A 1153433-nucleotide genomic window follows, 5' to 3' on the forward strand; every position below is an offset into this window, starting at 1 on the left:
CCCTCTTCTCAGGGTACCTTCCACCTACTTCTCCCTTTGCGTATCATGGTCAGACAAAGCTATTTTACAGACCCCCAAGAACTACTTTTACCTGAATAGGAGGTCTAAACTCCACTGCTTGATTTCCCTCCAAATATTTCATTCACAACATTGATTTGGCCAGGTTTTCTCATTTTCCTAGTGCAGCCTTAGCTGAAGAAGTGCACTACCTACTGGACTTAAAGATCCAATACTCACTTCCCTTCTGTGCTTTGGCCACTGTCCTTACCTGGGATGACCTCTCTGTTGCCCTCTGCTTTGCTAAATTGTAATAGTTCTTCAAGATGCAGCCAAGACCCACTTCCTCCATGAAACCCGTTCTGGTGATTCCAGCCTATAGCCATGTCATCTTTTTCTGGACTGCACTTATTTACGGTGACAAAAAATTTACCATTCTTTGTCTCTTGTTGCTTACATGTGTTTTTCCAACCAAACATGGTTTTTCCAACCATGAAGTTAGGGTTCATGTCTTCTTGCCCTTCAAATCACATCATCAAGATTGAAGGTAATGGCTCTATGATATTTAAAAATCCTAACTCTGGTTCAGGGTTTTCAAAGAGACATCTTAGACACTTGACCAAGGGGCAGAGGCTTTTATCTTTTCCCTCCTTCCCACCTATTCCCATTCTTGGCTTCTATCAGAGAGGAGGTCTGATTTTAGATGTTTTATGTATCGAGTGCCTTGTGTTTGAAGAAAAGATTCCTTAGCTAAAGCTTGAGAACTACAGATTCCAGCAATTAGAAATATGGGAGTGGACTGACTAGTTATGGTGGCAAGGAGTATTCTAAATTGACTCATTCTCATTCATGACTATCTGAAAGCTGAACTACTCGGGGCAAGTCAAGTAGAGGATGGGGCTCTCAGCCCTTGGGAGATCCATCCTCCTGACAGAAACAGAAATTTGTTCATTTTAGGGAACTTGGAAAGCCCAGAAAAGTATAAAGAAAATGAAATTCAACTCTAATACCACCACCCAGTAAGAGATAATTGTTAATCTTAGTGTACTTTCCAGTTTTCCAACCATATACACTCACATGAAGATAACTTGTCATAGTTGAGATCATCCCATATGTTGAGTTAGGTAACCTCCTCTTTTCACATGCAATTATATTACAATCACTACAAATCTTCTTAAGTGTATCTGTGATGGTTCATTCTGGTGGGTTGGTTTCCCAGGAAGCAGACTGGCTTGCTGGGATGCAGATTGGTGTGCAAGATATTTATTAGGAATAATTGGTCCTGGGAATCGACAGCTGCAAAAAGGAAGAGAAGGAGGCAGGAGTAGACACAGAGAGGGATTGAGCTGTGATGTAGGCCAGCAAAGACCTTACCTAACTCCATGGGGAACTCTGGAGCGGGGATGGCTCTGGAGCTGTACTAGGTTGGAGTGAAGGGGCTGAACCTTTAAATCCCTAGGGGGACCATTGATTGGTTTCATGATGTCCTTGGAAGGATGCATGATCTTAGGCTAGACATGATCTTAGGTTTTTCGGCCCAGGCATTTGTCAGAGAGCTCAGAGCTGAAGGCTGTCTTGGGGTAGCATTCCCAGAAGCTAGGAGAATAACTCCTTCATTTCCAAAGGCGGATATTGGCAGCACATCACAGCCTCACTACACCCATAATACTACACTATATGGCCGATTAACAATAATGGCTGAAATTGAGTACGGACCTATGACAGCATTGTGTTAGGTGATCTTATTTAGCCCACAGCTGCTCAATGAAGTGATAATTAATGCTATCCCCTAATTGGTTCCACAGCTGATAAATGGGGGAGCCAGAATTTGAACCCTAAGTCTTTGTTTTGGTAAGTAGTTAAAAGAATGTTTTCAGGTAAGAATTTGAATTTCCAGGCAAAAAAATCTTACTACATATTGAAGAGATAAAGAGGTATGCAGCACTTTCCTCTCATCTTCAAAATCAACTAAAGAATGATTTTTCAGAAATGGTAAAAATTATATTTGCTAGCCCCCAGATTAGGAACACTTTAAATAACCACATGAGGGCACATTTTTAGAAGTTGTAAATCAAGGACAATAGACACTGTGAGGAGTTACTTACAACACGTTCCATTCAAATTCTTATTAAAAACACAAAGCAGCAACTACCAGTTGATGAGGAACCTCCAAGTCAACCTGGCCCCTTTCTGTTACTATGCATGGAAATCATTATTACACGTGAGAAGGGAGGGTAATGCTATAGTTGTAGGGGGCTATCCCAGATCCTTTTATGCAAAGCACATTTAGTATCATTCTTTTTTTTTTTTTTTTTTTTAAATTTTTTTATTGTTATGTTAATCACTATATTACATCATTAGTTTTTGGTGCAGTGTTCCATGATTCATTGTTTGTTCATAACACCCAGTGCTCCATGCAGAACGTGCCCTCCTCAATACCCATCACCAGGCTAACCCATCCCCCTACCCCCCTCCCCTCTAGAACCCTCAGTTTGTTTTTCAGAGTCCATCATCTCTCATGGTTCGTCTCCCCCTCTGACATACTCCCCTTTTCTTCCTCTCCTGTTATCTTCTTCTTTTTCTTTTTTCTTAAAATATGTTGCATTATTTGTTTCAGAAGTACAGATCTGTGATTCAACAGTCTTGCACAATTCACAGCGCTCACCGTAGCACATACCCTCCCCAATATCTATCACCCAGCCACCCCATCCCTCCCACCCCCAACCACTCCAGTAACACTCAGTTTCTTTCCTGAGATTAAGAATTCCTCATATCAGTGAGGTCATGTGGTATATGTCTTTCTCTGATTGACTTATTTCACTCAGCATAACACCCTCCAGTTCCATCCACGTCGTTGCAAATGGCAAGATCTCATTCCTTTTGATGGCTGCATAATATTCCATTGTGTATATATACCACATCTTCTTTATCCATTCATCTGTCGATGGGCATCTTGGCTCTTTCCACAGTTTGGCTATGGTGGACATTGCTGCTATAAACATTGGGGTACACGTACCCCTTCGGGTCCCTACATTTGTATCTTTGTGGTAAATACCCAGTAGTGCAATTGCTGGATCGAACGGTAGCTCTAATTTCAACTGTTTGAGGAACCTCCATACTGTTTTCCAGAGGGGTTGCACCAGCTTGCATTCCCACCAACAGTGTAGGAGGGTTCCCCTTTCTCCACATCCCCGCCAACATCTGTCGTTCCCTGACTTGTTAATTTTAGCCATTCTGACGGGTGTGAGGTGGTATCTCATTGAGGTTTTGATGTGGATTTCCCTGATGCCAAGTATCATTCTTATTTTTGAAAAGCTATTTTGATTAAGAAACAATAAAAGTTAATATTTTATTCTTTAGATCAATACAGATGTTAGGATTTGGGTTCAATGCATCTTCCATTCTTACCATTTTGCTTATTTTTTTTCCACAAGCCTACCCAGCTTTTTTATTATTATGTTAATCACCCTACATTACATCATTAGTTTTTGATGTAGTGTTCCATGATTCGTTGTTTGGATAAAACACCCAGTGCTCCATTCAATACATGCCCTCCTTAATACCCATCACCAGGCTAACCCATCCCTCCACCCCTCAGAACCCTCTAGAACCCCTCTAGAACCCTCAGTTTGTTTCTCAGAGTCCATAGTCTCCCATGGTTCGTCTCCCCCTCCAATTTCCCCCCCTTCATTTTTCCCTTCCTACGATCTTCTCTTTTTTTCTACCCAGATTTTTCATATTTTTTTAAATATATATTTTTTAAGATTTTGTTTATTTATTTGACAGAGAGAGACACGGAAAGAGAGGGAACACAATCAGGGGAGTGGGAGAGGGAGAAGTAGGCTTCCCACAGAGCAGAGAGTCTGATGCGGGGCTTGATCCCAGGACCCCGGGATCATGACCTGAGCCGAAGGCAGACGCTTAACGACTGAGCCACCCAGGCTCCCCTAGATTTTTCATATTTTTTAAATCAAAATCTTCCTAAAAAGACAAAAGCTTTACCAATTTTTTGTATTCGTCTATTTGCCAGCCTAAAATCTTCCACAGATGTTGCTTACTAATCAAAATAAATAGTGTTTCAGGGAGATCGCCTTTATTTATTTATTTATCCCACTCAAGCATCAGCACAAAAATTAAAATTCAGGGTCAGTTATTGCTGGGGAGTGTTCACAGCAATGTAATGTGGTTGCCAAGCAACCTGTGGGCGGGCGTTACAGAGAGGAAGAGAAAGCTCCATCAACCAGCACTTCAGTAGCAGTATTGGCTTTCATTTGAAACGTGCTAAATAATAGGGCCATGCAATTTGCCTCCTTTAGCCCAAGTTGCTTACTTTTCTTCTTGAATGGAAAATTAATCTGGTTTAGTGCTGGGTAACATTTACAACCATATTTCCTCTGCCAGGCATTGGGGGAAAAAAAGTGTTTCCTACTTTGGGAAATAAGGAAGTTCTGCTTGTTTTTTCATGTTTGCCTTTCTTTCCTTCTCCCTTCCTTCCTTCTTTCCTTCCTTCCTTCTTCCTTCCTTTCTCCCTTTCTCCCTCCCTCCCTCCCTCCCTCCCTTCCTTCCTTCCTTCTTTCTTTGTTAAGAAAACGCATTATTTACAGCCTGTTAACCCAGGATCAAGGCAAGAGATTAAAGAACTCAGGAAGAAAAGAGCATCCAGGATAGCACTTTATGAATCATAAACGCCTTCACTCATCTTCTAGAAAACTATGTTTAATAGTCTTAATTTGTTACCTGCTGTTCTTGAGCTTTTGAAATACACACACACACACACACACACACACACACACACACACACTGATTAGTCAGAACTGCCAATATTGAGTGCCCCAAGTAAAACAGGGTGGTTCTGGGGTGTAGGGTGAGGGTGGGGGTAGAAAGAGTCCCCCAGTGCCTGAGGAGGAGATTTGAGAGCTGACCTAGGCCACAGGCAGTGTTAGGGGAATTTGTCAAGAGGTCAAAGGGGGCTACATTTCTACTGCAGCTCAGAGCCAGCATATCTCCTACTCGCCATCTGCTCACACATAAAAGGCATAACAGAGGCTTAACAGTGCACCTTGCACAGAGTAGGTGCTCAGCGAACATATTGGCACTGCACAAATCATGCTGTGAGGAGCCTGGATACAGGAAATTCTCTCGGGACTGCTGCACTCACTCATGGAGCTGTAGGGGAGCATATTTTGGGCCTCCCATAATTTCCGTCTTAGGGATGGAGAAAATGGACTAGCAGCCAAGGTTGACAAACTGTTCCTGGCTGAATGTGAACCAGGCTTCAGCTCTGCATCATTAAAACTCTCCTCCACTTTTTCCCCTTTGAATAATTTCATTTTCATCTGCTTGCTCTCCGTTTGCAAAAGCTACTGAGAGTGGGTTCACGGTTACCTTCAGAATAGCTTTAACAGGATTCCCACACTTTCGCAGATTTGTAAAACTTGGTCCAGCCTAAGGATGCCAAGAGACTAACTTGAGGTTCTCCTTTGGAAACACCTCTCCTTTCTTTTCTCCCTAGCTGCTGCTACTGGTAATTTTAGATCCCCGCTATCCAGGGCTGGGCACCAATCCAGCCTGCTTGCTGGGCTTCCTGCTGGCAGACTTCTACTGACCCAGTCTCCCCACTGTGTCCCCACATCCTTCTTCCATGCACTGTCGTTGGCAGAATCTTCTCCAGTTGTTAGTCCTTTCTCTTGAATACCACATTTGTCCACTATTGCTTCATAGGATCTCATCAGATCTTTCACAGTCTCAGACAACAGAACTCCCAGGTCAGTGTGACTTAAAATGGGAACCAAGCCACCTTGGTGGTCTTCAGAGGGTTCCTCCAAGTTCTAGAAGCCCTCAGAGTTTGAGAAACAGCACCCTGTAATTTTTCCACTTGAATTCTTGAATTTTCCATTGCATAGTTCTTGTACAGTTGAATTTTTGAACTCCAGATAGTGTTTTACTTTGATCTTATAATGGGCAGTTACAGGGAAGAGGCAGAACCAGGAAAGAGAGAGAGAGAAGAAATGAGGGCAAAGAGAAAGTTAGACATCCAAGTAGAAGTGAACAAAGGAGAAGGGGCCTTCAGTGGAAGGGTGGAGAAAGAAGGTCCATGATACAGGAAGCCACTCAGGGCCTCCATGAATGATCTTAAAGCAGAAAACACATTCTCAGATGATTAAGAGGTAATAGGCAGGAGAATAAAAGAATCCAGGATGCTGGGAAGAGATGCAGGTCCTGTACAGGAGGATTTGGGTGAGTCTTCTGGGGTGAGAGAAGTGTCTATTAGAACCAGCAGGCCCTGATGGGCAAGTGAGATTATAGAACTGGGATCCCTCTTCCCCTCACTCTTCCTCTCACTTCAGACATTTTCCTTCCTTTCCCCCATCTCTTGGATATTTTTGGGTATCTTTTTTTTTTTAAGATTTTATTTATTCGAGACACAGAGATACAGAGAGAGAGAGAGAGAGAGAGAAAGGATGAGCAGGGAGAGAGGCAGAGGCAGAGGGAGAAGTAGGCTCTCCACGGAGCAAGGAGCCCGATGCGGGACTCGATCCCAGGACCCTGGGACCATGACCTGAGCCAAAGGCAGACACTTAACCATCTGAGCCACCCAGGCGCCCCTATTTTTGGGTATCTTAAGTTTCTTTTTCTTTTTCCTGAATCAATGAATCAATCTCCTTCCCTCCTCCACTTTTCCTCTCTTACCTTAAAAGTGTTTTGCAAGCTGTAGGTGTTGACCTGTCAATAGGTTGGGAAACCAGTGTGGAGGGTTATAATAGGCAGTTTTCAAAACACTGAAATAGAATATAGAATGTATTGAATAATATACAACACAATAAAAAACATTGGAGTGCATCTTAGGGTAAGGGTAAATTTTTGTTTCAGTTGTGTGTATGGGTATGAATGTTTGTGTAAAATTATTTTCAAACTGTGGATTGTGGTCAAGAAAAGTTTGAAGGCTACAGGGATATAATTTACAACTGAAGAAATCTCTTTACAATTTGATATAACTAATAACATTTTCCTGATAAGGACTTTTAAGAGGGTCATAATGGTAAAATTTTAGTATTTCTTTCTCTCAATTTCTGCCCCAAATAAAAATAATCCTGAAGGTTTTTTTTTTAAAGACTTATTTATTTATTTGAGAGAGAGAGAGAGGAGGGGCAGAGGGAGATAGAGGGAGAGAGAATCTTAAGCAGACTCTCGCTGAGTGCGGAGCCCTACATCGGGCTTGATCTCACAACCCTGAGATCATGACCTGAGCTGAAATTAAAAGTCAGATGCTTAACCAACTGAGCCACCCTGGTGCCCCCAAATCATCCTGAATTTAAAGATTACTTTGTCCTGGAATTTTTTCTCCTTGTAGATTAGCATATATGGAAAGGAAATACATTCTCTAGCTGAAAACTTCATAAAATCCAGAGTTTTCACAAAATACTGATTTCAGTGTTAAAACTGTCTACAGTTAATCTGTAGGCAACATTCATTTGCTGGGTGCAAATCAATTCCAATGGTTAGGTTTTTGGCTCAGAGAGGGCAGATTTCATTAACCACTTTTGGATGCAGTTATGGCAGGCAATAGGATGTTGACACATATAATTAATTTTTTTATAAAATATGGCAGGCTTTGCCAGGGACTAGGAGAGATAAGGAGAAAGGACCCAAGCCTACCTTTAAGAAACTTCCCTCCTTGACCTCAAGTCTGTTCTGCCCACCAGGGGAAAGCATTTGGTTTATTTGATATGCACTAATTCACTAAACATTAAAATTAACTAATACACAGTCTATATGGTCATTTTACCATCCTCCCCTCCCCCAGTTTTATTGAGAAATAATTGACATACATCACTGTATAATTTAAAGTGTGTAGTATGATGGTTTGATTTATATATCTTGTGAAATGATTACCACAATAGGTTTAGCTAATATTCATCTTGTCATATAGATAAAATAAAAAGAAAAGAAAGAAAAAAGGAAATGATATGTTCTCCTTGCAGTGAGAACTTACAGGATTTACTCTCTTAATAGCATGCATGCATGTGTGTGTGTGTGTGTATGTGTATAAAATACATTAGTGTTACCTGTGCATGTGTGTGTATATAAATAAAATACATTAGTGTTACCTATGTCATCATATTGTACATTACACCCCTAGTAGTTACATATCTTTTAACTGGAAGTTTGTACCTTTTGACTACCCTCTTACAATTTCCCCCACTCCAACCCTCCATCTCTGATAACCACAAATCTGATCTCTTTTTCTATGAGATTGTTTTGTGTTTGTTTGTTTTTTTTGATTTCACATATGAGATCATACAGTATTTATCTTTCTCTTCTGCCTTACTTCACTTAGCATAATGCTATCAAGGTCCATTCATGTTACACAAATGGTAGGATTTCCTAATTTTTTATGGCTGAGTAATATCCCATTTTATATATATATATCTATCTATCTCACAACTTCTTTATTTGTTTATTCATTGATGGACACTTAGGTTGTTTCCATGTCTTGGCTATCATAAATAATGCTACTATGAACATGGGGGTGCAGTTATCTTTTTTAATTAGTGTTCATCAATCAATTTTGTATATATACTCAGAGGTGGAATTGCTAGATCATATGATAGTTCTATTTTTTTTAGATTGTTTGTATGTATGTACGTATGTTTGTATTTAAGAGAGTGAGCCAAGGGAGGAGCAGAGGGGGAGGGAGATGGAGGAGGGGGAAGGAATCTCAAGCAGATTCCCTGCTGAGCACAGAGCCCATCACAGGGCTCAATCTTATGACCCATGAGATCATGACCCATGAGATCACGAGCTGAGCCAAAAGCAAGAGTTGGATGCCTAACTGACTGAGACACCCAAGCACCCCAATAGTTTTATTTTTGATTTTTTGAGGATCCTGCCTACTGTTTTCCATAGTGGTTGTACCAGTTTACAATCCAACCACGCACAAGAGTTCCCTTTTGTCCACATCCATTCGTTACCTCTTGTTTTTGTTTTTGTTTTTGTTTTTTATTATGGCCATTCTAACAGGTATGAAGTGATATCTCATTGTGGTTTAATTTGCATTTCCCTAATGACTAGTGATATTGAGCATCTTTTGATATACCCATTGGCCTTTAATATACCTTCTTTGGAGAACTGTCTATCCAGATCCTTTGCCCATTTTTTAATTGGGCTATTTGCTTTTTTACTATTGAGTTATATGGGTTCTTTATATATGTTGGATACTAACCCCTTATTAGATATATGGTTTGCAAATATTTTTCCCATTCTGTACCATCCATTTTATCTTTAATACTCTATACACTCTTATAGTGATACATGTTTGTTGAATCAAAGTCAAACAATACAGGTGTAAGGAAAAATTCAAAGTCCTTTTCCCATTGTATCACCACCCTTCAAGCCTCACTTCAGAAGACAACATCAGTAACTTTTTGGCCCTTATCCTTTTAGATACATGGCAGTGTTACTCAGACTTTATTATGCACATGAATCACCTCGGATCTCTTGTTAATTGTAGGTTCTGATTCAGCAGGTCTGGGGTGGGGCCTATAGCTCCACATTTCTAATAAGCTGCCAGGTAATGCTGATGCTGCTGGTCCAGAGACCACACTTTGAGTAACGAGGGCCACACTGCTTCACTGTCCAATACAATAGCCACTCACCACATATGGCTATTTAAATTTAAATTTCTTGAAATCAAATAGAATAAAAATTCAGTTCCTCACTCCCACTAGCTACATTTCAAATGCTTAGTAGCCATATGTGGTTTTTGGTTACTGGATTGGACAGCAGAGATAAAGAACATTCCCATTATCACAGAAAGTTCAGTTTGACAGCTTGGGGCTAGACCTCTCAATAGGCCAATATAACACATATGTACATTTTGCTGTGGTGTTGAAAAAGGGATGACTAAGTTCATATAGCTAAAAAATGAGTTTTAAATAGAGAAAGCTGGATAATTATGGAAGCGCAATAAGTGCCTCCATGTGGCAATATGGCAGACTCAGTCCTGGGAAGGAAAGGGGTGCTATGTGTGAGAGCAACCGTCTTTGTGAGTACCTCAGGGAGACACCAGACCAATGGAACAGTTAAGTTATCACTGGTCTCTGACCAATCTAATTAATCTGTTAATCAGACCTTGATTTGGGAAAAAGCAGAAGCTCCTTCTTGGACTAACTACTTCATGCTTAACATCCTAAGGAAATAATCTCTTATAACAGACTGATATATGACAGGTTATCACAGTATAATTACAATAATGAAAAAAACTGAAGCAATGTGCAATAACAGGTACTTGGTAAACAGGTCATGGCATTATGTAACCATTGAAAATCAGGTTTCCTAAGAATATTTACTGATGTGGGAGCATACCTCAATGAGAAATGAAAAACTATCAATCTCCAAAATTGTGTCTTTTTTCTGGGTGATGGGATTGCGGGTGATTTTTATGTTCTTCATACTTTCCTATATTTTCCACACTGTTTACAATGAACATGTTAGTGGGTTTTTTTTTCCCTCTTTACCTCTAAGTATTTCAGCATGTATTTTCTAAGACCAAGGATATCATCTTATATAACCACAGTAAAATTTTTGAAATCAGGAACCTTAACATTGATACAGAACTATTATCTAATCCATGATACATACTCACATTTTTATAGCTAAAATGCCCCATGTCCATCCAGTATCAAAGCCAGAGTAGCATGTACTATATTATTTTTAATTATAAAAAAATAATAAACCACTTATAAATTTTATTTTTTTAAAGCTTTTATTTATTTATTTATTTGACACACAGAGAGAGAGCGAGAGCAGGAACACAAGCAGCGGGGAGTGGGAGAGGGAGAAGCAGGTTTCCCGCTAAGCAGGGAGCCTGATGTGGGGCTCAATCCCAGGACCCCGGGATCATGACCCGAGCTGAAGGCAGATGCATAATGACTGAGCCACCCAGGTGCCCCTACTTTTAAAATTTTAAATCAAAAGGCATGTGAGTGTAAACAACTGTCAGGACAAAATAGAGAGAGTATTCCCTTACAGGCTGCCTCTGATTTTTCCTGCTTAAATCCTATATATTATCTTTTGATGACTGTCAAGTGTTTTTTTTGTTATATTTTTATTATATGGTTACATATAGTATGTGGCAAAGCATATTAAGACCAGGTATAATTTTTTGGTGCACATCTGATAAAGTTTTTATCATGAATGAAGGATGAGCATCCACTCATGGATCTTGTTTGATCACTCATTCATTCAACAACAGTTGTTGAGTACCTGCTATGATCTAGACAAAACATAGGCCTTGAAATCAAATTATTTTCAAATTGTAAACTGAAAGCTCAAAATTTATAGCCTATCATCATATTGGTAGAACTGTCTATAAACCATCTTTGGCCAATAATTAGCTATCTGTCGCTTAAGAAAACACACACACACACAGAATAAGATCCCATGGTCTCAGGGGGATAGATTTAATTTAAACCCATATAGCCTTTTTTTTTTTTAAAGATTTTATTTATTTATTTGACAGACAGAGAGATAGCGAGAGAGGGAACACAAGCAGGGGGAGGGGCAGAGGGAGAGGGAGAAGCAGTCTCCCTGCTGAGCAAGGAGCCTGTTGTGGGGCTCCATCCCAGGACCCTGGGATCATGACCTGAGCCAAATGCAAACGCTTAATGACTGAGCCACCCAGGTGCCCCTAAACCTGTATAGTCTTAACTAGGTGAAATCCTACATCCTGATATGTGCCCAGGCAAAAGGACTCACTCACTGAAATCAATTGCTTCCATGAAAGGAATATTCTCATTTTTCAGTTACACAGGTTTTATTTTTAGAAAGCCTGTAAGTATTTAGAAAATGGCTATTAATCAACTTATTGAGGTATAATTGTCTTACAATAACATGCATAAATGTAGTATAAATAAAACGTATCATTTGATGAGTTTAGACAAATATTGATACCAGTGTGTCACCACTCAATCATGATGCTGAATATCTCCATCAGCTAGTAGAGTTCCATCCTGCTCCTCTAAAGCCAAACTCACCTCTCATTTCATCCCCTCATTCTTGCCCTAGGCAACTAACTACTGTGCGGATTTCTATCACCATGGAGAAATTTTTCAGGTTTTAGAATTTTTTATAAATGAAATTACACAGTTTATACTCTTTAGTGTCATTCACATAATGGATTTGAGAGTCATCACATTGTCGTGTCAGTATTTTGCTCCTTTTTATTATTGGGTAGTATTCCATTGTATGAAGATACCAGTTTCTTTATTCACTCATGTATAATGAGCACTTGGATTGCTTCCAGTTTTGGTCTAATTATGGGTAAAGCTGTTATACGCATTCACATACATTTCTTTTTGTGGATATATGTTTTAATTTCTCTTGGATAAATCCCTAGAAGTGCAATTGGGTATATAGGGTATATAGTGCAATAGGGTATATAAACATTTAACTTTATAAGATACTACAGAATTGTTTTCCAAAGTGATTGTACCATTTTACATACTTGCTGACAATGAATGAGAATTCGTTTCTCTACATCCTCATCAACATTTGGTATTGTTAGGCTTTTTACTTTTATGGTATCTGTGTAGTGGTATCTCATTGTAGTTTTAATTTGCATTTCTTGGATAACCAATGATATTGATTATCTTTTATTTCTGAGCCCAGTTTTATTTGTATAACTTTTCTTGAAATGGCTATTCTACTCTTTTCTTATTCCCCCCCCCCCACTGGTTTGCTTCTTCTCATTGAGTTGTTTGAGTTCTTCACACATTTTGGATACAGTATTTGTCAGATATATTGCTAATGTATTCTCTCAGTCTGCGGTTTATCTTTGCATTTTCTTAATGGTGTCTTTTGAGGAGCACAAGTTCTTAATTTTGGTGGAGTATGGTTTCTCACCTTTTCCTCTATGGTGAAATCTTCCTATTTCTTAAGAAATCTTTGCCAACTCCAGATCATGAAGATATTCTCCTGGAGTCTTTCTTCTAGATGTTTTATAGTTTTAGCTGTTGTGTGTAGATCTATGATCCATTTTGAATTAATTTTTGTATAGGTTGTGAGATAAGCATTGAGATTCAGTTTCTTCCATAGTCGACATCTAGTTGATCCAAGATCATTTGTTTAAAAAGGTTGTCCATTCTCCATTAAATTGTCTTGGCACTTTTTTCAAAAAATCAGTTGATTGTATATGTCAATTGTATAAATATAGGTGTTGTTAAGCCCTGGTATATTTAAGCATTGATATGTTTTTGTATTTTTTTAACCTAAATTTATAGCAACATCAAAAACTAAACCATAGTCTGTTATTTTACTAGCCAAAGGAAATTGAAGTGAAAACCTCAGAGGTGACTCATCTCCAATTTGACAGGCTGATCATGAATATTTGTGAGCTTTGTCCCTCTGTTAGGAAGACAATAGATATAACCCATGACATTTTTATTGTTTTATTGAATTATTTTATATTATTAATTTATGTACTTACATATAAATTTTAGGGGTTTTTCTTGAAAAATACCTTTTTAAATTGAATCGGAGTATGCATTTTTAAACTTAAGCTATTTTACTTTCCTTAAAATTTAAATTTAGCCAAACTATCAGAAAACTTGTAGCCTGGGATTGTTTTGGTGTTTTGGCTTATGTCTTGAATGTATTCAGGCTTCAGTTGGTGACTGGAAGTGACATAGAAAATAATCAAGTAGGGTGCATTGCTGCACATTTTGTACTAAACTCCTCCTTCTGTGATGCTCCTTAATGCTTCCACATGGAGATTCCACAACAGGCACATTTTCCCTGAGTTCAGCCTAAGAGGGGATCCTGAAATCATGTGGTTCTATTCCTTTTCCCTTCACCCAGTTCTGCCCCTCCTCCAAATCCTGAAAGTACTGAGGATCAAACCCATCATGCTTTGACACAGAGCCCACCATGCTGATGATAAAGGTCTGGATGAAGCCTTCCCCACGGACCTGCAGACCTCCCCTTGAACCACCAGTGGCCCTTTCAGTGGAGCCAAAGGGGGCCAGAAGAGTGTAGGAGACTGTAGGGGAGCATTTGATCTCTGCTCTATAGCAAAATATGGTTGATAAGGTTGTAAGTCATGGTTAAATGCTACTATTGCTTTACTTGTTTTTAAAATACCCACTGACTTCATTCAGCGAGGAAGAATCGTCCAAAGAAAGAAAGAACTCAAAAGTTGGAGTCAAAAGCCTTGAGTTGGAGTACTAGTTCTTTCGCCGGCCTCATTGTGTACCCATGAATAATAAGAATGATACCAAATGACACAGAGGGTTGTTGTGAGTATCAAGTTGGAGCACTCTGCAAACTATGGTATTTGAATCTAAAGTATCTTTCCTTCAGTAGCTCCCAAAGTTGCTGATATTCAAATCTGAGTCATTACTCAAATAGGCTGTGTTGAAATCAAGTGCATAATGACTTCTGGTTGTTTGCTGGATTTACTCTCTTTAAAAGCTCATCAGCAAACATTGGCCTGCTGAATGATTCCTCTGCAACCTTGAAATACGTTAGAGCTGTTTCTATAGAAGGATAGTTGCTAGGAGCCTAGGTCATAGTAAACTTGTCTTTTGTTAAGGATTAATACTTCTGCTGCAGAAGCATTGAAAATACTGGCAAAACCAAGGGCTGGTTATAGTGTATCTTTGTCTGTGGCATAAAAACAAAAGCAAAACCTTCCCCAAAAGGCTACAAAAATACCTTACTTCAAGTATTATAAAATAGGCATTATTACATCCTTTCCCCTGATACGTACGAGCTAATTTCAATAACTATTTTGTTGTTAACCATTTTTCCCTAACTATAATAGTAGTGCAAACTCCATAACGGAAAACTTGGAAATTACAGATATGTATAAAATTACCTACAGCTTATGCACCTGGAAATAACCATAAAATAGATTAATGAAAATTTTCTAGTCGTTTATACTCACATATGTATGTGTTCTTTGGAAAATTTATAAGCTATTCTTTTTTTTAATTTTTTTTACGTTTTATTTATTTATTTGAGAGAGAAAGACAGAGATAGTGAGAAAGAGCAGAGTGGGGAGGAGAGAGAGAAGCAGGCTTCCCACTGAGCAGGGAGCCCGATGCAGGACTCGATCCCAGGACCCCAGGATCATGACCTGAGCAGAAGGCAGCCGCTTAACCAACTGAGCCACCCAGGCATCCCTAAACTATTTTTGATATTGTCTTGCATACTGCCTTTTTCCCCACTTAATAACATACGCAAATTCCAATGTCAAAGGTTATTCTCAGAACAAATAATTTTGAAGGCTGCCTGATACTTTATCTAAACTTAGAATACCTAAAAATTATTTACATATATTTTTTCCCGAATTATTTTTATTAAGTTAAATTTATAAACATTAATTTTATTTACTTAAATTTTTAAATGTTAAATTAAATTATTGAAGGAATTATAAATGCTGTTTAAAGAAAATAAAATATATATGCTCAAATACACACATGATTTTCAAGGTAGGCCATGCATTCCCAATGGGGATAATATCCCTCCAAAGGGAGCAAATATTGGTTTGGGGATCTACCCTTAAAATTAATGTTTCATGAGGGAGAGGGACAATTTGGAAAAAAAAGTCTAAAAAAGTTTCTTAGTGGGGGTGATCATGAAAAATAGGTTCAGAAACACTGAGATAATCTGGAAGGGAATTGCAATCCAGAAGGGCAATTTACTTACTTTAAACCTAAGCTCATATCGCGTTTCCTCTCTAACATGTACCATCTTCTGAGGTAATACTATAAGTTCTACCTGATATTAGTTGCCCTTTCTTTTTGAGTACCCGATGCAGAGGGGAAAAAAATCATGCAAATTAAATTAAGGTCGAATTTAAGTTTCCAAATGTTACAGTTATGTTAAGTAGTATCACTGTATTATAAAACTGTTCTGTCAAAGGGAAAACCCAGAATTAAGACCTTAATGCATGGAACCCAGGATTAATTATTTACTTCTACCTTAAAAACTCAAAATGAATTATTTGCCTCCTAAAAGAAGATATCAGCGATTTTCTTTTATTTTAATTTGACACACTTCAGCGATTTTCCTGAAGCAGGAATTCTCATTTCATAAACAAGTCTAAGAATTGAAAAGACCCATCACCACAAGAACAAAAACGGTAGCAAGATGCATTGACTTAGGTTTAAAAAAAAAGAAAACTGCTTTGTTGAACTATAATTCATACACCATGAAATTTATGATTTTAGAGAGTATATCCTTTTTAAAGTACAGTGGGTTCTAGTACATTTACAGAGTTGGACAATCATCACCACTATCTAATTTCAGAACAGATTCATCACCAAAAAGAAACTCCATACCCATTGGCTGTCATTCCCCCCTCCCCTTTTCCCACAGACCCTGCGACCATTTTTTTTTTTTAAAGATTTTATTTATTTGACAGAGAGAACACAAGTAGAGGGAGAGAGAGGGAGAAGCAGGCTCCCTGCTGAGCAAGGAGCCCGATGTGGGACTCGATCCCAGGACCCTGGGATCATGACACGGGCCGAAGGCAGCCGCTTAACCGACTGAGCCACCCAGGTGTCCCCCTGCGACCATTAATCTACTACCTATGTCTACAGATTTTCCTATAAATGGAATCATACAAGATGTTGCCGTTTGTGAGTGACTTCTTATATTGAGCATAATGTTTTCAAGGTTCATTCACATTGTAGCATGTATCAGTACTTTATTCTTTTTATGGCTGAATAATATTCCATTGCAAGGACATAACACTTTTGTTTATCCAACTGATGATTGGATTTGTGTATAACTTTTGGACAAATGATGGAACATTTGTGTATAACTTTTCATTTAGATGTATGTTTTCAATTCTTTTGGGTATATACTTCGGAGTGGAATTGCTAGGTTATATGGTAATTCTGGTGATTAACATTTTGAGGAACTATCAAACTGTTTTCAAAAGGGACCGCACCATTCTATAATCTCACTAGCAATGTGTGAGGGCTGTCATTTTTCCACATCCCCACCAACACTTGTTATTGTCTTTTTTTTTTTTTTTTAGTCATCCTGGTGGGGATGAAATGGTATATTACTGTGGTTTTGATTTGCATTTCACTAATGAATAATGATGTTGACCATCTTTTCATGTGCTTATTGGCCTTTTATATGTCTTCTATGAGGAAGTGTCTATTCTAATCCTTTTCCCATTTCTAAACTGGGTTATTCATCCTTTGATTGTTGAGTTGTGAGAGTACTTTATATATTCTGGGTACAAGTCCCTTATCAGATATACAATTGGCAAATATTGTCTCCCATTCCCTGGATTGTCTTTCTGCTTTCTTGGTAGTGTCCTTTGAAGTACAAAAGTTTTAAATTTTGACCAAATCCTATTTACCTATTTTTTCTTTTATCACTTGTGCTTTTAATGTCATATCTAAGAAAACAGTGCCAAATCCAAGGTCACAAAGATTTACTCCTGTGTTTCATTCTAATAGTTTTATAGTTTTGCTCTTACATTTAGGTCTTTGATCCATTTTTTTTTAATTTATTATTCATCTGAGAAAGGGAGATTGAGAGAGAGCACGAGCAGGTACAGGGAGACGGAGAAACAGGATCCCAACTCAGGGCTTGATCCCAGGACCCTGCTATCATGACCTAAGCTGAAGGCAGATGCTTAATTGACTAAGCTAACCAGGAGCCCCAGTCTTTGATCCATTTTTGAAGGAATTTTTGTATTTGGTATAAGTTTTTTTTTTTTTAAGATTTTATTTATTTATTTGACACACACAGAGAGAGAGAGAGAGGCAGAGAGAGGGAGAGGGAGAAGCAGACTCCCGACTGGGCAAGGAGCCCGGTGCAGGGCTCGATCCCAGGACCCTAGGATCATGACCTGAGCTGAAGGCAGAAGCTTAACTGACTGAGCCACCCAGGCACCCCTGTATTTGGTATATGTTAAGGTTTGATTTTATTTTTTCCTTGTGGATATCCAGTTATCACAGCACCATTTGAATCATGGGTTTTGAATCAAGATGCAATAATGTATTCTATTCCTTAAGTAGGAATAGGATAGTCTGTGTTCTGGTGAGGGAGGGTTTTTAAAAGGAGAGGTAGTGAGGGCACCTGGGTGGCTCAGTCGTTAAGCATCTGCCTTCGGCTCAGGTCATGGTCCTAGGGTCCTGGGATCGAGCCCCGCATCGGGCTCCCTGCTCCGCGGGAAGCCTGCTCCTCCCTCTCCCACTCCCACTGCTTATGTTTCTGCTCTCGCTGTGTCTCTCTCTGTCAAAGAAATAAATAAAATCTAAAAATAAATAAATAAATAAATAATAAATAAATAAATAAAAGGAGAGGTAGTGAATCCTGTCAAGTGCAACAGAGAATGAGCTCCAATAATGAGGCTCTAGATTTAGCAGTCAGGATATCATTGGCAAGCTTTGAGGTAAATATCAATAATTGTTCAATGTAATGGTTAGTTTTATGCATCAAATCAGCTAGGCTACGGTACACAGTTATTTAATTAAACACTTATCTAGAAGTTGCTCTGAACATATTTTGTAGATATATGGTCAGATGATTTTAAGTAAAGGAGAATATCTGGTAATCTGGGTGGCCTTCATAACAATCAGTTGAAAGACTTCAAGAACAAAACTAAGGTTTCCCTAAAGAAGAAATCTAGCTTGCCAGTTTACCTTATGGATTTTGGACTCACCAGTCCTATAGCTACAGAAGTCAATGTCTTGAAATCTCTCTCTGTCTTCATATATACATATTATATAATATTTTATATCATATTTATATAAAACCTGCCTCTGTATATGGTGCATATTATGTATATTATTATATAATAATATATTACTATATTATTATGGTATATATAATAATATATAATACTACTATATAATAATATACATATGTTATTTAATATAATTATACATTAATATTGTATAACATTATGAATATATAATTCTATATTACTAATGATATAATTCATGTATTAATATATATGTACTTCAATTAATATATATTAGTATATACTACATTATATATATTCTCTCTCTATATATCACCTACTGGTTCTATTTCTCTACTAGAACCCTGGACTAGCAGGAGGAGGTAGGAGAGCCCGGGGTAATTGAATGAGGCAAAAGAGGCTGATGTAAAGAAACTCCCTTGAGAAGTTTGCACATAAAATAGAGGGGAGAACAGAGGACAGAAAATAAAGTATTTTTGAAAAAGATGAATATTTGAGAGAGAGAAGTGTTCTCAGCCAGTTGAATCTATAATGTAATTCTTTGTTTATATTTAATGTTTTTTTACCATAAATAGATCTAACATTTTAATCTCTTTCTCTTCTTTTTGTAATATTGCATCCAAGTAGTTTAACTGTATAATCTGATGATATAATTCTTAAGTTGTCCCATTAAAAAGCTATTTCTTGGGGTGCCTGGGTGGCTAAGCCGGTTAAGCATCTGCCTTCGGCTCAGGTCATGATCTCAGGGTCCTGGGATCGCGTCCTGCGTCAGGCTCCCTGATTAGCGGGAAGCCTGTCTCTCCCATTCACCATGCTTGTGTTCTCTCTCTCTCTGTCAAATTAAAAAAAAAAAAAAAGCTATTCTTTCACTGAATGCCAGCCGCTGTAATTGCATGCTTAATAAGTCATTTTGGGTGCACCTGGGTGGCTCAGTCAGTTAGGTATCCAACTCTTGATATCCACTCAGGTTTTGATCTCAGGGTCATGAATTCAGGCCCTTTGTTGGGCTTCATGCTGGGTGTGGAGCCTACCAAAACAAACAAGCAAAAACAAAAACAAAAAACCCAAGTAATTATCAATCAGCTCCATAACACTTTCTTTACAAATTCCTTCTTTTCTCATGTTGGGAGACATCATAGAGAAAAATCATGAAATAGTCTTCATAGGGGAAAGTTATAAAAATAAAAACTAAAAATTATAACTTGGTAGCCATGAAATCATGGCTATCACGGGATCAATCATGGAACAATATGATTATGAAGTTCACTGGAAAAAGTGAAGGAAATGTATTTTTATAAAATTTAAGGAAAAAATAATTGGTCTTATTTGGCAAATGCCAGAGATGTAGAGATTTTAATTTCCTATCTAAATCAACAAAATGATATAGTCTTTTAACTTACACATTACAAATATAAATTCACATTCTAAAATTCATGCTTTAAAGAAGAAAAATAAAGGACTTGGCTTAATTTGGTGCAGAAATGGAAGTAATATTTTACAAACAAGCTGGCCTATGTTGACACCATTTGACTATATACCTTCTAGCTCCTATTATACTCTTACTGATTGCATCCTAGGACCATGTTGGCTTTGGAAAAAACCACTTTTTTGTTGAGTGTCAGGTATACCGGGCTACTAAAAACATGTAGTTCATAAACCAGGGAAACTGCTGAGTATTGTCATATAGTTTGGTTCCAGAAGAACTCCATGAAGTTAATATACAAGCATCCAATCTGTGTTTTCTGGAGCCCAGTGACTTCCAACCTTTTTGATATCTTACCTATTATTATGTCATGTTCAATTGTTAATACGATAACATTTGTCAGAGAAGACTATTGTAACTAGTTCCTTAGGTTATATCCTAAGTGTACTCTTCTTAATGATTTTCAGTAGTTACCCTTCGGGAAAATAGGAAAAACAGAGGTTACCTATGGAAGAAGGTTTTGAGAAGGGCTGACTTCCATTGGCATGGTTAGATTAAATGGATTTAACAGACTTAAATCTTGTTGCTGCTTGATATGTTTTGTGACAATTTCTATGAAAATAACTAATACAAGCTAAGCCACAAAATTATATTGAAATATGATTTTTAAAATTTTTCAACAGAAAAGATAGAGATTATGAAATTCTTTGTTTTTTAAGATTTTATTTATTTATTTGACAGAGAGAGACACAGCGAGAGAGGGAACACAAGCAGGGGGAGTGGGAGAGCGAGAAGCAGGCTTCCCGCTGAGCAGGGAGCCCGATGCAGGGCTCGATCCCAGGACCCTGCGATCATGACCTGAGCCGAAGGCAGACGCTTAATGACTGAGCCACCCAGGCGCCCCGAGACTATGAAATTCTTGATGGCAGGGACTCTAGTCTACCTACCTTTTTATTGCCACCAGTAGTATAGGAACTAGTACATAGTAGGCATTCAAAAATGTTTGATGAATAAAATAACAAATAAATTGATTAGTTGGAATAGTTGGCCAAAGAATATCCTTATGATCTGGCATTGACTCTAATAAGTTGTTTTTAATCAGGTGATAGGTTGATATGAAGTCTGGCTTTCAAGTATATAACTGAATGCATGCTTGATTCAGAGGCTGGATTAAAATTAAATCTGATGGAAAATTAGAGACCTGTTCTGAAGTAGTAAGAACTCATTTGTGGAGGTATTTGGGAGTTGAGTGACTAAAAGAAAGAAAGCCCAATGGCTCCATCTAGTCATCTTCCTTACAGCAAAATATAGGGAGATTTAATAACTGTGTGTGCAGTTTTCTCTTGAGGAAAATCGTTTTTCTGTTGTTTGTCAGACTGAACATTGTGCTCATGTGGTCAACTCTTTTTCTAACTTTGCAGGGAGTAGATTTGTTATGGATGCATTCTGGTTTCCTGTAAAAACAACCTACTTTCATCAATCATCCTTTCTGCCACTATTACCTCTGTCTTCAATTCCAGCTCTAGAAATGAGTAGTTCACTGTAGGTTTTACTGGATTTTACAGAAGACATTAAAGACTTAGCTAATCTTGTCAGCCTTTCATTTAGCACCTTATTTAAGCAAAGTATTGCATGCAGTTGCCTAATGGTTAGTCACAGCAGGTCTGATATTACAAAACCTGCTTGAGATATGTTTGTCTAAAAGTTGTTCCTTTTCAATTGTCAGCCACCATCAGTAATGTCTGCACGATAAACATGATGCATTTCTAATGCATAAAGACTGATCTGTAGTAAAACTGACTCCACTTCTAGAAAAAGGTACTTTTTATTTGGTCATTCCACTCAAATGTAGGAATAGCAAACATGCATGGGTGAATACAAAAGGAAATACAAAGTATAAGAAATTGTTCCTATCTCTTTAAAAAAAAAGATTTATTTATTTATTTATTTATTTTAGAGAGAGGGAGAGAGAGAGAGAGCAAGCAAGCATGAGTGGGAGGGGTAGAGGGGAGAGAGAATCTCAAGCAGATTCTACATTGAGCAGAGTCCGATGCAGGACTTGATCTCAAGACCCTGAGATCACGACCTGAGACAAAACCAAGAGTTGGATGCTTAACCAAGTGCACCACCCAGGTGCCCCAAAATTGTTCCTACCTCTAAGGAATTAAAAATCTAATTGGTTGTTTTCTCTTACCTGTAGAGAAGTTAGGCTAGCTTCTTTTTGAGTTTATTTTGAAAAAGACCATCAAAAGAAGTATAATTTAAATCTGAGAATATGATTATAAAAGGGAAGAATCAGGAATAATTTAAGGATATTTGTTATCATTGCTAATTTACATTGTTCGAGAGGCCTAAAGCAGTGTAATAAGATAAGAAAAAATATATAACAATACAATTTAAAAAAGTAACAGAAATAGAAATGTACCTGTATCTTTGAATGTGGATAGAAAATTATCTCAGAAGGTAAATGCTAAACTCTTAAAAGTGGTTGTTTTGAGAGGTGGGACTGTGAAGTGGAGAGGCAATTGACTTTTACTTGTTTTTTCTCTCTACATTTTAGTGTAGCTTGAATTTTATATTTTACAACAAATATGCATTAGTTTATTGCATTGTTAAGTTAAGACAAATTAAGGAATTAACACAATCATGAAATAGGATCTTAACAAGCCAGAAGAGAAACTAAATGGGTTATCAAGACAGAAGTTATGTCAGAAGCAAATTCTTAAGAGCTGGAGGATGGAGTCATAAGATTGGAGAGCTGATGGGGCCTTTGGGTGGCTCAGTAGTTAAGCATCTGCCTTCAGCTCAGGTCATGATCCTGGGATCCTGGGATCGAGCCCTGCATGGGGCTCCCTGCTCAGCCAGGAAGCCAGCTTCTCCCTCTCCCATGCCCCCTCCTTGTGTTCCCTCTCTCGCTGTCTCTCTCTCTGTGTCAAATAAATAAATAAAATCTTAAAAAAAAAAAAAGATTGGAGAGCTGGTGATGTGAGAGCATGAAATGATGAATAAAACAGACAAGTGGTAAGATTGGGGAACCATCTGTGACAGTAAGCTTTTATGTATACCATGAACGCTGGTGTCTCCATGTGATTAAACAGTCATTATAAGACTGAAAATATGAAGGTACATAAGTAACTTCTTTTTAGTGTCTAAACAGGGAAATAGTATAATCTAATTTACATTTTTCTCTCATATTTTTTATTAAAAAATTCAAATCTATGGAAAAAACTTTTTAAAAAGGTACAATGAACATTTGTATATTCTTCATCTAATATCACCAGTTAACATTTTATTCTTACTCTCTCTATTTTTTTCTTTCCTTGAACCATTTGAAAGTAAATTGCAAATATCATGACATGTCACCTCTAAATATTTCTGCAGGTATATAACACATATAACTATCAAATCATAATAATAGCTGTTGGTTTTATACCCCTGCCTGGCCCTTTGCTAAATGCTTTACAGATATTAGTTCATTAATCCTTACAACAACCCTTTGTGTGAGATATGATTGGTCCATGTTATTGATGAAGACCAAGATGGGATTCAAGCCTATCTCTGACTGACTCCAAAATCCATGTTTAAAACCAAAAGGCAGGATTTAGTTAAGGGCTAGGATGAGTGAAACAACAAGTTTCCATTGAACTTCAGGGGAAGGAGCAATCATGGCAGAACAGAGTGGTTTAGAAACATTTTCCAGAAATGATTACCTTTGAACTAGACTGACAGAAACCATTTTCTCTCTTTTGCTTTGTTGGGAAGATATGTCCTAAAAGCAGTGACATTTATAATCCATTTTACCTTTTCATTTTCAAAAGTAAAATTAACTCTATGTAAACATTTACTTCTCGTCAACTTTTCCTTATGCGTGATTGCAAAGTCATACTTTCCAATAAAGGGTTTTACAATATACATTACATGAAATTTATTTTATTCTGGTGGCATTAAGTATTTTCATGGTGGTAAGTAATAGATTACTATAAAAGAAATTTCTGTGAGTAACTGTATGAAGAATTTTTAAATCATAAGAACTGTCATAGCAGGTCTATTTCTAATGTATATAGAGATGTTATGTGTGCAAATATATCATCAAGAATGCACAAGATCAAAAGTGTGAAACTAAATACAGTTCATAACTCAACAAAACAAGAGTGAAGCTGTGCCAAAACAACTTTGCTCTTCATATTTCCCATTGCAGTAACATTTAAGGGATTATTTCCGAAAATGTTCATGAGTCAGAAGTGGGGAATGAGTAATACTGTGCTTTGGACTTTATGAATGTTTTACTGCCAAAGGGACATTATCTAGTTTTTTTCAATAAGGCAATGAGTTGCTGCTTCGTCCTCAGATTCCTAACTGGCTTATTTGGAAAAACTTGAATATAATTTGAACAACCAAGTTACTGGTGTCTTCTGAACTTAGCACTGAGTTTTCTTAAACTGTTCTAATTTAGTGAACAATACTTTAATCTCATTTGTACCTGGGTAGACATAATTACCAGGGGCTGAGGGTTACAATAACCTTAGAATAGGTCAAGATTCTTTAGCAAACAGAAAAGCAAGGTTGGATTGATTCATTCAAAATCAGAATATGCTTGGAAAAATATTAAATGGTGAGTTGACATTTCAATTTTCTTTGTAGATTTTTAAACTTTATCATGATGAAAAGGTCAATGCAAAATGTTTATGAGGCCCATGATGGGGATGAATTTTATGTCTTTTAATTTGTAATTCCGCTGGAATTTGGAAGGCTTTAAATTTTATTCCTCTGTGTATTTCTTATCCTCATGTTCAGATTTCCCCCAAAGAGCATAACATTTTGGCTCTCATTATGAATGAATTAAAAAAATTTTTAAAAAGAGCCAGAACTGAGCTGAGGTTCCATATTTTAAACCAGTAGGGTCATGCTATTTTAATTCCTCAATTAGCCACTTTTTACTGAGCATGAACTATGGTTCCAACACTGGAGTTGGAAAAGTGAGCACAAATTATCTATCTTTTCCCTCTTTGCACTCTTAGATTTCGCAGACAAACCTTGTTTTCCCGCTTGGCGCACCCAGACTTTAGTATAGTGACCCTGGCGTACACTTACCAATGGAGAGAATAATCAGGATCTTTTCAGAGGGACCACATTTTTAACCTGCTAAAAGAGAACAAGGTTTTTCAAGTTACAGTAAGACACATCCCCTAAATTCCATAAGGGGGAAAGATTTAATCTAAACCTAACTATGCCATTTTGTTATAGGGAGGGCCTAAATAACACAAAGACCTATTTTTTAAAACAACGTTTACAGAAAAAAAAAAGGAGGGGTTGGGTCATGATCCCAGAGTCCTGGGATGGAGCCCCACATCAGGCTCCCTGCTCAGCGGGAAACCTGCTTCTCCCTCTCCCACTCCCCCTGCTGTGTTCCTGCTCTTGCTGTCTCTCTCTCTGTCAAATAAATAAATAAAAATTTTTAAAAAGATAAATAAATAAAACAACGTTTATAGCAAAATGTTTTCCCTCCAAATATGTAGACTGTGAAAGCTAAAGTGGAACAGGGGCTGCATGGCTTTAGGAAAGAATCAGTAATACATTAATGAATCATATTTTTCTCTTTTCTTCATTAGTTCCAGATATGACTCATGTCGCCATCGTGGATTAAGCATGCATGGGCTCAAGAATAAAAATAAGATTTTGAAATATATTTTTTGAAAATCCAGGAAAATAATCACTAATTTGCATCATTGATCACATTAGAACCTCTTCTTTAAAAGAAATACAGATTTTAATGATAGACTTACTGTTTTAGCATGAAGAAAGAATGCATAGGTTGGCTAGTCTTTAACGATGCCAAGAAGAGGAGATGATTGGACTGACTATAGCAGCATCATAGGAATGTAGCTTGTTGTCTTGGCATCTGAAAGGAGGCTGGTAGAGGAAAGTTATGAATTGTTGGCCCAATTCTAGTCATCAATTTTGTCAGTAATTTATTTGAAGACATAAAATTATCCTTTTTCTGGTATAAAAGTGGTACAAACAGTATAAAATGAAAAAAGGACCAGCTAACATAATAAGTAACAGAATTGAGATTGGACTTTATTATGACAGATAAGAAATCTACAGATAGAATTTTCTAGGGATAAATGCAAATTTCTATTCTCAGGTTCAAAAATTTAATTGCACACTCAATGTATGGAGATGTGTTGGATTGGTTAAGAGAAATATTAACAATTTAGTGGGGGATTATTATGCTGATGAAGGTTTTAAAAAATATTTTATATTCATTCATTCATTCCTTCACTCATGTACTTAATTACAATATGCCAAAAATAGCTCAGAATTTCTTGCACTCAAAAGCTTACATTTTAATTGGGAAAGATAGACTCATAACTGATAATTGCTGAACAATGTGACAAATGGTAAAAGAGAGGGTTAAGTAGTTTTGCAGAAGTACAGAAGTACAATTTCTTTGCCTTCAAAAAGGGGTTGACTTTTGAACTGGAATTTGAGGATTAAGTAGGAGTTTGCTGGAAAGAGAGAAAAGAATGAAGGGAGGAGAACATATGCAAAGAAAAGAGGGTGTTTTGATCCTAGAGTGCACATTGGAGGTGGTGGGAGTTGAGGCCCAAATCATAGGCAGGAGCCCATCTTGAAGGGCTTTCTGCGCTGTGTTAGAGATTGAGATCTTGGATTCAAATAGGTTGTAGTGTGTGTGGAAGTGGGAAGTGACTAGCAGATTTATGTTTTAAAAGGATTGCCTTAGAGATTGAGATCTTGGATTCAAATAGGTTGTAGTGTGTGTGGAAGTGTGAAGTGACTAGCAGATTTGTTTTAAAAGGGTGACTCTGGCTTGTAATATAATGGACTCTGGGAGGGCGGTTTAGAGCCTGTTGGGGTCAACAATGTAAGGTTAAGGCATGAACTCAGTCAAGGAGAGATAGGGAAAGGGACACAGGAAGAAAAAGTAGGAAGATAGCCAAGAGGCAGAATTCTATGAGATACAGTCAGAGGAATCAGGTGTATTTAACCTGGAGTAGAGAAGACTAAGATGAATGGGTGTCTGCTATTGATATTTGGTATTATTCAAGACAGCAGAACTAGGATCAGTGGGTGGAGGTCATTAGTAACAATTGTAGTTACCCAACAGTGGAGTGGGCTTCCTCTCTGGATAATGAGTTCTTTATCCTTGGAGGCATGCAAGTAAAGCTGAATAACTGTATTATTCAGCTATAGAGATGCCATAGAAAAGAAGTCTTCAACTTTGGGAGACAAGTTACACAAGATGATCTCTAATGTCTCTTCTAGGCTTTCTTTGATTCTTTGGTTCCAGTAAAAAGTCAAGCCATCCAAATGAGCCTTAAGAGACACAGACTAGTGTCCTTTCTTTTTAAAAAATTTTTTTTTATTTTAATTAATTAATTAATTAATTATAAAGATTTTATTTTTGCGAGAGAGAGAACAAGCAGGGGGAGCAGCAGAGGCAGAGGGAGAAGCAGGCTCCACACTAGCCCGGAGCCCAATGTGGGACTTGATCCCAGGACCCTGGGATCATGACCTGAGCTGAAGACAGATGCTTAATGACTGAGCCACCCAGGCGCCCTAGTGTCCTTTCTAAAATAACTCTTAAGGTTCCACTCCAAAATGGAGAAGGGAAAATTGGTTTTGATGTCAAACAAAAGCAGGCTGGCTTTTAGAGCTTTGTAAGGTTTTCAACTTGCCCTTATTATAGAATGAAGATTTCTTATTTTGGACGTTAGAATCCTCAAGGAAGGGAATCAATCATACATACCTTGTTCCTAGTTATGTCCCCAGCAATCCAAGCCTAACACCCGGTATACAGTTTGTGCTCAAGAAATACCTGCTAAACAAATGTAGTGGATACTTCATACATCATCCACATCTATTTTCAGGACTTAAGGACCCATTTCCCCCAGCTGTTGGGAGAGCTGTCAGCAGGTGGCCCTCAAACCTCTTCAAAATTAACCTTGACTACAAAGAGCTGTCTCAAGCAAGGTCAGACACCTCTTTTCAAGGCAGCCTGCATCTAGTAACTCCTCACTGGAAGGGTATAAAACTTGCTCCAACCTGGGACAACTGTGAAGGGCCATCCCAGCTCTAGAGCTCCCCATGGGGCTAGCTGAGGCCTCTGTTGTGACTATAGGACAACACAACCTCTCCCTCTGCCAGTCCTGCTTCTTTCCCTTCCTTTTTGCAGAAGCTGATCCTGACGATTCTCCTAATAGACCTCTTACACATTAATCTCCATCTCAGAAGTCGGTTTCACAGGAAATCAGCCCCAGGGAATTAACCACATGAAGAAGAATCCATTCAATTTTTGACAGAATTTTGTAGACCACAGAATGAGGGGTTCTTGGCTATCAACAGTTTTGATAAATACTTCTGTACTCAACTTCTTCTCCATGGGCTTTTCCTCTTTATTTAAATTAATGTGAATGAAACCCTTCATGAAGTAATGCTATCTAGCCCCACCACCCCACTGCCCCACCCCTCACCTCCGGTTTTCCTATGTTATTCAAAACATTGACTGCTGTTTGATGTAAGATCCAGGGCTGAACTTTCAGAGTGTGTGTTCATTTGGGGCTTGATTTACTGCTCTTTGGCCTTGGTTTGTTTCCATTTGATTTCAAATGATCATTAATCTTCCTGGGAAAGCCTCCAGGGATTGATGGTGCCCTGGTCTGTTCACTGATATGAGCGAAATTATTCAGAAGTTCATGTATCATCCCCCTTTCTGACAACATTTGTCCTTCTGTTAAAGTCCTCAGATGTGCAGTATTTAGATGGAAAAGAAAGAATATCAGAGGGCAAAGACAGAATTGTTTGAGCTTTACCAAAGGGAAGTAACAGGGGTTACAACTGGTTGGTGAGATGACAGAGAGGGTCAAGCTCTGGTTTATCAGCAACTCATGACCCAGGGCTGGAGAAAGACACTTAACAGAAGGCTTTGGAATTGCTCAACATTGAGCAAATCCCTCACAACTTATGGGCCCACCAATCTATTGATATGTGAACACTAGAACATTGTAGGTACCTCTGCCATCTCCAGGCTTCTCCCCTGTGGAGTCTCTTACACCTGGACAGGACCTCAGATGTAGAGTCACACTTGGAATCTGGAAGAGATTAGTGGGACCCCCATACACTGAATGGTGGCAAACAGCACAGCATGATGGTTAAGTGGACATATTCTGGAGCCAGCTTCAAATCCTGGCTCTGTCACTTGCTAGCTGTGTGGTCTTTGACAAATTAACTTCTGTGTGCCTCAATTCCCTCATTTGTAAAATGAGAATGATAATAATAGTGTCTAATTCACAAGATTGCTGTGGGGATTATATGAGTTAATATATGTCTAGTACTTACAAAAGTACCTACAACATATTAAGCACTGTATGTGCTTTAAAAAGATTAATAAAAATCTGTAGTAGTCACAAAATAATGCATCAAGAGGAACATTTGACATGGAGATGGGGCCATAGGACTGGCTTTACCAAGTCTAGAAGTTTCCACTAACAAATTCTGACAACAGAATATATAGCCACAAAATAGAAGATGGACCTAAATACTCAGAAGCTCCTCTTCTAGTTTTGTTTTGGTTTGTTTTTTTTGGTAACAAAATATGAATCAAATAAATAATTCTAGTGGAATGGTGGATGCATGGAACATACTAATGTTGGCAAAATGGCCAAATTTATGTAGTATTAAAGTTGGACTTTAAGAACTAAGAAATATAGTGACAGCCAAAGGGAATACAAATTTTCATAGCCACCAGAAAGACAAATATACAATGATTAATTTTATTGTGTCTCAAACTGGCTTACATCAACATACCTTCCACTCACATTATGGTATGATTGTAATGGCGCACCTATGAATACCTATGAAGTAAATGAATTTTAGCTGGCAAACATGACCTAGACAGTTGTAAGAATATATTTAATACAGATCTTCCTCGACTTATGATGGATTATAAACCCATTGTAAATTGAAAATATTTTAAGTAAAAAATACACCTGACTTACTGAACATCATGTGCTTGGAACACGTATTAGCCTACAGTTGGGCAAAACCATCCAACACAAAGCCTACTTGACAATAGAGTGTTGAATATTTCATGTAATTTATTGAATACTATATTGAAACTGAAAAAGAATGGCTGTAGGGGTACAGAATGGTCATAAGTATATCAGTGGTTTACCCTCATGATCGCATGGCTGACTGAGAGTTGTGGCTCAGTACAGCTGCTTGGCTTTGTGAGTGGCTCTTAATGCCTATCACTAGCATGGAAGAAGATCAAAATTTGAAACTGGAACATTTCTACTGAATGTGCATCGTTTTCACACCATTGTAAAGTCAAAAAATTGTAAGTTGAACCATTGTTAAGTTGAGAACTGTCTGTATATGTAGCCCCATTGTGTTTTCAGACAAGGAAAGAATATGAAGTATAATTTCGCCCCATATTAAGGCAGCATTTAAGCATAAACCCAGAATACTCACAACGTTCAGGCTTTAAATATGTAAATAAGGCAATAAGTATCAGACAATATACATTTCCAAAAATGGATCACAAAAAGAATAGATCTTTTGTGTTTCCCCTCTTGCTTAGTGAAAGACCTGCAATTTATATTTTAAAGATAGCAGGTACAATGAATATTGCCACTAATTGTGTAATCACTGAAGGGGTGTGGGTGCTGGCTATTGATAGAATTAAAAATGTGCTCAGGATTGTTTTGATACCTGTATTTATAAACAAAAGAGAGAGGGGAGTTGAATTTCTGTTAAAATCAGCTCTTGTGTTTACATGTTCTAGACATATTAAATATTTGTTTCCAGTCTTTGTTTACCACGCATTTAAGTAATACTAATACAAAAGAAATAGGTGAACGGATGTATGACTTTGAGATTTTTTTTGTTTTTATTTATTTTTTAAAGATTTTATTTATTTGTCTGAAAGAGAAAGAGAGAGAGAGAGCATGAGCCAGGGAAGGGGTAGAGGGACAGGAAGAAGCAGACTCCCCACTGAGCGGGGAGCCCGACATGGGGCTCCATCCCAGAACCCTGAGATCATGACCTGAGCCAAAGGCAGACGCTTAACTGACTGAGCCACCCAGCCGCCCCATGAGATTAAAGTTAATATTAAAATGTAAATAAAATGTGGCTGTTTAAGTTAATTAACATAAAGTAAAATAATAAAATAAAACAAAATAAAAAGTTCTGCTCCTCCATCATACTAGGCGAATTTCAAGTGGTGAATAGCTAGCTACATGTTGTCATGTTGCACAGTACAGATGTAGAATATGTCCATCACTGTGGAAAGTTCTGTTGGACAGTGCTGTTCCATAGCTGTGGTGTTTGGTTTGTTTTCAAAGGAAATCACTTGTGGGGCCCCTGGGTGGCTCAGTCGGTTAAGTGTCTGCCTTTGGCTCAGGTCATGATCCCAGGGTTCGGGAATCAAACCCCACGTTGGGCTCTTTCTCAGTGGAGAGTGTGCTTCTCCATTCTCTGTGCGCTCTTTCTCTCTCAAATAAATAAATAAAATCTTTAAAAACAAACAAAAAAAGGAAACCGCTTGCTCTTTCAATAGCCAGATGATTTTTCTTAAAAAAGCATCTTTATTAAAGTATAATTGACACACCTTAAAATTCACCCATTTTAAGTGTACAATTCATGATTTTTATTAAGTACCAGGGTTTCTCTTCTGAAGCACAAAACACACATCTTCCAAGGATGGTACATATCTAACACAATTTCAGGTGGAAGTGAATCTATTATTTACTATGAATGGATGTCTTGGGACCTTGGGGCTTAATTCTCTTCTGGAACCCCAGGTGAGAAAAACAAACATAATTTGGCAGCATTTTAAAATTACATCAAAGAGACATGTAAGTAAGTATAGCTGAATGTCCCTAGGTCAAAGATATGGTGCAATTGTACTGTATAACCAAAATTTGGCAACTATTGTGGTCGTGTTGCAATACATAGCCTTCCTTTCCTTTCCTCATAAACAGAAGTATCTTCATAAGAAAAGGGACCTTACATTCACTGAAATATGATTAATGTAAAATTGTCTTGAATATCATCACACATTATGCTGTTATGACAATATTAATATTGCATTCCTCACAATTTCAGTTATTTTTTTGTCATTGCACAAAAATGCTTTTTAATGTAGTTGTAAGGAACATTACATATTGTTTTATTTGGCTTTTGTTTCCTTCATGTAATTTTACACTTTCATTTCTTTTTTTTTAAGATTTTATTTATTTATTTGACAGAGAGCAAGAGATCACAAGCAGAGGCAGTGGCAGGCAGAGGCAGAGGGAGAAGCAGGCCCGCTGTAGAGCAGGGAGCCTGACACGGGACGCGATCCCGGCCAGGATCATGACCTGAGCCGAAGGCAGAGGCTCAACCAACTGAGCTACCCAGGCGCCCCTACACTTTCATTTCTTGTGCATTGCCAGTATCTATAGACCTTGTGTAGTGCATTAAACCATTTTTTCCGTTTTTTTAAACCTTTTTATTAACTTAAAATATTGTCATCTTTTCTACTTTTAGGCTTCCTAAAATATTGTCATCTTTTCTACTTCTATTTTTCTGCTTAATTTTTATATATTACTGTATTTTTTTCATTTGGGTTTACAATGGTTTTTTATCAACTTATTTTAAGTTGACTTCATTACCTTTTTCATTGTTTAATGGGAACTCTTTTTGTATTTTCTACTGGTGTGTCATCACTATAATATAGGGATGCCATCAAATTTTTTACTCTCTTCTTAATTCCTCTCATCTTTTCTTAATTATCTTTAATACTTTTGTGGCTTGTTTATTTCTAGTTCCTAAATATAACTGCATTAACTTACAAAAACAGGATTTTAAATATCATCCTTTCTTGTATTTATATATCATGTTTTTTCTTCTTGAATACATTGTGCTGGCATTTATATTTGGACTTTACTATTAAAGTATCTAAGCTTTATTATATTAAGGTGGTAATCCACCATGCTTATTTGGCTTATTTTTATGATTAATTTTATTAGATATTTTGCTGTAATATACCAACTTTACATTCTTGGAACAAATCTTGTTTTTTCCATATTGGGCAATTTTTTTAACCTATTATATATATATGTGTGTATATATATATTTTTTTTTTCTGACACTTTGGTTAAGGTTGTGCATCTTTGTTTCATTAATGAGATTTCCTAGCCCTGACAAAACTCAACAAATTCTCTTCAGAAATATTGTTTCCTAGGGAAACATACCATACCTTAAAAATATATATTGGGAGCAATTTAATAGTATAAAGGTTTATTTATTCTTTAAAACTTAGAAAATTCTCCAGTTAAGGTGTCAGGGTCATAATACCTAACTTTCCCTATTCATATGTGTGAATTAATAATGTTTTCTATTTCTCGTTGTATATGTTTTTTATTACTTGTTTGTGAGAAATTATATAAACATGATTATTAAATCAGTAGCCATACCTTGTAGTTAAGAACAATGCTCTTTAATATTTAACGAAATCTATGCTATTTTAATTATCTTTTCCCTTGATTACATTAATTTGTAATTTCTCCTCATTGGCCCAAAGGTTTATCAATTTTGTCCATTTTGTCAAAACGCAAACTACTGTTCTGTTGGTTTATTTCTATTATTCCTTCTTTATTTTTAAAATTTGTGTTGCATTTTTATTTTCCTACTTTGTTTTGGTTCATTACATTGTTCCATTTTAAAGTTCTTTAGACACAAAATTAATACTTGATGTTTCTGTTCTCATTTATTGTTAATATACATTTAGAGAGATAAGTTTTTGGATGCCTGGGTGGCTCAATTGGTTAAGCATCTCACTCTCGATTTGGGCTTGGGTGCTAATCTCAGGTTGAGATCTGTGTGAGGTTAAGCCTGGCGTTGGGTTCCACGCTGAGCACAGAGCCTGCTTGGAATTCTCTCTCTCCCTCTGCCCTTCCCCCCATTTGCATGCTCTCTCTCTCTCAAAAATACATACATACATACATAAAACAAATTAAAAAATAAAGAGATAAATTTTCTTAGTATATTTCTGCCACATCTCATTAATTATGATTTCTTGTACTTATATTCTTGCTATTTTAAAAAATATTTTTGTTACTATAGCTTTCCTCTATGTAAGTTAATATGGTACTTCAAATTTTAATTTCCATGTCATTTGTTTCTGTAGAATTCTATTTTTCCTATTTAATTCTAATTGTATTGTTATGTTGTGGTGTGAGAATGGTTTCATAGATTTCATGCTATTGTTTTTTGCATTAGCTAAGTGCATTTTTCTGTCCCAGTGTATAACTAATTTGTACAACTAGAAAGAATCTTTATAATTCTTTGCCCTATGATCCAATATTTTCCATATGTTTGTTAGCTCTATTTTATTCCTTACATTTTTTTAGCTATATTGTTTCTCTTCTATTTGTCCACAGACTCTGCCATACTCCTTTAGTCCAGAGATCTGCAGTTATATTTCTGTGGCTTTCTCCTTGCCCTTGGCCACCTCCTCCTATATATGTCTTGATCAAGGACTAGCTTCCAGGGCATTTCAGCCCACTCAGAAGGGCCCTGTACTTGGTCAAAATGCTCTGCTGTCACAGCCTTAAATTCTTAACAATTTCTGAACAAAAAGCCCTGAGTTTTCATTTTGCAATGGGATGCCGCAAATTATGTCGCTGGTCCTACTTGTTCCTTATCTTCTGCGACTTTGCTGAACTCATTTTTTTAGTCACAAGCTGATTGGGGATGATTTGTTGGATTTTCTCGATAAGCCATTCCATCATCTAAATGAGATCCTCTTGCAGCCAGACAGCTTCTGCAGCAAAGTCCTCTGGTTAGCTCTTTCCCACCCCCAGGGTGAAGTCACTGCTGAGAGTTCTCTCCTCAAGTCTCCTTCACTTAATTTCAAGGGTTCTTTTATTACTTCCAGAGGAGCCTGTGATCAGGTGTCCAACAGATGAGACAGCTCAGGCCCTACCAGGGCTTTTGGCTGGAGTAGCAGTGGGAACACAGGCAAGCTCTGCCCCTAATCTCCCTCTCTCCCACACAACCCAAGAGTCCTCATCTTTCCGAGCCTCTTAACACAAGAAGGATGGGGCCTGCTCCCTTGCACTTAGGCTTTTAGGCCTGCCATCTTTTCCTGCCATAATCCTCTCTGCCTTAACCACACCCTCTCATCATCCTGAAGGTGCAAAACTCACTTTCCTTCAAACACAGACCTTCTCTTGAGGAGTGAAGTAGGTCGCTCACTGGATGCCTCCTGGGAAATAGAGCTGTCACAGAGCAGAATGGGGTTAAAACCCACTGGAGCATCCCTGAAGCTTTGAACTTGAGGTTGGCTTCTCTCTCACCTGTGGTCTGGATGAAGGCAAGTCCCTTCACCTTTCTGAGCCTTCTCAGGTTTACCATCTGTAAAATGGAGACAGTAACTGTAGATACATATCAGAGTCTCTGTGAGGGATATGTGAGATGAGGCAGGAGAAGGTCTTGAAATAGTGCTGGCTGCATGATAAATGCTCACTGATTCTCCACTGAGCTGCATGCTCAGTCCTCAAGGCTACACCAGGATAATGGTACTGGTTGAACACTCTGAGGTCTTCTTTGTCTCTTTGTATGGTAACATCGGGAAGGAATGTAGGGGGAATCCTCCAGGTCTATGTGTGCCTGGAAAAGGGATAGCCAACCTGGAAGACTAACCAGGTCTCAATCTGCTGAAAATAATAGAGATATAAATGTGTCCCCATACTCATTCTTCTTGGGCTGGACTTTCAAAGAGGGCATTCTGGCTCTTTTCCACCCCTCAAAATTGCATGAAGGTTAAAGTCATGGACTTTGGAAACTTATTTGGCCCTGGGCATGTTACCTAACTTTGGATGTGCCTCTAGAGCTTCCTCTGTAAAGTGGGAGTAAATATGTCCAACCTGTCCCTCTTCCTGGTCTCATAATGACATTCCTCCTTCCTTCTTGCTCACGGAAGGAGGTGATTGACTCAGAAGGAGATAAGCAGGCTCTCTATCTCCTATAGACCTTGATTCCCTTTATCTCACTCCTCTTATTCCTCAAATTAAGCTCCATTTTTCTTTTTGGGGGGGTAGCTGCTGCTGCGGGCTGAGACTACACTCACAGAAATCTCACTCCCAGATCCTGGAGACAGAGTCTTGATGAAATAAATCCATAAAGCTTGAATCTCTAAGCAGGCCCACCCCCAGGGCCCGTTTACTTGCCCCTAAAGGGATGTGTTCAGGGCTAGACAGGAAGTGAGGCTACTTCTCAGATGTCCAGCTCATCCAAAGATAACTGCATGCCCCGCCCCAAGGCCTGAATCATATGGACTTGCCCAGGGAAATTAACTGATAAGTCCTTGGTTCCTGCCCCCTACTCCACTCATGCCAGAAACAAGTAGGGCTCTTGAGCCAGCTACACAAGGAACACTAATTCTACTAATGCTTTCTTTTATTTTGATACATAGGAATAGTTCTGTTCCCATCCCATGAGCCCCATTACTCATCTACCCTTCTGGATTGATGAATGGCTTTCCCCATTACAGTCTCTGGTCACTGGGCTAGCCTCCCTCTTTCTTTTTGGTGAGATCACAATTTAGAAGGACACAATTTCTGTCCTCCTATTGTTTTATGTTTATTTCTTTTCAGAATTATTAGCTTGTGAGAGGCACTTAGAGAAACTAAAAAGTGTGTATAACACACTGTGTGCTGATGGGTGAGTTAGTGGGCAGTCATAAAATCCCCAAGTCAACATAATGTACAGGAATCAGTTGTCAGTAACACTATAAAGGGAATGGAGTCAATTATGTTCCAACAAGTATCCATATTCTGTGATTTGGCAGATATTATATTCAAAATAAAAATAAGGGAGCCACTGACTGGGGCTCTGGAATTTGGGGGCATGGAAATTTTTACTGTGAAAGATTTATTACACCCCAAGCTCACCTTTATGGGGACCAGTGAGGAGGGAAGTACATTAAATATAGATGACGCCGAGGCTGAGACTTGCTGTGTGTGCCAGAGAAATCTTTTGAGTCTAATTGACCTTTTGGGGAAATTATTTGTGAGTCCAAATTGCTACCTTTTCAGTCAGCATTTAAACCATTCTTTAGTGCTTGCACATGTTGGTCTGCATCCATCCGGAAGCAGGTCAAAAGGTAGGTCAGCATATTTATCCCCACGTGACCTTGGAGGAAAATGAAATCCCCAAGGTTTAAAGGATTATCTTAAGTCAAGTAGCGACCAAATGGCAAGGGTTCTGATAGGAGCTCCTAGCCAGAGCATCTCAGGTCTGGGGGCTGAGTCATATAGCCAGGCTGCTTCCTAACATCCCAAATTAAACAGAAGGTTTGAATTTCCCTACAAGTAAGAATGAGAACAGTAGATTGTTGGAATGAAGTGTTTACACACCACTGTAGAGAAAAGGGCTTATGAAAGACTTAAGATTTAAGCTGTGTGTTTAAAAGGAAAAGAGAAGGCAGAGCAGAGATGGTTGTGATCATTTTTACGGCTGAAATGTTAGTGTTGACTAATACAATCTTTGTAGGGAGACGGATGGATTGGAGAACACAGAAATGATTCAATGTGTGAAGTGTTTATGGATGCAGTGGCCTGAGTTTGACAATGGAAAATATGGTGGTAAGAAATTTTATTTTGGATAAACATAGAGTCTAAAACCCAAGTTACCCATTATCAAAACATGAGTTTGAGGGTGATTTAAAATTACTCTCATTGAAAATTAATCCCATTAACATTGTACTCTATTAGACACTTTAATTGCCCCTAGCTGTTACAAATATAGCATGTTCTCAGCATCAAAGAAGTTAGTTGCTATGTTAGGAAAAGGGCCGTTTTATAATTCACCAAGTGGAGAATCTACCCAGAAGAGAGTGTCCGGGGATCTTGGGTTCAGTGATAAAGAGAAACCAGGGATCCTAATTTAAAAGGTAGGAAAAATGGACCAATTATGTGAAACACTTACACTCAGAATATGGGAATATATGATTACAAAGGTATTCAATTTCAAGACAGCAAATGAGAGGGAATTGGACACTCTGGTGAGAAATACACGGGATTGGAAGAGAGCTGGAACATTTCATTACAGCACACCAAAGAGTAATTCCACTAAAATGAAGACTACTGAGAAGTGAAAACAAAAACAAAAACTAACCAACCAACCAAACAAACAAAACCCCCAACATCTAATTTGACTTTTAAAAAGCTCTGTGGTTAAACACCCAGAATCAGCAGGTCAAAGGAGTCATTCATTATGACCTTTTGCCTTCAGGCTGGGGCAGCCCAGACCATCCCGGTGGATAATTGCCTACCCTATGCTTAAGGTTCTTGTGGAAAGGAAATTCCAAGTCCCCCCTGGTAATGCATACCAGGGCCCAATGGCTCACCCAAGGAAGGTTTCCTCTCCATAGAGCCTAAAATCCCTATGGCCATAGCTTATTCACTTCCTCGTGTTCCTGTGGTAGTCCCCGTTGAGCTCAAGATCCTCTGTTTAAATGATCACAATGCTTTAGAAAGATCACTTAAGGCTCCCTCCACAATGTGTCTTAACTATGGTTTAATAACGCAAGAAGTGTTTGCACAGGAACTAGTGACAAGCAGAGGAACTTGGATGTGTCTTGGTTTGTGCTGGCTGGCTTCCCCAGAATGACCTTCTGACCCCAAGCCAGCTATGTCACTTCCTGCAAGGCCCAGGTTCACTCAAGTCTTGCTCCCTCCCCAAGCCCTGTCTTAGGAGTTGCTTTGTACCCGGCAGGCCTGGAGCCACATTATAAAACTACAGCTCCGTACTCAATCTGTCTTCACTTGCCCCAAGCCCCCTGTCTATGGTTTTTTGTTTGTTTTGGTTTTTTGTGGTGGGGGTGGGAGTGGCTAGTGTTCTGAGCCTTGTCCCCTACCTTCTGGGTAACAAGATTGTCCTGTCTTTTCTCTCTCATGTGGCCTCCATATGTGTATGCTAGAAAGGACAAGGTGACATTTGGCTAATTTTTTGCTAATGTGCATAAGCGGGAGCTGTCTAGAGAAGCTTCCTTTTGCCAGGTAATTTGTACATCCTAACAGCAGCCTTCTGGAGATTTTGTCCTCTCTTGTGTTGTGTAGTGTTAGCGGTGGGAATTTCTAACTAATTAAGAAAGGAGTTGGGCAGCGTGCCAAGCTGGAGGGGTAATGTTTTTGATCTGGTCAGGTTTTGCTACATCCTACCTCTCAGAGCTGGGTCAGAATTTTTACTGACCCATGGCAAAGCTGGGACTGCTCCTTTAATTTATTATTTTTAAGTAATTTTAAAACTGAGACTGTAACGCGTGCACAATGGAAAATAAAACTCCCTCTTACCCCAAACTCCTAATTGCCTTCCCCCATAGCATCAAATATAGTTCTTCACGCAGTGTACGTATATGCTTAACAGATGCTAGCTACATGAATGGATTTATTGGCATCAGATAATTAGAAAAGATAGGGAGAAAAATTGGAAGGCAGAGACTAAAACACTCAGCGTATCCAAAGAAAGAGGCCTTATGAAATAAAAAAGGGTTTTATAAGCATATGAGGGACAAAGATGGATTTTTATAAAAGGCTTATTGAAATCAAATTTACTGAGGATCTGTTATAGGTCAGGTGCTGGGCTGGTACAGAGTTGGAAGGTGAACCTTATGTACTGTCAAACTCTGATAAGCTCAGTTAGCGTGGAGAAAAGCCTTCTAAGTTGTACTCTGTTGAGCTCAAACTCATGGGGAAAAGACTCATGAATAATTACAGTATAGTATAATGAGGACTGTAGTAGAGGTATGTACTAAGTGCTTTAAGAGCCTAGAGGAGTAACTCATTATGTCTTCTGGAGTCAGGAACATCTTATCAATGGAAGAAACATTTATGCTTTCTTAAAGGGTGCCTTTAAGTTCTCCCAGTGGAGAGAGGGAAATAGGAATTCTCAATCTAGCAAACATATAGAGGATGAGAATGTAGACGATGATGCTAGAGAGGACTCTGGGGACCAGGTTATGATGGGCCATGTGTGTTGGCTAAGGAGAATGATGTTTGTCCTGAAGTGGAACTGTTGGAGACTTTTAGGCTGACAAGTGATCCCCTCAGGGCAATTTTGATGGTGGTTTGAGAAATAGATTAATGCTGGGGTGGGGGTGGGTGTGTGTGTGGGGGGGACTAGAGTCAGCCAGGGTTAGGAGGCTCCTGCAATAGTCCAAGCCATGTGTAGTGAGACAGTAAACTAGGTCACTCTGGTGGGAATGGGACAACCTAGAGATATTTCTAGGTTGATTTACATGGTTAACTGTGCCTTAATAGTTAACCAGAACAAGGGGTGCTGGGAGTTGAGGCTGATGCTGAGTTCTTCATAAGGCTACTGTGTGGGTAGAGTACCACAAAAAGAAATATGGAGTACAGGAGAATAGAGGTTTGGAGTAAAGACTCAGTGAATTAAGCCTAAGGCATGTTGAGTTTGAGATTCCTATGGCACAACCAGGGCAAAAATCTCAGCAGGGAAAGAGAGAGTTTCAATGATATAAGGAGAGTTAGCAATATCAAATGTTCCACAAACGTCAAAAAAGGTAAAGATTAAAAAGTAGCCATTGGGTTTGTTAATTAAGGTGTCAACCATGACCTCTGGGAGGGCAGTTTCAGTGGAAGAGGAAGGAAACCAGTTACAATACGTCGGTAACTGAAAAATTACTAGGAAGGTATATCTAGAATATATTCATATAGAAGGAAGGTAGTAATATAGTACAATGGAGTGGAGCTTTAATACCTAACCTCTCCCTACTTACAGCGTGGGGGAATTATACCACAAAGAGCAACTTGAAACTGGTCACACAATCTTCTTCTCCTTCGAGTCCACAGGCCTAGCCTTGTGGGGTTTCTGATGAAGGTAGACTTCTCCTCCTGGCCCTTGGAGGCCTTATTCTCCTCCTTACTTCCCTGGAGCTCCCATGAAGACTTGACACACCAGGCCCATGAGGAGAAAGGTGGCCCAGGAGGAAGAAATTTCCTCTCTCTTTGATCTAAGGCTGCCTTTAAAACCGTTGATTTTTGTCCTTGTTTGATTGACATTGAGATTGAAGACCCCACTTCCCCTTCACCCAAAGAAGGGTTATGAAATCCTTTGGTCCCAAAAGAAAAAGACACACCAGAACGGAAGAGTCCAATGATCAAAGAAGACAGTCATACATGGTTTCTGATTTGGGGTTAGCCTAAGATGCAGGGGTGATGGGTGAGGTAAGGCTAAATAGCATGGAGGGGAAGTTAAAGCAAATAATTTTCTGATGTATTTTATTGTGCGTGTGAAATAGAATTCTAGGACTATTGCTGCAGTGGCATGGGGGCTCAGTGGGCCAGTTGGGAGAGTTTGGAGGATGGAGACTTGGAGCCAATTAGGAAAGGGTAAAATACCGCCTCAGAGCACCAAAGGCCCCACTGAACACATAAATCATACACTCATCCAGTCAGCATGGTTATAGGATTTTTTTTTTTTCCTCTCTAACAGAGTGGCAGCGTGGGGCAGGTGTGGTTGGATGTATGCAAAGCTGTAGATTGAAAGGATGGGCACAATAGGACAGTGATGTGAAGGGCCTAGGATGCTGATGGGAATGTAGTTGAATGTCTTGGTCCTGAGGCCCGGGGAAGGGAAGAAAAACAGAAAAGAGCGCTGATGGACCGAGAGAGTGGGAGGGGGTGGGGGAAGCCCATATTTTGCTAAGGCTGGCAGGCAGGAAAGTAAAGGAAAGGGACTGACAGAAGGGCAGTTTCTGGCTAGACAATGGGTTTCTGAGTTTCAGAGTTCAGAGATGAAATAGTTCTGGGGTTGGGAGGTGGGCATGGGTAGATGAAGGGAGGTAAGGTGGGAGCCATACGTCACACATTGGGATGCTGAAAATGATATGGTTTCTTAGATTTCTTAAACTCATTAAAATAAAGCTATCCTTGGAAATCATTTTGACAAGACCCCCAAATAGGCAAAATGTGGAAAGCATTGGCTACATTTTGCTCATCATACAGTTAGAAGGTAGGATAGGAAAAAAAGAGACTTCTCTGTAGACTTATAAAGAACAATACAGGGAGACCTCGCTTCATGGGTGTCCTTCTCTTAAGAGAATGAACTAACACAATAGCTAATTTTATATTCCAGATTTTTGGCTTCTCTGGAAAAATAAGATGATCCTGGCAGCATTGAGCCAGGACTCCCTTATGGCAACAGTAAGATGGCTTACCAGGTTATCTGAGTCCCTATCACTCCATATTGCAGTCCCACACCTGGCTGAGTGTCAGTTGCTATTTATCATTAAGTTCACACTATCTTTCTTAGAGTTAGGAGGAAAGAGAAATATTTCTTATGTCCAAGGCTCTTTTAAAACGAGAAAAACAAAGATGAATCAGGAAGAGTATTTCTCTGTTCTCGATATGCAAACATGTCACTGATGAAAAACTTAAAGTTGGGATGCTATTATGAAACAAATTCTTCCAGCTTTACTCATTACATTATCCACCTGGCTCCTTATGGGCATTTGAGTTTGTGGTGATTCCTGTAATAAAATAAGAATAGAAATACATTCAAATACATGCAAGCTTACAAAAGTAGCATGAAAAGCAATGGTAATTTTCATTTTCTTTTCCTTTAAAGATTTTATTTATTTGACAGAGAGAGTGAGAGAGCACAAGCAGGAGGGAGCAGTAGAGGGAGAGGGAGAAGCAGGCTCCCCACCAGGGAGCCCAATGTGGGGCTCTATCCCAGGACCCTGGGATCATGACCTGAGCCGAAGGCAGACGCTTAACCATCTGAGACACCCAGGCATCCCCAGCAATGGTAATTTTAGAGCAAATTATATTGTCACTTTTGTTGATGGGATAATCTTATCAAATCCTCAGTAATTAATAGATTCCCTCAAAGTGCCACCCAGCTCAATAGCCACTGAGGACAATTTAATGAATTGTTCCTCAGTGGTTCCTCAGTGGCTGGAAACTATCGATGCAATTCCCTGAGTGCCCAGCTTCTTGGCAGCCACATATACTTGTTAGAAGGTGGAGCTAAGGAAAATGGGTGAAGGATCTTTAGTGTCAGAGAGGAAGAGTATGAAAATGAAAGTTTTGGCAGGTCTAACTTACCTCTTTGGTGCTCAGGAAGAAAAGCAGTTGCTACATATCTCTCATTAAGGATCATGATAAAATAAACATAATCCAAGCCTTAGGAGCATACTAGATTAAAATCAACAGTTTGGCTTAACTCAGGAGGCAAATGGGTAGCCAATGTTGACCAGTACATTGATATAATCTGGTATTTCCTTAAGGCATTTTGCTCTTCTACTTTATGCTCTACTTAAGCTCTCACATTAAGCATATGGGGAGCAGTTGAATATGAAGGCTCAGAGGTTGAACTGTGTCTTTGGAGAAATATAGAAATAAATGAGACTGAGATTTGTGAAATGAAAATTGTTATCATACATTGAGGGGAAAAAATAATCTGAAGGCCAAGTGCTCAGTGAGTCAGAAAAATTTAGAGTTGTAATGTTAGAGCCTGCGAACTGGAAACTAGATATGAATTCATAACCTACAAGGGTATAAATGACGACAAGAAGTCAGTAAACAGCGTCAGTGTTATTTTGGGAGGCTGAAGGAAGGTTATTATGGACCAGGGAGCCTGAATAGCTTATGTTCTAGGCATCAAATTAAAGAGACAAACAAATAGAAGATAGATTGGTAAGGGTGACAATGATGATTAAAAGCTGAGATGGACTGAAATATGAAGAAAACTTAAATAAAGCTATGCATTGCTTTGTAAAGCAATGTATTGCATAAGAGGATAATGAGAGTTTAAAGGTATTTATTGGCTTTAAACGTTATGGAAAAATTACTCATGAACATCTAACCATGTGTATATCGATATAATAAATTGGCATGAGCACCAGGGAGTAATCCAGAATGAGCATTTTATTCGTGTCTTGCCTATCTCTTATTGCCCCGCTCTGAAAATTTGTCTGAAGGAATCATTAGACAGGATTTGCTGAGGAATGACTATGATATTTTGGCTCTTATTTCTAACTCTAACTTCTATGAATTTTACAATGCTGTGAAAACACTTCCGCAAGATTTTGGCAAAATATTTACAATTTCTTCAATAACACTGCTCATGGAATAGGAGAAATGGAAAGCAATCACTTAGTAACTGCAGAGAGACAAGCAGGAAGGAGGAGAAAATTGCTTACTATGCTGTTTGTGATGAAAAAAATCTGAGTTTAGCTATCAAAAAGCCTGCTGGGAGCTGAGAAGCGCACATGTCAGAGGAACATGCGGCTCCCCATCACCATATAGAAGAAATGGTACCTAATGTCTGGCTGTTGGTGTGATGAGGAAGTACAGCTTTAACATCAGCAGGCGTGTGACCAGCAGCTTGTGGGAGACAAGCACTTAGGGGGATAAAAAGGAACCTGGCACAGGCCTTGGGCTTCTGGCATCTCTAGTTACAGGTCTGCCAAGATGCTTTGGGAAACGTTTTAATTTAAATGCCAAGTCTATTTCAACGAAGTCTCCCTGGTTTGACCTGCTGGGAGTCCAGAGTGAGATGGATAGGTGCTCATTTTGGAGAGCATTAGGGGAATTAGATGGTGGTTTTATAAAAAACATCCTGGAAGTGTAAATCTGTATTTGTCCCCCCACTCACCGGGGGAAACTCATGGTACAAGTTGCAAGATAGAGGAGTCTCATCGCATGTTACTAGTGATTGATAAATGCAGCAAAGGGCAGAGAGACCTTCAGGCAATTAACTCAACATATCAAAATTAGAGAATGTGAAGAATAAAGGCCCAGGATTTTTCCTTTCCTCCCCCTCAGCATATTCGTTCACTGGCTACTCTGACTATATTTGATATAAAGTAGATTAAGAACCTGATTTGAATTATCTGAATAATACTTTCTTGCAAAACTATCATGACAGAAAAAAAATTTTTTGAACCAAAACTAGAAAACAAACAAACAAGAAAGGATGGGATTGAATAAAATATTGAAACATTGTGGTCCATCGATGTGAAAATATTTCTGTTAGTGTGTAGGCCCAGATTGGCTAGAGATGAATAAAAGCTTTTCTGATGGGTTACAAAAACATGAATCCAGAAGATCAGAATTAAAACGCCCCCAAGAATAACATGAAGGTATTTGAAGTTGCTTCAGAGGCGAGGGTGGGTATGTATATGTAATGTAAATCCCATTTCCTCAGAGGCTACTTGGCAGTTTGCTACAACATCACGCTAATGAAAGCAAAGTCTTTAAGTTCACCCCCCAGCGGACTATCCTTTGTGCCCTTGGGAAGTGCATTCTCGGAAAAGCAAACACAGGAGCTGGACTAGAACTGGCGTCCTGGAGAAGCGCTGGAGGCTGGAGGCTGGAGGCTGGGGAACCTGGGATGGGGAGGTGGGAGGGGCCAGGCTGGGTGGGGCCTCGGGTACCACCCAGCGGAGTTGGAGCCCGTCTGGCTCGGGGGATGGAGATCCTGGGGAGATATTTGTGCTGGGGAGCGGCAAGATCAGGGTTGATTTTTAGGCAGGTCACTCTACCTGAAGCATTAGGGGAGGAGAAAAATGGGGAAGGACCGGAGAGAAGAGGGACTGGCTGCTGTGATCCTGGTAGGATCCTGTCCCAGAAGATGAGCCTGACCTAAGGCGGGGACCGGCAGCGGGCTACATGAGCCCGCGTCCCTGGCGGCGGGATCAGGAAGGACGCTGGGAGGGAGGCACGACGGTGATAAATCCCTGTAGGGCGACTCGGAGGGCACAGAACAGGCTCTGCTGAGGTCCTCTACTCTTCACCTCTCGCCCCCGCCCCCGGCCCCGCCCGCGTTCCAGCATCCTTGCAACCGTTGAATCAATTCACAGTTCAGGAGCCCGGGGAACGGAATTGGTTTCTGTATGTGAAATAGGTCTGACCCACTGGGGAAGCCCAGAGGGGGAACGTCCGGAGGGCCTTTTCCCGAGCTGGGTGGGAGGCGAACGAGACCCGCGCGCGGGCCGGGGGGCAGCAGGAAGGCGCAGAGGCCGAGCCCCCGAGCCCCAGACACTCCCGACCCTGCGGCCTGCGCGGTCGTTGCCCCTCGGGCGCCAGGCGGGTGATTGGCAGTTGTGGCAGCTTTAGGGGAACCGGGGTATCCAGGACCCGCGGCCGCCGGCGGTTGTCGTCCGCTCGCTGGCAGCGAGGTTCCCGCGGCCCCGTGACCCGGCCTCGGCGGGAGCAGCCACGACGGCGGCGACCTCGGGTGGGAGCCCGGGCGGCTCGCGGTGGGTCGGGGGCGGCCCGGGAGGGTCCTCGCGGCCTACAGTGGGCAGCGCCGAGCTCGGAGGAGACAGCCGCGGGCAAGGGGCTGGGGTTCTGGGGTGCCCCCTTCAGGCGCTGCCCCGGGCCGCGCCGCCACTCTCACAGCCCGGCCGCCCCTGCCCGCTGTGCGCTTCCTCTCGGTGCCGCAGGCCTCAGCGGGGATTCTGGGGGTACGCGGCGGGGCTCGACACGCGACGGCCTCTGGGGAGTTGGGGTCCAGGGAGACCCGGCTTCACCTCCCGCCCGCCTGGGGCTGCAAGACCCTCGGGAGGCGCCTCCGCGAGGCCGCAGAGCCGCGGGCGCCCGCCGCTTCCCTTCGCCCTGAGCCGGAGGTGGGCACCCCGGCCCGGGGCTGGGTGCCGGGTTCCCGCGTGATGGGCGCTCGGATTCCCGGGGATGAGGGGTGTCCTGAGTCTCCCGGGAGAGCGCCCCGAGGCCCTGAGGCGGCCGCCGCGGTACCTCGGGGTGGGTGCCCCGTGGCCTGGTGGGCGCCGGGCCCGCGCGGGTTATTTTTGGCGCCTGCGGCGGCGCGTGTGCCGGGGCGTGTTTTCCTTCCCCAGGTACTGGGAGCCCGGGCCCCGCCGCCGCCGCCGGAGCTGACTTGTGTCTCTCTCTGCTCTCCCCTGCAGGAATCTTCCGATAATTCTGCCGCCACGACTTGAACCGTGTGCGACGCGAGCTCGAAACAAACATCACATCTAAATAAAAAAAAAAAAAAAAAAAAAGCGGAAGAAGCGGCCGAGGAGGCGGCGGCGGGAGGAGGAGAGGAGGAGGGGCCGCGCGCGGCGGCCCGAGGCGGCGGCGGGGACGCGGGGACGCGGGGACGCGGCTTTGTGCTGGCGGGTCGTGGGGCGCCCATGGCGGAGTGCGGCCGGGGGGGCGCCGCCGGCGGGGCCCTGCCCACCTCCCCGGGCCCGGCCCTCGGCTCCAAGGGCGCCCTGAAAGCTGGAGCCGCGGAAGGCGGCGGCGGCGGCGGCGGCGGCGGGGGAGGTCGCCTCGGCCACGGGCGGGCGCGCTATGACAGCGGCGGGGTTTCCAACGGAGATTGCAGCCTCGGCGTGTCCGGGGACGAAGCCCGAGCCAGCCCCGCCGGGGGACCCCGCGGCGCTGCGCTCGCCCCGACCCCCAGCCCGGCCGCCTGCCCCTTTCCCCGGGAAAGCAAACCCGGCGGCCTGCCCCGCCGGAGCAGCATCATCAAGGTAGGTGGGAGAAGGGCGCTCATCGCCCACCCCCAGCCGCCCCTGGGGTCAGTTCCCAAGAGGGGAGTGGTGGAGGAAGGAGGGGGTTGTAAGAGGAGTCCCCTGCTAACGGGAACCACTGGTGCACGGGTGCTTGGGGTGCTGGAGCAGGCATTGGATGCAAATGGCATTTGGAAAGAATGGAGAGGTGATCCCTAATGTGCAGGGGGAGCTGTGCTCAAACATTCCCAGTTGAACTTGGGGCTGTCATCTTTCCCAGGACTGGCCTGGAATTATGGCCTGTACCTGGTTGGGCAGGACATGCTCTTCTGGGGTAGGCTTGGCTGGTAACAGACTCCCTGTAAGGTGTCTATTGTATGTTAAAGACACAGGTTTGGTGAAAACATGTGGTGAACAGAGCTTATTTAATAGGTCTCTTCTGATCTGTATCTAGTTGCCTCTAGCAAATGGTTATACTTAGAGGGTGCAAAATCTCTCCGGTCACTCAGTCACACGGGGGAATGGAGTATGTTTCGGAACATAAATGAAGATTTCCGCTTTCTTAGGCTCAAAAGCACTGAGACATTGCAGTTCTGCACAATTTAATCTTTTCCTTGCTGCAGTAGGCAGGCCCCTAGTTCTGTGGAAGTTCTTTTGAGCAGTTTGCTTGGTTTTGCTATCTTTTGCATAGTGTTACTCAGCAGAAGAAAGCAATTGTTTTGTGCATTTTAAACTCAAGAAGTAATATTAGGAACTCCTCTGAGTTTGTGGTGGTTTCATTCTAATACTACGTTTTGGTCTGCAATGTAAAAATATTTCTCGTCACATGGAGTGAAAACAAAAATAGTTGATGAGCTAAGAAGAGCAGAGCCTTAGGCAAGAGTAGCTCATTCTGCTCAAGTTCAGAGCAAATATGAAAACATTGCTTTCTGAAAATCAAGGGGTTACCAGGATAGTGAGCAGCAAAGCACATTAACAGGGCTGCACCCACCCTTCCTGTGGCTGATAACCCATGGGAGAGAGGGCAAAACAGGCCACAGTAAGAATTGACACTGGTGGTATTTGAAATTTAATTGGACCTTCAGAAATCTTCTAAGTTCTCTGTAGTGTCTCATGGTGTTATCAGCTTCTGCAGTAATCTAGTGAAATATACCACCTTCCTACTCTCTGTAACAGGCAGTTGTGAAACTGCTTTTCGCTTTGTCATCTGTTTGTACAGTTTATGTCTGGGCAAGGGCACAAGTGAAGGGCTTAAAGATCAAGTGTATTAACTACCTTCAGTAGGTGTTGAGAGTTTAAGGAAAGTAACCTATTTTTGCTGCATACCTGGCTTTTAAAAGGTGACTTATATTTTCTTGTACTCTGTAGCTTATGTTTCCATGGAAGTTGCTTTCAGCTATGCATGATAATCAATGCTGTTAACAGAGTTATGTGTCATGTCTGTTTTTATTGGCTACTGGATACTTGTAGTGATATCGCATTGTGGTGTTAATGAATTTGAGGTGAAAATTCCAGAGAAGATACCAGCCTACCTAATTTTAATTTTATTCCCCAGTTTTTATGGAGGGCCTGTTTTTGCACTTTTTTTTTTAATCGAGCTTTATTGGTGTCCATAGTGGGATCCACAGTGTAACTTATTTAATTAAAACAGCTGTTTTAATTTTATATTCAGAATGGGAAGAAGGATGATTTGCCAATATTTCTGATATGTGGAATTGAGACCTTGTTGGTAGATTTCTTCATTGAAGATTCTAGAAGCACATGGGGAAATCATTAATTATTCAGCAATCACTGGTTTTTGAATTTTGAAACTTTGAAAGATATCTTTGTCATTTTTCTTTTTTCTAATGAAGGCAGGTGGTTTCTTGTTCAGAGTTGTATCCCTGGATACACATTGCCAGGAACATAGTACGGGCTCAATAGATTGCTCCTGAATGAATGGAGGCATGAGAAAGAAGTACATGTTTTCTCTTAAGTTCTGTTAATTTCTAAAATTGGTGGTTTGGTATTTACTAGTCTCATATCTTGTTCATTTTCTTATACCTCCTAAGATGACTTGATTTACTCCTTTTTCTTTCCTTTGTGTTGATGTGTATTTTCTTAAACACCCTTTGAAACTGTGGAAATAGAGTTGAAAGTTGATCAAGCCTGGGTTAATTAACTTGGTATATTTCCCCTTGAATCGGTGCCTTGAAGGATCAAGATTTTAGAAACTTAGTGTGGTATTTTCTATAGACATAACAGTATGAAGACAATATTCTGATAGAATAAAGAGATCTTTAATGTCAAATTTCATAAAGCAATAAATAGTGCACATTTTTGTCACGTGAAAGGCAGAAACTATTTCACTTTTGTTAAAAAAAAAAAAAACTTAACAGAAGCTCATATGAAAAAGCACTAGTGACATCTTTCCCTGGTTTCCTTATGTTCTTTTCCAATATAAGGGATGAATTCAGTCAGGTGATAGAAAGATAGAGGCGGGAGTAGATGGATAAGCAAGGTGATAATTGGGGGCTTAAGGGCATGGCAGGGAGTTGTTAGCCAGTATTGATGGGGTTGCTTTAGTTGAAATGTCAGGCTTGTGAGCTATGCCTGTTTCCTAGCTTCCATTTTCATTACCATCTTGACATTCCTCTTATGTGGGGATCCCCAAGTCAGAGGGAGAAATAACAGCCCATATGTGATGAGCAGTGGGCACAGAAAGGGGATTATTGCTGAGATGCAGGACATATGCAGAAATACACTGTGGGCTGACCAGAATTATATTTCTCATTTGAAATGATTTCTTTGGAACTCCATCTGTTTTGTAAATATGGTGTTGAGTAAGAAATTGTTGTAAAACTACATTTCTGCCAAAATAGACGCACAGATCTGTACTAAAAGAGCTCTTGGTTATGGTAACAGTGTTGATGAAAAATTCAGAGTGAGCAGCCCTATAGAATCTTTCATAAATGCATTGAGAAGATAAATAAATCAAGGAATTCATCACTAGCCTTCTCTACTTTTCCTTGCTTATTGGAAATAATGTTACCCCTTTTAGATTATTTACAAAGGCCCATTACTAAATTTTGAGGGAAGGAGCCATTATGTTTGTCATCTCAAGTAATCTAGTAAATGAAAACATCACTTTCATTTTCTCTTTCCATAGTTCATTTCATCACATTATTCGGTACAATCCACGCTTTCTTTTGAAACAGTTAATTTGCTTAATTGTTTAGGCGACATCCATTTTTTACAAGTAGCTCAAGCCTTTAATTTAAAGACTTGGTCTGAAAATGTGAAGTAGCATTATAGGCCTTAGATTTCCTTTTAATTTTAGAAATGAATGAAGTTAAAATGCTCGTTAGTCTAAATGGTTTATTTTAATTAAAACCACACTTAATATTGTGGTCGGTACTTTTAAAAAGGTGATATAATTTGCATAAAGTAAAATTTGCTCTTTTTTTTTTTAAAGATTTTATTTATTTATTTGAGAGAGAGAATGAGAGACAGAGAGCACGAGAGGGGAGAGGGTCAGAGGGAGAAGCAGACTCCCCGCTGAGCAGGGAGGCGGATGCGGGACTCCATCCCAGGACTCCAGGATCATGACCTGAGTCAAAGGCAGTCGCTCAACCAGCTGAGCCACCCAGGTGCCCTAAAATTTGCTCTTGTTGGTGTCCAGTTCTATGAGATTCAACAAACATACACATTCATGTAGCCATCACCATAATCAAAATATAGAACAGTCTTATCACCCTCAAAAAATTCTCCCAGTCCCTTTGTAGTAGTCTTCCCCTCTTCCCATGCCGGGACTGTGGCAACCATTGATCCTTGGTACTTTTTTAGTAAGTAAGAACTATAGCCATTGCATTATTTTGGTAGTGAAAAGTAATTATAATAGGCGCTATTTATTAAACAATGTGTGCAAAACACATGAAAAGTGCTTAATATAATTCTGTGACTTGGTCCTGCCACAGCCAGGGAGGCTGAAGAAAACAAGAGTTCAGAGAGATGAACCATTTGCCTAAGGGGCCAGAGCTGGTTTTTGTACCCCATTTTGGTATGGCGGCACTCCACTGTCCCCCAGATTACTCTGGCAGTTTTAAATTTTCTGTCTTATTAATATAGCATTGGTGGTTTGGAATGCTGGATTTAATTTTTCCCTTTAAACTTTAAAAATTTAAATTGTTCCCTTTACTGGCGGGAACCAAAAGACTCTATTCCTGCTGGCAGAAGAAGTCGAGAGCTAACATAGCCAGGCAGCTGTAGGTACCTGTTGTGGCTACTTGACCAGAGCCGCCATTTTCATTGGGACAATGAATCTTGCCCACGGTAGCAGCCCTTATTTTTCTTAATACCATTGTTGTTACTATCACAGTATTATGGTGTGTAGGGGAAGCACTACCTTTATATCAACATATATCCCTATGTCTCCATGCTGAGCACCCCAAGGTGGGAGGAAGCAGACGTTCGCATCTATTACATATTTAAACACAATTAAATTATATTTAAACAAAATAGTAAAAATGTACACATGGATATTATATTGGCCTATGGTTTAAATAAACTAGACTCCTTCCAGGCAAAAGGTGGGCTGTATTTATCAGTTCTGCATGGACAACAGGCACTCAATAACCATTTCTTGAATTGGGTCTTAAAATAATATCTGCATTTGGCTTTGGATTTTTTTTTTTTCAAATGGGGGAAGGGAAGGGGGCGACAACCTCATGCCCAGCAAACTTGTGGGCGTATCACAAATACTGAACAAACAGTAACTGTATCACAAAGTGAGTTTGTCTGGATAGATAGGCAGCCTGGATATTTTAGGTCAGAAAACTCTAATGCCCAATCAGCAACTCTCCACTTCACTTTGTCCTAATGCATTTTAGGCCACAGAAGGTAACTATTAAAAGGCCAGGGCGTGGGTTGCTTGTCTCAGCCTACTCAAAGAGCTTTTGTCACAATTCAGAGTTCAGTTTTCAGGAGTAATCCAAGGGTATTAACTTTCATACTCTAAATATTACTTGCCCCCTTTCTTGTTTTCCTGCCTCTCCTCAAAACAGTTGTTTGATCTCTGTTGTTTTTTATCACCAAATCCAAATAGACAACCGACAGGAAATTGTTTATTTTTTTTAATTGCTGATCTTGGTCACTCAAGTTATTTTCTTAGAATGCTCTCTCCCAGAATCTGTTCAGTTCCTTTTATAGTTCTGTGTGCTCTGCAAGGGGTGCTAAACTAGACTGTTCTTCTTTTTTCCATTTTTAAATACTTTAGTTACCCATCCCTCATTATTCAACAAAATAGGGCAATGTTATTTACAGGCTAAAATGCAGACATAAATGAATTATGAACATTCATATTTTCTCTCCAGACTTTATTTTATACATACATGTTCAAGAATAGGTGCTTTAGGGGGGACTGTGTGGCTCAGTCGGGTAAGTGTCTAACTCTTGATCTCAGCTCAGGTGGTGATCTCAGGGTTGTGAGCCTGCAGATTGGGCTCCATGCCCAGCTACTTAAAAAAAAAAAGAATAGGTGCTCTGCTCTCTATGTCTTATTAATACTAAGTTTTGGCTGTCATTAATCATCTACCAGACCTCTAGATTAGTTTAGCTACCTTTTTATTTTACATTAATGGTATTCTGTAGTGCAAGGGATGTTCAAATATTTTTTACCAGTTTACCAGACACTGTGTGTTTGCAAGCTGCCCAACTGGCTTTTTTCTACTGGTAATAGTGGTAGATCAAGAGGGTTGTGCTTGGCATAAGAGTATTAGTAATGACTCAAACAAGTCAGAACCACCAGGGAAGTTTCAGTAGTACCTATTTCCCTTATGTCAGAATAATTGCAGAGCTTTAGAGTGCTCAGAGTATATAATTAATCACACTGAGCTTTGATGACAATTATGTGAATGGTCCAGGCTGCTGGCAGGACATTTGGCACCCGCCTAGTTCCAAGTAGTAGAGGAGGGCAGGTGGCTAGGCACTGCTGGCCACCAGCGCTTGGTCACCTGGCAGGGGTAATTAGGTAAAACATGTTCTAGCTAATAATTTCAGCTGTCTTGGGCTGCACTCAGGCCACACGTTGCATGTCTGGGATTATTCAGGAGGCAGAATAGTGGTGAGGAAAATAGAGGGTGTGGAGTTAGGTGCTTGGATCAGACTCTGGCTCCCCCTCTTCCTTTCTGTGTGGCCTTGGAAGATATTTAAGTCTGAGTGTCTAGTTACATAGTCTCTAAAATGGAAAGAATAAACCCCCTCCCCCATAGCGTTTGTGGTAAAGATTAAATGAGATGATATGTGGATGAAATATTCAGAGCAGTATGTGGTGTCTGAGAAGCACTCAGTAAGCATTACCTAGTATGTTTGTTTTTCTGATTTTTGGTTTCTCTTACTTAGAGTTTATCCTGAGATGAGCAAACTCACTTAGCTCCATTTGAGTTGGAGATCTGCCATGCCCATTTTGGAAGTTTTGTCTTTTGAAATATGCAGAATGTACCCAGAGAGATTTCTCAGACATATTATAAAGATGCTTTCAAAAATGATTTGTTTTGGTGCCTTTCTAAATCTGATGCCTCAGTACAACAGTGCGCATGCGTCAGTCGCCCCAGCTAAGTGATCAGATGGTATTGAACATCCGTTTCATTGAACCAAGCACCTGTATGTCTTAATTTGCCCAGGACAGTCCAGATTTACACCTTTTGTCCTGACAAAATTATTAATAGTGTCTCCTTTCACTCTCAAAGGCATCCTGGTTTGGATGATAAATAATATGGTCACCCAGTAGATCTGCTATGCCGTCGCCCCATGTGACTGCTCTCCATGCCCAACTTAGCCTTTAGATTTACACCTCTTTTATCTCAGCCTGGGTGCTTCCCTCCTCTGTGTTATCTTCAAGGGCTTCCTCAGGTAATCACTTCTCAGAATGAATTGTTTCTTTCTCTGCCTTCCAACCACCACTCTGTATCTCTATACAGCCCCGTTTCCTTCGGCCTCTTAGGTAACTTCATCTTACTCACCTTGAGTTTATGAAGGCACCTAGTTCAATGTCTTGTGGAAAGCATGTTTTTAGGTATATGCTTGTTGAATAAATGTCTGAATGGATGAATAAATAGACATGGTTGTTGTACCTTAGGGGTTCAAACAAGATATTATTTAGACTTCAACTGTTTTTTTTTTAAATTGAGGTAAAATTGGTATAAACATTATATTAGTGTCAGGTGTACCTCATAATAATTTGATGTTTATATGCACTACAAAGTGATCATCACAATAAGTCTAGTTGCCATCACCATATCATAGGTCGCCTACACCCATTGCGTCCACCCCCCAAGCCTGTTCCCTTTTGATAACCACCAATCTGTTCTCCATATCTGTAAGCTTTGTTTTATGTTTTGTTCCTTTGCTTTTTGAATTCCACATATAAGTGAAATCATATGATAGGTATTTGCCTTTCTCTGTCTGACTTACTTCACTTAGCATAATAACTAAGCAAAACTCAGGGTCCATCCAAGTTGTCACAAATGGCAAGATTTCATTTTTTTTTTTTTTAAAAAGTCAGTTAAAGGAAGGCTACAAGTTTATTTATTTATTTATTTTTAAAGATTTTATTTATCCATTCATGAGAGACAGAGGGAGAGAGAGAGAGAGAAGCAGAGGGAGAAGCAGGCTCCCAAGGAGCAGGGAGCCTGATGCGGGACTCGATCCCAGGACCCTGGGATCATGACCTGAGCCGAAGGCAGATGCTTAACCATCTGAGCCACCCAGGCGCCCAAGATTTCATTCTTTTTTATGGCTGCGTAGTGTTCCATTGTATAAACCATGTCTTCTTTATCCATTCATCCATCAGTGGATGCTTAGGTTGTTTCCATATCTTAGCTATTGTAAATCATGCTGCAATGAACATAGGGGTACATATATATTTCAAGTTAGTATTTTTGTTTCCTTTGAATAAATGCCCAGTAGTGGAATTGCTGGATCATATGGTAGTTGTATTTTTAATTTTTTGAGGAACCTCCATATTGTTTTCCACAGTGGCTGCACCAATTTATATTCGCACCAATGGTGTACAAGGGTTCCCTTTTCTCCACATCCTTTATAACACCTGTTATTTCTTGTCTTTTTGATAACAGCCATTCTAACAGGTATGAAGTGATATCTCATTATTGTTTCGATTTGCACTTCCCTGATAATGATATTGACCATCTTTCCATGTGTCTGTTGCTACCAATATGTCTTCTTTGGAAAAATGTCTATATCCTTGGCCCATTTTTCATTTGGATTTTTTTTTTTTTTTTTTTTACTATTGATTATATGAGGTTTTTTAAAATGTATTTTGGCTATTACTCCCTTATCAGATCTATCTTTTGGAAATAATTTCTATTTAATACAGGTCTTTTCATTTTGTTGATAGTGTCCTTTGTTGTGTACAAGTGTTTGAGTTTGATATAATCCCACTTATTTATTTTTGTTTTTGTTGCCTTTGATTTTGGAGTCCGATAAAAGCAATTTAATGCCAAGACCAATGTCAAAGAGCTTGTTGCCTATGTTTTCTTCTAGGAGTTTTATGGTTTCAGATCTTACATTCAAGTCTTCAGTCCATTTGTGGTTAATTTTTATGTATGTTGTAAGATAGTGGCCTAGTTTCATTCTTTGGCATGCGACGGTCCAGTTTTCCCAGCACCATTTATTGAAAAGACTGTCCTTTCCCCATTGTATGTTCTTTACTCCCTTTTTTTTTTCTTCACTCCTTTTTATGTGTTAATTGACCATAGATATGTGGCTTTACTTTGAGGCTCTCTATTCTGTTCCTTTGATCTGTGTGTCTGTTTTTGTGCCAATACCATACTGTTTTGATTATTATAGCTTTGTAGTATAGCTTAAAATTGGAGAGTATGATACCTCTGGCTTTGTTCTTTCTCAGGTTTGCCTTGGCCATTTGGGGTCTTTTATGGCTCCATACAAACTTTAGAATTATTTGTTCTAGTTCTGTGAAAAATGCCATTGGAATTTTGATAGGGATAACATTGAATCTATAGAATGCTTTGGGTAGTATGGACATTTTAATAATATTAATTCTTCCAATCCATGAGCATGGAATGTTTTTCCATTTATTTGTGTCTTTTTCATTTCTTTCCTCAGGGCCTTATAGTTTTCAGTGTTCAATTCAAATTCAATTACAGAATTTTCACCTTCTTGGTTAAATTTATTTTTAGGTATTCTTTTTGATGCAATTATAAATGGGATCTAAAAAATATCTCTTTCTAAAAGTTCATTATTAGTGTATAGAAATACAACAGATTTCTGTATATTGATTTTGTATCCTGCGACTTTACTGAATTCATTTATTCTAATAGTTTTTCACTGGAGTCTTTAGGGTCATGTTATCTGCAAATAGTGACAGTTTGACTTCTTCCTTTTTAATTTGGATGCTCTTTATTTCTTTTTCTTGTGTAATTGCTCTGGCTGCATTTTTAATACTGTGTTGAATAAAAGTAGCAAGAGTGGGCATCCTTGTCTTATTCCTGATCTTAGTAGAAAAAGTTTCAGCTTTTCACTGTTGAGTATCAGGAGGTTAGCTGTGGGTTTGTCATATACGGCCTTTATTATGTTGAGGTACATTCCATCTATACTGACATTGTTGAGAGTTTTTTTCATAAATGGATATTGAATTTTGTCAAATGCTTTTGCTGCATTTATTAAGATGATCATATAATTTTTCTCCCATTTTTTAAATATGGAGTATCATGCTGATTGATTTGTGGATATTGAATCATCCTTGCATCCCTGGAATAAATCCCACTTGATTATGGTGTATGATACTTTTAATTCTTGAATTTGGTTTGCTAATATTTTGTTGAGCAGTTTTGCATCTGTGTTCATCAGGGTTATTGACCTGTGATTTTCTTAAGGTGTTCTTGTTAGGTTTTGGTATCAGGGTAATGCTGGCCTCATAAAATGAGTTTGGAAGCATTCCCTCCTCTTCAGCTTTTTGGAAGAGTTGAGAAGGATAGGTATTAAATCTTTATTGAATATTTAGTAGAATTCAGTGGTGAAGCCATCTGGTCCTGGACTTTTGTTCGTTGGGAGGTTTTTGAGTATTGATTCAATCTCCTTACTGGTCATTAGTCTATTCAGATTTTCTATTTCTTCATGATTCAGTCTTGAAAGATTGAATGTTTGGGGTGCCTGGGTGGCTCAGTCATTAGGTGTCTGCCTTCGGCTCAGGTCGTGATCCCAGGGTCCTGGGATCGAGTCCCACATAGGGCTCCCGGCTCTGCGGGGAGCCTGCTTCTCTCTCTCCCGCTCCCCCTGCTTGTGTTCCTGCTCTCGCCATCTCTCTCTGTCAAATAAATAAAATCTTAAAAAAAAAAAAAAAGAAAGATTGAATGTTTGTAGGAGTTTATCCATTTCTTTTAGGTTGTCAACAGTTTGACAATTTTTTGGTGTATAATTATTCACGGTAGTCTCTTATGATGCTTTGTATTTCTGTGGTATTCATTGTAACTTCTTTTGTTTCTGATTTATTTGTGTCTTCTCTTTTTTTCTCTCTGAGTCTAGCTAAAGGTTTGTCAATTTTGTTTATCTTTTTAAAGAACCACTTTTCAGTTTCATTGGTCATTTCTAGTTTTTTGTTTCTATTTCTTTTATTTCTGCTCTGATCTTCATTATTTCCTTCTTTCTACTAACTTTGGGCTTTGTTTTCTAATTTTTCTAGTTCCGTTAGGTGTAAAGTTAGATTATTTATTTGAGATTTTATTTCTTGAGGTAGGCCTATATCACTATGGACTTCCCTCTTAGCACTTTTTTATTTGGATCCCATAGATTTTGGACTATTTTATTTCCATTTTCATTTGTCTTAAGGTATTTTTTTATTTCCCCTTTGATTTCTTCATTGACCCATTGGTTGTTCAATAGCATGTTGTTTAATCACATATTGGTGGTTTTTCCTCTTTTTTTCTTGTAATTGATTTCCAGTTTCATACCATTGTGGTCAGAGAAGCTTGATATGATTTCAGTCTTCTTAAATTTATTGTGATGTTTTGTGGCCTAACACATGATCTGTTCTGGAGAATGTTCCATATAAATTTGAGAAGAATGTGCATCCTGATGCTTTTGGATGGAATGTTTTGTATATGTCAATTAATATATCTCTATATCCATCTGGTCTACCCAGGTCAAATATATCTATTATCCATCTGGTCTAAAGTATTGTTTAATAAGGCCAGTGTCTTCTTATTGATTTTTCTGTCTGGATGATCTATCCATTGTTGTAAGTGGGTATTAAAGTCCCCTACTATTATTGTATTGCTGTCAATTTCTCCATTTAGGTCTGTTGATATTTGCTTTATATATTTAGGTACTCCTATTTTGGGTGCATCAATATTTACAAATGTCACATCCTTTTGTTTGATTGATACCTTTATCATTATGCAATGCCCTTTATTTTGTCTTTTATGATACTTTTTTTTTTTTAAGGATTTTATTTATTTGACAGAGAGAGACACAGTGAGAGAGGGAACACAAGTGGGCGAGTGGGAGAGGGAGAAGCAGACTCCCCGTGGAGTAGGGAGCCCGATGTGGGGCTCAATCCCAGGACCCTGGGATCATGACCCGAGCCGAAGGCAGATGCTTAATGATTGAGCCACCCAGGCGCCCCTATGATACTCTTTGTTTTAAAGTCTGTTTTGTCTGATAGAAGTATAGCTGCACAAGCTTTCTGTTTCCATTTGTATGGAATATCTTTTTACATCTCTTTACTTTTAGTGTGTGTGTTCTTAGATCTGAAGTGAGTCTCTTGTAGGGAACATATGGCTGAATCTTCTCTTTTTAAAAAAATCCATTCAGTCACTCTATTGATAGGAGAATTTAGTCCAGTTACATTTGAAGTAATTATTGATATGTATTTAATTATTGCCATTTTGTTAATTGTTTTCTGGCTGTTTTTGTAGATCCTTTCTGTTTCTTTCTTCTTTTTCTCTCTTCCTTTGTGATTTGATGCCTTTCCTTAGTGTTTAGATTGCTTTTTCACTATCTTTTATGTATCTACTATAGGCTTTGCTTTACAGCCTATAAAGCAATCTATTTTAAGTTGATTGCAACTTAAATTTTAAGACATTCTAAACTCTACATTTTTTATTCCTCCTTCCCATATTTTATGTTTTTGATACCATATTTTACATTTTTTATTTTGTGTATCCTTTAATTATGGTTAACTTTTCTACTTTTGTCTTTTAACCTTCATACTAGTTTTTTTTTTTTTTAAGATTTTATTTATTTATTTGACAGAGAGGGAGTGACAGCAAGAGAGGGAACACAAGCAGGGGGAGTGGGAGAGGGAAAAGCAGGCTTCTCGCTGAGCAGGAAGCCTGATGTGGGACTCGGTCCCAGAACCTGGGATCATGACTTGAGCCGAAGGCAGACGCTTAACGACTGAGCCACCCAGGCACCCTTCATACTAGTTTTATAAAGTGGCTAATCCACTGCTTTTACTGTATATTTATCTTTACCTGTGAGATTTTTACTTTTTATGTTTCTTGTTATTAGTTGTTAGCTTTTCTTTTCATGTTAAAGAAGTCCCTTTAACATTTCTTGTAAGGCCAGTTTAGTGGTGATGAACACCTTTAGTTTTTGCTTGTCTGGGAAACTATTATCCCTTTAGTTCTGAATAAAAGTGTTCTTGGTTGGAAGTTTTATCCTTTTAGCATTTTGAATATATCATGTCACTCCCTCCTGGCCTGAAAAGTTTCTGTTGAAAAATCAGCAGATAGTCTTATGGAGATTACATTATATCTAAAAGTTGTTTTTCTCTTGCTGCTTTTAAGCTTCTCTATCTTTCACTTTTGACATTTTAATTATGTTTCTTGGTGTGGATGTCTTTGGGTCCATCTTATTTGGAACTCTCTGTACTTCCTGAACCTGAATGTCTGTTTCCTTTCCCAGGTTAGGGAAGTTTTCTTTTTTTTTAAAAAACTATTTTTTTTTAAGATTTTATTTATTTGTTTGAGAGCGAGAATGAGAGAAAGAGAGCACATGAGAGGGGGGAGGGGCAGAGGGAGAAGCAGACTCCCCGCCGAGCAGGGAGCCCGATGTGGGACTCGATCCTGGGACTCCAGGATCATGACCTGAGCCGAAGGCAGTTGCTTAACCAACTGAGCCACCCAGGCGCCCGGTTAGGGAAGTTTTCAACCTTCATTTTTTCAAATAAGTTTTCTGCCCCTTTCTCTCTCTCTTCTTCTGTGACCCCTATAATATGAATGTTATTCTGCTTGATGTTGTTCCATGGAGCCTTTAAGCTGTCTTCACTTTTTATTTATTTATTTATTTATTTTTAAGATTTTATTTATTTATTTAGAGAGAGTGCACAAGTCGGGGGAGGGATAGTGAGAGAGGGAGAAAGAGAGAATCTCTAGTAGACTTCCCGCTGATCACTGAGCCCCGTGCAGGGCTTGATCTCATGACCCTGAGATCATGACCTGAGCTGAAATCAAGAGTCAGATGCTTAAACCAACTGAGCCACCCAGGTGCCCCTGTCTTCACTTTTTAGAATTCTTTTTTTCTTTTTTGCAGCTCTGTTTTGGTGAGTTCCATGGCCTTGTTTTCCAGGTTGCTGATCCGCTTCATCTAGTCTGCTGTTAAACCCCTCTAGTATATTTTTCAGTTCCATTATTGAATTCTTCAGCTCTGTGACTTCTGTTTGGTACTTCCATATATTTTCTCTTTCTTTGTGGCAGTTCTCACTGTGTTCATTCATTCTTTTCCTGAGTTTGGTGAGCATCTTTATGACCATTACTTTGAACTCTTTTAACAGGCTGTGGGAGAGTGCTGAAGGTGCAGCCTATCTGTGGTTTAGTGATGTTGGGGAAGAGCACTGGGGGCAGGGCATGCCCACAGCTTTAGAGATATAGGAGAAGAACATTGAGATGGGGCATTCGGGCAGCTTTAGCAAGGTTGTATCCATGCACACCCACCTGAGCTAGCAAGGTGGAGGGAGAGTGCGAAAATGATACTCACCAATGCCCTGTCCCCAAAGAACCCCACCTGGTCCCTGCCCCTCTGGCAGATGTTTTATGAATAGCAAATGAATCTCCATATATTATCCAGTCACCTTTCAAACTGCTGCCTTTGTGCCCGTCCTAGGATGAGCAAGTCTGCACATACACCCCTCAAAGAGAGAATCTCAGATTTCCGTAGACCTCTAGATCCCCTGGACATAAGCCTTGTTTATTTTCAAAGCCAGACATTTTGAGGGCCTCATCTCTCCAGTGCAGGTCCCAAGGTTTGGTGTGCCTCATGTGGGGAACAATACTCTCACTCCTCAGGGAGAAGCTCTGGACCTGTGAGATCCCTCCCTATTGTGGGTTGTTGTGCTGGGGTGGCATTTTTGGCAAGACCCTGTCTCTGCGTCATTTAACTATCTTGATGTGGCCCTTTTATCCCTTGTTGTGGAGAGGGTTGTTCAACTAGCTTTCAGTTCTTTTCAAGCAGGACTTATTCCATATGTAGCTGTAGATTTGCTGTGGCTGTGGGAGGAGGTGAGTTCAGAATCTTCCTATGCTGCCATTTTGGACCTCCTCCAACTCCAGTTCGTTTTGATTGTAATATAAAACTCAGTGGGCTGTGTACTTCAAAGAAGAAATTTATTTCACATACATAATTTCAGAAACAATCAAATGGAAGGAAATACCTTTATTGAATTTAGATCCAGGAATTTGGTTGGTTCCAGTATTGTTCTGCAAGATGTTAATGTAAATGATCTGTCCCTTTTGTGCCCCCGAAATAAGAGCAGACCTTTGGAAAAAAATTTTTTTTTGATTTATGTTCTGCTATCAAAGTTGAAAAAGCATGGCAAAAGATCTTGCTGTTTGTTAAAGCATTTAATCTCTTTTCTGGTATTTGATTTCTTTAAGTGATATCTGTAGTTTCTTAGTTTTAGTTTATTTTTAAGAAACTTAAGTCCTTTTTATTGTCATTATTATTGGGTTGTCAAAAGATATTGGGAATGCTACAGAATTAATAAAAAAGAAAATACATAAAGAATATAGAGTATTAATAGGCAGAATTGGAGAAGTAGGATCTTTAATCCCTCAGCATATTTTGTCATACAATGTTAGAAATTCTACCTTTTGTTGCAACTCAAGGATTGGTGTAGAAGAGATAGTAAGAAATGCTTTGTATGCATCATTTCATGCAAGTCTCCCCACAGCCTGCAGGGAGACATTATCATTCCCTTTTAGTAGACAAGGAAACTCATTCCTCAAGATTTGGGAATTTCCAGGCAAGAACTTGTAAGAGGCAAAACCCACATGAGACCAGGTTTGATTGACTTGAAAGCCCACACTTTGAACTGTTCATCACCCACTTTCTATTTCATCTTCTGAAATGTATCTTTGACTTTTTCCTTGTTTCTGCTACTTACCTAAGGCATTCTGACTCCTTGATCATAGCAGTTTCTACCAGTCCTAAAATAGATGACTGAATTTTAGGAAATTTTGGCCTTCTGTGGCTGGATCTTGGGATGAAGCCAACATGTACCTAATCAACAAAAAGCCATAGCAATAGTCCTCTCCACCATGCCATAGGTTTCTGTCTGAGCCGCAAAACTAGGATTTTGGCCTTTTCCTCTCTGCTTTCCTTTGATGGATTTGAAAACTTCTTAGGAGGGAGGTCATTTTCCATTTTTGTCTCTTTTTTTAACAAAATATTGATTTACAGTTAATCACTTTTTAGGGTACCAAAAGATAAAGCAGATAGTAATTAGTAACAATTTGTTTTTAGGTGAGCTTCTTCTGACAGTATCTATCCCTGTTATTGTTTTGGAATTGTCAAATAGTTATGAAATTATAGAATGTTTTTAATACTTACAGCACATTACTAGGTAATTGGTATTCAGATATTTTCATGGAATATGCTAAATATGCTGATTTGCAGATATTAATATCCCAGAAACCAAGCGGCTGGATTTAAAAGTAATTAATAATGTAGATTCATGGGATTTTTAGAATGGAAAGAGATCATGTACAATTCTTTTGTAATTAGAGATACACAAGGCCATACTGATTAGTACATTTAGCTCCTGGCTATGGTTGAGTTCATTTATTTGCATATTAGCATAACAGAATTGGAAAAAATTTGTTATGTAATACTGCAGTATGTGAGTATTAATAGAACAAGATGTGGTCTCCCAAACAGCTATTTTTGAGAATTTGTTTTTTGCTCTAGAGAGCTGCATGTGTACACATGCTATACTGTGCACGCGTATGCACTGAAGTCTCTGTGTACACATGCTATACTGTGCAGGCGTATGCACTGAAGACTCTGTGTACACATGCTATACTGTGCAGGCGTATGCACTGAAGTCTCTGTGTACACATGCTATACTGTGCAGGCGTATGCGCTGAAGACTCTGTGTACACATGCTATACTGTGCACATGTATGCGCTGAATTCTCTGTGTACACATGCTATACTGTGCAGGCGTATGCGCTGAAGACTGTACACATGCTATACTGTGCACGTGTATGCGCTGAAGACTCTGTGTACACATGCTATACTGTGCACGCGTATGCGCTGAAGACTGTGTACACATGCTATACTGTGCATGCGTATGCGCTGAAGAGTCTGTATATAAATAGTAATGGTTAGGAGCAAATCAAATAACGTAGTGGTAGGTTGACACGAGTCCTGTCTTGTGAGAGACTAATGGGTAGCAGGTGTCTGCTCTCTAAATTGAAAATGCCCAGGAAGGGGTAGGCTGTTTTTTATGAGCATTGTTGATGAAGCCTCTCTTGCTCTTGACCAATTAGTATGGCCACAGAGGGATAAGTGACCTCATTTGCCGCTACCATTAGAATCACAAGCAATATGACTCTCTCCATATGGTTTCCTGCTACCTTTTATTTTTCATCTTCCTTCTGAGCTCTGATATCCTGTGGGCATACTAGATGTAATTTTTCAAATAGTTAATATGGTTTAATGTTTATTGTTGAAGGAAATACAGCAAATAACTTAGATTTTTATTTCTACCAATCCATGCTAATAGTGCATATTTAGTACCAAAAGACTTATTCAGATATTTCATATCGGAACTAATAGAATTCCTGATGTAATGCCGGTTTTAAGGATGTGTTTATCTTTGGGGTTTTTGATGGTTTGTTGAGAGATCTGTTCAGGGCTTTCTGTAGTTTCCCATAAATTTTTTTATATATATTAAAAATATTAAAAGTAGAATTGTTATGACATATGATAAGTATATTTAGCTTTAGTAGATATTATCACATGATTTTTCTAATTGGTTAAATCAGTTTTACACACCCACCAGGTTTTAGTTGCTCTAAATGCTTACTAACGCTTGGTCTTGTATGGTTATATAATGGTACCTTACTGTGGCTTTTAGGTTTGCCTGATAACTAATGATGTTGAACACCTTTTCATATGTTTTCTTGGCCATTTGGATGTTCTTCTTTGTTAAATGACCGTTTAAAAAATCGGGCTTTAGGGCACCTGGGTGGCTCAGTCTGGTTAAGCTTCTGACTCTTGATTTCGGCTCAGTTCATGATCTCAGGGTTGTGAGATAAAGCCCCACGTTGGGCTCTGTGCTCAGCATGGAGCCTGCTTAAGATTCTTTCTCTGCCTCTCCCACCTCTCCCCCTCCCCCGCTCATGCTCTCTCCTAAAAATAAATTAGACTTTTATTTCTTAAAACACTGTAGGACTTCTTTACATTTTCTACATAGTTTTTTTGTGTGATACCAATGTTGAAAATGTCTTCTAGTATATAACTTGTCTTTTCCTTGTCTTAAAGGGTGTGTTTTATTGACTAGCAATTCTTAATTTTAGTGAATCCAGTTTATCAATATTTCCCTTTATGGTTATTATTTTTGTGGCATATTTAAGAAACCTTTACTTAGCTTAAGACCATAAAGATTATTAATTTATTTAACTTCCGGAACCTTTATTTTTCACAGTTGTATCTACAGTCTATCTGGAATTTATTTTTGTGTATGGTGTGAGATGGGGTCAAGATTTTCTTTCCATATGAATATCAAATTAATTAATTCACCATTTATTTGAAAAAAATCATTTTTTCCCACTGCACTGCATTGGCCCTTTGTCATAAATCAAATGACTGTGTATGTGTGGGTCTATTTCTGGAGTCTATTTTGTTACATCGGTTTATTTGTCTATCCTTCTGTTCATACCACACTGTCTTTCTTACTAGGTATATTCCAAAGTATATACCCAAATGCACCAGATTGAAAGATACATACAAGAATGCTTATAGTGGCATTAACTATAGCAGCCCCAAACTGGAAACAACTCAAGTGCCCATCTTGTAAAATAGCATATCATGCAATGGAATACTATAAAGAAAAAAGACCAAAAGAAAGAACAAAATGAACAGATGACTGCTACATGTACCACACCAGTCACTCAAGCATAATGTTGAGGGAAGAAGGGCAGACAGAAAACAATGTGTATTTTATGATTCTGTTTATATAAAGTACCAAAACAGGTCAACTAGTTCGTGGTGATAAAAGTCAGAACAGTGGTCACATTTGAGGCTAAATGAACATTTGAGGTGGAACCAAGGAGGCTTCTGAGTGCCATTAAGTTTTGGTTGCTGACTCGGGGGCTGGTTTTGAGAGTGGGCACTTTGTAAAAATCCATTGAGTTGTAGACACTCATGATTTTTCTGGAGGTATGTCATACTTCAGTAAATAAGGTGGTTTAAACAATTCCATTGTGAAAATTAATCAAATGCAGGTACTTATTGGCCACTCCACTCTGCAGGATATGAAGGACATGCCTTTCACAGTTTGCTGCCGCCTGTTGATGGACACATGAAACATCTTGTAGCTGCCACGGAGCACTTGGGCCGCGGTGGGACCTGGCAGCGTCCGGAGCCGAGTGACGGTGTGGAGGGCAGGTGGAGAGAAAGGCAGCTGGTCGGAGCAGTGTGAAGACTGTATCTTTCCTGGGCTGTAGTGAGCGCACATAGGCAGCTGAGCCAGGGTGGGGAGCTGACCCAGTAGTGAATGGTGTCTTGGACATTGGAGTCATTTTACACTGTTGTGATTGCCGGGAGTTTTTGTGACTTATTTGGTGTCATGTTGAACATTTTAATCCCTCAGGTGTGCTCAGAAGGTTTAATGTTCGAAAGTGTGCTACTGATACAAAACTTTGAGAACCACTCATTTGTGGAGCACCTGTTCTCTGCATGACCGTTTTCTAGATTGCGCTTTTTCGTCTCAAAAGCAGTTAACAGACAGAAGCCAGTTATCCAGGTCTTCAAGAAAAAAGTGAGAGTTGTTTGATTAGCACTGGGTGGTCAGCATAGAGTTTTCGCTCTGCTGATGCTTATCTTGTCCCATCTAAATATTTTTTCCAGGTGGGGAAAACACCAAATCTTCAGATAGGTCATTTTAGGACACTAGAATTAAATCTGGATTCTAAAACTGCTAATGTGTCAATCTGTTCGAGTCCAATTACATCAGAATTTCTGGGGCTTTCCTAAAGTACCCTGGGAGATTTTAGGCTGTAGCTAGGGTTAAGAACAGCTGTGAAACCTTTCTCCTATGTTATGTCTTTGCCACATTTAGCTCTGTTAGATATGAGAGAACAAGCAGCTCCAAGATTGTGCAGGCAACAGACAGTTGGTGATCCCGTGGCTGGTGGGGAACAGGGGACAGGGTTCAACCTTCAGCTTCCTCATAGAAGCTTTCCCATAAGAAGCTGAGCTGCCATTTTTCTGAGGGGACAAAAAATACTGAGTAAGGAGAACAATTCCTCAGTCAAATCTGGAGAAACAGATTTTTGATATGAAAATGATGGTCTACACTGTGTACTCATCATTGTGCCATAAGAATGTATTTTTGATCCAAGTAAAGGAAGACGTTGTGTCAGTTCCCAAAAAGGCCCGGCGCTGGTTATTTGGAGCCTTCATCTACCTGGATTACTCCTTACTGTGCAGCACAACTTCCTGGTCCATCTCTTGGCCATTTTCTGTCCCTGACGAGAGAAAAGACATCTGTGTGCCTATGGCATTCTGCATACGGAGGACGAACTTCCCCAGGGGGAATATTTTTAGGAAGGATTAATTCGACTGAGGCCATGAGCACTGTTGCTAGAGATCGATGATTGTACATTTCAAACTTGCTAAAAGGAGTCCTCACATTTCCTTTAACCAGCTCATCTTGTGTTCAGGTGGCAATGCATGGCAAAATCCTTTTTACTCAGAGAACATTCTAAAACGACACTTGTCCCACAGGTATCTATTTGCACGTGTGATTTATGCTGGGAGGAAGAGAACCGATCCGGTGATGCTTCAGTGCACCCCATTGTGGTGGGCTGACAGTCTGGGCTGGTATGTCATGACCTTTGGGTGAACGTCTACTTTCTGACTGCTGTGGCATTTTCTTCTTGCCACACAGCCCCTTGTGGTCAGGAGGAATGGCTGTTGAAGTTCTGGAACAGCTGTAAATTAGATTTTCTTGGCTGCAAAGCGGTAACACGAAAATACGCAGTGTTGCATGGTCATGGTCTTAGTTACATGGTGTGTACTTCTCTACTTTGTTGCTCCGTTAGCACATCGTCATCAGTCATGTTTATTCTTTTAGATCAATTTTTTTCTCTTCCACATTAGCATGGGTGGGTCTTTCAGCAGAGAAGCTTGTGTCCACATATCCTGGGTAGGCACCGAAGGAGAGACGTGTGATCTGGTGGGAGGGCTGAGTCTTAGGGGACTCCCGTCTCTAGAGGCTGGAGGAGTACCTGTAGTTTGGCAGAAGAGTGTCCTGGTGCCTTCCTGATTGTGATTAGGGCCTGTTTATTAATACATACATCTTTAATAAGTAGTTTATTTCTTTATAAATGGGAAGAATAGTAGAAATGAACTTTAACATTCTTTGGGGGAGAGAGCCTACAATCTTTTTGTGGAAATTAAGTACTCTGTAGTATTTACCAAGCAAAGAATCTATAAGGAAAGAATTTTCTTTCCTCCAGCATAATTAGCCAGATCTTCTTCCCCATCTTCTTTGCTAGGGAAGAAAATATTGTTGAAGAATATTTTTAAATAGTTAAATAGCCCTTTTGTCCCAAAGAATAGCTGCCGTTGGTGAGTGCTACCCTGAGGGGCCTAGAAATAAGAGAGTGAAATAGAGGGAGAGGAACAGGGTGGGTACCTGGGCCTCTGCTGGGCTCCTTACTTAAAAGTACATGAGAAGGGTCCTTTTTGGGGCAGAGTCCTGACCTACTGCATTTATCCTGCTGTCCTTGTCATTACCAGACAGTGAGGTAAAAAAGAAGATGGCTTAGAAGATGTCACCAAATAGCAGGGTGTGAGAAAGCTCCTGTCCCCAGAGAGAATTCGGCAGCTCTCAGGCCCACCATTCCTAGGAACACCGGGGGCCATTGGATCCATCAGTCATGCTCCAAAAGAGTGCTTTCAACCAGTCCCACACCAGGCTGCAGATAGGAAGAGATGTAATTGCACAGCCACAAGCTGGAGGGGCCGCCCAGCTATGTGAGGATAGGGATTGGGGGGGGGTGGGTAGGTTGGGTGCTGGAATCAGTAGCTCTGCCGGCCTGTGATCCACTGGCGGCACAGTGTGGTGGACCAGGAACACTCAGGCACATTCATCAGGAGGCTGTGCTTTAAAGGTGATGGAGAGGAGAACAGAGGTATAAGGAGAGGTATGGTCAGCTCTGGGGTGCTCTGCTTCTGTTGCTGTTGTAGGGATGCCCTCCATAAACAGCTCTGAGAGCTAATTCACTTGATGGTGGATTGAAGCTTGGCTCCAAGACATGCCATGACGCTGTGGCCACTGTGCAAACAAGAACAGCAGATAGGTTAGCCTGGCTTGTGGACATGCAAACTGAACAGGAATGGAGCATCTCAAGAGTGAGAACAACAGTCAAGCAACTACATTTGCGGGAGGGCTAATTTCATCCGGAGAGAGGACAGCAAATCTAGCCTGAGGCTTTTCTGCTGTATCTGAACAGGGTGGACCACTGGGCTTATGTTTAAAACCAACAATAGAAGAGCCTCAAGTAGGTAGAGAGGCTGGCTTCCCCTAGTTTCTCTGGAGAGGCTCAAACCTGAGACCTGGCCTCCAGCTCCGGTGGTCAAGGAGCTGGCTGTGGAGACTGGGAGCTGCAGGTCCACAGTTAATGGTTCTGATTTAGGGTCTGTGCCTCTGTGTGATTGAAAGGACTCCGGTTTCTCCTCTTTTTTGCTGTAAGAAATAAGGGATTTCTTATCTGCCAGATTCTTACTAAAGTTTGAGCACCTGGGTAAATGTTTGTTGCATGATTGATGTGGTAAGTAAAACCTGTGTAGATCTTGCGAAGCTCTGTTGTCTGAATGATTCAACTTCTGCCATTTTACTGTTGATTTGATTCTCTATGTGAGAAAGGTCTGTGTTGTTCCTGTAAGTTTGCTCATGAATCCATTAAACTACTTGCTCTCTTCACCCCCCTAAAACCCCAGCAAAACCTCTATCCTATTTTAAAGGTCACATTTAATTTTTCCCCTTCTCTTATCCATAACTTAAGATGGTGTTTTCAGTACACCCTGTTCCACCTTATTTGAATATCATGTTTTGGTTTCGTATTTTTAATTTCGTTCACTCTGACTTTGGCTTGCTTACTGTTTTACATCGAAACGCTTAACCCCAGGCCTTATGTATTGTCCCCAGTCCATTATTTTTATTATTTCTCAGCTCTGTGAGCTGGTGGGTTGGTATGAGTATTTTAATCATTACCAGGAGAGTGATGTTGAGCTCTTAATCTCAGAGTCTCAAAAGGGTCTGTTAGTAGGTAGCAGTGACTGTGATACTAAAGAAAATCACCTTCATTTTTTTTTGGACAATGGTGAAAATTCAGAGAGAAGAATTGGGGAAGTCTCTAAAGGCAATAATAATTTAAATACAGTTATTTCTGTATTTTTCTGTGGACTTGAATACTTTTAATTAACAAAATTACAAACTACACTTTATTCTTTTTCACATAGAGAGTATCCAATTGAAGACAGAAGATCTAAACTTTATATCTAGCTTGTATTTTGACTTTTAAGAAAGTCAGTTAAACTCTTTATATCTTTTTTTATTTTCTATAAATTGAAATAAAGCTGTATGTTGATCTCATTTCATCAGGATAATCTTCCTGATGATTTGAAGGAAGTTTAAAATTCCTAAAGCAAGATGTTTTGAAAACCTAAAATGGTAGTAAAACAAACAAAGAAACAACACTTCAAAACCAAAAAAATCTGGGCAAATTCATTTGTATGTTAATAACACTTCATATTTGCATAGTTCTTTAATCTCTACGAGGCACTTTTAACATCAACTCAGTTTAGCAACTGTCTTGTGCTGTAGACCTCATTGGTAGCCCCCACTTTACAGGCAAAAGTGTTGAGGCCCATGTGTACAAAGTCACACGCAGTTGCACAAGACGTCAGCAAGGCTGAGCTTTGGCCCCGGTTCCCCTGACCTCCTGTGCAATCCTCCCCTCACTCTCTGTGCTACGCAAGTCCGTTCACACATCTTATTCATGTAAACGGGGTAAGTGACACTTAATTCCTCACCCACTTAACTAACAAGACACAAAAATAGAAACCCAGTATCATCGACAAGTAATCTTGGGGCAGCACCTATATGAGGTGCTGAACTCTACTGCTGATTGAGAAACCAGAGTTGTTTTTCTGTTGTGAAAGGCCCTGAAGTTTAATGCCTTGAACATTTGTCTCTGGCCCACTATTATTTAGAAAAATTAACTGCTTCATTGCTTCTTCTGATAAGACAGGGCATCTGTGTGTCCTTGAAGTTAGAAAGATTACATTTTTTCATGAAATTTATTTAGCAAGTCGTACCTATTTGTCATTCCAAGAGAGCAACAGTATCACTCCAGGCCATTCTGGAGGCCACCTGTTGCTTTCAAGAGCTCCATGGAAGGTGTGGCTCCCAGGTGACTGGAGACCCTTCAGAATGTGAGGGCTGCGTCATGCCAGATGTGCTGGGGGCAGCCTGTGACCGGCAGCCACGGTCACGTGACCCAGGGTGGCACTGGTGCTGATGAGGGTCACAGACTGCCTTATTCTGAGTCAACGAGCTTCTCTGAGGGAAAGATTCCACTCTCTGGGCCAAGTCTGCATCACTGACTCTCGGGGTGCAGTGCCTACACAAGTGGACAGCTGTTGGCAAGGAAATCTGTGGATGTCCATCCTATCACCTCCTCCCCATCCTTAACATAATGCTCTCATCTCTTGCTTCTGAGAGAAATCCCTCAGCCTTTGCCTTGAGCCCTGGTTGCCAGTACTCCCTCTGTTGTGGTAGAGGGCTGCCTCCCTTCCCCACTGTCCCTGTACCCCCAGCTCCCATCCTCTCCCTCCTGTATCTGTAGCTTCTACTTTTGTGCTTGTGTCTCCTCCATCACCATGCAAACATGCTCAGGTTCTTAAACGAGGAAGGTTGTAATATTTTCCCTCCTCCCTCGTCAGCTCTCTCTTCAGCTACATCTTGAAAGAGTGAGTGTCTGTGATCTGCTCTGTTTCCTTTCCTTGCATTTACTCCTGCACCGTCTGCCACCAGTGAAGGTCACTGGGGCTCACTGTGCCATACAGTTAATCAGCCTCCTTCCTGTATCCCAGGCCTCATCCTGGACAGTATTTCCACACCCGGGGCTGCGGTTAACTAGGCATTCACTGCTGAGTCTCCAGTTGATGTCTCTAGCTCAGATTTGCCCTCAGAGCCCCAGCTACAGCTGTCTACTCAGTGCACTCAGCACATCTCACTGCAGCATGTTCAAATTTGGACTTCCCTTTCTTATCCTGCTTCCACCCTCCTCTCTGGGCCTTGTCTGGAGCTATTTAGTTTGGTAAATGGTACCACAGCCCATCTCCCTTTCTTTGTGGTCAGAGAATCAGTCTGGATGAAAGAGTATTTTTTTTAAAGGAATTGGAAAGCTTAAGAAATTATAGCAAGCTCTTTTTTCACAAGAAAAATGCTTGCATTTACTTTTTTTTTTAAGCAATGATCAGTTCTGGTACATGTTGCTATGAAAATTTAAGTGCATGATTGCTATGGCAAGAACATGGGCTGAATTGAATTAAAATGATTAACTTGTAGTATAATTTTCTAATTTTCATTCTAAAATGGTTTGGTGGAAATCATACAACTATCTAGGTATTCATCTGCCTCTGGCCTCAAACTCCTTTAATTTTTGAGAGTCTCCTACTATTTCCCATGAATTGGTTTACTTAAAGTTACAAAGGAAAATTTAATTGGTATCTGGCTCAGAACCATTTGTTTCTGATAGGAAAGGTGTTATAAGTTAGGAATGCACGTATTTGTGAGCCAGAGAGGGACAGTTTTTAAGCATTCTGAAGAGGGGTATCCACATGAAGAATTGATTTTCTTTTAAAGGTTTTATTTTGGAGTCTAATCATCTTTAGACTGGGGAAGCAGTTCTTATTCTGGGATACATGATTTGTAATTTTCCCCATCCATTTCCTTCCTGTTGCTTTCAAATTTGTTTCTGTGAAGAATTTGTGTGTTTGTGTGTGTGTGTGTGTGTGTGTGTGTGTGTGTGTGTGCGCGCGCGCGCGCCAAAGATATTACCAAGTGTTTTTGCTGCAGGTGAGTGTCAGTGGGATAGAATGGTACTATGCATGGTCTAGAAGTCGCCACTGCAGTGCCTTCGTGTTACAGAACCAGTTTTGTTCCCCACTGATAGGCACTAAAGCAGGCCTGTCCTGCCACATGACCATGGACATCTCTCTGTCCTTACACTGGAAAATGCTAAAGATAGTGAAGTACATTGGCACTCCAGCATTTTAATTTTACTTTCATCACTAAATTTGGTGAGACACAAAACCCCTATGTTGGTTGTACAGCAAAATCCTTGCTGTACATGAAAGCGTAGAATCATGAGAAGCCCTTGTGTGCCCAGCAGCAGGTATGCAGCTGCAGGAGAGGACAGAGCTCCAGAGGCTCAGCGAAGTTGTGGGAGAAGCCACCCCAGTGGGAGGGCGGCGGGGCGGGGCGGGTTATTTCTGGGAAGTGGTCAGGTTGGTTTTGTGGCTGGGTATAGAAGAAAAGAACTAAAGCAGTGTTGTAAACTTGGCACCAGACACTCAAGGTGGCTGACGTTCCTTCTATTTTTAAAGCAGATTTTGGCAGGACAGGTCCCTTCAGCCTGCAGCTGGGTAAGCCCATTGGCATCTTCATTACAACCACCTGATGCTATTCATTCCTTGTGTGTGTATGTAATTTCAAAGAATTTGTCTTTTGTGATCTCTTTTTGGAAAGTACAGTGGCATGAATATCTTTGAAATGTAGAATTGCGATGGCAAAAAAAGCCCCACCGAAAACAAACCCTTGATCCCCTGAAAGAAGGAGCGTCTGGACATGGGGCAGCTAATTCGGCTTTGCTGCTTTGGTGAAAAGTCCCATGTGTTGTGAGCACTTGTAGCTTTCTGTGTCCCTGCCCAGTTTTGTCAAGCCTGCCATCCAGTAATCCCCCAAAACATTTGATGCACTGACTGCATGCAAAGTTGTCAGTTTGCCAGGCCCAGGGCCACGACTTTTACTCCTTAACCTTTTTAAGAGATCTTGACAAAAAAAAAAAAAAAAAAAAGGGAGCAGACTGTGGAATGCATTTGGTTAACACTGAGGACAAATGTGAGAGGAGTGTGTGTGAGAATATGCCTGTGCGACTTCAGAAGGGGAAAATCCTGTTTTCACAGGGAGGAGCTTACCGATGGGGCTGGCGTATTTGGTAGCTCGTTACCTGGCCCCTTGAGTGAGTGAAATCGGTCTTTCAGTTCCAGGCTTTGCCATCACCATGGCGGACGCTGCTGAGAACTGAGCATTGCCTCTGCCCACTTGCCGTCCTGGAAGCCCTGCCTGGCAGCAGATAACCAAGCCCAGTAGCCGTGGCAGCCTCTGTGCACGCCGAAGCCGGTAGACTCCCGGAAAACCTCCAGAACACTGGTGAAGGTTGTTTTGGTTCTGACAGCCTTCTGTTGAGATGTGTACTGGATCTCTCCTTCGTGACACAGACAGCGTCACTTGGTGCTGTCCTTGCCACAGAAGGCCCAAGGTGTGCGGACATAGGGAGTGAGGTCAAGTGAGTGGAACTGCAAGAGGCTTGGGGGATTTTCACACCCCTCACTCATGACTATTCTAGTCTGCTGGCAGAGTGGGCTGTGATTCCACTTGGCACTATGTGCCTTTTATCATTAAAACAGAAACTAGAGGTTGAGGCTGATTGACTGTTGAGGACCAGGACCCAGTTTCAACTTCTCCATCAAACTGGAGCTGTAGTATACAGTGTACTTTCTGTTTTAGCGGTACAATGTAGATTTCTTCTATTTTTTTTTTCAGGAGCAGCCAGTTCATTTTTGTATTTCAAATGAGAGAGTATTAGTATTTCCAAAATGTTTAAGTCTTCTGTGTGCAAGAAATGAATTTCTAAGGATAAAATTAATTGCATGCAAAATTTTGTGGCCTTGTGCATATGTTTCTGAGAAGTTTTTGTCAGATTTCCAGAGGCATCTGAAATTTAGAAAGCAACCAAACAATTGATTCAGAGCAAAACTGTGCTGTGGTGGCAGCCCCAGCTTACTGTTTAAGCCTCCTCAGAATATTGACAATATACAGGCAGCCTTTTAGTTTGGTGTCCCATCTTTGGGGCAGCTGGAGGAAGAAGCTGATGGGAATGGGTCCCCAGAAATGGAGGAGTAGTTGCTGACAGGTGCCCATCACTCTTTAGGCCCAGCCAAGGCACCACTAACCATCCTCCGCTTTGATAAGCATCATCTGGATCTTTACAGAAAGGCTCCTGTGACAGGAAGGACTTATAGTTGACCCGTGAACAAGGCAGGGGTTAGGGGTGCCGAGTCCAGTGCAGTCAAAAATCCATGTATAACTTTTGAATCCCCCCAAAACTTAACTACTCACAGCCTGCTGTTGATCAGAAGCCTCACTGATATCATAGTTGATTAACACATATTTTGTATATTATATGTATTCTATACTGTATTCTTACAATAAAGTAAGCTAGAGAAAAGAAAATGTTAAGAAAATCATAAGGAAGAGAAAATACATTTACAGTACTGTATTGTATTTATTGGAAGAAATAAATCTGCGTATAAGTGGACCCGTGCAGTTCAAACCTGTGTTGCTCAAGGGTTAAGTATATATGTAGCAGGACTGCAGACTGACTTTCATGGTCCTAGGCCCTTTGCTCTTTGTGGTCTCCTAACTCCATTTAAAAAAAAAATGAAATTATTGCAACTATGCTGACATAAAGACAAATTTATTAATATTATATAGTAAAACATTCAACGTGATGGTTCTCTTCTTCTGATTTTAAAAGAAATTCAAACATTTTTGTGGGCCACCAAAAAATATTGTGAGCCTTAAGCATTATGCCTACTGTCCAATGGATAACTTGGCCTTGCCTGAAGTGTATAGATGATCCTGATTTTCTTTCTAAAATGTGTGAAGAAGTAGAATATGCAAATAGCTATGTTCTTTTTATTTCCAATCTATTATTCTTGAGTAAAGTTGAATTTTTGAGCATACCGTGAATTTAAATTTTGGAGAGAATTTTGCATTGGTTAATATGTAAATTGTCTCTTCAATTTAGATTTTATTGTATTGTCAATTTTTGTAAAGAGGTTCATTTTTAAAATTCTAACAAAATTTCTGTTTTAAAATGAAAAATTTACCCTCTTAACACCAGCAATTTGTATTCTGCAGTGGAGAATATGTACTCTTTTGAATATACACACAATGGAAATATTTTAAGCATTCTTTCTGGTTTGTTTATGTGAATATATCATAGCCTTTACATAATAAATTATTTTCTAAAATGAATTAGTTTTACATAGGAACTTATATAGTCATTTCCTGACCTGAGTTTTTTATGACTTCTTTGAGTAAAAATCTACTTTAAGAGATAACAGGCAATAATTTGTGACTTGGAAATTTCAGAGTGGCCAGGGAAAGCATGCTAAAAATAGAAACTGTGTTTATTTACTCTCTGCTCCACCCAGGCAAACGCACAGCCATGTGTTTGCAGGCTTGGGGACTGTTGATGGTGCCTTGGAGGGTGTTTTTTAATTTTTTTTCGCCTGTTGCAGAGTTGAAGAAAGAGATCATCCTTTTAACTTCTGATTCCTCCTTCCTTTCTTCGGCAGCTCAGATAAATTATTTTCACATGCTGTTATCTGAAAATGAGTTTGGCCATGTTAGTTTAGTTTTTGGTTCCTTATCATCTTTCTTTTTATTTATATATTTAAGCTCTGTTTCATGAAAGGGAATTTTGAAATTGTAGGTTTCAGTAATGATTATGGTTTAGACATTTGTTAGTTTATAACTAAGTTTTCCTGTGTCTTTCATGCCAGCATGTCTGAAAAGATAGCTACTTATTTGGTCATTGTATTTGAAAGGGCCTATAGTATGAGTTTAGATTTATCACCTAGGAAAGGCACAACTTCCTAGGACTGAGTATTAACCAGAGCCTGTCATTTGTGTGATGGATTATGAGAATGCTGGAGAAGTGCACAGCGTGGTACAAAGCCATGACTCCCAGATAGGCAGCCCAGTGGTACTGCTGGTGGATTAGCCACACGTTCTCTTGGTCAGGAGCTTGAAGCATGTACTACTATCATGATGTTTTGCCCAAATGGTGTTTCTTTATTAACTCCGCAGTAAGGCATTAGGGCACTGATGATGCCAGTTCCACAGAGCACTGCTTTGGAAGGATTGGTATGTTGTGTAGGCTTTGGAGTCAGCTGGTTTGCTATGAATCTAGGCTGGGATCACCTATTAGCATTAGTTTCCTCATCTCTAAAATGGGTATAATAATGGGATCGACCTCACTGGGTTTTTGTGAGAATTAATTGAGGCCGTATATGTAAAACACAACCTTCATAAGAATTAGTGACTGCTTTTGTACTGACTTACAGAATAGCAGGAGTATAAATGTAGTATTTTGAGTCATGCCCTTCAGGTGGGATTTGGCTGTTTTCTTTACCTACTTACAGAATGACTGCATGAAAGAACTATCAATTCACTTTATTTCAGTTTAGTTTATTTCAAAACATTTAATGAATCTTCTCTACATTTTTTATTCTAGTGCTTTCTATTAATTCCAGTATTTTACTCCAAATAATCTTTAAGCAAATTGAAGGGAAACTTAAGTATTTGTCTGTTGTCATATATATAGTTTGTTTAATTTAGGGTCCAGATAGGTCCCATATATTGCAGTTCTTTTGATGTGTCTCTTAAGTTTTAATTTTCCCCGTGTCAGTCAGTCATTGCCTGGGACATAACACCCCATGGTTAGTGGAGAGCTGTTAGTAGCCACTACTCAGAGCAATTGGGGGATTTGGGTAGGGCACCAATGGCACCCACTACTTGGTGGAGAACTTCCAGGCAAAGGAAATAGCATGACCAAAGACCCATAAAGAAAACCATAGCACAGCTTGTTGGTGGAGTGATCAACTTGGTTGTCTTGGAGGCAGGCAGCCCTGGGAAGAGATGATGGGGACTGAGGCTGCATCCCAGGTTGTGGTTTATTATACATTTTTGATCCTGGGATTTAAAATCGCTTTTTATTCAGATGAAGATGAAATTAATAAAAATGTGATGGTAGCAGAGACTATTGGAAATATATAGTGTATCAATTTATTATCTGAATTGAAAAATTATGGTAATGTCTGATAAGCCTTGTGGCATCTAAGTTAACTAGATAGTTTGGAACAAAGTATGTGTCAGCCTTCTTTATATTTTTCCTTTAATTATATTATAAAAGTAATGTTAGTAATTATATAAGTAATGTTAGTACCTATAATGACATCCCAGAGGGCAGACTGTCATTATCACTGAGTCCCAGGAGTAATCTAGAAGAGCTTGGGTTATCCACCTACTGATCTTGGGTGAAGGTAGAAATATTTTACCAACTGAAGAGATCTTTTCATATTTTTGTCTAATAAATTTAAACAATTGTTATCCAAATTGATGCTCCTGAGCTGAGTGTTTTTTTTTTTTAAGATTTTATTTGTTTATTTGACAGAGAGAGACACAGGGAGAAAGGGAACACAGGTGGGGGAGTGGGAGAGGGAGAAGCAGGCTTCCTGCTGAGCAGGGAGCCTGATGTGGGGCTCCATCCCAGGACCCTGGGATCATGACCTGAGCCGAAGGCAGACGGTTAACGACTGAGCCACTCAGGTGCCCCTTGAGCTGAGTTCTTGAGGTGATAACTTAAAATGTACACTCTTAACACAGAGGTCAACAAGGACCTGGGTTTAAATTCTAGCAGCCACTTACTGTTGGGCAAGTTATATAACTTCTCTATGCTGTAGCTTCCTCATCTATGAAAAAGGAGTAATAACAGTGCTTCCTTCAGTGGCCTCCCATACTGATTTGTTGAGAATGGGTATATTAGAGCATTTAGCGCAGGGTTTGGTCCACCAAAGCTCACAATAGTTCTATATATCATTCTTCCTATTCTTACTGTTACTGTTTATTCAATATCCTTTGGGATCATTGAGTTAAGTTACACTAAGCAGACAATGACTAATGAAGAGGATTAGGAACAAGGATATTTTATGTGCCCTGGGGTTGAAATTTGCACGCTATAACTCTTCTTTTCTATTCTGTAACTTCTTTTGTACTCTACAACGTATTTAATATTGCTTTGGAGTCCCCACTCTTATTCAACAAAAGACGGGAATATATCAAAAATAACTGCCTTTTGGTTTAACACAGCCTACATTGGATTAATAGCTGTTTCTTATAGATAATTAGGAAATATAAAATTTAGGATGAAAAAAATAAAATTTAGAATGGTTTCTTCCTCGTTATGGGGTCTTCCTTTCCCACCCCTAAGAAACAATAGAATTGGTCTGAATGATTACCATTATTGCTATTTGGTCGTGGCCCAGTCCCTGTGCACCCATTTATCAGCACTGCATCAACACATTCTTGTCTCCCTCATGTGACTAAGGTGAACTAGTCTAGGTCTTCCCCAAACCAGTCTCCAGTTCAGATGCAAGATCTCCACTGCCACCCCCCCTTACCCACTCAGCTCATTCATACAGCATTTTCCTCCTCTCTCCTGTGGTTTGTTTTTACTCTCTATATGATCATTCCCATCAGCAGAGAACATTCTGATATTTCTTCCATGTTCTCTCTCTCTTTTTTTTTAAAGATTTTATTTATTTATTTGAGAGAGAGAATGAGAGATAGCACATGAGAGGGGGGAGGGTCAGAGGGAGAAGCAGACTCCCCGCCGAGCAGGGAGCCCGATGCGGGACTCGATCCTGGGACTCCAGGATCATGACCTGAGCCGAAGGCAGTCGCTTAACCAACTGAGCCACCCAGGCGCCCCCTTCCATGTTCTCTTGATGCCACTTCCCTGCTTTCCCAATCTCTTTGTCTCCCTCTGCAGCAAAACAACTTGAAGAATTGTCTGTGCTCACTGTCTCCAATTCCTTGCTCTTATTTTTTCTTAAACCCACTCCATTCATGTTCTTCCCCTCGCTGTTGAGAAGAGCTGCTCTTGTCAAGGTCACCAAGTCCTTAAACCCATCATTCAGTTCTCAGTTCTCCCTTCCCTTTCTCCATCAGCAACACAGGGCGTGGCTGATCGTCTCTCATCTCTATCTACTTACTTCACAGGTCTTCATGGCTCCCTCCTCTCCCACATTCCTCCTATCTCACTCATCTGTCTTTTCCCTTTGCTGATCCTCCTTCTCTTTGACCTCAATGCTGTAGTGATCTCCTTCCTTTTCTATCTGTTCTTTTCCATCTGTTTATACTCCTTGGGTGATTTCATCTTGTCTCATGGCTTTAAGTGCCATCTGTATGTCAGCCTCTCCCAAATTTATATCTCCAGCCCAGTATCTCGTCTGCACTCTAGGCTCCTATATTCACCTGCCTCCTGGACTTCTCTTACCAGGTCTCGAACGCAGTTCTCCTTTTTCCTCTCTATCTGCAGCCTTTCCTGTCTCCGCTGCCTGGCACTCTTCCTAGTTGTTCAGGCCTAGCAGTCCCTTTGACTCTTCTCTTTCTCTCACACACCATCCAACCTATCAACAAGTGCTTCTGGTCCTGTCTTTGAAATATATGTAGAAACTGAGAGTGTGTTGGAGGCATTATCCCCATTAGAGAGTTAGTAATGGGTACAGCTCTGATTTGAACAGTTCTGTCAGGTTCCAGAGTCTTCACTATTATTTTGCATTAATACATTTTTAATTTTATATTTGCATGTTTAAAAATGTCTTAGCTTAATGGGAGAATAGAGAGACCATTCAACACTGAGGAGCAGAAAAAGAATATTCCAGGGTATCTTTAGAATTCATTTAATTTGTCTCCCTAGTTCTAAGAAATTTAAATCTAATTCACAAAGTAGACTATGTTCTTTTTTGAAAAAACCCAGGTCTTGAAGAAACTGGAGTTCAGTCAGAAGCTTTTCCCCAACTAGCTGATAATGTATAAGCTTCACTTTTGTTATTTATAGGTGCTGGATTCTCAGAGTTCATACAGTCGTACGTAGCTTGTGTGGACAAGGGGTTGTTAGAACTATCTCCATTGACTGTTAGATGTTCCTTACAATCAATTTTCATGCAAAATGAAGATTATCATATCTATGTCTCTTTGTTTTCATAGGTAGTATATGGATGTCTTGCCTCATAGACAACCAGCTAAGTGGTTTAGTGCAACTGTTATATTATTTTTGTTTTAAATATTTGATTTAGATTTGAATTTATGGAAATATTTTGCTTGTCAATTTTTGAAAATAGTCATATTGTGCTTCAAAATTGTATCACAATTGTGAATGATCTTCAACCTTAGAAGCAAAAAACAGTTATGGAAGGATGAACACAGGTAGGTAAAATGGTGAATTTAATGTATTCGGACATCAGTGCCCTCACTGAAAACAGAAAATACAGCCAGTTTGGTAAAATTGAGGGTCATCTGGCATCATTCAGGAAATATTACTTGCTAGTGGTTTCACGTTCATTACTATTTTTTAAAATATTTTTTTATAAAGATTTTATTAATTGATTTGACAGAGAGAGACACAGTGAGAGAGGGAACACAAGCAGGGGGAGTGGGAGAGGGAGAAGCAGGCTTCCCGCCGAGCGGGGAGCCCGATGCAGGGCTCGATCCCAGGACCCTGGGATCATGACCTAAGCTGAAGGCAGACACTTAACGACTGAGCCACCCAGGCACCCTTGGTTTCACGTTTATGTATCAATTTTATTCCCAGGCATTTTGTTTGTCTCACCCCCGCCCCCCACCCAAGACTTCATGAGTTGTAACGGTTTGCTCTACCATTTTTCTTTGAAGGAAACTGAGACCCCTTTGGTTGTATAAGGTGATGAGCAACATTGCTCAAAACTGCCAGAAATAGATTTGTGGGCTCCTAACTGTGAGACTAGGTGCTGAGTTATTCTGCTTTCTTTACTTAAAAAATATTAACATATAATACTGAATAACTAATGACTGTACGTGGATCTTAGTTAGATGCATAAAGGTGGTACTTGCTCACCAAACCAAATCGACCACCCAAACAAACAAAGCCCTTCTTGAGATGTTGGTGCTGGAAGATGGCCTCCTCCTACCAGCCGACTGTGTTCTCATTGTTCCCCACATCGGTCCTGTTCTGTGTGATGTTGGTACCAGCTCCTGGCACCATACGCTTGGAACACTAATAATTAATCTTCTTTCCCCATCCTCTTCCTTTCCCTCCATCCCTTTTCTGATAGTTTTCAGATGAATACCCCTATAACGCTACTTTGAAAATTTTTTCACTCAACAGTTCCATGATTTCTTTGCTTTTAGGCGGGAGCCCTGACCTTCATCTTGGTTTTCAGACTATCTCCCATCTGTCCTTGATGTCTTTCCAGAATCCTTTCCTGCTTCTCATCAACCCCCCGTTCTAGCCAGCTTGGACCTCTCAGCCTTACCATCCCTCTCATCCCTCTGGTTTTATATGCTGTGTCCTACTCCAGAAATGTACTTCCTGTCCTTTGCGTAGCATGCCCAGCCCTTCTAGGAGGTCACTTCTCACTCATTAATTGAAATTTTGATTGTAGGGGTATGCTATATTCTTTAGCTTCTAAGATTCTTCTGTGGGCTACTGAATGTCTTTACTGAGAAAATAGGATGACTGCCTCGTATAGAATGTGATGTAGAATTTTTCTTAATCATATTATCAGATTTGGGCTGCTTGGGTGGAAGCATCTGGTTCTTGGTTTTGGCTCCGTCGTGATCTTGGTGTCGTGAGATCGAGCTCCATGTTCGGCTCCACACTCAGCGTGGAGTCTGCTTGAGATTCTCTCTCCCTCTCCCTCTACCCCTCCCACTCATGCTCTCTCTCTCTCTCTCTCTCAAATAAATAAATAGGGGCGCCTGGGTGGCTCAGTCAGTTAAGCCTCCGACTCTTGATTTCAACTCAGGTCATGATCTCAGGATCATGGGATCGACCCCTCGGGCTCTATGTTCAGCACGGAGTCTGCTTGAGATTCTCTCTCTCCCTCAGCCTCCCCCTGTGCTCTCTCTCGCTCTGTAAGATAAATAAATAAAAAATAAATAAATCTTTAAAAATCATATTATCAGATTATTGCTGAAATTCTGTTATGATTAGTAAACAAATTAATATTTTAATGCTTTACGGCTTTCTGCTATATTTAATTAATATCATTTTAGATTTTGCTATAAGGAAGATGAATGTTAAAATTTAGTCAAAGATTTTGAGAAATGTAAAGTGACTTTGCTTTGAGAACATGAAATTAAATCCAATTACTTATAGAATAGGAATATTATATTTGTACATATATAATTAAGCTTTTACAAAGTCATTTTCATGATTACATTGCTAAAAAACAAAACAAAACTCATAATAATTTTGAATAGAATGCTCGAATTTTAATGTGGAATTTTAAAATTTATCTATTTATTCATTTATTTTTTTAAAGTAAGCTCTACTAGAACCCAACATGGGACTTGAACTCATGACCCCGAGGTCAAGAGTCAACATGCTCTACTGACTAAGCCAACCAGGTGTTCCTTAATGTGGAAATTTTGGTGTACACATTATTTATGAGAAGTTTTTTGTTTTAGTTTTGAGTTTGGGAGAAAGTAGTTGGAGAGAAAATTAAGGTAACTCTAATATAGATCTTAATATAGTCTATAAAGTTTTCATGAGGATAATAAAGTGCATTTTGTGTATGTATATGGAGAAATATATATAACAGTGAGGGGAGAAACTAGGGAGAAGTATACTAGTTCAATTAAATTTTCTTAAACACTAATATTATAGAGGAGAAGGATGGGTTTTCAAAGGATATATTCCTTAAGTTCACCCATCATTAATTTTAGTATGTTGAATTTAATTGTGAGCCTATTAATTAGTGTATTAGTGTACTTCCAAGATAAATTTAATTTGAATTTTCAAGTTTTTTTTCTCTTGGTGGTCCAATTTTACTGGTCTAGAATTTGTGGTATTAAAAATAAAATATCTTTTTTTTCTAATACAGTTCAGTAAATCTTGGTTTCGTGAAATTACATTGTAATAGAAGTGAATGATTAAAAATTCTTATAGAGTTTGTTAGAGAGTCTTCTTGTTTTGGGATTTGAAGAGAATGTGTGGTTTAATTTATTTTTTTTTAAAGATTTTATTTTATTTATTTGACAGAGAGAGACAGTGAGAGAGGGAACACAAGCAGGGGGAGTGGAAGAGGGAGAAGCAGGCTTCCCGCCGAGCAGGGAGCCCAACGCGGGGCTCGATCCCAGGACCCCGGGATCACGACCTGAGCCGAAGGCAGACGCTTAACGATGGAGCCACCCAGGCGCCCCTGTGTGGTTTAATTTAAAGATAGATTCATAAAATATCACTTAAAATTTTATTTATTTTTTTAATATTTTTCTTTTTAAAGATTTTATTTATTTATTTAACAGAGAGAGAGCACAAGTAGGCAGAGCAGCAGGCAGAGGGAGAGGGAGAAGCAGGCTCTCCGCTGGGCAGACAGGCTGACATGGGACTCGATCCCAGGACCCTGGGATCATGACCTGAGCCGAAGGCAGCTGCCTAACCGACTGAGCCACCCAGGCGCCCCTCACTTAAAATTTTAAGTAATACTTCCAATGTAAGAAACAAAGATTTCATCTGTATACAAAGCTGTATTAATAGATATTAGAATGAATCAATGAAAACATCTTTTATAATGTGGTAAAGAAAAATTGACATAAACCAAACAATGCATAACATTAGTGAAAATTCTTTTCTCTGTGAGGTTTTTGCTTTTGATTTAAGACCTAGAAGTTGCTTAAGACCTCACTGAAATCTTTACATTTTTTCTTACCTTGCCTTTTTTAGTTTTAAGGTGAGAGTTCTCAGTATTAACCTCCACACATTCATTTTATGCTAATATAGCTAAAACCTAACATTAAGTCAGCGTGTATTTACTGTTAGAATCTCTGAAATTTTCAGTACATATTTCATTATTTTTAATTAATTAAATCAGAGCATGCTTAGAAAGGGCATATAATCTTGAAAAGCATTGTGTTTTGATCTGACTGAAAGGTTTTTTTTGTTGTTTTTGCTGCTTTTTGCTTTCATTCCATATGCCATATCCTTCCTCAAATTTGTCTAGGCCTGCCATACTAGGGAATAGACAAATTTGAGGAAGGATGTGGCATATGGAATGAAAGATTACTCAGCTTTTTAAAACAACAACGAAATGCTTTGCTTTTGAGCTAGTTGTTTCTCAATTCTTTTGATTAAGAAAATGTAATATTCCTTACTGTTACAGGTTTTGCTGAAGCTAATGGGTTTCTGTAGTAAACGAATCCGCTGAAAGTATCTTTCCTAAAGCATTGAAGAAGGGAAATAAAATGGTTTGTGGTGTGGGGAAATGGTCAAGAGGGACGTAATCTCTCCTGGCACTATTTCTGATGGAAAAATACGTTCTGAAGCTTGGCATTCAAATGTGTTACTACCAAAACTCCAGGAATAATTTACCACCAAGAGCATCCAGTCTAAAAGAAGAAAATTAATACCATCTATATAAAGAGTCAGGGATATTATGGCATCAAATGAAGGCACTTCATATAACTCTATCATCTTTTTAGTTAGAGGAAAAGTCCAAATCGTTCTTGATGAATATTGGAGCTATTTTGATGCAATATAAGTATATTATCAAAAGAATTTTGAAGGATAAAAGGTGAAGATAGTTAAAATACTTGATTTTCCTTCATTGGTGTTCAGGTCTGTATGGTAAATTATATCTTAGGCTCTCTTCTCTCTTTTGTAGTCATACATTAGCCATGTGTCATCCTGTACCTCAAAGGGTAAAGGAACAACGTGTGTGTTCTTTATCTCCCCTCTCCCCTTGCCTGTGTTCTTTGTCTTATGAGCCCCTTGGAGACTCATAGTTTCCTTAGTAGGTTGCCTGGCAGTGACTGGAGAATGAGATAGCTATGCTATAAAAGGCTCTTCCTTCCCTGGCTGAGCCTTTTCCTGGTACTTAACTCTTTTCAGTCCTTCACAATCCGGATGTGCATAGGCTACAGTCACATTTTGTTAAGGACATACATCCTCTGTGTGCTAATGGATTGATCTTCCTTTCAGTTGGGTCAAGTCTGAAGGGCCTTTTTAGCCTTCTGATTTATCTGGCTACCTAGCTAATAAATATAAGAATTAGTCCTAAAATTACACTCAGTAGTATTGTAGATTTTTTAGTATTTTTGGTTTTGTTTTTGGCCCAAACATGCCTTTCTGGCCATCTACAACTGTATCTGTATAACAAACTGCCTTAAACTTAGTGGCATGAACAATAACCATTTTATTAAGATCATGGATTCTTTGGGTCAGCAGTTTGGACAAGACACATCCGGAGTGTCTGTCTTTACTCTCCAGCGTCTGGGCCTTCATTGGGAAGACTTGAATGACTGGGTGACTTAAACAGCTGGGGCTCCACTTGGAAGTTGCCTTACTCACTCACATATTGGGCATCTTGGTGGGGGTAATGGGAAGGTTGGGCTCAGCTGAGTGCCTGTGTGTGGCCTTCGCAATGTGATTCTCAGGTAGTTGAATGTTCCCCAGAGCAAGCCTCCTAAGAGAACCAGGTGGAACCTTCATGGTCTCTCTGACCTAGCCTCTGAGGTCACACTGAATCACTTCTACTGCACTGTTTTAGTGAGTCATAGGCCAGCCCAGATTCAGGAGAGGGGAATGAGACCCCCATTTTTGATGGGGCAGTACAAGATCATATGGAAAAAGACCATCCAGCATGAGGGACATTGTAGCAGTCATCTTGAGAATTTATGCAAAAGGGGAAAACTGCGTCTTGGTATTTTGATTCTACAATGCCAAATTTCTATTTTCTTATGTGGATCGTTCAAATGTCTCATAATTTGAAAATTTAGTACCATGTGGAAAAAACCTTAGGATGATTGCCTGATTATTCATGTAATATGTAAACAGGTTAAAAGACCTGTTTGTGTTACTGACTTTTTATATAACTTTTGTATAACTGCAGAATCAAAGGAGGACCGTTCAACACAGTCTCATACCTTTAATCTGAGAAGCTAAAGTAAGACTATAAGATTGTGCTAGGTTATTACAAGGAAGAGCAAATTGTCACCAGGTACTTTACAGTCAACAAGGCATTTAAACTAGGAAGATAAAAGGAGTGAAGTGTTAAAATAATGGAAATTTTTTTTGTGCAAAAAATAAGTCTTTTAGATAATGTGTGAAAACTCCCTGTAATACTAATGACTGGACTGATTCTAAATAGTGCGCCACAGAGAGATGCACGTTGGGGTTTAGCAATAGCTTCCTATTACATTACTAGTGAAGGTAATGGGGAAGAAATATGTTCCACCGAGTACAGAATTATCATGACTTTCTGTGTTGGAGGAAAAAGACATAGTTAATATGACAACCTGGGCAAGTTACTTCACCTCATTGGGTCTCAGTTTTCTTATCTGTAAAGTAAGGGGTTGAAATCCCTTCCAGCTCTATAATGCTTTGACTTTATTGTCTTGTACTTACCTAGGCCCAGAGTAAGGCAGGTATATGGCATCTCAAAGTTAATATTAAATATAGAAGTACAAGGGTCATTTAGCTGTTTTAGAAAGTTATTAAATTATAATCATTTAAACTTGGCAACATCTAGAAACTTTTTTTTCAGTGTTTATTTTTATTATGTTAATCACCATACATTACATCATTAGTTTTTGATGTAGTGTTCCATGATTCATACTCATCTAGAAACTTTTATTAATTAATCCTGAACGTTAAATAGAGATATTGGAGGAAAACTCTGGATTAGGTAAATTATTTAAGATGATGTGGACGCCATTCTTAAATTTAGAGCATTTACAAATCATAATACTTAGTATGAAATATCATAGATAAAATTTTCAGTTTTATTCCTTTGAACCCCAAACCTGAATTTACTCATTTGGAGCCAGAATTTAAATTACTAAATAACACTTTAATAGTGCAGTAGAGGTTCTGGGGTTTTTTCCCCCTAAGTTTTCAAATTTATTGAAATAATGTTCATCATATTCTCCCACCTTTTTGTAATCCACAGCACATGTAGTTATGTCCTTCTTTTCATTCCTGGTATTTTTTATTTGTTCTTTCTTTTTTCTCAATTAGGCTTGCCACGGCTTATCAGTTTCATAATCTTTTTAAAAAAGATTTGCTGATCAGGGTGCTTGGGTGGCTTAGTCGTTGAGTGTCTGCCTTCGGCTCAGGTCATGATCCCGGGGTCCTGGGATCGAGCCCCGCATCGGGCTCCCTGCTCCGCGGGAAGCCTGCTTCTCCCTCTCCCACTCCCCCTGCTTGTGTTCCCTCTCTCGCTGTGTCTCTCACTGAATAAATAAATAAAATCTTAAAAAAAAAAAAAAGATTTGCTGATCTTCTCTGTTGCTTTGTTGTATCCCTTTTCTGTTTCATTAGGTTCTGCTTTTCTCTTTACTTCCTTTATCCTTATTATTTCTTTTTCTTTTCTTCTTTGAGTTTATTTATTAATTTATTTTTGCTATTTTTCTGATTTTTAAAGTTATATATGCTTTAATATTTAGTCTTCCTTTAGGGTATTCATTCTGTGGCTTGTGTAGTTGGCCTACAAAAAATACATGCCTTTTTCTGACTAACCTTTTTTGGAGTCTGGTTGAGTGGGCATCTGTTTTCCTGGAGATGCTTCACCCAGAGTGAGGAAGAGTTACCTCAGGTAGCAGTGCAGGAATAAATGTTCTTTCCTGGGGATCCTCATTGCGAAGATTCTATGAATATGGACTTCAAAATGGTATTTTCTGGAAGCTGTGGCATAAGAATAGACAAAACAATTGGAAATTCATTCAGGCAAATTATGAAATAAATAATACCCTTATGTGCCACGTATGTGTCATCAGTCTAAAACTTAATCACCAGAACCCAGTTTATTTCCCTCACTGTCTCTGAAGGTGAAAAATCAGTGAGACAAACAGCCTGTGTGTTTTTAAATAACCTAACCTAATTTGTCCATAATGCTTTGTTAAATGGTACTGTTTGTAGTTTAGTTACTTTATTACCTAAAAACACATCTTCCATACAGTAGCATGTATATGTGACAACAGATTCTTGAGTCACTTAATAATGGATTCCAGATTCTGGAAAGGTTGTTATTTAGAAGGCCAGTGAGGATATTACTTCATGGCTTTAGAATATCGTTAAACTTTTTAAAACTGTGTTTATTAGATATAATGTTAATCCTTGTATGCTTTTCTTCTTTTATAGATGAATAGTTCGAGACCGCATTGTATTAACTCCTAGGGTATTTTACATAAATATAAGTTAATTTTATTATTTAATGTGATTATACGGTAAACTTCTGTTTATTGAGAAACTGAAAAACTGGAAAGATCAACCAGAAGTTTAAGAAACAGATACATAGATTAGAGAGAGAGTGCGTGCACTCAAGAGAGCAAGAAACATGTGCTGTGAGCTTTGTAAGTGACTCTTGCCCACTGGCTTGGCCATTGATGGAGTACGGAAGGCCAGCCTTCTAGAGAGAATGTGCTCACAGAATGCAGGAATGCAGATGCTTGTGTGGTGTTTTTATTTCTAATTAAAGTAGATTTACTTATTCAACTGGAGGCTACCCAGTTCCTCAACTACTGTGGATAAATAAGAGTTGACTGTGTTATAACCACTACCACATGGGAATACAATAAAACATTTTGAATATCAGTTCCTCAGCATCAGATCATAATCTATAAATTTTTTTTTATTCTGTTTGTAGTTTTCCTTTATTCTTGCCATGTGGCAGAAATTTAGTGTGGTAACTGCCATTAAAATTATATCTCACCTTCAATTAATGTTTGAACTAGGAATTTCATCCAGAAGAACAAAGTGGGTCAGAGCCATTTAAAAAAGAAGGTGCTTAGCATTTTGACTTAAAAGCATCTTAAAGCATTACATGTTTTGTTTTATTTGTGAATCTAGCCCATATGATGAGTTTTTCCAAGAGCAGGGGGCCAGGTCCTCTGCCTCTTATGTATGTGTATATAGCAACAAATACCTGCTACCTAGTAGGTAGCTACTATATTTTAATCATATACACACACACACATATATATGTTATTTATTTATTTTAGTGAGAGAGAGCGAGACATCACACACACATGGCAGGAGGGGCAGAGGGAAAGGAAAGAGAGAATCTCACACAGATTCTGCACTAAGTGCATGGAGCTGGATGCAGGGATTGATCCCACGACCCTGAGATCATGACCTGAGCTGAAGTCAAGAGTTGGATGCCCAATTTACTGAGCCATATCATATCTCTTAAAATGGACAATTCCACAATGAATTTGCTTTGGTAGATAATCTTTCTTGTGCCAATTAGATTGTTCTTTTTGTATTAATGTCTTTATCATATAAGAAAGCTTTAAATGTAGTGACCAAAGGGTCAAGGGACTGGTGTATTGGAAATGTGATTTACCTGCTTAATGGAGGACTATAAATTGGTGACTGTCATAGCCATTCTTGGCAAGATGATGAAATATCTAGTAAATGGTAAGATCAGTGAACGCATGAGCTGAGAACAATCTTTTGAGGAAAACAGCATCTGGATTTCCCAAAGAAGAGATCCTATTTCACCATGCTTTCAGAATTATTCAAAGCCTGGGTGAGGATGTGGATGAGGAAAACAGGAGATGCCCTGCTGCCTGTATTTTAGAAAAAAATGTGAAATAGGAGTGTGATAGCCTTTGAAACAATAAAGTTCTAAATTCCCAGATTATCACTATGCATTTTCATATGCAGGTACAAAAATGTTTTCTAAAGACAGGTGCAGATCATTTTAGCATGATCTTTACACTGCCACTTTCTATTAATTAGGCTATCATCAAGAGAGAATTTGATTATGAAGGGTCCAAATAGAACTATTTTCTATTTATGTAAGGACACAGGAAATATTAAGATAGCTGTGTGGAAGAATCTCATCCAGGAAACTGGTAGCTGTGGGGAAAAAAGTTGAAGTTGCTTTGATTTTAGTAGGTTGGTTAAGTTGTACGTATTTTTAGCAGGACAAAAAAGAGAGTTGCATGCAACTATTTGAAAAGAATGTGATACAACAAAAACTATTTTTAATCTCTGGTGGGGAAGAGGAAAACTTATGCTTTTTAATGGTTATGAATGTATAAAATTAATTCCTGTAAAGCAGACTTTATTGCTAGAATAGAATTTGGCCCTGCACTTTTTGTTATGTTAAAACTTATTCAGGCAGAATTTTAGTATTCAGAATTCAGCGCTGCAATTTTAGAGTTTGTAATAGAAATGCTAAATTGAAACCTATTTTAAGCGTATAACCCCTCAAAATTTTAAAGGAATTCTGAAATTTTGAAATGGTCTAAAAATGGTAACTTTAAAGATTTGAAATCTCTTCATGCTTTTCTAACTGGGTAGAACTTTCTTAGATAATGCATTGTGTCTCAACTCTCATAAAAGATTCTTTCCTTGGTCAAAAGAAATCATTCCTAAGATTTTTTAATTCCACTAAATATGGCAATGGAGGAGGCTGTATTTGGGCAGTTAATCTTCCTATGTATGTATTTGTTAATGGTATAATATGTATGAGAGAGGGCTTAGAAACTTTGGTATTAGATGCTATTGAAATGTATCCTGCCAGTACATTTCTGTCAATAGAAAAATCATAATTGGCAACAGGCAAATGAAACATTCTATCTATTAATGGGCACAGATTCCTTCTTAGCCCACGATAATTAAAATGAACATATTATGTTTTAGGAAAAAAAATCTTTTTAGAGACAGCTAAATATGCTACCTCAAAAGAAGTAATCAAATTATAGGGTTTAATTAAAGACCCTCTCTTTCATCCCTCCTCCATCAAAGCATCCATTAATACTTTGGACAAACAAAAAGCTTCTGGAGATAAAATGTGCGTATGGAGCCCTGATTTCCATATTGATACCTGCTATGTAGAAAAGGGTTTATTGGAGGAAATAGTAACCCTATTATATTTAAAATATAACAACCTCTAAGAATGAATTTTAAAAGATTCCTGAGTATATTAAAGTACTTAAAGTACTTATATATTAAGCACTTAAAGTCAGCTCCCCTCCTGCCCCCTCCTCCAACTGGTGATTGAAATGTAGTTTGTGTTGGACTCCCCCCACTGGCCAGGGCAGGTCAGACTCCCTGCAACATGGAGGGTGGGCATCTCAGCTCTTTGCCCCTTGCTGGAAGGATAAGACAAACCTCAGCTCCCAACATTGGCTGTTCACCACTCTGGTGATTTGGAAGTAGGGGTGGGGGCAAGGCACCTGGCCTGTAGGGGAGTGTGTGTGTGACACCAGGAAACCTGGTTGTGAGGAGTGGGGAGGAGCAGGCAGCTCATGGCTGTGAAGGGAGCAGGGACACCGCAAGAGAGCAGAAGCCTGGGGGCTGGAGAGTGAGAGTGGCCAAGGGTGCATGGATGAAGGCCTGGATTTCTGTCCGCTGCCTCCTATTATCTGAAGGATCTTCAGCATAGAGCACTGTCAGACCCATCGCAGGACTCACCTCTCATTGGACTTTCGTTCACAAGTAATTCTATTTTCTTAAATGCTCTCACTCTTCCTGTATCAGAAGTACCCAGTGACATGGGGCTTAGTTCAGTTGCCTCACACAACCACTTCTGTTAGTTTTGGCCTTAAGTAAACTTCAGTTCTTATATTTCATTGCATTTGAGGGCTTTTCAGCCATTATTTCTTAAAACCTTCTTACTGCTCTTTTCTCTCTTTCCTGTCCTTCCAGAAGTCCCATTATGTGTATGCTGGTGAGATGGGTGGTGTCTAGAGGTTTCATAGTCTGTGTCCATTTCTCTTCATTCTCTTTTCCTTTCTGCTCCTCAGACCGGGTGGTATCAGTTGACCTATCTCGAGGTTTGCTGATTCTTTCTTCTGCTTGCTCAGTGAAAATTTCATTTAGTTACTATACTTCACAAACCCAGACTTTCTACTTGGTTCCTTTAAAAAACATCATTCCTGTCTACTTAATGATCACCTCTATTGGGTGAGACATCATTTTTGTGATTTCCTTTAGTTCTTTGTACATGGTTCCCCTTAGCTCTTTAAGCATATTTAAAATAGTTGACTTAAAGTCTTTGTCTAATAAGGCCAATGTGTGTGCTTCCTCAGGGACAGTTTCTCTTAGTGGCCTTTTCTCCCCTGTATATGAGCCATATTTTCTTGTTTCTTTACATGCTGTGTAATTTTTTTGTGGAGAACAGGACATTTTTAATATACTAATGTGACAACTCTGAAAATCAGATTCTCCTCAGTCCTCAGGGTTTGTTGCTGCTTGTTGTAGTTGCTGTTGCTTATTTTGTGACTTTTCTGTACTAATTTTGTGAAGTCTGTATTCTTCGTTGTGTGTGGCTATCGCTATCTTTATTCTTTTAGCTTAGTGTTTAGCTAGTGATTGGATAGACATTGACAGCTCTGCCTTAGCCTTCACCTCCTGTATGCACAGAACTTGGGGGTCAGCCAGAGGTGAGAGTTTAAAGTTATCTCAGGGCTTTCTTGAGCATGTCCTTAGGCCCATTCATGTGCATGACTGTCTAGATTCCCAGGAACATGTCTGATCTTTTTAGTCAAATGCTCTACCACTCAGCTATAACCCCTCTATGTCTGATCTTTTTAAAGCATTTGCTTGACAAAGCATTTCATTCCTCAACTTTTCTTCCCAAGCTTTTTGGTTAGTTTATTGTTTACCTCAACAGTTACTTATTGCTCTAGGCACCAGCTACTCATATATTTGCTTTCAAGTGCTTTTGACAGTCCCCTTGGGCAGCCAGCCAGGAATACAAAATGCTCTTAGGTCATAGAATATATTTAACAAGAAGAGTGAAATCTAAATCAGAAGTCTAGGATTTTAGCATTCCAGGCATTGGCATCGTCACCTGTGTGAACAAATTAACTTTTCCCTAACTATCAGTCACCCTCTGATTGTAATCTGTTGTTGGTACAGGGTCATTGGCACAGAGAACGAAGGACAATAGATTTCTGCCTGGGCTCTGTAAGGGCCATTGCTGTTTCCAGGTGGGATAGAAGGTGGTTTAGCAGCTGCTCTTGGAGCAACGGTTCTTACTAGGTACTAGAAGATACCTTTAGGTCTGAATTTCAGATTTTGTTCAGCTTTACTTCACGTATATGGAATTTAAATCTACAGAGTATAGATTTTTGTTCTTGTCTTTGTTATTTAGTGTGAATGACCTAAGTCATACGGTTAATCAGTATGTCTTGTGGTGCACCTATTTATCTTGACCAATTCAGGTTATAAGCATGAGCTTCATTGTTCATTTTGTTTCTTGCAGTTATCCACTGTGCCTCTTTTGTTTTTTTATTGAGATGTAATTCCCCTACCATAAATTGTACCCTTTTAAAGTGTACATTTCATTGGTTTTTAGTATACTCACAGTTGTGTAACCCTCACCACTATATAGAACATTTTTATCTCCCCCAAAAGAGACACTTTGCCCATTAGCAGTCACTCCCAGGCCCTGGTGACCACAAGTTTACTTTCTGTCTCTTTAAATTGCCTATTTTGGACAGCTCATATATATGGAATCATAGGCTATGTGGTTTTCTGCAACTGGCAAGTTTCACTTAACATATTGTTTTTAAGGTCCTTGCATGTGGTACCACATAGTATCAGTACTTCATTCTTTATTATGGCTGAGCAATATTTCATCCTATGGCTCTGCCACATTTTGTGTGTCTGTTCATCATTTGATGGATATGTGGCTTACGTCCACCTTTTGGCTATTATGAATAATGCCACAGTGAACATTTGTATATTTGTGTAGACATGTGTTTTCATTTTTCTTTGGTTGTATACTTAGAAGTGGAATTAATGGGTCATATATGGTAACTCTGTGTTTAATTTTTTGAGGAATCGACAAATGTTTTCTGAAGTGGCCCAGGTGACTGTTTCAGGTTCACAAAACAAAGGAGTGGCCTATTGACTCACACTTCTATAAACTAAATGTATCAAGTGCTATTAACAGTTTGCAGGAAGAGTATCTGAATGAAAACAGTTAAAATTATTTTCTTTTGATTACCCTCTCCAGGGCTTCTAAATCTTACTGCCATGCTTATCAGAATTAAGTCTAAATCTTACTGTCATGCTTATCAGAATTAAGTCTAAATCTTACTACCATGCTTATCAGAATTAAGAAATGCTGCTATTTCTGCTTAAACTAGCTTTAAATTGCTCACAGATTTTGAAAAAACCCATTATTTATAACATCAAATACTTTAGAATCAGACAGATGTGATTGCTGGCTCTGATGCTAGGTTCCTAGCAGTGTCACTTTGGGAGAATAACTTCCTTTCTTGAACCTCAGTTTCCTCCTCTGTAGAATGGGATTAATTATAGTATCTCTTTCTAGGTGTAATTTACTTATATCTGTAAGTATTAGAATGAAAAACACTTGCCTGGCACTTCCCAAGCACTCAGTATATTTTTACTATTGTTAACCTTATTATTACTGTTAAATTGTTAATTTAACTGCAGAGATTTTCTTTGGCAGAATAAATAATGTTTTAGAAATATTCTGAAACTGCTTGGAGATGAAACTTGTTTTACTATAATGATCAGATCTTCATGCTAGCAAACAAAATAATGTATAATCAAAACTTTTAAGGTGAGGGAAGAATGGGAGAATGGCTGAAAAAATCAATTTGAAACTGCATTTTGGTAGTTTCTATTCATTTTATCCTTGTCCTATTAAAATTAAGAAAAATTAAAGCAGTTTGTTTTTCTTTTCCTTCTTTCCTAAAGTAAAAAAATTTGGACACAGAATTTTTTTTAAAAAAAGATTTATTTATTTTAGAGAGAGAGAGAGAGAGTGCGTGTGAGTGGGGGGAGAGGGAGAGAGAGTCTGAAGCAGACTCCACACTGAGCACAGAGCCTGATGCGGGGCTTGACCTCATGACCCTGAGACCATGACCTGAACCAAAACCAAGAGTTGGATGCTTAATGGACTGTGCCACCACGTGCCCCCAGAGAAAGTTTGTTTTAGCCAAGATGAAATGTTAAAGCCACCATCCCTTTTAGCACCATTTTAAAGTTACTCTGTAAGAAGGAGGAGGGTAAACCCTTCACAGAATGTTTGCAAGACATTTGATTGTACAGTAGGGTGTCACCTGCCACATTTCCCTTTAATTTTGCTTTATTTGGTATAGTAAGTAACCAAACAAAATGATTTTTTTCAGTTGTTGCCCCATAATGTGATGCTATCAACACGTGCACATAAAATATTATAAAATGCAAAACATATGAAATAAACAACTGAAGACAAGAGTGAAAATGGCCAAGAATGGTTAGTGAAGGTTCTGATCAAATCCTCTTTATTCGTTGAAAAGGAATGCATCTTGGCTCAGCCTTTGTTCTAAATGGGATGTCCCATTACCTACATCTGGAACATCTTAGTAAGTCTTCGTGGCTTGGTAGCATCAGCAACTTTAGAGTTGGAGGGGACCATGATAATAAAGATCAGTCTAGCTTAGGGTTTCTCAGCCTGGGCACTTTTTTTTTTTTTTTAAGTTAATAAAACCACAGTATTTGGACAAATCGTCAAATTTTGACATGTGACATACCACCCACAAACTATATATTTAGCTCAAACTGCATCTAGTTGTTTACAAGAACTAATTTCCAAATATACATCTATGAATTTACACAACTTGTCTTTAGAAGCTCTTCAGAATCTATCTGTAAATTAAAAAGTGAAGCAGAATTGTCTTTCTTTACAGCTTACAGCTGCAGATCAACAGTCAGGGCCTGAGTGTACAGGCAGCTCTCTTGGTGCCCCCGTGTTCCCCCCCCCCCCGAATGGCAACGTGGGCCACTCAGAGGGAGCCTGCTGTCTGGGTCACTTTCCTTCTGGCCATTTATGGTGTGGGCACATCAGGTGTTCTATCTTAGCCAGGAAGGAATCCAATGCCCTTGAAGTCTCTGAAAAGTGAGGAATCTAAAGTCACGCAGTGTTGTGCTTACTTCCAAACAATGCTCCTAATGCAGGACGGTCCTCAGCAGGCTGATTTCTAAGGCACTTCCTGTTTGGTCTAGGATTGTGCTTCATCCCCGTCACTCCCAACATCGCTGTCTTTCTCCTCCCCGTCCCCATCCCTCTTCTCTTTAAGCATTTTCAGGTATTTACTAGCTAAAATCTTCTTTGGTAATATATCTGCAAGAAACTGAAAAGTTTCTGATTCCTCTGCAGTATTTGATAAATCACTGTAAGCCAGCGCTTTCCTAATTCTTTTCCACTGCCATGTCTGTAGGACTAGGTGTCAGCCTGGGCACTCTTGACATTTTAGGCTGATAATTCTTTGAGGGGGCTATCTTGTATATTGTAGGATGTTGAACAGCATCCTTTTTCTCTACTCACTAGATTTCAGTAACATTTCCCTTCCTTTCCCTTACCCCTTTGTGATAGCTAAAAGTGTCTCCAGACTTTGCCAAAAGTCCACTGGGGGAAAAACTACTCCCCACTGAGGATCACTGGTCTAGTGTTTGCCAAAGCATGCACCCCTTAGAGCACCACTCACTCTGGAGGGCCTGGGATACTCCAGGAAGAGGAAATTCTGTAGTCAGAGAAGTTTGGGAGACCCTTATTAAACAACAGTAAAAGACTGACAGAGCTTTTAATATGCTATCTAACATGAATTGCTAAGAGGAGAACCTGCAGCATGTCTCCACTTATTTGCCTACAGACCTGTTTTCAAAGGGCAGCTTATAGGATGTAACATTTCCACTCCCTGATCCAAGTTGCTTTCCAAGTGAGGAAACTGAGGTCTAGGGAGGCAGCTAAAGGCTCCACATTAATGAATTTCAGAATTGCTGAGGGAGCACCTCCCGCCCACTAACCTCAGTGTTAGGACCCGGGAGACAGTGACAGCACACAGGATAGGCAGATAGGGACCTGGCGACGACAACACTGGGTGGGTGGCGCGAGAACAGCGCATCGAACCTGAGGCATCTGTGGAGGTGACAGCAGACCAGTTGGAGAGACCAACCAATAGACTAGCTAGAGAGACAGATTTTGATTCTGTGAGTAATAATTGAAGCCAGGGACTGGATGAGAGCACCCTAAGGAGGAGAAGGCAAGGCCAGACCCCTGGGGACATCAGTGTTTAAGGGTACACAGAGAGCAGCCCCAAATGGAGACCAGGGAGGAGGTAGGAGGAAGAGTGGGGCCTGGCGAAGGGCTGCATTCTGGTGCTGCAGAGAAGCGGCAAGCTGGAATGGCCAAGGGCTTAGTTGAGACTCTGGAGCTGAGCTTGTGTTTTGAGTCCTAACTGCCTTGCTCACAGGTTGTGTGACACTGGGTACATGGTACTCTACTTCTCAAAGGTTTGATTTATAAAAGGGGTGTAATTGTCAAACCTACTTCATCAACTGGTAGTGAAGGCTAGATGAAGTATGCACAGTTCGGAGTCTCGTACTTGGCATACAAGAAGTGCTCAGTACACACGGGGTGATAACATCATTATTACTATCAAATAAGATGGGGACTCAGAAACACCATCACTCAAAACACAGCGTGATGGAGGTTGTGGGTGACCTTGGCAAAAATCCATTTCAGTGGAGTGACAGTTTGAGGAGTGAGTAGGAGGTAGGAGGGTAGACGCTGTGTGCTTAGACGCTTTCTCAAAGTTAGTTGTGAATGGTTTGGGGGAGGACTATTGCTAGAGACAGTTGGCTTTTGAGGACAGGTTTAGAAGAAATAGGAGAGGCTTGAGCACACTTACTTACATGCTAAGGGTAGGAGGTCGGGGGGCCGGCGATGGTGAAGGGCTGGCGAGAACTAGGAAGGCAAAGGGCTTAGGAAGGCGCAGGGGGCGGGGACCCCAAGCAAAACTGTCCTTCACCAGGACTTGTCTCGGAGTGTCCAGATACTACTGGAATTGAGACTGGCAGGTTCCTGAAAATCAGGGGTTAGTGCACCATTGGGGCGTTCTCTGCATAAAGAGAACAGATTTCATATCCCAAAAGGGCTTCTGAGAAGACAGGCAAGAGTCAGAGCCTCTTGGTAAAGTTGTCAAACCCTGGGAGTCACCTTGGAATGCAGACTCACTTTGTAGTCGTTATTAACTTAAAAAAAAAAAAGCCTCCCAGATCCCACTGTGAACTGCAGCCATTGGTGCTGGTCCCGATCTCCCCGTGCATGGATGCATCTGCCTGTATCCCCTCCTTCTCTGGTAGCCGTGGATGTGTTGTTTCTCTGATGAAGGAGAGCAGACTCTCCTTCCTCGCTGGTCTCCCATACGAGGCGGGGAGCAGTTCCCACTATCCTGCAGTCTTGGAGGGATTGGGGAAGCCTAGGCTTCCCGAAACATAAAGAGAGGGGAATGCTCTGTTTCCTGACCCAGGAACTGGTTGAGTTTCAGGAACATTCTCTATGCTTGAATCCAAAGGAGCAAGTGGGCAACTGGTGCACACTTCTACTGCCCTGTAGGGCCTAGTATGTAACCCCAAGGTCCTGACTTTGTTTCCACACTTCTCTCTGGACTCTCCGAGTAAGGCCTGCATGTTACCTCAGGGACTGTTGGGAAGGTGGAGGCCTCACTTTACAGAAATACCATGGGAGGGGACTAGCACAAGGACGCAGAAGGGTCCCGGGACTCTGAATTTAGAGGCGGGTTCTTCCAGCCAGACTTTGCCTGGCGTGTCTTCTCCCTCAGGACCTGGATTGGGGCTCTTCTGCGGTACATGCTCCTAGTTTCTTCCCTTCTCTTTCTGTCTAAAAAACATTGAATGCAGGTCAGAGGATGCTTTTGATTATTTCTCCATTTAACTTGAGGAAGTAACCTCGTGGGTTCCTATTTTTATTTTCCTCAGTTTGAAGGCAGGCAAGACTTCCTGAGTGGATGGAAGAATCCCCAAATTTGAGGGAGTGTTCCAAGTGCACAGATACTTGCGGCTGAGAGAAAGCAATGGCCCTCCCTCGACTACTGCAGGGAAGAGCCAGTGCTGGGAACAGCTGTGTTGAACAGTCTCCTAATTGTTATTTATTCTATCTGTAGTTCTGTGGTCCAACAACTGTATGAATAGGACCTTTGCTGATCATATCTCCTTGTTTTGATCAGGACTGCTGTAAATAAGAGCGCTGTAATGTGCTGTTTGCTTAAACTCCTAGGGCTTTTACCATAGTTCAGTGTTTTTTTCTTTTGATGCAGCCTTCGTCAGCCTCTGTTCATTTCTAAGAAGTTGAACCTAGAGTCGTAAACCTAGAGTTCTGGAAACTCCCTGAGGGACTGCTTCTCCGATCTGTGAACCTTGTCGTCTCTCCTAAACTTGACTCACTTGTTTTCTTATGCCACATGGAATGCTCCTGAAACTCAGCATGTCCCAGATGTGAAGACTGTCTCCTTAAGTCTCCTCCTCCTCCAGTCATTCCTGGGTTGTTAATGGCATTGTTTTATGACCCAAGCAAGAAATCTCGGAGCCATCTTTATCTCCTTTTTTGCCCACCTCCAGTGTGCATTTGAGTATCCCATTTTCTGAGGTGTACATTCTGGTCAAGTCAGCCTGTACTCTTTCATCTGTGACTGCAGGTGGTGGTGTCAGGCCTGTATCTTCACATTAATGTGTCTGCTTGGAATTCTCTTCCTCTTGGCTAGTTGCCTGCCCCACCCCCCAACCCCCCGAGATGGCACATCCTCAGCAGAGTGCTTCCTCCCTGAGCCCCCTGTCCAGGGAGATGCTCTCCCTTCTTCCTCCGGATTGCCGTTTTTTTCATGCATATCCTAATATGCATGAAATTATTGGGTAATTTTGTATTTGCAGGCTTGGCTCTTTGGGCTAGCTTACGAGATCTCTGAGGGTAGGAATCCAGTTTGTACTTAGATCCATGTCTGACATGTATGTCAGTGCAAAAACTCGTGGCTACATTTAATTGACTTAAATTTAGAAAAAGATATATACAATCAGAGAGGAACCATTAAATGATGCTTATTATTTTTTGGTTGATCTCTTTTTAGTCATTTTTTGTCTTTCTTACTCATTTGCTTCTCTCACTTAGAAAGAAGTACATAAAAGTTCTGTTCCTATAAAAACAATTTAAGTACAGTCTTTCTGTGTCAACAGATAGAATAACCTAGTTGCATTCTCACTGTTCTGTCAAAATGCACTTTCATTAACATCTGTTGACGTTAAAGAGACAAAGCATGGTCTTAGAGGCTGAGCGTCCTGGTAACAGGCCTGGTACTGTCACTTTTTACCTGAGTCACCCCAGCCAAGTCTCCAGTGTTTTTTTGGCTCTGTTTTCTCCTTTGCAACAGGAGACTAATAATACCTGCCTGATGAGGTTATTTTAAGGATTAGATGAGATGCTGGATATGAAAGTATCGTGTATAGTGTAAAACCTAGAGTAAATTCTGATATAGAATAACCTCTCATGGGGGCGCCTGGGTGGCTCAGTCAGTTGAGTGTCCAACTCTTGATTTCAGCTCAGGTCATGATCTCGAGGTAATGAGATCGAGCCCCGCTTCTGACTCTGTGCTCGCAGCATGGAGTGTGCTTGAGATTTTCTTTCTCCTTCTGCCACTCTCCCCACTTGTGCGTGCTCTCTCTCTCTCTCTCTCTCTCTCTCTTCAAATAAATAAATAAATAAATAATCTTGAAAAAGAGAACATCTCATGTAATTTTTAGGTTGAATCTGAATGCATATATACATTTATTAGACCTGGATTTGATACTTATTCTGCTAGTTGGTTTATGTAGGATCAGCTGTAAGAGTATGTGATGTCTTGAGGGACTGAGTTTTCCAGATCTGTCTTGATTTCATGTTAGTAACATCCTTTGTGGTATTCACAACTTATGAATATTATTTCAACTGATGGTTTTATAAGATAACTGGACTGAATTTTTGTCTTCTCACTTAAGAATTTTTGGAATTCTCGTTATTTTCTCTCCCATGTTTTGGATAATATTGAATTAATGGTATCTTTTTTAAAAAACTTGGTAATTAAATTTAGCAATTTTATTTTGGAGGTATTTGTTTTCATCTTTGCATGAAGATAAGAAGTAAGATGTTTCATGGTTATTATTATTTTGGAGTTTCTACTGAATTTTCTCTGTCCCTTGAAGTTCTCCTTTGGGAAAGGACCTTCTCTCCATAGTCATATGCTGGTTTATATGGGGTGAGCATAATACTTGGTTGGCACCAGGATATATAGGAGATCTAGAGCATAGCACATATCTTTAAGTTGTAGGAAAGACCACTCTGAGGTGTGACTTAACAACTTAACAGTTGTAGACAGAATCTATAACATAGTACTGATTTCCAAGGGAAATCAGCCCACTCTGTTTGTCCTGCCATGTTGGCTGTCCCAAGTCAAAGGAAAGCTCATTGGAATGAAGGGGTTTTTTCCTCCCTCTTTGTTTCTTCCTTTCCTTGTTTTCCTTGGTCTATCCATTTTTTTTTTTTATGGTAATATTGGCCACAAAAGCAGAATCTGTAGTTAGTGCTATTTGGCTGTACAAATTCATAGTTGTACTTTTCCTTTAAGGTTGATTTTAGCACCACTTTCTGGGAAGAAATCTTACTAGTTTCACATTGCCTCCAAGAAAAGGGAATATCCTTAAGTACTGTTGGACAGGGGGAGTATTTTATAGTAGCGGCTGCTCAGGACATTCTGGGATGAAGGAGTGAGAAAGAGGAGCAGAACAGACCCAAGAGAGAAGGCCATAGCCCTCCTCTGAGACGTACTTCAATTACGTGGCAGGAACGATGGGGCCACTGCTGCCACTTGGCAGCCTTCGTCCAGAGCACTGGAAATTGTAAGGAGTTTTTGTATGTGGGAGGGGAGGGACATGTTAAAATTAGCCTTTGTGCTTCTCATATGAAGAGTTTTGTCAAACGGTCATACCTACTTAGTTAAATAGGAATCCATAGTAAGCCGTCACGGAAATACGTAGCACACTAACAAGGCTGAGCAGTAAGGTTAGCCAGGGACAAGTCTCTCTCCATCCTGGCCCCTGCCCCTCAGTTTCCCTCCTCACAAGTGTGTTCTTGCAGAGATAACCTGATGCATGTGCCTGCCCTTTTCAGACACATAGCAGTGAATTATAATATCGTTCATCACTTTCCTTTTTTTCACCTCACACTACTTCCTGATACTGTCCAAGTCAGTATAGGAAGAGATTCTCATGCTTATGGCTGCACAGTACTGCACTGTATTGGTGTATAATTTATTTAACTAGTTTCCTCTTGAGGGACATTCAGGTTGCTTTTCATCTTTGATTATTACCAAAGGATCGGGAATGAAGGAACTGGTTTTTAAATTCTCTTCTTGATTTGAGAAGGCTGTCCTCATATGCTATGCTCTATTCATCTGATGAATAGTTTGTCCTAGAAAAAAGAATAAAAGAAGTTATGTAGGATCTCTGTTTCCAAAACAACTAACATCCCATCTGATACTGCTTAAAGGGGAACTCATAAGGAAGGGCCCAAGAACCACAAAAATGGTCTGAAAAGGTGCAGCTTCAGTACGTCTGTCTCAGGCAGCTACGCCCAGCTGTATGTATTGTGAAAGAGTTGAGCGGGTGTCAAAGAGATGTTGGGGTTGTGGTCCGCAGATGAAGGAGGGATCTGCTGCCCATGCGGACTTTTGTGTCCTCAGAAAAGGCCAAGTGGTGATAAAGCTGCCCCAAGATGCCGGCCAACTAAGTGACCCATAGTTCCAATAGAGTGTGTTCAGTGCTGTCACTGGATAAGCGCAGGGCACTGTGGCAGTGTTGTGCCTCGGAGCCACATCCCACTCGAAGGTGGGAGAGGCAGGAGAGGTTTGCCCTGAGGAAGGGCCTGCGGAAGAATGGGTTTGAGGTCTCTAAGTTAGCTATGGGGTGGAATAGTGTAGGGACCTTGCTCTAGGAGAGGAGACAGCAGCAAGCCCAGAGACCATCTGGTCCACTGGAGGAACTTCAAAGTGTCTGAGGGAGAGTGGGGAAGAGGAGGCCAGCAAGGTAATCAGGGGTTGGGATATCCACAACTCTTGGCAAGTGGTAAGGAGTTGGGACTTAGCAGGGAGGCCCCTGGAGGCTTTTACGAGGGGTGTGAAGTCTTGTGTAAAAAAGTCTCATTTGGACTGCCAGGTGGAGAGTGAACTGGAAAGTGATGGGATGCTATGCAGGGAGCTGTTGCAGTAATCCAGGTGAGGGGCGATTGCTGGACGTGGGTGTGGAGGCAGAGACACGGCCCCCTGGGTGTTGAATTAAAAAAGAACTATAAACAGTGCATTTAATACATACCTCTTTATGAACCTTCCCTATTGTTTCTTTTTTTAAGTTTTATTTATTTAAGTAATCTCTACACCCAACATGGGGCTCGAACTCACGACCCTGAGATCAAGAGTCGCTTGCTCTTCTGATTGAGCCAGCCAGGTGCCCGCCCCCCCCGTATTGTTTCTTTTGATTAAACCCTGGAAGTGGAATTGCTGAGTCAAAGGAAATGAGAATTTTAAATCTTTTAATAATGTAGTCAAATCGCTTCCCTAGAGGCTTTACCAATTTACAGGTCTGCTGGTAATTAGGATGCTGCCGGTTCCCCACAGCTTCTTCACTGGGTGTCACCATCAGTGTGACTGGACACCAATCTAATACGCAGATGATGCTTACCTTTCCTCCGTTTTAATTTGTTTCTGTGAGTACTGGTGAACTGGAAATTTTTTCATGTATATGCATGAATTATATTTCTACAAATTGCAATATTCATGTTTTTTGTTTATTTTTCTCTTCAACCTTGTATCTTTTTGATTTCTAGGGGCTCCATAAATATTTAACCCTTTGTCTTTTATATATGTTGCCCTATTTGTTGTAGTGTTCCTCTAATTTGTTATTCTGCTTACCTTTGTTTGTTGTTTCATTGAGCAGAAACATTGTGTTTAAATGTAATAAAATGTTTTTGTTTTTGTTTTTGTTTTTTAATTTATTTATTTGTCAGAGAGAGAGAGAGAGAGAAAGCATAGCAGGGGAAGCAGCAGGCAGAGGGAGAAGCAGGCTCCCCACTGAGCAAGGAGCCCAATCCGGGACTCCATCCCAGGACCCTGGGATCATGACCTGAGCCGAAGGCAGACGTTTAACCGACTGAGCCACCCAGGTGTCCCTGTAATAAAATGTTTTGTTCATGCTTTCTGCCTTTAGTTTATCCATAAAGTCCTTCCTCAACCCTGGGTTACATAAATATTGGAGTTTGTATAGGTATTCATATTTACTTACTTTCATTTTCTACCTTTAAATACTTAACTAATCAGGATTTTTTCATGTAAGATGTGAGGTGGGAATCTACCTTTTTAGTTTCCAATCATTAAAGAAAAAAGTTAAAAAAAATTTTTTTTCTGAAAGCAAAAATCAGGATCCTGCCCCCGCCCCATCCAGCAAAGAATTTTTATGCAGTTTGTGTAGGGAGGCAGTCTCAGAGATTTGATTTAGAAATATTGGAATTTTGGGCGCCTGGGTGGCTCAGTTGGTTAAGCGACTGCCTTCGGCTCAGGTCATGATCCTGGAGTCCCGGGATCGAGTCCCGCATCGGGCTCCCTGCTCAGCAGGGGGTCTGCTTCTCCCTCTGACCCTCTTCCCTCTCGTGTTTTCTATCTCTCATTCTCTCTCTCTCTCAAATAAATAAATAAAATCTTTAAAAAAAAAAGAAATATTGGAATTTCTGAGGATTTTGATATTATTGTACATGGTCAAAAGAATCCAATGTATGGGAAAATTAAGGTCATAAAATATTGCCCATGGTTTACGTGATTGCAATTTGCATTTCATCAACTCAGAGTTATCTTTTCTTCTTTGAAACATTAATTCATGTTGAAATGACTTTTCAGGTGGACAATGGCTCTAATCTTTGTATATTCATAGGTTCCTTTCTACACAGAATGCCCCAAATAGCCCATTCTCTTGACTACGGTAGAGGAAATCAGAACAAGACCAAAGATTAAAGTGTTGACCCACAGTACTAAAGCAAAGCCTCAAAATGACTCAAGAAATCTTAGAAAATAAAGTGCTGCAGTCCCTGACATTTATCATTTTGGCAGCAAGATAAACATTTCTAAACTTTCAGAAATAATTTAAGTGCTTAATGGAAGTGTGTGTGTGTGTGTGTGTGTGTGTGTGTGTGTGTGTAAATATATGTATCTGTGTGTATATATATCTATATATGTAAAACACACTCTGGAGCTTGATTTGTTTTTCCTGAGAAAAAGCACTGCCCTGTTCTGCCTGTTTAGGAGAAAATCAGAGAGGCATCTGGGAATGGGACTGTTTGTATGTGCATGGCCAGAGGGGCTATGTTGTCCCCATTAATGTGTAACCATTGGCTCTCCTGTGAAGCCATGTTTCCTACTAAATGCTGTTTGCAAGAGTCTGAGGTGTGGTTTGGTGGCCACCGAGAATGCCATGTGTATCTGTTTGATAAATTCTGTGGTTTGTCTGTTCTGTGTTTTTGCCAACTTGTTGAAAAAAAAAAAAAGCAAACAATGATACGTTAAATGTTTATAATTTTACACATTAAATTCATGTAAAATTTAAGTGTAATTGCATTCCTGAAAGAACAAAAAGTTTTCCTGGGGAGTTTTTGGAGGTGATTTGAGCTTTTTTTTTTTAATTCGGGGCTCAAACTCAAAACCGTGAGATCAAGACCTGAGCTGAGACCACGAGTGGGACACTCAACTGACTGAGCCAGCCAGGCGCCCCTGATTTGGTCTTTTTTTAAGGATATAAATATTAACTATGAAAATGAACATAAGACTCTGTAAATGCATTTTGTTTCAGCAGGTTAAGCAATAGTTTTTCAAAAAGCAAAGCTATAACTGGCTACTCTGCATATCAGAGATCAATAAAAGAAGGAGTATTGGAAATCATCCTTTTTATAATTATGGCACAGGTTTTCTCATATTGTCCAAGTATAGATATTAACCCTTAAATATTTATAGTTCAGGCTTTCCAGCTTCAGCTGTATTTAGGGCTGGATAGGTCTTTGTTGCAGGGCGCTGGCCTTTGTGCAGGATATTCAGCCACATTCCTGGTTTGTACTCCTTAGATGAAAGTAGTACTCTCCCCACAAGCATGACAATTAAAAAATGTCCCCGTAAACATTGGAAAGTATCCCCTGGGGGGCATATAATCCCTGGTTGAGAACCGCTGGTGTCATCAATGCAGAGAAGGTCAGATTGGTCAGATTAGGATTTATGTTTGACTTTTCTGCGGTCTACTCTCAAGTCAGGTAGTTGTCTTCAGGGCAATAATAGGCTACTGGAAGAAACCCTTTACCTGGACTGCAGTGGAAATACAATTAAATTTCATAGCACTGAAAGTCACTAACTACATTTGTTAGATTGAAAATAAGATCAGTGAACCGAAACCTGTGGATAGGCTTGAAAATCTGGGAGGTTATTTTCTAGAAAGACTGATCAAGACTGATGTAGATCTCAGTTGATTCCAGGCAAAGGGCAGGAATCATATGGCACTTCTCTGGTAAATCAGTTATGGTCGTTTAAGTTTAGTTACTTGCTGCACTAATGACATAAATCAAAGAACAGGATGCTTCTTTCCTAAAATAGCCTCCTGCCCTTCTAGGCTGCGCTGGCTCTGCAAGGTTTGCTGGCCTTCTCTGGACAGTTGACCTATTCAGATGAAACACCCACCTGCTGTGGAAAATCTGGAAAATCAACCAAAGCCTGTAACAAAACCCTTACTTGAGTATGTATTTTAATGACTACAAGTTATCCACTTGACTAGAAATTAGCGGCGTGTATTTTCCTCTCATATGGTTCAATTTCCAGTGTTGCTTTTTAAAGATGCTTCCTTTTTATTAACACTGGCATCACAGGTCAAACAAAAGACAAAAAGCCACAGACTAAGCCTCTAGCAGAGAATGTTGCAGTTGCATTAATTTGGGGTAATGGGTTACAGTTTTATGTTGGAAATTTTTATAGTGCAATAGAAATTACTTTATGAAAAATAGGTTTGAAAGGTGGCAATTGATGTGTAATTTGATATTCCATATTAAAATTTAGTTGTCTTACATAATTTTTAGTACTGCTTTCAACCATAACTGCCTATATAATGTACTTGTGTTAATTTGTTGTTAAATATATTTTTACCAATTACTTAACTGGAGTGAATTATAAATCCCCTACCAAAAACATTGCTTTGCTTATATTGTACAAGTAATTAGTCATATTTGGATCTGTTTTTAAAAAAACATTTTGATGATTTGAAAAAGCTTCAGATAATTAGATTAGGATGAACTGTTACTATCCTGTATCAAATGCCTTTAATGCATTTTTAAAGGACTATAAAATAATAATTAGAACTTAGAATTATAGTCAACTTTCAGTGACCATTGCTAATAGAGGAAAGAAGAGGTATTATAGAAAACAAACAAAAAAAAGAATTTGGAAAGAAATAAAAGAAGCCTAGCCATCCTCAGTCTCTCTCTGTCCAGCCTTCATGGTTCATCTACAGTAGAAGTTGACCGGCCAGTGGTGGGGGAAGCCACAGACTCAGCAAACTATCCACTTGTGGAAGACAGTGCATTCATGGTTTTGTTGTTTTTTTTCCCCTAGCAGTTTTTCATTGACCCTTGTCCTAAAACCTTTCCATATGAAAGCAGGATATAGGAACCCCTCCTTTTTTTTTTTGTATATATAGTACAAAGGTAGCAGTTTGATGACACTGATGTCAGAATCTATCATAACTGATGCCTCCTGGCAACAACCAGAACAGATGTCGTTAGAGCCTCTCTTCCCTGTACTTCTTCTCCTTTTGTTAATGCCCCACCCAGACATGAATGCTTTATATCAAGGATTTACATTCTGTTTACTGCTTCCATATTTGTGTGTGATAAAAGAGAGATGGCTAACACTGTCTAAAAATTAGAGCAGAAGAATTCAGCAATGTGAAGAAAATTGATATAAGTGTTTGAGGGAGGATATTAGTCCTGTCTCTAACTTTCATTCAACTTAAAAAGCTTATTAATAGCTAGCTATAGAGTTTGCCTGAATCATCCGACCTCGTCTCTGTCTAAATATAGACATTTCTAGGAACACTGCAGATCCATGCTTTATGTTTTGGCTTCCTGCAAATCAGCTAAGGCGCATACATGCTCTTGCAAATGTTGGCAATCTAATTCTCACTGTAGATAGCACCAAGGGTGAACGGGTAATCACACGCTCTTTCTTGTCGTGTTTTCTTTCAGGACCATAGTCTAGGAGCTGTTGGAATTTGGATAGATCCAAACTACTAGTGTTTAGTCTTCTAGAGCTTCTAGGTCCATTGATTTAGAAAAAAATATAAATCTTTAGTCTGTGGCTTTTTCTTTTTAAATGCTTATTTTAGAAAAGTCTTTTGGTTACATTTATTGGGATGTGGCAATAATGCGACTGAAGTCATGGGACTCATCTCTGCTTCTAGCACTTAGCTTGCCAGATTCTGTTATTATATGATACTGCCTATGAAGAGGTGGTCTTCAGGGGCCTGGGGCCAAAGAGAGCAACCTTGCCTTCCACAGATATTTGTGAATGTCTGTTATGCTGGGCACACACGCGCAAACAAGACCACAAACACATAAATAAATGAGAAAGCTATCAGATAAGTGCATGTTGATTATTAAAATTAGGTGAGGCAATCCAAAGGTGGTTATTTCTAGAATAAAATCAATAAAGATGGATTAGTCCTCAGTGGAACAAAAATGATTGATAGGAGTCACAGAACCTCTGAATAAAGAAGTCCAGGGTCTTGTATTTAGATTGCACAGAATACTGGGGACAGCTTTAATTGGGGTGATACTTTGTTATTTTCACTTCATCTGTTTCTATGCAAAGTAACCTATTTTAGAAAACCTCAGAACAATGTTTGCTTCCAGACACTGTAGAAGGAGAAGAAACTGAGAGACTGTTCCCCTTGTGCAGGGCAGTCGGGGAGCAGAGAGAATATCCAAGCATGTGGGTGGTGGGTGGTACCTGGGGCCTTCAGGTCTACAAACAAAAATAATTCATACTGTAGAAACAAAGTTCTGTAATTGAGACAGTGGTGCTCAAAACCCTATTCAAAATGAGAGGGCTTTGAGGGAAACCACGGAGAGTAAGAAAAAGACTCATTAAATGGTAGTTTAGTGCAAAGCGTCTAGGCAGCAGCAGCCCCCGTCGTCCCTGTCCCCCTCCAGCCTCGGGGGCGACATGTCCCTCGGGCCCCTTGCCTCACCTCCAGATGCTGTCTCTAGACCAGCTTTCCTCCCTCACATCCCGAACCATCCTCCTTTAGGGCCAGCAGCCTCTGTTGGGTTTTCCTCCTTGTCATTTTTATTGCAAGGAAGTTCAGGTCTCTCTTACTGTCTCTCTCCCTCCGTCCCTCATGACTACACGTAATCTTGTGTTTGCTTTTACAAGGGCCACAACTAAGTTCCATGTTGTAAAATTTAGTCCTTTTAAAACAGGCCTTGGTGTGAGGTAGATGGGGGTTTGGATCTTGGCTCTGCTACAAACTGATCAAATGACATTAGGTAGGTTACTTAACCTCCCTGGGCCTTACATCATAAGATGGGATGCTAACAGCTCCTTTTGTTATAAAGACTGAATATGACACGGTATAAATGTGCATAATAAGCATCTCACTGTGTACGCAGCGCATGGTGCCAGCCCACAGGAAGTGCCTCACGAGGGTTAGTGCTGCTCCTACATCTGCACAGAGCCCGCTGTTACCTCGGCTCCCAACCCTAGGGGCCCGTGGTCCTTCTGCTGCTCCCTCCTCCGGCCCTGCATGCTGTACTCTGTACATTTGCTTCTGACCCTGCCCACAGCCTGCAGTCTGCACTGCTCAGAGGAGGCTGCCAGGCGTCGGCCCTCGGCCTCCTGGTCTTCTCACCACGTGGCTCCCCGCATGTGCTCATGGTTCTCCAGCTTATCTCTGTTGCCTGTCGACATTATCACTGGGATGCCCCACGTCTTTTCCCTCAGAGCGCATGAAAAACCCCATCACCTCTCAACTCGACTGTCGCAGTAGCCTCCTAACTGTTCTTTTTCTCTTCTGTATTTGCTTTCCCTGAATGTAGTTGTCACATAGAGTGATTTCTGGAAGACAAATCCATTATTCCCTGTTAAGAACCCATCAGCCAAGGCCCTGGCCCAGCAGCATGAGCTAGAACACCTTACCTGACCCTCAAGACCTCTCTTCCCCTGGTGCCCACCTACTGGGCACCCCGTCCGTGTCAGTCCCTGCGTCACAGTAATGCTCTGATGATATCCAGTGCCAGCAGGGCCGCTAACGCCCTGCATGTGCTTTGCTTCAAGCTTTGAGATGTTTGCTCAGGCCTGGAATCCCTTTCCTCCTTTCTTTGCTTAGCCCACTTTGCTTAACGTCAGCACAGACTGTGTCTGCACAAGGCCCTCTGAATCCTGAGCTGAGGCCCCGCCTCATCCCCCACAGCGCCCCGCCTACTGCTCAGACTGTCACTGTGACCCGTTTTGAAATGATTAAATAAAACTGGACAGAATGGACCAGAAGAGGAAATGCTATTTCACATGTGGGTGTATAAATGTACATAGGGTTGCTGTGTAAACTGCAGGTTTTATTGAGAGGCACAACAAGAAAATGTGAAAAGGACAGATTTGCCACGCTCTACTAAAAATGTTTGTGTTTCCCCATGGATTGTAAACCCTTCAAGGGTAAGGACTGTTCTTATTCCCTTAGCTGGAATGTTTAGTGAAGTATGTAGTCAAATAAAATCTTGTTAAATGGAATCTGCTACTACTTCTCAAAGAAGCAAGGGTGAGGGGAGATAGCGGAGTACATGAATTCCCGGGATGAATTATGTGATTGTGTGAGAGGCGGCTTCTTTGAGACCAAGTGCATCACTAACTCTGGGCCCCCGTGATGAGGCTCTGTGTCCCGTGGACCAGTTGAATCCCGTATAGGACAGCTCAGGTGAGGATCTGCTGAGGATGCTTGTGCTCTTGTGCCAGTGTGTACGAGAGATTCTGTGATTGTCACTGGGGGAAGCAGCTCTCTGTTGCTTTTGGGAGGCTGAGCTCCACCACATCAGACTGTGAAATGGCTTTGCTGCGGCTCGGGTCGCTGAGCAAGGTAAGGGCGCTCAGGTGGAAGGCTCCATATAGACTTCCCTGTGCATTTTTCACTGGCAGGCCAGAAAACGCACCCCCGAGGCAGAAGAGTGCGTCCTTCCCTCCTGGGGGCCCACTGATGCCATTCTCAGAAGCAGCCGCAGGGCTGGAGCCTTGGGGTGCTCGCGCAGGCCATCCCCACACTTCCTCCCCCCTTGTCTTCCCTCGCTGCCCTGCTCGTGGGCCTGGACCACATGCACATGCGCCACTTTTCCCTTCTTCTGGGTTGTTCTGTCCTCTTTTTTTTTTTTTTTTTAAAGATTTTATTTACTGATTTGACAGACACAGCGAGAGAGGGAACACAAGCAGGGGGAGGGGGAGAGGGAGAAGCAGGCTTCCAAGGAGCAGGGAGCCCGATGCGGGGCTCGATCCCAGGACCCTGGGACCATGACCTGAGCCGAAGGCAGACGCTTAACTGACTGAGCCGCCCAGGCGCCCTGTTCTGTCCTCTTTCCAGGCTCCTTGTCTTTCCAGCTCAGCATTGGTCCTCAGTACTCTTACCGCTTCCTCTCATCTGTCCCGCTCTCTTCTCACTCTGCCTTCTTCTTCCTCTTCCTATTCCATGCCTCTCCTCCACTGCCTTGAAGCAAAGAGTAACAGAAACCGCCGTAAACAAAGCTTGTTGTCAAGTGACTTCCACTTCTTTGGCCACCCCCACTTCGTAAAGGGAAAGGAATCTGTGATGGTGTTATAGACCACATGTTAAAAAATGATCATGGTCTTCGGGGACCATGCCTTGACTCACCTTTATCTTTGTGGGGCATAGTGTGGTGTCATGCATGGAGTAGAGAACTCAGTAATAGTTTGCTGTCCAGCTAGGGTGAATTACTAAGTATTAAGTATGGCGCTGCGATGGCTTTTTGGCGGGCTTGCCCCTAGCATCTCCCCACTCTCTCTTCTGTGCCCTGATCTGCCTCCTCCTTTCAAATGTTATTATCAGTGCTTCGTTTTATAATCCTGACATAAATGACTTTGACACCAATGACAATCTTGACAGATTTGATATCATCAAAAATACCAGCTGAATAATCTACTTGCACTTCGTAGGTCAGACGCTTCATTTGTGAGAAGTTGGTTCTCTGAGTCTAAATGAGTGATTAACTGGGAGTACAGTTATGCTCTGTGCTAGCTCTGAAATGCTTCCACTGACAGATCGATCTCCCAGGGGCTGCCTTGCATATAGTCAGAGCCGCCAGAGAGCGGGGACTCCGCAAAGGCTTGAATGCCGGCCACTCTGGGGAGCCCGGAAGCGCGGGAGGAGCTTGGGCAGCAACGTATAAAGGAAATAGCTTTAAGAAAATCTTTCTAGATTGGCATTATTGTTTTTCTACTTTTACAAACAATGCATATTTACTACAGAAAAAAATCAGACGTAGAAAGTTTTTAAAAAGTGAAAATCATCCACTTTCTTACTGTTCCTTGTTACTGTATATTCATCTAGGCTTTTGCATATACATATAATGTGTGTAACATTTTTTAAAGGTTATTCTGAAGTGTTATTGTATTACCTGCTTTTTAAAAAAAAAAAAAACAACTTCGTGTAACACAGATATCTATCCATGTAATCAGTGTAGTCCGACAGCTTGTTTTAATAGTTGCAAGGTGTTTTATTACAGGGTTTTTCTGTCATTTTCAAACCAACTACATTTAAGTTGTTTCCATTTTTTCAGTATTATGAAATAAAGGATGTTCTAATTAAAGCCTGTTCTAAGAAGCTTGAATTGAACAAATAATTTGATCACCTTCTGAATCCATGCCTCCCCCTGTAAAAGCATAGAGCTGAGCTTGAGGGCCTGCTGCGTATCATATTTCAGGTTAGTTCTGGTTTGGCTTATGGCCTCACGGCTTCCGCGCGCAGCTGTGGGTGGCAGAGCTGGTGGTGGTGGTGGCTAAGGGCATGACTGTTGCACTCTGAGTGCTTACATACAAATCCCTCTTATTCCACTTATGCCTGTGTGACTTCGGGCAAGTTGTGTAACAGTGTTAAGCCTCGGCTTCCTGCTTTGTAAATGGAGATGATAATCCCAACATTCGAGTGTTGTTGTAAGGATTAAATGAAGTAATGCACCTGAAGTGCTGAGTGCGGTGCCTTACATGTAATAAGCCCTTGATGGGACACGTTCATTGATCTTTCGGCTGTTGTGATTTCTGCACCTGATCCTCTCATCGCATCAGAAGCCTACCCATTGTTCAGCCGTGAGCTCGGATGGCTCTCTACCTTTCTCCTTGGTTGCGCCAAAAACCTTGGAGTTGTCCTTGACCATTAAGGGATGAATTGTGTCTCCCCGGAATTCATACCTGGAGGTCTTAACCCCCTCAGTGCCTCAGAATGTGACTGTATTTGGGGATAGTGTTTTTTAAAGAGGTAGTTAAGGTTCAGTGAGGTCATTGGGATGGGCCCTAATCCATCAGGCCTGGTGTTCTTGTAAGAAGAGGACGCAGAGATACGCAACTTGCAGAGGAGAAGACACCATGAAGAGAGAGGCAGAAGATGGCCATCTGCAAGCCAAGGAGAGAAGCCTGAGGAGAAACAGCCCTGTCCACACCTGGATCTCAGCCTTCCAGCTTCCAGGGCTGTGAGAAGAGGAATTTCTGTTGTTGAAGCCATCCAGTTAGCAGAATGTTTGATATTTGTTATATTTGCCGGCTAATACAACACGTCTTTTCCTCTTGTACCTGACATTGCATCTGTTAGGAAATCCTCTCAGCTCCCCCTTGGGAATATATCCAGCATCGGATTATTTCTTACACCTTCCACTGCTATCCGCCTTGGTCCAAGCCAACATCATCTTTAAACTGGGTGATTACAGCACCCAGAATGTGTGGCCCAAGTCTTATCATGTTACTCTTTTTTCCTAAAACCCAGCTCCTGTAGAATCGAGACTTACGTCCGTCCTGTGGACCATGAGTCATTATGTGATCTGGCCACTTGTCACCTTTAGCCTTTTCTCCAATGATCTCTTGTCTCCATCTGCTCAGCCGCTGCCACCTCCTTGCTGCTCCTGTACTGGGCACACTGCTGTGCTCATCCCTTCCTTCCACCCGGAACACTGATCCTGTGGGTGTCTGTGGTGCTCAGCTCATCTCCTTGGGCTCTGTACTCAGGTGTCTTCTCAGGCACCTCTCTCTTGTGGCCTCCGTCCGTCTGACCCTCTCTCCCCCACACACAGGACCTTGTCTTCCCTTTGTCTGGTTTTATTTATTTTTCTTCATGGTACCATCTTACATGCTATGGACTGTGCTTGTATTTTTAGGTAGCATGTTTTTGTTGTTTTTATTACACCATGGGGACTGAACTTGCCTTCATGTGCTAGATTGACTAGGCGGATCAAAAGAAAGGTTTAAAAATTATTTTTTATTGAATTTAAATTATTTTCTGTTTGGCTTAATTACTAGCATTCCAGCAGTAGTTTCCCATTTTTAAATGTTGTCCAGCTTGTCATTTCAGCTACATTATGGATTAAATAGGCTCTCCTGGGTTGCTCGGAGATTATAAGCACTGTTTATATTGTAGTTTTTGTGGGAGAATGAATTTGGAGTTGCAAAGAGGTGACTTACACAAAAATGTTTGGAATGCAACGTAATGGTGGGCAGATTTGTCATAACTGACTTTATTTTTTTGTTTTGCTTTAGATTTGGGTTCACATTTTGTTTTTCTTGTCTGTAAGTGCAATCTGCAGTGGCCTTTTCCCTTTGATTCTGTAGTTAACCCATGGAGCTAATCAAAAAGTAAAAACAAGTTGTAAGACCTATCATAAATAATTTTATTTCAAATTTCCTCATATAATATTAAAAAATGATTAGTAGCTCTTTTTCCTTTGCCTTTTAATCAGATAATAATCAGGTAAAACCTTTCTTTTATATTCATTTTCCCACTTAAGATGAGTAAGTGAATAAATACAAGATTAAATGAATGTAACATTATGAATCATTGTTATTTTGTATGGGAGCTCAAACAAAATTGTTGAAAGAATAGTAAATAAAGATTTTCTTAAACTTGCACCTTTGTGGGATTAGACCACTTACAGGGTGAGCTCCTCAGGAGAAGGGACCATGCCTTTGTCCCTGGAACCACACTCCATAAATGGGGCTGAAGGAATAACTATTTTGAGACAGAAAGCAAGGGCCATCTGCAGAGTCTTTGGGTGGATACATCTGAACCTGTCTGGTATTTTGGTATTTTTGAGGGACAATTCATTACATTCATAGGAAAGAAGTGTTTCAAAACAGAATATTGCAGTGCCTGGGTGGCTCAGTCTGTTAAGCGTCTGCCTTCAGTTCAGGTCTTGATCCCAGGGTCCTGAGATCGAGCCCCCACATCGGGTTCCTTGCTCAGTGGGAGCCTGCTTTTCCCTCTCCCTGGGTAGCTCCCCTTTCTCATGCTCTCTCTCTCTCTCTCAAATAAATAAAAACAGAATATCCTTCTCTTCAATGATTTTGTCTCCAGTTATTTTATTATTCCAAATAATTATAAAAATTCACTCTGAGTCAGAGTGCAAAGTATCTTTGCTACCAAAGTATTCAGTTACCTCAGTGACTGGCAAGATTTAACCATCCTCCCTGCCCCCACTGCTTTCCAGAAAGCCCTTTTATTTCTTTCTCTCTATAAAATTCTAATCAATAAAATAATTGTCGGTCAAGGATATTTCTCCAGTTACAAAAACTAATTTCTTAAAATTTAGCATTTAAAATAAGGTTAATTTGCAAGTTAATTATGGTTAGTATGATATCAATACTTGTTTCCTGTTCATTATTTTTATAAAATGGCTCATTTGATTCATTAAGGATTTCTTGTTAGGATGAAGAAAGAAAAACATGTATTTTAATTGTCCTTTCTAATTCTTCCAGCACACCTTTACATAGAATTGGTCAGCTTTAAAAAAAAAATTCAAGGGACGCCTGGGTGGCTCAGTTGTTAAGCGTCTGACTTCAGCTCAGGTCATGATCCCAGGGTCCTGGGATCGAGTTCTGCATCAGGCTCCCTGCTCAGTGGGAAGCCTGCTTCTCCCTCTCCCACTGCGCCTGCTTATGTTCCCTCTCTCGCTGTGTTTCTCTCTGTCAAATAAATAAATAAAATCTTTAAAAAAAAATTTGAGTAGTGTCTGGGTGGCTCAGTGGGTTAAGGGTCTGCGTTGGGGTCAGGTCATGATTCCGGGGTTCTGGAATGGAGCCCTCCCACATCCCTTCGGGCTTCCTGCTCAGCGGGGAGTCTGTTTCTTCCTCTCCCTCTGCCCCCCTCCTGACTCATGCTCTCTTTCTCAAAAAAAAAAAATCGACTTATATATGAATGTTCTTAGCAGCATTATTCATACAACCCAAATATCCATTAACTGCTGAATGGATAATAAAATACGATACATCCGTACCATGGAGTATTGTTGGGCAATAAAAAGAAATGAAATTCTGATATGTGCTGCAGCATGGATGAACCTTGAAAACATTATGCTAAAGTGAGAGAAGCCGGTACAAAAGGCCACATATTTATAATTCCATTTATACGAAATGCCCAGAGGGACAAATCTGTGGTAACAGAAAGTAAATGAATGGTGGCCTAGGCCTGGGGTGGGGGTTGGAGGGCAAGGGGAGTGACTGTTAATGGGTATAATAGGATTTCTTTTTTTTTTTAAAGATTTTATTTATTTGAGAGAGAGAGAGAATGAGAGATAGAAAGCACGAGAGGGAAGAGGGTCAGAGGGAGAAGCAGACTCCCCGCCAAGCAGGAAGCCCGATGCGGGACTCGATCCCGGGACTCCAGGATCATGACCCGAGCCAAAGGCAGTCGCTTAACCAACTGAGCCACCCAGGAGCCCTAATAGGATTTCTTTTAAGGGTAATGAAAATGTTCTAAAGTTGATTGTGGTAATGGTTGCACACCTCTCTGAGTATCCTAAAAGTTACTGAAATCATAACATTTTACGTAGATGAATTGTATGGTATATGAATTATGTCTCAATAAAGCTGTTACTAAAGATTTTGTTAGTAATTCATCCACTGATTTAATATAATCAGGAATAGACTTTAGAGGTATTCAGTATGGTCAGTTAGATAAATATAATGTATAGTGAGCAAATGAATTTACTGAGGAAAATTCTCAACATCTCTTTGAAACGCTATTCAGTGAGGATGAATAAAGAATAAATTTTTCTTCCATAAATTTGAAAATATTATTGTACTTATGTACTGGGGAGCAGACCTCAGAGTTAACGTGTACTTAAATTTTCATTTAAGGTCTGGAAGACTGAAATAATCTGCTATGTTTCATGCGGGAACTTAGACTGTTACTGCTGTTTGCTTTGGAGATGACCTTGCTTTGGAGATGACCTTGCTAGGCAGTATCTCCAGGCCATTCATAATGTCATGGTTTGCAGAAACCATGAGAGGCAGTTGAGGTAATGCAATCGTGTATGAATTTGGGAAATTAAAGTCACTTAATAATTAATTCTGCTTGTATGAAGGGGAAATGAGACATCATTGTGCTGCAAAGAGGTTTCAAGAAAGTATTTGTGAAAAAAAATGTTTGGGCTTCCTTTCTTCCCCTTTGAGATGGAAGACACTTTTTTTTGGCATGGGAGATCTGAAACTGTCTAGTGCTGCTCCGGTGAAGTATATTAGGAATAAATCCATCTTCAGATAGGCAATATTTATTCTGACACATTTTAAAAGTTATTTTTAATTATTAAATAATTTGTGTCATTTAAAAAAAAATACACACATCACAGATTCTGCTAAAATTCCCTTTGACCACCGTCCTGTCCCATTTCTTTCCAGAGAGGAAGCTACTGTTACTGATTTGGTAGGTATTATCCATGGGCTTCTAGGTCTTTTTCTCTGTATTTCATATATACACATATGTTCCTATAGAAATATGTAGTTTGGATTTGTGGTTTCTTTTAAAAAAATCCAGCAACATAGTAGTAGCATCCTGTGTTTATTTTTCTGCAACTCAGTTTTTTTCCCTTTAAAAATAGGTCTTGGAGAGACTTTTATGCCTGTATGTATAAGGTTTCATACCTTTGTTGCCTAACACTTATATGCATGTATGATAAATAACATGAATATATCATAATTGATTTAACCATTCCCCTATTGATGGTCATTTAAGCTTTTTCCCCTAATTTTTACTGTTAGGAACAGTGCAGCAGTAAAGTCCCCATATAGGACTCCTTGTGAGCATGCATGTGGGAAGCTTTTCTCTAGGGTGGGAAGCAAGAGACAGAATGGCTGGGTAGAAGGTATGCCTGTTTTCTCTTCTGAAAATGCCCGGTTGCCTGTGCCCACACTTGCTCACACTTGACATTATCAGACTTTATCTGTGGTTAAAACAAAACAAAACAAAACAAAACTCCTTGTTTTTAATTTGCACTTGCATAAGTATTCTTAAGGTTGAACAGATTTTCATGTTTAATGTCACATTAATTTCTACTTTTACAAATTACTCTTGTATATCCTTTATCCATTTAAAAAAATATTGGATTGCTTATCTTTTCTTTATCGATTGACAGACATTCTTTATATATTTAGATTTTGTTTACTGATATCTTTTGTCAGGCAGAAGTTCTAAATTTAGATGTAGTCCAATGTAATCTTCCTTGGGCTCAGGAGCCCCTCCATGTCCTCCCCATTTTGTTTAATTCTCTGCTGTTGCCACCTTGAATGTCTTGCCTTTTATTTTTATTTTTATTTTATTTATTTATTTTTTTTTTAGGTTTTTGTGTGTGTGTGTGTGTTTTTAAGATTTTATTTATTTGAGAGAGAGAGAAAGAGAGATAGAGAGCACGAGAGGGAAGAGGGTCAGAGGGAGAAGCAGACTCCCTGCTGAGCAGGGAGCCCAATGCGGGACTGGATCCCGGGACTCCAGGATCATGACCTGAGCCGAAGGCAGTCGCCTAACCAACTGAGCCACCCAGGCGCCCCTGTCTTGCCTTTTATTTTGCACTCGGCCTCACAAATTATGTTGTTGGTCCTGCTTATATGTTATTTTAGGTTTTAGGTCTTTAATTACTCTGGCATATATTTGTGTGTGACTTGTGTGAAAAAGATTTTACCGCATTTAATTTTGTGCTTTTTGCAAACAGCCAGCTAATTATTTCAACACCACGTGTTGAGCAGTTAATCCTCTTCCTGTGATTTAGAATACTACTTTTATATTTTGAATTTCTTTGTATTCATTGGGCTGTCTCTGGTGTGTGCGTTCTGCTCTGTGAATCTGGTCATCTGTTCATGCACTAGTATCATGCTGTTTTAATTACTGTATCTTCACAGTGTTTTTTTGGTATCTGGTAGGGCCAAGACCTTTGTTCTTTTTAAAGTTGCCTCAACCCTCTGCTTTAATTTTTTGTATCAGCATGTTGATTTCTTGCAAATTCCATTTGGTATTCTGTTAGAGATTATATTAAATTTAAACATTGATTTGTGGAAAAATTAAATCTTTTTAATATTGAGATTTCTATCTAGGGACAAGATATATCTCTTCTTTAGTTACTTTATGTTTTTTCAGCAAAGTTTTATATATTTTTTCTTAACAGTCTTGTATGTCAGACCTTTTCAAATCATTATTTTGAATGGGATTTATCTCCAAGTTTTTCTAATTGATCATTGCTAATGTATATAAAAGCTAATAATTTTTCTGTTTTGATCTTGTATTTGACCTCCTTGCTGACATCCTTATATATCTAACAGTTTGCCAGTTGGTTCTCTTGGCTCTTCATGCAGACAATTTAAAAATCTGCAAATAATGACATTTTTGTGTCTTTCTTACTAATATGTATGTTTAATATATTTTTTTTCTTGAGATACTGATTTGGCTAGTATAAATCTTATTCTTCAATTGGGATGCTTCTAGCATTTCATCATTAAATTAAAAGCTTACCATTGGTTTCTCATCGTTTCCCTTTTTCAGGTTAAGGAAAATTCTATTTCTGGTTTGTTAAGAGTGTTATCATGAATGTTTTGCATTTAATCAAATAATTTTCTCTGCAGTAATTAACACAATCATATGATTTTTCTCTTTTAATTTAATATAGTGACTGCCTTCATAGAATTTTCTCTTATGAAAAGCTCCATTGTATTTCTGGAATAAACTCTGCCTGTTCTTGATAAATTGATTAGCAGGTATTTTTATTAAGGGCTTTTGAATCTTTGTTCATAAGCGTGAATGATCTGTGTTTTTTCTTTTTTGATGTTGTCATTGTCTGGTTTGAGTATCAGGGTCATGCTAAACCATACAATGCACAAAATCACTCTCGCCCATCCCCTAAATTAATGATTCCATCCAGAATGTCAAGGAGGGCTGAATTTGAGAAACTTTGTGCTAGACTCTAAAATAAGCCGAGTAGCTTTCTATTTTTTTCCCTAAGTTCCTGAATGGTTTATATAACATAGCATTTACCTACTCTTTGAAAGTTTGGTGTAATTTACCTAAAATGATCCAAGCCTCGTGCCTTTTAAAGGGCTAGTGTTTTGACTACCTTACTAGTTTTTTCTAGGATATAGATCTCAGTAGTTTTCTTCTTCTTGAGCTAATTTTGATAATTATGTTTTCCTGGAGAATTGGCCATTTTGTTTATTTTTTTCTAATTTATCCGTATTAAATTGATTATATATTATCTACATTTTTAAAGTAATAGTTTTATTCTTTTTATTTTTATAATTCATTTTGCCAGAGATTTTCTTTGTCCTTGAAAATTAACATGTTTTGGTTTTATTGATCAACTCTACCATTTTCAGGGTTTCTTTTGTTTCTTGATTTTTTTCATTTATGTCTCTTATACCTTTATAAACTGCTCTTTTCCATATGTTTATCTTATTTCTCTTTTTCTAGTGTTTTGAATCAAAAGTTTAGCTACTTAGTTTTTATTGTTCTTATTTTCTACATAGGCATTTAAGGCTATGGGTTTTCCTCAGTGCTACTTGTCCAGCAGCATGAAGGCTGTGGCAAACAGTGCTCCTCTATGATTCATTTTTTTTTTTTTTTTTACAATTGGTGATTTCCATTTTGATTTATTTTTCCTTTAACCTATAAGTTTTTTTGAAATGTGTTTTAAAATTTCTACATGTATAGAGTACTTTTAATCAGGCAAATCTGCCACATTATTTCACCTGCATATTTTCTGTTTGGGGAATGTTTTTGAGTGCTCTTTTGTGGCCTAATACAAAATTACTTTTTGTGAATATACTAAAGACTAACGCTTATTTAATTTTGTTCAGACGCTCTCCTCTCTAGTTTTCTGTCCTTGATTTGATGGTTTCTGAGAAAAGTGTGATGAAAGTGTCTCCACGATTACTGCTTTGTCAATCAAATATGCTGATATTCAAAGTCATAAACAATTTTATAAAAAATAAGAAAGGACACATTTCTGGTTTATTTATAAAGTTCAGTTCAACCATGGTACCTGTCATATCCTAAGGAAGTAAGGAGTCACCTATCTGGATGGGGCTGTAAAAACCTAAGGACTTGATATTATAAAGATATTGTTTATTATTTTAAAATACAGAGTGAGTCACAGGAATAAAAGGTACAGCATAGAGAATTTAGTCAGTGGTACTGTAATAGCATTGTATGGTGACAGATGGTAGCTACACTTGAGGTGAGCATAAAGGATAGAGTTGTCCAATTACTACGTTGTACACCTGAATCAAATGTAACATTATGTGTTAGCTGTACCCAAATAAAAAACTTTAAAAATAAATAAAATACAGAACCTGCTCTAACCACTTTTAAGAATCTCTCTTACCTAATGGAGTACTCAGAGATGCAAAGATGCTTTTCTACAGCATTTGTAATAATAAAAAATCAGAGATAAATGTCCAGTAGTAACAGTTAAATGAAGAGATATTATGTGATCTTTAAAAATCATGTATTATAGGGGCACCTGGGTGGCTCAGTTGGTCAGGCCTCCGACTCTTCATTTCAGCTCAGGTCTTGATCTCAGGGTGGTGAGTTCAAGCCCTTTGTTGGGCTCCATGCTGGACATGGAGCCTACTTTAAAAAAAAAAGTATTTAAAAATCATGTTTTTAAAAAATATATTTTATATTATGGGGAATATTATTGCTGATGTCTTTATTTAACAAAGCAGGATATCAAATAGGATATGGTATGATTGCATTTTGAGAAAAACAGTATATGTACATTAAATATATGCATAGAATAAAAGGTTTTTCTAACACTTATCTCTTGAATTATGGTATAGATAATTTCATTTTGTTCTTTACATTTGGCTGTGTTTTCAAAATTTTTACAGTGGTGATTTATTTAATAATGAAATATGTATCTTTGGAAACATCTTTCACCAAATAATTTTTTTTGTCTAGGATGAATGTGATCTAAAATCAGGGGAGCACTAACATTTAATACTGGAATATCTAACTATATAAAGGTAGAAGTGCTTTAAATGATTATGACAGATTCAATCTAAAATATGTTCAGTGACCTTTAAAGTAAAATAGTGTCACGTGGACAAAGAATAAAAAGATGATGATACATTTTGTGTTCGAGAATGCAAAGGAAAATTGGTGCTCTTACCTGCTGTTGGTTGTAGTGCTGGGCAGCATGTGATGGGCAGGTTCATAATAGCTGTTAAAATTTTGAATATATCCTTTGACCCAGAAAGTTCTCTGCTAGGAATTAACCTGCAGTATTTCTTATAAAAGTACAAAGGATTTCACCTTTGTGAATTTTTATTCTCAAAAAATTGAGAGAAAAAAATTCTAATACCCATCAGTATGGAACTCGTCAAATAAATTGTGCTGTATCTAAAGAAGGGAATACTATACAAGCCTTAAAAAGAAAGGGGAGTTTTATGGATAATAGCATGAAAAAATGTCCAAGATGCATTGTTGATTGAAACAAGTCACAAAATGCCATGTATAGTAGGATCCCATGTTTGTAAAATAGGATGTATGTGTACACATTCACACATACTATGTATGTGCATTAAAAATATTTTGGAGAAATATATATGAAATAGTTAACTGTACTTACCAGTGAGCAAAGGACAGACCTGAGTGACATCACTTCATGTATCACTATAATTTTCAATTTTTACAATAAACAAGAATTACTTTAAACAAATTTTGATGAAATAAATTTTTAGGTAAAAAAAAAAGGTAAAAAATAGCACTGCAATCAGATACTATTATGTATATCCTTTCTGTGTGTGGTAGTACCCTAGTGGTGTAATAAGCATGTAAAATAGAATTGCTGCTCCTGAGAAGTTAGCCATTTGAAATTCTTTTTTTCACAGGTATACAACATTCATATAATTGTTAGTAACATGATAATTTGCTAGAAGTCAAATAATTACAATTGAGTAATTCCTTTTTAAAATTTTAAAAACTGAGGTATAATTGACATACAATGTTATGTTAGTTTCAGGTGTACAATGTGATGATATCTGTAGACATTGCAAAATGATCTCACTATAGCAGGTCTAGTTAACGTTCGTCAACATAATAACAATATAATGATTTTTTTCCTTCAGTGAACTAGGGCTAACTTAATGGATGTTTATCCTCTCTGCAGGTCAGATAATCCCAAGATGGTTATTTAACTTGTCCGAGAAAGGAATTAGAGGGGTAGAATTAGTAACATGAGTGCAAACTTTAAAGAAATTCCTATGAAACAATAAAATTTGTTATGTTTGCACTGCTGTGTCTTTAGTGGCAGATATAGAAGTAAATCTTAGGAGAATTTATTATTTACCATGGGTCATAAGTATCAGAGAGAGTTAAAAAGATGCATGTAAATATTTAAGTTTTGAGTTGATTTCTCATTTTCATTTAATGTACCTGATGAACTTTAAAATACCTGTTAATTCATACAATATTAAGCTGTAATTTCCACTCAATGGCATTTATATTTCTGGAGCAGTTCTATTATCCCTTCTTTAAATGCCTAGCTACCAAAACCCTTAACTGAAAGCCAAGCTTAGAAAAGATGAGCAATAAACCATTAATAGTAGATAATTAGGAAGCTAGGTTTTTAAACAATGTTTATAGAAATGTCGCATCACTACAGCTCACATACTCCGTGTTTTCATTCTTCCATGTTTTATTTCTGGTATCTGAAAATGTACTTTTTGTACAGTAAATCTGGGTACAGTGGTCAAAGTAAAGGTGTAATAAAGCAAATTAAAAGTGCAAGCAACAGAAGCAAAAATAATTCCACGTGCAGTTGATTCCCTGAAACTTTGTAGATAGGTGAAGCCATCATTTTCCTTAGAATCATTGGCAGATACTTGAAACGAGTGGTGCCTTGAATGACTGAGCTAAATTCCCGATAAGTAGATCACAAAGAGGAAAAATGAAAGCACTGGCCTAAAATAATGATGTCTAATTCTTTTGTATAAAAAGTAAAGTCACTGCAGGTAAAAGCAAGACTTCCGCTTTGAAGCACTTTTAAACCCCTGCGTTCGTTTTCGCCTTCCTCTATTCTGTACCTCTGAGCTCTAACCAAACTGACAATTTGTTTTCAGTAAGTATTTGTTTAAAACACTGTTTGAATGCACATCTGTGTCAGGAGCAATGCTGAAAGCTACGTCTCTGGAACTGTCAGAGGAAGGTTCTGGTTCCCCTTAGCTTTGCTCCTCGTTGGCTGGATACCAAACCTACTTAGTAGACCTTGCCCCTGATGCCTTTACCCCTTTATTGGGATTAGGGATCTTTGCGTTCTGTTCTCCACTACCAGAACTTAACTTCTACAGTTAGCCGCATCAGCACCTTAGACCATCTTCAGCTCTATATGTATCTTTCCTGCTTCCCACCCAAATGCAGAGAAAGGGGGTCCCCACTTTGCTCCTGCGCTAGCCCCTGCCTGTACCTGATGACGTAACCTTTTCCCACCTCAGCGCTTGCTCCCACCTTCATCCTCACTGTCTCCAGTGTCTTCTGCCTTTCCCTCTGAATTCAACCACACACTTAAGCCTTGCTATCATAATACTATGTGCCTTTGCACTCCTATTCTCTTTTGCTCCTTTTCACTATGAAACACATTGAAGAAGTGGTTCATGGCCACCATCTCCTGGCTTCTCCAAACGGACTTTCATTTCCACCAGTCTACAGGACAACTTCTTTCTTCAGTGCTGTCCTTGATCTTTCTGTTGCAAAACCCAAAGTCTCTCGTTCACTGTTTCTCACTTCTGCCTTTCCGCTACCCTAATGTTCCGGACTATGCCTTTTGTGAGGATTTTTTTTTTCTTCTGGTTTTTCTCATATTGTCCATCAAGATTCTTTTCCTACTTGTATAGCAGTTCTTCCTGGCTTGCTTTGCTGGTTACTTTCCTCCTGCTGTCTGAGTGTAGGCATCCATCATGACTCTGCCCGCAGGTCCATACTCTCCTCAATCAATAAATATTTTCTCCCTTGGAGAGCTCTCATAAGCAGCAGATAGCACGTCCACACTAACAGCTTCTACAGCGTACTCTTATCCTTGAAGACTTATCTGGCTATCCATATGGTATCCCACCCACATTCAGAACATTTTCAGTTAGTTGTCCAACTGCATGGTCCTTTCCAACCTGAAAACTTGTGATTCCTTGGGAGAAAAGAAAGTCATTTTCTCCTTAAAACTAGCTAATGCACAGAAATTATTTATTTCATCAAAGCACCATCATTATTCTGATCCCTGTAAGTGGTGCCACCTTTTCTAGTGATTTAGCTGAGAAATCTAGAAGTCTCTCTTAAGTCAACCCACGCTGTTTCCTCAGTGGCATCATGTGCTGATTTAGGTCAGTTCACCCCTGCTCAGCGCCACCACCCGGGTCCCGCTCACCTTGCCTTGCCTCTGACCTCTGGGCCATCAAGCCTAAGACTGCTCTGTGAACACCTCTGTAGCAAGCCACCAAACGTCCAGCCATCCCTTACTTGTTTTGACATTGGTTTTAGCTCCTGGACTGACTCTCAGGACCCTTGGGAGTTTGCCTTTCCGTCTGTGTCCCGCTTCCTTCCTCCCGCCCACATGCCACTGAGTCAGCTGCATTCTCTGTCTGTGCCTTCTGTCACATGTCTCCTTGTTGGGATTGCCTGCTTCACTCGGCTCCAAGTCCGACCTCGCTTTCAAGGCCCGCCAACATCTCTCCGAATCTACATCTCAAGGTAGTACCTTCAGCTGAGTAGTGTTCCTTTCTGTCTTGTTTGTGGATAAGTAAGCAGTCCCCTGGACATAAACCTCACCTTCCCTCGGAAGCCCTTCTTGAATCCCTTCCATTTTCTATCGTTTCTTCAAACATATTTTAGTCTTATTTTCCTGACGGTACTTGAAGCTTCTTAAGGGTGACAATATATCTCATCCCCTTCTTTGTCCCCTCTGTTGACCGTTGTTACACAGAGGATAATTTCAGTAACGACTTACTTATTGATTAAATGCTGGGCATTACAGTGTGAATACTTAACAGGTTAAGGAAACTTAAAAAAGATTTCAAATAATCCAAACATCTATGTTCCACGAAATACCAGAAGTTCCTGTTAGTAACATGCCAGGGCCTAACATTCTTGGAATTAAAAAAAACACAAAAATGTTTTCTAGCTGAAATACTTGCAATTAAAGTGTATCTTCTTGTTTCAGTAGAGATGGAGAGTCTGCCACTTTGCTTAGGATAGCCTTCTAACATTCAAAACATAAGACCTCCCTCATGCTAGAGTCACAGAAGTCAGTGCTAGAATGGCTGTACAGATGGTCTTGGCAGAACTTTCTCTTTGCACAGCTGAAGCCAACAGAAATTGGGGACTGGTTATACCACTGGTGGATGTTGAGGCTGTGACTGGACGGTGGTATTCTTACATCAAATCCACAGACCTTTCCACTGCACACTTGCATATATTTTATTCACACATTTTTTCATTCAGCACACACTTAGTGAGCACCTACTATGTGTCAGGCCATGCTGGACAATGATATATAATAAAAAATAAGATACAGTCCCCACTCTCCAACAACATAATCTATTAGAGGAGACAGACAAGTACATGTAAAGTAGAAGCGCAGTGGAACATGGGGTGGAGGAGATTTTTTTGGTTTATGTTGTTTTAATGTAGCAAGGATTTGAGGAAGTGTAATGCTAAGGGTCAGTGCCAATAGCAGGCAAAAGGCTGAAGGTTTGGCTGAAGGTTAACTGTTACAGTGATGACCCTTTGAAGGCTGTGTGAAGGAAATCGGGTCCAGCTCCTCTTGGGAGGAAGCTGGGACTGATGAGCAAAGTGAATGGCAGTTAGGCAGGAATGACCCGAGATCCATGTGGGTTACGGGCAAGCTCATGGAGCGTGGAAGCCTGGGGCTAGACAGGAGTGGCACAGATCACAGGGACAGTAGACATTTTCCTTACATGGCAGTTGATGTGTAAGGAATAGAAGGTTGGTTGAAGGAATGAAGGGGAAGGGATATTAGAGAAGAGATTATTTTAAAATAGATTTATTTTGAAAGCTTATGGTCTGTTGAGTTGTCTTGAAATAGCAGGCTAAGCTAGCAGAGACATACTGACAAGGTCTGGTCAGAAGGAGGCCTCTCTGTCCTTGAATCACAGCAGACCTTAGCTGCTAGCATGCTTCATGACCCAAATGCTTGGTTTCCTGGGATCTCAAACAGTCAGGAGGAGCCCCACCTAGGATCTCTTTCTGCCCCTAGGACCTTTCATGTTTGATTCTTATGCTATTTTAGGTCTTCAGTATTAATAATTCAGAGTCAATTGTTTTTAATAACCTAACTATAAATAGTGAAAAGAATGAAAGTAATGGGGGTACTCATTGATATTTTCATAATCCTTACTCTGCCCTGTGGCATCACCTACTACTGATAAAACTTGATACTGTAAAAATTTTGTGCACTATGGTTCACATTTGAAGAGAGCAAAAACAATTAAAGCTGCTTTGAAAATAAAACCAAGAACAACTGTCAGGAAAAGGAATTATGAGGACCTTTCCAAGCTGAAAACATTTGGTGAATAAGAGATTTGAGCATTAGTAATTACAAATAGAGTAATTCATGAATTAATTCACAAATAGATAATAAAATTGTATGTTCTGAGCCTATGCTAGCAACCTGTAAATACCTGCATATGGCATTTATGACTCTATGTTCAAGTTATTTGTTTACTAATCATTTCCTTGCCCTTTTGAATTGTGAATTCTTTGAAAGTAGAGTGCAACCTCATTTAACTTGTATTTCTAGCAGGTACTCATAAAAGTACTGAAAACCTCCTCTGATGATAATGCTTACACAGAATGTCAAGTCTTAATTAGAATAACCTATGACTATTATTAACCCCATTCTGCAAGTGAGTTAACTAAAGCCTGAGAAGTTTAAGCAGGGTGTTTTTTTTTTTTTTTTTTTTTAAATATGACATCGCTCCTTAGTGATCAGACAGGAATTTGAACCTAGGTGCTGGGGCTCCAAAGCCCATAATAGGGCAGGAAATGCGTTACTCATTTTTATATTCTCAATACGCAGCACTGTGCTCAAACATTGTAATTAGTCAATGAAAGTATTTAAAATAGAGAACAAAAAAGTTAGACTATTTAAAGTTACCCAGATTTAGTGAATGAATTTTTTAAATTTAATTTTATTATGTTATGTTAGTCACCAGACTACATTATTAGATTTGATGTAGTGTTCCATGATTCATTGTTTTCGTATAACACCCAGTGCTCCATGCAGTACGTGCCCTCCTTAATGCCCATCACCAGGCTAACCCAACCCCCCCACCCCCTCCCCTCTAGAACCCTCAGTTTGTTTCTCAGAGTCCATAGGCTCTCGTGGTTCGTCTCCCCCTCTGATTCCCCCCCCTTCACTTTTCCCTTCCTTCTCCTAATGTCTTTCCTTATGCTATTCCTTATGTTCTGCAAATAAGTGAAACCATATGATAATTGACTTTCTCTGCTTGACTTATTTCACTTAGCATCATCTCCTCCAGTCCCATCCATGTTGATGTAAAAGTTGGGTATTCATCCTTTCTGATGGCTGAGTAATATTCCATGGTATATATGGACCACATCTTCTTTATCCATTCGTCTGTTGAAGGGCACCTCAGCTCTTTCCACAGTTTGGCTATTGCAGACATTGCTGCTATGAACATTGGGGTGCATGTGGCCCTTCTTTTCACTACATCTGTGTCTTTGGGGTGAATACCCAGTAGTGCAATTGCTGGGTCATAGCGTAGCTCTATATTTAATTTTTTGAGGAACCTCCACACTGCTTTCCACAGTGGCTGTACCAACTTGCATTCCCACCAACAGTATAAGAGGGTTCCCCTTTCTCCACAACCTCTCCAACATTTGTTGTTTCTTGCCTTGTCAATTTTTGCCATCCTAACTGGTGTAAGGTGGTATCTCAAGTGCGATTTTGATTTGAATTTCCCTGATGGCTAATGATGATGAACATTTTTTCATGTGACTGTTAGCCATTTGTGTGTCTTCTTTTGAGAAGTGTCTATTCATGTCTTCTGCCCATTTTTTGACTTGATTATTTGTTTTTTGGGTGTTGAGTTTGAGAAGTTCTTTATAGATCATGGATAGCAGCCTTTTGTCTGTAGTGTCATTTGCAAATATGTTCTCCCATTCTGGGGGTTGCCTCTTTGTTTTGTTGACTGTTTCCTTTGCTATGCAGAAGCTTTTTATCTTGATGAAGTCCCAAAGGTTCATTTTCACTTTTGTTTCACTTGCCTTTGGAGATGTATCTTATTTTTTTTTTAAAGATTTTCTTAGAGAGAGAGAGAGACACAGCAAGAGAGGAAACACAAGCAGGGGGAGTGGGAGAGGGAGACGCAGGCTTCCCGCTGAGCAGGGAGCCCGAGGCGGGGCTCGATCCCAGGACCCTGGGATCATGACCTGAGCCAAAGTCAGACGCTTAACGACTGAGCCACCCAGGCGCCCCTGGAGATGCATCTTTTTTTTTTTTTTAATTTTTTATTGTTATGTTAATGGAGATGCATCTTGAAAGAAGTTGCTGTGGCCAATGTCGAAGAGGTTACTGCCATTGTTCTCCTCTAGGATTTTGATGGATTCCTGTCTCACATTGAGGTCTTTCATCCATTTTGAGTTTATCTTTGTGTATGGTGTTAGAGAATGGTCGAGTTTCATTCTTTTGTATATAGCTGCCCAATTTTCCCAGCACCATTTATTGAAGAGACCGTCTTTTTTCCGTTGCATATTTTTTCCTGCTTTGTCGAAGATTATTTGACCATAGAGTTGAGGGTCCATATCTGGGCTCTCTATTCTGTTCCATTGGTCTATATGTCTGTTTTTGTGCCAGTACCATGCTGTCTTGGTGATCACGGCTTGTAATATAGCTTGAAATCTGGCAACGTGATGCCCCCAGGTTTATTTTTCTTTTTCAACATTTCCTTGGCGATTCAGGGTCTTTTCTGATTCCATACAAATTTTAGGATTGTTTGTTCCAGCACTTTGAAAAATGTCATTGGAATTTTGATTGGGATGGTGTTGAAGGTATAGATTGCTCTGGGCAGCATAGACATAGTAACAATGTTTATTCCTCTGATCCATGAGCATGGAATGTTTTTCTATCTTTTTGTGTCTTCTTCAATTTCTTTCATGAGAGTTCTGTAGTTCCTAGAGTATAGATCCTTTACCTCTTTGGTTAGGTTTATTCTGAGGTATCTTATGGTTTTTGGTGCTATTGTACGTCGAATCGATTCTCTAATTTCTCTTTCTACAGTATATACTAACAATGCAACTGTGAATGAATTTTTTTAACTATGGAAATTATCAGAAATCTTATATCCCTTAAGTATTTTTGAATTATGCTTAAGATAGTGAAAGGAAAAACATGGGTTTTAAAAAGTATTGTTTTTGAAAATACTGAGAGCCCTACAGTGTGATCAGGAGGAGTGGCATGGGAGTGACAAGAGTCTCAACTCAGTTACTGCTCCTGTCACTGTTCTATTCTGACTCTGGGCCTGTATGTTTCATATACTCATTCATTCAGCAAATTTTTATTTAGGGTCTGCCAGGTTTCTGACCCTGTGCTAGACACCAGGGAGTAGAAACAGTCACGATTTTGCTCTCAAGGAGCTTCGAGTCTAATGTCTAATGGGAGAAACAAGTGTCCATCATGTAACGGGAGAAATAAATATAAAATTACAACAGTGGCAGGTGTTGGACAGCAGAGGTACATGGAACAGAGAGAACACATGGTGGGAGAATTAGACATGATTACGAAGATCCGGCAAATGACCACTGTTCTGAAATCTGAAGACCGAGTAGGAGAGCTAAACAAAGAGGGCAGGGGAAGGGAAGAACACATGGAGCAGCGCAGGCAAGGGCCCAGTGGTTGATGGGGCTTGGGAGGTATCAGAGCGAGTGGTGGGGAGAGGGAGACAGGACAAGCTGGGACTTGAGAGGAGGGGCAAGCCATGGGCCACCTGAAGGAGCATTATTTCTGACCGGATAGGGAAGGGAAAACATTGGAGAGTTGTAAGCAGATGGGCATCAAGACCATATGCCGTGGCTGCAGTGGACAGTGGGTTAGAGGGCAGGGCTGAGTGACAGTAGCAGGCTAGGAGGCCTTTGTAGGAACCCAGAGACATAGTCTGGGATGTAGAGAAGAAAGAAGTCAGTGGATTCGGGCTGGATTTCAGAGGTAATATCAACAGGAAGGACAGAAGGAAGGATGGATTAGTCAAAGATGCTCCTAGGCTTCTGGCCTATGGATGGTGAAACCCTTGCTAAGGCAGGAACCGCCAGAGGACCAGCTAGGTCCCATTTGCTATAGGCTTAAGTCGAAGTGCCTCTGAGACCCCCAAGAAGAAAGGTCTGGGAGGCAGATGGGCGGACAGGTTGGGTGCTCTTGAGAGGACCAGACTGTTGTCACCCAGATGGACATGATCCTGCCTGTCCCTGAGTTCCCACAGAACTTTGTGCCTCTCCTGCTGCTGACGTTAAGAGTTCCCATTTTGGATCATGGTTATCTTCCTGAGCCTTATATTGTTTGCTAAGTGAAATTTAAGCCCCAAAGTCTTTGCCCAATAGCACAGAGATATAATAACTTTTGAAATGTGGTTATGTCTTAACTTTGTATAATATGTGCTTATTGAGAAGTCTTGAAAATTGTCCTGACGAGACTCCACACGTATGGGAAGGGAAAGGACTAACATCTATGGCCGAGGCACTTGGAATTCCTCCAGAGGCTCCTGTTTCCATCTGATTCCAGTTCTGGTGCCGGCCCTTTTCCCCTGATTATGGATTTTTAACCTGAGGAGGTCTGCCCAAGGGGAAGACCTAGCTTGCTTCGGGTCTGGCTGTCTAGAAGGGGCAGTGGAAATGGAGAACCCCATCCTGGGTTCCAGGAGTACTGCCTTCCTCTTAAAGTTCTCAAAGAACAAGCCATGTTCTTCCCCCAAGCCTCAGATGACACTAGGGCAGAGGTAGAAAGACAGACACTTGATAAACATGGAGACTTCTCGCAGGGCCTGTGTCTGGCCTGTTGCCCAGGGAAGTCCTGGTGGCCTTTCCTGAGTAATAAGAGATTGAGGCTAGGATTTGGTTCCTCATTCATTTCTTCAAGGCACAGCTCACTGAAGCCTAGAATCACTCCAATTTCAGGCCCTCACTCTCTTAGGTAGCAGGCTTGGCTGCTTTGCAACATCTAGTGGAGAGCACCATAGCAGTTTATTAAGAGCTTTCGTTATAATAGTTTTGGACCTCTGTGAAGGATCAGACTTTCAAATTGCAGAGTTCAGAGGATGTAGCTCTCTTGACCATTTGCACGGTCATAAAGGTCTGAGAGGCCCAGGTAGGGTGGGACTTGCTGTAGGGCTTCTAGGCCATAGGATGCTCAGATGCAGGCACATCTTGGAGTTATACCATGGAGGTTTTTCCAGGTAGCTGGGGGTAGGGGTGAGGTGAAAAGATGTGCCCTACACTGAATGACTGGAGACTGGCTGGCAGAAGTCCAGGGTGACTGAATTGGGAAAAGGACGCTTTTGAACTGAGGTGCTCTGAGTGATGGGGGCAAAGTTCATCTGGGTGCCATGCCCTACCTAGACTTGGGGCAGCCAGCCTCTTTTAGAGCCTTCTTGCCAGCAGGAAAGCCACTGCCAGTCTTTGAGGAGGCCCACTCTCCTTGGCTCAGGTCTGGTGTGGCTGAGCCGCTGCTGGTTGACTGAACAGATGGTACCTGACAGGGCCTCAGTCCCATTTTAGAACGAACTGATAGGAGAAGGAAACATTGAATCTTGCTCATCTGGGTGGTTCTTTCTGGGAAAGAAATGGGCAAAGGAACAAAACGGACCTCTCAAACAGCTATTGAGGAAAAAGGGATGGTTATAAAAGGGCACAGTCCTGATCACAATTATGTTGGGATTCTCCAGAGAAACAGAATCAATAGGGTATATGTGTGTGTATGCACATATGTATGTATATGTATATATGTGCATGTGTATACAAGAGAGGGAATGAGAGATTGATTTTAAGGAACTGGCTCGAGTGATTGTCAGGGCTGGCATGTTCCAAACCCATAGAATAAGCCAGCAACAGCCTAGAGATTCAGTAGGAGCTCATGTTGCGGTTTTGAGTCTGAAGACTGGAAACTCCGGCAGATTTTCTGTGCTGCCTTCTGAAGGCAAAATTCTTTCCTCCTGGGAAAACCTCAGTCTTTACTCTTAAGGCTTTGAACTGATTGGATGGGGCCCACTCACATTATGGAGGTTAATCGGCTTTATTTAAAGTAAACTGATTTTTATTATTAATCACATCTAAAAAAATACCTCTACAGCCACATCTAGACTAGTGTTTGACCAAACAGCAGCACACCATAGTCCGTCCAAGTTGGCACATAAAATTAACCATCACCACAATGCTCATGGAACGCTGTCAGCTCATGAAGGAAGGAAGGTCATTAGGTAAGCATTTCCCCTCAAGAGATGGTGGGAAGAAGGGGAAGGAGGAGCATGTTGTCCTTATTTGTGGGACTTACTTATTTTAGTTTTTAGCTACTTCTTGAACTTTGAGTCTTCTGTTGGCACACTCTACCATGGCATTTGGGGGACTGGCTTATCATAGATCATTGTCTTCTGCAAAGGTTACCCTTATTGGTACCAGCCAGAATCCCAGACTCCTGGTCTTCTTTTGGGCCCTGTATATATAGGTGGAAGCACCTTAAGGGTAGAACCTGTATTTGTTCGTTTTCGTAGCCCCCATAGTGTCTGGTATCTTAGTACTGAGCCTCATGCATAATGGACATTATTCATTTGAAAAGTCTTGAAGTCTTCCAAGTTCAAGGCACTGTGCTAGGTATTGGAATAGCCATTGAGTATGTCTTTAGTAAGTGAATTATTTCTCATCACTTCCCATGATGATTTGGTTTTCCTTTCCCTCCCCTCCCCCGATTAGAGGGAGATTTCAATCTCGTCTGTCCTAGAACAGAGTCCTGTAAGCCCTTCCTCCTTGGCTGGCACTCATGGTTCCCGGGCTCGCTTCAACTTACCTTTTCAGCCTCAGCTGTTCCCCTCCCATAGCCTGCACTCAGGCGACACCAGACTAGCCTCCCTTCACAGTCATCCCGGCAGCATTCCTTCCCCCTGAAATATCCTGTCTTGCCAGTTCTTTCCGTTTTTACCCATTCGCATCCACTCTTCAGTAGACGAGGAGCTTGGGTGCTTCCCCAGGACCCCATGCTCACTGTCTGCAAAGCATCACAGCCCTTTCGTGACTTCTGTTAGGATACCGTGTGTGTTCTCTTTGTCCCCATGGTGAAAGCCCCGGGAGGACAGGGTCTGTGTCTCACCCTATATTGCATGCCTGCTCGGTACCTTGCACTTTGCAGGTGCTAATGAAGTAGGATTCCAGCAGGCCTTGCATGTTTGATCCATATGTTAGGAATCTATTCAGCCTCTACATTCTTATTTTGCACTGATTATCCAGTTTCCAGACACTCTCAAACTTTTCTTTTTGTATTTGAAATGTAGTCAAGAGGCCGGAAGAAGAAATGGTGATCCTTCCTGCCTGTTTTATTGTTGATAAGAGGGTAGTTAACCAAAAAACCCCATAGTCATTTGAAGGTTTAAAATGAATGGCTACAAGACAGATTGAAAATAACTGTGACTACTTTATCAGTGGGCCTCATTTTCATCAGTGCTCACAAACTTGTTACTGATGCTTTGCCCTAGGGGCCAGTGACAGCATCTGAAACCTCATTTTTCTTATTATTGCAGTGAGCTGCCAGCGAGCAACTTTTAGTCCAATAACATGAGGGAAGGAGAGAGAAGAGAAGGGGAAAGGTATAAAAGGTATTAAAAGAGGGTGGGCAGGAGCCTGCCGGCTTCTTTTGCAGTCCAGTGAATTTGGGTCCAGCCTGGGTATCACCACTGCACGGGAAAAGAATATTCTAACTGGAGAAGTCCTGGCGGCCACAGTGTTCTTGGGGATGTAATGTTGTAAGGACACTTTGACAAGCTCATTAGCTTTCTCGCCATAGAAGCATTGGCAGGCTCAGAGGCCAGACGACATTATGTCAGTGCAACAAGCTCCGAGTCCTAGCAACGACTTTAAATGTCGGAAACTTACTGAAAATGACTCTTTTCACATTAGGAAGTTTTGTTGGCAGAGAGGAAGCCAGATCTTGCCCTCTGCCAAAGTGTAGGAAAACTTGTATATGGCCTTGGCTGTTCTATTAGAACTGTTAGCTGATACTTGCCCAGAGAGAAAAATTGTCAAGAAAAGATGATTGTAAGGAATGATGAAGTCTTGTCTTTGGAGTGTTTACTCTTTCACAGAGTCAGTAATTTGTTTTTGTTGTTGCCTTATTTACTTTTTGGATAGTATGCCTCTGATCCATTGTGAACCCAAATTGGAATCTCGGAATTTGGCTCATATTTCAGAATCACCTAATGATGTGACTTATACATTATAGGGACACAAGCCACATTTATTTTGTCATTAAAAGCCTCAGGTAAGCGTAAGCCATGAACTCTTAGTTGTTTTAGTTCTTATGCTTATGTTCTCCTCTCTCCCACCAGGGTATTCAGCAAATATAAATTCTATTTGTGATGTGGTTTAATTTGAACTACCATTTTGAAAAAGCACAATTTATCAAACTACCCATAACTACAATTGTCCTAATCTGTATTTGCTGGAAATATGTTTATTTTAATAATATGATATTGGTAATATACTGATTAGGCAGCAAAAATGAAAAAAGCATATTTCTCCCAGTTTACTTTTCATCTTAATGCAAACAAATTTTTCACCAGTTAGATTTTCAAAAATAGTAACATTTTAAAGTTTTATTTTGAAGGTTTGGAAAAAGAAAGTCAACGGTAATCTCATGACTAAAATTGTGACTCCATCTTCCTTTTCACTGTCCATGAGAAAGAGTGGTTTCACTGTTACTGGAGCATCATATGGAGTTTAAAATGGCAATGAAGGTGTCTGTGATTTTGGTTATTTGGTTCAAATGTAGGGACATCTTCCAAAAGACTGATATTTTGTTTGAATCACGTCCAGAGACTATACTTGAAGGTTAATTTGTTAACTTTGACTTCTTTGGGTCTCTCTTTCCTAAATAGAAAAGCACTTGCCATCCACTTTCTTCCACTGTGCTCTTTATATAAGAACCATGTGATGAGCTGAATCTTGAATTTAGTTTATGGAAGGATCTCGGCAAGGACTTTTGCTTGCTTAATTTTGTTGGACAGTAAAAGATGCATAATCCTGTGCATTGCCATTTGTGACTTTTCTGTCACAATAATCTCATAGCTAACTCTAGCAATTTGTTCACCTCAGGTGTGTGGTGACATCTTATCTTAAAGCTTTTTTTAGATGTTCTATTTTTCTTCACCCCAAATTATCCTCTTTTATATTATGCTATAACCATATGCCGCTTCAGATTCTTTATAAGTAGGCAGGATACACATTTCTAAAAATATGTTTTCTGGTTAATACTTTCATCCCTATGGAAGCGGTGGAAGGAGGGAACATCTGAGGCAGACAATGCGTTGCTTCATGTCTGAAAACCCAGAGTACGTCAGAAAAGTCCATGGCACCTGGGAGGCACTCTGTAAAACTTGGATGAACTGATGTGGCTATACCACAGAAGTTTTCTTCCAAACTGTAAAATTAAGACCTGTTCCCCACTGTGCCCTTTTTCTTCACCCAGACTCTGTCCTCTTTATCACCGTACCAGTTTACTTAGGCTTTTGCAAGTTTTGAGGAGCTACTGTGTATCTTCCTGAGAATTCTGTGACCGCTTCTGAGCCATAGTGTTTGCACGGCTTGCCATTTCTGTTTTCTTTTCCTGTTCTGGGGTATATGTGGTTTGGGGTGTAGCAGTTGGTACCTACTCCATTTATCAAAACCCAGAATGTGGCCCAAAGCCAAGACAGAAATACACACTTCTGGGCGGAGGGTTTTCCAGCTATTTGGAACTGGAAAGCAAGCGTGAGAGGCTGTCTGGACCTGCCTGGTTTAATTTAGTGTTTAGTGTCTGGCAGTTGTGTTCTTGTTTTCCCCTTGACGTGTGAGCTTCCTGGCGCGGGGGGAAGTGACTTCCTCTGTTAACAGCATTGACCACTCTTGCTGCGTTGCCTAGCTTTCTTCTCTTTCCTTTCCTCAAAGGAGAGAAGCTGTTCAACAACTGCATGTTTTCTTACCAGAAGATAAAAACATAATAAAAAGAAGAAAGCTAGAGTGAGGGTTTCCAGTGCCATCCGTTCTTCCCTATTTAATGACACAAAATTACTTTATAAGTATATTTTTATTTTTACATAACTATGTCCTCACCCATGTCTGCATTTCTCTATTCGATGCAAACCCTGATGTGTGTTAATCTACCCTTAGTGGGCCTTCGCTTTGAGTTGCTTTTCCGTGGCAGTGTGGCATTTTTTTATGTCTTTAAATTTCTCGTATTAACTTAAAGATGATTGAGAGTATATATTTGAGGATATTTTGGAAGAAAAAAATTCCTCCAGGTCTCACCCCTCCCACACCGCTATTTTCATGAGTGCATTTTGCCTTCCAGTTGTCCATACATCTAACACAGTGGTTGTTAAAGGATGCTTGTTGTTGTTCAGGGCTGAACCTCTCCCGATCCAACCACAGTCTCTAATCCAACTCTCCTTCAGATTTATAAAATGCCCAACCAAGTTCAAAAGTCTGTGGTCTGTGGCCACGGTTCAAAGCAGAGCTGAGTGACTTCTATGGGAATAAAATGGCCCACATGGGAGAAGGGCTTCAGCGTCTTTAGAACTATGCTCTAACCAAACCAAGTGGCCAGAATTGTCCCCCACAGACTAATGCGTTTCATAATGCTAGCAATGACTCATTTAAACTGAGATGATTTTAATACGGACAGAGAAATTCTCATTGTCCAGACTTTTTCTACTTTATCGAGAAAAGTAAGATATCCTTTGAGCAAATTCTTATTCCTTCTTTGATGTGGAATATGGCCAAGGCTTCCATTGCTTTTTGGAGTCACATTTTCAAATGTAATGATTTTGTACCTCATTGTAGGTCATCAGCTAACTACGTTTTCCTGTATATTGTGAAGACAGTCAAAATATGAAAGCTATTTATTTTCAGCCATTTAGGTATGTTGTTTACAACCAAGACAGGAAATGGGATAATTCTACAGTTTCTGCCTAAAGCCATATTATGTCTTCACACTTAAATGTGTGGAGAGTGTTTCTTTTCTGATATTCAAAGCTTAAATAATAAGGCCCCATTGACAGGTGTTAATTCTTGTTTTTAGAAGATATTACAGAGGCTCCTGGGTGGCTCAGTCGGTTAAGCATCTACCTTCGGCTCAGGTCATGATCCCAGGGTCCTGGGATTGAACCCCACATCAGGCTCCCTGCTCAGTGGGGAGCCTGTTTTTCCCTCTCCCTCTGCCAAGCCCCCTGCTTGTGCTTTCACTCTCTGTCTCTCAAATAAATAAATAAAATCTTAAAAAAAATTACATAAATGGAGCTAATTTGTTTTTTAAGATCATGATTTTTTACTTTTATTTGTTTATTTTTAAAGATTTATTTATTCTAGAGAGAGAGATTGAGAGCTCGAGCAGGGGGAAGGGCAGGGGGAGAGGGAGAGAGAGAATCCTCAGACAGACATCTCACTGAGTGCAGAGCCTGAAACAGGGCTTGATCTCATGATCCTGACTGAGATCATGACCTGAGCCGAAACCAAGAGTCAGTTACTCAACTGATTATACCACCCAGGCACCCCAAGATCATTATTTTTTAAAGAAGAAATAAATGTCTAATAATTCCAAGAATAAACCTAAACTACCACTAGTTATTTTCACTGGCTCTTCCTTTCTGATCTTGCTTAGTAGATTTAAAATTGGTTGTGGAGATCTGGAATGTTGGGAAAATAAGGTTTTATTAAATTATAAATCATCTCCCTGTTTCTTTGATTATAAGGCAGTATGTGTGGGTAAGAGTGTTAGTTTGTTGTTTTTATAAGAATTTTTCCAGGGTTCCCTCTTTAGGTAATCTACTTAGCTTCTGATCTCCATAAATTAGAATTGAGAGTAATGATCATTCATAATTGACATGGAAAGTCAGAAAGAAGAGGGTGTCACCACTAGGGGCAAAGAAGAGTTATGATTTAAGGGTTATGACTTAAGAATCAGACCCGTGCCTAGCAATTTCAGGCATAAATAGATTACTTAAAAGAGGCTAAAATTGATTGCTTTCATGAAATACAAGTGCAAGGAGGTTCATTTCCAATTTGGGGATGTAGGATTGTATCATTTGCAAAGAGAAAATTGCATGGAATTCCTTTAGTTAATTCTTTCTTTCAGTAAAGGATGTGGTAACTTGACCTCTGTGTGTTTTAGTTATTTTAAGGCCTAAGAGTCCCAAGAAAGCCTTCTCTAAGCCTTTTGGGTGGGGATGGTGTCTCCTCTCTAGGTGCCCATAACTCCCTGGGCATGCTTCTGTATCACATCCTTTTGAAATTGTTATTTCTGCCATCTCCATACTTTAAGCTTTTTTAGTATTCCACCGTACCTGGCTCACGATGCTTTTAATTGTTTATTGAACTGAAACTAAACTAAAAGCCAAAATAGAAAGCATAAAATTGGGATGTCTTATGCCTGAAGTTAGTACTATACTTGATGAGTATAATATTCCATTAATTACACACATTGAAATATTGAAGGGTTGAAGTGAGGGAGACTTTGGCTTATTATTCTAATCCACGGTCACTCTTAGTTTATTTCTAGAGGGGACTGAGAGTCACATGGCTTTGTCTGTGCTTAATTTGTGTACTCCATGTGCTTTTGCCTCCGCAAGGGAGTGTATGAAAAGGATTGAGGGTTGTGGCCTCTTCTGTCAGGGTGCCCGGGCACTGCCAAGATGAGTGATAACAACTATTCTGCCATGCCCCAGAAGGCCACCCTTATCTGTGTAGTAAGAACAGATGGGAGTTAGGCATGAAAGGGTGTTTGCTTGTTTCCACTGGCAATTTCTGAGAGCTCTGTGAAAGGGACAGAGGTGGTCATTGGCGTTGAAGGATGGTTCTCAATATTCGGACCGCCCCTTGGAGAGATGTTCCAAGGGGAGGAGAACAAAAAAATGAGGTGGTCCGTGGAACCATGACCTCATGAGCTGTCCATGAGTCTGAGCGACCTTGGAGATGTTGGTAGGAGTGGTGAGTGGAACCAAGGCATAGGGAGTTCTAATGTGTAGGAGGGAGATCTTGTCTAACCAACAGGAACAGACAAAGGAGCTGTAGGAAGCCTCTAGCCAGGCATCTGCCAAACTGAGGAGTTTAATGGCCCTGCAAGTCAAAAGAGAGAAGTCATGAGAAGTGATGTTGGGCTACTCTATCTTCATCACTGCGGACCTTCCCAGCCTCCCTGAGTATTGGGTTTCTTCATAGAAGGTAGAAGATAATAGTGTCTTCGTCTTGGAGTGGCTGTGGGTTTAAAGAGGTAATGCATACGATTCACCTAGCCCTGGGCCTGGCACGCTGCAGTTGCTTATCACTGTTAGCTCCTTCCTGACCCTACAGTTCTTCTGGTGTGAGTCACACACACACACACACACACACACACACACCCATTGGAAGGGCCACACCCTTAGGGGTTCTTCAGCTCCTGTTGTGGGCATAGTAGAACTGGTTTTAAAGCTCTAATGGAGGAAGAGCAAATGATAACCTAGCAGTTGACTAAAAATAGGTCAATTGTCAGAGAAACTCAGCGCGAGGTATCGGGCTCCCTCCCTGATTTCATTTGATTCTCACAACAACCCTGTGGAATAAATTATTATCCTTGCGTACTGTGAAGAAACTGAGGCTGACAGAGGACAAATCTAGGAGCCCGTGGCCATCAGCTCCTGGCAGGCAGAGCCAGAATTTGGACCTGCATCCGTCAGGTGTTAATAGCCGTGCTCTTTCTCCTGTCACGTGTGCTGACGTGTGGGAAGGCCGCCCGGCAGGTGAGGTTCGGAAGACAGGCGCAACAGCCCCTCTGCCCCGCGAGCGCCTGGAAGGCCGGGGCTGCCTTCTGCTTGGTAAGCCCAGGGCCCAGCAACATCTGGCACATGGCAGGCTCTCAGTAAATATTTACTCAGTGAAAGTCACAAATTAAGGTAGAAAACTAATTATTTCCGCAAGTGGCAGGTTGTCAGCAATATGAAACTTGTCATCAACATTATTGAGTTACTGAAAAATATGTGACATTTATTAACACAGGTTCCGCTCAAGTGGCAATACAGCAATTTAAAGATCTGTGTTTAAAATTGGACAATATGTGAAAAACTGACACAAGATAAAATTCAAAAGATGTCAACAATTTTTTAAACGACTGAAGACGCATAGGCTGCTTCTCGAGAAAAGTAAACTGTGATAAGCCTAAAAATAATCTCTTAAAAAATAATGACGTAAATTTTGATTCCTATGTTCTCCACTTCTTTTCCTCTAAGGTGTAAATGTTCAAAAGTTACCGTGATGGAGATTTTTTAAAGCACTATTTATTTTCATGTGAAGACAGCACAATTTTCAATCAGGTTGAAAATTGAAAGTAAATGTAATAATTGAAGAAGTAAATACACCGTGCCAGTTCTTGACCAAGTAAATGCTTGTATACAGCTATTAGCTGTAGTTTTATGAGAATTTTGATGATAGAAATGTAAGAGGCCAGCTGAACACTGGTATTTATTAGTAACCACAGAACCATAAATCTGTCAAGCCTGGGATCTGACAGAAATTCTACGAGGTTGAACAAGTCAAGTTTCAGTTAAATGAAGACTTTTCTCTACAGGTAAAAAGCAACTGCTATGGCCATGGAGCTTCTCGTCAACATAGTTGCCGTGCAGTTGTTTGAATCACCTCAGATCCCCCTTACCTAGCAGACAGGAGCTTTAACAGAGAGCCAGGCACACTGAGACGCCTCTTTTTTAAATCCCTTTGGTCAAAGTGTATTTAGAAGTAGCAAAAACTAATCCTGTCACAGTAAAGGAGAGGCTTTTTTGTCTCCCCACAGAAAGCACCCTTTCAAGTAAGTGCCTTTAGTGCTCGTTGACTTTTCTTTAGAAGTTCATTTCACAATCTAAGCGAAGATACACCAAGTATTTTGCAACTTCATACAACTTCTGTTGAGGCTCACCATTTCCGTTTGTTGAGGGGAATGGGAAGCCTGTTGAGTTTTGTGGAGAAGCTATCACACACCAGCGGCTGTAGTCATTGGTGTTGCTGTGGACTGCAGCACTGGTGATCATATGTGATTTCTGTACCACAGGCCAGAGGAGCTGCCTTCTGAACCCGGGCTGTGTCTGTGTTGTAGTTCTACAAGTTTTGTGATTTTGTGGCCCTTGGGAAAATGCAGGGTATTTTTGTAAGTGCTTATCCTGACTGAGCGAGTTGATTTGTTTGTATCAACTAGGTAAAAAAGCTAACTGTAATTTGCATTTATTAATTCTTAAAACTTTCAAGTCAAATATACTTTTAGTAACACTGAAAAAAAAAGATATTCATCATTTCCATGAACTACCTGGTTGGAATATTAGTTTTAATGCTTTTTCAAGTTATGTCTATATCCAAGCATACATTACAGGGTCTTATATAATACCAGACATATGAAGTCATTTAAACCATATTTGATGATTCATTGAGGTCTTTTGTTATGGAGATCTGATTGGGGCCATTTTTGATTTTACTCTCTCCCCCTCACTTCTTTTTTTCTTTTTTAGAGGATAGTTAACCTTGCTTTCTCTTTGTATATAATGTGATTTTTGGGGTGATAGTAGGGTAAGTGAACATTGTGGGACTCTTTAGCAATGATGTTCATTTTTTATGTTTTAAAGTTTGGAAGACGCACAAAATGTTATTTCTTCCAAGAAATTTATATCAGCTTTGCTTATGAGTGACAGCCCTTCTTTCCAGCCATTCCTTCCTGAGATCAGTGATGAAATTTGTTGACTGCTTGCTTTGGGCAAAGCACCGCACTAGAAATGTCAGGGGGAATTTGGGATTAAAATATGACAAGTCCCTACCCTTAAGGAGTTTGTCATCTAGACCTGTGCTGTCTGATGCATTAGCCCTAGATCCCTGTAGTTTTTGAGTACTACACTGTGGTCAGTCAGAATTGAGTATTATGTTTTTTTATTAGCTCTTTAGCCTGTTATTATATAAACACATAGCTAGATAATAGTTTGTTTCTGTCGCAGTATGATACCAAAAAAAAAAAAAAAAGTGAAACCAAAGTTCCCAGATGCTTAGAATAGAAATTAAAGAAAAGGAAGAGGTGGGGGTGGGAAGGAGAGCCATCTTTTCCATGTGTAATGATGACTGCTTGATTTGGGTAATGATGTTCAGGAAAGCATATCCGAGGCTGCTGCTTACCTGGGAATCGTACAGGCAGAAGAGAAAGCTCTAATCAAACCCTTGTAAAATGCTCATCCTGGAGAGAATGATGGTAATGCTAATAAGAATAGTAGTGATAAGATCAACCACGTTGACTACATTTGACATTGACTGAGGGCGTCAACAGCCTCAGTAGGCATTTCTACATTATTTAATTTCTACATTGTTTAAAACTGAGCAGCAGTCCTAGGAAGCAGGCACTGTTACCTAGTCCATGTTCCAAAAGCAGCAGGCCAGGGTTAGTTACATGCGAAGTGGTGGTGCAGACACCAGCCCTAGGCCGTGGTGGCCAGATGATACCTGTGGAAGCCGTGGACACCATGGCCAACCCACTTCCCTTTCACTGTGAGGACAAAGTGCCTGTCAACGCCCCGGTGAACTCTTAGAAGGCAGCTCTGTGTAATTTTTAACCATTTAGATCCATGAGATTAATTTGGGGGTGGATTTCAAGTAAATTCCTTTTTCTCTGTCCAGCGATCCCAGTAGATGGGACTCGAGGACTTGTAATGTAAGTCTTGGGTAAGTCGGCCTACATAGTGCTTTCACTTTTGGTATCTCACCCGTGCCTTACCAAGCCCTGTAAAGTAACTAAGGGTGAGTAATTACTTTCGTCATTTTATGAAATCAGTGACTGAGGTTTCAAGAGGTTTACTGACCTTCCAAGGCGTGCAGTCAGTCACCAGGGATCTGGGAGAGCTCAGCCCTGGCTGGCAAAGTGGGCCAGCCAGGGCAGTGGGAGGGACCTGGCTTTGCACTTAGCAGCTACAACTTCAGAGTGTTGAATCACTTAGGGTTCAACCAGAAAAAACAAACAAACAAACCCCAGTATTTTCCTTGAGAATTTAATCCAGGGAATTGTTACAGCTGCTGGAAGAACCACAAGGCCAAATGGGGGATTGATGAAGCCACCCAGAGATTAGCAACAGCAGAAAACCATCCCTCTGGGCGGGTGGAGAGATGATGCAGATTGGTCTCTGAGCCTAGGAGCCATGGAGGACCTCAGAGGGGATGAGCCTCTGCTAGCTTCTCCCCTGCACAGAGAGGAAGATGGAAACCCGTCCCGCTTCACCCCTCCTCCTGCCCAGGGTCTAGTTCTCTGCCAGAGCTCCTGGAAGTAATCCAGCAGTCATCCAGCTGACGTGGGACCTGAGGAAATCTGCCCCGAGGGCTGGCTCTCTGGCCAAGCAGAGTAGAACAGGGGTGGAGAAGGAACCCATCTGCCTGGTAAACCATTTAGCCTCTGAAATGGGGGTGATAGGTCCTGCCTCAGAGTTGAGGATTCAAAGAGATCATGTTTATAAAGTGCCTGTGCATGACAGTAGCTCAACAGAGATTGGCCCACCTCCCCTGCCCGTGGGAACAGCTGCAGTTAGGGTGGGCAGTGGTTACCACATGACCTAAAAAAGCGTAGGTGTGTGGCACGTGAGAATGAGAAAGATACTGATGGTCTCTCTGAGCACTGCAAGCAGTCACGGATTTTTCTAGTCACTCTCCACACTTCGTTCTCTTCATTCTTCTTGGAATTTTCTTTCTCAATTATTTCATAAAGCAAATTCATTATATTAACTACATCAAGGACACTTCCCATTTTGTCCGGGGCTAGTGGGCTACAAGAGTGAAGTAGGACTGCTCGGAGGGAGCTGATACAGGTCATGAAGAGGGTTGATTTTCCCATTTCTCTAGCCCCATCTTACTCTGAAAAGCCTTCAAGTCTCAAGTTTTAGTCTTATTAAATTAAAAACTGCTCTATAGTAATGCTTTTAGATGCACAACTAAATTACTTGAAAAACAAATTTATAATTGGAATAAACGTGGTTCAGCTAAAATTCCTCTTTCCAGAGGATAAAATGTGATTTCTGTATTGCCATTGTAATTTCCAGTAAACCCAAGTGAATTTTGCATCTGTTTGGCTTGGGGGGCGGAGGGGAGATGCGTCAAATCAGATTAAAAGGTGAACTATTTGCTAATCCATTTTTTAGATGCATTTCTTAAATGCCATGAGCCACAGACTCAACCGAGCAACCTTACAAAGGATTTCTGAAGTTGGAGAGTTGAATTGTGAGATGGCTGGGACAGAGTCCTAAATTGTCAATGGTGACACATGTGATGGTGATGATGTTATCTGTGTGCAGTACATTCATGTTTTGATTTGAAATGATGGCTGCAATACACATGCATATTTTGGAGGGCAGAGAGGCATGATTTGATCCCCAGAAGAACTGCTCTGTGGTCAATTGGAATAGCTCAACCATCAGTTCCTTTACCCTGCCTCACACCTCACTTCTCTGCTCCAGCTCCAGGAGCTTACACCCCACCTGCGGTATCCCCTTCTAACCACTGTATCCCCTTTCTGAAGGCTTACTCTCTACGATGCTTACCCACGCCTCTGTTAATCCCCTCCAGAAGATCATAACATCCATTTGTATATCACTCCCCCTTTTGTGGGCTGCACAGACAATGCTGGTTGATTTGCAGGAAGGCCAGACTGTGGGAGAGTCGGGAGTTGAGAACTTCAGGGGAATCTGAATCGCAACACCCAAGGTTGTGTGGTGAGCCCAAGCCGGTGCCTGCAGGGCTGCACCTCATGGGAGTCATGGGAGAACAGGACTCTGTGCAGCAGGTAGTCTCATTGTGCTCCCAACAAGATCCATGCAGCTCCAGCTGGGAGCTGGGCAGGGACTCGGTTCCAACCAGGCAGGCTGGAGATTGGGCTACAAAGGGGCAGAGGGTAGGGAAAACTGTAGCAACCTCAGGAAATAAGTAAGAAGCAGCTCTAAGGACTCAGCCACCATGCCCAAAGGTACACGTGGCTATCTGTCCACTGGTTCGAGGCAGCAAGACTAAGCCACATCTCACAAACACCTAGAGGGGGGTTCCTGGCCTGAGTAGGATGGGCTCTCACACTGGACAAGGGGAGGCGTGCAAGTAGGAAGTGTCCAGACAGACCATACTGCCAGCCTGGTGTGCCTGCCAGTCAGCATGGGAACATCTCCGTAGCTGAGATTAGACTTTGGTTATACCTGACTCTGCAGTGCCTGGCACTTGGTGAGGACTTAACACCTGATTAATAAGGTCACTTTCAAGTTAGGGTGACCATATATTTCAGTTTGGCCAAGGGCATCCCTGTTTTTGTGGCGTATTTACTAATAATTCTCACTTTCATTCCCAGAAGTGTCCTAGTTTAGATGTCACTCTGCCTTGGGGGGAATAGAATCCACCAGCTGCTGGTGGTCTCTGGGTGCTGGGGCCCTGTGTCTTCACCCTCTTGTCGGAGGCTTCTTTTGGGGCACTGCTTCATTCTCCAGTGCTGTCTCCCTGAAAGTCTTCCCTGGGAGAAGCTTGGGCCTTAGCAAGTCAGTGCCGAGTTGCATAATGGGCTGAAGGGTCAGCTTCAACACTCTCAGAAATTAAAGCACTGTTTAGAGGTGGTAGGTATAGCAGCCTGATTCCTGGAATAAGGACAGCATCCTGCTTAGTAAGGGCTTTTGGTGATTGGTTTGCAAGTAGACTCAGAATTAGTTCTTGTTTTCTACTCCTGGATAACGTTAATGAAATAAAATACAATATAGTTAAGTGTGGTATTTTAAGTTTACATTATATAGTTGATACTCTGGTTTGTCTTCAGATCGCATAAATCTTTTGCCTTTTACATTATGCAGTTGACCCTTGAACAATGCAGGGGTAGGGCCATTAACCCCCCTCCCCCCTGCCCCGTCCTGCACAGTCAAAAATCCACGTATAACTCTTGACTCCCCAAAAACTTCACTAATAGTCTACTCTTGACCTTACCAGTAACATAAACAGTCGATTAACATATATTTTGTATGTTATATGTATTCTATACTATATTGTTACAATAAAGTAAGCTAGAGAAAAGAAAATGTTATTAAGAAATCATAAGGAAGATACATACATTTACAGTACTGTGCTGTAGAAAGATCCGTGTATAAGTGGACCTACGCAGTTCAAACCCAAACCCGTGTTGTCCAAAGGTCAACTGTCACACCTTTGTAGAAAATCTAAGCATGCCTTAGAAATGCCTGTATTTCATCTTCACACGAGTATCCTGAAACATACGCATGAAAAGCCTTTCTAGTTCCAACTCTCAAAACCAAAGTTTATGGGATGTATTTTCGTAGGATTGCCTGAGCTTCTTGATTTTATGTTCTGTACAGAATGGGGTAGAGACCCCTAGTCACAGTGTGTTCTGTGTTGTACTACTAAAACCTGAGCCAGGTGCAGGAAGCTGTCTGTAGAACGAGTGTTGTACTGGCCGCATGGCATTACCTGTGTGCCGGGGACCTGTTTTCTCTCCGTAGCCAAGCCTCACAGTGCCAAGGGCTGGAAATAGTGACACAGGATCACACTGAAGCAGGTCAGTTGCTTTGGTCACTGGCCGCACAGACCATCTGAGATGCATTAATGATGAGATCTTACTGGTTTTTAAAACTGCTTTTCATTTTAGTTTGATGAGCTAATTAATCTGGAAGGGACTTGTGGTTTTAAAAGGGTATACGACGATTAAGGAAAATGGCAGAACCGCACCTTCTGCAATCCAAATTGGCACTGCTCTATTTTGCAAATACTCTAGGCTAATCACACAAGTCTTAGGGATTCCTGCCATGTCGGCATTGGCATTTTTATTGATTGCTTAACCCAAGCATGGCTTTTAGTAAAAAAAAAAAAATTTATATATATATATATGTGTGTGTGTGTATATATATATATATGTATATATATATATATATATATGTATGTCTTACTGTGGGCATGACATAAAGCATATGTATGTTGTTGCTGTAAATCAAGTAGATAAAAAGATTGTGAAGGTCCATCTGTGCCACTTCAGCAGGTGTTTGCATGAGAAAATCTTTTATTTGCATTGAATCTCTCTAAGGAGGAAAGCAGTGGGTTTGGAATTGACTTTAAGAATTTTCCATAATTAAAAAAACATTGGGCTGTAACAATGTGTACTATAACATTTTGAGAAAATTGTAACTGTTTTTTTTTTTTTAAGATTTTATTTATTTATTTGACAGAGAGAGAGACAACAAGAGAGGGAACACAAGCAGGGGGAGTGGGAGAGGAAGAAGCAGGCTTCCCGCTGAGCGGAGAGCCTGATGTATGGGGGCTCGATCCCAGGACCCTGGGATCATAACCTGAGCCGAAGGCAGACACTTAACGACTGAGCCACCCAGGTGCCTCAAGAAAATTGTAACTGTTTAAAAGTTATTTTAGAAGTGTGCAGGTTTCTATCTGGTATCCAAAATAGTGATCTTTGAGTTCATTCATTCAGGGAGGTTGATAAACTGTATAACATTTAAACATTGTCTATCCTTTAGCTCAGTTTTATGTTAAGGCAGAAGCAAAATAAATACCTACATAAATGCGCTGGTGATTCTTAAAGTTGTAAAACAAATGAGGCTTTTTCCCTTTGTTGACCTTTTAAAACAGGTGGTGAATTGTATTTGCACACATAGGGAAAATGTGCACGATAATCAGTTTTGTACATATTTGTATTTTTTCTGTCTGTGGCGCGGGAGTATGCATTCCCCAGACTGGGAGGCCTCCTCTGGCCTGCTTCCCCTTCTCCTGCTCCCAGGCCCCCTGAGAGGCTTCAAACCTTGTAGGCTCTTTCCTCTCTCATGTCTTTGCATTTGCTGCTCCCTATGATTACCCTTCCCTTCCTCTTCCTCTTCTATCAGGATCCAGCTCAAAAGCCACCATTTTCGGGCAGCTAATGACAATCTCATCTCTTGCTTTCCCAGAGGACTCTGCTCCTTCAGAGACAGGTTTCCTTTCTCCTGCATCATTAATTTCCCTTCTTTATTGGGGTGAATCCCTTCAGCCTAGAACACTGCTGTATGGGCTCCAGTCTGATGAAACACTCCCTCTCCCTCCCTCTAACTCCCTTCTTCATGGAGAGAGCCACACTCACTGTCTCTGTTCCTCACTTTCTTTTCAGTCCCCTGCCCCCCCCCCCCAACTAGCCCTCAGTCTCCCCATCTACTTAAACATCACGACATCGCACACCATTTCATTGAGCCAGGAACTTGGCAGCCACCTCAGACTCCTCCGTTTTTCTCACATGCTGCCTCCAGGCCATCAGCCCGTGTCATCAGCTCTGTCACTGACATTGTCATGAAGCCATCCCCTTCTCTCCATATCTGTTGTCACCACCAGGGCTCCAGCTACCATGGTCCCATGTGTGGGATACTGTAGTTGTCTCTCTGCTGTCTCCCGGCCTCGGCCCTCACCCCAACCTCCTCCGCTCTCCACTTGGCCCCATTTTAGAAGGGCAGATCAGACCCCGGTGCTCTCCTTCAAGGAGTTGCCCTTAGAATTAAATCCAGTGCCTTCCTGTGAGATTCTGTCAGAGCTAGCCTCGGCCTTGTTGTGGTTTCGTCTCCTTCCAGTCTCACCCAGCTAACTACACATCTGCCACATTGGTCTCCTTTGTGTGCTGGAATACTCAACGTCGCTTGGGCCTCAATGTCTTTGCACTTGTCATTCCTTCTTTCTAGAAAGCCAAGTGGAACAAGTGGTGGAGGGCAGATTCACCAGGAGTTAGGGTGTTGTATGGGCTCGTCCAGAGGCTGTCTGGATGAAGAGCAAGAAGAAAGGGAAGCCACAAAGCACTCACCGCAGCTAGGACCAGCCCTGGGAGGTCGAGACTCGGGATCCACGAAGAAGGCCTGCAGGGTTTTTATGGCCGAAGGCTGCAAGGCAGGGGATGGGTCTCCAGAGCCTGCTGAGCCGTAGCACTGAGCTTGGGGCTCATGGTGCTTAGAGCAGCAGTTGCCAAGTTGAGTACGCCTGGAAGAAAATATTAGAACTCCAGTTTAATTCTGTGAATGTTTTCTAGCATACACAATCTGTTAGTAGCTAGCACATGTATCTAATAAACAAACAAACACATCTTAGAGGCATTCTCAGTAATAAGAGCATGTGACCGGTATACAAAAAGCACTTCATTAAAAAAAAAAATAAGTGCTTTAAAATTGTGAAAACCTCCCAACACAGAAAAGCCCAAAAGCAAATGGTTTCACTGGTGAACTCTACCAGACATTTGAGGAAGAATTAACATAACTCTTCCTTTGTATTTCTGTGGTATCAGCTGTAATGCTCCTCTTCCATTTCTGATTTTATGTATTTCAGTCCTCTCTCTCTTTTTCATGGTAAGTCAGGTTTGTCTGTTTATCTTCTCAAAAAAACAATTCCTGGTTTCATTGATCTTTCCCATTGTTTTATTCATCTCTATTTCATTTATTTCCAATCTGATCTTTGTTATTTCCTTCCTTCGAATAGCTCTTGGCTTAGTTTGTTCTTTTGCTAGTTATTTGAGGTGTAAACTTAGGTTATTTGAGATTTTTCTTGTTTCTTAACGTAGGCATTTATTGCTATGACTTCCTTCTTAAACAGCTCTTGTTGCGTCCATAAGTTTTGGTATGTTGTATTTCCATTTTCACTTGTCTCAAGGTATTCTTTTCATTTCTTCTTTGACCTACTGGTGGTTCAGTAGCGTTTTATTTGATCTCCATGTACTTGTGAATTTCCAGGTTTCTTCACGTGATTGATTTCTGGTTTCATACCATGGTGGTCAGAAAAGATGCTTGATATGGTTTCCGTCTTCTTAAATTTATTAAGACTTATTTTGTGACCTAACATATGATCTATCCTGGAGAATGTTCCGTCTGCGCTTGGGAAGAATGTGTATCCTGTTGCCTTTGGATGGAATGTTCTGTATGTATCTGCTAAATTCCTCTGGTCTAACATGTCATTTAAGGCTAGCGTCTCCTTATTGATTTTCTGTCTGGATGATAGATCCATTGATGAAAGTGGGGTATTAAAGTCCCCTACTTTATTGTATTGCTGTCTGTGTCTCTGTTCAGGTCTGTCAATATTTGCTTTGTATATTTAGGTGCTCCTATGTCAGATGCATAAATATTTACAAATGTTATATCCTTTTGTTGAGTTGACCCCTTGATCATTGAGATTACCTGTTCATGAAAAGCGGCTACTGTTCTGGTCAGCATTGGTCCCGCCAGTGGCTATGGACTATAAGACATAGCCCATTCCCTCAAAAAGTTCACTTTCTGCTTGAGAAGATAAGGCTAACCCACATAAAACAATTAGAGAACTGAATAAGACTATAATTAAGTGTTAAATTACAGGGTAGAGACTTTAACTACTATATGAGTTTGGAGAAGAGATGGCATTGAGGGCCGGCCTAGCACAGCCTTGTGAATGGTTTGGAACTTAAAAGAATATTTTGTAGAAAGCGAACTTTCCCTTTTATATGATTCATTCTTTTTTTTTTTCTGATCTAATTGTTCACACACACTAATTTCATATGCAAATAAACCATTGGATTAAAAAAGGCCCCAGGAAGAAGTTTGTTTTGCCTAAAAGACAAGATAGAAAATAATAAACAAGATGATTGCAGAGTAAATTGTGAAGCAATTTTCCTTTTAAAATTTAATTTTAAAATAATTGTGGAAATATTAAAATTTCTGACTGAAAGAGCTACTGTCTTTTCCTTCCCTGTGGTGGGTGTGGCCCAAGGCAGCAGGTCTGCCGGTCTGCCTGCTTACAGGTCTGTGAGGCTTTCCTATTTTGTTTTTTTAAAGATTTTATTTGGAAGTAAGCTCTATGTCCAACATGGGGCTTGAACTCACAATCCCGAGATCAAGAGTTGCACACTGTACCAACTGAGCCTGCCAGGCATCCCTGAAGCTTTCCTTCTGACTCCTGACTACCCCTGCAGAGCTGTCATTTCCCCTCAGTGCCAAGCAGTGGTGGATTTAAGGGTAAAAAGTGAGGAAAATAAATTCCTCCTCCTATGCTATCCTGAAATAGTGAAGAACCAGCACAATTTAGGTGGAAAAATTGTGATTGAGAAGCTACTCTTAGAATTGATCATATTGGCGGCTAAGATTACATATTAGGTGATTCAACTTGCATGGCTTTTAAAATTCAGTATGATTTACCAAACAGCTATTAACAATTAAAGTTATGTAACCATATCTTGAAATAGCTCCATAGTATAGGAAGTCAGCAGGCTTTATGATGTGCTGAATAAGGAATTACCATATACACAGTTGGGAAACACGGACAATTTTCACACCAAAGTGGGCCACTTAAGTACCATTATTATAGATCATAAATTAAAATTCATTAGCATCAATATTTTCACTGGAATGTAAAGTAGCGCTTGTATAGTTTATAGGAGCCCAGTGCTCACCATTAAGTTTTTCATTACTAGAGAAAACCAATGAATTTTATTGCAGTTTACATCGGACACAGATGTACATTATGGTTTTGTAAGTTTACTTTGAATAAATATTTCAGTGGTAGTGAAAGTGTTTGACCAAAAGAATGTTGTCATAAAAGTATTGTATTCCATTATGGTCCTCTGATTTCATAATTAAATACCCAATTTTTTTTTCAAGGCAGGTGTAACCCATTACAGCCAATGAATTGGAAGCTTGAACCTGACCTTGAAAACTTCATTTTACAGGAATTTGAAATGTGTTTTCTTTGCGTGTAGTTATTTTGAACACTGGAAGAAATAATGGCGTATGAAGTAGAAGGAATCATCTGAGTAATTCTGGTCAGAAAGTGCTTTGAGTGAAGTCATTTCATTATTTTTTAGACAAAAATATTATGGGGATCATTGCTTCAAATTTTTCTTTTTACATATGAATACTTATATGTGAGTTAAATTATAACTCTAAATTGATGGGATTTAAAATTAACAAAAGAAAAATAAAATTAACAAAAAACATTGAGAACCAGTTTATTTATTTGTGCCCTATGAATGTGGGAGTACAACCTGCTGAAGAGGGCATCATCTGGCTGCTTTTGTCAGTTTCCCAGTATATCTTTGGGAATCACATCCACTTGGTTGTGTGCAAAAGTCCTACAGTATCATTAGCTAGTAGCCTCAGTGAAACAAGACCCAGAGGGGAAATGTGTTCATTTTGTTCCTTCTGGAATGGGACTAACTTTCAACAAATCCTAAGTGATTGGAGTATTGCAGTTGCACATTTATAATCGTGTTCTTTTTATTATTTTATGAAGAAATAATTTCAGCCTGAAATGTATTTATTAAACAACATCTCACAAAGGGTGTACAAGAAAACTTAAGAATTTATAGTTTGGCTTTTCCTTGTCACAGTGGGAGTGACGTTCTCTCTTGGCTTTCCACGTTCTAAGCTATCCTCTTAACGGTACCTGCTCACATGCATGACGTTCAAGTCCCCTATTGGGTTCCTAAGCCATCAGCTGATCTGTGCGCTCATAGACTCCTTGCCAAAGGTGGGCCAGGGTGGGCTCTTGGAATGCAGTAGCGGGCATCGTGGAAGGGGGTGCCTATGAGGAGAGGAGTCCATGGGCCAAGCAGCTCTCTGTTATTTGCAGTAAGGAGACTTCCACGTGAGTGGGAAGCAACATTTGGCCATACCTAGCTTTTCTTCAAGTTACTTTGTTCTTTTCAGTTCATCTGATTGTACAAAATGACCTTCCCAGTGACCAATTTTCCTCCAGATCCTTTTTTTTTTTTCTTCCTTGCTCATCTTGGAGAGCACATCAAAGTTTTAACAATGAATGAGAAACCTTGCAAGGTAGCTCTGATGTGCCCAGCATGACTTATTCCTTCAATTCCGGGTTCTTGTTACTGAGCTTAAGAAAGGCCAGGCCTTGCTGTGCTCCTTGAAGTGGCCTCAAGTTACTTCTCAGGGCATTTTGTCATCTTTTGTTAAGGATAGAAATTTCTTTAACCCGGTGTTTCTTAACTCTCTTTATTCCCAGTCCCCCTTCAGTCAACATAAAGATCCCAGGTCTTTCTTTAATGTTATTTCTAAATCAAATTAAATGACTCGACTCAAAACAAACCAGAAGGACAAAGGGCTGCTTTGTTTTTCGTATTCCATCCCCTTCTTCCTTCTGTTATGCCCCGCCCCCACGCCCACACTGGAATCCCTGCCTCTATCTAGAATTCAGCATTTCAGGGTTGATGTGGAGGTGGGGTTTTTGAAAGCTGATTTTCCTTTAGATGGAACATTTGTTTTGTGTTTCTTCTCTTGGTGTTAATAAGTGCTGATAAGAGTAGCAGAAATGCACCAGTGGACCAAGTTTACATTCTCTTGTTTTTACCACTCAGAAGCTTTAGATGGTGAGCACTTAAAATGTAAGAACCAGCTCCAAAACATCATTTATACTGTTTTTAAAAGTATTTTGAGGCACCTTTATCTCAGCAGAAACTTGGGTCTTTTTCTCTGGTTTTAGGTGCCTAGTTCATGTAAATTATATGCATTTTGTTTTCTTTAGATAAAAAGACTGTATGTGTAGCACTTTTCACTGTTAAATTTAAACTAACTAACATTAAGAGATAACATAGGAAATAGATTCCAGCTCTGCTGCTGGTCAGCTGCTTTGTTTATGCAAGTACAGCTGACCCTTGAACAGCGAGGGTTTGACCTCGATGGGAGACTTGCACATGGACTTTTTTTTTCAATAAATATAGTGCAGTACTGTAAATGTATTTTCTGTTCCTGACACTTTTCTTAATAACATTTTCTCTAGTTTACTTTATTGTAAGAGTACAGCATATAATGTGCCAAATATGTGTTAATCAACTATGTGTTACTGGTAGGGCTACGGATCAATAGTGGGCTCTGAGTGGTTAAGTTTTTGGAGAATCAGAAGTGATCTGTGGATTTTCAACTGTGTGGGGGATGGGCACTCCTAATCCTTGAGTTGTTCAAGGGTGAACAGTACTTGATCATGGCTGGGCCGAAAAGTGAAAGCCAGATAGGTGTGGGGTAAAGATTCTGGGAGTCAGCCCATTTGGGGGCCCGGATCTCCTGCTGTTGAACGTCAGTGCCCCTCCCTCCCACACAAGGGCTTCTGTCCTTCCTTGCCTTCCTCTGGGTCCTGGGGGGCCGGCCCGCCTTCACATCCATCTGTAGCTCCAGCCAGTGATCCTGGTCCATCCCGTGGTGAAGGCAAGCTTGCACATCTGTTCCGCTGTTTGGTCTCTAAGCAAGCACATGGCTCTGTTGGGGTCTGCTAATGGCTTCATCTGTTGGAGAGGAAGGAGGCCGTGGTGTGCTCTGGGGAGGACAGAATGGTTCTGGGCCACAGCAGGCTGCGGGTGCGGAAGAGACGGCAAGGTCTCTGGTAAGGGAAGTCCCTGCTGTCATTATATCAGCCTGTGTTGGGATGTTCCTGTATCTGCAATGAATGATCAGAACTCACCAATCAAAACCTGGCTGGCTTGTGATAAGCAAGGCAATGTTTTGAAAGCCTCAAGTGTGGTGTTTAAGCTCCTGCCTGTCCCACAGAGGAGGGTGTGTGAGCACATGAGTATGTTATTAGCGTGCTTTGCGATTTGGCTTTTTTTTCTTAATCACAAAGAGACCTATGCATCTGAAATGTATCAATTGTAATAAGTTAGAAAGTAGTAGTTGAGTATTAATCAGTATGTTAAGACTGACAGAATAAAAGATTACAGTGTTGAGGAAATGCTATATATATTTTTAACGGATAAATGGCTAAGCACCTCCATTTATCTTTGTGACTTCTCTTTACTAGTGGCACCTTAGAGATATAATTTATAACGATTATAAAATTCCCTTACCTAATTAGTATGTTGTCTTTACTAAAGGTACATGTATGTTTTTAAAGGTAAGACAATTCGTTCTGAAAAGTAGGAAATTTATACATCTGTTTCAGACCCTTATGCATGGCTGATTACAAATTTAATTTCATGCCAACTCGCTTAAATAGATAGAACACAGTCTATGCTTTAGGGATTTGGAAGAACTATGATGCAATTCGTCTTATGGATACAGTTGCCAAAGTTTTTATGTCTTTTGCACTTTATTGTTCTGAGGATTTGGTTGCAAAGAAATACTCTGCCTTGTGGCTTTTATGTTGTATCTTGGCATTTAGATCACAAAAGCCTGTAGGCTTCATTCTGAAACTTTGAGGGAAATGATACCCATATGATTTAAAGTTTAAGTTTAATTACCTCCTGTGTATTGCTTTTGGAATTATAGGTAGTCAAAAAGTTAAGAGTGGTTTTAAATTTCAGATGCAGAGAATAGCGTAATCACTTTCTAAAATGTAGAGGGTTTTTTTTAAGATTTTATTTATTTGACAGAGAGAGAGACACGGTGAGAGAGGGAACTCAAGCGGGGGAGTGGGAGAGGGAGAAGCAGGCTTCCCACGGAGCAGGAGCCCGATGCGGGGCTCGATCCCAGGACCCTGGGACCATGACCCGAGCCGAGGGCAGACGCTTGACGACTGAGTCACCCAGGCACCCCTAAAATGTAGAGATTTTATTCAAAATAGATTCTCTCCAGAGCAGAAAAGTTAGAATTGCCTTTGTATAATATTCTTCATTGCCACGAAAGTTATATAATCTCAACCTCCGTGTCTATTCCCTGCATATGAATATAATGACTTACTGAAGATTTATCAAAAATTTCATATACTTCCTGAAAGGCAATATCACATTTTAGGTGAAGATTGTGAAAGATGCTTTGAGGTCATTTGAGCATTTAAAACAAAATAGCAAAGGTGTCTGTACAAGGAAGGAACTTCAATACACACATAGCTGTGGCATCAGCATCTTAAGGTGGGCACCGGTGACACTGTGCGGGGAAGTTGAGGGCTGTGTCGTTGGTGACGCAGGCTTCTTTAGAAATAGATGCTGCCGAGAGTGTTTCCCTTGACAGTGTCAGTGATCTGATGACGTTGGAAGTACTTGGGTGACACTGGTCTAAGCACTAGCCTAGTGCGTGGCGGTAGGCTTTAATAAATCCAGCTCTAGGGTGTTGGAAGCACCCCTAGCTGTCCTCCTGCCCAGACTCAGCACAACTGCAGCCATAAGACCGAATCTGTCCGGAGTCTCGAGAACCAGGACTAATCTGAGACTCTGAAGAGCCAGGAATTTCTGCTGAAATTTCAGTGTGTACTCATTTAACACATAGTTTAGTGGTCAGTACTTAGCTGTTTCTGGTCTTTTGGCGTTTTCAGAAATAGCCCAGACATCTTAGTGAGTCCAAGTGGTCAGGAGGTGGTTTTCAAACTTCAGTGTCCATCCCCACCCCCTAGAGTGTTGCCTACAATGCGAATTCCTGGGCACTATCCCCTAGAGATCTGATCCTTTGAGTCTAGGAACCTGCATTTTAATCAGGTAAGCCAGGTGGTTCTGAGGCAAGTGGTGTGGTGACAGGCCTTTGAGGAACACTGGTGTGGGAGATGTATTCAGATGCAGAGACTTCTTCATGGGGGTATGACCTGTGCAGTTGGGCAGGCCCCACACTCAGAAGGGCCCTGCACTTGACTTAATACTCTTTGGTCACCTTAAAACTCTTAACAATTTTTTTTTTTTTTTTTTTTTTTTTGAGTGAGAGGGAGAGTGGGGAGGGGCAGAGGGAGAAGGAAAGAGAATCTTAAGCAGGCTCCACACACTCAGTATGGAGCCTGATGGGGGCTTCCTCTCACGGCCCTTGAGATCATGACCTGAGCTGAAATCAAGAGTCGGACACTTAACTAACTGAGCCACCCAGGAGCCCCTAAAATCCTTAACAATTTTTGAACGAGGAGTCCTGCATTTTCATTTTTCCCTGAGCCCTGCGAATTAAGTAGTCCATTCTCTGTACAGGATTTTATTGTGTATTACTGAAATTGTGTTTCTTGACACCCATGGATTGCAATTATTCAGTAATGATTTTTTACCTTTTTATATTAGGCTGCAAACTCCAGGGCCACTTCTAAGTTCTAGAAGTGATTGAGTATCATTTATCATAAAACATTCAATAGGAGATCCTAACAGTGTGATTTTTTTGAAGAAATTAAATTTTTATTCCTAGTCTTGAACACAGAAACCCATGTTTATGTTATTCTTGTACGCTGTTTTTTTTTTTCCTCCCAGGATGGTACAAAACAGAAAAGAGAACGGAAGAAGACTGTCTCGTTCAGTAGCATGCCGACAGAGAAAAAGATCAGCAGTGCTAGCGATTGCATCAATTCAATGGTCGAGGGTTCAGAACTCAAAAAGGTTCGCTCCAACTCCAGGATTTACCATAGGTATTTTTTACTGGATGCTGACATGCAGAGCCTGAGGTGGGAACCATCTAAGAAGGATTCTGAGAAAGCCAAGATTGACATTAAATCCATCAAGGAAGTGAGAACAGGAAAAAATACAGACATATTCCGCAGCAATGGCATTTCTGACCAGATATCTGAAGATTGTGCGTTTTCAGTCATTTATGGAGAGAATTATGAGTCACTTGATTTGGTTGCCAACTCTGCAGATGTTGCGAACATCTGGGTTACGGGACTGCGGTATCTAATTTCTTATGGAAAACATACACTTGATATGTTAGAAAGTAGCCAAGACAACATGAGGACTTCTTGGGTTTCACAAATGTTTAGTGAAATTGATGTAGATAACCTTGGACATATAACTCTGTGTAATGCTGTGCAGTGTATCAGAGACCTCAATCCTGGTTTAAAATCTAGCAAAATTGAGCTTAAGTTCAAAGAATTGCACAAATCCAAGGACAAAGCTGGTACTGAAGTCACAAAGGAAGAATTTGTTGAGGTTTTCCATGAGCTTTGTACCAGACCTGAAATTTATTTCCTTTTAGTTCAGTTTTCAAGCAATAAGGAATTTCTTGATACCAAGGACCTTATGATGTTTCTTGAGGCAGAGCAGGGTGTGGCACATATAAACGAGGAAATCAGCCTTGAAATTATTAACAAATATGAGCCATCCAAAGAAGGCCAGGAAAAGGGCTGGCTTTCCATAGATGGGTTCACTAAGTACCTTATGTCCCCTGACTGTTATATATTTGATCCGGAACATAAGAAGGTTTGTCAAGATATGAAGCAACCTTTGTCTCATTACTTTATAAACTCATCTCATAATACATACTTAATAGAGGATCAGTTCCGAGGTCCCTCTGACATCACGGGATACATCCGAGCTCTTAAAATGGGTTGCCGGAGTGTTGAATTAGATGTATGGGATGGGCCAGATAATGAACCTGTAATTTACACAGGCCACACCATGACCTCTCAGATAGTCTTCCGCAGCGTCATTGATATTATTAACAAGTATGCATTCTTTGCTTCAGAGTATCCTCTTATCTTGTGTTTAGAAAATCACTGTTCTATTAAACAGCAAAAGGTAATGGTTCAGCACATGAAGAAAATTTTAGGGGACAAGCTCTATACAACATCGCCCAATGTGGAGGAATCTTACCTACCATCCCCAGATGTCCTGAAAGGGAGGATACTAATCAAAGCAAAGAAGCTGTCCTCAAATTGCTCTGGAGTAGAAGGGGATGTTACCGACGAAGATGAAGGGGCAGAAATGTCTCAGAGGATGGGCAAAGAGAACGTCGAGCAGCCCAACAACATGCCTGTCAAGCGATTTCAGCTCTGTAAAGAACTGTCTGAACTGGTGAGCATCTGTAAGTCCGTTCAGTTCAAAGAATTTCAGGTATCATTTCAGGTTCAGAAGTACTGGGAAGTCTGTTCGTTTAACGAAGTGCTTGCCAGCAAATATGCCAATGAAAATCCAGGGGACTTTGTAAATTACAACAAACGTTTTCTCGCTAGGGTTTTCCCCAGCCCGATGCGAATCGACTCCAGTAACATGAACCCTCAAGATTTTTGGAAGTGTGGTTGTCAGATTGTAGCCATGAACTTTCAGACCCCAGGCCTGATGATGGACCTGAACATTGGCTGGTTTCGGCAGAACGGAAACTGCGGCTACGTCCTTCGGCCAGCCATCATGAGGGAGGAGGTTTCTTTCTTCAGCGCCAACACAAAAGACTCTGTCCCAGGAGTCTCACCACAGCTTCTTCACATTAAAATCATCAGCGGGCAGAACTTTCCCAAACCCAAAGGGTCAGGTGCCAAAGGAGATGTGGTGGATCCTTACGTCTACGTGGAGATTCACGGAATCCCTGCTGACTGTGCGGAACAAAGGACAAAAACCGTGCACCAGAATGGAGACGCTCCCATTTTTGATGAAAGCTTCGAATTTCAAATCAACCTACCTGAACTGGCCATGGTGCGCTTTGTAGTCCTAGATGATGACTACATTGGGGATGAATTCATTGGCCAGTACACAATTCCCTTTGAATGTTTACAGACAGGCTACCGCCACGTGCCCCTGCAGTCATTGACTGGAGAGGTCCTAGCGCACGCTTCTTTGTTCGTCCACGTGGCTATTACTAACCGAAGAGGAGGAGGGAAACCTCATAAAAGGGGCCTTTCTGTGAGAAAAGGGAAGAAATCCAGGGAATATGCGTCTTTAAGAACACTGTGGATTAAAACTGTGGACGAGGTGTTCAAGAATGCCCAACCGCCGATCCGGGATGCCACGGATCTGAGAGAGAACATGCAGGTACGTTCCTGTGTTTAAGTATTTACTCAACGGCTTTTCTTCACAGTGCACCCTGTGCAGCATCTATGAATACTTTGGAGGGCTTTGGGTTTTACAACAGTATGTTTGGTTTTCAGTAATTTGTAAAATCCAATTTGTTATGAGAACATTTACCACTAGGCTCATTCTTTTTTATCATTCACATTTCCAGAACTGCAGTTGGTATCGAAAATATTGATAATGCATTAGAATAAACCAGTCTCGTTGCTGTCTTACATAACGACATCGTAGTCCTTGTCTGCCTCACAGATCCCCATTGTTTTCTAAGAGTGCACATGGGAATCTCTGGTTTTCTGGAATATTCTTTCGCTAGAACCCACTTTGATGACCTACCAAAGTGAAAGACACATGTTCCAACCCTTTCTTCTGGAGCTGTAGTGCTAGGAAAATAGCAAGCACTTAAATGAGCCAGTATGTTTGTGTTTTGAGATGCCTCTTGATTTTGGAGGATGGCTATTCACGTGTTTAAGTAAAAGACATGTGGTGTCTGTATTTATTAGAAGTCTAAGATAATAATTACCTCTAAACTGAATAAAGGCTGAAAGTACTCAGGAGTTAATGTATGTAATTAAGGATCGTCCACATGTCCAGCAGTATACTAGGGCCTGCCCCAAAGAGCTTCCGGTGCTACCCTGGCCCACTGTGTGAGAGTGCCTGCCATGTCTGTGGTAGCTGCTCGGCATGTGTTTATTAAAACATATATATTAAATGTATTAGCTGGTTATATACCTACAAATAACTATTATGAGAAGAATGCCACCAGCAAGTAAAATCTGACTCAGAATAATTCAGCAGATTTCGACCCTGTACAGATTTTATTGATACCTCATTCATAAAAAGACCTTGCCACAGTAGAGGAATTTTATTCTCTTTCTCTCCAAGTCAAGGCATAACAGGAACCTCAAGGGCTCTTCCCCGTTTCTGAGGGCGAGAATGGCTTGGGACACCCTCAGCGCCGAGCAAGGCACACCATCGCCTTCCCCAGGGCTGCGGTTGTGCGCGTGCCACAGCATTCCCGCGGCGGTCCTCCGGAGCTGGAGCATCCTGTCTCCAGCGCTGCGTGTGTGCGCCACACCCAGCAGAGCAGTCGGCGGTGCGGGTTAACGAGCACCTGTCACGCACAGGCAGTCTGGGCCACGAGGACACAGCCATGAACAAGCCGTGCCTTCAGTTGGGCGTGGGCGGCGGGGAGGGGAAGAGACCGTGAGCAGGTGAATGAGCAAACAGGACAGTCGCAGATACAAGCAAGAGCTGTGAAGAAAATAAAACAGGGAGGTGTGGTGGAGTGATTGGGAGACCCCACCCTAGACCCCACAGTCATGGCTTGTTGTCACAAGCAGTCAACATCCAAGTGATTCTGAGCAGAATGACACAGAGTATGATATCCACGTTTAAAGAGATATTAATAAAAAGAAAATGTTTAAGAAAACCAAAGTGCTGCTCATTTCTCAGACTGGGGTATCTGAGAGCAGAAGACACAGGACTTGGAAGGCCTGGATTCCTCCCCTCTGGCTGCCAAGCTCAGCCCAGATCAGGACCCAAAGTCACCTGGAATAACTCCCATTTTGGTTAGAATTTACTGGTTGTTATAGCACGGTAATTAAAAGCATAAGCCTCAGCATCAACAGATTTCAGGTAAAATCTTGACTCCTTCACTCATCAGCTGTGGGACCTTAGAGGAGTAACAGTGAGAGGTTAGAGCCGAGACTCGGCTTCCTCACCCACAGCGTGGCTGGTTGAGAGGATTAAGTGAGGTAATGGGTACTAGGTAGTCCTACTTGCTTAGCACTTGGGAGATGCTCCAAGAATGCCAGCCGTGACATTTGACAGTGTCAAGGGGTTTTCCTTACTGGATGTTTTAATGGCAAAGCTCTGGTGATGAGAAAAGAGAGAGGGGGTGGCGGGGGAGAAACGTTACACTCAGTGGATACACTAATAGGGGAGGGTCTCCTACTGGTCAGACCTCTCAAGTAAACTGCTTTGTCCTCAAAATTCCTTTAGATTTTCTGGTGGTTTGCTGGCAGTTTTTGGCATCCCTTGGCTGGTAGATCTTTGCCTTCACATGACTTCCAAAGCTAAGAGAGATGGAGCACTCCTTCTCTCATGCCCTCAGAGGAACAAACCATATCAAAACTTTGATCTTGGGCTTCTAGCCTCCATAACTGAGACAATAAATTTGTTGTTTATCCATCCCCCCCATAAAAAATCCATTTGATTTGGAACCAGTGTAAACAGGTGAGAGACATTCAAGTTTCTCCCTCGAAAATACTCCTTTCCTTTTTGGATGGCTGGCATATTTGATACTTACTTTAAACCTGATTTGATTTTTTTCCTTTACCTTTTTTGAATGCAGAAGCCATTCTTTTTGTTTGCTCATGATTGCATATCAGCCTTAGCACCACTGTGAACTCTGATCTGGAAAGAGGCTTTACCCTTCAGATGATTTTTACTTACTTGCATTTTCTGTGCTTTTGATAAATTGGTATTGAAAGTGTCTGTAACTGTATTTATTTTGGAAAATGGCCTTTTTTCCTGGCATGAAATAATCATTAGTTAATTCTGTGATGACATTGCTAATAATGGTTGTTACTGACCCAGGCAGTTCAAGTATAATCAAGTATATCAGATAGAATATCCATGAGAAATTAAAGCCTCCGGTTAATTACAAAGCACCTCCTTTCTTTCCACTTAACAGAACACCGTGGTGTCGTTCAAGGAGCTGTGTGGCCTCTCCTCTGTGGCCAATCTCATGCAGTGCATGTTGGCAGTGTCTCCCCGCTTCCTGGGACCTGATAACACTCCCCTGGTGGTCCTGAATCTGAGCGAGCAGTATCCCACGATGGAGTTGCAGGGAATTGTGCCTGAGGTTCTAAAGAAGATTGTAACAACTTACGACATGGTGAGTTGTTCTTTGTACTTTTATGGAGCCTGGGTGAGAGAGCTATCCTAAGACAATACACCAGACATACATACTCAGGCACTCTTGCTAGGGTGTGCTTTCCTGTTTCACGCTTCATTTACCTATGGTGGAAGAATGATTCCTCAGACCTTGCTGTATGTGAAAGAGCTCAGTGTTTTATTGTCCTTGTTTTAGAAAGCAGGGTTCAGAAACACTTGCCTCAGTCCGATTAAATAGCAGTTAGCTTTTCAAGAATATATCCGAATTGATTTCTAAAGCATATGCTATTTTCCACACATACATGGCAAAGGATTTTTTTTTTTATCTTTCTCTGGAACCAGCCCTTGATTTGCTCATTTTTATTTTGTTTTCGTTTTTTTCAGACTGGTAAAAGTGAGAAATTTAATTTTTTCTAACATAAATTTTCAGCACCATTAGGGGCAATTGCTTCCATCCCATGATTATAATGTGTAATGCTTTCCTTCCTTACAGCAGCTGCTGAGATACCTATAATTTGTAATCAACTTAATGAGGTATCCTCAGGATACCTAGAATATTACATTTTTGTGCTTACATATATCTTGCATTTTTGTGAATCATATCCTGGTCTTATTGTACTTTTTGACTTATCATAGCTCTAAGGGAGAATTTGTGGGCAAATAACACTGTTTCGAGCCCACGATGTCACTGAGACTGTCAGCACTCACGAGTGCTGGCGGTTGCTCTCTAGCCTGTGAGGTTTAAGGCTGGTGTTGCACACTCCTCTCCCAGATCTGCCAGGCTATCAGCTTTTGCTCCTCAGGGTGCTCAGAGTTAAGAGGCTGCATCCACCACCTTCTCTACACAAAATGCATGAGCCATGACCACAAAACACTAGGCTTTGTCCGATATGGCCACTGTGGTTAAAGACAGAATGGGATCGGCATCATAAGCCTTAGCAGAAATATTTTTGACTATTCTAGAAGTTGATCTGAAAGCTTTAATTCAGAGGGGTTTATATGAAGGAAGGACAAAACAGATTAGGCCAGCATTTCCCACAGTGTGTTCAGAGGAACCTTGGTTTCTTAGGATATTAGTAAATGTCACGTGGGAGCAAGGGCTCCATGGTAAAGCAATTTGGGGAAATACTGGCTTGAACAAAACTAATCATATGTCTTTACTGCGGGACATCTTAGGGCCTTTTCTTTGCTGACACACTGAGTTCCCAAGAGGGCAATAAATAGAGAATGCCCTGTTTCACAAATTGACTTGACCAAGGGGTCAATTAGAACTTTTGTTTCCAAGAACAAAAGTTCTAAATACCTTTTGTTCTTGGTCTTCTTCACCTCTTGATCTTACTCACTCAAGTCTTCAGGCAAATAAGATCTGGAAGTACAAGTCAGTAGAATGCAGTATTTTAAACAGCTTATTGCTTCATTACCTTTTTCCTAGATTCCTGTGCAGTAGCCACACATTTTACCAGATACGTATTAGTCCCTACTATTTCTAGCTTAGAATTCATGGTAGCCTGAGCAATCTAAAGGACAAAACAGTGGGCTCTGTGGGCAAACTACAGAGAGTGGCAGTCAACCTGAAGAAAGAGGGAGGGCCAGGGGCAAAGTGCTTCTAAACGCTGGGGAGGGAACTGTGCTGGGGGCTGCAGGGGCCGCAAGAATGAACTGGAATTGCCCATGTCCTCAGTGAGCCATCCAATCCACTGGAAGGTAATGGAGGCAGCTGGGGAGCAAAACACAGGATGCTTATGCTGTGCTCCTTTGTAGCAAAAAGTGGAAAGAGAGGGGAAGAGGTAAAAACGGGAAAGCTTGAAGAACTCTTTCACGCTGTGACCGAGGCCACCTAGTTAGTTCCCGTCTCCTCCCGTTTCGTGAGAAGAAGCCAAAAGAGGCAGCTGATGTGTGTAAATGCTTCTTAAGCTTAAGCCACACATAAAACCCTTAGACAGCTTGTAGACCTCTTTTGTTCGCCAAAATCTAACATGACTTAGACCCTTGGTGCTTCATGGATTTCTGCAGCACTCCCACAGTGACATTTCCTCATGGTAACCTTTTTACCAGGAACTTCCTGAGAGTAGGGTGGCGGCACCCCACGCTAACAGGGGGGACCGGACAGGGGTGATGACCCAGGACCTAGTCCAGCGGCTGAGTGCCGGCCCCAAGCAGGAGGTCCTCAGGGTTCATGGCATAGAGGCTTCTGGACGCCAGCAACCTCCCAGCACCCATCCCAGTATTTGGCGCAGGAATCCCTCAGTGCTCCTTAGTTCCCTGCTCCCTTCCTCTTCCTGCGCTGCTAAATGATAACTCTTATTATGCAACTTTTATTTACACGTAACTGGAGAGTTGTGTCACTGCAGAAGTGATCAGACAGAATGTTTTAGCGTGTTCAAATTTTTTAAATTGTGAAATCTACTCTTACATAATGTTTAATTGACATAGCTGTGCTGCATTATACCCCTGGCTCTATTGATTTGTTCTGTTTTAACTCCCTCTGAAAAACTAAGCCATAAAATATTTAAAATTAATTTCAAATTATTATAATTTGAATCTTAAAAACTAATATTTCTACAGCAATAACTCTTGTAATATTTATATTTTATGGTCTTTTTTTTTTTTAGTAACTTAATGGCTTCTTACCTTGTGACAATTAATTTATTAAAGCTAGCTAAAGGAGTATTGATGGGAAGTATATTACGGTCCTGGACAGTCTGTAACTTTAAATATAGCTCTTTATTTTTGTAATGTTATGTTGAGCTTTACCCAAAATTAACCTTGGAAATAAGATCTTAATTCATTTTGTTGACTTCCCATTCATAATATGAAGGCTCCAAATGAGAAGTAAGAGTAGTGTGAGAAATGCCCTCCAGAACTCCTGTGTCATTGCCAGTCTACACTGCTGAAGCTTGCCCTCTGGGGAGGCCAGGGCTGTATGTGGCATTTCCTAAGAGTGTGCAGATGCGTATTTATGCTGTCACGATTGTGATTACTTTTCATTGTCTAAACTCTTATTAATAGGCCAGTGTATCAGAAATATGCCATTTTCTTTGAGAAAAAGGAGAATGCAGAGAAGGTTGACTATGGAGATGTGAACAACTTGTAAGCCATTCTGGAGGCTAGAAAAGGATGACCACGTCCAGGGTAGTCACACATCCTGGTCTTCCTGCTGATACACCTCTTGCCCCAGACTAATTATTAATAGTTCTCCCTTTAACTCTTAGAAGTGTCCCTGTTTTGGGGTGGCTCAGTTGGTTAAGGGTCTGCCTTTGGCTTAGGTCATGATCCCAGGGTTCTGGGATCGAGCCCTGCATTGGGCTCCCTGCTCAGCGAGGAGTCTGCTTCTCCCTCTTTCCTTTGCTCTTCCCCCTGCTTGTGCTCGCTTGCTCTCTCTCTTTTTCAAATAAACAAAAAATATTAAAAAAAAAAAGTATTCCTGTTTAGATAATTAGTTGTATGTTCACCCTATCCATGGCCCCTAGATTGTCCAATGGCTCTTGTGATTACCACCAACAAATGGATCTTCTAAATTGCCCAAGTTGTGGTTTCACCTTTTGTGTGGTCCCTCCTTGGGTCCTGGGAGTGGTGAGGTTTAACCGTGGGTCAAAGCCATGCAGGTGTCAAAGCCATTCAGGAGTAGAGGAAGAAGAGAAGTACAGACACCTTCTTAGACTAGGCAGATTGGGGTGGGGGTTGTTGAAAACAGGGACTGGACGGGTATGGAGAGTGGGAATGGCCTTGTGTTGTCAGACAAATAAGCCTTTTCTCCCTTTGAGGTGTTTACAGTTTAATAGAAGAAATAAAGTGTATCTGTAGGTAGTAAGATGATACATAACAGATATTTTAAAATATGTGAACAAACCATTTGGATGTTTAGGGACAAGAATGGTCAGTTTCCGGTTTAGGGATTAGGAAGACTTCAGGGAACTATTGGACTTTGAGCTAGACCTTTAAGAATGAGTCACATTTCAAAAGGCAGAGGTGATAAGAAGGAGGCTGTTCAAAACTGAGTTCATGGGGTGAAACGTGTTCGGAAATGTGGACGCACATGTTCTGGGAGATTCACGTGAGGGTCGTGGTAGTTCTTGCACAGCTCTGAGCAGTACAGGGCCAGGCTCAGACTCAGGCATTACACACTGTAAGAGGCTGAGGGTGAAAGAGAGCCCGGAGACCACACGGTGAGTGCCTTTATTTTGTTGCAGATCAGGTGGAAACAATGGAAATCCTGTGGCACATCAAATTAGTGGCAGAACTAGGTTTAGGAGTCTCCTTATCCTGTGTTTTTTCTGCAATCCAGGTCAGGAAAATGAACCATGTATGGTTTATAGATGAGTGATCGATATACAGATAAAGCCCAGATATCTTCAGTAATAATAATCCAAAGTTGTTCATGTGGGGTTCTCCAAGTAAGAGGTAACTTGTTTCTGATTCCTGTTCCTCGTGTTGATGGAAAAGAATTCATTTTTCATACTTTGGAATAGATTAAAAGACAGATTTGATGAGCTTAAACTAAGGAAGACTATTTCAATGGTTAGATCAGATTCCACTCAAAGAAAACTGGTTATAAGTAGCTGAACATATCTCTTACAGTATTATTTCAGAAAACAAAACATTTAAATATTTTACTTAAAATGTATGTAAATGAACTTGAATGCATTTGCTGTTGACGATCGAATTCAAAATTGAGCTAGAATGTTCTCTCATGTAGTTTAAAGCTGGTGGGAGAAAGTAAGGATTACATAACCTGAGTTTAAGACATTCTAGTGAATAACCGGGTACTCTTTACAATACACAGTGCTCTTAAGAACACATCTGCACTGGCGTTTCAATGTAAACCTTCCCCCCCATCAGTATCAGTGACCTAATTCATCATCTTTTTAAATGAAAGTGATTTTTACCATCCTTTTTTAGTATTGACGAAAGTAATAATTCAGCTCTCTAGCTATCTTTGTTTATTCGTTTCCTATTTCAGACTTAAAATTTCTAAATTTTTGTGAGATCTATACTAAAATATGGAGACCAAGGAGTTAACATTCTTCCTCTTTAGAGAGAGGACATTGGAAATGTTGCATAAAAAGAAAGTTCTCTTTACGGATTTTTTTCATTGCACTTTGAGGACAGTATTCAAAATGAAATAAGCCAGACATGGAAAGATAAGTACTACATGATTCCACTAATGTGAGGTATCTAAAATAGCCAAATTCATACAATCTGAGACTGGAATGGTAGTTACCAGGAGCTGGAGGAAGGGGGAATGGAGTTATTAATCAACAGACACAGTTGCATTTAAGTATAATGAATAAGCTCCAGAGCCCCCTGGCCAGCATTGTGCCAGTAGTCAACAGAAATGTATCGTACACCTAAAATTTGTTACGAGGAAGGCTCTCCTGTAAAGGGGTTCTTAATACAACTTTTTTAAGAAAAAAAAAAGTTTTTCCTTGATTTTGCTATGATTTTCTGTGATATGGACTATGCTTCAGTCACTGTGATGAACTTGAAGGTGGAGTTGTAGGGAATGAAAGGTGAGAAGAAACAGTAAAGAAAATGAGGCCCGATTCTGTTCCAGGCAGAAGGGCTGTTCGTGTGCACAGTGGTGGGCCCTCAGGCAGCCCCGTCTGCTCAGAGATTATACAGGACCTCATTCCTACCGTTGCAGTGCCTTTATATCTACTTTCTACTTAATATCAGTTTGTTTTGATCTTTTACAGCTTCACAAAAATCTTGATTTTAATTGCTTTCACATTCATTAAGAAAGCATACTCTGGGAATCCATTTATCCAGTAGGGAATAGTATTTTTTCGGTGTTGAAACGGAGGGACTTGATGCTTTGTCTATTTGCTGAAGTGTGTTTATATAAATTACTGAAGAGTCCCTTCTAACTCATTACTTAAAATGTTTCTTTTAAAAGAAGTTTCTTTAAATAAAATATGTGAAATGAAGGGCTTCTTTTCTTATTACAGCCATGTTGGCAATTGGCATGCAACATCAGGAGCACTCTGCTTTATCTTATGGGTGTGATTTCATGTATTTTGTCTTGCCACTGCTTAATGCGGTGAAGAGATAAATCACACTTCATAATTAATGGAGTCGGCCCATCTGGACCAAGCCAGAGATGATCTGTAATAAGGCCACTATTGATCCCCGTCTCCTTTGTGGCTCCTTTTATCACTTTACTGCCTCAGAACTTGACGTTAAAAGCTTCTTTTAATTGGAGGTATCAACCTTCCCCAAAAAGACCAGGTAGATTATTATGCTTTAGGATAAGACTGAGCTTAGATGTGTGTGTGTGTGCGTGTGTGTGTGTGTGTGTGTGTGTGTGTGTGTGTGTGTGTAGAAAGGTGGATATATCCTGCAGAGGGAAAATCAGAAACCCAAAGGCTATAGTCTAATTCAGTGACAGGAGAGATCTAGCCAGTGATGTGTCCAAAAGCAGTTCTAGCCAGTGATGTGTCCAAAAGCAGTTTCCCTGGAGTCATCAAAACCATATAGCTGAGCCACTCCAAAATGATTCAAGCTGCCAATCCAATGGAAGGGGGAAGAAATGTTAAAGATACACAGTGTGATGACAGCATCACATGTGTGATTAGATCAGATGCAGCAGGCCGCCATTCTGTAATCAGATGCAGGGAAATTCGGAAACTTTTGGAAGATTGCATTCAGGGTGTGCACACGGTGGTGATTGTAGATTTTATTTCTCATCGGTTTTCTAGTTTTACATGTCTCCACAGAAACCGAGGAGCACATATTCAGAAGTATTCTTACACACACACACACACACACACACACACACACACACACACACACAACCCCCCAGATACTTAAGCAAGGAGCAGTTGGGGAAAGAGTAGCATTTTAAGGGCTGACCATCCCCTTGAAAGAGACTTCACTGTATAGCAGTTTTTATCAACTAATTTGATACCTAGCTCCGAACTCTGGGAGGACAGACATGAAAACCTTAATGGAGTTCAACATGTTGTCAGATGGTGTCTTCAGGCAAGAAATGATAAATGGTATTAAGCAAGCCACTGTATCATCTGACATACCAGCAGTCTGATTTAAAATTTGTAAGTAAGCTAGGAAACAGTGATACGGTTGGTGCTGTCCAACCATATTAGTAAATGAGAAATGGGAGCCTGCTCTTGGCATCATTTCAGTTCTCGCATAGATTTCATTTGAACCAAGGCCACCAGGGGACTGTTACATTGCAGTGGTTTGGTGGGGTCTCTACTGTTTTACTTCTCTGTTTGGAGTCTTTCTTTTGCCTTTTAAGAGGGCAGAGCAAAATTGCTTATTTTCCAAACAGTGAATTCTTTTATTATTTTAATATTTTTATTTCACTGAATCTGATAGAAACTATGTATAAAACATATCGGAAACCTAAAGCTCCAGAAAACTTAGGGAACTTCTTTCTAAACCTATGCTTTATGTAGAAGAACACTACTACATTTTTGATAGTACTAGAGCATTGAAGCACTGTGATCTTTTTTTTTTTTTTGCCTATCCAAGAGCAGGGAAATTACTTGTTCCCATCAAATCCCACATTGCATTTTGGATTTTGCTCTTACATTCCTCCAGAGTTTATTTTTGATATAGTCTCTTCTTGCTTGGAAGTATTTTATGTTTCTGCAATGGGTAAAGATAAGTTGTTTCTTCTTTCTGTCAAGGACACTTCCAGGAAATCAAAAAAAAAAAAAAAAAAGAAAGAAAGAAAGGACTGTATACATATTTAAAATGCTGTCCTTCCTCTGTAAATAAGACACACAGTTCTTTTGGTTAGTCATGATGTGCACTGGTGGCTTTTCAAAGCTGTAAGGAAGTGTTTAGCTTCCTTATCCTAATTTATTCAGTAAACTTTTGTCTCCATTTGACTTTGAATAAGTAAAAGTTCCCTGAGCAGAGAGGGCTGTGCTGCTGTGGTCAGCACCCAGGCTCAGCCCTCTAGGATCTGTACCTCTGGGGCAGAGTCTGAGTCCGAACCCCACACTCAACTCAGACGGCAAAGAAAAATGCAGCCTTCTTCTCTCTCTCAGGAGGGAGGTGGGTATTTCCCAATTTCTGTTCAGTTTGGTGAACTTGATCCATTGCATTGATCTTTTTTATCCACTTTGGACTATAAATACTCGTCTCTGGGGGTAAACTGCTCAGTCTCTCAGACTTTCTCTCTTGTGCTCTGCTCTTGTGCTCTATAAAGTGACCACTGGTTACCTGGAGGGGAATGGTTGCAGAAGGCTTCTTCCTGTGTTCTTATAAAGAACATCACTCTAAAGCTTGCCATCCTCTCCTTTGTCCATTCACCTTGAGACTGGGCCAGGCAGTGGCGGGAGTCCCTAGCTCTATTTACAATCACTCAGGATTGCAGGAGATGGACTTGTAACTTCTCCACTGCTCCTTCCCTCCTTCCATGTGAGCACGACCAATACTTTTGGCCCAGCCTTGGGAGTGGAAGGCCAGGCTCCTCTGCCCTAGGGCATGAAGCTCTGTGATCTATGGGTTGATATTTCATATGTTAAAATAATTCATAAAATTATTTCTCCTTGACAAATCCTGACTTTCAAGCCTGTTGTTTTGATGGGAACCCAAATAAAAATTTAATTTGACCTTTAAAACTGAGAAATGTCTGTTTTTATATGCAACCTGCGCTTCACCCAGGGCTCTGAAACTAGCTGTTTGAATTGGTGGAAAGCCCCCAGGCAAAATGGTTTCTAAAGTATGGCAATGCATGTGGGAAAAAGTACCCTCTTCCCATAGCACCTATGTTCCTGCTGCAGCCTCCCCGGATGTCAGCATTCCCTTCCCACTGCAGCACATCTCCTGGATTGCCGGAAAGATAGAATTCCTGAAATCCCAGCTAGAGAAAGCCCTGGGTGTTTCAGAAAGGAGCGAGAGGGTAGAGTTAGAAGTATGGTGAGACAACTTTCAGATCCCCATCAGCTTAAGGGATTCTATTATGATCATGAAGAGAAATAGAGCCAGATTGTTCTCTGTGACCTTCACTGTTGTTAGGTGAGAAACATTCTTCTTAGAGCATCTTGGAACAGTGGCATCTGTTTGGTGTGTTTGGATGGATGAAGAAGTTATGTTGAGCATAATAATTGCCAAGCAAGAAAAAGGGGAGAAAAATAACTTTAAGGACAAATACTTCATGCCTATATTCCTCTAGCAATTGAAGTTTTCCAGATTCAAAACTTTTGATTTGCTACTATTAATACTATACAGCTCTTAAAAAAAGTCTGGGATGTCTGGGTGGCTCAGTCGGTTAAGTGTCTGCCTTCAGCTCAGGTCATGATCCCAGGGTCCTGGGATCGAGCCCCGACTCAGCCTCCTTGCTCAGTGGGGAGCCTGCTTCTCCCTCTGCCTGCCACTCCCCCTGCTTGTTCTCTCTCTGTCTCTGTCCCTCTCTCTGACAAATAAATAAATAAAATCTAGAAAAAAAAAAAGTTTTTTCAACATCCAGAATCTGTCTGACATCTTAAAGTTTGGAATTATTTTTGTCATGTCCACAGAACGGTATCATCTCTACATCTAGTTTTGTAGGTGTGAGTGTCCTCTTTTGTGGAAATCCTTTTCAAACAGAAAAGTGATAATCAAAGAAACAAAGAACCTAATTGGCTTTCAGTGCATGGTAATTTATTTGTATGTCTTTATGCAGCTTGTGAGTTCCAGATCCTTTTAGATTCATGGAAATGAAGATTAGCTGACTTAGAACATGCACTTCGTAGCTCACTGATACATTCAGCCTGCTTCTTCCCTTGTGCTTGGGAGCCCTCTGGTCCTCTTACCTTGGACCCAGAAGATGGCTGTGTCTCTCCTTGACCCTCTAACACCTTTGCTGTTGGCATAGAGGTGGCTTTGCCAGCTACTTTGGAAAAGAAATCAATGTGTTCATCTTCACCTCTGTCAGGTTGCCGAGACCTGAGGTGGAAACCCTGGAGCTCCCCAAGTGTGGGCTCCACTTTGAAACTCCACATACTACCTGGGCCACACCCCATCGGACGACCCAGGAAATGCATTTTCACTGTTTAGCTTAATTAGTTTTCCTAACAGAGACAATTTCTGACCAGGTGGGGAGTTGGGGATGTGAAGCCTGTGGTGGTTCTTCATTTCACCTGGAGCAGTGGCTGCCTTTGCCATCTGAGCCTGCAGTTCACCCTCACATTTGGCTCCATTTGGGGTTCAGAATGTTCTCCAGCCAGTTAAATGGAAATCGTTTGCCTGAGTGATTATTTTACCAGTGCTGGCCTCAAAGTGCTGGCTACAATGAACAAGAGTCACACGTATGAATTTCTTTTCAAAGTAGTTTTTTGTCAAAGATTGATCAAAAGGATGAACTGTTTAATATTTCATTGTGTCCCATCGTTGTCCATACTCAGGTTAGAGTTTAGAAAAGAAGTAAGTTACCTTGATAATACAATTTTATTGTTAGACTTTTGATGTTTTTAATATCATGCCCTGACTTTCTACATGTGAGATCCATTCACAGATTAATTTGATTTATTACCTCCCATTTTCGTGTGGTTTAGAACAGCATATGCTTTTCCATTTAGGAATTCAGCACTGTTCCAAGTGTAATTTGGAGTTGAATTTAAAAAGATTGAAATTACATCAGATACTTGTATAAAATTGTTAGTGGTGGTACATAGATTTGTTTGTAAATGCAATGATGAGCGCCTCTGTTTTTGTGGACACATACTCTTTGGATGAGCCGTCACAGTTTAGAAGATAACTCTCTAAGAAATGGGATAATTTGGCTGGAACCAACTCCGTGAAAATGAAGCTATTGAGAAAGCCAGCTTTTATGAAAAATCATGTATTTCAGGATCGGTTTTGAGAAAATGTGGTTGTAGACACTTGCTTGAACCACCTTCTGGCATCTTTTCTTGGGCAGTAGGGTATACTCATTTCTGACCTTTTTTTTTTTTAATCTGTTATGTCCCTAGTTATGAACTGGAAACAAATTTTAAAGGTGTTTTTCCACAGCCTTTTGAATAATGAGGTGATGATTTTTCTCCCCAGCTAGATGTGTTCCTATAAATAACATTTGGCGCTACACAAGCTTTGAAACCTACATCTTGTTGATATGTTACATTTGACCTCATCCTCACAAGAGGAATAAAATCCTGCCCTGCCTGTGGATCCATCCCTTCCTGATTTGGCAGGGGTTGGAGTGCTCACCCTGAGCCTCGCCAAACTGCGCCAGTCTGCAGGGGGCCGGCGGTGACTTCCCTCTGCACAGTGACTTCTTTCTCAGTGGGGACCGCAGGAACTGTCATTCCTTCCTCTATTTTAACAGCTCCTGTTTTTCATTCTGCTCACTTCTATTTCCCCAGATTGCTGTGACATAATTAACGCCACTCAGCCCACAGAAATAACCACCTTTAATACCAGAAATCTGATCTTACTACCGCATGAATTTATCAGGAATAAAAATAGCACTTAATAATGGCATTAAGGCTTTTCTAACTTAATTAGGGTATTTTAAATTTTGAACCATAAGAAAACTACTCTCACAGTAAACTCAGTGGGTGGACAATGTGATGCGTTCAGAGTTAAGTTTAACTCTATAAGCTTAATTACCAATTAGCTTAAAAATATCATGTTAGGTAGTTTAAAATATTTATTTCCCTACTACATTCCATATTAGTCAAATCTTCAGGGCTAACCGGTTTAGATTTTTATATGGAGATTTTACATAGGAGATCTTTTATCAACTTACAGAAGTCTTTAATTCTGGTATTTTCTTCGAAATGAGTGTTGATCATTCTAGCTTTCTTTGTAATCATTACACTCATATGCTAGAGGGTGGTCATATGGAGTCACACCATCATTTATGTCATCATATGGGCACAAAATAATTTTAGGTTTTTTTTGAAGATTTTATTTATTTGAGAGAGAGAGTGAGAACAAGAGGGGCAGAAGAAGAAGCAGACTCCCCTCTGAGCAGGAAGCCAGCTGTGATGTGGGGCTCTTTCCCCCCAGACTCGGGACTGCGGGGAGCCGAAGGTAGATGTTTAACCTACTGAGCCACCCAGGCACCCCATTAATTTTAGTTTTTAAATCACTTATCTGGTGCCAAAAGCAAGCAAGCAAACGAAGAACCCCCTGAACCCTATGTTTGTAAATAGAAATGGCTGAGTATTTAGCTAAATGGAAGTGGGATGGTACTTAACTAATTTTTAGTTGATTTCCTAAAATGGGGCCCTATTTTTGTGGTGAGTCTATGGAAGTCTTTGACCAATGTTAGGATTCTCCATAACCAAATCTTTCTTTTGCCTACATATATCATAATATATGTTTACCCTTTGGAACTACTAGCTGCACTCGATTTTTCATAGTCTTTTCTAAAATGTGCATGTAGCATCTCAAGCTGTATTCTCTTGAGTACATTAAATTCAGTATCACCAAATGATGCATCTTGTACCATGTTAGGGCAGGGGTTGGGAAACTGGCCTATGGGCCGATCTGGCACAACCTGTTTTTGTATGGGCTACAAGCTAAGAATGGTTCTTACATGATAGATGATAGAAAACTAATGTTGTATGGCTTGCACAAACCACGTCAGATTCACATCGCAGTGTCTATCACATGACCTGTGACTGTTTTTGTACCAATAGCAGCACTGAGTTGTTGAGACAGAAACTGAGCCTGAACCTAAAAGCCTAAAATACCTCCGGTCTGCTCCTTTGCAGAAAGAATTGGCCAACCCCTCACAAAGAGGATCAGGAGAAAAAGTCCCTAGGCTATTTTAATGCACTGGTTCCCATATTCACTTTCACCAGTTATAATTTTAAAGGCTTTTCTTTCTTTCTTTTTTTTTTAAATAATTTAGTCAGTGCATTTTGAATTTTGATCCATAAGAACAGCATTCTGCTTGTTACCTTGGTAGGAGGAGCGTGCTGCTAGAGCTTGAGTGCTCTTGTCCTGGACAAGCCGTGAGCCCCTAAAGCAGTAATACCGACGGTTAACATTTGTTAACATTTTGCTGGTCAAGAACCTACAGGCACTGGAGGCGGACACCGGAAGAGGAAAGCCAATGAAAGCGTTTGCTCTGGTTGCTTACAGTGCTCCCGAGTCAAGTTGGCTACCTCGGTGGGAATGGTGACAATCACCCAGAGTTTTGTTAGAATCCAATAAAAGGTGTAACTAGCTTAACTTCACAGTGAGCGGTATAGTCCTGCTTGTGCTGCTTAGTAATGAGACATTAAAAGTGAGCCAAAGAATGGAGTTGAAGTGGTGCTCCTTGTATCAGCCAAATCAAGCTTTTCTTGTTGGGGGGCCGGGGGGGTTGTGCAGGAGGTGCAGAGAAGGGGGATTTGAGTGGAGTTCCCAAGCAGGCTCTGTATCTTCTCTGAAAACCTCTGGTTTCCTTTTACCCTCCCCTAGCAGGGAGGAGGGCTTTCTCTCAAATGATAAAATCCAGGCTGTGCTAACCACATTCTATTTAAAGCTGTCTCATCAGGGAAGGGATTATAAAGGGTGCCGGAGGCGGAGACCAAACCTGTGAAACCCTCTCCACCAGGGGAAATGGGAAGGCTGCTCTGAGGGCCCTCTGCTGCTTCCCACACCCTGCTTCTTTATGTTGTGCATTTCCTTCTCACACCCATTGCAGCTTGTAATTATACATTCGTTGGTTTGGTTTTTCTTTTTTTTAAGGTACCTCTCTCCCCCGCCGCTGGATCGGAGCTCCAGGATGGCAGGGACAGTGTGTGCCCTGCTCACCACATTGTCTCTGCCACTTTGAGCAGGTGCACAAAGTAGATCTATAAATGAGTGAATGAAAATGACCTTGACCTCCAGGACACAGATCAGGTGTTCTTCCTACCCTGTCTCTCTGCCCCCAAGTGGCAACATTTTCCTGAACTTGGCTGCTTTATATCATCACCGCTAGTCTTCCCTGGGAGGGTTAGGTTTCAGGGCTGGCCAGGGGATGGAGGGTGGGGCTGCTGCTCTTCTAGGCTTGGTACTAGATGGCAGCCCCCACATCCTAAGGCAGTGAGTAGAGCCTTTGTAGTAGGTCCCACAAGAAGGGGACGCCTGAGATGCCTGTGGGAGGGGTGGGCCACAGGCCAGAGGCTCAGGACTAGAACGGGGGATAGGGGAATGCAGGCATGAGGGTCCCCTCCCCAGATCATTTACCTCTTGTTCATACCTTCAAATCTCCCCTACCTCTTGGCAGAGGACTTTGCTGTGTCTGAAATTCCCTACTTAAAGATTCATGTGTCCCTAAGAGGAAAATACAGCAGAGTTGAGGAGTGGAGGGGAGAGACCTAGTTGTTCGCCCAGCCAGACAGGAGAGCAGCTGGTTTCAGTGAAGCCACCCTGGGATGGGAATGTTGCTCATATATATTGTAGTGTTCTAGGATTTCCCAGTGTGTGTTCATAGGTGGAGTGTCATGTGAGCTAACAGGGGGGCATAGGCTCCTGGTGGGCCAAGCCGAGAAATACTTGAATGTCAGACAGCCATCTTCTCTCGGTTGTCCCACCTGCTTCACTGCGGACACTCGGTGTCCCTGCCAGGCAAGCTGAATCCCACTCCTGTGCTGCTGAGGGGAAGAGACCTGACTCTCCGGGACACGCACGCACACATACACACACGCATACCACCCACCCGCTCTGACCCCACCTTGGGGAAGTCTTTGTCCTTCTCCTACCTGTCATCATAAGCAGAGGCAGTGCAGTGGGCATCCAGCAGAAGATAATGCCCTGGTATGTTTGGCCAATAAGTACAGTTGTAGATTCACACAGACCATCTGGGCAGGTGTGCATGCAGTATGAACACCTACATGCAAAACTGCTCTTCTATAAAGGCACACCATGACTGGAAATTGGGGGATGAAGGAGGACGTATACACCCCAGACCCTAGGACATATATGAGTGGGTGTTGGGGACCGGGGTTGTGCTGGCAAAGAATATGAGCCCTGATGATGAGATAGGCCCTGCCCAGTGCTTACTGTGTGACTGAGGGCGAGTCCATTTCTCTCTCTGTAAAAAGGGCATAGTTTCACCACCTCAAAGGGTATGAAATTAGATGTAAGTAGCCCATTCTCAATAAATTGTAGTTGTCACCATGGTATTATTAGTTTTCAAATGCTAGAACCCTGCAGCTCATGAAGCTTTAAGACCTTTATGTGTGTGTATTTTAACATCACTCCAAACTTCAGAGCAGCAGTTTTGCTGTGTAGAGAGCATGGCTACTCCATTTCATAAAGGCAGGTTTAAAATTACGAAGTGAAAAGCAGAAGATAAGGTTTCCCACCACCTTAATAGGTGAGTTGTCTCTCTTCTCTGAAAAGGGAAGACAGGGGAATGTGTGAGTCATGTGGTCAACACCAGGAAAAAATCCTGCGTTTAGACAGTAGACACGCTAGTAGCTGGTCGATTGCATTCTTGTCTTCCTTCTTGCTCTGTCATTCCTGGAATACTGTGAACACTTCACTGTGCTTAAAAAAAACAAAAAACCAAAAATACTGCTTTTCATTACAGAGAAACCTCCAATTGCTTTTTTCTCTTAACTAACATCTATACTTATTTATACAGACCTGAGAGAAACTAATGATACCTTACAGTAAGACTGATTGAATTACCTTCTGTTAATTAGGAGTTTCTAAATCACCTTGATCCCCTTGGAGAAAAGGCTTGATATAAGTAGATAGTAATAAAAGGGGAACTATGTTAATTCTAATTGTATCTTTTGAAATTTAATTAATGTAGTAATAATTGTTTTAAACAAGTGTGTCAGAACTCAAAATGGTCCTTGGTGACTTGAAAGAGTTAATGTTAGCATCCAGAAGTTCCTAATCCCTCTCCAGAAGTAGCTTGCTCACTGAATAATTGGGTTTAATGAGCTCAAGTTCCCCTTTCTTCCTGCAGGGATGATTCTGGCCAAGTTGTAAGCCATTCTTATCGGTTCCTTGGAGACACTCCCCTCCATCCAAGGGGTAGCCTCTGAACTGACTATCCTGAAAACTTCCGAGACTGGAGAGTTACACTGGTGCATTGCCCTTCTTTCCTTCTGGCTTTCCAGGCATTTACTGGAGGCAGAGGGAGTGGCCAGCTGTAGACCGTGTCCCCGCTGTTCTGTGCCCAGCTGGCCCCCAGGCCCAGCTGAAAGTCCCTTTGCAAGTTGCTGAGTCCTTCTGTACTGCCATCCCTTCCTTCTCCCTTGACCACAGAGGCTGCTTGAGCACAGGTGCACTCAGGTTTCGTGCTGCCAGAGATGATCTGAGGGTGTCACGCAAACACATTGTTACTATAGTTTGGGAAAGCAGGAGGTGTATTTTACAGGGTTAAGAGGCTGAAATGACATGACCAAAGGCCTGGAGAGGATGTGTGTGTGTCTCCTTGAGGCAGCCATAGTGCCCTGTGACTCATCACATGCTGTAGGGTAGCACGTTGAGTGTGAGAATTTCAAGTCTTCCCACAGTAATCGTGTAAACACCCAGTAATTCTGTGTAGCACACACCCAGTCATTCCCTGACGAGTATAAGGCTGACCATAAAATGGAGAGATAAAAGCATTATTATAATTTAAATGCATTTGAACTTTACAATATATGTGTTCTCCACACAGAAAAGTACAACATGATATATTATTACATGAACTAGTAGGAATATAGATATGTTTTATAATATATTTTATGGATAGTTTTATAATTTCGGTGGAGTTCCTCTTTAGGCTAGCTTAGGTTCTGTTTTGTTGCTTAATTTTCAACAATTTTTGTTTCCTTGGAATATCGTATTGTACAGGACCAGCAACAGCCTAAGATTAAAACCAAAATTCTTTTCAACTTTTTGAAATTCTGTGTACTTCCTGAAGCTAAAACTATTTAGAAGTTTTAAAACTTTGCCAACAGTATATAGTAGGATAAACATTTAAAATCTGTATACTGGCTTTATAATTAATCTTTTGATCTGTTAGATCCCTAGGTATTTCCAGAGCCCTTTTCTACTTTTCCCAAGCTATTTTGCCCAGTGGAGCTTTTTCAGCTCCTGGTCTATTTAAACATGTTTAGGAACATATGGAACATATGCTAAACCCCAATTAATCTAGAAATAGGAGTGAATTTCTTTTAAATCAAAGTTTGTCGCTTAATAGTTTATTCAGTTGTCTGCAAAAAGTAAAATTTTCATATCTGATTTAAAATATGATTTTTGATAAATCACCCTAGTGCATTTATTGTTTTAATTTCCTCTGAGCTCTGCCTCTGTGATTTTGTCTTTTTTTTTTTTTTTTTAATCTTTTATTCCTCTACGTAGCACTCCCCCCAAACCCAATTTTCTCTTTGGGATGTTTTCTCTCACGTTTGCTCTTCTAGCCCAGCAAATGTGTATAACTAAGGACTTCTAGTGGCTGACACTGGAAGTGCCTCTCAGAAATACCCACACATGTAAACATTTGGCCCTCCGTGTACACTGGGTGCCAAGCAACTCGCAGAAAGCAAGAACCCAGGGCAATAAATTGGTTTTTTGACTACATGATACTATTTATTTTCATGAATTTTATACTGAATCCAATTTCTTTTTAGGTAAGTACAGGAGAAACCTGTATTAGTCTGTGTATAATAAGCATAATGTCTTTGTCTTATATTTACATGGTGATTCACTTGAGAATCTGCAGTTTAATTAAAACTTGGGGTTTAATGTGTGAAATGCAGCCCTAAGTATTGTGAATGTGATTATACATTAACTGAAAGTGAAAAGTGGTAGATGGAGATGATGATGATGGTAGAGGAGGCTTTATGTCATGTGAAAATTCAGCTAGATACTTAGGCATGAGATACAATGTTACTTTACAGGATTTGATCCGAAATTTAATGCATAAGGGATTCATATTGTACCAATGTTCAGATCAAAGTTATATAACAGGAGAGCCAGGTTCATTCCTTAGGTACATACCACCCTAGCTCTGAAGTGAACTTTATAAAAAATCAGAGCATATTGAAAAGTTAGAGAATTCTTGGCTTCCTGAATGTGGACCCTGGGTCGCTCATAACTCATAATTCACTCCAGATTTATCTAGCACTTGGCATCTACTCTCTGGCAAAAAATGATTATTATAATAGTTGAGTACGGTGTTGAGGCAGGCTTATACAATGCCAAAATCGTGCTTCGGTTGAATATCATAGGAACTGAGCGTTTAACTGTACTTCACAATAAAATTGCATGGGAGATTTTGAAAAAAAAATTCAGAAAGGTTTTGAAGTACTCTCCCTTTTATAGTCAGTTTGGCTGTAACACTTGTTTTGAAAATGCAAATTTATTTGAATGTGATGGATACATTAAGGAACAATGTTAACCTAACTTACATTTTTTGCTTGGGTGTGCACAGTTTTGACCACAAGAAGCACTAGTGAACACAGAAAACTTCACCTGGTTGAATTGCATGCACACACAGACCTCAAACAGCACCCAGCCCCCCTACCCCCCGCCCGTTCGTGAGGGCATCTGGAGCTGTGCCCACCCCAGCTCCTGTTAACGCTTTCATCAGATCGCACATCACCTCCTCCACTTCGGGTAACTTACAAGCTGCAACTCTCAGAACACCCACTTCCTAAGCAGACCTCAGGTCTTTTTCAAGGTCAGTCGCCACATGCCTTGAAGTAGTTTTGCATTCCGTAACTATTTAACATACGCAGAGCTGTGCTATCACTTTTATTCAGTTCCTGTCTTTTTTTTTAATGTATCATTGCAAAAGTTTTTAATGCTGTGTCCCTAACCCCATTTCCCCCACAAACCTTGTGATTTTTATTGCAAGGTGCAAATGCAAAAATGTTTTTGTATAGTGCAATGATTTTTGGGAAACTGTACATCCCATTAGAGCAGAACTATGGGTGCAATTACCAAATGCCCAAATCCAGAGCTTCCAGTTCTCAGACCCACCCTCCTTCCAGAAACTCTCCTCACACATCTGTAAAACATTTAATATCCTTGTTATGTTCCTTCCCCTCTGACCTCTCCTGCTGTGTCTCTTACACTAGTTCTCTCTGCTTAATTTCAGTGATTCTGGAGCATCACTGTGATGTTTTCATTTCATTTATCTTTAAAATTCCTGCCTGGGAGATGTATACCTGTTTTCATCTCAGCTGCTCCCTTTGTGCAGAAAATCCCCAATTTTCCAATGCCAGAACCACGCCTCTACCCGGTTCTGATCCCTGCTGCACGTTTTTACCAGACTGCCCTGTTGTAACCAGGGCTCTCTCCACCAAGGAGGAACTCCACATCCTAGATGAGTGAACACATTAAAGATACTTTGTAACCTGTGAAGTGCTTTACAACCCTGGGGTGTGTTAAGTTTTTCTTATCTGTCCAGTTTCCCCTCTAAAGGGAAAGAGTCTTTGACTCTCCCTCTATGCCCACAGCAAACCAGTCACTGAGCCCTGCTCTGTCCCCTACGCAGTCTCCTACTTTCTTTTCCCAGCCCCCTCCTGCGTCCCTCCTCCCAGTGCTGTGAAGTCCTGCCTGCTTCCTGTCCCCACCTTCATGCCCCCCCATCCTGTGTTTCTTCCTGCACCTCCGTCTCTGTTCAAAGTTGTAATTCCGTATCCCATCCAAGGGGACCCTTCACTCGTTTTCTAACCACATTTCCCTGCTTTCCTCTGACCTGATGGAAATGCCTGGAGAGGGTAATGATATTTTACATCGATTCATATCCTGCCCCCTCCCCACCATGCCTGCACCAGGGCCCCAGATGCCGTAGCAGCCACCTATGCTCCTCTACGTGTTGGTTAACAATTCAGTGGCAGTTTTCATTGGGCAGAGCTTTGGGTTCTTTCTATAATTTTTCTCTTATATAGGGTTTTTTCTCTACTTTTCTCTGAGTTGTATAGTGGAAAATGTGGAAGTGGAAATGAGGTTTCAAGAGGAAACCAGGACAAATTACTCTGGAAAACCATTTGTTATGTGGAAAGTGTTTTTATAGTGACCTTGCTGGAAGCGATGATGACTGCAGCTATTAATGACATGGCTGCAGAAGGGGCTGGGGTAGCTGTCGCATGCAGCTGGGCAAGGACCCCACAGTGATAAAACTTGGATGCCCCCATGCAAGTATATGACTTTCATGTTATTTTTTTTATTATTATTGTTATGTTATGTTAATCACCATACATGACTTTCATGTTATTTTCAAGTATGACAAGCTATCTTGTATTTTCCAACGATAACTTCAGAAATGGTTTCTATTCCATTGGTTCAACTCTGGGAAGTTTTGCTGTACTTGGACGTTTTACTGAAAGAAAATGTTACCTCTGATTTTCAGTTCTGAAGTCGCAGATCCCAGTGTTTTTGTATTTGACTCTAAAATTCTTCAAAATTCTAAAAACTTCTTTTTAAAGTATTAAAAAGAAAGATAGTGTTATTAACTCGGAGAGACAATACTTTTTCAAGAGCACAGAAAGAAACACCAAAGCTTATAGTTTCCTGAGAGAATTTCCTTCTTCTCTGTCCTATTCTCATCATTAATGAACTGACTCAATTTGTAGGACTGTGTAGGACAGGGTGACAGTCCTCCGGTGACACTGAACTTTAGAGACATTCATACAGATAATTCTGATTGGGGGGAGAACACTGCTTTGGATTGAATTGGTGGTCTTCTGAAGACCTCGATCTTTGCTTCACATTTGCTGTTTTGCTACACATTCCTGGAGTCCTGAGAGGCAAGTCCTGCTTTGGTCCAGTCCTCCCTGGGTCCTTCCTGAGCCAGGTGGTACCTGAAGCCACACCTGTCACCTGGGCATTCACTGGTCACCAAGGCCTTCCATGGATCTCCACGAAAGCCTTGGAACCCAGGGGGTGTTCAGAGGTAGGCGCAGGTGTATCGTTTCTCTAGGTCCGTTGGCAGGTTTGAGAATGCTGCTCAATTGCTTGAGTTTGTTATATGTCACACAGTCACAGAATCTTTGTAAAAGAACAAACTAAGTTCCCTTTTATAAGGACGTGAGCACTTCTGAGGCTTTGTAACTTCATTAGGGATAGCTACAGCCAAAGCAGCAGTGGCGACGGCCATGTATGAATGTGGGGACGGGCAGAGCCAAGTCTTAGGAGGGAGGCGTTTTCTGTCTGCAACTGAGGTCAAAGCAAGATAAAGGGAAAAATCTAGAACTCAGAAGATGTTATGATTGTTATGATTAAACTTCTTTCACCCATGGACTTGAAATTATTGGCAAATTATTTTTGTAATTCTCAAAATCTGTGTTCCTGGGATGAAAGGAGATTCTTCAGTGTACTGTCCAAAATCAGACATAAGATCCTTACAGTAAACTGTAGACTTGCTTATCCTGAAAATAGAATTTTCCTACTTGATGTGTGAATTTCAAAACAAAAGTAAGAAGCAGTCTATAGAAATCTAGTGATATGAAATATATTAATATAGTGACAGTTATAACCATATCCATAAATGGAGAAGTTTGCCTAATACTAGTAATGGGAGTTACTTTCAAAATGGAACATTCTTACAAAAGGCATTTCTGTTTTCTGTCCAGCTTAATAAAATATGAATTTTTACTTGCCTTTTAGTTGAATTTTAGTTGCCTTTAGTTTTACTTACTTTTAGTTGAAACTTCCTGCTTTTCATCTGCAGGAGTCCTGTATTAAAATCCTATAATAGAATTGATCGTATTTATGAAATGGGTTTCTGGGCTATGTTAAATCCATAGATTTTCCAAGTGCATTAGTTCCAGAAATTTAGGGAGTTACTGGTAACTGGACACTAATAGAAAATCTATTAGCAACAACTACACAAAAGCATCTTGTACTTCATAAATAATATGAGCTGTCCATGTGGTAAGTTACTAGGGTTAGTTAGCAGCAGGATGATCTGAGCCAAAACCTCTGCATTTAAAGGGATCAGTGGGGATGCATTTGCATTAATGTAAATAATGCTTCTAAAGCCAGCCAATCTACTGGGCCTTGTATTACACTGACATATTCATGTAATATATATAGAGAAAATAATTTAATTTAAAGCACTTTCTCCCTTTGACTCATCTCTTGATGTCACTCCCCATGTATTTGCTTTTGTCTACTCTGAAATGCTTATTCTACTAGTTTCACATTAAATGTAAACGATTTCTCTCTTATAATGATGAATTGTTAAGTGGAGCTGAGCAAATTGTTTATTGTTGTCATTTTAAAAGAAATGTTTTCCCAAAGCACTTTACAGAAATACTATTTAAAAAGACAATTCTCGTGGCACCTGGGTGGCTTAGTCGGTGAAGCGTCTGCCTTCGGCTCAGGTCATGATCCCAGGGTCCTGGGATCGAGCCCCACATTGGGCTCCCTGCTCCGCAGGGAGCCTGCTTCTCCCTCTGCCTGCCGCTCCCCCTGCTTGTACTCTCTCTCTCTCTCTCTCTCTTTTTCTCTGTCAAATAAATAAATAAAATATTATAAAAACAAAAGGACAATTCTAGGTGGAAGTCAGTAGTGGAGATTATACCACCTACTGTGTGTAGCACCTGTCAGGCGTTACTGAATTCCTTTCTGCTTTTGTATGTCTCTCTGGCTGGAATGCCCTTTCCTCAGCTTTCCTTGTGCTGTTGCTACTCGGACAGCAAGACGTGTCCTAGTGCTGTGGAAAAGCAGGGGCCTTGAGGTCAAACAGAATGCATCGTTTCTTAGTTGCAGTCCCTTTGCCCTTCTTACCGGAGGACCTTGGGGAAGCAGCTTAACTCTCAGGTCCTCAGTGTTCACACCTGTAAAACCAACGCCATAAATACCCACCTCACATGGGTTTTGTGAGCCTTAAATGAAATAGAAAGCACGGAGTACAAACCTGATGCAGAGGAGGCGTTCAATTACTTTCATTTTGATTCATTCAACCAACACTTGTACTATTATAATCAGAGCTTGTTATAAAGCCGCAGACCCAGGCTGAGATGGGCCCCCACTAGATTTAATGGCCCCCTCGTGTGGTCCCTGCTGTGTCCTCCTTCCGTGCCATGTGCTCTACATTCAGTCATAGCTGTGAGCTGAGTGCGGCAAGACCTCAGCCAGCTGGGTGGACAGGCAGGAAGCTCTGCCGCCTGGCCCTGCCCTCTCAGCCTACTGGACCCTTAGAGTGCGCTGAGAGGGGCTCACAGCCCAGACAACTTGCTGGGGAGTACCCGGAGGGGTTCTTTCACTCAAGGACACTTTATGCAAATACTGCAGGAGTTGAGAATTAATGAACGCACTCTATGGACAAGAACGATAAACTGTTTACATGAATATAGGGACCCACCCTAACTGTAAATATGTACCCTAAAACTATAAAAAGGTATAAACTGGCAGTTCCTCCTCTCCAAGGAAGTGGTGAGAACATTTAGTAACAGGTGTGGCAAGATGAATCATCTCTGCTAAGGTCTGGATATGTTTTCTTCCTGCCTTCTCTAAGTTCTACTGATAGTTTATTGTTGTGCCTAACCTTCTCTGAGGCTGGTTGCCTCCAGAATACCCCTCCAATATGGTCTGCGAATAGCTGCCTCAGTTTACTTCCAAACCTGAGAGGAGTGGCTTTTCGCTGTGTTTGCGTTCTCCACCCTGGTGGAGTAGCCACCTTCATATTTTATATACTGCTCATAAATAAGGGGTGGAGTGTGTATTTAAGTCCAGTCCACAAACAGAGTATCAGCGGGATTCTATGACACCACCACTTACACCCCCACTAAATATCCCATCTACCTACTGTGGCTTAGGGGTATTTAACTTTGTCATACCCAGTAGCACATGGGCTACAATGGCCACGCCACATCTTGTGTGATTACTGTTTGCTCATAGTCCTGGGTCAGCAACTATTCTTTATATTCATTCATAGCGCTTACTTCAGGGTCCCCCACTCAGAGGACCTCAGCAAGTGATTGTCCCAAGAATAAAGGATTGATCCTTCAAGTACTGTTAGAGCATCAGAGGCAGGTGAGCTTCTCTCTCCAGACCCTTGAAATGGATGTGCTGTCCTTAAACCTTGCACGTATTTTACAGCCGAAAGGTGCCTAACTATTTAACCTTTGGTGATACTTTAAACTGGAAGATGCTTCTAAGAATAATAATGTGATTTGTTGTTTCTCTGAGCTTCACCACACCAGACTTTTCAAGTAAAACTAAAATTAGTAATGGATATTTGAAACATTGCCAGTGAACATATGAAGGGAAGGCATACTCATTCAGCTAATCTTGGGCTACCAGAAAAGGCTCCGCCAGGCCCCCTGGCTAAATGGGGGCGTCCATTGTCACATCTGTTTACAGGTGTCTTCATTGTGCGTCCTTCCACTTAATCCTCACAGCATTATGTAGGTAGTGTCTTTTATTAACTCATTTTATAGGTAGGAAATGATGGCTCCATGATGTTTAGTATCCTGGCCTGGATGGCAAAGCTAATGAACAGCAGAACCAGGATTTGAGCCCATATAAATCTGAGCTCTTTCTGCCCCCACACCATGCTCAGTAGGAGTGTGTTTTGACCACCTCCCCCCACAGGTCATCTGTATGAGTGAGCCTGTGCTTAATGCTGCTGTCTCGTTCTCCTACATCCCTTCTGTTACTGCTCCTGTCCTGCCCACCTGCTTCATGACCAGGTTCATTTCATTGCTGGTATTTTTTTTTTTTTCTCCTTTTTCCTATTTGAGTGATGGAGGCACAGTTAGCCAGTTCTTTGATAGTGAGTTGTGACAACCACCATCCTTGACTTCTTTAAGCTTTATGCTTCTTCATATCTCTCATTTTGGCTTGACATCAAAGCTGAAAAAGGTTACTGATGACGGTATAAACCTTTTCAGGATGCAAATGATGTCATGGTATGAATGACTTTCTATCAGTGTAACTGAGCTCTTAACTACTCATTTTTATCATTGCCTGTTCAATATGTCAAGCTGTAAAATAGAATATTTTAATTTACAGACATGACTCAGATCTTGAAGAACGCATGTGAAAATACTGACTTCCAAAGCGCAAGCTCTAAGCTCTTCCCATGGGATATGGGCTTCTTGAAGATAGGGGCTGTGTGCTGTCTGCCTGTGTCCCCAGTTCCTGCTCTGGTCACGGATAATGAATGAAGGCACAAATGAGCACTGTGTGGGCCTTAAACCTTTTGGTGTTTACTATAATTTTCTTCGAACAGTGGACAACCTGGTAAATGCTGTGTGACTCATTTGAAGAATCTGGTGCACTTCTTAAGAGGCCTGTTGATTATGCTTTGGTTTCAATAAGTGTAACTCGTCAAAATAGGGTGTTTCTTCTTTGAATTATACAAATAATCCAACCTACATCTATTTGGTTTCTGTAAAATAATGACTGTGGCAGTTAGTGGTAAATACTATAAAGAAAAACAAGGCAGAACTTAAAGAAATGGAGAGTGATGGATTAGTGTTTATTTTTTAAAATAAAATGGTCATGTAATATAGATGGGTAATGTTATAATGAAAAATATTTGGACATTTAAATACAAAAAGTTGAAATCTATAATGAAGGCAAGCATCATATTTGTACCCATTTGAGCTATGAGAGCTGAATCAGGCTATCCCATTTTCATAGTGATTTTAGAGCCAAAAAGATTACTTTAGACAGATCTTTTCCTAACATTTTGGTAAGTAAAATAATTGATCAGCTATGCTTTGATCCTTTTTTTTTTTTAATTCAAGCTTGGCTGCTAAAAATAAACACAAGTAATTTGGAATAAGAACTCAAAATTGGATCTTCTATTTTTATTTATTTATTTTTTCAAAATTAGATCTTTTAAAATCATTGACAGGAACATTAAAAATACTAGTTTGATATCATTAGTGATGTATTAAATAAACACTGTTTTAAGGGACACCTGGGTGGCTCAATCAGTTAAGCATCTGGCTCCGGTCATGATCTCAGAGTTGTGAGATCGAGCCCTGCCTCAGGCTCTGCACTCAGTGGGGAGTCTGCTTGAGAATCTCTCTCTCTCACCCCCCGCCCCTCCACCCCATGCTCTCTCTCTCTCTCCCTCTCAAAATACATAAATCTTTAAAAAAATAAAATAAATGCTGTTTTTTGATCCTCATGGCAAGTTTTAAACTAATTTTCAGATGAAGGCACTTTAGCTGAAATGAGTAAGGTGTGTTAGGTGGTAGAGCTTTCTGTAAGATAAAGTTGAAGATTTTGTTAAAATGAATGAAAATATAATTTAAAACACAGATCAGATGTGTACACATATTTATTTGTAGCTTTTCACACTGAAACTCTGTTCAGTATTGACTCAAGTTTCAAATTACTCCCAGTCTGTTTGAACCATGACATGGAAGGCAGGATTTTTTGTTTTGTACATACACATTTGGACTGAGTCGTGGGAAGTCAGATAAACGAGCGTTTCGCCCCAGCACCTCAGCCTGTTTGTAGAGGAGAGCCCCCCTGCACGTGTGTAGACCGATGTTTGGTCGTCAGGTGTGTAACCCCGTGTCTGGGTGTTCCCTTTCCAGATGATCCAGTCCCTCAAGGCCGTGATTGAAAATGCAGATGCTGTGTATGAGAAGATTGTACATTGTCAGAAGGCAGGTAAGTAAAAGTTTGTTTCTTCTCTTCAAAATAAAATTAGTAGCATCATATATTTAGCCCCTTAAACTATTTTATAATTTTTTGGACACTATATCCAGGAAATCATATGTAAGAATTATTTTTCCATGGCTAAAGAAAATACTAAATCACTGCTTCTCGAGCCTGGATAACAAACTCACCTGGGGGAAGCTTTTAAAATATCCTGGTTGAAAAATTCATAGCTGTTAAAAGCTCCCAGGTGTTTCTAGTGAGCAGCCAAGATGGAGAGCTGCAGGCTGACCTCCTCCTCCTCAGCATGCCCTGTGCTGCTGACCCCCTCCGGTCCCCCCACCATGACCTTCTAGCAGACGGTGGGAAGGGTGAGTGAGGCTTGAGCGGAGAGAGAATAAGTTCTTAAGAGAGGGCACCGGTTACAACCTCTTGACACTTTTTAATGCACTGGCATGTTCAAATGCTGATGGATTCATCCATTTAATATCAAAATGTTATACCAGATTATAAAATGCTACCATCTAATTGATTTTAGCTGAGACAAAACCAAAAAATCAAGTGTTCTGCATTTTACTAGGAATAGACAAAATGGAATTCTTTCCATTTTCATATTTTGTTAGAGTATCATTTTGGAAGATAATATGGAAAATATTTGTAGTGCATAAATAATAATATCTGTCCTTAATTTCTAGGATTTCTGGCTGCTACTCTTTTTTTTTTTACCTGTTTTTTTTTTTTTAAGTTTATTTGTTTTTTTGTAATCTCTACACAAAGTGTGGGGCTCCAACTCACAACCCTGAGATCAAGAGTCACATATTCTTCCAACTGAGCCAGCCAGGCGCCCCTGGTTGCTATTCTTTAAAATCTATAAGTACCACTTAGCCTGAAAAAAAATCATCTCTTATCTCAGAAATGAAATCATTAAAAATAGATCAAAGATACATGTGACAATTTTCTTTTTTGGTGTTCATTAAAGGAATATTCACATTAGTGACTAATCAACAGACGAAAATCCTCATCTTGTTTTATTCATCCTGTTAGCAAAATATTATTAGCAAAGTGATCTTTCTACTTCTAGTCCTTTCTGGGCTAATATTCTCTACAATTGCAACTAAAATGAGATACTTCAAACACCATTTTTATCCTGTCACTGTTGTAAACAAAATCATCCAGTAGCTGACTAGAGTCTGTTGTATCAAATCTAAACTTCTAACTTCCCTTGTAAGGTTATCTACCAACTGGCCCCCCCATTTTGCCAATACTATATAAAATTTGTTAGTTAAATCATCTATTCATTCATTTAATAAATGTTTTGAACTTCTACCATACCAAAGATACTTGTAAGTGCTATCACATACCAAAATATTAAAAATTAAGCAGGATTTGGTGTTTGCCTTCTAGAACGTTTCAATCAAGCAAGAGATATGAAAGTAATCACACATACTCAAATGTATTGAGTACTTATGCTGTGTTACTCAGGAGTCTGAATTTGGTTTGTGGGGCAGTGGGGAGCCATTGATTTTTGAGCAGAATAGGAGAGAAGATGAGCTTTAAGGTGATGATCACAATAGCTGTGTGCAGAGAATTTTTATGGGCAGAACCCAACTGGGAGGCTTTGGGGAGCAGTGAAGAGGAAGGGAAGTGATGGTGTGCATCCAGCCTGGCCTTTGGGCTGCCTTACCCCTTTCTGATGTGTTTCTCCTTAGTCAGATTTTCACAAGCCTCTCATCTGGTAAGACTTCTCTCCCCCTCCTTTCTGCCAATCTGTACATTTCTTCCTTTCGTTTCAACAGTCTTCCAGGAGAACTTTTATAATTGCAGGAGTGACGTTACCTAACCATTCTACTCAGCCCTGCAGAATGTGTTTGGTTCAGCTCACAGAGCTTCAGTTACTGTGTGTTTTACTAAGGTATTCTGCGTCCTCTAAACAGGCTGGTAACCTGCTATGCTACAGGTTTGCATATTGAGTTACTCTGTATTTTACCCATGACACCTGTCCTAACATTCTGTACTCGAGTAGTCACTCGAATACTAACTGACTAAATGTGATTTGACTTGTATTAAGGATTCAGTTCTACTCAATGCATGTATTGTCATGAGAGTTGTGGACTGTTAGAATCTGAAGCTGTATTTATCGGGCAAAAAGAACTATTAATTAACAATTTGAGTTATTGTCAGTTCTTTGCAACTTCATTGGTTTATGAAATTTGACTGTTTCTGGCATAATGCAGCTTTCTGTTGTTCTATTTAATTTCAGTGAGGGATATATTTGATTGTATTTAAAAAGCTGAAGAGTCTTGCCTATTAAGAACTTTGCTTGGAGGGCAAAAAAGAACCACTGTGTAATGGTTCGCATTCCTCTGGGTTTGAAGATCTTGAGAAGCACATAACGATTATCTTTTGGTTTCACAGTTGCTGCTCACCGCCTACACAGCCCTTCTGCTATCCCAAGTGCTTATTTTAGAGTCCTTGATCTTTTGTTTCTCATGTTTACAGTTATCAGAAGGGCATATAGTCATTAGTCATATGAAGAATTGCTAATTTGTATTGGGCTCAGAAACATTTGCATGAGATTTTACTTCTGATAAATAATTGCTATTCTGCTTACAGAACTTTAATCTGGCAATGACAAAATGAAGATACCAAAGTGCTGTAAGCAAGGATTCTTTTGGAAGCATTTCAAACTTCTAAACACAAATTTATATTCTTATAGATAAACCTTCATCCAAACAGCTATGTGAAATACGGAGTCATGCTGCCACCTCCAGCCGCATGTTCAAAAGCGTGCCCAGTTTGGACAGGTTCCGACTCCAGGCTATGTGGGGTTTTTTTTGTTTGTTTGTTTTTTTGTTTTTTTGTGGGTTTTTTTGAGATAGAAATGGGTTTTGCTGATGGTGTTCTTGGGAAGAGGGGGTAAAGCAGGAGAAGAATGCTGAGAAGTGAAGACCTCCCCCCCAGCCAAAGTGGGCTGGGATTCTGCAGGCCCCAGCAGGCAGGTACATGGCCCGAAGGGACCCTGGGGGGACAGCGGGATCAACCAGGAGATGGGCATTTCGGGCAGCCTGCGGAGCCTACTCTTTTAAGAGGAGAATATTGCGGCACAGAGGGCTGGAGGGTCAAAGGGACAACCTTATAAGCAAGCCATGTCCTTCAAAATGGGAAAGGTCCACTGAAGATGTGAAGAGGAAACATTAAAAGATGAGACAGGGAGTAAGGTGGGAAGAAGGGAGGAGGGCAGAAATCCAGGACAGTGGTGAAACACTTGACCTTAGAAAGGGGGATGGGCCCCTCTTCTTCCCAGACACTCCAGAACGCTGTGACATGGAGAGAAATTCTGAGGAGGAGAGGACCGTTTTCCACTGGGCTCGTGGATGCGGACATAGTGCCGTAGGAGGGGACCAGCTTTGGGAGTGAGGGAGTGGAAGGGGGGCCTCCGGACAGGGGCAGAGTCCAGTGGCCTGGCGCCAGCAGAGGGACGGGTGGAACGGAGGATGCGGGGCAAGTGGGTCTGGGCCGACTCATGAGTGAGAGAGAGAGAGGGGTCCGTAAGAAACGGTGTGGCTGACAAGCATGAGCATTGCACAGATCCAGGAACACAGACGAACACACTCCCGCTCTCTCTCTCTCCTAAACCCAATGCGTGCTTGTTCTTCCAAGACACAGCAAAGGAGGAGATTGCTGAGGGGCACATGCAAGGGCAGCTGGACGGGAATCTGCAGAGGGGGAAGCTTCCTCAGAGTTCTTCTTTAAGAAGTTTATAAAAGGTGATGATAAAAGGGTAGCCAGATTCTTTCTGGGGAGAAGTCTTTTCCACCGTATAACATTGATCTCTATCTCTCTCTCAGTGGCCTAAATGGCAGCCTGTCTTTGAATTTTCATTTCCTCTTTGGTCACTGCATTGATCTGCTTCGGAAAGGATAGGAAGATGATGTAGAAGGAAACCCAAACTGCTTTGCTTCAGTGCGTTGGATGTTTTTATCTGGTGAATTTAAATGGAAAATAATTTGCTCTCTAGAAAGGAAGAAGAAATCAATGATATACTTCTTGTTAAATATAGTGAATTAACACGAGTTTAATTTCCCCTCCCTTCTGAACCTCATTAAAGTGACAGTAAGGGTTTGTTGATTTTTGCTTTTTTTTAAGGCAGAAGCCCATAAGGACAACATGGGAGGAACAACATTTTGGAAACTGAAAACTACCTGAACAAGAGCTAATTGACTTAGGTGGTGCAGGAGGGCTCAGTCTGAGGCCGGTGGTGGGGCACTGGCGTGCAGTCTCATCCATGCTGCAGGCCGCCCCTCACCCGCGCAGAACCTGGCAGCACCAGGTGCCTCTGCAAGTTGGAGTGAAGGTAGGGATAAAAGAGAGAACTGTCTGAGAGAGCCGGATCAAGGAGCAGTTAGACCGCAGATGGCTGGGAGACTGCATGTGTCCTGACAGCAGAGACGTGAAAATAACAAAATTTTCATCCTTCATTTGGGGAGTTAAATAGGTAATGCTCAGAAAAGAAAATTGAAACATTATAAGCATGTTACTTAGAAATGACATAAACACTAAAAGAGGAAACAAACAACAAAAACTCAGCTAAAGGGGTTGAATATAACTGCTTCGGGAAAGAGGGGATGGTAACAATGATTTGGCTCTTTAAACTGTGTACATAATATTGATAAAAATTAAGTTACTAATAAGTTTAATTTAAATGATTAAATTAAAAAAAAAAAAAAAGGAAGGAAGGAATCGAGGACCAGAAGCTGTCACAAGAATCCCTGACTGAGGATGTTCCAGGAGAAGACATGGGCCACACTCCCAAGCCATGGGGACAGCACTGAGTGATTAGGTGGGGTTTCTGCCAAGGACCCCAGCCGGCCCCTCTGGCATCATGGACAGGCCCAACGCACAGGTGATGTCTGGGTGCCTGGGTGGGCGAGAGCATAGTTCCTCTTCTCGCAGGAGAGTTGGTTCTTTCTGAATCACAGGAGATGATCAAACTCTGAATGAAAGAAACCCCAGCCCACCCCAGAGTTATTTAAAGAGAAACTCCTTTCCTAAAAGTTCTAAGGGATTCTCATGCATGGCAGGGTCGCATCGTTACCCAGTAAAGTAGGATATAAGCTAACCTTCCAAATAATGAAAGCTTTTGTTACCCTTCATTTTAATCCTTTTAATGGAACACTTTCCATAATAGATTCTATACGTCCCTGCTTCCTTCAACTTGGTTTGCCAAACGTAATTTGAACTTTGATGACTGAGGGTCATTTTGAGAGGCATCTGTTATTATCTTGCGGTTTAATGGAGAGTCCCCCAGGAGTCTGTGCGTCCCAGAGAACCCCTAACCTGCTCTGCCCGCTCAGATCCTGTTCCAGGGTTAATGGCTTATTCGTTACTTCCATTCAATTTTCACTTCCTACTGCTAATTTGTACTGTTTCCGACTGCCTATTAGTACACTGACTCTTTTTTTCCTTTCTAATTTGCTGCTTCTCGTCTGCTGAGCAGTTGGCATCTCCCCCACGGCCAAGCTTGATAGATTTGTCTCAGTAAAAGCAGGTGAGAGCCCGACACACTCCTACATTAAGAGAACAAGCAGAGCAGTGGGCCAGGCCTTTGTGTCCTGCATTTGATTGCTCCTTTTTTATTTTGCAAACTCCTCGGATCTCAGTGTGTTCCTAGGAGCTGGGGTTACCAGATAAGCAACTGTCACTATCCATTACTTGCTTTGCTCACATCAGTGTCTTACCCAACACAGTACGCATAAAAGCAGCCATAAGATTTATCCTGAAAGCACCTCGAAAGTTTGCAAAAGGAGACCTGGGAGCCTATAACTTCTGTTTTCATTTACGTCTGGATGTTTCTCAGCTGTGTCTGACAGAACTAAGAGGTTCTTCCCTGGGGATCAGGAGACCTGTATTCTTGTGCCTTGCTGTGTGACATTAGGTTAGTCACTACCCCTCTCTGTCTCATTTTTCTCCTTCTGAGTGACATTGGAGTATATGATTCCCTCCTGGCCCCATGGGTTCTAAAATGCAGCGACCTAAGATCAGTTGCCTAATTAGCAATTTTGGAATGGCTTGATAACAGTTACTTAAAAAGATTACAAGATTAAACAAGTAATGCCATCCAGTGGCATGGGGATACTTAAATTGCAGCCCATCAGCATGAGTTTCAAGGGGGAAAGTTAATGCCTAACATTAAAGGTGAAGAGTGACCTCTCTGAAGGTGAGACACAGACCTGGAGTCAGACCCCAGAAGTCCTTCGGGACCCTCAGCATCTGTACTCTTAAAGAATGGATGTTGAAATGCCAGATCCTCCGCAGGCACTTCAGTTAGCTGACAATTAGTGAAGGCGTGGGAAGCCAAGAAGTTGCAAGTCTGCCCCACCTATCTTTTAGTTCCCCCAAAAGGAACCTTCATTGCTGATCAGGGAGAGTAGAGAGAATGATCACAAAGGTGACATCTAGGCCAATTCAGGGCAAAAAAATTCAAAATAAGCACCCGGTATCTAGAACCCTCTGTCTTACCACACCTCTCCATCTCCTGTACCCGTCACCCCATTCCATTTTAAGATTCCCACATCAACCATCATACTAATAGTATTTCTGCTAAATGCGGTCAAGAATCTCCAGGGGATGCTTGTTTAAAATGCCGTTCCTTTGCCTCACCCCCCGTATTGAATCTTTGGGGATGGAGCTCAGGAGTTTGCCTTTGAATGAGGACATTCGGGTTTTGAGAACCTCTCTTTAGAGGGTGGAGCAGAGCAGGCCCCTTTTGGGGTTCATGCTGCACTCTGCCCCTCAAAGGGAGCAAGAACTATTCAGACACAGATATGTACTTGCTCATGTGATGGATTGGCAGCCAAGTTGTCTTTCTCAAGGGGCATAGTCCTTCCTAATAGAGCTTTCATTGGTGAAGCTTCTCCACAAATGAAGGGGAGGGAATTTGGGGGGATGCTTGACCTTCCTGGGATACCTGTCCTGTTAGCGAATCTCAAAGCTATGCTTTCTTGTCACTTCTTCCTCCCTCCTTCCTTTTGTAAACCCACAGAGTCTAAAAGCATCACTTTTTATTTAAATAGGAACTCTCAGGGTCATCTCAGCAGATGCTCTGCTGGAGAGGGGTTAGGCTGCTTTCAACTTCAGCACTCCCATAAAAATTTTTTTGTTACTATTCTGTTACACCTGTTTATCAAAGCTGAGAAGAACTACAATTCAAACAAGGTCCACAGATAAATTCAATCATCTTTCTTGGACAAATACCAAAGTTTATATTTATATACCTAATAGATATCTTTGGGTCTAAAATAAATAGTTGAGATGATCTCTACGGCTTTTCCAGCTCTCAAATTTTATGGTCTACAAGTCCCATAATATAATATAAATAAGGGATTGTAGTGGGTAAAAGTAAACAAATGCATTCTAAGAATGTGTAAACAATATTTAGAGATAAGTGTTCTTATAGGAATAAGGAATTTAAAACAACTTTAATTAACCTGTATTCTTTCATTACAGATCAGTCAGAGCCATATCAAAAACATGTCATTATACATGTTAACATATGACAGGAAAAACACAGTTATGCGTTTGTGGAATGTGTTCAATGATAAGATATGCCAATTACTTATTAAAGTTGCAAAAAAAAAATGAAGGTCTCTGCTATCATTGAAAGTTATAAGCCACAACCAAGCACATGGTGTAAATAATAGGTACAATTGAAGTTTGAAGAAAGGAGTAAGCCCAGAAGCTTTTGTTGGTAGGGAAGGAGGTGGGCAAAATCTAAGGACTTGAGGGAATGCAGGATCCATGGAGGCAGAGCAGAAGGAACAGGGCTTTTGAGGTGAGCCAACGTATAGAAGATGTGATTTCTGTGCACATGAGATATATTGTCCTGGCTAAAGGGAGATATTTGCTTCTGGAAGCAGCAGAAATTAGGATTGGAAATAGAGCTTGCTTTAAATGATGGAAGCCTTTTAATTCAAGGATAAAGTATTTGGGATTACCTTTCTAGACCAGAGTTTCTCAAAGCTTTATTCAAGGAACACTAGTCATACTCCTTGGCAAGGGATCTCATCATCAAATTTTCATAACAAAACTTACTCCTGTTTGGAGATTATCAGTATACATTGGCATGCTAAGTATCATCCAGTTTAACTCAGCATGTCCTGAACTTACATTCTTATAAATTCCTTGTTTCAAGTTCTGTCAATGTCTTTTTTTTTTTTAAAGATTTTATTTATTTGAGAGAGAGAGAATGAGAGACAGAGAGCATGAGAGGGAAGAGGGTCAGAGGGAGAAGCAGACCCCCGCTGAGCAGGGAGCCCGATGCGGGACTCGATCCCGGGACTCCAGGATCATGACCTGAGCCGAAGGCGGTCGCTTAACCAACTGAGCCACCCAGGCGCCCTGTCTTGAATACTATAGGAAACTACTGTAGGTGGTGGGAGTGCGAAATAGTTTGGGACAGGCTTGGGGACTCATTGATCAACTCATCTCTGCCCTTTGCCCTCCATGTTCAGATGCTCCTCCCAGCAATGGAATGTAGATGCTTGCAATGTCACAATAGGAAGGAGTTGATTGTGAAGGTCTGTTTCAGGTTTGGTAAGCATGATCACAATAGGATGGCACTGCTATAACAAATACCACAGACTGGACAGTTTATAAACAACAGAAACTTATTTCTCCCAGGGAAGTTCTCCCAGCCTCTAGGAGGCTGGGAAGTTCAAGATTATGGTGCCAGCAGATTTGATATGGTGGCGGGTGATGGTCTACTTCCTGGTTCATAGATAGCACCTTCTTGCTGTGTCCTCATGTGGTGGGAAGGTCTAGGGAACTCTCTGGGAACCCTTTTATAAGGACACTAATCCCATTCGTGAAGGCTCCACTCTCATGACCTAAGCACCTCCCCAAAGCCCTACTTCCTAATACCATCACATTAGGCATTAGATTTACAAAATACAAATTTGGAGGGGGGTGCAAACATTCAGACCTTAGCAGGTGGTCCAATGGAAAAAGCTAGTAAGTTGTTGAAGCAACTATAATGAAGCTTGGGATGGAGTCAGGCTTACAGGTAGAATTGGTGTCATCCATATGGAAGAGTTCCTTGCTTGGATAAGTTCTCTAAGGAAGAAAGGGTTGGGAGGAAATACTGAAAATCCAGGGAGATGATTATGAATCTGTAATTCAGAACTGGTTGTTTTACTTTAACCTCAAGTCATAAAAGCATTCCCAGCACACCTGATAACCATACAGTTGGCTTACTGTGTTTTCTTGCAAGTGGAATATAAACTCCTTTGTGGCAGGAGTTTATTCATCACATATCCCAAACTCCCAACAGGGCCTGGCATTCAGCAAATATATGTTGAGTTGAACTGAACGTTGAATGCCGCATTTATTAGTTCATTCTTTTATTCACCAGGCACTGACGAGGTCCTTACTCCCAGTGTGACAGAAGCTGGGGATTTCGCTCCCTGTCCCCAGGGGGCTCCAGGTGGAGTTTCCAGAGACAGGCCTGTGAAGAGAGCCCCATCGCACAGCATACGTCATGCAGTAGTAAGAGGGCGCTGCTCTGCAGCTCCACAGCACGCCCTGTGATCAACTCTGTTGGGGGTGATGGGGGAACCAGATCTCAGAACAGGAGCTGAGTCCCGCAAATGATTTGTCTGGGGCATGGTGGCGAGAGCAGCGGCCGGAAGACCATTCAGGAAGCTCTTGCAACAATCCAGCCCAGTCTGTGGTTATGGTTATGGTCTATGGTTATGGTTATAGTAGTTGGGGTGGAATGAGGCGAAATGGTTGCATGCTGGATTTTCAGCTATATTCTGGATATGTAGATTGGATGTGGAGTAGGAGGAAAGAAAGAGGGAAGTCCGTATGACTGCAGGATTTGGGGCTGGAAAGGGGACACTGCTATTCACTGAGGTGGGGCGACTGAGGAGGAGAGGCTCAAGAGGAAAGCGCAGGGATTTGGTGTAGACAGGTTAAGTTATGCCTAGTTGAAGTCCACATCTAAAGTTGGTAAGGGGTCCAGACTAAAGGTAATGGGTTTGGAATCCATAAGCACAAAGGTGGTCTTTTAAGCCTGGAGACTGACATCATCTGAGAAGTGACTGGATGGAAGAGACAGAGCCCTGGCCCTCCAACGTTTAGGTGTCAGGAGAACATGTGGAAGACCAAGCACAGGAGGTTAGGCTATAGCCAGGCAGGCAGGAGGAGAACACCATGATCTTGTAGAAGTTGAGTAAATGAGGTATTTCAAGGAGATGCCACTTTGCATGCATCAGATCCAAATGTTTATATCCAAGACCGCAAAGTTACATCACACAGGGGTCATGATAGATTGGTGAAGATAGAGGGGAAACTAATACCTGTCACATTGTTGGGGGTCCACACCTGAGGAGGGCCATATGGCAGTAAATGTCAGATTTACAAGTTATGTACACTTTGAACCAACAATTCCATTCTTTCAGAGTTTGTTCTACAAATACAATCACATACTTGGGGAAGGACAATATGTACAGAAATTTTTTTGCAATACTGAGAACAAGCTAAATGTTACACCCTAAATATTCAATAGGCAGGCCCTCGTTAAATGCATGGCTGATAGATCCACATAATAGAACATTACGCTATCATAAAAAAAGAATAAAATATAAACCTGTATATCTACATTCACTGTACCCACACATGCTATATATTACACGTATACAAGGAAGATCTTACATATATACATAGAGGTTAAATATATATGTATTTATATATAATATATATATAGTTTTCAAGGTCAGTGTGTTATTTGCTAATATTTGTTTTAAAAGATGGGGTAGGAGAATAGGGCCCTGCATGCTTGTGAGGGCGTGAGCCTCTCTGGGAGGATAAACAGCAGTTGCTCGATGGGAAGGGAGCAAGAAGACTGGGGGATGGAGCAAGGAAAGATAACTCTCTGTATACCAGTTTAGACTTTGTAAATTGCTGAGCCATATCACAATAATATCTGTTCAGAATTTAAGAAGAGGTACAAAAGGCAAGGGAAGCACGGACAGGGTAAGGTGACGAGGCCCGGTATGTCATGGTGATAGTGCCGAACTGTGGTAGAGAGGAAGGATCCAATTTAAGAGTGGCAATCCAAACAAAGGTTTCCTAGGTTTAAAAAAAAACTAATATTTGAGTATAATTGGGGTTGAAATGGGGAGGGTCCTGCTAACGGCATCATAGCTCCCATGACCCTACCCCGTGTGCCTCATGTGGCCGCGTGTTGAGGATGGTTGCCTGGCACTTGGATTCCACAAAGGCCTGAAAGTTATACAACTTCCTCCCACCTCAATTTACCCAGATGGAGCAGGCTGGCGGAGGAAGGAAAACCTCCCTCGTGCAGTTCATTCACAAAGTGTACTGCTGTGGATGTGGCATTCTGGGGATCTTGTCACCCATCTGTGTTTCAGGGATATATTTAAGAGACCTGGTTTATCTCTTCCACCTCATGTGCAACGGGATTTAGCAGCTCAGAAATCCATCTTAAAATAATTTGGCTTTTGTTAATGCCAAGATTGGAAAGAAGGCCAAGAAAGAGACAACCAACTGGAACTGTATGAAAAATAATTAGGGGGCGCCTGGGTGGCTCAGTTGGTTAAGCGACTGCCTTTGGCTCAGGTCGTGATCCTGGAGTCCCGGGATCGAGTACCACATCGGGCTCCCTGCTCAGCAGGGAGTCTGCTTCTCCCTCTAACCCTCTTCCCTCTCGTGCTCTCTCTCATTCTCTCTCTCTCTCAAATAAATAGATAGAATCTTTAAAAAAAAATAATTAGGCATTTCCACGTCTCCGTGGGGGTGATGGTGTAAATGCCCACGTGTCAGCAGCACACACAAACTTCAGACCCCTGGAGTTTTGGGGCAGAGCGTACAGTTTACAAAGGCTATATATTTTAACGGGTGCTATAATTAAATTAGTTGGAAAAATAATCGGGTAACCGCATTTTGTTTTCAAGATACTTTGATGTGCCACAAGACACTTGCAGACCGTGCTTATTAAGGTACTTTTAATACTGTTGATAACTCATTCTCTTGAATTAGGTCCCAAATAGACCTTGTGTTATATGGAATTCCACCTTCCAGGAAATAGCTCACTACACCTAATTTGGGAATTTGAAATAAAATATAAATATATATTTCTTTGGTCACTATTTGAAAGATTTTGCACTTTGCTTATGGTTTCTATTTTCAACACATTAAAAAAAATATTTTTGCACTGGATATGTTTGTGAGACAAGAGCTTTTTAGGGCAGGAAAGTAAATTTTCAGTTGAAAATCTAATCTTTAAGTATATAAATTTAAGATCAATATGTCTCTCTTATGAGTACTTTTGAAAATTATATTTGTTTCTAAAAATATTTAGCCTTGTGCTACGTGGTGTATTTTAGATTCATATCACTTAGATCGGTAGAGAAAATCCCAACCAGCATGTTTGAAAGGTCATCTGCTTTATGTTTGGCAAGAAGAAATGGCATTCGTCTCACTTGAGGAGGAAATGATACCTTGTTTCTGACTGAGTCTCCCTTCCCTTCCAAGCAAAAGCCTCTTTTTCATATCTTAGTAGTTATTTATTGTATGTATCATGTATTTTTATTTTTTTATTAACATATAATGTATTATTTGTTTCAGGGGTACAGGTCTGATTCGTCAGTCTTACACAATTCACAGTGCTCACCATAGCACATACCCTCCCCAGTGTCCATCACCCAGCCACCCCATCCCTCCCACCCCCCACCACTCCAGCCACCCTCAGTTTGTCTCCTGAGATTAAGAGTCTCTTATGGTTTGTCTCCCTCTCTGGTTTCATCTTGTTTCATTTTTCCCTCCCTTCCCCTATGATCCTCTGTCTTGTTGCTCAAATTCCTCATATCAGTGACATCATATGATACTTGTCTTTCTCTGATTGACTTATTTCGCTTAGCATAACACCCTCCAGTTCCATCTACGTCGTTGCAAATGGCAAGATCTCATTCCTTTTTGTGGCTGCATAATATTCCATTGTGTATATATACCACATCTTCTTTATCCATTCATCTGTCGATGGACATCTGGGCTCGTTCCATAGTTTGGCTATTGTAGACATTGCTGCTATAAACATCGGGGTACACTTACCCCTTCGGATCCCTACATTTGTATCTTTGGGGTAAATACCCAGTAGTGCCAGTTGCTGGGTCATAGGGTAGCTCTATTTTCAACTGTTTGAGGAACCTCCATACTGTTTTCCAGAGGGGCTGCACCAGCTTGCATTCCCACCAACAGTGTAGGAGGGTTCCCCTTTCTCCACATCCCTGCCAACATCTGTCCTTTCCTGACTTGTTAATTTTAGCCATTCTGACTGGTGTGAGGTGGTATCTCATTGAGGTTTTGATTTGGATTTCCCTGATGCCGAGTGATGTTGAGCACTTTTTCATGTGTCTGTTGACCATTTAGATGTCTTCTTTGCAGAAATGTCTATTCATGTCTTCTACCCATTTCTTGATCGGATTATTTGTTCTCTGGGTGTGTATCATGTATTTTTAAATTATTTTATTTTTATGGCTGTTTGATTTTCATTTAAGTTTATTTGTGATAGGAAGCAGGAAACTTAATGGAAGCTCCACTACATCCCATTCTTTGCAGTTGTAGTAAAATGCTTAATTACTTTAATTATATCATCCTGGAAAATTGACAGTTATTAATTTTTACAAAACATGATACTTAATCTGTCAGCTTTACATTTTATTTTTGGTCATTAAGCTTTAAGCCCCTCCAAAAAGAAACTCTTTAAAATATTTAGGCTATAAAGTATTTTGAAATAATAATTGGAAACTTATGTGAAACCAGTATCTACCAGTATAAAAAAACTTAGCTGCTTAGATTTTCAAGAGATGACATGGAAAAGAAATGACAAATTTCCAAAATGTAGTTCTTAACATAAAAAAAAAAATCATATACTTTTGGGGGGCCAGGCCAATTTTTAAAATTTAATATTACAGCTATAAATGGAAAGATTAAATGATTTATGCAGTCCCCACCATGGATGCATGGCCCCGTTCTTTGTTCACATGGCCTGTCTTCCATACCCTTAGACCAGGATGGAACTAAACTCTCAAAGAAATCACCTGAGTATGGATTTTCCATTTGTCCTTTCTCTGCTGCTGCACCACCAGCTAGTCATCTCTTTAATTCTCAAGCTCATTACCACCAAGGATTTCGAGCAGATTTTCTTCTTGGTTAACATTCCTGAAGAAAAATAATTCACATCTTTTCCCTGGAAACAGAAACTTGGGGTCACAGAGTCAGGGCAACCTAATTGTAGGTTCTTTGGCACAGAGTAGCCAGGGCTCAAAGACAGTCCTTTTGGCAAAAGAGCGGTCACAGCGGGCCCCACCAGGTCTGTGCATGAGACATGACCATTCACTGCTTTCTGGCTCATTTACCCCAGGCTTTGGTCCATGTTCCTGTGCACTTCATTGGGTTTGCGTAATATATGCCCACAGCCTTCAATCTTTAATGCCTTTATACACACCATGTATTTTGACTTAAATAAAATAGCCTATTGCAATTGTATAGCGTGTCACCCTTTTCAAAGGACAGTTTACCTAGTTAGTATTGGTTTTCAAGTGAAGTTTCCTAAAACTTACAAAGATTTCCATTTCTTTGGCCAGAATTAACTGTTACCTCTTGTCTTACTTGGGTGGCAACATCCTGGTAGAATCAAGGAATCCTGTTTCCTTCCCCTACCTTCATAGTTGCCCCCAATTGTTATAAATGTTAGCCAGGCCACGCTTTCTTTGAGGCTCTTAGAATGACATTTAGTGTAAATCAGACAAGGAAATGGGACATTACTTAGAGGAAAAATACAAGATACTGTGAACAGCTACACATGGCTCTAAAATATACAGATTTATGAATAAATGTGTTCATTTGGTATGTGAAATGAACACATTTGTGTTGGTAGAGTATTTGGAAGGTACTAGAAACCTACAGGGAAATACAACTTGTTCCCGAAGGAAGAAAAAACGATCCCACTTTTTTTTTCCTTGTTATTATCGGCCTGGCTTCTATTTTTGAACTTGAAGATTGTTTTCACAGTGGGAATTCTTGTCACTAAGCAGCGATAGTGATTCATGCAAGAGCCTGCAACCCCTCACTTCTTTCCAGTGCCTGTCTGGGAGCTCTCTCTAAGTCCACCCTTGATGCTCAGGCCACAGAAGCTAAGAGCCATGTTTTGTAAGCACATTAGAACTCTTTTGTCTTAAATCTGCAATTTTGAAACCTCCAAATAATGATTTTGCAGATGGTCACAAAAGAACTTTTCTCAGGATCAACAAAATTCTAATTATTTTCAGAAGCATATATATATATATATATATATTTTTTTTTTTTACCTATACTTCATCAATGAGAGGTACTTGTGTTTTAGAGCTAAAAAGCCCTCTCTTTCAGCCCCTAATGCCCCAGGTGAATAAAGAATTTGCACAGAAATCCGTCTTGGTGTGCATCTTCCCACGGTGCTGGCAGGGCTGTGCGTGAGGACAGCCCTCCGTGGTGTCTGCTGAGGGAAGGACAGCCACAGTGCTCTGTTCTTTCTACTTTCTCAGGAGAAGCTGGTTTGGGTGGTTCTGCATCTTCTTACCCTTTTAAGAATCCTAAAGGCTTTACTTCAGCTAAAAGCCCAGTGTGAGGGCTGCTTCTAAACACTGCGCCTATACGAATGAACAGTCCCCTCCCCAGAGCCGAGGGGCTTTCACTCTAAAATACCGGTAATGTAGACGGGCAGATAAAAGCCACACTGCTAATTGGTAAAGGAGGAACCTGCAAATATATCAGGTATTTACTTTGTGTAATCGTCTGTCAGTTTGGTTAATAGTGTAGTTAATAAGAAGGCAGGATGTAGAGCTAAGCTATGTAGGCTAACAAAGAATAGCTAGCAGAAGTGGCTAGGTCCGGTTTCTAAGCAAAGGCATAGGAGGCACAGGCATCCTGAGGCCCCGCCTGCACGCGCGCCGGTGCGGTTGAACTGCGTGCCGGCTGCTGGCGCGCCCTGCGTCCCCGGCTCCGTCTGCTACAATGCCTGCTGGGCAGAGGAGTTAAGTAGATAACCTCTCCTGAATCCGAGTCCAGGGTTCTTCCTGCTTCATTTAGAACATGAAGGCTAGCCGGGATCAAGAGCAGGAAATGTTCAAGGGCTCCCTGTCCACCTGGTTATGTAGCTTTCCTATAGAATTGCTTACAGTTGTACAGTAGGTTCAAGGGTAATCAACGCTACCGTAGCACGTATTTATTACCTGCTCATTTTCTATCCAGTCACTTAAGTGAAAACACAGAATGGACTTACTCAGGTTTTCGGAAATTTAAATTTGTCTGATTTTTTAATTTTTCGATTACTTTGTAAGATGAAACAATCCAGGGCGCCTGGGTGGCTCAGTCATTAAGCGTCTGCCTTCTGCTCAGGTCATGATCCCAGGGTCCTGGGACCGAGCCCTGCATCGGGCTCCCTGCTCGGCGGGAAGCCTGCTTCTCCCTCTCCCACTCCCCCTGCTTGTGTTCCCTCTCTTGCTGTGTCTCTCTCTGTCAAATAAATAAATAAAATCTTAAAAAAAAAATGAAACAATGCAGTCTTAAATTATCAGTTGGTTGTAATTTAGTCTGTAAAATTTGGCATTATAATACATAGACCTTATACGCCTCCTAAATCTCCCATGCATAGGTTCTATTTCCTAGTACAAAAATCCTACTTGGAGAGTGATCTTACAGAGTTTATTTTGGCCTTGATTTAACAAGCAGCAGTTGTTACATATTCTCACATCATCATTTTAATGCTGTTGCCCTATTTGCTGTACTGATGCCTCTAAAGTCAGCCATTGTATTCCAGAACAAAACTATAAATATTTCTTTAGGAAAGAGTTGTCAGCTGGTAATATAGGCACTAGTTCCCTTCCCTCTCTTTGTTCCCCATACTTCTAGAAATCTAGTTTTTTACAGAATGATCAGTAAAATGGGCTTACAGATTAAAGCAATGGGTTTTAGTAGAGCTCAACATTGCATATGATCAAATGACCTACACATGGTGGGTAATCAATAAATGTTATTCTCTGACCGATTGCCCACCCAGGGCTCTTCCCAGTGCTGGTTAACACCCCGTCTCCACCCCCTCAAACTCTAATCGAAGAAAAGGCGTTTTAAAAACAAAAACAACCTGGCTTCCTTGTGAGGGTTGGGGTGTGGGTGAGAGAGGTGCTAACTTAGTATCAAAAGTTTGGCTCATTAGATTTTCACCAGCTACTTTAAATCTCACTCTGCTCCTTAGACAGAATGGTATAACTTATGGTCGGAGAAGAGGTATCTTAATAAGTGAAAGACTTTGTCACTGGGCTCGTGTTTCTTTGCTGAAAATAATTTGGAAAATAGGGAGAAAGTTACTTAACATCTAACCCAGACAAGTTGTTTATACTCAGTGTTGATAAAAAGAAACAAAAAGACCTCCTGTGACATGTTAGAATAGATTTTCTGATAATTTAATATCCAGGGAATAATGCAAGTTGCATCTAATATAGTTAGATTTCCTTGTTATGTATGGGCTGACCCAGTTCAAATGCATAATCTCATTTGCTGTCCCTCCGTATTCCTTTAGAACTGGGTCAGTGCCTGTGCCTTAGCCCTTACAGTGCTCTACCTCATGGCATAATTATTGGATATGCATAACCACAGCATGAGCTCATATTAAGTGTTGGGACTCTTGATTAGAAATAAGGCATGGTAGTTGGAAAACTGTGGGGCACTGGGCTCAGACAAACCAGTATTCAAATCCTTCTTTCCAATTCCTTGGGAAAGTGCCTTAGCCTCTCTCCGACTTTCCTGTATAATATATGTAAAGCACCTGGCCAGTTGCCTTTTGCTTCCCTCAGTTGTGTGCCCTTAGTCCTTGCCCTGGGCTTTGCACATCACAGGGGAGCAGTGAAAGGTACAGTTGTGTTATATGGGTCAAGGTCAGAATCCTTTGATTTCCTTAAATAAAATCAACATATGCTTTAAATCAGTGGACTAGCAGGTGTTTTCAAAGATCTGTCTATAAAAAACTTTTTTTATATAGACGTCTATATAAAAAACTTTTTAAAGAAACCATTATGTTACTCAGCAAGCCAAATAATGAAATATATAACAGTGGGACTGATAGTCTTGGTTGCTTTTTTAAAGTTTCGGGTTATATATATATATTTTTTTTTTTTTGTTGGGTTTTGTATTTTCAACATAATTTTTCCGGTTTTCAACTTCTCACCTTTTTTGCATGCATTTTTTAAAGAATTTCATTAATAATACATTTTGTACTTCCCTATGGACTTTTATTGGACTACTGGTATTTCAAGAGGGGAGAGAGGAGAGGGAGTCGTGTCATCTCACTTTTTAGTAAACGTGTAAAATATGAGCTTTTTAGACACAGCCATGTATTCAGCTACCCTCATTTCTTTAGATGTTTCCCTGTTTCTTCCTTGGCAGTATCATTTTTTTTTTTAAATCATTTTAACTGTGTTTCTTCTTCCTTGAGTCCTCAGTCCTTTTCAGGGCAGCCTATCCTTTTACTGCTTCTGGCCCTGGGTTCATCTTTCCTGCAGAAAGCTGCTTAAAATTTAGGGTAGCTGTTTGTCTAGGCTCAGCACTCCCTCAGAGACCGACCGCACAGTTGTTTATCTTTTTGTTTACAGAGAACTTCTCCCCCAGCACTTCTCTTGTGTGTCTTCTCTCTCCTGAATTCCACTCATGAACTCCATCTGCCATACCTCAGTGATGCTTACAAGGCTAGAATACCTCCTGATGAACCAAATAGAAACATTATGAGTGTTCATGACCCATCCTGAACTCCAGATCTTGCCAAAGTCCAGTATTAAATCTTAACAGAAAAGCTAGCACATCAAGGTCTCACCGCTCAGGCTTCAGCTGGCCATGTTCTAAGAAGTGGGTCTGAGTCATCACAGCGCTCTCCAGGGGGGTTCTCCCAGTTGTGGCCAGGGAAAAAGTGTGTGTGTGTGTATGTGTGTGTGTGTGTGTGCCCATGCATGCAATTAAATGCTCTTGCAAAAAACCTGGGTTTTAGAACAAGATTGCTACCTACTCATGGTTACTTTTTTTTGTTTATTTTTAGGGGTATTTTGTTTGTCTTTTTGTTTTGTTTGTTTTTTGCAGTATGCTAAGCCAAGCACATTTCAGTAGAAGTCAGAACTAGATACAGGGGATGCAGCCCGCTGTCTGAGCCAGGTCGCCAGCATTGTGCTGGAGGGGGTTTAGTTAATCAAGTTGGGATGTTCTCAAATACCATCACTGGCAAAAGAGAAGTTGGAGAAAAGGGGAATGGTTAATGTGGTAGTTTTCTAAGTGATGTAATGAATTTTACCGTTTTTTCTTGAAACCAGTTATGTTGTTAAGCCTTTAGCAAGACAGGAATTAGAACCATCGTTCCTGTTCAGTGAGGGGAGAAAAAAAAGAAGAAAAAAGACTAAATTGGCAGCTTTTACTGTATTTATCATATGTGTCAGCTTTTGTTTACTGTTTAGAGACACTAAGAAATAAAGTTGCTGTCAATCACAGTATGAAGAGTTGCTTTGAAATGGTATTGCATAGAAAGGGAGTTAGAAATTGGAATGCCCAACTGAACAGTACGCGTGCACAGAGGAACACAGGAAATGTCTTATAAAGATTATGACTGCTCCACATTATTTGTAGCAGCAAATGCTTTTGAAACAACCCAGTGTCCATCAGCGGGGACTGGTTAAATAAATGCTGGTTCATCTACTCGAGGAGTCCACGTAAGCTGTTGAAAAAAAAAAAAAAAAAGAGTGAGGATGAGCTCCATGCTGACATGGAGTGATCTCCATCCACTATGTACCAAGGTACAGAACACACATCTGAACAGTGTACAGAAAACAAAAATCCAAGTACAGAAATTTCTTGTGCAAGAAAGGGAAGATCATGGATATATGTACACAGTTGCTTATATATTTTTTAAAGATTTTATTTATTTGTCAGAGAGAGAGAGCACAAGCAGGGAGAACAGCAGGCAGAGGGAGAAGCAGGCTCCCCGCGGAGCAGGGAGCCTGATGCGGGACTTGATCCCAGGACCCCGCGATCATGACCTGAGGCGAAGGCGACCCTTAACCAACTAAGCCACCCAGGCATTCCCCACAGTTGCTTAGATTTTTCAAAGAGAAACAATACAGGAGAAAGTTAATTAAAAACTACAAAAAATGTATAGGGGGAAGGAGGGATCAGGGTGCAAGATATGAGGAGGAAGCAAGACCTACCTAAGCACACTTTGAGATGAGGTTTGGCTTTGGAATCATGTAAAGCTTTGACATAATCATAAAAGAGATTACATCCAAAAAAGCGCAAGTCATGGAAAATCTTAATTCCTAATCATATCAATATTGTCTTCTAAGGTCAGTCACAATAATTCTTTTCTCCACTGACCTTAGAAGACAATATTCTTACTGTACATTCTTAATAAGATGCTCTCTGAGGACCCCCCCAAATGCAGATTTTAAATTAGATTCAGCAGTCTTACTATTAATAGCTAGGTTGATGTGGTTAGGAATTAAGATTTTCCACCTAAGAGATACAAAATAAGCATAAAATTTTAAATATGTAAAAACCTCGTACACTTAAATTTGAATTAGAAGTATTAGCAGGGCACCTGGGGTGGCACAGTGGACTGTTGGTTTTAGCTCAGGTCATGATCTCAGGGTCCTGGGATCGAGTCCTGTGTTGGGCTCCACACTCAGTGGGGATTCTGCTTAATAGATTCTCTCTCCCTCCCTTTGTTCCTCCCGCCTGCACTTGTGCTCAAGCACGTGCACTCTCCCTCTCCCTCAAATAAATAAATAAATCTTTAAAAAAAAAATAGAAGTATTAGCAAGATCTTATTCTCTTTAAAAAAAAAGTGTCTGATATCTGTCCAATGAAAAGGCCTAAAAAACAATGAAAACTCAGTAAAAATGGGCACTGCTAACACCCAGATTGTGGTCTTTAAATTATCATTCTCCACAAAAAAACCCAGAGGTCCTTGGAGAAATGCCTGGCTACAGGGCCGAGGTGGAAAATGTACTTGGTAAGTCTAGAACACCTTGTTCCAAAAGGCTGATTAGTCATCTCAAAGGGACATAGGAACCAATCTGAAGGGTTCCCATTGGCCAGAGGTGGGATCATTGACTACAGTTTAATATCTAAAATTCCATGAGTTGTCATGATATTAAAACAGCAAAAGAGGGGCACCTGAGTAGCTCAGTCATTAAGTGTCTGCTTTCGGCTCAGGTCATGGTCCCAGGGTCGTGGGATCGAGCCCCGCATCGGGCTCCCTGCTTGGCAGGAAGCCTTCTTCTCCCTCTCCCACTCCCCCTGCTTGTGTTCCCTCTCTTGCTGTGTCTCTCTCTGTCAAATAAATAAATAAAATCTTTAAAAAATAAATAAATGATGTATGGTGATTAGCATAATTAAAAAAGTAAATAAAAATAAAACAACAAAAGAACCATCATACTGCTCCTGCATTATTGCATTGTTGTTGCATAGGGTGCTTCTTTGAGACTATTTTGAATGGCAATAGGGAATATACATTTGATTATGTAAATTATGTTCAAGAGTCATAATGGAAATGCAGAGTTAGAGTTCGGGGTCTCTGTCCCAGTCCGCTCCCCTTCGCCATAGGCTTGGTGTCTGACCTCAGACTGACTCTCTGTGTGACAGGAAGTATAGCAGCGCTGAAATCTGCCTTCTGAGGTTCCAAAGACCTGGGTTCTAATCCCAGCTCTTCCTTTTGCTTCCTCCACAGCCGTGCATCTCTCACGCTTGCCAAGCCTCAGATTCCTCCTCTCTAGAATAAGAATGGGAATGATTATATGTGCCCTGTTTGCCCTTCAAAGACCATGAGGAATGATGGCTGACCTCTAAGATGCCTTCCACCTTGCTGGGACCATGAATTGTCAGGGTTCCCCCTCAGTTATTATATTCTTAAAGGGGCACATTTCTGAATTCCCCTGGAGACTGGAATTCTTTGAGTTATACCTAGAAACAGAAGTGTTGCCAGGTCATTAGCCCAGGTTGGACGTGGAAGTAAAATGCTTTGTTTCTTGCAGCCATGGAATTCCATGAGCACTTACACAGCATCGGCACCAAGGAAGGTTTGAAGGAACGAAAGCTACAAAAAGCAGTGGAGAGCTTTACCTGGAATATCACCATCTTAAAGGTACGTGGCCAAGCTGATTCTGATGCCGGTGATGCTGCATCAGCCTCTCACAGCACGTTTCTCACCCCATGTAGTAGAACAGGTCTTGCCTTGTGCGTTGTCAGGACAGCGCGGTCACAGCCGTCCCAGGAGAACTCGGCCCTCAGGCCGGCCTGCAGGCACGGTCGCTGGGCCGCGTGGCTTGGAGAGAGCACAGGGGACTCCCGTGGTTGGCACATTGTGGATTCTGACAGAAGGGAGAGGACCTTGGCTTCTCTCCTTGAGGCATTGTCGAGTTTATAAATGCCAGTTGCTGTCTGTGAAATAGGCAGTGTGATTATAGAGGGATGATTAGGAATTTAGATTCTAATTACTCAAATGTCATTTAACACTTTCAAGTATAATCACAGCCTTAGTATTAATATGATCCCAGGACAAAAATAGGAAAGAATTGTGTGGGACATAATTAAAACCAATATGTAAAGGAATTGCCATTGAAAAGAAATTTTCCTTCAAGGAAGAAGCCATCTGTTTGTCTTCCTCCCTCTCTCCCTCCCTCTTCCTTCCTTTCTTTCTTCCTTCCTTCCTCAGCATGGCCATTTTTTAAATGTTTATTATTTTTTATTATAAAAGTAATACATTCTTATTGAAACTGTCAAAATAGAAATAAGCAAAGATGAACATGGTCCCACCGTTCAGAGGCAATTACCACCGGCCTTTGGCCATACATTCTCCCTGCCTTTTTCTCTGTGCTGTGTATCATGTGACATGATTTTTAAAATAATGCTATGTATGTACCTTGAAACCTTTGTTAAGTTTTGTCTCAGTGGTCTTTACTTTTCTTCTTCTCCATGTTTTTGGGAACTTGAATAATCATAACACAGAAACATTATTTCACTCTGGATCTTGGACAGCTAAATCTTAAAATTACTCTCTGGTATTCACCCTCCAAACTTTCTGCTCCCTTGAAGTCAAAACTGTAAAGACGTTATCACAGCTTCCTCTTTTAATTTCCTTGTTCCTCCTCAAGTTAAAAGATCCATCCCTGCAGCAGACAACAGGTTTCTGATTTGATTTAATAAAAAGTCACCCTTCCAAAGCGAGCTGACTTGCATTTTCTCACGTTAAACCTCTACTCGTTTTTATAATTAAAATAATTTTCTTGACTTCTTAAAACACTTCCCTTCCTTCACATGTGCTTTCTTTTGTAATCTTTCAATCTTCTGCTTAGAAGTTAACTTTGATAGTTTACAATTCAGTAAACAGCAGATAGAAGAATTTACAAGGAAAAGGAATTTGGCTTTATAACTTGCTGACTCACTCCCACCCCGATGTGGGGGTACACAACAAATTTCCTACAAATCTCAGGGCAAAAGTAGCACAGTAGTTTAAGCCCTGTGATAGAACAAATGCTCATTTTGCTTTTATTTTATTATAGGCAAAACCACACTTACAGACCAAACTTTTACTTGTCAACTATCCTTGCTACTCCTTTGTGGTCTAGGAACCAGAAGCCTGGGCATCACCTGGGAGCTTGTTCAAAATGCAGACTCCCAAGCCCCACCCCAGATCTACTGAATCAGAATCTGCATTTTTACAAGCTCCCAGGGGATTCTCATGCACATTAAAGTCTGAGACACACTTGGCTAAGAGCCACCGAAAATGGGAGCCTGGAGCACACATTAATGAAAAACAGCTGACATAAAGTAATATACCAGATTTTAGAAATAAGTAATTGAACCAAATAGCTATCCTGAGAAAACTATTTTCTTTTGAATTATGTCCAGGAGAGAGAATTAACACCTCAGACTTATATTCATATGGAAACTGATGTATAGGACAGGGTAAAGGATCTTTTTACAATTTCTAGCATATTTGCTCTACATGGTGTTTGAGTATGGTAGAAGCTGAGCAAGGAATGGGAAAGAACCGGAAAGATCTGTGTGTCACTTCCATATAATGGAAGGGCTTTTTCCACTCCTGGGTGTTTCACAAATTTTGACCTTGTTTAGGAGAATCAGTGATCCCTTGGACATGAATTTGGGTCTGAGTTGAGCTACTAGTCTTTTCCTGGCAGGAGGGAATCGGATCATTTGGATTCCTCTGACTACTTGTTCTTTGTGGTTAGCTTGGAGAGCGCATGGTGGGCCATAGGCAGCCACGCCCTCATGGTAGACACAGAGGCTAGGGCAAAGTTTCAGATGACACTGGGTATGGAGAGAAAAGCGGAAGGAGGACAGGGAGACATGTCCAAGGAGCCCTGGAAATGTGAGGCCAGACAGGAATTTCCTGCGGTGCATAGAAATGCAGTTTCCTGAGCCCCACCTTAGAATCTGGATCAGAATCTCTAGGGGTAGAATGTAGGAATCTGCTTGTTTAACAAGTTCCTTGGGGGATTCTGAGGTACCCTAAAAAATGGAGTACCTCTGCCCTAGAATGAAATCAAAAGTATCTTCCTCCACTCATTTGAACAGTAAAGGAGGCAGGATGACCAGTCATCCCGGAACATAGGGCTTCCCATGTGAAAATCAGGACAGTCCTGGGCAAACCGGGAGATGATTGGTCACCTGGCGTAGAGGCCTCCTGCCATAAATTCCTTTCATCTACGGACATGCTTCCCAGTTTTTATGAATTTTTGCTTGCTTTGTTTAGTTTTGCAATTTTAAGAATTGCTTTAAAATACAGAAATGAACAAAGAAGAAATGTCAGCCATGAATACCACATCCAGAATTATCTACTATTGACACGTTGGCATATTTACTTCCAGACATTTTTTTATTTTGAATAAAAATCATTCATTTGTTTTTGTAAATGCATCTTCATTATAAGGAGACTTTTTTAATGTAGAAAAGATTTAAAAGTTTTAAAATGACTTCAAACCCTCTGAGAAATAACTATTATTAAATGTAGGTGACCTTATTTTAGGAACCATTTTAGATGTATATGGATGGATGGATGGATGGTTGGGTAGATGGACGGATGGATGGATGGATGGAGATAAATTTTATTGATTCTGAATCATACTTCTTTTTTCTGTTTTTGACATCTTTGAAATTGGCATGTGTCTTATAGTCCATGGCATCTGTGCACTATACCGTAGTTCAGTTGGCAGTGATTTTCTTTCTTAATGGTACCTCTGACAAGAACTAGTGTCTCAGATATTATGAAATAAGGTATGCTAGTAGACAGAATCCTACTAGAATTGCTCTTAATTTTTTAAAAGTACTAAGTTGGGGCGCCCGGGTGGCTTAGTAGGTTAAGCGTCTGCCTTCAGCTCAGGTCATGATCCCAGGATCCTGGGATGGAGCCCCGCATCGGGCTCCCTGCTCAGCGGGAAGCCTGCTTCTCCCTCTCCCCCTCCCCCTGCTTGTGTTCCCTCTCTCGCTGTGTCTCTCTCTGTCAAATAAATAAATAAATAAAATCTTTATTTAAAAAAATGTACTAAGTTTTCCTTAATTTAACAGAAGAAAAGTAAACCATAAAGAAGCTGAAAGATTCTCTTTACAGGAAATAAAGATCTCTCACTGTAAAGATTGTTGAGCAATTCATTTAGCTTCTTTCATTTAGCATAATGCTTTGGATATTCATCCAGGTTGAGGTGTATTTCAGCAATCCATTCCTTTTTATTGATGAACAGTATTCTGTTTGCTGGCTGTGTGACTCTTTGTTCATACACTCACTAGTTGCTGGGTGTTTGGGTTGTTTCCAGTTTCTAGCTATTGTGAATAAAGCTGTAGTGAGCAAGTCTCTGTGTACACATGCAGGTCTTTGTGTAGACATGTGCTTATTTTCTTGGATAAATACGTATGCGTGCAGTTGCTGGGTCATATGGTTAAGTGTATGTCAGACTTTATAAGAAATTGCCAAACCACTTTCCAAACTGGAAAGTGTAGTATTCCCCCCAGCAGTGTTAGGAAAGTTCTGATTATTCCACATCCATGACAACATTTGCTATTGTCAGTTTAGCCAGTCTAGGAAAGGTATAGAGGTAGAACATCTTTTTGTTTGGATTTTTTTTTTTTTTTAGCATTTTAAACGAATTATGATGGGCCTTAGTCTGGTTTTCTTCATGTTTTTTCTGCTTAGGGTTTGTTGAGATTCTTTTACATGTGGATTTATAGTTTCCATCAAATTTGGAAAAATTTTAGCCAGTTTTTCTTTAAGTCTTTTTTCCTGTCTTACTGTTTCTCTCCTTCTTCTATAACTCCATTTATACATATATACTGCCTGATATCTTCCCAGAAGTGACAGATCCACTATTCATTTCTTTTTAGGTCTTTCTTTCTTTCTTTTTTAATAGTTTCTGTTAGTTCTGCATCTTCAAGCAATATTGCTGTATCTCCTGAAGTGCCTACTCTGCCATTAATCCTGCCCAGCTTCCCATTTCTCTTGTCTTCGTGCTCACCATATCCTTTATCTTCTTGAACGTAGATATTTACAGTGTTTAAGAGGCCCATCACTCTGCCCCACACATCCTAGCCACCTTGCCTCCCTGAACTCCGAACTCCTCAGTGGGGCCGCTGGGCTCTGCTTGGGCTCTGCCTTCTCACACCGCAGCCAGACCCCCGTTTGCATCTCTTCCGTCAGGGCTCGCTGTGTGGTTGCACTGTCTGAGCATCATTGTTTAATATACCATGTCCAGTCTTCTCCTTGTGTGTCAGCCCTGTTCCTCACTTGTCTTGTTTCACTTTTTCATGCCACCCTCTGTTCCATCATCTGTTCTGCTCCATCAAACAGAAGTAAAAGAGGACACTCAGTTTGTATCTTTCCAATTTGACTGGCTCCTAGAATTCTCAGGATTTTTATGAATTGCCACTGTGAATTCTGTGAGTTTTAGAAGTTTATTAAATTGTGTCATACCCTTTTGTTTGTTTGCTGCTTGTGTGTGTGTGTGTGTGTGTGTGTGTGCTTGCTAGTTTTACTTTTTGCTCATTTCATTGGGAATGTGGGAAGGAAATTCTGTTAATACATCTTCCACCCACCAGCTTAATCAAGATGTTCCTCTTCATTTTCCATTTGCTAAAATATTCACTAAACTGGTGATCATTTTCATTGTTTCTATTTCTTCCAAAATGCTAGAATCTCATGGTAGAAGAGCCCTGTTTTAATCAGTCCCTTTTGGTCATAAGAAGCTGAACCCCTGTAGGGTAGCTTGCAGAGGAGAGACGAGCGATGCTGTCTCATGGAAGGGATCACGAGAGGACAGGGAGCCCTGAAACCAGAAGCTGTGGTCCGGCCTCACGGGAGTGAAGAGCAGTCAGGAAGCCCAGCAGCGTCTGGGGGCCCATGGTCATCTCTCTGTCCTCCTTCTGCTAACAGCTCCTCCTGCTCACTCGTAGTTTCTGCCACTCTGTGACTTGGTCTTGTCTTGCTTTGGCCCTGACTATACCTTAGAAGTTTCTATTTCAAGTCCTCAATCTACTTGTATTTCCTAGTTCAAGTTCCAAAGAGAGGAAATCTGATCGGCCCAGCCTATCCTTTCATTTCACATCCAGACCAGCAATCCTAAAGTTATAAAACCTCCTCTTGTATTAAGTTCTCCTTGGATCAGGTTCTCTACCTGCTTCAATCCACTGTGCCCAGAAAGGCCCTGTCACAAAACACAAAATACAGCCATCTTGACTGGCTATCTCATTTCTTTGTTGCTGTGTAACAAACCATGCCAAAACTAGTGATTCTGTGGGCTAGCTGAGCTCAGGTGGGTGGTTTTTCTGCTCCCTCTGGAGTTGACCAGGATCACCTGTGAGGCTTGGTTCAGCTGGGGGGTCAGCTGGGCCTGGAATATCCAAGAAGGCTCTACTCCCATGGCTGGCCTCTCACCAGGGATGGCTGGAATGTCCCGGTCTCTCTCTTCTCTCTCTCTCTCTCCTCTCCACGTGGTCCGTCATCATTCAGTAGTCCAGCCCCAACTTCCTTGTATGGCTGTGAGATTCCAAGCTGCCTGGCTTCGTCAGACCACTTTCTCCATGTTTAACTGACCAAAGCCAATCAAGGCCGCCCTCTGAGTCAAGGGAGGGGAACTGGACTCCACCTGTTAGTGGGTGGGGCAGCACGCCTGGGCAGGGATGGAAGCAGTTATGGGCAGCTGTCCTTGCAGGTAGCGTCCTGCAGTGGCAGAACCTGTGAATGAAGCATTTTGCCTTGGAGGGGTGGAGGCTTGGCCACACAACACCGTGGGGTCATCACATCCACCTTCCTGCTGCTTCCACTAGATTGCCAGCCTCCCACCATCATGCAGTTTTTGTTATGTTCTGCTGTACAGTAGATAGAATTGATCTCTCTGTAACTTCACTTCTTCCCACTGGTTACAGTAATACCCTCAAAGCAGCCCAGAATTATTCTATTCCCTCTTCCTCAACATCCCTTTATATCTTTGAGAACTATCATTATCTTCTCTTCGACCTCCCCAGTCCAGGTCAGACATGCTCAGCTATGCAGATTCCAGGGTGCGATGGCATCTGGTCCCCTCCCCGGTGGGTCCCTTGGTCTTCTGATGGCTCTAGTTTGTCAGTGTCCTTCATAAGATGGGGTGGCCAGAATTATGCTCATACTTTGGATGCACAGTGCACTAACCACCCCAGGGTAGGACTCATCAGTATGAGTTTGTTCATAGTCTGAAAATTATTTTATTGTTAATACAGGCCAAAATTATGCTGGATTTTCTAGCACCTGTGTCATATCCTAAACTCAAATGAAGCTTATTACAATCCAAGATGTTTTCCACACGAATTGCTGCCAAGCCGGCTCTCCCTGCTCTCTGCTGCCCCACCCTCAGGAGCAAGACTAAAAACTAAACCCTGAAAGCAATTAGAGATTTGTTCTCTTTAGGAACATAAGACTTCTGCCAAAAATTAATAATTAAACCAGACAGTCTTCGCACCTGGTAAGACATTAGTCTTGATTGTGTTTTTACCTGAGGTGCAGTACTTACCTTGAAGACCTGAAGACTAACATTTGTTTCTTTTCCGAAAATTACTGTGATGGTCTTTGTGCAACTCTTTTTCTTTATTGATGGTAATATCCTTTAGTTATGTTACATATCATAGGAGATGTATTATGTTGCCTGTTTTCCTGAAAAATCTATAATTGGCTGAAAGCCATTCCTCTATTTAGCCTGTGAAGACTCCAGCACAGCTCAGAAAACCAGACTCCAGTAGTGTTTGTCATTAGGCGGGCTGTTTAAAACATTTAAAACACAATAAAACCTCAGACATTGGATTCCACTAATGTGGAATTTGTGATCTCTCAGCTAATGTTTAATTATGCAAAAGTTGTGCTTAAAAGATTAACGGTGCGAAGGAAGTACTTGTGCATGCTGTTTTTACTAGTGTTTTCAGGAGCTTCCACACACATGATCTGGCCCTGCTCATCCCTCAACATCCCCTCGCTCTCTCTACCCATCAGGCACACCACCCTCTCCTCTGGTCCTGGTCCACTGCCTGGAACCCTCTCTTGACCTCCTGTCTCTGCGCTTCAGTCCTGACTCACTTCCACTGTCTGGAGCCTCCAGTACCTTCACCCCAGCTCTGCCACCCGAGCCACCGGCCACCGGCTCTGGGTCAGGCGAGGTCCTCTCCCAGGGCAGGGGGCTGGCGCTTACCACCAGTGTGAAATTTAGCCCTCCCCGTGGCCATTCCCATTATCAGAGGGAGATGTCAGCCTAGTTGGAGCTCAGAAAGCTTTCTAGTATAGAAATCATGCTACTAAGCCATGGCTAAGCCCCAAAGGCATCATTTGTTGGAGTCATGGAGTCATGTGTGGAAGGCAGCGTCCTCCATAGCACCCTGGGCCTGCTGAAATCCTTTCCTGCCCGTCTGTCGGAGCCCAACTCAGACACCACACCTCCTCCACGGTGCTGCCTGGGAGCTCCTGGGAGCCCGCCACCCTCCATCTTTGTTGAGTGAAATGTAAACTTGTTTCTGAGGTGAGAGACATCCATTCTGAATTTAAATCGCATCCTATATTTAGAAATTTAAATTAAACTTTGTATAAACCTTTGAGCACCACCATTGTGAAATTGAGGAACAGCTATCAGGCTGATGAAATAGCCAAAATATTGGCAGGGGCGAGGGGATCGAGGTGCGAGGTCTCGGCGCCCACCCACCATGCCTGCGTGATCCAGACACTGCATCCATAAAACTGGCACGTCTCTTTGGATTAAGGGAGAAAGCAAGGGTTAGGAGCCGTGTTCCCAGAGCTATTCTCACACTCTTGGAACCCCCCATCCACCTGGCCAGCACCCGGGAGCCCTTTGGGGGGTCCGCAGCAGAGTCTTCCTCTGCAGAGAGATGAGGTTATAGACAGTTCACATTCCCCTCCCTTCCAACATGCGAATGAATGTCATGGAAGCTAGAAGGACAGAAAAAATCATGAAATATTTAAAATGAATTCAGTGTCCTATAGAGAAGCACGTGCCACTCTGTTGCTTTAACGTTAGGGGACTGATGATCAGGGGATCTTTTTTCAAGTGTAAGACTTACTGAGACTTCAGTGGGAAGAAGTCCTTCTGTAACGTGGATGAACGTGCTGCAGCCTTCGCCAGCCACACAGGCCTCTCGGGGAGCTGTCAGAGTGAAGTGAGGCGGCTTAGAACCAGGAGCCAAGATCCCCACAGCCCCACCATTGTGGTGTTCACTCCCTCCTCATTCAACAAATATGGAGGGAAATGTGTATTTCTGTGCCCGTGTTTAAGCCCAGGAAGAGTGGATTGTCTGCACCATTGGTGATACACTGAGGACATTAGAGAGGATGGTGGATGTTCCACTTGGCTTGCTTGAAAGTGTCACATGTCACATGTGGGGCTCAGCTCTATCGTTTGGGCCCAGTGGTTGGGATAATCCAAAAAGAAAACAGAACACACAGAGAAGAAGTTGTGTGTGTTTAAGTGTAATTTGCTGTGTAGACTCTGCCTTGTGCGAAGCCCTTAATCTAAGCTCTGTTTCCTCATCTATAAAAGGGGATAGGAAGAGTACGTCTGGCACACTTGAGAGACTCTCATGAGATAGTCTTTGTGAATGGCTTAATACCGTGCCTGGTACACAGCAGTCATGTTTCCTGGTCATGAGATTGTGTTAGGGTTTTGCAGTTTCGATTCCCTGGTTTGGGTTGCGGAAGATGCTCTGGTGAGAGGCGGCAGCAGAACCCTAGACCCCCATGCTGTCTTCTCAGAGTGATGATGAGGGAGGAGACGGGAGGCCTCTTGAAGACTTGCAGGGTGACAGGAAAAATAAGGACACATGCATTGCAAATTGCTGAGGAAGGGCCCAGCTTGCGGGTTGGTGCTAGGCTCATACGGGGTGGCAGTCTATCTTCCTGCTGGGCCTTGGTGGTCTCTAGGTGTCTGCCCCCGTCTCTTTGTCCCAGAGTTAGCTTCATCTCTTGAGGGAGCAGAAGGTATCAGTGAGGGTACCGAGAAGCTGCTGTGTTCCCCTCTGTGTTCCTGAGTGGATAAGGAAGCAGGAAGGAGGCAGCCTGGTCCATTACTATCCAAGGGAACCATCTCAGGTTGGGGAGGTTAGCCCCAGAACAACCCAAAAGTCAGTATGGGCCCCGGACATGCGGAGGTCAAACCAGATACTGATAACTACGTTCTTATTTGCATTAAATTAAAAAGTATTTGACTGCCTTCATGCCTCCTTCAGACTCCCGGAATGGTACGAGGGTCCTCTTTTTTCCTCTTCCTGCCCACTGCTTGTAATTTGGAAGAAGCGTGTCTGCTAACTCCCAGGAGCGGCAGGTGGCCGTCTTTGCCCACTCCAGCTCTCAGCCACGTGGCCACTGCATGGTTTGGTAGCAGAGGTCGGGGGGAGTCTTTGTGGCCATTCTGGTTCACTCACCTCAGTAGGAAGGCAACTCTGGTCTTCTCTAAGAGATAGCTGGATAGAAAACGCTTTGGAAAAAAAAATAACTGAACTATAGAATTCCTATTGTTTTAGCTCTAGGTCTAAATAAAAGCAGTGAATTGGGATTGTTAATTTTAGATTCAAAAACTATGCAGCACTAACAGATGTGCCTGGAAGTATTTTTAACATACATTCAAAGCTAGGACATGTTTTATGGTCAGAAAGTTTGCTGGTTGGCCGAGTGTTGAGTATGGCTGGGACGCTGGCTCTGGTGTCTGGTATCTGCCGTCATCATTCCTTTCCCAGCTGCTCCAGCCTCTGACCCGATCTCAGGCAGCCACTGGCAGGGCCAGAAGGAACACGGGGCAGACTCTCAGCAAGAGCTGCTGGGATCCAGCCCTGCCCTTAGCTCTGTCTTTTAAAGATTATGTTCTGAGTCTAAGTAGGAACCTTAAATATTTTGACCTAAGGTTGTTATAACTCTTTCATGATGAAAACCAAATAAAATAAGTTATGAAATTCAAAACAGAATGTGTGAAACCAAATAGGGTTTGAGTTTCTCAACTGGAAACATTGCGAAGCCAGTTTCGTAGGAGTCTTCAGATACCCTGTGTCAGTGGGCGGCAGTGTTTTAAATAGCCTTTGCTCTTTCGAAGTCTTCTGAAGCAATGAGATGTGAACACTGCTACAGCAAACACCATCATCATCTCTTTCGGAATTGTTCTTTACTCCTGCTGGATGCCGCAATCCTGAGACATGTCAGACATGCAGTTTTAGATGCACAGAACAAAATATAAGTAATGTGGATAAAGCTCAGCAGCTCCCCAGCCCGGGTTTATGGCCTGTAGGGGGTCCTTTGTGTCTCCCTGGGCTAGCGGCTGAATACCTTGTCTGTCCAAGATACGGTAATGACCTGTCTGAACTTGGGAAACAGAAGATTCAACCAGACAAAGAATTCTGTTATTACCACATTGATTATCCTGTACCATCTGGGGATTTTTGTATTTAAAGGCCCCATCCTCCTGTGGCAGATCTGTATTAGGCTGACATGGAAGGATTGCCAAGGCATGATTTTTGGTGAACAAAAAGGAAACTGAAGAATCTGATAGTTGCTTGATTCCCTTTCTATAAAACTAAAATAAAATACCTATTCATAATATATATAAATGCAGAGGAAAATGTGCAGCATGTCTTTGGGAGGCAGCTGTGAGGGTGAAAGAGGTGACTTTCACATTTTACTCTCATTATATTCACTCAGGCTGTTTCTTGAGCCCATGTCCTATGCCCGGTGCAGTTCTAGGCCTGAAGCGGGGAGGGCTCAACAGTGATCTGAAGACATAAAAACCCCTGTTCTCATGGAGCTCACCTTTAATGGGAGAGACAGACAGTGAACAGCAACAGAGAACGTTACACGGTGGTATGCATTTGGAGAAAGCAAGGCCAGGAAGGGACAAGGAGGGCTGTGAGCAGCAAGTAGTGGTCTTCATTTTGGAAAGGTGATCAGGGAGTCAAGGCCTAAAGGAGGTGAGAGAGCAAACTGTGTGCCTTTCTGGGCAAGGGCCTGCCCTGCACAGGGAATGCTGAGTGAACCACCTTGAGGCTGGGCCAGAGAGAATCTTCTGTGTCTGAGGAGCACTTCGGGGCCCAGCGTCTCAGTGGCTAAGCAAACAAGGTGGGGCGATCAAGGGGGTGAGGACAGCTGAGGGGCAGGACATATAGGGCTGTGGTAAAGGACTCTCTCACTGAGTTATGTGAGGAGTCACAGAAGGGTGGGGGAGATGTGTTCTGACTACATGTAATTGCATCTCTCTGGTTGAGAAAAGAGAAGCAGGGTAGCCAGTTGGAAGGGCATTGTCGTAAACTCAGAGAAAGGTGATGGTGGTTCAGGCTGCAGTGGTGGCAATGAAGGTGCGAAGAAGTCCCGAGAACCTGTATATGTGTATACATGTATTAATGATAGAGGCAAAGGAGGCTGCTGACAAGTGGGGTGAGAGATGCAGGAAAAGGAGAGGACTCAAAGTTGGTACCGGGGCCTTTGGTCTAAGTCACTGTGAGAACTGAGTTGTCTTAACCTAAGAGGAGCTGGTTAGAGAAACTGGTAGGATATCAGGAACTCAGTTTTGGAAATGTGAAGTCCAAGAGGACATGCCAAGTAAGCATTTTGAATGTAGACCCACTAATTTTTATTAAAAATATGAGAGCAGAAATCAGTGAAATTTAACTCAGGAAATTGACAGAGAAAATCAACAGGACTGATAGCTGGCTCTTTGAAAATATCATTAAAATCAGTGAGTCTCTAGCCAAGCTAACTAGGAAGGAAAAACAAAAAGAGGACACAAATGAATAATATCAGAAATGAAAGAAGGGACGTCACTACAGATCCCATGGGTATTAAAAGGACAATAAAATAATATGATGAAAATTCTCTTCCCACAAATTTGATAACTTAGATGAAATGGACCAATTTCTTGAAAGGCACAATCTACCAAAACTCACACAAGAAGAAATAGACAATTTGAATAGACCTATTTCTATTAAAGAAGTTGAATGAACAGTTATAACCTTTTTTTAAAAGATTTTATTTATTTATTTGACAGAGAGAGAGAGGGAGAGCACAAGCAGGGAGAGCGGCAGGCAGAGGGAGAAGGAGAAGCAGACTCCCCACTGAGCAAGGAGCCCGACGCAGGACTCGATCCCAGGACCCTGGGATCAAGACCCGAGCCGAAGGCAGATGCCCAACTGACTGAGCCACCCAGGCACGCCTAATTATAACCTTTTAAAACAGAAAGCACCAGTTCACATGGGTTGACTGGTGCATTCTAGCAAACATTTAAGGATGAAATCATACCAGTTTTTTTTTACAATCTCTTACAGAAAATAGAGGCAGAGGGAATACTTTCTCAGACCTTCTACGTGGCCAGCATTATCCTAATACCAAAACCAGACAAAGACATTACAAGAAAACTACAGATCAGTATCTCTTATGAACATAGATGCAGAAATTCTCAAGAAAATATTAAAAAGTTGAATCCAGCAATGTATAAAAAGAATTATACACTATGTCCAGTGAGATTTATACCAGGTATGAAGGGTTGGCATAATAATTGAAAATCAATTAAGGTAATCCATCACATCAACAGGCTAAAGAAGAAAAATTACATGATCATCTCAATAGATTGGAAAAAAAGCATTTGACAAAATTCAATGCCCATTCATGATTTTAAAAAAACAAAACAAAACAAAAACCTCTCAGCAAACTAGAAATAGAGAAGAACTTCCTCAACTTGATAAAGAACATCTAAAAAACACCTTTAACTATTACCATACTTGTGAGACCTCATACCTTTCCCACTAAGATCTGGAACAAGGCAAGAATATTCTCTGACTCCACTGTTTTTCAACAGTGTGCTAGAAGTCCTAGCAAATGCAATAAGACAAGAAAGAGAAATAAAAGGTGTACATTGAGAAGGAAGAAGTAAAACTGTCTTTGTTCACAGATGACATGATTGTCTCTGTAGAAATTCCAAAAGAATTGACAAAAAACTCTTGGAACTAATAAACAATTATAGCAAGGTTGCAAGATACAAGGTTAGTGTATAGAAGTCCATCACTTTCCTAGATAATAAAAATGAACAAGAGTAATTTGACATTAAAAGCATAATGCCAGTTATATTAGAACCTCCAAAAATGAAATACTTAGGTATAAAATCTAGCAAAATATGTACAAGGTCTATATGAGGAAAACTATAAAACTCTGAGGAAATATATCAAAGAAGAAATGAAAAAATGGAGAGACATCTCCTATTCATGGTTAAGAAGACTCAATATTTTCAAGATGTCATTTCTTTCCAACTTGAGCTAGAGATTTCAACACAATCCCAATCAAAATTCCATCAGGTTATTTTGTGGATGTTGATAGGTTGATTCTGAAGTTTATATGGAGATGCAAAAGACCCAGAATAACCAACATAGTATTAAAGGAGAAGAACAAAGTCAGAGGACTGACACTACTTTGAGATTTACTATAAGGCTCCAGAAATCAAGACAGTGTGATATTGGTGAAAGAATAGACAATTAGATCAGTGGAGCAGAATAGAGAGCTCAGAAATAGACCCACATAAATACAGTCAACTGATTTTTGACTGAGGGGCAAAGGCAATACAATGGAACAAAGATATTCTTTTAAACAGTGGTGCTGAAACCACTGAACATCCACATGCAAACACACACACACACACACACACACACACACACACACAGACTTACACCCTGCACAAAAATTAAGTTAGATTATAGATATAAATGTAAAATGGAAACTTATTATAAAGCTCCTGGAAGATAACATAGGAGAAAACTTAGATGACCTTGGGTACAGTGATGACTCTTTAGATCTAACACCAACAGCACAATCCATAAATGAAAGAATTCATAAGACCAGACTTCATTAAAATTAAAAATCTCTGCTCTGCAAAAGATAAGAGAACAAGACAAGGCACAGACCGGGAGAAAATACTTGTAAAAGACACATCTGATGAACAGCTGTTGCCCAGAATATACAAAGAACTCTTAAAATTCAACAATAAGAAAATGAACAATCTGATTTAAAAATGGACAAAAGACCTGAGCAGACGCTTTACCAAAGCAGATATGCAGATGGCAAGTAGGTATGTGAAAAGTTGTTCAATGTTAAATATTAGAAAATTGTGAATTAAAACAAAAATGACACATCAAGGTTTGCCTATTAGAATGACCAAAATCTAAAACACTAACAGTACCAAACGCTGGTGAGGATGTGGAGCAGCAGGAACCCTCATTCATTGCTGGTGGGATGCAAAATGGCCCAGCCCTTGTGGAAGACAGTATGGCCGTGTCTTACAAAACTAAACATACTGTATGATACATCAATCACACTCCTTTCGGTATCTACTAAAATGAATCGAAGACTTACGCCACACAAAATTCTGCACATGGATGCTTATAGCAGCTGTATTCATAATTGCCAAAACTTGGTCATAACTGAGACATCCTTCAGTAGGTGAATGGATAAATAACCTGTGGTACATCCAGCATTAAAAACAAATGAGCTATCAAGGCATAAAAGACATGGAGGAAAGTTAAATGCATAATAATACTAAGGGAAAGAAAAGCCCATCTGAAAAGGCTACATACTATAGGACATTATGGAAAAGGCAAAACTATTGAGTTAGTAAAATGATCAGTGGTTGCCAGGGATTCGGGGGAAGGGAGGGATGAGTAGGTGGATCGCAGAGAATTTTGAGGGCAGTGAAACCTACTCTGTGTGATAATGTAATGGTGCATACAGGTCATTAGATGTTTGTCCAAACCTGTAGAATGTACACCACCAAGAGTGAGCCGTAACGTCAACTGTGGACTTTGAGTGATGTCAGTGTGCGGTGTAGGCTCATGGGTTACAACGAATGGGCATACCACGGTGGGGCAGGGTGTCCGTCCTGGAGGCGTTTGTGCCTGTTGTGGGGGTAGGGGCATATGGGCTACCTCTCCACTTACTGCACGCTTCTGCTGTGAACTTAGAACTGCTCTAAATAATAAAGTTATTAATTTTAAAAAGCAATGTTTGGAACGTCAAAGCACAAATGGAATATCTAGTTACAATCTATTATCCATAAATATATGTAGCAATCCCACATGTGAGGGCAAATAAACTCTTTAACAAGAAATTATATTTTGGGCACAATATGCTATATTATATGCAAAGACCTTACTGCTCATAATATCTCAGTATATGAATCCAGTGACTAGTAAGAATGAATAAAAAATGAAGTTCCTTCAATTAAACTAAGCAGTGGAACATCTATTTATAGTTATTAATTAAAGGTCTTTGTAAAGCAGGAAAATCATGAACAGTAAGTGGTAAACAGCAAACCATTCTATGGATTCTGGCCTCCAAGTAGCTTAAAATTACATTGTAATTTGGTCTCACCAGAGACTGAGATTTGATTATAGTCCAGTTGCTGCCAAGCTAAGTCCTTACCTGTTACCCTTGGCAGCTGGCCCCCAGCTTTTGTTGTACGGGAGTACTTTAATGGAGATGCACATTGGGAGGCAGTTAAAAAACAAAACAAAACAAAATAAAACCCAGAAGGGGAGGAAGAAGGGATCGTACCAAGAATATAAGTATGACAAAGAAAAAGCCAAACTATGGAGGGATGATAAAGAGAATAATAGAGTAAATTTAGAGCCTGAGGGGAAGGGAAAAAAATAGCAAACAAGAAAAATAAGAAGAGAAGTTAATAGAATAAGTAGAAAGACTATTAATGGAAGGCGATTAAAGGTAGGAAGGAAAAACAGAACAAAAAAACAAAGTAGGAAAGTTGGAATTTCCAGTGGAGCACCACATCATTTCTCCTAACCAGTAATCTTAATGATTGGCTGATATATGGGCAGTTTCAACCCCCAGGGATATTTGACAACATCTGCAGACATTTGGGTTGTCACAGCTGAGGGTGTGCTACTGGTCTCTAATGGATAAAAACCAGGGACGCTGCTAACCAGCCTAAGATGCACAAGAGAGCTGCCCCCACCCACCCACCCAGCAAAAGAATGCTCTGGTCAAAATGTCAAAGAGTGATGAGGCTGACAGACTCCTGGTGACTGCGCTTCAGTCTATTGCATTGTGTTTTGACCTGTATGTGCTTAGACTGCATATATGTCAAATTGATGGCCACACCCTATAAAAGAAATTAAAATTTGGCTAAGAAAGTTTATCCAAAGTAAAGAATCCCGTCCTTCCTTCCTTCTCTAGCAAATAGTCAGTGAAAACCTGCTGTGGGCCTATCTGCCAAAGCTTGCCTCCAAAGCACATATTTATAAACGGAGAACAGACTCAGGGTGGTCACGGGGCTAGGGATGGTGGGGGGGATGGAGATGGGTGTGACTATGGCGTCATGCTACCGGGGACATCTTTGTGGCGGCAGATCAGCTCTATGTGTTGGTTGCGGTGGTGGTTATGTGACTCCCCCATGGGAGGAAGTGACACAGAGCTATACACATGCCTTGCACCTGTGTCAGCTGCCTGGTTTGGATATTAGGTAAGATGGAACCATTGGGAGAAATTTGGGAAAAAGTATATAAGACCTCTCTGTGCTATATTTGTGTCCTTCTGTGAATTTATACTTATTTCAGAATGAAAAGCCAAAAATAAAGCAAACCTTAAAAGGGAAAAACCAAGATGGGCCAAACAATTTAGCAAAAGATATAATTCTAACTAGGGTAGACAGCAGTGGACCACACACACAGAATTCTGTTCAGATTGTTAAATAGAAAGGACTGAAGAGGCAGCACACTCTTGGAGTTTGGTGTGGAAAACTGGGAAAACAAACTTTTTTTTATTAAAATTGACCTATTCGGATGCAGAGCCAGAATCAAATAATATATATGTCCTCTTGCAGCATCAAAATATTTCTGTTTCAGTGGAAGACCTATAATGTCAGACTGCAGCAAGAAGTCCTGTCACACCTAACATTTAATTGCGTGTCTTGTTACAGGGACAAGCGGATCTTTTGAAATACGCTAAGAACGAGACTTTGGAGAACCTGAAACAAATCCATTATGCTGCTCTTTCATGTGGGCTGAATAAACCAGGCACAGAAAATGCCGACGTTCAGAAGCCGCGCCGGAGCCTGGAAGTCATACCTGAAAAAGCAAATGATGAAACTGGAGATTGAAGGAATTTTCTAGAAACCATTATGGAGTTTATAACTCTAGGACCAATTGTAGTCAAATGGGACATTTGCTTTGCACTCACTAATGAAAATAATACTTGGGATTTTAAAGCACAACTGGAATAGCTAATTACAGTCTATTAAAACTGTGAATGTATGTAGCAATTCTGCGTGTGAAGGCAAATAAACCCTTTAACAAGAAATTATATTCCTGGCCAAAATATGCTATATTTGTATACAAAGACATCCTAACAGTTCCAGTGTGAACAGCAAGACTATTCGCTCTAGTTCCATGAGGGAAAAAAAAAATTTTTTTCCCTGGCTGAAAACAATTTCTTGAGACAGAAATGGATTGTATTGTCAAAAGTAGTATTTATTGGAGAGAAACCTAATCTACGCATTTTGTTTATAGATAATTGCCAGAGTCTCTGGGTTATAGATGATTTTGGTGGCATGCCTGCTGAGCCATAATTACTAGGGAGAATGTAAGTGGACAGATGCCCCGAGTCCCCAGGGGCCCTGGAGAGCCATCGAGTACAAGGAGAACATACAGGACTGAAGCTCCCCGGCTGAAGATGCACGCTGGGTAGCCATGCGATGGAATGGCAACCTGTCTGGAAGCAACACACTGTAAATAGTTTTTCATTGTATGAAGTAGTGTTCACATTAAAGAGATGTTTTATGATATTTCTCCAATAGCAGTACCTACATTTCATGCAAGTTTAACTTTTAAAATTTCTAGTTAAAAATATTCTACACTCCAGAGTAGCCAGTTGTTGAACAGCTTTGTCACAAGTGAGTTGCTTGTGTGGTGTTAACAGATTTACCTCGAGGAAGGTGTTCACGACTCTGCCCCATGGCAGCTGACTGCTGGTACTGCGAACCTGGCCCCCTCTCTCTGCTTTGGTGGTTTGCACTGTCCTGGAAACAGTGCCCGCAACCGTGTGGAGAGGACCCCAGAGGCAGTGAGAGGGGCGGGGGCACTCGGAGCTGCCCTGGGCCAGGTGGGATTTTAAGCCAAGCCTTTATTTTCTGAGTGACACTCTGTGCTATTTTTGAAAAGATAACCGGACACTGCAGCCTAATTACCGCTGCTCCCAAACCCAACTTGCTTTCAGATTTTGGAAGAGTAAAAGCTACCTAAATCTTCAGCAACCCTTCTTGATTTGCGCATTTTCTTTTCGGTGGTTCAGGTCTGGGAGCCAGATTAAGTATGAGGAATCTGCTACATCCTCACCGTTAGGAAGATGCTCAGGCTGATACGTTTAATTTATTTCTGCCCAGACTCCTAAATATCCTCTTTAAAAACACTTTCTCTGCTCTGTTCTTGTCATTTGCATTCTAATAGTGTGCCTAAGTTAAGGTATGCATCTCTACTGGCTCTCGGCTGGATGTAATTCCAGTTAGAAAATTAAACCTGTCTGTTACTTGAATAATAGCACGGTTCCCTGCACACCCCAGCAGATAGCCCCCGGTAGCTTTGGCTCTTAGCTCAGAGAGGAACTCTACCCAGAAGAAAGGAAAGGGAAAAGAGAGAAGAATTAAAAGTAGTTTCATAGATTGAGAAGTAAAACAATGTATAATTTAGACTAATGTTAGCAATCCTTGAACTTAGCGGGCAAGTAAATAGCAATATTGCACTTAAAGTGAAATCCAGAAGTAACAAAAAAATACTCTTAAAATATAAGGAAATTGGAATAAATGCTACATTTATAGCCATGGCAGACGTTAATCGAAGATGTGACTTGAATGAATGAGAGCAAGGCACCTGTGATTCGCTGTAGTTCTTCCAGGTGCAGAGTGAGCAACTTTAGGACCGAAGAAGTCCGAGATGATTGCATCTGACACTGTTTCCCAGATGCGGGAGTTGCAGACAAGAATGATATAATGCACTGCCCCGTGTCACAAAGTCTGATGGGGTAGTGTTGGCGCTTCACCTAGCCCCAGATTTACCCCACCTTCCCTCGACTAGAAAAAAGGTCAGCCTTCTTTTGATCCATCTTTTCAAAGGAAGTAGCCACGTGATGGGAGAAAGGTTGCACACTTGTTTAGGAGTTGCTCCCAAAGCTGCCCCATTCCTCCTGTCTGCCTAGCCCCTGCCAACGAGGCCCTCCCACTTCAGTCAAGATGGCGACTCCAATTGGGAACACGCGTTCATGGCTAACTGAGCTACTTATGGTCTTCCGTTCCACATTCATAATGGCCAAGGGCCAAGATTATGATTTATGATCTTTGTAAGCAGTTTTATAAAGGACTAACTGGCCTGCTCTGAATTGAACTTGTGGGGGCCTTATTCTAACCCCACTGGTCAAACAAAAGTGAGTTATGCTCCTGAGTTCATAAATTGTGGCGACATTGGGGTGACATGCTGGCTCCCCTCCGTCATCTACATTCCTTAAATGAGGTGATCTCCCCATAAGTCTCTTATTGTAAATACAAATAATGCCCTTTAGTTTGACTAATGCCTACATTACTCACACTGTCCACACAGGCTGTGTGTCATCCCCTGATGCACAGACTCCGGCAAATGCCTGGTCAGTTCAGTGGGAAATGAGACATCCCACAGGCAACAGGTAAGCAGAGTGGAGTGCCAGGTTCCCAGCAGCTGTGTGGAGCACTTGTCCACAGAGTAGATCCCAGGGCATCTGCTTGTCCAATGGATCCTCTGTTACTTGAGCTGTTGCAAATGTTGGTCTCTTCTCTGCTTTTGGCAGCTACAGCTTCTGAACAGTGGGAAAGAAAGCCTCTAAGCCCCAAATGCTCACCCCCTCCATCTCAGGGTGCACGTGGCCTGAGAGTCTGGGCCCGGGTAGAGTCCCTCCCCAGCCGGGTGGCCTGCATCCTAGGGAGGATGCTCTCCACCTGCGTGGAGGTGGGGCCATTGAGCCCTGGCTGGGGAGGGTCGTCCGGCTTGCAGTCTTTATCATGTGGCCTCATTTGATATATTGAATACTTTGCATTGAATCTTTAATCAAGGGTTGAAACAAAGAATGCAAATTTGAGCCTAGTCAACAGCATTGCTCCCCTGAGCATCACCCACTGAGTGAGAAAATCCAGGCTTAATTTCTCTCTACCATTTTCAGTAGGTGCTCATGCCTGAGCTAGGGTTTGATCTGAGCAGACCTAACATCTACCACGAGTTGGAAGAGTTTTCTGTTTGTTATGTTTGACAGTGGGACCCTTTGTTGGGATGGTGTGCCAATGGCTGTATTGGGGACTTTGCATATGTCATTTCATCCTCTCACCAACTGCAAGGTATTTATCCAATATTATAGGTGAAGAAATGATGACTTTAGCCAAGGTCACAGACTGCTCAAGTCAGGATTTGAACCCAGATCTGCCTGCTCTGAAGCCTGTGTCCCCAAGCATTATATCTATACTCTTCTGAATTCCAAATATATATTTCTCCTCTAAACTACAAGGTGGGTACTATGTCATAAAGAATAATGAGGTAATTGGCATTTTATTCCTCTTTCACACTGAACATGAGCTCCTGAGAAACCACTGAGATTTACTCAGTCTGATTTTATTGAGCACATTTTAGACACTAGGGATCACCATGAACAAAAGCGGCCATGGTTCCAACCCCTGTGGAGCTCACAATTTGGTTTTGAGGAGCAGGAGACATTAATCCAAATAAGTACAAAGATATAATTAGAACCCTTTTGAGGGCAATGAAGGGGCACCCTGGGCTCACATCCTAGAAGGGGCACCCTGGGCTCACATCCTAGCTGGGTACTAAGGGGAAGTGTTCTCAACCTTCCTTGCTTCTGTAACTCAAGGACTGAAAAAAAATTCTGCTTTCCTGCATAGGATTCTTGTGAGGACTGAATAAGATGGTGTTTATAAGGTGCCTGGCTTGCAGTGGACTTGCATTATTGCCATTAGTTATTCTTGGAAGGCAGGGCCATGAGAGTATAAACAGGGGCCTCACCCTCTTGAGAAGATGGACTGAATATCTACTGCTCTGAAACACAACCCTCAGAACTTAAAACAGTCATTATATCTTTTGTGGTTCTGTGGGTTGGCTGGGCTCACTTCAGTGGTTCTTGCTTGGGGTCTATCATGCAGTTGCTAGCAGATGTCAGCTGGGGCCGCAGTCACCCGAATGGCTACCCATGCAAGATGGCTGCCTCACAGGGTCTTGGCAGGGCACTGGCCTGGGCTGTCAACGAGGGCGTCTGCATGTAGTCTCTCCATGTGCCTTGGACTTCCTATAGCAGGGTACTGGGTTCCAAGAGTGAGCATTCCAGAAAACCCGCATGGAAACTGCAGGTCTTCTTGAGACTTCTGGAGCCTATCCTTCTGAGGCTACAGCATTCTGCTATATTCTATTGTTCAAGTATGTCACTAAGTCTGCCCAGGTTCAAGGGGGTAGAGAAATCAACTCCCTGTCTTGAGAGGGTAGTGGCAAGGTCACGTTGCAGAAGAGGATATGGGATAGGACATATTAAGACCACCTTTGGAAGACACAAGCTACCACAGAAGATTCCCTGGGAAAGTGGTACTTTAGCTGAGACCCGAAGGCAAAAATGGTAGGGGAGGGTGAAGCACTTCAGGCAATTTAGGGCAGGGAACCCAGCATGTTGCAAAAGCCAGTGATAGGAGGGAGGGTGTCATGCTTGAGGGCCCAAAGAAGCAGAGTGAGACCAGGGTGCAGACAATGAGTGGGGAATGAGTGGTGAGGGTGCTGGATGGAGCCCATCATGAAGGGCTCTGGATGCCTGGTCAGGGATTTTGGTCTTGTTTTCCTAAAAAGCTGGTGCCAAACATTTAGCTTTATTATATTTAATCCACCTTTTATTGGTTTTATTTAATTACAAAAGAAATATATGCTCTTTGTTACCAAAAGGTCAAATGCTAAAGAATGTAAACTTAAAAGTGCCCATGTTCCTCACACTGCCCATCTCCTGCTCCCCATGGGAAATGGTTTGGCCAGTTCCTCCTTACATGGGGATGTTCAGATGTCACCAACAACATAAGTTCCCGCTTTTGCTATAAAGAAAAGATAAAACTTTAAGGATCACAGAAATTGTAGAATCGAGTATTTAAGAAGTAAAACTGTGGCCTGGAGAGTGATGAATAGCAATTCAATTTTATGAACTACAATAATTTTGCATTTTATCCAAGCCACAAATATGAGGTAGAAAAGAAATTAACAACTTATGTGAAATATGACTATTAAAATTTATAAGAACAAATGTCTTCCCTCTAAAAAGATTTTTTAGGGACACCTGGGTGGCTCAGTCAGTTGAGTGTCTGCCTTCGGCTCAGGTCATGATCCCAGGGTCCTGCGATCGAGTCCCGCATCAGGCTCCTTACTCAGTGGGGAGACTGCTTCTCCCTCTGCCTGTTTCTCCCCTGCTTGTGCTCTCTCTCTCTCTCTCTTCCTCTCTTTCTGACAAATAAATAAAATCTTTAAAAAAATAAAATGATTTTTTTACTCTAAACCAAAAATCACAAAAATTCTTTGGGAATGGATTATTGTGGCCATTGAGATTGATTATAGGTTGAGATGAGCATTCTGGACACATAGTAAAATATGATATAGATAATGAATAGTCAAAGCATTCAATAAGTATAATACGAAGAGTAAAATCCTCCTTGCATGTCCCCCTAGCCTCAGTGCCAAGCACTTGTCACGCTTAATCATTTCCGGTTTTGATTCTTCTGGTAATTGTCTCCCAAACTCTAGACCAGTGCCATCCAAAGAACTTTCTGTGATGATGGAAACATCTATATCTCTGCTATCTAATGCAATGGCCACTAGCCACATGTGGCTATAAATTTAAATTTAAATTAATAAAAACTCAATGAAATAAAAAAAAATTGGTTCCTCAGTCACCCTTGCCACATTTCAGTCATTCCGTTGCGGCTACCATAATGGACAGAGTGACTATAGAGATTATGCTCATCACTCTGCTTCTGCTTTATCAACTTTAAAAGATCTGTGACTTCACACGAAGGAAAATGAAAAATACAGCTCACTTCACTGCTTCTCTTTGCCCTCCCTTCATTCCCAAGCCCTGGTAGGAACATTTTAGTTTTGGTGCTGTTAGTTTATCATGAGAGCTTTTAGTAGTATACTTTATACTGTTTCTCGATACAGTATAAAATATCGAGACTGACTATCATACTTTGATCCACCACCGTGGTAGGTCAGGATATTAGAGTTCTCCCCGGTTTCCCTCCACGACACCTGCACTCAGAGCTACCAACCAGCACATCGCTACTTGTCCCATTGGCAAGGTCTCTGGATAGCATTATATTCTATCCTGGAAACGTAACCTTCCCATGCTTTCTTTCAGATTGGTTCTGAGATTAAATAACCAGCCTTTATAACATTATAATTTCATAAGAATTAATTTGTTATGAAATAGTGTGACTCAACCTTCCTAGAAGGAGACAGCTGGGCTCCCAGGCCACCAAACCTGTACCGTTCAAGGTGAATGGAACCAACTTCCACTGCCAGCCAAGACAGAGGAATGGGAAACAGATCTGCCTTCCTGCATAAAACAACACAGACCCAGAAAACAATGGTTTTCAAGACACTGGACCTCAAGCATAGAAAGACAGGGATCCCTTAGAGAAAGGGAGCAGAGGAGCTGGGCCTTGTGATTACCTTGAGAGAGCTTGCAGGCCTTGTGCCAGGACAGGAAGTGAGGCAGAACCTAGAAGCCACCCTCCCCTTGCCCCCAAGTCCAGGAAGTGGAGCTGAGAGACCCAGGAGATCAAGCTGGCTAGAGTTTGTGGAGGGGAGAGAGCCACACAGAGAACAGAGACCTGCAGAGGATCATGTTCAGCACGGTGCCCTTCAGCACAAATGAGGACGCTCCCTGAGGCAGGAGAAGCACTCAGTCATTACAACAGCATTTCTCAAACTTTAAAGGTTATCAACCCCCAAACGAGTCATTTTAGACATTTTTTCACAATCATTCTCTCCCATGAAATTTAATACCACAAATATAAATGTATATCTATATAGATATTTGTGTATTATGTATTGTATATGTATTTGTATTTTTTGTAATTATGCATTGTATGCATAGATGTGTGTGTGTGTATGTGTGTGTGTGTGCTTATGTGTGTGTGTGTTGTATACTAGACCCCAAAAGGTAAAATTTGCAACATCTGGTACTCAAAAGAGTTACATGGCATGCAAAGAAGCAGAAAATTATGACCTATATGAGGAGAAAAATCCATGAAAGAAAACCAACCCAGAACTGACACGGATGTTAGAATAAGCAGAAAAAAGTATTAAAACACTTATTTCAGCTGTATTCCTTATGTTCAAAAAAATCAAGCAGTTGCATGGATGATAGAGAAAAGACCAAGATTGGACTTCTGGAGATAGAAACATCAATATGTGAATGAAAGCTACAATGGACAGGATTAATGGAAGATTAGGCTTTGCAAAAGAAAAAAATTAGTGCACTTAAAAACATCATAATAAAAACTCTCCAATATAAAAGAAATGGAAGAAAAAAAAAAGAAAGCAAAGCAAAACAAAGCAAATGAACAGAGCATCTGTGAGCTGTGGGACAGCTTCAGGTGGCTTAATATGTGTGTCACTGGGGAGTGCCCAAAGGCGAGGAGAAAGTGGGAAGGACAAAAAACGACACTGAAAATCATAAGGGTCAAACACTGTGTGCAATTGACAAGTGCTTTAAGCCCACAGATGCCGGAATCTCAACAAACCCCAAGTACAAGACACATGAAGAAAACTACACTATGGCACATCAGAATCAGATTGCTCGAAGCCCACGGTGATAAAGGGGAAACGCTTAAAAGCAACCAGAGAGAAAAAGACTTAATATAGAGAAGAACAAAAATGAGGGGGACAGCAGGTTTTGCAGATGGCAGCAATGCAAATGAGAAGTTAGGGGAGCAACATCTGTAAAGGACTGCCTGGCAGAAAAGCAGCCGGCTCCCTCGATTTCTACGCCCGGCAAAAAATATCTTCCAAAAAAGGCAAAGTAAAACTTTTTTCATGTGTACAAAAGCTAAAACAATTCATTACCAACAGACCCACACTACGAGATATCATTTTTTTAAGATTTATGTATTTATGTATGTATGTATGTATGTATTTATTTATTAGAGAGAGGGAGGGAGAGAGAGAGCAGGGGGAGGGAGAGGGGCAGAGGGAGGGAATCTCCAGCAGACTCAGCACCGAGCAGGGAGCCCAATGCAGAGCTCGATACCCCGACCCTGAGATCATGACCTGAGCTGAAATCAAGAGTTGGACGCCCAACTGACTGAGCCACTCAGGTGCCCCAAAACATCACATTTTTAGAGAGTCCTCAGGAAGAAGAAAGTGATAGCAGACGGAAATACGCATCTGCACAATGGAATGAAGAGTTTGGGAAATGGTAACTGCATATATAAATAGATAAGGTTTTTTTCTTATTAGTTAAATCTCTTTAAGAAGATCATCTACTGTTCCAAAAATAATGTTGCAGCTTATGTGAATGTAAAATGTATTAACAACAAGAGCACAAGATCCTCGAGGTGAGAAATAGAAGTATATTACTGTGAGGTTCTCAGGCTTTGTGTGAAGTGATATGACATCACTTCAAAGTTTAGTGTTGTGAGTAAAGACGTATGCTATAACTCCTAGGAAACCACCAGAATAACAAAACAGAGCTATAGCTCATAATTCAATTTTGGAAAACAGGTGGGCATTTGATATAGTTAAAATTATACTTAATTTATGAACCAGCAATTCCAATCCTAGAGTTTCTGCATAGAAATAAAAACTTATATCCTCTGTGAGATTTGTATGATTGTTGACAACAGCTTTACTCATAATATTCAAAAACTTTAAACTACCCAAATGATCATCAGCAAGAAGATGGATAAACAAATTTGTGCTATATTCATGAGATTTAATACTTCTCAACTCTAGAGGACAGACTGCTGGTGCCCGCCACAAACATGGATCCCTGTAAAGAACCTCCTGCTGAGTGAATAAATCCAGACACTGAGGAGTGCCTCTGTATCCTTCCATTCATAAGGAGCTCGAGAACAGCAGAAGCTAGGACTCTGCAATAGAAGGTTGTGGAGGGCTTTGCCCTCAAAGGGAAGTACTAGAGGGATTCTGATACGACGTGGTTGTGAATCTACCTCTAGAACAATTGCAGTTACACTGGTCTTCGTTACAACGTACCAGAGGTTTCTCAAAACTCATCGAGTTGTATATTTGAAATCTGAATATTTTCTTGTATATAAGTTATATTTCAATAAAGTTGATGTTATGTATTTTTTATTTTTATTTTTTTAATTTTATTTTATTATGCCATGTTAATCCCCATGCATACATCATTAGTTTTTGATGTAGTGTTCCATGATTCATTGTTTGTGTATAACACCCAGTGCTCCACGCAGAACGTGCCCTCTTTAATACCCATCACCAGGCTAACCCATCCCCCCACCCCCCTCCCCTCTAGAACCCTCAGTTTGTTTCTCAGAGTCCACAGTCTCTCATGGTTCATCTCCCCCTCCGATTTCCCCCCCTTCATTTTTCCCTCCCTACTATCTTCTTCTTCTTTTTTTTTTTTTAACATATAATGTATTATTTGTTTCAGAGGTACAGGTCTGTGATTCATCAGTCTTACACAATTCACAGTGCTCACCATAGCACATACCCTCCCCAATGTCTATCACCCAGCCACCCCATCCCTCCCACCCCCCCACCACTCCAGCCACCCTCAGTTTGTTTCCTGAGATTAAGAATTCCTCATATCAGTAAGATCATATGATACATGTCTTTCTCTGATTGACTTATTTCGCTAGCATAATACCCTCTAGTTCCATCCACGTTGTTGCAAATGGCAAGATTTTGTTTTTTGATGGCTGCATAATATTCCATTGTGTATATATATCACATCTTCTTTATCCATTCATCTGTCGATGGACATCTTGGCTCTTTCCATAGTTTGGCTATTGTGGACATCGCTACTATAAACACTGGGGTGCACATACCCCTTTGGATCCCTACATTTGTATCTTTGGGGTAAATACCCAGTAGTGCAATTGCTGGGTCGTAGGGTAGCTCTATTTTCAACTTTTTGAGGAACCTCCATACTGTTTTCCAGAGTGGCTGCACCAGGTTGCATTCCCACCAACAGTGTAGGAGGGTTCCCCTTTCTCCACATCCCCGCCAACATCTGTCGTTTCCTGACTGGTTAATTTTAGCCATTCTGACGGGTGTGAGGTGGTATCTCATTGAGGTTTTGATTTGGATTTCCGTGATGCTGAACGATTATATTTTTAAAAGGAGATTGTAACTTAAAACCAGGAGAAAAACGATTGGGAATATGAGTGGGAAGAGGGAACATGATAATATTTCATATTTTCCCTTTATCAGTGAAATCCTTTTTGTTTCTTAATTATATAACTTTTTTACACATTGTTTTCTTTTGAAAACTTTTTTTTCCCCTCCAAGTCTTCTGATTTCTTGTTTTTAATTTGGACTAATTGCTTTCCAGTCCTGCTGCACAGATTCAATTCTGAGATTTATTTTATTTATTACAGTGCTGACTTAGTTTTAGTATATATTGCTCTTTCCTGGATCCTATGTGTTGTTTGGAGATGGGGGGGAGTTGTCTTTGCTTTTTGCTCAGGATACCTGTGAGTAATTCTTTCAGAGAGTGTTTATGGACAGCAGATTTTCTGAGTCCTTCCATATTCAAAAATTCCATATTCAAAAATTCTTGCTCCCATATTTGATTGCAAGTTTGACTGGGTGTCTAAGCCTAGACTCTAAACCATTTCTCTCAGAACTTTGAAGTATCACTACATTTTGCTCCAGTGCTGGGATTGCTTCTGAGCAGACAGACCATTCTGATTCTGATTCTTTTGTGGGTAACCAGTTTCATTTTCTTAGGAACTTATGTATCTGTTCTCTATTTTTGGTGTTCTAAAATGTTGTGATGATGATATATATATAGATAGATAGATAGATATAGATATAGATAGATATAAATTTACTCATTCATTCAACAGATACTTATTGTAGATATTGATTTCAGGGAAGCCTGGGAGGTAGAAATAGAGCAATAACTTCCCCATTCTCATGGAGGTTACATTCTGGAGTGGGAAAGAGATGATAAAATATAAACAAGTAGATCTCATCTACAGATATTGATAAGTACTAAGAAGAAAATAGAAGAGGAATGGGGTAATAAGCTGAGGCAGGATGAGGAGCACTTTAGGTGAAATGGTCAAGGGAGGCCTCTCTGAGGAGGTGGCATTGGGCTTAGTCCTCAATAATGAGGAGCCCTGGGTTGATCTGGGAAAGAACACTACAATAAAGGGAACACGGGGGTGTCTGGGTGGCTCAGTTAAGTGTCTGCCTTCGGCTTAGGTCATGATCCCAGGGTTCTGGGATTGAGCCCCGAGTTGGGCTCCTTGCTCAGCAGGGAGCCTGCTTCTTCCTCTCCCTCTGCTGCTCCCCCTGCTTGTGTGTGCACACATGCTCTCTCTCTCTCTCTCTCTCTCTGTCAAATAAATAAATAAAATCTTAAAAAAAAAAAAATGAACTCACTCCCAAATGGTTGATGTGGGAATGGGCTCACAGTGTTTGGGGACAGAAATAAGCCAGCATGGCTGGAGAGCTAGTAAAGCTGAAAACCACCGGAAATAAGGATGGAAGGGCAAACAGGAATAGACTGTGCAGAGCTGGTGAAGATCTTGGATCTCATCCTAGGTAAATTAAGGAGCACAACGATCTGATTTATTTTTTAAAAGATCACTCTGGCTGTGTATGAAGCAGGAGAAGCAGGAAGACCAGTTGGGAAGCTGTTGCTGTGAACCAGGGAGACAGTTGGTTGGGAACAGAGTGTAGCAGTAGAGAAGGGGAGATGTAGTCAGATTAGGCTCGTAATTGGACATGGCAGGAGAGAAACTGAAAGCAGGAATGACTTGGGTTTTCATCTGAGCAAGTAGGTGAATGGTGTGCCTTTAACTGAGAGAGGGGAGACATGGGGAGCAGCAGGTTTGGGGGAGAAAAATCACATCTAAGCTGAGATGTCCAGTGTTTGTGCCAGACATCTGGGGCAGATGAGGGGCTAGGGAGGCAGATGTGAGAGTCTCCCGCGTGGAGGTGGTGTTCAATGCCCTGTGTGATAACTGACGGGTCCTTTCATTATGAAGTCTGTGTGTGAATTGTGTGTCTTCAAGTCCGGACATTTTTTTTTTTTTTGCTATTTATGTAATTATAACCTCTGCATTCTGCCTGTCCTTTTTTTCCAGAATTTCTATTAGGTGGATGTTAAGTTCCTTGGATCAATCCTGATTTTGTTATTTTCCTCCATTTTATTCATCTCTTTGCACTTTTGTTCCGTGTCTTTCTTGACTCTTTTGTCTGGCTGTCATATTGATCCAGGTGATGTTGGCTTTAATATTTTTTATTTCCAAGTCCTCTTTGTTGTTTTCTGATAGTTGTTTCCTCTTTCGGGCAGTCTGTTCTTGTTTTGTGACTGGAATTGGGACCCTATCTAGATCTTCCATAAGTGCCTTTCTTTTCCCTGTGTTATTTCCTATGTGATCAGCTGTTCTGTTTATTTGTCTTGGACTTTCTCTTTTGTAGTGTGTTTTTCATCAATTGTCAGGAGGGCTGTAGAACTCTGTTCCTGTTTATGAATGAAAAACTACTAGCATGGTCAACATGGCTGGGAGGGTTTCCATGCATGTGTGTGTTCTCTTTGTCTTTCTCTGAGTGGGGACTCCTCAAGAGGATGGAGTGTGTCTTCGATGCAGCACTTAAGCAGGAACTTCCAGTCAAGCTGATATTTCAAATGCTTGTAAATTGAGGGGAGCGTGAACTCTTTGGACAAATTACATTATGAACTAGAAAAGAAGTGGTGAACAGAAGTTACTCCTCTCTGAAAACACAGGCAAATATTACCAATTAATCAAACCTCTTTCTGAGCCATTGGTCGATTAATGATGCCTGTCCTGTGTGTGGGAGGAGGGGCTCAGAGCCAGAGGCTCTCCTGTGTCATTTCTGCTTCAGACCACACCACTGTCAAAGGGTGATAGCTCTGGAGCATGTAGTTCAGATACAGCCTGGAGGAGATACTCAGGAATTGGTCTGGGGGCTGTTACAACCATCATTCCATTCAGTGATAACTCACAGTTAAATGTATGTAGACTTACTTTGGTTTCTATTACCAGAATGCCAAAAGGAGGGCTGATTTGAGAGGAAACCAAGTTGTCTATGAAGTAGCTGTGTGCATCTGTCCTAAAATGTGTGTGCATGATTAGGTAAGTGATTGTGTCCCAAACTAGATGCAAGTTATTTACCTCTGTTAATTCCACAGACATGGTTAACCAGAGTGTACTGCGTTTGATGGTATCTTAATGGCTGATATGACAGACAAATATTTATTGGCCCTACTAAAGAAGACAGTCTGGATGTTGCATTAGCAGCTTGGAAAGACAGATATTTGAATGGTTTAAGAAGGACACTTGAGTATAAGTATCAGCAGATGTTATATCCACAAGGAAAAATTCAGAGGAATGAAGACAGGGAGGACAGAGTTCAAATGCAAGGTTGGCTAGGTTAAGGGGGCACCCACTGGGAAAGGTTATAGTGAGTCAGTCCCAGCTTCATGAGTCAGTGAGGCTAAATGTTAATCAGAAATATGAAAGAGAAGCGTGATGATGGGATAAATGACGATCAGGAGAGGGAAATGGAGCAGAGCTGTAAACATAAGTGCTTCCAGAAGCCAGAAGCCAGCCTGGTGATGTAAATGCGTGAAATAGATAGGAGGGCAGTAGGGAGTAGTGAAGCCTGCAGCTAAGTGGAGAGTTACTATAACCTCTGCAGACACTCTAATTCAGACTTACCACCACCACCAACATACTGGCCAGTCATATAGAAATTTCTCAGAATCCACAGTGTACTGTATTTGTGGCATCACAGGCAGTCGGCAGCCCCTGTCCCCAGAACTGCTGCATAGTTAACGGTCGGGGCAATTGGCCACCCCTGGGGTGCTTGTGAGTTGTGATAGTGCACCTAGTTACCCAGCCACTGCTGTTTTGCAGTGCTTCCAATTTACTTCAAAGTTACCTTCAGTGTAGAGAGCATTATCACCAGAATCTCCATGTAATTTTCAGAGACCTAGAGGAGAAGGAGAAGAATTGCCCTGATTGGGGTTGGGTTGGGATGGAGAATCTTCTTGCAACTTTCCTCCCACAACTGCTGTTGGCTCATGGCATTCACTGTGAACATGAATATTCATGTGAATATAATATGAATGCTGATTAAATGAAAGAGGCAAATTGAGGCCATGTTCACAAGATTTGGGGGAGCTCATGACATTCAAGTCTTGGAATTTTGTAATCTCTGTAGGAACACACCAGGGATGAAAATGTGTCTCCCATGGGCTCGGGTAAAGGAATTGGATGGCACAATAGTATATCAGATCTGGCAATGGCTCCTGCGTTCATCAAATCCAGTATATTTTTCAAAATGCAGAAACTGAGGCCAGAGATGTTAAGAGACTATCCAAGGCCACAGAACTAGCCAGGGTTAGATGTAAGACCAGACCCTGGGAACTCTGGTTCCAAAAGCAATTCTCTTTCAACTCTGTTCTTATAATTTTGTTTAATTTGGAGATGACGCCTAATAGCAATGTATCTTCTCTGGAAATGACTCCTCGGTCCATGTAGGTCGGCAGTTTGGAACATACCAGCCAAAGTGACATCATGTGTCAGATATACATTTAGATGTTTTTCATCCTGGTTGCTCTGAACCCAGCACCTAAGCGGTAGCGGTAGAAATGGCATGTAGTGTGGCAAACTTCGGTTCTCGAATTTTGCACTCATCTTCATTTAGGAATTTTAACAACATATTTTTATTAGAAATAAAATTTCTGAAACTGATGTAATACTGTCTGCTACCTCACTTACATGGAAAGTAGAAATTTTGGAGTAAAAATAAAAATCCATATTCCCTTAGCATGTATACATATCTTCCTACCATGTAAATTATATCTACTGTTAAAATAACACTAGGAAGCACAAGCTTTATCTTACATACAGAATGGTTAAGATCAGCTATTGAAGATAGCAGAAAAAAGCTGATGATGTTGACCGGTAAAATATAACTAGAAAACACTCATAAAAATTCACCTATTAAAACAAACATATAGATTGGTTTTTATTGGCATGTCTATACCAACAGCACAAAATGGTTTCCTATCTGTAACATGTCAAGTTTTCTCCAAAAAAGAACCTGACCTAGATTTGAATACAGAGCATTAGTGAAGACAGTAAGAGAGAGAGAAATATTTGGGGAAAAAACCTCAAAAAACAAAATGTCAATATGGGTATGAAGCCTGAGATTCTGCATTTATAACAAATGGCCAGGTCATGCTTACACTGTGTGTTCAAAGATCACATTTGGATAGCAAGAGTCTAGAGACTATCCTGATTATCTGTACAAAGACAGTTACCTGAATGAATTCTGCCAATAATATATACAAGGGATTTAAATTTCCCAGTGATTTTCACTGGAAAAATTGGAAGTTTGGGGAAAATTGAGTGGATTTATAAATGAGAGTATATGACATATTTATAATCACTACTTAAATCTATCATAAATTTCTATGATATACCATATATATTCACCATAATTTCTGTTAAATCATCAGTAAATGTTCATTTCTATCCTGGATCTTTTCTAAGTTCAGATAATCCTAGTGTTGGCTCACGTGAGCAAGAGAAAACTTCTCCCGTTGTCCCCATGCCAGTGGCCAGAGAGGGGAGCACCGGCGACCCTCAGGCAGACCAGACCGACAACACAGAATGGTTGGCTGGAGCCACCACCTGCGGGAGCCTTTGCGTTCCACAGAGGTGACTCAGGCACTGCCGTGGGGGAGACGCAAATGTACATTATACCTTGGTTTTTTAAAACTGTGAATATTTAAAAAGGGTTTGGAAACCATGCCTTCCAGCTGAGGAAATTGTGGCCTCGAGAGGGGAAGCTACTTCCCCAGAGAGATCAAGCCCCAGCCCTGCCAGTGTTCTTATCGGCTCTGTTCTCACAGCACCACTCTTCCCTAAATGACCCCCCAGTCTCTTTGTCATCATTGGTGTTTGCTTTCTGAAAAACAGGTACTGTCTCAGACACATGACCAGAGTTTGGGATTCAAATAGATTCCTCCTTGTGGTGGATCCCATCCCCCCCTGCCCCCGCCCAGTGTGAACTTGGACAAAGGTTCTAGAAATAAGAATGCCTGGCCGCTGAGGCTCAGCCAAGAGAGGTTCTTGCTTCCCCAGTGTTGGGTAATTTGGCTGAGCTGAATTAGGTAATCAAGCAGGGCTGAGCTATAATCACACAACAGACCTTTATAAGTGGACTTGGTATATCACACACACACTAGGATCTCTGACTTAAGAGTTCTTTGTCTTCTTCACCTAAGGATTTTTTGGACCCCTCTCTCTTTTGATATTTCTTTGACCTAAATGGAACACATCTTGTGTAAGAAATATATCAGCAAGAAAATTCTCACAAAGTATGCCTCATAAATGTATGCTGGTAACAGGATTCTTGTTCTTCCTCATCAGCAGCAAATGAAGGCATTATACAGTCTGCATTCATTCCGCACCTATTTATTGAGCTCCTGTATGTGCCAGGCTCTGTTCTAGGTGCTGGGGAAAGAGAACACTAGCTGACTCTATAAAGGGGTCAGGCAACAAGCAAACTGACATCTGAATAAATGATGAGCTGTAATAGGAGTTTTATGGAAACAAGTCAAGAGTTACGTTAAACAATGGCAGGAGGGATTCTGCTTCCGGTATAGGTGTCAAGGAAGGCAAGTCCTTCTGACTTTGAAAAGATTGGATTTACCCAAACAAAGAGGGGTAGAGCTAGCATTCTGGGCAAAGAGAAGAACACATGTGGAGGGGGAGCTGAGGCAGGGGAGCTTGGTATGTTGAGGAGCTTGGTATGTTGGGGAACAAGAAGAGACACGCAAAGGGAAGAGTGACCTAAATGAGTCTGGAGAGATAGGCAGGGACCGGATAACGTGGAGCTTTGTAGGCCAAAGGTGTGAGAGGAGTGAGTTTTATTCTAAATATGATTGGACAGCTGTTGCAGGGTTTTAAGGGTATGATTCCATTTTTGTTGTGAGATCCTTTTTGTTGCTTGATGGAGGGGACAGTGAAGGGTTGCAAGAGTTGTAGTGGAAGGACCAGAGTGCAGATGCAATAGTTCATGGCAAGGGGGGTAGTGACCTTCATTACAAAGGTTGCAATAGAGGAGAGAGGAGGGTACATCCAGGATGTATGTTGGTGACAAAGACTTTCTATGCAATGGATGAGTTGGATGAATACAAGGAGGGATGAAGGATAACTTCTAGGATTCTGACTTAAGAAACAGTACCTGAAAGACTAGGGAAAAAGCACATTTTGGGGAGATCAAGAGTTCCTTTTTGGACATGTTGAGATTGAGATCCCATTTAACGTCTAAGTGGAGATGTCAAGTAGGCAGGTGGATATACAAATTTGGAGCATGGAGGGGCAGTCAAGGATGGGAAGACAACGGGCGCCTGGGTGGCTCAGTTGCTTAAGCGACTGCCTTCGGCTCAGGTCATGATCCTGGAGTCCCGGGATCGAGTCCCGCATCAGTCTCCCTGCTCGGCAAGGAGCCTGCTTCTCCCTCTGGCCCTCCCCACTCTCATGTGCTCTCTCTCTCTCACTCTCTCAAAATAAATAAATAAATCTTAAAAAAAAAAAAAAGGATGGGAAGACAAATTTGGGGGTCATTAGCATGGCCTGTATTGCCAAGGGGGTCGATGAGAACATCTGGGAGAGGGTGTTGGTAAAATGGAGGACTCAGGACAGAGCTGTGAGGAGCCTAACATTTAGAGCTGACAAGCAGCTTGTTGTTTGGAATTCTCACCATTGACGTCATTGTTTTTTCTTATGGTATTGGGTGACATTGCTTTGAGTCATGTTTCCCACATACTTTGAAACAGCACAAGAGATATTTTATATGAAGAACCAAATGTATCATTCTGGAGATGGTGTAGGAGGCAGGAAACAGCAGAGGTGCTCACCGTCAGTGGATCGTTACTGGCGCCATTTGTATTTTTTAACCATTTACCTCATCGACATTGCTATCGGAGAGGAAATGACGCAGGGCAAGATTTGTGTGTGTCATGGAAAGCAAACAACCCTATAACATAGTGTGTAGTTTGTGTCTCCTTCAGAAAAAAGTCCAAACGCCTTCATAGGCAGCGCCTTCCATGAGGAGCCAGTCCCCTTGCCCAGCCTCCTGCCACCCTCCCTGGAGCACCCTTTGCTCCAGCTGCACATGTTTCCACATGCATGTCTCCCTGCCCTGTCTCCCACCCTTCAGGCCCCCTGGCCACCTTCTTCTTATCCTTTATTCACCCATCCTGCTTGCCCTGCTTGGGGAACACATTCTTCCCATCCCTTTCCATCTCCAAACGCTGGCCCAGATGTCCTCTCTGACCCACCACGTCACTCTGGGCATCTTGTATTAGGTGGGATGATGTGTGTGATCCCAACCTGGAATTTGTATTCTCGTACTGCTCTCACCTCCCACCTGCCCTTCCTCAGGATCTGCCGTATGGATTTCAGACTTGCCAGCAACCTCCACAATCGCTTTAACCATCTCCTTGCAATAAATTTCTTGGTATACATCTCCTACTAATTCTGGACTCTGACTGCTATAGGCAGGTTTCCAGTTAGCTATGGCTGCATTAACAAACCTCCATAAAACTATGTGGCTAAACCAACCACTAGTTTATTCTCTTCATGGCGTCTGGGAGTCAAGAGGTTGGAAAGGGCACAGCAGGCATTTCTCTCTCCTCCGTAGATGGCTGGGGCCTCCACTGGGATGACTTCAATGTCTCTGGGGAGGGGTGGGATTCAGTTGCTTGGGGGGAATCAAACTACCAGGGCTGGGGGACCCAAGGCTGAGATGACTTCCTCATACATATTCCTGGCTCTGGGGCTAGGATGGAGGGCGGCTGGGCTCAGCCAGACTGCCAACCAGAGCATCTCCATGTGACTGCCCTGATGGCAGTCTTGGGGAGGTCCAACTGCTCAGGGCCCCAGTAGGGAGCATTCCCTGGTGACAAGGCAGAGCTGTGCGGCCTTTACAGTCTCACCTCAGAAGTCACCTAGCAGTACTCCTGCCATAACCCCTTCCTTGAAGTAGTTACAGGCCCAACCAGGTCAAGGGGAAGTGACATAGCACCAGCCTCATCATGGGACGAATGTCAAGAATTAATGACCATATTTCAAAATTACTGCCAGCCATCAGTCAGGGCCCAAGTCCCAGTAAGATGGGCCCAGATTAGGCTTAATCCTCCATAGGATCCCTGGTGTGGACATGTCCCCAGCACATCCATAAACCCAAGAGAGATTGGGTGAGACTCTGGGCTCAGGGTGGGGGTGGAGGTGGGGTGGGTAGAGATCCCACTTAGAACCTAGATCTGCCCAGAGCCGGCAGGGAAAGACATCTCCACTTCTGTATCTGTTCCTGGTTGACTCCCACTCCCACTGAGAACAAAAGTATCACCTGGGTCTGGCAAAGTCTCATATTTAATACCGTCTCAATAAATGGCATTAAATGAATGAATCAATGCATGCATGAATCAGTGAATAAAAGAGAACTGTAAGTAAAGATAAGCAGTTAAGGCAGGATGCTCATTCTCTACCCCTGCCCAGGTTCTAGGCTCTATCTCCTTTGCATACCGTTTCCACTGTCCAGGAATGACAAGGAAACAAATGCATAAGGAAAATAAATGCATGCCCTTGTTTCTCTTATCTTTTGCTTTCTAGGCATTGGAGTCAGATTGCCTGGGTTTGAATCCCAGCTTGGCCATTGACTGACCGTGTGGTCCTGAGCAATTCAATTGACCTTAGTTTCGGTATCTGTAAATAGAAATTCGTGCAGCACCTACCCCAGAGTGATGTTGTGAGGATTGTATGAGCTCATACACGTTCCATGCTTGGAACCATGCCTAGGATGTTGTACGAGCTGAGTAAATGTCAGCTATGATGGTCCTTATCAGGATCTACACTGAGAGTATTATTACTCTTGTTCTTGGTAGCTCTCTCATCAAGGATCAAATTTAGCCATCAGTGTAATCCTCACTTCAACTGTCTGAGGTGGGAAATCGGTCTGGGGAGGCAGATGTGATATTCCAAAGGCTTCACAACTGGCACCGTGCACGGTGGATACTCCGGTGAGAGGCGGCCGCAGCCTTGCGGGGCTGGTGGGTGTCACACGTCTGCAGGCCGAGGTGTGAGCAGCAGTACTGGGTACCTCTCCCTCCCACCAGGTCCAGGCCTGTGTTGGCCAGCCGGGCAGAGGCCAGGGCCTGGGAGCTGTAGCAAGCCGGCCAGCTGGTGCGCCTCCAGGGTAGCCTTAGGCAGGGCCTGGGGACTAGGGAGGAGGGAGATAAAGGGGAGATTTGGGGCAGAGGCTCCTTTCTTACTTTTATGGAAATATGTCAACACTCTAGCAACAGGTATGATCATTCCAGCGTGGGTCTGTTCACCTTCAGTGGGCTGGGGACAGTGCAAGTCCCACCCCCTCACTGTCTCCTCCTGCGTACACTTCCTGGGCACAGACCTAGGTTGTCGATGTTCAGTTATCTGAAATCAGTTAGCTCAGGTTCAAAGAATGGGGCTTGGGCCAGGGCTTGTGGGGAACTCACACTCATGCCTGTTGTCCGTGTCTATTAGGACCTGCAGAACTCAAGGGACCCCAGAGCCTGGCTGTGGGACCAGCTCTGGGTGCTGACACCAGAATCAAATCTTTGAGGTCTCCTAGCCACCCAAGTACTTCTTGCTCTGTAGGCAACAGGAAAAGTGTGAATAAATTGTGATATGTTCACACAGTGGAATACCTTAGAGCTGTGGTAAACAAAATACCACAACCCACCACATTAATTGTTCATGGGTGTAACGGTGAGAGAAGGAAGCCAGACCCAAAGCCATTCTTACTCGATGCAAGGAAGGTGCATTTTTGTGTGTGTTCTTCTTCCTCTTCCTTTCTCCTCCCTCCTCCACATCTTCTTCTTGTTCTCCTGCCTCTCTTCCTCCTCTGCCTTTCTTCTTTTAATTCGTCTCACTGGTTGGCTTTGGATGCTCCTGGGGATTCTATGCAGAGCACCGGGGGGCCCTGCTGTAATTCAGCACCTTACTGGTGTGAACCCCCAATGGAAGTCCTAAACACAGGTCAGACCCCGGCACCCTCCCGCTCGATACCTTCTAATGGCAATGCATTGTATCTGGAATAAACTTCAAACTCATCACCATGTTTTAAACCAAGGATTGGCAAACTGCAGTCTGTGGATCAAATCCCACTTGCCATCTGTTTTTTTGGTGTGGATATTTTTTTTTTAATTTAAATTCAAGTTAGTTAACATATAGTGTATTATTACTTTCAGGGGTAGAATTCAGTGATTCGTCAGTTGCATATAACACCCAGTGATCATTTCATCACATGCCCTCCTTAATGCCCATCACCCAGTTAATTCCACCCCCACACCCCCATCCCCTCCAGAAACCCCCAGTTTTTTCCCTATAGGTAAGAGTCTTCTGTGGTTAATGACAGATGTTGGCAGGGATGCGGAGAAAGGGGAACCCTCCTACACTGTTGGTGGGAATGCAAGCTGGGGCAGCCACTCTGGAAAACAGTATGGAGGTTCCTCAAACAGTTGAAAATAGAACTACCCTACGACCCAGCAATTGCACTACTGGGTATTTACCCCGAAGATACAAATGTAGTGATCAGTCATTAAACATCTGCCTTCGGCTCAGGTCATGATCCCAGGGTCCTGGGATCGAGCCCCACTTCGGGCTCCCTGCTTTGGTGGGAGGCCTGCTTCTCCCTCTCCCACTCCCCCTGCTTGTGTTCCCTCTCTCGCTGTGTCTCTGTCAAATAAATAAATTAAAGAATCTAAAAAAAGAAAAAAAGAGAGAGAACACTTTTAAAAATAAACCATACATGTCTATTATATGTACATTATTATCAATAATGTTATTTTTACCATTGCAACTAAACGATAAATACAATAGCCCATTTCCATCTTAAAAAAAAGTCTCCTTTGGTTTGCCTCCCTCTCTGTTTTCATCTTATGTTATATTTCCTTCCCTTCCCCTATGTTCATCTGTTTTGGTTCTTAAATTCCACATATGAGTGAAATCATACAGTATTTGTCTTTCTCTGACTGACTTATTTTACTTAGCATAATACCCTCCAGTTCCATCCATGTCGTTGCAAATGGCAAGATTTCATCCTTTTTGACGGCTGAGTAACATTCCATTGTGTATATATACCACATCTTCTTTATCCATTCATCCATTGATGGACATCTCGGCTCTTACCATATCATATTTTGGTTATTTTGGACATTGCTGCAAAAAACTTTGGGGGTGCAAGTGCCCCTTTGAATCACCGTTTTTGTCTCCTTTGGGTAAATACCTAGTAGCACAAAACAAAGTTTTATTGGAACACAGCCACACCCAATTTTTATATATTGCCTATGGCTGTTTTTTGCTACAACAGGAGAATTGAGTAGTTGTGACGGAGTCTATATGACCTACAAAGCCTTCCAACATTTATTACCTGGCCTCCTCACAGAAAAAAAATTTGCCAATCCCTAATGAGAAGGTCCCATGTGGTGTGGCCCCTGCCCAGCCGCAGCTTCATCTCCAGGTTCTGCAGGTCCTGTCTCCCTCCCTCCCACTCTCCAGCCACACCCTGTGCTTGCCCCCCACAGGGGCTAGGTACCCGCTTCTCCAGCACTTCCCCAGACTGGTCCCTTCTCCTCATTCCAGTCTCCTTGGCCACTCCTCACTCTCTAGCTTATCAACCTTATTGAGTCTCTCCAAGATTTTTGTTTGTTTGTTTATTTGTATACTGACTCTCTCCCTCAGTGAGAATGTAAACACCATCATGGCCAGAATGTGGTCTATCTTTTTCACGGGTGTATCCCCAGCACCCAGCACCACAGCCCATCATAGGGGCTCAGTAAATATTAGCTGAGCAAATGAACAAAGGGATGAACTTTTTCTAAAAGACAGCACTACACAGTGAAGACCTGGTGTAGCAGGGCATGTTGTGTATAAAGCTCTTACCATCCAATGATCACGTACTCTCCAATTTAATTCCCTTTAACAGCCTGTGCCATAGGCAGTATAATGCCCATTTTATAGATGAGGAAACAGGGGCTCTGAACGGTGACTATACTTGCCCATAGTCACACAGTTAGCAAGTGACAGAATAAGATCAGACCCATTTGAATTCAGTGCTCAGGCCTTCTCCGGTTGCCCTGCTCTCGAACCCAGCTCAGAGGGCTTTGGCTCCTGCTAATACTTGGAAGGCACCATCCTCCCAGAGACTTCCCTCTGTGGATGTAGCTTCAGAAGGGCCACAGAGCCCAGCTGGTAGACAGCATCTTAGAATTTGAGTCCAGGCTGTACATATGCTATTGATCTGCTACCCTCATTCATTTTTTTTTAATCCAAATAAAAATGAAGCCCAGCAGTCAATCTGAATTAATTAGCTTCTCTGGCAGCTGCTGTCTGGGAATTAGGGATTATCCTGAGCCAGTAAATCCTAACTGATTCTTTTTTGCAGTGTCAGATTGGATTAAAGGAAACGTTGTGGGTAAAATTAAATGCTACGCCTTTCTTATTGCTTTAGTTGCCTGAAGATAAATGCTTTTCATGATGATAAATATACCATAAATTCTCGTAACAATAACTGAAATTCAGATAAATAGGCTGTGTAACCCCATGCGACTGTAATTTTCCTTTTATAGTCCACTTGTTTACTGTTTATTGAAGAGAATGCCTGGTCCTTGCCTTTGAGAGATTTTAAATCAAGGGTTAGCCCAGACATCTTAAAGAAAATGCTGAGCCAAGCACCTGTCTGTATCTTTAATTATGTTCCCTTGATTAAGAGATTACAAGAGCACAAGGTCCTTGACCCAGACAGTTGGAATGGGCACAGGGGTATAAAGGAGAGGGGAAGCAAGAAACAAGAATCTGGGCAGAAGGCAGGAGCCCTGGGCTCTGGCCCTGTAATTTGACCTTGGCCCACTTGCTCCATCTCTTTATGCCCCAGTTTTCTCATCTATTAAATGAGGGTATTAATAACTGCCTTGCATACATCATAAAGTGTTTTACCCATACCTGAGCTATTGGGCATGAAAAAGGACACAACTTGCTTCTTAGGTTGATTCATGGCATCACAGTGGGTGAGTAGCTTTGCCTGGTGTCCAAAGGCCACTCTAGACACCTGAATCACGAACTACAATGACAGTAATGAGGCAGAAATCACCAGGCACTGGAATTTATAAGTTAAATGTTACCTGCAATAAGCAAAAGGTAAAGTGAAACTAACAGACACATTTCTAGAAATGTAATAGCATGTTAAGTTGGGAGTTTTGACTAAGGTGCCATAATGTAATAACTGTGAAATCCCAAAGATTCAACCTACAGATTCAGTGTAATCCCTATCAAAGTTCAAAGGCATTTTTCATAGAAATAGGAAAAAAATGCTGAAATTCATATGGAATCACAAAAGATCCTGAATAGCTAAAGCAATCTTGAGAAAGAAGAACAAAGCTGGAGGCATCATACTTCCTATTTAAAAATATATGACAAAGCTACAGTAATCAAAATAGTATTGCATGACGTTAAAAACAGACACATAAGTCAATGGGACAGAATAGAGAGCCCAGAAGTCAGTCCACAAATGTACCATGAGCGATCTTTGACAAGGGTACCATGAACACATAATGGGGAAAGGACAGTCTCTTCGGTAAATGGTGTTGGGAAAACTGGATAACCACCTGCAGAAGAAATTGGATCCCTATTTCATCCCATGTACAAAAATCAGCATAAAATGGTTTAAAGACTTAAATGTAAGACCTGAAACTATGAACTCCTAGAAGAAAATATAGGGAAAAAGCTTCTTGACAGTGGTCTGAGCAATGATTTCTTAGGTATGACCCCAAAAGCACAGGCAACAAAACTAAAAATAGACACATGGGAGTGCAACAAGCTGAAAGCTTCTGTACAGCAAAGGAAAAAATCAACAGAGTTGAGACAACCTATGGAATGGGAAGAATATTTGTAAGCCACATATCTGATAAGGGGTTAATATCCAAAATATATAACAAACTCCAACAACTAAACGGCAAAGCAACAAAAATAAAACTATGTTAAAAAATGGGCAAAAGACCTGAATAGACATTTTTCCAAAGAAGACATCCAGATGGCCAACAGACACATGAAAAGATGCTCAACATCGCTCATCATCAGGGAAATGCAAACCCAAACCACAGTGAAGTATCACCTTGCACCTGTTAGAATGGCTGTCATCAAAAAGACAAGAGATAACAAGTGTTGGTGAGCACATGATGTGATGAGCCCTGGGTGTTACACGCAACTGATGAACTATTGAACACTCCATCTGAAACTAATGATGCACTATATGTTGGCTAATAGAATTTAAATTGAAAACGGAAGTGTTGGTGAGGATGTGGAGAAAGCGGAGCCCTGGTGCACTCTTGGTGGAAGTGTAAATTGGTGACTAAGGAAAACAATATGGAGAGCCCTGAAAAAGTTAACAAGCATTCATTTAGGTCACATGCAGACTGGCCAGGGATTAAGCTGGTCTAGGATGATCCTACTTATACTTGTGTAGTCAACTGTTGGGTCAGCAAATCTGTTCTGTTGATCTTGTCTGAGCTCCCTCATGAGTTTGCTCCATGTCAGCTCTCATTCCCCTTCAGGCTAGACTAGGTATGTTCACAAGACAGTGGCAGAGACCCAAGTGAGTGAGCCTCTCCAGGTCTATGCTTGGAAAAGGCACATCCTAACCTCTACTGCATTGTATTGGCCAAATCAAGTCACTAGATCAGCCCATTTTCAAGGAAGGGAAAATAAACCCCATCTCTTACTGGGAGAACCATTGGAGTCACAATGGAAAGAGGTGTGACTGACTGCAGGGGCGTGTGGAGAATTGTGGCCAATCTTTCAAGAGTCTTCATTGAATGTGAAATAGTGCAGTTATGGTGGGACATTGGATTCAATTTCTTGCACCTGACTAAGGAATTTCAAGATTAACTTATATGGCTTCCTCTAAACAGTCACCAGCAGAGAGAGGGAGTCAAAGGCTGAATTTGGGAAGTCAGTGCACTGCTACCGAGAATGGGGTGAAGAGTCTGCATTATGTTTTTGTAGAACTAGAGCTAGAGACAGGTCCCCTAAGAGCGAGATGCCCTCTGGCTCTGTGCAAGAGGACAGACAGGAGGGGCAAGTGGACTCCAACAGAGAGAGTTCTGTGCTGAGGAGACCACTGAAGAACCAGGAGTGGGGCAAGGGAGGAGCAGCTGGAGGAACATGACTTCCTTTCTCTCTGAGGAACTGTAGCTGGGGGGACCCAACAAGGGAATGTCTGATAAATCCCTGAATGTGCTCATGCAGGAATTGCCCTTACATATGCACCAGACCCCCAGAGTTTGAAATACCATCGCGTGACATTACCAGACAAGAACTTTCTCTGTCCCCTGTCCTGTGTAACTCTCTGAAAAGACCAGAAGCAAGTAGAGAGAAAAGGTGAGTAAAAAGGGTGTAGTGATCCCACCCCGTCCGGTCCCCTGGAGCCAGGCTAGCTGGGGGAGGGGAAGATTTAACTCTAAATCAAGTGGGGAAGTTTGATTATTCTGATTCTGGGAAATTTAATTAGCAAATTGAGCCTATGTTTGTAAGTGACTGTAAGACTAATACCTATGAATGAGCAGAAAAGTAACACCAGAGTTTTCATCCCTGGCAGGGTGGGAAATTTCCCCACTGAATACATTTAAAAAAAAAATACATTGTGTTTTTGTTGTCGCCTACATGTCACTGTGTTCACTGTATCAGTTACAGTTTTTAATATTTTATACTTCTTTACCATGACAGAAATTACTGTAGAGTACTTTGTAGGATTAGATAGTGATATGCAGTAATACACAGATTTCCCTACTGTGAATATTTTTGCGTTTGAGGTTTAAATTTCCGTATATTAAACCATGTTCTTTGAGAATAGTGATTTTCATATTTCTATAGAATAATAAAACATTAGAAAAATATATTTAACATCACTAGTAATCAGGGAGAAATAGGCTAAAACAAGACCCTATTTTCCATCTATGAAATAGGCAAAGATGAAAAAACAATAATGCTCAGCTCAGATTTGGAGCAAGTGCTGTGAGGAGGACAGTCTAATCTCCTGAAAGGAATGTGAGCTGCTGCTGTATTTTGGAAAAACAATCTATTCTATAGTATGTGTCAAGAACTTTAAAAATTTTTTAAATTTTAAAAATTTAAGAATTTTAAAAATTTTGGGGCGCCTGGGTGGCTCAGTTGGTTAAGCGACTGCCTTCGACTCAGGTCATGATCCTGGAGTCCCGGGATCGAGTCCCACATCGGGCTCCCTGCTCAGCAGGGAGTCTGCTTCTCCCTCTGACCGTCTTCCCTCTCATGCTCTCTATCTCTCATTCTCTCTCTCTCAAATAAATAAATAAAATCTTAAAAAAAAAGAATTTTAAAAATTTTAAAATCAAGGACTTCAAAAACTTTAAAAATTCCTTGACCCAGCCATCTGTCTTATAAAAAGCATGCCAGGAAATAATCAGAGAGATACAGACAGATGTATATAAAGCAGAAACCTGGAAATGACGTCAATGGCTGTTAATAAGAGATTGATTAAATACTTATTTCATGCACTGGACTTTATACAGCTGTTAAAATCATGTCATAGCAAATTATTGAATGATAGGCAAAAATGCTTATAATTGAGGTAAATTGCCATATAGACTTATAATGCTTTTAAAGCAAAAGACTGTACTACATTTTTTTCTATGATATATACATATACATAAGGAGTTTTAAAAAAATCAGTCAAAAGGTTAACAATATTTATTTCTGGGAGTTGGAAATAATGACAGTTTTCTCCTTTTCATTTAATTTTCTGAACTTTCTACAAAGTGCATCTACTGCCTTTCTTAACAGAAAAATGTATTCGTCTTGAGTGCCGGGCTCATCCACACTGTTGGGCATTTACCTGGAATTGGGTTTGCTGTCTGTGTGTTTGTTTAGCTTCAGCAGATGCTGCTAGTTTCTGAAGAAATATGCAGTAAATACGACATCCTTCATTAACATTTTTGCATTCAAGGTTCAGGACAGGGGCGCCTGGGTGGCTCAGTGGGTTAAGCGTCCAACTCTTGATCTCAGCTCAGGTCTTGATCTCGGGGTCATGAGTTCAAGCCCCAAGTTGGACTCTGTGCTGCTGGGTGTGGAGCTTACTTAGAAAAAAAGAAAAGAACTTTAGCACAAAACATACTCTCCCATCAGCAGTGTACATGAATGGTGGTTGCTCCCGTCCCTGTCAGCACTTGCTATTATCAGTGCTTTTTTATCGTAACCACTCTAGAAGGTGTGTGGTGGTCACGTCGCAGCGCTGACTTTCAGCCTGGACCAGAGGGGCCCATGCTCTGTGGCCCACGCTTCAGAGAGCCCATATTTCTTCCTAACACTGTCAAGGCCTCGGAGAACCGCTTCTCCGCATTTCTTGCCCTCCGTCCTCAACAAAATGTAACTGTGTCCAAATTTGGTGAAGGTGTGTGGGTTGGGGCACAGCCAACATTGGGGACCAGACCCGCCTTGGGAGGTGTGAGGGTTAAAATGGAGGAAACGCTTAGTAAGAGGAAACACAATTAACTTGTCAAATCTATCCTGTCCCGTGGCAAGGATGCAGTCGGTCGCTGCATAATGGAGTTCCATTTCTTCATTTCTTGCTTTTCTTCCTGTTCCAATTTGTGGTTCTAGAGGTACCCGTTCACAGCCCCGTGCATTGCAGCTGAGTAACCTCTGCTGCATTGACCAACCCGTAACCCTCTTACACTTGCAGTTGCGTAAGTCTAGACCGGGGCTTTCCAATCTTGGCACTATTGACATTTGGAGCCAGATAATTCTTTGTTGCAGGTGTCCGAATATAGAATGTTTAGCAGCATCCCTGGCCTCCACCTGCCGGAGGCCAGTAGCACCAGCATCTCAGTTATGGCAATCACAATTGTATCCAGACATTGCCAAATGTATCCAGAACTGCCCCTGGTTGAGAATTACTGGCCCAGCCATAACAACCATGATGTGGGACACTAGTCCTTTACATGAGCAATAAGTGGATATTGAATGCTCTAATGATGGAAATTTAATTTCTAAAAAATACTAAGATTTAGTTAATTTAAAATTAAAATTTTGAAAATTTTGAAAACATATCTGAAATAATTTTAATTTTGACACTTTAAATTTTGATAAAAATTAATAAAGTTATATATACATTGAATATATTTTTAATCCTTTAGATTATTACTCTTAATTGAATAAAATTATATGAAAACCTTATGATTTTGCTGAAATGAGTGATTTTGCTGAAATGAAGGCAAGAAGAATAACTTTTGTGGAAATGATATATATAAACGTTTATGAATTATTATGTCTTTGTTTTACTCCGCATCCAAACAGCACTGGACCAGTAACAGAAGACAGAGATAAATATCAATTAAATTCAGTCATTTTTAATATTTGATGATTGAATCAGTCATATAAAAACTGTAGTTTTATTCATATTTGCAGTGTTGTCTTTATGAAGGTGTATTTGTTCTTTGTTTTTGATTTCAGTTTTCTTTTTTTTTTTTTTTTTAGAGAGAGAGAGCGCATGTGGACACACATGCGTGTGTGATCCCGGGAGGGGCAGAGGGAGAGGGAGAGAGAATCTTGAGCAGCCTCCATGCTCAGCATGGAGCCTTACATGGGACTCAATCCCATGACCCCAAATCATGACCTGAGCCAAAATCAAGAGTCAGTGGCTCAACTGACTGACCCACCCAGGTACCCTGAAGGTGTATGTGAAAGTATATTTGTCATATGAAGGTATATTATGAAGATTATAACTGAAAGGGTAAAATGTATTTTTTAACAGTTTTCCCAGTTTAATGGAAAACACTAAAATGTTTAGATAAATGCACATGGGTCTTCAATTGTTGCTCTACCCCTAAATCACATAATGGTGGGGACAGGCTCTTCTCCTTTGGTCTTCATTTGTATTTTTCTGATTACTAGTGGAGTTCCAGCCATTTTCATAAGCTTATTGGCTATTTGGATGTCCCTTTGTGACTGTGATCAAGACCTTTGCACATTTTCCTATGGTCTCTCTGCCTTTTTCTTACTGGGTTCTAGGCTTTCTCTGTGTGTTCTGAATATGAGCCCTTTCTGGACTGTGCATCTTGCACATATTCTCTCCCACTCTGTGGCTTGGATTGTTCCTTCCAAACGGTCTCTCCATTGCTGTACAGACTTTGTTCCCAGGGGGGGCCTCAGCTTGGGCCACCTTAGCCACCCAGGCTCCCTGCCCTGGCTGTCCTCTCCATAATTCCTCTCCCACCTGCCCTGTCTGCTTCTCTACTCCCTTCAGACTGTCCAGTTGTGAGGGAGTAATTTTGGCCAAGAGGAGGGCTGGTCACCACGGCCACTTTGGAAGAGTCTTGAATACTCTTAGGGGTCAGGGAGGGCCTGGGACCAAGGAAGCAATCAGTGGTGAATAACAGGGAATAGCGGGGCTGGTGGCAAGTTCTTGGAAAACATAAGCTTACCCCAGGTTTTAAAAAAATTAAAAAACATTTTGACCTCACAAACACTGTAGACTAGACTCAGCTCATAAGCCACTTGTTGGCAATCCATGGTTTATAGCAATGTTTCTCAATTTTGCAACGCTTGGTATCACCTGGGAAGCTGGTAAAAATACTGACGCCTGGGTTTCAGCTCCAAGATTCTGATTTAGTTCAGGGTGAGTCTAATGTGGAGCTATTGCTACAGACCCCTGGATCAGCGGAAGAGCTGTTTTTACCCAGCTTTGCCCATCAGAATCTCCTGGAGAACTTTTGCAGAACAAAGTTTCTGTTCCAACACTGGGGTGTCTGATCGGTCAGCCATGGGGCAGGGTCCACACAAGTGCATTTTGCTTTTAAGTTAAAGATTCAGCACAGAATGGGGTCAGGGGAGAGAACCCTATCATTTTCAATATGTGGGCTGATGTCTGCCTAGCACTTGCCCCTGGAGTGCACTGGGAATGGGGGCCCCAAAGGCAGACAATTGTAGCCCCGAGTATAGGACCAGAATAGAATCTGCACTGGGGAGCAGGCCACAGGAGGACTTCGCTGAGAGGACAGAGCTGTGGCTTTGCAAGGAGGGGGAACAAGATGCAGAAAGGCAGGGCATGTCTTCATGTGATACACGGGCGCCATGATAACAAAGCAGGGACTGAGAACGGGCGAATGCCAGGCCCCAAATTCGTGACCAGTCAGCCTGGTTTAAGGGGCAGATTTGGGAGCCCGTTATGGCTGAACCGGGCACCTCGGGTCTGGCTTGGCTTGCACTTGCTGAGACAAGAGACAGCTCACATACGTTGGTGAGCCGTATGGCTGTTTCTCATTACTCTGTCAGAAAATGAACCTGACTTGAGACCCTTAGAAAAACCCTTTAATGAAACATCATTCATACAGGTGCCTGGGCCTCCAGCAGAGCACTTCTAATGAGGCCTTTCCCTCCTCTCCTTCTGGCTGACACCCAAGCTTCCAGAAACCAGCTCAGCCCACATCTCTCTGCCAAAACCCTCCTCGACTCCCAGCTCCTTCCCAGAGAGCAGACCTCCTCCTGGATTCAGGATTTTTACCGCTTTTCTTCTCCCCATATGGGGAGAGGCTAACTTACTCTTTTTATTTAAGTTGACTCACCTTTTAAACTTCTTGACTCAAACCTGTTTTAAAAGAAATGTAATCGCCATAAGACAGCAAGAAGTGTTCCCCATGCTGAAAATCCCCACTCACTGTGCAGATAGCTGGGACGAGCAAACCCCATTCTGCCACCGTTTCTGAGAAGATCGGACCCCCAGAAGTAAGGTAATTAACAGTAGCTGCGGTGACACGGAGCGCACACTCTGGGTGGCTTCAGAGTGTAAAGCGGAGGCCGGCAGACGTCAGCCCAGAGCCCTGCTGCCCAGTTTTGGGCGGTGTCCTGTTGGGCCACAGCCGTGCCCATTTCTTTCTGTGTCATTTCTGGCTGCAGGTGCGCCAGCAGCAGAGCTGAGCTCTTAGAGCAGGGACTCCACGCACCGCAGGGCCTAATGTGGCCTCTTGTGCACTTTTCGGGAAAAGACAGCAGACTGCTCTCAAAGTGTGTTTCTCTCTGTGGTCACGGTCTGTTCGGGTGTGCAGGCTTCCTTCCAGGTGCATCCTCTGTTGTGACTTAGGGCATTGCCCCAGAAGCAGATCCTGAAGGGCCCTGGGCAGCTCCACTGGGGAGTGGGATGATGAGGTGGGGAGAAGCCGCAAATCCGGATGCCTTCCTGAGCTGTGCGGCCTGACCGTGCAGGCTGTGGGTGGCTGGGCCAGGCCTCCGAGCGCTCCCACCTGAGTGGCACGGGTCCCGGGGCCTCGCCCAGAACCTCCATCCACCAGAGGCTGGGGGCCTACCCCCCAGATGGGCTGAGCGTGATCCTCGGGCCACGAGAGCCCTCGGACTTGGAGTTGGATCCGAGGTACGGTGAGTGCCAAGGGCACAGCACGGACATCAACGGAGCATGATCTCCTAGGGTCTCTGGTGTCCTCCGCTTCAGCCTCTGCACTGGGCCGGCTGGCAATGACGGGCATGCCAGTGGCCTTCATGGCTGGGACCGGAGGGGCACGCTGCCCTTCACCCCCCTGCACTGGCCAGCACCTCTCTCCACGGCTACCTCCGGCCACGGTGGGACTGGGGGTCCTAGTCTGCTCGCCCAGGACTTGGAAACAGGACCCACGAACTTCTGGCCTCTCTTGGCTTTAGTAACTTTTGTTGAAACTTTTTATATAGTTTCAAGAAACTTGGCACTTCACTTGTTGTTCCTTCAATGGCTACCAGGGTTTGGAGAAGTTGTTTGTGGGATACTTGTATCCAGCCTTCCAGGCGTCTCTGCACAGGCTTCTAGATGTTTTCAGTGCACTCTCTCCATGAGTTCAGATGCTTGGAAGGTCCTTGGTCGCGGCTGAGTGAGGGAGAGGACTCACCCACAGAAAGCCGGGCCCCTGGGTCTGGCACGCAGGGACAGTCTCCACACGAGGTGGCATTTAGGGCTGCCTGCTCCGTGCCAGGTGCTTTGCCACCCCATCTCGTTGTAGCCACACAGGGACACACAGCGGAGGTGCCCTTACCAACGCATTTGCAGCTTCGGCCTTCAGGGAGGTAAAGTGACTTGCCCGAGGCCGCACCGCCATTCAGCAGGCTTGTGCCCAAGACCCATCCATGGACCCCCGAACCCAACACAGGCCATTGAATATAAGGAGGCCCTCGGCCCCACTTCATGCCGCCCACCCAACCCAGGGCTGCTCTGCTCCCTACAGACCCTCCCTCCTCTTCTTCCCCTCCCTCCTTCGTCATGCCCCTCACCCTCAGCCAGTGCCACTCCCCAGCCATGAGGCTGCTTGCTGTCACCTCCCAGGGGTCCCACAGGGATGTGAGTTACCAGCTTGGGGGACCACTGCTTCTGTGGCATCTAAAGAGCTCAAGCATTGTCATCAGATGACCTGCATCTGGAGGGACTTGGCCATTTGCCTGGGTGACCCAGAGCAGGTCACTTACCCCTGCTCTGGCTCAGTTTGCTCACCTGTAAATTGGGAGTGATCTGCCCATTCAGCGGGTTACCACGAACGTTAGGTCAGATCGTGGATGGAAAGGTTTAGGATGGAGCCCAGCCCCAGGGCCATGTTGGGACCTTTGTGAACGCTTTCTCTACAAAAAGGTGTGAAAAACGATCATTGATAGTTGTGTTGCTGTAAAGATAACTTTATTAATTTATATATTGAAACATTTTCCTTGACCTTGAGGTTCAATATTTTTCCTTCTGATTTCAAAAGAAATTAAACCATTTTTGTGGGCCCCTAAAAGTATCGCGAGCCCTGGGCCTGTCCCTGCCATGCCCACCGCAGAAGGCGGCCCTGCCTGGCACACATCTGTGCTGGGAGTTCGGGGCAGGCCACCCACAGAAAGCGCCAGTGGGCTAGTCTGGTTCCTGTGTTTGAGCTGTGAGCCCACAACTCTCACTCACCATGATGAGGGGGCCAGAACCCCTCCTGCAGTCAGACCGTGGGGTAGCCGGGCACTTGCTCCTCATACACCCCCTGGGGCCTCATCTCCTACCTGGGCGGTGTCACTGCACCTGGTTGGCTGTGTGTCCCACCTGGTATCCATCACCACACCAGCATTCTCTGTATGGGGAGTGATTGCTATTGAATATCTGCTCCCAGGAAAAGGTACGCTTTTGTTGTGGTGTTAATGATGGTTAATGGTTGTAAACGTTGACCTGAAAGGCTCTGTGAACTCTTTCCCTTTTTGCTTTGGCTGTCAGGAAGCTCATAGCTGGCATCTCTCCAGGACCTGCATGGCAGGCATTTCTGTGGAGGACTCTTGCACCTGACTTCGTTCTACTTGCTACCTTGTTTTCCTCCTTTTCTTCATTTCTCTCAGCTATGTTTTTGTGACTCCAGAAACTTATTATGAGAACATAAATAATAGATTGCAACTATTTTAGAAAATACTTTTTAATTTTTTAAAGTAACGTATTCTAAATTACAGAAGACTTTGAAAACAAAGGACAGGAATGTAAAGGCAAAACTAAAAATTACCCAGAACACCACAGACCAAATAGCTGAGAGTATTTTCATATAGTTCCTTCTAGAATTTTTTCTAGGTACATTATTGCAGTCATACCATGTAAAAAACACTTGGAATTTTTCCAGTTCAATTGCCCACATCATTGCATGTTGTAATCCTGATGTAAGCATTTTTTTAAAGATTTTATTTATTCATTTTAGAAAGAGAGAAAGAGCATGAGCGGGGGGAGGGTCAGAGGGAGAAGCAGACTCCCCGCTGAGCAAGGAGCCCGATGCGGGACTCGATCCCGGGACTCCAGGATCATGACCTGAGCCGAAGGGAGTCGCTTAACCATCTGAGCCACCCAGGTGCCCCCAATGTAAACATTTTAGTGTACAAATGTGTCACACTCTATCTGTGACCCTGTCATTTTTCTCACCCCCGATTCTTATCCAACATGAACAACATTGTGAGGAATACGGACACACCCCTGTGGATATGTCATTTCTATGTGAGTCCATGACTCAACAGGTATGAGTGTCTGGGAGGAATTTCCTTCTGGTATTTACTTGATTTTCTAATGGAGGGACCCAGGGAGCTGCCTCAGCTCCCTTGCCAGGAGAAACATGGTATGAGTGAAGAGATGAGTGGTTAAAATAAACTATCGCACAAATAAGTAATGTCCCACCTCCAGGCCAGGACCCTCGGAGTCCTTGGCTCCTCCCATTCCAGCAACAAGTCATCTTCAGATGCTGTAGTTTTCCCTCCGGACGCCCCCATTGTTGAAATACCACCTTCTGCCATTTCTCCTCGCACGATGAAGAATTCCATGGTATTACAGGTGTTTCAAGCTTCTGGGTCTTTGCCCTTATCCTTGTCTTCTACCTGAACATCTTCCTCTCCCTGGGCCCCCTGACAACCTGCTATCCGTCCTTCAAAGCCCTGCTCAGGCATCACTAACTTCACGGGCCCTTTCTCCGGGAGGAAGCTGAATGGGCTTCTGCAGTCCTCAGCGGCAGACCTCTCCTGGGCTGTCAGGCTGTGGGTCCCTGGGCCTCCTGGTAGGAGATGATGGAGCACAGTGGTCAAGAGTGTGACTACCTGGACTCAAACCCTGGCTCTGCTTCCTCATCTGGAAAACCAGGCAGTAACTGCACCTGTGCAGTGTGACATGGAGACAGTGCGTTAACACTTCAAGGGCTTGGTGCAGTCCCTGGCCCCGGTACGCCCTCAAACACAGTTAGCTCTTCTCAGCTTAAAAATGGAACTGTCTGGAAAACCAGAGTACAAATTTGATGATAATTTGATTTTTAGTTTGTCTTTCTTTTTTTTCTAAATATTCTTTTTTTTTTAAATTATTTATTTGACAGAGAAAGTGAGCAAGCACAAGCAGGGGGAGCGGCAGACAGAGAGGGAGAAGCAGGCTTCCCACCAAGCAAGGAGCCCGATGTGGGTCTTGAGTCCCAGGACCCTGGGATCATGACCTGAGCTGAAGGCAGACGCTTAACCGCCTAAGCCACCCAAGCGCCCATCTAAATATTCTTAACATCAACATAAAATTGAGTTCTTATGACTCAGTGAATTCCTTATGAATCAATTCCTAAGGAGTAAGCCCACAGTGTGTGGTTCTGGCCAGCCCCAGTTGGATGCAAGAGATGCAGGAGGGCTAAGGCCTGAGGAGAGAGCAGAGTATGTTCTGCCTCCAGGGAGGGGGGCTTTAAAAATTCCCTGATCAGACCCCTCCCCATCTCTGGCACCTCTAAAACTCCAAAGAAACCAGTGAGAACCTCTCAGCAGCAGCATTTGGGTAGAATGCAGTTATGAGCTGTGCCACCATGTTCCCAAGGGGCTAAAGGTGCGGGTCGTGCAGCAACATGTATGACTGGAGTCAGAGAGCACCAAGTTCAAACCCTGTCTCTGTACTTCCATCCTGTGTCACCGTGGGCAAGTTGCTTTACCTCTTTGAGCTCAGTGTCTTCATCTGCAATCACAGTTCCTCCCTCCCAGGCCTTCCGTGATGGGGACATGCCAGTTAGAAAAGTGTCCAGCATGTGGAAGTTTGATTATAAATGTTACTTCCCTTCCCAGTGAGCTTGAGGGATAAGAAAGTGTAAGTCTTGTTTTTCGTTCTTCTTCTTCTTCCTTTTTTTTTTTTTTAAGATTTTATTTATTTATTTGACAGAGAGAGAGACACAGCGAGAGAGGGAACGCAAGCAGGGGGAGTGGGAGAGGGAGAAGCAGGCTTCCTGCTGAGCAGGGAGCCCGATGCGGAGCTCGATCCCAGGACCCCGGGACCATGACCCGGGCTGATGGCAGACGCTTAATGACTGAGCCACCCAGGCGCCCCTCGTTGTTGTTCTTCTATTTCAAGCAATAATAACAGCAATGGTAATGTGCACTTCCCATTATATACAGCATATATTTTGTTTTTGGCACCTCCTCCTGCAAGAAGTCTTCCCTGATGCTACGGGACCAGACAAGGCACTCCTGTGCATATGTGGTAGTCAGTGGTGCCATTCATCCAAGTTTCCAGCTCTTCTTCCAGACACGTGGTAGGTCTCCAGTACCCCACCTCCCTCAGGTTGGGCGTGACCACGTGATTCGCTTTGGTCGACTGGCCGATGTACGGTGTATGTGGAAGCGATGTGTGTCCTGTCTGGGCGGAAGCTTTAAGAATGGGTCCGTGATTCACTCTTCTCTCCTTTCAGCAATCGGGCAATGGGTGGAGGCTCCACCAGCCTGGTCCCCAGGTGGGGAGCATGAGTGACAGAGTTCTGCTGTTTAACGCTTCTGGGTTGTTTTGTTACTGTAGCACAACCCTGCCCAACCTGACTGGGCCAGCAACTCTCTAGTATAACATGTCCCATAGGCCCCGAGCAGCTCATTCACTTCGACCCCCGGCACCTGGCCCAGTCCTGGGCATACTGGGTACTCAGATAAAAAGCCCAATTCCCCCTTTCCTGTTTCCTTTGGTCTGCAACTCAGTGGCTTGGATCTGGAAGTGCAGAGGACTCAGGCAGGTCATCCTTCCCCCCTCCTTCACCTTCCCCGACTCCATTTCAACTGACCCATTTCAATGATCATAGTAACCTGTGACCTTCTGGTACCTCTTCCAAATATTTCTTCTGACAGGCGGTTGAGCCTATCTCTCTGGCTCCTCAATGCACATGACCTTATTGCTTATTTTATTTTTTAACATGACAGATTCATGGATAAAAACATCAACTAATGATCACTATGTGCTCATATATTAGCTCATTTAATCTCAAATTGAGTAAGCTCCTTGTCCTTCAATTTTCTCATCTGTAAATTGGGGGTGGGGGAGAATAGCTGTTCCTGATATTCATTCTTCATTTCTTCCTTTCTAATAGACCTTCCACCACCAACACCACCACTATCACCAAGTTTTAGCAGCACACATGCCTTCCTGGGATAATGGGTACATTTTCCAGGCTGCTTTGAGGCATGTGACTAAGTTCCGGACAATGGGATACAAGCAGAAATGTCCTATGTAACTTCTGGGGAATGCCCCAAGGGAGCAAGTATGCCCTTCTTCAACTATTCCTTTTCCCTGCTGGCCGAACTATGGGTGTGATGGCTGGTTCTTGGGCAGTCATCTTGTGCTAGGAGGAAGACCTTAGATATTGAGGATGGCAAAGTGAAAGGATACAATCAAGGCATGTATCAGCCTAGTGCTGCTTCTCTTTGAGCATCATTTATCTGGCAGAGAAGTTAATCACTATCTCATTGAAGCCTCTGATGCTTGATCAGCAGCATTAGTATCACCTGGGAATTTGTTAGAAATGCAGATTCTCAGCCCCCACTCCAGACCTGCTGAACCGAAGTCTGCATTTTAACAAGATCCCCTGGGGTGATTTGTGTGCAAAATAAAGTGAGAAGCACGCATAGATTTGAGCTCCGGTTATTTGAGATGGGCCTGTGACTCACAGCTGAACTCAGTCCCAACGAGACCACCACCCAGTGCACTACTGGGAAGATAAAGCAAGTTCATGAAGCCTAGTACAGGGCTCTGCCCAGCATGGGAGCTAGAGTTATTGAGTTGAGTTGCCTTGGAGTGTGGGTTCTGTGATACAGCATAGACTTAGGGCATCCTTGCCATCTGCCCCTACAAGCCCAAGGACAACCCCTGATTCTGTGAAATCTTGAACAGTGAAGAGAGACTCTAAGGATAATGGCAAAGAGTAAAAGAGAAAGAAGCCTCAACACACACACAGACACACACACACACACAGAGCAGAGGGAGCCCAGTATTTGTTAACAACTTATTTTGCATAAGCTATTGATTTGGCACTAGAGGAAGGGAGAGGTCCTTGGGGTGGGCCTTACTGAGCCTGCCTCACAGCCTGACCCCAAATGATGCAGGCCTAGGGGGCTGAAGGGGGAGGAGGTTTCAGAATATTGTTGCCAAAGCCCTTAGAGGGGGGGGTAGCATTGGGGGACACAAGGGACCCCCTTCCTACTGTGCTCTTGCATGAGAACAGCCATGTCCTGCTTTTTCAAGCTAGCATCCTGGCTCCAGAGGGAAAAGCCTTCTGGTTGGTGACTGGTCTGCGGCTGTACTTATCCTCAATTTTCCAGCCGGTCAAGCTTCATTCTCTCCTGTTATGTGACTGATGGAGCCCTCCGCAGTGCCCCTCATTATGGTCTGAAGGACACAGTGGCCTAGTTTTCGTGGGGATGCAGGGAGCCTGCTAATGCAAGACTGCAGCCTGCCGTGCGGTGTTGCTGGGGAGGGAAGGAGTCTCTCTGGGTCAGGATGTGATGGGGGTGATCCTGAGGCAAGGGGCCCTGAAGAAATCCTTGGGCTCAGCCGATGCACACAGAGCACTGGAATGGAAGAGGGCAGAGCCAGTGTGTCTGGCTGGGCCTGTGTTTCTCCAGGCTCCTCTCCCCCTGCTCATCTGCTGGCAGGACCTTGGCAGACCCAGACAGCCTTGAGTGGGTTTGGGTGGGCACAGCTGCCGGGAGGTCCATTCAGGCGGCTGGACCTTGCTCGGGGGCTGTGTGTGTGTGTGTGTGTGTGTGTGTGTGTATCTTTCTGTGTGTCTCCACCATCCCTGCCTCCTTCTCGATGACTTCCCCCGTTTCTGCACACAGAATCCCATAGCAATGAAGAGGTCTCTGGAGCTAGATCACCTGGAACATTTAACCCCCCCTGACACACACACCCTGTCCCTACCATTTACCAGCTGGTAAAGGGGGTCACGGGGGTGTTGTGGGAATCAAGTGAGGCATAGTCCTCACTTTGAGCCATCAATAGATCCTAGTTGCTGGTATTGACATTCTTGAGCCTGCCGGGTCACCACTCCGCTTGGCTGGCCCAGCAGGGGTCTGCACGGTCCCTCAGGAGGACAGACATGCCTGCAGGCACCATGAGCAGGAGGCTTGGAACCGTTCTGTCCTGTTCAGAGTAGGTCATCAGGAACCCCTTCTCCCATGAAATCCCCTTAATTCCTTACACTTACAAACAAAAGGGGATTCTGTTCCCCAAGAGCCACTGATCCCTTAATTAGCTCTCCTTGTTTCTTACTAAGTTTACTTGGGACTGAATCACAGACCCTTAAGTGACAGCTCAGCTTCAAGGAAGTGATTTGCAAGGTCCAGGTCCCGTGAGCCTGCTGCCAGGCCTTCTTGCACCAGCACTCAGCTCTAATCTCTTTTTTATTATTATTTTCTGCTTAAACCCATTGTTGCTGCCTGGGTGCCTCTGACACTTAGCCGCTAAATGTCTTGCCAGAAGGCACCATCCTGTCTTTCAAAGCAGGGATTCTTTTGGTGGGATTTTGCCCACAGACCGAGAGGGAGAGGTGTGTGTGGCCAGGTGGGAGTCACAGGACCTTGGGGGGGAGCCGATTCCCCTGGGCAGAGGGCCTTGTGGCCCGCGCATCTGGGAACAGGGAGAGGAAGCTAGGCGTGGACTGCCAGAACCATTCTCCCCTCTGAGCAGGGTCCTGGCTCCTCTGGGGCCCTATGTGGTTTGGGTTATCCCAGAAGCTGACTCTAACACAAGGATTCAAGTGCAAACATTTCATTTAGGGTGGTCCCGGGAAACGGTGCCGAGGTGGGCCAGAGGGACTGGAAAGGGCAGGGCACAGCAGCGGTGCTGGATGCGCCACCAGGTTGGGAAGCTGCCCGCTCTGCTCTCCATCAAGGGCCCGGGCAGCTCTTGGGACAGAATTCCCCAGCTTCTCAGCTTGCCCTGTGCATTCCTACAGGACAGAAACCCTCAGATGGAACATTTGGGGTGGGGAGGGGGTTGGGGGGGTTTGCAATGTGCAATCTTCTGCCAGTAGAGGTGGATGTCCCTGAGCTCAGAGCCAAATCTGACTGGGGAGCGTGTCCATGCCCCCCCACCCCCCCAAACCTAGCTTGGTGGGCCCCCCGGGTGAGCATGTGACCCCCACTGGGCAGCAGTGAGGCTCAGGATTTGGATGGTTTGGGTGGGCGGGGAACAGTCCACTGGTGTGCGGGCGGACTTGCTGAGCTGGAGGCGGGGCCTGGCCATTTTGTCACTGAGGGGGAAGAGACTGCTTTCCGGTGAAGCCAACGCAAGGAAAGCAGAGCTGAGAGATCCTGATGGTATTGTTTGAACTCCTCATTTTTAAAAAGGTTTATTAAAAAAAAAAAAATACCCTGTGTAAAATATGCACATCATGACATTTGCCATTTCAACCATTTTTAAGTGTACAGTGCTGCGGCCTTATGTATGTTCACACTGTTGTGCGGCATTTTTTTTTTTTTAAGTTTTTTGAATGTTTATTCTTAGTAAGGACCCAACAACTATGATCTGTTTTGGGGGGCAATTGGTGCATGTGTTCCCACGGTCGGTGGGCAGACAGGAGAAGCGCCCCTTGGGGAGGGGTCGGGAGTGGGCACGGGACCACAGCCCATCTGGAGCGCGTGGTGGCCGCGGGCGCCTGGCTGCCCCGCCAACAGCCAGTGCGGCCACGTTGGCCGGCGTCCGTGACTTGGAGAAACACTTAATCCCAGGCTTGAGGGAAGCTCTCTGTGCTGCTGGTGGAATTTTTCTTTCATCAGGGGCCAGCATGTGTTCTAACCCTGAAATAGCTCCCTGGTCTGAGCCCATGTGGCTCCAGGTTTATTTATACGCATCACATTGAGGAGCGTCCCCTTCCCCCGGCTTCCTCGGGGGAACAGCTGTGGACGGACAGACACACAGGACAAGTCAGGCCATGGTTGAGACCATGATCCCAGAGTCATCTTTCTCTCTGTCCTCTCTGCCTTTACTGTCAAGCACAGGGTCCCGGGCTGCACCGCAGGGACGGCTGGGGTGCTGAGAGGTGGCAGGGCACAGCTCTGGGGTCTCGGCATTTCTCCTGCCCCCTCGGGATGGGGAGAGTTTCTGGACAGCAGGCTGTTCCCCTGGAGACTCAGCCTGTGGCCGCTGTGGGCAGCCTGTAGCTGTCCCTACATGTGGCCTCAGCCGTGTCACAGTGGAAGCAAGGGCTGGAGACCCGGTGGCCTCAGTCGCCATTGCGATGGGGGAGGGGTGCATTCCTGGCCACAACTGTTTGCGAAGCCCTTTCTGACAAAGCGTTCTGGCCCAGGGTGTGGGTTTGGGTAAGAAGGTTCTTAGACATTTGAAGAGCCATCCCCGTGTGATCTTTCAGGCAGGTGGAGGCTTGATGAAAGGCCGGAGGAGCCCCCATGATTGTAGCCACCGAGGAGTTTTGTGTTTGTCTCCTGCAGATGTTGAGTCGTTCCCTCTTCGGGGCTGTTGCTTCCTCTCCCCATCCCTGCGTCTGCTTCTGTGGCTGTTTCTCTGTGCGTCTGTGTCTGTGTCTGAGCGCCTCAGACACATCTTGCTGACATTCTGGGTCTGTGTGTGTGTGTATGTCCCTCTCTCGCTCTTTCTCCAACTCTGTGTCTCTCTGGCTTGTATTTTCTCTTTCTTGGTCTGGCTCTCCCGACCTATATATATCTGTTTATCTCTGGTCTTTCTCTCTCTGTCTGTCTCTTTCTCTGTGTCTGTCTCTCACTCTCTATCTGGTCTAATCCAGAAACCTTGGCATGGGGACACGGGTGAGTCAGGACTGGTTGTGACTGGAAACCACAGGGAAACCAGCCAGGGCCGGTCTATCTGAAGGGGAATGATCCGTTTACTTCCTGGAGAAGCCTGGGCATACACTCTGTCCAGCCCCTTCTGCCTTGCCCACTCCATGGACCCTCGGGAGAACGTTGGTTCCAGTCGTCCCCACCATGAGCACCCCCCCCGCCCCAACATGTCCCCATCATGGGGATGTTCTTGGGCTGTGCAAAGCAGCTCTATACTCAGACTGGGTCAGACCTAACAGAGAAGAAAAGGAGCACGAGACAATCTGGTCTCAAAACATGCTTAGGATTTATGTGCAACCAATTAATAAACAAAATATACAGAACATTTGAGTAGTTTCACTCGATCCCTAAATGTCTAGATGGTCACAAACAATCCGAAAGATCTTACTGGGAAAACGTTATATTTGGGGGTCACTTATATGTGAGCAAAGGTGGCCTTCACCTTTACCTGTGCATTTAGGGGATGTGGGGACTGGTATGTCCACTGGGGAGCAGCCCCTGTGCCCCAAAGACCTAGGGACCCCACGCGGCTGCCAAGGGGGCCAAGGACCAAGATCTGTCTCCACCGCACCTGATTCACACTGCCCCCCCACCCCCACCCCATTAGGCTAGACACGCAGACCTCTCCCGTCAGCCCAGAACTGCAGAGTCTGGCCTTGAGACACCTGATTGAGTGCACCTTTCCTCTCCAACCCTGCCCCTAAGTGGTCACAAAAACAATGACAGCAGGGAGAGGGCTGGGACAGGTGACAGTGCATCTGCAGGGGTAGATCTTGGGCAGAGTGTCGGGGCTGCTGGCATTTGGGAACGGCTTCATCCGGGAGGGGGCAACTGACCAGGTTTTGGGCTTAGATAAAGCCCCAAGGCCCTGCAGTGGGAACAGGTGTGGAGTGTGTGAGGGAGCACCGCCTGCCGCCTGTGGCGATCAGACCTGGGGCATGGAAGGTGCTTGAGCAGCGGGTGATGTGAGCAAAATAGTATCTTATGTAGAAAAAGAAACCTGGCAGCTCCAGGATCGATGGGCAGGGTGGGAGGCAAGACAGGAAGCTAGAAAACAGACTGTCAACTGACGCCTTCATGAGCGGGAGCTGATCTAAGCAGGTTCTTCCCATCCCCATAGCCCGTACTGGCTTGGCCGCGTGTGCGTGCTCGTGCGCATGCGTGAGCGTGCATCTGTGCATGCCTCTGTGCACATACGCATATGTGCGCATGTGCGCGCATGCCTCTCTGTGTGCCTGTGTGCATATGTGTGTGCGCGTATTCATGTGTGTGCAAGTGTGTGGCGTCATAGCACCCTTTCACAAAATTCCCATCTGTGGCTGGTCCCCTCCCCTCTCTGTCCCTCCCCGTAAATCCGTCACTCTGTGAACCCACAGAAAGGGTGGGCAAAGAAGACAGAGACTTTTTAAAGCGGGGGTAAGGAGATGAGGGTCGGGAAGACTGGGCCTAATCTACCTTCTCTCCTCCCCCGTGAAGGTGAGGGCTTTAGAGATTCCAGCAAACCCCCTGATGCTTGTTCGTGCATCAGCGTTCTTCACACGAGCCCATCAATGACCCGGTTGTCCACCAGCAGGAGAATGGCTCCGCCAGAGGTGATACGGCCCCACAGTGGAAGAAAAAGGAACCACTGGGGAGACCTGCAGCAATGGGCCAGTCTCACAGATGGTATGTGGAGCGACAGAGGATGCACCCCAAAAAGTACACCCTGTAGGATTCATCCCTGTCGAGTCCCAGAACAGGCGAAAGCATTCTCGGTGGTGGAAGGCACAGGAGTGGCACCTCAGGTGAGGGGGTGGGGTGCCTGGGAGGGGCGGGAGAGCTTTCTGGGGGGAGGGGAGTACTCTGTATCTCGATGGGGCCGTTGTTACACGGTGCAAACGCTTGTCTGTCAAAACTCACCGAGTTGAATCTTTAAGATCCACTTTACTGTATTGAATTTGAATTCTGTTAAGAAAAAAAAAAGGCTGCCAATTATTAAAAAAAAAAAAAAGAAAGCAAAGAGGGGAAAGGAGGGGAGCAGAAAGAGTAGGATGTGGCTTGGCTTCTCAAAGGTCCATTCAGGGTAAACTGAGGCATCCACCAAACCTAAAAGTGGGCCTGACAAACGCGATGGGGGGCGCGGACCAGGGAGTGAGGCTCCATAGACTGTGCACTTCGGGGGCCTCCCTGGCTCACTAGCCCCGGCTTGGTGTGGCCCATAGGCAGAGCCTCCCAGGCGTCAGGAGAAGCCATCCTGATTTTGGGTCAGATCTCCCTGTTTTTAGTGTTGGTGACTATAGTACTAATAGTCCACTGTTGACCAGAAGCCTTACTGCTAAGGTCATCACTTAAGACATATTCTCTATGTGGGGCACCTGGGTGGCTTAGTCGATTGGGCGTCTGACTCTTGATTTCATCTCGGGTCATGCTCTCAGGGTTCTGGGATTGAGCCCCACAAGGCTCCACACTCAGCGGGGAGTCTGCTTGAGATTCTCTCTCCCTCCACCCCTCCTCGTGCTCACGTGCTCTCTCTTTCAAAAGACAGATTTTGGGTATTATATATTGCATTCCTATAATAATATCTCACTTTTTCTTAAATTTTTAAATATTTCTAGCCTATATGGTTTGTGAGTTTTTTCAAATTGTTACAAATCTCTAAAACATTTTCCCAGTATGTTTATTGAAAAAAGTCCGCATTACAGAAATCAGTGGCATTCCTATCCACCACCAACAAGACAGAAGAGAGAGAAATTAAGGAGTCGATCCCATTTACAATTGCACCCAAAACCATAAGGTACCTAGGAATAAATTTAACCAAAGAGGCAAAGGATCTGTACTCAGAAAACTATAAAATACTCATGAAAGAAATTGAAGAAGACACAAAGAAATGGAAAAACGTTCCATGCTCATGGATTGGAAGAACAAACATTGTGAAGATGTCAATGCTACCTAGAGCAATCTACACATTCAATGCAATCCCCATCAAAATACCACCCACTTTTTTCAAAGAAAGGGAACAAATAATCCTAAAATTTGTATGGAACCAGAAAAGACCCTGAATAGCCAGAGGAATATTGAAAAAGAAAAGCCAGGCTGGCAGCATCACAATTCCGGACTTCCAGCTCTGTTACAAAGCTGTCATCATCAAGACAGTATGGTACTGGCACAAAAACAGACACATAGATCAATGGAACAGAATAGAGAGCCCAGAAATGGACCCTCAACTCTATGGTCAACTAATCTTCGACAAAGCAGGAAAGAATGTCCAGTGGAAAAAAGAGAGTCTCTTCAATAAATGGTGTTGGGAAAATTGGACAGTCACATGCAGAAGAATGAAACTGGACCATTTCCTTACACCACACACAAAAACAGACTCCAAATGGTTGAAAGACCTAAACGTGAGACAGGAGTCCATCAAAATCCTAAAGAACACAGGCAGCAACCTCTTCGACCTCAGCCACAGCGACTTCTTCCTAGAAACATCGCCAAAGGCAAGGGAAGCCAGGGCAAAAATGAACTACTGGGATTTCATCAAGATAAAAAGCTTTGCACAGCAAAAGAAACAGTCAACAAAACCAAAAGACAACCAACAGAATGGGAGAAAATATTTGCAAATGACATATCAGATAAAGGGCTAGTATCCAAAATCTATAAAGAACTTATCAAACTCAACACCCAAAGAACAAATGATCCAATCAAGAAATGGGTAGACGACATGAACAGACATTTTTCCAAAGAAGACATCCAAATGGCCAACAGACACATGAAAAAGTGCTCCACATCGCTTGGCATCAGGGAAATCCCAATCAAAACCTCAATGAGATACCACCTCACACCCGTCAGAATGGCTAAAATGAACAAGTCAGGAAACGACAGATGTTGGCAGGGATGCGGAGAAAGGGGAACCCTCCTGCACTGTTGGTGGGAATGCAAGCTGGTGCAGCCCCTCTGGAAAACAGTATGGAGGTTCCTCAAAAAGCTGAAAATAGAGCTACCCTACGATCCAGCAATTGCACTACTGGGTATTTACCCCAAAGATACAAATGTAGGGATCCGAAGGGGTATGTGCATCCCAATGTTTATAGCAGCAGTGTCCACAATAGCCAAACTGGAAAGAGCCAAGATGTCCATCGACAGATGAATGGATAAAGAAGATGTGGTATATATACACAATGGAATATTATGCAGCCATCAAAAGGAATGAGATCTTGCCATTTGCAACGACGTGGATGGAACTGGAGGGTGTTATGCTGAGTGAAATAAGTCAATCAGAGAAAGACATGTATCATATGCTCTCACTGATATGAGGAATTCTTAATCTCAGGAAACAAACTGAGGGTTGCTGGAGTGGTGGGGGGTGGGAGGGATGGGGTGGCTGGGTGATAGACATTGGGGAGGGTATGTGCTATGGTGAGCACTGTGAATTGTGCAAGACTGTTGAATCACAGATCTGTACCTCCGAAACAAATGACGCAATGTATGTTAAGAAAAAAAAAGAAGATAGCAGGAGGGGAAGAATGAAGCGGAGTAAATCAGAGAGGGAGACGAACCATGAGAGACGATGGACTCTGAAAAACAAACTGAGGGTTCTAGAGGGGAGGGGGGTGGGGGATGGGTTAGCCTGGTGATAGGTATTAAAGAGGGCATGTTCTGTGTGGAGCACTGGGTGTTATGCAAAAACAATGAATCATGGAACACTACATCAAAAACTAATGATGTAATGTATGGTGATTAACATAATAAAAAAATTTTTTTAAAAAGTCCGCACTGAAGTGGCCCCGTCTCAGCTGTGCATCATGCAGTGGGCCTCACAAAACACCTCAGCTGTTGCCCACTAACTACCTCATCTTAAAAGTCTTCGCCTTGGAGCGTTTCTGTTGACAACAGGGCTGCTGGGGATTCTCGTGTCTTTGGGGTGCACACACCGCAAACTCCTGACATTCCCCGAGTCAAGCACACGGCTGAGCAGCTGGAGCTGAGTCAGGAAGAGGCCATCGTGGGCCGAGACGTGAGGAGTGGTAAGTGCTCCTAGAAGTAAAGGTCGAGTGGGAAAGACTTCTGAGAGCATTCTCTCTGAGATCAAATGTGTGTTTCTGTGTTTCCTCTGCTGTGGATTGGGCCAAGGGGCCAAGGTTCAGGTTTGGCTGGAATGCCAGCCCCCCAGGACACCCCCATGAGGAAAGCCCCACAGGAGGCCTCCCTGGAAAACCCCCCTCCCCCCCTATCGGGGATACCCCAATGTTATGCCACAGCCAGGACCCTGTGCCCCCATGCATCCCAAGGCTGGGAGCTGCTGCCCCTGCCCTCAGGCCCTAGGGTTCCCATGCTGGCTCCAGGAAGAGCTCAGGTGGTGGCTCCCTCCCCACCCCTCAGGCTCCTTGCCTATAAAATGGGTATCACAACAGCTGCGGAGACTGAGGCCATGTCTACAAAGGGAGCAGCGTGTGTTAACAGCAGAGGGAGTCTCCCGGCAGCGTGAAATCAGCTGAGGCTGCTCATGACGGAAACCACCCCGAATGGGGTGGGGGCATGAAGAAGCCCCTTCCCCGCTGCCTGCTGAGCACCGCCGGGGTCTTTCAGGGCTGCCCCGGTCCCAGGCAGGCCCAGTGGGGAGAGCCCACATGCTAGAGGGAGCCAGTGCGGTTCATAGCCTCTTGATGCCTCTTACTGTGAGAACGCTGGGCGAGTTATTTAACCTCTCTGTGCCTCAGTTTTTTTCTTCTCTAAAATGGGATAAGAACACCACCTACCTCCCAGGGAAGTTGTGGTGATTACATGGTTAATATATGTAAAGCACTCCCAGTCCTAGCCCATAAATGCTTGCTAAGTAGGCCTTTCCCTGCTGGGAAAACCATTTAAGGCCAACCAAAGAAGGATGTTAATAAAAGACTCATTCCTGTAAGTAAAAAACAATTGAGTATTCATTCTTAATTTGAGTCACTGCAGGTTAATAATGTAGAGATTTCGCCCTCAAAGAGAATGTGGGTGCAAATCTCAGCTCAACCCGATACCACTCATGGCCAACGGGAGTACTGTTCTGTCTTCCGTCCTGCCCTCCTCCCTCATCCCACTGGGGGTCTACTCCCACTCCTCCCGCGTCACGTGACTTGCTTGGGCCAATGGGCTGTCGGCAGGCATGGTGCAAGAGTCTGCGTTGTGTGTGCAGAGTGGGGCTGACTCACTTGCAGGGCTGCTCTCACCATGGGAAAAATATGTTCTTGCCTGCTAGTCTAGGGACAATGACATTTTAGAGAAACATAAATTATCTCCTTTAATTCCTACCACTATCCCAGGAGAGGGTCTTGTCATCCCATTTTGCAGATGAGGAAACTGAGGCCCCACTTGGGTCCCAGGATTCTTACTGCAGTCACATCCCTGGTTGGTGGCTCCAGGAGACTTCACCCCTCTGGACTCAGGGCAGGGCTTGGGATTTGAGCTTCCGCTGAGCAGGAGTTTCTCCAGAATCAGACTCTCCTTTGAAAAACCCTGTCCCCTCCAGTAGGCATGGATAGGTTCCAGAGCAGCAAAGAGGGTGCTTGCATTTTCCTGCTCAGGCAGACAAGGGCATTGAACAGGTTCTCTCAGAAAGAAAACTTTTGCCCCAATGAATCTAATTAAGTGGTTAGTGTCTGGAGGGAATGAGCCACTCCTGTCACTGGGAACTTTAGAAGTTGACAGTTGATGGAAGATAATTTCTTGAGGCCGAAGCCTTTAGATGCTGCCTTCAGGAGCCCTCAGGTCTCCAGAGAGGAGAGACCATGCTTGTCTGCTGGTGGAGAAGGAGAGAGGGGTATGGACAGGAATCCTGGGGTCGGGGAGTATCCAGGGTCCCTGAATCAAATTCTTTTCCAGCCAGCTTGTCCCCGAGTGTACCAGAGTCCAATGAAACTCACAGCCTTTGATGTTGGCAATGGGGGGAGAGGGGAGGAGTCAGATAGGGGAGGGACAGAGGGGACACTGAGGCAGGAAGTGGCTGAGGACAGAGATTTCACTGCCACGACCAGCTGGCCCCATTCACACCCACATCCAGGAGGGTGGGGAGGTGAAACCGCTTCAAGGGAAAGTTCACTAGTGAAAGTTGTTTCTTCCCAAGACCCTGCCGTGCTACAGAACTTCATCCTATCCTTTTCTCGTTATGACCCCTGCAGGTATGTACTGCCACTCCCATTCACTGATGGGGAAACTGAGGCTCAATGAGATTAACTGACCTTTTTTTTAAAAAAGATTTCATTTATTTATTTGACAGAGACAGCGAGAGATGGAACACAAGCAGGGGGAGTGGGAGAGGGAGAAGCAGGCTTCCCGCTGAGCAGGGAGCCCGATGGTGGGGTTTGATCCCAGGACCCTGGGACCATGACCCAAGCCGAAAGCAGACACTTAATGACTGAGCCACCCAGGTGCCCTGAGATTAAATGACTTGACCAAGGTCACCCCACTGACCATCACATCTGGGTGTGTGACTTCAGAACCATGCTCTTTGGGGAAAGTCTGTTTCAATTCCTGTCTCTGCCCTGCTTATAGGCATAAATCATATGTGGGACTCATGGCCTGGCTTCCGTTGGGATGTGTTCATTACAATTAAGAACATGATACCTTATTTATTTGGCATTAGAGGATGTGGTATTCTTCAAGTCTGTTTGCTAGAGCTCCCTAGTTGAAGCGTTTCGATTTCTGTAATTGTCAGTGAGTTGAGGTGAAAATCGCTCTCAAATGCATGCCATCTGTTGTTGTCTTGTAGAGGTGCATACAAAGCATAGTTCAGTCTTTTCCAGAAGGTTCTGGTAACCGTTAATGAAGGGTGCTCAGCTGTACAGATGCCCTCTGGGTTGTTGACAGGCATTGCATTACTCATCCTGCACTGAACGGCCGCCTTTTCAGCTTTATGGGGTGCTTCTCCAGTCTCAGCCCCACTGTCATAATGTTGGCTGTAACTCTGGCTGCTGTCAAAAGCCATCTCCGTGCCTTCCACGCTGCTGTGGACAGGGGACAATGTGGCCAAGCCTTTAGGTGGGTGTAAGATATACATTACAAAATGTGAGGCAATGGCTGACAGGCCTACAGGGACTTTATGACATTTACAAATTACTATCGCTCCTCCGTGTCTTGTCTGCTTTCTTCCTCAGTTGTGTTATCATCTGTGTCGCTACATATATTACATCCAGATGAGTGAAGATTTGCGCACGACAGTGGAGTAATGTTAAGGAACATCTATGGCTGGAGGCGAGCAGGAAAAGTCAAGTGCGTGTGTCAAGGGCCTTTTAAGGGCCTGTACACCAATGTAATTAGCAACTTTATTTGTAACAGCCCCAAACTACCCACAGCTCAAATGTCCGCCAGTGGATGAGTGGATAAACAAACTGTGGTACAGCCACACCGTGGAATTCTTATGCGGCAACAAAGGGGGCAAACGATTGATATATACACCTTAGATGGATCACAAGAGCATTAGGGCTGAGAGAAAAAGCCAGTCCCTGAGGGGGGTCACATGCCGATTCAGTGTATAGAAAACTCTCAAATGAGAAGATGATAGCAATGGAGAACAGACCACTGGGGGTTCGGGGCACAGGGAGGCTACAGACGTAGAGGAGCAGGAGGGAGTCCTCAGGTGTCCTGAGGGCAGCGGTGGCTCTGAGAATCTGTACGTGGGGTGACATTTCACAGAACCCCCCCACACACAAGTGCATGTGAAAAGGGGTGAAGTCTGAGTAAGATCTGCAGTGTACTTGATAGTAACGTACCAACATTAATTTCCTGGTCATGAGAACTGTTCTCTGGGTGGGAAGATGTTACCATTGGAGGAAGCCCGGCAAGGGGTGATAGGAACTCTCTGCGTGCTATTTTGGCAGTTTCTTTTTTTCTTTTTTTAAAGATTTTATTTGTCAGAGAGAGAGCGAGAGCGCGTGAGTGAGCACAAGCAGGGGAGCGGCAGGCAGAAGGAGAAGCAGACTCCCCGCTGAGCAGGAGCCCGATGTGGGGCTCGATCCCAGGACCCTGGGATCATGACCTGAGCCGAAGGCAGACGTTAAGACTGAGCCACCCAGGCGCCCCTATTTTGGCAATTTCTATGTGAGTCTAACATTATTTCAAAATAAAAAGGTATTTTTTTTTTTTTTTTTTTTTACAACTGTGTAAGAGGGGCACCTGGGGGCTCAGTTAAGTGTCCGGCTTTTGATTTTGGCTCAGGTCATGACCTCAGGGTTGTAAGATCGAGCCCTCCCTCAGGCTGTGCACTAAGTGTGAAGCCTGCTTAAGGGTATCCCTCTCCCTCTGCCTCCCTTCTCCCCTAAAAAAAAAACCCAAAAAACCTATGTAAGAGCCAGTAGAAACCTTATGTTCTCAATTCTCTCTCCATATTTCCACCCAATTGTGAACTTTCCATTTATGTATAATGTTGAACTTTTTCCAAGTTCTTCTGGTTTATTACTATTATTATAACCATAATTACTGTTCACCATGACTTTTTCTGAGCTCTTTTTCTTATTAACATATTATTTGTTTCAGGGGTACAGGTCTGTGATTCAACAGTCTTGCACAATTCACAGCGCTCACCATAGCACATACCCTCCCCAATGTCTATCACCCAGCCACCCCATCCCTCCCAACGCCCCCCACTCCAGCAACCCTCAGTTTGTTTCCTGAGATTAAGAGTCTCACTTGTCTCCCTCTCTGGTTTCATCTTGTTTCATTATCCCTCCCTTCCCCTACGATCCTCTGTCTTGTTTCTAAAATTCCTCATATCAGTGAGATCGTATGATACTTGTCTTTCTCTGATTGACCTATTTCGCTTAGCATAATACCCTCCAGTTCCATCTATGTCATTGCAAATGGCAAGATCTCATTCCTTTTGATGGCTGCATAATATTCCATTGTGTATATATACCACATCTTCTTTATCCATTCATCTGTCGATGGACATCTTGGCTCTTTCCATCATATGGCTATTGTGGACATTGCTGCTCTAAACATTGGGGTGTATGTGCCCCTTTGGATCACTACATTTGTATCTTTGGGGTAAATACCCAGTAATGCAATTGCTGGATTGTAGGGTAGCTCTATTTTCAACTGTTTGAGGAACCTCCATACTGTTTTCCAGAGTGGTTGCACCAGCTTGCATTCCCACCAACAGTGCAGGAGGGTTCCCCTTTCTCCGCATCCCCGCCAACATCTGTCGTTTCCTGACTTGTTCATTTTAGCCATTCTGACTGGTGTGAGGTGGTATCTCATTGAGGTTTTGATTTGGATTTCCCTGATGCCGAGCGATGTGGAGCACTTTTTCATGTTTGTTGGTCATTTGGATGTCTTCTTTGGAAAAATGTCTGTTCATGTCTTCTGCCCATTTCTTGATTGGATTGTTTGTTCTTTGGGTGTTGAGTTTGATAAGTTCTTTATAGATTTTTGGATACTAGCCCTTTATCTGATGTGTCATTTGCACATATCTTCTCCCATTCTGTCGGTTGTCTTTTGGTTTTGTTGACTGTGTCCTTTGCTGTGCAAAAGCTTTTTATCTTGATGAAGTCCCAGTAGTTCATTTTAGCCCTTGCTTCCCTTGCCTTTGGCGAAGTTTCTAGGAAGAAGTTGCTGCGGCTGAGGTCAAAGAGGTTGCTGCCTGTGTTCTCTAGGATTTTGATGGATTCCTGTCTCACATTTAGGTCTTTCATGCATTTTGAGTCTGTTTTTGTGTATGGCATGAGGAAATGGTCCAGTTTCATTCTGCATGTGCTGTCCAGTTTTCCCAACACCATTTGTTGAAAAGACTGTCTTTTTTCCATTGGACATTCTTTCCTGCTTTGTCGAAGATTAGTTGACCATAGAGTTGAGGGTCCATTTCTGGGCTCTCTGTTCTGTTCCATTGATCTATATGTCTGTTTTTGTGCCAGTGCCGTACTGTCTTGATGATGACAGCTTTGTAATAGAGCTTGAAGTCCGGAATTGTGATGCTGCCAGCTTTGCTTTTCTTTTTCAACATTCCTCTGGCTATTCAGGGTCTTTTCTGGTTCCATACAAATTTTAGGATTATTTGTTCCATTTCTTTGAAAAAAGTGGATGGTATTTTGATAGGAATTGCATTGAATGTGTAGATTGCTCTAGGTAGCATAGACATTTTCACAATGTTTGTTCTTCCAATCCATGAGCATGGAACGTTTTTCCATTTCCTTGTGTCTTCTGCAGTTTCTTTCATGAGTGTTCTATAGTTTTCTGAGTACAGATTCTTTGCCTCTTTGGTTAGATTTATTCCTAGGGATCTTATGGTTTTGGGTGCAATTGTAAATGGGATCGACTCCTTAATTTCTTTCTTCTGTCTTGTTGTTGGTGTATAGAAATGCAACTGATTTCTGTGCATTGATTTTATATTCTGCCACTTTACTGAATTCCTGTATGAGTTCTAGCAGTTTTGGGGTGGAGTCTTCTGGGTTTTCCACATAAAGTATCCTATCATCTGCAGAGTCAGAGTTTGACTTCTTTGCTGATTCAGATGTCTTTTATTTCTTTTTGTTGTCTGATTGCTGTGGCTAGGACTTCTAGTACTATGTTGAATAGCAGTGGTGATAGTGGACATCCCTGCTGTGTTCCTGACCTTAGGGGAAAGCTCTCAGCTTTTCCCCATTGAGAATGATATTGGCTGTGGGTTTTTCATAGATAGCTTTTATGATATTGAGGTATGTACTCTCTATCCCTACACTGTGAAGAGTTTGTTTTAAGATTTTATTTACTTATTTGACAGAGAGACACAGTGAGAGAGGGAACACAAGCAGAGGAGTGGGAGAGGGAGAAGCAGGCTTCCTGCCGAGCAGGGAGCCCGATGCGGGGCTTGATCCTAGGACCCTGGGAACATGACCTGAGCTGAAGAACATGACGCTTAACCGACTGAGCCACCCAGGCACCCCCACCATGAAGAGTTTTGATCAAGAAAGAATGCTGTACTTTGTTAAATGCTTTTTCTGCATCTACTGAGAGGATCATATGGTTCTTGTTCTTTCTTTTATTAATGTATTATATCACATTGATTGATTTGAGGATGTTGCACCAAATTTGCAGCCCAGGAATAAATCCCATTTGGTTGTGGTGAATAATCCTTTTAATGTAATGTTGGATCCTCTTGGCTAGTATTTTTGGTGAGAATTTTTGTATCCATATTCATCAGGGATATTGGTCTGTAATTCTCCTTTTTGGTGGGGTCTTTGTCTGATTTTGGGATTAAGGTAATGCTGGCCTCATAAAATAAGTTTGGAAGTTTTCCTTCCATTTCTATTTTTTGGAACAGTTTCAGAAGGATAGGTATTAATTCTTCTTTAAATGTTCTGAGCTCTTTCATTTACCCACACCAATGACCCAGATTTGTAACATGAGACCAGAGGAGGCTGGGGTAGGGCGGGGGCTGGCAAGAATGGTGACATTAGACTGTCACCTCCATAAAGACATATCTGTTGTTTTTCTTCCTCACTACCTCTTCCCTAGTGCTTAGAATAGTGTCTGAAAAAGTCAAGAAATATTTGTTGAATGCATGTGTGCAGGTCCAGAGGTATGTGTCCATATGACCGTAGGATATGCACGTGTCCTTTTCTTGGGGACTTGCAACTACATTTGACTATTTGGAGACGGAACGCAGTTTTATTGAGAGAGAGGAGGGAAGCGGGGGGGACAAGGTGGAGTTGGAGAGGAGGGTATTTACTGAACACAGTGCCCAACGTTCTCTCAGGCCTCTTCCCAGGCAACCCGTGCTCCCACTGGCAGGCAGCAGCTACTCTCTGATGGCTGTCACTATAGACTCATTTTTGTCTTTTCTTGAACTGTATCAGAATGGAATCCTAGTACGTATTCCTCCTTGTTTGGTTTTTACAGCTCACCCTTCTGTCTGTGAGATTCATCCATGTTGTGTGTAGCACAAGCACATTCCTTTGTACTGCTGAGCAGCCTCCCATCTTAACGCTGTTCCACCGTTTGCTTGTCTCTTCACCCGCTGATGGATGGGCGTGGTTTCCAGTTTGAGGCTATAAGGAACAAGGCTGCTCTGAGTGTTCATGTGTAAGTCTCTGTGAGATGTGTATTTCATTTTGCTTGAGTAAATACCTAGGAATGTGATTGTTAGTAAGTATGTTTGACTTTATTAGGAGCTGCTGATCTATTTCTCAAAGTCCTTGCACCATTTTATACTCCCATTAGAAATCAAGAGTTCTTCTAGTGCCTCTGCGTCTTTGCTGTCCCGATCAGAAACTGGCTGTTATTGCAGGAACAGATTGTAGCCCCCCCTCACTGATGGGCTGCTTCCCTGTCCCCCCCTGCTCCCCACTGCAGCTCCCTGTGCAGTTCCCAGACCCCATGCTCAGGAGGGATGGTGAGTGGTGCCTGCACTGAGCTTTGGGAGTCCCCACTCTAGACCCCTATATGTGATTTCTGTCCAGTTATGACTTCTTATTTCATCAATAAGGAGACAAGACTGGCCCAAGGTCACCCAGGGAGAAGCAGGGCCAGGGTGGAAACTCAGATTCTTCCTATTTCCAGCTCATGCTCCTTCCTAACACCAGAAAGTTGTGTCTACACTGTCTTTCCTTCTTTCATCCCAGCCTCTCTGCCTTTGCTCGTGCTGTTCTCCTATCGCAGTGCAATCTCCCTAGGCTCCCATCTGACGCAGCCTGGCTGTTCTGAGGTGATTCCTTAAATCTGAGCTTTTAACCTCAGCTTTGAACCATGGATTTTCTAGAAGCCTTCACCTCCAACAGACACACCCCAGAGTGGGAAGAAGGTCCCAGAAAGGCCTTGGAGTCCTCTAACCTTGCTGGGGGCTCACTGAGGGCCTTCCCCAACAAGGAACTCCCCCCCGCCCCGTTCCTTCCCTGTTCAGGACCTCACCTCTGCACACTCTGCTGCTCCTGCTGTCCAGAATACCTCCCCCAAAACCGCCTGGTCAACTCCAAGTTCCAGTTCAATGCTCCACTTCCTTGGGCAAGCCCACCTGCTACCCCTTCTTCCTGATTTAGGGCACATCCCTCTTCTACTCCTGAGTCTGCCTTTTCCAGATTCACAAGTTGTCATACTTGGACTTGTCAGGAGATCTACATGCGGGAGGGCAAGTTCCCCAAGGTCAGTCCCTTGGCTGGGTTGGGTATGTGGCCCTCGGGATGCACCACAGTCCACCACATATGGGTGTCTAGTAAAGGGCTTGTGTGGCCTGTCACGTCCACGTAGAAGGACAGTGAAGTTTACACCTTAGAAATTAAATGCGGTTTTGTGGCTCTTCCTCATGACCGGGGGCCGGGGGTGGACAGGCCAGTGTCTACTCTCATGAGTCATGCCCTTTCCCTACTTTGACTCACCTGTTCCTCACACATGTTCTGAGAGGCAGGCAATGTATCCCATTCCCAGGTAAGAAAATGGGGGTCTAGAGAGGTTGTGCAAGTTGCTCAAGGGCACACAGCTTATGGGGGGCAGAGGCCCTTCTTGAACCCAGATCCATTGTCTGCACAATCCCATATTCCTGCCCTCACACACCTTTTCCATGGAGAGGCTCCTTGCTCTGGGTTCATAATAGGACAGTTGCAGAAGGTACGGCGCATGTACCAAAATTAGTTGGAAATTCTGCAACTGGATTTATACAGGAAAATCTAGGTCACTCATTGAAGGCTGATTTGTCTCTTCGAAGAAAAGGGTCAGTGTCTCCAGGGTGACTTTGGGTCATAGACGTCATGAGGTGACTCATAGTTATGGGGCTCTTTCCCAGGTGTTTCTGAGAAAAGACGTCTAGGTACCCAAGTTGTTTTGCAGCCCCATCGGAGCTCAGGGAACATCAGCAAAGAGATGGGGCAGACCAGAACTTTCCTGGGGGTGGGGGCAAGGTGAAAGAGAAGAGGTGGTCTCGGGGGGATACCAGGATATTTCATGGCAGGTGCTAAAATGCCTGCTCCTTCTCCAATGTTCGAGTGAATCGCCATTGCCACCTAGCTGAAATTTTGTCCAAAGTGCATTCTGGGAAAAGAACTTGCAAAATCCCTCTCAGAAAGAGGCTTGGAGCCAGCATGTCGCTCCCCGAACCCCGGTCTGGAATTTGCTTTGGAAACCACCCTCCTGGGCCTTCAGGTGTGCCTTCTGCTCCTGGACATCTGACCAGACCTCACTTCGGCTAGGAGTTCATCTGGATCTATTGTGGGTTAAAAAACACTTTCTCATTGCATCTTCCCCTGAATGACAGCTGTGGCTTTGAGCAGTTCTCTTGGCTGAATTAAGTCCTTCAAGACATGTGGCCACTCAACTCTGTACATCCTACAGAGTTGGATAATATTATGGCCATTTCTTTGAGGAATCCTCTGAATTTTTAAACTGTAGGCACTGACCCAGTAGTGGGTCATGGGATTAATTTAGTGGGTCATGCCCAGCACTAATGAAATAGGTAGAAGGTGTCAGAATCAGAAGGCATCATGTGCAGCATGAGCAAGTTTGTTTTGTGAATCTTCTATTTCAGTTGCATGTGTGAGTTTGGGAGCACAGGGTGTGTTAGAGGCAGCTGACTGGCCACCAGATCTGTGCTCCCCTCCCCCAGAGTACACGTGCCCCTCAGGAGGGGGGTGCCCTGCTGGGAGTGACTATTCCCTGATGCTCGCCTCTAGGTGGGGCCCCTGGCTGACTTGCTTTCACCAATGGAATGTGATTGAAAATGACCTGGTACTTCTAGGTCAGGGTGGCTGGTTTCCTGTATCACTGTGTGGAAGAGAGCCACACACAAACCAGGAAACCTTGCATTTGCAGTTATGTGAGTGAGAAATGAACTTTTCTTTTGTTAAGCCACTGACATCCTGGGACCTGAGTTATAGCCCTTAAGGTTATCCTGTGTTGTATGCTGTAAAATGTTTTTCTTAATGTGGGTTATGGTCAAAAAAGCTTGAAAAAAGTACCTGATCCTTCATTTTTCACCTGGAGAAACCAAGTGTCAGAAACTGTGAGGGGCTCCCCAAAGTCTCCTGAATGAGCCGGGGCCAAACCCTGCCTAAGCAGGAGGATAAACGCTTGGCCTGGGTGGGTTTTGTGTCTTGCTTGACAGAGTAGAGCTGACTGCCGGGCTGCAGACTCCTGAGGCAGTGCTCCTCCCACACGCACACATGCCGGGGGCCATAGATCTGACATCGGCGCTCTGCTACTGGGGACCTCTGCCCACAGCTGGGGACAGGAAGGGTGAACTCGGCCTGGCCTGCTGAACTCTCACCTGGCTTCTGCTCAGGCTCTGTGGTTAACATCTCTGTGGCACACCAACAGACTTTCTCTGAAAGTCTGAGTTTCTCTGAATCTCTGAGGTGCAGGATTCTGAGAAACCCAGCAGCAGCCTGGCCACCACCATCAGAGCACTAGGTGAGTCACCCGCACACGCCCAGGAATGACATCTCCATATTTCACCACACGGTGAATTTGGGCCCTGGTGCTGATGCGTACACGGAACACACAGAGGCCCCTGTGCTCACACATCCCACAGACCGGCAGAGCCTGGCCACCCCGGGTGCTCGAGGCCACCTCAGACCTGTGGGGCGAGGGAGCAAGGCTTGTGCCTTCCCCATCGCCTATCCTGTGGGGTTATTGTAAGAGTTAATAATGCAAGTGGTGGCTGGACACAGTACCTGGCACTTAACAGACTTGATCCTACTTGCAGCACCCCTGAGAGGCGGCCACGCTTGGCCTTCTCCCCAGCATGTTACGGACCAGGAAATGGAGGCTCCCAGAGCCCCCTTGTCATACTCAAAGAACCGTCTTAATTGGCTGAGATTGGGCCGGAGCCCTGCCATCCTGAGAGTTAAGACAGGCAGGGCTCAGGACCCTGGAGTCTGATGGCACTACACTCTCCTCTGAGTGCATGGAGGTTGGCCAGGAGGAGTGACACTGGCTTCCTTCTCCCTCTAGTCTGTCAGAGCTGGCTCTGGCTCTTTCCCTAGGGGTAATGTGTGTGGGAATGAAAGCAAAGGGTGACAGAGAGGCTTAGGAAAAACCTAGGACAAGCTGGGTCTCAAAAATCTGGGGAGAAAAGGGTTTCTCAGCCTCCCAACTCCTGCATTCTCGGGCTGCTAGGGTCATCTACTCAGCTCCTCCCCCTCCATACACTGTTCCTGGGTCATCACCCACATCTACTGGTCCAAGCTCCATCACTGCAAGGGAAGTGTGGTCCAGCTGTGTCCGTGCCCAGGGGGCAAAGGAACTGGACTTTCTGAAGGGTTTCTGCTACATCATTCTCCTCTGAAATTATATCCTTCATTCATTCACAAGGGCAATGCATTGAGTAAGAAGGCATTGCCTATCTCCCCCACTGGACCAAGCACCCTGATGACAGGGATCCTATCTATCTTGTTCACTGCACTTCTCCAGCTCCTAGAACATAGTAAGTGCTCAGTAAATAGGGGTGAATGAATTGCTAAAGCTCAGGCCCTCTCTTCAAGGAGGGAAATGCAAGTTCTGGGCTTGGAGGGCTGGGAAAGATGGATGGTCCTAAGATGAAGGAGTTTAGAAGAGATGAGTCCTGCTAGTCAGGGTATCAGGGAAAGTTGCCCATTGCTGCATCACCACCCACCCCAAAACTTAGTGGCTTAAAACAACAACAATCATTTTGTTTGCTCACAATTCTGTAATTTGGGAAGGGTTCAGCTGGTATACCTTGTCTCTGCTCCATAGTGGCAACTGGGACCAAAGAATCCACTTCCAAGATGGCTCACTCTAAGTTAGCTGCTGGCTGTTGGTTTCATATAGACCTCTCTGCAGAGCTGCTTAGGCTTCCTTGCACATGGTGACTGGCTTCTACCAGTGAGTATACCAAGAGTCAGGAAGTAGAAGCTGCCTGTGTTCTTAAGGTCTGGGCCCAGAAACTGGCATGGTATGATGTCCTCTATATTTTACTGGTTAAGAAGTCACAGAGCTAGGATTCAAGGGGCTCTTGAGGGAAAGAGTGTCAAAAAGTTTTGAGGCCATGCCTTGAAACCATCACAGAGGGCTTCCTGGAGGAGAGGAGCGAGCAGCTACAAACACTAAAGGTTTGAATGGCACCCGTAAGCTGTTCAGTATGGCTGGAACAGCCTCGGTCGTCTGCAGCATGGCTGAGGCCTTGTTCCGGCTACCCTGAGGAAGTCTCCAGTCAATGGGCATGACAGATTGGCCATAGCACTTCCTGTTTCACATGTGCTTCTATAATGTTGCTTATTTCATCAACAACTGGACTCTACTTCCCCTCCCCTTGAAACTGGATGGACTTGTGACTACTTCAGTGGACAGGATGTGGCAGAAGTGATGCTGGGTGACTGCTGAGTCTACGTCCTAAAAGGCGAGGTGGCTTCCACTTAGTGCTCACTCTCTCTCTTCCTCTCTCTCTCTCCAGACACTTGCTCTTGGAACCGAGGCACCCTGCTGCCAGGAAGCCCGGGCCATGTGAAGAGGCCACCTATTGGTGTTCCAGCCGATAGCCCAAGATAAGGTCTTAGCATCAACCGTCAGGGACCAAGGGAGCCAAACTTCAGAGGATTCCAGCCCCCAGCCTTTGAGTCTTCCATCTGAGGCCCCAGACATCAGAGGTACCAGTGACAAACTGTCCTCACCGTGTTCCGTCTGCATTCCTGACCCCCACAACCCACGAGCATAATAAGTGGTTACTTCGTGCCAACTTCTGGGTGATTGGTTATATAGCCATAGTAACTGGCACAGTGGGCAAAGTGAAATAGAACAGTGGGACTTCCAGAAAGCAGTTCCACGGGCAGGAGGAGTCTGGTGGCCCCCACCAGAGCAATCTGGCTACTGAAGCTGGCTTCCACCAGGTATACATTGGAGAGCAAGGGCAGGCGTTCTGGACAGAGAAAACCGCTTGTGTGAGGCCTCAAGTTGGGAAAGGGCCTAGCAGGAGGAAGGCCAGGGGGCTAGAGCACAGCCCTGCGGGGACAGGGTGGGTGGTGCAAGGGGCCACCCTTCATCCTGAGCACTTGGAGGCCCCTGGGTCAGAGCTGCTTCCAGGTGAGGAGGGGAGAGGGCGAGGCAGAGGAACAGGCCACTGGTCAGGCCCAGTGAGTGAGGATGAGGCCTCTGCTCTGGTGGGGTGTGGGCAAGAGGGCCTGACCGAGCCATGGGAGGGGCAAGGACCAGACACTGTGTGGGAATCAGGGGCTCCTGTCTGGATGGATGTGGGACTAGGGCCAGAAGCTGAGGCGGCAGGAGGCGCGGATACCTGTGTGGAGGGACGAGGGTGCCACTAGAAGGGCAGTATACGATCTGCTCCTTTTTGCAGCGTGGCCTTTGCTAGCTGTCCTTCCTCTGGGAAGGTCCCCTGGGGAGGGGACATCTACTGCAGTCCCTTTCCCTCTTAAGCCCTGTGACCTATCTCTTTATTCCTCTGAGACTGAGACACAGGAGAGCACCCGCTGCTGGCTGCTTCCTCAACTATGGCCGAGACGATGTCAGGCCCTCAGGAGTCTGCTGGGCTTTTCCCCAGCTGGGGACACTCTCTGGCCAGAACTGAACGATGGACAGCATTGAGCCCACGTTACAGCACGTGCCTGGGGAAAGGCAGCCTGCTTGGTGGCTGTAAGTACACCCTCTGCTCCGATTCTAGTGCCAAGCACCTACCGACAGGAAGTGGGATGCCCCTCACTCAGCAGCAGGAGGATGCCTGGCACGCCGGGCCTAGCTCACTGGCCTCACCTCGAGCCTTCCGGAGCCTCCCTCGCTGGAGGACTTCCCCTGGGATCCCTTGGTCCTGAAACTGTTTCTCGTGTTCCTAGTACAGACACAGGTCTCTTCGCCCCTTTCCTGGCAGTCTGGGGGACCCAGTGTGTCCCAGCATCCGTGTAGCCTCCCACTCTGAGGGCGCTGGGTGGAGTCTGCTGAAGGGACGGTGGGCTGATGCTGGATGGATTCTCTGGGTCAGCGCATCAACGACCCCGGCCTCCGCGGTCTGTCACCTTTCTATGAGGGTCCTTTCTCACAACAGCTGTGCCTCTCAGTGCAGAAATTTCTGGTGACACCTATGCATCCTTAAGAGGCAAAGAACGCTGTCTGCGATGGAGGCAAATTACAAAATTAAAGCTGTCAGCAGCCCCTCTACTGGCACTGTCAGCCGTGGGGGACGGTCACTGGGGAGGAGCTGGGAACTCAGTGGGCGGGGGAGCACCAGCTCACTCAGAGGCTGCCCCGGCCCTGGATGGGACTGGTGAGACCCTTGCTCTGCACAGCCGTCAGTGAGGGGACAGAGGACCCACCTCGACCACCTGCAGCCTCTTCCCACTCACCTGGCAGAGGGGGAGCCAGGGGCATGGCTTCTGCCTGAAGAAGGGGCCCTGGAAGGAAGATGTGTCCATACGATTCGCCCAGAGCTGGCCCTGAGATCAGCTGAAGAGCGGCTCGTTTCGGCGGGAGGAATGAACACCATACAGGGCTGGGGAAGGGAGTCAGGAGAAGCAGGGCCACCAGCACCTGGACTCAGGCCTGCAGGGAAGCCCCCTGCACTCACCTCTTCTCAGCCAGTGACGCAGGTAGGACAGGAGGAGGATCCAGCAGCCCTGGAGTCCTTCCCAAGGGCTAGCAGTGAGGTGCTGACCACACCTGCTCCCGCAGTCTCTGCTCCCGGCGGCCGGGGAGGGATGCGGTGTGGGTGGTCGTCCTGGTCAGCAGCATGAGCCATCTGAGAAGGGTGCCAGGCCCTCCCACCTTTTTAGGGCAGAACAGGTGGGTAATAAAGTCCCTTGGGGGGTATGGGTTGTGACCCATGGGAGGGAAAGCCCCTTGTTGGCTGGGCCTGGGACAGAGGCCTAGGCTAGGGATGGGTCCAGGCGTGAATTCTGGCAGTGGCACAAAGGTACCACTGGCCTCCTAGTTCTACCTAAGCTGTGCAGATCCGCCCCCCCCACCCCGACCTTTCCTGGTTTGTCATTTAAGACTTGGAGTGCACTCTGCACTGTGGCCCTTCATCCAATCCCAATATTAGTTGGGTATAAGCGAGGCTACCAGAGCAAACCCAGTGTAGAGGGGGGACAGTGGAGAGAGGGTGGCAAACTGTTGGGGCATTGCCCCCAAATGGCTTCTTGGACCAGTAGGTGGAGCAGGGCCCAAATTGGGGAAGAAGGGACCAGCAGGGTTAGGTGTGAGCCCTAGGTCACTGCCTCATGCACTGACACAGGAGAGGCCAGGCGGGGGGGCCCTGCTGGCCACGCCCTGGGCGGGTCTCCTCTGGATCAGGCCTGCTCAGCACTGATCCCCTGCGTGGAACAAGTCAAGTTACGTTCTCAGTTTCACATTAGTCTTTTATTATAACTGTACTGAATGGGATCAGTTTGCCAAAAGGAAAAGTCATTTCTTAAATCAGTATGAGTTACAGCATAAAGATGAATGAGAACAAAGCGATAGGATGTAAATGGCACAACACGGTATTCCATAAGTCAAATGAATTGTGCCATCGTGAGACAAATTATGACAACTTTTACATCAAAGTGGTCTCAAGCCTGTTTACAGTAACTTTTTATTTCTTTTTAACACTACAAAAAGAGAGCTTTTGAAAGTAACACAGGGGGAGCAGTAATGGCTTGGGAGAAATCCAGCTTGTCAGGTGCTGTCCTTAATTCACCCGGCCTCCTCTCCTGCCCCATGACTGCCAGCGCCCCTGCTCTGGACACGCAGGGGTGGGGCCAGGTGTGCACCTGCGGGCGGGGCGGGGGGAACGGCCCAGCCTCCACAGGACAGCCACCCAGAAGGCCTGCGTCCCGCATACACGCTCTGGTTCTATAACCACCCCAGGGGGCCGCTTCTTAAACAAAATAAAAACAAAACAAAAATAGTAAATCTGAGTCGATTCTGGCAGGTCAGCTGTCGTTAGCAGACCCTATAACTGCCACTGAGCTTTGTATCTGCTCCTCATCTCTGACAAAGTGGAGGCGACCTTCGTGTTTGTGGTGGGCAATCAGACCCGAAGGACCGATGCACGGGACTGAACTCGGTCAGATGCAGAGAAGGCAATGCCCAGGGAGGCCTTGGTTTATTTTTAGTCACACTCATTCTGCAGTGATAGTATTTCTTACCAGACTGCAGGTAGCAGTGAGCAGTAGCAGGAGGTCAACTGTGGCAGAATAATCCAGTATAATTGAATGTTTAAAGTGTTTTATGACCCCTTGGCATATATAAAAGGTAAGGCAAAATCGTAATGATTTTCTTTCTCTAATCTGTAGCCCATATAATGTAGAGGTAAATTTTAACTCATTTCCAAACTGATCAGAAAGGAATGCATGAAACACAGGTACCTATATTAAAAAAGTGGATGACAACAAAAATTCATCTAAGCTTTATATATATAAAACATATTTAACTGCTAATAATCAAAACATGAAAGGCTCCACTGATTATATTTGTTAAAAACAAAAAAGGCTTCAGATATTCAGGATTTTAAAAAAATGTGCACTTAAGTACTTGATAAAATAATAAAAAAGGAACACATTCTTTAATAGCACTGTAACTAATAAAAATGCAAACGATGCTCAACTATGGAGAATAAAAACAAGTCACTTAAAAAGATCAAGAGAGTAATACAATTCTCAAACCCCACGGACCTATGGGAATTTGAGGGTGGCACTGCCCACATCCCACTCCCCCTCGTGTTTCTTGCCTCCGAGGAGGGAGCAGCTCGTTGGGGACCATAGAAGCAATGCCTCTGAGAGACCCCCCCTTGGTTCTCAGGTGGCACCAACATGGAAGCACAGAGTGGAGGACCTGCCCCTCGTGTGCTGGAGGGCTGGGGGTTTTCAGGGACCGCTAACCACCCAGCCAACTGCAGGGAAGTAGCTTAGAGCCTTGTTGGGGCGGTGGGGGCCCAGTGCCACTGGACTATCAGGACTCTAGCTCTCAGGGCAAAGAAACTGCCAAAAGCAGACGACTAGGACCCATGGCCATGGGACAGCCATCTCCATGGCCCTTTCCACTTTGTGTCTTGGAGCCCTGGCGAGGATAGCTCCGCACTTCTTACCTGAGAACTGAAAACACTGACAACGCCCTGAACCAGGTCCTCTGAGGGAAAATCATGGCAACCGTGTGCAGCCGCAAGGCCATTCACCATATGGGGACGTTGGGAGCATACAAAGTGTGGTCAAGGTGACACACACTGGGCAGTAACTTACTTACTTACTCTATGAGTCACCCCCAGGAGGTGCTGAGCAGACCACTCTATGGAGGAGCCAAAGAGCTCAGCAGCTTGTCTTTGAATAATCATGGAAGGCCAAGCAACCTTGTCACCTGAGCAAAACCAGACTTAGTATTCATCTTCCATGTTCACGTGTTCAGAGGTTCTCCTGCCAGAGTCTGAGGACAAACTGTAGAGCTAACTGGAACCCTCTCTGCAGTAGCTGACTCCGAGTCATCACTGCTTTCTTGGAAAGCACGTGGGAAATTAGGTCATTATCACACTGTAGAGAAATACAGGGTTAGCAGTGGTAAGGACTGTAAACGGTGTCTAGTCTTTCAAACTTAGCTTTTCACTGGTTCACGTGAAAGCTTCCACCGCCTAGAAGCCTTGCCGTCCTCAGAGAAGCCCTGAGCACCTGTCACTGTAGGGCTGGGGCTGCTCCCCCTGATGGAGGTGAAACGGGCACCGTGGCTATCCTGTTAGAATGCCTGCTTACACAAAGGACAGGGAAAGTGTCCTTTTCGGGGCCTTTCTTCTTAAGGAGAGAAACAGCTCATGTGATGCTTTCTGCCCAGCAAGATTTCATAAGCTGCCAGCTGAAAAGGGAAATTCTCTATTGTGTGCCCAAGCCCAGGAAGGCACCGGGTGGGTCAGAGCTGGTCCCGTGGTGGGACGCGGTGCGCAACTGAACCCGGGCCCCGCAGCTCCTCTGCCTGGCTCCCGGCAAGGGAAGGGCTGTGCAGAAGTCCTGCGGACATCTGGAGTGTTCTGTGGGAAGCCCTGCTCCTCCAGAAGGGACTCCAGGTCCAATTCCCTGTTACTGCTACTTTAAGGCCAATGGGAGGTCCTGACTCTGGATGGGAATGAGCTTGGGTTTTTCCCTTTACTTCTCAATTGACAGGTGACAGGTGTATTCCAGAGCCAAAACTAGAGAAATGACACCAGAAAACTATCTGAGAGACATCTGTCCCATAGTCAGGGTCACATTTTCCAATTCAAGAAGTAATATTCTTACGACTTCTGAAATCAGTGCAGCAAAGACTGGCTTAACGTGACCTTTGTTTTCTGGTTGTGAAAGATTCTAAAGGGGTAAATAACAATTGTCTGAGGAGGGACAGTGATGGCCAGAGTCCATCTGGCCTGAGGTTTGGAAACATACTCTTTAACAAAAGAAAAAATCTAAACCCCATCACACCTAAATAGGATTCCTAAGTTTAGACCCTGTTTCTAAAGATCACTGTAACTTTCTGAGAGGTCAGTGATGGGTTTTTTCTAGCCCTGGAATCCACCAGTTCTAGTCCATTCTGTTGTATTTGGCTCTGCTGTATGGCTTCCCAAAGGAGGAATGAAATAGGCTGAGAAAGAGATTTCCAGAGAATAAGCCTTCTTGATCTCAGTCAATTTTCCTATGCCTGACACTCTGAGGGAGGGAAGATTTGAAACCAACTCTTCTTCCTTCTTCTAGTTATAATTAATGGAGTTGCCACACTTAATTCTTAGTTGGCGAGAAGGGGATAGAGGGAAAATGATTCTAATTGTGATTTGGTCTTTTTTTGACAGTGAACATGATACTGGATACTTAACCCTGGTCTACCTCAGAGCAAAGGCAGGGTGGGATAGGGCCCTCAAAGCCCTGTCTGCATTTTGGTGAACATCTGTCTGTGTGCTCTGTGGCCATCTGCCTCTCTCTAGAGGGTTCTGACGGGTTGCACTAAAGGCCACAGGCATGCTGGGAAAGAAGTGTTGGTTTCAGAGGGGTCTCCACTGGGGAAGCCTCAGCTGGGCCCTGGGGCTGCTGAGGGGGTGGCCAGTCCCCACGAAGGAGGCCAGGGGCACTGTGGTCAGATGTCCAGGGGGCTCACAATGGTGAAGCCAGAGTCCTTGCTGTTGCTGCTGCTGTCCTCGTCGGGGCTGGAGCTGGGGTTGCTGGAGGAAGCTGAGGCAGGGCCCATCAGAGGGTCGGAGAACACCAGAGGAGAGCGGGCCAGGGGCTCACTTCTCCCAGAGGTGCTTCGGAGGGTGCGAAGAGGCTGGGACCGGCCTGAGAAGGACCCCTTGGCGCTGCCCCCTTCGTCTTCTTTGGAGACCAGGATGAAGTCATCTGCACTCCCTCTGTCCATGCACCCTGGTGTTTCCGAAGAGGCCTGTGAAGTACAGTCAGAAGTACGGGTGGATGAGCAAAGACTCCAGTGAAACAAGAGAACTAAGCAGTGGCCCTGTGAGCCGGGAGCACTTCCCGGAAGTTTAGGCCCTCTGCTCTTCCTTGGGAAGATGCGGTGTCTGGTCCTGCTTCCCTGAAGCCCTGGCACTTCCTGGTGGCGCGGGGCCAGTTCCTCTGAAGGGGGATGCTGGGTTCCCAGGGCAACAGAGTAAGCGTCCTGCTTGGAAAGTTAAGAGAGGCCGGCTCAGGAGGCAGGCTGCAGACAGAACCCTCACCCATTCACGTGGCACCCTGCCATGCACATCACTCATCTTCCTTGGGCTTTCATGTTCTCACCTGCGACATGGGGACAAGGACGGCATCTCTGACCCAGCGTGTGGTCACCACGCATTGAGATGATGCGTGTGGCTGTGCATCGCACAGGACTGGCTCCCTAATGTAAGCCCAGACCTGGACTGATTTTATTACCTGCTTAACGAAGAGCTTCAGGAGGGCCTAGTGTATGTATCTTCTAACCAGCCCAGCCCAGGTATGCACATAGGGGGCCCCTGGGACAATGGTGGTAAACATGAAAACCAGGAATAACAACTGTAAAGTATATGGCAAAAAGCATAAAGACAGTATTGCTTTACAGTTATTTTCCTTTCTTAAGCAATTGTGAGTAGCATTTGATTTTTAACTAAAAAAAGCTGAACTTTTTACTTTTAACTAAAAAGTAGTTTTAGTAGTACTTTTACTTTTAACTAAAAAAAGCTTACTAAACACCAGTAAAGGTTTTGGGTTAAACCCAAAGAAGCTTCTGCCTACACTGGGACACGTGTGGATGTTCCAAAGCCAGCCTGACAGAAGACGTAGTGACGTAAGCAGATGTCGTGCCCACGGCCTGCTCACCCCCCACCCCCAGCCAACTCTCCCACAGCATGGGTGGGGACTGGCACCCAGGTCTGAAGTCTGACGAGCTGTACAGAGCCCCTCGGCTGAAGTGCTCCCTGGGTCCTCTGGCCCCCAGACTGGTATGGCCTAGGCCACTCGTGGGCTGTGGGCAGAGCCTGGACAGGTAGTTGGCAACACTTCCAAGGGAAATCTGGGCCTGACAGTCCCCTCTCTGGACTATATGTTCTTGGTGACATGGGGGTGGGAGGTTGGGGGTGGTGGTGAGTGGCCAAATAATGACTCAGGCGCCTCCATCCTCTGACCATTCATCCAACTTTAAGATCTTTAACTGGGAGAAGAGAAACAGAATTAGCTTTAAGATCACAGTGCTGAAACAACAGGCCTTGAAATTCTTCATCTCAAGTTTTAAAGCTGTTTACATTCCGGCAACACATTAATTCTTAAAAAACTGAGGTGAAATAGGATCCAACAGTACATTAAAAGGATTATTCACCATGACCAAGTGGGATTTATCCCTGGGCTGCAAGGTTGGTTCAACATTGGCAAATCAATCAATGTGATACAATATATTAATAAAAGAAAGAACAAGAATCATATGATCCTCTCAACAGATGCAGAAAAAGCATTTGACAAAGTACAGCACCCTTTCTTAATCAAAACTCTTCAGAGTATAGGGATAGAGGGTACTTACCTCAATATCATAAAAGCCATCTATGAAAAACCTACAGCGAATATCATTCGCAATGGGGAAAAGCTGAGAGCTTTTCCTCTAAGGTCAGGAACGTGGCAGGGATGTCCACTATCACCACTGCTATTCAACATAGTATTAGAAGTCCTAGCCACGGCAATCAGACAACAAAAAGAAATCAAAGGCATCCAAATTGGCAAGGAAGAAGTCAAACTCTCACTGTTTGCAGATGATATGATACTTTATGTGGAAAACCCAAAAGACTCCACCCCAAAACTACTAGAACTCATACAGGAATTCAGTAAAGTGGCAGGATATAAAATCAATGCACAGAAATCAGTGGCATTCCTATACACCAACAACAAGACAGAAGAGAGAGAAATTAAGGAGTCGATCCCATTTACAATTGCACCCAAAACCATAAGATACCTTGGAATAAATCTAACCAAAGAGGCAAAGGATGTGTACTCAGAAAACTATAAAATACTCATGAAAGAAATTGAGGAAGACACAAAGAAATGGAAAAACGTTCCATGCTCATGGATTGGAAGAACAAACATTGTGAAGATGTCAATGCTACCTAGAGCAATCTACACATTCAATGTAATACCCATCAAAATACCATCCACTTTTTTCAAAGAAATGGAGCAAATAATCCTAAAATTTGTATGGAACCAGAAAAGACCCCGAATAGCCAGAGGAATGTTGAAAAAGAAAAGCAAAGCTGGAGGCATCACAATTCCAGACTTCCAGCTCTATTACAAAGCTGTCATCATCAAGACAGTATGGTACTGGCACAAAAACAGACACATAGATCAATGGAACAGAACAGAGAGCCCAGAAATGGACCCTCAACTCTATGGTCAACTAATCTTCGACAAAGCAGGAAAGAATGTCCAGTGGAAAAAAGAGAGTCTCTTCAACAAATGGTGTTGGGAAAATTGGACAGCCACATGCAGAAGAATGAAACTGGACCATTTCCTTACACCACACACAAAAACAGACTCCAAATGGTTGAAAGACCTAAACGTGAGACAGGAGTCCATCAAAATCCTAAAGGAGAACACAGGCAGCAACCTCTTTGACCTCAGCCGCAGCCACTTCTTCCTAGAAACATCGCCAAAGGCAAGGGAAGCCAGGGCAAAAATGAACTACTGGGATTTCATCAAGATAAAAAGCTTTTACACAGCAAAGGAAACAGTCAACAAAACCAAAAGACAACCAACAGAATGGGAGAAAATATTTGTAAATTACATATCAGATAAAGGGCTAGTATCCAAAATCTATAAAGAACTTACCAAACTCAACACCCAAAGAACAAATGATCCAATCAAGAAATGGGCAGAAGACATGAACAGACATTTTTCCAAAGAAGACATCCAAATGGCCAACAGACATGAAAAAGTGCTCCACATCGCTCGGCATCAGGGAAATCCAAATCAAAACCTCAATGAGATACCACCTCACACCAGTCAGAATGGCTAAAATTAACAAGTCAGGAAACGACAGATGTTGGCGGGGATGCGGAGAAAGGGGAACCCTCCTGCACTGTTGGTGGGAATGCAAGCTGGTGCAGCCACTCTGGAAAACAGTATGGAGGTTCCTCAAAAAGTCGAAAATAGAGCTACCCTACGATCCAGCAATTGCACTACTATTTACCCCAAAGATACAAATGTAGGGATCCGAAGGGGTACATGCACCCCAATGTTTATAGCAGCAATGTCCACAACAGCCAAACTATGGAAAGAGCCAAGATGTCCATCGACAGATGAATGGATAAAGAAGATGTGGTATATATACACAATGGAATATTAAGCAGCCATCAAAAGGAATGAGATCTTGCCATTTGCAACAATGTGGCTGGAACTGGAGGGTGTTATGCTGAGTGAAATAAGTCAATCAGAGAAAGACATGTATCATATGACTTCACTGATACGAGGAATTCTTAATCTCAGGAAACAAACTGAGGGTTGCTGGAGTGGTGGGGGGTGGGAGGGATGGGGTGGCTGGGTGATAGACATTGGGGAGGGTATGTGCTACGGTGAGCGCTGTGAATTGTGCAAGACTGCTGAATCACAGACCTGTACCTCTGAAACAAATAATGCAATATATGTTAAGAAAAAAAAAAGAAGATAGCAGGAGGGGAAGAATGAAGGGGGGTAAATCGGAGGGGGAGACAAACCATGAGAGACGATGGACTCTGAAAAACAAACTGAGGGTTCTAGAGGGGAGGGGGGGTGGGGGGATGGGTTAGCCTGGTGATGGGTATTAAGGAGTGCACGTACTGCATGGAGCACTGGGTGTTGTGCACAAACAATGAATCATGGAACACTACATCAAAAACTAATGATGTAATGTATGGTGATTAACATAACAATAAAAAATTTAAAGAGAAAAAAAAAAAAAAACTGAGGCGATACGCAGAACATGGCACTCTGGCGGCAGAGGATGCAATAACTGGCACCAGGACAGTTTGGTAGAGAAAGACCATCCCACCATGAGGTGCACCCAGTCGGGGCTGTACCACCTTTGCAGAGCCTGGAGGGGACACATGTGTGCAGCCTGTTCCCCCTGCATTTGCACATGGGGTGCATGTAAAGCTGGGTGCGATCTCAGTTTCATCCTTCTACCTCCAAAGTGTGGACGCTGTTCATACGACCGCTGTCCTGGACTATAAACTGTGAAACCCTTGACTTCTCACCCCACACAGGGTCTGTGGCTGGAGTGCTGCTTGGTAGAGCTTATCTGAGGCTGAAAATGAAAACAGCATGTACAGGAGGCCCTATTTTCAGAGTGGTGTCTCTACTACAGAAATACCATGATAACCTATTCACCTTTAGCTTAGAGTGGATACAGTACAAGATGTTGAAGACGAGAAATATGTTATAAAGCCTGTGCCTGGAAGTAAAGGTGGTTCCTACCATCACTGATTATCTGGCACATTTCTGGGAAAGTAGGGAGGGCAAGTTATAAACGGTGGGTAACTGCTCCACTCCCCATTCCCAGATAAAATCACGGACTGACTCAGACAAAGCCTGGTACAGCCGGCAGGGCCTGAGTCACCCACTTCTTTTAGCATCCCTCCTCACCTTTATATTACAGATCACACAACGACACCCAGATCAGAGGCCTGGTGGCTTGGCCAATGTCTCAAAGCAAATGAAAAGATCTCCCTCTCCTGGACTCCCACCTAGAACTTTTTCCTAGACACAAAGATGCCTTCTTTCTGGATTTCCATACAACCTTAGCTGCTACCTGGTTCTGTTTATGTCATTCACAAAAACTGGAAATTCCTAGGTCAATCGTCTCTTTTTGCCAAACACAGGCATGTACTATACAATTAAAGAAGGTTTTCAACCTGTCAGTCCTGCCTAAAACTGGCCAGGACCACCACAATATACAGCACCCCTCCCCCAACCCTGCCAATTCACCCTGCCTCATTTCTTACCATTTGTTTAGGATCGTAAGTTTAGGGTCATGGAGTAGAAGCAGGTGAGCCCAACTATTGACCAGTTGTTCAGCAGACATGTTCTAGAATGATGGAAGTGGTCTCTTTCTATGCTAATATAGTAGCACCCAACCACATGTGGTTATCAATCACTTGAAAGGTGGCTAGTATGACGGAGGAACTGTATTTTTAACTTAATTCTGTTGAATCTTAGTAAGTTAATTTTAAATAGATATGTGGCTAGTGGCTACTATATTTAGACAATCCAGCTATTGACCATACAGGTAAAAATAGGGCCCCAAGCACCAGTGAGGCATGTGATAGGAGCTGGTTGACTAATAAATCCAGAGTCCTACAAGGTCCTACCTGCCACTGGCATAGATCTGGGTCAAGTTCACCAAAAGCCTCCCAGAAGAGTATGTGAAAGACAGACGCTGGGAGGGCGGGACAAAATGTTGCTCTCTTTACAGAATACAATTTTGCACCTGCCATTTTCAGAGCTAGAGACAAGATTTGTGAATCAAATGGAAAGAATAGTATTAGCCACATCCCCATCAACATGCTAGTGGGGAGTGGGGCATGTGCGTGTCCACAAAGGAAGAGCCCTGTTGAAGTTCCTGATGGGGAAGGGCACTGGCAGGGGGACCGTGAGCCACCTGCCCCAAGGTGGGTCAGCCCAGTCCTCTGCATTATCCTTCACACATACTTTAGTGCTAAACCAAGAAAGCAAAAACATTCCTAAGTTAGGGATGAGCTGTGGCACAACCTACCACAGACCCCACGTGGTGATGACATCTCCAGAAATGTCACAAAAGCCTGCCCAGCGCTGCCCTCCCCCTCCTTCCCCCCCACCCCCCAGTCTCTGGCCCTACATTTAACAGGAAGCTCATGAGCAGGGGCTACATCCCATAACCCTGAACACCCACTGGCTGGCACAGCAGGCCCTCAGCTCACATTTGGGAGGCAGGAGGGGAAAAGCCTTCAGAACTCCCACTTGGCACACATGTTCCTGTCCAGAGCCAGCCCCCAGCCCCACCCCTGTCCCCACAAACAGTGAGAAAGTAAGTCAGCCAGCTACAAGGCCTGACTGCCACCCAAGGCTTGGGACAGGTTCCTAAGGAAAGATGGTGGGCCAGGACTTTCCTGTCGGGGAGCCCCTGTATGAGTCTAGTCCAGATTCCCACAAGGCCTCAGACACTCGGCTTTTGGGGGGACTCGCTGCTTCATCTGGGACTTCACTTGGCTTTCCTCCCCTGAAGATGAGGAGAGAGCACTGCTTCCCTATTTTTCCCTTCCTTGGGTAAAACCTCTTTTAGGAGGACAGGTTTTTTATAAACTGCTAATACCCTTGGGGAAGAAGCCATGGCAGGAATGAGAAAAAAAAGAAAGCCCTACTATTTGCCCTTTTCCCACTTTTCTCCTTTTCCACCTAACCCTATAGAGGCACAGAAGGCAATGGTGGGGTGTCGGCGCAGAATGGGTTGGCGGTGTTTTAGAAGCACATGCGGAGGCAAAAGGCCTCTCGGATGCTGCACAGGAATTCAGCTCTGCCAGCACCAGGGCATGTGCTAGTTCTTGTCACCTGCGCCTCACGGCCGGCGCACCCAGTAGGCACACAGGGCTCTGCGGGGGCAGTGGTGGCCACGGGTAGTTCTTACAAATATGAGAACCGGGAAAAACAACGGCAAAGTATAATCAAGAAACTTTAAATGTAGCAAATTCATCAGTGTTTTTGAAAGGTCTTTTTCAGTATTACTTTTATATATTCAACTACAAAAAAAAATCACACTGAAGTTTAGAATAAAATTGTCAATTAAAAATGGTTGGGGGTAAGCCTAAGCTCAACAACATTTGAATAAAGAAATGATTACTGAAAAATTAAACATCTGTTTAGGGAAGGAGAATCTGGAGGAACTAATCAAATTAAACTTGCAACGTTAATGCTGAATCCCTGTGGCCAAAGATGCAGACTAATGGCTCCATGAAACCGTCCTTTTAAGGCTGGATGAAATTAACCACATAAGGTCTCTCTTCTTGAAAAGTACTCTTTGCGGGGTGGGGGTGGGGGAGGGAAGTACTCTTAAAATAAAAAAATTCCATTCTAAAATATTTTTTTAAATCATAAAAAATAAATAATTTTATTTATTATAGCATCTGGATGCTAGTTTTTGAGAAACAGCCTTAGATGAGATTTTGCTAATGTTCATTTTTCAAGATGAGACTCTCTAAGCCATTAAAAAACATATTATTAGGGATTTTTAGTCCTAGCAGATAAAGTATAGTGAGGAAGCATGGTGGAGCTGGAAGCTTGCTGGGTTAGGACAGGAGTTCTGAAAACACGATGCCTGGCGAGCCTGTGCACCTCCTGGGCCTTCATTGTCTCACTGGTAAAATAAGCAGATAGGACTAAGCCCATGAGGAATTTCCTGGATCCTTTCTCACTGGAAAAATCTGTGTTTCTATGTTAGAATAAATTACACACAATGTCAACACCTTGAGAGCAGGGGGCAGCAAACTATGGCCCATAAGCCAGATCTGGTCTGTGGCCTCTTTCTGTATGGCTCGAAAGATGATAATGGCTTATACATTTCTAAAGCTTGTAAAAACAAACAAACACACCAAATGCAAAAACATACGAGACCAGACCACAGGTGGCCCACGAATCCTAAGATATTTACTATCTGATCCTTTATGGAGAAAGTTTGCTGACCTCATTCCCTTAGAGGATAGACATTAATGAGAAGCCCTTCTCCATATGAGGGCAGAAAAGGTTGCAGCCAAGAGGAGTCCACTCAGGACAGCATCAGAAAAGTAGGAACAGTACTTCCTGTGCTAACGGGGACTGGAGGCATCAGCTGGAGGCCCCTACCCGATAGCTGAGGCAGAGCCGTGGACTTTCTAAGGCCACACAACAGGAGTGGTAGGAGGTTCAGACTAAAGCTGCTGCATACAGGTCTGTAGGTTGTACACTGCACAACTCTAGGAGACAATGGTCTCCCGTGGGGCACTGGAGTATGCAATTTGCTGGGCTACAGAGCACCTCTGGGTCAGGCCACCTGTGGTATTTTATAGTTGAACTTCGCACATGGTAATGTGAAATAACTTTGTTAAAGTTTTTGTTATTCACAACTTTCAAGACCTTATGTGGATGTGCCCCCATCAAGTTACTGTGACATTTTTCATCAGAGCTCTTATACCTGCTTGGTGGCCCCAGGCATTTCGTTGCTCTGGCCCTGGCCTTGGCCTTGGCCTTGGCCACTGGAGCAGTAGTGGTCATCTGAGATGGTGATCTGCTCATTCTCCTCAGCTTCCAGCTGACTCTGGTTGAAACGCAGAGAACCTTTTAGAATGTCTTTGATCTAGTTTTCAAAAAGAAGAAAATAAATGAAAGAGATGAATGAGTTTGTTTCACAATGCTAGCTAAACCTCTAACATTTAAACTAGACTTATCCCTGACCACTTTTTAATAGTATGGATATGAATATATTACCAGAAGAAAGGAGTAACAGAAAAAAAATCCAACTCTATCAAAGCCATGGACTTACTAATGACCAAGGAAAATTTCAGTCTTAATGGCCAGGTTCTCGCAGGGTGAGCCCTGGGTGTCACATCCTGGGCAAGAAGTACCATTTGCTTAGCTACCCAGCCCCACGGAACAGCCCTTAGCTACCAAAGTGGCTGCACCCGGCTGAGCTGTTAATAACAAAGGCAGACATCTGAGAGCAGCACGCTCTCTTCATTAACATATATGTTCCACGCAGCCCTCCAAGCATTGGGGAAACGTGGTCCTTGTGGGTCTGAGGACTGCTGTGGGTGGTGATTATTACTCGTGCTCCAAAGACAGCATGGATTTATGGATGAACAACTGAACATGCTGCTGGACCACACAACACCAGCTCCGGGTGAGGAACAAACGGAATGGCTTTGGTAAGAGGAAGAAGCAAGGGTGGGGACAGACAACTAGCTTGAGCTGCAAGCTCGTCAGACATAATTGCCAGTAGGACTGAGAGGTGTAAGGAGCTGGGGAGTCAGGATGGGCTCTGCCCAGGAGGAAATGAGGGGCTGGTGTTAATACCATGGTAGGCCTTGCCATAGCGTGCCCTCCCCAACAGGCACTAGAAGAAAGGCCAGTGGATTGCAAAGTCAGGTCAAATGGACATACCTGTTTTAATCCTGCCAGAGAAACCAGAATTTGATCTTCTTTTTCCAAATTTTCTTGTAATATCACATCTTGAATATTTACTGAAAACAAAAGAATGACATTTTAGAACGAATGCTCTGAGTATAACTTATCTACTAGCCACACCATAACTTGCTTGGAAATTTTTCTGTCCAATTTCATGGCAAGTATTTCCACCAAGGATGCTCTGCCCAGCTGCAGATGAGGCAGGTGTCGGGGAGAGCAGAGGGGAGCACTGAGCCTAATGTGCACAGCCTTCCCACCAACGCGCCACAAATACATTCTCATGACGACAGATGGGCCTTCACTTCCGCAGGGAGACCCGGGCACCTCCTGCTAACCTCTGATGTGAACGGCCTAGAGCATTTATCCAGCCTCGGGGAGGAAACGTTTCAGCCTGGCCTTCCTACACTGCCTCATGGTTCAGTGATGTTAACTCACCTTTCTGAAGGCCAGGCCCTCCCAGGTGACTGAAGTTAGTAAAGATACCGTCTTTAAAGATTTAAACAGTAAAGCATGTTGTCAGTTCCACAAAATGGTAAGAATGATAGGACGAACTCACGGCACTGCAGGTGCCATCAGACAACAAGGCCTACGGAGTCAGCCTGACGTCGTCACAGGAGCTACTTCTCTCCGTCCTCCAGAAGGCTCACCCTCCACGTGAGAAGTCCTTCATCAGGCCCGGTCTGAGGGATCCGGCAAGTCAGTTGTGACCGCCAGGCACAGCACTGCACTGAGCTGCCCACCAGGAGGTCCAACATGCAACGGTGCTCAGCACTCCCCCACCGCGCGCCTGAGGGAGGCACACAGCCCTCTCGGGGGCCTACTGAGCTGGATTCTCAGGGGAGCTCAGGGGGAGGGGGCAGAGCCCTCTCCCCGCGACAGGGCTAGGCAGGAGAATGCATTGGTGCGGGTGACAATAAAACACACTTTAAAAAAGATACCTTTATGCACACCAGTTGGAGAATCACTATAATAAGTACGCTCACCCTCCATTAACACCTGCTTTCTGATTTCGTGGCCTTAAAGCACACCTCGGGGCGCCTGGGTGGCTCAGTCATTGAGCGTCTGCCTTCAGCTCAGGTCATGATCCCAGGGTCCTGGGATCGAGCCCTACATCGGGCTCCCCGCTCAGTGGGGAGCCTGCTTCTCCCTCTGCCTGCCGCTCCTCCTGCTTGTGCTCTCTCTCTCACTCTCACTCTATCTCAAATTAAAAAAAAAAAAAAAAGTACACCTACTTATAAGGTCTTACCTGCCCCATGCTTAGTCATTCATCCAGTAGAGCTGCCCCAGTCTCAACTGGGGACTCCTCAGTTCCATGCCCGGCCCCCATCGGCCACCAGAGCTATGTGTCACTCCCTGCTTGCTTACCCCTGCCCTGCTGGTGCCAGTGGCAAAGCCGGCCCACTCTTCTCCTGGCCCGCAGCCCCTGGGCCCACAGCTGCGTGGACCGGCTCTTCCTCATGGTTCAACTCCAGGCCCAGGCTGCCTCCTCAGGGCAGCCTTCTTGCCCATCCAAACCAAGGGAGGCCAGGTCACCCTCCGGTCACGGCCATGGCGTCTCTGCTCCCATACTCTCACTAGGCACCTGTCACCAGCCGGCATGATCACATGCGTTTGCGGGCTTACGTGTCGTCCGTCTCCCCCAATAGGACATAAGCTCCGAGACTGTCTTGCTCAGGGCTCTACTCTCAGCCCTTAGAACGAGGCTTGGTGCATTTTAGGGACACAGTTAAGTACTGACTGATGGAGCAAATGTGGCAAAACACTCTTGGAACTTGCATTTCAAAACACTGCTATGCTAAATATTTCCAAAAGTATTTCCAGAAAAGGAGAAGGCAAAGACTGATACCATCAACATGAGCCTGGCCGGACAGTCTGTCAGAATCTTCAACAACAATAAGTCCCTAAACCACGCCGACAAGTCCTCTTACACACCACGGCAGAAAAACACAGCTTTGATTTACTCAGAAAACGTGACTGTAGTTTCTGGCTAATAATAAAGGCCTGCTTCAAAACAAGAAAGCAAGATGAATGGGAATGGAATAACAGATATAATTAGAGAGAGAATGTTTTTGGTTTCCTTAAAAGCCTGTAACAATTTGTTCTCTCTCAACAAAAGAAGAACACGGAATCCCCTCAACAAGACACAGACGACAGCCAACGACAGGGACCTGACTAGAACCAGTTATGTAGGCCTTTTAGAGCACGGAAAAGGTTGCTTTTGTTTTTAGGACTGCCGGGGTTGTTAAGGCAGAGGTTTGAGGGTCTCAGGGCTGCCTGGGACGGCATGACGCGTAGTAGCTGGGTAGTTTGGTGGGGTGGTGAGTTCCGCCCCACTGAGCTGCAATGTGGGGCAGATTTCCCAGCTTCTGCTGTGTAAGCGGGGGTGGCAGGGGAAGAACTCCCGGGCCCTGAAAGGAAGCTCAGCTAATGGGCGCAGGAACACCCGTACATCTGGAATAAGCATGGGAGGGGGGTGCTTCTTGGGTCCAAGGAGCTAATGGAGGGGAGGCCACTGGAGGCCACACGCAGCGAATCAGGGGGTCAGGCAAAGACGGCCTGCTGCCCTGACTCTGTCTGCAGCTCCGCCTGCCCTTCGATAGTCTGTGGGGCAACATATCCCGAAGCCAAAGGTTTGGCCAAATGGCCTGCTCCTGCATCCAGTGTAATGTGGGGCCCATGGTCAACAGCAACCAGGACCGAAGGCCTTTAGGGTCACAGGCTACAGGCTAATAGGGCAGTCAGTCAGTAGCTCCAGTGGCGACGGAAGCCCGTAACTATGCAGGAATAGAGTTCTCCTTAGAGGCCAACAAACACCCAGAAGGCACTCAGAGGCCCTTCCTCAAATACCAAAGAGACATATGAGCCATTCTAGCACCCTGACACCATCCTGGCAGGGAGAAGAGACAAAGTGGAGAAACCCTAACTGTGGATATGTGTTCAGATGAGATGGTTAACTTGTAAGAGACCAGGTTGCCTCTAATTGGCAAGTTTAAGCCTTGGACTGCCATTGGTGGGAATGAAACTTCAGATGAGATTTCTGTGTACCTGAGTTTAAATATATGATTCATTATCCCACTAGGGAAGTATCAGTGTCTATCTGAGATCTTACAAAATCATAGTGGTCACGTTGCCTGAAAATCCCAAGAAGCAAGTCACCCCAGTGTTCTCTCTTAGATGCCACAAACCCATACTTGGGTAGTGGTGGCGATGAAAGTGAAAGTACAGCTGTATGGGCAAGCTGGAACAAGAGAAGCCCCTGTCTTTCATGACAGTCCTAAGTGGGACTAAAGCCACTTCCCCCCTGTGTTCTGGCTTGAGCAGAGCCTGAACAGCCAACAGGCCTGGACGCTCACTGCTGTACTGTCTCCTGGGTCTAGAGGCGGCGGCGCACTGGTGGGCCACCTCAGCTCCACCTTCCATTCCTTCCTCCTCAACATGTCCCAGATCTCATTTAGGGCAACACCGTGCGCACCTCCCCTCACAGCCAAGGTTGGTCACCTGACACAGCTCTGGCCAATGAGGCGTAAGAAAAGTCCCCGGATGGAGCTTCTGGAAAGCTCCTTATTGGGTCTGACTCAGTATGTGCCTTTTGGACCTTTACACTTCCCACTTTTTTTTTTTTTAAGATTTTATTTATTTGACAGAGAGAGAGAGCACAAGCAGGGGATCAGCAAGTGGAGGCAGAGGGAGAAGCAGGCTTCCCGCTGAGCAAGGAGCCTGATGTGGGGCTCGGTCGCAGGACCCTGGGATCATGACCTGAGCCGAAGGCAGATGCTTAACCATCTGAGCCACCCAGGCGCCCAACACTTTCCACTTTTGTGACCTGAAATGCTGGCAGGCACTCCGCAAGTCATCTTGCAAGCATGTGGATGAGGATTATGGCTGAAGGGCTATGGGCAGTAAACCAGAGGCAGCCGGGGGCATTGGGCACATCATGGAGCTGCTATACTTGCTTGGACTGCCCACCTCCGGGCTTCTTTTAGTTATTAAACAAACACAAAACTTCCTGATTTGTTTATTCTACTGCTTTTTGGGTTTATGTTTGTGTCCCAAATTTCCCTTCTTTAATAAGGACACCAGTCACTGGATTAACCAAGTATGACCTTGTCCCAACTTGATTATATCTGTATAGACCCTATTTGCAAACAAGGTCGCATTCACAAGTTCCAGGTGGACTTGAAATGGCAGCGTCGGGGTGGGGCGGAGAACACTATTCAACCCAGTACAGCAGCAAAACTGCTTCACTGTCACACAGGATCCAAACCATCCAGTTCGTCTAATGAAAAGGGATTGAGAAAGCCCCACCAATCCTCTCCTGCACGTGGAGTATGATCTCAAGTTCCAGGCTGGGGGTCCGGCCTGCTGTGCAGTGTGGCTGGCCAAGGGTATACCCAGGGAGGGAGAAGAGCCCAGAGCCTTAGTATCCTCAGCGGTAGACCCTTACCCAGAATTCTTTAGCCTTATTTTTAAAACAAGATCAAAGATCAGAATCTGATGGAAACCAGGACCTTCTGCCCTGAAAACCCACATATCTATATAATGTTCATTTAATCTTAAGGACAAATCTCCGTTATAATCAACTAAATTGACTAGTCTCATTTTAACAAATCCAGCATATAGAAATCCAAATTAAAACAAAAGGGCACCTTTGGAGGCTATACGAGATTTCTGACTTTACAAACAAAGTACTGGCCAAGTAAATCCTTTGCCTAATCAGTTTAACTATATATTGATTTAAGGTAGCATTTATGAATATTCTACTAATATATAACTTCTCAGTAACAAATCTATTGCTTTAAGTTGCACCTGCATGTAAAAACAGAAAAACATAATGATGTTTTTCTCATGCCTTAAAATATTAAATGCAGAAATGTGAAATGTTCAAATTTCCAACGCAATGCACATTTTTTTCTTATAGCAAGAGGCAGAGTAAATTATGAGATAAAGGCTCTTTCTTTTTGTTCCTGCATAGAAGGAAGATTATGTTCTTTATAATCTTCTATTTAAGTTTTATGTATTATAGACGTTACAGCACTGAAACTAAAGGAGGAAAATCTCACAGAACTACTTCTGTGGAAATTACACAAAAATCTCATCAATAACAGTTCCATGGTGACTCCACTGTTTCTAAAGAGGTGTCAATGCCACAAAAATAGATCTCTGACTCTAAGAGTAATGGAAATGGCACACAAACTACTTTTTACAATTTCTTAAAAACTTTTTTCTTCAATGCTAGAATAAAAGTGTTTTATTTGAATGGCTGGTACAAAAGGTAACATAAGCCCATATTCATTAAGAAGGGAAGCAGACAAGAGATAAAAGCAGTTAGAACTAGCATCTATCTGTAGTGGAGGCGGAATTCAGTTTCCTTGTGCCTGAGGGTAATACCAGAACCTTCCTCCAAGATGAAAGTAAATAAATGGTAAGTAAAAAGGTTAATAAATGACGAAGAGTAAATAAATTAGCACAGTACCTCACCCACTATAGAAGCTCAGGACTTGGTACCTTTCATTTTGGCATGGCGACATGACCTCATCTGACTATCCCAATGACCATTCTCGATGAGGACCATCAGCCTATTACAGAAAAGGGAGCCAAGCTCAGCAATCCCCGGTCCATCACCTGAGGTCTCATGATGGGAAAGTGGTAGAGCTAGGACTAGATTCCAGATCATCTGGACTCCTGGGCTCCCTAACACTTCCATACACAGCACTGATGGAGGGGCCAGAGAGAGATATGAAGAGGCATAGGACAGGGTCTTGCCACTGACTTGACTGCCTTCTGATGCCAGTGCCCTTTCTTTGGTGGTGGAACTGACTTAAGTGAGGCCAGCCGGCACAACAGGAAGTCACCTCCATGCAAAACAGACTGCTCTATCATTTCTACGAGAACTTTCCAGAGCACTGGCACTAGCATCAAACAGCTTGAACTTTGATGACCTTAGGCAGAGATTCGTGTATCACTAAACCCATCCATAATGGGGACAATACCTATCTTAGAGGGCTGCTGAAGAGATTGGATGGGATAATCAAAGTGGTCCACTTCTAGCACACTGCTCACTATTACTATTATTGGTTAGTATGTTTTTTCCCCCCTTTTCCAGTACCTCAAATATCCAGATAAATGGATTCTGCTCTTTGAGGTTATCTCATCTCTGACAGACATTTAGTTACCTTGACCTCAGACAATCTCATATGAGACTGTCCCAGACTCTAAAGAGGAAATATTCAGGCTGTTACAAAATGGAGGGGTCACATGGAGGGTTGACCTAGGGTCACCTGTGTGACCAGAATGGTAGTAGCTGAAGAGGTTGCCATGAGTCAAGGAGCAGGGGGGAGGGTGAGGCAGACCTGTAATTTGTCACTATTGGCTTTGGCAGCACTGTTGACAAAGGAATTTGTGCTCACAGAGTGTGTGCCATGGTTGGCCAGATCTTGGGAGAAGGCAGGTTTAGTAGAGACTGCAGGTGTCAAATTCATTCTTTGATAGATCGTGTGTATTTGTGTGTCTCTGCAAATGTCATTCCCCTTCTAGAAGACTCTCCTAGCCTCCTTACAACAGCACACCCTTCTTTTTTTCAAAGTTTACCTTAAAACTGTGTTCAAGCATCAGTTTCCTATTAACAGTCTTCCCTTTGAAAGCATCCAGTTGTTGGGACTCTCTTCCTGCTTCATTTTTTACTCTTGGAACTGTATTCATATACGAGGTTCAAAAATTAAAGTCTCCTGACTTTCTCTTTCTCTTTAAAATAAATAAAATCTTTAAAAAAATGGGGGGAGGGCACCTGGGTGGCTCAGTCATTTAAGCATATGACTCTTGGTTTTGGCTCAGGTCATGATCTCATGGGTCATGGGATCAAGCCCAGTGTCTGGCTCCGTGCTCAGCATGGAGTCTGCTTAAGACTCTTTCTCCCTCTACCTCTGATCCTCTCTACCCGCTCCGGCCCCCGAGCTCTCTCTCTCAGATAAATAAATAAAATCTTAAAAAAAAAAAAAAAGATTAAAGTCTCCTGAAACTTCACAGTTCTGTGTGGCAAACTGTGGACTCAGAATCTTTTGGTTCCAAATGTGGTACTCTGTTCACTATACCCTTATTACTCTAGAACCCTACCGGTCCCTGCTAATGTTTCTGACATCACTCTGGGAGGACCTTGGTTTCATGTGACACTATGTGTCACTTTAGGTATTTCTAATGAGGTATATTTTCCTTGGTGCTTGTACTCTCTCTCTCTCTCCCACTTCACCCTACCCTCAACCCACTTCTCCTAGAACCTATTTTTGTATCAGAGAGCAGGTCCTTAGTATGGCTGAATGAACAATGCAGGGCTTTCCCACAAGCAACAGGGTGGACTTTTATGTCCCGAGGAATAGATGTAGGTGAGCTATTTCTCAGGTGAAGAATGAAGGGATATTAACATGCTCAACCAGATCTCAGATTGAGAAGTGATAGGGGCAGATGAAGGGAAATAACTTTCACTGATGATTTCTTAAGAGCCAAGTATTGAGTCAGGCACTTTATGCTCAATATTTTCTTAAAAAGCAAAAGCAGATCACACAGAAAATATAATCAAGGGTCCTATTTTGTATCCAGCTGCCAAAATGACTGAAGGCCCTAAACTTAGCACTGGGAAAGGAGCAGTTAGGAAAATCCAAGGGTAAGACTAAGCAAAGATGTGTTTTGCACTTAAGATTAGTTTTTGTTGCCAATAAATAATTATCTTAAGTAAACTGAGTATGCTTAGCAGAGTTAAAAATCTTTACTCATCTCTACCATTTAGCATCTTATTGTCTTCGGACTTACCACCCTGCCAGCCAGGGAGTGTCATGGAAGCATGATTCCTCACAGCAAAATCTATCATATTCATGATATAGCTGAGGGTCCACCAGAAGAAAGACTTTATATATATTTTTAAATGTAAACAGTCTCTAAGCTCCAGTAATGGTTAGATGCCTTTGCCAGAAGACGTACTTCTAAAAATAGAAGCAGAAACATAGGTAGGGACTTACTAAAAGGAAATACCCAGGGTTCTGCCATCAGTCCGTCTCATTTGGAAGCAATCAGATAGGAATGCAGTTTGAATAAGACTGACCTAAAATCACATTAGTTAGTCAAATAAGATCCTGTGACCTGGGTTTAAGATGGATATAATTTCTTGCGAATTTTAGGCAATAAAGGTTTTGCTGATAGGAGGATCTAGTGAAAGTTAAGTGTTGCTTCTCAGTTGGTATTTAAACATGGCCCAAGGCAGCAAACATTAGCCTTTATTTAAAATTTAAATTTAATTAGCCAACATATAGTACATCATTAGTTTCAGATGTGGTGTACAATGATTTAGCAGGTGGTGGGGGTGGGGTAACTGGGTGATGGGCATTAAGGAGGGCACGTGATGTGATGAGCAGTGGGCATTAATAGGCAAGTGATGAAGATTAACCTTCTTAACTTGGGTTTCACCTTTCTCTACACACAAGCTCTGTGCTTAGCATGAGATGCTTGTGGTGGCCACAAAATCCTTGAGCTTTGAAGCAAGCCTGTTTCCACAAGATGGGGTAGACAAGTCTTTTGTCTACTGGGTCATTAGCTGGAGAGGGCCCGGATTGGAGGACATGGAGAGGCAGCCTGGAATGGAAGGCTGAGAACACACTACGTAGTCTGACAGTTTAAGGAAGATGAAGGATTTGGAAATTATATTTTAAAAGAGAAAGAGGGACAGATAGTCAGTGTGGGTTCCCCCTGTGGAAGAGCATGTGGGAACATGGGAGACAGCCAGAAGGTGGAAAACAACATGAGGAAAGATGGACAGTCTCTACCGAGGCCACAGGATCAGAGTTGTGGTATCTTCACCCAGGAAAGGATAAGACAGTGTATAATTTGCTCAGTTTTTCTAAACAGGCATAGGGTTGGCACAAGGGAGATGCTGACCAGTTGTTTCAGGTCTTCTGATCATAAAACTGAGGCGGAGGTAGGAAGAGCCTTCTACTACTAGAATAGAACAAGTTCAAAGAGGCTGAAAACAGAACTGAATTTCAGATGATTGAAGGCTCCGCCAGAATAGCAGGGGAGGTTCTGAATTCTGCCCACAGAATTCAGTGGCACGTGTGCCTGAAGTGTGCAGTCAGGAATACATTAATAGGATTATGAATATATTCATTTAATCATGCCCACATAACTTTAAGTTCTTCTGCTCTCTGCTGCTTGAAGACTGTCATGGGCCAGTAACATCAGGTCACCAGAGGGCTGTTAGAAATGCAGAACTTCAGGCCCCAGAGCACACCTACTGAATCTGAAATCGGCATTTTAATAAGATTCTCAGGTGAAGGTATCTTTTCCTTCTCCAGAGGACTGTGCTGCCCACAATTAAATGCAGTATTTAAAATTCTCAAAATAATTACGAAAACTTTTATCACAGCGTGACTGACAGAGGAAGCTGTCTGGTGATCACATTTTCTTTCCCTGTTTTTCAAATGCCATTAGTTAACTGCCTGATTGAACCTTTCCAAAGACAGCCATTGAAAGTCGTTTTATAAACACAAGATTTATAAAGTTCTTACAGAAGCAAACAAACTGATTTTCAAAACTGGCCTCCTCTTACAGCTAATGCTTACATAAATATTATGGCAAGTGCAAAGTCAGCAATGCCGTGTGCATCAAAACGGCAGAGAATCTGATCTCCCACTACTGACTCAAGGGTGGCCTTAGTAGAGATCAGTGAAAGAGAAGCCAGGGACTGGCACTGGGTCAGGACACAGGTGTGTGACAAGCTGGCTGTGTGTCTCTCCTCTCCGGACCTGGTCTCCTTATCTGTGAAATGAAGAACTGCTGAGCTGGCTTTTAGAACTTCCAGATGTTCAGCATTCTAGGATCGTGGGAGCTACAGCACTTTGGGAAACCTAACTGCCCTCGATTCCCTGCATTTAACCCTGCCTCTGTTACCACAAACCACCCACTAAAGGGCAAGGGGCTGGAAACCACCATCTAAACAGCAAGCGGAGGACTGGAAATACCTCTGGTGGCAACCGGCAAGTGCCGGCTTTAGGGCCAGCAGGGTGAGCAGCTCGTGCTCCCTGTAAACAGACGGCAGCTCAGCCCAGCTGCTCACAGATCAGAGAAGCGTGGGCTGCTTACCCACGTGCAGTTATGCGTAAAATACGGCAAATCTAAAAATAGCCTGAGCTCAGCCACAGAGGTTAATCCTGTCAATGGCTTTTAACTCAACTGTCAGGATGACAGGAAGGGGAGTAACTATAGCAACTGAAAAATGAACACGTAAAACAAGTCTTCTGAAGTTGACAGGAAAGTTAGGTTTAACAAAACATGTATTTTCAATTCCTGTCTCTCAGTCTTTGAATTCAAGCAGTTCAATTACGTGGAAGTCAGAAAATTAGAATCTTGGTAGCGTTTCGATAAAACAAATATTCCTTTCTATAAAACAAAATCCAAAGTTTTGGGTTCCAGGACCATAAGGAAAGAACTGCTAACCTGTCAATGTTATTATCTCTATAATTAAAGGACCATTTGAACAAATGCCTTTATATAATTTTTAACTGAGAGGTTTTTCTCTGTATTTGTTCTGGCAGTTATAAAAAGAGCCCTGAACTGTACTTGACATTTTAAGGCATTACTGCATGTCTGATGAAACCGTAGGGTGAAATGGAATTGTCTTGAAACAAAAGGAACTTAGTGAAAACAATTAACATTAGGAGAGGATACAGAGAAAGACCTGTTAGAACAAGTTTCTGAGGCAGTTCCCAGAACTACCACGGTAGCCTGTGGCCCAGGGCAGAATGGAGGCCCAGCAGCACTCATGGCAAGGAGGCCGCATCATTCTGTTCTGCTAAAGCTATTCTTTCTTGCTCAAAGAGCTCCCACGCCTCATCTTAGGACCGGCATATCCCAAATTCCAGCATCTTTCTGAATAATTTGATAAAGGAATATTTAGCTAGGTGCTGGGCAATTTGGCATTGGTCCTCCTTCTCCCACTAACTAGTTGTAGGGGCCTAGACAAGTGAATACTCAGCACCCTGGTCACAGGCTTGATGAGTGTCTCAGGATCTTCCCTGAGAAGGGACAGTTGGGAATTAAGGGGACAGAGGAGAGAATTTGTGTTGAAAACCCAACTTTGGGCCATTCCCTGTGCTGGGCTTTAAAAACATTTGTTTTGGCAACAAACTGGCAAGGTAGACAATTGTGTCTCCGCTGTACATATGAAGACATGATCATAAGCAGGCTGGGCTAAGAAGTGACAGAGTCTGATCTCACCCTGTGTCGGTCTGATGCCACACAAGGCTGCCTTTCCTGACACCACTCCAGACACTCTTACAACTGACTCTTGCCTGGAGTGTAAAGATGACCCATCCAGGCGCTTCAGCCATCTATAGACTTTCAGTGACTGTCCTGCATTTCCCAAGCATAAAAAATTAGGACCCCTGGAGAGTACCCACCCCTATAATCTTCCTTTCATCCAGGCCATCACTGTTAATGGTTATTTTTGCATCAAATATATACTATTGTGCTACCTGTCTTTTCCCTTAATAATACAGCATGAACATCTCCTTATGTTAATAAATAACTATTTTAATATTTCATATTAAGGTTACATTACACCATGTTATAATCAGTCACTTACTAATGGGTTTTTCAGTTGTTCCAATTTTGTACTGCCTTAATAATCAGTAAAAATAGAAAACATCATATGGAAAAAAATACTAGGGTACTGAAGTGATTTTTAAAGGAAATACAGTAGGCCAAAAAGTAAATCAAGAGCTTCACCTTAATTAACCTTTTTTTGTCTTCCTCTAATTTTTGCTTGGAATAAAAACTGCCTACAACACAGGAATACCCTTTAATAAACCAATAGGCAGGTGAAATGAAATCCATCTGTGGGCCCTGGGGACCAGGATTCTTTAGAGCATCCTTCAACCCTACTTTAAAAAGGCAGTCCTGCTATTTATATGGAGAAAAGAAGTTGACAGCTATATGAAGGGATTCTGGCTGAAAGTGAAACGTACACACAAAAACAAATTTAGTTTTGCGGTTAGTTGAAAATTCACATCTGGTATGGGCTTTTCTTTAATTAAAGTGTTTCCCCCTCCCATGCAATGAGAAAATACTCTTACAGTGCTGATTGAGAGACCGAAATAAGAGCAAAAGCTCTTTGAAAATTCTGAGGCTTAAGTAAAGCTGCTTTAAAGCTGCTATGTGGACCAAACAACTTAGATATTTCCTAACAGGATTTTCTAGAGTTCCAGTAAATCTTTCTCTCAGTCACTTCTTTGTTTTACTTTGGTCAAAACCCAAATCAAACAGTGCAAAGGTCACCCACATAGCCAGAGAAGCAAACATACACATATACACCCACCCACATACTTGCTTTGAAATTAAAATTATATTTAACTAAAATCAGTTATATAATATATATTATTTATATATAAACTATCTCTCTTCATTACTTCTTTTTGATACATTTGAAAGTGGGATGCTATGAGGGGCGCCTAGGTGGCTTAGCTGGTTAAGCGTCTGCCTTCGGCTCAGGTCATGATCCCAGGGTCCTGGGATCGAGCCCCACATTGGGCTCCCTGCTCAGATCTCTCTCCCTCTCCCCCCTGCTTGTGCTCTCTCTCTCTCGCTATTTCTCTCTCTCTCAAATAAAAATCTTAAAAAAAAAAAATTAAGTGGGATGCTATGAGATTCATGAAACTTAGTTCTATCTGAATTTTAAAAAAATGATCATAATGAAGCATATAAATGAACCACTGTGACAGGGGTGGATCAGACGTGACAAGGGTAACATTTCTTGCTGTAACAAGAGATACTACTCTTTTGATCACCTGCTGGGGTTTCTCCTGTTATTTCTCCCTCTTGAGCTCTTCCTCTGAAGGAGTGGTCAAGAGAGGAGAAATAAGGCTGAGGCTAGCACGGGACCCAGCCAGCTGCCTAGTAAGACCCTGGTAGACAACCAGCCCCTGAGGTCAAGCACCTCCCCAACTATAAGAGAACATTTACACCTTGCTAGAGGCCAGGATGGTTCAGGCTACACTTAAATGACAGCCATTTTGACCGCGTGTAATGGACTCATGACCTAACAGGCTGAGAGATCACTGGAGTCCAAGGAAAAGAGTCCACCTTCCACAAAGGCCCCATAGATTGGCTACTCCTAGGACCCCTGCCAGGGGGGAGGGGCCTTGGTGGATTCTCTTTGGTTTCCCTCATATGTGGGATGCATCCTGATTTCTTATACTACTTGGTATTGCCATTTGTCCACACTCACAGAGCAGCAATATTGGCCCTTTCCATTAGAGTATAGGTTTTATTTTCCTAATTTGCTCCCAAACTACAGATGCTAGACACCGAAGAACGGAAAAAGAAAGGATGCCCATAAGAGGGCTGAAAAACACTAGTAGTCTGCATCCTAAAGTCCTGCAAGCAGAACAGAGTCACTAAAGTAAAACATACATGATCCAGCAGAGACCATTTCTGATAAAAAAATACAGAACTTTCACAAATGTAGAGAATAATGCCTGAAGACTTTCTAATGTGACATATATATGACTCACATGTAAATGGAACTTCAAACTAGAACATTTCTTAGAATATAAGCAGTCAGAAGTAAGAAAAGGTCATGTGATCCTGACATGCATTTCACGCTGGTGGTTAAAAACATGTATTAAAAAAAAAATAAAGCATTGTCAAAATAATGATCACATTGGTAATTACAGACAGGTTGGCACAACAGTAGAACTATTTGATTTTGAAAGATCAACTTTTTTTTTAGATTTATTTATTTGAGAGAGAGCGTGAGCGTCGGGGGAGGCCGGGCAGAGGGAGAGGGAGAAAGAGTCTTAAGCAGCCTCCATGCTGACCGTGGAGCCCAATGTGGGGCTCGATCTCATGACCCTGAGATCACAACCTGAGCCAAAGCCAAGAGTCAGACACTTAACCGATTGCACCACCTAGGCGCCCCTTGAAAGCTCAACATTTCATTTTGGTTTGAGGTAGACAGATATTTACAAAAGGTAGTGTAGCAGTTGAGAATTGAAATCTATGGTCAAACTGCTTGATTTTTAATTTCTACTCTATTTACTAGTGACATAATCTTCAGAAATTGTATTAATCTTCCTGTGCTTCAGTTTCCTCATTTGTACAATGTGGATAGTAAGTACCTCTACCATAGTGCTGCTGTGAGGATTAATGAAATAATGCATGTGGAAAATTTAACCCAGGGCCAACTAGATACTGTTGTGATGACTGTCATTACTCCCAGGGCCAAAGTAGCTCACTCACCTAGATGAGTGTCCATCACCTTTGCACAGTATTTGCACATGGCATCCAGGTCATTCAACTGTCCTTGAAGGAAGGAAATTTGGGCTTCTAATTCTTCTTCCTAAAATGAAAGGGGTAAAGATATGGAAATTTTATTTTATTTATTTTTGAAGATTTATTTTAGAGAGAAAGAGAGAGAGAAAAAGAGAATGTGTGCACTTGAGTTGGGGGGAGGGGCAGAGGGAAAGAATCTTCAAGCAGACTCCCCACTGAGTGCGGAGCCCGATGTGGGGCTCAATCTCAAGACCCGTGAGATCATGACCTGAGCCAAAACCAAGAGTCAGATGCTTAACTGACTGAGCCACCCAGGCACCCTGGTATGGAAATTTTAAAAAAATTCAAATAAAATCCCCAAAGGTCTCCAAATGATTTGGATGATTCTAAAGAGGCACAATGTCTTTTCAGTCACAGACAAACAAAAGAAAATAGCAAATAAACAAGAGCAAACCTACCACTGCCACCACCAGCAAAGTAAGAGAAAGGGTGAAGTCGAGTTTTAAAAAAATCTGGACTTGAAGCCGAGCTTTGTGCCATGTGTTAATGATTACCCATACAACCCTGTACAAAAAGAATCCATACAATATCTTCAATAACTGGGCCATACAAATTCAGAGAATAAATGCGATTTCAGTGGACCCTACTCCCTAGACAGCTGTGTACAAGAACATTACATTTCCTCACACACATTTGGGGAACCAGAGACGATGATAATCTCTTAAAATGTAAAGATTTCCCAAAGCACTTGGAAAAGCTTTGCCCCTACAGCCCATAAATAGCTGCTCTTACATTTCCTCTTGTGATATAACACCAGAGAATTTTATTTATGCGATTGTTTCTAGGAAAAAATACTCTGGGTTGAATAATTATCTAAATGGTAAAAGACAATCTAACTGTAACAATAACAACAACAACAAAGTCTTTTTTTTAAGGAAAAAAACATACATGCAAAAAAATTTCTCAAGGAAATTTAGAAGATTAAGAGAATTTTTCTCAAGGCGAGAGAATACAGGCAGACCCTAGAGATACCGTGGGTTCAGTTCCAGAGCACCACAATAAAGAGAGTATCACAATAAAGTGAGTGAAATGAATTTTTTGGTTTCCCAGTGCATATAAAAGTTGTGCTTATATAAATTTTAAAAAAGCTATGTTTACACTATACTGCAGTCTATTAAGTCTGCAATAGCATTATGTCTAAAAAAACAATGTATATACTTTATTGTGGGGCACCTGGCTGGCTCAGTTAGTAGAGCATGTGACTCTTGATCTCAGGGTTGTACGTTTGAGCCCCATAGTGGGTGTAGAGATTGCTTAAAAATAGAATCTTTAAAAAAATACTTTTTTGCTAAAAATGCTAACTATCATCTGAGCTTTTTGCTGTTGAGAACTCTTGTCTCCACACTGATGGCTGCTGACTGATCAGAGTGGTGGCTGAAGAAAGAAACCACTTTCTGTGCTCATCCATAAGAAGCGACTCCTCATCCATTAGTTTTATCATGAGATCGCAGCAATCCAGTCACAGCTACAGGCTTCACTTCTAATTCTCGTTCTCTTGAAATTCCACCACATCTGCAGTGGATTCCCCCCACTGAAGTCTTGAATGTCTCAAAGTCATCCATGAGTGTTGGAATCAGCTTCTTCTAACCTCTTGTTAATGTCAATATTTTGACCTCTTCCTATGCTTCATTAATGTTTTTAATGGCATCTAGAATGGTGAATTCTTTCCAGAAGGTTTTCAATTTACTTTGCCCAGATCCATCAGAAGAATCACTATCAATGGCAGCTAGAGCCTTACAAAATGTATTTCTTAAATAGTAAGACTTAAAAGTCAAAATTGCTCCTTGATCCATGGGTTACAGAATGGATGCTGTGTTAGTGGCCAAGAAAACAACATTAATCTTGTACATCTCCATCAGAGCTCTTGGCTGACCAGATGCATTATCAATGAGCAGTCATATTTTGGAAGGAATCTTCCTTTTTTTCTGAGCAGGAGGTCTCAGGAGTGGGCTTAAAATATTCAGTAAACCATGTTATAAATAGATGTGCTGCCATTCAGGCTTTGTTGCTCCATTTATAGAGCACAGGCAGAGTAGATTCTAGCATAATTCTTAGGGCCTTAGGATTTTTAGGACGGTCAATGAGCACTGGCCTCAACTTACAGTCCCCAGCTATATTAGGCCCTAATGAGAGTCAGTTTGTTCTTTGAAGCTGATGCCAGGCACTGGCTCCTTCTCTCTAGCTATGAAAGACCTAGACAGCATCTTCTTCCAACAGAAGGCTGTTTTCATCTACAATGAAAATGTGTTGTTTAGCGCAGTCACCTTCATTAGTTATCTTAGCTCGATCTTCTGGATCACTTGCTGCAGCTTCTTCATCAGTACTTGCTGCTTCCCCTTGCACTTTGATGTTATGGAGCTGGCTTCTTCCCTTAAACCTCATGAACCCACCTCTGCTGGCTTCAATCTTTTCTTCTGCAGCTTCCTCACCTCTCCCAGCCTTCATAGAATTGAAGAGGGTTAGGGCCTTGCTCTGGATTAGACTTCGGCTTAAGAGAATGTTGTGGCCGGATTGATCTTCCATCCAGACCACTCAGACTTTCTCCCTATCAGCAATGAGGCTGTTTCTCTTTCTGATCATTCCTGTGTTCACTGGAGCGGCACTTCTAATTTCCTTCAAGAACTTTCCTTTGCGTTCACAACTTGGCTAACTGTGTTGTACCAGAGGGCGAGCTTTTGGCCTATCTTAGCTTTCAACATTCCTCTCTCATTAAGCTTAATCATTTCTAGCTTTTGATTTAAAGTGAGAGATGTGTGACTCTTCTTTCATGTGAACACGTGGAGGTCACTGGAGGGTTATGAATTGGCCTCATTTCAATATTGTGTCTCAGGGAAGAGGGGGCCCAAGGAGGGGGAGACGGATGGGGAAATGGTCAGTGGAGCAGTCAGAACACACACATTTATTAAGTTCATTATCTCAAATGCGTGCAGTTGGTGGCACCTCTAAACACTTAAATAGTAACATCGAAGATCACTTATCACAGATCACCAAATACATTAATAATGAATGAATTTGAATGGAATACTGCAAGAATTACCAACATGTGACACAAAGACATGAAGTGAGCAAATGCTATTGGAAAAATGGTGCCATTAGATAGACATGCTTGATGCAAGATTGCCACAGACCTTCAATTTGTAAAAAATGTAGTATCTGCAAAGTGCAATAAAACAAAGTATGCCTGTAATCCTCATCTTGTAGGAATTTTTAAGCCAAGGTCATGAGAATACAAAGAAAGGATGTTGCCAGAGGCCAAGTAGGCTAGAAAATTGATTTTTCAGTCTTAGGTGCTTATTTTTTCACATAAGAATCTTCTGTGTTGTTAAAAAGAAAGCAGGAGAAACTTAATGAGATCTGCTTTTTTCTTAGCAATGGAGTATACTTTGACTTATAGATGGAAATTAACAGTTGAAAAGGTTACTTGTAGGTGTATTACATTTTAGCAATATACAACGCAGCACTGAAAAGTATTGTTTTTAACTACTACATAGAGAATGAGCCTTTAGAAATAGGCATTTAAAAGCCTGACACAGAAAACAGACATAGCAGTAGCTCTAAAACCAAATTATTGTAAAATGCCCACTGTAGGATACACCAGCACTAATCGTGCTCCTTACATATGGCAGAAAAGGAGCAGCTCAAATAACGACCAGAAGTAACTCAGCCAAGGAATGATCAGAAGGGCGGGTGGGTAGGCGGCTGTCACCTTTCTAACTCTTTGGCCAGGCTTTGAGATGGAAAGGGATGGGGTGTTTCGGGGCATTTTTCTTCTCCCTTTTCTCGTTTGTTTCTGCACAGGCTTGAGTTTTTCCTGTTCTGTCAGGGCACTAGGAATTAGGGAGAGAAGGCTACATCTGCTGGTTAACTGTGGTTATGGTTAGTCTCCAAGACGGCCACCATCAATTCCCTCCCTCCCTCAGTGTATATGCTGTTCCTCTCATTGAGAGGTGGTAGTGTCTGTTTTCCCTCCCCTTGAATCTGGGCTGGCCTGTGACTTGCCTTGACCCAGAGAACGCAGTAAAAGTCACACTGTCAGTTCTGGACTAGTGTAAGAAGCCGGCCAACTTCTGCTTACTTCTGCTAGAGGAAGATGGCTACCAAGCTGTAAAGAAGTTCAGGCTAGAATACTGAAAGAGAGAAGAGAAAAGATGGAGAGAAAGAGGCCATGGGAGAAGCACTGAGGTTCTAGACATGGAAATGAAATCTTCCAGGACCTTTCTCCCCAATCCATCTGAAGCCAGCTAAGTGAGTGACCTAGTCAATGTCACATGAAGCAGAACAGCCCAACCAAATGCCTGACCGTAAGCCTATGAGAAGTGGCAGTGTGTGATCAGGGAGTGGAATTTTGGAGCGCTATGTTATGCTGCAACAGATAACCGAAACAGGTAGAATGGACAGAACACTAGGTTGGTATATGGCGCGAGGAAATCACGAGTTCTATTTCTGATCCTGCCATTAACAAGTCATGTAACCCTAAGTAATCCTCATCCAATCTGGGCCTAATGCAGCAGTCTTTGGAGAAGGTATAAGTCAGACACTTTGCTTCCAAGGAGCTTACAGTCTTGTAGTTGGGATAGAAGTGTTCTATAAATTACTAAAGTATGAGGTAGAGTACATGCAAGTCTTATAATAAGAATAATTGTTTTGGAAATCCTGGTCCCTACCTCCTATCACCCCTACTGAACAAGTCACTTTTTCAGTGGGTTACAGACACAAACCCAGCTGGATGAGCTCAGAACTGTAGCAAGGCCAGAGCTTGGCAGTCTTTTAAAAGAAGGGAGCCCAGCAATGGCTTAAGTTTCTCCTTACATGTGGCTACCAACTGGGGTGCTGTCAGCCCAGTGTGGACAAAGGGCACTAGGAATACACTGCCTCCTGTCTTAAAAATGTCCTATTTTATATATTAGTTTAATTTGGATTTAGCAATCATTTCTTTTAAAATATAAAAGCCCTTGGGAGCTTTAATCTTCAGTAGTCACTCCTATCTAAGTGGATTTATTTCATTAGTTTATTTTCTTTTTAAAAGCTGGGAGGGAAGAAGAGCTTGAGAAGAGACACTGGAGGAGAGAGGCCCGGTCTGCTGGTGGTGAGGTGCTGGAGAGCTGGAGGAAGTCTGCAGCTCAAAGAGGGTCTCTTCCTCAAACATTTTACTGGGCTAGCAGGAACATTATAATAATAAAAACGTGATGAGACCGGTGTCCTCTACACTGTGGAGTGCACAACGTGCACGAGTGCACGGGGAAGCCCTGAGAACATGGCAGCCCACAGCACATGCTGAGTTGAGCGTGCATGGATATAAGTACACAATTTTCCAAGTCTGCAGTTGTGCTCAGGGCTCTGGCAGCAAATGAAGAGCATTTTCTTGCCTTAATCCCAAGTAAACCTCAGGACAAATGGAATCTACACTGTAGAAAATGACAACTTTCATTCATTTAAAACTTTTTTTCAAAGGAAAGCCCACCAAATAAGATAAGAGAAGCATTCTGGCTGAAACAGTTTGAGGGGCCCAAGAAACTCTTCCACTTGGAAATTTGAAATCCAGGGTATTACCCCTCTAGAGTTTGCATAATCTTGAAACATTCCTAAACCCTTCAACTTTCTCAGACTTTATAAATAGAAATGGAATCGCTTGGAGGCAAAAGGGTAACTGTCACTCTATTACATAATTACTGATAAAAGAAGAGCCAAGAATCGAGCTTCTGAGATTATGGGCACCAACTTTACATTTCTATCTTAGCTTCTCATGCTTCACTCTCCCTCCAACTAACATGCTTTAAATGCTCACAGCTTTAGTCATTTGTTTTCAGTAAACTAGTCCTCTGTAATCAAAAACAAATGCTTGGCTAATTGCCTTGAAGTTTTATGGAAACAAGCAGTTAGTGTGATTTTTGATGTGTAAATAAGACACTGAAGAGAACTCCTTATGAAATTTACTCTGGCATATATGTTCTGCCTTCCATTACAGGAGGGAGTGGTGGATGAGGCCACAAGTCTGGCCTAGACACATCTAGGTCCAAATCATGTTCCTGCCAGTTACTAGCTGTGTAATATTGGATAAGTTCTGTAATTTCTTGTTCCCCTCACCTCCACTGGCAGAACTGGTGGGAGAATGAAATGAGAGCACAGGCAGAGTATCTGGCACCGACCAGGGACTCAATAAAGGCAATTATTCTTTCTTTTACCAATTCTGTTTATAATCAGGTCAAAACCGTGAAATGGAATTTAAGTACAGGACTTTATGACTTACTGCTGGAAAACACTGGTTCATAGTTTCAAAACTTTATGTGGCTTAGCCCAGAAAGTCTAATTAGGGCTAAAGGCAAGAAACGGATGGAGGTTTATGAAGTACGGCCACATGTAGACCAGAGTGCACACCACCACCCACCGTACTTGGCAGCCCTGTAGGGCAGGACCAGAGAATGAGGGCATCTCCACCTGAAGAGAAAAACAGCTAGTATCCAACTCTTTATCGCAACTACAATATGCCAGCCACTGAGCTTTGACTGCATCAACTCACTTACTCCTCACAACAAAACCATGAGGTAGATTCTCTCATTATTTCCTGCATGGAACGTCTCCTCCTCTGTAAGCCACATTTTCTGGAAGTGTGTGCCAAGGTTTAGGCAGCTAACTGAGGACCCAAGTCGCTTGGTCCACTCTCCCATTTCTTCCCTGGGTACACATTCTTTCTTAGGCTTAATTACTATGGTTCTTCCAATGAATAACCTCACATCTCAGTTTCCTTTAAGAGAGATTCACCAATTACAATGTTAGGTCCTAACCCCAAATTCCTTACTAATTGTTTTCCTGCGAAAACATTGAGATATGATCAGCTGTTTTCTATTTTTGTTGTTGTTTTGACTGTATCTGAAGACATTTTTTTATTTTATTTTATTTTTATTTATTTTTTTAACATGTGGACTATTTTCATTTTTTTAAGGTTTTATTTATTTATTTGAGAGAGAGAGAGAATGAGAGATAGAGAGCACGAGAGGGAAGAGGGTCAGAGGGAGAAGCAGACTCCCCGCTGAGCAGGGAGCCCGATGTGGGACTCGATCCCGGGACTCCAGGATCATGACCTGAGCCGAAGGCAGTTGCTTAACCAACTGAGCCACCCAGGCACCCCTGAAGACATTTTTTTTAAATTTGCTTTTTAGACAGTATTGTTTTACCCCCCCATCCTCCACCCTCCCAAATAGCTGACATATCATTACACCTCTACTCAAATATTATCAACTGTATAAATTGGTTAATAGTATATGGATTTTATATATCAATTTTATAAAATGATTCAATGTCTGCCTGTTATTTCTTGGTTAATAGAACAAGCTTTTGTAGTTTATTATTTATTCACTTATTCATTAATATATTCAGCAATATAGTCATGTGTACTCCTAGGTCCTGTGGGAAATACAATGATGAATGAGACATGGATTCAGATCTCTACAAGTTTAAAGGGAGGTAAGAGAGGAGTAAGGTGAGTTCTGTAGAGGAAATGGAAGACAAGGCTTCAACAGTTCTAGGGGGAGCAGATGACTTCCAATTCAAGAGGTGGGAAGGGAAGCAGGTTTTCTGGAAAAGGCAGCAATTTGGTGGGTCTTCAAGAAGTAGGGGGAATTGACTAAGAAAGGATGCATAAAGGTGTTTTAGGAGGAAGGGACCCGGTAAACAAAGAGCAGAGCCAAAAGTGTGGGCCCTGGGCAAAGAACCCAGCCATTGAGTGGAGCCAGAGAGTGGAGAAGAGCAGGAGCTGAGGGTCAGCAGAAAAACTCCCCTCCCTTCCCGTTCATCTCTATACATTTTTCCTTCAGATAATGATGTTTTAAGGGCTGTGGTGTGACATGCAGACGGCTGTGGCCATGCCCCTCCCACGCACCATGCTCACGATGATTATAGCAGGCTGCAGCAGTGCCTCTGTCCAGGGATGGATTAAAACCCCCAGAGTCCTTGGTTTGGGAGAAAAGTGGGGCAGTTAGAGCACCGGTGTGGAGTTCTGCTCAGCTTCCCCGGGGTGCCCTCAGATAGCAAGAGAACCGACACCAACTGCAGGCGGCAGGAACAGGCTATATATAGCAACCAGAAGACAGGAAAGACGCCCAGTCTTTCTTGAGCAGATGGGTGAACAAGAAGTGGGAAGTGAAGGAAACGGAAAGTCTCAAGGAGAAAAGTGGGAAGGCTGCGGATGTTCTGAGGAAGCTGTGGTGTACACAAGGGCAAAATACACACACGGTGTGGATGAAATCCAAGCCAGAGCATATGGTATCAGCAGAGGAAGACACCACCAGAACAAAACGGAAGAAGAGCACCAAGATGACTTGTGAGGAATATAAAAATAAGTGGTCTGGGTGTGTAAAGCAGCACTGCCATGCTGGAGCATGCTGGAATCTGATCACAAGCCTTGGGATCAGTATACACGGTGCTTGCATGCGCCATCTCTGTGACCCTGACTGGAGAGCCAAGTTCTCTGACCCTCCGTTTCCTGTCTCTAAAATTGGGATACTGCTGGGGCGCCTGGGTGGCTCAGTCGTTAAGCACCTGCCTTCGGCTCAGGTCATGATCCTGGGGTCCCAGGATGGAGTCCCGCATCGGGCTCCCTGCGCAGCAGGGAGTCTGCTTCTCCCTCTGACCCTCCCCCCTCTCATGCTCGCTCTCTCTCTATCTCATTCTCTCTCTCAAATAAATAAATAAAATCTTTAAAAATAAATAAATAAATATGAATGGAAATTTCGAACTGAAATTCAAAGCTTAAGGTGTTACATTTTAAGGTAACAAATGATATTCCAGTGCTGAACTTGCCTTTAAAGATAATTTACTTTGACCCCTTCATTTTACAAATAAACTTTAACATGGCTAGGTAGTTAGCCAGTAGCAAAATTTACACTAGAAGACTTCCTTGTTTCTCAGCTGCTGAAGCAATGTTATGTCCCACCACTGAGACGCACACTGCCTGCAGACACCAGAGATATCCTTGCAGGATAGGTTTTTTATAACAATCACTGAGACCTCTCCCTCCACCCACATCGTGCTATAATGGTGATGTTCCTTCCTGCCTATTGTAGTCTAGAAAAAAAGGCACTAAACCCTACACTTGACATTATTTTATATGACTTCATACTGTTAAAAACCACCTACACTGAAGAATACTGCTTCTTGGTTATATGGTAGATTAGGAAGCACCAGGAATCTGTCTCCCCACCTAGAAAACAATTACACTGGCAGAATCTGTGTCATGTAACTATTTTAGAAAGCTGAAGTCCACTGAAGGCTGACTACTTCCAGGGGAAGCCTTGAGGGTAAACCGAGGTTAATTTTGGTCCATTTTCAGCTCTTAGCAGAATAGCAGCTCCCCAACCCCCATCCCTAGCCCTGTAGCAAGCAGCTTTGTATTTGTTCCCAGAGCAGCTTGCATGCAACTTGTGAGAGCCCGGATGGGCAAAGAAAACCCTGTTCTCCAAACATCAGGGATTTGTACTCTGATCACTGATTGCTAATTCTGATCAGAATTGGAGACAAAGAAGAAAGTAGTCACTATTGTTGTACCCCCACCCCCACCCCACGGACTTCCAGTGGATTTAAAGAGCCTGCATTTTATCTCCTTCTTCATTTTTCTCTTTTTCCCCTTTGGGGAGTCAACTATTAAAGACTAGAACATTCAAAAGCTACTACATATACGAGGGAAGAACATGACTGCATATGCCCAGGGAAAGGCACAGGTTCAGAAAAGACCTGAGAAGACCATAAATTTATGCCTCAGGCTGATCCTTGGTACAGAGACAGCCTACAAACAAACAAACAAACAAACAAAAAACCCCAATAACAAAAAACAGTAAACCCTGGGAAAGGGGGAGAATATGATTTCCAGAGTTACATTATTAGATTAAAATGTTCAGTTTTCAAAATGTTTTTTTCCAAAAAAAAAAAAAAAATCACAAGGCACACAAAGAAACAGGAAAGTATGACCCATTCAAAGGAAAAACATAATTCAACAGAAATTGTCCCTGAAAAAGACCTGATAGCAGATCTACTAGAAAAAGACTTTAAAACAGCCACCTTAAAGATGCCCCAAAACCTAAAGGAAGATGTGGAGAACATTAAGAAAATGATGGATGATAAAAATAGAAACATCAGTAAAGAGATTAAAAACCCAAATGAAACCAAGGAAGAAATCCTGGAGCTGAAAAGTAACTGAAACGAAAAATTCACTAGAGGGATTCAGAGGCAGTTTTGGGCAGGCAGAAAAAAGAATCAGCAAACTTGAATACAGAAAAAGGGAAATTATTGAATCTGAAGAACAGAAAGAAAAGATTACAGTGAACAGAGCTAAGGGACTTTTTGGGACAGCATCAAATGGACCAATATGCACATTGTGGGAGTCCCAAAAAAAGAGAAAGGGATAGAGAGGCTGATAATGTCCTGTATTTGATGAAAGACATGCATATAAACATGCAAGACGGTTTAACAGATCCAAGTAAGATGAACTGAAAGATACCCACACTGAGAACATTATGTATGAATTAAAGGTTCAATACAGCAAGAAGATAAAATAATATAAACATTTACACACTTAACATATACATGAGGCAAAAACTGACAGAACTGTAGGGAGAAAAAGACATTCCTACAATAATAGCTGGAGACTTCAATACTCCACTCTCAACAATGAATAGAAAAACCAGACAAAAGTAAGGAAATAGAGTATTTAAATGATGCAATAAACCATCTAGATGTAACAGACATATACAAACACCCTATCCAATAACAACAGCATACATATTCTTCTCATATGTTCACAGATCTTTTATAGAATAGACCATATGTTAGGCCACAAATTAAATCTCTATAAATTTAAAAAGACAGGTATCATATAAAGTATCTTCTTTGACTACACTGAGATAAAGTTAAAAATCCCCTATAGAATTAAAACTGGAAAATTCATAAATATGTAGAAATTAAAGAACAAACTTTAAAACAACCAGTGGATCCAAGAAGAAATTACAAGAGAAATTAGAGAATATTTAGAGATAAATGAAAACAAAACCCCAACACATCAAAACTTATGGGATTCAACAAAAGCAGTGTTAAAGGTAGAAATTTACAGCTATAAATGCTCATATTACAAAAATAAGAAAGATTTCAAATCAACAACCTAACTATACAACTTAAGAAACAAATTAAACCCAGAGCTAGCAGGAGGAAGGAAATAATAAAGATTACAGCAGAGATAAACAAAATAGAGAATAGAAAATACTAGAGAAAATCAATGAAACGAAAAGTTGGTTCTGCAAAAAGATCAACAAGATTGACAAACCTTTAGCTAAATGGGCTAAGAAAAAAAGAAAGAAGACTTAAATTAGTAAAACCAGAAATGAAAGTGGGAACATTTGTACTAATTCTACATAAATAAAAAGGACAGAGAGTACTATGAACATCTATATGCCAACAAATTGGATAAGCTAGAGGAAATGAACAAAGTCCTAGAGACACAAAATCTACTGAGACTAACTCACATAAAAAATGTGAATAAACCTTTAACTAGTAAAGAGATTGAGTCAGTAATTTAAATACTCCCAACAAAGAAAAGCTCTGGACCTATTTCACTGGTGAATTCTAGCAAACTTTTAGAGAGGAACAAATAATTACCTTTTCAAACTCTTCCAAAAATTGAAGATGAGAGAACATTTCCCAACTCATTCTATGAGGCCAGTATTATCCTGATACCAAAGTCAAAGGCATTATAAGAAAACTACAGACGAATTATCTCTTATGAACACTGATGTAAGAGCCCAAACCAAATTCAACAGCATATTGAAAGGATTATGTACTTGACCAGCTGAGATTTATTCCTGGAATGCAAAGATGATTCAAATATGAAAACTGCTCAATGTAATACACCACATTAACAAAATGAAGGAAAAATATAATTTCAAATGCTCAGTAAAAACATTTAACAAAAATTCAACACCGTTTTATGATAAAAGAAAAACACTAAAAAAACCCTATCAATAGAAGGAACTCCATCAACATAATAAAAGTATATGTGGAAAAACCACAGAACATCAAACTCAATGATGAAAAACTGAAAGCTTTTCATTTAAGATCAGGGACAAAAAAAGCAAAGATGTCACTTTCACAACTTCTATGCAATATAATGCCAGAAGTATCACCCAGAGCAATTATGAAATTAAGAGACATAAAAAACACTCACAGTTGAAGGAAGAAATAAAATTATCTATGTGCAGATGACATGATCTTGTCTGTAGAAAAGCCTATACATTTCACACACACACCCACACCCACACCCACACCCACACACACAAAAATGTTGGAACAAATAAATGAGTTAAAAGCAAAGTAGCAGGATACAAAGTCAACAAGAAAAATGAGTTTGCAATATTTACACACTAACAATGAACAATTTGAAAAAAATTACAAAAACAATTCCATTCACAATAGCATTAAAAAAATACTTAAGGAACTGACTTAACTAAGGAGGTGAAAGACTTGTACAATGACAGCTTTAAAACATCATTGAGATTAAAGAAGACATAAATAAATGTAAACACATTTTATGTTCATGGATTGGAAGACCTAATATTTTTAAAATGTCAGTACTATCCAAAGCAATCTACAGATTCAATGCGATCCCTACTAAAATCCCATTAACATGTTTTTGCAGAAATAGAAAAACCCATCCTAAATTTCATATGGAATCTGAAGGTATCCTGAATAGCCAAAACAATCTTGATGAAAGAAGTCTCTCAGAGAAAGACAAATACCATATGATTTCACTCTTATGTATAATTTATGAAACAAAACAAATGGGCATAGAGAGAGAGAGGCAAACCAAGAAACAGACTCTTAACTATAGATAACACACTGATGGTTACCAGAGGGGAGGTTGGTGGGGATATGGGTTAAACAGGTGATGGGGATTAAGGAGAACACTTGTGATGAGCACCAGGTGTTGCATGGAAGTGTTAAATCACTAAATTGTATACCTGAAACTAATAATACACTATAGGTTAACTAACTGGAATTTAAATTTAAAAAAAGGAAGACTGGAAAACTCATACTTTGATTTCAAAACTTACTACAAAGTTACCATAATTAAAACAGTGAGGTCCTAGCATAAAGACAGATGGATTAGAATAGAGAACTCTGAAATAAACTCTTGCATATACGGTCAATTTTTGCAGGGGTGCTGAGACCATTAAATAGGGGAAGGACAGTATTTTCAATGAATGGTGCTGGGAAAACTGAGTATCTATTTACAGAAAAAATGAAGTTGGACCCTTATTTAACATAACGCACAAAAATGAACCCAAATGGATCAAAGACTAAGATCTAAAACTACAAAATTCTTAGACGAAAACCATGGGACATTGGATTTGGTAATGATTTCTTAGATATGACACCAAAGGCATAGGCAACAAGAGAAAAAATAGACAAACTGGATTTCATGAAAAAAAAAAAAAGTAAAAATGTGCATTAAAAGACATAGTCAATGGAGTAAAAAGGCAACCCCCAGAATGGGAGAAAATATTTGCAAATCCTACATCTGATTAGGAATTAATATCCAGCTTATACAGAGAATCCTAAAAGTCAATAACAAAACAACAACCTGGTTAAAAAACAGGTGAAGGACTTGAATAGATATTTCTCCAAAGAAGATATACAAATGGCCAATAAACACAGGAAAAGATGCACAACATTCCTAATCATTAGGGAGATACAAGCCAAACCTATAATGAGACGCCATGTCACACCCATTAGAATGGCTACTATCCAAACACCAGAAAGTAAGAAATGTTGGGGAAGATGTGGAGAAACTGGAACCCTCGTGCACTGCTGGTGGAAATGTAAAATGGTACAGCTGCTGTGAAAAACAGTATGGACACTGCTCAAAAAATTAAAAGTAGAATTACCAAATGATCCAGCAATTCTGGGTATATACCCCAAATAATTGAAAGCAGAGTCTCAAAGAGATACTTTTACACATTTTCACAGCAGCATTATTCATAATAGCTAAAATGTGGAAGCAAAAAAGATGCCCATTGACTGATGGATAAGAAAAATGTGGTATATACACAGAATATTATTTTGCCTTTCAAAAGGGAGGAAATTCTGATACATATTACAACATGGAAGAATTTTGGGGACATTGTGCTAAGTGACGTAAGCCACTCACAAAAATACAAATACTGTATGATTCCATTAATACGAGGTACTTGGAGTCAAATCATGAAGACATTAAGTAGAATGGCGGTTGCAAGGGGCAAGGTTGGGGGGATGGAAGGTTATTGTTTCATGGGTACTGAATTTCAGTTTTGCTGAAAAGAGTTTATGGAATCAGTGCACAACATTATGAAAGAATTTAATACACTGAAATGTACACTTAAAAGTGGTAAATTTTATGTTATGTCTATTTTACCACAGTAAAAAGGAGAACACTGCCTCCTTACAATTAATAAAATTAAAAATCGCTTGCCTTAAAATCAGAGTAACCAGGTGAGGCATGATCATGCTGCCTCAGCTGGTCCTAGGAGATACACATCCTCCCTGCAGCAGCCCAAGGAGGGATGGAGGGCAGGGCCACCAGGGGAAATACAGGGAGAAACTTTTATTTTTCCACGCAAATCTTTCCTCTCCCAAACTGCAATGTGACTTTTAGCGTATCCCTAGAGTTGACCAATTACACATTAAATCCATATTAACTTCATTGCTTTACACGTGAAAGTGTTCCAAATATTCTTTTGAAGTCAGGTTTTGGCAGGTTAAAATAATTAACTCAGATCATGTGCTTGCTGTGGGTGGGACATATGGGACATGGATTATAAATGATATTTTTATTTTTTAATTATTTTTTTAAGATTTTATTTATTTACTTGAGAGAGAGAGAGAGAGAGAGAGCGCACATGAGAGCGGGGAGGGTCAGAGGGAGAAGCAGACTCCCCGCCGAGCAGGGAGCCCGATGCGGGGCTCGATCCCAGGCCTCCAGGATCACGACCTGAGCCGAAGGCAGTGGCTCAACCGACCGAGCCACCCAGGCGCCCTGTCAATGATATTTTAAATAGAACATGTGAGGCTCACAAAATTAAGAGAACTAAATTTTCTTTATTCAGGTGCCTCTCATAATTTTTACTGAGGGGGTAAAAAAATATTAATTCCTTACCCGATTTTGTTCTTTTGGCTCTACCTGATGAGGCAGAAACTACCTATTGTCCAGTTATGACTAGTACCTTTGTGTGTGTGTGTACATGGAGTTAACCACATTCTCTCTATCCTCGGCTCTCTCTTCTGTAAAATTGGGAGGTAATGAGAGCACTGACCTCATAGAGTCTTTGAGGATTAAAGGGAGTTAATATATGTAAAATACTGAAAATAGAGGAAACGTATGGAAAGTTCTACAACCTTCAGCACAGCACTTTGCAATCATCCACAGGAGAACATGTTCATCCTAGGATACATTTGAAGCTGGATTTATCTATAGCAAATTTCATTTCGGATTTGGTACTCAATGACTCTTAGACTAATTCTTTTCAATCTTTAATATACACACAAATCACCTGGGGTATATTAAGTGCAGTCTAATTTTGGAGGTCTGGGGTGAGGCCTGAGCTCTGGCATGTCTAACAAGCTCCCAGGGGATGACTATGCAGCTGGTCCACCGACCACACTTTGAATGGCAAGGATGTAGACAACCCATCTCATGCCCTTCTACCTCTGAATAGTTTCCAATCCCTCTAGGAAAGGCTGTGAAACACTTTACTATTTCCCTGCTCTAAGGCAGTTTTAACAGACGGCAGCATGGTTAGATGCGTATTTGGTAACAGTCCAAAAGACCTCTGCCCCACATGGAGTGGGATGCAGGGAGAAGAGAGGCAGGATGGCAGACAGGTTTCCAACACAGCTTTCTCATCTCCCTCGGTCAGTTCTGTACAGAGTGGCTTCATTCTTCTGTTTAGAGCTAATTCTTAAGACTATTAGGTATCACTTTATCCTACTGTAAACATTAGCACTTATTTTTAAAACCAAATATAAATTAATTTTGTTATTATGAGTGCTCTCTTCCGTAACTTTTGATAAACAGAGGCTGTGTATAAATTTCAGAGAAAAGATGCTTTTCAAACATAAATGCAATAAAAAGAAGGATAAAGTAGGACATGTCCATAATCCATGGTATTTAAATTCATCCCGGATCTTCTGAATATATTTTTACAATAATCATAATAAGTAATATTTATTAAATATGTTTAGCTTTTAGAAATGTGGTTTTGTGCCTATTGCCATTTCTTTTTTTTTTTTTAAAGATTTTATTTATTTATTTGAGAGACAGTGAGAGAGAGAGAGCGAGCACATGAGAGGGGGGAGGGTCAGAGGGAGAAGCAGACTCCCTGCTGAGCAGGGAGCCTGATGCGGGACTCGATCCCGGGACTCCAGGATCATGACCTGAGCCGAAGGCAGTCGATTAACCAACTGAGCCACCGAGGCGCCCAGCCTATTGCCATTTCAACATTGTGAGCTATTTTAATCTAACTGTGCCTTTCTAGAAGTTGTTTACAAAAAAACAATAAATAAACAGAAAAGATAAGAATGGTGCCGGAAGATAGGATCATGTACTACAAATTCTAAGTAAACTGAATAAATTTATAATCCTGAAATAATTATACTGGAAATTAAAATGTTTAACCAGGACAACCTCACACAGGTATAACCAGAGGAAGAATAAAACCTTACTTGCATAGTTAAAAACCTTATTATTTACAAAAATCCTATAACTCCTCCCTTAAATAAATAATTATAGACATATGGTATGTCTCAGGAACTTCCTAGCCTTTAAAAATTCAAAAGGTATAAAGATGTTAAGCATAGTTATTAAGACAATTGCTTATCTGTTGAACATTTTAACTGGGCGAAAAAAGGTCTCTTCTAGAAGGGACTGTGGTGCTCTAATTAAATGGCATCTGTGGAGAAATGTCCCCATCTTTTGGATTTTGAGGCTCTATCATTTCATGTTGTATTTTTATAATTAGGCAACCTGACCAATCTTTTGTAAACCAGAATAGCTCTTTCCTCCACCATGCCAATTAGCACAGATGTTACTTTATTTAACAAGGGTTTTTCCCTCTCTACTTACACGTGATCAGACCAACTGATGAAACCACCCAGCCAGCACCGGGGCCTCCAGCTGAGTTTCTCATACTATTACCGGCTGGGTAGAACCATCTGTGTGCTTTCCCTTGCTGTTCCTGGCACCAAAAAGTAGGCGTCTGCACAATGGCTGACCCAGATATAAGGGCCTTTGCCAAGGTTGTTTTTCTTATAGCAAAGCTAATTGACCCGTGTGAGGATGAAATGTGCACCCTTGTACCACCATTCTCTGGGCTGACTCCCATAATGTCCCATTAGGGACAAGCAAAAAATGACACCCTATCACAAATCCAAGCTAAGGATCAAGGGTGGTTTAAGAAATACTTTGTTACAATTGGTAAGAGTAAACCAAGCATTGGAACAGCTTTGATTAACACGAACACTACCGATTCTGAGATGTTGGAAATAAAAAAAAAAAAGAGAGAAAGAGAAGGAAATAATTCTCTAAATTACCTAGCTTATTTCACATGCCTATCACACTTTTGTTAATTTACCCCTTAAGCTAATTTATAAAAACCCCATTTCTCACTATATACCAACAATTGCTATTACTTTTTTTATGTGGTCACTGAATGTCACTGGGAAATGAGGTGACTTTTTAAGCCCTAGGAAAGGTCAGAGTAAAGCCTAATACATCTGAATTCTTGCAAAGCACGCAAATCCCCCAACAAGAATCATTCATAAACACTTACTGAGTGCCAGACACAAAATCTGTGATAGAGACAAGAGTCTTGTAACTGAATACTGGTAGTTCTCTGACAGTCAGAGCAAAGGAAGCATTTGCAGATAACCTAGGACACCCCTGTCCCCCATCTCAGATGCTGCTTCTGTAGGTTTGGGGAGGGGCTCTGGAATCTGCAGCCTAAGTTGGGCCTTAGCTACCTACTGAAAGTGCTTAAAGCTTCCAGAGGGTGGGAAGGAAGGCTCCACGGGACACAAGGAGCTTAATAATTTTGGTCAGAAGAGACAGCAGAGCAGAACAATGCAGAGGTATGAGACAGCACGGGTGGTGTGAGGGGACTGGAATAGTTGTGCATTCCTGAAAGGATAAGGAGGACCTGAGGGGAGGACTGATGATCAGGTTGAACAGGGTGAGATCATCAAGGGCCCTGTAGACTGCCTTACAATCATAGGATTTATCCCAGGGAGTAGTAACCCCTATAGAATTCTGGTGGGGAATCAGACACTGAGGAAGACATTCATGGGGAGCAAGCTAGTGTTACAAAATACTTGAGATGTATGCGACCATTAATAAAATGGACTTACTCTAAAATTTATAATTCACATGGTACTGTTAATTACTGAACTGAGAACAAAAAAGTAATAAAATATAATCTTTTTACACCCACTTTCCCCTAACCTATGACATTCAGAAGATGCATGTCAAACCCAGAGTAGAATCAATTCTGTGATAATGCTCGTTTTGAAAATGTGAATCTGTCCCAATGAGATTAATGGATTAGGGAACAATGGAGCATAATGTGAATTTCATGTTTGCTTATGCACAAATACATCCACACGAAATACCGGACGAATGCTGGAAACTGCATGTAGCTGAACCTGGACATGCAGGAACACACAAAATGTGTCATGCATACACCTCACAAATCTGCCAGCCACCTCAGTTACAGTGTGTGTGATGGGTTATGCCCATATCCCAAATCCATCAGATTCCACATAGTCCTCCCTCCACTACTTCATGGTAACTCACAAAGCCGCAATCTTTCTGAGGTCCACTTCTCCAACCAAGCTTCAGGATTGTATCTATTAAAGTATTTATGTATTTTGTTCATCTTTTAACATGTGTGAAACCATACTACCACTTTAACCAGGTTCCTACCTCTTTTTACATATTACTAATGAAGTTTTTGAGTGCTGTTCCCCAATCCCATTTCCCCATGAGTCCAGTAGTTTCGAATGCATGATTTTGCACAGCATGGTAATTTTGGGGGAACACATAAATTGTCTATAACAGAAATGACTGTTCTGAAGGTGACTGTTCATTTGAAGATGAATATTATATTCTGGTGATCTTTCAAGACATTTTAAATACTTCAGCCACAATGTAACATCAGGGCTGAGAAGGGTCTTGCTTATTGTTTTTTTCATATATTTTTAAAAGTTGTTCATGATCAACTGTACTTCACAAGCAGAGAAACACTCCAGATCAACATTAAGCTTATGTGAGCCAAGTTTACTAGTCTAATCAAATACAATTTACAGTGAAGTTACTCACATGCGTTTCTAATGACAGACATGCTTATTAAGAGGCTTAATAAAGCATGAATGGTAAACTCTCTGTGTAAATGATTATACTTAATATTCTTATGGTCAAGAGAACTTTGTTTTTGTTCTTTTCTCATCTTATTAGTTGTTCATATGAATGCTAACATGTTTTCTGGTACCACCCATGTTATTATTATTATTTTTTTAATTTTATCATTCTTGCCACAAAATAGAAAGGTCCAAAATTTTCCCAACAATTGCAGTTCCCTCTTGGGACCTCTACTAACCTAAAACATGCTTTTAATTTAATTAGGAAAAGTCACTTCCTTTGGGTGCTGGACTTGGGGAGTGGATATTACCTGTGTACAGAGAGAAAAACGCCCCCTTGTCCAGGCAAACATGGCTCCCAGCAGTTCATACTGCTTAGTGAACAGAGCTCAGGCCAGGCTTTCGCACCCACGTGCCCCTTCAGGGCTCTATTAAGCAGTACACAAACTGCATTACCGAACACTCTGCAACTCTGCCCCTTTCTCCCACGCTGCAGCTGTGGGGTTCCTGGCATGTACCACCTTCAATACTTCCACACAGATGAATTCCGGACACATGGGCATCCTGGAGCTAAAAACCAGGAGGGGAAATATCAGGGGTTCAGGGAAAGAGAGAAAGCTGCAGCAAAGGTGCCCAAGCCACCAACCGACTCAGCAGCTCTAGCATGAGGGAAAATCAAAAGGTGTTTCTTACCCTTAGGGTTTCAAGGCAAGGGGAAAGCTGCCTGTCTGATATAGATCTCCTCCTTTGTTTCAAAGGCCTAGAATTCCTTTGACGGGGCAAAGCCATTCCTCCTGGAATTAAAACTCAGTCGATTAAACATAGAGCTTTCTGGAAAAGTTATCATAGGGGTTTCAAAGAACAAATGATGAGATGCTAGGGGCAGAAGATTTAAAAGCAGAAAGTTGCTATGTAGGAGAGGGTGGTGCTGCCAGTGAGGGGGAAGGAGGACAGCCTAGCCGTCCCCACGGTTTGGCCTCTGGCCTTAGCGGATCAGCTGCACAGACAATTCAAAGCCCCCATCTCGTTCCCTGCTGCACACATGTGTACTTTAGGAACCAAATGACTGTCCCCAAGGCAATGTGGCACTGAAAGACTAAATAAATGTCAAATTTCAAGAAAGGTCATTGGAAGGAAGCAAATGCTGTTAATGACACGTTTAATTAAGCACGATTCAAACCCACAGGAATTTCTGGCCAGGGATTCTAAATATTTCTAACTGTTTCACTTGAGCTCTTCCCCAGCTATTGCCTATGCCTCCTGGGCAGTGTTCAGCACGGGTACAGTCTAGCAACTTCGCATTTTATGGGGATGGTGGAGATAAAGACAAATGATGGGGAAGAAGGCCCAGCATGAGGGGAATAAGTGTCTCATCTGTTCCCGAAGGGCACCAGCTCACTGTCCTAAAAAGGGCATTATTACAGTCAAGGTTCAGCCCTTCACTTCCTGTGGTTCTGCTTTCATGGGCCCCTCAGATATTCTGGTTAAAAAGAAATTTACCAAAGTATAAAGATATTAAAAGTTGGTTATAAAATCTGTTTACTAAGTTAAATTAAAACTGTCATCCTGTTAGCTGTTGACAACAGAGAGCTCTTTATGATGCTCCTTTTGACGCTATTTCTTCGCGATGGAATTATGTGTTTTGGGTTAAGGCAAATAGATGGAGATAGGGGGAAGGAATGCTCCTACAAAGATATATGGTCCACCTTCCCTGACCTTGAGCTGGTGCACGGGCAGAAAGATTGTGAACAAGGTTCATATAACACCTAGTGAGTAACTAAATGTCATGCTTCAAATATCTGAGCTCATTTTGGCCTTAGATTATAATTCCTTAGAAGAAAAACTGCTGATGTCTGAATTCATTTTGTATCTATTCATGTCAATAAACTATATTAAATGGGAAGGTATTTTAAATGGGACTCTATTTTAATCCAGCTATCATTAGTGTTATTGATTAAACAATGAGAGATTATAAATATATACTTACCAATTGGAAAAAATGCTATAATTAGACATACTCTAGAGATGCCAGTTTTCAATTCCACCCAGCAGCCATAAGGAAATGCGCTACAATCAATACTTTCCACATAATACGTGTTCTTAGGAAGTATACTCACTGACTAAAGAGAAAATCAGGTAACTAGGAAAATTCTGGCCTGCTGGGAATGCCACTGCTCAGTATCTCTCTTCCAACTACCAATCTAACTCCAACTGCCTAAAAATTCACCAATGAAACATTACTGCAACAGAACTGGCTCTTTTCAAAGGCAAATGCTTCAGGGAAGGATGAGAGAAACCATTTTGGCAATTAACACTTTAGGGACGATTCATCTAGCTATCTAGGTACATCCTTCCACCACCTTTCTGCACCTACAGTTATCTAAACTTCTCTAAAGTTTCCCCTTACCAGAGATTGATTTTGGAATCTGGGATTTGGGAATTTGGCATGGGATCTCATTCTGGCCAACCAATGAGATGGGAGGGAGAGGGAAAGTCAGCTGGGGAGCTTCCAGGTAAAGACTTTTCTAGACGATGTTGTGTGTGTAGGGGCGGGGAGGGGTGGGAGGACGACAGGATACACACCTGCCTCTGGGGCAGCCCTCTTGAGAACATGATGGGCATGACGTGAGGACAAAGCCGATACACCGAGGATGGCAGAACGAGAAGTTGGTGATGTCAATGAACAGCTGCATCAGCCAATTCTAGACCAGGACTAGCCTATCTCAGGACTCTTGTTATTTGAAATAATAAGCAACAAATTTCCTCATTTGAGATAATAATTTCTTTTATTTTTACCACAAGCAAATTGCTATAATCCCAACCACTTTACATTCTGCTAGAGGCTGTGAGGGAGAAGAAAACACCCACAACAGACATTGTTGACTGCCTACTCAGTATCCACCACCACGATCTGTCTTAGGCAGTTGCTGGAGTTTTCATAAGGGAAAACAATGGTTGTGTTTAATGAAAGAAGAAATGTTTGTGGTTCAAGTCTGATCTCTCACATGAAGTCTGTCTAGATAAAACAAAAAACAAAAACCTATGATCATCTATCTTCTGAATCCATATTAACTAAGATCTCTACTGCTTCTCTGGCATTAAGCCATTTAATGTCCCTCACACTGATGAGCTATATTCTTATTTAGTTTAATTATTACTTAACTTTTGATGGGTTTCCCTCTCCGACAATTTTACCATAAGCACCCTCACTGGGACTACTCTCATTTATTTCTTATACAGATACGTCTTAACTTTCAATTCCTAGAACATAACTGGAAGTAGATTTGGTAATGTTTAGGTTGTCTATACTTCCAGAAGTAAATATGCGTCAGCTTTTAAATTTGTTTTCATTCATCTGACACTTTTTGTAATTTTGCTGTCATAAAGAATAGATCAATGCATATTACAAAAGTAATTATATTAGTATGACCAGGGCATATGTTCAAACTACCCAAGGGCTATGATGGGTGCATGCAGGGGTCACAAAGACAGATGATGAGCACCCTCAGCGGCGCTGGGAGCTTGCAGAGGGGTGCATACTTCATTACACATCCTGTTTCATGCAAGGATTTCTAGCTCAGACAATTTTGATTTCCTGTAGTTTAGAGAGGACTCTGAACCATGGATAACTTTAGATCTCTGGAGACTGATATGTAATTATCACAAAGCATAGCAAAATGTCTTGCAGTTCATCAGGAACTTAAAAAAGTTTTACTTGGCTGATATGCTTAAATATTAGAACTTACACGTAAATCAGTTTTAGAGCTTTTTTTATGTTCAGTATTTTCCCTATTCCTGAATGTTAGCAAAGATATTCTTGGAAAATGATTTGGCAACAATTGTGGAACATGACTAACAGTGCTAAAACAAGTAAAAAATTACTTAAGAGTCAGATGAATGACCAACTAAAATAGATTTCTAGAAAACTAAGTGTTGGATGTCATTTACATTATCATGAAAAATAAAGTATGGAAAATTAAAAGTATCAAAATTCTCAATTTTTGTTTTCAAGACTAAAAAATGAAAGCTTGATGAAAACCAGGGTTTGAATTAAGTGAGCCCTAAAGGCTCTTTTGGGGAACAAAGCAGGGGAAAATTGTCTTCGTGACTAAATACAAACCCTCAAAATAACACTACTACAGACAATGAAGTAAAGGTCAATTCTTAAAACTTCCCTCTAGTTTGCTCACATTTCAGAGAGGAAGAAGGGTGATATCTTTCATAAACATATGACACAGAGATTAATGTGTTACCTCTTTAAAGACTTAGATGAGTTTTGTATTCTATTATGTGGCCAAATCAGGGGCATTGATAGGAATAAATGTGATATACCTTCATCTGAAGGAGACAGTCCGTGGATTACAGAAAGGCTTTCTATGATACATAAAAAGATGATACTGAGAGGAAATAAGTTCTATGACCTAAGATATGATGCTTGTCCAAAATATGTCTCACACTGATTTTGAAAATCATTTCTCAATGATTACACTAGGACCACTATAAGCAGATTTTGCCACACTGAGGTTGACAGCAACTACCAGGTTGTTTTGTTTCAATGTCTGTTTTCCACTGCTATTTTACCTTTTGCTAACCGACATTAAAAACTTCTTGATCCTGGGCCACTTTAAAAGATCAGTGGAGTCTTGAAATCTGCAAGATACATATAGTTTAAGGCACTGGGGATCCAAAGCAAGAGGTATCTTTGCTTTAATTCCTGGCTACTTGCTTATGTGAGAAACCGATGATGATGATGTTAATGAAAAACAATCTTGAGCTTTTCTGAAGACATGGAATGCCCCTGTATCATACCAAACTGGGCTGAAAATGAAAGCAAAATAGGCCCAAGGATGGTGGGGGCCCAATCATGGGCTCTGGTGCCATCGGGGTGGCAACTCAATGGTGGTATGTGGCTCCCATGGGAGAATGGGTTCCCAGCTATGGGCCTGAACATTTCCAACTGTGTACCATTAGGCTGTGATAAGCAACAGTCTCAGCATAAATCAATGAAGGTTATTTCTCACTCACACTTCAAATCTATCAAGGGTTGGCAGAGGGAAAGAGAGAGCTGAGGAAGATCTTGTGGTAAATACATACACATCACTTCCCCTTACAACTCACTGGCCAGAACTAGTCACGTGGCTCTGACAGCTCACGGGAGATAAAGAGGTGCAATCCTACCAAGTGCCTTAGAATGGGGGAGAACTGGAATTACCTGGCAGAGAGAATGGACTACCTTATTTCATAAAATAATCAGATAACCTATTGAAAAACCAGGGGCTTTCTCTTGAAAATTTCTGCCTACTTACTTCCTACAGTTAGAGAATATATTAAATTTTGAATAATAATTTTAATTCCGTTTCTTGGTACATAACAGGTCTACATAGAGAGTTAGACTTACTCTATTTCTATTTTTGCCTGACTTCTCAGTTTTAAGTTACAGTTATCACCATAAAGAAAAGTAATTAATTGGTGTTGTAGACTAATCCATATGCCACCAAAATATGATAGAATGCAAATGAAACATGTCTCCATATGCCTTTTTCATTTATTATTCCTTTTTCTGGTTCTTCCTAGACATGTTCTTTGTACAGGCAGACATCTCTTCTAATTTATTATGCCAATACATTCTGTTTTTGTTGTGACTTTTAGTTATTATTTTTAATCTAAGTTATATATATAACACTTTGAAGAGTCAAATGGTTCTATAAGGCCTGTTATGAAAAACAGTTCACACAGCCCCACCCTCTATTTCCTGCTCTCCAGAAGGAACCACTTTCAATTCTTTTACCCATTTTTTTATCTCAATATCTCTAAGCTTATATTGCTACCTCTTTACTTTTTCTAGAGACTATTACACACTTATTTTTCACTATGGAAGATAAAGATTTAGGTCTAGTGACCACTACCACCTGCTCACTCCCCTCCCCATGCAAACACACAGTTCCCACACCCAATATTTTCCACAGAATTTTATCATGATTTTTTTAAAAAGATTTTCTTTATTCATTTATTTGAGAGAGAGAATCTGAAGCAGACTCTGTGCTGAGTGCGGAGCCTGATAAGGGGCTCGATCCCATGACCAAGAAATCATGACCTGAGCGGAAACCAAGAGTTGGATGCTCAATTGCCTGAGCTGCCCAGGTGCCCCTCCCCCCATGATTTTGATTAGATTAAGAGTCAATAGGCTTTCATTATAATGTCTATGTAAATTCTAGTCATGGCTCAGTTATAAGGCTTATAACCTTTCTTCCTCTGTTCTTTGGAGTTACAAACTGTCCTGTGTTTCAGTGGCTTAGTTTCTATAAAGTCATCATTAATTCAAACCCAAACTCACCCCTAGTTTAAATCTCTTAACTTGTTCAAATATGTTACTTGTTCCCCAAATAGCATCTTTTTGGAGAAAAGTTTCTAGAACCTTCTGACTTGCTCCAACCTGGGCTGGCTACTGCTCTCTGGACCTGCTAAATAGCTGTGCTCTATTTAGTTTTGGAATCTCCCCATATTATTATTCTGAGGAATCTTTTTGTCCTGCTCTGGATACTCCATTTTCCTTGTTCTCAGGTATTGCCCATCCTTAGTGTATGTCCTTATTTTTGTAGATCACATCCTCCAGGGGATTCTGAGAATGGGTACGTGGGAATAAGGTTTTTGAATCTTTACTATCTGAAAGTGGCTTAATTCTAACCTCACACTTAATTAGTTTGGTGAGGTATTGAATCGAGGCCAGAAGTAATTTTCTCTTAGAACTTTAAAGGTATTCCTCCATTGCCTTGCTTCTTCTGTTCCTATGAGCAATTTGTAGCTATTTTAATTCCTGATCCTTTGATGGAAATCCTTCTTTTCCCTCAACTCTACAAATTTGGAGGATATCTCTTTGTTCTCAGAATTCTGACCTTTTATAGTGATGTATCTGGGTGTGGGTTTATTTTTACTTGTGTGGGACTTTCTAGGACTTTTTCAATCTGAAAACTCAGGTCTTTCATAAGTGGAATGTTTAATTAATTATATTTTTGATTATCTCCTTCCTTTCATTTTCTCTTCTCTCTTTCTGGAACTTCTATTTTTCAGGTTTTGAACCTCTTAGGTTGGTTCTCTAATTTTCTTCTATTTTTCTCCCTTACTTTCTATTTCTGTCTTGTATTTTGTTTTCTTGGGAGAGTTCCTCAATTTTATCAATTCCAGCTCGTTTACTAAGCTTTACATTTCAGACATCATATTTTGATATCTAATAGCTTTTGTCCTTACTCTCTGAATAAATGTTTTCTTTTTTTCTTTCTCTCTCTCTCTTTCTGAAGCATTCTTCCCCTACATAAACTGTTTTCTCCCAGTTACTTTCTTCTATTTGCTTTTGCTGGTCTTTAACTAACAGATACTCTCTTCAAGTATCTGGTGATCCCTGGCTGTCTTGCTCATGTAAAGTAGTCTGAACTAAAAGCTAAAAGAAAGTTCTGTGTGTGGATACAGCTGTGAAGGGTGAGTCCACTCTAAAGTGAACTGGCTGTTTCCCTGGACAACACCTAAGGTCAGTATATTTGTGTGTTTTTAAAAATTTATAACTTTTATCTAGAGAAAACTCTTTTCATCTCCTGCCTGAAGGGACAGACATCCTGGTATTCTGGGAAGCAAGTGGGGTGAGGCCTGGGGATCTCATATTCAGTATTTAAATATATTCATCATTTCTCTTCTGGTAGGGTGTACTCAAATGCGCCTGACCTCTCTCAGTCTGGAGACATTCTGTTTTACACTTTCCAGAGGAGTAAACCTCCAGTCTTCTGCCAGGGTGGGAAAGGGAATCTACTTGCTTTTTTCTTTTGTTTTAATTCCAGTACAGTTAACATACAGTGTTATATTAGTTTCAGGTGTAATATAGTGATTCAGCAGTTTCAAACATCACCCGATGCTCATCACAACAAGGGCCCTCCTTCATCCCCATCACCTGTTTCACCCATTCCTCTAATTGCTTCTTGAAGAGCAAGTTCCAACTTCACTCCATTTACAGCTCCTGAGCTTCGAGAGGAGTTTACAATCTAAGTCAAGTTGCTTCTTGGTTTTTACCTACTGCTGACTTAATGTTTAGTTTTCTTAGGCTGCTAAGTCAGTTACCACTTAACATCTGTTTTACAAGGAACAAAATCTTGTTACTATCTTTTCTCCTGTTTCCTTATTCCTTGAGGGTTTACCTTTAACAACCCTGACTGTCCTTGGAGTAGAGGGAGGGAGGGAGCAGAGCTAACTGCTTGCATTAAAGCTGCCATCTTTAAACGAGAGTTCCATTCTGTTCTTCTACAAATCAGAGAATCATAGTTGTCACACGTGAAAGGGACTCCAAGAGACTATGTCGTGAACTCTTCCCTTCAGAGGGCAAAGTGTGTTGTTTCATTTGTAGATGACAGAGTTGAAGTACCAGGAATCTGAGTATCTTGCCTAAGGTCCTACCCCATCATACAAGTAGACATCATGCGGTTATCTGTTCTACGTACCATAAATGTCCCTCAAACGTTTGAAAGTTTTGTTGTTGTCTTCTAATTTAGAACTAGTTCAGTAATAGCTAGATCCTTTTCTGTAATACCTTATATGGGCATCTTCTTCCAGTGGGCAGATGGATTCTTCATATTAGAATACTAGGTGTTGAATTACCCAGAAGATGTGGCTAAATGTTTTAATTTTTGTGAAGTTGGCGTAAAAACAATTTCAGACACAACCAGATTTTTAAAGTGATTGATATGCTTTAGATATGTCCTTCTGAGCAATGTATACAAAGGATCTCAGACAGTAGCTATCAATATACCATCATGTAGATGTAATTTGTGTCACTTTTTTAAAACAAGTGGTAAAATAATTCATTTTCAAGAAATAACTTAAAACTGAAAAAACACTGTGTCTTAATCTATTATTTGGTATAATGCTACTTGTTACATTTTAGGAAAAAACGCAGGCTTTGACAAAAAAGCATTTGCAGAGGAAGAAAGGACAGAGATTTGGGATTCAACTTACTTTAAACTGCTGCTGTTTTTTCTCCCAGTGCGATGCAGACCGTGGCCTTAAAATATTACTACGTTATAATAACAAAAGTAAAAAAATTTGATGAAATTATTTGTTTTAGTTTGTAGACACGTTAAGAGCTTTATAAAACTCAGTACTGAAGGCCTTTTAACTAATGCAGTACTCTAGAGGAAGATGAAGGATAAAAGAAAAAGCGTCCTTAAATACTTACAGATTCTTTTCTGCCCATAGTTTTGCTGTGTGAGCGGGAACGGGAGATGTTGCTAAAAAAGGAATCCTTTTTAGTAGCAGATGAAGGTGGGGAGCCAGTAAATTCTCTTCCTCCAGGCAAACTTTCAGTGCTTGGGGATGAACTGATGGTTTTGGAACTTTGTCCTGTAGGAAAAATTAAGAGGCAATAATGAAACATTAGACTTCTTCACTAAGCTACTTTATTCACTGTCTTTAATAAAGGATCAGTTACTATACTTCTTTGTTCACACTGTCAACCTAAGGACACTGTGGGTTATTAAAATGCACGCATTTTTATGTATCAGGACAGATGCCAGGTTTTTAAAACACTGAAGTGACGCTATACTTTTCCACACGTAATTTATGCTACAATAGTCTGAGTGTTGCACACATATAAAAAAACTCAAAAGTTCTAATTTTTAGAAATCACAGGTTAGATAACCAGATTTTCCCTCACTAAAGGAATCATCCTTAGCGACAGAAGCTAGAAATTATTATACTATACAGTATACTATTAACATTAAAAAATCTAAATCCTTTAGCAGTTTTTCGAAAGAGCGTCTTTCCTTTTCACTAACTGTGGAACCGATATATGGCTCCCCCGAGCTATGGGAGAAGCATCTGAAAAATGGGACAAGGTGCTGGCTCCCAGGGCCTCTCTCTAGACCGGTTCTTACATCGGAGTGGGTGCATCTCTGACCCCCACCATCTGTTATTCTGCTTAGCAAATGACCTTTTCAGAGATAACACTAAGGTCAGCTCCCATTAGTTTGTACCCCTGAATTATCAAGTCCCAAATTAGTGGTAGTATTGATAAGGTACTGATTGGCCTATATCTCACAGAAAACCCCTGCACAAAATATATTTTTTCCCCTCAATTACAGAACTAGCTTACTAACATTTTTGTTCTCTTTGGGAACACAGACATTTAGACCTTAAGAAAATGGAGTCACCAGAACATGTCCGCAAAGGGGATGATGGAGTCTTTCACCTGGAGATCTGAGGGAAAAGCCTAGGCACCAGGAGGAGTCTTGCCTTGAGACAGAAGAAAGGACTATCAGACTTCCCTGCCCTTTCCATGCCTTGTACACATAGAAGGGGACAACACTGGTATGGCACACTGGGCAAAAGATTGAGACACTCCATGAGCCAGGCCTCCCCCAGACAGCTCCCAAGGGCAGCAGTCAGTATTCTCACTCAACAAGCTTGGAGCCCGGAAGCTGTACAGAGGTTCTGAACTTTTCTTTAAACCTTTTAAAGTTTTTAACCGATAGGAACAACATTAATCATTTCTTTTGTTGCATTAAAACTGAAAGCCTATTCTCAGAGGTGCACTCTTCAATATATTGCTGTGGTGCCCTGCCCAAGTCCCCCCTTCTGGACTAAGCCATTTATTCTCCCAGCCACCGGGCGTGTTGGCTGATGATGGTTCTTAGGAATTCCTCTTTGGAAACAGCCCTCAGCTGAAGACAGCTGCTCTGTCTACGATCCTGTCCTTCCCCAGGGATTAGCTCCAATCTAGTGACTGGTTGGGGGCAGAGGACAAGCTGGCCTTCTTGCCTCAAGGCAGATGACTCCGAAGGGCCAGCCCAGCCCCAGAAGTTCCGGGGAACAATGCAAAGCAGCTCAACTCCTCCCTCCACTGACGCTGCTCTTTTCACTCCCCAGATGCTGACCTTGATGGCACGCACTGCCCCCCCCAACAGCTTCCTACCCATAAGTCTTTGTCTCACAGTTTATTTCTCAGAAATCCTGACTCATGACAATTATTCAGAATTTTTTTCGATTGTAGGCATTTTTAAATACACTGAATAAAGACCAAATTCTTAGGCCACCTCAGGCATGCACATATTCTTTCACTCATAACCAAACACCAGGGAACAAGCCTCATGCAGATGGAGCTTATGGAATACCTACAGAAACGCTGTCCAGTGCTAAGGATGAGGGATGACCACAACAGGAGCTCTTAAAAAGCTCCTAAAAATAGCAGTACAAGGGAAACACAGACTGGCATGCACACTAACTAACCTGCAATCCCAGGTGATAAAAGCAAACACAAGTGTAAATGACAGTACTCTGGAAGCACGAAAGAAGGAGCATCTGATCCCGTCTCAGGCAATGGGTACACGCCCCATCTTAGAGCCTGAAGAGCAGGTGGTGCTGCTGGTGGTGTGGCAGTGGCTCAGGAAGGGTCATTTTCGGCAGAGAATACAGTGCTTATCAAGGCAACTGGTAAATACTACTGGGGGCATCTAGCTCCAGCACAGCCTCACTGAATCCCTTGGAGCTTCCTGCCATCCATACGTAACTGAAAATGACACCAATACTAGTGTCCCAGAGTGCTTCTTTTTCATGTGATGATTATTTCACTGGAAGGAGAGACTCAAACACATTCTTTCTAGAAGCTGCTGGTACCCTAAATGTGAGTTTATTTTCCCTCTTGGTCACCCAGCCCTAGGGGGAGGGAGGAAAAAGGGAAGGTGAGGATCTAAATAGGGCCAGCTAGATCAAGAAGAGCCCCTTGTTCTCATGCTAAGAGGTCTGGCCCTTATCTTGTCAGTAGATCATGGGAGTTACTACAGATTTTAAGGAGGAAAGTAGCAGGAGGATTACAGGAGCTTGATTGAGTAATCCACACAAGAGATTATAAAGGCTTAAGCTAAGGCTGTTTCCAAGGCAGAATTCCTCAAACCAGTACCTGCAGGGTCTGATACACCAGGCTTGAGTCAAAGCGCAGTGGATATCTAGTTGTGGGGCCTTGAACAATTCACTGACCCTCCATAAGCCTTGGTTCTCATCTATAAGTGAGACCTCTACCTCATACATGCTTTGTACCCCAAGTGGGTAATGTGCATAAAAGGCTCAGAGTGGCTGAGCGTATCAGAGAGTATGCTAAGTAGTCAGTAGACAGAAACCATTACTAGCACAGTGGTGGCTCTCAAATCTAGAGCAGGGAGTTTAATATGCAGTACTGTGGGTTGCAGATTTGCTAGTCCTCTCTCCCGTTAGGACTGTTCTTACATTGGCTGCACCTCCCTTTAGTGACTTTAGTGACCCAGCTCTGAGCACAGGACGACCACGTAGGCCATACAGGAGACTGCCTAGTGGGGTGGCTGGCATCCGGGACCTGCTCTACTGTTCCACTTGTGAAGATGCACGCCCTGCTGTGAGCTGCATCTGCACAGAAGGGGTAGCTTTTTCTAGTGCACAAAGGTGCTACTTGGACTAAATATGCATGTGTCTAGGTATATTAAATCTTTCCTTCATTAAATCTTTCCCTCTCTGAAACATCCAATGAAAGTTTTGTGTCCCATGTGCTACATGTCAGTGGAGGTTTTTGTCAAGAGCCCAAGCTGACTGAGCTTCACAGGCCTCATGAAGATCTCCCACTACAGAACGGCTAGGAGGGAGGAAAGGCGGAAAGGGAGAAAATATTTATTGAGCGCCATCATATTCTTGTGATTTTTCTCTCACTAAACTCAAAGGGAAATAAGAACAGGGGCTGAGGGGTATTCCTACATGGACAGGCAGAACCCCTGTAAACTTGAGACCAGCCAGAGGAGCTGGGCACAGGACACCCAAAGGCAAAATGTTCAGAAGGCTAGGAAGCCTGGGGATCGTTGGTGGGGAGGCATAGCTCGGAAGAGCAAAAAGGGAAAGGCCTGGGAAGCCCAGTGCTGTGGCCACGGAAAGGGGATCTCCTTGACTTTGCTCAATGACCTAGGAGAAAATGAGATACGTCTGGTGACATTTTGTTACCTCACAGGCTTGAATGACAGACAGACAGCAAGGAGACTGATGTTTACACATTAAAAACATACATCCTGGTGTCACAGGACAGTGAACAGAAGCAGGGTACTCCTGAAGCCCCTGGAATAGACCAGCTCTAGTCTGACCACAGTCTAGTCTAAGCACTGTTGGAGGTGCCCACATGCAAACATGTGCTTATAGGATATCAGAAGTAATGATTAAAAAAAGGAAAGACAGAGGTGTTGAGTTGCCTTTTTCATAATTTGATTCTGAAAACCAGAGGGATTTGAACAAAACATGTTAATAGTGCCAACATCATCACCACTACCACCCAAGCAGGTAGCACTCTTGAGTCCTTACTGTGGGACAGGCGCTGGGGTAACTTCCAACGACCCACCCTGAAGCCGCTGTTCTTTTTTTGGTCTTCCCGGATAAGAGGGTATGTAACCTCCCTAAGTCATCTGGCAAGGCAGTGATGGAGGCAGAATTTAAACCCAGACCCAACTCCAGAGCCCATGCTGGGCAAAGCTGCACTCCCCTCTGCCCCTAATAAGGGCTGTGCCAGGTGGGCTGTAGTACATGTGACCTCAAGTTAAAGAAAAACGGAATGAGGTCTTTTGAAAGTGAAGGGCAAATTCTGCCCTTGTTCTCATCATTTATTCAATGTCTTCTGGAAATAAGTGTTCCACAAAGTGTTTTCTAGCTAACTGATGCTTCTCCAAATTTGTTTTACATATCATATGTTTCTCTGACTCCTTAAAGTGATTATCCAGAACATAATGGAACTGTTTGTCCTGCTTCACGACTATCATTTCTCATCAAGAAGCAGAGTGGCCAACATAGGGTCAATCACGAGGATAGCTTTTGGTTCCTCAGTCTCTCTTTTCTTCTCACTCCTCTGAGTAGGAGCTCTTAGTGTGATCCTCACTATGTTCTACTCTAGTTAATGTGGCCTCTCTTTTCATTGTTCTACCAATTTGTTGCTTGTCATCTGCACCGGGGCATTTCTGGTAGTGCTTTGTTCTTGTAGGTCCAGAGGAGAGTCAACTCCGGACATGGGGGCTGTTACTGCGCTCATGTGACTTCCACGTTATTCTTCCATTTAAAATCTTTTTTTTTTTCCTAGAAGGAATTACCAAAAACTTAACAATGGTTACCTTTAGGGAAACGGGATGGCAGAAACAAGTGAGAGGAGTAAACAGAGGGTTTTTTTCTAGGTAATGGCTCTAATTAACTGGGATGGCCTAAGGTTTAGTTTTGTTTTAGTTTCACCTTAAGAATGTCATCAGTGGGGGCGCCTGGGTGGCTTAGTCAGTTAAGTGTCCGACTCTTGATTTCAGCCCAGGTCATGATCCCAGGTTGTGAGATCGAGCCCTGAGGTGGGCTCCATGCTTGGCATGGAGCCTGCTTAAGATTCTCTCTCTCCCTCTCTGTCTGCCCCTCCCCACCCTTAGGAAAAAAAAAATGTCAGTGATGGTTATCTGGGCAGGGAGATTTTTGATCTTTTTCTCCCTTTTTTATTTTTAAAAACAACCTGACAAATGCTATACAATGATATCTACGTGTGCATGTATGTATGTATATTCATATCTGCAACATAAGTATGTATACACAAGTATAAATATTAAAAACGCTTATGGCAATAACTTAAGAAATCTAAATTTCTTTCCTAATGGTCCATTAGGTGATAATCCCTGTATACTTCTGTTGTTGGAAATTCTAAATTCTCTTTGGAAGTAATGTGTGTGTGTGTGTGTGTGTGTGTGTGTGTGTGTGTGTGTGTGTGGTATGTGTACCCATCTTTTAAAGCTTTGTGGTTCCTAAATATCTCTTGAAAAAAGTTTCTGGGGTAGGTGGGCAATTTCCAAAAGTAATTTTCAGGAAACTCTGAGTTAAGTCTTCACAAACAAATTCTCCCATGGCACATATTTTATGACTACAACCTGCACTGAGAGATGTAAAATGGAACTTTACAATAATTTTGCAAACACTATTTTTGTTGACTTTAATTATGCGAATTCATTATATAGTCAGCGTTTTTCTTCAAAAAAAAAAAATAAAGCCCATACAATTGTGGTTTAAAGGCAAAGACACAAATATAAAATCTCATGAAAACATATAATCAAAGAATCACTGAAATAATTGAGTTACCTCATTTCTTGAAATATACTCCATTACTTTGAAAAAAGATACCTGGGAAAGTCTAAATGATAGTTTTATTTCCCTTACAAGTGTATCTACTCTTAAAATATTATTTATATACGAGAGTATAACGGGTGTGGCGCCTCTGATGTTCTCCAACTATTAATATTACTGATCCTATTAAGCCTAGACTGTTAGAAAGTTTTTGTTGCCACCACTAACTATTTTGGTTGACTTCTACTTCCCCTTGCTTTTTGACACTCTGCAGGAAGTGTGTTGAGGAAAACACAAAGTGACTTCTCCAAATCAGGGTTGGCATTGTCTCATTTTCTTCCCATCGTTGTCACAATCATCATCACAGATGGAAAGCTTTTTACTTGGGCTTCATGTCTCATAAAGCAGCTGGAGCCTCCCCTATCAGGCTGATACAATCTCTGTCAGAGCACAGCAGGCAGGAGGAATTCTGAACTGGGCATCCAGAAAAAGAGCTGGTTCTTGACTGTGTATGCTTGCCTGGGTCATCTAACGCACAGGTTGGTACGCAAGCAACCAGGTAAAGCCATAAGGAAAGCCAAGAGACCAGTGAGAATAGCGCTTGGCACGCAGTAGGCACTGAACAAATACTTGGTGAATAAAGGAGTAAGATGATTCTACCTATATAACACAAGCGATCTGAACAAAATGATATAACCCCCCTCTTTAGGATGCTATTAAAAAAGCAAACTGTTCCCGTGGCTCTGGTCTGTAGGAAAAAATGGACAGAGCAATAGCATAGAAGCAGAAGTCAGAATAAGCCAGATGACCTTTAACTTTCTCTTTCCATAGGTATAAACTGAGATTCCACAGCCCAAGAGCTACTTTGCAGTAAACTAAGTTTAAAGAGTTATTAGCAAACTAACTTTGGGATATCAAAACACTTGTTAAAAAGTTGCCTGGTTGGGGGGGGGGGCGGCGCTCGGATTTTTTTAACTTTTTTTTTTTTTTATTTCCTTGAGCAGGGGGAGGGGCAGAGGGAGAGGGAGAAGCAGACTTCCTGCTGAGCAGGGAGCCTGGTGCGGAACTGGATCCCAGGACCCTGGGATCATGACCTGAGCCGAAGGCAGACGCTTAACAAACTGAGCCACCCAGATGTCCCTGAATAGGAGATTCTTAAAGTCAGTCTGGGCTTCCACTTAATACAGAAATCTTCTTCATAGCATATTTTATCTAAAAGATTATATAATAAAAGATTAATGCAACAACTTCAATATTTACACATCTAAATATTCCAAAGGAGGTGCTAAATGTAAATTACTATTATTTTGTATTCCTGAAAAAAACCTTTTTCTAGATTTTGAACAAGAAGGTATTTAAATGTGATCTTTTTATTTTAAATCACTGCCAATTACTACTCAGAGATTTGTCACACTGGACTTTGATTCTGTTAATAAGATTCCTAATACAAAGCCTGTACTTTCTTTTTATAACATACAAAACATGCACTTAAACAATTATTTCAAAGTCAAGTTATAATTCTTTCAGGTAAGATATAGTAAGTATTTCTGGCTAATACATACAACAATATGCATCCAAACAATATATAAGTCATTTACTCTCAAAACTGATTTGTTAAACACTGGCACAAAGCACCTATGCAACAAAAAGAACACCTCAGTGGGATCTTCCAAATGAAACTCAGTGTTAAAATAACCACAAACTATAGAGTGACCATATTTTGCAAGAAAAGAGGCTGGTGCAAACTTCATAGAAAACCCACATCACAGCCAGATTTGGCACCACCAAGGTATGACATGAGAGGGGACTTTTGTTCTGAACAACAGTGCCACTCAGTGGCTGAACAATGGTAGTGAACTGATCAACAGTATGAATGGAGGGTGGGCAAAAAGAAAAATGAATTTTGGAGTAGGCAATGATAATACTGCAGGCAAAGAGATATACTACGTTGCCATGGTAACTGTACCTTGGAGGTCAGTTAGAGTCTGGACAGGAACAGAAACCTGAGCATCGCTTCCTGTAACTACATCGCCTGGATTTCATAAGAAAAAATAATTAGATTTCATAAAAAGGAAAAAAAAATCAACTTTACTTTTTTTCATACTTAATAGTTTTATCAATCTAACTACTAAAAGTACAGTAAAACAAAATACAATCTCAGAAAAATTAACATAAAATATTAAAGGCAATAATTTTTAAAAAGTGTTCCCTAAAAAGCTTCTGTGCATGTTTTCCTTCAAGAAAAAAAAAAAAACAACAAAACAACAAATTGCCCCTAGTCTAAAGCAGAGGAAAACTTGAGCAATCAAAAGATTTTGCTGAGATTTCATTACGCTAGAAACAGTAGTGTAATATTTTCTTTCTTTAAAAAAATTCTTAATCCAAAATAAGTTATATGCATTTATTAAGAAGCAGGCATTCTTTTGAAGCCGATTTCCTCCTGTAACAGAGAGAAATTATTTTTAACTCAACATGAAACCAATTTCTTCAGTGATAAGATAAATACCTAAACAAGCTCTAATTTCATAGTAAGTACTGAAAAGATTTCCTAAGTTACAGGTACTTACAAATGTTAACACGTAAAAATAAATCTGTGAACTGCACACCCTTTAAACTTGATATACTTATTATAGGCAAGATTTCATTCACAAATTGTACCTATGGGAAATGCTCAAAATAAAGAAGTGTTCGACTTCAAAGGAAATGGGGAGAAAAGGAGTGCATTTTAAAAGTGCAGGAAAGAAAGGAAAAGGAGCACAACAGGCAATTCTGTGAAGAACCTGAGGCACACTCCCACTGAGAAGGAAGACTTCGGTTCTCTGATTTCCTTCCTGGATGACCAAGTTCAACACCAGGCACAGTCATGGTCAACAGAATCGGACTCTCAGCATCTGAAGGCCCGAGCTATTTTGAAGTTAACGAGCTAAAAACCAAGCCTTCTTAAAAGACACGGTATTTTCCATGTTTGATAATGTAGAATTAACAGACTTCCTGCCCCTGTAGCTTTTATACAACAGTAAAAACTCCGTTTTTGAATTATGTAACACACCCTCACTGCCTTGACCACTTGCTACAATTTTAACTGTCAGCACAGCCAGCTCATCTGGAAATTACTGGGTTGTAATCATATAGTTCCCATCAATTAATAGTACATACATTTTGATATATATATATCTCCTGTAACTGAAATAAAATCTATAAATAGGTACACACTCCAAACAGCAATAAGCAGCTTTTAGCAGAGTTTATTAGGTCCTGAATTTTCATAATAGAGTTAACTCTCTGTTCACTGATAAATGGAGTGTCTCTTTTTTATATATTTGAAGGAGATTTTCGATTCAATTTTCCAAAAATGGAAAAATTTCCATTTTTCTCTGCTGCTTTTGGATCACCTATTAGTGTGTATTTAGAGACTGAAAACTCATTTTAATATTAAATACCACCAGAAAATTATGGAGGAACATTTGTGCTCCCTCTTCTTTCTTTCACGACCCTGCTCCCAACACATACACAAAACTAGTTTGCATTTCCGGGAACATATACGTGAATTTTGGGTTTTCCCTACAACCGTTCCCCTACATAAGCACAAATCATCGAGAGCTAACTAACCTATGAAGACTATGAGCATTTTCATTTTTAGAAACAACCATTTTTCAAAGCAACTTTCAAACTTTCCAGCAGAGTACACTAAAAGGGCTAATTCGTTCTCTCTCCTCAAAGGCACCAAGTAGAAGACTGTTCTGAGATAGTTAGAAGCCATATCCAACACAAGCCTCCTGACAGGCTGCAGACTATGCTCACCCATCTCTGGGATCAGGGGACACACTTGCAGATTTGTCACTGTCACAGCACAGCAGGATACTTGTGGGAAACACCAGTGTAAAGAACCAATGTCAGAGAAGTACTTTTCCTTGCAGAGTTAACAAATACATCTTGATAGTTGTTTGGAGCTGGGGGGCTCCCCTGGGAGCAGTCCAAACCTCTCACTTCAGGGTGAGGAAGCACGTGGTCAGAAGACAGCAGGGACTGTGCTCACGGTTCACTTCATGGGTGAGTCACGAGAGAAGAGCAGCAACCTACACTGGATTCTACTGGCATCAACTGCTCTCTCTGCCTCTTACTCCGTCTCCTTCAAATCTTTGCGTGGGGAGGGGCAGTAGCAGGAATACTTACCTTTAAGATGAAGGTAGGCAAGATTTTCATGATTGACATGAGAAGAATGAACCAGAAATAAAAAGAAGAGTTGCCAAACAAGGAGACTTTCTCTCAGCACAGGGATCAGTTACAAAATGCCCTAGTGATACTCATGTTCCAAATACTTTGCTTAAGTGCTCTGCTGTCTCCTTATAACTGGGGACTTCGTTTTCATCAATTGTTCCATCCTCATGCACTTCCCTTCTCACTTACTGTGATATTAATACTTGACATTTCCTTAGAGATACAACTTTATACTTCTACAGTCATTTGGCTTGCTTCCTCAGAAAATTTAAGCTACAGCATTAAGAGATTCTCTGACTCATTTGCCTGCCATCAGTTAGAATTACTACTGACTATGGCTTGTTATCAAAGCAATACTGAAATCATATTTGGTTAGAACAATAAAACAGTACAATTAAGAAATATATAAAATAACATTCATTTCCATTCTGAAAGTGGGCATGTCTCCTGGCATTAAAATACATTTACAATGTGTTAATGATCTGAAGTCCTCTTTTCTTTAAATCACGTGTGATAACTCTACATTAAAAAGAAAAGAATGTAGTTTTAAACGAGATAATCTTATGTAAGGCAAACTGAATATTCTAATAGAAACTTATATACTATATATAAAGTCTAATACCTCATATAGGCAATGATAGATAACACCATGTAACGGGAGAATAAACATATACTCATTATGGAATAATACTCATTATTTTGTGCCATTGGGGAATAAAGTCTGTTTAAGTTTACCAGTTGAAATGCCAATAATTTAAAATTTTTAATAATTTTGGATGCAATCTTCTGAAACAGAGTATATGGAACATGGTTTAAGGTCTTCGTACTGATCCAATAGCACCATGGTTAGTCTCAACACCAGTTACTGAACATGACTACAACAAGGGATCCCTTTAAGACGTGAAGGATATTTGTCCCAACACTAAATGGCCACAGACTCTGTGCTTTGTGAGGTCTTAGGATTGAATTCTGTCAGTTTTCTGCCATCATGTTACTATTTCCTGCTTCTATAGTATAGATAGCAGAGTCCCACCACTAAAAATAAATGCAGCTGTTTCTAATCTGCTATGAATAGGGGTACTTAATACATAGCTCTTTGTAAATCGTGGAAAAGAAGAGCATAAAGGTTCTGAGTAAGAACCTGAAGGGCTGTCTTACGAGTAAAATTCACGCGGGGGATGAAGCATCGCAAAGGTGCTGCTCCGACATTCTATGGCCCTAAATCTTAGTGTGTGGACTCACTTCGGCTGCTTGTGGATCCGCTGAGCTTTGCCACCCCCGGAAGGGTCTAGGTGATCCTTCTCAGGGGTAAAGCAGCTGGATGACCGGCTGCAAGCCCGGGGGCACGGGGGCATGCTTCCTCCAACACCAACGGCGTGGGGGGCTGCTACTGACTAGGAAAGCCCATGCTGCTGGAACTTCCCAGTTCCGGCTCTTCTGGCCAGAGGCACCACGACACAACGTTAGCAGGATCACGGTCAACCGCTTGCAAGTTCTGCTTTGTGAGTCTGGGCCATACTCTATGGGCATCCGCGGGACTCAAATGCCAAGTATGCTAGGATACACATGTTAACGAAGTACCTTAACAAATCACCTGCTAACACGTTCCTATTAAGAACACTAGAGTATCTGATATTCCAACTTAAAAAGGATGTAATATAACAGAGTTTTTACGATTCAGTTTTGCACTAATCTGTTTCTAGGAGGCTGGTTCCTCACAGGCAGGTGAGGAAATCCCAGGCTACACTGCAGGTGGTTTCTTCACATTTGTCGCTATTTTTTCCTCACCTTTGTTCAACTGCACAGGCATGCTCTCTGATTTCATGAGTCTCTGCTGCTGCTGCTGCAAATGATGCCTGGGGACCTCTGCTAAGGTCCTGGCGGGAACCACGGCGGGAACCATAGCAGGAACCACGGCGGGAAGCCCAGTGGGGCACGAGCTGGCGCTACCGCCTGCTGGTACAGGGCCACCCGCACTGCCTGGGGCGGTCATTGCTGGAGAAATCAGCTTTCTTCCAAAATTAATCAGGCTATTAGAGACCTTATTTATATTCAGGGGAGCACCTTTGGCATTGGTTCTGTAAAAAAAAAAAATCAGGTGGAGAAACATCACTTAAGTTAGAGGACAACCCTATTTCACATACTCCATTGCTATAAAAACATATCTTACCTGCTTCCAAAAAGGCCATTTCCTAGATCAGCTATACAAAGTGCGAAGTGAGAACTTAAAAGTGATCAAAGAATAATAAAACAACAAGATTCTTCAAGAGGTAGCATATGGAAAAAGGTCTTTTTACTTTTCATTCATTCATTCATTCAACAAATGGGACCTATGTTGTGCTAACTGTGCTAGGTTCTAGGGATGCAATTGTCCAGGACACAGTTCCCCTCTTGGAATTTCCAATCTAGGAGGGAAGAAATGTATAATCACATAATAAAGCAAGGTTAAAACCTGTGATGAGGACTCTAAAGGAGAGGTACAGGGCTGGGCAAGCCTTGGGGTACTCGCAGAAGGTGGCACCTAATAAACAAAGTGGACCGTAGACTTCCCACAAGCCCTGGCATGTGGGTATTAGGCCACATTTAATGTGATTTTGTGAAAAATAAATGTGTCTGAGAGTCACAAAATAAATTCAATAAGAGTTATATAGAATTGCCTACTACCTGAGAATTGCAATCTACCTTCATCACCCTGACCAGCCCTGGCTGTCCAAATTCTCCTTCCCCACTGCCCTGCTTTACCTTTTTTTTTTTTTTCTTATTTATTTGAGAGAAAGAGAGAGCACAAGTGGGGGGGAGGGGAAGAGGGGGAGGGAGAAGCAGACTCCCCGCTGAACAGAGAGCCTAATGCAGGGCTCCATCCTAGGATCCCGGGATCATGACCTGAGCCAAAGGCAGACACTTAACTGATTGAGCCACCCAGGTGCCCCCCGTTTTGCTTTTCTTGGTGGCACTTTGCTTCATCTGACATATGATCTATTTTACTCGATTGGTTATTATTTGTCCATTTCCTCCAATCCCCGTTCAGATGAAAGTTTCACGAAGACAAGGATTTTTGTCTCTCTGCTATATTGCCATTGCCTAGCATATAACAGGTGTTTTATAAATATTTGTTAAAAGGCAGCTGCACCTACCTGTAGTCTAAGTCTCTCCACCTGTACAGTGAAGAGTCCCTGCTCCTAGCCACAGCCAGCCTATTTGGGCTCTGGATCCCATCCTGTGATCTTTCGAGATTGTTGCCCCTGCACTTCCCTCTCTTGAATCATCATTTTCTCCTTCTCTATGTGTCATTCCCATTAGCATAGAACCATTGTGTGTGTATGTGTCTATGAGCCTGTGCATGTGCACACATACACACACCCACTCCAACTTATCCTTGAACCCTCATTCCTTTCTAGTTACCGTCCCACTTCTCTCCCTCATCACAACCTATTTTTTCAAAAGCTGTCTTACGTGCTACCTCGGCGTCTTCGGTCCTAAGCCCACTAGAGTCTGGTTGTGGCCTCCTTGACATTGCTCAGAAACCTCTCTTCCCCGTCCCCAGTGATCTCCACGTTGCAGAGCCCACAGCCCACTCTTCCTTTATCCTCCCCTCAGCAGCAGCGAACTCCCTAAGCACCCCTCCTCTCACACACTTCCTCGCTCGGCTGCCACAGTTCACCGGCATCTGTGTTACTGTTCTCCGGCAAACAGAGGACACCAAGTAAACATCTGTTAATGGAATGACTACTGAATGACTACCTCCCAGATGATTCATAATGCTGAAGTATCTTAGGGATATTATCTTGAAGACCAGAGATGATTATAAATTATCTTAGTTGTAAATGGTAGTCTGATTCCATGACAGTATCAAAGTTTGTATTTTTATTGTCCCCATCATTAATAGAAGCTTATTTTCTCTCATTTTGCTTTTTTTTTCCAGAAAAGTAGAAAATGAAAATCAAATTTGAGGGATATATTTACTTGATTGGAGTTAATTTGAATTTTACTATCATTTCCTTCTCTCAGATCTACCTGGCAGCTCTTAGGTAGTAATTCTGCTCCGTTTTATATAACAGCTGTATCCTTGGCATTACTAGATATAGCTCTAAGACAGAACTGATCCATAGTTCTATAATAAAAAGGACACTATGCTTCTTCCTTTCATAAAGTTTTTCTCTAATGGTACTAGCTAATATTATGGGCTAGGTACTGGAGACTTAAATTACTTTGGAGATAGGACAAATCAGATTTAAAACCTGGAATTCAGCTTTATAAGAGAAAGATCTATTCATTTACAACTCAATGAAATGTGAAAAATTCATTTTTCAAATGATTCTCCTTGCATTGTTTTATCTTTAAAGAACTGAAAGATTTAATGCCCTTCCAAAAATTATTGAAAATCACGTTTCCTAATGGAGATAAGGATATATAGTGATTATGCACCACTTACTTCCAGTTTCCAGCTGCTTCCTAATGAAGTACAGCATTCTTAGTTTACAGACACTACAGCTTGCAACAGAGAAGGCACTCAATACATGTTTACTGAAAAAAGAATGAATGAAATGAAGAGAACTCATAAATTGTGGATTAAGTAAGGCATTCACCTCTGGCACTGTATTCTACTCAGCAGCCTGCATGTATTCCCATTTCTTGTGTGTGGCAGTAGGAAGAAGAGCTATTATGATACTGAAGTTCTATTGCATTTTAGTTTTGCTTGTTTGCAAGTCAAGATTCATAATTCACAGATATGAAGAAGTTATAATGTTGTTACCCTTTTTTATAAACAAAAATGTACTAGTCAAATTCCCACACTGCCAGTTGTAAAATTTATATGTTGATAAAAGTACTAAGAAACTGCTAGAGCATTATCAAGAGAATATGGTTAATGCATCTTCATTACTACTAATAACCACGAAAAACATATAGATCAAGCTCATGCCGAGCAATTTTTCATCTGAATAGCTCTTAAAAGGGGATGAACACTGTTTTCCTTTTTTGAATATTTTTTGTTTTCAACCAACTTCCCCCTCATCCACTACCCACTGCTTCCAGAATATTTTCTTTTCAAAACAACTACTGAAGGTGATGCTACATCTTTTCAGATATAAACAATTGTAAACCATACACTTCTAGGGAAAGCACGTTATCCACAGTCTGTCTGTTCTGCAGGATGATAATTTTTTGGCCAAAGGTAGCTAACACAGATCTTAAATATCAGTAGCGGCATTCTTTACAAGAAATCCTAATCAATTTGCAACAATTATTACTGGCTGTGATGTACGATATTAAGTCATGTGTGCTAAATTAATGAAAATTAATGCAGTTGTCAGAGATCTGATGGACATCGAATACTGGGTTGGACTAACAATGGAGTGCAATGTGTCAACAGTGTTGAAATAAATAGTAAGAGAACTCTGGAGTTAACAAGACATTAAACAAATCTAATGAGTAACTAATTTTGTGTAATCCAAGTCTTTCCTTATTACTGTCTAATAAATACTATTATTAAACAACAATAAAAATAGTACTATATAGGAGGGATTGTTTTGAAGTTGCTGCCAAGACCTTACTTTTGGCACAACCTCATTTAGCAGGTTAACTCAGTAGCAATGGGGCATTTTTCTTAAGATGCAAGAATCCTCAGAACACCGGGCGCCTGGGTGGCTCAGATGGTTAAGCGTCTGCCTTCAGCTCAGGTCATGATCCCAGGGTCCTGGGATCGAGTCCCACATCAGGCTCCCTGCTCCTTGGGAGCCTGCTTCTCCCTCTGCTTCTCTCTCTCTCTCTCTCTCTCTCTGTCTCTCATGAATAAATAAATAAAAAAAAAAAAATCTTAAAAAAAAAAAAAGAATCCTCAGAACACCTGTATCAGAACCCAACCTGACTTCACTGTTGGATCAGTTTCCCAAATTCTAAAAATGGGTGGCTCTTATTGTCTCTTCCTATCCACTTGACCTCTTGCTTTCTAATGCATACTCTACGGAAAGAGCTTCTAGCGTCTCCAATGCTTTCTTAATTGCCAGTGTCATGAGCTGTTTTCATTCAACTTCTAAAACTTTTCTAAAGCTTAAAAAAAACAAAAACAAAAACCTTAAAAACATTATCACATGATCACCTCTGTAAAAACTCTCCACAATGGTGGAGATTTTCCTTTCCTCTTATCCAAACTTTGACACCATCCCAGGCTTTTTCTTTTCTATCTCAGGATTTATTTTTTAGGTCTGATATTAAATGTCTAATATTTGTTTATTTTACTCCTTTTGCGATCAAATTTTGTACATGCTTGTTTATATTTTTGTCAAAGAGTTTTCAATTTATCTGTATTCATTTTTCTCTATACTCTAATTTATATTTTTCTTGTTATTTCCTTTGTGTTCCCAAAGGTCGAATGCTTGGTTCATTCCTTCATTCATCCAGTCATTCACTCATTCATTCCCTCTCTTTCCCAATAAAAGCATTTAAAGCTATACATTTGCCTCTGATTATAGCAGTAGCATCAAAGTTTTTCCTGCACATTTTCTAAATAGTCCATTGGCTCAGTTGTTATTTAGGTACATTTTAAAATTTCAGATGGTTGGGTTTGTTTGTGTTTATAAACACCCACGTTGTTTTATTGAATAAAAATAGAAATATCACAAGAGTGGAAGTGAGGGGCATGTTCTAATTTTTCAAAAGGATTGTAGAAACCACCAACTGGAAAACAGACTGGCTTATTCAAAATTTTTTACTAATTACTTGGAAATGGTTATAGTTTATTACAAGTAGCCGTATGGTTCACTAAAAACAAGTCATACTAAGGCAACTTTATTTCTTATCTGAAGTGTTAAAGTCTGTTCGATTTATCAAGGTATGTCAGTGCCAGTAGGATATAATGGAGGATAAAAACGTGCTCAGTTATACTCAGAGAGCTGTACTTCCGGCTTACGGCTGAATGTTCTAGCACCCACCAAGGACTTCTGGTGATGACGTTTGTCTCACACTTGGTTCACAGACCTGCTCTGCTCACCAGTCCTTTTTTTAAGGTCATAATCTTCCTTCCATCAGCAAGCTGCACAGCTGGGGAGAGTTGTGTAGTTGCTCTCTGGACGGAAGTTTCTTTATCTTTAAACAAAGGGGCCGAATTATATGATATTTTAGGTCCCTTTTATTTATTTTTATTTTATTTTTTTTTTAGAATTTTTTTTTTTTTAGATTTTTTATTTTTTATTAAAGAGAGAGAGCACAAGCAGGGGGAGCGGCAGGTAGAGGGAGAGGGAGAAGCAGGCTCCCCACTCAGCAGGGAGCCTGATGTGGGACTCGATCCCAGGACCCCGGAATCACGACCTGGGCCAAAGGCAGCTGCTTAACCGACTGAGCCACCCAGGTGCCCCTTGGGTCCCTTTCAGATAGAAAATTCTGTTATTTTGTGACTTTAGGAAAGAGAACATTTGCTTATTGAATTTAAGACACCTAATCTATCAGATAAAAGAATCAAAATCTAAAATACTCTAACAGGCTAGCATGAGAAATGAATTAAACAGATAAAATTTAACAAAGAGAAATAAAATCTTAAGCACTTAGGTTAAACCTTTTTACAGCTGTGCATTACACACAGAATAGAGAGGCATGGATGAACTTGAGTTCATATTAAAAAACAAACAGATTCCCAAACATTAGTGTCTTAGTTTGGCCTATAAGGCTAATACGAACCCGCAAGAACACTGCTGGAGAAAAGTAAGATTCTTAGCCTGCACTAACACTAAATGGGTGAACTTCTAGTTTCCAGTCTGGGATGTAAGAAGCTTGGAAGTTTCTGCTCTGTCCTAACAACCAGAAAAGAGTTGAACATATTGAAAAAAAAAATCAATAAATTTTTCTTAGATCCATAAGAGAAGTGAGGTCACAGGGCAAACTGCTGTCCCAAAATTAGATAGGCTGACAGGTGACAACAGAGAATCAGGATTTACTAGAGCAGAAACCCACAGGAAGCAGAGCTGGAGTTGGGAAATCTGAAGTGCAACTGACAAATTACTAGAGGGCTCAGTGTGAACAAATTGGATAGATTAAAAAGTCCAAGAGGACCCAGTCATGCAGGGGGCAGCCCATACTTCTGAGTTTTACCTCTTGGAGCTCTACCAGACTTTCATGGTGAATATGAGAGAAAAATTGTGCATACAACAGGTGGAAAGGAAAGGAACTTTTTTTTTTTTTTAAGATTTTTTATTTATTTGACAGAGAGACCCAGCGAGAGAGGGAACACAAGCGGGGGGCGGGGGGAGTGGGAGAGGGAGAAGCAGGCTTCCCGAAGCAGGGCTCGATCCCAGGACCCTGGGATCATGACCTGAGCTGAAGGCAGACGCTTAACAACTGAGCCACCCAGGCGCCCCTGGAAAGGAACTGTTTTGAATACACCTGAGCATTCTGTTTTTCACAACAGAGTCGGCCCTCAGGAGAAACTACTTAACCAAAGTCTAAGCTGCTAAGGTTTTATCAGAGCCTAACTGACCTGGGGGAAGGGAAACATCCAACCCCAAGCCCCTCTAGCCACCCTGTCCCACCTCAGTTGAGGAGCAGGGATAAGAGGCAAGTGTAAAGTTCACAGTCTGAAGGCACGGGCTCATGAAAAGCCGAGACCTATTCAAAGGACTACAGAATGCTTCCTCTCCTCCCACACCTTATCACCATATCACTATTAAGTCTACTTATAGCAGTTCCTTTTACCCACTACATCATATCCAACTATCAAAAAAAAAAAAAAAATCACAAGACTTACTAAAAAAATAAAAAGACACAGTTTGAAGAGACAGAGCAAGCATCAGAACCAGACTCAGATGTAGCAGGGATGTTGGAATTATCAGACTGGGAATTTAAAACAACTATGATTAAAATGCTAAGGGCTCTAATAGATAAAGTAGACAGCATGCACGAACAGATGGGAAATGTAAGCAGAGAAAAGAAAGTTCTAAGGAAGAAAAAGAAAAGAAATCATGGAGATAAAAAGTACTATACAACAGAAATGAAGAATGTTTTTGATAGATTTATTAGCAGACAATCTACAGCTGAGGGAAGAGACTATACACACTTCTGAGGCTGAGGATGTTTTAACAGAAATTCCCCAAACTGGAAAGCAAACACAAAAATGACAGGAAAAATACCAGAACAGAATATCCAAGAACTGTGGGACAATTATAAAAGGTGTAATGTATGCATAATGGGAATACCAGAGGAGAAGAGGGAGAGAAAGAAATATTTGAAACAATAACACCTAAGAATCTCCCCAAATTAGTGTCAGACACCAAACCACAAACCCAGAAAGCTCAGAGAACACCATGCAGGGTAAGTGCCAAAGAAGTATACTTCATCATTTCATTTTTAAACTACAGAAAATCACAGATAAAGACATAAATCCTGAAAGAAACTGGAAGAAAAAAAATCTTACCTATGCAAGGGCAAAGATAACTAACTTCTTAGAAACCATGCATGCAAGAAGGGAGTGAATATTTAAAATATTGAGAGAAAAAAACCACCAACCTAGAATTCTGTACCCTGTGAAATCATCCTTCAAAAGTAAATATGGTAGTCAAAGGGCATCTGTGATAAAGTTACTAGAAAAAAATAATTTTATACAATTAAAGAATTTAAGATAAAAAAAGTAAATATGGTATCTCTATATGGTAAATACATATTACCCTTAATAGTAAATATAAACACATGACTAGAAATACTAGGTGAGTGCCTACACTGCAGAAGCTAACTGTACAGCGATGGCAGACAGCTTTTGGTGAGGCATTAATTTCTGGCAGAACTGAGATGTATGTTTATAAAATGGAGTGGAATGGTGGGGAGGTATGAAAACTATGCTGGAAGAGGAATGGCTTAAAAAGCTGCGGAGCAAGCCTTACATATCACGAGGGCTGCCGTGGGGGAAAGCAGTACTTTATGGCGTGGCTTTAAAAACTGACATGAGTTACAAAAGTTACAGAAAACAGTTCAAAGAGAAATCCGTTCTAATGATTTAACAGGCTCTATTTGTTTAAAAATGAATAATCTGGCAACATTATGTAAAATATATCACAACTGAAGGAGAAGGATTACAAGAATAAAGACTGTGAAAGAGAAACAAACAAACAAACAAAAAAACAGTAAGTGTTCCAATTCCGGAACTGTATAAAACCTTCAGACACGTAGGCTTCCTTGTCCTGGTCTGGGGGAGAGACAAGCTTAGATGAAAGGCCCCTTCCAGCTCTAAGAATTTACAACCTGCCATGCAAAATGGCTTCTGCCATCACAATTCATTATACTGTTGAAATGACAGGATAAAATGAGAGGCCTGTGCGCTAGTCTAGGCCCTTAAGGAACGTTACCAAACCCCATCTCTAAACTTAGGGGCCCATCTGTTTACCCTGCCTCCCTATCTCCACCTTTCCTTTCTACTCTGTTCTCTTTGCCGCTCCTTCCTCCTCCCTGTTTATCATCCTTCTATTTTTCTCTTCTTCCTCCCACTCCCTTTTTTTTTGTATCCTAGTCTCCTTTTCTATCATTTTCTCACCTCACTCTACCTATATATTTTTCCCCCACCATAACACCATAGAACTTATTTTAAAGTTATTAAGTGCAAAGAGTAGTTGGAAAAAGTAAATATAAATACATGACTTTGGGTTTTGGCTAGAAACAATATTCCCTTTGCATCTCTGTTATTTTTCTAGAAATCTACATTATTGATCTACCCTTAATGGATTATCATTCATATTTATTTCGTGTTTATAGACATCGATATTTTCTTTGGAAATCCAAAACAGCTGTCAGGATTGCAACATGGTACTTTGCAAGATGATTCTAACACCTGAGCTAACATTTATGATGTACTTCTGCTTACAAATTCTGTGAGCTGAAGGCTTCGAATTCTATAAAATGAATTGGTTTTGGCCTTTCTTAATTCTTTATCTTTAAGGTTGAGAATAGCAAATTTGCTTCAATGAAAGACATCTATATGTAATTCTAAATGTGTTTGCCATATTGTGAGGTTTCTATTACCTTAGGAAACAAACTCTCTCCACATCTCAAGGAACTCTAAATTTAATAGATCTTTATTAAAACAAAGTGATAAAAGTTCGTTTGCTATTACTTATTCCTTAGGAATCGGACTTTCAGGTAAAACATTTGTTCCTTTCAGCTATAAAGGCTATGATTATTTTGTATGTGGCAGATAAATTTTTGTTAATGTGATATGAGGTAAAAGGAGTAGTGCTTACTAGGGATAGAAAGGCTGGCCTAACATGTGTTTGGATATAAGCTAGACTGTGGGGCCTACCTAACTGGGTCTGAACACAATTCATAATATTTGTTAAACTAATATAAAAAGTAATAAGCAATTATGTATTAACCACAGTATATAAAAATCATTAAACTCCCCAAGATTTATCTATAGAAATATTGAGGTTTCTGTTTCTACAGTTTTCAACTAATTTATTTCCTGACCCAGTGTATCTGAAGGATATAACTTTCTCCCATCAGTAACCATGGTTCACGAGACCGAAGTCTTTAGAGGGTCAGGGATTCTCTGGCCTAGGGAACTGCACCAGAATGGAAGAGTATTTAATTCTGAGATGCCCTCATGTTGGGGAGTTCTGCCCTCTTAACTTCTCTTCCCTCATTTTGAGAATCACTATATATCTTCATAATTAAAATAAAATCACAAGCAGCTACAATTAAACATATATCAAGAATCACCTAGTAGAGTTTTGAAGCAGGATGTATGGGAGTCAATAAATATAAAGAAATGTGTGAGTCCATGGAAGAGTCCAAGGAAACAGTTACATTAAAAAAATACAGGCATAGGAGGGAATAGGACAGATGCAGAAAAAAAAAATTTTCTCCTAATTAAAAAAAAATATGTCAGACCTATATACTAAAAGCTATGAAACACTGAGAGATTAGAAAGACCTAACTAAATGAGATGATCCATGTTCATGGTGCAGAAAGTTCAATAATATTAAGGTATTGGTTCTTTCCAAACTGATCTATAGATTCAATGTAATCCCAGTCAAAATCCCAATAATTTTTATAGAAATTGACAAGTTTATTCTAAAATTTATATGGAAATGCAAAGGACTTAGAGTAGCCAAAATAATGAGAAAGAATAAAGCTGGAGGACTCAAAACTACTTAAAATTAAGACTTGCTATAAAAGTACATGAGTAAGTGACGATGGTATTAGGGAAAGAACAGAACATCCAGAAATAGACATACATATATGTGGTCAATTGATTTTCAACCAAGAATCCAGTTTAAATTAACGGGGACAGGAAAGACTAAATAAATGGTACTAAACAGCTGGATATCTACAAGGAAAAAGATGGACCTTAATCTCTACCTCACTCCACACACAAAAATTAATTTGAGGTGGATCACAGATTTAATACAAATGCTAGAACCACACAGCTTTTAGAAGAATACAGAGTATCTTTGAGACTATACCATAAAGGGTTAACTCAGCAGGCCTGGGCCACCCAAATCCTGCTCTTTCCAACTGGGAGATAACCTCCAGCCCTTGAAAAGTCCTGCCTGGTAGGATTGTCTTCATATACCTGGGGGCTTGGGCCACACCAAATAGGTTATGATTACAATGGGATTTCTGGTTAAAGTCTGTTTTTATTCAACCTGGGTCTTGTGCCACTCTGGATCAGTTTGACCTCTGAGGGGACCGGAGACTGAGTAGCTAATGTTCGTCATACTGTTGCTTCATGCCTACATGACTGACCCCTAATAAAACCCTCGGGGGACACCAAAGCTTGGGTGAGCTTCCCTAGTTGGCACTTAAGCTGTCAGATGTTGTTCTTGGGAGATTTAAGCACTGCACTGGGACAAGACAATTGGAAACGTGTACCTAGTTTTTCCTAGACTCCAACCCTTTTCCTTTCCTGATTTTAAGCTGTATCCTTGGGCAATAATACACTGTACCCATGAGTATAACAGCTTTCTGGAGTGCTGCAAGTCCTTCTAGGGAGTCACTGAAACTCAGGGTGATCTTCGGGACCATCAAAAATGGAGACTAAAGGGAGGCAAAGGTTTCTTAGATAGAAAACAGAATGTACTAGCCATAAAAGAAAAAGACTGATCCATAAACTTGACTGAAATAAAACTTTTCTGATCATCAAAAGACATCATTAAGAAAATGAATAGACAGGCCACACACTGGGGAATAATATTTGCAGCGCATATATCTGACAAAGACTCCTGTCCAGAATATATAAAGAATTCCTAAAATTAAAAAAAATCCACAAATAACCCATTAAAAATAGGTAAAAAACTTGAAACAACACTTGATAAAAGAAAATATACAAATCATTGATAAGTTATGAAAAGATGCTCCACATCATTCGTCATCAGAAAAATGCAAATTAAACCACAATGAGATACCATTTTCTTACCAACTGGGAATGAATAAAACAAAAAAGACTGATGATAGCAAATGTTGGCAAGGATGCACAATTACAGATGTTATATAAGGATGTACAAGTATGCAAGCAATTGGAACCCCCATGTATTTCTGATGGGAGTAGTAAAAGGTATAGTTACTTTTTAAAGGTTTGGTAGTTTCTTATAAAGTTAAACATCTAGGCTATAGAGCAACCGAATTTCTAAGTGTTTACCTAAGAGAAAGAAAACCATATATCCATGAACAACAATAGCAACAATAAACAAAAACATCAGAACACCTGTACAAGAATGCCCATAGCAGCCTTATTCATATTACTCCAAGTCTGGAGCTAACCCGGTATCTATCAACAAGAGAAGAAACAACTTGTGGTATGTTCATATAATGGAATACAACTCAACAATCCAAAGGAAGGAACTATTGCTACAGGCAATATGGATGAACTGCAAAGACATCATGCTGAGCGAAAAAAGCTAGACACAAAAAAGCACACATGTGAAGCTCATGAAAAGGCAAAACCAGTAGATGGTAAGAGAAATCAGAAAGTGGTTGCCTTGGGATGAGAGGTTGCAAGTGACTGTGAAGAGACCCCAGGGAACTCTCAGGTAAAAGAAATGTTCACACCAGGGATACTGTTTCGAATGGTGGTCACATGGGTATGCGCAACTGTCAAATCTCATCAGACTGAACACTTCTGATTTGTGTATTGGTGAACATGATGCATAAATTTAAAAAGAAAAGGAGAAAGATCTATTTACTCTGGACTAGATAGGAGACAGTATTACCAGTTTACCTAAATTGGTTAGGAATTAACAACTTTCTTTGCTACAACAGACAGAGCACTTCAGACATGGATGTATTCATTGCACAAGTTATTTGAGCACACAGATATCACAAAGTTACATTTATATAGAAATCAAGGTCCTCTGAAATTCTCATTAGCCAATTAACTACTAATATTGATAACCATGGACTTCTTGGCTTCGCGGCTTAGGGAATATTATTAGCAATTATTTCTTTACCATATTTTAGCAAGAAAATACTTCTGAACAATTGCAGTCATTATGTAAGTAAATATAATAAAGCCTAATTTAAAAAAATCTGTTGATCATATAAAATGGAAATTGTCCTGGGGAGTTTTATAATGCCTTTTAGGTATTCAAAAAAGTATTTATTTACTCAGTTATAAAACTAAATATTTGTTAACCACTATGAACAGTGCCAGGTACTGTGCTAGGAATATGAAGTTTCTAAGATGCAGATTCTGACATCAATATGAGTTATTCTACAACTGAAGGTAAAAAGCACTTATTCATTTCACTAATATTTGAATTTGTTCTCTGTGCCAGGTACTGAAGAAACAGTAGTGAATGATGTAGATATGGTGGTCACTATTCTCACGAAGCTCATCATATTCTGACAAGATTGCTGGAAGGATCCTTGGGCTTCCTGGAACCCTGCACTTTCTCAGGACATTCTAGTTAGGCCAGAAGGGCTGAGATACTGAACCCAAGGAGAGATGCAGAATTATTAGCCACCAGGCATTCTGGGGTAAGAATGGACTGGGTGCCATCACTCTTCAGTCTTATGGAGCCCAGCTGAGGATTGTGGGATGTATCTTAAGAGCTCAGGGTACCCTCCTTATAAGAGTCTTCCTACCCTGGAGCCTGGCTTCCTCTTAGATCTCAACCAGGATTCCTGACAAAGAGCCTTTTGCAGAGGGCCTACCTACCAGAATTATAATTCTGGAATCTCTCATCATTGACATGAATTGTTTAAAATAAGCTCTGACAGGGGGGCAAGGGAGAGCTGGGGTAGTTAGCACAGAGAATGTTACTGCTGATCGGGTGAGTTGAGAGATCAGGAACTAAGCCTGGTATCCTCTATCTTTAAAATGTTGGTGGCATGAAACTGCTTCAGCAAGTTAAGAAAGCGGCAGTGTGGAGCCTGCAAAAAGGCACCGCTAGATAGAGGGACACGTGCTCTTGAGACACCACTGATGGCTCGGCGGCCGCTATTTCACCCACTCTGCCGAGCAGAGAGAATTACACATTCTGAGCAATTATGTCGTGTCATTTTCAAAGGAGAAAATCCATGAACATTCTGGAATAAAGAAGGTATGTGATTCTACTCTTAATATAAGCAACTGCAGTATTTAAAAACTATGACATTCTGTTCCATGCCTACTCAGTTGGGCATTTTAGTAGTTACAGATTCCTAAATAAATTGAGAGGTCCTTCTGAAGACTGGTCACAAATTAGATGTACTTATTTTTTTTTTATAGCAGCAATTTCTGGTTATTTAAGGACAAAATTGGAATGAGAGTTGAGTGTTAAATTGTTGTTCCGAGCTTAAAAGTTGAATGAATAAGAAAATGTCAATTCCCATTTTTAAAAAGAAATTTGCAAGTAAGTAAAATCAGAGCACAGTGAATATTATCCACACACGTAATGGAAAATCTACCACTAAAATACCTAGGCACTTGCTTTTAAAGACTTAATTATAGCAATCCATGGTAAAGCAGAGACGAGAAATCAGGCTTCTTGATTTCTAGAGATATTCTTATCCATGAAATCACATGTCATCTTTGCATCCTCGTCCCTTATTTGGATAAGCAACACAAATAGAAGTCCATTGCCATAGATATAGCAGGTATAAGTTCCCCGCTTTTCAGGTGTCTGCCTGTCTCCTGTCTATGTTCTACTTATTGATCACTACTGGGGGTTCCCGCATGAGTCTGTCCCCTTCTGGATCATTCCCACTCCCTCTCTTGCTGCTTAACGACAGCCCCAATGCATTAACTCTTTAAGAGCCTCTAAACAGCTAAGAAAGTACTTGGAAGGCTAATTATGGCCGAAGGGCTCAGCCAGATAAAAGTATCTTCGGCCTTAAATAACGAAATGGGGACTTTACCAATGGTTTCACAGCTACAGTGGTTTTTGATCATGGATAAACAAACCTCCAGGGAATTACAATGTGGTGGTTAAAAAGAATTGGAAGAATCCTTTGGAAAGATTATTAAGTTTGGGGTGCCTGGGTGGCTCAGTCGGTTAAGCATCTGCCTTTGGCTCAGGTCATGATCCCAGGGTCCTGGGATGGAGCCCCGCATCAGGCTCCTTGCTCAACAGGGAGCCTGCTTCTCTCTCTACCATTCCCTCCTGCTCGTGATCTCTCTCTCTCAAATAAATAAACAAAATCTTAAAAAAAAAAAGATCAAGTCTGTCTTAATTTATACTTCAATTGGCGACTAAGGGTATTCATGCACCTTCACCAGTGCTAGCTTACGCATTCATTCATTCATTCATTCTAAACCACTTTATTGAGGTATAACCGACATAAAAGCAGCTGTGCATATTTAATGTATACAACTTGATGAGTATGGAGATAAGTAAACATACGTGAAACCATCACCACAATCCATGCCATAAACATATCCATCACCTCCAAAAGTTTTCTCTCTCCCTCTTTATTATTATTACTCATTGTTTTACTTTTTGTGATAAAAACACTTAAAATAAGATCTACCCTCTTAGCAAATTTTAATATATATTACTATAGTATTATTACCTATGGGCACTATACAGTAGATCTCTGGGACTTACTCATCTCTGGCTCATTTATTTTTAATTTTCTAATATGCAAGGTGAAAATGATACTTCATTGGTATTTTAATTTGTATTTCTATGACTAATTATGAGTTTGAATAGCCTTTGAGATGTTTATTTGCTGTCTGAAATTCTTTCATTGAGTGCCTACTGTATTCCAGACACTATGTTAGGGGCTGGGATATGACAGTTAACAAGACAAAATGTAGTTTACATTTCAGTGCAAGAAACAAACAATAAAAACAATAAAAAAGAAACCCAAATCATTTTTTAACCATTTCAGGTGGTAAGAATTGCTCTAAAACACAAAAACAAAAATAATAATAAAGTACAGAGACAGAGTAAAGGGGTCCATTATTTTAGATAGAGTAGTCAAAGAGAGGTTCTTTGAAGAGATGATATTTGAACACAGAGTGAATAGTAGTATGCCATGTGGATCCTTGAGGAAGAATCCAGGCATAGAGCAAAAAGGAAGTTCAAAGCTCCTGAAGTGCGAACATGTTTGTTTGCTTGAAGAATAGTAAGCAGGCCAGTGTGGCCGGAGTCCAGTGAGAAACAGGAAGAATGGTGGTAGCAAATGGGGTTGGAGAGATCAGAGGCCAGATCATGCAGGGCTTACCCTGCAGGTCACTGAAAAGGCTTTGTATTTTATCCTATATATTTTGGGAAGTAATTGAATGGTTCTGGGTAGTAGAGTGATAGGATGTGACTTACATACATCTGGCTGCTCTGTGGAAAAGGTCTATAAGGAAGTGAGAAAGTAAAAAGACTAGTTAGGAGACTAGTGGTGACTTGGTATTAGCAGTACAGAGGGAAAGGTGATTTCTTTCAGGATATATTTTGAAGAGGATTTGCTGATGGACTTGATGTGTGATGTAAGAGAAAAGAAGCCAAGGGCAATTCTAAGGTTTGATCAACTGGGTTAGCTATTTATTATAACAGAGAAACACAGGGGAACAACAGTTTGAGGAGGTAGAATCAAGAGTTTAGTTTGGAAAGTATTAAATTTGAAATACAAATGGGACATCCCAGAGGAAATACCGAGTAAGCAGTAGGACATAAAAGTCTGGAGTTCAAAGGAAGAGGTCTTACTAAAGATATAAATTAAGGGCCCTTCAGTCACAAATGGTATTTAAAGCCATGAACCTGGACTGAGATCCTCTAGGGAATGATTGCAGTGAAGAAAGGAAGTCTGGAGGGTGTTCTAAAATTTGTAAGCAAGAAAAGGAGGATCCAACAGAGCATGGCATGAGATGGAATGGCTAATGAGGATTTCATGTTTCTTGAACTGCATAAGTTCTGTATACATTAATGATACTAGTTTGTCAGTTACTTACACTACAAATGTTTTTCCAATTTTCCATCTGCTTTTTGATTCAGTTTATTTTTGACATATCTACTTAAAAATAGTTGTGTAGTAAAATGTACCAGTCATTCCCTTTGTGATTTCTTCCATTATTTTTAAGGTTAAAAAGTGTTCTAATAACAAGAGATCAGATAGACACTTGCATTGTATTTCTATGTTCGCTTGAGTGTGCTTTTTGATTCAGTTGGGATTTGTTTTGGTATATGATAAGGTTGTAAGTTGATACATTTTCAAAAGATTTGTCGGGTTTCCCAACACCATTTATTAACCCTTCTCACTGGTCCATGATGTGTTCTTCATACACTATCTTTCATTTGGTTCAGCTTCAGTTTTAAGCTTTGAAATTGCAATAGAGCTGGTGAAAAACCTTCCTTCCAGTCATCACAATGATATTTTGTATAAGAATTTCAACATGCTTGCAAGTAACTGCTAAAACAGAACCAACATTTTGAGAAGAAAAATACAAGGACAGAAGGCTAAATAGAAGAAAGATAAAACATGAAGGGTAGAAAGGAAAGGGTATAGCACATTTTCTTTTTTGAAAAAAAAAAAGCAGACATTGAAAAATGTAAAAAGATAACAGATGTATACACACAACACGTTTTTGTTGAGTAGCTTCCCCATGCCAGCCATTATCCTCAGTGCTCTCAAGTGTTAGTAAGACAATGTGCCTGCCTTCAGGGGTCTTAGATTTTAGTGGGGAAGTTGGGGAGTCAGATGACACATATAAATGAAGTCTATAACTTCAGTGAGTAATGAACACTATGAAAATAAGATTGGGCAATAAGGTAGAGAGTGAGTAGGAGAGAAAAAGACAAGACGGAGGTCCAAGGGGCCTCTCTGAGGTGACCTTCGGGCTGAGCTCTAAATCATGCAGGAGCAAGAAAAGAGGAAGGAAGGAAGGGTGCTCCAGGAAGGGGGAAGAACAAGTGCAAGAATGGGAATTAAGAGAAGGGGAGAGTGGAAGGAGTGAAGGTCACAGAGAGAAAATGGGCCCAGGAAGACCACTGGATTATCAACACTAACAGGCAGCCTTTGGAGGCATTTACATTGGGAGTAATCTGCTGTCAATTGAGAGTTATTCAGCTGTTATGTGAAAACTAATCTGGTGGTGGTGGGGTTGGGGAGAATAGGGGAGAGAAGAAGGGATTCTAGCTAGAACGATCTCATATAAAGAAAGTACCTAAAATACCCTGTTCTTTTAAACATACCAAAACTAAATACTTGACACAATAGGGTAGAAATACAAGTGACTAGACTGTAAGATTCCTGGGGGCAGGAGTTTTACCCGGTTTGTTCACCAAGAAAGTCTGGCACACAATAAAAATTTGTTAAATTAAATGAACGAAGTGACTATGGAGAATAGCCTTTTATTAGTGAAACAAGAATCCGATGAAATGAACAAACAGAAAGAGCTTCAGAGAAGCCTCACTGGTTACAGAGCTGGTGTCACAATGACACAGCACATCAAAACAGTGAGACGGATTTCCATCAAGGATGGGTCATTTAAAAATAACATTACACTAAAACAGGGTTCAAGACACAAGTTTAAATTTAGCCGTTCTCTTGTAAACTTCTTCTCACCCCCTAGACTGTGAGTTTCTATGTGGCAGGAATTATGTCTTCTTTTTAACTCTCCAAGTAAGAGCAGAACACATCATGTGTGTGTACTCCATAAATTTATATTTAGGCTGCTGGAATCCTACTGAAGAAAAGCTAGCACATAGGCAAAACGCTGAAGGAAAAAAAATTCGGACAACTTGGCAGCATTTATCATTACCAACATTTTAGTCTTCCAGAGTAAACTTTGAAATTACATTCTAATTTGAGATGGTTCTGGTTTGACAAGTTAACTCTTGAGACATCTGAGTACAGTATTATGAAAGAACTAAACTGTTCATCAACCCTTTATGCCAATGTTAATTTCTTTTAAAAGTAGAATTTTAATGTTTTTTTATTCCTACAGTGACCCTTAAAATTTCTATGTATGTAATCACAAATGCACACACAAGATGCATTTATAAGCTTATTGTGTAGTGCTAAAGACAGTTGGGAAACCCAATTTTAATTTTGTTACTGAAATAATTTAAAAATATATTATAGAACTGCCTCTTTTCAATCAACAGCAAGGATCTAGAAAGAGATTATACAAGTAGGCGCAATTTATTCAGGTTTATTAGTGTTAGAAAAATGAAGTTGCCTAACTTCAAATTATAACAAATATAACAAATACACTTCTATTTTTCTTCTTACCATTGACATCAATGTATACATTTTCTCACGCCTTTAAAAAAACTCAGATATTTTATTTAGTAAAGATGTCAACGCATGCATTAACCACTGATATGCTAAAATCTGTAAATTTATTTTCAGCAAATGTGTGAAAATTCCTACCATCTCAGAGAACATTTTCGTGGCTCATAACTTTCATCAGAGAAAGAGGACTTACCGGCTTTTATTCATGAGGTCTGCTCCGCGTGCTTTGTAATAATCTAAATTTGGATGGAATTGGTAAGTCACTGGTCTTGGATTTCTCTATAGAAAAGAAAATTTTAAAATGTATAAAGCTATTTAAATTACACATTAACACATACAAGGACAAAAACAATTGTTTTTATATTCTTTCAGGAAAAAATACATATAATAATGAAGTTCAATAATTAGTTCAAAAATACATATAATAATGAAGTTCAATAATTGGGTTTTGCTTTCATAGTTGAAGTTTTACCTTAAATGATCTTAGTCCTGATTAAACAATGGAATTATTTTATATATTTTACTTTTACCTGTTTCAAAGTTTACACAGATTTATTCCTGTCATTAGATTTTTTTCCCAAGTACACTTAATGCACAGTGTTGTATTAGTTTCAGGTGTACAATATAATGATTCAACAATTCTATACATTTCCCAGTGCTCATCAAGAGAGGTGTAGATTTATTTCTGATGATTTTGATTGCTTTTAATATGACTTTCCAAAATACAATGAGATAAAATTCTGACGAAACTGAAAAATTACATGAGATGTAACACAAGCATGATCTACACGTAAGGCCTGAGAGATAGGAAGTGTTAAGAAAGCTGCATTTTGGAGGGAGAGTAAAAATCTGTTAATTTTTGATAACCAGAATGCTACATATGCCCACTAGATGGCACACGAAGTCTTTCTCCTCCAAAAATGAATGTGTTATTTTAGAATTCAGCAATTCTTTTAAAGTTAGAAATTTCTATGTCATCTATTCTTATATACGAGTTTAATCAGTACCCAGGTAATGAAAATATTAACAGGGTACCATCAAAATACAAAAGCAAACTGACCAATGCACATTTTCATAAAAACAGCAATATACTGGCCTTTCTGGCATTTGATATTTTTTCATAGACATTGCAGAAATGTCCTGAGATCATTAGGTCAGGGTTGTCTACCTAAATATGTTACTACCACTTAATGTGTCTATTATTTAAATGTGTCAGGCTCCTCATAGGCAAATAAAACTTAAACCAATTCTAGTTTATAAAAATGAAGTATGTTAATATCATAGCTTAAATGAATACAATCTCTAAAATGTTAAACTATGTACATTTTTCATTAAAAAGTTTTACAAAACTTATAAATAAATGTGTTCCAGTGTTTACCTGAACTTATAATTCAGGTTAATAATTAGGACTTTGAACTAGAGCATGCCCTGTCCTTTGAGAGATCTATCTAGACATAGAAAGGCTTCATTTTATCTTAATAGAAAATTACCAATATGCTTTGATATCAATCCTTGAAGCCATAATCCCAAGGCACCTGATATACTTGTATGTATGTGGGGGTTATATAATTGCTAAGGTTAAACTGTTTGAAATTCATCAAGCTAACAAGCTGCATCTTAATGGCCATGATGGACCTTTTCTTTTTCTGCTGAAAAGAGAACATTTACACAGCTCAACCCTTTCATATCTCTTCCAAGTCAGCCTTAATCATCTGACAAAAATGACAATCCCTTGATTTAGCTCCAGCTACTACTCCTCTGGTTTGGTATTCAACACAGTTCTACAATAATCAAATCTGAATTGCCTTGATGAAGATAACCGATGCTTCCATGACTACCATACTATTAAGTCTAACAGTGCAACTTTTCTCTCTCTAGGAATTACATGGGTTTCCTCGTGGTAGCTGATGACAACCTGGACCCAAGTATAATGGGAAAATAAAATAGAGGTGAAAGCCACTGGCAGATTGCTAGCACATTCATGATTTATTTAAAAAATAAACTTTTGCAGGACTATCATTCATGACTACTTTTGCTCTTTATTCTCACTACCTGGAAATACATTTTGTTTTTGCTAATATTTAAAAGGCTTTTCTTCTCTGACTCCCAACAAACTAATAAAAGATTATGTTACTTTTTGCTAGAAAACAATGAAATAAGGGATTGCATGGAGCAATTTCTTGAAACATCTTTATAAAGAAATGACAAGCAATTCAAGACACGAAGTGCTGATCTATCTAAGCACTTAAAGCCATTATTAGGAATAATGATCTAACTTGAACATATGAATGAGGCTCAAGTATTGCTTTCACAGAGGCCTATTTAAATTCCTAGGAGACTTACTAGTATCAAAGGGAGAGGCAGTTTAAAGTATCGCTGTACCGGGATGAAAAAAAAAAAAAGAATCAAAAGATGATGTTGAAAAACAGCATTTTAAATGTAAGAAAATAAAATCAGAGGTTATAGTTGAAAGTTATTCAATAGGATTTTCTGAGAAGATGATGCTATTACTAAAATATAACTCTATAGACAGAGAGACGGTCGAGACCAGCATTGTCCAACCGAAATACAATGTGGGTCACAAATGCAAGCTTCATAAGTAATTTAAAATCTTCTAGCAAGCACATTAAAAAAAAAAAAAATAGAAAGAAACAAGTCGAATTAAATGTAATAATATTTTATTTGATTCAGTATATCTAAAATGTTGTCACTGTAACATGTAATCAATATAAGAATCCTTGAGATATTTTACATTCTTCCTTTTGTACAGTCTTTGAAATCCACTGTATATATTACACTTACACCATATCTCACTTTGGATCAGCCATACTTCAAGTGCTCAATAGCCACATGTGGCTTGTGGCTACTGTAATAGACAGCATAGAACCAAATGTCTGACATAAACATAAACCAGTGTGTGGCCGTAAAAATCAGTATGTATAGACAGGAACAATAAAAGGGCACAAATACTTTGATATAAGATTCAGTCCTGACAGCTCTTCAATTTGCCTATAATTCTTCTCTTTTAATTAAGTTAGTTTTCTGAATAAGGTTTTAAAAAGTCAAGAAATTTTAGAACAATATCCTTTCACACAGCTATGTACTAAAATGATAACAATGGTTTCCTTAGGGGCATGAGATTAAATGAGCGTAATTCTAACTTAACACAACTGAAATATTTTAAAAGTAAAGAGATACTTGCTTCTCTTATTTAAAGGGATTTTTATCCAAATAAAATTTTTATAGAAATGTAACAGTTCTGATTTTTAATTTTTAAAGATCAGGAATTTCCTTTAAAATATGAGCCAGTAGAATTCTACATATATAAAACTCTGTATGTAAGAGAGACCGGACTCCATGACAGTTGTAATTTTTCATCGTACAGGACACATGATATCAACAGTTTTCATAGTATGTCTTTGCATGGGCCAGAACAATTACTAATTATTTTAAATCAATTTTTGCAAGATAGGATTTTGACTATTATAAGTTTTTCCAAACCAATGTGCATTAAAAAAACAAAAACAAACAAACGAAAAACCAAAAAACCTCTTCCTTGGTGAATTTTTCTTTGTAAGAAAGACAACAAAATGGTGATCATAACTGACACTGGCCTGTATATGGAAGAATACCAATTATGTTCCATGACCTGGGATGTCTATATAATTATACACAAAGATGCAGAAATCACAGATTCAGTTCACCCTGAGTTTACCATGCCTTTCCGAGACCAACCCAGATGGATTCGAGATAAATCTTCTACAAGACTGCAGCCAGTTAACTTCCCAAGTACCAGTCACCAAATTCTTCTCTGTTAACGAGCCTTTGGAGCTCTTCTGAAACTCAACATTTTATTTTGTTTCAGTAGAAGAAGAATGCTGAAAATCCCACCCATGGCATAGCCAGGCTGGATTTTTGGGAGGCATCTTAAAGCCTCATGGACAAAATGACTTCCAGAAGCAGAAACAAGTGTCCTAGAAGGAAGTATATGGGAAAACCAAACCAAACCAAACCCATGCTGTATTTCTGAATTTCCAAAAATGCTTTTGTTAATTTGGCATGATGACAAAATCAATTTACAAATAGTACTTAAATGACAGCAATCAATGTAAGGGATAAAAGTGATTGAAACCTATTTAACCTCTCCATTGCAGTTAATGTTCTACACTTCCAAGGTCTATATTATATGCTAGAAAGCCGCTCCTTAATGTAATTTCAGGTAAAACACCCTTTCCCTTACCGAGTATGACTTCTGACGGTGGCCACCTCTCCTCTGCTCTCCTCTATAATGGAGGGAGGTCATAGATCAGCGTATCACCTCCCTCCTCCTGCAACCCTTATCCCCACGGTAATATTTCAGTATTTTTAAGTTCACGCTCACTTTGTGTGGTAGTATACAAATACTTAAAAATGCTAACCCACCCTAAGTACAACTAACTATAAGATGCTAGAGGAATAATTAACTACAAGACGGTACATGACAGTTTTCCTTGTTCTGAGCTTGGGGATATCAAACTCATCCAACAAAGGTCATTACAAATAGTACTTTCTAGATTGATCCCTCAACTAAACTTATCCTCGCTTGAAGATGACTATCTCCTTTTGAATTGTTATCTAGAGGCCACGGAAGGAAAAGAGTCTCTCAAGTATTCATCCTGCTTGGAACAACACAATACCTTTCAAAGGGCTGGCTATTTACAAACACAATGTAGAACTGACAGGAGCGAAAGAAAAGTAATTCCCTGTGATTCCAGTGATCCCTGTTCTAACTTATGAATATACCAATAGGAGTTAAAGTTATATGTTAAAAACAAAGGGACTAGGGGAAACATTACATCACTCATCTGCTTTAGAGGCCCGGGCTGCTGGCAGGGGAGGCAAGGGGTCAGGAGTCCGCGAGGCTCCTGCTTCGATCCTGGCTCCACCACCTAAGCCCCTGGGCCATGTGAGTTACACCCCTAGCCCTAGTTTCCTCGTTGAAAACCTGTGGTAATGAACATGAAGTGTGCAGTACAGGGCTGGGCACTTGATAAAAACTCAATGAAAAGGAAGCTATGATTATCTCCTGATAAGGCTGACAAACAGACATTTACTATGAGAGCAGATCTGATAGTCTGACAACTTAAAATCCATGATAAGCTATAGGTAGAGAAAAGTGATGCTTCTGAAGATCGTATATAAATTTAGGGTAGATATTTATCAACCATGACATTTTTAAAAGCAAAAACACATATTTAGGAAAATATTTCGTGTATATTGGATTTCCTTTGTGGGGAGAAAGGCTGTTTTGCTTCTCAGAATAAAAGTCCATGCATTTATAAATTTTAAAAAATTGTAAAGCCGTATTAATGCACATTTGCTTGCCAGCTTATGAGGTTATAACAATTAAAGTGATTTCCTGCAATATATCCAAATTATTATCACTTTTATAGTTTATCGATCACAATTTTACCTTAAACTGATAAAGTTCCTGTAGCATGTTTAACAGAAAAGACTGTTTACAATATAATGCATGTTTGGTATGAAGAAAAGAAAATATTTGACAAATGAAGAATTACTTAGTTTTCATTTCCCTATTATCTTGCTACCAACTCTAAATTTTTAACATGCCAGATTAGAAAAGAGGAAAAAATAAGGCTCAGAAGGAGAAGCAGCACTGTAAAAATATGTCGAACATTTCTCTTTGATGAAAAATGAGACTCTTATTTTAGTGAATATGTTATTGCCTCAATGCTGGGGGAAAAGCAACCGTCATTAGAAAAACGAATTGCTCAGCTGTTTATAAGCAAAAAGCTCTGGGGGAATTTCTTAGGACCCCAAAGGCAAAGCTTTACAGGGTTATGCAAACATATGTTGCAGGTGTTTTAGGGGAGACAGGTGGGCAAACCTCCGCCATGGAAGAGGAGTTAGTTTAATACGCTGTAAGTGAAACGAGATAACCCAAATGCATCCAAGTGCGGGGATGCCACGGCGCCAGTGAACTAGGGCTGTAGAGCAAAAACTCGCCCTAAAATTATCTTGTTAGTGCCAAGCAAACAGAATTTTCCCCTTCTTGTAGTTTTATAGAAAACAAACACTGCCAATTACTTTTTTTTTTTTTAACTAAAGGTATTTTAAACCTGGAACAAAGAACAGCCTGAAATAGCAGTAATTATCCAAAAAAAAAAGGATAAGGATGAAGTATTGTTGCCTTTATTTAAACAAATATTCCTAAGGAGACAGTTTGTTGTAATATCCCCTCTTTGGTTCACTAGGCAACATTAGATTTATCATAATTCTCCTAAAGCCTAAGATATTTCTATATTAAAATGCTAATTTTGTCTTTTCTTTTGCCTGTAATTAAAGCTGGGGAAATTTGTGATCTGATATTCACTGATTGCTAGAGGGTCCACAAAGGTCTCACTATTTCTGTTTCTTATTGCCACATACTGCCCTCTTCATAAAAATTAGATAGAGTAACACAGTGGATCAAAAAGGCAGACATTATAATCCTAAATGCTCACAAAATTCACATTTAAGAAAAAAAAATATATAAAAATAAAATAAGTGATATTAGCTGGATATTGCTGTCAAACTTAGACTTGTTATCTTATTTCCTCCCTCGTCATTTTTCCAAGAGTTCATTTTCTTTTTATATTACTTGTTGAGACAATACTCATTTTACTACACATACCTGTATATAGTATATTGAGCTATGCCTTCCTTATTTTTTCCTTTATTCTTTAAAACAACCCATACCACGAATTAAATGTCAAATACTCAGTATTTATACTTAGTATAAAATAAACTCACAAAACAACAGATTTGGAAAAATAAAACCTAGTTTGATTGTTTTGCAATATTACAAATCCAAAATGTAGATACAACGCATTCATTACGTTAACATAAAGAAAAAAAAATAAATCTTTTAACAAGGTTGTAAATTAGAATATTATTTCAGTACCAGGATTAAAATGACCTCTGGTTTATATCCTAATAATTCTGACGTATTTTGATGGGAAATATATATAATGAGTACTAGGCATTAAGAATCATAGTGTAATTGACAGAAATATTTAGGTAATTATATAATCTATGCATATACAGATTAAAACTGAAAAGAGAAAATTTAAAAGGCCTTGAAAAAGTTTTAAAAAAAAGGAAGCAAAAAATCATTAATTGGGTAAAGACACAGACAAAACCTCTGAACCCATGCCAGCCTCATTTTACATACTGAATAAGCCCAATTCCCTAAAGTGACATCCCCATCTATACCCTGGCAAGCCGAGATCTCAGATGGCAGAGAAGCATTTTAAACCACCTGTGCGTTATGCTCGACTGTAGCTTCACACAATAAATAGACACCAAAAGAGAAATAAAATTTTTTCCTTTTTTAAAATATATTTACATTTTTGAATTTAGCATGTAGGAAGATGCCAGATTAACATGCCCCCCAATATATATATATATATATATATATATATATATATATATATATATATATGCATGCAAAGTAGTTTAGGTCTACATGTTTTCTTTGTTACTAATACTGGGCCTCAAAATATTCCTTTTGGTTAGCTCTTTTCAGCAGTACTGAACTCTTCACCTTTTTCCCCTCCTTAAATGTGAGCTGGACAGGGGAGCAATGTTACTTGAATGGTTTAAAGAAATATGGAAACCAATTTGTCTTTGCCCAAGACTGGTTCCCAACCTTCAATGATATAGGAAAAAGGAAAGAGGCAATCTCAAAAAATATTCCTAAATATTCCAATTTGGGACTTTAAAATCTTTGATATGAAAATTATCATTGTAAATTTCTATCTTTAGAAATGTTAAAATAAGTTTAAACAAAGTATCATCAAAATAGAAGCAATTTAAAACTGGTTTTAGGGCTTTTGAACTCCAAAGAATAAGCCTAGGTGACCCTATGGGAATGAGAACCCTGGTTTGGGAAAGGTTGCTCCCATCTTCTTCCCTTTCATTACCTGCTTTGCAATTGACAAGGCAACAAAAGCTAAGATCCTACACGCTGAGACCTGGTAAAAGGAAGCCGGCCACACTTCTCATGCAGTTTGGGGAGTAATCTCAGTGATAAAACATCTTGAAATTAAAAATTCATTTATTATATAAATCCACTCTTATGAAGGTCATTCACTTACACTGTATTTTTTTGTGATGCTTTCTAATAGAACAATGAAGTATCAGTACTGAACTTTAAAATGTCTACATGAAGAAAGAAATCAGAAAACAACCATAAATAACAGATTAGTTATGTGTTCCTGAGTGAGACCAATCTCTACTTAAGAAAGTGTGTCGTTAGGCTACTGAGAAAAGTCTCTATAGATGGACTCTTGCCTTTCTTGATGATTTTTGTTCAAGATATCATGTATCATCATAAAAAATGAACACCAGTATCAGGTGTGAGTTTCTCGTAAGAGTAGATAGTATCATAAAATATTTTCTTTTTTACCAGTAACTCTGGATACAGGTCAGTCTTAAAACCACAGCCCCTTCAAATATCCAGTGATACTAACTGGCACATCAATTGCATGCTGCACACAGGACAGTCTATAGTAGGGGTTCTGATCTCTTTTGTGCCGTGGAGTGCTCTGCTTTCTGGTGATGACTTTGGCCTCCTTTTCAGAATAATGTTTTTAAATGTATAAAATAAAATAAATAGGGTTATAAAGCAAACCAATTATGCTGAAATGCAGTAATCAAAATACTGAACAAATTTATAACATAGTGAAATGTACTTTTATATTAATGTGTTAAATAAGATATAGTGGCTGGTCTAATCATTACTATAATTTCGAAGTAGTGATGAATGTAAATGGTATTTCAAGATATCTTCATCAGCTGTAATGTGATATAAAATATCTGTGATTGCTATTAGTGAAAATGTTTGACGTGCTATCAATACTATTGCAGTTTGTTGTCTTCATCCCTAGTTGAAGGAAATACTAAATTTTAGTAAGGGCTTAGTGAAAATAAAGATGTAAATTTTTCCCATCCAAGTTCTTAGAACTCCCTGAATTCCATCCACAGACCATTTGGGGGCTTTTCTCAAAAACCTGAAAGGTGGCTATGGATAACAGCTTTCATCTTGGGAGGCAGTCTTATGGATACCACTGGATTAGTTTATTAACCTTTTCACTGTACAAATGTGGGCAGAGGTAATAGTCAAATATAAAACAACCACTACAGCACAGGCAGCTCTGGAGAGCCCCTGTTGTGCCAGGCTTTAACCCTTCAAATGCTGGATTTCCTTAACTACTGTCATCAAAGTACTTCAATATTTTAACAACTGGTATAGCTGTAATACTAGATGAGTGCCAGCCCTGGAGAGAAAGAACATTTAGGAGTAGGGATGTTTAGATACAGGTTTCAGCATGGGTAGCATCCAGTACCTTATCTGAATGAATGAGAGGTGAGGCTACATGGGGGGTGAGGGTGAGGATGATGGGGAAATGCTCCATGACAGCGAAGCAAGCTGTCTACTTCTGGAGAGCCTGCTCTTTCTCAGCTAACTTCTCTGATTTCCCTACTGGTGTGGAGCAACTGATCGCATCCAGATTTGTAGAGGGATGCTTTATAAGTGGGGCTGTCCATTCACCCTTTCTTTTCTCTTCGCTCTCTCTCTCTTTTTTTTTTTTTAGAGGTAGCTGAACTTTCTCTTAGTCTACAGCCAGAAATGCTCTGAGAAAATACTCTTTTATGAGGTAATTTTTTTCTGAAGAATCAAATCAGTTCGTTGGGGTCCAAGATCCCCCTGGTTGGAACTTTGAAGCAGTGAGATGAAAGAGGGCTGCATACTTTGTAGTGATTCAGAAAGAAGAATGAGAAGGACTTAAGTAATCACCCCATCTAGCTTATGAGGAATCTTTGGAGGCCATTCCTTCTCCAGCAGTTATTCTCTGTGGAAGTACAGAGCTCTTATTTCCTAGCAGACACTGCATTGAGAATACCCTTGAGAGAGATGACTGACTTATTAGAGGAAAGGGGGGAAAAAAGTACAGAAAAGCAAAGTATAATTCTTTTTATGTATTTTTAAAAAGAAATAGTTTGCAGAAATTGGCAAAATGATCTTAAAATTCATATGGGAATGCAAGTGACTCAGAATAGCTAAAATTATCTTGAAAAAGATAGAGTACAATGGACTCATAATTCCTGATTTTAAAATTCATTACAAAGCTACAGTAATCAAGATAGTGTGGTACTACCATTAAGGACAGATATATAGATCAATGGAATACAATTGAGACTCCACAAATAAACCCTCACATTTATGATTAACTAATTTTTGAAAAGGGATAAGACAATTCCATGGGGGGACAGAATAGTCTTTTTTAAAAAACACAACTGGATATCCATGTGCAAAAGAATGAATATGGACCCCTACCTCACATCACACATAGAACTAACTCAAAGTAGATCACAGACCTAAACGTAAAAGCTACAACTATCAAACTCTTAGAAGAAAACACAGTAATAATTCTTTGTGATCTTGGGTTAGTCAATGATTTCTTAGCGATGATAACAAAACTAAGTCTAGAGAAGAATGATAAGTTGGACTTCACCAACATTAAAAAACATTTGTGCTTTAAAGGATACCATTCAGAGAGTGAAAAGATCCACAGATGAGAGAAAATATCTGAAAATCAGATATCAGGTAAGAGTCTTGTAACCATAATATATAACGAACTCTTACAACTCAATAATAAAATGACAACACAATTAAAAATGGGCAAAGGATCCAAAGAGACATTTCTCTAAAGAAAATGTACAAATGGCCCATAAACACATGAAATGATGTTTAACATAATTAGTCATAAGGGAAACAGAAATCAAAACTAAAATGAAGTACCATTGGATACCCATTAGAATGGCTATAATAAAAAGACAGAAATAAGTGTTGGCAAGGATGTGGAGAATAGGAGTCCTAATACATTTCTGGTGGGAATCTGAAATGGTGTAACCACTTTGCAAAACAGTTTGGCAGTTCCTTAAAAGGCTGAATGTAGAGTTACCATATGACCAAGCAATTCCACTGCTAGGTATATATCCAGGAGAAATAAAAATATGTCCACACAAAAATTTGCACAGGAAGCATTCACAGCAGCACTACTCACAGTAACTAGAGTAGAAACAACCCAAATGTCTACTAATTGATGAATGGATAAACAAAATGTGGTATATCCATAATAGAGTATTATTTGGCAATAAAAATAAAGTATTGATACAAACTACAGCATCAACGGACCTCAAAAACACTATGCTAAATTAAAAAAGCCAGTTACTAAAGACATACCATACTGTATGATCCCATTTACACAAAATATCCAGAATAGGCAAACACACAGGAACAGATATTAGATTAGTGGTTGCCTCTGGTAGGATGGGGGGAGTTTTAGTTGAGGGGGAGAAAAGTGGAGAATGACCACTAGTGGGTACAAAGGTTCTTTTGGGTATGATGAAAATGTTCTAAAATTAGATTATGGTGATGGCTGCACATCTCTGCAAATAAGATTAAAAACCATCCAGTTGTATGCTTTAATGAGTGGATTTTTTACTGTATGTAAATTATATCTTAATGAAGCTGTTAAAATCAAGAAATATGATCCGTGCTGGTAAATGAATACACATACACAAACGCTTTTCTTTTCTTTTTCCTAGAAGGAGAAAAGAACCGATGTAGGCAGAGAAGGACTGGATAGAGACTTCGTTTTTTACTTTGTATTTTTTTTCATACTTTTGTAATTTCCTTAACATGTGCCATATTACTCCACTCCCATCGGCCTATTGATGGAAGTTATCTCTACAATGGGTTTATTTATGTACAGGGACCATTCTGATTTCTTCTTTATACTTCTCTGCACTAAACAAAAAACAAAACTTATCTTTAATGCTACTTAAAATAGAAGATAAAAAGTATTTTATATCTTTCTCCGTTTAGTTTTTGTACTCATATAACACATATCATAGGTTAAATAAGTATGCAGAACACCTTACAATTCTGGCTGAAGCTGTTATTCTTTTACCAAAAGTCTATCATAGTATTATGCTTACTTTTCTTAGTGAATCATTTTGACCTCTAGTAGGACTGGTTCTTTCCATACAGGCCTTTGAAGATCTGGGAATTCAGATAAGACTGACCCTTGAAGGTCATCTAGAAGCCTTAAATGGCACCAACTATAGGATTTCACTACAAAATAACACATATACATACGTGTAATCTTATAGATCTGGAAGTAACTCCTGGTAAACATACCCTCAGCTTCTTTTTTTTTTTTTAAGATTTTATTTATTTATTTGACAGAGAGAGAGAGACAGCAAGAGAGGGAACACAAGCAGGGGGAGTATGAGAGGGAGAAGCAGGCTTCCCGCTGAGCAGGGAGCCCGATGCAGGGCTCAATCCCAGGACCCTGGGATCATGACCTGAGGCGAAGGCAGATGCCCAATGACTGAGCCACTCAGGCGCCCCAACATACCCTTAATTTCAATCCTTCCTCTCCAATCCTTTTTATATTCATCTTTCCACCATCACCTCTCTGCACAAGAACTCCTAAACCTCCATATCTGGTATCACCATTTCAGACGGCCTCTTAGACAGAACCTTAGACCCAGGACATAAAAATCTGGGCTGAGCAAGTTCTATCATTCGGCCTTTTCCATGACTCCTGTGGCAAGACCATACTGCTGGTGACCATGACCCTCCCTGTAGTTCAGACATGTCTTACTTTTTGCCTTGATTTCTCCAAGTCTCTAATCTTGTTCTTCAGTGATCCATACATATAATGTCACCAGAATCACCTTTCAAAAATGTATGCCTGCTTTTTTTTTTTTTTTTTTACTACCTTCCTCAGTTCTGAATCAGGTCTCAAATGCAAATCGAATAAAGTCCCAATTTCTTAGCATGACATTCAAGGACCTCCATGATCTGGGCCCTAAAATAGTTCTCATATTACCCCCTATATATCCTACATTTCACTCCCAACTAACTATGGACATTCCCCATATCTCCAGACTTTAGGTAAACTGCTCCCTCAGGATAGACTTGTCTACTCACTATTCTCTTTTTGAAATCCTTATTCTCAGTTCAAATACTATCTGCTACATGAAGCCTTTTGTAAATTTCCACCTTACTCCAGTAACTCCATTCTGACAGCATGCTAATTTTAAGTTAATTTTGCATGTATTTCATCTTGTCTTGCAGTACGGTTAGTTGTGTATATGTCTGGTCTTCCATATAGAGTGTAACTTTGCTGAGGGCTGAGCCCATGTCCAGTACAGCCAGTCTCTGCCTCCAGCCAAGTGTCTGGGCCATGGTATGTGCTCAATGACTGTCTATGAACTAGAAAAACCAAAGAGATTGTCAGAGTCTGGCTTTTAAAGAAACAGTTGAAGAGGTGATACAATATTATATATAGAAAACCTGAAAGACTCCATCAAAAGCTACTAGAACTGACAAATGAATTCAGTAAGGTTGCAGGATATAAAAATGACAGAAATCTGTTGCATTTCTGTACACTAATAATGAGGCAGCAGAAAGAAAAATTAAGAAAACAATCCCATTTACAATTGTACCAAAAAGAATAAAATACCTAGGAATAAACTCAGTCAAGGAGATGAAAGACCTGTACTCTGAAAACTATAAAACACTGATGAAAGAAATTGAAGATGACACAAACAAATGGAAAGATATTCCATGCTCATGATTTGGGAGAACAAATATTGTTAAAATATCCATCCCATCCAAAGTTAACGCAATCCTATCAAAATACCAACAGCATTTTTCATAAAACTAGAAAAATAATCCTAAAATTAGCACGAACCACAAAAGACCCTGGATAGCCAAAGCCATCTTGAAAAGGAACAAAACAGGAGGTACCACAACCCTAGATTTCAAGTCTACTACAAAGCTATAATAATCAAAACAGTATGGAATTGGCACAAAAACAGACATATAGATCAACAGAACAGGATATAGAGAGCCCAGAAATAAATTCACGATTATATAGCCAATTAATCTATGACAAAGCATCAAGAATATGCAATGGGAAAAAGTCTCTTCAACAAATGCTGTTGGGAAAACTGGACAGAAACGTGCAGACGAATGAAACTGGACCACTTTCTTACTCAGTACACAAAAATAAACTCAAAATGGATTAAGGACCTAAATATGAGACATGAAACTACAAAAATCCTAGAAGAGAGCACAGGCAGTAACTACTCTGACATTGCCCACAGCAACATTTTTCATGATATGTCTCCTAAGGCAAGAGAAATAAAAACAAAACAAAACAAAACAAAACAAAAAAACTTCTGCACAGCAAAGGAAACAACAAAACGAAAAGATAACCTACTGGATGGGAGAAGATATTTGCAAATGATATATCCGATAAGGGGTTAGTATCCAAAACATACACAAGAACCTAAACAACTCAATACCAAAAAACACACAAATAAAAAATGGGCAGAAGAAGACATGAACTGACATTTCTCCAATGAAGACATATAGATGGCCAACAGACACATGAAATGATGCTCAGTATCACTCATCATCAGGGAAGTAAATCAAAACCACAATGAGATAACACCTCACAACTGTCAGAATGGCTAAAATCAACAATACAAGAAACAGGAAATGTTGACAAGGACATGGAGTAACGGAAAACCTCAGGCAATGTTGGTCGGAATGCAAAATGGTGCAGTCAGTCACTGTGGAAAACAGTAATGGAGGTTTCTCAAAAACTTAAAATAGAATTACCAGATGATCCAGTAATTCCACTACTGGGTATTCACCCAAAGAATAAGAAAACAATAATTCAAAAAGATACATGCACCCCTATTTTTGTTGCAGCATTACTTAGAATAGCCAAATTATGGAAGCAGCTGAGTGGATGCTCAGATGAGTGGATAAAGAAGATGTGATGTATCCACTCATAGATGAGTGGATAAAGAAGATGTGATATATATATATATATATATAATGGAATACTACTCAGTCATAAAAGAATGAAATCTTGCCATTTGCAACAACATGGATGGATCTAGAGATTATAAGGCTAAGTGAAATAAGTCAGTCAGAGGAAGACAAATACCGTATGACTTCACTCATATGTGGAATTTAAGAAACAAAACAAACAAAGAAAAAACTGGTGGTTGCCAGAGGGAAGGTAGGTGTGGGGAATGGGTGAAATAGGGGAAGGGGATTAGGAGTACACTTATTCTGATGAACACTGAGTAGTGCAGAGAATTGTTAAATCGTTAACACTGTATGTTAATTATACTGAAATTAGAAAAAAAATAAAAAGAAAATAGTTGCAGAGAAGTATGTTGAAAAATTATCTGACCTGCAGGTATGCATGAATAACGAAAGGCTCAGAGAGAAGGCATTTCTTAAATGCCCACACAAGTCCTTTCGTTGTATGAGAGCTGAGGCCAAAGAGGCTACCATTATGCCCATTTGGGAAAGAAACTCCCAAAAGGCTGATTGTCAGTGAGTGTGATCTCACAGTGCTCTCGAAGTCAACCAGATGAACAGAATCCTAACTCACCAGATCCAATTATGCACTACTATCATGTTCACAGTTCAGGTAACGGATGAAAAGCAGTGCTCTTTCGCTGTCTCTCTCTCTGTCAAATAAATAAATAAAATCTTTAAAAAAAAAAAGTGCAGTGCAGTGAGTAGTCACAGGAGCGGCCTGTTGTAAGAGAAACCACAGGAAGCAGGAGTGCACACGGGCCAGCCACGACTATCTGACCGCCCCTGTGTGATGGCTTATCTCACGGACCAGCAGCTGCTTGAGTGGCTGGGGAGGACACTCTGCTTTATAAAGTGAGAGGCGAGCAATTTCATGAACTTTTCTCAATTTGAGTTGAACTGTTTGCAGGCAATAGGTTGTATGACTTTTGTTTTTGTGGCCTGGGTCGTCAGAGGAGTTTTCCTAGGAAAGAGTGAGGAGCTGGATGTAATTTTAAAACCAACAAGCACCACTGACGCCAGATGGAAAAGGAAGGTTGTGAAGTTGCTGAAAGGGGAGAGGCCGAGGGGGCCATCCAAGAAGAGGGAAGAGAATGCAGAGCTGGTGGAAAGGTAATAGGGAAAGAAACAGCCCTTTGCCTCCATTCATCCATCCACCCACCCATGAATTCTTCGGTCCGGATAGTTCCTATGTGTTAGGCACTTGCTAGCTAACTGAGTGTACAGTGGTGACACCTTAGTCATGACTCGGCCCTGATGGAGCATATATTAGAGGATGAGACAATCAAATAAATACATCTATCAATGTTGGACTGTAGCTGTGCTGAACACTTAGAAAAGGAGACATATGTGCTATGAAAGTGCACAAAAGGGGAATTTTACTTCATCAGGGAAATAAGGGAGGACTTCCCAGAATAAGTGACAATGGAAGGGCAATCTGAAGAAAAAGTAATTAAGCTATGTTTGTGTTGTGAGGGGAGGTAATGGGGAGAAGCAGTGCAGCATGGTGAGGAAAGAATGCACTTACTGATTTTGTCATTCTAGAGCTCTTATCAGCTATTAAAATGTTAACTTCTATGCAACACAGTATTAGAAGTCCTAGCCACAGCAATCAGACAACAAAAAGAAATAAAAGGCATCTGAATTGGAAAAGAAGTCAAACTCTCACTCTTTGCAAATAATAGGATACTTTATGTGGGAAACCCAAAAGCCTCCACCTCAAAACTGCTAGTACTCACAGGAATTCAGTAAAGTGGCAGAATATAAAATCAATGCACAGAAATCAGTGGAATTCCTAAACACCACCAACAAGACAAGAAAAAGAAATTAAGGAGTCGATTCCATTTACAATTGCACCCAAAACCATAAGATACCTAGGAATAAGTCTAACCAAAGAGGCAAAGATCTATGCTCAGAAAACTATAAAACACTCATGAAAGAAATTGAGGAAAACACAAAGAAATGGAAAAACGTTCCATGCTCATGGAATTGGAAGAACAAACATTGTGAAGATGTCAAAGCTACCTAGAGCAATCTACACATTCAATGCAATCCCCATCAAAATACCAACCACTTTTTTCAAAGAAATGGAACAAATAATCCTAAAATTTGTATGGAACCAGAAAAGACCCTGAATAGCCAGAGGAATGTTGAAAAAGAAAAGCAAAGCTGGTGGCATCACAATTCCAGACTTCAAGCTCTATTACAAAGCTATCATCATCAAGACAGTATGGTATTGGCACAAAAACAGACACATAGATCAATGGAACAGACGAGAGAGCCCAGAAATGGACCCTCAACTCTATGGTCAGCTAATCTTCGACAACACAGGAAAGAACGTCCAATGGAAAAAAAGACAGTCTTTTCAACAAATGGTGTTGGGAAAACTGGACAGCCACATGCAGAAGAATGAAACTGGACCACTTCCTTATACCACACACAAAAACAGACTCAAAATGGATGAAAGACCTCAATGTGAGACAGGAGTCCATCAAAATCCTAGAGGAAAACACAGGCAGCAACCTCTTCGACTTCAGCCACAGCAACTTCTTCCTAGACACATCACCAACAGCAAGGGAAGCAAGGGCTAAAATGAACTATTGGGACTTCATCAAGATAAAAGCTTTTGCACGGCAAAGGAAACAGTCAACAAAACCAAAAGACAACTGACAGAATGGGAGAAGATATTTGCAAATGACATATCAGATAAGGGGCTAGTATACAAAATCTATAAAGAACTTATCAAACTCAACACCCAAAGAATAAATGATCCAATCAAGAAATGGGCAGAAGACATGAATAGACATTTTTCCAAAGAAGACATCCAAATGGCCAACAGACACATGAAAAAGTGCTCAACATCACTTGGCATCAGGGAAATCCCAATCAAAACCTCAATGAGGTATCACCTCACACCAGTCAGAAAGGCTAAAATTAACAAGTCAGGAAACGACAGATGTTGGCAGTGATGCAGAGAAAGGGGAACCCTCCTACACTGTTGGTGGGAATGCAAACTGGTGCAGCCACTCTGGAAAACAGTATGAAGGTTCCTCAAAAAGTTGAAAATAGAGCTACCATACGATCCCGCAATTGCACTACTGGGTATATACCCCAAAGATACAAATGTAGGGATCCAAAGGGGTACGTGAACCCCTATGTTTATAGCAGCAATGTCCACATAGCCAAACTGTGGAAAGAGCCAAGATATCCATCGACAGAAGAATGGATAAAGAAGATGTGGTGTATGTGTGTGTGTGTGTATATGTGTGTATATATATATATATATATATATATACACACACACACACACAATGGAGTATTGCGCAGCCACCAAAAGGAATGAACATTTGCAATGACGTGGATAGAACTGGAGGGTATTATGCTGAGCGAAATAAGTCAATCAGAGAAAGACATGTATCATATGCTCTCACTGATATGAGGAATTCTTAATCTCAGGAAATAAACTGAGGGTTGCTGGAGTGGTGGGGGGTGGGAGGGATGGGGTAGCTGGGTAATAGACATTGGGGAGGTTATGTGCTATGGTGAGTGCTGTGAATTGTGTAAGATTGTTGAATCACAGACCTGTACCTCTGAAACAAATAATACATTATATGTTGAAAAAAACAAAAAAGAAGAAGCTAGCAGGAAGGGAAAAATGAAGGGGGGAAATCGGAGGGGGAGACAAACCATGAGAGACTATGGACTCTGAGAAACAAACTGAGGGCTCTAGAGGGGAGGGTGGTGGGGGGATGGGTTAGCCTGGTGATGGGTGTTAAAGAGGGCACGTACTGAATGGAGCACTGGATGTTATACGCAAACAACAAATCATGGAACACTACATCCAAAACTAATGATGTAATGTATGGTGATTAACATAACATAATAAAATTAAAAAAAAGTTAACTTCTTTTTCTAGACTGTACTATTTAATGACTAATGATTTCTAGAACCATTACACTTTATCTGTATGTAAGTTACATAGAAAGCAATAGACAATTTAAAAAAAATCAGTAAGTAATAATATGCTGTATCATTAAATTATCTGGGAAGTTTTCTATGTGAATGAAAACTTTAAAAATTATGAGGTTTAAAAGTAACCTTATTCATTTGTGAGGCACCAATTAAACACTAAATTTAAAGAAAAAATCCACACCTTAAATATGCCATAAATAGACTCAAGTCCATTCAGTCCTGCTTCTTTTTCTTGGAGAAAGTACACATAGCATCAGCTATCCTCTACTGGGTGCCGGATCATACTGGGCCCTATACAAATACTATTTCATAGTCACTGGATTTTTGTAACAAAGGCATCACCATTTTACAGGAAAAAAAACCAGGTTCAGAATGGTACTTAGTAGTCTCACCAAAGTCCTAGAGATAGTAACCAAGGAACGGAATCCCTTTCTATCTTCAAACTTCTGGCTACAAATACCAATGGCTGCTCTCATTTATGTAAAGGTTCATGAAAGTTTGAAGAACACTGTTAATTAATTCTGTTTTCTTTTTGGGCTAAATAATCTCAGATCCAAGTATATACTTTTGATCATTTTTTCCTAGCTTTATCTATGTTTCTTCTAAATAATCATTTTATATATTTTCAAATAATATTTCACAATGTTTCACATCTCAAAATTAAGAATGAAAACCTGGACTTACTACTTTAGTAAGGTTCTGGTTGACAAATGCTACACTGTCTATGCATTTGATAATAATCATCCCTTGGTTATCAACAGCACTATGTTACAAATTTATTTTCAACCGTGGGTTCCACATTCTCTCTACTTCTCCCTTTTCAACAGCATTATTCGTTTTTAATTTTAGTTGATCTCTTTACAACATTTGTCACTAACCATTTCCATGTTCTTGGGATTATCTATCAAGTCATTGTAATTCTCTCTTCTCATGGTTTTCCCACATTCTGAATTTTCTCCATATGCTCCTTCCTCTTGCCCCTACTGCTATGTCCTATGATTCCCGTCCCAGTTCTCTTCTCATCTCCCCAACATATCATTCCTTGAGATGACCTATAATACCTCAACTACAATTAATGTCCATATTCCACGATTTCTAAATCTCTATCTCTGGTTCAAAGCTCTCCTTTGAACACTAGACACACATTCTCCCCAGTGGCCTTCTGGACACTTCTACCTGGATATCCCACAACCTACTCAAAATCAACTCATTATCCAACCTTCTTATACTTGGCTACTCTTGCAAACTTGCTCATCCATACATTTTCCCACCAACTCAATCAATAGCTGGATACCTGGGAAATACAATGAATTGCTCACCACCCATAGCTAATTATTAACTAAGTCTTGTTGATACTCTCTTAAATGTTCCTTCAAGTTATCCTCTACATTTTGTTTTCAAGAAGCTCACAATTAAATCTTATTTTTAAAAAAAAGAAAGGAAGGAGAGAAAACAGGAGAAAGAAACAGAATGCTCATACTATCTATATTGCATTGTTTGCTTTCTTACACCAAAAGGAATGGTTGGTAGAAAATGACAATAATTTTAATAAAAATATTCACACACACACATTAAATCATCCAGGACACCAAACTGTATTTCCTCTGTGATAATGAAATCTCTTCTCCCTTGTTTAATCAGAGGTCAATTTCTTCTGAGCAAGTTCTAAATATATTCTGAAATTTAGTTTTTGTTCAGTGCTGTTTCCTACATAGTTGGTTAGTCTTAGAACTCAAATGAAAGAAAGTTCAAAAAGAGAGCTTAAATAAGATGTTATCAATTAAGTAAATTAAGTAGTTGATCTCAAATTAATAACTGACATTCTCATCAGCAGGTCCTCTTGTAAGTGGAATATAAAATAGATACATTCAATGATAACCCTTATGAGAAAATCTGGTGGGATTTCTTCAGATACTAGCTGGAAAGATGAGGCTAAAGGGTTTATCTCTTTCCTGGGTTTATGAAAACAACTCCAACCATTCCTGTCATTTTTCTGCCTTCTTCAAATTTTCCTATTTGGTGCTATTCCCCAATGATAGCTCAAGCCAGGTAAGCACCATACAACATTTACTTTAAGTGAAATAATTTGAAATACTCTCCATTTTTATTGGTATTGTTATAGGAAGAAAGAGGGAAGTGATGAATAAGGCACTTGTACTACAATAGGAACTATAAGAAAAGGCCAGAATCAAATCACTAACAACCCCAACTTATAACGTGATGATGGTCAGACCTATGGCTGACAATTTTGTGAAACATCTTATAGCTCTCAACTTCATCAATTCATATCTCTTCAACACGCTTTCAGTAAACACTACAGAGGATAAACTTGAAGGGGCTGTCAAAAAGCTAAGAATGACAGTGTGTAGAGAAAAACCTGGAGCCTAACTCCTGATTTATTGAAGCAACCATGGAGTAAAAAGATGTTAGTGTCAATATCCCTGAAATGGTGGGTGAAGAGACACATATTTCCAATTTTCCTCTTCAGAAATCAAGTTTATTAATGATTAGGAATAACTAATCTGAGGTGCACCCAACAACTATGGGAAGGTCAAATGGTAAAATTAACACAAAGTACCTCTGAACAGAGGTATGCAAAGCCTTCCTCAAAAGACCAGGTGGTTTTCAGGTTAACAAGGTCTGACTATATCCCTTACATGTTTAATATATATATCAAAAGCAAAAAGATGTCAGTCAAAAAGGGCCTGCCAAGGAAGCAGAGAAAAGTAGTCAGAGGCACATATGGGCAGAGTCAGTGGCAGAGAGAGCCTGAGTTAGTGGTTAATGGGCCATGAGCTTTCTAGGACCACAGGAAGACTATCCTTACTGTGGAGTAGGTATGCTAGGCTCTCATAGCCTGGTTTCACTAAATATGCCTTCCCATCTGCATCCATCTGACACCAGGCCCTCCAAGGAGCTCTGATTCTAATTGCATTTTCCATGTAGGTCTACAGTATGCCGGTCATATATAGTTCAATAACTTGTTCTTTTCTTCCCCCTCACTGTAAGTAATCGGATAATGACATGGCATCCCTCTAAGTCTGCCACCAGGAAGTGAATGGGGTGGACATGGGGCATGAGGATGTCAGTCTTAAAGATGTTCTATCACTGTAGATAGAGAAAGGGACATACTGGCTCCACACAGCAGCCTTTTGAGCTCAGTTTTGGGAGTATGTCTCTGAGAGATGGCCTGGTTTTTCGGAAAGTGCTAACAAAATCAGATTTCTCAGATTGTGAGATTTAAGATCACAAGCTTCCCACTAAGATTTTAGCTTTTCCCTTCGAGGGGGCCCTTTCGAACAGCAGAAGAGGTAAAGCGACCAGAAGCATTCCCATTTTAGAGAGCCACTGGCGGATTACCTGCTTCCTCCTCTTCTTGGGCACGTGGCTCAATTACATTTTCCAAAGTCGTATGTGGTTAGAGATAGCCAAAGGTTGAGTTCCAGCCAGTGGAATGTGGTGAAAGTGATGCATGCCACCTGCGGGCCTTGCTTTAAAAACTCCCAAGGACTGTCCTCCTTGCTATTTTTCTCATCCTGTTGGGGATGTCAATGTACTGGGTGACCGTGGAAGGTCAAAGTTGAAAACAGCAGGGCTAGCAGAAGCCCAAAGAGTTGTGTGCCTATGAGACACTCCCACCCCTGACTTATAATGGATTGCCACTTGGGTGAAACTTAAACATCTACTGTGGGAAGTCACGCAAACATAGGGGTTCATTTGTTACAGCAGCTGATCAACCTTAATACACTGTAACAATTAAACTGAATGATCATTGTAGTATGCGCACATTTATTCTCAAGTAGAAAAGTCGTCCAAGATGACTTTCTTTTCAGCTGTTTAATTCTTATTTATTCGTATTCTCATATATGTGCTTGCTCTCCTCTCTCTCTCTCTCTCCCTTCTGCATTTCACATTGTCATTCTTAACCCTTTGAACTGGCTCTCTCGGCTGGTTTACTTTTATTTTTTATTTTATTATTTTTTTGTCTTACTGTCTTCCACCCAAGTGGTAGCCATTATAGTTGCATGGTTAAGGAAAGAACTCAAAGATCAGTTTCATTATAGAAAAGCAATTTTCCTCGTGGCCACAGAGGAAGTTGGGGGGGAATGGTGAGTGTGGAGGTACTGAGAAAGTTCTGTCCCAGGAGTCTGCAGGGAGAGCGAGGCCAAGGAGGAGGATGTTAGGTGGCTCCAGATTGGGAATGGAGCCTGGGGACTGGCCTTGGCTATGCCACTGAATTCTGGATGATTTGGGGTATTTCACCTCACCCTCGTCAAGGCCTCAACAGGAAATGAAGGTAATTATGTGATCGATCTCTAGAGTCTCAACTACCTCTAAAGAAATTGCAAAATGCATCATGTTCTTATAACTGAATGTTTTAAAGGCCCTACTTCGTAATTAGTAGTAATCTACACCATCTACAGAAAGTGCATGATGAGTCCAAATGATAAGAACACAACAAGAAGACTAGGATGGAATAGGTATACTTCTCAGTGAAAGTCAATGGTCTAGAAGATATTAAATTATCAGTTTAATTAGAGGAGTTCAGGAGAACTCTCTCACTCACACGGGTAAGGGTAAGGCCTGTGTCTTTCCAAGCTGTCTCTGCTAATGTGTGTGTCTATGGGGACTCCAGAACTGTGTGTGCACTGGGAGGCAGCGTTAAGATTCTCAGCCTAGCTAAGCATTAGAATCAACTGGATCAGTTTTCAGGAGCTACTGGTCTAGAGCAGGGATCCCTCAACTTTCACTATTCCTATACTAGTTAAAACGGGGTGTGTGTGTGTTTGTACCCTCAATGTGCATATTTATTTATTTCCAAGTCATATGCATGTACCATTTGTACTAATCTATTATGTACATGAGAAAATATATGTACACTAGAATTTTTAAATGAGATAGAGATGAAATAAATTATAAATTAATTTTCATAATAGTTTACTTATAATGATAATTTTTGCTCTTCCTAAAAATATATGTTTATCATATATTGATGCGACTGAACATGCTTCTTTACTTTTTGAAAATCTTGGTTAAATGCTTTGTGAGAGTCAGTTTTTGTCAATGACACTCCAGAAAAAGCTACCTTACAAGGAGTAAGGTCTGAATGGAGGAAGGATATTATTTGCTTCCCTTGTTAAAGTATGGCATTCATTGTGCAATCTACCAATTATGCCAAGATTTTCGTTTTTGTTAAACTAATACAATTTCTATTTTCCTTCATATTAATCAGCTTGCATTGAGGATCTCCAGAGAAACAGAACCAATAAGATATATATGGATATATAAGAAGAGATTTATTATGGGAAGTGGCTCATGTGATAGTACTGAGGCTGAGATACGCTAAAATCTGCCAAATGCAAGCTGGAGAACCAAGAAAGCCAGTGGTGTAATTCGGTCCAAGTTCCAAGCTCTGAGAACTGGGGTGTGGAAAGAGGGAAGTGTAGGTGGACGAGTTGGGGGGAGGTCGGGGAAAGACTGGGGTGACATGATGGTAAGTTCTGGAATCTCAAGGCCCAAGAACCAGAAGAATCAGATGTCCTAGGGCAGGAGGGAAGATGGACATCCCAGCTCCAAAGTTTGCCCTTCCTCCACCTTTTAGCTCTGTTTGGGCTCTCAGGCGACTGGATGATACCTGTCTACACTGGTGAGGGGAAATCTTTACTTAGTCTACTGATTCAAATGCTAACCTGTTCTGGAAATACCATCACAGACACACTCAGAAATAATGTTTTACCAGCTTTCTGGGTTTCCTTAGTCCAGTCAAGATGACATAAAATTAACCATTATATAGCTCTAAAAATTTAACTGGAGGATATTACGTTTCTGTATTTTAAAAAACAGATTCAAACTTGACTTCACCGCTTCATTTGGGATACGAGTAACCAAGTTAGAAAATTCTGTTCCCATAACTTTTTAGTGTACCTAGAAAGTTTTAAATAAATTATACACTTAAATTGTTTTTGGCAAGAACACTGCAAATGGATGAAACGTTTCCAAATATTCAAACTTAAAATGTTCTTTCCATAGCATGAATTTCTTTGAAAAAGCTCCTATTTTCTCTCATTATTAAAATGAGAATCTTAATTTGAAGAGACAAATTTTTTTTTAAATATTTGCACGGTAACATATTACTAACAGCTACTCATCACAACAGAGGTAAGCAAATTTGAACTATATATATTTTTTTTTTTCAAAAAGAAATCTTTTAAGTATGCTAGCAAAAGATATCTAGTGAACCTGCAATAGATGTCCATGGTCCCTGACATCTCTTTGGTATTGTAAATATGCCATCATTTAAGATAACACAGCCCATAAATCCACTTAACTGGGCATATGGAAATGGCAATAAGGCACAAGGTGGTGAAAGCAAAGAGAGAAGGAAGGAGGCCACTATCATTGCCTTTGTGTAGAAAAGTCTCGTCTTCCTTTACGATACCTCGTAGGTGATACATGACTGGCTGACACATGCGCCTTGTGAAGACACCAGTATGAATTTGTGCACTAAGAAGTAAAGCTCAGCTTTTCTTTTTCTTTCTTTTTTTTTTTTTTTAGAAAAGTGACTATGAATAGAAGTTCCATAGTTTCTTCCTATGCTCCACTGGTTGATCTCTGTGTAGTCACGGCATATGCACGTACTGCACTTTTGAAACCACTGGTTCAGAGCCAGGCTTCTGTTTTTAGATGTTTGGTTTTCAGTTTGTGTCATAACTTTTCTCTCAATCTAGTGTCTGTTTCTTAAAGTGTTGTCCGCAGCTGACCAGTTTTGGAACAGTTACAGATGCAGATTTCTGGGTCCTATTACAGAGCTATTTACACTAGAATGTCTGGGAGTCTGTATTTATAACAAGATCCCGCGGGTGCTTCTTTGTCACACCACAGTTTAAGATCCACTGCATTAGACTGCAATCCTTGTGCTGAGGGGACCGTGTCCCCCTAATTCATTATATCCCCAGGACCCGGCACAGGAAGCGATAAACAGTTGCTGAACTGAAGTGAAATGAACAGCATGATTTCTCCTCTGGCAGAGAGCTTGAGGGTCTGGTTGGGAGTTATTAGTCAACATGCGTTCATTCACTCACTCATCCACCCATTATTGTAGGTACTTGGGTAACAGAATATAAAACAGACCAAACACACTTCTGTCATGGCGTTGATACATCATCAGGGGAAGACAGAAAATAAAAAATAACATAATATATAAATGATCTACCCTGATAGAAGGTGATCATTGCCATGGAAAGGAGAATACAGCAGGCTAAGGGGATCAGGAGCGCTGGTGTAGGGGGCCGTGGGGGGCAGGGCAACTGCACGGTGCTCCCACTGAGAAGACTGCACCTTAGCCAAGAGAGCATCAACCAAGTGGCTATTCCTTTCACTTGCCACAAATCCTGTTCATCCTTCTTTACATGATTCAGTCAGGACTTCCGAGACATTTTAGATGCTACTGGTACATGGCAGGAGCTCAGTAAATGTTGGCTAAATGAATAAATATACATGTTGGAGAAAGAAACAATGTGGAGAGATGAAACGATAAAGTTCCTCCTGAAACCAGGAAAATCAACCAAGTAAATAAAGAGCTACTCCAAATCATATGAAGCTACTTGGAAAATGTCATGAACAGCATCTGAGGACCTTGCTCATACATCAAATGCTAGAGTGAACCCCCCTACACAGAGCCGAACTGGCCGGGGCCTGGAGTGCTGGCAGCGCTAGGCTGGTCTGAGCGAACCGCCACTTGCAAATATTCGCAGACCTACCTGACATTTCCCCGTGTAGTAATCACACAAATCATGACATATACTTAAAAATCCTTTGTGATAAAATCTTTTGTGATTTTGTTTTTGTTTTTGGAACAGATATAACTTCTTGCCTAAAGTATTTAAATAAGACAAACTTAATTGATTATGGTTATGCAGTTTACTACTTGAATGGATTGACTTTTATTCCTATAAAATGGTATATTTAATATTTTAAATTAGCAATACAATATTTACTGAGCTAATATATTTAAGGGGCAAATAAAATATCTGTTGTGGCCACAACTACTTATATTAAAAAGAATTAGTTTTTTTTCCTATTTTGCCAGTTTTAAGTTTATAATCTTTTTGTCATACTCTGGGATCTGTAACTTTCAATTTCTTGAAATTGTAACAGTAAGACAACATAGAAACAACTCCAAGTAGTGCCTTTTCTTTTTAAATAAGCTACTTCATCTACAGTAAGGAGAATAAGTGATTGGCTAGATTCTCACAGCATTTAGAGCTGCAAATGACTTTTAGAGATTATAGGCTAATTAAAGCCTCACCAGTTACCTATCCCTTTTTAAAAAACAATTAATGAACCTGAATCTAAGGCAGCAAAAGGTTAAATGATTTCTCTGGGGGTAAAACGGCAAGTCAGCAGTGAAGCAGAGCTGACACTTCATTCCTTGACCTCAGGGACGTATCAAAAACATATCGCTGTAACGTGTTGTAATACCTTAACACTTTTACATTTGGGGCCTCCCAGTGCCTCTCTAAACACACAGGCATAGGATTAATAGCTTTAAAATCTTAAGTAATCTATTTAAAATAAATATTTCCCCCCTAAAAACCTAGATTTCCCTTACTTATAAGATATCAAATAAAAGGCAGGGGAATGGTTTGTAGATTTTGTTTTATTTATTGTTAATCAGAACAGAATTAACCATGCATCCTAGTCTCTTCTTTAGTTATTTGAGGAAAAATAAATCACCACTGCAATTGGTTGTTTCAGAGAAGAAACCCTTTCATCTAAAACATGCAGAGAAATCTTTGCCACAAAGTTTCACAGCTCCCTTTGGCCACCCAAAAGAAAAATCACTAAGCTTCCCAAGAGTGACTTCCAAGATTTAAACAAAGACATGCCTATTTTGAGCAAATATTGTACTATGAGCCATTATTTATAGCCAATAAATCTAGTAAAAATCTGTGGGATGAAATCTGCTTTACATTGACTTTTCACTTAAACACACAATATTTGTTTATGCGGAATAATAACACACAAATTGGAATACCATATAAATTAATGCCAAATAAAATACTATCGCATTAAGACACATCTGACAGGCTTTTAAAAATGAGTGTCTGCTAATACATGAGGTACTGAGAGGGGACAGTGTCATTCTCTAGGTGCCGGAGGGGGTCACTGAGTGAGTCTGGAGGGAGAACTGCAAGGCCCAGCGTGGCCACTTGCTTCAGCAATTCTCAGGGGCTTTGCTTATGCTGTTTTCTTAAGACAGAGCAACATCTCCCAAGAAAATTCTTCAAAGCCCAGTTGGAATGCCTCTTCCAAGTGGAAGTCTTTCTGACTCTCAGAGTCCAAATTAGCTGTCCTTCGTGCAATACTCTCACTCAAGTTACGGCCCGTGACGATTAGTTCTTTACATCTATAAGGACCATGTCCTAGTCCCACGGACCAGTTCTCATGCTCTGCCCACGGTGGGCAATTAAAAGTGTATCTTGCTAAAATAGGTCCAGAAGGGTTTACTGGGATTATGTGGTCTAGCCTCTTCACTCTACAGTTCAAGGAAAGGAGTGAGTTGCCCAATACACAGCAAGCTGTGACATGAGTGGAACCTGAATCCTGTACTTCCTTCGCGTGGCTGCCCCTGGGCTAGTGCTGTTGGAGCTCTAATCCCTGACCTAGCAGAGCACCTAGCAAAGCACTCATTTTGGTAGGTGAGAAAGACTGGTCTAGTTCCCTTGTCACTACACAGTGACGCAGAAAATTGATATAATGAAAGCAACACTGACTGAGATTGGTCGTGTACGGAAGGAAGCCAAGACAGTATTTTAAAAGATAGACGTAATATATGTTCAGGGGCTGGCCAATCTTCCTAACTCATGCAATGGCCTACTGGTCAGATCCATGTGACAGCCTAGATATCTGAATAAGTGAGTGTGCTCTACCAAGTGAGGAACTCATTTAAGAAGAGTTCTTAGAACTTTTGGCTGAGAGTAAGAGTAGTCTGTAATGAGAGCATGTTTCAATCATCTCAATCACCACAAAACCAGCCTTCCCTGGTTCGTCCATTGTGTCAGGCAGGTTCCCCCAAGCTCCCCGCTCTAGTCATACTGTAGGTCTTCTTTCAGTTCCATCAACAGTCTTGGCACTTTTTTACTTGGAATGTTTGCTGTTTCCCTGTCTGGAAGCTTTTCTCCCTGTTCTCGGTCTGGCTGACACCTTCTCCTCCATTAGTTCTCACCTAACATGGTATCTCCTCCAGAGAGAGGGCCTTTTGACCAACCTACATAAATTAGGTCTTCACTCAGCCCAGATTCTTCCTCTTCTTCTTGTTTTTATGATACCCTATTTGTATCCTTTATAACACATGATAAATTGAATACTTTTTTGTTTACTTGTATATTATGATAAAGGCCACATCTTTTTCTACGTATATATCACCAGGATCTAAACAATGCCTACTGAATTCTAGATAGTATACAATAAAGACTGGTTTGTTGAATAAATAAATAAATTAAAAATATTTTTATAAAACAAATTCAAAATTATTTGAAGTCCCCAGTAAACCCTTAACAAGTTTTGAGAAACACAATTCTACTTTATAAAATGCCTACAGTAAGAACAAATTTCAAATACTGGTTTAGTAAAGATTTTCAGATTACTTCTTTGCAGATTTTTGATAGTCACCATTTACTTCAGAAGCAAAACTTAAGGTTTTTTCAATGCTGCTCTATGTCAAAAAAGTCTATACCTGATTAATCACTAATACCTAAATATTAACGATAATAAACATCCAATTGGCTGTAATCTAACGATAAAAAAAGAATGACATATAGTTACATAGCTCAGATACAAAGAAAAAAATATTTGGCGGGGAGGGGGACATTAACAGAGAAAACAAAACAAAACAAAAAAATGATTCTCAAAAAATGGCAGGTTTCAGAGAAATGCTCCAGCTTTTTAGGGAATAAAAAAAGGATGAAGAAAACAGAAGTAGCATTCTTTCTACAAGAGAAAATCCGATTAAAAACTAATACTGGAAAATCTAAACAGAACCTCTGATGGGAACATCATGAAAAGTAAATAAATGGATGCTGTGCATCCTCCTCAAAGAGTTAATATATGTGGTTTTTAAGTTCTTTACTACTCAGAGGGGAAAAAATTACAATACCATTAGTGTGATACACATTTTCCAGCATTGTCACTTGACTGGTAGTAGGCTTGGATCCATTCACCATTTTTCAAATTTGATACATTTTACCAAAGCCATTTGATATTTTTAAAAAGTAACACCTACAGTGGGGTTTTTTGGAATTAGAAGAGTAAAAATCTATTACCTGCATAAAATCTGAAAACTGAATCTTTAGACTTTTTATAATTTAAAAAGGCAATTTTAATATAACTCCAAATAAAAGCCAAAACAGAACTGGCCAAGCATAAGAACATTGTACACTATATTTTTTATAGTGTGTTTCTGTGTATAAGAATGACTATGAAATTAAATTGTCTTATTTCTAGCAATTTTCTTCCATAAACAATAGCAGTCACTGCTAAAAGGGTTGCTTGCAAACTTACTAGAAATATTTTTTGGAGAATATTCTAGTCTTCAAAACAAACAGTAGCTGTCAAATTCTTACTGCATAATCTAAAATGTTAATCCATGTACTGTATTTCATTTGTAATAAGTCTTTGTGATAAGGTTAACACTTCAACACACAACACAAATAAGAGAACACCGAAAAATGAAAATTACTTTGCTTATGTTTCTGTATTAGAATTTTATTTGCTAAAGGGTAAAAACAGATTTGCAAAATTCACAGTTAACTTAAAACAATAGTTTTAAACCTTTTATTCCTAGCCCTTACTGCCTTCAGGAAGGAGAGAACATCTGGTTATTTAAGGAACACAATATGTTCACATTTTCTATGACTTTTGTTTCTAATTGGGTTTTTAAATTTTTTTTTTTTTTGAATTTGAACAACTAGTTAGAACAATGTTTTTTAATCACTTCATATTTTTCCGACCGTCCTCCTTCTATCCCTCTACTTCATTTAGTGGATTGTTTTTGGAAATCTGCTCAGTGGTTCTAATATGATAAAGACAAGAAAATGAGAATTAGGAACATGGTCTGAGGAACTAAGTATAGAAACCGTATTTACGACGAACTGACTATAGGATGCTACAAACAGATATTTGACATTTGGTCTCTTTACATAGCATACATTTAAGAAAATTTCAAATAGTTCTAGGTCCACTTCACTTATATACATGGCAGCTTTATTACAGATGCAAATTAAATGTCTATTACAAATTGAATAATTTTTATGACAGATACTAGTAAATAGGATTCTACTATTTTTAAAACTATAGTTCCTGTGTGGAAAGGTGGTTGGAAGACTTGGGTTCAATTGCTGGCTCTGCCATTGACAAGCTGTATTAAATAAGTCTCTAACTTCACCTTGATCCTTAGTTTGTTCATCTACAGAAGCAGAAGCTGGATTAGATCTCTAGGTTCCTTGCAGTTCTGAAATTCTGACAGTCACAGTCAGGTATATTAACTACATTCTTTGTTATGTCTTTTTTGTTCCATAATACTTCAAGGTGGTAATAGGTTTTCAAACAATTCTGACACATAGTAAATTAAGGAACTAGATGCCCTTTAAGTTCAAGTTGTAGGGTTCATTAACCATCCTGATAAAAATGGCAGCTGACAAATATACAATTGGCAATGGCTTCCATGGAATGTAGGTACGGGTTCCAGAAATATGCGAGGTGAGTGAGATCCACCTAGATTAGAGTCAGTATGGTGTATGGGAAGAGGCTTAGCAACTGCGTCAGAATTCAATTCTACCATTATTTTCTTAATACCAACTGCTGCAGAACACAAACCTAAATGCTAATAAATGAGCAGGATCATACAGAATAATGGATGCAATAAATAAGCAAATAGCTAAAATACGAAGTCCTTATGGGGACTCAAAGGGGAAAACATGTTCTATCTGGGCCTGGGAATGGCTTCCTGAAGGAAGTAGAAGGTATGCTGGGAATCTTAGGAGGGGACGGATACAGGTAAGGGTCATGGAGCCATTCTAGCGAGCTTGGAAGCTTGTAAGTTTTTGGCCTTCGGAAAGCCACATAACCTTAATCTACTACACCGAAAAAGAATGAAGAAAGATAACCTGCTTTGCCTACCTCATAGCGTGTTGTAAAGACCAAATTAAGCACATCAAAGTGCTTAGAAACTATGAAGGAGGACGATCCTATTATTACATTTCACAGCCCCATTATTTCAGTCTGTTCAAATGAGAAATCTTTTCACAGTAAAGCCTACATCTGATATAAAACAATTTAAAGCCCAGTGTCTCATGCTCTAGTTGCAGAGTCTATTCTCAACTGAGCAATCTCCACTGGGATTTATGGAAAGTGGTAGGACAAAGTGCTTTTCTGAAGCTGGCAATGAACTTGGAGGGCTCAGAGTTCCTTGTTTATTTTTATTTTATTGAGTCTGTCAGCAGCACTCAACACTACTGTCACAAGGTACTGGGCTATGTGAAAATGTACTTTCATGCCTCAAATCTCATCCTTCTACTAGTTTGCTTCACAGAGACTCGTGTGTTTATATACTTACTCTGATCTACTTGAATTGGGAATGATTCAAGTATTTTAAGTGTTTCATTGTTAATAATAAATAGAAAAAAATTAAGCACTCTGACGTTTGGATTTTTAGAGGATACAGGCAGGGTACTAGCATCATCTTCCCCTTTTTTCTTCCTCCTTAGTATAAATGGCCTCCTATATGAATTTATAATGACATTACTACATTGAAAACTCCATCCACATGTGGATTTCTATGTCATATATAAACTTGCTCTCTGTGTGGATGTGTGTGTGTGTGTGTGTGTGTGTGTGTGTGTGTGTGTGTGTGTGTGTGTTCCATCTCTAACTTTGTAGCACTGGACTGGATCTTATTAGATCATTGTAAGTCAGCTTTTTGTGGACAAAGGAGCTCTGGTTGGGCGGGTCATTAGAGACAATTTAATTCAACCCGAAAAGAGAAGACCAAGATTCAGCAAGCATGAGTTTCCCCAAATCACAAGGATGGTTATTAGCAGAGTCAAGATTTGACCCAGTGTCCTGATTTCTAATTCAGTCTCCTTGTTCTTTAACTAAACCTATCACCTTGCTGGGTTAGCCATGTGAAAGCCCCTTAAACTATACAGCTTTCTTTATTTTTCCTACAGATATCATCATTCTATAAACTTGTTCTCAACAACCTTTTAAACGTGATTCCCTCCTCCTCATCATCAATTTTTTCTGTCTCAAGAAATATCAGCTTAAAGTCCTATATTTTGGACCATTATCTTGATCATGTTTTTACTTTGTTAGATCCTAAATGTAAAAGTGGGGAATACATTTTTTTTAGAGATACTTATGCTATTTTTTTCTCTTAATCCTTAGAGAATATATTTTTTAATGCTTATAGAATTGGCTTCATTATACTTAATATTATGTACACTACCTTACTGAGATAAAAAGTACTCTATTAAAATCATAGATTCTACTAATAACACTGATTGATTTATTATATAGAATCCTACATCTAGAAGAGTGATGATTCATAGCAAGATCAACCATATTTAGCCAGGGAAAAATTACCAAGATCGATAGGTTTAGATAACACATTCACTTCTCCCTTCAGTAAACCAAATAAATCATATAGGTAGAGAATTCAAATAGTTATTTTAACACTTTTTTCCACACTCTGTATGATTCTAAGAATTCCTAATGCTGAGCTGACAGAGCTTACCTTAAGTTTACAGACCAAAACTCATATACCTCATTGACGAGTAACCGCATTCTTTTTTCCTTTTATAGATATTTCATAATTGTGGTTATTTTTATAAAACAAAATATGTAAAAATGTGGGATTTTTAATCTTATAATCAGACTCCTAAGCCTTACCAGGAAAAAAAATATGCTATCTTTATATCAGAGAAATGATGGATTATATTTCTGATACTTAATGAAATACTGTATAGGAGAAATGATAAAAAATTGTGTATTTTTGTAGAAAATGGGTATAGGCACAAGGAAATAAAATCTTTTAAATCTATCAAAGATAAATAGAGGTCATACTCAAATGTTGAAGTCAACAGCCGAGAGAAAAGCAGAAATCCTTCAGAACTAAAATTTACGTTAAACTTGGAGGCCCAAGTCGATCAGAGAGAGCTTGGCAATGGATCCACAGACAGACTGACTCAAAGACAGTTCGACAACTGCCAACATGACTGTTGGGAATTCTGCCAAGGAGCCAAAGGCTGGGATTACCACCCAATGCCTGGCATTCTCATACTTGTGTTTGAAGCTCTCTCTCTTCTACTTCATCCAATATTTTTGTTTGGCTCAAAAGCATCAAGGATTCACAGATTTTTTTAGATCATTAAATGTTCTTATTTTCAAGAAATATAACATTAGTTGTAAAAGAGCACACTTTTCTCTGAAGTGTAAAGAAAATTTTGGTGGCTTGCTTTAAGTTCAAATAGAGAAATCAGCATTAAAGTCTGTCTAAATCTTTATTTTATTAGGTTACTCTTTACCCACAAAATAAAAAATATATATTCCTCACATGAAATGATTTAGTATTTCATTGTGTCATAAACTTTTACAGAACCAGTCCTTTTTACAGCTCTAATGTCTTGGTCCTCAAATGGCCCCGAAGGCTCTCCCTGGATAAGTTGGTCCCTGGGAGGGGTACCAATGATAATGAAGTGTGGTTATAAGGAGAAGCAGCTGCTGAACTACTTCCTTGAGTCATGAGGAAGGAAGAGGGCAGAACAACCTTCTGAGGGACAAGAGATGTGTGTTCCAGGTTCTCATGGCAATGTCCACTTAATTTACCTGCTAAGCTGCTAGCCAGTGAGGTATGTGAGTTTTGCCTACAGCTCTAGGCAAATTCTGTCATTAGGCAATTCATCTGTCATTACACAAAGTCTCCATTAGGAATTCTTGGGAGTCAGGCTGAGAAACCAATTTGTCACCCAACTTAAAATTGTACATATTCTCTTTGGAAAGCTTACCTTTGGATCGCGAAGGAACAGAGCCTTGAGAATCAGTGAGTGTACGTCCCCAATTAGTGGGTAATGCATCAGAAGGCCAAGACAGGTCTGGTAGTTACTAGAGATCACTAAATAAGAGGGAAAAAAAAAAAGAATTCAGAAGCAATACTGTTTAAGATGTTTGCATTACTTGAGAGTAAAAAAATAACAACTCAGATTCAAAGAAAGCAAACCAATAACTCAATTAATTTGATAAAAGGAAACAGGGAGAAGGGATCTCTACCAAATGGCCTTTGAAGCAGCACACTGTACTGTTAACTGCAATCTAATATCTAGCACTTATCCTCAGGGGGTGTTGGAAGAAGAGCCTCAGATATAGAGATGTGTACGTTTGCAATATAAATAAACTCTTAGAAGCATGCATATTTATTGCCATTTTATGTCTGTGTTTAAATGTCTCTAGTTTTGCTGCTTAGAAATTAGTAACAAAAATCTTATGAATGGGAAAGAACCAGTTTAAAATTCTCATAAAATAATATCTACCCTAATTATTATGCTTCATAAGTTACATATGTTACATTTATTCTTTTATATATAAATATTACATAATTCAGAGTTTAAAAAATATAATTTCTTCCAATTATTTTTTTCTAAAGGTAATGAGAAATTTAGGGAGAGTATCTATGCAGCATTTCTTGGAGGAAAAATGTCAAAATCTTCACAGACAAGCCTAACTGTGTTCCTTAGACTGTCATTTAATTTTTTTCCCAAATCAACCTAATTATGGGCGCAATTATTAAACACATCTTTTCAGGCAGGTCTATGTAAACTACTTCATTTCTTGGCAATCCATCTGCCACTGCTGTCACAGTCGGGCCCATTAACGACGCTTGTTTTGTAAGCCACACTGACTGCCTCCACGGCACTGATTGTGAAGAAACTTTACAGTTACCACTTCCTGTTGTTGCAACTGAATCCTTTTTATTAATCAGAACAAGCAGTTGAAAAATATTCCATAGGAAAACAATTGTGATTCTACAGAAACAACACAAATCACAAAATAAACTGTTTGTGATCAGAAATGTCCTTGCTTCTTAGATTTTTTTTCCCTTTCTTTTGTTGGAAGCACCATTTTTTGCAACAGTTTCCCACCTCCTCCCCCTTCCCAGGAACATTATGGGGAAAGGAGACAGGACTGGGCAAAATGAATAATTATAATCTACGTAAGGAACCACTTTATCATCTTCATTTCCGTTGCTGATCTGACAGCTTGTAATTTCATACATCTGCTTTCATTTGTAAAGCACTCACTTATCCTACCTTTTCTATATCTGTTCAGACTCTTTTCTTCTTATTCCTTCGTTTTGTCATATTCACATTCAGTTACCTGTTGTCCTTTTTTCTCTAGAATTCAAAAAGCTAGTATACTGAGAATGGTATAATGTTTCCATGTAGGGCTTTCTTTGAGAGCTAACAAATAAATAAAACTTAGATAATCAATTCATTTTCTAACTCATACTTTCCCAAATACTATAATGCTTATATACTAGTAACTGACCCAGGAAGAATTCTTGTATATTTTGTAAGAGAAGCAAACGCTTCTGGGCTCGGGATTCCAGGATGTGGGTTTGAATCCTGGGACACCATTTGAACCTTTTCTAAGGTTGCCGTACGATCAAAGGGCATAAATCTGTTCGGCCGATTGATAGCAGCTGCTCAAAACCTGTTGCGGATAACTGAGCTTCAGTTCAGTCATGTGGAAAACAACTTCCTGATTGAAAAAAAAAATCTGCCGACTTTATTCAATCCAATAGCTATTTGTTGAGTACCTAACCCATGGCAGGTGCTATGTTAGGAGGGGATGCAGAGATAAACAAAACACAGTCCTTACTCTGAAGAAAATTAAAGTGCCGAACGGCAGATGTAGAACAACTGCTACTACCACTAAGATGACAATCAATTCCTGAAGGCTTTCTGAGCCTAGGCCCTATGCCAAGAACTTTCCCTACATTATCTCATTTAATTTCTACGATGATCTTATTATAAGGGTATAATTATTATCCCTGTTTTACAGATGAGAAAACTAATACTTGGAAAGGTTAAGTCATTTTCCCAAATCATATAAGTGATTTGGTAGCGGAGCAGGATTTGAAATTTCGAAGCCTAGCTACAGGGTCTGAGCTCTAATACGTGACTTTGTTTTGTAAAGGCAATTGTCTTAAAAATCAGACAACATAGTGAATGCAAAGAGTCACTGCAAACAGAAGAGTCAATTAGTATTATTACTCTCATGTAGTAGTTTTAAGGAGCTTAGGAGGTCAGCATAACCCAGTCTCTAGGATAGCCTGATACAGACTGGTATTTATTTGGAGGGACGAGGGCAACAATCCTGTTCTTACAACTGGACAGAACTTTTGAAGCTGTCAGAAGCTGTAAAAAATGTATAAGGGAAGCCAACTAACGCATTAATATTCCACTTGCAGAATGAATGAAGGAGCTAACATTCCTTCTCCCATTTCTCCCTTTCATCCATCCAATCACCGAATGTTAATGAACATTTCCTGAGCACCTACTATATCCTGGACACACAGAGACAGTGCCAGCCACTGGCACTAGGGATATAATGGCAAATGAATCTGAGCTCTGAAGGGCAGCAGAACATGCCGCCTGAAATAGCTCTGTAGGGTGCTTGCTTCGGCAGCACATCCACTAAAACTGGAATGATACAGAGAAGATTAGCATGGCTCCTGAGCAAGGATGACATGCAAATTCATGAAGCAAAATACTGCTGTAGGAGTTCAGGATATGCCACCCTGAAATATGCCACTTTGGTGTATTGATTATTCTGAGCTGTAGGCACTTGAAAAAGAACAAATGCACAGTAAGACTTTCTCTGAACTCCCCTTATCTGCCTAAAGATAAATCCTCCAAAAGGAAGTCCGTTGTCATAAATTCCCCCAAGACAAACTCTGTCACAGATTCATACCTCTCATCTATTCTTCTAAGGGCCCATTCGTCTTCCCTAAAAATAATTTACTTTTCTCTAAGAGGTCTACATCTCCCCACTCTTTCTTTATTAAGATGATATTTAATCCCAAGTTCTAAAACCATATCTTTGAGAGTTGCTCATTTTCCTGAGTATCTACCATATTCAAATGAGGCATACATTTATATTTATATGTCAATATGTTAATTTTATAATTATTATATTATATAATCATATAATAATAATAAAAGATACATATATTAATAAGCTTCTGTTTTTCTTGTTAATCTGTTTTGTTTTGTTTTGTTTTTTTGGTTAAAGAATCCCAGCTGGGGGCGTCTGGGTGGCTCAGATCATGATCTCCAGGTCCTGGGATCCAGCCCCATGTCAGGCTCCCAGCTCAGCCGGGAGTCTGCCTCTCCCCCTGCTTGTGCTCTCTGTCTCTGTCTCTCTCAAATGAATAAATAAAATCTTTAAAAAAAAAAAAAAAAAGAATCCCAGATGAAAACCTAAATGGGTATAGGTAAAGCTTTACCTCTCCAACAGCTCCCTGTCTTCAGATAATACTATCTCTAATTTATTAATGAAACTTGTACTTTGAGAGCACTTTTAACTTGCAATTATATATGCTAAGTATCAAGTCCCTTTTGAATAACTGTGCCCAATTTAGAGTAGGCAAGAGAGAGTAACACATGCTGTTTTAAAAACAAAATAGCAGAGATCTGATCGAGTAAGAATTTAGTTTTGATCTTTACAGCAAAGTTTTGTGGAATGTGAGAAACTCATCTGTACTGCTGTTCCTTCTCTAGTGTTTACTCCATCAGAGCAGGGCAGTGACACAGGAAAAAATGTGAAAGATTAAAAAAAAAAGGCCGAGTTTTGGTATCTCCCTACATTTGAAATCAAGTATGTATATGCTTTAAAGACAAAGTACTGAAGCTACACACTCTGAAGAGCATATTCAGAGAAGTGGAAGACAAAGGTGAGTGGTATCTGGAAAAACATCCTGGATCTGGGATCAGATGATCTAGATTAGAATCTAGATCAGACTGCTGGCTAGTCACTTATTATGTGGGTGAACTTAGGCAAGGTACTGAACTTCATGAACTTTATTTCCCCCACTGATAAAACAATAATAATGCTTACTCTAGCTGCAGGGTTTCTGTAAGCACGGCACAGATGCAAGGTAGTGTGCTGCCCATCTTGCTTAATTCTTGATGAATGGCACTCCCTCCGCACGAAGCAGAGCCAACTTCTCTGTCTCTATTTTTTTCAAAGATTTTATTCATTTATTTGAGAGTGACGGAGATAGCTAGAGAGAGCAAGAGCTCTTGGAGCTCCCCCCCAGAGAGGGAGAAGCAGGCTCCCCACTGAGCAACGAGCCCAAAGCAGGACTCCATCCCAGGACCCTGGGATCATGACCTGAGCTGAAGGCAGATGCTTAACCGACTGAGCCACCCAGGCGCCCTCTGCCTCTACTTTTAAATGGCACACGACTGTTCTGGAGTTGTCTAAGGGAGCTGGTTTAGATAGTTTCTTCAGTCATAACAAACAAAAACATAATAAAATCAGTAAAGATAGAGGATGTTACTGTTTTGAGAAAGCTTAGAGCAATACAGTTAAAGAACTTATGGATGATTCAAAGATAACTGCACCTACAATTATAATACTTGTAAGTAAAACACTTCATTCAAATTGTTTAATTTTATATTTAGATATACTTACTTTCCCAAGGTAACAAAATGGACGGGAAACAACTAACCAAAGAACACAAAACTAAATGTAGACTTCCTTTAATTTCTCTAAAATTCAGAACAGTAATAGCTATCACTTATGAAGCATCTATAACGTGCCTAGCAACTTGCTATATATTATACACTCTGTAAATCCTCCTAATCCCCACTAAGGAAAGTATTATCATCAACTACACATTTTAGACAAGGAGATGGTATTGCGGAGAGGATGAACAACACATCCGAGGCCACTGGGCTCCCAAAAGGCAGAGAGGGCTGAACCCAGGTCTGTGTAGCTGAAAGCCTCACTCATCACCACTGTATCTTGTGCTTTCCTGTATTTCTAGCAGAAAATGTAATGACAGGAGTGTCTGTGTACACAGAAGCCAAGTTCAGACAAAGTGCAGATGGCTTCTGAATGCCAACTACGTGTGAGACACAGAGAAGCTCCTAAAATACACTGAGAACAGCCCTCCATATATAAGGCCAGGTAAAGTAAATATTTAGAAATAGGCATAAATTCTTGTAGTTAGCTATTAAGTGGCATATAAAACAAATAATCATCAATATAAAATAAAAATAATTAGCTAACAACAACAGAGAAGAAAACCTTAAGGGTTTAACATAATTTATTGTACCTCTCCACTGAAAACAAAGCTGATGTGTAGGTAAGTAAGTATCTTGCAAGGTACCTGGCACGCAGAAGACATTCAATAAATGCTATGTGTTCTGGAAAAATACTTGTTGAGGATCTAATACATGATGGAAAAAAGAAATACTTATTGCATTCATTGTCCTCAACTATTTAAGAACCCTTACTATTTTAACTTCTCCAGTTACAAAATGGCAACATGCAAAATTAGATTTCAAATGGATCAGAAAACCAGGTCGGGGTAGGGAGTAATCATAAATAAAAACAACAAAACATATTCTTCTCAGTCTTGGAGAAAGCCAAGTATAAAACTGATTAATGGCCTTCTCCATACAAAGTGATTTTTGTCTAGTGTTTAAGATTCTCCTAAGAGATTCTCCTAAGATGTTGTCCTTCCGGGTTTCCCTCCCTGGTTGGCACTATGACAGCTGCCTCTCTGAGCACCATCGATCACAGCAACATCCACTCTCAAGACCTAAGATGGACACACTCTTCCATAAACAATGGGATGGTCCTTATATCTCTGGTAGATTTTATGCAGAAATATGAGAATTTTCAATTAGGTTTTTGGAAAGAGAACAATCTCAAATTCTGAGGAGCTCACTCTTTTTTCCTAGAAAAAAACTTAAAAAAAATTTTTTTTAAGATTTTAAGTAATCTCTACACCTAACAATGGGCTCGAACTCACAACCCTGAGATCATGAGTCGCATGCTCTACTGACCGAGCCAGCCAGGCGCCCCTAGAAAAAAACCTTTAAAAAGTGCTCTTTTTAATGCTTTTCAAGCTTAATACACTTTAAACAGAATTTATTTTAATCAGATCAAACAACATAAGAGATCTTCTCAAAAATTTATACTTTTAAACATACAGTGTTGTCAGTGGAAAGGTAGTAAGCAAGCAAGCATCCAAGTGGAGGACTGCTAGTCGGTAGGGTGTGAACACAGGACAAAGGATACTGTACTAGTGAAGTCAGCATGACCACACGTTAGCTCCAGAGTGCCGATGGGACTAGGATTAAGTCTGAAGCAAATCAGTTATCTGTACAGGCTTACATTTTGTCATCATCTCTGCCTTGTTACCCATTAAGGGAACTAATGAAATGATACAGTGCAAAAACCTTTAAGCGTTTTAATGCAAGTTATTACCATTAATGCAATAACTGTAGGGATATGCCTAGAATCAGGGCCCAAGTTCTCTCTCCACGTTATAAAATGTTACAGAAATGAAATCTAAAAAATTTAGCATGTATTAAAATTTAGGAAAGAAATAGTAAGTCTGATTCATAGTTTTTGCCTTTCATTTTTTAATCAAGTTTTAACCAGTTTGGTTATTTTTAACCAAATGAAGGGAAACCATAGGCTAGGTTTTTAATTATTTGTTTGTCATTCTGGATACAGATCTGTCGAGCAATTGATTGATGAATATATCTGTTTTATTTCATTGCTTAGTGATTTTTCATTCCTTGCTCAGAAATACAGATCTGTCAGTAGAAAGGGCTGAGGTACAGAAGATATTTAAGAAGTGTTGACAATATCTCTTTCTTGTATTCACTCAGCTAACTAGCATGTATTAAATACCTATTTTGTTCCATATACTGATATGAGAAGAAAAAAGACAATCTTAGCTTTCTCTTCATATTGCAGTGGAAGAACAGCATCAGACTAATTGCAACACAGGACAGAGCTCTAACAGTGGCGCATACAAAGGGCTGTGACAACTGCTCGAGTGGAAGCCGCAAGGTCAGTGAGTGCCAGGCAACAAGTGGAAGTAAACGGAGGTAGGAGGCTGAGTGGCCCCTGTGGCCGGAGTGCTGAGGAGAAATGGAGACATGAAAGCCCGTGGGGGGCCTGTTTATCCATAGGGGATGGAGTTTAGATTTCACTCTGTATTTGCTACCTCTGCTGAAAGATCGTAAGTAATGTGATCAGATTTGGTTTTAAGGAAGATTAATGCCAGCACAAGGTGACCAGTGGAAGGGAGGAAGAGAGACAGGATGCAGAGGGGCCAGCTAAATTTTCTGGTAATACTACAGAGGGGAGAATAAGAATACTTGAAGTAAGCAAGGGGCAGGGGGGTACAGTGGGCAGAAAATGCTGGAAAAAATGGATAGGTCTTTATATGCAATTAAATTTGAGGAATGGGTGCATATGAGAGAGAAACAGAAAAGCAAAAGAAGACAATAAGAAATTATCAATAAAAATGTTAATGAATTTACATAATAAGGCTAAAGAATACAGCGACTTTTAGTTATTTCTCTGTGGAAGTTTTAAACATAGTTCTGATTTTTATGAAAGCTTTACATGTACACAGTTTCAAAATTCCAATCATCCTAGAATGCTGGTAACGAAAATAGCACTTGCTGTCTCCCACCCCCTATTTCCCAATCCCCAGGGGCACTTGCTTTCTGTTAGCTGATTAAAAAAAAAAAAAAATTACCTTCCATATTGTGGGAAAAACCATGCCAATGTTATTAACTCTGACTTTAAATATTGTCTACTGACTTCACATTCAAGAAGACAACGCTTTAATGGAGCACTGAAAGCCAACCCTCCGCCAACCTCCACATCCACACATGCACTCCTGGTCTCCCTCCCCTGATGATATTACACCGTAATTCTGGTTAAGTCAACTTTTAGAGTTTTCATTTTTATAACGAGGCAAATATTATCTCACAGCTGAGCTACTACTCCTCCTTTTTCCACAGCCTCCTTTCTTGCCTGGGGTTTATAACTCACGTTTTTCATTTGCCGCATCATGTATATATTTAACACGAGTTTAACCTTAAATACTCTCCCAGTTGTATACATCAATTTTCAAAACTTCAAAAAAATTCTTTAGGTAGTTTTATCCATTTCTTTTCCTCCCTCCCTCTCTTTCTTTCATTTTTTTTGAGGAAATTTCTCAATTTCTCATGAGCTTTCTGGCCTGTTCCCTCATCCAGGGTTGCCCTTTACCTCTTGTAAGTGTTGTATCTTTATTTCCTAGAGTACCTAGCTTCTTCTTTCTTGCTTTACACCCTTGTTTTGGTGGAGCACATCCTCTAAAAGCTTTATGCAGAGGAGATGAATTTTTTGAAAACCTCTCTGTTTGAAAGATTTACTGTGACAATTAATATTTAGGCTAGGTACAGAATTCCAGGCTGGAAGTACATTTCCCTCAGAAAATTGGGAGCACTGTTCCAGAATATTTTGGCTTCCAGTTAAAAAGTCTCAAACCATTCTAATTCCCATTCTTCTATATGACCTGTTTCTCTTCTCCCCGCCCCCATCTAAATTCATAAGTAATGCACCTTAATTTGCATGCATTTTCATATATAATGGACCCTTTCAATTTAGAAACGCATGTTTTTCTGTTCAATTGGAAATTTCTCTTTAATCGCTTCACTGATGATTTTCTCCCTTCTGTTTTTTGTTTATTCTGTGTTTGTTATTTCTTTCTACTCTCTTTCTATTAAAAGAAATCTCATTATCTAGATGTTGGATCTCCTGGCCCGGTCCTTTAATTTTCTTTATTTTCCAACTCTGTTTTATGTGCTGCTACTTGGGATACTTTCTCAATTTTATATTCCAACCATCTTATTTTCATATTTTAATTTTCAATTAATTTTTTCCTTTTTTAAGATTTCATTTATTTGAGAGAGAGAGAGTGAAAGAGGCGTGAGCTTGCACAAGCAGGGGGGAGGGGCAGGAGAAGCAGACTCCCTGCTGAGTGGGGAGCCCAGATGCGGGGCTGGATCCCATGACCTGAGCCGAAGGCAGACCCTCAGCTGAATGAGTCCCTCAGGCGCCCCTAACACTTTTTCCTTTGACTTATGTTTTTCTAGCTCTCTGAGATGTTTCCTCCTCCCTGTGTATTCTTTATGTACTCACAGTTGTTGTTTTTTTTTTTCCTAGTTGCTTGTTTAGATCTCTGCTTTTATTTTGATGCTTTCCTCAAATGTCTGGTGATTTTGGCTATCTGCTCATGTCTAAGAGTGGGCCAGTACAAAGGTAATTTGAAGAACTTTCTGTGCATCGATGGGTGGGTCTGTTAACTCTCAGGTTTACATGGGTCATTCTTGGGTGATCCCTGGGCCTAGATTTTTTAGGCCTTTTCTCTTGGGCTCACTGGATTCCCCCAGAGAAGAATCTCCCTAATTTCTTCTAGAGAGAGGCAGTCTGGTTCTAGTGTTCTGAGAACACTAGAGATGGTAAAAGAACACTGGTGGGCTCCATGTTCACTGAAACTCCCCGAGTCCCTAGTCCAGAGATCTTCCATTTTACCACCTCAAGGATAAATCCTCAACATACTGGCTGGAGACCTGAGTATATAACAGCTTCTTAAATAGACTTTCAACCAGTTCTTATTTTTTACTCTTAACTTTCTCCCTCCCCCTACCAATTTCCATGCAATACCTCGCACTGCCAATTTCTATACTTTTAGGAATTTCATGGGTTATTTCTTGGCTTTCCCCATTATCAATTTTGTATTTAGCTTTCTTGGATCTGCTAAGTCAGTTATCATTCATTGATCTGCTTTCCTACTTCCAAAATCTCTGTAATCTCCTTTCTAATTTTCTGTGTCCTGTGTGTTTATGCTAGTTTAATGGGGTTTCAGGAGCAACAGGGGTAAATGCAGGAGCTCAATATAACATTTCATATCTGATATCCTTAATCACTTCTTTAATGACATTTCTACTCAGCATATGGGCAGGTGAACTGATGGGGAAGAAGAATCTAGGTGAGGAGGCAACTGAGTGGGGAAAGCTGAGGAAGAAGGAGAGATGGGAGGAACCTGGGTGAGAAAACTGGAGAAGTCAATAGTCAGGAAGCCCACCATCTCCTTTTCTCTAATCATCACAGAGAATGACTCTATAGTCAACCTGCAGGACTATTCACAGTATGGTTTGACAGCAACAGATGGACATGGAATCTTGAGTATTTCTGGGTAAGATTCCAGTGATGCGTGTAATTTTGGTAGCTTTTGCCCAAAAAAGGTATCCTAGAGTTCCTGAATCATCTGTTGTACTGCCTTCTAGGGCAATGGAAAAATGTGGGATGGGAGTAAGAACATGGAAAGGCAAGATTATGTTATTAGAAGAGAAGACTACTTCCTCCTCTTTATAAAAGGCCAGAATGAGTATGGACTCTTAATTTTGAACAAGGAACAAAATTCGCTAGGAGGATAATTACCCTTTCATATCTCTATTCCGGTAGCTGGGTAAATCAAAATAATTTTCAGGCAACCCCCCCCTTTTTTTTAAAGATTTTATTTATTTATTTGACAGAGAGAGAGACAGCGAGAGGGAACACAAGCAGGGGGAGTGGGAGAGGGAGAAGCAGGCTTCCCGCGGAGCAGGGAGCCCGATGCGGGGCTCGATCCCAGGACCCTGCGATCACGACCTGAGCCGAAGGCAGACGCTTAATGACTGAGCCACCCAGGTCCCCAAAAAACCCCCTGACATTAAAAAGACAATGTGACACATATTAGAATGGTCAAAATACAAAACAATGTCACTACCAAATGTGGAGCAATACGAACTTTCATTCACTGCTGGTGCTAATGAAAAGTGGTACAGCCATTTTAGAGGACAGTGTAGCAACCATGTTGTGATTTTTTAGGCCTGATCATAGGCAATTACAAAGATATGATAGTTAATTTTATGCGTCAATTTGACTGGCCTATAGGATGCCCAGATAGTTGGTAAAACTTTCGTTCTGGGTGTGTCTGTACGTGTCTGAAGAGATTAGCATTTGATTCAGTGGACTGAGTGACGAGATCTGCCCTCGGTAAGAGTAGGCATCATCCAATCCATTGGGGTCCTGATGGAAGAAAAAGGTGAAGGATCAAGGTGAATCCTCTCTCTCTTCTTGAGCCAGAAGAAGGGCATTTTTCTCCTGCTCTTGGACATCAGATCTCCTGGTCCTTGAGCCTTTGGACTCTGAGACTTGTACGATAGGACCCTTGGTTCTCAGTCCTTCAGACTCAGACTGGATTATAGCACTGGCTATCCTGGTTCTGCAGCGTGCAGATGACTGACTGTAAGACTTCCAGGCCTCCATGACCGTGCAAGGCAATTCCTATAACAAATCTCCTCATATATATCTGCATTTATATTCTATTGGTTCTTTTTTCTCTGGAGAACCCTAATACAAAAAGCTCTACCTGACAAGTCTCACAGGAGAAAACTGTCCAGCCCACATCAGACATGGTGCACAGCCAGTGAACTCTAGTCTCTGAAAGGAGCTGCAGTTAAGGTCTCAGCCAACTTAGCTGGCATGACCTTTCACATATTTATATTCCTAGCCATGGTGCCTTCATTCCTAAATTTCTTTCTCTGAGCTCTCAGGTGTAGGTCCTTTTCAAGTGCCTCTGCCAGGACCTCCTTATTGGGGTAGGAAAAAGAACTCCTGAAGACACTTTTCCTCATTTGACTTAGTACCCATTTCTTTTCCACTCCTAACCTTTCCACCTCAATCCCCCACACATGCCCCCTAAACTACTGCCACCTCAGGGTCCTTAAACTATCAGAGTCTTTTGTTCAGGGCTCCTTTAACAGTGAGATGCCCCACATATATGCTATCTACCTGACCCTCAACCAGTGTGCCTTCCATGGGTGAAATGGAACAGAGGGAGCTGACAATTTCTCCAGTTTTTGGCTCTTGCTCATATGACAACAGTAAGTGATTAAAGGCTTAACTCTTCCATTTTTGACTTGTTGCTTTAGTTGGCTACTCTAACACCTAACAGCTCTGCTCTTTCTCCTGCCCAGCTCAGCTGAGCTCCTGAAATTTACCATATTATCCAGCAATCATGCTCCTTGGTATTTATGCAAATGAAATGAAAACTTACGTCCACACAAAAACTTGCACACTGATATTTGCAGTGGCCTTATTCATAGTTGCCAAAAGTTGGAAGAAACCAAGATGTCCTTTAGTAGGTGAGTAGATAAACTGTGGTATATCCAGACAATGGAATATTATTCAGAGCTAAACAGAAATGCACTATCAAGCTATGAGAAGACATGGAGGACACTTAAATATATATTACTAAGTGAAAGAAGCTAATCTAAAAAGGCTACCTACTGTATGATTCCAACTATATTGTATTCTGGAAAAGGTAAAACTATGAAGACAATAAAAAGATCAGTGGTTGTCATGGGTTATGGGGATGAACAGGCAGAGTACAGAAGATTTTTACAGCAGGGAAACTATGCAGATAATATAGTATAATGAGGGATAGATGTCACTATACATTTGTCCAAATCTATAGAAGGTACAAATTTGTTGTAAACTAGGGACTTTAAGTGGTAATGATGTGTCATTGTAAGCTCAATTGTAACAAATGTACTACTGTAGTGAGGGGTGTTGATAGTGGGGTAGGCTGTGTGTATGTGGGGGTGGGGGTATCTGGGAATTCTGTACTTTCAACTCAATTTTGCTGCAAACCTAAAACTTCTTTAAAAAGTAAGGTCTGTTTTCTAAAAAAAAATCTAACTGTAAAAAAAAATGTGCTGGGGCGCCTGGGTGGCTCAGTTGTTGGGCGTCTGCCTTCGGCTCAGGTCATGATCCCAGAGTCCTGGGATCGAGCCCCGCATTGGGCTTCCTGCTCCGCGGGAAGCCTGCTTCTCCCTCTCCCATTCCCCCTGCTTGCGTTCCCTCTCTCACTGTGTCTCTCTCTGTCAAATAAATAAATAAAATCTTTAAAAAAAAAAAAAGTGCTGCTGTGATGTATCAGCTTATGTTAGTGAAATTTTAAAAGATTTTTAAACAAAATATAAAGTAATATAAATGGTATTTGTAATTCAAATCAATATCATTATATTGATATCCATATCTGAGATGGTCATAAAATGACTGGCAAAATTTAATGTCCGAGGAGGAAGAGAGCTGGCAGTCAGGAAGTATTTAAACACTCCTTTAAAAATAAAACCACCTTGGGCGCCTGGATGGCTCAGTCGTTAAGCGTCTACTTTCGGCTCAGGTCATGATCCCAGGGTCCTGGGATCCAGCCCCGCGCTGGGCTCCCTGCTCGGCAGGAAGCCTGCTTCTCCCTCTCCCTCTCCCCCTGCTTGTGTTCCCTCTCTCACTGTCTCTCTCTCTGTCAAATAAATGAAATCTTTAAAAAAAAATAAGACCACTAATTTGTGTTTTGATAAAAACTCTGTGACACACTACTATGTGATTTAAGAGAGCCTTTGCTTCTTAGTCCCTGAGGTTGGGGAAAGCTTTTCCAGAAAAGACAAATAAATTCAATTTGTAGTTGAAATAAACTGCATTTTGACATCAGTATAATGTTGATCATGCTCTTAATGAGAAAATAGAGAAACAGAAATTCTGGGGTAGGACAGATGGAAACACCGGCAGAGAGACAGGTAATGGCTGAGAAGTTAAGCAGAGATCTAAAGCGAAATGAAAAGGAACAATGTTTGTAAACTATGAAGAAGACACAACTGCCACACCGGGCCAGGCCAAGAGATGGCTAAAGACACTCCTAGAGAAAACCCAGGAAAATGACAGGGCTGTGACATGTTCATGCTGGTTGAAAACACAAGGCAGGAAGTGGGTAGAAGGGCCAAGAAGAAAAGTTTTTCTATTTACCAAGTGTTCAGAGAGAAAGTATAAGAGACCATAAACATTTAAGAGATACTTCCTTTTTTTTTGAATTTTTTTTATTATGTTCAGTTAGCCAACATACAGTAAGTACACCATTAGTTTTTGATGTAGTGTTCAACGATTCATTAGTTGTGTATAACACCCAGTGCTCATTACCACACGTGCCCTCCTTAACAACCCCCACCCCCTGGCCCCGAAACCCTCAGTTTGGTTCCTGGAGTCCAGAGTCTCTCATGATTTGTCTCCCTCATTGGGGAAGGGAGGGAAAACTGAAGGGGAAGAAATCAGTAAGAGACACTTTCTAGTTAGGAAAATCTACTGTTAAATGAAGTTGACTATAGTGTTTTAGTTATTAATACAATGTACAAGACAAAAAGTATGGTATATTGCAAATCAGGGGAAACGTTTTTCTTTGGTACTTGTCAAAAAAAGATTTAAATAGATAGAAAACCAGATGTGAAAAATTTGATGCTAAAAGGTAGACAATGGTTTCTTCACAAAAGCCATATCAAAAAGTGTATTTTAAAAACATCTGAGTTCTTACTCTACGAGCTTCTTGGCACCTGTCTTCTCAGCAGTTACTGCATACATACCCATGCCACCTCCCCAGCGCAGATCTCTGGGGTACCCTTCCATCTGAGATCACCCCAGATACTGAGCGCATGAAGAGCTTCAGATGCCTTGAGGGTTAGGGAAGAATTTTAACACATGTGGTTCTGGTCCTGAAGAGCTTACAACCTATTTTTGAAGGTGGGACTAACATACAATAAGGAACAGCATAAGACAGAGTATAATTAAATGCTACACTGCATTGTATTGATTAAAATCGTCTAGGAATACAAAAGTGAGAAATCAGTGTGGGCTAGAATAATTGGGGAAGGTTTGGGAAAAAGCTGCCTTGCCCCAGGCCTGAAAACAGAAGCACAGTTTAGGTAAGGAGAGCGAGGGGAAGGAGAGAACCACATGAGTGACTTTAGTACAGTACAGAGTAAGGCAGTAAAAATAACAGTGTGATGAGAGTATGGCTATTAATAAACTATTGCAGGAGTAATGGTTCATGATTAGATTTCCTTATCTCCTAACCTTTATTAGTGTATATAAGCTTCATCCATATAATCCAGCAAAGAATCCAAAAAACACCTCTTATAACACATAAGAAAATAAACATGTTATGGTTTGATTAAAATGTTTGGGAATAATTCTGTTTCAAAATGGAGACTATGTAATTTTAGTAAAGCAAAGTTTCATTCAAAGAATAGGCATCTGACCATCATTTCAACGGTTAAATTTTAAAATGTGTATAGATAATGTTCATATTATTTTTCCCAATGTGAAATTTTACTTTTTACTTAATAAAATCAAGGTAGGGCTTGAGGAACAGAAAAGACAATGTGAGAAGCAGCCCACCTGTCACTAGCCCTCTGGCCTTGATCTGGCTTCCTAACTTCCAAACATGGAGGCTGGGCTCAATTTCTGAAGCCTCATAAAGAAGATGTTTATAAGAAATCTATTAAGTGGTTGAATACTATACTTGCCTGACTAACTGGATTACTTTTGAAGTGAATGAAAGCTTTGTTCAAGGTATATAAAGAAAATTATAAGAGTACTTTTGTTAAAAAATTAAGTATGAGATGCCAACAGTAGTGAAAGGGGCAGAACAAGAACAAAGGAGGGGCACTAGGATCCAGCTCCACAGACTGACTGTGATTGTTTTAAATTACTTCACTGCCAAGGGCACTGTGTTAGTTTGCTAGAACTGCTGGAACAAAGTGCCTAAAAACTGGAGTTTAAAACCAGAGAATTTACTTTTGAACCGTTCAGGAGGATAGAAGTCGGAAATCAAGGTGCTGACAGGGCCATGCTCCCTCTCAGACCTGCAGGGAAGGACCCTTCCTTGTCTCTTCTAGCTACTAGTGTTGACAGGGCTCGTTCCTTCGTAGGCTCTGAGGGAGAATCTGTTCTATGCTTTCTCCTAGCTTGTGGTGACAGCTAAAAATCCTTGGTGTTCCTTGGCTTGTAGATGTATCATTCCAATCTGTACCTCTGTCTTCATATGGCATTATTCTTCCTGTGTGTCTTCACAGCAGCTTCCCTCTGTGCACGTCTGTGTCCAAATTTGCTTCTTTATATAAGGACACTAGTCATATTGCATTAGGGGCCTGCTCTACTCCACTGTGATTCATCTGGACTAATTATATCTGCAACAAACTATTTCCAAAAAAGTCCAGAGTCTGAGGTACTAGGGGTTAGGATTTCGGCATATCTTCAGACCTCATTATTAGTGCCTGTAAAATCAGAATTTTAGACTAGATGCAGCTAGCCATTTTTCAGGTTATATATCCCTTTGAGAAGAGGCTATAAATTATGTACCCTTGGCCCAGGGAAATGAACATGTACACAATATTTAGCACAATATCAGGATAATCACAGGCCCTTTGAAGCCCTATGGCGAACCCCTAGGAGGATGCTGTCACTGGAGGAAGGCTCTTTTAGTTTCCCCAAGTGCACCGTTCTTTGAGCTACAAATATATCACCTACGGCTCCAGGAGAATACATGTAATGCCCAGAGCCTCATACAGTGGTATTCAGTTAGGATTTTTTGAATAAATGGGCTTGAAACTACTAGGTATAACTAAACATCACCACTCTGGATGGCCCAGGCAGGGCATCATGATTCAGAAGCCACTGAGATGTAATAAGAAGTTCCATTTGGAACAACGAGGCTGGCAAATTGTCCACCTTCCTCCTGTCTTTGACCGTGGCCTGAAACGTAAGCTCACTTGCTAGTACTGCCCTGCCACGCACCCCCGGTCTCTTCTGTGTCCTCCTCCTGCTACTACCCTCCCTCTCCATCTCTCCACCTGGGCCCAGGCTGCCCGGAGTTACTGCTGCCCCTGCAACCTCCAGCACTGAGGTGGGCGTGCCATCTTGCTACCGTGATTCTTGATGGAGTGTCCATAAACGACCAAACAAAAATCCCAGCTCCCTTACGATCTCTTGATCTCCTCCCTGACTTACTTTCCCCTAACTGACTTCGACTGTCCTGGCCATACCCAGAACTGCTCCATGTCCTCTTGTGCTCGGATGCTTTTCAGTCTTATACTCTACCTCAAATCCCCTTATACTCTGAGTTACCCATAGTCTTTTCCTGGCCATGCTTCCCTCCCCACACATCCCAAACCGTCCTCTTAAATTGTACTCAACCCCCTCCAACCTTCTGCTTCCCTTCAGTTCTGCCTAATGATTTGGACGTGGGCCTCTCTTGGAGCCTAGATCATGGTCTGCCTCCTTGGTATCTTGCCTGGACTGCTGAGCATGGCTCAGAAAATCATAACCTTAAGGCCCGGTGCTATTGCCCACTGTTTGTAGGATAGGATCTTCAACAGCCAGACCAGCTTGTCCTAGTCCATGGTTAACCATCTCTCCCACACTTTCTACAAACCCCTAAAACCCTACCAGGCCTCACTCACAGCAGACAACCTTGCTTCCTCCTGTATCAGACATGGGATTTCCCCACTTCCCATCTTCTCCATCTATAAACTAGACTAATTCTGAAACCTGCCTAGTACCTTCTTCCCGGATCAGCACCAGCTTTTATTCCTGCTCCCCAGCCAGTCTTCTGCAGGACTCCTGACCTCGTTCCATTGCCTCTAAGCCCTTGTTTCTTTAATTATTTCACTCAAAAAATGTTTGTCAAGATTACTATGTACTGGGCCCTGTTCTGGATGCTGGGATATGGTAGGGAAACCAAGACGGACAAAATCCGGTCTCTTGCTGGGGGGTAGGGGAGCGGGTGTGAACAACAATAAACAAGTAAAAACTTCAAGTAAACAGGGTAATTTATCTTTTCATAGATCTCATCAATGGAGCAGGGGGAAAATTAGTATTGATCCTTGAGGGACCAATTTAAGACTGATTGAGAAGTAAACCCTCAATCGGTTCTCCCCTGCCTCCAGTGAACCCTGGTCTCATTCTAAAGACAGCCATCCAACCTTCCTTGCCCCTGCACTGATCCCTAGTTACATCTTTCTTCTCTGCTCTGCTGACTTTCTTTAAAGATTACTCTACATGTGCTATCTCCACATTCTTTCCTTTTTATTTAATTGACTTTTTGGTGAAACTGTAACACAAACAGAAGAAAACGGGAACAACAACAAAACTGTAGGGAAAGCTATTATACTTAACCATCCAGTCACTCCTCAACCTATCATAATCCAGTCTCTGCTTTACCACTCCACTGAACCATTCTGGCAAAGGTATCTGATGAGTGTCCCTCCACAGGGTCAAGTCTGAATGGACATTTCCGGCCTTACCTTTTTATACCTCAGTATTCCCAACCCTCATGACCTCCCTTGGCTCAGACAACACAGTTTTGTGAGGTTACAACACAAGCCCTTCCTTCTCTGGTGCCTTAAACATTGAAGTTAAATGCAGAGTTCCACCTTAGCCCATCTTCTCTTTCTATAAGCACCCACCTTAGGTAGGCTGACCATGTATTTCTTATCATCCTGATGGGACGCCTTTGAGAGTGAAAGAGGGCAGGATTAATAATTACTACTCTTGACTAGCAGGTGTAAACCAAGACTGTCCCAAACAAATCAGGATATACGGTCACCCTATTCTTAGGAGGTCACATCCACTATTACGGTTTTAACTAACACATACCTATTAACCATTTGCAAAACTGAATCTGTAGCCTTGATTCTGACATTGAGCTTTATTTTCCAAATCTTCAGGTTATGATTTCCCACAGATCTCAAATTCAGTAGGGCCAAAACATAATCATTTCCATTCCTAAAACCTGCAAATCCTTGTATTTCCTACCCAAGTTACACATATTACCCAGTCACTCAACTCTCCAAGCTGGGGATTGTTTTAGACCTCTCTCACCCATGGTATTTAGTCACCAAGACATACTGACTTTAGTTTTGAAGATTTCTTTAATCTGCAATTTTCCCCCTGGACTACTGTCATAACCTTTTTTCTGATTTTCTTGCTCTACTCTTGCATCCTTTAAGTCTTTTTGCCACAGTGCCACCAGAGTGATCTAACACTGACTGTACTTTTGCTTTGAATCCTTCAGGAGCTTCCTGTTATCTATAGGATAAAGACTTTCATCATGATCCCATCCCTGTTCACTTTCTTTGGTCTCATAACCTATCAGTCTCCCTTTGCAATCTAATACCAAATGCCTTGTAGACACACACACACACACACACACACACACACACACACACACACACACACACACAATCCCCCATTAAAACTGTTTCTTACTTCCAAGCCTCTGTTCATGCTGTTCTTTCTGCCTGAACTGCAGATCCCCTTATTTAATTTGCCAACATCTATACCATTTTCTCTAGTCACTTACAGCTGGCCCAGAGGGGAGTTCAGTGCCTCTCCTTTATTTTTTTTAAAGATTTTATTTATTTATTTGACAGACAGAGAGAGAGAGCACAAGCAGGGGAAGAGGCAGAGGGAGAGAGAGAAGCAGGCTCTCCGCTGAGCAGGGAGCCCAAGGTGGGGCTCTATCCCGGGACCCTGAGATCTTGACCTGAGCTGAAGGCAGACGCTTAACTGAGCCACCCAGGCGCCCCTCAGTGCCCTTCCTTTAAACTTTCATATTACCTATCCATATTACCTTTCATATTATCTCAACCACAGCACTGGATATGTTAGTTTAAAATTAATTATGTCAGTCTTTCCTACTCGTTGAAAAACTTCTTGAGCATAGGGGCAATGGCCCTTAAATATTTAACGGTCATCCTACTTTTAGGAGACCTCATCCACTGTTCTGGATTCATCCAAGCAAATGAAAATAAACTGGTCTAAATACTGAAATGAATATACAACTTCATTATCCCTGCATTTTTCCACATGTGCCCATATGTTTTATAACATCAATAGACGGACTGAAAATGTGTAAGGGCTTCAGCAGCCAACAATTTCCCTGTTTAATGAAATTAATTTTAAAAAGTAGATCTTAGCATAGGAGACAGGATTAAATTTTTTAAAAAATATATAGTTGGGATACACCAAAGTTAAGAAAAGAGCAAATACCTAATTGTTTAAGACTACAGAAAATCAAAATACATTTCAACAGTTGTTTGAATTGGAAAATTCTGTGAAAAGATTATCCTAAACCATTTTTTTAATAAAAGAGGCTACTCATTCCTTTTGCTTTTTATTATTTGTATTGAAAAATTCATACTACTTTAAAATGAGAGATTAGTATCCAAATATTCTAAAATCTAGTATCCATCAAATCTACCCAAACATCTTTCTCTACTTTCCAGATGTTAGCTCTTATGATTTCCATGTTCTTATATGATTAGCTCTGACTTAGAAAGAAGGAACTTTTCACTTAGTCTGTCAAAACACAAACTCTTTGACCTTCAAGGCACAGAAAAAACCCACAACTTTCGGATAAAATGTGGTGCTCCTGTCACTTACTCATTCAAGTAATTTTGGGGGAATTAAAACAGTATAATCTAAAATTTTAAAGAATATTATTAGTGTCCCCAGAGGCACAACAAGAGCATCTGGCGCCACTGGTATTCAGTGAACAAATAAAGAGAAGCACACAGCAGTGTAACAGTCAAGATTATGAATGACTCCAAACAGTTTATGTTCTTCTGACAAACTCCTACTCCTGAGAGTTCTCTTTTTTTAATTTCCTATTTAATCATCACTTTGTGCAATCTTCCTAATTATATTTTGGCTTACAAATCTTGTTTTGTGAACAGTGATTATTTTTCTGAGAAGGAAAACAATTTGAGGTCTTTCAAAATTTAAAACATGCTCTGATATTTTCTTCAAGCCGAAGATTATCAGACTACCCCAAACAGACAGGCACTGGCTTTCCAGCGATGGCAAGCATCCTAAGGTAGATCTCATGAGATAGGAATGTGTCTACCATTTGGCAATCTACTGAGAAATACATTTGGCCAAAATATAACTGAGAAGAAGTTAAAATATCTTTAAATGTAATATTTATTTTTTATTGGCAAGTTGTTGATACTATAAAAATAGCTCCAATCTCCTGATAAATATCTTTGAATACTCCCTACCTGTCAGAAGGTGGAGCTCTAAACATATCTGAAATACAGGCTTTTTAGTTGAGCGTTTCACAAATGGGTGTAATGAGGAGATTACAGCAGGAGTAAGGTCTTTAGAAAAATGGCTCTGAAGAATATTCCAATTCTCTCAGGATAAAATCACCCACATCTCCCAATATGTACATAGTTAACTAACAAAAAAGATATTTAGCATGCTCCTTTGAAACTTCAATATATTACTTACCATGAAAATGTAGGCACAGTAATTCAGAGTAAGAGAATAAGTATATTTAAAAGATAAAACATTAAAAAACTCAGGACCACCTACTTGGACATAGGCAAGGTCGTGACACTTACAAGCATCTCGGATGTAGAGCAACATGGCTGTGAAGACGTAATCCACTAACCCCAGGCTGAGACCGTCTGCAAACAAGGCGTCCCAGACCACCAGAAGGTCCTGCAGGGGGAACTCTCGTCCAAACAGCAGCCGGACCCACCGTCTGCAAAGGGTCGAAACCAAAATTCAGAAATGAGTACTTCTGAAAGTAATATAAAAAGGAATCATTTTCTCCTACACTTGTGAAAAAAACTGCAATTTTTAACTGATCACACTGAGTCAATATTATATATCAAATATATAATACGGTAAAATCCAAGTTTTAAGCTTTCAAATGAATTTTGTAATTTTATAACTGGGCCACAATCATTCAAGTTTATTCCTATAAGTCTAAAGCACTAGCATGATATTTGAAAAGGGTAGAAATCTTTCATATTTAACACAAATCCCAAATCTCAAAAGGCAAAGAAGAAAATGAATGCACAGTGGTCTGACAGTTGCCTCACAGATAAGGTTAGGAATTAAAAAATAAAATTTTCCAAAATTTTATGATCACTACTGATTTTGTCGTTGTTGTTGTTAACTGGACTTTTGCAAATAACTGTACAACAAATTAACTATAACCAAGAAGAAAACTGCATTCTCACATTTCACTCTTATTTTAAAATATTCATTTTAAAATGAAATGTGGGAAAAAACAGTAGATAGATAGATATAGTCAAGGGTAGACAGTTATTTCAAATGAAACAAACAGTAATACTTTATTTTTAACTTTAGAATAGATATACTTTATTAGTGAGGTTATCTTTTGAGGGCTGTTTTTAAAAACAGAGTCACTTCTATGGCCAGGAAAATTGGGTACCTATGCTATAAGCACATATAGGCAACTTATAAGAATACTAAACAAGGTCTGTATATAATTATATGTCATAAACAGGTATACTTCAAACTTTCAACAAACATCAAGCTACTCATAATTCTTATAAGAAAATTAAAATAAATCACTTTGATATCCATTTTAAATCCATTTATTTCTAATTCTATATAACATGGCTACAATTTCCTTACACAAACCTTTCTACAGGAATTTCAGCTAGAATTCTATGTGGTTCTGGCATATAACAAAGAATCAAAAATTCCAAAATTTCTAGTACACCAAGTAGTACAGAAGAGAGGGAATTCTTTAAAAATTAGTTAAAAGAGATGACCCCTTTGCAAAATTAGAAACCAAATATAACCATCTGTGGGGTTAAAGTGAGCACTTATTCCCCCCCACACCTCAGAATTCAATTACTTTCTTCAGGGAGTATTATATTTAAGGAGAAATCAAAGCTGTGACAATATAGTGTAGAATCATACAAATGTATCACAGTTATTAGGAACCATATACTATATAATCAAATACTAAAGTTCTTTCATTCATATTATCAAATTAATCAACAGATTAATTAAATTGTATTTTTAATTACATCTTAAATTATGATAATTTTTCAGGAAAAAGAAATTTAATGCCTAAGTAACATTTATCTTTTTAAAAATGTTAGAGTATCATTTACAATTTTTATTTATCTTTCAATTCTTACTCCACTGCTAATATGAGGGTGACTAAAACAAAATATTTTTTTGGTCTAATATTGCCTGCATTTATGTGGCTTAGGGAGAAGTATTCTTTCTCTACACACTTTTAATTCTTTCAAATTACAAATGCCAACATTTACTATTTAAAGAAGTACAAAAATATCTCTAAATTACATAGGATATTTTTAATGACAAAGAATTAACTGGTCTTGCAAGGAGTACCAGGGGAACCAGAGAATGGGCAAATCAAAAAGTACCTGGATTAAACCATTTTATGCATCTGTTTAAAGGATCTTTAAACTGATAATTATATCTGATTAAATGACTAAAAGAGAATGTGGTCATTTATAGTTATTCAACTGATACAAAAGGGAAGAAAAATTCTTCAGCGAAAAAAAATGATGAGGATCTAAAGTGTAACATGTTGACCGTAGTTGGTAACACTATACTGCATAATTAAAATTTGCCAAGAGAACTAAAATATTCTCACCATAAATGAATGAATGAATGAATAAAATGTGTGAGGTGATGGATGTGCTAATTAACAAAATGGGAGGAATCCTTTCACAATGTACACATATATCAAATCATTACAATGTACACTTTAAATATCTTACAATTTTATTTGTCAATTATACTTCAATAAAGCTGAAAAATAAAATAATTAAGAATTATCTTGGTTCGGGCGCCTAGGTGGCTCAGTTGGTTGAGTGTCTGCCTCAGGCTCAGGTCATGATCCCGGGGGTGGGGGGGGTTATCCTGGGATGGAGTCCTGCATGGGGCTCCCTGCTCAGCGGGAAGCCTGCTTTTCCCTCTGCCTCTGCCCCTCCCCCAGCTTGTTCTCTCTCTCTCTCTCTCCCTCCCTCCCTCAAATAAATAAAGAAAGAATTATCTTGGTTTAATAGGCAAATTTTAGCAGTTTCAAAATAGAAAATTCTGACATTTAACTGATCCTTCTTGGTTCGAATCTGGATATCAATACAAAATTCAAGAATTACACCTATATAATGGTAGCTACACACTTGAGGTGAGCATAGCATAATGTGTAAACTTGTCGAATCACCATGAAACTAATGTAGCATTGTGTGTCAACTATACTCAACTCAAAGAATTAAAAAAAAAAAAAAGAATCACACCTATAAAATTGCACTGTGCCTTGAACTCACTCTTTTCATTCATGGAGGTTATTTTAATAAGTAAATTTGAATAAGCCCATTCATGTAACTAAGGCTGGTGTTTCCTGAAAGGCATTTTTTTGCTTAGCCTTCTTTTTTTTTTTTTTTAAAGATTTGATTTATTTATTTGACAGAGAGAGAGAGAGACAGCGAGAGAGGGAACACAAGCAGGGGGAGTGGGAGAGGGAGAAGCAGGCTTCCTGCCGAGCAGAGCCCAATGTGGGGCTCTATCCCAGGACCCTGGATCATGACCTGAGCCAAAGGCAGATGTTTAACAACTGAGACACCCAGGCGCCCCTTTGCTTAGCCTTCTTATGTGTGTGTGTGTGGGGGGGGGGGGATTTTCTGTGTGTTTTTCCTGCTACCTCCCATTGAAAGCAAAATGACTTTTGAGAAAAGCTGACATCTATCATGCTAAAATAGACATCATTTAGCAAAGAAAAAAAACTGATGAAGGTTAATATTCACCACAGAGAATACAATACCATCTTTTTGCCCCTTACTTAAAGCCCAAAGTCCCCAGATTTTCTTATGGACAATCACAGCTTTGGTTTCATCACAGATGGTGCTTCAAGAGGAAAGAAAAGAAAAGAAAAGAGAAAAGAAAAAGAAAAGAAAAGAAAAAAGAAAAGAAAAGAAAGAAGGGAGGGAGGGAAGGAGGGAGGAAGGAAGGAAGGAAGGAAATAAAGAAAAAGAAAGAAAGAGAAAGAAAGAAAGAGAAAGAAAGAAAAAGGAGGGAGGGAGGGAAGAAGGAAGAAAGAGAGAGGGATGGAGGGAGGGAGGAAGGAAGGGAGAAAGAAAAGAGAAGAAAGAAAAAAATAGCCCCCTCCTTTTAAAGAAATTATGTATTTCCGGGTGCCTGGGTGGCTCAGTTGGTTAAGCAACTGCCTTCGGCTCAGGTCATGATCCTGGAGTCCCAGGATCGAGTCCCGCATTGGGCTCCCTGCTCAGTAGGGAGTCTGCTTCTCCCTCTGACCCTCTTCCCTCTCGTGCTCTCTATCTCATTCTCTCTCTCAAATAAATAAATAAAATCTTTAAAAAAAATTAAAAAAATAAAGAAATTATGTATTTCCTATTATTTCTACAACAAAACACCCAGTTACTGCTCAAACTCATGCAACTTTCCTGCTGCTTGGGGTTTTGTTAGCTTAGCTTAAAAAATGACCCCACAGATACATATATGCAGCAATCTCCACTGCAGTACTATCAAGGAGGGAGAACTGCAAATATCTAGTAATCTACATTGAATAAAACATATCATCAAAACTACACACAACATAAGTCTTCAGTACTTTTATATTTAATGTGTAATCTATGATGTGCTGCTTTATAAATGTTTCACATTGCTTTATTTTTGAAGTTTCACCTTGCCAAGTACACTGCTAAATAATTCCAGGGCAAGGACCAAATTCTGTGTGTGTGTGTGTGTGTGTGTGTGTGTGTGTGTGTGTGAGTGTGTGTGAGAGAGAGAGAGAGAGAGAGAGAGAGAGAGAGAGAGAAAGAGATGGAGACAGAGAAAGATCCAGAAAGTTCTTTGTAAAGAGCTCTGTATACTTTGCTAAGTGCTCTATGTGTTTACCAAGGTCTTGATAAACTCACTGTGAAGCCACCTGTCATGCTACTGAGAGGCAAAGGTGCAGCTAAATTGAAAGTACAGGCAGTGATCTTGTTAGTGGCAACATAAAAATAATTCAGGAAGTGGAAAAAAAAAACAGAAACACATAAGGAAAAAAAATTTATTATTAGATACTTGGCATGTTCCTTTTATATAAGACTGTTATACATGCAAGGATATAAAATTAGAGCAAAACACAGTTTCCTGTATTTTATACGTGATTATAGGAAAATTAAAACCAAATTCTCAAAATATTTAAGCAGTACTGTATGACTAATGGAAAGCTTTGGGACCAACAATGACCTTATCAATAATTTAATCATTTTAATCCCTACTGGATTTAGTTCATACATATATTCACCACACACAAAATTTCCTGTGCTATTTTGGGCTTTCGTCATTGAGCTTAAAAGCCAAGGAAAAATTCCGTTCTTTATGGAATGAGTTACCAACAGAAATTATTTCAGTAAGCTTTTGTATTCTTAGAAAGGAAAACTTACTCGAAGAAATGAGGTCTTATAAAGAAGTCACTCCTAAAATTAACATGCTTTTATTGCAGTTAAAAATATTTAGCGCAAGTTTAACTTACACTTAAGGGTAGCATTAAGGCTTTCTTTTCCCCTTAAAGATAGCTTCAGTTTAATTGCTTGATACTATTAATCTTGCTTTATGTTTGTTACACCTGCAGATTGCAATGCTCATAACTGTACAAATTTTATCTCTTGTGATAATGCAATAATTCATATTTTACCAGACCTACTTAGTAATTAAAATCTACACAAACAAAAAAAGACCATCTGAGGTATTAAATCTAATAATAAACCACCGAAAGATAGGGCTGTTTCTACGTCTGCACTTATACCACTATTCTCAATTTAAAATTTCTGTGTAATTAAGCTGCTATCCCCCCAGGGGATCAGTAACTCCTGATGGTATTATTGCTTGGTGAATGACCCAAACACCAAGAGAAATCCATTTTTTTAGCAGTTAATGAAAATGACCAATTTGAGGTTCAACTAAACATAGCCTTCATCCAACATGGCTGTGTAGGTTATATATGCAGAAAGAAACAATATATCTTCATTTCCTTTTCCTTTAATGACTCTTTAGTAAGATATAGGCATAGCCAGCTTAGAAGAACAAGTAAAATAAAAAAGGTACGTTCAATTTAATTTAACAAACATTATAAGGGCATCTTAAGCAACCTGTGACCACAAAATGATAGCACTGGTAAGCACACTGGAACACAAGAGAGCAATGTTAGATTTTTGTTTAATGATATTAATTTTGCTTTTGTGCCTCTGTTCACTTGGACTTTTCCAAGCTAACAATTAATATTTAAATAACCCATGCAGGGTAGAAAATAAACACAGAATCCAAATTCTGTATTAATATCAGGGGAAAACAAGAGCAAGCCAGAGTGTTCATCTCTGTGGTTGCTAGTTCATTGATGAAGTTGAGGTTCTTCTTATATTGCATTCCTTTGTACTCAGTTCTTTTTAAATTAATTTACCCTGAGTTTTCCTTTATATCAACTCTGTGAAAATAGTCTTAAAATTAAAACCAAATATTGCAGTTATTATAATTAGGGTCACAAGGCATTCTCATCTTTAATTCTTATGTCTTTGCAGAACAGAACTACAAAAGATAGAAGCCAAAATAAAGTATTTTTTCCAATTTCACATTCTTCTTCTTCTAACAGTGCTGCAGAATACATTATTGGAAGATGCTTAGCCTATTTACGATTTTTTTTTCTTTCTTTACCTAGTACTATTTCAATTCAGTCTTCTTAAAAAATGGGATCCGCATGTATTACAGGAAGATCTGAATACTTCAAGTCCTTTAACCTCTGCTTCAAAAATAGAAGGAACTGAAAGTTTGAATTAGTTATTATCTTTACAGAACTCAAATTTGCTTTCTATGTGCTCCTTGTAATCCATGGACTGAACCCAGCTTGAATTTAGCTTTCTGGGAACACATGTTAAACTTAGTTTAACCTCCACAGGGTATGTACATGAACTGTTAAAAATATGTTTTTGACTTTGGGGAAAATTCTCTATTCCTTTCAGAGGGCAGTACATAGCCCTTTATTAAGGAAGGTTTCTTATTCTAAAAATAAGTTCCTAATAATTACCACCCATTTCTACTGTAATTTATTCTCTTTGGCAAATGTTTGAAGCTGTTTTGTCAGAACAACTGTAATACACCCTTTGCAAAAATAGTTTGAATGGATTCAACAGATCTGTACCTCTGAAACAAATAATGCAATATATGTTAAGAAAAAAAAAAAGAAGAAGAAGATAGCAGGAGGGGAAGAATGAAGGGGGGGAAATTGGAGGGGGAGACAAACCATGAGGGACCATGGACTCTGAAAAACACACTGAGGGTTCTAGAGGGGAGGGGGGTGGGGGGATGGGTTAGCCTGGTGATGGGTATTAAAGAGGGCACGTTCTGCGTGGAGCACTGGGTGTTATGCACAGACAATGAATCATGGAACACTACATCAAAAACTAATGATGTAATGTATGGTGATTAACATAACAATAAAAAAAATTTAAAGGAAAAATAGTTTGAATGGAAAACAGAGCTTGTGCATCTATGTTTTCATGAGAATGCTGAGCATAGAAGATGACCATCATATGTTTAGAAGCTGTATCATCTGAATATTTTCTCTCTTTCTCTCTCACACACACAAATACACACACACACACACACCCCTCTTTTAAATGTATACCTGCTATTTGGTTTACAAGTATGGTATTTCAAGGACTAGTAATTTTAGGATGTGTGACTTACCAGCAAATTCAAATAAAGCTAGTAAAAGATGGTATTCCTTCAATATAGATTTAGTTGTATGAATAGGATGTGCTCTCTTTGAGAATCCTATTGCATATTCCAACCAGTATGCAGTTAGAATCTTAGCCCTGCTTTGAGAGGACTATGGGAGTAAAAGCTGCTGAGAACTGATTTTTCTATCCTGTCACTTACTTTGGCCCCACTAGTAGTGAGCTGCTACTGGACATCTCCTTGAGAAATTACTTGGAAGCCCCTACTGCCTATAAATAACAACATGAAGAATTAATGGACAGTTGGTGGTTATGTTGGGAAAATTAATTTTAGGCTCTGTGAATACCAGTCTTTATTAATACTACAGATAATTTTTACTTCTAGAAAGTCACTAAATAGGCTTTGTTCTGTCATTTTACCTTAGGAAAGGGAATTATGATCAAATCAGTCTTCTAAAAGAGCATACAGATAATTGCTAAAAATAATTGCTCCTATCCTCCCTAATCTGAAACTCATTAAAAAACAAAACTTGTGTGACTTTATTTTTTTTTAAATTGTCATAGACCATTTCAAATACCAATGGGATCTTAACCTCTCTGAGTAACACTTTTCAAATTCCTCTGCATAAATCTCCTAATGCATTTACACACATTGTTAGAAGAAGTGACCTGAGGCATAACACTAAGCTGAAAAGTACCAGGATCCATGTGATTCAGGATGGAGGGAAGACCAGGAATCTGTAGGCTGGTAATAGGTCATCAAGAAAGGCAGACTGAACCCATTCCTAAAAGGCAACAATGTTGGCTGTTTCCTTTTGACTTCTTATCACTTATCTATAGCTGTAAACAGCCTCTGGGATTCGTTTTAGTGGCTCTGTCTTCCTTCTTTTCTTCCCAATCCCGTAAGTCACCCTGACCCTGCCTGGCTGCTCAGAGGCTAGGACAGGTACTTCACGTAGGGTTGATGTTTGGAGGTTCCATTATCGATTGGTGTCACTGCTTCCTAATTATGTTTTCCAGAGATAAAGGTGCTGATAAGCAAATTCCAGCTGAAGGGTTACTGATGGTTTGGTTTGGCTTCTCTTCCTTCTCTAGCAGATCACAAGCTCCTTGGGGTTATTTGGTATTAGACATAACGTAGGGGATTAACAAATGTTTATTAAATTAATATGAATCCTCCTCCCCTGTCAGCTCTTCTTAATGAGGGGTCTTCTTGATCTTGACCCTACATCCTTAATCTCTCGCAGGTTTCCTAGTTGCTAAGCAGATGTTTCCCTAAATTTTTCATCTCTGTAGATATCCCTGGACACAAACATTAAGTAGTAAGTGATCACACCCATGTAAGAATTGATCAAGGCCTCCTAAAGCTTCTTGGACCTCTCCCTACATTTCCTGAACTCTGGCTCCCTGCTCGCTCATATCTTAGATGCTCCTCAGCTGGACCCTGTTTCTACTAAGACCATGCTACTCAAAGTATGATCCTAAGACCATCATCTCTTGGGAGCTTGTTAGAATTGCAGACTCCTAGGCCCCTAATATAATCTTACTGAAATCAGAATCTTCATTTTAATAAGACCTCGAGGGGATCTGTGTGCATATTAAAGTTTGAGAAGCGCTGGCCTAGGAGACAGATTCCTGTCTCCTGCCCATTTTTTTTTTAAAGATTTTATTTATTTATTTGAGAGAGAGAATGAGAGAGAGAGAGAGAGCATGAGAGGGGGGAGGGTCAGAGGGAGAGGCAGATTCCCCGCTGAGCAGGGATCCCGATGCGGGACTCGATCCCGGGACTCCAGGATCATGACCTGAGCCCAAGGCAGTTGCTTAACCAACTGAGCCAGCCAGATGCCCTGTTTCCTGCCCATTTTAAGGTGCCAGCTGTCAGAGCTCCTAAAACTTACCACGCATTCATGGAAATTGTTACTCCAGGAGAAGAAAAGGCTTAAACTATTGAATGACTCTTCTTATTAGAGTAGTGGTCTCAAACTTTAGCATTATCAGACTAGCCTGGAGGGCTTATTAAAACACCACGGCTAAAAACCATACTGAAAGTTTTGGGATTTTGATTTTGAGATTCAGGTGGGGCCTGATAATTTGCATTTTCAACTAGTTCCTGGAGTTGCTAATGCTGCTGATCTGGGGGCCACAATAAGAGAATCACATTCTGGTAATTCTGGTTTCTCTCCACATATCCACAGCTCAGTCCTGGGTGTGGGTCTTCAAATCAGCTTACTCAACATGTCTAGTCATTGGACCGATGACCACTAAACATCTATTGGCTGGGACAGAAAGCACACAGAGCCAAACACATCTTCACATTCTATCTCTATTAACTTCTAAACGTTTATTAAAAAAACAAACAAACCCACAAACGCTATAAAAACATTATCCAATAAAAAGGAGAGACATGGACGTGGGAGGCCTTCCAAAGGCTGGGAGAATGTAGGCCACTGTGATTTTTTTTTTTAACTCTCAGTGTATTATAAGATGAAAAAATGCCAAGACAAGGCTATAAAAACTGTGACATTTTAAATGTTAACATTTACAAGTCAATGTTTTTTAAACATAAATTTACTTTGATGGATAGATATAATATCATTTGAAGGCAAAGTGAACCCTCAAAGTGAACTTTGAGGCCCTTTGTGTTTAGTCCTGAGCTAACGGCTTTCCTGGGCCTCCTGTGATTGGCTCTAATGAGGTAAGAAAGCTAGGACATGACAGGACATCGCTGATTAGCTTTGTGCAAAGAGATAGAGCCCAAGAGGGAAGTGCCTCAGTCCCGGTTGTGGGTCCTCAAATCAGAATCGCAATCCTACCAGGACCCAAAAGGGTATTCTTGCATTTCCCATGCAGAAGCCATACAATACCGGGAGGCTGGCTGAACGGTCATCTCTCTGGTGTTTATTTATTCTGCCTCACCTGTGAGCTGTTCTCACTCTAAGATTCTGCACTATCACCTTGCTCAGATCTGTCTTGAGAATAAAACATGCATTTAAAATACAAAATAAAGAGGCCCCTGGGTGGCTCAGTGGGTTAAGCGTCTGCCTTCAGCTCAGGTCATGATCTCAGGGTCTTGGGGTGGAGCCTTGTGTCAGGCCCCCTGCTCAGCAGGGAGTCTGCTTTACCCTCTGCCCCTCTGCACCACTCCCACTTGTGCTTTCTCTGATATAAATAAATAAAATCTTCTAAAAAAAATACAAAATAAAATGAAAACACAATGGTCCAAAATCTTTGGGACATAGCAAAAACAGTTCTAAGAGGGAAGTTTATAGCGATACAGGCCTACCTCAAGATACAAAAAAATCTGAAATGAACCACCCCACCTTACACCTAAAGGAGCTAGAAAAAAACAAAAACAAACACAAACTAAAACAAAACAAAGACCAAAGCTACTAGAAGGAAGGAAATAATAAAGATTAGAATGAAAATAAATGAAATAGAGACTAAGAAAAAAAAAAATAGAAAAGATCGATGAAACCCAAGAGCTGGTGCTTTGAAAAGATAAAGCTGATAAACCTTTAGCCAGACTCATCAATAAAAAAGACAGAGGACTCAAATAAATAAAATCAGAAATGACGGAGGAAAAATAACTTGACATTACAAAAATATAAAGAATTGTAAGAGAATATTATGAACAATTACATGCCAAAAAATTGAATAACCTAGAAGAGATGGATAAATTCCTAGAAACATACAATCTGGGGCGCCTGGGTGGCTCAGTCATTAAGAGCCAGCCTTTGGCTCAGGTCATGATCCCGGGGTCCTGGGATTGAGTCCCACATCACATCGGGCTCCAGCCCCGCATTGGGCTCCCTGCTCATCAAAAAGTCTGCTTCTCCTTCTCCCACTCCCCCTGCTTGTATTCCCTCTCTTGCTGTGTCTCTCTCTGTCAAATAAATAAATAAAATCTTAAAAAGAAAAAGAAACATACAATCTTCTAAAACTGAATGAGGAAGAATTATAAAAACTGAACAGACTAATTACTAGTAATATAATTGAACTGATAATCAAAAACTCCCAACACACAGAAGTCCAGGGCCAGATGGCTTCACGGGTAAATTCTACCAAACATTTGAAGAAGAGTTAATACCCATTCTTCCTAAACTATTCCCAAAACTTGAAGGGGAAGGAATGCTTCCAAGTTCATTTTACAAGGCAAGCACTACCCTGATATCAAAACCAGACAAAGACATTATAAAAAAAGAAAACGATAAGCCAATATTTGATGAACATGGATGCAAAAATCCTCAACAAAATATAAGCAAAATGAATTCAACAATATATTACAAGGATCATTCACCACAATCAAGTGGGATTTATTCCAGGGATGCAAGGTGGTTCAATATCCATAAACCAATCAATGTGATATATGACATTAATAAGAGGAAGGATAAAAAGAATTTACAATGGGGAAAAGGCAGTCTTTTCAATATATGGTGTTGGGAAAACTGGACAGCCTGTCATACACAAAAATAAATTCAAAATGGATTAAAAACCTAAATATGAGACCTGAAACCATAAAACTCCTAAAAGAAAACATTGGCAGTTATCTTTTGGACACCAGCCATAGCAACATATCCATGGGTATGTCTCTTCAGGCGAGGGAAACAAAAGCAAAAATAAACTATTGGGACTACATCAAAATAAAAAGTGTTTGCACAGCAAAGGAAATCATCAACAAAATGAAAAAGCAACCTACTGAACGGGAGTAGATATTTGCAAATGATGTATTCCATGAGGGTTTAATATCCAAAACACATAAAGAACTCCTAAAACTCAACACTAAAAAACCAAATAATCCAATTTAAAAATGGGCAGAAGACCTGAATAGACATTTTTTCCAAAGAAGACATGCAGCTGGCCAAGAGACATGTGAAAAGATGCTAAACATCACTAACCAGAGAAAGGAAAATCAAAACCACTAAGAGATATCACCTGACACCTGTCAGAATGGCTACTATCAAAAAGATAAGGAATAACAAGTGTTGGTGAGGACGCAGAGAAAAGGGAACCCTTGGGCACTGTTGGTGGGAATGTAAACTGGTATGCTCAGGGTGAAAAATAGTATGCAGGTGTCTCAAAAAATTAAAAATAGAAATAACACATGATCTAGTAGTAATCACACTATTGGGTACTGACCCACAGAAAATGAAAACACTAATTCAAAAAGATACATGCTTATCTTTTTTATGTTTACTGCAGAATTATTTAGCTAAGATATGGAAGCAGTCCAAGTGCCCATCAACAGATGAAAGGATAAAGAAGATGTGGTACGCATATACAACAGAATATTACTCAGCCATTAAAAGAATGAGATCTTGCCACATGTGATACCGGGAATGGACCCAAAGGATGTTATGCTAAGTGAAGTAACTCACCCAGAAAAAGACAAATACTGTATGATTCCACTTACATGCGGAATTTAAAAAATAAAACAAAGACTCTTAAATACAGAGAATAAATGGTGATTGAAAAAGGAGGAGAAGTTGGTGGAGGGACAGGTAAAATAAAGGGACATTGACATTCCATGACAATGAAAAGTATAGCATAGGGAATATAGTCAATAATACTGTAATAACACTGTATGGGGACAGATGGGTGACTATCCTTACCATGGGGAGCACTGAGTAATGTATAGAACTGTGGAACTGATATATTGTACATATGAAACTAATATAATATTGTATATCAAGTATACTTCAATAAAAATAAAAATGAATGAATGAATAAATAAATAAATAAATAAATAAGATGTTATTTCTGGAAAAAGAAAGAGCTAAACTCTGAAGAGATGTTCACCCAATGGCATTACCGCCAGCTCTATGCGTCCTGGTGGAAGAGAGCTTTCAGTATAAGGGAGTTTTCCTGGAACCTTTCACATCTCAATGCATGGCTGAAAAAAAGGAAGACCACCCAAATAAAAATAAGCAGAGGCTATTTATTCAAAGCTTGTTATAACAAGGGAATCAGCTACCAACACTTGTGTCTGGCAAAGAATCAAAAGCAATCAGGGGAGTGAGGAAGCTTTGTAGTGAAAAACAGGAAAGGCTTCAGGTATACCTGACTGAAGGTTTTAAGTATGGCCGTAGTGTAAATAAAGAGCATCATATGTGATTGATTTGGGGAGCATGTGCATTTGGCTTTCTCTGGCAGGTCCTGAGTTGGAAGCAGACAAAAACAGGAAAAGTGGCAGTCACTGACCAAGTTCTGACTATTCTGGGCTAATCTCTGCCACAGAGATTATGGTTTGGCTTCCTGGGCTTCTTATGCCAGTCAGAGTTCTACTCTCCTATACTGTCTGGCCACTGTCCATTTGCATATTCAGTCTTTGAATACTGACTCTTGGCTTCTGAGCCTATGCCTGTGCCCAGTCTGGAACTAGCTGCAGTTTTGGGAATTCACAAAATTAAGTTATCTGATAGTTCTCAAGTTCAAATAGAGACAAGTTTGAGAGGCAGTGGCAATGGGTATGTAGTCCCCTCTTTGCAAAAGTTTACAAAAAGTATAAAACAGTGAAACTTAATTCAATTCTCTATATAATAGGAGTTGTGGCCCCCTTTTAGAATTTAATCAAGTTTATAACCTTCTCCCCTAAAAATACAACCCCACACATACCACACCTACTCATGTACAAATTACATCAGGAATTTAGCGGAATCATGGACCTTAAATTGGTAAGTCATGCTCTGTCTTAGTGTTCATTTATTTTAGATGCTTGTACTGCTATGGAAAGTTATATTCTACTGAAAGGAATACACAGCCTCCCTGTGCCTATTTCAAAGTACCTCTCTGCATTTCAAAAGAACAGCGTATCTTCCTTCTTGAGGGGTCCCTGGATTAAGTCTCTGCTACTGAGTAGCTAATCTGTGAGGCTCAGCTGATTGAACAGCCTATAGCCAGCACCATATTGGGAAAATGCCCATGACTTGGCAATACTCATCTTCACTAAGCTGGAAGGGGATGGATGGGTCAAGGTAAATGGATATCCTTCACTGACTTCCTCTCTTGGCTTATGCTAGCTCTGATCTGACATAAGTAAGACTGCTAGGAAAAACGTTAAAGATCTTTGTTTAACTAAATTTTTTCTTGAATTATAACTATATGGCTAGGCCCTAGACTGGATGATATGCTGACAACTTTCAATCTTTAACATGGAAATTATACAAAGTAAAATTCTGATTCAATAAAAGTTCTATCAATCTGGGTTCCCATAGGCACTTTGTGTTTTTCTCTGCCCCCTCCCGACTAAGTCCCCCAATCAACCTGGGTATGATCAGGGAATGCAAACTAATGGCAAAATTAGCATAGTATAATTAGTAAGGTAAAACAATTTAAAATATTACTAAATACATTCCAAAGCCAAGTACTAATTGTTTTTGTATTATCCACCATTTAGGATTATAAGTGCGCTATTCCTATCCATTAACGCAGATAAATGAAGAGCTGAATGCATCTGCATGGGGCCCAGATGATTTATAAGGGGGCAGGGTGAGATAGAGAGGGAGAAGGAAAACCCTGAAGGAGCCAGTGAGGGAAAAGGACAGCACCACCACAGGCATTACTTTGAGTATGTGGTTTTGGTGAGAAATTCAGAAGCCCAATTCAATTTTAAGTTACCTTTCCTAGTATTAGAAGCAAAAGCGAAACAAAAGAGGGTTAAAGAGGGGTTGGCTGCTTCATTTTATCCCTAGCTAATAGCTGAAGTTTAGTGCCCAGAGAACTTTACAAATCAACTATATGTGTGTAAATTTTTTTAAAAGAAGGACAAATATACATTAGGCAAGGAAAATGTTTTCTTATGCACAGAAGATTGCAACTCAATGTTTTAAAATAAACATACACAATTTCTGATGATAATGGTAAATATCATGCATTTATATGACTTCTTTGATTTCTAAAAGTACTACCAAATATATAATCTAAAAATACGCCTTAACCACCTAAAAGCAGTTTTATTTCAAGTGGTCTGTGGAATATATGCATTAGAAGCACTTATGGGAAAACTCCTGCATGTTTCAGAGACAGGTGACTTCTTTGCTCACCCCCAGTACATAAATCATGGATCCAAACAGGTAGGGCAGGCCCCTACATGTTGCAGATGCCTCCACAGAGGAAAATGGCAACAACTGAGCACATCCTGACCAAAAGCAGACTACAGATTTATACGATGATAATTTAACTCTGAGCTCCATGTTCCTCCTACATTTTTATACTCCTCTGAATTTTCCTCTTTAATTCCTAAAGGATACCTAATTCAGATTTATATTAAAAAAGCACCTCTCCGGGCGCCTGGGTGGCTCAGTTGGTTGGGCGACTGCCTTCGGCTCAGGTCATGATCCCAGAGTCCCAGGATTGAGTCCCACATCGGGCTCCCTGCTCAGCGAGGAGCCTGCTTCTCCCTCTGACCCTCCCCCTTGTCATGTACTCTCTTTCTCTCTCTCTCAAATAAATAAATCTTTAAAAAAAAAAAGCACCTCTCCATATTAATGACTAAGTTTCAAGACTCAAGAAGCACAATATCTACCATTGCTAACAAGTGTATGATAACTGCATTTCTTGGAGTAGAATAAAAGGGGCTTTCTGAAGAACTTATTTTGATGAATCATGATCTGCTATTTCATGAGCACCCCAGCTACAATACAGTGGTGATTACAGCTATGGTATCCTACAAGATTTAGAGTGCTTCTTCCCAAGGAAACTCATTAAGGAAACTATAAAGAACTAAGAACTTACAAAGAAAAATTAATTGCCACTTTTGGTCAGCCTATTTTAGAAAGACTTATGAGGTCTAGAATTGTATATTGGGCTAACAGAGAGAACAGAGACTCAGTGAAGTCTAGCTTACTGGGGGCATCATGGTATATAATATGTTCATAAATTAATCTGCTCGTAAACCAACTCAAATATGAAGCACAAAAACATCACATAAAATACTTTAAATTTATTTCCATCAACAACACTCATTTCCTTTCCACATCAGCTAGCCGATACTGTGGCTGAGTGCTGGTGCTGTGAAGCTACAAATCTGCAATCTCAGTCTGAGCCGCTGTTTTCTGACTACAGCCTCCTATCTTGCCATCTTTCCCACTTCCTAAATTCTTTTATTTCCTATGAATTAAATGAAAACTATGTAAAGCTATTGTTCTGTTAGAGTAATTTTTTTTTCAAATGGTGAAAAAGAATTTTAAATTGTAACAGGACATGCAATGAGAAAACATTTCCCTTCTCATTCCAGATCCTCCACCTACAAAATCCACCTTCCTAAGGGCAGCCGACGTTCTTTCTTAACATAGAGACATTTTTGTGCATGCATGCATGCACCTTTTAAAAACATACCTGGGAACATACTGTACCATGTATTTTTTAAATTTAACAACATCATTGTTAAAATAGAAATCAGGGGCGCCTGGTGGCCAGTCAGTTATGCGTCTGACTCTTGGTTTCAGCTCAGGTAGTGATCTCAGGTAATGGGATGCGACCCAAGTCAGGTTTCGAGCTCTATGCAGAGTCTCCTTGAAACTCTCTCTCTCTCTCTCTCCTTCTGCCCCTCCCCACCATTCACTCAGGCATGCACAGGGTCCTCCCCCACAAATAAATATATCTTAAAAAAACAAAACAAAATAAAGTAAAATGGAGATCATTCTAAGTCAGCATTTACAGAAATACCTTATTGTTTTTTATGGTTGCACAGTATCCTAGTGAGTGGATATATCATATTTAACATTATTTTATTTTGGGGCATTTAGAGTCCTTCCATTGTTATTCTGTGTAATACTGCATGGATTATCCTCGTATAACTCTTTATGCTTGTAACCATATCATGGGAAAAGTGAACTGCTTACTTCATGTTATCCTTGACACTTAGTTTGACTTAGAACTCTGATTACAAAGAGCAATACTGGATGGTCTCAGGGGAAAATGGGGGTGATTTGGGAACATGGTAAAACAGTGGTTTTTAAAGTATGGTCCCAGATCAGTAGCAGTGGCATTACCTGGGAATTTGTTCAAATTGCAATTTCTTAAACTTTATCCACCCTATACCTACTAAATCAGAAATTCTGTATAGGGCCCAGCAATTAATATTTGAACAAGCCCTCTCGGTGATTCTGATGCAAGTTCAAGTTTAAGAACCACTACTCGAATAGTATATAGTCCTGGGCCCCAAAGCTACCAGGAACCAAGGAAGTTTTAGTGACCCCCTAACTTTTTCCATCTTTCTCAGACTACAGGGAGGCCTCTTCTTCCAGGCAGAAATTTTACTGTAATGTTGTCAAATTTACCAAGCTTTTTCTTCATGGTTATGAGTTTTTGAATTGTCCACCTTAGAATATAAAAATAATAATTTTATTCCACTTTTGTTTTTATCAATGATCCATCTGGCATTTGTTATGTACAAAAATAGAGATTTAGTTTCATGGTTTGCCAAACAGCTAGTCAGTTCTCAAAACTGTATTACTGAACAATCCATTGTTTTCTCACTGAATTGAAATTCTTTTACCATATATTAAATTCTCCTACATATTGAGTGTCTATTTCACATTCTCTTATTTATTTTACCAACATGTCCGCCTAATTATGTGCCAAATCCAAACTGTTATAAGTATGGTATCTATAATACATTTTTACAATGGGTGGGACTAATGACTCTTTTATCCCAGAACATTTCTGGCTATACTTGAATGTATATTTTTTAAAAAATATTTTTGCAATTAAAAAATTGTTTTTTATTGAGGTATAACTAACCTAACATTATATAAGTTTTGGGTATACAGTGTAATGATTCAATACTTGAACATATTGTAAAATAATCACCACAATAGGTCCAGTTAATATCTATCACCAGTTACAGAATTTTTTTTCTTGTGGTAACTTTCAAAATCTACTCTCTAGCTACTTTCAAATATGCAATATAGTATTATTAGTCACTATGCTGTACACTATATTCCCATGATTTCTTCACTTTACAACTGGAAATGTGTACTTTTTGACAAATTTGTACCTTTGGTAATCTATTTTTAATTTATGCATGTATAGTTTATCTTTTTCTATGTTATTATTTTAAACTATGTAAACTATGTTAAGATGTTTACTATTTATTTTCCCCTAAAAGAAACACTTCCTTCATGTATTAGTTGTAATTATATTTTCTTATTAATTCACAACTGCTTTTACTTTTATTTCCTTCCCTTTTGTGTTCTTTAGATTTATTTTGCTGTTATATTCCTCATCACTTGAGATACATGTCTAATTCACATATCTTTATTCCTTTCCTTTAAGAGTATCAGGCTAAGAACTTCTAAGAGTATTGTTCTGGTCAAAATCAATAGGTTCTGATCAACATACTTTACTGTTTTTTTCTAAAAATTATGCAATTTCAGTTTAGAGTACATTTTAGTACAAAAGTAAAGAGAGTTTTCATATTTTGTGATAGGTTTTCACCGGGGGTTGTTTTCTTTTTTTGTTATGAATTTCAAGTTTTGTTGCCAAAGAATGCAACCTGTACTTTTCCTGCTACGTGAAATTTACTGACATTTTTGTTTGTGGCTACTGTAAAAATAAATATGGTATGGACACATTCATTTCAATCTCTGTTTATAGTACACAGATTTTGATATATATCACTTAGATCTGACTTATTAAGTGTAAATAGGTTCTCTATATCCCTACTTTATAGTGAGTTGGCCTGACTTATCGTGAATGAGGAGAGGTACAAGTAATTTATTTACTGTTGCATTTCTATTTCTTCTTATATTTCCTCAGCTGTTACATGATAAAATCATTTTTTTTCTTTGGGGGGGGCGTACAATGATTAAAGAAGAATTTTCGTTGTGAATTGTAAACATTTTCACCATAAAATGTTCTCATTTATGTCATTCAATGCTATTTGCTTTAAATTCATTTTGTCTAATATGATTATTATTATACTTCATTTTTGTTTTTCCCATTATGTATGTGAAAATTGTTTTATTTTCAATCTCTTTCAGTTTCCTTTGCTTTAGGAGTTATTTTCTTAGAATAGGGCTGGTTTTATTTTATTTTATTTTTAAGATTAGATATGACTTCCCTTTCAGATCATGATGGAATAATTGATTCTACACATAAAACCGGATAAAGTATATGAAACATTAGAAAGCATGCAGTGTAGCACAGCATTGTAATTCTGACGTAAGCGTGGCGAGGGGGAGGCCTGGGAAAAGGGGAAACTCTATGATACATGGTTTTCTTCCTGGAAGCACTTTTGAGAGCACATCACAAAAAGGGGAAACCCAAAGCAGAATGCATTGGTCTTACTGGGTTGAGAAAACAGAGATCAGAGACTGTGGGACATTTGCAGGACATGTTACCTTTAAAGGAGGAAGCTTAGATAGAGAAAGAATTCCAGAAGTCTGCACAGAGGATCTGTGCTGAATACTAAATTGTACATGTGTAGGATAAACCTTTCATTAGCCCAGCAAAGAAAAACTATCAGAGAAAGAACCACTACTGGGGGAATGTAAAAATTGCAGGAAGGTTTTATGAGGCCAGGAAATGTTCAAGTTCTGACTAAAGAGACTGGAGAGAGACTGGTGTACACACGGGGAATTCGGTAGAAATCCCACAAGTGTCATGCCTTAGTAGCAGAGCTAAATTGGCCCTTGGGTAGAGGATACATTGGAATCATATTTTTTAAAAAGCCTAAAGAAAAGCATCAAAAAGATTAAGATGATCCTGAAGTTATTTAACAGACTGTCAAAAAGTAACTCAACATTTCTTTAAACGAAGATCACAAAATTCAGAAATTCAACAACATATTTAAAATGTGCAGGATTTAATTAAAAAAACACAAATCATGTGAAGAACAGGAAAATTTTACCTACAACTGAAGATAGCAAAAAGGAATAATACCAATTTTTCATAAACTCTTCCTGAAAAAATAAAAGCAGAAATTTATATGAGCTTAGCATTACCAAGATCCCAAAGCCAAACAGACACCATGAGAAAACTGCAGACCAATGTCCACCATGACCATAAGTATGAAAATCCTTAATACGTCTTAGCAAATCATATCCAGCTATGTATAAAAGGCATAAAGATTAGAAAGGAAGAAATAAAATTATCTGTAAGTGTAGAAGATATAATCTTCTACAAAATCCCAAACAATCTACAGAAAAGCTACTTGCAATAATAAATAACTTCAGAAAGGATATAAAATGAAAAGGCCAATATAACAAAATCAATTATATTTTTACATACTGGGAATGAACAACTAGAAATTGAAATTAAAAGCAGCAGCATCTTTACAATTAGCACCAAAAAACCCCACAAAATATTTAGGGATGAATATAATAAGTGGAATACTAATTATAATAATATGCTGAAAACTACCAAAAACTAATGAGAGAAATCTATAAATATCTAAATAAATGGAAAGATATACCATGTCTATTGATTGGAAGTGTCAATACTGTTAAGATGTCTATTTTCCTAAAATTGATGTTATAGATTTAATGCAATCCTAATCAAAATCTCAGCAAGATTTCTAATGAAATCACAAGCAAATTAAAAAACATGAATGGCAAAGCAAAGAATTAAGAATAGCTAAAACAACTTTAAGAAGAAAGGCAAAGTTGGAAGACTTATACTACATGATTTCTAGAGTTACTATCCAGGTATAGGAATGAAGACAACATAATATTGGTAAAAGACACCTAGATCAATGGAACAGAACAGAGTTTGGAAATAGACTTCACATACACGGTCAACTGATTTTTGCTAAAGTTGTTAAGGAAATTCAATCGTAAAACACAGTCACAAATGATATTGGAATAATTGCACATTCACTACAAAACAATGAACCCTGGACCTGTATTTCACACTATACACAAAAATTAACTTAAAATGGATAACATATCTAAGGTAAAAGCAATAAAATGTCTAGAAAAAAAGTAGGATAAAATTTTGTGACACTGATATATGCAAAGATTTCTTAGGATACAGAAAACAGATCAGGCAAATTAGGTCACAAAGAACTTGAATGCTAAGCAATCAAACAAAGAACAAAAGGCCAGTAAGTCCATAAAGAATTTAAAAAAAAATCTGAGTTAGTATTAAAGTCAAGTGGGAAAAATAGTAGAATAAATAAATTCTGTGTGACTTTATTCATTTTCTAGAGAACTAGGAATGTAACCTGTCAGGAGGAAATTGAGGAAGAGTAAATGATTTCATGGAAATATAAGCAAGTACTACACGCAAAAAAATACTTTATAGAATGCAGGGAAAAATTTGTTCTGATAATCACAACGCTGATAAAGAGAAAAGCTGACATACCTAATCAAATAGAACAGAGCGGTGTCCCATACTGGTGGGGACACTGGAGGGTGGGAAATGGCAAATTCGCTGCCAGTTTCGTGGTGCTTCAAATTCTGGTCTCCTCCAATGTGCCTATTTTAGTTACCTCCCAGAGTTCTCATATGGCTATTTCATTCATTTGAATAAGCTTTTATAGCTGCATGCAGTGGGGCACAGAGTAGAGTGTGCTTGCTTCATTTTACCCGGAACCAGAAACTCTCTATTTGAATATTAAAAGTCATCTCAAACGAAATATATCCAATGCCAAACTCGTAATCCTCTCACCACTTTCCCCAATTCATCAAATAGCAACTCCACCCTTCTAGCTGCTCAGGGACCAACAGTCTGGGAATCTTCCTTGATTTTTTTTCCTCTCATACCCCACATTTATTCTAACAGCAAATCCTATAAGTTTCACCTCAGAATATATTCATAATCTGACCATTTGTCACCAACTTTACTTACTGCACCTTGCTCTTCCACCTTGATACCAACTTTACTTTGCTGACATCACCAACATCTTTCACCTTGACTAACCAAACATTTAGTCTTTCACGTAATTAAAAAATATGTGAGAGCCTAATATATGCCAACTATAATTATAAATAGTGAGGTTACAGCAGTAATCAAAACAGACAAAAATCACTGTCCTCGTGGAGCTTATTTGGTAGAAAATTACTTCTAGTGGAAAATGATTATTATTTCAATAGCTTCTTAACTGACTTCCCTGCTTTTGCCCTTGTCTTCCTATAGTCCATTCTCATCACTGATTCTAAGATGATCCTTTTAAAAGGTAAGTCATGCCTCTGCTCAAATTTCTCTGGCATATCATCTCAGAAAAACACCTATGTCCTTAAACTGGTTTTCAGGACCTTACACAACCTGGCTGTACCCTTTGACTTCTTTTCTTACTACTGTCCTGCTTACTTGGCTTCAGCCTCACTGGTTCCTTTGCTGTTCTTTGAGCATGTCAGACATAGGCCTGCTTTAGGACCTTGGTATTTGCAGTATCAACTGCCTAGAGGCTTTCCCCCAGATATATGTATGACCTGCCCCCATAGCTACTTCAGGTCTTCACTCACATGTTACTGTCTCAGCAAGAAGTTCTCTGACCACTCAATTAAAAATTGCAACCCTTAATCTGAATCTCCCAGTACTTTCTAGATCCTTTCCTTATCTACTTTTCTCCATACCACTTATTATTCCCTAACATAATCCATATTTCATGTTTACTGTCTATCTCCCCCATTGTAATTGAAGCTGCATAAAGGCAGAGATTTTTCGTTGTTGGGCCCCCCCCCCACTATTACTATAAAACCAGTGCCTGGTATACATATATACATTGTTGTTTAACAAACATCCTTATCCATTTTTCTAAAATCCAGTAAGAACCATGGTATGTTAGAACTGGATGTGACTTTAAAGATCTTCTAGTCCTGTCTTTGTCAGCACACACTACTGATCATCTGGGTAGGATGTGCCCAGTTTTCATATCTATCACTAAGAATTACTCTCAATCCAGCTAGATGATCATCAGTAAGTGTGTTCTGCTGTTTCCCTACTGACCTAACCTGCCATACATTATCCACCTGCAATCATCTTGTAGGCCAGTGGCAAATAGGCAAATGAGGAGACTGAGAAGTTAAGTGGCTGGTCCAGTTCAAAAGTGAGACAGTGGCAAAATGGACTCACTTATAAATTTCCTACCCAACAGTACAGTACTCCTCCTTCCTTATGCCCTACTGCTCCTCGAGGGTTTGCAACACTGAATTGCTAGCTTCAGTTACTTTCTAAACTAGGAGTTATTTTCTACAACATAAGGTGAGGGCTTTGGATATTAGAAACGGAGACCCAGATATCAGAATGGATAAAAAACCAAGACCCACTGATATGCTGTCTGCAAGAGACTCATTTTAGACCCAAAGACACCTCCAGATTGAAAGTGAGGGGGCGGAAAACCATTTACCATGTTAATGGACATCAAAAGAAAGCTGGGGTGGCAATTCTTCTATCAGACAAATTAGATTTTAAACCAAAGACTACAATAAGAGATGAGGAAGGACACCAAATCCTACTTGAAGGGTCTATCCAACAAGAAGATCTAACAATTGTAAATATCTATGCCCCTAACATAGGAGCAGTCAGTTATATAAGCCAATTAATAACAAAAGCAAAGAAACACATTGACAACAATACAATAATAGGGGGGGACTTTAACATCTCCCTCACTGAAATGGACAGATCATCTAAGCAAAAGATCAATGAGGAAATAAAGGCTTTAAATGACACACTGGACCAGATGGACTTCACAGATATATTCAGAACATTCCATCCCAAAGCAATAGAATACACATTCTTCTCTAGTGCCATGGAACATTCTCCAGAATAGAGCACATCCTAGGTCACAAATCAGGTCTCAACTGGTACCAAAAGATTGGGATCATTCCCTGTGTATTTTCGGACCACAATGCTTTGAAACTAGATCTCAATCACAAGAGGAAAGTTGGAAAGAACTCAAATAAATGAAGGCTAAAGAGCATCCTACTAAAGAATGAATGGACCAGGAACTTAAGAATTAAAAAAAATTCATGGAAACCAATGAAAATGAAAACACAACCGTTCAAAATATTTGGGATTCAGCAAAGGCAGTCCTAAGAGGAAAATATATAGCAATACAAGATTTCTCAAGAAACAAGAAAGGTCTCAAATATACAACCTAACCCTACGCCTAAAGGAGCTGGAGAAAAAACAGCAAACAAAGCCTAAACCCAGCAGGAGAAGAGAAATAATAAAGATCAGAACAGAAATCAATGAAATAGAAACCAAAAGAAGAGTAGAACAGATCAACGAAACTAGGAGCTGGTTCTCTGAAAGAATTAATAAGACTGATAAGCCCCTGGCCAGACTTATCAAAAAGAAAAGAAAAATGACCCAAATAAATAAAATCATGAATGAAAGAGGAGAGATCACAACCAACACCAAAGAAATACAAACAATTAATAAGAACATATTATGAGCAACTATATGCCAGCAAATTAGACAATCTGGAAGAAATGGATGCATTCCTAGAGATGTATAAACTACCAAAACTGAACCAGGAAGAAATAAAAAACCTGAAGAGACCCATAACCACTAAGGAAATTGAAGCAGTCATCAAAAATCTCCCAACAAACAAGAGCCTAGGGTCAGATGGCTTCCCAGGGAAATTCTACCAAACATTTAAAGAAGAATTAATACTTAACCTTCTGAAATTGTTCCAAAAAATAGAAATGGAAGTAAAACTTCCAAACTCATTTTATGAGGCCACCATTACCTTGATCCCCAAACATGACAAAGACTCTATCAAAAAGGAGAATTATAGACCAATATCCCTGATGAACATGGATGCAAAAATTCTCACCAAAATACTAGCCAATAGGATCCAACAGTACATTAAAAGGATTATTCACCACAACCAGGTGGGATTTAACCCTGGGCTGCAAGGGTAGTTCAACATCTGCAAATTAATGTGATACAACACATTAATAATAGAAAGAACAAGAACCATATGATCCTCTCAATAGATGCAGAAAAAGCATTTGACAAAGTACAGCATCCTTTCTTGATTAAAATTCTTCAGAGTGTAGGGATAGAGGGTACATACCTCAATATCATAAAAGCCAACTATGAAAAACCCACAGTGAATATCATTCTCAATGGGGAAAAACTGAGAGCTTTTCCCCTAAGTCAGGAACACGGCAGGGATGTCCACTATCACCACTGCTATTCAACATAGTACTAGAATTCCTAGCCTCAGCAATAAGCAATCAGACAACAAAAAGAAATAAAAGGCATCTGAATCAGCAAAGAAGAAGTCAAACTCTCACTCTTTGCAGATGATATGATACTTTACGTGGAAAACCCAGAAGACTCTCCCCCAAAACTGCTGGAACTCATACAGGAATTCAGTAAAGTGGTAGGATATAAAATCAATGCACAGAAATCAGTGGCATTCCTATACACCAACAACAAGACAAGAAAGAGAAATTAAGGAGTCGATCCCATTTACAATTGCATCAAAAACTGTAAGATACCTAGGAATAAATTTAACCAAAGAGGCAAAGGATCTGTACCCAGAAAACTACAGAATACTCATGAAAGAAATTGAGGCAGACACAAAGAAATGGAAAAACGTTCCATGCTCATGGATTGGAAGAACAAATATTGTGAAGATGTCAATGCTACCTAGAGCAATCTACACATTCAATGCAATTCCTATCAAAACGCCATCCACTTTTTTCAAAGAAATGGAGCAAATAATCCTAAAATTTGTATGGAACCAGAAAAGACCCCAAATAGCCAGAGGAATGTTGAAAAAGAAAAGCAAAGCTGGTGGCATCACAATTCCGGACTTCCAGCTCTATTACAAAGCTGTCATCATCAAGACAGTATGGTACTGGCACAAAAACAGACACATAGATCAATGGAACAGAATAGAGAGCCCAGAAATGGACCCTCAACTCTATGGTCAACTAATCTTCGTCAAAGCAGGAAAGAATTCCAATGGAAAAAAGACAGTCTCTTCAACAAATAGTGTTGGGAAAATTGGACAGTCACATGCAGAAGAATGAAACTGGACCATTTCCTTACACCACACACGAAAATAGACTCAAATGGATGAAAGACCTAAATGTGAGATAAGAATCCATCAAAATCCTAGCAGAGAACACAGGCAACAACCTCTTCGACCTCAGCCACAGCAAATTCTTCCTAGAAACATCACCAAAGGCAAGGGAAGCAAGGGCAAAACTGAACTATTGGGACTTCATCAAGATAAAAAGCTTTTGCACGGCAAAGGAAACAGTCAACAAAACCAAAAGACAATCAACAGAATGGGAGAAGATACTTGCAAATGACATATCAGATAAAGGGCTAGTATCCAAAATCTATAAAGAACTTACCAAACTCAATACCCAAACAACATATAATCCAATCAAGAAGTGGGAAGAAGACACGAATGGACATTTTTCCAAAGAAGAAATCCAAATGGCCAACAGACACATGAAAAAGTGCTCCACATCGCTCGGCACCAGGGAAATCCAAATCAAAACCTCAATGAGATACCACCTCACACCAGTCAGAATGGCTAAAATTAACAAGTCAGGAAACGACAGATGTTGGTGGGGATGCGGAGAAAGGGGAACCCTCCGACACTGTTGGTGGGAATGCAAGCTGGTGCAGCCACTCTGGAAAACAGTATGGAGGTTCCTCAAAAAAGTTGAAAATAGAGCTACCCTACCATCCAGCAATTGCACTACTGGGTATTTACCCCAAAGATACAAATGTAGGGATCCAAAGGGGTATGTGCACCCCACTGTCTATAGCAGCAATGTCCACAATAGCCAAACTATGGAAAGAGCCAAGATGTCCATCAATAGATGAAAGGATAAAGAAGATGTGGTGTACACACACACACACACACACACACACACACACACATACACACACAAATGGAATATTATACAGCCATCAAAAAAACCACAACGAAATCTTGCCATTTGCAACAACGTGGATGGAACTAGAGGGTATTACGCTAAGTGAAATAAGTCAATCAGAGAAAGACAAGTATCATATGACCTCACTGATATGAGGAATTCTTGATCTCAGGAAACAAACTGAGGGTTGCTGGAGTGGTGGCGGGTGGGAGGGATGGGGTGGCTGGGTGATAGACATTGGGGAGGGTATGTGCTATGGTGAGCGCTGTGAATTGTGTAAGACTGATGAATCACAGAGCTGTACCTCTGAAACAAATAATATATGTTAAAGAAAAAAAAGAGGATAGTAGGAAGGAAAAAATAAAGGGGGTGAAATCGGAGGGGGAGATAAGCCATGAGAGACTATGGACTCCGAGAAACAAACAGGGTTCTAGAGGGGAGGGGGGTGAGGGGATGGGTTAGCCCGGTGATGGGCATTAGGGAGGGCACGTATTGAATGGAACACTGGGTGTTATACCAAACAGTGAATCATGGAACACTACATCAAAAACTAATGATGTAATGTATGGTGATTAACATAATAAAAAAATAAAGAAAAAAAAAAAAGAAACAGAGACCCAGAGTAACAAAGTTATATTAATAAAACTTCCCCAACTAAAAAAATCTCAAAACACTATATATGATCAGTAAAATTTGGGGGTTTAAAATGTGGATCCACAAGGACTGCCATTGTGTCTATCAGACATTTGGTACAAATGTTTTGGTATCAATTGTTTATAATATTATTAAATTCAAGTTAAGGAATGAGGAAACAGTAATTTTAATAAAGACATGTTTAGTGGATAACACTGAGGAAAGAGGGGGAAAAAAAGAGTTGGAGCCAGGTACCAGAGAGATGCTTCCTGACTCCTCAGGTTTGCCTTGTGTCTGGAATGGACAAAAACTTCTCTAAGCACCATTTTATGCCATTAACAGTCATCTTTCCTACATAGCCAGGGGATGGCATAAGTTTCTGCTGCTAGAATTACAGTATATTAATTATGGGAGACACCATGCTTAGGTCCTTTATAACATCCGTAGGGATAACTTGATGATCATTTCAGAATCATTGTTCTAAGTCTCTACTAAGACATCCATCAACATAAATGGGCTTATATAACAAACACACTTTACACAGTTACTACACTAGGCATAAATAATGGGGAAACATTCAGCTTTTATGCTCAGGAACAAATAAGCTATATGTGCACATGTTATACCTTGACAGGCTGGGTGATCTAAAATTGGTGATTTTTATTTTTATTTATTTATTTTTTTAAAGATTTTATTTATTTATTTGAGAGAGAGAGAATGAGAGAGAGAGAAAGCACATGAGGGGGGGAGGGTCAGAGGGAGAAGCAGACTCCCTGCCGAGCAGGGAGCCCGATGCGGGACTCGATCCAGGGACTCCAGGATCATGACCTGAGCCAAAGGCAGTCGCTTAACCAACTGAGCCACCCAGGCGCCCTAAAATTGGTGATTTTTAAACAGGAGATTCTTGATTACCTTAATGGTATGGCATTTGGTGGCTTTACGTTTAGTCAATAATTATCTATTGTGGAAACACAAACATGCAAAAATAAAATGTGACCCATGACCTCAAGGAGGATAAAATACAACAACAAAAAACACAACTTGCAAAACACCTGATAAGTGATTATAAACTGAATTTTAGAAAGTGGGTCACAAAAATAGATCTTAGATTTATTAACATAAAATGGGGTCGTTAGGGGTGCCTGGGTGGCTCAGTGGGTTAAGTGTCTGCCTTCTGCTCAGGTCATGATCTCGGGGTCCTGGGATCGAGCCCCACGTGGGGATCCCTGTTCAGCCAGGAACATGCTTCTCCCTCATCCTCTGCCACTCCCCCTGCTTGTGCTCTATCAAATAAATTCTTAAAAAAAAAAAAAACTGTTATATAAAAAAATAAATACATAAAAAGGGGTAGTTAAAATCACTGAAGTGACTCCAGAAAGCAGGTCTCCTGACTCCTATGTCCAGTGATGTTTCCATGCTACCTCTTGCCTGCACCTTTTCTTTGTCTCACAGTCCCAGATCCTTGGCCCCACTTCCTAAATATGCAATCTGAGGTCCAGGGATAAACATTTCAAAGATAAGAGCTAGTGCTTTGGATTCTGTCATCCTTCATCCTCTCACCTTTTGAATTTCCAGTCTTTGATGAAACACTGCATTTATTTTCTCTATCCTTTATCATTGGCAATAGATGCATTTTAGGAGAAACTCGAGAATACTGCCAGGATATTTCCACTACAAATTACTGCTCCTCCTTCATTTATAGAAATAACCCAGGGTGAAAACAGGAGTGTGAACCAAACACAGCAGCCCAAACAGTTTTCTTCTTGACCTTGGCCATCTCCCAGTCATCCTATCCTACCACATTACAAGTTCTAGGTCCTAGACCTTCTGAACACCATCCACCAGGCCCCTCCCTCTGTCTCTGTTCCCTTTCCTGTCCAGTTTAGAATCTCTGGTCTATTACTTGAAGCCCTTTCTATCACCCTTCTGTTCCATCTGTAGGCAGGGAGGTAGCTGACTAGTCGTTCAGAGCAATCCTCTAAATGCAGTTCCCTGTGTAAAGCCAGTTACTCAATCTTCGTGGTGCCCTCAGCCCTCCCTGGCGTTTTCTCAAGCTGCTCCTAGTTAGTCGCTCTGTCTCATCACGTACTTATTTCAAATTTTCTTTGATGTCCTCAAACCTCCCAACCTGCCATTTCCAACCCTCATTCTCAGTATGTGGCCTTGGTTCCTATTCAGCAGCCTTCAGGCAGAACTTCTCGTATCGTCCCACCATCAAACCACAAAATTACCAGCACTCACACCCATCTTCCCCACCTTCCCCCTTGGAGAAGTTAGAGATGAGTCCCTCCCAACCATTTATGTGCTATTTCTCAACTCTCCTCCCCAGATTAAAACCCCCTTATGACTTTCAGATTTACATATATACCTGCTTGATCACTGGGCTTCATCACCTGGATATCCCGTAAGCACTCAACACGTCCAACAGGGAACTGATTTTTTCCCTCCAAAGTTGTTCCTGCTGTGCTCTTCATCTCAGGTACCCAAGCAAAAATGGGAATATTATTCAACTCCCGTCTCCTCATTTCACCTGGCATTTTCTCACCGTCTAATAAATACCGTCTTAAACTTTTTGATCCATTCTTTTCTCCTATTTTTCAGTCTAGTCCAGACATCATCATGTTTGGCCCATGTGACTGCATTGCTCTTCTGTCCCCAGTCTGGCCTCTCTGCAGTTCCCTCTCCATACAGTGCCAGGAATGTGCTCCTGCCATTAAAATCTGATCCTGGGACTCCCCTATTTATAATCCTTTAGCGACTTGCTTGAGGTCAGAGTTCAAACTCCTAACTGGATTATCAAGGCTCCTCCCTACTGCATCCATATCTCCTTACTGACCTTCCCAAGCCCCAGCTCCAGCCCCTCTACTCATTGTTTAGGTCTAACAAAGCTGCAACTCCTTCTTAACTTCCCTTTTCTCTGCATCCACTAATTCTTTAATCTCTTGTAGTACTTTTCTCACATTCTTTAACATTTGTCTCTGTTGACAAAACCCAACATCTGGCAACTTTCTTCTTCCCCAGCCTCTGTGATGATACATACTTGTCTAGCTCTTCTTCGTCTGTCTCTATTGTTCTTCCTCTTATTACAGACACTCTCCACACTGCAGATGCTCATTAAATACCTAATGACTTTTCATACCAGACAACTTAAAGGAAAGAAAAAGAAAATGTAATCTATTCATTCACAAATGTTTGTTAAGAACATATTATATATGACACGGCCTACTGTAGGTGCTGAGGACCTAGCAATGAGCAAGGTAAGTCCCTGCCTTCCTGGAACTTACACTCTACTGGGGCCCTTAGAATGTAAACCAATAAATCCATAATAAATCATAAGCGCTTTTAAGAAAAATAAAGTAAGTTAGGGGTGCCTGGCTGGCTCAGTGGGAAGAACATGCGACTCTTGATCTCAGGGTCATGAGTTCGAGCCAAATGTGGGGTGTGCACTGGAATGGGGCGAGGTGGGGGGCAGCCTGGGAGTAGTGGGTTTAAGAGACTGGAAGAAATGGAATTGTGCTGCCCCTCTGCACTTTGTATAAGCAGTTTTGCTGAAATGGGTAGTAAGGAACAGGAAACAGCTTGAGAGGGATGTGTGTATCCTTCAGATAAAAGAGACTACAACATGTTCAAATGCTAGTAATAATACAATAGATGGGAAAATTAATAATACAGAAATAAGAAGATATAACTGCAGGAACACATTCTTTGTGCAGAAGACAGCAGGACTCAGTGCCTAAGTGTAGAGCTAAAGGTCAGTCTTGGGAGGAAAGCTGGGAGATACGTAAGAACACCGAAAGATCTGCTTGTTGGATTGTGAGAAAGTTCCCTTCCATGTTCTCAGTGAAATAAGTAGCAAGGGTACTGGGGAGAGAAGTGTTGGGTGTTTACGAAGACAGGAGATATAGCAGGGTTGCTAGGGAGTGCTGAGGGACCACTTGAAGCTACAGAAAGTGACTTCAGTTAAGCAGAGCTGTTTTTCCTACCACTTAGCTGCTCACTTACAAGCACTAGTAGCGTTTGGGTTTCCTGGTCAAATAACACAGAAGTATGAAGGGGCAAAGGTGTTGGGAGTAAATACAAGGGAGTAATCAAAATGAGGGCGCCTAGAATGAGCTGGGGAACTGAGGACGAGTGGAAGAAGTGACAACGAATAAGCAGTGGGGCATATGAATTGGATGTCCAAATGGAGTTGGGGACAGGATAATGAAGGGAGTGAAGCCAAGTCAAAGAGTAGTAGCATGTTTGAGGCGGAAGTTTTTTGAGGTGGTCCAAGTACGGGAAATAAAAAGATTCCAGATATGCCCATGAGAGTAGGAAGGTAGAAGTGAAGAGGTAGAGGAATAAGTGTGGAGAGTGGAGGTGATACTTACTTATTACCTGTTTTATAAAGGATACTGACTTTATGAGCCACCTGGGGGACAGAGGGAGTATTTTCTACTTATCATCTAAATCAGCTTTAGAAGTTCTTAGATAGATTCTATCTTAGATCTTAGAAGATCTATAGATAGATTTTGGTGATTCATAGGGAAACTACCATTTACTGAAGGCTCTTATTTTGAATATTTTATGTCATTTTATTTCATGTTTACATCAATTCTGGGAGATAATTATTATGTCTCCATTTTACAGATGAAGCAGTTGCAGCTCAAAGATGTGTAAGTAACTTGTTCGTGGTTACAGAGCTATGCAAATGATGGGGCCAAGATTAAAACCTAGGACTGCTTGGGGCACCTGGGTGGCTCAGTTGGTTAAGTGGCTGTCTTCTGCTGAGGTCACGATCCCAGGGTCTTGGGATTGAGGCCCATGTGGGGCTCTCTGCTCAAGCGGGGAGCCTGCTTTTCCCTCTCCCTCTGCCTGCTGCTCCCCCTGCTTGTGCTCTCTCTCTCTCTGTCAAATAAATAAATAAAATCTTTAAAAAAACAAAAACAAAAACAAAAAACAAACCTAGGATTGCTTGACCTTAAAATTGAAGACCTTTCCTATTTCTTAATTGGTACCTTTAAAGAACGCCTAATTCTTCTTACATATAACCTCACTGACAAGAGGAAATACACCTTTCTCATCCTAAGGATTGTGAGATCTGGTCTTTCACTTCAAAATCTAGCTAAATCCAAACACTGAGACCTTGGTAAATCAGCTTTTGACATGAATTTCTACATAAATGGTTTTCATGTCTATAGAATTGTACTGAAAGGATTCAGAACAAAGGAAAAATTTCCTACTTTGTCCTTTGAACATCTCAAGCTCTTCTGAGGCGGATATTAAAATGGGTAGTTGGAACAGATAATTTTTTAATTCCTTCCAAAGTGATATGACTTTATGTATTTAAAGCAAACACTACATTCAATTTTAGGGGGGAGAATCTACAGATAAAGTACAAATAAGCTAGTTAGCTTAAAAATAATACTAAGACCCTTATAAAATCAATTATCCATGTACCCTTTAATCAAAATAAGATAATAGAGATTTAAAATTGGTCTAAGCCTTAAAATCTAAGTACATATACCTAAAAGATAAGGAAAGCAGTAATTTCTTATAAGATCATTTTGACAATGGTAAATATTAATTTGGTTATTTTAATGGACTGTATTACTAAAAATATCTTGGCAAGTTATAGTCTTATCTCACATGGGGCCTTTAGTAAGTTTTATGAAGATCACCAAAAGTGTATTTTATAAGTGACATCTTTGAGTTGCTATCTGCCTAATGCTAAAAACTTTTGCCCTGACCCACACACTATCTCATTGGATCCTTCAGGTGGTCAGGGCAACAGTGCAATAAATGACTCTAAAGTGAAAAGGACCCATCTCGGACTCTACCTAGTAGAACCACAACCCCCAGACTGAGAATACAGAAAACCATGCCTTGGTGACAACTGCTCCACTTTATCAGCAGCAAGTATTATTAATGCCCACTCGCACATTTAACTGTCTTAAGTCTTGTAGAACACAAATTAAATAGGTATGGGTCCTACCTGATAAAGTGAAAAATCTGAACAACAATCTATGCTTTAAGAAGTCTATACAGAATTCATTTTGAATTTTAAGGAATATCAAATTATGCAGGATGGATTTCAACTATTGTGTTGGAGAATTTAAGTGATGATTTTCCCCAAAGATAAAGAGTTGAGGTGTTATCCAGACAGAAGAAACAAAATGCATATTCATACTTACTGGAGGTCTTATTTTGGCTCAATGAGCTTCTAAGAAGAATTTTATAAGCTGCTAATAAAATGCCCAAATAAGTATTGCAACAAAATAAGGCTTGCTGACTTCTTGTTTTCCATGACCTTATTCCAATGCTGCTGAACCTAATACCACTTACAGATACAAATCACTTTCATATTCATTTAGCTTCAACAGACTATGCCGCCATTTTTCAGAGTTTACAATGTGTCAAGCATGGAGCTAAAGGTGTGTAGCCATTTACATATTTAATCCCGTTAGCCAAATGAAGTATTATTCCCATTTCACATTTGAGGAAATGATGGCTCAGAGAAGTTAGATCATTTGCCAAAGATAGCTGGTATGGTATGAAGAGGGGAGATTCAAGCCTAAAACATGTGGGCTTAGTTAGCCTCTATGCCAGGCATTTTATAATGAATTTTTGATGTACAGAAAGATGGAGAAAACATAAAGAATTTAGAGACAGAAAAGTTACATATTTCTCCTTTATGGAAATAATTCTACTATGTTAATCAGTCATGATTGCAATTGGTTGCAAGTAAGAAAAAAATTAAAGTGTCTAAAATATGAGGTTTGTTTTTATCTTGTGTAACTAGAAGTCTGCAGTATGTGATTGCTGACTTTGGTTCTGCAATTTCTCTTTGGCATTCACTCATAGAGGCAAAATGGTGGTTGCATCTATATCCATCAAACAGCAAAGAGAAAGTGCTAAGAAGAAAGGGTGCGGCCGATGTTGGAAAGCAAATTTTTGACCTAAATCCCCAGGGGCTGACTGGAAATTAAATATGATTGGTCAAAACTGTGTCACACTATACACCTGAAGGTGGGGATAGTATCATTCCAAAAACAACAGAAAAATCCAACAAACTCCACAACAGAGTTATTTTAGTAAGGAAGGAAGGGCAAATGAATTTTAGGTGGGTAAACTGTACTGTCTGCCACATCTAAAAGGAAAAGAATTTGGTATAGTTGAGTTTCATAACAAATGAAGTACAGTACATCACTCATAAATAACTTTGCAAAAGAGGAGCTCGCATTCTATTTTTATTATTTTACATTTTATTTTTATTATTTCATACTTTATTGAAGTATAGGGAGGGTGACTGCCTACCAAGAATCTATTCTGGCCTTATTCCTTCCTAAATGAACTTGATTTAGTTCCGTCATGCATGTCTCCCCAACATTATTCAGAAGGAAGCTGACAGCATCCTTTGCTCTAGAAGTCAGTGGTTCTCAAATATAGCAAGCACCAGAATTATCTGGAGGGTTTTAAAGAACACAGATGGCTGGGCCCCACCCCTAGAGTTTCTGAATCAGTGGGTTTAAGGTGGAACCTGAGAATTTTCATTTCTAACAGGTTTCCAAGGGATGTGGATGCTGCTGGTCCAGAGGACACAATTTAAGTACTGCTCAAAAGGCAGACCCCAATTAGTCTAAAGTAAACAGTGTTCCCTTTAGAAACTGTTCTTGGTCTGGGGTAGGAACATGATCTAATCTGGTCCAATTGGGCCAAAAGAAACCGTTGTTTTGTATTTGATGGGAGGTTTTATTCTCACTCCTGCTGGGCTAAAACAAGGAAGCCCGGAACCCCCAAATCATTTGTGATTACAAGAGAATGAGTCTTAACAAGCTGACCATGAGGTTAACACAGTGGAGATAATAGAAAAAACTTGAGTCCTTAATTGAGCCTCTTAAGTCACAGTACCTCTAGACTTCAGGTATGTTAAATAATTAAATTCCTTAAAATGCTGGAGCCAGTTCCAGGTAGAGTTTTTTACAACTTGCAGCCAAAAGCATCCTGATTGATACAAAGGATAATCTTGCAGTTTAAATGAAGAACACAAAAGTAGGCCATGAATAAATGAAATCTACATATAATCCAAACATCATTTTAGACACTGGTTTAAAATTTTCCCCTACACTAATTTTTTATAACTGTTAATGAGTACCAAAATGAAGTTTCATTTTTCCCTGTCTGACCTCTATCTAATGTATAGTAAAAAGACATAAAGAAGAAATAAAAGTTCTAAATAATTTCATCCACAAAGTGAATAAATAATCAGCAGTTAAGCTGACTGAAAGAAAATCAGATTTCTTTTGCTTTCTTATTTCCAACTTCCAATTTGCCTAATACAGTCTCTACCCTGTGCCTATGACTCTACCCATGGAGAAGCAAAGGAAGGCAGGAAAAGAGAAGACTCATTTAAATAAGAGAGACTGAGTAACACAATGATTTTATTTTGTGGAGTTCAGGATTTGGTGAAGCAACAGTTTTGTGCTTAGGTAATTATAAAGTTATAGTGAAATGATATTTTTATTTAGTGATTTTTATTTGGGGAATTTGGGGGATACTTTTTAAATGAAGACACCAGTGATTCTAAAATTCTAGAAAAATGTAGTTTGGCTTGTTCCTCATAAGGAATGCAACGGGACAGGAGCGAGCAAGGAAAACAAAAATTGAGATGGTACAGAATTCAAAACTATGACTATTTATATATTCAAAAATAATTAGAGAAGCTGTTTCATAACAGATACCCATAGCAGCCATTTCCCTTCATCTGTTTGCCTAAATGCTTCTGTGCCACCAAGGTGCTGGCTATCATCAATCTTCTGCCTTTCCTGTCCAGTTACCTCCTCACAAAGCAGAACAGCCCAAGAAGCCCTCTTAATTAGAGCATTGTGTCAAACACAAATGAATTCTCGTTCCACTATTAAGATGAAGGAATGAGTATTAGTTTATAAGTGACTGAAGTGAGTATATTTCAATATTAGCAACATGAAAATGTTTCAACTGTGATATTGAAGATGATAATATTTACTTCATCCATAATTGAAAGACATGTTCAAAATAATTCATTTTGGGAGCACTACTATGTATACTGTGTAGTATTTGCCTGAAACAAATTATGCAAATACTTACATCTTGTAATGTATTCAACAGCTTTCTAATTCCTCATTTTCTTAACTAAATCAGCTAAAACAGGAAATATATGACCAAAAAATGAATGTCCATCATCCAAATTAGTGTACAATGAATTCATCTTTCAAACTATAAGATCCAAGATGGGCAGATTTCTACTCCTGCCTTAAAGGAATATTGCCTATTTAAACATATACACAGGGGTTTTAATGATTTCATTTAGGTACTTGTCCCCTACAAAAGCTCACACAAAATTAACCAAAGTATTTTTGAGGAAAAGACAGCATTAAACAATACAGTATTGGATGTGCAATTGTGGTTTTTTGAGGTCCCTGTCTGCAGAATGTGTGGTAGAGACAAGCAGTGCCTATGCTGTTTCTAATTATTCCAATTATCATGGCACACTATGAAAACTTGATTAATAACACTGAAGATATTGTTGTGGCAATTAGCCATATGGTTGTGGGACTTTATTCTGTCACGATTTAGCCATTAGCATCTACTTATGTTTGTCAGAACAGTGCATCCGTGACAAGTTGAAGTTCCGCTCACCTTGCCGAGTCCCCTGTGAGCAACACTAGAGAACTGTTTATTCCTAGGAGCTTCCTGCCTGAGTAAATTTTTCATGTGGCATCCGGTCTGACTGGGGACAAATGTCAAATAGCTTATGTGACGACCCATCAAGCTAAGCTTTCTCTGAAAAACCATTTAGTGACTTGTGTATCAAAACAAACTCCTCGAAGAAAAGAATTTGACCAGTAATAATTGGTCACCTATGTTGCCCCACAAATTTCCATGGTTAGTAATTCAGAGAAATTGATCTTCATATATTGATATATAGAAATCTCAAATGTAGTATTAAAAAGGATATATGTAGGTACACACATGTACCATATAGCTGAAAATTCACCATCTATAATATTTTGCATGACATTTGTGGTGAATTTATCTAAGAGAATTAAGGAGATGATCCCTTTAATCATGGGCAAGGAGATTATGTTAAGGAAGAAAAAGGCAAAGATGCTGGTCAGTACCTAAAATTGCCAGAGAGAAAATAATCAAGGCTCTTATAGCAGAAGACTAAAAAGATCAACTAAGGAAAACAAACTTTACATTTAAGATGAAATGAATGTTAATGTGAGAAGTGTAACACTATCTGTTAACTTATTGATTTAATATTTAAAAGATAAAACCTTCAAACAGTTGTTAGCTGTATATTTCCCATCTCATGCTTGGGTCGCCATTAGAATGGGAATGGGTCACCACATCCAAGGCCCAGGCAGCTACTCAGTTCTTGCCTGCAAACTTTCAGTTGCAGAAGTTCGCAGTAAGGAACAATCAAAATGTCTATGCTCCTGTGCCCTGAATGACCACATCGGGACAAATGGGGCCTTCAGTTAACCCAGAGTCTGAGACCGCCAAAGTAGTAGTTCTCATTTAATTCTAGCTGCCACCACAAGCAGGGATCAAGCTTAAGGGCTAGGCATGCCCATGGTCTCTGAGAGGTAAGGTTTCACTGGCCACTACACGAATGCCTTAGAGTAAAGCCGATGGAAAAAGCTTATGTCTGGCAACAAGAAGGTACAGGCTGAGTGTGTCACTGTAACTTTAACAAAAGCAGCTCTTGTTTCATGTCAGGAAACTGAGAATGGAGAACACACCCTGGACACTTTGGAATGTTTTCCTCTGGACTCTCCACACTCCTTCCAGAAGAGTTAAAAGATCGGTGGGATTAGAAAGAGCGTTGGATAAATCACCATAATGGAGTCTAGAGTCAGTGAGAGAGGGGAACCAGCTTCTTTTCTAGTGATCTCAGCAATTCTGTCTAATCCACAGATATTTATAAAATAAGTGCATTTCTTCTTCTATTAGTTATCCATAGCTCCAGTACTTGTCTCTGCTGTTCTTTAATCAGTCTCCACCAGATCACCACTTTGGAGATAAACTCCTGAACTATAGGCACTGGCCCCTGCAACTTCAAGTCTCTGAAAATGTCACATTCATATGCAGTTTTGCATAGTGAATATATTACAATAATCATTTTAAGAAAAATGTGCAAATATTTTGTATATTATTCCTATTATAAAACTGTGTTTTAACATAAAACATTTTGTCTTATTACAATAACACTGGCTAAAATTTATTTGAGTGATTACTACATTGAGAGCTTTACCTGTAGGACTTCATTTAATTCTGAACTCTTTAAAGGTATTATGCCCATTTTGCAGATGAGAAACTACAGCTTAGGGGTGCCAAGTGACTCTTCTATAAGATCACACAGCATAAGTGGTGGAGTTGGGTTCAATTCCAGGCAGGCTGACTCACATTCTTACTCACTCTTCTAAGGTGACTACCAATAAATGGTATTTAAATGTAGTAAAACCTTTAAAGCACCATATTTAAATGAAACTGAGTACTCAGGGAAGATATTGATAGAATACTACAAATAATTGTAAAATGATTATTCAAGCTGAATACTACAGTAAGAAATCACAATATACAACTGTAACAGATACAGAGATTTGTTCAGGCAACTAAAACCTGATTCGTCTGGTACAGAACTCATCACTGAACCTTCACCGACCCCCACCTCCCTCCTCCTGTATCTGGGAGTGGAGTTAATGTCCCCCAGCCTTTAAGCCCTCCCTCTCCTGTCTCCAATCCTTGAGGGCCAAAATACATCATTCTCTGGTCTCTGGTTTGTAGTTACCTTTCTGTCACACCACTGCCAAACACCTTATCTTTCCTGCCTGACATTTCATCAGTTTTCTGTCTTCCTGCTGCCATACTATTTCAGCCCATTTTGCCGGCAGAGAAATCCTTCTTTTTTTCTTGTTTAAGTAGGCTCCACACACAGCGTGTAACTCAACATGGGGCTTGAACTCACAACCTTGTGATCAAGACCTGAGCTGAGATCAAGAGTCAGATGCTTAACCGACTGAACCTCCTAGGAACCCTGCCAGAGAGCTCTTTCTAAAATGCAAATCTGACCACTTCTGTGATCACCGCTTATCTGATGAACACCTTAGCATGGCATCTAAAATGTTGACTATCTTCTGACACTCACTTTTGGACACTTGCCTGTACACAGCACATATTTTATTTTATTTTATTTTATTTTTTTAAAGATTTTTATTCATTGATTTGACAGAGAGAGACACAGCGAGAGCAGGAACACAAGCAGGGGGAGTGGGAGAGGGAGATGCGGGGCTTGATCCTAGGACCCTGGGACCATGACCTGAGCCAAAGGCAGATGCTTAAAGACCAAGCCACCCAGGCACCCCTACAGCCCGTATTTTAATCTTTCCTAATTGCAGACTACAAAGTCATGTTTTCTTCACCTCTTCTACACATGACAAAAATGCTCTGCCTCTTCCATGGATTTGGGGAACTTCTTCAAAACCTCTCTCAAATATCTCTTCTTGATTAATCTGCCTTCTGACTATCATGAAGTATAGATGGCCATTCTTCTTCTGAACTACAAGCAGATCTACCTTCATTACAACACAAATCTTTCAGATTTACACGCCTTTTATTTACAGGACTAACTTCTTCTATACCCTATGATGAATTCCTTCAGCTGTATTTCTAGAGTTAGCACCAGCACATAATAAGTGTTAAGTTAATCCAAAATTAGCATGGCTTTGATTATTGTTAAATGTTTTATATGCTTATTAGTACATTGTGCATATATACACATACTAATATCAAGATGTCTATACATTTGCCTATTTCTTTATTCAGCTCTTAGTCTTCCTATTTATTTGTAAAAGATTTTAGTATATTAAGCATATTAATCCTTTGTAATATAGTTGCAAATATTTTTCCCAGTTTGTCCTGCAGCTGATGGTGTTTTCTCCCATACATTTAACATTTTACTTACCAAAATCTCTTGATTTTTCTGTTTTTTTTTTTTTTTGCTTGAAATCACATGTAGAAAGGCTTCCCCATGCCCAAGAATACTTAATATTCAACTATTTTTTTTCTAGTGTCTTGCAGTTTTACTTTTTACCTTTAAATCTTCATGGAATTAATTTCAGCATATGGTCTGGAATAAGGACTTAATTTTTCTCAAACAGATAATTGTCTCAACACTATTTACTGAATAATTTATCCTTTTCCATAAATGTGAAGTCATCTTTATCATGTTAATATATGTAAGCATATAGAACATATTTAATATCTATTTCTTATTGGTATTCACAAATTTTTATATATACTTGAATCTTCCTATGGACTTTCTATTCTGTTCCATAGAACAGTCTGTTAATTTCTATACAGGGTTGATAATGTATGTAATTTAACCACTAATTAAAATTTATTTTTATTTATATACTTTTACATGGATGTTTTACAACCTTAGGGCTGTTTCTTTATTTTATGCTTTTGAAATAGGGTGACATTTGGCCCAGGAGTCTGAAGATAAAAGTTTTAGACATTGCTCCATTAGATACCAGCTTTGGGTACTTGGGTAAGCTAGTCAGCTTCTTGGAGCCTCAGTGATACTTGCTTTGTACACCTCAGAGAGGAGCTAGGATGGCATGTGAGATTAAGCATCTGAGACCACTTATTAAATGATGACTTTATATCAAAGTAAACTTGGTTTAGCCTCTTAATCCAAATAACCTGGTCTTCGGTAATTCTCCTTATCCATTTGTTTTACTAAATATTCACTTCTTAAACTATTCTTGCTTCTTTTTAATATGGATAATTCAAAGTTGGCTATAAGTGAATTTTTCTCAGTTATGAATTAAGCTATAAATTTTCTCAGCTATAAATTGAAAGTGGTGTGACAAGTAACCTAAAATTATAAATTTTTCTTCTGGTATTATAAAAAAAATAATAAACTTACCTTTTTTTTTCACTTCCTGAGATGAAGCAACAGAGTTTTAAAAATATCAAAATCTAAATACTTCTATCACTTTTTAAAAACCAAATTAAGAAAGTCTAAGCTCAGAATTCTTTTTAGAGTTTAGATTTAAATCTTAGCTATCCTTCAGTTGTAGCCCCCTTCACACTTAACATCACCTTGACTTTAAAACATCTTCTCTGGGGGAGAGACAAATAAAATTTAATTTTAAAAATTATTAATCAAATTTCATATTTCCATATTGGATTTATTCCAAAATCAAGTGAATGAGGCCAGTAAAATAATTCCTCCTCCTACAATTGCAATAGCACTTGTGTATTTGTTGAAAATCCCCTTGAAACTATCAAGGCCATAGAGAATTCATCTTCATATAAAAGTGTGACATTACTTAACTGTTTGCCTTCACTATCAATCTTTGATCCAATTCCCTGCCTGCTAATATACTAAGCAAGTGATTCTCTATTTTTTTTTTAAAGATTTTATTTATTTATTCATGAGAGACAGAGAGAGAGAGAGAGAGAGAGAGAGAAGGAGAGGGAGAAGCAGGCTCCCCGCTGAGCAGGGAGCCCGATGTGGGACTCGATCCCAGGACCCTGGGATCATGACCTGAGCTGAAGGCAGACGCTTAACCATCTGAGCCACCCAGGCGCCCGTGATTCTCCATTTTTAATGTGCATGCAAATCTCCCGAGAATCTTGTTAAAATGTGAATTCTTAGTCAGTAGGCTAGCCTAGTATGGGACCTGAGATTCTACTTTTCTACCAAGCTTCCAGGTGATGCAGTGCTGCTGACTGATGGATCACACTTTGAGCACCAAGGGACACACGAGCACCTTTTAAACAGAACTGCCTATAATTATCATTGGTTCTAGTTCACTTTTAGTAAAATTCTTGCTGGCCATCTTTTTTTCTGATTTCACTTGCCACTCTCCACCTTAGACTCAATTTCATTCTTGGGGCCAATATGCAGCTACTGATAACAACAGCTAATCATTCAGGCTGCAGGTGTAAAGCATCAAGTCCTAATGATCCCCACCAGCCATTTTGGGGTACATGACCTGTTCCTTCCAGGGATACCTGCCTACTCCTTCATGGATCCACCAGCCTGGCACTGACAGAAACCTGTTCTCATCATTTTAAGTGGACTACTAATAGCTTTGAAATAAGTTTAAAAAGTAAAAGGTGAAACAAAATACAAATTATCAAATACTAGCTTTTCTAGATTGTTAGACAGAAACATATGGTTACTAGTAATTAACAGGCAAAGTAACTTGGAATTTGCCTGAAAACTCTACCTAAGGTAATCTTTCAAAACGGGTACAGAAAGAAGGAATATTAAGAGAAAAAGAAAGGGGGTTGGGGGGAGTAGCAGTGAAATGACCAAGAGGAGTTGGAATGAGATGGATTGGATCTCATGGAGATCATCTGAAGCTGAAAGCGGTCTGCTTTCTTTTGGGTTCTACGTATATACATCAGGGATTCATATATGTCTTACAAGGTTTATTTTGGCTTCAGTTATTCTATCACTATATAGCAGTGGCTCACAAACTTTAGTGGACATCAGAATCACTTGCAGGACTTGTTAAACGAGATTCCTGGACCCCTCTCACAGTTTCTGGTTCAGTATGGACTGCAGAATCTGCATTTCTAACAATCTTCAAGATGATGTTAGATGCTGGCTGGGATCAGGGACTAGACTTAAGAACCACAGTGTATACTATTCTGAAAAACAGTTTCTGTGTATTCTTCCTCTGATCAAAACAAATTTTTTTTTTAAGATTTATTTATTTATTTGGGGGGGAGGGACAGAGGGAGAGGGAGAAATTCAAGCAGACTTTGTGCCGAGCACAGAGCCCGATGTAGGGCTTGATCTCATGACCCTGAGATCACAACCTGGGCCGAAACCAAGAGTCAGATGCTTAACTGACTACACCACCCAGGCACCCCAAAACAACTAATTACTATTTTTAAAATATCTGGGTGTCATTTGGGTGATACTTAACATTTTCAATGTGAATTTTCAATTCACATTTTCACAGTATGGGGAGATGACAACTTTTACCGTAGTACAGAATACAAGTGAAAGAAGCTTACAATGTTGTTTTGTGTGACTGATATATAGTGATGATGAAAACTTTTGAGAGATTGGGGTTCCTAAAAATAAATGAGGGCAGGAAGATAATCAGCAGAGAGCTGAGAGGTTCCCAAATGAAAATTATTGTTTTGTCCTTTCCAGTAAATTCTTAATGTCTTCAGCTGCAGAATAGCTCATTTCTGAGGTTCTTTTTGGCCTCATGAGTTAATCACACCAGGAGGAGTCACTTTAACTCACATGCCTTTAGGAGTAATGATACGTTTAAATGATTAAACAATCAGAAAAAAAATGCATATCTCTATAATGAAAGCAGTTAGCACACAGATCCATGGTTTATATGAATATCACAAGTCATTTGTAAATAACATGTTCATTTTAGATATGTAAAGAGTTCTGTCATGCCCTATGAAATAAATTATATTTTACTGGTGCCCGGGTGTTTCATAACTTTTATTTATTTGCTGCAAGAGTGGAGAATTAAGATAGAGTAGTTTATTTCAGCAAAAGACTGACAAATGGCTCATTAGACACTTATGGAGCTGAAGCTAATTGTACCATTTTTTGTTGTATTAATTGTCACTGCTTGCTTAACATGCTCATGCTGGTGGTCATCAGTGGCCATTTCTCACCACTATCCCACAAACCACTTTTGAAAAGAAAAAAAAATGAAGAGAGGAAAAAAAAAAGAAAATAGAACTTAAAATATAATTTGGGCTGGAGAAGTACATGGGAGGAATGGCAAGGGATTAAAGTGACGACTCTTCCCCACTGGGCCACCATAACCATCAATCCCAAACAGCAGTCACCTCACATCACCTAACAGTTTGAGTCACAGAGAGTCAAAGAGCTGCTTTTTGTTATTCAGATTAAATATCATTTACATTATATACTTTTTTTTATTTCGCCAGAGACATAAGGTCAGAATTGATTGAATATGTACTACCTGCATATAATGATTTCTCGTTTTTTACAATCATGTGCTAACGCTGCACAGTAATGGCCTATGGATGAAGAGACAGATGTACTACCAGTCATTCGCTACACATTTGCATTAACAAATCATCATTTAATTGAAGCCCATCCAACAAGTTTATGCTACTTAAATAAAGTTCCTTTCAATAAAAGGTGCCACAATGACACATGGTTGTTAACTACAAGGAAAAAAATTTTTTAAATTATATTTATTTTTATGTCAAAGGCTTAGGTATGCATTAGACAACCTTTTATTAATTTTAATTTTGCTTGGAATAAGCAACCTGACAAATAGCATTTCAATCCAGGTTACTATAGAGCAGTATCATTCCCTTTTAGATATAAACAGTCAGTAACCACAAGTTTCTGCATTGCAGATTTCACCTATTCCTTTCCTCCAAAGACATTAAAGAACATGGCTTATATAAAAGTGATATAGGAGACAGGCGCTGATATTTATGCCAAAGCTCTAAAATTAATATAAACCTAAAATCCTGCTACTATCAGGGAGGGCTGTTATTTTTTAAATATCATACTAAGTTTCCTGGATAATATTTACCTTGGTTTCACAAACACAGTGGCCATCCATGCCACTTTAAAAAATATTCTGATTACATTTACTGCATTACCTAGTTCTTTTCTTTTGTAGGAAGAAAGGAAAAGAGAGAAATAAAGAAAAAACATCCCCTAGCACTACCTCCTACCTACAAAATTTCTCACCATCTTAAAAGGATGGTTAAATATGGTTAAGGGCATTTTCTCTCACCCGCTTCCCAATTCTTTATGTGAAAGTGGTTTTTTGTTCATGCGAAAGGTAAGGACACTCATTTAAAATCAATCTCTACCTACTGATAACCTAAAGGCAGAACACTATGCATTTAGTGGACAGATCTGTGTATGTATATACATGTATTTCACGCAGGTATACAGATCTATGTGTGTGAATGAAAGACGTTACAAGGGGGTTATTCTGACAGCTTCTAAGCTGACAAAAACTTGGTCCTTAAACGCATGTTTTGTTTTCTCCAAATAAAAATAACCTTTTATTTGTTCCTGGGTTTCTATACATTAATGAATATATAAAATGCTTTATTTAAAATGGCGACACAAATCTCTGAGGTGTTAAAATAAGCCTTCTAATTGTTTTCTAAATTGCATTCTTTTAAAATAAGAGAGCAAGACTGGAAAAAAAATAAGAAAATTTTTTTTTTAAATCTATGCCACACAAGGTTGCCTTGGATTCCTTTTCCAGTCGACTGTAGAGACAGGTGAAATTTCACCTTGGTATAGGATTCAAACTAAATTATGGGATACAGAAATGTGTCATAAATCAACTTCAAATACTGAACAAAAGATAAATAACAGAAGATTTATATTCTGACATAAAGAACAGTCTGTAACTACAATACAAAGAAAAAAGAAAAAAAAAATCCTACTGTGCTACTCCAGCAGGTTCTTCTGGCCCTTTTTATATGCTAACTCAGAATAATAATTATGGATCTTGCAAGTTGACTTCTGTTTTTCAGAACCATGAGTTGTACGTAAAACATGCCTTTTCACTGAAACAATTACCATTAATCAAAACACTGAGAGTTAATACCACTCAAGTCCAACCTACTGCTGTGCCCAGCAATATATCAAACTGTCTGTTGTCAAACACACTGAACAAACTTAAACAGACTGTTTTCACTACAAATAACAGAAAAAAAATGCTTGCTAAGTAATTTTAAAATTCAAACTGCTATCTCAGTAATCCATTCTGTCACTGGATTTTAATTTTAAGTATTCAATCATAGTCCAACACAGACAGATCACTATTTGGCTCTGGAAAAAGAATCAGTGGCACTGATAAATGAAGCTACCTGCAAAAGACTTGGTATTACAATGAATTTTGTTAACCTCTGATTAATTTAGTACAGAAGTACACTTGACCTGTAATACGTTTTACTTTTTTAGGGGTTTGTAATGCTTTATATCTCCCAGCAAGAACTACTAGCATAAGAAAAGAAGGTTTGATTGCTCTACAAGAGTCAGAAATAACAAAACTATTTCTATATCAAGGCTACAAGGCCCATTTGTTTATTTTATACTGACTTTAATTTTGAAATCCATCTTAGAGAAAATGACACAAAAAATTTTCTACAAAATGGAAACCACTTAACTTCTATTCACGTAAACATCAGACATTTTATCACCGACACATTTCAATACACAGTTATCTGTGTGCAAAGTCATCATCTGTAAATGTAGACTAAGTAAGACTTTATTTTTCTAACTAGAGCTATTTCTTTTCCTACTTTAATTCTTCCTTTTTTACTTATCAAACCAAAAGGTAAGGTTCTTATCCAACGAGGTAAAGGCAACATATTTTATAAATCAGAAAGTCAGCTCTGTTTACCAATTTCTAATCAGTAGAGATGTCAAGGTATTTTATAAAAGAAGACGAGAAAAGGGATGGGAACAGTGGAGTTTAACAAACAGATCAGGCATTTATTACCAGCAAGCTCCATTATGGATTTCTGAGCTTTGTAAGCCAAGCTCCCCCAAGTGTAATTAAATTTTTATTTATAATGGGTTTGTGACTGTTAACTTCATGTTGCCGACGCTCACTTCCCCCACACATTCTCATACACACCAGTGTGAAAAGGCATTCTACATTTACTACTAGACAGTACATATTGATGCTGATTCTTTTCATTTAAAATATCAAAATTGAACATTAATAAAAATACACTCATAAAATAACAAAGAGGACATGGCAAGCAGTGGCTGAGAACACATGCATGTGAGATCACTCTTTCACAGAACCAAACCATTTTTCACAGCATTATGCAGGAAAGGACACCACAAATCTGGTATAGGATATAAGGATACTACACAGCAGACTACAGACTACATTTCTATGGCTAGGGATCAATACCCAAGATTAGTGTAAACATAACTAGGAATAGGGTCTGAAGTCCACCGAAAGCCAATGTATTCTTATTCATCTGAGCAGTTTCTTCATTCACAAACCTCTCCTCCTGATAGAATTTATCACCTTTGTTTTATCATTAATCCCTTCCCCTTCTCATTTAGGTATAAACCCCTGTATACTTTACACCTTCTTTTAAATGCTTAATACAAGTAACCACAGGAGAATCTCTTCTCCCCTTGAAAAACTGCAAATAAAGATGTCAGCTATTGAGTATATTTGTGGCATCTCCAGCAGCTGCTGTTAAATACCAGCTGGTCTAGCTGATTAAAATTACCTCCGAGTTGGTATTATAAAGATGCCTGGGCAGCGTTGCTGTATTAATGGATTATTGAGTGAGCGATGAAAACCTTGGCCAGCTGATGCGTTTTATTACAGATAGGCTTTATGATGTGTAATCACTGTAATTTTTATCACTAGAGGAAATATGAAAAAAGGAGTAAAAAAAAATCCCCATAGAAACTGATTTAACTAGATTATTCCTACCATTCTGTTTCCTAGAAGGAATCCAAGTACATAATTGCTGTGTATAAATATCCAGGTATGGACCTATACCCACAATTTATCCATCCACCTATGTGGATATGTTATCATCAATATAGACAAGCAGACAATGCACATGGACAAATGCAGTATGCGTACAATTTGTGTGAATAGAAATTTGCTATGTTGTTGCCTGCCAAACCACCCAATTGGCTGCAATGGGATCACATGACCTGAAATAGTTTTGAACTGTTCACCAGCTGGGCAATAGCTGAAAATCCAGATCTGGCCAACTGGACTGTGGTTTGCAATCCAAGGGACAGGACCATTTCACTCCCTTTACCATTTCCCTTCAGTTGTTTTCTTATAAGCCAAGGTTTTTATAGAACTCTACCAAATTGTCTCCCGGATTCTCTAACTTCCAGCTTATGTTCAAAAGAAGGTAGGGCAGTTTATTGGCTCAGCTATATTTATAGCTGCTACAGGAGCCAGGACCCTATTCTATCAGTTTCCATGGCCCTTCAAATGCACTGTTCTATTTATGGCACTCTCAAGGCTCCTGTATGCTCCCAATTGTTTTTAAGGATGAACACTGACTCTCAGGAGGCTGTGGCCAATTAAACTGGCTCACGTATAGTACAAAACTCAGAAAATTCAGTCAAGTATGTCACTGGCTGAATGAGTGTCTTGTAGGAAAGGACAGCATCTCAGACTGGATTCTCTTTTAGGTAATCCACAGTTTCACTTTTAAGTAATATTTAAGAATAAAGTGTTCATCAACAGGTGAACACTGGGTGTTATATATAAGTAATAAATCACTAAATTCTACTTCTGAAAACAATACTACACTATATGTTAACTAACTAGAATTTAAATAAAAATTTGAAGCAACAACAAGAATATAGTGTTCATCATCAAGTCCTATCAAGTGTATTGTTTTGGTTTTGCTGTATGATACTTAACATCAATTTTTTACATATCCATAATAAAATACTAGAAAGTAATGAAACTGATTTTTTTAAACAAAAACACTAAAATTTATATATGAAATGATTCATTCAGAACCCATGGTAAGTTTTTTTTTATTTATTTTTTTAAAGATTTATCTATTTATTTTGAGAGAGTGAGAATGAGAGAGAGAGAGAGTAGATGAGAGTGGGGAGGGTTAGAGGGAGAAGCAGGCCCCTTGCCAAGCAGGGAGCCCCATGCGGGACTCGATCCCGGGACTCCAGGATCATGACCTGAGCCGAAGGCAGTTGCTTAACCAACTGAGCCACCCAGGTGCCCCCCATGGTAAGTTTTTTGTATACTCCCATAGAGGCCAAGAAGTATGTTTTGAAGATGAATTTTATCCATGCAAGTAACTAACACTTCTAATAAGAGACAAATGTGGTAAACAACATGAGAAATGAGGATAGGCAATACTTTGAGGTCAAAACATATTATTATTTGGATTGCACTGTTATAAAAAAGGTTTGTAAGGCTCCTACGCTAGTGATGAACACAATTCCAAAAAGGGAATTCCAGGGGCGTCTGGTGGCTCAGTCGTTAAGTGTCTGCCTTTGGCTCAGGTCATGGTCCCAGGGTCCTGGGATCGAGTCCCTCATTGGGCTCCTTGCTCAGGGGGAAGCCTGCTTCTCCCTCTTCCTGCTTGTGTTCCCTCTCTTGCTGTCTCTCTGTCATATAAGTAAATTAAATCTTTTTTAAAAAAGGGGGGGAATTCCACAAGTATTTTGACTAATAATGTTTCATTAAAGTAAGTGTATAACTTGTTAAAGTGACCATGCTTTAGAAGGGGCAGTCTTTTTCAGTAAAAAAACACCAGCATGCTGGTTTACAAAACAAAACAAAACAAAAAACAAAAAAACCCTAATCATTGTTGGTTGAAAACTTCCGTTTTTTTTTTTTTTTTAATGGGAACGAACCTAGTCATTTATGTTATTTTCAAAGATGTGCAACTTAAATATTAGACATTATTTGCCATTCTGTCCAACCTCTCACTCATAAGGCAACCCATCCATACACTTTCTGCTGGCTGGGGACTTTTAAGCCTCTGTTGAAACATCAGGGTGAAGGCACTCAACAGTCCTAAACCATCTACTTTGCAAATACTTTTTGATAGAAGATTTTCCCACTTGCTGATTCAAAATACGCCCCGCCACCCAAATTCTTTCTACTGGCTCTTACTCTTCTAAGAGGCCTAGACTTCTAGAAAAGCAGTTCCCTATTCTAATTAATAATCTGCCAAATACCCAAATGGTGCTAACATAAAGCTCAAAGCTGGATATTAATAGATGCTTAATAATAATTAGTGAATGCTGAATTAATGAGGACTTGAAACAGTACTTCTTAAAAAACATTAAACTGAAAAAACCAATTATCATAAAATTAATAAAATCAGATAAAAGGTATTAACTAAAGAAACAAAGAAAAAAGGATATACTGTTACAGCTTAATCAAATTGCCTTAATATGAAAACTTATAAATCTAAAAAGAGCTAGGTGCAGAGCCAAACTTCTGACCACCTAGAACAGAGAGGGCAGCAACCAGAAGCACAGAGGCCAATCATATGTGGGTCAGGAGCTGGCTGTGAGTAGTCAGGTGGCTGTGGGGGACCCACTCTTCAGTTGTGAAATACTGGCCCTGGATTAGGTGGACTAGTCTTCCACCATCTTGGGGCTTTATTCCAAAATGCTGGGCTTGAAGAGCAAGCGTTAAACCTACAGTTGTAAACTGGTACAGGGAAAAGAGTCAAAAATTTCTTCAGAGAGCCTTTAAAAGGTTTAAAAAATATTGGGATGGGGGGTACTGATCAGTATTGCCTGATAAACAAGAGACAGAAAAACTTTTATTAACTCTAGACAAATGGTTTAAATGCAGAACGGCTATCAATAAAAAACTCTACACGTTTCATGAGCCTCCCTTCCTTTTCTTTCTCCTCCTGTCTTTATGTGCTACCAGCAGCAGAAAGCGTTAGTTGGAGGTGGGAATGCAGTGAGGTGTAGGCAAGGAGGAGGGTGTGGGAAGGAGGTGATAAAGAATAAAGGACAGCACAGGCAGATAGACAGGGTGGTGGAGGGGAGCCAGGAGAAAGCCCATCAGACCCAGTCTGGGCAGCACTGTGCAGAAAGGAGGTGCCTGGTCTCCATCACCAGCAATATGCCCTGCAGAAGAGGATAATTAGATAACCGACCACTCTCACCTCACGTTTACTACTGTTTTAAAACCACATTTTCCCCTAAGAAAACAGTGGGGGGGAAAAGTTGAAGAGGAAAATCACATTAGGAGCCAGTCCAGCCTGATTTGGCACTGTTGTCATAAATACCAAGAGGCAGAGGCACTCCTCCTGCCTGGAGCTGATCAAGCTACAGAAAAGACAGCTATTACTGATGGCTTAAACCAGAGCAAAGGCATTTGGTATATGGGAACTCATGACTCTGGAAAGAACCATTTCCCATTAATTTTCAATTTGAAGGAGTAATATTATTCATCATTTTTATTATTATTTAGAGGTATGAGGTCTTAACTAGAATTTTATGATCCTTGCTATGATTTATCATTATTTTTTAATTTAATGAACACTTAGAAAGTATTTCCTATGTGCCAGACACCGTTTTAAGTGCTTTGCAAATAGAAACTCCATGTGACAATCCTATAGAGGAATTACTCTTAATTTGACTTTAACTCGACTTTTGCAAGCATTCATTGTAACCCAGAACCAGCATATTTTCTCCAACAAATTCCATATAGTACAAACTTTAATTTTAATAAGACTAATTAAAATTTTTTAAGTCTAGAGATTTAACTTCTTTTACACACCATTTACAGTTCAAGTCCTAATAAAAACCTTTTGGAGGTGGTACACTGGTTTAAAAAAAGTCATCAATGAAATCATGCAAAAATATCTAACAAATAATAACCGAAGTGAAATGAAAACAAAAGCATTATTTTTTACAGAGAAAGCAAATTTTAAGGAAAGAAACTTTTAGAAACAAAATGTACGTGTGTGTGTGTGTGTATGCCAAACTGAATTACAAAATTTTTTTTCTGCACTTAAATTCTGGTACAAATCTATTTACAAATATAAAAATAAGTAATTTGAGGGAATAAAGAAACATATCATGAAGAACCAAAAGTAGAAAAAGCAAAAGTAAGAAGTGATAGGCAATATGCTCTACCAGTGTAACATCTGTATCCCCAAGTAGTGAAGAAAAACATTTTTCTTAGTTTGTGGTAGAAAAGTTCTATTTTTATCCTTTTTAATAGAGTGTAATAAATGATGAATTTTCTTAATTGACTCAGCAGCCTTTGTCAAATAGCATCTTATGAAATTATGAGCTTGGAAGAGGACCTCTTCATTAAGCAAGCTCATCATTTCTGTAACATTTCAGTCAGGGAAGAATTAATGGTGGCCAGGCAGCATTCTATCTTCGTCTTGTGGATCATATAAAACTCTATCTATGTAATGGTAAAACACTGCCTTAAAATAATTTCACAAAAGTCAGAAAAGTAATAGAATTTTCACACACACACACACACACACACACACACACACACACACACAACCCATACTGGTGATCTCAAATGTCTTAAAAGCTAGTTAAGAAACACTTCTTCAGAAAACATGGCATTTTATGCATCTGTTTTAAGTACTAATAGTTCCTATAAAAGATTTTACACATATTAGGCAGAGTCCCTAGAGGTCAAAGAAAAGGGTAGAAGTTTAAGTCTGGTCAGAGACCTATCAAAGACACACAATGTAATCACTGCTGTAAGTGATACAACTTAGGTTGATTACAAGGTACACTTAATAATGGAGTATGATATCATACATGAATTGCCATATGGCAATAGGAAAGAGCTTATTAGGGCAATTAGCTGTAGATAGTCGGTTTGCCTCTGGCTTATGTGGTTATGGAAAGAACTGGAGAGTTAGAAAAACATTCAGAGACCCAGAAATAAAGAAGCCAAGTATGAGAAAAGAGGGAGAGAAACTGAATAGGAGACATAGATTAATAATGCCAAGATTTGTACCCACATTTAACTATTATTTCTCAGTATGTTCTGAAAATTTCTCCTTCATGCTTTAGAACTTACAGGTTTGGTTTGAGGAAAAAATTACTTCCCTTCTAATCTAAATGTATTCTGCTGGCTGGCTAACAGACTGAGGCAGTATAGGATTTACAGTTGTATCACTGTTGTTAAACCAGAATGCTTAAAGAAGACATTCCACTGTCCCAGTGTGATTTAAAAACAACTCTGATAACATATTTCTGGTGAAGTTTTCTTTTTTTATGACCTTCATTAGATGGCATTTTATGTGTGTAAAGTTTTGGGGGTAATATTTTTTTCCCTGTACACTTATATTCACTTAAAGACAACACAACAATTGTAAAGTCACAGTTTTACTGGGCTTCATTTAGAGAATACTGATATAACCTGAAGATGATCCAGGTCTGGTTGTTAGGATTAGGGTTGGCAAAGTGTTGTACTGTTTAAGATATATGACTGAAAGATAAGGATGACTTTTAGTATCTGGAATAGTGTTGGGGTGAGGGGTATGTTCTATTAGGAACTATTCTGAAACCTTGTAGGCTTCAGCATATCAGCATTTCTCAAGTGTCTAGTATGTCTTGTTTCAATCACCTCAATTCTTAATCAGAAATATAAATTTCAAAACTGTGAATTTAACCACATCCTTGCACAAAATTTTGGAGAATATATTACACATTCATCTTGAATAAATGGCATGTTTTAATAAATAAATACAACTTAAATGAGGTCTTAGTTGCAGAGCTAAAACGTTTATGATTAAAAACTTCTTATATGTCATATATTTTGGAAGCATTTTAACATTCACTGTAAATACTTTTTTTTTATTAAAGATTTATTTATTTATTTGAGAGAGAGAGAGGAGACAGAGGCAGCAGGAGGAAGGGCAGAGGTAGAGAGAGAATCTCAGACTGCATGCCCAGCACGGAGCTGGAAGTGGGACTCGATCTCATGACCTGAGCCGAACTCAAGAGTCGGACGCTTAATCGACTGAGCCACCCAGGTGCCCCCACTGTAAATACTTCTCATTAGAAAGTAGATACAGGCATATCTCAGAGATATTGTGAGTTTGGTTCTAGACTACTGCAATAAAGCAAGTCAAATTAATTTTTTGCTTTCCCCGTGGTGCATATAAAAGTTGTGTTTACACTATAGTCTATTAAGTGTGCAAAGCATTATGTCTAAAAAATGTATATACTTAAATAAAAAATATCTTATTGCTAAAAAATGGTAATTAACCATCATCTGAGCTTCCATCAAGTCAAAAGCTTTTTGCTGATGGAGGTTCTTGCCTCAATGTTGATGGCTGCTGACTGATCAGAGTGGTGGCTACTGAAGGCTGGGGTGGCTGGGGCAATTTCTTAAAATAGGACAACAATGAAGTCTGCCACATTGATTGACCTGATTTCTCTGTAGCATGTGATACTGTTTGATAGCATTTTATCCACAGAACTTTTTTCAAAGGTGGAGTTAATCCTCTCAAACCCTGCCACTGCTTTATCAACTGAGTTTATGTAATAATCCAAATCTTTCACTGTCATTCCAACACTCTTCCCAGCATTTTCACCAGGACTAGATTCCACCTCAAGAAACCACTTTCTGTGCTCATCCATAAGAAGCAACTCTTCATCCGTTAGTTTTAACATGAGATTGCAGCAATCCAGTCCCATCTTCAGGCTCCACTTCTAAGTCTAGTTCTCTTGCTATTTCTACCACATCTGTAGTTACTTCCCCCACTGAAGTTTTGAACCTTCCATTTTTAAAACAACACAATATTTGCAAAATGCAATAAAGTGAAGTACAATAAAATGAGGTATGCCTGTATTTTGGAAACATTTAAAAGTATTCAAATAAATGAAAAGGTCATCCTTTGTTTTTTGGTTGTTTTCATCCTTTGTTTTGTTACTAAGCTCCAAAACACTACAGGAAGAAGCCATTTGATTGGAAGAAACTTTGGGCACAATTTTAAGAAGAGAGAAAAACAAATCCTGGTCTATGTTAAACACTGAATTTCCAAATACATTAGTTACAGTCCTTTTAGCTATAATATACCAGGATCATATTGGAAATCACTGGTTTCTTACAGCTCATAAGCCCTATTGTATTTAAAAGCTGTATAATAAATTCTGGACATAGCCATACAAATGACTGAAATTATATTCCCTGTTTGTTAAAAAAGAACCAGGAAATAAACAAAACTGAGTTGCATGCCATAAAATAAAAAACAAAAAACAAAACAAAAAAAAAAAACAATGTCCCATTTGTATTGGGTTAAGAATAATGGGTGGTTAATTCTCAGTCTAGGTCTCAGGTCATTCGAAAGTAGTTCTGGATTCATAAGCAGAGAAATTCAAAGTTATAACTGGATCAACACATCTCTCAGTAATTAATAGAACAAAAGAAGAACATATATAGAAGGTCTGAACATTATCAATACCAACATGACCCAAGACATTTATGGAACATTATACCCAATAACAGGAGACTAAATATTCTTCTTATGTGCACATGGAATATTCACCAAGATAGATCATATCAGGACTAAAAAATAAGCTTTAACCAAATTAAATAAATAAAAATAACAAAGTATGTTCTTGGACCATAATGGAACTGGTAATAAATAACAACAAAAAAGGATAATCCCAAATATTTGGAAAATAAGCAACAGACTTCTAAATAACCCATGGTACAAAAAAAAAAAAAAAAAGCTTTTAAAATATCCTGAGGTGGAGAAAAATGAAATATACCATGTTAAAATTTCAGGGATGCAGCTAAAGCAGTGCTTAGAAGGAAACTTATAGTATTAAATTCTTATATTATAAAAATTAATTCTGAAATCATTAATCTGGGCTTTCACTTTCAATAACTTAAAAGACAAGAGCAAAATAAATCTAAAGTAGTCAGAGGGTAGGAACTTTTAAGGTAAGAGCTAAGCCAATGAAATGGAAAACAGAGGGAAGAGAGAAATCAATCAAATCTAAAGTTGGTTCTTTGAAAACATTAATAAAGTTGATAAACTTCTATGCAGATAAGAGGTAACATAAAAATTACCCATAGCAGGAACACATGCACACACACACACAGATATATTAACTATAGACACCACAGAAATTAAAAGGATAATAAGGAAATCAGGGGTGCCTGGGTGGCTCGGTCGGTTAGGTGTCTGCCTATGGCTTGGGTCATGATCCTGGGGTCCTGGGATCAAGTCCCATGTGGGGCTCCCTGCTCAGCTACCATCAGCATGCTACCAGAGACCTCACGCCATATATATATTGGGCTGCAATATACACTCACCCATACTCTTTGAACATGGCTGTTACATAAAGCTACATTTCAGCTTAAATGTAATAATACCTTTTAGTCCACAAATTCTCCATTTTGAGCAAAAGAATATTACAAGAAAATGACGAGACTGAAATATTCAGTCAAAAGTGCTTCTCTAATCTGGTCATTTGACAGAAAAGAGAACAGTTATATCTTGCCTAAGTTGTTCTGGTGAACACATGCTACTTCCATATAGAAACAATTTCCTTTTCTAAGGAATTACAGATTATCTATTTATTTAAAAGTTCTAAAATATTCTTAGATTTTAGAGGTAAAATACATTTTGTTACACTGTAAATGTTAAAAACAGATTTTTCTTCATGTTACATCTTCTTGCTATATCCTCCATTTTCCTTAATTCCTCAAATACTACTGACAAAGGTTCAAAACCACCTTTAAAGTGTTTGTTTTCTGGATGTTGACATATGTGCTCATTAAGAGTAATTAAGTACATTCTTATTTTTGCCCTCACATTTTTTGTGTCTCGTAAAATCAATTTATGATCAATAGAGACTACTGAGAAAATAAACACCATCCAATATTCCCTCAGAGATAACCACTGTTAATATTGCTTCCAGTCTAATTTTCATGTAAAAACATCTATAATTTTGGAACATAGAACATATTTTGGAACATAATCTAGGAACACTGAATTTTCACTTAAAAAATATCATAGGCATCATTTGTTGGGATTACATAGTCCACAAATACATTACGTAAGTATGGCATACTATTTCATCAAATGGATTTATTTATCCTATTATTATTTCCTTTAATATTAGAAATGTAGTAGTTCTCACTTCATATCAGAAATAACACTGTGATAAACATCTTTATACCCAGACCTCTCTGCTCCCTGAGTCCCTTAAGATGTCTATTGGCTTAAGAGTAGAATCATGAGTCAAGGAGCCCAACTTCATCAGGCATGTGACTCACTTTCCCAATTGTATCCTAAAATGGTTATATCAACCGCAACTAAATTTCCTCTAATACTTATCAATCTAAACAAAAACTGTATTTTGTTGTTTAATTTGTAATTTTTTAAATATCTGAATAGTTGAAACCTTTTCACTATATTTATTGGCTACTGTTTTTTTTTTTTCCTATGTATTTTGGTTCATTTTATTTTTCTACTTTGTAGGTTAAATGACAGAAAAGTTATTTAGTTTTCTTACTAAATTTAAGGGTTTATTATAAAGAGTAGAATTTTGCTTTTAATTCTATATATATTATCTTTCTACATGTTGCAACTTTTTAAAAAACAAGTTTGTCTTTGCATTGAATTTTATTGGAAAGAAATTTTGTAGTCAGATTTCAAACTTACCTTCTGAAATGTCTTTCACCACAATATTTCTTAGAAAATCCATGGTCACTGAAAGATTGGTTCAAGCATGTGTTTATGTATGTTTTCTACTAATTATTTAGAGTTTTAATTTTTTTAATGTGTACTTAAAGGTTGTTTCTCAAAACTGAAAATTTTCCATTTTGAATAATCAGTTCCCTATATAATTAATCTTTCCTTTTGTTTTTACCTCCTTCTCATGCATCCATCCATTCAGAAATATTTCCTGAATGCTCACCATGTACCAGGTTCTAATAAGGAGGTATGTGGGATAAATTAATGAACAAGACAGACAAACTCCTAGCTGTCATAGATTTTACACACCAAAATTCACAGCTTTTATAATTAAATGTCTTACTAATATAGTCTTTCAATGCTTTTGTTCCAAAGTATTTTTATTTTACTATTGTGATTCTTGTATTCCTTTTATTAAACGACTATATCATTTTATTTTAGCTGTCTCTTTTAAGGTTGGATTTTGTCTATAAACCCAATTGAGAATCTTTGTCTTTTATTAGGAGAGCTTAAAGCATTTAAGTGTACCTAATTTTGACAGTACTTATCATTTTGTTTTACACTTTCTTTGCATGCACTTGTTATTTGCTTTTGTTATTCTTCTACCTTAGTGAGTCTTATAAGTCAGGTAACTGTGCTTTAGCACATAGAAGTTAGTAACAACGAACATTGTGAGTATTTACACTGTGCCAAGTACTATGCTCTACAGGACTTTTTTTTTTTTTCCATTTACACCTCACAATTCTATTGCATAGTTACTAATTTATAGGAATTTTATAAGACAAAATATTCTTCAGTTATTAGAAACATCAATGAAATAGTATATTTGATTTCTTCTGTGCTAATAAATTATGTAAACTTTTGGACTTCTTTCCCACTTTGAATTATTTACTAGAGTTAAGTAGATCTAAGATCCAAAAATGTTTTAATTACTTTGACTTACTTCAGATGATTATTTTTGACCTGCATTCAGTTGTACGTACCTAACCATATCTTACCGGTTATATTGCTTTCTAGCAGTCTTTTAAGACTTGCTTTCCTCTGGCCTGAATTATTAATTTTTACTCACTTTTCAGTGTGAAGAGCATATTTTTACCTGCAAAGGCATGTGGATGGTACCTATCCTAAACTTATGCATGTGTGACTCGGCACAACGTTTCCTTTTTGGCCTTTGTCTACTTAATATTCATCATTACTTTGTCAGTACAGATTCTATTTCTTCTGTTTCATGAATTAACTACACTGTTGTGGGCCTTGGGCTCCCCAGGACGCTTGATTATTCCATTTCCTCCTTAGCAGGCTTGTTTCTGACCACTATCCGTAAGACTCCTCTGATTCCAGGCCTTGTACCACCTGCTTGGTCTTTATTGTTATCTGATCACCATGAGTTTGGCTCATGGTCCAAGCTAACAAACAGGACTTTTGAGTGCCTGAATTTTCTACCACACTCCAAGTCCTAGTCAAATTAGAGTAGGAATATAGGCTCAAGAGTTCAAAGCCTCCAAGACTTCAAAGATTCTTGGTAGCTGGTTGATCTAAATATGCGTTTGTAAGCTGTGATTTCCTCATCTACATAATGGGGATAATAGTACCTATCCCAATGTGTTGTGAAGATACATAAAATAATTTATGTAAAGCCTTTAGTACAATGCCTAGCCCACAGGAAACAATAAATATTAACAATTATTGATCATTATTTCAAATAATTTATTATTCTTCCCCATAATTTTTAATCATGATAATTCTTCCTATAGAAATGAAAAAAAAATTATTTTCAAAGGGAGTAATACTCAAGTGGTAATAAGACAAGGTATCATTACATTTGATGTATAACATAACATTCACTGAAAAGAAAAGAATATTTCAATCATTAGCTGTGTTTAGAATAGAAAGCTATTTGTTTAAACTGTTGAGACACAGAATTTTTAAGGTGGGTAACTATAGTGACTTTGATGACTAAGAATTATGTTTTTTATCATATATTTATACATCAAATATAGGTTTAAAAACTTAGTAGTCATACATAATTACACTCTGATATGTGTTAGAATATGCTATGATATATTTTAAAATTATATCACAAAATTTACCAGATTATTAATCAGTAACCAAGAAACTCCCCCAATTAAATACTATAAACTACCACAGCAAAACAACTGCTAATCCAGAAAATAGGAAATAAGGGAAATGGAAGATGTATAATAAACATTTGGGAGATATGAAATTTATCCCATGAGTGTTGTAAAGAGCTCATAATTTAAGAATGCCAAAGCCCAAGTGTGTTATGAGGGTCTTTCCTCAAAAGTGACATTAATTGCATATCCCACAGATGCTTATTATGTATTCTATTTATATCAAAGTATAAAATGTAGTTGAAAATATACAGGTTCAATATATTTAAGGGTGATAATAAAACACAGTTACTCTGGCCCAGCAAAAATTATTATTTTTAAACTTCAATTTTTGGTCTCTCTGTAAAATAGTATTATGGTATTAAATGAAAATGGTATTCAATCTTTACACTTGAATCTCTTGTGATAAAGAGTCTTTTGGACTGAAACAAGTACATATTCACGGATGGAAATATGACACTGTATTTTAGAGGTTTTTGCATAAAAATAACCCCTAAGTGATGAAATCACAGGACATTCTTATTCTCATACTAAAAATGAAAATGCCAAAAAAAAAAAAAAAAAGAGCAACTCTTAGGAATTACCTGGGAAAGTTGGAAATAATGTAGTCAATGTTTACTTTGGATATTAATCAGTATGCATTGACAGGCCCCTATGGAACTTAATTTTTTATAAGTCTAATACCCATCAATAATTGCCAAACAAAAGACAACTCAAAATATTTGAATTAAAGCAAGAGAAACTTTGATTGAAGTGCAACAAGAGTAATCTTTCATAAAGTTAATGAAAAACAGTGTAAATTATTGTTAGAAATATTATTTTATAATATCACTTACATTGAACATTTAACTTCAAATTAATTTTGTTTAAACTAAAAAGTTGATTGATTTAACATTTTGTAAGAGAAAAACCAGCTACAATTATCCAGGGGATAATGTACTTAGGTACATAAAATAATAGCATTAATAAGCAAATTATTATATAATATTCAAGATCTCATGGGTAATTATTCTCATATTTCAAGATAAATATTATCAATTTATTTAAAATTAAGATCAGCTAATTTGGAATGAATTTAGCCAATATTAGTATAATTAATATTTTTACACTAATTATTAATTCTAATTTGGTTAAATAAATTTATTAGCAAAATGCAACAAATATGTTTGTATATGGTGTATCTGCCATATCAGGAGACTTCCACATAATATTCTCTTACAAAAACCAGAACAAAAACTATTTTTAAAAATGGAGTAATTACAAAATCTTTCTCTTAGTGATAATTATAACAGTATAACACAGATTTTTTTAAAAGATATATTTATTTATTTTAGAGAAAGAAAGCAAGAGACAGCCCATATGCATGAGAGCAGGGGGAGGGGCAGAGGGAGAGAGAGAATCTCTAGCGGACTTCATACTGAGCGCAGAGCCCAATGGGGAGCTCTATCCCAAGACCCTCAAGTCATGACCTGAACCAAAATCAAGAGTCAGATTCTTAACCGACTGAGCCACCCAGGCGGCCCTATAAAGTAGATTTAAATAAATTTTAATGTACCATACAACTGCTCAAGATTGACTAGAATGAGAAACCTGGACTCAACAGGATTATAATTTCATGTTGCTATCACTTTCCTCACATGTAATAAACACATTATTTATGATTTACTTCCCATTCTACACAAATTGTTAATACTGATAACATTTCCCACTGACATATTCATTACTGACATTTTTATCATATCGTTTCCTAATTTTGTTACAGTATTTTGGTATACAAGAAAATATTTGTTTGAAAACTAAAATTCTGTAAAAAAACAGTTGGCATACAAAAGCACATTTCAGATGACATAGTTATGGATTCTGATGTCATCCTAAAGAAGAATAATTTTTACTAACTGAAAATTGATTATTTTATAGTTGTCCACTTGAGGATAAAGTACTCAAAATGCAAACTCATTGTTTTTAAGTATTAATATTGAATGTCAGCCTAAATTACCAACTTTCTTCCAGCAGGAATGGATAGTAGCATCAGCAATTATTTAGATGAATATTACTTGTATGACATAAAACCAAATAAATATTTCAATTCATTTCCATAAGGTACAAACCTACAATATTTTTTTTTAGCTTTAAGGACACAAAATTATTGTGACAAATTGCTGTAATCTGTTTCTAGAAGTTTATTCCTCAACTTCTATACTGACTCTTTAGAAGCACTCGTCTAAAAGACAGCTGTTATGTTTCCACTTAAGTAGAAGCTCATATGCTTTGGTGAAGAAAACACAGAAAGCCAGAGGTGGAACGGTTCATGAAACACATAGTGCATCATATTCACAGAGCCGTGACATCCTAATTGAGTAATGGTAATGCCAGATAATGATAACAAAAGTACTGCCAAACATATCTTGAATGCTTACTACATACTAAGCACTATGATTTTTGCATATTATGATTGAATTCTCATAGGCACCCTACGAAGTAGGTATCATTATTTTTAATCTCCATTTCATAAATGAAGAAACCAAGGATCAAAGTGGTTAAACAGATCTGTTTCATTTCAGAGCCTGTGCTTCTAACTGCTATTTCATATTATGCTCATATTTTTCTTTGGCCCCCAAAGATTCTAACAGTCATCAACAGGAAATATACAGATGAGTAGTACAACTGAAGGTAGCATAAAGACAAAGGAAAATTCAACCACATGTACCCCACAAATAGAAATAATACCATCAAATTTAAGTGGAGTAAACTCCTTTAACTATAGTAGAGACCAACTAAGAGAATGACTTCTTCAAAGATTAAAATAATATGTATATTTTTAGTTAATGCAGAGGAGATTCTATACTAAAATAATGGGATAAATGAGTCAGCTATGGTTACTGCAAGCCCTGGTATTGTTAGTACTGCTGAAAAATAAAGTTGCAAGGATTAAGAGTGATTATGTCATGGATCATGGAATTTTATTGGGAAGGTGCTGGTGGGATGTCAAAGAAGCTCTATGAATCATGATGAAGAGAAAGCTGATGGAAACTAATGTCTGAAAAGGAAACTGGAGCAAAATGGTTTATAAATCATCTTACCCAAGCCCATGCCACCACCACTGCAATGTAAAGCACCAGCTCAAAGAGGTAATAAACAATAAAGCATTTCAAAGAAATGACAAATATGTCCAACATTAATTTCTTTCCCCAATATTTAAGACCAATATCTAGAGTTTAGTAAACAATTTTTGAGGGTGTAAAATGGGCTTTTGTATTTGAATAAATCATTTTTTTGAGTGCACAGTGGAGAGGAATACAGAATTCATCTATTCATCTCCTGACCTTGCCGATAGCTGTTTTAAAGTAAATTTTTATGACTATAATCACAAACACATTAGCCAGACTTTTAAGTGTAAATGATGACTCATTAATAACTTACAGTACTGCCCAATACGCATGTTACCCACATTCTCACTTACAGTAGGAATGATGGAGCTGATCTCAATGATGAAGTCAAGCTTAAGTCATAGAAATGAAAATAAGCATCATTAAAACCAAAAAGCAGACATCTTTAATCACAGTTCAGGGCTTCCAAAGAAGAAAGAAAGCTGAATTACAATTAGTGAAAGACTGTCACATGAGAACATAAAGAAAACACTCAATGATATGCTTTTCCTTGGGCTAAATAAACAGTCTCTGCTCTGGTCTGAAACCTTTGACTTATTTGAAATTCTTTGTAATTCAAATAATGAATTCATATTTACTGAGCATTTATTACATATATCTTAATAATATCTTCTCAATTTTCCATGTTCTACCTGAGGGATGGAATTGCAGAATATATCTACCAAGGAAATGCCCAGCACTAGCTATAAATGTTATATTGTTTCAATATAAAGGATCCTTTTATTATCTGTAGCACTACACAACCAATTCATATTTATTAAAACTGCAGTCTTTCGGGGGGAGGAGCAAGACGGCAGAGGAGTAGGAGACCTGGATTTAATTTGGTCCCAAGAATTCAGCTAGATAGGGATCAAACCATTCTGAACACCTACAAACTCAACAGGAGATGGAAGAAAAGAACAGCAACAACTCTGAACAGAAAAGCGACCACGTTCTGGAAGGTAGTACGTGCAGAGAAGTGAATCCGAGGCGATATTCGGGAAGATAGATGGCGGGGAGGGGGCCTCCGCCAGCCACTCTGGCAAGTGATAGAGCCGCAGAGCACAAAATCGGAACTTTTATAAGTCGGCTCCGCTAAGGGAAGTCCCTCCAGTGGCTAAGCGGGGAGTGGAACCCTCGCTGGGACAGTGTGGTCTCAGGACCCTCAGGGTCACAGAAAGACTGGAGGTGCCTGAGTGCTGCAGAGCTCCCAGGTATGGGAGCGGGGAAGCCAGCTGCAGAGACGGAGCTGAGGAGTGGGCTCTCAGCTCGGGGTTGCCATAAACCACAATCCGCGGCACAGTCGGACCACTGCTCCTCCAGCAGGGACCCAACAAGTGGCAGATCCGGGGAGACTCCCCATCTTCCCCTGGGAGGAGTGGCACGGGAGCGCACTGCAGGGATCTGCTGGGTTTAGAGACTCCACAAGGGGTCGTGTACCAGAGATAGAAATGCTCAGTCACAGGCCAGGTGAGCACCGAATGCGGCCAGGGAGACGGGAGTGATTGACTGCTTTTCTTTGGGGGAGCACTGAGGAGTGGAGCCCAGAGTTCTCAGCTCCTCCCGGCGGAGATTGGGAGGCCGCCATTTTCACTGTCGTCCTCCAGAGCTGTACCGAAAGCTTGCAGGGAATGAAAGCTCCCAAGAGCAAACCCGAGCGGATTACTTAGCCTGGCCCGGCAAGGGCGGAGCACTTCCCCCTCCCGCAAAGACATTTGGGAACCATGGCAACAGGCCCCTCCCCCAGAAGATCAGCAAGAATTGCCAGCCAAGACCACGTTTACCCATCAATGGCAACGGCTGAACTCCAGCGCTAGGGGAATACTGCACATAGAATTCATGGCTTTTTTCCCCCCTGATTCTTTAGTCTTTCAAAGTTAATTTTTTTTAACTTTCTTTTTTTTTTTAATTTTTCTTTTTCCCTTTTTCAACCAACATCTTATCAATCCCTTTTTTAAAAAATCTTTTTTATTTTTCATTTTTAGAGTCATATTCTATCCCTTCATAATAGTTAACCTTATTTTTGGTATATATATATATATATATATATGTTGTTCTCTCTTTAAAATTTTGGGATACAGTTTCTTCGTACAGACCAAAACATACCCTATCTCTAGTTAGTTTACGGCTTTGTTCTAGTCTCCTGCCTGATCACATTTGCTCCTTTTTTTTTTAATCCTCTTCTTTCTTTTTTCAACCAGCTTATCAATTCCTTTTATAAAATCTTTTATACTTTTCATCTTTACAGTCATATTCTATCCCTTCATCGTACTGACCCTTATTTTTGTACATATGTAAGTTTTTCTTTCTTTAAAATTTGGGAGGCACTTTCTTCTAACAGACCAAAATACGCCCAAAATCTAGTGTGTGGCACTGATCTATACACCAACCTGATCATATTTGATCATATTCTGGTCTTTTTTTTGTTTCTTTGTTTGTTTTTATCTTTTCCTTTTTTCTTTCTTTCCCTTTCTTTTCCCCCGGTTTCAGGTCTCTTCTGATTTGTTTAGTGTATATTTTTCTGGGGATGTTGTTACCATGTTAGCATTTTGTTCTCTCATTCATCTATTCTCCTCTGGAAAAAATGACAAGTCGGAAAAAAATCACCTCAAAAAAAAAGAACAACAGACAATACCGACTGCCAGGGACTAATCAATGTGGCCATTACTAAGATGTCAGAACTAAGAGTTAAGAATGATGATTTTAAAGATATTAGATGGGCTTGAAAAAAGCATGGAAGACATCAGAGAAACTCTGTCTGTAGAAATAAAAGAACTAAAATCTAACCAAGTCGAAATCAAAAAGCCTATTAATGAGGTGCAATAAAAAAATGGAGGCTCTAAATGCTAGGATAAATGAGGCAGAAGAGAGAATTAGTGATATAGAAAACCAAATGATGGAAAATAAAGAAGCTGAGAAAAAGAGAGATAAACAACTACTGGATCACGAGGGCAAAATTCAAGAAATAAGTGATACCATAAGATGAAACAATATTAGAATAACTGGGATTCAAGAAGAAGAAAGAGAGAGAGGGGCAGAAAGTATATTGGAGCAAATTATAGCAGAGAACTTCCCTAATTTGGGGAAGGAAACAGGCATCAAAATCCAGGAGGCACAGAGAACCCCCCTCAAAGTCAATAAAAATAGGTCAACACCCCGACATCTAATAGTAAAACTTACGAGTCTCAGAGACAAAGAGAAAATCCTGAAAGCAGCTCGGAAGAAGAGATATGTAACCAACAATGGTAGAAGCATTAGACTGGCAACAAATCTATCCACAGAGACCCGGCAGGCCAGAAAGGACTGGCATGATATCTTCAGAGCACTAAATGAGAAAAATATGCAGCCAAGAATACTATATCCAGTTAGGCTGTCATTGAAAATAGAAGGAGAGATAAAAAGCTTCCAGGACAAACAAAAACTAAAGGAATTTCCAAACACGAAACCATTCCTCCAAGAAATATTGAAAGGGGTCCTCTAAGCAAAGAGAGAGCCTAAAAGTAACATAGACCAGAAAGGAACACAGACAATATACAGTAACAGTCACCTTACGGGCAATACAATGGCACTAAATTCATATCGTTCAATAGTTACCCTGAATGTAAATGGGCTAAAAGCCCCAATCAAAAGACACAGGCTATCGGATTGGATAAAAAAACAAGACCCACTGATATGCTGCCTGCAAGAGACTCATTTTAGACCCAAAGACACCTCCAGATTGAAAGTGAGGGGGCGGAAAACAATTTACCATGCTAATGGACATCAAAAGAAAGCTGGGGTGGCAATCCTTATATCAGACAAAATAGATTTTAAAACAAAGACTGTAATAAGAGATGAGGAAGGACACTATATCCTACTTAAAAGGGTCTACCCAACAAGAAGATCTAACAATTATAAATATCTATGCCCCTAACATAGGAGCAGCTAATTATATAAGCCAATTAATAACAAAAGCAAAGAAACACATCGACAATACAATAATAGTGGGGGACTTTAACACCCCCTCATTGAAATGGACAGATCATCTAAGCAAAAGATCAACGAGGAAATAAAGGCTTTAAATGACACACTGGACCAGATGGACTTCACAGATATATTCAGAACAGTCCATCCCAAAGCAACAGAATACACATTCTTCTCTAGTGTCCATGGAACATTCTCCAGAATAGATCACATCCTAGGTCACAAATCAGGTCTCAACTGGTACCAAAAGACTGGGATCATTCCCTGCATATTTTCAGACCACAATGCTTTGAAATTATAACTAAAACACAAGAGGAAAGTTGGAAAGAACTCAAATACATGGAGGCTAAAGAGCATACTACTAAAGAATGAAAGGGTCAACGAGGAAATTAAAGAAGAATTAAAAAAATTCATGGAAACAAATGAAAATGAAAACACAACTGTTCAAAATCCTTGGGATGCAGCAAAGGCAGTCCTAAGAAGAAAGTATATAGCAATACAAGCCTTTCTCAAAAAACAAGAAAATCTTAAAAACACAACCTAACTACACCTAAAGGAGATGGAGAAAGAAGAGCAAATAAAGCCTAAACCCAGCAGGACAAGAAAAATAATAAAGATCAGAGCAAAAAATCAATGAAATAGAAACCAAAAGAAGAGTAGAACAGATCAATGAAACTAGGAGCTGGTTCTCTGAAAGAATTAACAAGATTGATAAACCCCTGGCCAGACTTATCAAAAAGAAAAGAGAAACAACCCAAATAAATAAAATCATGATTGAAAGAGGAGCGATCACAACCAACACCAAAGAAATACAAACAATTATAAGAAAATATTATGAGCAACTCTATGCCAGCAAATTAGATAATCTGGAAGAAATGGATGCATTCCTAGAGATGTATAAACTACCAAAACTGAACCAGGAAGAAATAGAAAACCTGAACAGACCCATAACCACTAAGGAAATTGAAGCAGTCATCAAAAATCTCCCAACAAACAAAAGCCCAGGGCCAGATGGCTTCCCAGGGGAATTCTACCAAACATTTCAAGAAGAATTAATACCGATTCTCCTGAAACTGTTCCAAAAAATAGAAATGGAAGGAAAACTTCCAAACTCATTTTATGAGGTCAGCAATACCCTGATCCCAAAACTCGACAAAGACTCCATCAAAAATGAGAATTACAGACCAATATCCCTGATGAACATGGATGAGAAAATTCTCACCAAAATACTAGCCAATAGGATCCAACAGTACATTAAAAAGATTATTCACCAGGACCAAGTAGGCTTTAACCCTGGGTTGCAAGTTTGGTTCAACATCCACAAATCAATCAATGTGATACGATACATTAATAAAAGAAAGAACAAGAACCATATGATGCTCTCAATAGATGGAGAAAAAGCACTTGCAAAGTACAGCATCCATTCTTGATCAAAACTCTTCAGAGTACAGGGATAGAGGGTACATACCTCAATATCATAAAAGCCAACTATGAAAAACCCACAGTGAATATCATTCTCAATGGGGAAAAACTGAGAGCTTTTCCCCTAAGGTCAAGAACATGGCAGGGATGTCCACTATCACCACTGCTATTCAACATAGTACTAGAAGTCCCAGCCACAGCAATAAGACAACAAAATAAATAAAAGGCACCCAAATCGGCAAAGAAGTCAAACTCTCACTCTTTGCAGATGGTATGATACTTTATGTGGAAAACCCAGAAGACTCCACCCCAAAACTGCTAGAACTCATACAGGAATTCAGTAAAGTGGCAGGATATAAAATCAATGCACAGAAATCAGTGGCATTCCTATACACCAACAACAAGACAGAAGAAAGAGAAATTTAAGGAGTCGATCCCATTTACAATTGCACCCAAAACCATAAGATCCCTAGGAATAAATCTAACCCAAGAGGCAAAGGATCTGTACTCAGAAAACTACAGAATACTCATGAAAGAAATTGAGGAAGACACAAAGAAATGGAAAAACGTTCCACGCTCATGGATTGGAAGAACAAATATTGTGAAGATGTCAAAGCTACCTAGAGCAATCTACACATTCAATGCAATCCCTATGAAAATACCATCCACTTTTTTCAAAGGAATGGAGCAAATAATCCTAAAATTTGTATGGAACCAGAAAAGACCCCGAATAGCCAGAGGGATGTTGAAAAAGAAAAGCAAAGCTGGCGGCATCACAATTCCGGACTTCAAGCTCTACTACAAAGCTGTCATCATCAAGACAGTATGGGATTGGCACAAAAACAGACACATAGATCAATGGAACAGAAAAGAGAGCCCAGGAATGGACCCTCAACTCTACAGTCAACTCATCTTAGACAAAGTAGGAAAGAATGTCCAATGGAAAAAAGACAGTCTCTTCAACAAATGGTGGTGGGAAAATTGGACAGCCACATGCAGAAGAATGAAACTGGACCATTTCCTTACACCACACACGAAAATAGACTCCAAATGGTTGAAAGAAAATCCTAAAGGAGAACACAGGCAGCAACCTCTTTGACCTCAGCCACAGCAACTTCTTCCTAGAAACATTGCCAAAGGCAAGGGAAGCAAGGGCAAAAATGAACTATTGGGTTTTCATCAAGAGAAAAAGCTTTTGCACAGCAAAAGAAATAGTCAACAAAGCCAAAAGACAACCAACAGAATAGGAGAAGATATTTGCAAATGACATATCAGATAAAGGGCTAGTATCCAAAATCTATAAAGAACTTATTAAACTCAACACCCAAAGAATAAATGATCCAATCAAGAAGTGGGAAGAAGACATGAACAGATATTTTTCCAAAGAAGACATCCAAATGGCCATGAGACACATGAAAAAGTGCTCCACATCGCTCAGCATCAGGGAAATCCAAATCAAAACCTCAATGAGATATCACCTCACACCAGTCAGAATGGCTAAAATTAACAAGTTAGGAAACGACAGATGTTGGCGGGGATGCGGAGAAAGGGGAACCCTCCTACACTGTTGGTGGGAATGCAAGCTGGTGCAGCCACTCTGGAAAACAGTATGGAGGTTCGTCAAAAAGTTGAAAATAGAGCTACCATGCGATCCAGCAACTGCACTACCGGGTATTTACCCCAAAGATACAAATGTAGGGATCCAAAGGGGTACATGAACACCATGTTTATAGCAGCAATGTCCACAATAGCCAAACTGTGGAAAGAGCCAAGATGTCCATCGACAGATGAATGGATAAAGAAGATGTGGTGTATATACATACAATAGAATATTATGCAGCCATCAAAAGGAATGCAATCTTGCCATTTGCAACGATGTGGATGGAATTGGAGGGTATTATGCTGAGCGAAATAAGTCAATCAGAGAGGGATATGTATCATATGATCTCAATGATATGAGGAATTCTTGATCTCAGGAAGCAAACTGAGTTTTGCTGGAGTGGTGGAGAGTGGGAGGGGTGTGGTGGCTGGGTGATAGACATTGGGGAGGGTGTGTGCTGTGGTGAGCACTGTGTGTTGTGCAAGACTGTTGGATCACAGACCTGTACCTCTGAAACAAATAATACATTATATGTTAAAAAACAAAAAAAGAAGATAGCAGGAAGGGAAGAATGAAGGGGTGGAAATCAGGGGGGGAGAGGAACCATGAGGGCCTATGGACTCTGAGAAACAAACTGAAGGTTCTAGAGGGGAGGGGGCTGACGTGGGGGATGGTTTAGCCTGGTGATGGGTATTAAAGAGGGCACGTACTGCATGGAGCACTGGGTATTATATGCAAACAATGAATCATAGAACGCTACATCAAAAACTACTGATGTAATGTATGGTGATTAATGTAACATAATAATAAAAAAAGAAAAAAAACCTGCCATTTTCTAATTTTCCTACCCACCTTATAAAGTAAGCCACTGAATAAATATACATACAAACACACACACATATCTGAGGAGTGGCTCCCTATTCTTCTGCTATATATGTTAAGAGAAGTTATTGGCTGAAGATGATTACCATGTTATGTTCATTGTGAGGAACATTTATCTTACTTTTAGAAAGCACTTCCCAATAAAATGGAAAGCACATGAATATCCTATAGGTTTGTTTAGGTTTGCAGCTAGCTTCATGTGTGTATGATCTGTGTGACCCTGTACTTCTTAGAATGCTTGGCTTAATGATCTGCTGCTGTCATCTTGAAATTCTTGCTATTTTTTTTTTTTTTTTACAGGGGACATTCATTTTTATTTTGCACTGGGCTCTGTAGATCATGGAACCAATCCTTCGTGAATCCAAATTAAAACTTCACTATTTAATATGTCTAAATGCAGTGTTAGCCTTAGTTTCTTCCCTCGTACAACACTCAACAGGATTGGTGTGAGTATTAGATGAAATATCGTATGTGAAAGTAATATGTAAAGTCTACCTTCTGTGGAACTGAGACATACAGAAACCACCATTAAGTCATAATTAGATGTAGCTGAAACTTAAACTTTAGTACTTACAACCCATATATCTGTGGTGCGATTTCTAGTCTGTTCAAGTGCATATAAAGCTCAATATCATGCTTCTTCAGTAGATGATCCTGGATCTGGTTGACTTTAGTAACAATAGCAATTGTTGGCCCTAAATCCTGTGGTCTAGCAAAGGGAATGGGAGTCATCAGTGTTTCTTTCCCCTAAAAAGAGAAAAAAATGGAGCATGTGTTACTTCAATATGAAATGAACAAATATATGGACATCATTCTTGAATTTATCAATGGGAGCTAAAGTAAGAACCAATAACTACTTTAATCATCTCATGACACATGCTTAAATGTAGAATCATATGCTGACCATCATACAGATGATTATGCTCATGAAATAAAGGCCAGGAAATGCCTTCTAAAATATTTCCTACTTGTATTCCCTTAACCAGTTTCTCTGGTGACACTGAGTATTTCAAGATAATTTTTCACTACAGGTAGTGGTAGCTGCTAGTCTACTTGTTTATAGTTAGTTTGTCTAATCAGCCATAGGACCTAAATGGAATACTCTGATGACAACATATTTCTTGTGGCATAAAAGTTAAACATGAAACACAGTAAATAAAAACGTTTTACTTTGAGCTCTCGAAACTATAAAAAAGTTAGGAAATAAAGGAAACTAATATTAGAAAAGAGGTATTTTCTAACTGTCCTTTGATCAATTTAAATAGCTGAGTAGGAAGATTTTTAAACTCTCCAGACCAAAAGTACAGCTGAATTAAAAAAAAAAAAAAAAAATCTATGTAGGTCAACTACAACTTTCCTTCTTCCCCTTCCAAATCTCACATTAAGAAAGATGTATCTGTACTGCTTGTAATGCTTTCATGTAAACTTCAGCCACCCTCTCAAGTCTGATGTTTTCCCCTAATATATGATGTCTAACCTTTCTTTTTTTTCAAGATTTTACTTTTTTACTTGTCAGAGAGAGAGAGAGAGAGAGAGAATGAGCACAAGCAGGGGGAGTGGCAGGCAGACAGAAGCAGGCTCCCTGCTGAGCAAGGAGCTCAACCAGGGATTCCATCCCAGGACCCCAAGATCATGACCTGAGCCAAATGCAGATGTTTAACTGACTGAGACACTCAAGTGTCCCTATGTCTGACCTTTCTTATGCTGAGTCCTCAATTTCTACCTCTCTCCAATCTTGAGATTTATAGCATCATTCTCTTATGACTGCCTGCCACTCCCTCACTCTACTTCTCCAGCTCAGATTTTTGTTTTTGCTTTGCAAATGCTGCTTTTTCATACAGGTCTGGTCCTAGTTTAATTCTCTACTTGCATGGGATTCCCTGAGTGATCATACTCATATACCAATACCCATTTTCCAAAGACTTCCAAATCTGTATTCATAACCTAGAACCTTCTTGGGTTCTCTCCCATACATTCATATGTTGGCAAGGAATCTTAGGTTACAAAAGGGTCTCTAATTCAGCAGGCCCACTACTGAGCTATCATCTTCTGCTCAAAAACATGTTCATCATTTCCCCATGCCTACCTTAACCCATCCTCCAATAAGAACACCCACTTTGCCAATTTTAGCTCCTCAGAACCACTTGGGAGACTCTTACTATGTCCCCTCTCCTACAGCTCTACTGTTATAACCTGATTTGGGGTCCTAATCATTTTTTTTCCTCCTAACTGGTCTCACTGCCCTTAATTCAGTCTGCTTTTAAATCTAGCTTCCAAAATGCCTGGTGATCCATCTAAAACAGATATTAAATTATGCCCAGTTGCCCTCCTCAGGAAAAACAAAAACAAAAACAAAAGACAAATTCTTGAGCCAGGTCTGTAAGGCCTTCATTATCTGGTCAGCCTCTACCCTCACTGTGCTTCCAGAGATCCTGGGGATGCCATTCTTTGACCTGAAATATCCCCTCCCCAGTGTTTCCACAGAGGAGCTCCCCAGTGTTCATATAGATTTGGCTCAAGCATTAGGTCCTATTTCATCATCTTCTTCTTTACCTCTACAGTATCTGTTTCTACTTCTTTGGTTCCTAAACCATGAGATCTCTAAAAGGAACATCATCTTATCATCACTGGACCACATTCACAGGGACAAAACAAATAAGGTAAAGCTCGGGAACTTGGGTGGCTCAGTTGGTTAAGCAACTGCCTTCTGCTCAGGTCATGATTCTGGAGTCCCGGGATCGAGTCCCGCATCGGGCTCCCTGCTCAGCAGGGAGTCTGCTTCTCCCTCTGACCCTCTCATGCTTTTTTTCTCTCTCTCTCTCTCTCATTCTCTCTCTCAAATAAACAAAATCTTAAAAAAAAATAAAGAAGATAAAGCTCTTGCCCTTGTAATCTGGAGGGGAAGACTATGCAGAAAAAAATGTAGAAATCCACATAAGAGCAGTGACTAATCAGGCTGGTAGAAAGAAAGAGGAGAGGAAGGGCATGTGTTAGCATTAGGAAAAACTTCCTGGAAGAGGTTCCATCTGTCTTGCCAGGATCATTTCAATTCTTAAAAAGAAATGTAGTCTTTAGTACTTCCTACAGGGTCTGCACCAGCATCTGTAGGTCTGAGGGATGTAAGACCATATTGATTTTTATGGCTCAAGTAGTTTCTGCTAATTTGTATAGACAGAAGAAAAAGATACCTCTATGTTGTGGTAGTTTATTATAAAAATAGTACAACCAAGATACCATTTTCTGATTTTATAATATCAAGTATTCTCTTCAAATGATAGGATGCTATAATTTTTAAAAAATTTTAATTCTTGCTCAATTTTTTTCCAACTGATATTAAATTGAAATAATTTGGGGGGGGAATTCACGTTAATTTTAAGATACCATTCACATTCAAGAGATAGTGTTTACACTAAAGCCAATTTCCTTTAAAAATGAACAACTCAACTTTTTGCTTATTTTAGTCACGTAGTTTTTATTTACTGAAGAACTTTGTGAGGCTGAATACCATACTGTGTGGGGTGAAGGCACTGAGCTCAGGTAGGATTTCTAACAACCACGTGGGAAACAGATCACTAAACCTAGTCATCTTCTAAGGGTCTTGAATAAACACTATGGAGAGATACTTCTGTAGATACACTTCTGTAGAGATATAATAAACACTTCTGTAGAGATACAATCACTGGCTTTGGAGAGAACCGATCCTAAATTAACCTGTTAAAAAAGGTTTAACTTAATGAAATAATGTAATCGATTTCCAGGATGAAGAGAATTGAGTTGTCACTAAATCAACAGCCTATATGGTCCATTTATCAAATACTGAGTAGAGACTCATGTGTAGCTTAAGAACTACAGACTTAAATAAACTGTAGTTTGAAAAGATTTCCCCTGTGCTCAGAATACTTATAACAAAATTTCTTAAATTTAAGAAACTCACAAGTAATGCTCATGATCATTTAAATGGTAAACAGCTTATCTAACAGTGAAACCAAAAGAGAAAATTTTAGTTAATATAAGATATTCCTTATCTTAAAGATTTATCATCATAAAAATGCTATTTGCATTTAACAAATATAATCACATGGGATGGCTACAAGCTCCAACAAAACTAGCAATCTTTTTAACCATTTATTAAGTAATACTCAAAATGTGCTCTACAGGTCAGTGCCAGTACACAAACTGTTACAAGGATTCAGCAAGATAATTCTACACCATTATGTAAAGCAACACACTGCTTTCTTCATCAAGAGAGTCTCATTATGGAAAGTATGTCTGCTGAGCGAGGCAACATACACAGTGATAGAACTGAATTATCAAGGGAACTAGAAGAACAAAAGAGAGTAGTATATTAATTTCTCAAACTTCTTTTATAAAAGGTGATAGAATCAAGACAGAGAATAAAAAGGAGACAATGAAAGAGGGATTCACTGGATACGCTTTTTAGGAATATATTATTCATTAATATATACAAGTAACATAAATGTTCAGAGGTTGCACCTATGTTTTTTCTTGATAAAATGAATAAATATCCTTTTTCGTGTTGTCTTAGCCATTTTCATGAACTTGATTCAGTGATATCAACATGAATGGATAGAACTGAAAAGTGGTAATGCTCACATTTTTATCATTCACTTTTGCAGATACTGTGAGTCAGTTATAAAATACAAAATGACCACTGCATAAAGAGATCATGATGCTTTTATTTAAATGTATTCAAATACTTTCTGCTCAAAATTTTGATTCTCACATAAGTCTATGACTTCATCAAATCTCCTGCCAAGAACAAATATAAAGTAATTGTTCTAAAACATGGTAGTTCATCAAATATGCCTACAAGTTTCACCTCTAATAACCTTACAGAATATAACATGTTGATATATTACTAAAGAAAGACTTTATCACCTAGGCTGAAGATCAGCAAATTTTCTCTGTAAAGGCCAGATAGTAAATATTTTAGGCTTTATAGGTCATACTGTCTGTGTTGCAACTACTCAACTTTGTAATGAGCAAGCAGTGACAGACAATAAGGAAACAAATAGACATGGCTATTTCCCAATAAAACTTTTTTTATGAACATGGAAATCTGAATTCCATATAATTTTCATATGCCACAAAATATTTTTCTTTTGATAGTTTTTCAGCCATTTAATAATGTAAAAGCCATGCTTAACTTCCAAGCTGTATAAAAACAGATGGCAGGCCAAATTGGCCTGCAGGCAGTAGTCTGCCCTGATCTAGACCAAAGGCATAAAAAGCATTAGTTATCCATTTCATTTTTTTAAGAGATGGAATAAAGTGACAGAATAATATATGGTTTCTGACCAGAATGCAATCAATTATATCAATATAAAATAAATTAATCATATAGAAAAAATATACCAAAAACTCTTAATAACATCCCTTGCCAGAATAATTGGCAATTTTTCTAATATTGTGTAATAACAATGAAAACACCATAATGATCTCTAGGTTAGCATATATGTTTGTTTAAAATGTCAGTTAACTCAGCAATTCTACTCCTAGAGAAACGCCAAGAGCATTGAAAACATATGTAGACACAAAGTTTGTACACAAATGTTCACAGCCTCATTATTCTTAATAACCAAAAAGTGAAAGAAGCCAAATGTCCATCAACTGATATATGGATAAACAAAATGTAGTATATCCACATGGTGAAATATTATTTGGCCATGAAAAGGAGTGAAGTACTGATGCATGCTACAACAGGAATGAACACTAAAAACGTTCTGCTAAGTGAAAGGAGTCAATCAGAGGCCACATATTAAATGGTTCCATTTTATATGAAATGTCCACAATAGGCAAGTTCATAGAAAGTGGAAGTACATTAGTGATGCCAGAGACTCTGGGAAGTGGAGGGAATGCAGAGTGACTGCTAATGGCTATGGGATTTCCTTTTGGGGTGATGAAAATATTTTCAAATCAGATAATAGGGACATTCACACAATCTTGTGAATATACTAAAAACTACTAAATTGTACCCTTTATTTTTTACTCATTTTTTAAAAATATTTTATTTATTTATTTAACAGAGAAAGACACAGTGAGAGAAGGAACACAAGCAGGGGGAGTGGGAGAGGGAGAAGCAGGCTTCCTGCCGAGCAGGGAGCCCGATGCAGGGCTCGATCCCAGGATCCCGGGATCACGACCAGAACCAAAGGCAGACGTTTAATGAGTGAGCTACCCAGGTGCCCCTAAATTGTACAATTTAAAGGTGAATGTTATGGTATATCGGTTATAACACATAATAAAAATTATAGTTAAAAAGAATAAAAGAGAGTAAATGATAAATGATGGTATTGAAGCTAAATGTGTAAATCAACAGTGATGTATTAGTAAAAATAAGACAGCCTATTTCACACAGTTTGTCTAGGTGCTTCAGTAACAAAATGTCTATCAACTCACTTGTGTAACAATAGATCAAGCAGATAAATGTACTTGTCATTCAAAATTTATAGTAATTTTTCAAGTAAGAAGTTCTATTGCATGGATAATATACATATAAAATAAAATTTCTATTTACATGAAATTTTTAATTTTACCTTTATATTTCTGCCAATATTATTAGCAATATGGTTTAGATCCCCAATTCAATCTTATTCCATAGATTTTTAAATTTTTGTTTTTTTATAGTAATAATATTGGCTTTGATTCTCTGATTAGACGTTGCTACTTACTGAAATCATTTGTTCCCTCAAATATATTGAAAAGATCTGTACTATAACACTTGCCTTTTGACCATCATGCTCAAAAGTAGAAAACCAAGGTTCAGCAGTTTCCATAAGTTGTGAGAACATCGCACTAAAAATTAGAAAAATAATACAGTGCTAATGTTAAACCCTCACTGAAGTAGAAATGGCATAAAAAATTAAAATAATAGAATTTTTGTACTTACTAGGCATCATGTTCCAGATACTCGGGGTTCAAGAGAGTTTTCATTTCCTCACTTAAAAAAGCAATACAAATAATCAAAATGTATAACTTTTTAGTTGAAGGGGATGCAGAAGTTGCCTTATTCTATACTCATAAGCCAACTTTCATATAGTGTGCAAATGAAAAAAAAATCATCCTTTCTAAATAAAAAAAGCAATTCCATTAACAAATGAAATCCTTTCTTTCTAGAAAGATGAAAATCAAATTAGGTAAAGTAACTATCCAATTACTCCAAATAACAACTACAAAATGTAACAATATATTCCTTGAATGTGCCTGATCTAGAATAAATTGATTACTCCACAATCTATCACTTGTTTTCCAAAACAAAACAAAACACTTACAAAAAAAAAAAAAATACGAGTCAAATATATCCTATCAGAACATTATTTTCTTTCAATGGTTTCTGTTTTTATTATATTTTAACATCCATTAATTAGTGACAGTACCTCTTTCAAATCTATTTTAGTGTTGCTTTTACCTTCAATGGCTTGAAAGTGCTAAAACAGCATGTCCAACTTATTTAAAAGCAATTTTCAATCATCTATACTTTCCTGTGAAGTATACTGTATACACATGCTTTTAAAAAGATAAAACTGGCATGAAAACAGGATCCCAAGACTAACTTCATCCTTACCATACTTTAGAATAACTGACGAAAAGGTAATTAAGATATGGTTACTCTAGTCAGATGCACAAACTCAGTATAATTAGAGAAATTCAAAAGAAGCTAGAAAATACTAAAGTTACTTGCTGTGAAGAATAAGTTAATATATCTCAAAAACATGACAAGTCATTTTTGTTTATTTACAGACTGGGGTCCTTTGGGGTACTGGTCTCCTATTTATGACCTGAACTCAGTGAAACCGGGTGGGGAGAAAGGATCTCACAGACAAGGTTCTCATGCAGCCTATAGTGAAAGAATGGGTCATCAGAGGAGTGCATATATGAATATTACCAATCATTAACACTTTGCCATCATAACAAAAATTTGCTCTACTTGATCTATTAGTTATATATCTTCCTTTGGCATAGATCTAAGATGTGCAAAGACATTTATGATTCCAAATTTGTCCCATAGCTGAACCAGGACAACAACTATTAAGCAGAATTAACCATCAGCCACATGAAACACAACCAAATGTTTACAACTTACAAAAGTACCTTCAATGTAAAAGATTCTGAGGTTAAAATGATTACAGCAAGGCTGAAAAAACACAAGGAGTTCAAATAAAAACTTGCCTTGGTTGGGCAGACTCACTGGCATGAAGAAAAGCTTGGTGGTCACAGTGGAGGATAAAGACTATAGGCGCTAACAGCTCGTGCATTCCCTGAAACATAAGAGCAAGAGAAATGAGAGGGGGAGGATGTTGAGGGTCCACCAGTGGACAGAACAGGTTTAGTTAAATGCTTCTTCAACAGATCCTCACCACCAACATTTACATATTTCATTGAAATGCATAAAATGAAAAGCTACAAAATGAGATTTTATTTACTTTTAGAATTTGATTCCAATTCAACCATAGCACAAATTCTTCTTTAAAACATGGAGAGCAGTTCTCTTTTAAATGACACAACAAACAATAAATTGGCATGGTAGACAACCTTGCACCTGTCAGTTGCTTCACGATCTGTACTCATAAATATGAATTTCATTTATGCAAATTATAATCATGAGCTGCAGTGTAAAGATCTGCAGTAAGAAGGGCAACTAAGAACTGTAGACCTAAGGAAATTACATCCAATGTTTTCATTATATAATGGCTCAAAATTAGGATGTCTGTAGATTTAGGAAGAGCTGAAGTCAGCTAGCTGGAAATGTTGGATAATAAAAGAAACAATCTTTAGCAGGTATAACAGCAAACAAAGTTTTCAAAGTATGATTTTCAACATGTTTAATCTGAAAACTACCATAATTTTTTTTCCTGTCTACTTCAACTATAAGGTTACTGTTCAATTTATTTAGTGAATTCACCAATTGTATTTGCTTTTTCCTTATATTGGTGCTCACCTGTGGATTACATGAATAAGCACAGAAATAAAAAAGTACATTGGTTACTAAGCTGTCTCTAAAAGGACAGTATAAAAATTCATTATTTATTCATTATTGTGGAGAATAAGGTATTCCACATTAGTAATTTGCCTTGTTAACTATAAGATTTTTCCCCCTTAAGCATCTGAAAACATGTTTTAGCAAGTTAAATATAGATTACAATCTTTTCTGCCTCTTAAACTATCATTTTCCCTTTCCTTAATAACTATGGATGATCTTTTATAAAAAAAATAAGACAAAACAACACCTTAATAGGAAATAAAAATAAAATATGGAAGCAAAGAAAAGAGAGAGTTTCACTGGCGGAAGTAGAGACTTCCCATGATGGGAAGGGCAGTCACACAACCCTCTGTACATTCTAGAAGTACCATGGCATTCTTAAAAGCTAGTGATCATCACGAAATAATATGAAAGTAAACTCTATCAGAGTTCATTTGTAAGTTATCACTAGACTTGAATTAGGACTTACTGACATTTGTACAAAATAATTTATGACACACCGACAACTTTCTGGTGATTAAGACAAATTACCACGCACTGCTTCAATCTTTTTAAGTAACCATTTTCTTACTAAACAAACCTTGAGACAACTATTTGACTTTCCCTTAGAGGAACATGGTAGAGACACAGAAAGAATGGAATTAAGTGCTAAGTATGCTTTAAAATTATATGAGGTGTTTATTCTCCTGGAATAATCTCAAATTATTCCAAAAACCACATGCCATAATTTAATCATCAAAGTAATAGCTACTTAATGTAAGAATTACTGTAGCTACAGAAAAGAAAAAAAAAAAGACAAGGAGAAAGGAAGGAAAAAATGGAAGGATGGACAGACTGACCAAAAGAAAGAAAGAAAAATTAAAAACTATGGTAGATATCTTGTAATCTTTTTGCCTGTTTCTGTGATTTCCTTAGGATAAAGTCCCTAGAAGTAGAATTTCTGGGTGAATGAGTAAAAGAAATTTGTTAATGTTCCTGATATATACAATTAAGTTACCCTTCAGAAAGAATTCCCTCACTTTAGGGCATAAAAATTGTCACTTCACACATCTTGAATTGCCCATTTTCTCCTAATGAAGTGTTTCCTTTTTCCTGATAATTTGTTATAGTTCTTCACCAATTCAGGATATTAACCTGTAGTCATTTTTGTTACACTTTCCCACATTTATCATTTGTCTTTTTTTAAAAAAATATTTTATTTATTTGACAGAGAGCGAGAGCACAAGCAGGGGAGCAGCAGAGGGAGAAGCAGCCTCCCCGCTGAGCAGGGAGCCCAATGTGGAACTCGATCCCAGGACCCTGGGATCATGACCTGAGCCGAAGGCAGACACTCAACCGAGTCACCCAGGAGCCCCTATCATTTGTCTTTTAATTGTGATATCTTATGTCATCGTGAATCTCTATACTTTAATAAAACTATCAAATCAATACATCATCCTTCATGGCTTCTTGTTTTGTTTTCATGCCTGAAAAGGCTTTCCTTATATGGAGATTAGATGAGTACATACTTTTCTTTATTACAGCTTGAATTCTTTACCAATTGGGTATTTAGTTTTGTCCTGAAGAATAAATCTGTATTTTTTTCTGCAAAAGAGTTCAACTAATTATTGAATAACCCATCTTCTCCCAAGAGTTTTGAGATGCTGTCTTTACCATACACTGAATCATTAGTGCTCGTTTTTTCTCGGCTTTTACCGGTATTCCATTGGTTTGTACATTCTTAACAAGAACTTTACTATTTTAATGACTTGAGCTGTAAAACATTCTATTCTGCCATATTTTCTTTTCTTTTTCTCAAAGTTATCTTGCCTGTTCTAATTTAATTAGAAGGTAAAGTTCAGTATCATTTAAATAAAATGCTAAACAAAATATTGCAATTTTACTGGCATTGCATTAAAATTAACTTGAAGAAGATATTTTAAAGAACAAGATCTTCCAACCCAAAAGTTTGCAAACTGTTAGGTTTTTTTACTAGGTTTTTGTTGTTGCTGATGGTGGTGGTGATCTTCTGATTGAGTCTTTTCTCCCTCAAGGTATTTTCTAACTAATGGCTGGTTTAATAAGAATGAGTTCTTGCCTAAATGCACCTTCCCACCTTCTTTAAACTTTCTCTTCCCTCTAGTTTCTGCGATATTATTCTCTCCAGATTCTCCATTTGCTCATGAAAAGTTCATCTTCAAGTTCATATGTCAAAACTTATTAACTATCTATGATAGTGTTGAGAACACAAAAGTGAATGAAGTGGGCAAGTTTCTTACCATTATGGAGCTTGCAGTCTAGACAGCAGGACACACAATAATAAAATGAGCAGAGAAGTGACTATACAATTAGAAACTGTGATAAGTGATGTCTATGTGTTGATACAAAAATCCAGCTCCTACTACAGGCTCAGCACATAGAAGGTGCTCACTGACTGATTAAATATCTACCTCTCCATATAGCAACGTATTGGTAAATGTTGAACTACAATATGAAAAATGACACAGAATAACAAATCATATTTCAAACCAATAAATAAGGGTGCCCTTTGTGTAATGGAAATTAAGAGTCCCCTGAATATTATTAAGACAAACTTTTACAAATTCATTGTTGACTTCCAACTAAACTAGAGATATTTTTTCAGACTTGGAAGAGATTGTTAGTTTTACTCTTAATTCTAGACTAGTAAAACCTGACTAATAATTACAAGTGGCAAGTGTACAAACATCTTTTAAGGAGAACTATTAGAAAGAATGATCATAAATTCAATATGCTGTAAATACGACAAAGCAAAATAAAACATAATAGATTGTTAGTATACTTATTGGTTCCCAAAATGTGTATTTTGCTTGCATCTATACTATCAGCATTTCTGCTTGCTTAAAGCCTTTATCCCTGCTGGATCGTTAGTAGTCACTGCACTCCAAACTCATGCCAGTTGAAAATAAAGGTAACGAAGTTTTCTTCATCAACAGCCTGTAGGCTCACAAAATTGAACCTGTTCTTTTATCTGCCTGTGTTCATTTAGCCCACCAAGCAGTCTTTATTAAAGCTGAGGCATCAGGCAGTCAAAGTTCATTAATACCATTTATATAATCTCTGCAGTTTCAATTAACTCAGCAAGACATTCTACTACATGATAACAGTCTCATTAATTCAATAAAATCCCACAACTATTAACAATATGGTCGATGTTAAACGGGGTGTCACCTAGTACAAAATAATAGCTTTAACAGCTTGTGATGAAACTCAAGGTTTTTTTCTTAAATTTGATCTGGCTAAATATTCAGTCCTTCTTTAGCAAGGTATTATTTCTATGTAAATAATCTATAGGATTTTAAACATGTAGAGGGAGTAATTAAGTCTTATTAAGGGACTCCCAAGAGTAAGTTAATGATACTTTCTTATACAGTAATTGATTGACTTTGCCTAAATTATCAATAATCTGACCTTCCCTATTCTTGTCTAGTCTTCCTTACAAATGCAGTGGCCCACATACATCACAAATGTTTGACTGCAGTTATCATGTTTTTGTTCCTGTTTCCATTATTATAACACTTCCTGAATCAACTTTTTTCTTTCTCTAAAGAAAAACGGGAAACAAATGTATGACTTGGGATAATTTTATTCTGACTTGGTTTGCTATTATCAAATCTTTTACTGTGAGGTATTTTCAAATATTGAGAAGAAGAAAGGGCACAATGAAGAGATAAACTTGATGACAGAAGCCAACACAATGAGGAGAGAAGAGAAAAACAGAAAGGAGTCTGAACTACTGAACTAACTAATGCTGCAGAACCATTTTGCCCCTAGACTTCTTGCAAAGTGTGTTAAGAACCTCCTTCGAGTTTAAGTCATTCTGAATGGGATTTTCTGTTATTTGCTTCCAAAAGTCCTACACTGATATTTATTTTCTCCCAGTCTCCTTTTCGGTTTCTTTGTTTGTTTTTGGTCTTTGAACTTTGTATCTGACTTCTGGAGAGCCTATCTTGCTTGGAAAGGTCTTTCCAACCCTGAAATTATAAACAACTCTCCTAAATTTTTTCCAGTATTTCATTTAAAAATTTTAGTTTTCATATTTATATCTTTATGCCACCTGGAGTTTATTCTTCAATAAAGGTATACTTTAATCTTTTTTCTAGATGGAAAGTCAAACATGGCAAATCAATATCCTTTTCCCATTAAATGAAAATATCCTATCTTATCATATTAAGAATTCATATATAACTGGACCTATTCTTAGTTTATTCCACTGATCTGTGTTGATTGATTCCCACATTAATGTCATATTAGCTTGATCATAGAATACTTACAGAAGTTTTCATATCCCCCTTTGCCATTCTCCCTTCCCCCTACATTCTGTAGCAACTCTAACATATTTGATAATGATAATATTAGTAATAACCACCATAAATACCAATAAGAACTCTTAGTGATCCCTATGTGTTTTTAATTCTACAAAGTCAATACTATTATTGCCTTCATCTTACTGCCAATAAAACTAAGATTTAGAAAATTTAAGTAAATTGTCTAGGATTATGTAGCTAGTAAATGCTTGAAATGATATTTAAATAACAGATTTAGGACTAGACCCAGTTCTCTTAACCACTAAGCTGTATTCTCTCCATTAAAATTACGGTAAAGCTTTTCGGCACTAAATTTAAAATGACTATGTCCAGTTTTTAAAAAGTGCATCTCTCTCTTAGATTATCACTGGAATGATAATACATTTATATATTAATTTGGGAAGAAGTAAAATTTTTATTTAATGCCTTCCCATCTACAAACATACTATCACTTTTGTTTATTCAACTCTTGCTTTATATCCTTCAAGAACATTTATAGTTTTCTTCACATAGTTTTTGCACCTATATTGTTATGCTTATTTCAAGACATTTTAAAGTTTTGGTTGCCATTATGAATGGGATATATTTTTTCCATCTTCCATTCTAAAAGGTGATTATCACCATGTAATTAATATGAAGGCATATTAGTAATATTAAAAGTAAGATAAAATTAGTTCCCTTGGGTATTTTATGTATATAATAACAAATACATTATTTAGGACAACTGGAATATGACTTGGTTTATTATCTTTATTTTTTTAATTTTATTTAATTTAAATTCAATTAATTAACATATAGTATATTATTAGTTTCAGAGGTAGAGTTCAGTGATTCATCAGTGGTATATTAACTTTAAACTGATCAAGTATATTTCAAATTAAATACATTGCTCTAGGAGTGCCTGGGTGGCTCAGTCAGAAGGGGTGTGACTCTTGATCCCGGGGTTGTGAGTTCGAGCCCCACGGTGGGTGTACAGATTACTTAAATAAATAAACTTAAAAAAAAATAATCTACATTGCTCTAGCCATACAGATGTTTTCTGTATACTACATTGAAGTTAGGTGGTTACTGGTTGGACATACATCGTAACTTTTGATTGTCAGAGAATTTATTAATTTGGTTTGAATTCCCACTTACTATACATTTTGAGAAACACATAAAAATATCCAACTCTTGTATTTTTATTGGAACACCATAAGCTTAAGTAGAAACCTAGATTCTTCTTATATATTAAATAAATAATTTACATTTCAGTGAGAGCAAAACATAATCCAACAATCTTAATCTTCTTTCCTTTAGTAATGGGATGAATATCTGGATAACAAAGAATATTATAAATTTCAAAACATTTAGAGGAACTTTCTGAAGTTATATTACCAGTAAATCTTAAAGAGTAGAAGGACACCTGATTATTTTTTACATGGCATGTCACATATTTTAAAATGCTGTTATTTAGAAACATTTATACATACAACTCGAAAAGTTTTATTACTAGATTGGCTTCAAAGATGCTGTTTATAAACAAACTCCCAAAAGTTGAAAGAAAAGATTGAACACCTTATAGAAGACAATTTGGTGGAATGTCTTATAATAAGGAAGAAGCATATGTGCTTCAATGAGCTTACTTTTCTCACCATGCAGCTGACAAGCAGCTCTTTGATTGCTTTACTATTATGATACAACTTTGGATACAATAAAGGCTACATTATTACTCTATCATTTGTCAAGCTGTATAGAAAATTTTGAGTCAATGGATGCCACCTGTACGATATTTTCATTACCTGTTTATAAAGCAACTGCTCGTTTTCTCTAGCATAACAGAAAAGAACATCTGTAAGAATTTTTCTCACATTTTCTTGTTGGAAAAACTGCATTTCAGGAAACCTGAAGAAAGAAAACATAGGATTAAAACTGACTAGCAGAATTCCAAGAATTACCCTCAATCTCTCATGTTTAAGAAGTGCCAAAGGCTACTTTAGGTATTAGTACAAGTGTGTATTTGCCATGCAGCTAGCTTGTGCCATTGGTTGGACTAATAGGTTAAGGAAAACAGGTGAGAAAAGGGAAATTATTCTATCACAGAGGGAAATGATACCTTTCAACACCTAAATATTTCAAATGTCTCCACATGCTTAAAGTCCTCACATGGTGGATACCACAGTTCTTAAGCAAAAGGAATCATAGCCTATACAATTAGGGTGCAGGATTACTTTTAGTCCATTTGGTTTTTAGGACTAGAATGTACTTTTGGATGCACCAGCTTTCTGAAGAAATCATTATCATTTTTTTAATGCCAGTACCAGGACTTAAATTATTATACATGACCACACTGTTAGTTTTGTCTGATTAAAAAGTAGACTTCAAATGGAACAAGTTAGTCAGTATTGCTTAAGTGATCTCTGGATGAAAAATTCTACCAGGTGCTTTGAGGTAACGTGAAATAGAAAAGGGGCACAGTATCCACTTGAAAGGAGATTACATAGTTTTTTTTTTTTAATTTTTTTAAAGATTTTATTTATTTATTTGACAGAGAGACAGAGAGAGCCAGAGAGCACAACGAGGTAAATGGCAGAGGGAGAGGGAGAAGCAGGCTCCCCACTGAGCAGGGAGCCCGACATGGGGCCCAATCCCTGGACCCTGAGATCATGACCCAAGCTGAAGGCAGACGCTTAACTGACTAAGCCACTCAGGTGCCCCTACATAGTTGTTTCTAATGAAAGAATATATAATCGTAACAATCCAAATACATAGCAATCTAATACACAATGAATACATAAGGGAAGAAGGAATGTCACCTAGAAGTTGTCAAATAGGTTCAATCACAAAAGGTTTGAACAAGAACTTTTATGAGAGGAAGAAAATGGAATATCAGTGGTAAAGATAACCAAATTAGAAGGAAAGATGAAGGCACAGAAGGCAATGAGTACTCCAGGTGTACAGCACAGTACGGCAATCAGTAATGAGAAAGAAAATTTCTTCAATGAAGTACTGCCAGTTGAGAGCAGGATGACAAGACAGGAGAAAAGGTGGGGCAGGTCTGGAAATAGCTCTGAATTGCTGAATCTACAAATGAAGAAAAAATAACCAAGTGATTCTACATTTCTGAATAGGTAAGTAACAAAGAAAATAATATTTAAGTAACTCTAAGTGGGAATAAGCCTTGAAAGAGGAGAGATTACAGGGAGGAACAAGAGGGCATTATAATGAAGTGAAGTGGAAAAAAATCACAAACCTGAGAAGAAAAGCCTGCGTTCAAATTCATGTTGCATAATTACTAGCTATATAATCTTGAGTAAGTGATTGCTTAACTGCCTCATCTATTAAGTGGAGATAATAATACTGATCTTGTGAACAAGATGAGATCATGTTAGGGGCGCCTGGGTGGCTCAGTCGGTTAAGCGTCTGCTTTCGGCTCAGGTCATGATCTCAGGGTCCTGGGATCGAGTCCCACGTCGGGCTCCCTGCTCAGTGGGGAGTCTGCTTCTCCCTCTGCTCCTGCTCATGCTCTCTCTCCCAAATAAATATATAAAATCTTAAAAAAAAAAAAAAGATGAGATCATGTTAAAGCACCAAGAACAGTGCCTGGCAAGCAGTAAATGTGTAAGAACAGAGGTCATTATTAGTCTTTGAGTATCAGTATTTTAGGGGATAAAGAAGTGAATTAGGTGGCTTTGGAACTAGAAAATAAGTGGATATGAGAGAGGTTTAAGAGGAAGAGTATCTAAAGCATGGAAGGACAGGACATTATCAAAACAGAAAAATACCCCCTCATGAGTCTTTTAAAGAGCAAAAATGGCTGTTTTACTTCCTATTGTAATGGCTAACTGCCTTGTTCTGGAGACTTTAGCTGTTTTATGCTTCATTCTGATCCTTCTCTGGCTCCTTGTGAGAGTTATAACTTTCTTCCCAGTTCAGGCTGGGTTCCTGGGTTAACTATGCTAGTGGTTTGTGAAGCATCTCATTTCTGGTCCTAATCTTTATAATAAAGCCTGTTTTATCTTCATCTGTTCATGTGACTTTTGCTTGAAATTCCCTTGGATGTGCAATTGTCCCCAAACACATATATTTGGTTTGGTCCCTAGCAGAAAGGAGACCTCTTTTTTGGATGCCAGTAATAAACAACCCATGGATCTGAGCAAGATGACCTTACATCTCTGCATGAATCTTAATCTGATGACCCCTCCCGACAGTCTCTATTCAGGCAAGGGAGTGTGACTCGGCATAAGTGACCTTAGCTCTTAAAGAAGAGAAAATTAACCTGGAAGTAGATTCAGAGCAAGAATATTATATCATAGAAGCCAAAAATGTTCCAGAAAGATGTCAAATGCACTGAAGTAGGAAAGAAACAAAACCACTTTTTAAATGACTTCTTTGAGACAAAAGAAAGTTGATAAAGCCCTTAGAAAGTCAAATATCCCAAACTAATCAGGATGAAAGACAGGTAAGTAGTTAAAATAAATTGCTAAAGAGAAATTTCTTGGGAAAACTTAGTCACTAGGGTAAAAATAGATTAATCCTTCTGAGAAATGAAATTGTTTCTCCTTCTTCCTCATTAGATGACTTAAATCTAGCCTTGTCTTTTTTTTTAATTGAGGTATAATTGACATACATTATATTAGTTTCAGGTGTAAAACATAATGATACGATATGTGTATACACTGCGAAATGATCACCACAATACGTCTAGTTACCATCCTAGCCATGTCTTTAAGTAGGCTTCCTGCCCCATAATATAGATCACATGACTTAATTGATTTTGCACATCCCCTCCATTAACTATTCTTTGGAAATTTTCCATGCACACCAGCACAACCAAATTTTGTGTAGCTGACGCAATCTGAACTGATTATGCAAGAAAGTACTAAAAACTGCAACATCCACTTTGTAACAAATACCCATGAACTATATAGTAAGAGTTTAATACCTAACTACTAAAAATGTAAATTATATTACATACCAATTCATAGTTTCATTTAAATGCATACTAACCACTTGCAAGATTAAAAACAAGAGAGCTACAAGAATTAAATTGCAGGTAGATAATTTAAATTACCCACTTTTAGCAAATACCCAATCAACTAAAAATGTGTATTAGGCAGACACAGCATATCTACGCAACAGCACACTATCTACAACTCTACAACCCTAAAGTGCCAATTTATGAAGTTTCATGATACCCTCTTTTTTAGGAAAGTATGACTTGCTCTCTAAATTCTGATGGTTTCATAGCATCAAATAAGTAAGGTAGAAAGATGTAGAAAAGTTTTTTAAAAGATATAAAAGTTTATGCTATTTAAGTTGGTAAAAGAATTTACACTCAGAGTTTTAAGCTGAAGAAGTCTTTGGAGATTATCCAGTCTAAGTCAGAACGTCACAGGTAAGGATTCTGAAGCACAGAGATGAATACCTGCCCCCACGTATCTGGGTAGTTAGGGCAGCAGTACTTTCCAACTGCTCCACTCATCAATTTTAAGTCAGTCAGACATACACATTTAGGTAAAATTCCATGAGTTCAGAGTTACCAAGAAGTACCTAGGTCATAAGGTTGATGAATACACCTGAAAAATAACGTATTCCCACAATAAATACTTGATTATTTTATTGGTAGGCTTCAAGCCAGAAGATGTACCACGTATAGGAATCAGAAATAAGGGAGAAAAGTACAGTGAGTAGTTTTTCTAGGAACAATAATAATCAGTAGGGAGAAAAGTACAGTGAGTAGTTTTTCTAGGAACAATAATAATCAGTTTGGGTTTTTAAAAAAGATTTTATTTATTTACCAACTTGAGAAAGAGGTGGGAGGGAAAGGGGGAGGAGCAGAGGGAGAGGGACAAGGAGATTCCATGCCGAGTGCAGAGCCCCATGAGGGGCCTGACCTGGGGCCCAATCCCATGACACCGAGATCACGACCTAAGTTGAAACCAAGAGTCCAATGCTCAACTGACTAAGCCCCCCAGGCCCCCCAGTAATAATCAGTTTTTAATGATATGTTTTAAGTTTCAAAATAGCTTCCCTGCCGTCCATTACACGTCTATTTTTTGTTTTACCCCATGCCATCTGGTGTTGCTTCAGGATAGGTAAAGTAATTTGAACACCATGGGGCATATTTACTTTTGAAACAATAATGAAAATCACAGAATACAGACCCAAGCTGGCTTCAACAATTGTTAAGATTTTGAAAATCAATAGTGACTCCACAGTTTCATTAAAAAGAAAGAAATGGTAGTAACTTCCGTAAAGATGAGGTAGAGAAAAAAACTTGAGTTAAAACTGTGTTAAGTTTATGATTAATTCAAACCAAATATTTGATAGGCAAATAAAAGGGAACAAAATTCACACCAAATGGGCCTGAAGATAAATTTTGTTATTATCAGAAAATGGAAGTCCAAGAGAAATAATTTCTGCATTCGGCCAGAAGATGAAAATGGTAAATGAGTGAGACTGAAACTCTGCCATAGATAAAAACCAAAGAGAAACTAATATGAAAGTACTCCATGATGAAATTTAGACAATACAGTCTAGACATTTCTTTTTCTTCTTTCTATTTCTTTTTTTACTGTATCCTAGACTTCTTTATTTAAGAACAAAGTGATGAATGATGTAGGAATTAAAAACAAGGGCATCCTTGAACTTTACCTTCCCCCCAAACTCCCTGCCCCCACACCCTCTGTGTTCCCAAATCTGTTCTCAGTGAATAAAGAACTTAATTCCAGAGTCCTTGTACAAACCTCAGGTTCTCTTTCCTAGCCCTCCCCCTCTCTCTGCCCCCCATAGCTGGGAAGGGCAGGCACCTAGGTTTGAATGCATAGGAGATCCCAGAGTGGTGACAGACACAGAGGGAAAGGCCTCACCATCAGGGGAAGGGACTGAGTGAAGAGAGGGCCTCTATAGCCTGGGGTGCCAAAAGGGGGCCCCAGTGCCAGAGTAAAGTACACTGGTACCCCTGAGAAAGGGGACTCAAAATCCTCTCCTTGCAAACAGTCACTGCTTGATCATTTGTCCTTCTGGCAACCAGTGCAGAACCACACTTGCACCACACATCCTTCTCAAGGCCGAGCTGCTGGGCAATGTGGCTGACTGGCTACATGGCAGGTTTCAGGCACTGCAGGCCCAGGTCCTCCCGGTTGTCTCTCGCTGGCTTCTCCAGACTCGTTCGCTTTCTCTTTCAGGTCTGCACAAGGGTCTCTGCTTTGCTTATCTCCTGTCGATTTTCACTGTTGTCAGCTTCCCATACCCACTTGGGCAGCAGGGGCCACAGCTTACACATTACTGAAACTGAGCTGCAGAGCCTCAAAATGACAGATGGTCGTTTGGCTAAACACCTTCCCAAAGAGAACCTCCTCAGATGAGTCCCACATCTGCCTGAGTATATTCCAGGGTGATCCTCTTCTGTTCCAAAAGCTTGGCCAATTGTTCCAGGTCTTTCTGCAGAGTTTGACATCCCAGGATTCCTTGGGGGTTTGCTCCAGTTTCTCCTTTTCCAGCTTCACAGTCCCAGGTTGGGCAGTGCAGGGCTGGGGGGAAGCCCCCTCGGAGTTGCTCTCCACCCCAGCTCCCCACTCACCCTCCACCTGAGAGGTCTTCAGGCCACCTTGGGGCACTAGCCCCACTCCAACCTGAGGTCCACAGTATGCCATTCCCCTACAGAACTCATACTATGGGTTGGGGTGGGGTGGGCACAGGGAATCCCCCCATACCTCCGTGCCTGTCCCAACCTCTGGCCCAATTCTTGACCTGCCAGGAGGGGCTTGGAAGCTCAGCAAGGTCCGAGGGTCAACCCAGCAGGGCTCTGGCCCTCCCAGCACGGTGTCAGAAGCCAGGTGTCTTGCCATGGGGAACAGGGGCACCCCAAACCAGGGACCTGGAAAAATGAGGGCTCTCCAAGAGACTCTACGATTTTTCTTGATGGAAAAAAAAAAAGTAGTATTTCAGTTCTAATTTAACTGATCAATATTTAAAATACAGCAGTTTCTCTCTCAAGATGTATGAAAGAACTTATAATCAGACAAATTTTACATATTGCAAATTAATATCAAGGGACATAAAACTTTGTGGTGTGTTTTGTTCTGCATCTTGAAATAACCCAAAATTCATAGGCATTATAGTTTTCATTATAAGACTTAAAAAAAAAAAACTTTCTTTATGGCAAATTCAAACATTTCTAAAGAATAGACAGTAGTAGACTCAACAGATCCATCACCCAATTTCACTGCCATTTCAGTTCTTGTTTCATATATATTCCTCCCTCAATTCTGCATTTTGAAACAAATCTGAGATGTCACATCTATAAATATTGTAGTATGCATCTCTAAAAGGACTCTAAAAACATAACCATGTAACATAACCATTCTAACACTACTAATAAAATAATCCATTAATTAAATCAAATATCTAGGCAATGTGCAAATGTCCCTAATTTTTTTCAGTTTGTTCAAGATACAAGGAATATCCATACACTACAATTCGTTGATATATCTCTTAAGATTTATTCTTCCCCTCTCTTTTCTCCTCCCTGTCTCTGTCTCTCTCTCCCTGCAACATATTTGTTAAAGAAGCCAGGTTATTTATTGCATTGAAACTTCCCACATTCTGAATTTTTCTTATTGTTCCTCTATTTTGTTACTTAACACATTCCTCCACCTATATATCTTATAAACTGGTAGTTAGGTCTAAAAACTTCATCGAATTCAAATTCAATTTTCAACAGAATTCTTCATGGGTGGTATGATGGTTTTAGCACATATTTACAAATTCTTTGACCACTTCTCCTGTGAAAAGGTGGAGGAGCCTATCTCCTCTCCATTTGAATGCGTGCTGGCCTTAGTGACTAGTTTCTCACAAAGTGAGGCTGTCTGGATCTCTGTCTGGACACATCCTTGGAACTCAGATACCATGCTGCTAAGAAGTCAAGTAGCTACACCGGGGGGCCATATGGAGGTGTTCTAGTCACAGCTGCAGAGAAGGTCTCCAATGAGAGCCAAGTTCCACAGCCAGACATGGGAGCGAACAAGCCTTCACAGGATTCCAGCCCTTACCTTTCAAGCAGGCTTGGCCAACACCACGTGGGACAGAGAGAAACTGTCCAGCTCAGTCCTGCCCAGGTTGTACATTCATCAAGAAAATAAATGCTGTTGTTTTATGCTTTGGGGTAGTTTACGATGCAGCAATAGATAACTGTTAAACAGTTGGTATTGTGTACTTCCATCGGGATGCATATATTAGCTTATTTATTTTTATGATGCTAGCAACCATTGATGATCATTGCCTAAATCTATTAATTCATTAGAGGCTGTAAATAGTAAAACTCTAAGTCTATCATTTTATCTTCCTTCATTGTCCAAAACACATCTATAATAAAAAAATTTCCCTTCATCAATTTTTACTTATCCTGAAGTAAGGTCAGCATAATTCTGAAAAATCTTGTTGACTTCCATTACATTTGTTCATGGATACTTGTTGTGGACATCTAAGTGAATGACAGAATGGCCACTAATTCTGTCACAAAAATAGTTTACAACAACCAGAGTATTCTATGTGCCTTTTGGGTATCTTCCCATGTGACTGCAGTATATGGGAATGAATCAGGAAGACGGATGGAGAACAACCACACAACTTTAGAGCCCCAACAGCCTGGAACCCAAGTGCCTGATGTAAGTTAAACGGAAAGATATTCAACAGGGCAATGGTCTGTCATAATACAGACAGACAATAAAGAGAAGCCAGGCAAACTTCTGGGCCATCTATAAGGAAGAGTTCCTCAGACAACAAAGAGACCAAAAAGAAAAAAAAAAAATTCCTAAGCAAAAAAAGGGTTAAGAAAAGAGTGAAATGACAAAGGGCTTTGTCACTGCATTATAGTACATAATTAGGTAATTAGAAGTATTAAAACAGACAAAGCATTGGGCCCAGATGAATTACTGAAGATGCAAGTATTCAATAAGATGCCCCAGGGGGAAAAATAAAGCCCTTGGTGAAGGTTTATAATCATGCAGTAGGACAGAGAAGCACACAAGGACTTGAAGGAACAATAACTGATGTTATGCCCATACTTCAAAAACAGAATTTCAAAACAAGCATTCATCCAAAATTTAAAATGAGCTGATGGAAACTCCCTAGAATACTATTCAACACCAAAATAATGATAATACCTTCTTCTGGTTTATTGTTTTATCAAAGAAAAAGTGGAAAATCAAGCAAAAACCATCAAGAGAAGCAATTTCATACAGAATTAAAGCAGGCATACTTTTTCTTCTTTTGCTCCCTGTTTTGGTTGATGATTTCACCACTCTCTCCCTGTTCAACCAAATCTGCTTTCTTGTCTCTGCAGGCATACAGCTGGATTTAATTTCTCAGCTTCTTTCTCAGTGAGCTGTAACATGTGACCAAGTGCTAGCCAATGAAATGAGAATGGAAGTGATGTATGACCACAAAATTCAACCCCCACCTCCACTTCAGTTGGGCCCCATACACATTTTTCCATCCAGCTGGATAGAAGAAAAAGGTCATGTGGGAGGCTTGGGAAGCCACCTGTGGACTGTGGTGGTTTTAAAAATACATGTGCAAATTCTTTAGAATATTCTCCTCTCTTGGATTGCTTGCTCTGGAAGTAGTCTTCTCTGGAGAAGGACACTTAAGCAGTCCCATAGAGAGATGCACATGGAGAGGAACCAATATGGATCCTCCAGCCCTAGTCAAGCCTCCAGATGCTCACACCTCCAGTTCATACCCGACTACAATCTCAGGAGACTCCTACGCCAGAACCTTTTCACTAAGCTGCTCTCCGACTGCTGATATGCAGCAACTCTGAAATAAAGGAATATTGTTCCAAGTCACTAGGTTTTGGTCAACTTATTATGCAGCTACAGATAACTAACAGGTTTAGATACCTGAATCAGGGGTATTTTTTAAAAACCATAGAATACATGGTAGGAGTGCCTATCGACTGGGCAGAAGCTGGAAGGATCTTGTATACAGCACCAGTGAAGTATTAAAGGATATGAAAAAAGGCTGCTGGCAGAAGACAGACAATGAGGAGGCAGCCAGTGAGGGCTTAAATGAAAATAAGGAAAATACTACAGGGAAAATGGAGGAAGAAGCTTCCTTATTACAGAGTGGCAACACGGCAGCCTCTAGTTATATAGAAAATAGAAAATGTACCACATAAGCTCAGTGACCTAGCTAAGGAGCTATCCAGGCAGAGTGCTGAAGGTGCTGCCTGAATTACACTTGTACTTACAGTAGAATGAAAGAGGAGAAAAGCAAAAGGAAGAACTAGTAAATGTAAAGGACTTTGACTAGGACTTTGAGAATAAAACTTCTCATTCTCAGCCTCTCTATTCAGCAAATGATGCCAACATTACAACACTGCATCTGGGCAAATATCAAACCTAAAACACATCAAAAAAAAAAAAAGGTCTAAAGATGAAGCCAAGGGACTGAGTGTAAAATCTTTCGTTAAGATCTCAGAAAGCTCTAAAGTGGTGCCTCACAGAACCCTCTGTCAGACAAGATGCCCTGATGCCCTGTAAAGATTTAAAAGCATGCCTCACAGAGCCTTTAGCAGTTAGAGGTCAGGGATGGTGCTGCACATCCTATACTGCACATGACAACCCCTCACAACAAAGAATTGGTCCAAAATGTCAATGTTCCCGAGGTTGAGAAACTCAGCATTAGAGTATATCAGCCTAGAGGGCACACACCACATTTACTTCATCTCTTTCTGAGTAAGACTTACAAAAACTCACCGATGTTTCCATCTCCTGTTCGCTCCACAGAGTGCTCTGCATACAAAAGGTATTCACTTAATATTTCTTGAACTGAGAAAGTGTTAAATCTAGGCAAACAACATTAACATAAAATATTACAGAGTTATGGAAAGACTAGGAGTCCCAGGCATTATTTCCATTTTGGCCATTAACAAATTTTATTTTCTTAAGTTATACTCTTTTTTAGTTTCAGCTTTCCAGGTTTGCAAAATAAAGAGATTTAATTAGATGACTACCAATAACACAAATGCCTATTATGGGTGCCAGATACAAAGCATGAGAAATAAGCACTCAAGAAAATCTAGGCGAGAAAACAGACAATTTTACAGTTTGATTAAAGGGAGATAATTACAATAAAATGTACATGATGTATAAAAGAGTAAAACAGGCACCATTTTCTTTATCAGGACCTTCAACTTCCATGAGAGTAGCTAGTACATAGTAATTTCTCAAGTAGTATTTGTTGAATGAATGAATAAAATCCACAAACCTACAAACAAACCAATGAAAAATAAAAATGAAATCTACAGACTCAAGGACTGGGGTGGGAAGGTGAAGCAGAAGAAAGGCTGGGGCAGAGTTCTGCAGTCATTGTTTCTCCAGTTAATAAAGACAAGAGCAATACAGCTTTCACAGACCACAAACTGAAGGTGAATACTGATTTTAAAATGTTAAAAAAAGATGTAGAAATCTGTTGTGATGACAACAGGTAGAATCCAGCCTAAGAGGATAGCAGAAAATCTCCAAAAGGCTAACATGGAAGGTGGGAGTTTGAAATCACCTTACAAGTGAGATGATGAAGCAGAAGGGTTATGATGACAGGAAATAGCAAAGAATGCAGTGGGGGAAAGGGCAGGTGGGGCTGGAGTTTCAGGAGATGGGATGCGTCACCATCTAATAGACATTTTCATCAAAGCTTCTGTCTAGTTCTCCAATGTCCTGAGTTACACAGCAAGCCCTTGACCCCACTGCCTCCCTGCCCCAAAAACACAAAACCAAAAAACTTCCTACTCATACTATAAAGGTATAAAATTAGGAAAAAAATATATAAGTAGATAGATGCATGCACTTTAAGTGCAAGACTCTCACAACTGAAAATACAGACTCTATTTTGCGGTTTTTCAACAGTTAAAACATTTTAAAGTTACTCAAAGCATTTAACCTTGAAGTACGAAGGTAGCTTCAATTCTGAATCTGCACTTAAGTTCTGAAAAGATTATGTTCTACTACTATACTGGTTATACCTGGTAGGAACACTTAAGGACCACCCACCAGACTTTACTTCTGAACCTTCTTTAATATGTGATCCCACAACTATACACAGTGCTGAAAAACCTGGCTTAATTTAGAACAAGGAGTATCTCAAAAGCAAAACCTCCTCTGGTCAGCAGCTCACGCTGATCTCTCCGTGCTGCCACTACGTGTAGCACTGCTTCCAAATTCCAAACATTAGGAGCATCAGTATGCTAACTGAAGCACTACAACTGTCCGTCCTGTGGCAAATACACCTACATTTTCACTCAAGTACTAAAGAACTTTTTTCAAATTTAAAAAAATCCCATAAATTGGCGTAAATGTGTGGTAAGAACCTGTGTGCCTAAATGGAACAGAAATGGGAAAAATCCATGTCAAAAACAGGAGCAGTACAGGAAAACACATATTGTTAAATATATATATATGCAACTATAATAATAAAATATTTTGTTTTTACCTTAAATGTTGTCAAATGAGGCAGGACTACAGGCCATTTGACAAGAAGAATTGTTTCTTGTATTCCTGAAAATCTGTTTTTCCCCTCTTTAATATTTAAGAAATACACACACAGGTTGCCGACAACTCTTAAGAGAGCGGCTTGTGTTGTCATTTTCGCTTTTCCGGCTGTGAACAAGTGCATATGTGAGGGCTGGTCGTGCATGCACAAGCATGTACTCTGCCTGCATTAAATAAAATCACAACACAACACCAACTACATCCACTCACTCATGTGTGCCTGCAGTCCACCTCGAGGAGACTGAAAATATAAATACAAGCTGCTATTTTGGTGTGATCACACGAATATGGCAGCTTGTGTGTTTTTCTTTTTTTCTTTTTAACATTTTAACACTGGGCAGATTGTCTGCATTAACACAAACCAAAATCAATTCTGCTCTGAAACTGCTTGTAAAATCTTCCTTCCCTAAGGAATTTGTTTTTTAAGTAAAAAAATGGGCTTGGAGGAAACTATATAAAAGAGACCAACATTTAGGACATCTTAACTTTGTCCAGTGTGGCAAACAGTGTTGGACCAGAGGACTGGCAGTTATTTCTCTCCAAATGGGAACTTTGGAGAAGATGACTTTAGGAAAAATTTTAAAAATCAGTAAGTTCACCTTGTAAAATTACTTTTGTGTATCATTAATATAGGAAAAATTTGCAAAGTAGTCTAATTTCAAGTTGCCTACTACCATGTAAATTAATAACTAAATTCGACTAGAAACTCAGATGAGACTTGTATGTCGTAAAAATTCATGGAGGCACTCTTAAGGGCAGAGGAAGGAAATACAAGTTAAGTATTTAGCACAGACCATATCTAAAAATTCACTATGAATAAAAAGTAAAATGCATTCATATCATGTACAAATACACAACAAAAAATTATCTACACAACACTGCCCAGAAAAACTTTTTATGACAGAAATGTTCTATATCCGTGTTGTCCCATCCAATAGCCATTAGCACTTGAAATATGACTACTGTAAATTAAGATTTAATTTTTAATTTTACTTAATTTAAATTTATACAGCGACATGTGCCTGGACAGCACACATCTATAATTTTAAAAGGGAATTTTAGCAATTACTAATGAATCCAAAAAATATTAAATTATAAGAAAAAACTGAGAAGACAAAGTTTGCTTATATCAATTACATCTAAAGCTTGATCCATATATAAACTATAACCAAAAGGAAGCACTAACATGAGAAAGTTGAATTCTTAGAGATCCAACCATATCATGGAGAGTGAAGTAGGAAAGAAGGTAACTAACTGATGAATAGAGCAGCCTGAAGTGCTACTGTAATAACATTACAATAACCAGAAACATAAAAGACCAAGAATTGAAGAGGATGACTACCATATCCAACAGGCAATCAGATAAACTTTAAATACAGTCAAAGTCACAATGATAATAGTTAAAGAATTTTAATCATTTAATTCAAGAGAGAGGAAAATGCATCTGAAGAAAGAGTGATACTGTTTGTAAATAGCTTATAAATATGTTAGGTTGCAGATGACCTTATATACACACACTACAAATATCTTTTAGAATAGACCCTGATAGACCAAATAACAGACTTCTCTGGCATTTAGTATGGAAATGATATTTTGTTCTAAATATTTCCCATCATTTTAAGTAATACTTTATTTCCTTTAATGTTCCAGCCTTTGAAGCATGGCAAAATTGGTTCAGAATGGACGATTCAAGCTCTGAATTAGAAATGCTGTAAATTAGAAGTTCCTTGATTTACCTTTTGATTATCAGTTGTTTTCAGTAATAAAAATGAGAACAGTAACAACCTCATTTGGTTGACATAAGGAACAATTAATTGAAATGAATATAAAACCATTTGAGGCAAAAAAGGGCTAGTAGAATAAAGGAATATTAAAATTAGTTGAGAAGATAATATTTAATACAGTGACATATTCAGATCAAATAATTCAATAATGATGGCAACAACACAGCTTATGAGATGAAATTATCTTGTTTAAACTCGGACTAGAAGGCTAATAACAGTATTTTTTTCAAAGTGTGCTATGTCTCTAAAGACTAAAAATGTTAAAGATTGTTACTACTAAAATTGAACAATACAGATCATCAGTGATAAGATTCACAATCAATGAGGGGCGCCTGAGGGGCGCCTGAGGGGCTCAGTTGGTTAAGCGGCTGCCTTCGGCTCAGGTCATGATCCTGGAGTCCCAGGATCGAGTCCCGCATCGGGCTCCCTGCTCAGCAGTGAGTCTGCTTCTCCCTCGGACCCTCCCCCCTTCTCATGCTCTCTCTATCTCATTCTCTCTCTCAAATAAATAAATAAAATCTTTAAAAAAAAAAGATTCACAATCAATGAGCCTTTATTAAGCATCAACTTGACTCTGCACTGGCACAAAAACAAGATCAGGTCCATGCCCTTTAAGGGCTTACCAGTAGATGTGAAAGACGAGACCTAGGCTAACACCAAAGTGCTCATACATACTCTTTCCATGATAGCACCAGTTATCTTGTACCGTAACATTTTTTGGCTGCTTTCTCTATTAGACTTTGAGATTCTTAAGGGTCCATGCCATATTTATCTTAGCATCTCCAGTGCCTGGCACTCTGAGGAGATTAATATAAATGTACTAAATATGCTGGCAGATTGAATACACTGGCGGGTCTAAGTAAATATAGGACCGAACGAAATTAAGTAATATCATCAAAAAGTTATTAAGAAATTCTACTAGAATACAGAATAGGCACAAATTATTTCCAATCGTAAAGACTGGAAAATGCTTCATGAACAGTGTGGTGATGAACTCAGGCCTTTAAAAATGAGTTTTCAGGAATCCAAAAGGGAGCAATGGGGAGAAACAGCATTCCAAGAAAGGACAAGCAAGTAATGCAAAGCATGGAAAATGGAAAACACAAAATCCATTCAGGAAATAATGACACGGCACTGATCTAAAACAGAACTGTGGAGGGACTTCAGATTTCTGGTTCTGCATATAAGGAACTTGGACATCACTACTCCTTCCCAACAAGTAAAAAGCTGAGCAGACTGAAAAATCAACAACTCATCTTGGATCTACAAGAGAGTGGAGGACACAGGGCAAACAGGCAAATACAGGGAGTCACAACCTACCAGAGCAGAACTCATGAGCAAAACCCCTGACAGGAACCAATGCAGGATAGGAAAACCTGAACAATACTTAACAAATTGCTAGAAGCTCAGTATGGACAACTCTGAGAGTTAAATACTCCAAGGGACCCAATAATAGGGAGGACTCCCTGAACACCTCCAAGAGCTTGACCAGGCTTCTACAGTAAATATCAGGAAAAAAATCCCCTCAGCTTCCAGTACGGGGGGGGTGGTGGGGGGGGTGGGGGGGTGGGGGGGTGGGGCTGGAGTCATTCTGAACACAGCACTCTGTTCTTAACAAAACCTACCCTCAAAAAACAAAAACAAACACAAACACAAACAACAACAACAACAACAAAAACCTGCCCTCAGGGAGAACTAGTTAACCAGAGCCTAATCTGCTGGGGTATTCTTAGACCCTAAATGACCTGGTAGAAGGGAAATACCCAACTCCAGTCCACTTCAACCATTCTGTCCCATCTAGGAGGGTGCTGAGAATTAGAAACACTTGTGAAGGTCATGGTCCAGAGGCATGGGTTCACTGTAAGACTGAGACCTAATCACAGGACTAAAGAATACCTCACCTCCCCACTCACCTTATCAACACATTATTAAAGGCTTATTTACAGTAGTACCTTTTACCTACCACATCATGTTCTAGCTACCAGGAAAAAAATTACAAGACCTAACAAAAGGCAAGAGGCACAATTTGAAGAGACAGAGCAAGCATCAGAACCAGACAAGGCAGAGATGTTAGAATTATGAGATCAGAAATTGAAAACACCTATGATTAATATGCTAAGGGCTCTAATGGATAGAGTAGACAGCATGCAACAACAAGCAATAAAAGCGGAGATGGAAATCTTAAGAAAGAATCAAAAAGAAGCGCTAGAGATAACAAAACACTGTAATAGAAGTGAAGAAGGCCTTTGATGGGCTTATTAGTAGACGAGACATAACTGAGGAAAGAATCTCTGAGCTAAAGGATAGATCAACAAAATTCTTGAAAACTGAAAAGCAAAGAGAATGAAGACTGAAAACAAAACAAAACAAAAAAGCAGAACAGAAAATCCAAGAACCATGGGACAACTACCTAAGATGTAACATACACAGAATGGAAATATCAGAAGGAGAAGACACAGAGCAAGAAACAGAAGAAATATTTGAAGCAATAATGACAGAAAAATTCCCCAGATTAATGTCAGACACCAAACCACAGATCCAGGAAGCTCAGAGAAGACTAGGCCAGGTAAATGCAAAAGAACTACACCTAGGCATATCATCTTGAAACTACAGAAAATCAAAGATAAAATCCTTAAAGAGGGGGAGGAAAAACAAAAATAAAAACATCTTATCTGTATAGGAACAAAGGGAAGATTAACATCCAACTTCTACTTAGAAACCACACAAGCAAAAAGAGAGTGAAGTGAAATATTCAAGGTGTTGACAGAAGAAAAACACCAACCTAGAATTCTATATCCTGTGAAATTATCCTCTAAAGGACAAATAGACTTTCTCAGACAAACAAAAATTGAGGGAATTTGTTGTCAGTAGACCTGCTTCACAAGAAGTGATTTACAAGAAAATAATATAGGTTAGAAACTGTGATCTACATAAAGGAAAAACATAAGAAGGAATAAGTGCAACAAAATAAAAACTTTTATTTTTCTTACTGTCAACTGATATAACAGATACCAGTTGTTTGAAATAATACCAACAATGTACTCAACTATGTGTGCTTATATGTATGTATATGTGCAAACATACATAGATATATATATGCTCATATATAAGTGAAATGAATAACAGCAATAACACAGAGGATGGGAGGAAGGAGTTTGGATGACTTTGTTATTATAAAGTACTCACACTATCAGTGAAGTGGTATAGTGTTATTTGAAAGTGGATATGGATTACCTAAAATGCCTATTGTAAAATTTAAGGCAACAACTAAAAAAAAGTAAAAGTAGTATAACTGGTATGCTGAGAAAGGAAAGAAAATGAAATAATATAAAATGCTCAATTAAAACTACAAAAGGCTGAAAAAGGGTGGAAGAGAAAAGAAGAAAAGGTAACAGAAAAGAGTAACAAATATGATAGACAATAATCCAACTGTAACAATAATCATTTTAAATATCAATGGCCTAAATGCACCAACTAAAAGAAAAGAGATTGTCAGAGTGGATCAAAAACACAACCCAACTATATGTTACTTACAAGGAACCCACTCTAAATACAAAGACATATTTAGATTAGAAGTAAATGAATGGAGAAAAATACACCAGGCTAACACTAATTAAAAGATTTCTTTAAAAGGGCATTACACAATGATAAAGGGGTCAATTCTCCAAGAAGACGTATCAATCCTTAACATATATACACCTAACAACAGAGCATCAAACTGTGTGAAGCAAAAACTAATAAAATTGCAATGAAAACTTTTAAAATCCACTATCATGGTTGGCAAGTTCAATAACTGTCTATTAGAAATGGACAGATCTGGCAGGCAGAAAATCAGAAGGATACAGGTGAACTCAACATCATCAATCTACTGAATATATTGAGACCTATGTACTTCTTCAACCAACAACAGCAGAATACACATTCTTCTCAAGCTCACATGGAACCTTCACCAAGATATACCATGTTCTGGACCCCAAAGCACACTCAAACCAATTTGGCAGATGAGAAATCATGCTCTCAGATTGCAGTGGAGTTGAACTCAATGTCAGTAACAGAAAGAGAGCTGGAAAACTCTAAAAGGGAACCATGTGTGTGTTAGGGGTCTGGGTAAATCCATTCTTCGGCAGACCAGAGAGTCAGAGAAGGCTTTAGATTAGGCAAGTAGCATGACTAGATGTGCTTTCTGAAAATAAGGCTGTTACACATGGATTCAACTAGAGGAGAAAGAGAACAGATCTGAAGAAAACAAACAAGTGAGAGACTCTAGACAGGAGGCAAAAAAAAAAAAAAAAAAAAAAAAAAGACCTACAAACAGGGCAGCAAAAGTGGAAGAGAACTGAGGAATGTGAGAAAACTACATATAATGACCTCTTATACTTAATATTTAAAAATAGAAAATGCACATCCTCAACCTATCTACTCCTAACCATCTTTATTACTACATCTTTCATCTAAGTCACTAACATTACTTAATGTGGAATAGTACCACAAGACTCCTACTTTCCCAGATTCCATCTTCACCTCTACCCACCCCACTGCACAGCAGCCAGCATGATCCTTTTAGATATCACAGCCCTACTCAATATCCCCCAATGGCTTCCCATTGCAACTGGAATAAAACCCTAACTCCCTACTTTGGCCTACAGGACTGCTTGTGTGGCATCTGCTCTCTCCCAAATTTCCCCACTTAAATCACTTACCTCCCGCCATACCTGCCCCCCTTCGGTTTCTCAAAACACCTAGCTTATTTTCACTGAGGGACTTTGCACTAGCTGTTCCCTCTGCCTGGAATGCTCTTTCCCTAGATCTTCACATGGCTGACTTTTTAAAATTTATCACATCTCAGCTTAAATGTCATCTTCTCAGAGATGCCTTTCCTAATCACTGTCCCTAAAACTGCCACCCCTCTAACTACCCTATCACCCTGCTTTATCTCTTCCCAGCAATTACCATCCTTTACAATCATCTTCTTTATCTACACGTGCTGTCTCACTCCCCTCACCCCCCGACACTCAAATGTGTATCCCATGAAAGCAGGCCCTTGTCTGTCTTATTCACCACTCTGTTCCCACAATGCAAAGGATAAGGCTGGGACACAGTAGACATTCAATAAATGTACAGTAAAAAACAAAATTCTTATCACAGATGCTAGTAAATGAGTAACACTGTATAACATTCGTTGAGCTGTATTTCTTCTTTTCTTCTCCTATTTCATCATGAGATGCCTTACAGACCGGACTGCAAACCATGGATTTTAGATCATGTAGTACCTCATAAAGAGAATGTAGTACCTAAAGTAGTAAAATTATTCAAGCTATTCAGCTTTTATCATTAGGCAATTTGGTGGCTTAAAAGATTGACAGTCTTACCTTACAAGCTAAGTTACCTGCCACAAAATTTATATAGAGATGGCAAGGAGACTTTCTCTAAATGTAGAGGAGAGTCATGGAAGAGGCTTCTGGGGAAAAAGATGCAACCTCCTCCATCTATGCTATGAACTATAGGGTCTCCTAACTGCCATCCCTGAATCTCAGGTTTGCCAACTGAATTAAAATGTACCAGTGGAGACAACCGTAAGAGAAAAAGTTAGCCATATATGTGTTGTACACACCACATGCACACACACATTTTAAATATATGAAAAATGCATAGAAAATATAAAACCAAATAGTTACAAGAATACACTTTTCACGAAATAACACTTTCTCACACAGCAAAGCATAAATGTTTGTGTTAAGTAACCAAAATAATCAATGGGCTCCCAATGCCACTTCCTATGAGGTTTGGCTGTCTGAGTTTTATTTTCCCCTTCTCTTGTTTGCTTTGTCTTTCAACCAGTCTGGTCCATAGGGCCTCTGAGTATGTGACTCCACTCCAGTGCCATGGTGCCTCTATTTTCATTTGATAACAGTAGAAAGATTGATCATAATCCTTATTAGCCAAATTTTCTAAGATAACTGCCTACCAATTTTTTTTTTAAAGGATACCTTTACCATTTGCTTAGCAATATATACCATGCATTTTGTTTTTAAGAGGCCTGTTTTACTGCCACTATACAGTTACTTAAGTGATTGGTGAGGAAATTATTTTTTGTTTTTTCCAACAAATATTTGAGTGCCTCCTGTGCACCAATACAATGGCATTCTACTTTCTGCAACTATATACTAGAAGTCAAGCACTGGCACCCAAAGCCTCCGAGTAGTTCCCCTATAATTGGTTACTCTTGGGTTACCTAGATAACTCAGCTCATCAAAATGATCCCATACCTCCCTCCCCCCAAACCTGCCACCATTGCCAGTTACATACAGTTCTGTTGTATTCTGAACCCATGATTCCACTGCTTTCTTTCTTTCTTTCTTTTTTTTTTTTTAAAGTAAGCTCTAGGCCCAATGTGGGGCTTGAACTCACAACCGTAAGACTAAAAGTCACACGCTCTACCAACTGAGTCAGCCAGGCACCCCTCCACTGATTTTCATTTTAAAATACAAAATGTTATTTGTTCAATATGCAGTATAACCTTAATAGCAGTCTATGTCATCTGATTATTCAGTGTTTGGGACCTGGAAAGAGACGGATCTCAGAGAGCCAGAGGCCTTGACCTTGTGACAGGTCTAGCAGGAGTTGAACTAGCAGTAGGGCAGACAAGAGAAGCTGCAGAAGAACCCGGAAAAAGGCACTAGGGATATCCATGACTCTGCAAATACATGGTCCATCCTAGATCCAATGATTAAATTTACTAACACTTAGGTAACTGTTTACAGTTACCTAAGTGTTAACATATCTAGGGGCGCCTGGGTGGTACAGTTGGTTAAGAGTCCGACTCTTGGTTTTGGCTCTGGTCATGATGTAGGGTTGTGATCTCAGGGTCATGAGATCAAGCTCCATGTTGGGCTCCATGCTCAGCATAGAGTCCACTTGAGATTCTCTCTCCCTCTACCTTTGTCCCTCTCCCCTGCTCATGTATGCTCACTCTCTCTCTTTCTCTAGGATGAATAAATAAATCTTCAGAAAAAAGTGCAAACATATTTAAATACTACTATTAAAATGTACACTTATTAATATACAGCAATCCTTTGAGGTTAACTATTATCCCCATTTTACAGAAAAGAACGCTGAGGAAAGACGTTCATTGAAAAGTAAAATGCTTAAGATTATAGCATATGTTGCTAGAACTTACCCTAGGACCTTGGCACACAAATTCCATGTACTTCTCACTACATGACCCAGAAAGATAGAGCCCAATATATTAAAGTCATGGATATTAATTAACCATGAGCTAAGTAAACAACTCTTTCACATGGTAAATACTAAGTAGATGCAGAGAAGAGGCTGTTTGCAAACCTGAATGACTCTGAGAGAGACAGAAATAAGGAGGGTAAAAATAATAGTTGTCATTTAAAAAGTAATTTGGTTAGAAAGAGATTGAAAGGTGTGAAGCAAGAGACAATTTTTTTTAGCAATATCAATATTATGACCACATAATATAACCTTAATCAGAAGCACATGATTTTCAATCACTGTTGAAAACTGAAAAATGGATTAAATATTAAGATTATCAGTATTACAATTTATGTTGAAAAAGGGAAAACAGGATCTATATTTTAAGAATAGAAAATAATCGTTGCTATCAAAAATGGCCACAATAACTTTGTTATTAATACAAAGCAAATACTGTATTCAATTAAAACTCCTCTATGGATTTTGTATTTTACTAAAATTACAAAGAGATAACACTAATTTGAATTACTGAAAGTTCTACATACGTTCTTTTGACATCTTGTTCAATCATTGATCGCAGTTCTTTATCTTGAAAAAATTTGTTCCAAAGACTCTGAAATAAGGAAAACAACCTATTTAAGATAATCTTACACCTTTACTTGACTTTTATGATCTCAATTTAATAATTTAACTGATCAAATTTATCCTTCTCTGAGTTATCATTTCACATTGTGGAAAGGAAACCTGAAATTTGGAATAATTTTTATTAAAAACTAGTTTAATATCAGAAACATACCCTTATACTAACATCAATTTTTCCAGTAATAATACTGTATATATTTTAAATTTTTGTATTATCTGTATAAAGTGAATGATAGTTTTGCTGTTCTATATCCACTACTTCCCTTATAAACAACGAAAAGGTCTACTTAGATTAGAGCAGAGCCATAGGCCAACTGGTCTCAACTTGAACCTGATCTGAACTCCCAAAGCACTAGACATATAATGTTTTCTGCAAAGCTTGGTTTTTATGATCAAACAGATTTTTAGATACTTTTTAAAATGTGAGTTTAAGCAAAGTTTTAAAATTTACTTAATATTCTGTGCTGCTATACTATCGACTATATCATAACAACTATATGTATCAGGTAAAAAAGAAATGCTAATATATATTAGCTGGAAAATAATTTCTGTTAGCAGAGAAACAGGAATTAGAGCAGCAATCGAAGAAGTTATACAATACCTCTAAAGTAATAATTATTCTTAGTCTTTGCCGGAGTATCAGTGGTGATAGGTAGATCCTTTTCATTATCTTTAAAAACTTAATAGACTCACCACAGTCACTTTTCTTCTTGGAAGTTAGTCCCACCAAGTGAACGCTTCTCTATTTTTATCATGAAGGGAGGCTTTCCTAGCCTCCTCACTGCCCACTACAACCTTGATAAAACAGTTCTAACCTCCTGTTTATGCTCTTCTCTTTTACCCTGAGTTCTTATGGTCCCCTGGGACTTCTCCATAGTGCCATTCCACAGAAATAGATCATAAACCTCCTACAACACAGGATGAATATAGCATGGAATAATTTCCATCAGGTTTTAGGTTGCATAATATATGGAGTAAAAAAAAATTAATTGGCATGAAATAACACTGCTTTCATTGTGATTGATAACTAGTCTCATAAGTATATTCTTATGGGCAAAAGAAGCTGAGATATGAATAAAGATGAACTTTACCCCTTCATCCTGTGAAAGGGGATTATTGATCATCAAATCTTGCTGGCCAACAACCTTCCTTGGGTTTGTGATGTGCTGGCAAGGAAAGAAAGAAAATACACACACAAAGATCAGAGGTTACTGGACTTGAAAGTGTACATAAGAAAACAATTACATTAATTAAAGTACAACTTACTATTTCTTTAACGTTGCTATACCATGCTCTTAATTCTTTAATTCTATTTATCCACTGACTTTTATCTTGAGGAAGGACACAAAGAAATAGCTGTCAAGGAAAAAAAAAAAAGGAAACTTTTGTAAAAATCCTAACAAGCAACATATAAAACTATTTGCCAAACAGAATCACCTGAAAGAGATATTCATATTGAATATTGCAAGAGGTATTCATATTCATGGTATTTCATATTCACAGCATTCCAGTTCCCAGTAAATTATATTTGGGAATGTTTATATATATTTGGACAATTCAAAAAGTGAACGGAGGCCAAAAGAACAAGATCCCAAAAGCTACACCACAAAACTGAATCAAGCTCCCCTCCAGATTTATATTAAAAATGAACAAGAATGCACTGAGGCTCAAGTATAATTCCCATTTTACAGTCTTATATTAATGGCGTATTGACAGACACAAAGTCCAATGATTAATTTCAAGGTTTACGATTTGTCTTAAAACTGGCAGGTAAAGGACGGAAAAGAACCTGAGGGCACGGCTTGAGAAGTGAAGTCATTCCTTTTAAGACAGAAATGTAATTTACAACTGGCAGCTGGCTTATGAAAAAAACAAGCATTCTTAAAAAGACAAATTTGATTTCATTTAGTGTAATACAACATTAAAATAAATCTGGGTTTGAGTTTATTTTTAACAAACGAAGGATACTAAAAGTTAAACAATAAGGAATGGGGGGTGGGGCACAAATATTTGTAAACAAATATTCTAGCAGCAGGTCCCCTGCCTTTACTGCCTGCATCTAACAGAAGAAAGATGTATTTTAATTATTAAATCTAAATTATTAAATCTAAAACTGTCTAATGCATCATGTATTTCTTACTGTCTACTTTCACAGACTCTGTATTCTCAGTTTAGGCAGATAAAACCTAAAAAACTTTCAACAGGAGTCATTTCAGAAATAAGTCTAAACCTCAATTAATTCATTTTGAGAGAACAAAAAGGGACAATATTTGCAGGCAATTAAAAAAAGATAACTGCAGATTATCACTAGTTTTGGTAATCAATGGCCCTTTCTCTTAGGAGACTGACCTAATTTTCTTCCACTTCTCTTTCCTGCTGCCCTTCACTTTATGTTTCCAGTAAAAACAAAAAAAAAATTGAAAAATCTTTTCCATCTGCTATTTCTCAATCAAAAAGGGGGGTGACTAAATGGCTGCACTTGATACAATGGGAAGCTGGAAATAAATCCCACCCTGCCCCTGCCTGGTTTCAAGGATTTCTACAGAAGCCTCTGGGGGTTGTAAAGGTGTTGAATTCTGCTCCATCAAATGAGATGAAAGAACAGCTATTTCAAATGACTCCTTTACCATCACCAGTTACTCGGGACTAAGGTGGTTCAACCTTATTAGTAAATGTCCTATGAAAGATAAACTTGGATGGCCAAAAAATCGAGAGTGAAGTCTCCTGGAAAATTCAGTGATCCCGTGCATGGGTAATCTCCCAGGGCATCAGGTAATGTGTTGATATACTGCAACCACAAACTGTAAATAAATATTTTCTTCTTACCTTCCAGCAAATGCTGCGGAACCTGCTGCTTCTCAGCTGCCCATTAATCCCCTTCTGCCTTATTGTTGCCAAGTAATTGTTGTTTACAAATAGTTCTTCCCATTCTTTCCTATATGCAAGAAACCAAAGCATAGTGATCCTTTTGTTAAAATTCTCTGCTTGGAGAGGAGTGCTAAGAGGAATTAATTTTAAATAAGTGTAAGAAATGCAACTTTTAAAACATATATATTTAGTTGTGTACTGTTTCTGAACGCGTGGCTGTCTTTTTGGACACAGTTCTTCTGTAGATTTAATGAATATGTAGATCTCTGTAATTATGCCAGCTACTGAAATTCATAATGTCTATGGAGGCTATTCTATTTCCTCTAAAATGTTGATAGTGCAGTTCAGTGATGAAACAAGAAAAAAAATGAGTATTAATATAAATACATGACTGCTTTAGCCATTGACAAAGACATACCTGCTCCAAAAATACACAACAAAAAGGGTACCGTTGATTATATTGGCTTCTCACATGAAATATCTGTTTAAATGAACCCATTTCTCTTTAGTGTTAGGCTGGGGAGTTAAATAGAAGACTACTTTAACTTTCAGTGCTATTTACTATTGAAATCTCTGGAACTTCTTTCTACATGATCAGTTTTAAAATTTTAACAGGTGCAGGCAAATTTGAAAAAAAACATCAAAAAATTAAAAAGCCTCACTGTAAAAACTGTTAAAGGCAAGCTTGAGTACCTTGCAGTACCTATGGCTGAGCAGATAAACAACTGAAATATGCCTCCCAGGCACGCAGACACCAGGGGCCTAACACCTGTGCTTCATTAATATACAAGTAAATCTGCTCTACTGGGAAACAATTGGAAATTAATTGTCCCAAACCATTTACTGAGTTTGAATAAAGAAAGTAGACCTATATTCCCTGCATCTTGTACCAAACTACACATCAAGAATCATTTGTCAACAGTTGAGGCGACTGAGCAGAGCTTTATGAAATTTCTCTCAGATTTCATAATACCACAGTAAACTTATCATTTAAAACTTATCATCAGGGCTGAAATCCTGGCAATCTCTTCAGAGAGACTTCCTCAAAAGAAAGCCTTTAAAACCCTCAACCGTCCTCCAACATACACATGCAGTTGTCACTGGCCAGACCTGATTCATTTTGAGAAAGGATAGCCTGCTCACTATGTTATCTTAGAGCCAGTACTGCAACCAACTGCACGCCTACAGCTAAAACACCTGACCGTGGAGTATCTTCTCCACAGAGTTTTCCAGAAGAGTGATGCAGGCAATGGCACATTTCTGACTGCCACACGCAGGAGAACTTCCAGCTCAGCCCTGTAGCACTGATCCCCAAGCCTTCTGCCAGGAGGGGCTAGTAGCTAAGTATGCCAAATGAGACAAGCACTCTGGCTCCATACCGAAGAAATACATTCCTACCACTGCTCCATGAAAATTTTACTCCCAACACTCCATTCATAACAGAAAGTAATGCTTCATTTTTATTTTAATTTGCATTTGTATCCTTAGTGAAAGTGAAAAATTTTCATGCTTTTGAGTCATTTTATTTCTTTTTTAAAATTAGCATTATTGTTAATAATATATTATAATATTGCTTTTATTTTAGTGTGCTTTATTATTGGTCCAAAGGAGGAGTTTTTACATTAAAAAATCACACCTTTGTCTGCCACACACATACACTTTTTAACCCAATACCTTGGTTTCCAACACAGTAAAGCTTTTAATTTGTGTATTAATTTAAATCTAACATTTTCTCCTGATGCTCTTTCCACTGTTTTCATGCTTAAGTAATTCTTAGCCGCTCCAAGCTCAAAGAAATGTTCTTTTTTTTAAATCACATTAGTCCATTTGTATTACCCATAATATTTTAAATACATTATCCATTTCCCAACAATCTCACATATATTATCCACATCTCATATTCAGGTTTTGTTTTTATCCAGTTTTAGCAGTACTCAAAGATGAGATAAGCAATGAGTACATCTCAGAAAATGTTAAGTATGTCTAAATAGCTTGTGGTCTGCAAGCAAAAACTGCAGATTTTAAACGGATTCAGAACCCAAAAGGAATCAAAATTTGTGCAAGACCATGCAGTTCCATGGCCTGAAATCACCGATACATTCCAGATAAGAGAGGGAAGTGTGAGGCAAAGACTCCCCAGAGTCTCTTCCAAAATCAGCTCCTATTCACAGGGACCAGGACAGAGTGAAGGTAGACACAGCTGGTGGCTAGATTCATTGCCATCTTGTCAAGTTACGCAGCCTTTTAAGGTCAAGTTACATACTACTTATGAAATGAAGGATAATTATTTGTTAGCTTAAATAAGACCCTGGGCCTTGATTACAGTGTCGGTAGAGAGAACAGGAGACTGGGGCATGTGAAATGGAAACATTATCTTTGGAATTCACAATCATCTCAATTTATTCAGGGTACTTAGAGTTCCAATTAAGGCTTAACGCCTCAAACTGATGAAGAGCCCTAACAACAGAGGAACACGAAGGCCACAGATAATTCATTGTCTTGCTCTTCTATGGCCTCGTGTTTCATTAATGAACAGTGATACGGAGTAAACACGAGTGACCGTACCTACCATGTGCTTAGCACATAGAAGGATTAGAGAAAGCATGAAGTTAAGGAGGTAGATGGATCTGTAAACCAATAATAATCTGGTGAAGGCAAAGCACTCTGGCAGTACAGAGAAGGGAGAACTAGTTTTATACCTAAAAATAAAAACTTGAGTGTAGAAAATAATAGCAGCACCACACGCACTCAAATGCCACCCCAAGAGCTGGGCTGTTAGAGCTTCAACAGTCTCCACAGAGGACAAAGTGTTGAACAGTTTAGCCCTTTGAGGGGAGCTGAACCCAAATAAAAGTTTTTTACAATCATAAATACAAATGGGCACCTACGCCTGAACTCAGATCAGGACATGGGCAAAGAATACTAAGTTATTGACGAGTCAGTGGTGGAATTCTTCAGCTTAACAAAAATAAAGAAAAGGTAGTTCCTAAACTTTGTCTTATATTTAAAAAAAAGTATATAGTGTGCCCGTAATAGCCAAAATCTGGCAATGGTGCCATTAAAATGCTAAAAAAAATCCACGGGTGCCTGGGTGACTCAGTCACTTAAGCATCTGCCTTCGCCTCAGGTCATGATCCCAGGGTCCTGGGATCGAGCCCCACATCGGGCTCCCTGCTCAGCGGGAAGCCTGCTTCTCCCTCTCCCACTCCCCCTACTTGTATTCCCTCTCTCACTGTGCCTCTCTGTCAAATAAATAAAATCTTTAAAAAATAAATAAATAAAAAATTAAAAATCCATATATTTAAAAATACAATATTTTAAGTAAATCACTTTTAGCCTTTACAACAACTCTCCTTGGATGTGTATTTTTAACCCCTCTTTATCAATGAGGAAACTAAGACTCAGAAAAATTGACTAAGAGAAAAAAAAAGAGAGAATTAGGAAAAGCATCTTCCTGGAAGCAACACTAAAAGGGAAACACGGTATTGCAGACATCAAAGGGCAAAAATGGCCTCTGGAAACAAGGCAAGACAAGAATATGACCTTGTATTTTCTTCCTTAGATTTCTAGTTTTTGAACATCAAGTCCATGGGTACAGGGATAAGTTTTCACCAGTTGGATGCTGGACTGAGAAAGTAAGTCAACAGCTGCTGTGAGTGGTTAAAAACAACCTGGGGTATTTAGGTGTGTAAAAAGCCTCAAATGGAACAGATTAGAGACACACCTGGGCCTTAAGGACTCTCTTGACAAAGCACTAGTGCCATCTAGTGGTAACCACTATGCCTTGCAGGCACTGGGTCCCTAAAAACAACCAGCATCTACTCAGGGAAAGGCAGAGAAACTGGTTTATTTCTCAGGCCAGTGTTAATGGATTGGTAGTGGCTGCCTTGGAAGCACTGCGTGAAAAAGGATTCTGAGGCTACCATGTGCTCCTCAGAAAAGAACACTGTGACTGATTAAAAATGTTGGCCATGAGTGTTGCAGTCATTTCTCAGTAAAATGAAATCAACTTCTACAGCAGCAATTGAGGTCTCCCCTCCAAGAATACCTATTTAGGTAGTTAATCCACTTGACAATGCTTTTGGGTTTTGGTGGGGTTTTTTTGTTTGTTTGTTTTTTGTTTTTTTTGACATGGCAATCAACTAGAATACTCAGTGAATAAATACGGCTGATGATCGTAAGATCTCTTTCTAATTATATATTTTAATGTAGTATTTCCTAAGATACGCACATAAAATTAGTATAAAACTAGTTAGCACCTTCTAAATGTAATTGTTTAATTACTTTTGTAACCTAAATAATGCATAAGTTACTTGATTATGTGGCAGTTCTGGACTAGAAAATTTCTGAATTGCCCCAAATGATGACACACTAGAGAAAATAATTTTATACTATGTATCTTATAGGATGATTTCTACCCCCATTTTCAGGCACTAGCTGGGCAGGCAGGAATGTCTTTATGGGGCTAACTAAAGAAACCCAAAACAACTACAGTTACTGAAAACAATTCAGAGACTACATACAGTCTAGTACTGAGGATCTTCAATACTTGGTTAAGAGGAACTAAGTCTGGTTTTCACTGATAAAGAATGAGGGGAATGGAAAATGGATTATCACCAGGGGGAAGGTGAAGAGGTCACAGAGAAGGAAGATCAAAGAGGGAGGTATGGTAAGGGGGTGGTATGGTGAAGGAGCTCTGCAGAGATGATCCTGTAGTTTACAAGGTCAGCTAGCCCTTGATCATCCTGTTTTTTGAGATTTGACTAGAAATAGTAGTACTAAAGACCAGGGCAAAATAAAGGTGATCTTTATGCAAAATAAGATCAGAGTTAGATGTGTAAAGTATTTGATGGTGGAAAGCACAAGGTAAGAAAACTGAATCTGATGCAAAAAGGTTTATACCATTTTATGATCCTGAAGTGCATGCCAATATTTGAAAAAAATTGCCATATTAGTAACTACAACTGCCTTACCAAATATATAGGTAAAAGGACGCAATAAATTTTAAATCTGTATAGAAATATATTAGTGAAAGATTTCTAATGAAAGGACTGTACCATAAATCCAATATTCCAAGTAAAAGAGTATATACTTTTATGCCATCTTAAGGGAATGGTTTTAAAAATACTATTCAAATAGAACAAGGAACATCTAACTTAAAAATCAATGGAAATATGAGAAGTGTAAATTAGGTATGTCAGCATCAGACTGTAAAGTGTGGCACCAGATATGGGTAAGCTACAACATTAGGACTGCAGGTGCCAAGATCAACCAGATAAACACTGATGTTATCTATAATTACCTCATTTTTAGCTTAAATCACAGGTAATGAGGGAACTCAGAGACTCTAAAAGGCAATTAGAAACTGTACTGGCTTTTTTGCTTCCTGTATCAGGAATTTTTAAAAAACTTACTTTTATTTAAAGCTTTTTTTTCCCTCCATATGAAACATCAGGGCATATCACTTATACATATATAAATAAATATAAAAAACAGAATGCACAATTACTTACAAGCTTAAAATGGATTTCTTTCTATGTCTAGGTGAAATATATTCTCATCTGATGAGACCCCATTGAAACAAAGGCAACAAACAGTTCACTGTGTGGAGGTTTCTTAAAATTAATTTATGATGATATTTTGATTTGGGTTTGGATTTAACTCTGAATTGAGAAATTCTGAACTTCCACCTCAATGTCCACGAGGACACAAAGCACTGAGTTAGCAATAGTTTTGGACTGTCAGGTATAATATTCTTTAAAAAAAAAAGTATCATTCTCTTCAAAATATAATGTTTAAGAGCTTCTAAATTCAAGGTCATACTAAGTAGGCAGTCAATAAACATGTCTTTAGAAAAGGAATCAGAAAAAGCTATATCAAAAGGCTATAAAATAGTATATAAGAAACGTCATTATACTACTAATCAAAGATTCAGCATTTAGAAGTGAGAAAAGGATCCTATATCAAACTATCTCTACAAAGTCATCTGAAATGAATATATTTGATATTCCATAGTTAACTGATGTTTCTTATAGAATTATTTCTTTGAGGCACCTTCCTGCAGACCTCCCCCACCTTCTTCACATCCCCACTGCACTACATTTACCTTGCTATTTGTGAAACTAGCATGGACTTGATATCTAACTTTCTATGTGATAAAGAATTTGCCACAGTCTACAATGTAAACAATACTATGAAGTAAATGCTTACAGAATTGAGAACAAATTATTCTGCAGTAATTTAGAAACAGACATTTATTTAGCAGAATCCGATGTCCTAATTCAACGTCAATCTAATCTCATAAACCATGTTTTTCAAGACTGGGTTGATTTATAGGGTATTACACACATAGAAATACATGTATGCTTCAAATAATACTTTGTCTTAAAAAGATCTGAATGGATTGTAACTGAATCCACCATTCATTTGATAATTTGTGGATCAGCACTACCCGACAGAACTTTCTGAGATAATAAATATTCTATATCTGACTGTTCAACATGGTAATCATTAATCACATGTGAAGAACTATGTATTTCAATTAATTTAAAACTAAATTTAAATACTCATGTCACTAATGGTTCCTATATTGAACACCAAAACTCAAATGTTTTAAGGATAATAAACCATTCATAGATACATTTGAATTTTAAAGTAACAACTACAAAAAAGTTTCAAGAGATATAAATATACACATGATATATACCACATATACTGTTACTGGAGAAAGAAGACAGATACACTTTAAAAATTAGTACAACTAGTTAAAAAGTCAAGATAGTTTCATAAGAGATGTAACAAAGTATATAATTAATTCTAAATGAATGGTGCTACTAATAAGATCATATATAGATATAATAGATATTTTCTCTTTTTTATCTCTATATGGTTGCCTCTCTATCTAGGTTTCTCTGTCTCTACCACCACCCTCTGCCCCTTGCTTCCTCCCACCTCGCTCTTCTTATATACACATAAAAGTTAGGGAAGCAAATCTTTAGTGATGAAGTGATGCATCTGTAAGTGACCAAAAATAATCAATGCTGGGAACCAGACGCAAGATCTGAATCATGAACCTAATATGACAATACTCGGTATTAGACTGGCTCAAAGATCCAGGATATGAAAATTTTAAATGAAGACAAATGGGTCATGTGATAAACTTTAAGTCAATACGGACATTATGTACTTTATAAATTGTTTGGATTAGTGTACCTAGGAAAATAATTTCACATGGGCCTCTGCAAAGGTAAGGAAATATCCTCATCCAAGGGCCACCAGAAAATCTCACTCATTTATAATTTAAAAGAAAAAAACTCACAACTATAAAAAAATCCCAGGCTTGAATACCTCATATACCTAGCATAATGAATGACCAATGTATGCTACAAAAGTGATTTTTTTTTGCAACACAAAAATGTTGAGAGTATCAAAATATTACTAAGCCATAAAGAAATTTTTGTCCAGATGTGATATACATTTGGAACATTATGGCTAATTGCCCCAAATTAGCCATAATAATTGGCTAATTAAATTAAATAACTAAATTATTTAGTTATTTAATTTAACTAAATTAAATAACTCCACATTGCTTTGCTTTTGGAGTTTTCCATTCTGTTTTTCGTGACATTTTTCTCATGACTATCATTATCAGGCTACTGGCTACCAATTTGTATAATGATTATACATTAGCTTTTAAAAATCCTAAATCTCCACCACTCTGTCACTTGCTCAGTGTGTCTTTTAAAATAAAGACAACACTCTAGACTTTAAACTGCCATACATTCTAGCCTATTTCAACATCATAAATTATCAGAATCTTTCCTAATTTAAGAAAAATGTGAAATAAGACTGTGGGAATAAGGACTGGAAGGGCTCTCCTGTGCCTAAACATATTTTAATAAGCAAACATTTCGCCTTTTCTAGTATTTTCCTCCTATTTCTAAGTTTCTGGTTATATTCTAGCTTGTTGAAGCTATTAGAAATTTGACCTGTAAATAACCTATATGTCACTGTATACCCAAATGTCAGCAGCCAATCCCATTCCCCCCAAGGCGAAGAAAGAATTCAGAGCCAAACTCTTAAGCAAGCCTTTACTAGCAGTTAAAGTGAAAGTACCCTCCCAAAGCGGGAGAATGGGACAGGCCCAGAGGTGCCAACTGTACCAGGGGTCAGGTCGTCTTTTGTCTTTCCTTTTTATGCTTGCACAGGTTATGGGTCATAGCTAGGGTGGTCTCTGAGGCTGCTTCCAATCATCTAAGGGACTCCTCCTCCCAGTGGGGGGATAGGGGAGGGAGGGCAGGGTTTGGTCCTATATGGTCCTTGTCGGAACTGTCATGGCAGCCTTCTCCCTGCAGGGAGGGGATCAAAACCACAACGTACATGTATCATAATGAAGTTATATGTTACCGTTGGCTAGGGTCATAGGGGAGAATGCATGTGTATCCCCCTCCGGGGTCTTTCCTAAACTGCCTACTCTATCTCAAAGGAAAAAAGGAAAAATCCCTTTTCTGAATACTGGATATAGAGGGTAAGGGATAAAGGGTTGGGAGAAGACACTAAAATGAAGGAATCAGGGTGTGGGGAGACCTAATCTGAATCTGCACTGTGTTTCCTGTGTAGGCTAGAATACCAGTGGGAATAGTATTTTTATTACTGATTTTTTAAAAACAGTTGTTCTGCAGAGATGAACCATTTTCTCATGACCTCCTTGTCCAAATTAAAATATATTTCATAAAAAGTCCTGTCTTAGGCAGAAGTATTCTCCACTGATGAAATTTTACGTTATCTGATAGTTCATCTACTTCAAGAGAACTCAAATCTAGTCCTGACTTTATAAAAGGCCTTTTGTTATTTTTTTATCCTGTTATCCATATGCTCAATAATTCAGATACTCCCAAATGGATGCCAAAAAATTTTAATTATATGACCACAGATAGCCTTATATGAACCAAAGAGATGTTTCCATAAGGTGTCACATGGAATGCTACTATAAAATTGAAAACTAGCACAAGAAAATTCTCATTTTTCTACAGAGTTTTTTTTTCTTTGCTTCTGCAGAGCTTTTTAAAATACAGGGGCGCCTGGGTGGCTTGGTCAGTTAAGCGTCTGCTTTCGGCTCAGGTCATGATCCCAGGGTCCTGGGATCGAGTCCCGCATCAGGCTCCCTGCTCAGCGGGAAGCCTGCTTCTCCCTCTGCCTTTGTCCACCATCCCCTCCCCCAGCTCATGCTCTCTCTCTCTCTCAAATAAATAAAATCTTTTAAAAAAATAAATAAAAATAAAATATTATGATTAGGAACGGCACCTAGACATATAGAGGCAGGAAAATGGGGTTCCTTCTCTAGGACCCATCAACAGTCCAGGTGACAGTGGGAAAAACAGGGATGGGAGCAGTGTTAAAAACGCCAATCAGACCACTCTGGCTTTATTTATCCCACTCCCTCGACCCTCTTCTAGATCTCTCAGGTAGAAAAAAAAAAATAGTCCCTGTTCAACCTACATAACTGGAATATTAAAAGAGAGAAGCAGGCCCTGGGTTTGGCCAGGTGGTCAGGTCGGAAGGGGCAAGCAAACAAGAGTAGTTACTTGGTCTGTGCCTGGTTCAATGACAGTAGAGCTCTGCTGCTCAAGACAACTTTTAAAATCTAGAAGCAATTAAAAAACTGGAATGAGAGTTAAGAGGTAGTGTTCAACTATCCTGTTCTGCTTCAAATGGGTTCAGAGACTTGGGCTTGTCATCTGAATTACTTTTCTAATCTGAACAAATAGCTTGAAATTTAATCTTTGAAAATCCTTGAAATATGTCAACCAGCTAAACTACTATATCTATCTCAGAACATTGCATCTATAATCATGAAATGAAAACTATGTCCATATGTTCAGATGATACTAGGACTTCTTTTAAATTTCAAATATTCTCTCATTAGCAGGCTATTTTTTATTCCATAGCTGCTTTATTGATTTTTCCCATATTTCTAAGCACATAATACTCATTCTCAATTGTATCATTATCAACCATTTCATTTAATTTTGTGATTTAAAGATTCTCATTTTCAACTCCCAGTTAAATTTTTTGATCATGGATTTAAATATATCAAACACCTATGATATACTAAAATCTAAAACTTTAATACTATCAAAATACTAGTTCATGCAAAATAACAATGTCAACAGAATGAAACAGATATATGTAAATATTCATATTGTAGGGGCCACTTTAGTTGTCTTTCATAACTAAGGGCATAATTTCGTCACTAACAAATGTAAGGCCAATCGAATCTAACCATTTTAATAGTGCCAATAAAAAAAAAGAAAAAAAGAATGCATTGTTAGAGAGTAGAAAATGAAGACTACCTTTACTCACATTGTTCACCTCATAGAAAAGTCTTGTCCCTCTAGAATGTCCAGCAGATATACCTTCCCTGTAACCACCATTCCCCAACCCCTCAATTTTAACTACCCCAACTGGTATTCCTCCAGTGTTAAAATGCCCCCATTATAACACTGGTCATCATCTACATTAGTTGCTTCCATGTCTATCTCCCCTCCTAGATGATAAGTGGGCAGTGTTTTATTTGTCTTTGGGTCTTGGAGGTTTAGCACACTGGGTTGCCTATAATGGGTGTACAATAAAGATTTGCAGAATGACTGAAGATTTGTTAGCTCTCTTGAACCAAATATATATATAACCATATTACTTATATATATATATATAAATTTTATATATATAAACAAATGTCACAAAAACACTTGTGAAAACTCTGGATTAGAAAAAAAATTTAAAAAAATAGGATTACAGGGGTGCCTGGGTGGCTCAGTTGGTTAAGCAGCTGCCTTCAGCCCAGGTCATGATTCTAGGGTCCTGGGATCGAGCCCCATCCCCATGTCAGGCTCCTTGTTCAGGGGAGAGCTTGTGCACACTGTCTCTCTCTGTCAATTAAATAAATAAAATCTTTAAAAAAAAATAGGATTACTAACCATTACTAACCACTGCCACTGTTCCCCTAGAAGGCAAGGTAATCTGATATGGAAAATGTAGACAAATACTGAATATCAATCTCTGTTAAAATAGTCTGTGAAAATTCCACCTTTAAACTGTATCTCTGAGACTGAGAAATTGTTTGTCAAATCAAAAATCAGTAATTAAGCCTTATGTAGAGCTAACTATATAATTATAAAGCAGACCCATAAGTAAATAAATAAGCAAGGTGTTTGTAAAATGTTTAAAAAGATTTATAACTTTCCACTTTTAAACCATTCTTCTTTGTATTATTTTCTCAAATTATAGATCCAGTAACACACTTCAATATTACTGACAAATATTTAATTGGCATTGTCTATTTCACTACCCTACTTAAAGTGCAGCATGCTAATACATACTACAAATAGTGACCATGGGGCTGACAGGAGTGAATTTCAACTAGGGACACCAGGAAAAAACAGAAGTGTGTCCAGGGGAAGGGACTCTCAGTGATGACTGACTCAGAGCAGCTTATCCTCATATTTCAAATGTATGCCTGTCTTTTCAAAGATAAACATTTACACAGCCTTGGATGATTGGAGCTTGCAGCTGACTATGTAAATAAACAAACAGGAAAAAAATGTTTCCCCTAGAGCCTGGCTACAGATAATAAAAAGGGCTTGAAGGGTCTTCTGAAGCAAAGGAACTCAAACTAACATGTATGCTCAAGTCAGTTTGGGTTACGTTAATGTAAGGCTGTAAATGCAAACAAGCCAGTTAATTAGTTAAATGGAAGGTAACATTTTCAGAGCCTTAAAGTGATCAATAATTAGCTCAGACAGTTGTATATTACAGAAAAGCACAGATACTGACCAGTTCCACTATCATAAATAATAAAGTTACTTCAAGAAGATATATTCATCATGTGTGATTTTTTTCCCCCTTCTCTCAAATATTGCTTCATTATGGAGATATGAATTAAGGTATTATTTTGATTTTGGTTTCTGGAAAATGCAAAAGTTACATACATATTTTGTGCTCTCTGAAATTATCATTTAACTGTAAAGGTTGTGATGCTATTTCAACAAATATGAAAACAAGAAATAAGAAAATTTGATGCTGAGATTGTGAGGCTAAAGAAGCGTGGATTTTATAAATATTCTTCCTATACAATCTATAGATAACTGTAGATATTTATAAATTTGATCTTTTATAGGTAACTGTAGATCTAATCCTTAAATACTCACTTACTGCCAGTTTAGGACTGCAGAGAATTTTATTTTATTTATCTTTAAAGATTTTATTTATTTATTTGACAGAGAGAGACACAGCAAGAGAGGGAACACAAGCAGGGGGAGTGGGGGAGGGAGAAGCAGGCTTCCCGCAGAGCAGGGAGCCTGATGCGGGGCTCGATCCCAGGACCTGGGATCATGACCTGAGCCGAAGGCAGACACTTAACAACTGAGCCACCCAGACGCCCTGGACTGCAGAGAATTTTAAAAAATACTTTTCTGAGACAAGGGACAACTTCAATAGATGAAAAAGTTGATTAAAACTTAAAGGAAATTTCACAAGCACCTGGGTGGCTCAGTGGGTTAAGCGTCTGCCTTTGGCTCAGGTCATGATCTCGGGATCCTGGGATCGAGCCCCACATCAGGCTCCGATCAGCAGAAAGCCTGCTTCTTCCTCTCCCTCTGCTCCTAAACCCTCTGCTTGTGCTCTCTCTCTCTCCCTCACTCTCTCTCAAATAAATAAATAAAATCTTTAAAAAAATAAATAAAAAAACTTAAAGGAAATTTCAGAAAAGAAAGAAAGGAAAGGTGCAGAAATTAGTTTATTTATTACGTGTTAGATGACTGGAGCAGGTGTTCTACACATTTGTAGGTATGCTCCCTATAACTCTATGATATAGGAACTGTAACATTCCAATTTTACAAATGAGGTAATCAGGAATCAGAGAGATTAATTCTCTTACCTAAGGTCACACAGTCAGTAGGCGGTAGAGCTAAGATATAAACTTTAGTCAGTCTTATTTCTATCTGTATGTTTTTTCCAAATTGTTTCCCTGAATCGAGTCTTTATTCTTAAAAACTTACAGAGTTTGTATCCTATAGTTACATAGATTCTCAACAAAATATAGGCAACACAAAGTGAGAAAAGCATGGGGCGTCTGGGTGACTCAGTCGGTGAAGCGTCCGCCTTCAGCTCGGGTCATGATCTCAGGGTCCTGGGATCGAGCCCCACATCGAGCCCCACATTGGGCTCCTTGCTCAGCGGAGAGTCTGCTTTTCCCTCTTCCTCTGCCCCTCCCCCCTGCTCTTTCTCTCTCAAATAAATAAAATCTTAAGAAAAAAAGTGAGCAAGGCAATGCTCTAAGAATCAGGAAAAAAACCTTTCTCATCTACTTACTAAGCTATGATAACCTGGAAAAATAAAATGGCAAAGGCTTAGGAACTTAAAATGACTGGGTGGTAGAAGAGGGGGATGGAAATTCAGGTTAGTTTCTATTACCTTTAGTATATGCTGTGAACTGAATGCCCCTCCTCAATTCACATACTGAACCCCAACAGCCAGTGTGATGGGTGTTTGGGGGTGGGCCCTCATGAATGGAACTAGTTAGTGCCTCAGAGAGCTCACTGGCCCCTCTGCTATGTGAGAGCACTGTGAAAAGACAGAAAACCAGGAGTGGACTCTTACTGGACATCAAATCTGCCAGCACCTTAATCTTGGACTTACCAGCCTCCAGAACTGTAAGAAATAAATTTCTATTGTTTATAAGCCACCTAGCCTACGATATCTGTTTTAACAGCCTGAACAGACTAAAGGTATAACATTCAGCAATTAAATTGATTCTTTGACTCCATATTCTCAAATATAACAGAGTAACAACAAACTTATATCACTCTAAGAGTGTAGCCAGAACCCAGATTTCTAAATTTTAAATGCAAAGTATGCTTTTGCTCTATGATCTCTACTAATATTTTGAATCAATATTTCATGGTTGTTTCAAGACACATATGACCCACTTACATACAAATGGAGAAAAAAGGTATTCTACTAGAAATAAATGTAAATGATAGAAGGATACTTCCCACATTCTCTCAAATTACTGATAAAATAGGATACATAAAAATGTTTATGATAAAACTATGAGCCTAATTTTTAAAGTTTACTCAATGACTGAACAGTGTTCAAATAAATGTATTTTATGTATTTTATTACTCAGGAAAAGAATTAATTTTGGATTCAAAAGACAAACCAACTATAGAATACACCATATTGAGAGAGGCTACTTCAGAAGCTCGGATCAATATTAAGAAATTATAAATTATAAATTATAAATACCACCTAGTATAGAGCCAAGTGGCTCTATACTCTTTCCTCTTTAAGGAAAGAAAATAAAAAATATAAAGGGGAAAATTCCCATTATTTCTGCAACAAAGGTTCTTTTAAAATATGAAATATATTAGTTCTTAAAAGGAAAAAATAGGAAGCTAAAAAGAATGGGTATTTCTTAATCTTAAAAAAATGTAAATAATGTGTACTTTACAAATATTTGAGGTCTTTATAAATTTTTCAAGTCTCAAGTCACCCCACCATCCCAGTTGTAGGATTTACTAATTCAAAAGACACGCATCAGTATTTTGCAATCCTTTCTGCATACAACTACTTTTGCTTTTTAATTCAACATCAAGGTTTCTATTATAATCTTTGTTTATTGATGATGAGTTACAACAACCATTGGTTGTTACTACTTTGAACTGTGTCTCCTGGAGACAACACTTCATTTACAAAGTATTTGAAAATTATCCAATTGTCAAAATTCACGAGATAATACATTTTTCCTAATGGCATAGCTTGGGAAAATACACCCAGCAATGTTACCATGTGAAATTAAACTGTAAAAGTAATTAGGGTAGACTACATGATTTACTACCGCATATCAGAATCTAGAAAATCATAGTTAAATAAACTAATATATTTAAAAATAATCTACAATGACTTATTTTCTATCCTTTGACATTTATACAACACATCAAGATGATGTCTGAAAACTAAGCAATATTCTGAGTTTCCCCGAGAATGCCAATAACTGGTCTGAGTCTTCTCTAACTAAACTATTTACCCAGTGTATTTTTAACATGGATTTGTCGCTACATAAACACAACCTAAATCTTAAATGAGGCAATCCTAAATAAAAAATTAGGCAAAAATGAAGCTATTTTCTATTTTGGGAATTATAACATTGTATGTGAAAAAAGCATTACACAGATTCAAAAACCATATAGACTTCTATGAACTTTTGTGGGAAGTTACAATTTGATCAATAAAGATATTTAGAAACATAGGGTAAAAAAGGAAAGTTTAAAAATGTTCACCTTCAATTTATTTCATAGGTCACTGTTATACCATCTAATAAGATAATTAAAAACATGCAAGCAGCTGGTACTACAGCTAAACAGATTAATGTAATAGTCTGTAGTCATATGTGCTGGCAAGGGGCTTGCCTCTTCGGAGAGGAGAAGGTCAGCTGCCCTTGGGAAAGGAGGAGCGTGGTGGGGAGAGAATATTCCTTCTACCATGTGGCCCTGTGCTACAGTCACTAACTTAATCATCTACTGCAAACTGCTAATCGGCAAACTACTATTCTTCTTTCATACCCAGCAAGGGTCTCTCAGTTTTCATGTTTAAATAAGAAATACAGAAAGCTCATATAATCTGACTGAGAACACTGGACTTTAAAAAGCTTAAGAACTATTGCATAAACCAATAATATCTTCTCAATTCTTATAAATTTTCCATTTTAACACATCATCTGCAAATTAGTTGGGAGACATACAACTGAATTTTAACAAGAAGTTCTAGAACAAGATCTAATCTATTACCTAGGCACCATATAATATTCATACTGGTGCCTGAGGAGTTAAATTCAGCTGCAGTCCATTTGAATCAATGAAGCAAAACCACAAAAGACACAAATCCAAGTAAAACTTCCCTGCCTATGAAAAACAAATCTATGAACATTAGGTACACAGAACTAGCGTGTTAGGATCTGATCGATTGTAAACTTCAGAATTTGTGAAAATTCCAAAATTCCACCTCTGAACTTATACAGAGAGTAAAACCTCCTCCTTTTATCATTGCTATGTGTAAAGATTTGCTATATGAAGACAACTGGGAATACTGTATCAGCTTGAGAGTTTCAAGCGTCAGGTTAAGCTCGCTCTTAGCTCCTTTTCTGCTAACAGACAAAAGATACTGTCCTGTAAGTCACACATTCTTTTTTACCTTCTTTTTAGTGTCTCTGTATCAGGGCACTGTAAAAAATTCTAAATACCAGAAGGTTACCAATGATGACAATGATGATGATGCCACAGACAAGAAGACAAAAAGCTACTATTTACTCAGCATTTACCACATGACACTATCCCATCAACTCCTAACAAGTGTGTTTTTTCCTAACCCCACTCTAATGGTGAGGAAACTGAGGCTAAGACTTGTACAAGTTTCCCAAGTATTTGGAGTCAGGATCTGAACCACCTCACCATATATTTACGTATTATTAACAAATGAAAAACAAAACAACAATCAGTGACTCTGTCCTCTTGAAAGTGACAATCTAAGACCACAATAAGACAAACACATTAATGGGAAGAGTACAGACTTAGGTGACCAATTCAAGACTGAATTCAAAAGTTAACACAACCTCCACGTTCGCTATAAAAGGGTACACATGTTGGAGGGTGGAGTCAAGGCTAACGCAACAAAGTTGCCAATTTATATGAAAGAATTAATTCCAGAAAGAATTAATAAATGCCATGGCTTTGCATTTGGATTTTCAAACAGCTTTATCTTCTACATTTTATCTCAGTCTTTACAAGAGTTGTGAGGAGGAAGCAGGTTAGACCTTAGAATGTCTGTCTTATAAGATGACGAACAAAGGCTAACCATTACCCCGGACACAAGTATATTGAGCTTGGGTGTGATGGTCCTAAGCTAGCAGCCAGAACTGTCTGACTGTGAAGAAAAATCAGGATTTCTGAGACAGTTTAAGTAAGACAAAGGTAGAATTGTTAGGCTAAAGGATCTTTGAGGGTTAATATTCATGTTTTCCTAATAACTTATTTAAGTTTAAAACAGCAATGACAGCAACAGAAAAATAATTTTCATTTTCAAAAGGGAATTTTACTGACAATTCTGTTGCCATTTTAGTGTGATCATGCAACAATTCCTAGGTTTTATCAGTTAACCTTAATATGAAAATAGACCCCAGAGCTGTGCTTCTATGAATTCTGCATTTAACCCAAGTGTCAAATTCACAAGTAAGCTCATTATATTGTAAGAGCTATTGCCTGCTGAGTAGAAAAATATTCATTTCACACCTTAAATACTATAATACTATTTAATAACAGCACTGGCCTGCCAACTATTAAAAGCTCGTTTTTATATATTGTACTACCTGAGCTTTTTATCTTGCCTTTTTAATTACAACAATAAATTAATATCCTAACATTACAACACTGACAGGCATTGATTAAAATCATATTAGTTAACAACATTAGTATTTATTGTGCAAAGTTGCATTAGGAGTTCATTTTCAAAGTACAATTATCATTCAATAATACTAAAATATTTTAATCTTCAAACTATTCAAGAATAAAATAAACTACAAGATAATACTGCGCCTTCACATTAACACATTTCTCTTAACTTTATATTATGTCCATTATTTACTATAATTAGCTAACCTACAAATGTAATTGTAAAATTTAACTCACCAACAAAATTTATACACATATGGATTTTCCTTCCTTTGAAATACATCTCCATTTTCCTTTTGTCTATTTTTTACTGTATTTATATCTAGCAATGATACTAACAACATAGATTTCACATATATTATCATATTAACATTTCTCACTTACATGCCAAATCATGAATGTTTAACTATCTTTTATATTCACTTCAGCACTAAAAGAAGGATTTGAAGAATTCCAACATTTATAAGGTAGGATGAGTACAGTGAAAATATAATGACAACATATGAGCTTTACTGCTGTGATAATACCCTTCTAGAACGCCACGGGAACATAAGCCTTTTTGTAGTATCTGTGACACTTGAACGACTGATTATTTATACAGACCCCAACTGATATAAAATAAAGATGTCAAGTGTTTCAATTACCATCTCATTTCTGGAATTCATAAACAATTTGTAAAAAACTTTCCCATTTACCACATTCTTATTAAGTGCTTCCTGTATACAAGGCCCTATTCTAGATATCAAAAGCTTGCCCGGAATCTGAGAAAACAAATGACACAGTTCCAATTAGGGATATACAATATGTTTTCAAATAAAAATATAAAGATTCCAATCATAAACTCTGTATTTATTACATAAAAGGAGTTACAGCGTAACATTCAAGTGAGTTTCCAAGTGTACAGTGGTTCTTGTTTGAATTTTACTGTGTCACTGCAAAAGTGTCAGAACTAATTAACCATCACGACAATGCACTCAAAGTATTTCTTCAAGAACCTGCACTGCTACCTAAAATGCCAAAATGTATTATTATTGAATCTGTACCTTTTTTCCTTAAAAGAAAACAACCTTGTTCTTATATTATGTTGGTTAAGTATATGAATATTCAAATATTACTGGAAATAATATAATCTTTCTTCTTCCTAGGTTTCCCTATTATGAAGGTACAAAATCCATAAACATTTACTCAAGCAAATCAAGTTATAAGGAGAATATTACCAAAATACTAGAGAAGATACATGTTTTCTTAACCAGCATATCCTTTTAAAAAAAAATCACTAATTAAGATGTAACTGCCCTGTTTGCTGAAGAACCAAATGGAATATAAACAAATAGCACTTGATGTAACCATGGATTACATTTCATATTCTCTTAGATGCTCATAAGGAATATATTCTGTTTTAACAGGAAACTTAAACAAATGGAAGCCTTTAGTAGTGTAACAGATATACTGGGAAAACAAAATAAAAAATGGATTTTAATGGAGCATTCGTACCAATTATACACTAACAACTGATAACGACAATAAGACCATTTATTCAAGAACTTAAAAGGTTACATTGTTCATTACTCAGTAAGTCTGCAGAACAATCGCATATCACAACATTCTTTACATTTAACTTATTTTTAAAGCACAGGTAACACTTCCTTACTACTCTAAGATTAGAATCCTGTAACATTAGGTATCTTGTATATTATCTTGTAATAATATGTTTCTATGTATTCATCACCTACCTATAGGAATTAAAAGTCCCATCAGAATCTAAAGTAGAACTTCTTCTTCCATTTTTATTTGAATCTCCTGGAAAAAAAATTTAAAAACACTGAAATAATGAAGATTATGAAACTGAATATTTTAGTTGAAAAGCTGCTGTGTGACAGCTCTAAACAGTATATTAGGTCCAAAAGCATTATCCCTTTTTCCCTACCCCCCCAAATATCTCCTGTAATCAGAGGTCTTTATGCAAAAAAATTCATTCTGATGCTAAAATATAAACTAATACCACCACTCCTAAATTGGATAGAAATAACTATCAAAATAATTGTTAACAGAACAAATAAAGCACAGTACAGACATTTTCTTTTTATGAATCACAAACAAAACCAAAATTTATAAACCATTTAATCATATACTAGTGTTTATAAACAAAGGGCAACTCTTTGTTAGTGACCAAGTCACCTGTTCTGACCACTGGTTCAGTCAAAAGAGAGCAACAGAAAGGGGACCTGTAATATTTTCCAGTTCACAGCTCTCCATGGTTGAGGAATTTGGTAAGCAGAGAGGTAAAAGAGAAAGCAGGATGGGAGGTGGTGAATGCAATCTAACGAGCTTTTAATACACTTTAATATTCTTCCTAAAACTTTATGTTTTAACTGTGGGCAAAAGTTCAGCAGTTTTAAAAATGAAAAAACAACACTGAAAGATATTTCTGCATCATATGGTAATACCAAACATTTAGAAAAAAAAAATCCCACTTAAGAAACTGTTATATTCATAGTATCAGACTTAGAACAAATTCATACCTATCAGTTTAAAGATTATAGAATAAAAATAAATGTGCTAAAGAAGTTTAAAAAATGCTTACCAATGCCACAGTATAAAATATATATGCTTATTGATAGAAATTTAATTTTAGTAGTTTACATTTTAAAATATATACTTCAAAGTATAGTTTTTATGAAACCATAGTATACTATTAAATAGACCATTTATTCTTAGAAACAAATTAAAAAGACTAGATTCTGATTATATTTCATACTCCTAGTTCTTGTAATGTAACTTTCGAACATCAGGTTATATTCATTTTTATGATATTTAAAGCTTAATAATTTAATGATTTATCCATTTTAATTTACACTTTTAATCCACTTTGAACAATCTAAGGTGCCACTGGAGATCATCACAGTGGTCCTGGTTAAGTCAAATAGTAATTACAGAGCTTTCACTTTAAAGATGAGATTATTTTTTAATTATTGAGTACAGTACTTAAGGTACCATACTTATATAATTATGCTACTCATTAAATGGTTATTGAAAGCTGAAATGTAATTTTAATGACAGCTACCTATTTTTCTTTTCACACTTTTTAGTTGACAGATTAGTCAAGAATATTGGTTCTTTTCAAAATCTTTACAGCTGTGCCAAAGTGTTCAGGAGGACAAAAACTGGACTGTGTCCACTTACTAAGTTTTAACTCTATTCTTTTATCAAAATACACTTTCAGGTTTTTTTTCTCATTAAACAAAAATCCTAAAATGGATTATAGCATTCAAAACTATTGCCAAATTTTATAGAAGAAAATTGTCCAAAATCACTTAAATGTTTAAGATCAATTTAGCTGGGTTTATTTCATTAATTCTTAAAACACGGATACTATAAGATCACTCATACAACATATTTTCTTAAAAAATTAATGGTATTATAATAAATAAACTAAAAGGATCTAAAGAAAATTCTGTTTCTAACTAAATGAAAATTTCCTCCAACACATGTTATTTAACAGCTTGCAGACATTTCCTGTGAAACATTCCATAATCAGCATAAAATACGTACTATATCATACATTTAAAATATGAGCCTTCTTTCTCTTGAAAACTAAAGATTATAATTACTTAAACACATAAGATCTCACCAATAGAATATTTCTTCCTTTCTGCTGATATTTACCAGAGCAAATATAAAATCCTTCAAATAATTAAGAGACTTTTGGTTTTTTAAACTAGGTTTTGCCATCATAATATATTACATATGTTATATATAATATACATAATAATATATAGGTTAATAATATAATATATAGGTTTTCTTCATCTTATACCGGTTTCAAAATGAGCATATCACATTAAATATAACCTTCAAAGGATGGGAATGAGGAAAAAAAGCAGTTTTTCTTTCTCGAAAACATACCAAAATAAGGAGTACAATTGTTTTTTCTAAACAATATTAGAGAAAAGATTTCAAAGTTTGCTATATGGGGAAAAGGCAATAAAGTTTTGAAGCGGGAAAAACTGCTTTGTTCCTTCAATCCTCTAGTTGAAATTAATTATAGCAAATGTTTATGAAAACATCTGTTCCTTACAGTTATAAATTCTTAATTTTAGTATGGATGATTCCAGATTCTTATTCTGGAAGGAAGTTGTCTGACAATTGAAAGATTTACAAAAGAACAGACAGAATTTATAATTCTGGAAAACTGTATATATAGTGTGTATATCCTGCGGAGATTTTCATTTGTGTGAAACATTTGGAGGGGCTTGAAACTGGTAACTAGGAGAAATCAAAGAGAGGCTCCTCTTTAAGGTGTTATACATTAAAAACATATTTGTAATAGAAGGAAACATCAACCAAGAATTATAAATAAATGCTAATTTACTATGAATCTAATTTGAAGTAAGTATAATAAACTAAGTATTAATTTTATCAAGGATTTTAGTAAGTCTAATGCCGATACAATCATGGGAAGGTATGTGTAGTGTTCCCCCAAAATAACAACAGAGGGTGCAAGAGAGTTTAATATGATGTTTTTAGTTGCTGTTCTGATTCTTGTACTAAGTTGTCAGGTAGCCATAAATGTAACAAGGATGTATAGGTTGTTTTCAAATCTCTCTCTCCCTCTTCACCTCTTTCTCTCTCTCTCTCTCTCTCTCTCTCACACACACACACACACACACGCACACGCTCATATTATTAATCTTGCACAAAGACCTTTAAATGATCAGACAGCACAAATAACTTGAAATGTGTTTTAAGGTAACGGATTACCTTTCACTTGCTTGAAAAGTAACAATAAATTTTAAAAACACAATTGTGATTTTAAAAGTATTTCAATATTTAATATAAATTAACCAGTAAAATAAGCTAGATATATTTATTGGGGAAATTTTACATAAGTTACATACATATTATATATGTTGCTATCTGTATGTATATTGTGCAACCTTTATTTACAGGAATAGTTCATTAATTATTGTGACAATTACAATGTGAAATTTACATAATTTCCCACTGGTAAATAACTTTGCAAAATGAATTCCTGGCACTCACAATTTAAAAAAGTTGACTGATTTGAAGAAAATACCCTTGTAGCCAAATTACTTTAAATGAGGATAGAAAGAGCATATATTTTCCATTAGTAATTTCTAACATACATGTATCTAACTTATTAAGCAAATAATATGTATAATGGTGACTTAAATCTCAAAACAAGACAAATTAAATTCCAGATTCTTTTTTAACTTTTACTGCAGTCATGTTTAGCTAAGGGCATTTATAATACCTATGTACTGTTGAAAATCATGCTAAATGAAGATTTACAATAGATTTCTATAGTTCTTTTTTTTTTTCTTACTATAGTTCTTTTTATGTACAAACATCTCCCTCATGAAGGTAGAACCAGAGATTTTAAGCTAGGTTAGGTTAAAAACTACCAGAATAATGCCATAAACAAACACATCTACTTAACTGGGCCCTCAGTTTACATCTAAAAAACATCAAGTTTTAGAAGATCACATCACACTATGTATGAATTCCAAAAAGTATTACATAATTTAAAAAATAAGGTTTATCTCTAAATTGTCAGGGAAATGTCTCCAAGTGTGTGCAATGAATATTTAATAGTAAGAGTGGAAAAAAGATCTGCTTTAAACTAAGCTGAAAACAAAGGTATGGATAGCTACATTTAGTTGTGATACGATAATATGCCATAAATAGTGTAGAGACCTGAAACCTTTTGTTTCTTTTAAATGAACATTACTACTGAAATGTTTTTTATTAAATTTAAAATCCCCAAAGAAAATGATTCAAAAAAATCAATGAATTAAGTATATTCATGTGCTGTGACACACAGAAAGGCAAAGTATAATGACTTAGCATTGTCTATGAAGACAGTAGTCACTAAGGACATTATCTCAACAGAGAGACAACAGTCTCTCTAGGCTAATTTATTTATGCTAAAAATCCAGGACCACCCATTAGGTCTAAGACCCAGTGCTCAAGTAAATACACAAAAATTGTCTATTCAATAATATTCCATTTTCTCTATTATTAGCTACATTCTAATGATTTAATGGCTATATTTAATTCTCTACATATTTAGAAGTTATTATTTTATTTTTTATCTCCGAAAATGTTTATTAGCATGATTAAAAGTTTTTGAATAACGACAAAGAATTTCTAAACATGAAAGTGTCAGTGGCTCTACCTTATAACAAAATATTTGCAAGTGAATGGACAGCTTTATTGCCAGTCTTTTATTAAAAACAATCCATATTTATTGGTTCCATGTGAAGCTATTACTATTGTTTGACTGGGAATGAGTCCTTCCTGCAATTAAGTATAAAAAATATCTTCCATAATTGAAGTGTGACCTGTATTACTGAGTAAAGAGTGGATAAAAATCCTCAAAGAGTTGGATTTTTGTTTTTTAAAAACATTCCTTTTACACACTACAAAAATAATTAGTACTTTGGCTGTTTAAATCACTACATGATATTTACAGTGGCAGTCTCCAAAGGTCCTCCCTTCACATAATCACAAACACAGACCCTCTTCTGGAGAGTACATTTTTGGGGTGGGCTCTGAATACTTGGGCCTCCAAGTGTTTATACTGGTTTAAACACAAAGCATTATCCAGAAAGTAGTAGTCATTATACACATCACCTTCACACAGGTATGGCAGTCTGGTGAAAGCTTTGGTAACAAAACCAGTTTTTCTAAAAACTTCAGGAAGGCTATTGACTTGTTCTTTCCAATTCTATCCCTTGATTTCTAAAATTTCTGATGGTTTCTCCCATTTGCCACCTATGTTTTCCACATAGGGATGAAAGGGTAAAACCAGAGCAAGCATGACCTGCCCCTCATTGGCTCCAAGACATTTCTGATTATCTTTTAACACAGTTAGGGACGGATCACAGTTGTCCGGCAAATTTAAGCAACTGACATCATACTGGAATCCTGTATTCTGCTCTTCATTTATACCAAGCACTTTGTATTTCTTCTTCTGAAGCTGCCATATCATAGTTTCAGAGAGCTTAGTGGCATATATTTCTTCAAAATGACAGTTCATGATTTTTCTGACTTCTGCATCCCCAGCACCTAAATCTATGGGCATTCCAATCTGGATTAATTTTTAGCAGTCTCTGAAACTGATCTAGTGAAAATGCAAACATTGAGCCTCTTGCTAGCAACCCACTAACAGATACTCTAGACATAAACAGGCTAAAAACAGATGACACAAAAGAGTGAAAGAACTGGACAAATTGCCAGTCCGATTTCTCAGTGCTGTTAAGAACATCTGTGTTCCCTGATTAAGGTAACTCTGAACAAAGAGAGCCTGGAATGATTCATATTTCTCTCTATTGCACACCTACTACTGGTGGTTCTCCTTCCCACTGGCCTCAGCCCTGTCAGCCTGTCAAGGCCACTTCTCATGTTCACATACAAGAAGCGGGTGAGTGGACTCCACAGCATCCACATCCTCCATGCAAGCCAAACAGACACCAGGCTCAGGCACAACCTGCCCACAGTTTCACCAAGGGCCATGGCCACTTATTTGGATCACCGCCAGTGTTGGGGCGAGGAGGAGGAGGTATCACTGACCGGATTAGAGCCACTGCACCCAACTTGTCCATCCAGCCCCTTCAGGGCCAAAACAGGGGGTTAAAATTATTATTTTAGATAATATAAAATCAGATGTAAAAAACAAATACATAGAAACTTTTAAATAAATAATATTTCAACTGGATAATTTTAAGAAGATAATATTTTTGTTATCCCTATTAAATCATTAATAGAAAAATTTTCAAAAAGAAAGCAGAGTGACATCAGTGGAGTGGCAGAATATACAACTCCAAACTCTCATCCTCCCAAAGAAACACTAAAAAACAAGCAATAACTGTCAGAACCAACTTTGCAATGATTCTGGAAAACAATCCAAGATTTACAAAAACCAAGTCAACAATGAATGAAGAAAGAGACTTCTTCTTTATCTATCTATCTATCTATCTATCTATCTATCTATCTATCTATCTATCTATCTATCTATTTATTTGACAGAGACACAGCAAGAGAGGGAACACAAGCAGGGGTAGTGGGAGAGGGAGAAGCAGGCTTCCCGCAGATCAGGGAGCCCGATGCGGGGCTCGATCCCAGGACCCTGGGATCATGACCTGAGCCGAAGGCAGACACTTAATGACTAAGCCACCCAGGCGCCCCAAGAAAGAGACTTCTTGAAAGCTTTGTGGCATTGTTACTTGCCCTTACCCTACTCCCTCCTTGGTACAGCAGCAGTCTTGAAGAGGGATGCAGTTCCCAGTGTGGGAGACCAGTACTTGATTCTGGAGGGAGCAGAGCAGACCATATTTGCAAAATATTATGTAACTCTGTTCTAACTTGTTTATTAGGAGCTACGTGAAGGACTGACACAAAACATTCATCCCTTTTTTGTCTAACTTGAAAAGAGTGGTGGACATTGCTCTTGAACCCACTGCAAGCTGAATTAAGAACAAGCAGATACGTGGGTTAAAGGTTACAATTAAAACATTAAAAATACCACCTAAGGTGGGAGCAAGAGTTGGTGAGAGTTTCCTTGGGAAATTAGGACTTTCAAAAGCATCCATGTATATAGGAAAATGTACATGCCCAGTGCAAGCAGAAGACCAAAACCTTCCACCTGAAGCTGATCACTAAGATGAATGCAAGCCTGACTAAATGATGAAGGACTGCTGTGGAACAGAACCAATCTGCAAACAGGAGAGGTTTTGGGTTTTTTGTTTGGTTCTTGTTTTTTTTTTTTTTTTTTTTTTAGCTTCTGGCTTTTGAAGAAATATCTGTCAAAACCCTAGCTGAACATAACCTAAGAAAAAAAGATTTCAGTGACTTCATATGCCAAAGAATAAATCTTGGCAAAAATAAAAAAACAGATTGGGAAATAAGGGACAAAAAAGTTTAATAATATAGAAAATAGCAATATTAGGAGAAACTAAATTTCAAGAATTATCAAATTATAATATTCAAATTATCAGTTCTCAACAACAAAAAAATCACAAAGCATATAATAAAAAACAGGAAGCAAGGCTCATAAAAAATAAATAAATTGATAAAAACTATCTTTGAGAAATCTAGAAATTGGATTTACCTACAAAGATTTTGACATAACTGTCTTAAGGATGCTCAAAGAGCAAAAAGAAAACATGGACAAAGAAAGAAAGGAAATCTTATAAATGCATGAATAAACAAAATGGGATTATCAATAAAGAGGTAGAAATTATAAAAGGAACAATTTTGGGGACTGAAAAATACAATACCTGAAATAAGAAATTCACTAGAGTGGTTCAACAAGAGGTGGGAGCAGGCAAAAGAAAGAAATATAAAAACTAAAGATAGGACAATTAAAATTATGCAGTCCAAGAGGCAAAAGGAAAAACAATGAAGAAAAGTCATCAACATCTAAAAGACCTGTGTGACAACATCAAGTGAGTCAACATGCATTGTGAGAGCCCGAGAAGTGAAAGAGAAAGAGGCAGAAAGTATATTTGAAGAAATAATGGCCAAAAACTTCCCAAATTTGATGAAAGACAAAAATCTACAAATCCAAGAAGCTCAAAGAACTCTTGGTATAATCAACAGACACTCACATAAAGGTACACAATAAGCCAACTGTTGAAAGAGAAGAGAATCTTCAAAAAAACAATAGAAAATATGTCACATCACAGATTTCTCAATAAGATTAATAGATGATGTCTTATCACAAAACATACAGGCCAAATGACAGTGGGATGACATATATTTAAAATATTTAAAGAAAAAGACTGTCAACCCAAAATTTTGTATTTTGCAAAATAGATAGTGGGGTGTCTGGGTGGCTCAATCGGTTAAGTGTTCAATGCTTGATCTCAGATCAGGTGTCAATCTCAGGGTCGTAAGTTTGAGCCCCGTGTTGGGACCCTATTTAAAAAAAAAAAAAAAGAAGAAGAAAAGAAGAAGAAGAATTGAGAAGAGTTAAGACATTCCCAGAAACACAAAAGCAGAGAGTCTGATACCGTTACACATACCATAAAAGAAAAGCTAATGGCAATCCTTCAGGTTGAAAGGACATCAGACCTTTCTGATGTAACTCAAAGCTGTGGGAAGAAAAAGATCCCCGATAAAGGTAAATACATTAGTATATACAAAGCCAGTATTACATATTTAAGGTCTGTATTGCCAAACTTTATTTCCTACAAGAATTAAAACACAAATGCATAAAAAATAATTATAAATCTATGCTACAGAGCAATAATGTATAAAAATGTAACTTGTAACACAACAAAAAAAGGGAGGAAGAACATTTCCAGGGAAGATGTTGGAGTAGGAGGACCTCAAGCTCACCTTGTTCCATGGATACAACTACACAGCACTCACATAAGTGTAATTAACCCAAAGAAATGAACCAAAGACCTGTAGAACAAACTCCACAACTAAATGTAGAGAATAGGCCACATCAAGGAGGGTAGAAAGGGCAGAGACATTGTGAAGAGCTAAACCCCAGGGGTCTGGCCACCAAGGGGAGGGAGCCATGGGCACAATAAGTGGGGGAGAAACAGAATATCATACCAGGGAGCCTGCAAGAGAAAGACAAATCCCCTAATACTTGCTTTGAAAACCAGAGGGGCCAAATTTCATTAGTTCTTACAACCAGCAGAACGCAAAGTGTGGAACTTTAAAAATCAGCAGGCTCAGTTCTGAAAGAGTCAGGAGGGTGACAGGAAACTGAGTCCTTGCCCTTAAAGAGAGAACACAAGAAACAGCTGGCAGAAATATAGCATAGAATGAGCAGTTTGAAAACTGCCCATGGCATACGGGAGGGAGAGTTATTTACTAATCTCAGAGTTCACTGAGGGACTTCTTCAGGAACAAAGGAGCAGGCAAGTACCATTTCTCTCCTCCACCAACCAGGATAAACATAGGGCCACCTGCAGAAACCAGGACAGTGCCTATATTCACTACCTAACTGCATACACCACGCCCTACCCCCTCCAGCTGAACCTGCCTTAGTCCTGGTACTTTAGGCCTCCTCCTCCAAAAGACCAGCGAAAAAATCTTGCCAACACTGCATGTCCCAACTGCACACATTGCAGGGCCTTGGTCCTTGAGGTGGTGATGGTCACATCCCATGGAGGACACCAACACCTTGTTAAAACTGCACCACTCATCTACATGTACTTTGAAGAGTATCCCTGGCCAGCCCGTCTCCACAGTGGCTGTGTGTCCCTTGTGGAAGAAGAGGACCAGCACCATCTTGTTAAAAGTGCATGCCTCACCCATGACTTTCAAGAGCAAAAGACATAGCTAACTTTCTTAACACAAAGAAACAGACACAGAGAGTTAGACAAAATGAAGGGAAAGAGGAATATGTCCCAAATGAAAGACCATGACAAAAATCACAAGAGACCTACATGAAACAGAGAAAATTAATAAACCAGATAAAGAATATAAAGTAATGATCATAAAGATACTCACTGGACATAAGAAAATAGCGGAAGACATCTAGTGAGACCCTTAACAAAGAGATGAAAAAGAATCAATCAGAGATGAAGAACTCAATACCTGAAATTAAAAATACACTAGGTGAAATAAACAGTAGACTGGAGGAAAGAGAAGAATGGATCAGTGACCTGGAGGGCAAAGTAATGAGAAGTAATCAAGCTGAATAGGAGAGAGAAAAATCATTTAAAAAATGAAAATAGAATTAGGGAATTCAATGATACCATCAAGCATACTAACATTCACATTATAGGGATCCCAGAAGAAGAGAGAAAAGGGGGCAGAAAATTTATTTGAAGAAATAATAGCTGAAAACTTCCTGAATCTGGGGAAGGAAACAAATTCAGATCCAGGATGCACAGAGATCCCACCAAGGACATTGGGGAGGGTATGTGCTATGGTGAGCACTGTGAATTGTGTAAGACTTGTTGAATCACAGACCTGTACCTCTGAAACAAATAATACATTATATGTTTAAAAAAAAAAAAAAGAAGAAGAAGATAGCAGGAAGGGAAAAATGAAGGGGGGAAATTGGAGAGGGAGACGAACCATGAGAGACTATGGACTCTGAGAAACAAACTAAGGATTCTAGAGGGGAAGGGGGTAGGGGGATGGGTGAGCCTGGTGACGGGTATGGGCACGTACTGAATGGAGCACTGGGTGTTATGCACAAAGAATGAATCATGGAACACTACATCAAAAACTAATGATGTAATGTATGGTGATTAACATAACATAATAAAAAAAAGCAATCAAAAGAAGGCCACACCAAGACACACATTAATTAAAATGGCAAAAAGCAGCGATAAAGGAAGAATTTTAAAAGGAGCAAGAGAAAAGAAAAAGTTACATAAAAGGAAAACCCCATTAGGATAAAACTGGATTTTTCAACAGAAACTTTATAGGCTAGAAGAGAGTAGCATGATATATTCAAAGGGCTGAAAGGAAAAATCTGCAGCCAAGAGTATTCTATCCAGCAAGGCTATTATTCAGAATAGAAGGAGGGATAGAGACTTCCCCAGACAAACGAAAGTTGTGGGAGTTCATGACTACTAAACCAGCCCTACAAGAAATGTTAATGGGGACTCCGAGTAGAAAGGAAAGACCGTAAGTAAGAGTAAGAAAAGTAGAAAGCACAAAAATAGTAAAAATAAATATAGCTGTAAGCATCAGTCAAGGTATTCACAAAATAAAAGGATGCAAAGTATAACACTATATACCTAAAACATGGAGGGAAAGGAGTAAAGAACAGGTTGAAACTTGAGCAACCTTCAACTTAATATAGACTGCTATATGCAGAAGATGCTATATACAAACATAATGATACCTATAAATCAAAAATGAGCAATATATATGCAAAAAATAAAGAGAAAGGAATCCAAGTTTATCACTAAAGAAGGCCAACTTATGATGACAGAAGAGAGCAAGAAAGGAACAGAGGATACACCCATGTGCGCACGAACACACACACACACACACACACACACACACACACATATACACAAAGGATATGAAAAGAAAGCCGGGGCAGAAATACTTATATTGGACAAAACTGACTTTGAAACAAAGACTAACAAGAGAAATGAAAGACACTATATAATCATTAAGGGGACAATCCAACAAGAAGACATAACAATTGCAAATATAAATATTTATACACCCAATATGGAAGCTCCCAAATGCATCAGTTAATAAAAAATATAAAAGAATTAATCAATAATAATACAATAATAATAGAGGATTTTAACACCCCACTAACATGAATGGACAGATCATCCAAACAGAAAATCAACAAGGAAGCATTGGCTTTGAATGACAAATTGGACCAGATGGATTTAATATATATATTCAGAACATTCCAACACAAAACAGCAGAATACACATTTTTTTCAAGTGCACATGGAACATTCTCCAGAATAGATCGCATATTAGGCCAGAAAACAAGTCTCAACAATTTCAAAAAGACTGAAGTTATACCATACATCTTTTCTGACAACAACGCTCTGAAAGTAGAAATCAAGCACGAGAAAAATCTTCCAGATTGTGCTCTTCCAAGAGCACAAGTACATGAAGGTTAAGTAACATGCTACTGAACAATGAATGGGTCAACTCAGAAATTAAAGAGGAAATAAAAAAATACATGGAGACAGATGAAAATAAAACACAACAATCCAAAATCCTTGGAATGCAGCAAAAGTAGTTCTACTAGGGAAGTTTATAGCAATACAAGCCTACCTGAAGAAGTAAGAAAAATCTCAAATAAACAACCTAAGCTTGCAGCTAAAGGAGGGAGAAAAAGAACAAAACCCAAAAACAGCAGAAGGAAGGAAATAATAAGCATTAGAGCAGAAATAAATGATATAGACACTAAAAAGAACAGATCAATAAAACCAGGAGGTGGTTCTTTGAAAAGATTTACAAAATTGATAAACCTCTAGCCAGACTTGTCAAAAAAAAAAAAAAAAAAACGAACAAACCAACAAAGAAAAAAAACCACAAAAAAAGATAGAACTCAAATAAAAACTAGAAATGAAAGAGGAGAAATAACAACTGACACCACAAAAACTACAAAGGATTATAAGAGAATATTAAGAAAAAGTATATGCAACAAACTGGAAAACCTAGAAGAAATGGGAAAATTCCTAGAAACATATAACTTACCAACACTGAAGCAGGAAAAAATAAAAAATTTTAACAGATCCATTACCAGCAATGAAACTGAATCAGTAATCAAAAATCTCTCAACAAACAAGATGTCCAGGAACAGACAGTTTCAAAAGTGAATTCTACCAAACATTTAAAGAAGAGTTAGTACCTATTCCTCTCAAACTTTTCCAAAAAATAGAAAAGAAATTGCTAAGTTCATTCTATGAAGCCAGCATTACCCTGATACCAAAACCAGATAAAGATACAATAGCCACAACAAAAAGAACTACAGGCCTATACCTCTAATGAACATAGATGCAAAAATCCTCAACAAAATATTAGCAAACTGAATCTAACAATATATTAAAAAAAGTATCCACCACAATCAAGTGGGATTTATTCCTGGGATGCAATAATTGCAAATCAATGTGATACATCACATCAATAAGAGAAAGGATAAAAACCGTATGATCATTTCAATAGATGGAGAAAAAGCATTTGACAAAGTACAACATCCATTCATGATAAAAACCTCAACAAAGCAGGTTTAGAGGAAACATACCTCAAGGTAACAAAAGCCATATATATATATATATATATATATAAATAAAACTCACAGCGAACATCAGACTCAATGGTGAAAAACTGAGAGCTTTTCTCCTAAGCTGAGAAACAAGACAAGAATGTCCAGTCCACTCTTACCACTTTTATTCAATATAGTACTGAAAGACCTAGCCACAGCAATCAGACAAAACAAAGGAATAAAAGGCATACAAATTGATAAGAAGTAAAACTTTCACATTTCAGATGACATACTATATATAGAAAATCCTAAAGACTCCACCAAAAAACTTGCTAGAATTGACAGATGAATTCAGTAAAGTTGCAGGATAAAAAAAAAAAAAAATCAATGTACAGAAATCTGTTGCACTTCTATACACTAATAATGAAGCAGCAGAAAGAGAAATTAGGAAAACAATCCCATTTAAAACTGCACCACCTAGGAATAAATTGAACCAAAGAGGTGAAAGACCTGTACCCTAAAAATTATAAAATATTGATGAAAGAAATTGAAGATGACACAAAGAAACAGAAAGACCTCCCGTGTTCATGGATTAAAAGAACAAAAATTGTTAAAATGTCCATAATACCCAAAGCAATCTTCACATTTAATATAATCCCTATCAAAATAACAATAGCATTTTTCACAGATCTAGAACAAAAAGTCCTAAAATGTATATGGAACCACAAAGAACCCAAATGGCCAAAGTAATCTTGAAAGAGAAAAAACTGGAGGTATCACAATTCCAGACTTCATGATTATATTACAAAGTAATCAAAACAGTATGGTACTGGCACAAACAGACACATAGATCAATGGAAAGAAAGGAGTGCAGAAAAAAACCCACCATTATATGGTCAATTAATCTTGGGCTGGAAGTAATATTCAATGGAAAAAAGATAGTCTTTTCAACAAATGGTGTTGGGAACACTGGATAACAACATGCAAAAGAATGAAACTGGACCACTTTCTTACACCATAGACAAAAATAAATTCAAAATGGATTAAAAACTTAAATATGAGAAAGGAAACCATTAAAATCCTAGAAGAGAGCACAGGCATACTTTCTCTGACAATGACTATAACAACATCCTAGGTATATCTCCTGAGGCAAGGGAAACATAAGCAAAAATAAACTATTGGGACTATATCAAAAATAAACAGCTCTGCACAGCAAATGAAACAACCAACAAGACTAAAAGACAACCTACTAAATAGGAGAAGATATTTGCAAACGACATATCCAATAAAGGATTAGTATCCAAAATATATAAATAACATAAAACTCAACACCCAAAAAACAAATAATCCAATTTAAAAATGGGCAGAAGATATGAACAGACATTTCCCCAAGAAGACGTACAGATGGCCAACAGACACATTAAATGATGTTCAACAACACTCATCATCAGAGAAAAGCATGTCAAAACCACAGTGAGATATTACCTCACATCTGTCAGAATGGCTAAAATCAAAAACACAAGAAACAAGTGTTGGCAAGGATTTGGAGAAAAAGGAACCCTCATGCAATGCTGGTGGGAATGCAAACTGGTGTAGGCACTGTGGAAAACAGTATGGAGGTTACTCAAAAAATTAAACATAGAATTACCATGTGATGCAATAATTCTACTAGTGGATATCTACCCAAAGAATACAAAAACACTATTTTTAATGCAGCATCATTTACAACAGCCAACTTATGGAAGCCACCTAAGTGTCCATCAAGAGATGAATGGGTAAAGAATATGTTGGGTGTGTGTGTGTGTATACACTCATACATACATATATATACACACACACACACACATATATATATACAATGGAATATTATTCAGCCATAAAAAGGAATCAAATCTTGCCATTTGCAATGACATGGTTGGAGATATAGAGTATAATGCTAAGCAAAAAGTCAGTCAGAGAAAGACAAATACCATATGATTTCATGCATATGTGGAATCTAAGAAACAAAACAAACAAGCAAAGCTCAAAAAACAAAGAGAGAGAGAGAAACCAAGAAACAGACTGTTAACTAGAGAGAACAAACCGATGGTTACCAGAGGAGAGGTGGGTGGGAGGATGGGTGAAATAGGTGAAGGGGATTAAGAATGTGTTTATCTTGATAAGCAGTGAAATACATGGAATTCCTGAATCACTATACTATACACCTGTAATGAATATAACACCATATGTTAACTATACTGGAACTAAAATTTTTAAAAAAACAAAGGGAAGAAGGACAGAGCTAAAGAGGAGCAGATATTTTGTATACTATGAAGTTTTGGTATCAACTTGAAGTAGATTGTTATAAATTTAAGATGTTAAATTAATTCGTATGATAACTACAGAGACCATATCTAAAAAACTATTACACAAAAGGAATGTGAAGGCATTCAAGATGATCACTACAAAAAAACATAAACACAAGAAAAAGCAGTAATGGAAGGAAGGAGGGGGTACAAAAGGGTACAAAACATACAGAACACAACAGCGGAAGAGCAGAAGTAAGTACTGTTTTATCAGCAGTTACTTTAATGTAACTGTATTAAAGTTTCCAATCAAAGGCAGAGATTACCAGAATGGATTAAAAAATTATACAACTATATGTTGTCCACAAGATCCAAATCTTAAGATTCAAAGACACAATAGATTGAAAGTCAAAGGGTAGAAAAAGATATTCTATGTAAAAAGCAGTTAAAAAAGAGATACTATGGCTATACTGATATTAGACAAAATAGACTTTGTCAAAAACTGTTACAAGAGAAGAAGGACATTACATATTGATAAAAGGGTCAATTGATCAAGAAGATAATTATAAACATTTGTACACCAAACAATACAACATGAAAATATATGAAGCAAATATTAATAGAATTGAAGGGAGAAACAGACAGATCTACAGTAATAGTTGACGACTTCGATTCACCATTTTCACTAATGGATAGAACATCTGGACAGAAGATCAATAAGGAAATAGAGAACTTGAATAACAATGTAAACCAACTACACCTAACAGACATATATAACACACTGTACCTGACAACAACAGGATACACAATCTTCTCAAGTGCACATGGAACATGCACCAGGACAGACCAGACGTTAGGTCAGAAAACAAGACTCAATATATAAAAAGGCTAAAATCATACATATCTTCTCTGAATATAAAGGAATGAAGCTAGAAGTCAATTGCAGAAGGAAAATTGGAAATTCTTCAAGTATAAATGCAAATATGTGTGTCTATAGATGGAGAAAAGACAGACATAAATATGTGGGTGGAGTCTATATAAACATGGTAGTTTTAACTTTTAAGGAAAAAAAAATAATGCTACTGATCATCTCTGGTTAAATTTTAAAGTAATTTCCAGGAAAAAAACACTTGCTGAACTGGTAAAATTAAATTGCCACATTCAGCTTAATGAAATTTTAAAGTAAAGGCTTCATAATATCATGATTAAAAGTCTCGAGCAGGACAAACCTAAGTATATGCTCCACCATTTACTTGCTCTGTTATTTACCGTTCAGTATCTTGGTTTCTTCATTTGGAAAATGGGGAAGATAACCGTTTCTACCACAAAGTGTGGTTACAAGGATTAAATAAGAAAGTTCAAGTAAAGTGCTTAGTGTAGGCATGTAGCATAATGTAATTCCTCAATAAATGCTATGATTTTTCTGAACATATTAATCAATGTATTTAACATACTGGATACAGTGGAGGAATAAAATTAAAAGGCTATTCTATCTAAAGGAAATAAACTTATTTATAATTTAAATAACTGAAAACTGTAACTCTTCTAGTCATTAAAAAGCATTATTTCTGATAAATTTGATAATTAACCAAAAAGTTATTCAATGGGTTACACAACTCTGTGCAAGTTCTCTGGTGTTCTTTTTAATATCTTTCCTGATGATAATTATCATACCAAATATTAAATATGATGATATAAAGAAAGAGAATAGAAAAAACCCCCACAAAATTAAATAAAATTACAGCCTTGAAATATAAAGCCACCTAATGTAAAAACTTTGTATGTTTCTTGAGACTGATAAAATATAGAGATAAAGAACTAAAACTATATCAATCTAGGAATAAACTAAAACTATCTCTTATAGTTTACAATATTACCCATGCACCAGGATAAAACAAGCTTTAAGAAGAATTATTAATGATTCTGTACCTGAATGAAAAAAAGGTGTAATTTCAAAGATAGTCACAAGTATAACTAATAGTTAACCTGTAATAATACACAAATGCAAATATTTCTATTTATTGTGATTGTTATTTCTGGACATACTGTTACTTCCCCAGGCATTCCATAGATTTAAATTTGCTTGATGTCTCGGGGGGAGGGGGGAGAAGCAGACCAGGAATCAACCAGGAAAACAGAATTCCAATGCAAACTTAATCTCTCTGGATCCCAGCATCCACATCTATTAAAAAGGGGATAGGACCAGTTCAGTCTAAACTCATGAACATGATGATCATCCAAATCACCTGCCACAAGTAGAGAGAGTGTGCATGCATGTGTGTGGTGTGTTTGAGAGAGAGCTAAGATGAGAATGAGATAACGATGGTGGATCTATGATTCCCTACTTATAAATGGTTTTCTAATTACTTTGGTGATCCATGAGTCTTTTTTTAGCCCAAAATAATAAGCTTCTACTGTGCTAAAAGCGAGTTCCCTATTGTAGAAGGCAATTAAATCTGCCCCAAATAAGGAGATTATCTTACGTGTTACCATTTACTGTGGACTATCATAAGCACAAGTTTCCATCTCATTTTCCAGCATTAGTAGTGGGCTGCATTGAGCTATGTCAACACTGTACATTATCCTAATGTGACCAGTAGCACGTAGTTGATTATTGGTGGAAGGGTGCAGACTGGAGGTGGCAAGCACAAACCACTACTGGCCTGTGCGGTCCTCCTGCAGACCGCATGGGCTTCAAAAGCACCTTCCTACAAGACTTACACAATGCCAATGCTATAATTTAGATAAGTACAAAGCACACTTATACTAAGTAGATCAACAACAAATTTGAGAAGAGCTTATTCAGAAGTAAATGTATTAAAAAAGAACATTTGAAAACATTTTTTAAAGAGTATTACAGTCAAGGATGATTATTATGTAATTTGGCTTTGCTACATTTTTTCTTAACAAAAATTCAAATAATGATTTGGTTTAGACCCTGATCAACTGAAATTTTTAGTTTAGCTACTAATTTTAACAAATGTTTTAATGAAATGCAGCCACCAAAAAACCAAACCGAAACAAAACAAAACAGCTTTTCAAAGAAAAACTAATTGATATTTAGGTAACTCTAACTCTGATATTAAATTATGTTAAGTGCCTAAGTGAATATAACAAAAGTAATATACAAATTATTTGCTAAATAAAATGGAGTATATATCTAGCATTGAAGTCCTATTTCATTTTCTATAAATCTTTCAAATAATAACTATAAAATATTTATATTAATTATTATTTTTCTTCAATGTATAAATAAGGAAATACCTTTCTCTACAGAACAGATTCCTTCGGGCACTTCCCATTTTCACTCGTGCTAGATACTTTAAGATTGGTTTAACATCTAGTGAGTGGAAGACACCTCATAAAATGTAAAGATACCATTCACCAAAAGTGATTAACTTAGCTATTATCAAATATCACACTTTTTTGTATGAAAAATTAAAGTGAGAACTATTTGAAGGATATAAATTACCATCTATAAACCAGAATAAATAATCCTGTTTATGTCTTAAATGACAGCTAATTGAACAAGTTCATATATCAAAGATCTACTTAAAAAGTATAATGGGCATTTTAACTATAAATTCCAAAGCTTGATGACTAACCAAGGATAAATATTCTCAAACATATCTTTACTCTTACAAATGATTTACTAAAATAATCACATTAAAATACAGTAATCTCAGGGCACCTGGGTGGCTTAGTCAGTTAAGCATCTGCCTTTGAAGATCAGGTCATGATCTCAGGGTCCTGGGATCAAGCCCCGCATCGGGCTCCCTGCTCAGTGGGAAGCCTGCTTCTCCCTCTCCCTCTGCCTGCTGCTCCCCCTGCCTGTGCTGTCAAATAAATAAATAAAATCTTTTTTTAAAAAGCATTAAAAAATACAGTAATCTAAAATCCTCAAGTACAATATCAGAAATTTTTTAATATTCACCAATTCCTTTAAAAATTCAAAACATTAATTGATCGATAAAAATGTTTTATTTTGTAAATTATATTTGTTATGACATTAATCATATTAAAATCTGATTTTTAAAGAGAAATTATACATCCATAAACTGATCTCTATTTACCATTTTATGATAAAGTATAATTATTAGTGGAGATGATTTATTAAACCTGCTAATAACTAGAAATATGTAAAAGAAAAAATGACTTCTCCTTTAAATTTGCTAGGAAATGTGCAATGTACAAAATTCAACTTTTAGAGAATAAAAAGTTTTATTCAAAGTAGTTATTTATTGAGCATTTTATCCAAACTAACTTATTTAGCTATCTAGACAAATTGAAAATGGACTAATTTATAAATGCATTCACTGATTCAAACTTCCTTTCATGCACCTGGATTATGTGATAGTTTTTCTATTATTTGTTCTTTCAACAATTACATGTTGAGTACCTCTTATATTTTAGCACTAGTGATCCAATAGTAAGCAAAAGCTCAAAACCCATCCCTGACTTCCTTAAGTTTGTTGAAAGTTCAGCAGAGGAGAGAAAGTCAAAGCAATGTACAATGACAACTTTGAAAAATGTTATAATGTCACACACTCTACTATACAATAACATAGAGAGAGGAGGGGCCACTGACCAAAAAGAGCATGAAGAGCACTCCACTAGAGATCAGCATGTGCCAGGATTCTGTGAAGGTCATGTCAAGGATTTGGGTCAAGAGGGAATAGGAAGGCAGTGAAAGAAATGTTGTGAGGAGAAGCAGAACAGGATAAAGATTGCAGCTTTAAAAAGATCACTTGAACTTCAGGGTGAAGGCATTTGAGGTGGGTATAGGGAGGAGAGTGAATGGAAGAATACTGAATAAAATCCCTTGTACTTTAAGGCAAAAAAATGATGATAAAATAGCTATATTGGTCAAATCATTCTCATACCATCTTAGAAATGGCAACTCTCCATTTTTAAAGCTTCTTGATATTATTTATAGAGAACCTACTATGTGCCAGACAGTTTTTAGGACATGGAAGTACTATAATGAACAAAACAGAATTTAGTGTGGGGGTGCAGGAAGCAGGAGAAAACACAAGAAAATGAATTCTTAACAGATTCAGTTCAGATAATTATGAGAGCGGTAAAGAAAATACAGCAGAATAATGTGACATTCAGTGACTGGGGGAGGATGATCTCTGCAGGGAGAGGTAATACCTGATTTGAAATTCTAGTAACAAGAAAAAAAACATCAATGGCAAAGGGTACAACATGCAAAGGCCCTAGAGCAGAAACTGGCTTTTTTTTTTTTTTTAAAGATTTTATTTATTTGAGAGAGAGAGCACGAGAGGGAAGAGGGTCAGAGGTAGAAGCAGACTCCCTGCTGAGCAGGGAGCCTGATGTGGGACTCGATCCCGGGACTCCAGGATCATGACCTGAGCCGAAGGCAGGCGCTTAACCACCTGAGCCACCCAGGCGCTCCAGAAGCTGGCTTTTGAAAAAGAAAAAAAAAAAGTCAAGATGGCTCAAAGCCTGGGAATAGAGTTGTATGAGATGAGGTCTCTGGGAGAAGGAGCAGCCATTGAACTTGGGATTATATAGAGAGAAGTCTACATTTTACAAGTAAAATGAGAAGCTACCATAAGTCTTTTTTAAAAAAAAATTTTATTGTTATGTTAATCACCATACATTACATCATTAGTTTTTGATGTAGTGTTCCATGATTCATTGTTTGTGCATAACACGCCCTGCTCCACGCACAACGTGCCCTCTTTAATACTCATCACCAGGCTAACCCATCCCCCTCCCCTCCTCCCCTCTAGAACCCTCAGTTTGTTTTTCAGAGTCCATCATCTCTCATGGTTCGTCTCCCCCTCCGATTTACTCCCCTTCATTCTTCCCCTCCGGCTATCATCTTCTTTTTTTTTTTTCTTAACATATATTGCATTATTTGTTTCAGAGGTACAGGTCTGTGATTCAACAGTCTTGCACAATTCACAGCACTCACCATAGCACATACCCTCCCCAATGTCTATCACCCAGCCATCCCATCCCTCCCAACCCCCCACCACCACTCCAGCAACCCTCAGTTTGTTTCCTGAGATTAAGAATTCCTCATATCAGTGAGGTCATATGATACATGTCTTTCTCTGATTGACTTATTTCACTCAGCATAACACCCTCCAGTTCCATCCACGTCGTTGCAAATGGAAAGATCTCATTCCTTTTGATGGCTGCTTAATATTCCATTATGTATATATACCACTTCTTCTTTATCCATTCCTCTGTCAATGGACGTCTTGGCTCTTTCCACAGTTTGGCTATTGTGGACATTGCTGCTATAAACATTGGGTGCACGTACCCCTTCGGATCCCTACATTTGTATCTTTGGGGTAAATACCCAGTAGTATAATTGCTAGATTGTACGGTAGCTCTATTTTCAACTGTTTGAGGAACCTCCATTTTGTTTTCCAGAGTGGCTGCACCAACTTGCATTCCCACCAACAGTGTAGGAGGGTTCCCTTTCCTCCGCAACCCTGCCAATATCTGTCGTTTCCTGACTTGTTAATTTTAGCCATTCTGACTGGTGTGCGGTGGTATCTCATTGAGGTTTTGATTTGCATTTCCCTGATGCCGAGCGATATGGAGCACTTTTTCATGTATCTGTTGGCCATTTGGATGTCTTCTTTGGAAAAATGTCTGTTCATGTCTTCTGCCCATTTCTTCATTGGATCATTTGTTCTTTGGGTGTTGAGTTTGATAAGTTCTTTATAGATTTTGGATACTAGCCCTTTATCTGATATGTCATTTGCAAATATCTTCTCCCATTCTGACAGTTGTCTTTTGGTTTTGTAGACTGTTTCTTTTGCTGTGCAAAGCTTTTTATCTTGATGAAGTCCCAATAGTTCATTTTTCCCCTTGCTTCCTTTGGCAATGTTTCTAAGAAGAAGTTGCTGCGACTGAGGTTGAAGAGGTTGCTGCCTGTGTTCTCTTTTAGGATTTTGATGGACTCCTGTCTCACGTTCAGGTCTTTCAACCATTTGGAGTCTACTTTTGTGTGTGCTGTAAGAAAATGGTCCAGTTACATTCTTCTGCATGTGGCTGTTAATTTTCCACCACCATTTGTTGAAGAGACTGTCTTTTTTCCATTGGACATTCTTTCCTGCTTTGTCAAAGATGAGTTGACCATAGAGTTGAGGGTCCATTTCTGGGCTCTCGATTCTGTTCCACTGATCTATGTGTCTGTTTTTGTGCCAGTACCATACTGTCTTGATGATGACAGCTTTGTAATAGAGCTGGAAGTCTGGAATTGTGATGCCGCCAGCTTTGCATTTCTTTTTTAACATTCCTCAGGGTATTCAGCGTCTCTTCTGGTTCCATACAAATTTTAGGATTATTTGTTCCATTTCCTTGAAAAAAGTGGATGGTATTTTGATGGGGATTGCATTGAATGTGTAGATTGCTCTAGGTAGCATCGATATCTTCACAATATTTGTTCTTCCAATCCATGAGCATGGAACGTTTTTCCATTTCTTTGTGTCTTCTTCAATTTCTTTCATGAGTATTTTATAGTTTTCTGAGTACAGATCCTTTGCCTCTTGGGTTAGATTTATTCCTAGGTATCTTATGGTTTTGGGTGCAATTGTAAATGGGATCGACTCCTTAATTTGTCTCTCTTCTGTTTTGTTGTTGGTGTATAGGAATGACACTGACTTCTGTGCATTGATTTTATATCCTGCCACTTTACTGAATTCCTCTATGAGTTCTAGCAGTTTTGGGGTGGAGTCTTTTGGGTTTTCCACATATAGTATCATATCATCTGCAAAGAGTGAGAGTTTGACTTCTTCTTTGCCGATTTGGATGCCTTTTATTTCTTTTTGTTGTCTGATTGCTGTGGCTAGGACTTCTAATACTATATTGAATAGCAGTGGTGATAGTGGACATCCCTGCCGCGTTCCTGACCTTAGGGGGAAAGCTCTCAGCTTTTCCCCATTGCGAATGATATTTGCTGTAGGTTTTTCATAGTTGGCTTTTATGATATTGATGTATGTACCCTCTATCCCTATACTCTGAAGAGTTTTGATCAAGAAAGGATGCTGTACTTTGTCAAATGCTTTTTGTGCATCTATTGAGAGGATCATATCATTCTTGTTCTTTCTTTTGTTAATATATTGTATCACGTTGATTGATTTGTGGATGTTGAACCAATCTTGCAGCCCAGGGATAAATCCCACTTGGTCATGGTGGATAATCCTTTTAATGTACTGTTGGATCCTACTGGCTAGTATTTTGGTGAGAATTTTTGCATCCATGTTCATCAAGGATATTGGTCTGTAATTCTCCTTTTTGATGGGGTCTTTGTCTGGTTTTGGGATCAAGGCAATGCTGGCCTCATAAAATGAGTTTGGAAGTTTTCCTTCCATTTCTATTTTTTGGAACAGCTTCAGGAGAATCGGTATTAATTCTTCTTGAAATGTTTGGTAGAATTCCCCTGGGAAGCCATCTGGCCCTGGGCTTTTGTTTCTTGGGAGATTTTTGATGACTGCTTCAATTTGCTTAGTGGTTATAGGTCTGTTTAGGTTTTCTATTTCTTCCTGGTTCAATTTTGGTAGTTGATACATCTCTAGTAATGCACCCATTTCTTCCAGGTTCTCTAATTTGCTGGCATAGAGTTGCTCATACTGTGTTCTTATAATTATTTGTATTTCTTTGGTGTTGGCTGTGATCACTCCTCTTTCATTCATGATTTTGTGGATTTGGGTCATTTCTCTTTTCTTTTTGATAAGTCTGGCCAGGGGTTTATCAATCTTCTTAATTCTTTCAAAGAACCAGCTCCTAGTTTCATTGATCTGTTCTACTGTTCTTTTGGTTTCTAGTTCATTGATTTCTGCTCTGATCTTTATTATTTCTCTTCTCCTGCTGGGTTTAGGCTTTATTTGCTGTTTTTTCCTCTAGCTCCTTTAGGTGTAGGGTTAGGTTGTGTATTTGAGACCTTTCTAGTTTCTTGAGAAAGGCTTGTATTGCTATATACTTTCCTCTTAGGACTGCCTTTGCTGTACCCCAATGATTTTGAACAGTTGTGTTTTCATTTTCATTGGTTTCCATGAATTTTTTAAATTCTTCTTTAATTTACTGGTTGACCCATTCACTCTTTAGTAGGATGCTCTTTAGCCTCCATGTATTTAGGTTCTTTCTGACTTTCCTCTTGTGATTGAGTTCTAGTTTCAAAGCCCTACTGTGGTCTGAAAATATTCAGGGAATAATCCCAATCTTTTGGTACCGGTTGAGACCTGATTTGTGACCTAGGATGTGATCTATTCTGGAGAATGTTCCATGGGCACTAGAGAAGAATGTGTATTCTGTTGCTTTGGGATGGAATGTTCTGAATATGTCTGTGAAGTCCATTTGGTCCAGTGTGTCATTTAAAGTCTTTATTTCCTCGTTGATCTTTTGCTTAGATGATCTGTCCATTTCAGTCAGGGGGGAGTTAAAGTCCCCCACTATTATTGTATTGTTGTCAATGTGTTTCTTTGCTTTTGTTATTAATTGCCTTATATAATTGGCTGCTCCCACGTTAGGGGCATAGATATATACAATTGTTAGATCTTCTTGTTGGACAGACCCTTTAAATAGGATAGAGTGTCCTTCCTCATCTCTTATTACAGTCTTTGTTTTAAAATCTATTTTGTCTAAGGATTGCCACCCCAGCTTTCTTTTGGTGTCCATTAGCATGGTAAATGGTTTTCCACCCCCTCACTTTCAATCTGGAGGTGTCTTTGGGTCTAAAATGAGTCTCTTGCAGGCAGCATATCAGTGGGTCTTATTTTTTTATCCAATCTGATAGCCTGTGTCTTTTGATTGGGGCTTTTAGCCCATTTACACTCAGGGTAGCTATTGAAACATAAGAATTTAGTGCCATTTTATTGCCCATAAGGTGACTGTTACTGTATATTGTCTGTATTCCTTTCTGGTCTATGCTGCTTTTAAGCTCTCTCTTTGCTTAGAGGACCCCTTTCAATATTTCTTGGAGGGCTGGTTTCGTGTTTGCAAATTCCTTTAGTTCTTGTTTGTCCTGGAAGCTTTTTATCTCTCCTTCTATTTTCAATGACAGCCTAGCTGGCTATAGTATTCTTGGCTACATATTTTTCTTGTTTAGTGCTCTGAAGATATCATGCCAGTCCTTTCTGGCCTGCCGGGTCTCTGTGGATAGGTCTGTTGCCAATCTAATGTTTCTACCATTATAGGTTACATATCTCTTCTCCCGAGCTGCTTTCAAGATTTTCTCTTTGTCTCTGAGACTCCTAAGTTTTACTATTAGATGTCAGGGTGTTGACCTATTTTTATTGATTTTTAGAGGGGTTCTCTGTGCCTCCTGGATTTTCATGCCTGTTTCCTTCCCCAAATTAGGGAAGTTCTCTGCTATAATTTGCTCCAATATACCTTCTGTCCCTCTCTCTCTTTCTTCTGGGATCCCAATTATTCTAATGTTGTTTTGTCTTATCGTATCACTTATCTCTCGAATTCTGCCCTCGTGATCCAGTAGTTGTTTATCTCTCTTTTTCTCAGCTTCTTGATTTTCCATCATTTGGTCTTCTATATCACTGATTCTCTCTTCTGCCTCATTTATCCTAGCAATTAGTGCCCCTATTTTTGATTACACCTCATTAATAGCCTTTTTGATTTTGATTCGGTTAGATTTTAGTTCTTTTATTTCTCCAGGAAGTGTGTCTCTAATAACTTCCATGCTTTTTTCAAGCCCAGCTAGTATCTTTAAAATCATGATTCTGAATTCTAGGTCCAACATCGTACTAATATCCATATTGAGTAGGTCCCTGGCAGACAGTACTACCTCTTGTTCTTTTTGCTGAGGTGATTTTTTTCATCTTGTCATTTTGTCCGGAGGAGAATAGATGAATGAAAGAACAAAATGCTAACAGGTTAACAACGTCCCTAGCAAATATACTCTAAACAAATCAGAAAAGACCTGAAACCAAGGGAAAAGAAAGGGGGAGAAGAAAAAAGAAAGAGGAAAAAAAAAGAAAAAGAAGAAAATAAAAACAAACAAAGACAGAACAAAACAAAAAAACCAATATGATCAAATATGATCAGGCTAGTGCAGATTGGTGCCACACACTAGATTTTGGGTGTATTTTGGTCTGTTAGAAGAAAGTGCCTCCTCAAATTTTAAAGAAAGAAAGACTTAAATATGTACAAAATCAGGGTTGATATAATGAAGGGGTGGAAGATGAATGTAAAGATGAAAATTATAAAAGATTTTTATAAAATGAATTGATAAGAGATTTGAAAAAAGAAAGAAAAAGATTTAAAAAAAAAGTGAGAGAATGTGATCAGGCAGGAGACTAGAACAAAGCCATACACTAGTGATTTAGGGTATATTTTGATCTGTTAGAAGAAACTGTATCTCAAAATTTTAAAGAGAAAACAACTTATATGTATATATGCCAAAAATAAGGGTATCTACTATGAAGGGATAGAATATGACTCTAAAAATGAAAAATAAAAGTGTTTTTTTTTTCAAAAAGGGATTGATAAGATGTTGGTTGAAAAAGGGAAAAAGAAAAATTAAAAAATTAACTTTGAAAAACTAATGAATCATGGTAAAAAAGCCATGAATTCTATGTGCAGTATTCCCCTAGTGCTGGAGTTCTCCCGTTCTCCTTGATCGGTAAACTTCGTCTTGGCTTGCTGGCTGTTCGTACTCATCTTCTGGGGGAGGGGCCTGTTGCCTTGGTTCCCAAATGCCTTTGCCAGAGGCGGAATTGCCCTGCCCTTGTCAGTCCGGGTTTAGCAATCTGCTCGGGTTTGCTCTCGGGAGCTTTTGTTCCCTGCAACCTTTCCGTACAGCTTTGGAGAATGAGAGTGAAAATGGTGGCCTCCCAATCTCTGCCCAGAGGAGCTGATAACTCGGCCCGCTCCTCAGTGCGCCCCCAGAGAAAAGCAGTCAGTCACTCCCGTCTCCCCGATCTCCGGCTGCACGCCGTGCTCACCCGGCCTGTGACCCAGCATTTCTATCTCTGGCACACGACCCCGTGTGGAGTCTCCAAACTCAGCAGATCCCTGTGATGCACTCCCGCGCCATTCCTCCCGGGGGAGGAAGGGGAGTCTCCCTGGATCTGTGCTTGCTGGGTCCCTGCTGGAGGCGCAGTGGCCCGACTGTCACCAATCACACTTTATGGCAACCCCAAGCCGAGAGCCCACTCCTCAGCTCCGTCTCTGCAGCCGGCTTCCCCGCTCTGATACCTGGGAGCTCTGCCACACTCAGGCACCCCCGGTCTTTCTGTGACCCCGAGGGTCCTGAGACCACACTATCCCGCGAGGGTTCCACCCCCAGCTTAGCCACTGGAGCGACATCCCTCAGCGGAGCCGACTTCTAAAAGTTCGATTTTGTGCTCCCCTGCTCTAACACTTGCCAGAAGCAGCCAACGGGCCCCCCTCCCCCGCCGTCTATCCTCCCAAATATCGCCTCGGATTCACTTCTCCGCACGTCCTACCTTCCAGTAAGTGGTCGCTTCTCTGTTCAGAGAGTTGTTGCTGTTCTTCTCTTGGATCTCCTGTTGAGTTCGTAGGTGTTCAGAATGGTTTGATCCCTATCCAGCTGAATTCCTGAGACCAGACAAAATCCAGGTCTCCTACTCCTCCGCCATCTTGCTCCACCCCCTCCGTAAGTCTTAAAATGATGAAAAAGATCTATTTCATGTTTGAAAGATGATTCTAGCTATGAATACTGGATTGAAAGTGGGAGGCAAGATGGAAACTAAGAGATCAATTAGGATCTGCACCATAAGATAACCTGATAAAATGGGCAAAGACAACTGCATACTTAATTCTAAGATAGTTTAAATGAGGATTTGAAATTTGAAATCCTCTGAAATGATTTGATATTATTCCTATGGTGGAAAAGTAAATAACTGTGCTAATATTTCATTTCTGTATATAATGAAGAATTCTCTTAATTTGATTATTAGTAATTTTATTTATTTTAAATTTTATTTTTATAAACTGCTTTCTATATAGATCAGAAATTAATTTGGTTTCTAAATAAGACTGACATCTGGTCACACACACACATAAAATAAAAACAGAAGAAACAGTAAAATAGTATATTATAGATTATTAGTATGATTTCTAGTCCCATGAAGAGTAAGCCTCTCTCTCCCACTGATTTCAGCTAAAAACTCTGAGGAAAGTACTAAAAGCAACTTCTTGAGGACTCTGAAATGTAAACAATAGCAGGCATACTGGACAAGGACTCAAAGATACAGTGGTGGACAGTGTTTGAGGTTTTTTTTCTCCTTTATCTCCCAGCTTTGAGCTCAGTTCAGGCTGAACATAACAACTAAATACATAGCAGGCACTGAGAGCAAAAATTCCAATCCTGTTTTTCTGGCACTGGGAAAAGAATCCTTTCTTTTCCCATTTTTTCACTTTCAACCTTGCAACAAGGCCAGGCCTAACTGTAGAACTACACTGCCACAGTGGGTGGACGGTAGCAGTTGTGGGGGCATGTAAAACCCTGAGGAATAAAGCTATCTTTTCAGACAGAATACTAGGAAAGGAAGTCCCTATTGTGTGAACAATGAGGAACCTCCATTATATATTTTTTTCTTTTCTCTTTCTCTCATCATTTTGCCACAAAAGTGGGCCCATTTGTGTAGAACTATATGATAGCATGAGAAGCAAAAATTTCGATATAACAAGCCAGAGAGTGTGGGGGTGCAGGTGTTTATCCTGGAGAAGAATACACTGGATCAGGGGATTCTCTAATTCTGTATACAAACCAACACAAATCCTAGGCTCACCCCTAAGCTGTATATGCTCAAAACATACACGAAGCAGCACAGCAAAAGCTTTGAAAATGAACCTATGATATAAACTACCACCAAATTCCCAGACTAAACCCTAAGGATTGCGTGCAAGTTGAACTCAAAAAAGATAGAAAAGAATTTGAACACTGAACTGACACTGAAACCACCATGGGGCAGGGAGAGAAAAATGGAAAAAGAAAGGAGAAAGGAAACAAAAGAAAATATATCTCTGGATGATTTAACAGGATCTAGAGTTCTGAAACCAAATATTCAAAATGTTCATGATATAATCCAAAATTACTTGATATATCAAGAACAAGGAAAAACTGGCCAATTTTCAAGGTATAATACAATCAACCCTGAGATGGCCCAGATGTTGGAATCAACAAAGATTTATAGAACCTACTATACAACTTTTGCCATGAAACACACTCTTGAAAGATAGATGTTCACAGTAAAAAAGAAAAGAAAAGAAAAGAAAAAAACTATTAAAAAGAATCAAATTAAAATTTTAAAACTATAAAGTACGAAGTATCTAATTTTAAAAAAAGCAGTAGATGGGCTCAAAATTAACATGGAGTTGACAGAGGAACAAGTGAATGAACTAGAAAAGAGATCAAAAGAAGTTAGCCAATCTGAAGAATAGAGTAAGATTAAAATATTAAAATGGACAGAACCTCAAAGAACCATGGGTAAGCTGCTAGTAAATCTTCAAAATTCAAAACTTTTTAAAAACATGACTATCGTATTACCTAAATCATCAATATAATCTAATTATCTTTGCAGTTGTATTCAAATATGGTTTCAGCATAAAGAATAAATGTAAAGGTCATCTAAATGAAAAACGAGATTACAACACAATGTAGAAATTAATCTCATCCACTCTAGCATTCACTTTTCTTTCATTTCTTAGATATATTTTATTTTTCCACTAAAAAATACATATACATTAAAAAGTTGTACATTTGAAAGAAATTAAGATAAAAATTAGCAAAAAATAAAGATTTTTGAAAAAGAAGAAGGAAAGAAAAAAGAAAGGAAAAAAACACCTATAATAGAATTACATGGCGGAAAATATTTTCCTTTGTCTTTTTTTCTATAAAATTGCAATTATACCCTAAACAATTTTGTGTTCTATTATCTCATGTATTACAAGTGTAAGCACCTCTCACATGTTATTTTAAAAACTTATTTACAACAAAATTTTAAATGGCTGCATAGTAATCAATGAATGTTCTATAATTTAATCATTTTTTTATCAGTGGATATTTCTGTATTTAAAATAGTGACCTGTTTTTAATAACACTGTGATAAATATCTTTGTGCATAAATCTTTCCCTGGCTGCCTTAAGACACAAAACTAAATTGGTTGGTGGAAAAGTACAAATAAAATTACAAAATTAATGCAAATTGATAAAAATCACAAAACTCATACATGATTATTGTGGAAAACTTTAAATGCAGATTCATACAGGAAGAAAAAAAGCGACCCACAGATCTACCATTAATTTTTTGACAGATTTCCTTGAATTTTTAATGAAATGCACTATATATTCTAGAATTTGAATACAATATACGGGTTAATACTATCATAAAACAGGAAACAAACTGAGGGTCGCTGGAGTTGGGGGGGGAGGGATGGGGTGGATGGGTGATAGACATTGGAGAGGGTATATGCTATGGTGAGTGCTGTGAATTGTGTAAGACTGATGAATCACAGACCTGTACCTCTGAAACAAGTAATACATTATATGTTAAAAAAAAAAAAAGAAGAAGAAGATAGCAGGAAGGGAAAAATGAAGGGGGGGAAATCGGAGGGGGAGACAAACCATGAGAGACTATGGACTCTGAGAAACAAACTGAAGGCTCTAGAGGGGAGGGGGGTGGGGAGATGGGTTAGCCTGGTGATGGGTATTAAAGAGGGCACGTATTGAATGGAGCACTGGATGTTATACGCAAACAATGAATCATGGAACACGACATCAAAAACTAATGATGTAATGTATGGTGATTAACATAACCTAATAAAAAAGTGTCCGGGAAAACACTGAAAAAAAAAAACACAAAAAAACAAAAACAACCTTCACTGGCTATACAGAATTTTAAACAATAGTTTATCTTCACAGCATAATTATAAACCACCAAATATATTGGTGAATATACTCCTACTGCTGCTCACCCTAGAGCATACATATAGAACTGTCCATGTGAGCAGTAACTTGATGCAAGTCAATGCCTGAAAGAAGAACATCTGCGTGCTGTGAATTAGATACTCTGCATTCAAGTATTACAGAATACAGACTGCTACCCCAAATCTGTTTTCCCCTTTTTGTTGGGCCTATGGCAACCCACAGACTACACCTCACAGCTACATTATGCCTAGATGTAGTCCCGCAGGTACAAGGATTTAAAAAAAAAAAAAAATTCTGATGCCCTGTATTAATTTCCTTTCTTTCCCACAGGCTAGAACAATGGTAAAGTGGCTAAATCAGGCCTAAAGAGTAGCTAAGAACAAAAAGAGAAAATAGTGATGATGTAGAGAAACTGAAGCTCTCATACATTGCTACTCGAAATATAAAATAGTGCAGCCACTTCTTTGGAAAACAGCATGCCAGTTTCTTCACAAGTTAAACATAAATTTACCATATGACCCAGCAATTCTACACTAAGAATCTATCCAAGAAAAATGAATAGAATACATGTGTATACACAAAGATCTGTGTTCAAATGTTTATAACACCATTGTTTATAATAGCCCCAAACTGGAAACCATACAAATATTAACCACTGAATAAAGAGAAATGGTATATCCATACAGTGGAATGCTATTCAACAATAAAGAAGGAACACGGTACTAATACATGCTACAACGTGAGTGAACCTCAAGAACATTAGCTAAGTGAAATAAGCCAGACATAATGAGATGTAATGTCACTTTTTATCCCTTATAATAACCTTTGTTCTGAAGTCTATTTACTCTGATATTAACAGTTACTCTAGCTTTCTTGTTAAGTGTTTGCATGATGTATCTTTCTCTATATTCATTTACTTTTGACCTAAGTAATTTGTGTTAGTTTTGTATTGTTGCTACAACAAATAATCACAAGCTTAGAAGCTTATTAACACATATTATCTTACAGTTCTGTAGGTTAGAATTCTAATATAGGTCTCACTGGGCTAAAATTAAGGTGTAAGCAGGTCTGTGTACCTTGACGGCCCTAGGGAAAATTTGTTTCCTTGTTCATTCAGTTGTTCAAATAAGTCAGTTCCTTAGGAACTGAGGTCCCCAATTCCTTAAGAACTGTAAGTAGAGAACTGTTCCCAGCTTCCAGAGGCCACCTGAATTCCTTGCCTTCCTCCATCTTCAAAGCCACAGCAATGAACCAAGTCTGTTTCACACTTTATCTCTCTCCTGCCCCTCTACTGTTGTTTCTCTCTAATTGCAGCTGTAAAGGTTCTAAGCTGTTAAGGATTCATATGATGAGACTGAGGCCACCCAGAAAATACCTAATAACTTTCTGATCTAAATATGTGTAACCTTAAAAACATCTGCAAAGTCCTTTCTGCCATATAAGGTAACACATTCACAGGTTCTGGAAATTAAAGTGTAGAAATATTTGGGGGTTGGGGCCCCTTTCAGCACATTAAAGTTGTCATTCTATGATTTTCCAGCTTCCATGATTTCTGAAGAGAAATCTGCTCTTACCTACTTCTGTGTGTATTTTTTGTATTAGTTTTCTATTGTTGCTCTAACACTTTTTTTTTCTAGTTACCTTTAAGAATTTTTGTTTGTTTTTATCGGTTTGAATATAATATGACTAAATTTTAAAATTATTTTTGTTTTCTGTATTCTTTGTGTTGTCTGAGCTTCTTGAATCTGTAGTTTAGTATCTATCATTAATTTGGGAAAATTACTGGCCATTATTTCTTCAAATATTTCTTCCCTACCTCTCTTCTTATGGGATGCCAATTACATGGACAATTTGATATTGTCTCATGGTTCTCGGGTGTTTCTTATTTCTCTGTTTCAATTTGGGTAATTTCTGTTGATATATATTCCCATTTGCCCGTTCTTTTTTGCCTGTGTCAATTCTACTTATGATCCTGTCATAGGCATTCTCTCTGTTACTGTGTTTTAAATTTCTAGGATTTCCATTCCATTTGTTGATATAATTTTCATATCTATCTCTGCTGAAATTAACCATCTGATTTTCATGCTGTCCAGATTTTCTACCAGAGCCTTTAACATGTAATTCCTAGTTACTTAAAATACCTTGTGATACAGTTCCAACATGTGTCACTGCTATGTCTACTTTTGATGATTGCTTTATCTCTTTTGAGTTTATTTTCTTCCCTTTTCATATGCTTTGTAACTTTTTATTAAAGATCTTATGTATTACTGTCATCATGTGTATGATAGTAAAGACTAAGATGATTTTTATCTTGGAAATGAGCACACACTTCCACTAGAACTTTTAGCAAAGGTGTTTAAATTAATCTAACTAGGAGTTAAACTAGGTTTGAAATCTGTCATTGCTATGGCTACACTCAGTGCACCACAGGCCGAAAATTTCTATAACGATATCTTGTGCTGGGGATGGAGAATTCAGTTTGCCAAAGAATTTTTTTTTCATTCTCCTAACTGTTCCACACTCAGTTCTAAGGCTTTATGCTCAGCAGATCTGTCTCTTGCAAATTACTTATATTTGACACTTGTTATCCTGGCAAAAGGGAGTGAAAAATAGGGGAGTGTCTTCTTTGATCTTCTGGTTAAGACTTAGTCTTAGGTAAGCACTGTGTCCCTAGATCTCATGTATATTCCTTTTTAGTGATCCTTCCTCTCCCAAAGTATACTTCTAGTTCCTGTAGATATTCCTGCCCCTCCCCTAAGGCTTAAGGGCTTCCCCTCCCTGTTCCAATTGCCCAGCTACAAAGAGATTCCACCAGTGTCCTAAGGCAACAATAAGGGTTGCAGCTCTCCCAAGAGAATATGGCTTTGTTCTATAAGAGAAAGGAGGAAGAAGAATCCAGGTGGAGTTTATTGTTCTTCCTGCTGTGGCTGCTGTAGTCATCCTCCAGTTCTTCACCAAACGGGGGATTTTCTTTTATTGGCTGGTAAGGTTCATGAAGAAAAATCTACACAAGGGTCTGGGGTCTCCTATTTTTGTGGCTACCAGGGGTTTCACCTTTCCTCACCAGTAAACACTTGGCCTCCAACAATTCAATAATCATTTTAGTTGAATTTTTCTGTGTCTGATTGTGCCTTGCCCAGGTAAGTCAGTACTTGCACTTTGCCTCTCTCTGTAAAAAAAAATCTGTCTCTCCCTAGATACTGGGCCTAGATTCACTGCCCAGCCACTTCAGCACTCAGGGGGGATGGGTTAGCCTGGTGACGGGTATAAAGAGGGCACGTTCTGCATGGAGCACTGGGTGGTATACGCAAACAATAAATCATGGATCACTACATCAAGAACTAATGATATAATGTATGGTGATTAACATAAAAAAAATCATTCACAGGTAACAGAAGAACTGAAGGCATGATGCCTTAGAAAAAATATGAGGAGTTTTCCTTGCAATATTGATCCCATAAGTTTATGGCAAACAGCAGACAAGGACAGGATAAAAAAAAAAAATCTAGCAGGATATATCAGATTATATTACATTACACAGCAGGAAGATATCATATGGGGTTAAAGTTAACTAGCCTTCATGGAATGTGATCTATTTCTTGTTTGTACCTCTAGCACTCTGGTGGTTGGTACTCAGTTTTAAATCCTAAAGACTGACTTCTTCAGTATATCAGATTTTACTGCAATCAGGTACTTCAAGCCAATTCTTTTCATATAAGAAATTAAAGTATATATGCCAATTAATGAATGCATTATGTGGAGCCAAAAAAAAAAAAAAAAAGATCTGTGAGAAGGATCAGATATTTGTGGAAGTCTAACTACCACAGTCTCTACATGTAAGAAAAACAACCTGGGAAGTTAAGGTTTCAGAATGTAAATTAATAAGGAAAATGCCATAGTAAAAGGGGATTAGAAGACTCTAATTTTAATGGCTTCACATTCTTCTAAGCTGATGCATTCATCCTTCCATATCTTTGGAAATACCCGTTGAGAACACTGTGGATTTCTAATACAACTGCTCCTTCTATAACTAACGCTGAAAGGGTTATTGCCAATATTTCCTTCTTTCCTTTTCCAGCAGACTGTCCTTCCCACAGATTAAGTTTCTCTAGGTATGTTAGTATCATTAGTTACACTACAGCCAAATTCTTAATCTCGTCTCTCATTCTGCCTAAAAGGACCATTTCTACTTGTATCTATTTTATATATATTTTATAATTTGATTCTCAAAGGTAATGTTTTCTAAGTTTTTCAGTTCTTAGTATGCATGCCCCACGATTTTTCATTTCAATATATATTGTGAAAGGACAAAAGATCAAGGATCACTTAAATACCACTTGAATATCAAACTCATAGAGCTATGAAAGTTTTTTAAAAAGATACTACATAAATATGTTGGTAATCATATAATAACAAAAATTAGCTTCCATATAATAGTGGGTCAGAGAGATTATTATACTAGCACATACATGATTCAATCTTTTGATTAAAAAAGCACTATACTTAAGAGTTATAAAAAGCTCAGAAAACTGGAAACAGAAATGCAGTCTAGGATAGATTTTCAGACTAATATAGAAGTCTTGGCATGAATAATAAGAGAACTGTGGTTGATCCACAGAACAGTTGGATTATGAACCAGAATATGCAAATCAGGTAACTATTTATGATAATTATTAAAATGTTAACTTGCAAATAAAGCATAAAGCACAAAAAATAAAATTCTACAGTAGGTTTATTCAAGCACAGGATAGGACAACACAGTATAATCAGAAGTTTATGTAGTTTATGGTGTGTATTACTCTTAAGCATGTTAATACCAAAGCAATAATGCAAGCACAGTTTAACTTCATTTTTGGTTAGGGTAATTGTTCATGTTTTCTTTAGACACACAAACACACACCTACCACGGTTTGGATGAAAGTCTCCTTTCCTTACATTTCCAGCAGGTTTTGTTAATATGTTCTTATGTATGCACTATGGGATTCTCTCGAATTCCAGACTCAGAAGTTTTCACTCTTTCCCCTCTGTATCTGATAGTTACTGAGTTGTGCCAATTCATTATAGACAATGCTTTAAAGTTGCTTACATTGTTCTTCATTTGTAAAGCTACCACACTCCTTCTCCTGGTTTCATAACCTAATCCATACACTGCTACTTCTCAAAAGACTCAGTATCTGCTTTCATTTTCTCTCTCAATAGTTCTAAAAACAACTACCAGAATAGTCTTCACATAAATAATCATGTTTACCCAGGTAAGACATAAGTCAAAGGCTTGCAGTTGTATGTATATGTATATGTATGTGTTTTGTTTCACCTGATTACTATTTCAAATCTAAATTCTTAAAGGATCAAAGGTCCTTATGAAGTGGTCTTCTATTTTCCCCAATCCCCTTCTACAATCTCAATGTTCCATAAGGGACTTTGGTTCTAATCACACCCATCACCTCAATTTATACAGTCCTTGCAATTTGTCCTCCCTATCTACACTTTGAATTTCTGCTTTATTGATTCTGTTCTTTACTGCTTCTAACAGATATTTCATTTCAGCTACTGTATTTTAATTTCTTATAATTTTTCTTCAGCTCCCTCTTACCTTTTCCTGTATTCTCAGCCAGATTTCTTCTTGCCTGTCTTTTAACTAATATTTTTCATACTTTATTTCAAAAGAACATGTATGCTTATAGAAGATAATAAAGCATATTTTAATAAAATTTATTTTCCTAGATTTTAATCTTTTCCACAAATATGTATTTTCTCTGCACTCTAAGAACAGTGCTCCCCTTATTTTATACTATTGAATCTTTTGATCTTTTTTTGACTGTTTACTCATTCTTGAAGTAGTCAGTTCTGCTCTTTCCTAATAAATGGGAGAAGGGGATGGTGGTGGTAAATTAATTTCCTTCATTACCCTCATATTTTATTCAAATCTTCCAGATCCTAAGAACGTTTGTCTAATTTCTCATTTGCTTACTATGTCATTTACTTACTATGGCTCTAAAGAAAAGAGCTCACCTGGGCTCCTTCTTGACAGCCTCATCATCTCAAACCTCATTGAAATAGCCTCCCAAATAACCGGTAACCTAGTCTTCTAATTTGCTTGATTCCATCTCTCAGTTTTGTAATCCACTCTACGTCATGCCACTTATTATTCCCTTATCTCTTGCCATCAGCAACAAGAAATCTATGCTCCACTCAGTCCCAGATAAGCACCTTTTCAACATGCTGTACAACCTTTTCTGGTATCTCTGGCTTTACCACTCACTATATTTTAAATGTCCCTGGCCAAGTAAAACCCTAGCTGTGTACAAGGTACATTTTAAATGAGATCTTTATTTTTTTCAAAAGATTATGAATTCCTTGGACCTAGGTATTCTCTCCTTCACTTTAGTCTTCCCAGCACCAAACAAACAGAATGAACTCACCATTTTATTTTATTTTTTTTAAAGATTTTGTTTTATTAGAGAAAGAGAGAGAAAGACAGCACACATGATTCGGGGCAGGGGCAGAGGGAGAGCGAGAAGCAGACTCCCCCATGAGCACGGAGTCCAATGTGGGGCTAGATCCCAGGATCCTGATATCATAACCTGAGCCATCCTGGCGCTCCTGAACTCACACTACCACATAGTGCAACCAACCTACTTTATAAAACTTAAGCTATTTATAGTAGTTTGGTTTCCATTCAGATACCAAAAGAGATCATCAAAAATTATATTGAAAAGAAACTTTCAAGCAAACAAAACCAATGATTCTTCCTAAACAAGTCCAGATCAGGGGTCCAGAAATTCTAGCTGTTTTTGTATGGACTCTGAGCTAAGAAAGGTTTCTATGCAATGTAAACTGGTGCAGCCACTCTGGAAAATAGTATGGAGGTTCCTCAGAAAGTTAAAAATAGAACTACCCTACAATTCAACAATGGCACTACTAGGTATTTACCCAAAGAATACAAAAATGCTAATTCAAAGGGATACATGCACTCCAATGTTTATAGCAGCATTATCTACTACAGCCAAATTATGAAAACAGTCCAAATGTCCATCAACTGATGGATGGATAAAGAAAATTTGGTATATACATACAATGGAATATTACTCAGCCATAAAAAAGAATGAAACCTTGCCATCTGCAATGACGTGTATGGAGCTAGAAAGTATTATGCTAAGTGAAATTAAGTCAGTCAGAGAAAGACAAATACCATATGATTTCACTCATATGTGGAATTTAAGAAACAAAATAAGCATGGGGGGAAAAAAGAGGCAGAGAGGCAAACCAAGAAACAGACTCTTAACTATTAAGATAAACTGATAGTTACCAGAGGGGTGGTAGGTGAGAGGATGGGTTAAATAGGTGATGGGGATTAAGGAGTTTACTTTTTGTGATGGGTACCAGGTTTTGTACATTAGTGTTGAATCACTAAATTCTACATCTGAAACTAATGTTACATTATATATTAACTGGAATTTAAATAAGAACTTTAAAAATAATAATAAAAATTAAAAAAATAATGATTTCTATATTTTAAGATTTTTTTAAAAATCATAAAGACTTTTGACACATATAATGAAAATTATATGACATGCAAATTTTATTCATCAAAATAAAGTTTTATTGGAACACAGCCATATCCACTCATTTACAAGTTTTCTGTGGCTACTTCCATATTATAAGGAATGAGTTGAATAGTTGTTCTAGACCATATGGCCCTCAATGCCTAAAATATTTACTACAGGAAAAAAAAATGTCCATTCAAATAGTCAAAGTCGGCAAAGTAATAAATACCTTAACCAACCTTAGCACCTGAAGGTGAGAGTGTTACATGAGATAAAGAAAAGGCTTTGGTAGACATTAGCAAATAACTTTCATTACCTAATGTCAAACAGGGAGTTTTCTGGGAGAGGGGAAAAGATTTGAAAGGAATCATTCTGTTAGCTGCAGAGAGCAGACATCTAAGAAATAAAACTTGATTGTTCGCTTTCACATCATACTTCATCCTCAGGAAAAGAAACTGACTCACTCCACTCTCCACTCCACAAATATATACAAATTTATTTTCAATTTATTATACACTTTATAAACATGGATAAACTGATAGCTAACCTTCCTGCTGTGGCAAACATGAATATATATTTTGTTCTCCAAATAGGTCATGTGGTTACAATATCATAAATTGAGAAATATTTCAAGAAAAATGGATTCTACTGTGTAACTATTGAGAGTAAGTATTCGGTATCAAATATTTCCAAATTCAAATCTTTGTTTAGGGGGGCCACGTTCAAATGCACACATGGTAAATACCAAAGTCATTTAAGTAAGGCAATTCCTGGAGGAATATATTTTTAGCCAATTCCTTCTGGTTGATACATTAAGACAAGATGTTATTTCAACTCAGACGTTGTACAGACCTGAGCTGCCTCTCAATTGTTTTAGAAAACTGCATTTTCTTTTCATACTTTCCAGATCCTTGCTATCTTTTATAGCACAAAACTCTGAGGTATCAACACAGTATTTCTCACATGGATTGCTTCTTGAGAAGTGTTTTGGCTCTGCCTATAAGCATCCCTATAGTCCACATCAATGGAAGAAGAGGTCCCAGTGAGACTACAAGTCAGTATTCTCATAACATGATGAAATGCTACTGCCTTGTTGTAAGCATGTTTGCTAGCTAAAACATCTGAGTCAGTTATTTAGTAAAAACTTAGTGAGCTTCTCCTATGTGCCTATGGGAATTCAAGGATGAAACACAGAACCTCTGCTTTCAAAAAACAAGTAATTTAGTTTGGCAAACAGATGAATAAACCAAATACAAAAAAATATCTGTACAACAGGTTCCTGAACTGATACTTCTATAGCTACTGTTTAAGTAGTTAAAACAGCTAACGTATGAGAAAACTCATCTAAGGTAATGTGCAGGCAAACACTTTTTAAATTACCTCATTTCCAGCTCTCTCCTCTACCTGTTTACCTTCTCTTTTCCCTAGCTCCAGTAAACAGTGATGAAGATTTTAGATAATTTATTGGTTCACGGCATAATTTAGGTTGGGAGATTGAGACCTAATACAGAGGCTAGCCATCATTCCTTTAAGAATTTTTTTTTCTCTTTGGATGAAGTTAGAGACCACTAGACAAGAGATTCCTATAGGAATAAAGGACCCTCCATTTCACTGACTTAGGCCCTTTCCTCAGAATTATAATTTTTTAGGAATTATGTCTTTGGTTTTGTTTAGTTTCATCAAAGGAACTAAAGTAGTCCATCTCAACAAAAATAGTTAAGTTACTGAAAAATAATTGGATGGAAATTTTATCACAAAGAAATTTAAAAGCTTATAATGAAAACAGGATGAGGAAGACTGAATTTTGGAAGTGAATTTCTGAAAGCCCCAATAAATATTTAGTATTTTTTAAAGTAAAAAGATATCAAAAAATATGCTGTTATGCATGCTTAAATATTAATAATGGGTATTACATCTGATTTCCATTTATCCACTCTTGCTTTTTAAAAACCCATCCAGACCTTTCTCCCTTCAAAATCTTAATGACATTACTATAAATACTTTGCTTTGCTATAGATAGCATTTTTTTTTTTTAGTAGTATGTTTTATTGTTATTATTCTGGTCCTGATCCTTCATCCAGTTGTTCAGTGCCTTTCTGATTTTATCAAGTATGCTGATTCCAAAGTCGACCTAGTTAGGGTCCCCTTCTGCTAGCCCTTCTTAGCCAATCTCCATCTCCTTCCATCCTGACAGTGAAGCAGCAGCTACAAGGTTAGGGTTCAATCTAGGTTTCATTACAAATACCCTGTATACCTGCTACATTGCCTTCTCCTCTGGGATACAGGTGGCCAACATGGTACAGATACAAAAAATTACAATTACTCAAGATTACAGAATAACTAATAATTAGCAAAGTTTTATGAAAATTTATACATTTTCTTTAAAAAATCTCCTTGCCAATAATCTCTACCTAAGATCAATGATTATTATAAGAGCCAATTTGATTCATTTCTTTTGAAGTTAATACCAAGAAGTACTTTCTTAGAAATGGTCCTTTTTCTTTCATTAAAGGATGAGAAATATGCACTCATAGTGTTAAACCTTCTTGTCCTGGTCAGGAACCTAAGGCTCTATCTCTAGAGTATTTCATCCTTTTTATTAAAATAATCATTCAGTGTTTGTGTTGTGGTGCTGGGGGTCCAGAAGTGCACAAAACAGTCAAGAGACCTGCTACTTATCTAAAATTCTCTTTCTGAAAGTTTTTCAAAATATTATTTCTCCCCTTTCTATACAATTTTGGTTCTAAGTGATCAGACGTTTTAGTATGTAAGACTGTTTTATTCCTAAGCTAACCTAGAAAAGGTACCTATAGCCAATATTCACTTCTGAGTTTTCATGGAAATTAAAATTCTAATTTTCAAGAGAATCTCTATAGGAATATTTGCTATAAAGTCTTTAAAACAACTTAGCAACTTTAAGAACAAAATGACCAGTTTTAAATGATCAGAATTCCTATCTCAGACAATCACATATTTAAACATGTATTCCTAAAGATTGCTTCACTGACTAATACCAGATCACCATAACATGAAATTGTGACTGTGTAACCATGTGGTCATATTTAAGCATGAGGGTTAACAGGGTCTTATGCAGAGCTCTGCCTTTACTTAAATGTGTGTAGACAAATACGTACTTTATTTAGAAGTCTTTGCTTCCCCACAATGGCACCTAGCATAAACTCATCACAGTTTCCAGCTCATTAAGGGAGGAAATTCCCATTGCTGCCATTATTGACCCATGACATAGTCTTTACTCTTCCAGAGAACAGCCTTCCCCAGTTCTCTAGGACTTGCTTGCTTGCTTAGACTAGCCTGGTACTCAGTATTTTTGCAACAGTGTTTCTCAGTGGTATAGTTGTGGGCATTTGGAGCAAGATAGTTCTTCATTATGTGGAACTATTTAGTGCAGTAAAAAGCACTTAGCACTTGCCCACTAAATGCCAGTGGAGTTTCCTAGTTACCATGACAACCCTTACACACACACACACACACACACACACGCACACATACAACCTGCCCTTATCTGTTTCCAAATGCTTGGGGATAGGGAGGAGGAGGCAAGGGGGGATTGATCACCATTCCCAATTGATTACTATAACTTGTACTTTGTGGACCTTGGAACTAAATCCCTTATATCTTGACAACTGATTTGCCTGGTTTTCCTTACTTTCAGATTCTGAACTGTATATCCCCTAACTCAATCTACTTTCTCCAATAGCTCTTTCTTCTATACTAAAGAAAATCCTGCCCTTGCCTCTAACTCAATTTCACTGTATTAAGGTGAAGACAGAAACCAAGTCAAGAAAAAATAATGTTGAAAGGGAAGTACACATTTTGAATAAAAAGCATAAAATACATGATGTGCCAAAATGCAAAAGGCCTACAGGGAAGAATGACCAAAAGTTTGGAGGCACCCAGCAGCAAGGCCACTGAAGATGGCAATTCAGCGTATAGTCATTTAGGACCTTTGTACTTGCTATTTCCTCAGCGTGGAAAGTCTTTGCCTCCAATATTCAGATGGCTCATTCCTTCATCTTGTTCAAGTATTAGCTCAAAAAAATTTTCTTCATTAGATGTACCTTGATATTTAATTTTGCAACCTCATGACTCATACACTATCAATCCCCTTAAACTACAATGTTGATTTTGTTTTTCCAAAGCAACTATCATTTTCTAAGACTATCTTAAATCTCTACTATGCTTGTTATTTACTATCTCCCGCTGCTAGAATGCAAGCTCCCATGAGGGTAAGGATCTTTGTTTTGTTCACTGATGTATCCCAAGCACCTAGAACATAGCTGAAGAACTCAGAAGGCCTAATGTTCATTATCAACAACCTGGTCTACAGAACGATGGATGCAGGCTGTAGAGAATTCAGTCACATCTCAACCAAACCAAAATATGATTCCTTTGAAACCACAAGGTCTTTCTTATTCACTAGCTTATTACTAGAGGGAGATAGGCAAGCTCTTTCCTTACAGACTTGGGCACTAAATGGTCCCATAATGTCTTTAGTTAGCAAAATCTCTGAGCCCTCCACAGCAATTATGCTTATGACTCTGTACCAGGAAATCAAAAGCCACATTTCTCCTTCCATTTACTTGAAATGACTTGAGCCTGAAGGAAGGAATTAATAGTTCCCAAAGTCATCGAGTGATTAAGAGGCATGGACACAAAGCGTGAGACCCTCAATACCTGATTATTCTTTAAGTATGTGCCTTCTGGTACAGTTCCACAATAGTTTATGGATACCGACTTGGAAGGGCCAGAAAAAGCACAGGTATCAAGAACTGAAGAAAAAAAAAGATATTAAAAAAGATACATTTTAATTAAAGACTATCAAAGCAGCAGTATGAAATCAATGAAGAAACAAATTCATTGTTAGGAGCAAAATACAGAAAGAGTATATTTAGAGAGTCCAAGTTAACTGCTATGTCACATCTTTATCTTCAAAACCCATACATCATTTTACCATGTAAAAACAGAGGTTTCCTGAAGATTGTTACCCTATTTCTAGCACCAGATGCGCAGCCACTCGTTCACATGTTCCACCATTTATTGTGTGAGGGCCATCCAGCCTGTAGACAGTTCAATTAATCTTACAAGTGACATACCAAAAAACCCAACAACAACAACAACAAAAAAAAAACAGATGTGGCATTAAGATTTACAAAGTTATTGAAACTTTTTAACAAGTAAAACGCATCTTTACTTAGCTACACCAGAATGAGGAATAAAGGGGTTTACATATGTTCCAATTCTAAACCTATCAATCAAACCCATGTTATTCCTTTGGGAGCTTATTTACATGCATATTTATCAGCCTCACATGCTAATTCCCTGCTGTTTTATGCCTGCGAGGCATGTTTATGAGTCATAATTGTTGATCTCATTTGATGTATTTCACTGAAGGAAGACATTATTCAGTTATGTGGCCTAATGTCAATGAGTTACGATGACCTGATCTTCCAAATGCAACTTGCTTTTTAATTTTTATTAGGACATAACTTCCTGTACAGAAAAAGAAGTATACTGAAATAAAAGAACCAATGTTTTATATAAAAAATTTAATCATCTTATTTTTGATCCACCTTACCCTTCATAATCAATCTGAAATGTAGCTACAACAATCCCATCCCTCATCCAGTCATTTATTTCCCCCCCCTTGTACCAAGCTCTACCTTCATAATCCGCCATGTTAGTCTAACTTTCAGGACCCTCCTCCAGTTTATACTAAAACCTATTTGTATTCATTTACTCTACTATCATGTCTTTACTCTCATTTTGTTTTTTCCTCAATCGCAATTCAGTGACTTCTTTAATCTGTACCACATAACTTAACTATTCAAAACTATTTTCTTCAACTCAATTAAAATGTTACTTTAGGCAGAAAGTCCTCCTAAAATAGGTTAATTGGGTAGTAACTATTTCTGCATTCCCTCAATCTCTTAGAAAATATTAAGTATACACTGTTTATTTCACAATATTACTAATCAAAATTAAGCAAAAACACTATATGTAACATACAGCAAAATATAATTTAGTGGTGGCAGTAAGGGATAGCATGTGCTAAAGATGTTTCATTATGAAGCAGAAATGGAATATATTGCAGTGCACTGTTATTTCTGCAGACAATTCTAAACTGGTATTGCAGTGAGGTGCTTAACACGGAATATAACTTAGGTGATATAAAACGTATGTAATAGTATCACAAGGGCCTTGAAATAACAACTTCTACACGACCATGAGAAATCGGACAAAATCAATTTTTGCAACATGGAAAGATGTTGTGTAAGGAAGATGGCTTATACTTTCCCTGTCTAGCAGTTTTGGGGAGTTAATATTTCATGCTACTGAAATATAATTGCAAGGGTTACCAAACTGAATTCAATAGGCACCATGACTCAGAGGGAACAAGGGAGCATGAAGCCTACCTCCACTCTTCTAGGTGATCTCCCAACTAGGAACTAGATTGAATTGTAGAAGATTAAGTATTAGAAGAGAAGCATGTTTGGCACATAGATAAATGGAGTGCAGTAGTAGTCATTCTCTCTTCTCTTGACCTATACTTGAAGAATAAAAATTATGAAGAATCCTATTCTTAAAGTGTATTGGACAGTATTTTAATAGGAGGACTAAAATCGTACAATGCCAAAGATACACATGTAGTGAAAAGAAGGGGAACATGCACCCCAATGTTCATAGCAGCAATGTCCACCATAGCCAAATGTGGAAGGAGCTGAGATGCCCTTCAACAGATGAATGGATAAAGATGTGGTTCATATATACAATGGAATATTACTCAGCCATCAGAAAGGATGAATACCCACCATTTGCATCAACATGGATGGAACTGGAGGGGATTATGCTAAGTGAAATAAGTCATGCAGAGAAAGTCAATTATCATACGGTTTCACTTATATGTGGAACATGAGGAATAACGTGGAAGACATCAGGGGAAGGAAGGGAAAACTGAAGGGGGGGAAATCAGAGGGGGAGACAAGCCATGAGAGACTATGGACTCTGGGAAACAATCTGAGGGTTTCAGGGGGAGGGGGTTAGGGGAATGGGGTAGCCCGGTGATGGGTATTAAGGAAGGAGGGCACATGCTGTAATGAGCGCTAGGTGTTATATGCAAATAATGAATCACTGAACACTACATCAAAAACTAATGATGTACTGTACGGTGACTAACATAACATAAAAAAAACAATCTTACAATGCATTGAAATGTTATTAGTGTTAATATACTTGTCCTCTTATCCTCAAATGATTTTTAAAAAGTTTAGCTAAGCAACAAGCTAAAAAAAATACATATATTAGAGGAAGAATCTTAAGTATTAAAAAAAAAAAAACACTGAAAGGACCTACTTTGCATTCCCCATTTCCTAGCATATCCAAAATATCTAGTTAAAGGAAATAATAGTACCATCCAAATAGCATTTTTTAAAAACCTTAAAATAAGTTGATATCTAGTACATGTATTCAAACTAACATTTGATTTAAAATGTGCTTTAGTGCATTGGAACCTACATGTGTTTAATTGATTTCCTTTCTATCACACGGATAAAACCAACCAAATTACACATTTGCTGTAGTAGGAGGTCAGAACATTAGTAGAGTTATCACATAAAATAAGAAATTCATCCTTCAAAATGCCATAAATAAATGATAAACCATACTAGCAGGACACACTAAATCAATGTTGATGCCAGTTCCAGGACACTGTGAGATGTTCAACCTTCTTACCATTGTTATGTAATTAGAATATTATAATTTAACACTAATCTAGTATGTTATTTAAATACACAGATTTTAAGGAGATTTTTTTAATTGAACACTTTCTTCAGATCTTTACACAAATGAACAAGGGCCTTTTCTGCTTTATACCCTCTCACTGAGGCCTTTTGTGCTGCCCTATTTAAAACTTTAACACTCTCCCTCACTCACTTCCTATCCTTCTTCCATGTTTCATTTTTCTCCTTAACCCTTATCAATATCAAACATGATATAAATATTACATGTTAATCTTGTTTATTGTCTTTCACTAGAATTGTAAACTTCTTGAGAATAGAAACTATTGTGTTTCATTGTGTATTCCAACATTTATAAGAGAGCATGGCCTAGGGTAGGCACTCATAAAAAGGTACTGACTGAAGGAATCAATAAATACTAAACCTTACAATGAATATCTGAGGACAAATGAGGTTAAAAAAAAAACAAACAACTTTTTTACATTAATAACCAAACTAGAATATTTGAGAGCTAGCACTGAATGTCTCATAACTCTATTAAACTCTAAATATTAATATTATATTAATATCATCAGAATGTGTGGCTAAGTTACCAGAGCACTTTAACCTGCCCACTTAGTCATCTTAGTTGAGCTATTCAATCCCTGAAATACAATGGAGAAAAAATATCACCAACTATTAATTCTATAAATAGATACAACTATGACCTCCCTGTCCTCCCAAAATTATTTCACTTAAAAAGTACACTGTGGAAGTTCCTCAAAAAATTAAATATAGAGCTACCCTTTGACCCAGCAATTGCACTACTGGGTATTTACCCCAAAGACACAGATGTAGTGAAAAGAAGGGCCATATGCACCCCAATGTTCACAGCAGCAATGTCCACAATAGCCAAACTGTGGAAAGAGCCGAGATGCCCTTCATTAGATGAATGGATAAAGAAGATGTGGTCCATATATACAATGGAATATTACTCAGCCATCAGAAAGGATGAATACCCAACTTTTATATCAACATGGATGGGACTGGAGGAGATTATGCTAAGTGAAATAAGTCAAGCAGAGAAAGTCAATTATCATATGGTTTCATTTATTTGTGGAACATAAGGAATAGTATAGAGGACATTAGGAGAGGGAAGGGAAAAATGAAGGGGGGAGGAATCGGAGGGGGAGATGAACCATGAGAGACTATGGACTCTGAGAAACAAACTGAGGGTTTTTGGGGAGGGGGAATGGGTTAGCCCGGTGATGGGTATTAAGGAGAGCATGTATTGCATGGAGCACTGGGTGTTATACGAAAACAGTGAATCATGGAACACTACATCAAAAACTAATGATGTACTGTATGGTGACTAACATAACATAATAAAATTAAATTAAATTAAAAAAATAAAATAAAATAAAAAATACAGAATAACAAATTGGTTAGCATTCTTAAGTGTCAATATCTTGAAAGTATATTTGAATCATCAGAGATTAAGTAAAAGAACAATTATTGATCGTAAGCAATTTCAGGTCCCTAACCCACTATAAAAAATGTGTGAGGATTAAAAAACTTAGCATACTAATATAAACATATGAACTCACATACAAAGAAATTTATAACACAAATTACTCCCTGAATACTCCAATATTCATTCTTTATATATTTAACCGTATTTTTGAAATTTAAAATAAGGTTAAAGATAAGTGTGTAGAGTATAAAATACTAAGCTCTAGCATACTACTTGAAAATGGTAGAAAAAAGTTCTTTTTTATTTTTCTTGTACTTCTACAAAGAATAAAATTCGGAGGTGGCTCCATGGCTCAATGTACTTAATTTTCTTCTTCTCTTACATTAAGGTAACAGCTATTCTGGCCATGAGTCAGTAAATCAAATTTGATGAGAATTTAGCTATGTATAAGGTGGAAACGCCCAGTGATGGACAGATCTGTAGCTTTTTCTAAGCAATAAAACTTGTTTTTATTTAGAAAGTAAACAAAGTACACTTTTTCTAAACACAAAACGAATGTGCCATCTAAATCCCCCCTTAGAATTATTTATTTTGCTCTCTTAAAAAAGTTTTGCTTTTTACCTTTTTATGATACATGTTGGATCAAACATGCATATAACCCAAGAGAGGAAAGACTCCTAAACATAACTTTTACAATTTCAAATACGAAGTTTTACCCTAAATGAATTTATATAACAATGGTAAAGTGACATAAAATTAATGGATAAGCAGAAAAACTTTAAAATGGGAAACAAACACCTTATAATCTACTAAATGTACACACAGCCAAAGTCAGTAATCATTTGGTAAAAATTGTTACTTTTATTTAATTTACCATTTGAGAGTACAGGATAGACAGAGTGACACTGGCATATATTTTTCTGGCATATTAACTGCTTACTTATCAAAACAGATTTCTTTTTTTTTAAGATTTTTTATTTATTTATTTGAGAGAGAATGAGATAAAGAGAGAGCATGAGAGGGGAGAGGGTCAGAGGGAGAAGCAGACTCCCTGCAGAGCAGGGAGTCCGATGTGGGACTTGATCCCGGAACTCCAGGATCATGACCCGAGCCGAAGGCAGTCGCTTAACCAACTGAGTCACCCAGGCACCCTCAAAACAAATTTCTGAGTTACAACACTTACTGAGATAAAAAGCCCATCATAATCTGAGCTTAATTATGTTTGTCCTAAGAGGAGCTTCATCTTATCTTTTTATTGGGTAAAATGGGGAAACCATATCCTACTTATTTAATTCATTAAAAAAATGAATGTCTTTGTCCATTTAAGCTTCTGTAACAAAAATACCATAAACTGGGTAGTTTAACCAACCGATATTTATTTGTCATAGTTCAGGACGTTGGGAAATCCAAGATCAAGCTGCTGAAAGATTCAGTGTCTGGTGAAAGCCAGCTAGCTTCTTGGTTCATATATAGCTGTTCTTCCTGCTGTGTCCTTACATGGTAGAAAGAAGGGGAGAAAGTTCTTTGTGGTCCCTTTTATAAGGGTACTAATCCCATACGTGAGAGCTCCACCCTCCTAAAACCATCACATTGGGGATCAGGATTTTGACACATGAATTTTGGAGGACACAAATACTCAGTCCATAATGGTGAACATTACATAATTTATTATAATTAAGGCCCTTTATACTAAGTATGTGCAACATAATATTAAAGGTGGAATAAATTTGTTATCTATAAGGGAAAAAAAACTGGAAGGTATCTGGAGATAAAAGAAATGAAGAGTAACATATAGTAAACATAGAAATATAAAGAACTACTACTACAATCTTCAGAAGACATTAGGCACAGTTTCAGATGAATAAAGACTTGGCATTCAACCATTTATCCACATTTTAATGTATTTTGATGCATCATTGACAGTGAAAGCAAAAAATCACAAAGGAGAGGAAAATCACCGGATTTCAGAAAGAGAAAATATATTAAACTGGAAGGTTAAGGGAAAGGACAGATTACCCATAAAGACAGACTTCTGTTAAATATTGCCAAAATGACTGCCAGAAGAATTATACCAATTTATATTCCCACTTAAAAGCATATGAAAATGTCTATCACTCTGGACCTCAGACAATGCCTAGTTTTATTACTTAATATTTGACAATTTAGTAAAAAAAAAAAACTAACAATAATTCATTTCCTTTGATGTCATTCCATAGATGAAAAATGAGGTCGTTCATATGTAATTATTAAACATCTAAAGTACTTTTTAGGAATGCTTATCTTCTTTGGCCATTTTGCTGTTGTGTTCATCTTTTTTTTTTTAAAGATTTTATTTATTTATTTGAGAGAGAGAATGAGAGAGAGAGAGAGAGTGCACATGAGAAGGGGGAGGGTCATAGGGAGAAGCAGACTCCCTGCTGAGCAGGGAGCCCAATGCGGGACTGGATCCTGGGACTCCAGGATCATGACCTGAGCCAAAGGCAGTCGCTTAATCAACTGAGCCACCCAGGCGCCCTGTGTTCATCTTTCTTACAAATTTGTCTCAATCCTCAAATACTAAGGCTATCAATTTCCTATTTACCAGCTCTAAATGTTAGTGTCGTGGGGTTCCACCTTGCTCCCACTACTTACATGTTCTCACATCCAACGCCATTCTTGTGTTGACATGTCCCCCTGCTATTTATATGTTCTCAAATCTAACACCACTCTTGTGGTAATATGTCCCAAATCCGTATCTCAAGACTCTGTCTTCCCAAAATTTCTGACTCACATATCTATCTGCTCCGTGAACATCTCCATAAGAATGTCTCCACAAATAGGTCTCAACTTCTCTTCCCTTCTCACATTATCTCCAAATTTAATTTTCTCTTAGTTTACATTTTAGTAAATATCATCATCTATCTAGTCAGTTACCCAAGGCAAAAATCTAGGAATCTTTCTGGATTCCTCTCTTATTCCCCCTACCCTGTCATCGATTCATCAATAAGTAGTCTTATCTGCTTATCTTGAAAATATATCCCTGTTTGATTCTCTTCATGTCCACTACCACCATCCCCAATGCAAATCCACCATCATTTCTCTCCTGAAGAAAGCATTACTTCCTAACTGATCTCCCTGCTTCCATTCCTGCCTATTACCCACACAAGAGGAGAATGATATATTAAAAATGTGAAACACAATTCCTAATAAAATCTAAGCATGATTCCTAATAAAATCCAAGCATCATTATTTGAGGATACAGAAAAGCTAATTCTAAAATTTATATGGAAAGGCAAAGGCATCAAAACAATTTTGAAACGGAAACTTAATGTTGGAGGAATCACACTGCCTGATTTATACTTTACTATATAATGGTATTTTCCATCTTTTTTTTCCATTATACTTCCCTAAGGAACCTTTTCAGATCTTTTTTTCCCTAATTGCTCCCCATCCATGGAATTTTAGTGCCACTATTATACTGTATACCTTTTATATACTATGGCCCTTGGCAGAACCATAGTCACTGTAATGTCTAAAGACGTTTTCAATCCCAAAGACAACACTTTCGACCCCTTGGGGGCAACATCACCCCCATTCAGAATGCAAGATATATTGTAAAAGTAACCAAGACAATACAGTACTGGTGGAGGGACAGACATGTTAGCCAGTGAAACAGAAGAGTGCCTAGAAATAGTCCAACAGAAATATAACCAACTGATTTTGACAAAGGTACACAAGTACTTCAATGAAGGAAGAACAGCCCTTTCAACAAATGGTACTAGAACATTTAGACATTCACAGGCAAAAAAAAGAGACCTTGATCTAAACTTCATATCTTACACAAAAATAAACTTAAATAAGATCATGAAGCTAAATAGCAAACATAAAACTATAAAAATTAGAAGAAAATATCAGAGAAAATCTTCATGATCTAGGGTAAGGTGAAGAGTTATTTAACAACTCTTGAGTTCTTACATATAAAACCAAGGGCACAATTCATCAATAAAAATAATAAATTCCTCTACAGGGGCGACTGAGTGGCTAAGTTGGTTAAGCAGCTGCCTTTGGATTGGGTCATGATCCCAGGGTCCTGAGACGGAACCCCACATCAGGCTCCCCGCGTGGTGGGAAGCCTGCTTCTCCCTCTTCCTCTGCCTGACGCTTTCCCTGCTTGTGTGATGCGCTCTCTAATAAATAAATAAAATCTTAAAAAAATAAAAATAAAAAATTCCTCTACAAAAGACTGTTACAGAATGAAAAGACGATCTCATGACCAGGAGAAAATATTTGCAGGTCACATCTGATAAAGCACTTGTATCCAAAATATATAAAGAATTCTATAAACGCCAACAGTAAGAAAACAGCCTAATTCAGCAAGTAACCTGAACAGATACTTCACCCAAGAGGAAATATACATGGCAAATGTGCACATAAAAAATGCTCACCATCATTAGCTATTAGGGAAATGCAAATTAAAATCACAATGAGATACTATTATGCCCCAAACAGAATGGCTAAAAAAATCCTGACAATATAAAAAAACTGGTTAGAATACTGAGCAACTAGACAAATCACACGTTTCTGGTTTTTTTTTTTTTAAGATTTTATTTATTTATTTGAGAGAGAGAGCGAGCGAGCACATAGCAGGGGGGGCCATAGGCAGAGGGAGAAGCAGACTCCCCACTGAGCAAGGAGCCCAATGTGGGGCTTGATCCCAAGACCCTGAGATCATGACCTGAGCTAAAGGCTGACGCTTAACTGACTGAGCCACCCAGGTGCCCCAACAAATCACACACTGTTGATGGAAATGTAAAATAATACCAACTCTCTGGGGGGGGTGCCAGGGTGGTGCAGTCGGTTGAGTGTTGGACTCTTGGTTTCAGCTCAGGTTGTGATCTCAGGGTCATGGGATAAAGCCCCACATAGGGCACTCAGTGTGGAGTCTGCTTGGGGTTTCTCTCCCCTCTCCTTCTGTCCCTCCCGCTTGTGCTCTCTCACTTGCCCTCTCTCTCTCTCTCAAAAAATAAATAAATCTTTTAAAAATGATATAAACACTCTGGAAAAGAGCTAAACATACCCTTAACATATGACCCACCAATTGCACCCCTGTGTATTTAGCCTAGAAAAATGAAAACTTATATATCCACGCAAAAACTTGTATACCAATGCTCCTTGTAGCTTTATTTCTAATTGCCAGAAACTATAAACAACCCAAATGTCCTTCAATAAGGTAAATGGAAAATAAACCTCAGTATATCCACACAACATAATTCTACTCAGCAATGAAAAAGAATAACTACTGCTATATCTAACAACTTACATGGATCTCAAGATCATTTCGTGGAATGAAAAAAAGCCAATAGAAAGTATTACATATTGTATGATTTCATTTATATAACATTCTTGAAGTGCCAAAATTACAACAGTGGAGAACAAATCAATGATTACCAGGGATTAGAGGTGGGAGAAGAATATGAAGAATGTGACTATTACAGGATAAGATGAAGGAGTTTCTCTGAATCTACAACATGTAATAAAATTCCACAGAACTATACACATAAAAGGGATGAGGATATGAACTACACATTAAAAAACTGTTGAAATCTAAATAAAGTCTTTACCTGAATTAATGTTATTACACCAAAATCAGTTTCCTGGTTTTTACAACGTACAACAGTATCTAAGATACTATCACGAAAACTCCCTGTACTATTTTTGCAACTTCTCAATAGTCCTGTACTATTTCAAAATAAAACATAATAAAAATAATCAGAGTAAATCAGATCATGTCACTCCCCTCTTACAAATGCTCTAACGGCTCACCAATGCTATTAGAATCAAATCCAAACTATTTCCTCTAATAAACCCTACGGGTTTTTTGATGTCCCATGCCAATCTCAGACATCACCTCCTACCACTTTTTTCCCTCTTCATGTCCACATACTCCAGCCTCATTAGTGTTCCTTCTGTTTCCCAAACATGATAATGTATCTTCACACTAGCTTTTTTTTTAAAGATGTATTTATTTATTTGAGGAGGGGACAGAAAGCATGTGGGGGGTGAGGGGCAAAGGATCTCAGGCTGACTCCCCACTGAGCATGGAGCCCAATTCAGGACTCATCTCATGACCCTGAGATCATGACCTGAGCCAAAATCAAGAGTCGGATGCTTAACTGACTGAGCCACCCAGGTGCCCCTGGCTACTCTTTTTTAACTGGAATGCTTTTTCCTCTGATTTTCACATAACTGGCTTTCTCCTCAGAAAAGATTTCCTTTAAAACCTAGCTCAGATGAGCAATGAGGTCACTTGCTATCTTATCTATATTTTATTATTTTTTATTTTTTTTAAAGATTTTATTTTATTTCTTTGAGAGAGAGAGAATGAGAGAGAGAGAGCACGAGAGGGAAGAGGGTCAGAGGGAGAAGCAGACTCCCCGCCGAGCAGGGAGCCCGATGTGGGACTCGATCCTGGGACTCCAGGATCATGACCTGAGCCGAAGGCAGTCGCTTAACCGACTGAGCCACCCAGGCGCCCCTATCTTATCTATATTTTAATTCCCTGTATAGCTCTTATTCACCTGTGCTTTTCTTAAGTATTTATTGTCTATATACCACCTTTTATGTTGTTCTTCTCTCAGGAGATCTCCAGAACCCAGAATGGTTACTGGCACAGCATAGATACTCAATAAACCTATGCTGAAAGTTGAATAAAGTATTTATAGTTTACTATTTATGAAATTAGTAAATATTTTATTTTAAAAATCAAACCTTATAAGTATGTTTCAGATAAGCCAAATGCTAATCACAAAGCAAAAAAACCTATAGTGCTTATATAAAAGATGAAAAGAAAGGAATCTAAGTGCCCACTACAGAAAATCACAAAGGAAGAAAGCAAGGGAAAAAGAAAGGAACTAAGGAATTATAAACAGCCAGAAAACAACTTAATGGAAAGAATAAGTCCAAACCTATAAATAACAACTTTAAATGTAAGTGGACTAAATTCCTGAATCAAAAGATACAGAGTGGCTAAATGGATAAAAAAAAAAAAAAAAGACCCAACTATATGATGCCTACAAGAGACTCACTTCAGCTTTATGGACACATAAAGACTAAAAATGAAGGGATGGCAAAAGATATTTCACACAAGTAGAAACCAAAGGAAAGCAGGAGTAGCTATACTTGTATTAGACAAAACAGATATTAAGCCAAAGATGGTAATGAGACCAAAAAAAAAAAAGGTCATTATATAATGATAATGAGGTCATTCCAACAAGAGGGTATAATATTTGTAAATATTTATGTACCTAACAAAGGAGTACCTAAATATATAAGGCAAATATTAACATACCTTAAGGGAGAAATAGAAAGAAATACAGTATTACTAGAAAATTTTAATATCCCACTTACATCAATGGATAGATAATCCAGACAGAAAATCACTTTTTAAAAATCAGCCTTAAACAACATGTTAGACCAGATATACTTAACAAATATATAAAGAACATTTCATCCAAGATCAGCTAAAGAAACATTTTGCTCAAGCAGACATGGATCATTCCCCAGGATAGATCCTATGTTAGGCCACAGAAAAGGTCAATAAATTTGAGAAGACTGAAATCATATCAAGCATCTTTTCCAAACATAATGGTATTAAAACAAGAAATCAGTCATAAGAAGAAAAAAGGAAAATTCACAATTATGTGAAGACTAAACAATATGTTACTAAACAACCAATGGGTCAAAGCAGAAACCAAAAGACAAATCACAAAATATCTTAAATCAAATGAAAATGGAAATACAACATACTAAATAAAACTTATGGGGTGCAGTAAAAGCCATTGTGCAAGGGATTTATAGCAATAAAAATCTAGGTTAAGAAAAAATAAAGAACTCAAACAACCTAACATTACACCTCACAGAACTAGAACAAGAACAGCTAGCCAAAGTTAGTAAAAGAAAGGTAACAACAAAGCTCAGAGGGAAAATAAAGTAAATGGAGACTAAAATGACAACTGAAAAGATTAATGAAACTAAGAGCTTGTTTTTTGAAAATTTAAACAAAATAGACAAACTTTTCTTACCAAGAAATAGAGGACTCAAATAAATAAAATCAGAAATGAAAAAGAAACATTAGAACAGATACTACAGAAACATAAATGATCAAAAAAAACTACTATGAAAAATTATATGCCAACAAACTGGACAACCTACAACAAATGGATATAAATTCCTAGAAACATACAACCCGCCAAGACTAAATCATGAAGAAACAGAAAATCTTAACAGACCAATTACTAATGAGATTGAATCAGTAACCAAAAAACTCCCAAAAGAAGAAAATACAGGACTAGATGGCTTCACTGCTGAACTCTACCACACATTTAAAGAATTACTGACAATTTTTCTCCAACTTTTCCCCCCCACCAAAAAAAACGTGTGGGAACACTTCTAAATTTATTTTACGAGGCCAGCAATGTCCTGATACCAAAACCAGATAAGGACACTATAAGAAAAGAAAATTAGAGACCAATATCCCTGATGAACATAGATGCAAAAAGCCTTAACAAAATATTAGCAAACTGAATGCAATGATGCATCATACACCATGGTAAGTGAGGATGGTTCAACATACGCAAATCAATGTGATAGACCACATTAATACAATAAAGAATAAAAATCATATAATCACTCAACAGATGCAGAAAAAAACATGACAAAATTCAACATCCATTTATGATAAAAACTCTCAAGAGTTTTTAAGACCATTATATGACAAGCCCACAACTACCATCATATTCAATGATGAAAAGCTGAAATCTTTTCCTTTAAGATGATGAATAAGACAAGAATGCTCAATCTTGCCTTCCTTTTTCTTTTTGCAAGGACCTGACTGCCCTGTAATTGGATAATTTTTCAGGGTTGTTTTGCAGTGAGCAACCAATAGGAATGAAGTAAGATTCCTCATATATATATAAAAAAATCAATCTTATCATTTTTATTCGACATAATACTGGAGGTCCTGTCTAGAACAATTAGGCAAGAGAAAAAAATAAAAGACATATGCATCCAAAAGGAAGACAAAAAAACTATTTGTATAAGTATGATAACATATATAGAAAACTCTAACGACTCCACCAAAAATGTTAGACAAATATTCAGTAAAGTTATAAAATACAAAATCAAATGCAAAAATAAGTTGCATTTGTATACACTAACAATGAACTCTCAGAAAGAGAAATTGAGAAAACAATTCCATTTACAATTGCACCAAAAAGAATACCTAGGATTAATTTAAACAAGGAGGTGAGAGATCTGTACATTAAAAATCGTAAGACATTGATTAAAGTAACTGAAGACAAAAAATACAAATAAATGGAAAGATATTTCATGCTCATGGATTGGAAGAATTAATATTGTTAAAATGTTTGTACCACCCAAAACAATCTACAGATTCAATGAAATCCCTAGATAAAGTCCAATGGCAAGGATATGAGAAAAAGGAACCCTTGTGCATTGTTAGTTGGAATGTTAAATTGTGCGGCCACTATGGAAAACAGTATGGAAGGTCCTTAAAAAAATTAAAAATAGAACTACCCATATGACCCAGCAGTTTCACTTTTAGGTATTTATCTGAAGGAAACAGAAACACTAACTCATAAAGATACATGCACTCTCATGTTCATTGCAGCATTATTTATAATAGTCAATACATCGAATCAACCTAAGTGTTCACTGATGGATAAATGGGTAAAGAAAATGTGATGCAACACACACACACACACACACACACACACACACACACACACAGGAAAACTATTCAGCCATAAAAAAGAAAGAAATCTTGCCATTTGCAACAATACAGATGGACACTGAGGGCATTACAGTAAGTGAAATAAGTCAGGTAAAGACAAATACCATATGATTTCACTTACATGAGTTCATACTCATAGCAGCAGTGTCCACAATAGCCAAACTGTGGAAGGAGCCAAGATGTCCTTCAACCGTTGAATGGAGAAAGAAGATGCAGTTCATATATACAATGGAATATTACTCAGCCATCAGAAAGGATGAATACCTACCATTTACATTGACATGGATGGAACGGGAGGGTTTTACGCTAAGTGAAATAAGTCAATCAGAGAAAGATAATTATCATATGGTTTCACTCATATGTGGACTATAAGAAATAGTAGAGAGGATCATAGAGGAAGGGAGGGGAAAACAGAATGGGAAGAAATCAGAGAGGGAGGCAAACCATAGAGACTCTTGATCCCAGGAAACAAACTCAGGGCTGTGGAAAGGGAGGTAGGTGGGGGGATGGGGTAACTGGGTGATGGGCATTAAGGATGGCACATGATGTAATGAGCACTGGGTACTATATAAGACTGATGAATCACTAAACTCTACCTCTGAAACTAATAACACACTATATGTTAACTAATTGAATTTAAATAAAAAATAGCCTACAGCTAAAAAAAAATAAAGATAATTCATGTCATATGTAATACCTTTTTTATCTGGTAATTCCAGAAATAGAGTAAAACTATTGTTTTTGCTTAACTGTTTTCCACTGGCTACCACACTTTTGAACTTTACTTCTTCTATTATTGTTCAGTCAATTGTCTTAGATTTTCAGTTGATTCTTTTGTGTTTTCTGGCATTATCATATGGTTTCACTAGCCATTCTTGTTCTAGTTCTCTCAGGTGTAATGTTAGGTTGTTTGAGCTCTTTACTTTTTCTTAGCATAGATGTTTATTATGTTTAAGAAATGGCGCAGAGGATCATAGGGGAAGGGAGGGAAAACTGAATGGGAAGAAATCAGAGAGGGAGACAAACCCTCAGTTTGTTTTATTTGACTGATTTTTGTTAACATAAAATACATTTTTATCATAATTGTTTATAAACGAACTGATGGCATTAACAGCCCTGATTATTCCCCTTTCTAAATACAGGCCTTTTGTGACATGGCTTTCCAATTCCTTTTATCAAGAGGTAGTGGCATCATGAGTTTTCCAATCCATGAACATGAAATTTTCTCCATTTATTTATATCTTCCTTAGGGTAATGTTTTGTAGTTTTCAGTATAATTCCTCTGTTTATTTTGTCAAATGTATTCCTAAGTACTTAATTCATTTTAATGCTGCTGTGAATAGAAATTTTGGCTTAAAATTATTATTGGATTGTTCACTATAGCATACAAAAACAATTTTGCTACCACTTCATTCTGGCTGGCTTTGTTACTTGCTTTGGCTAAAAGAAAATGGTAGCTGTGACAAAGTGCCAGTACCAAGCCTACTTCATGTGAAACCCTGAGCTCCTGTTTGTCTTCTTGGAATGCTGACACCATCATGTAAACAAGCAATGGCTAGCTTGCCGAAGGCTGAAACATGTGCCTGAGTCACCCCATAACTTCACTCAACAGTCAGCTAACTGCCAGGCACACAACTGAGGCCATCTTAGACCAGCTATCCCCTAGACGTATAATCAAGCTTGGCCCAAAGCAAAAAAATTACCCAGCTTTCTCATTAGCAATAAAAAATGCTTATTGTTTTACGAAACTTAAGGGATAGCTTGTTATGCAGCAAAAACTAACTGAGAACCTATTTATCAATAATATGAAATATTGTTTGGCACATACCAAACATAATTAGCCAACACAGCTCATTTTAATTACTGGGCTCAGACACTGTGAATTGTGTAAGACTGATGAATAACAGACCTGTACTGCTGAAACAAAAAATAATGTTAATAAAAAAAAAGAGGTGTGTGTGAAAAAAAAAATTACTGAGCTCAGATACATACCATTTAAAAACATCTTCAATCTGTAAGTGTAAAATATATCAAAGTGTAGTTCAAGGAACTTTCTAGAAAATAATTCTTAAATCGGAAGTCTTATGATATGTTTTTACTGAAAACTATTTTGTAAATAAAATAGAAAAAAACATATTTGAATTTAAAAAATAGAAAGGAAAAACTAATCTTTATAGGCTATGTCTCAAATTATGCCTCAAACCTTTTTGAAGGAAGATATGCAAATTAAAAAAATAAAAATACATATACATACACATATGAATTAAAAAAAATAAAAATGTCTCACTAAGAAAATTTATTTCAGAAAAATTAACAATGTCACCCTCCTTAAGAATGACAACGCTGAATAAGTATACTGCAATCCTTAAAAAAGTATTACATTGAGGGATGCCTGAGTCTCAGTTGGGTAAGCATCCAACTCTTGGTTTCAGCTCAGGTCATGATCTCAGGGTTGTGACGCTCAGTGTGAAGTCCACTTGGGATTCTCTCCCTTTCTCTCTCCTTCCCTCTCTGCCCCTCTCCTCACTCTCTCTCTAAAATAAATAAATAAAAATCTTTTTAAAAAAGTATTTCAGGGGCGCCTGGGTGCTCAGTTGTTAAGCATCTGCCTTCGGCTCAGGTCATGATCCCAGGGTTCTGGGATTGAGCCCGCGGGAAGCCTGCTTCTCCCTCTCCCACTCCCCCTGCTTGTGTTCCCTCTCAGGCTGTCTCTCTTTCTGTCAAAAAATAAATAAAATCTTTAAAAAAAAAGTATTTCATTAAAATATTTCAATCTTGCTATTTATTGATTGACTGATTCATCTTTATCACTTAAGACACAAAGTAAATGATCCTTAAATAAACACCTTGTATTTGGAAGAGTTTTACTCTTGAAAACAATTATCAAAACCTAAACATGAGTAATGCATTTTGATGTTTAATCATATATATTAAAGGCAATGTTTAAATGTTCCCTTAATAGATACCTTTAAATATTTAAAAAAAAACTTCTTAAATTCATTTTCATTTAAAAAATAATTTAAAATGATTAATAATAAGGCATTGTAGCTAAAAAGGTAAACACAAAGACATTTATTAGCAAAGAAATAGGGAAAAATTTAAACAACCCTGCAACACTTTCGTGTATGCAATTCATCAAGAAATGTTGTAAAAGAACAAAACAAATGTTGGCTCATTCTGGAGCTTCTTTGTCATCATTAATGTATTCAGGTTTTCACAGCTGAACTGCTATACTTTGAAAAGATTTTCATGAAAGGAAACTCATATTCAATGTTTAAACAAAGCTGTCAGGTTACCAAGATTAAAATTAGTTCGAGTGTCCAGAAAATCTTTTCTTAAAAAAAAAAAAAAAATTATGGTGGTCTTTATTTGCAAACAAAATACAAGAAGCTTTTGTTTAACCATGTGTATTTATTTTTGGGAAAAAATAAAGTGAAAGAACAATTTTAAAGTAAGACTATTCTGTTTCATTACTAGTTCTATTTCTCAAATTGATACAAACGATCTCCTTCTGTTTCTGTCTATCTGCTTGCCTTGTCAGTACAACTAATTGTCAGGGTTGGGGAGATCTCTTATATCTAAACAGAAGATGTGTGGTTTGTAACCTGCTTAATTTGCCTTATGTCCTACATGCCCTCAGTATGGTGTTCATTAAAGTCTCAGCTGTTTTGTTCGTAGCAGTGGCAGCCCAAACATAGGCTTATTTTTCTTTGTTAAAAGGCCAGATTGTGCATAAATATACCCCTAATCTGTGTGTCTGGGGTGTGTGTGTGGGGGCGGGTGTGCGCACGCGTGTGCGCGTGCTTTAATAGCAAGAAATTATGAAGCATGTAAACACTTCTTCGTTTTCCCACCACTCAAGCCAGGTACCTGAACTCACTTAGTCCCTTACCTAAATGTTTATTAAGAACAGCACCTCTCAGTCTTTGGAAAAAGTTTAACAGCCATCTCTAAAATCAGATAAACTCCTTTAAGAATGGCAAGCTGGTATAAATAAAATTCTAGAAATTGCAATTAAAAACCATTCTTAAGGGTCCCCTCATCCCTCCCCTGCAAAACTTTCCTGGTAAGGTATAGGTTACCAAGCCTAATTGCTTTCATGCATTTGATTATATAGAAGGTTTAAATGAAACCTACTTATATTTGCCTTGGAAATAATACGACTCAAAATCAATTACTTCTTTTGGCTTGAACAAAATAGTCAAAATTTTATATTTAACCTGTCCATCCACAACCAGAATTTCTGCTCAATTCTGATCTGCTTGTAAGTAGACTACTATTACCCTAAGTTTTTAAATACAGTATAAAAATAAGTTTTGCTGATATGTATACAATTAATTTCAAAATTCATGTATGAATCGTAGTTAACAGCATTCACATGTATCAAATTAATCACATTCTGAAATCATTAAAAGTAGAAGGTATAAAAATGTGTCAAATATTTAATTACTGCATTTTTGTGTGAAGTTTGATTAACAAGACGAAAGATTTATTTTTAACTTGTTACTAAGTTACTTGTGATGTTAATTTTAACATGCAATTAATTAAGTGTACATAAAGGGCTATTAAAGCCTGACAGCTGCAAAAAATAATTTAACCTCCAAAATGACTAAAAATTAAATACTGTCTATAGGTCATTTTGGCCCATACAACATACATTTTAAAATAAAATTGCATTAATTATTATTAATTATTATTATTATACACAGCTACCCAGATATGATAACTTTAATTATAACTGTGTCTTCAAAAGCTTTTCTCAAGAAAGATCAGACAACTGATTGAAGAAAACGGCCTTATTAGGCAAAGATATTGGAGGTGACTGAGAAAGCATCAAAGATCCCCACCAGAGTTGTCTTTTCATTCCCAAGGTTAATTTGTGATTCATTCATACTTTATGTACTTACAAAGGTGTTTTTACATACAAAAAGAACAAGATTTTCACCCTAGAGCTGATCTTTAGTCATTAATCCACCAAGATTTAAGGAAAAGAGATTCTATACTAGGACACTAAGGATGAAGCATCATACCTGAAGAGTAACTGCGTATGAGAAAATTACAGGATAGTAAGCAAGTTCAGTGATAAAAAGCTGGCCAAAGTTAAGACCACTGCCTTGAAAGGAAGTAAGGCTATAGCAATTCCATGTTTTATCCTTAAGGACAAGAACAGAAGGGCTTTTCAACACAGTATGGTACACAATACTCTTTCTCAGTATGAAACCTGTCAAACTCCTGATGTCATAATTTGGAGAACTTAATCATAAGGCCCGATCAAAGGATAACAAAAATTAGGGTTTATGATGTTGTGAGTGGAACCACGCCAGGTACATATAACCAACCATAGGCCAAACCAACCTTTCCCAGAGTGATTTCACAGGGCCCAAGATAGGGTCTCTGCACTTACACAGAGAAGGGAGAAGAATGAAGCACCAACATTAACCCAACTTGAATCTTCTTAAAATCAAAGAGAATAACATATTCAATTCTTTATTTGCACAAAGAGAGTTTGGACAACACTAAGTTACTTAATAGAAATATAACTGACATAAAAATCGGAATTATATTAGAGTATATAACTTTAACACTGAGAAACTTTAAAATATGATGCTACTATCCCTACCACCTTCTAATAAAGAAGAAAAATAAAGTAAGTTGGTATTTAGGATTTACTAAGAAGTTCTGGTGCTGAAATAAACAGGGTTGTTTTTTTTTTAAAGTATGAGTTTTGTGATTCTTCTGTATGCATATGAAAACATTACTGGCAATTTTTCTGCCGTCTTTCTACATTCAATTACTTTTAAAGATAAGATTCTTCAAATTATCATAAAAACCTTGGGAGCCTGGGTGGCTCAGTTGGTTAAGCGACTGCCTCCGGCTCAGGTCATGATCCTGGAGTCCTGGGATTGAATCCCGCATCAGGCTCCCTGCTCAGCAGGGAGTCTGCTTCTCCCTCTGACCCTCCCCCCTCTCATGTGCTTGCTCTCTCTCATTCTAATAAATAAATAAAATCTTTTTAAAAAAATTTAAATAAAATAAATTATCATAAAAGCCTCTTCAGAGTATATCAGTTAAGAGTGACTGGAAAATGACATAGCAGGGAACTCCAGGGCTTCATTCCTCTACAAAAACAAGTAATAAGCTGGCAAAAACTACCAAGCATCACTTTTGCAGAACTCTGAAATTTAGTCAGAAACTTAAAAACAAACATGGGAAAGATGAATGAAGACAGAAGCTTCTACTTTGTAGTAACCTGGTGCAGGGTGCTAATGTCAAAGTGAGCTATACAGACTTTGTTCTGGAAGAAAAGTGGTTGAATGTTTCACCTGTCTGGCAGCTCGCTAAAAGAACAGGGCAAGTACTCGCCTTTGTTTTTCCAAATTGGAATGTTCCCAGGGCTGGGGCAAATTCTCTGGTGGCACTTGTTAGTAAAAGCAGTGAAAGTCAAAAGTATTGTGCACAGCAGACTAGGGCAAGAAATAAGTTAGGACAAGCAATAGAGAAACCAAGAGCCTAGATAGGAAAAGGTTGGGAAAGGAGACATGTGGGGGAATATGGACTTTCAAAAGTTCCCATGCATCTGAGGGAATCAAGAGGGCGATATGCATACTCAGAAAAAAGCCTGAAGAGACTAAAAACTGTCACCTCTGGCTGAACTTCATTCTCCATGCAAGCAGGAAGTAAAGGCTAAGGCAATGTTGTGAACAGCCTGGCTAAGCAATGGAGTGCCTACCTTGACAAGAGCCAATATACAGTCTTTTTATTTTGTCTCCAGGTATTTAAGGAAAATCTATCAAAAACTAGCTGAGCACTAAGCTAATATATCAGAGACTTCATAATTATACACACAAAGAATACAGACTTTACAGAAATAGTTTTAATAAAAATCATTAAAACAACCACCTGCAACTACCAGAAACAATAAACCCCAAGGAGGAGGTTGCCACACTATGATATTCAAAATAATCCAGTTTTCAACAGAAAATTAAGAAGCATGCAAAGAAACAATAAAGTATGGCCCATTCATAAGAAAAAAAATTATCAGAAAATGTCCCTAAGGAAGACCAAGCATTACACTTACTAGACAAAGACTTCAAATCAATTGTCGTAAGTATGTTCAAACAGCTAAAGGAAACCACAAAGAGCTAAAGGACACCGGAGAACAATCTCTCAACAGAGAATATTAATAAAAAGATCGACATTAGAAACAGAAACAAAATAGTAATTCTGGAGCTGAAAAGCACAGTAAATAAAAATTCACTGGAGGGGGTTAATAGCAGATTCCAGCAGGCAGAAGAAGAATCAGGAAACTTGAACATGATTAAGATTATTTAGTCTCAGGTTCAGAAAGAAAAAAGAACAAGAAGAATGGAGCAGAGAAATAAGAGTAGAAAAACAATCGGTGAACCCAAAAGTTGGTTCTTTGAAAAGATAACGAAGAATTTGACAAATTTTTCGCTAGACTGACATAGAAAAACACTAAAAAATCAGAAATGAAAGTGAAAACTTTACTACAGACCCTATAGAAAAAATAAAGATTATAAAAAATACTATGAACAACTGTATACCTACATGTTTGTAGGTGTTAGGAAGTGAACAGATTCTTAAAGACACACAAACTGACTCAAGAAGAAAGAGGAAATCTGGACAGACTTATAAGAAGTACAGAAATTGGATCAGTAATCAAAAAACTCCACAAAAAAGACCAGGACCAGATGGCTTCATTGGTAATGCTACCAAATGTTAATAATAATTAACACCAATTCTCAAACTCTTTCAAAAACTAGAAAAGGAGAGAGCATTTACTTATGAGGCCTGCATTATCCTGATACCAAGTGAGAAAAAGATATTTTAAGAAAACTACAGACCAGTATCCCTTATGAATATAAATATAAAAATCGTCAACAAGGGGCGTCTGGGTGCTCAGTTGGTTAAGCGTCCGACTCTTGATTTCTGCTCAGGTCATGATCTCAGGATTGTGACATGGAGCCCTGCATTGGGCTCAGGTGCTGGGCATGGAGCCTCCTTAAGATTCTCTCTCCCCCACCCCTCACCTTAAAAAAAATCCTAAACAAAATACTAGCAAACCAAATCTAACAGCATTTGAGGAATATTATACATCATAACCAAGTGGAATTCATCCCAGGAACACAAAAATGGTTCAGTTTAGAAATATCAATCAATGTAATATACAACAATAAAATGAAGGAAAAAATGACATGATCATCTCAATTGATGCAGAAGAAGCATCTGACAAAATCCAATATCCTTTCCAGATAAAAATACTCGACAAACTAGGAACCGAAGGGAACTTCTTCCACATGAAAAAAGGCTTTTTATGAAAACTTTACAGCTAAAAAAAAAAAGAAAAAGAAAAGAAAAATTCACAGCTAACATTAATCAATGATGAAATACTGAAAGCTTTCCCTCCAAATCACAAACAAGGCGCCACTTCTATTCAGCATCATACTAAAAATTCTAGCCAGAGTAATTAGGCAAGAAAAAGAAAAGGCATCCCAATTGAAAAAGAAGTAAAATGATTGCTATTAAATGGTGACATGATCTTATATAGAGAAAATACTAAAGAACACACACACACACAGCTTATAAACGAATTCAGCAAAGTTGCATGATAAAAGATCAGTGTACAAAAATCAGTGTATTTCTTTAACTAACATAACTGTAATTCAGCTAAATTCAGTGAGTATATTAACAATCATACTACAAATATCTTTATGACAAGAAGCATCTAAATACATGTAAAGAAACACTTTTGGTTCAATAATCCCAATGCTCCCAAACTCAGTTATTAAGATATTCTATTTAAAGAAAATTTTGAAAAAAAAGGAATATTCTATTACTCTCTGTCACACTTCCATTATATATACTTATTTTAACAATAGAGTAATGGTTATTCTAAAACAGCTGTCAACAAACTACAGCTCATGGGCCAAACTGACTGACCTCCTGTTTTGGTAAATAACATTTTATTCAAACACATTCACAGACATTTGTTTACAAATTGTCTATGACTGCTTTCAGGCTAAAATGCCAGGGCCTACAAAACTAAATAATTACTATCTGATCCTTAAAAAAAAAAAATTGCCAACCTCAGCTCTAAAAAATAATCTAGTATAGAAATATACCTTAGATTGGCACATGACAGTGAAACTAAGATTTCCCTTTTACTCTGTAACCAGCTTGTCAAGATCCAAAAAAACTCCTAAAAGTATGGCTGAATTAATGTTCCAATGATTATGAGGCTATTTCCAATCTAAAATCAAGAATTGAGTCATACAAAAAAAGAGCTTTGCTCACAACTAAAGAGAAAACGCTCTTAAAAACTGTTAAACAGGGGCACCTGGGTGGCTCAGTCGGTTAAGCACCCAACTCTTGACTTCAGCACAGGTCATGAGCTCATGGGTCGTGAGATCAAGCCCTGAATCTGGCTCTGCGCTCAGCAGAAAGTCTACTTGAAGATTCTCACCCTCTGTCCCTCCCCCCACTCACATGTGTGCCACACGCTCTAAAATACATACATACATAGATACACCCATACATACATACTGTTAAAGGATTAGATTAGTAAGTAATGCTGAAAATAAAAGACTATCTACCCAAAGGATTAAATTATAAAAGGATTTGGCCTATTTCAGGAGTGCAACAGAACTATTACAAACTAAGGTTTGAATTAATTGGGCGTTGTTATAAGCAGAGAGTGAATTACACTTTTTTTCTGAATAATTTATCATTTCAAGAATCCCTAGTCTTGAGTATTCTGTGTACTTCAAATAAACTAAGCATGTGTTCTATGTTAAACTGGCATGATGAATGAAGATAAAAGGTATGGTACCACTTGAAAAAGTAAAAAGCAATGAAAGAGGGAAGCTAGATTTTTTTTAATCAATTTTATTTTTCGAGCTGTTTTAAAGGTTAAAAAAAACTGAATAGAAAGTATAGTTTTCATATAGCCCTCACCCTCACATACCTAGTTTCCTCTAGTATTCACATCTTGCATTAGTGTAGTACATTTGTTACACTGATGCATCATCAATACTGATACATTATTAACTGAAGTCCACAATTTACATTAGGGTTTACTCTTTGTGTTGCACACTCAATGGGTTTTAATGAATATATAACAACTTGCACCCACCATTACAGTATCACACAACATAGTGTCACTGCCCTAAAGATCCTATGTGCTCCACCTATAGATCCTTCCATCCCTCCCCACCACACCCCATGCCTAATGACCACTACTGGTCTTTTTACTGTCTCCAGAGTTTTGCCTTTTACAGAATATTGTATTATTGGAATTATATATACAGGCTTTTCAGATTGACTTCTTTCACTTAGCAATATACATCTATGGTTCCTCCTGGTCTTTCTATGGCTTAATAGGTCATTTATTTTTATCACTGAATAATAATTCTACTCCATACATGTAGCACAATTTATCCATTCGACTACTGACAGGCATCTTGGTAGCTTCCAAGTTTTAGCAGTTATGAATAAAAATGCTATGAACACTGTGTAGGTTTATGTGTGGACATAAGTTTTCAATTCATATGGGCAAATACCAAGGAATGCAATTGCTGGATCATACGGTAAGAATGTGTTTAGTTTCATTAAAAAAAAAAAAAAAAGGCCAAACTATCTTCCAAAGTGGCTGTACCAGTTTGTATTCCCACAAGCAGTGAAGGAAGAATTCGTGTTGTTCTACATCTTCACTAGCATTTGGTGATGCCAGTGCGTCGGATCCTTAGTCATTCTAATAGGTGTGTACCAGTATCTCATTTTAATTTGCAATTCCCTGATGACCTCTGATGTTTAGCATCTTTTCCTATGCTTATTTGGCATCTATATATGTTCTTTGGTGGGGTTTCTGATCAGATATTTAGTCCATTTTTTAACTGGGTTTTTTGTTTTCTTATTGTTGAGTTATAAAAGTTCTTTGTATATTTTAGATGCTAGTCTTTATTAGCTATGTTTTGCAAAGAGTTTTCTCCCAGGCTGTGGCTTGTCTTTCATTCTCTTAACAGTACCTTTCAAAGACAAAAATGTAACATTTAAACAAAGTCCAACTTACCATTTTTCCCTTCATAGATCATGCTTTTGGTTTTGAAACTTAAACGTCATTGCCAAACCAAAGGTCACCATGATTTTCTCCTACATCATCTAAGAATTTTATACTTTTACATTTTACATTTGGGTTTATTATCTAATTTTTGTGTAAAGTGTAAAATCTGTGTCTATATTTTGTTTTGTTTTGTTTGTTTTGCATGTGGATATCCAGCTTTCCAGCACTACTTGTTGAAAAAGACTATCCTTTTTCGATTGAATTGCCTTTGCTCCTAGTCAAGATCACTTAACTATATTTGTATGGGTCTATTTCTGGGCTTCCTATTCTGAAGTCAGGTAGTGTCAGTCTTCTACCTTTGTTCTCCTTCAATGTTGTGTTGGATATTCTGGATGGGTCTTAGATTTTATTTTATTTTTTTTAAGATTTTATTTATTTATTTGACAGAGAGAGAGAGCACAAACAGAACGAGCGGCAGGCAGAGGGAGAGGGAGAAGCAGGCTCCCCGTGGAGCAGGGAGCCCAATGCAGGGCTCAATCCTAGGACACTGGGATCATGACCTGAACTGAAAACAAGATGCTTAACCGACTGAGCCACCCAGGCACCCCGGGTCTTAGATTTTAGTAAAGTAATTCTATGTAGTCACACTGGAAAGTGACTGAACAAATGCACAGAAGTGGGCTGTGAAGGCCTTTGAGAGCTTTCTTTAAAACTTCACTTAATCTAAGAAAATTCAGGCTGCTAGAAAACAAAGCAATTAACTTCTTACACTTGGCCTTCTTTGATAAAACAAATCAATATTTCTTTTAAAAATCGATTGCATTTTAAAGATCAAGCACTTAAATAATCAATTCCAGTTACTCTTCTAATATTCTATAGCATAGGCCAAGGAATCAATAGACAAATCATTTTAAAATTCAAGACAGAATTTAGAGATCAGGTATAATGAGATCAAATCAGGACCAATTGAGAACTGCTTATTGTAGTACATGTAGCAACTAAGTAGTGGTTTACCCATGCTGAATTCAAAATGCTATTTAAAGAATTACCCAAACTAATTTTCCACTATTGCTAAATTGATTGGTCTACTAGTAAGCTATACTATTCTGACTCATCCGATCTAAGAACATCCTGGTAGACTGAATTCAGAGCTTGGGACACACAATGAAAACCAACGGGAGACTGTCGTATAAACATTCACAAGTACTAAAAAGAACTTAATATACTCTACTCCTATGAACCCCCTTCCTAGAAATAAGAACTACAGTTAATTTTTCAAAGTCTGTGGATTCTCTAAGCTTCTTGCATTTTACATTTAAATATTTATTACCTAATTACTCTTATGCCTGCTTCCTTCTTTACTTGCAATTTTACAAATTTTTGTCATTAACCAAAGGGGAAAAAGGGAAAGAAAATGAAAGCAACAGAAACTTAAATCAATCAAACTAGGCAAAAAGACTGTCAAACTAATTTTAAAATTTAGAGTATTGAATTATCTGGATTGCATTTATATCCCTTCCACATAAAATCACCACTTGATTACATGATAGTAAATCTTGCTCTCATGTTTACAGAGAACAGCCGATCTTATTAATTATGACTTGGTTGACAATTCATCTACTTCCCCTTGCTCTGCATATATAGAAACAGAAATATAACCATTTCTTATCCTTGGATCTTCTGATCTCAAAACAGAGTAGGCTAAGTAGAAGAGCTTTTTTTTTTATTAGCTATTAATAAAGTGAATTCTTAGGTAAGAAATTAAAAGATTTGAGAATCAAAACTTTTTTGCTTCCTACCTTTTTTATATTCCACACCATTCTGTCCCCCTCCATTATAGTGATTAATTAGAAATGACACATTTCATGATTTTCAAAAATTTTATGATAAGCAAAAACCAGATACAACTGAACACGTAAAATTTTCCAGGATCTATGTTCTTGTCTCTAACTACCATTAAGTTTCCAATACTATTTACACAATGATAAATAGGACATGTATTGGTAAGTGACCAAAAAGATATATTTTTTTATTTTAAAGATTTTATTTATTTATTTGAGAGAGAGAATGAGAAAGAGAGAGCACATGAGAGGGGATAGGGTCAGAGAGAGAAGCAGACTCCCCGCCGAGCAGGGAGCCCGATGCAGGACTCAATCCCGGGACTCCAGGATCATGACCTGAGCCGAAGGCAGTCACTTAACCAACTGAGCCACCCAGGCACCCCCAAAAAGATATTTTTTATCTACATTCTTGTAAGCTTCGCTTTCTGGCTTTGTACTTTCTCTTTCATCACTTTATATTTAGCAGCTCTTCCACAAAATCACTTAGTCCATTAGAAGTTTCTTTCTTTCTAAGGAACCAAGAATACATTATTACATTTTTCTATGTGAAGTATGCTATTAAATAATAGCTTGTACACTAATTAAAGCAAATGTAATTGTGAGAACACAATGACATTGTTAAAGTAAATTACTCAATTGGTTAATAGTTTCATTTCAAGTGACCTTAATTGTATTAATTGTGATACAAGCAAATTAAATTGAAGAGTATTAAATACATTGTTCTAATATGTCCTAGAGGAGCAAATTTTCCATCACATCAGCAAAGAGAAAATAATGATTACATGCCCCCACCCCCAAAGTCACACACACACACACACACACACACACACACACACACACACACACACAATGGGTCAAACAGAAAAGGTCACACTAGACTACATTTACTATTACTATTTTAATATCCATAGCATGGCCTAAAATAGAGCATATAGAAGTAACTGAGGTTTAGATAAATGGTCAATTTTAAGGCATTCTTTCATCTTAGGTTAAGCAGAAATTACTTCACCATTATAAACAGTTAAAATGCTGAGAATGAGGAAACAAAGATTATACAAAAAACAGCAATATGAAAATATATCTTAAAAATAATACAATTCTGTGTAAATCAGGCATTACTAAATTGCCTAGGATCAAGTCATAAGGATATATATTAAAAAAAAATTATCACCCTCATTTCTTGTTGAACAAACCTTAATTGTTCAACAGTGATAACAATACTGACTAAATAACTCCCAGTCTTTAGAATAAAATCTGTACTCCTCAGCCTGGCCAACAAAATCCTTATTATAATCTGGCCTCTGACTATTAAGACCCATCCTGTGCCATTCCTTTATCCATGGTGCCCTAGACACAATGACATTTTCCAGTTCCTTCAATACGACAGGTCTATTCCTATCCTGGGATCGGATCTTCTTTTGTATGAGCTCTTCCCTTTTTTGTGACTGCTGTTGCTATTTCTCTCTCTCTCTCTCTCTCTCACCAACTTTGCATGCCTGGCTCCTCCTCATCTGTCACTCACATCTAGCTGATATATCATTTTCTTAGGGAGATCTGAGGAAATCTAAAGTAGGCACTCAGTCATTCCTCATTAGATTATCCTATTTTCATGCTTTGCCTAGTATTTATCACTTTCTCATATATTCTTCCTTATTTCCCTACTTTTTAATACTTTTTACTGTCCCTCTCATGCTAAAATGTGAATTCTATTGAGAAAGCACCTGGGTCTACTTGTTTAATAGTCTATCCCCTGATACTAAATGATCACTATTTTGAATGAATAAATGAACATCAGTCCTGTGGCCTGTTGCCCGTACTCTGTGTAATAAAATATATGTGCCTCTATAAATCTCTATTCATTTACTGAGTATCACTAAAATTTCTTAATCATTGTGCCAACATGTCTGATTGAAAACCTGTAAGTTCAGGGGCACCTGGCTGGCTCAGTCAGTAGAGCATGCAATGCTTGATCTCGGGGTCATGAGTTCGAGCCCCATGTTGGGCATAGAGCTTACTAAAAAAAGAGAAAAAAGAAAGCCTTACATTTAATAATAACAGATCTATTCACAAGCCAAATTAAAGATTCAAATGGACAGCGTTCTAAGACTGGTGTACATCAGTTATATTCTATTAAAATTGTCACTAAAGGGTACTGCTAGGAAGTCAATTGTATTTAAGTCTTTCCACATTTGTAAGAAGAAAGAAGAAAAGGGAAAGTAGGAGAATTATTATTAAGTACACATATTCCCATAATATAAACGATTATTTTGTTCACACATTGCCTTATATGTGACTTGAGTAAGTAAAAGTTAATTCCCACTGTTTATCTGTTGATAAATCAAGGCCAGTGGGTGATTTTTCTGACTAAAACTAAATGTATTTGTACATTCTGGAAAGATAAACAGTCACTATAATGTATAGGAATACAATAATTACTAACTGGTAGAAAATCATTTCCAAAGACTCAAGTAAATTATATTTTTAATACTGGAGATGTAATAAAAGAAAATGACCACTTAAAGTAAGTAACTTGTGATATTACAATTTTTATGATTTATTAGCTTCTTAATTTCTTCTATTTAAAACACTCAGATTTTCCTAAAATGTGAAAAATAAAACAGCTTGAAGCTAACATAATGTTTCTTGTCTTGTGCTTTCCTATATTCATCATCTGGGATTCCTTCTCAGGAAATTCAAGGAGCAGTATATGGTCAAACTCCAGAGTAAAGTACAAGCATTGCATGAAAATGATTTCATATTTCAGAACACCTATTTAATTAACAAGCAAGGCCTCCTTACAGCAAAAGTAGAGCGATGGCAAACTAACTTCTTTTTTTTCTTCAAAGATTTTATTTATTTATTTGAGAGAGACAGAGAGAGAGCACAAGCAGGTAGAGTGGCAGGCAGAGGGAGAAGGAGAAGCAGGCTCCCAGCTGAGCAGGGAGCCCAATGCAGGGCTCAATGCTGGGACCCTGGGATCATGTCCTGAGCCGAAGGCAGACGCTTAACAACTGAGCCACCCAGGTGCCCCAAACTAACTTATTTTTAATACTTGTAAAACACAAGTTAAGAATAAAAACTACTTGAGATCAGATTAACAATATATCAATAGGGTAAAGTACATTTTCAAAGCTTTTGGTAAAGAGATCCTTTAAGAACGGAATAATGTCAGAGAACCACAGAAAAACCTACATTTACAAACATGAAGGAAAATCATAATAAAATTACCACAACATAACATATATCCCTTTTTACTACAAATTACTTATGTAATTTCTAAACGGTTAAAATATGCTGAAGTAGATATCAACATCCACCAATGTAATACAGATTAAAACTCAGTGCAGTACACGGACTATTCTCTGTCCTCACTATTTAAAAAGATCATTGGATCTTTAATAATCATTAAAATTGTATGTTTTAAGTGAAACACAAGATGTGCTTTACTCAAATCTACAAGAAAACTTATAAATATCCACGTATAATCATATTAAAATTTTTACACCCCGATTACATAAAAAGAGAATTTTTACCAAAATATAACAGCTTTACTGAAAAATATTCCTGGCTGTTTTATTACATAGCTGACTGCACAACAAATTAGGGAGATGATTTTAAGATTTAAAGTTAGGAAAAATAGGTCTTTGGGAATTTCCCCTAGAGGAGGAGCAGGAGAAATACAGAAGAGGGACTGAAGAGGTCCTGGTTATTCTCTCAGAGTAAGGTTTAAATTTTTTCTTAGAATCTCATCTTCCCTGATATTCAGTTCTTCCCTCTCTTGGGTAAGATCAAAGTAAGAATGCCTGTAATCTTTAAAAACACTAGTTTAGGGGCGCCTGGGTGGCTCAGTCGTTGAGCATCTGCCTTTGGCTCACGTCATGATCCCAGGATCCTGGGATCGAGCCCCACATCGGGCTCCCTGCTCAGCGGGGAGCCTGCTTCTCCCTCTCCCACTCCCCCTGCTTGTGTTCCCTCTCTCGCTGTCTCTCTCTCTCTGTCAAATAAAATAAAATAAAATAAAATAAAATAAAATAAAATAAAATAAAATAAAATAAAATAAAATAAAATAAATAAAAACACTAGTTTAGGTAGACACAGTTTTTAAAATTGGTTAATGTTATGAAAGGAGTTAGAAGCAGCATGAGGGACCTGGAGAATTATACTTGTAAGGGACTAAATTATTCATTTCACTACTCAGCCATGGGGGAGGGGACATCTGTTTTAGTATTAAGTGAATAAAAAGGAGATGTAACTGCATGAGATGCCAGGTGGTAACTCTTGAAATACTTTTCTAAGCCCTATGAACTAAAAGTTGGGTATGTCATTATTGAAAGAGTCCAAACTCTGGCTCTACTATCTTTTCTGACCCCACTAATAAATTAGCAAAAGCAACTAATATAATTCTTTCTTAAGAAATCCACTGTGGGTCATTTCACGTAATTGTGGGTTTTTTGGTTTTGTTTTTTATTGACTGAAACATGTTTAATGCATAAATATCATATATATAATTATGATAAAAAGAAAAATACCCAACATCTCACAGGAAACCACCGAAGAACCTAGGGCACTAATTCCTTAGTGTGAAAATGGGCAATTTAAAGGAAAGAATTCAGTACTTACTCTGTTTTCTGTATTAACTATACTGTAGGGAAATCAAGGAACCCTTTACAAAAGAATTCCAGCTAATAAATATGGAAGGAATGATAGAAATAGAAGAGTACCATTTTGTAATCCTTATAAAAAATTACTGATTTAGGCAGTAATCATCAATGGATGTGTGTTGAATGGAAGGTTAAATGTGATTATGAGTGTTTTGTTCCTTGACATAAATATGCATGCCCCACCACACATCACTTTTGTGGTGTTCTGTCAAAAAAAGCATATCCTACAACTAAGCATAAGAAAACTCAAACTGGTTTTGTTTTTCTAAGATTTTAAGATAATACTGTTACTCTAAATCACCTGTATCTGCTCTAGTTATTCCTAGACCTAGCCAACCAAAAACACCAGCATACAACCTCCCATTTGTGGTGACCCAAGAGTGGTATAAAGGCTGACTGAACAGGGTAGGAAAAATATCCTAAGGTATGGATATTCCTTTGCAGACCAACTTTGCCCAAGGGGGTAGTGGTAACAGCTTTGACAGGTCTATAGTTTCTGTCTGCCACCAGGGCCAGCAGTGAGGTCTCCTTTTTTCCTAGGACCCTGGGAAATGACTAACATTCATGTATAGTCACAAGGTGACTCAATGACTCTTCACATAACCCCCTCTAAAGAGCCTATCTGTTCAGGCAAATAAAGGGAATTCGCACACCAACAGAAAATTTGAAATAAAACTAAAAACCAGATGCAATTAATAAGGAATGGACAACTCAAGTAAAATAAAAAAAAAAAAGATCAAAGTCCAGAAGACCTATCTTTTATTTCAAGGATCTACATTTTACCAACAGTGAGCTTCACTGTTAATATTAAATGTCTAACTTGCTAAATCTCAATTCACTGTGAGGGCATGAACACATAAAATTCACATATAACCACCCAAATCTAGTATTAAACAGTAAGTTGAACCTTCCTCACTAATCAAATATTTTGTCATTGACATTTAACCACTGTCTTTTTAGGTTAATTCTGAATCAGATTTTCAGTTCACTCTCATCCACTCAAATGACTTACTGGTATCTTGAAACTGGCTTAACCACTAATTACAGATCATCAATACTCTTCCAATCACCAAATCATTTATTTTCTCTTTTTATACTCTTTAACCTTTGCAATTCTTGAAGCACTGACCACTTTGGGCTTTCTGGAAGTTCTCATATATCTGTAGTTTCTGTAATTTTAGCACTCCTCTATCCCCTACTTTATTTTTTAACTGTATCTTTATATATATTATATATATATATAATATATAAATACATAGTTACAAATATATACAGTTAGAACTATATATATATATTTCTTAACTATATATTTCAACTATCCCCTCCAATATTTTTTAAATATTACTCCCTTTATCCAATTTCTAACCATGGAGAATTCCTACATAGCAATTCTCAGCTCTTTTCCGTTCTCTTTCTTTGGATTTTTTATCTGTCTCACATACTTTGAACTGATATCTCTGAGGGCCAACTCTCAGATTCTAACTCACGGTCTTTCAAACTGAAGTCTCTCATTTCCAGCTTTCTTTTGGACATCTTGACGTAGAAGGACTGAGCATGGCATGGTCACTGCTCTCTAAATTCACTTCTCCCTATTGTCATAGCATTTAACAAAATCTGTTTTTAAGGAGACATTTTTAAACCATCATTTTATCTTTGTTACTGTCATTGAAGAACTTCCAAGTCACTCTATTTAACAATCTTTACCTTCAACAAAGCTACCATTTTTCTTGATGGCTTTATAGTCTTACTTACAGTTTTCATCTAGCTAAACTGCCTTTTAAAACCTTGTTATCTACAAAGAATTTTTTTTTGAAAAACACTGCTTTATTTAAAAAACATTGCTTTATTATTATTGTTTTTCATCATGAGCATACTCTTTAATCCCCATCACCTATTTCACCCATCCCCCCACCCACCTCCCCTCTGGTAACCAACAGTTTGTTCTCAATAGTTTCAAGTCTGTTTCTTGGTTTGTCTTTTGTTTTTCTTTGCTCATTTATTTTGTTTCTTAAATTCCACATATGGGTGAGATCATATGGTATCTGCCTTTCTCTGACAGACTTACTTCACTCAGCATTATACTCTCTAGGCTCTATCCATTTTGTTGCAAATGGCAAGATTTCATTCTTATTTATGGCTGAGTAATATTCCGTTTGTGTGTGTGTCTGTGTGTGCACACACAGACACACACCTCCTTTACCCATTCATCTACTGATGGACACTTGGGCTCTATGAAGAATTTTCTACTAAAACGATACTTCTTGCAAAACTAGGCAAACAGTAAAAAGATCAGTGTTTGCCAGAGGCCGGGGAAAGGATGAATAGGTAGAGCACAGATGGTTTTGTGAAAATGTTCTGTATGATACTATAACGATGGATGTATGTCTTTATACATTTGTTTAAACTCATGTAATATGTAACACCAAGAGTGAATCTTAATATAAACTATGGACTTTGGGTAACTATGATTTGTCATGTAGATTACCAGTTGTAATAAATGAACCACTCTGGTGGGGGGGTATAGGTAATGGGGGAGGCTATACATGTGTTGGAGCAGGGGTATATGGGAAATCTCTCCTTCCACTTAATTTTGCTGTGCACCTAAAACTGCTCTAAAAAATTAAGCCTTTAAGATTAAATAAAAAAAAGACTTCAAGCCAAAACCTATCTAAATTAATGTAGATCCAAATTCTTAACACAGAATTAATGAAGGTATTGAGCTAGATTACTGGCTACCATTTAACAATGTTCCATCAAATTAATGTATATATCAAACACTCATACACTGTTCCCATATTCCCTTCATGACTCCTATCACGACATTACTCTAAACTTCATCTGCCCTGACTCCTCCATCCCTTCCAAAACATTTTTCTCTGCCCTCTTAGAACCCCCTTCCATGGTAGCAAATTTCCTTATATTCTCAGACCATCAATGAATTCTTCCACCATCAATCTCCTTGCCTAAGTGTACCTCTTATACTCCCATGGCAAAACCCCTGCCTGCTTTCCTGTGTGACCAAATCCTAGGTGCTGAATTCTACTAGACATAATCATGCAAATTTACAAGCTTGTATATCTATAAATTATGATGTCTTATCTCAACTTGGCCCCTACGGTTTTATATTCTTTATCAAATCATCCAAACTTTTGTCACTCTCCACAAAATCTTCAAATGCTTCTTATTGCTCATCTTCAGCAAATTACCTCACCTTATCAGAGATTAAAACATCAGTGATATTTCATCAAACTCTGTTTTTGAACTAATAAACCTACTATATCTAAATATCTTCTTTTCTCCTTCCCTCCTAGTATTACAATGAAAATAATGGCCCTTTGTCTACAAATCCCTCCATCTTGGCTCTAAACTGCAAATTTCCAAGACCCCTAGACATTTCTTACATTGATTTTAAAATTCTCAAATACTACCATAACTTTTCACTCTATTTCTCACGCCAATTTAGTACAGAGTACATCATTAGTTTATTTGAAATACAGAGTACTCAAGACTATGGACTCCTGGATAACAAAAAGCACTGTGTTTGTCAATAGTTACAATGCCTCTCTCCTGTGCAGACTTCTATTTGCTTAAACCTTTAGCTAACCTTGGGCACTTTTGTTTTTCTCCTTAACACCTTGGGTTCTTTCACTCCACACTCCTAGTTTTCCTTCTACTTCTCTAGACACTCTCTCTTAGTCCCCTTTACAGTATCCTCCTCTGCTACAAGGTCTTTATTTTTTTTTTAAGATTTTATTTATTTATTTCAGAGAGAGAATGAGAGAGAGAGAGCACGAGAGGGAAGAGGGTCAGAGGGAGAAGCAGACTCCCTGCTGAGCAGGGAGCCCGATGTGGGACTCGATCCCGGGACTCCAGGATCATGACCTGAGCCGAAGGCAGTCGCTTAACCAACTGAGCCACCCAGGTGCCCCAAGGTCTTTATTTTTTTTTAAAAAGGATTGTATTTATTTGTTGGAGAGAGAGAGAGCACAAGCAGGGGGAGCAGCAGGCAGAGAGAGAAGCAAGCTCCACACTGAGCAAGGAGCCCAACATGGGACTCGATCCCAGGACCCTGGGATCACAACCTGAGCCAAAGGCAGACACTTAACTGACTGAGCCTCCCAGGAGTCCCTGCTACAAGGTCTTTAAATTGGCTTTCCTTAAGACTGCTGCTAGGCCATCTTCTCACACCAGGTGCTGTTATTGGGTGATCACAATCATTCACATTGTTTTTGTTACCATACTTAAGCTGACAAATCTTTATCTCCAGCACCAACCTGTACACTAGGTTTTAGACCCATACATCAAAATCTTTAGGATGTTCTCATTTGAATGTCATAAGGCATTTCTAACTCACATCTGAAACTGAACTTACAATCTTCTCTGCCACCCCCGTCCCACCTGCACCACAAAAAGTTTCTCCTTACAGAGCACCCTATCTCAATACAGGCATTGTCACAGACCTAACTGGTCAACTCAGAAAACTGAATGCCACTTCAAACTTCTCACCCTTATCACTTCCTTATATCCAAATATCAAGTGCTGTCAATTCTACCTACTAAATATCTCTTAAATGTTTCCACTTCTCTGCATTTCTGCTTCTACACTTTCCTAGTATAGGCCACTATGATTTCTTACCCAGAATACTGCAATGGCTTCTTAACTGTAACCATAATAATCTTTCTAAAATGTAATTCTGGCAGTAAGATTCCTTCACTAGACTACCTACTGTTCTTAGTATCAAGTGGCTTCATGACCCTGGTCTTCAGTCTCATTTGTGTCCATACCTCCTTTGAATGTTAGCCTCCAACCACACTGAAGAAGGCAGCAGGCAAGCTCATAGCACATACTCTTTACTCACTCAATCACTGGCTAACAGCTATTCATCCTTTGGGTTGTGGCTCAAACAGGTATCACACCTTCCTTGACACACCACTACCACAAATTTAAGTTAAATTCCCCAAAAACATACTATCTGAGCATACTACTAGTTACTTTAGGAAAGTACTTAACCATTCTTCATCTTAACTGGCCATTTACTTTTATTTTTCTGGTCCCCCAAATCCTGGCTATTAACCATTACAACTGGCATTCAGAATTATGTTTATCTTTTTCAATGTTTTATTTCCAGCACTCCAAACATTCCAAACAACGCCCGGTACATAGAAGGCACTCAAATATTTATTGAATGACAAGATTCCACAACAATCTATATGCACAATAGCAACATTCATATGTACAATAAATAATACTTCTATAAATTACACTAAGTTATAGAAATCAAAAATTAAGAATGTATTTTTGTAGATTTTTCACTAGAAGCTACATATATGAAGCATGTATATTAAATGTAGGCATACTTTAGTCTATGCTCCCATATTGTGGCCATAAATATCTTGGACAAGTAATCATTTATTTCCTTAGCTTTCCCTTGCTAAGTAATTTTTGGTATGGGTTAATAAGGATATCACAGCTTGATCTTTATCTGTCGGAATATTCTCTTCTGTTGGTTCTTAGGGAAATTCTGACTTGGGTCAAAAATCAAAGAAAACATGGAAAAAGTGAATTTTAAGAGGGATTTCAAAGAAGGGAGAGGTCAATGAGACCAAAAGAGGAGAGGAGATTATATTGACTTTTGAAGCCCTGAAAGAACAAAAATTAAAGTACTAAAACAATGAGAGGATAAAACAGATTTCATACATTACAACTTAGGACAGAAAGGAAAAAGGTAGATGGAAAAAAGATACATGAAGTAATTACTGATTAATGTAAGTGAAGGAATTCAAACTGGTAAAACACAATTCATTTATCTGTTATTAATTCAATGGTGTCCGTGGGCCAACAGATACACCAATAGTTCCTGCCCTCATAATGCTTTCACATTAGACAAGGAGACAAACAAACAAATGAATGCAGAATTACATTTAAGAATGAGTGCTGTGAAGGAATCAAGAATAATGTCAGAGAACAATGGCCTGTGGGAAGGTCCAGAGTTTAAAACTGGTTTAGCACATCTGACCATGGCCAGACAGACGAGACAGCGAACATCATGGTCAAGAGTTTGGATTTTACTATCAGCACAATGGAAAACCACTGAAAAGTTTTAAGCCAGGAAAGGAAGATTTTTTTTTCCTCCTTATGATGATTCCCTCTAATTATAATTAGAGCAAGGGCAGGGTTTAAAGTAAGATGACTTAGACAGCATCCTATACTTTTGTCAGATATCTTTCCAAAACAAATTCATCTTTTACTCAAATCTAAATATAATTCTGCTATATGGAAAACAATATTAAAGATCATAATAGGAGAGCACCATTTTATTATATCAACTTCAGTGAACTATTTTAATTAATACCAATTTGTTCAGCAATAAAGCCAGGCACGCCCTTCTAGTTCTAAAATTCTATGATATTACAACAGAAAGAAAGGAAGACTGGGGACAAAAACAAAATTACAAGAGTCAAAAATGGAGTAGGCAGGATATTCTGAATGTCTTGGATTTTTTTTAAGTAGATTACTAAATATTTTATCCCTGAAGATTGAAAGAAAGCTTTGAAACAGATATTATATAAAAAGCATTACATTAAGTAATTATCTGAATACTATAAAAGCTGTAAGTAAGAGGGCATATAAAATTGAAGCTAAAAACTCTGGCAATATGTAACAAAGTGCTATTCTCCAAAGAGACTTAATAGAGGAAAATGTTCTTTTCCTCCAAATGAATAATCATGAATAGTTGAACAAACATTTGGGGATTTTTTTATGGTTTCAACTGAATTACAGGTAACTTGCCAATTTCTAATTGATACCCCTTGATCAAAGATCTTGGAATTTAAAAGTAGTAAACTATGTATGTGACCAAATAGGACACAGAGAAATATGTCATAATTTCTATGCTATTCTCCATTTAAAAAAAAAATTCAAGCAGTTAAATGTTTGATTCACAAGGAAAATTCTGCATGTATATATTCAAACAGTTTTTTTCTGTTCTTGCCGACCTTCCGCCACCACCCATGAAAATAAACCAATAAGCAGCAGCTTTCTCTTTATTATTCCTATGATGTGGCTATTTTTCTAATGCTTTACAGAATACTCAGAATCATTTAACTCAATAATGTACTGTTTCTTTATTAACGTTAAAATTCAATTTTGAGAAACTGAAGACTTATTGTTTATTTATGGAATCTTTAACAGGAATTAATAACAAAACCATAAAAACATAACTTCTACATAGAGAAACCACTGATTAAGTCCAGTGTTTGACTACTTATAAAATGAGGCATCCATTTGCCATAAATTCCCTGGTGGGAAAAATGTGTAAAAGGCTTCAAATATGTGGAGAGCCCCATGAAATACATATATTAAAATAAACAAACACACTAGAAAGGTGATGATTCTTCAAATAAATATGACAACCCTATTAAAATGCAACACATGTTTTTCTGCTAAAAGGAAATCTAAGAAGATGAAATAGATGCTTCATATAAAATATTTACATATACAATGCACAAAACCCACTATGGTTAGTAACCTTCATGGCTTTCAAGAGCTAGATATTTACATATCATTCTTTCTGCATGTGCGTGTGCGTATGTGTGTTTTGTATATATTTTTAACAGTTGACAGCTGTTTTAGAGCATACAGAGATGCCAAGCTGAATGAGGGTCTTGATTACTTCAAGATTAGCTATCTAAAGTTTCTATTCATTTTAAGTGTTGTTAGTTGGAAGAGTCATTAGTCACTTCCTTGTCTCATAGAACATCAGCATACATTTACATTGTTAATGAACATTTGGGGTAAATGAATTAATGGCACTTTTAAACATCAATTCAGTCCTAATAACTTTGTATGTCATAGAAATGTTAGGCTAGGATATAAACGAAAAGCCTTTTCAGTAAAGGTAACTACTCATTCCTGCAAACAGTAAAGGATAAAATTAATTTAAAATGTTTTTTAACCAGTTAAAATAAAAAAATAGAACCCAATACTTAATGAACTAGACCAGAAAAAATACGTACTTAAAAAGAAAAAAAAAAACTGTGCTCTAAAATAAGCACATAAATCAGATAATTTTGGTGAAATTATTTTATATACTTACAAATACCCACTTACAGAAAAGCTTGTGAAATAATTTGACTTATTTAATTATTAGAGCTTCTTACAGATATTACATTTAAAAAACATCACTAGAAGATGTAGTATTCTCACCACTGAAATTTTTAAGATGCTGAAACTAAAATGGGATACTAACAATTTTTTTCATATTAAAACCTTGAACAGTCTTTTTGAGACCTTTTCAATAAACACACAAATAAAAATAAAAAATAAAATCACAAAAATAAGTTGTAGGGCAAGTTATACTCTTTTTAAACGTTTTATTTGAGAGAAGGAGGGAGGATGAGAGAGCGTGAGCGCAAGCACCCAAGAGAGCACACAAGCAGGGGGAGTGGCAGGCGGAGAGAGAAGCAGGCTACCTACTGAGCAAGGAGCCAGAGGCGGGGCTCAATCCCAGGATCCTGAGATCATGATTTGAGCCGAAAGCAGACACTTAACTGACTGAACCACCAGGTGCCCCCAAATTATACTATTTTCATTGAAAACAACAATGGCATTTGTATGATGTAGAAGGAAGTAAAGATGCACAAAAACCATGAACACACTCCATAAAGTCAAGCTTTGTGCACTAAAGAAATAACCACTTTAAGGAATCATTTTTTTTAAATTCCCAAAACACAAGTTAATAGCAGACCTTTCTACCAATATAGAAAAAACAATTTGTATCTGAAGTAAACAAAATCTATGTGAATCACTTTGACTGTGATTTTTTTTAAAAAACAGCTCATAATCCTGATGTATATATTTCATGAGCAAAAAATTACAAGTAGTAACCTGAGTCAATGAATCAACTAAAAATAAAGATAAGGCTTTAAGAATTTGCACAAATTGACTGCTTCCTTTTTCAAGATACTATATTATTACCAATATGGAGAAAACAAAACAGAGTTCTGAAACATACACATTTGATAAATTTTTATAAGGTAGACCCTGAATGCAGTTTACATTTTAACAGTCTCTTTTATTCTTTCAACAATTTCAATGTATAGATCTTGAAAAGTAAGACACAAATTTCAATTAGTTTAAAAGAGAGAGAGAGAAGAGAGAAAGAGGCAAGTCTTTTATCCTGGAATAATGTCAACTTACTTTTAAAGGCAAAAATTCCCTGCAAAATCAACACCAGAAGCTTAAGACTTCTTTAAAGGATGTTTGACAAAGGCCATTTGTATTTCAACATCCCTATGTTGAAGTAATTGTTTATCTTTTTTTTTAAAGAATGACAGTGCATTAAACATTTGGCTAATGCTTCTGTCTATAATTGAAAGTTGACGTTGTGTGGTATTCATTAGTGTCAGAGTGCTCTCTACCTATCCAGGGAAGTGTGCTTCAAGATACCCTGCTCTGCTTCATGAAAAGAACTACATACAGAAGGCAGGCAGAGCTAACTAGAGGCTCTCTGCTAGGTTTTCCATTAACCACAGAATGTATCTGCATACAAAACTCACCTCCAGTCTTGTTTGAGTAACTTGACAAGGGATCGATGCCCACTTCTTGTTCTTCTGGCTGCAGAGGGTGTCTAGTTTCAGATAAGGAATGATACATTATGAGAACTGGACAATGTCACCAAAGTGACTACCTGGGAGATTTAAAAAAAAAAAAGAGAGAGAGAGAGACAGAGAGAGAGAGAGAGACAGAGAAATGATATTTTTTCTTTCTGCTATGACTAGGGATAAATACAAGATTGAAATGATTAAATGAGCATTACAGACATTAACAAGTTTTCCTCAGGCTTCAGGGGCTGTTACAACACACTGGCAGGCATATGCAAAGAAGCAAAAAGTGGCACAAAATTTCCATGTCAAAAACTCTCCCCAAATTTGAACTTCACTGGTAACCTTTACCGCAATGTTCAATCACATGTATTTTCAATAAACCTCTGCACAGAAAGTTGAATTGTAAGTTAAATTACAGTCCCAGTTATAGCATCTTCTTATTTCATTGTCAAAACAATACCCATTTACAATAGAAAATTTCAAAATATAAAAAATATAGCAAACTAAAATCACTCATAATTGTGTTAGCTAAAAATAGTAGCCCTGTTAACATTTCATTTTATTATACATATCCTTCCTGTTTCTGTTCTGGCATTTAAAATATATATTTTTAGGGTGCCTGGGTGGCTCAGTTGGTTAAGCGACTGCCTTTGGCTCAGGTCATGATCCTGGAGTCCCGGGATCGAGTCCCATATCGGGCTTCCTGCTCAGCAGGGAGTCTGCTTCTCCCTCTGACCCTCTTCCCTCTCGTGCTTTCTATCTCTCATTCTCTCTCTCTCTGAAATAAATAAATAAAATCTTTAAAAAAAAAACTTCTAAACTATATATTTTAATGTGATCTAACATACTAAATATACTGATTATATAGATTATTGTGGGGATTTTCCAACCCATAAAAAAGACCATATTATCACTTCAAATGGACCACTAGTATTCCATTAAATAACTATACCAATTTATGTAACCAATTCCCTATTAGTGAACAGATAGAATGCTTTCAGCTGTTCAACACTATAAACAATTTCACAATGAATATCTTAGTAGTATCTCTATGCCAACCTATGATTATTTCCTTAAGATAAATTCTTATGTCACTGCTGGACCAAATATGTGTTTAAAAAAATAAGACTCTATGATAAGTTTTGGCATATTATGCTCTAGAAAGATTCGTACATAGAACAATTCATTCCCCTGCACCCTCATTAACAATGGGAATGGGTAATTCATTTTATCGACCAGTGTGATAGTCAAATCTTATATTGCATTGGCTTGATAACTAGTGAGATTACTGAAGATTCATACATTTTCTCTGAAATTTATTTATTATCTTGTGTGGATGGAGTTTCTTATTATGATTATCTTCATAATTTGTAAGCATTCTTTAGATCTTAAGAATATTAAACCTTTGTCATGTGATACAGATATTTTTCTCAGAGTGTGTCTGTCTTCAAATAACAAGGTGTTTTTGTGACATAAGTAATTTTTCATTTCTGTGCACCCAAATATATCTATATCTCTTTTATGGCTTCTACCTCTAGTATTATTATGCTTACAAAGGCAAGATTATATAAATAACCACCTATTTTTTAATTCATTTTGAAGGTTTTTCTCCTAGGTTCTGATTTCTATAAATGATTCAATTTAAACAAAGATGTTTTTAATTAATTTTTATTGAACTTTTAAGCTACACTAACTACTTATAAATTTTCTTTGTTTATAAACTGCATATAACCTTCCCAAATCAGAATCTTCCAAAAAAATAAACTAGGCTCACTAATTTTCATCGAAAATAATGTAACACATGAAATTTTAAGTTTCAAGAGAAGGGAGAGACATGATATAGGAAGAGTCAATGAGGAATGATAAATTGGAAAAGGAAGCCCAACGAAAACGAGTACATAATTTTACAGGATATGGACTCCACTTATGGAGAAAAGGTTCCAGAGAAGCCAATGAATAGACAAATCCTTGACTAGCCTCTTCCCAACACAACATGCTCCTCTATCCTGCTTAGTTTCTCCCTAAAACTCTCACTTTGTAAAATACTCTTGTACATTTTCTGAGTTTTACCAGAACTCTCCAACTCTCACCCACTCGCACTCACAGTCAGATGGTAAAAAATCCTTTCCACCTTAGACTGTGGCTAAAACAAAAGCAAAAAGGTAAGCAAAACCAACACTACAGAAAGCAGAAAACTTTCATTGCCAACATACAGTAGGAATTTCTAAAGCCATAAATCAAATCCTAAATCCATAAATCCAAACAACTATCAGTTATTTGCTGCTTACGTGTGCAGATATTTAGCACTTACAATACTGAAGGAATTCTGAGGAATACAGTCTAGTAGAGGAGAGCAAAAAGTAAATGATCAGTTACATGTATTATAAAACAATCTGATTAATTTTGATTAAATGAATAAACAGATTAAGAAATAAAGTCCTCTGCTATGGAGAAGTTAAGGACCATCAAAGCTCAAATGCCTAACGGGGTCAAGCAAAAAGCATTATTAATCGAAATGAATGTAGACTGAGCAATGAATATAAGTCAAATCCACTCTAAATGCTTCATGAATATTCATCATTTCATCCTCCCAACAGCCCTCCTGACATACCTTTCTCATCATTTTCATTTTACCACAGAGAAAACTAAGGTACAGAGAGATTAATTTGTCTACAGTCACACCAGTAGTAAGTACTGAAGCCAGAAAACTATCTTGTCTAGCTCTAGAGCTCACATTCTTTACTCCGGCACTATATTTGGCTCTCAGTAAGTCAATGAGACAAACAGGCAAGGTATAAAGCAAAGGGGTACAAGAGGATGGGGTCTGTGAATGACTGAAACACCCTTTACTCTGTTTCGGCTTATTCAAGACAAACTAGAAATCCAGAATTTTACGTGAAATCTCTTTAAAGTGTTGGCAAATAACTCGAACTAAAAAAAAATTGTGTGGAATAGATTAAACACATTTCAAAATTGTATTTGGCCCATGGACAACTATTTTAATGTTAAGATTCATATTCTCCATACATTTTGTTATACTTTTGAAAATATGAGAGAAAACATTTGAAAATTCATATTCCAAGTTGACAGCCAGATTTCCATAAAATTTCTTTAATATCCTAGACATGTTTTCATATCATTACCTTAATTTTTTATTTTTATAGTACACTTTAGCTGTTATACACTTCACATACCTAAAATATACAAATAAGGGAATTTTATGTACTTTAAACTTTATGAGAGATAAACAAGTAACTACCAACTGATATCAAAGTATATGTTTAAAAAGAAACATTAAAACAAAAAATACACCTTTCTAGCTAAAATAAGATACTCTACAACATGATGATGTTCATATATTCACTCAAGATTTTCAAAGATACTTAAGGTCTTTTTGACTCCTTCGAGAAAGTTAGGTTCAAGAAGTCAGTCACTGATTTTAGCTTTAATAATAATTCTTGGGCGCCTGGGTGGCTCAGTTGGTTAAGCGACTGCCTTCGGCTCAGGTCATGATCCTGGAGTCCCAGGATCGAGTCCCACATCAGGCTCCCTGCTCAGCAGGGAGTCTGCTTCTCCCTCTGACCCCCTTCCCTCTCGTGCTTTCTCTCATTCTCTCTCTCTCTGAAATAAATAAAATTAAAAAAAATAATAATAATTCTTTAGAAACCAACATCTATGGTTATGATCAATAACCAACATATAAAATTTACTACAACTAGTCTGTACAATTGGGCATCAACTATATTCTAATTTATTATGCCTATAGATTGAAACTGAATCACTAAAATTCTTTTATATTCAAATAAAGCAAGCTGGCTGAATAGTAATAATGAGTTATTTTCAAGAAATCTGTTGAAGAAAAAGTTTACATGATGTTCTTACTTTTAATTATGGATTCAAATAATAATCTTGTTCAAAAGTAACTTTATATTAAGCAGGTGCTGCTTTGTTTTTTGTTGTTTGGTTTTAAATACAAAGGCTATTTTAGCTTTCTAGAATAAAAAAATATTTAATTGCAAGTTGGCTACTGCTATTGTGATTACCTTATAAAACCACAATATAGTGTTGCTTTTAAATGTGAATTAATTCTCTTAAAAATTTTCCAATTTGTGTTTTGTGATAAGACCAAGAGTAAAAATATTTGACTACTACAAAGAAGAATATCAAAGGTTTTTAAACAAATGTGTCTATATTCATTTTAACCGCTATTATGAATAATCGTAAGAAAATATTTGAAAAAGACCGTAAGAAAATATTTGAAAAAAATTCAAATAAAGAATTAAGGGAAATTTTTTTAACCTAAAATTTTAAGATAATCATTATTAAAAGTCAAAATGGCATAAACATTTTGAAAGGCACAATGTACCATTACATCTTGTATTTGTATTACAAACCCAGACTTCTGTATTTGATATGACTTAATCTTCTCTATATAAAAGGCAGGTAGAGAGAAAAATATATAATGACCAAAAATAAATACCTTAGCGTAAAGGACTACTAAAGTTCATAATTGATGGATTTCAGTTTTCTTAAATAATGTCAACCTGTCTTGAGAATTTCCCTGACAAAACCCTCAGAATTTTTAAAACTGAAGGCAATCTTATATTTTCTAATTCAGAACACACAGCAATATACCTTCCAAGATTTGAGAAAGGAGATATCCCTTCTTTGCTACATTACCATAAATAACAGTTAAATTTCCTGCTTCACATAAACTCAAAATTCACAAAACTCAAAACTGGTTGTACAGTATGGTTTACTGCCATCCTGGTCACAGGAATTGATACTTTAGGCTGAAACTGCCATTTAAAATCCAAGACTAATCTTAAGGACAGTTATATTGGCTTTATAAATCTGGTTCTTGCAATATTAAATCTCAGGATAAAAGTGATCTGCCTGAAAGAAGGTAAGTCTTATGAAAATAGTTAATATTTAATGAGAGGGTAAGAGTTTAGCACTAAAGCTTAGACAACAGTTTTAAAGTATATTTAATAAAATTTCAAAACAATATTATTTTCCATGTCAACTGAAGCAATACAAGCAGTCTCAAGTGAAAATCTCAAATTAGCATGATACAGACAAAAGGACAGGTCAGTTCAATAACTTTTTTTTCTTTTAAAATGGTACCACATGAACAAAAAAGCCTTTAGAGAAATAATTTATACCCTCTGAATCTGAAGTTCTATGTATTTTCAATGTGTATTCATTCTTTCACAGCTTCTAATACATAGGCAGAGAATTAGCATTCTGAATTGTGTGTTCTAAAGACATCCATATTCAGAAAAGCTCATATACGCATACTTCATTCATTTAAATTCTTGACTGATGGTAAACTTAAAAGTCAAACACTGAAATGACAGAGTAATATTACTTTACATAAAGATATCTCCTATAAGAAAAGCATATCAAAGAGCTTAAATGAACTATTTCCAGAGCACAGTTATCAAAGGGAGAGAGGATATGGTATGAATAAGTATCTGTCACAGATAGCATGCATTTACCATGATGGGTATATAACCTAAAACATGACATCTTGGCTATAAAAGCAACAAACTTTGATAGAAGCTGTATTTTCATAATTAAGAGACAGAGTAACTGAACATTATCTATAGAATTAACTATTAAAAAAACCTCTTTTATTCAAAAATATTGGCAGCTAGAGGTAAATTTGATGTTTGGGAATAATGATGTTTTAAAGTCTTCCTCATAAGGGAGAGAAGGAGGTAGGAAAGGAGGAAGGAAGAAAGAATGAAAGAAAAAGTGAAGAAAGAAGTAAAGCAAAGAAAGAAAGAATAAAGTTCTATTTTTAAATTCCGTCAATCTTTAATGCAAGAGGGTACATTGAACTCTGAATAAGTTAATTAAGTATTAAAATCAATCATCTGAAAGTCTTAATATTTAATATTGGTTAGATTGTGTATCAAAGTAGTTTTATTATTTATTTACTCCAAACCTTTCCAGAATACTTCATCTGACAACAGGGGGTCTGTTTCTCACAAGATAAATGCATTTACAATGCCAAATAAATTATATATAAAAGCATTTGTCTTAATACATGTCATTCAATATTAACTATCACTCATTGGTAAAATCTTGAAAACCTAATTCACTTTTACCAACCACACAATTGTACTATCTAAGTGTTGCCAATTAAACAGGTATAGGAATACATAAGGATCTACCATCCTAAGAACAATGATCAAAAGAAAATTAAAATTATAAGACTTAATTCTTATAGTTTCCAGGCTACCAGAACAAGATGTTTAGGGCAAACGATCCACTATAGAAATAAACTAGATTCATAAACTATATATATATTATATATATATAATATATATATATAATATATATATTCAGAAATAAGTAGAATATATGAAATGTACACAGGTAGGCTTAAATATATATATTACAAAATAAGAATATATTTGGCCTTTCAAATATTCAAATGCTATAGAGTAACGGAAAGTGGCAGTTGTGACTATATAAATCGAGAGAAAACTGAGCATTATAAAAAGTCAAAGTGGTCTAACAAAAAGCTCTCCACAGTATATCCTTATTTGGTTTCAGAGTTCTCTAGAACAGATGCTCAAGACGCAAAGACTGGGAAAGTAGCTCCGCCTAATGACCAAATCTTTTGTTATTATACAGCCATACCAAAATACTTCCAATTGTGACTGTCCCTATTTTATATAGAGAACACCTCAAGCCTTTAAACTACTCAGTCAGGTTTTCATAAAATCAAGGTAACTATAACAAACAATTAGGTAGTCAAGAAGAATGAGCAATATTTGAAAAGACAAAACCTTTTTGAAATGTCAGTCTTGAACATCAAAATTATACAGAATGATGAGGAACCAGGCTTATATTGCATATAAATACGAGAGCATATTAGGCTGCATTTAATTACCAGTTCAAACAACAACCTGATCTAACCTTTGACAAGTAAAATAAATGTTCTGAATAATTTAACTAAAGTAAACATTTGCTGTTAATGCTAGCTAATTATAGTAAGAGCTGGAAAGAGAAGGGAAAAAGAGATGATGAGAAGTAAAGAGAAAGGGAGATGAAATTTTTTTAATTAATATTAAGATCTGCAACATTTCACTGAAACATGATTATTTTCAATGAACTTAACTCACATAAAAGGGCAAACTCCATCAAACACAGTTGCTTTATAAATACTCAGATAAAGAAACATTATGGCTGATTAGAGATTTTATTCTTTCAGTTGGTAAAAATCACCAGACTACCACGAGATAGGAAAACTAGGTATAGATGAATTAAGGTACATCCAGCCCTCTTCACACAAGGAGCTCAAAGCTGAGTGAGGAAAGAGCCCAGGAAATAGATGGCCAGACTTAACATTAGTTAATTAATTGAAATCATTAATTATTGAAATAAAGTAAAAAATACAGATGCCCAGTCAAATCTGAATTTCAGAAAAACAATAAAAGTAGTATCTATAACATACTTATACTAAAAAGTATTCACAATTTACCTGGAATTCAAATTTAATTGTGCATCCTGAACTTTATCTAACAACCCTACCAATAGATAAATGAAGATGAGTATCTATGGGAAAATATGTGGTATGCTCATTATAGGAGTCCCAGGATTAAATGAGATCAAAACTCTGAGAGTAAGATCCCAAAAAAACTCACCCCAAAGCAGGAGAGAGTTGTTTTTCCAGAGCTGAAATCTAGTAATCACTGATGGGAAAGACCAAGATAATACTACTCAAAGTACCCGGCCCCACAGCAACCTGTCTTTCAATTTCCCTAAGTAACTGCAAAGAAATATAATAATAAAAAAATGAACAAACCAATTTCTTAATGGAAATCATCCCCTACCAAATGCAGAAAAATGAGACACCCCAACAAAAATCTAAGAGCCACTGAGGACCCTATCTGAATGGAGATAGAGTACATGACTATTCTTACAGTGATATTATCTTTACCACTAAGGAAAATAGGTGCATTTACAAAAAAGAAAAAAAAAAAACAAAAAACAAAGAAAATTGAACTTTGTTAACTTGTTGAGACCATTCTTATTCAAATATATAAGTTTCATTCTCATATTGTAAATAAAATGTTAATAAATATTCATGATACTGCATAAGAATCTGGGGTATGGTAAGCTCTGATGTGACCTTAAATTTTAAAAAAATAATGCATAATGTGAAGACATGTTATACTCCATGTGAAAAACACCAATTTAACTGATTAGTGACTTCAAAAATGACTAGCTTATTTGCTCATGGTAAGTAGCAGCTCCTATATATTTGAACATATGAAACAAGAAGCCTCAGTATGAATGTAAAAATGTTTCAATTATAACAGAAAATCATCATTATTTATAGAGACAAGAAAAACTCCAATTTTCCAACTTGATGACATATATACAGATTTTTCTATAATTGATAAAGAAAATGACAGTCACCTAAATTAGTAACCTACTGTAAATAATGAATTTGAGCTTCACTGGAAAGTAACAGGACTTGAGAGATTCTCTGAGTCTTTGCTATTCATGTTGATTGTAATAGTTTCATCTTTACCCAAAAGATACTTGTGATATATATAACTTCTGTCTGTATATTTTCTAACACCAAAACTACGATGTTCATGCAAAACAAAACAAAACAAAAAAAAGATACATATGTATAGCTTAAAGATGTAAACATTATGGGCCCTCAAAATGAGAATAAAACTGTCTACATTTCATTTTTACAAGAAAGTAAGTTTCAAGCACTGCTAAAATGAAAGATGGATAAAGAAAAAAGGGTTAAGTATAAAAAACAAGATGATACAGTGTTCACATGATATCCTGATGTCATAAAGCATAAGGGTTCTATGGCTACTACTGAAGAATTTTTCAAGACATCAATGCATACTGAAAAACCAGAATAAGTCCATGAATGCCATGTAGAACAAGTGAAGACCTGAACGGGTTGATAAAAGAGAGCAATTAACAAAACAATAAATACACAAATAGTAATGTGGGTATACACAGGCACAACAGAGAGGCTACACAAACTCTATTCCAACTGCCACTTTTACTGGCAAATATACATACTTTTTCCTGTGTATATACTTCAGCAGAAGACAGCACACTTTCTGCAAAATTTCACTGAATATCACAATAAATGTTTAAAAGATAAGTACATTAAATCAGATATATAGATTTCTTACCACACTGATTTAAATGAAAACATTGCATAATTTCTAAAATTTTGGTAATGTATGCCTAAACCTCAGCAAACACTTAAAAGGTAGATTACAAACTTCATGCCACCCTTTACCCATTTACAAAACATGATATAGTCATTTGGAATTATATTGAGTTAAATAAATAGAGATACGAAGCTCTAAAAACTGTTTAGGGCCTGGAAATTTTATCTTAATTTCTAATGGAACTGTAAACAGGATCAAGCACTTCAGGTGACATTATCATAAGGTAATTTTTTCCTATAGAGGTTTTTGAAACCAGGTAATAATCTCCCCCCACCCAAGTCCAAATACCCTCACTTTCACTTAAGTACATTTTTACAAAGTCTTCCTTAGCAAAAACAAAAAAAAGTTCTTATAACTTTAAAAACCATATATACAATATTTATTTTAATTTTATGTTATGTTAATCACCATACATTACATCATTAGTTTTTGATGTAGTGTTCCATGATTCATTGTTTGCATATAACACCCAGCGCTCCATTCAATAATATTTTAAATATCTAGGATTTTAAATCCTAGAAAAATCAAGTAAAAGATTAAGATGGCCAGTTATTTTTAATGCCATAGGAAGATTTTGTCCAGGCAGTATGAAGCTCTAAGTTTTTACTAAATATTTAAGAAAGTCCACTTGTAATTTAAGTATAAGTGAACATAAATGGTCAAAACAGTAAACTTACATAATTACACAAATATGTTGGTATGATCTTTTCTCTTTCCCATATTTGAGAAACTAATACTTGGCCTTCTAGTACGATGTGGATTATATTTATATGTCACAGACACCCTCTTGGAACAGCATGATTATTCTTTACAAAATCATTCTAGCAATTTACTGACAGAAAAGTGTTAACACCCAAAAAATGTATGAAAATTAATCTATATTTTTTAGTTACTACTAGAATTTCAGAATGGGCATAGTGACTGAAATTCCTGATATAGTTCTTTAAACCATCTCATTTCCAAAAATTATTTTATTGAGGGGGCGCCTGGGTGGCTCAGTCATTAAGCAGCTGCCTTCAGCTCAGGTCATGGTCCCAGGGTCCTGGGATCGAGCCCCGCATCAGGCTCCCTGCTCAGCAGGAAGCCTGCTTCTCCCTCTCCCTCTCCCCCTGCTTGTGTTCCCTCTCTCACTGTGTCTCTCTGTCAAACAAATAAACAAAATCTTTTAAAAAAAAAATTATTTTATTGAGTACCCTGTGGAAGTCTATGCAAAACAGCAATTGTGAGCCCACAGGCAAGCCACATACGTATATCTATAGTTAAATAAGCAACCAAATATAAAAATGGATCATGAAAGAATTTTCATGAGAATCATGTTAACACAAAACTAAATTTTAAGATATCATACCTTAACATTTAATGCAATCTTATTTTGATGAATCTAGTAATTTTAATCTAGAAGTAAAATTGCTAGATCAAATTGTTTGCCTATCTTTAACTCTAAAAAAATACTGTCAAACTTCTACCTGAAGCGGCTATACCAATTTAGTGTTGGTATGGGACAGTTCCTATTTCTCTACATCCCTGCTAGCTCTTAATATGAGCCTCTCCCCTGCCCCAATCCGAATGGTATGAAGTGGTATCTCCTTGTGGTTTTAATTAGCATCTCTCTGACTACTTCTTGATTGAAAATCCTTTCATCTGTTCTATTAGTCAGAGTTCTCCAGAGAAACAAACCAATAGAAGATTTTAGAGAAAAAGTAGAAGAAAGAGAGTTTTATTATACAGACCTGGCAAGTTCAACCTGCAGGGTGAATAGGAAGGCAGGCTGGAGATCCAGGGAGAGCCAATGTTCTATTTCAAAGGCTGTCAGATAGGAGAAGCCAATGATAATATGGCCTGAAGGCCATTAGAAAGAGAGGATGTAGATGAAGTCCAAGTCAGTCTGCTGTAGAATTCCTTTTGCTAGGGGTAAGGTTAGCCTTTTGTTCTATTCAGGCCTTCAACCGATTAGATGAGGCCCACCCACATTATGAGAGCCAATCTACTTCTGCCCATGTAAATATTAATTTCATCCAAAACACCCTCACAAAACCACCTGCAATAATCTCTGACCAAATATCTAGGAACCCCCTGTGGCTATTTACTAGCCATTTGGTTCATCTTTTCTAAGAGCTGCCTGTTCATATCTTTTGCCCAGTTTTCAACTATGCAGTCTTTTGTTTAATAATTTATAGGATTTTTTAGAAAAAATAAATCACAGATACATAATTTTAATATGGTATTAAAAAATCAGAAGTACAGTGTAAATTAAATTATCATTCATGTATACTTTAAATGGTCCCCATATGGCAAATAATGTTGCAGGATGCATTCTGAAAGAATGATTTAAAGAAAACCAAATTTTCCCTTTGTAAATATGGTACAATGAACAACTGATTATGCTCCTGAACAAAAAAGAAATAATGATTATGATAATTTGTTCAATGCTTTCTCTAAGCTAAGACAGGTGTGCAGTACTGATGATTACTGAATGTTAGTAAATGCCAGCTAGACACTGTGTGCTTTATGTTATTATCCCATTCAATCTCCTCGGCATCTTATCAGAAAGGCATCATTATCACCCTTATTTTATATATGTGGATATTAAAATGAACAGGTTAAGGATCTCAACTCAATGGCACACACTAAGTGGCTGGGACATGAATTCAGACTTCTTTAGAAATTCATTTTAAGACATTCCTACGGTCTTCCCACTGTGTATATTGGTACTAAGAAAGGAACTCCAGGGAATAAAGAATGAGGAGAGGCAACATCCTTGCTGTCTTAACACTTAGAATCTGATAGGAGGCAAAATACAGAAAATGTACATACCACGTAATGCAGGACAGAATCCCATAGCAAAGGAGATGTATTAGAAGAGCTCTAACTCTAAGAGTTCAAGGGATAATCATGGTTCCATGATACCTGCTGACATATAAATACACCTACAGGTTCTCAATACCTTTCATGATCTACCCACATCTATCTTTCTAATCTTCTCCTTCATATCTTTTCATTCTTTAAAGACATCCAGTGTTTTCCCACCTCTCTCTATTTATTTGGGCAACTAGTCTTGGTCAAAAAAACCTATCCCACCCCATTCCTCTCTCTTGGAAATATTTCTTTAAAACAAAACAAAACAAAACAACCACTCTTCTATTCTCATGATCTGGCAAATAACAGTAAATATTATTGACTAAATATCTATCAGACCAGATCCTACTAATCATTTCCCAAAGTTCATCTCAATGGCTCCCTTCTCTCTGAAATGCTTCCTAACTCCATTCCATTCTGCTCCAAACAATTAAATGGATAAATTCAGAAACTAGGATCATATATAAGCCAATCCCATATTTCTACTTCTAATAAGGAAGAAGTAAAAACAGGCTTTCTCTCTTCCAAGAGAATCAAAAGGCAAGAAAGAAAAGCCCCTCCTCCTAGAATGCACTGGCATCATACTTCTTTCCACTACCATGCTTTACGATTCCCACCAAAGGAAATTTCCATAATCTACCTTTTGTTGACACCAGTGACAGAGTCACATTTTGTAGGCTCAAATTGAGGAAATGCCCTTATTAACTATCTGACCTTAGTAAGTTGGTTAAACTCTTTGTCCCTCAGTTTCTTCAAAGTAAAATGAGAAATATCTATTTCACAGGTTTTGTGAGGATTAAGCAAACAAACCTAAAGAACTCAGAAAAATACCGGGCACATACATAGTAAGCACTCAATAAATACTAGCTATTATTGTTATTACTATCACCATCACACTGCCACTGCTCTGATGGCGATATTTACACAATTAGGTTATTAGAATGAGAATAAAGACAGAAGGGTACTTACAGTTCAAAAACACAAATCCTTCAAATATCCCATAAGATTTGTTCTCTTATACACTACATTTCACATAATATTTTCTCAATTTGTTTATTGAGAAAGGAAAGAAGGAAACAGAAATTGGAGAAAGCAGGGACGGCACAAGTGTAACATACTTTCAACTTAGAAAATACTTGTTGAATCTTCCCATATGGGAGCAGCTAGGCTAGAAGGTAATCATTTAGAAGTGAACAAGACAGTCAACGTCTCTGTCTTCCGAGAATTTACATTCTAGGGGAAGACAAACAATAAACTAAGCATAAAAAATAATTTACATGTCAAGTAGCGACATATGTTATGAAGAAAATGTAAAGAAGATAAGGGGACAGAGTATGATGGGGCATCACTGAGAGCTTATTTGAGAGGTGGGAGCTTAGTTGTGAAAGTGTAGTCTTGGGAGGCCCTGAGAAGGTGGTGGCATTTAAATAAATGAGGGAACAAGCCACCGGATCATTCGGGGGCAGAGCTTGCTGGAAACAGCAAATGCAGAGACCCTAAAATGGGAAACAGCTAGGAGTTTTGGAGGGACAAAGAAGGATGGGGTGGGAAGGAAGAGAAATGGGGATGGGAGGGACAGGGGAGAGGCTCTTTATGTCCTTTTAGGCCATGAAAAGACTCTGGTTTATACTTTGAGTGAGATGGCAAGGCACAGGGGGCTTGTGCATGGGAGTGAGAGATGATATGATAGAGACCACATTACCTGTCTCAAATGAGGAAAAACACTGAGCACCTGGGTCACCCACTCAGGACCTTCTTCAGAAAAGAGCCTTTCCTTAGAAAGTTAAGAATAAAAGATCAGTCCCAGAAGTAATATCAAGACTATGGTACACTAGAAGGAGGAAGATAAAGTAAAAAGGAGTCAGCACAGAAAAAGTATAGTGAAGGACGAAAAACCAAGTCACACAAAAGGGCACCTAGACAGATGACAGTCTTCGGGATGCCTCCAGTATTTTTGGAGAAATGAAATACCTACAATCAATCAATCAACCAATCAAATTAGAGAGCCATATAAGAAAATTTAATACTAAATGTAATTTGATTTTATTTTGTATGAATTCAGTATCTTTAGTTGTTTCTGAGTAAATGACACCTACTGACTACTGAAGGTCAGGAGCTCCCAGTCTAGTGTCTGTATATCAAGTCCTAATAAGAGAAAATGCAAGGGGAGGATGAACATGTGAATGAGCCCAGGAAAGAAAATCTTTGCCCCAACTCACACAATCTTTGCTTTGTGAGGCACAAAGGCAAAACAAAATCTAAGTCTCTTCTTTCACTATTAAAAATATTGCCCTTCCTCAAAACTGTTTCATTTAGAAACTGCTAGTGGTAAGACTGCATCAGATAATTTATTAATACAATCAGTATAGAAGAGATTTTGTGAGTTGTCTGATATGTTACCAGCCCTCTCAGCTATGGATACAAGAGACTAAGTTTAGTCAGCTCTAACAAGTTTTCTGGATTTTGGTTTTATTTAGTATATGCTTCCATCATTGTACTTTTGTTTCTGGAACAATTTATAAAGCAGACAAATCTGTAAATCTAGGAACTCAGTGTCTGTCTATAGATCTAGATATTATCACACACTCCTCCACTTTACCTTGTAGTGAAAGAAAATGCTACTTTTAAAATATGAGGTGGTATTACCTTTAACCTAAGGAACCAAGATCAACTTCATAGTTCCTGAAATATGTGGTGAGGTTTTCTACAATAATGGCAAAGAGAAGTAGACAAGAGAATTAGTGTACATATTTTACTCCCTAAAGAAATAGGTCAAATGAGGACCCCCTATTCCAGAACTAGTACAACTGCACAGAATTAAATAGCTTACATTTAGAAGTTTTCCATCCTTCAAGATACAAAGGCATTATCTCCAACACGTTAGGGGAAGAAATTTAATCACAGATTCAAAAATCTTCAACTACTCAAAAAATGTCCATATTCTCTTTATTAGTGGAAAACCAGTCTGAAACATAAAAAGATGCCTCTTGGGATGTCAAGCATGTCTCCTATCTAAATCTTATTAAAAGTATTTGGATATAGGTCAATGGATAAGGCAAATTTAAACTACAACAGAAAATCTGATTCAGATTCAAATTAACATCTTCCTTTTACCTATTCCTTCTGGCAGTACTTGCAAAATCTGTAGCAACAAACTATCACTTCATTATCTTCCCACAAGATACTGGTTTTCTTAACACTTCACAATGCCTCTGAGATAGCGTATCTGACATAACACCTCCACTTCTCTCCAGAATTTAACAAGATAAAGAAAAGGCAGTAAGAAAGTAGACAATGTTGGTGTTACAAATTTCAAGAATCCCACCTGCCATGAACATTCAAATTAAATATGCACCTTAAACCATTTTAACTATTTTCCCATAAAGGTATCTGACATGTTCGGCACGCCTGAGTGGCTCAGTCGTTAAGCGTCTGCCTTCGGCTCAGGTCATGATCCCAGGGTCCTGGGATCGAGCCCCACATCGGGCTCCCTGCTCCGCGGGAAGCCTGCTTCTCCCTCTCCCACTCCCCCTGCTTGTGTTCCCTCTCTTGCTGTGTCTCTCTCCGTCAAATAAATAAATAAAATCTTAAAAAAAAAAAAAAGGTATCTGACATGTTCTGAGTTCATGTTTCCCTTTAAAGTACTTAAAACACTGTAGGGCCATTCATTAGTGTTAACTGATGGCATTCATTAACTAATGGTAGGAGGACTAGTCCCATTTAAACTAAAATATGACTAAAACACTGTATAGTGATTCAAAGGACCCAGGGTGGTTGTTTTCATGATTTTTCTTTAATCAAATAAAGCTGAGTAATCAAATGTAGTCTTTGAAAAAAGCTCCTTCCTTCCTTCCTTCTTTCTTTCTTTTTTACCTAAATAGGATCCCTCAAAGAGAAAGTAAAATGGTTAAGTTCTCAATTCACCTAACTACCCAATATCAAACTTCCTTGATTATGTAACAATATAAAGTTTAAACTTTCTTTTGTGATACTATTAAAATGAAGATGTCACTGATCAGTTTTACCTACTTTGTAATAATACCCAGGACACACGTGTAATGACCTACGTGCGAAAACATGCAGGATTTTCAGGGCTGTACCACAAATGAGATCTAGAGGTAAGGAAGTTCACCTATTTCTCTCCCAACAAATCCCTTCTCTAAGCTGTCCCCCAACAGGTTTATCCCAGTGCTTTTCAGTGTCTGTGTGCTTCAGTATAAGCATTCAGAGGGCAGGAATCAGGCCCAGACAATGTGCTCTCATGGCCCCTAACACAGCTCCATTTGAATGTGATGCTTATTGAACCCTAGCTGAAAGGCATTTGACAATACAATTACTGAAAAATTCAATGCTCACCCAGCATGTGAAATCTTGTGCCTTGTACCTTATGATTTCAGCAGTGCCATGTGTGCTGTGATAGTTAAGGACCTGTCAATGTTTCCATTATAAACTCTGGTTTTCAGAGGTTTTTATCTTGGCCTATAAAAATAGATTCCGGTCTGTAACTTGGCATGGAAAGTACTGGTATCAGCCCAAGAGAACATTTTTTGTTCCAAAGATTAAAATAAAAATCTGTTTAGTAGTTTTAAGTTAAGAGAGTGTTAAAAAGGGGGGAGGGGAGGGTGGGTGGAGTATAGAATGTTTTTAAAAACACACAAAAAAACCAATGCTCTATGTCTCACTACTGCTTCATTTTAAATTTTGAAATGATTAACACAATATAAACCAATGATACTGCGTAAATGAAAAACCTAAAAAGAGTTTTAATTAAAAACATTATGGTGGTTACCAAAAAAAAAAATCATAAATTTTTAAACAACTACATATGTAGTATCTCAAATAATCCCCACATTTAAAGATTGTCCAAGTACTCACTGACAGTAAACCAAAACTATTTTGAAGATATGTTTTTCCAGATATGTAAAAATTACTTTTTAATGAATCACTAAATGTAGATTTACTTCAGATTAGTGGAGACAATCTTCAAACCTATCTTCAATTTATGCATCAAGAAGTTTCTAAAATATATTATAACTTAATGTAAGAAACTCTGAAGTAATCTTTATATACTGTTTGAAGAAGACACTAGTTTAAGTTTTGTGTTTTCCTTTTAGCTTAACATAGATGTTTTCTTCAAAACTATAACACTAGTATATAACACTGGTGTACCTTCAAATAAACACATTTTGAAACAATAATTTATATCTGCTAAAGGGGGTATAAACTGGTGTAACCTCGTTGGACGATGATTTGGAAATAGCTATCAAAATTACGAGTATATATATACACTCTTTGACCTTGTAGTTACATTCATAAGAAATTATACTACAAATATACCTGCACATATGAAATAATAAAAATATAACTTTTAGAAATGCATGTGAGTTTTTAGAGTGAATATTTTAAAAAATATTCTGTCCTCCACTCACAGGAATTTCTCACAGAATTCTTAAAATAGCAAACTGTTGAAATAAACCTAAATGTCCATCAACTGGGGACTTGTTAAATAAGTTATTGTACAGGCACACAGTGGTAATACTACATAGCTATTTAAAAAGAAGAAAGAAGAGAAAGACAAAAGAATGATGCCTTAATACAGAAAGTCTAAATTACAATGATAACTGAAAATAGCAAGGTCCTATGTTACCATCTGTAGATGGAGAAAAAAGAAGAAGTATATATATGTACACACACACACACACACACACACACACACACAGAGCATGAGAGTTTTACTTCTTTGCTTTTACATGCATAAAACATTTCTAGAAAGACACACAATAAACCAACAATAGAAATTAATGGTTTCCCATAAAAATAATGTAGTAACTTTGGGTACCATTCCTAATCAAAATCTCAGTAGCAGATAATATAACCAAAAGAATATTAGAAAGAAAAATACATATAACTCTAAGCTTCTTTAATTACTGAAAACAATAAAAGTAGGTACTGTACGGTATACTTATACTCACAATATGTTTTTTTTTAATATATAAGTGGTTCTTAAATGTTGGTGTATACAGAATCACTTGAAGATCTTATTAAAATACAAATTTTTGGACTCCACCCTTAGAATTTCTGATCCATAGGTCTGGAATAGAGCCTAAGAATTTGCTTTTCTTAACAGTCTCCAGGTAAGGCTGTGCTGCTGATCCAGAGACCACACTTGGAGAACATCTGTTCTAGATAAATGACTACCTGTTCAAAATTGTACATAAAAACCCACCTACTAGAACATTATAAATGTAATTTCGTTATTACCCATAATACTTAGATAATGCTTGTTTTCCTAAAATTTAAGAAGTCTGGGTGATGGGGGTGGATAATGCTTTAAATTATTCTAAACGATGTAAAATAAAGTGGAAGAGGAGACAAGGAAATTAGTTCTATTGTACTTTGTACAGCCTCCCATCTCCTATTTCTGCCACTAGATGGAAACCAGTACAATGGTTAGCTGTCAAACTGCAGATACAAATTGAAAAACAGTAAAACTGAGGTGAAACTTACATTACATGGTATTATTTAGAAAAGGACATATAGCTGTGGGTCCCTTACTGACATTAACTGTAAAATGGCCATCTGTACTTTTTGATCCATTGTATATGTCATTAGCCATAGGCCTATCAGCTCTATCAACTTCAAAGAGACTTATTACTGGTTGAATTATGATGCCCCAAAATTCTTGTGTTTAAGTCCTAACCCCCAGTACCTCAGAGTATGACCTTATTTGGAGACAGAGCCTTAAGGAAGAAATGAAGTTAAAATGATATCATTAAGGTGGGCCCTCATGCAACATGACTGGTGTTCTTATTTGTAAGGGGTAATACAAGCAGTCAGACACCTACAGAGGGAAGATGATGTGAAGACACAGGGATAAGACAGCCATCTACAAGCCAAAGACGGGCCTAGAGCAGATCCTTCCTCCACAGCCTGCACAAAGAACCAAACCTGCCAACACCTTCACCTCACACTTTTTGTCTCCAAAACGGTAAGACAATGTATTTTTGTTGCTTCTGCCACTAAGTTTGTGATACTTTGCTGTGGCAGTCCTAGCAAACCAATACAGGGGCTTTCTCTTTTACTTACTTTTTTTCACTTTAGAAAAGGTTGAATGACTACTATAAGCAACGTAATGTGTCAAGCACTGAGACCACAAAAATGATTAATTAGCCTTCAAGGAGCTTACAGTCTAATGGTTCATTACTTACAGCATATTCATTTAGTCATTAAAAGATTTCAGCCATTTTCTCAGGGTTTTGGTGCTTGATTCAATGGGTCATCAACAAAAAGTAAAAGACACCAACACTGTGAATTCTACTTCACTTCTGCCACCATTCCAATTACTGCATTCTACCTGCTGCCTAGTCCTTAGCGCAAACTTTTCTGACTGGCCTCTTCCCCTCTCTCCAACCTATCATATGCATTGCTGGCAACCCCCTTCCTGACAGCAACCTTCATGTAAGTTTCCTGATTAAAATGTTTCAATAAATACCTTAAAAGAACACTCACTTTCTCCCAATTCAAGTTACAGTCAGTACTTCCCAACAGATGTACATAACTTCAAACAAATTACTTAAAACCACTGGTTTAGTTTGCACCTAGAAAACTGAAATGTCTTTAAAAGAAGGAGTTATTTATAATGAACAGGAGTAGCAATATCATAAAGTATCATTTAATACACCTGTACATAACTATACCCCCTCAAATAACTCTAAGTCCAGCACAGGACTAATGACCTCAATTTATTAAGTAGTGAGGGTACTAATTGATAGCTGTTCTTGATCTATGGATGCCTCATAAAATACCCAATCCTATCTCTAGATTCCAAAACTTATCTTTAAATTCTCATGGGGAGCTTATATCTTATACAACTTCATTCTATATTGTGCATTGGGCTTACAAATATGGCCTCAATTACAAATGAAAACTTAACTTTGAATTTCTTGCCATTTCATTATCAAATGTCTCAACTACTGAATTAACATGTTTATATAGTTATCCCATTTGTTTTGATAAAACTAACAGTATTCAATTCCCAGGGAAAAATAATTGTTAGCACTAAATTTTCTCTAAAATTTCTCTTCCCTTTTCCTTTCCTCAACAGAGTTCAGTTACATGGTTTAGGAAGCCAACGAGGCTGCTGATACCCCTCCATTACAAGTAAATAAATTTCACACCTTCAAAAATTACTAAAGTGCAAAAGAATATTTCTTGGCCTCTTTATACATAATATTCTAGTGTTGCTATTTCTTTTAGGTCCCAGAGAGAACATCTCTTATTAGTCCTACAATTAAATGATTCAGCAACCAGCCACACTATCTTTGCCTTTTAACAGTTCCAATCAGTAGCAGATCTAGGTGTAATCAACAGCAGCAGGGGGCTTTAGGAAGCAAAACAAAACAAAAACAGTAGGAATCTTTACTAGAATACAGTAATTGATACAAGGGAACATTATAGGCTATTTTAATCCAAGTTAATCTAAGATATTAGAGTCTGATTTTATAATCAGAAGTGAAATGAGCAGGACAACTTCTGCATATCTGAAAACAGAACAAATGTCAAACAGTTAATAAGGTTAAAATGAAAGAGGACTGTTTTCAAATGAATCTTCTCAGTCTCAGACGGGTCATTACTTCTGTTTTGGTTATTTAGCACCCATTTAGCTGATAAATTAAAGCCCTCCTTACCTCCTACTGCTACTGTGCCTAACCAATTTCATATCATATACTTAAAAATTAAGGCATCTCAGAGAGTAACTAACTAGCAATGCTCTTATTCATTTAAAGAAACATTTAAAATTTTAGCAGCAACATCAGGACAGCCTTAAAATGTAATTTTGCATTTCTTTCATTTTCATATTCTTGATTCCCTACCCTAGAGTGTATGGGTGGTTGTTAAGAGCTATGACTGGTGCTACTTAATAGCATGCAGGTAGTACAGTGATTTATTTACATGTGAAATCAAAAGCCAATGGCAGTATCATGTGATGACTACAAATTTTAACTCTACAAAAATCCACAAATGGAAATGTTACCATAGTAACAACCTGATCACACTGCACGTGAGGATAACTGATTTCATGATATAATTCTATAGCTGTTCATTGCAATATGTGCAATGAGACATCTATGAAACCTCAATTCTTCTATTTCTTCCCTCTGCTCGGAAGAACAAGATGGGAGGAATGTGGCTGACAAGTTTACAATCCTGTCATATTCTTTTTTACTTATTTTAATTTTTTCAAAACAAAAAATTTTAAAAATAAGTTGGCTAAGATTTAAAACACCAAACTATAAAACTCGGCATAGGACGTATTCCAACCTAGAGTGTTAGGATTTCACACAGCAGAAAATGAGTGTACCTGGTGGCAATCATTTCTCTTTCTGAAAATACTCCCCAAATTATCCTGCAACTATCCTACAGTGCTTTTACCTCAAAAAGCAGTCTTTTATATTATAAAAGAAAAACAATACAAAAAAAGGTGCATCTTCTAACGAGGAGGTACATTAAGACAAATGTTAATAAAAATATTATACATCATTATCAGCAAGTCAACATTTGCCTTGAAAAAATGCTTTTCATAGGAATGTTTCTAGACTTTTTGTAACCTATTATTGAGGGAAGAAAATGCATTAAACATAAACATGGGAGGAAAAAGAGAATGTTAGTACTAATTTGCCTCTCCATGTAACAAAAAAGTCACTCTACAAATAAAGCTCTGAAAATAAAAATAATTTACGCTGAAAAATAATAAAGCCAATCCTTTATCTGGGTTGATATAATAAAGGATATATATGCATTAGATAAACTATAAAATAAACATTTAAAAAAAACATTTTCACAGCTCAGTGAAGTATAAATTCTTAGGTAAATCTAAAAGGACTTTCCAAATACTTCTCAATTATTCTACTAAAAATTATTTTACACAGTAATAATTTTAAGGACATTAGTTGTCAATTTTAAACTATTTCTAAGAAGGTGTTATTTTTTTAATGTTTATCTCAAGTAGATTTTTCCACATATCTGATTTGTACTGTTTCACCAAAACAAAAGCAGGTATCAGTATTTTTCTATTCAGTGATGTACAATACTACTAGTCATAAAACATTTTAATGTAAGGGTATATTAAAACTAGTCCTTGATAATTTTAATGGTTCTTCCCCTGTGATTAAATAAATGAATTAAAATACAGACATTAACAGTTAATTGATTAGGAAAATAAGCTTATCATTTTATTACAAGTTACAAATGAAAAATCACACTATAACTATTCAACAAATAAGCAACAGGTAGTACTTTACTGTCATAAAGACAGCATCTTAATAATGAATAGTTACCTAGTATCCTTTTGCAAGACAGATTGTTACATAAGATATAAAATTAATCTATTTAATTTTACTTCCCAACCTGTACTAGTTTTTCCCAAAAGTCTTGTTTAATAATCTAATATGAAGAAGGATGACATCAGAAATATTATATAAGCTAATGTTTTATATATGTAGGTAATGATACATCACTATCAAAATAAAATCTCTTAAATCACTGAGTCTTTCCCCCTCTACATGATTTTTAATTATTACCAAAGTATTTATTTGGAAAGATTTTACTACGAGTATATTTTAAACGGCTTGTATTCAAGGGTTAAAATTGGAACATTTAAGAATACTAATACTAAAAATTCCCCATTATCTTACTGATCGCTACCTGCAGTAAAAGTTTACTTTATGACTGCAATTCCACTGCCTACAATTTTAATTTATTAAATCACTCTGAAATAACACTAAACTGCTAAGAATGGCCACGTTCTCTGAATTGAAGCACATCTACAGAAGTAAAATAGAATTCAACAAATATTTAAAAGTAAGTCAAGTGCATATACACAAAGTTTAAAAAAAAATCAGTGTCTTCTTCCACAGTGTTACTCACCCAGTCAAGAAAGAAGCACTTCAATCTGTAACGCTTTTATCAGAACCACAATTAAGACTGTCATGAAACAGAAACTGTCATGAAATAATTTCAAAAATTTTATTCCAATATAAGTAATACATTTAGTACTTGAAATAAAAAATAGAGTATCCAGACTTCTGGAAATAGAATGAGAGACATTAAGTAATGAGAAGGCAATCCACCTGCTGTGATTCATTAAATATTTTACAAAAGGATAGAGTACTTACGTATCTATGGACATCACCAAATACCACATACATATAAAGCCATAAGTAAAAATATCAGTAAATTGTCATCACCCTGACTTTTACAAAGTGCCTGTAATAAGATATGGCTGTAAATTCACATCAGTGTTCACATGAAGCTATCTAAAACCAACAAATGCAATATCCCAATTATTTTCCTCCTACATTTATCCTTTAAAATTTATTTGAAAGAGAAATTAAAATTATTAAAGAGACCTTTCAGTATACAGTTTTATTTCAAAAACAAATGAGAAACAGTTAGGAAAGAGTAAAGTAGCAATGTACGAGTGAGTGCACAAGCTTGCACTCACACACACACACTCTGCAAAAGATTTCCTCCCGTGGCTACACCATTGCTTTGCAGACAACAAGCTAATTTGGGTTCCTATCATGCATCTGATCGGTCATACAGCAATACAAAACAGAAATAAGTAAAGACGACCATCTGCTTGTTAGCTGAAACTATAAAAGTATATCTTTTTAATAAACAATAAAATTAGTTTGACAGGGCAGAGACCACCTGAATAGAAAATCAAATATTTCATGTTATTTAAGGTGTATGTCTGCTGGCTATTAAAATACTCCTCTTTAATTTATTATAGCAACACACACAATACTCATGTCATCCTCATTTTCTAAATCAATAATCAGCACAGCATGCTTCATTAACAGTGACCAATCACGGATGAGCTGGGGATCTCATTTTACAACATGAGCATTCCTAAGACATAAACCATCTGCTACTTGTAGTAACAGAAAAATCAAATTAATCCATTCTTATCATGCATTCAGATTTTAAAGCAATTAAAGATGCTCTTAGTGTAATCGCAGCCACAGAAGTAGTTCTGTAATGAGGGAAGCAAACTCTTCACTGAACTTTCTGTCATTCTCAATACATTTGAAAACTTTACAAGCTTTCTGCACTCCAGTGAGCCATTGTTCTCTGAACACAGATGTTGAAAACAACAAGCAATTTTTATTAAACATTTAATCTCTGCACATTTGAAGGAGTTTAAATACTGAACAGTGATCAAAACATAAAACATATAAACACCAAAAATAACTGCATATTAAAATGAGGCACAACGTCTAGTTTAAGCCTACAATAGTAAATTCAGAAATAAGGTTTTTCTGATTCCTTAAACTTCTGCCCTTATTCCTTTATTTTCTAACACATATGGTATGTGTTGATACTATCTTCAATATCTGCAACACCTGAGAAACGGCATGGGAAGCTTTATTTCTGAATGGTGTAGATTTGTGGTTTTATGTAACTTTTTCCCCTTAGGCTATCTCTAATGTGAAAACCATTACTCAGTAACTAAAATTTGAGTACACAGAACACAAATCCTTCCAAACGATTAATACAAAGACCAATGATCTTAAGGGGAAAGAGAAGATAACAATCATAGAGATATCAAAGCAGCAAGCTTTTTAAAGCAAAAGAAACACCTTGGCTGGGCAAAGCTTACTCAGGTTACAGACCTCCCCCGCCATCCCACCCCCGCCAAAAAAAATTAAGTTTCAAATGCTGAAATTAAGCTTCAAAGTCATAATTCATCAAAAAAAAAATTTGGAAATATTTCAAAGAAGAGTCAAAATAATTCTTACAGTTTCCAAATGAAATCAAATTGTACACATATCATCTTCCTTCCTAAATGAAACAGCATACTCAAGGATAAATAGGAGTTTGGGAGCTAGAAAAGAGGAGGCTAAGGGGAAGAGCATTTTGGAGGCAGCAGCAAGCAGGAAAAAAAAAAAATAATGAAAGAAGACATTCATTCCAGGAGCAACTACTAAAAACTTAGCACGTGCCAGGCACTTCTTCTAGGCTCTGGAACATAGCACTGAACCAGAAAAAAGGCCAGATCAAAGAGGGCTTAAATGCTAGTGATGGGAGACAAATATAAAAACACCAGGACAGCCATGATGAAAATAAAAACAAGTTGATGGAATGGAGAGACCCTGGGGCTATTTTAGACTGGGTATTCAGGTTGTGAGGAAGTGACATTTAAACTGAGAGCTGAGTGACAAAAAGAAGCCCATCATGGATGGGAGTCTAGAGAAATGTTATTCCAGGCAGAAGAAACATAGTATAGAAGCTCAAAGGCAGAAATTACCTTTAGGACAATTCCAAAATTCCTTAGGCCAGAGAAACAGTGTATCCTAACATTTAACATGGAATTTTGCATTTTTTAGTGTTTTTGTTTACTATTAATTATGTTCTGGCCCCAAATCCTACCTGAAGGACAGAAAATAAACTTTTAACTATAACTCGGGGAAAAACACAAAACTGACTATATCGTAAATGTTCACTCCTTACTGGATTAATAGACTGAGCACAAATATAACCAGCATATTTGGGACAAAAGAGAAAGAGAGGGAGATAAGAAAGGAGAGGGAATAGTGTCATGTGTCCCTGCTATTTAAAGAATAATTCATAGTCGGTGTTAAAAGGTTATCAGTCAATACAAAAAGTCCTTAACCAAAGCCATATGAACTGCCATTCCTTTACTTAAATACGTTCTTTGTAAAACTATAACATTCTATTTTTCACTTATCAGATTGGCAAAAATCCAAAGTCTGAAAACACATTCTAGGAGTAATACTAGGAAATACCAGCTCTTCTTCCACATTATTGCTGGTAAGAGTAGAAAAAGGTACAACACTAGAAAGGGGAATTTGGCAGTATTTAACAATACTACAAATGCAGTTTCTGTTGATACAGAAAATCCATACTGGAATTATTCCCAAAATATATGTGTGTCTGTGTGTACATATACATATATATGCATAGACATGTCCACAATCTCTCCAAAAACCAACAGCAATATCCTAATTTTGATATAGTCATTTGGCAACAAAGTTTGACTTGAATTAATACGAAGCTATTTATAGTCTTTAGCCAACAATGTTATAATCATACATTTTCCAACAGAAACAGGAGCTTGTTTGTTTACCTGGTGCTTCCTCCCCTGGAAATGTTCTATAATTCTGAACATGAATCACATTAACAATTCTAAAATCCAAAAAACTAAATTTTCCAAAACATACCTAGTCCCTCTATGGATTTCAGGTAAGGGATTGAGAATCCATATAACCTTATTCATTACAGTATGTTTATAAAAGCAAAATGCCAGAAATAACCCAAGTGTTCAACAGTAGGGGACTGGCTGAATCAACTATGGACAACCACTCCTTCCTGCCTTTAAATCCTATCAACGTCTATTTACTAAATACTCAGCCTACTATGTAGTGTAGTATCTTCTGTTTTCATGGTAGATGCTATTTTTATAAGCAACTTTCACCTCATCTGTCTCTTAAAAAAGGGATATAAAAACATCAGATAGGACCCACACTCTATAAGAGCATAACTATATTTTGTAAGAAAATATTGCATGAATAACCTAAGATTCAAATAGCAGCTCAAGGTCACTATACAGAAGTTATTTGTTAATACAAAAAGTCCTTAGCCAAAGCTCACTATTTATCATTTCACTACTCCATTCTTTTAAAAGAAACTCATCCAGAAACATCTTTTGAAAAGAATTTTTGAGAAGAATTACAGTATGTTAGTTCATGAAGGAGTAATTTGGGAAGCTTTAGTCAGAATATGATAGGTGGTCATAGCTAACGTAATCAGTGGGGGAAGCTCTCATAGGCTGGAGATAGTACATGTTCTTACAGGGCAGTGAGAAGGTAAAAGAAAGCAGGACTATAGGAAAGAACTTTATCTAAGAGGCTTATGTTGAACATATTCTGTTTGAGGAGAACCATAGAGATCCAACTGTTCTTTTCCGGTTACCCTTCCTTATTGTTATATGTTACTCAGGAACACATTCTAGAAAATCAACAAAGGTTGTTGACAAATGAATACATAAGGTTCTCTATCCTCTCCCATCATGGAGCACTTTTTTGTACTTGGGTGCTGAGTAAAAGCTTTACATAAATGGGATTTAAACTAGATTCTTCCTAAAGGGCATATAGGATTTGGAAGTTAGAAAACACACCAATTTTCTCCAAAGAATCTTTCCACTCTCGTGTCACTGACCCTTTCCTTAGGAATAATACAACCTTTCAATTTTTTTCTTCATTCAAATATTTAACAGTTGCATTTTTCTTTACTAACACCAGTTGAGAATGAATGCATTAAGTTGAACTATATGAAAAAAGACAATTTCCAATGGTTTTAAAATTAATTTCCATTACTTGTATTTTCATCATCTTCTCTTCATGTCTAGTCATTACCCAACTCAGGCCCTATTTTTACAATGACATTACAATAACTACTGAGACTGCCTTCACACTTTGGTTTTTTCCCCTCAATACCACCTTATACATTACTACCAGAATAATCTCCATGAGTTCAGGGCTTGATAAGGATTGGCCTTGTTGCATACCTTTCTCTTCCATCTCTGAAAGCTTATTAGAATGCAACTGTTCATAAATGACATTTTTAAAGGATAATCTTAAATCAACTCTTATTTATCAAAAGAATAATGCATTTTCAACTCTGATAACTTAATTAACTATTTAGGAAAATATTTCATAAATGATTGTTATAGACTAGAAAACTTCCTAAAAGCACGAAGTGACCATTATTAGCTGCCCTCAGAACAATAATTTACATACAAAGTGAATTACATGCAGTGATCATCTTTATTATTTTGGTAAGTACAAAAAGTAGGAATAAAAAAACAAAAGGAGGGGTGCCTGGGTGGCTCAGTTGCTTAAGCGTCTGCCTTTGGCTCAGGTCATGATCCATGAGTCCTGAGATTGAGCCCAGCGTCCCATCAGGCTCCCTGCTCAACAGGGAGTCTGCTGCTCCTTCTGCCCTTCACCCTGCTTGTGCTCGCGTGCCCATGCGCTCTCTCTCTCTCAAATAAATAAATAAAATCTTAAAAAAAAAAAACAGGAATAGAAGGAAGGATAAACAAGCAGAAGGAACATTTAAAACACTGGTAAACACATAGACAGGAAAAGCTGAAAGTGCAGGAGAAGTCAAAGCAAACTTAAATTTTTACAGTTACAAAACATATGTCAGAAAACCTAAAGTACCTTCCTCCTTCAGCACAAAATAAAAAATAAAAACTGCTTAACATGAATGAAAAGGATGTTATGCACTGATAAATGTTTAAGTCATTAGCAAAAGAGCAAGTATTGATTCTAATTATTTGATGGCAATAGAACTAGATAAATAAATGTAAATCAAAAATTAATCATAATAAACATTAAGAAATTTCCCAGTAACAATGTTTACAAGATAGCTATGAAACCTGGGTATTTGGGAAAAGAAGAATGAAGGGACCTCTCCTCAGAGCTACTTTGACACACAGTGGCTTAAATGAATTAGCAGTCCCATTTGGATGTAAATATCTGATGGGGTAAGAAGTCTGCATGTCAATACATCTTTTAAATAAAAATATAAAGCTTAATAATGTGGTTTACTGTTAACAAGCATTCAAATGGAAATACATTTTGCATGATTTTCATGGCAACTTAAATTGGTGGCTACCTCTGGCATTTTTTTTTTTTTTTTTTTAATCTGAGCACAAGGAACAGCTATAGGAAGATGAAAGAAATTAAAAGATAACATTTTCCAATTTGCCACAACACAAAGGTCAGAAATTTAATATGACAGACAGGATACAGATGCAGAGAAAGACACAACCACATACAAAAACACATACCATTCCTAATGATGGGTCAGTTCTGGCTTCCTGCTTACCCAGCACAACTATGTTAATGAAAACATCAGAAATTCCCATGATACAACTTTTTCTCTCTTGTGGATTAGAGTAACCCATTTATATGGTTATAAGAGCAATTAAAAAACAAAATTCAACTGAGTACATTTTAAAGATCTTATTGCCTTTGTTCAAAGAACACGAATCAGATAGCATCCAATCTAACAGACAGAAGGAGCTCCCAGAAGCTATAGGAAATGACTTTTATAGGCAAAGGGAACAGGAACAAGGAAGTTATACTAGGTAAAAAAGCAAACTGGTTATGGCAAGGACACTTTCCTCAGGGGATAGGAGGGATCTATCAGGTAGATTATCTACCTGGTGCTGATTAGGTGATTCCTGACTGACTGGTTTAAAAGTCCATTTCTGGGAGAGCAAAAACTATAATTAAGCTAAGTCTCAGTTTAGTGATATGAGGCTTAGCATAAAAGACTCCATTTAGGACGTACTGTCTTGTTTTAAACAGAGCCAAATTCCTCCCTCTACCTACAAACACATTACCAGATGAGCCTTTTTTCAAGAATCCTTGTTTTGCTAAAATTCTATTTTATTGTACTTTAACGAATAAATAAACTATGACTTTATAAGTAAATAAAGTCAACTCTAACACCAAATCTTTAATAAAACCAAACACCTTATACCCCAAAACTTTAGAGGATTTGCTCTCAGGACGATTTTAACAATCAACTTGTTTATGTAAATTGCAGATTAAGTTCATGGAAAAAGAAAAACTCTATGGAAAACAAAAACCTAACAGACTGTACAATATAAAATTATCACCTTGTTATAATTTAGTAACAATAATGGCCAAGACTGTTTGAATAGCATTTAGGAGAAACCACTGATTTAACAGCACATAAATATCAAATGGACTTTAAATGCTTTTAATAATCATACACAAAAGACCAAAAAAAAATTTGCATGGGAAATGGATTTCAATGAGGTCAAAAATTAATGGTCATGAGCAGGGTTGAATTCATGGAGTTATATGTAAGGGTTCAAAAAAATAATAATCCCATAATACATTATTAGTTATGAACACCAGATTGAATGGGAATGAGAAAATTAAGGAAAAAGAGGGTACTTCTCAGCTAGGAGTAAACTGGTAAACTCATTCTGTAAAGGGCCAGATAGTAATTATTTTAGGCTTTGTGGGCCAGTCTCGGTCTTAACTACTGTACTCAACAGTCCTGTAAATTAACAAGCATGGCTATGTTACAATAAAACTTTATTTATGGCCACCGAAATTTAAATTTCATTGTTAAAAAAGAAACAGGCCCAAAATGCAGTCACTTGTGCTTAGCCCCACCCACATCAGCAAACCAAGACTTAATAACAAACCTAATCGCAGTTTCAGCCGCTCCCAGAAACATGACCCTTAACCAGTCAATTTGGAATTACATGGTCAGCACTAAAGAGGTAATCTGTCTGAAAGACCCCTACATTCCCCCAAAGGATGCCTGAAACAATTTATTTACTCTTTGCTAGAAAAACTACCTTACCCAACCTCTTCCTATAAAAATCCATTTTGTACAGATCCTCAGAGTTCCTTTCTGTTGCCTAGATGGGATGATGTCCAATTCATGAATCACTGATCTTCAAATTTACTCTGCTGAATTTTGTTTTCTAACAATGTAAATGCTCATGTGTCAAGAAATATCACTTTTCTTTTGACTATTTTAAAACATTAAAAACTGTAAAATTCAGGGGTACCTGGTTGGCTGGCTGTAGAGCATGCAACTCTTGATCTTAGGGTTGTAAGTTCAAGCCCCACACAGACAGCAGAGCTTACTTTAAAAAAAAAAAAAAAAAGTAAAAGTCATTCCTGGGTTTGAGGGTTGTACAAAAATGGATGGCAGGCGAGACTTGGCCCATGAAACTGATTTAAGTCAACCTCTATTCTAATCATGCTTGATCACACTGCCATCCTTTAATAACAAAATAGAAATTAGACCCTTTTATCTCCCTCATCTTCTACATTACTTCCAATATTTTAGGATCTATCCCACACTTTCTATCATCAGAGTCGTCATTTCTCATTTAAATGTAAAAAAAAAAAAATTTAAAAACACTATGTGATCTCAATACCTCTAGTAATGAGTCACACCTCTAAAACCACCCTAGAATACTACTACTAGAAGCAGTCTTTTTAAAATGCAAGCCTAGGAGGCGCCTGGGTGGCTCAGTCGTTAAGCATCTGCCTTCCGCTCAGGTCATGATCCCAGGGTACTCGGATAGAGCCCGGCATCCGGCTCCCTGCTCAGCGGGAAGCCTGCTTCTCCCTCTCCCACTCCCCCTGCTTGTGTTCCCTCTCTTGCTGTGTCTCTCTCTGTCAAAATAAATAAATAAAATCTTAAAAAAAATAAAAAATAAAAATAAAATGCAAGCTTACTCCCATAATTTGATCAGGTAGAGATACCTTAAAAAAGAAAAAAATAGACCATTTGAAGAATATATTAATAAATTTCATTTAATATTTAAATATAAAGCATTTAAATCACAAGCACAAGCAAAATAGAAGTTCTTTACAAATCCCAATGGAACATTTCCAAATTTCATATAGAAGAGGGGACAAAGGTAATCTTAATACTGTGAAAATATAAAACCCACATTTGTTGACCACAATACAAATCTAGAATTTTTTCAATGCCAAAAAAATCCTTGTTAGATAATTAGAAATTGAAACAAATTTCACTTCTAAATAGCTTACGTAACAAAATCATCATATAGTAAATGAAATAATGAGTTAATGGATCTAGACTGAGCATCAGTGGCTGCCAACATTTAAAATGATATTATGTGCCTCCTGATGAAAGGACACAACAGCACCTATAATCTTGCCTAAGAGATTAAGCCTAAATGCAATCAAGCTCTGATGCTACCTGCCAATTTAAAGAAAACATAGAAGAAAATGTTTAACTGTACAAAAGCATGCAATCAGTAAAAATCCAGACTGCAGTGAACTCTACAGGTCAAACATGGCAAGTTCTTCACTAGACCACTTATAAAGAAAAAAATAGTTGGAGGAAATTATAGACTAAGAAAGACTCAAAAGGCAAAAAGAAGTTTTTAAAAATTGGCACCTAAACTGGTTTAGAGATGCACACTTGGGTAAATTAAAACCATAAAGAAAAGTAAGTTATTATTCTTAAAGTCAGAAGAGTGGTTAATTTTTTGGAGGGAGAATGGGAGCTGTAGTAAAGCATTTGTAAGGGCTTCTACAGTGGCTGGCAAAGCTCTGTTTCTTGACCTGAGTGATAATTACAAGCATATCTGTTTTAATAATGATTTACCAAGATACACATTTGCTTTTATAGTTTTCTGTATCTGTATTCTATATTACAATGAAAAGGTTAAAAACAAATTAATGAAAGCAAACAACATTCTTAGTTGTTATAAGAAAGGGGATATAATACCAGACCTAGTAAGATTTTTAAAATATAGGGGCAGAAAGAAAGAATATTATCTACAACTTTTTGCCAACAAATTTGAAGATCTAAATGAAATATAAAGGAAAATTAATGAAATGGATAGTTTTCTAAGAAAAGACAAATTTCCACAATCAATTCAATAAGCTGCAAAGAACCTGAATACACCAATAATTTTAGAAGATATCAGAAATGTGGGGTGCCTGGATGGCTCAGTGGATTCAGCGTCTGCCTTCAGCTCAGGTGATGATCCCAGAGTCCTGGCATCAAGCCCCACATCGGGTTCCCTGATGAGCAGAAAGCTTGCTTCTCCCTCTCCTTCTGCCTGCCACTCCCCCTGCTTGTACTCTCCTTGTCAAATAAATAAATAAAATCTTAAAAAAAAAGAAGATATCAGAAATGTAATCAAAGATTTTCCTCCATCATCACAATGTGGCTTACTCCCAACCAAAGGTGCCTGGATGATAGTGTGGGTAAACTTTAACAAACTTTCAAGGAATTAATAATTCCTATTGTTTAAACTGTTTCATAACAAAAAAAAAAAAGGAAGGTACACGTGTATCCCAACTCATTTTATGTTAGAATGGCTCTAACACCAAAACCTGTACAAAGAGTACAAGAATGAAAATCTCACAAAATACCATGACCCAGAAGGAATCTTTCCAGAACAAGGGCCAGCTAAATAAATTAAACTAAACTAACAACTATCTACCTACCTACCTATTTATTTATTTATTTTGCAAGGGCAATTTAATATTAGAAAACTTATTAACTGATTGCATAAGTAAACTAAAGGAGAAAAGACCATAACATCATTTCACTGAATGTAGCAAACTTTTGATAAAATTTAACACTCATTCCTAATTAAAAAAAAAATAAGTAGGGCGCCTGGGTGGCTCAGTCGTTAAGAGTCTGCCTTCGGCCCAGGTCATGATCCCAGGGTCCTGGGATCGAGTCCCACATCGGGCTCCCTGCTCAGCGGGAAGCCTGCTTCTCCCTCTCCCACTCCCCCTGCTTGTGTTCCTGCTCTTGCTGTCTCTCTCTGTCCAATAAATAAATAAAATCTTTAAAAAAAAAAAAAAAAAGTAAAAACAAAACTTTCATTCTTCAATAGAACACTTATTAGCATGGAAAAAATATAGATAGCAGATATAATAGTAAAACATAAATGTATTTTTCTTAACACTCAGAAACAGTCAAGGAAATTGGCTCTAAATGCTTTTATGCTACACTGTTAGGGAGACTTCAGGCAACCCAGTAGGTCAAGTTAAAAGAAACAAGAAGTATTAAACTCTGTACACCCACCACTACTGATGAGGACCTTATCAAACCTTCATCTCTAACTCAATCTTAAGTACTTAGCACAGATAAATGGTTGTCTTGTTTTTCATATGTGCTTTAAAAAAAATTAGCATCCGTACATCAAATCCTGAGTTCTTAAGTTTTGAAAACACTGCTTACAGATTATTTTAATTTTGAATCTATCACATCACAGAGTAACACCCTAGTGCTGACTGAAAAAGAAGAAAATAATAACAGGTCAAAAAAATCTAATTTGGTTGAAATCAGTATCAAGTAACAAGACCGATTTATCAACTAACACATTTTCTAAAATATTTTTCATACACTGCTATTATAAGGAAAAAAAAACTTTAATAATTCCAGCAAAGTAACAAGACTGCCATTTTCTTTGGAATAGTTAAATAAGGACATGGTTGGCGGTTGAAATAAAAATTGTCCCAAGAGATGAAGTGGTGAATCAGGGGTTGAGGAGAAAAAACCCCAAAGAAAACGTCATTTCTAAAATAGCATTTTTCTATTTTCACTTGTTGCTTCTGTTAACAATCACTAGTTATTTATTTCCCCCAAATAAAACAAAATAACACAACATATATATATTTCACATGCTTTATAAAAAAGACATCAAGTTATCTCATTGTTTCTTTATAAAGGACAACTATCTTTTCATTATTTTAAAATCAATAAGAAATTCATTTTCTTTCATTTTATTCATATGCTTCAATTTAGTTTCCTCTTTGTGTTCAAACTAGTGCATTTGATAAATTTTGCTGAAAAATATATAATCCCGTATTTCCAGAAAACGTGGAAATGTTAAAAAGCCAAACTTTCAAACTAAGGCTATATGTATTCTAAAAGAGCAACAATTTTTCTCCTGATATTCTCTTTAATTACTATAACTGTAATGCAGCAAAGTTCCCACATTACAGTTTAGCAAAATATTTGGGATCAATTTTTAAGCACTCAACATTCTAAAGGAAATGAAAGTAAGGCCATTTTAAAGTGATCATTTCATACATACTAAGAGTCCTGTATTACACATCTCTAACAGTCTACTATAAAAATGTGGAATCATATACTTAATGTTAAAAATACCACCTCACCATAAAGAATTAGTTATGACACAAAAAGACAAATATATATTTCTAAAAACTGACATGATTTAAATGGAGACAAATTAAAAAACAAAAACAAGATAAAATAAAACTCACCAAAAACAAAGCTGCTCACAGAAGGTCACATATGTAACAGGACAGAGTTCTGAAGATTTGATATATATACCAGGTAACCCCTCTATAGCAAATATTAAAACTAGTAAAAGTGGGGCTGGGCCTTTGGTTTACCTTTTGGTATAAAACACTGACCTAGGTTTTTGAAATAAGAACCTTATGAGCTAAGAGATAGTAACCAAATGTACTTTTTTAAGTTAATGATATTAAAGACTATAGTAAATTTCAAACAAACTATGTGAGATTAAAAAATGAAAAATTTAATCCCTCTTTCCTTCCCCACCCCTTCTCCCTCCTCTCTGTTTTTCTCTCTCTCTGGACATACACACATATAAATGTTTAAGTAATTCATTTTAGGAAGTTGAGTTGGTAACAAAAAAATTAATAAAATCCTGTATAAACAAACTTAGAAGGCCTTTCTATTTAATTGGCATTTACTTTTTCAATATGGAAATTCTATAAGTCAACTTCACTAGATACCAGTCTGCTCCTCGATATTTTGGTAAACAAAGAACACTGTCTTCTTTTTAAATTCAACAGCCAGAGAAGGAATGTCTTGGAAATAAATGACTGAATCACTGTCCTACTATGTCCCAAAACCTAAATCATTACTATATATACATATAGCATTCCCTATGCCTACAGTTTTGTTGATAAATACAATTCTGATTCCCTGACTTTGTCCTAGCAAAATGCACTAAAGCTCGTAACAATTATACAATTGGACAATACATACTCCTTATAACTAAAGAATCCTAAAGTAATCCATTTTGTTTCCAAATAGACATTAGTTGTCCAGACTTTTTTGTCTTCAGCATTTCCACAAAAGAATAATTACTAAAATTAGTGAATGTTGCATAGTTCTTATTCAGGAGAATAACCTGACTAAAGCAGACCACTCACTAATAAAGTGCAACTTAATAAATCATGTGGAATCTTATTTTGTTGAAACCCTTACTAACTCCTAGCACCATCTGTTACCATCAAAACTATATGACAAGATATGATATATAATTAATAGGTAAACAACAATCTAATTAAAATGGACAAATACTCCATGTTCCTGCCATTTGGGAGCTCTAATTACAGACTAAATTTTAAGCTTGAATTAAATATTTAAGCTTGAAAATTAACTTTCCTTCTCGAGCCCTGAATACATTAATACAGATATGTGAAGCGACTTCCTGATGGGAACTTAAACATGTAATTTAGTTTCATCAAAGCAGTTACTAATTGTTAAGCAGCAGTACCTTACCATATGTACACAATAGCTATTTAGAGCTGAAAAGGTGGTTCTAAAGCACCCCTCTGCAACCCTTTCCTGACATAAATATAAAATGTATATACAGCACAGCAGTAAATACTACACATTGAAAATAAATTACTTAGAGTCTTCAGCTTTCAATGCTTTCTGAAAACAATTAGAAATTGGTCTAAATAAACAAAATATACCTATATTTGACAAGGTAAAAACCACCCGCAAGTATAAAAGGCCAAAAAAATATTCAAGAACAAAAAGCATCCAGGTAAAAAAATTCTTAGATTACACAAAATTAATAAAAAACCTTGGCCTATGAATCAAAATAATGAGACAGTATACTACTTCTTCTTTTCTTCATACCTAATCTCTTCATAGAACTTAGCAGACTTTGGTAATAATGTTCTAGAAAGCATTTAGAAATATAATACTATAAAGGTGAACCTTTTTTTCTACATTTTTCATTCATTTTTGAACGTGGGAAGAATAAAATTTTAGAACAAATGACCCTGACAAGCACCTGTTTAAGAAAATAAATTCTATAAGAATGTAAGAAATATACATTTTTCATTGCTATTTTATATTTAGCAAATAGAGAAAATGAGAGATTGGTAAAGAAAAATATGTATATATTACTCTTTTTAAAAATAGGTTATTCTAATTCTTTATAAACGTAACAAACAATAGCAATTCAGATGTATTAACATAATTTGGTTAAGAAAAGAGAACACCATCAAGGGGTTATGTAAACTGGTTTTGTTTATATATTAAATATTTCTTTGTTAAACATTAAATTCTATTTGCATAACTTTTTAGGTTGTACTTAAAACTACCTGATTTTTACAATTACATAAAAATAGTAGTATAACCGCACTGTTTAACATTCAAAGCCAAAGACAAATACTATAACATCTGCTTACATTAAATCTCCTGTATTTGAAATTTTTACCAAAATTTAAGTGAGTTAAAATTTAAATCACAAAAAGATCATTTAAGATTCATTTAAGAATGAATAGAAACTTTTTGTTCTGTTTTGACAATAGGAAATGTATTTACTATATAATTCATTACTTGCATTCTAGGTTTTTGCTCAAGAATAAGTTTTTTCTTACCAATATTCACTTACATCTGTTCTTTCCAAAAGTTGCCATTATTTTACTCAAGCTTAAATTTTTATTCATGAAAATGATGGAATATTTGATGTTCCTAGAATACTGATGATCCCTATCTGAATATAAGGATACTCTTTCAATTTCAAAAAATATCACAGATCTGCCCTACACTCACAGACGCAAGTGTACTTTCAGTCTTCACAAGTGACAAAATACACTAATTAATACACAAAAAGTATGTGTGTTCACGGATGCCTTGTCATTCCCCTATAGTTTCACAAAGATTTGTAGCCACAGACTGGCAAATACCCACAGAAAAATAAACAAGGACACTCCCTGAACAGTCCTTTGAAATGAATATATATTTTCACGTTATTCTACATCACACAAAGATTAGCAAATGAAGGCTAATCAGTAAATATTACTAAGAGATAAAACTCTGTCCTCTAAGATTTGATGGATATACAAAACCTGGCTGACTCACATTTAAGTAGCCGGGTTCCTTTTCAGATATTAAGTCATTCAACTGGAAGATAACAGAAGTTCCTCCATAATGCAGGCTAGAAAAGTCTATTCAATTCTATTTAAAATCTGTATGCTGTAAAAGTACATGCCATGGAATTTACTAGGATGACAACTATACAGATATGAAATTCATGACATATTGATTCAACATATTGAACTGGTTTTTAAAACTAATTTATATAAATGATTATAATAGTCTATATTATGTTTAGCCCTTGAGGCATATGGTAGTAAATTTGAATTTAATTTTAAGTAAATTTACATAAATATAAAAAGTTCAGTAATTTTTATCCACCCTGCATATTGAAACAGAACAAATAAACAAGAGGAATGTACTTTACAAATGCACTTGAAGCCCAAGTTCAAACAAACCAGAAATCTAAGTTTATTTCTTAAGAAGAAACCAAAGAATGACTTCTATAAGAAAATAAAGTCATAAAAAAGTACTACTGAATGTTATACATTATTTACATATTTATAAATATAATTCATAACCATGTATTTAGCAGTAAAAACGATTTACACTTACTATATATTCTAAAATACATAATGTGACTCAAAACTCTCACACTGATGTATGGTATGCAGATATTCAGATGGAACTACCAATGAAGACAGGAATACAGTAACTCCACTTCAGAGAACTTATGCACACTTTACAAAATGAAAATATTTTTATTTTTAATTTGTTTGTTTGTTTTAGAGACAGTGTGAGAGAGAGAGCATGGGGGGAGGAGCAGAGGGAAGAGGACTAGCAGACTCCATGCCGGCACTGAGCCCTGAGCCTTGGGGAGCGGGGCTTGATCCCATGGCCCTGAGATCACGACCTCAGCCAAAACCCAGAGTCTGCAGCTTAACCAAATGAGCCACCCAGCAGCCCCAAAATGAAAATACTTTTAAAGGCAATAAAGTTTTCCTTGGTAGTTACTAGAAAGTCAGAGATCCCATCCTTTGTGTAAGGATAGTTCTACCTTCCCATCAGTAGGGGGGCAAGCTCTGAGTAACTTCGAGAATAAGCCAGAAAACACAGGCTCTGACCATGGAATACAGGCATTGTGTGAAATTAAGCGGTTTTGATAATAAAAAAAACCTGCACCTTGAATACACCTCTTCCTGATTCCATCAAATAACTAACTGGCTCATATATCCATAAATTCTAAATATATTAAGCAAACGAGCCCTAAATTTGGAGTTTATTGTTTCAGTATTATCAGAGGCATTTTCAAATGTCTATCATTCGCCAGGTGCTTTACAGATACTTTTTCTAATTCTTGAAACTATCTACAAACTATAATTATGCCCATTTTACAGAAGAGGAAACTAGCTCAGAGACTATCTTGCCTGAGGTCACACAATAAAACTCAGACCTCTAATAACAAACATTGTTGTTTATGACACATTTTATTCTGAAAAATTTCAAACATTCAGAAAAGTTGCAGTAATGTTAGAGTGAACATTCTTTACCCATGATCTAGATCCTATAACTGACATTTTATTATACTCATTTTATCACAGACCAATCATCTATCCATCAGACTATCATTTATTATGCATTTCAAATTTGCAAATGCTATATTATTTTTTCAACATTACAAATATTTTTGAATACACAGAAAAGGTGAAAGAATTTTATAGTGAACATCCACCTGTAATCTTCAGTTACATTTTTGTATACTTGCTTTATAATATCATTTCACCCTTCTTCTAACAATAAATTTTATTATTTTAACTGTCTGAATTATTTGTTGCAATTCCCAAACCCCTTCTACAAAGGGACAGCTACTGAAGTTTTTATGTATTTCAAACTGTTATCTTACCTTTATTACTTTCAGTTCAAGAAATGTTTGGCTATACATGCTTTGAATGTTTTTCATTTCTCTATTTTTTCTATCAAGTATAAAGACACAAACTCTTCAGAAGAACAGAACTCACCTGCTTCTCTTCTGAGAAAAAAATACTGAGATACTTTCTTAGGCTATAAGAGAAATTGAAAAAATAACCCACAGAAAAACAAGTTCTTGGCGGGGGGGGGGGGGGGGGAGGGGGACAACCTGCACTCCCTGATAAATGAGTAGATTTATTCAATCAAGAAACTGGATATACAAGTGGCTCAGAAACTTTACTTTGCAGAAAAGTTACACCTAAAATTAAATTATTATACCTTTATACTTTTAGATGGTATTTGTGGCTGTGATTCTATGATGTATACATATAATTGTCATCTTCTGCTGTTAAATTTTATTCCCAATTCACAAGATAGGATTTCAAAGTATGAGAATTTCCTGGAGTTTGGCTATTAATCTTAAACTAATATACCAGTTTATCATCACAATTCCCTCTTAACTCCCTCACTCAGTACAAGTGCTTTCAAACTCATTGGAACATCTAGTTCTTTGACTTCATTTAATTTCAATCCCTTATTCCCCTTCTAGTTTCACTTCCTTCCCAATCAAGCCTAGATTATATGAGCTATTACTATCTCAACTCATGTCTTACCAATATATTGTCCTTGTTCTGCATCTAACAGCTGTTACCTTTTCCTGAAATTTTTCAAAGACTTGCTCAATTTCAGTCAGCTTCTCTAACTCTACAATCAATTTGCTGAAAGCAGAGGAAATAATGGACAAGCAGGAATTACTTGGTATTTCTCACCAACTGAATCCCACATCCACTGTAACAGCCAAGGAGGTACACCACTCAGACAAATTGCTGTGAGGAGCGCAGTTCACTGACAATTTCCAGCTGTCATACCTTCAAGATTCACAGCAGTGTTCAAGCCAAGGCCATACTCACCTCAGTCACAGAGGGATGCTAGAGGAAGACCATTCCTGTCCAACACAAGGCATCTCTAATGGGCAAAATTTTCCCTGCCCACCCCCAACTAGATGTTAATTTTCTCAACTGCCATTCTCTGTCCTATAAAGTGCAAGCTCCTAAGGAAAAGAATCATACTTTAACTTGGTTGATCCAAAACCTAGAATACTTTTTGCCACCACTAGTAACTAAGCAAAAAGTTTTGTGGAAAGAAAGGAAAGAAAGGAAAGAAAGGAAAGAAAGGAAAGAAAGGAAGAAAGGAAGAAAGGAAGAAAAAAGAAGAAAGAAAGAAAGAAAGAAAGAAAGAAAGAAAGAAAGAAAGAAAGAAAGAAAGAAAGAAAGAAAGAAAGAAAGAAAGAAAGAAAGACAGAAAACGGGGGGAGAGAAGGAAGGGGGACAGAAAGAGACAAACAGAAAGAAAGAGAGAGGGAGAGAGGGAGAAATAAAGAGAGAAAGGAAGGAAGGAAGGAAGGAGGAGGGAGGTATAAAGGGGGGGAGGGAGGGAGAAGGAAAGAAATAAGGAAAGAAAAGAGAAAGAAAAGAAAGGTTAAAAAAAAAGACCTTAGTACTTCCATAAACTTGTGAATTATTTTGCAAAATAAATGTAATTTATACTTGCTGGGTCTCACCTTCATCTCTATGATGGTTAATATTGTATATCAAATTGATGGGGCTAAGGAGTGCTAAGATGGCTAGTAAAACGTTATTTCTGGGTGTGTCTGGTAGAGTGTCTCTAAGACATTAGCATTTGAATCAAACTGAGTAAAGAAGATGCCCTCACCAAAATGGGCGGGCATCATCCAGTACAGTGAGGGCCTGAACAGAACAAAAAGTGAAGGAAGGGCAAATTCACTGTCTCAGCTTCAGCTGAGATACTTAAGACTCAGACCAGGACTTGATGATCTCCCTTGTCCCCACCTTTGTCACCCCAATTTTCAGGCCTTCAGACTCAATAAACTGCACCACAGGCTTTCCTGGTTCTGTGGCTTACAGAGGGCATAACTGTGGGACTTCTTAGCTTCCACAACCACATGAGCCAGTATCTGTTTTATATGTATATCTCCTATTGGGTCTATTTCTCTAGAGAACTTTACTAACCCACAGTGCAGGGTGCCAGACCCCTATAAGCTGTCCCCCAGAACATTTTGAGTAGTCATCCTGAAGTATCTCCTATGTATTCACAAGCAAGACCAGTCAGCTAGCAGTCACTTACCATGGCACATTATCATCTCACCACTCTTTGTGCCTCTCTGTGTGGTATTGAGGTCTGCTGGCTCCATTCCCTCCAAACTGACTTTGGGTTGGCCCCATCTGTTCCCTCCATCCAGGTATTGCTTTTGCTCTGGACTGTTGATTATCGGTCGCCACTGTCACTGACAGAGACCACTGTAGCTTCTTCAGCATACACCCACTCTCCCAGAGCCCTGCATCCCTTCTGCTCTAACTACTGCTCTGTCCAGTAGCACTGCTGTCACCCACACCTTTCTAACACTGCTGCACAATGCAGTCTGTCAAATGCCAATGACTGTGGATTGTGGCAACAGAGGAGGAAGAATGCCTTTCTTCTTTCTTAGGTCTCTGAGCTTAGAGTGTACAAGAGCAGTATTGCTTGTCCCCAAGCATCTTACAGTATTTCTCCTTATCTTCCTGTTCTAATTATTTTTTTCTTACAGCCCACCCACCTTTCTAGCTCCACAGGTCTCTGACATAAGGCCTAAGAGCTCTAGACCAGAAAACAAAACAAAACAGACCCCAGGTTGAATTCAGAAATGCTTCCTCTGTGACAACTAATACTGTATCACCAGGTCTGGCTCTTTATTCTTTAATTTTCCTTTAAAAAAAAATCGCATTTGTTCCTTCACATTATATCAGCAGACCATTCCTGCTGGTCACCACACCCCATATATGGCTGAACCCCTATAGTAGACAAAATTGAGGTCCACATTGGGAATATTCTATCCAGAAGAGTCTTAAACACTAAAACAAACAACAACAAAAACCAAAACTATTTAAACATGGAGGAAGAAGGGATATTCCATGTTTCTCAGACTTAATATACTCCATTAAAAATTTCACATTAAAATTTCTGAATTATATATGTCACTCAAAGCAGCTTTCCCACTCAGAAATAATAGCCTCTCTTTTGGGAAATAGTTCACAAATTAACATTTTTATCTGAATTTTAGTGTGACACAATGGTGTCACACCACCTACCCACAGCACTTCTAGCAGAAGGCATTCATTCTGCCTCTGTCAACATTCCTAAAGGCACTTCCAGACAAACACAAGGTAGGAAAGGGATGGCTAGAGAGAGGGACTGTAAGCAATAATCCTCCTGGCTACAAATTACCAGTAAGTTTATCCCTACTATGGGAGGATTCCTTCTTTATGCCATGAGAACACAGGAAAGAACAAAAGCTTTTCCTGCAAATTCTACACGCAATTCAGAATCTACTTTAGAGGGTAGTATGTACCAACAAAGTATGAATATAAATGAGAAAAAGAATGGACTAGAGGAAAAAGATAATAATTCAAATCTCTGAAAATAAAAGCAAATTTTAGACAAAATGTGCAATAAATATCAACATTACTGGTAGTTCAATTCTATTAAAAAAAGGACATACATTTAGAAATTAAATTCCTGGCTTTAAACACACGATAAGTAAGCAAATGCTTTAGGTTAATATATTTTTCCCATCAAGCACTTTATATAAGAAAATTTTCTTCAAAGCTCCATTACTAACAAATTCCAAAGTGTTCACTCACTAAAAATAGAACTCTTTATTTTTCCTCATTTATTTTGATACTTTTAGCCATGTCATAAATTGCATATTTTCTATCCTCCTAGAATTTTTATATTTTGGTGAAGAAAAAAAGGAAACCTGTATGTGTTTAAAACTGCATGACTTTAAAATTGTTCTTTACAACAACTAGATCTTAATCTTAAAAAACAAACAAACAAACAAAAAAAAAAAACAGGGATGAGGAGGAAGAGGTTTTAAAGGCAGGAAGGAAATAAAAATGGACAAGGATTGAGGCAGTATGCTGTAGATTTCAGGTAATTTTTGAGGACTGAATAATTTTAATCTAAAAGGTCTCAATTCAATGGTAAATATATATTTTTTTAAATAGCACACTTTACCTTAGAGAATCTTCCTGGTGGCATTTTTTAAACAAGAACAACAGGAAAAAAAAAAAAGTCTCTCCTTAGGTTGCATTTATTCAATTTGTGGGTTCCTACTGCAGGTGGTCCTTCAGACAATATCATAAAAGATGTCTAAAACAAAATGGGTAAGTATGACCATTCATTTAAAATTCAGGCAGTTTTTCAAAACTATTTCTATTCATAGTGTCCAATTATCTACAATATATATATATATACAGGCTGCGGTACAAGCTATTATGATTGATTGATTTTTTTTTTTTAAACAAAAATACTAGCACATATATACACAAAATGAATCTTATCTTCCCACAAAGTATCTGTTTTGGGCAGCTATACATCAATTCCACTGAAGAAAATTCAAAAAGAGGCACTCCTAAAATACTTTGATTAATGGATTATGTATACATCTTCCCAAGGGAACTACTTCAAAGGAAATAACACACATTTGAATAAATAGGCTCTGATATATTTGTTAAAAAATTCGCCTCACTAATTTATTGTCACATGTAATATAGAAAACAAAACTGTAAAAAACACAAGGTTCTCTGAACAAATAAATTTTCATTTGAAATTTACACATTCAAAATAAATCCTTCCTTGCTACCCAAGAGTAAGAAAATGGAAAGTGGTAAGTGATAAGAAGTTAAGTATTACAAAGCCAAGTAAGGATGAAAGGCCATTATACTCACTACCTTTTGAGAATTAAGTGACTATTGAGGAAAAAGAAAAATGCCGTCAAATCTACAGCAAGCATTCTAGAACAAATAGCAGGAAATTCACTAAGGGTAGTTTCTGAAGTCTGCACATATAAATTTCTCACATTTTACAAAGTTTTACTTCATCTTTTACTTTTAGTTGTAGTATATGCAGAAGTGGTTCCAACTAATAACCAATAATTCATTAAAAATGTAACTCATCTTGAAATACTGCTACTAGAAAAGCAAACTAATGTCAGTTACAGTTTAGCACTTAGAGTACAGTAATTTTTACTCTAATCCAAGCAGTGTTTTCAAATAGGTAATTAAAAACTAACTTAGAATTACTGTATCTATGCATCTATAGAAACATCCACACAAACATTTTAAAATATATATATTCTTTAATTCATCTTAATCTTAAAAACTCTTCCCAAAGTAGATTTTATTAAAAAAATTATTTTATGCAAGGCAGTTAATTTTACCTTCTTCTGTTTATTTGTTACGGAAATGCTACAAAACAAATAATTTGACCACAAACCCTGGGTATTCCATGCCTTCAATCAAACCACTGCAATTAATATGAAATTCTAAATACAGAATATAATGCCACATAAATAGTATAACAGCCAAGTCCTGTCTGAGAAGCCATATGTTTTTTCCCATTGTTCAAAAAAGGGAGATGACTTCCCGTCACTTATGTTTCTGATTAGCAAGGTGATTTATGCCACAATCACTAAAAATGCCAGCAAGTGAATGAGAAAATGCATAGTGACTGCACCAGATGTGCACAATAAACAGGAATCCCATTGTAATCTCTGGTACTTAGTTTATATGAAGGTAATGTAGGAAACACTCTTGGATATGGCAAAGTCACTCTTTTTTTACATTTGACTATAAATGATATGAAATAAATTGTGTGTTTTATACTTTATGGCATGCATACATTGATAAATTAGGTACCGTTTTGTATCCCGACTTATCTACAAGACAAACCTGGCTAAGATCATGGGGATTAATTGCTTCAGAAGTGTGAAATGCAGCTTTTCCATTCTTTTCTGCACACTCAGTGAAGAAACAATGATTAATCACTGTTTAACTATTCTCTGGAGGATCTACAAGATTGCCAAAGCAGGACTTATCCTCATAAATCCAAAAAAATGCAGGTTTAGATTTGTTGCCAACAACTGAAAGAACATGAACTTAAACTCATTTGTTATCAGATTAAAATAATGTCAAGGTTTTAGAACCCCACTGGTACACAATTCACTTTCATTCGGTAACTACAATAGGAAATTAGATTAACACATAAGATATAACAAAAGCACATGTATTTTATAAAAGTAATAATGAAAGTATTTTTTTAATTATAAAATATCCTCAGTTTAATAATGTCAACCAACATATTATTGAACTTGAGCTGATAATCTCCCTTAGCTAAATACTTCAATTGCTCTGTGCTCTTTATAAAAATTAAAATACATGCTATTAGATGAAAAACACTTTTAAATGATTATTTCATATGGAAAATGGCTGCCTATTTCCAGAAATTTTATTCCAGACAGCTACAGTTGAATGACAATTATGTGTATAAAATTATTTAGTTCCATAGAACTAACATAAATATATTTATGTCTTTATAAGACTGTAAATGTAAAACTCCAAACTTTAAGCCTATACTAGAAATGATCCAAAAATAAGTAACATTTTGAACAGAAGTACATAAGAGAGGTTTCAAATACATTCCAAGTAATTTAGGCTTTCAAAATATCCAGCCAATATTTCACTAGATGATGAAAAAATTAAGTAACTGTTAAGTTGAGGCAAAATTAGTTCATGTCATTTATAAAATTCTGAACACATTTCTAATAACTAAAACCTTATTTTGTCTCAACAACAAATGTTAGTTTCATAATGGTCCAATAATTACAAATTAAAGTTTTCTTTAAAATCCTCTTTAAATGAGTCAGCTGTTCACAAACTACAAAGTATTCCTAAATGGGAATACCTAAAGTAAAAACTTCAAATTTCTATGTAAAGTAGAAATACAGTCACCTCTCAATTATAAAGGATTCGCTGTCTATTTGTCTGATTATGTGTTCATATAACTTCTCCCTTCCAATTCATGATGCTTCTTTCAGGCCTACTAGGTACCAGAAAAGACTAGCAGAACTGCAAGGAAGTAGAGCTGAAACTGTTGGTCAATTTCACTGTCCATTAAATCTCTGTAAAAATGAGTAAGAGAAAGAGAATGTGAAACAGATTCTGTATTTTCCACACTTCAGTTTTATCTAGAATTGGCTGTTTCTCCACTACTGAAAGGTGAGAGTTATGTGCAGTGCATGTATATCGAAAACCTAAAAAAATTCACAATAAACTTAGCAAAAAAGAAAAAAGAAAATTGTTCCTTACATCATCCAATTTAAAAAGAAAGACATCTTAAAATGATATATTTATTTAAGTTAGCTGAGTACCTGCCATAGAGTAAACAGTTAATAAATATCTGTTGATCAAATGAATAGATGAATTCAGATTGGTTCTACTCTCAAAGTTGATGACATTTTAGAGTCTTTTAACAGAGAATTACCTTTGACCTCCCTAACATTCCCAAATATCTTCTCCAAAGTTTTTTTATTCAATGAATAGGATTTAAGAACCATCTTTATGTGTTACTCAAAATATGCCACTAGCATAAAACCTCACAGAGATAATGGTTCATCTTGTTTAACTTAGAAAAACTATTAGGATGGAATTAGAGGTTTGAGGATGGACATCACTATTAGCTTGCAAAGGAACACAACCAGAATGAGATAGCTGGGATTTTTGCATAAAATTTTGTGCTTGTAAAGGGGAAGTCACTGCAAATGGTTTACGTCAGTAACCTAAACACAGAAACCAAGTCCCAGGTGACAAAATGGCAACCCACTGGACAAATGTATATATGAAGTCCAGGGAAGGAGATACATTAAGTGATGTTAAATGATAAAGTTATATAACAGGGAATCAACTAAGAATATGATGAAGGAGTAGTCTATGACACATTAAACTGTTCACCTATGAAAAGAAGAATTCCCTGAAGTATCTTCTCAGAGTCAACCCATGAAGTACTGGTAGCCTTACCACAAAATAACAGATACATTTCCCATGTTAGACAATGATGTGATGTGGGTACATACCAAAAGAAAGTGAGAGAACTTTTACTCTTGCCTAAAAGGTAAGGCAATAAGCTACAACCTACATTTAGAGGTAATCAAAATAAAGTTTCAAGAAGCACAAGTCATCTTATTTCTATTACATCCATAAATAGTAGGCTCCCAAAGACAGAGTACTAAGTAAATTGCTACTATACCAAATATCCTGACTCTCAGTAGATGTGTCCTAAGTGCACAAGCAGACTTACGAATATATAGGTGATATTACTCAAAATGTTTTCCAGCCCAGTGATCAAGGAACCTGTGCCAGGTTTTAGGAGAAGGTAGGGTCTGTAGCACCTATGTGCTATGGGGAATCATAAGCACAAGGCTGCTCAGTTTTTTGATTTTAGAATTGCTCCTGTCCCACCTGTTATCCTTACTAAATTAAGCTCAACAGTATTTGAGCACAGTGAACAAGATGCTTAAGTCATGTCACAAGACACCATGAGCAATATCTATAGCCAGAGGGGGAGTTTCATCACCACAGAGAGCTGGGAACTTTGTAAAGAATAGGTAGGAAGAACATTATGCAACTCAGAAACACACGTAGTGATCCGAGAAGTCATACTATACCAGAAAGAAAACACTAAAATGATGCTATTACTGTATCCCATATGCATTGACTATACTCCTAGGCTGCAGTAACTAGGAGAAATATGAGTCATAAGGAACACAACAGACCCTTGGCATTCATGGACTTTTACATTCATGGTTTCACTCTTGGTTCAAACAATCTAGGACATGAAGCAATTTATCACTTTTCTGATAAGTGCATTTGAACCATAAGCTCCCTAAGGCTAGTATGAGAAAGGAGTTAATGGCTCTGATTCTGATCTTATTGTAGCTTGATGGCTCTCAAGGACACACTATAGAAATATTTATATAAATATCAAGTTTCAAAAACTTCAAGAGGTGTGTCACTCATAAATGCCTGCTGTAGGTCTTAATTCCATTAACAACAAAAAAATTTTTAACACGAAATTCCTAAACTGGAAACCACCACTCATTTACAGTGCTAACACAAAAAGCACAAAGGGGTGAATTAACAGAATAAAACAATCCTAAAGAAGTGGGAAGCAACTAGCCACCATGATGCTTCTTGTATGCCACATACCCTGAAAGTAGTACAAAGCTTGACTGAAGATTTTTAAACATGGATCTGTGCATGCATGTATCTCTGCCTTCCTTTCTATTATTAAGGATAGACCAACTATGCTCTTATCTAAGCCCAACCTCTCTCTCCACTTGTACATATTGCTTCAGCCATTCTCCATTTTCTTGTATCATCAGTTATTCCTCTTCACTGAAGAAATCTTAATACTGATTGATGTATACTACTTCTCTACTTTAAAAAAAAAAATCCTTTAACTTCAACTTCCCTATTAAGCTGCCATGTTTCTCCTTCCACTCTCCCTTAAACCCATTCCAGTCAGAGTTTGTCCTTTACTAAAACTATTCTTCTCAAAGTCACCAATGACTTCTCATTGCTAAATCCAACAGTCAATTCACAATTCATCTGTAACTTCACCTTTCAGCAACATGTCACAGATGATCATTCTTCTTCCTTGAAATATTTACACGATTTAGGTTCATTAGCTTTCAGATTTTCTGAAAGCCAAATTTAAGTTTCCTCTTACCTCACTGGGTTTTCGGTCCCTGGCCTTCTCTACTACTTCTACTTTCCCTAACCCTGTTACTTAGAGTACTCCAAAGCTAAGACCTTCAATTGCCTCTAGCTATATTTACTGGATTACATCAATATTACCCCTTTAAAAATACCACCTACAACTAACGATTTCCATGGTTTACCTCCTTTATCTCAGACCTCTCACCTTAACTCTGGACCAGTCTATCTGTCTCCTTGACCTTTCCACTTGATATCTAATGAACATCTCTAACTCAGCATGTTCAAAACCAAATTCCTAGCCTTCTCCCCCTCATGTACACTTTGCATAATCTTTCCCTTCTTTATCAAATGAAACTCTATCTTTCCTATTATTCAGAACAAAGCATTACTAGAGTCATTCTTAACTCCTCTCTCTCTCCCTCTCATAATTCAAATCTAATCCATCAGCAAATCCTGGTCAAACCACAATCATCTCTCATCTCTAACTTTCTATATGATCTCTCTGCTTCTGCCCTTGCTCCCTTAAAATCAATTTTAATTGATTTTAAATTAACTGTAATTCTTTTAAACTATAAACAAGATGATACTCACCAATGGCTCCCCATATCATTCAAAATAAAAGCTAAACACATATCTTAAAAGACCTAGATTCCCAGTCACCTCTATAACTTAATCCCTACTATTCTCCCCTCACTTTGCTGCAGCCACACTGAACGCTCTTTTGTTCCTGAACACATCAGCAGTATTCTAACATCAGGGCCTTTGCACCTCTTGTTCCCTCTGCTTGAAATGCTCAATCCTCACCTCTCTCATTTTTACTAGAATGTTACTTTTTCTGAGAGACTTTCCCTGACCACCCTATTTAAAATTTCCATCCCTCTTACTGTAATCTGAACTCTCTATCCTCTAGTCACTACTTTATTTGCCTTCATAGCACAACCATCTAACCTACTATATATTTAATATATTTATTTATCTTGCTGCTTGTAGACTTTGCTGCCTTAAAACTGAAGCTTAATGAAGTTAAGAATTTCTATTTTGTTTTCACTGTGATATAACATAGAACATTTTTCAGTGAGACTAGCTTCAAATTTCTTAGAAGGAATAAGGGATGGTAGAAAAAATTGAGCAAAAGATTCAAAGTTTTGAGAAAAATTATTTTAAATCTAGAAATATATACCCAGCTGATCAATCAACTGTGAGAAAAGAAAAACATTTTCTAAAAAAAAAAAAAGTTCTAATATGCACAACTCAGAAAATACAACTTTCACCATTTAACCTTCTGAAAATTTATTTAAAGATACCTAAGAATAAAGGTGACAATGAGATCCAAGCAATACTGGAACTAATCCAGTATTAGTAATATAATGAAAAGAAATCTGAGAATGACACTTCAGCAAAAGGCCAAGGAAGCTCTGGTTCACTGGTTCATACTAAAATAGAACGTCCAGGATAAGTGAGGTATTTCTTCAAAAAGAGTGTAGATAACCTTACAAAAATGTTATTTTATGATGAAGGAACCTGGAAGTACAATTGTAGTGTGCTATCCATAATAACAGAGACATAGTTTTCCTATGAGAATTAAACAAAAATGATAACTTAAAACCGTGGCCAAAAACAAAGAACTATACATACACACACACACACACACACACACACACACACACAAAATGGTAGAAATATGAAATAATATATAGTAATGATTCTGAGAAAATGAAGAAAAGTAAGAAATCTTTTATTCTGGAAAACAATGTCCATGTGTCAGTTAATTCTGGAAGGAACACAGAATTAAGTGATACTCTGAATTGATATATAATTGCTATATAAGAAATACTAGATATAATCATTTCTCTATGATATTACTTGGCTCTAAGGCATTCACAATGATCTTAAGATCATAATGATCATTCTGATTATCATAAATAAAGGGAAAATAACAAGTGTTGGCAAGATGTGAAAAAAACTGAACCTACATACATTGCTTGTGGGAATATCAAATGCTGAGGCTACTGTGGTAAACAAGTGAGTAGTCCTCAAAAACTTAAAAGAATTACAATATGACACAGCAATTTCACTCCTGGTATATATCTAAAGAAACTGAAAACAAGTACTCAAATAAATATATGTAAATATGAATTCACACAAGCACTATTCATAATATCCAAAAGGTGAAAGCAAACCAAATGTTTATATATATGATGGAGTATTATTTGAATATGAAAAGTAATGAAGTGCTCATACAAACTACAACATAGATGAACCTTGAAAACATTACGCCAAGTGAAAGAAGCCAGACTTAAAGGTCATACAACACTGTAGGATTCCATTTATATGACATATTCAGAATAAATTCATAGAGACAGAATGCAGGTTGACACATACCTGGGACTGGGGAAAGGGCAGAAGGAGGAGAAACTGTTAAAAGGGTAAAGTGTTTTACTTTGGAGTGATGGAAACGTGAGGAACTTCAGAGAGGTGGAGGTTGTACACCACTGTGAATATGCTAAATTCTACTGTTTACTCCATTTTATGTTATGTGAGTTTTACCTCAAGAAATGATTTAAGAAAATGATTTTAAAATAAAAAGATATGTTGCTTTTAGAGGAGTCTTTACTGATTTTCTTATTATCAAAGTATTTAAAGATTTCCATAGTCTTCTTTAATATTGGAAGGCTCTTAGGAACAAATATTTTTGGTTTTGAAAATATATTTATCTAAAGTTCACTTATTTAAGTTCCATTTCAGTTTTGTTATTTCCTCTCTTAAGTTCAAGTAAAAAAAAAAGTTGTATTTTTAAAATGTTAGATCAGTACATCTCCATATTACAGGAGTAGGCATTTTTTTTGGTTTCTTTTTTATATTTTTAAGTTTTGTTCAGCTGTATTTAGGTATAACTGACCTCAATATAATGTAATAAAACTGTAAGATATTCAAAGTGTACACCATGATACGATGTACATATACATTGTGAAATGATTAATTGATAAATTAACTGGATTAATGGAATTAACACATCCATCACTGCACATACTTTTTTTTTTAGTGAAACATTAAATTTCTAATTTCTTGGCAAATTTCACTTCTGTAATACAGTGATATCAACTATAGTCACTATGTTATACATTAGATTTTCTTTATCTTATAGCTAAAAGTTTGTACCTCTTTACCAACCTATCCTTATTTTCTTCACCCACCCCCCAGCCCATGGCAACTACTTTTCCACTCTTTGTTTCTATGGTCTGACTTTTTTCCCCTTATTTTATAAACTCTACATGTAAGTGATACTAGGCAGTATTTGTCTTTCTCTGTCTGCCTTATTTCACTGGGCATAATGCACTCAAAGCCTACCTATGTAGTCACAAATGGCTGGAATGCCTTCTTTCTCAAGTCTGAATAATACTCCATTGTATATATGAATACTCTACTTTGTGTGTGTAGATATATACACACAGCACATCTTCTTTATCCATTCATCTACTAGTAGACACTTAAGTTGTTTCCAAATCTTGGCTACTGTAAATAATACTGCAATGAACACATAAGAGCAGATATCACGTCAATACCCTATTGGATATATACCCAGAAGTCAAATTGCTGGATGTTAAGGTAGTTCTATTTGTAATTTCTGGAGGAACTCTATACTGTTTTCATAGCGGCTACACCAATCTACATTCCCACCAACAGTGAACAAGGGGTCCCTTTTCTCCAGATCCTCAGCAACACTTGTTATCTATCTTTTTGATGACATTTTAAGAGGTGTGAGGTGAGATTTTACTGTGGTTTTGATTTGCATTTCCCTGATGATTAGTGATGTTGGGCACCTTTTAATGTAGCTCTTGGTTATTTGTATGTCTTCTTTAGAAAAATGTCTATTCAGTTATTATGCCTATTTTTTAATCAAATTGGTTGTGTTTTTTGCCATTGAGTTGTGAGAGTTCTCTGTGTATTTTGAATATTAACCCCTTATATGATATATAATTTGCAAATATTTCCCCTTATTTGGTAGATTGTCTTCTCATTTTTGTTGATAGTTTCCTTTGCTGCTCAGTAGGCTTTTAGTTCAAGGTACTTTTTTTTTTTTTAAGGTTTTATTTATTTGACAGAGAGAGAGACAGTGAGGGAGGGAACACAAGCAGGGGGAGTGGGAGAGGGAGAAGCAGGCTTCCCATAGAGCAGGGAGCCCGATGCGGAGCTCGATCCCAGGACCCCGGGATCATGACCTGAGCCAAAGGCAGATGCTTAACGACTGAGCCACCCAGGCACCCCTCAATGTACTCTAACTTGATTTTTCCTTTTCTTCCCTTTGCTTCCCTTCCTTTTCTTCCCTTTGCAGATGCTTAACGACTGAGCCACCCAGGCACCCCTCAATGTACTCTAACTTGATTTTTCCTTTTCTTCCCTTACCCTTGTTTGCCTCTAGATTTTTAAGTCTTTAGGCCACTTAAAGTTGATTTTTCTATATGGTATAAGATAGGGATCCAATTTCTCACAACATTACTAAAGAAACTATCCTTTCCCAGTGTCTATTCTTGGCTCCTCTGTCAAAAATTAATTGACCATATATGTGTGGGTTTGTTTCTGGGCTCTATGTGTCTGTTTTCATGCCAATACCATACAGTTGAGATTCCTAAAGCTCTGTGATATAATTTTAAATTCAGAAGTGTAATGCCTTCAACTTTGTTCTTTCTCAAGGTTGTTTTGACTATTTCGGGTCTTTTGTGGTTCCATACAAATTTTAGGATTGTATGTTTGATTTCTAAGAAAAATGCCAATGGACTTTTGATAGAGATTTAATTGAATCTGTAGATAGCTCTGAATGGTATGGATATTTTAACATATTAATTCTTCCAAGCCATGAGCACGGAGTATCGATCCATTTATTTGTGCCGTCTTCAATTTCTTTCATCAATGTCATAGTTTTCAGTGTACTGATTTATTCCTAGGCATTTTACTCTTTTTGATGCAATTGTAAATGGGGCTGTTCTCTTACATTTGCTTTCTGATAGTTCATTGCTAGTTTATAGAAATACAACACATTTTTGTATATTGATTTTTTATCCTGCAATTTTACTGAATTCATTTATTAGTTCTAACAGTTTTTTTTTTTCAGAAGTCTTTAAGGTTTTCTGTAAATATCTCTGCAAATACAGTTTTACACCTTCCTTTCTGATGTAAATGCTTTTTATTTCTTTTTCTTGCCTGATTGCTCCCACCATGATTTCCAGTTCTAGGTCAAATAAAAATGGTGAGATCCGCTCTTTGTATATAGGGAACATTACCTCCTTCATCATAATTGCTCACTACAAAAATAACTCTGATGAGTAGTCCACATAAAGAACAGTTAGGTCCTGGGAAGGGGAAAAAAAAAAAAGGCAAGTTTGGGCATTCCTGTCTTATTCCTGATCTTAGAAGATAGGCTTTAAGCTTTACAACATTCAGCATGATGTAAGCTGTGGACTTGTCATATATTGCCCTATCATGTTGAAGTATATTCCTTCTATACCCATTTTGTTGTCAGTTTTTATCACAAAAAATGTTGAACTTTGTCAAATGCTTTTTCTGCATCTGTTGAGATTATCATATGATTTTTATCCTTCATTTTATTAAGTGGCATATCACGTTGACTAACTTGTGGATGTTGAACCATCCTTGATTCCCTAGAACAAATCCTACTTGATCATGGTAGTTGACCCTTTTAAGATACTGTTGAATTCATTTCTGTTCAGTTTGTGGATGATTTTTGCATTTGTCTTTATCAGGGATGCTGGCCTGTAATTTTCTTCTCTTGTAGCATCCTTACCCAGTTTTGGTGTCAGGGTAATGCTGGCCTCATAAAATGGCTTTGGAAATACAGTTGACTCTTAAACAATGTGGAGATTAGAGACACTGGCACTTCATTCAGTAAAAATCCATTCATAACTTGTGACCCCCCCCAAACACTTAACTACTAATAACATACTACTGACTAGAAGCCTTACCAATAACATAAACAGTCAACTAAGACATATTTTGTATTTTATATGTATTAGATACTGTATTTTTACAATGAACTAAGAAAATGTTATTAAGAAGCTCATAAGGAAGATAAAATATATGTATAGTACCATACTATATCAAAAAAAATACCCACATATAACTGGATCCACACCAGTTCAAACCCATGTTGTTTAAGGGTCAACTGTATTGCCTCTTCTATTTTTTGGAAGAGTATGAAAAGGACTGGCAATAATTCTACTTTAAATGTTTGGTAGAATTCACCTATTAAGCCATCTGGTCCTGGACTTTTCTTTCTTGGGAGGTCTTGTCTCCCCTCATCTCCCCTCATCTGTCCTCATCTCCCCCCCCCTTCCTCTCTTTCTTTCTTTCTATTGGCCACTGTAAGTTTTTGATGTAGTGTTCAATGATTCATTAGTTGCATATAACACCCAGTGCTCATCACAACACATGCCTGTGAGCTGGTACAGCCACTCTGAAAAACAGTATGGAGGTTCCTCAAGATGTTAAAAATAGAGCTACCCTACGACCCAGCAATTGCACTACGAGGTATTTGCCCCAAAGATACAGATGTAGTGAAATGAAAGGGCACATGCACCCCAACGTTCATAGCAGCAATGTTCACAACAGCCAAACTGTGGAAGGACCCAAGATGCTCTTGGGAGGTTTTCCATTACTTATTCAATCTCCTTACTAGTGATTGGTCTGTTCAAATTTTCTATTTCACATGATTCAGTCTTGGTAAGTTGTATGTTTCCAGGAATTTCTTCTGGGTTGTCTAATTTGTTGGTGTATAATTGTTCATGGTAGTCTCCTATGATCTTTGTATTTCTGTGTTGTCAGTTGTAAAATGTCCTCTGTAGTTTCTAATTTCATTTTTTTGAGTCCTCTTGTTTTTGTACATCTAGCTAAAGTTTTGGGAAAAAAAAAAACAAAAAACAAAAAACAACAACAGTTCTTGCAGCGCCTGGGTGGCTCAGTTGGTTGGGCATCCAACTCTTGGTTCGGCTCAGGTGATCTCTTGAGTAGTGGGATCAAGCCCTGCATCAGGTTCCACACTCAGTGAGGAGTCTGTTTGGGGGTTCTCTCCTGCACCTCCCCCCACTCACACGCACGTGTGCACTCTCTCTGAATAAATTTTTTAAATTAAAAAAAAAGAAAAATACAGCTCTTAGTTTCATTGGTATCTTCTCTTGTCATTTTAGTCACTATTTCCTTTATTTTTGTTCTTTGTTGTTTCCTTTCTTCTAATTTCATGTTTAGCTGGTTCTTCTTTTTCTAGTTCCTTTAGGTATATAGTTAGGTTGTTTATTTGAGCTCTTTCTTTTTTCTTACTGTATGCATTTATCACTATTATGAACTTCCCTTTTAGAACTCCTTTTGCTGCATTTGACTAGGGATAAATTTTATCATCTTTTTACTTTTCTATATATGCCAACCATTCTACCACAATTTTTATAATAAAAAAAAATGCTTGCAATTTTTTAAAGGATAAAAATGTTAAATATGATGGGAATGCATACTAGAAGAGACCACTTTGGGAAAGGATCTGAGTTATTCTAACTGGTATATAGGACTTAAAACAAGTTAAAAATGTTTTAAACAAGGAATGGTTTGAGGACAACATCCTGCACATATAATTTACACAGAACGAGCAAGAGGAGAATAAAGAAATATACACTTTACTATAAAGGGATGATTCTATCAAAGATTTATCCCTTTTCAAATTTTGAGATTTGACCATTTGTACCTGTGTTCTCATATACTATAGAGGAACCAAGATAAGTGTTCTGGTATTTCCCAGTAGTTACTCAGCTCTTTGACCACATCATTTGATAGCTTGTAGTGAATATAGAGAGAGATGAGAAGCATGGAGAAGACAAGAGAAATGGCAGCTTGACTGAGATGGAAAACAAACTATCTGATTCCATTTACTTCCTGAGTCAATCATGAACAAACATAAAGTGATCTAAAGTACGGATTTCAAAACTGCAAAGGCAATCCATTATTAGATAGTGAAATAAATTCAGTTATAGGAAGGAGCATGTATTAAATGAAATATCAAAAATTAGAATAGAATAGAGCACAGCACACATTCCAGTCAGGGTTAAAACTATTTCAACTTTTATTTCAGTTTCATTGGTATACTTATACCTGTGGAAAATGGCTCACGAATGTAAAATTTATTTCTTACAATGGGTTGTGGTTAAAAAAAAAATGTGAATGCCTATCTGATATATCTTCAATTCCAAATTCAATAATTCTACTTCTGCTACTCCTTTAATTCAGTGAAGGCAGGCGGGTGCCAAAGGGGGAAGAGACAGATACGGATACAAAAAGCATTCTATAGGGAAAGTGCTACAAGTCTCCCAGCAGGAAAACATTCTTAAGTCCCCCCCACCCCCCAAGGCTCAGTTAAATGAGAAGGAAAACAATTAGGAAAAGATTGGAAACTGGTGACTAGATATAAAAAGTGGAAAGAAACTGATCAGGGAACTCTGAGTAACTATTAGAGAACAACATCATTCCCTGAAGCCTACAATCTAAATATGGCAGTATGTATAAACACTCTCTCTCTCACACTCACACTTTTTATACATGAATCTACAAAACACATTACTATATAAGAATATTGTTACAGATAAATGTTTTTGTCCCCCCAAAATGCATATGCTCAAATCTTAATTCCCAATGTAATGGTATTCAAGTGAGGCTGTTAGGAGGTGATTAGGTCATGAGGGTGGAGCCCTTATGAATGGGATTAGTGCCCTTATAAGAGGACCCCAGAGAACTTTCTCATTCCTTCTACCACGTGAACACACATAAAGAAGATGGTGGTCTATGAATCAAGCACTGCACCTTTATCTTGGACTTACCAGTCACCAGAACTATGAGAAATAAATTTCTGTTGTTTATAAGTCACCAAGTCTACTATATTTTTGTTAAGAGTAGCCCAAAGAGACTAAGGCAGGTATTGATGGTATCCAATTTTTGAATGTACATTTTGCATAAATATATGCTTACCTTTCAGGAGACCTTTACTGATCCACAAATCTAACTGACACTTGAAAATGCATGCTCTTGTTACAGGTCAAAGATGACTTCAGACTCAGTACAAAACAGTTCTCCAAATACAAGTCTTGATTGGCAAATAGGAAGCAAAGAAGAATGAAGAAATAGAGATCAGCTGAGTCTTCCCTCAACTGAGCTGCTGGCAAAAAAGCAAATACCTAGAAAAATAAATAAATAAAATAGCTTCAAACATTCCTATCCCAGAAGGAACCCTAAACCAAAGCAAACAATGAAAAAGGAAAGCTGAAAAAATTTATGACATATTATTTTAGGCTTTTAGAGGATAATTGTTAGTCTACTCACTAATCACTTTTTCTATCATCTATTTTAACTACTGGAAGAAAGGAAATCATTTCATTATACCTACAATAAACAGTATTATAATACAAAAATTTTTAAATCAAAACACCTCAATATAAAACAAATCACATGTTAAACTTCATTTCACCGAAATGACATAAAAGTGTTCAAATAATGAACACACTATTCTAATATAGGAAAATAATACCAAGTATTGAAATTACATAAAATTTAAAAAAATTGGAAATTTAACATTTGAAAACAAATATGGAAAAAAATTCCATTGAAAAGGATTCCATAGAATTAATAAAATGTAAAATTAGAATACTGATGTATCAGTGTAACAAGTAAATATTTGTGAATTTAAAATTTCCATAGCCTTCCTGCATAAAGAAAGAGAAAAATACCACCTTTAGTAATATTCTTCCAAAAATCATATCTGACATAGATATAACCTGTATGAAATCTGCAAGAATGAAAACTGAATTTCTTAAACAGCTATCTAATTTAAGTAAAGAATCTCTTAATTTAATAAATTACTAAACATTATCATCACTTTCCTCTAGATTTCATTCTGTATTAATTTACTCCCTATAACCTGTTTGAACTTATTGGTGGCTCAGCATATGTACAAAAAGACAAAAGTAATTAGGTAACATAATGTGAAACATAAACACAGAACTGAAAAACATTATGATAATAGATATAACTGAAACATAGTGAGACTCAAAAGAAATTACTTACTTAAAATACATTTTAGCATCATATGCTATTAAAACCAAGTAATACGGTATGAGTTCTAAAGAATAGAAATGAATGTGGCATTGATCTCTAGACAGATTAACAGAAACTTCTGTGCTCTTGTATTGAATACAATTCATGTTTTCTTTGTTTGATAAAGAAAACGATTACATTCTGATGTAGCGTTTCCTTATTTTAACTTTCAGTCTTACCTGAAAAGCTAACAACAACTCATTTTTAAATTATATAATATACATGCAAAATACACCTAAATACGGTCAACACCTCCTTGGACAGTAATATAGGCACATGCTTCTTCTGTATGGTTGAGCTAAAAATTATTACACCACTAAAATAAAGCAAGTCTCTATTTCTCATTTTTCCCTTGTAAAAATACAGACCATTTTTATTCTATGGATGGCTCTTTAGAATGAAAGACATTCAAATATCTTTCAACTATTCCAAGATATGTGTACTTGACAAATGTGTTTATGTAACAGTTAATATATATTGTCATACTTACTGTGCCAGTATCATTCAGAGAATGATGGCTATTTCCTCATGGTGTGGAACAGTAACCAAAGAAAAACTGACAACATAATCAGTGTCCTGAAAAGTTATACTTTGTTTTGTTTCTAAATACATACTTTACACTCAGGTCAATTTTACATTTCTTATACTGCTTGGATCGTAATTTACTTTCTTGCTTCAACAGAATATATCCAATAAAATATCTCACTGGCATAACCATCAGAAACCAAAGGAGAAGAAAGACTACAAGGCAGAACTGGATAACACAGAGGGTTTATCTGTACAGTAAGACTGTATGAAACTAGACTTCTTCAGCAATCTGTAGGCAGAAAAAAATGTTTACCATAGTCTCACTGAAAGGATATACCGGTTCTTTTTCTAGTTATTCTCTATGGAATTGCATAAATATTGAGAAATCTAGAAATAGACATACACTTGCACATATAAAAATTATTGTCAGTGTGTAAGTTACTGCTGCCCTGGGACTGCAATAATTTATGTAACATCTGTTTTCATATTTTTCTAATTTTTTTCCTAATTAACATGCATATTTAACACATAAATGCTCAGACCACCTCTTTTTTCTGCTGACTGTGCCTCTTTATTTTTGAAGTTGTGCACTCCTAGGGAGAATTCAGCAGAGTTGGAAACCAAAATCTTATTGAAAGCACTAATTTTAAAATGTAAACAACAGTATTAAACCAACTTTCAAGAAAATACTAAAGTCTTAAGAGTTTCCACAATAACCATTCAATCTGCCAACAACAGTCATACAGTAACTTAAGGTCCAAATACTAAAAAGCAAATATAAGCTTAATTCCAATATTATATTAATCTTCTTGATTTCTTTTTAATTTTTATAAAATCTGAGAAACCTGCTATAAAATCTATGATTTCTTGTCTTTGTAAAAGTTTTAGTAGTATTTTTAAATTGTTATGCCTCAGGCAACTAACATACATGAACACATTACATATGGTAAGCATCAAGAAGTATGTAATCAGCTATATGTTTCTGAATTTCAAACTTCAAATCCCGTGCAGACGTGAGGAAAGGGGAAAGTTTTTATTCTGAAGTGCATTCAAGTACAATCAACTTCTGGAAGCTCTTAATCTGTACTAATTCAAAACACTACTTATCTTTATTTTTAATAGAAAAACTAAAATTAGAAGCCGATCAAACAAATGCTACAATACTAAAGTATTCCTAAAAACCAATGTTTAATATGCCAACACTGTGACTCCGTCTGCACTTACCTCACTTTAGAATTAAACACCTTGTATCAAACTGCCTAATTATATATTTCAGTCAGTCATTTATTACTTCTCATCTGTTGTCAGGACTGTTCTAGGCCTTTGTAAACACGGAAATTCTCAACCCTCATAGAACTTACATTTTACTTGGGAAATCAGAGAGTATCCAATAACAATGCAAATATATAACTGCAAACAGAGATAAAGGCTATTAAAAATATGGGAAGGGGTGAGCCTTTGTAATAGGAGACTTGATTTAGCTCAGAGGTCAGCAAAGACCTAAAGAAAGACTATTTAAGATAAGATCTGAAAAGTATGAGAAATGTTATAGTCTAGGCACAGCAAGTACTAAGGTCCAAAAGCATTAAGGGAAAAGCACATTCAGAGTCAAGAAAGAGAAGTAACAGGCCAGTCACAGCGAGAGAAGGAATATATGTGAAACAAAATGGGGCAGAAGTCAAAAAGGGAAAATAACTATAGGGTTTTAAATACAGTATGACAATCAACTTCACACTGAAAATTTATCAAATTTGGCTGAATTATGTAGAGGAGTGAGAAAGGTACAGGGGAGAAGTTAAGTGTGAGATGACAGTAGCTTAGACTAAAGTGATGGTGGTAAAGAGAAAGTAGAAGAGATTTATGAGCAAACAATCAGAAGAATTTGGTGAAAGATTAGATTTTGTGGAGGATGAAGTTGGATAGCAATTCCATTCACTGATATAGAGAAACCTGGAAGAAGATCAGCTGTTGGAAGAAAGAGCCCAAGTTAGAATAGGACATATTATGGGATTACCCATTGGAGATATCTTCTAGGGAGTTCAATGTAAACATCTAGAGCTATAAAAGTCTGGAGCTTTAAGAAAAGTCTGCGCTAGGATCAAATTTAGAATTTATTAGAATATGGGTAGGAAAAAAAAAAGATGCCTACATCGCTTTCCCACCTCCCAAAAATATCCCACACACATGCTGTATCTTCCTCGTTTCTAGCTATCATACCACCTCAGAACAGAAAGACATATACTCCATAATGTGACAAACTCATTTAGCCTGTGACTGGTTAACTCCATAAGGCATATTTGCCTTAAGTTGCTAAATAATAGTCATCATTTATCGTAATGCCTACTAGAGATCAGAACCATTAAAAATATGTTGAAGCACTCTAAAAACACGCATCAGGTCATTAATCCTCACAATAACCTTAGAATTTAACAATTATTGAGCCTACGTTTCAGATAGGGACACTGAAGTTTAGGAAAGTATCAGAGTTGCTAGTAAAGCCAGTAAGTGACAGAGGCACGTTTCCAACCCAAGCATACCTGAAACCACAGCATTTTCTTTCCATTAAAAATGTAGCAGGTATAGTGTCAAGAGTCTGGTTTCAATCCTGGCCCCAGAAGACTACTTAAGCTCTCTTACATTTCCTCACCTGCAATTCTTATGTTGCTAGGAAATACTGACATTTCAGGAAACATAAAAAGCCTCTGTCACAGCCTACTGGGTTGTGCATCACCAATCATATGACTTGTTCCTTCACCACCGGAGCTCCAGTTGAGAGAGGACTTAGAGCAGAAACTAAGGCTGACACTGAAAGCTTTGAAAATTTCACAGTATAGGGCATAGCAGGTCATCAGGAACAGTACCTCAGCTTACCCCTGTTCTTCCTCTAATGGAGGAAGAGTAGTTTCCATCAAAAGAGCCAGAAGCCAATATCCTAAAACCTGTAGGTGGAGAGTTCAGCAGTGCTTCTAAAACTTTACAGTGCATAAAAATCACCTGAGAAACTTCTTAAAATGGAGATTCCCAAGCAGATCCTATCAAGGATTCTGATACAGAAGTGGAATAGATCACCCTTCAAGCTTTCTAAAAGGTATCTACCTACAACAACCACTTTCCATTCTTCAGGCACATAATTTTTAAATTATTTGTTGAACATATATATTACTTCATTTAGCCCAATTAAATTGTACCCAACTTGGGGCACCTGGGTGGCTCAGTCGGTTAAGCATCCGACTCTTGATTTCAGCTCAGGTCATGATCTCAGGGTTGTGAAATTCAGCCCCACGTCAGGCTCTGTGCTGGGCATGGAGCCTGCTTAAGAGTCTCTCTCTCTCCCCCTCTCCTTCTGCCCCTCCCCCTCTAAAAAATAAAAAATAAAATAAAATGAATTGTATCCAACTTAATATAAACATTTCAGATATTTTTAACAACTACTATCAAGGTCCTTTCCAATGGAAAGAGGGATGATTAAACAAAAGCAGTTTTAACTATACATAAAATGCCTCCATCAAAACTGATCTTCCTTAATACAGATTTGTCTTATGATTAAAACGAAGTCATCTAGAAATACATATGTCAAAAGACATAGGAATGTTTAAGGGAGATGAATGGTTCATAAAGAAAATTTTATCACAAAAGTTAAGCTTGAGTCAAAAAAAACCCATATTTTGATTAAAGAATCTTGTAAATATGTAAGAGGGTCTAACACTAACAGTTTTTCAAAAGATGGATTAAGAGACCACATATAACCCTATCTCATGACACTAACAGATGCTAACATACACTAATACCAAAGAAGCATTCAGGAAAGAAAATGTCTACCATATTTCCAGACACTTCAGATCAATTAAAAAAAATTAATGTCTATCTTTCCTTCTACATAAACCGCACTGTCACTACATTCCAAGCATACATTCCAGTCACTGTTCCAACAGCTCCCATCAACTTGATCTACTGGCATACTCAGTCAGGGCTGCCTTAACAAAATTCTAGTGACTTAACGATTCTAACAAATTCCAAAACTCCAAACTTTCATCCAAGGTTAACTTAATTTTTTTAATTTTGAAATTTCAAGATAGATATTTTTCTTTCAAGGCTTATCTGTGAAGTTAAATAAGGGCAGTTAAAATTTAAAGTTTATTACATAGTATCTCTTTGTATTTTTATGAATCAAAGAAAATACCCACTGAAGTTTTTGTTTTTGATCCTGTGACTTACATTAGGACCATGATAGGGAATAGAAAGCTAAAAATAATAAAAGTTGCTTGAAAAAGAACTTCAGTAACAGTAACATCGGTACAATACAATGGTGCTGATATTTACATAGTATATCTCATTTAATGCCTCCTCACCTCTACTCTATCCACACACCCTCCAAAACAAACAATCAAACAAAAAAAACCAGCTATGAGGAGCCTTAGCACACTAACTTGTTCAAGATCTCACCATTAACAAATGATATAGCTGGGATTTGAACCCATGTGATCTGAACCCAGAGTCCACATGGTCTTAACCATAACACGCTACATTAATTTAAAAGCAGTATTAAATGTAATTTACCTGACCTTCTCAGTCTGTTCAAGAACTCCCTTAACTTTATAAACCTTTATGCAGCCAACAATCCCCAAAATACTGACACAATACAAATCTTTCTGGCTTTTATGTTAAATGAAATGCTTCCATGCTGTCCAATAATAAACCATATCTTCACTTCCTAAATGACTCTTCATCTCAAAATACTATATAACATTATTTTCTCTCAAATAGTCATGCTCATTCATTTTCACTAACCACAGTCAGTACCAAGTTAGAGCCTATACTACCTATACTACCAGAAGCTCCAGGCAAAACAGAAACCAATGTATGTACAATGCAAGAAGATACTTTTTGTGATTTAAAGATTGTATCTTCTGCTATTTCTCTCAGTGCCAACAAGATAACCTCTCTTCCCTATATTCTGGTTCCATTTAGAATCAAGCTCTAAACACAAAGTTCAAATTAGCTTAAGAAACTGACCAGTCTCAACCACTTGAGGTTCATTCCAATCTTGAAGATTAGTCTAAATACCCTGAGAAAGTTAGAAAATTCCAGGAATTGTGGTTTCCCTAAGAAAGCTGCAGATTCAACCTGACTCCATGAGATGAAAAATTCCCTTAAGCTTTTAGTCTTTGTCCATTTCCTGTGGCAGACATAAGACATGGGCCTTTTCAAAGTACACATCCTCCACAGTACAATAAGGAACTAAGCATATTTGTAATTAAAGTATTCCCTTCTTTTAAGTATGTTCCTGTAACTAAAATGAAAATAAGACTTTTGAAGAAATTATTTTAGATTAAACAGGCTGAAAGTTTAAGCATTGTCCATAATTTTATTTTGTATTCTAAATTCTCAGTTCCAGGCTAATTAAATTATTCTACATCTCATTAACTACTCCTCCTTATGTTATTCCATTTGTTTCAGATTCCGTTTTTTAATCTGCTGTCTTTTTATAACATTACCTGACTGTCACCTTTTATCCAATAAACACTGTAATTTATCTTGTTCACACTATGCAAAAAGAAAAACTCAAACCATACTTAATTGCACTGGAGGAAAGTCTATGAAAGTAGTCATTGTCTCAAGTTATTCTTGAGAATTCTGAGGAAGCTTTAATTCTCAGAAAACAGAAGTGGACAAAACTAATTATAACTAAAAAGAGAAGAGATAATAAGTTAGCTCTACAAAGGACTCAATTACTGAAGATACATTTTTTTCTGATTTGTGGCTCATGACTTTCCCATCACTTACTTTACTACCAAACTACTTTTCCTTTATTGATCTGACTGCCTATTAGCTCCTTCTCAAAAAGAAATAAAGGAAATCTAAACTGGTTAATTTTGCTGATCATTAGCAGCATAAAAAAATTGTTGAATCAATTATCAGGCACACAGTGAGTATTACAGAAAGATAATTCCAATGGTGGTATAGAGTACTTACAGAGAAACTAGCATAGTAGCTTTAGAAAGGGAGGACTGAGATACAAAAAAGTATCAGAAAAAAATGGTGGAACTTAGACATAGAAATGAAAGAAGAGAAATAAATTTAGTAAATTCTAACTTAAAAGTTAGGCAGATTATTTGTGCTGTGAGAGGACTAAAAAAGGTGGGAGGAGAAGGGGTAAGAAAAAAGTTAAGAGAAAAAGTACATACTATATCACTTCATATATGCAGCTACCTCAATATCCTGTACCCCAAAAAGTATGTTGAGGATAAAAGAAAAAATGAATAAATGATCTCAATTTTATTTTTGCTTTTATAACAGTAATTTGAATTTAATTTGCTTACTAGGGTGATGTTTCTAAACTCACAACTAATTGCCTAACTACTTGAGACTCCTTTTTTTTTTTTCTTTCTAAGTTTCCTTGGTTTTAAACAACATTCCTGGGAGCCTAAAAGTATCCCCAATTGAGTATTCTCTTCTAAAAGCTGCCAAATTGTGGTCTCTATGATTCACCTAATATCTCACTTTGAGGTACTAACAGGTACAAATAATCCAGCTGAATTTTAAAGTTTGCATTAGGTTACTTGTTTAGTAGGTTTGAAACTAACACCCCAACAATATAAATACAAGAAGATCCCACATATATCAGTGCTTTCAGTCTCCTAACTTAATAAAACAGCAGTAAATTAATTTACATTACTAATGTCATTTATTTTTGCTACTCAAAAGGATAACTTTTTAAATTTATTCTTCAAAACACTTTAAAAATATTTAAAGATTCCAAGCAAAATTATTACTGTGGTCTCATATTGTAATAAAATGTATAAAACTAAAAATATTCAAAATCCTTTAAGAAAAATGCTCTATGAGGTTAAGAGATTATAAAATGGCTAAATGAAAAGAGGAAAATCATAAATATGATATAGTATACCAAAACTTTTAGTTTTATAACCCAGATGGGTTACAAAGCTATTTCAAAAAATTACTCTTTTCTATTTTGTATGCCAGAAATTCAGCAAGCACTCTGAAGCTCTTGGCTATTACTCTCCAAGGGCAAAAACCCAAATAAGGCACCCAAATCTTACAACATTAAAAACAAAAATTCCCCAAAGACAATCTTATAAGAATTGATGCTCAAAGTCTTTTGTGTTTATCTTTAATTTCTCTCATCCAAGCTAAAAGAAAGGACATGTGACAGTAAATGCATGATTAACTACCATGCTACACAAGGACAGATTTCAAAAGGCTTGTTGAAACCTTCAAAAAAGCTGGAACCCTATTAAGAAGGACATCCTTCCCAGCCCTCTATACTAGCCTGTTCTTTGAATAAGTGACTTGAGCCCCAGGTCACCTCCCAGAACAGTATGTGTGAGGGAAAAAAAGCCACTAAAGACTAGGTTACCTAATCCAAAATTGTTGATGCTTTTAAAATATGATGGCATACATATTCACTGAATACCATCTTTCATAGAAAATATTTAGAAATGACCTTATCTAAAGATTCTCATTATGTAAAATTTCCTTTAAACTTAGAACTACCTTTCTGAGCAACGCCTGATGATATTAATTTCTCAGGCCATGATACTAGGGTGGGAGTGAAGGTGGGAGGAGGATGTCCTAAAAGAAAGACTCTTCTTTCTCAGTCATAACATGTTTAAAATGAGACAGGAAGTTTCAGATTAAGCCACTTCTTCCAGCTCTTAAAACAAAGGAATAATGTTGACCAAAAAACAGAGCTCACCTGGTAATAAGATTTGACCACGTATATATTATGTATAAGTACTTTTAGGAAATAGATTGGTAAATCATTTTCTCAAGTATGAGAATTAAAAAAACACTAAATTCAAAAAATACTGTAGTGTATTTTCTTTTGACTAGAATTACTCTAATTTGACCCTCAGTAGCTTACTTTGTTTTGAGCTGCATTTAACCAAGATTTGGTACATAAAACCACTTAATATAACTTCATTAATTTCCTAAGAGCCCTATTTTCAGTTCAACTTAGTCTCAGATTTCCACATACCCAAAACAGCCATCTTTAGATTGATAACGGTTTTCTTCCAGACTAATATTTCCTCAAACAAAAAGTTCTCATCAGAGCAAAAACTCTGCAAAGCAGCAGAGCTGCATTTCCTAATGTAATGGCCCTTCCCAGCTTCATACAGTTAACAATATCAAGGTCACGGTTCAGGATGATGTGTAGTAAGATCCTGAACTCACCTCCTTTCATGGACACAAAATTTACAACTATATTTGAAATAATTCCTTCTAAAGGGGGCCTAGATACTGGATAAAAAAGCTTCCACAATAAAGGAGAACACCACTATGGGTAGAAGAGGCAGAGATAAAATCTCGCTAATAAGCCACACCCCAGGTGTGGTGCTCCATGGACAGGAGGAATCTCGGAGGTATGGAAACTTCCCTTGAGGAAGGAAAGATTCAAGCTCTACATCATGCACCCCAACCCTAATATCCTGCACAGGAGAGACAAGACTTCAAAATGCCTGGCTTTGAAAACCAGCAGGAAGTACATCAGGAAAGCTACAGAACTATAGGGAAAGGAAAATCCACTTTTAAAGGGCTCACACACAGACTCACTCAATCCAGAAACCAATCAAAAACACCATATCAAAAAAAAGTTCACAAAACATAGGTAAAGGAAATCTACTTACCAATCATGGAACAAGTGCCAGAAAGGCAGGAGGCAGTTGGACCTCACCCCAGATATTCTTGCTAGTTCTTCAGCCATGTTGATCCCAGTACTGGAGAGTGCCATTTTGGAAACCTCCCTCAAGACTACTAATAACAGGGGGAATGCCCCACTAAGAGTTCCATACAACCCAGCACTTCAGCCAGACCTTGCAGCTGACAGGACAGTAACTCTGCCTAGCAGTGTGCCTGTAGCAGTTACAGCCCTGTCACAACAGGAGGGTACACAAAGCCCACACAGGGAATACATCTGGAGCACCAGGCTCTGGTGGCCAGGGGGGACTGCACTTCTGGGCCCCAGAGAAAACTCCTAAATAAGATTGCTCCTTCAAAACCAAGAGATATAGCTGAACTACATAAGTCACAAAAATAAACACAGACAACTGGACAAAATACAGAAGAATACATTTCAAACAAAAGAACAAGACAAAACCTCAGAAAATGAAAGAAACAAAATGGAGATAGGCAACCCATCCAATAAAGAATTAAAACTAATGGTCATAAAGATGTTTACCAAACTCATGAAAAGATGAACACAGTAAGAACTTCAACAAAGAAATAGGAAAGATAACTATACCAAGAGAGATTATAATTAAAATGTCAAAAATTAAAGATAAAGACAATCTTTTTTTTTTCCTTAAGATTTATTTATTTGGGGCACCTAGGTGGCTCAGTCATTAAGTGTCTGCCTTCCGCTCAGGTCATGATCCCAGGGTCCTGGGATCAAGCCCCACATAGGGCTCCCTGCTCAGCAGCAAGCCTGCTTCTCCCTCTCCCACTCCCCCTGCTTCTGTTCCCTCTCTTGCTGTCTCTCTGTCAAATAAATAAATAAAATCTTAAAAAAAAAAAGATTTATTTATTATTTGAGAGAGAGAGTGACACAGAAAGCAAGTGAGTAGGGGGAGGTGAGGAGAGGGAAGGAGAAGGAGAGAGAATCTCAAGCAGACTCTCTGCTAAGCATGGAGTGCTATGCGGGGCTTGATCCCATGACTCTGAGATCATGATCTGAGCCGAAATCAAGAATTGGACGCTTAACTGCCTGGGGCACCTAGGCATCTCAAAGATAAAGACAATTTTAAAAGCAGCAGGGGAAAGCAATTAGTCACATGTAAGGGAACCCCCACAAGACTATCAGCCAATTTTCCAGCAGAAACTCTGCAGATCAGAAGAGAGTGGGCATGATATATTTAAAGTGCTGAAAAGGAGAAAACTTAACACCAAGGATACTCTACCCACCAAAGTTATCATTCAGAATTGAAGGTGATATAAAGAGTTTCCCAGACAAGAAAAACCTGTAAAAGTTCATAAACACTAAAATGGCTTTCCAAGAAATATTAAAAGGACTTCATTAAGAATAAAAGGAAAGGCCAGAACTAAAAATAAAATATATGAAAGAAAAAAAAACTCACTGGTACAGGCAAACACATAGAAAAGGTGGATTGACTACTTATAAAGCTAATACGAGAATTAAGAGAAAAAGTAGTAAAATCACCTAATCTACAATAATTAGTTAAGGGATACACTAAATAAAAAGATGTAAAATACAACATCAAAACAAATCATGGTGGCAGAAAAAAATAAAAGTGTAGAGGTTTTAGAATGTGTTAGAATTTAAACAACCACCAACTTAAAATAGATTGCTATATTCATAGGTTGTTATATATGAATCTCATGGCAACAACAAACCAAAAACCTGTAACAGATAAACAAAAAATAAAGAGAAAAGGATCCAAACATAACACTAAAAAAAGTACAAATCACAAGGGAAGAAAGCAACAGAAAAAGAAAGGAACAGAAAAGAACTCAAAAACAACCAGAAAACCATTAACAAAAGGGAAATAAATACATATCAATAATTATTTTCAATGTAAATGGACAAAACGCTCCAACCAAAAGACATAGGTGATTAAATGGATTAAAAAAATAAGACATATCTATGTACTGCCTACAAGAATCTCACTTTGGATCTGAAGATACACAGACTGATGGAAAAAGATATTCCATGCAAATGGAAAAGAAAAGAAAGCTGCGACAGCAATACTTAATATCAGACAAAATGGTGGGAGCAGTATTTGTATTAGACACAATGAACTTTAAAGCAAAGACTGTAACAGCAGACAAAGAAGCAGATTACATAATGATAAAGGGATCAATCCAACAAGAAAACAGATATAACACATGTAAATATTTATGCAACAGTCATGGGAGCACCTATATATAAAGCAAATATTAATAGACACAAAGAGAGAAACTGACAATAATACAGTAACAGTAGGGGACTTTAACAGCCCACTTACATCAATGAATACATCATCCAGACAGAAAATTAATAAGAAACATTGAACTTGAATTTTAGACCAGATATACTAACTGAACATTCCATCCAAAATTAGCAGAATATACATTCTTCTCAAGTGCATATGGAACATTTTCCAGAATATTGTCACATTAGGCCACAAAACAAGCATCAAATTTAATTTAAAAGAAGACTGATATCATACCAAACACCTTTTCTGACTACAATGATACAAAACTAAAAATCAACTACAGGAAGGAAACTGTAAAAAAACACAACACATGGAGACAAAACAATATGCTACTAAACAATCAATGGGTCAAGAAAGAAATCAAAGAGGAAATAAAAAAATATCTTAAGAAAAATGAAAATGGAAACACACTGCTCCAAAATCAAAAGGACACAGAAAGAGCAATTTCAAAAAGGGAAGTTTCTAGCAATATAAGCCCACCTCAATGAACAAAAAAAACCTACAAAAAACAATCCAACCTTACACCTAAAGGAACTAGAAAAAGAACAAAGTTCAAAGTTAGTAGAAGGAAAGAAATAATAAAGATCAGAATGGAAATAAACAAAATAGAAACTAAAAAAGGATGGTGACTTAAGAAAGACAAAAAACATTAATTAAACTCAAAGTTGGTTCTTTGAAAAGATAAACAAAATGCATAAACTTTTAGCAAGACTCATTTAAAAAAAAAAAAGAAAAGAAAATAGGGTCCAAATAAGTAAAATCAGAAATGAAAGAGGAGAAATTATAACCCATACCACAGAAATATAAAGGATATTACTATGAAAAAGTATACAGCAAAAAAATTGAACAACCTAGAAGAAATGGATAAATTCCTAGAAACACAATCTCTGAAGAATGAATGAGAAAGAAACTGAAAATCTGAAGATAAGTAATTATTTACCAGTAAGAAGACTGGATGAATAATCAAAAAACACCCAACAAACAAAAGTCCAGGACCAAACAACTTCACAGGTGAATTTTACCAAACATTTATAGAAGAGTTAATACCGATCTTTCCAAAACTATCCCAAAAAATTGAAGAGAAAGAAATTCTTTCAAGCTTATTTTACAAGGACAGCATTACCATGACTTAAACCAGACACTACAAAAAAAGAAAATTGCAAGCCAATATCTCTGATGAACATAGATGCAAAAATCCTCAATAAAATATTAGCAAGCCAAATTTGACAATACAATTAAAGGATCATACACCATAATCAAATGGGATGTATTCCAGAGACGTAAGAATGGTTCAACACCCACAAATCAATCAACATGATATATCACATTAACAAAAGGAAGATATATGATCATTTCAAAAGATGCAGAGAAAGCATTTCGCCTAATTCAACATCCATTTATGATAAAATCTCTCAACAAAATGGGTACAGAGGGAATGTACCTCAATATCATAAAGGCCACAAACGACAAGATCACAGCTAATATCTTACTCAATGGTGAAAAACTGAAAGCTTTTCCTGTACGATCAATAACAAGACAAGGATTCCCACTTTCACCACTTTTATTTAACATAGTTTTGGAAGTACTAGCCATAGCAATTAGACAAGAAAAAAAATAAACTAAAGGCATCCAAATTGGAAAGGAAGAAGTAAAACTTACTGTTCACTGATGGCATACTATAAATAGAAATCCCTAAAGCCTCTACCCAAAGACTACTGGACTAAGTGAATTCAGTAAAGTTGCAAGATACAAAATGAACATAACAAAAATCTGTTGCATCTCTATACACAAGTAACAAACTATAAGAGAAATTAAGAAAACAATCCCATTTACAACTGCATTAAAAAGAATAAAATACATAGGAATAAATTTAACCAAGGAATGAAATACCTGTAAATTGAAAACTATATGACAATGATGAAAAAAATTGAAGACACACAAATAATTGGAAAGATACGCTTAGGACTAGAAGAATTCATACTGTTAAAGTGTCCATACTATCCAAAGCAATCTACAGATTCAGTGCAAATCATATCAAAATTACAATAACATTTTTCACAGAAAGAACAAATAATCCTAAAATCTGTATGGAACCACAAAAGACCCCAAATAACCAGAACGAGTTAAGAAAAAAGGAACAAAGCTGGAGATATACTCCTAAAATTTCAAACTATACTACAAAACCTTAGTAATCAAAATAGTATAGTACTGGCATAAAAACAGAAACACAGCTCAATGAAACAGAATAGAGAGCCTAAATATAACCCCATGCTTATATAGTCAATTAGTCTATAACAAAGGAGACAAGAATATACCATAGGGAAAAGACCATCTCTTCAATAAACAGTGCTGGTTAAACTGGACCACTCTTTCACCATATACAAAATTCAACTCAAAATGGATTAAAGACCTAAACATAAGACCTGAAACCATAAAACCTCTAGAAGAAAACATAGGCAGTAAGCTCACTGACATTCATCTTAGCAATATTTTTTATCTGTCCCCTCAGGCAAGGACAACAAAAGCAAAAATAAACAAATGGGATAACATCAAACTAAAAAGCTTTTGTACAGCGAAGAAAACCATCAACAAATTGAAGAGGCAACCTTCTTAATGGGAGAAGATATATGCAAGTAATATATCCAATAAGGGATTAACAACCAAAATATATAAAGTCTAAAAACCCAATATCAAGAAACAAACATTCCAATTTAAAAATGTACAGAGGAACAGAATACACATTTTTTCAAAGACATACAGATGGCCAAAAAGCACTGAAAAAAGATGCTCAACATGACTAACCATCAGGGAAATGCAAATCAAAACCACAATTAGATACCATCTCACACCTGTCAGAATGGCTACTATCAAAAAGAGAAGTAACAAGTGTTGGTGAGGATGTGGAGAAAAATGAACCTTTGTGTACCACTGGTGGAAATGTAAAGTGGTGCTGTACTACCACTATAGAAAACAATATGGAGGTTCCTCAAAAAATTAAAATACTAATTTGAAAAGACATATGCACCCCTATGTTCATAGCAGCACTACTGACAATATCCAAGATATGGAAGCAACCTACATGTGCACTGATAGATGAATGGATAAAGAAGATGTGGTGTACACACACACACACACACACACACACACACACACACACACACACACTGCAAAAAAAAAAAAAGAAATCATTTGCAACAACATGGATGGACCTCAGGTATTATGCTAAATGAAATAAATCAGATGGAAAAAGACAAACACACGACTTCAGTATATGTGAAAAATAAAACAAAGGAACAAACAAAACAAAACAGAAACAGACTCAGATACAGAAAACAAACTGATGGTTGCCAGAGTAGGGGGTAGGGTGGGGGGGATGAATGAAATAGGTGAAGGGGGAGGTACAATCTTTCAATTATAAAATAAAGATGTAGGGATGTAATATACAGCATAGGGAATATAGTTACTAACATTGTAACAACTTTGTATGGTGACAGATGGCAACTATACTTACTGTGGTGACCATTTTATAATGTATATAAATATCAAATCACTACATTGTACACCTGAAATTAATTAATTTTGGGGAAGTATAACAGTAAATATTAAATGTATATATTAACATGCTGAATTGTGACAAATGTAGTGAGGTTTCTGTGAGTTAATAAGCAAAAAAAGGGCTTGATTAATTTACAATAATGCAATACAGAAATTATATTTATGCTTTGTGAAATAATAGATGTTTTCATGATACTGAATAGACCTTTCCACACAAAGATGAAGATCATTCACCAAATTATTGTGACTACTAATTATACTCTGAAAAACTGATAAATCATATAAGCCTGATCTGTACTTCTAGGTACATTTACAAGTCTCTTTCTTCTAAATTGTGATAGATTAGAACACAAGAAAGAATAGGTATCTTATCTCATCACTACCCTACTGCCTACCTCCCTGCCCTTTACACCATAAAGTCAGTCATAAACTCCTTAATACTGTCTAATCCTCAAATGTTCTTACTTTATTACTATTCACTCAAATCTTGAGTTATCTATGATATGTGGAACATGAGATTATCATCATTAATGTAAGATAAGGGACTGATACAGGATTTTTTTTTTTTTAAGATTTTATTTCTTTATTTGACAGAGAGAGACACAGCGAGAGGGAATACAAGCAGGGGGAGTGGGAGAGGGAGAAGCAGGCTTCCCACTGAGCAGGGAGCCCGATCTCAGGACCCTGAGATCATGACCTGAGCCGAAGGCAGACGCTTAACGACTGAGCCACCCAGGCGCCCCATGATACAGTATTTTAATAAGAAAAACTATGATTAGTGTTTACTAATTTGTATGGAAATTTTTAAAGAGATTTTATTTATTTATTTGAGAGAGCAGAGAACGAGCGGAGTGGTGGGGCAGAAGGAGCAGACTCCCTACTGAGCAGGGAGCTGCACACAGGTGGGGCTCAATCCCTGGACCCTGAGATCATGACCTGGCCTGAAATCAAGAGCAGATGTTTAACCAACTGAGTCACCCAGGCGCCCCTGTATGGAGATGTTTATATAGTTTTTGTAATATACAACTGAAATAATAATCAGCATAAGAAATATTTAATTAAATATGTAATTAAATATGAGAGAATGTCCTTTAGAAAAGTTAAACATAGCCCTTTATAGTAGTAAACCTTTATAAGGGTTCAGAACTCACACATTTAAAAAATCTTTTTCTTAAAATCCAAATACACACTTCGACAAACAGGTCATTTTTATACTGAATAAAAACAACAAAAAATAACCCAAAACTAGGAAATCATACCTGGGTCCCCAAAGAAGGATCCCAATACAAACCAATAGCTTCAGTTAAAAAAGGAAATCCCGGATGCCTGGGTGGCTCAGTCATTAAGCATCTGCCTTGGGCTAGGTCATGATCCCGGGGGCCTGGGATCAAGCCCTACATCAGGCTCCCTGCTCAGCGGGGAGTCTGCTTCTCCCTCTCCCACTCCTGCTTGTGTTCCGGCTCTTGCTGTCTATCAAATAAATAAATAAAATCCTTAAAAAAAAAAAAAGGAAATACCAACTCTGACTGTGCTATACAACATAGTAAGAAAGAGGGTAAAAATGAAATGACTTAATCAAATTTCCCCCAAAAGTTAATTCAATTTTATGGAAAAGAATGATTACCCATGCAAAAGCTGCTAAAGTTATTGGATTAAAATCAGGTATTTTCCAGAATATCTTTTTGGAATATAATATATAGATAATACCAAAGAGAAGTGATCTATGTTAAATAGTTAACTATTTATTGAAAAAGTTAATACTTTAAGGGGCGCCTGGGTGGCTCAGTCGTTAAGCTTTTGCCTTTGGCTCAGGTCATGATCCCAGGCTCCTAGGATCAACCCCTGCATCAGGCTCCCTGCTTGGTAGGAAGCCTGCTTCTCCCTCTCCCACTCCCTCTGCTTGTGTTCCCTGTCTCACCATCTCTTTGTCAAATAAATAAAATCTTTAAAAAAAAAGTTTAAAAAGTAATACTTTATAAAAACCATTATTTGCAAGAAATTTATAAGAGTATTATTAGACTGAGGTAATTATAACCCATTAATTGTAATTTAAAATATTTTCTAATAACATCTAGTGTGTGCTACAAAAAATTCCATGTATGCTAGCAAATAAAAATGGAATACAAATTTAATCCATTTTAAAGTTTTACATAATTACCTGTGGTTACTTGTAACATCCCTCCAGCATGATCTATACTTTTACTTGGAACTCTATATAATTTGAAATCACATTATCAATCTTTCTAAATCTCACAATATTTTTTTATATTTGAAAACTGCCTTTATCAAAGACTATGAAGGAAAAGAAACCAAGATGGCACAAAGTCTCTCTCTCTCTCTCTCTCTCTCTCTCTCTCACACACACACACACACACACACACACACACACACACACTACAGTACATTTGCAAATTAATAGCTGACCCTCTCAATCCCCAATTCAGTTTCATTCCTGCTGACTTCTGAAGAGCTGCAATCAGTACCATGCCTACAGGATTCAGAACAAGACCTGTGGTAATCAAAGAGAAAAAAGACTTCCCATTTCTTGGAGAAGAGACTAATAGTCTTTTTGTTTATGAGGTTTACTGGGAGTTTCCTGTTACTAAAAAACTGTATATTATGCAACCCACTAGGAGCAAAACTATAGCATTATTTCAATGGACTTAGAAAAAAATATTTCTGTAGGGGCGCCTGAGTGGCTCAGTCGTTAAGCGTCTGCCTTCGGCTCAGGTCATGATCCCAGGGTCCTGGGATCGAGCCCCACATAGGGCTCCCTGCTCCGAAGGAAGCCTGCTTCTCCCTCTCCCACTCCCTCTGCTTGTGTTCCCTCTTTCGCTGTGTCTCTCTCTGTCAAATAAATAAATAAAATCTTTAAAAATATATATATATATATATTTCTGTAATATTCAACAGCCTTAATAATTTTAAAAATTAAACACAAATTTTAGCTAGAAAAAGAAGAAAACCACCTTAAAGAAGTGAATAAAACACATCTCTCCAAAAGTCTATAGCAAACATAATACATAATCATGGCACATCATAAGCATTACCCATTAAAAAGAATAAGACACAGATGTCCACTATGACCACTTTTACTCAAGACTGTACTAAAATTTCAAGATAGAAGAGTAAAATAAAACAATAAAAGGCATAATGAGCAAAAAAAAGGAAGAAAACAAAGTTGTCATTTTTTTCAGATATAATATTCAACTTAAAAAATCCAAGAGGATCTGTAGACATTTTATAAAAATTTAATAAGAGAATTCAGAATGTCTTCTGGATATATACAAAAATAATATTGATTTAATATGTCCACTTTCCCTAATCCATGATTTTTCTTTCCTTTTTTGTGTGCTCTAATGTTGGCTTAAATCTTCGTTAATGTAGTCACCAATGAAAACTACAAAATATATTAAGTGCTAAGGGTTACCAATGGGATAATGTACCTCCCTTCTCAGATCTGTTAATATTTTCATTGCTTTCTAGTCTTAGACCAAATTACTTCTGCAGTTAAAATACCCTTTTTAGTTGCTGGTCTTTGGCCATATCATCAGAGTGGGCCAATATCTCTAAGTATACCCTAAAATGTCTCCAACATATCCTATTTCTTTCCTGTATCAGAATCAACCAGTCACAACTCATTATTCTTAGCAAAACAAAGCTCAATCTACTTGAAGAATCAATTTCACAGCTGCCAAAAATGAGAGCACTTTGCCAGATTCCTGCCCACCCTGCAGCCTTCAGTGGTATTTCCAATTATTCATCACCATTTGCCTTACCAGCATTTTGCTTCCTACAGCTCAGTATCATGCAAAAATCTGGAACAAATTACCACATGCTTCCAGAGGATTCCCACTGTTTATATAGGTCACTTCATTTACAGGCCTACTCACCAGACTTTCTCATTTCCTATCTCTAATTCACTTTCTAATCCATGATGGATTTTTTAAAATTATCACTCATTTCATATTTTACAAATGTTTTCAAAGTCTAGCAAAATACAGTACTAGCATTACTTGGCTATTTAACTTTTCAAAAACTTTTTCTTCGACATTATCTTTACAAAAGTCCTTTTTTATATGATTCTTGCCATTTTGAAATACTGAAATTGTTCTCTCAATGGTCCAAATGTAATGTCCTTTCCCAAGTCTTTATACTCCTTGATTTTTCTGTAGCCCTAATAACCAAGATACCTCCTTCCTAAAATTCTCTCTTTGACTTGTTTCTAACAATTTTTTCCCAACAAGAAACCCATTAGTTTCTGACCCTTTTTCTCTTGCTGCAACCTAATTAAAATATAGGGTTTCTCTGGTTGATTCCCTTCTCATTTTATTTTTTTTTCCTTTATTCTTCTTGTTTGATTGTTTTGGGTTTTTTTTTTTTTTCCTTAATGTCTCATTCAAATTTCCTTCCTTCAGTTATCATCTTCTGTCCTCATGTCTCTAGTCCTGACCTGGATTCCAAAACCTAGACCATGCTTGCATTTACATAACAGACAAGGTAGACCTACATTGCCAGTAGGCTGGATGCTACCTCCAATGACTGCTCTGGACAGTCACTATACTATCAGATGAAGCTAGCACTAAAGAAGAAACCTACTCACCATCTCCAATCATTCCTTATTTTTCTCCACTTGATAATCCATATCAACACCTTCTGTGTACTTTGTCACAGAACTCATTATGTTTCTCCAAAATTTTCTACTACTCCACCTTCATCACTTCCTAAGGAAATCTTGGAATCTTCAATAATTTTGTTTTGTACTTTCAGATCGACACTGTTGCTATATTTTACTGAATAACACTGTGGTTTCTATCAAATTTGTCTCTTTGTATTCTCCAGTTTCATACCTTAATATAAGCACTCAATACATCTTAACAAAGCTGCTAGCTTCATAACTAGCCTCACCTGCAGTCCCTTCCCTTTCATTTTTCAGACTTACTATGTGCTACAAAAGTAATCCGATCATTTCACCTAATGACCTCCCAAATTCCTTATTCTTGCAATCAGTATCCTTCATCTGTTAGGTTACTTCTTTGAAGATTATATTTGTTTATTTATTTGAGAGAGAGAGAGAGAGGGAGAGAGAGGGAGAGAGAGAGAGAGAGATCACAAGCAGGGGGGAAGAGCAGAGGAAGAGGGAGAAGATTCCCCACTGGATCCCAGGACCCTAAGGTCATGACCTGAGCCGAAGGCAGATGCTCAACTGACTGAGCCACCCAGGCACCCAGGTTACTTCTAATCTTACTTGTATGACTCCACTTTATGTATTCTAACCCATTTAACATCTCTGCTTTTTACTCATGATGTTTCTTCTGGTTACAGGGTCTACCTCTCCTTCAGGCCAGAGAAAACTAAAACTGGAGGGATTAGAGATACAAATTCAACAGAACATGATAACGGAGTGGATAAAGATGAGTGAAAAACAAGATGATGTTCAGGTTTCTACTGTATACAATAAGATACGTGGTACTGGTACTTAAGATTAGGGACATTTGAGGAGAAGGGTTAGAACTTACATTGTGAAGTGACTTTAACATCCCAAAGTGAACACAGATACCAGATCAGCAGGTGAGCTTGCAGATCTCCATCTCAGAATACAGGTGTAGAATAGAAATGTTACTCTCAGAATAACTGTTATACAGATGATAATTTAGGCCACAGGTTTGCTTAGAAGACTAATATAAAGAGAGTTCAAAAAGAAGACAGTCAAGAACGTAGAGTTTTTAAAAGAAGAGGCCATCGAAGCCCAGTAGAGAAAAAAGAACTAGAAGACTGAAAAAGAACAACCAGACAAATGTGTTTTAACAAAAGGTAAGGGGAAAAGGTACATTTAGAAGAAGGCATGGTCTGCAATGTTGAATGCTACTGAGAGGAAAAATAAGTAGGGTATGGGAAAAATAAAGTCCATAACATTGAGTAACTGAGGAGTCTCAGTGGTAGCCTCAGTTTTGAGAATGGAATAACCAGAGTGGAGCTGCTTGAGGGGTGAGAGTGGGAGGTGAAAAAAATGAAGATGAAAGGTAGAGAAAACTCCTTCAAAATATTTAGCCATCAAAGGGAAGAGAAATACTATAGAGAATTACATATGACCATACCCATACTGCCCATAAAGCATTTTGAAAAGTGAGTTATTATCTGCATACTTCTATATTTTCTCCCACTGCTAGCTCTCAATATAACCACTCTGTCCAGTAAGGTCAGGAATAAGGCAAGGATGCCCGCTATGACCCCTACTACTTTTTTCTGGACATATTAGTCAATAAAATCAAACTAAAGAAAGCCACTGAAAGTGTAAAAAGTAAGAACTGGAAAAGAAGAAAAAATTATTAGAGAAAAAATTTTAGGGAGAACTGGAAAAGAAGAAATAAAACTACTTGCAGATATCCTGATGAATACCTGGAAAATCCTAGAAACTCAATGATAAAACTCAAGAACAAAAGAATTCGCTGTGGTAGGATATAAAATAAACATGCAAAAATCAGTAACATTCACATACACAAAACCAGACAGATTATATAATGGACGAGAAAGCCCCATTTAAAATACTAATAAAAAAGATTAAAAACTTGGAATAAATGGAAATGTTCAAAACCCACATAAAGAAAAATAAATATTCTGTCACAAAGCACAGAAACACTTGCTGGGCCCTGGAATTCCCCCAGGAGAGATGCATTGGGCACAAACCACAGGATTTGGAGGTTTGGTGCACAAAGAGGCCAAACCTTAGACTGGGCAACAGCTCTCAGGGCAGTGTGACCTCTGAAAGGACACTGGGGTGGCACCAAGCCGTGACCTGAGAGCTGAGAAAGAGAGCGCATGTGCACGTGAGCCCATGGCTGCTAGTAATTGCAAAGTCACAAAGCACAGAGATGCTTGGGGGTTCAGAACTCCCCCGGAGAGTTGCAGGAGGCTCGAATAGCATGAGTCTGTGGAGTTTGGTACACACAGAAGTGGAGACAGTTTGACCTGGAGGGTTTATTGAAGAAAGGGACTGTGACCTTGCAGCTCTGGGCCAGAGATTACCGCAGGGCCATATTTGCTCTGACCCTCTAAAGAGAAGCAGAAAGCCACCAGGGAACAAAAGCCACACACAGGACCGGCTCACATTATGCCCATCCCTCTGAAAGGGGTGGGGCAATTCCACCCAGGCAAATACGAGTGAGCAGGCCCCTCTCCCAGAAGACAGACTGGATGAACAGGAAATGATAAGCTTATTTTCCACAGTACTGTAAAACTCCAGTGCCAGGGGAAAATAATACAGGGAGCTCCAGGCTGTTCCCTCATGACTCATTTATACTTCAAGCTAAAATTTTACATTTTTTTGTTTCTTTTCTTTTTTGTTTCCTTTTTTTTAAACCTTGTTTCTGTTTCAAATAGAGTCTTTTTTCCCAACTTATGTTTTTAAGTCTGTTTTTAACTTTTATTGTTTTCACATCAACGTTTTACAGATTTATGCCCCATACTAGTCTATTTTTCACTCTATTCAATTTTATCTTGATATATATGTAAGTTCTGATTTCTTTGCAATTTTGGGATATAGTGTCTTCTAACACACAGACCAAAAATCAATGAGGAACAGGCAAATCACCCTGCTTTGTCCACCCAGAGAAATTATAATCTCTCTCCACCACACCCCCCCCCCCCCGTTATTTTTATTGTTTTGGATCATCTTGGCTTTGTTTGCATATCTGTGCTAGCTGCCGACCACTTTGGATTTTTTCTAGGGTGCATTTTGCTTGGGTGGTGGTTGATAATTTGGACTCTGTTAACTCGTTCAACCATCCCTTGAGAGAATGACTAGGAGAGGAACTCTCAACAAAGAAAAGAACTTGAGACAATGTCCTCTGCTACAGAACTAAATGATATCGATATAAGCAAGATGTTAGAGATAGAATTCAGGATAGCAATCATAAAGTCAATAGCTAGGCTTGAAAAAAACATACTGACAATATAGAATCTCTAAGGGCAGAAATGAGATTTAATCAGGCTGAACTTAAAAATGGTACGAATGAGAGGCAGTCTAAACTGGATTGTCTAACAGCCAGGGTAAACGAGGCAGAAGAGAGAGTCAATGATCTAGAAGATAAGTTGATGGAAAGGAAGGAAGTTGAGGAAACCAGAGATAGGCAGCCCATAAAAATAGACTTAGAGAGATTAATGACACCATGAAACGTTCCAGTGTCAGAATTATTGGGATCCCCAAGGGGGTGGAGAGAGAGGGAGAGGGAGGACTAGAAGGTATATTTGAGCAAATCATAGCTGAGAATGTCCCTAATCTGGGAAAGGAAACAAGCATTCATGTCCAAGAGGCAGAGAAGACCCCTCCCAAAATCAATAAAAATAGATCAACACCCCAACATATAATGGTGAAGCTTGCAAATCTTAAAGCCAAAGAAACTATCCTGAGAATAACTAGGGAGAAGAGGTTCCTTACATATGGAGGGAGGAACATCAGAATAACATACCTATCCACAGAGACCTGGCAAGCCAGAAAGGGCTGTCAAGACATATTCAGGGTCCTAAATGAGAAGAACATACAGCCAAGAATACCTTATCCAGCAAGTGTCATTCAGAACAGATGAAGAGATAAAGGGCTTCCAGGACAGGCAGAAACTGAATGAGTATGTGACCAAGCCAGCCCTGCAAGAAATATTAAGGGGGATACTGTAAGCGAACAGACACCCCAAGAGTAATATAGACCAGAAATTAAAAGAGACCATCTCCAGAAAAAGGGACTTTACAAGCAATACAATGGCACTAAATTCCTCTTTCAATAGTTACTCTCAATGTAAATGGCCTGAATGCTCCCATCAAAAGACACAGGGTTTCAGATTGGATAAAAAGGCAAGCCCCACCCATATGCTTTCTACAAGAGACTCATTTTGAACCTAAAGACACCTCCAGATTGAAAGTCAAGGGGTGGAGAACCACTTACCATGCCAACGGACCTGAAAAGAAAGCTGGGGTAGCAATCCTTTTATCAGACAAATTAGATTTTAAACTAAAAGACTGTAGTAAGAGATATAGAGGGACACTATATCATACTTAAAGGGTCTATCCAACAAGAAAACCTAACAATTGTAAATATCTATGCCCCCAACATTGGAGCAGCCAATTACATAAACCAACAAATAACCAAAATAAAGAAAAGTATTGATAATAATATATTAATAGTAGGAGACTTCAACACTCCACTCAAAACAATGGACAAATCATCTAAGCAGAAGATCAACAAAGAAACAAAAACGGTGAATGACACATTAGACCAGATGGACTTCGTAGATTTATACAGAACATTCAATCCTTCTCGAGTGCACATGGAACTTTCTCCAGAATAGATCACATACTGGGTCACATATCAGGTCTCAGCCGATACCAAAAGACTGAGATTATTCTCTGCATATTTTCAGGGAATATATTCATATTCAGTGTATGAATATATTCATATATTCAGTGTTTTGAAACTGGAACTCAACCACAAAAAGAAATTTGGAAGGAACTCAAACAGTTGGAGGTTAAAGAGCATCCTGCTAAAGAATTAATGGGTCAACCAGGAAAATAAGAAAAACTTAAACAATTCTTGCAAACCAATGAAAATGAAAACACATCGGTTCAAAACCTATAGGATACTGCAAAGGCAGTTCTTAGAGGGAAGTATCTAGCCATCCAAGCCTCTCTCAAAAAATTAGAAAAATCCCAAATGCACAAGCTAACCTTACACCTAAAGGACCTGGAAAAAGAACAGCAAATAAACCCTAAGCGAAGCAGGAGAAGAGAAATAATAAAGATTGGAGCAGAAATCAGTGAAATAGAAACTAGAAGAACAGTAGAACAGATCAATGAAACTAGAAGCTGGTTCTTTGAAAGAATAAATAAGATTGATAAACCTCTGGCCAGACTTATCCAAAAGAACAGAGAAAGGACCCAAATTAATAAAATCATGAATGAAAGGGAAGAAATCATGACTAATACCAAGGAAATAGAGACAATTATTAGAACTTATTACCAGCAGCTATATGCCAACAAACTAGGCAGTCTGGAAGAAATGGATGTACTCCTGGAAACTTATAAACTACCAAGATTGAAACAGACAGGAATAGACAATCTGAATAGACCAATAACCAGCAAGGAAACTGAAGTACAAAGAGTCCAGGGCCAGATGGCTTCCCAGGGGAATTCTACCAAACATTTAAAGAAGCACTAATACCTATTCTACTGAAGCTGTTTCAAAAATTGATATGGAAGGAAACCGTCCAAACACATTCTATGAGGCCAGTATTACCCTGATCCCAAAATCAGACAAAGAACCCATCAAAAAGGAGAATTACAGACCAATATCACTGATGAACATGGATGCCAACAAGGTCCTAGCCAATAGGATCCAACAGTACATTAAAACAATTATTCACTGGGACGCCTGGGTGGCTCAGTCGGTTAAGTGGCTGCCTTCAGCTCAGGTCATGATCCCAGTGCCCCGGGATGGAGTCCTGCATCGGGCTCCTTGCTCAGCAGGGAGCCTGCTCCTCCCTCTGCCTGCAGCTCCCCCTGCTTGTACTCTCGCTCACTCTCTCTCGCCCACGCTCTCTCTAACAAATAAATAAATAAAACCTTTAAAAAAAAAAGGATTATTCACCATGATCACGTGGGATTTATTCCCAGGATGCAACGTGATAAATCACATTAACAAAAGAAGAGACAAGAACCATATGATCCTTTCAGTTGATGCCGAAAAAGTATTTGACAAAATACAACATTCTTTCCTGATTAAAACTCTTCAAAGTATAGGGATAGAGGGAACATACCTCAGTATCATAAAAGCCATCTATGAAAATCATAATCAGTGGGGAAAAACTGAGAGCTTTTTCCCTTAAGGTCAGGAACACGACAGGGATGCCCTCTCTCACCACTTTTGTTCAACAAAGTACTAAAAGTCCTAGCCTCAGCAATCAGACAACAAAAAGAAATAAAAGACATTAAAATTAATTGGCAAAGAAGAAGTCAAACTCTCTCTCTTCGAAGATGACATGATATTTATGTGGAAAAGCCAAAAGACTCCACCCCCAAATTACGAGAACTCATACAACAATTTAGCAACGTGGCAGGATACAAAATCAATGCACAGAAATCAGTTGCATTTCTATACACTAACAATGTAACTGAAGAAAGAGAAATTAAGGAATTGATTCCATTTACAATAGTATCAAAAACCATAAGATACCTAGGAATAAACCTAACCAAAGCGGTAAAAGATTTATACTCCAGAAACTACAGAACACTTACGAAAGAAATTGATAAGACACGAAGAGATCAAAAAACATTCCATGCTCAGGGATTGAAGAATAACATTGTTAAAATGACTATGCTGCTCAAGCAACCTACACTTTCAATGCAAACTCTATCAAAATGCCATCAACATTTTTCACAGAGCTGGAACAAACAATCCTAAAATTCATATGGAACTAGAAAAGACCCCAAATCGCCATGGGAATGTTGAAAAAGAAAACCAAAGCTAAGGGTATCACCATGCCTGACTTCAAGCTATATTACAAAGCTGTAATCATCAAGACAGCATGGTATTGGCACAAAAACAGACACATAGATTAATGGAACAGAATAGAGAACCCACAAATGGACCCTCAAGTCTATGGTCAAATAATCTTCGACAAATCAGGAAAGATTATCCAATGGAAAAAAGTCTCTTCAATAAATGTTACTGTAAAAATTGGACAGCCACATGCAGAAGAATGAAACTGGACCATTCTATTACACCATACACAAAGATAAACTCAAAATGGATAAAAGACCTCAATGTGAGACAGGAATCCATCTCCTAGAGGAGAACATAGGCAGTAAGTAACCTCTTCAACATCAGCCACAGCAACTTCTTTTTAAGACAGGTCTCTAAAGGCAAGGGAAACAAAAGCAAAAATGAAAAATGAACTTTTGGGACTTCATCAAGATAAAAAGCTTCTGCACAGCAAAGGAAACAGTCAACAAAACAGAGGCAACCCACAGAATGGGAAAGGATATTTGCAAATGACATTCCAGAAAAAGGGCTGGTATCCAAGATCTATAAAGAACTTCTCAAACTCAACACCCAAAAAAAGCCAAATAATCCAACCAAGAAATGGGCTTAAGACATGAACACACACTTCTCCAAAGAAGACATACAAATGGCTAACAGACACAGAAAAAAAAATGCTCATCACTAGCCACCAGGGAAACACAAATCAAAACCACAATGAGATACCACCTTACAGCAGTTCGAATGGCAAAAACCAACAAGACAGGAAACAACAATTGTTGGTGAGGATCTGGAGAAAGGGGAACCCTCTTACACTGTTGGTGGTTAAGTTGCTACAGCTACTCTGGGAAACAGTATGGAGGTTCCTCAAGACGTTAAAAATAGAGCTACCCTATAACCCAGCAATTGCACTACTAGGTATTTATCCCAAAGATACAAATGTAGTGAAAAGAAGGGGCACCTGCACCCCAGTGTTCATAGCAGCAATGTCCACAATAGCCAAATGTGGAAGGAGCCCAGATGTCCTTCAACAGATGAATGGATAAAGAAGATGTGGTCCATATATACAATGGAATATTACTCAGACATCAGAAAGGATGAATACCTACCATTTGCATTGACATGGATGGAACTGGAGGGCATTATACTAAGTGACATAAGTCAAGCAGGGAAAGAAAATTATCATATGGTTTCACTCATATGTGGAACATAAGGAATAGCACAGAGGACCACAGGGGAAGGGAGGGAAAGCTGGGAAGAAATCAGAGAGGGAGACAAATCATGAGAGACTCTGGACTAGGGGAAACAAACTGAGGGTTACAGAAGGGAAGGGGGTGGGGGATGCGGTAACTGGGTGATGGGTATTAAGGAGGGCACATGTTGTGATAAGCACTGGGTGTTATACGCAACTAATGAACCGCTGAACACTACATCAAAAACTAATGACGTACTATATGTTGGCTAATTGAATATAATAAAAAAAATAAAATAAATTCATTAATCATCGTTAAAAAAGAAAAAAGAAAACAAAAAAAGAAAAAGAAACAGTCTTAAAAGAGACAAAAGTATTCCTGAACAACTGAAAAGAAGGACTTTGTCCTTGGTTAGGATATCTCAACATCAATACATCATAAAATTATAAATATAACTTGAGCTCAATAAAAATAGGAATGACCTTTTTAGTGGAGCTAGACAACTTGATATTTAAGTTCAAGTAGAAAAGAAACACACTAGAAAGGCTAGGAATCACTGGAAAGTAATATATATGGGGGACCTCACTAAAACACACTAAAGACATTAAAAACACTACAAAGCCTCTGTAATTAGAACAGTGTGGTACTGCTGCATGAATAGTCAGAGAGACCAATACAACACAACTCTAGAAACGGATTCAGCTATCATAAAGGTGATATCACAAAACACTGGTATAGGAATGGTCTTTTTAAAAAGTGAATAGACATTTTCGGAAAAGAAACGTAAAAATCTGATCTATTTCTCAAACTGTACTCAACTCCAAATAATTCAGAGATTTAAATGTAAAAAATGAACCCAGGCAAGTAAAAAAGAATCACTGAGTTGCTCCTATAGCCTGGGAATTTATAAAAGGCTTTCTAACTAGGACTAGAATCTAAATACGAAACTTTTGTATTACAAGAAAAACCACCACAAGCAAAATCAAATGACAGATGACAAACTGGGAGAAAACATTTGCAATATTTACCACTGATAAATATAAATGGCTGATATCACTACAAAAAAACATTCACAACTGAGGGGGGGAAAGGTCAAATATCCTATAGAAAGTGGTTCTTAAATATATGAAAAGACATTTGGTTCCACTCATAAGATAAGGCAAATTATCTCATCTATCAGACTGGGAAAAATTCAAACGTTTTATAGTATACTCTGTTGGCAAGGCTGTGGAGAAACAGGCATTCCATACACCAGTAGTGGAAACACAAAATGGTATAGAACTGGGCGTATATCTAATAAAGCTACATAAGCGTTACCCTTTGAACCAGTGATCCCACTTCAAGGAATTTACCCTGATGATAAATCTGCAACAATATGAAAATACATATGCACAAGGTTATTTGTTGCTTCATTATATGCAATTTCAAAATACTGGAAACTATTGAAGGGCCCAAGCATAAAAGATCCATTGAATAACATTATGTATGGACACAAAATAAAGTATTAAGTGTATGTAAAAATGAAAGAGGAAGATCTCTATAAATATAGAGTGATTTCCAAAACGTATTGATAAATGAAAAAAGTAAATTGCAAAAGGACATATATACTATGCTGTGTTTCATAAGAAAGAATAAGAAAAAATATTAAGAAAATTTATCTGCCTATCTTTATAAAAGGAAGAATGAACTAAAAAAACAATAAAGTAGGTTACCTATAAATGATGTGGTGAAATGGGGGAAATAAAGTGACACTTTTCTGAGTATACCTTTTCATAAAATTTTACTTTTTGGAAAAGTAAATGATCATTTTCTACATATTCAGAAAATTAAATTAAGATATAAAGAAGGAAAAAATTCAAAAGCTGACAGGAAACTAAAATGAGTGAACTGAACTGTATTTCAAATTAATACCAAATCCGTATTTAAGGGATACAAAGGAAAGAAGTAATCCAACCAAGTAATTATGTGGGTATAGTATTTGATTAGGTATACTCACAAAATTCAGTGGGGTGAAGAAAGTACTTCAAATACTGAATTCTTTTTGGTAGATTTGTTTGTTGTAGTGGTATAATGAACCAATTCTGAAACTATTTTAGAGTATTAATGAGTTGCACAGTAAGTTAATGCGTTGATGCTATTGGAAGCCAATGTTCTCACTATGAAAGGAGAGACATATAAATATGGAAAGGTGGGGGGCCCCTGGGTGGCTCAGTCGTTAAGCGTTGGCCTTCAGCTCAAGTCATGATCGCAGCCCTATGAGAAGGTCCAGTGTTAAGAAAGTGAGACCTTGGGGTGCCTGGTGGCTCAGTCGGTTAAGCATCTGCCTTCGCCTCAGGTCATGATCCCATGGGATCAAGCCCCACATCGGGCTCCCTGCTCTGCGGGAAGCCTGCTTCTCCCTCTCCCACTCCCCCTGCTTGTGTTCCCTCTCTCGCTGTGTCTCTCTCTGCCAAATAAACAAATAAAATCATAAATAAAGGAAGGAAGGAAAGGTGGAAGACAAGAAAGAACCCTGTGGAGATGGATTAGAATTAGACACACTGGTGTGACCTAATGATTTCTAAAATTTATAATGTATGTTTATCAGTATGAATGTATGTATATATTTATGTGTCAATGTAAATGTGTAAGTATATATATATAAACCTGTATTTCCTAGCTCTATCCTCTCTAAAGTGGCCTAAAAGCCAAGACCCTGTAGAGATGAGCACAATCCAGTAACAATGGGTGCAGTAGTACCCAGATCTTGATCTCTAATACGATTCCTCCACTAATACCCATCAGTGCTCTTCAGGGAACAGCTGCCCAGAACTGGGGCAGAATAGATCAAAGATAAGTTTGTGACAATTCGTTTTGCCAGAAAGGAAGAAAGCACTCAAAAATGTAATAGAGGAATGTTGTGCAAGTTAAAATGAAGTCACTTAGGGGGTTTTAAAATGGAGCCAAGAGCCCATTAAAGACATGGGCCTAAGGCATGTCCTCACCAGGTGGAACCATGAACTTTTGAACTGGGCCAAAGAGGAAATATTCCAAGGACTCAGCCTGCAACTTGCTAAGGTAAGAAACTTTGCTTGGTGGTAACTTTAACCAATTATATTCAGCCAAGATTAGTTATCTGCTGCCAACCCCAATCAAATTTTTTGTAAAAAAACAAAACACATATAAGCATTCCCCTTTGTCCTTAAAATCCCTTGACTTTTGTTCTGCGGTGGGGGACACACTATTTGAGCTGCTGCCCAAATCTGTGTTCCCTAAATTGCAATTCTGAGACCCCATATAAATGCTTTTGTTTTATTTTAGCTCAGCCTCTTTTCTCAGTAGATTCTTCTAAGCACTAATCCACTAACAAAACCTAGACAATTTATAATCAGTAATGAATTATAAAGCACTGAAAAGAACAGATATTCATAAGCTCATACCAATGATCAATGATTCCCACCAACAAATAAAGCCTACTGTTGACCAGAGCCTTACTGATAACATAAACAGTCAATTAACACATATTCTGTATGTTATATGTATTATACACTGGTATTCTTAAAAGTAAGCTAGAGAAAAGAAAATATTAAGACAATCAGAAGGAAGAGAAAATATATTTCCAGTACTGCACTGTATTTATCAGAAGAAATATGCATATAAGTGGACCCACAGTTTAAACCCGCATTGTTCAAGGGTCAACTGTACATTAGTCAATGAATGGCTTTTGCTTATATCAGAATGCTGATGTTGATCGGAAGGAGGGCTGGAACTAGAATATCATCAGTCTGCACCCATTATAGAAAAAACTGTACCAAGGGCACCTGGGTGGCTCAGTCAGTTAAGTGTCTGCCTTCAGCCCAGGTCATGATCCCAGGGTCCTGGGATTGAGCCCCATGTCAGGTTCCCTGCTCAGTGGGGAGTTTGCTTCTCCTTCTCCCTCTGTCCCTCACCCTGCTTATTTCTCAATCTCTCACTCACTCTCTCTCTCAAATAAATACATAAGATCTAAAAAAAAGAAAGAAAAGAAAAAGAAAAAACTGTATCAGGTAAGAATCATTAATAGATGCTAAATCTAGGTGGAAATTTTGATGAGGAGCACGATACTTGCATTATCTTAAACTGTTTCCCCACCGACTGCTTATTAGTTGCAGGAGAAAAAAACTGTAACTCCAGAGTGGAGAAATCTGACAACACTCTGACCAAATGATAAAAATTAACATCACCGACCAAAGGATAAAAATTAATATCACCAATGTGCCTCCAGATGTGATAATCCTGAGATGGACATAACATCATCTATGCAGTATTCTGAGTGGAATATGTAACTTGAATCTAATCATGAGGAAATAGCAGACAATCCCAAATAAAGAGTGATAGATAGGTAGATAGACGAATGAAAGACCGTATTATTCAAAAATGTCAATGTCATAAAAGACAAAAGAAAGGCTGTGGAACCATTTAAAGAAGGGCAAAGAGACATGACAACTAAATGCAGTAACTGATCCTAGACAGGATTCTTATTGAAGGAGGAAAATGCTATAAAAATATTATTGGGTCATCTGATAAATGTAGAATATGAATGATAGGTTAGATAGAAGTATTATATGCATTGTACTAGGTATGGAAGAAAATATTCCTATTCTTAGGATATATACACTGATGTACTTCTAGAATGGTACATCGATCTCTGCAATCTCTGTTCAACAGGTTGAGGGGGAAAAAAAATTGGGGTGGGTGGAAGGAGAGAAAATACCCAAATGATAAAGCCAATGGGGTAAAATCTTAACAGTAATTGAATCCAGGTAAAGATTCAACTCTTCTCTAAGTTTGAATTTATTCCTAGTTAGAAGTACTTTTTGAGCCAATCATTTACTTTTTCCTACTTTTTTAATTCCATGTGACAGTGAGAATGAGGACTCACAACATGAAGTAATCAGCAGGTAAGTTCAGTCTTACCCCAGAGTCTAGCATGGGTTTTTAATATCAGATATACTGGATTTTGAGTATTAGATTTATTTTTTGTTTTGTTTTGTCTTTTGGGTGTTAGATTTAGCCTTACCTTTACCACTAAGATTTCTACTAGGTCTTCCCTATCCTACCTTTCGAAATTCTCTTTCCTCATTGTCTTTCCTCTATTTTCCCCAACTGCAGTCACCTGTCACTACAGGTGCTCTGTCTCTGGCTCTCCAGAATACAGTATTCTGGCCAACGTTACTTTTTACAAATCTCCGGGAAAAATCTTATGTTCTGGATTCTAGCTCTCATACATTTATTAGGATGTACTATACTCACTCCAATAAGCAACCAGAGGGCAGAACTGTCTCTTTCACACTACAGTATGCCCGAGGCCAAGTACAGAACCTATTCTATATTAAGGATTTCAGTAAACATTTATTGAACTCAAGTGTTTAACTTGTTCCACTGCTCATGGTTTTCCTCATTCTAGAAACATAGGAACCTTCCATTTACCCACCAAATCTGACTGGGATCTACTCAACATTTACTTTCTAAAGATGCTTTCTTAGTTATTCGAGCCTTGAAAACGTTTGCCATGTTCAACCCCTTCAGCATACAAGGGCTGTACCAATAACTTTAGCACTTAAAGAACAATACAGGAAAGTCTGTTTTAAGTAGCATAATGTCATGACAATTTAAGAACATCTCTTATTTTGATCAAAAAGAATAAATACTGGAGAAGAGAATTAAGATGGGGATGAGTAGGGTGACCCTAAGTTGCCTCCTCCCTCGAACACAGCTAGATAAATATCAAATCATTCTGAACATCCAAGAAATCCATTGGAAGTTTTCAAGAACAAAGCTACACAAATACAAACTGAAAACACCACCCATGGAAGGTAGGAACAGCAGAGGGTTGATTCCTGGGAGAAAAGTGCTATGGGCACTGCATAGGGGAGGGAGCCCTGATCATGGAGGGAGTAGTGAGAAAGAGTGAAAACACTCACAGGTAAATACACAAGAAAACTGTTTCCCAAAAACCACTGACTGAGAAAAAGGAGGGGGTGTCAGTACAGCCAGCTTTTTTTTTTTTCTTATAAACAGTGGAGCACAGAGTCTGAAGGTTCAGAGGTCAGTGCCATAGCCAAGGTCACACCCAAGGGGCTTAGGGGTGCTCCGGCAGGAAGCAGGGCAGAGTCCCAGGAGCAGGCAGTGCAGTCTGAGGATCCCCTGGGTCACACCGGGAGAAGTGGCTCCCCTACTTGGAGTGCATTTGGTAGAGGTGATACAGCCTCTCCTCTGTCAAAGGACCCTGTGGGCCCCACTGAGCTGCCCTGTTCACCAGCACAGGAACAAAGACTCCAGCTGGAGGCAGCATATCCTGGCGCCAGCTTTGTGTTGAGATTCACCTTAAACTCCATGCAGTCATGAGACTATCTTCTGGGACAAGACAGCACGGGCTACCACAAAGCAAGATCCTCCCCCAGAGGATCAGCCCAGGTCACCACCAAGCAGGTCTCTGAAGTATAGGGTTGTGAAACACGGCCACGACTGAAATAAAACAATGGAGTGTTACACCACCAGGAGGACAGCTCGGTCAAGGACAGGGTGAAGGAGGTGATCTGACAAAAGCCAGGGATACAAGGGGTGATGTTGGTTCATCAGTGAGGGCTTCCTGAAGAGTGGTGGGCATGAATTTCCCACTCCGGAGAAACAGGTCGAGAAGCCCTTTTCATTCATCTCCAGCAATGACTGAACTCAGCTAAACAGCACCACCAAGAGGAGAACAGAGGCACTACAAGCTCTGGCCCCCAGAGCCCTGCAGGCTCATCTTCACAGGGGCATATAATATACCCCAGAAGTAGAGCAGCAGGCCTCTCCCCCAGAAGACCAGCACAAACCTCTCACCTGCACCAAGTCTACTGATCACAGAGTGCTGCATAGCTTCATCCCTATGGGAAACTGGATCTAGCTTCCTTTGGGTTTGTTTTTGTTTTAGATACAGAAAGAGAAATTTATTTATTTATTTTTTATTTTTCATCTTTTTTTTTCTTTTTCTGTGAAGCTTCTCTTAGCAAGCAGACCAAAACACACCTTGCTTCATTTATTTTTTTATGTTTATTTTATTTTGCTTTTTTGTTTGTTTTTGACCTCCAAAATGACAAGATGAAGGAATTCACCTGAAAAGAAACACCAGGAAGAAATGATGGCCAAGGATTTAATCGATACAGATATAAGTAAGATGTCTGAACTAGAATTTAAAACAATTATAAGGAAACTAGTTGGGCTTGAAAAAGCATAGAAGACATGAGAGAATCCCTTATTGAAGAGATAAAAGAGCTAAAAGCTAGTCAAGCCAACATTAAAAATGCTTTAACAAAGATGCAAACCCGAATGGATACCATTAACAATAAGGATGGATGAATTAGAGGAACAAATCAGTGATACAGAAGATAAAATTATGGAAAATAATGAAACTGAAAAGGAGAGGGAAACAAAGGTAATGGATCACGAAGGTAGACTTCGGGAACTCAGCACCTTATTAAAAAAGAATAACATTCATATCATAGGAGTCCAAGAACATGGGAAGAAAAGGTTTATTTTAGCAAATTATAGCTGAAAACATCCCTAATCTGAGGAAGGACAAAGACATCAAAATCCAAGAAGCACAGAGAACTCCCATTAAATTCAACAAAACCGGTCATTGCCATGGCATATTATAGTCAAATTCACAAAATACACAGACAAGGAAAGAAGCCTGAAAGCTGCAAGGGGAAAAAAAATGTCCTTAACCAAGATGGAAAGACATGTCAGGTTCACAGCAGATCTGTCCACAGAACCTTAGCAGGCCAGAAGAGCATGGCAGGATATATTAAACGTGCTGAATGGGAAAATAGCAGCCAAGAATACTTTATCCAGCAAGACTGTCATTAAGGATAAAAAGAGAGAAAGTTTCCCAAACAAAAACTGAAGGAGTTCGTGACCACTAAACCAGTCCTGCAAAAAATATTAAGGGGGACTCATTGAGTGTGGGGAAGGGGAGAGACAAAATGCAACAAAGACTAGAAAGGAACAGAAAACATCACCAGAAACACCAACTTTACCAGGTAACACAATGGCACTAAGTACATATATTTCAATAATCACTCTGAACATAAATGGACTAAATGTTCCAATCAAAAGACATAGGGTATCAGAATAGATTTTAAAAAGACCCACTTATATGCCGCCAACAGGAGACTCATTTTAGACCTAAAGACATCTGCAGATTGAAAGTGAGGGAATCGAGAACCATCTATCATGCTAATGGATGCCAAAAGAAAGCCAGAGTAGACATACTTGTATCAGATGAACTAGATTTTAAACCAAAGACTGTAACGAGAGCTGAAGAAGGGCATTAAATCATAATTAAGGGATCTATCCATCAAGAAGATTTAACAATCGTAAATATTTATGCCCCCAACTTGGGAGCACCCAAATATATAAATCAATTAATAACAAACATAAAGAAACTCTTGATAATACAATAATACAATAATAGTAGAGGACTTTAACACCCCACTCACTACAATGGACAGATCATCTAAGCAGAAAATCAACAGGGAAACAATGGATTTGAGTGACACACTGGACCAGATGGACTTAACAGATATATTAAGAACATTTCATCCTAAAGCAGCAAAATACACATTCTTTTCAATACACATGGAACATTCTCCAAAACAGATCACACACTAGGTCACAAATCAGCCCTCAACAAGTACATAAAGACTGAGATCATACCATACATATTTTCAGACCACCATGCTTTGAAACTTGAAGTCAACCACAAGAAAAATTTTAGAAAGACCACAAATAAATGATGGTTGAAGAATAGCCTACTAAAGAATGCATGGGTCAATGAGGAAATTAAAGATGAAATTAAAAAGTACATGAAAGCAAATGAAAATGAAAACAACAGTCCAAAACCTTTGGGATGCAGCAAAGGCAGTCCTAAGAGGAAGGATATTGCAATACAGGCCTACCGCAAGAAGCAAGAAATGTCTCAAATACCCAACCTAACCTTACACCAAAAGGAGCTAGAAAAGGAACATCCAATAAAGCCTAAAGCCAGTAGAATAAGGGAAATAATGAAGATCAGAGCAGAAATGACAGATCAATGAAATGAACTGGTTCTTTGAAAGAAAAAAAATTGATAAACCCCCAGCCAAACTCATCAAAAAGAAAAAAGGACCCAAATTAAAAAAAAAAAAATCATGTAAGAAAAGAGAGAGATCACAACCAACACCACAGAAATACAAACAATTATAAGAGAATATTATGAAAAAATACATGCCAACAAACTGGGCAATCTGGAAGAAATGGATAAATTCCTGGAAACATACAAACTACCAAAATTGAAACAGGATTAGAAAATTTGAACAGACCCATAACCAGCAAAGAAATTGAAACAGTAATCAAAAATCTCCCAACAAAGAAAAGTCCAGGGCCAGATGGCTTCCCAGGGGAATTCTACCAGACACTTAAAGAAGAGTTAATACCTATTCTTCTTGAACTGTTCCAAAAAGTCAAAATGGAAGGAAAACTTCCAAACTCTACAAGACTAGCATTACCTTGATTCCAAAACCAAAGAACCCACTAAAAAATTATAGGCCAGTATCCCTGATAAACATCGATGCAAAAATTCTCAACAAGATACTAGAAAACCGAATTCAATAGTACATTAAAAGAATTATTCACCACAATCAAGTGGGATTTATTCTTGGGCTGCAAGGGTAATTCAATATTCACGAATGAATCAATGCAATACACCACATTAATAAAAGAATAAGATCCTCTCAATAGATGCAGAAAAAGCATTTGACAAAATACAGCATCCATTCTTGATAAAAACCCTCAACAAAGTGGGGCTAGATGGAACATACCTCAACATCATAAAGGCCATATATGAAAGACCCACAGCTAATATCATCTTCAATGGGGGAAAAACTGAAAGCCTTTCCCTTACAGTCAAGAACAAGACAAGGATGTCCACTCTCACCATTACTACTTAACATAGTACTGGAAGTCTTGGCCTCAGCCAATCAGACAACAAAAAGAAATAAAAGGCATCCAGATAGGCAAGGAATAAGTCAAACTTTCATTCTTTACAGGTGACATGATATTTTATGTAGAAAACCCAAAAGACTCCAAACCCACCAAAAAACTGCTAGAACTAATACATGAATTCAGGAAAGGCACAGGATATGAAGTCAGCACACAGACACCTGTTGCATTCCTATCCACCAATAACAGAGCAGCAGAAAAAGAAATGAAGGAATCGATGTCATTTGCAATTGCACCAAAACCAATAAAATACCTAGGGATAAACCTAACCAATGAGGTAAAAACTCTGTACTCTGAAAACTATACAACACTTAAATAAAAAATTGAAGAGGATGCTAAGAAATGGAAAAGCATTCCATGCTCATGGATTGGAAGAACAAACATTGTTTTTTTATTGTTATGTTAATCACCATATATTACATCATTAGTTTCTGGTGCAGTGTTCCATGATTCCTTGTTTGTTCATAACACCCAGAGCTCCATGCAGAACGTGCCCTCCTCAATACCCATCACCAGGCTAACCCATCCCTCTACCCCCCTCCCCTCTAGAACCCTCAGTTTGTTTTTCAGAGTCCATCATCTCTCATGGTTCGTCTCCCCCTCTGACATACTCCCCTTTTCTTCCTCTCCTGTTATCTTCTTCTTTTTCTTTTTTCTTAAAATATGTTGCGTTATTTGTTTCAGAAGTACAGAACTGTGATTCAACAGTCTTGCACAATTCACAGCGCTCACCGTAGCACATACCCTCCCCAATGTCTATCACCCAGCCACCCCATCCCTCCCACCCCCAACCACTCCAGTAACACTCAGTTTCTTTCCTGAGATTAAGAATTCCTCATATCAGTGAGGTCATGTGATACATGTCTTTCTCTGATTGACTTATTTCACTCAGCATAACACCCTCCAGTTCCATCCACGTCGTTGCAAATGGCAAGCTCTCATTCCTTTTGATGGCTGCATAATATTCCATTGTGTATATATACCACTCTTCTTTATCCATTCATCTGTCGATGGGCATCTTGGCTCTTTCCACAGTTTGGCTATGGTGGACATTGCTGCTATAAACATTGGGGTACACGTACCCCTTCGGGTCCCTACATTTGTATCTTTGTGGTAAATACCCAGTAGTGCAATTGCTGGATCGAATGGTAGCTCTAATTTCAACTTTTTGAGGAACCTCCATACTGTTTTCCAGAGGGGTTGCACCAGCTTGCATTCCCACAACAGTGTAGGAGGGTTCCCCTTTCTCCACATCCCCGCCAACATCTGTCGTTCCCTGACTTGTTAATTTTAGCCATTCTGACGGGTGTGAGGTGGTATCTCATTGAGGTTTTGATTTGGATTTCCCTGATGCCGAGCGATGTGGAGCACTTTTTCATGTGCCTGTTGGCCATTTGGATGTCTTCTTTGGAGAAATGTCTGTTCATGTCTTCTGCCCATTTCTTGATTGGATTATTTGTTCTTTGGATGTTAAGTTTGATAAGTTCTTTATAGATTTTGGATACTAGCCCTTTATCTGATATGTCATTTGCAAATATTTTCTCCCATTCTGTCGGTTGTCTTTTGGTTTTGTGGACTGTTTCTTTTGCTGTGCAAAAGCTTTTTATCTTGATGAAATCCCAATAGTTCATTTTTGCCCTGGCTTCCCGTGCCTTTGGCGATGTTTCTAGGAAGAAGTTGCTGCGGCTAAGGTCGAAAAGGTTGCTACCTGTGTTCTCCTTTAGGATGGAAGAACAAACATTGTTTGTTTGTTCTTCAACAATCCTAAAATTTGTATGGAACCACAAAAAAAACCCAAATAGCCAAAGGAATCCTGAAAAACAAACCTGGAGGCATCAAGATTCTGCATTTCAAGCTATATTACAAAGTCATCAAGACAGTATGGTACTGGCACAAAAACAGACACAGAGATCAATGGAACAGAAAAGAAAATCCAGAAATGGACCCACAACTACATGATCAACTAATCTTCAAAGGAGCAGGAAAGAATATCAAATGGACAAAGGACAGTATCTTCAATAAATGTGTTGGGAAAACTGGACAGCAACATGCAGAAGAATGAAACTGGACCACTCTCTTATGCCACACACAAAAATAAATTCAAAATGGATCAAAGAACTAAATGTCAGACAAGAAACCATCAAAACCCTACAGGAGAACACAAGCAGCAATCTTAGACCTCATAGCAACTTCTTACAAGACACGTCACTGGAGACAAGAGAAACAAAAGCAAAAAAGCACTATTGGGACTTAATCAAGATAAAAAGCTTCTGTACAGCAAAAGAAATAATCAACAAAACTAAAAGGCAGTCTAAGGAATGGGAGAAGGTGTCTGCAAACAACATATCTGATAAAGGGTTAGTATGCAAACTCTATAAAGAACTTATCAAACTCAACACCCAAAAAACAAATAATCCAGTTAAGAGGCAGAAGACATGGATAAACACTTTTCCAAAGAAAACATCCAGATGGCTAATAGACAATTGAAAAGATGTTCAACATCACTCATCATCAGAGAAATACAATCAAAACCATGATGAGATACCACCTCACAGCTGTCAGAATGACTAAAATGAACAACACAGAAAACAACAGATGTTGGCTAGGATGCAGAGAAAGAGGAACCCTCTTACACTGTTGGTGGGAATGTAAACTGGTGCAGCCACTCTGGAAAACAGTATGGAGGTTCCTCAATAAGTTATCCAGCAATTGTACTACTAGGTATTTACCCAAAGGATACAAAAATACAGATTCAAAGGGGTACACATGCAACCTGATGTTAAGAGCAGCATTTTCAACAATAGCCAAACTATGGAAAGAGCCCAAATGTCCATCGAATGATGAATGGATAAAGAAGATATGGTCTCTATACATAGTGGAATATTACTCAGACATCAAAAAGAATGACATTTTGCCATTCACAATAACGTGGATGGAGCTAGAGTATATTATGCTAAGCGAAATAAGTCAGAGAAAGACAAATACCCTATGATTTCACTCATACGTGGAATTTAAGAAACAAAATAGATGAACATATTGGGGGGGAGAGAAGAGAGAGAGGGAAATAAACCATAAGAGACTCTTAAGGATAGAAAACAAACTGAGGGTTGATGGAGGGACATAGATGGGAGATGGATTAGATGAGTGATGGGTATTAAGGAGGGCACTTGATATGATAAGCACTGGGTGTTGTATGTAACTGATTAATCACTGAATTCTACCCCCAAAACCAACACTGCACTGTAGGTTAACCAACTAGAATTTAAATAAAAATCTGGAAGAGAAAAAAAAGATTAAATAATGGAAAGAAGCCAGTTTGCATACACTAATGGAAGAGATAATAATGGTTGCCTTTTAAAAAAGGGAGGGGGTGGGAATGCTATGGACAAGTTAATTTGGAAAATGCTAAATTGAATTAAGCTACACCAGGTTCTCAGATATTTGTTTTTACTTTTAAAGATTGTATTTATTTATTTGTCAGAGAGAGACAGAGCACAAGCAGGGGGAGCGGCAGGCAGAGAAGAAGCAGGCTCCACACTGAGCAAGGAGCCCAACATGAGTCTTGATCCCAGGACCCAGGGATCAGGACCTGATCCGAAGGCAGACACTTAACTGACCGAGCCACCCAGGTGTCTCTCAGATTATTTAAATATAAATCAATGTATATTGTGATTCTCCTAGAAACGAAGAAAGTATACAGTGCTTTCCAAAATTTGACCATGGGCTCTCTCTACTTGGAAAATCTCCTAGGAAAAATACAACACAGAATATACTTTGGAAATGCTGACTATACTGTTAGTGAGAGAAAACATCAGAATATCTGGAATTTGATAAAGACACTTATACACCAAAAGAAACCACCAGCTTAACATCAGCTGGGTAATGTGAAGCTTCCCATGTTTGGTACAAAGTAGTGACTGATTCTAACTGCAATTACTTACAGATCAAATCCCTGTGAGTTCTAGATTAAATACTTGCTTTCTTCAGGGTCCCACTACAATTTTTTTTTCTTTTTAAGATTTTATTTATTTATCTGACAGACAGAGAGACAGCGAGAGAGGGAACACAAGCAGGGGGAGTGGGAGAGGAAGAAGCAGGCTTCCCACCGAGCAGGGAGCCCGATGTGAGGCTCGATCCCAGGACCCTGGGATCATGACCCGAGCCGAAGGCAGACGCTTAACGACTGAGCCACCCAGGCGCCCCAGGGTCCCACTACAATTCTGATGTGAGCTTACACTGCCTCCTCCAACTCTCCAACTGCAAATGCCCAACTCCATTATCAGCATCCCACAATTAAAACATACACAAACTGAGCAAATGAGAGGTTTTGACTCAGAAGTATTACAGTTGCTCTTCTCAAATTGTAATGGGCATGCTAAATGGAAATTTGATAAAAATGCAGATGGTGATTTAGTAAGCATGGGGCGGGCCCAACATTCTGCATTTCTAACAAGCTCTCAGGTAACACCAACGCTGTTGAACTATGGACCACACTTTGGGTGAGGGTTTCAGTCACCTCAGGAAAAAAAAAATGAGGCCCCCCTAAGTTACAAGTATCCAATAGCTATGTCTTTCAAGCTGCTTTTCAAAAGTCTAATTCTCCCACACAAAAACCAGCTTTCATTCATTTATAAAAACAGAAATTGTGTGCAATAAAAAGAAGATAATAAAACCATTATTACCTGCTGACAATTATTTTCCTTTAGAAATGGCAGTTTCCTGCCAACCGCCATAAAAGTGCATATAAAAAATTACTTTTTAGTCTAAATCCTCATTCTACTTCTACTTCCAAATGCCCACACCAATGACACAGAAACATACTGACTTCTATGGTGGTCAGGAATTTTCTCCAACTTTACTGACTTATAAGGCTGCAAAGAGAAACTATTATTGCCCTGCCTCCACCAAAAAAAGACATGTATAAAGCCAGCATCTTTCTCAATGATTTACTGAAAGCAGCAGCTCATTTTAATAAAACCATCCCAAAACATAAAATTGATTGAACCAACTGCTGTGGTGGGCATACACAACAGCTGATCAAAATCATTCAAGATTTTTATTCTTACAGATTTTCTTTCAGACTTTGAGAATGTTTTCCCATTCTACACTTTTATCTTGATATTGAAATCACTGACCTAGAGAAAAAAAGGATTTTTAAATCTATGGAATAAAGTTTTAAACTACAAAGTAAGTCAATTCAAGAAAAATAACAAACCAGATCACATACAACTTAAACAATGCACTTACTAAAACTAATAACCACTTCTGTAAAATGTATTTTGAGTAACAAAATGAAGAGTTTAAACTGAGTAACCTCTTATGTTGACAAAAACTGTGTGGCTTTTTCGAGGCCTAGCACTGTCAGCAGAATATGACAACATTACATACAACACATTACCCACATTCCTTACCAAAAAAAACTTTGTAAAATTATAAATTATTTCTTTTTATAACTAGTTTTCTTGATATTAAATATTTTAAGATTTCATTTCACTAAAAAAGCAAAGACACTTATCCTTTTACTGCATGTTAAATGATGCTTCTATTTGACTTTTTAGAATAAAGTAATTTTATAGTATTTTTGTCACAATGAAGGACAAAGATAAGCCAACTGTTTAGATTCTTCTCCTTTATGTTGTGTCTTTGATCACTAACAATGCTGCGTGAACAGCCAACAGAAGGCTGACATTTCATAAAATATGCAGTGATAAAAACTAATACTGTAGCATCTGGGAGCGATATATAAAAATGCAGAAATACACCTAATAACTGTGATCTTAAATTACAAGTTACTAAAAGCTAAATAAAAAGCATACCTAAGAATAAAAAAAGTGGCAAAATTACAAAAAGGTTTTTTGTATTTCTATTTCTAAAAACAAAGTTTTAAAAATAATTTAAGACTCTAACACTTTCCCTGCTATTCTGCACTTAAAAGCTATCTACCTTCTAAGAACAGGGTTTCCACACTATGGGCCCTTTCAACAACTGATGAACACATTACAAAACCACCATTGAAAGGTAGTGTAGAAAATGCAGAGGAAATTTTTCTCAGATAATGGAAAAAGCAGTATTGTACTTTTAAGACAAGATGCCATAACCAAAAGAAGTTTTAAAAAATCATAATAATCTAAACAAATATACTCTTAATGCCATTACTAATACATCCTTTCACAATCTAAGCCTTAAATTAGTCCTGGGCACACCACAGCAAGTAAATTGTGCTCAAATATACTTCATTCAATAACTTTGACTTTACTACTAAATATTTGCTTTTTAAAATACTGGGAAGCAGGTAAGACACTCAATAAAGACCCTCCAAGAGCAATCATGTGAATTATCTTTGTAGCATTTGGTTTAATATTCCATCTATATCTGTCAAAATCACAGTCCAGGAGAAGTGTTTCTACTGGTTTTTTTTTAAACATATATGTTAAGGGGAAGTGAAAAACTAAAAGCCACTTCACAAACTCTGAATTACACTTTGACTAAAGAAAATATACAACAGTTAAGTATGTGGGAGGCAACTGTCCTTGAGCTTTTAATTAGCATCTGAATTTAGGGATTTCACTGCTTAATGCACACCCATCCGCCTGTTATTCTTACCATGGCTTTTTATGTCACTTAATGGAGATAAATACTCTTTTCCCTCCTCATATTTACATCAATGCTATTTAATTTTTTTAAAGCTCTTATAATAGGTTAAACAGCAGTCTCAACATCACTCTTCATCTCCCACTGGACAAAGAATGGCATTACAGGACTGAGAATAGAGAAGGCATATTTACATTCATAATGTTCCTAACTATAACATTTATGTCGATTATGATTTTACATTTGCAAATACAGTAATTTTTCGTTTCAGTGCATACTTTGCCATTCTTTTAACATTAACTTTCTATGGCTATTACAATCTCAAAAAATTATACCTATGACATACATGATGTTGTTCAAGCCATTGGAAGAAACTGAAGCTAAAATAATAATGTGTCCAACAATATATTCAGTTTCAATTTTATTTTCCTACAAAATAAAGCTTTAGAATATTAACTCAGAAGTTCTCATAGTTTTGAGTTTAGCAAATCTTCCTTTTAAAAATATTTTCATTATCTTTTAATTATTTCACATCAGTTTATATATCACATGATATACAAATGTCCTATAATTGTTTTAATGTCAAAAATGTATGAATCATTCTATTACTTTGTCTACTAGATTTAGCTAAAGAGCATATCAGTATTACGAACATTTAGAACAAAACAAGATTTACCACTTGAAAACCTATGAATTGAAGAGTAATTTACCCTATTAAAATTTATTTTTAAAGTAAGAAAAATTATATATACAAATAACAACGGAGTGGGGGAGGAAATTTTCTGGTTTTTTCACAAACCACATTCCTCAATTATACTTAAATAAGCACTGTTAAATTAGCCGTAGACTATTTCTCTTTCCCTTCTAGAATGTAAAGTCCATGAAACCAGGTTTCATACTTCTTATGTTTAACTCTTTATCAATAGTGTTTAAGTTTAGGTAATCAATTAATATTTGTGGAACTAGTAAGTGAGCAAAAATCAATTTAACATCTGAGACTTGAAATGAATTGTACTTAGCCCATAAGAGAGATGCAAAGAAATAGAACATGATCCCTGCTCCCTTGACACTTAAAATCCACTTATCCACACAGGGCCTAGATCCAACTAAAAACAAGAGTGCAAAACACCAAACAGAAAGTGCTTGTAAATAGCAACAAAGCAAAACAGGAGTTCAGAAGAAGGTGAGATTACAGTAGACGATACTGTTCAGGAAGATTTCACAGAGAGGGCAAGACATGTGCTGCAGTTTGGAAAATGTAAGCTTTGGATGAGCAAAAAGAAAATAGGAGAGAGATCACAGAGCACAAATGAGAAGGAGAAAATACTGTGAAATGAGGAAGGATGTGCAAATGTAGGAATTCTCAGTATGTTGGAACCATCTCGACAGAAATAGAATTTTTGTTACTGACTAATAGAAGCTAAGGCTAAATGGTAAATTAGGACAACTTTATGAGAGAACTTTGAAGATCAGGCTAGAGACTCCAAATTTCAATCTATAGACAAAGCGGGACCACCAAAGGTTCCTAATCAAGAGAGTGACAGAGTAAAAGCAATGCCTTAGGAAGATTAATCTGACAATATATGGGACAGATTTGGAAATAGCAAAAGCCTCTGAAGTATTCCAGGAATAAGGCTGTAGAGGAGTGGATTAAGGCCAGTTTTGGGGAATGGTAAGTAACTAGCAGGAGCAAAAACTAAGACTATATCCACTGAGTAGTAAGATAGGATGGATAAGGGAGGAGACCATGAATTCCTGGGTCTAAGAGAAAGAATCTAAAGGGTAATGAGAGAGAAACCAAGAATGGCTCGATTTGGCTGGAAAAAACAGGTTAGGGGCAAAATAATGCTTTCAGTTCCAGACATTCACTGTGCTGGAAAACAAAGTATTCAAGACAGTAGGAAATGAGAAACAGAGATTTGAGAATGAGGTTATACACAGAGCTACAGATTTTAGAGTTTTCAATGAAACTGTAACAGTTTAAAATCTTCAAAAGGAAGGGAAAGAAACAGTAAAGAGCAGAGACTCAAGACAATTCTACACTATTTTTTTTTAAAGATTTTATTTATTTATTTATTTGACAGAGACAGAGACAGCGAGAGAGGGAACACAAGCAGGGGGAGTGGGAGAGGGAGAAGCAGGCTTCCTGCTGAGCGGGGAGCCCGATGTGGGACTCGATCCCAGGACTCTGGGATCATAACCTTAGTCGCTTAACGACTAAGCCACCCAGGTGCCCGACAATTCTACACTATTTAGCAAAGTCTACAAATATATCTGTGGAAATTAACTAAAATAAAACAAAATGGAATGACTGGCTTTATTAGATAGTTTCAGTCCAGAAGGAATGACTCAAGAAATAAAGACAATATTCAAGAGAGGGCACTCAACAAAAACCTTACCCCAAAGTTAGTAAACACACGGGCTCTTAGAAAATAGTGCAAGGAAACATGAATTTTAAATACTGTTTTTTTATTTTGTTTTAGAGAGAAAATATAAACCAGAGGGGAAAAACTAAGTATCTGAGGAAACTACAAAACTTTTAAACATATAACTTCCTACTGTATTACTTCACTAAAAAAAAGCTAGGACATTTTTCTTTTAAAATGTCTTAATTCTGGAATATATGTAATGTAAATGCCCATAAAAGACCAAAAGAAAAACATTTTCATCCGCTCCATATGCTTTATATCAGTTACATTATTCCCCCCATTTTTTCATTAACTGCATTATTTATTAGTTTTCTCAGGTTGAGGTCAGTGTCCATGTAAACTAGGTATTATATTTTGTATTTCGTAATTTCAATAAAATATTCCAGTGAGGAAAAACTCTAACTGGTATTGTACATATTTTTTAAAACATACACACAATCCAATTTGAGAATAATTTACAGGTGCAGCCTGTAGAACACAGTGTTCATATGGAAAACAGAAATTAAGAAAAGTTCTCAAACCCCACCCCACCTACCATTGAGCCTAGAACAGAGAAAAACAGCACAAACTTCAGGAAAAGAGACAGAACGCCAACCATGAATGTAAATGTATAATAAGGTTTTAAAAAGTTGTTTTCCAGAGTGCACTTTATCTGAAGAACCCTGGGAATAATTTAATTGTGTCAAGATTTAGGGATTCCAATGGAAAGGGGAAAGCTTTTGAAGGTCTGATCCTCATCATGATACATAAAGAGGAGATATGCTCATTCATCAGCACAAGAAGCACTTGTTCTGATAAGTAAGTGAACATAGGCACTCTATGTGGCTGTCTCACTCTACTAAAAGATATTTAAGCTAATCAATAAGTCAGATATGTTCTTAAAAATGCTAAGTGGTTGTTTATGTGTGTTAGATTTTCTGTATGGCATATTAATGTACTTTTCCTGTAATGATATAGTGAACTTAGTGATGATAAATATGTGGTGTGCCTGCCGCCTACATTTTCACTGACAGCGAATGGAGTGTAAAACTGGCATTGTAAACTGAAAAGAAAGAAATTAACTTCAGAGGTATGTAGCACTGGTTTCATCTCATGCATTAATTGCTAAATCTGAACTCTGATGGATTCACTATTAAATTAAGGACACAAGTATATATAAATCAGTAAGTATCAAATATTTACTTAGCTTATTAAAACAAGATATAGGATTAAAAATCATAACTTGGTCTTTGTTTAGACTGTCCAAGGAACAAATTAATCCATTTGAATACAAATTATATTTTGTGCTTTGGGAAAAATTCCAGACTACAAATTTAAGTTGAAGAGTAGACATAAATGGCAATTTGGTCTTTAGATATACAAAAAATACATAATTATTTTCTTCAACTAATGTAGTTTAATAAGTAAAATTTTTCAAAAATGTGAAATAAAAACATTCAAGTATCTACTTTATTAAAAGACAGCTGTGCTAGTAAAACTGTATTCTATAACATAATAACCCACCCCCTCCAAAAAAAAAAAATCAGCAGCTGTTTAAGTGAATGCAATGCTCAGCTATTTCTCGGTATTAAATAAAATCTAAAGGTAGAGTGGGGGAAAAAGCCTGTCTTAATTCCTGTTCCTTGCCAAGTAACAGTCTAAGGACAATGTCCAGCACAAGCAGCAGCACAACCTCAGAATTCACCTATTCCTTTGTCACTAAACACTGAGGACATGAGAATGGCAGGCTGCAATGACCAAAGACTAAAAGAATGATGTAAGCTCTCAGACTATAAAACATATGGCTCCTTTATTCATAAATAAGGGCAAAAAAGAAATCACATACACTCTCCGGGCTGACTTCTATCCAGTGAGCCAGAAAAAACTATTCATGCCTTTGCAAAGGTGTCAAAGAGAAGCAGGAGAGGAAGTAGAAAAGGAAAGAACTAATGAGACAAAATTTTAAGAGAGGGAGACAGAAACTTGAGTTTGGGGTTTTACTCTTATTTGAAATAATTCAATTGTGTCCAAACAGGGTCACTCCCAATAGTGAAAAGATGCTGTGGAAGGCAGAATAACGCACCAACTCCCTCAAAGATGTCCATGTCTTAATCCCTAGAACCTGTGAATATGTTACCTTACATGGCAAAAGGGATTTTCAAGATGTGATTACAGTCATGGACCTCAAAATGGAGAAATTATCCTGGATTATCCTGGTAGGCTCAACCTAATCACTTGAGTCAGAAAGAAAGATGCTATAGAGGAAGAAGGGTCAGAGAGAAGCAGATGAGGATTCAACTTGCTGTTGCTGGCTGAAAATGGAGGCAGTGATGATGGGCCAAGATACAGCTCCCTATACAAGCTGGAAATGGCTCTTGGTTTATAGGCGACAAGAAAATGGAGACCTAGGTCTTACAACCACAAAGAACTGAATTTTGCCAAAAAAATGAATGAACAGGAAACAGATTCTCTAACATCTTGATTATAGCCTCATGAGACCCATGTTGGACTTCTGACCTACAGAACTGAGTTTAAAATTTTGTGTTCTATTAAACCACTAAGTTTGCAATAATATGCAAGGGAACAATAAAAATGCAGGGGTGCTAGAAATAATTAAGGCAGGATAACAGGCATATAAAGCACTTTCCCAAGCAAATTAGGCTTATGATCACCCTGCTCAGAACCACCACCCACACGTACAAACTCACCAGTACATGTTTCTGACACAGAATCATTTTAACCAACACAGAATTCAAACTCTTACCTTAACAATGGAAAGTTTTAATCCAAGTCATTTTAAGTTAACATTTCCAGGAAATTTAAGTAATTTCCAGGAAAGAATTAAACCCTGTAAGAAGTTGCAAATAGTCCTCATGTACCTTTTTTCTCCGTAACAATTAAAACTTCATTACACATATTAATACATACTAGTTTCTCACATTCTATATTATATCCTTACCTTCAAGATTTTCACCACCTCTGATAACAATTCAAAAGGAAATAAAATAGGAAAAGGTTTACAGTCTTCCTGAAATGTCCCTTTCCTAAGCATGTGAAAAACTATTCACTCTAATTTAGGCAGAGAAGGCCAGAGAATGTGTTTCAATAGAAGACACAAATGTTCTACTTAGGCTGAAACTTAGGCTCTCCTTTAAGATGGGGGGCGGGGGTGGGAGGGTAATGTTCTTTATCATTGAGAAAATAGAGCTAGCAGCCCGGATGAAACAACATTTTATCTTTCAACCCAAGTTACTCCTAAAGAGATCTGCATTTTACTAATCTTGAAAGAATGTAACTTTCCAGGACAATATACTTAGGAATAAAGTCATTCTAAAACTGAATATAAATGCTTCTTTTAATTTAATGTAATTCTCACTGAATTTCATTTAAAATTAAATATAAAATTCTAGTTACTATAGAAATTGGTATCAACCAACAATCCATTAGTAGATGTGGTACAGCTCTCCTAGGAACTATAAATTTCAAGTTGTATTAGCCCTGGGAAGAATTAATATTATTTCAAGCAATTCAAGAGTCACTGCACCCTAATTCCAAAGCTGCTTAGAATTTAAGTCAAAAGTAGTTATTGCTTGATGTCAAGAAATGAATCTGCTAACCAAGTGTAATTAGACAAGACATGGGGAGGATGGAGCAGAGGGAGATGAATAAGCAAACTCCGTGCTGAGCATGGAGCCCAATGCAGGGCTGGATCCCACAACCCTGAGATCATGACCTGAGCCAAAAATCCAAGAGTCAGACACTTAACCGACTGAGCCACCCAGGCACCCCAAGAGAGCAAAATAATTCTTGTAGATTAATGCTTTTATATGTGGAAATACATACAAAACCAAAAAGAAATGATTACAAAAATAATGAGCTCACTACTACAAATTAAATATTTAACATTAAACAGCTTTCTTACATATCAAACAAAAAGCAACTAGAAAATTTAAGAAAAAGATGACTCCACTGTTTCTACCTGAGCCACTAGAAAGATGGATCTGCCATCAACAGAAATGGGTAAGACTGCAGGTAAAATAGGTTTGAAAGAGAAAAAATAGGAAGTCACTTTTTAACATAATGACTTTGAGATGACAATTAGCTCTGTGGAGATGCCAAACATATTAATTAGATATATAAACTTGGAGTTCAGATAAAAGGGCCAAGTTGAATACTTTGGTATTTAAAGACATGAGATTAGATGAAATCGCCAATGCAGTGAATGTAAATAGAAAAGAGAAAAGGTCAAATAACTGGCTTTGATACCCTCCAAATTAAGTAGGTAAGAATAGGAGAAACCAATGGAGGAAAGTGAGAAACAACCAGTGGGGCAGAGAGAACCAAGAAGGCATGATATCCTAGAAAACAATGAAGAAAGTATACCAAGGAAGAGAAACTTAACATCAAATGCTAGCTACAGGTTTTAAGTAACAACAAGGATTGACCACAGAATTTAGCAATGTGGAAGTTATTGTTAACTATGATAAAGGCATACTCAGAATACTTAGTAGTGGAGACTTTTCCCCTAACTGTGATGACTTTAAGAAAGAGAATGGGGGGAGAAGAATTAGAAACAGCAAGTACAGACAATTCCCAGAGAAGTTTTACTGCCAAAAGAAGAAAGAACTGGGACAAAAGGTGGCCCAAATAGTGGGATTAAAAAGGGTGTTTTTCAGGTGGGAGAAATAACAGCATGACTGCATACTGATGGGAAAGCAGTGATGAGGGAAACATTAATGAAGCAGGAGAAAAAACTGCTTTGATCCTGTAGCACCCCATGTGATACTTACTTTTATTATCCCATCCCCATTGAACTGAGGGAGGCACAAAAAAGGTTAAATAACTTGCCCAAGATCATACACTGAAATAAATTGCAAGGCCCTTGGTTTTAATCCCTATTATCACGCTGCTTTCTGAGTAAAAGAGAAATCAGTCTACCAGATATTAAAATATATTATTTAAAACTACAATATTTAAAAGAATGGCATAAGAATAGATTTGCGACTAAAATGACACGCTCAAAGGTATGTGATAATTTAACATTTTATAGATAAAAATTTGTCAGTGAGCTGGGTTAAGCAGATCTTGCTCTCCTTTGCTTCTTATACTAAATAAACACCAAATGGATCAAAGGTTTAAACATAAGAAATGAAATCATTAAAATAATTTAAAAATATGATGGAATATTTTTATAATCTTGGAACATAGCAAAGTAACTAAGAATATTTTTAAGTAATAAATATAACTACACTAAATTTTAAAATTCTGTACAGTGGGAAAAAACATAAATATGAAATACAAACTTAAAAAATATTTTCATCCTCTATAACAAAAAGTAAATATTCTTAATATAAAAAGTTTCTAAATATCAATGCAAAAAAATTATTATCCCAATAGAAAAGATTTAAAAAATTTTTTTTCAAAAAGGATATATAACAAGTTACACAAAGAAATACAATTTTTATGAGTGAATTTCCCCCTAATTGGCAAGATTAAAAATACTGACAATATCTAGCACTGGAAAGAGTATGGTAATTCAGACACTGTTGCGTACCACTGGGGAAGAACAAACTAGAGCATCTTACTTAAGACTGAAGGGCAATTTAGAAACATGAATCAAAATTTAAAATGTACTTAATCTCTTATTTCTACAACAATTTTACTTCTAGACTTTAGATGAGTTGCACAAAAATAACATATAAAGACCCTACTTGCAATACTACTAAATGTCCATTATTAGGGAATTAATTAAATTGTGGTACATCCACACAATGAAATTTATTAAACAGCCATTTAAAATGATGCTGTTTCTCTACACTGACACAGGAACTGCTGGAGTTTGAACTACTTTTTACTTTCTTTTTTATACATTTTTGTACTATTGGTATTTTCTAAAAAGGGTCATTTATCATGTTTTTAATAGCTTTACTGAGATACAATGCACATATAATTCATTCATTTAAAGTGTACAATTCAAGGTTTTTATATATACACTGAGTTTGGAAGCATCATCATTACAATCAATTTTAGAACATTTTACCCCACCCAAAAAAATAACCCCATATCCATAAGTCATTACTCCCTATCTCCCCCTAACACCTCCCCCTTCTCCAGGCACCCCCTAATCAACTTTCTGTCTCTATAGATTTGCCTATTCCAGACATTTCATATAAAAGGAATCATACAATATGTAGCCTTTACTGGCTGGCTTCTATGTATGATTTTATTTCTATTTTTTAAAGATTTTATTTGAGAGAGAGAGCACGAGCAGGGAGAGGGGCAGAGGAAGAAGCAGACTCCCCGCTGAGCAGGGAGCCTGATGCAGGGCTCAATCCCAGGACCCCGAAATCACAACCGGAGCTGAAGGCAGATGCTTAACCAACTGAGCCACCCAGGTGCCCCCCACATATGATTTTTAAAGCTATTTCCATATTAGAAATAAAAAAGTAACAATCAATTCACATAATTTTCCCAATTAAAAATGAACATATACAAATATTCTAAAATTATTTTATTAGCTAACACACAGGAAACACAAACCATATTTAACTAAATCTTTTCTAACAGTCTCAATACTCAAGTAAACATTATGCAACAAAATTCTGATAATTCTATGGTTAGTTAACCTTTACTATTTAGTACGACTTACAACTAGTTACTGTGTTTTCTCAACAAGTGACAGGTAATAAGAAAAAAATTTCCAAAATAATACATCAAGAATCACATGCCATAAGTACATTTTTTTCATATCAAGTAAATTTCTCAAATAAATAAAAATTATTCCTACAGATCAGAATTATATATTGAATGAAGATAAAAAGTATTCTGATGCACAGGCTCCATTTTCTAGCTATACACAAAGCACACAAAATTATATAATTATATATGTATATATAACTTGTTATTACACTTATTAGCATCAAAATTAGATAACACTAATCTTTAGACCTATTCCTAATCATCCCTATGTGTCTATGTGCATACTACATTACTAAGGGAGAAAAGCCAGATTGGGGGCGGGGGGGAGAGGAGTTTGGAGAACAATTTGACAATATCTAGTATGGTTGAATATGTGAAATTTCACTCCCTAGAGGAAGTATACACATGTACAATACAATTGGTATATAAATGTATGTCTGCTAAAAGTTTGTTAACAGTGAAAATTACAGACTAAATGTTCATCAACAGAATGAGCAAATTATGTCAGTAAAACTCTATAGTAATATTTCCCATGATAAAACTCAATGATAATATTTTCCCATAATAACAGAGGCCATTTTCTGCCCATTTCTCAAATAAAGCCAAAATTCTTATTTTCTGTGGAATGGACTCAGGAAATGATTGCCTTGTGACGACTTGAGAATTTCTGACATCAGTTTTCAGTCAGTGGTATTAAGTGTAAGTTTCAAAATCTTACCATTGTACCTTATATGACAATATAGAGGACTAAAAACACTGATTTTCAATAACCTCACCATACTACAACCCTACGTTCTACACAGAATTTTGTAAAGCCATTTTTCAATATCATGGCTGAAATTTTACTATATTCATTCAATGACATACCCTAAAGCAGTGAAAGAGAATACATAATAGCTGCATGTATCAGCAAGAATAAATCTCAAAAACAAAACATTGAGAGAAAAATTTGAGTTATAAAAGGTATGTATAATAAAAAAAGATAATAACAAATGTTGGTGAAGATGCAGAGAAATGGGAACTCTCATACATCACCAAAGAGATAATATAATGCTACAGCCACTTTGGAAAGTAGTTTAGCAGTTTCTTAAAAAGTTAAAAAAATAAATATATCAGATGATTCAGCAATTCTCCTCTTAAGTATCTACTTAAGGGAAATGAAAACACATATCCACATAAAGACTTAAATACAAATGTTCTTAGCAGATTTATTCATAATAGTCAAGAATTGAAAAGAAGCTAAATATTCATGGAATGGATTGACGGTGAACGTACTGACAAAACATGATAATGTAATAATATTCACCAATAAAAAGAAATGGACTATAGATACACACTACAAAGTAGACAAACCTCAAAAAAATGCTCACTGAAAAAAGTCAGATACAAGAGACCAAATATATTATTTCATTTACATGAAATAGCCAGAAAAGGCAAAGCTATCAAGGCAGAAAACAGATTAATGGTTGCCTACAGCAGGGGGAATGAAGATTAACAGTTACTGTGCAAGAGAGATGATATTCAAGTGACAATAATGTTCTACACTGGAGTCATGATGATGACTGAACAACCTGGTAAGTTTACCAAAATTTCAGTGAATTGTACATTTGGAAAGGTGAATTATATGATATGTAAAATATGGCTCAAACTTATTTTTTAAAGGGATATGTACACAATAGTTCCATTTATCTAAAATCTAATAAGCACTATGTTATTTATGGTAGAAGAGCAGTATACAGGCACATATACTTATACCAAACTCAGAATAATAGCTGCATTTTGGGAAAAAGGGAGGACAAAGGGACGAGGGTGGAACTTCAGCAATATCTAATCTTACTTCTTTTTCAAAAAGTGAGAGATAAAAGCACGGTGGGTATATACATGTCTATTCCATTATTTTCTGCACTTTTACCAAGTTTGCAATGTTTCACAATAAGTTTTAAATTAGAACATAAAGGAACTGAAGAGTAGATAAAGAACACAGAAGCAAACATTCATATGGAGTTAATGGAGCTAGATGTGCTTTTAAAATGGAAACTATAATCACAATCAGATTTATAAAGTTACATTACAAATAAATCAATACTGATTAAGCAACTTCTATGTATAAGTTCATATGAGATACAGCAATGCATAAAACAAGGAGTCTGTTTATCATGAAAGCTTAGGAAATAAGTCTACAAATACAGCAGAAAGAGCTCAGCACTGTTAAGTCAGAGAACTTGGTTTTGAGGTCTATTTCTGATGTTTATAAACGACAGGACTACAAAATTTGGGAAACTCACTAAACCTTAATTTCCTCCAAACTTGTTTCCTCATGTGTAAAGTGAGATGATAATGGTTATATGACAGGATTGTTGTTGAGTATTATATAGACAATAAGGTGAAGCTTAAAGCTGCACTGCCAGAATGTGTAGTAAGCACTCAATAGATGTTAATTCCTTCCTAGTCACGGGACTGTTGTGTGGACTAAATGAGAGGGATGGCTAGGGTGCCTGGGTGGCGCAGTGGGTTCAGCATCTGACTCTTGGTTTTGGCTCAGGTCGTGATCTCAGTGTCCTGAGATCGAGCCTGCTGTCGACCTCTGAATTCAGTGGAGTTTGCTTAAGATTCTCTCTCCCTCTCCTTTTGCCCCTCCTCCCTGCACATTGTGCTCTCTCAAATAAACAAATAAATCTTTAAAAAATAAAAAATAAAAATAAATGAGATGGATGGTAAACCACACTAGAGAAAGTGTTAAATCTCTACCAAAAGATTATTATATACTATCATAAAATCATTGTAAGACTCAATTTATTTAGTGGCAAACAAATAATAAATAAAAAGAATATATTATTATGAACTATTATATTCAGGAAAGGCTTTAAGGAAGAGCAAATGTCCTCAAAAGACAGGCAGACATTAGCTTTGTGGAAATGAGACAGAGAAGAGATCAGAACTAAAGAAGAGAAATTACAGGTCTTCTGAACAAGTTCCTTTCTATCAGAGACTAGATATTTAATGCTATGATTCATCTAGGTTTTGAAATGCAGAGAAATATTTTCTTTCCATGTAGAAACATTAAACAGTTCATAACTGTATAATATAGTCTGTGTTTCTCCACCCTAGCTGTACCTTAGAATCACCTATAGATCCTTTAAGAAACATTTATGTCCAGACCTCAGCCCCAAAGATCCTGATTAAATCAGTCTAGAGTGGGATCCAGTCATTTGTATGTTTCTTTTTTTTTTAAGATTTTATTTATTTATTTATTTGAGAGAGAGAGAGAGAGTGAGAGAGAGCAAGCGAGTTGGGAGAGAGGGAGAAGAAGCAGACTCCCCACTGAGCAGGGAGCCTGATACGGGGCTTGATCCCAGGACCTGAGCCAAAGGCAGATGCTTAATTGACTGAGCCACCCAGGCACCCCATTAGTATGTTTCAGATATGTAACCAGGATGATGACCAGTGCTCTATTCCAAAATTCTTACTCAAATCCTTAAATTACTGGCTGAACACTGAATGTATCTCCCCCACAACATATTTTTTAAGTATTTTTTTTGTACTTAGTATAAGCATGACTAATTACAAATATCTAAAATTAGCTGACAAGAAAAAATTGTCTACTAAATTTTTTCCTTTTTAAATCTGCTGAGATCCTCCAATATCAAGTATAGAACCTGCCTCATAATAGGTACTCAACAATCATGAATGAATCAGTCTTTCTCAATTGTGATGATTAACTTTATGTGTCAACTTGGCTAGGTCACAAACATTATTTTATAAAGGTATTTTTTAGATGAGATTAACATTTAAATCCACAGACTTTGAGTGAAGCAGATTACCCTCCTTAATGTATGGGTGGGCCTCATCAAACTGGTTGAAAGCCTTAATTAAAAAAAGAACTGGTGTCCCCTGCAGAAAAGGTAATTCTGCCAGCAGAGGGCCTCTGGATTTAAACTACAACACCAGCTCTTGCCTACTGGCCTACCCTGCAGATTTTGGACTTGCCAGCCTCCACAATCACATAAGCCAATTCCTTAAAATCTCCCTCTCCTTACCACCACTGCCCCCAACACACACCTTTTATTCATTATTTTTCTCTAGAGAATCCTAACTAATACATCAACCTTATCAATGTACTGGATTTAGATTGCAAGATACAACCTATTCCTCATCCATAACCAAAGATAACTTTTTCAGTATATATTTATCGGAGGAGAGTTGTCCAAAAATGAACTGTAGTAATATCAAAAAAAGGTTTCCTGATAGAATATTTTATTAAAAAGGTATTGGGGGGAGGGATCAATTTTGTTGTGCTAAATTCAAGTGTGTTTAAGTACACTTAAAAGGCTACTAAACTGCTAGCACACTTACCAAAACTAAGACAGGAAGTAAGATCTCTTAATCCTGGGCTACCTCACATCCTAAACATGAAAGAAAAAGGCACAGAACTTTTGATAATCATCCCAAACTCTATTCCAACAACAGCACATAAGTTTCCTCACATGGAAACTTTGTGAGACAGCTCACTGAAGCTAAGAAAATTGAGAAACTGCTTTATGGCTAAGCAAGGAAGTATGCCAAGACCTGATGTCTGCAATGAGCATAGCAAAGAGGATGCACAGAAGCTACATATTTGCCATCCCTGCTTTAGTCAATTCTGCCCTCTACTGAGAACAACGTTACACAAACAGCCCTCTTCTTGATCAAGGTGAGGTGGCTACAGAGGAGTATAATACAGGAGATACAAGATATAGGGGAATGGGAGATTGCTGAATCCATACAACAGCATAAATGTCAAATTCCACACTTCCACAAGTATATCTCCCGACTCCCTTGGACTTTATACAGTTAGAACTTTCTTATTAGATCAGGTGCCATTTGGTATAGTTAAGGCAGATAATCTATTTTTTAAAATCAATTTAAGAGAAAATATGTCAGAATTAGTTAACTGAATTAAGGTAAATAATAAAAATTGCCTCAAAGATCTTTTTAAATTATGATGGGACTCTTAGGTCTGGCCAAAACATTCTATCGAAAATTTTCTCTTAATGAACTTCTTTTAAAATCTGGCAAATGTGAAAGTTAGGTCTTAGGGTTGAGCAGGACAATGTTATGAGAAAGAGAACTATAAAAATTTGAAGACAAAGGAAAGAAAACTTAATGTCTAAGAATAAAATAATTTAGTCACAATACCTTTTTAAGGATTTTTACAATAAAAAAAAAGAACAGGAGTTAGCCATCAAAAACTATTGTTCATTTGATTCTGCCACAGCCCAAGTTAAAAAATGACATTTCTCTTTAAGGCAAAAATCCAATGTGCTTTTATCAAACAGAAAGGAAATATTTTGATATATGTTTTCTCAAAGAAAGAACTATGGGAGTTTCATTATTTCTATGCCTAGAATAATGTAATCAGTTAGCTGTTAAGCCCCTACTATGTGAGATTCTTTTAAAGAAATGAAATACTCACACTAGCTGCAGGGTAGTAGTCTTCCTGGAAGTACAAAAATCCAAAAACAATCCCTGCCTAAAAGGTAAGTGATATAATCCCATACCACACTTTACCATTCCTATGCTTTCATCTATTACTTGTCTTGACAATTATTAAGAGCATGTAAATGACGGGCACCTGAGTGGCTCAGTCAGTTGGGCATCTGCCTCTGGCTCAGGTCATGATCTTGGGGTCCTGGAACTGGGCTCCAAGTCAGGCTCCCTGCTCAGTGGGGAGCCTGCTTCTCCCTCTCCCCCTGCAGCTCCCCCTGCTTGTGCTCTCTCTCACTCAAATAAATAAAATCTTTTTTTTTTAAAGTATATAAATGAATTTATCATATGTATTAATATACTTTATGCCACCATGGAAGGAATGTTAAAAAAAAAAAATCCATCTAGAAAGACAGTTAAGGTCTTACCACTGATGTACTTTCGAGTGGGTTATTATTTTTGAGAACACCAGGCGTGCTATCAAGTAACCAATTACTTTTTTAAAGGGCCAAATTAATGCCTCCAGTCCAAGGGAATCCAATGATACAATTTAAAAAATTATCCACAGTGGTGCCTGGGTGGCGCAGTGGGTTGAGCATCCGACTTCTGGTTTCCACCCAGGTCCTGATCTTAGGTTCTTGAGATCAAGCCCCATCATCAGGCTCCATGCTCAGTGAAGACTCTGCTTGGGACTCATTCTCCCTCTCCCTCTGTCCCGCCCCCCTGCACACTCTCTCAAATAAATCTTTAAAAAAAATTATCCACAAAACACACAAACTACATTCTGTTCATCATCTACATTCTCTGTAGATGGTGGCTATACAGTATGCATAGTGGTTAAGAACTTTACTTCCGGGGCCAAAAAGCCTGGGTTTGAATCCCGGCTATAAGGTTTTAGGGAAAATTACTTAACATTCTGTGAGCCTCAGCTACTTCATCTGTAAAGCAGGGATCTAACTCATAAAGTAGTTGGGAAGATTAAATGAGATAATCTATATAAAATGCTTAGAACTGCCTAGCACTTAATGGCTCATTCACTTATTTGCTGCCTACATTCCCCACCTCTTCCTCCCCTTTTCCCTCTCCCTCCTCTTCCTACTACTATTACTACCAATACTTCTGTATTCTTTTCTTTCCAATGTAATAAGGCCACCTTTGCAACATTTCTTGGCATCTGCTTCCCAGAGCATTTTTTTCCTTACACAGTTTGCTGGAATATTTTATTTGTGGCTGGCTCTGACTTTATGTTAATTGTGCTTTTTGTTTCCTGCAAAAATGCAGTGCCTTACTATTGCTGTATTTAGAATTGTAAATTTCAAAATCTATAAATAAAAAGTTAAAATAAATAATTTTACAGGAAGTTAGTCCTGATTATAAATGCAGACTAATGACTTTTTTCCCCAGCAAAAGAAGAATAAAAAGAAATGATTTGAAATAGCCCAAAATCTGTTGCTTGTAAATAGTATTATACAGTATTGCTTTTTTTATTGGTTCAAAATTAGGTATTATTAATTATTGAGTAAGACCTCAATGAATTAGTTTGTATAAGTTTTAGGTTTGTGATATAAAAATCCTATAAAACTGCATTAATTTGGTTAACCATGTTTTAACACCTAAATTTTTTTATATTCCTATTTTTCCAGTACTACAAACTCACAACACCCTTTCACGGGCATTTTCTCATCAGAAAATCAGAGCCAATTAACTGAGCATGACCACTGTGTTCTAGGCACAATGCTCAGCATATCTCCAAGAGGCAAGTGTTCACAGCAGATTTGAAGTAAAGTTAGGCAACCTGTCCTGGTGCTAGATGTGATCATATATATTATGATGTTTAGTTGATGTAATCCTCACAAACCACATAAGGTAGAGTGTTATTCTTACTCTCAACATTTTATAGATGAGAAAAAAATATATTCAGAAAGACACACTGACTTGCTCAAGATCAGAGACACAGTATCTGGCAGACATAGGACCTAAACCACGCCCCCCCCATCAACTTTCCAATCTGCCCTTGATTTTAAACCAAAATGAATTATATTAAAACCACATACTTTTAATATAAAGCCTATATTACTCTTTGAAAATAAATAAAAATGACAAATATTTTCTTCCACCCAGTATTAATGGTTACTTTCGACACAATAAAAAAAAAAAAAGCAAAGGATTAAATGAGACTTTAAACAATTTTAGTTTCCTATGGATATTCTGTAATACTTAAGTGTGGAAAAATTAACCTTCCCTTATGCCCCCACCCAGGTGTGCATGGCTACTTCTCCAAAGAGTTTAAAGTAGCTAACCAAATCTACTTTGTAAATGAGATTCATTACCTTTTACAAATGACTTTGAAAAGAAGCACTGACTAGGAGAAACTTAACATGCCATGATGGGGAGAAGAGGAATCAATTATTAAACCAGTAAAAACATGACATTTTTAAAGTATACCTTTGTGTCAAAAAGGGGTGATGAGGTCTGTAAAAACAAACAATTTTAACAATGTAAAATTAGCAGTTTTTTTAACAAAGCAGCATCTACTAATTTCAGTATGCATAGTCCAATAAATATATTCATATGCATTACTCCAAAGAGTAGGTTTTAAGCTAGCTAATGACACACACTGGCTATACCATTAAGTTTTCCTTATGATGTACATAATATTCATAACTATATTTTGGAAATATTTTCAGGCTAGAATTAAGTTTTACAAGATTGCTAAGAATTATATCCCAGAAACAGGAGAATTCTTCATTTGCTCTCCCTAATTTCAACTTCTCAGGCAAAACACAATCGTAAACTCTCTAGAACTTTCTGGGGGCTATGTGTGTCTTCCCATCACCAGAATCCACAGTGCTGCTGAAACACAAAGAAACAAACCCAGGTATGGAAATGTTCAGAGTATCAGTAAATTACCAAATAGGAAATTTGAGATGCCCTTAATAGCAAGTACAGATTTGTAGAAAAGAGTTAATTCTCCAAAAAAACTGACACTTTGATGGCCTGGATCCTAAATGTTCAACCCTAAAATTGCATTATTATAGACATGTGAATTTTACATTTAATATGAAAAGCTACCTTACATGGTCTCCAGTATTTATTCATTCATTTATTCAATATTTATTTATAACTAGGCACTATTCTAGATGGAAAAAACTTTTTTAAAAGTAACAGAGTCCCTGACATCAGTAAGTTTCGTTTGGTAGTGATATCTGCAACAGTAGGTATAAACCTTTTCTGTGTAAGTATAACTAATGGTCTTCCATATATAGATGGTGGCATTATAAATTTTATTTAGAAAGGCTATTAGGTGGCTCTAATGTCAAATGGATGACAGGTGACTTGCTATGTTTTTAGTAAAATAAAACAAGAAAGTTCATCTCATGGTCTACTTCCTCCCATAGATTTCTTCCTTCATAGCTGAAACCCATCTAAAGTATGGTTTGTATAAAAAAGGACAACTTTTAGAACACTGTAAACTTTTATTTTATATCCTAGAAACATGGCCACTATTGTTTTTTTAAAATCATGATAAACACATCCCCACAGATACCTCCTATTTGTTCACTTTTTTAAAAGGTTTATTTGAGAAGGAGCAGAGAAAGAGAGAAAGCTAGAGAAAGAGCGAGCTAGAGAGCGAGAGAGAGCTAGAGAGCATGAGCTGGGGGGGGTGCGCAGGGGGAGAAAGAGAAGCAGACTTCCTGCTGAGCAGGAAGCCTGATGCAGGACTCAATCCTGGGACTCCAGGATCATGACCTGAGCCAAAGGCAGATGCTTAACAGACTGAGCCACCCAGGCACCCCCTGTTCGTTCACTTTGGTATCACTTTTGGGTATTATGTATTTCTAATCTTCAAATTCTCCCCATATACTAGTCCACTGACTATAGCAGAGGCCAATTAACATCTTCATACAATTTATACAACTTGAGTATCTCTACAATTGTTATTAAAAGACGATTACAGGAAGTGAGACGACAAATGACAGTCAGCAACACAGTACTGAGCACAATTAGTTACAACAGGAGTCCACCCTGATTTTTGTCCAAGATACTTATTTTTAAAACCAAAGACACTTCACAGGGCGTCTGGCTGGCTCAGTCAATAGAACATGTGACTCTTGATCTCAGGGTTGTGAGTTCAAGCCCCACTATGGGCACAGAGCTCACTTCAAAACAAAACAAAACACACTTCATATATATAGGGGAGCACCTTTACAGCCTCACAGGATATGCTGAGAGCACTATAGTGGATTTCCAGAAGAATGGGCTTTTAAATATGATGTACTTTGAAATAATTTTATGCTTATAGAAAAGTTGTAAAAATAGCACAGAGTTCCCACATACCGTTCACTCAGGTTCCCCTAATGTTAACATCATATGTAACTACCAACAGTTATTAAAACATAAAATTAACATTGGTTCTATACTAAATTACTCACAAGTTTTCCAGCTGTCCACCAATGCTCTTTTCTTACTTCTTTTTCTATTTTTCCCAACTTTTTCTATTCCAGGATCCTATCCAGGATCCCACACTGTCTTTAGCTGTCATGTCTCTATAGTCTTCTCCAATCTGTGACAATTCCTTGTCTTTCATGACCATGATACATGCGAAAAGTACTGATTATTTTGCAAAACATGCCTCAATGTGGTTTGTCCAATGTTTTCCTATGATTAGACTGAGGTTATATACATTTTTGGCAATAACATCACATAACTGATGCTGTGCCCTCTTCTTATCAGATGTTAGCATGTCTTCCTATTGGTGATGTCCGCCTAGATCACTTGCCAGCTTTCTCTACTGCAAAGTTACTATTTTTCCCTTTGTAATTATTAAACATCTTAGAGAAATACTTTTAGATTATGCAAATATTTTTTCTCCTCAAACTTGCACTCTGGTTTTTTTTTGGCATCCATTGATAGATCTTGCTGACAATAACTACTATTATGGTGTTTGCTTCACAGCGGTTTGCTATTTCCTTCAGTCCTGCTACATTTATTAATTGTAATTCAGAAGAATAGTGGGGTTTTTTTTAAAAGGTTATTTGAAAGAGAGTGAGCGAGCACAGAGGCAGAGGGAGAGGGAGAAGCACACTCCCCACTAAGCAGGGAGCCCAATGCAGGGCTCAATCCCAGGACCCTGAGATCATGACCCGAGCCGAACACAGACACTCAACCGACTTAGCCACCCAGGCACCCCAGAATAGTTTTTTAACTACATTAAATACTAAGGTCTCAATAAATTATCAAAAACCAAGACAAAACAAAACAAAAAAGACAAAGCCCAATAAATATAATGGACAACAGTATTTCATCTTGAGCTATAATGACCTTAACTCCCCAAATTAGATGTCTAGCAGTTCCTTTTTGAAGGATCTGTGTTTAAGTTGTTAATGACATCTGTCAGCAGCTGTAGTGTTTTGTTTTATATAATTGTAGCCTCATTTTTTATTGCAAGTAATGCATCATGATGCATATTTAAGGTTTTCCAAATAAAGAGTCTTGAGCAATCTATTTTAAAGCAGCTAATACCACAGCATATTTGAGGCTAAGGGGTAAGCATTCCTTGGGAACCAAAACAATGAGGACAATAAATATCCTGCCCCTGCAAATCTAATCTCATTCCTCAACCTGAAACCTTACCACATGAGCATAAAATTATAGTAGTAAGGAGAGATTTCTTAGAATGGTGAATTTCAAAGCACTGCTTTTCAAGACTCTATTATTCCTATGACAGGATTAGGATCTGGAAACATGAAATATGACCTTATTCACTTACTCTTTCACAAAAGGAAAACCCGTCAATCTAATGCTAAAAGGCTTCAAGCTTACTTCTAAACATTTCCAAGAAATGCCTTATTTATCAAAACTTTATTCTTCTTGTTTGTTCATTAAATACTGTGGTCTTATACTGAGGTCAAAAAGTGTCAACCAATTATTGTGTAAGAGAAGTACTTTTTAAATCAAAAGCTACCCAGAGTACACAGAATTATTTTAATAGGCAACTGAATACACTACTGTCTATTCCCAAGTATATTCAACCATTAAAAGCATACCTGTTTAAATGAAGTTCTTCAAACTAAAGCCCCAGTAAACTAACAACTAGCACAGTGGCTAGCACATAGCAAATACTCTTTGAGTATTTTTTTAGTGAATACGTCAGTGATGAACAATGCACATACAATAGTCCATAATTCCTTCTGAACTACATCCATTGCAGGCTAAGAGTTCAAGCATACCTCTTCTTCTGCATATTCAGAAATCCATACATTTTAGTTATTTCTTAAGAAAGACATTAAAATGACTTAGAATATAATCTAAATGACACGGAAATAACATTCTTGAAGTTTATCACCCCAAAACTACAATATATTTGTAAAGGATATCAAGTCATTTTTTAAAGTGATTTATTCTCATAGTGGATATCTAGGTGATAAAAATAGATGAGAAAACAGGAAATCCCACTCGTATTTCTAATCTTACAAATTACTGCCATGATGAGTCCAGGAAACTATTGCAGAATCATAGTTGTAGGATTTATGCTGACTTCATTTCTGGTTGTAAACCTTAATTTATTTAAAAAACAAAAAACCAAACAAAAGAAAAAAAAACCTTGGTCTAAAGCATGGCCATGAGCAAGATTTTATTTAAAAGTCTCTTTACTATTGCTAGGAGTACTGGATAAGTCATGGTGGTCATTTTCTGACAGTTGCATAGTGAACTTACAATATACCTAAATTTGTATTTCCGTATTATTTCAAAATAAAAATTACTTTACTACAGAATATTCCTAGCTTGTGCTTTAAAACATTACTTGGTATTACTGGAAATGTATTTTAGACTAGAGTGTAGAGAGGAAATTGGTTAGCACTGGTGAATCTATGCTTTGGAAAGAAAACCACTTCGGATTTTCTCAGATCCAAATGACCAGAGGATAATTCTAACCAGCAGGGGGAGATGAGGAGGAGAGTAGTAAGACAAAGAACAGGCTACAGGCAAGAAAAGCAGTTATAATTATAGCTGGGAACACGGAATTTGTTAAAGGAAGTCTACTGTATAATTATATTTGAAAATTTAGCAAGATGCCCAGAGGCTGACTCGCAGCTGTCAGGAACTGGTAACTCTACTTCTGTTCATGCAGCGACCACTTCGGCTAGTAAATCCACTATCCAGACATTACTAGAACTGACATTTGGAGTAAAGGGAAAGATGCCCTCAAGAGACACTTTTTTTCTATAACGGATGAAGGCACCCATTTCAACAAAGTGACCTTTTCTCTTTAGCTTCCTTTTTAGACTTAGCTCTCCTCTATCTTCTCTCCCTCAGAGAACCCAAACATTCTCATAACAAATTATCCAGATGCAAATCTCTTCCTTGAATTCTGACTAGATCCTTAACCAATCTCTCTCATACAATTCCAAATTCAGCAGGCTTACAACAAAATTCATTTCTCTTCACTCTCTTTGTCTGGAAACTGTCTTCCAATGGTATCAACATTCTCTCTGTTAAGTAGGAAAATTCAAGATTTACCTTTGCTTCTTCTCTTTCCTGACCTCCTACCCTATACTAATTCATCAAATCCTATTAATTTTTCAGTGAAATTCTATCATTCATCAATGAATGCTATGCTGAAGTCCTAAGCCCCACAGTGCAGAATGTGACCTTATTTGGAAATAGGGTCTTACAGAGGTAATCAAGTTAAAATGAGGTCATTAAGGTAGGTCCTAATTCAATAGGACTGGTGTCTTTATAAAAAGGGAAGATTTGGACAGGAGACAGATACTCACAGAGGGAAGATTATCTGAAGACACACAGGGGAAATATGGGCATCTAATGGGAGTGATGCATCCATAAGCCACAGAGCACCAAGCACTGCTTGGCAAACACCAGAAGCGAAAAGAAGCAAGAAAGAATTCTCCCCCTTAGAGCAGTCAGAGAACACTATCTGCCAACATCTTGAGTTTGGACTTCTAGCCTCTAGAACTGAGACAATAAATTTCTACTGTTTTAAGCCACCTGTTTTTGAGACTTTGCTACTGCAGCCCTGGGAAAGTAACACCCCAGAGACTATTTGTACTCAATTATCTAAACCCTGTATCACGAAACCTGTGCCTGATCTCTGAATAGCATCCCATACATGTAGCTGGCCATGGCAATTACTTTGTGCCATTCTTGCTCAAAATCCACTCAATTACTGAGGCCTACCTCCTAAATACTGTATCTCTTTAATTTGTCCATTTTTCCAACTCTAGTCACTAGACTAGTTCAGGTCATCATCATCAAGCCCCTAGACTACTGTCCACCAAATGGTCACCATGCCTACAGTCTGGCCCCTAATTCATTCATCTTCAGCAACCAGACTTTCTAAAATGCTAATCTGATCACACTTTTTAGCTTATCGTTGTGGAATACAGTAAGTGGTATCCATGATATCTCAGGACAAAGTCTAAATTTAAAGCCTTTAGCCTGACTGACAAAACTACATGTAATGGCCTCTGAGACTAAAGGGAAAGAAATAATTTACCACACCCACCTCAAATCCACAGAGAAGTACTTTCAGTTGTTCAAACACACCAATGCTTTTCACGTCTGCCTTTATTTAACCATTCATTCATTCACTTACCCAACAAAGCATAGTTCCAAAGGCTAGATATTCCATAGAAAATAAAGCAAAGTTCCTTCCCTCATAAAATCCACATTCTAAAGAGGGTGGTAAACGGATCATAAACAAAAGTAAATTAGGAAATAAATACACACTACCTCAGGTGGTATTGTTTCAGAGAAAAGTAAAGCAAGGTAGAGGGAGTAAGGGAGGTTGAGCATAGAGAAAGGAGCAAGGTTATGATTTTAGATAATGTGCTCAGAGAAGATCTGACAAGGTAATATTTAAGAAGAGATGTGAAGAAAGTGAGGAAATAAGCCCTATGGATACCTAAAGGAAGGGCTTCCAAATAAAAGGAAGAGCAACAGCAAAGACCCTGAGGTGGGGAGGACCTACAGTTTTTGAGGAACATTACTGAGGCCACTGTGACTACAATAGGGAAAAAGAAGAGAATGAGTACAAATGAGGTTTTAGGAAGTCAAATGATACATGGCCTCGAAACTCACTGTTAAGATTTTAGAAATTAATGAGTAAAAAGTGGAATTTTTGAGTAGCCTGATTTATGTAGAGAACAAACTTGTTGGGGAAGGAGTGTAGTACAAAAAGACATCAGTTAGGCTACTGGGAGTTCCAGGTAAGTGGCGGCTTGGAATTGGAGTAGAGATGGTAGAAATGGCTGGATTCTGGTAATTATGATGAATATATGCACATGGATATTCATATGATTAAATAAGCCATCTCTTTAGCTTATCAGCTTAATTTAAGAAGTAATATAAAAAAGCTATAGTTTCAAATGGGTAAAAATGATTTTTACTTCTTCTCTCCTACTCATAAGGAAAAAAACACAAGGAAGGGAGAGGAGGAAAGCACATTCTAGACAAGCCAAATAGATCTCCTTAAAAGAAAGAAAACAGTAAGTCACACTTTTGAATTTAGTCCCATGACTCCAAAGCAGGGCTTTCACACAGTAGCTCTGTATTTATGAAAGTGCTCCGTTCTTTACACCCGGCTTAAAGCTGCTGAAGGTATCTTATTCCCTTTTTACACAAGGATCATCTTTAATACATGCTACCCACTGATGTAAGTCTGAAGTCTTAGATGGTGGCTTAATGTGCAAAGCGATGAATGTGTTAAAATAGCCACTATGGGTGTAGCATCTCTGATTATTTAAACTTCATTATAGAAGATAATCCCATCTTTTGACTAAAGAAACAAGCATTCAGATTTTATATTGTGTTCACATATGAAAATTAATTTATTTTATTAGAGTATTCCCAATACCATCAGATCAACTCAATCACTTGCTAACAAATAACAATATGGCAACATTACTATTATTAGGATCATTGCATGTATTTTTCCTTGGTAATAAAAATCAAGAATTTTCTTACCTTCCCTTTTTCAAATATTAGTTGAAGTTCTTACTCAATTATTCTTAAAAGTGAGATCTCTGATTTGAACTGAAAAATATTTTTTAGTCTTTTTATTGGAATATAATTGACATACATTTTATTATTTTCAGGTGTAGAACATAATGATTCAATATTTGTATATATTACAAAAGGATTACCTCAATAAGCCTAGTTAATATACATCATCATATAGTTACAACTTTTTCTTGTGATGAGAACTTCTAAGATCTACTCTTAGCAACTTTCAAATATACAATACAGTATTGTTGACTATAGTTACCCTGCTGTACCTAAAGAATCTTTAAATATCATTTTAATCTCTTCACATCTCTAAAATTCAGGAACATTTTTATTTAAAAATTGAACACTCAAAAAATTAGCCCATTTCCAACTCAAAAAGAATGAGTTTCCAAAAACAGAAAAGAGGATGTTTACAATATAAGTATATGGCTTTATCATCGAGCAACTGAGAATACAGACACTCCAAGTCCTGAATGTGGAACCCAATGTTTAACTGCCATCACCCAGCTGCCCAAATCTCAGCAACAGCTTGAGGGAGAGTTTCATACCAAAAGAGACCACAAACCATTAGACAATTAACTACCAGAGGACCTAGAAGTGAGGGAGAGGAGAGGGGAAACAAAACAAAACAAAACAAAAACACGGAACTGCAAGGCACAGAAGTATTGAGGTGAATAATCTGTTCCCCTTAGTCTACATACTAGAAATGGTGTGACATTAGTCTAAGAGATATATGCTACCATTGAGTCTTCACAGGTATCTCTCTACTATAAGTTATATCACCAGACCTGTAACTCTAGGTCCTCATAATAATGCTTGATTTTTGAGATTTATTAACAGAAGCAAAGTTTATATGGCTTCAAATTGTTTTCAAATACTATGTCCATTAATTTACTGCTTTTCCATAAAAATTCCAAAATTATCATCTTCACCCCAAGGAAGACCAGTAGGCTACAGGATTAGTGTCAATATCAGATGTCTATTTTTAAATCAGGAGTAGGCCATGAGTTTTATTCTAGAGCTTTTTAAATGCCCAAGCAGGCTGAAAATGCAAGTTAAAACTCTTACCAAAACCAGAAGTTCAAGGCCCCTTTGACTTTGCCTGAAAGTCTCAGGTCTGCCAGAGCTTCTTACCACAAAGGTAAAGGGAGATTTCCTGGGTCAACAGAGTTTCAGCATAAAAGACTGGTCTTTTTGGAAGAAGATGACCTGAAGACCAAAGATTTTATCTTAACCTAATGAAGAACCAACTCATACTCCTATTTGGTGAAAATATGTTCAGAGACTACATGCAAGGTTCTCACCCAAGATTAAGGAAAACTGGACTAAAGAACAGCCTTTATTGATCTGATCTATTCTTAAATAAAGGACTTTCCTTCTCATTTGCCATTTTATTACAGGTCTGTAGTAGAATTATCAACCCTCCTTTTTCTATCTGCTATATGGAAAAGTATAAATAAAGCATTTTTAAAAATCAATACTACATTGTTTATCTATCATGAGAAAATGAAAATGAATTCCAAAACGGTTCAAAACTACATTAAAAGATCTCAAATCTTTGATGAAAAAATATTTAAAAGTATAAAAATCTTCTTTAAGCTTTTCTTCAAGGTATTTATTATAATGTTTCCTTAAACTAGTAAATTTCCTCCATGTTGGGAGATAAACTGTCCAAAATAAGGACAAATCAATCCAACATCAACTGATAATACAAAGCATACAACAAATTCATGGACTCTAGCACTGTGTCGTATTATCATTTTAAATGGGAAAAATAGATAAATTCTGTCAACAATCAAATACAGAAAAATATAGCATATGCAAAATGATGAAAACTTTCAGGTTTTAAAACAAAACTAACTCTGACTTGTAAAATCTATGAAGTATTTTTTCTGTGAATTCTGTGGTACCATATTACTCTATAACAAAATTAGATTTATTCAATCAAATTAAAAACAAAAGAATTAAAAATACCTGAGCCAGAAAGTTTGTTAAAATTACCATATGATCCAGCAATTCAACAAATACATGTATAATGCATGTTCACAGCAGCACCATACACAATAACCAAGAAACAGAAACAGCCCAAATGTCCACCAATGGATGAACAGATAAACACACTTTGGTACATACAATATTACTTAGGCATAAAAAATAAAGTACTGATAAATGCTAAAATGTGGACAAACCCTGAAAACATTATGCTAAGTGAAGGAAGCCAGAAACAAACAAAAGAATACTTATTGAATGATTCCATTTATATGAAATGGAATAAGTAAATCCACAGAGACAGATTTGGGTGGGAAAGGGCTTGGGGATGGGACAAATTGGGAGCAACTGATTAATGGGTACAGGTTTCCTTTTGGAGTGATCAAAACGTTTTGGAACTACATATAGGTGATGGTTGCATAAACACTGTCAACGTACCAAATGGTACTGAATTTTTTACTTGAAAACTGTTAACTCTATGTTATGTGACTCTCACCTGAAGCAGCCATATTACTAGTAATAAGATCTCATGTACCACTGATAGCATACACTGAGCATATCAGAGGACATCACCTCTATAGGTATCCTTTCCAATGATGCATACCCTCAAACTGATCATAAGAAAACATAGACAAGCCCAAATTGAGGGATATGCTACAACATAACTGACCAGTACTCTTCACAAGTCTCAAGGTCATGAAAGGAGTGAAGAACTAGCACACATTGTGGGGGGGACTAACAAGAAGTGTCAACTAAATGCAATGTGAGTTCCAAGACTGGATCCTAAAAAGGAAAAAGGAATTAGTGGAAAAACTGGTGAAACCTGCATAAATCAGTAATTTAGTTAATAGAACTGCACCAATTTTAATTTCTTAGTACTAGAAATTATGCTATGGTTAAAAAAAGTATTAGCATTAGGGGAAGCTGGATGAAAAGTATTAGTTTTGTAACTCTGTTACAAGTCTAACATATTTCAAAATAAATAAAAGGAAGAAAAAAGAAACAAAGGGAGGGAAGAAAGAGAACCAACTTCATTCCATGAACATATTTATTAGGAAAATGTTGAAAAAAATTAACTGAATGACAAGTAAAGGGGTTATTCTAACGGCAAAACTTAATTCACAAGATCTGCATCTGCTTAACATATATGCAACTCATTTTGGAGGGAGAGAGTAAATTTTTCAGTTAAGTCGCAATAATTAAATCTTAGAAACCAGGTTAAGTAAAATTAAACTAGTACTGACATTTTCAACAGAAAAATTCAAAATTAAAACACCCAAAGTCAAAGGGAAAAATTAAAACAAAACATTGCTGTAATTCCTATAGGTTACAAATACATTGTAAATTTAGTATTGAAATGAGGAAAGCATGTTTATTGTAGCAGAATGATTAGAACAACACTGATTTAAATCAGTTTGATAATTTAATCAGATTTACTTTTTCTTATTGTTATGTTAGTCATCATGCATCATTAGTTTTTGATGTGGTGATCCATGATTCATTGTTTTTGTGTAACACCCAGTGCTCCATGCAGTACATGCCCACCTTAATACCCATCACCGGGCTAACCCATCCCCCCACCACCCTCCCCTCTAAAACCCTCAATTTGTTTCTCAGAGTCCACAGTCTCTCATGGTTCATCTCTCCCTCCAATTTCCCCCCCTTCATTTTTCCCTTCCTTCTCCTAATGTCCTCCATGCTCTTCCTTATGTTCCACAAATAAGTGAAACCATATGATAATTGACTTTCTCTGCTTGACTTATTTCACTTAGCCTAATCTCCTCCAGTCCCATCCATGTTGATGTAAAAGTTGGGTATTCATCCTTTCTGATGGGTGAGTAATATTCCATTGTATATATGGACCACATCTTCTTTATCCATTCATCTGTTGAAGGGCATCTCGGCTCTTTCCACAGTTTGGCTATTGCAGACATTGCTGCTTTGAACATTGGGGTGCACACGGCCCTTCTTTTCACTACATCTTTGTCTTTGGGGTAAATACGCAGGAATGCAATTGCTGGGTCATAGGGTAGCTCTATTTTTAATTTTTTGAGGAACCTCCACACTGTTTTCCAAAGTGGCTGTACCAACTTGCATTCCCACCAACAGTGGAAGAGGGTTCCCCTTTCTCCACAACCTCTCCAACATTTGTTGTTTCTTGTCCTGTCAATTTTTGCCATTCTAACCAGTGTAAGGTGGTATCTCAATGTGTTTTTAATTTGAATTTCCCTGATGGCTAATGATGATGAACATTTTTTCATGTGCCTGTTAGCCATTTGTACGTCTTCTTTGGAGAAGTGTCTGTTCATGTCTTCCGCCCATTTTTTGACTTGATTATTTGTTTTTTGGGCGTTGAGTTTGAGAAATTCTTTACAGATCTTGGATACCAGCCCTTTATAGTGTCATTTGCAAATATCTTCTCCCATTCTGTGGGTTGCCTCCTTGTTTTGTTGACTGTTTCCTTTGCTGGTCAGAAGCTTTTTATCTTGATGAAGTCCCAGAAGTTCATTTTTGCTTTTGTTTCACTAGCTTTTGGAGATGTATCTTGAAAGAAGTTGCTGTGGCAAGGTCCAAGAGGTTATTGCCTATGTTCTCCTCTAGGATTTTGATGGATTCCTGTCTCACATTGAGGTCTTTCATCCATTTTGAGTTTATCTTTGTGTATGGTGTTAGAGAATGGTCGAGTTTCATTCTTCTGTATATAGCTGCCCAATTTTCTCAGTACCATTTATTGAGGAGACTGTCTTTTTTCCATTGCACATTTTTCCTGCTTTGTCGAAGATTATTTGACCATAGAGTTGAGGGTCCATATCGGGGCTCTCTATTCTGTTCCATTGGTCTATATGTCTGTTTTTGTGCCAGTACCATGCTGTCTTGGTGATCACTGCTTTGTAATATAGCTTGAAATTGGGCAACGTGATGCCCCCAGCTTTGTTTTTCTTTTTCAACATTTCCTTGGCGATTCAGGGTCTTTTCTGATTCCATACAAATTTTAGGATTGTTTGTTCCAGCACTTTGAAAAGTGTCATTGGAATTTTGATCGGGATGGCACTGAAGGTATGGATTGCTCTGGGTAACATAGACATTTTAACAATGTTTATTCTTCTGATCCATGAGCATGGAATGTTTTTCCATCTTTTTGTGTCTTCTTCAATTTCTTTCATGAAGTGTTCTGTAATTCCTAGAGTATAGATCCTTTACCTCTTTGGTTAGGTTTATTCTGAGGTATCTTATGGTTTTTGGTTCTATTGTAAAATGGAATTGTTTCTCTAATTTCTCTTTCTACAGTAATCAGATTTATTTTTACTTTAAATTTGTAAACTTCTCTTTTTTTTTTCCTTATTTATTTATTTGACAGAGCAGAGAGATAAGCGAGAGAGGGAACACAAGCAGGGGAAATGGGACAGGGAGAAGCAGGCTTCCCGCTGAGCAGGAAGCCCAATGCCGGAGGCAGACGCTTAACAACTGAGCTACCCAGGTGCCCCTAGACACACCTCTTTTTAATCAACTTAAATCAGCTTGTGTCTGGACATAACACTCTTAGTTGCCATACCATTATGTAGGAGGTAGCTTCCTGTTAAAAATAATTCCCTTGAAAATGAATACAGTGACCAAAAGGACCAATTTTTTAAATGAAACCACCAACATAAATTCTGTAAACATTTCCAATTATATTAATCATATTTACCATCCCAACAACCAAACAGTGTATATAACTATATTACTAATATAATCATCCTTAGTAGATCTAATTACCAAAAAGAGATTTTAAATAAACAATCACGATTTAAGAACCACACACTCCCATAGCTCTCAGAAGAAACCAACCCTTCTGACACCTTGATTTCAGACACCTAGCCTCCAGAGACCTGAAATAATAAATTTCTATTACTTAAGCCACCCAGTTTGTGGTACTTTGTTACAGCAGTCCCAGAAGATAAATACAATTACCATGCAACAAATAAAATAGTATACTCCTGTATTCCCACAACAGCCTTTCCCTGGAAGAGCATTCAAATTAAAGGTAGGGGCACCTGGGTAGTACAGTCAGTTAAGCGCCCGACTCTTGGTTTCGGTTCAGGTCATGATCTCAGTATCATGAGACTGAGCCCCCAGGTAGGCTCCACGCTCAGCCTGGAGTCTGCTTGAGATTCTCTCTCCCTCTCTCACCCACATTCTCTCTCTCTCTCAAGTAAATAAGTCTTTCAAATTAAAGGTAGCCATTTTCTCAGCTCTTATTATACACTAGCCTACTTGACTGAATCTGTCAGTCACAATCACTCTCTAAAAGAAGCTGCCTTGAATCCAGCCTCTGTGACATGACTGCCCAATTCTATACCATACCAGCAACAATGGACTGGACCTTAGGTGGGTATCAGGCTCAAGCTCATCAGTAAAGTAGGACCTTCACCACCTGGCTTAAAAGGATGGACTGCTTCAGATTCACTGTGCCTCTCCAAACAATTTGATCTAAAAATCTCAGAAGAAACATGCCTTCTGCTCTGGCTGCTATAGCAGGAAACTAACAATGTGAGCTACAATAATATGAAAACAGAAACCCCTGCTGGTACCCAGAGAGGAAGAAGGCATACAGAGTAGAGCTAAAGGTTTGTTTTATTACATTGCCTTAAAACCAAACCCACTTCCTATAGTCTTAAAACCAAGCCCTGTTCTCCGATTTCCATGAGAGCCCCTACTCCTTTTCCTGCTGCACATTTAATCCTGAACTAATTTTAGACACGCCTTGCAAACACAATACAAAGTAAAAGAGAAATAGACCCAAACCCAGATCCTACTCTCAAGGAGTTCATTCCAACACATGTCAAATATTTTTTTAAATATGAGCATATTTTGTGTGAATGTATTTCATATGCTTTCATATATTTCTTTACTAGAAAAGGATGAACTGGATATTTCATTAACTGTCATACAGCTATACACATACAGAGATACATGTTGAAATAGGCAGAGAGTTCGAGCACATGGGCCCACACCACTGCTGGAATGAGGTGTGGACTTGTCAGTGGACAACAGGACAGCTGGCTCTCAAAAGATGTCATGGGAGGGCAGTCATTACCCTAAGGATTTTAATAGGCTCCAGGTCTGGCCTTCAGCCACACTGGATAGAAAATGGATTCTGACAGAATATTCAAGAATGGAATCATACTCTACAATGACCAAAAAAAAAAAATTCTTGCTTTCTCTCCCTGCTGGAAGGAAAGGATGTGTGTTGCTCTAGCTGCTGAATGGCAGCCATCCTGTGATCACAAAGGAAACCAGTCCGAAGACAAACCAAGAGAGACAGATAAACCAAGCTCATACCTTTTTCATACAGTGTTTGAAGACCAAGCCCTAGAGACTTCTCTATCTCTGGAATTTCCATTATGGAAGAAAATAAACTTCATTCTGGCATAAAGCAGATTATTTGGGGGTTTCTGTTGTTCAAAGGTGAAATTACCATAATTTTAAGTATTTTTAAATAGTCTCTCAAAAATAAGTACCTATGTGAAAGCTATTTAAAACTAGGAAACAACTTCACATTTTATAAACAAATTACAATTTTAGAAGTATAATGTAAGCTTTCTTACATCCATTAAGAGTTTAATCACAAAATACAAATGACCAGTTAATAGGCAAATAAATAATGGGAACAGGCTAGTTTTACTTGATTGCCTAAGACTGTTTACAATACATTTCTCAATAAAGAAAAATTGAATTATAACCCAAGGGTGGCTTAATTTGTACAAATTTTGAATAATGTCAGATATATTTCCAAAACAGATGCTTAGAGACTCTACAAGGACACTTGGCTCAATCAGAAGCCAGATTAAAGTTCCATCTGGAGCCTAATGACTCCATGGTTCCATTACAATTACCCAAGTCACCAAAGTGAGGCTTAATGGTTGTACATCACAGAATCTCTCTTGTAGGTAGATAGCTTGCCCCCAAAACTAGAAAATCAGGTCACAAAAATAATTTTGTGTGCATATAAACACACACACAAAGGTTCAGTAGCTATCCAAATGCTGCTGTATTTTTTCAGTGACACTGAACTTTTCAATATAATTTTTCATTGGTTATTCATCAGCAGCTTTCATTTTTAGACACATATGCTGGGATATTGTGTCATCACTTTTGCTTGACACGGAAAGAACAAAGTTCACCTTCCCCTTTAATCATCCTCCAGAGCAACTCAGATACCTAGAATAATCTCTGTAGTGTTTCCCTTTCTCAGATGCTATCAGGATTATCAGATCAGAAAAACTGAGTGAGGCCACTCTGTCTCCCAATTTCTATGTCTAAAAGTTGTCACAGAGCCACAAAATTCTAGATTAGAAAGGTACTGGAAAGTACCCAAAACTCAGCATCTAGACCAATGTTACTCATAGTATGGTCTGGGTTCCACTGCCTAAACATGCTCTGTTTAAAACACTTAACAGCAATCTGACAGAGTAATGAGCTTGTATTTTATGTCTTTGGGTTTTTTTCCCTCTGGTCTAGGCTAGGGGCCCAAATCAGCAGGCTGAATTCCACCTGAAAATGTTTGCTGACCTAGTAAGTTTTATTTTAATTTGAATGCCTTTAGATAGGACCCAGGTCCTCTGATTTGCTAAATTGGCAAGGTATTTATACCTGTTGGCTGGTTAGCCCTAGAAGGCATTTGAGTGTCCAATTCACTAATCAGTGTTTCACAAACTGTGAGTAATACCCCTTTGTGAGTAATGAAAGCAATTTAGTAAGTTGCATAAGGCAATTTTGTTTCTTTTTTTTTTTAATCGTCTCCCATTTCATGACATGATATGGCATGACATACAAAAAGTAGAATGCAGGTAGTATGTGTGTATATATACACAAAAATATATATCTGTATATGAGTAAGTGTATGTTAGTCTTAGGTTATGATTTACATTTTATTTCTTACTGTGGTTCATGGGCAAAATAACTGAATGAACAGCACTGTACCAGACCAATATCTTCATTTTACACATACAGAAGCTGAGACTCAAGGTTACAGTCAGCTGCCAGCAGTTCAGTGCTCCTTTCTTATATTCTTGATTATGAGTTCATGGGCACATCAATGTTTGGGTGCACATCAATGTCTAAAAAACCAATAAACAGAAAATACAGAGTATATGCCCCAAAACTAACACTTAAAAATCCTAAATTGATTAAAAATTTATAGGTAAAGGAAAATTTTAAATACTAAAAATGAAAAAATTTATGTAAAAGAAGACATATTTGATTAAATAAAAATTTTAAATGGCCCAAGAAACAAAACAAAACCAAACAAAAAAACCAACAAAGCAATACTTCAACTCAGTATTAAAAAAAAAAAAAAAAAAAACAGAATGAAATACAGAAAAAAAAAATCAAAACACCATGCCAGAAAAGGGTCAATTTTCTTATTATATAAATTTAGTACTTAAATAAATGAGTAAAATTATTTAGGGAGAATATTATAAAATAAATACAAATGGTCAATAACATTTAAAATATACATTAAGATACACTTTTCACCTATAACATTAGCAAAAATATTTTCTTTTTAAGTAATAATACCTGCTGTTGACATGAAAATAAAAGGGATTCTCAAAAATCAGTGCTGGGCGTAAAACATATGAATTCTGGCAAAAAGTATCAGAAGCCTTAAAAATGTAATTATCCTTTTATCCAATAATTCTACTTCCAGAATTTATCCTATGGAAATAATGAGAGCTATATATGTAAAAATTATCAAAAGTATTTTGAATGCAATATCATATATAATAGTGAAAAATTCTAATGACCCAAATAGTTATCAATGGTTAAATAAATCATGGTACAGCCACACAACAGAATGTCATGCAACTATTAAAAGAGATGATATAGCTATAAAAGAGATGATGTACATTTCCTGCCCATAATATATCATTAAATGAAAAACAGTAGTGGATATGTAACATCCCATTTTTTTATAAAAAAATTTTAAACACATTTAATCCCTTCTTACTAATAAATAATGCAATATTTTTAGAATAAACTCACAAGTTACATTTTTACACAGAATTTTCCAACATGACCATTTTCTTTAAACAAGAAATAACCAAAATTGTTAGCGAAAAAAGAAAGAAGGAATAGAGGAAGGGAGGGAGGGAAGGATGAAAGGAAGGAGGGAAAGAGGTAGGCAGACAGGCAGGAAACCAGAACTAAATGTAGGAAAATTCCACTATACAGTTAAGCTATCTACAGCCACTGGTCTTCCGAAATGACTCCAAACCTAGAAGTTAAGTAAAGAAAGAAAAAGTCTGGGGCAAGGAAAAAGTAGCCCCTGAGCATCCAACAGCAGTATACAAAGTAAGCATTAGTCCCTCATCTCTACCCAATGTGCACTCTTTGAAAGGCAAGATTAATACAAGGCCTATCTTTTTTCATCCAGGAACTGACCAGAAACAGCCAAGAGTTATTGGGCCCCCATGTGAGGTAGTGAGAGCATTAACAGCAGTCAGTGGAGCTCAACTGCAAGCATCAACAGAAATGGCTAGCTGCAGATCCTACGCCACAGAGGAACCGGCGACATAGACAAGGAAGACAAACATCTCTTGGGAGGGCAGGAGCTGGGGCACAGGGTCTTAATTCTACTCCTAAAGGGATCTTTATGCTACCTTGCAGATATGCAGATCTGGCATACCAACCACGGTATGTAATCATCTGCTAAGTATTTTAGCCCCATGTCCCAGACATCTCTTTCTATACATGTATAGGATGCAGAAAAAAACAAAGATCTCAAATAATTTCAAGATTAGAATGTAAAACTTCAACTACCCTTAATATTCACATACTCAAAATAATTTTCCAAGTATACTGATTTTATTATACAGATCTTTGTCCATAAAATCAGTATACTTGGAAAATTATTTCGAGTATTATTATACAGATCTGTATAATAAAATCAGTATACTTGAAAAATTATTTTGAGTATGTGAATATAATATATGCAGTCCCTAATGGTGCAACAAAACCAAACACGTATCCCTTAACACTAGATGGACGTCTTTCCTTCGCTGAGATATAATAACCAAACTGTCAAAGCATTAAGTATCCTCTTCATAAAAGAATAATCTCTAAAAGGAGAAAGGGTTCATATAGGTATCTGAAATAGTTCAGTTCTACAGCTCTGTCTCCTAACACCATCCATAATCTATACTATAGGGCAGAGTTGCAGGGGTAGTCAAATTTGAATCATGGAATACTTACTTTGGAAGGCAAGGCATGCCATGGATGCCATGATACATACAGGTCTTAGGGGAGGACGAGTCCTGGCAACCTACAGGTTTATGAGTAATGAACTCAAGGGCAGTCTTTCGATTGGGAGGGCTCCATTTCACATTTAAGAATGATGAAAGTCTCAAAAAAATTCTTGATTACTTCAAAATTTTTCCAGGGAATAGCTCTGTACACCATCCCTCAAAAAAAGAAACTTCTATTACTTTTTTCCCCACTTTACATGTGGCTGTGGCTCAAGCATCCATATACTAGACTAACAATTTAAATACAAGTCAAAAGGATATATTTGATAAATGGAAAACCTAACCACTACTTAAAACATTGCATGCGTGATAAGAATCTTCTAAATATTAACCAATCAACTCATCACAAACTTAAAATTTAATTAACCAACTAATTCACAAGTATTATTCTTCAAACTATTTCATTCAAAATAAATTCACTAATCAATAATAACATAAAACAACACTGGACAGTATATCCTGATCTACAACTTATTACTCATGTGACACTAAGAAAATAGTGCACTGTTTCCTCCAAAGTAAAACGTGAAAATGCTTTTTAAAGATACCACAAATACAGAAAGATATGTATATGCACTGTTTCTACAAACCGGCTGAACACCACACATCATTTTTAACAAAGTGACACTACTCGGTTGTATGAAATTAAATTGCACAAGAGAATTACTGATGCTGATAGAATTGGTGCAAATTTTTCTTGCATCTTTTCAACCATGAGAAAGATTGAGAAAGACAGAGAGACAGATTTTGCATTTTAGCTTTCTTCTTCTCATCTGAAATGTGATTTATAGTAAGACACCACTCCAAACAAAGCAAACACATGGAAGAACAAAAAAAAAGCAATGGCCAAGGCTAAAATAACAAGACCTTACTACTGTACCAGTTAGGGCTCTTAATTATAAATAACAAACATTCTGCTTCATCTAAGTCAAAAGGGCATTTATTGGATGAGTACTGGATAGCTCAAAAAAACTGAGACAAGGTTGGAGAATGAGGAACCAAGGAAGGCAAATCACAAAGTCCTTCCCCCACAGCCTAGAATGAAGCCTGCAACATGTTACTGCATCAGTAACCAACGTCACAGGACAGGAAGAAGCCATCTCATCTGCAGCTCTTAGACTTCATGCCCCTGATCACTCTTGGTGCCCAGATGCAGCTCTCAAGCTGCAAAGGACCTCATGATGCCAGCCTTTAGGCTTCTTTAGTTGAGAAAAGTGAGAAGCAGCCTCCTACCTAAACTATAAAGGGGGCTAGGTAAGGCCCTAGGCAGCTGAAACCATATGCATTCTCTACTAAGATCAAGTTTTGATAGCAGACAGACCTGAAGTGCCTTTATTTTGACTCAGTGTCTTGCTCGAATCTATAAAAGTTCACAAATTCAAAGTTCATAAAAATTAGTTCAAATCTCTTTAACATTATTAGATTTGCTTGTTACAATTTCTAGTCTATTTCCAAGGCAAAAATTTACTCTTTCTAAAGTGGCTCTAGCAACCAATACTAGACTGAGTAATTTAGATGGGGTCTAGCAAGTTTCTTAATACACTATAAGTATTGCCTCTTGCTTTATATTCTATCCGTCTGCTAATTTGGTTTCTTGCTTGCCTTTTTTGCTGCAGCTGTGCACCGGGTTAACTGTTTCAATGGTTTTCCTACAATAACCCACAAATTTTTTCCTGATCAGTGTGCTGTATGATTGGTTCTTTGTTCCTAAGATAATTATTTTACATTTGTCTACACTGAACTGCATTTGCCATCTGCTGGCCCAATCACCTAAACAATCCAAATCTTTTTGAATCTGATTGCATTGTTCCTCATTATTTCCTCTAGCTCCAATTTTAGGATCATCTGCAAACTCTGAGATCTTTTCTTTAAAGCTTGGACACATTTTATTTTAATATAGAGGGTTTTTTTTTTTTTTAAGTGACCCTTTAGACACTCCAGCTGAAATCTTCTTCCAACTTAAAAAGTTTCCATAAAGCTTATTCAAGGATACCTTCCAATAAATAGTCAAAGTGCTGCTGGAAACAAAGCTAACTAGAACCCACTCTATTTCATCTTCCTTTACATTACTTTAAAATACTTTAAAAGTATTATGTCTTCTCAGTTCTCTTCAAAGCATAACTACTTTCAAGGAATGAAAACATTCTGTTTTCTAATGTATACATTCATGGTAATTTTTTTTTTGTAATAACTTTCCTAAAGGACACACAGTGAAATTTTCAACAACTTCTTACACATAAGGTATTTAACCTACTCATTCAAAACTTATTTGAGCACACATTACTACTGAGCATGAGGTACAATGCAGTCTTACGACCTGGTCCAGTTATTTAAGTCCCAAAACTTGTTTCTTACTGATAAGTTAACTTTTAAAGGTCTAATCACCTCTAGAATTGTGAATTACCTTTTATGTAAAGAATAGCATACTAGATCCACCATATCTAAATTTTTTGTTTCGAGTTTCCCATGCTCCATTTAATTTCAAGCCTTCCAATAAGTATTTCTTTTGCAGTCCTTTAATACTGTAATATTGTAAATAAATACTTATTTAGCAAACTACCCTCTTCAAGTTAGATTTACTTGGCAAATCTGAACATAGTAAATCTTCATTAAGTATGATTAGAAGACCAGGTATATCTTTAGATCTAGGAAGAATTATTAGCTCCATAAACTTCACTGATTTCTTAATAATCACATTTCCACAAAAGCCCTACTTGTATAACCCACTAGAATTATAAAAATTGTACATACATATGTGCTGCCATTTTGCTGTTTCAATTGGTGGATGCAGGAGACAAGTTAAAGATCCATTTTCATATATTCATTCAACAGTGAGTAAATGTTATAAGAATATAAAGAAAAATATAAGATAGCGCTTACCCTCCAAATGTTTGGGGTGAGAAATAAGTAGCTACAAGGTATCATAATAGAGGTATACTCATATGGAAGTTAGAAGGAGAATTTACTTCCAGGTACTGGATGAGAGCTTTGTGAAGGGTATGCATTTGAACTCTGTTGAATATTATACTGTCTTTTAAAAACCAATCTACTAAACTATGAATAATATCACAGAAAAGACAAATATAAAATGCTAAAGCAAAAAAAGAAAAAAAAAACCTTCAAAAAAAAGAATGGGGTGTGCTAGTCATTTCTGGGTGGTGGGATCATGTGTGTTTTTTATTTTTCAATTTTTCTAAGAGTCTATATTGTTCTTATAATAAAGAGGACACAGTAAAATATTTTTCCATTCAATTTTTAAAGCCACAATTTGGCAAAGAATTGAACACTATTAAATGAAATGCTCTAAGTCAAAAAAAATTCTTAGAAAAATAAGTCAGTAATAAGTATTTTATTTTTATATGAAATAATATGTAAAGAATCTATAAAGGACAAACTGAAGATTTCATAATCGATTAAGCTATTTTTCAAAGAACTAGTGATTTTGGACAGAACAGACGTTTTTCCTTATAAGGTAGGCTTTAAAACTCATTAAGAAAAATTACTTTGAAATAGTCAATTGGCAACTAACAATAGGTTAGGTGTTTAATCTGGGTTTCTGGAGGAACTTTCTACTCTAACAACTAATTAGTCTGAATTTTTTTTCAATCACTGATGAAATGACAGTAACATTTTCTTCAAGGATACTGTATTTATGTTAAGTGACATAAAAGCATTTAATAAAACCATAACAACCAACCACTGATTTTTATTTCGGTTTCCCATGCACTAAAAACTGTTTCCAGGGTAATATTCCATATAAATGAAGGTCTCCGACTAATTGTTTGAAATTCCATTAAAAGTCACAATATTCCACATGTTATACTATCCTACCTATAAATGTGATAAAGGCATTTCAATGAAAAACTACATGTATCTTAAATCTCCATATGATTTATACCATAGGAAAATAAATGAATATGAGCAGGGAAAGGAGGGAAAATAACAGGATTTGTTACCAAAGGCACAACATTGAGGGAGCTTCAATTAACATTTACAGATTTTAATACCTGCTCAGATTTTCAAGATTTTAAATTGACTTTTTTTATTCTTTGATTTTATGTTCTGTGCTAGAGCGTATTTAAATTAGTAGCATCCCATGATAACCTGAAATCTAAGCTCAACTAAAATTCATCTGAGGTATATCAAACTATACAAAATTCCTAAAATAATGAATAACTATGTCTTGCCTAGCCTGTTAATCTCCCCTAAGCATGAAATTTTACTGATATTATCCGATTAATATTCTTTCATAGACTCTTACTATTTTTCAAGTGTATAAAGTCAGAAGGCAAACTTAAGGTTAAGACAAATTCTACCAAAAGTAATATGCAAAGGTCACAAAGTGGCATTCACATCCAGTAGGCAAACAACTCAACCTGAATAAACTGCCAAGATTTAAAAAATCTGAAAATTTCACATAAAAAGAACTAATTTTTTAAATTATTTATTATTATTACTTTTAAGTAGGCTCCATGCCTAGCATAAAGCCCAACACGGGGCTTGAACTCACAACCCTGAGATCAAGACCTGGGCTGAGATCAAGAGTCAGACACTTAACTGAGACACTCAGGTGCCCCAAAAGATCTAGATTTTTAACTTCTCTCAAAAAACAAAAACACCCCACTAGATCTAGCAACATTGATCCCACTTCTGGAAAAGCACTCCAGTTGCCTGGGTTCCCACTAGCCACTTTCCTTCCCACTTTCTATTGCTTACCAAACAACAGACTATCAGGACTAGGGTTTGTAACCACTAAATAGAGTACAGAAGCAGTCAGATCTTGATTCAAATCCCAGCTCCTCAACCTCTAAACTGCTTCTTAACCCAGGACAAGCGGTTTAATCTCTTTAAGCTTCAATTTCTTCAACATAAAAATATAATAATGATTATGAGGGAAGTAAAATAATATGTATAATACCAAATTTAAATGCTTGACAAGTGACATTTATTATATTTATTACACTATTTGGATTGAAATTCCAAACTTAATTAATAAGATTTATCATAAACACTTCCCTCCTTGTACAGACTTCAAAGGAAAAATGAAATCATGGCCTTATCACTCCATAAGGGTCTTCTGTAAAATAAGGATAATAACAGTAAGTAAATGCCTTATAGTACTGAAATGAGTTAATATATGTAAAATGCTTAGAATAGTACATGCACCTGCTAAACTCTAAGAACAAATCAGTTCTAACAGTAGTACTTGTTCCCAGAGAGCAGGTACACATGAGCTTAATAAAAGTTTATGAGGAGAAATAAATTAGTCAGTAAAAATGAATGAATACAAGACAGTTATCAAGATTATTTCTTTATATATGAATCCTCTCAAATATCCATGCTTTTATATTGAACCTGAAAATCTCAATGAAAACAAAGTTATTCTGATGTATTAAACTTTTTTTGGGCTCTGGGCACAAAATAATAAACAATTATTAAACTCTGATGAAAGCAAAAGAACTGACCATAATTCCAAGCATGCACATTATATGCTGTTCATAGTTTATTTCTGAAGGAGTTTTAGAGAAACAGTATTTCATTACTGTTAGAACCAGACAAGTCTAGGCTAAGGTTTCTTTTAAGTTCTTTTATGTCTCCAAGGATCTCAGCAGCTGAGTTTAGAACGAAAGCAAAGAAGGACCTCACTACCTTTTAGAGCTACTGGTTTCAAAGCTTTAGCCATTAAAAACAAAGAATGATGAAAAAAGGTCTGGTCAAAGAGCAGCAGTGGTTCTCTACTAAATGTTGTAGTATCAAAAAGATGATTTGATCTTTAGCATACTAATCATCTCAGTAGAAGTAGTTTTTAATTAGTCTGGGAATAACAAAGAAGCTCAATCCTTCAAGTATTTAATTTAACAAAAGATAAAGATAGTCTCCCCTGGCTAAAGTGGTATGTACATTCCAGATTCCCTGCCATGTCACACAAATCCTTTCATAGCAATCAAAACAATGAGAAAAGGCAACAAAATTGACTTAAAAAGAGCAATTTCCTTTCCAACCTAAATAAACTTTACACAAACTTGCCTCTGATAATCGACTAAACAAGCTGCACCACCAGCATCAAGGGAGGGTGTGCGGATATCTAGCAGGTGCTGCAGTTTATCACAAAACCGTCTAAAATAATTGGAAGTGACAACCAGCACTACCACAAATGATTTATTAGTCTTTCACTCAGCTTTTCAGCTTCCTCGGGGCCAGAATAAATAATTTACCAACTCTCTATCTTCCAATCATTAATTCTTCCCTATGCATCCAAACTACATTTAATTCTGCTAGGTTCAATGGAATAAAACACACAATAGGAATATTCTTCCAAATATACAATTATCTGACCAAATGCAAAGGCAAATTTGTCAGTCAAGATGTACAATCCAGATGTAGAAGAATTTAAGAGCTCAAAGTCAGCAACTGCAGTTGAATTTGAGGGAATAAAATCAAGTGAAGTGGAAATGAAAGTAGAGCCTAGTGAAGAGCTCTGTCTCTCATAGATTAGGAAAGGGTCCATTGACACTGTGGACAGTAACCTGACTGTGGACAGTAACCTAAGCACACAGCATCAAAGAGACTTTAAACCTCAAGCATTACCATCTCAACAGTCAATTAACAGTCTAACTGACTGTCTTCCCTAAAACTCTCCCATAAGTTATTAAAAATTACACAGTCTTCCCTCAAAAAAAAGTAGAAACTTTAAATCAACATATAAGATTTTTTTTCCACACACACAAAAAAACAATACAGGGAAAGATGAGACACCTTCTTTAAAATTATTTTCCTATTTTGAACGGGTTTATGAGACAGTTACATACTCCTAGGAATTGAAAAAAGAAAATACATGTGAAAATCAAAGAAATACTCCCAAAAAATGTTGACAATGATATTAAGAGGTGTGTCTATTAATTACATAGAAAAAACAGAGAGGGCCAAAAAAAAAAAACACACCCTAAATCTATTTTTGATGTAAGCTAGTCTTGTCTCATTAAATCAGCATCTATGATTAAAACAGAGATCATTTTTGGTACATAATGTATTGCATTGTTAGAGCAGCATCTGTTTATTATACAGCATAAACATTTTTCAGCTTTCTGAAACTACTGATACAGAAGAAATGATGCAGACCTAGTAATTTATTCAATCTTTTTTATTTCAAGAAGAAATACTTTCAGTGAAAGGGTTAATAACATTACTATTCTAATATTTGGCCTTGTATGAGGCAGCTTCAAGCTGCTGGGCACACAGTCCAAGAATTTCATAAACCAACAGCTTCCTCTTCAATGGTTAGAGTGCATCACAATCCAAATCTTAAGTGTTTAATATGTGTTTAAGTATACTTTTAAATACATGACTTCTACTAAAATGTAAAATGCATTAAAATAAAGCCTAATGAAAATTATAATATAAATGAGCCCAAATAATGTAATTTAGGTTATAAAATTTTCAAATAATCTCCAAAAAAAATTCCAAAATATTCACAAATAAGAGTGTATTATTTTCAATATTTCACAGTAAGTAACTGAAACAATTATATAACTATCTGGGAACAAAATCATATTGTTCATATTAAGCGAAACCATGTCTTATTTATGCACAGACCCAGTGCACCTGTTGCAATGGAAAAATAAACCCCCAAACAACATAGGTCCCAGCCTCCCACAGGTTAAAATAAACCAAAATGTAAAAAGTGGAAAATACAGCAAAGGGCATCTTTTTCAAACAAACACACAAAAAGCTATTTTATGTTTTTATATACAGAGTGGGGAAAGAAGAATGTTTTCTAAAAAGAACAGCATAACAAGATTGTAGGCAGGCTTCTTTGCAACTGGCTTTCGGCAGCAGAGGAACTTCAGCAAGAAAGGATGAAGCAGTACACAGCGCTAGGGGCACCAAACTGCTTGAGGATGCTGCCTAATACCAGAACCTGGATACACTGCTCTAAGAGTTGACAGCAACTTGTCCCATGTGCTGAAAACACTGAGCCCTACAAAGCCACATGAATATCTGTGGAAAAAGTCTGTGCAAAGTATCCTGACCCTTAAATGTCCACCAAATGGGAAATAGATACACAAACTGTGGTACTGACTTTGTCCTATCATGAAGTATTAGAAAACAGTTAAAATTAATATACCAGTTGTAAAAATAGAAGAAATAGCTCACTAGACGTCCATCAACAGATGAAGGGATAAAGAAGATGTGGTGTGTATACACACACACACACACACACACACACACACACACACACACAGTAGAATATTATGCAGCCATAAAAAATGGAAATCTTGCCATTTGCAATGGAACTAGAGGGTATTATGCTAAGCGAAGTAAGTCAATCAGAGAAAGATAAGTATCATATGGTCTCACTGATATGAGGATTTTGAGAAACAAGACAAAGAATCATAGGGGAAGGGAGGGAAAAATGAAACAAGACGAAACAGGAGAGGGAGACAAACCACAAGAGACTCAATCTCAGGAAACAAACTGAGGGTTGCTGGAGTGCAGGAGGATGGGAGGGATGGGGTGGCTGGGTGATGGACATTGCGGAGGGTATGTAGTATGGTGAGCGCTGTGAATTGCGTAAGACTGATCAATCACAGGCCTGTACCCCTGAAACAAATTATACATTATATGTTAATAAAAATTAAAAAAAAAAAAAGGAACAGCTCAGAAACAATGTTGGGTAAAAAGGATTTTTAAAAAGGAAACTACATAAATATTCTAATTTAGTAAAAACACTCAATGTTGATGAACACATAAATGTACTAATAGTCTAAAAACATGGACAGGAGGATATAAACCAATTTCAAGATGGAGGTAATCTCTGTGAAAGGAAGGATTTTAAAATGCTTTTAAAATACATATACAGCAAATGTTAACATATTAATTCTGCATGGTAAATACAAGGTTGCCTGTTCTAGTTATCCTCCATACTTCTGCAAATATTTGGAATATTTAAGTATTTTAAATCTAAGCCATGATGTAAATAATTTTCTAATGAAAAAATTAAAAAGACTTTACAATATCCTTACCTGAAATATGAGGGTCTATCTACTTTCTTAATAATCACTGGTTTGGCTAGTTTCAATATCCTAAAACTTTTAAATTCCCATTTAAGAAACTAAAAATTCTACCCTCTTTCACAAATGATTTGCCTTAGTAACATTTTCAAATCAAGTTCTCAAGAGACTCCACGCTTTTGTCTCAAAATTGAACTGAGGGATTCCACCAGGTAGACTCCCTAAGTAAAACTAAAAAACAATCTTAGCAGGGGCTTTGAAATAACTGGTTCTACCATTTATTGTTAGAATAAACAGGCTTGATTGAGAACCTGACTCCCCATTCCTTGGCTCTAACTTCCATGGGGGAAATTTTCACTTCATTAGTGAGTATGTTCTTTTTCATTTTCTTTATGTGAGGTATTAAATTTCTACCTGTTAGGAGGGAAGGAAGGGAGGAAGGAAGGGAGGGAGGAAGGGACTGATTCCTAGTCAGCCTTTAGACTCATCTAATGAAATCTTACTCTAAAGAAGTCAGTACCCCAATGACAAGCTTTTTATCTTGTGTTAAAATTTTGTGCAGTCCAATTTCTTTTTAGTTTAGCCTCATTTCTTTACAGGCCTTTGGAAATTTGACAGGTCATCTATAACTAAATAGAAACAAGATGCCTCTCATTTAGAATCACATTTGTACACTAAAACAAAAGTTTAATACACTTTTTTGTCACCATGAAGAAAATATCAAAGTTACTGTTAATTTTCACAAAAACTGATATTCTCTCAAAGTAGAAACCATCTGATTTAAAGAATTACTGACCTGTTATTGTACCCTAGAAATCATATTCAACTTATATTGATGTTTTCTATCTGAAGTATGTCATGCATTATTGTAATTTATCCCATAAGTCTACTACAGTGTGATCAAATCCTATCAACTCTGATTGGCATAAATTTGAAACAATGAAGCAATCACATCTGTTAAGCAGTTCTAGCTTGCTAGGCACCACTGTAAAAGTTTACACAATAACATAATTACATTTTCTTCTCCATAAGAGCTTTCTGCACTTAACTGAGTTTTCATAATGTTTTTTGTGTGTACTAGGTTCTGTGTCATCTACCATACGAAGTGGGATACAAAATAAAAGATAAGAAAAGGAGATAGGAGAAACTGTGGGAGATGGGTAGTAGAGACAGTATACATGTGAAACTGGCACACCCGAGAAAAAATTTTCATGAAACTGCAAATGAATTACAAGATAGAAGAAAATTAGTGAATTTGAATGAAAAAATATCTAACTTTATCCTGGAGTGATGCTGAAAAAATATGAATACTGAATTTAAATAAAAATACATGGACACAAAACAAGTAAGTCAAACCGTGTTTTATGAAGTAAAAGATTACCATACAGCAAAAAAAAATTACCACCTACCATTTTTGGTGTAACCCTAATTTCTGAAACTTGAATGATTTTATAAAAACATTATAATAATACATGAATATGATAACAGCATAATATATATATTACATAATAATAATAGTATAATATATATCCTATAGAATATATATGAACAAATAGGTGAAAAATGCAATATCCCAAGAATAATTCTATGTAATTTTAAGAACATTTCTAAGTAGCTGACAAACTCATGGAGAACAATGACTAGGCCCTAAAGATACAGGGTCTATGGACTAAAATAAGAGATAAATATTAAATATTAACAACTTTATCAAGTTATTAATCCTTACTGCTTTTATATACAACATGCCTAAGATATAACTTAAGAATATATTAACATTCTACTAAAGATAGTTCTAAATCCCATCTTGGTCTAAATCCCACCTTGGTCACCATATAGAATTTTAAGACATTTCCCATCCTACTGAACTTTGTACGTGCCACTCCTTATGTGTATACATCTTAAGAAAGCACACCTCAAAAGTGAGTATCTCTTCACACCAACCAGGGACTTCTATGTGCTCAGTACATATTTCCAGATTGATTTACTTTTCTTTTTAAAGATTTATTTATTTATTTGAGAGAGAGAGAGAGAGAGCATGTGTGCTCACATGTTTGGGGGGGTGGAGGGAGAGGGAGACAAGCAGACTCCCCACTGAACAGGGCTCAATCCCCGGACGCTGAGATCATGACCTGAGCTGAAATCAATAGTAATTTAGCTATCTTTACCTTAACTGAATGAGCCACGCATGCACCCCTGATTGATTTATTTTAACTTGTATGAAAACATGAGTCATGAGTCAAACAGTTTAAATTAAAATTTTATTTCCTACCATTAAAGTTAAAATTAATAAAACAAAATTATGATCAAAGGAAAATATTCCAGGAAGAAATAACAGGTAATTCTGATGGTGAAACTTGAATTCAAGAGAGTGAGAAGGTCTTTTAACAAAATCATGTGCTAATTCAGATCTTTTCCTTTTGTCTATAGATATGGCAAGTTTTCACAAAATAAATATATCCTGTTTTCTTAGAATTTTCAATTTTATTATTTGAAATTATTAGAATGCTGTTCCCAAAAGACAAGAATTTTTCTCCATTCTTGTCTCTTTCCTATGATTTTGTTGTACTCCCCTTAATATACAATTCTTCACTAGTTGTTTTTTTAATATCTTATAGCTTAATTCCTAATCAAATGCCTTAAAAAAGATGCTCCCTTACATTGAAACTCTCATGACTATTTTGTACTTTAGCCTCAATATAAAGACATTAATTTGATTACCATAGGACACTAACAGTATTAACATTTTACTAAAGTAAATCTCCATTTTTTTATTTATCAAACATTATTAATCAAATAGAATTAAAATAAGAAATAACTATAATTCTTCTGACGAAACTGTACTGTTGTTGCCTACCATCTATCTCATTTCTATATTTTGTTCCTGTTTTCATTCACTTAAGAAATACCATTTTTGTATTGAAATACTGGTAAAAATAGGACAACTCCTGTTTCTGTTACAAAGATAAGCAATAAACTAGTAATTATAACATTGTACAATAAGTGCTCTACAAAGATTTGTGAAAAATGAGGTGATATCACTGAAAAATCAGAGAAAGCTTTTGAGAGCTGCATCTCGCAGGATAAGGTAGCCAGGAAAGAGTAAGGAGCAAACAACACATAAAAAGATTGATTCAAAAAAGATTAAGCAGATGAGCCGATTTCCTCTCCTTCCCAAATCCCAAAAAGATCTCAAATTTTTGCAAAATGGCGGATCAAGGGAAGTAACTCATCAAAGAACTTATAAAAGGCTGTGAGACGAGGGGCGCCTGGGTGGCTCAGTTGGTTAAACATCAGACTCTTGATTTGACTCAGGTCATGATATGTGGAGCTCCATGGTCAGCAGGGAGTCTTCCTGGGATTCTCTCTCCCTCTCCCTCTGCTCCCCACCCCCTGCCCTGTGCGCGCGCTCTCTCTCAAATAAATCTATCTTAAAAAAAAAAAAAAAAAGATAGCAAGGAGAAGCAAACTATTTTGTCCACAGTCCAGTAACATTCTGCCTCACACATGCCACCTCTACTACCCTGGTGACAAATTTCCAAATAAGAGAACAACAAAAAAAACTAACAAACAAGAGAATGAATTAATTCAAGATAACTTCCCCAACTGAAAAAACACTCGCTTCCAGAATGAAAGGGTCCTTTCAAGTGCCAGTATAAACAATGAATAAAATCTATTCCAAGACACACCATCATACAAATTCAGAGATAAAGATTCTAAAAGCTTTCAGAATAATAAAAACAGGTCATGCACAGCAGAAAACAATGTGGTGGGAAAAGACCATGGAGTTCTTGGAAGCAATACCGAATGCTGTGAAACAAAGCCTTAAAAATTCTAAAAGAAAATTACCTACAACCTAAAAATCTATACTCAACCAAACTATTAATCAAGTCTGAGAGTAAAATAAAGGCATTTTAACCCTTCCTAAAATGTGTGTGAGTATAATAAGGAAGTGAAGCCAGAAAAAAAGACAATGAGTTGTAATCACAGATAAGGACCAGAGCAAAGCTAACCAACCTCAGAGATATCAAATCCTTGACCTTCTAGATCACTTCAGTACCTCACAGACATGAATGAAAATGGCACTAGCAGCTAAAGAAAACAGTAACCACAGTAAACAATACTAGAGGAAGCAATTAGAAGCAAGTACTCTTCACCTAGGCAAAGATGCCTGTGAGGCTGGAGGGAAACCCCATGACAATGGCTGTCTTCAGATGAGTCTCTACCAGTAAATGACTGCCAAACTGTTACACATTCATCTCTAAAGTTATGCTCATATGCATTCTAAATAATGTCACTTTGAAGATAAACAAAATCATGTATCTATAAAAACAAATGCATTCATACACACACAATTTTCACTCACAAAAGGGTTTAACTGGATTATTTTATAATTAGGTTTCATTTAGGAAACCAACGACAAAATATAATAGTATAGTTTCTATGACATGAGAGACTGATTTAGAGATATAAACAACAGTTCAAAATGGTTCTAAATTATATCACTCATCAATTTTAGAATCCCCCCAAATTGATTAATTAGCATTAGTTATTTTTCAAATTTTAAGTGAAAAACTGTGCCCACTCTATCTGGTTGTCTTATGGACAAAATAAAATCTCCTTTTTTGACTCCATTATTACATATACTTCCTATGCAGTTAATTTTCATTTACAAAACTATCAAAGAAATCAGAGTAAGTCCCTATATTCCTTACTAGAAGAGTGTTTAATGCTGAAGTATTTAATTCTACATGAATTGTTAGTTTTGATAGAAGCTCCAATTTAATCTGGAAGTATTCTTTAAGCATGTGAGTTGGAAGAGCTAGGAGGAATAAGCACACATTTCTACAACAATGGTTCTCAATCCCACCAGATCCAATGCCCCTTTAGTTCTCTGTACTATCCTGAAATGAAGTTCAGAGATAAAAAAATCTAACTACACACAGAATGTTCTTTTTAAACTAATATTAATTCCCTAACCATAATATTAATGAAAAATAGAAGTAATTTATATCAAAATACTTACTTCATTAAATAAATGCTTAGGCACAGCTACTTAAGAAGGGAAAATAAAAGTCACATATTTGCACCTACATATAATAAATTTAGATCTAAGAGACAAAAGAAGTCATTCTCCATAAGAAGTACAAGAAAATGAAAAAAGGAGTATAGGAGAACTCTATAGTGTTAAGTGATTACAGACAAAAATTTATTTAATGTGAAGATAAAGATAGAAGCTTAAATGAAATAAAGATTAAAATGCCAATACAAATTACATACTGTTCAAATGGAAAAAAATTATGAAATATGGCGTTAGTGCAACTGACCTGGGTTTTATCTTTAAGTGCAGTGTCAAACAATTACCTATGCTAAGACATGGTACAGTGTGATTACAATATATACCAGTAATACCACCACATTGTCAAGGCATGTATACATTAAGTCTCTAGTACTTGGAGCACTGGGTGTTATACACAAACAGTGAATGATGGAACATTACATCAAAAACTAATGATGTAATGTATGGTGATTAACATAATAAAATTAAATTAAAATATATATATAATAGAGACTACCTCCTCCTAAAATAAAACATAGTAAATAGAGTAAGTAAAGAAATGTAGTATAAGAAGTTACAGAGAAGTTATACAATAAACTCCTGGAATGGTTATCAAAGTACTACTGAACACTAGGCAATATAAAAATAAATGATTTTAAAATATAATTTTAACATATTATCATTATTCTAAAAAATGAAATTTTAATTAGGATGGCAATTATGAAATATCTTTAAACAATCCTTATTAACTAATAAAATTCAATGAGTTCCATTAATTTAAAATTCAGTTTGTTAACAAAAGTCTTAAACATCTTGTTACATATTTGCAATCAGTATTCTTGAACCTCCAGTAAATTGCGTTACTGAACTGAAAACTTTTCAGCTAAATTTCTAGTTAGAAATGCTATATATAAGCTTTGTGCAGTGGCAGTATCGTAGCCAATGAGGTTTATCCGAGGCGCGATTATTGCTAATAGAAATGCTATATATAAACCAGGATGTGGAAAGAATGTGTGAAGTAAATTACACAGAATGTTGAGAGGATTTCTTTATTCTCCTTAAACTTCCCCTCCACATAAATTTCCCCTCAAGTATAAGATTCTTCATGTAACATCTTACAAAAAGTTGTCAGTATTATTATACATGAAAGTATTACTACTTTATCTCTGAAAAAAATTTAAGCAAGCAGACATTGAAAAGTTACATGGTACTCAGGACTATCTTTTATAGTCTGAGACTGCCCCATGCATTTTAGGATACGTAGCATCCCTGAGCTACATCCATTAAATGCCAAAAACACTCCCACAATATTGTGACAAACAAAAGCATAATTTCCAAAACTCCCCTTTTTAGGCAATACACTCTTATTTAGAAATCATAACTCTAGAAGTCTTATAGCAAAGAGCATACTATAGTGGGAAAAACAATAGAAAAAAAGTGTTTCAAAAACATAAACATTTATCAATTATACAAAAAATTGAAACTTGCTAATTTTATCCTCTTCCAAACACCCTTTCTGTGACCTATATTTTTTGATATTGTGTAAAGAGAATGACTTAAAGAGATTTGATAACCACCCTAGATCATATGTATATCCTCTTTATATAATTTTATAGAATGCTTTCCTATATATCTTTTTAATATTCCAACTCTTACTTAGCCAAATTAAAGTCAAAAATAGAATATAATCAATAAAGTGTTTATGTATAGGCATGCCATGCTTACATAATTTCATTAGTGTGGATTTTACTTTGTTTTTGTTGTTGCTATGTTGTTTGGTGTTCATTGTTTCACTGAGCAACATCAACACTAAGATACTGCATTTATAATATTCAGTATTATTAAAGACTCATATGTTAGTATTATTTACAGCCCCAAGAAATCCTTACTGTATGAGTCCCCTTTTTTATTTTGCAAACTCTAAATTTAATAAGGTTCTATTTAATTAGTCCAGGATTCAAATACACATTCATGCCAAATTTAGCAACCGCACAGGAGATTAGGGAGAAAGGTATTTGAAACACTTCCACAGGAACAACCTTGGGTTGTTCTCTTAAAATATCAGTGCAGGGACCCACAGTACTTCACATGCTATCCACAAAACGGACGAGGGTGAAAGAAATTTTGTGTTTAACATGACCTTTGGCTGTACTTTCACTTGTCATAATTATAAAGGAGCTACTCTCAGAGCCAACATATAAGTTATGTTACTACTCTTACAACCATAATAGTATTTTATGAAGTACTTTATACTGTGACAAACTCAAGGTAAAATATAAGGACGCTCTTCCTTTGTTACCAAGCATAACAGGCCTTTCTGAATGAAAAGAGTTCTGATATTACACATATGAATAAGAATTATTACATAAGAATTTTTTCTTTTTACTGTACAATCAAACACAAATATGTCAGTGTGGTTACTTGGTTCAACTTAACAAATCATCTAATGCTCTAGAGACAAATAAACTGGAACCTTAATAATCTAATTATGACTTAATAATGTAATATGTCATTTTAGATAAATACCTGTCAAGAGGGAATTAAAAAGAAAACTACAAAAAAAAAACCCTTTTCTAGAGATTCCTATTTTCCTATACAAAATTTCACCAAGGAAAAACAGTTGTTTTTAAAAATATTTTGGCAAAACTGCCAACATAGCAATACATATATGACATATAACATGGATTTTTTTGGGGGGGATGGGGGAAAACACTGGATCATCCAACACAGAATTTAAATTTGGAAGGTAGAACAAATAGGATTAGTTTTCAGTACAACGTTAAATATGCCACCAATTAAAAGATTTAGAAGGCAAAATGAGCACAGAAAATCCTACAACGTATGATATGAAGAGAAATTTTAGAACTCTCTACCATGAGCAACTTTGCCATCCCCATTTTTCTGTTCCCAATTGTAATACCTCTTTACTTTCACCTTGAAAATAGGCTCCGAAAGCTGTGAAACATCAGTCACACTTGATAAAAGTCATAGCCACAAACTGCCTTGGTTGCCTAACAAAAACATACAAATACTGGCAAAAGAAGTCAGTTTTATCACAAAATCAAATATTTTTAAAGATATTGTAGTGAATTAAGATTCCTCTTAAATATATGTTATATAAGGATATTAGGAATTACTCACAGACAGGTGACATATTGCTCTCACACGAGTAAGTGTCATGAATTGGAAGATAAATTATATGGTCATCCTAGCTATTACAGTATTTCATATTACCTAAATCACGGATTTTGAGGATTTTATGATGTAACACTAATTATTTACTTGGAAACTCTAACATAAAAACTTTGATTCACACAATACCTTGTTGTTCATACAAATGCAGCTACTTATGGCACTCATGCCAACATCACCCAAACTCTTCTGCTTACCCTAGGCTCATCTGTTTTCTGATGTCTGTGTACTTCAGACCCAGGACAATAAAGGCTTGTCTTTGTCTTCAAGAAGCAAACAGAATATAAAGATCCCATTCTCTTAGCCTCACACCAAATTCACAACATTTTTCCTTACTCCTGGAGGCTCTACAGAATCTTTTAAGTAATTACATTTAAGTGTTTAAAATTACAATTGGCCTTCTTCTCATCCTTTTTACACACATGTTAAAATACTTAACTGTATATTAAACACTATATTTAGAGTTAATTTAATAGTACATTTGTGGCCATTTCTATAAAAGCTCAGGCATCAGACTCAATCATTCTTTTAACAACATGTGTCTAACCCTGATAATACCATTATTTTTATAAGGAAATCAGACTTGATCTAACAGAGCCCTGGAAATTGCCTTGGGCTTAAGAGTCCAAAGATCTGAGTGTTGGACATCCACCAGGCAAACCATACAATCTCCCTGAGGCACAAATTCTTTTTATGTAATTCTGATCCACTATATGGGATTACAAGAAGAATCAAGTCAGAAAATTCAAGAAGCTCAAGTACTGCCTACTGTTTAGAAAAGATGACCAAGTATAACACAAAGTGAATACACTTAGCAAGTTAAACCTATCAGAAATAAAGAACTACATTCTGAAAAACAAAAAAGCAAAAAAAAAAAAAAGAAAACCCACCCAAAACTGGTTAATACCAACTACACATGCAAAACTGTAATGGGCTAAGAAAGAATGAGAGTCAGACTCAATGAGTCCTAATCCCAGCGGCATCACTTACTGCCATGTGTGTGGCAATGAGCAAGTAACTTAACGTCTCCAAGTTTCTGTTTCCTCATTCATAAAATGAAGACAATAACTGTATTTATCTCACTGTGAAGAAAAATAATCCATATAAAACATATAAGCACTGTACCTGCACATAATAAGTGCTCAATAAATGCTGGCTATTATCATGAAAATCTCCACTGATGTCTCCTTCCAAAAACAAGTCCTAAAAAATTGTTTTGATGTCAGGAGAAAATTTCCCATATGTGTGCATATGTGTGTGTATGTGTGTGCATGCACATGTTTGTCTTCCAATGAAGACCACTTGGATAACACACCTAATACTCCACAAATACATATTAACAGTGTGGCTGGGCATATTATTGTGACAACTAACATAGTAAGATCTTATTCAACATTGGAGAAGGCAGCTTTTTTCTTCAAAAGAAGTCCACATTGGCATACTGAAGCAGATTTTGAAATAAAATTCCATATCTGACAGTATTTGTGGTTGTTCATCTCCAAAACAGAAGTCACAGATATGTATAATACACACATTTTTAAATCCATGTATATAAATCAAATGAAACCACTTCCTTCAAGGCAAACATATGAAGACGCTAAAGCAATATTCCAATTAAACATTCATATATTCAATATTTCAAAATAAGAAATGTGGGTATATATATATATATATGCATAATTTACATTCCATAGTAAAACCTGTCTACAGAGGCCATTTTCACCATATTTCAACAGCATCCTGGGGTGCCTTTTGGCTCAGTCAGTTAAGCATCTGACTCTTGATTTCAGCTCAGGTCATGATCTGAGGGTCGTGAAATCGAGCTTCGCATCAGGCTCTGCTCTGGGTGTGGAGCCTGCTTAAGATTCTCTCTCCTTTTCCCTCTGCTCCTCTTACTACACCCCACCCCTTGCTCATGCTCTCTCTCAAAAAAAAAAAAAAAAAGTTAAATCAAATCAAATCAAATTAAGAAACAGCATCCTAACTTGAATTGTACAATGCTGTCTCTTTCTGAAATGTTAAAACTGTAAAGTACACAGTAATTCACTGCAAGCAAACACAGAAGACTAAGTTGTGCATATGACATTCTTTTACCCAACTACTTAACCTATTCATTAAACCCATTCAATGACAGCACTAATAACTGCACTACCTTATAAAATAGAATCAGATGAAAGAAAAAATACCTGATTTGGTTAAAAATAGAAACTTTACATAAGAGAATTATTAGCTAAAGTCAGAGAAATTATAGCTTTCATTTATAAAAGCCCTTGTCCATTTTAGTTCATTAAAATAAAGTTGTATAAAACTTTTCATAAGGGATATGATATGATATTAAACATGTCACTATGACTGATATAAAAATTTATATCAACATCATGCTATTTGCCAAATATACATATAATGAGAATTTTAAAAAATAAAGGCTACATCAGTCAAATTTATATCTCAGGGATCCAAATCTAAGTTGGACTTCATTTCTCTGAAACTTTCCTATATATATATATATCCCAGTAGTAAAATAGATTTGCCTCTAAAATAAAATAGCAAGACTGTTAGTTATTTTAAAGCAAGTAAGAAATGCAGACCTGCCCCTTAGAGAAACAAAGGATAATGTGGACTGAGGTTTACATGTTCAATCTCAGTTTACATACTATAGGCTATATCATTAATTTGTAAGTGACTCTACAATGAGTATGCACATAATACATAAACATTCTATCATCAGTAACCCTAAACAGGTAAATTTAGAACTAAACAAAGCATAACTGAAATTTCATCTCTACCACAAATTACTAAGAAAAAAAAAGAAAAAAAAATCCATGGGCACTGCGATGAATACACTTTTGCCTTAGAGCTAATACTTTAATTTTAAAGAACCGCAAAGAAAAAAAATCAAAACTAGTCAGTAACAATGCAGGCTCTAAAAGCAATAAACTCAAAATTAAGTTATAAATAATTTAAAGCATGTCATGAAGATGTATTAATAATTCATCAGATAAATAATTTACTAAATAATCAAATAAATAAATAATGAAATACATAAATAAATCAGCAAATAAATAATTCTGCAAAATAACCTAAACAATAAGTCACCCAAACAAATCACAAGCCTACAAAACTACAATGATTTTCTGGATTCTGATAGTTTTAAATAAGCAAATGTACATAAACTAGATCAATCCTTGTTAGAATTAGAAATATTTTTTAATACTATTGGTAAAATCCTCATCGCAATACATAATAACACATTTTCAATTTTTAAAGGACTGCATTGGATTAGTTCGTATAAATTATTAATATGATTATAACATATCCTGCTCTATATTTTACATATAATATCTTTGCCTAACATATTTTCCCCCAAACAACTGGATACTTAAAATATTCTTAACTTACACTTCTTTTACAAAGCAATACTTACAGGGTAATTGTGCCACTGCCTTTCTGATAGTTTTCCTATCTTCACCAAGTCTTTGGAAATTTTCTGCAGAGATAGAACAGTAAGAATAACCTTAATTATTACAGATGAGATTTCATCGCTAGTGAACAAGGTTTTGTAATTGTACAAAGTAGCAGTGGGAAGTGGACATTATTAGTTGTAAACTACACAAAGTTTTTAGAAGTCTTTACTGGACTAAGTACAAGCTAACAGAGGCTAGCTTCCTCTATTGGAACTGACACACAAGCTGTTACAATTGGCAGGATTTCAGATATAAAGGCAAAAACTTTGAAGGGCAAAGTGATTGGCTGACATCTAATGCTATCCTCAATTTGAGAAGCTCAAAGTCCTTGATAGAATACATGAGATCACTTAACTGTTACAATTTGAATATAATGACAATCTAATTAGAGCACTACAAAGAGTCAAAACACAACTGACCTCATAAATCAGTCTTCGTTGCACATTTAAAGTTTGTATCTACCCACAGTATAGTACTCCTGAAATCCATAAATAGTAGATCCCAAACTATGATAGCCTTTCACACAGAAATAAGAACTCTAAAGTGGGTTTTTTTACGCATTACAGATAAATTCAAACAATATAGTACATTTGAAGAGAAGACTGTCTATGGTCCCCAAGTGTAAGGGAAGATTCTAACTTTATCTACACAACTTCTGTGTAAAGGTTCCTCAAACTACAGACCCTTAAACCTGAACTCAACCTAAAAAATATAGCAAATCCTAAAACATCATAAATTGGTTAGAGCAATGGTTCTCAACGGGGGAACAATTTGCATCCCAAGGGACATCTGGCAATGTTTGCATACATTTTTGGTTGTCATAACTGGGAATATTATTGGCATCTAGTGGGTAGAGATGAGGGATGCTGCTAAACACCTATTATGCATAGATGAGACCCCCCACAAAGAATTATCTGTCCTAAAATGTTAATAATGCTGAGGATGGGGAAACCTTAGGTTAGAATAAAATGATTTTTAGTAGTGTATGGTTTTCCTCTTATAAAATAGTACAAATTTGGCTCAGAGATGTAGTCTTTTGTAATTTGTGTAACATTATATGCAGTGGAATACCCTGGGAAAAAAATGTATATCCTTGAAAGGGATATGTGGGAACTCTGTACTTTCTGCTCAATTTTTCTGTGAACTTAACACTGCTCAAAAAAAAGTATATTAATATTTTAAATGTGTATCCTTCACTCATTTCACTAAAGTCATGAACAACTTTCTTAGAATCAATACTAAAAAGAGTCTACAGTAACAAAAAACGTTTTTTTCGTTTTTTCAAAATTCTTCCAATAAAGTTAGTAAGAGAACATTAAAAGTCACATTTATGAGCTGACTTTGTCAAAGTGACTGGCCAAGATATTTAGTATTAAAAATTCATAGGGCTTGAAGGGATTATTCAGATACAATATACAACCCTCAATGGTTTGTGGGTTGGTTTTGTGGGTTGTTTCTGTTTTGGGGCTTTGGGGAGGATTTTGTTTGTTTGCTTTTGCCTAAAAGCTACCAAGTGTTTTCTGAAATAATATTTATGATAATTATTAAAAGCACTTGAGAACAAATTCAGCAATATAGCTAACAAAAACATCCAAAAATTATGTATCATTTTAAGTACTTTCCTTTCAATACCAATTAATCTGTCTCCAGTCTTAAAGTAGATTTTTGTTTGCAACATAGATCCAAAATCTACCATGACACAATGCATGTTTCCTTATATTTGACCTATTACATTACTACATAGAGTATTAAACAATGGTATCCTTTATCAGACAGAATTAGGTCATATCCTTCCCGAACCAAAAAATGTTCTTAAGTTATAATAATATAAAGACTTAAGAGGAAAAAAAAGGGAGAGAACTCTCCCCATGTAAATGTCCAGAAATAGACAATCAAAAGCTGATGTGGCAGCTCCAAATATTGAGGACCTAAGTTCTTTCCATCTTTCTGCTCTACTACATACTGTTTCTACTCTAAGTTGCCTCATACTCCGACACTATGGGCACCCTCACTAATACATACACGTTGCAGGTAGCAGAAAAAGAAAGGGGAGGAAAAGGCCCACCTTGCTGCCTTCTAACTCCTCTGTGTTATTTCAGCCTACAGCTTATAAACCATAGCTTTATCCTTTGGCCACACCTAACCATCTGGGAGGATAGGAAATGTAGTCTCCAACATTGGTAATAATGCCCAGCTATAATACTGGGGTTGTTCTTACTAAGGAAGACAGGTAAAATGAATTTTGTAGGGCAAATTATAAGTGGAGGTTACAACTCTTCAAAGAAAATGGGAGATACACTCAAAATTTCTCATGAGGGTGGTTCACTGCAAATTATTGGTACATGTACACAGATTTGTGTATGTGTGAAAGAAAACCTAAATGTTTAAGTAAATGTTTAAATGAAGTTAGGGATAATTTCAGAATAGAATGCTAGGTAGTCACTAAATATCACGCTTTAGAATTTTACTGATATGGAGAAGTGTTCATAATATTAAATAAAGAACAGGCTATAAAACATTTCATATAAAATAACCCCTGTTTTATATAAATATAAATACCAACACACACATATATGTATACACAGTATATATTTTTACATACACATAGGCACATCATATATCTATATCCAGAGAGAGACTGAAATCATATAAAATTCAAGAGAATGGAACTAATCTAAATGATAATAGTGATTGAGGCTTTGGGAACTGTAACTAACTTTCATTTTCCCCATACTTTTCATTACTTTCTAATTTTTCTACAATGAACACATACTATACTTATGACTTTTCTTTCTTTTTTAAGACTTTATTTATTTGAGATAGAGAGTGAGAGAGAGAGAGAGCACGAGTGGAGGGCAGAGGGAGAGGGAGAAGCAGGCTCCCCACTGAGCAGGGAGCCTGACGCAGGACTCACAGGATTCGATCCTAGGGCCCTGGGACCCTGACCTGAGTCGAAGGCAAATGCTTAACCAAATGAACCACCCAGATGCCCCACTTATGATTACTTTACATGAAGATTTTGGCCTAGATGAGGAAAAGCACCTTATAAAAGTAATTAGATTCAAGCTTCAATTTACATTTTTACTTAGAATTTGCTTGTAATAAAAAAAAAAAAAGCAGGGGGAATCTATAACTGAGTTGTATCTTTCCCAACTGGGTCAAAACATGTAGGTTTCTCTTTAGTTGGTAATAAGAAGCTAACCTCTCTGTGCCCAACTTGTCTTCAACTTACTAACATTCACATATCACATTTGTCAGCTTTATACAAGTCACTCCTAACCAGATGCTACATCCATCATTCCTAACAATCTACCCTGACATATTGATTACTTTGTTCACATCACTCTGTAGAACTAATCATTCGTACTTCATGCTTCTACAAATCCTTCCACTTTCTATATTTCTCAATTTTTTTCTACTCTGCTGCACATTTTTCTGGTGACTTATATAATGTATACATCTAACAGAAATTACATCTTTCTTATATCTTTACAACTATCTTGCATTGTCTTGACTTTTCCAGAGCTATTACTGGGTATACAAACCATTGTTACATTGGTATTAACTCTATTGTCTATAAGTCTCATAATTTGGAACACCTCGAAGTTCTCCACATTTTCTAGAGTGATTCAATTTCCTAAGCCCCTACTGCTATCATATAAAAAATAGAAAAACAGGAAAAAGGCAAGCAACTGATATATTTAAAACTACTAATATGTGTATTGAATGGATGAAAACAGCAAATAAAAAAGTAAAATATATGCTCCCTACACTCTAAAACTTGGTCAAATAAGACAAAGAAACACACATGCGTGCGCGTGCGCGCGCACACACACACACACACACACACACACAGAAGGTAAGGAGGAAGGGAGAGAGAGAGAAAGAAATTCACAACCAAATGTAAAAAGAGGCAAGTGTACAATCAGGACAATATGTACTACCAAAAAATCCGAAAGGTAAAAGCCACAGGCACAAATAATCAGAGAAGACTCTTCAACTAAGACCAAATTAAAATAGGGGTAGGACAGTGGTTCTCAACTCTGGGAGACATCAACCCCTTCAAAGGACTTTTGGCAATGTCTGGAAACACTTTTGGTTATCACAAATGGAAGTCACTAGTTGCATCTAATGGGCAGAAGACAGGGATGCTGCTAACATCCTACAATGCACAGAAGAGTCCCCACAGAAATGAATTATTCAGCCCAAAATGTCAACAGTGCTAGAAGAAGCAGTTGGAGCCAAAAGAAGAGATAGCATTTAAGCAGGATGGAATGACATGAGTAAAAGAATAACTACAATATACAATGTCTTTAATAAACCATAATACGGCTAGTGAAAGAACAGGGGGAAAAGAGATTAGAAAACATAACAGGGCATACACTGTGATGGGCCTACACAGTAAGTCTGACAGACCAAGGAGATAAAGAAAAATGCCTATTATAGTAACAAAAATATAAGAAAGCTGAGGTGCAAAACAGCAACATACTTGATAAGAAACAAAATTGTAGATAGATGGGGACACTGATTTCCAGCAGTATGGCAGACTAGATACCTTGATACTCTTAGAGGTTACTTTTAAAAGTTAGTGGAAAAATCTATTTCAATGAACTGCTTAGCTAGCAAGAAAGTACAGTATTCTCATAAGCCATAAACAAAAGTAGAATAAGCAAAACCAGAAACCACCTTTTATCTTGAGAATGTGTGGTTCCACTGCAGAAAACTGGGCTTACATTTTGATGGCTACACAGGCTCAGGATAGACTCGAAAAGTCTATCAAAAGGAAACACCTTTATAAAGCTGTTATGCCAAAGGGCTACACCCTTAGGTTAAGAGCACCACAAAGATCTCCCTCCTGTTACCCTTTACAGTCATACCCACCCCATACCCCACCATCCCTAACCCCTAGCAAACCCTAATCTGTATTCCAGCTCTATAATTTTGTTACTGCAAGAATGTTTTATCAATTCTCTCAACACAGTATCCACAAAGTGTAACCTCCAAAAGGTTCTCAGACTAAATTCACACTACATATATAATCCAATAAATCTCATATGATGATGTCGTTTGAAGTACTCCTAAACTATTAATACCCCCAGGCATCTGGGGGAAACATAGGCAAATTATTGGTGAAAGAAAATAAGTTCAATACAGGCCTCAAAGAATACAGCAGCTTTCAAAAAACTCTACTCAAATTAAAAAAAAAAGTCACAAAACATACAAAGATACTAGATACAATGAAGGAGTCAACACAAACAAAAGAACAAAAGACAGCAGGATTAGACTACAGATTCTTCAACTACTGAACAGATTATACAATAAAGATGTTCCAATCAACAGAAAGGCTTAAAATATATATATACAAGTTAAATAAATCCTCAAGAAATCAAAAACGTAAGTTTTAATTCGCAGTAAAAGTTAAATAGACTCAATACAAGTAGAGGAAGAATGAGACGTTTAAAACCGATCTAAAATTCAGGTCAGAGAGATAAAGAAAAAATATGTAAAAGCAGCTAAAATATATAAAGAATAGAATAGGGTCTAACAAAATAATGCTGAAACCATCTGTGAAGAGCCATTCTTCAAATTGTCAATCCACTGCAGACAAAAACTGTAAAATTCAATAAAAGTGAATTTCTTTTTTAAAAAATCTTGTGCTTGGATGTCACAAGAATATCAAGTTGTTATTAAGTTTCTAAAAGCTTACTTCAAATTTCTGTCCATAACTCATCATAGACCAATGAAATCAATTTGTAGACCAGCACTGATCTGAAGATCACACTTTAAAGTAGCAATGCTCTAAAACACAAGTAGATGGGGCACCTGGGTGGCTCAGTCATTAAGCATCTGCCTTCAGCTCAGGTCATGATCTCAGGGTCCTGGGATCGAGCCCAGCATCAGGCTCCCTGCTCCGCGGGAAGCCTGCTTCTCCCTCTCCCACTCCCCCTGCTTGTGTTCCCCCTCTCACTGTGACTCTCTCTGTCAAATAAATAAAATCTTCAAAAAAAAAAAACAAGTAGATCAAGATTAGAAAAGAATTTAAAAGAGAAAACAGAGTATAGGTAACATTCAAATAAATAATGGCTGAAAATTTCCAAGCTTAACTGAAGACACAGTTGGACAATCTAAGATGTAAGAAAAAACAGATAATAAAGATACAGGTAAATACATGGCTATTAACTCATTATCAGTGCAGAGGCTACATCCTCCAAAATTACCACAACACAATTCCAGACTAACATTTTCTACCATATTTTTTTAAGATTTTATTTATTTATTTATTTATTTGACACACAGAGATTAAAGCACAAGTAGGCAGAGCGGCAGGCAGAGAGAGAGGGAGAAGCAGGCTCTCCACTGAGCAGGGAGCTGGACGTAGGGCTCGATCCCGGGACACGGGGACCATTATTTTTAAAAACAAACAACTTGGGCTAGATGTACTCTAAATAAACAAAATAGAAACAAATGGACTCAGTAAAGGTTGCCAGAGACCAAGTTTTAAGAGTTCGTGATTTCCACTCCCAGTAGAAACATTCTGTCCATACTTCCACTAAACACTAAACTCTGTCCATACTGCCACTAACACTAAATTGTGTTTATTAAAGTAGTTATTTTTAATGTATAAGTTTATAAAACAAGAAGAAATACATTCTTATATTAGCACAGGCTAAAGATTATCTTCAATTATACTGAAAATGGGAAGAAATCAGAGAGTGAGACAAACCATGAGACTCTAGACTCAGGAAACAAACTGAGGGTTCCAGAAGGGAGGGGTGGGCAGATGGGGTAACCGGTGATGGGTATTAAGGAGGGCATGTGTTGTGATGAGCAATGGGTGTTATACCCAACTAATGAATTGTTGAACACTATATCAAAAACTTACGATGTACTATATGCTGGCTAACGGAAATAATAAAAAAAAATATACTGAAATGAACAGGATTCCAATTTCCATTCACTGTCCTTTTCAATGTGAAGTGAGCTACATAATATTTCGCCATACTTTACCTATCAAATCCTCTAACCAGAACAGATTCTTTTATTTCTAAATGCAGTTCATTTAAAAGACCCTGCTCAGACATCTAACAGAAATCAAATATAAATTCAAACCTACCTAAAAAACAGAAATTATGGCATCACACCTCCTGAGGAAGAATCATAACTAATATCTGTATAAGTGTTTGGCCATTTTTCATATGTATGACACTCATCTAATTGAAGCATCACAATAACCTGATGGGATCTTGGTTTTATAGAACAGACATAATAATGGCTAAAAGCTTAAAAAGTGAAAGAACATGTTGAACAGTATCAAAAAATATATAAGAAAAGATATGTAAATTAAATGTAACAATATAAAGAGAAAAAGATATTCAAAATCGAATCAACGGCTGCTTCTTAGCGTCATTTCCCATCACATTCAATTGAAAGGACGATCGCTAGGCATACATAGCAAATAAACGAAATGAAATGATGTATTAACCTATTTGATTCAGTGCCACCAAATTCAAACAATTCAGCAAGATTTTTAAAAACTTAATTGCTTATTGAATCTTCATAAAATTCACATGGTACTACATCTCAGGACATGGAAAAATAATTTAAATAGAAAATAAAACTGAGCTAAGCAGTTAAAACATCCATCTGGTAAAAGTTAGTAAAGGATGAGAAAGGCAGAAAGCCTTTTGAAAAGCTCAGGGGCAAGGTACTTAAATAAGAGGAAGTTTTCTCCAAACTATTCCATAGGTGTATTGATTCAAAGTTAATGCCTGAGCACATAAAACACACAAAACACCCTAACTTTGTGGTTTACAATAAAGGTGGATTTAAGCTGGAAATTCATGGTGAAGTTTGTTGTTGTTTTTCCAATGCATTGTTTCAACCAGACACAAGGGTCACACTATGAGAATATTTGGCCTTATAATTAAAACATTTTTAAGATTTATTTATTTATTTGAGGGAGAGCGTATGCACGTGTGCATACACAGGTGCACCATGAGTGGAAGGAGGGGTGGAGGGAGAGAATCTTCAAGCTAATTCCACCCTGAGGGTAGAGCCTGGCGGGGCTCAATCTCACAACCTCATGAGATCGTGATCTGAGCCTAAACCAAGAGTCAGACGCTTAACCGACTGAGCCACGCTGGCACCCCCTTATAATTTAAAATTTTGATAAACCACACCAAGTTTAACTAATCACCAATCTATTCCAATACTAAGAAAAATTAAATATCCCTTAGTGCCTTCTGAGTTTTTATTCAAATTTATGTGTATTCTTCTCAGCTGCTTGAAGTTTTCTTTGTGGAGAGAAAAAGGCAGGCTTTAAAATCATACCTACATATATATACACATCCATACATAGAAAATGTTCCCATAATTGTAAGCTTTTCACTGGTACTTCCTGATCCTTACATAAAACATGGATGTGGATAGGTAAATAAATTTTTAAGGTAATACTAAAAATCAACAGTCTTTTAAAATACTTAAGTAAAAGCAAACCAAAGATCTTTTATGGCATCCATAAAAACAAGCTACAAAGCCAAAATTCATTATAAACATTTGCAAATGGCTTAAAATTGGGGGGAAATAAAGTTTAGTACTTTGCACCTCTTGAGCTTACTATAGGGACACTCAATAACTAATTTATATCTGAATCTTCAATATCTGAAGATTAACATCCTAAGTCAGAAATTAAAAGTTTTCCCACCAAAACACCCCTAATAAGTGCCCCAAAAGGCAACAAAACTCATATACATGGGATACTGGGAACAGAACCTGAAATCGTTAATGGCAATCATTAATTTTCTTCAGCAATGGGTATTATTTTAAAATAATTGTTCTAATTCTTTCCCATTCCGTAATATCTCCCTAAAATTCAACTCAAAAAGAATGCACCATGGTACAAACATGCAGCATGTTTGTACTACTTCCTCACAGAGCCAGCACTAAAAAGGGTACAGTTAAGAGTCTCACCCTTTTGCTCAAACCAGAACCTCATGCCTTTGTTGGAGAACAAATTTTACACTTGAAGGAGAGCTAATTCTAATAAATTTCTAGGTTTAATCAGCTATTCTTTTCCATAAACGCTGAATCCACCAAAGACTTAACTCTACCTTTACACACACCACTAATAAGCTGTTCTTTTACAAGTTTTTAACCAACTTATTTCTTGAATAAAATCTTTAAAATTATATATTGTATTATAGAAAAATAATTGGTAACCATGTTATAGACAACTCTTTTTCAGCAATTAAGGAATAACTCTAGTATTAAATTGCAAATATTAGCAAGAAAATCAAACGGAGATAGTTCATGCCTTGTTCTTACCTAATTATGAAAATTATCTAAAAAGGTTATAGGACTTATTTCAAATTCTATATAGTTAGGAGTCATAACTGTTCATAATTATACATTTGAGCTTAAATTATCTTAAATTAAATATTCTGAATTTAAATTATCTTTATGAATTTTATAATTAAGCCATTCTTATCATTTGTATTAAGTCCTTTAACAAAAAATTATATCTAATCTAAAATTTTAAGAACTGTATTTTTTAAAATAAAGTCAATTTTCAGTCACCTTTTGATTGGATTGCCATTTACATGTAAGGAAATATGGGTTATTATTTTTGCATTTAAGTTCTAACAAAAGTAAATAAAAATAATTAACTAAAGGTTATTTTAAGTTTTTAAATTTAAATTGGTGGGTTTTCTAAACTTTAGGATAATTTTTGGTAAATGCTTTTTGTTTAAAAATCACAAACTTCCATGTAATTAGAAATGCAATTTTAATCTCAGTTATTTAATTTGTCATAATTTAAATCCAAAGGTATCATGAATAGTTATTATAACTTTTAATTACACTGTATTTGAGACACTTATTTTTATATCACTTTAAGAAAAAAAATTATAGGTCATGCACTATCTCTACTTCATTTTACTGTGAATATATTTTATCACATATGAAAATTGATCCTTATGTTCCAAAAAATATATATTGGATATGACATTACATCCATTTTCTCTCTTCAGTAACATTTATAAAAATTTTCACAGTTAACTTATTCAAAAAATGTGAGTTCAGATTTTAAAGTACATTTTATGGGTAAAGTTCCTAGAATCACTTAGATACCCAAATTTAATTTCCTGAATAGTTACTGAAAAGATTAAACTATTATAATCAAATACTTTTACAGTAATAAAAAGAAATCAATGCAACAAAATGTCCAAATAGGAGAAATATTTTATGTTTCCACTGAAAGCCTAATTATTTCTATCTATTCTAATACACAAAAATAAACAGTTGTTGGGAGTTCTTTTTGATGGCTTTTACTTTTGTGAACTAAGCACAAATTTAGTGGTTAATGGCAGTTAATATAGCTTCTCCACAATTATACACATAAACTAAATAAAATAAATACCTTAAAATAGTTATACTTCTCTCCATAAGAAACCAAGTTAACCAAGTTAACTTCCTGAGCAAAAAGAACTGAAAAAAGAAAGAGCATGCTATACTAAGTGCCATGAAACCTAAATGTAGATAAAACTGTAAATGGAATTCATTAGATAAGATTTTTTTTGAGAAATTTTGGAACTATAAAAAAACAAACAATATTATAAACCTCTACATTTCCCCAACCAGAATTTATAACAAATGGCATTCACATTATGAATTCAAAGTCCATAAATATGAACCTTTATCTGCTTCACTTTATGTATGTTTACAAAAGAGTAAGTAGAGATAAAGTAAAAGTCCACTATTCATCATTCCTAGTGCCATTTTCTTCTTTTCACCTCCTTATTAGCAACCACTGTCATGAGATTGGCATGTATTTTTACATTTCCTACACTTTTATTTACATATTACAATAAGACTCATGTTGTGTATTTTTTCAATTTTCATAAACAGTATACTAAAAATACTTGCTTTTTCATTCAACATTATCTTTGAGATCTACTGATATAGATATACTTCATTCCTTTTTTTTTAAGATTTTATTTATTTATTTGAGAGAGACAGAACAAGCTGGGGGGAGGGGCAGAGGGAGAGGAAGAAGCAGACTCCCCGCTGAGCAGGGAGGCTGACGTGGGGCTCAATCCCAGGACCCCAGGATCATGACCTGAGCCAAAACCAGGAGCTTAACCGACTGAGCCACCCAGGCGCCCCTACTTCATTCTTTTCAATAGCATGTGATTCAGTACTCCCTATTATGAAGTACTATTATGAATAGTACCTTAATATGAAGCTTCCTATTATGAAGTACTGAATCACATATGCATACCACATCTTATTTATCCAATCATCCACTAATGGACATTTAGATTGTTTCTAATTTTGCACTATTACAATGCTTTAAGGAACAACCTTGAACAAATCTCTATGTTCACATATAAGAACATGTGAACTTTGTTCTCTAAAGTATGGACATTTTGGATTGAATAATCCTCTGTTGTGGGGGTCTGTCTTGTCAATTGTAAGACATTTAGCATCATCCTTGATCTCTACCCACTAGATGCCTCTCCAGATGTGACAACCAAAAACGTCTACAGGCATTACCAAATGTCCCTTGAGAGGTAAAGATGCCCTGGTTGAGAACCACTGTTCTAAGGTATACATATACATATATTTTATACATAAAATACACATGTATATTTTCCACTTTACTGAATATTGAACAACTGTTCTCTAAACAGCTGTATCAATTTATACTACCATCAGCATATAATACCTCTGATTTCCAAATATCCTTGCCTGAACTTGGTAATGTGTACCAATTTAAATCTTTCCATAAAAATAAATCATTAATTTTCCAAAAGGAGAATGCCATTGCAACTCTTCAAGAAAAAAGGTACATGTGTGCTACTTCCAAATTATAAAAATCCTAACCGTAAATGGAGAAACTGACTTACATTATATTCCCTTCTCACTTTACTTTGCCTTTTTTTGCTAAGTGAATTTTTCTTGACATTGATTAGTATTAGTATACTGAATTAATTCTAACTTTATAAAACTTATTTTTCCTACAATCTTCAAAACCATGATCCTTGGTCCACATTTCTTTAAACTTTCAATATCATACAGAGTTTTAAATAGCTTACTTTCAGTATTTCAACTACTGTCCCCACCTGTGGAAGGTTCCTACTCTAAGACTTCTAAATTGGTCATACCTACATGTAAAAGTAGGCTAGAGATATGCAACTGGACATTCATGATAGAAATATCTTCTACCAGGGGAAGAATGAAGGGGAGTAAATCGGAGGGAGAGACGAACCATGAGAGACGATGGACTCTGAAAAACAAACTGAGGGTTCGGGGGGGGGGGGATGGGTTAGTCTGGAGATGGGTATTAAAGAGGGCACATTCTGCGTGGAGCACTGGGTGTTATGCACAAACAATGAATCATGGAACACTACATCAAGAACTAATGATGTAATGTATGGTGATTAACATAACAATAAAAAAATTTAAAAAAAGAAATATCTTCTACCAAACTCCCTATCTATAAAGGAATCTACTCAGCAAATTGATTTTAAACCTGGAAATCAGACTGAATCAAGACAGTGGACTCAACTCACATTGTAGCCTCCATATCTCATACCAAATCCACAGAAATTAGATCTGAAATACATGGTTCTTGATTTCCAACTTCCTGTAAAGCTCAACTGTAATTCCTGCTCATCAGTTCTATGAAACACCTTTACTGTTTTTTAATATAAATTCTACTTTAGGCTAAGCAGTATTGTATGAATTTGCTACTAGCACCAAAAGAACCTTGTCTAAGACAGTGGGACAATGAAATGATTCTTCTGATAATGATTCCAACACTAACCAGATTCAAAAACCAGAAGGTAGACCAGAAACTAAGAGGAATACCAGAAAGACAGAAAACAAAATCTTAACTGAAGTACAAACAATAACAACAACTACTACATTTGCTGCAAAATACAGGAGTTTCTCTGAGAATCCCAAATACAAAAAATCTATGATATCTGAAGCTAGAGGGAGTCTGAAGGCTTTCAGCAGCACAGAGAGTATGAACATCAGGCAGGCTACCTTCACACCTCTCACCCCCATGCCCCACGGTGAAGCAGCCAGTAAGAGAGGTATCTGTGCGTCTCCCCCTAACCTCCTGCCCCCTAATAGGAGTGTGGACCCTTGATAAACACTTTGTAGAATACTGGTACCCTACCTAAAGAATATATACCTCAACATTTTATTATCAAAGGTTTCTGAGGAAATGTGTAAGATGATCAATCAATGCTTTAGGAAGATTAATCCAGTATCAGTAAGAAGGGTGAACTAAGGGGCACCTGGGTGGCTCAGTCATTTGGGTGTCTGACTCTTGTTTTTGGCTTGGGTTGTGATCTCAGGATCATGGGATCTGCCCCCTTGATGGGCTCTGCACTCAGCAGGGAGTCTGCTTGGGATTCTTTCTCTCCCTCTCCCTGCTGGTGTTCCTGCGCCTGCACGCAAGCTCTTTCTCTCTCTCTCTCATATAAATAAATAAATCTTAAAAAAGAGAAGAAAAAAAGAAGAATGAACTAATGAACTAAGAAGAGGGAAGAATACAGACAGGAAGGCCAGTCAGGAAACAGTACAGGCATGCAAGGACTTGAAATCCAGGGACCTAAAAAGAAAACAGATTCACCTAGGCATATCAGTAAGAATAGAAAGAACCTGTTGAATGACTTGATACTATGAGAGAGGAAAAGATAAAGACTGCTTCATTCATTTATTTTTGTAAAATGTTCATTATAAGCTTTATTACAATATCTTTAGCACTTAGATACCTGTAAATTAAATTATTAAATTAATCTGAGGATAAAGAAGTCAAAAGTAACCCGTAACATTTGGGGCCTGAGAAGGTGGGATGAGGCAAATAAAGAGCGAAGTGTGGAGAGAACACTTGATTTTTCTTTTTTTTTAAGATTTTTTTATTTGAGGGGCGCCTGGGTGGCTCAGTTGTTAAGCATCTGCCTTCAGCTCAGGTCATGATCCTAGGGTCCTGGAATCAAGCCCGGCATCAGGCTCCCTGCTCCGCGGGAAGCCTGCTTCTCCTTCTCCTACTCCCCCTGCTTGTGTTCCCTCTCTCGCTGTGTCTCTCTCTGTCAAATAAATGAGTAAAATCTTAAAAAAAAAAGATTTATTTATTTGAGAGGGCGAGAGTACAGATGAGCAAGGAGGAAGGGTAGAGTGAGAGGGAGAGAGAGAGAGAGAGAGAGTCCCAAGCAGACTCCGCATTAAGTGCAGAGCCCAAGGTGGGGCTAGATCTCACGACCCTGAGATCACAGCCTGAGCCAAAACCAAGAATCAATCACTCAACTTAGAGAGCTATACAGGCACCCCGAAAACACTTGATTTTAAAACACTAGTGATTATTTCAGTTTTAGAAATGCTGAGTTTTTTCTTATGAGGGTTATTTTTTGTGAAAAAAATTTATACCAAACATATTTATAAAACTTCTTAGTTTTGTATAATGAGGTATCTGATATGTGTAGAGAATATGATAAGCATACATGTAATACATACTATAAAGCACAGTAATAAAACAAATATGATAAACTCATCTCTGTCTTAAAAAGTATAATACGAACATTATCTTTAAGTTCCTGGTGTGTTCATCCCCAATTCTAACCTGCCCCACATCCCACAAAGGAAATCACTATTCTAATTTTTTTCTTAATCATACTCTCACTTTTCCTTAATGTTTTACCCTTTTTTTGTATAATTAAACAATATGTTTAGTTTTTAACTTGTTTTGAACTTCCCCATTAAAATTAGAATCATACTACAAGGCATACCTTATTTTATTGTTTCACTTTACTATACTTCACAGATACTGCCTTTTTTTTCTTTTAACAAACTGAATGTCTGTAGCAACCCTGCATCAAGCAAGCTTATCAGCACCATTTTCTCAACAGCTGCTGACTTTGTGTCTCTGTCTCACACTTTGGTAATTCTCGCAATATTTCAAACTTTTTCATTATTATTATATTTATTGTGGCGATCTGTGATCAGTTATTATGACTCACTGAAAACTCAGATGATGGTTGACATTTTTTAGCAATGAAGTATTTATTAATTAAGGTATGTACATTGTTTTTAGGCATGCTATTGCACACTTAATAGACTATAAGAGTATAAACATAATTTTTATAGGCACTGAGAAACCAAAATTATTAATCTGACTTGTTTTCTTGCAATATTTACTTACTAAAGAGATCTAGAACGAAATAAGCAGTATCTCCAAGGTATGCCTGTATATGTGTTTTTTTTTTCAGTGAAGACACACTATTTTTCACTAAATATATGTTTCTAAGATAATCAGTGTGAGTATATGTGGCTATAGGTCATTCATTTGCAGTACTCCATTCAATTCAATATATGACTGTATGAACACATTAATGTATGTACAACTTCTTCATCCTTTCTCTGACTGAAGTATATTTGAGTATTTCTAAGTTTATGCTATTACAAATAATGCTTCTAACAAATCATTCTTGAACACATCTCCTGGTGCACACATACAAGAACTTTATGTACAAACTAGAAGGGAAATTGTGTCACAGGTTATATGCATGTTCAATTTTACAAATAATGCTAAATTATTTTCCCTTTATTATTTTCAAAGAAAAGTTATTTAAATTAGAAAGCCAGTACACCAAAGAACATAAGCAATGTAAAACACATGCCTAATTAAATTTGAATCACAGGTAAGCACTCAAATCCACATTAAAAATAATCATCACCATTCTGTTACTGCCCAGCATTACAAGTTAAAATTATACCAACATCTCACAGGAAATGGTCTCCTCACTCCCTTCTGTTTGCTCAGTGGATATTTTCATCTCCACATTCCACTCTCTTAGACAAGGTTTTCTGGGTAACAATGATAGAAACCTATACAAAGGTACTTAGCCCAAAGTGAAAACTTACATTAAAAAGAAATAAAGGTATCTCACAGAACTGATTAAGTAGAAATTACAGTGGGAGCTGGAAATCAGGTACTACAAAGCTGCCAAGAATTAAAGCAATTCTAATCCTCCGGAACAAAACTTCCTCTCAAAGGTGAGAGACAATTTGTCTCTGGCAGTGGGCTTCATTCTGCTCTCTGCACACCAGTCCCCTCCACTGTTTCTCTATGACCATAGGCTAACCATGGTTGTCCATGCCTTGGTCATTACACATTTTTCTAGAAGAAAAACCCAACACAATCTAACCTGAATCTTTCCTTCCAACAATTCCAAATTGCTGAAAAACAGCTTAGCCCAGGGGTCTACCTATGGTCCCAACAGCTATATGTACTGGGAATATGAGGGTTCTACTTTACAAACACTATAGAGCTACAGAGGCCTACTCTTGAAGCAGAGGCATCAAGTCTCAGACAAGCGCCTATGATGAACAGATACCACAGAAAACATCTACAACAACCGAGGGAAAATATTAACAGGTAAAATGGATTATAACTATGAGAAACCTAACCATAACTCCACACAACTGACACCTATAATCAAAATAATTCAAAAGTCAAACATGTACATAGCCAGTGGTCATTCTGATAGCAGATATCAGCAGTTTACTCTCTCATTTTTCTCCACCTGCCCCTAAGTACAGTTTGGAGATATGACACCAAAACACAAGTAACAAAAGAAAAAAGAGATAAACATCACTAAAATTTAAAACTTTTGTGCTTCAAAGTACAGCTCATCACTTCACTTCAACAAAGTGAAAAGACAACCCACAGAATAAGAAAAAATGTTTCTAAATCATTTATATAATGATTATATAATAAATGTATTTAGAATATGTAAAGAACCTCAAAATTCAACAACAGAAAGACAACCCAATTAAAAACTGGACAAAGGATCTAAATAAACAAATCTCCAAAGAATATATACAAATGCCCAATAAACACCTAAAAAGATGCACATCATTAGTCATCAGAAAATCACAAATCAAAACCACAATGAAAAATAAAGTCAGCAAAATGACAAAGTAGGGAACTTCAAGTTCTCTCCCCTGACAGAAACACCAAAAAACAAGCAACTATCAGAACCAAGTTGTTAAAACTAGGGAGAACAGGTAAAGATTTACAACAATTAAGAAAAAGACAATTTCAAAAACTTGGCACAGCAGCAACCTTAATCTATGTTCCCAGTATGGAACCCTGTTCCCAGAGACAGCAGAACAGACTTTATTCACAAATCTTGTGAATATCCATTCTCACCTGTCTGGGTACTACCCGAAGGACTGATGCAAGCTGCTCATCTCTGATTCACCTAACTTAGAACTCAAGCTAAAAAGGCAGTAGTCATTTGAAAACATACCAAGCAGAACTGACAACTTAAAGATGCCTGGAACAAAAAATTACTATCTAAACATAGAATAAATTACCTAAGGCCCAGGAGCAAATGCTGGGGAGAATTTCTTTGACAAATTAAGAGTATAGATGGAACTGTGAAGACAACATGTATGCCCACAACAATATGTATGCTGAGAAAAGACTGACGATCACAAAGATTCCAGAGTCCTGGTATCGAGCCCCACATAAGGCTCCCTGCTCAGCAGGGAGTCTGCTTTTCCTCTGCCTCTGCCCCTCCCTCCCACTTGTGACCTCTGTCTCAAATAAATAAATAAATAAACCTTTAAAAAGGAAGAAAGAAAAGACGAGACCTGAGAAATCTCTAAGCTTCCACCTTGGACTGATCACTGGGCTCAGTGCAAGCCTGGCTAAGTGAAGAACTGCCCTGACCATCAATCTACAAAGCCTGGGAGAGGTATTCTTCAATTTGTTTGTTTAGAATTTTCTGGTCTTTGTTTTAGTTTCTGGCATTCAAGGCAGTTTCTGTCAAAACACGGGTTGAACACAAACTAAGGAACAGAGAATTACCTGACCATATGTGACTAGGAATAAAGTCTTTGCAAAAAACAAAAAATTTTTTTGAGAAAAATCATTAAACAAAATGGACTACTAGCGCCTTCAACAGGCAAAAAAGAAACCAAACCTTGAGGAAAAGGGAGACTATTGATTTACAGAGTTATCACATTATAATATTCACACACCCAGTTGTCAACAACAACAAAAAAATCACAAGGCATAGAAGGAAACAAGAAAGTATGGTCCATCCAAAGGAAGAAAATTGATAAGAATGCCCCTGAGGAAATCCAGACATCATACTTACTAGACAAAGACCTTAAAACAACAGTCTTAAATATGCTTAAAAGGTTTAAAGAAAACAAGAAAAACAACAAAAACAATTCAGAAAAACCATGTATGAGCAAAATTAGAGTATCAATAAAGAGATAGCAATTATAAAAAGGAACCAAACAGAAATGCTGAAACTGAAAAGCACAACTGCAATGGGGAAAAAAAAAATCACTAGACTGACTCAAGAGCAATTTCAGCAAGCAGAATAATCAGTGAACTTGAATGTACGGTATTTGTAATTACTGAATCTGAGAAAGAGAGAAAACAGAATGAAGAAAAGTGAACAGAACCTAAGAGACCTGGTGAGACATCAAGCTGACCAACATAGACAATATGGGAGTCCCAAGGGGAGGAAAAGGAAAGGAACAGAATATTCGAAGAGGTCAAAAATCTTCCCGAATTAGATGAAATTGATGAATCTACAAATCCAAGAAGATTGGTGAATGCTAGGTAGAATAAATTCAGAGACCCATTCTAATAAAATTATTGAAGCCCAAAGACAGAGAATCTTTTCTTTTTAAAGATTTTATTTATTTATTTTAGAGAGAGAGAATGAGAGATAGAGAGCACGAGAGGGAAGAGGGTCAGAGGGAGAAGCAGACTCCCTGCTGAGCAGGGAGCCCTATGTGGGACTCGATCCCGGGACTCCAGGATCATGACCTGGGCCGAAGGCAGTTGCTTAACCAACTGAGCCACCCAGGCGCCCCAAAGACAGAGAATCTTGAAAGTAGCATGACAGAAGTAACTCATCAGGTAAAGGGAAGCCTCAATAAGATTAACAGCCGATTTCTCATCAGAAAACATGAAAGCCAGAAGGCAGTAGTATAACAAGTTTAGATACTAAAAGAAGAAACCTTGAGATAGCTCATTTTATGTATCAACCTGACTGAGCCACAGAGTGCCCAGATGGTCAAACATTATTGGAGATATGTCTGTGTGGATGTTTCTGGCTGAGGTTAACATTTGAATTGGTAGACTGAATAAAGCAGATTGTCCTCCACAATGTGGGTAGGCCTCATCCAGATAATCAAAGGCCAATATAGAACAAAAAGGCTGAGTAAGAATGAACTCCTCCTGCCTGGCTGCTTTGCCTGGGTCTTCAGCCTTTTCCTGTCTTTGGAGTTGAACTGAAACACTGGCTTTCCTTAGATCTGGAGCTTACCAACTTTCAGACTAAAACACACCATCAGCAATCCTGGTTCTCAGGCCTTCCAGATTCTGACTGGAACTACACCACTGTCTCTCCTGGGTCTCCAGCTTACAACTGCAGATCTTGGGACTTCTCAGCCTTCAAAATCACCTGAGCCAGTTCCTTACAATAAATATCTAAGTAAATGTGTGAATGCACTCATGTGCGTGCACACACACACACACACACACACACACACACAAACCCTATTGATTCTCCTTCTCTGGAAAACCCTGCTTAATACAACTGTCAACCAAGAATTTTGTATATGGCAAAACCATCCTTCAAATATAAGACAGAAATTAAAACATTCCCAGATAGGGGCACCTGGGTGGTTCAGTCAGTTAAGCATCTGACTCTTGATATCATCTCAGGTCTCAATCTCAGGGTCATGAGTTCAAGCCCCACATTGGGCCCCACGCTGGGTGTGGAGCCTACTTTAAAAAAAAAGTAAAAAACAAACAAAAAAAAGTTAACACAATTCACTACCACTAGACCCGTACTACAAGTAATGCTAAAGGGAATCCTTTAGTCTAAATGAAAAGCACTAGAACTCATTGCCATATGAATAAATAAAGACCTCCAAAGAAGGTAATCACATGGGCAACCATAAAGGCCACTATTATTGTACTTTTTACTTGTAGCCTCATTTTTTATTTCCTACAAAATTTAAAATAAAAATATATTTTTTAAAATTATAAATCTGTAGTATTGGCATACAATGTATAAAAATATAACCAGAGACAAAAACAACATAAAGGGTGAGAGAATGGAGGTGTTATTGGTGCAGATTTGTATGCAATTACAGTTAAGCTGGTATCAATTTGACCTAGACTGTAATAAATTCAGAACATTAGGAGTCATCTTCATGGTAACCAAAAAGAAATATCTAAAAATATACACAAAAGGAAATGAGGAGGGAATCAAAATGATTCACTACAAAAATCAATTAAACACACACAAAAAAAGACAGTAATGGAGGGGCAAAAAAGGAGTAAGACATACAGGAAACACATAAAATGGCAGAGGCAAGTGCTTCTTTTCTGTAATTACTGTAAAAGTAAGCAAAAAACGTCCAACAGAACTGAAGAATAAACAGTTCCACAAAAATAGTTGGGAGAGTTCAATCCTCTACTTCCCAAAACAGACAAAACATCTGGCAAGAAGATCAATAAGAAAACAGAGGACATAAACAACACTATAAACCAACTAGACCTAATAGGCTATATATAGAACATTCTACAGAATAGCAGAATATATTTATCCCATGTGCATATGGAACATTCTCCAAGGAAGGCCATATGTTACACCATAAAACTAGTCTCAATAATTTAAAAAGACTGAAATTATACAAATTATCTTTTTCTGACCACAATGTAATAAAGCTAGACATCAACTACAGAAGGAAATTTCACAAATACAAGGAAACTAAAATAGTCCTAAACAACCAGTTGGTAAAAGGAGAAATCAGAAATTAGAAATGAATGGAGACAAACACACAATATATCAAAACTTATGGGATGCAGTGAGATCATGCTCAGATGGGTGTTTATAATTGTAAATGCTTACATTAAGAAGAAGAAAGAGCTCAAATCAATAACCTAACTTCAGGACTGAGAAAAAGTAGAGCAAACTAAACACAAAACTATCAGAAGGAAGGAAATAATAAAGATCAGAGGTAAAATAAACATAAAAGAGTCAACAAAACCAAAAGCTGTTCTTTTGAGATCAATGAAATTGACAAACCTTTAATTAGAAAAAAGAAAAGACACAAATAACTAAAATCACAGATGAGAGTAGAAACATTACTATAGACCTTAGAGAAGTAAAAAGGATCATAAGAAAATGTGAATAATTTTATGCCAACATATTAGATAACCCAGAGAAATGGACAAATTCCTAGAAACACACAAATTACATAAACTGACTCAAGAAGAAAAAGAAAAATCTCAATGACCTAAACCACTAGAGATGGAATCAGTAATAAAAACCTACCAATAAAGAAGACCAGGATTAGATGGCTTCACTGGCAAATTATACCAAATATTTAAAGAATTAACACCAATTATTTTCAAACTCTTACAAGAAACTAAAGAGAAGGGAATACTTCCCAACTCATTCTATGCAGCCAGCATTACCCTGATACTAAAGAGAGACTAAGGCTTCACATGAAAACTAAAGATCAATATCCTTTGAATATAAATCAAAAATGTCCGGGCGCCTGGGTGGCTCAGTTGGTTAAGCGACTGCCTTCGGCTCGGGTCATGATCCTGGAGTCCCGGGATCGAGTCCCACATCGGGCTCCCTGCTTGGCGGGGAGTCTGCTTCTCCCTCTGACCCTCTTCCCTCTTGTGCTCTCTATCTCTCATTCTCTCTCTCTAATAAATAAATAAAATCTTTAAAAAAAAAATGTCCGACAAAATTCTAACAAGCCAAATCCAGCAGAATATTAAAAGGACTGTACATCATGACCAAGTAGAATTTATCCCAGGAATACAAGGATGATTCAACACAACAAAATTAGTCATTGTGATACACATTAATAGAATGAAGGGGGAAAAAAAGCACACGATCATATCAACTGATGCAGAAAATGCATTTAACAATATCCAAATCACCCTTTCATTATAAAAACACTTAGAAAACTAGGAATTAAGGGAACTTCCTCAACAGGATAAAAGGCACTTATGAAAACTCCAAGGCTAACAGCATACTCAATGGTAAAAGACTGAACTCTACCTCTAAGATTAGGAAAAAGACTAGGATGCCCATATATACTACTGCAATTCAACAATCTACTGGAAATTCTAGCCACAGCAGTTAACAATAAAATTTTAAAAAGTAGAAGGCATCCAAATTGGGAGAGAAGAAGTAAAACTATCTCTATTCACATGATCCTGTATATAAAACAAAATTCCAAAGAATCCACAAAAAAGCCACTAGACCAAATAATTTCTGCAAAGTTACAGGGTACAATTTCAAAACACAAAAATCACATTGGGCTCTCTGCTCGACAGGAAGCCTGCTTCTCCCTCTCCCACTCCCCCTGCTTGTGTTCCCTCTCTTGCTGTGTCTCCCTCTGTCAAATAAATAAAAAATAAATAGATAAAGTAAGTGGATTGTTTGGCATGTGAATTATATCTGTTATTATATATAATAACATATAACAACATATATATAATAACATATAATTATATATGTTAAAAAATGGGGAGGAATCCAAGATGGCACAGGAGTAGGAGACCTTAGTTTTGTCTGATCCCAGGAATTCAGCTAGATAGCTATTAAGTCATTCTAAACACCTGCGAACTCAACTGGAAATCTAAAAAAATAATAGCTGCAACTCTACAAATAGAAAAGGGACCACTTTCTGCAAGGTAGGAGGTGCAGAGAAGGAAATCCTATATGGGAAGATAAAGCGTGGGGGTGGGTGGGGGGGAGCCTCCTTAAGCCGACACGGGAAAGTGATACAGCAGCAGTGGACAAACTCGGGACATTTAGAAGTCTGCTCCGGTGAGGGATGACCCTGCCTGAAAGGCACTCGGGGTAAAGCAGGGCAGAATCCTAGGTGGGACAGTGTGGTCTCTGGATCTCTGGGGTCACAGGACAACCCAGGGTATCTGAGTGCAGCAGAGCTCCCAGGCATCAGAGCGTCAAGGCCGGCTGCAATCAGCAAATTCAGGAGTGGGCTTAGCTTGGGGTTGCCATAAACTGCAAACCGTGGCTGGTTAGGTAACCACTCTCCAAGCAGGGGCCCAGCAGGCAGCAGAACCAGGATGAGACCCACTTTCTACCACGGGAGCAGTGGCCCTCCTGTGCACCTCAGGAAACACCTGCTGGGTTTCAAGACTCAAAATGGGGTCGTGGCCTGAGATAAAAAACGCTTGGTCACAGGCTGGGGGAGCACGGAGTGTGGACTGAGACCAGGGAGACAGGAGTGACTGCTTTTCCCTGAGGGCGCACTGAGGAGTGGGGGCCTTGAGCTTTCAGCTCTAGGGCTGGAGATTGAAAGTCTGCCATTTTCATTCTCATCCTTTAAAGCAGCAGGGAAAGCCTTCAGGGAACAAAAGCCACACAGAGTAACCTGGGCCATTTATTAGCCTGACTTCTAGAAAGAGCGGTGCAGTTCTGGCCCAGGCATACAGAATTCATGGTTTTTTCTCATGATTCTTTAGTCTTTCAATTTTGATTTTTTTTCTCTTTCCTTTTTCAACCAATTTGTTAACCTTTTTTAAGACTTTTTAAATTTTTTACAGCTACATTCTATCCTTTCATTGTCTTTAATTTTATATTATATATATATAAACTTTTTCATTCTTTACAATTTGGGGGTGTAGTTTCTTCAACAAACATACCAAAATACACCCAGGAACTAGTGCATTACTCTGTTCTCTTCACCTGTCTCTTATACCTTTTTTTTTTATTTTTGGTTTGTTGTCTTTTAATTTTCATCTTTACACTTACATTCTATCCTTTCATTTTATTTATTTTTGCACACGTATAAGTTCTTCATTTACAACTTTGGGATCTAGTTTTCTAACAAACAGACCAAAATACACACAGGATCCAGTGTATTACTTTGTTCTGTTCACCTATCTGAGGCAGTTGTTGCCATTTTAGCATTTTCATCTCTCATTCATCTATCCTTCTCTTGAGAGACTGAAAAGATGTAAAAACTCACCTCAAAAAAAGAGAACAAGAGGCAACATTGATGGCCAGGGACCTAATCAGTATGGACATAAGTAAGATGTCAGAACTAGAGTTCAGAATAACAAAATAAAGATACTGGCTGAGCTTGAAAAAAGGGTAAAAGAGACTAGAGAATCCCTTTCTGGAGAAGTAAAAGAACTAAAATCTAATCAAGTCAAAATAAACAAGGCTACAATGAGATGCAATCAGAAATGGAGGCTCTAATCATAGGAAAAATGAGGCAGAAGAGACAATTAGTGATATAGAAGATAAAATAATGGAGAATAAAGAACCTGAGAAAAAGAGATAAACAATTACTGGATAATGAGGGGAGAATTTGACAGATAAGTGATACCAAAAAGCAAAACAATATTAGAATAATTGGGATTCCAGAAAAGGAAAGAGGGGTGGGGGGCAGAAGGTATACTGGAACAAATTTTAGCAGAGAACGTCCCTAATCTGGGGAAGAAAACAAGCGTTCAAGTCCAGAAGACACAGAAAATCCCCATCAAAAATCAATAAAAATAGGTCAACACAACAACATATAATGCAAATCTCGGAGACAAAGTGAAAATCCTGAAAGCAGCTCCAGACAAGAGGTCCACTATCAACACGGGTAGAAACATTAGACTGGCAAGCCAGAAAGGACTGGCATGATATATATTCAGGGTGCTAAGCCAGAAAAATACGCAGCCAAGAATACTTTATCCAGCAAGGAAATCATCAAAATAGAAGGGGAGATAAAAAGATTCCAGGACCAAAAAACAAACAAAAAAACTAAAAGAATTCGGGATCACTACACCAGCCCTGCAGGAAATATTAAAGGGGATCCTTTAAGCGAAGAGAGAGGCCAAAAGTAACATAGATCAGAAAGGAAAAGAGACGATATACAGAAATAGTGACTTTATAGGTAATACAATGGCACGAAATTCATATCTTTCAATAGTTACTCTGAATGTAAATGGGCTAAATGCCCCAATCAAAAGATACAGGGCATCAGACTGGATAAAAAAGCAAGACCCACCAATACATTGTCTGCAAGAAACTCATTTTAGACCTAAAGACACCTCAAGATAGAAAGTGAGGGGATGGAAGACAATTTATCGTTCTAATGGACATCAAAAGAAAACTGAGGGAGCAATCCTTCTATCAGACAAATTAGATTTTAAACCAAAGACTGTAATAAAAAACAAGGACACTATATCATAATTAAAGTATCTCTCCAACAAGAAGATCTAACAATTGTAAATACTTATGCCCCTAACATGGGAGCAGCCAATTATATAAACCAATTAATAACAAAAGCAAAAAACACATTGACAACAATACAATAACAGTAGGGGACTTTAACACCCCCTCACTGAAATGGACAGATCATCTAAGCAGAAGATCAACAAGGAAACAATGGCTTTGAATGACATACTGGACCAGATGGACTTTACAGATATATTCACAGCATTCCATCCTAAAGCAACAGAATACACATTCTTCTCAAGTGCACCTGGAACATTCTCCAGAATAGATTACATCCTGGGTCACAAATCAGGTCCAACCAGTACCAAAAGACTAGGTTTGTTCCCTGAATATTTTCAGACCAAAACGCTCTGAAACTAGAACTCAATCATAAGAGGAAATTTGGAAAGACCCAAATACATGGCAGCAAAAGAGCATCCTACTAAAGAATGAATTAGTCAACTAGAAATTAAGGAAGAATTAAAAAATTTCATGGAAACAAATGAAAATGAAAACACAACTATTCAAAACCTGTGGGATGCAGCAAAGGTGGTCCTAAGAGGGAAGTATATAGTAATACAAGGCTTTCTCAAGAAACAAGTTCTCAAATACACAACCTAACCTTTCAACTAAAGGAGCTGGAGAAAGAACAGCAAATAAAGCCTAAAACCAGCAAGAGAAGAGAATTAATAAAGATTAGAGCAGAAATCAACGAAACAGAAACTCTAAGAACAGTAGAACAGATCAAGGAAACTAGGACCTGGTTCTTTGAAAGAATCAACAAGACTGATAAACCCCTGGCCAGACTTATTGAAAAGAAAAGAAAAAGGACCCAAATAAATAAAATCATGGGTGAAAGAAGAGAGATCAGGACCAACACTGAAAAAATACAATTATAAGAACATATTATGAGCAACTATATGCCAACAAATTAGGCAAATCTGGAAGAAATGGATGAATTCCTAGAGACATATAAACTACCAAAACTGAACCAGGAATAGAAAACCTGAACAGATCCATAATGAGCACGGAAATTGAAGAGGTAATCAAAAATCTAACAAACAAGAGCCCAGGGCCAGATGGCTTCCCAGGAGAATTCTACCAAACATTTAAAGAAGCATTAATACCTATTCTTCTGAAGCTGTTTCAAAAAACAGAAACGGAAGGAAAACTTCCAAATTCTTTCTATGAGGCCAGCATTACCTTGATCCCAAAACTAGACAAAGACCCCACCGAAAAGGAGATTTACAGACAAATATCCCTGATGAACATGGATGCAAAAATTCTCACCAAGATACTAGCTAATAGGATCCAACAGTATCTTAAAAAGGATTATTCACCATTACTAAGTGGGATATATTCCTGGGCTGCAAAGGTGGTTCAACATCCACAAATGTGATACACCACATTAATAAAAGAAAGAACAAGAACCATATGATCCTTTCAACAGATACAGAAAAAGCATCTGACAAAATACAGCATCCTTTCTTGATAAAAACTCTCTGCATTGTAGGGATAGAAAGAACATACCTTAATATCATAAAAGCCATATATGAGAAACCCACAGTGAAAATCATCCTCAACAGGAAAAAACTGAGTATTTTTCCCCTGAGGTCAGGAACACGACAAAGATGTCCACCATCACCACTGTCATTCAACATAGTACTAGAAGTTCCAACCTCGGGGCGCCTGGGTGGCTCAGTCAGTTAAACGGCTGCCTTCAGCTCAGGTCATGATCCCAGGGTCCTGGGACTGAGCCCCACACATCAGGCTCCCTGCTCAGTTGTTGCCTGCTTTTCCCTCTCCCTCTGCTGTGCCCTCTGCTTGTGCTCTCTCTCTGTCAAATAAATAAATAAGTAATCTTAAAAAAAAAAAAATAGAAGTCCTAGCCTCAGCAATCAGACAACAAAAAGAAATAAAAGGCATCCAAATCAGCAAAAAAGAAGTCAAACTCTCACTCTTCACAAATGACATGATGTTCTAAGTGGAAAACCCAAAAGACTACACCCCAAAATTGCTAGAAATCATTCAGGAATTCAGCAACGTGGCAGGATATAAAATAGGTGCACAGAAATCAGTTGCATTTCTATACACTAACAATGAGACAGAAGAGAAATTAAGGAGTCAGTCACATTTACAATTGTGCCAAAAACCATAAAATACCTAGGAATAAACCTAACCAAAGAAGCAAAGGATCTGTACTCAGAACATGCATGAAAGAAATTGAGGAAGACACAAAGAAATGGAAAAATGTTCCATGTTCATGGACTAGAAGAACAAATATTGTTAAATGTCTATGCTACTTAGAGCAATCTATACATTCAAAGCCATCCCTATCAAAATACCATCAACTTTTTTCACAGAACTGGAACAAATAATCCTAAAATTTGTGTGGAACCAGTAAAGACCCCAAATAGCCACAGGAATGTTGAAAAAGAAAACCAATTCCAGACTTCAAGCTTTATTGCAAAGCTGTAATCATCAAGACAGTATGGTACTGGCACAAAAACAGACACACAGATCAATGGAACAGAATAGAGAACCCACAAATGGACCTTCAACTCCATGGTCAACTAATCTTCGACAAAGCAGGAAAGAATATCCAATGGAAAAAAGACGGTCTCTTCAGCAAATGGTGTTGGGAAAATTGGACAGCCACACACAGAAAAATGAAAGTGTACACAATACACAAAATAGACTATACACAAATATAGACTCAAAATGGATGAAAGACCTAAACGTGAGACAGGAATCCATCAAAATCCTAGAGGAGAACACAGGCAGCAACCACTGTGACCTCGGCCACAGCAACTTCTTGCTAGACACGTCTCCAAAGGCAAGGGAAACAAAGGCAAAAATGAACTATTGGGACTTACTTCATCAAGGGCTTTTGCACAGCAGAGGAAACAGTCAACAAAACCAAAAGACAATCGACAGAATGGGAGGAGATATTTGCAATGACATATCAGATAAAGGGCTAGTATCCAAAATCTATAAAGAACTTATCAAACTCAACACCCAAAGAAGAAATAATCCAATCAAGAAATGGGCATAAGACATGAACAGACATTTCTCCAAAAAAGGCCTACAAACGGCCAACAGACGCATGAAAAAATGCTCAACATCACTTGGCATCACAGAAATCCAAATCAAAACCACAATGAGATACCACCTCACACCAGTCAGAATGGCTAAAGTTAACAAGTCAGGAAATTACAGGTGTCGACGAGGATGTGGAGAAAGGGGAACCCTCCTACACTGCTGGTAGGAATGCAAGCTGTGCAGCCACTCCGGAAAACAGTAAGACGGTTCCTCAAAAAGTTGAAAATAGAGTTACCCTACGACCCAGCAACTGCACTACTGGGGATTTACTCCAAAGATAAAAATGTAGTGATCTGAAGGGGCACCTATACCCCAATATTTATAGCAGCAATGTCCACAATAGCCAAACTATGGAAAGAGCCCAGATGTCCATTGACAGATGAATGGATAAAGAAGATGTGGTTCAGATGTCAATGGAATACTACTCAGCCACCAAAAAAATGAAATCTTGACACTTGCAATGACATGGACAGAACTAGAGGATATTATTTTTGTTAAAGATTTGAGAGAGAGAGAGCATGAGAGTGGGGTGAGGGGCAGAGAGAGAAGCAGACTCCTCACTGCGCAGGCAGCCTGATGCAGGACTCAATTGAAATAAGTTAATCACAGAAAGACAATTATCATATGCTCTCACTCATATGTGGAATTTAAGAAACAAAACAGAGGATCATAAGGGAAGAGAGGGAAAAATAAAAGAAGACTAAATCAGAGAGAGAGACAAACCATAAGAGACTCTTAATCATAGGAAACAAACTGAGGGTTGCTGGAGGGGAGGAGGGTGAGAGAATGGGGTAACTGGGTGATGACCATTAAGGAGGACACATGATGTAATGAGCACTGGGTGTTATATAAGCTGATGAATCACTGAACTCTACATCTGAAACTAAAATTACATTGTTAATTAATTGCATTTAAATTAAAATAAAAAGGTAATGCCAGTCTCATAGAATGATTTAGGAAGTGTTCCTTCTGTTTTTATCCTCTGAAAGAGAGTGTACAGAATTGGTATAATTTATTCATTAAATGTTTGGTATTATTCACTAATGCAAAAAAAATGTTAAAAAATATATAATATATCCATATATATAATTCCCCTTCACTACTATGCTCCCTTTACTTTCTTCATGAATTTCTGAAATGTATTCAATTATAACACCCTCTAGGTGATATCTACTAAATGTTTACCATCAGCCCTGACCTTTCTGCTGACCTCCAAACCTAAATACCCCCACTTTCTGCTGCATGAATGACAGGAGGAGTTGCATCAGTCACAAAGTTCAAATACATTTTCAGACTTCAATACATTGTTTTACCTAACAGTCCTCCTCTCCCATACTAGTAATTCTGGTATCTCTCCCTCACCACCACCTACTCTACCCCCACAGTCAGTCATCAATTTCTGTCAGTTGTACCTCCGTAACATCTTTCTTTTTCTTTCAATAAAGTAATTATTTCAAATCAGCATAATTTCCTTTCCTTCAATTCTTCTCTCCAGTATAGCATTATATTCCCAAATACAAGACAAGAAATTCACAACATAATATGTACCATACCTTCCCCTTCTAAAACCCTTCAATAGCTTCCCACTTACTATAGAATAAAATTCCCTTCTCCACAGCTTTATATTCAAAAACTTTTAGGTGCGCCTGGGTGGCTCAGTCGTTATGCGGCTGCCTTCGGCTCAGGTCATGATCCCAGGGTCCTGGGATCGAGCCCTGCATTGGGCTCCCTGCCCCACGCGAAGCATGCTTCTCCCCCTCCCACTCACCCTGCTTGTCTTTCTGCTCTCACTATCTCTCTCGCTCTGTCAAATAAATAAAATCTTTAAGCAACAACAAAAAATTTTATAAAGGGAGTTCAATCCACCTACCTTAATGTCACTTCTTCTTATGTCATTCCTGAGCACTAAAAATGTCAGCCTCCCAAAAGCACTTACCATTAATTTAGCATATCACAGATTTCTTGCCCAGGTGTTTTTGTTTTTTTTTTTAACATTTTTTTTAAAGATTTTATTTATTTATTTATTTGAGAGAGCGAGAATGAGAGAGAGAGAGAGAGCACATGAGAGGGGGTAGGGTCAGAGGGAGAAGCAGACTCCCCGCTGAGCAGGGAACCCAATGGGGGACTCGATCCATGGACTCCAGGATCATGACCTGAGCCGAAGGCAGTCGCTCAACCAACTGAGCCACCCAGGAGCCCCCAGGTGTTTTTTCTTAGAACTTTGTCCAACTTAACTAAATTCCTCATCCTCTAAAACCTATATGTCTTTATTATTCTCTCAAAATATACTTTTCCTCAAGTTTAAGATGCTATCAAATTTTAAGACATCTGTCAATTTTAGAAATGCTAAAATGTGGGAAAAATATATGCCTTAGATATAGTAAAATACAAGAAATATCTTCTTCCTCTTAATCCCCTCAATACAGTGTCTGGATTTCTATTTAACTTATTTCTCAGGTCTTGTTCAATGAATTAATGTCTATTGCCCTCCCCCCATTACATTATAGGCCTCGTGATGACAAAAATTGTCTTGCTCATCTATTATATAGTAGCAGTCCCACTAGTTTGAATAAAACAACCAGACCAGAGAAGGAAGGAAGGAAGGAAGGAAGGAAGGAAGGAAGGAAGGAAGGAAGGAAGGAAGGAAGGAAAGAAAAGAAAGAAAAAGGAAGAAAGAAAAAGGAAGAAAAGGAAGAAAAGAAAGGAAGAAAGAAAGAAAGAAAAATAGCACTACTAATAACATCTATCTCACATTCATTATCAGAATTACAGAATATACATTAAAATTAATGTGTCAAGTGGATCATATTCAAATGCAGGATTTTGGTATTTTAAAAGATATATTTACTAAAATTAAATGTCACACTACAAATCTGTCACTCTTCAATATCAGAAACTACATTAGGGAATACAGGAAAATTTTTTTTAAGTAAATTTCTACAGGAAATTGCTGCATCCCATAACATTTCAGTAACAACAATAACCTGGCTCTAGGAGAACAAGGCACCCTTCCACCACTCCAAACCATACCAGAGCATGATTAGTGAGTGTATCCTATGACTGCTTCTAGAGAGCAGTCTGTGATTTATTTCTCTTTCTGACTCTAGGATTCTCAGAAAGAACAAATAACAGAATATCCAAAGAGGAATATGTAATTTGAAAACAAAACAACACTTTGTCCATTTTTTTATTTTAAAAGTTATATGATTTACTTTGAATTTTCAAATAACACAAAAGAAGGGTCTATCAAAGTGGAGCATGGATTGAGAAGCTTGGTACCAAGAGGCACTTAGATGAAGTAAATGACTAAGACATAAGGCCACCTTTGAAAAGTGTATGTCCATTACTCCTATATTGCCTGGACCAGTGTAATATTCTCTTAATAAGTCTCCCACCTCTAGATGACACCCTCCTGAACCCATCTTTCACACTTCTGGGAAAAGTATAGCTACAACAAAGTTAACCAAGCCACTTCACTAGCCCTCCAACAGCTCCCTATCAGCTTGAGAATAAAAATAACCTGGCCTCTCCCTGGCTCCCCAGGCCCACTTTATGAGCCAAACTTCAAGCTCTAGCAACAGTGACTGAAATTTCTTGCACATGCCTTAAGCTCTTTCAAGCTTTTGAGCCTTTGCTCAAGCTTCTCCTCCTTCCAGCAGCTTCCCTTCCACCTCCCTTTACCAGTTCTGACCAGTCCTTTGAAGACTCAACTCAAGTTTCCCAACTCCTGAGAACATTCCAAAATACAAGACTAGGTTAACAACTCCTCCTTTGAGTTCCTACAAAAAACATGTCCCCTATCTCTAACTTATCAAACATTTTGCTGAAATTTTTAAAATTATCCTTTACAAAAAGTTTCTTCCAGGGGCACCTGAGTGGCTCAGTTGGTTGAGCAACTGATTCTTGATTTCAGCTCAGGTCATGATCTCAGGGTTGTGGGACTGAGCCCCATCTCAGGCTCCACGCTCAGTATGGAGTCTACTCAACAGTCTCTCTCCCTCTCCATCCACCCCTCCCCCTCCACTTGCATGCACGCATGCTCTCTCTAAAATGAAATCTTTTAAAAATAAATTAAAAAAAAAAAGTTTCTCCCAGTAAACTATGAGAACCACAATACCAAGAACCAAGTGTTTTCCACTTTGTAGCTTATTTACCTAAATAGTGCCACTAAGTAAATGTTTTTACTGAACCAAAATACTAACCATAATACTGGTTTTCAAGGAATTCTTTCTTTCCATTGTGGAAAAAAAAAAAGTAAAGAAAGAAAAGAAAAAAACAACACTGAAAGGATTTTTTTGTTAGGTTTTTTTGTTGGTTGGTTTTTGTTGTTGTTTATCTAGATCTTCTTAATACCTAGTACTACCCAGGAGCACTGGGGTGTTGATGAATATCATACACTAGCAACATAATAAAGGCTTTCAGATCCGTGCCCCAGGTAAGCCTGTACTACTCTGTATCATAGGCAAACTGGTTTCCCTCTGGTTTCCAGGGAGATTTGGCCAGTGGGAAGTGACGACTGATAGAAGGCAAAAGAGGAAGAAGCCAGAGTATTTCTCCTCCATTCTCCCCACTCCCTGACACATCCTTGGCAGAAGTTTTGTCTCTTCCATAATTCCAATTCCCTCCAGACAGTCCCACCCTCTGATGTACCAGCTCCTATCATGAAGCCCCAGCTATGGCTCTAGCTCCCACACACAGCTTTGGCTTCTGAACTCTGACAACACCAGCTTTTCTCATCTCCCCCGGAGCCCTGCTGGCATCAGGGAGGCTCTGGGTATTATTAATATCTGGTTTGTCTCACAGTCTGAATAGGCTTCTCAGCATTACCTGTACAACCAGTTCCTGAATTAATTTTCCTATGTTGAAAGACACACTATGGTTACTATTTTCTGGATTAATCCTGACTGATTCTGTTTTTAAATGTCACTTAAAATAAAATGTATCAAATAGTGCAATACCTCAGCATACTAGAACATAAAAACCTTAATCCTGAAGAAAATTTATTACACAAAATTATTATTCTGAATATAGGGTGGGGTGTTGGGCAAAAGGGAAACATGCATTAAATTCATAACGTAAAAATAAAGAATGTAACATTTTATTCACATCAAAGTGTTCCTCACTGGAATGAAGTCTTCCCTCAGCTGCAATGTTTGCCTGAATTAAGTCAATCACTTATAATAAAAATGTCACTTTTTAAAAACTTATTTGGTAGAGGAGAAAATTGGAAGGATTATGGGAGTTGGAGTCACTGCAGGCCAAGACATCTGTTCGGAGGGAAAAAAATGTTAAAGACCTCCTGTCAGTGACTTATTCAAATCCACAAAATTCAGTCCTTTTTCAAGACAAATCCAACTAGACTAATCAGTTAAAAGATATACCTTTAACCATTAATCTTATCTCATAAATTGTTTAAAAGATCATAAAATGTTAAAGTGAAAAGAACTGCTTTAAATATAAATAATAAGAGCACAAGTTGTAAGGGGTTCAATGTTAACAACTGATTTTTACAGGACCTCTCAACTCCCCTTTCATATAATTACTACATGAAATTCCCTAAGTAGAACTAGTCTAATAAAATAATTCAGTAACCATTCACCATTTACAAAACATTTCAGGAAATGAAAGACTCCTAAAGCACAGAAAACATTATTCAGTTTCATTTTGTGAGTATTTCTTAATCATTGAAATTGTTCTAGATCGCCACAGAAAAGTATTAGACAATAATCCCCAAACTAAAGCAAAAAAATCAATTTAAGATTACAGACTTTGGAAGAAGGAGATATGTGAAGGAAAAGGATCCTGACATTAACAACAACAAGCATTTCATGAGCAACCACACACTACCAGTGATTTTACATAACTCACCTCATTTTACTTAAAACCTTACAAGGCAATGTCACAGTGAGGAAATGGAAACCCAAAAAGGTTACATAATTTTTCCAAGCAACTTAACCAGCAACTAGTAGAAGTAAAATTTGAATTCAGTCTTATCTGGCTCTAGAGTCTGATTCTTCCTTGCTTTCTCTGGAACAATATTCCCTGTGGGTGACTTCAAGCTAAAAACAAACCAAAGAATTATTTAAAAAAAAAAAAAAAAAGGATAAAATGACATGACAATCTCTAGCCAATATTTTAAATCATATTTAATATTATCAAACTCTCACACATTTTTAACATAATACTTGTATAACTAAAAAGAGTATCAACTATGTGTCAAGATCTGCAAATAACAAATCAAAACCTACCTAGAAAAGTTCATAATTACCAATTAATTTCTCACTGATACAAAGGCTCAAAAATGAGATCAGCCTCCCCAAGCTACCAGCCAACCTATTCCCCTCATTTTGTACATTACTTATCATCATATGCTGATAGAATAGCCTTGTGAGATCATCTTGATTAATTTTCCTCCTAGTTGTCTGATTAATGTCTGAAAATTTTGTGAAATCCGAGTTATTATCCTAGCCCCTTTGTGCAAACTTTGACATTTGCTTCCTAGTTACTATGCAGTCACCTATATCCTCTACGTTGATATTATTCCTTTCTAAAAAATACCTATTCCACTGAGAGAATACAGTTTACATCACAACTCAGTACATGTATACATGTTATACAACTGAAAGAAAAATTTAATAACGACATTTACACTCACTATATACAATGCACCTGATATTTTCTAATTTGTTTTAATGCTAGAAGCAACCCACTAAACTGATCTCACAAATCACCAACATGCTATTAGAACGCCACTCTAGATAGAACCCAACCCCATTAAGAAAGTACTGACATGACAAGAGCATTTTTCCTTCCTGTTTCTTTCCAAACTGAAGGAGAAAAAAGTCAGTGAGAAAAGAAAAATAAAGATAGAAGGTACTACAGCCTCCAAAAGTTTTCCCTAAAGTATGATTCTTGGGAATTATTTTTACAACATACTTATATTTTATCATTACAGTAAAATATACATAACATGAAATTTACCATTTTAGCCATTTTTAATTGTAAAATCTGGTGGCATTAAGTACATTCACAATGATACCACCATCACCATTATCCACTTTCAGAACTTTTGCATCACCCCAAATAGAAGCTCTGTACCAATTAAACAATAAATCCCTGCTCCCCCTCCCCCAACCCCTGGTAAAACTCTAATTTTTTAAATAAGATTTTATAAACATATACAAAAGAAGTGAAGATAAAATCACTAACCCCTATAGACACATGACCCAGACTCAACAAATTATCAGATTTTGCTATAATGATTTACCTGTCCCAAACCTCCTGTCATAAAACCCTACTTACTTAGAAAATATAAAAAACAGATTCTTTCTTATATAACCACAATGTCATCATCACAGCTAACAATATTAACAAGAATTCCTCATTATCATCAAACTTTGAAATTTTATTAATATAATTTACCTAATTATAAAAATACTTGTTTTCACCAAACTTTTCATTGATCCTCTCAATACTGCAATTATTTCTGAATAATTTCATGTGTAACTGTTTAATAAAAGATAATTATGATTCAAGACCAAAAATACCACAATGTTTCAAATGAAAGCTTTCTGAGCAATTCTACAGAGAGACTATGGTTTTCCACTAAAAACACAGAATATTATTTAGTATCTCATAAATGGAATGTTTTCTCAGCAAAACACCACAAAAGCAACCTAGTGAAATCTGATACCATCATTATTTATTTTATATAAGCAATTATTACTAACTAGAAAAGTCTACATTTGTCTAGTGTTATTTTTTAACGGACTACTAGATGAACTTAAAAAAAAAAAACCTAGATTACTTTTCTTTAACCTATCAGTGTAAGAACAATAGTGTAAAATGTGAAGATATGATTGTACCTACAAACCTCTTCAGTTCTGCAAAAAAGTCAAACTAGAGCACTGAAAAGACATATGAATAAATCCTGGCTTAAAAACTATAGTAACAATTTCTATTCCTATGAGGAATGACTTTGATTCAGAGAGAGTCTGATATCATGAAATAACACTCATTTTCAAAATATAAAAGACTGGAAGAGATGAAAGACAAAACAGGGGCTCATTCAAATTTAACCTATAATTTTTCACATAGTACAACCACTAGTTAAAAAGAAATTATCAGCCTGTAGAATATAAACAACCAAAGCTCAAAATATGAAATACAAAGTCAAATGTAAACAAGAAAAAAAATATCTACATGAGTTTCATACAGTATCTTCTCTAATCCTATGTATTTTCACTAATGCAAAATATATCAGCTTAGAAAGTATAATCTTAAGGTTCTTTAAAGTTTGTGATTACAAGGGATTACCTCCAAGATCAAAAGCAGCACTGGAGGAATACCATATCACATGATCTAACTGCATAAAAATTTGCTGCTACTCAATTTCTGCATCACATGAGTGTCTAATATAAATCAAGAAAATTAAAACACTTACATGTTTAATAGGAAGCATTTGTGCTTCTATTTAAAGTTGTGTCACTATCTTTACCCAAATCATTTTCAAAGTATTTGAGTGGCGATCCTAGAACTTCTTGAAAGACAAGAAATGCCTAATTTGGTTTTAGTCATTGTCTTTTTAACTTGAATAAACTCAAAAGCTACAAATATAACATACTACTATAATCAACATTCTAAAAATGTCAAGTTCCAAAAATAAAAACTCCCGAATTGTCTTCATTATATAATTTTTAAAGTTTGCTGTAAGGATGGTTTAAAAATGCAGTCAGCTAATATGCTCTATGTAATTATCACTACTCAATGAGGGGAAATGTCTAAATGTTGAATAAAGAGTAAAAAATAAGAAAATGATTTGCAAGGTGTACAAGTGATCCCACATCATAAAAGATTCTATATCACATCTTGACTACAAACAACAAAAAGAGGGAAAAAAAGAGAAAGGAAAACCTAGGTCTAAATATTTTATAGAAGTCAGATTCTCAATTCAAATAGCAATAATTAGAGTGATCTGATGGCTCTTACTCTTAATTACTGGAGGCCAATGAATTTATTTAACTTCTGAAAAGTACAGTATAAAGTTTTAAGCACATTCTTTGTAAACATTTTATGGACTGAATTACTAAAATATTCAGGTTTACCATAAATTACCATCAAGAACTTCAACCTCAGGAGACAGAAATATATATATATATACACACACACACACATATATATATATATATATATATACACACACACATATATACACACACACACTCAGATATAAATATATACTGTGTGTATGAGTAGCAATCTTTTTAATTTTCTAAAGAAAGTCACTGATTTCATCTTGCCCTCTTACCTGCCATGAAGAATGTGAAGCTGCCTAATTTGTAGGCAGCATACACAACTGATCTGGTGCAAAATTAATCACCAAATCAGTAAGTGAAGCCACATTCTGACAATTTCTGAACTTCAAAAAAATATTATCATCAGTGTCCATGACTCTCCAACACTAAAAGTATAATTAACTCTTTTATAGAACTTGTACAGTAAACAATTTCAAATTCCTTGCCAGATTCAATTCACTCATCTGTGTTACTCATTAGTAACAATTAGTTGAGAACTCAGTAAGAGCCCCAGAACTGTACTTAGAAACACTACTCTATTCCTCACTATACACTTGCAAAGTATCCCTGTTTTACAAATGAGAAAACTAAGTATCAGAAGGTTTAAGTCACATCATCACGACTGAATTACTAAATGGCAAAACCAGATTCTAATCCAAGTCCATCTAACTAACTTTTAAGGTCTGTTTGCTCTTCCCACCACTGTAGACTCGCATTTATGCTAACCTTGTTCACGGGTTTAAAAAAAAAAAAACTCCCACTCTTTTTTTTCCTCCAGAAATTTGTATTTAGGACTGGGAGAGAAGAATAAAGTTATTTACATCAATTATTTTTGCAAATATCAAGACACAATTTTCTCCCAATTCTTCTTGGTTTGACTTATATCATTTCAAATATGAATATTAAGAATTGCATCACTGGTTCAGCAAGATTAAAGGCATGCATTAATTACCACAAAAGACTTCTTCCAACAATACTGAAGATTCTAAATAGATCAAAGATCCAAAAGTTGGAATATATTGGTAAAAGTATTGCCAAACAGTAGCTCTGTTTACCAAGTGTAAACATAACATTCTACGAACAGAACTAAGTGAAGCTCAAAATTGCTTAGTTAAGTCTTCATTTTAAATACTAGGATCAACCAGAAAAATAGATCTATACATTTTCTTCACAGAGACTATTTCCATCTGAAAATGTCATTATTCCACCCTTCTTCTTGAAAGTTATTTTCATTAGTTATAGAATACTATGTTGGCAACTTTTTCCCAGCACAATGAGATATTATCCCACTGTTTTCTGGCTTCCATTTCTGCTCCTGAGCAGTCAGCTGTTGGTGTAACTGCTACAGCTACTTTAAGGGTAATCCATCTTTTGTTTTCTGCCAACTACTAAAATATTCTGTTTCTGGTGTTCTCCATGTTACTATGATGTGTCTAGATGTGTATTTAAAATTCTCAGAACTTCTTAAATTCGTGGACTGGTGTTTTTCTCAGCTCTGAAAAATGCTCAGCCATTCTCTCTTCAATCACTGCTTCCTTTCCTATTATTTCTCCCTTCCACAATTAGAAAACTAATGAAACTGTTAGATTTTCTCAATCTATGTCCTGTATATTGTAATCTTTCTTTTTACCCATTTCCTTGTCTTTCTGTTCTACATTCTCAACAATTTATGTCCAGTTCATTGGTTCTCTTTAGTTGTATTTAATCTACTACTAACCACATCTACTGAGTTTTGTGGTTTTTTTTTTTTAAGATTTTACTTATCTATTTGAGATTGAGAAAGAGAGAAAACGCACACAAGCAGTGGGGTTGGGGGGGGGGGAGCAGAGCAAGAGGGACAAGCAGACTCCACACTGAGCACAGAACCCAACATGGGCCACAATCTCACAACCCTGATCATGACTTGGGCCAAAATCAAGAATTGGACACTTAACTGACTCAGCCATCCAGGCATCCCTCTACTGAGTTTTTCATTGTAATTACTGTATTTTTTATTTCTGTAAGTTTTGTTCAGGTCTTTTTCAAATCTCACAAGTTTCCTGTTGCCTGCAGATATTTTCCACCTTTTTGTAAACATAATAAACAGTTGTTTTATCATCTTTGTCTGATAATTCCAAAATCTGAAGCTTTTGTGGGTTCATTTCTGTCAATTGTTTCTGCTGCTTCTTACTCATGGTACCTTGTTTCCTTGTTTGCTTGGCTATATTTTATTGTGAGATAATTCTTTGGAAAATTGTTTATGGGAATTTCCTAGGACCGAAGATAAAAATGTATTCAACCTGAGAGGACTTTCATTTGCTTCTGCCCGGCACCTAAAACCACCTTTTTTTTTTTAAAAAGATTTTATTTATTTATTTGAGAGAGAGAATGGGAGAGAGAGAGCATGAGAGGGAAGAGGGTCAGAGAGAGAAGATAAAAATGTATTCAACCTGAGAGGACTTTCATTTGCTTCTGCCCGGCACCTAAAACCACCTTTTTTTTTTTTTAAAGATTTTATTTATTTATTTGAGAGAGAGAATGAGAGAGAGAGAGCACGAGAGGGAAGAGGGTCAGAGAGAGAAGCAGACTCCCCGCTGAGCAGGGAGCCAGACGTGGGACTCGATCCCGGGACTCCAGGATCATGACCTGAGCTGAAGGCAGTTGCTTAACCAACTGAGCCACCCAGGCGCCCTAAAACCACCTTTAAATTCACAGTCTTAAGGTTCTTTCAGACCAGGCGACAGTGAATTTGAGCTGCAAATCAAGGAGGAAGGCTTATGGTTATAACTTCTTAGGAACAGGTATTTTTTCAAGCCCAAAGCAAACATTCTTACAGCCTACTGTGAGTAAGAACATGAGAAGTGTTTTAATCTTGGTTTAACCATACTCTATGACCATAGCTCTTTTGGAGTCCAGTTTTATAGGGAAGGAATATCCTATTAGACTCCCCTCCCTGGGCATATATGCGCTTTAATTTCTACACCCTGTGCTTTGTGAGACCCTCAAAACTGAAGTCAAAGTTCCCTAGAATGTGGCAAATATCCTCAGAGGAAAAGCAGTTTTAATATTCTGTTTACTTCTCAAAATTCCTGCTTTCATGTAGATTTTAACCTGGTAATTTCTCACTATCATCTCTGTTCCTAAGGAAAAAAAAAAAAAAATTCTAGCATTTCTTATCAGGGAATTACTTTCTACATATAATATAGCTGACCATATTACCTTGTTTTGAATTTTAATAGGTTTCATATTTTTATATTTCAATCACTAAAAGTTTTATTTTGTGGGTAAGTGTAACACTGATGTAACAATTACTCTTTATTAAGCTTGATTCACTGGTATAATCTAGGACAGAATTTTGCCAAATCCCAAAACTGATCAATTCCATTATAAGACCATTAAGAGATGGATAAGATTCTGAAATTCATTCCCTAAATAGACATCTGTATAACTGCTATGGAATTCATTAGTCTTGATTTTTTTTTCTCTGCCAGCAACACGTGTAATGAAGCTACTGGAAGATTAGCCAAAATGGTAAAAAGATGACAAATAAGGACCTGAGTTTAATCTTGTTTCTGCCATGAAATAGAATAGTAAACAAAAAACAAATAATGGAACTACATACAAATTTAGTAATTCTTCGTAAGAATTTTAAAGATGTATAAGCAAAATTAAAAGACAAAATTGAAAATATCTGCTATATATATATATATAATAGGCAAAGAGTTAAAATCTATAATATGCAAAAAGCTCTTGAAAATCAACACAACAAAAACCCAAAAAGCCATTAAATAATAAGATAAAAGCAACCAATCTGTGCCAAGATGTTAACCAAAAGCAATGATTTATAATACTTTCTGGTAGCAAGTTATGGGCAAATATAATTTACACCCTGCACTAAAGTTAGGGTATAAATTAACACTATCTATTAGGCTGTTTGGCAATAAGAATCAAAATCTAAATCATGCATTTTCCCTTTATACAATAACCCCATTTCTTAAACACACACATGCACAATAACCCCATTTCTAGTAATATACTTGAGTAATAACATCACTGCATGAAAACTTACAAAAAACAAAAATTAAAAACAACACAAAACTGATTAAAATTAATTTACATGCACAATTAAAACTAAAAAATTCTGGAACTATATAACAAAGAAAATATATAGTTATTAAAAAGGGTAGGAATAGAAGTTACTTTTTAAAACTTCACTGTCTTCGTTTTTCTTTTTTTTTTTTAAAAGATTTTATTTATTTATTTGACAGAGAGAGACACAGTGAGAGAGGGAACACAAGCAGAGGGAGTAGGAGAGGGAGAAGCAGGCTTCCCTCGGAGCAGGGAGCCCGACGCTGGGCTTGATCCCAGGACCCGGGATCATGACCTGAGCCGAAGGCAGACGCTTAACAACTAAGCCACCCAGGCACCCCGGATTTTTCTTTAATTAGTGATATACTATCATGATTCTTGAGAGGTTAAAAGCAAAGATAGGATTTAACTCATCCAACAATTTTTTTAAAAGATTTTATTTATTTATTTGTCAGAGAGAGAGCAAGCAAGTGAGAGAGCACAAGCAGGGGGAGGAGGAAAGGCAGAGGTAGAAGCAGGCTCCCTGCTAAGCCAGGAGCCCGACGTGGGACTCAATCCCAGGACGCCGAGATCATGACCTGAGCCAAAGGCAGACGCTTAACCACCTGAGCCACCCAGGCGTCCCTCACCCAGCAATTTTTGTAGTTTGATTTTTTTGTTTGTTTTTTAGGTCTGTATAATAGATGAAACATAGTCACAAATTCTTTGTTACTTTCTTCATCAGGAGATGGGGTTTAATTCTCCTTCCATTGAATCTGGGCTGTCTAACCAATAAAAGACAGCAGTTTTACCAATAACATATAGCAGAAGTAATGTTCATCAGATTCTCTGTCTCCACTTCCTACCTCTCAGAATGCTTGTTCTTGAGACATTCATGCTCAGAACCCACCACTCATACCCAGGCCACATGGAGAAGCCTCATGCAAGTGCTCTGATCAACAGCCCTAGTTTAGCTCCCAGACAGCAGCCAGCATCAACTGCCAGCCACGTTGAGTGAGCCATGCTGGAAGTAGAAACTCTAACCTCCAGTGAGCCTACACCAAATGAAACAGAGATAAACTAATCCTACCGAATCCTATACAAATTATAAAATCATGAGTAAATAAATATTACTGTTGTCTTAAGGTACTAAGTTTTGGAGTGGTTTATCACACAGCAATTAATAACTGGAACAGTCTCTTATTTACTGCTATATATTCAGCACTTAAAACACTACATTGTACAGGACACCTACTTTTAATAGTCACAGCTTCAGGAGTATGAGTAAAGATGGCATACATGGTTTTGGCATTCACAGAGCAGTCAAAAGTGGGACAGAGATTGTTAGGTAAAAAGACACTTATAATACATAATAAATGTTATTTTGTAGTACAGGGAGGGTATCTGGCCAAATAGGAAGGGACAACACAGACTTAGTGGTGTAAGAAGCTCCCTAGAGCAGTGACATTTCAACTAAGAACTCACAAGAATTAGTAAAATCAAGAGACAGACTATTCCAGGCTTCAGGCAAGCAAAATCCTAAATAGTTCCAAAAACTCAAAAGATTTCAGTACTTTATAATGAAATCATAGGGGAGGCAGAAGGAGACACAAGACTGAGCAATAAATGATGGAAAAGTACTGAAAGGTTTTAAGCTATAGAGTAAGAGAATCAGCTAGCTGACAGCTTAGAAAGATCACCTGGCTCCAGGGACACCAGTCAGAAAACCCTACAGAGACAAAGGCAAGAGATGATGATCTAGAAATGATATACCAGAGTAGGAGTATTGGGCATAAAGAGACAATGGATTCAAGACTTAAAATCCACTGAGACTGATGCGGTTACATGAGGATTTTGGGAATAAAAGGGGCCTTCAGGGTTCTGGCTTCAACAACCAGAAAGAAGGTGGAGTCATCCACTGAGATAATTCACTTGGGAAGGGGAATAGGTTTTGTAAGAGAAGATGGTAAATTCAGTTGCAGACATTATGAACATGAGCTGTCTGTGGGTGATCCAACAAGCAATCAGATACACAGGTCTAAAGCTCACAGAAGAAATCAGGATTGGAGATCTAAGACTACAGACTCTTCAGGACCTTTTTTTTCTCTTTATAACATTAATCTCTCACTATCTCCTCAGCCACTCAGATATTACTCTACAATTCTCTCACAATTTGTCTTTATAAAGTCTCTCACTCTCATTTTGTCAATGCTTCCAAAACAGTGGTTTTACATTATGAGGAAACTCAAGTTAATCAATGTTTTGCCACACCCTTTGCAAGGCAGGATGCGTGATGGCCACTGGTGAGGGCATTATGCAGGTAGTTTTAGTGACAAAAAGAGGAAGGAAATTAGGGGTACCGATCAAGACTACTTTGCAGCCTTGGGGGAAAGCATCTGTACTCCTGATCCAAGTAGAAAGGAGGTACTGGAGCTATTCTCTGAAAGAGAAAATGAAGTGTATCTGGAGAATAAATAGGAAGCCATAAAATCATTAAAAGGGCAAAGAAGTACAAAAGGATAACCAAAGAGTAGAAGGGGAGGCAGAGAAAAAAGAGACACATACAGGCACTTCCCCATCCCTACCTTTCCTACTCTGTCCTGTCTTCACTGCTTCCTGGTCTATCATTTCCCAATGGCTTCCATTACACTCAGCTCTGACAATTACATAATTTAGCTCGGAGAACTTTAAGTAGACCATAGCAAGACCACAGCTTGAAAAGAAAACTCACCATAAAAAGTAGAAAAATTATATGACCTGACCAGAGAAAGAAAATCATGATACCTGATACTGCAAATAAACCCAATGTTGCACAGTTTGATCTCTGTAGTCTATCAGTATTCCCTTTTAATTTCTGCCAAATCACATAGAAAGAAATCTTCAAGCTCTAAGGAGATGAAAATGTAAAACCTCAGAATAATTACTTGGGCAGTGGAGCTAGACAGCCACAATTATAAAGGAAGCTGCAGGTACTTTAACTTAAAGTACCAGAGCATTGTGTATTACCACGAGTATTTTTACATAAAAGGAGAATCACAAAACTTCTAAGCCAGAAGCGTCCTTAGAGATTATCAGTTCCGGCTGCTATAACAAAGTGCCATATACTGGAAGGCTTATAAACAACAGAAATTGACTTCTCACAGTTCTGGGGGCTAAACTCTGAGGTCAGGGTGCCAGCAAGGTCAAGTTCTGGTTGAAGGCCCTTGATCAGATTGCAGACTGCTGACCTGTCATTGTATCTTCACATGCCAGAGAGAGGAAGCAAACTCTCTCTTGACTCTCATAACAGCACTAATCCCATTCATGAGGGCTCCACCCTCATCACCTCATTTAATCGTCTAATCGTAATTACTTCCCAAAAGTCTCACCACCTAATACCATCTCATGGGAGAGTGAGGGAGCAGGGTTTCAATGTACAAATTTTGGGGCGACACATTCAGTCCATAAAAGTGATCACTTGAAGTGGTTTTCCAAATATGTTTAAATCCTTCTGAGAACTGGGTAGATTATTTCATAGTGACACCATATCAAAACATATTTCAAGTCAATGAAATTAAGAAAATCATTCCAACACAGCTTCCATAAATAAAAATTAATCATGAAAAAGAAAAAAACTCTACAAAAATAGCTTGTTTCAGATGGTACGCTTATCTACTTGGAAAGTCTAAGAGAATCAACTGAAAACCAGTTGTAATAGATTCAGAAAGTGACTAATTACAAAATACACACACACACACACACACACAATCAATGGCTCTTCTATTGACCAGCAATAGTGAGGTAGAAAAAATACACACACACACACACACACACACACACACACACACACACACACACACGGAGAAAAATCTCATTCCCACCAATAAAAAATAAAACACAGTGGGACTGAATAGAAGACAAAATGATAAAATTTCTGATATCCATAGAGAAAGAATAAATCATTCAGTAGTACTGAGAAAACTAATCAAAAGCTTAAAAATTTAGTACCCTCTGCTTCACACTACACAACTAAACATGTTCTGGAATAATGTAAACTCATAATTTTAAACTGAAACTATAAAAATAGTTTAAGATATAAATTAATAGCTATATAAACAAGAGGTAGGAAAAGCCTACAAGACTCATAAAGGAAGAACAAGATTTAACTACAGAAATGTTAAAGTCTATAAGAAGGCAGAAGAGGAGGAGGTGTAAAGTTAAGTATGCCCAAATAAAATAAAGAAAAGATGATAATGCCCAATAACAGCAAGTACGGGGCCTCTCAGCTTTGTAGTTAAGGGTAAAGTGGTACAATTTGGTCTTGTGTTTCAAAACTATTAAACATGGGCATATCTTTTAACCTACTAATAATTCCACTCACAACAATTTTTCCTAAGTAAATAATGCATAGGCACAAAGGAATATTAGCTACAGTAATGTTCAGTGTAGTACTGCTTGTCATATAAGGATTGAAAGGAATCTAGGTGTCCAAGAATGGAGGACTACTAATAGTACCTTCATACAATGAAACAGTCATGGAGCCACTAAAAAGTGTGTGGGAGAGTAACATCATTAGTAATATAAAATATTAAATGAAAAACAAACACAAGTAACAAAATAGCATAAATCCACTTTTAGTTTAAAAAACAGCTGTATCTACACATACATGTTTATCCATATATATCTACAATACAAATACACACACACAACACAGGTAAAAAGGTTAAAATTAACTCCTAAACTATTAAGAGTAACGAATATTGGAGAGGGGAGACAATTTATCCCAAGCCTCCCTATGCCATACATATCTAACTATCAAAATGAGCATTCTTACTACAAGACTCCTGGACTTCATGAAGAAAAAGAAGTCTAGTTTAATCAATGCAGTAGACAGAGAAACAGTGATACCATGTAGCCATCTCCTATCAACTCCACCTTCTTTCCCAACCCCCACCAAGGATCCAGGGCAATCAACCCACCATCTCACCCCAGGGTGGCAAGAGATGTAATGTTAGTAATTCTTCTTGGATTCCTACAAGGTAGCTACTGGAATACCTCCAAAGGTACATATTCTGGGAAACCTAAAGGGGTCAATTCTGATCCCCACTAATTACCAGCAAACAGAATACACCCATCTACAGCCAGGACCTGTAACTTAGGCTCAGTCTTCTTGCAGTGCTAGACCACTCCAACTCCATCAAAAGGCAGGTGCATCTCATCTCCCCCAAGATGGTTATATGAGAAATGGGGGCTTACTTCTCACTGATTAATTATTCTGAAGATCCATTATTTAGAAGTAGAGACCCAAATTGCTTTTAGTTCAACCTTTTTATCTTACTTAGATGTTTAGTAACAGTAAGAAAACTTCGTTGCTAACCAACATTTGCAACTTGGTTTTCTAAACTAGTACTTGCAGTACAAATCTGACTTTTTTTCAGCCTCTCTCAAGACAATATAACCCCCTAAGAGAAGTGAAGAAATTCCCAATAGTGCAGACCATTATTTTTGATCATTTGTTTTTATAACATTTTCACAATAGGCATTACCTTTTGTAATAGAAAATAAAAAAAAAAAATTCTAATGGCAGGCTAAGCTATCATACTGTAATTATCCAACCTAAGATATTCATGCACAGCAACATTTTCTTTAGATATACCACAACTAGTCTGTCATAAGTTATCATACAAAATTAAATCCAATCATTTTTAAAAACTAAACCATTCTTCTAAATGTAGACTTCATGACCCATAAAAAAGTAAATATAAGCATTCTTATCAACACAAATTTATAAAAATTTGCAATCATCTATAATGCCTATTTCAAATCTCTTAAGTCTATTTTGTCTCAAAAAAGTAATCCAATAATCACCTTCCCTAGGCAACTGAGTTAAGAAAAATAATAAATCTGCAATTAGTAAATATTTTCATGGAGTCAGAGACACCACATGTAGCACAAAACAATGACTGAATGACATTATCTTTAGATGTTTTTCATCCAAACTAGTGGACATTTAATGAGCATCTACTGCATGCCAGGTCCCATGACAGGTGCTAAAAATAGAAAATGTTAACACAAAAATCCTATACTCCAGTTCTTTTTCTATTCAAAGAGACAGGTACTATGATAAATTATAAAATATATATACAGAGAGAGATCCCAACCCCTCATGTCCAATTCCAAAAATCAAAAAAACTCTGAAAACTAAAATTGTTTTCTTAGCTGTCAACAAAACACAGCCTAAACTAATGTGAGGCTTTTTATGGTCTTTTTTATTCTCCTTAGTGTGAACATGTATAAATTTGCTGGGAAAATTAATGTGTACAACTACGGGATGACTGTTCCTAAACACAGGAGGTTTCATGATATATAGCATATGCACCATATTAATTTTCTAAATTCCAAAAATTTTACTTCTGAGACACATACACCACCACGGTTTTAGATAAGGGGCTGGAGATCAGGTCTGGAGTGTGCAAGGACAGATGGATTATTTCAAGGAGCAAAGAGTCTGCTGAGGGAGGCAAAGTTACAGTCAGAAAAATCTTCAGAAATAAGGTTACCTTGTTCTAGGCTTCACAACACTACACTAGAAAATTTTAAACCAATCCTTTCATACCACCACCAAAAACATCTTTTATTATTTCTACAGCCTTACTTCCTTGTTTTGAAAGATCTGAGCAGCCAAACCATATTTATTCATATTTAATTCCCCAAAGGGATAAGAGCATTACTATACCAATTTTGTATTTAATCCAAAAAGTACAAACTTTGTTTTGCTGGCCAATACAACTTCATACAAATAAATGTACAATTCCCATTAAGTTCATTCAAATACAGTCAGTCTTGATTATGTGGCTATGATCAGCCACACTGTAGATTATCCATAGTAAAACATAGTATCTAACACTTACACAGTAAAATATAGTACCTAACAAGCATTGTGTCAGACACCAAGCATTATATATGTATATATACTATACTTATACATATATACACACACAAATATACTCATTTAGTCCTCAAAACAATTTTCTGAGGTACTTATTACTATTATCCTCACTTTAAAGTTGAGAAAAGTGAGGCACTATGAAGCTAAGTAACTGACCAGCATAACATTACAACAGACATCACAACAGAGTATGAACTTTGAGAAAACGTTTACAACAGGGATTTGTTGTTATACTGACTTACTTCCCAAATTATTATCCCAGTTATTGAAGAATTAATGCTACTGGAATCAGCCCACAGGCCCTCTCCTCTCACTTCCCCTCCCACAACTGCCCACAGCCATAAAATCTCACTTCTCAAGTTCCACTACACACACTGTAACATTATTGCCATTCTAATCATCTGTCCACGTTAAGAGAACGGTCTTAGACCAAGTGTATAAGCACCACTCCTCAGACTGGTGCTGCTATAAAAGCGGTCAGAGACAAAACAACACTTAAGTTGTCCTTACTACTTTTCCAGTGTTAAAATATAACAATGACTCATGCTTAGATTGTTATCGCCCTTCCTGCCAAATAAAAAGTCAGTGACCCATCAATCCCCCCCAAAAAATCCTAAACGTCAGGATAACAAATACAGGATAAATCTACTACGTATGCGTAAAGGGGGAAAGGGGATGGAAGGTGGAAGAGAGGCATAGGCAAAAAGATGAAGAACGAAAACTTGCAGGGTCAAAAGGAAGCAGACACTACTTTCATATTTAACAGTGACTTACAGACTTGAATGAGAATGGTCTGGCCAACACGTGCAAACAAAATAGAGCTTTGCAAATTTCAGTATCTTATTCAGAAAAGATTACAAGCATTTAGGCAAGTTTTCATTATACGATGGGGGAAATTTTTTTAAAAGATGACAAGTTTGGATTTTAAAATGAAAGAAAAGCTCGTAATTTTCAACAATACTAGGGAAAGGGGATTTTAAAATGTATCATTAATTTATTTTCTTCCATAAAAGCTACATTCAGAAGATTGTTAAAGCATGGACTGTAGAGTCAGCCAGCCAGAGTGCCAGCTCTGTGTTAGCAAAGGACTTTTACCCTCTCTGCTTCAGTTTCCTTAAAGATTGTTGTGAGTATCACATGAGTTAAGATACATAAAGTGCTCAGAACAGTGTCTGGCACTTCGTGCTTCAAAAGCACTGTCATACATATTATTTAAGTACATGAAGAAAAAAAATGATAAAGTAAGGAATAGAATGAAGACTATAACAATTACAGTGCTAAAAGTAATTGATGTTACACTTCAATAAAGTTTTTAAAAAGTTAGGTACAACCATTTTTATAGACATAAAGTATGAGGTTAAGTATGACACTTTTCAACTTTTCAATTTACATTTTCTTAATTAGATTAGGAAAAAATCTAAATCCATTTAGGATAACCTCAGCAGGTGAGGACCCTAAATTCTTTACAAGTTTGCTTCCAAGGCTCAGGAACGCATTGCTCAACTGAGGCTGCATCTGAGAGAAAAAGCAAACACTCAATACTGTCACCAATAAAAGAGAATTTCATCCCAGCAATGGATTCAGAGACACAGCATTCATAGTCTAGAAGTTGATAAAACCCAACTACCCATAGCTGAGTCCTTCAGCTAGAAATACACCAAGCTTCCATGGAAAATTCACAGGCCAGGTGATGTATGCACCACAGCATGCACACCTGGTACCTGCACTCCTCCAGGTTGGGGCAACTCACCCCAGTACTACTATCCCCTTCCCTCCTACCCCTACATAACCTGTTCATTCTTCATAAAGTATCGCCCGAAGGGGAACTTTCTCAGTTCATCCTGCCTTTTCCCCCTTCTCTCAAACCACCTCTACACTCAGGATGAATTAAGGCTCTTATTCACTGACACATCATTTTATTTCTTAGCACACACATTATCCACATCCCTGCTACTCAAGAATCAAAGTTCCTTGTCCAGCAGCACCTAGGAGCTTTTAAGAAATGCAGAATATCAAAATGCATCACAGATCTACTAAATCAGAATTTGCATTTTTAAACCAGAGCCCCAAGGGATTCCTATGCACATTAAAGTTTGAGAACTACTGCTTTGACTCTATTGCAGATTGTTGTAAAAATATTAAATGCTCAAGTTTACATTTGAATTTAGCGATATAGTATGAAACTTCCAAGATGTGTAATCAGAAAAGCTCATTAAGAGAAATGACCAACATATAAATGAATTTAAGTGTTCAAAGGTTTATTTTCAACAATGCCTACATTTACTACTTCCTGCTTTAAGTATTTTGTGCAACAGCACACTAATAATATAGTTTCCCTGTACTATATTTTGTTGTACAAAGAGTACAAGTAATGACTGGTTCTAGAAATCTCCACGCAATCAGGCCCAAGGCTGTGCAACCTGTACGCTACAATTTCGGGATTTAGTCCAATTCGGAGTTGATGAATAGAACATTCCCGAAAACTATTATTCAGGAAAAAAATCTTTAGGATGTGAACTTTAAATCATATTCCTGAAACTAAAACTAGTTAATGGCTGGTATTGAACAAACTCTAGGTCATTTGTAGAATCCAAAAATTGTTTAGGTTTGTGTTCGTTTTTCCAGGAAAAGCAGGAAGGGGGAATCAACTTTCACAAAGTTTTTCTCATCCTTAAAGGCCTCAACTTGCATGTTCTTACAGGTCGTACTAAAACAGGACCACGTTTCTACTCTCAAAGCTGAAAGGCTTCTCTACTCTAAAGGCTGCATTTTAAAAGGTTTGGGGATTCCGGGCCCATTTCGCTTCCGGCCTCCGAAGGAAGCGTGCTGCCCAGGGCTGATATGAACAGAGAAATTTACCAAGTAGGAAGTTGAGCCACAGTCCAACCACCAGGTTCTGCCCTCTTGCAGCAGTTGTCCTTGCAGCCTAGACCCCAACCTCCCGAGGCAAGGAAGGCAGGCGGACTGGGGGAAGCAGCCCTCTCGCCCCACCCGCCCTGGAGCTAGAGGAACCTCCCTCCCGCCACCCAGCCCTCACGCGATCCGGGAAGCGCACAAACGGGGGCAGTGCGACTACCCGTTCGCGGCGACAGCAGCAGCAGCAGCAGCAGCAGCAGCAGCAGCAGCAGCAGCACCCTCAGGCCCTCCCGTGAGGCGGCGGCAGCTGCAGCAGCGGCGCTGGGGGAGGCGGGAGTGGTCCTGAGACGCAGAGGGGGAGGCCGGGGCGGGAGCGACTGCATGTGGGGCTGCACTGGAGGGAGGCGGAGGCGCTCAGGGAGCTCGGCTTTTTTACGATTATAATCATCATCATGTTTTACCTGTGGCGCAGAAGGGCTCCCCAGCTCCTATTCCCTGAATCCTCCTCCTCCCCTCCTCTTTCTCTCTCTCTCCCTCAGTCTCTGCCAGGCGCTCGTGGAACCGGCCGGGCCCGGCCCGACCAGAAAGAGAACAGGGCGGGAGGGGGTGGCGGCGGCGGTGACCAGCGACCACGTGACCACGCTCGCGCCGTAACGGCGGCCGCCTCCCGCCGCGCGCCCTCCCCGCGCTCCACCTCTAATAACCCCGCAGCTCGAACGTCCAGGACGCTCGTGCGCAGGCGCCCGCCCGGCCAGGAGGCTGCGCGGGCGCGCAACGCGCTCGCTCTCGGGGCCCAGTCTGTGGGGCCATGCGAGGCGCGACGTGGGGAGTGAGTCGCAGACCCTCTGCTGAAAGGGCTGACGACCAGGGCGCATGCGCGGGAGGGCTCTTTCCACCCCCTCCCAAACTTTCTCTTTATCCTCTCTCTCATGCCCCCAGCAGCACGCAGCTGTAGCCTTAGGAACCTGCCACCTGGACTTCACCACTCACACCCACCACCACCTTACCAGGGTGAGACTGAGAGTAAGAGAGGTGTCAGCCTCTGAGAAACTCCTAATAGGCTGGTCCTCCTGCCTCAGAATTTACATTTCCTAGTTGCGTTTAAATGGCCTTACTTTGGACGTTTTTCCACAGCTGAGTAGACTCCTATTCATGCTTCAGGACCCAGCCAGTCACTTACTCTGAAACACTCTGCTTTGGGGAAGTCATTTAACATTTTGTGGAGATCCACTTTGTTATAACCTATATAAGTTTTTGTTTTTGTTTTTTTTTTTAACAAATCCGCAGTGCTAGGCTCGGATTTTATCTCTGCTCATAAAATCTAGGACAGTATGTGTCTTCAGCATTGTGGTAGCTCAGTAAAATTCTGATGACTATCAGAACCCAGGCAATGCCTAAACTCTGTCTTCCACCTCTGCTTATGATTTAAGATTCCCTTTAGCCTAGCACAGGGAATGCTGGTGTTTGTTTCTCAAATATGAAAGCTTTGAATGGGAATGCTATTTAGAGTGGCAAATGCTTCACCTAGTAAAAAAGAAGACGTACATTATCTGTACAATAAGGCGTGTAGGGTGGTGGTGTAGGTCCTAGTAAGAAAAGAGGCAGCAAAAAAGCCATCTTTCATGGGGTTCCTTCATTTTCCCTATCTCACAACTCTAAGTCATCCCACTGATAACCTGTCTACTCCTCCCTGTAAAAGTACAAGGCAAAGCCCTGCAGAAACACTGTGATCTTCAAATCTGGGTAATCTTTCCATTGCAGTAGTCTGCATAAAATCTATTTCCTTGTTCATTCAGTTGTGTTTTTGACAACAGCTTCTGTTTTTGCCCTTTGGAGGAAGCATAATGTAAGAAATCTAACTACTCCAAGACTACCATGCTGTCAGAAGCCTAACCTAGCCATTTCAAGAGGCCAAATAGAGGAAAATTGAGGACCTGGGCTAATAGCCCCAGCTGTGCTCCCATTGAACACAACACAATCTACCACATGTGTGAATGAGCCATCTTGGAAGTGGATTCTCCAGCCCCATCAGGTTGCCCCAGCTGATGCCACATGGAACAGAGATGAGCTATTCTCCACCAGGCCCAAATTGTAGAATTGTGGGCAAATAAATAAAAGTGTTGTTTAAACCACTCAGTTTTGTGGTAGTTTGTTAGGTAGCAATAAATAACCAGAATAGACCTATGTATCCAGCTGTCTGCTAGAGATGTGTCCCAAGTGTCCCCACAGGCACCCCAAACCCAACCTGCTCAAACTGAGTTTTGCAAATCTCCTCCAAACCTGCCTCTTCTTCTATGTCCTCTATCTTCTGTTGGTAGTGCATTCAACCCCCAAGGCTCCAAACAGAAAACCTGGGAGCTTTGCCTGACTCCTCTGTATCCTACAGCATTCAGTCACCAAGTAATGGGCTTTCTTCTGTATAGCTCCACCCACATCTCACCTCAGATCCTCCTCATCTCTCTCTTGAACTACTGAGTACTGAGAATTAGTCAGGTTTTTCCATGTTGCAAGGAAGAGTCATACATGTACCCAGATTATCTTAGAGGTTTATTGTCAGGGAGTGAAGAGACGTGGAAAACTAGCCCAGTCATCTACCATCACCTGTGTTGGGTGGTTTCAGGCTGGGAGGCCCAGCTGGCCTTTTGGAGAACCACAGAATGACCCCATCCTTGAGGCCACAACAGTAGCTCTAGGGATTCAGCTTCTCTCTAGCGTCTCACATCCTTAATCTACAAAAGAAAACCTGAGGGGTCTGTTAGTCCCCAGTTGCTGCAGAGTACCCTGACAGGGCTGAGACTGGCCTGCAATCTAATCTAGGAAAAAGAAACTAAAGTAATGAAGCTGATGATTAATAACTCCATAAAACATAAACATTGTATGGAAATTCATTTTGAGTTATGCTACTTATAATACAATTAATATTTTAAGGTAGAAACATTAAATTTGAATCAACATCAGCATTCTTAGAAAAATAGCAATTAAGACACTTGATTTTGCGGCAGCCTGGTTCTCTGCCTTGTCATCTATGTGCATTCTCTGTCTCAGAACATGACAGAAAGTGAAGTGCATGCGTGCACACGTGCGTGCACAAACACACACACACACACACACAAATGCAGATGTTCTCTAGGAAAGGTAGAAGCCTTCCCCTAGGCCTCTGCCACTGGGGACACTCAGCCTGGACCCTTTTGGCCAGGGCAACATCCACATCCCCTCTCCTGGCTCTTTTCTCTTCTACTACACTCAACACACCTAGGTAAATAGGCCCACATTCAGATCCTGAAATTGCCATAGGGACCTAGACTAACATAATAACAAGATGTACATTCTGTTCCAATTTTAGTATATGTGCTGCTGAAGTGAGCACACAAGATGTACATTCTTCAACGTGGCAGTGAGAAGGTATGGTAAGCATGGGCTGTGTATGGAGCTGGCATTAGGAATCATCTCCTCCCTTAGTAAGTACCTGGTGTAGCATCCAGGGAAATACCTGCTCAGATCTCCTGCTGTAAGGAGCACAGTTGACTTTCAGCCTCAGCTGTGGCCTTGCCAGATCCACCACTGTGCTTATGCTGAGATCATATTTCCCCTGGGCTGCTCCTAGTCAGTGATTGAGCACAGCAGGGGTATTAGTGCAGGCCCGTTGTTAAGGGATGCAGGATTCCTCTAATGGGCAGCTTTGGCTCAAAGATTCCCCATTGGCCTAGTTGAAACTTTCTTATAACTGTTTGCAGTCTTAGGATCTTCTTGGTCAATATTCTTTCCTTCCCCCTTAGCTTTTACAGTTGTCAGACCTGCATTGTGGTCTGGTCTCTCCCTAGTCCAGCTTTCACTTCCTTCCCTTTATCCTTCACTAGTATTTTCTCAGTAAAACTTGTATGCATACAATCCCATCATGGTGTCTGCTCCTAAGAGGACCAAAATTGAAACCTACCCTCATTCTGGGACTTTCTCTGTCCCATCCTCAGACTAGAGCTACAGCGTGCAGTTATGATTAATATCAAGAAATCTAAATTTTTTAATTCTTTTGTGTTTGGGGTTTTGAAAAAGTTTTCATCTCCTAGAGCCATCCATTAAATGCAGCTAACCCCAGGTAGAGATAACAATAAGCTAAAGCCTTTCACTCTTAAGAAAATAAGATAGTTTGAGTTATTTTAACTAAAAAGATAATTAAGATTATAATAAAGATGGTGAGGCTAATAATAAAAGTTATTAAAAGTTTTATGGGATAACAAGGGCCATTTGGCCCCTCCCCTCCCCATCCTGTGTTCCTGTAATAGTTTGGGAGCTGTTTGTTCCAGCGCATAATAATATCTCCCACAAGACTCAATCACCTCTCCCTTTCCACACCTCCAAACTTAATCAAGAACCTGAAACAAAGGTTTCTTCTTTCTGGGAGAATTGAGAATTGGGATTAAAGCAACATGGCTAGAAGAGTGTGACTAGAACTAGAACAGCCCCATGGAGTAGGCCGTTTCATCAGTCAACATCTGAGCAGGAGACTAGGAACATTTTACTTATTTACAACAGAGGAAATCTAATACAGGGAATGAGTTATGCAGATGAGGACCAAACAAACAATGGGGAGGTTGCCCTGAGATTAGCAACAGCAGAAGGGAATTATACTATCCCTAGTTGAAGAGACACAAGAAAGAGATCGTGTTACCAGGGCCCCAGGGCTGGGGTCTGGGATGGAATCTACACCATGGTAATAAAGAGTCTGAGTAGTTGTAGGGGTGACTGGGTGGCTCAGATGGTTAAGGGTCTGCCTTCGACTCAGGTCCTGATTCCAAGGTCCGGGGATAGAGCCCCTGGTTGGGCTCCATGCTCAGTGGGAAGTTTGCTTCCCCCACCTCGCGCCCTCCTTCCCCCTGCTCATGCTCTCTCTCTCTCTCTCAAATAAATAAATAAAATCTTAAAAAAAAGAGAAGGCTCTGAGCAATTACATGCAGAGGAAAACTACTTAAGGTATCTTTGCTCAGAAAGCATTTAGAAGGTTCAGTCCACCCCGACTGACAACCACAAGGAGGGGGACAATTTTCTAAAGAAGGGTCATGGCTATTTGTCAGATGGGGACAAATTTTGGCAGACAAAACAACACAGGTTCACTACATTCCTTCCATTAGTTACATAATTTCAAAATGCTCTTACCTAATATAGAATAATTATCCATTTACTAACCCTGTAATTAAAGAGTAGGTATCAGTAGGTGCTCAACCAACTGATTAGTGATATTAGGCTTTAAAGTCATTTTAACTCTCATCCCAATCATGAAAAAACAAAAATGACATTATTCTACAGAGAGCCTACCAAAAAAAAAAAAAAAATGCTGAAACCAGTAATTGATTTATATGTAGTATCTGCATACCTGTGTGTAATATAGAGCTGGCTCCTCTTTCCCCCCAAATTTATTTTTCTCTTTTTTCATTGGAATTGACTTTTAGCTGGGCCCAGGGCCCTCTATCTGGAGACTGCATTTCCCATTCTGCCTTGTGACTGGGGTTGGTCATGTGACTTTGTTTTCATCTATGAAGCGTAAGAAGGTGCAATGTGTACATTTTCCACATTACTTGCTTAAAAGGAAATTGCTTGCTCTTTACTGCCTCTTTTTTATTCCTGCCACCTGGAACACAGACATGGCAGAGCATAGTGCCTGGCAGAGCAACAAGATGGAAGGAAACCAGGCTCCTGAATTGCTTCGTGGAAAGCTGTCTCCTAGAACTGACTGCCCCACTACACCTTTAAAGTATAGAGAAATAAATTTCTACTTTATTTAAACCAGTGAGTTTTCTTATCTCTTCTTTGAGCCACATACCCTTTACCCTACCTGGTATGATATATAAGGTATTATATTCTAACTAATTTGATACGTGAAGAATCTCATCAAAGAATGTCTAGATCAATTTTTTTAAAACTTGGATAAATTCACTTGCTCTTAGAAGAATCAATGTCAACATTTATGGATATATGAAGAATATCAAATACTTTGACACTGCAAGGTCCATATTTGCATCATCATGCTATTTATTTTCACCAGAGCCTCATGCTCAAAGTTGCCTGTAAAGATCTTGGAACTGTCAGAGATGTTAGAAAAAAGTATAGAATAGAGGTTAAGTGCATAGAACCAGGACTAGAATTGCTCAAGTTCAAATCCCAGTTCCTCTTATTTATTAATGGTATAATCTCAAGCAAGTTATTTAAACTCTGTTACTTCAGTTTCATCTGTGAGATGATGGTGATAATAATAGCCTTTAATTTATCAGGTTGTTGTGAGCATTAATTGAGACAATCCACTATTAAGTAAGGTATTTAAGCATCTGGTAACCATTCAATTAAAAAGTACATATTGTTTTTATATTATTTTATATCTTGGAGTCTTAACCAGAAAGAGTCTTTATCAGAAAAGTACCTCTGCAGTCTGTAGAAAGAGCAAATTATTCTAGATATAGCAGTAATGGTTGGGATTCATTGTTTGTACACACCAAATTAGCAAATTCTGGACTTTACTTTGGGCATCAAAAAGACAGAGGTATTTTTGTTGTACTGCCCAACATCTTTGATATATCCACAAATATGCCTAAATGGCAATGCAGTAAAAGTAATGTCTTAGCTCTATTATTCTGAAGCACTATATCTCAAAACATTATCCTATAAAGAGAAAGAACTCATAAGAGGGAGATAATCAGTGTTGATTTTCAACAGTTCTGTAGAAGGACAAAGGAGTCATGATCACAATTATGTAAAGCCATTTCTTTGAAGCTTTTGTTCTCCGTGATAGCGTTTACTTCCATTGGATTACTTCTTCTTGGTCAGGTGTGTACAGATGGTTCCTTAGTAAACATCTTTCAATAGTGATTTTATAGTGTCTGTATTCCATATGAGACCATCACATTTTTTCCAGGTGCAGGCTTACAAGGTTGTGCCAAGAAAAGTGTAAATAAGCAACATGGCTTATACTATTTAGCTCATATCCTTGTTACAATGTTTGTCCCATTGTGTTATGACCAGCTGCGTGAATGTCTGATGCTCTGAGTTCCTCAAGGGTAAGCAGTATCATCTTTGTATCAGCAGTATTTTAAGAAGTGCTTAGCCTCTGGTAGGTATTAAATAAATGTTTAATATGAATAAAAGTAAATATGTATCACATTATGGAAATCATCAACTTGCTACATGATTGAACAGTATTTTATTTATCTATTGCAGTGTAACAAACTACCACAAATGTAGCTGCTTAAAACAGCATACATTTATAATCTCACAGATTCTGCAGGTCCTTTAAATTGGTACATGGTTTACCTAGATTCTCTGCTTCAGTATTATTGGGGACAATTCTAGAGTCTATTCACCACATAAATAAGATGTAAGTACTTAGTCCACTCAAATGAAGAAACTTCCTTGGGTTCACATGCTAATTCATGAGAATGTCCAGGGGTCTGCTCAAATGCATTAATGCTCCAGACACCTGAATGTTAGAGGACAGACAGTCTTACACAAAGATCCTTACAGTTGGAATGGATGAGTTGAACCCCAAAATCACCAGACCATTTTGTTGGGATGAATGCCCAACTAGAAGTCCTTTAAACTGGTGACTGAAATATGAACATTGAAGGTATGCAACATCTCTCTGTTAGCCTGGGAATTCAGAACAGAAATATCTCATGTGGTCCTTGGCATGCTCCAGGTGATTCTAACCATTTGGATAGCCAGCCAAAAGCACTAAGCATGCATAGGGGCAGCAAATGCACAAGAACCATCAATAACGGGGGAGGTGTTAATTAGCTATTGTTACAATAATGGTGCATAATAAACAACTCCAATATCTCAATGACTTACAGAAGCATTTATTTTTCTCACTCAGGGATCACAGGTTGGCTGTGGCTTACATAATCTCATTTGGGCTTGGCTGTGCCAAAGTGGGCTAGGCTGGACTCCAGGCTTTGGGCTGGGTTCAGGTCTGTTCCACGTGTCTTCTTCATTCTGGGACCAAAGCTACACAGGGGATGTTCATGTTCTGCTCATGGTGGATGACAGAAGTACAAGAGAAACAAGTGGAAACATTAAAGAATTCTTAAGGCTTGGGCTCAAAAGTGACATGCTATTACTCCTGCTCACATTCTATTAGCTAAAGCAAGTCATATGGCTAAGTTCAATATCAATATGATGTGGAAGTCTACCGTGCTTACTTTAGTGGGAAGCAATACAAAGTCCCATGACAGAACATGGTGAGTAATTCCAATATAAAGAGAGACTAAAAAATGGGAAGTAATGAGCAAAGGCAAGCACAAGGTAGCAACCTTAGAAGCTGGTCAAGTTGCCTGTGACACTATAATGAGCTTCCTGCTTGCTGCTTTAAAAGAACAAGGCACACCATCACGTAAGTAACAATTCAGGCCATGCATTGATACAACACTATCCTCCCTTGATATGTAATCCTCTATAAAATACAAAATCTACATTATGGTAATATAATAAAGGTAAAGATTTTACAAGCACAAGGGCCTTAAAAATTATAGTTCCCATGGCAAATATAACACAGTTTTTTGTGCCCATACACTGTAAAGACAGAGGTCCTAACTATAAACAGTAATGGGAAATCATGCATATTCAGGGATGTGGGTGATGAAAGAGTTATGGGTTCAGTTAGAAAAATTACTTTGGGAATTTTGTCTTATGGATGAAGCCTCAAGTAATGTAAAGCATAATATAACTGTATGTTTAATAGGTGACTGAATAAAGTAATTTTCATTCAAAAAGGCTGCAATGTTGTAATCCAAATAAAAAGAAACACATTTTCTTAGATGTATTATGGATAGTGCCAATATTTTATTCCTGTGTTTTTGTTTCAAATTTCAGTAGTTTTCTTTAACTGATGGTTCTTTGTCGGGATCTATTTGCTCACAAATGAGTCGGCCTCATGAACCTGGCAAACTGACGTATTATGTTTCTGTTTACTTTTTAACTCGCAGACCCTCCAAAGAGCATCTGTTCTCAACTCTTATTTACCTATACAGTTAAAATGGATTAATATGGAATCATTTGCAGTTTGCCATTTAGCTTGGCTTATCTGAAGGACATTAGATGTTATACTATCTTTAATTAATTCATTAGATATCAAATTCAATTTAAATTACACAGAAACACCAGAAGTTGAAACACTATTCTATCAAAAATACTTAAAGAACATAATGCTATTCCTTCCAATATAATGCTATTCCTTCCAAATTCTGTAGTGTCATAATAAGTGTCACATATGCAGCCAACTTCTGATACCCAATTATCAATTCATTTATGTATGCCTTAAGACATGAACAGATGTATTCCTGAAAAGCTGGAGAAGAGCTAAATTCCATATATCAGACTATTCTCTCATTTAACTTCTATATTTTATGTTAAAATATTGAGAGGTATATTCCTAAGGCAAAAGCCTTTAAAAGCATGTCTACAATTTGGGCTCACAAAGAGACTATCTAGAGATGTCTCACAGGCTGCCTTACAATTTCCTGTTAAAATGCCCATAATGATACAGAAAAGAAGAAAGACTGGCATAGCACTGTGGACTTAAAATGAGGTAGGAATAGTTGCCAAAGTCCAGGTGGAATTTCCAAACTGTTTTATTGATAATGATGGACTGAAAACAGATTCTTAAACTATTCTCTTAAGTTCTTTCCTCTGACATAGACTATGACAGATGATTTCAAAAACCAGGGGAAAAAAATGTTACCTCCCCATCCCCATCTGCATTTAACTCTGACATGGAGCTATTTTGCTGACCATAAACAGCAATTGAGCCAGTGAGAACTGCAGTTTTGTCATCCATTGTCTCCTTCCCCACCTAATCTCAGTAGTACCTATCTCTCCATGCATTCAGAAAAACTCCCGGAAAGAATATGGTGGAAAGAGGGGCAAGGCAACAGGTTATATGTTGGGATTTTTAGTTAACCCAATGAAAAGTGCTATAAATGGGATAGAGACAGAAAGGGCATGAAGAAGACTGCCTGCTGGGTGAGTAGACCCTGCTCATATGCTACACTCTTCAAATAAGAATTTCAAACTGCTTCATCAGAGAAACCAATGTTGAAGGCAGGAGAAAAATGCAACATTAAACCAGTAGATATATACTAATGTATTAGAACAACACAATTAGTTTTGGAGAAGTGATTCTTTTTTGTGTGGGACAGACGACTCCCCTGGCCTTGGGCACTGATTCAGGTCATGCCCCTTGTATTCCAGTTATTAATATTGTGTAACAAACTACCCCAAACTTGGTGGCATAGAACAATTGTTTTTGTTATGTTCACAGATTCTGTGGGTCAGGAATTGGACAGGGCACAGCCAGGATGACTTTTCTATGCTTCACCCCGCCTGGGCCTCAGGGGTAAAGACTCCAAGGCCAGGGGACAAGTGAATGGTTGGGGCCTGGAATCTCCATCAATCATGTATCTGGCATATAGGCTGAGAGGACTGGAAGCCTGGGACTGCTCATCAGAGCCCCTGCAGGAAGCCTCATGAGGTTTGGCTTCATCACTGCATATGGTGGCCTGGAGATAATTAGACTTATACGTGGCAGTTCAGGGCTTGAGTGTGGTGAGTACTCTGGGGAAAAAGGGGAAAGGGGCATGGCGTTTGCTGGCCTTTCCTTGAAAGGCACACAGCATCACTTCTGCTGCAGTCTTGGCTACCAGTGAGTCTAAACCCACCCAGATTTGAGGTCAAGGGCATGACCCACTTTTCAGTGGGGAAAATGTCAAGGGAGATATTGTTCATCTTTGGAAAATAGAATCTGCCTGTTATTGACTATCTGTCTCCTCTTCTATGGCTGCCACAATAGATTTAGTCTCTTAAACAAACACAAATTATCATCTTCTCATTCTCTAAGTCAGAAATTTGACACAGATTCCACCAACCTAAATCAAGGTGTCAGCAGGCTGCATTCCTTTCTGGAGTCTCTAAGGGAAAGTCTGCTTCCTGTTTATTTGGGTTGTTGACAAGACTTCAGTTCCTCGAGGCTGTGGAACTGAAGCCTTTATTTTCTTGTTCACTGTCAGCTGAAGGCTGCTCCCAGTTTCTAGAGGTCACTCACATTCCTTGTCTAGTGGTCCTCTTGCTTCATCTTCAAAGCCAGTAACGGCAGATTGGGTCCTTCCTAGGTATCACCCCTTTGACCCTTCTATCATCACATCTCTCTGACCATAGACTGGAAATGTGGAAAGGTTCTCTGCTTTAAAGATTCATGATTAGATTAGGCCCACCTGGATAATCTGAATCATCTCTCTATCTCAACAGCCATAACCTTAGTCCCATCTCTTCCTTTTTGCCATTTAAGGTAATATTCCAAATTCCAAAGACTAGAGTAGGGCATGGATATCTTTGGCAGGGGCATAATTCTGCCTGCCTGCTGACCACAAACTAAGATGCCTACCCACATTTTGAAATGCTCCTCTTGTGGTGGTGCCATCCCTGGTTAAAATGTACTACCTTAGGGACTTTGCACATTAATCTGACCTTCAGGTTTAGGTTTGAGAATAGTCAAGGACATTCGCTCGGTCTATTGGAAAACACTGGGCTCAAACAATAGTAAACTCCAAATTCCAACATGAAGAGAAAGGAAAAAAATCAGTTTAGGGGTCTCTGAAAAAATACTGTAGCATCTGGGAGCAGAAACACCACCTTTTATTATTCAAAGGAAGATCATGGTTCTGAAAAAATAAAGTCTCTAAGAAATACATTAAACTTTTACTAAATATATGCTTGAAATAATAAAAAAAAAGTCCAAGAACATGACTTCTTGTGAAGAGAACAGAAATGACAAGACTGACATAAAGAGGTCTGTGAAAGGAAATGGATTGAAATGAGAAATAAGAATGTAAGAAGACCCCAAATACAAAAGCAGAATTAAAATCTACACAGAAGTGTCTAAAGGGCAAAACTGACACTGCAAAATAACAAGCCAGTAATGCGGAGGACAAACTGGAGAAATCCTCCTAGGATGCATATTCATGGATTTAGGACTCTTGGTTGCAAATAACAGGAACTTCATCCAATCTAGCCAACGAGTCTTCCTTTGTTCTAAGAATGTTCAAGTGGAATCTGCCACTTGCAGCCAAAATAGTTCTAAAATAATTTGGATAGTATATATCAAGTTTGAATAAAAATAATTATTAAGGCTGATTTAACATATATACATAAGACTTTGTGCTTCACAAATAGAAGTTGTGCCTTTTCAACTTTCCATGGAATAATGTTCCATTTAACTATTTCTTCCTTCTTATAAGAGTCAGGTGGTATTAAATGACTCTGATGATTGTCATCTGAGCATATATATTTGTGTATTTTTATGTAATATATTACAATTCATTGCAAAAAAAGTCCCCAAAACAGAAAGGAAAACAACCAGAAAAACTGGGAAAAGACAGAGGTATGAAACTGATAAAAATAAAAGCAGAGATTAATTTAAAAAAACAAACGAATAGAAGCATTGATAAATTCATTAGGTACTTCTTTGAAAAAGAAGGCAAAATGTAAAGATATATTAGTTTTCATAGAAAGTGGATATAAGCAAAGGATATGGAAATTTTATTGGAAAATTATTCAAACAATTTTATGAAACTAATGAACCTTTGATACCAAACCTAAAAAATGCAATACACAATTTTATGTAATAGGCTCAAAACCCACAATTGACAGATGTTCATAAATGGAATTAATCAGTTATAATAAAATAATAACATGCTATTTTTAGTTGTATGTAGGCTTCTAATGTAAAGATGCTCTAATATTAGGAAATCATATATACATAGCTTTAGGAAAAAACAAAAAACTTCACCTCAGTAGAGATTTAAAAAGCTATTTAATAAAGTGAACATTCATTCCTGATAGAAACTCTTAATATACCAAGAGTAAAATTATTTCCTTCATAACTATCTTAAACAATAGCCCAAATAATTCTTAATAATAAAATACTACAGCACTGTTCCTTAAAATGTCATTTAACATTTACTCAATTTGGGAAAATTGGCTAAATTTGGTGGTAGTCAAAATGGGGATGGGGTGGGAATAGATTAATTTAGATTGTCATCTCACAGGATATCAAGATAATTTTTAGATAGGTTAAAAAATGAAATGCAAAAACTGAAACGTTAGATTACCAGAAGGATTAATTAATTAATTAGTCTTGAGGAAGGGCACTAAAAAACAGCTTAAAAATCACAAAGGATTAACAGATTTAACTCCAATAAAATTTAAATTTTCTGTAAGTCATAAAACATTTTTATTGACTCTTTTTAGGTCTTTATTTTTTTAGAAACTAAAACTTTAGGTTCACAGCAAAATTGAGGGGAAGGTGCAGAGATTTTCCATATACCCCCTAGTCCAACACATGCATAGCCTACCCCATTATCAACATTCCCCACCAGAGTAGTACACTTCTTAAAATTGATGAACCTGCATTGACACATCAGTATCACCCAAAGACCATAGCTCACATTATGGTTTACTCTTGGTGTTGTCCATTTTATGGGTTTGGACAAATGTATAATGACATGTATTCATCATTATGGTATCACACAGGTATTTTCACTGCCCTACAAATCCTTTGTGCTCTACCCATTCGTCCCTCCCTTCCGCCCTCCCACCCCTAGGTACTAGTCACAAAAAGTCAAATACTGTAAGGTTCCGCTTACATCAAGTACCTAGGGTAGTTAAATTGATAGAGACAGAAAGTGGAATGGTGATTACTATTACCTATTACTCTTTTTTACTGTGTCCATAGTTTTGACTTTTAAGAAGAAATACAAAGGGTCATAAAACTTACAAAAGATGCAAATTAAGGAAAAACAAAAATAGTAATAGTTCTTTGGTCTCAAAAATAAACTAAGACTAATAAAAGATGACACCCTAGAATTATTGGATCCAAAGGCATAAATTTACATAAATTTCTTAATACATATTGCCAAATTGGTTGGAAGCTTCCTGTAATTTGGTGTATATACACAAGATTTATATAAATCCATAACCTTGGACCCAATAATTCTACTTCCAGTTACCTTTCCAAAAGAAATTAATCAGCAATGCAGATAATGAGTTTGTAGAAAGATGTTTACCAGAAGATTATAATAGATAAATTGGAAATAACTTAAAATGATTAAATAGTTATAACAATTATTCTATGAAATGGAATATTATATAGAGATTACAAAGAATTTTAATAACTTGCAAAAAACACCAATAATACCACAACAGTACCAACAATGTGGTACTGTAAATGGAAAAGGGATACAAAATTATATGCAGTATGATCCCAATTGGTTTTAAAAAATCATTTATAGCTATATATGTTCTGCATAGCACTCATATGATATAGCAGACAAACTAGGAGAAACCCACCAAAGTCTTTACAGTGATTATCTCTTGGTTGATAGTTTAGAGACAGTTTTGACATTCTTCTTTATTCTTTTTTTTATAGCTTACAAATTTTCTACAGTGAACATATATTATTTTTATAATGAAGTATCATTTGGGGGCACCTGGGTGACTCAGTTAAGCATCTGACTCTTGATCATGCACCAGGCATGGAGCCTACTTAAAAAAAAAGGTATTATTTTTATAGCCAGAAAAAAGAGAGACATTTTAAGATTAGCTCTTCTCTGTAGAACAGAGCATTCCATTATCAAGTTATTGTGAGGCAAGTTAAAATCTGAGGCTTGCACTTTCTTTCCTCCTTGATGATGGTTGATAGAAACTGCTTTATTTCATTTTAGGATACTCTAGACTCCTAAATTAGGTTTCTTTCTGGCTGCTCTTGTGGTGAACTTCTTTGCAACAGGCTTGTAAAAGATTAAAAAAGCCCCGTTATTCATAATAGCCAAAAGGTGGAAGCAACTCAAGTGTCCATCTACAGAATAGCTAGGTAAGTTGTAGTATATACATACAGTGGAATATTATTCAGCCTTAAAGAGGAAGGAAATTCTGTCACATGCTACAACACGGATGAACCTTGAAGGTATTTTGTTAAGTGAAGTAAGCCAGTCACAAAAAGTCAAATACTGTAAGATTCCACTTACATGAAGTTCCTAGGGTAGTTAAATTGATAGAGACAGAAAGTGGAATGGTGATTGCTGGGGGCTCCAGGGCAGAGGAGGAGAAAATTAAGAGTTCTTATTTAATGGGTATAGAGTTTCAGTTTTGCAAAATGAAAGAGTTCTGAAGATTGATTGCACAATCAATGAGAATGTACCTAACACTACTAAAAAATTACACTTAAAAGAGAATAAGTTGGCAAATTTTATGTTAAGTATATTTTACCACAATAAAAAAAAGGTAAAAACAGAAAGAGAGAGAGATAAAGGACACAAAGGAAGTGAAGAAAGCTCTATCTAGCACAGGCAAGGTGTACTGCACACTAGCAGAACCTTAGAACTGGACCACTGGGAACTCACCTTTGATTACTGCAAGTCTTCATTTACTAAATCTGTTCCCTGCTTTATTAATTCTGTGAGATGAAAACTCTGCATATCAACTTGTCATCAATTAATGGATACTTGAATAATTTGTAGCACACCCACATGGAATTAAGCCTTCTTAAAGCTGCATCTTTATAGGGGCTCTTAATTTGGACACCACCACTGTGAAGTGGTCCTTGAATGGGTTGAGGGTGGGTCTTTATTTCCATGCAAAATTCTGTCTGTAACTGAATATGTTAGTTTTATAAAAGAAGCCCCTTTGCTTCTAGCAGATTTTCAAGGGGGCTCCAAAGTTGAGAACCACTGTTTCAAGGAGTATTCCCTACATGATTTAGTCTGCTAAATTTCACTACCCACGTACTCTGGCTATCTCTCTAACAATATCTAAAAACTATCTCTAAGTCAGGATTTTATGGATATAACAGACTGAGAGTGATTGACACTTCACTATTAGAAGTTCACGATGTATAGTTTCCTTCATCTTTAGCTTGAGCATGAGTACATAGAACAGACAAGTGTTGTCTAAGTTTTAGTCCAGTACATTCCAGATTCCTCTGTTTTCTGTCTATTCAAGGTCTACTGGTAATTTTTGTGTCTTAAACTATTCTCGTCTTGCCTGTATTTCTGCTGAGATGTAATCTTTTTTTTTTATTAAGACCTTCCTTTGTGAATATTTCTCCATCTTTGCTTATGTGCTTGCTCAATGCTCACTTCAAAACAGTAGTTTAAAAAATTCTTGGCAGTGAACCAAAATTAGAAATGTATTTTATAGTATAATCCATTGCATGTACACTCATATATACATATATATGGAATAAAATGTCTCGAAATAATACCCTGACTGCATGTGAAACATTGATATTTTCTTTTCTATTCTATCCCATTTCGCTCCACTCCTTACTATTCTGTTAGTTATGAAAAGAATTGCTACCTGTGAACTGAATCCGTGGTTCTCAAAGTGGTTCTCAAATTTGGCTGTACATTAAAGTCACTTAGGGAGCTTTAAAAATACTGATGCCTGAGTTCATCCTTCGTCCCTGCCCCCTTCAATTCCAACCAACCCAAGATTGTGATTTAATTGATCTGGGGAAGGACCTGAGCATTGGGATTTTAAAGAAGCAACCTCCAATCATGGGGAATCATCTGATGTGTAGCCAAGGTTGAGAAATGGACTTAAACAGATTTCACCATCCTCTGTTAGGTCTCATCCCTCAGGGCCAAAAGCATCGCTTTAAATGGCCTCTTTGATTACTGTTTGATGCTATAGAACTTAAAAATATTTTTATTACATTTCTTTTATTTTAAAAATAATATCTATTACCTCTTTATTATTTATTCAAATGCACCTATAAAAGACTGAGGTTTTCATTTGCTCTTGTACCTCTGACCTTGCGTAAGCCATTTGTGATCATTTCCAGCATGTGGACTAGACCAGTTCTTCTCAAACTTTAATCTCAAATTTTAACATGCATCAAAATCACCTGAGATCCTTGTTATTATAAAGATTCTGATTCAGTATGTCTGGGATGGGGCTTGAAATCTGCATTTCTAATGAGTTCCCAGGTAAAGCTGATACTGCCGGTCCATAAATGGCACTCTGAGTTGGAAGGTACTAGACAAAGTTGCCTCAACTCACCTTTCTAATTGGATCCTTCTCTATTCTCTGGCTAGCTAGCTCTGTGTTCTTTCCCTTAGTTATTTACAATTTTGCACAAACCTTGATGAAGTGAGTGGTTTTTATTTCCTTCCCCTTGATAGGACAAGTGACCTCCTGATTAGGGCTCAAGATGGCAGGGTATCCTCTCCCAAAACACCAAATGAACAGATATGTGAAAATTAGGAACCTTAGACATCAGAGCAGTAAACACTCACTTTGCTATTGTAATTTGAGTGGGTTTCCCTGATTGTACGTCCCCTACTATGCAGGTGGTACGTGTGTGTGTATTCACTTGTAATACAATAAATTCCCACATTGTAAGCATTCTTTCTAATCTTTGAAACTGAGGAATGCTTTCACAGCAAGATAATCTGTACTTGAATTTAGCACTACCCTACATTAAAGTATTTGTTTGCAAGCCGGTCTCTTACCAGCGTATAGGCACTTTGAGTTCAGGGACTATACCTTACTCATCCTTGTATTGTCAAAGAGCCTATTGGGCACTCAATGAAAATTGATTTGTTGAATTGAATAGTGGTAGTATTAGTTATTAATTACCATGATAATGCTCAGTAGTACCACCTCAAATCTCGGTGGCCAAAACTAATTGGCATTTATTTGGCTCATCAGTCTGGATCATCTGATGATGTGTCAGATGGTAGGCTCACTATTGCCAGGTGACAGAGATGACTGGGCATTTGCCTCTCATCCACCAGCAGACTAGCCCACTCATTTTCTCAAGGTGGTGGCAGAAGCGCAGGCATGCAGGTTGAGACAAGTAAGTGCTTTTCAAGCTGCTGCTTGCACGTATTTAATAATATCCCACTGGCCCGAACAAGTTCCCTGACTACCCTAGAGTCTGACTGAAAGGGCACTACAGAGGGATACGGCCAAAAATGACAGTAAAGAATTGGAGCCATTTTTGCTCTTAATCTACTACAGAGGTTTTCCTTTCCTCCTTCATCCTCATGATTTCATCCCCCAAGTCTAAAATTTCTGCAATACATGGAAACACGATAATAATGCTGAAGTCCTTCCTGATTTTAATTTTGAAACCACTAGTTAGTTCTGCCATAATAGAGGCTTGATCTGAAGTGATTTAGTCAAAGACACGAAGACCCTGATTTTCACTGGAGTGCAGCCTGGGTTTCATTATAGTCCATTCTCATGTCAGGTGTATCAGCCACAATCCTACCCACCTGCTGGTGCGCCATCCTTCCAGGCACTGGGCCAATATGCAGGGAAGCAGACAGCCATGTGTTTTAATCAGCATCTGTATCTTGATTTTTTTGGGTTGCTCTTTGAGCCATGTTAAACAAAAACATAAAAATTACCTTAAAAGCACCTTGATGAAAAGACACTGTTACCAACTCTCTCATCAGATGGGAAGACAATACTGAACATGGAGATAAGTGGCCAGCATCACTGAATTCACTGAACCCCAAATAAAAAACCTAATAAATGTCTAGTTTAACAAAACGATCATAAAGAAACCATTGATTGTAATAACAAGAAAAACTAAATAACCAATGATACTCTCGGTGTCCCCTTACTCATCTACTACAAGGAGATATATTACATGAAACATATGCACATAATTTAGAGGCAAATAGAATTGCTTAAAGAGAGATACTCAACTGACAGCAATAAAATTTAGACCAAAAATCAAAAAACTATTAAGCCTAGCAGTAACATTGATTAGATCTCTATTTTCTTATTTGGTTAGTCCTACGAGGACCATTGAGTTGCTATTTTGTTTAAGCTGGTGGAAAGGTAAACTAATCTCATTTAATGGGCAGAAGATGCAGAAGCTGTGCTTTCTCTCTTCATTGCAAGGGATGGATCAGGGTTATGAAGCTTCAGTAAGATTATTGGTTTCAATATTATTTATTTCCTGGAAAGTTAGAGACTTGTAGAGTCTCTATCACACCTCAGCTCTGGGGGGAATAATATTCGGCTGGCTCCAAGTAAAATTGTGAAGAAGGTCAGATTTGCCAGATCCCAGTCTCAGCCTTTTCCTTCAGGAGGTACTCCACTGCAAATCATCATTCGGGATCATAAATGGAGACCTGTGGTTTTTCTCCCTACCCGAAAGACCTGAAGCTCATTTGCATGTCCATGTTAATGATGGCTAACAAGTCAAAACATTTTTTTTTTGCCCCCAAAGGGAATAATGTTCCTGAAGAAAGATTTTGTTGGTGAAGGCATAATACTATTTCCACCCCTAAAATGATATCAAGGCAGCTGTCCTTTTATAGCGCAGAGTATAGTTTATGATATGTACCAAAACAAAAACCATACATGGCACATCAGATACAAAAGGAGAGTTTAGGGACATCTGTTTATGTATGGCAGATTAAAGACCTCTGATAGTTTTCCCCTTCTAACTTCCCGCCAAAAGTACAGCAAAGAATAAACCCAAATGGCAATGTCTCCTAAGAAAGGAGACAACGGCAGATGAAGATGGTCAATATTTCAGAAAACTGACAGCAGATGGCCTCATGGTAGCTAACTAGTATCAGCGTTCTCCACTCTGCTAAGGTTTTGTGGGGTAGTGGCAATGGTGGAGCTGAGGAGCTGGTGGAAGAGCACACCCTTTTCTTTCTCCACTCTGAGGGCAGAGAGTGCTCCTTTTGTATACACTGGACATGTCCTTGAAATCTGGGTAAGCAGTAACTTCACAGTAAATGTCTGTTGAATTGGATGGAAGATTCTCCCAAGAACCGAGAGTTTACTCTGCTTGTGAGCAAATAGGTTAGCCTGCCACATGGATGTTGACAGAAGACATGGGGCTCCAGGGACAGAGACAAAGGACTTATTACTCCTAGCACAACAAGCTTCCTCCACTTCATATTCCTATAAGGTCCTCTTGTTGCCCAAGTTCCACAAAAGTGATGCAGAACACATCAGGTGATGCCCATTCATGACTTTGTGTCATAGCTGAGAAACCGTAGCTTAGGAAACCCCAGCCTTTTATAATCTTTTCCTTCATGACAGGCAAGCCCACTGTTTCAACATTTGCCTTGGGGGTTGGGGGCAGGAAATAGTATCTTTGTTCTACTGGACAGCAAACAAACTTTCCTCTATTCCAGAGAGAGACACTATCTCTACCTTCCAAAGCTATCTGTTATATACATGGTCTTGAAAAAAAAGAGCGGATAACAAAATTGTCAGTGCTCCTGTTCCTAAGAGATGCAGAAATGCAAGAGACCCATAGAGGATTGTCTCCCAATCTGTCTCCCAAGAAGGTCATGAGACTCTTCTGATTCTTCCGATAGCAAGAACATACCTTAACCACTTTAGCCTGTGAACCAGTCCTTATGGTCCCCTAGAGTTTCAACTATGAATTGTGAAAATATACCACAACTACCTTGCCAGTTACTTGCCTGTTTTTCTCAGCCCCAAGCCTACTTATTTATAGGCTGTTCTGTGATGTTGGAACTGGGATTCCAAAATGACAGCTTCCAGATATATTCTACTGATAGGAGGTGTTGATAGGAGGAGGGAAGGCAGGAGAAGGGGATAATGGGTCCTCTCCTGGTTTCCAGCTCAGGTTTCCATGCCTCCAAGAGGAGAGGACAGGTAAAACCATAGCCTCCAGCTTCCTTTGGTACTTCCAAAGTCAGCCTGCAGCTGCCCCTTAAGCATGTAGCAGCATGCTGTTGGAAGAGCAGCCCTGCCACCCTCCCTCATCCCTACCCAGTCAAGCACATGTCCTAGCACCTGCCATACTATCCCCAGAATTCTGCTTCCATTATCATCCAGCCCTGTCTCCTTGACTTTCTAGCACCCACATGGTTATGCCCCCTCTCAGAGAGTTGAGCAAAAATCAGCTCTGTGAAGGTATCCTTTCTTATCCTATAAATCCACAGAACTTTTAGGTTCTAGCAATACCATCTCATCCTCTTGGCTTTCTTAGTTCTGGAGTGGCAGCTTTCCTGGTGTTTTCTATAGGTTACTTCAGCATCCCACTTTCAAATTTTCAGTGCTTGCATGTCAAATCTCTATATTGAATGCCTCTGTTGGAAATACCTAGCATGGGTTTTGCTTTCATGACTGGCCTTTGGCTAATATACACTACCCATAGAATGATCTCATGTTCTAATCCAGCATTTAAATTTTCATTTTCTCTTAAATTTAATTTCTATCTTTATCAAAGAACATAGTTCAAAATACCAAATAGTATAATAGGCCCTTGTCCAGTGGTGTAATGGTTAATGTTTAACAACCACCTGTCTGGAAGAAGAAAGGCCTTCACTTATATTGTATGCTGATTTCCACATTGTAAATGTGCCATCCATAGCCAATTTCAAGTGACCGATGTGACATGACTGGACACAGAGCTGGGAAAAGGTGTGTACCATCAGCTTTTGTGGGCCAGCATGAACCAGCTCCAGACATCACTGACCCTTCTACATTCTTCCTCACCTTCAGGGTGACCGCTTTCAGCTCTTGTAGCCAGCATGTTTGGTTTTGACCTCCATATTGCCACGGGTAGAAAACTGAAAGGAACCACCTCTTTGTCCCAATGCAGGCACAGAAAATAATTGGCATTTACTCATGACACTCTTTGTCCGTCCTTCACTTACTTAACTTCTTCTCCTTCATGCCTCAGTTTTTTTTTTTTTTTTTAAGATTTTATTTATTTGACAGAGAGAGAGAGAGAGAGAGCCAGAGAGCACAAGCAGAGGGAATGGCAGAGGGAGAGGGAGAAGCAGGCTCTGCACTGAGCCGGAAGCCTGAGGCAGGGCTCTATCCCAGGCCCCTGGGATCATGACCTGAGCCGAAGGCAGATACTCAACCATCTGAGCCACCCAGGCGCCCCATTCATGCCTCAGTTTTAATGGCATTTCCTGAGAGAGGCCTTGCCTGACCACCCACAATTTAAATTTGGTCCCATCTCCTGGTCATTCTTAAACCCCTTTATTCTTTAACTTCATGGCACACACCCCCATTTGTAATTCTATTTAGGCTCATTTATTGTCTGTGTCTTCCACTAGTTTGGAAGCTCCATAAGGTCGGGCATTTCATGTTTTGTTCCTCACTGTATTCTTGCACAGTACTTGGAAAGCTCTTTGAATAGTACTTGTACATTGTAGCTGCTGAATAAATATTTGTAGAATGAATGAATAAAGGAATGAAAAGATAAGAAAAAGAATGTATACCTAATACATGCGAGGTACTCTCCTGAATTATTTCATACATGTTATTTCATTTACTTTTAACAGTGCTCCTACCGGGTATCAAACGCTATCTGCATTATAGGAATAAGGAAGTTATCTCAAAGAGGTTAAGTAACAAGCTTCAAAGTGTTTTCAGTAGTGTTGGAATTTTACATAAAAATTAGGTCTGGGTTCAAAGCCCTGAATTTTTGTGCTCCATCATTGCTGAGTTAATATTCAGCCTTATTCCTCTGCTTAGGCCTTGAATTATACCTTATTCCAAGTTCCCATGTATATTGATTGGCAGGCCTTCTTGACCTGAACAACAACAACAAAAAATCAAATCTGACCCTTAATTATGGCTTTGGCCAAATACTTAACCACTTCTTGTTCTTGGTTCCTCCTGGTACTTCAAAAATACACGCCTACCATTAAGTGGCTGTGGTTCCAATCCTCTCGTACAGGAGTGAAATTGGATAAGGTAAGAGGGGTTGGCTGCTGGTGGGCCAGGCTAAGGAATTTGAACTTCATCCTCTCAGCAACATTAGCTATTTTAGCAATCAAAGTAAGGGATGCCGGGGTGCCTGGGTGGCTCAGTTGGGTAAGTGTCTGCCTTCGACTCAGGCAATGATCCCAGGGTCCTGGGATCGAGCCCCAAGTCGGGCTCCCTGCTCAGCGGGGAGCCTGCTTCTCTCTCTTCTCCCCACTTGTGCTCTCTCTTGCTATCTCTGCCTCTCTCTCTCTCAAATAAATAAATAAAATAATTTTTGAAAAAGATTTTATTTATTTATTTGAGAGAGAGAGAGAGAGATCACGAGCAGGAGGGAAGGGTAGAGAGAGAAGCAGCCTCCCCGTGGGGCAGGGAGCCTGATGCGGGGCTCGATCCCAGGGCCCTGGGATCATGACCTGAGCTGAAGGCAGACCTTTAACTGACTGAGCCACCCAGGTGCCCCTAAACAAAAATCTTTAAAAAAAAAGTAAGGGATACCAAAGTGAAGGATTTTTCAGAGAACGAAGATGGTGGCAGAATATAGGGTAGTTGGAGTGGAGAAATGCAGGAATTTTGTCTCAATGTCTCTTGCTTAAATCTATGTTTGAGATGTTAAAGACCTGGGCTAGGATGGTGTCAGGAGAGACAGAGATGAAGGGATGAAAATAAGGGACCTGAAAAGAACAATCAGCACAGTTCAGTGACAAAACAGTATATTTTGTGGAAGGAGAATAAGACAGTAGAATTGGATAGGGCTCAGCCACTTACTAGTAACATGTCTTTTGGCCTTATCTTCCTCATGTGAAAAGTAGGAGGCAGGCCTAGATGATCTAGGTCTCTTCCAATTTGAAAACTTTGTGGTTAAACGAATAAAAATTAATGCAAGGATTTATGAACTAAAGGACAGTGAAGCCCATTTACAGAAATGAGGAAGGTGGATGCATGCCTAGCTGTGCTCAACTATACGTGTGTATACGTGCATGTATGTGCGCAAGAGAAGGAGGAGAAGGAAGAACAAGAGATAACCAGCATAAATCAGGACCTTTTCATATGGTAGTAGATAATCATCATGAAAATACATCAGCACGTTTATCAGCTTGTTCTGCATTTGTCCTTAATCTTAGTGGATCTTCCTATACTGCAAAGGCTGGAAATCTAAAAACTGCAACTTGGATTCTGGCTGCAAATTGTATTCAATCCATTAGATGCATGTGTCCTAGCTTTGGAAGGCAGAAATGAGGTGAAGGCCATTTGTTTCCTTTGAAGAGCGAAGTAATGGAGACATGTATCTAAAGGGAGTTGAGGTGTCCAGATTTGCTATTTCAGTGTCTGATCACCAGATTCATGGGTGCTGAGATACAGTGCTGGGAAACAGCTTTCTGATTTCTAGATCAGGCTTCCTGATGCCTGATACTCCAACTCTTTCAAATGATTTTGCAAGCATCTTGCTCCCCATGTTAAATCTCTTTTTTGTTAAAAATATCTAGAAATATTTGTGTTGCCTGTATTAAACTAACACAGAGTTCAGATTCAACACAAAGTCGGCTCAGTCCATTGATTTCAAAGTCATCCTTTTTGCTTACAAAAAGCCCACAGTTTTCTCTCCTATTAAGAGAACAATAGAATCTCCATGCAGGAAATGTCACTGAAGTCTTCTAACAAACATATAATCCTGTCCATAAAGAAGAGAAAAACTCTACTCCATTTTAGGATGGCTATGTGGTCAGAGGCTAGATCACACCTGGCTTTTCCCAGGGACTTGGGTCAACTGCAGAAAGGAAGAGAATGAGACAACAGGTACACTAAACTGTAAATCCTTCAGGACACCCTTTAATTCCTATGTCATCGCTCCTGGCTGAGATGAACATTAGAACCCATCGGAAAGAACAAAATACTGAGGAAAAGTGATTGCCCTTGTAGAAGAGAAATCCTCAAAAATCAATGGCATTGTCATTTTTGAGTGTGTCTTACAGGTATGTACATTTGAATGGATTGTTCACATTAGTTTTCCAGGTGTGGTCCCTACACCAGCAGCATTGGCATTACCCAGGAATTTGTTAGAAATACAGATTCTTTGGTCCTACCCCAGGCATACTGGGATCAGAAACTCTGGGGTTGGTGCCAGGTAATTTGTTTTTAAATCCTGCCGGTGATTCTGATGCCTCTGCATCAGAATCAAATCTCTCTAGAGTTTGAGAATTACCAGTCATCAATATGTATTCACGAAGTCCTTCACAGTCAATGATGACTGAGTTTTTCCTATGGGTGTGATGATCTATCAGTGGGGTGCCTACAGTGCATGACTGACGGCTATGGATAGAGAAGGAGGCTGTTTGTGAGGCTGGTTTAAGCTCAGGGATTAAATAACTTACCCAAGAGCAGTGGTAGTTCACTGAGAAGAATTTTAGTTTTTCTTTTGGAAATATGTTCAAAATATTTACGAAGATGAGAATAATAATATTTCCCCATATAGGAAGATTTTGGTGTTTTTTTAAATAAGTGTATAATCCTATGAAAATTATGTATAAATAATATTGTTCAATTAATAAATGAGTCATCTTGAAAACAATTTTAGAGACTTGTCTGTGACTTTATTTTTCTTAACATAAAATATTGAGACTTAAACATATGTCCATGTGATATCTCTCAGAAACAGAACCATAATACACTTTTTATGTGTTTTATTTTCATTTATTTTATTTTGTGATTAATTAATTAACTATTTAAAGTAATCTCTGCTGCACACAACATGGGGCTTGAACTCAGGACCCCGAGGTCAAGAGTCACATGCTCTACCAACTGAGACGAACAGGTACCCCCATATTTTTTAGATGAAAGAAAATTCTAAATAGTTTAAGTGGTGAATGATTTTCAGTGGTAAATAATGAGATGCCGCCTGAGTTCATAATACTTTAATATATTATTATTTTGCCTAAAACATGTACAAAAGCAATTTAATATCAGGCAAATATAGTTATGGAGACAGATGTTATCCTGGATCACCTTATCCTTTAAATAAAGAATATGGGTTAATGCTAATTAGTTTTAATAAATGTTTTCAAAGTATATAAGTAGGCATGCCAACTGAATATTGTAAATGGATTCTTGAGATCAGATCCTTTAAAGCCTTCAAAAGCATAGAGACATTTTAATATTACCAAATGCTGAGTCAATGTATTTCACCATCATCAGAACTAGGAATGAGATATTCGGGGCGCAACTAATAATACTCAGACCTTGCTCATATTGTTTCGTGAGAGTCTACTTTTACGAGGCGAGTCCTATCTCTATGAATAATTTGTTCCATAACCCAACTCATTCTGTTGGTTAAAATTTGGGTATTATTGCATTATCTTGTTGAGGAAAATAGAGTAACATCTTGAACAGCCAAGTAGCTCTTTTTATTCATTTTCAATAATAATGTAAAAATGAGACCAAAAATGAGACCATTCATGCTCGTGGCACTATGTGAAATAAAAATGAAGAAATTGTCTCTTTTACAGGGTTCAATTCTTCAAGGAATCGCAGCAATGTTCTCTCTGTGTGTTCAGCTAATGTTTTGTTGAATTTTAACCATTTCTTTGCTTTTATAAAATTTCTAATGGGATTTTTCTGCTTAAAAATGGTTTATACTAATGTCATATATATTTTAGCCTGAAGGAATATATGAAGGACAAGGAAAATAAACACGTTAAATTGAATGAATGGAATTGTGTTAATGATTAGAATGGATCATTCAAGGATGTAGCTGAATTTTCCCCCAAAGTGCCTGTTTCAATCATTCCTAGCTTTTTGAGAGTGGATTGTTTAGTTACAGCTTCCCATCTCTCTTGAATCCTTAATCTCTATCTGGCTCCTTTACTTCTGCCAGAAACATGCTCACTTCTGCTCTTTTCTAAATTAAAAACCTTCCCTTCGCTCTGCACTCCCCTCAAGCTATTTTCCTATTGTTCTCCTCCACTTTACCACCAAATCAGGAGCCTTCCAGGGTCCCTGCCACCATTCTTTCGCCACCTGCTCATTTAACTCTCCACAATGTGGTTTTAAGCACAGCATTCTGAAAAATCTCTACCTCTTACGGAAGGAAAAGAAAGGAAATGTTATTAGAAAGGAGGAAACAGAAAGGTTCAATCATGTTGATAATATTCTATTTCTTTAAATATTTTCATAGAGATGAAATATTTTGCAATATTTTTTAAAGTAGCTTCCACCATTGCTATTGTACTAAAACTTGCCAAGAGCAATAGCCTCCCTCCTTCAACTTTCCACATGATCTGATGCTAATGATCAAACTTTCTTCGTTTAAAAATTGTTTTCTGACTGTAAAATATTACTTACCATAAAAATATGGACAATAAACTTATTTAGGTATTTAAATTAAATTCTTAATGAAGAGGGGCGCCTTGGGTGGCTCATTTGGTTAAGCATCTGCCTTCAGCTCAAGTCATGATCTCAGGGTCCTGGGATCGAGTCCCGCATGGGGCTCCTTGCTCAGTGGAGAGCCTGCTTCTCCCTTTGCCTCTGTCCCTCCCCGCCTGGTACTCTATCTCTCTCTCTTGCTCATGTGCTCTCTCTCTCAAATAAATAAATAAAATCTTTAAAAAAATAAATTCTTAATGAAGAAGCTTAAATCCCTATTATTCCCATTATCCAGAGATAACCATTGTGAACATTTTTTTACTGCAAGGTTTGTGTATGTGTCTGCATATTTTACTTAGTAAAATTTCTGTTTTGTATTCTGATTTTCCTCTTAATATTAAATTAAAGGCATTTCCCCAAGTCCTTTCACTATTCTTCAAAAGCACGATTTTAGACAACAGCTTAACATCCTGCCCTGAAAATATGCAATTACTTATTTAACTGACCCCATTCATTAGAACAATCTGCTCTACTGATCCTCCAGGACAACATTCCCTGAATACTTGTCTTATTCCAGGCAGTCTTCAAAGTATTTTGTGTTGCTTATCTCCTTCTGCCCTCACAACAGCTTTCGTTTGACCAGAAGAAGAGATCAAGGAATAAAACAAGAATGGCTCAGTTTGTGTCAATGCTCTTTATGTCTCTTGACTGATTCTTCCTTTCCTTCTCCCCTACACTTCCTTGACCTCAACTACCCCTCTCTGTAGACTACTTCCAAGTCTAAACTTGTGTTCCCAACTTCTCTTTGGAATTCTGAGGTCTCAGTGCTTAACTGCTTCCTGGTCTACTACCCCAGGACGGCCACAAAACACCTGAAACTTGAGATGGCCTGACCTATCCTTTCCCCTTACAAACCTGCCCTTCCTTCCTTCCACCCCCAGCCCAGTTAGTGGCCATACAACCCAGGCATCATCTTTCCTCTTGCCTCATCAGTTGCCAAGGCCTGCCCTACCTCCTTTATATTTTCCAAAACTATTATTTCTCCTTTTTCTCAGTGACTTCTCAAACGACTTACTTATTCAACTGGACCATTTTAATAGACTTCTGAGGAACTGTCTGACTTCCATCCCTTCTAGTGTCAATTCATTCTATCTGCCATTGTCTTATTAGTCTGGCTCCATTTTGTTTGTACACCTTCACTGGTGCTTCATCCCCACCCCAGCAAAGTCTAAATCCCTGGGCCTGATATTTAAGACATTATATCTTCTGGCAAAACCCATCATTCTGGCAAAAATGATGTCCACACACTCTTGTGCTATTGCTCTTATTCTTCTTTCTACATGGAGTGTTTGTTTACCCTTTCTTTCTCTTCTCCACCCTCTCACTCTATTTGTGCTAAGGATGCCCATATGTCAACATCCATGTTACTGTCACTCCTGCATGAATTCTGCCTTACGCTCCCATTTGGGACAAATCTCTTCCAAAATTACTTTATCTTCTTTTTTGGACCATATCACTAAAACTGTAGAACTGTAATGGGAGAAATTCTTGTGTCCCCTACCACAATATGAACTCCTGGAGGGCAGGAGTGTGTGTGCTACATCTTGTTGGTCTCTCTGGCACCTGGCACAGTGCCTGGCTCATAAAGAGTGCTCAGTAAATGCTTGTTGAGCATGGGAATTAATAATTCTGCTGACCAGTATAACATATCCATATCATTAACTCCATTTCCTTTCTTTACTTTAACTCTATAATTTTGGCCTGCTTCACTTTCCATGCACTTTCATACCTCACAGATTACTTGCACCAGCCCCTCGGGAAGCCCCACTTACAGCATCCTTCCCTCCTCTAGTAACAAATCCCAAACTATTAGGTTGACATTTACTTGCCCATGCATTTCCTATCCTAGGAATTCAGCTCTCCAGCACTATTCAGAGAGGTACATTATATAAGCGTAGATGCTTTTGGTTACAAGTGGTAGAAACCCAACTCAAACTAGCTTGAGCCAAAAGTGGACCTTTATCTGAAGGATCTGGCAATAGCTAGCAGAACCAGAAGAAGAGTTTCAAAAACATGCTTGGTATTGCGGATCTCAGCATTTGGAACTGGGGACTCCATTGCCATAAAGACACTCTTTCCTTCTTCTTCTTTGTCTTGCTTCTAATTAGTTTAATACTGGCTTGGCTTGGCTTAGCTTTATTCTCTCCAACTAGAGACATTAGAGGCAAAGACTGGAGATAAGAAAGGGAAAGAAAATCCAGGCAGGGGTAAATAAAGATCACCAATCCTTAAGCTCAGCACTTACATTTTTGCCCAGGTATGGTAACCAACCTAGCCTGCTAGTCTGCCTAAGCCAACCTAAATTAGTCTTTGTCATTTATAATTAGGAGAGTCCTGACTAATGTAAGTAAATGATTTTTCACAGGACTGGCTAATTTTTAGGAGGAATTTGGTAAAATGCAGTGACTTAAAAGTGGGATTGAGTCGTTCACATCATTGAAATGTGTCAATAGAAACGGCAGGTTCTGTTTTAGACCTCCCCCACATTTGGATGATTCTGTATGCACACCTTCAAGGGAGGCATACTCTTTCATCTTGAAACAACTTTTTATTTAAGAAGAAATTTCAAATTTCAAGCCCACTCACCAGGTTTTCAGATTTATACACTCGTAATATGCCTTACAGATACTCCTTATCGCTTTCCTCATTATCACTCCTTGTTTTATATAAATTGCTGTTATGTTGAACTTTCTTTCTCCCTTTTATTAAGGCAGTTATCCATTTACCAGTTTTATCTGAATTATCACAGGAAAATTTATTTTCCCTATAAAAATAATTGGCTTTCTTAACTGCAGTTTTATTCAGTAGTGCCTAAATTTATAACAGTTCTCCATAAGGTTTTTACTGTGGGGACTTTAACTTCTTTTTATTTAAAATCTTTTTGGAGCAGTCCAATTTTCTTTACCTTTGGCATTTCTAAATTCTTAGTAAATGACCAGTAATCCGTCTGTTGCTAGATGCTTTGGAAGCTTCCCATTAGCTATGATGTGATGCAATGTTATGCTAAATTAAAATTTATATATTCTTTGATTTTCTTTAAATGGCTATTAGAAAACTTTTATCTTTGAGTAATGGATTATTGAATATCCAACATGACATCTTTTTATTTTTCTCTGTTCATATTATCTGTATTAATCTACTTCTACATGATCAGATGAAAGGAAATTCTGCATCTGAATTTCTAATGGGCTTTGAAATACATTGTTTCTTTGTACGTTCAAGTATATATTCAGCATAAAGAAAGACCTGTGATTCCAAAATATTACCTGTATTCCCATATTTCAAAATTTTACTGGAATCTGTTGGCATTATTTAAATAATCTGTATTATGATGACCTGGTTCACGATATAGAAACATGAGATAGTCAGAATTTATGGGCTTCTTCTTTAAAACACCAGTTCTGACTAATGACAAATTAAATTGATTTTCTTACCCAAAACCCACATTGCCTTCTGTGTTTCTTTTTAAAAACTAATCTCAACTATAATAAATCCACATATAATAGGATTGTCTTAAAGAGAAACTTAATTAAATCAGAAGGTAAAAGGAAATCTGTCTTTCTAGAATCAGAACATATATATTCCATAATACATTTCCTTCTAGATCCGTGGTCTGTGAAGCCTTGTTCCATATTAAGGGTGGTCTCCCGAGTGTCCTGTGAACTAATGCCATGTGGTGGTAATATTTATACTTTGACAACATCTGTATTTGGTCTTTGGCATAAATTAGCAATGCATTTCCTGCTCTCATCAAAAGTAACTTCACATTTCTTATTAATCTCAGTGACATTTATCTGACAGTGGAAATTGGGAGAAGATAGTAAATAAAATAGTTGGTTTCATGGATTTTTAAAAAGTATTTTTATTGTGGTAAAATATACATGACATGAAATCTGTCATATTAACCGTTTTTACACTAATTATGTGGCATTAATTGCATTCACTGTGTTGTTGTACAGCCAAATTTTGTTTCCAAAATTCTTTCATTACTGAACAGAAACTTTGTACCCATTAAGCAATAACTTCCCAGTACCCCCTTTCTTCAGCCCCTGGTAACCTCTAGCCTACTTTCTGTCTCTATGAATTTGCTTATTTTAGATATTCCGTGTAAGTAGAATCATACAATATTTTCCTTTTTGTGTTTGGATTATTTCCCTTAGCATAATGTTTTCAAGTTTCATCCATGTTGTAGCATGTGTCAGAATTTCATTCATTCTTATGGCTGAATAATATTCCATTGTATGGATACCACATTTTGCTTATCCATTCATCTGTCAATGGACACTTGGATTGTTTCCATCTTATGACTATTGTGAATAGTGCTGCAGTGAACATTGATATGCAAGTGTCTACTTGAATCCCTGTTTTCAATTCTTTTTGGGCCTATACTTAGGATTGAAATTGTTGGGTCATGTGGTAACTCTATGTTTAGCTTTTTGAGGAACCCTTACACTGTTTTCCACAGTGACTGCATCATTGTACATTCCCACCAGCAATGTACAAAGGCTCAATTTCTCTGCATCCTTGCCAACACATATTTTCTGTTTGTTTATCCATTTGTTCATTAATTTATTTATAGCCATCCTATTAAGTTTGAAGTCATATTTATTGTGGTCTTGATTTACATTTCCCTGATGACTAATGATATTGGACATCTTCTCATGTGCTCATTGGCCATTTGTGTATCATCTTTGGAGAAATGTCCCTTCAAGTCCTTTGCCCATTTTTAAATTGGTTCATTTGTCTTTTTGTTGTTGAGTTGTAGGAGTTCTGTATATAATCTGGATATTAAACCTCTATCCTATGTGTGATTTCCAAATATTTTCTTCTATTCTGTAGCTTATCTTTTTACTCTCTTGTTTTGTCCTTTAATGCAAAAAGTTTTTAATTTTAAGTCCAGTTTATCTCTCTTTGTTGTTGTTGACTGTGCTTTTGGCATCATGTATAAGAAACTATCCCCAAATCTAAACATGAAGATTTGACCGTAAGTTTTCTTCTAAGAGTTTTGTACTTTTGGCTCTTAGATTTAGGTCTTTAATCCATTTTGAGTTAATTTTTGTATATGGTCTAAGGGGCTTCATGGATTTTTTTAAACTAATAAAGAGTAGATTTAAAAAGTGTTTTTGAAAAAGAGAACCCTTGTACACTGTTTTTGGGGATGTAAATTGGTATAGCCCCTATAGAAAATAGTATGGTGGTTCCTGAAAAAAATGAAAAGTAGAACTATCTTATGATCCAGCAATCCCACTTCTGGCTATATATCTAAAGGAAATGAAATCACTACCTTGAAGAGGTATCTGCACTCCCATATCCATTACAGGATTATTCACAATATCTAAGACATGGAAACAATCTAAAGGTCTGTTGATGGATAAATGGATGAAGAAACACACACACACGCACACACACACACACACACACACACACAAACACACACTGGAAAATAAGCCACAAAAGAGAAGGAAATATTGCCTTTTGCAACTATATGGATGGACCTTGGGGGCATTATGCTAAGTGAAAAAGGACAAAAAACAAATATTATATGTTCTCTTCAATGTGGAATCTAAAAATGCTGAACTCATAGAAATAGAGAGCAGAATGGTGGTTGCCAGGGACTGGGGGCTGGGGGAAATGGGGAGATGTTGGTCAGATGGTATGGACTTTCAATTAGAAGGTAAATAAGTTCGGGAGATCTAATGTACAGTATGCAGTTAACAATGAATAGTTTTAGCGAACTAATTTTATTATATACTTAAAAGTTGTTAAGTGGAAATCTTAAATGATCTCACCACACAAAAAACAAATGGTAAGTATGTGAGGTAATGGGGTGTTAACTAACCTTATTGTGGTAATTATTTCACAATACATTTGACCTTTGAACAACACAAGGGTTGGGTCACTGACCCGCTGTGCAGTTAAAATCTGCATATAATTTTTGGTTCCCCCAAAACTATTGTACTAATAACCTCCTGCTGACCAGGATCCTTACCAATAACATAAACAGTTGATTAACACATAGTTTGTATGCTATATGTATTATATACCGTATTCCCACAATAAAATAAACTAGTAGCAGGAGATAGTTTTAAGCGAAAACCACTCACCTTGTGTCATAGTTATTTATTGCATGAAATATAACCAGTGTGAAAATTTAAAGTGAAAACTGTGGCTTATGGATGAGGAATTTAAAAAATAAGCTATTCTTTAGGAGGAAAAGTGCAAGGCAGAAGGGTCGGTCTTATATAACTATACATGTTGTTTAGCTGAGATGCTTTGAGGAGGTTCTTACTTACCATCCCCTAAATATCATCCTTTGGCTTGTCAGGAAACCAAACATTAGATACATTTTCTTTTCATTAAAATATTAACAACCTTTGGTAAAAACAAATTTTAAAAATATATTACCATAGAATTATTAAAACAAATTAAGTCATTTTCAGAGTCACTCCAAGAAAACTTGTGTCTATCTTTTAGAAAACCATTGATATGCATAGAAATTATCAATGTTTCTATAGGGTGGGGAAACTAGATCTTGTACCCTAAATTTTTAGCCACCCCAACTCATTTAATAGTCTTCTCAATAAAACCACTGTCATGATCATCCTGGTTTTGCATATTTGCCGCACATGGTCTCAGTAGCAAAGTTGAAGCGGGGTTGGAATACTTCCAAGAAAGGTTACTGAAGCAGTTTTTGATTCTGGCTGCATATTAGAATCACCTGGAGTGTTAAACACACACACATATGTATGTATGTATGTATATGTATGTATATATATAAATATATATAACCATTTTTGTGAATGTATTGATTAAATATATATCTTACATATGCTGATCATATATATATGTATATATATGTTATATATATACACACACTGATTATATATACAAACACAATGCATATTCAGAGATCTCATATATATATATATACACTGATTTTATATTTTTATATATATATGTATGTGTATAAACATACACACACACACACTTTAAATAGATTGGGATAGATACTGAATATATCATGCTTGGGCCCTGCCTTCAGAGATTCTGATTAAATTTATTCGCATGCAGCTCAGCGGGAGGTAGTTTTAAAAGCTCCTCCGGTGATTCTAATGTGCAGCCAGAGTTGAGAACCATTGTGCCAGATGAAAGGTAACAACGGGAAACAGATAGTAATAACAAACAGTAAGAGTACTGTGAAGCCACATATCTGGTGTCTAAAACATGGCCTGCTCTTCGGATCTTGCAGACCTGCTCTGACTCTTTCTCAAGGTGTCAATAATCATTCTAGCATATACCTGGAAGAAGCCCATGCCTAGAAACCCTCTCTCTTTAAAATTGGGGGCAGGAGAGCTCGATTCACCTCCTAACTTCCACTTTCTTGTCTGAGGACCTGCCTTTTCCCCAATGATTGACACTGGAATGTTTAACCCTTTTAGAGAAGAACTAATCAAAACCATTACCCATCACAGAAAAATCATTATCTGTAGCTTTATATCTTCCCTGTCCCATTTCTGCTTAGCAGCATGTACTAAAGGCCTTCAATCAGTATGTAGGCTCAAGCCAAAATTATTCCTGAACTGAACATAATCAAGCTTGGTGATATATATCAAAGTCTATGCTCACCAATAGGTAGAGCTTAGAGCGAGTTTTACTGACATCAGTTAACAACTGTTCTTTACCTATCAATCTGCGTGTTCTGAACATCAGCCCAAGTAGGACTTTTTGTATACTGGGATTCAGATGGTGGGCATCCTCTTTAAAGGACCAATCCTGAAGCCTGGAGCTGGTTAGTTCCCACAGCCCTGGCCTAATATATTCATGACTGGATGACCTCCCCCCCCAATTCCTTTCACTGCTTGCCCAAGGTAGAGGTCCCAGGATACCACCTCGTTGAGCTTGCCTGGACCATTTTAGCTCTCTACACATTAGTCCAAATTATTTCATGAGACTTCTTAGTAAAATGTTTGACTTTCTGTCCCATTAACAAACAATAAACCCTCCACCCCCACCCTCACCCCACCAACAGGATCCAGAACAGCAGAACATGAATGAGATGAAGGAGTCTCTCTGCATATGTTAAGGAAGGGCAGCTTCTGGAATGAACTGGATTCCTCTGATTTGGCAGATGGAATCTTCACGGTATTGATGTAAAGGTTGTAGGATGGTACTGTACGCTAATTTGGTGAATACTGGGTGAACTATGCATGTCACACCTGTAACTGTTTGGGAGAAACATAAACTATCTCTGGTATTGATGGTAGGGGGCTGGAGTCTAGAGACATTGGACACCCAGGGAGGGTAAAGGAAAATAAGAGCTTCCTGAAAGGGAAGTACAAGTCAGCATTGAACTTGGCCATCTTCTGTTTCTAATTCCCCCAGTAGGGAATTCCTGCTGGGTGGGTTGGGGCAGGTTGCAGAGAGAAGCCTCAAGAATTATGTCTGCAGTGAGAGACAAACCTGAGTGAGAAGAAGGAACTAATTATATTTTCCATGCTTTTGGCAAGACCCACTGTGAGGCCTTGGTCAAGGTCTCCTGCAACTGTTTTTGTCTGCATGAATCATGGGAGAAAGGTTGAGTAGACGGCATATAGATGTGTCAGTACATAAGGACTGCATTAACAGATACAAAGTAAGTGCGCATGCACTTCCCCATCACAGCTGTGACTTTCTACAGGTGAGTTCACTCAGACACATCTCTTTATTTTGTAATGAAGAACATTCTTTAAAAAGACAGAGAAAACCAGGGATCCTGGGTGACTCAGTCGGTGAAGCATCCGACTCCTGATTTTGGCTCAGGTCACGATCTCAGTGTTGTGAGATGGAGCCCCATGTGGAGCTCCACGAAGATGTGGATCCTGCTTAAGATTCTCTCTTTTCCTGTCCCCCTCCCACCCCTTCTCCCTCTCTCTTAAAAAAAAAAAAAAAAGAAGAAGAGAAAACCCCATTCATTAAGGCCAAGCACTGTCATCACATAAAATGTATCAAGGTGCCTGTTCTGTCAGGATCAAGGGGAGAAACAGAGCCTCTCTGCGTGACTTAGTAAGGCAGTTACACTTACCCCTGTGGGACCTGGCAGGGCTGTTAAGGGTGTTGGGCCCGAAGTTGTGGTAAACAGGTTAACCAGACCATCAGGAAGGAAAGATGGACATGGTCAAGAGCAAGAACAATTTGAGATCTGTGAGGATGGATGGAAACATTTCCCCATCTCTAACTCCAACATTTTTTTTAAGATTTTATTTATTTATTTGAGAGAGATAGAGAGAGAGAGCATGAGCAGGGGGAGGGGCAGAGGGAGAGGAAGGAGCAGACTCCCTGCTGAGCAGGGACCCTGGGATCATGACCTGAGCCAAAGGCAGGCACTTAACTGACTGAGCCACCCGGGTGCCCCTAACTTCAACCTTTGGAGCTATGTGTGCCCTGTGGGGGAAGCTGGTGCCTTTTGCCACTGACAGAGGTGTGCTGTTCTGAGAGAGAGCACTGTTAATTCTTCTTTCATAATTGCTCCTATTCCCTCATTTCTTCCACTGCTATAGGTCATGTTGAGGCTATTTTCCTGACTTAGGTCTCTTTTCTCTTTAATTCATGTCCTGTGACAAGCACCCTACCTGTACTCCACTTTCAATGACTATCCCTTGTCATGTTCTTCATTGACTGATTCCCTACTTTGTTAACCTGCTTTGCCACTCAGAACCCCAAAATGGGGGCCATGATTTTACTAGACTTCCCAGGGACTTGTATGTCGTCTCTGAAGCTCAGCCCACAATTCCTACCTGCATTTCTTCTTCCTGAGAGAAGAGTAGACATTCCTGGCTTGTTGAACTCAAGCATGGCTTTGTGATTTGCTTTGACCAATAACATGGTGGAGGGAGGGTAGTTGTTGAGCAGGGGACATTGCACCAGTTACCGATCCCAGCAGAGCACCATACACTGGTTATCAGTCCCAGGGGAGGACTCTAAATGCTTCTGCCCACAGCATATTGGTATTGGAATTGCCAAGGAAAACACAACAAAGTCAAACACTGGATGGAAAACTGCTTTACTTACATAAAGAGGAGGTAAGCCAGATCATCTTGAATAGTGGGTGCTCGTTCCCCATAGCCAGCGGGTCTCTCCTGCAGCCAGTGCAGGGCAGTTCATCTAGGCACAGCCCTCTTGTGCTGCAGAGGAAGGACCCTCAGTCCTTTTCCCATGGAGGACAAAGATAACAGTGAAGTTGGTGCCATTTGAAGCATACACTTTAAGCAGAACAGAAGAGCAGCACTGAGCCTGAAACAAGGAAAGATATTCCCACACAAGGTGATGAGCCCAGGATAGGCTTTGTGGGCTCTTTATCTCTTGGTAAGGAAGCCTTATAGGCCAAGCAGAGGCCTTGTGTGATTCAGTGGGGGTCAAAAGACTACATACATGAGACTCCTTCCCAATAGCTGTGATGTTTGACGTGGGCATTTGTGAACAGTAAGAGGTTGACATATTCTTTGTTATCTGCCACACTGGATTGCTCCATCAACTTGGGTCAGAGAGTGAAGACAACATGCAGCAGAGCATGGCTATCCCCCAGTGGACCTGAAATGTGAGCAAGATATAAACCTTTTGTCAACTGATCCATTGAGATGAGGAAGTGGGCAAATTTGAGAGCTATGCCTACAATGGACAGAACGTGGTGATGGATTGGACATGAGGTAGAGAGAGGTGTCATGGATGATTTCTAAGTCCTGGTTTGCGTAACTGGATAGGTGCTAGAGCAATTCACTGTGGTCAGAGGGGTTGCAGAGGGTGTAGGTGTTTGATAATCAGTAGTGTCGAGGTCTGCTGATAGCCATCGAATTGTAAAAGCAGATGAGCCAGGAGCTCTGAATAAATATTTGCATCAGCCACACCAGCAAGACTCGAGAGCCTGGAAACTCCACATACCCAGTGCAATGGCAGCAGACCAATTGCAGGAAATGGGTAAGGCAGGCAGGGGAAGCTCCATCCTGGGTAGGTATGGTGTAAGGCAATTGTGTTGGTCCATGCAGGTCATTGGGGTATAACACAGGTTATCTCTCCTGTGGCCAGCTGAGCCTGGAAATATCAGCTTGGGTGAAGGCAAAAACAGTCCCAGGGTGCAGCTATGGGCAAAGCAGATGGGAAGGGCTGTGGGCCTGAGGTTCAGAGACAACAACATTCGAGTCCGGGGGTAGTTTAGTAAAATCATGGCCCCCTGTCTTTGTGGTTCTGAGGGACAAAGCAGGATAAAGTAGGGATTTAGGCAATGAGGCATATGACACCACTGCTATCTCTTCCACAGGAAGCTTGAGAGATCTTTTTAGAATGTAATGGATCACATCACTCACCTGCTTAAAATTATCAATGGATTCTCTTCCCTCTCAGCTTAAAGACAAACTCCATACCTGGGCTACAGGGTCTCTTGCTGTCTGGCCCTTGCCTACCTCTCCAGTCTCACCCTGTACCATGTTCCCCTCATGCTTTGAACTATAGCCACAGTGAAGTTGGTTTATTCCTTCAAATTCCCCATGTTCCCATAGGCCTTCTGCCGGTGATATTCTCTGCCTGAGATGGTCTTTTTCTGCTTCATCTGGTTAGTTTCTAATCAACCTTTAGCTTTGACCTCAATTTTTTTTCTTTTCCCTTAGGGAATCTTCTCTTATTCCCCTAATAGGTCAAGTTCCTTTATTATGTATTCTCATGGCCATTTATCAAAGCTACACTTTTAATTTATTTGTAGTTCTTTAACTAATATCTGTCTCCACACAATACTGTATGATCTAAGGCAAGAGTCAACATATTTTTTTTCTGTAAAGGGCCAAATAGTAAATATTTTGGACTTTGTGGGCCAAAAGTCTCTGTCACAACTACCCAACCCTGCTATTGTAGTGCAGAAGCCACAGACAAAATGTAAGCAAATGAATGTGGCTATGTTTCAATAAAACTTTATCTACAAAGATAAGTGTGGGTTATATTTTGTCCACAGCTCTGAGACTTGCTGACCTCTAATCAAGAATATTAGACGTTGTCTGTTTCGCTTACCGTTTTATCCTAAGTCCCTAGCACATTGTTTTGTATACAGCGGGTACCAATAAATAGTTCCTGAAGGAATGAATGCTGAATTAATTCCATTCACTGCCATACAAATAGACTTCAGCCATTCTGTCTTTTCCATATTTATATCCTACCAGGAATACCTTCTCCCGAATCCAAATTGGATTTTGCTTCTCAAGACTCTTCTTTTTTACTACTTTTTTCATAAAGCTGTCCATGATTACTTGAGTTTCCAGTGCTGGGGTTCTAAACTCTAATAGAAGTAATTTTTTATACCAGTAACTTGACCAAACACACTTAAAATAGGACTTTATAGTTTAACAAGCTCTTTTCCAAGTTTGGCACTTTGGGCCAAAGTCCCTTGAGTCCCGCTTGCATCTGAGAAGGGAGAGAGGGGAAATATAGTGAGAACCAAAAATAGTGACAAATTATCCTACTGTATATCTGTCAATAAGAATGCCTTATTCTGGTACTTGTACTGGGGTAAGATGTGAGCCCACGATGCAGAGGGTGAAGATCACATTACTGAGGAGACAACATCTAAGGTAACTTCTTTAAAAAAAAAAATCCACATATTACTTACAGTTGGTTTAGGATAACACCAAAAACTTACTTTAGTTCCCCCCACCCCCCCCAACTTTCATTATGAAAATTTTAAACATAAAGGAAGTTTGAAAAAAACAACTCAAGGAACATCTGAATACCTACCATTTGGATAAAACGATTGTTAACATTTTGCTATACTTGCTTTATCTTCTCTTTATATATTTTCTGATCCATTTGGAAGTAAGTTACAGACATCAAGCATTCCATCTTAAATAATTCATGTGCATCTTTTAAAAGTAGGGGCATTCTACTACATAACCATTATACCATTAGCAATACTTCCTACTATGATCTAACATCTAGGCCATATTCAAATTCTCCAATTATCCCCCAAACTGTCTTTTATAGCTGTATTCTTTAAAAACGTGATCCAACCCATTTGGCTATTAAGTGAGTTGTGATCCCTTAAAGCAAAATAGGAATTCTTGACTATAAAATATATAAAAAGTCCAAAGCAGAAAAAGCAGGTGCAAAAACACAGGGCATGTTGTGGGGAAACAGCAGAGCAATAGTCTGGGACCCAGCAGCACACAGAATTGATGGGAAATGTCTTTGAAGGAGTATAAAGAACCAGATCATGAATGGTCTTGAGTATTACTCAGAGGAGCTTTGGATTCATTTTTCTGTTGAGGTGGGTTTTACCATCCTGTAAAATTGGACAATGTCAGGACTGAATACTCACCTGTAGGAGCAATCTCACCAGTGTGATATTCATTAGCACTAGTCTCCTTTTCACCCAGCTTCTTTCACTATAGCATTTTAGATTATTGTATTTTTAAAGTAGCCCTCTCCAACTATTGGCTTATAGTTGACCGAGTCCAAGTCTTTTCCACAGGATAGGAGTTTAGATTACTGTTAGAGGGACAGCTGAGCGTATTATTCCACCAAGGGATGGACTTGCCTCCTCATAGAGCGTCCTGTGAGTCCCAGGCAGCTGAAGGCCACCGGGGAACTTGACCCCTTTCTTTGCCCTCAGAAAGTCTGTCCTAGACATCTCCATCACGTCTTCTCTAAGGCTGGAACCTATGCTGTGCTGGTCATTTATATGGATGAGTATTTGCCTTTTCTGATGTAAAAGTGGAAGTCCTTTGAACTAGTTATAATTAGATTACCACTGATGTGAAAACCATGTAGAATTCAGCATCTTTTCCTTTTACTTATAGTTGAGGACTTAAAGGCCAAGAGACGGCAAATTACTTGTCTAGGGTCACAGTACAAGACAGTGCTGACTAACTCCCCTCCAGTGGGTGCACGGCTATGTGTCAGTCCCTGAGTTCTGTGCTTTACATAGTGTCTGTCTGATGGGGTCACCTGATGAACTCACCTGGCATCAGACGTGCAGGTAAACTGGTAGTTGCTTTATTTCTCTATATCTGCTTTGACCTTCTTCATGGTCCCCCAGCCCTTGAAGAACTATGACAGTGTCCACTCACTAATTACTATTTCAGTCTTTCTCAGGTTCAGCTGTTTCTTTTCAGTTTAATCACTCAAGATATTCAAAGTATAACTTCAAATTATAATTCTTTCAGGTAAAAGATTAGACTCTTCTTAGATTTCCTTTTTCTGCCTCTCTTTTCCCAAGAACGGCTTCTGGATGTTTGGGTGAGGACAAAGAAAAAGGACCCTCGGGTCCACACTGTCTGAGGATGGGTTTCTCAGAAGCAGACCTCAAGATGAGGATTCTTTAAAGAAATGCTCCCAGGGCACCTGGGTGGCTCAGTCGTTAAGCGTCTGCCTTCGGCTCAGGTCATGATCCCAGGGTCCTGGGATCGAGCCCCGCATCCCTGCTCGGCGGGAAGCCTGCTTCTCCCTCTCCCACTCACCCTGCTTGTGTTCCCTCTCTCGCTGTGTCTCTTTCTGTCAAATAAATAATAAAATCTTAAAAAAAAAAAAAAAAAGAAATTCAACACCTCTGTTTTCTGTGTACTTTGAGGACCTGGAAGTCTCCCACAAGTGACCATCCACTGTATAACCTATGCATCCATAGGCATACCTATTTATTTGGCCTTGCCATGGTTCACATTGGCACACTCTCTTGTGATCATGGCTTAGGCAATTTACCACATGGTCTCTGCTATGTGGTGACCTTGTCCCTTGCCATGGTGAGTTCCATAGGCATACCTATTTATTTCGCCTTGCCATGGTTCACGTTGGCACACTCTCCTGTGATCATGGCTTAGGCAATTTACCACATGGTCTCTGCTATGTGGTGACCTTGTCCCTTGCCATGGTGAGTTCCAGAAAGCCCTTTTGCTCTCATCTCAGTTTCTTTTCTATCTCCTCTTGGGGCCATGGGAGAACTTTCAAGTTCTCGCTACACCTTAGACTCAGAAAAAAATCAACCACAGCTCTTGCTCTGCCTAACCACACTCTTGTTTGACTTTAATGGGGCTGTCCCTGAAGTTGGAGTCAGGACAGCCTGTGAGGCAGTGTTTTCCCATGCCTTCACACTGCATTTGGAAAAATACCCTCTGGTCTTCATTTCCTTCAACTCTCAAACATGCTATTTCCACACTTGATCTTAGCCAAAAGGCCGAGAAGCGAATCAAACATGCTATTTCCAGAAGAGATCATCTCTTTCCTCTTTTGTTTCTCACTTCCCTAAATCCCTTTGTATGGGAAGCAGCAAGTGTTGGGCTTTCCATTTCCTGTGTATAATATCCTCTTTACCTAGAGCATCCTCTTTACCCCATGGCCTTGGCTGAATGTGGGTGGGATACTTATCCTTACTGTGGAAGACACTCTGAGACTCTATAGAGTCAGCTTCTCCCTTGACAAGTTAAAAGGGGAGATAAGGGAGTTTAGAAATTCCTATTGTTTTGATAAGGCCCAGCTTTTAAGTCTAGCTGCATATTTGAAAATTCTATTTTCCAAGTCAGAGGCCAAACTATAGCTTTCTTCTTCTTTGCATTCCTGTTTAACAATCCCAATTCCCCCCCCAAGGCAGGTGGATGCCTCAGGCTGCCTAGAAAGAGCTGTCTCTAGCAGAAAGTGTAGCGAAAAACACATTAATGTTATTATTAGAGCAGTACAGTTTTGACCCAACATTCTGACTCACAACTTGATGGTTGGTATCAGGTTTTAGATTCCATCTAAAAATACTATCTGGTTAGAAGACAAAGTGCCTGAGGCCAATATCTGCTCCTATCAGCAAGTCATTGATGCATTTGCAATCTACCTTCTGGATATTCCACTCAGGGTGTGGTGCCCAAAATTGTAAGAAGGGGCAAATGATCACAAAAATTATCATTCCTCATAGTAGACTATTATTTTTTCACAATACACTATGATTTCAGAAAATGGCATAACTTCCTTGTTAGTGGGCTCTTTAGTTAGCAAGCCAAATAGTCTTCTATTGATTTTTCCTTTTGCCTCAGACTCCAATAAGGCTTTGCATGGTACTGTAACCTCCCCAGTCTTTCCTTAAAATTTTGGCATTTTGTTCATTATAGATATTTTTGCATTAATTTTGACTTTAAAATTATACATTAACATATTATATGTCTTGATTGCTGAGTTTTGGGTACTTCCACAAACTTTGCTCTTGGGGCAAGGGCCTCACTTGCTTCACCCCAGTCCCAGCCCTCTTGTTCTCAAGATCCAACTCCACAAAGCCTTCTCTCCTCACTAAAGGTATTCAATATTTTCTTTGAACTCGTATCTCACTTTTCATTACTATTCTCAAGACCTTACAACTAGAATCATCTATGTACACGTCTTTTATCCACTCTCTTTCCTTCAACTGTTAACCACTTAAGGTTGGAATCCTGTGTGAATCACCTTTGCTTCCTTTTAACATCTACTAAAGTAGCTTGTATAATAAAGATTTAAGGAGTGAAGCACATTCTGTTTCATAAAGAAAGAAAACGTAAAATATGTTCTAGCAAAATTTATATCAGAATGGTCACAGCTTTTTTAAAAAAGCAAGGGGGCTTGGATAACTTTTAACCTATCTTGTAAATTTGCTTATATTGAACACTTTATTCTTGTAGAATGCAGTATAAGTGAATTATCACTGTATTTCAACTAAATTTCTGTCCCCTTTCCATGCTATGACTGATAGTATTCAGAACGGTGGTAGAGAAATACACTGAGAAGAGGGGTAAAAACCTGAAATTAAATGTTTGCCCTTGATAATCTACAAAAAGGATAATCCACATGCAGACACCCAGGAGTTGATGGTACAATTTATCTTTAAGCAATTTGATACAATGTTGCCACAGGACATGACACAGTAATTTATTTCTAAAATGTTAGATTCTGTTAGTATTTTCAGATCAAACTTTGTTTTCTTCTTGACATAATTGATTACTGCTTTCATTGGGATTTATTTTAAAGTAATTCTGAACTGAAAAACTGCAAGGAAAGTAGAAACTGCACATTTCTCTATTAGGGCAGCTGTGTCTAGAACAGCACAGCAGAATTCTTTTTTTTGCTATTTGATTTCTCTATCTCTTTATTGCTCTATTCATTGTAGCTAGAACTGCAGGTCACACATCAGTCTTTTGAATGAAGATTACTTAGACACACAGACTGAAAACATCCCATCATCAGCAGTAGTGATTTCTTACATGAAACACAGAAATTTGAGGATACTGTGAATGAATTATGCCTTTTTAGGATACTTGACTTCCACCACACAGCCAAGTCCTTTGTTGCCCTTCCCCACATACAACAGTTAGCTATTGCTGTATAACAAACAACTTCAAATTTTAGTAGCTTTAAACAACAGTCATGTATTATTTCTTATGAGTTTATGGGTTGACAGGGAGGTTCTGCTGATCTGGAACAGGTTTGCCTAGACTTGAGTAGCTCACTCCTAGGTCTGTGGTCAATTGGTGGGTCAGCTAGGGGCTAGGTGTCTAAGACTCTCCAAGATAGGAGTTTATCTTTGTCCCACAGTGTATGTGATTCTGTAGCAGGGGGTCCTGGGCTTGTTACCATGGCAATGGTGTGGTTTCAAGACAAAGAGAACAAAAACGTGCAATCTTCTTCAAGTTTAGGTTCGATACTCTCATACTGTTACTTCAGCTGCATTCTGTTGGCCAAAGCAAGACATAAGACAGTCTCAAAATCTCTTGGATGAGCTTCAATGTCACACTGCATGAGGTATGGATACAGGGAAGGGAATAATTGGGGTGGGCCATTTTTAGAATCAATCTATCATACGATGGGAGATGTTCTCTTAGGATTCTATATAACTTATTTCCCAAAATATTTGCATACATTTCAGAATCAATAGAGTTATGCAAAATTTTTTTTACATAATAAACACAAATTTAAGATTAGGTGTGACTTGCAGAATTCTAAAATGGCCCCAAAGATTCTTGCCCCTTGGGGGTACAGCCCTCAATAATCCTCTCCCTTTGAGTATGAGAAGGATCTGTGGATATAATGGGATAGTTATTCCCTCAATTAAGTTATTTTATATGGCAAAAGTGATTCCTTGATTATGTGACATTTTCTAAGATTATCTTTGCAGACTGGAGAAGCTCTCCTCTGGTTTTGAAGAAGTAAGCTGCCATGGGGTGAGAGGGTCTGAGAGGACCATGTAGCAAGGAACTAGGAGGAAGGACCTCCATGGAGCTGAGATGGCACCTGACAGCCAGCCAGCAATGCAGGGCTAGCCACTAGGAAATGAGAGGCAAAGATGACCAGTACAGTAGGAGAATTTCTAGTCAATGGTAAAGATCAGCTGTGGCTGCCAAACATGGTGTTTTCTGTATCTCCTCACCACCATTAGTTGAGGGCTACTTCCAGAGGCATTAACTCAGCACTTATGACCTGCCCTGTGTACTCTGATGAAGTCTCTCCATAGCCAGGAAAAAGTCTTTGGAGATGGATGTGCAAAGAGTCATTGTAGGCAATCTTTGGGGGTGGTGGTTAATGCTGAGAAGGACGAGTGGGGCCCCAGTGTGTGTGAAAAATATCTAAGTCTGGGGACAAAAAGGGAAGGTTACATGAGAGTTCTGGCAGAAAAGTGGTTGATATGACACACTATGAGCTCTAACCTGGATAAGGAAGGGAATAAAATTAGGAAGGGGTTGATTGGTTGGGAGGGAACAGGAGAGCTCCTTGAACCTGGATCTCTTATGGAGGTCAGAGCAGGTATAACAGTAGAGAAATAATCAAGGGAAGAGAACTAGTCATTGTGGTTAAAAAAAAGTTGTATATTAGAGTTGAACTTTTTACAGATGGCCCCATTATAGATGAGGACAAGAGCACAGCATGATCACAGGAATGGGTTGTTGAAATAGAGAAGGTGTGGGTTATAGGACCTCCTGAAGAGGTTCAGGAGCTGTGAGGCAGGGATATTGAATGATCCTCCCCCTGGATATTTATTGGACAATGTAAGATTTGGTCTGGAGTAGTAGACTGTGATCAGGTACCAACGTTTTGATGATTGTGAAGGAAAGACTAGGGCATGAGTAGTCTGTAAGGTTCATGAGGGCAAGGGATACCATTTCTCATCATCACTGTGTTCCAATGCCACAGTGTTATGCTGCATAATGAATTACCTCAATTGGCTCAATTAGTGGCTTAAAACAACAATAAACATGTGTCAGCTCACAGTTTCTGTGGGTTGGGTATTGAGCAGCTTAGCTGGCATTTGGCAGGCAAGTTGGTGTTAGTTGTTGGCAGTTCAGTTCTTTGCTATGTGGCCATATACTGAGGTTCAGAACATAAAAGGAGAAATAAGTTTGCAGTTCTAAGAATTGAGGGTTTAGTTTGGAGCAGTTCCCTTTAAGACACTTAGGGACAACTTCAGGGATTGCCAAGGACAGTTAGATATATGAGTCTGGCGGCCAGAGGAAAAGATGGGATGGAAATAAAGATTTAGTAGTCATCAATACATAGACAGTAACTGAAACCAGGCAATGAATGAGATGGCTGAATGAGAAAGCTCAGGGGAGGTGATGGGTTCATGGGAGAATCCATAGCTTCAATTTGAGAAGGTTGTCTGGGAGACACTATTCCTGGAGGAGGGTCACATTTCAGTCATGACAAACAGTCCCAGAGAACACAGAGATATCGGCTACCAAGGTAGTAGGGGAAGCCAGATGAATTGGGGGAAGAACAGGGTCATAAAAGCATATGAGGACATGAGAGAGGATTTCTGAGAGTGACAAAGATGAGGGTTATAGATGGAAATATTCACAGGGTATAGAACTTGGGTTAACAGTTTTTCAGCATTATCCCTTATTAGAATGCCAGGGTTGGCTTCCTATAGGGGTTGGCCCTGTGATAGGCGCTATCCTGAGGTTTTAGGACACAGGGCCTAACCAAGCTAAAAATAGAAGAAATCATGATTGATTTTCAATATACTTGAGTGGCAGGTGATGACAAAATCTGGCATTGTTGGTGTTCCAGCTGGAGTGGGGTCTATCCCTTATCGGATTATTTACCTGATCCCAGATGCCTGTACCTGGAGCCATGGACTTTGCATAAGAAGCCACTGTAACACCTGAACCTAGGATCAGAACTCTTCCCACCTCACCTCACTTCCATCATCTTTGTATCTCAGCACAGGTAAGCTGACTCTTGTTAGCAGCTTGCTGAAATCCACCTTCCCAGACCTTGTTTTGCTTTGGAAATCTTGCCCAGATGGTTGGGGCCAAGACACTCCCTTGAAGACTCTCAACCTCTAATAGAATTACAACGGTGTTGGCTTGGAGGCCTGAACTATCTCCTGGTGAAACCATCAGCTAGATCCCTTAGAGCTAGACCTGGGGGAAGGAGCTATGCATGAGGTAACAGCCTGGAGAGATCAAGCACAAGAGGCATATCCAGAGGACGGAGACCAGATACAGACCAGGATCCATGCATTTGCTTCTACAGATACAAGATCACAGTGAGAACAGACCAGAAACAAGAATTAGTAAGAACCATAATCAACATTTACTGGGTGTTCACTATGTTCCAGATCTTGTGCCAAGCTGCCCTGCATATCTTGTTTCATTTTCATAGGAATGTTATGAGGTAGTCCTGTTGTCATCCTCACTGCATAGATAAGGAACCGAGGGTTAGAGAGCTTCAGTAATTGGCTCACGATTACACAGCGCGTAGTAGAGCCAGATTCATACCAGTGCATTCTCACCCAGAGCCTACCTTTCCATGCAGTATGCTATCTCCTGAGCTATAGCAGAGAATACTGTTGGTGTTTGGGGGTCTTCTTCACTAATTTTGATGTAGTTATTGGCTGAAGCTCCAGATGTCTGTGAGAGCCTTCATGACATCCATTTTATTTCCATGCCTTGGCTTATGGCTCCAAATAGAACTTCAGGGAAAAACCAGTTCCGTGGGGCTGGTTCTGGGAGGGTTTATCAGTTAAGAAGATATTGGGCTTAATGGGGCAGAAACCCAACTTTAACTCACATTTTATTATAAGGATCCAGGGGATTTCAAGGATCCCAAAGACAGGTGGCTGGGATTTAGAAACGATCAGCAACAACCTTCGAAAATTTCCAGGATAGTCTCTGTGAATATCACCTCTGTATTTCAGGTGCTCTCTCTCTCCATCTCTCTCTTTCTCTAGACAGTTTTTTTCCCCCCAGCCTCTTTAATTGTGTGATGTTAACTATGATCTTGAACCCTTATAGTTCCAGAACTTCACATCAATCTCAAACTATGGTCCCCAGACCAGCAGGATTAGCCTTACCAGGGAACTCACTAGAAATGTAAAGTCCCAGGCCTCTCCCGAGACCTGCAGAATCAAAATCTGGGGTGGGGCCCAGCAGTCTGGTTTACAAGATTCTAATGCATGCCACGTTTGAGAATCCCTAGTTTCTATCTCACAGCTTCGGCCATCTTGATAAAGACTCACCAATTGGCAATCCCAAGATCAACACTTTCAGCAAGGGGTTATGCATACAGCTGGTCTGGGGCCCACCTCTGCACTGATTAGCTGTGGCCGAGAGCTGGGTCACATGATGGCCCTACCTATCCCACTGCAAAACACCTGGACAGAGGTGGAGTTGAGAGCAGTTTCAGAAAACAGTTGGAAAAGAAGTAGAGTGCAGGGGTAATGCTACATGGACAAAACAATAAGAAAAATGAGGGCCAGATCTCCACTCCATAAACCCGAGAGCCATTACTGGCTAGGTAAAGCCTTGACAGCAGTGGTCAGGGAAGTTAATGAGGCCCAGGTGCCGGCCTGCAGAATCAAGTTCCTGACTGTCCAGGGATTGGCCTGGCAAGCGTCATGGTTCAAGAGCATTAAACATCACACTGACTCATTTCTTGTTACTTTTTTTTTTTTAAAGATTTTATTTATTTGAGAGATAGAGAGAACGCGCACACAAACAGGGGCAGCAGAAGGAGAGGGAGAAGCAGACTCTCCGCTGAGCAGAGAGCCGGATGCGAGGCTCCATCCCAGGACCCCAGGATTATGACCTGAGCTGAAGACAGACGCTTAACTGACTGAGCCACCCAGGCATCTCTCTTTCTTGTTACTTTATGTCCCTTTTCCTCGAGCAACACCCATCCAATCTGTTGCCTGCTTTAGGGCCTGGAAGTTTTATTAGTTAGAATAGCGATTCTCAAAGTCAGGTTCCTGGGTCCTCACGGGACTCAGACTCTTTCAGGCATTCCGTAGGTCAAACTATTTTCATAATAACACTAAGATTTTATTTGGCCTTTTCACTGTATTGACATTACCACTGATGGTGCAGAAGCAAGCACAGGCAAAATTGCCGGCGCTTCAGCACAAATCAAGGCCCTGATACCAAAATACCAGCAGGGAGGGTATTCTTCACTCCCACACACTCACAGCATACAGACAAAAAGCCCAATTTATTTAAGAATTTCCTTGATAAAGAAAGAGAAATTTTATTAAACTTATTAATAACATAAAACTAATTTTTATCAAATTTTGATGCACTGGTCTGTGTTTTTAAAACTCTGGGTGACAAAATGAGAAGCGCCCATAAGACACGTCTGCAGCCATGACGGTTGTCTCAAGAGAAAGGGCTTGTGCAATCGTTGGAGCTGTGAGATGAATTAGCCACTTTTTCATGAAAAACCATTTTTACTTGAAAGAACGACTGATAGACAAGCTATGGTGTTTGGCAGACATTTCCCCAAAAAATGAAGTAAGTAAGCCTGTCACTTCAAGGAAAACAACTGACAGTATTTGTTGCCAATGATGACATTTGAGCTTTGAAGTGAAAATTATAATTTTGGAAGACTCGTATCCACCACCATGAGCCTGACAGCTTCTCAATTCTTAAACCCCCCCCCTTTTTTTTTTGATGAGACCCACGGTAATGTTAACCAACGTTATTCTTTGATATTGTATAATGACATGTGTCAACATTTAGAAGATCTGCATAACTCAGTGAGCCAATATATTCAAAATGACCAATTCATGATGTTACAAAACCATGTAAGGGTTAGAGAGCCATTCAAATTACAGACTGAAGGATTTTAATGGGACAGAGTATAAAAGTTCAGTGATATGGTTTCAGATTCCACATTACAACAAAATTAAACTACTGTTTGTCAAGTTTTCATATAGTATCAAAAAAGAATGCCCACAGTTATCTGAAATGGCTTAATTAATACTACTGTAGCAATATTAATTTCCCACCTTTATTAATGGTACTATGGTTACATAAGATGCTAACATTAGGGGAGACTGGATAAAGGACTTATGGGAATCCTACTTTTGCAACTTTTTTTTTTATCAGTACAAAGTTATTACAAAATAAAGAGTTAAAAAAAAAAGACTAGCAGGTACAGAGATAGGGCTGCCCTGGATGGTGGTACCTTGTTAGGAGTCTTATTACCCAGTGAGGTTCGAGGGCGACCAAGCTGAGAAAGCCACTCCATCCAGGCAGCCTAGAGCTTCGAGGCCAAACCTCCACCGAAGATGGTGATGTGGACAGAGTGTAACAGAGCCTTTTGGCTGGAAGGACAGGCTTTGGCATCAGGGGGACATGGTTTCGAGTTGGCCCTCACTCTTCACAGCTGTATACCTTTCACAAGGCACTTACCTCTCTGAACCTCAATTTTCTTATCTTTAAAATGAAAGCACATAATACTTCTCTTACAGGGTCATTGGGGTATATTCAAAGAGACAATGTCTCTGAACCATAACCAATGTTCAATAAATATTATTATTACACTATAAAGAGAAATCGGGGAAGAGTCTTATTAGCACTTAAGCTTAAGCACAGCATCCACATAAGTATTTATAAAGTGCTTCAAATATACCACATACGCTCCAAGTCAAGTTGCCATTACTGATGTTAAGGTCATTGTAGTGCTATGGGCTTTAACTAAACTTACAGCACTGTTGGGGAATCTAATTTAATTGAGACGCACTCTAATTTGGATTACATTTTTTTCTAATTGAATTCCTCATGCCTTATATTTTCACATAGTTGTTAGTGTATAAATTATTAATTTAGTCACTTTGTTTGATTATATTTTTTCTGGCATTGCTCATCAGCGCTAACATGTTTAAATATTGGTCTCAGTGGTTGCTTAAAGCGAAGTTGTGTGGGAGGGAAACCCCCCCAATGACCCAAATCTAATAAAAATGCTGCTTTGTTTAAATTGTTTCATGATACAAATGTGGACGTTGTGTCTGACCACTTCTGTCTAATAGTTTTAGTACTATCATTATTCAGTCTCTTCAGGGAGATTAAGCGAGGGGGGGTCTGCGATGCTCTTGGAGGTGATCAATTTTCCTGCGCTTCCATACCTCTTGCTATGCTCATCTGGACCTGGGCTACTCATTGTATGGTCTGTGCACTTGTGCCCATCTGCAAACTCCTACTGGCCGGTGGCAGACACTGGAAGTAAACGTTCAGAAATTCTGACAGCAACTTGACAGAATTATTTTACGTTTGCTCAATAAAATTAGAGAAAGGGCTTGCATTTTGTATTTTTTGCTTTTTCATTCCATTTTTCGAGTAATTTACCATTACTGTATTAGACAAAAGTGTCAGTCTGCAACAGATTGGAAAAAGAAAGTCTGGTCCTTTCCCACAGATAGAGAAGCACTGATCTAAATCATAAGGCATATCTGGCAAAAGACTATCCCAGGTAACGTGTAATTGAAAGTAATCAATAAAAAGGAAAGCATTCTCATCTAGCTGCATGCATTTCATGAATACAACTTGAGCTAACATTACTGCCTGAAAACATCTATGTACAGATTAGGAGCATTTGTCTGCATGAAATTTCCTGTTGCTTGTGAACCTGCCTATGGGTTGGTGTGGGGGGTGATTTCTGGCTAGGAACTTTGTCATAGTGTGTTGGCTGAACTGGCATTGTCATAACTACCACAGTTGTCTCCTGACTGGCTCCCCGTTTCCATTCTGACCCATAATTTATCCTCCATGCTGTTGCCAAAATAACAATCTTAGTAAAATGCAAAATTTTACCATACTACCCTGATGCTTAAAAACCTTCAGGGATTTCTCCATTACCCACAGGATGGAGTTCAAATTCTTTAGCCTCCTGTACCAGGTTCTTCATGATCTGGTTCTGGTTTATTTCTCTAGCCTATGCATCTTTTTGTTTACCTCCTTGGCTCCTCCTGTCCTCGAAAAGCCTTCTCAAGTGTTATTTTATCTATAAAACCTTTTATAAACCTTCCTCCCGAGACCCCTGCAACCCAGGTAGAATTGACTCATCCCTCTTTCATGATGCCTACCAGTTTCTGGGACTGCATAAAGCATCTTTACTGAGTTTGGAAAGCAAATTAAGCCAAAGCCAAAGATTCACTATCCAGTTCTCAGATTGAAAGTTAGATGTTGAGGGCTGCTTTTTGAAGCTACTTGGAGGGGAGGTACAATGGATACTGAACTCTGATGAAGTTCTTAGAAGACTGTGGAGAAGGGAGTGGGACAGGTGCCCGACCATGGACTCTTCTAAGGGAGAGTGAATGCAAAGGGCACATGCCCTTGCTGCAGTGGTTCCCTGGAGCAGGGCGCTGCTTAAGGGAGGCAGGGTTACTCAATTGGGTAACTAGATTATGATTTAGTTCACTAAGCTGGGCGTTTGGCCATTTACTAAATGACATTCTAACTGACCCAAAGAGCACCCCATGGGTGAAGACCGGTATTTACTTTCATAACACATTTTGATTAATTTGGTGTACTCTCTTTTTAGATAACTAGGTTAAGAAGTTGTGCAGGAAGTTTCGTGTGATTCATTTAAATGCAATGTCATGGTTGTAAAGGGGTAAAGACCTACATAGATTCCACTTATTCTATAGCAGGAGATTTAGCATTTGGCAAAAATGCAGTCTGATATATGGAAAGAAGAGCCCCCACAACAGGCAATTTTTGGATTTAACAAACCATTACTTGTTCGAAATCCAGTCAATGTATTTATTGCAATAGCTTGGTTTATCATTGATGCTAGAATATATTAAGTTAAAAATATGCTCAAGGTGCATTAGCTTTATATTGCTGCTCTGATGGCAGAGTTTTACACTTGGATCTTAGCTGGCTATAAATGATCAGTTGGTTCAATCCCTTGATTTTATTTTTTAATGAAGAATCTGAGTGCATAGAGGTAAAATGGATTGTCTAAAGTTACACAGCTATTTATTGCCTGCGCTAAACCTACAACCCAGATGATAACCATATTTCCTAAATAAACATCAGGATATATGGCTTGACAAAGGCAATTTTCTGATTTGTAAATTTATTAATAAGCAAAGTCTTTCCAAGGCATCATATTTTGCACCGCATTAAACAAAGAACCTTCACTGATGGAAGGAAAGTGAGATGGAGTCTGTCCTAGTTTATCTGGTTCTCATGGACTCAACAGCCTAGAAGGAAGATGTCCACTCATGATCTCTGGCTGGACGTCTACTTGTCTCTTCAGTCCTTGGTGTGATTTCCTGATTCTGTTCAACTGCCTTTTCCCAGTAGTTCTCCTCTGTCAGCAACTTCATCTGACATGGAACAAGCTATGCTGCCAAACTGCCTGCCACTCTGTGTTTGAGTGTCTTTCTTTGTATAGAGCATAGAGAGTTGGGAAAAAGAAAACACAAAGAACGGGAAGGCAAGAACCTGTAGCGGGCAGGGCAAGCTGCCCACAGAAGTTTATGTGCTCCCTTTCCACTGTATAGAGTCATTCCTGGAAAGCAGTCATGGAGCCCTGAACTACCTTTCCTAGTTCTAACTCCCTAACCTCTGCCCACCCCACACCCCCCACCCTCCCTTGCCTTACATCTAGAAGTGGCCAGCTGACTAGTCTTCACCAGTGGAATTGGAGTGAGAGTGATACACTATCTTCAGGCCAATGCTTTAGGCTCTCTTTCCTTTCTGCTAGCTGGATGTCCTAGGGGATGGTGAAGCCAAAGGTGGAGGGAATCCAGATCCCTAAAGCCCTACACAAAGACCTGCCCGCTAACTAGGAAGAACTCGCTCAGACTCTCAGATGAGCAAAAACTAAACTTCAAATGTGTTTGAGTCTTTACACATTTTGGGTTTGTTTAGAGCAGCCAATACTCCCCTAAATAAAGCAGAGCCTCTGGTTCTAAACGGTTCTGTTTTCACTTTGAAGGTAGACATTCACTTACAAATTAGTCATATGTATTTTTACAAGGTATTTAATTTAATTGAGTACTCTAAGTGTTCAGAGAGGTCTCAATTTTTCTCGAGAGATTAATAAAGCAAAATAAATTAAAACACTTGATGAACATCTAATAAACAAATTACTTACTTGTCTAAATTTTGCTGATATGATGCAGCTCACTTCCAAATAAGTTCACTTTTAATTTTAATATCCTTATACGGAGGTGAAGGATGTTGTTCTTTGGATATAGACTGTAATTTTTATATATTATGCTCATTCTACAATTGTGTTTATTTATACTTCACCTCTTTCCAAGAGTTTGCAGTGACTTATTAAGATGACTTAACAACAAGGCTAAGAAAATAGAAAAGCAGGACATAGAAAAAGGAACAAAGGAAATACGCTAACTGTAACTATTCATGTGGCTGCTGTGATTGAGTTTCAACCCTATGTCTATGTCAACCCTATGTCTAAACTCCTTGGCAGGCTGGGTAAGAGGGACACATGATAAATTACAAATCAGCCGTCAGAAAGGAGGAAGTGCATTCGTCTCTCAGGGGAGGCAAAACTTTGTCTGGTACCAAAAGTCTCAAAAACAAAACAAAACAAAACGGTCCTCAATGTTTTCATCTCAGGAGTAGGACCTACCAGGAGTGAAATCATAATAGAATTTTTTAAACTCTCCAACTTAGTTTTGGGAAATGAATTCTTGACGGTATAGAAAAGGAAAGAAGCTGTTAGGCCAAATAATTACAGAAAACCTTTTGTTTATTTTTATTTTCCACCTATCTTAACCCTTGGGGACTTACGTATAGCTTGCAGATGACAATCTTTGATATGTCCACTTACAAAAAACAAATTTCTTTGGTTCAAGATGGGTAAACTCTGGACCAAATTGCTGGTTTGATTCTAAAAACATTTTGAACAAATAACGTCATTAGTCAAGGTGAATCGGCGTTTGAAGGTGATAATCTTCCTTGGGAGGGAACTTGGTTTTCTCAGTGTCTGAGCTTTGAGTTCTCACAGACTGAGTGCCCTTAGGTTGGGATTTCTAAATAAGTCCATCTATATTTTAGCACAAGCAGCCCTACTTAGACATTTTCAGATACAGGTCTTTCTCAATTTGGATTTCATGTGCTCAAAGAATATTGCAGCTGGAGATTTTCTCATTAGCTATCACTTTTTGATGAGAAGACTGAGACTAGGTACATGATCAGTCAGTGGTCCTACAGGTTGTGAAAAGAGAGCTGAAATAAAGACCTTAATCTCCTGATGCTTAGCTTGTTTCTACTGTGTAACAGATGCTTCTTTTAAGTACTAGTTTAATGCACTAAGCATTTGCTAAATGCCAGTGATAGAAAGCACCCCCCGAAATATTTCTAAGCTCCTTAGAATTTTTACTTATTTCCATATTATCTTAAACTCTAACTGTTTCCATGAAATATAGGTAGGCAGTGCAAAAGAGATCAAAGTGAAAATATCATAAAATAAAGAATTAAAATATTAATCTCTAACAAGATGATGTTATGTTCCAGATGGGTGATACAGTATATTGTCCTTCCCACTCTCTGAAGTTTTCAAAGCACTTAACAGTACCTTACAACTCATTAAGCCATGTGCTGAATCAGACATTGGATGTTATAACTTTATTCTTATTATTTATTTAATACCATCAAGGGAGTTGGTTCTCAGTAGGATTGATAGCTGTAAGAGGGTAAAAACTTACTTTCAATGTTCTGAAAGGACAAGTACCATTCAGCCAATACATCTCTTCCAAAGATAATCAATAATAATGTAGGAAGAGGAATGCAAGTCATTCATAAAAATCTTCCCAAATGAGTAAACAAATAATTTTGAAAAGTCTTTGTAAGTTTATATTGGTTTGATCTGATATGTGCTGCCTTATATGAATAAAGGAGTTTATGGAAATGTATTAATTAAGGAAGAAAAGAAGATGAAGTCATTTATTCTTTCTTAGCAATTACAACTTAGAATTTTTTCCTCTTAAAGTACAAAGTATTGCAAATTCTTTCTTGCTTTTTGAATATAGGAATACTCTACTTAAAAAAAAAGTAAATGGTGCCTTTTGAAGTATGCTTTATTATTATGCAGTTTATATAGTTGTTTTTGACTTTTTAAAATATTGAAGTCAATAAGAGTCTCCTTTTGTATCAAAAAATGGTTACCTGTTTTCTTGATAAAAGTTTGCCAGAATTTGGCTAATTTATTTAAAAACATCAATCCATTAAAACATAGGAGTAATAAATGGATCATCTATTTGGCCCTGGCTCCCTTTCAATATGAATAATTGACCGTTAATTGTAGAGCTTTGTATGCAGTCTAAAATTTTTCATATTCAAAATTTAACTTTCAATCATTTCTAAAACGACAGAAGCAAATGACATAGATGCAGTTTTGAGAAATGATAGCCTACACTGATAAAAGCTACTGTGAGCTTTTAGGTGTGTAAGACATTCACGTAAGTTTCGATCACTTGCTTTAAAGGTGAACACATCATTGTTTTGGTATGCTGCCTAAAGTTCTAGCTTAAAAGCAGAACTCTAGTAGGTTCATTAAAGCAGATGGAGATCCCTGGGCAGGAGATTTCAGACTCATTTCTTTATTATGCAAATTACAGAGGCTGTGCTGGGGTGAGGGGGTTAATGACTATTAACTGATAATAACAGGTTCCAGCCTCTTCTATCATTTATTCTGTTAGTAAGGGAGAAAGGAGAAGGACTGAGGTGTCAGTGAAGAAATAACTTTGGATTTATAATTTGGGCTTATTTCACAGGTAGTATTTTAAAAACAGGAATAAACAAATGAAAATATAAAGTTACCCAACATTGTATCACCTGAAGATAATGCTATTGATATTTTGCTCTATATAAGCATTTTAACATTATTAACAAATGCTCTATGCGATACAGTTTAACATTTTTCTTCCAAAATTGTACCATGTTATATATGCCATTTTAACTATATTGTTCATTTAACCCATGATTTTCCTGCATGTCAGTTATTAATGACATCATATCCCATCCTTCACTGCTGTACCATCATTTATGTAACAAAACCTTCAGTTTTTGGATGTTTTAAGGTTTTTTGGTAAAATAAAAAATGCTGTGATAAGCATCTCTCTATATACATCTTTGTCCAATTAGGTCTTAAGATAAATTGCTAGAAGTTTGGGGGGAGGGTATGTGCTATGGTGAGCACTGTGAATTGTGCAAGACTGTTGAATCACAGTCTGTTTCAGTACCTCTGAAACAAATAATACATTATATGTTAAAAAAAAAATAAAGAAGAGAGCAGGAAGGGAAGAATGAAGGGGGGAAATTGGAGGGGGAGACGAACCATGAGAGACTATGGCCTCTGAGAAACAAACTGAGGGTTCCAGAGGGGAGGGGGTGGGGGGATGGGTTAGCCTGGTGATGGGTATTAGAGAAGGCACATACTACATGGAGCACTGGGTGTTATACGCAAACAATGAATCATGGAACACTACATCAAAAACAAATGATGTAATGTATGGTGATTAACATAACATAATAAAATAAAATTAAAAAAAACTGCTAGAAGTAAAGTTACGTGAAAGAGAATACAGCTCTTTAAGGTTATTTTAAAAAACTTCCTTGCAGATACCAATGTATAAACCCTGTGGACGTATGAAATTCCCTTTTCCTCCAAATCTTGAAAATACTGTAATTTTTCCAATCTTTACCAACTTGAAAGAATGTAGAGATCTCATTTTTAATTGCTGTTCTTTGGTTACCAAAGAACAAATAAATCGAATATTTCCTTAATGTGTTTATTGGCATTTTCTATTTCTTCTTTTTAATTGCCTATTTATGTCAATTTTGTATTCTACTAATGTATATATCCTTTTCTTAGTGATTTTAAAGCACCCTTTGATATTAAAGACAGGAACACTTCATCTGTCATATATGCTGCAAATATTTTTTCCAAGTTTTCTATTAGACTTTTAATTTTTTTGATGGTGATTTTTTGTATGTAGACATCTTTATTTTTAATGTAGTTATATCTTCCCATCTTTTTCTTTCTTTCTTTTTCTTTTTTTTTTTTTTTGGCTTCTACTTTGGATGTCATGCTTGGAAAGATTTTATCCATCCCAACATTGAAAAATATTTGCCTACGATTCATTTAATGATTTTCATTTTTATAGTTAACCTTTAAACTATTCTGAAATGTTTTACACATAGAAACTGGTGTAAAGAATAATGTAAGAGAGGTACTGTACATAGTGGCTGAGAGCACAAACTTCTGAGCCTGATTTCATTAGTGTGTTGGTTTGAAAATAAATCCACAAATTCTTTGATACTTCTTATCATAAGGTGGAGCCTAATTCCCCTTCCCTTGAGCATGGGCTGAATTTAGTCACCCGCTTGTAATGAGTAGATATTGTAGAAATGATGGAGTGTGTCTTCTAATACGAGGTCATGAAAGACATTGAAGCTTTTCTCTCTGTTGAATTTCTCCCTTTGTGGGAAGCTAACTGGTATGCCACAAGTACACTCAATCAGCTCCATGTGATGAAGAACTGAGGTCTCTTCCTAGCAGCCAGTGGGGAAGCCAATGGAGACTCTGAGCCAACAGCTGCATGAGACAGGTTGGAAGTGGACCCTCCAGCCCCGTCAAGTCTTCACATGACCGCAGCCCCAGATGACATGTTGGTGCAACACCATGACAGACCCCGAGGTGGAACCAGCCAACTAAGCTGCTTCTGGATTCCTGACTCAGAATCCGTGTGAGGTAAGAAATGTTTGTTGGTTAAGATTGCTAAGTTTGGAGGTAATTTGCTCTGTAGCAATAGATGACTAATACAATGGGCGTGGATCTACCACTCGTGAGATCTTGTGTCTTATTTTAAAATGGGGAAGATAATAGAACTCTCTTTTAAGATAGTTCTGAAGGTGGGCGCCTGGGTGGCTCAGTCAGTTAAGTGTCTGCCTTCAGCTCAGGTCATGATCCTGGGGTCCTGGGATCGAGTCCTGTGTCTGCTTTTTCCCTCTGCCCCTCTCTGCTGCTCATGCTCTCTCTCAAATAAATAAATATTTTTAAAAAAGATGGTTCTGAAGTTTAAGTAAATTAATGTATGTATGCTGCTTATGACAATGCTTGATGTGTGGTGAGCTGAAAGTTTTGTTACCGTAGAAGAAATATCTGTGTACGCCAACCCAGTTTAAGAAATAAAATCCCTACTAATAGAATTGAAGATCAATTTATGTCCCTCCTCGAATGTATATATTTAATTATTTAAACTCTTGGGATTTACTTTGGTCATGGAGTGAGGTAAAGATCCAATATAGATATTTTTCCCAAACAGGTAACCAAATTTCTCAGCACAATTTGACTAATCGTCAACCTTTTTCCCGTTGATTTGGAAATCACAATTTCAATGTACTAAATGCTTCTATATACCTTCATTTGTTTTGGGGTTTCTATTCTACTTCATTGAGCACTGTCTGTTCTGCCATCAGTTACATGCTGTTTTAATTATTTTGGCTTTATGGTACGTTCCAATGGTGACAGTACAAATTCCCCTTAATTATTAGGGTAGGCAACCTCTAAGATGGCGTCCTAGGATCCCTGCCTTCTGGTATTCATGCCCTTGGATATTCTCCTTCCCTCAAAGGTGGGCTAGATGTAACAACCCTCTAGGGAATAAAATGTGGTAAAAGTAATTGGATGTCATTTCTGATATTAAGTTACAAGGAGACTGTGTCTTCCATCTTGGATACTCTTTCTTGTTTTCTCACTTAATTTGAAGCCAGCTGTTTTGCTTTAATCTGCTCTGTGGAGAGGGCCATGTGGCCAGGAACTGAGGGAGGTCCCTGACAACAGCTAGTGAGGAATTTAGGCCCACAGTGTAACAGCTTGGGAGGAAGTGAATCCTGCCAACAAACGTATGTGAGCTTGGAAGTGGATCCTGCCCCAGTTGTGCCTTTCATGAGATCACAGCCCCAGCTAATACCTTGATTCACCTTGTGAGAGAACTTGAGCCAGAGGCATCTAGCTAAACCAAGGTTGGATTTCTGATTCACAGAAGCCAAAATAGTAAAGAGTTTGTTGTTTTAAGATTCTAAATTTAGGGGTAATTTTGTAATGCAAAAATAGATGCTAACACAATTATTCTTTTCAATTTTGGGGGAATTCTTTCCCATTTGTCCTTTCATGAGAACATGGTTTTGTCTTATTCTAAAAATTTTTAGAGGGTTTTATATGGCATCACATCATATTTCTAAATCATTTGGGGGCCAATTGATAACTCATATGAGATTTTCTGATACAAGAACATTATATTCCACTTAAATTACACAAGGCATTTACGTGTCTCAAAAATTTAGACTTTTCTTTATACATATTTCTTATGAGGTTTATTATTAACTATTATATACATTGCAAATGAGAATAATTTCTACTTGGTTATTGTTTACTTGATTATTATTTGTATACAAGAATTAAATTGATTTTTGTACATTTATCCAGTAATGTACTATTTAATTGGATCCTATTATTAGTTTTCGTTGTTTTTCCATTTTATGTTTTGGGATTTCTATATACACACACACTGATCTGCTATTCTTTTTAAAGTGAACTTAATGATACTGAGCAGAGAAGCAAAAATGTGTGTGTGTATGTGTGTGCATCATGTTCATGATGATAGGATGCCAAGAATTTGAAAAGAAATAAAAAGTAAGTAGCTATGTTTTATTCATTTCATTCTGCATCATTTAGCATAGCTATCAGGACATGGAAGTTGCTATGTGGATGGCAATTAAATGAATGAGTGAATTAATGATCTACCCTCCTCCTAGTTTGGTTTCCTCAGTCCTGCCTTAATGTTCCTCTATGAGACAGCTCATCACAAGGTCCTACCCATGTCCTGAGCTGAGCCCATGTTGGATATGATATCTACCAAGTCCTCAGGATACTACTAACATGACCTAAATAAGTAAGTACATTACTTACCCTCAAAGATCTAATGATCTATCAGGGCAGACAATATAAGTACAAATGCAAACAGAGAATAGTTTAATGTTAGAATGTGGTGCATCCCTGGGCCCACCATGGCTGGTATGAATAGCAAACATACTTCCTATCTGAGCAATGCTTATGTAGAAGATTCTGGGCTTATACCGAATCAGGGAGGGTATGTAACAAAGCCGTGTTTGAGGGGGAGTTAAGATCCTACATGAATAAGTGTATTGGGTGCCCAATCTAAAGGGCAAGAAGAGGCACAAAACCAGGCCAAAAAAAATCTGAAAACTAGATTGACAGAAAGTCTCATCAAGACCATTTTGGGACAAATGTTTTAAAACCAAAGTGGTGGTAACATAGGGATTCAGCATTTACCTAGTGCTGGTACATGACTGGGGGTGGGACTGGTTGCAGAGCACTTGAAGGAACCTCACTGGGTCGGGATGAACCCACTGTGAGAGAATGTGTTACTCAGAGGAGAGAAACAAGTTATGGGTTCTGTAGGCCAAGATAAGGTAATTTCCCTTAAGATGCAAGGGAAATCAATAGAGGATTCTCAATTAGGGGTGACATGACTTACATTTTTAACAAAAATCATCTGTTCACAGTATGGAACCTGAATGGGGTTGGCGGATGAGCATGGGACTGGAGGGAGTTAGTGGGAGAACATTGCAGTGAGCTGGAGAGAGGTGGTTGTGGGCTGGAGCGGGAGGCTGGTGGTGGAGATGGAGTGGTAACCACTGAAGCCTACTTGGAGGTAAACAGACAAGAAACATTCTCCAGTCAGGGACTTACTCAACTAGACTTCTTTGTCATTCCAGTGAGGATTAAAGAACTCAAACTGGAGGTGAGAACACTCCAACAATCTGGGTGCTTTGGCCATCTGAGTGGAATTTTGTGGGTGCATTAAAGGTAGCTCAAGCATTGGGAAGGGGAGTTGATGGCTCTGTGAATAAAGTTTTCAGTGCTAACAAGTTTTGCTTTTTCAATCTTTAAAGTATATTTTATTCATTGTAATATAAAATAAATTTATTATAATAAAAATACTTATTTCTGATAGTTCCAAGATAACCCCATGCAAAAACTTAAGGTGGACTTTATATAATTCATTTTATCTGCTTAACAAACGTTATAGGAGAATGTCTTTTAAATAAATGCATAACCATGCTTAGAAATTTAGAAGTTTTATGACCTGTTTCTAAAATATTTTTCATCTTAATTTTTTCCTTTTAATTCTAATATATTCTGTAAAAAACTATTACTGCTTTCCTGCCTGTAGTTTATTTAGCCTGTTATAAATCTGGTTAAATTAATGCGAAGTTAATGGCTATATTTTAGAGTAACCTCTTGAAATGTAATAGCTTTATTGGAACAAAACTATTTTTTGCCAAAATTATGTGGAACTAATGAAAAATTAATTGCTTTATAAAATGCTGGCTTTTATCTTAAACTAATAATTCCTGTACATCTCTTAATCCTCCCACAAACAGTTGGCAGGAAATAAAATCTAAGTTTACCAGTTCAAATTCCCTAAGATCCTCAGAGTCATTTTTATTTTTGCATGATCCAACCTTTTAACTTTTTCACAACTTTAATCTTAAAAAAACAGATTTCTAATTAAATTCAGGCCTATCATTCCCCTACAGGGGAGTTAAAAACACCAAGTCTAAGTCAGACTTGGGACCTGTGAGCTAGCACTTTTCCTTTTTCTTTACAGTTCACATTGGCATTTTTATATGTCTCCCTCTAATAAAATGTAATGATTTTATCTTTTAAGTTGATGCCTGGGACTGTGTCTTTTATCTGCTGTTTACTGTGTTTCAAACCATAAATAAATCATGCAACAAAATAAATTACTTAATCCTGTGTTTGATTTGGAAACATATTAAAGGACAGATACAGAAGAAAAAATCACTTTATGCCTCTGAATTGTTCACACTTTTCTGATTTTGCATCGCATTCGAACACTGTCAAGGTGTCGTATCAATAACAATTGTACACAGGAACCCTATTTGGAGATTTTTAAAAGTTTTTGCTACTTTTTGATTAGGATGTGTTCAAATAAAACCCCCCAACCTATCCTTTGTCATTAGCACTTGCCATGATTCTACTGTTTTAAATAATAATTCATTCTAGTGTATGACTATTTAGCAGAAAGATTATTAATCCCCAGCTATTTTTTAAAAATGAGGCAATGTATGATTATTTTATGCTTAACCATCCTTTCTGTTTTCGTTTAGTAACAGAAACTTTCTTAATACTCTGAAAGAGAAAAATAAAACATCACCCAACCTAATTGTTTATTAAGCTCTTTTAGCACGAAAGGGAAAAAGTCCAAATTTCAAAACAGGTTTGGAGAATGCGATACGTGTGTTATCGAGAAGCATTCTCCTCCACAGACTTCTCCCCTTGAAAATGTTTTTTTTTATACAGAGAATGGACCCTCATTTCTTAGGTTAATTGCTGGAATATGATGAGGTTTTGTTGCATTTTTAGTAATTTCCGGATTCTATTCCAGGACATTTGGGATAGAGCCCAAGAGCTTAGCATGTTTTCCTTTTTTCATGGTAAAATTGTGCAAATATGCATTAGAGTGTGAAAACAAACAGTCTAATACATTTTTGCAAAGCTCTTTATGTTTACTGTTTATTGCAGATACCAGATCCTAATTAAAATGCGCCAACAAAAGCCAAGATACAAAGAACAAAGATATAACGAAACTTCATCTTTATAAAATATTTGTTATTAATCCTGGGGGATGTATGGCCTCACAGCACTGCAGTGGAATTCTAAAAGCCTTCTTCAACCACACCAGGAAGGTGATAGAATTCAGTATTGTCGTTGGTTCTAGAAAGACAAACCAGGCCATGGTTGTTTTGAGGTGCTATATACTTCTTAGAGAGAGCCTCGTAATTTCTTTAATTCAAGATTTTGATTTCTTATCACTACACATTTGAAATGAATAGCAACCAATTTCAAAGAAGTAACGCAAAGAAGAGGCATTAAAAGCATATTTTGCAGGGAGAGATGGATTTAGATTTTTTTTTTCCATTGACACTTTCTATATGAGTGTGAGAGAAATTGCTTTTGGTTTTTTGTACCTTTAAGAGAATTACGAAGGTCAACGGAAATATGAAGGACAAGGGCGCCTGGGTGGCTCCATTGGTTAAGCGTCTGACTCTTGGTTTCAGCTCAGGTCACGATCTCCGGGTGGTGAGATGGAGCCCCGCATCCAGCTCCCCATCCTGCATGGAGTCTACTTAAGATTCTCTCTCTCTCTCTCTGCCTCCTCTGCCCCTTCCCCTGTTTGTGTGTGCACACACTCTCTCTCTCAAGTAAAGATAAGATAAATAAGATCTTAAAAAAAAAAAAAGAAATATGAAGGACAGTGTCAATCAATGGAAAAGATAGGGGTTTGGAGTCATGCCAACCTGAATCTGAGTCAGTACTCGATAGCTTTGTGATCTCGGATACTGTGATCTCTAACTTCTTGGAGCCTCAGTTTCTTCATTTCTAATATGGGGATAATAATAGTGTGATCTTATGGAGTTGTGAGAATTAAAAAGGTAAGCTAGGTAACACACTCATCTTGTTAGGCGCGAATACTTCTATTTCTTCAGGAGGCGGCGCATACTACAAGGAAAGAAAGGAGAAGGATCTAGAGGATGAGGAATGTGAAACATCACTTTATCCTTGCTCTATTTTGTTTGCATTTGAAAATTTCTCTTGAACAGCTTTCCTTTCCTATTTATTTATTTATTATAGAAGGGCAGATTGCCAGAGAAGGGTACTCTGTATTTTTTCAAATGGAGAAATCTTGGGAAAGTCCTTCATGTCCTGCAATAGTCTTCATAGTGTAATCCTTGACCAGTTGTTTTAGCATCAGCTGGGAACTTGTTAGAAATGCAAATTCTTGGGCCTTACCCCTCAGACCTACTGAATTTGGTAATGGAGTCTTGTAATCTGTATTTCGACAATCTCTGTAGGTGACTGTAATGTACATTAAATTCTGAGAACCACTGATGTATCTAATTTTTTTGTCTTCCTTTCTCTGTAACTGCAGCCTTAATAATGCACAAGTCCCAACATTCATGGAGGTCTTCCCTGTATATAACTATCTTAAGAGATGGTATGTTATAGTTTTTAAGAACATGGGAACTATATCTCAGCTCATTACTTATTAGCTCTGTGTTTTGGGGCAAGATAGTTGATGTCTCTGTGCCTCAGTTGCCTCTACTGTAAGATGGAGAAAGTAATAATATCTAGCTCACAGGAACTTTGTGAGAATGTAATACACTTAAGACAGTGCCAGACAAATAGAAAGCTCTGAAGAAATATGAGCTATTATTTTGTTATCTAGGGAATGTAGAAGACATTGCAAATATAGAGAATTAGCAAACCAACCAGCCCATGAAGTGTGGAATCTCAAATTGTGGCAGATATTTTCTGTAATCATTCATTATTTTTTCGACAAAGATTTGTTGTCAGCTCAGTACAAGCCAGGCATTGTGAACGGTAGTAGAGATATGGTAGAAAATAAGAAAGATTTGATCTCTGCTTGTATGATGCTTAGAAGGAGAAAGAAGCATTGAAAAATAATTTCACAAGTGATTAATTAACCACAATTGTCATGAGTGCTTTGAAGGAAGAGAATAGCATACTGTGAGAGTGTTTAACTGGTAACCTTCACTCAACATATAGTGGGGGGGTGGTGGAGGGTCAGTGAAACTTCCCTCAGAGAATCTGAAGCTGAGCCCTGAAGGATAAGTGGGAGTTTGCTAGGCAAAGAAGGGTGTGAGGCAAGCATTCCAGGGAAAGAGAACAGCATATGTAAAGACACTGAGGTGGGTAGGAGCTTGGTGCTTTGGAATAGCTGAAAAAGGCCAGTGTGGCCAGGATAAGGGGCAAGACAAGATTGAATTATCCCCAGGGTGATGGATAGCTATTGAGGGATTTAAGCAAGGAAGTGACATTTGTTTTTAGAAAGGCCCCTCTAGCAAAGTGGGAAGAATGAATTGGAGGGGCCAGAGATGCTGCAAGGACAGTGGTGGCTATAGCTGTAATCCAGGAGAGAGGGGATGCTGGAGGAGGTGGAGAGAGGTTAGTGGAATTTGGGGACTGTGGATTTGGTGAGATACGGAGTAGGAGACAGAGGGAGATGTCAAGTACGCATCCTCAGGGTTACTGACATTCAATTTCTTCAATAAGAAGCACATAGAAGGAGCAGGTTTTCTGGAATATCATAGGTTCAGTGGAGTATGAGGGGCCTGTGGAGCATCAGAGAAAGAACTTAGGGAAGACAGTTGGTTACGTGACGTTAGAGATCTGGAGACTCCTCCAGTAAAGGGTGTGGTTGGTACCTATAGAGTAAGAGAATCAATGGGAATGGATGAGCTTATCCAGGCAGACTTTAGATAAGAAGTTCTAAGATCGAGTGCAACAAAACACTGGCATTTACAAGTGAAGTGGAGGAGGACCAGGCCTTAAAGGGGGAACGCCAGATAGGTAGAAGACCAGACTGGGATGTCACAGAAGCTAAGGATGAGAGGGCTTCACCATGGAGGAGGGAGTCAATGGGGCCAAGTATGATGGGAACTGAAAAGTTTCCATGGGATTAAGCTAAAGAAAGGTACTTGGCAAGATCAGTGTTTGAGGAAAAGTATCTTATGGAATGAATGGGAAATGAGGAAATGGAAACCATAAAGTTAGATATTTTTGGCTGGGCAGGAGCAAACAGAAATAAGATGATAATTTCAGGGTGCTATGTAGCAGAAGGGGGATGGTTATATATAGAGGAGAGAGTTGAACATGTTTTAAAAATGGCAGGGAGACAATCGGAAGAAGTTGAAGATATGTGAAGAGGGTGTGTTGACAGTGGGGGTTTTGAGGAAGCAGGAGGGAGAAAGAGAGCTCCAAGAGAGATGGAGGGGTTGGCTTTAGGCAGCGTTAGAAAGTAGAGGCAGCTCCTCTGTTATAACAGGAGGTCAGAGGGATGTGGTGAGTGTGGGTTTGTAGGTTTGGTGGTGGGAAGTTGAGGGGTTTCTACTTGGTGGCTTCTATTTTCTCTGTGAAGGAGTAGGCACGGCCATCTGTTGAGTGTGATAGAGGAGGTGGGAAGGTTAGGGATTTGAGGAAAAGTGAAGACTGTTTGAAATAATCATTGAGAACGGAAGAGGGAGGTGATCAGAGACATGTGGCATGATTATTGTGAGACTCCAGATGAGATTGGTGACCGAGGATTTATAATGGTGTGTATGTTTGTGAGCCTCTGCTCCCAAAAGGCTGGTAGACTGGTCGGGACACAAACACACAAACAGTTATCTACAACATAGGGCGGGAAGGGAAATGCAAGGCACTATGGGAGTTCGCAGGAGGGAGGCTTCTAACTTGGGACCTAAGATAAGTAAGCATTAGCCAGGTAAAGAGATGGAAGAAAAATGTTTCAGCAGAGAGGGCAAATGTGAATAAGCTAAGAGGTGTGGGAAAACATGGCTCTCTTGGGAGGCTGAAGAAAGTTCCCAGGGGGAACACAGTGTGAGGGTGTGGGGGCAGGGGGAGGCAAGTGGGACTGAGTGGTTAGAAGAGAAGTTGGACAGGGGGTAGGTGGGCAGCTCAAGCGCTTTCTAAGCCAGTGGTTCACCGGGGTGTGGTCCTTGAGCGAACAGGAGCCTGCAATGCCAACATCACCTGAGACCTTTGCAGAAAAGCAAATTCTTGGGCCCTGACCCAGACCTAATCTTTCAGAAATTCTAGAAGTGGGCCCGGTGATCTGTGTTTTACTAATTCCTCCAAGTGACGTTGATGCACACTGAAGCTTGAGAACCAGTGTCCTAAGCAATGAGGAGCCACTGATGGAAGTGACTTTTTGGCAAGAGGATGACATGATCAGAAGCATGTCATTTGGGAAATGGAAGGTCTTATTTGTGGATCCCAGCCAAGGATCTCAGCCGGGCTAAATTCTTCAGCTGGGTTACACCTCTTGGGGCAGAATCTCCCAGCCAATGTCTCCAGGATGACCAGAACCAGCGGCCCCCTTGGAAAGTCACTGATGAGTGTGCCTCTCCAGCAGCTCTCTGCTGCCCCCCTCTGTTCACAGGACACATTCATGGTTCCCAGGCCCATGCTTCCCAGATGTTGATAAATCCAGTTTCAGCATCCCCCTGACTCTTTCTGTACCCTCAGGTTTGTCAGACGATGGGGAGACATTGTCTAATGTCAATATAGTACATTAATTAGACACTATCATTTGACATTCTTTGAATGGATAACTCTAGAAAGCTGAGGAAAGAGTACCAATCAAGCAGTTGCTTGAGATATCTTTGGGGCAAGGCTGTATCTTATATCCTCTTGCATGTCCAGGAAACATTTTTTTTTTTTTAATATAGCATGCAGATATCTCTTCATAAAAGCTCTTTCAGGGGCAGAAGACAACTTGTGTCCGAAATAAACTATTTGAAGGCTTTTTCCAAGGGTAATAAGGATGTGACCTTGGAAGACCTGGTGTAGGATAAGTTGATTCCCTCAAATTCCACTGTCTATCCCTATCTTTACAATGAAATCTTGGTGAATTGGCTAGTCTGTTCTTCATTTTATTTAGAGACATAGATAAGGATGGCTTTCCTACAGACACAGATTGGTAAAGCTGTTTAAAGGTAGTGGAATCATTTCAGGAAGAATAATATAGGTTACCTTTCATCCAGTGATAACCAAGCAAAATAATATGATGCCTCTTAAACATGTATGGGGCCATGTCTTCCGGTTGTGATGTCCAAAAGGGAGTTGCATGGCATTTGAACTGAGCCGTGTTGGTGTTAGAATCTTGGTCTCACCAGTCACCAGAAGTAATTTACCAAAAGTAACATGTTTGGGCCTCCATTTTCTCTTTTATAAAATGTGTGATAAAATGTGTTGTGATAATTAGAGAGGATAATGTAATCTAGGGTAGCTAGGAGGTGATCATTAGTTTTTATTGTCTGGTAGTATGTGAATGAAATTTTAGTCTTCTTACGTTTCCCTTATCACTTATCACTTTATCAAAAATATTTCTCCTTTTCTTGAGTTCTTATTTTATTCTTTGATGATCACCTTTAGGTCATCAGTGTGCCATAACTTTCTTGTGTGCCATAACTCTACCCACACATGTATCCACATGCATGACCATTCATATATCCTTCTCTTGAGTCTCAAAGAATCATGAGGGATCTCCCCTGCTCCTCTTCTTTCATAAACTTCAAAAGAATTACTGTTTTTACTACAGTATTCATTAAGATAAGAAATAGCGTCTGGGAATTCTGAGAATTTCATGCTTATGAATGGAAGTTGCAATACTTTCAATGGACTAATAATGATGAATTATTAAAGACAGGATGATAAGCAATAGAATCCTAGGATAGTTGATAGACAGCTCTAGAATATATCTTGACTATGGTCAAAGTTGATGGTAGAATCTAATCTCCCCAAACTAGACATCTCAGCTTGGATCTTTAATCTTATCTCATTTCAGACCTTCAGTTATGCATATGCATAACTTATTATGTTTCTTCTGGAATTGCAAACTAACAGAAGTCTATAATGTATCACACCAGAGGTTCAGTGGGTAAGGGGTGGTTCAAGAATCAGGAGGAAAAAGAGGCCATTTGGACCCAGACTAACCAAACTAGGCTGACACGTTGCTTTACCAGCTATATCCAGGGCCCTCTATCATAAGTTTTAAAGCTTCTATAAGGAGACAGGGCTTTAGCTGAGTCATGAAATTTGGGGGAGAATTCTGATAGAAAGTGTAGAATATTCGAAGCAGGGGAAACAACGGGAACAAAGCCATGGAAAGGGAGATCAACTGGCTGTGATCTAAGGACAGTGAGTATCCCTGTTTGGCTGGAGTGTAGTAGGAAGGATTATTGGCAAGGTACACTGGGCTAGACTGAGAAAAATCTTGAATGGCAGAAGAGGAATTATCAAGGCTTTCCTGGGAAAGATCTACTTCCTAGCTCACTCATGTAGTTGTTGGCAGAATTCGGTTCCTCATGGGCTGTTGTATTGAAACCTCAGCTTTTCAGGAGCTGTTAGCCGGATGCCTCCCTTGGTTTTTTGCCATATGGGCCTCTTCGTAGGGTGTCTCACAATGTGGTTGAATGCTGTATCAGAGTGAGCAAGTGAGAGAGCAAGAGAGGGCACCAGCAAGAGAGAGAGAGAGCAGCAAGATGGAAGCACAGTCTTTTTAATCTTAACATGGAAGTGATATGCCATCACTTTTGCTGTGTTCTACTTGTTAGAATGTGTTAGAATTCTTTTGTCACTAGATCTGGCCCACATTCAAGGGGAGCATTACACAACAGCATTAATACCAGGACGTGAGGATCATTGGGGACCATGTCAGAAGCTGCCTACCATAGCTACAGTTATTTATTACAATTTTTGTTGTCTTCCCAAAGGGCCTTAGGCTTCTGGAGGGGGCTAGTGCTTTCCACATAAGTGCTTAATAAATACTTTTTGAATAAGTGAGATGACGTTTGCAAAGATTGTTAGAGGTCTCTAAACTGTAGTTTTTGACTTAGATGTTAAGGCATTGGTGGTCTCTTCAATTGGTCAACTGTGTACTGGGGATATAATGAGCCCCTTTGACAAAATTCTAAGTACAAAGGCTTAATTCACTTCATCGGATGTAAGAATTCAGGGCTGAGTTGTATGTTTGTGCCATGTACAAAAATGTTTGGCTATGGGGGTGAGTGGGTGCCTAACTCCCGTCCATATTCCACTCACCAAACTGTGTGCCCTGGCATGGGGCTGTCAGTCCAGTGGGGATTGAATTAATCCATACAGAAGGGATATTTTTTTTTTTTGTAAGTAGCACAAGGGCTGCAATTGTGGTTCTCTAGGAAAGCATCAGCCTTGACCTCCCTACTATTTACTTTCACCTGTTTTCCCTGGCTACATCCTCTAAAATAGGCTTGAGGGAGTAAGGGGGAACAATGTCCCATGCCACACCTGACTTCTGGATTACATTCTGTTTTGGGAGGACTTTGAGAGCCCAGGAGAGAAGGTGATATGCAAATGCAGGCAAATTCCATCATTCTTATTAAACTGCCAAGAAAATTCTATGCACATAGTGATACCACCCTCTTCCTGAGTGCTCGGTCTGACCTGACAATAGCAAACAAACAGTAAGCTGTGATCTGTTTTTAATTCCAAATGAAAATCCACCCCAAAGAGAGGCAAGAAGGGAAAAAAGCAGCTCAGCAACAACGTGTGCTTTGGCTGAGGACCCCAGGAAGGCTGCTTCTGTTAACCTCAGCCCATCTCCCTCCCCTACTCACCCATTATTCCTGAAAAACTCAGCTCACTGGAATGGTTGTGTATTGAGGATAAGGATGTTGACAATAGGGTTTAAGCTGCATAAATAACTGCAAATTGCTGTTAGGCCCCAACAATTGCCAGCCAAAAAAAGAGGAAGGAGATGATATATGGAGCATAAGTTATCAGGAGGGGGGCCAAGAAGTACTTAATGTGGAATCTGGCAACCAGCTCTGGGTGTAAAAGACACTCTGACAAGGTGATCACAGGCCACCCACAATTGTTATGCAGCTAGAAGAAGTTATTTTGACAGGACATGTGGCACACTTCAAAGGAATCAAACCCTCAATGATTAGTGGTATGTTACAGAATAGTTCTGGATTAAAGAACAAGCTATTATGGTAACTGGGGGGAATAGCACATATATAGGTTCCAAATATTCATTTCGTATTTTCCATTTAGTTCTGTTGGTGGTGATGTGTGGAGAGAGAAGGGAGGGAAGACAGAAACATGGTTTATAAGAAAAAGGAGAAATGCCAGTGATGGCTGCCATTTTGTGCTCCCCAGTCCTCTTGCTTTCTCTTGGCATTATTTTCAATGGGTCTTCCCACATGCTTTCTCAAAGAACTCTTCCCATTGTACTCTGCAGGATGCAGCAAAAGTAGAAAAGACTAGACTAGCCTTGTGTGTGCCCTGTCAGGTCAAGTGTTTTTGTATAAGTCATTCCACCCACCTCTTTGCTTTCTATCCTCTCCTACGTCCACCTGGTTCTTCATTCCAGTTTCTCCCTCATACTACTGAGCCTTTTGCTTGAAACCACGTGGTCTCCCTCTTTCTCAGAGTCTTCTTTGAATTTCACCAACTCCAAAAAGTACTTATATTAAATTGTAGTAAAGGAGTCTTAGGTGAGAGGAAAAACTAATTCATTGGATGAAGCGTTTTATTGAATAAAGGGATGAAAACACAAATGGAGGTTAGGGAATTCCAGCCTCTGGTGCATTCCTATTGATTTATGTGCCCAGCACACTCCTTACTCCTTGCCACAACCTTCTTCTGAGAAACATCCCCCCCCCTTTTTTTTAAATGTTGTAATTTTCTGTCATAGTCATGCTTTCTGGTCACAAATTATTGGTACTGGAGTGGTCATCTAAATAAAACTGGATATATCAGTTAGTTTATGTTGCCTAACAAATTACACCAAAATTTGATGGCTTAAAATACTATTCTTGCTCATGAGTCTGAGGGTCAGCTGGGGTGGCTCTGCTTCATCCTGCAGGACTCCAGATTCCTGGGTTGGCTCTGTTCAATGCATATTCATTCTGTGGTGCAAGGTGAAGGAGCAGCAGCAACCTGGGGAAGGCTCTTATTATGGCAATGGCAGAAGTGTAAGATGGCAAGTAGAGACACAACCATTTCCCCTTTGTCAGCTCCTGCTCTTGTCTGGTCTTGCTTGGGCCATCATGTTTCCCATTTCTTCACAACTTCCTTTCTCTATGAGGCTGGATGGAAGAATTAAAGAGTAGGGTGGGAGGTCCTACTCAGACATTGTCTAAAGGAACGCTGAGATATCAAAATATTTAGAAAAGGAAAGAAAAACTCACTTGCAGAGTGGTAGGAAGTCAGACTTCAGAGATACTGGCTGGCTTCTTAAAAACATAACTAATATTTAAGGAAAAAAACTGCAAAATTATCAGTTATCAAGCATCCATTAATCTATTCATGGTGCAAACAGCAGCTTGCTTACATGATTATCATATCCACAAAAGTCATGATCTTCAGATATGAGCTTAGCCAAAGTTAGGGATAAAATTGTTTTTGGTAGAGTTGCAGGTTTTAGGAAATATTAAAGGACTTTTGATTTGGGAGACTAGAAGCATACAGGATGATCACGGTGCTTTTAAAATATGTCTACAAATTCTTTGAAACTATCCCTTCAAGTGGTGGAGCCTAAATCTTCCTCACTTGACTGTGGGCCAAACTTCATGAATTGCTTCTAAAGAATATAATGTGGTGAAAGAGATGGTGTGTGGCTTTTGAGATTCGGTCATTAAAGGCATTAGAGCTTCCACTTTGCTTGTTCTTGGATCACTTTCTCTGGGAGAAGCCAGCTGTCATGTCATGGGGACACTCAAGCAGCCCTACAGAAGGTCCATGTGTTAAGAATGTGAGACCTTGGGGCGCCTAGTGGCTCAGTCGGTTAAGCATCTGCCTTTGGCTCAGGTCATGATCCCAGGGTCCTGAGATGGAGTCCTGCCTTGGGCTCCCTGCTCAGCGGGGAGTCTGCTTCTCCCTCTGCCTGCCATTCCCCTGGCTCGTGCACTCTCTCTCTCTGTCAAATAAATAAATAAAACCTTAAAAAAAAAAAAAGTGAGACCTCCTGCCAACAACCAGCACTAACTTGTCAGGCATGTGAATGAGCCCCTTGATAGCAGATCCTCCAGTCTTAGTTAAGCCTTTAGATGATTGCAGCCCCAGCTGACGTTTTTAAAATAATTTTTATTTAAATTCAATTTAGTTAACATATAGTGTGTTATTAGTTTCAGAGGTAGAGTTTAGTGATTCATCAGTCTTATATGGTACCCAGTGCTCATTACATCATGTGCCATCCTTAATGCCCATCACCCAGTTACCCCATCCCCCCACCCTCCTTCCCTCCAGCATCCCTCAGTTGGTTTCCTAGAATTAAGAGCCCCTTATGGTTTGCCTCCCTTTCTGTTTTTATCTTATTTTATTTTTCCTTCCCTTCCCTTATGTTCATCTGTTTTGTTTCTTAAATTCCACATATGAGTGAAATCATATGGTATTTGTCTTTCTCTGACTGACTTCTTTCACTTACCATAATATCCTCTGGTTCTATTTATGGTTGTTGCAAATGGCAAAATTTCATTCTTTTTGATGGTTGAGTAATATTCCATTTTATATATTACACACACACACACACACACACACACACACCACATCTTCTTTATCTATTCATCTGTCAATGGATATCTGAGCTCTTTCCAAATTTTGGCTATCGTGGATATTGCTACTATAAACATTGGGGTGCTTGTGGCCCTTTGAATCACTATTTTTGTATCCTTTGGGTAAATACCTAGTAGTGCAATTGCTGGGTCATAGGGTAGTTCTATTTTTAACGTTTTGAGGAACTTCCATACTGTTTTCCAGAGTGGCTGCACCAGCTTGCATTCCCACCAACAGTGTAAGAGGGTTCCCCTTTCTCTGCATTCTAGCCAACATCTGTTGTTTCCTGTGTTGTTAACTTTAGCCATTCTGACAGGTGTGAGGTGGTATCTCACCATGGTTTTGATTTGTATTTCCCTGATACCAAGTGATGTTGAGCATTTTTTCACGTATCTGTTACCTGATTGACATTTTAAATACAACCTCATGAAAGACCCTGATCCAGAACCATTCACTCGAGCCACTTCTGGATTTCTGAACTAAGAAACTATGCAAGATAGTAAATGTTTATTGTCTTAAGATGATAAGATTTGGGGGTAATTTGTTAAGCAACAATAGATAACTAATACAATGACCCTATTGTGTTTTGTTTATCACAGGTTGTAATTTTTGATTATGGTAGTTGTAGTGGTGGTTATTTTTGATTATGTTATATAAAATGTTAGATATATTGGAAGTAGGAGAGAGTGTCGATATCTGGCCTAATATGAGCAGTCTAACTCACATTTATAGGTTCTGCATTAAGGTATAATGCACCAATAAGGTTCTAATAATATGCCAATTCTTTGTATAGCAGATGCAAGCTTATTACAGAATGGTAGAAGCACCTGGCCTGGAAGGATTCAGAGACTATTAGATTCCAAGATCCTTGAAGGCAGGGACTGTGGTTGTTTTGGTCGCCCCAGTATAAGTCAGTACCAAGCACAGTTCCTGGCACATACTATGTGAACTCAATGAATGTATTTGTGGGTGCAAGTGATAATATCACCAAAATACTGTCAAAATCCTGCTCAGGTACTTAAAGAGATACCTAGGTATTGTCTCTACGAACTGTCTGTGTTTTGGCCTCTTTGCTGGTTATAGTCTCTCTGTAATAACATTCTTTAGTGCAGGAACAAATGTTTCCTGATTGGAATATAAACTGAATACAAATTCTTTCCATTTGAAAAGCATAAGGACACTTCTGTAACATCATCAAACGTCCTTTGGGAAGTGGTAGATTGGGACATTCCATTTAATTACCTACTGCCCAATACTGGTTGGATTTTTACTAGGATCCATGAGCTGTTAGAACATTAGGGCCTTAACTTTTGACAACCCCTACTGTCATTCTGTTAAATGTTATAATAATGACATTGGACCACTTAATATATGAGATGAAGGACATTAGTTATGTAAAAACTGTCCTGATTGAATTCCACTCACATTACATTATCAAACTCACTAAAGGTTTGAACTAAACCTCTACCTCTGCTTGACTTAGGTCTAAATCTTATACCTAATGGTTGTACACTGAGAATGAATTTCCAGCTCATCACTTATTAGTAAAGAATCCCTGTAATCTGTACACATATGCATATTAGATCCCTGACTTCAAAAATACTTCTTAAGGTGTTTGGCACAGAGTAGGTGCTGTGAATATTTGATGGATAACAAATGAATGAATTGAATGAATAAATGAAAACAATGCACATATGTGTTTACTAGCAATTTCTTTACTCTGTGACCCTCACGGATGGCAGAAAACTGACCTGGCAATATGATAGGGCATTGTGGCAAAAGTGAGATGAAGATTGACGCTTACTGGCTCTGTTGGGGCCAATTTAATCATCAGACATTATAAGTGAGTATTCGTAGACTATGAGCATTTCAAAGATCTATAAAAATGTTTGAGAAGTGAAATAAATAATTTATTTACCTAGCCTTTTATTGATGGACATTTATTTTGTTTCTACTCTCGTATTAGAATTGAGGCTGAGTGAGTTACTTTGTATATATGTCATTTTCTCTGGGTACCAGTATATCTGTAGGATAAATACCTAGATAAGAAAATGCTGGGTTAGTAGTTCTATAAATTTGTAATTTAGATAACTATTACTGACTGACCCCCAAAGTAAAAGCAACAAAAGAAAAAATAAGTAAGTGGTACTACTTCTAACTAAATAGCTTCTCCACAGCAAAAGAAGTCATCAACAAAATGAAAAGGCAACCTATGGAATAGGAGAAAATATTTGCAAATTATATATCTGATAAGGGGCTAATATCCAAAATATATAAAGAACTCGTACAACTCAATAGCAAAAAACAAAACAATCCAGTTTAAAAATGAGCTGAAAATCTGAATAGACATTTTTCCGAAGAAGACATACAGATGGCCAACAGGTACATGAAAAGATACTCAACATCTTTAACCGTAAGGGAAATGCAAATCAAAACCACAATGAGATAGTACCTCATACTTATTAGAATGGCTATTATCAAAAAGATAAGAAATAACAAGTTTTGGCAAGGATGTGAAGGAGAGGGAACGAAATACACTGTTGGTGGGAATGTCAACTGATTTAGCCACTATGGAAAACAATATGGAGGTTCCTCAGAAAACTAAAAATAAAACTACCATATGATCCAGTAATTCCGCTTTTAGATAGTTATCCAAAGAAAACAAAAACACTAACTTCCCTTGAAGCAGGTGAATATGTATGGGTCAGTATGTGAGTAGAAATGGTAGGTGCAATTTATGGGTCATCTCCTTAAAAGACAACCTTTTTTGCCCTGGCTCACTGTTCTGTTTCCATTCCTGTGGGCTGGTTCTCAGGTGTGCCCAGGAGCCCACTCTGACAAAGCAAATTAAGACAATTACCTAGGGGAAGGTAGAATAACAAGATGAAGGGAAATGGGGTCTGTGAGTGAACGAGTAGAACAGACATACCCGAATCACTGGATTATAAATTAGGGCTGCTACATGAGAGAATTCAACTGCTGTAATCTCTAGCCGCTATATTTTTGCAACACTTTATTTACCCCAATTAATTTTAAGTAGGTATGTTATTATTCTTATTTTACAAATGAGAGATTGAGGCATGGACAGTTAAGGAACTTGCCTATGATTGCATTTAGGCAACTTGATTCCAGAGGCCACATTTTTAAATATTACATTATCTTTAGTGACCTCTCAACCCATTGGGCCATTTGGGCGTCGCTGTGATAAGAGCATCCTAAATTCTCCAGTGTTTATTCTGTATTTACATTCTGTGAACTATCATACGTAGGAAACAGAATGGACGTGAGTTGCCTTTACCACATTATCTTGTCCCTCCATTCGGGGAGAGGTTTAAATTAACCCTTAGATCTTGCCTCTTTCTTTTTTGCCTACCATTTATGGCCTTTGAAAGCCTAAGGTGATTGATACCCTCCTTCTCTGCTCTGCCCCATTCCCATTTATCCTGAAGAAGTTTCCTCAGAACAGACTGCTCAAATTATATGTATCCTTTAGGTCTCACTTAGGAATACTGGTCTGAGGCTGACCTTCCAATCTAGTAATTAAAGGAAGGTTCTGAACACTGTGGTTGACCACTACATTCAACTGCCCTAGAAAAGACATCAGGAAGATTTTTATGTCTATTAGGGCTGTCAAAATTGGTATAAGAATATAGATTTTCCTGTCTTGTTAAATCTGTCTAATCTCAGTCAACAAAGATGTGGACAATATAATGAACAGACATTTTATACAAAAGAAAAACTGTCATACAGATACGCACTGTGAAGCCATGATTATTACCTCTTTGAAAATTCTACCATGACCACAATATGTCTTTTTATTAGCTTTATACACACCGAGTGACTTTCAGAATATTCCATAATCAATATTTTCTCCTTCAGCACCCTGGGAAAAGAGAGATATTCAAATGATGGCACCATATATAACTATGGAGAATAATCACAATGCCTAAGATGTTTCTTGGCAAAAACGCATCCTCATGATTTCTATAGGAACAGAAATACCATGTTTCTGGAAGCTAATAGTACGTGTATAAATATGGCCACTAAAATGTTCTTAATATCCACTCTGTTAGGGATCACCTATGCAAATCTATCTTCCAGAAGAAATAATAACTAGTCCTTTTCTTTCAATGATACTTTCATTGGTGGTGGTATAGGAATCATGGGAGAGGTCTTGTAGAAACTGGGTATTTTTATACTTTGTCAGAGTAGGATTATGATATCCTCCTCTATACAGTAACAGTGTGCTGCTCTGTGCCAGTTATTGAGTTATTATCTCGAAGCTCCAAACTCGCCCTTTGCTTTGTGATCCTGGGCCTGGGGTTCTGCAAACATTATTGCTTTACAAGCTGATCCCACTTAGTGCCAGTAGGGGGCCCTAGAGGGAGACTATATGATTGGAGAAGGAAAGGGGGATCAGCTCCCTTCTGTTCAAGTTTTGCTTCATGTTTCTGTGACTGTAACCGGATGATGCTTCTTTACCCAAGTAGGGGCAGTTCTTCCCTACAGTAGTGTCGGAGTGTGAGTGTGGTTAGAGTTCCTCCAGTGCTCGTAGAACCTTCGTTGCTCCCACCTCAGACACCGGCATCAGGTGTCTCAGGGTCTGGGTCCTAGCCATAGGACCATCCTCTGAGCGCAGGGACACCAGCACCAGGTGAGCAGTGCTCCCCTCTGAGAGGCCCGAGTTTCAATTCCGTGGAGCCCATTTTCTAAGCACGTTTTAATAATTCCAACCAATTTATTCCCTCAGGCTTGGGGGCAGTGGCTCTTTCTTGAAGTTGTTACCCTCAAGACACCTTAGAGTTCTCTTTTTATCCTTTTATTTGCCCAGTTAACTAATTTTTTTCATTAAAATTTCTCTGTTAAGATATCTGATGTCAGTTTTTACATTTTGAGTGGATTCTGATACATGTACATGTTCCATATTCTGTGTCAGAGAAGTGGCTTAATAGCATGAATGTGCCTCCATATTTATGATGTAAAGATTAAATGTGGAGGCTGAGAAATAATTCTTTTGAGTTTACAAGATCCAGTCACATACTGGCAAGGAAAAGTTTGGGCTGGTGATGAGATTTACAAAATCTTTCGAGAAGTCTGTAGGGCTACAAAGTTCAGGGCTGGGCATACCGGGGAGAGCATGAAAAAACTCAAGAGAGAATAACTTGAGCATTGTTGCTTCTTTAGGAATTTGCTCCCAGCTCAATGGCCACTGCTATGAGAATGGCCAGTTATGTTGCTGTATGAAGAAGAGCCCGTGCACCGTAAGAAGGGAGAAAGAGTTACTGGATACATTACCAATGAGTGTCCATTGGCTACCCAGCCCTCATACATACCCTTCTTTCCACTCATCTTCTTAGAAACATGTTTCCTCACTAGAGACAACTGAAAGATTAGTGCATTAGCTTCAAGTTTTGATTATCTGGATGATGTGGGTTCTTCTCCATCATGTCTAAGTGAAACTCCCCATAGTCTAGGGACTTTTGGTAATACTGTGTTTTCCATCTATAACACAATCCATATAAAATGATGAAGAAAGCACAACATAACAGCAATAAAAAATTACCATTTGGAAAAGAGAAGAATGGGAAACAACACACAACAGTCCTTAGTCCATGCCAACATCATTCCTGCTGGGCAGAAACGGTGAGGACTACATTCCAGTAGGGAATTCTTTATACGGTTATGCTGGCTGTCCAAGGACTTCTCTTTAGGAGTCTATCCCTATTTGCTGTTTTCCTTGGCTCCATATGAGAGGCAGTATGTTATTTGGGTTAAGAGCAAAAACTTTGGAGTCAGAATGCCTGCATTCCCATAGCTGGCTTTTCTACTTTCTAAGAATGTGGACAAATTTCTTAAATTCTTAGTGCATCAGTCTCCTCAGATGTATGGGGATATTAATAGCACTTCCTCTTAGGATTAGTAAACATGTAAAGAGGGAATGGGTAGCTGCAAAATGCTTAGAATGTTGCTTAACATGTATCAAGTGTTCAGGAAGTGTTACGATTATTTCAGGTGGGCATTGGGGAAGATGATCATTCTGAGGGTTTCTTTGGCAATAAAACTTCTTTCTGGCTTAATTGCTTGTGATTGGTTCCATTGTTAGATATCTGGCTACAGTTAGAGATCAGATTCATAGTCCTTGAATTTGAGTAGAGTTTTTGAGCCTCAGTATTAGGTTACATGGAACTGGGCATAAATTGCTACCCAACTTGTGCAGAAACAAAAATATCTGAGATCATCTCACTAATGTATATAACCAGTGAGAGCCTCTTTATTTGCTTTTTCTTGAACCAAACCCGTCAGTAAGAATACCCACAGTGGATATTTGCCAAACGGTGTATCAGCCATGAGGCAAAATCGGAAGGGTAAATCCCTAGCTACCCAGTGCTCAACTACTTTGCTCTACTGAGGTTGGTGTTGTCTTGGCTGACTGTACAATTGTCGACCTTATATCACCTTTATCTTTCTGTATCCCGGTTGATAGAAACAGTTCATAGACAGGAGAATGTTCCATGACAACATGTCAACAACTGACAAAATGAATACCTGTCCTATTTATGGCATTATATCAGACACCATCCCCTTCTACTGCTGTAACTCCAACACTAGCTGAAGTTTGAGCTGCTCTATAAGACTTTTCTTTTATAAAGATCAATGGGGAGAAAATAGGAAGACAGGCCCAAACATTTATAGAAAAGCTTTATTTTGTACCCATTTTCACACATCACTCAGATGAACCATGAATTCTGCTTTCCCCCATTTTCATATAAAACTATATACACCGCACTGTACATGTAAAACAAATTTGGAAAGGAGCCTCAAGCTGGCCTCTGAAATTGTGTAAGCAATTATCACATTTTTGTGCGCAAATGCAGTAATTATATGTGTAATTTGGCAGCTGGGTTTGAAAATTTGGCCTTAAATGGAACATAGACAGGAAAAATAAATGTTGGAAAATGCCAATATTTTATAAAGATTTTGAATCAAATAATGGTGGAATTATTGCAAGCCATCTTAATTTTTAATTATAATGATCATTACACAATATACAGTCATTTTTTTGAGGAATAAAAGAACTATAGATCAATTGCTCATCGTTTTTGTCAAAAAAAATATGCCTCAGTTCTTGAGGAGGATAATTGTATTTTTTAGGTTACGGTACATATTTCAAAGGATTTTTTTCCTTATGAAGAAAAGATAGTGATTGCCTACTAGTTCAAGTTCTATGACATATTTTACTATGGGAAGAATAGAACTCTTTGTACTGGTTATTTTAGAGAAAAAGTAGTATTAACTCTGCTTATATTTTAGCTAGTAATTTTAAATTAGATAAAGCTTTCTTATAGGCATTTAAGGTTTGGAATATGAGATTATAACCCAAATGACAAGTAATTTAGATTTCTTTGATCTAGATTTAAATTGAACTTACATGGTAAAATCATAGTTTTTATATTGTCATCAAGATTGATTCTAATGCATGTGGCTTTTTCATGTGGTTATAAGGGCTAGTGACTTGGATATAATGTTAAGGATGACCCTGAGCAATGTTATATTCTGTTGTTAGCATGGTAATGTAGAGGTTAATTGTGCAGACTCTGGAGCCAGACAGCCTGGATTCCAATTCTGGCTTTACCATTCTATTAGCCCTGTGACCTTAAGCCAGTCATTCTATGTTTCAGATGCTTATTTTTAAAATGTTTTGTTAATTGTGATTGGTTCATATTATCATCAGCTATTACAATTCTATATATGCATATAATAATCATTAACCAATATGTCAAGATAAAATATACACATACGATGAATTTCATTACTAATGAAAATAAATGTAAATCCATATTTTAAATGATCTTCTGGATAATTTTGAATTTTTAAGCCTATTTTTTGTAACTGATTTTATCTAATAATGTGTTAGATGAAGAATTTGTACTAGGGGTAGAAATGTTATGTCTGCCATTTTCTTGTTCATTTGGCCTTGCAAAAATGGTGTTCTCTTCCATTCATGATTTCTTTGCAGTACTCTTTAAGCCAGGTGTCCATTTTGTGAGGGTTAGTTTAGTTAAAACTCAGTTATATGCTTAATAACTCCGCTTTTACCTGTGTACACCTAAACTGTAATGCACTGAATGTGCAAAAGAGGTGAAGGGGTCCTGCTCATCTCCCCTGTTTGGATATCTCAGGTCTCTCATATACCCTTGACATTCTTACACATAGACCAGGGAAAGACACTAGCATGAATTCATATAGTAAACATTAAGCTTATACAATTTCTTATTTTTTAGATAATAATAAATATGTATATGTGTGTATAATTTCTAATACTTTTTTCTGCACACACAAAAAATCATCTTGCTTATTTCCTGTGCACCCCTACTTGGAGACCACTGCTCTAGGAGAATAAACCTGGTGGTGGAAGTACAGCCAGACCAAAGGGGAGAGAGATGGATGGCTGGAATCAAGTTAAGAGACAAATACGGTTTTCCAGGCACACCCGAGAAATAAAGACATGTCTGATCTCCTGGAGCTTTAAATCACATAAAAAGATGGGGCATGTTCTTGTGATGCAATTCCAGGACAGTTACAGAGCAGTGAATCAATGATTTGAACAGGGCTGTAAATTGAGGAGTATGAGGAAGAAGGAGCCTGCTTTCCCCATGGACTCTCTTACTCTCTGATGCATGAAGTTGTAACAGAGTGATTTATTTCTGTTGATTATGTCAGTTTTATCCAAGCAAATAACTCTGAGGGGAAAAGAGGAAGTCCCAAACACTTTAGTATGAGTGAGTTTTAAGATATTTTCACACTTTTTAAGGGTCATGGTGGGGACTAAATGCCCACCACAATGCCTGGCACCTCATATGTGCTCCGTGATGAACAGCTGTTACCATAGTGACAAGGTCAGCATGAGGGGGTTGGTATTGGGGAGGGAACATCCTTCTGTATGAGATGTGCACTGCAGGAAGGGCTAAAGAAATGCTGGATCTATTACAGAACAGTATGCAGTTCTGTAAAGATGGACAAAGTGCATTAAGTATACTCTAAATATGTATGTGCATTATCTAAGGGGATTGAATTAAATGACTCGAATGCTGATGGAAATGGTTATGTCAGTCAGGAGCTTTATCTGGGGAAAGGAAGTTTGGGGAGTTGAATTTTGAGTTGAGAGGTGGCCAAACTAAGGAGAGTGGAAAGAACAGAAAAAATTCCCAATGGGATCACTGACATTAAAAGGCAGGTCATGAAAAAAACAGAAAAGACAGGCCATGCATAAAAACCTGAGCTTCTCCAGTTCTAGGTTTTTGGAAAATAAAATGGTGCTTGATTCCACACTTGCAGACAAACTTCTCATTCATTCATTGTCTAAACACACTTATTTAATGCCTCTATGTGCTAGGCAGTGTTCTATCTATTGGGACTGTATCATCGAACAAAAGAAACAGTCAATGCTCTCATGAAGTTTACATTTCACAGGGAGAGATGGACATAAAGATAAATGATGACAAGCAATGAAGAGAAATAATACAGGGTTAGAGTTTGGAGGATAGCTGTGTGTGTGTGTGTGTGTGTGTGTGTGCGTGTGTGCATGCCCACACGTGTATCCAAGGTAGATTCCCTAGAACAGCAAGCCTAACACAGAGCTTCCATCCTAATACTTTTGGGAGGTACGATCTGAGGGCAGTAAAAATGAGGGGAAAATGAAATGTAAAGCAGAGAAATCAGGGAAAAAGAAGGTGTGTATTTTTGAACTGGCCACAGCATCAGAAGAAACAGATGCTTGCTGGATTACTCAGGACTTTCCCAAAGAGACCAGATGGAGCTTTGTGCTTGGGGGGAGCAATTTCTGTTGATTTCCTTCTATCCCTTGTCTCTCATTGATCAAAGTCCACCTAACAGAGTGTTTTCATTTCTGGTTGTGTTACCTAGCCTCTCAAGGGCAGCTTCTGGAGAGCCAGAACCCTTCATGGGTCTAGTTGGGTTGGACCTGGGTTCAAGAACTCCCCAGTGGAAAAGTCGAGTTAGCCAGCAAAGGTAAGAGGTGAGCAGATGATGATGACAATCAGGGCTTTGATCACAGGCATTGCGTTTGCTGGGGCTCCTCCATCTGGGAAGTAGGGCAAATGGGTGATGCCTAGAGACAGGTGAACAGAATGAATCTGAAGAAGCACATAAACAAAACATGAGCTTTTTTTGTATATGGGAGCCAGACCTCCCTGATAAGGTATTATCTGAGCAGAGTTCCGAAGCAAGTGAGAGCCAACCACATGGATATCTTGCAGAAACTCAGTCTAGGCAGAGAGTACAAGTGCAAAGGTCTTCTTGAGGCAGAAGGTGGGGGGCATAGTGTGTTTGAGAGCAGAAAGGAAGCCAGTGCGGCTAGACTGGAATAATTGAGGGCAAGGGTAGTAAGAGATCCGATGGAAAGGCAGTAGAGGCTAGACCATGAAGGGCTTTCTCTTTATTTTATTTTATTTTTTTCATGAAGGGCTTTCTAAACTAAGGCAGGTGCTTGGCTTTTACTCTAAGTGAGATGGACATCACTGGAGTTTGAAGCAAAGGAGTGACATGATTGGATTTACATTTTTTTCCAAAGGGATGCATGCACCCCTATGTTTATCGCAGCATTATTTACAATAGCTAAACTATGGAAGCAGTGTGATTTACGTTTTTAGAGGATCATTCCAGGTTCTGTTGGAGAATGGATGCTAGAGGAGTCAAGAAGGAAGCTGGGAAACCATCTTGGAGATTTTTGGGTCAGGCCGTGGTTGTGGACATGGTGAGATGCTGGGTTTCGGTCATGTTTTTTTTTAAAGATTTTATTTATTTATTTGAGAGAGAGAGAATGAGAGACAGAGAGCACAAGAGGGAAGAGGGTCAGAGGGAGAAGCAGACTCCCTGCTGAGCAGGGAGCCCGATATGGGACTCGATCCCGGGACTCCAGGATCATGACCTGAGCCGAAGGCAGTCGCTTAACCAACTGAGCCACCCAGGCGCCCTGGGTTTCGGTCATGTTAAATTAGGTCTGTTAATTTAGGTTTGCTAATGGTTGGATGTGGGCTGTGAAAGAAAGAGAAATCAAGCATGATTCCAAGAGTTTTGGCCTGAGTAACTGGAAAAGGGAAATGAATCTCATTGAGGAGAAGTTCATTTCTTTTGGTAGGACTATTTTGTGTGAATATATAAGACTATTTTGGTAAAATATCCAACAGGATATTTTGATAGAAGAAACTGAGCAGCATCCTCCATTGTAAAGTATTTCAAGTTGAGTTCACTCATAATGCATAATATGTTCAACTAATTTATATCTTTTAGATCCATTTGGTATGAGCAGATTGAAATTTAAAATTTCCATTAGGCATTAAGTTTGGTTATAGTATCTCTATTAAAGAGAAAGGCTTAATTAACCCTAGAAGTAATAACATGCCTAAGTGGTATGTGTGTGTGTGTGTGTGTGTGTGTGTGTGTGTGTGTGTATGTGTAGGGGTGGTGAAATGTACTTCTTTTTAGTAGTCCTCCAGTGAAAGCAGGTTGGAACTCCCTGTATGATATTTCAGATTGCTTAAGATGTTGTCATGTTGGTTTTCATTGTTATTGGTGCTAAACACTCTAAGAGTGTCTCTGGTTCATGCAAAAGGTCCTGAAATATTTCAATGATTTATGAGACAAAGAGGCTTCCTTGATGTTTGCAAATCAACTGTGATGACTTCAACGAATGCAGTAGTAAGCATTTATTACAGCACATGGAACTCAGTTACCTGGCTGCTTTCTGTTCCATTAACACATTGTGAAAAAGTCTTGATGGAGCTTTTAGCCATAAAACATCCTGGAGTGTAATCTGTTTTTAGAAGATTAATTTCATCTGAAATAGTGGAGCAAATGATAAACAGCTTAAAGGAGACCAGAGAAATAGATCATGTTACAGTTGAGGGCAATAATATTGTTCCACGCTTAAGAAAACTTTGCAGGAGAAAAAAATCTGGTAAGAAAAATGGGTTGAACCATGCTTATTGGATCAAATTGGTTAGGATATTACTGCCAATATGTGTTGAAGGGGAGGGAATATATAGGACCATTTCTAGTTAAAAGAAAAAGATGTCAAAAATTTTATTTTATTTTTAAAAACATTTTAAAAATTTCCCCCCAGTCTTCCAAACTTTCTATCCATCTATCTATCTATCTATCTATCTATCTATCTATCTATCTATCTATCATCTATCATCACCTATCTGTTTATTTTCAACCTGAGGTTTCTGAACAAGGTGGGCTCAACCCCAAATGAGTCCTGGGGCCTAGCCAAGAAGGACACAAATGAGATCTAGTTGGCAGAAGTTGTACTTGGGGCAGACAAAGATTTTAATTAAGAATAGGGGAATAATTTGATTCTGAAAGGAATATGGTTAGACTGTAAGATTTTGCTTGTTACATCTTAATTTCTTTTTTTTTAAAGATTTTATTTATTCAAGAGAGCGCACATGCTCAAGCACAAGCAGGAGGGAAGGGGGTGGTGGGAGGGGGAGGGGCAGAGGGAGAGGGAGAAGCAGGGCTCCCTGCTCACCCAATCCCAGGACCCTGGGATCATGACCTGAGCCAAAGGTCGATGCTTAACTGGCTGAGCCACCCAGGCGCCCCTAAATTCTTAATAATAGATGTCAACCCACATTATTACTGGCAATGTCAGTAAGAAGAAAGTACCACCTCTGTAACTTACCACAGCTGAGCAGGAGAAACTGATCCGGGTTTTGGTGCAGCTCAAGACACCCTCTGAATGATTAGCAAACACCAAGTACCCAGTTTATGCCCTGTGGAAAGACACCCTTGATGACAAATAACACTCCTTAGAATTTTAGACAGACAGGCACAGGGAAAGGATATGCTAATTACCCAGGGGGTAGTAGCATATGATGTTTACCACCCCAAGGAGATGTTGCAGATGGAAAATATTATCCATTCCAGAGGAGTTTTTAGACATATTTACAGATGATACACCCATGGAAGTTTGAGTGCTTCTGGAATATGCCAGAATCTTTGGACTTTGATGTCATTCACTAATCATCCTTTGATGATGATCCTGATGCACCATTCTTTAGGCCTTCATAATATCTTTTATATTACAATTCCAGGGAAACCTGATATAGTGAAGTAGTCATGCATTTCTTTATTCTTTTAGTCAGCATTTATTCAGCACCTATTTATAGGATATTAATCTAGGTAGTGATAATTAACAAATGAGAGACATTTTTAAAGATTGCTATTATCTGATAAATAATGATAGTAATTATTATTATGCTTCCCCAAGCTACGTAAATCCTGGTTGAAATGGGATGGCATTAGCAATAACAACACATACTTCTCTGATTCTCCTCTTACCTGTAATTGCAGGACCTCTACTTCTGGAAAAGGGTCTGGTAGTTATTGCTAGGAGTCCCACAGTGTTCCTGATGGGTACACATATGGCCTCCGTTGTCTTAGTCTGCTGCCCTGGCTTCCTTCTGCTTAGGCCTCTAGTCTCTGGCACTTCATTGGCTCAGGAGCCAGGGGCCAAGCTGCTCTCTGTGGCTTCCGCCTCTTCTACTGTGTATCATTGCTGCTGACGTGGGGGATCCCTTAGTTGGCAACTGTGCATCACACTTTCTGAACTCCTCAGGATGCCGTAGCCACATCATATTCTTGGAAGAAGTAGATAAAATCTCTCTCTCCCAAATTGGGGTCACATGAAGAAGCAGGGCTATTTGTACTGTCTTATGGAGCTTCTCCCTGTTTTTCTTCATAGCCTTTCCTCCTTGATTCTTCTTCCATTCTCTCTCCTTCTCCTCAGCCCCCATCGCCACAAATTTAACAAAGTTCATTGGGATTAGAGGTGGAGGGCAGTGAGGGTAGGTGGACAAATCCAAGTGACACCTCTTAACTTGGAATCATGCCCTACTCCAATAACCACTGTTACTAGACTGGCTTCTATACCTGATTCCCTTTCCTCATAGGGTAGAATTCTCCTAGTTCTTGTTGCAAATAGTCTTGTAGCTAACCCACGTTATCGGGCCTGAAGGCATGCTCCAACATGATAGGCTGAAGTCAATTAATAATCCACATCTGAAGCTCATCACAAAGCATTTTCATAGATAGCATCTCATTTTTCTCACAAGAGCCCAGAGGGTTTTTTTTTTTTTTAAATCCATTTTACAAATGAAGTCATTGGTAGGTTCGGAGAGGTTAACTCATCAGGATCATACAGTTTAGAGTCTCCATGCAGATTCCATCATGTGGCGTTCAGATCTCTTTACCCCCTGGCCTCCACGTAGCTGTTAATTTCCCCTCTCTCTGCCTCTCCCTCTCTCTTTGTAAACCCTAGGCCCTTGCCATCGAGAAAGAACCGTGTGTGATCTTCTGAAGGCTCGGTGCTTCCTTTTATCTTTGTGACTTTACACATGGGTCTTAGATTGGGTTCCCTGGAAACAGATTCTGAGATGGATAATTGTACAGGAAGTACTCTTGGGAGGTTCAGTCACAAAGAATTGAGGAAGGAAAGATGATAAGGAATTGAGGAAGGTGAGTTTGTAAGGAAGTGAGAAAGGCAGAACTGGGCTTTGGGGGAAGCTGATGTGCAATGTGGTTTGCAACTAAGGCCTCAGATAATCCTATCAGGAACATAACCTTGGGCAGGATAGTTCCTAAGGCTGAGGACAAGTCCCAGTTAAGAACGAAGATGCAAGCAGTCAGCACCTGATATTACCAGCAGGTGGGGGACAGGGGAGTCAGCCCTGAAGAAGGCATATGAAAATATCCACTACATATATTTTCCTTTCACTATAATGTCCTTAACCAGCTTATTGCTCGAATAAAATATGGCCATATTTTAGCTTTTTTCATATTTGAATCATTTTTTTTTGGTCTTATACAACTAATTTTTCTTGGGGTTTCTAACTGACATTCTCCCCCCTCCCCCACCATGACATAATAAACATGTTTTAATCTAATTGCTAAGCTCAACTTAAAAATGAATGAAATGGAATATACTTTCTTTTTAGAAATGTTTTTCTTGGATCCCCCTGACCTCCCATTCTATTTGGGAACAGCTGTTTCCTAGCTCCCTTACCCAGCTCTCCTCCTGGGATATGTTTGCACTGAACTCCTGTGCTAGCAATATTACTACTGCTAGCAGTAATATTTCTTAGATTCCATGTCTTCTCCCTTGTGTTTCTGTTGAGAGCCCCACTCTCCACTAATCCTCCACTAAAGGATTCATGGAGATAAACTTTTTGTCAAAAAATGCCTTCTTTTGCCATGAAATAGAATTCTAATTTCAGAAAAATTTCCACTTCTGGCTTTAAAGAATTATTTTCTTATTTAGTAGCTAATGTTGCTGATGAGAAGTCTAGTGCCTCAATGATTCTCCTTCCTTTGTAGGTAACCTGTCCTTTTTTGGTGGTCATTTTTAGATCTTCATATCTTCTTCTGTGATTTGAAGTCTCATTATCCCTGAGCATGAGTCTCTTCTGTTTTTTTTTAAAGATTTTATTTTTAAGTAATCTCTACACCCAACATGGGGCTCAAACTCACAACCCAGAGATCGAGAGTTACATGTTCTACCGACTGAGCCAGCCAGGAGCCCCTGAACATGAGTCTTCTTATGTTCATCCTGTTAGGTACTTTGTGGCTGCCTTTAATCTCATGGCTTCTCTTTTCTCAGCTCAGGAAATTTGTCTCCAATTATTTTCTTTTCTTCATTTTCTTCGTTTCTTCTTGTATTTTGTTCGTGAATCTCCTTAATTGATTCCGTGTGCATTTTCCATTTCTTTATAATCCAATTTCTTTATAATTCTCATTGTTTTGGAAAACTTCTTCTTTTTTTCTCACCCTTTCTGTCAAATTTGTTATGACAGTAATATTTTTAATTGCCAAAATCTCTTACTTTGATTGCTCCTTTTTATGGCAATCAATTCTTGTTTACAAATGCAGCATTTCCCTAGCCCATGGCAAGGGAACTGGGCTTTCATACCTCTGAACCTCTCAGATGTTAGAATGCACAAAAGTATGTTCCAGTGGCTTGAAAGCAGTTCTAAAAAAAAAAAAAAAAAAAGATACTGAGAGATCTGTGGGAATCTAGATGGAGCACTGAGGTTATACTCTATGGATATAGTTTTGACTGTGGTGTGACATTCTTTTGTTGAGCTCTATGAAAATGATTAAAATGTTATTTTAAGTTTGTTAAAATCTTATCTTGGAATTTCCTGGGGTTCATCATGACTTTTCAGGCATTCTCTGGGCCTCACTTATTGGCAGGATATGATTAACCCAGACAGGGCAGCAAAAAAGTCAAGGTTAATTGGATTTATTCAAAGTGAAGAAATATTAAGGACTGCTATTCCTTTTAGATGAGGGAGCCAATAGAGAGATGGTGGGCAGTGTGCTCTTTATGAGAAATCCACAGAATGTGGTCACTTGTCCGAGGTTTTTTGGTAAAGAATAAGGAGAAGCTCCAATTTCAGGTATATATTCTCTCTTATCCATGATCTTCATTGCTGAAGTGATTCCAAACAAGTAAGTGTTTATTGTAAATAAAGGATAAGAGACTAAGAAATAATTTTCAATGCCAGGAGATGACAGTGCTGATGAATCACTTCCTTCCTAAGAGCTGTAGATAGTGGAGATTTCGGAATTCAGTTTCATGTAATATGGTACTGATACTTTTACATTATAAAATCTGATATTTGTGAGTGTTGCCTAGGTTATAATAATTGAGGTTGAATTATTCCTTAAGGCTTTTTGGCAAAATCTTTACTGTATTTTTTTTTTTTTTTATTTTTTTTAGGTATGAGGAAAGAGAATTAGTAACTTTCAGCCCTGGCAAAACTTCCACATTTCTCCCTAACCCCTCCAATAAAAGTATCTTTCTTTATCTTGAAAAAGCACTAGATCAAGAATTTAATGCCCTTGGGAAAAATCTTCAAAAGGGTTTTCCATTGATAGATGGCTAGTCTGTGCCTCCAAGTGTTTAAAATATTATCATTAATATCAATATTATATGATGGCATTGTTCAGAGATATACTATCCATCTATTGAATAACTTGTTTTTGTTATTAATGTGACTGGTTAATGAATGCATTCATATTGGAGTACTAATTCCAATCAACCCCTTTTTACTTCTTTGGTGTCACTCCAGTTTAGGTAGTGCAGGGTTTGGGGATGGATGAAGTAAAGGCTATTGACCTATTGATTTTCTCTGAGGCTTTGTTGGCAACCCTTGGTAATATCTAATATTAGTATAGATTTTAGAGTTTACTGAGAAATATGCTCTAAGAGAACACTCAACTTTGGAATTTTGAAGAAGCGAAGTCACATGGTCATATGGACATAGAGATGAAGACATTTGTTAAATTTAAACATTAAGCGTAAAGTCAAATGAGCATTACTCTTTAATCTTCTAAACTGTAAAATAAAATAAATCAAGTCCAGTAGCTTCAAGTTGACACAAAAGACAGGTTTCCCCCACTCTCCTGTCTTAGGATTCATCATATTAATACACATACAAAAACAAAATCAAACATCATTATGCATTTTCTTCTATTTCCCCACTATCTCTTTTTTCCCATTAGCTCCTTTCTTGGATTTTGAAATATAGAGGCATTGATAACACATTTCAAATAAACACACACACACCAGTGGGTATGAAAACATTTCCCATGGTTAAGGAGCTCTTGATTATTTACCACTCAACAGTTTCTCTGGCTACCTTTAAAAAGGCTTTCAGGTTAACTATTGCAAACCCAAACATTGTAGTCTGAAACCATCCATCTTCAGAATCCAGGAAACAGATCAATATTTGAGCTACAGGCAGTTGAATCTATGAGCAAACCTTCCAAAGGAGCTTAATACGAACAAGTGCAATTCTTCAATTAATCACATTACATTTTAGAAACCTATTTTATTATAAGTACTCACTATATAAAAATTTGGGGGCTTTGTTAATGGTCTGTGATAGGGTAAGTGTACAGATTTATGCCTAACCAAGAAAAGTCCAACTGAACATATTTTGTTTAAATTAATAAAGAACTCTGGAGGGAATTGGGGGTTGAAGGATTAGGTAATGAATAAGAGAAACAGATGCAGATGAAATATGACTTCCTTCATGTGGTGTATTTCAGGGAATCTTTAATTTACCTGAATATGGCCATGAGTTATGCTTAGAGTATTGTATTAGAATTCCTAGTAGAAAGGGATTTAGATATACACGTAAAGTTAAATATGGTTAGACAGTAAAATATTGATTGCTTACCACAAACAATGCAGCAGGGTATCTAACACTTGTTTTCCTTGTGGAACATAATAAGGTAATTAATTTATCTCTAGCTGAGTTTTATTTGTGAAAAAAAATTTTTTTGGTGGAATAGATGTGAATGTATTTTGTGTGTATCTCAAACAGCTTTCTATTTGTGCTGTAATAACCATGTGCCGTTTATGGCAGCACTTTAATAATCATCACCTTGGAAATGGGGCTACTTCCTTCTTCTTTTAAATAGTAAAATACAAGGCTCAGTAGTAAAACAGCACTCCGGATATAAAAGCTAATGACTAATAGGAGAGTTCTGACCCTCTGAATTGCGTTTACTGTTCACCAATGATTATGTCATTAGGAATGAATTAGATAGTCAATGAGGTGAATCTTCAAATCAAAGCTGCCACTTTGAAATTTTCAATAATTTGTTCACTTGTAGGATTAGGCTAGTATTTAACAGCCATTACTGTTCTATTGCTGGGCTTATGTGGCCGTGAAAAGCAGTTTTCATTTGGTATCGTTCTTTCTCTCTTGCGCTCTTGCTCTCTCTTTTTTTTTTAGCAACTGTATTTTTTAAAGCTAGAGTTCGCTGATTATTTACGCCTGATAAGAACAGCAAGTTAGAGCCCAAATAATCTACTATTTACTATCTGGAAATCACGGGAGAACACAGAGTGGGGGGGTTGAGAAGAGGTCAGAGGACATTCCAGAAATGTTGAGGGATGGTGATTCTTGCTTCCTGCTTCTTACTATTTTTCTGCCTATTGTTTTGACTATCTAAATAATGTGAAAAAAACATAATGGCTATCTTTTTTTTTTGGTCTACTGGGAAAATTCACTTATGACTCTTTATATCTAGTTTTGCATACTCTCTCTTATTGCAAAAACACTAGTTCTTTTGTGGATGCTCAACTGCTGGTGCAAACTGGAATAATAGCTATTACCAATAGCTTCTACTTCTCCTGTGTTTGCTATGTCTAGATGCCACGCTAGGGACATTATCAGCATCCCCACCATGTAGTTCCTACTGCACACTGTGGAGCTGCAGGTGGGAGTACATGGGGACTGGCTGAGATGCAGACAGTAACATGCATTTTCATTGGTTGCACAGAATCACATCATGGGTTTCAAACCTCCCTCCGCCCCTCAGAATTATTAATTTAGAAGGAAAGACCTGCAATATTTCCTAAGAACACAGAGAAAAAAGATATAGTAAAGCTGAGTTGGGGGGAAGAACTGGAGGAAAGAAAGCAGACGAATAATAATTAAAGTAACAAGGAACAACGTAAGAAGAAAACTTGCATTAAAACCAAACCAAAACAACTCCGGGCCAGTGGATTGGAAGAATTTGCTATGATTCGGGCAAAATCCTTAAACTGGGAATTATGAAAATAGCAATTATTGACAAACAAGTCTGGTGAATTTTCTTAAGTCTAAGGATAAAGAAAAAATTTCTTTTGAGATCCCCTCTTTGACCCAGGGATCATTTAGAAGTGTATTGTTTAAATTCTGGTTTCTTCAGATTTTTCCAGTTGTCTTGAAAAAAAGTTCCTCTGAAGGTGGTCCACGTGATGCTGGGCACCAAGATTTGAATCGGAATTTCCTAAATACGTTTGGTGGAGTACTAAGGTAGGATTTCTAAATGGTTAACGTGAGGACAAAGTCCAAGAGGTTTGGGAAATATCTGGTTGAACAAAGTTAAACAGATTTATTTCCTGCAAATATTAGTTCCTTTAAACAAAGAGGAATTAAGAATTTCCAAGAAGGGAGTCAAGTACGTAATGTTTCCCAAACCTTCAGTCATTAAGTCCCCTTCCCTGTTTTTTTCTTGATGAATTCTTTTGGATTTGACTCCGGGGAATAAATTTTGGGAAATATTTTGAGTTATGATTGCTGAGGAAATTTCTGGGGATGTTCTCCAAGAAGGGTCACAGCACCCATGTTTCAGAGCAATGGGTGGTTGATGGTTTCTTTCTCCAGGCTGGAAGTAGATTTACACCAAAGAGAGCTTAAAAATAGAACTAACCTATGACCCAGCAATTGCATCACTGGGTATTTACCCCAAAGATATAATTGTAGTGATCCAAAGGGGCACCTGCACCCCATGTTTACAGCAGCAATGTCCACAATAACCAAACTATGGAAAGAGCCCAGATGCCCATCGACAGATGAATGGATAAAGAAGATGTGGTATAAATACATATATATATATATATATATATATATATATATATATAAATACATATAATGGAATATTATGCAGCCATCAAAAATGAAATCTTGCCATTTGCAATGACATGGATGGAACTAGAGAGTATTATGCTGAGCGAAATAAGTCTGTCAGAGAAAGACAATTATCATATGATCTCTACCGATATGTGGAATTTAAAAAACAAAACAGAGGATCATAGGGGAAGAGAGGGGAAAATAAAATGAGACAAAACCAGAAAGAGAGAGACAAACCATAAGAGACTCTTAACTATAAGAAACAAACTGAGGGCTGTTGGAGGGGAAAGGGGTGGAGGGATGGGGGTCACTGGGTGATGGACATGAAGGAGGGCATGTGATGGAATGAGCACTGGGTGTTACATAAGACTGATGAATCATAGACCTGTACCTCTGAAACCAATAATACCTTGTATGTTGATTAATTGATTTAAATTAGAAAAAATTAGAATTAGAAATTAGAATTAGAAAATTAGAAAATTAACAACATTAGAAATTAGAAAAAAACAACATAAATCATAAAAACAAAAACAAAACAAAAAACACCTCTCGCATGCCTCATGGCTGAGGAGACTGTTGATTTTACCTGCCCAAGGAAAACACAGAGTCACTGAGCCCTTAGGTGAGTTGGGGGTTGGGAGGAGAGAGGAAGGGAGAGAGGAAGAGAGAAAGAGAGAAGGAGAGAAAGTCTGAGACTGGTATCTGGTTCATTGTGTATGTGTTAATTCATCTATAGTTCTCTCTACAGAAACAAAACTAGTTATTCTGAACACATTCTTTTGTGGGCATCACAAATGCAGATTTCAAGCATCTCTTGTTTTCTCTCAGCACATAGAAATCCAGACTGAATGGGTTTCTACAGTGTGATTGTGAATCAAGATTCTAGTGGTTAGCCTCCAAGGACCTGGTCATTTTAATGGAATTTTGGCTTATTAAGGCTTATCTCTGTTCAGTGGCTCTGTGTGTTATGAAAGGGCCGTGATATGTTACGGATGAAGGAATGGAGGCTCAGAGAGTTAGAGATTTGCTAAGGTCACACACATAGTGAATGGTGGAGCTGCTGCTAGAACTTTTTCTAATGGCCAGGCTTATTCCTGTTGGCCACACTCCTCAGAATAGGTTGTAGTTCTTGCACAATGGGGCCATGAAATATTTCCCAAAACATCTCACAGTGATGAGTTCGTAGGAATATGATGAATATAATGTTACCATGTAATAGTCACTTACGAAACAGAACAAATTTTATGAGATTTCCTTCCCTAAGTAAGAATACTGTTCTCTGCCAAGATTAAAACTTTTATTCAGTCCATAACCTTTGTAAATGAAAAACTGAATTATTTTAACAGGGTATTCGAGATTGGTTCTATGTTGTTTTCAGAGTATATGCTCAAATAACTTATTTCCTGAATATGCCTCTTGAGAAAATAACCAGTCACAACAAAAGTCTGATTTTTAAAATTACCTCCCTTTGAAACAAATTTTTTTTGCCACAACAAGATACAACCAATTAATGTTCTTTAGAGCAAAGGACATTCAATTAAGTTCATATTTCAAAAGTTAACCTCTCTGAAGGACAAAGTTCACATTTAAAAAAATGTCCTTGATTCTAGTTGCCATACTTTATTCACTGCTAATCAAGCCCAATTTGGGGGAGAAAAAAAATACCTCGTTTAGAATGGAATTGTGTGAGAACTGGCTGAATTTGAATTTTACTTGACTCAAACAGTTGATCTACTTATGTTGTTAAATGGCATTCAAAGTTGAACCAAGTAGAACCCAAATGCACAGAGACCACGCTATAATTTTTGTCCTTTTAGAAGTCATTGATTTTTGAAGTTATTGGAGCATTTGTTTGTTTTTTAAACATGTCTGCCATCCAACACATCCTTTGCTGGGTATTTAGAAACATGCTTACTTGCTCTTTGTTTTGTGTTAGGAAGTGGATTCTTTCCTCTTAGCCTGGCTTATCTGCATCTGCAGTAATTAGTTGGGTGGTGAATTAAATAAGTTACACCTGAGTTAGTTGAGTACTTTAATCTGCCTGCATGAGTAGGAAAATTCTAAGCTTCCACTGAACTGAAAACCCAACTCACTGGCAGGATAGAGGGTGACAATGGTCACAGCTACTGCGGTTCTGTTGGAAGGGATTGAATAATCATTTAAAAATCCACTCATTGGCTGATCTGGCTGTCAGGGTAGGGCACTGTCACACGTATGGCCTGGCTGCCTAGACCTCCGTAGGCTGTGGTTAGTATAACCTTTCAGGAGAGTCCACTCCCCAAGTCATCAACAACCACATTTTAACAACAGGAGCAAATGTGTGATGGACTTCTGTTTCTTAATCAAACTGAAATTCTGCATTTGGCTAACAGTATCCTGTATTGAGGGAAAAAAATGGCTGTTACATCTTCTGTTTGTTTCTAAGAGCCAGCAACAAGCTCTTGGCATCAATATTCACAGTGGGTTTTCAAACATTCGGCAAAAAACATCAATAGCATCTGCTCACACCCCATCACCCTACCCTACATTCATTTGGTAGATAGCTCTAACTAGCTGGATGTTAGATTCTGCACCTTTCTGTATTGAAACTCAGGATTTACACTGTGGACTAACTCCAACATAGTTAGAAAGTTGCTTCAAAACAGTTGCATTTTGGCTTCAGCCTGACGCATGAGGCCCAGCCCACTTGACCAATTAGCAGAGCCAAAGACTGGGGAATTTAGTCCCAGCCTCTCTCTGACTTGCTGAAGGACCACGAGAATCACTGCATAGAGTCAAAAGGCCAAGATTTAAATCATGACTCTGTTTTGGCTAGCTTTGAGATTTTGGTCAAGTACTTAAATTTTAGACTGAATTTCCTTCATCTATATTATGGGGACCAAATTATAATCCCTGTGTACTCCACAAGGTAACTAGTTCCAGTTGAAAAGAACTTTAATTTTTATTTCTAATATTAAATTTAAATAAGTGTGTACTGTCTTTCTGGTCACAGGTATATCCTCTGGAGAATGTCTACCACAATTCCCCATAGCAGGTATTTGTGATCAGCTATCTTGCAATTCTTAAGCCATTGTATTGCCAGTGTAAGCATCCCTCCTTGCTGCAATCATGGCATATTTTCCCAAACCTTCATCCTTCTGCTCATACTCCTTTAGGAGGCTACTGGTTTTCTCAATGTACCTGTTAAGATGTGGCACCCAAACCTTGAACACAGAACTCAAATTTGGAGCCTGATATGTGCTTAATATATTCTTATTCTGCAGAGTTCAGAATGAAGTCTCAAGATTGCTTTAGTGATTTTTTAGCAGCTAGGTCCATTGACCTTAATGAGATTCTAGCCTGTAAAACCCACAGGTCTTTTTCATATCAACTTCACATGCATCTGCATCTACTTCCTATACCTAATAATAGTAAGTGATGACTAACTTTTATCAGGTGTTCTCAATGTACAAGGTACTATATGATTTGCATATATTGTTTAATTCTCACAACAAACTTATAGGTAAATTCTATTACTTTCCTAATTTTACAGATGACGAAGCTAGGACTTAAGGGAGAAAGAAATGCAATAGATTTTTGTGTGTTAACCTTGTATAGTGCAATCCTGACAAGTTCATTAATTCTAGGAGCTTTTCTTTCCTTCTTCCTCCCTCCCTCCTTTCTTCCCTCCCTCTCTTCCCCCCCTCTCTTTCTTAGTAAGTTCCTTGGAATTTTCTATGTACACAATCATGTTGTCAGTAAATGGGACAATTTTATCTCCCCCTTTCCAGTCTGTATGTATTTTCTTTCTTTTTCTTGCCTTATTGCACTGGCTAGGACTTCTAGAACAATATTGAGTGGGCATGGTCAGAGTTGACATCCTTGTCTTATTTCTGATTATAGGTGAAAAACATGCAGTGTTACCCTATTAAGCTTAATGTTAGCTACAGACTTTTTTGGTAGATGTCCTTTATAATTTTGAGGAACTTCCCTTCAATTACTAGTTTGCTGAAAGATTTTAAGATGTCATGAATGTGTCTTATATTTTATGAAATATTTTTTCTGCATCGATTTATATATCACATGTTTCTTTTTTTAGGCTATATATATATATATAGTGAATTATATTGATTTTTAAATAAACCAGTCTTACTTTCCCAGGATAAACCTCCTTGGATGTGTTTTATTATTCTTTTTATAAATTGTTGAATTTGCTAATATTTTGTCAAGGATTTTTATGCCTGTTTTCATAAGGGATACTGGGGTGTAGTTTTGTTTTCTTGAAATGTCTTTGCCTGGTTTTGGTATAAGACTAATACTGGACTTGTAAAATTAGTTGGGACATGTTCTCTCCATTTCAATTTTCTGGAAGAGAATATGTAGGATTGGTGTCATTTTTTCCTTTAAGTTCTTGATAGAATTTGCCAGTGAAACCATCTAGGCCTGGACATTTTTTTTTTTTTAGAAGGTTTTAAACTAAAATTTAATTCTTTAATATTTTTAGGACTCTTTGGATTGTCTATTTTGGGTGAGTTTGGTAGTTTGTGGTTTTCAAAGAATAGGTTAATTTCATGAGTTGTTGCATCCATTTTCTCTATTATTTTTCTGCTCTCAGTTTTGTTGATTTCTGCTCTTATCTTTATTATTTAATTTTTCTGCTTAAATCAGGCTTATTGTGCTCTTCCCTTTCTAGTTTCTTGAGGTGCGAATTCTTTAACACAAGAATTTAATATTATGAATTTCTCTCTGAAATTTTGTTATGTTTAAAATATTTTCTAGGGGTGCCTGGGTGGCTCAGTTGGTTAAGTGTCTGCCTTGGGCTCAGGTCATGACCCCATGGTCCTGGGATCGAGCTCAGCGGGGAGTCTGCTTCTCCCTCTCCCTCTGCCCTTCCCCCAGCTGTGCTCTCTCACTCTCTCTGTCAAATAAACAAGTAGAATCTTTAAAAAAATATTTTCTAATTTCCCTTGGGAATTTTTTTTCTTTTACCCATGGATTAGAAGTGTGCTGTTTAATTTCTAAGTATGTGGACATTTTTCTATTAGTCTTCTGTTATTGATTTATAGTTTAGTTCTGTTATGGTCAGAGAATATATTTTGCATGATTTAAATTCTTTTAAGTTAGTTGAAGTTTGATTTGTAACCCAGGATACAGTTTCTAGCTACAAGAGAAAGTCAGTCTTTAATAGCCTTGTTCCTTTCTAGAGTCAAATCTCATGGTGAAGTGTGAGAGGGTGGGTCACTTGCGAAATAGTCCTTTTTTATGAGTTTGATGTATGGGTGATATGTTTTGTTTTACAGCAGTGAAAGGAAAAACAGACCAAACTATTCTGAGAAATCAGAGATAAAATCTACATTAGCAACCTAAGAAGTTTAATGAGTCCAGGAGTCGAGGTACAAATTGTGAGGTAATTAAATTTACATTTTAGTATATAAGATAGAGCTTGTTTGTGATCATATTCAGAGTCTTAGCTGGTAATTAAAACTATTTCTTCAGAAAACAGGATAACCTCAGTTTATGCAATCGATTTTTACATAGTACCATAATATAAAAAAATTAGGTGAGAATAGAGGTGCTTGCTTCATCCAGAGCTCCCTTATGCCTTTCCTACTGGCACTCAACTGCAATTTCTGGCATAACAGTCCAGATTACTAGGACTTTACCAGATATGGTTCAAAAACTAGTTCTGTAGGTAAATGATAACATCCAGCATTCAGAATTTCCAGACTTTTTGGTCAATAGATATATAAACAAACAAATAAATTCAACAAATATTTATTCTATTTTCCATATTCCAGAGACTCTATTAGGTGCCAAAAATAAAGTGATGAATGAAATTAGACAGGTCTTTATTCTGATGGTTCCAAAAACTGGGAAGGGGAATATTGTTAAATTTGCCCTGTTTGACAACCTTGCTGATGTTTCATATTTGTTCTAATTGTTAATTTTCTTTGGTTTTTGGAGTAGCAATAAAATGATCTGCAAATAATGATCTTTGATTTCTTTCTTCCAAATATTTATATCATTTCATTTTCCTCTTGTATAACATTGGCAAACATTGACAAAACAATGACAGTCTTTGGGAACATATTTTTCTTGTTTTTTAATGGACTGCTTGTTTCATCATTAGGAATAAGTTGGTTATAGTTTATTTTTTGATAGCTACTTGTAGTATTAAAGAAATAGCCTTCAATTCCTGATTTATTAAGAATTTTTTTTTCTTTTCAAAAAATCAGGCATTGGGGCACCTGGGTGGCTCAGTGGGTTAAGCATCTGCCTTTGGCTCAGGTCATGATCTCAGGGTCCTGGGATGGAGCCCTGAGTTGGACTTCCTGCTCAGTGGGGGGGTCTGCTTCTCGCTCTCCCTCCATGCCCCCACCCCCATGCCCCCTCTCTCTCTCTCAAATAAATAAAATCTTTAAAAAAGTCAGGCATTAATGTTGAGTTTTATTAGATATCTTATTGGTATTTATCAAGCAAGATCATCTTTTCTTTTCAACCTATTAATGCAATGAATCACATTAATAAACTTTTCTGCAAGTATGGAAATAATTTTAAGTTGGTCAAGGTGTGTGTGTGCATGCATATTTAAAATAATGATCTGGATTACATAAATTTTATTTTACTAAGGTTTTTTTACTTCTATATAAGTAAGCCTGGTTTATAATCTTTTGTGCTCACATTATCACATTTTGGGGGCAGGGATAGGCTATTCTTAAAAAGGAATTGGGAAGTTTTCACAATTTTTCAGTGATCTAGAATTATACTGTCCAACATGGTAGCTCTTAGTCACATGTGACTACTTAAATTTACATTTAAATTAATTAAGACAAAAATTCAGTTCGTAATCCACACAAGATTATCAGCAGTTTCTCAAAAGGGAATTTAGAAGCTGCCTCTAAAACCAGAATGCCTCTCACACTTTCAAACTGGTCTTAATATTGCTGCCTCGCTTACTTTTCTTTAAATCCTTTTGCCCACAGTTTTCACCATGGTGGGGAGGAGGTGCTGTCGGACAGGAGGTGGGGTGAGGCCAAGGGAAGGGCACTAAACAAAGGAGACACCCTTTGACTTCCTTTTGGGTCTGATTGTCTGACCACCGATGTTTGAGCTGCTTATTGACAGCTGGCTCTTGCTTTCACACTATGTCCTTTTAATGTTTTTTCAAAAGAAGGTGCCACTTTTGGAGGATATACTCAGGTGAGTTGTTCTCCCTGTTTCTCACTATCCTCTTGCCCTTTTCACTCTGTAGGGTAAAAATCTTTTATCTTGCATTGCAAGAAGTCCAAACATTTTTGTGCCCAGTTTTCAAGATTTTCTAAAACCACACCCTGAGTGCACTCAGTCTAGGTATCTTATTTTTTTAAAAGATTTTTTATGTATTCATTTGAGAGAGAAAGCGTGCAAACAAGTGAAAGCACGAGCAGGGGGGAGGGTCAGAGGGAGAGGGGGAAGGAAAGGGAGAAGTGCCGAGCAGGAAGCCCGATGCTGGGCTCAATCCCAGGACCCTGGGATTATGACCTGAGCCGAAGGCAGACGCTTAACCAACTGAGCCACCCAGGCGCCCCATAGTTAATCTTGTTTCTGTCCACCCTCTGAATCACCCTGTCCTCTGTTCAGGCAGTCACCTATGTGGTCCTTCAGTGGGTCACTCTCATGCCTGCTGCTCTGCCTTCTGGGTTGATTTACACAAAGTCTTTCCCCTTTTCTAGTTTCTTCAAGGTCCAGCTGAAGTTATACTTCCTCTAGGGAACCTCTGCCTCGTGGCCTGACACAGTGGTTCTCAGAATCACCTGGAGGGCTTGTGGAAACGCAGATGGCTGGGCTCCTGCATCAGCGCTTCTGATTCGGGAGACCTGGGGTCGGAGTGGAGAACTTACTTAGTTCTCAGGGGCTGCTGATGCTGCGGGTCCACTTTGAGAACCACTGTTCTGAGGCATCACAGCAATTGGCATCAGTGTCATGTAATTCAAGACTCAGTGGTCTTGTTCCCTAATTATGTCACATGTTTAGATGCATCTCCCTAACCAAAAAATGGAACACCACGAGTGAAGGAAACTCAGAAAGTTGCTGTGTTCTTCCAGGAGGAGGGTGATCCCCTCTGTCTTTGTCGTTGGCTGAGTCTTCTCCTTTGCAGGCCCCAGGCTGGTGTCTGCCACTTCTTGTGGTCTGCTGAACCCCCACTGGGGTGTGGTTAGCCAGCAACTGCCGCATCTGCCTGCCTGCAGCTGTGGCTCATTGCAAATTAACCCTCGGCCACTGGATGCCACTCGTCTGTCAGAGTTTTGGGCCCACCTCTAGCTGTTAAACTCCTACCAGTGAAGAAGTATTCCTGGTTTTGCCCAAGGGTTACAGTGTGAAGTTTGATGAAATTGTTTAACTGATCATAACGTCCATCTCTCCAGCGAGTTGATGCCTGGCTTAGGCAAACCACAGAGAGTTTCAGTTCTAGTTGTTGCTTGTGTCCTGGTTTAATCTGAGTCATCAAAAGCCTCTTCCACTGTGATGGACTTCCCCCACTGTGATGGACTTGCTGAGGCCAGAGCCTGTGCAGCTCCTCAGTCAGGAGACACTGGTGCATAGTTACATTCTTTCAGCAGTCACTGTTTGCTGTACCTCTTCTCTGCCTCCCTTGGCTGAGTGGCATGCCCCTTCCACCATACTTTCCCAGCATCTTCGATATATTTCTATTGGAGATTTACAGGGCATTGTATTTATTTGCTTATGTTGGGAGGCTGGCAGGATCGAGGAAAGCTTGGAAATCAGACTCACACTCTGGCGGATTACCTGAAAGTCCCCAATTCTTCACCCTTTTGCCATGTGACTTGGTAGTTCTGGTCACTAAAAGCTAGAGTATATTCCTCTGACTTACCTGGGTTTGTCCATGTGGCTTTCTTTGGCCAGTGGAATTTAGCGTAGACGATGCAACCAACTATGAAAGGTGCATGCACAGCTGGATTTGCCCTTCTGGGTGTCTGCCATGCTCATGAGAACAATATGTCCAAGATAGCCTGATGTTCCCAGAAAGATGATAGGCACCAGGAGCAGAGTCACCCTGAATCAAGCCCAGCCTGGATCAAATGGCCCTTCGCTGACCTGCAGATTACTAAGAATAAATGAATGTAAGTTTAATCTACTGATATTTGGGGTGGTTTGTTGGCAACATTTTTGTGGTAATACATAGATAGGGGGGTTCGAATCTGATCTCTAAAACTCACCAGCTGTGGTTTTGAGATATACCCAGGCTTTCTGATGGTCTCACATTTAAATGGGGTCAATAGTAGTTAATTTTTAGGGTCACCGTTAAGTAGGTAAGATGCCAGGCATGGGGCCCTATACTCACCTCTACAGCTATCGGCCCATAGTACACACCCAATAAATGTGTGTTGGATGGATGGGGACTTAAAGAGTGATAATGGTGAGAAATGTCACATTGTGGGATTCAAGGGCTTGTTTACAATATTGTAAGCACAGAGTGAACCTACGGAAGTTTTCTAGGGATGTCAACCTCCCTAAATTTCTGGGGAACAAGATTCCACTATACCTAGAGTATAGTATGAGAAAGTACTTCTATGTTGTCTTGAGGCCTCTTTTGTCCTGGGATCTGCTGATCCTAGGATCCTTGTTTCCTGAGCATTTACTTCTTCCCACATGTCCTGTGGCTGTCTGATCCTGCTCGTTGGTGTGCTGTCTACAGCATGACTCCTCTACTCTCATACAGCCTGGTGGTTATTGAGCACTTCCTATGTGTCAGACACTGTTGGTAGCACCATATTGTTATTATCTCACTCCATCCTCACAACCCCACCAGAAGAATTCCCATAGTATAGAGGAGGAAGTGGATACTTGAAGACACTAAGTAGGTCACCCAGCCAGGAAAGAGAAGAGGTGATATTCTCAACATCTGACCCCTAAACCCTTGCTTTTACTTTTATTTTATGCTACACTATAGATGAGTAGCTTTTTTTTTTTTAATAAATGTTTAGCAGAAACTCCAGAGTTACCCTATAGGAATTAAAAAGTGAGTTTGAATGGAGATGTTTGCAAGAGCACAGGGGGTGTGACATTACACAAAAACCCTGACTACAAGTTGGCTGTGGGTCCTGTTTGCAACTCAGATGCATATGCCTTTTTTTTTAGGGTCTGAAAGTGGTTTGTGAGTCACGCAGTCGTTGTTAAGTCTCAATGTCATTTGCCACTGAACCTCAGGAAAGGTGCTAGGTGGCCTGCCTGTTTGTCCTCAGAACGAATTGTGATGGGCAGTTGAGATTCTAGCCCTGCTCTCATCTCATGAGGGTCACAGATCTTTTGTAATTAATGTTTATAGCTCGCCCTGAGATGGAAGCAGAGAGAAAGACTTACCAAATGATTGCACTAGGGTTTGCATCCCACCGGATTGATAATGGACTCTTGAGATCATCTAAACTCCCGCCTTGGGTTTGGGGCTGGCTGGCCCAAATGTATGGCTGACCCTCATGTGTGGCGGGTTAACTTGGACACAGGATACACCTGCAGGTTTGATATTTCTTCACGGTTGCCAAAGTTGGCCCCTGCCTAGGATTTGGTCTTCGCCTCTTCCTCTCACCTGGAGAGATCCAGGATGCAAAGTTAGACTGTCTTCTTCCTACCCATTGTTTATTGCTTTATTTTTACCACATTGAACTGATTGGGAACACCACTGACAAACCTGATGTCACTGAATTCCTGCTGCTCAGAAGCTGGGACTTATTCTGAACAAGTACAGAGTGAAAACTATACTATGGATGACCTCAACTAAGCCCCCCTATGTTTTTGTTAACAGACCTCCAATTTCGTTTCGCCTTTCAGGTGACGCTATCCCCACCTTGGGGGTAAATCCTGATTGGTCTAAGCCACGTGTGGTCTTATCATTGCCCTAGACAGTTAATGGTGTGGGGTGGGCATGTGACCCAATTTTGGCTACTGAGATCTGAGGAGAAGTCTGTTGGTGCAGAGACATTGGGAAAATGTTTCCTCACTCTGGAAGAGGAAACTTCAGGAAAAAATGGACTTTTCTGGCTGGTCATTGTCCTGCCTGCAGGTGAAACCTAAACTGTGGCAACTTTCTTGTGGAAACTCATTGAGGAAAAGAAGCTAAGGACATCAGGGCCCTTGATGGTTTCACTGAGTCTCTGAATGAACCAACCCTGGAGTCATCCTCCTTTGGTGCTTATGTTATGTGAAATAATAAAACATCTTCATTGCTTAAACCATTTAAAGTTGAGTTTTTTGTTAAGTGCAGCTAATAACATCATAACGATACCAAAAAAAGTTATTTGTAACAATATGAAAATTCCACATCGATTTTAGGATTGCACTGGCTGTTTTAGCCCTTCTGTAGCAGTCCTCTCTTTGTTTCACTGCTCTTTGACTCTGGCTCATTCGCTTGTATTCCATTCAACACTGGCCCACTCTGCAGTCTAAGCTCCTGCTTAGACATGGTGCTTATTGATGTGATGCAGAGGGGACACATTACCCACATGGAGGCATGATAGGCAACCTCTAAAGATCTTTGAATACTCTGAGCATTTTTGAGCAGTGGCAGGGAATTAAATGGGATAATCCAGGAAAGCAGATATGCTTGATTTCCACTCAGCCACTTACTAGTGATGTGACCCTGGATTATGTTATGTAAACTCTGGGCCTTGGTTTTCTCATGTACAAAATGGAATCCAAAACACCCTCCATGTGAGACTGTTACAAAGATTAGATCTAATAAATGCCAGGCCTGAGCCTGCCCCTCCAGTCTTCTTCTGTTCCAGCCACTCTAACCCCTTCCCAAGTCTTCCAAAGTGCTTTGCCTTCTCTCACTACAGGACCCTTGCACATGCTGTTTTATCTGTGAGTGATGCTCTTTCCTTACCCTCTCATCCCACACCATTTGATGAACTCCTATTTGCTCTTCATGCTCTCAGCTCAGGTGTCCCTTTCTTTCCCGAGTCTCCTCCATAGATGATCTTTCTTGTTCTCATGAAACCAAATTCCTTTCAGAGCACTTATCACAGGTCTTAGTTATTTCTTACTACCTATTTCTTATTACTGTGACTCTGGGTGAATGTTGGTTTCCCCCAGGAGCCTGAAGTTCCAAGAAATCAGGGATCATGTCGTGTGTTGATATCTGTGGTATCCCCAGGTGGCTAGATCAGTGCTAGTCCTATAATAATATTCAATAAAATTTGTTGAACGAATGCATGAATATGCAAATTTCTGATATTTAGCAGGGGCTCAGTAAATCGTAACTGCCATTGTTAGCGTGTTCTCTTATCAGACTTTCCAGCCATTTCTTATTTCCTTATGTTCTTTTGAATGGAATCCAGAGTATTTCATCACTAAGTTGCCCTTTACATATGGTACAAAGGAGCAGATGGTAGAGTATCGTCAGAAATCCCAAAGGACTTTACTTTTCTGAGCCTCAGTTTCTTCGTTTACGCAATGAGTCAGATCCTTACTTTTCTGGTATTCTTAACACTCTCAGGTGTAGAGCAAGTCACCGGGAATATGGCACATTTTCTTGGTTCATTGATTGTACCCGAATATTTAGAGAAAAGGAAATCTATATAATTAATTAATAAAACAAAAATGCTTTATTGAATCAAATTGTAATGTGCACAAATTTTAAGGCAAAGGGATCCACCCCCAAGTTTCTTGGTGATGTGCATTCATGTGTCAGAATCACACAGGTCGTGTGTGATTTGGTTTTAACTGGCCCAGATTTGGTTTTAACTGGCCCAGAGTGAAGCATCAATACACACACACACACACATATTTATATATTTATACATACATATGTATATTTATACATACATATATATATATATATATATATATATATATATATATATACATACACACACATTTAAAAGCTCTCTGTGGGATACTAATGTTCAGACAGGGCAAAAACCATTGCTCCAGGGTACTTCGGTGAAAAAATACGACTCAGTGCCCTGGATGGATTCAAAGGTCCTTTCTAGTTCTGACCTTTTTTCTTCAGGTCTTCTCAAATGATCTTGCAGTTCTAAAATTCTACATCTAGATCCTTCCAGAGCTACTTTGGCTCTTTCCTATGGGAGGATGTTCACTAGCAACCCAGGAAATAAACTCATGGGAATTTTCAAGGGTGCTTGGAAACCATCCTGTGGCCCCTGTTGATAAGCCTGCCTTCATTTTTTCAGAGAAGAAAAATGCATGTGTTAACGCAGTTGTCTCCCATCTGGCCGGTAACTGGATTTCATTGGCCAGGAGTATGACCCATCACCCGGGCCTTTGTCACTGTGTGAAGAATGTGAAGGCTTCTCCCAATAAAGCATCCCCGCACACTGCCTTTTGAGCAGGCACATCTAGAGATCTTAATGCTCAGCATACAGGGAGGCTAGGAAAATCAAATGTGTTTTATTTATAAGTCCCTGTGCTCCCCCTTCCAACCTCCCCAAGAAAAAAATCACAAGCAGTGAATGCAAACAATTTTTCAAATCGATCGTTTTATGAAAATGCCTGTTTTTATTCTATCTTTTTTAAGGACTGGAGAATCACATAAATGACAATTCCAGAAACCGTAGATTTATGACTTTTTAACTTTCCAAATATGTTGGCACAGAGTAAAAAAAATAAAATTTTGTAATTTCGGGAAGAGAATAATGTACTTTTTTATTAAAATGGAAATGACACACTGCTGCATATCTAAGTTGATTTAGTGTTTTTATTAGTTATATAACTGTTTTAATACCTCACTAACTATTACGTTCTCCCTTAAGGTTTCCATTGTTCACATACCCTAGAAACAAATTGATAATTCTGAAAAAATAAAGTATTTCTTGGTTGTTTGCTAACAGCAGAATAGCAATCAGTCACCACAGGGTTACTACAATGGGCATCATTATATCTGGATCCTTATCAATTTCACTATACGGGTAAGCATTATTGCTGTATACCGGAACTCCTTTGGTGTTATTGCTTAATTTTAATTGTGATTGTAAAATGTGAACAATGTGGATCTTTAAACCACAATTAAACACCTGCTATACTTGTTGTCTGTTGGCATTTAAAGATATATTGAGTATTTAAAAACTGCTGATTCAGATATTACATTGAGCATAAAAATAGATTTAATTTGAGAACAAATGTTTGCTGAAGGAGGAAGTTCCAGGAAAGTTTTCGGAAGTCAGATAGGTGAATCCAAATTTAAGTTTGCTGGGAAAACACAGCCCCGCTAGAAAGTGTAGTCGTCATGCAGGATGTTCTCAGGCCTCCTCCCGCCGCTGTCATGCCAATTTCCTTCAACAGTGGGGATCTGACTCTCTGTCCCATTGACAACTTGTTAATGAAGAACCTCCGTACAGGAAGCACCTGCCCGATGTTGATGAGATATTAATAGGAGAAATAACAGAGCTACAGAGGCGCAGGGGAGGGTAGTGAGAAGGGGGAATGAGATCTGCTTTCAGCCCCAGGTCCCAGCCCAAATCAAATGTGAAAAATAGATGGTTCTGGCCTCGGGGGCTTAAATCCTGCAGATGGAGGGTGATTGGAAGTGTCCTGAAATCCATATTCAGAGCGAGCATTGGTCCCTGAGCTGCGTCTGTGGTCAGCAGACTGAAGGTTTTCTTTTTTTCTTTCTTTCTTTTTTTTTTTTTCTGACAGGTCAGTGGATGGCTTCATCATCTGCCCCATCACAATTAACCATTTACACGGTGCCCGCATAGCACAGAACTCAGCTCCTTGTTTCCAATATCATTGAAAACAACGTCATTTGCCTAAGCTCAGATATGCTTCAGTGTCTTTGGAAAAGAGCATTTCTTGTTTTAATTTCCCAGCAGTGTTTTTATAAGCAGTGAAAAAGGGAGTAGTCTGGGTGGGACAGTGGGACGATAAACGAATCTTTCCTTGGAGAAATAGGACCACAGGTTGGATGGGAGGAGCAGGAAAGAATAAAATATCCTGGGTTATATTCATCTAAGCTTAATTTTTTACTTACAAAAAATCAAATCAAAATAGATTTGCAAATCCCAATGTTCCCTTTCAAGTAAACAAATCTGATGGTGCGCGAGGGAGCTGCTCAGCTGTGTGGGAAGGTTCATACAAAACGATTAAACTTTTTGCAAAGACTGCAGAGCATGCAGCTGAGAGGTGGATGCATGATGAGACGTGACGGGGGTGTGGTTTGCCTGTTGGGGAGTTGAACTGGGAGTAAAGAACACAGGTAAACTCCATCCAAGTCTAGAAGTTGGAATGGCATACTCACATATGCGATCAAACTCTGGGACCCTCTCTCCTAAGCTCTGTCTCAGTGCCCTGAAACACTAAGGAGAAGCAAGCCAGCCTTAACAAATAATCCTGGTGTTCCGTGAGAGTCACTTGCGGACCCAGAAGAGGGGATCACCTAAAAAAAGAATCAAAATCTTTCATCTCACAGGGACAAGCCATTCTCCCGCCCAGTGTCTCTCTGTCGTCACCAACACCATGGAAGTGATATCCTCCCAGATTGAAGTCCTGGTGAAATTCTTGATCCAAACTGAGGGTGAGCAAGGAAACCTCTTGGGGAACTTTGTGCTTTCTTTCTTTAAAATCATACAGCCTGAATTCCTGTTCTGCATCAACACACAGGAACACAGGGGTGGAGGTGTTGGGGTAGATCGGGGGAAGAGGGTGGACATTAAAGTGTCTACAGGTACATTCTGCTTTATAATTATAGCTTGAAACTGAGTCACTTTAAAACAGAATTTGAAGAATTGTTCCTCTTGGGTCTCATTTTAAGGGACCCTTAGATATGATACTTGTACCCAATGAAGACACACAGTAGGTACTCAATAGATAATTTTGAATAAGTGATGAGATACAGAGCAGGCCCGTACAATGGATTGTGACAAGAGTTGGTATATAAAGACATTCTAATTCACCAGCCAACCTTGCACAAGGATGGAGAAAAGTAGTTGATATCTTTGATTATAAAGGCATATTAATGAAGGTAACATCAGCTGCTCTAATACACAAACCACCAAATCTCAATGGCATAACGCCATGTTGGATTTCTCTCTCATTTAATGTCTAGAGTGAATGTTCCTGATTGGGGAGAGTCTCCTCCAAGCCCTGGTTCAGAGACCCTGGTTCCTCCATTTTGTGGCTCCTGCACCTTCAGCATGTGGCTCCCAAGCTTGCTGGAGGGAGGAAAAGAGTATGAAGGACCAGGCATGGGAGCTTCTTAGGGGGCAGGCTGGGAGGTGCACCATGCATCTCTTCTATCCACTGTCATCCAGAACCCTGTCCTGAGGCCATACCTAACTGCAAGGAGGAATGAAACTAGTCCAAGAAGAAGAGAAAACAGTTTGGTAAACAGGAGAGGTGTTCCAATGTGTGTTAGAAGAGACTAATGGGTTAGGAAGCATGCCCAGGCTCTTCTACCTGCTGAAGGAAAATAAAATATGCCGAACAGTTTGGATTATCTTTTATGGATGGGAACATAAAATGTTTCCCGCTCCTGGTATGAACGTTGAAATGGCCAGAGTGTCTCAGACTCAAAGCAGGAGGGGAAGAAGAGGGTGACTTCTGTTTGGAATGGATAGACACTTTTGTTTTGGGAATCGCCTTAGATCTAAGCATGTGCCATTCTTCAGTAAGTTCACACTCTCTCCAATTGCTAGTATGGTAATTGGAATTAACTGTTAATACAACCCTGGAAACCAAATCACCTGTTTCCCAAGGACTGGCCTTTCCTCAATAATGCAGTGATAGGTATAGGTCAGTGAAACTGACATGATGTATAAGCTGGATTTATGTCATAAAACCCATGTGATTTATTGATATGTTCTTATCCCCCCTAAAAAATTCATTAGCAATTTTGTGTTTCTTGCATGTATGACTTTTTCTCAAGCATAGTGCCCAGAATGGAAAAGAAAGGGAGTTTGTCTGGTGTTCTAAGAGGATTTCCAGCACACTCTTTAGACCAGTGCTATTCGGAGTTGTTACCTGACTGGTGCCAGCTCTTGAATATTACTGGTATATGACAAGTCCAGAGTTTGACAGAAAACATTTGGAAGCTTTTAAAGCAATTTGAGCATATTTTTTGATCTGTTGAAATCTAATAGTAAAAAATGTGGGCTTATATTTTGTACATCTTTACTATAGAAATGAAACAAACAGTTCATTATTTTACAAAAGTGTTGGTCTGGAATGGATTGGAAACAGAAAACTGAAGAGGTTCATTGCCAGCGATAGTTTGAGAAACATTGCTTTGGATTTCTGTCTTAGGATCCACAAGGTGGGGTGCTGACTATATAGGAAACTGTAATTACTCTACAAATGGACAGCATTTTCATCATTGATGTGTTCAACAAGTTGATACACTCCCAGGAAGACCCTGCCTTTTCTGCCCCTCCAGAATGTTTGAGAATGAGATAGAGCAGGAAGACACACAACAGAATGTTTTCTGAAACCACTCTTTACTGTCCCAAAGGGCTTGGTCTGTGTTCTGATCGATCTGTGGTCCAGGGGCTTACCGGATGCTTAATCAGGGCACAGACCCAACGGTGGGACGGTCCTTGAGGGATGTCCCTCTGTCCTCTGGGTCTCAACTCACTTGTGGGGTTTGTTTTCTCTCCCCCAACATGGAATGTTGTTGAGCAGAGGGGCAGCATAATCAAAGGATGTTTCCAGAAAATCAGACTTGTGCACATGTACAGGATGGGTTAGATTGGGAAAGCACAGGAATCCCCCGGGACAATGGCTTTGATTGTCTGGCATATCATTTTTTTGAAATGGGTCACTGGAATCACCTTGATCTTGGTGTTACCATGGTTGCACGCATGAGAACCCCAGTGCTGTGAGCCTGCATTCCCCATTCCATGGATTAGGGTGCTAGAATACTGTAGGAGCATCCATTGGACTCCCATGTACAGCTAAAGAAAAAAAAATTTTAATCACTTTCCTAAGAACAGCAAAGGATTTGTTGACAAGAACCACACCCCTATTAAGGAATGAGCTATATGGAGGTTTTGAACTGTAACTTACATCTATTACTAAAGGTATGGATAAAAGCATCATTGCCTAACTTCAGTAAGTCCTGAACCTGAAGAGGTGTATTAGATTCACTGACAGGCAAAGAGGAGACCCTTCTCCTGCCCAGATCTGGACGGGAGTCCTTTCTTCAAGGCCATCTTTGCTACTTCCCGGCCCTCTGGCTGCTCTCCATTATGGAACACCATTCAGTCAAGTATTTATTGAGTCCCTATTACGTGCCAGGCATCATGCAGGACAAAGAGAGTACAAAGATCAGTAGGATGTATCTCTGCTCTTTTAACATTTATATCTCAGTCTTGAATTGGCTGCTTACATAGATTTGGTCAAAGTATGGATCAAATAATTGATACCTGAAAACCAAAAGATTTTCCAGCTTCATTTCTGCAAATTCTCTAACTTATACCTTTATATCTGGTTCGACCAACCAAATGCTACATATCTGGATATATTGCCTATATGTGATATTATAATGTAGACTTAGCTTTTAGTAAGCAATAATATCAGAAACATAAAAATATAAAGAGCAAAAATTCATCTTTTGTAAAACTTGTGTTGAAAGCTTTGACTATCTAGTGTCCCTATATAAGAGTTTGCAAAGTAAATTATTTGTATAACTCAGTGCTAGTGAAAAACTTCTCTTCTGGTATTTTCCCTTATTAGAAAATAGGATTTATGCAAGTTGTAAAATTTTCTCTCTTGCTTTGGCTACCAGGATGCTCTCGGCTAGGTTTCTGGTAAAGATACCTATTTTCCTTTCTTTATGACATTTTTCCACCAAAAAAATATTACCTTTTTCTGTATCTTTTATTTGAAGCCATTTCAAATTCCTAAATAAAACATAAGAAAAATATAACAAACACATAATTCTATTATAATTTCTCTTCTTTACAGCTATTGGGAAAATTCCTTAATGACAGAAAACCCCCCAGAAACCGGGAGAATCAGCTCTCGAGTGCAGCACTATTTTCAGACCCATCCCTAAGTGTGGTGGTTGGGATTTTACAGACTGCAGTCATTTTAGGTAGAAGAAAAGAGTATCTTCTGGGCTAAATGCTCATTGGAACAATCTTTGCCTTACCCAAAGTCTTTTCCTTGTAGGCTGATTTCTGTTTGTCCTAAAAGCCAGCTGAACTGTACCTTTGTCATATAAAACTCCTTCATGACCTGAAACCTATGTATTATACTGTTATGTAACTTGGTAACTTTTTCCTGATTAAGGAGAACAATTTATTTTTGCTTTAATTACATTCGTTCATTTGTCTAGGTATTATTATTGAGTGTGTTTCCTGGGCGTTATCAGGCACTACTAGAGAGTAGAAATGTATAGCAGATGCCATGCTGATGTTTTTGAACTGAACCAGGTATTAGCCTTGAGGAGCCTGCAGTCTGAAGAAGGAGACAAGCACTCAGTCCAGTGATTCTTTTCAATCATGAGGCTGATGTTCTCCCCAAACAGACAAAAATTCAACAAATAAGAAAATTTCTCTGTTATGGTGTGTTCTACCATAACACGTTATGGGAACAATAGAGTTGGTGATCCAGATAGAATCTGTGAAAGCTATGGAAAGTAATGGCATCTGTGGAAATGAAACTCATGAAAATTAAAAAAAGATAGCACATGAAGTAAAGAGAATATTGTTATGAAAACTTCTTCAAAGCGTGGAAATCAGGCATGTCTTACCATGACATATAGGAGCATTGTCTAACAAGGCCACTTAAGAATAATTATCTTGGGGATGTGCCTTTGCTTGACTTTGTTGTTTACTATTAATGAAGGGCTCAAATTCTGTGAAGTTGCATGTTAGCTTGTAAATCTCGTATGGCAGAGATGCAAATAATTTCTGTCCAGCAGTAATGATGACCCCGAAGGTTATGGTTTTTATTGTCCTGTGGAACATTAATCCTTCTTGTGTCTAACCTTGCAATCTAATTCTAACATTTCTTTTTAAATGCCTATAAATACCCCATTCCTCAAAATGCTCTCTGGACTGGATTTACCTACTTACTGCCTCCCTCATTAATGAGTTAATAAATCTTTGACAGGTGCTCACTTTACAATTGGTATGAGAGTCTTATTTTCAACTATGAAAAATTATACTTGACACTATGTATAGCATTTTGCACATCTTACATTATTATTAGTGCAAAATCAATTTCCATTCACCATCCTTGCTTAGTAGAAAACTTTCAGAATCTCTCTTTGCCTGCAGCTTCAACGAGACAGATGGAAAGTTGTTTGCTTTGCTGTAGATGCATGGAAGGGCCCAATTATGGCGTGTCTGATCTACCACCTGACAGTTCAACAATTTCATCTTTTTATATTTTTAATTTCTGATTCCATCGTGGGGTCCCACCATGGTCCACAGCACAAGGATGCTTGATGTGGAGACAGTACTGGGGAGTCTTCATTTAATCTACTTAGTTCATTATAGCAGAGAATTTCTCTCTGATGTTCTTCCCAGTATCTTTGCTGATAATAATGCCATGCCAGAGCACATAAGGAGATAGCAGGCCATATCATCAATGGCTTCTATCTCTCATGTTTGATTTAGCTCTGCTTCTGTTTTCCTAACCATAATAATTAATTAACCAATTCAACAGACATTTATTGTGCACCTGCAAGAAACTTTCCACAACTATAGAACAACAGCAGTAAACATTTGTTGAGTGCCTACTATGTGCCAGGCATGGTCCTAAGCACTTTATGTTATTAACTCAGATAAACGAGATTCCTATATATAAAACCATATACAGCTATACAGCTTAATAGGATTAAGAAATAAGACTGCATTAAGATGACTTTACTATCTGGGGTGCCTAGGTGGCTCAGTTGGTTAAGGGTCTCACTCTTGATTTCAGCTCAGATCATGATCCCAGGATCATAAGGTTGAGCTCCCCCCCTTCCCCCGCCCCGGGCTGCATGCTCATTGAGGAGTCAGCTTGAGATTCTCTCCCCCTGCACCCTCTCTCTCTTTCTCCTTCTCTCTCTCTCCTCTCAAACAAATAAATAAATCTTTTAAAAAAAAAGAGATGACTTTACTATCCCAGAAAATTTTTGTCTAGAAAGATTAATTTGTGACTATGGTAGACCGCCCTTAGCCATGGTTTTGCTTTCTGTGGTTTCAATTCAGTTTTATCCAGAAGCAGATGATCCTCCTTCTAAATTATCATTGGAAAGTCAATAGTAGCCTTACGGGAAGTCATGTTGCCTGCGTCATGCACCTCCCTTCATCTCCTCATGTAGGCATTTTATCATCTCTCATCATCACAGGAAGGAGAAGTGTGGGTACAGTATGATAAGATATTTTGAGAGAGAGACCATATTCACGTAATTTTTATTACAGTAGGTTGTTATAATTGTTGTATTTTATTGTTAGTTATTATTGTTAATATCTTACTCTGCCTAATTTATAGATTAAACTTTATCATAGGTATGTATGTATAGGAAAAACATTGTATATATAAGGGTCAGTACTATCCCCAGTTTCAGACGTCCACCTGTGGTCTTGGAACATGTCTCCTGTTTGTATAATGGGAAACTACTGTAAATTTATTGTTTAAGGAACTTGTGGAAGTCCATTTTTTCCCATCAGAACAACAGGTTAGTAAATCAGGTCTCATGAGGGTAATAACAGCTCTTTCTCAGAATAATACTTGACTAGCTTATCCAATACTTTTCACCCTTTAAGGATCTCTTCAAAACCCTTGTCCACTGAGGCCACCAATCCTAAAGTCTTCTATCACAAACTTTGCTCTAATCAAGATACCTGCATTGAAATACTTGTCTTAAATGTAACTCCCCAGATTTAAAATACCTGCTTTTCACCTCTCCCTTCAGAGATGCTAGTAAGACTTGTCAAGGCATTGGATTCCTTTGGTGCAATAAACTTGGCTTTGCTTGATCAACAGCTCATTTTGATGGTCTTTTCAGGGAGTCAGTGGTAAACACCTGCCTTCCTGGAAGTTCCATTCTAGTGAGGGAGGCAGACCTTAAACAAATAAACAAATACATAATATAATTTAAGGTAGAGGTAGGTGCAATGCAGGAAAATAGGACGGGGGAAGATAATAGAGAATGCTAGGAGGCCAGAGCTACTTTAGGAGGGCTTCTTTGAGGATGTGAAATTTGAGCAGAGACCTAAAAGAAGCGAGAAGGTCTGGGGAAAAGATGTTTTAGCTGAAAGGAACAGGGAGTAGAAAAGCCCTGAGGTAGGGAGGACTCTGGTGTGTTCAATAGCAAGAAGGCAGGAGCCTGATGAGGTGAAATACTGAAGAAGCACGAGTTTGGAGACATAAAAAGGAATCATAAGATGTTTGGATTTTGTTCTAAATACACAGGAGAAGATGCTGGAGGAATTTAAGTGAGGAGTGACATGATCTGATTCAGATTTTTAGAAGATCACTCTGGCAGCTCTATGGAGACTGGACTGTGGGGGAATGAGTGGATTTTTTAAAAAATTTTTTTATTGTTATGTTAATCACCATATATTACATCATTAGTTTTTGATGTAGTGATCCATGATTCATTGTTTGTGCATAACACCCAGTGCTCCACGCAGAAGGTGCCCTCCTTAATACCCATCACCAGGCTAACTCATCCCCCTACCCTCCTCCCCTCTAGAACCCTCAGTTTGTTTTTCAGAGTCCATCGTCTGGAATGAATGGATTTTTGATGAGGATTAGGAGGCTATCATAGAAGTCCAAGTGAACAATGATGTGGTCTAATTTGAGTGCTCTTGGTGGAAGTGCTGGTTGGACTTGGGATGTATTTTGAAGTCAGAGCTTAGTTTGGGGAATGATCTTTAAGTTTGAACACTCTGGTCATTGGTGGTGCCAGAATGAGACCAGAAGACTAGAGGAGAAGGAAGAGGAGGGAAAACCAAGAACTCTGATTTGAATTAAATTTGTGATGAGATGGATAGACATAGGGGGTGACTTAAGGCTCGGTTGGAATTACATAAACTCACTCCCTTTCTCTCTGGTGGCTTGAGGGCAAAAACCTGCTCTTAGGTTCCACCACCTTCCCTCCTTCTCCTTCCATCCCCCAATATTCTCTTTTTCTAATCATTCCTGGTAGGAATGGCTTGGAATTTACATATGCTGAAGTCAAAATGAATATACAAGTTAATCTACATATTCTAGAGTTTCACCTAAGGGAAATTTATAGTGGGGAGAAAGATGATTTAATTAGCAATATATTGTGAAAAGAGCTATAGTATAATTTTTTTAAACACTTACAATTTTGGATCCACTAGTGGGTTGCGAAATCAGCTTAGTAGGAGGTGAAGTCAATTTAGTGGGTCACAAACAGCATTTGAAAAAATGAAATAGAATAGAGAATAAAAGAGTGCATCACACTTAATAACGGTAAGTATTATGTGAAATTTTTGTTTCATACACACACATATTGTATATACTGGACCACAGTGTAAAATGAATTTTTTTTTACAGTGAATTGTAAAAGACTGAAAGTCACTGCTATATGAGAGGTGTGTTGCAAGTATTAGTTTTCAGATAGATAGCAGCAATTTCAAAGTCTAATGTTATATTTGCAGTTAGAGCTAAGCCACATAACCTATGGTACTTTAATTTTTCTTATTTGTAAAATGGAAATAGTATTTTCTCCTTATATATTAATCTGGATCCCACTGGTGGCAAGTGAGAGAAACTCAGTTCAAAATAGATTACATTAAAGGAATAAAAGGCTTTTATTGGAAGGATTCTGGGTCAGCTTATGGAGTCTGAAGCAAGAACTTGAGGAAGAAATGGACAGCTTTGGGGCCTGGGACTGGACCAAGGGACTTAGTTTTGTTAGGACCCTCTCTCTCTGTGCAGCCTGTCTTTGCTTGGTTTCATTCTTTCCTGTGGCAGACAGTTGTCTTCCCATGGCAAGAAATTATAATTATCATTAGCCTTGGGCTTGTATTGTTCTAGAGGCCTCCCTTGCTAACACCAATAGATAATCTCAAGGAAAGGCTCTGATTGGTCCATTTCTGGTCACATGCCCATCCCCTAACAATCACCCTGAGGAGGGGGATGAGGGCTTACATTGGCCAGCCTGGGTTTTGTGTATAAATTTTGTGTGTGTGTGTGTGTGTGTGTGTGAGAGAGAGAGAGAGAGAGAGAGAGAGAGCGAGAGCGTACGCACACATGCTTTTAGAAGAAGTTGAGGAAATATATGATAGGAAGACAAGAACCACTACATCTTTTATATGCTACCAGAAATGTTCTGAGAATTAATAAAATATAGTTCATGAGAGGTTCTGAACTTGTAATTTACCTTGAGGAATAACTTAAATATCTTCACAATAAACTAGCATCTGTGGAATAAATTCTTGGGCTCATAAAAAGAGCAAGATGTGATTAATTCTACAGGAGGTGCCTTACAGGCCACCCCACCCTCTGCCTGACATGCGGAATGCCTTCCCAAGTCCTCTGTGCATCAATCCTAGCTCAGTTGGGTCTGTGCAGAGTTTTGTGATTTATTAAGCACGTTGGTTAGAGCCAAGTCTACATAGCGAAGACCCAGAAACACCCTGGAACCCTAAAATTCTCCAAAAGCTCATAAGATCTAAACTTTGCTCCTTTAAGATTCCAAATGCTTCATGTTTAAAATAAGCTTCATACTTAGGAAATGATGATATCTGGTAATGGTGAGGAAAAATATTTGCTAATGAAAATCTAAATGAGGGATGATGAAGCTAAACAGCATTAGATTTGGTTAGTTTCCCTACATGATTGGTTGAGGGCTGTCTTATCCACAGGAAAAAAGTTTATTTATGCCAGCCATTCTTTTCTTAGAAGTATCACCTCACTGCAAGTAAACCATTTAAATATCTTATGCTGCTCCAGAGAATGTCCTGGCTACCCAAATATTTTCTTGTCAATCTTCTGTAATAGGTTCTGTCACACTGGGCCCTCCTGGGAATGAAACAGGTTTACTTTAAAATTTTATGAGATCAACTCCTCTATATCCAATGGCTGGTCATAGAATGGGATTATTAATACAGAATAAGTAACAGGCAACTGAATTAGAGGACTGTAATTCCATCGAGAGGCTCTAGATTTTTAAGTTAATTTAATGCTTATGAAAGCTATAAGACTGACAGCCCAGGAGAATGAAGTGGGCTTTTTTACCCCTTGAGTAGGTACAGCTGTATCAGAGACTATGACCGAAACTTTTGGCAAAGCATGTCAAGGCGCTTTTTTCATCAGTAGTCTTTGTGGGGATAGTACATCTGTCTTTGTCTGACCTCTTTTTGCAGAATGAGAGATGGTGGCAGGGCTTTGTGGTCAAAGAAACCTGGGTGGGATTCCCAGTTCTGTCTCTTGCTTGTAGTGCGATTTAGGTGAGGCTGTCAGATAAAAATACAGGATGCCCAATTAAATTTGAATTTCAGATAAATTTTCAGATTTTTACTATGTTATGCCCTAAATATTACATAGGACATACTTATTTTTAAAAAACTTTATTTTTTGGTTTCCTGATATTCAGATCTCGCTGGGCATCCTATGTTTTAATTTGCTCAAACTGGCAACTCTAGATTTAGGAAAAATCACTTAAACTCTCTTTGTCTTAGTTTCCTCATCTCTAAAGTGGAACTAATAACATTTATCTTGCAGGGATGCTGAAGCGTTAGATGATATAATGTATCTGACAAATCTTTATTGACTGCCTACTTTGTGCGGTGAACAAAGCAGATAAGAATCTATGCTCATGAGGTTTATATGCTATCGTGGGAGAGACAGACAATAAAGATCATGAATATTGTGTCAGATGGTGATATGTGCCATGGGGAAAAAAAGAGCAGTAAAGGGGTAGGGATTGGTGGTGGGGAAGTAGAATTTTAAGTAGGTTGGTCAAGAAAGGTTTCACAGAGAAGGGAATATTTGACTAAAGGCTGGAAGGCAGTAAAGAAGGGATCCAGTCCTGCAGGTAGCTGGAGGGACCTCATCCCAGGCAGAGAGACCAACAAGGGTAACAGTCTTGAGGCAAGAGGTGTCTGGCGCATTGGAGAAATAGTGGGAAAGCCATTGGGGTGAGGAGGAACGAGGCAGGGGAAGAGGAATAGGATAATATATGTAAAATGTTTGACACGTGCTTGGTGCTCCTTATTCCTTCTGTAGACTTATGTGACCCCTGACGAATGCTAGTTAATGACCAAAGAGTCTTTTGGAGGGTCATAGTCTTCCAAAGCTGGCCTTAGGGCCTCAGTTTCCTCAGTCATAAAGTGGGGATGAAAATGACATCATGGCCTCCCTTACAAAGTTGTTAAAGGGGTCAACAGAGTTAAGAAAAGTTCTGTGAACCATAAACTCTCACACATAGGTAGTATTATTATTATTCAGAACTGCACAAAGCCTATTAGCTCTTTCTACTTTCCTTTCCAATAAGGAGGAGGTATAATTTGGTAATTTTATAATTGAATATGCATTCCTGCTTTCAGCCGATTAGTTCAAAGCTCTCAACTGATGAATCTAAGGCTATGGTTTTTGGTTGCAGTGACAGCCAATTAGTTTTATTGGGTTCCAAATTGCAAGGTATAGAGTAAGCTCCACTTTCCAGAAACTCAGGTGGTGTAAGCCCATATGTCATGAAGATCCTAGCTGTGAGCTTCAGAGACATACTAGGAACATGGAGGGAAGGCTGGGGGTGGGCAGGTAAGACATATTGGAAAAGGCCCTAGGAGTCGATGGGCTTGGTAGAATCCAAGGTCAGCAATAATTAGGTGAGAACAGAAATTAGAGCTGGGATCAGTGCAGAGTTCTTGGTCAGGTCTTGAAGGAGCAGTTTGGTGCTGAAGATAATTTGTAACGAAGAACTCAGGAGCTCAGGCAAGGGCAGGGGGGCAATGGATTGGGAGGCCTGATGCCTGGATCCCAGAGGAAGGGCACTGCTTGCTAGAAAAATGGGATGGAGTAATGGGATGGAGTTTTATCCTATGTATGGTTGGAAACCACCTCCACTGAGATCATTTGGCGAGTTAAAATGTGATTGTTAGACTCCTCTGAGTCAGAGACAATGGGGTGGGGCTTGAGAACCTTAAAATAGAAATGACCCTGGTGATTCTGATGGAAAGGGTCTGAGGCCTGTAGGTGGAGGTAAGTGTGTTCACCTGCTTTAGTGAGATTTGAAGGAGAGAGGATTGTTTTTGTATTTTTTTTTAAAGATTTTATTTATTTAATTGACAGAGAGAGACAAAGCGAGAGAGGGAACACAAGTAGGGGGAGTGGGAGAGGGAGAAGCAGATTCCTTGCTGAGCAGGGAGCCCAATGTGGGGCTCAATCCCAGGACCCCGGGATCACGACCTGAGCTGAAGGCAGATGCTTAACGACTGAGCCACCCAGGTGCCCCTGTATTTCTGTTTTTAAACATTTTTTAAATGTAATCTCTCGCTGCAATATGGGGCTCGAACTCACGACCCCAAGATCAAGAATGGCATGCTCCAACGACTGAGCCATCCAGGTGCCCCAGGAGGATTGTTTTTAACACTAAACTGAACTATCCCTGTTGTAGTTTGTGTTTTCATGCCAATTACTGTCTTATGTCTCTGTGTAATTCTTTCTTTTTCCATGAGTATTAACCTTGACTTCTTTAACTAAATTCAAGTTATCTGATGGTCAAAGACCATGTCTTTCACTTCTTTGTGTCCTGAGTAGTACCCAATATAGTGCTGGGCATGTGGAATTTCAATAACTACCTTCTGACTTTAAGAATTAATTACACAGCCATCCTTGCTTCCACCTTACCTGTGAACAACATTTTTGCAAATGTGCTGATGGTCTTAGAGAACTAGTGTGGTAAGATGTGAATGCATCTGCATAAAACTTTTCTCACTATCTGTAAAATGGCTTATTGCAATGGTTCTTTACCTTGGATGCATAATAGTGTGTTTAAAAGTCCTGATCCCAGGGCATAACTAAGACCAATTAATTAAGAATCTCTCGGGGGAGGACTCAGCCCTTACTAGAGAGGGAAGAGGAAGTGTTACCAGAAGCTGGGAGTTTGGAGGAGGAAATTCTGCAGGGCAAGTGAGTAAGTCTTGGAGGGGAATTTTAAGGGTCTGCTGCTCAGACCTCTGTGGGAGGCATGGCTGGATGGTGCTCTGAGCTCTGGTGGGGGCACAGCCAACCTTGCAATTGGGAAGGCTTGGTTGGTACTCAGGCAGACAAAAGAGCAAAGCCAGCTGGTACTCATTATGAAGGTGGGGGGGGGGCACTAGCAAGGTTGCTGCTAGCATTGCTGAGAGGGTGTGATAGGCCCGATGCCATGAATGCTGAAGAATTAGGTTGGAGCCATAGCTGTCCTCCACTGCTGGAGTGATGTAGACAGCAGCTGGAAGCAGGAGGGTTAAGTCTCCCTTCCTCTTTTCTTACAATCTGTAAAATGGTAGCTCACCCGGCAAGAGTCTGCAAATGCAGTTTGTAGACTACTAGGCCAATTTCATGGGGCGCCATAGAGAGGATGAAAAAATAGATTCATTGCTGATAGAAAAATAGGAAAATAACCAGCACACCCAGCGAGTAAATGATAAAGTTAGGACTGGACCCCAGACAGTCTTGCATCAGAGTCCATGTTAACCAACACACTCGGCTGAAGAGGCTGGCTCATCTTTCCTCCCCTGTGGGCAGTACTTTCCTGGTCTTGTTTTCAGAAGCTGAGAGAGCGAGGGAAACTAGAACCTTGTTCTTTGGTTGGGTGTCTGCCGAACCTCTGGGTCTGCCGATCCGCCACAGTGCTAGCCAGGTGAGGGAAAAGCACAGAGGAGAGATGGCATAATGGTTCTGGCAAGAATGGGGGACAAGTTGCCTTCCTGCATTCCCAAACTGAAGATGGACCATCATGTATGTCTCCAAGCTGTAGAGCTGGAAATCTCCATGGGGAATGGATGAGATTAGGGACTCCTGGGTTTTGGGAGACCTCTCCAGTGTGGGGTAGAGACACACAGAGCAGCCGCTGGGGGTCGGTGATGCATACAGTTGCATTTCTCAAGGAACCACCAAAGCAGGGGGACATAGCAGGGATAGATTCTCCCCTTGTGGGGCCAGTGGAGGCCTCAAACTGCCTCACTGGGGATCAGGACCATGAGACAGATCAGGCACCTAAACCAGGATAGAGGGGTGTTCGTGTAAGGGAACAGTGCTTTTGCTCAACAAAAAAGGTGGCCACTTGGCCTGTGCAGTCACATTAGGAAATAACCCTTTTCTGTTCCTCCTTCCTGTGGAACACGAAAGGAATAAGTGTAGGGAAAAAGGAGGTATGGGAAAGAGAGAGCCGATCATATTCCCCATGCACCACAGAGACACAGTGCTCCCACCCAGGGGATGGGGCACTCTGAATTGAATACAAGTTCTTAAGCACTAAGGACTATGTCTTGTAACCCACATGGGACCATTTTATAACTGAAAGTGACTAACAAGTTATGGAATCAAGCTGAGGTATCACACAGGATGACCACCCATCTGTAGAAAAATTGGGTGATTTGGCAGAGCACAGCTGGTAGCAGTTAGTAGAAAAATAAAATACCTTCAGGTTTATACCTTGATAAGTTCAAACTCCTCAGTCCAACCAGCTAGAGTTTATAATCCTTATAAAACCAATGTCTCATATGGCTCAGGCTGGAAGCCGCATCTTGTTCAAGAATCATATTTTCAAAGCCAAAAGTAATTAAAAAGGAATTCTCTTCTCTATTTGGATTTTGGAAATCTGTGATAGGATTGAAATACAAATCTACAGCAACTCCTTTCCCTTCAATCAACTCTCTCCATGTTGCAATGACTCCAGCTCTCTCCTGTTGAATTACTTTAAAAAATTCCTCTTTGTAGGCTGTGCACCAAGCCTTCTCTCCTGTGTCTCCCTGGCCTTCAGCACTTTTATATGTAAATTGTCTTTAGCCATTTTTCTCCCCTTTTCTTTTTTCCCTTTTTGCTTTTCTTGTCTTCTCCCCCTCCTTTTTTTTTTTTTTAAGATTTTATTTATTTATTTGACAGAGAGACAGAGAGAGAAAGTACAAGTAGGCAGAGGGGCAGGCAGAGGGGAAGGCAGAGGGAGAGGGGCAGGCAGAGGGAGAGGGAAAGGGAGAAGCAGCTTCCCTGAGGGAGCCCGATGCGGGGCTTGATCCCAGGACCCTGGGATCATGACCTGAGCCGAATGCAGATGCTTAACAAACTGAGCCACCCAGGCGCCCCTTCTCCCCCTCCTAATTCTTCCTCAGAAAAGTCCAAAGAGCCAGTTAAGGGAAGATGGACTCCTTGGAGGGTGCCGCAGAGCTGCTGGGGCAGGACAGAAGAGGGGAACAACAGGAGGGGGGTGCTGTCTGTCAGGCAGGGAGGTGCTGTTGGCGTGGGGGCGGGGATAGCCACAAATCCCCAGACATTGCTAATTCTTGTTGGTCACACCTGTAAAGAATCGAGTATTTTCTGGCGCTTACAGCTCATGAAATATTTTTACCTAGCTTATCTCAGTTGATCCTGAAAGCCCTGAAAGTGAGGGTTATGCCTGCTGTACAGGTGAGGAAACTGGGCTCAGGAAGGCTCCCGGACTTGAACAAATGAGTAGGACAGAACCTCAGGATTTGAACCCATGACTCTTGACTTTGTCCAGTGTTGCTTCTCTTCTGCCATCTTTCTCTCCGACCTGTACTTGATTCTCTCCATCTGCTGCTCTCTCCTTTCTTACCTTATCTCTTTCCCCTACTATTTTGGACCTACTGGCAATTTCCTTCCTGATTTGAAACCACATGATTCTTTTTTTTTTATTATTTTTTATTCTATTATGTTATGTTAATCACCATACATTACATCATTAGTTTTGGATGTAGTGTTCCATGATTCATTGTTTGTGCATAACACCCAGTGCTCCATGCAGTACGTGCCCTCCTTAATACCCATCACCAGGCTAACCCATCCCCCCACGCCCCTCCCCTCTAGAACCCTCATGATTCTTATTGATCAAGAAGCAACAAAGACTGAGAAGTTTCAGGTTTTTTAATTTTCTGTTTGTTTTTTAATGACAGAAGAAGAAGACTTTTAAAGAGACTTCATCAAATCCCTTCTTCCTCCAAATGGCATGTATGTTTGTCCTGAATGTTTATTGTTTTATAATAATCCCTTATAACAACTCTATGATATAGAATTGTTATTTCCTATTGTTATTTCCATTGCACAGATGAGAAAGCTGAGGTCTGGGGAGGTTAAGTGACTTCTCCAGGACCACAGAGCTTCTGTGATGGTGAGGGGTGGGGCCAGGATTAAGTCCGAGTCATTCTGCTTTGAATTTGGGCCCGTTTAACCATTATGTTGTGGAAGAAATAACTAAATATACTTCAAGTATCTTAAAAGCTTCGATTAAAAACAAATATTTTTTTCTCTTCAAGTTCTTAAAAATTGCTGGTAAGCAAGTAATGTTAACACCCATGCATTTCCTAATTATCCATGTACTTATCTAGATTGAAAATCCAAAGCATGTAGCAAAACTTGGTAAAATAGTTTATTTGAAAACGAAAAAAATATTACCCCTCTAGGAAATAACCAGTGGTGGGGTCTTCTTTCTAAAATAATTCTAAAATTTGGAGGAAGGCAAAAAGCTAAGTTTTGCTAAGCAGCATTAAATTTCCCAAGTTTCCCCCAATATAAGGAACTATTTGAGAGTCTGTGTTGTAGAAACACAGAGCGCAGTGCACCTTCAGTTGAGCATTTCCTTGAAATCCTCCATTGCGATTTTTTTTGGCTTTCAAGATCCAAGGATTTTGAATTAATTTTGGCATGTGAATTAACTATAGGCAACAAGAAAAATGCCCTCTGTGGCCTGTTAAGGTGGAAAGAGCTGTTGATTATGACTCTAGAGAAGTTTCCAGTCTGACTTAAGTCAAACTAGCTGGTGTGACTTTTTGAAAGTTACTTCATTTCTCTGAGCCTCCGTTTTCTTACTTAAAATGGGCGGAGTCAGACCATTTCTTTGGTCTTTGATGGTTTGATAAAAGCTGTGAACTCTCTTCTCAGAAAAATGCCCATACACACAATTTTATACACAAAGAATTACATGCTTGCTGCAGCCCATTCATGAACCACCAAGTTGTCTGTAGACCCCATGTTACGTACTCCGCTGTTGGCCATCTCTGAGGTCCCACCTAGCTCCAATAAGCTAGGGGGATTCTTTTAATATCCGTATGACCCTAATCTCTTAGAGGGGGAACTACATGTGACTTTATAAAACAGAAATCCTCCACTAAACAGAGAATGAGGGGAAGACCGGGTGAGAGGTGACAGAAAGGCACCTGCTTTATTACAGAGCAAAAGTTACATATTTTGAGCGTCCTCCTGGAATATGAAGACCCTATGAAAATCTTTCAATAGCCTGGTACATGCTGAAGGGGTTTGACTTTCAAAAGATTTTGACTTTTGAGTTTTCACAAAATGACATTTTCCATCTGATGCCAGGGAGGCAGTACGGCTCCCGTCACAGCCAGGATCCGAGTGAAACGGCTGTTGGCAGTTCCAAGGAGTCAGAAAAAGTTCATGCGGCAGAGGGATCATGCCCCGTGCACACAGAAGCTGTGCTGTGCTTCCAGGGTGGGTTTGTGTGCGAGCTGGCACTCCAAGGATGCTCAGTTGGCATGAGGGGAGATGCCCAGAGACAAGATTTCCATCACAGACACAACCCAATTGTTAGAGTTTATGTGTTAAAGGAATCACACTTTTTTTTTTTTTTTCTGAGTTGGTTCTCCTGTGAAAGCCTTATTGCTTTGCTGTTTCCATTTCCCCACAACCAAGTTGTCACAGAATTATTTGGTTTTGTGGGCTCCTGATTAGCCGAGGTTTGGTTGTTGACACTGTGACCCCCGGCGAAGGCCTGCGGCGAGAATGCGATTCTGGAGGTGTTTGTCCTCAGTTTCCTGTTAGAGAAAACTGACTGGCAGGTGAGGTCGGCTTAGCTGAGCTGGGCTTGTGGGCTAACTTTTCCTTGGGGCCTCAAGAAGCTTCCTGTCATGGTTGCTCATGTCAGCCTTGTTCAAGTACGAGTGTATGTGTGTTTGTCTGTGTGTGTCCACACATACAGGTGTGCATGAGATTCAGGATGATAAAGCCAAGGGAGAACCAAAGAGGACCAGGTCCCATGCCTACAACGAAGAGAACTGAGTGTTAGACTCTATCTCCTGTTATCCAAATCTAATCTTGCTGCTTTGTTCTAAAACACTGTCCACTAGAACTTTCTGCGGTGATGGCAATGTTCTTTATCTGCACTGTCCAATAAGGTAGCCACTGGCCACATGTGGCTATTAAGTACCTGAAACGTGACTATGTGATGGAAAACGGAAAAATTTAAATTAAATCAATTTTAATGTAAACAGCCACATATGACTAGTGACTGCTGTACTGGACAGCACAACTCTGGACGGTCCCTTCTATTTTTCATCTTTAAGGGACCTTCTCCAAATATAAGACTGTCTTAAATCACTGTCATCCTTTTGATAGGCAAACCCAATGATCAGCTTAGAGAAAAAAAAAGCCTTATTAGTTTGTCTGTATAAATAAAGATGTGCTCCGTTTCTGCTTGCTCAATAACTCGGACTCTTAGTAATACCTGCACCTACCCATGTGCACACATGTCATAAGCACATCAAGGCAGTCTCCTAATGGGTGGCCCCTGTTTTTTACTTATCCCTGTGATTTCTGCCTAGGTGGTACCTGCCAAATCCTCCTTTTCCTACCCTTAGAGTTTTTTGTTCTTATTCCATTCACTTCAAAATATCATTACCATTGCAAACAAGCAAAATGTGTTTATCAGAAACTGCAAACTCCTTTAGGGCCTCATAGGATTAATCACGGTTATAAAGTTTTATTAAACACAATTTTTGTTTAATGACAAGCTCCACCAGTCCTTCCCATTCCAAACCAATCCTGTCCTCAGGGTGAATTGCGCTTAGCAGATTGGTTTCAACAGACTCTTCAAGACAATCCCTATTACTTTGTCATGCACAGAGATATTTTTCTTCCTGGATAATTTGAACTTCCTTAAAAATCACATCTGTTTCATACTTTATTTATTTGTAATTTAAATCCTTAAATTGAATCTTTCATTACTAACATCTGGGCTTGAAATGCAGCCCACTTGAAAAAATACAAATTTTATTTTATTTGTAGTTACCCCCCTTCACTCGGTAGCACTGGTACAAACATTCTCTGGCCAGAGGCAAAACAGCCGGGTATCTTAAAGCTGTGATGCTGTACCACGTGTAACGTGGCTCACTTGATTGTCCCTGAAGTGACTGGCAATTTGCCCAGAATTAGACTGAATGCACGTAATAAGCTGTAGAATTTCCACAATATTGACAATTAGATATCTCTATACAGCAGCAGCTGTGTATTGTTCTCATGGTATGGTCCCCTCAAAGCACCTCCTAAAAAGAAAAAAAAAAAAACCTGGCAGAAGGTTGCAGGCAGCAGAAAGGTAATATACATTGTATGAAATATCTCAAATTCAGATTAATCGGGATGTTTCTATTAGTACAGTTTTCTGCATTGGAAATCATGGCTGAAACAGAATGCTTCGGAATAAGAGTTTGTAACAGCACATCTGTATCGGGTAATTGCTATATTTTTAGCATGTTTTGGAAGAAGATACCTTTCTTCATCTACATTCATTGTGAAAGGGAGGGAACTGCATGTCCAGCCCTCCTGGGGCATTTCAAGTCTTTGAGAACGAGCAGTTCTGACCCCATGGACGTGTTGATATGCTTTTACCCTTCTGAAATGGCTTTGGTCATTTAAAATAACTCTCACTATTCCCTGAATGGAAATTAGCCCCAAGAAATCATCTCGTTTGTGGATAGTTCTGATGAGAAAGAGCTCCGCTTCTAATTTGTCATTTTTGCACTCTTAACACGCAGGGAGCCGTTTGGATAAACAGGGAAACATCTCTCCAGATTTTACCATTTTTCATAATATTTTTCCACCAGCCCATTTGTTCCCTGATTACCGAAAAAAAAGGAGAACATGAAGAAACTGAACTGATAGTTTCTCACTATCTAGAAGCCACTGCCCACAGTCCTAGGATTTGAATATTATTTTAAACCACACGTTTGAAGTTAGCCTTATGAGTGGCTCATCTTTGATATTTTGCCCAGCGGATCTGGGGAAGGCTGTTGTCTGGAGCCAGACTCGGCAAACTTCGGGTTTTGTTGTTTGTCTCCTTGCAATAGAAGTGCATGTTTTAAAAGAAAGCTGCTGTTTTTAGAAAAATACCATAAAACCTCAGGAACAATAAGATGCCATGTTTTCTATTGCAGATCTTAATTTATCAAGCTAATTACCGACAAAATGTAGCTAAATTGCTGATAGTCTTGAGACTGATTAATTCGGGAACAAGACATTGTTGAGCTCTTCAAAGGTTAGCAGCAGAGTGTTTGGGAAGCACAGTGGCGGAGGGTTCTTTCTCACCTCAAATTATATTGTATCCTTCTTTTAGAACACTGCATTATTAAGAATGCATTCAATTTTGGTTCAACACATACATTTATTTCCCCATTAATGCTAATTAGAGGAGAAAAAAAGAAACCAAATTTCCTATTAGTGAAGAGAACTTACTTTGAAACTTGTAATTTCTCTGTTGCAATCCAGTTTAAAATTCCTGCGCACGCTCTCTTTTAGAATTTATTTATATTTATACTTCCATTCATTTCTCTTCCCTGGGTCTAATCTTTCATGCCTGCTCATTAATGTTTGCCTTTCGTATGCATAAAGCACCAGGAGCTAGGTGGGAGCCCCCTTCTAGGAACTGGGAATTCTGAATTCTATCGCTTGGGCTCTCTGCTCCTAACAAGCTGGGGGACTTCAGACTAGCTGTTTCTGCCTCAGGGCCTCAGGTCCCCCACCCATGAACGTCAGCAGAACTCGATGATCTAGAAGATACAGTTGATCGCGACAACCAAGTAACAGGCGCCGTGGACCCTAGAGGTGGCTCCAGTGAAGATTTCGTTCATCAGGCGTGGGATAAGGTGCTTTCTCGGCCCCGCGCTCACCCACCTTTCCGCCCGGGTGCTTGCGCCGGACTGCTGCGGAATCAGTGCCTAATGAGGTCAGAGCGGGATGTGCATCCCTGTGAACTGAACACAGGGCTGAGACGGCACGAAATGGCATCACTCGGGTCTTTCTGTTGCCAGCAGCATTACCCTGAGTCCCTTTGGTGCCTAATGTACTCTAATAAAGGAGGTTAAAGAGCCAGTCCATTAATTGACTTCAGTCCTAACTCCCTTTTATAACCTGTGTTATCAGCATAAGTACAAGTGTGGTGTAGTAAGGAATATCATTATGAAACAGATTTCCTGAGAGAGGAATTAGCTGGCTCTGGTGAGCATCCCTCCTGTAATGAACACACTTCCCTGTTTATGAATACAGTTATAGATGTACTCTTAACAATTCTATGGGGGGGGCAGCGAGAGAAGATTCCCTGGATGTCTCATGCCTAACGGAACATTTTCTCCAACTGGTTCTTGAAGGGTTAATTTGCAGTTTACTATTGAATAACATAAAATGAGCTGTAAATAATGTAATGATATGTATTGTTAAGCTACATATACCATACCAGGTGCTAGTACACCCACTCCTCACTTAGATATAATCTGAGGCAGTCAACAAACACAGATGTATTTTAACAAAGAGAGAAAGAGAAAGATAAAGACAGAAAGAACAAGAAAAAAAATTAAAACATATGTAAGATAATTTAACCAAGATAGAGATCCAGGTAAAACTTGGCCTATTTTTTTTTTTTTTTTTTTTACTCAGAGTAGCTTCCCTGTACGGGGTGAAATACAACAGCATTTTGGCTTGTTTTTGGAACACACACGAGCCAAACACGTGGGAAACACCTTGACAGGCCTTTTGTATAACTACAAGGAAACTGATAATCCTAAATAAATTACGCGGGGAAAAATATGAATCTTTGAATACTAGTAATTATAATGGTTATTTTTCACTTTTGTAGCACCTGCAAATGATGTATATATAACAAAGCTTCAAAAAGCTCTAATTAACTTTTTATTTTTTTCTATTTACTGGCTTTAACCAGTTTGCATTAATTGGCAATTTATATCTATATATTTTTACCAAATATTTCTATTACTTTTGAGTGGTTGGAAATCACACATTATTGAATTTATTTTCACTGAGTTTGTTTTTAATTTTTGTCAGCCACTTGCTCTAAACTTCCCTTTGCCTGCCCTGCTCTATCAAGAGAGTGTGAAGGGAGTGGAAATTTCTAGGTTGGTCTTGTGGGCAGGAGAGACTCACACTTGCTTCTATGGTGCAGTGACATGACTTCTGACTAATAGTGCCAGTCAGAATTCCTAACTGCTCCTACGAAATGTGCAAGGGCTCCGTTTGGAAGACCTCCAGGCCCAGCTTTTCGACAGATTACTCTGGGCTATTCATGGCACCAGATTAGTCCAACTGCCATGAAGACGATGCTTTGTTCTGTTTGTGGGCTTAGGGCAAGTCAGACCCAGAGGAAGCAGCGCTCTGAGGGGCCTTAAAACGGACACCAAATTTAAAACCTCTCAATTTGCAATCCTGATTATTCTGGAATCACCCAACTGCTGCCACTTTGGGTGGCAATGCCAGGGAAGGAGGAGTCTGAGATTGTCTGGGGGCTAAACTTGAAACCCGGGAAGGAGAAAATAGACACTATTTACCTCAGGAAATCAGGAGGAAGGAGGAAGCAGCCCATACTTTAGTTATTTTTTCTCTTCCTTCCTTCCTTCCTTCCTTCTTTCCTTCCTTCCTTCCTTCCTTCCTTCCTTCCTTCCTTCCTTCCTTCCTTCCTTCCTTCCTTCCTTCCTTCTTTCTGTTTTAAAGGAACATCTGCGTGCCTATGTCATCTATGCAGAAGTAGACATGAGGGGGAGGTTTTGAGAAGTATTAAAAAAAAAAATCAGTTACCAGGGGGAAAGAAAGCTTCTGTCTAGGGGTTAGACTAGTGATCTGGAAAGAGGTAAAGAGGCATGTTTACCTCAGGAAATCTGAAGTAGGAAGAATCAGATCAGGGATGTCTCTGTGTGTGTATTATACTTTTTTACAAGAACAAATATTTTTTAGCTGCTATCCACATAGAAGTGGAAGCTGGTGGAAGGTCTTGGCTAGTGTCAAGTGCCAGGGATCTTTCTGGCTGACCACGGGCCTAGGCCAGAGTGAATGCTGCCTGAAAGTAAGACGTGGGCCTCTCAGGAAGCAAAGGCAAGATGGCCGTCACAGCCATCTGTAGGACATCAAAGGCTGCTGCCTGATGGCGCTCGGGCTGCCAAAGCTTCTAAAGGGTTTGGCGCCTGACTGGAAATCGGAGGCAAACTGTCCATCTGCCGCATGGCACCAGCGACAGCTGATTCTTTTGCAGTCTGCAAGATGGACCCGGCCTAAGCCAATCGGCCCCTGTCCCTGATCGCACAAGGTTTGTCCGACCCGTTTCATTAGCCAGACACACAAGATACAGTATGTGGTTTTTCATTTTGCTCAGTACGTGACACTATAAACACCAGTGCTGGGGACGAACTGAGAAACCAAAGGGGACACACTGCTGCTTCTGCGGAGAAAGCATATTGGCAATGTTCAAAGCATATTGGGGCATAACAGTAGCCTAAAAACCCCAATATGGATTAGGACAGCTGACCAGATGTCTTGACTGACATTTTTTAACAAGTTTCAAGGGTATCCCTATAGGACATAAATGCTAACTCTACATCTGTGTACTTCTTTTCTGTCCACCCCCTCCCAGCTTCAACTAAGTGTGTGTTGCATGGAAACTCAGAATGTAGCTAACAGCTCCAGTGACAAAGAAAACCTCTGATGTGCTCAGAGTGTGGACTTTTTACCCAGGAAATGCCTGAACTCCATTGGGAGGGATTGACCAGTTGAGGGAATAAATGAAAGCATGACCCCAAAGAGGATGTGGGCAGCTCTTCTGTAAGCTGCCCCTTTTGAGGGCGGAGGAGTATTTTTTTGGAAATGAAGATGGTTTCCTTCACTCTCCTCTGCAACAAGCTTTTATGGGCACTCCAGCAATTCAGTATCACATGGTGAATTCAGTTTTGCTCCTGGCTAATCTGGTTGGGACGGCTGCAGTCGGAAAGCCAGGCAATATGCAATCATTCCATGGTGAGATGGAGGGTGGGCAGGAAGAGACAGAGATTTGGATTTTAGGAAAGAAGAGCAAATTTATAATTCTAAATTTCTAAATTATAGGCTTGTTGACAGGAGAGAGTAAATTGGGTTTTAAAAGTTTGAAAATCAAAAAGAAAAGCTGTAGTTTTAATATTTGGGTTCTCAAGTGTTATGGTTAAATTCTGGACTCTGTGGTAACGGCATATTTAGGCAGAAATGATTCTTACTTAAGACTTCATATGTTCCAAAAGATTATGTTTTTTTGGTTTGTTTGTTTGTTTTTATGTGTGTATGATTTAAAATTGGCTAGAGGTTAATCCTAACCCAAATTTTGAGCTCTTGGAGGCTATAGTATGGATTAAATACAGCACCTCCTTTTCTTTAAGAGCAAAGTAAGCATGTAACTTTCTACTGGGTAGCTTTGTCAGACTTTGTCTATCTGGTTAGCTTTCTATTGGAATTCATTTGATCAGAGCAGAATACAATATTGAACCTGCAAATTTACTGGGGCTGATGGTCAGGATCTGTAGGTTTCTTAGCTCAAAGCTTTCTTTTCTTTAATAATCAGCATTTAAATGCACTGGAAATAAAATTTTCACATCCAACTAAAATGTGCACAATAGCAAAGCTAGGCTCCTCTTAGAGCATCATGGACTCATTTTAGAGTTGGAATGGAAATTTGAGATTATCTTGGCCAAGATTCTTTTTATATCTATGGGGAAGTTTGATGAAGGAAGAGATGAAGTGATGTCTTCAACAAAACAGTCTCAGTCCTGTGTGTGTGTTTCCCTCTGTGCTTGAACTAGGTTAACCCAACAACTAGACTTGCTCTCCTTAGCAGAGCAAGACATAACTACATACCTGGATCATATTTTCTTGGGTTATAAACAAAAACAAAAACAAAAACAAAACAAAGGAAGGATAATGCTTTTAGATGAAGCTAGAGACTTTGTAATTAAAAACTCAAAAATCTTGCCTTGACTAGGAGGAATTATGCAACGAATGAAAAGATTTCCTCTGTTCGACCTTCATCCATCTGCTGTCTGCGAGGCTATTTCGGAGACCATTTTTACCTGGAGATGGGGAAGGACTGAGATTTGTGCACTGCAGTTGGGAGCTCACACCAGAGCTCCCGGGGATGATCCTCTGCATTGCAAAAGCTGGGAGGCAAACTAGCCCCTGGAAAGAAGGCAGGCCTGCCTCCCCTGCACCAGAGTTCTTCAGTTAGAACCCATGTTGCTGATGGCGGCCCAGGGTTCACACACACATGACAAAGGTTTATGTTTTGGACGCAGAAACACACTATTTCATTGTCGGAGTTGGCACTGGCAATTCTGTCCCACAGATAGTTAAAATTAATGCCAGGTGCGGCGTAAATAAAAGTTCCTAACAGACACTGCGCCATTAGACTTGCTTTTGTAAATGAAAGTCTTCCTTTGTTCCCTACTTCTTGCTGAAACAACTTTTATGTCGGCCGATGAAAGGAGAAAGCTCTCAGACTCAAACCTTCCGAAAGAACGTGTTGTGCAAATGTGGAGTCTTGTCTTCAGTGGACTCTTTATATCCCTTCTTTCTAGCCTGAAATACACTTTGCTTGATTGTGACTTTTCAGAGGTGGATGGATGTTGTAGAAAATCTTTTTCTTACCAGATGACGCCAAATTATATGACAGTTTTGACTCCATCCCATGTGGGAGGTTCATAAAGCTTCCATGAGGCACAGTCACCGCAGGTATGTAATCTGCTTGGGTGATCCGAAAAAAAAAAAAAAAATCACAAGTGTGCTGAAGTTGCTATTTGAAAAATCACAAGTTAAAATTTGAGAATGAAAACCAAGGACAAAATGCTTCAGCACAATCAACGAGGGTTTATTCAAATACTGCAGTTCCTGATGGCTTGTGGACAAACTTCTACTTTTTAAAAAGACAGAATGAGCAAAAATTATTTTAAACTCCTCCATTACCTCCTCATTATTCTCCCATCTGGGTGGCTGGTCTCTCCGTGGAGTCAAGACTTCCTTAGATGCTCTGCAAGTGAGCATCAAACACTGATATTTCTTTAGCAAGATTTTGTCTGGAACTCTGACTTGATTTGTGTGGGGGATCCAGGTGGAAACAACTGTTTTGTTGATGGGCTTGTTGGGGGAGATCTGGCTCCTACCTCTAGACTATCTGGGTTGTAGAAGATGGCCAATTACTTGCCTTAGGAAAGAACATGAAGATAGATTGAGAAGTTACTGGGTGGGGAAGCAGTGGTTTGAGTGTGGATGTTACTTCCTTCCATGTGCACCTGGGCAACCCCTCCTCACAAACATGCACAGGCCTGGCACTGGTCTGTTTTCTGGATTTCTTTGGATCTACATGATGATAAATAGCTGGAAAGAAAGTAAAGAATTAGGCTAACGATTCAGGTGTTTTGACTGGATGTTTTAGGCATTTCAACAAATGTTAGTGAGTGATCTTACAAATCAGGCTGAGTGCTAAAGGCATCGGGAGACAACAACATGGATAAGATAAATTTTGTATTCTTAAGACGTTCAGAACAGAGTCAGGCTTTGTGCACAATGCAGTAGAGTTTAGCTGTGTCCTGAGAAGTGTTAGTGAGTTTGGCGGGAGATGGAGCAAAGTTTTGGTTCAGCAGCATATATGCCTATTGGTCGTGTCAATGAATCAAACAGAGTAGCTTGTTCAGCCTGTTTCTTAAAAAAAAAAAAAAAATGTGTCCATTGCATGGGGGAAGAGGTTTATAAATTCTAGCACGTGTCTGTAACTTTGCAGAATGCCACATTTCCGGTGCTGGGTCAGGACTAGAATTTGTTCTAATGCAGCAGTTCTGGGGTATATGTCACATATCACCGAATGTATCATGATTAGGAGACCTGTGTCATGAATCACCCTTAGCCGGGGCCTTTTTTGAACGTGTGAATGGAAGCTATTAATAATTATGCTGGGATAAGAGGAGTAAACTGGGATGTATGGTTACTCTAGTTATAGCTGAGAAAACCGAGAAGGAAGCTTTCACACTACACATGTGGGAGGGGTAGGCAAGAGTTCCTGATGTGCTATCTCCAGACCCAAGGATGCCAAATTGAAATGATGAACAAATGCATCTTTTTTTGTTTGTTTGTTTGTTTGAACAAATGCATCTTTAATGGTCATGTCCTCAACATTTATTTGGCCATACCTGGCTTGGAACATGACTCTTCTTAGCTACCTTTGTGCTCACTCAAATGGCTGCCTCTGCCTAGGGGCAGATGCCCAGTTGATGATTAAGCCTGACACTGATTCGGATCATCTACTTTCAGATAATCTAGGGTTACCAGATTAGTTGCATCTTCAAAGTCAAATGCAATGGATCATATATTCGGTTTATTACAAAAGAATGCCTGAGATAAGATCTTGAAATATTTCTAGTGATAGCATAAAAAGATAGTTAAGGTAGTATCTCTTTAATTTTTCTTTGATTTTAAAAATCAGATTTAAAATATTTTATTAACAGTATCTCATCCATGTCACTTGGTTTGCAAATTTTGGGATGAAAATGCTTTAGGAACCAGAGTGATTTCTTTCTTGAACATCTTATTTCTGTCATGAATTACACTGAACTTAGCAGAAACGTGTTGTTTGGCACATAGTAAAAATTCAATAAAAGTTAAATAAATGAATTTAGTTAAAACAAGTAAAAAATCGATCACCTCAGGTCCTTTCTGACATCTTTGCGGACTTCCCGAATTCTGAAAGAGATTAACCCCCAGCAGAAATATCAGTTGGTGTTTGTGAGTCATTCTTAAGTGACTGGCCTATATTGCTGAACTTTGTGTACATTTATATATGAGAGTGTGTGCATGCGTGTGCAATGAACTGTCTGCTGAAGCCTAAAGCAAGAGATGTTACCGGAGCATAGCATTTAAAATTCATTGCTTTTCTGGGCGCCTGGGTGGCTCAGTCGTTAAGCGTCTGCCTTCCGCTCAGGTCATGATCCCAGGGGCCTGGGATCGAGCCCCTCATCCCGCTCCCTGCTCAGCAGGAAGCCTGTTTCTCCCTCTCCCGCTCCCCCGCTTGTGTTCCCTCTCTCCCTGTCTCTCTCTCTCTGTCAAATAAATAAATAAAATCTTTAAAAAATAAATAAAATTCAACACTTTTCTTCATTCCTGGTAGGAATTCTACCCGATGCTCATATTTCATAATCTGCATGTTCTGTGCGGGTGAATCCATCTTACTGTGAGTTATCTCCTTGTTTTATCATGGGCAGCACTTCCAACTGGGTATACGGCTCTATCTACCATGCCTCGCACAGTATCAGACAGAATTCAACTAGAAAGTGACTATTTTAAGGTGATGCTGTTAAGGAGGAAGTAACATCTTCATCTGTGTATTTTATAAGTAGAAGCTCGAAAGGAAAGGGACCCAGAATTTTGCACTGTATTTTCATCTAAATCATTAAAAGCAGTATCAAATGCAGTTTGCTTAGCCCATGAAAATTTTTGTGGTAATATGATATTTGCTAGGAACTGTGCCTTAATAAACCCACCTATTTTTCCCCTGTATATAAGATAAAAAGCAGAGGTGCTATGCGAAATCTCAGGCACATGAGGAAAAAAAATTCATAGACCATATTTGGAAAGACTGTGGAGAGTAACAGGCAAATTGTGGATTCTGTACACTAACATTTTATGCTTTAACCCAAACAAAATTAATAGTTCACTTGGGTTTTGGAAAGATTGCTCCTGGACCAGCAGTGTATTTCTGAATGACATAAATATAAGAAAATTAGAAATTAACTTTAAATGGATTTAGGCTTCTTACATAAATGAGAGCCACCCTTACACAAATTACTAAATCTATTCAGAGTAATTTATCAAGCAGTTATATGTTGTTTTGCTGTGTTGAAATTCCAGAAAATTTAATAACAGTATCCTTTCTGGAAATTGCATTAGCATAGACCATTAATAAGTTAGACCTATGGAGCTCGTGTGTGTGTGGGGGTACAACGTTGCCATTAGCAATGTATAGTAAAGTGGAAATGGGTTATCATTTACACATATCTATGGTAATGCCAGAAGACAAGGTTTTCCAGGAGTTTCCAATATCATCTGAAATAAGCACTTAGAAAATTGTTCTATGGCATTTAGCAGTTAATATGAGCCAACAGTGGTGAGATAAGTGGTCCCAAATGAAAAGGATATATGGGGAGCCAATTGTAGAATTTTACAGCCAGAAGAGCTCTTATCATTTAACTACTCCAAACCCCAGATAAATAGGTTCAGAGAGGTCAAGCGACTTGCTCAAAGTCACACAGCTAGTTTGGGGTGGAGCCAGGATGGAACAGTGGGTCTCCCCGACTCTCAGCAGAATGCTGTGCTCACAATATCACACAGAAATGGGAAAATGCTGGGTTAACACTGCTCACAAATAAGCAGGGGTCTGGCAGCCGATGGATAAATTTGGCTGGTACAAACAATTAAGTGGAATAACTACAAAATTGCAAAAAGTGTGAAAATTAATTTTATCTATGATCTGGGTTATTAGAAAGAGGTTTCTAGCTGGTCAAATTCAAATAACGGCTAACTCTTTGCACCAGGTTGCTCTACTTTTAGAGAACCATAAAATAATGATTCCAAAATGTGACTTGTGCTTAAAACCTGTTGTCGGCATCCAATAATTGTGGCGAAAGTATTTGTTGCAGCCCTCTTACTCAGGTCCCCTCAAAGTAAGTAGGAAGCCAAATAAGTAATTTTGTGTAAGGAAAGAGGTCATTTGGGCCACAACCCAAGCCATTTTTATCTTACTTGGGGATTTTCCAATTGTCTTAGACACATCAAACTCGGAAAACAAAGACAGCTTATCATTAAAAATTAAACCTAAGTGCATTTGTAAGCCACCTCTTTGGTTGGTAAAGGGAAGGAGGTGTGAGTGGGGACTTCAGCTGTGTTCCAAGTTTAATGAGGGGTTGTCACCCTCTTTGCCCTTTGACCTTGTCAGTGCCCCTGCCAGGTCTCCTTTGTGTGGCTGTCCTCGAAATACAGTCCTCCTTTTTACGTGGCTCAACTTTTTGCAATTACAATGGTCTTGCAGAGCATGAAGCAGGCGAGGTTATCAGATAACCCCAAGCTTAGGGTCTCAACTGCAGCTCTTCACAATTTCGCTGGAAACTCCAGTCTCGTTTCAGGGGTGGGGAGGACCCACCACGAGGCAGCCAGAACAGCAAGAAATTAAAAAGATAAATAACTTGGTTTGGAGTGTTCTGACACTGGCAGGTGTGAGAATAGATTCTTTCTTCCCTTCCCACAGCTCCCCGTGTCACTTTCTCCCCTCATTCTTTTGTTATTATTGTACATATTTCAGCATTATTATCTTTGCCGCATTTCGTGACACTGCAAAAATACGGTTCAGAGAAAGCTGAACTTTTAATTGTGGCGAGAAAGAAGTTAGCTTAATTATTCTCGGGTAGGAGAAAAGATGCGCTTTGTCTCTCTCCCTAAGTCTTTCCTGCCTAATCGCCATTCAACACCCCTTTCCCGGCATTGCTATGTATGAACTTCATGCTGCTAGACAAATAAATTCTTTGGAAAAATGCACATTTTTATTTGGAAATAATGCCATCTCTTTGTTAGATTTGCAGCAATCCTATTTTGCCTCTACTGTTTTTAAGTCGAAAATGAAAAATTATATAGAAGATGTTTGTGCATCATATTGTGCTGAATGGTATGTAGGTCAGCATGCTGCAGCACGGAAGATAAGGGGCAGGGAACAAGTGTTCTATGTACTTACAAGCAAATATCAGTCATAATAGAGGAAGACAGATCTACAAGAGCGTTTTGGCTTCAGAAATGTTTCTTGTCATTAGCATTTAAAAAAAGCTATGAGACTCGGGCCTATCAGCACCGATTCACAGCAAACCCTGGCTTGCACAGGTTGTTATCTGTTTCGCACAGAGGTACAGCTGGTTAGCAAATGGATTTGCAGATTTTTTTTTTTTTATTTTTTGCAGGGATGAGTAAAAAGGCAAAGAATCAGGTACTTACAACCCATTCAGAATGTAACAATTTTGTTTGTGTTATAAACCAAACCTTCTGTTTTTGCAAACTGCATTATTTTTAGAAACAGAACCAAGAAAAAAAAACCCAGCTGATTTAAAAAAAAATCTTTATTCATATTCCAATATCCCTAAGGGTTCTAATATCCATGAAGTAATACCAGCAAAGAGAGCAATAAGAACAGCAGACTCCGTTGATTCAGTTTACAATGCGGCTTTATTGTGTTAGCAGTCAAGTCAAAAGGCAATATCTAATATTTTTAATTTTTTATTTCTCTCTCTACTCTAGATGGAAAGGGGGAGAAGGTGCTGGGCGAAGGTGTGTGTGTGTGAGAGAGAGAGAGAGAAAGAGAGAGAGCGAGAGAGAATATTATTGAGTCCTTATTTGGAAGGGTGAGGGTAATGCATTTTAATATTTATATGAACTGATATCAATTATCAGAAAGGATATCATAGTGCAAGTGATACAATAGTTTTTTTTTTTTTTTCCTGAAACTATTTATGATAGATATAGCTGGTTGAGTTCTTTGGAAAAAAAGGCAATTACTGAGAAAACAGACAGCAAAGGTGTTTCTGTCTCCTGGGTCTGGAGATATTTTAATCCTTGGCTTTTATTAAAGGGGTGTTTGGGGAGTTTTCCAAATGAAGACATGGCGCAAGGGACCACATTTCATCACATGGGTGCATTTACATATCTGTCAAATATTTTCTGTAAGGATGCTGAGTTGTGATGAGTGTCAAATGTGGCATGTCAAAAAGCATTGCCCCCCAAATCAAGCCCAGTGGATAAATTACCACAAATGATTAGGTATGCAATCGAGCAATCTGAGAGGCTCCCGATGTCACAGTTACTGTTCACATAGAGGATACTTATATTACATCCCCTTCTAGTGCTATTTGCTTCATTAATAGGGAGGTGATGGGATCCTGTGCCGTAAGGTGGGATAAGCCAAATCCTTTGTCAACATCTAAGACTTAGATCAAAGATTGGAATAAAGCAGGGGTGGGTGGGGGGGAGATGATGAAAGAGTAAACAGAAATTAAGAAATGGATTGGATGTTCTGGAAACATTTGATAAATGAAACACTCTGTTGAAGTACAACACTGAGCATTTTTGATTACAGTACTTTATTAGGAAATAGACAATCAGCCACTTCACTTTTAAATCAAGTTTTCTTGAGTTAGTTTATTTCTCTGTATGGCAAGGCAAATACATTTGTCTTTAGTGAAATCACTATACCCTAACCAATTACCTTTTGTAGCAGCCTCCAGGAGGAGAATGGATCCTGCTCTCCCTATTTTGTTTTATTATCCTAGCCTGTCCTCTCAGGGAGGTCCATGAATAGAATTACATTTCAGCGTAATTGGTTCCTTTGCAGTCCTATATATTTTTATTCTATGCACTTAAGAACATTAGTCTGATAAGGGGTCCACAGGCTTCCTTAGGAGTCCATGGTCCAAGAAAGGTTAAAGGGGTAGACTTGAAATAGGAATAGACCATTGGGGACGAAACTCCCACACCAAAAAATACAAAACTTGGGAGTTACTCATATAAAACACACTCAGAGCAAGTAGCAGGGACTAAGCTCTCTTCCTTTCTCACTGCCTCTGAAGATTAGGAGTGCCTTAAAATGCTGAGGGCTCAGCCAAGCTGAGAAACTATGAAGGGAAGTGTATCAAAAGGGGTGTGCTTTGGGAATAAAGAAGCAAAATCCTTATTATTCACATCCGTGCATCTCCTTCTTTTCTCAGAAAGCTTGCCTTTCTCTCTCCCCTACCTTTCCCTCTCTCCCTTCATTCTTTCCTATGAATAATCCTGACTTCTTATACTAAAATTCCCATAAACTATCGGCGTTAAAAAACAAAACAAAACAGAGTTCTTTTGTTCTTCACAGGATCTGTTGAATGAATGAGTGAATGAATGCATGAATGAATCAGTTTGTGCAAAGAGATCCTCTGTACTGGAGATTTCCTGTGTGGACAAGCAAAGGCTGAAAAGAACCAATACGATGTCAATCAAAGCTAGAGATGAAGTCTTAAAGAAAAAAATTAGCCCTGCCAGATTACAAACTCTGGGCCTCAGATGTGAGAGCTCTCTACCAGAGAGCTGATTTGATCCTATGGACAGTGTCTTCTTCTTCTTCTTTTTTTTTTTGTCTCTCCCAACATAGAGTGCTCAGGCAGAAAGGACAGCCTTCCTGGACGAGAGGACTGCATGACATTCCCCAGGCACACCATCTGGGTCACAACGGGGGCTCTCTATGTCCGGTCGGTCAGTACCTTTGTAGCCACTAATGTCCTCTTTGAAAACATTAAAAAATATTTCATGCATAAAAATAATGTAAGAGCAGTAAAACAAACATCCAGTGTTAGCAGTAGAACATTATAAATATCACTGAAGTCCTCTTTCTCCTGTCCTAAATCCAAGCCTCAGCCTTTCAATGGAAGGAATGTAATCAATGTTCTGATTTGGGTTTATCATTCCTTTGCCTTTTGTTTATGGTTCTATCACAAAGATGTTTATCAGTGATGTATTACTAAGCTTTGTATTTTTTCATAAGGGGTATCATATTGTCTTATGTATTTTTACACGATTTGTTTTTTTTCCACTAAAATTACGTATCTGAAATTCATCCCTGTTAGTACGTGTGGCAAAAATCTGTCAGTTTTTCAGTGTTGCGTGGTATTCTATTATGTGTGTAACCTCGATTTGTTTGTATACTTGCCGGTTGATAGCACCTTCATTTCTTTCTGTTTTTTTCATGCTGCAATCCGTCATGCCATGAGCACTGTCATCCAGTCTCCTGGGGCAGAACATGAAGAAAATAAAGAGATACATTTCAATTTATTAACGATATCTTTTTGTTGCAGAGAAGTATGATAGAGTGATCAATAAAATAAACATAGAATAAAATAAGGAACGATGTAAAATTTCTGACTTTGAAGAATAATTTCTACATGTATTTTTAAATGGGTGATGGAAATTATAATGGTTTATCAAACTATTCTGGTTTCTGGATACCTTTGGATACATCTATGAGTGTTGCAAAATTTCAATATTTATAACATGCCAGAAGCTATACCTTCTGTGACTGTTCAAATTGGTGATAAATTTTTTTTTTAGACAACTTAAAGCTGTGCAAGAAGGACCCAATTAAAAACATTCTTTTGAGGTTAGGAGATAAAAGAGTTTTAAAGACCACTTAGGGAATGGGATTTCTGTGTCATAGTTTGTGTGCATGTTTAACTTTTCAAGATAAGACCCAATTGTTGACCACAATGGTTGTTCTCATTTGCATTTCTCCCAGCAAGTGATGGTCTGTTGTTCCATACTCTTGTCAAAAACGCTTCGTATAGTCAGACTTTAAAACTCTTGGCAGTGTGGTGTGGGTAAAATGGTATCCGTCAGGGGTTTTAATCTGTGCTTCCCTTATGACATTAGAACACTTTCTCATATGTTTCTTTGGCCATTTGCATTCCTCCCTTCTGTGAAATGTGTTTATGTCCATCCCAAAGGAATTTCTGCTCACTATTATCTATGTACTCCCCCTGGATTTCCCATCCTCCTTCCTGTTAGTTGGGATCATGTGAATGGTTCTGGCCAATGGGACATGAGAGGAACTAGAGCATTTAAGGGTCTGTGCATAACTCCTGAGCTCTGTCTTCCCCTGACACAATGACCATGGAGGCTGATGCGGAGATGTTGGAACCACAAGAGCAGAACAACTTGGATCACGGAATCACTTCATAAAGGACTGCTGCCCGCAAGAGTTGCTTGACCTGAAATAGGCAATCCGTGAACAAGAAATAAACATTTAGAGAGAGAATGAGATCTTTAGGCTTATTTGTTGCTCTAGCATAGTTTAACATATTCTGACTAATATGGTATTTTGGTTCACTTTTTGATTTTTACTTTTTAGTGATTAATAAAGATTCCTTATTATTTATTCTTTACTGATCCTCCTCTGTTTTTCACGATACAAATATCTCCTTCCAATTTGTGGACTGTATTTTTATTCTCCTTATGGTATCATTTGACGAACAGAAGTTCTTCACTTTAATGGAGTCGTTTGTTAATCTTTTACTTTATGACTTGTAATTTTCATATTTTAAAAAAGAAATCCTAGCCAACTCTGAGGTCATTTAGATAGTGTTTTTTTTTCTAAAAGCGTTAATGTTTTGTGTTTTACTTTTAAGTTTTTGTTCATATTACAACTGCTATTTTGTCTAAAGCAAAAGTAATGCTCCCATTTTATTTTGCTTTCCTTTATGGATACCTACAATCTATTGTTTCCTCTTTGATATGCCATGCCACCTCTCTCATAAATTAAGTTTCCATATATATATATTTGGGTCTGAATTGGGCTCTCTAACTGTTCATTTGGTCTACATGTCTGTTTCTGTGCCAAAACTATGTTAATCACTATGGTTTTAATATATGCTTGCTAGCAGGGCAATTTCCTTCACCTCGTTGTTTCTCGTGAGTGGCTATTCCTGATCCTTTGCTCTTCCATACGCATATTCTAAATGGCAGATCAAGTTCCCTGAAAACCTGTGTTTGGGTTTTGATTAGAACTGCATTGACTTTTTAGATACATATTTGGGCAGAGTTGATCTCTTTATTATATTGACACTGCCTATCCTTTTAATTCTTATCCATTCATTCATTTAAGTCTTTTTGTCTTTACAAATTTGATGATTTTCTGCATGAAGGTCTTTTAAATCTTTTGTCAAATTCATTTATTTGTCTTGCCTTTGTGTGGGTATCTTTCAAGTTTTTGTTATGCGATGATATCAATTATGCCGATTTTGTTTCATTTATCCTCTCTTTCTCTCTTTTTTCTTTTTCTAAAGTATTTGAAAGAAAATCTCAGGCATTTTGTTATTTCACCCAACACATACTTCAGTATTCATGTCCAGATGACAAGGGTTTTTAAAAAACCATAGCAGCCATGTTATTGTCATACTTAATAAAATTAGCCGTTCCTTTATATCATCTAATACCAAGTTCGTGATGAACTTTCCCTGATGGTCTCCAAGATGGCTAGTTTGTTTGAGTGAAGATCCAAAATCCACATGTTGCATCTGGCTGTTTGTCCTCACATCTCTTACTCTTAAGCATCCTCCTCTACCATTTTTAATTGCTTTATTAAAATATCCAGGTCATTTGTGCTGTGGAATGTCCTACGGTTTGGATTTGGCTGCTTGCTTTATTGTGCCATCTAAATTGTTCCCTATGACTCACATTTCCTGTACGCTGGGGGTTGAATCTAGAGGCACACTTGCATTGCATTCAGGCCATTTCTCTATACACCTTAGGGGACTGCTGTTGCCCCATCGGCTGGAAGAAGTATAGGGCAAGAGTGTTGTTACCAGGTAAAAGCTGGATATCGAAGATGGGCCACCTGAAGGGTGCTGTGGCCAAAGGGAAGAACAGCCTGTGTTGGAAATGCGGCCTTAGCTGGAGGGGGAGGAATGATAGTAAACTCTCCCTGCTCCCATCTCCATCCCTGCCAGGGCTGCTCACTGGCTGAACCTGATTGAGAACCCGTGTGAAGCAGTTCATTAGGGTCAGATTCCTGGGTCACAAGATAGTGCAGGGGAGGGCAGAGAATGGAGCGGAGGGACCAACAGAGAATTATCAGCACAGCACTTGATTCTTTCACTCTACCAATTAATGGTCAGAGTAATTAGTAGATGTCTTAGCCAACTTTCAATGGTAACTTATGAGTTTTTATCGATATCATTATGAACTATGGATTTTTATATATTTGATATTTTCCTTTCCTTTCCTTTTTTTTTTTTTTAAAGATTTTATTTACTTATTTGAGAGGGAGCAAGAAAGAGAGAGCACAAGCGGGGTGGATCGCAAGACTCCAGTATCATGACCTGAGCTGAAGGCAGATGCTTAACCGGCTGAGCCACCCAGGCGCCCCTATTTGATATCTTTCAACTATTGAGGTCATTATTCTTTTAATGCTCAGATTGTCCCGTCTTAGTCCAGTGGGAGACCTTTCAAGTTGGTTCCTGTGTCCTTTGGAGATGACTCCATTAGTCTTTCTTCCTTTCTGGCACAAGAGATGTCCTAAGCCTATCTTGTACATTTGCTGGTTTAGCACTAACAGCGGTAATTTCTTTAAAAAGCTTTGTTTCCTTCTGTAGCAATTGGTATGTAGATATGTAGAAGTCTTCATTCTGGGTGCTAAGAGTGCCTATTACTTTTGGGTCGCTATTTCCTCCATGCCTTTAAAGTGGACAGAAGTAGGAAATATGTGTAATTTTGTAAAAGAATATTATGAGGATTTTCCAATTCGAACTTCAGTTTATGCAGTTTTAATTTAACTTTGATTATAAATAATTTTCCTCTTACACAGAAAATTTTAGGTTCATAAGGGCACAGTTATTTGCTTTATCCTTCAATATAATATCAATGGTTTCAAAATAACAATACTAGTACTCCTATGAGCAGTAAGATTATTGAGTGAAACTTTAGATTTCTTTGTGACTCTTTTTTGTTTTTAGAGTGCATCCTGCCAGGGAGATAACTTAAGATAGTGTTTCAGCATCAGTTGAAGTAAAGTTTTTCTATGAGTACTTATGCCACTAACTTGGTAGTTAGATCCATTTTTTTTTTTATTCTGGTTTCAATTTTGAAGCATTGATTATTCCTTTTTGATTTAATTTTGTTTTTAATTTATATGGTTCAAAAGTCAAAACCATGTAACAAAACATCTGCAAAACACGCAAAAACGTTTGCAGAAGTCTGGCTCCTGGTGCTGTCCTCCCATCCTGCTCCTGATCGCCCTCATAGGTAACCACAGATTTTTAAGTTTAAAATTTTCCCTTTTATTGTTTCTTTTCAAAAAATATAAATGAATTGCTATATAAAAATCTTATTTACCTTTCCCTCTTTTGTACAATAGTATGTTTATAGTTAGCATACAATGGCAATGGAAGTTTAAAAAGAATATACAATAAATAATTTTTTGCATGTGGTTTTTATTGTTCAGCAATATATATTTGCAGATGACTCTGTATCAATATTTAGAGATTTTTTTTTTACACCTATTCCTTTTTGCAGCCTCGTTATATCACATTGTATGGATATACCATAGTTTATCCAACCAGTCTCCAATAATGGACTTTTGGGTAATTTACAGCATTTTGATATTGAAAATAACACCATAATGAACAGCTTTGTGCCTACATTATTTGCATTTTATCAGTGCGTCTTTGGAGTAGAATCCTAGAAGTGGTAATTCCTGGATCAAATACGCGTATGAAATTTTGCTAAATGATGTTGAATTTGTCTTTATGAGGTTATACCATTTTTGCATTTCCACCACCACTATGGGAGGGAGACTGCTCATTTCCCATAGACTTGCCAGCTGATCGTGTTGTTATGATCTGTTTCTTTTTTCTAATACGTTAGGTGAGAAATGGATCTTCAGTGCAGTTTTAATTTGCCTTTCTCTTTTTATGAGCAAGGCAAAGTATCTTTCCATCTTCCCATGAGTATCTTTCCATTCCTGTGAATTGCCTGTTTATATATACATACATATATATATTTTTGAACAACATTCTTTTATTTATTTATTTATTTATTTTTATTTTTTCTATCTTCTTTGGTTTTTTTTATTATTATGTTATGCATTTTTTTAAATCTATTTTTCTGTTGGATTACTGGTTTTTTCAACTTTTAGGAGTTCTTTGCATGTTAGGGAACTTGCCCTTTGTGTTATGTTACAGATTCTTTTTTTCCATTTTGGCACTTGTATTTTGACTCTACTTATGGTATTTTTTGTTGTTTTTGCCATGAAAGTTTTTTGTTTTATGTGGGCAAATAAGAAAGTTATTCCTACTCCAGGTTATAAAGAAATTAACCCATGTTTTCTTCTAGTACTTCTATCAGTAGATAGTACCTTAAACATTTTTTTATTATGGAAATTTTTGAGCATACAAATATATGGAGAATAATGCAATGAATTCAGTTTATTTACCAATCAACTTTAACAACTATCTTTATATGGCCTCTCTTGTTTTGAACCTCCAACCACTCTCCTATTCCATATTATTTTGAAGCAAATCTTAGATATTATTTTACCTGTAAATATTTCAGCATGTAAGTGGTCTTTTTAAAATTCACATTGTATGTTTGTTGCTGGCTGATGTAATTAATTTAATTTTTTTACTTAATTTTTATTAATGTAATTAATTTTTGTATGTTAAGCAAATGTCTCATTTAAAGCTTGCTTTAAAATAATTTGTTGGTAGATGAGTTTTCCATGTAAAAAATCCTATCATATGTTAATTACCATAGTCTCTTTTCTTGCTTTCTAAATTTGTATCTTTTATTAAATTAAAAAAATTTTATTGTTTTCATGTTTTGCTGACTAGGATTCCCATAGAAGGTTTCTTTTTATAACTTTAAGAAGACAGTGATTCCAATATTTTATTTTACGTTTTGTGAACTGTAGGCTTTTGTAGAAACTCTTTTTCTGCTTAAGAAAGTTACCTTCATTTTCTACTTTGCTATTAATTTTTTATCATGAATTGATGTTAAATTTTTTTGAATGCTTTTTTGCATTGAGATTGTCACATTCCCCACCTCCCCATGCTTTTCTAAAGTGTGATGAAGTATAAGACTTTCTAGAATTAAACCAGATTTGTACTCATGGGATAAACCCAACTTGGTCAAGATGCACTACATTTAAAAAAACTAAATAGCTGGATTCAATTTGTTAATATTTTGTTCAGAATTTTGCATCCATATTCATGAGATTGACCTGTACTTTCCTTTTCTATTATGACCTTTTATGATTTCAATATCAAGATTATACTAGCTTCACAAAATGAGTTGGGAACTGTTCCCTCTTTTTGTATTCTCTGTATAAGTTAATTTTTGTTCCCTGAAATTTTAACAGAATTCACCTGTAAAACCATCTAAGCCTGGTGGTTCGTGGGGAGAAGATTTTTAAACAGAGACAGTGTTTAAAAAGGTTTATAGGATTATTGATATTTTCTCCCTCTTCTTGAGACAGTTTTATTAAGTTGTATATTTTTAGTGGAATTTGTCTATTTCACTAAAGTTTTAAATTATTAGCCTACTGTTCATGGTATTCTGATTTTTTTTTATTTTCTGTGTCTTAGTTTCTATAACCCTATTTTCAGTTATAATATTGTTTATTTGTGCTCTTTTTCCTTGACCAATATATTTGTCCAGTATTGCTGTTTATTATAGTATCCCATTTTAATTAATTAATTGTAATGATTAATTTATATTATTTGATATTTTTCTTCTTTTTACTTTATTGACATTAATTTTCTTTTTCTTTTTTTACCTTTTAATTTGGACACTTTATTAAATTTCAGTCTTTCTGCTTTTCTATTACAAACTTTTAAAAAATAGCCATACATCTCATTTATTTTGGCTTGTTGTATTTTAAATTTTTCTTGGATCTCTGAGTAATTTTGAAGTACATTTTAAGTGTTATAAAATAAGTTTTAAAAAGTTATCCTCCTGTTATATTTTAGTGAGAGAGTATGGAATGTATAATGATATTTTTTGAAATTCATTGAAACTTTGTGCCCAGATAGTATTAATTTTTGAAATGCTCCATATGTGTTTCAGGCAATGTTATTTTCTAATTGTTTAGAGCAGGGCTCTTTATATGTCATTATATCAATCCCATTAACTTTGCCATCCAAATCTGTATCCTTGCTAATTTTGAGCTTTTAATAACTAAGATAAGTTTGTTAAATCTCCCACTAGAATGTGAATTTATTCACTTCTTATAATTTTATATAATTCAAAACTATTTTATTTGATACAATAAATTTTAGAATTGTTTTCCCTTTCTGCTCTGAGATATATCTATATACACATACATGTATTTTTTTCTACCTACTTCCGTGTGCAGCTAATATAAATTTCACTCCTAGACACATTTGAAGAGAGTTTGTTGCAAAATTTAGAGAGACTATTATTTCTACTGCAATTATTCTTATATTTGGAGTCAAGATTAGATCAGACAGGTTTTTCTGATGATTCATCCTTTCACGGAGAGTGTGACCTCTTTGAGGGTCCCATTATTATGTAGGGGTCTGATTTCAGCCTCTCTACATGTATAGGCTTGAGGCCCGGCCTGTCATTTTGTGACAGTTAATGTTGCACATAGACTAAAATTCAAATTCTGGCATATGTGGCATACAAAGCCTATGTAATCTAGTCCTTTCCTACTTCTCAAAGTCATCCTCTACCTATCCACTGTGCAGATTTTCATCAATCATGTTGTTTTGCTTTCTTTCCTTGACAGTTTAATGTTATGCTTACCTTAGATCTTTTATTGATCTGTCACCTCCGCCTAAAATGTTCTCTCCCAAGATCTTTGTAATCTGGTTCCCTCTTATTATTCAGATTTCCACCTGTCATTTTTTCAGAGAAAATGTCTTTGATCATTCCATTTAAAGTTGCTCTCCATAACTCTCACATCACCCTGGTTGTTTTCATAGCATTTATTGCCATCTGAAAGTAACTTGTTTATTAGTTTACTTGTTAATTTATCTCTCTCCTCACTAGGATATAAGCTCCATGAGGACAGGGACATGAATCATTAACATTTGCCCAATGCCTAGGAGAATTTAGGTATTCAGTATACATTTATCAAATGAAAGTCATTAAAAAAAATCTGTTGAATACCTTCTATGAGCCAGACACTGTTGCAGGTGCTTAGGACACAGAAGTGAAATGAACAAATAAATATCTCTGCCTTATGCAGCTTATATTCTGAAAGTGTAGACAGACATTAAACAATAAACATACCACATAAGTAAATTACATAGCATGTTAGGAGGTCATATGCTCAACGGAACAGGGAAAAGGAGAGTAGAATAGTGGGGAGGGGCAGTTTGCAATTTTAAGTAGAATAGATTAGGCTTTATTGAGAAAGTGATATGAGAGCAAGAAAAAAAAAAAGGAGAAGGAAAAGAAAAAAGAAGTAATGCGAGACCTAGTTTGGTGATTATCTAAGGAAGAAGAACATTTCAGGAAGAAGGGACAGCAAGTGCTAGAGTCCAAAGGAGTCAGAGTGGTGGGAATGGAGCAAGAGGGTGGGAGGAGAAGATGAATTTAGAGAGGTAACTGGAGGCCAGATTAAAGGGTCTTATAGACTATTATAAGAATTTGGGCTTTTTCTCTGAGTGAGATAGGAAGAACTGGAGGATTCTGAGCTGAGGAGGGACATAAACTGACTGACATTCTAGAAGGATTCTTCTGACTGTGGTGTTAAGAACAGATACGAGGGCAAGACCAGGAGCAGGGACACCTAGGAAGAGACAGTTCCAGTCATCCAGGCAAGAGATGATGGTGACTTAGACTAGGTGGTGGCAGTGGAGGTGGTGAGAACTAGTTGGATTCTAGAAATACTTTGAAGGTTCAGTCAACGGGATTTGCTAACAGTGGAAGATGATATCAACAATGGAGGGATGGAGTTGTCACCACCTGACAGGAAGACCATGGATGAAGAAGGTTTTAGGAGAAAAGAACAGGAGTTTTGTGAGTGTTGAATTTAGACCACAAGTGATAATATCAAGTAGGCAGTTGGAGCTCAGGACAGGAGTCTGGAGAGATTATAAATTGAGACGTAATTAGCACAGAGGTGGTAATTTAAAAGCCAGGGAAAGAGTGTGGGTAGAGAAGAGAAGAGGACCAAGGCCCAAGCACTGGGTGACCCTGACATTAAGCAGTCAGGGGGAACAGGGAGGCGGCAGCAAGGGAGACAGAGAGGAAACTAGCACCTGTTGAACTAGGTAGGAGAGGCACAGGAGGATGGGGTCTTGGATCCAAGTGTGATGTTACATAACTTTTAAAATTACTTCTGTAAATATATAATTTTTGAAATTTCCATAAATGTGAATTAAAAATAGTGATTATTGAAATAGTTCCCTGATGTATCATTTTATAATAACAAAACATCTGTTCAGAAATCCCCAACAATTTCCAACACCAAATAATGTATAAGTTGAGATTTTAGTTGACTTAAATGTGGCTCTTTAAATGTGGCTTTGTCTTGTTTCAAGTGTCTCTGGAGAGAGAGAGTTAATTGCCTCTTTTTTTTTTTTTTTTTGTCATTGCTAGGGCTCCCATTGCTATGGGACTGGCTGTGACTTCAGGCCTCCATCTTCCTCATCTGAGGTCTCTTTGTTGTTTCTGTTGCAATAAAAAGGATTTCCTAGAGAAAGAACATATAGAAAGTTGACAGGATGGCCATCTTCTCATTGGTTACTTGGCCTGGGCTTGCACTTTGATGGAGTTCAGGATAGTTTCTAATTGCCAGATAGGTTTTGTGTATGGAACTGGGTTGGGTGCTATATGCCACACTGACCATGTCATTTTTGCAACTTCCTGCCACTAACCCACTTCCCTCCCCACCACCCAACAACAAAACAAAACAAAATAACCTTGGGAACCTGGCATATTGTAGGCATTCAGTAAATGTTTGTTCATTTGAGTTGGAAGATTCAGTCCCTACCATGGCAGACACAGTGCTTTCAAAGCAACAGGAGACTTTATTAAAAAAATTATCAACTTCTGGGAGTGGACTGTGGCTTTAAAATTATACTTATATGTATTCTAGTAAATATAATGGTTTAGACCTACTTAAATTACAAAAAACTTTAAGTAGTTTATCCCTGTTGGTTTTCCTTTCCCACTAAAGTCATCATTTGTTCACAGAACACCATTAGCAGCTGAAAAGACGTGGCAGGGGATTGAACAAATTGAACATTCATAGCAGACAGATTTTCTCCTTCTGTGTATGTGGATTGGACATGACTGTGAACAGTTGGAGGTCAGACCATCACTAATATGTATAAAACTTTTGGTGTTAATTTACCATTAAAAATATATTAATATTTGGCAGAGGTGTGAATATCCTTGTCTTGCCTAAAGCTTTATTTCCCGTGATATGTAGGGAGCTAAAATCCACACTGGGCCAATTTGAAAAGCAAGTAAACTTTTTCTTTATTAAAGCCCCATTTTGTTTCTTGGTGAAAGTATGTATATGAGCTTCATTTTCACTCACTAAAAAGGCCCTTGCAAAAGACTGGGATGATCAGTGAGGAAAGAGGGGTCCTATGAACGGGATACAAGCATCCTGTTTTGGCTGAGTTTAATGGGTTTCCCTGAACCAGTCCTTTCAGTTGCCATTTTGGCAGCTGTGTCTACTCAACTTCAAACAAAGGTGTTGTCAAGTAACAAAAGATGCATAAAATTATGAGTGGCAATGCCTAAGAGGGTTAGGAGACTCTACTTTTTGAAGAAAATCTTTTCTTCAATTGTGGTAAAACAAATGCCTCTACTATTAAGTGGTGGGTCAGGGTTAGGAGGCAGCTGGAGTAAGGAAAGAAGAAAGAGAAATGCCCAGTTCAGAGTCTCTTCACAGCCTAGCTACATTTTCCCATGGACAGTTAAAAGCTGAATGGCCCCTAACATCTTTTGTACCTCCAGGTACCCAAACTACACCAGAAGAGTAAGTGTTGTTTCTGAGCTGAAAGGCACATTTTGGAAGTGCTTACTTTATATGATATGTGCATTTATGAAGAGAGAAAATAAAAGAAAGGATTTTATTTTATTATTGCAACGAAACACAATTATTTTTGACATGTTGACATCTGACATAAAATGACATTGATACTCATATCTTCTCTGAATTAATCTCCTGTTGGTATTGTTGAAAGTGCTTAAAACAGTTTCCATTGGTTTCTCTTTTGTTCTGCTTAAAACAGTTTCCATTGGCTTCTCTTTTGTTCTCTTTGTTGTAGTTGGTAGCCATTAATTATGTAGACTGGTGCTGGCTTTTAATATGATGCAATTATTAAAATAAAATAAAAACTCTTCACACTTTTAAAAGGGACAGTCCTCAGACAATGCAGGCATTAAATTAGCATTTACTATTGATTTTCTTGATTTCTTTTTTTCCCCCTGAATAGGAAAGTAATACTTTCAGGTGAATGCTGCTCTGGGAATGCCTCATGAGAAAAATCTTGAGGCACATTCCCTCAAAGATGCTGTTTAAATGGACTTAGATGCCATTAAACAAAGAGAAATCTTATTATGTGGACTATGGAATAATATTTGGCAGGATTCTAGAGACTGTGCTGATCGCCACTGAGGTGGTTGGGTCCTTTTCTCATAATAAGTATATGGGGTCAAGTCACAAGTAGTTGTTACTGTGATCCTGGCCTCTAAATGTAAGCTCCTTACTCTACTTTGAACCCCAGCCTTCTGTATGCATAGTTAGCACCCCATAAGTGCTACTAATTCCCACAAAAGTATTAATTTTTGACAGAATTGTAAAGCTTGTTTTGCCAAAAGCTTTATTTTTCGTGATCTCTGTAGAGATAAAATCCGTATAGAGATAAATTTCAATTGGAAAGCAAGTAATCTTTCCTAAAATTTCAAGTTGTTATCAAGGGCCCTGCCCTGGGCCCAATGTTTTGGAAGATAAAAGGAAATGAGAAATCATGACCCCTTCCTTCCAGGAGACCGCCATTGTATAAATAATACTTACAGGAGAACTACTAAATGAGAAGGTAATATAATCAGATGCTGACCTCTGACATGGTAGAGATCATGAGTGATGGAAGAACGAGGGAAAGAAAAAGGTCTCTGAAAGAGTTTCATAACTTACTTAAACTGAGCCTTGAAAGATGGTGGGTGGGAAAAGTCAGCCTGAGAAAGAGAAATAATCTTTGCATCCTGCACAAGCACCACTGATGGGAAGGGAACAGTAAAATGAAAGAAATGAGTAGAGTATGGCATTTGGTCCATGGCAGGGAATAGTGAGAAATTCAGAGTTACCTTGAGGAGCTTTTTTTTTTTTCTTTGAGAATTCTGTAAGAATTGCATTTTAGGATGCTGAAGGTCTGTCCCTATGTCTTGTTTATCAATCATTCAGCTATTCCACCAAAGAAACATGAATATACAAGAGGCCATGTAAGAATAGTTAAGAAGATTTAATGTTTGACCTTAGTATCTATTGAACTAGATTTTAAAAAGGAAAATGAGAGCCTGGTAACATCCTCATCAGTAAACAAAATGTCCTTGATTTTTTATGAAAAGCCTTGCGTACAACGCTTTCAAAATCACTCATCTGCTATGAGGCCTGGAATGATGTGACAAAATCTATATCTTCCCTATGATGACAAGAGATTTTGTATTTTCTTACCAAAAATATTCTGTGCTTGAATTTTTCTGGTTGACAAGTCTGGGCAGTCATTTGCGAAAGACGATGAAGGGTCTCTGTGTCTTCCACTGGCTTCTTTATTTTCTTCTTCTAATGGGAATGGACATCTAACATGAATGGGCAAGAGGATTCCCCTCCGCCCACCTTTTTCTGATTTCCGATATTTCAAGAAGTCATGGAGTCTAGGTGGTGTATTTCACTTCTTCTGGCATCTTACTGCTCCTGTTTCTTCACAGTTTTCCCAGTTGAACAGTCGTGGAAAAACTCCTTTACAAAAAGATCATTGGATCTTTGAAGGCTTCCTTCAAATCCCCAGGGTCAGAATGGCTCACTCAACTTGTAACGAAGATGGTATCTCAGGCTATCCCGCTGTGTTCTACATCCCCCACCCCATTCTATTGATAATTTCTTCTGAAAACTGGATAAAGGCAAATCATAATGGGGAAATCAAACACAGAAGTTTAGTCACGGGTGTGAAACACAACTTGTTGGCTTGGTTTTGATGTGCTATGGGACATAGAAGAGAAGCAGAAAGGGACCTGGCCACATTAGCCCTGTGAAAAAATGGACTGTGGACAGGAATAGCATTTTTTTTTTTTTTGAAAAAGGAAAATGGGAGAAATGGTTCTGAGCATTGGATCTGGTCTTTTCTTTTTGCAGGAATTCTGTTGTCCCTTTAGAAAATATAAAAACCGTTCCAAGGCACATTGGCACCCGCGTGGCACTGCAGCCTTCTCTTGGCACTGCCTCATCCTGTTGCTGGCAGGACAGAGCATGGACCTCTTTAGCCTCATCCTCTGTTGTTTTCTGCGCAGGAGCCAAACATTGTGGCTACTCACAAGGCAGGGCTGGCAGCTGAAGAACCCAGATGCCAAGCTCTGGATTGGACTTCTGTTCGGTTTGTGGCTGGTCCCTTCCCTGGCATCTGCCTGGCTTTGCAGCAGCCTGTGTCCCCGTCTGCAGAGCTGGGCTCAGGATTAGGCTTCTGTTGGCTCCCATGGACGTTCGGTCACTGTTTCCCTTTTGAATTATCCTTGATTATGAGGAATGTGCCTTTATGACACATTCTTCCCCAGGTGCCTGCTCAGACGATGTGCCTTCGCTGCTAAAAAAGGGGGTTTTCTCTCAAATTACTGGCCATTGTTAGCAAGAAATCTTGTGGAATGGGAACATTCTTCTCTGGTAGAAAGATGTAAAATGAAATACAAAAGCTTGTATTTTAGACGGGAGACTTTACCAACTTCTGAATGAAGTTAAAACAAAAACAAACGCCAAAACTCAGGAACTTGAGAAATTCCAGAAGCCTTTTCTTTCTTTTTCAGTTCCTTTGACTTTCTGTCATGCCACTGTCCCTGAATGACAGAGATGATTTCATTTCCTTTTCCAGGGACTTTTGACAAAAGGGAGATGTGTTCTCCGGGTTACAGGAGGTGGCATATTTACTGTGTTTATCAACAAATAGACATTGAGTTGAGTTCCACTGGGTTAGGAATATTGGATCACATTTTGCTGGTGAGGGGATGGGGGTAGGAGGATCAGCCAATATGTCCAACTGTTCCTTGACGGAGCTCATGAATGGTGCCCTGAAAAGAGGAAAACTCAGGTTTACCTAAGAAATGAAAATCAACTTAAGAAGTTCACCAACTAGAAGGGAAGCTAAATATACACAGACACAATTTAGAAATACTCACCTCTAGAATATCTTGTTACATCTGAGAGGCATCTGACATTTGTTCTAGAATCTTTAGGTATTTGCCCTCCTTCTGACTGACTATTGTTCATTGGAATTATAGATCCCATTCAAGGGGAAGGATAAATTACAGCTAAATAGATGATGCTTTGCTTTACACAGCACAGTATCTAAATGACCTTTTGGGAATTTGAGCAACCTTGGACAGAAAACCAAAATCCGTAATCCTGTCAAGCTGAATGATTATTTACTGCTGGATTTCTGCAGCTGGAAAAGAAGCTTGTCCCAATGGCAATCTTTCCAGCTTCACAAAATCTCAGCGGAAGCTAGGTTTTTGATGTCAGACAGACCTGAGTTCTAGTCTCAGTTCCGTCTTTATTAGCTTCAGGACTTGAATAAATCCCTGAACCTCTTGAAAGCTCAGTTTGCCCCTCTATAAAGTGGAAGGATAACAGTACCTATCTCATGGCATTGTTGTGGATGTCAGATGGCAAATTCGTGGTGCAATATATGTCATGGAGTAGGACTGAAGTAGATGTTGGTTAGTGTGAAGATTTTCTGTAGGTGGCAGTAGGAAGAACACGACCCATCAACCTATAGAACTATGTCATTTTTATCTCATTGGTTGACGCTCATATTTATTGACTTTACTGCTTTTAAAGAGGCAGAACAATCTGTGCTCTTGAGACCCTCAGAGCTACATACAACACGGTGCCTGACAGAGCATATGATAATTAAATGTTTGCTAAATGAAGCAGTGGGCGTGAGAGACTTCAGGTTCATCCCTTGGAATGTTAAGCCGAGATATAGCCAGTTCATAAATTATTATCAAAATAGACTCTCCTGAGGGGGGGCAACAAAGGAAATTTGAAATCTTAGGTATAAAGGTATGGAGGAAATAATTCTATTAAAGCAACACTTTCCAAATTTGGAACAGTGGCCATGCCCACCTAAAAACCAAACAATTATTGACTGAGGTAGGTGATTTTAGCAGATGCAAAGCACACTGGGAAGGAGCAGTAGTCATTAAGTGAAGCTTAGTGTCATTCATAGGCTCTAGAATTGGGAATCCATCTCTAAATCTACAGTATAAGGGAGTGCATGTTGGTATACTTTTACTGTAAGAGGCCAAGTAGTAAATATTTATGCTTCACAGGTCATATGGTCTCTCAGAATTGTAGTGTGACACAGCCTTAGACAATATGTAAACAAATGAATATGGATGTGTTCCAATAAAACTTTATTTGACATCAGGATTTGACTCATCCTTGGGCCATGATTTGTTGATGTCTGGTATAAGGGATTGAAAATATGATGAGTTACTATCCAGAATTTTATTTTTGTAATCAACTTTTTAAATTAAGTTTTTAATTTTAATTCCAGTATAATTAATATGCAGTGTTACATTAGTTTCGGGTGTACAGTATAGTGATTCAACAATTCTATACATTACCCAGTGCTCTTCATGATAAGTGTGCTCTTTTAAGTGGGTCACAGTCCCTAAATAAGGGATCTCTCATTTCTTATTTCTTTCTGGTTAACAGTTAATTGAACTAAGATTTATGAGGATTTCAAGAAGCATGGAAATAAGGGTCACAGGTATGAGTCTGGGGTCCAAACTCAAGGGCCAGACATAGGTGAGGAGAAGGCAGTAATAAGATAATAGGGACTGGAGGGGTGGGTTGGGTGCCAGAGAAAGAGCACACTCTCCTTTCCAGCTGACCATTGCCATAGGGAACTGTGGCCCAATGTTTTAGATATTCCATTTTTTCTTATTTATTTATTTATTTATTTTAAAGATTTTATTTATTTATTTGAGAGTGAGAGAAAGAGAGAGCACATGAGGGGGGCGGTCAGAGGGAGAAACAGACTCCCTGCCGAGCAGGGGGCCTGATGTGGGACTCGATCCCGGGACTCCAGGTTCATGACCTGAGCCGAAGGCAGTCGCTTAACCAACTGAGCCACCCAGGCGCCCCAATATTCCATTTTTTCTAAAGAGCCCAGAAATCTCATCAAATCTTCTGATTTTTAAATCTTAGCTTACCAGTTTTAAAAACCCTGAGTGCCCTACCAAAACATATGTATTGTTGAAATGTAGCTGGTAGTTTGTGACCTTTGATTTCAGTCTGCCGCTCTTTACCTTGAAATACTGCTGGTTGCCTTAAAATGGGGCTAGAGGTTTTTCCAAAGCCAGTCTGAATTTTACAAGGACTGATCAGATTTGTGCCTGCTTCCTTAAAGTCACCCCTCTATTTCAAAACTATCTACCCCGAGATGTCACCACAAAGCTTTGCCTGACCATATGCACAAGGTATGCCACGCATGACCAGTAAAATTCTATCTATAGATTTTCATTAGAATTTGAACAGCCTAAAAGAGAGGGGAAGGCTTGGCAGCTTTTTCATTAACGATGAAGATTTATGGACAACCAACTTAGAAAATTCAGAGAGAAATCAGTCCACGTTGGGTTTGAAATTGTCCAGCTCTGCCTGAATAGGCTAAATCCTCCCTTATCTCATTCCTGCTCTTTGTGTTGGCAGATTAGTTCTATGATTCAATAGAAACCATTCTCTTTTCCTAATATTAAAATCTCATTTTGTCCTAAACTCTAATAATTTGAGACTTTTTTTTCTAAGTTGGATATAAACAAAAATGTTTAATTCCCTAAGTTTAATGAATACTTTAAAATAAATTGAATAGATTAGATAAAACTTGTATTGTTTTTATTTGACAATCTCGAACTGCATTATTGTGGAAATATTTGGGGGTGCAAGTTGTAATTTGCCTGTCCCCGTGCTTATTCCGTGGGCATTAACCTATTCAGGATTCATCTGTATTGAAGCCATCTGAAAATTCTTTGGTGGACTAAAACTCACATGCTAGAAATCTTTGGAGGCTTTTAAACCCAACCTCTTTTTTTTTTTTTCTTTTTCCTTTTTAGTAGCAATTCTCCCAGAAATAGTCTATTATGCCTGACAAAATGTATCCAATCCTGAACTTGAAAAGGATCCACTCCTATTTGCAAGTCAGTGACCCCAAGGACCAACTGGTATTGAACTTTCTGAAAAAGACTCTTGGTTTTTTAATAAGAACTTATTGGTAATTAGCACTCTAGCCTGGGCCTGCATTTTGGGTTGTCAAAATAAAAATAAAAATCAAGTGGCATCTGTTGATTTGGGAAAAACCAAAACAAAAAACCAAAAAGCCCAACCAGGTATACACATTTAGCTCTGCACTTTAGAAATTCTTAAGTTAATCCAATTTTAGTGTTCTGGAGAAAGGTGCAATGGAATGAAATGATCCCATGAAATCCTTGTGTTTCATAAGGTGTCTTGAAGTTTGATTGGATATTAACTAAAAGATCATTTTGTTTTTCTTTTATAGCAGGAGATGCAATGTGTTCATTTTATAACATCTCTGCTGTTTGGAATAAATCACCAAGGACAGATGCTCATCACATTTTGGTTCAATAAAATTCTTTGCAGAGTCTGAACAGATACATGGCTAGTTGCTTTAGGTCTCTGTCCAGGCCATTATTTGGAAAATCAAATTCACAGAACAAAATAGAGTCACACTAAGGACAAGGAAATTAATATTTTGCTTGCTATCTATGTGTTTGTTGTTATTTGTTGGCGGGAATGAGCCTATAGGACTTTACCTTCGGTTTCCCAAATTCCACCTTTGTAAATATCATTGACCACCTCTTCATCTTTTCTTCTAAAACAGCACAGTTAATCTGGTTTCCTTCTGTTAGTTCTTCTGGAAATACCATTTTAAAGGTTCTCAGCAGAAAAATTTGCCAGTGCTCTTGAAGAAGTGCTAAAATTCCATATTCAGTCTTTTCAGTGGTGGCAAATGGGTTTTCAGCAAGCAAAACCGAGGCGTTTATTTTAAAGTAATATGTGTGTGCTGCAAAACTGTTGGTGAGTTTTGGACATCTTTCATGTGCTGTATGGCACTTCTCTTGAATTTTTTAAAAAATCAAGAAGACATAATCTACTGACTTGCCAATATTCATTTTTTTTAAAAGGAGGAGAGATTTGAGCTTAAAAAGTTGTGACTGTACATCTTCAGTTGATATTTTCTTCAAGAAGTTTCATATGGTTTTAAATTATTTATCCAAGACGGTATGTGATAAACAGTTGAAGCTTCCCATAGTGATGTGTAAGGTAAAAATGTGCATTTTACCAAACATTCATAAATGTGCGTCCCTGCATTTGACAAAGCTGCACCAGTCTCCTGAAAAAATATTAAGTGTGGTGTGTGTGCACGTGTGTGTGACAGTAAAGAAGCTGCTTGAATGTTGAGTAAATAGATAACCCATGGCTAGAATGGTGTGGATGATAATCATTCCCAAAAGGGCACCAGAAAATGCTTGCTAACCTGTCATGGTAATTTTCCTTGAAAACGAATCAAGGAAATCCAGGGTGTGTAATAACCATTTGGTAGGGCTAATGTTCTGACGCCATCTGACAGGACCGCAAAAGTGGGAAGTTAGGCGCATGGCTCTAAGTGAATTTCGCTTCTGTTTGTTTATTAACAACCATGTCAGTGCTGGATTTACTTCTGAGCTTTCTCTCTTTCAAGAATATGTTTCTCACCCTGGGATTAAAAGAGCATTTTTATTGGTGTATACTTTTGTTCGGACAAAGAACTCAGGGGCAGTTGGGCCATTTTAGGGTTAGCCCCCACCCGGAATGAGGTTCCCAAACTGCAGAGAGAAACCTTCCCCATGTGCAAACCCTGAAGTTTATAGTGAGTCGACGATAGGAAATAAAAATTATGCCCTTTCTTTTATTTAAAGATCGCCTTCATGTTGAACCGGCTTTTTACTGCCATTAAATATTTGCTTTCTGGGAGCATTTGTATATATTTTCTTAGCTCTTAACTACCATTTCTGCTCGGTTTTGTATCTGCTAGCCCCAGCATTTACAACCTACGAAAACCTCATAAATCTACTTCATTTTTCTAATAAGACATGAAAGTCCTTAATTGGCCTTAATGAAATGCACTTAAAGGGCAATAAACGTGTTTAAACCCTCTTTCAGGGTGAGCTTCAGTACTCTCTCTCTACTCTGTTTTAGCCTTTCTGGTAATTAATCATTTATTCATATGTGACGAATCAGTAACAAGATCAAGCAACTACTGCACAATTGCATGATAATAAGCTGCTCATATATGTGTCAAGATTTAGCAATCCTTTTTAAAGCCTAATTTAAAGTCATTTTACAACTAACCAGACTGCTTCTCTGAAGCATTTTTCCCCCAGTATCTTTTCTACATATTTTCATTTGGATGCCATCTTTTCATTTTGTTTATAGAGCCCAGTCCGCCTTAAATCCACGATGGCACCGGCGTGAATTTCAGCAATGCAAACATTTACCATTGTTTTGCAGTCGGGTTGGAATTCTCTCTTTGATCCAAAGGGGAGGGGGTGGAGGAGAAGTAAAAGAAAAAGAAGGACCGCATTTATAAATAGAAGACCCAAGAGTCCCTGCCATTTTTAGTATGTATTTAAATCTTAAATCTGCAGTGATTTATGGAGATGTGTTAATCATTTGTCTGCACCTTAGCACTCTGAGCATTCCAGCAATTTCCCATGCCACAGATACGCCAGTGGAGGGGTTCCTTTTTCTGTAGAGGAATCCTTATCTTTTTAAAAAAATTGAGATATAATTGACATATCCCTCACCAGGAAAGAGGAGTTGGTACTTTCAGCGCAAGCTGACAGATCGAATATCTGAATGCCTGTTTGTGTGTACACAGACCGGCGACTGGATTTTCCTGGCCATGGGTATGCAGCATGTGCTCCCTGGTAAGCCTAGATGAGGGTATGTGAGGAAAGATTAGGACCTGCCAATTATAGTAAACAGAGCCGCTTTGCACTTACAAAATATATCTTGAGTTGACCCTAATGTATAATTGAACAGTTGGCATCAGCTATAGTCAAGGCAAGTTTGTTCTGTCCAAGGAAACCAAAGTAATTAAAGAGAAGAATCAAATGTCCTTCTTCAGCATATATTAACATGAGTAGATCACTTGAGGTTTAATCATTTAGATGTCTTTAATATTTGCCCATAAATAGCAGGTGACAAGACCAGATATATATCTGTTTAAATAAGAAGAGACCCTGACAACTCAGTAGAGATGGCACCTAGAAGTAAAAACTTGCCACCTGCATTGGTTTGCTATCTGAATTTTTACCTTCTTCTATTATATCTGTTAGAATTAGGGGCGCCTGGGTGGCTCAGTCATTAAGCATCTGCCTTTGGCTCAGGTCATGATCCCAGGGTCCTGGGATTGAGCCCCACATCTGGTGCCCTGCTTGGCAGGGAGCCTGCTTCTCCCTCTGCCACCCCTCCCCCCTCCGCTTGTGCTCCCTCTCTAGCTTTCTCTCTCTATCAAATAAATAAATAAAATCTTTAAAAAAAAAAGAATTGGAACAAAGTGTCGACTCGCACCCTGCCCAATCCCCCCCCCCGTCACCAAAAGCTCCCTCACCCCAGGCCCAGAAACACTTAACCTTATTCATTCAAACGTGAGGTGAAAAGGGGGTGAGTATGAATTGGTGACGAAGCTGAGTAGTATAGTTTTTGAAAATAAATGTCATCTTATTACTTTTCTTTGAAGTATAAGAAATGGCTACTCCAGTGTAACCAGGCAGAGGGAGCTCTGGCCAGATCCATTTTTACATCTGGAAAGTGACCACATGTGGGACAGCATGTTAATTGTCAGTTGATAGTAAATGCTCCTGAGGCATTTCAAAATTGTTCTCTTATATACCTTAAAAATTACCCTGCAATTCAACTATAGGTAGCCTCCTCTAATGTATAAATTTTATTTTTTTCTTTTGTTGCCAGTAATACCCATCATAGTGGATTCAACACATATCTGTCAATTTACCTTCACTCAGCAACAATTTTTTTTATCTTAGGCCTAAAAAAAGGTCAATTTTGTTCTAACTTCCTTGTAATTACATATTCCTGAATAGAAGGCCCTAAATTACTGAGATTTAATCAAGACACCATTTACATTGCAGTCTACATGAATGGCTCCCCCAGGAGTTGTGCAGTGCACAACTTGTGCATCCATATGTTACAGTTCTGTTTTTGTTTCGTCTATATACACCTGGCTTTGATAAAGAAATATCTCTGATTTTGGTATGAAACATCATTTTTCCTTCATTTTCAGATGGCCCGTGTTCTGTGGTATCAGGTACCTTTAAAGATCCTTAAAGGTAGCAAAAGTGTTGTCATGTGTTAATTTTTATATTGCAAACCTGATTGCTCTAGTATTTTCTGCAATTCCTCACATGCATTATAGCCTATTTATGTAGCTCTAAACCACTCTCTGGGTAAAATGTGAATTGTATCTTTATTCTATTTTGTCTTTCATTTTGTTTGTGACCAAAGAATGTTCCTTCAATTTATGACAAAGTTCCTTAGGCCAAATAACTTTACAAAAGAAATAAAGTGAAGAGCCTTGAGTTAAAACAGAAAAAAAAGGCCTGGCTACTCAAGTTCCTCTAAGATACTGATTTAAATAATTTTAGGGAGAAAAAGACACAATGGTAGGATGTGAAAGCTGAACTCTTTTCTGGGCTTGAGATTTTAAGATGGAGTGATGTTGCCTAAGCCCTCTGACTGGCATATCCCTGAATTTTGCAGAAATAATCACAATGTATAAAAATTATCACAGTGTGTAAAAATAATTGCAATAAGGTGATAATTTAGCAGTAAAAGGAAAATTCCAGATTCAGTTTAATCAGTTAAAGTGTCTCTCTGGTTCTTCTGATTTGTTGTTCATTTATGCCGGGCAGCTGGACAATAGGATTTTGCACGGGCCACAAACAATGAAATAAAACAGCAAGATGTACTGTATTTTACTGAAACATACAATAAAGGGCAGCAGGGGACTAGTCAAAGCCCAATATTCAAAGACTGTAATTTTTTATCACTACTTTTATTTCCTAAACCAAAATGTTTTTTGGGTATAAATATTGGATGAAAGCAAAACTGCACCACATTTGCTCTCAGGGAGGCAATACCTAAACCTACTTTTTATTAGAATTAAATTAATATTGTGTAAGTAGTTTTATAGTTTTAGCATTTTATTATTATTTATGTTCTAACTGCTCTGCATAAATAGAATTGTTCCTTGCTTCTTTTTGTTTTTACTACTAATAAAAAGTAATAGGTATCATAATTCAGGGACTGTTTGCTTTTCAAGGCATTTTCTGTTTGGTCTTGGTGGCCTGTGGAAGGAGACAGACACCAAACTGGAGCGCAAGGAGCTTTAATAACACATGCAGGAGGCCCGTCTAAGGAACATTAAATGTTTAGGCAAGAGTGGCCAAAACGAAGATGGACATTTAAAAGATTTAAATTGTTAATCGGAAAGCAGGTCCACCCAGCGACAGCACTGTGTGACCAGAAATGTATCCACGTTTGCTTTCTAGCTTCATTCATGTATGTCCGGTATTTATTAATAAAGATCTTCCCTTAATTACCTGCTGATTTCTCAGAACACTCAGGAAAGAGAAGAAAATAGCCTTATTTATGATGGGCAGGAAGGCAATTTTTAACCACAACCACCATGCTTTCTTATATATTCTAAAAAAAGACTTTTCAGAAGTAGAAGTGATGGGAGTTACTTAAGTGAAAATCAGAAAATGGCAATGATTCCTTTGAGAAAGTCATAGGGTTGTGATATTTTTTGAGAAAATCATGCAAGAATTCACACTTGGAAATCTGGAAAACCGGACTCGAACCTAGGACGACACTATTCCTGAAGTGGGCAGATCTGGAACTATATTTTACTATTGCTTTTTTGCCCCCAAACGTGTGTGATTGTCACTGTTGTAAGCCTGTAGGCAGCCCCAAGAGCCCCTGACATTGAAGTCACTCCCAGTCTCTTCTCTCCCCAGGAAAAGAATGGAACCTTCCTTGTTTCTTGTTGTTCTAGAGAAATCTGTTTTACAGTTAAGCAAGTCCCACGAATATAAAATGGAAGACCATACAACTGTTCAAAGGGATGTTCAGGAAGGATTTTTCGTTACATGGAAAATACTGATTCTGTGATGAGAAGGGCAGAATACAGCATGCAAAATTATACCCTTGGTGAGATCTCAGAGAGAGAAAATGCATGGCAGAAAGGTTGAATGAAATATCCTAAAATGTTAACAGAAATTGCTCTGGGTGGCAGGATTACAGGTGACTTGTTTTTCCGTGTATATTTCTCTAATTTTCAAATGTTCTGTAATATGCATACAGCTTTACAAAATGAAACTAAGAAAAATTATAAGAAAAGATGCAACACGATAAAAAAAAACAGACTTAAGGATACATTTTAATGAATTATACTGTTAAATGTTTACATAGATTGTCAGGAACACTGAGAGAACTAATATGATTTTTTTCCCCCACTTTATAGTTGAGGATACTCAAGCTTAAGGGAGACTGAGATAATTGCCCAAGGTTACACAGCCCGAGAAGTCGACAATTCATATTCAAATGGAGATAGATGTGCTCTAGGGTTCACATTTCCAACCACCCATTGTCTTTCTAACTCATGGGTCTTGCACACATTTCATGTATAAATAAAGAAATTGGGAGGTGTCACTGATTCTTCTTTGCTAAGAAAGGCAGTTGTCTGTCCACTTCTCCCACCATGCTGGGGCCTGGCATCGCATCGTTTCTTCTTACAAGGGACGTCCCTTTCAGTGATTCTGCTTTTCTCAGTCAGAGGCTGTATTTTTGTTCAAATCAAACCCAGTGGACAGGGCCTCCCAACACTGGCATTCCAGCTTATGCCAGTTTCCTCAGTTAGCTTGAGCGTCACTTTTTGGGGTGACTTTGGCATGTTCCCTAGGGCAGAGTTTTTCTCCAGCTCCTGTGCTAACTCTTTTGGACAACTTTGTATCCTAACACATCCCACCTATGCTACTATAAATACTGAGCCCAGATCCTTCTGATTCAGATCAGGCTTGTCATTTTTTCCATAGAACTTGAAAAATATCAGACCGAATACCTGCAGAAACAGGCTAGTTTCTACTTATGTCACTTATTAGAACACATGTTTTATTAGCTTTGACTTTCTTTGGAGTAACCCCTGAAGACCAGGGATTCTAAGACAAACACACTGTCAGTTAAAATTCTCGGAGATTTTCATTTTGCTTCAGGAAAAAACAGTTTCTTTTTTTGAGTGTCCTAAAGTCATTTGAATTAAGGTCAGAGGGCAACTCTGAAATTGGTTCCAACCTGCTAATAATTTTGTAGGAGGGTTTGAATTTTAGGCTTCTAACAAGCCAGGCCTAATTTCACATGATTGCCACTACGCCACATTTGCAATCCTCGGTCACAATGCAAAGGGATTGATGTAAATGATGATCCAGATAACCCAGAGAGATGGACTATCGAAGATAAGGTTTCCTTGGGTTAGATTAATCTAGGGAAAGATGGTGCCATTGACCATCATTTGTCCTGGAAACTCGACTAAGCCTCAGTGTTACTTCTGCTATGCAGAATTTAGATATCAAGTTTGGCACTTTTAAAATATGGCCCCAATTATTTTGCTACTTCTCCCATTGAGAAGGGGTCTAAGTCCCCTTCCCTTGAATCTGGGTGGGTTCGTAAGTGCTTCTACCAATGGTGGACTATCAAGACTAGGCTATAAAGGCCATGCGTTGCACTTGGTTCTTGTACAAACTTTCCTCTCTAGACACTCTCTCTGGATGATCTTTCTTGGAACCCAGACATACTATGAGAAGACCATGCCCACAGAATGGCCACGTGAAGATGATGTGGACAGTAGTCCTAGCTGAGCCTTGCTTTCAAGGCATTCCAGATCAGGTGCAGACATGTGAGAGAAGCCTTCAGATGATATCAGCCTGCAACAGTTCCAGTCTGCTCGGCTGGGGCCCCAGACATGGTGGGCCAGCAACAAGGCATTCCCACTGAGTGCCGTCCAAATCCTACCCACAGAATTAGGGAGCATAATAAAAGGGTTATTGTTTTACACCGTTAAGTTTAGAGTGGTTTGTTATACAACATGGAGAACAAGAATAGCAAGCTTTTAAAATTTTTCTCCCATTCTTAGTTGTTTAAATAATGTCTTACTTGCTCTTATCTTATTTATTATGAACTAAGAAACCCCAAGGAATGTCAGAGGCATGGCAATAAAAAGATAAAGATGATTAAGAGATTCCTGGGGGTAGGGTTGGGGGTTGAGGAAGAACATGTGACATACCCACAGATGCTGATACATATCTCCTGGCTTTTGTGGTATGTGAAAGTAATTACAAATATGTGGACTTTACAAAGAACTTTTAGATGCATTTCACACAATTGAATTACCTCAACAATCTTACAAAGTGAGCATTATTGTTATTATCATCATCATCCTTATTTTCCAGATTAAAGAACTGGGGTTCAGAGAGGTTAGCAGGCTGGCCCAAAGACACACAGCTGCTTGGGGGCCAGAGGGGACCAGAACTCACGTCCCATGGCCTCCCATCCCTTGCTCTTCCTGGCACTGGTTGCTTTATGAGAAGCGAACTGCTGCCCCTTTGTGGCAGTTGGTCTCACTTTATATACCCCAAAGCGCCAAACTTCATAGGAGGTCTGAAGGGGCCCCTTTTGCTGACTGGGGCCTCGAATAGCAGCCCTAGAGGGCTCTCCTCAGGGATGGAAGGGTTAAAGAGAGGAATAATGGCTGAGTTTTTAATTTCTCTCGGAAGAGCACAAAGGCTTTTGAGGATTCTAAGTGCAGACCTCACGCCTCAGTCCACTGTGTGTCATTTCTAGAAGCTTGATTAAAAAAAAAAAAATGCCTTCCATGCCCCTGCTTCACATGTTCAGTCTTTCCTCCAGCTTCTTGAATATCTGGAATACAGTTATATTATCTGTTTTAATGTCCTTGTCTACTAATTCTATCATCTGTGTCATTCTGGGTCAGTTTCAATTGACCCAGATGGGTTGCATTTTCTGCTTCTTTGTGTGCCTGGTAATTTTTAATTTAATGCCAGCCATTGTGAATATTATCTTTTTGGGTGCTGGATATTTTTGTATTTCTGTATTGCTGAGCTTTGTTCTGAGACACGGTTAAGTTATCCATCCTTCCAAGTCTGGCTTTTAAGCTTTGGTACATGGGATCAGAGCTGTGTTTCAAGCAGGGCCCATTTTTCCCTGCTACTGGGCACTGTTTCCTCTTAATCTCATGTGCACTGATTAGTCCTCAGTTGAATACTTGAGAGGGACCCTCTGCAGATCGATGAAATTCTCTCCCTGTACAGAGCTTTCCTCTCGGATTAGATAATGTGAATTGTAGCTGCCTTGATTTCCCTAGACTCCCAGTCTCCTCAACTCAGGGAGACCACTGGGATCTGCCCAGAGTTCCCCACCCCATACCATGGACTAGAAATTTTCTCCAGGTAGTAATCTGGAGCAACTGTTGGGCTTACCTTATTTATTTTCTGTATCTCAGGGATCATTGTCCTTTGTGATCTGATGTCCAGTGCTTTAAGAGCTGTGTTTTATTTATTTTTTCTGGTTTTAGTTATTTTGGGTAGAGGGGTAATGGGAAGCCCTATTGTGTTTCCAACACTGGCGAGATAACAAGCACATCCACTGATAGATGGCTGATATTGTACATTATTTAGATACCAGTCCTGCTTAACTGTTTTCTTTCTCTCTGGAGCCCTGCCTTCAGGACTATTGAATGGGATCTACTGGTAGGTCCTTTAAGGACTTCAGTCACCAAAACCCCTCTTGAATATTACTTAAGGCCAGTTCACCCACCTTCCAATGCTGAGATTTTAGTTTGAATGTATTGTGCACTTTATGGCTAAAATGCAAATGCTAATTCATGACTTCAGTAGGAGAAAAACAGTCATTTTTCTTTATTTATATGTCAATTTTGGTATTTCGGTGTCTGTGTCCGGTAAGGTATGCTCTGGTAAATATTTATTACTGCTGTACTTTGTGTCCACTGCTTATTGAGTTATACTGCTACCTGGCTTTGATCTTGTATCAGATGCAATAGTTACACAATTAGAAGCCTCTCTTATCCTTTGCATTAAAATCATTCTCACTCCCTCTGAACTTCCACAGACTCCTCCTTATACCTCCCTGACATAGTCACTTCCATTGCAGGAATAGAAGCTCACTTACAGATGTTTTGGGAGCTCCAGAGGAGGAAGAACTGACCCTCCTGGAATCTGGAAATAATCCAAGGCAGCTCCTTCGCAGGAGCTCCTGGATCTGCTCAGATGGCCCACCATCAATGTGACTCCACCTCTCTCCATGGGTCTGTTGGTCTCAGGTAAGATTCCCTGGGAGACACACTCTGAGATGGAGTTTTGAGGACAGAAAGTTGGAGGGACATGACCTTAGGATCGATTCCTGAGAGGGAAGGACACAGGACTGGGCAGAGGGAGAAGCTGAACACAAAGCCCACAGCACAAATCCTCAGCATCCAGTGGGGAGCTCTGGAGCCAGGATGGTCCTTCTGAGTTGCCCTGAATTGAGGGAAGAGGGGCTGAGAATTGGTATGCCTCCATCCACTAGTCCCTGGGTGCAGGCTGGTCCTGGGCAGGAGGTGTAACCATGGATGGGGCTGCCGAGGGCAGTTCCTAGGGAATGGCTCAGGTCATTGCCATCAGCCAGCCTCCAGCCCTCTCAGAAACTGGAGGAATGAGTGCTTCAAACAGGAAGCCACCACCTACTGGGTTTTGAAGTCCCAAGTAGTAGCATTTATTAGCTGTAAGATCTTGGGCAAAATCATTCATTCCTCTGTTTATTCAACTGATATTTTTGAAATGCCTACCATTTGTTTTAAATTCTGAGGATAAAGAGGTGAGGTGGTCAAGTTCAAACAAAACCCAAGCCCTTATGGAACCTACAATCTTATTTTTAAAAAATTACCTCTTCAGGGCTGTATTCAAAATGACTATAAAAATTAATAAAAATTATGGACTGTCTGAGCAATATAAAGTGGTATAAGTAACATAAGTGAATATGAAGTGCTTCTCAAACTTTAATGTGGAAACAAATCATCTGGGGATCTTGTTGAAATGCACGTTATACTTCAATAGGTCTGGGGTGGGGCCAAGATGCTGCATTTCTGATAAGCTCCCAATTGATGCTACTACTGCTGGCCCACAGGCCACATTTTGAGCATCAAGGTTGAAAAGGACATTGACAGGGTGGACGAGGAGGGTCAGGTGGTGGTCTCTGTAAGGAAAGCATATTTGAATTGAGACACAAAGAAAGTGAATTACCTCATCTAAGTCCTAGATTCCTCAACTATGAAATGGGAATAATGACAACAAAATCTGGCATGTAGTAGGCACTCATTAAATATTAATGAAGAGCGTGGTTGTCGCAGAGCTCACTAAGACCCATCATGGTCGTCTGCCTCCTCCTACCTCACAACCTTTCAGCTTTTAGTCCTGCTCATTGTGGCCCCGTTCTTGCCATAGTTTCTATTTTAAATTCCCGAGAATCGGGATTTGATTGGTTCAGCTCTGTGTGAGCCAACTGCTTTAAGCCCAGCTACTTGGTAGGCTACCGATTGCCTGATAGCCTGCCTATTGGCCATCCTTGGCTTTATTGCCCTTCACTGGTCCATCAGCTGTATCTGGAGGACAGTGGGGTCATATGGTATGAACATAGCAGCTTAAGCTGCTCCCTTAGCAAAGGCTCTAGGCAGGCAGGAAGGCTAATGTTTAATATGCGTGCCCCGTTAGGTCACTGGTCTCATTTTACTAAGGCCAGCTATTCATGCGTTCATGTCTTCAAAGGGACAGTGAGTTCCTTGGGGGTAGGCACCTTTTTTTTTTTTTTTTTCTGACATCTGGCAAAGTGTTGGCCATACAGTAGGAACTTAATATTATGGGGGTTAACTGAGCAGTATTATGGAGGTGCCCTGTGGGCTGACATGCCCTGGGGAAGGTTTGGAGGAGAAGGCTGACAGGCAGAGAAGGAATTTGAAAGACAAAGAGGGTGTCAGTAGATGGAGAGAATGCAGAGGGGCACCTGCCTAAGCAAAAGTTTGGTGGGTAAAAGACCAACATTTTAGGGAAGACACAAACAATGTCTTGGTTATTCGGAGACTGAACTAAATTTGAGCAATGTTTTTTCCTGCTACAGATACCAACTGGCGTTTTCTTTAGTCTTGCTGCATAAGTCCTGGGTACCTCGCTCTTCTGTGCATGGGCACATGCCATAGAGTAAAGAGAAAACCTTCCATTAAGGCATATTCCGCTCCAGCATTTACTTCACTAGCTGCAGGGGTGTAGAAGTCCAAAGCCAAGAGGAATATAAACATAATGAGAGGCAGCTCGCCCAGAGGGTGTTTTTTTTTTTTTTTTTGCAAGAGTTCACAGATCTTATTTTAAGGTTGAAGCCCCCCAGGTGTCCTTCCTCCTCTTTCAACTGACAGTTGTGGTTGTGCGTGTGGCCCGGCTGGCCCTGGTGAACTGCCAGCCGGGCTCGAACAAACAGCCACTGTGGCTGTGGATTTCCTCTTGGCCCTGCCTGGAGGCAGCAGTTAGTGCTGGGGAGTGGGGGGGCTAGAGGCTGGGGCCGGACTTTGAGTCGTGCTAATTCTGATTCCAGTTCCCTCATTCTCATGACTGTTGTGATAATTTTAGCTTCTCCCTTGGATATTAACATGGCCTGAGAAGGATTTTGGAGGGGGCAGCCCTTCCAAGCTGGACAGCCCCTAACTTTCCAGTGACTATGACTTCCGACCGATGGGCACACGACTACGTTGGTCTTTGTGATGCAGTCAAAGCTTCCTTCTCCCCTATTCCTGAGGAAAAGTTCTGCTTAAAGGAGGGTTACAACTGAGAGTTAGGAGGCATGTGTAAGCTGCTCAAGATCACTCTGTACCTGAAAAGCTTTCCAGCTAATCTCTCTCCTACTAATATTTTGCCCTAGAATCCTTATTGCACATCGTGCCGGGTGAATTCCAACAGTTTCATCATGTCATTACCAAAAACTCCATGACTCCTTTCACCCCCCAGATGAAGTCTCTTCTCCTTTAGCTCAAATGTAATTTTGTCTTCCCCAGTCTGGCCCAAACTCTTGCCACCCTTGCATACTATTTTCTTTGCACCAAGTCTCAAATCGAGCCAGACTGGAGAACTCACTGATCCTATATCTTACAGTTCCTATCTCCAGGTCTTTGGCTGCAAAGTTCCTTATTCCGGCCGTGCATTCTCAGGTCCTGTCTCTGAGTTCATTAGCTCTTCACGTCGAGCTGAAGGCCCACTTCCTCCAGACTCCAGGATGGCTCCAGTCCCAAACCCCTCCAGCGTCTCCCAGGACCCTTCATGGCTGAATCTTAATCTCGTCTGGATTATTTGTCAATTTTTGATGTGCCTACACTCTGTTTCTTCAACTAAGACTGTCAACCTCTAGAGGGCAGGGACATTTGCCTACAGCACAATGAGAACATTCTAGTTTAAAGAGTTACTAGCAGCTTGTATGAAGAATGCTGTTAGTTACAAATAAATTTGTTGAAAGCAGACCTCAGAGGTCTCACGGTTGAAAATTCTAAGAATACCAGCACTATATATACTGGAAATTAATAAATTGGCATATCAGTAGACTTTTCTCTCAGGCTGAGTTGTTCTCTATAGTCAGTGTGGTGTAGTGGAAAGACCTCTCCAGGGGGAGTCAAGATACTAGACTCTCATCTCATCTCTGCTGCAAACGAGCTATGGTGTCTCTCGTGAGTGACCCTGCTTCCCCCGGGCCCAGCTTCTTTAAACTGTGAATGTCGGAGAATATCATAATTCCACTTATGATAAAGAATTAATCAAGAAAGGGCAAAGCCAGGGTGGCACATTTCTGTAAACGTTCAAGTTTAAACTTTTATCTTTGTATTTCTCTATTGGTTTTCTCTCATTAGGATCACCTTCTGTCTTTCTCTCTTTCTTTCCTTTTTTCCTTTTAAGTGTCAGTAAATATGATAATGATCTCACTTTCCTTTTATTCCTTCCCTTGTTCTAACCACACTTCAGCGTGTTCTTCTAAGATAAACATTTCTCAGACCATGAGTGCTGAATGCTGCACATACAAGCTCCAGCTAAATTTGCTCCCAGAATCTTTGTTAAAAAAGAAAGAAAGAAAGAAAGAAAAGAAAGAAAGAAAGAAAGAAAGAAAGAAAGAAAGAAAGAAAGAAAGAAAGAAAGAAAGAAAAAGAAAGAAAGAAAGAAAGAAAGAAAGAAAGAAAGAAAGAAAGAAAGAAAGAAAGAAAGAAAAAGAAAGAAAGAAAGAAATGAACTCTTAGCTTGAGAAGACATCTTTCTTGTAATTAAACATTGCATTTCCACTCAAGAGTGCCAAGGCTTTAAAAAGCATGACCCGATTCATCTCTCATCCCCTGTCAGTTCATAGGATATCTGGAGGTGGGGGTATAAGGAAAATGCCCAGTATGTCACCCCGTTTTACAGAGTGAGGAATCAAGACTCCGAGGCCCCAGCAATTGGCCTTAGGGGGTCCAGTGAGTCCCTCGCTAGTAGGAGGCAGAACCCGGGGTTCCTGGTTTCCAGCCGCTTCTACAACCACAGGTGTGGGGCAAGTTTGGGTAGAATCTTAAAGAGGCAAATTGATTCCTGTGAGCCAAGAAATGGTGCTGCCCTTGGAAATTTAGAGAGGCGATGAGTGAGTGCAGTGATGTGCTCTGACTGGAGACAGGTGAAGGAAAAGGGGTTCATTCACCCAGAAACTTTTCCAGAACAAAGGAAAGGGAAAGCTCCATTGAGGCAAGACCAAAGGGAAGATTAAAAAACTGATCTGGGCCTCCTTGAACTTTATTTATTGGTGTCCAACCCTAACTACCAAGCTGTATGATATGTGATCTGCTTCAAAGTTGGGAGCGAACTTTGCCTTGAGACCTGACCAGAGGTGGAAATATCAGAAAATGAATGAAGCTCTTGGCACAGCCCCCTTCCAAGATCCCGGGAGGGCCCCAGCAATGGGTTCACGTGGCTCTATCTTTTGGTAAAACTTGCAAAAGTAAGATATTCTTTTGCTTAACGAGTCCCCCAAGTTGTACAAGCTTTAGGACTCACAAAATCTGAATCTGCCCCTGGACCCGACCCCCCACTGACATCATATCCATAGCTTTTGTGCCCCAGGAAATCACCCCCTCTTCTTTTTTTTTTTTAAAGATTTTATTTATTTATTCATGAGAGACAGAGAGAGAGAGAGAGGCAGAGGGAGAAGCAGGCTCCCAAGGAGCAAGGAGCCCGATGCGGGACTCGATCCCAGGACCCTGGGATCATGACCTGAGCCGAAGGCAGACGCTTAACCATCTGAGCCACCCAGCTGCCCTCACCCTCTCTTCTTAAATGGAGCTGAGCTACCTGAAACTGCCAGACTATGTGCCTGCTCATGTCCTCAACACGCAGTTGCAATTCCTGGTCCTGAGGAAGGAAGCTAGCCTTCGTTGAGCGCTTCTTACGTAACCCATGCTTTCATAAATGCCTCCTAAGTCCAAACTTTCCATGTCTTACTTTTTCAAAGTGGGGGAACAGGTTCAGGGAAGTCTGATAACTTGGTGAAGGTCACATGGCTTGAAAGTGGCCCAGCTCCAGGGGCAACTCATCCTTGTTGCGTAAGTAGGAATAGCTGGAAGGGAAAAAAAAGGGGATTCTGAGGTAAAGGGAAAGTTCTTTCCTTTTTGCTTGAGACTCTTTTCTTTGTTTTTGTTTTTCCTGATCTCTTTCTCTCTTTTTTTCTTTGATTGCGATCAATGAGTGTTTATGGAGCCTGTGGTCTCTGCAAGACCTTGGGATAAGCACTCAAGGATGGAAACTGACTGGTGCCTTGTAATTTAAAAGAGGGAGCAAGGGGCGCCTGGGTGGCTCAGTTGTTAAGCGTCTGCCTTCGGCTTAGGTCATGATCCCAGGGTCCTGGGATCGAGCCCTGTATCGGGCTCCCTGCCCAGTGGGGAGCCTGCTTCTCCCTCCCTCCCTGCTTGTGCTCTCTCTCTCGATCTCTCTCTCTAATAAATAAATAAAATCATTAAAAAATAAAAAAAAATAAAAGAGGGAGCAACAAAACTACACAAATCATTGGAACATCGGACAGTAGAGAGATACATAGTGCTAATGGGGGCACAGCTGGCAGTGGAGGAAAAAGATCACCACAGGTGATCTGAACTTCAGATAATAGGAAGATGAAGGCAGTTGGGGAAAATGTGCACCAAGCCTGTGACAAGAGCCCAAGGAAAGAAGACAAAATGCAAGGAAGTAGTATTGTCTTTAGACCTAAGCAAGGCGGCAGGGTGGTTCAAATCCCAGCTTCCCTATTTGCTAGTTGTGTAACCTTGGACACGTTATCTAGCCACTCTGAACCTAGTTTTCTCAGCTGTGAGATGGGGATGATACCCAAATTCTCACAGCTTTGTTCTGAAGATCACATGAGGTAACTTCTGTCAGGCATTAGAAGAGTGCCTGGCACTGTTTGCTTTTATCATAATCTGCTGTTATTCTTCTTCTAATAAGAGGGATTTGGTAGCCATGGAGTCTTTTCAGGAATACTGATTTTAGTGGGTATCTGAAGAAAACAGTGTGGAAGGAGTGAGTAAACATAGCATGTAGGAAGTTACTGAGGAAATGAAAGGAACGAGTAGCGTAGTGCACTTTCTCCAGCTGGTCGTGGGCAAATATAGACCAAATCCCGCTGAACCACCAAAAGGGTCCTTACCAGACCAGGGTTACCTGCACTAATGAGCCACACACAACACTTCTCTTCCGCTTCCACGCAGAGAGATCTTGTTAATGCTATAGAGGGAATCTTCCAGAAAATGCCAAAATGCCAGGGTGTATGAAGCACACCTGCTTCATACACCCTGAGCTCCAAATGGAGAAAACAAGCAAAAAAATTGATTTAAATTATGCAGGTGGAGGGTAATTAAATATTGATATAATAATTATTAAATTATGCAGGTGTAGGATAGGTTTATGTGAAACTTCTGGAATCGCTGCAGGAGGGGTATAGACAATGAAAAACCCTGCATGGGGCTCTGAGCTGGAAGACAATGCTGTGAAGTTATGGTTGAACTGGGCAGCTGGTTAGCTTTGCATTCATCTGTAGGTAGATAGCTCTGTGGATGAGTTCATCCAAACCAAGGGCAAGGCTTCCCCCAAACGGCCTGAGTGCATAAGAGAGAAAGCACCTCTGATCAGGCAGTCCTAAGAATTAAAAGAAAACATAGAAAAGGAAAATGACATAGCCTCCTGAATCATCTTATTTTCATGTAAAATTATCATCTGAAATGACAACAATACCAACAAACTTATTTTCATCTCTGAAGTAATGGTCATGATTTCGAAGCCAGAAAGAAATAGCTCTGCTGTGAGCAAACGGTGGAGAGTAGAGTGTGAGGTAAGGTTTGAAGGGCCATGAGGTGGAGTTATCCCAGGTCTGGGCCAGAAATGGGTTTGTAGACGGTGGCTGGGATAGGCACACTTGCCACAGTGAGCTAGTTTGTTGGAGGAAAATTCTAGTTCCGAGGCAGTGAATTTTTATGTTTGACCATTTTGTCACTTGTGTCACTAAAAAAGAATGGGCCAGATGGTGGTCTCTAGTATGTTTTTCACAGTGTGGCGTCTGCGGAGGGGTTTACCCTAGCTGGCCATTAACAATCAGTCTGAACAGCCTAAATGAGAGTCCAATGTTGAAAGGCAAGAAAGCCAAATGCTGAAATGTTCTTTAATTTCAAATCTCGGATGAACTTAAATGTTCAGTTTTAAAAGCCACAGTGACAGTCCTAGCCAATGGATGAGATGACAACTTCAAGTATCTGTTTAAATACGCCACTCCCCCTCCATAAAATACAAAAAATTATGGGTAAACCGAAGAGTTTTCATTTGTAGGCATTCAATGCTTTCATTATTTTGGTCTTGTGAGTTTTGACTTTAGGTGAGTCAGTGAGTTTAGAGGTTCTCACACTTAAGCAAGTTTCAGAACGACCTGGGGGACTTGTTTAAACACAGAGTGCTGGACCCCATCCCCAGGATTTCTAATTTAGTAGAAATTTGCATTTCAAACAAATTCCCAGGTAGAAGTTCCCAACTTTCCAGCACATTCTCCCCTGATGGGGTGGGGACCACACAAATTTTAATCTCTGTACTAGAACATCTTCTGGTTCAATTGACCTCTTAATTTTATTTATTATTTATTTATTTAACTTTATTTTTAAGATTTTATTTATTTGAGAGAAAGAATGAGAGACAGAGAGCATGAGAAGGAGGAGGGTGAGAGGGAGAAGCAGACTCCCTGCTGAGCAGGGAGCCCGATGCGGAACTCGATCCCGGGACTTCAGGATCATGACCTGAGCCGAAGGCAGTTGCTTAACCAGCTGAGCCACCCAGGCGCCCCTTAATTTTTTTTTTAAAGCCATAAATTCTTTTGAGAATCTGATGAAAGCCATGGACCTTTTCCTCAGAAAAAATATTCAGCTAAACATAGATGCTTGTTATTTTAGAGAATTGATCCCAAGGGGATTCCAAGAGTGTCTGAATAAAAGCCCTTGTCCTATCTAGAGCAGGTGTCAGCAAACTTTTTCCATAAATGTCCAGATAGTAAATATTTTAGGCCTTATGGACCATACAGTCTCTCAACTTTGCCATTGTAGTGGGAAAGCAGCCAGAGATACGATGCAAATGAATGCGCATGGCTGAGCTCTAAAAAAACTATACTTACAGAAACAAGTGGTGGTGGGCAGTGTTTGGCCCATGGGCTGTAGTTTGCCAACCCCTGGTTCTGAGCGTGGGTTTTAGAGTCAGATATACCTACATTATTAGCGGTGCAAACTTGGGGTTAACTCTTAACCTAGTTCAGCTTTGTTTTCCTCATCTGTGAAATAGGGGGTGGTGATTCTCGCTCTAAAGTCTTGTGTTGAGAATGAACGGAGATAATCCACCCAAGGGTCCAGGCATTTCCCTTAAGTGTTATTATTTTTATATTTAACTGTAGTAATAGTAGTAAATAAATAAATGCTAGTGTGTAAGCCCTATATGAATCATATAGGCGTCACATGATATTAGTGCTTGTTGTCATTATTACTGTCAGGCAGAGAAGGTACACGGGAATTACTCAAGTACAAATGAAAAACTGGGAATGTGGGATTTTGTTCTAGAATTGTGAAACAAGAGGCATGAAGGTCTAGTAAGGCCCTATGTGTCCTAGCCTCTCTCTTTCTCTATGCACTCATCCTATCTGCTGTACTAGTGACACCCAGCCCTTCTCCTAGTCCATATGATCTTCAGATAAACTCCCTCTTTTCTGGAATGTTCTTTCTCCTCCTTACCTCATTCTTCAAGGCCTCTGTTTAAGTGTTACTTCCTCAGAAGGTAGGTCAAACAGGACCTTGTTCTTTTCCCTTGTGAGTTATTAGACTTTGTACTTACTTACTCATTTATTTACCAGATTTTTGAAAGTCTTCCCTATTAGGACTGTAGGCTTCTTGAAGTCTGGACAATTTTTGTTCTGGTCATCACTGTGCATCTGGAGTTTAGCACCAGGCCTGGTGCTCAAGAAATATTGAATGGATGAATAAGCCAATTTTACCCAAGGTTATTCTTGGCTCAGAGCAACATAATGAAAGTCTGCCTTTGGTGCCTTCTATCAGTGCTCCTGTCTCTAGGTACAGATGGGGAAGGTGAGGGTGCAAGGGCACGGAGCTCTCTGATTCAGGCAGTTCTGTGCCTTCTGCTGCCTTCTGTGGTCTTTCATGATCAAGTTCCCCTCCGTAAACTGAGCTCCTCTGTGTCCTCTCCCAACTGTCACATAAAGCCAAACCTCAAACCAGTTCCACTCTGTGGTGACAGACCTTCGCCTCCAGGAGCAGTTGGTTTTAATGGAGAACTCTGAGGTTGCAAAGCCAGAGCAGAGCTTTTTAATGGTTGACCTCCAGGTTGAGGTGGATGAATGGATGGGATAAATTATGGAAGAGGAGCCATGCCTGGAATCCTTCAACTCTCAGCCCTGTGTCAGCGGTCTGCTCTGAAGCAGCATCAGGGCAAATGCTGGGTTGTGAGAGAGGCATTTGCTCTTCTTACAGGAAAACCCCATTCAATTCGCCAAACATACTGATACAAACTACATTGTGTGACATTAATTTAACAGCTGCTGCTACTGCCTGCTGCTTCTTTCCTTCCTTTCTTCCTTCCTGCCTTCCTTCTTCTTCTTTCTTTCTTTCTTTCTTTCTTCTTTTTTTCTTTCTTTCTTCTTTCTTTCTTCTTTCTTTCTCTTTCTTCTTTCTTTCTTTCTTTCTTCTTTTTTTCTTTCTTTCTTCTTTCTTTCTTCTTTCTCTTTCTTTCTTTCTTTCTTTCTTTCTTTCTTTCTTTCTTTCTTTCTTTCTTTCTTTCTTTCTTTCTTTCTTTCTTTCTTTCTTTCTTTCTTTCTTTCTTTCTCTCCTTCCTCTCTCTCTCTCCCTCCATCTCCCTCTTCCTCCCTTCCTCTCTCTCCCTCTCTTCATCTCTCTTTCTCTCTCCTTCCCTGCCTCTCCTTCCTTCCTTCCTGTTTTCTTTCTTTCTTTCTTTCTTTCTTTCTTTCTTTCTTTCTTTCTTTCTTTCTTTCTTTCTTTCTTTCTTTCTTTCTTTCTTCTTTTCTTTTCTAATGACTTAAGCTCTTAATCCCAGTTATAGTGGAGAAAGAGAAAGATACAAAGACTAATCGTGACTAACATTGGCTGCAAGTCTATTGGTAAACTCTAGAGCTCCTCAAGATGCCTGTGGTTGAGTAGGGCCAAAATCCTGTACAAAGAGAACTAAGCCTAAAATTTAGTCAGCAGCAATGAGGGTGGAGTGTGTAACAGATCTGGGGTGCTATGTCCCATCTCCTAGACTCATCCCTTATATCAGCAATAGTGTTGATAGCTAGTGCTGTGCACTCTGACAGGATCCCCTTCAGCTCCAGCCACATAGCCACCCACTTTTATGCCTGACATGTTTCTTCAAAGCTGGGGAGACTTGGGGTGCCTGGGTGGCTCAGTAGCTTAAGCGTCTGACTCTTGATCTCAGCTCAGGTCTCTATCTCAGGGTTGTGAATTCAAGCCCCACATTGGGCTCCACTTCTGGGCATGGAGCTTACTTAAAAAAAAAAAAAAAAAAAAAAAAGCTGGGGAATCCTATTCAGCCAGTATGTAGAGATAGCCTGGAGGGAAAAGGGAGTTAGCCCAGCAGGGGCAAACCTCAACCAAGGGGCTGTGGGAGCTAGTGCCCTAGACTCCTTTGAACGGGGGTCCTGGGAAGCATTTTGTGTTCTTCAGAGGTCCCAGGGGAGTTGAGACACCCTGCCTGCAGCAGCAACCTCAACGACCCATCTTTATAGTCTTTCCTTTTCCTATTCTCACTCCTCCATCCCTTAGCTCATGTCTGTGTATGTTTGTTTTGTTCTGGCGATGGTGGGATGCTTCCCATATAAACTACCTGCCCCCAAGGCTTTTCTTAGCCTCAGCTTTTGGAAGAACCTAACTAAGATAAGGGGTGATTTCCTAGTGATGAAATGAACTTAAAAGAGTTTTACAGAAAGGTGGTGACTTGCTATTTTTTTTTCATCGAAGGCGAAAGTGAAGGAAATGGCTATGAATGGAAACATATGGGATGTAGAAGGCAGGGGCATCCATTTCCTGAGGAGAAGGCTCTGGGCCAGCACTATCCAAAATGGGAGCCACTTAGCACATGCAGTTAGTGACTTCAGTGTGGCGAGTGTGAGTGAGGAGCTGATTTTTTAATTTAATTTAAATTCACTGAAATAACTACATGTGCCTAGTGGCTACTGGACTGGACTGCACAGCTTTAGACATTATAAGAAACAACTCCTTCTGGAGGTTTAAAAAGTAAATTATATGGCTGACTCAACTGGTTACCTAACATCTATTCTTGCAGAGTCTTAACTTTATTCAGTATGCTGCTGTCCCCAGTTAAAAAACACGAACAAAACCTGATTTCCCAGACTTTCTTACAGCTGTGCATGGTCACAGGAGCTTCCCTTCCCATATTAAAGGTGTCTGGAACAAAGAAGGAGTCTTGCTCTTTGCCTTTCCCCTCTCCCTTGTGTTCCTGCCTGAGTATACGTCATGCTTGGAAGTACAGCAGTCATCCTACTGTCAGCAGGAAGACAGATGCTGATAAGGTGGAAGAAGCCTGGGTCCTAACACCTTCCTCAATTTGCTGCACCAGCCTGGCCTCCTGGCCTCCAGACGAGGGTGACTGAGGCAAGAAAAATCCTGATACTTGTAGCAGAATGCATCCTGGTTGGCATAGATTGTTTTAACAGATTCTGGTTGAAAATAGATTAGTACTAATATGTCGTAATTTTATACTAGAGATTGGGAAGTCATGGGACTGATGGTAAAGCTCTGCCTAGGTATCGTTTGGAAAACTTGGAAAATGAGTATCAACTAGGACTATAAACTAGAAAATGCGATCCTCTCTGGGCATTTGCTCAGAAGATACCAAGTAGGAGTCAGTGGCAGTACCTTGGAGTAATACAGAGGCGCTCTTCCCAGGGCTTTATGAGATGTCTCTGGATGGCTAAAACAGTCTCAGAGAATGGTGGGTGGTTTTGCCCTTGTGGGGTTGGGGCCTCTGGGTGGGCCTAACACACTATACATTCTTTTCTTTTTTTTAAGATTTTATTTATTTATTTGACAGAGAGAGACACAGTGAAAGAGGGAACACAAGCAGGGCGAGTGGGAGAGGGAGAAGCAGGCTTCCCGCTGAGCTGGAAGCCCGATGCGGGGCTCGATCCCAGGACCCTGGGACCATGACCTGAGCCTAAGGCAGGTGCTTAACGACTGAGCCACCCAGGCATCTCACACTATACATTCTTGACACAGAATGGGGCCTAGGTCAGAAGGGGGCCAATGCAGGACTCGGCACTAAGCAGGTAATCCCACACTCATTTCACCTCCAATTACGATGGACAATGGTGCTGAAAAGTTGCATAGCCCCCTTGTAATCCATCTTCTAGCATTTGGTGAGTACTTGGGGACTAAGTCTATTTCTTCCCACCATGTAAATCATCAACTAACCACAATACACACAGTTCTGCCACAGGAAAAAAGATGCTTCACTCTCCCTGGCTTTCACTGAATAAAGAAATTTTTGAATTGAGCTCCTTAAAATATCAATGCTCCATATTACTCCCCAGATACAGATATAAATCTTTATAATGGTGCACTTTACAAGCAACACTCTGGAGTCTTTTCTGATTGGTAATCACAGTGTTTCCTTATTAATACTGTAAAAAATGTAAAAGGCATAAACATTTTGCAATCTATCTGTTCTTTCCGTGCAGGCATACATCAGGGGCTGCTTTAAGCATTCCTAATGGTTCACCCATCACATTTTTTATGAGTTTATATGGGAAGAAAATTGTACCAGAAAACCGAATTCAATGACTGCCATTCTATGAATAAATTCTGTTATCTTTGATACTCTGGGTATAATAAAAACATACAAAAGTTAAATTTCAGCATCCTTGCAGAGTTATGTCAACTGTTTTTAATGTCAATAAGACACTGCTATTTCAACCAATGTCTTTTCCCTCCAAAAAATACTGCTTGATTTTCAGGTTATGTTTTCATTAAAACAACTTGTTTTTAACAGCTAGATGCTGTGCATGTTTGCTAATTTATGTATACTACAAAGTCTGATCAAAATGAAGAGTTATAATTTAAAGACACGGAGCTCAGTAAAAACCCATCTATACTTGGGATGAAAGATTAAAATAAGTCAGGTGTCCATAAAATATATTTTATATAAGTTAGATCAGAAAATGTCTTGGAAGAGTAACTTTGATCAAGCAGACTCTTAGATATTTATTTGTATTTACACACATACCCCCTGTGATTAGAGGGCATATTTTACATTGTATCCCATAGGTATATTCTATAAGTAAGGTTTTGGTCTTTCTGACCATCTGGGAGATTTCTTTCTCAAAAAAATGCAATGATCTAAATACTTTGAGTAGATTTTCATGAACTGTTCAATTTAAACATTTGCAAATCGATTTACTGTGCTTCCTTTCATGATAACAAACTCTAAAGCAACTTCTTTATATTATGGAAAGCCTGAAGCTCAATTTCCCCAAAGTAGTGACCCACAGACACTCACCTACCCATCTGAAGGTCTGTCATTATCCTTTTGGGAGGGATTTTTGCCTCTAAAAGGTCCAACTTATCCAAGTGGCCATCTTCTTATGAATTGATTCATTGTTAAGATTTAGGGAAATTAAAATAAAAATCTCAAAGATATTCAGAAATTTCAAAGCTCTGAAAACCTTCTGCTGCTTGCACTCCCATCACCCGGGATATCCTAAGGAGTCCGTGCTTATAAGCGACAAACCAAAGAAGATATTGCAGGTGCCTGCTAGTGATGTGGACTCATCCCTGGATTTTTGCCACCTTCCAAACTTAGTTGTGACATTTATGACCTCAGGGTTCTTACATTCTCTTAAGCTTTGCCTCAAAGGAGGTTTCTGCCTTATTCCCTGGCCTCAGGCTAACTCTTAGCCTTTCTGCAAGTAGGACAAGAAGGAAATGATTTGGACAAAGGTACTTTGTAAGGCATGTAAAACAAAATTTATTCCTAGGTCTAGTCGAGTAGGAACAGAATTCCTTTTCTGGAAATAAACAGGTAATTGAAATAAAAGTGCCTACTTGGCCTAAATATGTGTCAGAGGACCTCAATTCTCTATTTGTCTATGGAAACAGCTTCCTATCTTGGCTGTGTAAGCAGAGATTTCCCAGAAAAATTAGAGTCGTAGAAAGTTTTCAGGAACAGGCTTATTAGGTGGGCTGATGGCATTTCATTAGACCCACCCTAACTTCTTTAAGGGCGTTCACTGGTTTATTTTAGTGATTGGACTAAAGCATTTTTTCCCGGAGGTACCTAGCCAGATGATTCCATCTGAGAAAATGAGTGTTTTGTTTTCTTTTAAAAGTGTACATGAAGATGCTTATTTGTGAAGCAGATTCCAGGGTTGGCATCCTTGGAGGTTAATCCTGATTAATAGGAGCTTGGTGATATAATTTTGGCTCTTACTCAATTGAGGTTGAGATTCTGGCCTCTAGCCACTCTGTAATTATCACCAAGTCTCAGGGCATACCTTGTGGGCACCCCTATATGGAGGAGATGGCTCATTGGGTTGGCATAAACAACACCTTGTAACCAGGAAACACTCGTTAAGCATCTCATCTTCCAGAATTTCATGATCATCTCTTTGAATTTCCCATGTCCATTAGTACCACGAATAGGTTTTGTTTTGCTTTTTATGACATTTATTAAAGGTTTTCCTTGCTCTGGAGTGATGGTGAGCACTTAGGAGAAAGGAGAATCAACAATGCTTGAGTGTTTTCATCCTGGAGAAGCTAAGTTGACATGTCATGGAGGTGATCACACTTCAACACTCATTGGACCAATTGGGACCAGACTGTGGATAGCTATTTTTTTTTAGAGTTATATCTTTATTACTTTAATTTGATAAGAAGGAAAAACTTTATACAGTGTCTCTATCAGCTTCTGGGAAATGTCTCTATTGTGCATTCTCTCTAGGTGTAACGACCTGTGAGAGTTTGATGTTGAAGTATAAGAACTTCCATGAGGGTTTTCAAGATGGCAGTCAGTCCTGTGAGTTAATTCAAATTTCACTTGAAACCACTGGTATGTAGATTTGCACAAATGGCAGCTTTTTATGTAGACTACAATAATAAAGGGCCAAGGCAGTTGAAGGAGTTGGAGGCAGCTTGAGCTTCTGGCTCCCTCCCGAGACTCTTCTACCCTCTTTCTGATTCACTAAATCACCTGTGAAAGACTTTGAGTATCCGGCTCTAATTTTGAACAAATGAGAGAAGTGAAGCATTTACTACGCACTTTTGTGTGTGTGGAGAGTCCAGAGCTAGATGCTGTGAGGATAAAGGAACTTTAGGATATAGGTCTTTTCGCTAAAGAAATTCATAATCTAGTTGGAGAATTAGTGCCAGGTTTTACTTAGATACCAGTGGGTTGGCATCCAACATGCGATTGGATTTCAGAGACACCAAAAGGATTCCAAATATTTCACCTATACCAAGACAAAAGGCTACTCTAACTCCAACCTCAACTCCTATACTAACTCCACCAAAAATTAGTAGACCTCTCATAATAAGTACTTTGAACATGCTGGGTATTGTGATGTATTCTTCAGCTATGTGATGTTATTTAATTCTGACCTGTATTCAGCTTTGACCCTGCTTTATCTTTTGTGCTAGTTCATGAACAAGTTCTAAGCGACCTCTTGCACAGCCTTGGGTTGAGACGGATGGCCACTCAAGCCACTGAATGGAGGCCCTGGATTTGAACTACATGTTCCCAAATCCATCTAGGGAGCTTTAATGCAAGGCTCTTACATGTTTTGAAGATCTGATAATGCTGCGACCAGCAAAGAATCTGAAGTGACATTCTGGGATATGAGAATGCCCCGTTCCATTCCCTCAGTTCCCACAAGGCCTCCTGTACCCTGATGAATTTTAAACAGTAAAACTTTCTCTAATAATAGTCTCAACATGTCTCGCCTATGTCTGCAGCTTATTGAGCAGATGGGCTTCAAGATCCCACCATCTTTTAAGGGCTCTCATATTGTAGGCTCTGTGTGGTGAGAAAGAGACAGAATTCTCATGAGAGCTGACTTGGGTTTCCACTAAATTCTGGGTTTCTATCTGTACAGCTACAGAGGACCACCAGGAACTTCTGATTCCCATCTCTGAAGTCTCAGTACGGGTTCAGAGTGTTAACTCTTCAAACACCTTTAAGTCGAGGTTACTGACGTGTTCATTTAACCTGGCCTTTCCTGAACAACAGATTGTTTCAGGAAAAGAATTTGTAGAATTTGATCAGAATTATTTTTTTATTGGGTGGTGAGGAGAAGCTACAAAGTAGATCGTACACTGCTTCTGCAAATCTTCCTTTTGTTTTTGTTGTTTCTATTAAAATATGGGGAGACACTAAGTATTCATCTGTGTGAGATGGAAAAAGAATCCCAGAAAATGTACTTTTTAAAGTCCAAATATTGGTTGACTGCTATATGCCCCTTTTCATACATTTTTTCCTCTTTTAAAAGGGTTTATTTATTTATTTGAGAGAGAGAGAGAAAGAGAGAGTGAGTGGGGTGGGGGCAATGGGAGACGGAGCAGAAGAGAGTCTCAAGCAGACTCTCTGTTGATTGTGGAGCCCGACATGGGGCTCGATCCCACAACCCTGAGGTCATGACATGAGCAGAAATCAAGAGTCAGATGCCTACCCACTGAGCCACCCAGGCACCCCTTCACACATTTTTTTCCCCATCTTAAACAACCCAGAAAGATCCACTTAAGTTAACCGAGGCTCACAAGAACTAACATGTCCAACTTCATACATCAGCCTCTCACGCTCCTTCCATTAACAGTTTGCTTCTTTTAAAGTTTTCTTTCAACAAATCTTAGGAATATTAGACACTGTGAGAATACATGAAAAAAATTATTTTAATTTTTCTAGATTTTTTGAGATATAACTGACATATTGTGCAAGTTTAAGGTGTACAACGTGTTGATTTGATACATGTATATTGTGATATGCTTATCACCATAACCACTGTAGCATTAGATAACATCTCTTTCATGTCACTTAATTACCATTTCTTTTTTGTGGTGAGCACATTTAAGATCCACTCTCTTAGCAACTTTCAAGTGTATAATACAGTATTGTTAACTATAATTGCAATGCTATGCATTAAATACCCAGAACTTATTTATCTTCTAACTGGAAGTTTGTACCCTAACCAACATTTCCCCATCACTACCAACTCCCTGCCCCCCACCACTGGCCCTGGTAACCACCATCCTACTCTCAGTTTCTATTTCACAAATAAGGGATACCATACAGTATTTATCTTTCTCTGACTTACTTCATTTAGCACAATGCCCACAAATTTCACCCATGATGCTGCAAAAGGCAGATAGAATTTCCTTTTTTAGGAATTTCCTGGATTTCCAGGATTTCCTTTCTGATGGACTGTTTCCATATCTTGGTTTTATGAATAATGCTGCAATAAACATGGGAGTGCAAATAATATTCAATATTCAATATTTCTTTTCAATATTCTGTTTTCATTTTCTTTGGATGTATACCCAGAAGAGGGATTGCTGGATCAAAGGGTAGTTCTATTTTTAATTTTTGAGGAACCTCCATATTGTTTTCTGTAGTGGCTGCACCAGTTTGCATTCCCACGAACAGTGCACAGGTGTTCAAAAAATTTATTACAGCCTTAAAATAGGTGCCTCTTTTCTTCGTTTTCTCTTTCTCATTTATCAGAGTTCTAGGAAGACTATAAGACAACTGGGACACAACACTACTTATTTGTGTCCACTACAATGTATCAGTAGGAACTTAGAAGAAACCTGATCTAAATGTTAATATTAATATTGCTCCCCTATGAAATCATGAGCAGAATGAAATGGTTTAGGTAAGTATCTGTGCCAGAATCAGTCCTATCATTTGGCAAAAAGTCAATGACAAGAGTTGATTAGTTGCAGCTAATCAGTGGTGTGCTAGCAAAGTAAGGGTAAGGATAGAGTGAGGATCCGGGAAGACTAATTTGTGGCATTTGTCAATTTCTGAGGTGTAAATACCCTCATCAGGACTGATTTCAAGGTACCAGTGGTTTAACAACGGGCTCATGCAATTCCCGCAAATTTAACAATTAGCTTTCATAAGCTAGTATGATCAGGCTTCAGCATGCCAATACAGCTCCTCTCTGAGAACTGATAGCCCCTGCCTCTGGTAAGATATCCAAAGTACACTTCCTTCTTGTACCTGCCCAGGATTTCCCAGGTAGGCCCTCATTAAGGGGGTGATGCTGGTCTCATTCATCACATGTCCCTCTAAAATGGTTGGTGATTAAGGAAAGCCTCTTTTTTTTTTTTTTTGACTTTTTAAAACAGCTTTTTTGAGATATAAGTGACATTAAAAAAAACCCTTTCAAGGAAATCTCTCAAGTATGCAGAACTTTGTGTGAGGAAAATAAGACATTGAAAATGCTTATACAAATCCAGGATTCCAATTTATCAGAGGGATGGATAAAAAACAGATTAGAAATAATGCCAAAACTCATACAACTCAGTAACAAAACACCAAATAATCCAATTAAAAAGGAGGCATAAGATTTGAATGGATATTTCTCTGAGGAAGACATACAAATGGCCAACAGGTACATCAAAAGGTACTCACCATCACTAATCATCATGGAAATACAAGTCAAAACCACAGTGAGATATCAGCTCATACTTATTAAGATAGCTATTATCAAAAAGACAAGAAATAACAAGTGTTGGAAAGAATGTAGAGAAAAGGGAACCCTCGTGCACTGTTGGTAGGAATGTAAATTTGTGCAGCCACTGTGGAAAAGAGTTTGGAGGTTCCTCAAGAAATTAAAAATAGAACTACCCTATGATCCAGCTATTCTACTTCTGGGTATATAATCAAAGGTAATGAAAAGAAGATAGCAAAGAGATATCTGCATTCCCATATTCACTGCGGTATTATTCACAGTGGCCAAGATATGCAAACAATGTAAGCGTCCAATAAGGAATGAATGGATAAAGAACACGTGGAATATGTATACAATGAAGTATTATTCAGCCATGAGAAAGAAGGAAATCCCACCATTTGTGACAACATGGATGAACCTGGAGGGCATTATGCTAAGTGAAGTAAGTCAGACAGAGAAAGACAAATACTGCATGGTATCACTTATATGCGGAATCTAAAAAAAAAAGAAAAAGTCAAACTCATAGAAACAGAGAGTAGAAAAGTGGTTGCTAGAGGCTGAGGGATGAAGCGATTAGGGAGAGGTTGGTAAAAGGGGACAAACTTTCAGTTAGAAGATAAATAAGGTCTGAGAATCTAATGTATACTATGGTGACTATAGTTGATAAAATTGTATAATTGAAATTTACTAAGAGTAGGAACTTAAATATTCTCACCAAAATGAAATGAATAAAACTTTAAGTCAAAAAAAAAAAAAAGAAATGATGCCCAAATAGCTTACAGTTTCAATTTATTGACTGTACTCGGGATGTGGTTAAATGACGTCTTATATCTTAGGATGAAATAATTAGGAGATTCTGAGTTGGGCATATTTTGGTCTGCAAACAGACAGGCACTGATGTGGCAGTAAGGGTGTGCTTTGATTCATCTTCAGTGGCCAGCATCACTCAGAGAGGAAAAACCAGCGTCACATCGAGGTGTGTGTTCATATGTGGTCAGCAGAAGCTTTGGCTGTATTGCTGTGGTTATTTCTCCTTTCCGTGGTGTTTTGGGATGCCTGGTCTAAGTTTGTCTTCCATGGTTGAGTTCACAGAATCATAATATCATAATATTGGGAAAGGTATCTAGGTTAGTACATGAATATCTTTCTCAATTTCTTTGACATGTGATCATTTGCTTGGGCTCGAAGACCACCAATGAAAGGGACACTCAACTTCCTGAGGCCCCTGCTTACATTTTCAGGCCATTCTCTTTGTTAGAAAATTCTTCAGGCAGAGTAGGATCTTTATCTCTGCAGCTACTTTTGGTTCTTTTCTGGACACAGAGGATCTAAGATGGACACACAGCTTTAAAAGTTGTCAGAGGCATTTCAAGTTCCGTTCCACAAACATCTCTTCCATGTTTGCCATGGCCAGGATTCACAGATGCACTAACCTCATTTCTGTCCTTGAGAACTCAAAGTCTGGCAACCTAGAAAGGTTGCCTCCAACCTAGAATGGAGAACTTAATTCTATTCTAGGATTCTGTAACAGGGACTACCCCTGTCCTAGCAATTGTCCTTCCTTTCCCCCTGCCCCATGCTAATGGCAGGACCTTCCATGTTTTAACATAAGCTCATCATTTTGATGAACACAATTGGTTGGTCTGGGGGAGGGTCTCTGACCAAATAGCACTAATCACAGTGTTCTGCCCTCACTGGTGTTAAAAGAACAAAATTCAACTGAATACATTTAAAAGCTTGTATTGGCTTTATTCAATGATTCATGAATCAGGTAGCATCCCATCTAGCAGACAGAGAGGAGCTCTAAAGAGCTGTACAAAATTAAAGACTTTTATAGGCAGAAGGAGGTGGGACACGGAAGTTATACTAGCAAGGAGCTGATTATTTGTGGCAAAGTCACCTTCCTTTAATGGACGGCAGGGGTCTATCAAGCAGACTACCTTTCTAGAACTGACCAGGTAATTCCAGATTGACTGGTTTAAGATCCCACTCCAGGGGGAACCTGAAACTATAATTAAGTTAGGTATTAGGTCTCGGTTTGGTGACATGGGGCTTAGCACAAGTGACTCCATTTTGAGCCCGAGGTCTCTTTGTTGAACACTGGCTAAGGCTGATTGGTCCAGGTGTGGACTCCTGACCACAGCTGGCCACTCAAAGCTCTTCCTTGGGATTTTAAAACTTGCTATCAGAAAGGATATAAGCCAGTCTCTCTCTAATGACTGTCTCCCTAATGACTGCACAATTGTGCAGCTGCTGTAGCCACGGTCTTCTTTGCTGTTCTGCAGTGAGAAAGAGTGAGGCAGATGGGCAGAGAGAAGGGGGAATGAGAAGTGGAGAGAGGGTCCTGGCAGCATTCCATCTCATGCTTCCAGTTTCTCTTGAGACCCATCTCCATCTCTGCTGGTCTCATGTCCACCCTTTCCTTTGAATCACTGATTCAACACATTCTCCTTGTGGTAAGCTGATGTGAGTTTGGTTTCTGGGATATTTTTTTTGGGGGGGGGGAGCAGGTGGAGAAGACTAAATAAAGGGATTAGAGAGCAGTGTTGATGCCCCCAACCCAGCCCCTTTGCTGGAGAAAAACTTGTCTCGGGCACATAGTGGAGAGATAGGCTGAGTATCGAAGAGGGAAAGGCTTGTGTTCCCTTGGAAGACATTTGGTCAGGTGTCACTGAGAGGCAGAGAATGATAAGGCAGAAATTCAGGAGGGGGCAGGAAGGCTGTTGAGTGGAAATTGTTTTCTTGATGAGATGTTTATATTCACTACTGCTTCTTGGGGGCATCTTGTCTGTTTACTCTGGGTCTACTGCTAAAGCAGTTAACTTCTGGGTGTTCTGTAAAGCCTGAATAGGGATGGAACCCCGTCTTTGTTGGTTAATAGAGGGCTTACTGTATGCCTGACACTTACACTTATAAATACGTATTTATATATATTACATATGTACTTTCCATGTATTTACATATAAATCTCATAATATTATCATAAAGTTGGGAATTATTTCCACATTTTATACATGAGAACCAGAGATTGCAAAGGTCAATATGTTGTCTGAGACTCACACACATATAGAGCGACAGTTGGGATGGGAACCCAGCTCTGACCCCAGCCTCTACTCTATGACCCTTTCTTCCTAGAGAGAGATTCTTGTCCCTAAAGCTCTGCCTGGTTTGAGGCTTGCCGTGGCAATAATTCTCTAGAAGTATGGCCTGGAGATTGCGTTCCCTGGGAAAGACTGGGCTTACTCTGGCCCTCCCTGGAACTCAGCCTTTGTGCCCAGAGCAAGAGAGGTGTGAATGTTTCAGGGCAGGTCTTTGCTCTGGCAAAAGCCCAGGACTCAGCAGGTTGAACCAGAGTCCTACAGCCAGGTGCGTCCGGCCTGAGTCACCACGCCGGGCCAGGTGAGGCTCTGAGGTGGCACCTGCCTGTGGCTGGCAAGACTTCTGAGAGGGCTGCCTAATCCCAAATAATAATAATGACAACAATAGTGGTGATAATGGAGGGCTTTATGTACACGAAGTGTGGTTCAATCCTAAAAGGTCCAGGAACTCTACAAAAGGTCCTGATAAGTATTATTATCTCTTGGGAGAGCAACAGGTTTACCTTGTGGGCAAATTCTGTGTGGAGAGGCAAAAAGCCCGAAAGATAATGAGAGCAGCAAATAGCAAGTGCTAATGCCTTACCCAGGAAAAAGGACAGGCAGAAAGCCTGTCTGGGGAATCAGAGTTAGCTCAAGGAGAACTTTTCTCGTTGGACATGAATTATCAGCAGCTAATGACAGAGTGTAAGCTCAAGGTTTTAAGATAAAGCAATGAGCGGTGCATGGGAGGCCATTTGCTCTGTGGGGTCTGCAGATTGCACGCTCAACAGTGTCTGGGGGCTGGAAGGCAATGGGAGTGAATGAAAATGCTTAAGTGAAAGGCAGACATATTGCAAGTAAAATGAGATAAAGATGACAAATAGCAATCTATATTTGGCTTTAGTATTGTGGGATGATAAGGAGGGGTGGGGACTGTGGCAAATTAATAAAAGAATACATGCCCCTGCTGAAGGGGACAGCTCCACTCAGATCCAACCAAAGCTGGCCCCATGGTGTGAGATCCTCCGATTTTGGAAAGAAATGGAAATCCAAATTTTTGTGGAACAGATCTTGAATTTGAAATATTAGTAACTGATCTGAACATTTTCCAATACTATTGGCCAATGGACTACCTCATTGGGTTTCTCGTGGAAGATAACCCTTCACTTATTTCAAATTTTTAAGAAGCTTAGCTTCATACTACACATGGAGTTAGATGAGACCAGAGCTGGCCCATCATGTACCCCAATCCCAATCTGCATCCCCAAGGTTATGAAGGAAGCCAATGGGAAGGAGGGGGGATGTTGCAGGCTCATGTGTGTTGAAACACTGTAGGAATGTGGGATGAATGGCGCCACCATGCCAGGTATGGCCATGACTGTAATCAGATGAGAATAAAAACAAAATCTTGGTGGAAGGGGAGGCTGGTGAGGGTGAAATCCAGCAGGGCTACTGGAGATAAAGGGAAACTAGGACAAAATTTTCTCCCTTTTAGCCTCCCTGTCCCTTCTCTCTACTGCCACCCCTCCACCTTTCTCCTCTCTCCCTTTCCCTGCCTCCCTCTCTCCCTCCCTCCCTTCCTTTATTTCCTTCCTTCCACAAATTCACTGCCCGCTAACACCGTGTCAGGAGCTTTACCAAGTTATGAGAATACCATCTATGCATAAAATTACATTTCTGAATTCTAAAAAAAATACATCATGTGAAATAACTATGCAGATTTTTACCAAACTTGGAGGTAAGTTTGACAAGATCGGACATTATACTAACTGTGTAAACTTTTCTTGAAGGAAATCATCCCAGTGAGACACACAGTCAACCCCCAGAGTGGCAGAAACTGAACATTGTTCAGTTGGTCAAGGACATGAGACCTCACTGGAGAATGTGTGCTTGTCCCTCTCTGGGCCCTCATCCCACTTCATAGAAATGGCCTGTTTTTCCTGTCTGTCTCCACCATAGATTGTGATCCTTTGGGATGGTGGTTCTCAAAGATCTTAAATGATGTTCAGTTGAACATCATTGTTGGTCAAGGACGTGAGACCCACCAGACACCTGAGGTGTTGTGAGCAGAGACTACAAATAGTAGATTCAAATCTGATACTTGAACTGAAAGCCACAAGGGAAACCAGTTACTGGCAATGTCATCTCTGTATAGGTGCTCCTGGGTCAGTAGCAGCAACAAGTGTTCATTCAATGATGTTAATGACCTTTCCTAGCAATATGGTAGAGGCTGCTAGGGATGTGTAAGGGTCAGCTCTTTTTCTAAAACTCACTTAAAAGCATGGCCCATGGATAGCAGTGTCAGCATCACCTGGGAGCCTGTTAGAAACGCAGACTCTTAGCTGCACCACAGATCTACTTCCTTCCAATAGTATCTCCACATGTGCATATTAAAGTTTGAGAACTCTAAAACAGGAGTTATAAACCCTGCAATCATCCGGGGAGCTAAAAATACTAATGTCCCCCCTTCCCCAGCTCCTACCATGAAGAGGCTCTGATTTAATCAATCTAGGAGTAGGGTCTGGGCAGTAGAAATTTCTGAATCCTCTCCCTCATGTTCCTGATATGCGGCCTGGTTTGAGAACCACTGATAGTTAACAATGCTAATTCTTGGGCCCTACCTTAGACCTAATTGATCAGAATCTGTGTTTTCAGAAGCCTTGTAAGCACAATTCCAATGTTCATCTTTGAGAACCACCATCCCAAAGGATCACAATCTATGGTGGAGACAGACAGGAAAAACAGGCCATTTCTATGAAGTGGGATGAGGGCCCAGATAGGGACAAGCACACATTCTCCAGTGAGGGACATCCAGGGGCAGAAGAAGGCAAGAAGGCCTTCTGTATGAGGTGACAGACATCTAGAGGGATGTGTGTAGACTTGCCCGGTACAGAGATGGGAAGAAAAGAGCATTCCAGGGAAAGGAAGAGCAGGTGCAGTGTCCCTGAGGTGGGAGCACATAGCTCATCTGAGCACCTGAGAATCTTTCAGTTTGGCTGGAAGACGGAGTGCTGACTGAGGGGCAAAATAAAGGTATATGTAGGAGATAGATAACAAAAGACCTTGTGTGCTGTGTTCAGGAGTTTTGATTCTATCCTGGGTGGGTTTTTGGTGGGAGAGTATTAGAAAGATCACTGTGGTTGCCGTATGGACAATGGATGGGGGACAGCACTAGAGGAGGCAGGAGACTAGTTAGATGGTCACAGTAGTTCAGACACGGATGCATATACCAGTGTCTGACCAGTGGGTTTTTACTGAGAATTTACTACACTAATAATTGTATGGGACACAGGAGGCAACTTTTGACCTCAAGGGTCTTTGTTGGATTGTGAACACAAACAGATCGTCCCATTCAACCAGTCAATTTGACTTAATTTAAAAATGTTCATAAAACCTGTCTTACAGGGAGGTGATGTCCCCAGGGACAGAGACACGCAGTGATCAATAAGACATGGTGGCTACCATCAAGGAGCTTATAGTCTCTCCTGGAGGAGGCAGATATGACCAGATACCATATATGGTACAGAGTACAAAAGCTGTTGTGGACAAGTAAATTAATTGGTAATGAGCACCAGACCACTGATTTACCCAGCCTCATCCACAATGTTTGGCTCATCTGGCCAACCACAATCTTGTGTGGCAGCATTATCTTTATTCCCATTTCAGAGATGAGAAAACTAAGGTTCAGATAGGTTATGCATTTGTTCAGAATCCCAGGACTGGTGAAGTAGCAGAGATGGGATTTTTGTCCCAGGTCTTCTCGTCTCATCATCTCATATTTTGATGATTATCATGATGTTTCTCAAACTTTATTCATCCTTTCTGATGTTTACCATAATTTTGCAAGCCTGCACTATTACTTACTTTGTATTTTACATTAAACAGACTCATTTTTTCATGTTAAATAATTTGTTCTAAAACAAAAGACCATATGACTTTACTGCGTAGAAAGACAGCATCACTTGCCACAAATAGGTAATAACTGTAAAATTAAATACACCAGACACATCACATCAGGTATTATAAATCTAGTGGCATACTGGCCAATGCTCTTAGCCTGAGGTCTGCTTTCTCTTTTCTAGAAAAAGAAATCTGCAGGTGTTAAGAGATGTTAAAGACCTGGTAGTACCAACCTGACACCAAGCTCTGACTCACTGCAAGTCTCTAAAGATAACTGAGCCTTTTGGAAATAACTTTCTCATTATGAGATTTCATCTTATTTAATGCTATCTGTCTATCACCTTAAATCATTGCACATCATCCATATGGCAGACACAGCGAAGGGTCCCATTTTCCCTTTCTCCTTTTTGTAAGATGACTGTCTTCCCTGTCACAACCCCCCACCCCCCCACCCCATCAAGTCACTAGGGGCATTCCTTCTTGGTGGATAAAGGAGAGCAAACCTTTGGGAGAGGATCATAGCGTGCGGAGAGCTGTTGGTGTTTCAGTCTTGGGGAAATACAATTGTGATAAACAGTGATGATCTTCATGTGATAACCCATGCGGGTTAGATTTTGCTTTGCCCTCAGCACGTGCTTTGCTTTTTCTCTCTTTTATGGGCCACTTCAGCCTTGATCTCATGTTTCTGTCTCTCATATTCAGATTCATATACTCTCCCTCATTTTGTTAATCATGTTTAATGATAGTTTTATGTTATTACAAAACACAAAACAGGATCATATTTAGGATGCAGAGGACTTCAGAGGTGCCTTAAGCTCCATGATCTCAGGAGACTGAGACCGCGGGTGTGGAATCTGGCAGAGAGGGAAGGTTGTCAGCTGGTTTGTCTGCTCACAGAGACCTCTAGATGCTGGAGCGCTAGACCCTCATGCAGGGTGTCCAAAGGATGAGTCTTTTGGATTCATAGGTTTCAGAGCTGTGTGAAAAGTCTGAGTATAAAACTCTACCTCCAATGAGCAGGGCCTGGGGAAGGTGTCTACATTGCATTTAGATCTCCCTGCATATTGGAGGCTCTCAGCCCCTTGAGAATGGGCTTCTACCTTGACCATTCTCCCCTGACTTGAGAATATGCATGAATGGAGACTTGTCATAGAAATGCTACCCACGTGAGTGATGTATTTGTTGACTTAGCTCTATATATACCTAATTTGTATTTCAGCTGGGACATTGCTTTTATTTGAATCAAACAATTTATATGTTAAATACCCTACTTTAGTGATTGTGATTGTCATGATTTATCGTATACTTTTTAGCATCCTGTTAATAGAAACCCTTTCAAAATTCAGGAGATTATCACTTGAGTCTGCTTTGCCAGTGATTTATTTCTGTCAATATAGCAATGAGAGGGGAACATTTTGTTTATGTGACTCTCACTGGGGATTTACAAAGAGCAAAAGACCCCCTATCAAACATGCCTGCAAGTAAAAATATATCTAAGCACACATAACTTCATATGAAAGACTAAAGGAAGAAGAAAATTAATTGTAAGGCCAAATCTTGAATTTCTCTGAATTTTAGTATAGTGGCTCTCCATAAGGTTCAATCTTCAAAATTTGGGTATGAACAAAATAAAAAGTCATCTAGAAACTTTTTTTTTTAAAACAGCTTTTAAAACCTCCTTTAAAATAAAAGACAGAAAATGTGATTTCTTTCTAGAATATTTTTCCAGAAAATACACATTTATTACAGGCAGGTACTAGAGATATTGGGTATACAAAATTATAAGGCATAATCATTGCTCTCAGGAAACTTACAATTCCCCAAGGGAAACAGAAATAAAAACTATGATAAAAGTAGTCTAGAGGAATTGAAATGTGACGGGTGAACCCAGGGGCAGGACAATTCATTTTATAACAGCTGGCAGAGAGAAGGGCTACAGAGGAGGTAGCATTTGAGTTTATTCTTGATGGGTGCATAGGATTTTGCAAGGAGTGGGGATAGGAAGTTAGAGGCAGAGGGAACAATGGGACCAAAGACAGAGGTAAGAATGTGTATACCTGCTTGGCAGTTGGGAGTGATGATGGGAGCATTGTGCCTACTTGAGGGAAAATGACGGAGAATAAGATGGAAAGGTGGGTAAGAGTTTGATTGTGAAGGGCTGTGAATGGTGTTCGGATTTCACTGGGCTGGTCATGGGCAGCCATCATAGATTCCTTTTTTTTTTTTATTATGTTCTGTTAATCACCATACATTACATCATTAGTTTTTGATGTAGTGTTCCATGATTCATTGTTTGCATATAACACCCAGTGCTCCATGCAGTTATGTGCCCTCTTTAATACCCATCACCAGGCTAACCCATCCTCCCACCCCCCTCCCCCTAGGACCCTCAGTTTGTTTCTCAGAGTCCACAGTCTCTCATGGTTCATCTCCCCCTCTGATATCAACCCCTTCATTTTTCCCTTCCTGCTATCTTCTTCTTTTTTTTTTTAACATATAATGTATTATTTGTTTCAGAGGTACAGGTCTGTGATTCAACAGTCTTACACAATTCATAGCACTCACCATAGCACATACCCTCCCCAGTGTCTATCACCCAGTCACCCCATGCCTCCCACCCCCCACCACTCCAGCAACCCTCAGTTTGTTTCCTGAGATTAAAAATTCCTCGTATCAGTGACATCATATGATACATGTCTTTCTCTGATTGACTTACTTTGCTCAACATAATACCCTCCAGTTCCATCCATGTCGTTGCAAATGGCAAGATTTCATTCCTTTTGATGGCTGCATAATATTCCATTGTATATATATATATATATATATATATATATATATATATATATACACCACATCTTCTTTATCCATTCATCTGTTGATGGACATCTAGGCACTTTCCATAGTTTGACTATTGTGGATTCTTAAGCAGGAGAGTGACCATGATGGAAAGTTTTGATTTAGAAAGCCAGGAAAGAAGATCAGGTAAGAGGCTTTTTACTTTAGCCCAGGTAAAATTATCTTTCATATCTTTTCATAATTTCATCATATGCTGATTCTGTTCTCTCTTTTTTCTTCTAGTAAATAGACTGAAAAAATAAAAAGGGATCTTTACTTTTGGTGAGTTCCAAAGAATGAAATCCTAAAACACAGCAGAAGGAATGAGAAAGGGCTATCTTCACTTTGGATTTTGGGTTCTTATTTTTTCAATATGTGGGACATGGAAGTAGGGGAAAGAGAGGGAAAAAATCTATATGTGTCATACTTTGTTCCTCCAAGAAGGCAGATTTTTTTTTTTTCCTTTTTGTGAGTCTCTTTAGATCAAATTAAGCAGTAAAAATATTCTAATTGAGCTGGGCTGGACTAAAGATGGATCCTTATCTTCGTACAATTACATGGTGTAATCTATGTTTCCAATTATACCATTCTTCCTTCCAAGAGGAAGAGACGGAGCTTGTAAATAGATTCCCAGTCCCACTCAGAAAGAAGCGTGTGTAGCTGCTGTTATGAAAGAGAGAAGAAGTGTGCTATCATAAATGTGTATGACTCCCAGTGCCTTGAAAGACATCGCATGCCTGCCTGTGAGGAGTAGAAGGAAGGCAGAGAGACTGATAGACCCAGTAATGGGGATGAGGGAACTTTCACTGTAAAATAGAAGACAAGGGTCATGGCTGTTTTTTTAAGGTGGACTTTCGCTCAGGTTACTGGTGGAGCTGCAGGCATGGGAGCCCCGGGAGTCATGATGGTGAGGGTAGAGGGGGACTGAACTGTTGTAACGTGGCCAGGGTCCTCAGAAGAGCCTGCTGCATAATGGAAGCTTGGCTTTCTTTCAGGGGAGACCCATCCAGGGTGGCACCCTCTTGTTCAATCTTTCCCCACACTTCCTTCACCTCCTCCACCCCCACCTGCTCCCCCCACTCCCCCAGTCAGAAATGAGAAACACAGACTGTAGTTGTCAGTCTTGAACTTTTAATTTTCAGGTCTGGTTTTGAACAAGCCATAAGAAAAACCAATTGTATGACTTTTCCTTCTATTCTCGTGTTTTGTTTTGTTTTGTTTTGTTTTTTCGGTTTCAGGTTTCCCTCTAGAATCTTTTTATCTGAACCTCCTGGGGAGGCGCATTGGCACTGTGGGAAACATTCCATTTTCTCTTATGTAGTAGGAGGATACTCAATTGTCGGTTAAAAAAATAATGATCTGTAGCTGATTAAAGAACTGAGAGAGCCTTACACGTTGAGTCTTTTAAGTGGGTAATTCCTTTAACCGGGTAATTCTTCTAAGCGGGTAATTCCTTTAAGCAGGACCCTTCATAGCCCTGTAAAACTGAAGACCATCTAGGAACTCTTGAACTGTTTCAAATTGTTTTCAAATGGGTCTGAATGCTGTTGAGAAATGCATAATTTACGACCTTAACACTTGATTAGGTGTTAAACGACTGTCGGGAGAGATGTCCTTGGTAATCCAGTTATCATCTAGACTCTAATTATCACTTCACAGGAGAAGGAAGGCTGGGTAATTGAGAACCAAAATTCTTAAAGGGCTTGAAGTGGCCATTTTCTTATGCCGTTAAGCAAATTATTTCTCTACCTAGAAGGTGTCTAATTGGTGCCAATTGATGAGAAGGAAGAAATGGTGTTATGAGTTTCAGGAGTGACTTAGGGGGCTCCAGCCAAGGAAACAGAAAGTTACACTGAGTACTAAGACATCTCTCCCATTTAAAAATTTCGTTTTATTTAAAGTATATATTAAAGAAGGGAGAAAAGAGAAAGCAGGAGACAGCCAAGAGAAGACAGAATGTAATTAAGAGCTGATAGCCTTACCTCTCCCCTGTCTGTCATTACTAAGGATTTTTCTCAGATGAGACCCAATTTCACCTTGTGTTAGTTCCCATTGATCACTATAAATTATTTAAGCCACAAATGTGATGCCATCCATTAAACCAGGAATGGGGATAATGGGCCAAAATCTGCCTGAGAGAAGGGTCCCACTCTCACTGAATTCAACAGAAAATAAAAGTAAGAGGTAACAGGTAATGAGATTCATTCTGTATCCTTTCCTTTGGGCAGCCCTCCTCCTCCTTCACACCCCCAGTCTTCCATACAGAGCACCTCTATGTGTGTAAATGTCCACAGTTAGTGCTATAGACACAAAAATGGGAATCTAAGAAGTGACCCTTATTTTCAGCAGTGTCCACTCTAGACGGACAGTGAGCGGTAGGGTGAGGATATAAAGGAGGCTAATGATCAACATCTCTTTCTTCTCGGTCCAAATGTGGGACAAATGGATAAATGCTGGAGAGTGGGAAATCAGATCTCCTTGATTGCTAGTAACAGTGATTGGAGAATGTGGGTTAGATCTGTGGCCAACGAGTTTGCCCATTCATCAGTGAAATCAGCACTTACCTCTGGTCACTGGCACAGCTGGTCAACTACAGGCATTTGCCATAATGAGGGAGTGGGAGGCAGTCCCCATGGCAGACAGCAGATTCGAAAGCACATCTTTTGGGCAGGTTGGCTCCAAAAGAGGCTCTTCTGAACTCAAATCAGATAATCACAGGCTACCATGAGGAGAGTGAGCTGGAGGAGGAGCCTAGATGGTCTCTCTAGCTCAAGTCCTTCTACAGAGAAACATGAAACTCCTTCCTGAGAGGCCTTGAAAGGGATGTTAAGTGGAGACTAAACTTGTACATGGTAAATTACATGCTTAATTCACTGTTTTATATGGGTTCGAGGTTCGAAGTGCAATTCTTTGTGATGTTCTGAAAAATAAAACTGGCCACATCCTGAAGAGCTCAGAGGGCTAAAAATGCACAGAACCACCTCAATCTATAGTCACTATCTTATCCTAGGGATGCAGAAAGTATGTAGTCTCTCCCTGATTGGTAGGTGTCAATCTTGCCCAGCACGTGTATAGTAAATAGAAAATGATGATGAAATTTAAGCCTATATTTTCCAGGTTCTTCTGATCTTATTTTTTTTTCTGGATAGCATTTTTTTTTAATGACTACACATGCAACCCATGTTTATCATAGAATATTTAGAACATAGTTAAAATATAAAGAAGAAAACAAAAGCCAACTCGATCCCATCATCCAAAGATATCATTGATACCATTTAGATTTTTTTTTTTAAATCCTATATGTAAGGTGATGGATGTTAACTAAACATTAAAGTTATTGTGGTATTCATTTCACAATACATACGTACATCAAGTCATTATATTGTACACCTTAAACTTATACGAAGCTATATGTCAATTACACTTCAAAAAGCTGGAAAAAATCAAATGAAATTCTCTCTCTACACATACACACATACATACATACCTACATATAGTTTTCCCACAGAATTTCCCTTATACTATGTATGGAGTTTTGTATTCTTAATTTCCCTTATTATATCCTGAACAATTTTTCATGTAATCAAGTTGACTTAAAATAGGATTTCAGTGGTTCCATAGCAGTTTGTTTAACCTGCTCCTTCTTGGATATGTAGATTATTTCCCACTTCCTTTTCTATAGACACTTTTCCTATACATATTTATGTGCTTCTCTGAATATTTCTTAGTTCAGAGTTGTTGGGACTGAGGGTTTGAACATCTTATGGCAGTGCTGTGCTGGTGTCTAATAACAGGCTTGCAGGGGGAAAACAGCCTTGATTTGTAGTATTTGCCAATTTCCATGGTGTAAATATTCCCACTGAAGCTGATTTCAAGCTACCAATAGTTTAACCCGTACCTTGAAAAATTCCTGAAAAATTAAGTTGGTTCTTGTGAACTAGCACAGCAACGCAAGGCTTTCAATGCATATTTTGCCTTTTCTCTCCGGAGAGGTTGTACTTAATTTCGTCCCTCCCACGGTATGTGAGATGGCCTATTTAGATCCTGCCTAGGGTCTGGCCACCCCAGGTGGGCCAGCAGCTGAGGCGGAAGGTAAGTGAACCCAGGGTTCTTGTACTCCAAAGAATCCAGTGCCACCCCAGATGACATGTTGGAGAAATAATGTTTCTTTCTAAAAGAACTATTCCACACATACAAACGTTGTAAAAGAGGAAAAATTAAACTCGAGATTTGTTTTAGATTTTATGTAAGACCAAGTCCAAATATTTGCTAACCAAAATAGTCTCTCTGTGACTTCTCTATCCTTCATATTGATGCAATGCTATTAAATATGACATTTAATCATCTTGTATATGCGGAGAAATATGGCTTCATGGAGTAGAAAGGGACCTTGTAATATTGCTGGAGCGTGGTAATTCTCAAAGAGCTGTAGCCCTGGCTTAGCCTCTAACTCTGTGGCCTTAAGTGGATCCCCTGTATTTTCTGTTGATCCTTTATATGAAAACCAGAGGGAACCTTAATGTGCAGATCTGATTCTGCCACTGCTTCATTCAGTACCTCCTTTGAATGAGTTCCCTGTGTTGGTGTTAGGATAAAATATCACATTCCTTGTATGGTTCACAGTGTCACATGGGACAGCACACAAACTCTAAAATAACCTCCAACACACAGCTGTCAGCAAAGTCTAACAGCTCTGCCTTCAAAATATATCCAGAAGCTGAATATACCTCTATGTGTGATTCTCACCAGAATCACCACCACAAGATCTCCTTGCCTCTTCTCTTGTCTCTCCTTGCTCCACTAAGAGTAGCTAGGGTGATCCTCTTAAAAGGTAACCATTCTTGTCACATCTCTGCTCAAATCTCCAGTGGCTCCCATCAACTCCTGTGTGTCATAAACCCAAGGAGATCTTTTGGGAACAAGACTGCTTCAAGTCTAGCAAATTCATCTTGGATAGTTACCCACTGTTATCAAAGCTATGAGATCTAGCTACAGTTTTGTGGTTTAAAAAAACAACAACAACAGTTTCACCATTTGTACCTGGCCCATACTAGTACTCCATGTTCAAAGCACTTCTCCTGACACAGAGTAAATATTTGTCACACAATGTAAATGTTGAATGGATGGGTGGATGGATGTATCAGAAGATGTGAGATTAATACAGAGCAGACTAAATGGTTTGAACTGAGTAAGAGAACATGAGTTCTTTGGTCAGATTATTTAGATAGGACTCTGAAAGTAATTCACTCCGACTATGATCTAAGCTATTTCTAAACTAGACTCTGTTATGTAACATTTTTTGCAAATGTGAAACTTCATGAGCTTGGCTAAAAATGATTGTGAAGGATGAGAATTAACCCACACGACGCAGAGAGAGGAAGAAGTCACAGTGTTTGACCTAGACAACTTGTAGGTTGAGGTTGCCATTTAGTGAGGTGGGAAAGCTGCAAGAGATTAAGACTCTTAGTAGGGGGATTAGGAGTGTGGAACATTTCTATTCTAAATCATCAGCAGGATCCAATTGAAGAAATAATATTAAGTTTAACAAATATCTCAGAAATTTTACAAACTATGTTGAATGTTGGCTTCAATATGACTGTGGGTGGAGACAAAGAACATTCTATGATTTTACCCCTTCTCAGTATGTGCTAACTGAGGTAGGTGTGCTTCCTTTTGCAGGAGATCATCACCCAGTGTGGATTAGATTCTGTGCTGGCCCTTGGCTCCGATTTATTCTTTGCCCTCCTTCTCTGCTCTACATCACAGAAGAACTGATAACTGCAGGCTGGGCTCCCTAAGCAGAGGGCTTTTGGCCTTGCTGGGCTTGGAGGCTCTCACAAGGGGCTAAAGCCCTAGAGGAGGGCAAAGTCAGGATATTTCTCCTCTCTCTGTCTGACTCGTGCAGCAGGGCTAGCAGTGGCTGAACACCCTCTGTGGCACCAGTCCCCACGGACAGGCCCTCTGTCCTTCTGGCCCTCTCTCCTTGACCCTGGGCTCTAGTACCACTACCTCCTCCTTTGAACCACAGCCTCGGGGGTCTCTAGCTTCCTGCAGCTGCTGATCTCTGGGTTGCCCTCCCGTCCCTGTTTGGTTTCTCAGTCTAGGGTTTAGAGTGGTTTCTGTTTGCCTGGTTGGCTCCCCACAGATTAATATTCTTTTAGTGAAATAAAGAGAGAATCTGGGGTAATAATTTCGTGTGTCACTTATTTCAAGAGAATTTGAGCATTTGACTTGAGTTTGTCCTCTGTACTTGCCTTGTCTGGGACCCTATTATCTATCTGGGTGAGGTGGGTTACAGGTTTAGTATTGATCCGGCCTTCATGCATTTTTATCTACTACTCAGGACCAAAAGAGTTGACAGTAGTCTTTAAACAAAACCACTCCTCTGATGCTTGAATGTCTTCTCTGCTGTCCCCACCTTGTTGGATACTCTTTGTGAGACACTCACTAATTTCCAAGGCCTACCATTTCATCTTTAGGTAATTCTGTTAGAAATTTTAATTTTTCGATTAGAAAAGTTTATGTTGACAAATCCAACTCAAAATGGTTTAAAGAAGAAAGTAGCATTTATTGGTTCCTTTAATTGATCAATCCTGATAGAATGTTTAGGTGAGGCTTTACTTTGGGCTCAGATGTTGTGTCTTTGATCCAGTTTTCATTTTATTTTTCCTCTCTCCATTTCTTAGCCCATCTTCTTCAGGGTTGTGTCCATCCTGAGGTGGGCTCACCTCATAGCCTAAAGATGGCTCTCAGCAGCTCACAAACGCTCCAACAAATCCTGGAATGGAGTCTTCCTGGCCCTAACTGATTTATGTCTCATCCCTCATTGGTTTGCTTAGGTCATGTTTCCATCTCTATTTGGCCTGCCTTGGGTCCTGCTCCCATGCCTGAACTAATCCCTGTAGCTGGGTGAATGAGATACATTGATAGGTTGAAGAAAATACGCGGTAGATGGGATACCCTGATTTTTCTTTTCTTTTTTCTTTCTTTCTTTGTTTTTTTTTTTCTTTCTTTGTTTCGTTCTTTCTTTCTTCATACACTGATTTGCTTAAGCAAATACATGGCTGGATGGTACCGGGAGTGCCGTCAATCCCACCCAAACTACATGTCTTAAAAGTCCAGAGTGAAGTTAGTAAGAGAGAAAGGGGAAATGGATTCTAGAGATTCCTGAAGAAAAAAAAAAAAAAAAACCACCATGGGAGGCAAGGACAGAGTCATTTTGAGTGTCTGTTATTATTTCATCCATGTGGGTGGATTCTTAAAGGTTTCCATTGGACAAATGAAGGCTTACAGGGTGCATTAGCAATCACAATATGCCACAAACCCAAAATTTGGTAAGTAAAATGAGAGGTCCTATCATGAGAAGGTAAACTCTGAATTTCCAAACCTCCTTGTGCAGCACTGAAACTATTTTGATTCAATTATGAATAATAAACAGTATATGTATAGGCACATACCTTTGGAAGGGGAAGACAAAGAGAAACAAAAACAAATTTTTAAAATCTCAGCTTTTGACATAGTAAAAATACATCAGAAATGAGCTGTTTCCTAAAACAATGCACAAGTAGAACTAAAACTATTACACCAAATGTGGAGGAGAAGGCTATCGATATAAAAAACATGTTTTGGATCCCCCTGAGAAATGCAGCCAAAATTTCATTTGATAATTTCATCACTTCATTTTGCAAAATGGTAACTGTGGCAACTGAAAGATGCTATCAAGGTCTGTCCCTCCTGATACACCTCAAGTGTGGCAGGTTGTTTATTCCCTATTCTTTTTCATTTAGGCCAATGATCAGTTACATTGAACAAAGTTTCCCTTCTTCCCCCTCCTCTTTTCTACTTCTTTTTTTTTTCTTTTGGTTTGGCAGGTGCCTAGATTTTTATCTTTGCACAGGACAATGAAACAGCTGATGATCTGGTAAAAGTAACAAAATCCCACACACAACTCAAAAGAAAAGGAAGCCAACAGTCAACAGATTCGCCCAGTCCTATTCTTACTATTAAATCATAGTTATTTGTAAATTGAGAAGAAAGTATAGAAGTCTTAGGAAATATGGTTAATTGGCATAATAGGGGGTGGGACTATACAGAATTTTATTTTATTTTATTATTATTCTTAAATTTTACTTATTTTAGCATGTGTGTGTGTTTGTCTTTTTTTGCCAAAGTAAACTCTTATTTTTTAAGCCTCAGGAGACTATGGGATGTTTGAAGGGCTGTTGTTCTGACAAAGCTTTACCTGTTGAGGTTGGTTTTTATGTTAATCACTTACACTAATTCTGAGAGGACTTCTTTTCTTTCTTTTTTTAAACATTTTTACTGGTTTTTTTAAAGATTTTATTTATTATTTGAGAGAGAGAGAGAGAGCCAGAGATGGGGGAGGGTCAGAGGGAGAAGCTGACTCCCCGCTGAGCAGGGAGCCCGATGCGGGATCCATGTGGGACTCGATGCAGGACTCGATCCCGGGACTCCAGGATCATGACCTGAGCTGAAGGCATTTGCTTAACCAACTGAGCCACCCAGGTGCCTGAGGGCTTCTTAAAGTGACTTGAAAACCACTGTGACAGCAATAACACCACACCAGAAATGCCCAAAGCTGCTGTGAGATTCAGTTTCACCTGCTTCTCCAGCATAATGACTGGGAGAATGTTTCAGTGAGCTGCTGTAGTGTAATAACCCCCTTCAAAATGTAGTAGCTAAAATAACAACCACTTATTATTCCTGACAAGTCAATGGATCTGCTGGGTAGATTTACTGATTAGGGCTGGACTCGGCCCATCTCGGCTGGGCTCACACGTGTCCCTGTGGTCAGCTGGAGGGCTGGCTGGGGCTGGCTGGTCTAGGTTGGCCATGGTGGGGATGAATCAGCTTGGCTCCATATGGTCTCTTATTCCCCTAGCAGGATAGTCTGGACTTCCTCACATGGCAGTGGCAGGGTTCCAAAAGAGAGCAGAAGTATGGGAAGTCTCTTGGGGCCTAGGATCTGAATTGGAACATTATCACATTGACGTTATTATATTGGTAAAAGCAAACCCCGATTCAAAAGGAGGGGAGATAAATAATGCCTCTAGTGGGAGGAGTTACAAACTCCCATTGGATGCAGGAGGGAAAGAATTAGAGCCATATTTACATCCATGTACTGCAGAAAACTTGAGCGTGCTTAGCTTACATGGTAAACACCTTATTTTTAGGGGGGAAAGTAATATAAAAATACACATTATGTGTGAAAGAAGTTCCCAGGCCCAATTTAGAAACAATCTGGTTTATTAAAATAGAAGCACCCTCCCCTCAATCCATTTTTAGAAAACTAAAAAACTCGTTTCTACTATTTGTTGACTTCACCACTCAATGTAGAGAGAAACCTTTGTAGTTAACCTACTTTTTTTGTTTTGATTATACCTGAATTACTTTTGGCTTTGTTTATTAATACATTACTGTGACATTTCGGTTTTTAATACTATGGGAACATTTTCTATTCTTCTGAGTTTTCCTTTAAGTATCTTAAAAGGAATTACTTCCCATAGTAGAATACTTGAAACTATTGTATGTAAAGAAAAATATGATTCAATTGTTTGCTTTTTCAAGAAATACCAGTTGAGTGAGTCCCTCCTGAGTGTTAGAAGCTGGGCTAGGGGCTCAGAATACAGTGGACAGCAAGACAAACAAAATCCCTGCCCTCATGGAGCTTATGTTTTAGTGGTGACAGACAGGAAGCAAGCAAACAGCAACTGATTGTGGTAAGTGCTAAGAAGGCTAAAGCAGGGCATAGCAGAGCTCCCTTTAAACAGAGACAGTTCTATCTCCATTTATAGGGGAGCAGTGGAGGTGAAAATGAAGTGGAGATTACCTTAAGGGAAAGTAGGCACCCATGCAGGGGGCCTGGGGAAGAGATGTCCAGAGCAGAGCAGACCTTGATGAGGCCTGAGGATGCTCCATGCAGTGTTTTAGGAACACAAGCCCAGTGTAGCAGACACTGTCCCTACCCTGTTCATATCCATTCAGATTCATTAGCCTCTGAGTGTACTTTCTCTCCTAGTACCAGCACCTCCATCTCTTCGATAGCTGCCTTCAGGCGGCCAGAATTCACTTTCTTTGCAAGTCCCAAGAGCTGGAAGTTCTGGGAATGTATACCTCACAGGGCAGCCCTTTACTGATGACTGATGGGTGTCGGGGTACAAATTCCCCAGCTCCCTTGCCCCAGTGGGAGCACCTCCCCACACCTCCCCTGCAGAACCAAGCCAAAGTTGTCCTCATTGGGACTTTGCTTGATTTCTTCCACTCACTTTCTTTCCTGGGCCCACTTCCTTATTCTCCTACTGGTTTTTCTGGGAACACTTTCTAATAAATGGCTCTCACATGAATTCTCTTCTCTGGAGATGATTTTGAGGTACCTAACCCCTGGCAGCCAGTAAAACTACAGCACAGTGAAGGAAGAAGGAAGCATGAGAGAAGTTTCCAAAGACAGATCAGGCAAGGTGTTGTAGTCACAGACAAGCAGGGGAATGACATAACCTAACTTACTTTTTAAGAAGATCGCTCCGTTTGCTAGGGGGGCAATGGCTGGAGAGAGAATTGGTTGGAGGAGGGCAGAGCAAAACCTCAAATCAAATTCAAGGCCAATTATCCTCTCCTGTGCTGACTATTTCTACCATTATCTCTTTATCTTTTCAATTGGGATAAAATGATCTACCCTTTGACTATGCCTCAAAGATAATATGAGGATGAAAAGATGATTTGCATAAACTTCTTAAAGCTCTGGAAAATAAGTACCCAATAAAAATCACTATTATTATTGATAAAAATAAAAATAGCAATGAAAGCTCATAACCAGCCTCTGGAGAATTTTCATACATTAATGGGAAAATTAAGTGTTATATTAAAGACTAAAGCAACTGTTTCCAGGTTTCTCTTTTGTTCCTACTATTATTGCTCCTTTGAGTGTGTGTGAAAGCAAAAGAGCTGATGGAAATGCTTGTGCCCCAACTTGGTTCACCCTGGAGTACAGATGAGGGGGTCTTTTGAAAAATGGCAGCAAAGAAAAAACATTCCAGATTTTTTTCCTTTGCAGGGAAGAGATAGATTCCTTTGAAATGAAAACAAACAAACAAACAAACAAACAAACAAAAAAAACCCTTATATAAATGGAGGTAAAAATTGAAAAATACTGGCTTATGTTCTGGGTAAATACACACACATAATCTCCAAACAGGGCAAGTGAGGGTGTGTGTGTGTGTGTGTGTGTGTGTGTGTGTGTGTGTAATGGGTACACATGTGCATGCTTGGTAGACTTGCTCTGCTCACTGAATGTTTTTTTCCCAACCCAAAGTACAGAAAGTGACAGATGGATCAGCAATGGCTGGGAAGCAGGTACACATATCTGGCCAGCATGGTTTTGATTGTATGTTGGGTTGTCAGCCAGCCACAACCCAGAACTATTATTTTCAGAGGTTGGAAGAGGATTATCCAATGTCAATGGGAAATGAAGTAGACACTGTGTACGTGTGGGGGTGAAGAGCGAGGGAGACAAGGTGGAAGGTGCAGGATCAGTTCTACTTAAGAAGTTCCCCAGTTCCTTTGGACCTCTTGTTCCTCTCCATTGAAAGACCATCTTTTCGTCTTTTGTAAAAATGCTTTCAAGAAGGCAGCAGTGTAGTTGAAGTTACATCCAACTGCCTGAATTCACAGAAGAACTCACCGAAAGCAATGCATTCTGGTATTCGGGTTCAAGTGTTACTATACTTGAGTTCTCATAATAAAAATCTCATAGCTGAAATAAATATATGATACACCATGGTCTGAGGATTGCATATCTTCAAATAACCCTGTAAATATTTCTTATCTCAGTGGTTTTCTGTACCACATGGCAGATATAACCTTAAATGCAGTAAGAAATGACTGATGTACTTGAATGTCAGAAGAACAAATACTTAGGCTCGGCACCTGAAAAGATAACATACCTCAGTAAGACCACGAATCAAAAACATCTGCAGGAAAAACATGGGAAGTGTTTGCTTTTCTACTTCTCCATCAACACCTTTCTGGTACTTTGCTGTATGTGCTTTAAAATAAAATGTGTTTGACAAAAGATGTCAACATCAGTCCCCAAAATACAGCGCTGTCTAGACCCTACAGTGATGAGGATGCTCTAAGTTACTCATTGGTGTTTTGTTTTTTCCCCAAGTTGAATAAATTGGCTCCTCAAATCTTTCTCTCATTTTTTCCCCTCTCTCAGAAGAAAGGGACATTACAAGCCTGTGTTATTAAGCTAGATCTTTGCCATGCCTTGGCATTTCATCCACTGGCCTATTGAAAAGGTTGGGAGATGGTTACGAGTGTTGGTTTTGAAAAATGGTAGAGAGAGTGACAGAGTTACACACAGTATGGTGAACAATTGCTACCCATGTGGGTTTTGATATCTCAGAGACCCAGTTCCCAGGTGCCTGGGCCTTATTCTCTCTGGCCCTCATCCTTCCCAGGGTCTCCAATGATGTGGCTTCCTCCAATTGCTTGTAAGCATGCTTACACTAACTTTTGAGAATTGCCTCTTCTTTTAAATGTTAGTTTTTTTAAAAAAATTATAAGATTTAACATTTCCACTATAGAAAACCGGGGCCTAGAGCATAGTAAGTGCTTAATAAATATACACTAAATAAATGAAGGAGTTAAAAATAATTAGAGAATATAATACAGAGGAAGAAAAAAATTAAGAACCAATCCTAAACCCACCCTATAGTGGTGAACAGTAGTATCATATCTTGGTACATGCTCCTAGAGTTTAGCTGCAGCTTTAAGAATAAAAATTTGATCATTTTGTTTCTATTGTTTTGTTACACGCCTGCCTCCCCCCTCAAGATGAACATCCTTCCTTGACAATACATAGTCTTACGCTGCATACTTTTAACAACTACATAATAATTCGTTTTATAGAATATTACTATGAATTGGTTAACTAAGTTTCTATTGTTTGACATTTAGGTTGCTTCTAATTTTCTTGCTTTTGTAAACAATACCATAATAAACATCCTTGCTGTTGTTCTTCAATTTTTGCAAGCAATTTTAATTATTTCTTTAGGATAAATTCTCAGAAATGAAGTGTCTGGGCTAAAGAGTCAGTGTATTTTAATCCTTATTGACAAATCATCGAGGAAAGCATCTCTTTCTCTGAGTCCCGAGGCTGATCCATTTCTAAATGGAACTCTGAATTATAACCTTCTTCAGGGTCTGTGTCCTTCAGGACCTGCGACTTATACAGCAGATGACCAATATGCATTTATTAGATCAAGTAATTTGAATATCCCTTTCCCGTGGCCTTGATTCTAGGTCCCTTAAGAAATGAATTCCCTTGTACAGCTAAAAAACAGATAAGCAGAAAGCCAAAGAGAGAAAAACCCCATGTTATCTCTGAAACCTTAACTCCAGCTCTGTTAATTAATCTAGGCCAGGGGTCAGCAAACTAGAGCCCACCAGTCAAACCCAGTCTGTTTTTGTATGGCTCATAAATAAGGATTGTTCCTACATTTATAAATGCTTTTAAAAAAAAGGAAGAATATTTTTGGTGTGAAAATTATATGAAATTTAATTTGTGTCCATAAGTAAAGTTTTACTGGACTACAGTTAGACTAATTTATGACTTGTCTATGGTTACTTCAGTGCTAAAATGGCAGGGCTAGGTAATTTCCACAGAGACCACAAGGCCCACAGAGCCTCTAATAACTAAACTATTTGGCCATTTACAGATAAAGTTTGCTGAACCCTGATCTAGATGTTTGTTAGCCAATCCAAATCGAACAACTGAAACCCTAGAAAAATGAAATTTGCAATGATGCTGTCACTAAATCGGCACTCTTAGAGGGTCGCAATTATTGGCACTTCCAGCGTGTATATGGGTGAGATCTCACAGTCTTACTTTTGTCTTGGCTTTGACCCCAGCATTTTACAGGGGAGACAACCCCGCACCTTAAGCTTTGGCTCCACAAAGTACTCAGACAAGGGTTTTCCACTGTGAGCATTGACAATTTCCCAAGTTCACAGTTTCAGCATCATTGATACCAAGTCCTGAGGGCATGCTTTGGCTAGTGTGGCTGACGAGATGAAGTATGGCTCCCTTATTAACTTGTCAAAGTGCGGTGCAGCTGCATCATTTGCTCACCCATTTGCTTAACTTAAATAAAGGTTGGTGGTTAGGCTTCTGTTGCATTGTGCTCTCCTGCTAATTATCAGTGTATTTGTTTTAGAGACAATTAGCCACCTGGTTCATTCTCCCATTGAAGGCAGGTCATCATGAGTTACATCTGCTTTCAGGCCTCCTCAAGTCCAAGACATAATAAAAAGATGATGGCTATGATTATAAAAAGCGTGCGGGGTTGGGCATCAATGGTACAGCATATTGAATTCCCAAGGAGGATTGAGTTGCATCATTGTACTCACAGAAGCTCCTCTCTGCCCGTCACAGAAGAAGAACGTGAACTGAGAACTCTCGTGCAGAGTCGGAAGTCCTTTAGCAAGTGGGGAGACTGTTCGCAAAGGTAGGCCCTAATAATGGCATAGCAACATGAGACACGATTCTTCCCCAGGCACTGTGCTGATATAACAAAAAAGTGCCAAGTAAGCACGTCTTAGTGCTTGTAGAATTTGCAGAAAACTGAACTTGTTCAGACCTGTGGGTGTTGCCTTTTTAAAAAATGTACCCGATAATGTGACATAATATTATGCAGAATTCACATTTGCTTTTATAATCCCATATGCTCTGGCAAAACTTAGCATTTTGGAGCTAAGACTTTATTATGCTAGGTCCTTGCTGAATCACATTGATGATGGAGACACTGCAGCTTTCTGAATTTGGGGAGTTGGGAGTCTATGGCACTGAAGCAGCTTGATCACATGGGACGTTGTGTTCTGGGGATGTCACTTGACTACAGAGAGGGAAATCAGCTCAAGGAGGCTTAGTGTAATTAATCGAGGCTGTGTCCTAGCTCCGGAGGGCCTGGAACTGGATTCAATAGAGAGAGAGAGAGAGAGAGTATGAAGCAGTTCACTTTGGCTGCCTTAATACAAGTCAAGCAGGTAAGTGAGGTTCAGTGTTGGGGGAAAATTAAGCATTTGTAAAAGCTACAAGTAACAGATCAACAGGACACACTCTGAAAACCTTTTGCTCCATGCACCAGGGAAGAATGTAACAGAGAATGCCTGCTTCAAGCCCCAAATTAGCAAGTTGCTTAAGAGCCAAAAGAAAATCCAATTTACATAGAAACTGACGCCATCCACGAAACTCTAGATTATGATGCTCTCTACAAAGGCCTGGTGGATTATTTACAACATATTCTCCAATTTAAATTAGTAAAGCTGATTAAGCAGAAGGCCAGCTTGATGCTCTAAAACCGGGTTTCCCAAAGTGAATCCTGACAGAACACTAGTTCCATGGGATGTTGTGTTGAAAATGAGATTCTGTGGCTTCTTAATTTTCAGAAACAGGGGGCTCAGCTAAATTAACTCGGCTAAGTTAAAAGTTTATGTAGGACTTCCGAGAGTCCTTTTCGGTTTTAAAGTGCTAATGAACTTTGTGAAAATACATTTCCCAACTTATTAGACCATAGAACCCCCTTTTTCTGAGCATCTGGCAAACAGAGTGTTCTGACAAAGGCTTGTTGAGAATCATCGCCCCAATGTTTTTGCTCTGACTCAGCCCCCATAAAAACCCAAGAGTGAGGGCAAGTGAATAGCGGGGATGGAGGGCTTACAAAACGGAACAGGTAGGCTGACAGCCATTCTAATTCACCTGCGTATTTGTCCTTTTTTCTTTGGATCTTGTCAGCGCTAGGGTTTTTCTGACCCTTGGTCTGACGTCAGAGCACGAAAGTTCCCACTTCTCAGTTTTTAAAACTGCTGCCTTGTGGAGCCTCAGGCTATGATTTGAAATAGTAAGAAAGAATTTAGCTAATTGCATTGAGGAGTAAGCCCACAACTTTTGGTCACCTGCATAAAATCCATTAGTCTGAAGATAAATTGTGTGGTACAAAAGGGTGTACAAATGAGTACGACAGGATGGGCTCGCCCTAGTTTCCTAATGCAGGAGAGAGGAATTCGGCTTGATTATACATCACCGTTGGTGGCATGTGAATCTTACTATTTGAAAATGTTTGCCAGTTACATGATAGAGTGTGGAACATAAATAATATGGATCAAGTGAGAACGTGGGACCACGAAGTTTACTGATTTACACAAACTGATTCATAATACCGGCATTTTCGAGAAAGACGTCTTGGGACAGCAGCTACATACAAATGCATTTTTGTTGTCTAGGTCTGTTTTTGTGTTATGCTTTCCTGCAGACTTTCGTGAGACTGTGTCAACTTAATCCTGTTTAGCAATTATGATTTACTTCAATTGGCTCCACTCATTAAGCTGTTTAAACTTAGATTTAAAGAATAATATCCACTTTGTTCCTTCACACAACTTTGGGGGGAAAATAAAACATTTAAAATGGAATTCTTGGCAGAGAACAATTGACATAAGACACTGAAGCTTACTGTACCTTTAATACATATATTTTTCTTCTTTAAAAAGGATTTTGAATGAGAACAACAAAGCCCAGACTGGTTTTCAGAGAGAGGAAGAATGACTCCTGATAAACGCCAATTACAAACAGAATATATGTCATTTATTTGGACTTGAGAAAACGCATATCTTGAAAAAAAATGTTTATATAATCACATGTCAGCAACCTCAGTGTTTCGAAACTATGAAAAGCAGCTAAGAAAAGACCAAAAGCATGTCATTCATGGAAGCTTGATAGTGCATGAAGGAAAGAGACTGAATGGTTTGTCTCCTCCCATGGCATGCTATCGAAGTGCATTGACTTAGAGGGGCTGATTCTCAGATTGCTAAATGGGGGTACCTGAGGATTCAGTGCCTGTGTGAGGACATGGCTTCCAGGCAAGATGCTGTCTTTGAACCCTTATTTTTCAAGACTATCACCTTACACCCTGCTGCCCTCATCTCCTCAGGACATAATTAAATAACTTTGCACATGTTGGTAATGGCCATGTGAGGTGTTTAGGAATGACTTGAGGGAAGCATAGTACCTCCATGAATTTCTCAGGTGTTTGTTTTATTTATTTATTTATTTTTTTAAGATTTTATTTATTTATTTGAGAGAGAGAATGAAATAGCGCATGGGGGGGGAGGGTCAGAGGGAGAAGCAGACTCCCTGCTGAGCAGGGAGCCTGATGTGGGACTCCATCCCGGGACTCCAGGATCATGACTTGAGCTGAAGGCAGTCGCTTAACCAACTGAGCCACCCAGGCGCCCTCTCAGGTGTTTGTTTTAATCAAAATCAGAAAGTCTCAACACGTCGAACTCCAGAGGCTACTGGATACTGGGCAATATGCGCAGGATGATTTTTGAGTTTGCATATTAAGAAATAAGGATAACCCCCTCAAAGCCTCAAAAGTGTTTATATTATGTATATTCTATGAGGAAATTTTCATGAAAAACAAGGCGGAGATAATTTTCTTCTGACGGCAGGTGATGTCATCAAATTCAGAACTTTATAACTGATTATGATTTTTTTTTGCTTTAGTTACTGAGATATTTACACTAAACCTGATATTCATTTAAATTTTTGGTATGTTGATTGACATCTTCCTTGTAGATGATTTTTGGGTTTTTATTTATATTTCACATTCCCATTAGATGGTGCTTTCAAAAAAATTAACAGACTTTACAGATATTTTACTTGTTTTAGGGTAGCTGGTACAGGCAATTGCCATTTAAGGGCCAAAATATGTAACCAAAATCAAAAGATAGCGTTGTTCTGTGTCAATTGCTTTTGTATGACTTCCTTTCTTTATTATTTTTAAAGCTCTTAAAATGCATTGTCCCTTCAGTAGAGGCACCTTTGGAGTCGACTATTATTATTACTTCTGATCTATCTTCCTCACTTCCAAGCTAATTTTTCTTCTTTTGGCCCAGACCATCAGATTTTAAAGGTATGTTCAAGTTGAGGTAACATCTTTTCTCCCTCCATTTTAGTCCTCCAAAAGCTTCCATTTCCCACTGCCACGGTCAGAAGTGATTTCCTTTTTTTTTTTTTTTAAAGATTTATTTACTTATTTTAGAGAGAGGGGGAGGAGGGGTAGAGGGAGAGTGAGTCTTAAGCAGACTCCATGCTGAGCACAGAGCCTGGTGTGGGGGCTTGATCTCATGACCCTGATATCACGACCTAAGCTAAAACCAAGAGTCAGATGCTTAACCAACTGTGCCACCCAGGCACCCCCCACCCGAAATTTCTTGTGTTGAGATCCTAACTCCTAAAGTGATCATATTGGGAGGTGGGCCTCTAGGAGATGATGAGGTTATGAGGGTAGAGCCCTCATGAATGTGATTCTTGCTCTTATAAAAGAAGCCCCAGAAAGGTGCCTCTGCCCTTCCAACATGTGAAGACACATGAACTCTGCAACCAGGAAGAGAGCTCTCACCTGGCCATGCTGACATCCTATCTTGGACTTCCAGTTTCCGGCACTGTGAGACATGAATGTCTGTAGGCCGCCCAGTCTGTGGTATTTTGTCACAGCAGCCTGACCAGACTAAGACACCTCTAGGAAGTCCAACAGTGAAGCAGGCACTGGTGAGAACATCAGATCCATGGGGAAGTCACTGGCTGCACTCCCCATCCATCAGTCCCATAGCAGACCAGCCTGAAAATGCCCAGAGAAAAGGTGGGCATTTCTAGATGGCTAGAAAAGGTGGCTATCTTTCACTGTGTTCACCTAAACTTTATAAAAAGGAGAGGACAATATGAAGGTGACTCCAGTTGGATCACAAGAATTCAGGAAAAGGATGACCAATGAGAATGAATAATAAGGACTGAGATTCAAAACACCGTGTATTTTTTTTTTTAAGATTTTATTTATTTGTTTGAGAGAGAAAGAATGAAAGACAGAGAGCACGAGAGGGAAAAGGGTCAGAGGGAGAAGCAGACTCCCCGCCGAGCAGGGAGCCCGATGCGGGACTCGATCCCGGGACTCCAGGATCATGACCTGAGCCGAAGGCAGTCGCTTAACCAACTGAGCCACCGAGGTGCCCAATACCATGTATTTTAAAGAGAGACTTTCAGAAAGTGGGAACCTGCTTCAAGCCAGCACTTACATCACCTTATAAAACAACTACTTTATTTATTTATTTTAAGATTTTATTTATTTATCTGACAGAGAGAGAGACGCGAGAGAGGGGACACAAGCAGGGGGAGTGGGAGAGGGAGAAGTAAGTTTCCCCCTGGGCAGGGAGCCCGATGCGGGGCTCGATCCCAGGATCCTGGGACCATGACCCGAGCTGAAGGCATACGCTTAACAACTGAGCCACCCAGGTGCCCCATAAAACAACTACTTTAGAAAAATAAGAAAGGATTAAGGAAAGGGGGAAAAAATGAAAAGAATGTCTAATCTGTTGACTGGCTGGCTGTTTGTTCTTGATAAGAATCAATCACATCTCCTTCCTCTATTCCCAGTGCTTAGGAGCTGGGCTATCAGAAATCCATTGACCTTCAAGGAGAAACCCAAGTCAGTTCTTTGGAACACCTAATGTGGATATTATCATTCTTGCTGTGTTTGTCCTCCTTACCTTGAAGTGACACTTGCTGCTGTCCTGTATCATGATTTTGGGTTTAAGGTATCTTCCCTTCTTACCCACCAATTCTTCAGGCAAAAGTTCACCTCCTGGTCAGGTATGGGGACTGTGGCTTGTCCCCATTTGAGTCCTGGCAGAAGCAACCCCCGGAAGACCAAATCCTGCCCTGGAGTTACACGCCTTCTCTGTTCCCAGCACGCTACCCCTGATACGATGTCTTTTCCTGTAGAGTCTGGAGTCTTTTCAGGAAGTAGTGAGGGATAGGAATTATCAAAAAATGCAGAGGGTTGTGTTCAGGAAGCATGGCTTAGATGTTAGGCGGAAGACTCTGAAACCACATACTCTAGGTTTAAATTCCAGGTTTGCCATTTGTAAACAGCATGGCCTTATGTAAGTCCAGTCACCTCCTTAAGACTTAGTTTTGTCATCTGCCAAATGGGGGTAAAAAGGCTGACTTCTTCACAAAGCTGTGGGGAGGAGTAATGAATTAAAGTGTGCAAAACATAACATGGTGCTTTGCAGATGATAAATGCTAAATATATTCTTGCAGCCATTATGATCATTGACTCTAAGGAATAAGAGAGGAATGTAAGACCTGGGTATTGTCCCGAACCAATGTTCAGTCACACACAGACGTGTACAAAACACACATTCAGGCAATGATTAGAGAGCATTACAGAGCAGTGTGGTAGAAGAGAAAGTTAAGGAAGCTAATGTGATTTATTTAAAAGGATATTAGTGCGAATGGCATAAATAGAGGAAACTTAGTTGCAAAACTGGTACTTGAGCAGTACCTGAATGAGAAGGAAAGTTTGATAGGTGGACAGAAAACAGTGTTCTGGAATTAGGCATGTGGGAGTGAGCACAGAATATGTAGGGGACCCAAGAAATGTGGCCCAAAGAACCAAATGGGGCTTATAACTGGAGAATGTATATGACTAACACATGGTACGTGCTTCAGATACACTTGTGGATGAAAGAAGAAAGGTGTTTCTGGATGTATAGGATGAGACCAGATGATGGAGGAACTTGGGTGTAAGATGAGATGTTTGAGCCCATTGTACAGCAAAAGGCAAGATAAGAAAATACATGGTAAGAGTATTATTCTAAAGAGGCCACCATGATAAACTGTAGAAAAAAGACCTTAAAAGTAGAGAGAACAGTTATGAGGGTATGCTGATAATGAGGATTCCAAGAGCTGAAGCTCTATGGGGGTGGGGCTGTAGGAATAGCTAGAGGGAAGAGTATCAATAGGACAGATGAAAATAGTTCTCTCCCCAGTCACTTTCTCTCCCCTTGTCCCGTCTTACTGCTTTTGAAACACTTTCCACAAACCTGCATTCCTTTGTTGATTTATGTGTTTCCTTGTTTATTGTCCACCTCCTCCCCTGGAATGTAAGCTCTGGAGAACTGCGAACTTCCTGCTCCTAGAATATGGCCTGCTGTGTCATTGTGTCAGAGGGATATGGGGGAGGAAGCACTTTTAAGTTATCGGTTGTCATAGGATGGCAGTGTGGGCCTACAGAAGCAGGGAAGTCAGGAAAAGCACATTTGAGAAGAAATGAAGACCACATCTATGCATCTACACATCCTTTCCACCATAGTACTTGTTGAGTGCTTCTGTGGAAGCCATGCAGACTGGTTGTTAAGGCTTAGACTCTGACATTGAATGGCTTGTGTTTCAGGCTCCACCACTTTTTACCTGTGAAGGAACTTTGGGCAAGTGACTCTCTGAGTCTGAATTTTCTCATCTCTACAATGGTTAAGAATAAAACCCATCTCACAGTCTTGCTGTGAAAACTAACCGAGATCTAGATGGTGAGCTCCTAGTACTGTGCTTGGTATTACTAAGGACCCAATAATAGCAGCTCTTGTTACTACCATGTGTCAGTCATTGCGCCACAGTGTGAGGTGGTAGTGAGGCTCGGCAATGGGAATATTCTAGAAGCTGTCAGATATATGGGCTTGATGTTTAAATGAGACATAAGAGTAAATTTGCTTTGATCTCACTCCCTGTTGACTTGGGTTGCTATTGCTGGCTATGTAACAGCGAAAGGAAGCTGTCTCCAAAGATATTTCAAATCTCTTTTCTGCAAGGGACTCATGATAACAAAGGAAATTACTATCAAGAAATGAGACCCGGTATATAGTTCTTCTAGAAGGAATAATGAAATGAGTAGGAAACTGCTTTTCTTTTTTCTTTTCTTTTTAATTTTTTTTGTAACTAAAAATAATGCTGGAAAATAGATGGTAAGATAATTTAAAAGTCATGTGCTTATTGATGTTTTCTTGTTTATATAAACTGGGGTATTTAAATTTCAGGTACTTTGATGCAGGTACTGTGTTATGAGTAACTGTGCTGGACAGCAGGTAAAGCTACATAACAAAGCTCCTGATATCTGGTAGACTAACCAAAACAATGAGCATTAATAGCAACCCAGGATACTTTTTTGCTATGAAGATTTTTAAAAGCATTTCTGATATGAAAGAAATAAAGGGAGTTTCACGGCCTATTAACATGTCTTATTCAATGACTTGCTTAAGGGTTATTTTATTTTCTTTTTTACTAATGGCTTATTTTTAAAACTAAACTTTAGTGAACAAGGAATAGATTAACTGGAACAATAACAATGGAATATTGAGACTGAAAAGAAACTTGGGGATAATTTTAATCCTGTTATTCTGCAGATGATGATACCAAGACTGGAAGGGATTTCCTCAGAGCCACACAGACTCTGGGTGGCAGAGCTCGGTCTAGAACCCAAGTCTCCTGACTCCTAACCCAGATCCTTTTCCCCTTTACCAAGTTAGTGGCCTATGGTAAAGGGGCAAATGTCCAACTAGGGGACACATTAAAATAATATGGCAAGTGAATGTCAAAATTCCACCGTGATTTCTGTGATCTGAATTTATCTAATCTAATCTCGTTCATCCAAAACCCAGTGTAGCTACTGACATATCTCAGGGACTCTGGACTCTGTATCTCGGCAAATGGCACACCATCTACCCTCTTGGTCAAGCAGGAACCTGGGCATCACAATGATTTCTTTCTCTCCTCCCAGCACCAACTCTTCAGTGAATGTCATTGTCCTTCCCTCCACAGTACTCCTTGAATCCTTCCACCTCTCTCCGTCTCCACTCACTCCACCCCTGAGAAAGCCACCACCATCTCACCTGCAACACTGCTATGGCCCCTAACTCATCTCCCTTCTCCTCTCCTTGTCTCCTCCCACCTTCCTGCTCAGTCTAGTCTTCACATGTGAGAAAAGCAATCACTCTAAAAGCAAATCTGGTTATACCATGGTCTTGTTTATTATTCATCAATTGCTCCCATCACCCTCAAGGTAAAATCCAAGCTCCTTTCACTTGAAATACAAGTGCTGCAAAAACTAGCCCCTGATTATCTTCCCAGGCTCATCTATTCCTTTATTATCTCCCTTAAAGCCTCTTCTCCATGCTGAGTCTATGCTCTAGCCATACTGTAGTTTGATTTTTTTCAAGTGTACTAAGCTCTCAATATCCGGGCCTTTGTATGTGCTATTTTTGCTGCCTTGAACACTTTCCCCTTCTATCTCTGCCTGATTGATTTTGAGTCATCCTTTAGACCTATCTAGATATCATGTAGATAGCACTTCTTCCAAACAATCTTCCCTGACCAACCAGCCCCTCCACCTGTCTGGAGAGAGTCCACTTCTCTACTCCAAGAGCATGCTGAATGTCCCCATTACAGCATTAATCACATCTGATTGTAACCATGTATCTTTTGTTCTCCTTCATTAGCATATTAGTTCCGTGTGGGATGGAAATCATGTCCAACTCCCGTGTAGAATCCTCACTACCTATTGCAATTCCTGGCACATAACCATAAATAGCTGGGGAATGAATGAGTTTATGAATAAAAGGAGTTGCTTTTCATTTTCTAAAATTCCTCATGGGATTAAGGGAGATTGAGTTGAGTGTGAGAACGGGTGAGGAATGGTTCAGAAAGAAACCATTCAGGTTGGAGCTGGAGAGGAGGCAGAGAATCATTTTTTCCTCCCCCACCCCTTGGAATTCTAGTAAAAAATGGGGTTGGGGACAAAAGAGAATGGGATGCTTGCTGGGTTAAGCATCAACTTGTAGTTCTATCAAGTAAGACTCTGAACCCAGTGGGAGTCTCCTTATTAGAGACTGCTTACACTCTACTAATGATTCATGCTTAGTTTATTTAAAATTTTCTGTAATATTTAAAAAATATTTTTAAAAATGGCTCTTTTGATTAGAATTCCAGGAAACTGGAGAGGCAATCATTTGGTCAAGGGGAAATGCTTATTTAACCAGTAGTTGGGTACTGGTGGGCATGGGCATCAGAGAAGAGAAGCATGTTTATCAGATGACTTTATACAGAAGGTGATATCTTGAGTGCTTGATGGCTGAGGAACATCTATTGAGAGGAAAAACTTAACATCAGTTTAAATTGTAATCATTTGTTGTTAAGAAAAGGAATAATAACCTCTGTTAGATGATTGTTTTTAGAGCTTATCTGTGTGTATTTCAATAAAATTGAAGCAAAATTAGTATATGGTGATATGTATCTTTAACCATGTGAGTTTGTTTTGTAATGATTATTTTTGAACTTCTGAGAGTAAGCCAGGAATGTTGTTTAAGTGGGTTATTGCTACATAAAAATCACATCATTGTCTCAGTGCCCCTAAGAATTTTGTTAAGCTATTTTCTGAAGGCAAAACCAAGGTCTTAATAGGTATTAGCTGATAGAGTAGGACTTATTTGGACATTTGAATGTGTCATTACTTAAACAAGTTAATCAAATTTATACATATGTCTACAGGCTTGTATTCTAGAGAGCTTCCATGATCTCTTTTAAATGTTCTAGCTTTCACGATTTTTCTTTTGCTGCGTAGATAAAATTATTTGCAACCAGCACAGTTTTATTGAGTCCAGTGTATTACCAGGCATTCACTCTCTACATGTGCCAGCCAAAACATGTTTGTGCAAGTGAAGATTCTCTTTCAAGACAGGCGATGAAATCCAGCTCCAGTGGTTTCCCATGAAGCTAATACAGTTTTTCCTGCCATTTTGGTTGGAGCCCAACTATATTTGACTCAATGTTTGGTCTCTCATTCTGGTGATTTCCTCATTTTTCATAATTTACCTACTGCTGTCAAGAACAATCATTGTCTTCCCCGAGAGACTAGTAAATACTCTTTTAAGCCAATGGGTTTATAAAAGGTGCAATCCAATAATTCAATTCATTTGGAAAGATTCATCAAATGCTTCATAACGACAAGACATGGATGTTTTCAGAGATGCAAAAAGAACAATCCTTGACCTGAAGGAATTTGAAGTCAAATTATGGGCAAACAGGAAAAATTTACACAGATAAAGTTATTTTTCCTTGCTCCTAAGTGGATATAGTCTATAAGAGATAAAACCCTTATACTAGGGGTGCCTAGGTGGCTCAGTCAGTTTAAGTGTCTGACTCTCAGGTCAGCTCAGGTCATAATCTCAGGGTTGTGAGATTGAGTCCTACATTGGGCTTCACACTCAGTGGAGAGTCTGCTTGAGATTCTCTCTCTCCCTCTCCCTCTGCCCCTCCCACCCCTGCATTCTCTCTCTGTCTCTCTCTAAAATAAATAAATCAATCTTAAAAAAAAAAACACCAAAAAAGCCTTATACTAAATTCCTGTTGAAGGAACGTGTGATTGCACCCAAAACCAACGTGAAATGGTTTCTATAGAATAATTGGAAATGAGTGGTTTTGCTACCACTCTTTATGCTCCATTGGAAAAGAGATACTGCTATAGACAGACATTTTTTATAACTTATTCCAGAGAAAGAAAGGTTGCTGTGTCAGCTTCACACATCTCTTTGCTTTAGAAACTAGTACGTTCTGGACTAAGAAACTTTCTAGCTAATCAGGCCACTGGAGTTTAGCTATTCCAGGATTCTGGAGGAAAAGTATACAAGAATTGGGCCATTTTGACTTGGGGTTGTCATATAAAGCCTCAGAGGGACAGAAGAAGTTGAAGTTGCTGCTCTGCCTCAGGGGGACTAAAATACTGAGTTTATTATTTATTTATTTTTTGGCAATGTTGGGGGAGGTCATTGAAGTCTTTACTAAATTCACCTAGCAAGTCTTAAATAATAGCTGGCAAAGCCTGTCCTTCTTAACACGGAAATTAGTCTGTTGAGAAAAACTGCCCTCCAAAATTCGATGGCCTGGGACATGATTCCTGCCTTGCAAGGAGGCACCCGAGCCACTATACAAAGAGAATGTGTGTTCATACCTGATGAGGATGCTACTGTATCATCTTCATTAAATCACAAAGAGGACGTAAGTAAATGCCCTGAATGATCTGACCCTTAGCCTAGGGGACTTAATAAATTAGTGGTTCAGATTATGGGGCTCTTGTTGGAAAAAAATGTTCACTCATTTTGGGAGTTATTATGTTATTCTATCTTTTTTCTCTTACCTATATTGTTGCTGTGGCATCTGCCTCCAATGCAAGTGGAGACCCACCCCCGGAGCCACCCCCATGCTAAGTTGCTGACTGGCTCAGCACACACTGTGGAGGAGGGGTGTGTGGGTAAGGTCGGAAGAGCTGGTAGAGGGCTGGAGTCGCAGAGGAGGTCACGGGGCAGCCGTGACCTTCCGTTGACCTGCAAGCTGAACCCAGTGATTGGAGGCTCCTCACTCCTTCCCTTGTCCTTGCAATATACGTTGTGTCCACTGTTCCTAGAGGTGGAGCCGTTTCCAAGGACACAGCCTTGAGAGAGCAGTGTGTTGCTGGGACCGTCTGGATGGTACGTGTAACTGAACCCAGTAATTTAAGGCCTCTGTATAAACTTTGAAGATTCTGGCGGGCGGGTGCGGGGATCTACTCGGTTCGCTGCCGCTCAAGACAAACCTGGTAAGTCAGTCCCCTTGCTTTTTCAAACTGCCACCTACCGATATGGAGTGGCCCCTTTCTTCAGTTTCTTCTTGCCTATTTCATACGGGGGGCCAGTTTTTGAACCAACAGGCAAAATGCAATTGGAATTTTATCATTTATATTAGCTTCTTTTCATTTTGTTTTGTTTAAAACTTACCATCTTTGGAATAATATGCTACCTTTAAGAACTCAATAAGGTATGGGCTACAGCCTAGTTGACTTCCAATAAACTATTTAGAAAAGGACGCAAAGAGTAAAAGACTTACAGATCTAAATCTAAACGTAATTCTGAATTTAATCTATATCTGTATAAATTGTACATCCATGTATTCATAGTTGGCATAAATCTCACAATCATGGGAATTTTTTTAATCATAGATTGCCCTTTGTAGGCAGATTTTCAATTAAATACAAACATTTTTTGGAAAAAAAACCACTTTGGATTCTTAATTTTTAAGTATAACACTGATACGTAAAATATGGAAGAAAGCAAAACTCTTACACTGGTGATTTAAGGTCGGCAATAACAACCAGGAATGGTAGTGTGGAAGACCGATTTATTCCCATGGCCTCATTGTGGCAGAGTATAATCCCCCACCCCTGGACTTTGGACTTGATGTGGAAGTTGTTTTAGCCAAAGGGGTGTTAGTATCTATGATAGAAGCACAGGCTTTGGATCTGCTTGCGTGACTGGGTTAGACTTTTCATACTTGGGTGATCCTTGGAGAGGACACCATACCTCATGTCGACACTGCTTTAGTGTGAGTCCCAGAATGAGAAATAAGGAGCTGACAACCTAACCCAGGCACCTGCTGATCCATGGAGGATGAGAGACACATGGAGTAGATCTGAACTTAACCTGCAGCCTGGAGCCCGTTGTCCAACCTACAGGCATCCAACCTGCCACTGCTGAGTGTGAGGGTCACGATTGTCTGTCACGTCTGTGAGATTTAGGGTGGTTTGTGATTCTGCATTATTGTGTCAATAACTGACTACACAGATGATTTCCAGAGGTGTGTTTCTAACTCCATGTAGACGTATATGACTATGAAAATTGCTGAAAAATTCCTTTCCATCCGTATCTTTGACAGTATTTTTGCAACGTGACTTGGATATTTAGTGGTTTTTAACTAAGAATGCCTTTTCTCTGCTTTGGAAGAACTGAACTGGTTAAAAAATAGAAGCACGTTCTGAGGGACTTCTAGAGGTAATAGGTACTACTTTCTGTCTTCAAAAAGTCTAAGTGTTGACCACCAATTGTGCAGTTGGAATTGGGGAATTTGGTACTTATAGGCATTCTGAGATGTTGCAGAAAGTGAATTAATGCACGAAGCTCGAAGTTTTCAGAAACGCTATGCTGCCTTAACATTTTTTTTCTCTTAAGTTTGAGCAAACTTTTCACTCATAAGCTTTCTAATTTTCCGAGTAGAAAAAAAAAATCATATCACAAAGAATGCAAGTGTGAGGAGCAGTTAGTTCCAAACTGCCTGCTGCTTTTCAGCTAGGATTGTACGCCGTTTATGTCAAAACACTTCAGCAAAGAAATACAAATACAGACTAATGTTTGACTTCTTTTGTTGTGTTGAACTGGAGCCAGCAAAAGTATTTATATATAAATCCACTTGTGAAATGCATAACCCTCTCAATGTGACTTATATGTTAAGGCTTAAAGAGAATTCAGGTTGATTGACAGAAGCTACTGCTCTTACAATGTCAAAATGTTTGACTCTGCTTATGTGGAAACTTTCAAATTCGTTCTTTTCACGGAGGGATGTTTACCTTTTAATTACATGCTACTGCGTTAGCTAGCAACATTTATTCGCCCTACTGTGTGTATCGTAAAGCATAAGCCTCAAGGCACCCATGCTTACGCTTCTCTTCAGAAACTTGAGGGAAAAAAATCCCCTCCAGCCCCAAGTGTATGCCGAAAATATCTACTTAGATGTTGCTTGAGGGCAAAATAGATGGCTTTGCTGTTTTAAACACTTGAACATAAGGTAGGTAGAAAAGAGAGCCCTGTCATACAGAGTCAGATATTTCCCTCCCCTAACGGTAAAACCCAGTTTTCTCTTCCTTAGTTCTGTGAGGAACCAAGGCATGCTTTTTGAATCTGTCATTTAGATGAACTTCTGAGTATGGAACTATTACAAGGGAGCACCAGAGCATCAAGGGCCTGAGACAACCGTGTTGGGTTGTCATGTCTCCATTTTTCAAAAGCTGCATTCTTCTATTTTGTTGAACTCTAGCACCTTGTTTAAATTTTTAGTGCATTCCCACATAGTGTTATGCATAAGTATATAAGAAATGCCACAACAGATTAGGCCAGTGGTCCATCTTGCCTGCCTCTGAGGGACGTTTTGTGGGGAGCTAAGGTTGTCTTTCTTGATGTTACTCTGAAAACATTAGGGATCGACTGTACACGTTCCTCATGCCCTTTAATATTCCATTATAGAACAAGCATCTAAGAATTTTCCTAAACCTTTTAAAACTTATTTATAGTTTCGCCCTTTGTTATTCTTTTGGGACAACAAGATCACAGCATAATTTGAATTAAAAAAACATGGCCCTCCTCAAGTTTCAAGAGTTGGTTCCTGAGGCCTTAGCATTTTGAGATTTGATGAATAAGTCCCTGTTTAAGAAACTCATATCTTCAAAATTTCCTAGAATCTGGTTATGTGGTAGGCTGCTTCTGAAATGGTTCCCAATGATCCCCACATCCTGCTATTTACACCCTGGTGCAATTCCCTTCCCTTCTGCCTGGGCTGGACCTACTGAGTAGCTTCTAATGAATGGCATATGGCAAATGTGATGAAATAGAGATTTCAAGATAATGTAAAAAACTGTGACTTCCATCTCGCTTGCACTCTCTCTGACTCTTTCCATGTGCTCGCTCTGAAGAAGCAAGCTGCCATATTGTACGTGGCTCTGTGGAGGGGTCCACAGGCAAGGACCGGACGGCAGCCTCTGGCCAACAGTCAGCAAGGACCTGAAGACCTGAGTCCAACAGCCTGTGAGGAACTGGATCCCACCATCAGTCATGCAGTGGCCTTGGAAGCTGATTCTTCCCTCACTGAGCCATCTGATGAGGCAGCAGACCCAACAGACACCTTGGCTGCAGCCTTATAGGAGACAGCCTACCACATGACTAAACAGGGCCTGTGAAGGTCCTTGTTTCAGTTTGTCTTGATTATATCTTTGACATAGTCCTGCTGTAAGATCCTAATAGTTTACCATATTGGTCTGGCAAAAATATTTTTATCTTGGCAATTCTAAGATGCCTTTCCCCTCTCAGCTCATTTAAGTGTCTTAAAAAAAAATCTAAGCATGATTCTAGAAAATTTTGATACGGCAGGTGTATCATTTAGTTATTTCTGTGTAACAGACCATCTTAAAACTTACTGGCTTAAAACAATAATTATTTATCTAGCTCCCAGTTCTGTGGATTGGCAGTTTAGATTGGGCTCAGCTGGGTAGTTGTGATCTCAGCTGGACTCCTTTAGCATCTGCCATCAACGGCAGGTCATCTAGTGGGCTTTGCTGATCTTGGATAGACTCTCTCATATCTCTGAGGCCTCAGCTGGGATTATCCAACTGCCTTCCAACATGGAAGTTGTGTTCCATGTGATGATGATCCAGCAGGCTACCCCAAGCTCATTCACATGGCAGTCCCAAGAAAATAAACAGAAGCAAGGCCTCTTGAGTCCTAGGCTTACAACTGAAACATCTGTCACTCCTGAATTCTATTGGCTGAAGTAAGTCACAAGGTCAGCCCAGACTCATGGGATAGGAAACACATTCCACCCCTTGCTGGGAGGGAACGTAAAGTCAATTTTAGAGAGCATGAGTACAGAGGGAGTGAATAATTGTGGCTATTTGTGCAGTCCACCCCAGTGGACATAATTTAACATAAAGTCTCCTTCTTCCACAGCACACAATGTTGTTGTGCTAAATAGTGCAAGTTGTTACCGATGTTATGCTACCAGTGTTGGATTCTCATTCTGATTTTGCAGCTCTCTTATCCCTGTGACTTCATGCCAGTTTACTTATCTGTACAGCGAGGCTGTTAATGGGCCTTAACTCATAGGGCCACTGTGAAGATTTAATGAATTAATACACATGATGATCTTGGCCTCAAAAAGTGCTCAAAAACTGTTAGTTATTATTATCAAGAGGATGTTGCTTTATAACAATTATTTACTTTCATGTTTATTTCTCTGCTAGACCTAGACTCATGGAGGAGGGAGCTTCGTGCATTTAATCTTCCTTCAAAAATGACTAAGCATGGACTATATGCCAGGAGCTAGGAGCCAGGGAATAACTGGACCCAGGGGGGACATAAGCCCATTACTGTGTTATTTTTAGCAGCATGGATGTTCATTTCTGTGTCTTACATCCCTAAACTTATATCTTGGTCTTTTGTTGTTGTTGTTGTTGTTTACTTATTGAAAAATGGTTGCTGTTGTTGTCATGGTTTAAATCTTTGGACTATTTTCAAGCATCTTTGAGGATCTCAATTATCATCACAGTTATCCTGCGATTATCTTTTTGTTACTCCAGCCTCACAAGTTCTAGTAGATGATAAGGCTTTGATTTTTGTTTCTCTATTTTCCAAGGACTCTGTTTAATTCTTTTTGTTTCTGTATGTGTGGTGGAAATTGAGTACACTTAGAGGGAGCTTATGTTCATTTAGCCCAACGATAGCGCCACTCATCTGTTGGTTCTCCTGGCACATGGGGGTGGTGTGTACCCAGAGTCGTTGGATGGATTCTTTCAGTCATTTTCAGGGAGCAGCAGAGCCACTCAGTGTCTTGGTTTCCTCATTTGCCAGTTGGGAATAATGCTAATCACCCCACTTGCCTATGGAGTTGTAGCAAACGCAAAGTATAGAGTAGAAACAGGAGGGGCAACTGGGTGGCTCAGTCAGTTAAGCGCTAACTCTTGATTTTGGCCCAGGTCATGATCTCAGGGTTGTGGGATCGAGCCCCGCATCGCATTGGGGTCCAGGCTCAGTGTGGAGTCTGCTTGAGATTCTCTCTCTCCCTCTCCTTTTGGCCCTCCCCCTGCTTGCTCTCTCTAAATAAATAAATAAATAAGTAAGTAAGTAAGTAAATAAAATCTTTAAAAAAAAGAATAGAAACAAAAGAATTTAAGCAGTGTTTTCATAATATCTGTAATGGGAATGTTGTCACCTTTATTAAGGAGCAAGAGGAGCTAAACCAGTGGAGGATAGAAATTGGCAAAGACCCAATAAATCCTAGGCACCAAAGGGAACTTGTATTGGTCTAAAGATTTTTAAAAAATAAGGTTAAAATTTTACTTAATATAATGGCTCCATTCCTTTTTCATCTTTCCCAACTTTTTTTTTTGTACTTCTTGAATCTAAATCAAAGCTGAACACAAAAGCTTCTGTATGATGTAAAATCACTGTTGTAGTAACTATAAAATGTTGCGTGTACTTCATTTCCGTAAGTACAATGTGTTCTGCTTCACTTTTATTTTACTCTATCAGGTATGCAGCCTATTTGCCAGGGTGAGTTATCTCCTCTTAGAGTTTGGTTATATACCTAGTCTATTTTGTAAACAGAATTTCCATTACAAATGAATTACTTTTCCTTAGAGCTTATTGATGGGGCTGACACATCGCTAAATTTCTTTTCTGAGCCAAGATTTGTCACCTTGATCAAAAGTTGGCAAAATGCAGTTTGTGATCATTCAAAAGATACAAGTGGTGTGTGCCCTACAAAACATTTTCTTAGTGGCACACTTGCCCTTGATTTTGTCTTTAAAGCAATTAACCAGCAGGAACAAAGAAATAGCAACCCTGCACTATGATTCCTCATATAGTCTTGGCATTCACCAGAAACACTTTTCTTCATTTAGAAAGAAGTGTTCTTCTGACAGACAGTCTGGAACAAAGTGTGCGTACACACATACAATGAGTCAAGAATTGGATTGCAAAAACATGAGACCCCAAACAGTAAGCTAAAAATGTGATATCGGATGCTTGGCAGAGAGACGATATTGTAAGCCTTCCGAAACCCAGCCCGTGACACAATCAGGCATCACTGCAATGAGCAATCCTTCCCCAATATCTCTGGAAAAGGAGGGAAGAGAAAAGTATTGGTTTGATGAGATCATCTGCCTACTTCTTTCAATTTTACCAGTAAAACTTTCTTAAAAAGGTTTTTTTTTCCCCCTGATTACAAAAGTAATACATACTCATAGTTAAAAAATAAATCAGAAAATTAGTTGTGAGAATAGAATTGGGAAGAATTTCGGATGATGTCCCCTCCAACCATAGTTGGTTGTTTTTATTTCCAAGTTTGGATGCAGATTGTTTGTGGTTCAAAGTATTTAATTATTTAAGGCTTCTAAGGGTCATCAACAGGGGAATAAGATAAGGCATTTCTATGACCTCTAAGGAAACAAAGGAATTTCTTGGTTGGGCATTTGCCCCATTGTTCTGAACTAATTAGCATTTACAGTATCCTAAGCTTCATTTTTCATGGCACTTCCCACACAAACATGCCTCCCCTCAGTTTCTCAAAATGAAATAACATTAGGGAGAGAAGCCATATGGAATAGGTGTGGGAAAAAGCAAATGTCAGAAGACGAGTTTAAGTAAGGTTTGTTCTCACAGAAATGAGGGAGGTCAAGGTCAGTAAGGCTTGGACTGGACATTTTGATTTGTGGGAGCAAACAAACTCTTTTTTTAAATGTTGAACATCAGTAAATGATGAGTAGTTTTCTGAGATAGAATAAAGCCATGCGAAGTTGAGAGCAGGTCTATAAAATAAAGAGCCTCAATGGGAAACAAGGAAAGAAAACCATCTTCAGAACTGTGCTCCTCATAAAAGAGAAGAGAGTAAACAATAATGATTATTCGCTGATGGGTGAGAGATGATAATGGCTGAATCCAGCATTAGATGCTCAGCTAGAGAGCATCCCGGGCCAGAGGAAGTGCAAGCCACAGACAAGGGGCGGGGGGTGCTGTAATAATTAGTAGGAAAGTCACTCAGCACAGCTTACAGGCTGCCCATCTCCCCAAAGGGTGAGGGCTTGGAAGGGGCAAGGCCAGAGACATCCCTGCTTTTTAACAGCTTGAGCAGAGGGGTAGGAACCAAAGGTACTAAAAATAAGCGTTCACTTTCTGCTTGGGCCCCTTTCAGGCCTTTGGAGAAAGTCATTTTATATCTCTATCTGCATACATTTTCCTATGTGCATTGCAAAGTTCCAGCAAGTGTTTTGATCCCTGCTGGCTGTGTCAGCATCCATAAAGGGTTTATTCATATAGCAACAGTACTACTACTAGTAGTAATCGTAACAGCACTAAGTAATAGCTAATATTAGAGAAAGATCACCATGTCCTAGACATTTTCCTGCTTTACACAGATTATTTAATCCTAACACATGCTGTGAGGCAGGGACTATTATCATTCATTTTATGGATGAGGGGACTGAAACTTGAAGAGGTCCCCGAATTTCCCAATGTCATTGGAAGTAGGTGGCAAATCCTTGGAGGTGAAGCTTGGACGCTTGGTTCCAGGCCCTGCACTGCACTGCTTACCTGGGAAATAAATCATGAACATCTACTGGGTATTTCCCACACTCCCGGGTAGTCCTGAGTATTCTATGTAGCTCGATTGATTTACTGATACAAAGCTGATGAGGCAGGAACAAGTATGATGCCCATGATGCAGATGAAGGACCGAGGCTTATATCACTTCATTAACTCACCTGTGTCAGGTAAGCAGGTCAGGGTACTTTCCTGCTTGACTGAGGTCTGATGAAACCCCAAATCAGCACCCTGAATCCTTATTCTATAATGTCCATCATGGACTCTTTCTATTTAGGTGTTGGGAGACAGTCTTTTGAAAAGGATACACTTTTCCCTTCTGTTTATTTTTCTTCTTCTTTTTTTAAAAAAAAAAAACATGACTATATTTTACAATCTATTTTCTCTTTAAAAACTGTACCTTTTTTGGACTACCAAAGGGAAGACTAATTGGGGGAGAGGCTTATTAAAAACCCTCACTCTTAAGGAGAGGGGAACCCCTGAATGCTCTCACGCTTCCCTTGTGAGCACAAACTGAGAGCATACTAAATTCTGCTATTTGGTACTTGACAGTGACCACCGCTTAATGCTTTTCAGGCATGTTAGAACCCCCGCGGTGCCTCTAAATTGTGCAAGAGTACTCCTTGGGGAGAAATGTCTTTCTGACCCCAGCTTGCAATCAATTAACACCATGAAGCATGGGAATTTATAGCCCTTACTTTTTATTTTCTCAGCGAGGGAGAATCTGGAAGACACCAATGCTGTAATGGAGTAAAGGAAGGCAATCTGAGCTGTTGATTGACGGATGTCTCCTTGACCTGTATTGTAAGGTCATCGGCAAGTGACACTGTTTCAGCAATCCTCCAAGTGAACGCAGTGTGGCTTTTTTGTTGTTGTTGTGTTTTTTTAAAACAAACTTCCAATGTCTAACTTTTTAATTCTTGCCATAACACCAGCTGGCTCGTAATTAACCGCTGGCTTCATCAATATCTCGTCAAAGTTAATGAGTTTTTAACATAATTTTTAACTGCTCTGAAGAGGTTACAGAATTAAAAGAACAAGAATAATGTATATATTTATTCACAGACAAACAGAGAGATGAAAGATAAGGATCTGGTTCTAAGACCGCTGGGCAAGGAATTTGGGACAACTACCTGAGCCTTCCTAGTGGATCCAGTGGTCAGGGTTGAAGGGATTTACAGGGCTGGGCAGTCTGACACATCACTTGGACCTGCGAAGAACTAACATTTACCCTTTTTTTTTGAAGTTGCTTAGGCTGCACAACAATTCAGATACAAAGCAATACGTGCTTAGGATACTGATGTTTCTCTCTCTTTCTTTGGCCCTCGGACTCAGAGAATTCACTTAATCACAATTCACATTTCCTGGCACACTATTATTATTGGGAGAGCAAGCTCCCTCTCTTTCCTCCCTTCGTTTTTCCCCACATTCCATCCCCTTTCCTGCATTTCCTTCCCTCCCTCCCTTACATCCTTTTAATTTCCATTCCCCCCTCTGTTTCCCTGACCCACTCATAGTCAACCACTTTTAAATGATTCACGTGTATCCTTTTATTTATACATGTTCTTACAAAGTGTATGTTGTTTTTGCACATGGGTTTTTAATTTTCATGAATGATATTATGTTATATTGATCTCATTCTCTTTTTCTTTTCATGTTCAACACTGGTTTTAATCTTTCCTGCTTTTGTATATATCTGCCTGTTGATTTTAACTGCGTAATATTCCACATTGAACTTATGCATCTCCTGGTGTGGGATACAAGGATTGCTTCCAATTTTGCACCACCCCATCAATACGATCATGAATATTATCATGCATTCCCTTATTGACCTGTGTTGGAATGTCTCTGCAACACTCCCAGGAGCTAGAATGCTGGGTCATAGAATATGACTATGCTTAATTTGATCACACAGCTGTATGGATCTCCAACAGGGATGCACATTCTGTATGAGCTCTGCATGAGAATTCCTTGAGCCACACATTGCCAACATTTAGCGTTATCCTGGTATCTAATTTTTACCAATTTGATGATGTAAAATGACATCCTATAGTTATAATTTGCTTTTCTGTAATTATTAATTTGACCTCTTTTTGTGTGTTTATCAGACTCCTTGTTTTCTTTTTAAATAATGGCTTATTTATATCTTTTATCCATTTTTTCTATTGAGATCTGTGAAATTTTCTTGTTGGTTTGTAAGAGTTGTAACAACTCCCCCCACCCTTCTTTCGTCACCACCTCCCCCTCCTTCTCCTTCTTCACACATTCTACGTACTCGTTTCTTGAGAGTTTTAGATATGGCAACTATCTTCTCCCAGAGTGTCATGTGTCTGTTAACTTTCGCCGTAATTTCCTTCCTCACATTGATACTCTTAATTTTGATGGCATTAAATTAATTAATTTTGGTTTGATAGATTTTGCTTTTGGGGTTTTGTTTTAGAGGCCCTTCATTGCCATTAGATCCTAAAGATATTCTCCAACATTATTAAACCTACTATTTCTACCTTTTCCGTGTAGGATTTAAATCCACTTGATGTCTACCTTGCAAGTGGTGTTAGGTAGTGATCCAGTATTATTCTTCTGCATAGAGTGAACCAATTTCCTGACTTCATCTATTATATAGGCTATCTTTTCCTCTTTTCCCCATGGATTTGGGTTGCACCAATACCTTTCCATTTATATATGGGTCTAACTCTGACTTGTCTGTTTTCTTCCATAGGCCTCTTTTTCTGTTCTTGTTCCAGTACCATATTACTTTTAATTACTGTGCTTTTTTTTAATATGTCTTAATATTTGGTAGGGACAGCTCCCTCCTCATATTTTCTCTTCTTTTTTTTACTTTGATCTTTTATGAACTTTAATATAATAATATATTTTCATCCATAGAGGTCTCATGTATTAATTTTTTTAAGGATTTATTTATTTCTTTTAGAGAGAGAGAGTACAAGCTGGAGGGGCAGAGGGAGGGGGAGAGAGAATCTCAAGCAAACTCCACACTGAGCACAGAGCCCAACGTGGGGCTCAGTCTTAGGACCCTGAGATCACAACTTGAGCCGAAACTGAGTTGGATGCTTAACTGACCGCACCACCGAGGCACCCCTCATGTATTAATTTTTAACTGAATCTTTGACCTTTGTCTTTTCTGTGAACTATTTTTTCAACAGCGCAAGATCAATCCATTGGAATGAGGACGTACCAAGTGGTGCTATTTGACCCTGTTGCTCTCCAAACAGTTTCCAGTCTGGTGTTGAACTGGCTGTGAAAGAGTAATCTGGGTGTTTGTTAAGAATAAAAATGACTAGTCCCTCAGATATTTTTATTTGGTTGGTTCAAGTGGATTTAAGAATCTGAAATTTTAATAGTTCTCAGATGATTCTGATGGGCTGCCATGTTTAGGAACCACTACTCATTGCACTAAAAGATAATTTTGAGTTTTTTATAGTTCTTTCTTCTCCTCCTCCATTAGAAAAAAATCCCCAAGAAAAAATAATTCTGATGTAAGAAGGAATTATGAACAAACATTGCTAATTAAAAATATCACTCATTGTAAATTTATTGTGCATATTTTTATCTAAAGAATTAAAGAATTAAAATGCCTTAGGTCAAAGGTATGCAAGATACCCTCTGAATACTATTTAAAAGCAAACTTATTAAAGTAATTCAGGACAACTCCATAATACGCAATTTATTCTTTTTTCCCCAAGCCCAATAAATAAAACAGGGCAATTATAATTGCAATAATGGCTTCTAGATGGCTAGCACATTGAAGTCTTTATCAGTTGAGAGATGAAAATTCTCTGCTTTCAACCAGAATAGTGTAATGCATAACATTTTAACTTTGACTTGGATGAAGTTTACCGACACGGATTTCATCAATGACAAATCAACAAGGAGACTGTTTTATCTTTCAGGAGCAAATGGGCAACAGGGAAGATGGATGGTCATGTGGAAGTGTATAATTATGTATTCTAGCTATCCTAAACTTTAATAAATAAGCCCTTAAATGCCATTCAGAGAAAGGTGGATCAATTGCTTGGCCACTTGTTCCCCTGATTTATCATATTTTATAGAGGCATATTGAAGACTTTGTTGATGCAACAAAATTGTATTTCATGATGGAATTTAAGCCAGTTAGCCTTCAAGGGACCGAAAGAGTAAACTGAACATTTGAGCCTCATATCATGATGGACGGTGATTATGCCAAGATATATTCTAGTTGTCCTAATGCATTTATGAATTTGCCTTCAAATGTCATTGGAGGGGTGTTTGTCTTTCATGCCCACAATTTAAGCTCTGCAAGTTAAAAAATGAGATAAGGACTTTATGAACACACTTTATTTGTTGAAAGACTGAAATGGGGTTGCCTGGGTGGCTCAGTCATTAAGCATCTGCCTTTGGCTCAGGCCATGATCCCAGGGTCCTGGGATCAAGCCCCACATTGGGCTCCCTGCTCAGCGGGTGTCTGCTTCTCCCTCTGCCTCTCCCCCTGGCTTGTGCTCTCTCTATCTCTCTCTCACTTACTCTCTCTCAAAGAAATAAAGTCTTTAAAAAAAAGGAAGACTGAAATGCATATAGTTTTCTCATGGTTAAGTCATTGTGATGGTTTCATTTGCATTGCTTTAACCCAAATATTTTTTAAAGGTGTATGACCTTTATTTATTCCTTAACCTGGTGACTTTCCTATGTGTGAATGAACTTCACAGTTGATGGGCTTCATGGAAAAGGAAAGTGTTCACAGAGGAAAATGTCAAGCTAAACTTTTTTTTATCTTTTAAATTTTTTATTGTTATGTTAATCACCATACATTACATCATTAGTTTGTGATGTAGTGTTCCATGATTCATTGTTTGTGCATAAGGAACTTCTTTTTTTTTTTATTTAAAGATTTTATTTATTTTTCAACAGAGAGAGAGAGAGAGACAGCGAGAGAGGGAACACAAGCAGGGTGAGTGGGAGAGGGAGAAGCAGGCTTCCCGTGGAGCAGGGAGCCCGATGCGGGACTCGATCCCAGGACCCTGGGATCATGACCTGAGCTGAAGGCAGACACCTAACGACTGAGCCACGCAGGTACCCTGTGCATAAGGAACTTTTAAGACAAAAAGTGGTAGGCTGCTAATTGTAGTAGAAAGATCATGTCTATTCAAGAATCTTTACAGGGTCCTTTGTGCAGCTCCTTCTTGTCCAAGGACATCGTGAGGGATGGTATATAAATCAGCCATACCTGAGGCTTCTGCAATGTTTGTTATTTACAATTTTTGAACATGTGACTCATTATCAGCAATACCTGACATTTCCCCAATGTTTATGAATTACAAAGCATGTTTTAGAAAATGGTTTTCACATTTGAGTCTCCTTATAACTCTGTGAAGCATGTATTATTAATCCCATTTTACAGATGGGAAAACCTGGCCTAGAAAACAGTGACTATATTTTTAATTCAGGTTTACTGACTCCAAATTTCCCTGACATCATTAACCTGACTGATAAAATATTCTCCTTTCACAGATACTTCCAAATTTCTTATTTAGGAGTTGAAAGCAAGGGTCAGTCGGCAAACCTTCTGTAAAGGGCTAGAAAGTAAATATTACAGGTGTTGAAGGCCCTAAGGCCATAGCTGTATTGCAACCACCCACTTCTACCGTTGCAGTGTGAAAGCAGTCATAGTCCATTCTGAAAATGAATAGGCGTGTCTGTGTTCTGATAAAACTTTATTTGCAAAACCAGGCTGGACAGATTTGGCCCATGGGCTGTAGTTTGCTGACACCTGCTATAGAGTAATGAATCTTACAGAGAAAGAGATTACGTATGTAACTCAGGCATGTTTTAGTATCCAATTCCTCATATGCCTCACTTGTATTTTCATATTTATTTCATGGAATGATTACATCACACACCATGTCACGAGCATCGCTGTCCCATTTAAACATTTCTTCTATTTCCCCACAGCAGCCGTTCCACCTTTCTCGGGCTCTCCTGTCTCTTCTCTCTCTCTCTCTCTTTTTAAAAGTAGTCTCCATGCCCAGCATGGAGCCCAACTTGGGGCTTGAACTCAGGAAGCTGAGCCGAGATCAAGAGTCGGATGCTTAACCAACTGAGCCACCCACGTGCCCCACAGACCTTTCTTTCTGAAGACTCTTTTGCCCTCTGCCCCTCCACCATCTTATACCTTCCTGTGGGTCTTTCTGAGTCGTTTCTTGGTGTGGTTTAGCTCTCTATCAGCTTCCTCATTTGCATCCCCATCCATCATCTTCTCTCAGCACAAAGAGGGGATCTGGGAATTTACTCTCCTTTGCAGGTAGAAGGATGATTATTAATATCAATGTTTTCCCTGCTAAATATATATAAAGTGCTGACCCTAGCGCATGGCACATAGTAAATGTTCAGAAAATAACAATCATTTTTGCCTTAAGTACCTGAGTTTTGGAGGGTAGAGTACTGTGAAAATGTAAGCCATTGGCTATTGGTATGGCAATTAGGACTACAGAAATCTTTACACAACCCAGAGAGCTCAGAAGCCTTGGGTTTAGGACTTACTGAAGTGACAGCTTTCATGGTCCCTCAGGGGGTTCTGAGAATAATCTACATGTCTAGACTATGCTACTTTCCCCATAGAAAAATTTTCTTGTGTTGTGTTAATCCAAACACTAAAGCATTTTTTGCTTAAAGACTTTGTGACTTGAAAAAAATCTTCAGCTTGACAGCAGATCGTATTCAATAGGACCTGCTTCACGGAGCTACATGTTTGCATTCACAATGAATAAAGAGTGTCAAACATATTTTCAGCCAGACAGTCATTTTGCAGAACAAGACTTTGTGGATGGCACTGAAAAATCCTGATGTTAAAATTTCATCCTAATTTTTATAGAGCTATCTTATGATAACATTATCACAATATTTTAAAGCAAATTGTCATGTGCAATGAATACCACAATGGAAGTCACTTTCGCACATTTTTCAATCATTTCAAAGCATTCCTCCATCCCTGCACTCATTCACTCAAGCAAGCATTTTTCAACTGTTTGGTATATACCAGGTGCCGAGTAGTAAGACCTAGTTTACGTTCTTAAGAAGTGCAATCCAGTGGGGGAAGCATTCATGTTATAAAACAGTCTTCAGTGGAGTTATCCACAAGAGGACCCTACAAGATAGAGTGCTCCTGCAACTGGATGCGTGCTGGATATTCAAGGGGGCTTCAGTGTTTGAAAACAATTTCAAGGTGGTCTACAGAGCACAATACGGTAAAGGCTAAGTAGTGAGAAAACTGGGACTAAGGAAAAATTGGGTAAGGAAAGTCCATTGAACTAAATGGAAGGTTAGTGATCAAACTACCTACCATAAATTACACACTTACTAGAGATGAGCTATAAATTTGGCTCTGAGCTTCCTACCAGTCAAAGTGAAGAGGAAAATATGATCCTTTAAATGGTCAAAGTATCTGTAAGACAAAAACAGATGAGCTATGCCTTAGAGAAATGTATCTTGTGACTTCTAATTGACACTTAGTCCTTATCGTCCCTACATAAACCAAATCAGTCTCATATAAGGTTGTTTCTTAAATCTTCCTTCTAATAGGCCAACACAGTAATGTCAAAGCAGAGATCAGCATGTGATATCATATCTCCTGATTAAGTCTCATCTTCTTATTACTCCAAAAATCAGGTTTGTAGTGTCTACAGAAATCAGTATTCTGATTATCTTTCAAGAAATCTTCCGTTTCTCTTATTTCTCTCAACTGAGTTTTTGTGAGGAAATGGCATCAGAAAATTTTGAATTTGAAAAGTGAATCTGAAAGAGACTGCTTTATTTTTTTTAAGATTTTTTATTTATTTATTTGAGAGAGAGAAGGAGGGAGAGAGAGAGTGCACAAGCAGGGGGGAGGGGCAGAGGGAGAGGGAGAAGTAGACTCCCTGCTGAGCAGGAAGCCCGATGCAGGGCTCTATCCCAGGACCCTGGGATCATAACCTGAGCCAAAGGCAGACACTTAACCGACTGAACTACCCAGGTGCTCCCCAAAACACTAGTTTTAAATAGAGTAAAATTTCAATAAAGGGTAATCCTGGGTGAAAACATTATAGGTGACATTTATTATCTTCTTATATTTTCTATGACTCAAATCTCTGATTATGAAGCCATCCCAACCAGATACTCTGCGTCTAGAGCAGAACCTGATACTCAGGGCTCTCTCTGACCCTTAACCACCATCTGGGGTTGACCAGATGCCCTGGGTAGCTCTAGGACTTGGCCTACAGGGTTGTCTGTGGCAAGAAGATTGCTCATATTGGAAAGTACATTATGTCTTTTGCAGGATCAGGTGAGGCCAGCCTGCCAGAATGGGACTGACACACTGATTCTGGGTCACTCATATAGAGTCAGGGGACCCAGGACCTGGAGGTGGTCCTGCTTTGGCCAGAACACAAAGCACTACCCTGCTGCAATTTTGTATTATACTTCTCACATTCCCATCCTCTGTGTCCTTCTCCCAGCTCTTGTCTTGGCATAATGTTTTGATTTTTGGCACAACCCGAGAGCCCCAGAGAGTATCAGTTCTGGTATCAGAGAGGTGGCAAAGACTGGTAGTAGCAAGGTCATAGAAAGACAGTGAGGACCTCCTTCTTGCTGGGTACTGTCCCAAACAGTAAGGGCCTTGATTGCAACATCATTTCACACAAGAACTTTAACAAGGGCCCTGCTCTGAGTCAGGACTTATTTATAAACTCTTAGTTAATTTCTCAACGTTATATTCAGAAGCTGAAATTCCCACAATTGCTGGTATGAATGGAAAAGTTGCAGCATATGGCAAGAGTGATGAATCTTAGGAAGCTTAAATTTTTGCTTTTTCTCAGAGGCTCCTCAGCTGACAAATCTCGAGTTCTTTCATTCATTCTTGCCAGTTGGGGATTGGCTTGGCTCAGCTCATCTCTTGTGAAGGTTTGGACTGTGGTCTTGGAAATGCCAGCAGCACTGGGGGTTTTGAACTAGGCACTCTGTGTGTTTGGTGGGGGCTGGAGGGGAAGGGGTGGCACATCCTGGAAAGTGTGTTAATGCCTAGAGGTCCAGTTTTCATTTCTGACTTATGTTTGGCATCCAAGTACCGCTTGTACTAATTCACAGCTCCTGATCCTGGGCTTTACTGTTATCTGGTATTTCCTTGACTTTGGTTCCTTGCCATTCCCAGAAGGAGAAATGTAGTCAAGGAACAGTTCCACATCAGAAGAGTTAAGGATAGCTTCATGAAGATGCTGATTGCATGTTTTTGTGATTAGACACAGCAGGAGACTTGCAAGTTTATAGCTATTTATGAAACTGTAATTCACTCACTCGCTCATTCATTCATTCACTAAACATCTATTAAATCCTGGCCACTTCCCTGCCACAGTGATAGAGGTTAGAAAAATAAACAAGCATTTTTTTTTTTTTGCCTTTGTAGGGCTCACAAAATAATGGGAGAGCAAACTTACAAGGCAATCTGAGAAGCATAAATTAGTGATATGTATCAAAAGTGCTGTGGGAAACATAAAGGAGGATCAAACAATTTGTTTTCTCTGGAAAAGGGCAAGACGAACCGGGCAAGTCTTCCTGGGGCAGGTGCTCTCCGAGCTGGGGCTTGAAGGAGGAGTAGGGGTGTGGCCATGGAGTTGGAGCCCTGTGACTAGTTCTGGCCAATGGGTTTTGAATGGAAGTGACAAGCTTCCAAGCAAAGATAGTTGAAAGGCAGTTGTGCCTCATCCATTTCTCTCTTCCCCTTTGGCAGAGTCTGTGGAAGTTGTGTGCCCAAATTGTAGAGCCTCAGGATGTAATCCTTGGGTCACTACACGGAAGAGAGCCACTCAGGAAAGGTGCCTGACCCATATTGATCTTTGCATGGATGAGAAAACCTCTGTTGTGGTAAGTTACTGAGATTTAGGGTTACTTGTTACAAGAGCTGAGCCGATCCTATTATGACTAATTTAAGGAGTTTTCCAAGCATATATGGGGACCTTTCTGAATGAGAGAAGGACAGATGAAAATTCACGGTGGCATTTCCTGAAGACAAGGAAACTGGTCTATTTTCCTGTCAGGTCCTTTCCATCCTTCTTCTCCTGGAAGAAGTACAAATCTGCACTTGCAGATTATTGTAGGCACAGGCTGAACGTGCTTCTATGGAAGCAGCAAGCTCACAGCAGAGTCATGGGTTCTTTTTGTAGAAAGCGGAAGGAGTATGTGGAAATGGTGAATGCCGAGGGGTTGGGTGAGACATCGAACACACCTTACAGCTCTGGTTGGAGGTAGCAAAGCCTGGCTGCCTGTCTCTTGGTAGTCCCTGCAGTGGATATCTGGGCCCATTCACTTATGGCTGACTTCAGACTATGGGGCACTTGATATTTTTTGGCCTCTACTCTGTGGTCTGTTATCAGTTCTCAGCGACAGGAAAAGTTTCACTCAATATCCCATTACACCGCAAGATATTTGTGCAAGACATTGGGATCCAGAGAATCTGTGCCTTGTCTTCCAAATAATTAGATGGCAGAGCCAGGAGTAAAACACTGATTTACTAAATCCAAATCCAGTATTTTCAGTGTCTCATTATTGGGTTGATATTTCTTTTGTTGTTATTGTTTGCTTTTTCCTCTTTTGTCCTCTTTTTTAATATCCCAATAGCCAGATCAGTTCATTTCTTTAAAGAGAATGAAGGAAATGCAGCACAGTGATTACATTCTTGAGGTAAGAGGCAGACTGCTTTGGTTAAATTCTTGTGTCCATCCATACCTCCCACTCCCTTGCCACTTACCAACTGTGTGACCTTTGTCAAGTCACTCACTCTCTCCCAAGCCTCAGTTTTCTGGTCTGAAAATGGGAAAATCATAGCAGCTGGGAAGAAAAATGAGATGGCGGGAGATGGGGCAGATAACACACTTAGCACAGTGTCCTGCTTAGAGCAACTACTCAGTGAGTGTTGGCTATTAGCATGGATTTCGTTTTCAGGATGACTCTCAGCAACATCATAAGGAAAGCAAAACCTATCTCCATCAGATTTTATTTTTATTCATGATTCCTTCTTGTCGTATGCCCATTCTCCCTTCCCCAGGGACCCACATCCTTGTTTTGTCCACTGAGAGCCCTTTGCCTCCTCACTTTTACCTTCTGGCATCCAGGCTTCTTTTTCCCATAAAACGTGCTTCTTTTCCTCTCAAATGCACAACAGTAGATCAATGGTCTGGAAATGAGTTTTTATTCTAATGGGGAGGGTAAATAAATTAGTTTCAGACAATCTTAGGTGCATTTTAAGTGAGGTATTTTGGAGGCAACACTCTTTACTTACCCATATCTTCCCAGTTTATACTATAAATCATGAAGGGGATTGATTGGTAAGAATTTGCATCAAGGCAAGTGGACTGGTGGGCCTAAATCCTCACATCACTTTTTGGCTCACTTGGGGGTCTTATATAAAGATGAAGGCAGACACATGGCAACACATACAAGCAGAAGCAGCAGCTAGGCCAACTTTGCCTTGGACAGGATGAAAAATAGCTGCACCCACCCCAGCCAAATTTGGTCTGGTCAATATGAGCCTTCACAGACATTTTAGGAAAGTTGAGGTCACTTAGTTTTAGCTTCTGATATACAAATTGTGTCGCCTGAGCAGAGATAAATATATTTTGGCAATTATAAAGGTTCTACATCAGGGTACAGATGAAGATGTAACTCTGGTGATTTGTGACTCCATCACCAGCCCCTCAAGCTGTTTCTAGCCTCCTTATTTACAGCTTTCCTGAGTTGTATATCTTATAAATACAAAACGAATGAAGTAGTGCAAATGAAAAAGCAGCCTTCCTTATGGCCTATTTCCATCTCCTTGCTTGTCACTGGGGTAAATAAAGATGCAGACTCCTGAGCTGTGGGGGACTGGACTATTCCTTGTATCCACTATGTGGATAGAGAAGGCTTCCAGAGAAGCCTGGGGAAATTGAGAGAGACACTCGTGGCCTCTGAGTTTCCCAAATGAGGAAAATTCTGAAGGTTAGGGGTCATTATCTTTGATTTCATAGTCCAAGAGAATCTTGACATTCCCCATGGATGTCTTCTGAGGCTTTCGTGAATTCTCATAATGTAAGATGACTAAGGGGTAGATAGAATTAATGGTCCCAAATCTTTGCCTTCCCTACATTCATACCATTTCCATGGCTTTGTCCTGAGTGAAGTACATTTCCCAACCCCTTGACTTTGGGCTTGGCCATGTGATTTTGCTTTGACTAAGGGCGTGATAAATGACAGGGTATCAGTTCTGAGCCTAGGCCTGAAAGGGTTGTGTACATTTTCATTTGCTCTCATGTGCCTATCCCAACACTATGACGTGACCTAGATATCTTACTCACTGGTCTAAGGACAAAGAAAAACATATAAGGCAGAGTAGACCTGCTTAGATGAAATTTATAAAGTTTACTATGTATGGGACAAGAGTCCAGAAATATAAAGCAGATCCTGTATGGCGAGCTTATCTTAACCTTAAATCTCAGTAACTTACCATGACAGAGGTTTTCCCATCCACGCCAAGACTACTGTGGGTTGGGCATCTTTCCTGGGTGGCTCTCTTCCATGCAGTGACCCAAGGATTCCACCTTGAGGCTCTACAGTTTCAGCACACAACTTCCACAGACTCTGCCAAAGGGGAAGAGAGAAATGGATGAGGCACACTGCCTTTCAACTATCTTTGCTTGGAAACTTGTCACTTCCATTCAAAACCCATTGGCCAGAACTAGTCACAGGGCTCCAACCCAACTGCAGAGGAGGGTGGGAAGGGTCAGGGAGTGCATGCATATTTTGTGAGCACTTACTGCCTCTGTCATTATGTTACTCCTCCTTCAAGCTGCACCTCAAAGAGCACCTCTTCCATGAAGAAGCACCTTTTTTTTTTAATATTTTATTTATTTATTTGAGAGAGAGAGAGAATGAGAGATAGCACGAGAGGGAAGAGGGTCAGAGGGAGAAGCATACGCCCCGCTGAGCAGGGAGCCCGATGCGGGACTCGATCCCGGGACTCCAGGATCATGACCTGAGCCGAAGGCAGTCGCTTAACCAACTGAGCCACCCAGGTGCCCGAAGCAGCACCTTTTGTCCCTTTCCAAGGAGAAGAAATTACTTCATCCTCCTTTATATCCACAGTGCTTTGATATACATCTCGATAGCCAATATCAAGGCCCAAGTGCTTTATATTGGAAACTTATTAAATTTTACTACATTGGTCTTCATAGTAGACACCTATTATTTCTGCCTGCTCAACATCAATTCCCCTCCTTTTCTTTGGAGAACACCCCTCCTCTACTGTCAGTGCATGGCTTTGGGAGGGGCTGAGCCACCTCTCAGCTCCACGGGGGCCACATATGGCCAATCAGCATATCCCCTTGCCTGGACACTGTGCTTGGTACAGGAAGGTCTTATGGGACTCAGTGCCAGGACTTTTGTTAGCATTTCGGGGAAAGAGAAGGTCCTTTTTCACTTGGATTAACAGCTGTAGTAATAATGGCAGCTGGGGTGGTCTGAAGTTCCTAGTGGAGAAGGCCCACTTGAGAATGCTGTCCATGGAGAGGAAAGTGGGACAGAGAGAAAGAGCTAGAACTAGAAATAACACTGGAAATAGAGGTAAAGGAGGAGAAAAGAAAAAAAGAGAGAGAAAGTTGCTAGTATGATTTGAGCTGTTTGAGATCCTGGGGTTAACTGGGCCAGAAACATTTCTTGAACTTTTCGGTGAAGTAATTAAATTTATTTTTGTTTTATTTTATTTTATTTTATTTTATCTTTGCTTAAACTGGTCTGAGCAGGATCTTTTTCTCACACATAACCAAAAGATTTCTGAATTCGCAAATAGTTAAAATTGTAAGTATGACATCCTAAAATGCCAAAATCTGTGGGTAAGATAGGCAGCAGAAGACATTTCCTCACCAATCCATGGAGAAATGGGTTCTAATGACTGTCCTTAGACATTACACTTCATGCGGGATCGAATATAGAAAAACTCTCATCTTGCTTCCTTGTGCCATCTTTTCTTTTGTTGCTTCCCTTCACTTACCTTCTCGATTATTTTGTTAGTCATTGGTATGTTTTCTACTGCTCAAGTCCTCTAGACCTACTGCTTAACCCTGCATTCCTATAAAAAAATTCATGTCCAGTTACCATCAGCCACCGAATCTTGGGTTTGTTCTTATTTGTTGTAAGTTCTGGGAAGTCCTGAACTTTCTTCACTTACTCTTGCTTGGACTCACCAGTAAAACAGAAAATGTGATGGTGACACCACCAGAAGGCACTGAGGATAGACTCATCCTGCAGCATCTTCCATGGGTGGGTTACTGAGGCCAAGTAATGACATAGCACTGCAAACGTGCTCGCTGAGCTGGGCCATCAGGATGCCTTCTCATAACCTCTGCAGCCTTGCTCCTTCCCTGAGTGGATGATGACTCTGCATTGTGTTAGGGCCTTTTCCTTCTATTTTTTTCTGGTCTTCTCACTATCTCTCCCTATGCATATTCTTTCATCTTTCCAAAATACTTCACAAAGTAGTGAAAGTTCACTTACTCTCTCTAAAGCTGTTTCCCCATATTTGAATAGGGTTAATAGTGTTTACTTACTAGAATTGTGATGATGAATATGAGATTAGCTATGTAGAGTGAGCCACCCAAAGCCTGGTGCCTCACAGATGCTAACATACATTAGTACTCTAACCTTACTGGTATATTTGCCTTCTTTTATTTTTCTTCCTGATGGTGAAATGTAATCCAAATATATTTTGTCTCTTTAAAGAAGTTAAAGAGCTATGTGTCTTGATCATCTGTTTTCTTCTTTTAGTTGAATTCAGCCTGAGAATTCTTTTATTTTCAATGACTCGCTCATCTCATGCATGGAATTTTGTTGGAGATCATGGCATTGCCCCTTTCCCTCCCTATCTGTGCTGCTGTACACCACAGAAATGGGATATAATGAGAATCCCTACTTTTGGTGAATCCCCGAAGCAGTACCACTTTCCTGGGCTACCTTCAACCGCAGGTCTTACGTTCATGGCTAGTCTTGTGTTCTATAGAACATTAGCTCCATGGATTATTTATAGGTACCATATCAGAAAAGATTTCCACAATTGAATAAATTTGTGAGTAACCTGGTGTAAACCAAGTGTATCAATCTTCTGCAAGACTTCCCAGAGCCTTTGTATGCCAACGTATATGGTGAATCTTCAAGGGAGGTGGGGGAGATATAACATGCAATGGTTCTCAAACCCACTTGGCCGTGGAACCTACTATTAGTTGAGCCTGTCATGAAACAAGTATTCCAGAGAACACACTCAGAGAAATGCTGACTTAGTGTTTTAATTTGATTTCTCTAATAATGTCTTCTTTGTTCCAGGAATGTTAGATTTTTCTGTACTCTTTCTCAGTCGTCTTGTCTTTTTTGTACTTGCTCCTCTATCTTTGTTTTGTTCCTGCTGGGTAAATACAGTCATAGGTTGAATGATAAAACACAGTGATTAGTCGACCAAAGAGAAGAGTGAATAGTCATACCAGTGTGTGGTGATAAATGTTTGCAATATGTTGAATTCACCTTTGCTGCTTTTCTTTAACTGATAAAGTGAATGGGGGAAGGTAATGTTGTCTCCATTCTTCTCTAGGACTTTCCTTCTGATTGGAACATGGGAGGCTTAGTGGGGTCTTAAATATAAAGAACATCTTTTGGGAAAATGATCCAATTTTTCACTGTAAGAGCACACATCAAAATATATTAGCCTGCAGTCATTTGATTTTTATGGCTTATCTGTTTCTAATTTGCTTGCAAAACTGGGGTGGATAATGTAGACCAGACCAAAAGATAGAATTTTCATGTACACAGTCACCAATATATTGATTCAAGAAATAATAATTTACTCATTTATGCCTTTCTTCTCTCTAAAGTATAGCACATTATTAATTAATTAATGTTATCAAAGCCTCTCTCCCCACTCTTTTTTGGGGGGGGTAGTTTCTTTCATTGTAATCCAGATAAAGCTTTTATGAAATGGAACTAGCACACTTCACACATTGTAGCTAATTTTTAAAATACAGTCCCCTCTGGATTAATATATATTTAAATTAAATTAGGAGGTCAGAGTTAATGCCCTTGCTTTCCTATTTCTTTTTCTTTCTTTGGTCTTTGAACCTTTCTCTTTCTAATGAAAAGAATATGATTTTTTTAAACCCTCCTCTTCTTAATTTTACTTAGTTCAGTAAGGGCGAACATAATCTACTTATTGTTTTCTTTGTCTTCATTTGTAAAATGTTATCACCTCTGGGACAGGTATATAACCTTAGGCAATGTGTAAATAAGGTACATCCTTCCTGTGATTGCTTTTATTTTTTTACATAGGATTTAATTTTGGAATTCTCCATTTATGATATCAGTTTGTTATTAGCTATTTTAGGGCAATAAAGTAAAAGAATTTAAAAGCTCATTTTTAATGGGAGTTAAATAAGAAATGTATAGAATTTCCTTTTTATGGAATATACATTTTTATAATACTTGGGCCCTTCCTATTACCTTTATATTGATGTATATATAAATTGAAGACATGTTTATCAGAAAGGACTTTAAGAGTAAAAAAAATATATGTTTTGTGCACGCGCGCACACACACACACACACACACACATCTATGCATCTCCCTTAGAAATTGTGATCTAGTAGTTCTAGGATGTGGCCCCGGCATCTATATTTTTAAAGCCCCCCTGGGTTTGGTATCGCAACGCCAACTGAGAAGCACTCATGTAGAATGTTCCGTTTGGAAAAGCAGTTGACCCTTGTATGATACAGAGGTTAGAGCCACTTATGTCAACCTCACACAGTCAAAAATCCACATATAATTTGATTCCCCCAAAACTTAACCACTGATAGCCTACTATTGACTGGATGCCTACTGATAACATAAATGGTCAATTCACATATATTTTATATGTTACATGCATCATGTACTATATTCTTACAATAAAGTGAGCTAGAGATCAGAAGGTGTTGTTGAGAAACTCATAAGGAAGAGAAAAACCATTTACAGTACTGTACTATAAAGCAATCTGTGTGTAAGTGGACCCACTCAGTTCAGACAGACCGTAATTTCTTGTGAGAAGCCTGTCTCATCCACGGCTGACAGGATGGAGGCACAGAGAGATGAAAGAATTTTTTTTGGAAACCACACAGCAAACCCTCGGGGGTGCCAGCAACAGGGAGGGATTGTTTCCTTTTAGGTTCTCTCTTACAACCCAAGGAAATGACTGATGGAGAACATAGGCTGGGGCCCTCGTATTATTAACTGAGCTGCAGAGGAGAGTAATTTAACACTTTGCCACCCAGTTATGCCTCTTTTATGCTTTTGTAGAATAAAATACATCCAAATTGGCTGGAGCAGAGATCATGTGTAGAGATACACTTAGCAATCCGGTGGGAATCCGTGCTTTTTTTTTAAATTGAGGATAGTTTTCAATTTGTTTTGGTTTAAATGGGCCAGTTGAGTTAAACAGAATGCTCGGGAATGAATGGCTACAACTTGTCCAAATTTCCTCTTCACTCTCTTCCTGTCACCAACTCATACCTCTGTCATTTTCACTCTAGTGTAAAAACACCATGAAAAGGAGTGCGTAACAAAGGCAGTGTATTTCAGAGTTTAGAATTCTGACTAAATTGGATCAGTTTTACACATTCTTTGCCTATAAATACAGGATATAAAAGTCAACACGGGTTTCTATTGTTAGAGTCCCCTTTTCACGGTAGTTACCAAATGTAATCTTGATGGATGGAACTCTATAATGGTGTGTCTAGAAGGTGGCATAAAGTTGTCCTTTCTGGTGGTGAAGCGGAGCTTTATGAGCAAGAACAAGCAATAGGTTTTTCCCAGAACTTTTATACCTCGTCATGCTGAACAGTTACTCTTAACCACATGTGGCTAAGAAAAGCGTGCTTCAGTGGGATTTAAGCATGACATCCCCTCCTTCATTTCCACAAATGAGAAGCAGATGCCCATATTCTCTGGGTAATATTGAGACCTTAATAACATTGCCATGCATTGGGCCCACTAATTGATGCCGACAGTAGTAATAATACTAGTAATAATCACAGTAAACTTTTATTGAGTGTTTACCATGTGTTAGCCACTAATGTTTTATGTGTGTTACTTTACATAATCCTCACAGAGCCCGATGCAGAGGGCTACTGAGTGTTTTTTTTTTTTTTTTTTTTTTTTTTAATTTTTAGCTTAGGCCACCCAAATTCTCTCTCCCTTCCTGCTGATCATAGTTCTCAGCTTTTCGTCCCCTCCTCCCCCAATATTATCCCCTATGCTCTGGGGGAAACATATCTCACCCCCATCTCCAGGATGAGCCCCAATAGACTTAACCCAATCAGCAAATCCAATTTCTCATGGTCACAGTGATGAGTTCAGGGACGATTGTGTGACCTAGTTTGGACAAATGAACTCACAAGAGAAATTTTCAGGGGTATCCTGGGTATTCTGTGAAAATTCCTGGACATTCTCTTTGTGTTAAATATGAATGTGGATGCATGGAAGCTGCCAAGAGAAGTCAGCCTTGGGTAAAAGTAGCACCAAGGAAGTCGGTGAAGAAAAAAACAGAAAGAAATTAGAGCACTTCTGATTTTACTGTGTGGCTAGATTTAGCCTCAATTAAAGCCTGCTCTACTTTTAGATTTTTCAGCCAATAACTCTCTTTCATCATTTAAGTTGAATTGAATTATGATGCACAACTGGATTTGAGAGCTTCTGCTTTAAGTCTGTGACTTTCTATGTAAAGGGAAACTGAATGTAGTCATTCCAAGACCTACTGAACGAACATCAAGTGAGTGATGAAAAACAAGGTCCAGGAAGGGGGTAGGCAATTTCTAAACCCAGGTACCAGTTGGAGCAAAGATCATTTCAAAAGCATTGGTATCCCCTTAGAACAGTGTGATTTTTCTTTTCTTCTTCCCCCCCCTTTCCTCCCTTCCCTCCCTCTCCTCTCCCCTCTCCCTTTTCCTTTTCTCTCTTCTTCTCACTTACATTAGGAAAGAAAAAACAAAGAGACTTGGAAATACATATAAGCTCCTTCCCTCAATAGCCTGATGATTTTTTTAAAAAAAGATTTGTTTATTCATTTTAGAGACACAGCATGTGAATGGGTCGGGACTGGGGGAGGGGAATTGGTGCAGAGGAAGAGGGAGAGAGAGAATCTCAAGCAGACTCCCCACTGAGCGAAGAGCCCGAGGTGGGGCTCGATCCCAAGACCCTGAGATCACAACCCTGAGACCATGATCTGAGGTGAAACCAAGAGTGGGACGCTTAACACAGACTGAGCCTCCCCAGTGCCCCAACCTGAAAACTTTTTAGCAGTCAATTAGAAGTTGGTCTTGCAAGAGAAACCAAAGTCTATGTGGAAGACTATTGCATGGACTTTTGATGTAAACCTTCCCTAAGACCCTGATGCTTCCCAGAGCCATTAACAAACCTCAGGCAGTGTTTTTCAGATTTCATCCCACAACTTCCAAATTAAGTGCTTGGAGCAAGGGGAATCTGTACTTAGCTCCTGCTGCCTCCCACCCACACCTGATCATGGTGACTCTAACGCAACTCATCTAGTTGCCATGCTTTGTGAAAAACTGTCCTAAGAGTTCTCTCAAAATTGGAGACCAGCAGTTATTAATCATTACTTAGATACCGAATTATGCCTCGGAGTGGTCTTCAAATAGCATTTTGAATTTTATATCATTTTAGTTATAGCAATCAATGAAACGTAATTGTTTAAAGTCATTGTTTAGTAAATGGTTCAATTTTTTAAAAGTTAAGAGTAATAGGGGGGTTAAGAATGAGAAAGTCTCTTCAGTGATTCCATGAACTACACCATGAGCTGCCCGAGTGCTCAAATCGGGAAGCTGGGGCTTGAGCTTTTGGGAGCAGTTTCCCTGGATTGAAGAGAAATTAGTGCCTAGAAGGAAAGACTTTTTAGAGTGTTAATCTTACCAAATCTTCTCAAGGCGATGGTAAACCTTGAGGTCTTCGCCTAGTGATTGTACCCCTAAAAGATTCTCATTTTCTCTCAGCAGAAAGAAGAGGAGCAGCTCCCTTAGTCATTTTAGGCTGACTACAAGAGATTTCTCATAAAATTCTGTGCAAATTGCCAGAGCGTTAGTTGTTCCATCAGTAAGAGTGAGCATAAGTAATAATACTGATGTAAATAATCATCCTGTAAACTCTTCATTGCTAAGGAGTTCAACATGAGGTCATGTGTTTTGAACATCTGGTTGAATGACTGAACTGTGAATTATCAAGGTCTTGTGAAGAAGGGCGAGAGCTGCCTGCTATCTTTAGGATTCCTGCCTCTTTGTGAAAACATCCAAAATTGTCAGTTTGGATAAATAGGAAATGGAACTTCCAGGGCTGAAGGTGATCAGAAAACTATTTTCTTCAGCCCTGTTTAGGGAGGCAAATGAGAGGACTCTCCTAGCTGTCTGACTGTTAGGCAAATAGTGGTCGATTGCAAAATGGACCCCGGTTCCTCCCATGCCAGATATGCATACCCTTTGCAATGTAACTTCCCACTTTTCTGATTAAGAGGTAGATTTTTATCTTCCCATCTCTTGACTCTGGTCTGGGCCACATGATTTGTTCTCACCAATGGGACATTAGCAACTGTGATACCAAGGAAAGGCTTGAAGAGCGTTTACACATTGGGCTTTGCCTTTTCTTGTTACCCTGGGGAACCCTGTAACCACCACTATATGAAGAAGCCAGGGCTGGCCTACGGGAAGGTGAGAGACACCTCGGTTGACAGCCAGCACCACTTGACAGCCCTCCCCACCTCCAGACATGGCCGTGAGACCATTCTACCTACCCAGCCCTAGTCAACACTCAGCCTTATGAGCAATAATAACATGGTTCTTGTTTTAACCCCCCTAAGTTTCAGAGTGGTTTGTTATGCAGTGAAAGCTAACTCATATAGAGTGTTATGGTCTGAACATTTGTGTCCCCCTCAAAACTCATATGTTGAAATCCTAACCCCCAAAGGTGATGGTATTAAGATGGGACGTTTGGGAGGTGATTCAGTCGTGAGGGTGGAGTCTTCACGTATGTGATGAGTGACCTTACAAAAGAGATCCCACTGTTCTCCCTAGTCCCTTCTACCATGTGAGCACCCAGCGAGGAGTCTGTGGCCCTAAAGAAGGCCCTCACCAAAGCCTGCTAGCACCCAGATCCTGGACTTCCCAGCCTCCAGACTGTGAGAAACACATTTCTGATGTTTATAAGCCACCCAGTCTGTGGGATTTTGTGATGGCAGCCCCAGTGGACAACCGCACAGAGCATACCTCTTGAAAAGCATTTAGTACTTTGATCTTGGGGAGAGTGTCCATTTCTTCCCTTGGGCAAAATTCCTTGAGGGCGAAAAAGAGTTTCTTTCTCATCATAGCAGACATACCTTACATTCTCCTCAGATTCTTTGGCTTAGCCTGCCTGCTGGACCCCAAATTGCTTGCTCTGCCTGGGCTGCTGCCATTAACACCAGACTCCACGTGGGCACACGTGGGTCCATGTGGTGCTGACACTGGAGCCCGAGGCCCCCCCCCACTCCCCCCACCTCCAGGCTGCAGTGTGGTGCCATACAGGATCTGGCTTTGGGAGCAGTTGCCGACAGGGCCAGATGACGCAACCCACGAGTGCAGGGGAGTCAGCTCTCTGTGGAGCAAACCGAACTGCAGAGATGGAGACAAGAGGGCGGTGAGCAGACAAATTCCCTTTCTTTCCTCCTTCTGATGTGCTTACTGAGAGTGGTTTCTCTACAAAGCCTGTCCGATCCGAATATGTCCCTTACCTGCTGGGCACCCAGCAGTGTCTCTCTCAAGGCTTGTCTTGAAGATGTGGCCCACACAGTAAGGTGTCATCTGGGATTGCTTCCATGGCCCTGGGCCTCATGGCCCCTTTCCTCATTCTTTGCATCCTGGGACTGTACCTTCCAAATCAAGCGTCAGCGCTCAAATTTGGGCTGTGTGTGTCCAGGGATGCAGATGGAGATACTCAATTTGTATTCTTAGCCTGTCAGAGATTTTCCAGTGTGTAGGCCATCCCTAGCGCAGTGCTAACTTGTTGTGGTCACTTGAAGAAGTTCATCAGGAACACTGCCAAATATAATGTGGAGTTAGACTCCCAGAGGTCACACTGTGGTTCTACCACAGCAGGAAAGCCTTAGTTAGGACGCTGCTCCCTGATGGCCATCTTGGGCCATACATATTAATTCATTGTCGAGTAACTTGTTTTTGTGTATGTGACACACACATTATTCAAAAATGCAGATAGAAAGAAGGTAACACAAAAATCTCCCTCCCACTTTTTCTCCTTTCTCCATCCTACCCAGGAGAGAATCCCCTTATCAATTTTTGTGTGTGTCCTTACTGAGATGTGCTATGCAAACACATGGGTAGAATCCATCTTTTATTTTTCTAATATTCATTATTATTTACACACTGTTCTGCTCCTTGCTTTTCCCACTTTACCATGTGTCCTGGAGATCATTGCAAATCACTTCATAAAAGCTACATGGCCTTTTTAATGGCTGTGCAGTTTTCCGCTGTATGGTCGTAGCCGACTTTACCTAAAGAGTCCCCTAGTGATGAACATTTCAATTGTTTCCAATTTTCATATTGCAAAAATGTTGCAATATGTTATACATATACCTTTGAACAACTGATAAAGTCTTAGAGGTGGAATCGCTGAGGCAAAGGGATTTGTGTGCCTTTGATGTTTTCAGTATTTTGAAATTGCCAAATCGACATATTATTCTCTTAATGTTTGTTTACATTTCTTGGCATAAATGGCCATCCGTATCCTACCTCTCTAAGCATCTCCTGCTGCATTTAAGATGGTGGATCTTTAATGGGCATGTGGGGGAAATGTGAGCCGACTCCCCAAACAGAAGAGATGGGGGCAGGGGTTTGGAGGGAAAGGGAGAAACTGATTTGAAGCAAGGAGACAATTGGAGGTGTGCCAAAAGCAACACCCTTTCATCATTGTGGGGAAGCAAATTCTAGGAGGCACCGTGAGCCCTGCAGTGATCAAAAAGGCAGAGGAGAGGAACAAAATCTGCCTTAGGTAAAGCCAGAACCAGACAGTGAAGGGACTAATTAGGAGAGTAAAGAGAAAAAGGCTCACTCTCACATATGGAGTCGATCTTTAATTACTTTAAATAGGTGAAAGATTCATTACAAATTATGATTTTTCTCCCTGGACATCCTCTGGTAACAATACAGGCTTTTTCCTTCTCCTCCAAGCTGGACACATCAGAGTGGTGCCGTGGCGGTGAGGCATACAATGTCTCGTTCAAAGTTCAGGGGACCTCCTTCCTCTACGTGTGGTGCTGCCATTCTTCGGGTGCTCCTTTCAGGTCGGGGTGCACCTCTCAATGCAGCTGGCCTGGGGATCTCTGCCCCCAGCCCGGGGCACAGAGCTGCAAGGGAGACTGTTCTGCCTCCGCCCAGCAGCTGGTCTCTGGGGACCGGATGCTGAAGAGTAGGGTGCAGACAGCTCCTCCATCCTCAGCATTTCTCTAATCTCTGCCCTTGCAGACTACTTCCCATGTCCTTTCCACTTGCTCATTTCCCTCTTGGCTTCAAAGATCTCACAGTCAGTCCTTTTGTCATTTCAGCAGAAGAGTTTCTACAATGGAGGGCAGATCTCTGCTTAAAGGAAGGTCTAGAAGTGTCCAGGCAGAGGCAATCAGAACACTTTCTGTGAATGTAAACTCCTATCTAGAGGGAAGCATCTATGAAAGGTAATACTGCACAGAAGAGTACTGTACCTTGGGACTCCATGATTGGTTGATCCAATGCCCTTTTTACAAGACAAATTAGCATTTTCATTCATTAAAACCCTTTCACATTTTGCCACAACGTGTGCATATCGATCATGTCAAACTTTCCCCCATAAGTTAGGCATAGGACTAGAATGTGAGAGGCCGGAATCACATGCAAGGGTAATCCTGGACCACACTTGAAATGTGTATTACAGTCACTACCTATTTGAATTATCTGCCTAGAACACGTGTATCTGTATGTAGCATGATGGCATCAAGCTAGAAGCGCCTAGCACAGTTTTGTGTTCTCCATCTTCCAAGTAGAATAAAAAAAATTCTATCAGGTTTTGATATATTTGGTTAGTAGTCAGAATTAGAACCCAGGTTTTTCCATACTAGAAATAATTATTTTGCATGGTTTGGTGTTCAAAGTTTAAATCATACTGAAGGAGACTAAATGGCCCAGAGAGTTTGGATCCATCTAAGAGAAGGAAACAGAAAGAGTATTTGATGTGCTTAATCACTGTCCAAATTAATGGTCAAAATGTTTATGCTAAGGAAATGTTTTTCAAATAGACTCTTTAATGGAACAATGCATAGAAACCAGATAAAGGTTGGAGTTATGTCTGCTTGCATTTCTCCTCTCTGCTCCTTGCCTTCTGTCTTTCCAAACCTAGATGCCATGGAGCCCAGAACTGGACAGAGCAGGCAAGGGCTGGGTATTTCTGCATCGTCAATACCTGACATAGTATCCGCGACATCGGGGTGCCCAATTAATGTTTGTGAAATTACACAGAGCCTAGTGCCTATAGAAATGTGAACAGAAGATGTTTTAGGTGGAAATGGTTAGAGTTTGTGTATTAAAAACTTGATCCAAATAGAACCTATGTCTTTTAAGTGTATATTCTTTGGTAATATGTGAAAGGATTTGTGAGGCTTACTTTGGGAATGTGAAAGGTAGTGTAAGTCTTGTGGTCCATTTCTAGGCAAATGTAGATCTTAGAGTGATAGGAGACAAAGTAGCATCACCTGATGGACAGGAAGGTACTATGAGGTGACATTAATGACTGTTTGTTAATCTATCAGGAGAGTTGTTTGACTCATCTACCTGGCTGATGTGTCCTCCAAAAGGTGGGTGCTAAATTGAAGGTTCTCTCTTCCCATACAGAGGTGTGTGTGTGTGTGTGTGTGCGTGTGCATCACTCCTTGGTCAAGGCTTCTGGTAGAGTTGTGTACTGCCCCAAAATGCTGGCTCACAGAGTGTTTTAAAAATAGTTTTGAATTTGTTGTCAAGATTTTAAAAATTGGGAGTTTCACATATAAATCCAGGTATTTTTTTTTTGTTTGTTTCTTTAGAGAGTGTAGAATATATGGCAACATAGTGAACCTCCCTCTTTTTTTTTTTAAAGATTTTATTTATTTATTTGACAGATAGAGAGACAGCACAAGCAGGCAGAGTGGCAGGCAGAGGGAGAGGGAGAAGCAGGCTCTCCGCCGAGCAGGGAGCAGGACGTGGGGCTCAATCCCAGGACCCTGGGATCATGACCTGAGCTGAAGGCAGCCGCTTCACTGACTGAGCCACCCAGGCGCCCTGTGAACCTCCCTCTTAAGCACTGGTTCCCCAAGTGTGGTCCCTGGGACCAGCAACACCCGTACCACCTGGGAAGTTGTTAGAAACTCTGGGGGTGGGCCCAGCAGTGCATCAGTGATGCTAATGCATGTCTATGCTTGAGAACTACTCACTGCTGTTGACTCTCATCGGGGAGAGCTTGGTAGTGTGAATGCTTTCCATTCATTTATGTGATTATCTGGCCCTAATGAGCATATGAGGTTCTTTTTTTCTCCTTTCTCTCTTTCTATGTGGATTATGTCATTTAGCAGGAAGGCATGAGATTTTCAGACCTCCAATTATGAATCTGAGGCCCCAAAGATCTGAGGTCATGCAGAGATCTTTAGGAACCCTACCACCATCCCATAGGCATATCAGATCTGACTTCCCATCTTTCTAGCTGCTGCCCATGTGGCAGTATGAGAAAACTCAATTAGTACAAACAGATAAGAGCTTATTAAAGTCTTGGGAGGAAGAGAGCCCTGGTTGAGGTCCTTAATGCATGCAAGTAAAATGGTTAGATAAAGCTTTATTTAATTATGTTGCAGGCGGGAAGAGAGTCACATGTAATCTTGGTGTATTTAAGTGTGTGCTTTTTCATGAACGTTTCAGAATGTCTGTATAGTTTCTTCCAGTTTGTCAAGCATCCATCAATTACTCAGTCTCACCCTAAATATAAACAAGCCACCATTTCGCTATCAGCGGACATCTACCAAAGCCAACTCTCTCTATGTGGGTCAGCACTCCTATGTAATTGTCAGTCATGAATCCGACATGGAGGTACCCTTGAGTAAGCCTTCTGTTCACTCGCCCAACTGCTATTCTTACTAGATGCAGATGGGTATAACTCTTAGATCAACCTAAGGTTTTTGGTTCTTTCGTTTGTTTAGCTCTTTCAGACTCAATAGATCATGGTTAGCTTCCTGGAATACTTATGAAATAATAGCAATTAGTGTGTATCAAATACCCACATCTTCTGTATTTCTCAGCCCCGAGGCTGATAGGTGGGGTCACAGTGCTAATTTTTACCAGTGGAATGTCAATAGCAGTGCTGTGTCACTTCCGGTCTATAAGAGAAGGCACATCTTCTCCGTGCTTTCACCTTTCCCATGTCAGCGATGTTAGAGAACACTTGTTTGAGTTGATGGAACTGCAAAGTGGAAGCAGCCTGGGTCCTTGATTTGCTATCTGGAAGAGTGCTGTGCAGAACTGCCTAACCCACTTTAGACTTTGGTATGAGCAAGAATTAAGCCCTTGTTGTATTTGATTGTGCTATGGATAATTTTGCTACAGATCGCCTTCCCTATGCTGACTAACATAAAGTGCCACGACTCTGATAAGCTGGGTTTGTCTGAGGAACATGCTAGAACTTCATTAGAAGCCAATAGGAAAGCAGCAGCAGCTTGGAACTTATGCATCTGCAGAGCTGACCCCAGAAGGGTCAGCAGCCCACGTGACAGTGTCCAGAGAATGAGGCTTGTTCTGGATCGGAGTGTGTATCCAAAGAGATTTCATCTAACGGGTAGGACAGCAGCAGGATTTTCTGGGCAGTGACCGTACTTAAGATCATATAGGAGGAATCATGGTGGTTCAGGATAATTTTGTGATTTGGGGGAGGACTCCAGCTAAATGCTGAGAGGGTATTACATAGATGGGGCCGAGCCCTTCAAGAGTGAAGGCTGGGTTGAGTGAACAGAGCCTCAAGGAGGATGAATGAGGTTAATTACAGAGTTTATGACCAGAAGAAAAAGTTGGGGGGAAGGGATACTCAGGAACCAAAGAAAAGGCCCAGTTTGGGGTTTGGATGACCAGGTGGATGAAAGTACCATTGCTTGGGCTAGGAGATATAGGATGAGGGGTTAGCTTTGTTTGCAATGGATGTATATATTCATACACACACAGACACACACACATATATACACATACCATCCTCATGTCAGTAGTGGTGCCAACAAGTAGCTTGGAGTGGCTCATAGCCTCCTGACAATTTCAATTAACCTTCTACTTTGATATCCCAGTTATATACACAGTTGTAGCCAATACAGTGTACATACTATGCAAAGACAATTTTAATACAATCCCAGCCCTTCCCTTCCCACTAGAGTGCAATTTCTAAGCCTCTCCTATATTGAAATTTTGGAATCTTTACTGTCAAGAAGAGATGTCCATTCAGCAGTTGTATATATGGGTCTGGAGGTCAGGAGCAAGACTGGGAAAGAAAATAATAACTTTGCAATCATTAGCAGGAAGATGGAAATTTAATTTGTGGGCTAGAAATAAATCGCCCCAGAAAAGTGTATCAAATGAGAAGAGGACCTAATAAAGAAACCTGAGCAGCACCAATGTCTGCCATGTTGAGAAAGAAGAGCCATGAAGGTGACTAAAGGAAAAGAATTGAGAATGGTATCCAAGGAATCAAGATAGGAGAGAGTTTTATGGAAGAGAGAAAGATCATCGACAGTTACTAAAATTATAGCAAAAGTAAGGACAAAAAGGCCAGCTTTGGATTTTCCCAAATGTATTTCCGGATGGCACTAAGGGGTCATGATCAATACTGGTGGGTATGGAAAGGCAGACTGAGGAATGAATGACAGCTGAGGAAATGGAGGTGTTGAGGGAGACAACTTCTTCAAGAAGACTAGCTATAAAGAGTTGGTGAGGAATAACAATAGGGGAATTTGGGTTTGCTACTCTGCCCATAACAGCCATGGTGGCCTTTTTATTGCCTGAATCAGATCCTATCACTTCTCTTCTGGAAACCTGCCAGGGCTCCTCATTTCTCTCAGCATCAAAGCCAAAGTCCTCAGAAGAAGCTATGATGTCTGACATGAACCTGCTTCCCCATCAGCCTGAAGTCCTGTGATGGCTCCCCTGGCCCACTTCCCTCCAGCTTCACCTCCTTTCTTGTTCACGTGTCGGGTGTGCTCCTGTCTTAGCTCTGGCTATTCCCTTTGCTTGGAACATTCTTCCCTCCAACATCCTCTAACTCACTCATCTCCTTCAAGTTTTGACTCAAATGTTTTCTCAATGAATAAAATCCTCAATCGTCTTTGAGAATTGCCACTAGCCCTCCAACCTCCACACTTCTGCTTCCTCCTTATTCTACTTGACGTTCTCTTTTTCCATCTCATTTATCACTTAATATGATACGTCTATTGCTTATTGCCTGTCTTTTCTTGCTAGAATATGATCTCTTCCAAATCAGGGATGCTTGACCATTTTATTCTGCTGATACATCCCATATACATCCCTTATGCACTGGGACAGTGCCTGGCACAAAGATGGCCTTAAATTCATGGTCTTGAATGAATGAAGGCATTTAAAAAATATCTGTTGAAGCCGCAGGGGGACAATGGATAGGACAAGGTGCCATGAGGATGGGTTGCTGGCACAGAAGAGAGTCAGTTATACCTAGGGGTGTGGTGGATGGAGATGCGTGTAAGGTTGATCAGGACCCATTGCCACTGAGGTCCAGGTTGTAGGTTCAGTTCCCAATTAGGGCCACTGAATGTTGTCTCCTTCTGACCCTGGGCTGCACTGTCATCTCCTAAGACATGGAGTTGGTCACAAGGGATGAGCATGTCAGGCTGGATCCTTGTGCATTTTCGACTGTTTCTGGAAAGAGGGTGGCCAGCAGCCACATTTCAGGAGAAAAACATATTCTAAGGTTTTCTATTCTCATGATTTTCACTTAGCAGGGCTCCTCCTACAAACTTCTCTTAAGCACAGAAGAGGTTGAGAGGAAGGCTTGCCAACGAAATGTGTTCTCTCCACAGTCTGCCTCTTGCACAGGCTGACAAGGTAGCTGAGTTACAAGAGAGGAGACCTCTTGGTCCGTGGAAGTCTACAGAGCGAGGATCAGTTTCCTTCTGTATGAGCCCTCTCACTCCATTCTCCGTTGATAGAGGCAGGCATGGGGCAATCCTTAGGCTCCAAAAAGGTAACCTAATAACAGCTTGGCCAGAGTGCACCATCCTTCCCAAGCCCCCACAAAGAGACTTGGATGATGAAGCAACCACTTGCCACCAAAACAGCAGTTACCACCACCCCCTGGCAACTCAGGATCATCGACAAGCTGCCTGCTAGGTTGGTTGATATGTTTTTATTTAGCATTCTGTTAATTTGCTAAACACTGTTTTAGTCTATATGACTGTAGAATATAAAAATGCAGTAGGTGGTTTATAGGAGACAAGTTGCAAGAGAATGCTCAGTGCTGTGAGCCTCACACACAATACCTACCCTCAGAAGGGCTGGATTTTCCCTCGGGCTACGGGGAGCAAGCTAAGTGAGGTTCCCCATCCTCTTTATGGGCTTTCTTTGACCTGCTCCTCCTCTCGGTGCTGTGTAGTGGGCGTACAACTGTTGCAAGTAGGTGGCACAGCTGTTTGCTTTGACTGCCTCAGTACCTCGGGGATCCCAGCCTCACAGTTAACATTGCAGGATGAAAATGGCATTTATGCTTTAATAAACTCACCCTATTTCTTTGTTAGAGGAAGAAAGGGGGGGGATCCCACTCACCACGTTGCCAGCTACATGTCACCGCTCAGAGCACACCAGAGTGGCTAATGTTTTCCAAATCCTCCCTTGCATTGGAAATGGAAACCATTAGAAAAATATTGGGATGGTGTGAAGGTTTCCCAAACACCTGCCTCCCTCCTCTTATGCACATATGCCTGGTTCTTGCAATGCATGTAGCATTTTTTTTTTTTTTTTTTTTTTTTTTGCCGTTTGGTGCATTTTCATTTACAAGCGCATGTATATTTTATAAGAGTATGTGTACATACTTCTTGGTGATTTACTTGTAAATTTCCTAAGTGGGGAAGCCACACAAAGGTCGCCAAGCTATGGACGGAATTAAATAGCATTTCCTAATAGAAAATAATAAAGCAGGCGTCAGAAATGTATAGGCAAGGGAGGAAAAAGCATTTTCAACCAGAAAGTTATTGAGTGTTTATAATCAAGGAGCTGATCCTGTAGAGGAGGGAGGACTTCCCTCCTCTTCTCTGTCAAATAAATCACTGCAGGCTCTCAAACTTGTCGCTTGGAAGGGCTAAATCTTTCAGGCTTTGCTCCTTTCTGTCCTGCAAAAACAAAACGGTCCCATATTCTTGCTGGAACACCTGGTTCTCCCTCCTCCCTGCCTGGTAATATCTAGCAAAACGTATTTCACGGGTTACCTTGGGTAGCACATTTTGCTGATTTGACTTGAAGTATCCATAACTATGATGGACATCTTTGCCTGATTCAGAAATCAGTTGCTTTTCAATCCCCCATCTAGAGTACCTCCGTAAATCAGAGGAAATAGCAACATCGACTTCTTGCTACTGTTGTCATTATATTATTTTTATTAACTAGCCTGTTATTATTTTAACATTGTGAAGCAACAAATAACTCAATCTAGGATAATGAAATCCATAGTGTTAAGGAAGTTTGGAATTGGAAGCGCCCTTAGATTTTACATCTCCAGACAATCTGGAATGACAATTGAAACCCGATAGCCTGTAATAATCTTAATGATGGCTATGTTCAATATTTATTTAATACTTTTGCCTTTAGATTTTAGGATGTTTTAAAATAGTGATCGATACATTTTGGAGAAGCTGTTTCATATTTTTTTCTCCAAGCTTATATTTTGCTATATAAGCAAGAAATGTTTCATTGACTCATGTATTATTTTAAGTATCTTTATTGAATACCTGCTATGTTCTAAGTACTATTCTAGGCACTGAGGATAATAGAGTGAACAAGAATGATGCAAAGCTGTTATGAAGCTTAAGTTTTGTAGGGACATCAGACAGTGAATGAGTAAATTAATAAACACAATAATTTCGTATTGTCATGGGTACTGGTGAAAACAAGACAGAGTTATGTGATAGTGATTGAGGGCTTGGCTACCTTAGATTGGGTGGTCAGGGACCCCTTCTCTGAGGAGGTGACAATAGGTTTGAGAACTGAATGACAAGAAGGAGGTAAACAAAGATTTGGGAAAGGAATTTTCCAGGTAAAGTACTACTACAAGGGTCTATGGTGGGGATGAGGTTGGCGGGTCCAAGAAGAGAGAGCCAGACTGAGCTGGGGGAAGGGTGGGAGATGAGCTCAGAAAGGTCCAGATCATCTGAGAATTTTAGATCACTTTCTTAGTCCGTTCAGGCTGCTCTTACAGAATCCCACAGACTGGGTGGCTTATAAACCACAGAAATTTCTTTCTCACTGTTCTGGAGGTGCCAGAAGATTTGGTGTCCGGTGTGAACCCTCTTCCTGGTTCATAGATGGCTGTTTTCTCACTGTGTCTTCACATGGTAGAAGGGGAGAGGGGGCTCTTCAGGGTCCCTTTTATAAGGGTAATAGTCCCATTCATGAGGGCTCTACCCACGTGACCTGATCACCTCCAAAGGGCCCCACTTCCTACTACCATCACAGTGGAGATTGGGGTTCAACGTATGAATTTTGTGGGGACACAGACATTCAGTCTATAGCAATGAGAGAAATAGTTTGAGTTTTACTTTAAGTGCAACATGAAGCCATGTGTGTGGGGGGGGAAGGGGCCGGGGTTTAAACAGGGGAAATATATTGCAGAGCCTGTGCTTCTGCTGGAACTGGAAGGCTGAGTTTCACGAAGGTTTGCTCCCATGAGTGCACAGGGTCTGAGTGTGGCAAGGGTGCTTCCTTAAAGAAAATCCAAAATGTTAGGAACAGAAGGAAGGGGAATGGATAGCAGGCAGCCAAAATCAAATATGTTAATTGCTAGAATTTCTTTTGAGGAGAAATTTTACAGGCTTTGTACATGGGCAAGAAAAGATTTTCTCTATCTATCTATCTATCATCTATCTATCTATCTATCTATCTATCTATCTATCTATCTATCTATCCATCTATCTATCTATCATCTATCTATCTATCTATTGTCTGTCTATCTATCTATCTATCTATCTATCTATCTATCTATCTATCTATCCATCTATCTATCTATCATCTATCTATCTATCTATTGTCTGTCTATCTATCTATCTATCTATCTATCTATCTATCTATCTATCTATCTATGTCTTTTTCTAGCTACCTATCCAAATTTTCCCACATGTAAAGGGTCAGAAAGAAGATTATACTGAGGGGTTTACTCTGTAGAATTTTGGAGGTGAGAGGAGGCAGTAGCTTTACGCCAGCAGAAACATATTTACACCTTACTTTAGAGACTTCATTATAATGATGAAGATAATCTTCAATTATCCACTTAAGTTGGGTTTCCTCCAAATCAGATGTGGAGACAAAGATTAGGGTGCAAGTCATTTATTGGGAGGTGGTCCCAGGAAGAGAGAGGAAGCGGGAGAATGAGGAAAGAAAGGAGAGCCAGTAAATGGTGTATTAATGAGTGGGTTGCCATTGCAGGCAATTGGGGACCGTCTGTGCAGAACACATTTTGGAATTGTGTCAAGAGGCAATGTGGCTGGGATATTTATCTGCCAATATCCATCCTTCATTGTCTGAGGGTTTTCCTGGGGTATTATCTCCCTGGTTCTTCCCATTTGCCCAACATTCTGGGGGCTAGAGAAGAGAGATGCAAGAAATATGGTAGAAAAATGTAGGATCTGTTGATATATAAAGATACTAATGGCGATTTCAGGGGTGGGCTCAGGGATATGGGCAGGACACCTGTATTGTAATTTAAGGAAACATCAACTGTAGATGGTGCTGGTGATAGTCTGGCATAAATTCCCATTTCATGTCCCCAAGGAAAATTCTACTCATTTGGGGCATCCTCACCATAAACCCTGGGATACTCCTTAATCTGGTGTGGCTTTTCAAACCTGCTGCTTTAGTTTTTATAGAAACTATGCCTATGGTGGTTGAGGCTCTACATTTGAGGGTCACTGAACCTTGGGGTTCCCTCTGTGATACCTGCCTTTCTATGTCTAAAGACAGTGATCACCATTTTTAGATTGCTCAGGTTGGACCTTTTCATATAGGGTTGGCTTTCTAGAATATCAGGAAATTACCGAGAGTGGGAGATTGTAGTGTGTACCTTACTGCCCTGCCCAGATTTCCCTCTAGGACAGTCTCTCATGCCCCTGCTGTTGGGAGATGTGGCTTTGTTGGTAGCTCACAGCTAATGCCCTGTCCAGGAAATGCCCTTAACCAAGAAGAGTTCCCTCCCTCCAGACTACACTTCTTCCCAGGGGGCAGCCTATACCCAAAGACTGGTCAATGCAAGGGCACCAGACCCGGATCCACTTACCTCACCACTTACCTCCTCAACTCTGAGGAGCCATTTTAGCTCCAGATCTCCTTGGGGGACAAGCTGAGGCCTCTGCTGCCATTGCCTCAAAATGCTACTTCTCCCTGTTCCCAGTTCTGTTTCACTCACACCCCACCGATGTCAATCCCCAAAGCACACCCCAGTAAATCTCCTGCCCCCAAATCTCTGTGTCAGAACCTGTTTCCTGAGGTGTCTGACTTAAAGGTCTAATGAAGGGGCAACTGCTTATGCCTTCTTATTTGGTCCCCATCTCTTTTCCCAGTGACTGCTGACAGAGTCTAAAAGGGCCCCACTGATATACCTGGAAACTTGAAGGTCCCTGTGAGTATAGGCTGTTTGGAGAAGTCCAAAAGTGACCATGTTAGTTGCAGAGCCTTTGAAATCATTCCCATTTGGAAAAGGGCCCTCTGGATGCCCAAGGAGTCATAGTAAACAGATGACCCATGGCTCCTGGAGCCAGCCAAGTGCAGAATGGTCTGTCAAGTGGTGAAATGTTTCCTTGAGATTTTTATGGCTGTAGAATGTTTGAAGAGGCCAACATATTACAAAATGTAGACAGGGAAGGACAGCCTACAAAAGGAGGAAAGAAATAAGAAGCTTTTAAGATTTAGGTTGAATATTCTTGTAAACTAAAATGAATGATTTAGAGCTTATTTGCTTATGTTTGTTTACCATTTGGTGCCTAGTGTTCTCATGATATAATTTGCTTCACAGTTTTAGAATTCTATTTTACATGCCGATAATGTCTTTCACTTTCTGTATATAATGCATTTCATCCAGACGATGGAGGTATCTATCCATAGAGGAACACACTACACTTAAGTTTATCTACACAATAGCTAACATATACACAGAGAGGGAGAGATATGAGGTCACCCCACCTTAACAAATTCTTTGTTATTGAAATAATCTGTTGGAGGATAGTAAGCACAGTGCAAAATTTCTATAAGCTTTCGAAGCCTGCCTACCCAAATGATTGGGTAAACCATAGTATGAGTTTTTGTTTTTCTCTTGCTGCCTACTAAACTCAACCCTGGACATTGAAAATTCAGCAGCAGAAATTATACTCAATGTTAAATATTTAAATTTTATATCTACAAAGCACCGATGACTGATTTAACTATCAAATTATAATGGTAAGGAAACTTGTGGGAAAAAATATTTTCTAAGTGTTCTAAAAATATAGTACTATAGATTGATAATACCTTACTAAATTCAAAAGGGCATCTGTGTTGGCATAGTCGCCAAATTTTAGAATCATATGAATGATACAAACTATACAAAAAACATTTTATTATTTTCAAAACTTTAAGACATACAAAATCAGGTGCTGGATTTTATAATAACATCATTCCAAATTATTTTCTTTTATGAAGCTTTGCAACTATATGACCATTTCTGAATTGCATAGATTCTTTCTACCTCAAATATTTAAATTGGCAAAAAGAAGATTTAGACACCAAGAATTTTATATCATTATTAACAAGGATGCTCATGCAGTATTGCTCATAATATTGAAATACTGGAACAACCTATATGTCCATTTACAGGGGAATGGTTATATAAATTATGGTTTATTTATAAAATACAGTTTTGAATGAACAATGATACAAATATACCTCTACTGGCCATAGAAACATGGACATGTCATATTATTGGCTGATAAAAATGGATTGTAAAATAGCATAAATAGTATAATTCGTATATATATATATGTGTATATAGACGGATAGATAATAGCAAATAAAGAAATGTTATATTAACTTATACGTAATGGTGAGTAGTTCACCAAATGTTAATTGTGATTATTTCTACCTAAAGAGTAGAACTTCAAGTGATATTTATTCTTTGTATCTTTGTTTTTACAATAACTATGTATTATTTTTACAAAAAATAAAACTGTACAGCATCTGAAGATATGGGACTGATCATCACCCTTTCCTCCTTAAAGAACTTTCTTCATTTGGCTTTCAGTACAATAGTCCATTCTTATGTTCTGGGTAGCTTGGACACCATTTCTGTTTCCTTTCACCTCCCCTGTCTCTTCATCCTGGAGTGAGCCACAGCTCTCTCAGGCTTTGGTTCTCCTGTCTTCTCTATTTATTTGCTTGGTGGCCTCTCCCAGGCCTATGGTTTTCAATGCCATTTATGCCAGATATTGTTTATCGTCCTTTGGCATCCATATGATTCTTTTCAGTTCCCTTCTGTATTTCAGCTACTTGAAGGCTAACAGCTATATTTCCCAGACTCTTTGTAGCTCAGTTTATGAATGCAAGTTAGGCTCTTCTGACAATAAGTACTCAGAGGAGAAGTAGAAGAGAGCAAGTGTGCTGAAGCCATTTTTTTTTTAAATTTTTTATTGTTATGTTAATCACCATATATTACATCATTAGTTTTTGGTGCAGTGTTCCATGATTCATTGTTTGTTCATAACACCCAGTGCTCCATGCAGAACGTGCCCTCCTCAATGCCCATCACCAGGCTAACCCATCCCCCTACCCCCCTCCCCTCTAGAACCCTCAGTTTGTTTTTCAGAGTCCATCATCTCTCATGGTTCGTCTCCCCCTCTGACATACTCCCCTTTTCTTCCTCTCCTGTTATCTTCTTCTTTTTCTTTTTTCTTAAAATATGTTGCGTTATTTGTTTCAGAGGTACAGAACTGTGATTCAACAGTCTTGCACAATTCACAGCGCTCACCGTAGCACATACCCTCCCCAATGTCTATCACCCAGCCACCCCATCCCTCCCACCCCCAACCACTCCAGTAACACTCAGTTTCTTTCCTGAGATTAAGAATTCCTCATATCAGTGAGGTCATGTGATACATGTCTTTCTCTGATTGACTTATTTCACTCAGCATAACACCCTCCAGTTCCATCCACGTCGTTGCCATTTTTCTATGGCAGCCGCATCTGACATGCATGAGCGTTTTCAGCAGCTGGGCTCCACATTTCACATCTTTTTGCCAGTTTCATGGGTGCAAGACACGGAATGGTGGTAGTGGTAATGGTTTCTTGCCTTCTGGATTACAGCTATGCTGAAGGAATTTCAGAATAAAACATCCAGTGGTGGTCCCTGAATTATGTTCTTTCACCCCTTCCAACAAATTTGGAAGCTTCTGCCTTAAATATCTTGAATGGTTTCTCTGTCCTGCTCTGAACCCTGCCTGATAGGCCAGTGATTCCAAAATTGTGTCTTCAGTCCAGATCTCTTCTTTGAACTTTGGACTCCTATATTCAGCCCCTACTTGACACTCCATAGATATATAATAGGCATCTTGACCTTACATCCAAAACTTAACTCTGATCTTCCCAGTAAAACCTGCTTTTTCCACAGCTTTCCCTATATCAGTTGGTGCCAATTCATATTTCCAGTTACTTAGGCCAAAAATTTAGGAAAAATTTTAAAATTCCTGTTTTTCACACCTTATATCAATTCCATCAACAAGTTCCATTGTCTCTATCTTCAGAATCTCTTTTTGTTTCTGTAATTAGAATGTAAGTTCTGTAAAGGTATGGAATTTTGTCTGTTTTGATACTTTTCCAAAACAGTGTTGGCACATAGTAGATGCTCAATATTTTTAATGAATAAATAAATGAAAAGATTAGTAATAAGTGAAGAAGTAAATAAGATATGGCTACAATATAATAGGAAGCATCTTTAGCTAAACTTTCTTCTAGCTTATAGAAAATACTCAGGTATGAATTTAGAGAACAGATTCCCAGTATTTTTAGAGTATTTTTAAATGTACATGTATCTTGGTCTTATCTAGAGTTTGATTCACTAAGCATTTTTATCTTTGAATGGAGAAATGGAAAGGTATGAAATAACTTACCTTAGGGTTGTTGTGCAGAATATGGACTGATTCCCTTTCTAGTGTTACAGTTTTGACAAAGTTCACAGCAGTATGAACATCAACATCAACTATTCATTTTAGCACATACTGTGTGCCAAATCCTGCTCAAAGCATTTATGTTTAATTTTTAATATCAAAATGATGCTTTTATGTAGTATAATAAATTGAAAGAAGAGGTGAAGAAGAGAAAACAGAAGGCATATTTTACTACTAGGTTTATAATGAACTACTATTTTCCTGTTCCACCATCTCCCCCATCTTTGAAGTCCCCTTCCACAGAGACAATTACTTTCAACTATCTTGGTTGTTTCTTCTGCTATTTAACTCCATATTTTAAGACAACAATGTTGTGTTTCAATATCTTGAATTCCATTTTAAAATATTATTTATTGACTTCCTGCCTTGGGAGATGAGGATTCTGCTCTCCCATCTCCCCATCCTTTCATTATACTTATTTCAAAGCCTTGAAAAATTCAATTTAAGCATTTGCTTTATTATGACCGTAATATTACTTACAGTTGCAATTTTTTGGCACTTTTGATTTTGTGGGGAGTTAATAGTTGCTTCACTTTTTAAAAATTTAGCTTTCTACATAACTATCACAAATTCTTTCTTCAGACTCTAAAAACTCTAACACTCTTCTTAGTTCAATAAAACCCATTAGGTAGTCTACCAAGTACTTTAATTTTTTGTTCTTCTAGGAGACTAGAACCCCAGTCCTCCTGTTCATATATGAATGGGCTCCTCGAGGACACTGCACAGCTATCATTTGAGACCTCCTTTCATCATCATCTTTGGGATTCCTGTTTCCTGACTCCCATGTTTTCCTTTTTTGGTTTTATTTTCTTGTTTTGTTGGGTAATATGAGCTCCCTGAGATAGGGTGCATGGGAGATAGAGATTTTGAGACTGTATATATCTTAAAATGTCTTTATTTGATCCCACATTTGACTGGTGGGTTGGCCTGGCATGGAATTCTAGTGTGGAACTCATTTTCCCTTGAGATTTTGACATCATTGCTTTAGTGTCTTTTAATTTTCAGTGCTGCCATTAAGATATCTGATGCCACTATTTTTGCCAATCCTTTGAATATCTTATGTGTTTTATTTGTCTTCAGAAAGTTTTTAGGACTTCTTTATATGTGCTATCCTGAAATTTCAGCATGACTTGATTTCTTAGTCCCTTCAGGCTGCTATAACAAAACACCATAAAGTGGGCATCTTATAAACACTGGAAATTTATTTTTCACAATTTTAGAGGCTAAAAAGTCCAAGAGCAGGACTCCAACAGATTCTGTGTCTTGTGAGAGCCTGCTCCTGGTTCATAGACAGATGGCTGCCTTCCATGGTGTTCTCATAGGTGAAAGCGTGAGCAATTTCTCTGGGGTCTCTTTTATAAGGGCACAAATACCATTCACAAGGATTCCATCCTAATTAATTAATTGCTTCCCAAGGGCCCTCCCTCCAAATGCCATCACATTGAGGAAATAGGTTTCAATGTATTAATTTTGGAAGGACAGTAATACTCAGCCCATAACTCTTAATAATACTTATTTTTCAGTTATTGCACTGGGCACTCTATAGGCCATTTTAATCTGGAAATTCATGTCCTGCTATTCTGAAAATCTTCTCCAACAATTTCTTTAACAATTTCTTTCCCTTTGTTTTCTCTGTTCTCATTTTCTGAAACTATTATTAATTGGGTATTGCACTTCCTGGGTTTCTCACACCTTTTTTCCTATTTTTGATTTCTTTATATATTTTTTCCTTCCTTAAATATTGCCTTGTATATTTCAACATTTTCAGTAACTTTTGCTCCATTTCTGCTATTATATTTTTATATCCTCAAGTATTCTTGTGTGACCCTGGAACCAGACTGCTGTGTTCACAACTCAGCTCTTCTGTGTGATCCTGGTCAAGTTACGTAGCCTCTCCATGACTTCCTCAACTGTAAAATAAGGATAACAAAACCTACTCCATAGAGCTGTTATAATGACAAAATGTTTGAATATTTGTAGAGCACTTAGCATAGTGCCTGGCAGATAGTGAGTTTTATGTAAGTGTTAGATAAATACAATAAATAAATGGCACCCTGCTCTTGTTTCATGGATGTGATATGTCCACTTATTTCTCTGGGAACATTATTGACTTCTGTATTGTATATGTTTCTTCTGTTGTCTGTTCATTTCCATCCCTGTCTTTCATTTTAGAAGCACTTCTCAATGTCTGGTGATTCTTGATTGTACATTCACATTTAAGATGAAGACTATATGAAGCCAACTAGAAGCTCTGGATGTGTGTATTAGTTTTCTCTTGCTGCCCACACACCTTAGGCTTAAAACGACACAAATGTATTACCTTACAATTCTGTAGGATAGAAATCCAACATGGGTCTTGCTGGGCTAGATTCATGGTGTTGGCAGGGCTGCCTTCCTTTCTAGAATCTCTAGGGGAGAATCTGTTTCTGCAGCTTTTTTCAGTTTCTGGTCTCTCCCACCTTCAAAGCCAATAATGGCAGGTTGAGTCACATCATATCACTCACCTTTTTTCATGGTCACATTTCCCTGTGACTTTCCTCTTTAACTTTTATATTCTTTTTAAAGGGATCCTTACGATGACTTTGGGATTACATGGATAATCCAGTATCCGTGTTTTAGGGATGACTAATTAGCAACCTCAATTCCACCTGCAGCCTTAATTCCTCTTTGTCATGCCATCTAACATTCGCAGGTTCCAGGGATTGGACTGTGGATATTTTGGGGGAGCGATAGTGTGTGTTTATGAATCTCATCAACCTGTGGTCTTTAGTGAACAGTGGGTCTTGTTCTTTCACTGGGCAACCCTTCTGTGGGTGTCTACTCTTGGATTGGTTAGTTTCTCCAGAAAGGAGTAATTCAGATTTCTGCCAATGGGTGAGGGTTGGAGCATCAAACTGGCTGCTTGTGTTTGAAGCTTAGTAGAAGGGTCCCACCATTAGGCAGGTAGACTTTATCTTAATTTTTACTTTCCAGGACCAAGCTCCTCTTCCTCCCTCTGCTTGCCTGGTGCTCCCAGGTCAGGGCCACTTAAGAGACAGAAATTCAATCTCTTTCTGATATCAGGGAGGGGCAGTTAGTTGCCTGGCTATGTGGAGTAGGGGAGGGATGCTGAGGATCTGATTCCTCCCTATGCAAACTATTTTTCTCTTTTTTAAAGCTTAATTTTGACATAATTTCAGACATATTGTGAAAACTGCATTTAATACAAAGAATTTCCTTGTACGCTTCACCCAGATTCCCCAAATGTTAACAATTGCTTTATCTTTCTCCCCTGGTACTTATGCAAGCTGGGTCCTATTTTCATGACCTAGGCAATAGTGTCCTATTGTGTATTGCTATGAATTTAGCGAGTTAAACAACACAAATTTATTCTCTTACAGCTCTGAAGGTCAGAATTCTGGGCTAAAATGAAGCTATTGCAGGATCACATGCCTGCTGGAGGCCCTTGTCTTTTCCACCTTCTGGAGGCTGCCCCCATCCCTTGGCTTGGGGGCTCATTTCTCCATCTTCACTAGCATCTGCAAGTCTCTGACACTGATCCTGTTTTGCCTCCCTCTTCCACTTTTAAGGACCTTTGTGATGACCTTGGACCCACCTGGAAAATTCAAGATAAACCGCTTATTTTAAAGTCAGTTGATTAGCAATCTTAATTGTATCCACAACTTGAATACCCTCCCCACCCGGGCCACATAAGATAACACATTGAGAGGTTTGGGGATTAAGGTAGGGACGTCTTTAGGGGAACATTATTCTATACATGACAACATGTATCTATTATTCTTTAGCATTTCCATATTTTCTGGAGTTCCAAAATATCCCAGGCTCACTTTGTATTTTCTTTTTTTTTTTAATTTTTTTATTGTTATGTTAGTCACCATATATTACATCATTAGTTTTTGATGTAGTGTTCCATGATTCATTGTTTGTTCATAACACCCAGTGCTCCATGCAGAATGTGCCCTCTTTAATACCCATCAACAGGCTAACCCATCCCCTTAGCCTCCTCCCCTCTAGAACCCTCAGTTTGTTTTTCAGAGTCCATCATCTCTCATGGTTCGTCTCCCCCTCTGACTTACTGCCCTTCATTCTTCCCCTCCTGCTATCTTCTTCTTTTTCTTTTTTCTTAAAATATGTTGCGTTATTTGTTTCAGAAGTACAGATCTGTGATTCAACAGTCTTGCACAATTCACAGCGCTCACCGTAGCACATACCCTCCCCAATGTCTATCACCCAGGCACCCCATCCCTCCCACCCCCAACCACTCCAGTAACACTCAGTTTGTTTCCTGAGATTAAGAATTCCTCATATCAGTGAGGTCATAGGATACATGTCTTTCTCTGATTGACTTATTTCACTCAGCATAACACCCTCCAATTCCAGCCACGTCGTTGCAAATGGCAAGATCTCCTTCCTTTTGATGGCTGCATAATATTCCATTGTGTATATATACCACTTCTTCTTTAGCCATTCATCTGTCGATGGACATCTTGGCTCTTTCCACAGTTTGGCTATTGTGGACATTGCTGCTATAAACATTGGGGTGCACGTACCCCTTCGGGTCCCTACATTTGTATCTTTGTGGTAAATACCCAGTCGTGCAATTGCTGGATCGAATGGTAGCTCTAATTTCAACTGTTTGAGGAACCTCCATACTGTTTTCCAGAGTGGTTGCACCAGCTTGCATTCCCACCAACAGTGTAGGAGGGTTCCCCTTTCTCCACATCCCCGCCAACGTCTGTCGTTCCCTGACTTGTTAATTTTAGCCATTCTGATGGGTGTGAGGTGGTATCTCATTGAGGTTTTGATGTGGATTTCCCTGATGCCGAGCGATGTTGAGCACTTTTTCATGTGCCTGTTGGCCATTTGGATGTCTTCTTTGGAAAAATGTCTGTTCATGTCTTCTGCCCATTTCTTGATTGGATTATTTGTTCTTTGGGTGTTGACTTTGATAAGTTCTTTATAGATTTTGGATACTAGCCCTTTATCTGATATGTCATTTGCAAATATTTTCTCCCATTCTGTCGGTTGTCTTTTGGTTTTGTGGACTGTTTCTTTTGCTGTGCAAAAGCTTTTTATCTTGATGAAATCCCAATAGTTCATTTTTGCCCCGTCTTCCCGTGCCTTTGGCGATGTTTCTAGGAAGAAGTTGCTGCGGCTGAGGTTGAAGAGGTTGCTACCTGTGTTCTCCTTTAGGATTTTGATGGACTCCTGTCTCACGTTTAGGTCTTTCAACCATTTGGAGTCTATTTTTGTGTGTGGTGTAAGGAAATGGTCCAGTTTCATTCTTCTGCATGTGGCTGTCCAATTTTCCCAACACCATTTGTTGAAGAGACTGTCTTTTTTCCACTGGACATTCTTTCCTGCTTTGTCAAAGATAAGTTGACCATGGAGTTGAGGGTCCATTTCTGGGCTCTCGATTCTGTTCCATTGATCTATGTGTCTGTTTTTGTGCCAGTACCATACTGTCTTGATGATGACAGATTTGTAATACAGCTGAAAGTCCGGAATTGTGATGCCGCCAGCTTTGCTTTTCTTTTTCAATATTCCTCTGGCTATTCGGGGTCTCTTCTGGTTCCATACAAATTTTAGGATTATTTGTTCCATTTCTTTGAAAAAAGTGGATGGTATTTTGATGGGGATTGCATTGAATGTGTAGATTGCTCTAGGTAGCATTGACATCTTCACAATGTTGGTTCTCCCAATCCATGAGCATGGAACGTTTTTCCATTTCTTTGTGTCTTCTTCAATTTCTTTCATGAGTATTTTATAGTTTTCTGAATACAGATCCTTTGCCTCTTTGTTTAAATTTAGTCCTAGGTATCTTATGGTTTTGGGTGCAATTATAAATGGGATCGACTCCTTGATTTGTCTCTCTTCTGTCTTGTTGTTGGTGTATAGGAATGCCACTGATTTCTGTGCATTGATTTTATATCCTGCTACTTGACTGAATTCCTGTATGAGTTCTAGCAGTTTTGGGGTGGAGTCTTTTGGGGTTTCCACATACAGTATCATATCATCTGCAAAGAGTAAGAGTTTGACTTCCTCTTTGCCGATTTGGATGCCTTTGATTTCTTTTTGTTGTCTGATTGCTGTGGCTAGGACTTCTAATACTATGTTGAATAGCAGTGGTGAGAGTGGACATCCCTGCCGCGTTCCTGACCTTCGGGCAAAAGCTCTCAGCCCTTCCCCATTGAGAATGATATTGGCTGTAGGTTTTTCATAGATGGCTTTTATGATATTGAGGTATGTACCCTCTATCCCTATACTCTGAAGAGTTTTGATCAAGAAAGGATGCTGTACTTTGTCAAATGCTTTTTCTGCATCTATTGAGAGGATCATATGATTCTCGTTCTTTCTTTTGTTAATGTATTGTATCACGTTGATTGATTTGCGGATGTTGAACCAGCCTTGCAGCCCAGGGATAAATCCCACTTGGTCATGGTGAATAATCTTTTTAATGTACTGTTGGATCCTATTGGCTAGTATTTTGGTGAGAACTTTTGCATCCATGTTCATCAAGGATATTGGTCTGTAATTCTCCTTTTTGATGGGGTCTTTGTCTGGTTTTGGGATCAAGGTAATGCTGCCCTCATAAAATGAGTTTGGAACTTTTCCTTCCATTTCTATTTTTTGGAACAGTTTCAGGAGAATAGGTATTAATTCTTCTTTAAATGTCTGATAGAATTCCCCTGGGAAGCCATCTGGCCCTGGGCTTTTGTTTGTTGGGAGATTTTTGATGACTGCTTCAATTTCCTTAGCGGTTATAGGTCTCTTTAGGTTTTCTATTTCTTCCTGGTTCAATTTTGGTAGTTGATACATCTCTAGGAATGCACCCGTTTCTTCCAGGTTATCTAATTTGCTGGCATAGAGTTGCTCATAATATGTTCTTATAATTGTTTGTATTTCTTTGGTGTTGGTTGTGATCTCTCCTCTTTCATTCATGATTTTGTTGATTTGGGTCATTTCTCTTTTCTTTTGGATCAGTCTGGCCAGGGGTTTATCAATCTTGTTAATTCTTTCAAAGAACCAGCTCCTAGTTTCGTTGATCTGTTCTACTGTTCTTTTGGTTTCTAGTTCATTGATTTCTGCTCTGATCTTTATTATTTCTCTTCTCCTGCTGGGTTTAGGCTTTATTTGCTGTTCTTTCTCCAGCTCCTTTAGGTGTAGAGTTAGGTTGTGTATTTGAGACCTTTCTTCTTTCTTGAGAAAGGCTTGTATTGCTATATACTTTCCTCTCAGGATTGCCTTTGCTGTATCCCAAAGATTTTGAACAGTTGTGTTTTCATTTTCATTGGTTTCCATGAATTTTTTTAATTCTTCTTTAATTTCCTGGTTGACCCATTCATTCTTTAACAGGATGCTCTTTAGCCTCCATGTATTTGAGTTCTTTCCGACTTTCCTCTTGTGATTGAGTTCTAGTTTCAAAGCATTGTGGTCTGAAAATATGCAGGGAATGATCCCAATCTTTTGGTACCGGTTGAGACCTGATTTGTGACCTAGGATGTGATCAATTCTGGAGAATGTTCCATGGGCACTAGAGAAGAATGTGTATTCCGTTGCTTTGGGATGGAATGTTCTGAATATGTCTGTGAAGTCCATTTGGTCCAGTGTGTCATTTAAAGTCTTTATTTCCTTGTTGATCTTTTGCTTAGATGATCTGTCCATTTCAGTCAGGGGGGGTGTTAAAGTCCCCCAGTATTATTGTATTGTTGTCAATGTGTTTCTTTGCTTTTGTTATTAATTGCTTTATATAATTGGCTGCTCCCATGTTCAGGGCATAGATATTTACAATTGTTAGATCTTCTTGTTGGATAGACCCTTTAAGTAGGATATGGTGTCCTTCCTCATCTCTTATTACAGTCTTTGTTTTAAAATCTAGTTTGTCTGATATAAGGATTGCCACCCCAGCTTTCTTTTGGTGTCCATTAGCATGGTAAATGGTTTTCCACCCCCTCGCTTTCAATCTGGGGGTGTCTTTGGGTCTAAAATGGGTCTCTTGCAGACAGCATATTGATGGGTCTTGTTTTTTAATCCAATCTGATAGCCTGTGTCTTTTGATTGGGGCATTTAGCCCATTTACATTCAGGGTAACTATTGAAAGGTATGAATTTAGTGCCATTGTATTGCCTGTAAGGTGACTGTTACTCTATGTTGTCTGTGTTCCTTTCTGATCTTTGCTGCTTTTAGGCTCTCTCTTTGCTTAGAGGACCCCTTTCAATATTTCTTGGAGGGCTGGTTTCATGTTTGCAAATTCCTTTAGTTTTTGTTTGTTCTGGAAGCTTTTTATCTCTCCTTCTATTTTCAATGACAGCCTAGCTGGATATAGTATTCTTGGCTGCGTATTTTTCTCGTTTAGTGCTCTGAAGATATCTTGCCAGTCCTTTCTGGCCTGCCAGGTCTCTGTGGTTAGGTCTGTTGCCAATCTAATGTTTCTACCATTGTAGGTTACATATCTCTTCTCCCGAGCTGCTTTCAGGATTTTCTCTTTGTCTCTGAGACTCGTAAGTTTTACTATTAGATGTCGGGGTGTTGACCTATTATTATTGATTTTGAGAGGGGTTCTCTGTGCCTCCTGGATTTTGATGCCTGTTTCCTTCCTCACATTAGGGAAGTTCTCTGCTATTATTTGCTCCAATATTCCTTCTGCCCCCCTCTCTCTCTCTTCTTCTTCTGGGATCCCAATTATTCTAATGTTGTTTCGTCTTATTGTATCACTTATCTCTCGAATTCTGCCCTCGTGATCCTGTAGTTGTTTCTCTCTCTTTTTCTCAGCCTCTTTACTTTCCATCATTTGGTCTTCTATATCACTGATTCTCTCTTCTGCCTCATTTATCCTAGCAGTTAGTGCCCCCATTTTTGATTGCACCTCATCAATAGCTTTTTTGATTTCGACTTGGTTAGATTTTAGTTCTTTTCTTTCTCCAGAAAGCGTTTCTCTAATAACTTCCATGCTTTTTTCAAGCCCAGCTAGTATCTTTAAAGTCATGATTCTGAACTCTAGGTCCGACATCGTACCAATGTCCATATTGAGTAGGTCCCTGGATGACGGTACTACCTCTTGTTCTTTTTGCTGAGGTGATTTTTTTCGTCTTGTCATTTTGTCCAGAGGAGAATAGATGAATGAGAGAACAAAATGCTAACAGGTTAACAACGTCCCCAGCAAATATACTGTATACAAATCAGAAAAGACCTGAAACCAGGGTAAAAGAAAGGGAAAGAAAGAAAAAAGAAAGAGAGAAAAAAAAGAAAAAAAGATAAAAACAAAAACAGAACAATACAAAAAAAAGCAGAATATGATCAAATATGATCAGGCTAGTGCATAGATCAGTGCCACACACTAGATTTTGGGCGTATTTTGGTCTGTTAGAAAAAAGTGCCTCCTAAAATTTTAAAGGAATAAAGACATATATGTACAAAATAAGGGTTGATACAACGAAGGGATGGAAGATGACTGTAAATATGAAAATTATAAAAGATTTTATAAAAGGACTTGATAAGATAAGAAGTTGTTTGAAAAAAGAAAGAAGATTTAAGAAAAAAAAAAGGAAAAAGGGAGAGAATGTGATCAGGCAGGAGACTAGAACAAAGCCATACACTAGTGATTTAGGGTATATTTTGATCTGTTAGAAGAAACTGTATCTCAAAATTTTGAAGAGAGAACAACTTATATATATATGCCAAAAATAAGGGTAACTACTATAAAGGGATAAAATTTGACTCTAAAAATGAAAAATAAAAAATGTTGTTTTTTTTTTTAAAAAGAGATTGATAAGATGTTGGTTGAAAAAGGGAAAAAAAATAAAAAAAAACAGTTAACAAAAATTAACTTTGATGAACTAATGAATCATGGTAAAAAAAAAGCCATGAATTCTATGTGCAGTATTCCCCTAGCACTGGAGTTCTCCCGTTCTCCTTGATCGGTAAACTTGGTCTTGGCTTGCTGGCTCTTCGTGCTGATCTTCTGGGGGAGGGGCCTGTTGCTGTCGTTTCCAACTGTCTTTGCCGGAGGCTGAATTGCCCCGCCCTTGTCGGTCCGGGCTAAGTAAGCTGCTCGGGTTTGCTCTCAGGAGTTTTGTTCCCTGCAAGCTCTTGCTACAGCTTTGGAGGACCAGGGCAAAAATGGTGGCCTCCCAATCTCCACCCGGAGGAGCTGAGAACTCGGGGCCCCGCTCCTCAGTGTGCCCCCAGAGAAAAGCAGTCACTCCCGTCTCCCTGGTCTCCGGCCGCACTCTGTGTTCACCCAGCCTGTGACCGAGCATTGCTATCTCTGGCACCCGACCCCGTGTGGAGTCTCCAAACCCAGCAGATCCCTGCAGTGCTTTCCCGCGCCGCTCCTCCCCGGGAAGGAAGGGGAGTCTCCCCAGCTCTGCCGCTTGTTGGGTCCCTGCTGGAGGAGCAGTGGCCCGATTGGGCCGTGGATCACAGTTTATGGCAACCCCGAGCTGAGAGCCCGCGCCTCGGCTCCGTCTCTGCAGCTGGCTTCCCCGCTCTGATACCTGGGAGCTCTGGCGCACTCAGGCACCCCCGGTCTTTCTGTGACCCCAAGGGTCCTGAGACCATACTGTCCCAGGAGGATTCCACCCCCTGCTTAGCCACTGCAGCGACGTCCCTCAGCCGAGCCAACTTCTAAAAGGTCCGATTTTGTGCTCCGGGGCTCTATCACTTGCCAGAAGCGACTGGCGGAGGACCCTCCCCTGCCATCTATCCTCTCGAATATCGCCTTGGATTCACTTCTCCGCACGTCCTACCTTCCAGTAAGTGGTCGCTTCTCTGTTCAGAGAGTTGTTGCTACTCTCCTCTTCGATCTCCTGTTGAGTTCGTAGGTGTTCAGAATGGTTTGATCCCTATTCAGCTGAATTCCTGAGACCAGACGAAATCCAGGTCTCCTACTCCTCCGCCATCTTGCTCCGCCTTCCACTTTGTACTTTCTTTACCCTTGACCTGGAATTAACTATCTGTTGCTGTTTTAATATTTCCAACAACAACAATGGTAGATGCTATTATTACTCTTGTTTGATTAATGAGACTAATGAAATACAGAGAGGTTAATTATCCAGCCCGTGGTCACACAGATGGAGAGGGGCTGAGATGAAGAACGGGACTGGAATCCAAGTGTATCTCACTTAATGCCTATGCTTGCAATCGCTCAGTACATGAGGGACACCTCACCTTCCAAAGGCAAAACCCATTTTGATGTATTGGTTTAGGGAATAGAATTTACACTTACTACCCAGTAGCATATATAAATATTTTACAGTACGTACCTGAGTTTGGAAAGTTGGGATATATATGGTATGATTGTTAAACACATAATAACTTCTTGGCTGATAGAACAATGAACTGTGTGATTAATATTCTTTTATTGTCTTTGAGTAAATGGAGGGAAATCCATGTGCTGAGCTGATTGTTTTAGATAAGTATTTTTATAGCAATCAAATGTATATATTTTTATAATATAGTTTTAAAAATTGAGCTTTTATAACTGAGTTGAGTTCAAAATGAGATTTAAGGAATTTGTTTGTTCACATTCTTAATCTGAAGTTAGTGATTAATTTAAGGTTTGACTTGGGTAATATTTTCTCCATGACTTAATTAACGATGTTGATTTTGGCACAACATGTATTTTAAAATTTTTGTGTGCAGAGTTGATGTGTGTGATTTAACAATATGGGCCAGATTTGATTGAGCCCAGTATAACAGGAAACTGTAAGGATATTAACCACCAGCCCCAACCAGTATTTATAATAGAAATAAGCCTTCACCATAAAGCCTCTCCAACAGGCCTTGTAACTATAATGGCACTAGCAGGTGCTGCCACAATAAAAAAGCCAGCCTCCCCATGAACAAATATTAAATTAAAAAAATCAATCAATCTGCAGCCTCTGTTCTGGCCCCAGCATCATTTCTTCCAATAAAGGCAAACTCAGGGTTTGTCAGTGCACTGTTAACAGGTTAAAGATCTTTAGATTATTATTATTGTTGTTGAAGTGTATCAAACAATTGGATCTTTTCCTCCCACAGTCACCACTTTGGAATTGGCATATAAATGTTGATGGAAACCATGGCCTGAGGGCAAGTCCTCGGCCCTAAAATCTGTCAGGAAACGGCAGGATTGCATGCAGGGTGGGCTGGGGACTCATGTCATGCTGCGCCATCTCCTCTAGGAAAGCCAAGAAATCTGTTTATTCTCGGGGGAGTGTTGTCATCCAGACTTAAGGGATCCTATGTGATTCTGTTAGCCTCAAAAAGGCATCTTTACCCCTTCCCACTTTGTTCCCTGTCTCCTCTCTCTAAACCCATCTTTGGCTGCCCAGCACACCTAAGCTGTTTTCTCTCTTGTTCCGATTCTGCTCCCCCTCATTCCTGCCCCTATTCTGAGACCCCCACAGGCTTTCTCACACCTCTCGCCACTGAGCAGGAATGACCAGTCCCAGTTCTCTGGCTTTGGGCTGCAGTACCAGGCAATCTGTTTGGTTATGTGGGCACTGTCCCTAAAGACTAGGTTGGGAGCCTCCTGTGGAATTTCAGCCATCACTTGAAGTAAGAATAGGTGCTGTATTTCAGGCTGCCATGATTCTATCCAGTAGAGCAGTGGGTCACAGATGTTTGCTCTCTGGGTTATGAAGTTCTTCCCAAAGAGTCTGCCCATGATTTCAACCCCAAGTGTCACTGAAGCTAGGGTTTAAAATTCTGCTCTGTCAAGATTTAGGTGCTGTATTTGAGAATTACCTAGAGCAGTGTGCTTTTTAAATGTCCAAGTATATCAGCTGCAGATGCTTTAAAGCATCATTTCTGAATCATTATATTTAACTTGGGACCTGAGAACCTGCATTTCAAAAAAATCTCACCTGAGATGCTGATGCTCCTGGTCTGTGGATCACACTTTGAATAGCAAGAATGAGAGTGAGGTGACTAGGGGACTCTTCAGAAATGTCCCATATTTTTCTCTGGAGATCCGTGGAAACTGCCTTTGGTCTAGAGTGCATCATGTGACTTTTTCCTCCTAAAATTTTTCTAGAGCTTGTCTCTTCAACCAAATCACTAAACATTTGGCTAGCTAGTCATGGAAAGATGTCTATAGATTGTTTTCTTAGTTACGATTGCTCTGAAAATGTTAGCACACCACCCTGATGACCATGTGTCAGTTACAAATTAAAAAATAAGAAAACAACCACCTAGAAAAAGACATTAAGGTAAGTCAGATCACCTCCATGCACAATCTGTGGCACCATTCCTTGAATCAGGGAGGGGACTTATGAACAACTTATGCTGGGAGGAAGGTGGTGGGTATTGAATAAAGAGAACTATGCTTAGTAAATTTTTTTAATGTATCACTGAATGAAAAGTCCCCTTTTCCCCACTTTGTATGTTTTCATTTTCATGCTGACAGAGGGAGAAAAGATTTAAAACATCCTCTTTCTCTCTTGATACATTTTATTTTTTTATTTTTTTATTTTTTATTTTTTTTAAACTTTTTTTTTTAAGATTTTTTTTATTTATTTGAGAGAGAAAGAGAATGAGAGATAGAGAGTACGAGAGGGAAGAGGGTCAGAGGGAGAAGCAGACTCCCTGCTGAGCAGGGAGCCCGATGCGGGACTCGATCCCGGGACTCCAGGATCATGACCTGAGCCGAAGGCAGTCGCTTAACCAACTGAGCCACCCAGGCGCCCTCTCTTGATACATTTTAAACCAATGAATCCTCTTTCTCCAAATCTTCACGCAGGGCAAAAATCCCCATAAAAAAGATAACAGATCTGAGATGCTGAGATGTTTCACCCAATTTAGGCCGCAGTTCTGTTAAAGTACCTGTAATGAACATGTAGCTGGTATTTTTTAAAACATATTTTTCCTAGGAGTGCAATTGCTGGGTAGTTCTATTTTTTAATGTCTTGAGGAACCTCCATACTGTTTTCCAGAGTGGCTGCACCAGCTTGCATTCCCACCAACAGTGTAGGAGGGTTCCCCTTTCTCTGAATCCTTGCCAACATCTGTCCTTTCCTGACTTGTTAATTTCAGCCATTCTGACTGGTGTGAGGTGGTATCTCATTGAGGTTTTGATTTGGATTTCCCTGATGCCTAGCGATGTTGAACATTTTTTCATGTGTCTGTTGGCCATTTGGATGTCTTCTTTGGAGAAGTGTCTGTGTCTGAGGGTTACAGAAGGGAGGTGGGAGGGATGGGGTAACAGGGTGATGGGTATTAAGGAGGGGACGTGTGGTGATGAGCACTGGGTGTGATATGCAACTAATGAATCGTTGAACACTACATCAAAAACTAATGGTGTACTATATGTTGGCTAACTGAACATAATAATAAAAAATAAAATAAATAAAACAATACCTCCCCCCCAATAAAAAACCACAAAGAAAACAAACATATTTTTCAATTTGACGTGAACTTTCTGGATAATTTCCTGGCATTCATTTTGTTACCCGAACTGTTTAGAATTGGATAATACATAAATTTACAGGCTGAAACAATGGATCATGAGAGATTGTGACATAAAACTGAGCATTAGGAGTCCAGCCCACATACACTGGTCCAGCAGCTGTGTGTGTGTGTGTGTGTGTGTGTGTGTGTGTGTGTGCTGTTTGGGGTGAGGATGGCAGAGAGCTATGGGAACAGTGAAATAGCACCACATACATCTGGTGTTTTCATTCCAAAAATCATGCAAATCTTCTGAGCCTCTGTTTTTTCATCCATAAAATGGGAATGGTAAGTGGTGCGGTATAGTTGTCTGCTTCACATGTTTGTTTTGAAAATCCCATGAGATGATGTGTGTAAAGGACTTGATGTGGACAACCACCTGCAAATACGGTGAATTTTACCAGGTAGGACTCAAAATCCAGGCATCAGGGTATCCCTCCATACTTTAGCCTTGTGGTCGTATATTCTCTTTCTCTTTTTTAAGATTGTATTTATTTATTTGAGAGAGAGAGAGAGAGAGCACAAGCAGGGGAGTGTCAGGCAGAGGGAGAAGCAGACTCCCCGCTGAGAAAGGAGACTGATGTGGGACTTGATCCCAGGACCCTGGGATCATGACCTGAGCCGAAGGCAGACACTTAACCGACTGAGCCACTCGGGCATCCCCCTTATACTCTCTTTAAATAGTGAAATGAGATGGGTTCAAGCCTTTAATCCCCAAATGGTAGGAGACCATGAACTCTCCCCCACCTTCCCATGAGCTTCAGGTCAACACTGATATAGAATCTCAACCGACTCACGTTTCTTCTACTTCTCCAGTTCCTTTTACCAGCTGAATTCCTGATTTCCTTCACTTCATGCCTTCTGTGACTGTTCCTTCATTTCTGTCCCACACCACCCCTTTTGCTTTGGGTTTTCAAGGCAATGACTTGCACAGAGCAGTGGTGTGCTTTGCTGCTGGAGCTGCTGTGGCAGGTGCTTTAGTATCGCTGGTCATGAGAAGGCTTCCCCAGCAAAGCAGACACATATTAAGTACTAGATAATATTCCTATTCTTAAAATTCCCTTGGAATTCTTGCCACACAGAATGTACACCGGCAACTTTCCTTTTCTTAAATCTCTGCTCTCCAATGATGCTATTGATCATTTCTCTGACTTTCCTGTTCCTGCACTGGTCCACGTTCCTCAACCTAGCTTGTCTACTCTTTGTCTCTGCCTCAATCTCCCATTTTGTTCAGCTCAGTAAGGAATTCTGTGCCTTCTTGCCTCTCAGGCCCACATTAAGAAAGCATTTAAAACACTTCAGAAGGTATCATGGTCAATCAAAAACATCTTCCTGCCACCTCCCCCTTCCTTCTAGCAAGGTGTTGATCTATGATGGGTTGAACTGTGTTGCTCCAAAATTCATGTTGAAATTCTAACCCCAGTACCTCTGAATGTGATTGTATTTGGAGATAGGGTCTTTAAGGAGGTAATTAAGGTTAAATGAGGTCATTAGAATGGGCCTTAATCCAGCAGTGTCCTCATAAGAAGAAGAGATTAGGACACACAC

The 1153433-nt window shown here is 38.9% G+C and overlaps 2 protein-coding genes, 2 non-coding genes and 2 pseudogenes across 12 annotated transcripts; 3 read left to right on the top strand and 3 right to left on the bottom strand.

The window, feature by feature from the left end:
- The first annotated feature begins 47293 nt into the window (after nt 1-47293).
- PLCL2 (phospholipase C like 2) lies at nt 47294-232423 on the top strand. 3 transcript variants are annotated; one of them, XM_088026293.1, is made up of 6 exons: nt 47294-47688; nt 160101-162587; nt 165322-165525; nt 191918-191993; nt 214103-214212; nt 226631-226789. In XM_088026293.1, the coding sequence occupies exons 1-6, from the start codon at nt 47347-47349 to the stop codon at nt 226778-226780; spliced, it is 3369 nt and encodes a 1122-aa protein (XP_087882419.1). In that variant the 5' UTR covers nt 47294-47346; the 3' UTR covers nt 226781-226789. The 3 variants fall into 3 exon arrangements, with proteins under 3 accessions (XP_087882419.1, XP_027954917.1, XP_027954916.1); XM_028099115.2 differs by lacking the exon at nt 226631-226789 and adding an exon at nt 231560-232423 and having other exon boundaries at nt 47297-47688; XM_028099116.2 differs by lacking the exons at nt 214103-214212; nt 226631-226789 and adding an exon at nt 231560-231687.
- A 63347-nt stretch (nt 232424-295770) lies between these two features.
- TBC1D5 (TBC1 domain family member 5) lies at nt 295771-866000 on the bottom strand. Of its 7 annotated transcripts, none has more exons than XM_088026316.1 (25): nt 865850-866000; nt 814026-814088; nt 711962-712167; nt 653524-653654; nt 568705-568771; nt 549429-549537; nt 547869-547958; nt 547694-547768; nt 546506-546573; nt 535168-535203; nt 525205-525307; nt 518288-518376; nt 517008-517058; nt 516844-516913; nt 510672-510844; nt 439153-439295; nt 417793-417899; nt 382985-383070; nt 363955-364244; nt 359915-359980; nt 352043-352206; nt 323311-323410; nt 309010-309089; nt 308045-308206; nt 295771-299800 (listed from the first exon to the last, which is right to left on the bottom strand). In XM_088026316.1, exons 4-25 carry the CDS (start codon nt 653618-653620, stop codon nt 299498-299500), a joined length of 2529 nt encoding a protein of 842 aa, XP_087882442.1. In that variant the 5' UTR covers nt 653621-653654; nt 711962-712167; nt 814026-814088; nt 865850-866000; the 3' UTR covers nt 295771-299497. The 7 variants fall into 7 exon arrangements, with proteins under 7 accessions (XP_087882442.1, XP_087882426.1, XP_027954837.1 ...); XM_088026300.1 differs by lacking the exon at nt 359915-359980 and adding an exon at nt 684310-684387; XM_028099036.2 differs by lacking the exon at nt 359915-359980.
- Nucleotides 420457-420563, top strand: LOC114205750 (U6 spliceosomal RNA). Its single transcript, XR_003608458.1, has one exon. It is a non-coding gene; the product is annotated as a U6 spliceosomal RNA (small nuclear RNA).
- LOC114205564 (POU domain, class 5, transcription factor 1 pseudogene) lies at nt 530153-530690 on the bottom strand (annotated as a pseudogene).
- Nucleotides 573492-574477, bottom strand: LOC114205565 (protein-L-histidine N-pros-methyltransferase pseudogene; annotated as a pseudogene).
- LOC114205745 (U4 spliceosomal RNA) lies at nt 808323-808463 on the top strand. The gene has a single exon (XR_003608455.2). It is a non-coding gene; the product is annotated as a U4 spliceosomal RNA (small nuclear RNA).
- Nucleotides 866001-1153433: the final 287433 nt, after the last annotated feature.

Source organism: Eumetopias jubatus, unplaced genomic scaffold (genome assembly GCF_037043125.1).
Source record: "Eumetopias jubatus isolate StellerSeaLion01/CBP00866 unplaced genomic scaffold, mEumJub1_p1.0 scaffold_1, whole genome shotgun sequence".
Lineage (NCBI taxonomy): Eukaryota > Metazoa > Chordata > Mammalia > Carnivora > Otariidae > Eumetopias > Eumetopias jubatus.

Bases quoted from the DNA above. Each gene is read 5' to 3' on its own strand.
- PLCL2 (XM_028099115.2), top strand. From the start codon at position 47,347: ATGGCGGAGTGCGGCCGGGGGGGCGCCGCCGGCGGGGCCCTGCCCACC. The intron at 47,689-160,100 runs GTAGGTGGGAGA...TTTTCCTCCCAG, and splicing joins GCCGGAGCAGCATCATCAAG to GATGGTACAAAACAGAAAAG. The intron at 214,213-231,559 runs GTACGTGGCCAA...GTCTTGTTACAG, and splicing joins GGAATATCACCATCTTAAAG to GGACAAGCGGATCTTTTGAA.
- TBC1D5 (XM_088026316.1), bottom strand. From the start codon at position 653,620: ATGTATCATTCCTTATCTGAAACTAGACACCCTCTGCAGCCAGAAGAA. The intron at 517,059-518,287 runs GCAAGTTTTTAT...TGCTTTTTTAAG, and splicing joins AGTGAGTCTGCCCAACCAAG to TGAGGAAATGAAAACTCTCT. The intron at 308,207-309,009 runs GTATGTCCATTT...TTTGAAAACTAG, and splicing joins CTCTGGCAGGATTAAAACAG to ATCAAAGACATTCTAAAAGG.